Source organism: Cavia porcellus, unplaced genomic scaffold (genome assembly GCF_034190915.1).
Source record: "Cavia porcellus strain 051 isolate PalLab524CR breed Dunkin Hartley unplaced genomic scaffold, mCavPor4.1 scaffold_1, whole genome shotgun sequence".
In the NCBI taxonomy this organism is placed as follows: Eukaryota; Metazoa; Chordata; class Mammalia; order Rodentia; family Caviidae; genus Cavia; species Cavia porcellus.
The window spans coordinates 73105551-74180938 of record NW_026947484.1 but is presented as its reverse complement, the minus strand read 5'-3'; the positions used below and the strand labels follow the sequence as shown (position 1 = coordinate 74180938).

The 1075388-nt window shown below is 39.8% G+C and overlaps 2 protein-coding genes and 4 long non-coding RNA genes across 50 annotated transcripts; 4 read left to right on the top strand and 2 right to left on the bottom strand.

The window, feature by feature from the left end:
• Positions 1–39907: 39907 nt before the first annotated feature.
• On the bottom strand, positions 39908–68503 carry Klf9 (KLF transcription factor 9). The gene is made up of 2 exons (XM_003472204.4): positions 66704–68503; positions 39908–43246 (listed from the first exon to the last, which is right to left on the bottom strand). The coding sequence occupies exons 1-2, from the start codon at positions 67206–67208 to the stop codon at positions 43017–43019; spliced, it is 735 nt and encodes a 244-aa protein (XP_003472252.1). The 5' UTR covers positions 67209–68503; the 3' UTR covers positions 39908–43016.
• Positions 68504–113485: 44982 nt separating this feature from the next.
• On the top strand, positions 113486–120853 carry LOC106028159 (uncharacterized). The gene is made up of 4 exons (XR_001201766.2): positions 113486–113924; positions 116598–116690; positions 117241–117391; positions 118875–120853. It is a non-coding gene; the product is annotated as an uncharacterized LOC106028159 (long non-coding RNA).
• Positions 120854–154287: 33434 nt separating this feature from the next.
• On the top strand, positions 154288–171771 carry LOC111757501 (uncharacterized). Of its 3 annotated transcripts, XR_010047962.1 has the most exons (4): positions 154288–154575; positions 159173–159306; positions 162458–162548; positions 170985–171771. It is a non-coding gene; the product is annotated as an uncharacterized LOC111757501 (long non-coding RNA). The 3 variants fall into 3 exon arrangements; XR_010047961.1 differs by lacking the exon at positions 162458–162548 and having other exon boundaries at positions 154301–154575; positions 170990–171768; XR_010047960.1 differs by lacking the exon at positions 162458–162548 and having other exon boundaries at positions 154301–154575; positions 170985–171768.
• A 43115-nt stretch (positions 171772–214886) lies between these two features.
• On the bottom strand, positions 214887–979219 carry Trpm3 (transient receptor potential cation channel subfamily M member 3). Of its 42 annotated transcripts, XM_063250003.1 has the most exons (28): positions 978972–979200; positions 480747–480826; positions 477674–477878; positions 467047–467260; positions 465135–465259; positions 447042–447213; positions 434746–434820; positions 414954–415128; positions 393114–393237; positions 342665–342737; positions 316035–316135; positions 314475–314609; positions 310447–310497; positions 301701–301820; positions 301396–301536; positions 295281–295310; positions 294247–294536; positions 293268–293496; positions 290277–290444; positions 284919–285059; positions 280473–280601; positions 275603–275854; positions 268333–268543; positions 228411–228561; positions 228124–228323; positions 224435–224567; positions 220236–220519; positions 214887–218570 (listed from the first exon to the last, which is right to left on the bottom strand). In XM_063250003.1, exons 1-28 carry the CDS (start codon positions 979152–979154, stop codon positions 218548–218550), a joined length of 4215 nt encoding a protein of 1404 aa, XP_063106073.1. In that variant the 5' UTR covers positions 979155–979200; the 3' UTR covers positions 214887–218547. The 42 variants fall into 42 exon arrangements, with proteins under 42 accessions (XP_063106073.1, XP_063105867.1, XP_063105897.1 ...); XM_063249797.1 differs by having other exon boundaries at positions 214887–220519; positions 978972–979217; XM_063249827.1 differs by having other exon boundaries at positions 214887–220519; positions 314529–314609; positions 978972–979217.
• On the top strand, positions 235783–244670 carry LOC134476381 (uncharacterized). Its single transcript, XR_010047969.1, has 3 exons — positions 235783–236612; positions 239835–239877; positions 244340–244670. It is a non-coding gene; the product is annotated as an uncharacterized LOC134476381 (long non-coding RNA).
• Positions 280554–290278, top strand: LOC134476378 (uncharacterized). Of its 2 annotated transcripts, XR_010047967.1 has the most exons (4): positions 280554–280688; positions 284723–285322; positions 287086–287170; positions 287260–290278. It is a non-coding gene; the product is annotated as an uncharacterized LOC134476378 (long non-coding RNA). The 2 variants fall into 2 exon arrangements; XR_010047964.1 differs by having other exon boundaries at positions 284723–287170.
• Positions 979220–1075388: the final 96169 nt, after the last annotated feature.

Genomic DNA, 1075388 nt, shown 5'->3' with positions numbered 1-1075388 from the left:
AGCTATCTAGAAATATTTATGCTAACCCATCTCATTATTGTATAGTCAAACTGTGTATTTTGGGAGGTGAATAATGAGTAGAATTTGAAGTTTAGGAGATTTGACTATGTTGACAGTTTGAGCTTTGGGCTTAATTATATCTCAGTGGTGGAGCTGGGGATAGGGACTCTTTCTTGTTTCCCCTGTACTAGAGATTGAACATCCGGCCTTCACACTGAACGACAGCCCAGCTGTTTCTTCATTTTGTTTTGTTTTTTGAGGTAGGGTCTCGCTAAGTCACCAAGTTGCCAGACCAGACTCGAACTTGCAGTCCTCTCGCCTTGACCTCCCAGAGTGCTGTGATTACAGACATGCGCCACCACACCTAGCCTAATTTTTTAAGTATTAAAATATAACATTGTAGTCAACAATAGGCCCCATGTATGGTGCTGGTTCTGTAAGATGATACTGCCTAAGGACATTATAACCGTTCGAGTGTGTCGGAGGAGACTATGGTGTTCACACCATGAAATTGCTTGATTCTCAGAATGTGCCCTGTCTTTAAGTGAGAACGATTGCATTTACTCATCCACCAAAATAAGCTACAAAACTGTGAAAGAGAAAGCACAAGGCCTAGTGTGCTTAGCTTCATTGTGAATTGTGCTAAGAGGACTGGAGGCTGAGGGTTGCTGAACTGAAGTATGGGTGAGATTTTTCTCAGAAGGAGGTGTGCTCTTTCCACAGGTGTTATTGCCGCACTGTGTGACTGCCTCTTCAGAAGATTCCTACACATTCTTGGCACTCAGTCTGTGCATTTCACACTCAGGATGAAAAGATGGTGTGTCACGAGGGCTGCACACTCATGCATACCAGTTTCTTGATAAGAAATGGCTGAGAGTTCTAGTGTAAGAAAGATAGGAACAGATGGCCTAACGAATGTTACCATGGAATGATAAAGTTTACATCTTCATATTGTTTAAAAATCCTAATTTACTCTCAGTAGTGATGTGTCACATTCATTACCTTCATGAGTCAGATGTTAGTCTGAGGAGGAGGGTGTTCTAGGTGGCTCAGGCCATCCCCTTTCCATAATCCTGAATCACAGAAAGGATGAGCCTAAATATCAGTCAAGTTGTAAACGAGATATTACACTAGTTTGTTTGTATGCTGCATTGTTTTATACATATTTTAATACATTGTATAGGACCAGGAAGTTCTTACTATTGATAAAGGGCAGAAATAGACTGAAAAATGAAGTCTGATGTTTTTTGCATAATACCATTCTGGCTTACTGTCAAGCTACTTTGTCTTTGAGTTGTCGAAGCCATACCATAAGTTCCTACGTGTGTAATTAACACTTTGTAGTTCAAATGTAGGATTTCAGATATGCTTGCAAATTAATTAGGGTACAGATTACTTCTGCTACTATAGCAGAGACTCAAATATAACTGATACATGGTAGATGTTCTAACCAGCAATCTGGGTCTGATAAGCCAGCTCATCAGTGGATTTCTGTTGTGTAACTCCGCCATCCTGAGACCTTTTTATGGTCTCCTCCATGGTGGCTGCATCAGTCCTTACCACCTTATCTGTATCCAACAGTCATGAAGGGAGTGGGGTAAGGACATCACCATGATCTGCAAGAAGCACACATTGCTTTTGCCTCTTGTCCAGACCTTAGTCACCACCTTTCTGGCTGTAAGAGAAACTTGAATGTGTCATCTCCATATGGCTATATATGTAGGTATATTCCAGCCATTCTGTTACTCAAGAAGGGGACAATCAGAAAGCCATACTACCAACTCTTAGAAAGAACTGATCATCCTGTGCCCTGTGATAGGTTTTCCTTTACACATAAGAATCCAGAGTTTTTGTAACCTTCAGGTTTCCTACTTACCTCTCCTGTCTGCTCTCAAAGTAGCACCCCTGAACCCCTCTGCTGTCCTCAGAGAACATATTCCAGCTTACGGTACATGTTGTCTTCACTAGGGTATAAGTTCTCTGACGGCAGACATTACTGTGTTATTGCTCTTTCTTGAGCCAAGAAAATGCTTAGCATGTAGTGAGCACTTGGTAACTATAGTATGAAATAATTCTCTCCCAGTACTGTGTGACTGAAATATACTCTGTCCATTTCATTCCATATGTGGGCTGTTAGTAAAGTCTGTCATCCATAGTTTGAAAAGAAAACGGTAAAAAAAAGAAAACAGTGGCAGCTGCGTGAGATGCCCCTCAAGAAACAGTGTACTAAGGGCTTTAAGTGAACCCCAAAGACGCAAAATAGTCCGAAGCACTGATAACATAGATTGAACACTATTTGAACTGAGAGGCGTTGGATCTGCTGGGCATCTGCAAGCCTTTGTAATGTTACATAATTTGGAAACAGCATGCAGGAAGGCTGCCATAGGACCTGGGAAGGTGTGCAATTGGGTAAAAACATATGCAAATGAGCTGAGATCATTTGGTCTCACGGCACTCCTAAGGTTTTATTGGCAGAAGACCTATCAGGGTTAAAGTGCCTGAATGGCAGGTATCCGCCCACAACACTGTTAACAGATTACAAAATCTTAAGTTCAAATCCTCCGCTCATACAGGTGTTTGTTGAACTCCTATTATGTGCAGCACGAAACTTCATGTAGCTTGTTTTATAAGCACGGTGAAGTTCTAGTTCATCATTTTGGGTAATTTGATCACGTATTACTATTCCAGAGATGGGTTCCCATTATCATTTAAACTGACCTGAAGCAATTAGAAATCCCAAGACCCCCATATCTGAATATACGGCTCTTGAGGGTTCAGGCTTTGAGGACCACCCCTAAGAAAAAAGAGCATAGGACTTGCTATTCTTTTGTTTTATTGTGTTTTGTTTGTTGTTTTTTTTGAAACAGGATCTTGCTACAGAGCTCAGGCTGACCTTGAACTTACTATGTAGCCCAGGGTGGCCTTGAACTCAAAGCAATCCTGCCTCGGCCTTCCAAGTGCTGGGGTTACAGGCATGTGCCACCATATCCAGCAGGATGTACTATTCTGAATAGGTTTCTTCTGAAACCTACTCTGTGAAGTAATGAAGACCTTCTGCACATTTCAGCCAATTTATTAATACATGTCTTAAATACTTGTAATTTCTCAGTGAAAACTCATTTCTTCTCATCTTGCTCAGGAGCTCCCAATTTAACAAAAGCGTACTTCCGACATTGCCTGTGGTAACAAAAGATTCCAAGTGGTAACAGTCAGTGCAGAGGTAGTAGCAGCACTTGGGATAGCTGGTGTTTCATAGCTGTCTGTAACATTGAGATGACTCTACTAGCGATTTGAGCAATAATATCATGCCTCTTCTGCTGGAATATTTAAAAGGAATTGTAATACTGGCAGGAAGTAAAAGCAGTAGGAAGAAACCAGTGCTAGAGGTGTAGCTTCCCTAGCATGTGTGAGGTCGGGGCTCAGTCCCCAGAACCAGAACAGATTATCCCCTGGGAGATTAGAGGGGCTGGATAATAGAGGAAAAGATACAAAATTTTCTGGGTGTGTGTTTTTTGTTTGTTGTCTTTTGGTCTTAGCACAATAAAACAATTTTGGGGAAGATTCGTTTGACCATCAGATGGGAAGAAGTGTATGAAAAAGACCGTGCAAATAAGGATGTAATACAGCCTGAACTGTTGCTGTGCTGACACAGCAGTGGGCGGAAAGTGTGTGTCGAGTATGTTAAAATACTGATTTGGGCCTCTCACTTGGGTGACGTTGGCCTTTAACTTATCTCCTTCACTGTTTATAGGAACTTTAGGAAATGGACATTCTTTCCAGTGAGGAGGAAGGTTCAGAAAGCGAGTGGGCTTGTCTGTAGTTGAAACCATGGTAACCAGATGTGATGGCATGCACCTGTAGTCCTTGCACTCTAGGAGGCTGAATCAGGAGGATTGCAGGTTTGAACCGAGTCTGGGCAACTTAGTGATTCTGTAAAATCGTGTCTCAAAATTAAAAATGGACTGAGAATGTAGCTAAGTGCAGAGCTCTTGGGTTCAGTCCTCGATACCAGTAATAAGGGGGCATCGGGGACTGGGGGAGAAGGAAAGAAGGGGAGAAGAAAGGAAACATGGTGAATGCCAGAATTGGGACTGAAGCAGGCTGCGCCTTACACAGGACAGACAAAATCCAAGACGGTAACGAGGTTATAGTAAGAGATAGGTGTGCGTGTGGGTGACGCTGTAAGATGGGCAGTGTGGAGAACAGCCATGTGTTTTAAGTGCCTATCCACTCTGACCTAGCAGAACCAATTATAGGAGGAATTCCGTCTGTTACCACATGTGTTCTCACCCATTTCCATGTATGTAGGTGAGAATACTAAATGTATGTTTGAAGTAGCAATAGATTGAAAACTAGTTAATCATGATATAAGGATCCATTTAACAGAATACAGTTGGTATGGAGCTGCTCTCCATAAAGATCTGATCAGATCAGATCTCCATGCTGTTAATAAAATGGAAACACAGAACTACTGTGTATGTATATATACATTGTTTTCATTTTTGTTTTTCTCAGTTGTAGTTTTAAAAATGCATAAGCACATTCACAAAGCTAGATGTTCTAACTCTGAAGATGCAAACAAACTAACAGCGGTGGTCCCTAGGGAAAGGGACTTGGTTTCTTAGTACCTTGGGGTTTTGTTTGTTTTTTTTTTAAATAGAGTTGATCCTTCTGCCTTAGCCTCTCCAGCAGTTGAGCCTACAGGCCATGTTACCACAGCCTCCCTGTGCTGGGGATCAGACTCGGGTCCTTGAGCATTCGAGCTGATTGCTCTGCCACTAAGCCCCATCCTTATGAAGCTGCTTTGGTTTTTAAGAGGAAATAGCATGGTAACTAACTGTGACCCAGGACCATGGACATGCTGAACACCACCTCAGAGCTATACCTGTGCTATGGTTTTTACACGATACGACCTCCACAGAGCCCTGTGTCAGAGGCGTGGTCCCAGCCCTCAGTGCTACCGGCATTTGGTAGAACCTCTGAGAGGGATCCTAGTGGGAGGAAGTTTGGTCACTGGGTGTCTTCAAAGGTGGTGCTAGGATCCCAGCATGGTCCTGTTTGTCTGTCTGTCTGCTTCCTGGCCACCTTGAGGTGAAGAGCATTCACCAGGCGCTCCTGCTGTGACGCACTGCCTAACAGGGCCCAAAGCTACAGAGCCAATGGGCTGTGGACTCAAAATCTCGAAAACTGCTAACCGAAATAAATCTTTTTCTTTTAATAAATTGATTTACCTCAGATGTTTGTCACTATAACAGCTAAGCAATCGCCAGCTCTGTTTTCTAATTTCATATGACCACATTATGAAACCTGGGTGGAAAAAGCTTTTATAAATCTAACATGCAGGCACAATTACTATAAAACTTGGGTGTAACTCTAACTGGTTTTTTAAAAACAAAAACCTCTGATTGCAAAGTAAATAGTTTAATCTTAAATCAATTATAGAATTCATTAGCTCCTATCAAGGATAGTATAGTGATTTAGTGATGAAGATTTAGAATAAGTGGAGAAGAAATACTTTCTTACTGTTCCATAAATGAATCATACTTACCTGTTTGGGTCCAGGAATCATCTCTTCTTGAAGATGCATCATACTGCACCTGGGAAAAAGGAAGCAACACTGCTACTAAATTCAAATACCGTAGCTCTTGGGAATTACTTTATATTGAAAGATCACACATCATTTTATTTGTGTAATGCTTGGTGCCATTGGCTAAGTGCTGGTTACATTGTTACTCCAGACAGTGCTTCAGCCAAGGGCTACCAGGATTCTATCAGAGACTCTTATCATGCATCGTTGGTGCTGAGGACAAATGCAAATCCCACCTAGAGAATACAGGGCTTTATCAACCATATTTCATTTCCTAGTCATATTAAATGTGTCATTTGGAATTTTATAGCATAAGTGTAGAGCATCTTTCCCAAAAGTACCTTCTCTGAAGCTCTTTAAGCTGTAAGGTGTTCACTGCACTTTTGCTTTCAACATACTGTGGGTCTGAAGCCCAGGGCCCAGGCAAGGCAGTGCCCTTTGCATGCAAACTGTCTCTTGTTGCATAGCAGCACCAGCCAGGAGGACATGCTGGGGCCGCATCAGCTGAGTAGCATAGATAGTATCAGTTGAAAGGTCATGTCCAATGGTGGGACAAAGTCTTCAGCCATTAGAGGAGGTGCTGGGGACCCCTCCCCGCAGAGGACTGCCTCACAAACCACAGAGCCTGTGAAAGGGGTAGCTGAGTCTCAGTAGACCCAGAACGAGGTTCTACTGGCCAAGCTGTCTCATTGGACCTGACACCAGCACGGTTAAATAGAAATTAGGATCTTTGGTCAGTGTATTATTAGGTCTTGGTTACAATAATGCAGACTTAACTGCAATTAATATGTCCCTTATATTGAGTATTAAAAATCATTTTTCATTTTCATAACAAGCAAAAAAATGTTGACCTCCTTATCCATGGATTCTGTATATGAAGATTCGAGCAACTAAAACAAATATTTGGAAAAAAATTGAGTCTGTACTGAACATGTACAGATTATTCTTCCCTAAACAATACACTGTATCAAGTATTTACATAGCCTCGCTTTGGGTTAGGAATTACCTTATCTGGAGATGATTTAAAGTGTGAAAGAAAGTGTGCAGGTTATGGGCAAACATAGTGCCTTACGTTAGGGCCTTTAGTGTCCGTGGATTCTGCTGTTTCCGGGGATCCGTGGATATGCAGGGAAATTGTATTTCATTTTTATTTATTTATTTATTCGGTACTGGGGATCAAATTCACGACCGCCTGCTTACAAGGCAGGTGCTTATGCCGCTGAGCTAAATCCCCAGCCCTGTTAATTTTTTGGTTGAACTTTCTGTTTTGGTCAAGGTGAGACTGTGTGTGTCTTGGGCATTTCTGTTTCTTTAAGTTGCCTTTCTCTGTTTTTTGCCGTCATTTTCCACTCGGGATTTTATGATTGTTGATTCTTAGTGAATGTGTGTAGCACCTACGTGTGACCCAGCGCAGACAGTAAGGGAAGGGTGCCACACACACTTCTTGCCATTTACCTGGGGAAGGAGCTGTCAGTAGTCTTCCTCGATGGAGCTTTTGCCTTTGTCAGTGGGGTTTGGGGTTTGTTTGCTTTTGTTTTTGTTTTTGTTTTTGCACTAGTCAGACTTTTCAGTCTGTGTTTATGTCATTTTCAGAAAAGCTTTTCCCACTTTGAAATGATCTGAATAATGTACTCATGTTTTTTTGAGCACTGTTAAAAGTTTCAGTTTTCAATTTAAATCTGTTGTTTTTGTAACTGGTTCTGACGTAAGCATGAGGCAGAGACGAAGTCTTTCCCGTTCCCTCCACCAGTGCTACACCTCTACCCACCGCTGTGTAGCAAGCAGTTGTGGAATAATCCCTCACATATGTGCAATACTTTGTCTTTTCTGTACTGGTTTGAAATTTCATCTTAATATACTAAACTTTAATCTGTCTTGGGCGACACTGATCTATAGCCATAATTTAATTAACATTGCCTCATAGTTCATATTCTTGACTTTTAGAAGTAACCTATTTTTCTGTCTTGGAATTCTAGTTATTTTAGTATGGTTTATTTTCCAGGCTAACTTTACAATCATTTTGGCATTCTAAAAAGCAAGCCTATTGAGATTCATAGATTAAATTTTTATATATAGCATTGAGTCTTCAATATATCTCTCCATTTAGTCATTTTCCATGCTGAGATTTATGGTTTTCTCTAAAGTACTGCGTATTTCTTACAGTATAGTTCTAGGCATTTATATCCATTTTGGTGTCATTGTTGCTGTTATGTAAGGCAAAGTATCAAGATTATATTTTCTAAGTTTTTCAATTATAAGAAAGCTCTTTCCCTCTCAAAGTAGTGAACACTGGAGTACACCATTAAAAAAATTATAGGGGCTCATTTACAGGAGTCCATTCATAAAATCATACACTAATATCACAGTACAAATACATTGAATGATCTTTCCATAAAGCCAGGAATAAGACAAAGATGGCCACAGTTGGTTGTTTGGTTTTTGGTTTTGGTACCAGGGATCAAACTCATGACCTGCCTTGCAGGCAGGCACTTATGCCACTGAGCTAAACCCCAGGCCTGGCCACAGTGTTTTTTAAATTTTTATTTTTATGCCCACTGTTGACCTTGAAGATTGCAGGCCCTGCAATGAGGTGAGAAAAAATTAAAAAGCATCCACACTGGGAAAGGAGAAATAAAACCATCCTTTTTTTGTTGTTTGTGTTTTTGTTTTTTTGAGACAAGGTCTCACTCTGCAGGTTAGGCTGGCTTTGCATTCACTTTATAGCTCAAACTGACCCCGAACTTTGGCTAAACCATCTTTATTTTGCAAACTATATGATTTCTTATATAGAAAATCTGATGCAGTCTGTAAAATCCATATTAGAACCAAGAAAGTGAATTTAGCAAATTTTCAGGATACAAGATCAGTGTACAGGACTTAATTCATGAAATAATAACAATAAAGTAATTGTATTTATATGTACTGGGAATAAATCAAAACAATGTTGAATAGTTTTCAGGGCATAAACATGAAATTACTGAAATAAATCTAATAAAAGATGAAAGACATTCACTGAAAAAACTACAAAAACTGACAAACAGAATAAGTAAATGGAGAAATTCACTTGATTCCTATGTGAGGAACTCAATATTGTTAAGGTCAGACATTCAGGCTGATCTCTATAGCCAGTATAATTCCAATAAAAATCGTAGCAGGCATTTTTATGGAAATTAACTAATTCTTAAATCCATGTGGAAAATTTTATTTTTCTGTCTTTTTGAGACAGGAAGTCACTGTGCAGTTCAGGCTGGACTTGAACTCACTTTGTAGCCCAGGCTGGCCTGGAGTCCTCAGTGATCCTCCTGCCTCAGCCTCCAGAGGGCGGAATTTCAGTTGTGCACCGTCATGCCCGGTTGGAAAGTTCGAAGACTAGAATACTGAAAAGAACTTTGAAAAAGAAAACAAAATTGGAGTACTAACACTGTAAGATTTCAAGGATTATAAAATTAATTAGAAAAAACTAAAACACAGCTACTGGCATAAAGATAAAGCTGTCAGTGAGACAATCAAATGTTCAGAAATAGATACACCTCTGAATTGTCAAAATAATTGGTGGAAAAGTAACAGTGGGTTTTTTTTTTTAACCTGGAACAACTGAATATCCATTTGCAAAACTAGCTTTGACCCATATTTTATACAAATTAACTCATAATGAGCCATAGACCTAAGTGTAGAACTCAGAACTAAAAATTGTGAAAAAAAAATGGGAAAAAAACACTTGTAACCCTGTGTTGTACAAAAATGTCTAAGATACATCAGAAACATAATTCTTAAGTTGTTCAGAAGGATACCATCAAGAAATGTTTAAAATTCTACTTGTTAAAAGCACTAAGACTAAAAAGACAAACCACAAACTATGATCTGTTTTCATACAGATAAAATTTTTCAACCAGAGATCTGCCAAAGAAAATAGCAAATGACAAATAATGTAATTAAATGGACGCAACATTACAGGTCACTAGGGAAGTGAAAATTAAAATCATAATGTATGACCACCACTTAACTTTAAAAGACAGCTCCATCGTGTTGGCAAGAAGTTCTTATAACACGAGTAAGAATGTAAAATGGTATCACTTTGGGAAACAGTTGTGCCTGCCCATAAAGCCAGCTACTAGGAGCCTGAAGCAGAAGCTGGAGGCCAGCCTGGTTAGCTTAGTTAGACCTCACCTCAAAAGTTAAAGCCAGGCATGGTAGCACCTACCTGTAATGCCAGCACTTGGGAGGCTGAGGCAGGAGGGTTGTCCCTAGTTTGAGGCCAGCTTGGGCCACATAGTGAGTTCAAAGCTGGCCTTAACTACATAATGAGACCTTGTCTCAAAAAAACAAAAACAAAACAAAAGAACAGAAAGGTTGAGAAGGCCTGTGGATGTAGTTCACTGCTCCTGGGTTCAGTCTCCAGTACCACTAAATAAAAAAACACCAAAGATGACTGTAAAATACAGCTGTTCTACTTCTCTTCTAGACAGTTGAGAGCACATTTGTCTGCTGAGTGTTTTACATGAATTTTCATAGAAACTGCAATAATCCTAAACTGGACACAGGTACCCGGTTGATAGGTACGTGGATCAGCAAACTGGTTAATCCATACATGATACCATTTCACAGATAATTGCAAAATACCTGCTGAGCGAGAGAAGTCAGATCTGCCACCCCTCTGCACAATGAAACATGCTGTTCCATTTATAAACCTTTTTGGGGAGGGAGACACAGGGCTTCACACATGCTAGGCTAATGCTGTACCACTGAGCTACATTCCAATCTCTTATTTTAAAAATCTTGTAATACAAAATAATTTATAGTGATAGAAAACATACTAGTGATTGGGTTTGTGGCAGAGGAAATGAAGAATGGAAAGGAGCAATTTTAAAGGTGGATAAGGAACTTTGGGGGTTCACAAATATGTTTGTTATCTAATTATGGTTTAATGAGTATATATGTCAAAATGTATCAAAATGTACGCTTTAAATACATGCAGTCTGTTATGTCAGTTATAACACCAGAGCTATTAAAAGCTTACTGAATTCTAGCTGCACACTTAAAATATCAGTCTACAGAAATGCAAGGCACTGAGATTATCATTCCAGAGGAAATCATAATATGAAGAAGACTTTCTTGCACAGTTTGGCTTGAGTATTTTACTGTTGTCTTCGTTACTTTTTACTCATCGCTGAGATAAAATACCTGAAGCCCAAAGTTGGGAAAGGAAAGGTTTATTTTTTACAGTTTTTGGAGGTTTCAATCTGTACTCAGTTGGCTCCAAGGTGGGCTGGCATGGCTGGGCCCCAGTTCAAGGCGGCTGCAAACAGCAAGCAGGAACCAGCAAAGAGCAAGACACACCTTCTTCCTGCCATTACATCACATCCTGGCTCCACCCCCATGTGGGTGGAGCACTGACACCATCAATCCAAGCACTAGACAATGAACCATCACATATGAACAATGCAAACTCATGAGGCCTGGGGGACACAGACATAAACCATGACAACTGTTGTTCTTTTGCCTCTTTTGGCATTTCACTGTACCAGGCTGATTGACTACCTGCAGCACAGGTTACTTGTCGTGCTTATTGGTTTTTATTATTTTCCAATTCAAGCCAGGTGAATTAGAATCTCTAGCTAGGAGGGTCAGGTATCTGCATTTCCTTGATAGCTTGAAAAGCACTGGCCTCAGAGAGAGCTGTGGTGCGTTTCATTTCCAAGGTCAGCTCTGCCTTTCAGTTTTGATGTATATTATTTTCAACAACTACTTTCTAGATTTTGTCCAATTGTAGTTGTTATTCCTGAGAATTTTTTAAAAAGATATATTTTCTCTTAAATAGTTGCCTGAGGTTTTTTATTTTATGTAGTTTCATGTTTACTCTTATTTTCTTATTGGTTTGTTTTGAGTTTTGGTGTTATCTCCAGTTTTCACCATAAAAAAAAAATTAAATTGTCTCCAGTGGTCTGATTTTTGGAATATAGTGAAGTTTCCCTGTGGATTAATCTGCCCATTGTCTAATTTCGAGGTTTTTCAATCCTGACTGAAGAGTGAAGTCACCTGCCAAACTTAGAAAAGATACACTCGGATATTCTGATTTAATTAACTTCAGGTGGTATTAAAAACCATCTCCTGTGAGTCTACTGTGAAGAAATACTAAGAACTGGTAACTGATCTGACAAAGATCACAAGAAGTCTGGCAAAACAGCCAGGTGTGGTGGCCTGTGCTTATAATCCTAGCTTTAGGGAGGCTGAGGCAGGAAGAGCACCGAGTTCAAGACTAGCCTGAGTTCAAAGCTAGTCTGAACTACGTAGTGACACCCCGTGTTGGAAGACAGACAGACAGACAGACAGAAGGGGGTGAATAAGGAAGTCTGGTAAAGTCTGCAGGGAAGCGTGTGACCTGGTCAGTGTTCAGCAGCACAGCTTCTGGAGTCCGCTAGACCTGTGGTTGTCGCCCTCCCTATGTATGTGCTGAATGCAGGTGGGATGTGTCATTCGTGATGCTTCCCTTCTACACATAACCCTCTTCAAGCTAGTGTCGTCTTCTGCAACGGTGGCTGACAGTGGTACTCAGTTATAGGGTTATGTGTGGGGCTGAATAAGCCCATGTGGACAGAGTCCTTAGCGCACGGTCACATAATGGGGGGTAAAGGGTATGGCCTGGTTTCTGTTCAGTGTTCACCTTTCCTACCTCACTCTCACACTGTTCAACTAATTTGGAAGGTGAATGATCACTTTTTAGCTTTGCTGGTGCTTACTTTTGTAACTTTAAATAGCAGGAACAAACTTGTATTTCCCAAAACAACAACTTTAGAATGGAGGAACTCTGGAGAACGCTCTCCATCTGAAAGAGATTTCCATCAGCCTCCCTTCCGCCACCTTGTGTTTAGTTAGCCTGTTGGCACTTCCCCATCTGCAGCTTTTAGGTGAATGGTCTCGCAGCTGGGTATGGATTTCTTGGGTCGCATACTTTTCCCTGCCATGTTGCAGGGTCCTCCACTGTCTTTTCCTTTTAGAGTTGGTGTGAAATACCACCGCAGAAATTTGCTTTTTCCTCTTTCCAGCCGGTGGCATGTTTCTTAACTGAACTTACAGTAGGATTCTTTATGAGTAACTTCACTAAAATATTTTCCATCTTGGTAGTGTTTGTTTTTGTTTTGTTTTGTTTTGACTACTAAGTGGCCAGGCTTTTTAGTACTTAAATTTATAGATATTTTCTTCATTTTCAGGAAGTTTTCTTTTGTTAAACCTTTTGTTTTGTTCCTCTTTTTTCCCCTCATTCAATTCTGTTTTTCTTAGAAAGACCAGCTAATGCATGTGTTGATTTCTGTATTTTATCTTTTCCTTTTTCTAATCATCTTTTAATATTTTCTCCTTTCCCACTGCATATAAGACTTCTTCTTTTAAAATTATGTTTGATCTTTCTAAACTATGCTAAAGATTCCTTGTGCTGCATGAGTTCTGGATTTTGGTATTTCTCCAGTGAGATTTTCATTTGTACAATCTCCCTCTTTTTTATCTTAAAATTTGCCCACTTTTTTCGTCTCTGTCACCTCTTTTGGTCTCATATTCCATATTTCTCTTTAAGAATACAACTGGTTTTTTATTTATTTTTTGTCTTTTTCGTTTTTATCAGTAGCAGGGATCGAACTCACGACTGCCTGCTTGCAAGGCAGATGCTTATGCCGCTGAGCTAAATCCCCAGCCCCACAACTGGTTTTTGTCTCAAATACTCAGTAATTTTTCTTTCAAAAAATGTTTCCTCCTGACTTTTGTCTTTTTCATCTCCCTTTCCTCATTCTCACTACATTGCATTCTATGTCTCATCCCAGTATATGCATATTCGAATAGGGACAAATGGGATTCTAGTTGTAGCCACCTACCCCTAAATACTGTGAGTTCCTCTTGACTTAACTGCTTGCCCCGGCATGTCATAAAACAATACACAGAACTTGGGCTGGAGTTTTGGGTGTTCAGCTAGGTATTTAGGGAGCCAAGGTTGTTCGTGGGTAGGGAAACTGCTGACTCAAGCTTTTAAAGATACGTGACTTCTACTTCAGTGTAGAAATGTCCCAGTTTTTTCTATGAGCCACCCATACCCTTAGCCACTGTGACTTCAAAGAGGGGTTAGTAACATTTTCTGGGGTTTTTGGTTGCTTTGTTTTTGTTTTTTAAGATAGGGGCTCTCTCCATAGCCCAGGCAGGCCTCACAATGATCTTTCTGTCTCAGATTTCCAAGTGCTAGAATTACAGGTGTCCGCCACTGATGCCTGGCATGAAGTGCTTTAAATTCTATCCCCTGCACTGGGTAGAAGAAACAAATGTCGCCCATATAAGTCCTGCAGTTTGGTCCAAAGATCATTGTATCTAATAGGTGTTCTCCATAGAGTTGTGTGAGGCCATAGCTATTTTCTAGTTTCATTATTAACAAATTTTCCTTGGTTTTGATTCTCTTTGTTCATTTCAGAGGGTTTTAGGGAAAATAAATTATAGAAGGGTGCCTTATCTTTCTGAAAGGTAGTATATTGTTAGTGTAATATTATTATAGTATTATTGTGCATATGTATTAAACATGTTTACAATCAGTTCACATAACTTGTCACACTGCTTTCTGGGGTAGATGTGAAACTTTCTGTTTCTGAGCCTTTGTTTCCTCATCACCTAGTGTGTATATAGCCTTGAAAGTTCAAGATTAAATAAGATTGTATCTCAGAAGAATGTAAATAACAATAGCAACGTAGGGTGTTTTAAATTGTTAATTTCTCTTCCCTTCTAAGTCCAAGTTCAGTAGTTTCTCAGCCATAAAGTTATAAAATACCTGGTCAGCATCACTGATCTGTAACCTCGTATCCAAATTCAAATATGACTACTGGGACCACTGACATAATTTTTAGGGTCCAGTGCAAAATGAAAACACAGAGCCCCTACTTCATAATTACTAATAATTTCAACATTGTGACAGCCGAGCAATAACCCAGCACGGGCCCTTGTGAGCATGGTCCTGGCGACTGCACGGCGGCATACCCATGACAGTGATCAGTCTCATTATTGCTTTGAAACCAGAGAGAGTGCAGAGTAGCCCAGAGGTATTCAACGTTATATAGAACGTCTTTTGTTGATACTGAAAATCTTCCTAACGTCATTTTGATGTAGAGTAAATAAAAGAAAAAGCTCCTCTAGAAAATGCCCTCTCTTTTAAAATTAAAACTGACTCTTTGTCATCACTGCAGAGGCAGGAGAACAGGTCCTCAGCTGATTATAACCCGTACGTGCTGTGGGGTCACAGCCAAAGTGTAGTCTTACAAATCGGTACTCTCTGACTATAAATCAGACAAGTTGGATCCTCAGCTCAATAAATTGGTTACCATTGTGTCGCCTGAGGGAGATCAGCTGTTCCTGTTTCTTTTTCTTTTATATTATAATATGGAAATATAAGTCTACTCTGTATAAGACTGAGTTCAGTTTACAAAAATAAGCCACAAGTATTTGGAACCCAGAGAGCCCGAGTGGAGAGATCCCCTTCAGTATCCACCTTCTGCCTTCAGCTTTGGCTGCCACCACCCAGTGAGTAATACCGCCCACCTCACTGTGAAAAATGGTGAGAGATAAATAAAGCATTATGTCTCGGTCACTTTCTTTGCTGATGAGACACAATGCCCGACATGTACAATTGAAAGGAGGAGGAGTTTATTTTGGCAGACAATTTCATAAGTTTCAGGCTGCAAGACAGAAAGAGCTTGGTAGGAAGGCCTGACCAAGAAAACTCAGTATCCAAGAGCAGCCAGGAAGCAAAGAGAAGGGAGGACGTGGGAAGGAGACCCTCAGTGAGCTGCCTCCATCCAGATCCACTGACCCTCCAAAAGCCCGCATCTGGACCCACAGACCTCCCAGGGACATTCGAGATCTAAGCCGTAGCCCATGGCAATAGTGTTGAAATAATCGTTTTGTTGTTTTGTTACTTTTACGAACATATTCTTCACTAATTTTGTAGTAGGAACTTGTGCCAGGATGTGGCAGAATTTTTGGCTCAAAAGTATGGAAGCCTAACTTAAACTACCTTAAGCGAAAACAGAAATCATCTAGAGATGTCCCTAGGATGTGTAGGGCTGAGTCTGAGATTCAGAAATGGGCTGAGTCTGAGATTCAGAAATAGCTGTGTATGTGGTTTCACATAATTCCTTTAGGGCTTACTTTGGTTCTGTGTCTCTCCCTTCTGTATGTTACCTTTTTAAAAATTCTACGTAAACTGGTTCTTCCATGCATCCTCGAAATGTAACCTTTTGTGATTTCAGACCAATTTAGCAATGTGTTTAGTAAATGTAGGAGAAAATAACATTTCTTTTTCCCAACATTGGAACAATCTCAGTATGTAGAAGGAGACAGGAAATTGGCGCCCTCTAATAGAAGAGTTGTATAGTACACTAAGATAAAGTCAAGAAATTAATGAAGCAAGTGGAAAACAAAAGTATATAAATTATTATAATTTTGTAATGTTGCATATTCCTGCAGTACAGAAAATGAGCGGCCAAGTCTTTATTTTAAAAATTGATTTAGCCATTCTACCATGTATCTTTTCATGTTTTATTTTATTTTATTGAGACAGTCTTGCTATGCAGTTCAGGCTAGTCTTGAACTTACTGTGCATCCCAGGCTCACTCCAAACTCATGATAATCCTCCTGCCTTAGCCTCCTGAGTGCTGGGATTACATGGCTGTACCACTATGCCCTACTGTATGTCCTGTAGTGCACTACTAATGTGTACAAATTTGTTAATCAATTAAAACTAAGAACAAAGCTGACTGATCCAGTATCAACGTTTCATCATCTGAGTGAGTCAGTATAATCCTCTACCGTAGGCTGGGATGAGCTCTCTGCTAGAGCACTTGCCCAGTCAAGGCCCTGAGTTCCATCCTGAGCACTAACAGAAAGCAAGAGGGAGAGAGAGAGACCTTTCACCTTCATATCATTTCTCTTTCATGCAGTGTTTTTTCATGAAAAACTCTAAAATTTATTCGATTCCCATTACCACTTCATTTCTATGCTTATTCCAGCTTTTTAAATTAGTATTTCTGCTTACTGTGATTCCCCAAAATGTGCTTTCATTCATGTTCCTTTATCCACTATTAAGATTTGAAACTATTGGAGTGGGGTGGGGCTGAGGTTGCTCCAGGAAATGAAATAAATGCCAACTTCAGAAATAAACTTTGATCATAGATTCAGAGGATAGTGGTGCACAGTGTGGCATCTGGGAGGATCTCCTTCTGAGGGCTGCAGCCATTGCTGATTCCCTATGGTCTTGTTTTAAAAGTCCTATATCCTTTCCATTGTTTTGTTGGGTTGGGTTTATTTTCTGTTGTTTTGTTTGATTATGTTAAATCCAGTGGCAGAGCAACTGTTTCAAAGATAGCAGATATATTATGATAGCAGTTTTGGATTTGTTAGTGGCTTGTGTCCTTTATTGCATTTGAGTTTTACTATGTCTGAAGTTATCTGCAGCTATTTTGAAGACATCAAGGGTCATTATGGTAACTATTGCTGATTGCATAATGTTTTGAAGTCCTGAATCTCTTACACTGTTTGCTTTGATTGGTTTTATTGTTTTGTCCTCTTTAAAATAAAATTTTTAAAAATCGTTTAAAAAAATATCTTCAAACAATCTCATTCTCAAATGCTTTTTAGAGTATGTACACATCTCAGCTAGGTAAGCAGGAGAACACTTAAAAAGTAAATACTTAAACATGGTAGCTCCCTTCATAGGATTCTAAAGAGAAACAAATAGCAGTGATAAATTGCAATAGTGAAAATAAACATAAGTGAAATAACATGTAAAACTTGATTTGTTTGGGTGATTGTAGGCTTTTTAAAAGTTACTTTGGTATCTACAGAAAAAGCATTTTTAGCTATTGTCAGAGGCACTTAGAAACAATAGGTTACAGTCACCTCAGAAAGATGGAGATTGCAGTCATCCATGCCCCCTTAAAAATAGGGAGTGCAGTCAGGCTTGGTGGTGAACCCCTGTAATCCCAGCACTCTGGAGGCTGAGGCAGGAGGGTCACTGTGAATTTGAGGCCATCCTGAACTGCACAGTGAGACCTTGTCTCAAAAAACAAAACAAAAAAATGTGGAGGGTAGTTGGAATCTTGAACAGCATAAATATTACACAATAAAATTACTAAATGCATCCCAGATAATTTTTTAAAAAGCTTAGAGAAACTATAAACTTTTAGGACTTCCTCTCTAGAGAGACCCTTGTGCTGGTTTGTCAAATGTGTATTTAATTATGCAAAAGAGTAGAGTCTAGCTTTAGCATGGAGATATAATCTGGACACATTTAGGAAAAAGATTGCAACAGAGGAGAGGCTCCAAAATCACAGGAACTCAGGTAAGTGGGTTAGAAAGGGCGAGAATCCCGTTGCTTTAGGAAAATAGGAGAAAACACTGCAATAGTGGATAGTTCGCAGCTAGTAAAAATGCAAAGATCTAAGACCCTAAGGCTCTCCTAGGATTAACAGAAAGCAGGCTTGCTCTAGCACTGGGTAAACATGCTTGGTTGTTTAGAGCTGGCTTCAGAAGTGCTCTTGTCCCCAGGGTGTGTGACTTTCTGCCTGAGACAGCTTGGGAACATGAAGGTCTCTGTTACAATAAGCAAATTCCAGTTTGATTTGGCAGTGATTATCATCATTGGGACACACAGGGAGATATCTCTTGTATTTCTGTGGTTGTGGCCCTTTGGAACTTGTTCCTGTGTGTTTACTGTTTCCTAGTGTTAGCTGCATTTAGAAAGGGTTTTTACCTTTATAGAAAAAGCATAATGGAATGGATGCCAGGCTGGATTTGCCCTCCAATTATTTAAGCACAAATAAACCTGATCTATAAAGCCAACTCCAGCCAGGCTGCTGAGTCTCCAGCAAAATAAAATTACCAGAGGAGAAAGAAGAAAAAAATCTTAGTAGAGAGATTCTACCCAAGAGACCCCACCATCGCTGTGGCTGGCTTTGCCTGTGCCGTAGTGGGCAGCGTATTCACTCTCAAGAGTTTCAGGACTCCTTTTAGCTCATTAGCTATGATGTTTTCCCCTAGATTCCTAGAAAGTGCCTCACTTCTTAGGAAGCCTCACATTATGAAAGGAGCATGAGATCTGCTTAATTTAGCATCTTCTTAGATTAAATAACAAGGGAACCTAATGACAAAAAATAAGTGTTCCATGGCCATCCTAATATCAAAAACTTTCAACAAAAGCAAAACTTAACTGATAATTGTTTTAAAATGGAGACATCCGACTTAAATTTAATCCTACATGCTAGTTGTATGTGCATTGTATGCATGCGTGTATGCATATGTGTGTGTGCCTACGTGTCTGTGTGTGCATGTTTACTGGGAATTGATCCTAGGCCTTCTCACCAAGTTATATCCCCAGCTTCATTTATTTCTTCCAAACTCTTAGCCAGTGTTTTGAGCAGTATACGGTGGTACACTCCTGTAATTCCAGCACTCCAGGAATTTGAAACAGATTTGAAAGTTCAAGCCCAGCCCGAGCAATTTTGCAATTTAGCAAGACCCTATCTTAAAATAAAATAGAAAGGCGGAGGATATAGCTCAGTGTAAAGGTGCTGGTTTCAATCCTCAGAATCACTAAATAAATAAATAGATAGATAAATAAATAAATAAAATACCACAAAAGTTCTTATCACTTTTTCTGGGTTCTTGGTATTTATCAACTTTTTAAAAATAGGTTTTTATTCTACACAACTGTTTGATATATCTATTATGGCTTATACTTAGATGCCCCTCCAGAGCCTCATGTGCTCATAAGTGGCTGGATCTGGGGTGTGTGAATATGGATTAAGGGAATGTGGTAACTGGATTAGTTCCCTAATTGAATTAGCATAATTCTGGGTGTGGCTGGATAGATTTACTGAAGACAGAAGACCGATGCTAGATGTGAATGATACCAACCAATAGGCTTGTAGCCTGATGAAATGAGAAGGGAAAGAAAGAAAAAGGAAGGCTGCTGCTTGCTTGCTTTTTTTGCCTTCTCTGCTGTGGACTGTTTCTGCCATTCTGCCCTGACTCGGAGTCAGCCAATTACAGACTAAACCTCCATAAACTGTGAGCTAACCTTTAACTTGTGGATGTCAGGTATTTTGTCCCTCAAATGAGAAAGTAGCCTAAGACACCATCAAAACTGTTCTTCTCCTAGAGGTCTCTAACATTATTAGCTTATTATATCTATGGTTTTGTCTATCTTCATTATATTGTGTATTTAGATTTTCTTTTTTGTTGTCTTGTTTTGTGAGGTTGTTTTTTTTTTATTGTTGTTTGTTTGTTATGAGACAGGATCTTACAATATAATTCAGGCTGGCCTTGAAGTTACTACGTCGCCCAGACTGGTCTTAATTTTATGGTAATTCTCCAGTGTCAGCCTCTTGAGTGTTGGAATTACAAGTATGTGCCACCATGTCCAGCTTTCATTGGTTTTTGGCTTTGCCAAAAGTGTGTCTATTTTATGTTTTAGTCTTCTTTCTTTCTTTTCGGCAAGTGCTATAGTACATCTCAGCCTTAAAAAAGAAACTATTTTGAGAAATTAAACTGTCTAAGTCAGCATCCAACTTTTGAGCCTCCTGCCTCAGATTCCTGAGTAGCCCACATTGCAGGCACAGGCCACTTTGTCAGGTGTATTGGGTTTTTCAGATATCTACTTCTTAGGCTAGAAGGTGAATCCCATTTGTATTAGTGCTTATTAATTACACTGAATAATGAGTTTTATTGTAGTATTTTCATGTCTGTAACATGTTGATCATATCCATTTCCCATTACCCTTTCTTATCCTCCCTATTTATTCTCTAATATTATTCTCTACTTTGATGTTACTGGGTTGTTTTTGTTTTTTTTCCTAGAGTCTCTGTATAGAAAAAAATATACATAATACTTGCCTTTCTGAATGTGGCCTGGTTCTACCCATTTTCCTGCAAATGAGATAATTTTATTCTTCTTTATATATAGCACATCCTCTTTATGCACTCATCTGTTGATGGGCACCTAGGCTGATTCCTTAACTTTATCTCAAATGATGGCTTTTGATTCCTTCTGGTAGTATACCAAGGGGTAATGGAGCTGGGCCATATGGCAGTTCTACTTTTCATGTTTTGAGGAACCTCCATACTGGTTTCCAAATTGGCTGTGCTAATTTACATTCCTACCAGTAGTGTAAAATTACTCCTTTTCCTGCATCCTCACTAGCACTTACTATTTCTTTTTTCCTTTTTCTGAAACAGGGTCTCATTATGCAGTTCAGGCTGGCCTTGAGCTCACTTTGTAGCCCAGGCTGGTTTTAAACTCACAAGGACCCTCTTGCCTCAGCCTCCTGAGTACTGGGATTATAGGTGTGCACCATCACACCTGGATGTTTATTTTTGTTTTCTTGATGATAGCCATTCTGGCTGGGGTGATATAATATCTCAGCATAGTTTTGATTTGCATTTTCCTGATGGCCAAAGATGTTGAACATTTTGCATGCAATTATAATTATTATACTTTTTAAATTTCTTAACAGAGGCTGGGTGTGATGGCATACATCACTCAGAGGCTGAGGCCCTCAGGGTCACTGGGAGTTCGAGGCCAGCCTGAACTGCATAGACAAACCCTATCTCCAAAAGACAAAATGAATAAATAAATAAAATGCAATAAATAAATTCCTATCACTGTATGTTTGCTACATATCCTAGTTACATTTATTTTGGTACATATCGTATATCCTGGTAATTTTGAGTTCCTGTAAGCCTCCTCCCTCCCCCCGATCTCCTATCCCATCTCTCAACAAGTCTGCTTTTTTGTTTCTCACCATCTCTCCTTTGCTTTCTCTTTTATCTATTCAAATTTTAGGTTCCTTAAATGAGAGAAACTATACCATATTTAACTCTCTGTGTCTGACGTATGCCACTTAACATTATAGAGTTCCATCTCCCTGCATATGACATGATTTTATTCTGTATGGCTGAGTGATAGATTGATAGATAGATCTCTATATCTTTATATATTTTATATATTAATCCTCTTTCAGAGGAATAGCTTGTAAAGGTCTTCATTTATTCCGCAGTCTGTCTTTTCAGCCTGTGAATTGTTTCCTCTGTGATGCAGCAGCTTTTTAATTTGATCCAGTTCCACTTGTCAATTCTTGTTATTACAGTGATCAGTTCATGAACATTTTTCTTGCAAACAATTTGGTTCCCAAACAGAAGTATTTGGCAAAATTTTGTTTTTGCTTTCAAACTCTGTACTGGGTGACAAACATGACCGTGGAGACATTTCTCACACAAACACAAATGTAGCCATCTTTTCCAAAACTGTAAAACAAATTAAGTTCTTAAACCGAGGTACCACTGTTATTTCCTGCACTATTAGAGTCCCATTCAGAAAGACATTTCCTGTGCATGATCTTGCTGTGTTTCTCTTATTATTTCAAAGTTTTGAGTCTCCCATTTAGGTCTGTGGTTCATTCTGAGTTGTCAATCTGTTGTTTGCTTGCTTGTTTTTTCCCTGCTCTTCCTAGCTGTTGTTCATTTTGTGGCTTCCTGAATTCACTGCTTGGTTTATTTCTCATCTTTATAGAGTATAACAAAGCCTATGAGGCTCCGAATTCTTCTCTTGTATAGGAAAAACTCGGAGTTTCTCTCTTCTCTAGAGTTTCTTTAAAATTCTTTATGGAGTTATTCCTAAGCCATATAGCATTTTTCTATTTTTATTTTCTTAAACTACATATAATTTGCATTTTCGTTTGATCTAAGAATGAAGAAAATATTTCAACTTTTAGTATTTTTACTTTTGAAAAATCCCTTTGTTATTTTATGGCCCGCTAATAGAAAATGTAGTCTGATTCTATTCTATCTACAGGCATCATGGATATTTAAAAAGAACATGTGCATTAAAAATAGCCTATCTCAGAGAACTGTGGAGTTCTAAGCAAGCAGGTGGGTGCCCACTTCCCCGGAGCCCAGCTTGTTTGGGACCCTTGCACCTTCTGGGTGCACAGGAACATCTAGGCGGGTCTGGGGTGCCTGCATCCACCTCCCCATGTGCTTGGAGGACTGTGGAGTTCTAAGCAAGCAGGTGAGCACCACTGGTTCCAGAAGCCCAGCGTCCTGGGGTAAGTACCCTGCGCACTATCCCCCACGCCCAGCTTGTTTGGGACCCTCAAGCCTTCCAGGTGCACTAGAACAACTAGACAGGTCTGGGTCCCCTGCATCCACCTCCCCATTCCAGCTGTGCTTGGAGAACTGTGGAGTTCTAAGCAAGCAGGCAAACGCCAGCAGTTCCAGAGGCCTGGCGGCCTGGGGGAACTGAGTGCCAGAGTCCCAGTAGCTGAGGGCATAGAAGTGGATTTCCAACAGACCACGAGGAAGCATTTGAATAACACTTGAAACACAGAAATATAGGAAAATGACAAAACAAAAGAACAAATTACAATCTCAAACCTCCAGCACATCCAAGAAACCTTAGGAGTGATGTACATAGAAGAAAATATATGCCTTACACCTCAAATATCGGACATAATAGCAACTGAAATAAAGAAGCAACTCCAGGAAGCTTTACAGGAATTCAAACTAGAAATAATCTCCCAGGTTAAAGAAGATATGATAAAAGAAATGAAAGAGATGCTGAACATATCCAAAGAAAACACAGTTAAAAAATTGGAGGAACTAAACAAAAAGATAGAATGCCTAGATGAAAAATATAAGAAACAAACAGAATACATAAAGCAGATGCATAGAGATATACAGGAAACCAAAAATTCCACTGAAACCTGTGAAAGCTGCCTCAATGAAAGTGAAGATAGAATTTCAGACCTTGAAGACAAGATTGCAGCTAGTGAACAGGAAAGGAAAGATCCTTTAAAAATAACAAAGAATCAGGAAATAACAATTCAACAACTGCAAAATGACACAAAGAAAAACAACATAAGATTTATAGGGATTAATGAAAAAGAAGGGGATGACATAAAGGACATCAAGAGGATATTTAGAGAAGTAATAGCTGAAAATTTCCCAAGCATGAGATCGGAAAGCAACATTAGGTTCAGTGAAGCATATAGAATTCCAAATAGTCATAACGAAAATAAAACTGCACCCAGACATATAATAATCACCATTCCAGAAATCCAACACAAGAATAGATTATTAAAAGCTGTCAGAGAAGACAGATCACTTATAAAGGAAAACCTATCAGAATCACAGCAGACTTCTCAGCACGAACAATAAAGTCAAGAAGAGCATGGAGTGAAGTATTCCAGATCCTAGAGGAAAATGATTTCCAACCTAGAATGATGCACCCTGAAAAACTGTAAAATCGATGGTGAAATAAGATACTTCCGTGACAAAGAACAGCTGAGGAACTTCGTGATCACCAAGACAACCCTGCAAAGAATACTGAAAGACAGTTTAAATACACTTAGGAAAAAAACCACAAAATAAAGCAGATAATTAAACAGAACAGAAAGATAAAGATGCAACAGCAGAAACATAACATGTCAACAATAAATCAACATATAACAGTTATAACCATTAATGTAAATGGTCTCAGTGCACCAGTTAAAAGAAACAGACTGGCAGAATGGATCAAGAAACAAAATCCAACCAAATGCTGTCTACAAGAAACCCATCTAACCCAGAAGGAAACTCACAGACTGAAAGTCAAAGGATGAAATACTTCATGAAACAGGAACCTCCCCCCCGCAAAAAAATCAGGAGTAGCCATTCTGTTTGCAGACAATGTGAACTTTAAACCAATAATGATCAGAAGAGACAAAGAAGGTCAATACATATTCATTAGGGGAAAACTTCAAGAGGAAGAGATAACTATCTTAAATATATATGCACCAAATTCCAGAGCACCCAGTAATATAAAACAAGTATTAACAGAAATGAAAAATCAAATTATCAGTAACACAATTGTAACAGGAGACCTTAACAAACCATTGAAACAAAGGGACAGATCAACCAGACAGAAAATCAGCAAAGACATAAGAGAACTGAATCACACCTGTGAAAAAATGGGCTTCATAGACATTTAGAGAGTGTTCCATCCAACAACATCAGAATACACATTCTTCTCAGCAGTACATGGGTCATTCTCTAAAACAGACTATATTTTAGCTCACAGAACATATTTAAATACATACAAAACAGTTGAAATTATCCCTTGCATGCTATTGGATCATAGTGTTTTAAATTAGAAATTAATGATAAAAGATACTGCAAAAATCCCACAAACACATGGAAACACACTCTTGCATAATCAGTGGGCCACAGGGGAAATTAAAGAAGAAATTAAACAATACGTACAAGAAAATGAAAATACAAATACACCTTACCGGAATATGTGGGATGCAATAAAAGCCATTCTCAGAGGAAAATTTATTGCACTGAGTTCCCACATTAAGGAAAGCAGAATGAATACAAATAAATAACCTGATGCTACACCTCAAACATCTAGAAAAAGAAGAGCAAGTCAAGCTCAAAGCCAAAGGAAGAGAGGAAATTATAAAAATCAGAGCAGAAATCAATGCAATAGAGACTAAGAAAACAATCCAAAGAATCAATGAGTCAGAGTTGTTTCTTTGAAAGAATAAATAAAATTGATAAGCCCCCAGCCACCTTATTTAAAAAAGGGAAGAAAAAGTTCAAATTCATGCAATATGAAATGAAAAGGTGAAATCACTACAGACTCTATAGAAATACAGAAGATCATCAACACCTATTTTGAAAACTTCTATTCTCATAGGTTTGATAACACAGAAAAAATAGATTCCTAGAAACATATGAAGTACCAAAGCTAGGTGAAGAAGATGTAAAACTGCTGACTAACTCAATTTCTATTAATGAAATTGAAAATGTAATTAAGTCCGTACCTACAAAGAAGAGCCCAGGCCCAGACGGATTCACTGCAGAATTCTACAAGAAATACAAAGAAGACCTAATGCCAACACTTCTCAGACTCTTCAATGAAATTAAAAGGGAAGCAATCCTTCCTAAGTCATTCCTGGAAGCAAATACTGCTCTAGTACCAAAACCTGAGAAAGACCCAAATAAAAAAGAGAACCACAGGCCAATCTCCCTAATGAACACAGATGTAAAAATCCTCAATAAAATATTGGCAAATAGGATACAGCAAGTCATCAGGAAGATTATACACCATGACCAAGTGGGATGCATCCCAGGCATGCAGGGATGGTTTAACATATGTAAATCAATAAATGTAATCCACCATATTAATAAAGCCAAAAGTAAGAATCACATGATCATTTCTATAGATGCAGAAAAAGCTTTTGATAAGGTCCAACATTCATTCATAATAAGAACCTTACAGAAAATTGGAATAGATGGTCATTACCTCAATATAATAAAGGCCATCTATGACAAACCAACAGCCAGTATCATACTAAATGGTCAAAAATTGAAGGCTTTTACTTTAAAATGAGGCACAAGACAAGGACATCCTTTATCATCACTCCTATTTAATATAGTACTGGAAATACTAGCCAGAGCAATTAGACAAGAGAGAGTTTGCAGATGACATGATACTCTACATAGAAGACCCCTATACTCCATTGAAAGACTCTTAGATATATTAAATAAATTCAGTAATGTAGCTGGATACAATATCAGCACTCAAAATTCAATAGCATTCCTATACACAAACAATAAAATCACAGAGAGAGAAACAACAAAAGCCACACCCTTCACACTAACAACTAAAAAAATGAAATATTTAGGAATTACTCTCACAAAATAAGTGAAAGACCTATACAGGGAAAATTATAATACACTGAAAAAAATTGAAGATGATCTCAGAAAATGAAAGACATCCCTTGCTCATGGATAGGAAGAATAATATTGTGGAAATTGCCATTCTCCCAAAACTCTTACACAGATTCAGTGCAATCACAATAAAAATACCATCAACATACCTGATAGATCTAGAGAAATCCCTCCTAATATTCATCTGGAGCAAGAAGAGACATAGAATAGCAAAGACAGTTCTAAGCAGCAAAGGCAAGGCAGGATCCCTTGTCACAATCCCCCAAGTCACAATCCCTGACTTGAAGTTATACTACAAAGCAACTGTAATAAAATCAACATTTTATTACAGAACCAAAACAGAGCCAAAGATCAGTGGAATAGATTATAAGATACAACCACAACTACAAACACACTTAATCACCTTATCTTTGATAAAGGGGCCAAACATGTTCACTGGAAGAACGACAGTCTCTTTAATAAATGGTGTTGGAAAAACTGACTCTCCGTATGCCGAAAACTAAAACAGACCCATGCCTATCACCATGTGCTAAATTAAAATCTAAATGGATCAAAGATCTGAATATTAAAACAGAAACACTAAATCTATTGGAAGACAAATTGGGTAGAAATCTTGAAGAAATAGGGGTAGGTAGAGAATTCATGAACAGAACGCAAACCGCATGGGAAATACTTCCCAGAATCAATAACTGGGACCATCTCTTATTAAAAAGTTTCCACACATCAAAAGAAATCTCCAGCATAGTGAAAAGAAAACCCACAAACTGGGAAAAAATTTTAATGAACTCTCCCTCAGACAAAGGACTTCTGTCTAAAACTTATAAAGAATTAAAAAAATCAGACCCCCAAAATTCAAAGACCCAATCCAAAAATGGGCATCTGAGATGAATACACACTTCTCAGATGAAGAAATACAAATGGCAAATAAATACATGAAAAATATTCATCATCACTAGTTATTAGAGAAATGCAAATTAAAACCACACTGAGATTCCATCTCACTCCTGAAAGAATGGCCAGGATCAAGAAAACCATCAACAACAAATGCTGGAGAGCCTATGGGGAAAAAAGGAACTCTCCTGCACTGGTGGTGGGAGTGTAGACTGGTGCAACCTTTGTGGAGGTCAGTCTGGGGATTTTTCAAAAAGCTGGGATTGGAAGTCCCATTTGTTCCAGCTATTCCACTTGTAGGTATATTCCCAGAAGAACTGAAAGCATCATACCACTGTAATATATGTGCACCCATGTTTATAGCAGCACAATTTGTAATAGCCAGATCTTGGAAACAACCTAAGTGTCTGTCAACTGAGAAATGGATAAAAAAGTTGTGGGATTTTTATACAATGGAGTACTACTCAGCTATAAAAAGGATCACATTGAAATATTTAGAAATAAATGGACTCAGCTTGAGACTATACTCATAAATGAAATAAATCAAACTCACATATATGAATACCAAATAGTTTCCCTAGTGTAAGAAATGATTCAAATATATAAAAGTATATGATAATCATGATTCCCCATTATGTGGCTTTGAATACTTATAAAATTTTCACTCATTAATTGGAATGGTTTTATTCTGGGCTGTTTGATATTATTGCCTGTGATGAAATGAACAGCTATTTTGAAGAAAACAAGACATCATAATAGCTAGTGTTGATTTAATACCATCTTGTTTTGAAGTCCCACCAAACTGTTGCTCTTCTGTCTCCATTGGTTTTGTCATGTTGTATCTTACTGGATTTTATTATATGTGATAGTATAAACAAAAATTTTTACAGGCAAAGAGATAATATAGAAACCATTGTTCGTTTTCTGTTAGCTGGTTCTAAATACCCTGTAATACTTTCATCCACTTGAATGGTTTCACACTCTCTTGATATGATTGATGCTATAGTATATGAAGTTATATTCAAATATTTCAAGGAAAGAGACACTATACTAAGTACTATTAAGTCGGGTTATCTTGTGGTGAAGCACTAGGTTGCTGAAATTGTCATGCTTGGCCTGTATTGTTATGTTGTTATGTCCTCTTTTATCTCAATCTCCCCCTTATTCATAAAAAATTATTTATTTTTTAATGTTTTTTTAATTAAGGGAAAAAATAAAAAAATTAGCAGGATATATTATAGTGACTTTTTAAATTTCCTATTAACTTAATTTGAAGCCCTGTATTACTCCCACTATCTTGTTTGAAGTGATTTTACTCTGTTCCATTCTGTTTGATAGTATCAAGTTTGAGGGTATAGGTAACTACTTTGAAGGCAATAAGATTCATTATGATGCCCATTCTGGTTTGACTATTATCTTCTTTTGAAGTCCTGTAATGTTTCCAGTGTTTAGGTTTTATTGGTCTTGTTCTGTACTGTTTTGCTCAATTTTATTATACCTAATGATATAGGCAATTCTTTTTAAGGAAGCAAGAGGCATTATGGTAACCACTGTTGATAACCTTGTACTCTGTTTTTACATCAAGTGCTATGTCTATCCTTTGTTTAGACTGACTGCTTTGTTTTGTCATATTTGGTTTTATTCTCTTCCAAAAAAAAGTAATAAGAACTATGGGAGCAATAAAACCCAAAATGTGTAAATTTGGTTGTAAAAAAGAGAGGAAGAAAATTGCTCTAAAGGATACAACTGCAAGTGTGTTTAGCTGTGTTAAGATAGACGACCATATTACTGAGTTTTTGTTGGATCATTGAACACAACTGTTTGCAGTCTCACTGTTTGAATGTCCACTTTGTAGGCTTTAATCCTGTAACTAGAACAACTATTTTTAAGATGACAATATGTAATCTATTAACTAGTGATTTCTTACCGGTTTTTTTTTCTTTTTTTTCTTTTCTTTTTTTTTTTTTTTTTTTTTTTTAATTCTGTATTACTTGTACCCTTATACTGTTTTGGTTTTTTTCCTTTAAATAAAAAAAAAAAAATTTAAGTGTTGTTGTAGCAAAGCAATTGGTTTTTAATTTTTTTGATTTAATGGAAATAAATTTAACCAATAATAAAAAAAAAAAAAGAAAATAGCCTATCTCCTGCTTTTTAAAAGTCTTGCTTTATTAGGGGCTGGGGATTTAGCTCAGCAGCATAAGCACCTGCCTTACAAGCAGGTGGTCGTGAGTTCGATCCCCGGTACCGATAAAAAAAAAAAAAAGAAAGAAAAAAATCTTGCTTTATTTTCTAATGAATGTGACTAGACAATGGTATCCCTGCATATAAAATATGCTGAGCCAGTTGTGATGGTCACATCGATGATTCTAGCACTTTGGGAAGCTGATGCAGGGAGATAGCAAGACTGAGCCAAGCCCAGGAACCTTAGTGACTCAGCAAGACCTCATCTCACAGTCAGAAATAAAAGCGAAGTGGGGGAGAGAGCTCAGTGCGCAGACGCTGAACCCCGCCTCCAGGGCTATCGACCAGCCAGCCAACCAACCAGCCAAATAAATAGGCTATTTGACCCAGTCACTTCCGCTTTGAATTCTATTATTTTCTGTGTTGTATGTTCTTTTCTATACTAGGACCCTCTGAATAATATTTGTTGGTCTTTGCCTTATCTTTATTGCCCACTTTGTTTAGCCTTTGCCATTTCATTTTAGGTGTTTCCAGTAAAAGGCACAACTATGCACAGGAGCACACATATGTAATATTGGCTTGACCCAAACTCAGAATCTACAGTTTAATAAGGAGGCTGAAGTGCATGTGGATTGTTTCTCTTCTTGTTTTACCTTTGTTTTTCTTATACTTTCTTTGGTGTGTACTGATTGAGTCTATATATTGATCAAGTCTGTTTTTGTTTCCTGCAAATTATGCAACAATTGAGTGAATTTCCTATTTGTAATTTTTCACTTCCCAATTGCTTTTTCCCATACCCAACCAGATGTATATTTTTACCGTTCTAACTAATATCACCAGTGATTTCGGAGTCCTAACTAGAGTGGACACTTCAGCAATGGTCTTAGCGTATTCCCAGAAGCATTCAACAGAACTCACCACACCCCTTACTCCACGACCTGTTCAGTTCTTCCTGTGTGTGTGTGTGGGGGGGGGGGGGTCCGCTTTTCCCCTACCTCCCTCTTCAGCTCCAGGCTCTAACTGCTACTAGGTGATCTCATCAGCTTCTTTACTTTTTTTTTCCTAGCAAGTAATTTATTTTTTTTTTATTTTTTATTTTTTTATTATTTTTTTTTTTTTGTCTTTTTCGTTTTTATCGGTACCAGGGATCGAACTCACGACTGCCTGCTTGCAAGGCAGGTGCTTATGCCGCTGAGCTAAATCCCCAGCCCCCGTAATTTATTTTTTAATTTTTAAAGATTTTTTTTATTTACACAGAAAAACAAAACAAAACAGTAAAAGGGTACAAATAATATAGAATTTCAAAAAAAATAAACAGTAAGAAAAAACTACTTAACAAATTACATATTGTCATCTTAGAGATCACTGTTCAAGTTACAAAATTAAAGCATACAATGTGGACATTCAAACAGTGAGACTGCAAACAGTTGTGTTCAGTGATCCAACAAAAACTTAGTAATATGTTTTTTTATCTTACACACTTAAATATACATGCAGTTATATCCTGTAGAGCAATTTCTTTTCCTCTCTTTTTTAAAATAACAATTACACATTTTGGGTTTTATTGCTCCCAAAGTTTTTGTTACTTTTTTTGAAGAGAATAAAACCAAATGTGACAAAACAAAACGGAGTCAGTCAAAACAAAAGGATGGACATAGTACATGATGTGAAGACAGAACACCAGGTGATCAACAATGGTTACCATAACGCCTCTTGCTATCTTAAGAAGAGTTGCCTATATCATCAGGTACAATAAAATTGAACAGAACAGTACAGAACAAAACCAATAAAACCTAAACACTGGAGACATTACAGGACTTCAAAAGAAGATAATAGTCAAACCAGAATGGGCATCATAGTGAATCTTACTGCCTGCAAAGTAGTTGCCTATACCCTCAAACTTGATACTATCATATAAAACAGAATAGAGTAAAATCAGTCAATAAAAGATGGTGAGAGCAATATAGGAGTTCAAATCAGGTTATTAGGAAAACAAAAAGTTACTGTAATATATCCTGCTATTTTAAATTTCTTTTTTCCCTTAATTAAAAAAATAATTAGCTCAGCGGCATAAGCACCTGCCTTGCAAGCAGGCGGCCGTGAGTTCGATCCCCGGTACCAATAAAAAGAAAAAGAAAAAAAAAACAGGAAAAAAATAATTTAAAAAGGGGGAGATTGAGATAAAAGAGGACATAACAAAATAACAACACAGAACAGAACAATTTAAGCAACATAGTGTTTCACCACAAGATAACCCAACATAACAGTAGTTACCATAGTGTTTTTTCCTTGATATATTTGAGTGTATACTAGAGCATCAAACATATCAAGACAGTGTGAAATCATTCAAGAGAATGAAAGTATTACAGGGTATTTAGAACCAGCTAAAAGAAAACGAACAACGGTTTCTATATTATTTCTTTGCCTATAAAAATTTTTGTTTATACTATCACATATAATAAAATCCAATAAGATACAGCATGATAAAACCAATGGAGAAAGAAGAACAACAGATTGGTGGGACTTCAAAACAAGATGATATTAAATCAGTTTTGTTTTCTTCAAAATAGCTATTCATACTATCACACACAATAAAATGAAACCACCCAGAATAAAATCATTCCAATTAATGAGTGAAAGCATTATAAGGCTTCAAAGCCACATAATGAGGAATCATGATTACCACATACTTTTATGTATTCTTATCATTTCTTATACTAGGGAAACTTCAGTATTTATACATGACAGTTTGATTTATTTCACTTATGAGTATGGTCTCAAGCTGCATCCATTTATTTATAAATATTTCAATGTGATCCTTCTTTATAGCTGAGTAGTACTCCATTGTATAAAAATACCACACTTTTTAATCCATTTCTCAGTTGATGGACACTTGGGTTGTTTCCAAGATCTGGCTATTACAAATTGTGCTGCTATAAACATGGGTGCACATATATCACTGTGGTATGATGCTTTCAGTTCTCCTGGGAATATGCCCAGAAGTGGACTAGCTGGGTTGAATGGGACTTCCATCCCAGGTTTTTGAGATAACTCCAGACTGACCTCCACAATGGTTGCACCAGTCTACACTCCCACCAACAGTGCAGGAGACTTCCTTTTTCCCCATAGCCTCTCCAGCATTTGTTGTTGATGGTTTTCTTGATCCTGGCTATTCTTTCAGGAGTGAGATGGAATCTCACTGTGGTTTTAATTTGCATTTCTCTAATGACCAATGATGATGAACATTTTTTCATGAATTTATTTGCCATTTGAATTTCTTCATATGAGAAGTGTGTATTCATCTCAGGTGATGCCCATTTTTGGATTGAATCTTTCAATTTTGGGGGCCTGATTTTTTTAATTCTTTATATGTTTTAGACAGAAGTACTTTGTCTGAGAGAGAGTTCACTAAGATTTTTTCCCAGTTTGTGGGTTTTCTTTTCACTATGCTGGAGATATCTTTTGACGTGCAGAAACTTTTTAATAAGACCTGATCCCAGTTATTGATTCTGGGAAATATTTCCCATGTGGTTTGAGTCCTGTTCATGAATTCTCTACCTACCCCTATTTCTACCCAATTTGTCTTCCAATAGATTTAGTGTTTCTGTTTAATATTCAGATCTTTGATCCATTTAGATTTTAATTTAGTACATGGTGACAGGCATGGGTCTAGTTTTAGTTTTTGGCAAATGGAGAGCTTGTTTTTCTAACACCATTTATTAAAGAGACTGTCGTTCTTCCAGTGAAACTTTGGCCCCTTTATCAAAGGTAAGGTGGTTGAGTGTGTTTGTAGTTGTGGTTGTACCTTCTAATCTATTCCATTGATCTTTGGCTCTGTTTTGGTTCCAGTACCATGTTGATTTTACTAAGGTTGGTTTGTAGTATAACTTCAAGTCAGGGATTGTGATGCCTCCCCCGCTTGCCTTTGCTGCTTAGAACTGTCCTTGCTAGTCTAGGTATCTTCTTGCTCCAGATGAATTTTAGGAGTGATTTCTCTAGATCTGTGAGGTATGTTGATGGTATTTTTATTGGGATTGCATTGAATCTGTGTAAGAGTTTTGGGAGAATGGCCATTTTCACAATGTTTATTCTTCCCATCCATGAGCAAGGGATGTCTTTCCATTTTCTGAGATCATCTTCAATTTCTTTTTTCAGTGTATTATAATTTTCCCTGTATAGGTCTTTCACTTCTTTTGTGAGAGTAATTCCTAAATATTTCATTTTTTTAGTTGTTAGTGTGAAAGGTGTAGCTTCTGCTCTTTCTCTCTCTGTGATTTTGTTGTTAGTGTATAGGAATGCTATTGATTTTTGAGTATTAATTTTTTATCCAGCTATATTACTGAATTTATTTTTATATCTAAGAGTCTTTCAATGGAGTTTGGGGGTCTTCTATGTAGAGTATCATGTCAACTGAAAATAATAATACTTTAATTTCTTCTTTTCCTATTTTTACCCCTTTTATTTCTCTTTCTTATCTAATTGCTCTGGCTAGTATTTCCAGTACTACATTAAATAGGAGTGGTGATAAGGGACATCCTTGCCTTGTGCCTGATTTTAAAGTAAAGGCCTTCAATTTTTGGCCATTTAGTATGATACTGGCTATTGGTTTGTCATAGATGGCCTTTATTATATTGACATAAAGGCAATCTATTCCAATTTTCTGTAAGTTTATCATAAATGAATGTTGGAGCCTATCAAAAGCTTTTTCTGCATCTATAGAAATGATCATGTGATTCTTACTTTTGGCTTTATTAATATGGTGGATTACATTCATTGATTTATATATGTTGTAACATCCCTGCGTGCCTGGGATGAATCCCACTTAGTCATGGTATATAATCTTCTTGATGATTTGCTGCATCCTATTTGCCAATATTCTATTTAGGATTTTTGCATCTGTGTTCATTAGGGAGATTGGCCTATAATTCTCTTTTTTAGTTGGGTCTTTCTCAGGTTTTGGTACTAGAGTAATATTTGCTTCCAGGAATGACTTAGGAAGGATTGCTTCCCTTTCTATTGCATTGAAGAGTTTGAGGTGTGTCGGCATTAGGTCTTCTTAGTATTTCTCGTAGAATTCTGCAGTGAATCAGTCTGGGCCTGGGCTCTTCTTTGTAGGTAAGGACTTAATTACATTTTCAATTTCATTAATAGAAATTGGGTTATTCAGGAGTTTTATGTCTTCTTGACCTAGCTTTGGTACTTCATATGCTTCTCGGAATCTGTCTGTTTCTTCTGTGCTATCAAACCTTTGAGAGTACAGGTTTTTGAAATAGGTGTTGATGATCTTCTGTATTTTTATAGAGTCTGTAGTGATGTCGCCTTTTTCATTCCTTATTGCATGCATTAGAGCTTTTTCTTTCCTTTTTAAAATAAAGTTGGCTAGATGTTTATCAATTTTGTTTATTCTTTCAAAGAACCAACTCTTTGATTCATGATTCTTTGGATTGTTTTCTTAGTCTCTATTGCATTAATTTCTGCTCTGATTTTTATAATTTCTTCTCTTCTTTTGGCTGTGGGCTTATCTTGCTCTTCTTTTTCTAGATGTTTGAGGTGTAGCATCAGGTAATTCATTTGTACTCGTTCTGTTTTCCTGGTGTGGGAACTCAGTGCAATAAATTTTCCTCTGAAGCTTTCATTGCATCCCACAGATTCTGGTAAGTTGTATTTGTGTTTTCATTTGTTTTATATATTGTTTAATTTCTTCTTGAATTTCCTCTGTGACCCACTGATTACTCAAGAGTATGTTATTCAGCTTCCAAGTGTTTGTGGGATTTTTGCAGTATCTTTTATCATTAATTTCTAATTTCATAGTGCTATGATCCAATGACGTGCGTGGGATAATTTCAACTGTTTTGCATTTATTTAAATATGTTCTGAGAGCTAAAAATGGTCAATTTTAGAGAATGACCCATGTACTGCTGAGAAGAATGTGTATTCTGACGCTGTTGGATGGAACACTCTGCAAATGTATTTTGTTCACAGGTGTGATTCAGCTCTGTTATTTCTTACTGATTTTCTGTCTGGTTGACCTTTCCCTTGGTTTCAATGTTGTGTTAAGATCTCCTGTTAGAATTGTGTTAGTGCTAATTTCGTTTTCCATTTTTGTTAATTCTAATTTTATGTAACTGGGTCCTCTGAAATTTGGTGTATATATATTTAAGGTAGTTATCTCTTCCTCTTGAAGTTTTCCCCTAACCAGTATGTAGTGACCTTCTTTATCTCTTCTGATTGTTATTGGTTTGAAGTTCACATTGTTGGCAAATAGAATAGCTACTCCTGCTTTTTTTGGGGGGGGGGGGTTCCTTTGCATGAAGTATTGTTTTCCATCCTTTGACTTTGACTCTGTGAGTATCCTTCTGGGTTAGACGGGTTTCTTGTAGATAGCATATGGTTGGATTTTGTTTCTTGATCCATTCTGCCAGTCTGTTTCTTTTAATTGGTGCATTGAGACCATTTACATTAATGGTTATAACTGTTATATGTTGATTTATTATTGACATGTTATCTTTCTGCTGTTGCATCTTTATCTCTCTGTTCTGTTTAATTATCTGCTTTGTTTCGTGGGTTTTTTTCCTAAGTGTATCTAAACTGTCTTTCAGTATTCTTTGCAAGATGATCATGAATTCTTCAGCTGTTCTTTGTCATGAAAGTATCTTATTTTTCCAACCATTTTGAAGGACAGTTTTTCAGGGTACATCATTCTAGGTTGGAAATCATTTTCCTTTAGGATCTGGAATACTTCACTCCATGCTCTTCTTGACTTTATTGTTTGTGCTGAGAAGTCTGCGCTGATTCTGATAGGTTTTCCTTTATAAATGATCTGTCTTTTCTGACAGCTTTTAATATTCTTTTGTTGGATTTCTGGGATGGTGGTTATTATATGTCTGGGTGTAGTTTTATTTTGGTTATGGGTATTTGGATTTCTGTATGCTTCACTGATCTTGATATCAATTTCCAATCTCATGTTTGGGAAATTTTCAGCTATGACTTCTCTAAATATCCTCTTGGCATCCTTTATGTTGTCTCCTTCTTTTTCATTGATCCCTATCAATCTTATGTTGCTTTTATTTGCATCATCTTGCAGCTGTTGAGTTGTTATTTCCTGATTCTTTGTTATTTTTAAAAGATCTTTCTTTTCCTGTTCACTAGCTGCAATCTTGTCTTCGCAGTCTGAAATTCTATCTTCACTTTCATTGAGGTGACTTTTACAACTTTCAATGAGAGTTTTGATTTCCTGTGTATCTCTTTGCTTCTGCTTTATGCATTCTGTTTGTTTCTTATATTGTTCATCGAGGGATTCTATCTTTTTGTTTAGTTCCTCCAATTTTTTAACTGTGTCTTCTTTAGATATGTTCAACATCTCCTTCATTTCTTTCATCATTTCTTCTTTAACCTGGGAGATTATTTCTAGTTTGAATTCCTTTAAAGCTTCGCAGAGTTGCTTCTTTATTTCAGTTATTTCAGGCATATGGCATGTATTTTCTTCTATGCACATGGCTCCTAGGCTTTCTTGGGATTGCAAGATCTTGAGATTGCATTTTGGTGTCTCATTTGTTATTTTCCTGTATTTCTGTGTTTCAAGTGTTGTTCCAAAGCTTCCCCTTGGGCGTGTTGGAAATTGTCTCCTATGTCCTGGGCTCCTGGGACTCCTCTGGTAGCACAGCTCCCTCCTTGGGCAGCGAGGCCCCCAGATTAAAAGAAGGTTACCGTGCTCTTCTCAGGTAGGTCTAAAGCCTCCTCAAGCTGCACAGCTTCCCCCTCTGGCAGCAAAGTTCCCCTGATGGAAAGCAGGCTACCCAGTGTGGTCCAGGCAGGTCCAAATCCTGCTAAGCCCAATCTAGTGTGGCCACAATCCCAGCAGGCCCCCAACCCCTACAGCAAGGATCTCATACTCTCCCAGGTATTTAATGTTGTGTAACCATCCACCTCCTTGGATGGCAAAGCTCCCCAGGCTGATAGAAGGTCACCTCTATGGCCTAGATAGGCCTCAAACCTCCTCAGCAGGACTGCTCCCTCCTCCAGGTGGTGGCAGTAGTGCTGGTGCTCTCCAGGCCAAAAGAAGGTTGCAGGCAAGCTGGAGCAGATTCCCTCAGCTCAGCCCACCTCCCTCCTCCAGGAGGGACAGCTGCGGTGTGCCTTCCTGGTGAGAGAAGGCGCTTAGCAAGGCCAGAGCAGGTTGCTTCTTTGCTTTTGATTACTATTACGTATGACTGATTTCCAAGTCCCTAGTCCAGACTCTTTTGAGCTCTGAACTAATGTGTATAGTTGTTCTCTAGACATTTCTGTGGGATGTCTAATGGACTCATTCACTTCAACGTGTCCAAAGATGAACCCATGACCTTTTCCTCCTACCAAACCTCTCCTTTCCCTTCCCTCCATCTCTTCAAAGTGCAGGAACATCTACTAATTGTTCAGGTCATAAATCTGAGTCATTACAGGACTTTCTGGTTCTTTACCACTCTTATCGTAATTGCTAGTTTCCAAATGTTTCTACCTTTGGTATATTTCCTAGACCGTTCACGTGTTTCCTCTCCCACTGCTAACCACTTGGAATGGATGACTACCATCTCTTACCTGGACAGATACATCAGTTTCCTCACTAATTTCCCAGAGTTCACTTTCATTTTGTTTTTGACAGGGTCTCACTTTCTAGCCTACACTGATCTCAGCAGGCATATACCACCCCTCTCCGGCAGTTTCCACTCTTGCCCCTCTGAAATCCACTTTCCATGTAGTACCCAGAAAGAGCTTGCTGATGTAAGCATCACATCCGGCAGGTCCCTCCCAAGCACCTGCAGTTTATAGCTCTTGTGACGCAGCCCCTGACAATCGCTCCCAACTTTGCTGTCCTCCTCTTGCCCTCCGTTTTCCAGCCACCCCAGCCTTCTTTCACTTCCTCTAAAATGCTGACCACACTCTTTACCACGGCCTTGCCCTCGCACCCGCATATCTCTGTATCTTTGCAGGGCTGGCTCCTTCTTGTCATCCAAGTCCGAGATGGAAAGTCGAAGTCTCTGTGGGCAGAACTGCAGTGAGCACTTTTTATAAAGAGACTTCTCCCCACACCCAAGCTCCTGTCACACCACTGTTTTATTGTCACAATTGCGCTTACCACTGTCCAGGAGTATGTGGATAATTTGTTTAGTATGTGTTCCCTCCATTAACACATGAACTCCTTGATCACAGGCAACCTCTTACTTTATCTTCATATTCACAGTAACAACAGTGCCTGCCAGTATCGGTACTGCTTAATAAAATGGGTCTGATGAATTCACTTCCAGAAAGCCCCTGCTGACCAGGTACACAGGCAGAGGGCTGGATTCAGCAGATCTGTATTAAAATACTAGTTGAACATCTCTGAGAACCCGGAATTTTGCTCCCAAATGTGAAACTTTCTGAGTACCAATGTGATGTCCCAAGAGGAAAATCCTACATCTGAATTCATGTCAGGGTACAGTCAAAATGCAGGTACATTAAAAATACTGTCTCGAGTTGATTTCAGGCATAAGACGTATACGAAACACAAATGAACTTGTATTTACGCTTGGGTGCCATCCCCAAGGTATTTAATTTGTATTGCCAAATATTCAATAAAATCCAAAACTTGCTTCTAGTCCTGAGCAGTTTGAATAAGGAATACTCAAGCCATACTAGCAATGATGCTTATTACTGGTTTCTCTCAGCACATTATCAATTCTTAGTTTCTTCATCTGAAATAAAAGGGTAGTAACAATAGTTACCATTCAGAGTTGCCCCAAGGACTGAACGACAAATCTAAATGCTTGACACCATGCCGTGTATACAATCAGAACTCAAACTGGAGGTGGTGGTGCCCTCCTGTAATCCCAGCTACCTGAAAGGCTGAGGCAGGAGGATGGCAAGTTTGAGGTCAATCAGTGCAACCTACTGAGATGCTGTCTCAAAATAGAAGTTTTTAAAAGGGTGAGAGATACAGCTGAGTGGTATAGTACCTGTTGGTTCATTCCCCAGCACTACAAAACTCACTAAATAATAGCTAGTATAATTACATAATTTATATGTACATGCACCTGTATTCAGTGCTCATCTTTGCTTGGTTTATGTTTTTATGGCCCTTCCTTGGAAACCTCAACTTGTGTATTATCTGTCAAAAGTTCAATTCATCTTTGATGTTCTCTAGCCAGTTCCTAATACCCTCCACACTGTGACGAGCTTTCAAAGCCTTGTTAAGAGATTTAGTTCAAAACACAATTGTTCTGCTCCAGTGTGATACTGTAGGCAAGTGGCCTCCCACCCCATGCGTGCCCTCAGAGGTCTGTGGAGAGTAAATACACAGTCTGAACGAACACCAATGTGTTGGAAGGTATAGCATACACCACTTTTGCGCTCATTAAAAGGTCCTGTGAGCACAAGTTAACGAGGCAGTTTCCATTATGGTGAAATCCTCTCTTCTGCTACACATAATGACAACTCAATCTTTATCATTTATTATTTTTATTTGGACAACATATATACATATGTACAAAATACCTACTGTCAGAATCCTCTTTTATAATTTGATTTACAAAAACAGGACAGCAAAATAACTTAGGTCACTAATACTGTACAAAAATAAAACTGATTCAACCGTTGTAAAGATCAGTGTCTTACAGTGTTACAGACCGTTCATCCGCTGCAAAAGGACCTCCCGATCTACCGAGTGATGAGTGCTATGCTACCTCTAACCGCAAACTGACAAACTAATTGGTTTCTGTGATTAGAGCTACCAAATATAATTTTCAAAAGAAGCATGATGTGAGCTTAAAGCCGGGGTATCATTCCACAATGGTGAAGGGCTTTCTTCTTCCCTAACAAGGAGAGGAGATATCTTAACTCTAAAACTATTAAATTTTCCAGAATATGACAACTACTTACAGTATTAGATAAAACAGCTTTTCTTTCTTTTTAAACACCTGCAATAGTCTTTCAAAAAATTCAGTTTGGTTAAAAAAGTAAACAAAAATTACTATCCTGCATCTGGATTTTCATAAGTTAAATCCATGGTCTTTTTAATATAAAAAGTAATTGTTTCATAGTTTTAGTGTTCAGCGAACTCTAGTAGTACTATTTGAATCATACCTTGACGTAGTAAATCTAATTCGAATGCTGGTTCCTGTTTTGTGACACTGTAAAACAGGATTTATCACAAAGAGTAAAAAGCTTTGATTTTATGTTACGTTACTGTAACACCTAAGAGGATATCAAATATGTCTGTCAACAACTTGAAAAGGCAATTACCAACTTTTTTGGGAAGTAAATTGTGCATTTCTTAAAACAAGTTGCTGCATTTGTACCCATCTAAGTGCTTGACAAAAGCCACATGTAGATTTACTCTTGCGACTATCAAGATTGTCTTTCACCAACTTGACTTTGTTTTCCTGCATCTCTTTCTGTGAGGGAAAGCTGAGTTTTACAAGTCAGCAAGTTGCTAAGCAACCCCAAACTCTCGCTCACTAAAAGGCAGCGTGCAGAGTACCCTAAGCAGAGCCTTTCCGTGAGCTCGGTAAGAAATAGGCAGCCTAACCTATTTCGTATGGAAGAACAGATGTCCTTGAAACTTATTTTGGACACAGAAATGAAAATTTGGTTTAAAATAAGCGTTTCAAAAATCTGAAACAGAGGTAGAAAGTGTTCTTTATTTTTCCTGACATGTTTTCTCGTGAGAAAACACTCCCCTTTTTAGCCCATGGACTGCCCCCAGTCCCTAAGGTTAAAAGTAGTTCTCCCCACAGAACTACTGATACAACTACATTGGTTAAACAAAAAAACACCGTGCTAGTGATGGCTATTGTACTGGAAGTCGGAGTCAGCCGTGACCTGGGCCTCCTGCAGGAGCCCCCACCTTCCAAACTGGGAACAAGATGTGTCGGGTGAAATGATGACCTCACAACCAGGTGGGCACCCTGCGTTTACACATCTGTATGTTTTTATAGCACAAGGACAAACCAGAGTGCACCGGAGCTCTCTATTTAAATATCAGAGAAGACTGCCTGAAAAATGTTACTTCTGAAGACAAAAAAAAATGTAAACATTTCCTCCCATGGTCACTTCTGACTCCTCTCATTTGAGGTTTGTTTTTTTGTTTTTAACTTGAAAACTCAAGTTCATTTTTCTGGCTATGTAAAGGCCAAAATTAAGTTTTCAGTAAATGGCATAGTACGGATGTAGTGGTTTAGGCCTTGTAGACACCTAGATACGAGATACATAGTGGTGAGGCTACCTATGTAAATGGTACAGTGATGTGATTTCATTCATAAGTATTTCATTGGCTTGATTTTGCAGAGTCTCCTCTGAAATCCTCGTGATATTTTCCCTTGACATTTCACTACCTATGGGGATATTTTTCTTTTCATATTTCAGCTCCCTTTCCTTTTATAGAACTCTTGCACCTGACAGTGGAAGATTTGTAGGAACACGGGAAGGATATCAACAAACCATTTCCCCCTAAACAAGAGGCATTTCAAGACCTAGTGACTCTTACGCACCCATTCCAATAACACTGGACTGAGTCAAAAGTCCCCTCTCTTCGTGGCATTATGGTATAAGACAACGCTACCTGAAAGGACAGGAAAATTTGGACAAGTTAATAGAGTTAAAATTCTGTTTGTTCTTGTTTTGTGATTTTTAAAGCACTACCCTCCTCCTCCTTCAGCATGCGCTGTGCCTCTTTTCCCCTCCCATCCCACCGTGATTTTCTAGGGAAAGCTATATACTGTAAAATAGATTATAACGTGGTGCAAACAGAATGTCTGCTTCTATCTTCAAAGCATGTATTTAACTTATTCATCCTCTGCATTAGAAAATAAAAGTGCAGCTTGTGTTCAAAAAGTACAATCCATACAACGCAAGGTTGACAAGTTCCACGCTCTGTGTAACCTTTCCCAGTTCGTCTTGATTAGTATAAATTCGGACTCTGCTTCCCCACTGACTATAAGTAACGTTGTGTGTTCAAGTCTTTAGGTGACAGATCATGCTGCAGTAGATGTGCTCTTGCTTGCATAAAGACAGCTGTGCTATGGAGTTTTTCTTTTTAATCTCAAAAGTTAACGTGATTCAAGAGAGTGGTTTTGCTAATGAACAAACCGAAGCACACTCGTCATTACATTAAAAAGTAAGAAAACAATTCTGAGACAGCAAGCATAAAGGCCCAGGATCACCGTGTGAGGCCACAAGTCGGCTCACCCGGTCGGACGTATGTACACCAGTGTGGATCGGAAATCCTACCCCAGTCTTGGCCTTGGCCTTCCCCCACCCCCCGGGAAAATAAAGGAGAAAACAACCAAAAGCATTCGCCTTCCCTCCGGCAGTCAGAGACGGTTCTGCGAGTTGCCTCTGCAAGGGGACCAAGTGTTGGCTTTGATCTTAGGCTACTGTGTGCTTTTTAAAAAACAACGCAGGGAGAGGAGAAATCACAACATTGACTAGAGCAGTGACCTCCTGCAGTCCGCATGCCTCTTCTGGGGCGTGGTTTCCATGTGTCCACCTGTCTCCTGGGAGTAATTTTGTCCTTCGGGGTCCATCCCTCCCTGGCTGCCGTGGGTAGCACCTCACAATGGGTTGGCCAGTGCCTTTTTCGACCGCTTGATCATGCTGGGGTGGAACTCGGTGTGACGCCGGGCGTGCTTTGTGAGGTGGTCGCTCCTCATGAAGCGCTTCTCACAGAGTGGACAGCGGAACTGCTTTTCCCCAGTGTGGGTCCGGTAGTGGCGGGTCAGCTCGTCCGAGCGGGAGAACTTTTTAAGGCAGTCTGGCCACGTGCAGGGAAAGGGCCGTTCACCTATGGGAATCAAGAGAGGACACTGTTTAAGGGACATGTCAAGCAGGTCTGGTGGCCAGCCCTAGGTGGCAGTCCCAGGGACTCAAAGGATGAGACCCCCACCAGGAGCATTACAGGCTGGACTGTTCCCCCATCTCTAAGCCCCAACACCTCGGACTTGGACAGTCGGACTCCCTGTCCATGGGTCCAACCAACCATGGATGGAACGCATTAGAAAGGAGACCCATCTCTACTGAGTCTGTATTCACTTCCTGCCAGCTTGGTTCTCATTAATTGGTTCCAGGAGGCTCAGTGTGTACCAGAAATGAGGAGTAACAAATTTTTGTCTTGAAAGGGTGGGGAATCATAAGACATTCAACATGGACAAGTCTTAGCCTGCACTTGCTGTACCAAAGGAGCAGTACCAGTATCAGTATCAGTACCGAAACAAAATTTTCATGTCAAAATCGCTGATTAACAAATTCAATGAGTTTCAAAGCAGTTGAGCATCAAAAATATTACTGTATTAACTACAAGTACAGTATAATAACTATTCACATAGTTTACTCTGTAATGGGTATCACACACCATCTAAAGTCCACTGGTTACATGCAAATGTAATAGCCACATTTGCTATCAGGGACTTATATCTGAGTGGATCCTGCAACCAACGCCCGGCAGACACTGAGGGACAATGTGGAAAGAGGTGGTGCCCAGGGTTTATAAGGCCCTGAAAGAGGGCCTTTATCTGATGACTGATGTTCTTGTAGGAAGAGATGTGAAGACAGGGAGAAGGCGGCCGTCTACAGGAAGATTAGCCTCAGGAGGGCCCTCGAACACCTGCCTTGAGGGTCCAGCCTCGAGAATTTGGGACAATACATTCCTGGTGTTTAAGCCATCTAGTCGTGGAACTGGGGGTTGAACCCAGGGTCTCTGCAGTGCGCCCCATCCCCAGCCCACCTTTTATTCTGTACTTTAAGGCAGGTTCTCACTAAGTCACTAAACTTCCCCGGTAGGCTCAAACTTGCTCCCTTAGCCTCTCAGAGCACTGGGATTATTCCAGGAATACACACCATGCCCTGTGCAGTCTTTAGGGCTCTTTGTTACAGCAGCCTTAGCAAACTCATACAACGAGGAAATTGCTGAGAGTCCTCTTCTCTAAGCAAGTACAGTTGGTACTTTGTACCCGAGGGGTCCCTCAGAAAAATCTATTTTTTCCATTCTTATTCTGTGTAGTTGCCAGTTTCATGAGTTTTCTCAGGAGTCCGAAGGCTGAGCCCTTTTGCTGCATTTCCTGGGATTACAGAGCTGAGAGAGAAGAGAGACACCAGCCCAGCCAGCCTCCTGCCTGGAACAGAGGTTCCCCTTTGACCTCCAAGTGCTGCAGCCACTCAGCACCCAGCAGCAAAAAGTCCAGTGACAGGGAGCCCTGAACCTTATAAAATAGCCCAGCTGTTCTTTAGAATTGCTGCCACAAACATTTTTTTACTGATGTGAAATCTGTCTCTGGGCATCAGCTGTATTTCAAATGTTTCAAGTCAGATGGTCTTAACACTAAGAAGTTTGTTCCCTCTGCCACATCACAGTCCTTTTGAGTATCTGAGAATAGCCATTGTGTCTTTCAGTAATCTTCTCCAGGTTAAGCAATCCCAGTTTCTTCCCTTTTTCTCCTAACAGAAGAACTAGCATTATTTAAAAAACAATCACATAAGTCTAGGTAGAAAGTTAAGGAATTCTGTGTATCACCTCACTGGATTCTCAGAGGACACCCCACAAGTTTGCCCCATTCACAGGTGAGAAAATGGAGGCTTGGATTACTTGGCCAGGGCCACACTGTCAGAAGCAGTCAAGCACACCAAGCCCTGCACTCCCAGCCACCCTGCTAACCCCTCGTGTGGATCACGTCTCCATGTTGCTCCCCATTCGGACTGCTTTCCTTGGTGTTATGCCCTTGCGCCCCTGGCCTTTTGGGAACTCGGCAGAACTCTGCCTGCAGGACATGCTCAAGCCAGTGCAGAGCCTCCCACTCCTGTCCTGACCCCACCACAGTGATGGGGTGACTCCTGTGACTGCCTGCGCCCCACACCTTTCCAAGCACAGCCCAAAGTGCAGTTTCATACACACAGATGCTCGGGCTGTGGTTTCCGCAGAACTGGCAGGCACGCCTTGGTAGGTGTGCAGAGCACACATTTCCCCACTCCCGTCCCAGCCTTCCTGGGAAGCCAGAGAGGAGCCCAGGAGACTGGGAGCTGTCCAGCACGGCGCATCTTAGTTACTGGAAAAGGATTCACCTCCCCGTGCCTAGGTATCTTCGAGGTCACCTAAACATGACTATGTTTTTGTTTTGTTTGGAGTGTTTGCTGTTCTCTAAGCACAGCCATGGCCTAACACCCTGTGCAAATACTTGTTCTTGTGGGAAACCCAGTGCGGCGAACCAATCTGCAGCCAGTTCTCTACATGCAGGTCTGGTTACCAGATCATCGTCAGTGGTGGCAAGCATGCTATTTGTTTTTAAGACAAAAAATGCTACTGTACAGATTGGTTTTTTCCTAATTTAAAGCCTCAGTATTCAGGTTTAATGGCCGCATTGGCACTGTGGGATAAATAGGTGAGTTTGGGGTTGCAGGTTGGGCCCTCGTCTCTGAAAGGTTCCCCATCACTGGGGTCTAGTGCAAGTCCTCTGTGCTGAAGAACCATGGCAGCAAAACACAGGAGCAATCCAGTGAATGCTGGTCCTCCCCAAAGTGAATGAGGGCCAGAAGGTGATATGTGACAGCTGTCCTTAGGGGCCCAAAAGAAACAACAGTACAACAACTGTCACCTAAAACCCCACGAAGATGCCAAGTTGAAAACTAAACTTCTGCAGCTTGTATTGGCGGGGTAGCGCTGTTACCCACTTTGGCAGACTGCTGAGCAAAAGGTGACATGCAGACGATCACAATCCAGCAAGGCTGTGCTTCTTCAGCAAGAGCAATGTCACATGTGACTTTTGCCCTACTCATGCTGCTGGGCAATTAGTAAATGCCCAAACTTCTATACAATCATCCCTCAGCATACAAAGGGGACTGGTTACAGGACATCCCTGACTTAAACACAAAACCAGGCTGCTCAAATCCTGTACACAAAACGATGTACTACATTTGCACACAATCTAAACACATCTCTTTTCCCTGAGACAGGGTCTTGCTATGTATTCCAGGCTGGCCGTGACAGTTAGCTGTGTCAACTTGAGTAAGAAACACCCAACTAGATTGGATCAGCAGTGTTCTGGGTGTGGCTGAAGGGATCCACTAAAGACAGAAGATCCAGCTGGGTGTGAGTGGTACCAACCAATAGGCTTCCACCTGAATGAATGAAAGGGAAACGAAGAAGGGAGACTCGCTTCCATCTCTTCTGAGGAGCACCAGCCTTGAACCTCACCTCGGCTTCCAACTCAGACCCTTCAGCCTCTTCATACGGACTGAAATGGATGCTACAGTGAGCTCCAGGCTTTTCAGATCTCCAGCACACAGGCAATCCTTTTGTACGCTTCCACAAGTGACCCCAAGGGTGGCCACTGTAAGCCAATCTTGTCAATTCATCTATATTTGTATATCTCATGGTAAATGTTTCTCCAGTGAGCACTGACTGCTACCCTGGCCACAAACTCATTGTGTAGCATGGGCTGCCCTGGAAGCTGCAGCAGCCCTTCTGCCCTGGCCTCCCGAGTGCTAGGTCATAGGCAGGCACCACTAAACCCAGCAGGTCTTCTCATATACTTCAGGTGATCTCTGGAGTACTGACCGTTCCTAATACAATATCAATGCCGTTCAAAATAGGTGCCATACTGCATCACTAGGGAATAATGGCAAGGGGGAAGTCTGTATGTGTTTAATGTAAGTCCACTTTTTTCTAAGTAGTTCTGACTTGCAGGTGATTGCATCCACTGATGTGGAGCCCATGCACACGGAGAGTCGCCTGTGTGTGTGTGAATGTGTCACTCATCTGGATCAAAATTGGCTCCAAATTTACTAGGTTCCTGGAGGAGACATCTGGCCTATTCTAGAATTGAACTGAAACAAAGTTCTTTCTAATCCCAAAGAGCATTTACAGAGAAACATTCTTCTGCACATGCTCCATTAAAAATATGATGTGGAGACAGAATTCGCACAGGGGTAAAAATATAAGACAAAACAACCTCCACTCTGTCCTTGGAACCTGTTCTTCACTGCTGTAAGATGTGCAGGGAAGAAAAACAACGAAAACGCCAAGTTCAGTGCCTTCTCAATGCTGATTAGGACAAAACCCAGCGCCTGATGGCTCACGCCTGTGATCCCAGCACTTGGGAGGCTGAAGCAGGAGGATTGTTGCAAGTTCGAGACCAGCCTAGACACAAAGTGAGTTTAAGCCAGTCTGAATTGCATTATGAGACCCTGTCTCAAAAAACACAAAAATAAAAAAAGTTGTAAAAACTCACTGGAAGTGGTTTTCTTGGAGGCATGGCCTGTGGTTTAGCTTATTCAGCAGCACATGCTCTTGTGTCCTCTGAGTCACAAAGGAGGAAGTTATTTACTCAAGGGAGTCTCTGTCCCCTGTGAGGAAAATGGATCAGCAGACCAGTTTGCTACGAGCTACAATTCCCTTTGTTCTAGGCAACGGCTCTAGAGAGCAGAAGTGTCATGACGCCGAGCGATCTGCAGCTACAGAACTGTTACCTCCACATGCTCATAGCCCACAGATTCGGTATTTCAGGTGTAATCGGGATTCACTGCTATGGCACTTTCACTCTGCTGATAGCTACCTGTCATTTTGTGATTGTCTGCATTGTTTCTATTCAATACAGGTGCTGTCAGTGGCCTGGCATCCTCACTCTGAAATGTTTCAGAGAAAAGAGAATGACACCCCCAGAACCCAGGGAAATGAGGAGACAGCAGCAGTGTTCATTAGATCGTAACTCGCCTGACTCTAACAGCCTCTTAGCTTGTAACGTAGACCTGCTTAGAAGGACGCTGCTAGGGGAAAGGGCTTCTGTTCATTCTGATTCTTCTGGATCCTTTGGAAAAACATTAGGAGCTTTTGAGCAGTAATCTAAACCAGGAGGTGGCGAGTTGCAGCCCACCAACCCAGTCTTGGCCAGCCAAGACCACATGGCTGAAAACACATTCAAAGAAGAGTATCTCATGGCAGGAGGAAGTTATATGAAATTTAAGTTTTCATTCGTGCATGTAAAGCTTACTGGAAGCTTCACCCTCGTTCCTTCATGTACTATCTATGGCTGGTTTTTCTCTACCCAGGCGGTGTTGAATAGCTGTGACAGAGACTTTACAGACCACAAAGTGAAAATATGCACTGTGTATCCCTTTACAGAAGGTTATCGGACTGCTGACATCAATCAGGTTTGAACTCCTACTTTGTTGACACTGTAGGTTGTTAATTCAAGTATCTTTGGGAAGGCTAGAGACATAGCTCAGTGGTACAGCACATGCCTACCACATATGAGGCCTTGGGTTTGAGCTCCAGTACTACAAAAACAAATGTCTGAGTGCAGTGGCACATGCCTGTAATCCCAGATGCTCAGGAGGCTGAGGCAAGAGGATTCCAAGTTTGAAGCCAGCCTGGGTAACTTAGCAAAATCTGTCTCAAAAACTAAAATGGGCTGGAGGTGTAGTTCCGTGGTAGGGCATGCACAAACCTCTGAGTTCAATCACCAGTACCCCAAAACCAACCAAACACACAAATGTCCTCAGGGGCCAAATACATAACACAACGAGGACAATGTCAGAGGTGCTGGATCACAACTGGAATCCATAGTTAACTGAAGAGTGCTGTTCCCACTGAGAGGCGTACAATTTCAACACTTCATACAGCAGGCTGGCCAGGTGTGTGTGCTGGCGGGATTCAGCTTGGGGATCCAGTTTGCAGCCCACTGGACTCTTCCGCCTCCTTAACCCAGTGGACAGTTTGCATACAACACTCCTTTGGGAACCATGCCACCATGGCAGTCAATGACAGGCGCATGACAAGCCCTCATTGAAGAAAAATGTGTCTGAGAAACTACAGCATGAAAAAAGCGTACGTAACGAGGAGCCTCGGGGGAAACCAAGTCAGGCCCTCTCTTTGCTCAGTGCTGAGATGTAGAGGGGAATGGTCAAACTTCTTCACACCAAACACACCACAGGGCAAAGACCTCTCAATGAGACTCTTTAAACCTGTGTTTAGTATTAATGAGCGAGTTACCCTCCTCTGGGAAAGAAAAAAATCAGGCTTATACCAGTATTTTATTTCTGGCCTTTGCAGGAAAACACACCCAGCGGCAATAACACAATAAACTCTGCCGTACTGGAGCAGAGCTGTTAAAAGCACAAGTTTTGCTCATTATTTATATATCACTCCCCGCCCCTTCACCATGGGCTGAGCACCTCTCTCTCTGACAGCCTTGGTTCAGAGTAGAAAATAAACTGGATCCAACAGCTACTGAGCACCGCACGTGGTGCAGAAAAGACCCTGCCGACCGGCCCAGGCCTCCAGAATTCTCCTGGGCCTGCAGTGGGTAGCCAGAGAAGCCAAGTGGGCCTGCTGGAGACCTACTCTGCATCAGGACAGCTGATAGGGTGGACAGCGGGCTTCCTCCCCACAGTCCTGGGAAAGCCCAGAAATGCACACCGTCAGGTCAGGTCTCTGGACGGGTCCATTAGGGGCCCCCATACATAGCAGGCACAGGGCTCGGTTATGGCTGTGCTCGGCCCACTGCTGGCTCCCTGAGTCCAGACGGGCTGCTGCTGGCCTGCACCAGGGAAACCTAATGGTCAGTATCGTCTCCTTGCTGCCTAGTTTTTCCTATCTTCTCTTCCCCACATCCAGGGAAGGGCCTAAAAAGCTCTAAGCTCAATTGAGGCAGGAAGGTTAAAAACACAAAATCAAAAGCTCCCCCTGCTTCTAGCAGAGTAAACTACCCTAAAACACAAATCTAAGGAATTAGACCTCCTTTTCAGAAGAGAACTCTAAAAGTGCCAATTAAGAACCACAGCTTCCCACAGATGTACAAAATCAAGGCAGCTTCTTGAGGAAAAATAAAGGTTTAAAAGCAAAACTGCAACTAGGGATCCAGGGATAAAAGGATAATTTGATATCAGTAAATCACTTCAACATTATTTCTCATTTTCACATGGTAATACACCACACACACACACACACACACACACACACACACACCTTTGCCTTGATAGATGCAAAATAGTATTTTACAAAATTTAACATCTATCCCTAGGAAAGCTTTTAGGAAAATAGAAAAATAGCTAGAGGGACACACACTACAGTCCCAGCACTGAAGAGGCTGAGACAGGAGGATAGCTTCAAGTTCAAAGCCAGTCTAGGCTACACAGTGGGTTGAAGGCCAGCCAGAACTGCATAGTAAGACCCTGCAGAGTAAATCTCAAAAACAAAGATGATGAAGCAGGGAGAGGAGGAGGAGGAAGAAGAAGAGGAAGAGGAGAAAGAAATCCTCAACAAGATAAAAAAAGAAATAACAGGTCTGAAAACTTTCCTCAGCAGGGTCAATAGTAAAATAAAGAGAACAGTCCTACAAAAGTCAAATCCAAAGCATAGACACCCACTGCTATAATTATAATTGAACACTGTCCAGAAAATGATTAGCTAACAAATAAGAAGGAGATATTTAAGAGAAATAACCAGGCCAGGGATTTAGCTCAGTGGTATAGGTGCCTGCCTGGCAAGTACAAGGTTGTGAGTTCGAACCCTGCTATAAAAAGACAGAGAGACAGAGCCAGAGCAAAGAGAGAGAGAGGAAGAGAAATAACTGGAAAAGCCCATGTAAGTGAAAAGCACACTCATGAGTGAAAACAAACAAAACAAGGAATACTTTTCTACATGCTAAAACCACATCTGTCATGATACCACTGAATGAAAGTTCAAGACCTCCAAGAAGAGAACCTTAAAATTGCCATATAAAGAAACTGAAGAAATGGAACACTTCTCAGGCTCTTGGATGGTAGCACTTAATGGTGTGAATATTCTGCGCAAATTTATCTATGAAATTAATACGCTATAAGAATTTCTTACATTTCAACTTGACAAAATTATTTCTGAAGTTCTTTTGGAAGACTAAACATGCCCAATTTGTCAAAAAAAAATTTTTACAGAAGGACAAAACATAAGTGAGCACTTACAAAGCCAGTTATTACAATGTATTATTAGCCCAGAGTGGTGGTGCAGGCCTGTAATGTCGGCACTTGGGAGGCTGAGGCAGGAGGATCGCCATGAGTTTGAGGCCAGCCAGGGCTACATACTGAGTCCAGGCCTGTACTGCACAGCAACACTGACTCAAAAATAAATAAATAAAAATTAAAAATTCAATTAGCTTATAATAAGATTGTGAGATACCAGCACATGAAATGACAAACTGATAGAAAGGGGAGAGTCTGAATATAAACCTAAGAATCTACAGGGACTTAATATATGGTGTATTTAATATGCCATGTATTTCAAATCAACAATGCAAAAAATGTTTAATCCCATAAATGATGAGACATCAAGTTAAAAAAATTAAATTCGGATCCAGCCCTACCTTATACTTTTCACTTACATGAATTCCAATGGGCTATACATATAAATGTAAAAAATAAAACCACATGGGTAAATATTTTTAGAATCTATCCTGGAGCGGAGACTTTCTAAACATGATATCCAAGCCAAAATTCTGTTTGAAGGATGGTTTTGAATATATAAAAATGTGAAACTTCTACATGACAAAAATACATATATACATAAAAAGTATTAAAAACCAAAATTATGAATAAAAGAAACTGAACATATGATAAAAGAATAGAGGCTATACTACAAAAAGGACACTTTCCAATTAAAATGAACAGTCCAATTTTATAGAAGTGGAAAATGATGTAAATAATTTATAAGAAATTCTAATGGAGCTGGGCACAGTGACACACACCTGTAATCCCAGCAGGTGGATAAGAAATCAAAACAGGAAGAGTACAAGTTCCAGCCCAGGCTAGCAGTTCAGGGACTTAGTGAGACCTTGTCTCAAAACACAACACAAAAGGGTCTGGGGATGCAGCTCAGTGCAAAGGCCCTTGTTCAATCCCTAGTACCACCAAAACAGAGAAAGATAAAGGAAAGGCTAATGACCAAGAGAAAAGCCTGGACTACACATAAAACATAAACAGTAATTATCTCTAAGTGAGGAGTAAAGAGTAACTTTCACTGCCTGTAACATTTCCCTGTATTTCTTGATTTTCAAAAGCTGGTACCCAGGCCAGGGATTCAGCGCAGTGGCACAGTGCCTGCCTGGCAAGCGCGAGGTCTTGAAACTGATTCCTGGTCCACTCCGCCAAAATAAGTAAATTAATAAAATAAAATGTTAAAAGCCAGTACAAATCTCTTTCATGAGACCTTTTTAAAAGTTGTGTTAATCTTTTAAAAAACATGTTCCTGACAACAGCTCACCTGGGAATAGGGAACTGAGAATGTAGCCCGTGGAGGTGCCTAAGATGCAAGTGAAGGGGGAGAGCCATTCTGTCTCCTCTTTGAATTGTTAGAAAGTCAGAAGCCTGAAAGTCCATGTTCTCTCTCCTATACCTGCTCCTCTCCTCCTTGTCCCTCTGTGGGAAATGGCCCTTCCGCCAGTGGGCAGGAAGCTTCCTTCTGCAGTGAGAATGCACTGCCCAGAAGGGCAGGGCTGCCCCAAGAAGGACCATCTTTAGAGGGGGCTGGAAGAGGCATAAGGTCATGAACAGGTGCTGGCACACGCGCCCCCGAGTTCAGGAGCCCCTGGTTCAGGACTACCTGGCCTTTCTCGCCGCCATAAAGGAATGGGGATTTGCACTTAGGTGAATGGCTGCTCTTGCCTCCTTCTCTAGCTTCACGTGCAAAGCCACCAGTACACACGACCAGAGACACAGAGCCCATCCCCTTTGCATCTCCTGCCTAAATCATTTCAGTTAAAACTGGACTCAGAAATCAGGCAATCAGCCAAGCATGGGGGTGCACTCCTGTAATCCCAGCATTTGGGAAGCTGAGGCAGAAGGACTGCCATGCCTAAGACCCTGTCTCAAAATAATTAAGAAATCAAAAGCATCCTGTCTGCCAGCCATACTGGTTGATATTCTGGGTGAACACAAACGCTGAATAATCCTGCCTGAATGCCATGCCATCCCATGACCACCTGTCCTGAGTTCTCATTGAATCCTTGTGACCTGGATGTCTTAGAATCTGTTGATTCCAGCAGTCACTACAGAGCTTAGAGGTGAGATTTCACTGCCTGGCCCTCGTAGGTCCCAAGGAAAGTCTGAAATGGGAAGTGGGTGTGCGCCTGTCACCCCCAGACACACTGTCATTCAAGCCCTTTGGTGTCTAGGACCCCAGCCTATCTGCCTGTTACTCACTTGTACAACCCAACCTCAAGCATCCGTGAGAAAACCCTCTCAGTCCAGACTTCACCCAAAAGATGATGGACGAGAGATCTCCCCATTTAGATCCTCAATCCAGCCAGAGCAATGTCAGAGGATGCCTTTGTTCTGTGATGCTATCTGCTCTGACCTCCATCTCAGAAACCCAGTATGGTGCAAAGACTGGAGACACACATTTAACACAATGGATGCCTGCCTCTTGGATACGTTGATAAAAGCCAACAATTCAATCAGACTCACAGGGTTTAGGCCTGGACAATGCTATGGCTGTTAAACCTGTATGTCCCTACCAGTATGTCACATTGGCTCACAGATGGGGCTTTCCAGAGGTGGGTGGTTCACAGACATGTGAATATGGATCAGGGTGTGTGTAGCACTGGGATTAAGGGTGTGGGCAATGGAAGCCTCACCCTGGGTGTGGGTGGCACCAACTGGATGGGATAAAAGGGACAGAAAGAAGGTAGGCCTGCTGCTCGCTGCCTTCCTGGTTGCTCTGCCAGGGACCATTTCCTCCATGGGATGCCTCTCTGATGTTCCACAGGGCCTTGGAGCCGGCCAACTAGGAACCAAAACCTCTACACCTGAGCTGAAAGACGCCACTCCTCTTATAACCTGTGGGTGCTGGGTGTTTTGTCTCAGCAATAAGAAAAGAAACGAAGATGGAATCTTAACAGTCCTAAGACACACTGCTAGCTGTTAAAGACCAGTTCCAGGCCCAGGTTAGCATCACCTTGCCCCTTCCCAGTCTTTTGTGGGACAGAAATAACAGACTGTTGAGTAAAACTTAACAGGACATAAATGCTCAATGGTTGAGCTATCCTGAGATTAGGTGCTTTTAATCTTTGCATTTTGAGTGATTTCTAGGACCACTGAATCCAAACTGGCCATGTTTCGGAAGCTTAAAGGGCAGGTGATTTGCCTAAGGATGCCCCGTGAGACAGTGTGTGACCAGATTAAAATTGGCTTCCAGATGCCTCTTTCAGCTGTGTGCACAAAAGGGTACAGTATGTGAAAAAAGAGCCAAGTCTTGGGCTAACAGCAGAGGAAACCTTTAACAGCATTTTAAAATGTGAGGTCCTTAAGTTTATACCTTTGCTTTACCAGAGCTACTCACCAAGACCTGAGGGATAGAAAAAGAGATTGTGTTTGAAATCTAGATGGCCCCTGGCTTATTATGATGCTTCTTCGATTGTCTTTACAATGTCGTGAAGCAATACACATTCGGTAGAAACCGTACTTTGAATTTTTAACTTTTCCTTGGCTCACAATATTTGGTAGAATTCTTTCTTGGTGCTGGGCCAAGATCACCAGGGTAAACAATTGATACTCTTCAGTGTGCTGTGTGGCTAAGTAAGGATGATTGATAGATGTTTTACACGGTTTCGATTTGCAGTATTTTCAGCTTGTAATGTTTCTTAGGATGTAATCTCCTAAATAGAGGAGCGTCTCAACAGAGAGGGAGTTTCTAAGCATTGCCTGTGGAGCTCTTTAACTATCCTGTTGGAGACTGGAGGGGACATCTGCCGCCACTCTTGCCCACAACATGCCTAGACCTTCTCTAAAGCCCCCTAAGGAAGTCCTCCCATATACTTTCCACCTGACTGGCCGGAAGGGGTCATGATTCCATGAGTGCCTTGAAAAGCTCCAGCCTTTCTCACACGAGACTATGTATTTCTGAGCCTAAAGCCACGCTGTCGGGAGAAACCCACTGAAGGGCTGAAGGACAGCACCCAGAGCCTAATGCACAGAGCCACTGCACTGCTAGAAGCCCTCTCCAGCAGAGGCTGTCATTGTGCAACAATGGGGAAACAAGCAGGTGACAGCCCGTGGAGACCACTGAGGTCAAAAGATGGCATGCCACATGGATGCCCCCCATGGGAGACAGGCAGGGACCTCAAGTCCAAGCAAGTACTGTGATTTTACAAACTTTTACAAAAAATACAACTTACTGGAGATGCGACTGTGAGACCCTGACCTTCCAAGTTAAACTATTTCTCCCACAGCAGAAGTGGAGAGATTGGAGTCTCATTAGCAGCAAGGCTGTGCGGGCTGTCGGTACAGTGGTACAACAGATCGTAAGTTGAATCCACATGCTATGGGTCACTGTCCAACAGATTTTCAAACTTTAACCTGTCGACGTCTGCACCATTAATTCTGATGGTTCGGTGTTTGTCAGCAAACATCTCTAAGAAGTGTACGTCTGGCTGGGCATGTGTCTCAGTTGCTTTTCTCGTTCCTAAAACAAAATACCCAACAGCCCAAGTTAAGGAGGAAGGGTTTATTTAGCTCACAGTTTGTAGAGGTGTCAGTCCATAGCTGGCTGGCTCCAAGGCAGGGTGGTATGGCAGGCAGGCATCTCGGAGAAGCAGTTCACGGCAGGCAGCAGAGCAACAAGAGAACTACAAGACCTTAGCGGCTTCTTTGTGACCCTTTATATTCTTGTCTAGGCTACCGGGATTAGGACGGTGCCAAACCAATCAGGGGACTAGCTCCACCTATGACCACATTGAGGCTTAGAGGGGACGTCTGGACATAAAAGCCTGTAATCCCAACTACTGAGGCAGAAAAATCATAGGTTTGAGGTCAGCACAGGCAATTTAACAAGACCCCGCCTCAAAGTAAAACATGAAAAGGGCTGGGATGGCACTCAGTCCTGTTACATTAACCTAACTTGTATAACATGCGGGGTTCAATTCCCAGTACACCCCAAAATGAAACAAAGTACAGGACTGAGTGGTCCACACCTCCTGAAGCAGCCCCTGTGGGAACCCCCCAGGATCTGAGGCATGGCCCTCCTGGAGCAGGCATTCCCAGCAGTATTGCAAAATGTGGGAGCACACAGGAGGGGAGAAGAAATGACTCTTACTGGGAACCCCTTGCTCATGAAGGGAGCGGGGCTCTGAGGCTGGGTGTGGTTTGCAACACAGAAGACTGGAAGCCTCTGGAAGTTGGGCTCTCGTTCTGCTTAGTTTTATTTAAAAACCGAAGTGGCAGAAAACTATAGTAGAATTACAGATGCCCAGAGATTTCAGTCACTTTTATGTGTTTTTGTAAATTAAAAAAAAAAAAAAAAAAAAGCTTTTATTCTTTTTTCGCAGTACAGGGGATTGAAGCCCCAGGCTGGGTTTGAACTTGTGATCCTGAAGCTTCAAGTGGGACTGGAGGCGGTTACCACCACACCCAGCTCGGTCTTATTTTTAAACTCTACCTTTTGCTTGGACTGAGGGAGTTTTGGTGAGCACTGTGCACACTGAGCAGACATCCGACTATCAGTGGGAACCGCTACGTAGGGACCAGATCTCTATTAGCAGACAAGCTAATCAGTGCTCATGTGAACATGAATGATTTTTCTGAGCATTAAAGTACAGGATCTGGAGTTAGATCAAGTGGAGCTTGTGAGTATGCAGAGTCCTCATGATATATCAAAATAATCTATTTTATGCAAAGACCTTCTGACCATTTACTTATGGCATTTTAAGGTTGAACTACAGAGATTAAAGAAAAAAATACTCTGTTTTCCTCCCATCTTGTCAGCTGCTTTGTGGAACATCCTGCTTACAGGTCTAACTGAGCCAACGTAGGGAAAGTGTTAGCTTTGCCTGCCACACATTTATTTCCAGTAGCACACCCTGAATTCCCTTTTGCAACTGCTCCTCCTCTACCCTGCGTCCATGTTAATTCCAGAGGTGTTCCCTCATCTCAGACACAGAAGGCTGGATGCGACCCAGCCATGCCAGTGATAGATTTCAGAGAGGAGCACAAAATGTGAGCTCAGCAGCCATGGGGAGTATAGACTGGGACTCCCGCTGGACTCATGGGGAATGGGTGAGTCTTTCCCCAGATGTGGCCATTCAGAGAGAGCAGCACTGAGAGACAGCCTGTCCAGGAGTGAAGCCAGACCCAAGACAGCAAGGGTAAACCCCAGAGAGACAGCAGACAGGGGGCACCTGTACCCAGCAGTGCTGAAACCAGCTATCCCAGGTGTGTCTGTAACTTGAGCCGAGAAACTTGTTCATTAAGCCAGTCCAAGTTTGGATTCTGTTGCTTACAACCAAGCGCCCTGACAAACACAGATACAGAGCCAAAACTTTTTTCCACTGGAAAGGAAGCAGCTTTTGGGTAACTAAGGAAAATATGGGATAAATGTGGTCAGGAGCCTGAGATTTCTGCTGACTATAATAACCAGATTTCACAAAAACCAGCGTAAGCCAGAGCCAGAGCAGCACAGCAGTGGACAACCGAAGATAGGCGGCTTTGGGACCAAACCCTGGCAGGAGAGCCATGTGAAACACTGTGCCTTTCCAAGGGATCCACAGCCAGTCACGCACAACTCCAAGAACCTCGAAGCAAACTAGGAAAATTCCAGTGGAACCTGGGACAAGGTGCCTGAGTAGTTCAGCTCCTCCTGCTAAGACTAACAGTGGTTTTCTGTCTCAGGAATGTCAACTATTCAGCTTGGAAGCTGGCCTATGATACATGTCTGACATTATTTTTGTGCATGGGACTCCCAATGCTTGTTATCATTGTTTAGTACAGCTTCTTGCATTTAATAGTCACTGTTATTTAGATGAATAAGATGCTAGATTCATCTGAAAATCTACACAAAAATCCCAAGATAGATACATTTATTTATGGCTTTTTTTGAGACAGCTCTTGCTGCGTAGTTCAGGCTGGCCTTGACCTCACAGTGTGGCCCAGCTGGCCTCGAACTCACAGTTCATCCTATCTCAGCCTCCTCCAGTGCTAGGATTACAGGTGTGTGTCCCCACACCCAGCTGTTTATTTTTAATTGTAATAACATTCCATTAAGTGGCATATGTATGCTAACTGCTTAAAATATCTCTTCTGAATCTGAATTAAGCCTCAAACAACTTCAGGAATACGTAATTACTGATTTCATTTTACAGATGAGGAAAGTGAGCCTTAGAGAGGTAAGTTTTGCCTGGGTTAAAGAGTGGTGAAGGCAGGATTCAAACCTGTGTCTCAAAAATCCATAAACCTGTGCTCTGAACACCCCGTATCGCCTGTGGGCTGAAGCGAAGGCCTCTCTGGAGGCCCTTCACATCCAAATTTCCTGATCCCTGGCTGAGGCACAGACAGGCCCCGGTCTCATCAGAGCTGGCTTCCTGCAGCGGGCACAGGAGACCTTTCAGCCACTCTGCTTCTGTTCTTTGCCCACCCACTGCTCCCAAGTCAGGTCCTGCCAGAGGTACTCACTTCCACCAGGATGCAGGCTCAGCTTGAAAAATATTGCAGATGACAAAACATCACTGTCTCCACTTCAAAATAATGTATACGCACTTCAGGAAAAGACTAATAACTGTCTGGGAGCCAATAGCCACCACTTTGAGCACTTGTAGAGCCCACAGGTAACTTGGATTAATCACACGCTGTCTCAATAAATTTAGTATTAAAATATTTACACAATTTTTTCTTTTCCTAAAGTGTGCATACATTTGTGGTGGGAGGGGCTGTTTTTAATTAACATCCTCATTTCTTTTAAAAGGTTCAATCCAATCAGTAAGGGATCAATTCCATGCTCCTGCTCAAATTTGTGATCATTTTCAATTTCATTAGTAAAATGCAGGGGCTGGGGATGTAGCTCAGTGGTAGAGCACTTGCCTAGCATGCACAAGGCCCTGGATTCCATGCCTAACAAAGCAAAAAAGTAAACACATGCTTAAAAATAAATTTAAAAGTCTGACACAGCTCTGGCCTCACACAGTGAACTAACTGGTGCTTGCAACTCTAAACCCTTTAGATCTCCAATCCAGAGCCTCACTTTTCACTGAGGATTGTGCAGTCCAGTGTGCCCATGACAAAGCGAGGTGAAAAGGGGCCCTGCAGGTGCACCCCATAAACAGTGAAACATACACGGAAACCCCACAAACAAAACACTGGATGCACCCCACTGCCGGAGTGGAACTGCCTTCTCATGAATAATAATGTTAGTTCTCTTATTTGCTGAGGGGACTGCTTAAGGCTGGTACTAGACAAATGTTTACTTTTGGTCTGAGCACCAAAAAGGTATTAGAAGATTTAGGATTCCAGGAAGACAGGAGCAGGAGTCTCCCACAACTAACTCTGCCTTAGACTCACCTCCTGGGACTGCTGCAAAAGAGCAGAGGCCACTGCTGGTCTCCACCTCTGCCCTTTCACTTGGCCCTTTCCACTCAGCAGTTCTCTAAGCCCAGGTTAGAAAATGTCAACCACAGAGTGAGAGCACAGGCACAGGATTCAAAAGGAAGTACCCTGAACACTCGCTGAACCAAGCTCAGAAGAGCCACGGGCTTTAGCATTTTCTGCTGCAAAACTCTCCAGGGTACCCGGTGTCTTCCTGGGTTGCAGGCAGAGGGAAACAGAGCCATAGGAACTCAGACAGACCCAGAGTCACAGGCAAGTCAAGGCGGACAGGTGGGTTCCGGACTCTGGCAGCCAGCTTCCAAGCTTCCCAAGCCCCCAAAATGTTCTAATGCAAAGATCCCTTCTCTGTGAAACAGTGGGCACATGGTTTTATACAGACACAGCGGTGGATGAGACGACCTCTGAAGGTCACTTCCAACCTCCAGTTCCTATCTGACACTTAACAACTGTGACCAACCAGGCTCCGGGGTAGGCTGAGGCCAGGGGCTAACTTCCAGCAAAAGCAGAGCAAACCAAGAGCCAGGATGGCTCCAAGACAGCTGGCAGAGGATCCCGCCTTTCCCTGGTTAACCGGCTGCTAGGCTTCTATTCCTTCATCTCGTTCTGGTTGCCCCTCCTTTTCCCATGGGTTGCATAGATACAGAAAGTGCCTTTGCACCAATTCCTGGGCACCAGTTTATCCTGTTCAGTAGGCCCTGGGCTGGGGGAAAGGTGGGAGGGTGTCCCTGGGGGAGGCTTCTAGCACTGAAGGTGCAGCCCGATGCAGGCTTTCTCCCCCAGGCTGAGAACAGCCAGATGGAGAGGGGGAAATCGGAAAGATTTGAAAGTCAACACTAACAAACACAACAGAACTGTTTTTGTTTCTTCCTTTTAAATCAAGACAGCTCGTGATCATAAGACATTGAGAAATCAAATGGACTGGGTTTCCATGCCCAGCTGTTTCAGGGGCTCCCGAAAGACCGACTACTAGGAAATCATCCACCCACTCTTCTTCTTCTCAATGAACTTATTTGGGAAGACCATTGTCAGCCACTTTTCCCGTGTGTCATATGATCTTCTCCCTGGGAAGTTTAATCTGGGAATTTCCCACAGCCCTGGCGGAATGACTAGTTCTTGGGATACGCGTCAGCAGCCCAGAGAAGAATGTAAACGGCCCTAATGTGCCTTTTCCTAGGGTTACATCCTTATGTGTGAAGGTGAGAGGGGAACCCCGCCACACAGCACTTTTACTCTGGTACCTCCTTCCTCCCTGGAGCCCTCACACCCTCTTCTCTCTCCTCACCGCCCACAGGGGATGTGCAGAAAAACCGGGGGTGCTAGGGTGCACTCGGGAAGATCTGCCTCCACACTACTGTGACACAGTCACCCTGCCAGCCTGACACCAGCTTCTCTCAGGCCACACTACTTTGTTATTGCTTGGACGGACAGATGGAGGAGGGCAGGGGACAAAAAAATGAGGAGGATCAGCAACTGGTCCATCCCTGCTTCCCTCCCCTCCCTGGGACCACAAGGAACGGGTCACCGCCCTCCGTTCTGAGGGAGCCACGTCAGCACGGACTGGACTGGGACGTCTCTCCCTGGGCCTGCAGGAGTCTCCGCCTCCTATTAGAAACCCTAAGCAAGCCCTTTGGAAGGAGCCCTGCAAACCTTGGCCACTGTCCTCTGGGCTAGAGCCACCTGCCTGCAGCCCTCTGCTCCCCTCTCCCACACAGGTCCATGCTCCCAGACAGGATGCCTGAGTGTCCCCGACATTCTCGAGGGGCAGGGGGCAAACTGTATTTCTGCTGAGGATGAAAACAAAACTGAGCTGTCAGGGGCACCGTCCATAAAAGCCCTGCAACGGGTCTGTGGTATCAAAATGTCATGGGGGTGGGGGTGGGCAGGGTTAACAAATATGGTACGGGAGGGGAAAAGTCTCAACTTAGGTGAGACGCGATGGGAAAGAAGGTAGAGAAACAGTGACCCATGTGAGCCCTTCTCAAGCTGGGGTGTAAATACATCTCATCTCAGAGAAACCTGCTTAAAAAAATGCCACTAGGCAGCCTCTCTGGGGACCCCCTGGGAAAAATCGGCTGAGAGAGCGCCTCTTGAAGACAAGAGCAAAGGGTTGGGAGTGGGCTGTGGCCATCTGTGACCTGCCAGAGGCCTCTGCCTGCCAGGTTTGGGTGCAAGCAAGGCCTCGCTCTACCCCTGAAACCCAGCTTCCTGGCATGGAGTTGCGGGCTACACCCATTACCCTGACGCTCCTCAACCAGAGTTCACTCAAGCCACAGAGTAGAATTCCAGAGGCACAGAGCAACCAGGGTCCTTCGGAAGCCAAACTCTGAAGCTCGCTACTGATGGACGTTCCTTAGAGGGGTGGGAACACTTCTGTTTTCTGGACAGGAGGACACTTTCTGCTGGCAAAGCTGTGTGGGTCCCTTCCTCCAGGTGTACCCAGGACAATGTTTAAACAGGAGAAGGAGAAACAGCAGCAGATGCTGGAAAAGCTGGAAAAGCTGGAGGTCTTCCAGATCTTGTTCCCTGTTCTTGTTCCATGAGCTTTTATTTAAAAAAAATTTTTTCTAAACTGGTTATAGTGGCATAAATCTATAATCTCAGACTCTGGGAGGCTGAAGCAGGAGGACTAGAAGTTAAAGCACAGGCTGGGCAAATCAGTTATTCACCAAGGCCCTGTCTCAAAATTTAAAAAAAGGAGTCAGGTGTGGTGACATATCCCTGTAATCCCAGCACTCAGGAGGCTGAGGCAGAAGGACTGTCACAAATTGGAGGCCAAACTGGGCTACATAGTGAGTCCAAGACCAGCCTGAACTGCATAGCTAGACTCTGTCCCAAAAAAGAATAATACATAAATAAATAAATGGTTGGGGATGTGGTTCAGTGTAAAGAGCTTGGATTACATCCCTGGATTAAAACCTGGATTAAGAATTTGGATTAAGGGGCTGGGGAGCGATCCTGGCAAACTTGATATCCTGAGGTTCATTCCTAGTTCCAAAATAAAATAAAATTTGTATTAAAAATATTCAGTAGAACTATGATGTGTGGCACTTGGGGTTTCTTAATTTCAGAATCCTGTAAGTAGTGTCATTAAGGTAAACCCCTTGGTCACCACTTGGGGATAGCTGACTTTAAAACATTCCAAAAGGAGTAACATAAAATACTTTTAGGAATGAAAATACTTAGACATGAAAACAAGACCTAACTTGTTTATCATTGAGGTATCAGCTGAGCATGACTCCATCGGCCTATTTTGATGATGCTCTGGAACTCAAACACAGTTGTTTCCCTCTCCAAAGGGCACGACCCCTCTCTCTCTTTTTCTGGCATTTTGGAGACTGAGTTTCACTATGTACTCCAGGATAGCCTTGAACTCACAGAGAGATCCTCCTGCCTCAGCCCCACAAGTGCTGAGATTATAGGGATAATCCCATACCTGGCAGATGTGGGATTATCCCTATAATCTCACCCTCCACCCCAAATACTTAGATTTAGGATAAATTTAATGTTGCTTACAGTTTCACTGCCAGTCCTTTATTAAAAGGTTTTGGGGCAAGATCTATCTAAATTGCCCAAGCAGGACTGGAACTTGTGATCTTCCTGCCCCAGCCTCCTGAGTGCTGGGATTATAAGGTGCATGTCACTGGGCCCAGATATTTTGATATATTTTCATGAAAAGCACTTAAGTAGATCTGTTGATACTAAACAATACACTATTAAGTTTCCAAAAAGTCTGGGAACAAGGAAAAGATTGTATTTGTTACAGGTTTTTGCCCCTTCAGGGTAACAATGGATCTACTATTAAAGCTGTAGAGGTGTATCACTTAAATAGACAGCTGGTCTGGAGGCCTAGGAAAATAAAATTTAACATAGTATTTGAAAATGTGAACTGATATATTGCTTAAAAATAAGATTATCTTAGCCAGCTGTGATGGTACCTGCCTATAACCCCAACATTCAGGGTGCTGAGGTAGGAGGAATAATGTGTCCGGGGCACCTTGGCAATTTATCAAGGACCCGTCTCAAAATAAAAAGGGCAGACGCCAGGTGTGGTGCCCATGCCTGTAATCCCAGCACTTGGTAGGCTGAGACAGGAGGATTGCCAAAAATTCAAGGTGAGCCTGAACTACCTAGAGTGACCCTATCTCAAAAAAACAAAAACAAAAACAAATTAATGAATTATTAATTAGCAAACAGGCAGGGAGTGTAGCTCAGTGGTCAAACACATTCTGAAAGTGTATGAGGTGGCCCCAGCCCAATCTCCAGCACAGCAAAGAAAAAAAAAGGAGAGAGAGAGAAAAAAAGAGAAGAAAAAAGATCCAAGTCAATTGCTGGAAGACAGGAATTCTGGCCCAATATTGCCAGATCTTTTGATTTCTCTAGAGAAGTCAGAAATCTGGATTTGATTCCTGACTTTTACAAACCCTATTTGGCTAAACCAAACAAACCGGCAAAGTATTTTCAGTAGCAAGGATCCAGTTTGCAAGCTGCAGAGTAACTTTCTTAGGTTCTTACAACTAGGAAACAAAGGATAAATCAGAACCCCACTCAGTGGACTCAACTTCCTCTTTCCTCCCTTTCAGGGTGTGTGGAAAGAGCTGCCCTGAGTCAAATGTGTTGAAATGGTTCAACTTCCAAAGCTGCTGGCCTGTGGCTGTGGCTGTGGCAGTGGCAGCCATATGAGGCTCCGTCACCAACCAGGAGTGCTTCCCAGGGGAAGGGTGAGGAGTACTGAACAAGGAGGGGTGTGGCAGGGATTTTAGCTCTTAAAAATCTTTGCACAACCCAGACATTCCCAACGCCACCTCTGCCCACCTTCTGGATTTAACAACCTGCAAAAAGAAAACCAGGAAGCTCCTTACTCCACCCTAAAGTGAATCTAATTTGAAACTGTTATCTGGGACTTGGAATGCACAAAACCTTCTACCAGTCTCTTGAGAATCCTTAGTGCATACCTCTCTCTGGCAGGAGAATGCGTTCTGGCAATATTTACCAGAAAATCTTGGGGTTTTGGTCCAACCGTGCCCTAGAATGAAGAGGTCTCCTGCACTGCCCACATCACTGCTTCCTAAACACTGACTGCAGCCTTTGAAATGGGATGAATATTTCACTTCCTTTCACACCCTGGACTGTGTAAAAAGGTCCTCCCGAAACAGCCTAGCTGTCTTGCTGTGTTGAGAATTAAAAAGGAGCACGCATGCACCCACACATGAGCAGCCATTTCTATAAATGCCTGAGCAAAGCACTCAGCCAAATGGCCCAGAATGCTGGAAATCCTGCTCGGGAGCTGGACAGACTCGGTAGCTCAGAGGCACTGCAGGCCTCCCCAGCTGCAGGCCTGGGCAGCTTCCCCTGAAGGAGAAAATGCCTTTGCTCAAGGTGGCAGTGGGTGTCGCCCATGTGAACAGCCCCACTCCGGGAACATGGCTGACAGGGCCAGGCCCGCCCAACAGCTGTTGATGAGTAACACCCTCAGCTCCTACCCCCCCTTCACCCCCAGAGCCACGCTAAAGGTCACATCCCCCAACACAGACCATCCACCTGCCTGGCAGATACACTTTCCAAAGGTGCTGCTGGATGGAACCCTACATGCGGACCCCACCTGGAACCTGATTTTGCATGAATCAAGGAGGAAATCCAGATTCACTGCAGTGCCGGCAGCCACCCCCAAAAGAAATCACTTTCCAAGGGAAGTAAAACATGAGAGGCAGTTACATAGCCTTTTAAAAAGCAAAGCACAACAAGAGCTAAAATCCGAGTGTCATTTTGAAACCAAAAACCGAGGGGTCTTCTCTTACTGTCAAATCTTCACACATAACACGCAAAATTGCAGTGCCTTCCTAAGGGACTCCGACAACCTCTTAAACAGGCTGTCGCTGGACAGAGGGACAGAATGTTACCAGGAGAAGGCCAGGGCTCCTGCATCAGCACAGCAGTTATAAAAGGATCTTTCTAAAGATGGCCAAACAGCATGGCTGAATGTGAATGTTTTCCAACTTTTTCTGAGCACAGAACTGGCTGACCAAGGTCCCTGTGAATCTGCAAAGCCCATTTTACACGCAGATGCCTTTCCGGCCACATTCATTAGTCCAGATCCCCGGCTTGCCCTCCCCGGGACTGGTTCGACCTGGACCTCGCAGCCTCCAGAACTGCCCATCATTACAGAACCTTGACCTCCAGGCACGGATCACAGCGCCACACTAACTGTTCCATCTCAGGGCGAGGGTGCAACCTCAGTCACTCAGGAGGGTGGGGTAAGGGTGGGGGTGGGGTCAGCTCTGGAATCTGGCTCCTTCGGAAGGCTAACTCGGGAAGTTAACCCACCAACCATTACTTGATCAAACTCCCCTGCTGCCTGAAGCAGTGTTATTTTAAACCTCTCAGGGGACTCTTGGCCAAATTTAAAAGCACCTTGGCAAGCCCTGAAAGTAGCAGGCATCCATCTGAGTCCTTAGTCACCCCTAAAAGGCTCCATAGAAAGTGCGCTTCCAACATCCCCCAGGACGCACACACACACACAACTTCTCTTCAACCCCATAAGGGAATGAAATGAAAGACAGGCCATCTGACTTCCCCGCTGCCCCAGTCTTCCCAGGTGGGGTGGCCCCGAGGTGCCGAGTGCGGAGTCCCGGGGGCGGGGCGCGCCCAGAGGGAAAGAGGGGCGGGCCCGCCTAGCCACGCACAGCCCTCGCTCGGCTTGCGAGTTTAAGGCTCTCGGTGGCTTCTAGAGCCTGGGGGACAATTAAAAGAGTCTGAGCTTCCCACCTCTGCACCATTAAATCACCGCAAGCGTAAAAAAAGCATCGTCTCCAAATGTTTCGCTCTAGGCCGAGAGCCTCGTCCTGAGCACCCAGGCGCGCTGCCCGGCCAAAGGTTAACTAACCCCAGAGCGCGGGGGAGAGGGGACGCCGCTAACCTGTATGCACTCTGTAATGGGCTTTGAGATGGGAGGATTTTCCATAGACTTTCCCACAGCCACTGTAGGGGCACTTGTGCCTCTTTTCGGAGGCGTGTTTCCCCTTCGCAGCCACTCCAGGGTGGAGGAGGGAGAGCGGGCTGGGCGCGCTGCCAGGATCCTGTCTCTCCTCCGGGCTGTGGGAAGGACTCGACCCAGATTCGGTGGTCACGTCGCTGTCGGATCCCATATCCTCATCAGGACTCTCCAGACTGTCGCTGCACACCGAGGGGGTCTGGATGGGTCGGTACTTGTTCAGGTCCAGCAAGCTCTTGGCGATGGTGACCAGCGTGCAGTAATCCTTCCAGGTGTCCCCCGGGTCACCGTGCTCCTTGGTCACCTCGCGTTCAGGTAGTCGCAGTCGCTCGGCGTCCGGAGCGCCCCCATGCTCCGGCACCGCAGCGCGGTTCGAAATGGAAACCAGACACTGGGCAGCCACGAAGTCCATGTAGGCGGCCGCGGACATGGTGCGGCGACAGCGGCCCCGGCGGCGCGGCCAAACTTGGCGGTGGCTGCGGAGGTTGGGCTCGCCCTGCCCTGGCTTCGGACGAAGAGCGCGGCGCGGCGCGGCGGCCAAGGGGGCGGGGGCGCGGGCGCTTCCGACTCGCAGGAGCGCCGAGGCGACCTCAGCCCCTCATCTTTACGTAACTGGCAGCGCCTCCGCACGCAGCATCCACAGCCCGGGGCTCAGCCGCACCGCCGCCTCTCGCCGCCGCCCCTGCCCGGCGCCTGGCGCGATCCCCCCGGATGGACGGGCGGACGGGCGCGCCTGCCCTTCGGAGCCGGCTCCCTTGGAAAGATGCCACACGTGGCGATCGCAAGTTTATTCGACTGAAAACGCCCCCGAGGCGCGGCGAGAGGAAACTGCAAGAGAGGAACGCCCTCGACCGCCTCTCCGTCAAGGGAAAGCCCAGCACATTCACTCGACCACCTCCACGCGGATGGCGAGGGCCGCGCCGCGCGCCAGGTCTAGGAGACACTTTTCCCCCCGTCCGCGGACGGCTTCTGAGCGCCGGGTCCGGCCGGTCCGCACCGTTCCGGCATTCTCTTGCTCAGTAACAATTTCGCAGAATCCCATCACGTCACAATCCAAACCCCCTCCAATTGGCCAGTGGGGAGGGTGATTCAACTCTGTTTACTTTCTCCCCCTGCCAGTCAGAACGGCCTTTCGGTGGAGAGGAGCGTCTAGAACTAGAGGCTTGCGGCCAATCCGACTGTTCCATTCCGCTGCCTCGTGCTACCTCTCCAGCCTCGAACGCAGACTTTTAAAAGGGTAACAGCCGGGAGGCCGGAAAGGGGCCGCTGCTCATCCTCTAGGGGCGCCGCTCTGTCCGATTGCCAGTCCGGGGCTCCTGGCTCCTGGCTGTAGTTCCTGCTTGCAGAGCTTCAGGACCCATCTCCCCTAGTCAGTTGCGCTGGTTCCTATGACAAAAGACAACTTCAGCTTGGGTTTTCCAGTCTGCAAACGGTTAAGTGACTTCCTGCAAACGCTACAGTCCCAGCAACCAGCCTTCCAATCAAAAGTAAGTTGGTTGATGTCACTGGCATTGGCTCATCCAATCAGAAGCGCGTTTCGAAAGCCAGCGCTCCACGCACACTTGTAGGCGCGCAGAGCTGTACTGAAATTGGACACATCTGTGTATCTTGTGTTGTTGGTAGTAAAGTTGTGAAATGAGTGGGAACCCAGAGATGATGAGTAAACGCAGTGTAAATCTATACTTCCTCCCAAAAGAGGTCTCACTATGTCAGGACAGGTCGTTCAAAAATAAACACAAATGAGAAAACATCAGTCGGTTTTCTGGTTTTGTCTTCTGGGATGAAAGATATGTTTAAGTAGAAAAAGCCTTATATCTCATACATCAACTATGACCAACTCATCTTTAAGATTCAGAGCTAACAAAAATTCTGCCTTTAAAGCATAGTCTTTATCAAATAGTTCTTACGCAGAAACATTCTATCTTTCCCTTTGCTGTGTCCGAATTTTGTTTTTCTTTCCTGGTGTAGTTTATGTTACGTAAATTACTTTTGTTTCCCTGTAAACCTAGTTTAGCCCACCTTCAAATACAGGAGGGAAAAATTCCTCATTTGTAGAATTTTTCCAAAGAAACTTCATTTTCTTTCCAGAGTCTCTGCCCCACAGCATGACAGTGGGACTCTTTACCTGTGTAGAGGTGGGCACAGAAAAGTGGCTTACCTACCTTTTTAGGTAGGTCATGACAAAATAAATCGAAACCACAAGTTTCCTGACTTCTGGCTCTTTGTAGTTTAAAACAGAGACCTTTGCTTTGGTTTTTGTGAAATATTAACTGTGCCAAAAGAGTCTTAAGAACTGGAACCAGCTGGAGCTCCTTTGCCATTGAATGCCATTGCCGTGGCATTACTTGATCAACAATTAGTGTGGGTCTTGGAGTCTGATTAACTCAGCTCGCCTCTCCCTCTGGTTTGCTGGGGTTGTTTTCCACCCTTATACCCCATAAAAGTATCAATGGCTGGCCTCTCTCAGGAGGCATGCTATCAACACAGTTGATTAAAAACATATATACCGCCCTGCATGAGACTTATCTGTTTCTCTGTGGTGTAGATTTGATGAACTGGAACCCTGCCTCTCACTCACTACAAACCTTCATTAAGATTTGTAAAAGTTACAGCAGATTCTTTGTCTCTAAGGGAAGTGTCTTAAATTAACCCAATTTGAAAATTAGGGTAGCTGGGTGTGGGGACCTACCCTTGCAATCCCAGCACTGGGAAGGCTGAGGCAGGAGGATTGCTCACTTAGGCCAGCCTGGATTAAGTATACTGAATTCAAAGCTAGTTGGAACTCCATAGTAAAACCTTGTCTCAAAAAACAAAAAGAGTGGTTTTGAATTTTGAAGTCACCACAGTAGATGACTACATAGGGAAGGAACATGCAGGAGGAAAGGCAGTCCTGGTCAACAGAAGACATCATCACCCTATCACTGTCTTTATCCCATGACCTTCGATTGCTTACTCTGTGCCAGGCCCAGTACCAAAGACCCTGCATGTCACAGCAACCCTGTGAGGCAAGTAGATCATACAAGGCTACCGTGGAGCTTTCCTGGAATTTCTGTACCCAGTATCCAGTATCCAGTACCCAATACCCTTAATTCACTAAAGCCCAGGGGGATTTGCCTACTTTGTAACCTTTCTGAGCCAAACTCTGCCTAGGATATGTGATCACTTAGAAAGTGTACCTTTGTTTGCCTCCATAAGCTTTAGAACAAAAACTAGTGAGATTTTTCCAGGGATGGCTCACAGTGGCTCCCACAATTTTTGTCTTGCTGGTTCTAAGGATTAAAGCTAGGGCCTTCACCCTACGCTACATCCTGAGCCCTTTAAAGAAAGTATTTTGGTCTGGGCTGGTGGTACAGGCCTGTAATCTCAGTGTTAGGAAGCTGAGGCAGGAGAATTGCTACAAGAGTCTAGGTTTTATCGTGAATTCAAGGCCATTTTGGAATAGCAAGACCTTGCCTAATAAACAATTTTAAGATAAATTACATTTTTATTATAAATTATTTTGAGACAGTATCTCACTAAGTCACCAAATTGCCTAGTCTGGGTTTGAATTTTTGATCTTCTAGTCTCAGTTTCCCAGAGTGATGAGATTAAAGCAAGTACTGTCACAGCCAACTCCAGACTTATATTAACTGGCCCTGTGTTAGTAAAATACACATCTCGGGTATATAGATAGCTTTACCTTAATGTCAGCATGAAAACAGATGCTATCTATGTGTGTCTCTTTTACATATTGACCTACCATAACTGCTGGTTGATTTAGAGATTCAGAGAACACTTTCTCCTTTTCCTTTTCCCTGTCACTCAGTCTCCAGGTATTTATGCTCTTGGCAGTCCCCTAGGCATGGGAAACACAAATGAAAAGTGACTCTGTTTTCCATGAGACTTACATGTTAAAAGCAAATAACAAGTAATAACTTCTACATCAGGTTTTTATCGCATCTGTTCAACACAAGAAACCAATTTACGCTGTTTTGTCAGCATATGGTTATCTCAATTAAATTTTGGCAAAATATCCCAAATTAATATGAATCATCCCTAATTAAAACGCATAATGTATCAGTAAGGTAGCTAGCTTGCCGTATAACATAAGAGGTCTGCTTTCTCCTCCAATTAGTTTTCACTAGTACACATGACAAATCCACACCAGCCAACCAGGAGGAGCAAGAAAAGTCAGTGCTCCGAGTTTGTGTGTTTTTATTTCCACATTCTAAGTAGGCCTTGTTGTATTATCTATGTTGTCAAAACAGTGGCTTATGGGCTGGAGCCAGAACTATCAACCTCATTTTCTGAGCATCCTAAAATAATTGCCATTATCCTCTCCCAATAAGTAGAGCCTCCAGTGCAGGCGGATCTTTCTGCATGAGAAGGCCAGGGTGGGAAGTGGCCTTCTGGGATTGTAATGTTTGCTGTTACCTCAATCAACCTTGGAGCCATTTCCTTATCTGCGAATTGATAGGATTAGATTAATGCATCTCTGCAGCCCCCTTCCAAACTCCAACTACTTAAGGGATTAAAAAAAAAATCCAAGGGGAAAAAACTGGAGCAAGATTTGAGTTCCTTAAATACCATTGTATCTGCTGTGCACCCACAAACTCACTCTTTATGGCAGTGAAGGTCAGTGTTCCTTAAATCAATATTTAATGAGATAGCAGCACAAATATAAACTTGCCTGAAATCCCTTTTTCCTTAATTTCGTGGTTTTATTTTATTTTATTCAAACTGATTGGCGGGAAGGGCCTGGGGACACAAAGAATCCGGTCTTGCTGGCTTCAATTTTGCATCCTGGCGGAAGTTGCATAGATTCTTGGGCCCCAGGTCCTGATTTTGATTCAAAGTGAGCCCCAGACAGGATTTCCTCTACCTTTTAGGGCTGGTCTTCGCAATCCCCTGGTGCTGAATCTAAAATACAGATTGTGGTGCCTCATCGCTGCTCAAGGCCAGGAGAAATTTAGGGTAGAGTCCTATTCTGTAGGTACTGTACTGGCTTCTGCCGATTTTGGCAACGCTCACTCTTGCCTGCTGGGAGGCGTGGACCATGCTGGGCAGAGCTGCCAGGCTCCGGGCGGGAAGGAAGGAGAACAGATGGTCCGCTGGGGGTAGGGGATCACGTGTCAGACCTCACTCTGGGCTGGATCCAGACCTCTCCCTTCCAGGGTCCAGGAGCCCAGCTTTAGCTACTCCACCTAGGTGCACAGGGCTTCCTGGAGGAAAACTCATTTGAGTGAAAAGAGCGGGGGTGAGGGAGGGGGCTGTGAAGGGATCGGGTCTCTAACAACGGCGATATTCCGGGATCTGAAACACAATTCAGGAAAGCCAGACAAGGTGAAAGGCCTGCGGCTACGGTGAGTTGCGGCCCACTTCCGCTGGTGCGGGTGACGAGCTCAGGAGACGTGAAAACTTGCACAACGCCCTACTTTACTCTCGCTCCACTTAGCACCCTTCGCAGAACTCCAGACCTCTCCTTTGCGGAGCAGAAAGGCCACCCGTTCGTGCATATGTAGAAGGACAAGTTTAGCTCTGCAGCCCCCCGCGCTCCGAGCATCCCCGCGTGGCGCCGGGTGAATCACCCGCGCTCGGGGGCGGGCGCTGGGCTCTGGCCGCAGACTGGCAGGCGGCGCAGCCACTCGCGGGCTGCGCGACCCGGCCTGGCATCGCCCTTTTAAAAAGTCTTCCGCGGGCGGCCGCCGCTGCAGCAGCCGGAGGAGGCGAGCGAGTTCATCTGAGGACAGCCCCAGTTCTCAGAAATCCCTTCCCTGCTGGAACATCAAGCTCCCTTTACTGCAGTTGAACAAACTGCCCTAGATTGGTGGATGAGGAACCCGCCCCAAACTCGTGCAAGGAGCTCCGGGCGCCCGCGCCCACGTGAGCTAACCTTGAAATTAGCCTCTGCACCTGGGCGAGAGCTAGAGGGGGTGGTGGTGGGCAGGAGGTGGCTGTGGGCCTCAGTCCGAGCCTTTGTGCCCTTCGCGTGCGCACCGCCCCCGCCACCCTGTTTCATAACTATAGCGTGCTTGCACTTAAAAAAATCTCCCGAGCAGGAGGGGCGAGCAGTGTCGGGGAGAGGGCACCTTCCACCCCCGCCCCCACGAAGAAGAGGAAAGCCTGCCCTCTGGTCCCCCCGGGAACACTGCGGAGTAGGGTGTCGAGATGACATCAGCTTCTAAACATAGCCCGCACCGCACCCCAACTCTGAGCGCCGCTAGCAGGGCGCGGAGGAGGAGGGGGGAGGCGGGCGCTGTGTCCCCGGGCGGGCTGGCCGGGCTGTGCGGGTGGAGATGACTTGCAGGAATCGTGCTTTCCGCGTTGGCTGCCAGATCTGCCCGCGATGGCCCGGCCGCGGGCTTGGGGGACGTTCCTGCCGTTCCGTGCTCTCCCGTGCCCCATAAAGACCACGCGCGCACACACACACGTGCACTTGCACGGAGCCCTTGCAGCCTGAGTGTCTCTATTAGTAAACCGGCCCGGCCCGGCCTCGGGGGTGAGCGGCGAGGGTCGGGGCGGCCCTCCCCGTGAGTCAGTCGGGCTGTTTCCTGCGGTTGTTGTGGAACAGTTTGTCCTTTTTACCCACCCCCTCCGCCCCGTCTCCACCCCCTTGGTAAATATAGCGCTCACGTTTCATCATCTCTTTGTCCAACGAGCGCCAGACACCCCGGCCCGCGGCCCCCGCCGCCGCCGCCTCCTCCCGCCTCGCCGTTACCTCGCCTGACCCCGCGGGGCGGGCGGGCTGCAGCGGCCGGCGGCGCCCCGCGAACCCCCTACCTCCGAGCCCACCCTTCCGGCAGGTCCCCGTCCCGGTCCTCTGCCCGGTGTCCTGGAGGGGAGGTGGTGGAGATGCATTGGGAGGTAGTCACCCCCTCCTCCCAGGCCCCGGGGACACCCCACGCCCAGGTCCCTGCAGGGTGTTCCCCGCACCCCCACCCCTCCCAAGGGCCAAGGCTGCCCCGTGTTCCCCATCCCTGCGCAGGTGACAGGCTGCTGAGGCAGTTCTGATTCACCGACAGCTGAGCGGGCTACTAGGAGTGGGGGCGGGGGAGGGAGGGAGCCCCCCCCCCAGCCGGGGCGTGGGCCGAGGGTCGGGAAAGGCGAGCGGAGTGGGTGACAGCCGGGAAGTGCGTGTTTGCTCTTCGCTCGCTCCCTCCCACTCCCAGTTGCATTTCCACACATACAGCTTCCCACGGGGGACCGGAGGCGGCTGGTGTTCTCTGAGCGCAGGGAACTGGCTCTCTCTGTGGTCTCCTGTTTACTTCCCTCCTCCTCGCCCCTCTGTCCTCGGCTTTCCACCCCGTCACCCCATGGCTGCCTCCCGCGGAGCAGCTGGGAAACCTGCCGCAAAACACTGCAGTCATGGGACTTCCTGGACCCGAGCTGTGCCCCAGGCTTGCCCTGTCCTGCCCTGCCCTGCCTCGCCCTGGGACCGCTTCGAGCGCGCTGGGGGCCGAGAAAAAAAGGCTCCCAGGGTTCCCTGCATCTTTTGTTCTTTTTTCACACCTCGTCCTCCCACAGATATACCTTCCTCTGGGGGCCCCGCCTGACTGCCTCTTTGGCCAGAGTTCCCGGCCTCCTTCCTGTGTGGCCACCTGTCCAGGGAGAGGAGGTGGAGAGACAGTGGACAGGGTTCTGCATCCAGGAAGCTGCAGACTTGGCTTCTTGGTCACCACACACTTCCTGTGCATGAGGGGTGCCCAGAGTTCCCTGCTGACCGGGCTTTCTGGCTTCCCAAACCTGCTGGGGACACACCCTCTCCTTATGGAGTCTGACAAAACCTTCCTTTGCAGAGCTTTGCACCCAGCAGGGAAGAATTCAGCCTCTCATGGAAGAAGCTGAATGAACAAAGGATGCTGGGGAGGCCAGAGAGTTCCGGCTTGGGGTGCCGCCTGCCTGAAGTTCACCCCATTTAAAAACCACCTCTTCACCACCTCCTCCTGCTCCACTGCCATGGTTACCAGCTCCCTGTCCTTCTGCAGCACTTGTGTTGCCCAGAGGCAGAAACAACAAGGCCATTTTAAGTGTTCTTTTAAATATCTAAACACTGCCTGGGTGTCAGGGTAGTGTGAGTGGGAATACAAGTTCTGACTGTTCCCTACCTCCTTGGAACCCCAAGACCCCGAATAACATCTCTTACAGAGCAGATGGCTGCTCACCCAGTAGGAGAGGCAAGGATAGATCCCAGGGACTGGCTTTCAGGACAAGCATGATTCTCAAAGGTTTCCCTGCTCCTTCTATGTTTGAGCCCCCAGATGATCTGAAGGACCAGCTATCAGACAGTGTCACCCCCTCTCGTGGCTGTCATCTGGGAGTTCCCCTGCACTCCTCATTCTGCTGGTTCCAACACCTGCCTCAGCCCCCATGAACCCTACTGCTGTTCATGTTTTTTGGGGAGCTTGGCATCCAAGGAGATTAGTGGCCTTTGTGCCTGAAGGACAACCTTATCCTATGCGTACCCTTGTCATATGAGTACCCTAGACCTTTTCATGACCAAATAACAGTGCCACCTCTGAACTCTTCATTTCTAACGCCCACCTCCTGGCCAGCACCTCTTTCTTTTCCAGCTTACTTGCCTTAACAACCACATTGAGCAATTCTTTGACCCTCTTTTGACCTCCATTCTCCACAGGGTTCATCCTGGTGCTTCTTGCATCCCTCTTACTCAGCTCAAATGCCATGGTTGTCTCTGTATCCTTTCTCAGTTCCTATCCCTTGCTTTGTTGTGCTACCAGTTAGCACATTGGCTACAAACCTCAGGCTGATTGTTGTGGCTCTGAATTTGTGATTCTAAATCTCAGGTATGTGTCCTGCGCTGCCCTTGCTCTTTCCCTGGTCAGTTGACTTTCCTACACTCTGAATAACAATATTGCACCTTCTGTGCTCAGAGAGACAGCCACCCTCCCCTTTCTCCCTGAGTTGAGAACCTCGTTCCTTTTTCACTGAGGAAAAAATAAAACTGACAAAAAAGACTTCCCATGGCTGTGTCTTCCACCTTCCTTCCCTTCCCGCCTGGGCCCGGCCTCCCCTCCTGTGCCGGGTACAGAATCCTGCTCTACAGAAGCCAGACCCGCCCACTGGGCACCCACCCTGGGCACCAGGGTGCAGATATAATTTGATGGCTTTTTAAGCAGAGAGAGACTGAGACAGACACGGAGACATGTGCACCTGCCAGCTGTAGCCAGGAGCTGCTCTGCACTGCTCAGGCCTCTCTCTGCTCCTCCAGAACTGCCAGCCAGACCTCAAGCGCACCTCTTTCCTCTGTAAAGTAGCCGCCTTGGCTGTTTCATTGCCGTAATGAAATCGCCCTCTATCTCTTGCTCATCGGTTACACTCTGCTGAATCATTCACCTCCACCAGAGCACACGCATTCCTGTTTTATATGCACACGTGTGTGCTCCCCAACCCCACGGCCCTCCGCACTGCTGTTCCACTTAGCCCTTCCGCATGGCTGCCAGTGTGGCCAGTCCCCTGCGCTCTCTGTGGAAGCTCGCCTCCTCTGTTCTGATCTCACACAGTCCTACTGCGCCCCATCGCTAGACCACAGCGCTCTTGGCAAGGCCCCAGGTGACCCCCTCCCTGCCAACCTGTGAACATTTAATCCTCCGCACAGCAAAGAAGACTGAGGAGGGGACTATGGCATCCTAGAAGCCAAATAGAGGAGGAGGTGCGTCCCCTTCCCATTTTCTTTTTTGGTTCTGTTCTCCAAGGTCTCCAGGTCTTCCAGGTCCCCAGGCTCAGCTCACTGCAGAGTTCTTTCCTGGGCTCCCTCGGTATCTATCCTGGCTCCCTTGGTGACTTCATGGAACCTAAGGCCTTAACACCTTCCACCCAAGGTGCCAATGTTATCTTCACTCCCGTTCAGACCTCTCTCTTGGCTCCACACTTGGCTATTAGGAACAGGCAATAGGAATCTCATTCCTTCAGTGCTGGGAATAAACCCAGGGCCTTCACACTGGTCTATATTCCTACAGCCCCTCCCACCCACTTGTTCTTTGAGTCTGGGTCTCCCGGAGTCTCTAAATTGTCCAGGCTGGACTCAAATTTGCAACCTTTCTGCCTCAGCTTCCCAGGGTGCTGGGATTAGAAGCGTGCCCTACCACACTTGCCTTCCTCCCTCTTTCCTTCCTTCTCTCCTCCCTTTCTCCTTCCCTCTATTTCTCCCCTCTCCTCTCTTTTTCTGAAATTTTGGGGCTCCAACCCAGGGCTCACATATGCTGACATATGCGCTATGTCCCTTGCTTCACGAGCTGCATAGTTGATTTATTTCGTATATTCAGTGTCTTAGTGTTTCCCCCCCAGTTTTGTTTTTCTCTTTTCCTATTTGTTCCTCATGCTACAATAAAGGCATTTCACGGGTGTATTGTTCTTTGGGCTGAGAACAGTGCCTGGTAGATAATAAACGCTCCATAAACTTTGCTGGATGTGGAATTACACTGACAAAGAGCTGTAATTGTTTTGACCTCTTACTACTTGCTGTGCTTTTAGCACTCCAGGTTTGCAGATGCAGGAAGTAAGTTTCAGGAAGAATAAGTAACAAACCCGAACTCACACCTGCGAAGCTAAGACCTGAACGCAGGATTCCTGAACGCAGGATTCCTGAATGCAGGATTCCGTGAGCAGAACCCTTTGTTTTTAAGGGAAGGCACCACGGCTGGCCGAGGTGAGATGTGAGGAGGTGCAGTGTGGCATTTTTAGATGTCACCCCGTGTGTCTGCACGCACATATGTGTGTGTATAGGTGTGTGTGAGGGCAGAATCCTATAGGTTGTGTCCCTTAATCCAGACATTAGAACTGTCCTTGGTGCCGGAGGACATAGTTATGCATGGCCTTGTGGTTCCTCATGAAGGCGTTGAGCACATTTATGTAGGAGACGCATGTGGCGTGGTAGAAAAAGCTGACCACAGACTGCACATAGTCATCGTGTGGTCTTCTTTCCATGTTTCCACGTTGCTGACCTCTGCATCAGTTTCCTCCAAGTCCTTTTTGTCTTTCTACTCTAATTCTCACTGTGGCAACAGTGCCCCACACTCTCTTGTTCACATTTGTTGCAGTGAAGACCCAGACACTCATGGCTTCTTTCCCCAAAGCCCAACTGGCCTCACCTCAGCCGCCTCCGTGGGCCAGTAACAGAAGCCGGGGTACTTGGTGAAGAGTGGCTTGGGGTCTCAGTGATGGAACACTGGGCACACTCCTTTGGGAGGTGCAATGTGAAAAATGTAGGAGGAAATTTTTGTGATAGCCTTGATAGTCTGGGCTGGGAGCTTCAAGGGGAGATGGTACACCTCCTGCAATGCTCAGCACAGTCCCGGAGCAGGAGTGTTGTGCTGAAAGTGTCCCTGGTCCCCTTAGAAGGCCTAGGACTGGCAGGGTTATACTGCTGGATCTGGAGAGGGCGCTCCTCCACCTGAGGTCTGTGGAGAGGGCGTGGCAGCTGGGATTTTGGTCTGAAGGAAGGATGAGCTGGGTGCTAGACCAGCGTCCTCCTGCTCCCTTGTCTCTCCTGCCTCTCTCCCCACGGCCAACAGAGATGAACACAACCGATGCTCAAGTCCATCTTCTGGGTCCTTGGGAACTTCGGGGCCATGTCTCCTTTCCGTCTGCCATCCAGAAGAATGCAAGTGATGGAATTTACTTTTTTTCCCAATTCTAATATGGAACTTTCTGTGCAAATGAAAGTGGTGATATGTTCTCACAGGGATACAGTGGGGCACACTTGGGGAATGCAAAGTCCCTGGGCTTGAGGTGACTGGACCCTTGCATTCTGCTTTGGCTACTTGTTAGCTCTTTGAAGTTGGGCACATTATATTACATTATTTAAAATGTCTTCCTCTAAAAAGGTAAAAATAGTAGCGATTTAAAAAAATCATGTAAGTCATAATAAAACGCAGAGTAGCCAGATATGGTGATGCACACCTGTAATCCCAGCACTCAGGAGGATGAGGCAGAAGGATCACTGCAAGTGCAAGGCCAGCCTGGGCTATGTAGCAAATCCCCATGCCCAGTATAAAGACAGTGGCGAATATAGCTCGGTTTCAAGATTCTGAGTTCATTCCCCAGTGCCCCAAACACAAAATGTGCACGGTTAGAAGACCTGATGTTGATGAGCACTGCCTTGGTTTTGTATGCTCTAGGAACCAGGCTGGAGACAAGGATGTGGGGGGGGGGCACATGGTTCATATAGGAGGTGATCTCAGGGAGCAGAAAGAGTGACACAGGGAAGGAAGCACTGCCCACATCTGGGAGCATGATCAGGACACCTGTTGGAATTATGTACCCCAACAGGAGAGGCAGAAGGATTTCTGCAGCCGCGCTAACCTGTCCTTGATGAGGGGGTTACCGCAGGAGCACTACCCGCTGCACCTCCTGCAGCTTTGGAGGCCTGGGCAGAGAGTATACCCTGAAATCTGCACCCCATGGTAGTGTTAGGAACCCTGAGATAGTGGCATACAGAGCATCTGTTTCCAGTGTCAGTGTGTTGTAGCTATTGTTACTTTAATTATTAAAATAGACTATTTAACTGAGTGCTTTTGATACCTTATTGTGCATAAGAATTACCTGGGGATCTTGTTAAAATGCAGATTTTGATTCAGTAGGTTTGGGTGGGCCAGAGTTCTACATTTTAACAAGGTCCCAGGTGGTACTAATAGCAAAGATTTGTTTAATTGATACACATTTATCAAGCACTTCCTATACTGTAGTTACCAGGTTAGATACTGGCAAAAAACTTTTGTGGTAGGGTGAATAATAACCTTCCAAAGATGCTCCGGTTGCAATCCCTAGTCTTTGAACTAGTCTTTCACTCCTGGAGTGAAGAGTGTTTTAGATGTGACCAAGCTGAGGATCTTGAGATGGGACAGTCATCTTGCTTTAGGACAGTCGGTCCAATATAATCACAAGGATCTTGTAAGAAAAAGGCAGGAGCCTGGAGCAAAGATGTCACAGTCCTAGCTTTGAAGATGGAGAAGGGGCCAGAAGACACTCGTATAAATACGAACAAAATGAGATCTATATCAATCCGAGTAGTTTACTTTAAGCAGCGGTAACAAATGATCCCCAACTCTCAGTTGCAGGAGTTAGAAATGATTTGTTTATTGCTCACGACACATTTTACACAAGGATCGCTGAGGTATTTACCAATCAGGACCTAGGCTGATGGAAGAGCCACCAGTGGGAACATTGAGGTCATAACTTCCACGTGTATCTCACACGTTACACTCCATCCTTAAGGGGAAAAAGCAGCGCAGTTCCACTATGTGCCCAGAAGTTAGCTAGAAATGTGACGGAGTACACTCCTTTTATGTATGGGAACTCTGAGATGTATAACAACTGTGAACTCTGGGTAAAATGTAAAAAAGGTAGACTCCACTTTCTCTTTAAAGCAATGTTTGGGGCTGGAGATGAGACCCAAGGCTCTGCGCATGCTTGGCAAGTTCTCTACTACCACACTGCACCCCTGCCCTACAAAAAAACAATTGGATAAAAATTTGAAATAATTTTTTTATTACCCAGGGGAAATGAATAGGCAGATAGCAGAAAGGAATTGATACCTGGAAGAAGGAATGACCTGAAAGGAATCTCTTGGGTGATAGAAAAGGGGGCCTGCTGGTCAAAAAATGCACTTTTATTTAAAGGGGTGTAAGCTCTGGGCCTGTGAGCTGTAGCGTGGGGTGGTGATGGGTGAGTTAATTGGATTATGTTAAGTATTATACTGTATACAGACATATATAATCACATTATATATCTTGAGTACATATACATAATCTTTGTCAATTATATATTTTAAATTTTTAAAGAGATAATTTCCTCTCATTACAGCTTTAGGACTGAGAGTAGGTCCCAATCTGTACCAGTTAACATGGTCAAATGCTGACAAACTGTTTATGTGGTCACACACAGTCTTACTGGCTGGAAGAGCCTGGGATAAGGTTTGGGGGCCCCTCAGCTGATGGAAAGTAGAGAAAGAATTCCAGTAAAGTGGGGCTGGAGAGGAGACAGGTGGTAACGGATGTGTGATTCACAGTGCCCAGGATATATCCCAGACTTGCTCATCATATGATGAAAGAGAAAAACACTACCCACTCCCTTTAGAGATGACAATGAGGGGGCTCAAGTCTGAGATGGGCTACGTGTTGGATCTTTCAGGAATGGATGTTGATTCTGCATGTGATGAAGGAAAAGATGCTTGCAGTGAGGAGCTAGAAAATCCCAGCAGAGAAATAGAAACTTGGGAAAAAAGCCCAAGTGGAAATTCTAGAATTAAAAATACATTTGAAAGATTTATTGCAGAGAGTTAGCAGCACATACAGACAACAAAGAGAAGCCAATGAACATGATGACAGCTCAAGGGAAACCAGCCAACTAGAGAACAGAAAGGAAAAAGGAAACTGGGGGCCCCAGGGAAAATATCAGGAAATCTAACATATGTCATGGAGTAGCAAAAGGGGAGGGGGACATGGTGGACCAGTTGGTGCACTGGAAGAAATACAGTAGTCTTCTTTTATTTGCAGTTTTGCTTTCTGAAGTTTCAGTTAGCCATGGTCTATCTGTAAGAAAGGTGAATACAATTAAAAAGATATTTTGAGGGGCTCGGGATTTAGCTCAGCGGCATAAGCACCTGCCTTGCAAGCAGGCAATCGTGAGTTCGATCCCTAGTACCGATAAAAAGGAAAAAGACCAAAAAAAAAAAGATATTTTGAGAAACAGTGATTGTTATAATTGTCCTATTTTATTTTTGTTGTTGTTAATCTCTTACTGCACCTAATTTATAAAGTAAGCCTTATTATAGGTTTGTATGTGTAAAAAACTAATATATTTTAGATTGAGTACTAACAGGGCATACTAATGCAGATCTGTAATCCCAGCACTTGGGAGGTTGAGGCAGGAGGATTGCTATGAGTTTGACACCAGCCTGGGCTACATAGTGAGTTCAAGACCAGCCTGAACTACATAGCAAGGCCCTGTTTCTAAAAAAACAAAGCACAACAATAAAGATTGATTGCTATCCATGGTTTTAGGCATCCACGAGGGCACTTGGGATACATGCCCTGCAGGCAGGGGAGACTACTGTCCTAGTTAGCAAAATTTGACAGACTCCTAAAGGTCAATGAATCCAAAGTAGGATTCATGCAAAGAAAATCACAGCATAGCCAAATTCTGAAGACACAAAGATAAAGGGAAAATTTTAAGGTGCCAGAAGTTATATGGTATCCAGAGGAATTATGATTTGAATTCCACTGTCTTCTCCTCCCAAGCAGAGGATGGCATCTCAAAGTACTGAAAGAACGTACTCCTGCAATCAGGATTCCATATCTAGTGAAAACACCCTTCAAGAATGAAAGCAAGCTGGGCATGCCGGCGCACATCTGCCATGCCAGCATTGGGAGGCAGAGGTAGGAGAGTCACTACAAGTTTGAGGTCCAGCTAGGTTACGTGGTGAGTTCAGGGTCAGCCTAGACTATATACCTGGACCCTGTGTCAGAGAGAGAGAGAGAGAGAGAGAGAGAGAGAGACAGAGAGACAGAGAGAGAGAGAGACAGAGAGAGAGACAGAGAGGCAGAGAAGGACAGAGGGAGACATAGAGAGACATAGAGAGGGAGAGACAGAGAGATAGAGACAGAGACAGAGAGACACAGAGAGACAGAGTGAAATGAAGCCAAAATAATCATAATCTCAGATTAAAGAAAAAACGAGAATTTGCCACAAACACATCTATACTATAAGAAGTTTTTCAGTTTGAAAGAGAATGAAACTTGATGGAAAATAGAATCCTTAGGGAGGAATGAAAAGCATCAGAAATTGTAAAAGTTGAAACTGGAAAAAAAATGGCGGCTTGCTAGGAAGCTGGATAGAGAACGTCTCTGGGGAAAACAGCCCAGATGCTAGAATCTGATAATATGGAGAGAGCCAGATGATTGGAGAACGATTCTCACTAACTCAGGAGGAAACTGAAACAAAAATAAAGATAGGAAGAGGAAGGAAAAGTACGGGTGGAGGCCTGAAGCCCGACATGCTTGCTGAGACCCCTTCTGCGCTGTGCTGGGCATGCTGTGGAGTCAGGCGATTCAAGGTTGTGCTGAAGCCACACTGCCAATAACAGGAATTGGTGAGCCCTGGGCCCTTGGTGGGAGGATAGGCACAGTGTGGAGTGGAGCCAAGGTGGAGAGCTTTATTGGCTCTCTGTGAGTGCTGGAAATTGGGTCCTGCTGCGGGGGAGGCTAACTGGAAGACATCTTGCAGTAGGGCAGAAACCGGCACTGCAGAGGCCTCTGTCAACTGCCCCTGGCCCAGAGAGGATTGGTGGGAGCAGCTGGGGCTGAACCGCGCTGCTGGTTGGGAACCAACAGCCAGGGACGAAATTGTTCTGACCCTGTGACCTCCACCACAGCACAGCTTAAAGTGCTGAAGGCAGTCGCAGGTTGACTGGCTAAGATGGGGAGGGGCCAGCCCGCAGTGTCCCTGCATGCACCTCAGATAACAGCAAACTGGAGAAGGCAGCAAAACCCCCGCCAGCACACTTTAGAAAGACTGTAAGGAATACAAAGAGGGCTTGAGACTTCCTCCACACACCTGTCTGAAAGAAATCAGAAGCATGACAACAGCAAAAGATAAGACAAAACCTCCAGCCTGGGAAAATAAGCCTGGGGGGGGGGGGATAAATACAGAAGAGAACCAGTCCAGCAATCATGCAATGGTAGCCACAACATCAGCAGATATAAAGAAATACATTCGTGACTTCATAGATGAACTTAAAACTGAAATTCTAACCCAAGTGAGACAAGAAATAAAAAGATTAATTAAAGAAATGCTAAGACCTCTCAAGAAAACACAGAGGGAAGAAGGGAGGAACCCAGACAAGGAAGAGAAATTTTTGGTGAAAATTGGGTCCTTTGGTGAAAAATATAAACAAAATCTAGAATACATGAAAGAGATCCAAAGAGATTACCAGGAAACTAAAAACTGCATTGGAAGCTGTCAAAATGCCTTGACAGAAACAAAAGTTAGCCTTTCAGAATTTGAAGAGAGATTTACCATGTGTGATTGTGAAAGAAAAGACCTATTAAAAATAACAAGGAACCAAGAAATAACAATTCAAAGCTGGAACATGACAAGAGGATTTATAACTTAAGAATAAAAAACATAAGTGAAGAAGCAGGAGTAACCACAAATGAATTACAAAGACTATTCACAGAAATAATTAAGGAAAACTTCCCAAGCATAGGAAAAAGAAATGATATCCAGATAAATGAGGCATACAGAACTCCAGCCAACTACAACCAAAACAGATCTATACCCAGACATATAATAATCAAATTCCAGAAATCCACCCTAAGAACAGAATATTAAAAGTGGCCAGAGAAAAGAATCAGATCACCTACAAAGGACAAATCATCAAAATAACGACAGACTTATCAACACAAACTATTAAATCAAGAAGAGCCTGGGGGAAAATAGTCTAAGCCCTGAAAGAAAATAATCTCCAACCAAGATTAATGTACCCTGGGAAGCTCTCTCTCAACATTAATGGAGAAACAAGATGTTTCCAAGACAAAGAGGAACTGTGGGAGTTCATGGCCACCAACCCAACCCTATAGAAAATACTGAAGGACATGAGAGAGAGAGAGAGAGAGAGAGAGAGAGAGAGAGAGAGAGAGAGAGAGAGCAGGATTCCAGCAACAGTGGCAGAGAGGCCTCAGTGAACAAGGAGGACAGTGGAATGAAGGAGAAAATGGACAAATAATAGCAGAAAAGTAGAATAGCAGAGTTGAGGCAGAGAAGGCAGGCTATAATTTTTAACATAGCCTAGATACATTAACAAAAAGAAACACAGGCAGAGTAGATTAGGAGGCAGGACCCATCGAGAAGCTCTGAATAGGAAATATACTCAACCTGAAAGAAGGTTAATAAACTGAAAGTCAAACATGAGAAAACGAAGCTCTAAGTGACAGGGAACCAGAGAGAAATAGGGACAACTCGTCCAGCAGCCGCAGATAGGTTGGAAAGTTATGAAACTTTTGTGCAGTGTAGAACTACATAGCTAGAAGGAAGGAAAACTTTGTGGCTTTAGTAAATAAAAGAATACAGCTCAAGATCAAGCTCAGGGGTAAAAAGGTTCAGCAACATTCAGATGATGAGTTGTCCCCTTAATCTAAAAACTAAAGGAGTTAGTGGGACCCAAAATATACAAAGCATCCTGAGAGAGGGAAAGGTGAGGAATTGCCTAAAAAATGAAGGCAGAGGACATTGTTAAGTGTATCAGGATTTAACAGTAATCTTATTGCTCTGCTTAGTTTGATTTTATTTTGTTCAGGTCAGTCTACTCATACCAGATTTGAGGGCACAGACAGCTGTCCCCAAAATAGCAACCACGGTAACTATCCTTAATTTCCTATTAACTTAAACTGAAGCCCTGTATTACTTACATTGTCTTACTATGACTGATCTTATTTGAAGCTGGTTCAAATAAGCTTATTGAAGCTTATTTGAAGCTATAAAACTGCTGCTTTGCCTTGACTGATTTTATTTGAGTTTGGGATGCTTGATAATATCGAGTCTAAGAGCAGAGGCAACCACTCTGAAGATGACAAGATGTAATAACATAGCCATTCCAGTTTGATTATTAACTGCTTTGGAAGTCCTACAATGTCTCCAAAGTTGTGTTTTTATTAAAATAGCTATGTAATACTATGTTCAATTATTATATGTCTGATGATATGGACAACTCTATTGAAAATAATAAGAGAAAGCATAGTAACTATGGTAGATCAACTAATGTAGTTTTATATGTCTTTTTCATTTCATGCTTTTCTAAGAATTTGTTTTTTTGCCTTGTTATGACCTGTTCCTCCCTATAATACAGAAAGGATAGATATACATTTAGGGATTCACACATAGGGAGAATTTCTAAACAGTTTATAGGAACAGATTATATAATGCATGATGTAACGAACAGATACTCTGAAGAACAGACACTAAGAAACCCAGTGCTAATTCTGTAACATTATGATATAAAATCTAGCAAAACTATTATTCACTGTCCAGAGTGATATTAGTCTAGTCTCTTATGTTCAATTTCAGCATACATAAATATAAGGACAGCTACTACGAAGAGAATGAGAGACATTATGGCAGTCACTATTGACTTCCCTAAGTCAGGTCTCGAAGACCTAAAAAGTCTTCATCATCCTGTTATGATCAGATTAGTTCTATAATGTTCAGTATGTATTCACTGTGTGTGAAGATGGGGACAGCTATTTGGAAGAAAACTAGAGACAGTAAGACAGACAGTGAAGATCTCCAGTGGACTTGCTTTGAAATCAATGTTTCTTAAAATTGTTTCCTTATGATCTGTTTTGGTATGTTTAATGTTACCCTCTTTAAGATATGGGCAATTCTTTTGAAGGCAGAACGTGGTATTACCTTGTATTTTGTTTTTACATCATATACTATGTCTATTCTTGTTTTAACTGACTCCATTTTGCTTTGTCACATTTGGTTTTATTCTCCTCAAAGTAATAAGAACTGTAGGTGTAATAAAACCTAAAATGTGTAATTGTTATTATAAAAAGGAGAGGAAAAGAAAGTGCTTTAAAGGATATAGCCGCATGTATGTTTAAGTGTGTAAAACAGATAACCCTATTACTAAGTTTTTGTTGGATCATTGAGCAGAACTGTTTGCAGTCTCACTGTTTAAATGTCCACTTTGTATGCTTTAATTTTGTAACTTGAACAGCGATTTCTAAGATGACAATATGTAATCTATCAGCTAGTGATTTCTTACTATCTTTTTTTGAAATTCTGTATTACTTCTTCCCTTTTTTATGTTTTGCTGTTTGTTCTCTTTAAATAAAATCCTTTATATATATTAAAAAAAGAAATTTTAAAAGTTTGGATACACAGCATTGGGTTCTGAAACAAGTTTTTTCCCCTCAATGCTCAGGGTTGAACCGAGGGCCTCCCATGTAGCTAGACAAGCAGCCTACCACTGAATTAAATCCCCAACCCTTTTAAAAGTTTTATTTTTCAGATAGGGACTTGATAATTTATCCAGGATGGCCATGAAATTGTGATCCTCTTGCCTCGGTGTACAAATAGCTGTGTTACGGATACATACCGCCATGCCTGGAAAAACACTTGCTTTGATACATGCATTATCTAAATTCAAAACTATAAGATCATCTTGTGGGGTTTACAGTAAGAAAAGGTACTACATATGGAAATCATAGTGTAAGAGATTAGGGAAATATAGACTCATGTACTCTTAAAAGTTTCTTCCATTGTTTTCTTTTAAAAAAATGTTATTGGTTGATTCCTGATACTCCAAATAAGTTTTAAAAAATAAGCAAAAATTTTATTGGTACACTTGAGGTAGACATAATGACGGCATCCATCATATGGAATTTGTGCCTGTACATGATATATCTCGCTGCTTTTTCCCCATTCCCCTCCCCTCTGACTCTCCTTATTTATGAAATCCTTGTTTCTGTTTTTCTCTCCTATTCTTCCTTGTCCTTTCCGTCCTTTCCCTCTATCCTCATCCTTGCTTCTCTTCCCATTTGAACATTTTCTTCCCATTTCCCAGTATCTGTTATACATTTTGGTCCTTATTTACACTTTTGGTTTCTCATATCAGAGAGACAATGCAGTATGTAAACACATGTGTTTAATTTATTTCACTTAAAAGTATGGTCTCAAAGTGCATCCATTTACCTAGAAATATCTCAGGCGTGTCTTTCTTTATGGCAGGATAATACTCCATTGTATAAAAACCCCTTTTTAAAAATCTGTTCATTGGTTGATGGGTATTTGGGCTGTTTCCAAGATTTAGCTATGACAAACTGTGCCATTACAAACATGGATGTGCATATATTGCTGTGGTATGATGCTTTTAATTCTTTTTTTTTTTTTGTCTCTTTGAGACAGGGTCTTGCTGTGCAGTTCAGGCTTGCCTTGAGCTCACTTTGTAGCCTAGGCTGGTCTCGAACTCGCAACAATCCTCCTGCCTCAGCCTCCCGAGTGCTGGGATTATAGGCGTGAGCCACCACGCCCGGCTCGATGCTTTTAATTCTTTTGGAAGATATCATGAAGGGGGAAATAGCTGGGTTAGATGGAACCTCTACTTTTCTGAAGAATTTCATACTGATTTCCACGTGGTTGCACCAATCTACCCTTTGACCAATAGTGGATTAGGGTTCCATTTTCCCCACAGCCCCAGCAGCATTAGTTATTGGTGGATTCTTTGATAATAACCATTCTTTCTGGAGTGACGTGAAATCTCAGCCTTGTTTTAGTTTGCGTTTTTCTAATGACCTGTGATGTCGAACATTTTTTCATGCATTTATTTGCCATTTCTACTTCTTCATCTGAGAAGCTTGTCTTCATATCATATGCTCAGTTTTGGACTGGGTCTTTAAATTTGGGGAGTCGGATTCTTTTGAGTTTTTTTATATGTTCTAGATATTGGTCCTTTGTCTGAGGAAGAGCTAGCGAACTTTCCCCCCATACTGGGGGCTGTCTTTTCACTTTGTTGGTGGTTTCTTTTGCTCAGAAAAATCTTTTTAATAAGATGAGGTGCCAGATTTTGGTTCTTTGTGATGTTTCCTGTGTGACTGGGATTTTGGCTGTCATCTTTGCCTACCCCACTGTCTTCAAGAGTTCCACCTAGTGCATATTCCAACAGATTTAGTGTTTCTATTTTAATATTTAGAATTTGATCTACTTTAATTTTAGTTTAGTGCATGGTAAAAGATATGGGTCTAGTTTTAATTTTCAGCACGTGGAAAGCCAGTTTTTCCAACCTCATTTCTTTCAGTGAGGGTGATGGCCCTTTTGTCAAAGATAAGATGGCTAAGCGTGTTTGAGGTTATTTCTGCATCTTTTGATCTGTTCCTTTGACCTTCAGATCTGTTTTTCTTTTCTTTTTGGTCAGTGCCATGCTGTTTTTATCACAGTAGCTTTGTAGTATAATTTCAAGTGAGGCATTGTGATGTCCCCTCCTTTCCTTTGTTGCCCAGAGTTGCTTTTGTTCTTCTAGGTGTCTTTTGGTTCCAAATGAAGTTTAGGATTATTTTCTGTAGTTCTGTGAGGTATGCTATTGGTGTTTTGATTTGGGATTGCATTAAATCTGTTTAATGATTTGGAAGTATGGCCATTTTCACTATATTGTTCTTCCTACCTAAGAACAAATGATGTTGTTCTATTTTCTGATATCCTCTTTGATCTCCTTTTTTCAGAATACTAGTTTTCAATGTAATTGTCCTTTACTTCTTTCATTAGATTGATTCCTAGGTGTTTAAGTCTTTTGGATGCTTTTGTGGAAGATAGTTTCCCTCATTTCTCTCTCAGTGAATTTATTTATGTACAAGAATGACATTTTTTTGAATGTTGACTTTGCATATAGTTTACTACTGAGTTTGGTTATTAAACCTAGAAGTCTTTTGTTGGAGTTTTTGGGGTCTTCTTTGTAGAGTATCTTGTCATCTGAAGATAATGATAATTTAACTTCTTTCTTTCCTATCCTTATTTTTTCTCTTTTTCTTGTCTAATTGCTCTAGCTAATATTTCCAGAGTTGCATGAGAGTAGTGATAGTGGACATCCTTGTCTTGTTTCTAATTTTAGAGAGAAGGATTTCAGTTTTTGTCCGTTTAGTATGATGCCTGATTTGGTTCGTTACAGATGGTGTTTATCAGATTAAGATAAACACCATCTATTCCAATATTCTGTAGAGTTTTTATCATAAATGAATGTTGCGCTTTATCAAATGCTTTTCTGCATCTAGTGAGATACATATGGTTTTTGTTCGTGTCTCTGTTAATGCAGTGTATTACATTTATTGATTTGCATATGTTGGACCATCCCTGTGACCCTGGGATGAATCTTTCTTGGTCATGGTTTATAAGCCTCTTGGTGATTGGCTGCATTCTGTTTGCCAGTATCTTATTGAGGATTTTGGTGTCTATGTTCATAGAGAGGAGCCTGAAGTTCTTTCTCCATAGTTGAATTTTTATCCGGTTTTAGAATCAGAGTAATGCTTGCTTCTAGAAATGAATTTGGAATATTGCTTCTCTTTCAATTTCATTAAAGAGCTTGAGAAGCAGTAATATTAGATCTTTTCTAAATTTCTTGTAGAAATCAGCACTGAATCCGATAGGACTTGGACTTTTCATTGTTGGTAGGTTTTTAATTACATCTTCAATTTCATTGATTGATACTAGCTTATATAGAATTTTTATATCTTCTTGATTTAGCTTTGGTAATTCATATGTATCTAAGAATCTGTCTACCTCTTCTGAATTTTCCATCTTATTATTATATAGGTTCTTGAAGTAGGTATGGATTATTCTTTGGATTTCTTCAGGATCTGTTGTGATTTCACATTTTTTCATTCCTAATCAAATGAATTTGAGTCTTTTGTTTTTTGATAAAGTTAGCTAAGGGTTTGACAATTTTATTTAATCTTTCAAAGAACCAACTCTTTAGTTCATTGACTCTCCATACTGTGTTCGTAGTCATAATTGTAATAATTCCTGTTCTGCTCTTTATAATTTCCTCCCTTTTACAAGTATATGTGCTGCCAAAGTGAGCACTTGTCCCTCTTATGAGCATTGGGCTTGACTTGCTCTTCTTTTTCTAGAAATTTTAGGTTCAAAATTTGGTTGTTTATTTGAGCTTGCTCTATTTTTCTGTTTGTTGTTTTTTGAGACAGTGTCTCTTTATGTAGTTAAGGCTATCCTTGAACTCATTATGTAGCCCAGGGTGGTCTCAAACTTGCAGTAATCCTCCTGCTTCAGCTTCCTAAGTTCTTGGATTATAGGTGTGAGCCACCATGTTTAGCTATTTTTCTGATATGAGAATTGATTGCTATACATTTCCCCCAGAGTTCCGTCTTCATTGCATGCCATGAATTCTGGTGTGTTGGATCAGAATTATTTTTTAATAGTAGAAACTACCTAATTTCTTCTTTAATTTCATCTGTGACCTATTGGTTCAGGAGAGTATATTTATTTTCCATGTGTTTATGAAATTTTTGTGTTTTCTTTTGCCACTGATTTCTAGTTTCACTGCCCTATGGTTTGATAATATGTATGGGATAATATTAATTCCTTTGCATTTACTTAAGCATATTGTATGAACTGATGTGTTGTCTATTTTGAAAAATGTCCCATGTGTAGCTAAGAAGAATATGTATTCTGATTTTGCAGAATGGAGCATTCTGTTGATATCTACCAAGTCCTTTTGTGCAGAAGTTTGGTTTAGTTCTGATATTTGTTTATTAATTTCTTGTCTTGTTAATCTGTAATAGTGGGATACTGAGGTACCCCGTTACAATTGTACTAGTGTTTATTTGATTTTTTAGGTCTGTTGTTGTTTGGCTTATATACTTGGGTTCACTGGTATTTGGTGCATATATATATTTATGATTGTTATCTCTTCCTCTTAGGTTGTTCCCTTTATAAGGCTGTAGTAACCTTGTTTCTCTTAATCAGTCTTGGTGTGAAATGTGCTTTGTCTGCAAATTGACTAGGTACCCATGCTATTTTCCAGGTTCATGTAGCATGAATATTATTCTCCATTCTTTTGTCTTTTAATCTATGAATTTGTTTTTTAATTAAATGTGTCTCTTGTATTGTTGGGTCTTGCTTCTTAACCTGTTCTGCCAGTCTGTTTCTTTTGATTGGTGAACTGAGATTATTAACACTGATGGTTATTACTGATATGTGTTGATTTACCTTTGTCATGTTATTTTCCTGTTGTTGACTCCCATTTTTTCCCCTCTGTTTAACTGCCTGACTTACCTGGTAGATGTATTATGTTGTGGTCCATAGAGTTGTAATCCTTATCAGCTCTTTCTAGAATATCCTCCAGAACATTTTGGAGTACTGGTTTGGTGGTCATGAATTTCCTCAAGAATTATCTATCCTAAAAGTATCTTATTTCTCTATCAATTTTGAAAGATGATTTTGTGTGTACATCAGCTTGGGTTGTTGGTAGTTTTCTTTTAGGACTTGAAATACTTCACTGAAGCTCGCTTGGCTTGAAGATTTGTGTTGAGAAGTCATCTGTGATTCTGATGGGCTTTCCTTTTCAGTTGATTTGTTTCCTTTGTAGGTGATTTTTTTTCTCTAGTGGCTTTTAATATTCTGTTTTTGTGTTGAATTTCTGGAACCTTGACTATTATATTCCTTGGTGTAGTTTTTTTTTTATCATGGCTAATTGGAATTCTATATGTCTCAGTTATCTGTATGTTAAATTCTCTTACCATGGTTGGGAAATTTTCTGTTATTACTTTTTTGTGGTTTTTTGTTTTGGTTTTGAAATAGGGTCTTGCTATGTAGTCCAAGCTGGTCTTGAACTTGCTTAGGTAGCCCAGGCTAGCCTCAAAGTCACAGCAATCCTTCTGCCTCAACTTTCCAAGTGCTGGAATTATAGGCATATGCCGCCATGCCCAGCTCTCTGCTATTACTTCTGTGAACAGATTTTTATGTCATTTTTCTATCTCTCGTTTCTTCATTGACTATAATCAAATATATATTATTTGCATCATCTAGCAGCTGTTGGGTTGATTTTTTGTGCCTCTTGCTATTTTAAAGAAATCTTTCTTTTCATGATTGTTAACTGCCATCCTGTCTTTTATAGCTGATATTCTGTTCTCACATTAGTTCATTCTGCTGCATATACTTTTGGCAGAATTTTATGTTGTATATATGTCTGAATCTGTTTCATGGGTTGAATTTTTTTCTATATTGGTCATTCATCATTTTCCTCAGATCCTCTATCTTTTAAATTTTTACCTGCTCTATATTTACTAACCATGTCCTTACTTATGGTCACCATCTCTGGTTATTAGAGAAACTATTTTTGATTTGAGTTTTTTTTTTTCCCAGTCAAATTTAGCAGCGGGGGGTGGGGGGTAATACCAACTTTAGTGACACTAATGTTAATAAGTTCTGATAACCCACACTGCCATCGGACCAGCCAATTTGAGTTTTTCTATATCTTCATTCATCTGCTTTGTTACTTCTGATGTTATCACGTCAGAGAGTCCAGGTTGATGGCTTTTGAAATGTCCCACCTTATTGCCTTCTGGGTTTACCTTTAGCGAGCTGGAAGCCTGGCATTGAGTCTTGTTTCTACGTGTTCTCATTTTCTATTTTTTCATTTTTAGTTTAATTCTTGTGTTGATGGTTTTAAGTTGCTTATGTCAGGCAGCTTTATGGCTAGTATTGCGAACCCTTAAGAAATGACTACTCAGAGATGGCTTTCAGGGGTAGGTGGCTTTTGAGTTTTGAGTCTGTTTCAAGTTTGGGGATGAGAAGTTGCTGCCTATGTGGCCTGGTTGTTTGGTGCTGCCCTATAGTACTAGTTACGGTCCTCAGGCAAGCTCAATCTTGGCATACCGGGAAGAATAACTGTTTAGGACAACTATGTCATCCTGACTGAAACAGTACAAGGAGTAGTAATAACAGTGTGAAACACAGCCTAGAAAATGACAAATTGTGACCACCGTTAATTTGCCACCTTTAACTGTATGAACTATATTTGTGATTATATAGCAAAATGTAAAATAAACCAGAAAATTGTATATAGTAAATATTACCTCAGTATGATGATTTTACCCCGGAGGAGAAAATTTAAAATGGTTCATGTGAAAAAGTAGAGAACTGGGAGAAAAGGAAGAGATTAGAAGCATGGCTGGAGGACAGAGAGAGATTGCCCGAACTCAGAAACTGGAGAAGACGACGAAATGGAAAGCGACAGAGGTAATAAAAACAAGGTGAGTAGGAAACAACAGCAATAAAAACTAAAGAGAATATGCACACTCGTATTACAAAATACAAGCAGTCCAAAAAGAAAAAAAGCAAGAAAAAAAAAAGAAGCAACAAAGGAATTTTAAAAAGTCCACTTTAGGCTGTTTTTCTGCTGTCACTGGCAGACAAAGTGGGCAGGAAGTGCCCAGATCCATGTTGACTGATCCCAGAAAGCGTGCCACAGATTTATGGCAGGGTAGTTGATAATACCACAAGGCTGTCTCTTTAGTTTCACTGAAATTCAGGCCGGTTTCTGGCTATGAGGCTGGAACCTGAGGTGTTCAGCCTGCAACACTCCGTGTGCCTCCTGCGAGCTTGAACTCAACTCCTCCCCATTCTGATACCGGGAGCTTCTAGGTGGAGCCAACCCACAGCTGCTCCAAGTTCCGGCTCTGCTGCCCTCTCTCCAGGATGGCAGTTAGCCTGTCACTCTCACCTGTGGGATGTCTGAACACATGTAGCTCACCCAGCCACTGCAGTCTGCTCTGTCCACCACTCTGTTCTATTGGTTCACTTCTCTATGGAGGCCTTTGTGGTTGCCTGGAGTCACCAGGTGTCAGCACAGTCAAGCTGCTCTCCCATGCAGCAAGCCAGAGCTCAGGGAGAAAATGCCCGTTACCATTTCCTTTTTCTGTGTTGAGGTCACTGTCTTTGCTCTCCCCATGGTTTCTACTCTTGCTTCAGACCCTTCCTTCTTTCTTCTCTTCCTCATGTTGCTACGCCCCAGCATCTGGACACCAAATCTTGGAGAAGTTTTTCTCTGTTGTTCACCACTCTGATATGTTCCCAGAAGTCACCCGCTCCCCACTTTTTTTGCAGTGCTAGGGATTGAACCCATGGTCTGGTGCATGTTAGGCAAACATGCCCCCACTGACCTACCCCTCCAGCCCTATTTACAAATTAATTTTACCTTGAGACTGGTCATTAAGGTGCCCAGACTGGCCTTAAATTTGTAATCCCGCATAATGCATTACAGGTATGCATTACCATGCTTGCTACAAAGTTTCTAAATTTATTAGCAATAGAATTTTAACTTAAATAAATATATTTGATGTACAGCAAAGTGACTGCCATTGTATGTGTTCCCTCAGAAGTTCACAGCACATGGAGGAAACCCACATGTGAGGATTACAGCACAGTATTGTATGGGCATTGAGCAAGGCTGTACAAAGATCCTGGAATCTCAGAGAATCAGATTTGTTCTTTTGGGGATAGTGAGGTGAGGAATGGGAGTTATATTTGATCTGGGTTGTGAAAGATGATTGGAAGGTGAAAAAGAAGAAAGATCCCCCACATGGCAAATGAGCATGCTTAAGCTCCGATGGTCATCCAGAGTCACATCTGGGAATTGTCCGAATGGAGAACCTATCAAGAAGGGCCTTGTCTTGGTCCATCTGTGCTGCTATGGAAAAATAGCCCAGATCGGGAAATTTTTAACACACATTTATATCTCACCGTTCCAGAGGTTGGGAGCTGCAGGTTTAGGGTCTGGTGAGGCCTGGATCTCCGTTTTCAGCGTGGTGCCTTGCATATTATACCTTCATGTGGCTAAGGCACAGAAGAGCAAAATACAGTTTACCCACTTCCTCCAGCCCTTTTATCAGCATCCTAACCCTTTTTTTTTTTTTTAAATCGGCACCAGGGATCAAACTCACGACCACCTGCTTGCAAGGCAGGTGCTTGTGCTGCTGAGCTAAATCCCCATCCCTAGCATCCTAATCCTATAGAAGGCTTAGCTTTATGATTTATGCCCTTCCTAGAGGACCCACTTCTTAATTCTATCCCCCTGATGATTGAATTTCAACCTGTGAATTTTGAAGGACACAATCAGAGTTCAGCAGATCTTGTCTAGAAAGATTCCTGTAGGGGCTGGGATGTAACTCAATCATAAAGCACACGCCCAACAGTGTGAAGTCCTGGATTTGATCCCCAGCTCTGGTGAAGTCAAAAGATTTCTGTGGAGTAAGTGTGGATGCAAACTGAGGCAGACAGAGCTTAGAAGCCAAACCCACCAGAGAAGTCATTACAGGGGATAATGAGGGCCTGGACAAAGGCCAGCGAAGTGGGGCTGGGGATGAGGGACTGATGGAGGGATGGCGGCAAGCAGCATTAGCTGGGCTTGGTAGAGGACTGAACATTGGGAGGAACCCAGAGTAGAGCCTCAGGCTTCCACATCTGGGCCCTGGGGCCATCAACAAAGATAGAAATCTCCTGGAAGAGTTTAAAAACACGTAAAGGAGAAGACCATTAATGAAGTATAAAGGGAGCATAATCTCCAGAACCTAGGAAGAAAAAGGAAGCCATGTTTTCCTTTGTGGCATAAAGAAGGTGAGTCTGGCTAATAATTTGGAGAAATTTGGAAGTGGTAAAAAGAAAACTGGGGATCCATGCCTCTGGGCATCTGGGTGTTTGCTTATTTGTGAGGTGGGAGTGTGCAGTTGGTATCAGTGCGGGGAATGTGGCAGAGGGTACGGGAGAGGGGCTAGGGCTTGGGATGTGGTTGCTGGTGAAAATCCTTGCTTGTGACTCTGGGTGCTGTGGCAGCTTCTCTCTGTTCAAAGGATGAGGTGAGTCAGAATGTGCACAGTCATCTCTGTATTGTTTGGGGAATAATGACGAGAAAAAAATCTGTACGTGCTCAGCACAGATACAGTGTTTTGTCCAACATTTCCATCTGTGGTTGTTTGAATCCAGATGTGAAATCCACAGATACACTGGGCCAGCTGTGCTGGTAAGTGGAAGCTGGGGCAGCTGCCACCGTGTGATGGGAAACCATGCATTGGTGGGGTTTTTAAATACCTTTTATTTATTTCTTGTTACAAAACAAGTATGTTTTTGTTTTGGAAGAGTTGAAAATACAGAGAAACAAGATGAAAATAAATAAAACCAACCACACCACTCAAGCCAGAGGTAAGCACAGTTAAAGTTTTAGTGTGCATCAGTTTTTGGCCTTTTTATGCACATGCAGACATTTTTTAAACTATGAGAATGAGATTAAGTTGTCTGTATTTTTCACAGTGTCTTACCTACACCTTTCTATGAATGCTTTCTATTTACTTTACATTCTTGTACCTTAATATTTAAACAATAATCTTTTTTTATAAGTAACATTCCAAGGGTTCAAAATTCAAAGCATATAAATGGATACATAATAGAAAAATCCTCCAACCTTGTCTCTTAGCTAAAATTACCTTTCCAGAGGCAGCAAATACTGTTGTCTTTTTTTCCCAAATCCTTCCCAGATATTTTATGTATATCCAAACAAATATGTTTTTCTCTCTCACATTTATACTGAGATGGTTATTGTATTTTTCACCTTGCTTAATAATAAATCTTGATGTCACTACATGAAGGTCAACTGCATATGAACCTTTAATGTACGATTTTCTCACGTTTAAAGAGCATTGTAAAGCCAGGTTTGGTGGTACACTCATGCACTCGGGAGGCTGAGGCAGAGGATTGTTGCAAGTTTGAGACCAGCCTGGGCTACAAAGTGAGCTCAAGGCCAGCCTGAACTGCATAGCGAGACCCTGTCTCAAAAAGACACACACACACACACCACTGTAGAACTTCCACGTGCACTTTAATTTATTAACATATTTCTTCCTGCTCAGCATTCAGCTTCCTCTGAATCTTTTGGAATTTATCCCCCCCCCAACCAAAAAACAAGCAAACAAACAAAATTATAACTTTGGGGTAATACATCTATGAATCTAATGGCTGGGTGAGAAGTACATGCGTTTGTAATTTTAATCCATGTCAAATTGCCTTCCCTAGAGTCTGCATCTGTCTATATTCCTACTAAAATGTGTAACAGTGCCTGTTTCTTTACATCCTTGTCAGTAGCACATTAAAAATGTATTTGGTGTTTGCCAACCTGATTGACAAAAAATGGTCTTTCAAAACAATTTCAGTTTTCGTTCTCTAGTTACGAGTGAAGCTGAAAAATATGCTGAGAAGTTTTGCTGTTTCCTCTGTTTTTTAAAGCTTTTTTGAGACAGGATTTTTAATAGTGCAGACTGGCCTTACATTCACTCTGTAGCCCCAACTGGCCTGGAACTCTAATTCCCCTGCCTCAGCCTTCCGAGAGCTGGGATTACAGGGGTACACCACCACATGTGGCTCTTTTTTTTTTTTTTTTGGTACTGCTAAGAATTGAACCCAGGTCCTTTGCACTGAGCTGTATCTCCAGCCCTTCTTTAATGTTTTAACTTTTGAGACAAGTTCTCAGCAAATAGCTTAGACTAGGGTCAAACTTGCAATCCATCTGCCTCAGCTCCATAGAGTTCTGGTATTGCAGCGTACACCACCACACCTGTGTTTGGTTATATTTCTAGATGTTTTATAATTAAAAAGTTCTCCCACATGCAGATTAAACTTGTCCCCTGGTTTTCTCTAGCACATTTAATTTCTTCGATCTATTAGATGTGTTTTTTTCTGGAAAAAAATGTTTCTTGTATGATCTGTGAAGTGAACTGAATTTTGCTTTCTCTACATGACCCTCTGTTGTACTTTGAATTTTCATACATACAGTTCGCATCCACTCTAAGCCCTGTGCCTTTGTTTCTTTTCCTAATCTCTAAATTTTCTGAGACTTCTGGACACATGGGAGGTGGAAGTAAGGGGAGTGGGCTTGTGTGTTCTCAGTCTCACCTGAGCACAAATCCTTTCATGACCAGCTACCAATGAACTGATTCACCACTCCACAGAGCTTAGGCCAATGTGAACTGTGGCGTATGAAGCTGCCTAGGAAACCATAAGTAGTAGGTCCAGTGTTAGTGGTAGGTTTTTATAGTTCTTTGAATTGAGACACCTTCTGTGCTAGTTCGTGGAGTTATCATGAATTTTGGCAAGTGTCTTCTATCTGTAGAAGTGATCATATGCTTTTTTTCACCTTTATTCTGTTGACATGAAGGATTCTGCTAGTTTTGAATGTTAACTGCATCTACTTGTTAGCCTTTTTATGTATTACTTGCTTGATTCTATTTGCTAATACTTTGTTGAGGGACTTTTGTATTTTATTCACGAGATATTGGTTTGCCATATTCTATACATTCCCTTGGCATGTATTAACTTGAGAGACTACTTTCGTCATATACTAAACTCCTATTTCTGGATTACATGTTGTATTCTATTCCATTGATATTTGTCTTTCCTATCTTGCTTTGTTTCTTTGAGACAGATCTTATTGCATAACTAAGTTTGGCCTCAAACTTGTAGCAATTCTCCTGTCTCAGCCTCCTTAATGTTGGGATTGTATCATGTATCAACACACCCAGCTCATTATTCTAAATAGATGTATTGTCTGGATGTTTAGGAACTAGGTTGTTTCCAGTCTCCTGCTATTCTAGACAAAGCCTTAGTAGACAGCATTTTAACTGTATTTTTTTGTGCACCACTGTTATGGTTTATGTCTGTGGCACCCAGGCCTCATGAGTTTGCATTGTACATTTGTGATGGTTCATTGTCTAGTGCTTGGATTGACGGTGTCAGTGCTACACCTACTTAGGGGTGGAGCCAAGATGTGATGTAATGGCAGGAAGAAGGTGTGTCTTGCTCTTTGCTGGTTCCTGCTTGCTGTTTGCAGCTGCCATGAACTGCAGCCCAGCCATGCCCACCTGCTTTGGAGCCAACTGAGTATGGACTGAAACCTCCAAAAACTGTAAGAAATAAACCTTTCTTTTCCCAACTTGGACTTTAGGTATTTTGTCTCAGTGATGAGTAAAACGTAACTAAGACAACCACCATCATATCTGTAGTGTAATTCTTCAACGTGGTCAATGAGTAAACATATGTTATGGTTTGAATTTGAAGTGTCCCCCTGACTCATGTGCAAGAGTCTTCTTTACCATTTGGAGGGATTTTAGGGAGGTAATTTGATCATGGGGGCTCTAACTTCAAATGGATTAATTCATCGATTCAATCATGCTTTGATGGCCTTCTTGGGAGATGATAGAAACCAGAGTGGAGCCTGCCGGGAGTGCTACATCATGGGGATATGATCTTGGGGACTGTGTCTGGTCCCTGGTCCCTTCCTCTCTGACGCTTTCTCTTTCTCTGAGCTTTCTGGCTGAGAGAGCAGCTTTTCTCTGCCATAACTTCTGCTGGGATGTTTCTACCTCATCAAAGACCCACAGCAGTGGAGCCAATCTACCATGGACTGAAACTTCTGAAACCATAAGCCAGGATAAATTTCCTCCTTTAAGCTCTTAGTGTCGGGCATCTCATCACAGTAACAATAACACAACACCATTTGAAGGAACTATTTTGGCAGCTAGTGTCTTTTCAGGAAAAATTAAAGTTATACTAGCTGTTTCAACTGGGAGACTTAATTGAAGGACAGATTACTATTTTTGGAAGAGCAAAAGGCACTAAAGGGGAAGATGGGATAATCCCTTGAGCAATAACTTCAGGAAGACACTGCTAATTCTAGGGCTATAGAAATAAAGAGAAGGGGGTGGGGTCACCAGAACCCACAAACTCACTGCTAACAATGTTGAAGGTGATGCCTGCATTTGAAACCACTGACATTTATACAATCACATGCCATAGAACAATGTTTTGGTCAACAATGGACCAAGCATAGGACACAACCCGTAAGACTAATGAAGCTGAGATTTTCCTATTGCCTAGTGACATTAACCATCAGCACCATTACAGGACAATGCATTCCTCACATTTGTAGTAATGCCAGTGTAAACAAACACACTGTATTGCCAATCATATATAAAAACAGCACACACAATTATGTACAGTACATAACATCTGATCATGAGAATAATGACTGTTACTGGTTTATGTATTTAGTACACTAAATACTAAGCCTTTATCACTATCTTAGAGTGGATTCCTACTTAAATAAAAATTATTTTTTAGCTGGGTATTCCAGTGCATGCCTAGAATCCTAGGTTCTTGGAAGACTGAGGCAGGAAGATTGAAAATTCAAAGCTGGCTTTGATAACTTAATTAGACCTTGTCTCCAAAACTTTAAAAACACCTAGAGATATAGCTCAATGCTTCCTGGGATCAACCCCTTGTACAACAAAAGAAAAAATAATACTGAATTGCACAGCAGAGTGTCACAAAAGCAAGCTCATTCACCTCCCATTTACTCCTTCCCTTGATTGCATTGTTTTCTCGTGTGCTTGATTTGCTCTCATGCCATTTTGCTCACAAAGGCCCTGGGAGCAGCAGGTTACACTACCTTCATTCCCGTGCAGCAGAAGTACAAGGCATTGTACTTACCATTCATTGCCACCTAGTTTGGCATAAGCACATTCAATAATGACAAAGCTGCCTTAAGCTAGCTCTCAGAGCGTGGCTCCTGATTAAGCAACAGTTGATTTATTGGAATCAGTGAAGCATGCTGGGACCAGTCATCCCACACTGGCAAGTGCTGGACCAACTTCGGGGTGCTGTGCTGCTGTAGGAGGTGTCCCTAGAAGCAGAGAAGGATAAAAATGCCTCCTTCCTCCTGCTTGCCCTCTATCTGAGTCTCTGCTATCAGTGACTCCCATCGGCTGAGATTACCTAGAGGGAGCTGACAGGGATCTGGAAAGGGAGTTAGTGCACTTTGGCCCCTGATGACACAGAGCCTCAGGGCTGTCCTCACCAACATTCAATTTGTGTGGCCACCAGGGTGTCACCCATAGAAGACCCCTGTGCTTGGTGTCATGTTCCGCTGTCACTGCCTTGAAATGTATAATACTTTTTGAACAAAGGAGTCTTTTGCTTTTATTTGCACTGACCTTGCAAATGATGTCACTGATCCCATTGACCAGAGCCTGGAAGGGCAGGGATGGTGCTGAGAGGAAAGAGGAAAATGCCAGGGCCACTGTGTGTGGCCAAATTGCTCTCCACAAAGTTTGCACCAGTTTGGACATCTTACCAGTGTCAAGAGCTGCCTGGGGAGCCATTGATCAGTCATGGTACGGATAGGCAGGTTCCTGTGATTTTCTCTCAGCAGCCCCTACAAGTTCCAAGAGCTAGAATACAGAAGTCAATCAACTGGTTCTCTGGCCTCTCAGTTTAGAAGACAGGCTGTCAACCTTCCCTGATCTCCTCTGTGTCACTTCTCTACCTCTCTCCTTCAAAGAGGGGAGGGGTCTGATCTGGGGAGAGTATGCAGTCGGTCAGAAACTTCACATGATTGCTTTGTCCTTGCGTTGTGGTGGTGTTGAAATGGCTATCATTACATCTGTCTGTTATTGCTCCCTTTTCTATATGTTGTAGATATGAGAAAACAGTAGATCAGATACTCATCAGCACTTGGGGTTTATGAGGCTTACAGCTCTGGGTTCCTGGATGAGTTCCTGGAGGTAGATGCCAGTCCTCCCCCTGGTTGGCTCCGAAAAAGCCAGCAACAGCGAGGGAAGGAGAAACATACTCAGAGGAGGGTTGGCAGTTTTGGTAGAGTAGGTAAGTTGCAGCAAGGATCAGATATGATCATCTTATTGGAGGCAGTGGGGAATGAGATGGAAAGGAAGGAGAAGAATATGCCAGTGAATCAGAACCAAGACCTCAGCCCTTTAAGAACCAACAACGGCTCACTTTGAGATATAGAATTTTAAAATATACTTCATCCATGACTGCCATGGAGAGCTAAGAGGTGCTTGTCGCCAGTGTACTTCTTTGAGTTAAAGCATGGTGCCCACAGATGGGTTTCTACAACTTCTGTTGAAGGAAATGATTCCTTCATTCATTCCTTAACAACTTAGGTGCTTGCTGTGTGCCAGCACTGTTCTTGGCTCTGGGATATGAGAACACCACCCTTGAGCTGTCCTGTAAACCAGCGACGGCAGTGCAGTGTGACAGGAGAAATAAAGGATGCAGGGAAGAAAGCACAGTGCCTGGTCAGGACCCCAGAAAGGGGCGGCATCTGAACTGAGCAGCAGTTAACCGAGCAAGGAAGGCAAGGGGGCTGTTGTGCTTGTGTCCAGATGTCCTCCCAAAGCCTCATGCAGTCCTGAGTGGGACTTTATCTGGGATGGGCAGATCTAGAGCATGTGATTGCTAGGATTAAGCGTGTGTGATTACCAACTCGGTACACTGATTGGTTCAGCACCACCCTAAACCTCGTGCCCCAGATAGAGTATAAAAGGGGTGGAGAGAAGCTGCTAGGGCCCTTTGCTTCTTTTGCTACCTTCTGCCTTCGAATTATTTCTCCTCTGTAATTCCTGTCTGCCATGACGTTCTGCCTAGGAGCCAGCCTGTTATGGACTGAAAAACTGTGAGCCGAATAAATGTTTCTTCCTTCAACTTTGACATCAGGTATTTTGTCTCAGCAACAAAAGAAAAGAAAGACAAGGGTGGGACAGACAGTCCCAGGAGAGGCACAGAGAGTTCAGGGCCCCTGAGGTGAGCGATTATGTAAAGCACTGAAGTGAACAAAGTCTGCACAGGTCCCGAAGGTTCATGTGACCTTTACCTAAGGGCAGTGGCCAGCCATGCAGGTCATGGGTCAAGAAAGAGGTACAGGTTACACTGCAGAAATGTCACTAATCCCCAGCCTAGAAAATGGGCAGGTGGGAACAGGGAAAGGGAGAGAAGTCTAGAGCAGAGATGGAGGTGTCTTGGAACAGGATAGTGACTATAGAGGTGGAGAAACTGATAGGCCTTGGGAATTAGATTTGGTGGATAAGGGCGAGGCAGGGGATAAAGACGCCTGCTAGGTTTCTGTTTTGGACGCTTCTGCAAAACACATTTTGTAGGCACAATGAAGCTTTGGCTTTTGGAGAGTTGAGTTTAAGGTCTCTCTGGGATAATCAAACGCAGCTGTTTGGTAGACAATCCGGATAATTATTAGCCATTAACTCCTTGCCTTAAATTACTTTGTTACAGATTAGCAACTTACTTGCAAAGTTCCAAAGGAATCAGATGCAAACAATTTTATTTTGCTGAAGGAGAGAAGACTAAGCCCATCTAAAGTTCATGATTCTCACATGGGACTAAAAAGAAACATGTAGTTTGGAAAAATACCTGAGGGTCAATGATGACGAACTTTTAGAACTTTTGCTGAGGCACTTGCACCGCGGGTTCACCCCTCCCGCTTTAGGTCAGCCTAAGAGCTAAACATGCAATTACACTCAGACAGTAAAAATTAAAGAGTCTCAGGTGGCCGGGTCTCGTGGGCTGGCTCATGTAGTCCCAGCTACTTGGGAGGCTGAGTTTCACTTGAGCCCAGGAGTTCGAGGCCAGCCTGGGCAGCATAGCATGATCCTGTCTCCACTGTCTGTCTGTCCTCCCATTTGTCAGATGCCCACAAAAGCAACAGTTTGGGGGTTTAAACATACATGGCTCCAATTTGTATTTGTTGCCAATAATATTCCCTATCATAAGTTGTTTTGTCAAGGAAGTTGCTAAATAGTTCTTTGCTTGAAATGAAATGGAAAAGTGTTAGTTCTTGTTCATTACTTACTTGGTGATTTGTTGCAGTGCTGGGGATTGAACTTGGGGGTTTGCCCTGAGCTATTAAACTTGCAATTCATGTGCTTCTGTCTCCTGAATCGTCCGGATTGCTGCATGCGCCACCATGACCAGCTTGCTTATTTGATTAATTTTTGAATGAAAAAATTGTTACCCAAAAACAAAGTGAAAGACAGAAAACAGGAAATTAGAAACGAGTGGCATAACTTCTTAAGAGCTGTTACTGTGAAAGGCTGCTATCGTGTAAGAGAAACTGTGAGAGGAAGATGAAGAACAGATGAATGAATGGGCTAATGATAAACGAATAATTGGTAGAGTCTTCTGTGGTAGGAGCCTTTGTTCTTTGAGCTAATCCTGGGAGCTCTGGGAGACATGAAGGAGTGGAGGAGGTGGTGGAATACGGAAGGCAGAGCCCAGGGTGCAAAATAGAATATAGGGGGCATCCTGGGTGCCTCATATTGATGGTTTGTGTATGTTCAGGGTGATGATAATGTTAATGCACTGAAGAACTTGCCTTGCTTTGTCATTTTGCAGGTTAGATACTGTTTCTAATCTTTGGTCTTTGGCTTTTTTGGGGGGCTGGGTAGCATAATTCCAATGAACATACACAAAGATCTTCCTGGAACAGTCTTAACGTCTGAAGTTCTGTTTCCTTGTCAGGTCCAGAGAATATGGTGATCATCGGGTGACTACAAAGACCAGGGACAGGGTGGATGCTGCTGTGTGTGTGATTGAGAGGAAGGAAAGGCACAGCTGTCCACAGGTGTCCTTTGGGGCAGGGTCTTCAGTGATGCTGGTGAGCTTTCTGCCTGGTACAGTCTTTCAGCTAAATTAAAAGTGTCTGCAGTAAAGAAGACTGAACCCTCAGGGTTCACAGCCAGAGACTGGGACCGTGAGTCCCAGCCTCCTTGGTTATAAAGTTGGAAAACAAAAGCCAAAATGAGTTGCTGTGGAGATAGCTCAGCTGCACAGCAAATGCCTGGCAAACACAAGGTCCTGAGTTCGATTCCTCTAAACACCAGAAGTGAATGAGTGAGCAGAGAATGTGGTTTCACCCTTCCTCTTAGCCTTATATTTTACTCATTCACTCATGATGTCTCCTCCCTGGCTCATCCACCAAATGTCCTAACAGTCCAGAGGACCAAGCCTCTAAGTGATAAGGACTCAGCTCGAAGGGAAATGACAGTCTCTTCTCATGTCTTTGAGGACCTGTGTTTTGTTATGAGAACTCATACTAATGCAGTGGAAATGTTTTTGTTTGTATTTGTTTTTGTATAACATTTTTATCACCCACAGTTAATGATAAAGTTCCTACCCTGGGGACGCAGAGCAGATGCCCTGATTTTCTGTAGAACTCCAGCCGGCGTCACCACTGAGTGACCACATGTGCGTGACCACATGTATCTAACTTGGGGCCCACATCCAGGGAGTTCAAGGGCGGAATGACCTTTGAAGCCTTGTTTTAACATTGTAAGCATGTGTTTGCTTCCCAACAGTCCATCTCTCTTTCTTTGACTGGAAACCACAGGGCAGGGCAATTCTACCCAACAAAGGGGTCATTAAGCAGTGGGTCACCTGAGGTCACCCTGTGATGGTAGCTGGCCACCACCATTTCCTTTGGTCAGGCGTGTAATTAGTGGCAAAACTGGAAAAATGTCCCCCACTTAGGGAGAACATCTGGGCCAACACTGAACTTTGCAGCCTACAAAACACAGCTTTGAATAACTGTCTGGCTTAGCCCCATCCCTCCTCCCTTCCGCAGTGTTTTCCACGTGGACAAAACCTTTTGTATCTTGAAGTTTAGTATGAGAATAAGATTTCTGTCATTTGTTTTATAAGTTTGGACTCCAATTACTATCTTTGCTTCAATGATACCAGTGATAGGCAAAATGCAAAATAAGAAAACCAGGCAGACAGAACCGTGCCCTGCAAAAAAATAAGCAGTAGTCAGCTAGACATGCAGCTGAAAGAGAAAAAGTCTAGTGGAAAGGGTCTAAATATTAGGCAGAAGCAGTCAAGAAATCAGCCTTGTTTGAAATGGGGCCCCTAACTACACTGGTACAATGCAGGGGACAAATGCAGGTTCACTGCTTGAAAGCAGGGTCTGGGGAGAGGCATCCTTACTGTGCTGCATCTTTGTGAAGAGGCGAAACAGAGCCCTGCCTACCTCCGGTGGGGCCAAGCCGTGCAGCACAGGGCACAGGCAGGCAGGTGGACTTTCCTGCCGGGACTGGAACACGGCCACCACCCACCGCATCGCGGATGCTACCCTTGGACACCCGTCTTCAGCTCTAAGTTACAAAAGGCAGTTTGTGGCTTGGGAATCTGGCAGATTGGGCTTCAGGATTGGTGTGGGTGTAAGACTACTGGACTGGGATTAGTAAAATGAAAGAGAGCAACAGAATATCGCAGAAAAGATGAGTCTGCAAACCAAGTATTTGGGGCAAATGGGAACTAAGAAAGGGATAATAAAATCAATCAGGAGGTTAATTCATCCCAGATGAAATAAAAATAGTAACACCAGCTGAAAACTCATCTTAAAATGAGTGAGTTTAAGACACTTAAAGGAATAAAGGAAGTTTTGATCGTATAAGAACAAATCATGAAATAAAAGCAGGCCGGCATGCAAGAGGAAAAATTAGAAATAGATCACAGCTCACTATGATAAAGAATGAGTTTTAAACTGGCCGTGGTGGTGCAGCCCTGTAATGCCAGCACATGAGAGGCTGAGGCAGGAGGATTGCTGCAAGTCTGAGGCCAGCCTGGACTACACAGTGATTTCAAGGCCAGCCTGGATTATACAGTAAGACTCTGTCTCAAAAAACTAATAAAAAAGTAAATTAATAAAATAAAATAAAAACATAAGTTTAAAAAACCTGGAAACAAAACAAATATAACTCTTGAAAAAAACTCAATAGGCCAAAAACAGATGTGCAGAGGTAATTGAAGAAGTGGGAGGCAGTTTTGTGCAGTTCTTCTAGGGGCAGCATGGTGAGGTTAAAATAATGCATGGTGTAGGGGATGTTTGATGGCAGAGCGCTTGCCTAGCATGGTAGGTAAGGTGCTGGCTCAGTGCTCAGCACTACATAAATAAAATGATACAAAAATTTGTGAAGCCAGGTGTGTGGCACGTGCCTGGAATGTCAGTGCTTGGAAGGCTGGGGCAGAAGGATCAGCACAAATTCCAGGCCTGCCTGGGCTACAGAGACTTTGACTCAAAAAAAAAAAAAAAAAATGCGAGCAAATTTATGCCTCTAAATTTAAAATTTAAAATGGGGCCTATGGAGTCCAGATTGGCCTCCATCAGTCCTGCTCCGGCATCCCAAATCGTGGGATTATAGGTGTGTGTCACCACGAGGTAGAATATCAACTGAACAAGGGCTGGAGACGTAGCTCAGGGGGAAAGAAGTAGGAGGACCAGGAGGCAGTGTTACAGCCTCTTAGAGGCTGGCTGCCAACTATTAGAATAAAAAAGGAAAAGCACCTAATTATTCTAATTAATGGGACGGAAACATTAGTTAAAGTTTATTCATAAAATAAATAAAAAACAGAAGGTAAAGAATGAGTAGAGAAGGAAAGCTTTTACACTGATGTGTAATTTCCAAGACTCTAGGAGAGGTGCGATCCCCATGGTGAGAAGCATTTCCATCAGTATTGGAAACAAGACAAAGAGAACCCTTTCACCACCGCTCATCCTGATAACCCAGGAAGTTCTAGCTAAGCCTGTGAGCTAAGAAGAAAGCAGACGCTTAGGGTTTGGAGAGAAGAGCCCAAATTTTTCAATACTACTGGTGATAAAATTACCTAAATAGAAAAGCCAAGCAAAATCAATTAGAACTATAGATAGTTCAGAATCGTAATAGGCACACTTTCAGCAGATTTATGGAAACCATAACCTTGACAAGCAACATGTTTGTTTGTTTGTTTCTTTTGTTTGTCATCTGTGAGACAGGGTTTCACTACGCAGTGTAGGCTGCCCTTGAATTCATTTTGTAGGAAGGTTGGCCTCAAACTCACAGCAGTTCTCCTGCCTCAGCCTTCCAAGTGCTAGGATTATAAGCATGAAACACCAGGACTGAAATTTTAGCTTTTTGCAACAGTTTTGCTATGTTGTCCAGCCTGGCCTCAAATTTGTGATACTCTTGCCTCAGCCTCCTGAGTCCTGATATGTGTCCCAGCACACATACTTAGAATATTTATTTCTTTTCTTTCTTTCTTTTTTTTGAGACAGGGTCTTGCTATGTAGTTCAGGTGGGTCTTGAACTCACTAGGTATCTCAGGTAGGCCTCAAACTTGGGGTGATCCTCCTGCCTCAGCCTCCTGAGTCCTGAGATTATAGGCATGCACCACCACACTGACAATTTTAAAAGATAGTATTCAAATGAGGAATGGTGACACTTGTCTGTAATTCCAGCATTTTGGGAGGCTGAGTCAGGAGGGTTGCAAAATGACTAGCCTGGCTAATTTAGTGATTTCATCTAAAAGTATAAAGGGCTAAGAATGTAGCTCAGTGCAAAGTCCCTGGACTGGAAAAAAAAAAATAAAGATCCTGTACAAATCATCCATCAAACATTGTGAAGTACTTACATTTCAAAATAGGTACAAGAGTGTTCTGGAAAATTTATAAAATATTTCAAGGGACCCGAAGAAAGATCTCAATGAAAGAAGATGTAAGCTAATTTTCTAGATAGAAATCAGTCAATATTTTAAAGTTGCTGGTTAATCTAAATTCATCTGTACTAAAGCTATTACAAATAAAATCTCCGATGAGTTTGATCCTCAGTACCTAAATAAATAAACAGGTAAAATCTCTAAGATAATTTTGGAAAGAGTCATGTTAGCTGAGCGGGAACTTTGCTACCCACACTTCCTGCTCCTGGGTGAGAGGACCCAGAGGTGAGACTGGCAGGAGCTGCTTCTTTGCTCTGAAGTTTGGTGCAGCCCAGGGTGAAGCCTTCTTTGCACCTCGTGCGGTGGCAGCTGGAGCCTCCCTGCGTGGGCGCTCAGCGCCGGGCCTGGTTTATCCTAGGTAAGGTCGGAGGCGGGGAGAGACAGACACAGGCTCGCCCTGGTAGATTCCCAGTGGTTCTGCTCTCCACTAGTCATCTGTCCCTGTTGGCCCTGCAGACCTCAGATCTGCCAGCAGACACGGAACCAACAGCCTCACACGAAACACTTCACTACCTCCCACGGCATTGTGAGCGCCGAGGCCTGCAGTAAAACCTTACTTTACGCTGCTTGTAGCAGTCCTGGGTTTCTGGTTCACTCCTGCGTAACACACAGTCCCGGTCCGGCCAGTATTTCATGGAAATTCACCAGCTAACCCAGACGATGAAGGCAACAATAAACTAAGAGAATTCTGAAAGCACAGAAGCAAGAAGGAAGAGGTAACGAGGGGGCTTGCAGTGGTGGATAGAAAGACCTCTGGTTCGGCTACTCAGTCAAAGAACGCGTGGTAACGGGGGAGATGCAAAGCAGACACTCAGAAAAGCATGGGAGCCCGCAGAGACGCGCAAACAGCTGCAAAAGCCTGCGTGCAGAAGAGGCCCGCCCACATCACCAAGGGAAACAGTGCAGTGTTCGAGGGAAACGGCTGTGGCAATTGGATGTCTCTATGAGCAAACGTTGGTTTGTGTAACGACACCGTATCATACACAAAAATTTCTACAATAATTAAAGCTCTAAATAGGAGAAGAAAACTCTCCAATGAATTATAGGAGGCTATCACTGAAGATAGGGTGGAATTTCTATGCAAGACACAGTAATTGCACCCATAAAAGAAAAGTCAATGTATTTGATTGTATTAAGGGCAGGGAGAGCTCCTGAATGATAAAGGACACCAAAACAGAATTAAGATACAAATCACATTTGGGGAGAATATTTTGCATTATATACAAGCAAAGAGCAAAGAACTGGCATCCAGAATACACAAATAACTTCTTCAAAGAAATGAGAAATAACCTACTAACCAATACAAGGAAAAATGAGATATTTCTTTTTTTTCCCAAATCTATTTTATTTCAAAGAGAAAAAGTAAAAAAATTTCAAAACATGTCAATCAGGGGCAACAATGTCAATCAGGTGACAACACATTGTCATACCCAAATCATTCACCAGAGCACAAGACATCTGCATTCAATTGTCAGAACAATACAGCACAAACCTTCTCTTCAGTGAACTCAGACAAATCAGTAGCATAACTAGCTTAACTATTATATATATATATATATATACACACACACTCACACATATACATACATATATATATATGTATGTTGCTTCAGCTTCTCACACTAGTGAGACAATACAATATGTTTATACATGTGTGTCCGATTTATTTCAGTAGTGAGTGTGGTCTCAAGTTGCATCCATTTACTCATAAACGCCTCTAGTTTATCCTTTTTTGTGGCTGAGTAGTACTCCATTGCATAAAAATACCACATCTTTTTTATCCATTCCTCAGTTGATGGGCATTTAGGTTGTTTCTAAGATCTGGCAATTACAAATTATGCTGCTGTAAACATGGGTGCACATATATAGCTGTGGTATGATGCCTTTTTTTTGTTTTGTTTTGGTATCAGAGATTAAATTTATGACCTTGCCCTTGCCAGACAGGTGCTTATGCTGCTGAGCTAAATCTCTGCCCCCGAGTTTTTTTTTGGTATGATGTTTTTAATTCTTTTGGGAAGATAACCAGAAGGGGAATAGCTGGGTCAAATAAGACCTCTAGTTCTAGTTTTTTGAGGACTCTCCACACTGATTTCCACAGTGGTTGCACCAGTCTGCACACCCAACAGCAGTGGAGAAGGCTTCCTTTTCCCCCACAGTCCCTTCAGCATTTGTTATTACTTGATTTCTTATTACTAGCCATTCATTCTGGGATATGGTGGAATTTCAGTGTTGTTTTAATTTGTATCTCAAAATGAGAGATTTGAAACAGGCAATTGACATAAAAGTCTGACTTGAAGAGGAAAAAATAGGTAAAGATACTAGTTTCATAGAAATACATAGAATCATAGAAATACAAATTAAAACAAAAATACAATGTGGTCCCACATCTATTAGATTAGTTAAAATGAACAGTCAATGATATCAGTGAAAGACCGGAAGAATCTCAGACATTGCTAGCATAAATTAAGGGACCCATCAGAGGAACAATTTGCTAATAGCTATGGAAGATGAAGATACACGTGCCCTATCAGCATATGCTCTGGAGCAGTGATGGCGAACTTTTTATAGACCGAGTGCCCAAACTGCTGGTGAGGCCATCACTAGGTGCTGCTACCCTTTTCAGAGCATGTGTATGGCCCCGTATGTGCTGGTGTCTGTGCTTGGCTGCTAGGGCAACTAGGCTCCTGTGCCAACAGAGAGGGCTCTGCATACCCACTGTGGCACACTTGCGTAGGTTCGCTATCACTGGCCTAGAGGAACTCTTGTAGCCACGCAGGGTGGCTCGTGTCTGTGATCCTAGCATTCTGGGAAGCCAAGGCAAGAGGATTTTGCAAGGGCAAGACCTGGGCAGCTTAGAGACTTAAGAGTGTTTCAAAATTAAAAAAAGAAAAAGAGGGCTGGGGATGGAGCTCAGTATGAAGGCCCTGTGTACATTCAACCCCATGTATGGGGGCGGGGATGAACACAAATTTCATGATTGTGATGACTTTTCAGGACGCAGGATCAGGGATCAGGGACTGCCCACATACAACTCAAGCATGGATGTAACATTTGGGACACAGGCGCAAAGCTAGCATAGTAAAATACTAATATGTGTTAAATCTGCACCACGGAAACTCTGGCTTATGTTATAATTTTCTGTAGGTTGACTTTGTTCTTTTTGTTGTTGTTTTGAGATAGGTCTTGGCATGTTGCAGGCTGGCCTTGAGGTTTCTTTTTTTTTCCTTTTTTTCTTTTTGTTTGGTACCAGGCATCAAACTCAGAATCTTGTGCTTTCCAGGCAGGTGATGCACCACAAAACTATACTTCCAGCACGTGCTCGCTCTCTCTCTCTCCTTGACTCTCTTTCTGAGTCAGGGTCTCACTATACAATTCAGGTTGGCGTGAACTCACTTATAAAGCCCAGGCTGACCTCAAACTCACAGTGATCCTCCTGCCTCAGCTCCTGAGTGCTGGGATACAGGCATGTGCCACCATTCTCGGCTGGCCTTCACGTTTCTTGCAGAGTGCTGAGCTTATAGAAGTGTGAGAGAGAAATATTAGTGGTGCCCAAATGTCTGTGTTGCCTGGAATTCACATGGGGAACCTCTGTCACCAGTGTGATTATATTTGGAAGTGGGGAACTTTTGCAGGTGCTTAGGTCATGAGGGTGGAGCCCCCCAAAATGCCCTTGTAAGAAGTTTCTCTGTGTCATGCGGGATTTGAGGGGGGCCTCAGGGTCCAGAGCTGTGAGCATTTCTGGTGTTCAGCCTCCTGGTCTGTGTCATTTGTAACAGCAGCCTGGGCTGACAAAGACGGTGCCCCCGGTGATTCTCCCAGCCTTGACTTCCTTTGGGAAACTCTGAGGTCCGTCACAGAGTGAGGCACGCAGCCTGCTCTCTCTGCCCTGTGGACTCACTCTGCTCCCAACCCCAGGCTGTCTTTACAGTCCAAGCAGAGAGCTCCTAGCCCACTCAGTGCGGGGATCGATATTTATTTTGTGCACTGTGAATTCCTTCTCTCTTGCAGCAGGCCTGAGACAGGCCAAGCCTTGGCAGTCCCAGGATGATGGTCACCCGGAGCTCCCCTGGGCCTGGATAGCCACGGCTTCCTTGTCCCACAGAGGGTGGCACTTTGGACAACCTGGCTCTTTGCTCGCTTGCAGCCAATGAACTTCCTTCTCTGTGCCTGTGCCCCTTCCGCCTCAACTTGGAGCAGTCTGAAACTGAGAACTGCTTCTTGCATTGACCATCTGTGTTGAAAGTTAGGGTGCTTACCCTCCCCGCCCCCCTGTTTTCCTCTCTGTTTTTGCACGCGAGCTGATTGTCTGACCTATGCATCTTTCCATTTCTCTGGAATGGAAATGCTCTGGTTTTCTGCTGTCTCCTTTTCCTTGTATTTTTTCCTTATATTTTTGCTCACTGAGCTGCATGGCTTCCCACTGCGTGTGTGTGAAGATCATTGAGAACTTCCCACCCTGCGACACCATGGGGAAGCCACAGGGAATTCTGAGTATGAGTATTATGTCAGGGTAGAAGGACCTAATAAATGTAAAGAGCTGTAAATCCCTGGGACGGTAGTCATCTGAATCCCATGCCTTTCCGTACAGTTTTATGCAAGGCGTTCCCACACTTTCCATCCTGTCTGAGGCATTCTATCAACTAGGACTATTTCCCATTAGCTCAGGAATAGAGCAGGAGGTAGAACAACACGGTATAAACAGCAGCTAAAGCAGGGCTTCTCCTGGGGGTCTGCGATGTTGCTAGGAACATTTCTTGGGCCCTAAGGAATGTTACTCTGTCAGCTGTCTTCAGCTTGCATGCCCTGGAGTTCAGTGTTTTTAGCTGAGAATGTTTGTGGCTTTTCCTAAGGAGGTCCCTGCCTTACAGAAAAGTTTATAATGGTCTTTTAGACTTGCTGGAGATGAGAATCTCGAGACTTAAGAGAGTCTCTCGGTATTAGGCTGATTTCAATGAATTATAAATTGAAGTAGCCACACTGAGGGAGGCCACCCATCCAGCCCAAGTTATATGAACAGGGGTTTAAGATGTCAGACCTCTCATATTTCATGTGACCATGCTGGATCTAAGTGGAAATTTTACACTGAAGGGGAAAGATCATGTCTGTGTTATTTTAGAAAGGCGGTCTCTCCTCCCGCCGTGCTTTTATCCTTCAGTGTTTTGTAAGTGTCCCGGTCTCCTGAGACGGAGGCGAGTGTTACTGCTGTTGTATCACGGATGGAGAGGTGGTGCATGGATACGAGTCGACTTTCACCTTGCAGGTGATGGCTGTGCCTTTCAGGGTCACGGGTCTCTATTATGCTGCTTATTCTACAGGACAGCATCACCTCAAAGCCTCTGAGTTAGAACTTCTGGGCTCCACTGCTCACGGCGGTGTCTGTGGGTGACCTTGTGCGACGTTCCCTTTCCAGATGCCTGCTTTCTTGCTTAGCTCTAGATAACAGATCCTTACTTCTGATCACATCCTGTTTGTGTTTGTTTGTTTTTGCTTAAATTAGGGATGAGGGGTCATCAGTAAATCAGCAGGGATTCCATATTATGTAAAAGGACAGAAGCTCTAGAAATCTCTAGCAAAGGTTCAGAAAAGGACAGCTGACTGAATGCACTGTAAGTTTGCCTTAAGGCAATTAGTGGACTTTAAAAGAAAAAGGGACACAGACCCTGTCCTTTAGCTACCAAAATGGAAAATACCAAAACACACCATGAGTCTGTATTCTGGAGGGTCACTTTGAGTGGTCCGGTGAGGGTTTAGAAAGCACAGATGAGGTGGAACAATTGCAGGTGCACAGGAAGGAGCGTGCCCTGCACCTGTGGAGAATCAGTGTGGAGTTTAAGCTGACCTGATAGACAATGCAGTCAGAAATAGAACCAACCTTCCAAGCAGATGAGCAGATCAGGATGGGCTGGGTAGAGACCTAGGGAAGGCCTGGGCCTTGTTTTGGCCAGGAAATCCTGGAGCTTGAATACAGAAGTTAGAGAGTCCTGAATGGAGTGAGGCTCAGTGTCCACCAGCTGTGTTATCTTGGGCCAGCTACTCTGCCTGCCTGGTCTCAGTTTCCTCATCTGAAAAATGAGTGAGTGGACTTGTTGAAGTCTAAAAAAAATGCCACTTTGACATTTGCAAAATATTCTTTTCAATGTGAACATGCTATAATTTAAAAGGCTGCTCACTATCTTAATTTTTGTGGTGCTGAGTGTGGGCCAGTGTTTGTTTCACCGAATTGAATTTCAGTCACCACCCTGAATGCGCGGAGGCCCGGCCTTGGAGTCAGTGCAGGGCCCCAGAGGACTTAAATCATTCAGAAGCAATTCTCTGCCATTTTGGGCTGGAAAAGCCACCTCCAAGCAGGCGAATTCCAGGGAAAGGGAGTGGATGTCTGGATTGCAAACAGCTTTTGGATAAAGATGATTTGGTTTGGTTTAGTTTGGAGGGAGTCAAATATCCCCCAAACATCTCCGCGTTGAGCTGGGGTAATTCTATCTGCTGCCTGCCATTTCAGAAGGTGACCAAAGAAGTCTCCAGCAACTGGCAAGGACTGAATGTTTTCCAGTTCCTGCATTCACCTTGCTCCCAGGTCAGGGCCACTGTTGGCAGGAGAAGTGTGTAATGGTTATAGTTCCTGCCACCAGAACTGCTGCCTGGGCCCACGCCTGACCAATGAGAGGAAGCTCAGCAAGGAAAGACGATCCACAGCTTTATCTGTGTGGCCAGACACCAACCAAGTGCTGCCATCACTGGAAGGGAACCAGGAGGGAGCAGCTTAAATAGGAAAGCCCCGTGCAATGAATTTTATTCAGGGTTTTTTCATTAGACTGAAATTCAAGGGGGGGAGATAATTATTGAGGAACCACTACATCTCAGACAATATGCAAAACTTAGGAACTCAAAGAGAAAAGGTTATGGTCTTTTAAATTAGTCATCTTGTAGGTAAGCTGTGTTTAAAAGCAGACTCACTGTGTTCAGCTTTAGCAGAGACAGTATAAGGAAAGAGCTTGCAGCAGGGAAAGAAAGCCCTGACATGTGATGGGAGAAGGCAGTGGATGGACCTTCCAGGCGGAGGAGACAAAATTAGCCAGGGCAGAGCAGGTGTGAAAGGACACGGTGAGCCTGGGGAGTGCAGAGCAGGGCAGAGCTCTGGGCGTGCGGCAGACAGACGCCCTCCAGGAGGGGTCAGCATAGGGACCTTGCTAGGGAGTGGGCCTCCGGGGTGGGGTCAGGGGATGTGTCCCCAGATAGTCACATTTGTGCTTGAGAAACACCGTCCTGGAAACAGTGCAGGACAGGTGGGCAGAGGGCACCAGTAGGATGCTGACGCACGTCAGGAGATACAGGAAGAAAAGCCATGATATTTTCTATTGGCCACTACCAAGGGGATCTAGCGGCTGGGGACAGGCATGACGTGAGAGGAGGCTTGTTTGTCTGGCTTGAGAGCCTGGGGGATGCTGCTTCTGCCTGGTCCTCTTCTGTCTCCTAGCTGGGCTCAGCAGTGCTGGTTTGGGACCTAGCTATCTGCTTTTATAAATCATGTAAGATTAGAATCAGGTGAATACTTTAAGAAATAGTGACTTAGTAGAGGAGCCCAGAGAGCTACTTAAAAATAAACTTTTGTAAAACTTTTAATTATTGTGTGTTTAGGGACTGGCTGTTAACCTTGAGAATAGAAAAGCATTGTCCACCTAGTGAAACATGTATAAAGTAGAAATGTACATTTTGGTGACTGAGCACGAAGCAAATGTGTGTGACCAGTATGCCAGTCCAGAAGTAAGGGGGCGTTAGCTCCTGGGGTGCAGCTCAGTGGAGAGCACTTGCCTACATGTGTGGGGACCCAGCATGGGGGTGGGGTGGGGCACAGGGAGAAAAAAGTGGGGAATGTAAAAGCAAATTTTCTCTTATTTAATCCCTTCTAATTTAGGGTATTTCCCCCCCTTACTAGTCCAGTGAAGTTTAGGGGTCCTGAAGCAGCTATTTGGTTCAAGACAGACAACAGTGACAAAGTTGTGACCTAGGCTGTCCCTTGCTCTGCCTGGTAAGCTAGACTTGTGTAAGCTAGACTTACACAAGGTTCACCTCAGTCTTGAAGGTTTTGCTTCTGTGTCAGCAGTGACAGTGCACTTGGACTATTGAAAGGGAGGGCAGAGATGAGAAATGGATTAATCTTCACGTGGGCTTCCTGGGGTTTCGAGTGGCTTTAGGGGCTGAAAGGCTGTTTAGCAATCTGTCTTCCGAACGCTGCTGTTTTTAAAGCAAGCGTCCAGCCACTCCAGCCACGTGTGCAAGAGGGCCGTGGTTAGGTAGAGGTGAGTCCTGGTAGGCAGAAGAGTGAATGACTCAGATGCCTGGCCCAGGTCAGCAGGCCCCACGGGAGAGGACGGTGGGCGACGGAGCAGGGCAGGAGGAAGATTTGGACAGGCTGGAGCACTGGCACGAACCAGATGCCGCCCAGTCTGCCATGCTGAGGGCAGCCCAGGCCCGCCCTCCCTGAGTTCATGTTGAGGTTTATGAGAGGCAGAGGGTTTGTGTTGCACTTGACATTTTCACAAATTGCTCTGTAGTTGTTTTTATTCGTTTTCTTCCAGCTGTGGCCCCAGGGACTTTCTGACAGCCAGGCTCGCAGGCCAGCTTGGAATCCCTCGTTAACTGACTCAAGTCATTGAAAGGCGACATCAAGCCTGCTTTGAACTCTGCTCAGCGCTGGGCAAATCCCAAGCATGCACCACAGGGAAATCGGTAATGAGGCTCACACCTCCACAGTGCACAACTTGCCTGTGCAGGTGTTAGGAACAGGGCGAGGTGCAAGCCCAGGGGAGCCAGGGCTGAGGAGCACACAGACCCCAAGAAACAGCTTCCTCCCTGGTCCTGGGTGAGCAGGCCGGGCTCAGGAGGGGGCTGTTACTGCTCCTGCCAAGGCTACCCAGAGACCCAAATAAATTCACAGCTATCTGTTACCTCCTGAATTTTCACACCAGCTCTCCGTGGGTGCAGCTTAGCTTGGGAGAAAGTTGCCAAGAGGTCTCAGTGAGATTTTTCCCAGGAAGCTATTAGTTTTACCTCACTTGACAGGGAACAAGGTGAACGTAATCTTCAGAAGGTCCAGGGAACAAGATCCCAGCGTCCGGATATAAGTGGAGTGCATGGGTGTTGCAATATGTTTTTGTTGCACATTTACTATTAAAAAGCTACAAGCAAAGGCAGCATCAACAGAGCAAAGTATTTACTGGCTTTCTTAAAAATTTCACAGTAGTAGTTTTCAAAAAGTATTATCTTGTTGTGTGAAATGGGCTGCTGTCTCCTCCAGCAAAAGGTAGCATAGGGTTCTCTTCCACTAATTAGCGTTAATATTGAAAAGGGCTCTAAGTTCGAGGGCGCTCCCTAAAGTTGTTCAAAGGCAGGTGTCCAGGGTGTTCCTTGTTTAGTAGGGGAGATGAGTCACTGGTGGGAATCAGAAAACAGTGTGTTCACAAGGCTTGGAAAGTGAAAACATGACCCCAGTGCAGGGCGTGGTGGGTGGAAGCGAAGGCAGATGGACATGGAGAAAGAAATCATAAGTGAACACAGATTTACCAAATGTATCTACCACAGGCAAGGGTGGACCTTGTTTGGAACCTGATTCCTGTAGTTAACTATAAGACAAACAAACAAACAAACAAAATGTGAGGTAATCAGTGTAATAAGAACACTGGGTACTTAATGACATTAAGGAATTATCATTTTTAATATTTTATGTGTAAGAATGATATAGTGAAGCTAAAAAAGGGTTACAGTTTAGAGCTAAGTATGACGTCTGAGGTTTTGCAGATGAAATTATATTGTCTCTAAGTTTTGTTTCAAACTGCTCCAAAGGGGCCAGATAGGGGTTGAGATGTAGAGGGCGGGGCAGGAGGGGAGGTAAGAGGTGGATGAAAATTCTGATTGATGATCATTGAGGATGGACAATGGATGCAAGAGTGATGCATTCAGGAAATTTCTGTACTCCGTATTGAAGATGTCCATTGTGCAAGACCTCAGTGGGCTTTTATCTGTTAGTTTTTTTTTCCTGGTAGGGGAGGGAAAAGTATTGAGGATTTTTCTCTCAAGTTGAACATGCAGTTTGTATCTTTATTAAATCTCTCTCCCCTCCCTCCTTCCCTTCCTTCCTTCCTTCCTTCCTTCCTTCCTTCCTTCCTTCCTTCCTTCCTTCCTTCCTTCCCTCTTTCTTTCCCTTCTTTCCTAGTGTGAAGTTTGAACCAAGGGTCTGCTCCCTGACCTAGATCCACAGCCCTTTTTATAATTTTATTTTTAGATGGGGTCTCATTAAGTTATAGATTAAAAACTGGGGTCAACTTAACACCAGCTGAATTAAATCACTGAGCATGGATGTTCCACCTGAGGAAAGCTGCCAGCCTAAGTAGAGACGGAGAAGGAGGGTATTAAGGCATTGAGGCATTGTGAGTTTTCCTACATGTTGCTGTTTGAGCCATTGGTTCTCCTGGAGAAGCTCTGGTCCTCACATCAAGTATTGCTTCCTGGCTCCAGAGGAGAAGACGTGTGCTGCTTGGTCTCCAGGATGAGCTCGTCATGCTGGCTTCCTGGCATGTACTTGACTGTGTTTGTCATCGGAGGAGCTCGGGGCCTCTGTGTCGCTGAGGATGGCTGTGGTGCTTTTTAGGACAGCCCTGGTCTTTGTTTTGAGTGTGACTTCTTGGCTCCAGCATAGAATCCTCAACCTACCAGCACAGCTCCTTCACCCCGCTGGCATAGACTTTCTAGCTTCCACCGCTGACTTTTGGGCCTTCCCAGCACGGATCTGTAAAAGAGTGTGGCGTGAGTCCTTCTCTTGGGCTCTGGACCTCCAGTTGGACTTGTAGGAGGCATTGTCATGAGCTCTGGGTCTTCATCTGGACTCATTGGGACATTACTGTGGGGTTCAGACCCTTGGCTAAATATTCTATGTCTTTAGTGTTGTAGATCGATTTCCTGCACTTTGTGTTAACTCTGGGTGACCATCATAAATGATATTATAAATTCCATGTCCTGGGTCTAACTGTTCTCCTCACAACCCCTGACTACAACAGTCACTAAGTCACCTAGGCTCAAATTTGCTACCCTCCGCCTCTCAGAATGCTATGATTTACAGGTGTGCTTCACCATATGTGGGGAGCTATTGAGGCTGGAACCTGAACACATGTGCAGGGCTGCAGCAGGCTGGGGCATGGCTGACCACAGAACAAAAAGACACCTCACAGGGCAAGATAAGGCCACAACTGAGGACAGCTGGCTCCAACCTCAATTAACAAGATAGAGATTGTAGCTGCTGGCATCTCAGTCCTATAGTGAAAGTCCACCTGGAGACTTCCTCCTAAGATACTTCTCCTATATTAACAGTCTATTATTTGGAAAAGTCATTGAACCATTCCCAAGGTCCTGCTCAGTTTCCTGCATTTTCCAGTCTAACCCCTTCCTTGTTTGAATACTAAATAAATACGGATCACCCAGAGACATCCTTGTCTCAGCCCCCAGAAGTCTCCAAACTCTGCAGAGAGTTTTGATCCTCCTGGAGCCCCAAAATCATACCACTTGTCTCATTTATTTAAGCCTTAGCCGTAGATGCATTTAGGGTATTGATGATCTTGGCCAGGTCCCCAATAACCATAGCTGATTTACCTCTGTCAAACTTATAATCGAAGAAATCTCATTGGGCTGTCTCATCCCATGATTCTTATTGTATAGTTCTATAAAGTTGTCATCCAATTGTCATCAAAACTGATTTTACATGGGGCTTGAGAGAAGCAGAAAACAAAGGGACCAGAGTGCCTGCCAGTGGTTTCCTTGCACAGTGGTAAGATCATGACCTGAGTATCTGCAGGGAGCCTGTGCTGGGACGACAGTATGCTGTGCCTCTGCTCTTTATATCAACGTGGATGGGAGGGTAGTTATAGTCCTTGTGGCCAAGCTCATTTTAAACCATCTTGTAGGCTCAAAAATAGCCCATACCTTGGGCTGAGTACCAGTTATCCCTGCTGTGTGACAGATAACCCCAAAATGCAGAGGCAAAACCCAAAAACACTTACTATGCACAGAGTCTGAGGTGTCGCTGGGGTTGGTTTTGTAGGTGGGTTCTGGTCTGCATTTCTCCCGCGGCCGCCATCAAGGTGTGGATTGGAGCTGCGGTCGTCTGACGGCTTGACTGAGGAAGTCTACATCCAATGCCATTCTGGGGTTTACTCTGGCCTCCAGCCTGCTTCCCAGTTCACTAATATGTGCTTCTCCACGGTGCTGCTTCATGCCACTGTTACTAGAACCTCAGGGTCATATCCCATGGGGACGAAGAATGGAACTGTGGGCCGGGGGGGGGGCAGTGCAAGCAGACTTATTTCAAAGATATAAAGGCAAGGAAGTAGAGTGCCTGCTAGCCTAGAAGGGTGTCGAAATAGGGTGCCCATGAAGGCTCTTTGGGAGTTCTTAAGGGGTTCACAAGGGAGCTCAGACTGTTGTGTAAGTGATGTGACCTCTACCCTATAGCAGATTATGTACTTTTAGGGTCCACTTCATGCAGGCCACACCTGATCATGCTCTGGGAACAGCTGAGGACATGTGGCAGATGACTGGTGATTCCTGCTGTGCTGTGACACAGCACACCCCATTTCTGGGTTGCTGTCTTTTACAATCTCATAGACCCCAACTCTTGTCTCACTAATTCCTGATTCACTATGAGAGGTGCCTCTGCCAGAACAAGAGAACATGGGGTGCGAGGACCACGCTGATGGCCCCATCCTTTCATAATCAGCGTCCTTCAGTCACTTTCTTGTCACCATGACACCAGGGAGGGAGAGCGGTTTGTTTTGGCTCGTGTTTATAGTCCATGGCCAGCTGTAGATACAGCCCAGGATGGCATGGCAGAGGGGCAGAGTGGAGGAGAAGCTGCTTGTGTCATGGCATCCAGGAAGCAGGGAGCGAACAGAGGAGCTGGGGCTGGAGATGAACCCTCCCAGGACACCAACCCTCTCTTCCCACTGGCCCGCATCTCCTCACAGCAAGCCAACTGGGAGCCCTCATAATCCGACAGCCTTCCAAAGCCCCAGATATGAGTGTATGAGGCTCTCGAGGGACATCTAGGTGTAAACCATAGCAGCACTGGTTGGAAGGGGGTCACTAAGTCCAGCGAAGGTGAGCAGCAGGTCCCTGCTGTTAGGACCCAGAGTCCGGGTTTGGAGGCTCCCTCGGTCTCGGACAGCCCAGCATGTTTGGCCAACCTCAATCCGGTCCGTATTTAAAAGGAGGGGATCCTGCAAGGGGTGGGACCGGTAGGGGCCCTCTGAAAGCCTGCCTTCCAACAACCATTGTTTAAAGATTTAATTCTCTGCTTTGTTTTGTTTTGTTTTTTCTTTTTCCTTTTAAAAAAATTAAAAAAAAAAAGATTTAATTCTCTTCCTTCCTGACCTGAAAGCCGTCTGCAGTTCGTGTGTCAGGGTGTGTGCCTCAGTGCGCATGACAGAGTAGTGAGTCACTTAAAGTGCACTAGTAAGTTCAACTTTAAAAGCCAAACTGTACTGGGGGGAGCCGGACTAATGAGACCTACTGAGCACACATGGATTTTTTCCCATTTGGTCATTATTTCAAAGCAAATACTAATGTTGGCATAATAATTCCGCCTCTGTTTGGATTTCTAGAATTCCTAACCAGATTTGTAATCTAGTTCTCTGTTGAAAAAAGAATTGTTTTAATTACCAAGGCATTGTGCTTTGTTATAGACTGTTTGGAACTCAGAAGACTAAAATGAGGTAAAAAACCATCTGAGGACTTGCTTGTTTAGAGATCCTTTATGTATCGGTGCTTTTGTTCACCACTCGAGTACACTTCTATCTCACTGCAGACTGTTCACTGATACTTTCGTTCAGATGCTCACCATTTATTGAAAAGGTTATTCTTCCCCATTAGATGGTACAGGCACATTTGTCAAAAATCAGTTAACCTTAAATTATAAATATATTTTCTGGCTCTTCATTCCTTATTCTGTTCAACCGATATATTTTTTAATGGCAATGTATTTTTTCAGTTAAGAGGATGCACTATGATTTCCTCCGTAGTTCCCTTGTGGCTTGGTGTTTTGATTATTTTCAAGTTAGAAAATATTTAGAAGTTTTAAAGCTGCATTTGGAGTGAATTGATTTCAGTAGATTCAGAAAGAGATTAAAATGGTCTGTTTATTCATCCATCCATCCATCCATCCATCCATCCATCCATTCCTTCCTTCAGGCAGTGGTATTTACTATGCGTCTCACCCTGCACTGAGGTGTCAAACTGAGCAAGAAGGGATGCTCAGCTCTCATACCTCACGGAGCTGGGAAGCTACGGGGCAGCAAAATGAGGCGCCTGTGTGCTTCCTCTACGCTCAGTGATGCCTGCTGCCCCTGGACCTTCATGGGAAATATTGGTGTGTAAGTTTCTTCCAAGACTGTGAGCTTCCTGAAGGAAAGGACCATGTCTGTTCAATATTAAAAAACAAGCAAGTGGAAGGGTTGATGTCTTCTATGCCAGGCCATCTGTGATTCTGTTGCATCCCAGTGAAGACAGCTAAAAAGATTTCTTCTTTTTCTTTCTTTCTTTTTCTTCTTCTCTTCCTCTTCCCCATCTTCTTCTTCCTCCTCTTCTTCCTCTTTCTCCTCCTCTTCCTCCTCCTCTTCTTCTTCTCCTCTTCCTCTTTCTTTTCTTCTTCCTCTCCTTTTTCACTTCTGCTTCTGCTTCTTCTTTGATGTCTGTTTTCATGGAGCTTATTGGACAAGCAATACACAGAAGGTTACAACTTGTGTTAAGTGCCATGGAGGAAATAAACTCTAGTGTAAATTGGGTTCCTAGAAGAAGTCCTGTTGCAGGAAGAACCGCTGAGCTGCAGCTTGGAGGAAGAGAGGCAGGTAGGCCTGTGAAGAGCTGGGTGCAGATGTTCCAGGTCAAGGAAAAAGAATGTGCAAAGGTCCTGAGGTGAGAAAGGGCTTGAAGTGCTTGAGGAGCCAAAAGGAGGCAACAGACACTACTGCTGTGGGGTGGGGGCAGCATGATGGGAGGGAGGTAAGGACTGGAGAAATATGCAAGGCAGTGTGAAGGATTCTAGGAAAAGTTAATGACTTTGATTTTGATCCTAAAGGCAGTAGTATCTCATAGAGTCATTGCCTTAGTCTGTTTCCTTCAGAAGACTAAACTAATTTATCTCGGAGTTCGTATAAAGCAGCATCAGTAGAGAAGTGGAACTGAGGCAGGGAAGGAATGCAATAAAGATAACTCATGGTTCAAGCTCGAGTGTGGACAGTGGGACCTTACCGCTGGGAGCTCAGGGCCAGTGTGGAAAATGTCCGCATTCTTCCACCCGAGGGCATCGAGGACTGGGTATCTACTCACCCTGCCGGGCAGCTGTTGCTTGAGACCTGAGGTATGCTGGGGGTGAGGCAGGGTCTGTAAGACGCTGGCAAAGGAATTCAGGTTCTGGCATTGGGGAGCCAGGTGGGTGAGCTCTGGAGGGTGCTTGGGCTGCTGATCCAGGTGAGAAGCTAATGATTTCCGTGGGTTTAGTCAGTGGATAAATCAGCAGCAGGGTGAGTGTGGGAGAACACATGGACATCATGGGCACCCGGGGTGGGGGAGGCCACGGAGGACTGGACAGAGCCTCAGAGATTTGAGCTGGGCATGACGCCTAGGCCTTGGTGATGGTTTGAATGGAGGTCTGAGGAGGAAGGGTGGTTCCAGAGAGATTTCAGGCCTGAGTGTCTGCGCAGGTGACAGGGCCATTTACTAAAGCAGGAAAACCAGGAGAGCTTTGTGTTGGGGTCATGCATTGTGTGACCGCTGCCTGCAGCGCGGATCTAGAGCCGATGAGCTGGGTCCTCTCCGTTGTGTTCACAGGTGAATGTTTGCCAGGTAGGGGTGGGGGAGAGAGACATGCAGGTGGTCGGCATAATGTTAGGGCTGAAGGAGGAACCAGGCAGTTAAGAGACCAAATGTAGGACCATGGGTAAAAAGCTCGGTGGATGTTTGTGAACTGTCTTGGATTGAATGAGTTTCACCTCTCTTTGCTTCTCTATTTCGGGGTTCAATAGTTCCTGTTTTTCCTTTTGAGGCACTAGGGATAGAACCCAGGGGCTTGCATATGCCAGACAAAGGCTCTAACACTGAGTTACATCTTTTAAAAAAATTTATCCCACCTCCCAGTCCTTTTTAAAAATTTTGTTTCAAGACAAGATTTTGTCATGTTGCCCAGGCTGGCCTTGAACTTGCAATCCTCCTGCCTCAGCCTCTTGAGTAGCTGGGATTCGAAGTGTGTACCATTATACTTGGCCAGCAGTCCATTTTTGAATGAGGCCATTTTATGTCTCTATTCAGTTTTTCTTCTTAGGGGTCAGCACAACTGCCCTTCCAGTCACTGGTGAAGTATATATAAACAAGATAGTTACTACTAACCCATGCTGAAGTCACTTTGCTTGTAGGAAGTTGGGTGGACCATGAATGAATCTTGAGATATTTCACTCATTCACTGCTTCATCATCCATGCATCCATGTATCCACCCACCCATCTATCTATCTACCCACCCACCCACCCAGCTACCCAGCACCCATCCACCCACCCGCCTACTCACCCACCAATCCATTCGGTAAGGCTTCCCTTAGAACTTACTCTGTGCCCATCTTCATGTTTTCGAGGTTTTGCGATAACAACATGAATGGATGAGCAAATAGCCAGAAAGTTTTGCTCATTAGGGAGCTACAAATAGCACCCGGGTTTCTGGACATGAACTTTTTGGCTCTCTGCCCTTCACAGACAGTTATATTAAGAAAGAAAATGGGAAAAGCCTTTATTCTTTTGCCTGCTGTGTTGTTTTAAATTTTTACCAAAATGTACAATACTCTAAAGAAGCCCAGGAAGACAGAACTCTTTCTGTGTTTAAAAATGGACAGACCCGTCTCTCTGGGAGTCATGGTGGCTCAGCAGCTGTGCCCCTAAAAGGGTGGGGTGCAGTCTCACCCCTTTACCATCCTTAAACCCCTGGCTGATCATTAATTCTCAAGGTAGTTTTACCTCCCTGAGAGGGACACTCATCAAGCTCTTAAGCATTTGTGCAATCTTCCACAAGAGAAGTGCAACTGGAGTTCATCAAATCTGCCACCGACTTTGTTTTTCTCAGTATACACCAGCCCTGGGCGATCGAGGAGAAATCTCTCCTCTGGGTGGAGGGACCCAGGCTTTCCAGGGTTTTGACCTCAGCTCTTTCTGCCATTGCATTCAGCAGGCTGGGGTGGGGGCAAACTTGAGGTGTTCACCAATCACCTGAAACATGGGGTGAATAATAGGTGCTCAGGAAATGCTCAAATCTCACTGGGACTGGGACTGTGCCTATGTTCCCAGCACTGAAAACAGGACCATTACCTTGTAGGGGCTCAAGAAAGATGGTTTTTGAGAGAATGCATTAGCAAATATTACAGTGGAAAGCTGAGCTTTGTCAGCCAGAAAGTGTGTCCTGGGGTTCACTCACTAGATTTCCCTAAAGAAAACAGTGATATTTCCATCTCTGCTCATATTCAACAGCAGGATTCTGTGAGAAGACTGTGTAGCATTTCTTTTTTTATTGTTTTTAAATTTTTTTTGTCTTTTTGAGACAGAGTCTCATGATGTATCGAAAATCTAAATATTAAAACAGAAATATTCAATTTGCTGGAAGATAGAATAGGTAAAACTCTTGAAGACACTGGTGTAGGAAAAGATTTTATGAACAAAACCCCAACTGCACAGGAATTATCACAAAGAATCAGCAACTGGGATCTCATCCTCCTGAAAAGGTTTTGCACAGCAAGAGAAACCACCAACAGAGTGAAGAGACAGCCCACCATGGGGGAGACAATGTTTGTCAGGTATTCCTCAGATAAAGAATTACTATCGATAACATACAAGGAACTCAGACTTAAAGATCCAAAAATCTGAGATGAACACACGCTTCTCAGATGAGAAATATGAACAGCAAATAAATATGTGAAAAATTGTTCAACATCACTGGTCATTCGAGAGATGCAAATTAAAAAACCACTGAGATTCCATCTCCCCCCAGAAAGAATAGATATTACCAAGAAATTAAGCAACAACAAATCCTAGGGGGCTGTGGGGGAAAAAGGAACCTTTCTCCACTGTTAATGGGAATGCAGATTGGTGCAACTACTGTGGAAATCAGTGTGGCGATTCCTCAAAAACTTAGGACTAGAGGCTCCATTTGACTCAGCTATTCCCCTTCTGGGTATCTTCCCAGGAGAACTGAAAACATGTGCACCCATGTTTACAGAGCACAATTTGTAATAGCCAGATTTTGGAAACAACATAAATGCCCAGTGACTGAGGGATGGATAACAAAGATGTGGTATTTTTATACAATGGAGTGCTACTCAGCCGCAAAGAAGGATACCCTGGAGACTTTTATAGGTAAATAAATGCAACTTGAGACCACACTCATTAGTGAAATAAATAAGACACATTATGTAAACATGGTATTGTCTCACTAGTGTGAGAAGATGAAAGTAACAACATATGTAGATGTGTATGTATATGTATATAAAAATAGTTAAGATAGTTATACTACTGATTTCTCTGAGTTCACTGAAGAGAGACTTTCGTGCTGATATTCAGACATCTGTAAGTCTATGTCTTGTGCTTTGGGTGAATGATTTGGGGATGACAATATGCAGTATATGTAGCATTGTTGCCAACCGATTGACGTATTTTGAAATTTAGCTTTTTTTCTTTTTTCCTTTAAATAAAATAGATTTGAAAACAAAGCAAAACAACAGTGAGATTCTGTCTTACCCCAGAAAGAATGACTACCATCAAGAAATTAACCAGTGTTAAATGCTGACTTGTGGGAAAAGTAGTTCCTTCTCTACCAGTTGTGGGAGGGCAACCACTGTGGAAATCAATGTGGAGAGTCCTCAGAAAACTAGAACTATGGCTGGGGATGTAGCTCAGTGGCATAGCACCTGCCTGGCAAGTAACATGAGTTTGATTCCCAGTACAAAAGAAAAATCAAAACCAAAACAAACAAAAACCAACTAGGACCAGAGGTTCCATTTGACCCAGCCATTCCTCAGTATCTTCCCAAAACATCATATAGTTTTTGTTCTTGGCTTTGTTAATATGTTGTATTACACTTATTGTTTGCATATAATGAGCCATCCCTGTGACCCTGGGATGAATCCTACTTGGTCACGCTATGTAATCTTCTTGATGATTTGTGGCATTCTGTTTGCCAGTATCTTATTGAGGATTTTAGTATCTATTTTCATTTGGGAGATGGATTTGTAGTTCTCTTTCTTAGTTGAGTCTTTCCCTGGTTTTGGTATCAGGGTAAGAAAGGATTTTGGAGTATTTCTTACCTTTCAATTTCATAAACAGTTTGAGGAGTAATGGCATTAGATCTCTGAATTTCTTATAGAATTCAGCAATGAATCCATCAGGACCTGGGCTTTTTTTAGTTGGTAGGATTTTAACAACTATTTCAATTTAATTGATTGTTACTGGCTTATTAAGAATTTTTATATCTTCTTGATTCAGCTTTGGTAATTCATATGTATCCGGAATCTGTCCATTTATTCTATGTTTTCCATCTTATTAGAATACAGGTTCTTAAAGTAGGTATTGATGATCTTCTGGACTTCTGCAGAATCTGTTGTGACTTCACCTTTTTCATTGCTAATTGCATGGATTTGAGTCTTTCCTTTTGTTGATAAATTTTTACTAAGAATGTACCAATTTTATTTAATCTTTCAGTGAACCAACTTTGATTCATTGATTCTTTGCATTGTTTTCTTAGTCTTCATTGCATTAATTTCTGCTCTGATCTTTATAATTTCCTTCCTTGTGCAAGTTTAGGGTTTGACTTGCTCTTCTTTTTTTAGAACCTTGAGGTGAGTTTGCTTTGTTTTTTTGATATGGGAATTCACCACTATAAATTTCCTTCATACGATTGCATTCATTACATCCCGTAAGTTTTTGTATGTTGTATCAGCATTATCATTTAATTATAGAAACTTTCTAATTTCTTTTTTAATCTCATCAGTGACTTACTGGTTGTTCTGGAAGGTATTATTTAATTTCCATGTGTTTGTCAGGTTTGTATTGCTTCTTTTGCCATTGATTTCCGATATCACTGCACTATGGACTGATAATAGTGCAGTGATGGGATAATTTCAATTCATTTTCATTTACTTAAGCATGTTCCATGAGCTAATATGTGGTCTATTTTGGAGATCATCCTGTGTGGACCTAAGAAGATTGTGTATTCTGATGTTGTGGGGTGGAACACTCTGTTGACATCTACTAAGTTCACTTGTGCAAAAGTTTGGTTCACTTCTGCTATTTCATTGTTTTGTCTAGTTGATGTATTTGTGACAATGGGATATCGAAGTCCCCCACTGCAATTGTATTAGTACTTGTTTGATTTTTCATGCCCATTAATATTTCTTATATATTGTTGGGTTTACTTGCTATTTGGTGCATATATAATTATATTGTTATCTCTTCTTCTTCTTGAGTGTTCTTTTACAGTGGTGTAGTGACCTTCTTTGTCTTTCTTGATTATTCTTGGCTTAAAATGTAGTTTGTCTGAAAATTGAATAGCTGCCCCTGCTTTTTCCAGGTTCCTGTTGCATCGAGTATTATTCTGTATCCTTTGACTTCCAATCTATGAATTTCTTTTTGAATTAAATGTGTGTCCTGTATGAAGCATATGGTTGGGTCTTGCTTCTTTTTTATTTTAAAGACAGTAAAATCCAACAAAACAAAACAGGATAAAGCCAATCAAAACAAGCACTAAAACTGGTATAGAACTTCAAAGTAGGATACTAGGAAAATGATAGCTAACATAGCATATTCTGTTATCTTCATAAGATTTGTCCATTCCATCAGGTATAGCAAAATCAAACCAAACACAGAACAGAATAAAACTAACCAAAACAGAATACTGAATAAAGCAAAAACAATTAATCAAAACAAAGCCAAACAGTGAGAACAATATTGGATTTCAAAGATATGATGGAAATCCCTCATATTTAGTATATTGCATACTGTCATCCTCCCAAGAGATGCTCAGACCACTGCCCCCAGGCTCCAAAGTCAACCAAACAATACCAACATTTAGTTGCTTTATGTACCTTGGTTGCTATCAACTCAGCCTGTCCTCCAAACCAGCTGATTGCTTATGGGGGGTGGTGGTGTTGATGCTCAGCCTGCACACCAGTAGGCTCGTGGGAGGCAGCGTTATCTGACTTTTCTCTTCCTGGAACTCATGTGACTTGCTTGGCTTACCAGAGATTCTTAGCTTCTCGTTGGGTCCTTCCAGACCCCTGGATCTTGCTTTTTTGATCAATTCTACCAGACTTATTTCTTTGGATTGGTAAATTGAGACAGCATTGATAGTTGAGCTGGGTGTGGTGGCACACTCCTGTAATTCCAGCACTTGGGTCACTGAGGCAGGGGGAATCATTGCAAGTTTGATACCAGCCGGGGCTACAAAGTGAGCTCAGGTCAGCCTGAACTGCATGGTGAGACCCTGACTCAGACAACAGAAAAACAAAAACCCAAAAACCATGGTGGTTATTGCTGATATATATTCATTGACCTTTGCTGTATTATTTTCCTGTTGTTGACTCCATCTTTCTCCTTCTGTTTAATACTTGATTTGCCTTGTGGTTGCATTCGATTGAAGTCCATGGAGTTGTAACCCTTGTTAGTTCTTTCTGGGATTCCTTTCAGAATATTTTGGAATGTTGATTTCATGGTTGTGACTTTCCTTAGGTATTCTTTGTCATGAAAGTACCTTATTTGTCCATCAATTTTGAAAGATGGTTTTGGGGTGTATATTGATCTGGGTTGGAGGTTGTTTTCTTTTAGGGCTTGAAATACTTCACTGCCAGCTTTCCTTGACTTGTGTTGGGAAGTCTGCTGTGATTCTGATGGGCTTTCTTTGATGGGTGATTTTTTCTTTTTTTTCTAACAGCTTTTAATATTCTGTTCTTGTGTTGAATTTCTGCATCTTTGAGTATTATGTGCCTTCATTAATTTTTTTGATCATGCTTTTTGGAGTTCAACATGTCTCATTTATCTGTATGTCAAATTGTTTTATCATGTTTCTGAAATCTTCTGTCATAGTTCTGTGAAGTTTTTTTTATATCATTTGTGTTATCTCCTGGTTTTTATCTGGATATCATTAATTTTATGTTCTTTGTTGGATCATCTAGCAGCTATTGTGTTGATTTTTCATGCACTCTTGCTATTTTAAAGAAATCTTTATTTTCATGATTCTTGACCACCATCCTGTCTTCTCTATCTGATATTCTGTCCTCACATTGGATCATTCTGCTGCTCATACTTTTAATGGAAGTTTTAACCTCCTAGATATTTATTTGAATCTGTTTTTTTGGATTGGATTGCTTTCCTATTTTGGGCATTATAGTTTTCTTCATTCTCCTAAGCTCCTTTTTTTTTTTTAAATCTATATCTGTTCTAGAATCAGCAAGCATGTCTTTCATTGCAGTCACAATCTCTGTAGTTATGAGAGATTATTTATGATTTGAGTTTTTCTATATGCTCACTCATCTGCTTTGTTTATTGTGCTGTTACCATTTCAGAAAGTCCAGGTGGGTGCACCTCATCACCCCCAGGTTTGCCTTTGGCAAGCTGAAACTTTGGATTTGCATCTTGCTTCCACATTTTCTCAGTTTCTGTTGCTTTTTTGCTGTTATTAGTTTAACTCCTAGGTGCATTCCAGGTAGCTTTATTGATAGTATTGAGAACTTGCAGGAAATTAGTACTTCTCAGATGTGTCTTTCATGTGTAGCTGGCTTTTGGGTTTTGAGTCTGTTGCACAATCCTACTCCTACAATTTATTGGGTATGAGAACTTGCTGCCTGTTTGGCCCAGCCTATTGTTGTTTGGTTCTGGCCTATAGTATTTTTATGAGCCTTAAGGGATCTGAGGCTTGGCATACCAGGAAGAACAAGTGCCTAGAGCACTTACATCACATTGGCTAAAGTGGTACAGTCAGTAATAACTGTAACATGAAACACAGCCTAGAAAATGACTGACTATGTAACTATTAATTTGCCACCTTTAACCATATGAATTAGATTTATGGTTATATAACAACATCTAAAATAAACCAGGAAATTTTATACAGTAATCCCTCAAAATCATGATTTTACTCTGAGGAGAGAAGATTTAAAAGGGGCTAAGGAAAACTTGAGAACAAAAGAAGAGACAGAAAGGCCAGGCATGGTGGTGCTCACCTGTAATCTCAGCACTCAGGAGGCAGAGGCAGGAGGATCACTGTGAGTTAATGGCTTACACAGTGAGATCCTGTCTAAAAAACCAAATAAATAAAAAAGAAGATATTAGAAGCTGACTGGGGCACAAAGGAAGACTACATGAACTTTTGGCATCTGGTAAAGAAGACAGGAGGGAAAGACAGAAGGAAGAAATAAAAACTAGACCAGAGCAACAACAAAAACTAGAAACAGTGTTTGGACTCATATAAAAACAAGAACAAACAGTCAATCAAAAAGGAAAAAAACAAAAAGAAAAAAGAAAACAAGATCCACTTCAGGTCACATCTCTGCTGTCTCCAGCAGACAATGGGTAGACAGAGCCAAGATCTATGCTGATTAATCCTACCAAGCCAGCCAGAGAATTACAGTGGGCCAGTGGATAATCCCAGCGAGCCTGCATCTTTAGTTCCACTGAAGTTCAGGCTGGTTTCTGGCTGTGAGGCTGGAGCCTGACTTGGTCAGTCTGCAGCACTCCATATGCCTCCTGCCAGCTTGAACTCAGCTCCTTGGCTTCTTGCTGACTTGAATGAGGTTCTGCTTCCCCATGACACTGGGAGCTGCTAGACAGAGCCAGTCTGCAGCTTGCTTTTGCTTGGAATTCCAAACCCAGTTGGTCTCTCTCCAAGATGGCTACCAGCTAACTGCCCTCTCCTGGGGAAAGTCTGAACCCAAATAAGTCACTAGCAACTGCAGTTCCTGTGTCCACTGCTCTGTTCCATTTTTGTGTTTCTCTGCAGAGGCCTCTGGGCTTGTCACTGTGCCTTTGCAGGTTCAAGCTGCTCCCTCAGGACTCAGGAACAGAGTGCCTGCTTGGCAGCTTTATGGATACAGGCATGCGCAAAGGAGTGTGTCTGCATACTTACATTTGCTACACATAACAGAACGCTTGTGCTCTGTGGTCTTTAAAATTCATGGTCAGTTGAAGTTATACTACAAAGCAAATGTAGTAATAAAATCAACATGGTACTAGAGTAAAAACAGAGCCAAAGATCAATGGAATAGATTAGAAGATACAACCACAACTACAAACACACTCACCCACCTTATCTTTGATAAAGGAGCCTAGCAGGTTCACTGGAAGAACGACAGTCTCTTTAATAAATGGTGTTGGAAAAACTGGCTCTCCATATGCCAAAAACTAAAACTAGACCCATGCCTATCACCATGTACTAAATTAAAATCTAAATGGATCAAAGATCTGAATATTAAAACAGAAACACTAAATCTATTGGAAGACAAATTGGGTAAAAACCTTGAAGACATAGGGGTAGATAGAGAATTCATGAACAGGAATAAAACTGGGATCACATCTTATTAAAAAATTTCTGCATGTCAAAGAAATCTCCAGCACAGTGAAAAGAAGACCCACAAACTGGGAAAAAATCTTAGTGAACTGTTCCTCAGACAAAGGACTTCTGTCTAAAACATATAAAGAATTAAAAAAATCAGACCCCCAAAATTCAAAGATCCAATCCAAAAATGGGCATCTGAGATGAATATACAGTTCTAAGATGAAGAAATATAAATGGCAAATAAATACATGAAAAAAATGTTCATCATTGTTAGTCATTAGATAAATGCAAATTAAAACCACACTGAGATTTCATCTCACTCCTGAAAGAATGGCCAGGATCAAGAAAACTACCAACAACAAATGCTGGAGAGGCTGTGGGGAAAAAGGAACTCTCCTGTACTCTTGGTGGGAGTGCAAACTGGTGCAACCACTGTGGAGGTCAGTCTGGAGACATCTCAAAAACCTGGGATTGGAAGTCCCATTCAATCCAGCTATTCCACATCTGGGCATATGCCCAGAAGAACTGAAAGCATCATACCACAGTGATATATGTGCACCCATGTTTATAGCAGCACAATTTGTAATAGCCAGATCTTGGAAACAACCTAAGTGTCCATCAACTGAGGAATGGATAAAAAAGTTGTGGTATTTTTATACAATGGAGTACTACTCAGCTATAAAGAAGGATCACATTGGAATATTTATAAATAAATGGGCGCAGCTTGAGACCATACTCATAAGTGAAATAAATCAAACTTACATGTATAAATACCGAATAATCTCCCTAGTGTAAGAAATGATAAGAATACATAAAAGTACGTGGTAATCATGATTCACCATTATATTGCTTTGAAGCCTTATAATGCTTTCATTCATTAATTGTAATGGTTTTATTCTGGGTTGTTTGATTTTATTATCTGTGATAGTATGAACAGTTATTTTGAAGAAAGCAAGACATTATAATAGCTAGTGCTGATTTAATATCATCTTGTTTTGAAGTCCTACCAAGCTTTTGTTCTTCTGTCTCCGTCCGTTTTATCATGTTGTATCTTATTGGGTTTTATTATATGTGACAGTATAAACAAAATTTTTATGGACAAGGAGAAAATATAATAACCATTGTTCATTTTCTGTTAGTTGGTTCTGAATACCCTGTAATACTTTTATTCTCTTGAGTAGTTTTATACTGTCTTGTTGTGTTTGATACTATAGTGTATGAAGGTATACTCAAATATTTCAAGGAAAGAGACACTATGGTAGCTACTGTTATGTCGGGTTGTCTTGTGGTAAAACACTCTGTTGCTTAAGTTGTTCTGTTCTGACCTGTGTTGTTATGTTTTCTCTTATCTTAATCTTTTTTTTAATAAAAAAATAAATAAAATTCATGGTCAAAAGAGATGAGAAGGGACTGTTTCCATGTTTGTCCTGTCTTCAACGTTATTCTTTGAATCAAATCCTCCCTTGCAAATAAGGATTCTTTTTAAATACAAAGTCTCATTATGTAGCCTAGGCTTGTCTTTAACTGACAGCAATCTGCTTGCCTCAGCCTCCTGAGTGCTGGGATTACAGGTGTGTGCCACCATGTCCAGTTTAGGAGTTTAATTCTTTTATGAAAAGAGGATATGGAATGCAGGAAATTAAGGAGTGAGGTCCTTTTACTGTCATGACGCTGGCTCCATGATCTGAACACCTCTCCTGCTTCTCCCAAAGCGTCCCTGAGTGTTAGGTAGGAGAGCAGGACGTGCTGTCTGGGCCCCTCTGTGTGTGTGTGCCAGTCCAAGTGCACCTGCTGTGTGGTGAGTGTGAACACTGTGCTTGGCACCTGCTGGGTGCTGCAAGACACAGCTCAGTAGAGCAGCCACCTGCCCTTCACAGGTGTTGGCTTCTGGCAAGGGGAGGCCCCTGCAGGCTCTGAAGAGCCTGTTCCCCAAAGGTGGGGCAGGCCAAGTGCTATGGAATTTTGATAACTGGAACCAATCTCTCTATTCAAGTCATCAAACATTGACTAAATTCCTGCCGGGGACAGCTCCGTGGGATTTGCAATTGGTTCTTTTACCTTGCCTGGCCCATGGAAGGCATGAGAAATATTACTGACTTCGTTGGCACGCTTGACCTGTGCTCAGGGAGAGACATGTTTAGAGAAATTGCGACACAGAGAATTGTGACACAGTGTGATTAAAATATAAGGTGAATGCTTAAATTTTAAAAGTTTATTACAGTAAGAGACACCTGGCCATTAAGTCTCTTTGATTTGGACACATCCTTCTTGATACTTTCAGGAGGTTCTTGAAGCAGTTCTGGAAGTTGTGGTTTTCTTTTTTTGGTACCAGAGACCAACTCACAACCTCACTCTTGCCAGGCAGGCGCTGGGCCGCTGAGCTAAATCCCCAGCCCTGAAAGTTGTGTTTTGTGACTGTCTTTATGGGGTGTGATAAAAACACAGTGAACGCTGTACCGAGCACCACCCAGCAGAAAGCCAGGCTCCTAAACCAGTCTGTCCTCATCCTCCTGCCTGGCCAAATCCAGCACCCCGTGACCTCTGGCTGCCTACAGAGTCAGGGGGATTGTGAAGAGTGACTGTTTTGAATCGGCTCCGAGCATCAGAGGACAACTAAAGACACTAATGCAATAGGACTTCCAGACCTGGCTCAGAGCAGAGAGCATGGTGGGGTAAGTGGGTTGGAAGCAAAGCTGAGTAGTTTGAGATGGATCAGTGGCAAGGCATATTTCACGGTAATACATTTCTTTAAAAAAGTTTTAGATACCACTTTTTTTTTAAATCACACCTCCTGTCTTGGATTTCCTAAGTATTTACCATGGCACTTTGCACTCTCTTTTCTTTTCTTTTTTTCCCAGTTCCTGCTCCTGTGACCTCCATCTCCTTTAAATCCAGCCAGAAGGCTTGGTCTCATCCAAAACAGCAATTTGCAAAGCTCGCCTTGTCTAAGGTGCCAGCAGCATCTGCGTCTGGCCGGTGAGCAGGAAGGTGAGCGCGTTTCCCCCCACCCCCGGCCTCGGGGCAGGAAATAATGTTCTTAAAGTGGGGAGTGCCAAGGGATAGCTATGTGCTCTGTGTCACCAGCTGCTGCCACATGTTGGTGGCATGCTCAGAGAAGGCACAATGGCTCCTCTAGGAGCCTTGAGCTACAGTCATTACTGCTGCTATTATTAATAATGAAAACCACTCCCTGAATGTTCATGGCAAATCTCCAAAGTGGGCCTTAATTGTGACCTGTAATTTCCTTTCAGACAAAGTCTTCTTTTGCAGCCCAGGCTGGCTTTGAACTTACAATCCTCCTGCCTCAGCTTTCTGCCTCAGCTCCTGCCTCAGCTTCATGACACCTGGTTTGTGATGTGTGTATTACAAAGGAAAGGATGTGTAAGTAGATTAGGTTATATCCCTAGCGAAAGGCAGAACCAGAACTCAAGTCAGAATGTTTCTGGTTTTGTTGACTCAATCTTTCAATGAACGAGAGACATGGCCTAGAGACATCGCCAGGGAGGGCGCCTACTGGAATTTTGCCAGTGGGTCTGATTTCAGCGTTGTGAACTTTCTGTGCTTTTCCCTGAGCATTGGTATGTTTATTATCTAAATTCAAGGTAAGTTATTTGATAGGCCACAGAACGATGTTAAGCTCACTAGGTCCCTTTTTAAAGATGGACTTTAAATGTATTATTGTTGTTGTTGTTATAGAGCTCGAGATCCAACACAGAGCCTGAATGCTAAGCACAGAGCCTGAGACTGTCCCACCCCCAGGTCAGTCCCTAAGCATTTTACTGAAAGGACAAGGTGTCATCCCTCAGCAATAAGTGCCCAGTCTTTGGGTATTACACCTTGATCCCCAACGAGGTGATTTTGTGGAAAGCAGAGTGGATGCTCCAAGTGCTCATTTCTTGATTTCTTGATTACTCAGGCAAGGCTGAGTGACCTCTCAGCTCTCTGCTTGCTCCTCACTTGCTGGGGCTGGGGTAAAGGAAGCCCAAGGCGAACACTTTCCAGGAGACTGTGGGAAGAAAATAGCGATGGAGGGATCCATATGTTGGAAGCTGGTATTTGAAAATGAGCAGTAATTTGAGGATATATTCAGAATTCCCTCATTTCTTCTCCTCTTATCCTGTCTACCTTAAAGACTCAGGTTGTTGTAGCTTGGCATAGCTGACACCATCTTGAGCCCTGCATTTAACTAGTGTTCTCTATTTGACCCAGGAAAATGGAAAATTACTCAGGGTATAAGTCCCATGAGAAAAGCAGAATGAGCTATATCCACAAGAGAAAAATTAACCTGCTCAACAAAAGAAGCAGGATACAGGTGTCAACCAAAAATTAATGTAAGATTCTAGCTAAATGATCTCCAACAGGGTGTCTTTTTGTGGTTCTCTTTTTAAGAGCTTTGTAATTTTCCAGTTTAGGGCCACTCGGTGAGACTCTGAAATCGGTCCACGCGAGTGGTCACTGAGCTCAGCTAATTAAATTCCAAATTTATCAGTTTGGTTGCTTGGATACCTATATTGTTTACGAACCCACTTCACAGGTATATTTAGTTTTTTTAATTAGTCTACGTCTGCAGTAAATAATGATTACATTCCTTGTGTGGAGTTGGTACATATACATAACACATCTTAAGTCCTTTTCATCCCCTTCCTTCTCTCTGTCTCTGTCTGTATTTTTGAGACAGGGCTCACTGTGTAGTTCAATCTAGCCTTGAATTCACTGTGTAGCCCAGACTCGCCTCAAACTTGCAGCAATCCTCCTGCCTCAGCCTCCCAAGTGCTGGGATTACAGGTGTGCAACGCCCACCTGGCTTTCCTGTATCTCTTGATCCCCTTCCTCTTTGAGAAAGATCTATCTCCTTATTTTTCCCATTATCTTTATTTATTTATTTATTTTATCCTTTGGGTTTCTCCTGTGAGAGAAACCATGTGATATTTGAGCTTGTGGGTCTGAATTGTTCCACTGAGTGTCGTGATCTTGAGGTGCATCCCTTTTCCTGCTCTCCTCAAGTTTGTCTGTCTTTATGGCAGAGTGGCACTTTGCTGTGATTGCTTCTTGCAGTGTAGGCAGATGGAATGCCCATCAGCTTGCAATCACGTACAAGGAACCCAGCAGCACTCTCCAAAAGAAGATAGCATATCACTTACAGTGGCCCTGAGAGCCCAGGTGGCCATGGCTGGGCCTCAACTCCAAATTCATAGCTGCTCCAGCTCCCCCAAGGTGTCGAGCTAGCAAGGATCATCCCTCTCCCTTCTGCTGCTATTTGAGGATTCATTTGCTTATATGTCCCAGACCATTTATTCCATAGCTTCTTGCCTTTTGGGGCAAAGGTGCTGGAGATCCAACCTAAGGCTCTGTGCATGCCAGGCAAGCATTCTGCCTTGGAGCTATTTCCCAGGGTCTTTTAAAACTTTTTTAAAATTTGAGATAAGGTGTCCCTAAATTGCCCAGGCTGGCCTTGAACTTTTGATCCTCTGCCTCAGCCTCTTGAGTAGCTGGCATTACGATGTGTGCTACCACACCTGGCCGTCCCAGTGCTTCTTGGAGATCAGAGAGCATGCCTTAAAACACAAACAGTGATTTCTGTGCTGGATACTGACTTTTTGGTATTTCCTGCTGGGGCTGCGCTTGGGTGGAGCACCCTTTAGAAGCGCCAGAGTTTTCCTGTTTGTGCAGTTGATTTTGGGAACCTTAAATAAACTCTGTTGTTATGTGTCCAGAACAATAACAACTCAGCAACTCCTTATTAAGCACCTACTATGAGTCTGTCCCTGTTCCAGCAGCTGAGGACACACAGTGACCTCAGCAGACCCTGTTCTCAAAGAGCTCTCAGTCTGGGCCAGGACACAGATTAGTAAACAGACATTTGCTTCCACGTGGTAAGTGCCATGAAGGACAAAGTACAGCATGCTGGAGACAGGGGGCGGGGCGAATCCAACGTCAGGAGTGACAGGGCTTGGGAGGGGGGTGTGCAGTGTGCCAGGAAAGATTCCTCAGAGCCCAGCCAGCTGAACTGCATGTTCAGTAGAAGAACCTGATTTCTAAGAGTCTGTTTTCAATTATCTGAAAGTAGATGATTCCAGTATATCTGCAAGAAAACATTTCTCCCCAAGTTCTAGAGGTACCAAATTTCACCAAGGCAGAGGCACCAGAGTAGATGCGCTTCTTGAAGGAAGGTTAGGAACTGGTGAAGTATTTTGCCTTTCCTCTTTGGGATGAGGGCAAGAGAGAAAGGGAGCCAGGCAAGAAGGTAAGATGCTTCCTGGCCTTCAGTATTGGGTCCTTTCAGGAAACTTCATCGCCTCCTTTGAAGGGTACTGCAGGGTATCAAGCAGACACAACGCTATTCAAGTTCCACATAGGTGAAGAAACATATTTCTATGCCACCAAATATAAATGACTTGGGGATTATTTATTCTCTTTTTAGATTCCCCTTGTCATGGTTCCTCTCCATTCGTGCATGTAATAAAGGCCTGCTTCTTGCCAAAAGAAGAAACAGGAGTTGGGCTGGGGACCAATTAAAGGCTTCTGTGCTCCTGGAGTTTCTTGCAACTGTTCTTGGGTCTACCTTTGATCCCTTGGCCAGGCAGTAAAAATGTTCTTTTATTTATTTTAAAAATCACTTTATTGAGGTGTAATTTATAAATAATCAAATGTACTCATTTTAGGCATACAGCTCTGTGAATTCTGCCAAATGTGTACACCAGAACAGTCACTTCCACACTCGCACCCTGTCCCTGAAATCGCCTTATGCCTTTTTCTGTTGTAGTTGTTTCCATCGTGACCTCAGGCAAGCACTGATTTGCTTTCTGTCACCGGACATTGTTTGCCTCTTCTAGAATTTCCAGTACATGGAATCATATCACCTGTATTCATTTGAGTCAGACTTTTTTCACGGGTTAATATTTTTGAGATTCATCCTTGTGAATCTTCTTTTTACCTAAAATTTTGACAGTCAAAATAGCAAAGCAGTTGTTTACTTGCTTGGTGAGAGGAGCAAAGTCCCTCTGGCCTCTGAATTCTATCAAGTAGCCCGGGAAACAGGGTTACATTGGGTTAGTTCTCCCACCCTGAAGAATCGGCCCAGCGCATGACTTTCTGAGCTGCAGGAGTCTGGGGGACAGGCAGAGCTGGAGTTCTGGTGAAGGATAGCACCGCTTACGGAGGATGACAGGGCTGTTTGCTCAGTTCTTTTATGAGCTCAGCAAAATGTGACACTCCTGGGGATACAACCATATATTGCTGTATTTATATGTGTGTCTCAAGAGACCTAGCAGGCGACAGCAGTGAGAAGGGCTTCCTGCAGGATCCGAGCACACACAGAGATAGCTGGGCTGAGCCGAGCGTGTCCCAGGCCACAGAGACACAGAATGACGCATAAAAATGACCCTGAGAGCCCACGGACTGCATCAAGTGCTGTGCTTGGCTCCTTACAGAACATAGTTGGCACAAGGGGCCAGTTCTGTGGAAAACAGTTTCTCTCTCTCTGTCTCTCTCTGCCTCTCTCTCTCTGTCTCTCTGTCTCTGTCTCTGTCTCTGTCTCTGTCTCTCTCTCTCTCTCTCTCTCTCTCTCTCTCTCTCTCTGTTGCGGGGGTTAACGGCTCTTCTTTTTATCCGCATGTGTTTGTTGTATGTAATGACTACATCCCTGGAGCTGGGGGTATAGCTCAGGGGCACAGCGCCTGTGTGACAAAGCACAAAGCCCTGAGTTCCATCCCCGGTACTGAAAAACAAAGCAAAACAACAACAACAAAACCAGAATAATGGTTCTCGGTGCTATGTAGCATCACGGTCCTCAGCTCTGCCTCGGGTCATCAGACATTACATTGCTCCAAGGAGGGCACGCCCTGGACCCCTTGCATGTGCAGATCACAGCAGGGTTTGTACAACTCTGAGAATCGAACAACAGGCCACTGATGGGATGGGATGGGGCTCAGGTGAATGAAGTCTCATTCGCTCAACTGGGCTCACCTCCTACTGTCGGCCTGGCTCCTGACAGGTGCAGAGACCTGCGCCTGACAAGCATTGCTTCACTGAACCTGTTCCTGTACCCTGTACCGCAAACGCCTGTCTGTGCTTGTGTCCCCCAGTTCATCTTCCAGACCCTTCCCCAGCCCTGTCCTCCAGTCTAGGTCAGATTAGGTCTGCTTATGTTCTCGACACCGTCTTCTGTCACCTTTATAGCAATGCTAAAGTTACAGTGGTCTGTGCAGTGATCAGACTGAGTATAAGCTTCCCTGCCAGATGGCGAGCTCCAGGAGGTCTGGGGCCACTGTGTTTTTCTTTTATTTGCTCTTAGTTAGATCCCCACACCCTGGCAGAGTTTCTAGAGCATAGTGATCGCTCAGTAAATATTTACAGCCTGAAGGAAATGCGTAGAAGTCCTTCACTGCCCTCACAAGTGTTCCCTGGCTCTGTGAGTGCTCTTCTTTGGCCGAGAACTGCATCATGTGTGACCCCAGGAAGTGACACGAGGTCTCTCACCCACTGCCATTCTCCTGGGTGTTTAGGGAAAAGTAATATCCAAAGGCAAGCCATACTACTGCTCCCGAGCTTCAAAATTTAGTATCAACTGTGGAGATAAATCTGGAAGCAGGAGAAAACTGGGTAGGCTCTGAATGAATTAGAAAACTGAATAACATTTTAATGAAGTACAATGTTGCTTAAATACACCCACATTCTGAATGAAATACACATTCTTGGATTCCTCTGCTTCTCCACAAAAGTACGCTTAGTCCCCTGTTCTCACTGGGAGCTGATAAGTATCTATTTCCTTCTATTCTTACCATGGTAATTCCCCAGCTATATAAAATTTACAAACTGCTTTGAAGGCATTTTGGAGAAAGGTGCCATGGAAATGTATGAGATTATCGAAATAAATGCTGATTGAGAGATTTCCCAGGTGGATAGTTAAAATACACACAGGCACACACCGACATGCACATCGCATCATCCTCTGGATACTTCTGGCTTTGATCAGGGCAGATAAATTTTCCTACCTGACAGTTGGTTGTAAGTCAAGAAGTGTGTTTTAATAGTCGCTCTTTTTCTGCTTCTGTTTGCTGCTGTCTCGGGCAATCCTTCACCTGCTGGGACACAAGACCTGAAGGCTTTTGGCACACGGAGAGTGGTGCTTAGCAGCAAGGTAAATAAATATTGGCCTGCTATACCAGAAAGGTGCATAGAAAGAAGTCAGGATGTCTTGGGATTCGTCACTTTTCTGACTAATAAGATGCTAGGAAATCATGAACTTACCCATTTTTATGCCAAATAAAAACAAAATATTTCTACCAGGCATAATGGCCTAGGCCTATAATCCCAATTACTTGGGAGGCTGAAGCGGGAGGATTGCAAATTTAAGGTTTGCTCGGACAACTTAGTGAGAAGCCTTCTCAAAATAAAATTAAAAGGATGTGGGATAGCTCAGTGATAGAACACTTGCCTAGTGTGCAGGAACTCTAGCAATGGGAAAAAGTAAATAAAACCTGGGCAGTATTGAGGGCCAGTAAATGCTGAGTAAATAATTTTGAAGCTGAGCAAATCTTTCTTTCCCAGATCCTGACTGTTAGATTAGCACACTGAACTTGCACCTCTGACCTCAGCCCTCACATCCCTCTTCACCAGAGTTTGCATGGAGTTGGGCAATCAAGTCAAGGTGTTCCACACCCCAGGGCCTTGGAGTGTGTGCTGCTTGGGCTGGAGTGTGTTCCATGTATCCAAATGGGACGGGATCATTTGAATAACTGATATCAAGATCACCCTTCATTTCCTTTAGGTAGGTTTTCTTGACTAATTATTCAGTGCTAGAATGACTTGCTTTGTCCTGTATACAATTTGACTGCATTGCTCCACTTAACAAAACAAGATCGGACTCTCCCGGGAAGCCCCTGCTCCTACCCTGTGCTCCCTTTGAGGCCACTTCATTGTAACCCACTTGCCCATGTCTAACCTCTTGTCACCTTCCAAAGCATTTCAGTAATGTAGGTTTTATTCAAATGCTCTCAAGGGGGAAAGGTGGAGGGTGCTTATGCTCAACACACACGCGCACACACACACAATGGGGAGGGTTTCTACTCTAGGAGCCCTTTCTCTGGTTGCCAGTTGTATCTCCTCTGTCTCCTCCAAGCACACACGCACTGCCTTCCTCCAGGTCTTCTGGCTGCAGCCTTCTTTCAGCACTGGATTCCGCTTTATCAACCCAGCCCCATCCAGCAGTTTAGCCCGCTTGGCCCCCTCTCCTCCAGAGTCTCGCTCCTTTGAAATGTTATACTCTGCCCAGCAAAATATCTGAGATCGATCCCTCTGAAAAGGCAAGGGCATTGCAAATTACCGGGACATTTATTCTTCTTCTACTAGACACTGGAGTAACTTGAGGATAGGAATCCATCCTCATACTCCTTTGACTCCTTACACAAAATAAATAAAATACTTGTGAAATGAAGGGGTGAATCAACACAAGAATGTAGCCACTGATTACAGGCCTCAGAATCGCACTCTAATCATGGTTTGCTCCTGTGTAAAGAGTGTCCCTACCTTCAAAACGAATGGCATGGCCAGCTGCTATCTGTCCCTGGCTCCGGCCCTCTGCTCAGCCCTGGTAGCTCCTCTTCCCCTCAAGCCCAGGGTGCCTATTCTTGCCTTTAGGTGTTCATTTAGTTGTCTCTCTAGGCCTGGAATAATCTATGTCATCACGAGGGCGACCAGTGGCAGGTCACCAGCAAACTACTGTAGACTAAGGCAGGTGCATCTGGTCCGCTCCTCAGGGCTCACGCAGGTCTTCATAGCCCCATCCTTCTCTGGGTTCTCAGCCCAGGCACGATACTTTGTCTGTGGCATCGTTAGGATGTAAGCTCTTAAGGCACCCACTTGGAGGGTTCTTGGCCTTGCACTGCAGAGGGATGCATAGCAGGAGGCTCTGAGCCATTCCATCCACTGACCATGGTTACTATTAGGGCTGTTTACCAGATTCTCAGGGTTTTTTTTCTCCATTACTAGGTTCGGGACAGGTTTGTACTTCCTTAATGACTTGAAATTATGCATGGTTGATTTGCTTTGTCCAGTGAAATATGAGTAGCATTGGTGTGAGCCCCACGGGGAGGGAATTTTCAGGGGCTGAGCATACTCTTTCCCCGTCATGGTGATGGCTGTGTTTAAGATGTCTGACAGTTCACCATTAGCCTGGGTCCTTAAGTAAGAACTCAGCTCTCTTAAAATGGGCTTGCGGTGCTAATAGAAAATGTGCTGTGTTAACCTCTCTAAGATCCTGAGGTTATGTGTTACTGTAGCATCACCTGTCTTAGGCAGACAGACTAGAAGTCGCTTGAGGACAGCACCTATGCCGAAACCCCTTTTGCATCTACTGTAGAACTGGAACCTAGGAAAATGCCCTGTGGTTTTTCAGTGACTGTTGATGATTTAATTTAAGATAGGATGAAATCTATGAGACTGAAAAGGAGGACTGGGTATCAGCCCTTCAGCTTGAGACTTCAGGTTCTCAATAACTAACGAAACCATGCAAGACCACCCCAGTCATAGTCTAAAAAGATTTCTGCATACAGGGAGGCAGCGTAGCATCATGAAAGAAGCCTGGGCTGTCACACTGCATCTGTCCGGGTTCTCTGCTATGTCTTTGCTCTATGATAGCAAGAGAAGTTGTTGAAGTCTTTGACTTTTGGCTTTGTTGTGGGCAACAGGGATAATATCTCTGCCTACCACCAGGGATGATTGTGGGGATTAAAGGAGAAAAGGCAGAGGCAGCACCTGGCCCATAATGAGTGGTCAACAAGCGTCATGCTCTTGGGTCTCTTTTGCTACCAGATGTGTGGGTGGGTGGGTGTGAATTATTCGTTCAATCTCTGGGAACTCTTTCTGTTTGCTTACCGCCTCCGTGATCACAGTGCCTTGCCTATTCCCTGGGTTTAGTTAGCTTCGTCTTCCTTGGAGCCTTTTACTGCCCTGTGCAGACACCGACTTGAGAACTTCCGCCTATAACTGGCTGAGGTGGCAGCGGCCCCTGGCAAAGGACTCCAGTGTGTGTGGGGGACATTGTTTTTAAGGGAACCTCTCTGCTGCCCGTATTTTAAACAGGCTCCTCAGCACGAGGGAGGTAGAGTCAGGGAGGTGAAGAGAGGTGATCTTCACAGGAAAGAAAGAATTCCTCCGACTATTCTGGGGACCAGTTCTGAGGGCCTCAACTCAAAGGACACTTGACTGAGTCTACAGACAGGATTAGGGTCCTGTCAATGTCAGCAGAGGGAAATTAAAGAGCTCACCTTCCCTGGGTCCTCTGGGCCCCAGGCCTGGATACAGGACGTGTGGTGGCCTAAGCGCTATATTAGACTCCTGTGTTGGGGGGTGATGCTGTCCTCAGTTGAGTCCTTGAGCCTCCCTCCTCCCGCTCCCGTATAGTAGCAGCTGTGATGTGGCGTCTCCAGCTACCTCAAAGGTGCTGGTGTCAATTGTTTTTTCAATGTCTTGGCTCAGGCCCTGATGTGAGACAGTGTTTGCAATCTGGAAGAGCAAGCCTGAGAAATATCTTCTGTCAGGGCTGCCCCTGCCCACCCCACCCCCGGCCCCCAGTGCACCCTGTGCCTTTTTTTTCTCTTGGAAGGCTTGGCGCAGTCGGGGAGATCATCTTGGACAGAAACAAACCTGGACAGGAAAGGAAAGAAGGTGGGGAGGGGTTTGTGCCAGCTGCCCTGGGTTAAGCCCTGTTGTTTGCCTTCCCTGGAAAGGTGAGGAAACTTCCCCAAGGCAAGGTGTTTGCTGCTCCAGGGCCTGGTGCTGGCACAGAGCTTGACGCTGGGTGGAGGCGCCCAGCAGCCATGCACAGAGGAGACAACCTGTGAGAGCACCTGGGCTGGGAAGTGTTTTGGGGGACCCGCTGCTGGCCTCACTTACCGACAGCCCCATTATTGGCTCTCTCTGACTGGTGGTTTCCACTGACAGTGCCATGGCCACTACTGACTAAATCCCGGGTTCTGTGACAAGCAAAAGTGTCTGTCACATGGTTGAATCCCACAGTAGGTTTACTGTAGGTCCCAGAGAGCAGCCCCTTACATTTGGCAAGGCATCAGAGGGACTTGTCTAGTGACACAGGGACAGAGACAGTGCAGTCCGGTACCCAAGCTGCCTGGGCTTCTCCATCTGCCTCTGTCTACCACAAGTGAGGGATGGGGCATGCTATGGCAGAGACAGGAAGTCCATTGGCTTCCCTGCTGGGCAGCTGGGCCTGCTTTTGTCCTTTCCTACTACCCTGAGGGAGCTGGGAAGCAGCCCAGTTCTGCTCTGTCATCCTTCAGAAAAACCTACCCCACCTGGGTCAGGGACCTTTCCCATGGTTCACTAGACAAACTGTGCTTCAGGTAACTTTTATGGACAAGTCCTGGCTCCAAGTAAGTGCTCCCTAAATCCATATGGAATGGTACGTTGAACTCCAGACAGAAAGAGCAAAGGCTCTGTGTCCAGGAGACTCTAGAGAGGCTGGGGGTGTGGGTGGGGCAACAAAGAACTGAACCCTGTCCCTTCTGACCTTCTGTCCTCTTTGCCTCCCTCCCTGGCTCGCCTTTCTCCTGGGGAGGCGGCTCTGGCGTGTTTAGTACACCGCTGATATCTGATTACTTCACACAGATTGAAAAGCTCCAATCAGTGCCGGAGCAGAAGTGCACACGGGGGTTGTTTCCTTGGAAATATTTTCGCTGGAATTTACTCCAAAGAGCGATATCCAAACGACAGCTTGCTGGACCCTCCGAGGAGAAGTAGTTACAACCAGATGCAAGAGACACAAGGGGACTGAGCCTCCGGCTGCGGCTTGCACGTGTGCACACGTGGGGTCCCACCGCTGCAGGCAGCCTCTGAGGGGCGCTGCCGGTGCTGGCCGGGCCTGGGCAGGGAGGGGCCCGGCTGCAGCTCTGAGCTCAGGCAGCAGATCTCGCTTGACAGACAGCAGCCCGGCCTGTGGCGCCGAGTACAGAATGTTCTCTGCTATGAACTGTGCTTGAACTTTTCCAACCCACTTGGTTGGAGGAACCACACAGACACAGAGGGGGAAAAGACAGGGCAGATAACCCCCAAATCGCTGAAATCGTGGCATTCCCGCGGATTTTGGCTCAAGCTGTTTGCTTTTCAATGCTCGAAATTAAAAATCCCGAGCATACTTCTTGGAAGAACAAAATGCCTGTGATGTCCTTCCTCTAAGACAGGACTTGGCATGGAGTCTGGAAATTAACAAGTCTGTCACTGTCTCTCTTCAATTTCTTCCTCTTCTCTTTTTTCCTCTTAGTCATTCAAGGAATAACAATAAAAGTTATTTTCCTATAAAGGAAAGATAAGGTCCCCGGGTGCTTGTGGCTACTGTCTCAGTGGTTCAAGCTGTCACATATTATAAATAGCGATCACCAATCTGCTGCTGTCAGGGGGGAAGTTGACAGGGAGCCCCTGGACTCTGTAGCTGGCCACATCTGGGGCACAGAGGGCTTCAGGGGCTCCTCAGAGAACCCCTAAGTGCACAGCATGGTGCAGGGTACGGACTTTCTGCCTCATTATGGTTATCGTTGTTACTTTAAGGGAAAAGAGTCTTGCTGTGTTGTCCAGGTGAGGGCTCAAACTTCAGGGCTCAAGTGATCTTCCTATCTCATCTGTGAAGTAAGTGGGATCCTGTATTGCTACCCTCAGCTGATAATTATTAATAGCAGTCCATTCCTTTCTTGGTACTAAAATTTGCCCCAAAAGCTTCTAGTGAAACAGGAGGAACACACCTCCGTGGGAGCTTGGATGCAGCTCCTTCCCTCCCCTGTCCCTCCAGTGCTGGTGATGTAACCCCCGGCCTCCTGCACAGTTGCCAAGTGTGGCCCTCTTTTTTTTATGTACTTGGCCTGGAGTCAGCCAGCTTTGCAACGGCCAGCACCCCCCAGTCCTTTTTAAAAATTGTTATTTTGAGACAGGGTCTTTTCCTAAGTCACTAAGATGCCTAGGCGGACTTGAACTTGCAATCCTTCTGCCTCAGCCTCCCAGAGTGCTGGAATCACGGGTATGCACCACCACACCTGGCTGTGGGTGCTGGTGTAACACCGGGCATCTGAGACTCACTGCTGGAAGGGACAGAGAGCTTGTCAGACGCGCACCGGCAGAGTCATTTAGAAGGGTTGACCGTCATGCTGCGGAAGTGAAAGAGATTCTTCTTTTGCATTCATTCTTTTACCGCCCACCTCATAGTGGGCTTTGGGGGCTTTTTTTCCTCTTATGCATTTTGCTTTCTGCTGGCAGCAGGGAGATTTCTATCCGAGAATCTTGCTTCTGAGATGGATCCAGTGCTAAGAGATTTCCTACGCCATTTTATTTGAAAAGTCTTATGTCAAAGGCCATAAAAATATCAGTTAAGTAGTCTATTCATTGTATGAACTTCTGTTGAACACTGTATGTTGGTGGCCAGGATCTAGGGTTTGGGATCTAGGGCTGGGATCTATCATTTATAAGGCAGATGAGGTTGCAAAGTGCTCAGGGGAATACAGACAATGAACTGTGGAGGCAGCGTGCTTCGGGAGCGGGATGAGGATTCTCATGGGAAGAAGCTGGGGGAAGATCGGTCTGGACAGTAGAAGGAGTTGTGGCCCTAGATAGTCTTTGTGGTTAACAGAATTGCACAGCAGCAGGGTATGGTAGCTCACGCCTGCCATCCCAGCCCTTGGGACACAAGTTCAAGCCCAATAGGGTACATAGTGAGTTCAAGGCCACCCTGAACTATTTTTTTTTCTCAGAAAGAAAAAATTGCACAGCATATTGGAGTAATACTAAGTAGTTCTTGTGGCTCAGTGTTGGTGCTAGAATTTGTAGGAAGAAGTGAAATAGAATGAAGGGAGTGTAAAGGAGCTTTCTAGGGGTATAGATGTGATCTATCTATCTATATATATATGGGCTGGATGTGGTTGTGCATGCCTAAAATCCCAGCACTGGGGAGGCCGAGGCAGGAGGACCGCTGTGAGAGGCCAGCCTGGGCTACAAAGTGAGTTCGTGGCCAGCCTGACCTACATAGTGAGACCCTGTCTCAAAAAGAGAAAACAAACAAAAACCAAATACCATGATGGAGAGGGAAAAAAAAAAAAAAACCCCACCATAATGAAACCCAATACTATGTAAAATTAATAGGTGCTAATTAAATGTATTAAAAAGTAGTTGGAGCACATATCAGGAATATCTACAGGCAAGTCCTTTACCTCTGAGCTAACAGCCTAGCCTGTGAAGGTCATTTAGGGGTCTAGAAAGGAAAGCCCAGCTTGACCTTGAAAAGTACCTGGGTCTAATAAACACCAGAGTCAGAGAAGACGAGAAATGCTCTAAGCTCTTGATGATACAGGGTGTCACTAGTTAGATGGAACCTTCCCTCTTGTCTGATCTTTCTGTCTTTTTTTAAATTTTTCTTTAGTATAGAACAATGACTCACTTGAATGGCACCTTTGGCATTTCTGTGGGAATTAAAGAAAATGATCTTTTTTCCCCTGACTGTTTAAGGCAGTGCTTCACAAACTTTTCTGATGTTTGACCGTGAACCACAGTGAGAAATAGGCTTTACATGGACTTAGTACATGCAGATATAATTATGTAACTAAAACCAAGCTTCATGAGACACAATCCACCTGTATCTTCTGTGGGTAATCTGATATTTGCTATTCTATTTTTTAAAAAAAATTTATTTTTAAGGAAAGGCTAGTTGGCTTCCACCATTGATTCCACAACCATGACCATGCTTCAGAACTGCAGCTGGAAAGACACTGGGTTGCAGGACTCTTTTCCGGGAGGCCACCCTCCCTTTAGTGGCTGGAATCTTCCAGGAGAATGATGAGTGGGGAACTTTCTGAGGATCCCTGCAGGAGAGCTTAACCCCTGCTGCAGGCTTCTCTCAGAGTGAGCACCTTTAGCCTTGGGAGGGAGTTTAGATGACACCTATTGCTTGTGAGATTCCCAGATTCAAATAACAATAATGATCAAGCTACAGACTGAACAGCCCTAAGCTGATGAAGAGCAAACCGTTTCAGAAGTTGGACCATTCGGGATATGAATGTTCCAAAATTTGATGCACTCTAAAATCTGAACAATTCTGCCCCAGGCATTTTTGGAGAAGGGACTTCAACTTGAAAATGGGCACTTAAAGAATCAGGTGTCCTGCACACGTTATTAACATAAGGTTCATAATGATGCTCCGAGAAAGACATTATTACCTCTGTTTTACAGAGGGTGATACAGGGGAAGAAACTCCCAACCTACCAGATGTCCAGAATGAGTTTGTGTTCTCTAAAAATCAAAGATTGAGTTTTAGGAGCAACGGAGGTTAAGAGCAGAATATATTTATTGAGAGAAAGAAAGCTTCTGTCTGACAGAGACAGAAGGGGTCCCCAGTGAGTTGCCAAGAACCCCATCTTTTCTAGGGACTTTTATAGAGCAAAACCATGAGGTGAAGCAGGTCAAAGGTGGGAAAAACTGGGAACTCACAAGGCAGGCATGAGGTGGGAGATTGAGGAAATCGGGATTCAAAAGGGAATCGAGTCCCATAGCAAGTGGGTTATGGGCTTTGTCTGTAGGGGGCTGGGTTAGTGGCTTCTGGCCTCCTCAGGGTGGTGGGCACCTATTGAGAATATTAATCCCTGAGGTTTGCCTTTAGGGTATGGCTGCATTTGTTTTCTCTTTTGGCTTGAGATCTGGCCTGCAGACAGAGGTGTTCGCCATCGTTGTAAGGTATCTGGTCTTCTGCTCTGACTCCTTTGAGGGCCCAGCCCTGTCTGACTGCCTGTAATATTCTAATTTAGCTGTCCATAACATGAGACACGGCAAGGCTAGGAGAGAAACATGCCCATGACATGCAGCTAGTAAACAGTGGACTCAAACTCCATTGGTTTGCAGACTGCGGGTGCTTAATTAACAAACACTAGTGGGAAGCTTCTTTAAAAAAGTTGGGTTAGCCAGGCATGATTGGGTAGGCCTGGAATCCCAGTACTCAAGTGGTTGAGGCAGGAAGATTGCTGTAAGTTTGAGGCCAGTCTGAGCTACACTGGGAGACTCTGTCTCAAAAAACAAAATGCAACAAAACACACAGCACAACACAAAGCAAAATGAAACAAACCAGTATTGGAGAAGTGAGGTGCTATTGTCCTTGACCCCCTGGGCTGTGGGCCACACCTGTTAGGTATGTGGTATCTCCTCGCAAGGTTTGGTTCTATGTACAGCTTCCCTCAGTGGGTTTACAAGTTTCTTGGAAATATTCAAATATCTCACCTGCTTTCAAGAAGTGGAAACACATGCTAGGTGTGGTGATACACGGCTGTAATCTCAGCACTAGGGAGGCTGAGGCAGGAGGGTAGCTGTGAGTTTCAGACGGATTTGGGCTCCACAGTGAGTTCAAGGCCAGCCTGAACTACATAGTGAGAACTTATCTCAAAAACAAACAAACAACCGGCAAATGGACAAAAAGAAAAACACAACTGGAGGCAGAAGAGGAGAAGACTAGTGGGAGAGGCATGGGCTTCCTGGGCTGGGCTGGAAAAGGCTGTCTAGGGGTCACTGTCCAGGCCCTGGTCACCAGGCAGCCCATCACCTGGCCACACCTCCCAGCTAACTTCTCATTAGCATCTTTTCTTTTTCGGTATGAGGGATGAAGCTATAATGTTTGCACCAAGCTGCACCCCCAGCTCTTTTTAAAAATTATTTTTAAAAACTTGGTGAGGCAGAATTTCACTAAATCAGGAAGTTGCCCAGACTTGGTTTGCATCTGTGATCCTCCTGCCTCAGCCTCAAAGAGTGCTGGGATTACAGGCAGGCACCTCCACACCCACCCATTTCCTTTTTTACCTATGCAGCCCAGCGGCTCCCAAGGGTAACGCTTCCCAAGCAGCCTGGTGGTATTGTTCCTCTACTCATCTCCTGGCCCCACCCAGGTCTAGGGAATGAAGTCCTCGCTCATCGATGCCCTCCCAGATCGCAGCTGCCTCACCCGCTGGTTCATACTATATGCCTTCCACGAGACTCATTCATTCACTTAAAAACTGTTTCTCAGATGTCAGTGAACATGGAAATTCTGTGACAGTGAGTGAGAGCAGTGTCAACCCCAGATCCCCGCCTTTCACACTCAGTTTCTATGCAGCCCCAGGACTAAGCCCCAACCGCTGCTGCCATTTGGAGACAGGGTCTCACCAAGTAGTCCATCCTGGCCTTGAACTCACTAGTACTCTGGACTGGTTTCAAACTTATGGCCCTCCTGCCTCCGCCTACCAGCTGCTGGGAGAGGCTTCGTGTGATGGCACCATAAGGATCACTGTGAGTTTAGGGCCAGCCTGGGCTCCAAAGTGAGTTCAAGACCAGTCTGAACTGCACAGTGAAACTCCTGTCTCAAAAAGACAAAACCAACCAACCAAAAAACTCTCTCCCCAAAATGAGTGTGGTGCGCCTGGTGTGTGTGATCTCTCCATTTTAACACAGTGACTCCTGGGTGTGGTGGGGGCCACCGAGTTGTGTGTTCTCTGGTGAACCCTTAGAAGTGAGCCAGCCCATCCCTCAATTGACTATATTTAATAAGTACCAGTTAGAAACTAAAGACCGGCTGGGTGTGGTGATGTTGCCTGGAATCCTGCACTTGGGAGATCTGAAGCAGGAGGATTGTCCTGAGTTGAGGCCATTCTGGGCTACACAGTGAATTAGAGGGAAATCTGGTCTCAAGAAACCTAAAGAATAGAAATGAAAGACCCAAACTTTTTATTCATTTTGTACATGCCTCACCCAGTAGCTGCTTAGTAAATAGGTGATTCATAATGCTTTACAGGTTTGGAATTATTTCCAGATATAACCAAACAGAGAACAAACGCTTGCTTCTCAGTGTAACTGTGTGTTTCCGGCCCATGGTTCCACAAATGTCAAAGAACAAAGCTTCCAACCAGAGAAGGAAGTTAGGAAAGTTTTACCAGATATAAAGAGAAGGCCCTCAATTTAAAAGTACCTGTAGCCAAGCAGGATACAGGAGTGCCTATTTTTTTGTTTGTTTATTTTTTCGAGACAGGGTCCCGCCACATAGTTCACCCTGGCCTTGAACTCACAATTTGGCTGAGGCTGCCCTTGAACTCGGTGGTGATCCTCCCGCTCAGCCTTCTGAGGCCTAGATTAAAGGCATGTGCAATCGTGCCCGGAACTGCTTAATTCTTTAGAGATCATGTGTCACAGGTGGCTCTGTGGCTTTAAAATGACCAACTGAGACTCAGGCTCTCTAGACCAACCAGTTCTTTCCCAAGGTAAGTGGGATTTCAGAAGGAACTGGTTAATTCACATTATAATTTATTTGAAATTCGGAATTTTAGTAGGGAGGGGTTGCATTTCATGCTGCCTGAGGAATTCATTCTTTGCAGAAGTCCTAATTCACTGTTTTATTTTTTGAGACAGGGTCTATGTAATGCAGGCTGGCCTCAAACTCATGGAAGTTTTCCTGCCTCAGCTGGGATTACAGGTGTGTGCAGCCATGCCCTAGCTCACTGTTTATTCTTAATTTTTATCAGTACGGCTGGTCACTGCACTGTGTCTCAGGCCCTTCTACTAGCTGGCTGCCTTACTCAAACGGCTTACTAAATAAACTATCTTCTACACCAAAGTAGGCTCCCCACATCCAGTTCAAGGCATGAACTAAGAAAATATTCCTAAACTACGGGGAGGAATTTTGGATCCAGTACAAGATTCATCTCCACCCTTGTTTCAAAGAATAACCAAATATTTCTAAGCAAGGGGTAGGAATATTTTTTCTTCCAAAATTTAGCCATGAATTCTTGGAAGATTGTCAGCCCCAGAAGGCAGACTGGAAACGATTTTTAATGCCTTTAACAGAGCAGGTTATTCCTTGAAGTAATCACTGCCGCACCGCGCATGTCCCGAGGCTGCCCGAGGTGACATCTGGGGGTGGCGTTAACCTGGCTGGAGCGCACAGCACAAGCTGGGCTTGCTCAGGCCTGAGCTCCTCCAGCTGAACGGGTCTCTGCGTTAACTGCTTCTGCCTGGAGAATCCTGAGACCGTTAGTTAGACCTTGTGTAGTAAAATCAGAATAAAATAATTTAAATGACTTTCTGCTACGTGGCCCTTTCAGTGGTAAGAGCAGCCATGGACCTGCGTGGGAGACACGCAGGGAATGGGCTGCATTAGGAGAGAGAATGCTCTCATCTGAACCTACTTAGGGCTGAGGCTCCCCTCGCCAGCTCACTCCTATAAATGCGACTCGGCCTCTCTTCCAAGCTCCCCCATCCGTTGGCTCCAGATCTGCAGCTTTTATTTGACTGGAGGTAAGGTATTGCCTTTCCTCTCTTGTGCTGCTGGGCTTTGGCAGCCGCAGGGTTTAGAGCCCACTCAAAGGCAGCGTTTTCACTTGAGGACAAGTTGGAGTCGCCTGGGAAGTTAAAAAACCTTGGCAAGCCGGTGTGGTGGTGCACGCCTGTAATCCCAGCATTGGGGAGGCTGAGGCAGGCGGTTCGTTGCAAGTTTGAGGCAAAGTGAGTTCAAGTCCAGCCTGAACTGCATAGTGAGACCCTATCTCAGAAAAAAAAAAAAAAAAAAAAAAGGACAGAAACAAAAAAACAAAACAAAATAATATCCTTTGACACCTGAAGCCTGCCTCTGGAGATTCTGAATTACGCAGTTGAGGGCACATCCTTAAAAATCTTCCAAGTATTTAAAATGTGCTGTAGTTGAACAGTTGGATCCAGCCTTTGTTCTTTGTTTAAATAGTCCACCACTGCTCAGGATTGACTGTATTGTGTGGTGCTAGAGATTGAACCCAGGGCCTTTGCACTGAGGTACGTTCCCAGCATTTTTGGGTGGGTGGTGATGATTTGAGACGGGGTCTTACTGTGTAGCCCCATCTGGCCCCAGTATTTCATGATCTTTTCTTAGTCTCTCAAATGCTGGAGTTATAGGGGTGTGCCACCCCACCCAGCTCTTGTTTTTTGGATTGTTGCTGGAGAGAGACAAAAGTTTACATTTTACAAGCTGTGAGTTCAAGGTCAGCCTAGGCTACAGAGCAAGGCCCTGTCTCACAAAACCAACCAAGCAAACAAGGACCTGCTGTCCATCTTGCCTGCTGGATGGGACAGTTATGAACCTGGGGAGGACTGTAGTGGTGGCGATACTGGGAGAGTTTTGTCAAGCAGGATCCCCAGCAGCTAAGGTGGCCTCAGGCAGGACACAGGGCGAGGAGCAGTGGGGACAGGGCAAGGTGACACCCATGCAGCTCTGGCTGGGTGTTGCCATATGAGTCTTTTCTTGATGTTCCAGAACTCTTCCATGTGTGTGTGTGTGTGTGTGTGTGTGTGTGTGTGTGTGTGTGTGTTGAAGATGCACAGTTAAGACACATGTGCAAGAACATTGTTTGCCAAGAACATTTGAAAATCAGACTCATGGAGCATCGTTTTGCGAATTAAAAAACTCTACAGAGATGAGCTCTGTTTAAAATTAAGTTTTTATTTTCTGTAGCAGGTATCTCCCTTTCTGTATCTTATTTTTATTCTCAAAGGTTTGTCACTCTCTTGACTACTTGGCTAGAGAGGAAGAGGAACTGCAGAACACGTTATTTTATTCTTTTGGAGTTTCCAAAGCTTCAAGCTTCAAGGAATTCAGACGCTAAAGCAGGGAAGGTGGTCATCAAAGCTAAATTTGAGCCAGGCACGGGAGGACGCGCCTAGAATTTCAGCCCTCACACACTGGAAAGGCCGAGACGGGAGATTGCTGTGAGCTCAAGGCCAGCCTGGAGCACACAGTGAGTCTCTGTCTCAAAGACAAAACAAAGCTAAGCTTGAAGGCTTAGCTGCTTTATTATATACTTTTTTAAAATCTATTTTATTTTAAAGAGAAAAGATAAAGCAAAATTTCAAAACATGGTAACTAGAGGGTAACAGTGCTATATACATTATGTATTGTAGTTATATCTATATGCATATGCATATATTGTTTCAGTTTCTCACACTAGTGAGACAATATGATGATTACAGATGTGTGTCTGATTTATTTTACTTATGAGTATGGTCTCAGGTTGTATCTGTTTACCTATAAAAGTCTCAAGTTTATTCTTCTTGACGGCTGAGTAGTACTTCATTGTGTAGAAATACCACATCTTTTTTATCTATTCCTCAGTCAATGGGCATTTAGATTGTTTCCAAGGTTTAGCTTTTAAAAATTGTGCCACTATAAACATGGTGCATATATATTGTTGTGTATGATGTTTTTAATTCTTTTGGGAAGATACCCAGAAGGGGAATAGCTGGTTCAAATGGGACCTTTAGTTCTAGTATTTGAGGAATCTCCACACTGGTTTCCACAGTGGTTGCACCAGTCTATACTCCCACCAACAGTGGAGAAGGGTTCTTTTTTCCTCACAGCCCCTCAAGTGTTTGTTATTGGTTGATTTCTTGATAAAAACTATTTTTTTCTGGGGATGAGGTGGAGTTTAATTCACATCTCTCGAATGACCAGTGATGTTGAACATTTTTCCATGTTTATTTGCTCTGTGTTTTTCTTCATCTGAGAAGTGTATATTCATCTCAGATGCCCATTTTTCAACTGAGTGTTTAAATCTGGGAGGACTAATTTTTTTGAGTTCTTTATATGTTCTCAATAGTAATCCTTTATATGAGGAACAGCTGGCAAACATTTTGTTCCACATTGTCAGTTGTCTCTATTGGTGGTTTCTCTTGCTGTGAAAAAGTATTTCAATAAGATGAGATCCCAGTTGTTGATTCTTTGTGATAGTTTGTGTGTAGCTGGGGTTTTGTTCAGAAAGTCTTTGCCTATTCCAGTGTCTTCAAGAGTTTCACTTACTCTGTCTTCCAGTGAATTTAATGTTTCGTTTTCAGTATTTAGATCTTTGATCCATTTCAAAGATTCATTTTCAGTATTTAGATCTTTGATCCATTTAATTTAGTGCATGGTAAAAGATAGGGGTCCAAGTTTAATCTTTGGTATGTACAGAGCCAGTTTTTCCTAGCACCATTTATTAAAGAGGCTATGTTTGTTTCAGTGAATGTGTTTGTTAAAGATAAGGTGGCTTAGTGTGATTGATGTTGTTTCTGCATCTTCTAATCTGTTCCATTGATCTTTGGGTCTGGTTTTTCTTTTTTGCCAGTAGCACACTGTTTTTTATCACAGTAGCTTTATAGTATAATTTCAAGTCAGGGATTGTGATGCCCCCTGTCTTGTCTTTGTTTCTCAGGATTGCCTTTGCTATTCTAGGTCTCTTCTAGTTCCAGATGAATTTTAGGATTGTTTTCTCTAATTTTCTGAGCTGTATTATTGAAATTTTGATTGGATATTATGTATTTTTTAGGCTCAGGAAAACTCCAGACTCAGCTGGTCAGCCATGGTTGGAGTCCAGAGGTTTGTTTGGAGCCAGAATAGGGAGGCCGTGTTGTGATGAAGGTCCTGACATACAGCAGCCCTATTGGGTGCGTAAGGAGCTGAGAGTAGTGGTGCATGCCTGTCATCCAAAGTCCTGAGGCAGCTGAGACAGCGAGATTGTGAGTTCAAGGCCGGCCTGGGCAATTGAGTAAGCCCTTGTTTCAAAATAAAAGTGACTGAGGGAGTAGCTCTGGGGTAGAGTGCTTGCCTACCTAGAATTGGCAAGGCTCCGGGTTCATTCTTAGCACCAGAGAAACAAAACAAACCAGAACACACACACACACACAATTTAGCATCAGGTAGAGTGTATACACTGAGGGGCTGGAGGGCAGCCTTAAGGAGCCTGGACATCTAGAAATTGTCGAGAGAGAAGTTGTTGTAAGAGTCAGCTGAAGGAAGCCTGCTTGGGCTCCTTGCTGGGCAAGGTGGCATGTGCCTGTAATTCCAGCACTCTGGAGGCTGAGGCAGGAGGGTCACTGACCAGCCTATGTTACATGGTGAATTCAAGGCCAGGCAGAACAATACGGCAAGACCCTCTTTTCAAAAACTAAAATAAAATAGACTCCTAATCCTGTAATCCCAGGAGGCAGAAGCAGGTGGATTGCCTTGAGTTTGAGTCCAGCTTGAACTACATAATGAGACCTGTCTTAAATTAATAAATACATAATAAAAAATAAGAGGCCCCTAGAAGCTGCGAGCTATGGGGATGAAATTTAGGCTGTGGAAACACTCCTAATGCTGCCTCCTTATTTTTAGGACTTTAGGATATTCCGGAGAGAAAGAAAATCAGAGGAAAGGGGAAAAGCCATCATCTGGACACAAACATCCTTCTAAAGTCCAGACACACCAAGGGATGCCATGTGACACCCAGGGCGCTATGCTGATTTATGCGGGTGCCACCACGCAGAGCTGTTTGTTTTCTTACCCTTTCTTAACAAGAATCCTCGGTCCCTGCCTTCCTCACTGTGCCAGGAAAGCAGCTTGTGACACCCACTGAGGTGTGGGGAGCAGAACTCCCCACACAAGCATCCCAAGTGGGAGGGGAGCCCCGTTTCTTTAGGCTTGGGTCATGGTAGCAGCTCAGCCTCTGCAAATAAACAGAAAACAGATCCGAGAGCTATGGCAGATCCTTCCACAGAGCTACGCCGTTCGTGTGTCGGAGGCAGGCCTGTGTGCCGGGTGGATCCAGTTTCTTTGGGTTTCCTTAAAGTAGGACACATCTTTTTCCTATCAGGCCTTCTCCCCCAGACGCAGCCAGTTTGGAATGAATGAACTGGAGCCATTGCTGATGTCATCTTTCACAGGACCCGCCTGCTTTTCCGGGTTGTGCTGGAAGTTGGTAGCCTGCTTGCGTACCAGAGTGGGAAGGGAACGTTGGTGTTTTCTGTTCTCATCAGGTTGTGGACAGGCAGCAGAAGGCCAGGGCCTCCAGTGGTGGCTCGATGACATTTCAGCATCGGCCAACTTCTAATTATGCTTCTTTCTTCTCCACAGAACCTCACCAGGGCTCTGAGCCTCCCCGCTGTGGCTTGGAAGCTACCCTCACCTCCAGCCCCAGGGCAGATCCTGTGTCCTGGATGGTCTGTGCCAGTCCGTGGCATTCTCTTGGCAAGGCTGGTGAACCCCTGGTGAGTCCATGACTTAGGCTGGCCCAGTCTGATTGAGGGGAGGACTCACATGTCATTCCCGGGGAGAAAGCGCTTTGTTGGGCTTGTGCATAATCTACAGTTCTTCCAGGAGGCCTCTGGCCATGCAGGTGTCTGAGAGATCCACCTCTAGGTACAGCATCCCTCTACTGCCATGCCCAAAGACTTTGCAGGGCCCAGCTGCTCACCTGGACATTTAGGTAGAGTGACCTTTTCTAACATCTTAGGCTGAGCAGAGTTGGTGATTGGCTGCAGAAAGGCACCAAGTAATCTCTGTGGCTTGGTCCTTGGTGACTGGGCTTTATTTGAGTCTCCAGGGATACACATGACTGAAGAGACAGAGGAGGAAGAGATTATCTGAGACAGAGAAGATATTTTAGTTGCAAAGTACATTATGATGCAACTCAAGTTGCCTAAATACTAAAACAAAACAAAACAACCCCACCCATTAAAACTAGGGCTAAGATCACTAAGACTAAACTCAAAACTACAGACCGTCAACCAAGCTTAATGCCTTCATCTGTACGCCCTTGCTAGTACTGGATCAGTGTCACTTGAGCCGCTGTACTTGTGATCTTACTGGTTAATCATCATTTTGAGCCACATTGTACTGACCATACGTGTATCAAACTTCCTTTGCAAAGTGGGGTTGTTGGCAACCCATTGGGGACCCTTCCTGTCTCTCAGGCGCTAGTCCTATTCCCCATTCTCTTTCTCAATAAATTTTCCTACTCTTAAAATACAAGTAGTAAAAATATACATAGGTTCCGGCTAGGGGTATGGAGTACAGGCTTAGTGTGTGTGAAGTCCTGGATCCCAGGCTTAGCCCCGGGGTGGAAGAGGAAAGTACTGGGCATGTGACTCCGCCAGAGGTTTGTGTAAGGTCAGCAGGCTCTGCCTGCAACTGTAGCTCCAACAGACCTTTTCCCGAGCTCCAGGCGGGTGGAGACGAGGTGGGCGCCCTCCTGTCTCTGCTTCCCTCACCAGTGCGCTCCAGGCTCATTCTGAACCAGCCGGTAAAGTGGTGCCTAGCCAGGCCTGGGTAGTTCCTGTCTCCATCTCATGCTGATGAGCTTAGGCTGAGACTGACACCAGTTCCCTGAGAAAAATCCCTGATCACTTACCCGGAGACAGGCAAGCAGGGGCTGGCCGGCCAGCTCAGTACAGATAAGCTTTTCTAAATGGGGGGGGGGGGGCATTTTTTTTTTTTTCCTCTGCTATTGTGCAAAGAGCAGAGAATTTGAGGCCTGGCTGATATTTCTCCTCAGCTGTTACATGAGAGAGAAAACCTGCTTCTGATTCAGCTCTTGTCTTGTTGAGGTTTGAATGACACCCCATGTAGGAAAGTCCTCTGATGTGAGGCGCCACCACTTGGGAAGCTGAGGCAGGAGGATCACCACGAGTTCAAAGCTGTTTTAGTTTTTTCTTCTACTTTTTTTTTTCTCTTTGAAATCAATTGGATTAAAAAAGCAAAAAACAAAGCTGACTTGGGCTACATAGTGAGCTCAAGACCAGCCTGAGCTACATAGTGAGCTGCTGTCTCAGCAAAACCAAGACAGAACACAACAAAACAAAATAAAAATGTGAAGGGCTAAACAGAATTGAGGAATTGTTGCTATTGTTATTGTTACTATTATGATCTTTTCTGAATGTCTCCTGCTCCGGCTTCAACAATGTAGCAAGGCCCTTTCATATAAGAGGAGAGAATTAATTTGGCACCAGCAGCTCCAATCTGGTGGGGGCTGCGGTTAAGCAGGCGTAGCCTCTTGGTTAGAATGGAAACAGACATCCCTCCACCTCTGGAGAGTGCAGTCCTGGGGAGCTCAGCATAGCAACTGGGTAGCATCTTTGTGTAAAGAAAAAGTTCCTGCAGGCAGGCACCTGTGCGCTGATTAGCAGGCGCTGGAGTCTGCAGCTGCCTCTTCCTGACTGAGCAGTGGGGTGCAGTCGGGTCAACCCGCAGAGCTGTGCTCTGAGGTTCTGATCTTCCAGCCAGTGGAATTCTTGACGTCCTACTCCTCACTGGTCTGGCAAAGTTCTCGTGATCCTCCAGGACCCTGTGCTCATAGCAATGCCTCTGCCGAGGTTTCTCGCTCCTTGCTAAAGCAGTGGACTGCCTGCCTCTCTCAGCTAACTACAAGTGACCCTGGGTCTGCTCTCTGTCTGGGTGCCCCTGAGTATCACTCCAGCTACAAGGCAGAGAATCCCTCCTGTTTAACCGTGGTGATCAGTGAATTTGCAGAGGGCAGCTAACCCTTCTAAACCAACATGGCACGTGGGGTCACTGCCGCTGGACACTGCTGAAAAGCCAGATGCTCATTTCCCCAAAATGTCCAAGAGAGGCAGGGAAAGTGCCGTTCATCTAGATGGACCATCCCGATGGCCGTTCGGGCCCCTGGCCCAGCAGCCCTAGAAGGGAATTCTGCGAATCAGATCCAGGCGGCCCTGAAAACCAAGGGTGTGTGGTGGCAACCTTTGTGCTACGCTGCACCCGGGATTTAGGTTCTTAAAAGACCTCTGACTCTTTCGTGACAGAGCCACAGGTCGAGCCGAAAGTCACTTGCAGTGTTATGTGGTGACAGCTGTCCCTTTCACTTCATCCTTGGGCTCTTTTGGGTCATGTGACATTGCACAGCTATGAAAGAAACTTTGCGAAATGATTGTAGCCAGCACCAGCCAGTCAGGACATCTGCACTGGCCATTTATGTATGTATGTATTTATTTAAATGAGATCCTACTGTTTCCCAAGCTGTTTTTAAACTTTTGGATTCAAGTAATCCTCCTGCCTCAGCCTCCCAAGTAGCTAGGACTACAAGTATGTGCTCCTGCCCCAGGTCTCAATTTAGAGGTTTCTTTTGCCTAGAAAAAAAATAGAAAAAGAAAAAAATAGCAGTATCTGGTTAATACTGCTATTACTAGTACCCTACCTGTCTTCTTTACACCAAAAATAGTTTTTCTGCTGCCTTGGCTTCCACGTCCTGTGTACTTGCTTTTACTTCCTTCCAGGTGACTGGTTCATCTGCTTGCCCGCCCCATGCCCTTCCCCCTGTTGTGGTACCATGGATTAAACCCAAAGACTTTGAACAGAGTTATATCCCCAGCCCTTAATTTTATTTATTTTTTGTTCATTTAGAAACAGAGTCTCACCAAGTTGCTGAGTTGCCTAGGCTGGCCTTGAACTTGTGATCCTTCTGCCTCGGCCTCCCAGAGTACTAGGATTAAAGGTGCACACCTGCCTCTTTTTATACCCCTAGGGTCCCAGCCTGTGGGAGGCGCAGCAGGAGGCGGGCAGGTGAGAGGGTGGAGAGATGCGTTGCTCCCTGTGACCTTCATTGCAGGGGTGCCGTGGCCTCCAGCCCTCACGGGAGGGGAGGGACTCGTCTACAGCTCCAGAATTGCTGCTCTCTCTCCTGGCCCTTCAGGCAGGAGGAACCTGGACAAGGAACCGGGGTCTCATTACCTCCCTGGCTCTCAGCACCGCCTATAGCATGCACAGCCCCTTCACTAAATTCCCGTGGGCTCTGCCTTTGGCGTGGCCGTCTGTCTCCTGCCCAGAGGCCAAGTGACACCGCTGTGCTCGTCTTTCTTTGGTGCTGGCGAGTGCTTCCTGTTGTAGCTTGGCATAACTGACGCCATCCTGAGCCCTGCATTTAACTAGTGCCCTGTATTTGACTGAGAAAAATGGAAAACTACTCAGGATATAAGTCCCATGAGCAAAGCAGAATGAGCTGTAGTACCTACGGGAGAAAAATTAACCTGCTCAACAAAAGAAGTAGGATATAGGTGTCCACCAAAAGTTAATGAAAGATTCGAGCTAAATTATTTCTAACAGAATGTCATTTGTGGTCCTCTCTTTTAAAAACTGTAACTTTACAGTTCGGGGCCACTTGTTTGGACCCTGAACCAGGAGGGTCTGTATACGAGTGGTTCTGAGCTCAGTTAATTAAATTCCAAATTTATCAATTTGGCTGCTTGGATTCCTATATTGTTGTTCATGAACCCTTCTCAGTTCCCTGAGGGGACATGGGGCGTCCAGAATGGCACCCAAGATGGCTTCCAGCTGCACCGTCTCCTCGGCCCTTCTGCCCGAGTCATTTCCTTCTCTTCTCTCTGCTTCTTTAGTCTCCTAGATGCAGCCTTCGCCCCCCTTTCCTGCCACCTCTCCTCCCACTCCCTAACAAGCACCGTCCTGGTTGCCTTCCCGTCACAGCCACATAGCACCTGACACCCGCAGTTTAAGGGAGCAAAAGTTTATTTTGCCTTTCCGGAGCAGGAAGGGAGTGTGGATGGGTCTGGGGGAGAGAAGCCATTGGTGTGGTGGCAGCTGGGAAGCAGAGAGACAGGAGAAGCCGGGTCAGGCCCTCAGCGACCCCTTCAGCCAACCACCTCCTAACAGGGCGTCAGCCACAGAGTCACCCCTGGATTAGTCCACTCACGAGTGTGGCGCCCCCACAGTCTGATCACCTTCATCTGAGACTTTGGAGGAGGTCCCAGATCCAAACCCTGAGAAGCTCTGTCACAATGGGGCTCTCCTTCCGTACATCCTGCCCCATTTGAAACACACACATGAAAAACCGTAAACACAGACATTGCTAAAACGCTTGCAGCAAACACGTGTAGCAGTCTCAGCTTGGCAGAGGTGGCTTGGGATGTGTCTACAGATCCTCTTGCTGACCTGTCCATCCTTCTCTGGCATGCTCCGAGCTCTGGGACTCAGTGCCCTCCGTGCATCAAAGGTTTCACACGTGCTCCAGCTGGCTGTTGGCTTTAGCTAGTTAGGAAGCCCTGGAGAAGGGAGAGGAGGCAGGGGGCGGGGGCGTTTGTTACTCATCCAGATGGGCAGGCATTGCTGTGTGCTTTCTCCAGAGACTGTGGGGCCTCTCCTAGGTCTGCAGTAACTCTGCCTCTTCAGGCCTACAGATGATGGCGCCTCTCTACTTCCAGCCCGAGGGGAGGTTCTCCTGTCTGTAGCACTCTTCTAGGTGACCCCGTCTTGAGGCTGTCATCTGCTTCTCCATGAGGCCATTCCCCTTGTTTCCACTCATCACCTCAGAGGAAACCTGCACCAGTAATTGGTCACCTCACACTGTCTCCCTCTGGCCCCTTCGACCACTCACCCGTCTGACCTCCTCTATGAGCTGCCCCTCCCGGAGCTTCTCATCAGCCCTTTGTGGGATGTGTGGTCTTGCTTTGCCTTTAAAACCCGCTGCTGTCTCAAGTGTCCTTGTGACCTGCGGAGGCCCCCTGCAGTGCCATGCCAAGTGGTGGCAGTGCTGTCCCCCAGGACCTCTGCACTCACTTCTCTTCTTCCTGGCCCAAGAGGAGCCCAGCGCCCGCTGCTTCAGCAGGGCCAGGTTGCCAGGCTCCCTCTCTCCCTGAAGCTCAGGCTCCAGGGGGGCCCCTCGCAGGTCCTGATGCTAGAAGTGGTAGCCACAGTGCTGTGGGACCAGATGGGGCCAAAAGCAAGGTGCACCCCAGCTGCCCAGAGTGGAGGGAGCCAGTACCCACCCCTGAGCTGTCTCTGCCAGGAGAGAGGCCCCTGCAGCTCCAGGTGAGACCTTTACAGTGGAACCTTGGTGAACACTGCTGGGGAGCACGGAATCTGACCTAGTTTTTACTTTTTCTGTGTTCTCTACAATTTGGTTCTTTAGCTGCTGCTGTTTGCAGCTATGGGCCCAAGTGCCAGGTATACTGTGACAAGAAGGACCCTGTTGGGCTTCTTTCTTGGCTGTACTTGGGATTGAACCCTGGACCTTGAGATTCAGTCAGGGACTTTGCACTGGGCTGCATCTGCATCCCTTTAAAAAAAATTAGTTATTTTTTATGGGACAGGATCTTGCTAAATTGCTAAGTTGTCCAGGGTGTATTCCAAGTCATGATCTTCCTGCTTCAGCCTCCCATAATGCTAGGATTACTGGTTTGGCCACCGTGCCTGGTTTTCTCTTCCTGAGCATCGTTTTGATGATGTTTCTTCCCTGTTCAATGACTTTTCAGGCCCGTATTATGGAGAAGATGACTCCCCATCTCTTGTCCTGTCATTGTTCTCTGAGAAGTAGCTGCCCTTAGCTTCCCAGCTTTCTCAGTCAGCACCCAAGCAGTCTCTGTTCCTCTCAGGCTGGCCTGCCACTCCCCAATCCCCACCAGGCTGGGCTGGGGTTGGGTGGGGCCCCTCCTGGCCCCACTTTCTGGACTGCTGTCTGCTGGGAGGCACTGTCTGTTCATGACTTCCCCTCACAGGCTCTGCACCCGTGGTCACGTGACTATAGTGGCTGGTGACATTGTCATGAGGTTCTGTCTCATCCTGTGCTGGTAGCAGAACTGATTGCAAGATGACCGATCAATGGATCAAAGCTGGCCTGCTTAACCGAGAGCTGGACTACAGGGCCCAAGATACTCAGCTAGGGGTTCCTCCGACTGATTCAGGAGCCTTCTGTTGCTAGCCTGTGGGAAAGGAAAAGGAGACAGGTGGAAGAGTGCCATGCACTTGTAGGACAGGAAGGAGAGACAAGAATGAAGAGAAAAAGGCAGGAGGCAGCGACAGAGCCTTTGAGTCCAGGACTCCAGGAGCAGCCAGAGAACAGCCCAGACAGCACAGCCAGACTCACAACCTGCAAGGGAGGGAGAGATACAAGTCCAGATTTAGGGACTTCAGCTCTTGGATGGGTAGAGACTCCAAGCATCTTTGGTTTGTTTTTTGAGACAGGGTCATGCTGTTATGCAAAATGGTCTTGAACTTGCAATCCTCCTGCCTCAGCCTCCCAGGTGCTGGGATTACAGTCATGTACCATCATAGCTGACTTTTTTGGAGATAGGTTTGTGCTATGTACTCCATAGCTGGTCTCAAACTTATGACCCCTGCCTTGGCCTCCTAAATACTGAGATTATAGGTGTGTGCTGCTGAGGCCAGTTTTACTGAATAGAGGGACCCTGGTGAGGGGTTTTCACTGTTTTTCTGTTTTTTCCCACCCCAGGCCAGGCTATACAGCTACACCCCATCCTCATGCTGCCTGCCTGACAGATCATAAAGCAGCTCTAGGGCCAGACAATGTGGCACATGCCTGTAACCCCAGCTACTTGGGAGGCTGAGGCAGGAGGACACAAGATTGAGCCCGTGTTGGGCGATTTAGCCATTTAGCAAGACTGTGCCTTGAAATAAAAAGGGCTGGGGGAGCGTGGGCTGGTATCTCAGTGGTACTGCGCCCCTGATTTCAATCTCTAGCATAGTACATGCTGAAAAGGAAGCAGTCCAGGTTAGAGGTCTTCCCTGGTGACTCTGCTGTTAGATGCTGTGCTTGTCTGTCTGTCTTCTGTCTCTCTCTCTTCGGTATTTCTGGTTTAGTTTGTTTTCGGGGGAGGGGCTGGCTTTCCTTGGAGGAATGCCCCGGAGGGACAGGTCTGCTGCCGCCTCCCCAGAGCAGCTGACCTTTCTCACAGTGGCCTGGAAACACCCCTGCTGGAGTTCTGCTTGCTAAACAGGAAGAGGCTGTGTCTCCTTTTGGGCTCCTTATTAGGCCTTCATAAATCAGGTCCTCTAACAGCCTTGTTTTGAGGCATTCTAACTTTGCTCCCCTAGAAGTGAAGTCTGGTGTCACAGGTCTGATGGCGGCAGGCGAGTAATCCCAGTATCCTGGGAGGCTGAAGCAGGAGGATCTCAAGTTTGAGCCCCGTCTGGGAAGTTTAGGGACTTAAGACTGTCTCAATATAAAAAAGCTTAGTGTTTTCTGGGCTCCACCCCCAGTACTCGGGAGGTGTGTGTGTGTGTGTGTGTGTGTGAGATAAAGAGCTGTAACACTTGTGCTTCAGGTCAACAGCTGGTAGGGGCTGGAGCCGTGGGGGGAGCGCAGTGGGAGAGCGCATGCGCAGTGGGGACCAATTGTTTGTTTCCCAGCACTGCACATGCGCAAGACCAGAGCTCCTCATCACCTGCGGAATGAGTAAGTAATGCAGTCAGGGTGCCGTGCTTACTCCAGGGGTGCAAGCCTCGCCGCTCTCCCGTCCTGCCCTGAGGGTGGCCCGGGAGCTGAGGAGAAGGGAGGAACCTCTATAACCTACTACCTGCCGGAGGGTGCCTCTCTGAGCTGGTCCTGGGATGACTTTTCCTTTTACAGGGAGCTGTCTCTTCATAGCTTTCCAAGTCTCTAAGAATTTTTATTGTTTGATCTGGAAAGAGGAGATTCTAGATGATTCTTCACATGGCAGGAAGCCTGCAATGGCACCGTTAGGTATCGGTGGTGGGACCTGGCCCCACCCTGGTGTGAATGTGACTAATCCATTGTGTCCACTGAGCCTTGCTGGTGCCCACAGTAATTTTTTTGTTTTGTTTTTGGTTGGCACTAGTAATTGAACTCAGTGCCTTTACACAGAGGCAAATCCCCAGTGCATATTTTTAATTTCTTATTTTGAGACAAGCTCTCCCTAAATCAATAAAGCCAGGATGGATTCGAATTTGGGATCCTCCTGCCTCAGCCTTCCCAAGTGCTGGGATTACAGGCATGCTCCACCATGCCTGGCTGAAATAATCTTTTCAGCGCTGCTGTATGCAGCTACTGCCAACCAATCGAATGTGGCCAGTGAGATGAGATCTATTTGTGGTCCCTCTACTTAGTGCTTCCAGGAGTTAGCAGGAACCCTTGTTGGGATGAGATATGAGAAGACATGGACAGGCCACTAAAGTGGGCCGAAAAGTAGCAGAGGAGCTGGAAGTCCTATTTGGAGACTGAACCCAAATTTCCCCCCATCTCCTTACGTTCTCTGAATACTTTTGTTCTCTTGGTGAATGAACGGCTGAGCAAAAGTGCAGAGAGAAAGTTGCGTTGAAAGCCTCGATGGGAATTGCTGGTGGGTATGGAGATTTGAAGGGGAAAAAGCATTCAATTTGCAAAAGTGGAAGCTGTGGGGTTTCCAGAGTTCCTAAGGCCATTCAAGGCTTCAGGTCAACCAAGAACACAGAACTGGCAGAAAGACTGTCCTGAAGGGAAGTTGGGGTGGGAAGAGGACTCTGGTGTCCTGGATGAGGTTGAGGTCTGATAAGGAAACACAAAGTCCTGGGTACACGGGGGACTTGGTGATAGAGGGGACCTGACAGTAACGTGGGCGAGGTACAGAGGCTGTGGATAGGAAGGTTCTTAAAAAACATGACATTAGAAACATGGAGGGAACGCCAGGGATCTGGTGATCCAGGACCCCTTTCTGTGTTGACTTAGAGCCCTCAGGAGAGGGAATCCACAGAGATCCCAAATTTCCTGAGGTTTGATTCTGCCTCTGAGCACAGTGAGGGCTGAGAGGGAACTTGTGTTCAACACAGGACAGTGATGTGGAGTCCACTTGGGGCAGGTTTTTCTGGTACCCTATGCACTGCACATGGCCATCATCCAACTGTGAGGTGGTGCTTTCTGCCTGCCTCGGCCTCTGCTCCCCAGTATGCAATTGGTCAGTGTCCTTCAGGAAGGAACCACTGTCTCTGGGGAAGGTTCAGAGAGGGTCGTCTTGGGAGGTGAGGCAAGGTGGCAGTTCAGCATGTTGTCTGGTGTAGCTGTGACGTAGGGATTCTGGCCTAGCATGAGCACAGCTGGTGTGAGATACGAGGGGCTTTTTTTGAGGTGGGGGTTGTTGGGGATTGAGCCCCGGGCCTTCACACTGAGCTGCATACAGCCCCAGCTGTTTTTCACTTTTTTATTTTGAGGCAGGGAAGTTAGGTCACTGAACTACCCAGGCTGGACATAAGTGTGCAATCCTTCTGTCTCAGCCTCCCAGAATGTTGTGATTATAAGCACGTGCTACTATACTGTCTGAGAGACTTGATCAAAGCTAGCATTGGGGCTCAGAAAACAGTACCCCAGCCTCCTGGCCACATGCAGTAGCGCACACTTGTAAACCCAGCTACTGGGTATAAGAAACAAGATCTTCTCCATAAAAGGACATAAACAGGAGTGCCTCCATTTGTAAAGTCCACCTGGCACTCCTTACCCCAGAGTTGCAAAGAATGTCTACCTAGCCTAGGTGCCAGGAACATGGCTGACCACCCAAAACAGTGTATCACTTCAAAGACTTTCAGTCCTCATGCACCCACTCTCCGCTCCCTTAGCAACCTTGCCCATCGACTCCTAAGCCCCGCCCCACCCGCGCTTAAACTAGCCAATCAAGATAGACTGTGAACCTTCAAACCAGCCAATGGGGAGAAGGTCGGCTGCTTTTCCTGTGTTAGAGAATAAAAGGAGCTGGCTGCCATGGCTCTGTGCTTGCTGCCTCATGGTAAAATATGCTAGTTTCCTTCTGCAGGAGTAAAATAACCTTGCCCTGTGGAGATCTCTTAGTGTTTGAGCACTTTATTATCTGCACCAACAAATCAAGTCTAGGGTGCCCTCCCAGCATGGGGAAGCGGAGGATCATAAGTTTAAGGCCAGTCTGGGCAACTTAATGAGACTTTAATAAAATGTTTTTTATTTTATTAAAATAAAATAAAATAAATATAAATAAAATAAAATAATAAGATAGAAAAATCGGACTGAGAACAGAGTTCAGTGGTAGAACACCCTTATTTTCAATCTGCAGTTACACATACATGTATACACATTTACATATACACATTTGCACACACAGAAAAAGGAAAGGAAAGGAAAGAAAACAAATCCCCCAACCCTAAAATCTGGTGACTGAACCAAACTTTAGGAGAAATCTTAAGGGAAATCTCAAGCTTAGAGATGAAACTTCCTCTGCATGGCCCTAGTTTTGAACCTCTTTCTTTCCCAAGGGCAAGGTGAGGCTCCCTCAGATCCCCTCCTAGGTGAGATCCAGTTGTTCTGAGCTCACCAGGAGAGACTGAAGGTCCCCACTTCTAGGGCATCATGGCCAGGCAGACTTCTCTCTTCTTTGGAAGGCAGCTTCCAAGGGGTTACCTGGCTGACTCCATCTCCGGCAAAAGATGGCTCTGTTGTTTGTGTTCTGCTCTCCATCCTCCTTTTGGGGACCCCCTCACCTCACCCATCTCCACTCAAACTTCCGTCCTTCTCTGTAGCTGGGGAAGGGATTTAAAGCTGAGCCATCTGATACCTCCAGAGGCTCCTGCGTGGTATGTGGCTCCCACACTGTGAGTGTCCCCCTCTGTGCACGTTAATTAAGTTGTGTGTCTTTTCTGTTCCTCAATCTGTCTGCTGTCACTTTACTCTGGTGAAGCTTTAGGGGACCAAAGGGAAGTTTTCTTTTCCACTGCTACGTTGGCAAGGATGAAGGTCCGACCCAGTAGATTATTCATGAAGTCCTCGAGCCCTGTTAATTAGGGATGCCCCCTCCATCCCACAGAGACATATGGCCGTATCCAAACACGTACTGGTTTTCATGACTGGAGACCAGGCAGGGGGTGAGATGCTCTTGTCATGTGGCTGGATGCCAGAGATGCTGCTGACATCTTACAGTGCACAAGATGGCTCAAGATGCATGGCATTGGAGAGAAAAAAGCCACCATGACTCAGGGAAGATAGGATATACCTGGTGCTGGTCACAGACTAATAATACATTGGGTGGAAGTATAATTTTTTTCCCTGTGCTGCTGAGGAGTGAATCAGGGGCTTTGGGTATATAAGGCAAGTGCTCTATCACAGCGCTATGGAGATGTAAATATGCAAATTCAAAAAGTGTTTTTTTTTTTCCCTTTTTTTTTTGAGATAAGATCTTGTTATTTACCCCAGACCGGTCTCAAACTCCGTCTTCCTGCATTTCTGCTATTCAAGAGGCTGAGACAAGAGGATTACCTGTATCTTGAGGACAGCCTGGGTTACATAGTGAGTTCAAGTCTACCTGGACTAGATGGAGAGACCTGGTCTCAGAAAACAAATACGCATCACAGAAGGACTTCTCAGCTCTGCAACTCAGCAGCACTTGAGGTTGTACCCTGGAATTCCCCAAGTGCATAGGTGGAAATACTAATGTTAGTACTAGCATGGATCCTTGCTCTTGTGGTGACCTAAAATTTAGACTGAAACATGAATTTCCAGAAGAAATTTCAGTGTGAGGAGCCAACAGAGACCCAGCAGCCCTAGCTCCAGAGGATCTTTAGGGCTGCAAGGGCCAAAGACGTGACCTTTCCACAGGCCTGGAACCTGAGCCTGCTTTCAGTGTAGGTCAGCGTCTAGAGATGTCTGCCCTTGGTTGAGTATCCTGGTGCTCTCCCCTTCTTGGTGTCTTCTTGGAGGGGTGATGAGATTGTATAACTTCAGGGTTGATCAGTCTTGTGTTGTCGATTTTTAGACACATCTTAAAGACTTAGCGTACCTGTGTGCAGCGGAAACCAAAGGAAGGTCGAATTGTGCTCTGATTTTGGTTACCTATGAGGCATCTTCAGGCCAGAGGGAAGAATCACTGTTTATGATGTATTTATTTTTAATAATGAAATTATTATTAAAATAAATATTCTCCTAAGAAAACACAAATCATGCTTTTTCTGAGTAACAGGGTCAGGGCCCGGGGTTTTGTTTGTCCTCTGTTCCTGTGTCTGTCTCTGTGTCTCTGTATCACTACCCATCTAGTGATGGGTGTTAGTAGGAAGGCTTTGAGGAGAAGATTGAGTGCTAACGTGGGATTCCTGTCCTGGTTTGAGGTCCCCACAAGCTTATTTATGCCTCTGTCACATGAGGCCACAGGAAAGATGGTCACCTGTGGACCAGAGAGCTGACCCTCTCCAGATCCTGGACGTGCCAGCCTTGGGCTGGGATTTCCCAATCCCCTGACCGGGGAGAAATTAATTTCTGTTGTTTATGAGCCTGGGCAGTCTGTGGTATTTTGTTATATATTAGCTTGAGCTGGCTAAAACAGCTATCATGAGACAAAATTACAATAATTTACAGATCTTAATTGGCTTTATTATTGATTCTAACCCTTCATTCCATAAAAATGTAATTAATGTTCCAAAGAACAGAGCAGAAGAGCCTGATTTCACAGACACAGTTGGGCTGAAGAAAGCCGAAACCAAATCCAAGAGTGAATGGGTCTCTCCAAAGTTATTTTCCTCGAAGATGGGGATAAGGATATAAAACAAGAAGGAAATAACTTATCAGTTACGGTCACTTTATGTCCTGTTATTTCTTTTGTTCAGCATCAAAGCCAAGAGGGCCTCATTATCATGCAGACCGAAACTGTCCTGTTTGGGAAATGTGCCTATTATCTCTCTAATCCTAGTGTCCCAGAAGTCCAGATAAACAGCTTAATTTCAGCTTTACGATGTAGAATTTTAGCAGGAATGACTCCATTTTGATTTTTAACCTGGCTTGCTGGGGTCCAGTGCAGAATTTTAGTCCGAAGCAATAGCTTCCTGTAATTTTTATTTAACACAACCAGTGTGCAGTTTCACTGTGTGTGTGTGTGTTTGGGTGAGATGTGTCTGAACCCAGGGTCTTGTACACATTAAGCATGCACTGTACAACAGAGCTACACCCTCCTCCCCTGATGTATACTTCTTTAAATCTCCAAGAGGGAACACGTGGGGTTGGCATGCATTGAATATTCTTTGAGCACAGCCACATTAGTCACATTGTGCCCTGTGAAACATTAGGTTTAATACTAATTAACACGTTGGCCAGGTGTAGTGGTACATGCCTGTAATCCCAGTACTGGGGAGGCTGAGCCAGGAGGATTGCTCTGAGTTCAAGACCACTAGTACTTCACAAAAAAGGCTCTGCAGAGTGGGTCTTACAGTTCTCCAAAATAAATGGAAGTATTCCTTTGTGTAGATCAGAGGGCTGGGAAAATTGAGACACTTGTCCATTGCCACCCAGCCACCAGCTGGGGAGGGAGCTGCCGGGACCGGCATGGATCTCAGATCTATGTTCCTGTTTCATGGGTTCTGTGCTGCACCTCTGGCTCTGAGAACCTGAAATTAAGCCATATCCAAAGCATATTCTCTTTCTAGATGGCACTGACTTATACTTAGGGTTTCCTGGAGGAGCATTGTCCTGGGCCCACATGGATGGCTCAGTGGACAGATATTGGCTGTCTATAGTATCATGAAGCACGTTTCTTTTTATTACAGTTTTTTTCCCTTTAGGCAAGGTCTCATTATGTAGCCCAGGCTGGCCTCGAACACGTGGTGATCCTTTTGCCTCAGCCTCCTGAGTGTTGGGGTTATAGGCATGAACCACCACATATAGCCTTTATTACAATTCTTAACTAAACTTTGTTTCTCCTTTTAAAACTAAGAATTATATAATTATGTTGTTTTATTTTTTTCCTTGGTTGCCAGGAAGCGCAGATCCAAAATTTTCATCTTGTTCCACATCTCTGTGCCCTTCCCTCAGGGTTCCATTATTGTTTATTTCATGTGCTTTTATACCATTTGTTCATGTCCCCAAACTCCTGGTGGGGAGTATAAATCCTGGAGGGGATGTATAAATACATATAATTAATAAACAGAAACATTCCAAAAATAAGCAGTCCTAAAAAAAAGCAAATGAATAAAACAAAAAATCACCACTACCACAATGTGGCCATGATTTTTTTTCTGAGACACTTTTTGCGAAATTCCCCACACCAGCCTTGAACTTGGAGCCCTCCTGCCTCAGTCTCCTGGGTGTGGGGATTACAGCTGTGTACCACCACACTTAGTCCTTAGTTCATCTGACTGTATTTCCTAATCATTGTGGAGTATTCATGGATAGATTGCAACCAGGAGTGGTTGGTTCTACTTAGATGAAAGATAAGCCATCAATTTTAGATCATTTATTCTTTTTAATTAAACACATAATCTTTTTCTAAGTGTTAATCATCTTAACATGATTTTGCCAATTGTCCCCATGGAGTGCTGCAGTGAGTATTTTTAATTACTATTTTCATTTGACTACTGATCCGTAAGACTAGGCTTAATATTTTAGAAGACTTATTTTTGTTTCCTCTCGCTCCTCCTGCCTCAGTCTCCCGAGTGCTGGGGTTATGATGGGATGTGCCTGGTGGGTTTATTTTTGCTTTCTAATGCTGCTGTTACAGAGGAGTGGAAGACACCAGACATCAGTTTGAGTCTGTGCCTCCTGATTGGATCTGGGCGGGGAGATGCAATCTGTGGTCCCTGCGTCCCTGAGTTGATTTCTGCCTCCTGTCCAGGTTACACGCTCCAGGGCTCAGGGGCGGCAGAAGCAGCCAGAAATGATCTAAGAATTCTTCTGCATCTGCTCCAGCCACAGCAGAGTCCCTCAGTGCCTCAGACACACATGCCAGCCACAGGGCACGAGGCATCCAGGGCTGATTTGTATTTTTTTTTTTTTTGAGAGAGGGTCTCCCTGTGTAGTTCAGGCTGGTCTTGAGCTCATTACGAAGCTCAGCTTGGCCTCAAACTCAGGAATCTTCCTGCCTCACCTTCCCAAGTGCTGGGAAGATGTGACTTACTACACTTGGCCTTTTTTTAAAGGATTTCATTAAAGTCAGAAATTCTCAAATTGTATGATTATATACTCGATTAGAAATCTGAGATCATTGACATGATGAATCTTGTCTGTAGCGTCTGCCTGATGAATTTAAAAGAAGCAGAGAGGTCATTCGGGGATAATCTTCATTCTCAAGGTTCATTCCAGTTTGGATGGTACTAATTTTAAGTCAGCCTTTACTAATGGATACTAAAAATAGAATATACAAAACACCTAGAACAACTATTATACCTTTAAAAAATCTCCTGGTTGCTACAGCTTTATTGCACTATATTTACTTCTCAGCTGACATTTTGAGTCCTGCACTCTCAGCTTATAACTGCAACTATTGTTCTAGGTTTAATATTTTAACATGGTCTAAGGTGACAGGGTAATAGAGACAGATGGTTATTAAGGGAAAATGGCAAGATGTTTCCTTTTAGCTTTAGAAAATGACTTAAGCAGAATCCAATTCTTTCTCTTTTTTTCTCAACTGTCCCTTTTTAAAAAAATCAAAAACAACATTAGTACATGCTTACAGTGCATAAACGTTACCAACTCTCTCTTCATGGACACCATGATCTGAGGGTTTTTGGTTAAAAAACATCCTTCAAAAAGTCTTTCTCCAGAGTCTTCCCCTTTCTCTGGTTTGCAGTATAAATTAAGCACAATTAGAATCAATTTTCTTATCTCTGTGTGGTATTGTTTTTCATCAATTTGCTTCCTTTGATGTCTGGTCGTAGATGGTATTAGGTCCTCTGTCACCATCGATATAGGAGATGCTGAAATCACAGTTTAGGGTTCCTCATCCAAGAGTTGTTTGTCATTGAACACCTTGCCCACATTCTTTTTGATCCTGTTTCTTAGTTTCTGATGAAGCTACTAGAAAATGGCCAAATAATAGAGAAATATTTAGATATTGTTGATAGTCATATTTCAGATCTCTCTCTTTCAAGTTAAGGAATCCTAACTCTTGTGTAAGAAAGCTACAAATGGAACTAAATTATGCTGAGCAAAAATACATTTCTTTTACTGAGAATTTCCCAGGAGTTTTGATATTTTTGACTCTTGCTCACTAAATATGGAAAAGATTGAGACACTACGAGAAGCTGGGGAGCTATTCTGCTGTTTTTAGACCTTCTTTCGAGAAGTTGCTCCATCCCTTTCATGCTATGCTGGAAATGTATTTGAAGTCCCCTCCCTGTTGAAATGTCACAGTCCTCTGAATGCCATGTTTCTGGAGATGCTCTGTAACCTGCCATTTTCATATAAAAAGGAAACTGCAAATTACAGTTTTATATTTTCTATTGGTCTGAATGTTGTCCAACATATAGAAATAGACATTTCATAATATTTTTCTTTTTGAAAGAGTCAAAACCCCTTTGGGTTAATCCTCTTTTCCTCCCCCACCTTTTGGAGGCAGGGTCTAACTATGTGTTCTAGGCTAGCCTTGAACTCATTCTGTAGCCCAGGCTGGCCTCAAACTCACCAATTCCTCTTGTCCCAGCCTCCTGAGTGCTGGGCTTACAAGTGTATAGTGCCACGCTTCTGGTCCCACTGAATGCAGGTTCACAGGCATCCACCTTCCATGTACTGACAGTGGAACTCTGGTGGAAGGGAGTCAGTCATGTGCAAGGGCAAGGCGGGTATGTGTACTTATGCATGGGTAGGATGCTTATGAAAGAATGGATGTAATCAGGAGCTTCAGTTAATGAAGATTATTTTAAGGGCATGATAGTAGAAGGTGGGTAGAGGTGAAGTAATCTGAGCACCAGAGGTCTCAGCTTTGCTGAAGATGAGTGTGTTGTTCTGTGGTTGGTGTTCAGCATTCATCAAGAGTTTCACTATTTTGACCGCAGTGGTGTTGATCCGAGAGCAACTTGGTAACGGGCAGCACTTCCAACCATTCTGCATCTTTCCCTGGTGCCACGTAACTGATCACTGTCCCTTGTTGTGCATGCAAACCAGCAGTTAGACCTAGAGGTTCGGTCCGGTTCTTTTTTCATTGTTGAGACTTCCACATTGGTGTTATTATCTATCTATTTTTCCTTCCTGCAGCAGCCAGTGATGTTCACTGCCTAGTTATATTAACTTTGTAGGTTGGCAGACCAATAGCATTCTAACATTATCATGCTTTGTTTATTGGGATGCACCCATGAAGAAAAACTTTCTCATATAAACAATGTGGTGGTGGTCTTGACATACAATACTTTTGGAAATTAAAAGTAAATGCTTCATTCTTTTCCTCTGCTCATTACTTTTTTCCCCTCTTCTTTCACTCATACCTTCATTCCTTCTTTTTTTTTTTTCCAGAACTGGAATTTGAAGCCAGGGAGAACTAAACTATATTCATGGTCCTTTAAAAATTATATTTTGGTCAGGGATTTAGCTCAGTGGCATAAGTGCTTGCCTGGCAAGTATGAGGTCGCGAGTTTGATTCCTGGTACCAAAAATAAAATTATATTTTGAGGACTGGAGATATAGCTCAGCAGCACAATGCCTGCCTGGCAAGTGTGAGGTTCTGAGTTCAATTCCCAGTACCAAAAATAAATAAGTAAATAAATAAATAAAAATTATATTTTCAGACAGAGTCTCAGGAAGTTGCCACAGCTGGCCTTGAACTTTTGATCTTTGTGTCTCAGTCTACTGAAGAGCTGGGATTAAAGGTCTGGGCCATCATGTCTGGCAATTTTTATCCTTATTGGTGATCCCAAATTATCTCATCTTTGAAAGAGTAGTTCTTAAGTTCTTAAGTACAGTCCCACTGATCTTTGGTAATTTTTTGTGTTTATTTATTTTTTTTTTTGGATAGGTTCCCACTATGTAGTTCAGGCTAGACTTGAACTCAATATAGAGCTCAGGTTGATCCCAAACTCAAGGCAATCTTCTTGACTCAGCCTCATGGGATTACAAGCATGTACCACCTCATCAGTCTAAGGGACCTGGCTAAAATCATTCTTTCATAGCATATATTAAGAGATAATTTTCATTCCTAAATATTTACATTTCCAACTGTGTTCTTGAGCTATCCACATAGGGGAAAAGACCCTCCATGTACAATTGGTGGGAATATGAATTAAAGAAATATTTTGAAGGGTAGTTTGGCAAAGGATGGAAAGGATGGACTTCCAGGAAGATGGCAGAGTGATGAGCAGCAGATAAATAGTCTTCCTGAGATTTGGAATCCAGACACTGGAATATAGCAGTGAGAGGAAGTAAAGAAGGAGAAAGGTGCATCCCTGGGACCAAGCAGCAATCCGAAGTAAGAATTGGAGACCACAGGGAAGGCAAACAGAGGGACCTCAGTAAGAAGAAGCAGATGGTCAGCAGTGATTTCTCCCTGAGCTTGGCTCTCTGTGGGGAAGGACAGCTCAAAACTGCAGATGCATAGAAACTACAGGAGACCCCAAAGCTCTCATGGAGAAATGCACCGTGGAGTGGAATAGTAGATGCTGAGGACTGCAGTGGGGTGGTGAGTTTTTTCTGGTTCAGACAGTCCTAGGAGAGGGGAATTGGCCGGTCACCATTTTGGAAAGAGGCTAACTGACCACTGCTCAGGCTCCACCTAGTGGCTCCCACTGTCAGGATGAGGCATTGGCTGAGTTTAAGCCAGCAGGAGGCACCTGAAGTATTGGAGGCTCAACAACTCAGTCCCAGCCTCCCAGCCAGAAACCAGAAGTGCCATGAACTCCAGTGGAACTAAAGGCACAGGCTTGCAGGGATTATTCACCACCCCTCAATATTCTACCACTGGCTTCCTGTGATTCTTCAACACAAATCAGTGTTCTGCCTGCTTCTTGTCTATAAGTGACCGCAGAGATAAGCCCTGAAATGCACATTTTTTTCTTTTCTTCCATTTTTTTGCTCTTTTTAAAACCTCTTTTTCTCATTTGTTCATGGTTTTATATGAATGTGAACATTATTTATAGTTTTTGTTGTTCTGTTCTCATTTCTGTTTCTTCCTTCTTTCTTTGCCTCCTGTCTTCTTCACCAGTTTCCTGAGTTAACTTCCTATTTCTCCAGCCTTACTTCTAACCTCTTTCTCTTCTTCTGTTTTTCCTGTTTTCCCTTAATAACTTGTACATTTTCTTCCCAGAGGCCCAGATTGATGTACTCTGCAAAACCACCATGATATTAATGGGATAATTGCTTGAAGGGGGTTATTTTAAATTTTATTATATAACCACAAATCTAACTCATGTGGATAAGGTGGAAAATTAATAGTCACCACAGTTAGTCATCTCCTAGGCTGTATTTTATGCTATTGTTATTGTTTATTGTACTATATTAGCCAAGATGACATGGTTTTTCTAAACAGTAGTTCTTCCTGGTATGCAAAAATTGAGGTTGTCCAAGGGACGTAGAAATACTATAGGCATTTGCCAAAGAACTAGGGACTAGGCCAAGTAGGCAACAGATGCTCATCTCCAGTAAATTGTAGAGGTAAGAGCCTGCCACAGACTCAAAACCCAAAAGTCACCTACACCTAGAAAACATTTCTGACAAGTATGACAAGTACTCATTTTCTAAAGGTTCTCAGCACTAGCTATGAAACTACCCAACATAATCAGCCCAGGAATTAAACTAGAAAAACTAGAAAATGAGGAGACTTGGAAATAAGATGTAATCCCACACTTCTGGCTCATTAAAGGCAAACCCACAGGGTAATGAGGTAGGACCTTTTAGAAGCCACTACCTGGACTCTCTGAAGTGGTAACTTCAGAAGTAACAAAGAAGATGAATGAAGATATAGAAAAACTCAAATCAGAAATAGTTTTTCAGATAACTATAAAGATGGTGACCATAATGAAGGATGTGTTCAGTGAATGTAGAGCACATAAAGATAAAAAAAATAGAGGATCTTGGGAAAATGATGGAAATCACAAATGGCCAAGACTAGAAAAAAATTCATTGCATAAAAAAGATAAAAACATATCTAGAGGGTTAAAAATTCCACTGAAAATATATACAGCAGAATGAACCAATGTGAGGATAGAATATCAGATACAAAGGACAGGATTGTAGTTAGTGATAATGAAAAGAAAGATTTCTTAAAAATTATGAGACATCATTAAAAATAAATGCAACAGGTGCTAGATATGCAAAGAAGAATAATGTAAGATTGATCAGTAAGAAGCAGGAGATGGTACAAAAGACATAAAAACTCTGTTCACAGAAGTAATGATGAAAGCTTCCCAAACATGGCAAAAGAATTTGACATACAGGTAAGTGAGGCATATAGAACTTCAATTAGTCACGACTGAACAAATTTAACCAAGGCATATAGCAGTGAAAGACTCAAATTCAATGCAAGAACAGAATGTTAAAAGTTATTAAAGAAACAAGTCACACATAAAAGGAAAGCCCAGCAGAATCACTGCAGATTTCTCAACACAAATCCTTAAGTCAAGGAGAACATGGAGTGAAGTATTTAAAACACTAAAAGTAAACAACATTTGGCCCGGATTGATGTACTCTGCAAAACTATCTTTCAAAATTGTTGGAGAAATAAGATACATCCATGGCAAAGAACACCTGAAGAAATTCATAAACACCAAATCAGTATTACAAAATGCTCTGGAGGACATTCTAGAAAGATATTATGAAGATTAAAACTCCATGAACCCCAAGAGAATGCCACCAGGCAAGGCAAGTAACTACAGAGTGGAAAAAATGGGAATCAACAACAGGAAAACAACATGACAAGCATAAATCAATATTCAGTTATAACCATTGATGTAAACAGTCTCAAATCACCAATCCAAAGAAATAGACTGGCAAAATGGATTAAGAAACAAAACCCAACATTGTGCTGCATTTGTCAAACACATTTGATTAAAAAATAAATTGATAGACTGAAAATCAAAGGAAGAAAAACAATAGTCCATGTGATAGGAACCTGGAAAAAAGCAGGGGTAGCTATTCTATTTGCAGATGAAGTAGATTTCAAGTCAATACTGATCAAGAGAGACAAGGTCACTATATCTTTGTAAAGGGAACAATCTAAGAGGAAGAGATTGCAGTCATAAAAATAAATGCACCAAACACCAGTGCAAACAACTATATAAAACAAACATTAATGGACATGAAAAATCAAATGAGCACGTATACATTTGTAATGGAGCTCTCAACTCCTCACTGTCACAAATAGATAAGCTAGATAAAAAAAATCAACAATGAAATGTCAGAAGTGAACCAAGATTTTGAACAAATGGTCTCAGTAGATGTCAATAGAATGTTCTGTCCCACAGCATCAGAATATATAGTTGTCTCAGGTGCACATGGAATGTTCTCTGAAATAGACCATATATTAGCTCATAAAACATGCTTAGGGAAATAAAAATGAATTGAAAATTATCTCATGCATATTATCAGACAATAGTACAGTGATATTGGAAACCAATGGCAAAAGAATCAACAAAAACTGATAGCATATGGAAATTAACTAATACCTCTAGAACCACCAGTGGTTCACAGATGAAGTTAGAGAAGAAATTAGACAGTTTCTACAATTAAACAATAATGCTGATACAATTTACCAGAACTTAAGGGATGCAATAAAAGCAGTCCTATGAGAGGAATTTTTGTGAATTCTCATATCAGAAAAACAAAGTGAGCTCAACTTCAAGGTTCTAGAAAGAGAAAGCAAGTCGAGTCCAAAGCTTTTATGAGGGAATAAACTAGTAAAAGCACAGCAGAAATTAATGCAATGAAAACTAAGAAAATGATACCAAGAATCAATGAATTAAAGCCTTGGTTCTTTGAAAGATTAAATGGAATTGATACACTCTTAGTTGGCCTTATAAAAAGGAAAGAAAGTACTCAAGGTATGGAATTATGAATGAAAAGGGTGCAATCACAACAGATCCTGCAGAAATCCAGAATATCATCAAAACTTACTTAGAAAAATCAACTTGTAACAAGAATGGACAGATTGATACATGTAAATTACCAAAGCTGAATCAAGAAGATACAAAAATTCTAAATAAACCAATATCAGCCAATGAAACTGAAGAAGTAAATGAAACTGAAAACCTACTACCAAAGAAAATTTCTAGTCCTGAGGATTTCATGGTTGAGTTCTATAAGAAACTTAGAGAAAATCTAATGCCACTACTTCTAAAACTTTAATGAAATTGTAGAGGAAACAATACTTCCAAATTCATTCCTGGAAGCATACACTACCTTGATTCCAAAACCAGAGAAGGATCCAACCAAAAGAAGAGAAATATAGTTCTGTCTCCCTAATGAAAATAGTTGCAAAAATTCTCAATAATATACTGGCAAATAGAATTCAGCAAATCATCAAAAAGACTATACACCATGACCAAGTTAGAGTCATCCCAGGGATGCAGGGTTGGTTCAACATATGCAAGTCAATAAATGTAATACATCACATTAACAGAGCCAAGGGAGGAAAAACACATGATCATGTCAATAAATGCATAAAAAGCATTTGACAAAGTCCAGCACTCCTGCATGATAAAAAATTGGAATAGATGGTCTTTATCTCAATCTGATAAAAGACATCTATGACAAACCAACAGCCAACATCATACTAAATGATAAACCTTTTATTCTAAAATCAAGAAAAAGTCAAGGATGTCCACTGCCACCACTCTTATTCAATATAGTTCTGAAACCATTAGCCAGAGCAATTAGACAAGAAAAAAACTAAAAGGAATATGAACAAGAAAAGAAAAAGTTAAATTACCATTATTTGCACTTGAGACCACACTCATAAGTGAAGTAACTAAGACACACATGTGTAAAAATTGTATTGTCTCACTAGTATGAGAAGCTGAAAGAAACAACATATGTTTATGTATATATATATATATATATGTATATACAGTACCTAAGGGAGTTGTACTACTGAAAAATTACTATTATTTGCAAATGACATGATACTTTACCTAGAAGTTCCTCAAAATGCCACCAAATAGTTTCAGATTTAATAATCAAATTGAGCAGCGTAGCTAGGTACAAAGTTAACACTCAAAAATCAATAGCATTCTTGTATACAAATAACAAACTCACTGAGAGAGAAATGAAGGAAACAACACCTCTTATGTGAAGTAAATTGGACACCTATGTTTAAATATTGTTTCTTTGGTGTCAGAAATTAAAAGTGTAAATAAGGACAAAAATGTTTAATAGGTATTGTGAAACACAAAGAAAATAGTCCATTAGGAAGGGGAACTAGGGAGGGCAGAAGGTGAAAGGAAGTAAGGGAAAGGAAAAACAAAGAGAAGAGAATATACATAAGCTTTTGTAAGTAAGGAGGTGCTATGGTTTGTGTCTAGAGGTCCCCCCCCCCGAAGCCTCATGTGGTCATGGGGAAGTGGGCTTTTTGAAGATGGCTGAATATAGAATTTGTGACTGATTCATGGTCCAATGCTGGGGTTATTATGGGTATGAATCTACACCCGCTGTAGGGTGGATAGCCTACAGTCAATGTAAGAGACAGAAAGAGGTTTGTCTCTGCCTCTATTTCTCTCTCGCACTGATTTTGCTGTTTTCCACTGCTATGAACTGCTATGTACCACTCTGCCTTGGAGCCAGTGAATTACAACCTGAAACTTCTACAAACTATGAGCTAAATAAACATTTCTTCTCTTATCTTTGGACATCCTTAATTTTGTCCCAGCAACAAGAGAAAAGCAAGACAGGATTTGGTAATAGGAATGGGGTCATTGCTGTGGTTCAGGAGCCTTTGGAAATGGCTTGTGGGGAGAATTTGGAAAGGTTTGGAGATACCAGCTGAAAAAGTAGCTGCAATACCTTAGGCAGTTTTATATGGAAGATTCTGGTCAGAATTCAGAAGACCAGAAGGCTGATAGAAGTCCTTCCAGGAAAGATCAGGCTTGGAAGGTTTTTTGCTGGGAAGAAGGATTGAACTGATTGTGGACTTCAGATGATGTGTATTATGGCTTTACATAAAGCTTATCTGCATTTTGCTCATGTCCAGAGAATTTGCATGATATTGAGATTAAAGATGGCAGACTAATCAATCTGGCCGAAGCAATTTAGACAGCTGAATGCTGATGTGATGGCATGGTTCTTTTGGGGGCTTTCAGCCAGATTTATTTTGAGAATAAAGATCAAAGAGCCCAGTAGTATGACTTAAAATAGTGTGAATCTGGCCAGAAAGAAAACTCCAGTAGAGCAGTGGCCTGCAAAGATAGAGCACAGGAGATCTTGATTACTGAGAAGAAAGTGGATAATTGAAAAGAGGACCTGAGGGCATCACAAGTATAGCAGGACTCCTACCATTGCAGTCTCAAAATTGTAAATTGTAAATGACTGCTTTGAGCAGAAAGCCTCAGCCACCAAGTTCCAGAATGATGGTGGCTGCACCATGTTCCAAAATGGCAACAGCATAGAAAACTTGTCCCTCCTGATTGGATTCAAAGTGCTCAGTGATTCAGGTACTCAACCTCCATAGCCACGACAGAGGGAATCCTGGCTACTGCTCCAGCTGGCATCATCCACATGGCACTGGTTTTAGGCACATGCAGAATGCAAGAGTTGTGGGGTCAGGAAGGCTTCTACCCAGATTTCAGGAGTTCTAGGAGGTCAGGCAGTGTGCCTCTGAGAGGGCAGTGTGCAGAGCTGTGAGTATGAAGCCAAAGGTGCAGTGGAGATCCCAGAAGTTTGGAGAAGCCAGGAGCATGGATTGTCTGAGGAAAACTGCAAGGAGGTATCAGAGCAGGCCCAAGACAGAAACCTTGGGAGCTAAACCCACTGGAGGTGTCATAAGGGTGGAGCCACCCAAGTCCTTTGGAGTTCACATCTTGCCACAGATGACCTTGTGGGATGCTGTGCTTGGAACTACTGAACTTAATGTCTGCCTTGTGGGTCTTGGACTTGCTTCGATCCCATTCCTTCGTAACTTTTGGAATGAAAATGTTTATCTTGTGCCATTGAATGCTGGAGTGTTTAACTTCCTTTTCATTTGTACTGGGGTTCACAGCTAAGAGTTTGCCTTAAATCTCAGAGGTGACTTGGGAATTTGACTTTTCAGCAATGATGAAACTGTTAGGACTATGGCGACTCTTGGAGATGCATAAAGGAATGAACTTGAAGGGTCTTTGAAGGGTCAGAGGAGGAATGTTATGTTTTGTGTCTGGGTGTCCACCAAAGCCTCATGCAGTTTGCCCCCTCTCTCCCCTTCTCTCTCCCTCTCTCAATGTTTTTGCTGTCTTCTGCCCCCATGAATAGTTGTCCTATATCATGGCCTACCCTGCTTTGGAGCCAGTGAGTTTGAACTGAAACCTCTACAAATTGTGAGCTAAATAAATCTCTCCTCCTTTTCCTTTGGGTGTTGGGTATCTTGTCCCAGCAATGAGTGAAAAGTAACTAAGACAGGAGGAGAAGAGGGGTTAAAGGTGGGGGGTAATGGGGAAAAAAGAAGTAAGGTATATCACGTACTAGTACAAATTGTCTATGATGAAGGCTATCATTATGTATATCTAAAATGCACCAATAAAGTTAAATTTTAAGAAAGGGTAGAAACAGTAAAACTATGTGTTTGCTACAACTTCACAATTTTCTTTTCAGAGAAATTCTTAATATTGAAGATATACAACATCATGATAGATGGGAATGAAAAAAGAAAAAGGCCCCAAATATTTATCAAAAGAGCAATGGATAAACTGAGCAGTATACATTTTTTTTTTATTTAAGAGGAAAAAGAGAAAAACACAAAACAAACCAAAGCGGTGTAAGGGTACACATAATACAGAACTACAAAACAAAACAAAACAAAACAAAACAAAACAATACAAAAAAAACCCATAACAGTAAGAAATCACCTGTTAGTAGATTACATATTATCATCTTGAAAATAGTTGCTCAAATCACAGTATCAAAGAATACAAGGTGGACATTCAAACAGGGAGACTGCAAACAGCTGTGTTCAATGATCCAAAAACATTGATATAGTCAGCTATTTAACACCCCTAAACACACTTGCTGTTATATCCGTTAGAGTTCTTTTTTTTTTCCCCTCTCTTTTTTACAACAAAATTTACACATTTTGGATTTTATTACTCCTTAGTGCTTATTACTTTTTTTGGGGGGGGGGAAAGAATACAGTCAAATATGGCAAAACAAAGCTGTCAGTCAATACCAAGGATAGACATAGCACATGGTGTAGAACAGAGTACAAGTTTATCAACAATGGTTATCAACGTTGTCCCTTGTTTCCTTAAAAAGAATTGTCTATCTCATTAGATATTATAAAGTTGGACAAAACAGTAGAGAACAAGACCAATAAAACTTAGGCATTGTAAACATTACAGGACTTCCAAAGAAGACAATAGTCAAACCAGAATGGGTATCTTAGTGAATCTTATTGTCTTCAAAGTAGTTGCCTATGTGTTCAAACTTGATACTATCATATAGAATGGAACAGAGTCTAATCAGTCAAAACAAGATCGTGGGAGTACTACCAGACTTCAAAACAAGTTAATAGGAAATCAAAAAGAGTTACTATTTATATATCCTAATTTTTTGAATTTTTTTCTTTAATTAAGACAAACATAAGAAATGACTAAATAATTTTTTTAAAACAATAAGGGGGAGATTGAGATAAAACAGGACATAACAATATAACAATAGAGGTCACAGCATGACTGTTTCAACAACCTAGTTCTTCACCACCATATAACCTGACTTAATAGTAGTTACCATAGTGTTTTTTTCCTTGAAATATTTGGATAAAACTTCATATACTCTAGCTTCAAATATTTTCATATCAAGAAGCCCAGAATAAAGCCTTTCTAATTAATGAGTGAAAACTTTATAAGGCTTCAAGGCCACCTAATGGGGAATCATGATTACCACATATTTTTATATATTTGAATCATTACTTACATTAGGGAAACTATTCAGTATTCACACATGCGAGATTGATTTATTTCACTTATGAGTATGGTCTCAAGCTGCGCCCATTTATTGATAAATACCTCAATGTGATCCTTCTTTATAGCTGAATAATACTCCATTGTATAGAAATACCACAACTTTTTTATCCATTCCTCAGTTGATGGACACTTGGGTTGTTTCCAAGATCTGGCGATTACAAATTGTGCTGCTATAAACATAGGTGCACATATATCACTGTGGTATGATGCTTTCAGTTCTTCTGGGAATATGCCTAGAAGTGGAATAGCTGGAATAAATGGGATTTCCAGTCCCAACTTTTTGAGAAATCACCAGACAGATCTCCACAAAGGCTGTACCAGTCTACACTCCCACCAGCAGTGCAGGAGAGTTCCTTTTTCCCCACAGCCTCTCCAGCATTTGTTGTTGGTTTTCTTGATCCTGGCCATTCTTTCAGGAGTGAGATGGTATCTCAGTATGGTTTTAATTTGCATTTCTCTAATGACCAATGATGATGAGCATTTTTTCATGTATTTATTTGCCATTTGCATTTCTTCATCTGAGAATTGCGTATTCATCTCAGATGCCCATTTTTGGATTGGATCTTTGAATTTTGGAGGTCTGAGTTTCTTTAATTCTTTATATGTTTTAGACAAGAGGCCCTTGTCTGAGAGAGAGTTCACTAAAATCTTTTCCCAGTTTGTGGGTTTTCTTTTCACTATGCTGGAGATTTCTTTTGACATGCAGAAACTTTTTAATAAGAAGTGGTCCCAGTTATTGATTCTGGGAAGTATTTCCCTTGCGGTTTGAGTCCTGTTCATGAATTCTTTACCTACTCCTATGTCTCCAAGGTTTCTACTTAATTTGTCTTCCAATAGATTTAGTGTTTCTGTTTTAATATTCAGATCTTTGACCCATTTAGATTTTAATTTAGTACATGGTGATAGACATGGGTCTAGCTTTAGTTTTCGGCAAATGGAGAGCCAGTTTTTCCAGCACCATTTATTAAAGAGACTGTCATTCTTCCAGTGAACCTGCTTGGCTCCTTTATCAAAGATAAGGTGGTTGAGTGTGTTCGTAGTTGTGGTTGTATCTTCTAATCTATTCCACTGATCTTCGGCTCTGTTTTGATTCCAATACCATGTTGATTTTACTACTGTTGCTTTGTAGTATAACTTCAAGTCAGGGATTGTGATGCCTCCTGCTTTGTTTTTGCTGCTTAGAATTGCCTTTGCGATTCTAGGTCTCTTCTGGTTCCAGATGAAATTTAGGAGTGATTTCTCTAGATCTATAAGGTATGTGGATGGTATTTCTATTGGGATTGCATTGAATCTGTATAACAGTTTTGGGAGAATGGCCATTTTCACAATGTTTGTTCTTCCTATCCATGAGCAAGGGATGTCTTTCCATTTTCTGAGATCATCTTCAATTTCCTTTTTCAGTGTATTATAATTTTCACTGTATAAGTCTTTCACTTCTTTCATAAGAGTAATTCCTAAATATTTCATTTTTTTGCTTGCTAATGTGAATAGTCCAGTTTCTCTTATTTCCCTCTCTGTAATTTTGTTGTTCGTGTATAGGAATGCTATTGATTTCTGAGTATTGATTTTGTATCCAGCCACATTACTGAATTTATTTATTGTATCTAAGAGTATTTCAATGGAGTTTAGGGGGTCTTCTATGTAGAGTATCATGTCATCTGCAAACAATGATAATTTAACTTCTTCTTTTCTTATCTTTACCCCTTTTATTTCTCTTTCTTGCCTAATTGCTCTGGCTAGTACTTCCAGTACTATATTAAATAGGAGTGGTGATAAAGGACATCCTTGTCTTGTGCCCGATTTTAAAGTAAAGGCTTTCAATTTTTGGCCATTTAGTATGATGCTGGCTGTTGGTTTGTCATAAATGGCCTTTATTATATTGAGGTAAAGACCATTTATTCCAATTTTCTGTAAAGTTCTTATCATGAATAAGTGTTGGACCTTATCGAAGGCTTTTTCTGCATCTATAGAAATGATCATGTGATTCTTATTTTTGGCTTTATTGATATGGTGGATTACATTTATTGATTTGCGTATGTTGAACCATCCTTGCATTCCTGGGATGAATCCCACTTGGTCATGGTGTATAATCTTCTTGATGATTTGCTGGATCCTATTTGCCAATATTTTATTGAGGATTTTTGCATCTGTGTTCATTAGGGAGATGGGTCTATAGTTCTCTTTTATAGTTGGGTCTTTCTCAGGTTTTGGTACTAGAGTAATATTTGCTTCCAGGAATGACTTAGGAAGGATTGCTTCCCTTTCAATTTCATTGAATAGTTTGAGGAGTGTCGGCATTAGGTCTTCTTTATATTTCTTGTAGAATTCTGCAGTGAATCCATCTGGGCCTGGGCTCTTCTTGGTGGGTAAGGACTTAATTACATTTTCAATTTCATTAGCAGAGATTGGGTTATTCAACAGTTTTATATCCTCTTGATCTAGCTTTGGTACTTCATATGCTTCTAAGAATCTGTCTATTTCTTCTGTGTTATCAAACTTTTGAGAGTAGAGGTTTTCGAAATAGGTGTTGATGATCCTCTGTATTTCTATTGGGTCTGTAGTGATTTCTCCTTTTTCATTTCTTATTGCATGAATTTGAGCTTTTTCTTCCCTTTTTTTTAATAAGGTTGGCTAGGGGCTTATCGATTTTATTTATTCTTTCAAAGAACCAACTCTTTGATTCGTTGATTCTTTGGATTGTTTTCTTAGTCTCTATTGCATTGATTTCTGCTCTGATTCTTATAATTTCCTCTCTTCTTTTGGCTTTGGGCTTGACTTGCTCTTCTTTTTCTAGCTGTTTGAGGTGTAGCATCAAGTTATTTATTTGTGTTCGTTCTGTTTTCCTGATGTGGGAACTCAGTGCAATAAATTTTCCTCTCAGAACGGCTTTCATTGCATCCCACAGATTCCGGTAAGTTGTATCTGCATTTTCATTTTCTTTTAGGTATTGTTTAATTTCTTCTTTAATTTCTTCTGTGACCCACTGATTACTCAAGAGTGTGTTATTTAGTTTCCATGTGTTTGCGGAATTTTTGCAGTATCTTTTGTCATTAATTTCTAATTTCAGAGTGCTATGATCCGATAATATGCAAGGGATGATTTCAACTCTTTTGCATTTGCTTAAATATGTTCTGTGAGCTAATATATGGTCTATTTTTTTTTTTTTTGTCTTTTTCCTTTTTCTCAGTACCGGGGATCGAACTCACGACTGCCTGCTTGCAAGGCAGGTGCTTATGCCGCTGAGCTAAATCTCCAGCCCCTATATGGTCTATTTTAGAAAATGATCCATGTACTGCTGAGAAGAATGTGTATTCTGATGTTGTTGGGTGGAACATTCTGTATATGTCTATCAAACTCATTTGTTCACAGGTGTGATTCAGTTCTGTTATTTCTTTGCTCATTTTCTGTCTGGTTGATCTGTCCCTTGGTGTCAGTGGTGTATTAAGGTCTCCTGTTACAATTGTGTTACTGATAATTTGAGTTTTCATTTCTGTTAATAATTGTTTTGTATAACTGGGTGCTCTGGAGTTTGGTGCGTATATATTTAAGATAGTTATCTCTTCCTCTTGGAGTTTTCCCCTTACGAGTATGTAGTGACCTTCTTTGTCCTTTATGGTCATTGTTGGTTTAAAGTTCACGTTGTCTGCAAACAGAATGGCTACTCCTGCCTTTTTTTGGATTCCTGCTGCATGAAGAATTGTTTTCCATCCTTTGACTTTCAGTCTGTGAGTATCCTTCTGGGTTAGATGGGTTTCCTGTAAACAGCATATGGTTGGATTTTGTTTCTTGATCCATTCTGCTAGTCTGTTTCTTTTGATTGGTGCATTGAGACCATTTACATTAATGGTTATTACTGTTAAATGCTGGTTAATTGTAGGAATGTTATCTCTCTGCTGTTGCATCTTTATCTTTCTGTTCTGTTTAATTATTTGCTTTGCTTAGTGGTTTTTTCCTTTGTGTATCTAAACTGTCTTTCAATATTTTTTGCAGGGTTGGTTTGGTGTTCATGAAGTTCTTCAGCTGTTCTTTGTCATGGAAGTATCGTATTGCACCATCTATTTTGAATGATAGTTTTGCAGGATATATCAGTCTTGGTTGGAAATCATTTTGCTTTAGGATCTGGAATACTTCACTCCATGCTCTTCTTGACTTTATCGTTTGTGCTGAGAAGTCTGCTGTGATTCTGATAGGTTTTCCTTTATAAGTGATCTGTCTTTTCTCTCTGACAGCTTTTAATAATCTATTCTTGTGTTGGATTTCTGGGATGGTGATTATTATATGTCTGGGTGTAGTTTTATTTTGGTTATGACTGTTTGGAGTTCTATATGCTTCACTGATCCTGATGTCAGTTTCTGATCTCATGCTTGGGAAATTTTCAGCTATTACTTCTCTAAATATCCTCCTGACATCCTTCATGTTGTCTCCCTCTCTTTCATTAATCCCTATCATTCTTATGTTATTCTTCTTTGCATCGTCTTGCAGTTGTTGAATTGTTGTTTCCTGATTCCTTGTTCTTTTCAAAAGATCTTTCCTTTCCTGTTCACTAGCTGCAATCCTGTCTTCAAGGTCTGAAATTCTATCTTCACTTTCATTAAGGCGGTTTTTACAACTTTCAGTGGAGTTTTTTATTTCCTGTATATCTCTGTGCATCTGCATTATGTATTCTGTTTGTTTCTTATATTGCTCGTCTAGGGATTCTATCTTTTTGTTTAGTTCCTCCAATTTTTTATCTGTATTTTCTTTAGATATATTTAGAATCTCTTTCATTTCTTTTATCATTTCTTCTTTTATCTGGGAGATTATTTCGAGTTTGAATTTCTTTAAAGCTTCCTGGAGTTGCTTGTCAATTTCAGTGGCTATTGTGTCCGATATATGAGGTGGATGGGATATATTTTCTTCTATATACATCGCTCCTAGGGTTTCTTGAGATGGGCTGGAGGTTTGAGGTTGTAATTTGGTCTTTCGTTTTGTCATTTTCCTATATTTTTGTGTTTCAAGTGTTATTTGAAAGCTTCCTCAGGATCTGTTGAAAATCCCCTTCTATGTTTGGAGCTACTGAGACTCTGGCACCGTGCTACCCCAAGCCATTGGGCCTACAGAACCAGTGGCCCTACTCTGCCTGCACAGAACTCCGCAGTTCCAGACAAGCTGGGCCTCAGGGACACTGTGCGCCCACCTGCCCCTTGGAAGCTCCACAGTTCTTCAATCGCAGCCGGGTTAGGGTACTCACCCCAGGCCGCAGTGCTTCAGGAACCTGTGGACCCTCCCTGGTTGCAGAGATATCCACAGTCCTCCAGACACATGGAGAGGCCGATGCAGGAACCCCAAATCTGCCCAGCTCCTCCTCTGCAGACCAATGGCCAGGCGCGGCAGCTAAACAGGCTGGGCTAGGCTGATAGTGTGGGCCCGCCCACCCGTTGGTAGCTCAGCAATTCTCCAAGTGTAACCGGAATGGGGAGGCTGATGTGGAAGCCTCAAACCCACCTCTCCCCTTCACTGCACCTGGAAGCCTGGGGGAACTCCAGCAGTCTGGGCGGAGATATCCAGAGTCCTCCAGACACGCAGAGAGGCCGGTGAGGGCACCCCAGATCTGCCCAGCTCCTCCTCTGCAGACCTATGGCCAGGCGCGACAGCTAAACAGGCTGGGCTAGGCTGGTAGTGTGGGCCAGCCCACCTATCGGGAGCTCAGCAGGTCTCCAAGTGAAGCCGGAATGGGGGAGGCTGATGTGGAAGCCTCAAACCCACCTCTCCCCTTCACTGCACCTGGAAGCCTGGGGGAACTCCAGCAGTCTGGGTGGAGATATCCAGAGTCCTCTAGACACGCAGAGAGGCCGGTGAGGGCACCCCAGATCTGCCCAGCTCCTCCTCTGCAGACCTATGGCCAGGCGCAGCAGCGCAGTATACATTTAAATGACAAAGTACTAGACAACAATGAGAAAGAGTGAATCAGACCTGGGGTGGGGTTCAGTGGTAGAGTGCTTGCCTAGCACATGTGAGGCTGTGGGTTTAATCCCCTATACCATAAAGATTTTTAAAAAATGAATTAGATCAATATATAGCAATATAGATTTTTCATTTGGTGTATTTGAGACAGGGTTCAAATATGTATTTCAGGCTATGTAGTTCAGGCTTCTCTCGAACTTACTATGTAGTCAAGCTGGCCTCAAATTCAAGACGATCCTCCTGCCTCAGCCTCCTGAGTGCTAGGATTATAGGCATGTGGCACTATGCTCAGCTGGCAACATAGATTTCAAAATGATAATTTAAAACAAAACTATAATTTATAAATAATGTAAAGAGCAAAATGTAAAATATATAAAATAAAAAGTAGGTTGTAGAATGAACATCATTTATGTAAAATTAAAACCCACAGAACATAACTGTGTCTTATTTCTGACTATATAAGTTGTTAGTGACAATATTATGGTATGAACAGGGTAGGTGCCCTCCAAAGTCTTCTATGCGCTCATTGTGATGGGAATAGAGATGTGTACTTTGTTAAGGAAAGATTTTTATGATATCCACTCTGCTTTTGCTTACTTTACTCTCTGCCTTTTGGTTTTCCCTGAGGATGGATGAATTGAAAGATTGGTGAACTGGTTTCTGTGCTGATTTATCCTTTCCAACAATTACCAAGTAGTAAGTTTTTTGCATGCTGGGCATCACACACTCTGTAGAAATAGTGCAGGCAGCAGTGAAAGACCAGTCCTCCCAAGCTATTTGGTCTCTACAACCTTCCAGAAGGAAGAATATCCTTTGGTAAACATGTCAGACCTGTCAAAAGCACATGGCCCCAAATCAGCTCCCGAAAGTGTAAATCATCACAGAAGATAAAAAGAAAATTCAAGACCCAGGCAACTTACAGCAGCAGCCGCAGTCTTTGGAGTTGTGAGAAATGGTTGTGTTATTAGAAATGAGATTTTTGGGCTACTGGACACAAACTAGCAGCACAGAGACATTTTTGTTCAAAAAATTTGAATATTTTTGTTGACTTTATTGACACACATTTCATTGAAAATATGTAAATATGCAAATGTTGGGAGATTTCATATTTTTGCAAAATCCAGATTTCTAGGTTCTCTTGAAAATCAGGACCTTTGGCCACCCTGGGCTTGGTATCCAGGCTGGACATGCAGCGCCTCAGCTGGATGTGTGCTGCCCTATTCACCAAGTCCTCACCTGGCAGTGCTCACTGCATGGTGCAAACTGCCACCCAAGCAGGTGGGCTTAGCTAGTTCAGAGCATCAGATAATAGCCCCTTCAAGTCATGCAACTAACAGCTTGGCTGTCCCCTAACATTTTGGTTGAGTGGTTCTAACTGTATTTTGAATTTCAGAGGACCTGTGGTTGAGCCTGCTATATAGCCACCCCATAAGGGGTCAGTTCTATGTGGGGGTTAGGCAGTGTGATTCATTTAAAATGATCATCACAAGTGTCTTAAAACCCTGCTGCCTGGCCTTTCTATTTGTTCTTAGTCGTATGTGACTATCAAAAATGGCTAAATAGGAAAAGCTAAATGTACCAGGCAAGCAAAATAAATCTGTACAATTCTGATGCAGGTCACAGTCTATTATTTGTAGCATCCATGGCAACAATTTCCCAGGAACTAAGTGGAATTAAGAATTCCTGCTCATCGTCTAGCTTGAAATGGATTGGGATGAGTCCCAGACCTTATTCTTGCCAGGCGTGGACGGGGGCTGGGAGGGTGAGGACTCCCCAAGTAGTCAGACTGGAGGCAGAGGAAAAGCTTTGACTACCGATCCACTGAAACAGGACCTTTTGCTACAAAGCTTCCCTTCTGCAGGGCAGTCTCCCAGAGGGCCTTCCGTTCAGTGCTGTGGACAGAAGTGGTTCAGAAAAGGCAGTGTGGACTGAAAGGCTCAATATAACACATATTGCTGGAAGGACATATTGCACAAGTAGAAGAGAGGCGGTCACAGCTGGCATTTTCCTACAGAGTGACCACAAGCATGATGGCATCCAGGGAGTATAGGGGAGGGGTGGCCAGAAGTTGGGAACCCACTACTACCAAAGGTTTTAGAGTTCACCTCTAGTCTCTGTTTCCTAGCTTGTCTGACATCGCACTGTGAGAAAGACATTTCTTAGCCCGGTATGGTGAGGTACTCCTGTAATCTCAGCACTTGGTTAGTTGAGGCAGGAGGGTCACTGCAGATTCAGGGCCAACCTGGACTACACAGCGACACCCTGTCTCAAAAATCAAAGCAAAAAAAAAAAAACCAAAGAAAGTCAGGTCTTTATATGCAGGTACTGTACCTAGCATTCTCCTCACGTACATATTTTTGGGAGAAATTTTTAAACGCTTTTTACAAAAAACATTGCTATGCAGCCATCCCCTTTCTTATTCATGCGTTCATGCCCAAGATCACATAGCTAGGAAGCTCTCACTAGGATCTGGGATTCTCTGACTCCAATTTACTGCTCCATTCCAGAGTTTTCCACGTGTGATCTTGGGACCCTTCTGGGGAGGGCTTACTGGGGGCTTTCTATGTGCTAGGAAGGCAGAATCATTCTCAGAGTAACCTTCAGATGCCACAGTCACCCTCTCATGAATGTGCAGGGGACTTTTTCAGAAGCTGTGAGATATGGGGCATCACAACAGACACAACGCAGAAGCAGGCTTGAGGGTCCAGATGCCTTTGATTAGACTGTGTGCTAAAGAGGTTTGTCAACCTGGAATGCAAGGTTGTTCTTCACATTTATTTCTGTGTGTTGGGTTTGGAGCTCTTTGGGGGGCTCAGTAATTTCGAAGACTGTAAAGCATCCGTAAGAACCACAGCTCCACAGTACAGTTAGTGTTCTGCCTCGCTGGTTTCGCTCGAGTGTGTGTTAGATTCCATCTTTGCTGAGGTCACTGGAGAGCAGCGGTGCTCTTGGGATAGGAAGGAGATGGTCTTCCAATGAAGAACACAGACTTAGGGGATCAGAGGTCAGCGGGAAGATTCTCAGGGCAAGGGGAGGGCACTGAATGGGACAAGCGAGAGTGCCCTGGGCTGGTGGGAGGATGTGATTAAGGAAGGGAGGCAGGAACCCAGAAATGCTTCAGCCAAGGCTTTGGCAAAGCCCTCTGGAAGTAGAAAGACCTGAGAATTCACTTGGCTGTGAGATAAGAAGTTTGGAATCCATCAGGATTTTCAACCCAGTATCATGATAAATAATGAATTAAAATACACATAGTATAATTAAAGAAAAGATAATGGAAAATACCAACATTTGAAAATATTTACTTAGTTAAAAAACAAGGCAGATTTAACATTATTTCCCATCCTTTTTCCTTTAATGTTGGGGATCAAACCAGGGCCTTATACATGCTGGGAAAGTACTTTCCTTCTGGCCCAGTCCTCACAGTTAAAGGGGTTTTTTTTTCCTTTACAGTTTTAAAAAAAGTGTATGTTTGCAATATACACAGTATATGCCTTGTGGGGAATTGTTACATGTACATGTGGCATCTGATCTCTTCTTCCTCCCATCTCCCCCAATTCCCGGGGTTCTGATGTACTTTCATGAGTGAAACCACAGTTGGCAGATGATGGCGTGGCCTCCTGAGAAAGACCTTGTGACTGATAAGAGAAGCAAAGAGCAACTGGGCGTAGATGACTTCATGTTTCCCCAGCTCAAAATCTCCAGGGGCTTCAAATAGTGTTTGGTTCCTGTCCTGTAGACACTTGCCCTCGGAGGACAGAGGAGAAAGCTTTTTCGAGAGGGTCAAGCGTTACCAGGCTTTCTAGCCACACAAGCCTGGGATTATTTCTCAACTCCGCCACCTGATGTTTGTGTGTCCTTGAGCAGGAGATATGATCCCTCTGCAGTCAGGGGTGAGAATCCCCAGCCTCACAGGGCTACCATAGCTAATTAGTGAGAAAACCAAGTACCCGGCTCATCCCCAGAGCCCAGCAGAAACTGTTTGCTGCCTCTTTTCTCCGAGGGGGCAAGACAAAACTGAAAGACATGTGGCAGCTTTGTTGTTTTGGGGGTGCCTCTTGATGAGAGGGAGGATTGCCTCAGAAGTGAGAGAGTCAGAGTTTGAGAGAAGGGAGAGTCACCCGTGATTCTGTAGGCTGAAGGTAAGTAGGGCTGGAGAAGCCATGTTGGTGGCTTCCTGGCAGCCACATGGGTGTCTCCTCACTATTCTCTGTTCCCCGGGTACCCCACCTTGGGAGACATGATGAATGGACCACAACCAGTGAAGGCTGGTTCCCCATTCATCATCCTCTGACTTGCTTAGTGGAGTCATTTGCTTTCCCACAGGTGAGCTGGACGAGATGAATTCAAGTTGTCAAAACAGTAATAATGGGATGTTGTGGTCATTCTTCTGTGATGTGGAAGTGGAAAACATTTAAACATTTTGACTGAGATTCACAGCAAGCTCAGGAAATGGACATGTATGGTTCCCCATCCTCCCTCTCCTACCTGTCTTACTTATTAGTTTTTTAAAATTACTACCTCCTCCAAGAGTGCCATATGCAAGTTTTGTTTTTTTTTAAAAACCTATTTTCTTGGCACAAAAATATTTGGAGAAAATAAATACTGGCTAAATTAAACATTACTTTGCATAAATAACCAAAATAGGCAGAGATCTGAGGAGGTATTTTCAGGGTTGCTTGATTAGTTCATTAAATGAATTCCAGTTGAAGATGGACCCTTTAACAATCCAGAGCTCAAAGAATTAAGAAACTCCTAAATCTTCCTCTACAGAGGAAGATGAGAGAAAATACATGCTTTGGAATGCAGGAGGTTCGAGGCTGAATTTTAGTTTCACTTTTTACTAGATGTGTGACTTTGAAATAATTTTATGGATTGGTTGATTGATGGACTGTCTCTTGAGACTGAATCTCACTTAGATCCTTCTGTCTCATCCTCCTGTGTACTGGGATTATAAAGCAAGCACTTGAACATACTTTTTAGCTATGCTGAGCCTTAAGTTTCTCTTCACTGGGGCCAATGGGACCTGTCTTGTAGAGCTGTCCTAAGGATGAGGAGTAATGTATATGAAGTATCTGCAATTACAGATACCTAACAAATTATAGTTTTGATGACCAGAATGCTGTGTGTGCAGACTAATTCAATATACCTGGTTTAACCAGACTCTGTAAAGGCGTCTCTGAGTATTGTTTTATATTTCATATACTTTTCCTTTCAGTACCGGAGACTAACCTGGGAACCTTGTACATGCCAAACAGGGTCGACCACTTAGCAACATCCTCGACCCTTGTAGATTTTTATTTTATTTTGAGATCCAGGCAGGGTAGCACATGCCTGTAATCCCACCACTTGGGAAGCCGAGGCAGAAGGATCATGAATTTGAGGTCAATCTTGGCTACATCATGAGTTCAGGTTCAACGTGGAATGTTTAGTGAGATCCTGTCTCAAGAACAAAAGTTTGTTTTTTGTCTTTTAATTTTGAAGGAGGGTCTTGCTCAGGCTAGTCCTGAGCTGATAATCCTCCCACCTCAGCTTCTCAGGGTGTTGAGATCACAAGTGTGTCCCAAATGCTTTTGAGTTCTGCCTCTATTCTGACTGAAAATTACTGTTTTGGGGCTAAGTGATTTGATCAATTGACTAGTTTAGATATATATATAGTCAGAGATAGGCATGATGGCACATGCCTGTAATTCTAGCACTTAGAAAGCTGAAGCAGGAGGATTGCTGTGAGTTCGAGGCTATTCTAGGCAACATAGTGAGTTCAAGTTCAGCCTTTACTACATAGTGAGACCTTGCCTCAAGAAAACCCAAACTGAAACAGAATTTATAGTCAAAAGCAGCATAAATAACCTCATGAAGAGAGCACATTATTAGCTATAACTGCATATGAACATATGTGTAAGCGTAAGAGAGAGTGCAGGTGCCTTATATGGACAGCATAGTGGGAGGCCCAGCAGAAACAGTCTGAGGGTCACTGAGGGTGCATTCCTAGAAGGGGTTTGACTCTGAATCACTTGGGTGGACCCTTAGGGAAGGCTGTATTGTCTTTAAGTCACCAAGCTTAACTTCCCTTAGGCCAGTGGTGGCGAAGCTATGGCACTCGTGCTGCAGCCAGCTCTTTGTTAGCACTGAAAGCCTGGAAGGTTTGCCATCACTGGCTGAGACAGATAAATGGAACCACTGCTGCATAAGGCTGGCACATTTCCCAGCTTCCAATAACGATTTTCATTTTCCACTCTGAATTTTGCCATTCTGATTGGGAGCAGAGTTTTTTTCTTTTTGTTTTTTGTGGCCTTGAACTGACTTTGTAGTCCAGGCTGCCCTTGAGCTCACAGTGATCCTCCTGCCTCAGCCTCCTGAGTACTGGGATCATGTGCATGTGCCACCTTATCTGGCTGAGTTATTTTTTTTTAAAGAACACAAAAGACCCCAATCTTCAAATGAAAACTGAGAACGTATATTCATAAAAATATTGCACTTAAAAAGTGAAGCCATTGAGTGGAAGAAGATACTGGTAATTCATACACTGGCAGAGAGTTCAGATGTGAAAATACCTCCTATAAACCCATGCAAGAAAGAAGCAGGCAATTCAAATGCAGAGGAAATTCAAATGGCCAAAAAGATAGACAATATGCTAATTAGTGATCAGAAAAATAAACTTTAAAACACAATGAAGTATCATTATGCATTCTCTACAAAGGCTAAAGCTAAACAGAGTGACAATAACAACTGACAATACGGAGTGGAATAAATGTCAGGCGCAGTGGGAGGGAAGATAATTTGGTAAACCAGTCTGGAAAATTTTGCATAATCCACTGACGTTGAAGATGCCCTTATCCTACTGTCTAGAAATTCTGATCAGAAGGAAGGACAGCAGAATGTTCATTATCACCGCTTCTGCTGGTGGGGTGTTTTGTGATAGGATCTTGCTACGCGGCTCCAGCAGCCCTTGAGCTCCAGGTCCTCTTGCCTCACCTTCCAAGAGTGCTGGGATCCACACCTGGCTTCCCTGTTGGGTTTAACAATCTAGACCCCAAGCAGTCCGAATGCCCCGGGGAGCGTGGTAAGGCTGTGCAGTGGTCCCCGATGGTAGGCACCCTAGGTGACATGGTTGACATTGGCCCATAATATGGAGCCAAGCATGCTCCTGCTCAGGGTTATTCCAGTTACTCAGAGAAAAGAGGGCGCCACTGGATTTTAGGGGCTCCCGGATGTCTGTAAAGCAGCCAGGGCATCAAGGGATGAACCGTGATGATGACCATAAGCAGGGTCTTGTGCTGCGCTGGGCTGAGCTTGGTCAAGGCAGTTGCCCACAGCCTCTTAGCCCCGGTCTCGGTTGGTAGTTTGGAGTCAGCCATGGTTGGAATGTTTACCTCTGGGAAATGTGCACATTTTATAAATATATATTGTTTGTTTTCCTTTTTTTGTGATTTTCATTGCCTATACTTTTTATTTATTAATATTATTGGTACACTTTGTATATAAGAATGATAACATTCATCACAGGTAGTTTGAACCTGTACTGGATATATCTTAATTGTTTTTCTCAATCCCCACCCCTCCCGTCAACCTTTCTTTTCCTACTTATTTACAGTAGCCTTGTCCCCATGTTTTTCTGCTATTCCCTTTTTTTCTTTCTTTTTAAATTTTTTGGGTATATTGGAGGCTGGGGATGAGGTGGTCCTTGGGGGCAGGGGTTAGGAGCTAGGGTACTGGCCAGGATCAGAGGTCGAGAGGTTGGAGGTTGTTCTCTGGGGTCAAGGGGCAAAGATGGGAGGACTCCTCAGGGTGAGAGGGCAGGGGCTGGGGGACTGTTCTCTAGAGCCATCTATTCCTTGTTTTTCTTTTCCTTCTCTTCCTCTCCCTTCTCCCCTTCCTTTATTCCTCTTTCCATTTGGACATTTTCTTCCTATTTCCCAGTATCTGTATACATTCTTATTTTACACTTTCAGTTTCTCATACCAGAGAAACAATGTGATATTTAAACTCGTGCATCTGTTCTATTTCATTTAAGAGCGTGGTCTCAAGGTGCATTCATTTACCTAGAGGATTTTATTAATGTGAAGATATTTTGTCACTGGGTCCTGGAGAAAGAATTGCTAAAGAGTCACCAGCCCACCACAGTATAAAAGATACAATAATTTCCCCTGGAGTGAACAGCAGAGGGTAGTTACTGGGAAAGAAGCACACTGGGGGCTCCTTCTGCGCCTGGAATTCTTTGGCTGTGTTAGCCGGAGCATTAGCATGTAGACTTTCCTGTATGTGTTATTGTGATAATAGTGGTCTGCTCCCCCCCCCAGACCTAACATAAAGCATGCAAAGTAATAAAGCACGCAATAAATAAAGGGTGAGTGTGTAGGGAATCATCAGCTCCACTGTATGTGATTATACAGGAAGCCTGGTTGCCCTGTAGCCTGGGTCTTTAGGGAAAGAACAGAGTGAGTTATATTGTGGGGTTCAGGGGGAGGAGGACACCAGAACCCACTGTCACTCAGTGTTTTTCTGGGGTGCGCCAAGTCTGTGTGTGAACCAGAGACACGGATGAAGGCCACAGGAAAGGGAAACGCACAGCTTGCCTGGCACGGGTGGGCAGGGCTTGGTCTCCTCTGGGAGAACATGCGGGCTGCTCAGGGGGCTGGACCCAAGGGCTTCATTTCAGGGTGGGCGGGAACCATCAGAACTGTGCAGGGGTAGACAGTCTTCAGCAGCGACACTGTGAGACGGTGGGCAGCGGTAGCAGTGGGGAGCATCTAATTCTCAGCTCCTTTAATTGTGAGGAGGGCTGACCCCTTAGGTGGAGCAATTCCAGAGGGGAAAGCATGCATTCTGCAATAGTTCAGTTAAAGCTGTATCAAGGGTACCAATTATTAGGTGCATAATTCTTGGGGGAAATAATATGCAAGTTGTGATAGAAATATACGGTAAATGTTTACATAAAAATTATTACAGTAAAGGCCACTTTGCCGTTCATCCCCCGCCCCCTTACTTTGAAAACGTTTATCCTAACATTCTTGCCATTTACTTCGGTGAAGCAGTTCTGATCTTTACAAGGTGTGATAAAAAATATGCTGGATACTACTGCTGAGTGCCATTCACAGGAAAGGCAACTCTTAACACATAGTGGTGATACCAAGATATCTGGCCCCATGAAACCTTGGGCTCTTCCCCAAAGTCAAAACTGTCCAAGAAAAGTAAATGTTTTGAGTCAATTCAGGACATTGAAGCATAAAAGGCATCATTGAAGATACTCATGAAAGAGGACTCCCAGAACTGCTTCGGAAAGCAGCAAGGATGGTGGGCTAAATGTGTTCAAAGCAAAGAGGAATATTTTGAGGGGGATTAATAGCAGTGTGTCTTTTCCTGTATTAAATTTTAAAAATGTGTCAGCCTTCATTGTGCTTTTCAGTCACAGTTCATACTCAGGTGACCTGGTTTCTTTCACCAGTGACTAAGAATGGTACAGGTAAAATGAATCTTTACGTGGTAGGGCTTTGGCAGTCTCCACCTGAATTGTGTGGTCAAATATATCATCATCACGAATGCAAAGACCTGACTTCAACCATTGGTGTGATACAGGAGTGTGCAGGGTGGTGCACACCTGTAATCCCAGCACTTAGGAGGCTGAGGCATGAGACTGGAGGCCAAGCAAACCTCTCTCTCAACAAAACAAAACAAAACCATGCAAGATCCTTGTGTGGTATTCTTTCTACTGTGTCTGACTTGAGCCCTTGAAGGCTTTAGCCCACACTTCTAGTTTATAGGACATAGAAGGCAGAGGAAGATAAAGAAGACAAGAGAAATACTCCCAGAAATTTAGGGTGTGGGACGGCCCAGAAGACAGCTGGCCTGCGCTCTGCACAAAGGCAGCTCAAAATGCAGTGCAGTGTGCGCTGTGGGAGTTGTTGTGTTCAAAGGCCGAAGATGTTTTGTCGCTCGATGTGGTGATATGGAGAACAGACATCAAAGTAAAGTTGGAAACAACTGTTGAATTTGACCTTGGACCAGACACTAAATAACATTAAGGATTATTGCTAATTTTCTCAGGCATAATAGTAGCACTGTGGTCATTATTCTTGGGAGAGAGATAAGGTATATAGAAGTGAAATGCTTTGGCTGTTGACACTGATTTTCTTAGGATTTCAGAAGGAAATGTACATCCAAAGAGTAAGAAAGCACATAGAACAAAATGTCAGTAATGGTCAGATAGAGATGGAAGGTGTAAGGTACTGATTTTCCCATTCTGTCAATGTTTCTACATGGTTGAAAATTTCAGAATTAAAATCCAGAGAGGGCAAAAAGAGGGAGCAGGACACCCAGTAAGGGTAAGTTGGCTTCCAGTTATAAGATGTGAGGAATCAAAGGATTTTCTGGAAATCTGAAGAACTGTGACAGTACTTGTGTTATGTTCTTCTTGAAACGCAGCTGCTCATGGCCCAAATAAATAGCAGTTGACTCCTGTTCCCTCAGAATGCCCTGTGTGACAGAGTCATGTGTCAGCGCCACAAAGCCACAAGAGAGGCCACTTGCCTGCAGAGGGTGGCATCTCCTCAGCAGATGACTCTTTGGGCCACAAAGGCCAGGAGACCCAGGTGGCTGACGAGACCCTTCTTCGTCTGCAGGCAGAGCTGATGGAGGCGTCTGGGTGACAGGAGGCTTGGGAAGTGCACATCCTGTCATGGTGTCCTCACCAGGAACAGCTGAATTTGCTTGTCTGGGTCTTACCCTCTTGACTTCAGTGCCCGCACCCAGCAGGTGCAGAGGAGGAGGAGCTAGTGTCTGCTGCTTTCTGTGCCTCGGCTCACACTGCTGTCAGCCCGATTTCTTCTGCAGACAGATCCTCCTGTGTGATTGTGTGTGCTTCCCATTTTGACATGAATATTTGACAATGAATTTTTTTCCCCAAAGCTCAGATAAAATCCAGGCGAAAGAACCCAGCTGATCTCTCCCATTGCACTGGCTTCTAGAGACTTCACAGGCTGCAGTCTCAGCCCAGGGCTTTCGAGGTAGAAGGATGATTACTTCTTACCTTGGGCTTCAGAGACTCACCCTGGGTGCCTGGGGATGAGTATCAGGGACCCCATCAAATCTATGAAGCAATTTCCTGAATCTCAGTCCCTCTGTACCCTACCCTACTCTGCACCTGCTGAAGGTTCCTAGCTTCCAACAGATTCTGGAAAGAGGTTATAACTCAAGAAATGTGGGAGCCACTGGTCTAGTCCAACCTCTAAGCCCTGCTGAACACACAGAAGAACTGAGGGAGCAGATTAACAAGAAGATAAATTTTTGAAAATTTTGGAATGTCTGTGTAATATGATAGAACTGACCTGGTTTCCTACCACTGCAGACTGAGCTAATGGCCCAGTAAAATTGGTTGAATGAAACAGAGCCACTAGGGAGTTTTTGCTGTCAGCACAGAAGCCCCAAATAGCACAGACAAGTCTGGTTGAAATCTATGAGAAAGGGAACAAATTTAGGAGCAGCCCTGCAGTCTCTAGCAGCCTGTGCCATGGGGGAGATCAGTTAAATTCTTTTGCCTGGATTACATTCGAGCTCTGAAAAAAATATCCATGTCCACATTCTCTGTCCTTTCACCCACCCTCTCCCCGACCCAGACCCTCTACCCCTGAAAGCTGAAAACACAAAAGCCAGTTCCCGAGCAGTGCAATGTCCTTTTTGAAATGAAAAAAAAAATATTCTGAGGTAAGGTTTTTGTGTTTACCAAATAAGTAAGATAAGACAAAACGGATTCTTTAAAATTGAGTTGGGAGGGATGTGTGTGGGGTGCGGAGCAAGGCCTTTAAATGAGGCTAGAAAGGCCCCAGGCCTAGGTCTAGGTGCTGCCCAGGTCAGCCGTGTGGCAGGCTGCCTCCACCTTCTGTCTCTCGCTGTCACCTTAGCTGCCTGTCAGCTCCTCATGAGCCGGTGACTCAGGGGCCTTCCACAGATCACTCTATTATTAGCATCTTCCCATGACCAGGTTTGTTTCATGACAAGTTTTAAATATTCCATAGAGGACATCTGGTGGATTTCACATATATAGACAGCAGCAGGAGGAGGAGGGGGAGGAGGAGGAAGAGGAGGACGAACAGGAAGAGAAGGAGGAGGAGGAGGAGAGTAGGAAAAGAAGGAGAAAGAGAGGAGGAGCAGAAGGAGAAGAAGGAGGAGTAGGAAGAGAAGGAGAAAGAGGAGGAGGGGGAGCAGGAGAACAGGGAGGAGGAGAAGGAGGAGGAAGAGCAGGAGGACAGGGAGGAGGATGAGCAGGAGGACAGGGAGGAGGAGAAAGGAGGAAGAGGAGGAAGAGAAGGAGGAAGAGCAGGAGGACAGGGAGGAGGTGGAGAAGGAGAAGGAGGAGGAGGAAGACAGGAGGAGGAGGAGACGGAAGAGAAGGAGGAGAGTGAGGAGGAAAATCTCCCGGCAGGCATATTCTGATGGGCCACCCAGGGAAGATACCTCAGTGGACAGAGCATCTATGGCCACAGTCCCCAAAACACTTTTCAGCCAAGATACAGTTCCAAGAGAAGGCCCTACGTTTCTTTGACCTCAGTTTCATGTCATTCATCACTCACTCATGTGTTCCTCGCCCACCTGAGGATGCTTGTTGATCGTAGTTGCTGTATTCAATCGTGCTCACACCCTAATAATTCTGGGATCTGCATCGGAAGGCTTCAGACCTGTGGCATCTCTCGCCTTTCCCTTTTCTGCTCATTCTCCCCCCCCCTGCTGTGCCCTCCTGACCTATTCTTCTGCATTCAACCCACTCTGTGACCTTTTGCTCCACTGGGGAGTCCCTGCGTCCCCTCCTTGGCTTCCCCCATAGTTTCCCATCCGAGTCATCTGTCCCTCTCTTCTTAGGGTTCTGGACTCCCCTCTTTCCGCTGATGACATGTTTGCAGGCGCTGTGGCCACGGTGAGCACATCACCTGCTTCCAGTGCTCCCCTGTACCTGCATGTCAGTATGACTCATAAAACATTAAGGTCCTTTATTAGTCCATGTGCGCAGGACATAGCGATTGTATTCATCACAAGGGCCACGGTGACCTTTCCTGTACTTGCTCTGCTTCTCTTCGAATCATTTCCCCTTCCTTCTTTTCTGCCTTTTGAAATTCCACTTATTGAAGACTGAAGGCGGAGCCTGCCTGGCAGCCCTGAGGTCCTGAGTTTGATTCCCAGTACCCAAAACAAAACAAAACAGACTGAAGCTATTGTGAGTTCAAATACCACCTTGTCTGAGAAGCCTTCCCGAGCTTTCATTCCACTCTGCCTCTAATCACTGCAAATTTGAATGTACATGAATGGAACACTGCATTTTATGTATTTTATGCGTGGGGTTTTGAAAAGTCAGAGACACATGGGTTTTTACACATGCGTGATAAATAGCTGAGGACAGGATCCAACTATACATTTCTTTCTTTCTTATTGCATGTGCAGGCACCAAGCTAGGTACTGGGTCTATGCCAACATTCTCATGATCTGCCGGGTAGACAGACAGGCACACTCTCCAGTGTCATGTGGAGAAGCATTTCATGGTACAGGATCCATGCAAGGCTTGACCCTGCTTCACAGAGGCAGGAGGAATTAAAAGAAATAGTTCCTTATTTTAATAATTCTAAGCACACGGCTTTTTTCACATGCCAAAGCCAGGATTTTGTGGTTGTCATTGTTATCATTTTGAAACAGGGTCTCACTGTGTAGCTCAGGCTGGCCTTGAGCTTGTGGTGAACCTCTTGCCTCCGCCCCTCTAAATGCTGGGATTATAGATTTGTGCCACTGTACCCAGAAATGTAACTACTTGATGTGGTGTGTTTCTCACTCCAAATCTGACATTAATTTATATATAATTATATAATATGAGCACTGTACTATAAGAAATATAAGGTTTTTAGACTCTTATAGTTGCATAATAGACGCAAACTTATTTTTAAAGTAAGTTATTTCCCTATTGCTGCTGTAACAACTACCACAACATAGTGGATTAAAATAACACATTATCTACTTATGGTGCTGGAAACCAGAAATCCAAAAAGAGTATTCAAGAACTAAAATCAAAACTTCAAATGTATGGTTCTTTCTAGGGACCTTAGGGGAAAAATCTCATCCTAGTCTTTTTTAGCTTGCATGGGCCTCCTGCATTCCTTGGATTGTGGCCCCTTCCTTTGTGTTTAGAGTTCATCACTTCAGTCTCTGCTTCTGTGGCATTTGCCCTGCTTTCTGACTTTGACTCTTTTCATCTTTTCATGAGGATCTTTGTGATTATATCAGACCCATCTGATATAATCCCAGATAATCTCACTAGCAAAACCCTTTTGGTAATATCCACAGGTTCTGAGGATTGGGACATGGACTTCTTTGGGAGGCTATTATTCAGCCCACCACAGGGGGAGTTTATTTAAGGATACTGCCATGTCTGTAGAATCCAAAAGCAAGATTGTAACTATGTTTCTTTTTCTGTTTCCTGCATCTGCTTTTGCCTCTGTGTCTATTTCCTGTCTCCCTTTTTGGCAGACTGACTTCCTCAGCTACCCAGCCAATGCCGTATGTGGGAGCACAACTGCTGATGCTTCCTGGGGTCACACGCTAGAGTTTCTTTCACTCTCCAGGGGTGGCCTTGCCTGTTTTCTCTAGTCCGGACTCCATAGAAAAAGACTGATGGGCACTCGAGTCAATGCCACCCTTGCCAAGGATGTAGCCAAAGGGAAAGGTGTGGCCGCAGGGTAGCTCCTGTACTGCACAATTACTAGCAAGGAGCCAATTCCAGGGATGTGGAGAAAATATACACTAACAACTGGGCCTTGCTGAAGGGTGATGATTCTCTTACCTGGAGACTAAGACACTGACATTTCAGATAGAATGTACTACTTAGCCAGCATTTTTCCAATAGTGAGTATCTAAGAAATATTTCTTCATTTTAGTTGTGAAATTCCTTCCAAATGTCTTTTTGAGACAGGATTTCGCTGTGCAGTGAAGGCGGGCCTCAAACTTGCAGTGATCCTCCTGTCTCAGCCTCCTGAGTGCTGGTATGACAGGTGTGTGACACCATTCCCTGCCTTCTCTTCTGAACGTCTTTTTAGTCACAGGGTTTTATCACCTTTTTCTAGAGCCCTTCAGTCAGCTGAACCGTGCATTTCCCCTCCTCTGCCATGCTTTTTATTTGCTCTTGTTGCTTGGTGCTGTTGGGGGCACTGAACCCAGGGCCTTTGCCCTGAGCTACATCCCAGAGCTTTTGTACTTTCTGATTTTGAGACGGGGCCTTGGTAAGGCACAAAGCTCCCTGCCTAGGACCTTTGCCCTGCTCAGGTCAGTTTCCTACTCTTCCCCAGACTTTGCCTCAGTTATTTTCCTGGCTGAGCTTTGTCTCCTCAGGGACCACAGCCTTGGAAATGCCACACTCTTCCTGTCTCCTCTAGTTCTGCCTATTCTTTGGGCTCTGCCAAGCTATAGTTGCTCACGCTCCTCTTGTCTCCAGGACAGGGTCTGGTCTGGTCTGCCCAGGGTCTCCTGCATCCCATTTCCTATCCAGGTGAGTACAGGCCTGGCATGCGGCCTTCTGGCGGCCATCTTGCTCCTGCTCCCACAGCGCCATGCTGAGGAGCTAAACTTAGGCTTGCTCATTCCCATTTTTTCAACAGCTCTAATTAAATAACGAAAACATGCAATTATCTTTTTAGTCATGACTGTCTTGCCTTTTTAACAAAAATTTCAGTTCTTCTGGAGGAACAAAGTAGCTGTTCGAAAGGCATTGATTATATGTATGCCTCAAATTATAATTGCACCACATTAGTAGTTAAACCATCTCTACCATTTTATGTCTTTTAGTCTCGTCCCCACCCCGTCCGTCCTCAGAGGAGACAGTTTGCCATACAAAGCTTGAGTGTAGCAAGGATGCCTAAAGTAGGTCTCTGAATGGAAAGAAGGCAAAGAAAATCTTCCCTGTGGATCTCTCTCTGAACACCTCTCCCCTGCTGCACTCAGGTTGCTTTCGGTTACTTTTACACATAACATTTGGATTTGTTTGTTTTTTGGTTTTTGAGAGAGTCTCACTATGTAGTTCAGGCTGGTCTTGAACTCCCTACAGATCCCTGGCTGGCCTAGAACTTGTGGTGATCCTGCTGCTTTACTTCCTGAGTGCTGGGATTACAGGTGTGTGCCACCACACTCAGCGTGAAGTTTTGTAAAGAAGAAAAGAGAGAAAAGAAAGCTCTGTTGCAAAATTTTACTCCAGTTTGAGGTTTCCATCTTGTCTTTTTGAGACAAGATCTGTCTGACTTGGTTTGCATAACAATTGGGATTATATGCGGTTGTGTGTTTCTTTCTTTCTTTTTTTCTTCTTTTTGTCTTTTTCCTTTTTATCGGTACTGGGGATCAAACTCAAGACTGCCTACTTGCAAGGCAGGCGCTTATGCCGCTGAGCTAAACCTCCAGCCCCTGTGTGTTTCTTTTTAAGAAGACTTAATAATATACCAACGAATGCGAGCATACAAAGATTTACTTTTTTATTTTTTGTTTTGTTTTGTTGAGATGGGGTCTCACTAGCCCAGGCTGGCCTTGAACTCATGATGATTTTCCTATCTCAGCCTCCCGGGTACTGGGATTCCACACATGCACCACTGTGTTGGCTCACAAAGGTTTAATATTTTTAATGGCTCTGTGGTATGGTATAACTGATTTATTCTTTTCTCCTATTGAACAGTTCGTATGTTGTTCCAATTGGCTCTTCATTTCTGATTCCTTTACTTTAGAAGATATGAAAAAGTTAAATGGCTCCTGTATGCCTACCCACCAATTCATTCAGCATTTTTGGTTTTTGTGAGGCAGGGTTTTGCTATTTAGTCAGGCTGGCATTGAACTCATGATTCCCCTGCCTCAGCCTCCAGAGTATTGGGATTATAAGAATGTGCCCTTAAGTTGCCTAGTGTTATAGGTTGATTTTATTCTCTCACAACTCTTAGGATGAAATCCTAGCTTTGAGGACTATAGAATGGACCAGGGTCATCTGGGACCAGGGTCCTTGTGGGTGATAGTGGTGAAGCGGGGTTCCTGCCCTGGAGGAGGGCAGGTCCATGTGTTCTTTTGAGGAGGGGAAATTTGGAGACTGCACACAGGGAGGATGGCCGTCCAAGTGGGAGCAGAGCTCAGGGTGCCCTACAACCCAAGGACAGCAGCGGTGGTCGGCACCCCCCATCAGCTGGCCAGGAACATGGAACTCATTTTTTCTCTCATCCACAGAAGGACCAGCCCTGTGGGCACTTTGACCTTGGACTTCTGGCCTCCAGAATTGTGAGATGATACAGTTTAAACTACTTGGTTTATGGTAGTGGGTTAAGGTAGCCAGAACAACAAGTATACTTAATTTGTCTGTCTCTCTTTGTTTTTGTCTGTCTCTCTTTGTTTTTCTCTTTCTCTCTTATACCAGGGATTGAAGTCAGGGCCTTTGCATGGAGCTGCATCCCCAGCCCTTTTAAAATTTTGAGATAGGGTCTTTCTAAATTACCCAGGCTGGGTTCAAACTTGCACTCTTCCTGCCTCAGCCTCCCAAAGTCTTGGGATATTAGGGATGTGCCACTAAGCCTGGTTTCATACAGTTAGGTTTTTATTTTCTTAAATAGCTGTTTAATATTTGAGACACAGGACATTGGAGTTTCTGATGTTGAGTGAGTGGTGTCATGTTTGCATGGTGTCATGCTGTCTGTCTCATCAGTGTGTTGAAAGGTGATGTCAGTAACACAATCCAAGGCTTGGGGAAATGACTAACTCTAGAAAGTAATGCATTAAATGTTTGGACACAGGCCCCATTAACCACCAATGATAGAAAATGGTGACCAATGTACTGGCTTTTGAATCACGCGTGGTAATAGAAACAAGTAATCACAAATCAGCTCCAGAGAGTTTACTCTCTCCCTGCCTCCTCATTGTCTCCTTCAAGGAAACTCGAGTTGATTTAGATCTGAAATTTTGGCAGCAATGGTTATTCTTGGGGGCACATTGTTGAATGTCACAAGTTTTACATTAATATGCAGATTCATAACTGTAGACATATGCTTTTAGGAAACTATGTCAAGCGTTCCTTATAAAAGACAAAATTTAGCGGAGCGATTAGGAGGGCAAGGGATGGAAGGTGCTAACTGGAGCTAAGTCCCATTCTTGTCATTTTAGTTGTGAGGACGCAGCCATGAGGCCGGAACTCCTTGGAAGCCCTAAACAGGACATGCAGTATGACATCTGGATGCTGATCAGATTCATATGCGGCTTCATCGCAGTATCCAGACGAACACTCCTGGTCTCAGGGTGCTGCCCCTCCATAGAGTTCTCATTTTCCTGCCCCCCAGGGCCCTGTTACCCCTTTCAACTCCTAGACTCATATGTTTCACGCTCTATTCCTCAGGCAACTAAATAGGAACAGGAAACTACATATGATTATGTTGTCGTTATAACTGGATATAAAACTCTATGGGGGCAAATCCTGGTCTTAATGTCTCCATCTTGGCATACTACTGGACACATGGTGCTTAACAATTTTTTGTTGAATGAAAAATTATCCAAATGCAGCTATGGGAAGCTGAGGCAAAAGCTTCACCTGAGTCCAGGAGTTCAGTGTCAGCCTGGACAATACCCTGAGACTTATTCTCAAAAAAATAATGTATGTGCATTTTGCAACTGCTACCTTAAGCCTTTCCTACTTATTAGTTTTTCTACACCCATTGATGCAGGTGTCCAAGGCTCTAGTCTATGTAGGGGTGTTCCGGTGTGGCTAGTGAGTGAAGGAAGCCAGAAATGAGAGATGGTAGGGAGAGGCAGGGTCTGTGGTGTAGGAGATGTGCTCTTCTCACCTACTGTGGCATTTGGGGTGGAGTGATTGAGCTGATGACAGCAGTGTGAGAATATAGGACTTATCACCAGATTATTGAATGTGTCAAGCGATACCAGAAATCTATAAAATTTAATGTTTCAAATGTATTAAAAAATACTGCACTCGGCTGAGCGTGGTAGCTCACACCTGTAATCCCAGCACTCAGGAGGCTGAGGCAGGAGGATCTTTTCGGGTTCAAGACCAGCCTGGGCTATAAAGTGAGCTCAAGAACAGCCTGAATTGCATAGTGAGACCCTGATTCAAAAAAAAATACTACACTGGCATCACTCTTTGTCACCAGTTTGTAAGTGTGCTCTACTGTGACATAATTTAGGAAGCCCTAAGCATTTCTATCTAGGATCCCCTGAAGCTCTTAGCACAAGGAAATCAGATGCAGACAAATAAATTCACAAGGAAGTCCAAGTCATGTTTTAAACTACTGAGGTTTTTTTTTTTATTGCAAAACATTTGTTACAGAAATTTCAGAAAGTTTTCCCGTGGTATCTGCCAACTTCTGCTTTGAATTATATGTCTAAACATACAAGCTCAAAGTGCACTGTGAATCCAGTAATAGACCTTTAAAAAAAGAACAATTCCTCTGAGGATTTAGATATATTTATAGTATCAATAGATACTCAAACCGCTGTCTATCCATATGCAAAGAAGGAAAAGATATATATATATATATATATATATATATATATATATACCCAAACCCAATTTTAAAATCATTGTATTTATAGGAATTCATTTAAAAATGAGATTCAAATAATTTTTCCCCTATAAACTATGGTTAGAACATTTACAAATAAGAGAGTCTAAGTGCTATGTTACAGAATGGCTGTGAGTCGTGAATATAGCACGCACAGTGGTACCCAGTGGTTGCGGCCATGGAAACTCAGGTCAGATGCTATGTGATAGGAAGCAGGTGGGCAGGGCTTCATACAGTGTCATGGTGCCCTTCCTTGGATGCTCCCTCACTGAGATCCCGCATTTGGGTCCAGAATGATGTGACTAACAAATGGACATGTGCATGTCATTCAGGAGATCCTGAGTCCCCCTGCATAGAGGGGGTTCTTTTTACCCTGTTCCCAGCTCTCTGTATTTCAGGTGTGTACTCCTTAGGTCAGAATCAAGAAACTGTCCCCTGTTGACTCTAATCAGAAGTCCTGGCTATGCCCTTGGGCATGCTGGTGGCAGACACACTCGTGTGGCCAGCACAGTGTGACAGGACATGGGTTTGAGCTGGGCTTGGTGTCTTGTTCTTATGGTGCAAATGACTCTGGAGGCTAAGGCAGGAGGTCACATGAGCACAGGAGTTTGGGACCAGGCTGGGCAATGCAGTGGGATCATGTCAGAAAAAGAAAAAGAAAAAAAAAAAAGAAGAAGCAAAAATGTGGATTTGTGTATCCTTGTGGCGGCATGTGTATTTTCTCAGGGCTACAAATCCTATTTCTGTTGTCACTCGCCCAGCCTGGTCTCACCCTTCTGCTCTGCATCTGGCCGCTGATTGAGTCTGCAGCCCCTCCATCTAGATGCGGAGACTGAGGACCCGCAATAGGCTGGGGAAGGTGAGAGACTTTTGGGGTTCGAGTGGGCGAAGAACTGGATGAGAACTGTATACGCGAGCCGAGTCGGGAGAGACTGAGCTAGTGGGAAGATTGGACTTAGGTTAAGGTCTGAATATTTGCTTTGTTCCAAGTAGTTGCTATTTTGCTTGCCATGTCAGGCTCCAAAGGTGCTGAGCTCACAGCAGTCAAGCTCTGTGGGCCTCATGAAGAAGAACTAGTGTCGGGCTGAGAAAAAAGATGGGGCGAAGGAGACTGAATTTCCCTGTGATCTCAGCAGCCTCCCACCTGGATGGCTGGGGTTGTGGCTGGCGTTGAAGCTCCCCTCAAAGCCTGTGGACGTGTAGACACACCCAGGTCATTTTTCCCGTCCAGCACACAGACTGCCAATACATAATGGGCTACAGATTTAAGGTGGCTGGTCCGGCTTGGTAAATTTGGAAAAGGAAAACTCATTCCGCTTTTATTGCATTCAGATTACCTGGTCACCTAACTGTCTCTTAGGTAATGCATTGAAATTGCTACATCTTGATTTTGTTATATCACTATATGTTCAAGGAAATCGTCAGTGAAAGGTAACCCAATGACTTTCTGGAAAAAAAGCAGGGAAAGAAGATTTAAAAGTCTCATTTTTCTTAAATCAGAACCAACTCCTTCTTTGGATGGTTCTAATCTGAGACACAGAATGTCTGACTTGTGAAAAAAGAAAAAAAGTAAATCAAAAAACCAAAGAGAAAGAGAGGAGGGAGGAAGAGAGAAGCAATTTAGGTCAGAGTAAGCCAAGAGAAAAGTCTCCCCCACTCATTTTAGGCTCGGTGGTTCACGTCACTGTACAAAGTGCCCCTCTCTTTTCCCGATGTTGAATGGCTCCTGATAATGAAATGGTGATTTCTTTAAAGAGTAATCTATTCAGAGACTCCCGGTGCACAATTGCCCACCTCCCACTCCCAGGCCAGGCTCACCCACAGAGTGAGGAAGTCACAGGATAAGGAAGGAGATGGTTCGTCGTGTCATGGGACCACTCATTCATAATGACCTGCTGACATCTGCCCTGTCATGATGGGACTGTTTGCTTTCAACTTGGTTTATGATTTCCACCCAGCAGCTCCAAAGAATCCAAAACATGTCACAGGCACACGAGCACCTAGACCTTGGTAATCCCAAGTGGCACTTAGCTTGCCAGCTCCAGGTCCTGTGGGTATGCAACCTGCAGTTAATACTTTCATATTACTTATTTAGAGCTTTAAAAAAGTCACTAAAGCCCCTCAATAATTTTTTTTTAATTTTTAAAGACTGAACATAATCCCTCGTGTAAGAAGCCTAACAATTTGAGTGTGTTCCTACTGGGTTTAAGCATCACAGCAGGCAATAGTAAAAACGTAGTCTTAGAAAGTCAAAAGAAATGCATAAAGGCATGCATGCATTTTGTTGACACAAAATTAAGCCTGGGTTTAGAGAAGGATTACTTCATTTAAGTCACATTGTTATTTTTAAAGATAGTGAGTCATAATGTAACATCTAGGCCAAATATATAACCTCCTACACACTAGCATCAATTTGTCTAGAAACGACATAGTGTTACTAAATGAACATATTTATAAAATACTGTACACTGCCTCCACATTGGGTCAGCAGATGTAAACAAACAGCTAATTCAACTGGAGCTTAAAATGTTAAGTTCCTTCGTGATATAGTCGTCTGCATAACACGCCTGATCACCTTTCAAAGAATCACAACTCACCTACCACAGCTCGAGGGACTTGGTAGAGGGACTTGCCGTGTCAAGCTTACACAAGTACTTTACAGTGGTCTGAAGGAATGTGGGAAACATAAATCAGGTAGGAACAAAAATGCCCATTTCACGAGGATGCTAAATAACATGGAATGGGGAACGTGATTAATCCTTGCAACATGTGCTTCTTTATTGAATGTTACAGATTTATAAATGATTATAAAGCTTTCCTGTAACGTTCATTAATACAACCACATGCTACAGCTATGCTGGGTTATACACAGGTTACATATATGTTAACATGTGTTTTATAATACAGCATTGCCCGACACACCCTAGGGTTTAGCCTATAGATACCGCATGATGGATGACTGGATAATAGTCTCTTTAGAGAAATTAAACAGCCCAGACATTCCGGAAGGTTAGACTGGACAGCCTCAGAATAAAAGAAAAATCATGAAAAACTATCCAGTTATCTACCATAATATTATCCATAGAAACCATCTTTTAAGATACATTTGAAACATTCAGAAAAAAAACACATCTTGTGTTTTTGAGTACATTTTTTCCACTTGATTATTCTTATACATATATTTTAAAAGGGTAACTTTCAAAGTGCTAAATAATGTCCTGGCCCTGCAAGCTTAGACTTAACAAAATCCAGTTCTGTAAAGTGCTTCATTCAAATTGCTAATACACCTTTTGGCTTGCAGAATTACACCAACTATCTGTGCCAATTCTCCTCAAGCTTCCCAGCTCCCCGTTTCAATCCATCAAGAAGTGGGGTTTGCAATATAAATATAAAATAATGTGGGTTAATCGGGAAACCTCCACGGTCATTTTCATAAAACAACCTTAATATTTTTCCCCCAAAGGAACAAGCAATTTAGAGTAAATCATTACATAGAGTAGTGTATAAAAATTGGCACCTCTGAAGCAGATGATTAAACCCAAGCCATCGCTTCCTTGAGCTCTCTGTGACTTTATTTATGGTCCTTACAAACTCACTGCTTATGAGTTGCTTAATTCACAGAGTCAGATAACTAACATCTCCTCGATAGGGACATGATGGAATAAATGAACTGAGCACACGTCGACTGTACAAGGCCACAGAATCAATGCCACACTGATGTGGAGAGAACCCAGATATGGAGAGATGGGACTGAAGAAGAACACAGGTATGTACACAGGAAAGAGATGGCTTGTGACAGTTACACAGTTTGTGTCTAAAGTTGTTTAAATTTGGCTTATATGTTTCACACACTTCATCAAAGATGCTAGCAGTTAATTTTCATGCACAACAAAAGAACCAGATTGTCACAAGATCAGGACTTCTAGGTATTTAGTTTCTCAGGTTGTCTTCATTGCTCTCTGGAAATCACAACAAATGGAAACACTGGTATTCATTGAGTCTTTCCCCTACTCCAGTAGGGGAAAGTGCCCAGTATGAGGCACTGGAGATGCTTGGTGTCCTGCTCTATGGTCAAAGAATAATTCTTTCACCTCCTTCTTGGATTCCTCTAAGACTCTGTCAGAGAGCCCTTTGGCTTTATAAGTGTGCTTGCTACTCAAAAATCATCAGAGGTTAAGATGTAAGACACTGAACTAGCCACTCTAATCTACGGAATGAAAGTAATAGAATCTTGGTTCAAACTCTGGTGCTGAGACTTGGCCTTCCTGAGAATCACAGAGAAATGGTCTTAAAAGATAAAGTGCCTATTATGACTATACTGATTAGGAACAAATGTGGTTCCTTTCCCTCATTACCAGTCAATCCGCAACCAGGGCTCTCTGAGCCCTTTGAAGTTATATTGCAGTTACATGACACATGTATGTACATTTGGGGGGAGGTGCCTAGAGTTTTCATTGATCCTCACGGGGATTCATGACACAGGAAATTTAAGAGATTTTAGAGTTTCAATCACAGACTGAATGTGTATTGGCCGAGAAGGAAATTCACCAATTTGGGGCCAAATAAAGTAAAAGAGTCCCTAGAGTAAATATAAAGTAAACAAAGCATTTGTTTTTGAGACATAGTATTACTATATGAAGTCCAGGCCAGCCTTGAACTCATCATGTAGTTCAGGATGGTCTTGAACTCACAATCCTCAAACCTCAGCCTCCTGAGTGCTGGGATTACAGGTAAATCACCACGCCCAGCTACAGCAATTATAAATTAAGGGTTAAAAGTCATTGATTCACCTAAATACCAGGGATTTAAAGGGAATTCTTCATATATGTGAACTTGTCACTCTCTGTACTGAAAAGATTGCTCAGGGTTTTTTAAAAAATACTTTGTATTTTTTAATATTGAAAGGCTAGAGGTTTTGTCAGTGAAATTACATGGTTTCACAAAATGAGATATAATTTGTTATTTACAACTGTGATTAAATAAGTAAAAGAACCAGGTAGTATCTTGCACAAGGAACCTCAAATCATTTTTCTTAACAGCCTTTATTTTTATTTTGTTAAACTTCAGTGGTCCAAATAGGAATCAGAAGATTGGAGGGGTGGAGTGTCCAGATTTCTATATCTCAATTCAAATCCAGATTGTGATCTAGGAGTTTATGCACCTGTTTTAGGGTCCAAAGCACTGTCTGGTTTAGAACCCTCTGTCTGTTCCTATTGTATGCATTGTATGTGTAGGAGAAACCAGAATGAAGGAGATGGACGGTAAGCGATTTGGATCAAAAAGGTGCAGTGGGCAGGTGGTAAGTGTCTTGACAACTCTTGTTTGGTTCAAGGAAAAGTTAAGGTAACAGAGATTTAAAAAATTATAATTTCAACATTTGGTCTAATAGTATACTGAACTCTTTATGTGGAACTTCTTGGATATTAAAAAAATTGTGGCTATATCTCCAGGAGATAGAAAAGTATAAGCCTCTTAAGAAAGCTCTCTATGTCTGTTTATATACTATACATAAACATATGTCTCTCTGTAAATGTATATATATGTATATAAACAGCAGACACTATAGAATTCTTTATATGATTTATTTGCCTTCTATTTTGGACTACTGTATCTTTTTTTTTTTTTTTAGTTCTGTATGTAAGAAAAATATTCATGGTACGTCTGCAACTGATGGCTTTGGGTTGATACCAAATTCTCAGTCAATTCTAAGGTTATTTATGGTTTCGAAAACTTCCTTAAAAAGTACTTTGGAACATTTCCATAAAAAAGATACCAGCCCTTGAAAAACTCCAATTAAATTTATGCTGAGCTCAGATTAGATGGCAAAACTCTAGGTATGAAAATATCCACGTATAACCATGGATTCATATACAAAATGGTCAGGTGATGGGAGAATGGGAAGCTGGGTTACATCTTGGGGTGCTCAGAGACACAGTGGGGTCATGCACACAATGAAGGTCACACAGCACAAAACACATGACATGAATGGTGAGCATGTAACAATATCCCATATGGCAGCTTTAGGTTAGTTCTGCCCACTGTGTTTCATTTTATTTTTAAGTTCAATGTCACATACTCAATGAGTGAATTCATTGATGACAGGTGAGATACAAAATAAATTTAAAAATATAAAATTATTTAATTACATTCATCCTGAGCTTGCTCGACTATACTCGAATGCCTACGTTTGGTTTTAACATCAACTCCTCTTTCATTTTGACTGCAAGACAATAAAGGCATTTCTGTTCCCTTATTTTCTCCAAAAAAAGATAAAACAGTTGTGGCACCAGAAGTGAATAGATAAGAGACAGGTGAACTATGACTGTTACCTTGTTTTTTCTTTATAATGACCAATTACAGAAGTGTTGGCATGAGAAGGGTGTGGGTCGTTAGGTGGAACTGCTGGCTGCCGGCTTATACTGAATAAAAAGGATTCTCTTCATCAGTCACCAGTGATGGAGCCAATGTGAAAAGAAAACAGAATTGAAGTTTAGAATATCTCATTTTGTACGCAGGCTACTTTACTTTATTTTTCAATTTAGCCCTGCAACCTAAGACTCTTGATAATGGGCAGAAATCACAAGATGCCTCCTGGTACAGAGAGGGCTTGGAGACCCTCGATGCCCTGAGCGCATGGCTTTCTGCAGAGACTGGTGATACACACTCATCTCTAACCTTTCTTCTCCCCCTGGGTCCCCTCCCTACCCAGCAATGCAAACATGCCTTAACTCCCCTGTGTTTGGCACGGGGTCAGATCAAATGCTTTCTTGATCTGTGGCCCAAAAGTCACCATCGTGTTACTATCTCCCAAAGCTTTGTGTGTTTTGCTAAGAATAAAGTGGGTGTGATTCGAGGAAGTGGGGGAAAAGGTAAAGTTTGGGGAAATTTTCAGGGCTGGATTCTTGAGCCTTCTGCCACGCCTAGTGACAAGGGTTAGTTGTGCTTGCTTTCAAAGCTTCGGAAGGCTGAGGTCCTGGACAGTCTCCTCATGGACAGACTGTCCCCTCGGCCCTCCGGCTTGGGGGTCTTACTCCTCTGGAAGGGGTTGCGCAGGCTGGCTGTGTTCCTCTGCCTGTCGAGTTTGTCACTGATGGAAAAGCTCTTCCTGGTGTGCGCGTATGGCGCACTGGGCTCCTCTGCCGAGTAGCTGTTGGCACGCTCTATCTTGGGAACTGTGATGTTGTTGGACAGGGCTCTGTCTGAGCTGTCCCCCTCCTGTGAGGATATTGCAATGGTGGCTCTCCGGCCTCTGGCCTCATTCTCCTCGCTGTCAGAGCCGGGGTGACTCAGTTCTGCCTCTCGCTCAGGATGGCAGCAGGATAAATCCTCCACTTTGTCTCCAAGCCCCCCGGGAAAGGTGGCTCGGTCAGCGATCACTTGGGGGGCATTGACACACCTTGTGTCAATACAGTCCGTAATACTTGTGTATTCGGCCGTTTTCACGGGCACCCCAAAGTTGGCGTAATAACTCCTCGAAGGAGAAAACATAAAGCTATGAGACTTCACCATGGGGCCCTCTTCCAGAGGGAAGGGCGCAGTGGCCAGGTAGCGACTGCTCTTGGAACGCTCGATGGCGTGATAGGTTGGTGGGTCTGAGTCCCAGGGGTTTTGGCATTCTGGGAGGTGTGTGTAGTCTGAAGAAAAAGATCTAGTGTCCATGGAGGTAAGATCTTCGACATCAATGCTCCGGCTCGGAGGCCTGTCTGTGGGTGCGAGGGTTGCGTAGGCACTGCTGGAAGGGGCTGTGGAAGGTGCCAGTGTGGAGAAGCTTGGCTCGCCCAGCCCCAGGATGTTCATGGAGTTGTCCAGGGGGTCGATGTCACAGTGGAGCTCATCCATGGCAGACACGTAGATATCAATGCACGACGAAGGTCTTCTGGAATCGGGAACGATGGCCAAGGTGTTTGCAGGCGCTGCGGGAGCTTTGGATTCTTTTGCTACCGAGTGGGAACTAGTAGCCCGGTGTAGGCTCAGGGACCTTTCTTTAAAAATACTCTCCAGCTTTTCTAGACCACCTTTGTCTTTCATATTGACTGCATAGAAGGAATGGCTTCGCATACGGGGCATTAAGGTTGGAGAAGTTGGGGACAAGGTCTCCTCACCTGCAGGGTCTATACTCTCTTGGAGCTTGAAGGTATTCCCCTCCTGGCTGTTGAAGCTGCTCTGGCGGACTATGTAGGCGGCATCTGTGCAGTCCGAGGAGGTCCTCGAGCGGATCTTGTTGGACTCTGCCCGCTCCAGACCGGTCAGGCGCTCCAGAGCTGTGGCCATGCGCCCGATGAGGTCTTCAAGCTGTGCCAGCCGGATGTCCACAGTCTGGAGTGAGGCCTTCATTGAGTGCTCTCTCTCATTGACTTCCTCCAGCCGCATGGACATGTTTTCCACCCTGGGTGAGAAGGACATGAGGAGTCACTCGGATGGTGGCCTCTGCAGGGGTTTTAGAGAGCAAAGACAGAGGGCACCAGAGCTGGGCTGCCCTCCTGCAGGAAGGATGAGGGATCACAGGTCACAGGAGGGGCGAGGGAGGAGAATGTACTGATCTGTCATCAAGAATGGCAGAATCCAAATCTTTTGTGCTGGAGGAAGCTTTAGAGATAACCTAGTCCAGGGGTTTTTCCTTTATTTTTATTTTTATTTCGAGTCGGAATCTAGCTACGTTAAAATCTAAACTCCCAGACTCCAGGGATTCTCCTGCCCAGCAGTTGGGACCCCCCGAGGGTACATGTCATCATGCCTGGCACGAACCAGTGGTTGTTAGCTTTTTGTTCAGCAGGCCTGGGTTCTGGGTTCTGCTCCCTTTTAGAGCTGGTGTGTGTAACAAAGAACAGCACAGCTTTGTTCTTCCTGCTTTCCTCTCCAGGGCTCAGCACATACAAGGGTTGTATGTGGAATAGAAAGGTGCTCTTTGGCAAAACTGCATGGGATCCCTAGCCTAGGAGCTGTGAACCATCTTTTTGCCATGCCTCCTGCTGACCTGTCCTCAGTGCCAGGACCCAAAGTCACAGAGAGAGTTGGCAAGTGACAGGCAGTGCAGGGGCACCAAGATCAGGTACCAGAGGAGGCAGGACCTGCCCTGGGCAGGGAGCTGGAGCCCAGAAGGACAGGAGGAAGACAGGGACATGGGAGAAACAGGCTTTTCAGGGAGAGCCAAGAAGCGTGGTCCCAGGGAACAGGACCAGGCAGGGCAGCACGGAGCTGAGAATTATTCTTAACACTCCTGTGGGCTCGGAGGAAGACTGGAATATCGGTCTTGCCTAAAGCAGTAGTGAATCGGGTTATCCACTGTCTTCTAGAATTATGGAAGTGTTTAACCTCTACCCATCCAACTGGCTGGTCATTTAGGTCAAGGGCCTAACTAGAAAGAGTTTAATACAGAGGTTATACAGAACAAAAGATCCTGGGGTCAAATTTTTATATATATATATATATATATATATATATATATATATATATGTGTGTGTGTGTGTGTGTGTGTGTGTGTGTATCTGTGCTTTAATCTTTTAAATTTGTTTTTGAAAAATGAAGTGCAAATAGACCTGCATCCCACGTTTAAGTGTGACTTCAAGAGTCAACCGAGAGCTCTGGGTCATGACTGTAGTCACCTGGAGCTGATTCTGATCAAGTAGCACAAGAGATAAAATGAGACATAGATTATAAGAATTTATGAATTGCTGGGGTCTACAAGGAGATAGGTTCAGAAGTGACACATCAACAAACAAAGAAAGGTAGGTTTTAACAGGCGTTGTAAAAGATAAGACATTTATGGGAGAAACTCTTTATGTAATTTTCTGTCTCCCACATTTGCAGATACTGAGAGGCTCATATCCGGATAACTCGGGGTGATCACAACAGGAGTTTGGAAAGAAGTGAGGGGTGAGGTGGCCACAGGAGGGGAACAAGCTCTGAATGTTTCTGATCTCAAGCCTTTGTGTTGGGATTGTCTAACATTAAGACAGAATTACGTACTATTCACAATACTAAATGGAAGACACACGGTTGACTTAAATCCCATCATGTGTGTTTAGCTAAATGTGTCTCGATACAAGCCCATGTGTATACAGAGTTCTGTCCCTACCCTGCCCCCAAAGACTGTAAACAGGACGGGGTAATCACCTGCCACTCTGCTGAGAAAGCACATGTCCTAGATGAAGCATGAGGTAGGCAGTGGGACCCCCCCCCCCGCCTGCCCCTTGGTTGGGCTCTGTTCCCTCATGGACCCCCTGGCGTTCTGGTTGTGCTGAGTGCAGTTCCAGTGTTGAAAGATATTATTTATTGGTGTGCTTCCAAATGCAAAAATTCCCGAAACAACCAAAATAAAATCCCAAAGAAAACAGACAGAAGCTACAGATACAGACTGAGGCCTGGATTGAGGCACCTGGGCTTGGTTGCAAGGACATGTTGGTCTCTGCAAGTCCCCATTCCTGAAGAAGGTCATGCTAATGCCCAGGACATGGGGTAGAGGGTCTGTGCTTTGTGCTGGATTTCTGAGAATCACCAGCTTGCCTACCCTGTTTGAGGACAGGGCTCTGTAACCGCCTGAGAGGACTTGAGCCTCGGGATGGGGTGGTATTAATGGGTGGGGAGGCCTGGCTGGGAGGCCCTGCCTGAGTGGTATCACCCACCCCGTTCCCCTCCAGTGTGCTCACAGGCTGGTGTGTCTGCTCCTCTGTTCCCTTCCCAGAGAGGCAAAGACTTCCAGCATCTTAACACCTTTTCTTCTCTACCTCTCTCTCCTGAAGGGTCTACGGCTTTCCTGAATTCCAAAAGCATTTCAAAGGCTTACAGACATCCACTTTGGAAATCTTTCTGTGCAGTAATGTGTGCACATGGCACAAATTTCTGGGAATCACTTGGCCATGTGTCCATGAATAAATAGTGTTTCAAGGCCTCAGAATGAGAGAGGCCTTGAGGTTTGCAGCTCCTTCCTCTGTTTGCCAGAAAATTCCTTTGAATTGTATCATCAGAAAATGCTCCATTTTGCAGTGACAGATGTGCATAAATTCTGCATGTCCCTTTAACTTCATTAATAATGGCCTAGTACCTACAGATATCGTCATTCAGCAACATACGCGTGTATCTATCTTGACCGCGTTCTTGAAAGAAATAAAAGGGACAGAAAAAGAACCCATTGATGTGGTTTCTACAGAGTCATTAGAGAATGTCGGCAGTGGAGACACCATGTCATTGCATGAGTACTCCAGACGACTGCCTGGAATCTCAGAATTCTGAGTCATGCTGACTAAAATCACCAACATAATGTATCTCTGTACACTACTTATAATTTGTCTCTCCCATCTTCATATTGGGAATTTTTGAAATTTGTTACACCAGTGCTTTATAACACTCAGAGGATTCTCGAACAGTAGTTTCTTGCTGGGTGTGGTGGTGCATGCGTGTTATGCTACCACTTGAGAGGCTGAGGCTAGAGAATCTCCTTGAATTCGAGTCTAGCCTAGACTACCCAGTGAGTTCAAGGCCAGTCTGAACATAGCAAGACCTTGTCTCAAAAACATAGCGAGATCTTGTCTCAAAAAACAAAAATAAAAACCAGTAGTTTATAAATACTGGGCTTTGGAATGCACCAACCTGGAATGAAGGTTTTATGAGTCTACAGCAAAACAAGAAAAATAAGAAAATGTAAGTGCTTTTACATGTATCTAGAGTTATCAGACTTAAAGATTTCCTGCTTTTATTTGGAGATTTTTAAAAACAGTCCCTCAAATCTATTTGGTCAATGGAATCTAAAAATATATAGCCACTAAGTAAAAAAATTGGCTTCTATGTCCTTGTTTTTATCATGTTCTATGAAAAGAAGAAAACCAAACAACTCTGGAGGAGATAAGCCATCAACAGTTATTCCCCTCAACCTACAAGTCTCTTACTGCTGTGTTTTGAAAAGTATGAAGCACCTACTTGGGTTGGGTTCTTGGACATTTCTCCTCTGGTGGACAACATGCTAAACATGAAACAGAAACCTGTCCGAGAGCGAGGAGCCAGGGCCTATCTTGACCTTTCCAGTTTCTGGCTGAAGCCAGGGCCCAACCCTGCCAGGCCTCCCTAGTTTCTAGGGTCACCGAGGGCAGCCGCCACTGCCCACAGGAGAAGTCCCCAGTCCTTAAGTCTGGGATTTTTGTGTGTAGACACAGAGCCTGGGCGATGTTCTGTTCCCCTAGAAGCTCCTGGATGTCCTGGACAGTGCAAATAAACCCAAAGGGTCTTGTTTTGGGACCACAAAAGCAAACTCAACTGGCCAGGCAGCCACAGGCACTCAGCTGTCTCGGGGGAGGCCCGGGGAACGCACCTTTCAGAAGTCACTCGTATCCTCTCATCGTTGGACGAGTTGAATCGATCATCCTTTTCCCTGAAATATTCTTCTATGCACTGCTCTTCAAAATCATGCACTTTTTTGAGCTCATCATCAGTTATGAAGAGTTCTGCGGAAGAGAAGAAACAAATGACAGCCATGAGACAGAGAAGAACGCTGGCCCTGGATTTACGGTTCTAATGACATTCTTAATATAAGTCAAGGCCGGGGAAGGGAGCCTGGATTCTAAGTCAAATGAAATCTAAATCCAGGTAGGCAGCTAGCATCAGGATCTTTCCTCTGAATATTCGATTTACTCCGGGTCTCTGAAAGTCAGCTGAATGTGTTTGGCATACTGCAGGAGCTGGTTAGAATTCATCAAGTCATGATATGGTGAGTGTCTTAATCCTGGTACTCTGGGAGGCTGAGGCAGGAGGATCGAAAGTTTGAGCCCTATATGTGAAACTTAGTAAGACCCTGTGTCTGGAAGAAAAGAAGAGGTGGAGGGAAGAGGTGGAGGGAGGGAGGTGGCCAGTCAGACTAGGGGTGTAAGTTAGCGCAGAGGCCCTGGGTTAAGGACTAATACATGGGGGGAAAAGAATTACACAAGTGATAAGACCATGGACATGCTAAATCAAGAAATGGGGAAACAACATTGAACATGGGTGTTTCTCTTTTCCTTTCCTTTCCTTTCCTTTTTTTTTTTTTTTTTTGGTGAGACAAGGTCTCACTATGTGGTTCGGGCTGGTCTTGAACTTGTGATCATCCTGCCTCAGCCTCCCAAGTGCTGGGATTACCATCAAATACTACCCCTCCTGGTTGGATGCTTAAAAAAAATTTCTGAGTTGGGGATGTGGCAGACAGATGTTGATTGACAGATCAACATTCAGATCCCCATTTTCTATTTTTCTCTTCTCACTACTGAGGTAGGAGAGCCAAATACACATATTTCTATTCTGCTTTGAAACTATCAGCAACTATGAGATGCATTTGGGGCCAAGAAACAAAATAAATCTACTGCAGGGAGAGGTAATGTATTGAAAAGAGACTTTGCTTTTCTGATAAAATAGATATATGGTTGCTTCTTTTTACCTTTTTTTAACCTTCCCTCTGTCTGTCTGTCTCTCTCTTCTTCTGTTTTGAACCCATGTGTGATGACTGGAGGTGCAGAAACTATTTTGTGACCATAAAACAAGATAGCACAGAAGGAATTGGTGGGCCAGTAATAGAAGACTCAGTGTTGTACTTTAGTGAGCTATTGTTGGGTTCTGGGCTATCATCTCGTCACTTTTTGACATGTGAAACAAGGCCATTATTTATTCATGCTACTATTTTCCTGGTTTTCTATTAGTGGAAGATAAATTATTCTTAACTGATACAGCAGTGGAAAGAGCCCAGTGGAAATGTGAACCTTTAAATGGCTTAGGGATCAGGGCTAGGTTGAGGGAGCTGCTTTGGGAAAACATCCATGGACAAGTCTCTCTTCTAATCCTGAGCCCTTGAAGCATCACAGGGATTATCTCAAAGGTTTGGAGCCTTGAATCTTTGGCCCTCAGGGATTTTATCTCCTGAGAGTGCTCTTGTTTGCTTTGAGGCTTTGGTTTGAACTTTCTGGAGGCATGGTAAACCAGATGGGATGAGGAAAACACCAGGCCTCACCTCCAACACGGCGGCCTGGGAGGTAAGGGGGGTCAACCAAGCTTCAGTCCCAAAATCATAGGGAGCCTCGGGGGAAGGATGGAGAGAGGCCATGTACCAGGTCCCCACGTACGGACTCGCTTCTGCCATTGCTGTATGTGATACTGCTTTTTGTATAAAAATATTCTCTTAAAAAATCCCATCAACATGACACATTTTACAGTGTAACTTAGTGCTTTTATTGGGGTCTGACAAGAAGCTGGCATGGCCTGGGCTCTTTCCCTAACCGAGAAGAGTGGCGAAGGGCTCTGCTCTGCGCTTCATGGCTTCTGACCCGGCCACAGCTCAGAGACCTCTTCCTTTGAGACACCCTGCTCCTCGCCTGTGTCCAGACACTGGGCGATGCTTTCACAGGTGCCATGGTGGGTGCAACAAGAAGGCCACGAGCCACAGCTTTTGGACCAGGCTCCGGCTACCCCTGTGAGTGGATGCCCAGGTTTGGGGCCTGCAGGCTGTGGCCCTGGAGTGGAAACGGCTCTCTGGATCACCCCACATCCTGTGTTGGATCCCAGACCTCTTTTCCTAAGGGCTCTGGATGAGAGATCTCCCTTTATCAGCCGTGCGGCATCTGTACTAAAAGGCCCTGGGCCCTGGGGGTGTGAGCCATCAGTTCTCCGCCCCTGCTGCCTGCAGACCCTGGGTACCCAGGGGGTGGAGGATAGAGAATCTTCTGTTTTGTCCTTTGAGTAATGGAAAGTGAGCCTCAGTTCTTTTTGAGGTCACATTAGGGTCTAATTCTAATTTAGGGGCTAGGGTGTAACTAGGTTACCCTTTCCCTGGACTTGGGTTTCAAATGGAAACAATCCTTTTGGAATTCCCAGGTTTTTTCAACTCTCCCATTTCAATGTTTAGAATACAGGTGGGTGTTGCTACTTTAGGGAGATTATTAATTGATTCAGAGTTAGAGAAGCAGTTCAGTGGCTTTTGTTGTAAACTTTGGATATTACTGGAATCACACGAAGGGAAGTAACCACTGGCTCACCATCCCAGAGACACTTGTTTGTAGATTTAATGTAGGTGGTTGGCTTGACTTGACACACTTTGAGAAGCTCGTTTGCAAGGGGCCGGGCTCTGGGAGTCTCTAACTGAACACTGGCCCCCAAGGAGTATATCTGTTGGACTTACCTGCACAAAAAGTGTGGAGCTAGACAGGCTACATTTCCTGCCATGTAGGGTACAGTACTACACAAAGGAATCCTTTCACCCCAGGGCCAGTAGAACAGCTGCTTCTTTTAGAAACACTGGATGTGTTTAGCACAGAGGGTGGAGGATAAGAGAAACTTCTGTTTTGTCCTTCGAGTAATGGAAAGTGAGTCTCAGTTCTTTTTGAGGCCACACAGGCACAACCCCAAGGGCTTTGGAAAGTGTTTATAAATGAAAAAATGACAGCTCCAGAAATGATAATGGAAAATTGAATTTAGTCATTGCAACTCAGATCATGCCCCCAGGCGTAAACATGATATATAAGGTGGATGTAGTGGAATTTGTCTGTGATCCTGGCTACTGGGGAGACTGAGGCAAGCAGATCACAAGTTCAAGGCCAGCCTGGACAACTTAGTGAGGACCTGTCTCAAAAGGGGTGGGCTGGGGATGTAGCTCAGTGGTCGTGTGCTTAGAATGCTTGCCTAGTGTGTGCGAAGCCCTGGGTTCTATTCCCAGCACTGCAGAGCAAAAATGAAAGAAATACACTATAGCAGTGGGTGTGTTAATGTGGCTGATGTATGTCGTGGTGGGACCTCTGGGAAATAAGATGCTTAGGACCTGAGCTCCAGCTGGAGCCCAGATTTATCTCACAAAGGAAGCAGTGTGACTAAGAACTCCACATTTCAGCATCTCCTGTCTTCCTCCTAGCACCGTGGCCTGTGCTCGGAGACCCCCTTATGCTCCTCCCAAACCTGCGGGCCACCTGCAGCTTGCATTCTGCATGACGCCCATAGAAAGTACTAGGGGTTTCCAGTTGTGGTCACCGGCTGTTACTGGCAGCTTACTCAGGCCATAGTCCCTCTCATCCGGGTCGCTCTCGTGCTTCCTCCAGCGGCAGCACAGGTGCTGGAATATCATGGTCATGTGGCTGAAGATGATCAGAGGTGGGGGCAGGACCGGCCTTTCATGGAAAGTCATGATCAGCTGATACCTCTGAAACTTCCACACTTGGTTGGATATCGACTTTACCTCAAAAAACGTGTTGCTGAAAGGGACCAGAGAGGAGTAAGTGAGAAAATCTGTTGCTTTTAGAAGCACTGGCACCCACCCTTCCCATCCCGCACCCACTCACTTAAAGACGGCAATGAGGAGGTTGACCAGCAGGATGTTTGCCACCAAGAGGTAGCAGGCCATGATGGCTGGGACAATCCAAGCTCCTGTCTTGCAGGGAGGCAGCTGGATTATCTTACCGTCCTCCCGGGTCTCGTTCTGTCCACAGGGAGCTGGAGGAAGCAACAGAAACAGGAAGTAAGACACAGTGGCTACTTGATTTCTATAGGATGGATTCGAATGAAGGATTTAGATGGAAGAAAAACACAGCCATCTCAAACAGAAAAGAGTTCCAAAAAGCCAAAGTATAAAAATGAGAGCTTGATGAATATCCCAAAGGGCTGCCACTCCAGGGGGCAGTGAGCGAGACCTGCCTGTTTCCACTGGAAGAAATTATCATCCCACCATCCCTTGGCCTGTGACCCTGCTAATGGGCTCTTCTGTGCATTTAGATGCCTGGTGAGGGCTTCTGGGGAGTGCCAAGGAGCAGAGCCCTCCTGCCTAGCAAGTTACTTTCAAAATGTGCTGTGGAGGCCAGCGGTGCAGGAGCGCCAGCATTCCTGAGTTATTGATTGGGAATTAACAATGGGGCAGCTGTTCGTTGCTTTAAGAAACAACACCAACTCTCGGAGCTAGCGATACGCTGTCTCCGGACAGAAGGAGCAATGCCTGGGGAGGTGTTGGGAGGCTGCCTCTCCTGGTGGATGGGAGGGCAGGCAAGAGGATGGGTTGAAGCCATGAAGCTCACAGCTACCTGGGTTTTTTTCCAGCAGCATTTTCATTCCCTGTGCTTTTCAGGGCACAGGAAACAAAGGCTAACCACAGTTAATAAGCCAGCCAATGGGGGGCATGAAGAGATCTGTGGGTGGGGCTGGTGGGGGTGAGGAGGAAGGCAATGTGTGGGACCATGTAAGCATGAGCAGGAGCATGAGTAATGTACTAATGAGGCCTCTTGGCATTCCCAGGTAAATGCCAGAAGAAATAACTCCTCAACATTGTTTCCAGTACTTCATCAGCGATGTGGCCTCAGCACAGAGTCCTCTAGCGTTTGCGTGTGAGAGAGAGCTGGGGTGGGAGAGTGGGCAGGAGCACCAATAGGCCTCAGCAGTTGCCACACAATGGGATGCCAGGGAGGTTTGCAAAGCTGAGCCAGAGTCTACTGGACTGGAGCTCCTGGCGAAGTGGGGAGGGTGGTCCAGTCTCCTCTCCAGAGTCCCCATCACTGAGCTGTGCACTCGGCAGCAGTTCTCAACTCTGGCTGTCCAGGGTCACCTGGGGAGCTTGAAAATGCCCCAGTGTCCAGCTCTGCCCCAGACAACTGGCCCAGAATCTCTGACGGGCCACTATTTCTAAGCACCACCATTTTAGAAAAAATTTCTCAGGTGATTTTCAGTTGCTGCTAAGGCTGATTACACTGAGCTCCCACTGGGAGCCCAGAGAAAATGACATGATTTTGATATGCTTGGAAGACCAAACTTTTACCAAGACCCTGCTTTTATTAGCCAGGTCAAGATGGCCGAAGCGCTTCCTTAGGTTTTGCCTGCATGATAATTGGATGTTTTCTAGAACTGAACCTCTTTTGCTATTGGCAGTTGTGACCCTGACTGCCCAAGACAGCCGTGTAAGAGATCCTTATCATTTCCCACCTTGGAAGGAAAACCCAGTGACAGAGGCCATGCTGGTTGCAAGATGATGTCCCAACTGGGAATGGCTGATCCAGTTCCATCTCCTGGTACTGCCCATCTCTCCCTATAGGCACAGACTGGACTGTTTCCCTCCAACAGGATGGTTTGTGACACTGTGCTCACCAGACCCGGAAACCATGGGGCCACATGACCATGGGCTGAAACTTTTACAAGAGCTGAAATAAACTTTCCCTCTTGTAGGTCATTTGTGTTACATATTTTGCAACAGGGATGGAAAGCTGATAAGCACACTTGTCTAGTTTCCATACAAAATTCATAGTGGGAAAAATTGGTTTGCAAAGTATCACAGCCAAGAGTGGGCCAGGGGGAAGGGCAGATTTGTTTCCATGGGCATTAAACAGTGGTGGCAATGTGTCTCTGGTTTCCTTATGTTTCTGTTCCATTCCCTTCAAGGACTCCCTAGTTATAACTTGGACCAGCTTAGTATTTGCAGTAAGATTTGCTTCGATGTGAGACTGATCCTGGGAATTCCCTGCCAATCAGTTGGCTATTAATTTATTTTAGCTTCTTCAGCCTTTGACTCACCCTGCCTTTGCAGAGGTAGCACTCATTTAGTGGTTAGAAGCATGAGTTATAGAGAGATTTGAGTTCAAACTCTGACTCTCCCCATGAGCTTCACTGGCCTCACCTATGAAGTGGGAGAAATAGAAATACAATACCTGGGGGCTGTCAAGTTTGTTATGTCAGGAAGGCCTGAGTATCATTCCGTCAGCTTTGTCATTCGTGAGACATAAAACCTAACACCCACAACTTAAAGGACAAGAGGTTTAATTTGCTCTTGGTTTCAGTCCACAACCAGCTGGCAACAAGATATGATGGTGGAAGGATGAGGCATTGGTGAGGTTGCTTCGTTCATAGCAGCCTTGAAGCATAGCAAGGGTGTGCTTGTGACAGGAAGGGCGTTAGAGTGGAAGAGGTGAAGGAGCTCGTGCAGATCCCAAGCATCCATGGATCACCCAAACACACCTAGAAATATGCTCCACCAATATCCAGTGTGTATCTCAAAGTCAGTCAAGTTGAAACTCCATCCTAGCTACCTCATTTCACTGCTCTTCTACTTGATACCTCAACCTACATTGAAATGCTTTCCTTTAATCATATTTAATCCCTAAATAAAGATAACGAATTTATAATTCTACCTAAGATAATACACTGTCCAGCATACAATCAGAAACCAGTAATCACTTCCCCAGTGTCTCAACAGTTCCAGCATTTTCAAAACCCTTTCTTTTTTGCGACTCAAGGCAAACTCTTGACTACGAACCTCTCTAAAAATAAAAACACAAGTTACATAACTCTGAAGTACAGTGCCTCAGAGAAAACATTCCTATCTGTCTTGGTTACTTTTCTCTTGTTGCTGGGACAAAATACTTGACACCCAAAGTTATAGGAGAAAAGGTTTACTTAGCTTACAGTTTGTGGAGGTTTCAGTTCAGAATCAGCTGGTTCCAAGGCAGGGTGGCATGGCACAGAGCAACAATTCAAGGCAGCAAAAGACCACAAGAGGGAAAAAGAGGGGAAGAGCAAGCCTCTTTTTCTCTCTCATATTGTAAGCAGGCTACCAGCCCTAGGGAGGGTGTAGCACTCACACCATCTCAGTGCTGGTTCTTGCACAGAATGGGGATGTTTACAAAGTGAGGGCCCCCTACACCTGCTGAATCACTTAGTTAAACTTCTAGATTTCTCAAGTTGACACAATGTATCAACCATTACACTATTCTAACAGGGAAGACTGGGGGGATAGAAAAGAATCAGACCAAATCAGGACTGAAAACTAGCAAGTCAGACATCAAATCCTGTAGTTTTACATTCAGAATTCAGGGCACATAGCGGTAAAAAGTGAGTTCAAAAGGTCTTGGAGGTAGCTTCAAATCTACGGTTTAACCACTTGGACCCCACACCGCCTCTCCTTTGGTCTGGCTCCATTGATGGCTGGAAACTTTCCTCCAAAAACCCTCCACATTCCTGGCATCTCCAACTTGCTGATGTCTCTGTCACACTGTTGGTTTCATTTCTACCATTTCATGCATAGCATGTTCAGGAGGTTAACTGGTGTTTCAGGTCTTCCTTTGAAATCTACCTCTAAGCTCCCTGGCCCTTGTATTCCAAATGCCAGTAAAACCAGCATCAGGTGGAGGATATCAGAATCACTGTCTACAGAAGCAGTAGACAGCTCTCCTTGAACTGTAGCTATATCAGCATCCAAGTGCCTAGATGTCAGAGCACAGTGAAATGAATCCTGGGGAACAGTCCCTTACGAGGTGCTTGTCAAGGAAGGACCCTGGGGACTTTGTTCTCAAAACAAAGGGTGTGATACTTTTGCATTCCTGAACCTGCAGTGACTAGAGTCTTGCTGATTCTTGATATGCCCTGCAAGTGTCTTTCTTCCTGTCTCTATTAGAAATACTTGGTTTCTTCATTAATGATACTAATCTTTTTAGCAGGCACCTCCTTTGGCCCCAATATGATTTTTCCTGGGCCAAAATGTAAGTTTTTCCAATTTTTCTGACTTGTCCTTCATCCCCAATTTTCACTGTAAATCTGGTTAAAGCAGCAAGCAGTACCCAGGCCACAGCCTGTTTGACTGTCTTGAAATTTTCTTTACCAGATTAATTAATCTACTGCCCTTAATATCTCAGTCTCCTGTGAAATTACAGGAGATGGATTAAATGCAGACAAATTTTCTGCCAGAGTGTAACATACACAGGGTCTAGTCCCTGTTCCTAATTAAACTTCCTATGCATGGCCTTTACTGTCTGGATTTCCTTGGTACCAGTTTTCCGTATTAGCTTTTTTGTTGCAGACACAATGTCTAACACCCACAATTTAAAGGAAGGAGATAAGATATTTCATAGGCTCATGGTTTCAGCTGGCGATTGGCTGGCTCATGGACGTTGTGGCAGTAGGGAATGGCAGGGCAGAGCTCCTTAGTACATGACAGGAATGAGAGCAAAGGAAGGGTAGCAACGTGGAAGGGTTAAGGGAGCAGACAGAGGACTCAAGGTCATGGCCCTGTGATCCACCCAGGCACCCTCCAATGTGCTCCACCAATACCCAGGACAGACCCCACAGTCAATCAAGTTGAGACTCCATCCAACCACAGCAAGCAAAGCTCAGAGCTCAGTATTTGCCACACAACATTCAGTGAACATTAACTGCTATCATCATTCATATTGCTGTTTTTGTAATTAAGAGACTTTAGGCTTCTTGGGCTCAGGGGCGATGGCTTAGTTCTCTCTGTTTTGAAATCACTAAACATAGTGCTTGTCTATAAACACTTAAGTGATTAAAATGCGTTGGCTACAGGGCATCTTGGTAATCAGAGAGGACTCTTGTTAAGGAACTCACAATTTAGTAGAGGACAGAACACTGCATTAGTGTGTGGGATGAGCTTGGGTGATGGCCCCGAGGGGGACACTTCTGCTTGAATTGCTGCAGTCCCGTTAGCCTGGGTCATATGGAGTAGTCTGGTAATCAGGACTAGCCTGAAGAATATGGTCTAGATTCTACAGCAACAAGTGCAGTACAAATGAATTAGATGATCCTTATGACAGTGATGATGATAATAAAAATGAATCACTAAGAGACAGCCTTCATTTGGTAATATCAGCAAAGCAGCAGTGAACATTATACACAGGAGTTAGTGCAAAACATTGCTCTCTAATGTCTCCCAGTGATGTCCTTGTTCTGGGTATTTATCTGCTATGACTCACACAGTGTCTGTCACTGAGGAAGATGGAACTGGGTATCTTAAAGCCCTGACAAGCAGCAGATTTCAAGGAGGAGAAGGAGAAGTTACTTGCATTGTCACAAAGCACCAACCAGTATCTGGGGGCTCATGTTCTCAGGGAAATGCCCCAGGCACATGTGCCCATGATAGCCCACGGGTGGATGTTTAGGGGCACACAAATTGGTGGCTACCACTGTGTTTCCCTCTTTCCCTCTGGCTTTGGAACCTGACACTTGGGTGGTTCCAAAGTGCCCTCCCAGTTCTCTTCAAAAAGCAAGTGCACTGTCACCACCATCTTCACATCAAGTGACATGCTGTCACCGCCCTCTTTATTGGTCCTTATAGTAGACATTTATGGATGCCCTGCCCCTCTTCTGGTAGGAGCGTCTTGGTTTCCTCTTGGGGATTAAGGCTGCTCTCACTCTCAGCCCATGAAGTTTGGGTGAAACCAACTCCAAAGCCATAGCTAGAAGACGAATAAGCCTGTTTTATTCCCCAACTGCAGGGTTGGACATGTTCCTCAAGCCTGACCCACCAGAGGCAGAAAGCATCAGCTGGGCTCCTAAGTCCCTGCCCAGGAGTGATGCCGTCACAGAGAACAGATGCTGGTCCCTAGCTCCATCATTCCTGAAACTAGCCCTGTCCAAGTACATGAGTGGATTATTCCTTTTCTGCTAAGTCATTTCGGAGTGAACTTCTGTCCTTAGCAACTTAGAGTCCTGACTACTGCTGGCACCCTGACCCCTGTTCACAGCAAGTAATAAAAGATGCTCACATCATGGGCACCCTATTCCCGAGAGGCTGCCTTTGGAGTCTTGAAATAGACATAGAAAGATTGGAAGGAGCCGCCAGGGATGCAGAATTTGGTCTGATACAAGGTTGAATCACTGTCAAAATTTCAGGAGCTGAAGGCCACTGCTGTTCCACCCCCAAATATAAGGTAGCTTAAGGAGTCTGTAATGTAGAACTCAACTTTTTCTTATTGTCCAATGGGGCCCAGACCCAAAAGTTGACAACAGATTCAACCTACTAGAAAACAAAGAGGGTGTATACAGCTGGGGGACTGAGTCAAGCACCTGGTCGCAGTCAGATTCCTCTGAAGTGAGGAAATGTTGTTCTAGAAGCTGATATTCATAGACTGAGCCATAGGATCCTGCATAGATTAAGCCAGGGTTTGGGCACAGAGGGGAAAAGCTACATCTATGTATTCCTCCCCAAATTCAGAGGGATCTGGTTTATCTATGTGGACTGCACTGAGACATTGCACAACGGGAAGCCGAAAGGGCCATTTCTGCTAACTATGTATTCACCAGCAGAAATAGACACTGATAGGCCACAAAGTCACACTGCCCTAGGAAGAAAGGCTTCCCTTGTCTGTCTGCACTGTGGAGGGTGTGGAGTGTAGCCTTCTGGTGGTTGGTACTTCTTGCATAAATTTATATAGGCAGAGAGGTTGGGGATGTAGCTTAGTGGTACAGCGCTTGCCTAACCTGGGTTCAATCCCTGGCACTGCAGTGAAAAACAAAACCAAGCCTCCAAAACTAAAATAAGTTTACTGGAACATAAGCTTCAGGGAAGCAGGGCTTTCTGTCTCTTTTGTTTCACTAAACACTAGCACTTTGACTCTAGAACTGCCTGGCACATGTTCGCTGCTTGGTAAATATTTGCTAAATGGATGCAGTGGGATGGTTGCTTGTGCATCAGGCCCATAGTGATGAGGTCACTGGGTCCGCATCCATTTTCCTATTTATTCTACGACCTCATTATGTGTTACCGTGACCTGCCCATGTAGGATGGCTCATGTGATAGCAAAAATGCTGACCAAGAGAAACAACAGTTTTTTCTTTTTCTTTGTTTTTGGCAACTGCCAAGGTGAGGGCAACACGCTTGTGCTTTGGCAAAGGCTCTGGAAAATCTCTGAGTGCTGTTGTGCACATTTCCATAGCAAACCGGTCACAACACCCCATCCTGCATCTGTAACAGACATTGCTAATTATCCTATAGGCTCTTCCTCTCAGCCAATCCGGAATGTTTCTCAAGATAAAACTCGTCAAATAACAGTGAATCAAATAAAACTGATACAGCTTCAATCTTTTAGCTCCTTTAACGATGGAAATATGAGGTCTGTGGGGAAAGATCATTTCTGGCCCACTTCAAAATCTCCCAGAGCCTACCGGGCACAGCTGAAACCGACCTATACTGGCTCACAGTTGCACAGGAAGGAGTCCAAAAGGGTCAGACTCCAGAATCAGGTGTTCTTGATTTTTAAAAATGACACAGGAGATTGAACTGAGCTCCATACTCATCCCTCTTTTGTTTTTATTTTAGTACAAGGTTTTGCTAAGTTGCGAAGTTGTTCAGGCTGGGCTTAAACTTGCATTCCTTGTGCCTCAGGCCCCCCAAAATGCCATCATTACAGGATGCACCACTGTGCCAGGCTTGTCCATTTCTGAGAGGGCGCCACTGTGAGAGTGCTATGGGCTTTCCTCACGTACATCCCAGGACCCACACCCTGCACACCACCTATTTTAAAAGGTGGCTTTAATCATGAGTGACTCCCCAAAAGTGTGTTGACCAGTTCTTCTTTCATCTGAGATCATCAAAAACTGAAGGGCAGAGGAAATTTGGAATAGACCTCTGTGGAGGTGGCATCTGTGTGCCAGCCTCTGGGCTGGGCCCCTGGCATTGCACTTAGTCTCCTAGCAACTCCGTAAGAAGTGTATGGTTCTTGTTTTACAGCTGAGGAAACACATGCTGAAGGAGGAAATGCCGTACTCAAACCCATCAGGTCGGTAAAGGGTAACACAGAATTATCTCTTGTTCTTATTTACCAAAAACAACACTCAGTTCCTGCTGTGTACCAGTGGTAACTAGCACAGGAGCTGCAATGACAAATGAAGTTGACACGAATGTGACCCTCTCTTGTCCCCTGGGCCTGTATGTACACTGCTCAGTCTACTTGTCCATGTGATATTACTGGTGATTGCTTATCAAGTCCTTACGCAAGGCCCTGAGCTTTGCAAGCCTTCAGCATCATCGATAATATTATCCCAATTTTACAGATGAAGAATGAAGGCTTGAAAAGTTTGGTATGTCTGCCAGCATCTCAGAGGACTAGCAGGAAAAGAGAATCAGGGTGTCCCCTCAAGCATGGGGGGCCACATGGTCTCTCTCCTCTGCAGGAGGAGCTAGGAGGGCTTTGAGAGGAATCCCTCGGGTATGAACAAAGATAGAGATCGTCTGATAGAAATCTGATTATATTTTTGGTCTGCCTTTTACCCCCTTTTTATGTTTTTTGGTTTTTGGAGCCAAGGTCTCCTGTAGCCCGGGCAGCCCTTGAACATGCCGTGCAGCCTTACTTACTTCAAACTCAGATCCTCCTGCTTCAGCTTCCTAAGTCCTGGGAACATCTAAGTCTTGTTCCCATCGACATAAATAACATGGCCTGAACTGTTTAGATGAAAAAAAAAAAAATAAAGACAGGTGTATGAAACACACTGAAGGTTAAAGTCCAGAGAGAAAATTAGGTTCATACAATAGGTATCAGGCATAGGCCCTGCTGGCTTTTTGTTTCATCTTATACAGGGGCAGGAAATGTCTATTTCTTTAATGTACATGCCAGATTGTTTCCTGAAAGCAGGAAAAATGTAAAGGAGATGCTAACCCATGTTTGATGTAAGCAGCATTATCCTTTGAGATGAAGAAGGCTATTTCCTGAAGACCTTCCCTTCCTCTCCTGTCTGAAGATCAGTCCCCAAAGCTTACTCCACACCACAGGCAGTGGAATAAAGAGCTTAGCTGAGTATCTGCCTACATTTATCCTCCTTCATTTTGCAAAGAAAGGATTTTCAACTAAAAATCCATCTTGAAAAGATAACGAGACAAAGAGGATTTCTCCAACTCCTTTTGAAAATCCATAGGGTTTGCCATGGAAGATTTAGAATACCATTAACACAGCTCTGGTGGCTGGCTCCAAGGGTGAATTCGATTTAGATAACTCTGTTCTTTGCTCTTTTCCTGGCATAATACGCTCCTTGATGAGACTACTGGATCTATCTCCCTCTGTGTGGCTGTATCTTTCTGGAAGTTTCCTTATCTGAGGGATCTTAGATCATGGTCAGTCCAGGCAGTGTTCTCCTGGAGACATGGAACACTTCCGTTTCTTTGAACAGGTGACTGCCAATGTCTGCCAGGAAGGAGGAGAGATAACTGAAATCCAGGGATCCCTGATTCTGCAGGGTCAAAAACATCATCAACTGATGGGTCCCTTTTAAATTTTTTTGTGGCTCACTTTTTTCCCTTTTCCCTCACCCGACTGCTTGGCAAGAAAGACACTGACTAGTTTTGATAGGGCTCCCCAGGCAACCACTGGAAATTACCAGATAGCCTCAGTTCTTTATCCATACAGGAGGGGAGTGGGACTCCTGACATTTCCCACAGGGTGGTGTGGCCATGGTGCAGGAAGCCCAAGATGGGTTTAGGATACAGGCGCAAAGTGTTCTATTACATTGAATCAAACAGTGACAAAGTGAGAATCTTTTTGAGGACTTTTTCCCTCTGGACTCCATTCAAAAGACACCATCCATTTGAAGATCATGTTTCCTCATCAGCTTTTGGCACAGTTACAGAGTTCCTTTTTTGGGAAAATCTGTGCAGGGCTGAAGGCTCAGGATCTGGTGAGAATTTCCTACCATTGTGGCATTTTCATTCAGTTTCATGTATGGTTATCTTCCATTTATGATAAGTGATACTGATTTTCAACTTATGGCCTTTTCAATTTATGATAGATTTTTTTTAAATGCAGTGAGTTTTTCAAGATTAATCGGTTTAAAAATACCAAAGAGTAGGACAGAGATAAAAAATAGTGAATGAGTTATATGACTAATTATAGTAAATATGGAGAAGCACGAGATTAAGAGATCTCCAAATTCTGGTCCTAACAGTCCATTATTCCATAGTTCCATGAAGAGGAGCAAAAGCCTTTAAAAATTCCCAAACTGGGAGTCAACACCACAGCCTCTGTATCTTCAAGGCCATCTTGGCTTGCAGTCTGATAGTTACAGAGTTTCATCGCTGACCTATCCAGAAAGCACGATTAAGCTGAATCAATTTCATCTCCTAATCGAGTGAATTGGAAAGCAGAATGTCGTAAATCTAGATGTGAGTGTGTGTGTGTGTGTGTTTGTGTGTGTGTGTGTGTTGTCTGGGGGAGGGGTGATAGGACTCAATTATATGGGCTATTTCAGTTTTTTCCATTCTGTACAGTTCTACCTAGAGATAAAATTGTCATTTATTGCTGCTACAGGAGAGTTTCAGAATTCTAACCTTGGTCATTCGTTCTGTTGTATCAGGAAGATTTTGTTCAGTCTTTCCAAGGAAGGACATGATGTCCACAGGCTGTTGTGCGTGCTGGCAAGTCGCCTGGCATGATACAGCTGACAGCCTACACTGACAGCTCAGTTTCTCTCCCCCACTTGTACCCAATCTCCTGGCCCACAGGTGTTAGAGTTTCTCTCACTGACCAGGCGGGTCCTGCTTCCTTTACTCTAATGTCAGCCATGTTAGTGACTCTGGCCAATGGATGTCAGCAACTATGACTCACATGGACCCATGAAATCCCTTGAGTGTTTGTTCATGTGTCCCTATTTCACTTCAGCATCAGCGGGACAGATGGGCCTCAGTTGGCCTCCCCAGGATGAAAAGGCACAGCATCAATTCCTAGAGGCCTGAGTTGAGCGAAGGCTGCTCTGGGTCGCCTCGAAGCTAGCTGACCCCCTTGTAGGTGAAAGAGCCCAGCAACGCCCAGAAGAATCTTCTAGCTGACCCCAGGCTGGCAAGCTCTGGGAAATGCTTATGGCTGTAAGCCAGTGAGCAAGCTTTCACCCTACACTGTTATCAGACACTTAGCACACTCAACCACCCCTTCCCGTGCAGAGCTAGGAAAGGTAGCCCTGTTCCTTTAGGTTGACAAAACCCTTTCCCCATCTCTCCCCATTCACCCCCAACTCAGGTCACAGGAGACTGGAGCAGATTCTGTCCTGGCCACAGGAAGGGTGAGTTACTGAATGGCTGGTGCCTGATCACAGCCTTTGTCCTTAGAAATTAACCTGAAGTGCAGACTTTAGCTGATGGCACATATCTAACTGAAATGTCTGTGGAGCCAGACATGGTAGTACACATCTGTAATTCTAGCACTAGGGAGGACGAGGCAGGTGGATCATGAGTTTATAGCCAACCTGGAGTACACAACAAACCCTATCTCCAACAAGACCAAAACCAAATCCAAAACCAAAATATAAAAAGAAAGGAAGATCAGGAAGAAGCAGACTATAGTTTATAAAAGTAAAGCAAGATATTTGAGAAAGAAAAAGGGGGAGAAACAAGGAAAGAGAATGAGAGCTTGGGCAGGAGAGAATGAGAGAGATGATCGATGGGTTGAGGCTGGAAAGAAGTAGAGAGAAAATCAAGGAGAGAAAGCAGTCAGGACTCAGAGGCTGACTTTCTAAAACCACTTCCAAGTTCCTTTCCAGTCTGCTCACGTCATGCTTTTAGTTTCCTGTCTTCCAATGCCTCTGCGGTTTCCTCTTGTGTGCTTAATGTTGATCTTTCTTTAATCTAGTTTGAGTGGTTCTGTTTTCTTGCAATCAACACTGTTCTCTAGTGGTGTCATTAGTACCCTAGAGAGAGGCTTCAGACCAGGGGGTCTTCATCCGCAGTGGCTGGGGTCCAGGCTGCTGCAAAGGCTGGGATTAGGATCAGGCCATTGCGGTGGGACAAGGGGACCCCGAAGAAGGATGAAAAGGATGGAAGTAAAGACTGTTTAACTCGCCTTCTCTTCTTCATCATTAAGAATTCCGTTTTGGTATTTTCTTAAGAGCAGCAAGATTAGATAAGCTTTTTTCTTCTCCAAACTGAAACAACAACCAATGTAGAGAACAAGCGCAATACAATACATGCTCGTCTAGATTTGCCCACTGCTGTGCACCTCTGTAATAATTCCTGACAGTGATGGCCTCATGACAGCCCTTTAGGCTGTACTGCTGGGCCTCCAGAGCCCAGGGACGCACTGGGGAGAACAATGCCCTTGTCACTGCCTGACCATTGAAGGTTCATACAATCTTGGGCTCCAGGCCACAAGGAGACAAAGCATTGATTGGTTTACAGTAGGTCACATGATTTCCCCAAAGCCCATACATGGTTAAGGTGTTCATATTCTTTGGGATATCTGAAGCAGGAAGAGCCAGGGCCTTTTCCGAGATGGGCTGGCTGCTAAGAAGGAAGCCAGCAGTGTCGCAGCAAGCCTGCTTATGCCTCGCAGGTCGCATGCAGCCAGCCAGACGGCACATCACTGTGCAGATGCTCTGCAGGGGATCTGAGGCTGTGCCAGTTGATGCTCATTGGATTGTGCCCAAGGGGTCCTATGACATCTGCACAGCAATCAATAAGGCCCCTGATATTAGGAATGTGTCCATAAACAAACTCAAGCTCCTGCTGACATTGTTTACAAATTCCCTGGTAAGTGACAACGCAAGAAATCCACTTGTAGTGCAGCTCACGCCACCAGCTCTGATCTGCCACCACACTTCCCCGTTCGCGCCCTGCACCTCCTCGCTGCCCTCCAGACCCCAAGCCCTGTGCTTCTGCTTGCTCTCCTCTGTTTACTCTTACAACTCTTCAACTGATGATCCTCACACATCAAAGACTTCAGCTAGCATGCAGCCCACGCTCTGCTCAGAGCCTAAACAGCTGTTGGCAGCCTTGGATGCCAGTGCCAAGCGCTGGCTGCATGTTGCGAATTTCCAGCTGTGTGCTGAATACAAACACCGCCATCCTTACGTTAACAGAGTCAGGGGATGGTCCACCCTTGGACAGTGGACTAACACATTGTGACTCGTGTCAGTGCAAATAAATATGTCGGCTGAGTGAAAACTTTCCTGCTTTAACATAAATGAACAATTTTCATCTTGATTTATCTGTTGAAAACAACAAACTCAGATGCCAATCAGATGCAGGAGTGAGGTGGGGCAAGGAAAGAAGGAGAGGATGGGAAAGGCGTGTTGTTTCTCATCACGGTGTGGATATTTAAACAAGCCCCTCATCCTGCGTTTCCTGCTTTGCTAATTATTCACAACTGACTGAATCATTCCCTGAAGGCACTAGACACTGGCCCTAACTTGAGGAGATTTAGTTGGAGACCTTGATCTGACATTTTGTCCTCCATGTTTCTCTGGGAAAGCCCATGGAGGCTCAGTTTCCCCATTTTGAAGCCTGATATAATAATGACTGTAGGAATGATATTAATAGTGATGGTGGCACACACCCAGCTTCCCTTGCTGTCTGGCATGTACTTGTGGAGCTCTTGCTAGGACTCAGGCCACATGGTAAGGGCTTGTGTCCCTCAGGTGAGCCAAAGAGCAGAGAACGCTGCCTTCCTGCGCTCTGCCCTGGGGAAGCCAGAGTGCTGTGAGTGGGAGAGGTGATGGTGGTGGAAGGAACAGGAACTGGGACACAGTGAATGAGAGGAGAGTTAGGAGATGGTATGTGCCGTGAGGGAAACAAAGAGCAGAGTGGAGTAGGCAGGCTCCACTAGACCTTGACTAGGGAGGTTCACAGGGCCCTGATGCAAGGGTGCTCTGTGGCATGTGCTGTGAGGTGGAGGCCTATTGCGTTCTGGGAGCAGAGGAAGGTCCCTGTCTGGAGGAATGCTGGGGACAGCAGCTGGAGAAGAGGTGGGCATCCTGTGGTACCTTTGAAAGGACCTCTGAGGGTAAAGGCAGGCTCCGATGAGGTCAAGATGATAGGGTAGTGTTGCTATTGTAACCCTTTACTGGATCTATGAGAGACACAGCAGTTCTCCTTCCTGCATCCCAGCTTCTGCCTGATGCCTTCTTGTCCACTAAGTAAACCCTGTCTTCATTACTTTTATTTGACCCAGGAGATCTGCGAGGCCCTTAAGGAAATAGTGACACCCCCAGCACCCCAGGGGACCAGCGCAGTTTGCAATAGGACCTCAGCCTCCTCTGCAAATCACCTACCATAATGAAATGGAAGGCCTACTCAGGGTTCTCTCTGTCCTCTGCCCACACACAGCTTCCCTGCCTTTATTGGCCAAATAGCAGTCCACCAAGGGAAAGCTCATTTCTAATCTGATTTGAGCAAAAGCAACTTTTATAGATAGATGAAAACCTGCCAGTGTGAGGCCTGGGAGAGGGAACAGGTTCTATTGATGGCATCAGGGCACAAGCCCAGCTTTTCTCACTGCAGCTAAGCTCCAGCATGGTTGTTGCTAGCACACGCTGTCTGCTGCACCTGCTGGGCCCTGGAACAATACACTGCGGCTCAGGCGACACTTCCTCCTTCCCTAAGTACCTTAACCTCTCCAGAGGCAGAAAATCCAACCCGAAGCTGAAGCCAGTGGGGAGCCTGAAAATGTTCTAGATGGTTTCACTCCATCATAAAATACATAACAGAAGGGCTAGGTTTAAGTCCTCACTTCTCTTCTTCATTAAGATAGGAAGGTTTTCCTTTCTTTAATAAATGGCCATCACTGTGTACCTGTGCGTGCGTGTGTGTGTGCGTGTGTGTGTGTGTGTGTGTGTGTGTACAGTGGGTGCTGGCGATTGGACCCAGGGTCTCATTCCTGGGGGGCAAGCACTCTGTCACTTGCCATTGAGTTTTCATCAGCTAGTGCTTCATGCAACTGCGCTCTAAACAATAGCCTGTGAGCAGCATTTCTTTGGCCAAGTTGGCCTGAATAGACCTGTGGGAAAATCCTAAAACTAAACCTCAAGCCATATAAAAAGTGGCCAGTTTCTAGGTCCTATGTTGAAAAGAAACAACTCAGTCTTTCTCTTCTTATGTGCCTTGCTTAATTGTAAAACAAAAACCACTCACTGGGCTCTGACAGACCAGTACTAATGAGGTACAAACTGGGGGAGTTTATAAAAGACCATCCTATCTCTCTGTCTCTACATCTTGTGTAACTATTTAGTCAAAGGACAATGGCGAATGTTGAAGCTCTGTGCTGCATTCTCAGTGATTACACAAATACATGCATGCACACCCACACAGCACACATACACACATAGCTAGAGGAGAGATGGAGGGGAGGGAGATAAAAAGAAAGGAGAGAAGAGAGCTAAAAGCAAATCCAGTCACTTTGAGAGTTCAAGTTCAGCCTGACTGCTAGGTTAGCTAACAAGCAGAGGAGTAGCCTTTCTGCCTGCATGGCAGTGATCAGCTCCCTGTGAATGATGGGTACATTTCTATGCAAAGTGACTGTTACAGCTTGTGTCTAGATGTCCCCCCACAGCCTCATGCAGCCACAGGTGTGGCTTTTCAGAGCCGGTTGAATTAAGAGTGTGTGATATTGGGTTTGATTCATGGTGTAAAACTAGGATAAAAGGTGCTAGGATTAGGGTGAGAGTGTTACCTGCCCTTACTTGGGCAAAATACAGTGAACAGAAGGAGGCTTGATGCTTGCTTACTGTATTTTTCCTGCTTTGTTTGCCATAGACTGTCCTCTGCAATGCCTCTCTGCCATGGCACCCTGCCTTGGAGCCAGCCGACAATGGACTGAAACCTCTGTAACTGAAGCCAAATAAATGTTTCTTCCTTTAACTTTGGGTATAGGGTATTTTGTCTCAGCAACAAGAAAAAAGTAATAGAGACAGTGACCTAACAACAAGATCCAGCACCTAAACAAGGAGCATGATAGCTGTTCATTCAGGCCACAATAGGATAGGATAACTGTACAAAATCAGGTCGATGGCCAAGTTTTTCCTACAGCTTTTTGAGCAGCAGGATTGATATGGTTCTGACAAGACAAGTTTCAGTTTTAAGTACAGCAAACATTCATAATTATTTCAAAGTAATTCCAGTTACAGATGACAGCCATCTCCACAAGGACATATTTGGTTCTAGCTCAGGCGCATGAGAGTCACAATAACCAACACGATTTTCCACAAAGATGTTAAGGCTAGAGAGGCTGATCATTAAGACAATGTGGCACAAATCTGGTAGGGAACACTTTAGAATTTCCAACGCATTCATTTACTTTAAAATTTTTTGCTTAACAAATACAATTAAGCTAAGCAGGATGCCACATACTTGTAACCCCAGCCTTCAGGGAGGCTGAGGCAGGAGAAGTGCAAGTTTAATCCCAGCCTGGGCAATTTAAAGACTTACAGAGATCCTGACTCAAAAATAAATAAATAGGATTGGGGATGCAGCTTAGGGCAAAGACCTCAAGTTCCAGTACCACAAACAAATAAAAAATCTCCCAAATGTATTAAGCACTTACTATATTCAAGGTATTATTCTATATGCTTTGTATAAATTTCAACTCATTAAAAATAAGAAGAAAAATATGAGGTAGGTACTACTAGATAAATAAACCAAGGCACAAATAGGCAAGTAACTTATCCACTGGTGTACATAGCTGGTAAGAGGCAGTGCATGGGTTCACAATTCCATCATCTTTAGTGACCTATGGAGCTGTCTCTTATTGTGAGGAGTTTGAGACTCATTTTAAGGGCAGGATGATTTCACACCCATACATCTATTTCTAGGCTCCATTGGTCCCATCCTCGTGTATGGGTCAGTGGCTATCAAATGAAGGTGACCATAAACAACTTTCCATGTCACATGACTTTCAAGGTAAGATGGACCATAAGGAATTTTGGCCAACATGTCTACTTTCCAGCCACATCTGTGAAGCTCATGCATTCAGTGAAACTGGGAAACTTATCACCACAAATATGCATGATGAAAGAAATGCATATTGTCCAGTAAGTCCTTTGGCAATGAGTAAACTGGTATTTTTGACAGGGACATAAACAGTGCTAGGCTAGGAGGTTTTGTTTCCAGTGGTGAGACAAGGTGATTTATCTTCCAGCTCAAGGACTCAACAGATTTCCTCAGGCTGTGTGTACCCCAGATTCCTTATGGTCCATGGCAACAGCATCTTCCTAATTTTACTGGGGAGGGTGGATGGGCCCGTGGGCCAGCTCCTCAGACCTAGCTGTTTGTAGGTCTTGACTGACAGCTTCCTCTATCACACTAGGGTTGGTTTTGCGGTAGGATCGCTGCTGAGAACAGGTTAAGGATCAGCTAAAATATCGCTTATGTAAGCGATAAACAAAGCTAAATCTTGTTTTGCTGTGTGTCATGGAAAATAGTCTATTATTTCATGTTTCTAGGTGATTGAAGGAACTGGTGACATCCACAGTTGTCATGGATATACACCTGTTCCAACTGGCTCCAGATGATAATAGAAACCAGCGATGTTGAGTTTAGGAAAATCAAGCAAAGGGATTGGCTTTTGCAAAGGGTGGAAGCCTGTGTGTCAGTCTTCGAGACCAACCAAGACATTCACAGCCATAATTATGGGCTTGACTTCAAAAATCAAGTTGTTTTGCTGTCACAAAGTGCTGATATCACTGGCAGGCATACAGAGGCAAGCAGACAGAGAACTGCCAATGAGATCTTATTGAAATATGTTTATATGCAGATATATATTTTATTTTAATTAATTAAAAATTTTTTTGTTCGGGCCTTGTTTAGGTTTGTTTCCAGTCTATGGTGTGTTTCTATGGAAATGACTGAGAATATCAGTCTGTGAGCAGTAGTTCATAGGACTTAATTTGTTCTATTTTGAAATCGATTTAATGCAATAAATTTAAGAGTGTTTCCATCTCTGTGCAGATTTGGTGGTGCAAACTACTTCATGCGCAATACAATCTGAGACTTTGTATTAGCGTAGAACCTTTTGGTTTTGATTTTCTTGTATGTTTGTTTGCTTTTTGGGACAAGGTCTTGGCGTATGGCTCAGGCTGACTTTGAACTTGTAATTACACTACCTCAGCCTACTGAGCGCTGGGATTACAGGCATGCACCAGCACACCAAAATGAAACGTGTAGTCCATCCCAGGAGTCTCCAGCAGGGGAATACTGAATTTCTTTAGTTTATCTTTCAGGAGTTTATATTTTCTCTCTTCCTCTCACTCTATTTTCCTTTACTTTCTCTTTCATTTCCTTACTTATTTTTGAAGAGATCATGAGGTCAATTTTCCACTCCACCAGTCATGTTGAGTTGGCCAGGGAATGTGTCTCCCTCTTGAGTCCCACCCGATTCGAAGCCTTTAGCAAATGCCCAGAGGTGGGACAGGGAAAATCTCTCTTCTCTAGATGGTCCACAACAACTGCTTGTTGCCATCCACGTCATGCCACTCTATGAGCACACTGGAGACGGAAGATACAAGTCCCGGGCTCTGAAACCGTGCCATTTATTAGCTATTTGAAGGATCACAGGACATGTAACCTCCCTGGGCCTCACTGTCCCCAACCCTCAGCTGAATGATAACTGCAGCTATTTTAGTTGATTACTTTGAGGATGAAGGAGTAAGTGGTTCATGGAAACCTCCAGCACGGTGCCCAATGCACAGCAGGCATGCCGGCAGGGCCAGCCACACTGTGAGAGGCGCTGGAGCATGGAGGCGCTCAGCATAGGCATTTGAGTCGGGTGCTGATGCTCAAAGTCCAGCGCTACCTCTCTCAGAGACGTGTGTCTATAGGTCACCAGTTAGGCGAATACAAACATTGGAACTTTTTGAGAGTAGAACATTTTTGACTGAGAAAAACGGTCACTTCTTTTCTTCGGGTCTCAGTTTTCTTAGCCATTAAAATAGATGAGGGGATCCTATTTCATAGAATTGTTATAGGCTTAAGTGAGATAGCCTTTATAAAATGTGTAAAACAGCTCTTGGTAAACTGGGTAAACTCCTGTAATTCTAGCACTTTGGAGGTTGAGGCAAGAGGATCATTTTGAGTTTGAAACCAGCCTGAGCTAGTGAGTTTGGTCAGCCTGAAGTACATAGCAAGACTCTGCCTCCCAACAAACAAACAACACATGTAAGAAAGTTAGTGCTTGGTAGGCAGAAAGTGTTATTTAGGTACATGCTTTAATTTTTATTATTCTAATAAATTCCCTGGCATAAACTTTCCTTAAGAATAGTCCCTTTGGGGCCAGGGGTGTTGCTCAGTGGCAGAGTGTCTGCTTGGCAAGTGTGAGGTCCTGAGTTTGATTCCCAGTGCAAAACAAAACAAAACAAAACAAAACAAAACAAAACAAGAATAGTCTTTTTATCAAGCCCTCTTTTTCTTCTACCCATCAGCTTTCTGAATTGCCATCAGTACACCTCTGCTCCTTTAAAGTTAGGCCTCAGTTTACCTTATTGACCCACCCTGTACTTCCTCCATCTCTATCATGGCTTGGCATTGTGTGTTCACTAACGATGTGGTGTTTCACTGTGGCTGGTAGAGCTTCTCATGAATGTAGCAGGGCCCAGGGAAGACACATTTCTTCTGCTTTAATTTCATTTTTTTATATGATGGTTGTGTTACATCCTTAGAAAACAAATCCCTTATGTTCAAATGTCTCTAATGTTTTCCTATTTTTTGGAATAGATTTTAAAAAATCTAGAGTAATTTTAGATTGATAGAGATGTTTGAAAAGATAGTACAGAAAATTCCTATATAACCCATACCAGTCTCCATTAATAGTGAAATCTCATATAATGGTTGTACATTTGCCCAAACAGAGAAACTTACATTTGTACATTATCAGTCTACTCTTTCTTTTAGGGGGGAGGTGCTGGGGATCAAACTCAGGGGCTTGCACATGTTAGGCATATGCGCTACTCTTGGGCTATCTCCTCGCTGTGTTACTCTGAGCTATACTTTAGACTTGATGCAAAGTTCGTGCGTTTTCCCAGAACATCCTTCCTTTCTTTTAAGATTCCACCCAATATGCCTGACTGCACTGCAATATCCCCTGGTTGTGACAATTTCTCAAATCTTTCTTCTTTTTCATGACCTGAACTGTCTTGAGGCGTATTGATCCCTTTTGTTAAATGTCACTCCATTTGAATATGTCTAATTTTTGCTTCTTCTCATGATTAGACTCTGGGGAATAATATCACAAAAGGAAACTGGCTTTCTTATCATCTCACATGGGGGAGCAAATAATATCCAGATGATTTCTTAGCTGGGTGTGGTGGTGCATACCTGTAATGTCAGCACACTGCGAAGCTGAAGCAGGATCTCAGCTTCAGCTGAGATAGCCAGCCTGCACAACTGTGCAATTTAAAAGACTGAATCTCCAAATACAAAATAAAAAATGACTGGACATTTTGTTTAGTGTAAAGATCCTTGTTTCAATCCCTAGGACTGCAGAAGGGTGATGGTGGTGGTGGTAGGTACCAAGGTAACCTATCATTTACCAAAACACAAGTTTTGTATAGAATTTAACATACTAAAGTTAGCAAGATCCCATCCAAAGATAGTAAGTAGCTAGATTACTAAAATCACAGTATTTACTGAATTATTCAGTGCTCAATTTTATCAGACCCAACGTTTCTTGATTATAATAAATATTTTCTATTGCCTCCTTGACTCTTCAAATCTAAAATTTATAGATAGTATAATGTACCTATACACATAATTGCACAAATCATAATCACATATATCAATACACTAATTTTAACATAAAGGAGAAATTAAAGAATGTGATTATGAAATAATATTGTAGTTTATAAATATGCAAGCATGTTATCTCAGTCACTTTCTCATAGCCGAGACAGAATACCCGAAAGTAGAGTATTTCGGTAGGGTTAGTTGATAGTTACATGGCTCCACAGCAGGAAGGCATGGTGGAAGGGTTTGGGCCAAGGAAACCTGAGCATGGCATAGTAACCAGGAAGTAGAGAGAAAGGAGGAGCTGGAGAGGGAGACAGAGCCCTCCCGTTCACACCCTAGTGACCCATCTCTTTGGACCAGTCCCACCTCCTAATAGCAAGTGAACTTTGCCATCCCTACAATCCAAACACCTTTCAAAAGCTTCACCTTTGAGGCTCTGGGGGGCCTTAGATATAAACCATAATAGATGTCCATGCTAGAAGGTATCGAGAAGTGGTCTGGTGCTTTAACAGTGTGAAGGATTTCCGTGAAAGAGACAGGCACAAATGTAGACAGAAAGTACATTCAAATACAGTATGTGCCTTTGTTAATGGTGAGTTGATTAAAAAAACAGGAGAACAACTCTTGGGAATATTCCAAAGCAAACAAAATACCATCACCCTCGATTCCTTGATTTTCATGGTGGTTTCATTCCTGGAAAAATTCGTGACTTACTAAGAACTTTCCAATATAAGATGAATTTAGGTACAGAAAATCATAACCAGGTTTTTCACCCACATAATTATCTGCCATGACATTGGAAAGTGTTGTGGACAGAGAACAATGTTTTATTGTGTGACCCTACCCATTAATTTCCAGGGCTGCCCCAGTCAGTAAGCAAAACTCCCCTCAAAATTCTAAGATAAAAATTTCCAGAATAGATCTGAAAGTGTGACGCATGTCTGTAAGCCCAGTACTCTAGAAGGCTCAGGTAGAAGGATCACTTGTTGGAGTCCAGCCTGGACAATTTAGCAACTTAGCAAGACCCTGTCTCAAAACAAGAAAGGACTGAAGGTTTAGCTTTAGAGCAAAGGCCCAGGTGTAATGGCTGGTACTGAAAACAAATTCCATATATGAAATCATGCTACCTTGGTCAAGACCACCACTCATAAAATTAAGTCCTATCATTTCATTTTTCAGCTGGGATCAGGCTCAGATCCATGCGGCCAGCACAGTAGGGTAAAATTGAACCTAGGAGGTAAGTTTTCAAGCTTCCACTCTGAAGAATCTGATGCTTACTGAGGCCCCCCAAAATACCTAATGACAGCTCTTGGACTGATGCTGAAAGGCAGTTCAGATCATGCACACACACATGCATGTACACACATATGCATGTACACATGCATGCATATACACACGCACAGGCACATACTCCATTACCATCACTGGCAACTCAATTTCTAAATAAAATGCTTTGTAGGTTTTGCAATGAATAGAGAAAATTCAGATCCCTATGCTGGCTTGAAAGACTATATAGCTTGGCCCTTGTCTGTTTTTCCAGTTTTATCTTGGACCAATTTCTCCCTTACACATTGTGCCTCTGCCTCACTGGTCTGTTCTCAGGTACTGGCAGGAGCTACCTTCTTCCTTCCTGCCTCAGGACCTTGGCATGCAGCCTTCCTCTTCCCTAGGCTCTTCTGCTCTCTGCCCGGCAAACTCCTACTTACTCTGGATAGCTTGGCTTAAAAGTCACTTCCCGAGAAAGCCTGAGCCCCTGATGTCTCCTGGTTAGATGTGTCTCACTCTGTTTCCCCAGAACACTCTTCACAGAACTTCTGAGTAAGTGTTTATTTGTATGATTCTGGGTTTGATATGTATCTCCTCCACTATGCCGGAAGCTCCTGTGGGGGCAGTAGCTTTGTCGGGTTCACTGGTGACCGCACCCAGCAAAGTGCCTAAACAGAGTAGGTTCCAAATGTTTGCTGGGTCTATGAATGGATGAATAATTGAGTTAGCTGCTTGGAATTACTTTCCTGCTGGCTGGAAGGCGGGCCCCATGAGGGAAATGCAGTCATGGTTTTTCATAGCGAGGAACAGCATCATGGATCATGTCTGTTGTGCCTTGAAGACTCAGGCAGGCTACTCCCGACAGCTGGTTTTAGCGCAGCTGTTTGCATAGGCTTGTTTCGCAAGAACACAATGGAGTAGAGGCATCTGCCTGTTAGGATGAGTTGAGGCTCTTGCATCTGCCTGGAGCTGACTCTCCTGCTGCAATGGACCAGAGTAAACCACAGCTTTGTAAAATTTGGTTTAAGGGCCACAAGCTTGCAAGATCTCTTTTTGGTCTCTGCACTGTTACTACCAACAGAGCCCTTCTCTCAGTGGCCCTTAGTACTGTGCCTTGAATTTCATTCATTCCCCCAAACCCTGGCCTTTGAGTATCACTTCCATTAATCAGAGACATCGACACATCACCAGTGTCATTAATTGCTAATGTCTGAGTACATCACACCCTGACACAGTGCAGATTTTGGCTTCGTCAGAAACGCAACACAGGGCTGGGGATATAGCTCAGTGGTGCAAGTGCCTGGCTAATAAGCACGAGGTTGTGAGTTTGATCCCCTGAATCAAAAAATGAACAAACCAAAACCCACAATGGACACAAACTCCTGCCTTAGCTGGGCTTATTGTGTTCCTCTGGGAAAGGCTGCTCTTCCTTCAGTGTTCCCATGAGGGCGACTTTTCAAGGTCCCTATCTGTTAAGAAGACCTTTCAATCCCCAAACTGAAGAATGGTTTCAATACTTTTCCCCAGGTTACAGAGTTAGTGGAAGAGACAGAACTTGGATTCAGATTGCCTGGCTCCTGGTTCTGTCCTGAGCTGTTCTTGTCACAGCGACATAAGCCGTTCATAAGTAGGTTTTCTACCTACACCAGCCCCTGCATGAATACGAATTGCTACAGGATGTACGGCCACACCAATGTTTTTCCTATCCTAGTTGACTATTTCTCTATCATATCTGCCAGGAAACTTTTGTTCCTGCTATTGCTTCTGGGATGTTCTTTTCCCAACTCTTGCCACACCTTTCTTTCTTTCTTTTTGGTGAGGCAGGGTCTCACTGTGCAGTTCAGGCTGGCCTGGACTCATGTAACCCAGGCTGGACTCGAACTTGTGGCGATCTTCCCACCTTCACCTTCCAAGTGCTGGGATTACAGGTGTGGGCCACCATGCCTGGCTCAGTCACGCACGTTTCAGCTCAATGGGCTCTCTTCAAGTCTGCTGCTGCTGATCCTACATCAAATTAAGCCCTCAACTCCCACCCAAGTAACTCCTTATCCTACTAGTGATTTATTTTCTTCATGAAATTTATTATGATCCAAAAGTATCTTGTTCATTTGTTTGCTTAGCATCCCCCACCTCCTCCTGCCTCCCACTAGGCTATAATTCCAATGAAGGGAATGCCAAAACCTGTCTTATCACTTTCTTAGGGCACTTGGTAAGTGACCACTATGTAAATAAATACATGTAAAGAGATGTAGGGGAAGGAACAGGGCTCTGGGAACAGATGGCATCAGCCTGCTGCTCTTATGCAGAAATTTTGAGCATGGACAGGCCTGAGTTCCAATTCAGCCTTTGCCGTTTGCTGGCTATGTGCCGCTGGCAATCATGTAGGCCTGTTCTTTATGTTCGTCAACAGTACATCGGGGCTAATGAGCGGCAGTATGTCATGTACTGGGCCTGCCGCCAGCCACTGTAATAGGATCTCAATGCTTGGGGATTGACTTCTGTTTTCCCCAGAATGCCAGAAGAAACTCACAACATCGCCTTCATAATACACTCAGTAGAGAATTCAGGCCCCTTCTATTCAGTACAGCCAGCTTACGTAGGCCTGCTATGTGTTTCACATAAAGCAGTGACCTTTGATGCATAGTTATCATGGAGGCCCCAGAGAGGGCTTACAATGTTAAACCCACTGAGAAGAACCCAGTCTTTCAGTGCGTGACTCGCTTGACCGAGGGATCTCCTGCCCTGTGCAATTACATGCCCTGTAATAGAACATACGCAGTTCCCGCAGTAGTTGAATGTGATGTTCCTCAGGTGGCACAAGTGGCTCTGAAGTACTTGTCAGCAACTGGTGTAACAGAAAATCCCACCCCCAGCCGGAATACGTCAGTATCTTAGTTGCCCAGGTAAAAGTTCCTGTTCTAGTTCTGGCTGCTTCAGCCTCTCAGAAACGCCTGGTCACTATGATGCACATTGCATAAACCAATCCCCAACTGGCAAGCCATTCTCCCTCAGGACTTCCTATTTATCCTAAATAAGCCCTAAATCACCAGAGATCAGGGCCCAGTGTCCTGAGGATGATCTTGATCAATGCCTATTGACGTAAATAAATCTGCCTCCAAATCCTGGCTGTCATTCTGGTATTTCTGCCTGCTATCACACTGACTTTCCTGTACAGAACTGAGACCATTCAGTTCACGGTGGCAGTTTCCTGCTGAAGCTCTTGTTCGGGATACTTAGAAGGGCAGTCTTCATTCCTTTGCTTGTGGTGATTTTGTGGACCCAGAGGGTTGGACCCTGTGGCCTACTCAGGTGAGAGTCATGAGGTCCAGTGAATGTTTAAACGCTGTTTTAAATTGGACCTATTTCTTTTTATTTTTTATTTTTTCTGGTACCAGGGATCGAACTCACGACTGCACAATTGCAAGGCAAGTGCTTATGCTGCTGAGCTAAATCCCCAGCCCTAATTGGGCCAATTTTGTAAAGTGGGCAGTGAAAGCAGCTTTGACTGTGGTCTTGGGAAGTGTGATTCTTCTTCACACTTCATCTCTGAGATGAGCTGGACTGACTGGACCGGTCAGTTCCACCAGCACTTCCAGCATCACTCCACCTGCTTCTCTGCAGGGTAGTTAGTACAGCTGGAAACAGTGGAACTGGGGGAGACACTTTCCTCCACCCCTCGATCTGAACAGTACCCTACAACCATTCCTCCTCCATTATCCTAAGAGAGGCAGAAAGTAAAACAACAAACCCCAGGAGATCTCTGATGCTTTGAGTGACAGCACATGCATGTTGGATGTCCTAGCCTAACCTTCGGGCTCCTTCACCCTACTCCTGCCTCATTAAGGGCTCATAAATATGTACTACATGTCATGCATGTGATTAAGATCAGAGGGAATTCTGGGATGAGCATAGCTGTTGAGAGCTCCTGAGATGACTCAGCACCCTGTCAGTCATTCCTGTCAATCACACCTAGAGATTGAGGGGAGGCAACTGGGCTGAGGTGCACATTCTTTCTTGTGTGTATGGTCTATGCGAAATGCCCTTTCTTTTCTGTCACCACAACACGATTTTTCTGTCTGTGCCTTATCTTTTGTTGCCACGGACTTGCCCTGCACACAACTTCCTGTGATCAGGCCTAAGTGTTGCAGTTCGCCACTTGCCGCCTGGTGTATGCTTGCGATTCATCGCTCATCACACACAAGAGCCTGGATCACACCTGCCCCTTCCACAGTAACAGGAGCACAACAGGGCTTTTCTCCCTCCCACACAAAATGACTGCTATGTCTCAGACACCATCTTCCAAAAGTACTGATTTCCCCTCGCTGTGTGGGGTCTGTCCCTGGTCTTGATGGATTTTAATGGTAGAAGATTATTACGATTATTATTTTGTGGTTCTGCCCATTGGACCCAGGGTCCTGTGCATGCTAAGCAAATGCCCTACCAGTAAGCTGCCTCCTGACCTCTGGGAGATTATTTTGTTGTTGCAAGAAAGTCTTTCTGAATGTACCCCTGCTTCTCTTGGCTGTACTGGGGTCTTCTAACTTTTGACTGTCAGAGGAGTAGATTCTTTATTTACTTGAAGGCAGGCAAAGGATAAACTAACAGTAAAAAAGAAGAAGATGAGAGAGATTGATGAATGAAGGCACTGACCCTCTCCTCACTGCCTTCATCTCCTTTGCACCTGTCAGTCTTCCAGAAGCGGGGAGCTGAGGTGGCCCGGAGGAAGAACCCGGCTGGGCTGGCACAGCCGCAGTTCATAAGCCCAGTGACTGTATGGCAACCGTGGGTGCTGGAACTTCTGGAACCCCAAGTAAGCCTGCTATCTACATTCAGGTGTCAGCAGGTTACTGCAGGCAGCATTCAAGGTGGGTTTTGGAAGCAGGCTGGGCTTCTGCCAGAGCCCTTGCAGAACTGCAAGGTAGGCAAAGATGCTTTTGCCTCCACCTCTCTTTCCTCAGCTTCCCCACCCCCCTCAGCCCTGCAGACACTCGACTGCCTCATGCTGCCCTCTGGCTGCCCAAAGTCCACCTCACCAAGCTGAGCCACCCGCCTCAGCACCCTCTGCTCCCATCCTGACCTCTCCCCTCTCCTCTCCTCTCCTCTCCTCTCCTCTCCTCTCCTCTCCTCTCCTCTCCTCTCCTCTCCTCTCCTCTCCTCTCCTCTCCTCTCCTCCCCTCCCCTCCCCTCCCCTCCCCTCCCCTCCCCTCTCCCCTCCCCTCCCCTCTCCTCCCCTCCCCTCCCCTCCCCTCTCCTCTCCTCTCCTCCCCTCCCCTCTCCCCTCCCCTCCCCTCCCCTCTCCTCTCTTTTTCCTCCCTGCCGCTGTCAGCTATTTTGAGGGTTAATATTAAATACTTTGCACCAGGAGGAGAATAGTCAGCAGGTTTAAGCATTCGGGGGAAGTCCTGAGTGTTAGCAGAGAAGCTTGTTACTCCCCTTTGAGGAGATGTTTTGGAACAAAGGGCTGATGCACGACTTACCTAGCTTTTCTGAAGTAAGCATTGTGGTTGTGTTTTTCCAGCCACAATCTCCACTCCTTAGTAACATCTCGGAATTCCTCCCAATTTGAGACTTCACTTAAGAAAGAGACTCCATAGGAGGTGATCTATGGAAAGATCTAAATTCCTCAGCCTGGCACACAAAGCCCTTTACTACAATCTGCCTTCCTAATGTAATCTCTTCTCCATTTACCCAAATAATGGTAAGGGAGATGAGCAGACCCTGATTCCCCTCGATAGACACAGCCCAGTGGGAGGTGCACACAAGAAACCAGAAAAAAGCAACATGGCATCATAACAGGTGGGCACAAGAGGCTCAGGAGCACCCTGGCTGTGGAGCCAACCTGGAGGGCACTTCCGGGCCGGCGCAGGGAGGTCCTCTCATGTCTCAGTTCTTTCCAGTGCCTCCGGCCTCCTCATGGCATGCTTTGTCATCTTCTCTAGATCTGGCAGTCTATTGCTTTAGAATCCCCTTTCATTATCTGTCTGAAAAGCCCTTAATACCCTTTATGATGCTGTTTAAGTGGGGAGAATTTCTCTGGTCATACATCGCTCTCTGCTGCTTTTCTCTACTTTGTGCATCTCCCTGCCTTATCACCCAATTAAAATGTGCTTTTCCCTGAAGTCCTACCTCACAAACACCACACCAACCTGGGATGATTTCTTTTTCTTATTTTGTCTTTTTGAGACGGGGTCTTGCTATGCAGTTCAGGCTGGCCTTGAGCTCACTTTGTAGCCCAGGCTGGTCTTGAACTCGGAACCATCCTCCTGCCTCAGCCTCCTGAGTGCTGGGATTACAGGCCTGAGCTACCACGCCTGGTTTTGTGATGATTTCTTATGCATTGATTTCTCCCAGTAAACTCTTTTCAAAGTGAGGCCACAAAGTATGTTTTATTTTTTTCAACCCTCAACTCCTAGCACAAAGCCTGGCGCACAGATGTGCTCAGTAAATATCACTGAATGAATGAAGCCCTTCAAACTGGTGACCGCAGGCAGGGTGCCTCCTTTGTTCTTCCTTGTGTTAGACTGTGAGATGCATCATATACCTGGAAGAGGCCATAAGACATAGATGTCCACTGGAAAACAAAAACTCATGTAACCACAGCCTGGACCAAGAAAAAACTTCTCTAGTTGTGGTGGGTTGATAACTGGCGGTCAGCTTGTAATGCCAGCTGAACTGGGTCAGCCTGGTGCTGAGCATGGATGGCCTGCCTGAGGACTGTTGCCAAGACTAAAAAGAGACCTGGAGAGGAAGAGTGGAGAGTTGTGTGTGGTGCTGTTGGTTCCCCTGTTGTCATGGAGGAGCTTGTCTAGCTTCTTTTCTGATGTGAACTTGGCTGTTATCATTGTCAGAGGAGTTCAGGACCTTGTTGTGGAGAATGGTTGTGGTTCCCTTTGGGGGAGCTCTGATCCTTACTTTGAGGATCACTTCTTGGCTCCAGGGAAGATCACTAGTGTGCTGTTCAATCTCCAGAAGAAGCTTGTCATGCTGGCTTCCTGATATGAATTCAGCTGTTCTCATCATTGGAGGAGCTCAGGATGTCATTGTCATTGAGGATGGCTGTGGTACTTTTCGAGGGAGCCCTAATCTTTATTTTGAGTGTGGCTTCTTGGCTCCAGTGCAGAACCCTCAACCTGCTGGCACAGATCCTTTACCCCACTGGCACGGACTTTCTAGCTTCCACCACTGACCTTTGGGCCTTCCTAGTACAACTGTGAAACAGACTTGCATGAGTGGTGGGCTCTAGGCCTTCAGTTGGACTCATCGTGGGGCATTGTCCTGGGCTCTAGGTCTTCAGCTGGACTCATGCAGGACATTGCTATGGGATCCAGACCCTCAGCTAGATTCTCTAGATTTTTAGTGTGTGGATTTCCTGCACTTTCTTTGTATTTGACTCTTCGGGTGACTATCATCAACAATACTATAAATCATGTGTCCTATATGTAATTGTTTGCCTTGCAATCCCTGACTACGACAGGAGTCTTAACCCATCCATGGGTGCCATCTACTTGAATTAAGGATGTCACTAAGATGAAGACTTGAAGGCCTGCTTTTGACCTGGTGTTATCGAGGTCTTCTTCCTTCTCATCTTGACCTTTAGACCTAATATTCTAGATACCAAATATCTGGCCTCAACCCAAGCTCTTCAGTCAGACACTGCTTGGCAGACTTGGTCTATAAATCTGGCCGCAGGAAGTACTTCTCTCCATTGGACAGTATCTTGTAAAATATGCCCAGCATGTCCTTCTCCTAGTATACTGAGGTTGTGGGCTTACGTGGACTTTGCCACATTTACACAGAAACAATTGATATGCTGTGCCTCACTGGAATTAATTGCTTGTAGTTAATTTGTGGGAAGATCAGTCTATTTGTTGGTTGCTGTTAATATGAATGAGTTAAAAATCTTGCCAGGTTATTCAGAAGTGGGGTACTCGGCTCTGCTTTCAGTGGAAATCAACCATCTGCCTCCCTCGTTTGGTCAGAACACTGCTTTTGAAAAAGCTGTGTTACAGGACACATGGCAGCCACCTCCAGGGTGGCGCAGCTCAGAGCTGGCACAGTGCTCTGCATCAGCTTCGTCTCCACGTCTGGGCTCCTGTCCCTGTTCTGCTGCCCGCAGCTACTCAGGACTGGCCTCCCTCCCCCTTCCCTCCACCGTCTCTTTCTTCTCTTCCCTTATAACTGTCCAGAATCCATCTCTGAGTGTATACTAGACTCATGGCTGGTTCAATGGATATATTTTAAACCTGCCTTTAATTTTCTTAAATATATATTGAGCTAGATTTCAGGAAATTATCCACTCTGGGAGCTCCTTTGACTTAACTTCTTGCTTCACTCCCTACCCTGTGTGTGTGATGAACCCATGACCCCTACCTTTAACCTAAATTTTAAATTCCTTCCTAAGGACTTCTTTTCATCATCTTCACTGACACTTCAGCATTCTGCCTGTTCTAGTTCTTTTATATATAGTCCACGGAAATGCAGCACGGAGAAGCAGTGTTATCTCGTCTATCTGGAGCAAACTTGGAATAGTCAGAGAACTGATTCCATTCTGCCGCTGCAATTCCAAGCTTTCTTCAGCTGGATGATTCGGGAAAGAAACTGACACAGTTACATAACCAGGTGGTGCAGGTTGGGGTCAGCAAACTTCAGGCCTCAATACAAATCTGGCCCGCCTCTTGTTCTTATAAATAAAGTTTTATTGACCCACAGCCCACCTTGGCTTACTTATTGTCTCTGAGTGCCTTTGTGGCCTGGTAGCAACAGTGCACAGTTGCCACAGAGTCTTATGGCCCTGTGACAGCACCTGGCCCTCTACAGAAAAGGTTTGCTGATAGCTGGCCTAGATTACAAGTGACACCTGAAAGATAACACCTGCATCTAAATATTTTACTTCTTTATAGATCCTGCTGGGTGAAGAGCAGGAATTTGAGAAATTGGCACAATAAAAGCTCCTTAGGCTGCCCTGAACTTTCTAGCACCAAGGATAACTTTTTCTGTGACCCCTGGGGCCACAATGCCTTGAGTTACAGCCATGGACCTCAGGTACTATCGAAGGTGCAACCGAGTCTCTGTTGGCTGTAACACTACGGTTTAGGTGTAGTTTGTCTCCCTGAGGTTCATGCTGCGTGATTAGTTATTAGTGTGGCCACAGGGGATGGAAGAACCTTTTAGGAGGTGGCACCTCATTAAAGGTAATTAGGTCATGGGCACCAAGCTCAGAAGGGATTAATGCTACTCCTGAAAAGCAGATTAGTTCTCTCCAGAGTGGGTTGTTAAAAGAACAATGAATTGGCCCCTCCCTAGTTTCTTGCTTATTGCCTTTACCTGTGATCTGTTCTGCAAGTGTTTCTGTCATAGTAATGCCATAGACCAAGGGGCCTTTGCCAGAGTCAAGCAGATGCCATGGCCATGCTCTTCAGTCTCTACAGCTGTGTGGTAAATCTTAATCTGTGTTTCTCAATCCCTCCTTCCCTAGTTTTAAAAATAAAGTATCTAGTCTCAGGTATTTTGTTATAGCAACATAAAACTAAGACTAAAACATGTAATGAGATCAGTACTCCTGTCACCTTAACTCGGATCACTTGATTAGCCATCTACTCTACACATCACTGGGGGCTCTCAAGGCTTCTTACCCTGCCCTGCAAGGAGCCTCCATTGTAAATGACATCAGGTTGTAGCTGAGTGGACTTGAATCCTAAGTGCTTATGCTGGGCTGGTTTCCTACAAAAGCAGCCCTAAGTGAAGGAGCCAAAGAAAAGTGATTTGTTAGGAACATGCTCTGAAGAAAAACTAAACAGAAAGATGGGAGAAGCAGAATAAAGAAAGACAAAGAACAAACACAGTGCAAATTCAGATGAAGTCTGAGCCTTAGTTCCCGAGGTACGAACTGCACTGCATATTCCAAAGGGCTGCTGAACTGGGCATGGGGCTATAGCCTTGTAATCTTGGCACTCTGGGAAGCTGAGGCAGAAGGATGGCAAATTTGAGCCCTGGTTGGACAACTTAGGAAATTATTGAGACCTTATCTCAAAATAAAACAAAAGAACAGGGCTAGGGAGATAGATACGGCGGCAAAGCCTCCTGGGTTCAATCTCTAGAAAGAAAGAAAGAAAGAAAGAAAGAAAGAAAGAAAGAAAGAAAGAAAGAAAGATTATTCTGTAACCCTGAAGGTAATCTTTTCCACTTGCATCTGAGCCAAAGAACCTTGGCTTTTATATTCCCATAACGGTGTGAAATACCCTGGTACTGCCAAATACCCTGGTGCCTTCAAATCCCCTGGTGCCCTTCATGCTTAGGGTGCTGAAGAGGCAGTAAAGCACCCAGAACTGCAGGGCGGGTGCCAGGCTGCAGTGAAGAGGAGGGGGTGGTTCTGCCACAGTGGGGTGCCCATGTGCGCTGAACTGCACAGGGCCTGAGATTGCAGGCCATCCACGATTACTTGTGTCCTTTCCATACTGCAGATCCTCCATCTTACGGAGGAATCATCTTCTCCTCATCCTCTTTCCCATTAAAAGTAAATGATTTCTTTGGGGGAAAACAAAACAAAAATCAGTTCTTTTTTGTGAGAGGGGAACTTCTTTTTTATGATTAAAGAACTTCTGAAATTTATGTCTTTTGGGGAATAAACACATCATTTCTTCTGTAGCATCTTTTGGGGGAGAAAAATCCCACAAGTTCACTGTGGAGTGGTATTTCACTTATTTGCCCTCACTCTGATGCCTTCGCACTTCAAGGAATTCTTGGCTGAAGTACACTTGGATTCAGGGGCCGCTTATGTTCCCTGTTTCTACAGGGACTCACTCTGGGAATTCAGACGCTTCAGGGATATTCAAGAAGGGCTCTGATCCTCCCAAGCCATCCGCAAATTGCAGTGATTCATTCATTTTTTGATTAATTGTGCTCTTCTCTGGATCCGTGCATTTATGTCTTCCCGGAAGGGGCAGTGGCTGGGAATGACCTTGGCGTGGTACAGGCAGAGATAACCATCACTTTGGTTAGGTAAAGGAATCCCCTGGTATTTTGTTTCTTATGCTATTCTAGAAGACACTATTTTGATGTTCGACATCATTTTGGATGAGTTACACTCCACACAGGTGTCTGTAGTGTTCAACTCCAGACACTACCATTCTTTATCTGCAGATTGTACCTAGCCAGAGTACGGAGCACTTTCCAGTGACTAATTTTATCCTAAATATGTTCTTTGTAAACCTTATCTGCTACTTTTCTGCTGGCACATGCACAAATTCTTTCTGAAAGCCTAGTTGTTGGTATATGTTCAGCCTTGCCACAAACTTTAGATTTTCCTCTTAATCTCGAGGACTCCCGTTTGGTTTTGGTTTGTTTGTTTTTATAACACTTTTGCTATCTGAAAGAGAGACAAGTTCCCAAATGTAGTTTTTAGAACATGTACGGACTTGTCTCTATTCAAAAGGACAAGTACTTTTATATTTTTCCCCCTAGTGATGAGTTAGCTCTTCCTAAGTCTAGCAATCAGGTGGAAACTCAATTTTTCTCCCTTAAGTACAAATTTGGGGGGAGTAGTTTAGAGGTTTGATGAGAAAGAATGGAGAGACCTGAATATATCACATCTACTGATGCTTTGTTTCCCATAGGACTTACTTGATGTATTTATTTCCCCTCCTAGGACTTACTTGGTGTATTCATGGTAGAATAGAAAAAATAAGGGTTTGGAGTCATGCAGACATGTGGTGGAGCAAAAGTGCTCTTTTAAAGGCAGGAAATGGCCTGGATGGGCAGAGTTATAGACAAGGTATTAGCAAGTCTAGAAAAGGCTAAAGAAAGATGGGATTTCCTAGGTAATGTTGGGTTCAATTTTCATGAAAGGGGATGAATGATGTTCTTTAGCAAGATCACTGCTAGGTTCAAAAGGGGAACCTCTTTTGAGTTGGGGAATTCTCCAGCCAACTGGGGGCATCCTTTCAGGGCCTGGTGATACTTCATCACGTCTGCAGAAAACCCCCAGTTCCACCCTTTTAGGGTTCAAACCTCGGAATTCTTCTGTGGTCCTCTTCTCTCTTGACCTCCAGTTCTACATTTTTAGTCCAGCCTTTTCTACTGAGTCCAAGTTCTCTATATAAAATAGCCTCCTCTGCCAGATGTGGTAATGCATGCCTATAACCTCTGGAAGGCTGAGGCAGGAGGATTGCAAATATGATCACTTACTGGACAACTTAGTCACTAAAAATGATATGTCTTAAAGAGTGGGGTGGGTAGCTGGGGATGGATATGGCTCGATATGAAGGCTTTGTGTTCATTCCCAGCAACACACAATAGCTTTCTTCATAGCTTTTCTGGAATTACTGTAGGGACCTCAAACCAATCCAGCTCGGCAGAATGACCTCCTTGAAAGTCCCCTCCCACATTCCCTACCTCAGTAAATGGCACCGTCCTTAGACTCTGTGGAAATTGTGGGCTGGCGGACAGCTCCTTGTTTGAAATCTCCACCCATTTCTGCCCGGGTCTCTCTGCCTTGCCTCCCTCAGTCTCACGCTGCCCACTTTCTCCAGTTCTAGCTGCTATGGGATTCGCAATATTGCCTCATTTTTCACTTCTCTGCAAAGCCTTTCCTGTGGACTTCCTACATTGTTGCTCAAGGGGTCTGAATGAGCACATAGCTGCTCACGGTGCGGTGCTGCCCTGACCACAGGAGCACAAGTCCTCCCTGATGTAGCCCCCGGCCTCTCTATTCAGACCTATCTGTTCTGCCTCCCGCCTCCTGCCTCTGTCTCCCGACAGTCAGTCACACTAAATGATTTGTTGTTCCGGGAACTTTCCATACCATATCTCAGTTTAGAATGCCATTTTTTCTTTCTTCACACCCCCCTGCTCCCATCTGCCTAGCAAACATCTGCTCATATTTCAGGGTTCAGCTTAATCTTCCTTTCCTTGGCAAGGCCTCATCTATCGTGCCTTCTTCCCACCCCAGGTGGAACTGACTGCTTTCTCCTTTAGGCTTATCTCTAATGTCAATTGTCAACATCATTTTGCTTTCTTGGAGGGTCAGCTCCTTCAAGACAATATCCCTGTCATGCATATCTCTGTATCTCTGTACATTGGTTTTCCAGCTCACAGTAGCAGCAAAGTAAGTATCTATTGAATGAAGAATGAATGAAAATGGAGTCTCACCTGGGTCCAGATGTTAAATGAACAAATGTTGATCACCACAGTGTACTGAATTGTCACAACGGCCTGTTGCAGACAGCTCTGTTATTTGTAAATGCATTAAGCCTTAGTTTGCATTAGCAAACAGCTCAGGTGGGTAGTTCCTCAAATGTGATCTGACTTTCAAGGACAGAAAATGGGAACAATGGTGCCTGATGCTAGCTTGCTTCCTTTGCAGTTTGTGAAAGCAACCCCCCCCCAAAACAATTGCCCTCTTGCGCCAAAGTTGGCACTGGCTCTTTTTTCTTTTCCAGAATACTTTCTTCGGTCAGGCAGCACTCCTGTGCTATAGCTGGTAGGCATTAGTGTATTCTGAATTCATTAGGGAAGTTCAGTCTCGAATACTAAACAGATGCTCAGCTCTGAAGAGCTGGAGTCCAACAACAGAAACGCATAACAATTGCCATCTTCTCCTGCTCCTGAAGCTTCACAGAAAACAGGTCTATTTTAGAGGCTGGATCCTGCAGCTGTCCTAAATTCCTACACCTAAAGCCAGGGACCACGAATTTGAGGCAGAAGAGTAACTCAAGAGAGCATGCTAGCTTTACAAGCGCAAACACAATCTTTGTTTCCAATCACCACCAAGGAGATAACACGGATACCAAGGAGCATGGAATTTGTTTTTATAGTGAATCTTTGTACTAAATCAATCAGTCATCAATCAAAGTAAAAACAAAAAACCACTACTAGCCCAGATTACTTACTAATTCCAGATGGAAAAGCTCTAGGCATTATGGAAAAAAACAAAAAACAAAAAACAAAAAACAACCAAACCCACTGACCTATGCTTGAGGTAGATTGGACAGCTGATTTGGAGCAAATGCAAGTGGCTAGGTAATATTAAGCTGTCATGGTGGAAGGTAAGTTTTGGACATTCTGCTTTCACAGTACTATCTAAACTTGTAAAAAAATACTCAGAGAGCAGAAAGAAGGACTAAATTTAGACCCTCATTTAATGCATTCAACAGCATGATTCATTTCCCTCCTGCCTTGGTAGAGCCTGGAGATGTGAACATACAGCAGGCAACACATGAACGCCCTGTAAATAAACAGAATCCTCATTCATTCAGATGCTGTAGAAAGCCGCGGACACCCACTTGCTCTGCCACTCTAGGTGCTCTTCCAGGTACCACACACCCCAGACCTAAGAAGCAGATTTCTGAGCTGCTGAAATGCAGCTAATTTTACCTTGGCTCCAGCTCTGCCCTGGCTACTGGTGGAAATTTATTCCACAGCTCCTCTGCTCTAAGTGACTTTTCCCCTCGAGCTCCAGCGGGGTCCTGACCAGCTCTCAGAGGCCATGCAACACAAGTCGCCCTAATGAAGTTGCCCAGAAGAATGTCATCATTTGGTGTCAGCGTACTTAACGACCCAGAGCCCAAGTCACATCATGGTAGGCCTAAATTGGGTCTCAGAGAGCTAATATTATATATAGCATAAGTACGTGAAAATAATTCTGGGCTGTTTGAACAAAAAGCAAGTACCAGCCAATGGTGAATTCAGTTCCCATGAGTTAAATCAGTGGAGGGCACAGTGCCCAAGTACTGCAGACTGTCACCATCCTGTCCCTACTTCTGCTGTCTTCTGCTTCTAGCCATGGTCGTGCAGTCTGCTTCCAACACCCAGGTGAATATTTTAACCTTCACAGACAACTTCCATGAGTGGTGGGCTATCATGTATGTTAGTCCAACATGGCTTAGAGGGAAAATCACTATTTTTTCATTTTATGTGACTCCATTTTTTTCTTTCAATTTTAGTTTTTAAGCACATTTGGAAAGTAACCTTACATGCATCCTTCTCGGGTCTTTGACCTTATTGGTAGCTTCTATGTTTAGGACAAATGTCAGGAAAAAAAAAGATGAAATATATTCATTAAAAATCTTAGATAACACTGCCTTCCAGAAGTGAAGACACTGAAGCTGTCCCCACTTCTGAGGTATAAGGACCCCACTGTGCATCCTGATTGATAGAAATTATTTCTCCAAACATGAAATGGGTCTAGCTCCTTTGAAATGAAAACCGAACAAGGTTAGGCAAGGAGCGCGTGCACCAGTCACATTCGGAATGCGTCAGCCTGAGAAGGTGCATTGAATGAGCAGCACTGGGAGAAGCCCAGACAGGGGACATCATGGGATGGGCCTGGGAGACCCTGGGCAGGGCTGCGGGTCCAGGTGGATATGAGGTCCAATCAGCCTGAACACATGCTTTACACGCCAATCTGCACACAGCACAGAGAAGAGGCGGCACACCAGGGCAGCGTCAGAGACTTGTACCTTTCTCAAACAGCTTCGTGCTGGGGTCTCCCGGGCAGTTCTGGAAAGCAGGTGGGGCAGGCAGTATCCAGTCCTCTCGGGGCCCACCCAGGGCCACAGTGTGAAAACCAAATCATTTAGAGGACAGAGATGCTCAGTGACCATGGCCAAATGCAATGGCAGATTTGGGGGCGGCCGTCTATATCCATTTGAGAAAGGACCAACCCTCTTTAGCAGTCTAGACTGGCTGATTTAGCTTAGAACAGTGGCTACCTCTGCAGCTGATCTCAGGTCACAGGGAAGGGAAGGGGGAGGGAACAGCCTCACCAAGGCTGCAGCCTTCCAGGACTGGCTCAGGGATGGATAGGGATTTGGGGTAGGGATTTGCTCTCACACACGTAGAGCACCACGGATCTAATTCACAGTGTGGGAATCTAGTTTCATACTTCACTCACACAAGACGCCTCTCTTTCGTCTCCGGGGTGGGGGTTTTCAAGTTCTAAACTACAATCAGCCCTTCGTTGAAAACAGCGATAATAAATCGATGGTGGTGTTTGTTGCACTAGGCTGGGTTCATAGTACAACATCAATAAATGGCCACTGGTAGAGGGACAGATAGAATCCCATTGCTAAACTGCATCTCCATCCCTCCCTCCCCCACCTCACATTGTCAGAAAGCCCACAGGGTCTTCGTCTCATTTGGGGAAAGCTAGGCGAGGCAAAATGGCGCCACTAAGTGGAAAAGCAGTTTCTAGGGGGAGAAAGACAGGTGGGCTTCTAAGCTTTGTTTTACCTTTACGGATCCCTTGAATCGGAGGCTCTCAAAAGGATTTTCCCATCTCTGGGCAGCTGTCTCAGTGATGTCTGCACATTGTCACCAAAGACATCATAGCCCCGGGAAAGAGCTAGGCATGGTAGCTCTCATCTGTAATCCTAGCATGCTAGGAGGCTGAGGCAGGAGAATTGCAAGCTAGATCCTCCCCGCAAACAAAACAAACACAAAGGGGAGAGTTGAAATTCCTTCTCAGTAAGTTGGCTAGCTTCACAAGGCAAATATTTGTTCTAATGAAAAGTTCCAAAGAGTCTTGTTTGCCTCAGATTTGAAGGAAAAGTGTATTGGTTTAAAATCCCCGAAGCAGGGGAAAACGACACATTGTGTGTTCTGTTGCCAGTGGACATAGCTCTTCGCTGGCCTGAGGACTCTCATCTGGGGCTTTGACTTTACCTTCTGAGTCTTGGTCATGCTTGGGATGGGCAGGGGTGAGGGGAGGCTGACTAATCTCTGCTCCTGCTCTTAATAAGCTGTGCTACCTTGTTACGTAACCCTAAGCCCTGCCCACAGTCCAGGGCTCAGACGGCTGGCCTGTCAGCAAAAAATGTATGAAAAATGTTAATTCAACAATGTTTGAGGCCTATTATTTCCAGAGCTAAACTCCTCAGGGAAAATAAGAAATAGCCGCCCCTGGGATTCAACTCCTCCGTACTGTGAGCTGTTCCTTTCTTAATGCTTTCTTCCAAAGTCCTTTCCCAGTGCCTGGTGTGCTCTGACATTTGGTCCAAATAAAATCCTGGAACAGATTCCTAGGCTACAACTATCTGCAAATTCCACGCAAAATGAGTGTTTCTCACGGAGAATCAGCATCTACCAGGGCTTGGATATGTGGATCCCAGTGGGGGCCAGCTGGTGCTTGGTCCACACACTGAAATACTTCATGATAGAGATATGATTTCTTTTCCTAGCATTCATGGCAAGTAACTCAGTCTATAACCTAAGGCATTTTCCATATTTTCAGGCAATGAATACTACCTTCCTAGGAGTCTCAACAGCACATAATTTAAGACAGTGGGAAAGGGAATTGGAGAATAGTTTCCACTGCAAGGAAAATACCATACAGATGTTTGCCCTTAACTCTTGAATTCTGATGGCAAAACTGAGATTGTTTATTTGTTACAAAGTCAAACCCAAGGAATATATTTGCTAGTGGCTGTGGGCTGAGGGCTGGGGTAGCAGTGGGGAATTGTGACATAATATTTTCCTCATACTGAAATGTCCAACAACTGGTCCTCGGATTTGATTTACAAAAAATTTAGGTCTTTTAAAATGGTTCATTTTTGGATCAAATTTGGCATGCCATATGTTAATTTGTGTCACAGAAAGACATACCTGAAGATATACCCAAGAATTGCTTTGCTACAATTGTATGTTTACCTTCTGTAATTTTTTTTTCCACTGACATATAACAAGCTAGAAATTGGTCCTCTATCTTGAGCCATTTATTGAGAACGAACAGATGAACTTGGAAAAGACAAGACCCAATTGAAGTTAAATACCTGACTTTGGTGTATGAGAATCATAAACTTGCTTACGGTCTATCTGGTCCGCAAACACTTCCCCATAAATCATCCAGTAGGGCATGTAGAAGATGTTCTTGGCCAGTTTCCAGGAGGGCTCCTCATTGGGAAAGAGGATGGCTTGCCTGGCGACCCCAAAGCTCATCAGCACCACCAGCATGATGATGACAAAGTACATCATGTCTATCATCTGGGAAGGTGGAGAAGCAGAGGGAGAAACAAAGGAAAAGCCATGAGATGGAGCATTCCTGTGAAGGCTGACGCCAATGGACACCTGTGGACACTCGCTTTCTAGACTGCTGATAACATAGACGGTTAAATAGGCAGCTGTGTCCAGATAAGAGGCCTATGGCAGTTATTGTCCGCACAACCTTATTAGCAACTTAAAAGTGTACACAAGATGGATCCCCTTCATGTCCCATCACTGTGCATGGGACGTAGGTGTGGAAGTCAGACACCACAGACCCTCGGGTCTCTAAGGCAGTCACAGAGGGACCTCTTTATCTGCTCTTAGTAAAAGCAAATGTCTTCTTTGGGCTTCTTTTTAAAATTGGAATTCGGGGAGTTTGAATTATTTCAAGAACTAATGCAATGCAGTAAATTCCCTCTCTCATCCCAGAAAAGCTAATGAAGAGCTGGAAAGGGCGTGAAAATAATTTCTGATCAATAAAGCTGGGGCAAACCAATATCTCAACCTTGTGACCTTGTCTTATCGGATGATATTTGGCCACAAATCTGTCTACAGAGAAAAGCACGCTGTTTATACTTCTGAAGGGGATCCTGGCAGAGAGTGTTTTCTGAAATATTAGGGTTGGGTGACCCCATGAGCCATCCCAATGCCTGCTGCGGGGATGATCGATTTTTGCCTTGATATGCTTATAAAATCCTCCTGAGTGTATCCTAGTAACAATATTATCTCTTGTTCATCTTTCTCCTTTTTTCCTTGTTTGTTTCCATGGTATTTGTTGGATCTATTTCTCATATGCCAAATCGCTTTCCTTTTATCATCCAAGAAGAGACTGCAGTAATGATCGATGTTGCCTGGCCAGAAGCCACCAGAGAATCTTCTTTTAGAAATAGGCCCCGCCCACCCAGCCTCTGAAGTCGGTGTTTTCCAGGCTAGGTTCCTATCTCACCCCCTGGAGACAGTGATAGGAGATAAGCATGTGACAAGAGAGGCCTACCAGATGCTTTTTCTTTGCTTAACTGAAGTTGTGGGAGCCATAAGTTCTCTTCCTTCTTCTAAACATTGTAAATTTATTGTGCCTGAGGCTGAATTTCCCTCTGGTGAGACTGATCCAAGTGAGACAGATATTCTGTTCCATGCAGCAGAAAGAGAACCAGAGTTGGCATAGGCCGAGTCCTGAGTCAGGTTTCATCCTGTCATTCTCCAAGTCCATCTGTCTCTAAGGGTTAAGCTGGTTGGACTTTGGTTCCTAACCCTTGCATCAAAGTATGTGATACAAAAACTACTTCCTCTTGGATCCCATAGGTCCAGAGGGAATGCCCATTCACAAAGAATGATGAAAAGTAATTTATCAACACTAATGAAGGCTACTTAGTGTCTCAGGGTGTTTAACTGTTGTGAGTGCTGAGGTTTGAACCAGAGACTGATGCACACTAAACATGTTTTACCACTGAGTTACACCTGCAGATCTCCAAATTAGTTTAAAACTGTGTGTTAAAATAGTGTATTCTGTGGTGCCCATTACTGGAATGCAAACATTAGAGCCTTCCTGAATGCCTTAGGATATTGGGGTCTCAACATATTGTAGATCAATTAATCACTTTTCAAGATGGCTTCAAAATTCATCGTCCTAAGTATCCTATGCCTAAACCAAATAGGAATCTCTCCAAGTTTGACATTCATTCTCATTTTCTCGTGCTGTGTGGTTACTGCATCCAGGTTAGTGGTCTCAGAACTCTCAGCGAGCAAGCTGACTGCAGAAATAGTTTTATAGAAAATATAGGTCTAGTTTTCACCTCTGCTCTCTCATTTTTATTTTGTAAAATTCTTTCAACACTTATTTTGAAAGTTCTATGAGAGCCAGGCATGGTGGCTCACTCCTGTAAACACAGCTCTTGGGAAGCTGAGGTGGGAGGATCGTTGTGAGTTCAAGACCAGCCTGGGCTACAAAGTGAGCTCAAGGCCAGCCTGAACTCAAAAAAAGACCAAAAAAAAAAAAAAAAAAAAAAAAGTTCTATCAGTGAGAAAGTACACATGGGTCCTTCATGCTACGTTTATTTACATAGTTAAAATAGAGGTGGGAGAGGGAGGTGTGTTCTCATGAGATGGAGCCAAATAGGCAGTAAATACAGAAACTGCACTGATTGTTTTCCAGGATTGTTTTCATTCAAGTTGATTATGTTATGTATCCAAAGCAATTAGAGAGAAGAACATTCTTCCTGAGTTCTTAGCTTCATATATTTCAAAGTCTTCATTTTATTAAAATACCAGAATTTGAGAATTATCAGTGAACACAAAGGACCGGATTCCTTTGTTTTAAAGCTAAATTATCCAATCAGTTCAAAAGATTCTGTTCCATTCTTGGACCTTCTAGATGTTCAGCAGGGGAGAGTATACAAGTAAGCATATGTTCTGGGAGGTCAGACAGCCTGGTTTTCATGTTGATTTTGCCAGGAAATATAACTACATTAAGGAAAAAAATTATCACCAAAAAACCCAAAAGTTTTCCCAACCAAACCAACCAAACAAACAAAAAACGCAAAAAAAAAAAAAAAAAAAAAAAAAAAAATTAAAAAGGAGAAGGAATTTTAAAAAGCTAAGTGGCCTGGTGAAAACTGCTTACTCTTTTTTAATTTTTAAAATAGAGGTAATAATATATGTTACTTTCACAAGGATTAAGTGTGCCAGTATGTGAAGGCTTAGTGTGGTAATTTCTCAGTCAGTGATAACACGTCATTGTTAGACTTGCAGGGAGGTCAGGCTGTGGAGGCAGGAATTTGATTCTACATTGCTGAGTCTCAGTTTTTTCAGTTATTGAAGGAAAAGACTAAAATCTGTATAATGATGAATTTCACGTGGCACCTGGGTATGCCAGGGGAGGCGGCATGGGCCTGTAATCTCGGCACTTGGGATGCTGAGACAGGAGGATTTCAGTGAGTTTGAGGACAGTGTGGAGCAGTGCCTGAAGACCAGCCTAAACCACACAGTGAGACTGTGTCTCACAAAACCAAACCAAACCACCCCGCGGTTCCTGGCACACAGTAAACGATAGCACTGTTGTTTTTATTCTGCATTATACAGGTGAGCTTGATGCCAACTAGAGGTAGAGAATTCCCTTGAAAAGGGGAGGGTGAAGGGAGGGGTCAGGACTGCAAAGGATCCTGGACCTGCACATCCTCATCAGTTGGCATCGCACTACAGATACGGGCTTTCCATGCCGTGAGGCTCATGTGTACTAGCTTCTCACACAATGTGAAGACACACGGACCAGTGCCAAGGAGATCCCTGCCATCCTGTGTCCAGTGACCCTCTCAGAGCGCAGCGAGGTACCTGGCTGCTTAGCACTGCAAAGGAACTTCCTGGGATCACCCTGCTAAGCGTCCAGCCCAGCAATTCGTCTGGTTCATCAATATAGGTGTATTTGATCCACCTTCTGGATCAATGGCTCCATTATTGAACTAATTATCTCATTTTTTGTTTCCAATTGTCTTCTGTTAAACTTTTGTTTTTATTGCAATATGTTTGCAGCACACAATGATCACACTCAGCGTGGGACATTGGTCCATGCTCACAGCACATCTTAATTCCTTTTACCTTCCATCCGCTCCCTTCTTCCGGGACACATTCATCCTTTCTTCCTGCCTTCTCTCCCTCCCCTCCTCCATGTCTTGATCCCCTGACCATCTGAGAAAGATCTCCCTCCCTGCTTCCTACTATGTCACTTTTATTTTGGAGTGAACTACCTTAAAAGCCTCATGAAAGAGAAGCAAAGTCCCTACCTCTCCTCATTTTGACTTCTTCTCCACTGATACATGAAGTCATTCACCCGTTAGAAGGCAGGGGAGATGCAAGCATCCTTCCTGCTCACCCTTGGTAAGGTTCCAGTCTCGTCAAAAGTGGGATAAGAATGCCATTATTAAAGTGTTAGGCCTGGATTTTAAGATAATCTTGCTGCATTAGTGTGATTTTAGTTCTTTCAAGGACTTAAGAGCTACCTAGACTTTTTCTTTCCTTTTTATTTACTTATTTTTTTGGAGACCAGATCTCACCACATAGCCCAGGTTAGCCTGAACCCTTGATTCTCCTCCTGCCTCCGTCTCCTGAATGCTGGGATTCCAGGCATGTGCCAGCAAGTCCAGCTTTTTAAAATTAATTAATTAATTAATCAATCTAGTGATAACAAGATTGAATACAAGTGTCACCTCCCTTGTAATATTTTTATTTTCAGACAGTCTTGGTAAGTTGCCCAGCTTGGCTGTAAACTTGTGATCCTCTTGCCTCAGCCTCCAGAATATATAGGATTATACGCATGTGCCACCACATCTTCCTCCACCTAGCCTATTAAAGGTAGCATATTTGGTTTATTTGGGATGTTGTTGAAATAAACTCAGGCAGCCATCAGACAAAACATCCAATCAAATGAAAATCTAATGCAGTGGTTCACAGAGGGTGGTTTTGTCCCTGAGGGGGATTTGGCAATGTTTGGGGACATGTTTGTTCTGGCTGTGTGAGTACATGCGTGTTCTCTGCAGCCATCAGAGGCTGAGGGTGCCGCTGTGCATCCTATGATGCCCAGGACATGACCTGAAATCATTACCCAAATATCAGAAGATTAGTTTCCAAATATCAGAAGAGTCAAGGGTAAGAAAACTCAGCCTGATTTGACAGTTCTGAGTGCTTTTTGGTTTCATCAGTCCAATTGAGAATACATCTGACAACTTTGTAAAAGCCGGCCCCCAGAAACCCTACGCACTATATACACAGACTGGGGAGGGTCTACAGGGCCTCTCTCCTGAGCCCTGTGTGTGGACTGTCTTTAGACACAGGAATTTTCACTACAGTCTCAGATAAACTGTTAAAGGACAAAGAAGATTATATAACAGGTGGAATGGTAAAGTAATAGGCTCATTTTTTTTCCTGATCAAAAACTGCCCATTGAATGGGGGTTCAGCTTTGAGTAAGTAACTCAGATTTGAGAATTGAAGCTCTTCCTCTCTAGAACAGGTTTGCTGATATTTACTCTAAATAATGTTGGTACTGTGAATACCAAGGCGGTGTCCAAAAGGGTCAGCTATAGCACAGACTGTGCTCACCAGTTTTTCCGTTCTTCATTGACTTTAAAAACCATAATATAAACACAGTGTTAACAGATATAATTTATCAACTACCATTGGCCATGGAACATGCGATATTTCTAAGCATCATGAGGGACACAGTTATTGCTCATGGCTGCTTTAGCAGTGAGTAAACTGAATCTTGAAGAGGCTAAGTAAACTGTTCAAGGGCTCCAGGTCATCTGAATTCAAATTCTTCCTTTGCACATGAGTTTGTCAGGGCTTTTGTGGGAAGAGTTCTGGCTTAAGAGTCATTTCAAGGGGCATACAGGCAGATAATGGGGGGAGGATGGACATATTATATAAATATATTACATGTACTGAAGCCCCCAAATGTGAAACTGGGGGGAGACAAACAACAGAGGTGAAAATTATCAAAGTATGGTCTGTTCATGTATGACTCTGCCAAAATGAAATCTATCAGTCTGCAAAAGCTACTTATTTATTTATTGTCTTTTTGAGACAGAGTCTCACGGTACAGTTCAGGCTGCCCCTGAACTCACTCTGCAGCCCAGGCTGGCCTTGAATTTGCGGTGATGCTCCTACCTCAGACTCCAAAGTGCTGGGAAACAATTGTAAAAGGTGAGAGAAGACTCATGTTAGTAGAGCTATGAGCAGGTGTTTAATGAATACTGAGTCATCAGCGAGGTCTGACAGTGACACCCGAGTGGTGACGAAAGGGCGCACGGGGGACACTCGCTGCTTCCAAAGCTCATGCAGCGGAAGTGACCAGGATTAGCAGGGAGGCTTTGCACTGAGAGACGTTTGTGCAGATGGGGTGGGTGGACTGAGTTCCCCCACACACGTCCTGGGAAGGTAAAGCAGGTGACACACTTAGAGAAGTGGGGGAACTGGTAAATGTCCCTTCTCTGGGCGTCAGGCTCTGATTCTTTCTCTAGTGAAGAGTTTGGTGTGGGAGTTGAATGAGCCATGCGCTACCAGATTCACAGTGATGCTGTCTTGCTAGGGTTCTGTCTTTATGAGGAAAATCCAGAAGCTGGTGTGTGGTTAAGGAGTATCAGAAAAAGGTCTTGGCCATTTGTATGGAAGCAGATTGGCTTGACACTTGGGGTTCCTTTGTAAAAAATTAGTGTAAGCAAGTGTATCATTCCCAAATCTGGTTTTAAAGACATCACTCACTGCCCATCAGTGTAACAAGATACCTGACCTATAACATTCAATTCCAACTCAGCTCTGCTCTGAGAAACTACATCTGTATTTCTTCTGCATAAAAAGAGCAAAACTTCTAAAACCTTTCTAAAACTTCACTTTAAAAAAGATAACACATCTTTTAAAGCTGGGAATGGTAGCACATTCCTGTAATCCAAGCTCTTAGGAGGCTGGGCAAGTTTGAGGCCAGTTTGGACAACTTAGCAAAACTTTGTCTCTAAATAAAACACTAAAAAAGGCTGGGGATATAGCTTGGTATTCTGTAGATTCAATCTCCAGTACTACCCACCCCCAACACAAAGACAAAGACAAAGACAATGAAAGAATCTTTTAAAATCCATTTTCATTTTGATGGTGGTGGCAGCCCATTCCTCCTCCAGCACTCTGCTATGGTGTAAGCTTCCCATCAACCCTTTCCCTGACCTACGCTTTTTCTGCACTATACACAAATCTCTGGCAGCATTTTCGTACTGCATGTTAATGTTCTTTCTTCCTTTTTCTCAATTTTGGTTCCACAGAAAGAGCATCTTTGTATACTCAACTCCTCGGCTTGGCACAGAACAAATGATCTTTATATATGTTTCAGCTTGCCAATGGGTGGCTGGTGATTAAATTCCTGTTTTTGTATACAGATGTAGTCAAACTCTCAAACACTTAAAAGGAGTTTTAAAAAAAAACATTCCTAGGGCCATCTCCTGTAGACCTCTTTAAAAGTTCTCCCGTTACCTCTACTGCTTCTCTAAGTATGTATAACGCGGCGTCAGGGGACCCTGCTTACCATTTTTCCAATCATCATTACATAGGGGCCCAGATATTTGTTCACGCCGAAGATGTCTAGTAAGCGGATGTACCAATAAATGATGTTCACACAATAGATGACTCTCCCGTCGCTGCGGAAGGGCTGGTCTTGAAGACGAAGGATCATTCCGACCGAGAACAGAAGGATGGCTATGAGGTCTGTGACGTTCCAGTACTCCTGCAGCCACACCTTCACCTTCTGCAGCAGCTTGCCCGGCTCCGACATCAGGATCTAGAGAACCGGAGAGAGCAGGTTAGGTCTATTTCCTGTCTCTAGTTTCCATACTATTGTCCGATGCTTGGTCCATGAGCTGACCCTGGAGGTTTATACGCTCTGTTGGTGTCCACCTTAATGCTTTCATGCTATGAATGTACAATGGAGCTTAGCGTAGCCGATCCAGATTGGTAAGGTCTAGAAGCAGAGATGAACAATAAGTTTGATCCTTGGAGTTGCCTTACCATCCTATGACACGCGGTGGGGCTTTGCTCTAAGATTATTTGCACCTAATGCACTACGAACCTCACAGATTTCCCTCCATCTCTACAAGCAGCTCCGTCCTGTCGGCTTACTCAGGCCACTCTGATCGGAAGGCTCCTCAATCCTCTCGTGTACCAGCAAGTCCTTGTACCTCTGTTTCTAAATACAGTGTGGCCAGTCACCTCCCACTCCCTCCACCGCTGCCACTTCGTTCTAAGTCCTTGTTTTAAGTTTCCCTGCATACATGATCACAGCCCTTCTGACCACCTCCTTGTCAGCCTGCGGTCCCTCCCCTAGCCACGCACAGGATGATCTCAAAACACCTATGATTCTGTGGTTCCATATGGGGGTGAGAACTCGTCAAACTGCATCCTTACCAGGAGTTCATTTTGTTACAGGTAGCTTGAACCCCAATTCTGAAACAGAGACATGAGTGATGAACAACAGAAGTTTATAAAAATTATGATACCTGCACCCCTGAACTTTCAGTGGCTTTCAGTGGCTTTCAGTGGCTTCCATCACAGTCAGAGAAGCACCTGAACTGCTCCTGTGGCTTTTTGCATCTCCCGTCCTCCGCCATTCTCCATCCTAGCTGCAGTAGCCTCCATGTCTCCAAGTGACTGGCACTGTATTTAATTTTCTGGTTTTTATCACTCTATGAAATCACTTTCTCCATACATGTTTTTTTTTCATGAATACGTGTCTGCCTATCCATTCATTCACCCATCTTCTACCTTCCCATCCACCCATTCGTCTATTCCCCTGTCCACGTACCCGGCCACTGCCCAGCATTCTCTTCCCTAGACTGCAGATGCCGAGGACAGACCCTGTATAGCCCAGACCTGCTCCACAATGGACACAATGGGTATCTGTCCATGGATTGGCTGCCAGTGTTACTTGGGTACCTGGCAGCAGTTCTTGGTCTCTTACATGTCCTCATCCTGAGTAGAACTCTTGATTTACCTTAAGCCTTGAGGGACAATGACATATGGACATGGACATGCACAGCTGGACAGTAGGAAACCTCCACCATACTCTGGCCAAGATGCGAGGGACCAGGGAGCCCAGCCTAGCGAAGGAGCCAGGCCACCTTAATGAATCTCTTGTGACTTCTCAGGTTTCCATCCTTCAAACCATGATCCACTGTTTCCCCCAGCTGGGACCTCTCAAAGCGGGAAAGACTGGACTAGATTTGCAGCTGTTGGTTCGACTTCTCCTGTCCACTGTAACGGTGGACTCTGGTCTAAAATTCTAAGGAAGGGGGGTGTCACTAAGGCAGGGGTGGGTCTCCAGGAGGCAGAGTGAGCCACCATGGCTACCTGGTAGTCTCATCCTCTGTGGGTCTCCTCTCTAAGCCTAGCCTGGGGTTTCTTAAGCCCTCATGGGCATCAGAGTCAGCTACGAGGCTGTTTGAAGCCCACACGGAGGCTCTGCCACCGCTTCATGCTTCGGCAGGCCTGGGTGGGGCAGGGAAGCTGCCTTTGCCATGTATTCCTGGGTGGCACTGCTCATGCCCTACCCACCAGCAGTTCCTGCAGCTGGTGGTGTCTTGACACCTCTCATTCTCTGGCTCTATCCTCACTGGGCAAAAATCCACGTATGTGTGTGCGTGTGCATGTGTGCGTGTGCATGTGTGTGTGTATGTGTATGTGTGTGTGTAGAGAGAGAGGAGGAAGGAGGATGGACAGCATCTTAGAGCTTTTTGACCCTTTGCTCACTCTTTGCTAACACAGAATGCGGATCATTGTGGGTACTGGGGGAGGGCAGTGAGTCTCAAGATGAGTCCGACAGATTTCACCCTCAGCCCTCCTTCCTAGCCATGGGGTTTTAAAAACTGCTGAATCCCCGAGTCTTGGTTTCCAGACCTATGGAGCTGGATGTGCTCACCGCCTCCCTCTGACCTTGCCGGGCTGTGGGAGGAGGTCCCGGTGAGATAACGTCTACCAGAGCGGGCCAGGAACAGTGCCGTGCCATTAAGGGATTACCGTGGCTCACCCGGGCGACCACAAGCAGAAGTGTGTGGGGACAGGAAGGGGAGGGCGGCCTGCAAAACCACAAGACCTTCCTTGTGTCTCCCGCGGAAGGCATAGGCGTGTGCAAACTTTTCCAGGGCTCTGGGCTCTGAGCTGCTCAGGGTGTGCATCTGCCTAGGACAAGCGGGAAGGCCGTGCCTGTGGGTCCTGCGACCGATGCCCGGTGCCCGTGTCCCTGGCCCCTGGAGCTGAGCTTCTTTCTGCTGAGTTCAGGGCAGGACAGGGCCCAGACCCCTGGAGGCGACCTCTGAGGAGAGGGACACAAAGCCTGTGTCCCCTGCCTCCGTCCCTCCCGGGGCTTCCCCAGAGGCCAGGACTTTTCACTGACCCTGTCTAGCTCCGTCTCCGGCCCTCCTGTGCCGCTTCGGGGACGCAGGTAGCAGGCTTGGCAGCCTCCCCGGAACAGTCCTGGAGCACAGGACTGTCTCTTCCCTGTCTTCCCGCCGAGTCCCTGGAGGAGCTCCAGCCTCCGCAGCTCGGGGACACAGTGTGCATGGGGGCGTTGGGTTCTGGATCGCCCGCTGGCACTGCACAGCCAAGGGCCTCACACTGACCCCAGGGGAGGCGGCACTGTGGTCCATTTGAGGACAATGCCATGACACTGGCCAAGAAGCAGGAGGCCCTTCAAATGGGGGTTGTGGTGTGGACAGCTGGTGACCGCTCCTGTTTGCACTCAGGTTAACCCAGTGTCTTATAAACCAGGACCAGGGTGCCCACACCTGTTCCCAGGATGGAGAAAAATACTGGCGAGAATGAAGGGGTCCTCCAAGCAGTTCGAATACCCGAGACAGAGGGCTCTGAATGCAGATGACTTTTAATGATCCCAATACGAGTACATTGGACAGCCACTGCATCTTTTTCTCTAGAGAAAATTCTAGAGCTGAAATTCAAGGAGGTGAGGACCTTTGGACCTGTGCTAGTGATGAAACAGCAAGCGTGGATTTGCAGATCGTAGGGATCCTTTTTCCTGTGGTGCCCACTCCCTGAGTTTAGCAACCAGGATGGCTTTGAGCTATTGCAGAGGTGCAGTGAATGGGACAGAAGCATCACTTTCAGAGGGGGCCCCTGAGGGCTCCACGGCTCCAGGGAACAGGCCCCAAACCCTCAGCATCCCACCAGCCTGTCCTGGCTCACGCTGTTCTCTGAGGAGCTAAATGTGTGCAAAGCACTGAGTGGGGTTGTGGCGCCCTCTTGTGGACCTTTGTTTGATCACTGTCACTTTAGAAGGTTGCTATCTGTAGGGCTCTGAGGTTTACTTTTTATTTAAAAAAATTAAATATTGTATTTTTTAAACAAAGAGGTTTTAGGTGCACAGAAAAATAAAGGTAAGATGTAGAAATTCACTATATATCCTCTGTGCCTCCATACACCTCCCCCAGAGGGGTTTGTTAATGGGTCCGAGTCTACCGTTTACATTAGAGCAGGCTCACACTTGGCGCTGTGCTTCTGTGGGTCTGGACAGGTGTCTGGTGACACATATCCACTGCAGGGAATCCTACAGAATAATTTCACTACCCTAAACAGCCTGCACCATCCACCCCTCCTCCCAAACCCTGCCAATCAAGGCTCTTTTTATTGTCTCCATAGTTTTGTCTTTTCTAGAATGTCATGCATTTGGAATCAGACAGAACACCATCCTTTCAGACTGATTTCCACCTAGAAACCTGTACCTAAGTCTTTCCTGTTTTCCTGTGGTTTGGAATCACATTCAGTTGTCCTGGAGGTTAGCTTTGATGACAAACACATCACATGAGAGCTGGCATTTTGATAGCTTCTTGGAGGCTACAAGGATGGTCGGATCCAAGAGCAGTCCGACACACTCAACCTGCAGGACCAGAATGGTAGAGTGGCTGGTGTCCAGCAAGTGCGTGATAAACCTCTAAAGGAAGCAACCAGAGGATAAATTCAATAAAGGAATGAAAGCCGCACTCTTCTGAGAGGCACCAAGACACATCAGGAGAAACGCTACCGGTCTTGGAGGACTGTGTCCAGAGACACCCAGAGGAAGGGGTTGAAATGGAGTTAAAAATAGCAAGACTGATAAAGCCATGGGTATAGGGATGAGAAAACAGAGGTGCAAATTATGTGGAAGTTGACTGGGGAATTTTAGGAGGAGGCAAAAGCTATTTGAGCAGAAAATAGACTCCATCAAAAGCACTCAAGGAGTGGTAACCTCACAGATGTCACCTGTGAGGCCTCCCTGGATTTGTCACAGGAAGAAAGCAGCAGCCCTGAGCAGCATCAGAGAAGACTGTTTCTGGCTTCACGTGGACACCAGGTGTTCCCTCCTCCCTTCCACTCATAGATACAACTCACCACCATCTTATGAAAGCACTTACCTCTCTCATCTTTTCTATTCCCAGGGTGAAAATGTAGGAAATGACAATCCACTCCTGAGTGGAAGGCCAGCGCTCCATCTTCACCAGCACGATATAGTTGAAGAGCATCAGGTAGCCGATGTACGCCAGCTGCGAGCAAACAGAACGTAGTGCTCGGCTGCCGAGGCCTGGGAGCCCTGGCCTCAGCACGGTGGCCACACAGCCAGACAGAACAAGGTCAGCAGGCAGGACAAAATGGGGGACTCAGGACAAAATGAATTTAGTAGCTTTTGACTAACAAAAGGCTATGATATCTGAAACCATTTAATATGAGATCTTTGTACCGTTTCTTATAAACGTCTCCCAGTCCCCAGAAGTTTGTATCTAGGCATCGTCAACATCATCCTGTTTCTCAGATTCCTGTTTTCTTGACTATCTGGTGCTACTTTTGCTGGGCCGTGCACCTTCAGAGCCTGAACGAGGCAGCACAGTGGATTTTTGCCTAATGGATGTCAGGAGAATACACTGGCTGCCAATTGGCCAAACCAATGTGAAACTATCTCAAGATACCACTTTGATTCTCTTTCTTTGATCTTCGGTCTTAATTCAGTGCTTGGTGAGTCCACACCTGGGAAGCTTTTCCCTGTTTTTTGTTGTACCACTTTCCTGCCCTACCCAAGTTGGAATATTTGTTTTGGTTTTTGCTTCTTCGAAGTCAAACAAGAGAAACCAAATCAATTTCTAGAAAGGCTTGGGTTTGCAGGACCTCCTGCAGGATAGAGGAGGGTTTCATCCTCTTGAGGCCCCAGCACCTTGGGGAGGGATTCTGATGTAACTTCCTGAATTGATGGAGGCTGAGAGAAGCTCCCAAGGGCTCCGGTTTGGTCTGTGTCACTTAGGATCAGTGGTGTCAAGGTGAGTGGAGGGAAGGGAAATTGGTGGGGCTCTTCCTGCATGAGAAATCTCACCCTCAGGGCACTGGCAGATGAGCGGAGCCTTCTCTAAAAAATGCCTCCCGTTGAGCCAGGCACTTACAGGCCTCAGGGGCTGTGACTAGGAACTCAGAGTGAGTTTATCCAAAGTTCCTGTGCTCTTCTGAGAGGCGGAGCGAATACAGGACTCAGCTGGGCAAGAGGATGGAGGTCTTGAGGGTTCTGGGGACACTGGGTGACTTGGGGGCTGTGCAGGCAGCTAAGAAGGTGGAGGAGGCTGCAGACTGGGTGGGAGATGATACTTAGCAGCACTGCAGAGAAGCTGCCTGATCTGCAAATGACTCTGCATCCTCCTTCGGGAAGGGAAGAGATACCTTATCACCTGGACAGCAGGGCTGCAGACACACTGTGGCATGTCATTCCCTCACCTCTTTTTCTTTTTTCTTTTCTTTTCTTTTCTTTTCTGTCCTGTTCTTTTCTTTTCTGCAGTCTTGTGCGTGCTAGGCAAACACTCCACCACTGAGCCGCATCCTGGGCCCTTCCTGTATCCCTCTCCCCGCTTGTTTTGTAACACTGAGGGATGAACTCAGGGCCTTCATGCTGAGCTACATCCTAACCCCTTTTCCAACACTGTAATTTTGAAGCCAGGCATGGCGCTGCAGGCCTGCAACTCCAGTACTCTGGGAGGCTAAGGGAGGAGGATCTCGAGTTCGAAAGGACGTTGGTGTTATACAGTGTCATGTACGTGAGCTCCGAGATCAGCACAGATAGTTGTGCAGATGCCAGGGGGTTGCTGAACACACCTGAGTGCTGTGCTGTGATGCCCCCATCCCCGCCTTGGAATGGGCTTGTTAATCTATGCGTTGGCTGCCACTCTTGGTCACCTTCAGGGTCATTAGCAATTCATGAGAGTCTCGTGGGTTTCCTTACCATTGTGTAGGACAGTGTTTAAAAATCAGTTCAAAATATAACTTGCTCATGCTTTTAGTTCACCCTTATAATACACTACTTTCATGCTGGTGGCCCTGTGAGCTCTGTATTTCACAGACTCCAAAGAAAGGAATTCAGGTGTTAAAGCTATAATATACACTCATCGTCCTCCTGTTTCCAAAGCCTTCTCTCTTCCTAGTTGCTTTCTTCTCTTAGTTGGATAAATGCTGTAGCTTCTGGGTGACATGTGGCTGCCCTGGTTTTACCTTTTACGGAATTCATTGCAAAATATTCCATGGCATTACCTTCTCTTGGCACATGTAGGCCCAGTGACACCACACATGCAGTTCTTCCAGGACGTTTGCAGCTAGGTATTTAGGGGACCCCTCTAGCCTGATCTGTGCCCTGAATGCAGGATCGCGGAAGTCAGTGAGACTTGGATTTAAACTCCAGCTCGGGGCTGGGGATGCTGCTCAGTGGTAGAGCACTTGCTTAGTGTTGGAGGCCCTGGGTTTGAGCCTCAACACTGCTAAGAAATAAATGGAAATCCTAGGCCATGTACCTCATCTTGTCACCCTGGGCCTCTGGGAAAGAACTTGTCAGTACTGGGGAAACCCAGTGAGAATCATGTCCTTCAGGCTGTGACCACTTCACACCTTGAATCTCTAGCTAACAGTGGGCCCTGGCAGGGACATCACCAGGAGCCAGCTGGACCCCACCTGCCTTTGTCTGGGAGCAGGGAGGAGGCAGCCGGGAAACTCACTAAAATGAGGAAGTGAGGTGGCCTACCCTTCAGAACTCCCAGGGAGGAGGAGGAGGAGGGGACACATCTGAAGTTGGGTGAGAAATGCTCGTTGCAGAGAGCACAACTGAAATGAATGGAACCTGCAATCAAAAGCCGAAATTTACTGTGACACGTTTCTCCCCAGAGACCCTGGCATACCTCCTGGTCACTCAGGCTCCCTAGAAGCTTCAGTTGTGGCCACATGGATTTCTGAGCATTGTGGTATAAACACAATCGAACCTGGGCAAGGGGCCGCTTCTCAGTGTGCCGAATACACCATAGGCCAAGATATGTGTCCCACTTCCCCTCCTCCTGATGGGCACCTGGGCAGTCCTGGTGCCATACAGGCCACACCTCAGGCTCCTTCCTGGAGATTTGATTCAGTGGGTCTCCAATGAGGCTGGGAGCTGGTATTCCTAACCAAACCCTTCTCTGGCTGTGTCCATGGTTCTCAACGTTGAGTGCTTTTGAAAATCAGCCAAGGGCTCTGAAATATCCCAGTGCCCAGGATGGACTACCAGACCATGCCATCAGAGCTCCAGGAGGAAAGCCCAGAGGGCAGCGTATTCTCCAGAGGACACACTGGACACACACCTACATATAATTCCAGCTCTCTGGGAGGCTGCGGCAGGAAGAGGGCAAGTTTGAGCCCAGGAAGGGCAATTTAGCGACTTAGTGAGACTCTGTCTCAAAAATAAAAACCAAAAAAAGGGACTGAGGAGGTAGCTCAGTGTGAAGGCCCTGGGTTTAACCCCCAGTACCTTAAAAAAAGGGGAGGGTTTCAACTGGTGGTAATTTTACCCCACAAGGGGACATGCAGCCATTTCTGGAGACATTTGGTTGAGGATTCAGCGTGGTGTTGGCATGGGGCAGGGAGATTTCAGGGATGCTGGCACATGCTCCATGTGATGGACAGTCCCCTGTGGCAGAGAATCACCCAAGCCAAAATCCCGAGTGCTGAGGCTGAGGAATACACACAGGGCCACACTGAAAGCATCTCACTTGGTCACTCAGAGTTCTTGGCTGCTGAGCCAGGCTGTCCTGCTGCCAGCATACATGAGGATCCTGAAGCTGGTTGTAGAAAAGGCTAAAAAGCTGTCTTTTGTCTGGTACAGTTCTATGTGACTGGAGAGAATGGGAGAGGACCTGAATCTGGCTCATCCTAACTTAGAATATTGTTAAGAAGTAGAAGTGGAAAACCAGTAATCCAGTCTTCCTAGCATCTTGGGAGGCCTTTTGTGGAGGTCCCACCTCTCTTTGGCAGTAAATGCTTGCAGGGTGTGAGTGCTGGAAAGTGCTGCCTTGGTGGCAGGCAGGTTTTGATAGGTTTTTGCTGCTCTTTTTGCATATTATCTAATTGTATCAGAGCAAGACAGCTCATCTGATGGTGCCTCCAGCCTGGGAGTAGTTCCGGGGACAGGCTGACCTTTTCTAGGGTGTAACTTCTGCACTGTCCTTACCCTTTACCTACCAAATGCCCCTCCAAGCTCAGGACGGGGGTCTAACATGGGCAACTCTGATCTAGTCTGTATCTGTCCAGAACAGGATAGTATTTTAAAACAAAGCACAACTGTCGTCCCACCATTTCTCTCCGTTAGTGCTTTTACCATTTCCTTCCTGCACAGAGGAGAAATGGAGCCCGTGGAAGCTGCCTCATGAGGCTCACCAACCCTACAAAGCTGTCGGCAGAACAAGGTCAGAGGCTTCTTCCCGCTGCTTGGATGGTGCTTCTATTACAGCCCACAGAGAAAACCATGCAGGGCAAGAAATGAACCTGATTCCCGCGCCTGCATTTGCAAGGAGACAAGCAAGGAGGCTTACCGTGTAGAACCAGAACTTGACGATGGGTGCATTGTAGAATTCATAGATCTTTCTACCCAGGGGGATGAGGCGGTGCCTGCTCTGAACTTCCTCTTCATCCTTCTTCCTGGAAGACTCCCCATTGCTCCGTCCCAGCATTGCCTACGGCGGGAGAGAAGCGACATCATCACAGAAGGGCTCTGCCCTGCACAGCTCAGTAATCCGTTCAATGCAGGAGGAATGGACCTCACTGAGCCTGAGCTCACAGAACCTGCCAAGAGCCTGAGCCCCAGCTCAGGCTCACAGCTTTCCTGAGGGTGAGATTCCTTGGACACATCACCCACGTCTTCCTCTGCCTGGGTGGAAGACCTTGGGGATCCTGCTCCATCATGTTCTTCTCTTCCACCTTGGACCCTTTTGGGCAGGTGGGTGATAGCAGATGCACAAAATTCTGAGAGGAAGAGTAGATAGAGCCTGGGAAGGGTGCGATATAGGGACTGCCTGCCTGCTTCCCTGCCTGTACTGTAAGACAGGCTAGATGAGGGTTCAGATGCTGTCTCCAGCCATGCTATAGGCTGGGAGATTGGGGCAGAGGTCCTCAGGTTTCAAAGGTCATGAATATTCAAGAGGCAAGTTACTGGCAGTAGATAGAGCTTGGGTTTTCATTTCAAACCTTGCAAAAGTGGAATTGCTACTGGGACTGGCGTACTGCCTTCCTGTATAGCTGGTGGGCCTGCTGGGGGAGGCCCCATCTCTAAGCTGCTGGAGATATCCTTGAGAATGCGATGGCCCCTCATCCACATAGCAGTAGCAGCAGCATCAACAACAAAGACTGAACAGTACAAGGAAGGCGGAACCTGACAAAAGGCACATACATGCTGTCCTGTCCGGGAAGCGAGCAGCAGGAGACCCCCCCAAATGGCTGAAGAGTTTTAGGCTTTGGGGCAGTCAGGTGGGAGACTGAATCCTACCTTGGATGCTTAGAATTTTGTGCTACCTTGGGTAGTTGTTTTAATTACTCAGAGACTTACTTTCTTTAACTGGAAACTGAGAGAACCAGGGCCCCTGCTATTGGGTTGATCTACAAATCCATTAGCGTGTGGCCTTGCAACCTGCTCAGTAACTATTAGCTGTCTTTTAATACCCTGGGACCTTCCTGGACAATGCATTCTGATGAAATAGTCCAGTTGGAGCCTCTAGGAGGTAGCTCAGTATGAAGGCACTGGCTTCAATCCCAGCTAGTACTGTGGTGCCCCCAAATGACCTTGACTTTGTCTGAAGGGAGATGTAGTTTTTGTCTTTAGACCCTGGAAGGCAAGGCATGTCACATGCAATAGTTCTTTGTTTAGAAAGAAATCCAGCCCCAGAAGATCTGAGACTGGACTGGCTTTGCCATAAAAACCAACTGCATGATTCAGAGTGGGAGCCCTAGGTCACCTGGCAGCTGGGATATTACCCAGGCCATTAGCCAGTCACCCACCCACACTTATGCCATGGAGCCCCAGTAAATCTTCGGGCGTGAAGCTCAGGCAGACTTTTCTGGTTGGCAATACTTTATGAAAGCTTCACACACCGGAGAGTAATGAATCTTGAGTGCAGAGTAAGAAGATTCCAGAGATGACGCATTTGGAAATATTCTGGATTTAAACCTGTGTGTGTCTTCCCATGAGTGACTTCACTCTGTATCGTTTTCCTGTAAACAAACTGTAACTGTGCAAGAAAGAGACCATAACAGTACAACTTTTGGCTTCAGTTCCTTAATAGTGTCCTAAGACAAGGTTAGTTCTATGACACTGGAAAATGAGAATTTTATTAAATGTGGATAAGAAACTGCTCAAGACTGAAGTACACCTAGGCAAAAATCCTGTCCTACAGAGCACGTGAGTTTAAAGTGGAGAGATCTAATGACAGTGACAATTTAGATTGGCTTGTCTTGAAATTGAAAAGAGAGATAGCTGCTGATTTCAGTGTATCCCAGTCCTGGTCTTAGTTTTGCTACTTTGATGGTTGCTTTAAGTAATGATTTCGCTCAGATATGTGCCATTCACAAATGATTCATCAAATCAACAGGTTTTCTGGAGAAGGTAACTTCTGTTCTTTTGTGGATTCTCTAACTAGAATAGTTCCGTGAATTAATGAATAGATATGATTTGGTTCCAAAGTTTATCTAAGTGTTTCTTTTCATCAGCAGACTGAGTTATTCTTCACAGTGGATACAGCACACTAGAACTCAGTGTGAGACTTCGGATCACTGATCTCAAGAAACTCTGAAGGTACATGGTAGAATATTTGTCTCGTCACATAATTTATGTGATGTAAATATCTTACTCTAATTCTTTGTCTTTTTGTTTTTTGGTTTTAGATTTTTGAGACAGGTTCTCACCGTGCAGTCCAGGCTGCTCTTGTCTTGAACTCACTCTGCAGCACAGGCTGGCCTCGAACTTATAATCCTTCTGCCTCAACATCCTGAGTGCTGGGATTGTAGGGATCACACTGCTTCCATTCTGCTTATTTCTGTGCTTGACAAAGCAGTGCCATTCGGAAACACAATGAGATGGATGTAAGGGCAGATTCTGAGGCATCCTGCAGAGTGGCATCTTGGGGTAACCTTTAGGGACAATGAATTTCCTAGGCCTACAGCTGGGGCTCAGGACATGTTGGGACTTTATTAAACAATGTGCAAGGTGAAAAAGCACTCACCTGGCCATGCAGGCAAAGCACAAACAAGACCATGGCAACACATTTTACATTATTATTCAAATTATTCCAAAACCTATGTGTTGTCTTTGGGTGATTTAAATAAAGCATTTTTGTCACTTTGTTAATTCCAGCCTAAGCAGCTTCCCTTGCTGATTTTATTGATTTCTTTTCTCTGTAGTCATACATTTCCTTTGACATGCCTTAAAATAGAATTTAACAGGGTCAAGTACAAACAAGATTGCGCAGTACGGACTTGAGAATCGTTGTTGGGTGGACACAGGTGTCAAAGCGGAGAAATAGCCTTTGAAATAAGTTATTTCAGATTCTAGAAATGGGGCAAACTGAGATAGGGATGCATGTGTGGTTTGGAAGGGCCAGAGGATGTCTCTTTGCAAGAGAAGATATGTTGGTTTAGCACAGAAGCTCAACGGTCAGCCCTGTGAAAGTGGCTCTCTCCAGCCTTATCCATGATGAGGCTGCTGACCAGAGCCCAAGCAGCCACAGAGTTTTTCCATCAGGTCAAAGAAAGCTCCTTTATAGACCACTGTGGTCCCAGTCTGAGCCTGCAGGTCTCCAAACTGCCCTCCCTCACCCCACTCTGTCTGCTTGAGGAGACTAAGCCTAGCACTCTGGGTGTCTCCTACTCAGGTTCTCGGTGAGCAGTGCTGGCCTCTGTTCTCTAGCAAGTAGACTTTGCTCTCAGTCCACAGACTTGTGGACTCTCGAAAGATCGCATCCTCAAAGCTTTGCACAGAGCAGGGGCGGCCCCTCCCTTTGCTTCCTTCTTTGAGATTCAGAGAACATGCTGATTCAGCTCCTGCTTGTCTGCCTAGGATGGGTGGCTTCATCGAGGTCATGCTACATGAGACTTAGAGGGCCTGGGCATTGCTTTTGAATTTTCCTTGCTATTTGGTGAACCAAACCAGCTGATCACTCTTGAGACTAGGAAGACATTCTCTCTTAACTTTTGACTAAAGGAACAGCCAGTTGGGTCTGCATGTCTAGGTTTGAATCCCAGCTTCACAATTCATTAGCTGTGTAAAGGTGATCCATTTAACATCTCTGAGTCCCCACCCTCCTCGCCTGTAACCTGTTAGTTAATATTATTAACCTGTTAGTTAATAATTTACCTCTCTCATGGGTTGATAGGAGGAACCCCCGGCTAAGCATATGAAGTTTTAGCCCTGTTACAATGTTAGTGAGAATTTACTGCTGTTTATAGGATGTCAGGCACCATTCTAAAGAGTTCACATGTTTTCCTCTTAATTCATACGGCCGCCTGCCAGACTGGTGGACTTGTTCCCACACTCAAGGCTCTGACATCACACAGAGACACACAGGAAGCCACACAGTTGATGTGGCAGGGCACTGATTCCAGACCACATAACTCTTTCCCCTCTGCTAAAATATTTACTACAGATTCAGTGTTCATTCTTCTGTTTCTCCCTGGGTTGAAAAATACCATTTTCTATCTGTACAGGGGTGTAGAGTCCAAGATTTTGGAAGGAGTATTTTTGTCTGTGGTACTGGTCACATGAAGCTACATCTCCAGTCCCTTTCTTATATTTTATTTTGAGACAGAGTTTCACTAAATTGTTGAACTCCTTGTGTTGGGCTCAGGTTCATGGTCCTTGTGTCTGTCTTCAGAGCGCTGGGATTATAGGTGTGTGCCACCACCTAGCTCTGAAAGATGTTTAGGGAAGTCGGCCCCTGCCCCTGCCGATTTCCTGAGGATCCTAAAACTGAAACAAAAGTTGGCTTTTCATTCAGGGAGTCAGGAAATGCGTCTGTAAATAGCAGAGCGGCCTCATGGAAGACAATTGCTAACCTGGAAGAAGAAGTTTGCACAGTAGTTCCACTAGGCTCATAATGCAAAAAGCCTTTGTCACCTGAGCAAAACCAATTTTCGTGGTCTCCTCTTACAGTTCCTTCTGGGTCATGACAGCGGATCATTGGCGAGGGTGGTGGGGGAGGCTGAGGCCCGCTGGAAGTCCTTATGGAGCCGTTGCGTGATGTCTGCTAAGCTGTGAAGCCTTGTTTGTCCCTTGAATAACACGGGGTATTTTTAACCTTTGGATACGAGCCAGTGGCAGTCATGCTGCTCAGACAGGGGTGGCGGGAAGCTGTCCCATGAGCAGCTGCCCCATTCCCTCTGCAGAACAAAGCACCCAGGTCCTATAATTATACCAGGAAGAGCTAATAAAAGCCTTCCATACAAACCCCAGAATTCAGTTAGTGCTGTTATTTGTGAGCCTGACCCCAAAGACAGACACAGGCTTAGCTTCTGATCGGCAGAATGTTCCAGCTCAGTAAAGCCTGCTGCTCCTGACTCTGGACTCCCTCAGTGTTTTGTGTGCAAAAACCGCCACACTGCCTGGCTGTTTCTAAAGCTTTGCTTGCCTGGAAATTTTGGGGTTCTATGCTTCTTTGAGATTTATTTTTTTCTTTTTTCCCTGTACCCCTAGCTGGCCAAAGGGCTTTACAGAAAAACTGTCATGTTCTTTGTACATAAAGAGGACACACTTGTGCACCTGGTTGCAGTTCTCAGTGTCCAGGATTAAATGTGAAGGCAGCCTGGGGACTGGCTGTTGTCCTGGCTCGCTGAACCCTTAGCCACATGAAGGGGACGAGGGGGCGAGGGAGTCTTTGCAGTGAGAGCAACGCATAGCTCGGCCTTACTGTCAGTTCCATGTCCTCTTCCTCCTTCTCCTTGGTGGGCTTCTCTGGTTCTTCTGGCTCCTTCTCTTGCAGGTGGATTTCTTGGGCCTGAGTCATATAGGGCATGTCGTCTTTGTTCTTGAACTCCAAGCTGAGAATTGAAGGAGGAAGTAGAATTCCCAGAATTACCTAAAGTAATAATAATGATAATAATAATAATCACATTTAAAGGATTAAAATGAGGTGGTTTTTCAGACTCAGAGGGCCTGGGGTGTGGCGTGTGTGTGTGTGTGTGTGACATGCACATTCGCATGTGAAGGATTCCATGCCTTGTATGGAGACCTGGACTTCTGAATATCTAAATGTATTAGTGTGAAGAGGCCACGGTCCCCTCTGGGGAATGTTTTTGAATAGTAGCTCAGTCTATATTTTGAAGAAATAAGGCATTTTGCTCAAATATATCTTGCCCTGTTAACATCCAGGGTAAACCCCTAGTGGGAAAACTGAGGAAAAAAGAGGGATTCCATTCAATGCAAAAGTGAGAAAGAATTAAGATTATCATTTAGTCAGTACCATTTAGAACTCAGCTTCCTAAAGTTAATTCCATACGTCTGTTCTTTAGCATTTATTGGCTAATGTGTCAAGTGGAGTTGATTCTATATTATCTGATTATCTCTGTCAAAAATGGTTATTTTAAGATGACCCTGAGAGAGGACATGTAGGAAAGGATTTTTTTTATTGTAGAAGATTCTAGTGCCGTTTGCTTTTTCCATCTGGATTCCCCAAGCTTTAGTGTCCCCCTACACAAATGCTCTACAAGGACCAGCACTGTACTCTGTCCTGTATAAACAACGCCACATATCTGTGTGTGGGGATGTCTGTCACGGAGGCCTCCCCCATGCAGGGACTCTCACTCCCCATTGTGAGGGAACGAGTGTAGTCTTGAGAGATGTTGATGCCTACTTTTGTTCTCCACATTTCTTCCCATTTCTCCCAATCCTGACGTTACCCTGGGGTGCCAGGTGTCTAAAAATAAACCTCTTGAAGAAACTGCTCCAAGTGAGGGGTAGAGAGAGGTCCCGAGCATCAGGGAAAATGATGCTCAGCTTGTGAGGGTGGCAAATCCCAGGCATGAGAGCCATCGGAGCCAACGGAGCACCGTGACCCTGGCTTCCGGGTTCCTGGCAGGGCTGGGAGGCTCAGGGTGCATGCTGGCTGCTGTCAGGGGATGTGACGCCTGTTCTCCAGCTGAGAGCTGGCCTGGCTTCTTGCCTGAGGCCAGGGCTCTCGGTCACTAGCAGTGTGGCTGTGAAATGTGTCTGTGGCCCATTTCGTGAAAGCCACCTGTGACTCCAGCCAAGGACAGGTGGAGTGGGAGGTGGAGCACTGGTCCCATAAAATGTGGATGAGGGGAACAAAGTGGCAGACCTGGAGGGAGGATGAACAAGTCCATGGGCAACACAGGAGCACAGTCCTGGTATCCTAGAAATTTGCTAAGAGGGACTTAGGTGCCTACACCACCTTAGGTAAGGTGACTGTTCAAGATGATGGGTATTTTAATTCACTTGATCCTAGTAACCATTTCAATATTTATATCACAAATACCATGTTGTATATCTTAAAGGTATATTAAGAAACTAGCATCACAAAAATTAAAACAAAAACAAACTAAAATAAAGCCCCACATCCTTTTGATCTTTGATCTTCTCTTTTTTCTTTTACTTCTTTCAAAGTAAGACTTTCTTTTGAAAATCGTTGAAAAAAATCATTGACAAATCTTCAACAGGGAAAAGGCAGGGATGGGGTGCAAAGTGTCACTGAGTGTCTGTCTAACACATGAGCCCGTGGGTTAAGTGCCCAGCACCGCAAAGGAACAAAAGCAAAAACATCATTGATGTTTGTTGTCTGTTCAGCCCCAGGGTGAGCAGTGGAAGTGATTTGCTGTCTTCTTCCTGTTTGTTGTTGTGGCTGTAGTTGCTGTTTGGTTTTGTCCTAGGGATTGAACTAAAGTGCCAGGCTGGGTTTAAATTTGCAGTCCTATTCCTGCATCTCCCAGGACTGAGGTATGTGGGATTACAGGTATGTGCCACTGGGTCTGGCTTTGGTACTATATTTTAAAAAGTTAAAAAAAAGTTCATCTATATAAATAGAACTCTACACATATAAGCTTTAAAAAGGACTCAGGTTATGCAGATTGGTCTCTGACTTATTTTTCTTTATTTAAGAGTAGATCAAGTTGGATACAGTGGTGTATGCCTATAATCCTAGCACTCCAGGAGGCTGAGGCAGGAAGATTGCAAGTTTGAGCCTAATCTGGGCAATTTAGTAATTTAGGGAGCCCTGTTTTCAAAAATTAAAAAGGGCTGAGGTATGATCCCCATTCACACAGACAGGAAAGACAAAGAAAAGAGAAGAGAGTAGATCAGTCTCTGGCACTCACCAAACCCTGAGTTTATTTCCTCAGTCCCTCCTAGGATTAGGATTATAGAGCAATGCCTTGACAGATACAGATCTCACTTTGTTGTTATTATTGGTTTACTTTTTGCTTTTTGAGACAGGGTCTTCTTATGCAGTTCAGCCTTGAACTCACTGTGTAGTCCATGCTGACCTCAAACTCATAATGATCCTCTTGCCTCAACCTCCTAAACGCTGGGATTATAGGTGTGCACCACCACACCCAGCTCAATCTCATTTTTAGCTCCCTGAAGGTTTTTTTTTTTTTTTTTTTTTGCATGATAAGGGACCTGTGTGTGACTATCATCTTGGGACCATCTGAAAAATACTAATGTCTAGAAGCCAGTCTTAGCGATTCTGAGTCAGTGGGGCTCAGGGAGGTTCTCCCCACTAGGTGGAAATCCAAAGCCTACACCAGAGATTTGGATGAGCTGTCAGGGGTTAGCGCCCCCTGGTGTGAGAGTCTATCTAATCCCACTGCAGGTGCAGGTTTGGCAGGGAAAACGCCAACCAACCCTCTGACCCTCCTGGCCTGCAGGGCCTTCCGGGCGCACTGACCTTGAGGCCTGAGTTCTTGCGCATGCGGAGCCGACCCATCCACATGTCAGTCAGCAGCATCTGGCTGCACGTGTGTGCGATGAAGTCGCGGTGCTTGGCGGCCACGGCCAGCTGTAGGCACGTGGCATTGCTCCAGTTCTTCAGCTCGTACGTCAGCAGTTTCATGGCCAGTTGCTCATCCTGCTTGTAAGATTGGTCCAAGAGCTCCACAGCCAGCTGGCCAAAGTCCCTGAAAAGGAATACACGGAGGAGTCCTTCAGAGCAGTGTGGAGACTAATGCGACAAAAGTGAGGGCCCACTAAGAAGAGGGTTCCGGTGTGGGGCAGCACTCCCTGTGAGGGCTGAGTTGTAAATTCATCCAGCCACATCCATTATGCATCCACTATGTGTGCATTATACATCCACTGGGGATCTGAGTCAAGCCAGGCATGGACTCTACACTCCGGGGCCAAATGCAAGGATGTAAAGGTAGACCCCTCCCATCCATAGCTGGGCATATCTTCTTTAATGGACCCAGCCTTGGCAAGCTGGGGGAGCCAGCTAAGTTCTCTGAGCCTCACTGTCTTCAGTGGAGACAAGTACATGATAATAGGACCTGGCTCTCAGGGGAGTGGCGAAGATGCCTCTCAATCACCCGTGCACCAGTGTGCCCCCATAGGGAGCACCGTGCACACCAGAAAAGGTGCATTCTTCATGCCCGCCCTGTATGTGCACCCCAAGGGCAGTACTGCCCCTCACTCTTTGTGATACTAGGGATCGGACCCTGAGACGCTCTACCACTGAGCTGCGACTCCAGCTCTCTCTACCCTGCAACAAGGTCTTCTTAAATTGCCCAGGCCAGCCTTGAACTCGTGATCCTCCTGCTGCTAACAGCTAGGATTTCCAAACCGCACCACTGTGTCCTGGCCTCCCAGCAGAGTTTTGCCTCAGTGCCATCCCTTCTCCGCCCTTGACCTCCCCATGCGGTTTGCTGGCCAACCTGGAGTTGTGGTTCAGCTCCTGGGAAATGTCGTCCACCATGTCGTTCTCGGAGGCCTCGTGAGCCATGGCTTTGCAGAGCTTACAGGCCACCAAGGCCTTGGCCATGGCCTCCTCACCGTGCTGCCAGAAAAACAGCGCCATCTTCTGCCTCTTCATGAGGACGGCCCACACCATCAGCTCGTGGAAGGGGAAGGGAAAGTGGTTGATCTCAGGGTCGTCCAGGTCTATGTCCACCTCTTCTTCACGCTTCTTGGTCGTCTTTCTCCCTCTCCTCAAGGGAATATCGTCCTGTGGATTTAGAGAAAGGCATACAGGTTGTGTTGGAAATGAAGCAGGTTGATTTGTTGCATAGCTATTCTATGCCTTGCATTGGCTCAACTTTGGGATCAATGCGGAAATGAACCAGGCCAGCTTCTGTCCTAAAAGAGCTCACAAGCTTGCCCCTGGCTCATTCTGAAATAAGTTATAGTAAATGCAGAAGTATAGTCCTATGGGGACATGTTAGGTTACTTCCACTTAAAGTATCTTTTAATGGGCCATTTTCTTTTGTGTTTTACTTTTGTTCATTCTCTTAGAGTTAGGGTAGTTTGTACCTCATGAGGGACACCAATGTCCTTTCTGCAGAAAGGACCAGAATATCCTGTAGTTACGCTTCTGTACATGACAATAAGTATTTGAACAAAAGATAGGGCCCGTAATCTGTCTGGGGTTTCTGCTTTTGTGAAGCAGCTCTGGCCTTTGGCTCTGTTGCCATTTGTAAACAACCATGAATAAAGTTTGCTTACTGGAATTTATATACTTCCTGGGTTTTCAAGTTAGGTTTTCAAATTGGATTTATTTATTTTGTTTGCAATGCTAATATAAAACCTCATGGTGGAATTTGCAAAGCTATTGTGAGTTATTCTCATGGCACTTGGAAAATATTTATCTTAGAGTCCTGAACTAAGTTTCACCCCCCAAAATGAGCTCATATATCCTTTAAATGTGTAATAAAGAGAATAATTGACACTAATAACTTGAGCAAACAATTACCTCCATTCCCAGAAGTTTCAAGGCTTTGGGCTTAAAAAAAAAATGAATAAAGTTAGATCTTTCGTTCACGAGGGTCAGAAAAGAATCCTACTATATCTTGAGCAAGCAGTGTAAGAACCATTGTACCAGACAGCATTTATTTCACTGAATAAAACATGACAAGGGGAATTTATTTTGAGAAATTCTAGAAGGACTAAAATTTTGTGATTTTGGTGACTTATATCACAGAAAATCAGGAAACTGGAGAGAGATAGTGAGATTTCCTAAGACACTAAGGATTTCTCTCTTTTTTTGAAGTTTTATTTAAATTTCTCTTTTTTATTAGTACATATTTGCTATACATGATGGTCACATTCATCATAAGGAATTTGTACCTGTACATAATATGTCTTAATTCTTTTTCAGTTCCACTCCCCACTCCTCAAGGTTCTTCAGACGTTAAGGTTTATACGTCTTGTGGGTTAAGATTTCCCTCATCTCCATGTAACTATCCTGCCTGATGCTTTCATGACATCCAGGATTTGAATGAGTGCTAGCATCTGAAAGTTTGTCCTTCCCCAGATTTGTATGATGAAATCCCGACCTCTGCTAGGAATGTCTATAATCCCAGCACTCCGGAGGCTGAGGCAGGAGGATAGAGTTTTAGGCCAGCTGGGTTACACAGTTATTTCAAGGCCAGCCCAGATTGCATAGTGAGGTCTTGTCTCAAAAAACAAAACAAAACAAAACTCTGCTCCCTAAGGTCATGCATGGTATTGGATTGGGATGGATCAAGTGGGAAGAGCTCTCCTGAATGAGATTAGTAACCTCTTAAAAGAGGCCATGCCAGTATTCTAGGCACTCAGGAAGCTGAGACAGGAGGATCCTGAGTCCAAGGCCAGCCTGCACAACTTAGTGACACCCTGTCTCACCCTTCTCCCAATTTCCCCAAAACAAAACCTGCCAAAACAAACTACCACTCCCTAAAAACAAAACAAAAAGGCCACAGGAGATTGTTTTCCCTTTCTACTTTGTGAGAGGTAGTGGTGGTGGGGTGGGGTGGGTGTCTATGAACCAGGAAATGGGCTTTTACCAAATATTCAATCTGTTGGTTCCTTGATCCTGAACTTCCCAGCTTCCAGAATTGTGAAAAATAGATTTTTATTGTTTGTAAATCATGCAGTGTTTTTTTGTTTGTTTGGTTTGTTTTTGGCCTGTTTGTTTTTTTTTTTTTAATTTTTTTGAGATGGGGTCTCGCTATGTAGTTCAGGTTATTCAACTCATGATGTATCCCAGACTCGCCTCAAACTCAAGGTGATCCTCCTGCCTCAGCTTTCTGAATGCTGGGATTGCAGGTGCACCCAGCTCCATGTGGTATTTTGTTGTAGCAGTAGAAGGAGAATAAGACAGACAAGCAATGGAACGTCCAACGAAATGCAGTATTTCTTAAGCCCCGGAACACGCTGCCGTCTGGAGACGGGCACTGTCCCTCAGCTGTGTACTGTACTCCTTGCCGACCACTGCGCTGTGCTGCTGCCCACCAGAGGAAGGCTAAATGGCCTGGAGACAGTGCTGGTGGTGGCACAGGAGGCTGGGACTGTGGGGAACCAGCAGGGGCTGGGGACGGTGGAGAACTGACCTGGATTTATAATGAACAGGATGAGGAGGATGTTCTGTGCTGCTGGGTGTGACAGGAGGGCGGGAGCCTTTTGGGGTCCCCTGAATGGGTGCTACGGTCCCTCTGGATCCTGTGTGAGCATTCGGCCAGTGGGAGCTCCAGCTTTATCTCTCTCCCTCTCTTTCAGCTTCTAAAATGACCACCAGCCTAAGATCTGTGGGTCCCCCACCATTTAGACTTTTTTGGTGCTTTCAAAGTTCTCTACCAGCCTACAAAATATTTTCATGATCAGAGGGAAGTTTTGTTACGTATAAAAATCAACCGCTCGTTCTGGGAGAACATGGCGGACAGATAACAGCAGCTAAGGAGGCTCTCTGAAAGACTCGGCTCAGAATTCAGGAATGGTGCGGAGTAAGGAGTCATAAGCAGGTGGAGATATGCTCTGCTGACCCAGGAACGAACTGGGCTGAGAGAAACCAACTTGGAATGCAGTCCTGGTGCTAGAACAGGAACAGAAAAGCCTCAATGTGGAGGCTGGAGCCCGTGGCATTGGAAGCTGCGATTTGGGTTTCCCGCCACGCGGCGGCTGCATCTACATCGGCTTGGCAGGGAGAGAGATGCGCGGAAGCTCTGGGAATGGGAATCAGTGAACGGAGTTGAAAGCAGGACGGGCGGGGAGCTGTGCACTGACTTGTGGTGAGGTGAGTGAGAGAAAGTGACACTCTACCACAGTTTGACTCCAGTAGAGGACATTCTGGGACTGGGCAGACTTGCGGGAGCGGGGCGCTGCAGCGACTTCAGCCACGTATTCCCCTCTCAAGCGGGATTGGTGAGAAGTGCCTAGCCTATGTGACGCTGCTGGCTGGCAGAGACCCAGTAGGCTAACACAACCCAGATCCCAGAGCCTGAGGATGGCCTGGAGGGGCGGGCCCCGCGTAGGCTGCCTGGTCTGGAATTTCCTGGTGTGCTGCTGTGGGCGGGAACACCTAGCTGGCGCAATTCGATCAGGCTGTGGCTGACAGGGAGGGAAGCTGGGCCTCATATATAAGCTTGCATATATAAGGAACAAAGAATATGGGAAGAGGGAGCAACAAGAAAGGCTCCTCGGCCCCCAATCCTGAGAAACAGGCAATAGCGGACACCGCACCAACAGACATAAAGCGCCATCTAGAGAGCCTCATAGATCAGTTCAGGAATGAAGTTATTAACAACCTGAAGCTAGAAGTAAGCAGAATAGTTAGAGAAATGCTAAGCACCACCCAAGAAAAAACGGATGGTGGAATTGAAGAACAGAAAAAAAGGGGAGAATTGTTTGATGGAAAAAATAGAGAAAGCATAGAATACGTGAAGCAGGTTCAAAGGGACTACCAGGAAACTAAAAACTCTATCGAAAACTGGCATAACAGCTTGAAAGAAACTAAGGACAGACTATCTGAACTGGAGGGCAGATTTGTAATATGGGAGAATGAAATGAAAAACTTCTTAAAAATAACAAAGAAACAAACAGCAATAATACAAAGACAAGAAGATGATAAGAGGATCCATAACTTAAGAATTAAGAACATAAAAGAAGAAGTAGGGACACAAACAAATGAACTACAAAAGCTACTCACAGAAATAATCCAGGAGAATTTTCCTAATTTAGCAAAAGGTAAAGATACTCAGATGTATGAGGCATACAGGACCCCAGCCACCTACAACCCAAACAGAGCAACACCCAGGCATATAATAATAAAAATTCCAGAAATTCAATACAAGAACAGAATATTAAAAGTGGTCAGAGACAAGAAACAGACCACTTACAAGGGAACACCCATCAGAATTACAGCAGATTTCTCTGCACAAACCATTAAATCACGAAGAGCGTGGGGGGAAATAATTCAAGCTTTGAAAGATAATAATCTCCAGCCAAGAATGAGATATCCTGCACAACTGTCCCTGAAAATTGATGGAAAAACAAGGTGCTTCCAGGATAAAGAGGAACTGGGGGAATTTGCAACCACCAATTGAACTCTACAGAGAGTATTGCAGGATATTCTAAAAAAGAAAAATACAAAGAATCCAGAAATAGTGGCGGGGAGGCCACAATGAATGGAGCAGAGAACAAAATGAAGAAGACAAACTGACAACTAATGACAGAAAAAGAGCTCAACAGAAATGAGGCAGAGAAGATTGGATGATAGGAACAGCTATTTTGGAGAAAATGATGTCTTAATAGGTAATATTGATTTAGTATCATCTTGTTTTGAAGTCTCATCAAGCTTTTGTTCTTCTGTCTCCATTGATCTAAACAGGTTGCATCTTATTGGATTTTATTATGTACGATAGTATAAGCAAAAACTTTTAAAGACAAGGAGATTATACAGAAACCATTGTTCATTTTCTGTTAGTTGATTCTAAATACCTTGTAATGCTGTCATTCTCTTAAATGGTTTTACATTGTTTTGATATATTTAATGCTACAGTATACGAAGTTGTACTCAAGGATTTCAAGGAAAGAGACAATATGGTAACTACTTTTATGTCAGGATTATCTTGTGGTGAAACACTATTCTGCTTAAATGGTTATGTTTTGATCTGCGCTGTTTTGCTGTTATGCCCTCTTTTATCTCAATCTCCACTCCATTATTTACTTTTTTATTTTTATCCTTTTAATTAAGGGAAAAATAAAAATAGCAGGATATATTATAGTAACCCACTTTGACTTTCCATTATCTTGATTTAAAGCCCTGTATTACTCTCACCATCTTGTTTTTGACTGATGTCCCCCTATTCTGCTTTGCTTGATAGTACCAGGTTCGAAAGTTTAGGCAACAGCTGTGAAGATAGTGAGATTCATTATGACACCCATTCTCGATGACTTTTATCTACTTTTGAAGACCTTGGGGACAATGTCTCCAATGTTTTGGTTTTGTCGGTTTTGTTCTTTACTGTTTTGTTCAATTTTATTATAACTGATGATATAAAGAGATAGCGGGAGGCATTATGGTAACCATTATTGATCACCTTGTATTATGCTTTTACATTATCTATTACGTCCACCCTTTTGATTTGATTGACTCTGTTCTGTTAGGTCACATTTGGTTCTACTCCCTTCCAAAAAAGTAATAAGAACTGTGGGAGCAACAAAACCCAAAATGTGTAATTGTCATTGTACAAAAGAGAGGAAAAGAAAGTGCTCTAAACGATATAACTGCATGTATATTTAAGTGTATAAGATAGAAAATGATATCACGAGTTTTATTGGATCATTGAACAGAACTGTTTGCAGTCTCACTGTTGGAATGTCCACTTTACAAGCTTTAATTTTGTGACTTGAACAATTATTTCTAAGATGACAATATGTAATCCATTAACTAGTGATTTCCTACTGTTTATTTTTTTCTGTAAATCTGTATAACTTGTACCCTTTCTCTGCTTTTTTTTCTCCTTAAATAAAATTTTTAAAAAATCAACCAAATCCATTTAAAAACCCATAAAAATAAGGTAGAAACATTAAAGACAATAATAAAAATGTAATAAGAAAGAAAGAAAAATCATGCCCACTTCCAAGTAGAAAAACAATTCTTTTTTTAGTACTGGGGATCGAACTCACAACCTCATGCTTGCCAGGCAGGTGTTTGTGCCACGGAACTGTACCCCAGTTCCTAGAGTAAACAATTCTTAAAATGTTGTCCATGGATTTACTGTGAGATTCCCTGACCCCTACCCTTTCTGGGCTGCATGAGATCCAAGCTCTGTTCATAGCGATCCTAAGATGTTACTGGGCCGTCCTCAAACTGGGATCCAACCTAGGGGTGCTCCACCAAGCTACATCCCAGTGTGTTTTCTTATTTGAGACATTGTCTTGCTGTGTGACCCAGGCTGGGCCTGGATTAGTGGTTCTCCTGCCTCAGCCTCACAAAATGATTGAGATTACAGGATTTCAGCCTACAGTTCCACACAGGACATGTTACTGTCTGACACCTTTTACGCTGGCACGGATGGCGCAGAGCCACAAGAAATAAAAACTGTAGGGTCCTTAGTAAAAGTAAAGGCCTCTGCAAGTACACGTGCTATTACTGTAACTCAGGAGGACGGGGACACAGCCCCCAGAGCTCCAGCGCTGCCTGGCTTCCTGTGGCTGTCCTGCCCAGGAAAACCTCGGGACTGCATTCCAGCCACCTTCTTTCATAGAGTTCCAGTTTTAATTTTTTTTTGGTTTTCCTGAAAGAAAGCTTGGCAGACTGAGGACAGTGATTCTTCAGACTTGGACGCTGGGCAGAGGAGGCTGTCTCTGCAAGTCTGACACTGTTATTTGCCACATTTTAAATTTCATTAAGACCAGGCCGGGAGAGGGCAGAGAGGGAAGCGGGTGAACCACCCAGGGTATGTGTACACCGGGCCCCCGTGCAGTTATTCCCTGTTGCAGACACACCAAAAAAAAAAAAAAAAAAAAAAAAGCAAAGAAAAAATGAGCAGACAGAAGAAGCCAGGAGAAGCGGAGGGGTGACCGGAGACTCCCCAGCCCAGCCTCACCCGCTTGGGTCCGAAGAGGTTGTGGTAGAGTGTCCGGAAGCGCTTGCGGGTGTAGTTACAGCGGTAGGCGCCGCCCATCAGGTACTCAATGACCAGGCCGATATCGATCAGGCTGATCCTGTAGTCTGGGGGCAGGTTCCCCTGGCAGAGAGGAAGGAGACAGACAGACAGACCCAAGAGACAGCGTGGTTTGCTAGGGGTTCTATTGCGTATGTTCTGCAACTACTTTAGAGTAAAATATTATATATATATATAATGAAAAAAGAAACATATGAATGTATTATTATGCTGGTTAATTAATTCACCTTAAAATAGATCCAACCGAAACCTGGATATTCTCGCTTGGAAAGAAGACATAAGTTAATAAGAAGATGCAGTAACCGTCGGCAATAACAGAAAATCAAACTAGTTATTGAAGTCTTCAGCTGGGGAGAGAAAAACACCAGGGTAGCAGACAGAAATACATGGCTAGACAGGGCAAAAGGCTACCATTCCAGGGCCCTGCTGACCCTGACCCAGGCCTGTCACTGCCCCTGGACTGGGGAGTCACCGGATGCTACCCCCCTCACTAAGGAAGACTCCTCCTAGAAGTGAGGCCCATTACCAAGACCTGGAGCTACACAGAACTCAGGTCTTCCTTAAACAAAGCCCCTATTAAGACTAACTATAAAGAGAGGGTTGTTTAGGGCAGGGACTCGGAACAGCAGAAGGATGCTGTATGTGAACAACCCTTAAAGGGAAGCCAGGAGGAAGGGGAGGAACATTTTTATTAATGAAATATTTTCCCAGAATTAAGGAGATTTTTCCACCTTCAGTGTAAGCACTTCTTAAAGACCTAGAGTTATGGTGTAGCTTTTGGTTTTTATTTATGTTTTTGTGTGGGGGTTAGACCCAGGCCTCTGCATGCTGTATCATTTCAAAAAAATAGAAAAATATTCATTATTCCTAGTCCCAAGGGGAGTGCCTTAGGACCTCAGGGAAACCCCTATTCTGTCAGGTCAGGGAGGAGGGGGGGTCTGGGGAGGAAATTCGGGGTGCAGTCCATGTCTGGCTGGTTGCTTCCCGCAGGGGGACAGTCTGAGACAGCAGCGGCTAGGCTCTGAGCCTGGTGCAGGGTCCTGAGAGTTTAAAGGGGTGCAGGGCCTTGGTGATCTTCTCCTGACCACAGAACCATGCAGGACACTAGGTGAGGTTCTGTCACTTTATGGAAGAGGCTCCAAATCTGTTCTGGTCACTTTCCAACTTTGGCAGTATGGGAATCACTTGGGGAATGTGGTGACCGTATCAAGTCCTGGACCCTGCCTGACCTGCTTTGGCGTATTATTGGGCCTCTTGCGTTTTCTGAGCTTCTCCAGGTAGTTTGGATAAACAGCAGAGCCTGGGAGACGGCGGTGCTGCTCAGCCTCAGGCGGCAGGGGCAGCCCGGGGCAGCACCACCTGCACCCACAGAGCATCAGGTGGGAGCCGCTGTCACCGGGACACTGCTGAGCTGAAGGCAGGTTTTCAGCGTTTCTTGCTAGGAACTAGGAAGCTTTGGGATTAGGGTTAGGACTGGTCACTGCAGCTTATTGTGTATAGCCTCAGAGGTTGCTTAGACATTTGCTGTTTTGTGCTATTGGGTCTCTCTAGGTAGGTCTCAGGCTGGACTTTAACTCCATATGTTGCCTAGGCTGGTTCCCATTTCAGCGTCCTGCCCCAGCCTTCCAAGTGCCAGGATCACAGGTGCAGCTGAACTGTATTCGTATCTTGGTATTAGTTGTACTTTTTATAAATAGTGTGTTAATGTAGGCACCCACAATGGTTCTACTGTTGTTTAAAGGTAATACAGTGAAATTAAGCAATGTGGTAAGACCAAGTCTGAGAGTGGTCTTTTGAGGATTATGCTCTCAGTAGAATAACTAAGTGGCCACAGTTAGTTGACCTCTTGTTGGGGACCCCTAGTTCTCTGGAGCAATTTGACTTGAAATGCATGGAATTCTGTGGCGTTCCAGGGGTGGGCATGAAGGGATAGCTACAGATGCCCGAGCTCACAAGTAAGCAATCCCACTGCTGTTCCCTATGCTTCCTTGCTCTGCCAGGGTACACATGAGGCTCCAATCCCTGGGCTCTGCAGCCCCCCTTGGCTTGGGACACAGGGCAAGTGGGGACGGTGTGAAGGGCATCCCACAGGAAGTGGCCTGGAGACACAGCCCCTCATCCTGACATGCTCCTTATGTGGAATGTTAGGTTTATGTCTAGATGTCCCCCAAAGCCTCATGCACTCATTGGCAGGACTTTTGGTAGGTGGGTGGATGAGGCAGGCTGTGGCTAAATGATAGGTAGTGGGTTCTGCTTGCAAGAAGCAGATTGGTGGGACATGACCCGGAAGGGTTTTGCTCTCTCTCTGTTCCCCTTCCCTTCAGTCTGCTTCCTCTCTGTTATGCTGTGAGCAGCTCCCACCACACACCCCTCTGCCAGGAAGAGATGCCTTGGAGTCAGGATTGTGGGCTAAAACATGAGCCAAAAGAAACCTTTTTCCTTAAGTTGCGGTGTTGGCTATTGTGTTCCAGGGCTGAGGGAAGTAAGACCCAGCTCCATCCGAGATCTGAACTGTCCCTGCAGAAAAAGGGTCTCTTCTACCCTTGTACTGTGCTCAGAATTTCTCAGATTTCAGAAAATCTCCTTTGTTAGAACATTATTGTATGAATCTAATTGATTCAGCAAGTTAAGCCATCCTCAGGCAGTTAATAAAGATCAGTGGTTGGACTTTGGTATGCAGAACACAGCCAAAAATCTTCAAGAGGAAACATAGTTAAGTTTTTTTTTTTTTTTTGGTCTTTTTCCTTTTTATTGGTACCAGGGATCGAACTCACGACTGCCTGCTTGCAAGGCAGGTGCTTATGCTGCTGAGCTAAATCCCCAGCCCCCATAGTTAAGTTTTAAGACAGTAACTTCTCATAGAAATTGAGCTGAACTTTAAAGATATTTACTCATATAACTACTTTTCCTCATCCCTACAGGCAGGGCAGCCGGGCCCCAGTTTCGGTAGCTTCCAGGCTTCCCAGACGTTAGGTAAGGCTGTGTAGAGAAGGAGAATCCAGGAAGCAGGATCTGTCTGGGCCAAGCCTCCTCCACACTCACTTCCTGTAAGGAGCCTGGCAGGGCGGCCCCACACTTCCTGTTTTCCTTGGCACTGAGAGGCAGGTGGGGTTAAGAGCCTGGCTTGTGTGTGCTACCTCACGTTCCTTGCTGCAGTCTGTCAACCAGCTGCTTTCTGCAGGGTCTTTGTCCTGCAAAGAGGGCAGAGTCCTGTGATCCCTCGGGTCTGTGGTGCTCAGGTACCACTTTAGAGAAAACCCTCAAAGGATGTATCATGATGCTCTCGCAAGCCAGCCAGCGCGAGTCTGTGAACTGATGCCTACTTTTATTTTCTAGTCGTTTTTGTTTGCTGGGTGCTGGGGATCAAACCTAGGACCCTCGCCCATTCTGGGCAAATGCCTACCACTGAACTGCTCTCAGCCCCCGACTTTTAATGTAAAATTTTTCTAAATGTAAGACCTGGCTAAGAGCCTAATGCCTATTTATTTTGTTTTGAGAAAGTTAGGGCTGAACATTAAATTCTAAGAGGAAGATACCAGTAGTGTCCAATGACCAATACTGAATGGCATTTTTAAAAATATCTTGCAATATTTTTTATTTAAAACTTTTTTGTGAGTACATGTTTGTAGCACATAATGACTACATTAATCCTGGGAAGCTGGTACATGTACATAACACATCTTAACGTTTTTACCTTCCCCTTCTTTTCTCTCCTCTCCCTCCTAAAGATCTACCTCCAGGGTTCTCACTGTCTTTTAAACTCACAGTGATCCCAAGCTGACCTCAGACTCACAGCGATCTTCCTGCCTCAGCTTCCACAGTGCTGGGATTACAGGTGTACATTACCACATCCAGCCGGATTTATACTTTGGGTTGCTCATTTAAGAGAAATCATGTGACATTTAAACTTGCATATCTGATTTATTTCACTTAAAATTTTTGTCTTAAGATACATCCATTCCTGATGGCTATATTTATGTTTTTGAGGTGTCTGTCTGTCACCAGAGGGGGTGTTGTCAGGACAGTAAAATTCACAGTAAGTAAAAATTTAAGAGCAAATAAAGCATTCTTAAAAAATGATTTTATTCATTCAGAGGCATCAAGGGGACATGCCGCTAAGGAAGGTGCTAGCATGCGCTTTTATAAGGTTGATTATTTTAGAACCATTTGTGTGGTCAGATCTTGGCAGGAGGAAGGACCTCTTTACCCACCGTGTCCTCCAGGGCTTTGAGCGAAGGCCACAGGAGCCGGCCTGACTCTATTTGACCACCAGAGGGCACTGTTCACTCGCGCCCACAGCGCTCCACAGCCTTGGGAGGAGGAACCTGTGCTCACAATGGGTGTGTTCCAACTGCCTGCAAGGCCGATCACAGCTATTTGTAGAAACTTTCATGACCAGAGAAATTAAGGGACAACAGCTTTCCAGTTTTTAATAGGAAGAGTGGAACCTTTTCTGGGGGAGGGAGCCATACATGTCATAAAAGGGATGCTGTTGGCAGAGCTAAGGCCTCTTGGAATCGCTGCGTCCTGGGGGCCCCGGAAGCAGGAAGCAGGTGCAGCATTGTGCACCCTGAGGTGCTGGCCCGGTGCTGTGACCTGCGGATGTTTGCTCTGCCCCTCCTAGGGCGACCCCTGATAGCCAGAGGGGACCCGGCCAGTACTGACAAAGACACAGCTGCAGGAAGCGGCCTGAGAGGGGCTGTGACCTGGGCCCTGGCCCCTGGCCTCGCCCATGAGTCTGGGCAGATCGCTTTGTTTCCCATACCCAAGTTTATGTTGTGAGGGTAAGTGATTTGCACATGGCTACTCCTGAGGTCCTGGCATGTCAAAGCTCCTGCTGGGTGATCAGTGCCCAGCAGCTGCTCTGGTTGGGAAAGGCCCCTGGGGTTCCTGAACCCCACAGTCCTCTGGAGTTTGGCTAGCAGGACGGTGGAGGAGAGTGATGCAAGCAAGAGATGGTAAAGGCAGCATGGGGGAGGGGCGTGTTCAGGGCACCCATCTCCTCGGGAGACGGTGACCTGACCCTCACAGACCAGCAGGTAATGTCCCAGCCTTCAGGAGGAGTCTTCCTTTGCTTGGACACTTTTCCATTTGGCAGTTAAACACTGGCGCCGGGGAACCCTCATTCTGCCTGCCTCCTGTACCCTCCCCACACTTTGGGTCATTACATGGGCAAAGCCTGAACAGTGACTGCATTTCCCCTCCACGTTGAGCCACACGCACTGGGCCATGGGGCTCCAGTGCCTCGTGTAGGGGCTCGGCCTGCGGGAAGGGCACAGTGCGGTGACCTGCAACCTGCTTTTATTATTCTCTGACAGACTGCCCTGAAAGTGAGAGCTATCTTTACTGTCATACAGGGCAGTGCCCATCCACGTGTCCCATCTGCTCTTCAGAATGAGCTGCTTTTCAGGCACCAGCCGGTGATATTACTATCAGAGTTCTACTGCTCAGAAACTTTTACAAAACAGTAAGCCTTCAGAACAAAGTTGTTTCCTTTTGATGTGTGAGAAGGGAGAGTGCAGAAAACACTGTCCCAGAACTACATTTTTATATTAAGAGTCAGCCGGGGTGGCCACTCGGTCACCAGGTGGGGCTTGGTGGAGAAGGAGTTGATAGCCTAGCGGGTGGTAGATTAACAAAGCCAGAGGCTGGGCAATCAAGCTTTTAAAGAAGAGAAGGCTTTTGCAGATTGCATGCATTTAGCAGATTGGGTTTATGAAATTGTCCTCTACCAAAGTGTCAGATATACCTAATTTACCCCCACTCTCTCTAGCATGCTACAAAGCTCTGGGTCTTAGCGCCTATGTAGACGAATTTTAAATTATCCCTAATTTCACCACTGCTTCTCCATAGTACTCAAATAGCACCTGTCTTCGGTGGGGGAGGGGTAGTGCAGGCCAGGGAGTCTGAAGTGTTAGCACATTTAATTTTAGGAAAACCACTACTTTCAAACATACAGAGGCACAAACGGAGCAGACAGCTGCTAAAGAGCAGGTGGCGGTTCACAGAAAGCAGGCAGACTCGGGCCGCCCCGGTTAATGTGACAGCACGGTACAGTCAATGGATCTACGCGAGGAAACAGCTGCAGGGGTTGGACCGGCTTACATCAGTTCAAATTTCTGACTGATACTGAACAGAAGCCCTTTGTGACTTTGCTCCCTTGATATAAACAATGTGAGCTCTCCAGACTAGCTCGGGAGCCGCTCTCTCAGTGCAGCTCTGCGGGTCCTGGGGAGCTCATATTGGTGGATTTGAGATTATGATGTTCAGAGAAGCCCTGACTGCCCTCCCTGGGCTCAAAGGAAGTATTTACGTTTACTTTTGCAGACACATTAGTAAACTTAAGGTCTGGATCTGGGTTTCTAAGTCACAAACAGCACCTTGTACCAGAGTTTATAATTTACTGGCTACTTTTTCACAGATTCGGTGTATATATGCAGTTCCCTACAACTGTAAGGAAGGTGGCATGCCTTCCTGAGGGTGTTCCCTATGTGTGAATGCTTTAACGTTTCCGAGATTTTCTTAGCTCTGTAAACCCAGTTTTCAGGGGCTCTGAAAAACTTATTGATTTAATGGCCAGAAGACCCCTGGAACCATTTGAAAAAGTTGCACAGTTTCGCTCCCATTTGCTTTAAGAAATACAAAACAAAAGCTGGATTTTCAGGCTGGCTTCATTCATGTGACACAAACTGCAGTGCGGGTGCTTCGGGCTGCTGTGACTACAGGCGAATCCTCCCTGCTCCCCGAATCGCCCCACCCGCAGCTCTATCGCAGAGACAGCTGGAGTCCGAGGCCCTGGCCCCAGCTTCTCCCAGGGACCGCACTCTCTTTCCCCCAGTAAAACAGTAAATTTCTCCAAGGCCTGGTCCATTTTCTTCTTTCTTTATTACTGAATTAGTAAGTAATGTCACTGTCTTTCTGCACCAGTATTTGGACCTCAGCAAAAAAAATTGTCCTCTTAGTTAACACCCTTTCCTTCCGCGTTCTTAGCCGCCCTGTCATTTCTCCTTAGTCCATTTATGTGCGAGGTATATTTTTAGCTAAGAAACTTTTAAAAACAGAGGAAGAAGCCCGCCCTGAAGATGCTTTACGTGGCTCCCAATAAAACAGCTGATGTGAGCCAGTGGAGAGGCCGCTCAGGGGATTTCAGAGAAGGGAAAATGGTCTCATGAAGCAGATTCCTATGGGACAGAGATGCTAATAAGGGCTTTTGATCATTTGTACTCCAGGAACTCTATCTGCAAAAATCCCCTTGAAAATCTGGCGAGATTCTCCTGCTGGGGAGAGCACGTGGGCCTGGCTGGGGGACCCGCTGGAGGCTTGGGCTGGCTCGCAGCTGGGACCCAGGCTGAGGCCCAGCCAGGCGGCCCAACCCAGACAGACACGGCCAGCTGGCCAGGCCAGCGGGTGGCGGGGGAGCTGCTTTAGGACTTCAGAAAAACTCAAGACATTTGGTTGCCTGTGAGCAGCAAAGGGCTTGGCAAAGAATACACAAGGACTGTGTTCCGCTAATCCTCCAAGTTCAGGTTGCAGAGAGTTTAAGCCAGGGTTAAACAAAGCTGGAAGGCTTGGAGGAAAGAGAAATGGGTTTGTGGAGGGCCAGCAGACACTGTGGCTCTTCAGGGACAGAGGAAGGGATGATGGGACCTTGCTGAAGTGGTGGCTGAGGTGGCAGTGCAGCTTGCCTAGCCCATGCTTCCTTGCTCTTCAGAAATTCAAGACAACACCCTCCAAAAAAACAAAAACAAAATTAAAAAAGCCCCAAAGCACAAAACACCTCTGTTAAAGTCACATGGAGATGGAAGAAAATCTGCAAGGGGCAAAAAAAAAAAAAAAAAAAAAGGAAGGGGGTATATTTTTAAAAAAATATCCTTTACACATTGCTATCAAAAGTTCAGCATATTAAAATAGATAAACTACAAGCAGCCCCAGGGCCTTTGCTTCACCTTTTGAAGAAAAAATTCAAAAATTATTATATCATACCTGAGGTCAGTTTGTACTTTTTTTTTTTTTTTTTTTTTGCCACTTGGTAACTTTCTCTAAGTACATCCTGTAGACTTCACTGAAGACTTGTTACCAACTGCTGATACTGTGTGTGTGTGTGTGTGTGTCTGTGTCTGTGTATATCTGAAGTCCTATGCAGTTCAGTACCCAAGCTACTCTTGAAAGAGACTTGAGGGGCAGGAGAGAAAACCGTTGGCTAAGATAAACCATGACCTCCCACACCTCATTCTTCTTCTCTTGAAATAGAAACCCTGCTGACTTAGAGGTAGTGACACAATTCTGCTCCCAGAATCTGTGAAAAGTGAATAAGCTAAGATGAACCGTGCTGTGCACCTAATCAGTCTAACTCATACCGCTCCGATCCTGCTATTAAAGAGCTGAGCTCGAGTCCTCACGCCTCACTGCCACCTAACAGTCCTCACCGCCTGGCGTTTCAGCTTCCTCATCTGTGAAACTCAGACAGTTGCAAAGCTTTGTGTTTTAATCTAGTGAGATGCTGGGTGTGAAAATATATTCTGGAGAAATAAGCGTTAGGAGCCTGGCGTGCAGGTGTGTGCCTCAGACCGGTTTCTCGGAGTCTTTGGGGGCTGCTTCCCAGCACTCTGGGAGACTCTGCTCCTGGGGTGAATGCACTGGGTGGACAAGGCGCCCCAGCCGGTGCAGGGCATAAACCCACACAGAGGGGGAGGGCGGGGAGCCTAAGCGGCGCCATCCAAGTGCACTGTGTCCAACGAAAGCATCAAAACCCTGGCGACGGGAGGGAAAGCCACAGCTGCATTGGAAGCAGAGGTGTCAGAGTTAGAAGGCGGACAGACAGACGGACAGACGGACGCTCGCACGCTTGCTCCACTGGCTCTGCGCAGGGTGCTGGCGGGGACCGGGTGGCTCCGCAGCTCATGCAACACATGCGCTGTCTACCCAGGGCGAGCAGCAAGCCGGGCCTCCGGCCGGGGGCCAGAGGTTTCTTACCTTTTTGACATCCCTGACCAAGTGGTACAGTGTGTTTGAGGGCCCGTGTCTCTGAAAACAATAAAGAAGAATCAAACAGTTTTGCCAGTCAGGGGCCCTGGCCAGCAGGGCAGGAGGGTTCTAGCTGGTAGAGGGCAGTTGGTGACGGGGCCCCTTATTCTAGCTGCTCAGCTGACCAGGCTTTGCTCAGCACAGGCGCAGGCAGGAGTCAGAGTCCTATTTCACCAGGATCATGTGAGGGTGATGGTGCCTGCTTCCTAGGGAAGCCGCTCTGCGGGCCCAAACCTCACCGAAGGAGGTGGTTTTGCAGCCGGCAGAAAAAGGGGCCAGTTTACCCACTGGACAAACACCTGGACGCTTCCTCACTGTGACCTCTTTATTTCCCATAATCAATGAGAAAGTGTCTCAAAATAAGCACTTGGCTGACTTTGTCTGTGAAGGGACAGATAGAAGCACTTTAGGCTCACTGGACTTTATAGGTTGCTCCCGTCTGTTTAAAATGCAGTACAGTGAAAGTAGCCATGGATTTGTCTTGTTTTGATTTTTTTTAAATCGGTACCAGGGATTGAACTCACTACTGCCTGCTTGCAAGGCAGGTGCTTATGCCTCTCAGCTAAATCCCCAGCCCTTGTTTTGATTTTTTAGAGTTTTTTTTTTCTTCTTTCCATTACTGGGGCTGGAAGCCAGGCCTCGTACATGCTAGACAAGTTCTCTGCCACTGAGCTACATCCCAGCCCTGGCAGAGATTTTATGTAAACCAGTAAGCTTGGCTATGTTTCAATAAAACTTTATTCAGAGACTCCAGAAATTAAATTTTTTCCTATAATTTTAATAAGTCATAGAAGGTCCTTCTTTTGATTATTTCAATAATTAAAAAAAAAACAAAAAAATTGCTATGCTTAGCTCGAAGATGGTACAGAGGTGGATGTGGGCTGGACTTTGTTAGTTTTCCAAAACCTGGTTTAAAGAAAAAAGCTAGGAGTGGTTTGGGAAGAAGAGGACCTCAGGGAAAAGACTTGTGGGCTTGAGATAAGAGTCAAATGAAATAGATGCTGGTCTGTTGTCTTTCTGGAGCAGGAATGCTAGCTAAAATACAGGACGCCCCATTAAAGGTGAATTTTGCATTCTATGCCCCACACAGTGCTTGTGGGTACGCTCTGCCCTCCGTACCCGTGAGACCTGCACCCTTGGATTCTACCAACTGTGATTGAAAATATTCAGAGAAGAAATGGCATCCGATCTGAATGGACGCAGGTATCTTCTGGCCATTATCCCCTCAAAGAAATGGCATAACTACGACTTTCACACCATTTCCACCATGTCAGGAGCGTGTGCAATCCCCAGGTGACCTGCGGTGCACAGGAGGGTGTGCCTAGGTCATGCTGCTGGACCGCTGTACACGAGGGACTTGAGCATCCATGGGCTTTGGTATTTGGGGGCACCCTGGTACAGCTCCCATGCGGTGACAGAGGGACAACTGGACTTAGATTAGATAATCGGTCACTTTGTATCTGACCAAATGTGACCACCCCGGCCTGTGTGTTTATTTGCTAAATCTGGCAGTCTTTGGAGGATTTCAAGCAGCGATGGTGCATCCTTAGGCAGTGTTGTAACCTTTTAAGTATTGCTGTGTGCTGCCTTGACCACCTGGCCATTCAGGTGTGCTCATTCAGCAGGACACCTCCTCCCAGGGGATGCTGTGCCCTGTTGTGACTGAAGCTGCTGACAGGTCTGAGCTCAGAGCTCCAAACCTGGCTCTGCTGCTGACTGTTCGGCATGTGCACAAGCTAGAGAACTGAACAGGGACTCAGTTTTGTCATCTCTAAAATGGAATAATAGCACTTCATGCAGCAGAGCTTGAAGATTGAATTATGCCATGTTTATAACACCATTAAAAAGGCACTTATTCAATAAATGCTAGGTATTATTATTTTTATTACTGTGCCGTAAACCTTCTCAACGATCTTCCAGGTAATACCACTAGTTGTGTGGAGTGATGACATCTACCAGCATTTCTTTTTTTTCTTTCTTTGTTTTTGCTGTTTTGTTTTTTTGCTTTTTGTTTTTGAGACAGGATCTCACCATGTGGTTCAGGATGACCTTGAACTCATGGCAATCTTCCTGCCTCAGCCTCCCGAGTGCTGGGATTACAAGCATGTGCCACCATGCCTAGCTCCTACCAGCATTTTTTTTTTTTTTTTGGTCTTTTTGAGACAGGGTCTCACTGTGCTGTCCAGGCTGGCCTTGAGCTCACTTTGTAGTCCAGTCTGATCTTGAACTTGCAATAATTCTCTTGCCTCAGCCTCACGAGTGCTGGGATTACAGGTGTGAGCCACCATGCCCAGCTACCAGCATTTCTGAGTCTAGAATTTTTCTATTTCTTCCATTTATCACCAGTCTTTCTGATGAATCTCTACTGTCTTAGTTGAGCTATGCTACACTTATTTATTTCTAATTGAAAATGCCACTACCATAAGCATTAGTGTGTTGAGCCAAGAAAAATCTACGGAAACTGGGTGTGGTGGTGCATGCCTGTATCTCAGGTCCCGGGGGGCTGAGGCAGAAGGACCCAAAGTTCAAAGCCAGCCCGGGCAATTTAGTGAGAATATCTAAAAATAACAAGAGAAAAGGGCTGGGGGTGTAGTTCAGTGAAGGATCAAATACAGAAGACCCTGGGCTTGTCCCCAGGCCTGGTCCCCGGGCCCGCCGAACCCCAAAACTATTTCAGAGAAAACAGAACGAGGCAGAGCTAGATGGGTCTCATCTGATACCCAGCATCAGCAAGAGCCGGGCCAGCTGGCTCTGGCCTGCCCTGCTCTGTGTGGGTGTGTGTGGGGCGGGGGTGGGGGGGGGCAAAAACTTGTGTCAGATGAGTGGAGACATGATTTCTGAGATGGAAGCTTAGGCTGAATGCTGGTTTCTTTCTTTGACAGGAGTTTTGTGACCTTGACTGAATCACTTCTTGGCCTCTGCTATGGTTTGTACATTTGGGCATCCACCTGATTCATGGTCAGCTTAGTGCAGGAGAATTAAGAGATGGGCCCCCCTGGGGGGGGAGGGGTGGAAGGGCATGAGGGCCCCCATCCTGCAAATGGAATTGAAGTCTGAAACGAAGAGGCTTCGTGGCTGGCTGAAGTAGGGCATGCTTGTAATCTTGGCACTCTGGGGGGCTGAGGCAGGAGGATTGCAAGTTCAAGCCCAGCATGGTCAGTTTAGTGATTTTTATTTTTATCAAAAACAGAACAAAAAAAATAGGCATGATGATGTAGCTCAGTGCAGAGGCCCTGGATTAAATTCCCAGTACTGGGGAGAAAAAAAGGTAGGAGAGAGAGAGACAAAGACAGGTTCCAAACCCTGGGTCCTTCGTACTTCCTGCCCTCGCTGCTCAGGAGGACACACCGCTCATCTCCAGCAGGGGGCGCAACTCCAAGGTGCCGTCCTGCAGCTGGAGCTCGGGCTCTGGCCAGATGCTGAGCCTGCCTGTGCCTTGATCCTGGGCTCCCAGCCTCCAGAGCGGTGAGCCACACGTGTGTGTTCCTTACATGTGAGCCACCCCTCAGGGATTCTGGGATTGCAGCACCAGTAAACTAGCAGTTTCCTTACCTATTAAAAGGTGGAAAACAGTGTTCTTTCCCTTTCACTGGCCCTGCTCTAAACAAAACAAAGAAACTATTCTTTTGCAGGAATCCAGGTGCCTTTAGCGCCCTCCAGGGTCACAGAGTAAACCATGTTCAGATTTCCAGAGCCTGGTGGTTTTGTGTGGAAACGTGGGAACAGAGTCACCAGGAGGCCATGTGACTCTGGAGGGTGGGGTTGAGAGCTGAGCAGTTAGAACAAGTGGAACCTTGGTGAGCTGGCGTCCTGAGCGTACGCAGCACCAGGGAGTGGATGTGAGGACGCATCCATGCATTTTCAGGGGAGATGGGAGGAGAACCACAGGCATGTGGGGGCCAGGAGAAGGTAAACAAAACAACAGCCACGAGAACCACAAAACAGAGGACATACAAAGTGCCTTAGCTTGGCCCTACCGTATTGTACAATTCCTCTAGTCTGGAGATGGTGAGAAAACGGTGCATGCTTACTCCATTCTCTATGAGTAATTTCACAAAATCCACTCTGTCCAGAACGAGGGCATCCAGCATGGCTTGCTCCAGGGACCCCACCTGCAACACAAGTCACTGAATTGGTCCACCCTGGTTTCCAGGGGTGCAGGTCCTCGGCGTTCTCCCAGACGGCTTAGGAATGGACACCTGATGTCTGGTAAACGTTCTGCTCATGCAGGGACAGCTGGACTAGCCTGCGCACAGCACCTCTGTGGGGATAGTCACAATCCCTCCTGTGTTGGGGCATTTGTCTTTGGAAACGAAAGCAAAGGATTTTTAGGTCCCAGATCTATTCCTTTCTTAGTCACTTTCTTTTTTTAGAGCCTGAGAAGGCTGCAAGGGGTGACAAGGGTCCTTCCCTCGAGATTCCCTGTCCATCCTTCTCCAATGACAGTCAGATGCCCAGGTAGGCACCAAAGGACCGGCATCAGCGATGGCAAAGTTTTTAGAGACCAAATCTCCAGACCGCAGCCCCAAACCCACTGATGGAGCACAAGGCACCAACACTGCTGTTAAACCTGAGCACTCAGGTTTTAGTTTAGCAAAGCTAATTCGCACGCCAGCATCTTTTGTCTTAAGAGAGAACACCCATGCTATGGGTTCGCCACAACCGACCCAGATAGATGCTGGAGTCCTGTCCAGATGGAGGCTGACCGGTTCCACTTATTAACTAGGAAAATTAAGAAGCTAATTTTTGGATTTGACACTGGTTGGAATTTGTATTTAATCTCTTTCACAAAATTTTCCCAGCACCCAGATTCCTTGACCAATAATTCCACGCTAGTGCTCCACTACCTCAGCATGAAGGCTGTGGTCACCCTCAGGCAGCGTCCCCTGGGAGAGGGAGAGTGGAGAAAGATCTGCCTGTGAGCGGTGGATTCCAGGCGCACAATCCAAATTGCAGGCCCCAGGCCGCCTCCCGTACCTGCTCGCCTCTACCACCCCCTGGCCTATTTCCCAAGTTTTTATTTTTGGTACAGTCAGTTGAGGGAGACAAACAGGAGCAGTTATGTAAAACCCTGCACCCTGCGCGTTGTTCTGTGGGAGAAGGGAGGACCTGAGCTCAGCCCCCGAGGCCAGATGGAACCTGCAGACTGAGCTGCTAATTTTGCACTCTGACGCGTGACCCAGCCATGCACCGGCGAGGGCCACCCTTTGGAAGCAGCAACCTCTTCCTTTTGCCCGCCTCAAAGGCAATTAGGAACCTTCAACTCCTTTATTGCTTTTAATTCATACAATCAAGGCTACTGGCAGAGATGGAAATGTACAGCTATTCAGAGGAGCGATTAACAATAGTGCCCACCAGGTGGCAGCATTTCTCCAAGCATGAGAAGCGCTCCTAGGCTCGGAACTGTGTACGCACAAAGGAGGATTTTTTTTTTTTCCCAATCCCAAACAAATTTCTCCAGCCACTTTCCAGGCTCCTGAAGCAAACACCCTTGCCCAAGCAAGTGGGCTCTCCAGGGGTGACGACTTATACTCTACCGGCCACTGTTGCCCATAGATAAAAATCTGGCTGCGAGCGATGTCCACTCTGTTCCAGGCCAAAGCTAAGCTCAGCTGGTCCGGGGCTGAGGCGTTGGCTCCTGCGCACAGAGAGATGGAGAGAGAAGCACAGAGAGAAAACCGTGATCAGCATTTGGCGAAGAAGGCTCACTCTTCCTGCCACTGACCCAAAACAGCACCTTCCTCTGTTCTCCCCCAGCCGTCAAAGAGTGTCCCCAGCCCTATGTGGTAGCAAAGGGCTGTAATCCCAGCACTCTGGGAGGCTGAGGCAGGAGGATTGCAAGCCTGGGGGAGCTTAGTGATTTACCAAGAACTTGTCTCAAAACAAAAACAGAAACAAATAAATGAAAGACAAAGGCCTGTGGAAAATCACCACTCTGCAGCTGGGCTGGTGAGTGCGTGGTCCACCGGGCAGGAATCTTAACCCTCAACCCATGGCTTGTACTTTAGCGAGATCCTGGGTGCTCAGGGCTTCAGGAGCGCTGCTCCTGCCCCGACACGCTTTGCTTCCACTGGCCAGGCTGGTGTCGGGGCGCTCTGGTGTGTGTTTTGCATGGGCAGTGGTCTGGTCACCTCTCCACTGAGGATGAGCCAGGAGGCTGCTGGGGGCCACACCGTGGCTCGGGTCTACACTGATTTGTGGATGGGAACTGTGCAAGCCATTTTCTAGTTTCTCCCTGTTTTTTGAACTCTGCCTAGGGCTGTGTTGTTCCGCGTGGCTGTTTAAATTTATTAAAATGAACTGAAATGAAAACTGTAATTCCTTCACCCCATTAGCTGTGCTTCAGCACTCAATAGCTAGTGAATCTGAACCCAGAGACAGGATTCTCTCCTTAAGTAATTCCTTCCTTCCTGTGGCACAGGGGATTGAACCCAGGGCCTGTGCACTGAGTTGCCTCCTTAGTGTTTCTTAAAATTTAGACACAGGATCTGGCTAAGTTGTCCAGGCTGGGCTGGAACTTGTGATCTTCCTGCCTCAGCTTCCCAGAGTACAGAAATTACAGGTGTGAACCACCACACCAGGCTCTGGCTTCTCTTAGGCATGAAGAGTTGGGAAAAATGTTCTTTAGGTGAGTGCTTCTCAGATCCACACGTGTGTAGATCTAGCCTGGAGGACTTAAGAACACCTGGCTCCCTGTGTCCTGCCTCCAGAGTCCCAAAGCAGCTGCCCCAGCCCTAGCCAGAGCCCCAGCTCCTGCTCCAGGGTCGCCCCTGAGGACCAACTCTCTCAGGCCCTGTGGGGTTACGTTCCCTTCCCAGGTCAAAACTTTTTGGTACCACTGTCCACACATTGCGAATCATAGAGCTGGAGTAAATTGATTGTGTTTGGTTTTTACATTAAGAAACGAAAAAGACAAAAAAAAAAAAAAAGAAAGAAATTATTTATCTTTTCAGATCCTAACGGAGACTGTGACCTCACACCCAGGTGACTGTAATTAACAGCTGATAAACAGGAGTGTGTCGAGCACCAGCCGTATCATCAAAGGCTGACTCAGGCTGCATCTGGAAAGAAGGTATGTGATGCCTTCCTTTCTGTTTTTTCCCCCCTTTAAAAAATACATTTTTAATTTTAGTGGCCCACAGCCAGGGCTTGGACTGTTGGGGGTGTAACCTGAGAGGGATGCACACGCGTGTGATCAGATCTGTGTAACTGGTGTACCCCGCACCTCGCACACTTCTCTTTCTTTGTGTGGAGAACGTTCAAAACCTCTTCCTTGTTTAGTTTGAAATATGCAGTTAATTGTTCTCAAGCACGGTCATCCTGTTGAGCCTAGGATCCGGGAAGTTTCTTCTCCCGCCCAGCTGCTCCCCTGTACCCATTAATCCTCCTTTCCCAGTATCCCTTCTTCCCCTGGGACCACTCTTCTGGTCTCTACTTCTATGAGATCAACTTTTCACCTTCTCTGTGTGGGCGAGGAATGCAGTGTTTGCTTTTTGGTGCTTGATTGATTTCATTTAATAAGTGAACTATGCTAATCCCATCCTTGTGGGTGTACATGCCGTGACTTCATTCTGTTTTCCACTGAGTAGAATTGTATACATATCACACTTTAAAAATCCGTTCATCAGCTGGTGGAGATTTGGGCTGATCTTGCATCTTGCCAAGTGGGAATAGTAACACTGTGCACACGGGAGGCAGGCGCGTCTCTGACACACTCATTCTGTTTTCTTTTATATGTGCCTTGGAGAAGGATCGTTGGACCCTCCGACAGTTCTGTTTCTGGTTTCCTAGAAAGCCGTGTGTTATTTCCACGATGGCTGCACTAACTGCAGACCCAGAGCCGTGTGGGAGGGTCCGCCTCGCCCTTAGCTGGTCCCTCGGTGTTTGCTGATTTGCCATAATGGTTTATTCATTCTCTGTGCCTTTTGCATATCACAGCGTTGCCTGCTGCCCGAATGGTAACAGCAGCACAAGTCTGAACACAAACACATAGCAAGACGCAGGGACAGAGCTCTAGGTGAGCTACAGGCCTGAGTGTAACAGGTAAGTGTCAAACAGTGACACCTTGATGACACCTACCGAGACGATGAGTCTTGCCTTTTCAAAAACTGAAAATATATCATTCAAAACTGGCCCCGAGGGACAGAGTGGATCACCACAGGGTGACTGATCGTCCTGGGCTGCCTGCGTCCTGTGAGGTGCCTCGCTCCTGAGTAAGCTGGATGGCGGGTCACCCCGTCCTCCACTGTGGTCACTCACTGGAACTTCCTGCAGAGCTTTGCTATGCTCAGGCCTGGGACAGTCCTCCCTTGGAGAGTCGAGTGCGGTAGGTCCCAGGAACTGCAGGTTTACAAAGCTCCCCAGATGGTTCCACTAGGTGACTAGGTCAAGATCGAGAGCATAGACAGTATTTATTCATTCATTTTTCACTCATTTGTTGTTTCTTTCACCAGTTTGCATATTCAAAGATACTGATTTCACGTGTTCTCATGACAGGCACTGTGGCAGTTTGAGGACAAGCTGGATAAGATAGAATGGTTTGTTCCTAGCGCTTACAGTCTGGAGGAGAGATCTCTGCAGTTTCACACACCATCGCAAGCACTAGTTCCCCTGCTGTGTATTTATCCAATACCTTCTGTTCCAGAGCTGTCTGGGCGTTGGAAACTGACAGGACAGCTATGGTCACCCTCTTCAGAGAGCCTACCTGCTCCTCTTGCTGGTCAGCACTGGGACAGCAGATAAACCAACAAACACTGTACTTCAGGTTGCATAAGAGCTAGGAAGGAGTAGTGTCCCCCTGGGGTACGCAGCAGTATCCACAGAAGTAAACCAGTGTGGCAGGTGTCTGCAGTAACCCTTGGGCCAAGATGCTCCCTTCAAGGAGATGGGATCCTTGAACAGCCTCAGGGTGCAAGGAGCTGAGCTCTTGGGGCAGCTCGCTGACCTGTGGGGTACACAGGGTTGAGAAATGCCTTGAAGGGTTGAGGTGGATCTGGACTCCGTTTGGATCCTGATTTGGATTCCGGATGTCTATCTGTATCAGCACTGCTTTCCAGGCTGGTGCCCAGTGGGTGTGAAGACCTTTGGGGAGCACCTTTCTGGGCACTGATACCAGGGTGGTGTGATAGTGGCCAGGGTAGTGGGGAGCTGCTCTGGTGGGATGAGGGATAGGAGGCTCTCCTGAGAGTGACAGCAAGGCTGAAACTTAAATGACCAGAGAAAGATAGCATGTGAGGCTGTGTGTGTATGTGTGTGTGTGTGTGTGTGTGTGTGTGTTGGCAGGGTTCCAGGGAGAGGAAACAGCATATGCAAAAGTACCAATGTGGGAATGAATGCAGGTGGGTATTAGATGTACAGTTATGGTTTCTCTTTTGCAGGAGATCAGGGAGGCTGTAAGTGCATACATAATAATCACCCAGGGCTTAAGGGGTTAATTCACTGGACAAATACAATAAAAAAAAAAGCAATAAGCAAAGGGGGCAGAGCATGCAGATGGGGAAGTGACACAGCCAAGTGTATCTGGAAAATTCTCTGTGGGCCTGGGGTCCACTGTCAAAAGCACAGCGCTTGCATCAGAGAACTCATAGTGACAGGGAAGAATTTCCCTTCATCCCGGAGGCCTGGGGAGATCACTAGACTCTGTCTTAGAATTGGTGTGATCAGGTTTGTGTCTCAGACAAATCACTCTGGCAGCACAGTCTGCAGAAGAGACTGTAGGGGAAGAGTAGCCAGGAGGGTTTCACAACCTTCCAGGAAAGCGACACTGAAGACCTGAAGCAGTGACTGAGCAGGAAGCAGATCTAGGGAGCAGCGCTGCTATCCTTGAATGGTGGGGAGCAAGGGAGCAAAGAGAAGTGATCCCTTGACTTCCGGTTGGGAGTTGGGTGCATAATGGCCCAGAAATGCAAGAAATGATGCAAGAAATAGAAGATAAAACCTTGCTTTTTGAGAACAGCAAAATTTTACTTTTTTCTTTTTTTGAGACAGAGTCTCACTATGTTGTCCAGGCTGGTCTTATACTTTGTGATCCTTCGGCCTCAGCGTCCTGAGTGATGGAATCATGGGCAGCTAAAATTTCACTCTTGACTGCACTGAGTTTGAGGTACCCTGTCTTTGGGCATGGAGGTTCAGAGTGGTGAAGCAGTCGGGTCTGGAGAGGACATTCAGGAAACATCAGCATGCAAGGACAAGAAGAGGATGAAGGATGGATAACTGAGTAACAGTGATATCTAAAATAGGAGAGGAAAGAAGTCGTTAGAAAAGAAGCAGAGAGATAGGAAGAGAACCCAAGATCATGTGGCCTAAACTGTGGAAAGATAGATTGTGTAGGCACCAGGGCAAAGTCTGCAGAGAGAGCAGAAGCTCTGGTTTGGATGTTGAGTGTTCTACAAATGTTCCTGAGGTAACACTTGGGAAAGATGGTGGAAATTTGAAAACACATTTTGTGTTAGGTTGAGAGATGGTCCCCGATACACACCAAGTGCATTCCCAGGAATCTATATATTATCTATGTTTGTGTTACCTTACATAGCAAAAGATACTTTGGGAAGGTGACTATGTGGAGGATTTTGAGATGGAGCCATTGTCCTTGGCTATTTGGTCACAGGAGCCCTTATAAAGGTGAGATCGGGGATCTGAGTAGCAGGAGACAGGACAATGAGAGCAAGAAGTCAGATCAAGGCCTGGAAGGGGCTCTGGACCCGGGAGGAAGTGGCAGCCTCTTGAAGCTGGAAATGCAAGCAGATGATTCTGCCTGGATCTCAACTTTCAACTTCTGACCCCTGACTCACAAAATAATACACTTTTGGTGCTCTCCATCACTAGGTGCGTAGTGACAACAGTCATGGTGATAGGAAACTCCAAATACTGTGGTAGTCAGAACATCAAGAAAGAGTGGGAAGGGAAATCATACGCATACTCTCTCTCCTTGCCTTCTCCGTAGCCTCAATTTCAGAATGTGAGATTATATCTTTAGTATTGGACTTTGTGCAGTTAAGTGTGTTTATACTTCTATTACCAGTATTTCAATTTATGGTCTAAAAGTTTTTGGCTATGTTAAGAAAAAAGCACAGCTGTTTTAATGAGTTAAAAAACCAACCGATTCGACCTCCAGCCTTCTTTATTCACCTCTCAGTTTCTTTTGTTGCTAATTTCTACATTGTTTTACCAAGTAGGATTTAAGTTTCTGTCTGTTACTTACAAGGCCATATTTGTTATTTTCAGAGTACATTTATATTCTGGTATCAATGGTTGCAGTTAGCTCTCTGGCTGACACCTCTTACTTAGTAGGTTCAGTTGTGCTGTAATGGTTTTTTCCAAGAACGATGTGTGAGGACAATATTGCCAGCATTCCAGAAAGTTCTGAAGTTCCTTAGCATCTTTATGTTTGGATGACGATGGTACAGTATAAAATCTGTTGTTCTGTTGTCTCCCAGTATTGAGCGACACTGTAAAGGTCACTCAAAGGCCAGTTTGATTTCCTCCTTATAGAGACATGATTATTTTGCTTGGTGTCACAATTGTGCTTTATTTTCTTTAAATATTATATATCCTAATTTTATTTATAAGTATTATTATATATCCTAATTTTATTAGGATATATCTGAGCATGATGATTCTCTGTTACTTTTACTAGGTCTAAGGTAACCCCTTTCATACCTAGATCATGTTAAACATGTTTTAAGGGAAAAGTCTCTAAATTGTATTTTAAAATTATGTAAGTATATTTAAAATTATCTGTTTCAGTTCATTATTTGAGTTTCCTTTTTGGAGACACCAAATACACTTATGTTAAATTTCTATATTGTCATATGATTTCTGTTTAATTCCAATTAATTCTTTATTTCCACTTTATTTCATTTCTGTTTACATTACTCCTTCCTGTACTCTGTCCCCTACACTGGGTTTTCCCAACATTGCATCTTGCATTGTTTCTCATTTTATCTGCAACTCTGTGATGCTTTTATTTCTTCTCTCTACTTCATTCCTAAAAGGTGTTTACATTTGATCTCTTGCTGCCTTAGCTGCTCATACCTGAATTTTATCTCCAACTTTGAACTATTTCTGCACAGAATGCTTCATCAACATTCACAAAATTTAAACTCCATAATAAAGCATTTGCAGTGGTCTCTCCCTAAGCATAGCTTCATTTTCTGCAGTCACTTGAGGTCAATCCTAGCCCAAAAATATTAAATGGAAAATTCCAGACATAATCAATTCATGAATTTTAACTTTCATATCTATCCTACCTCTGAACCATCTCTGCACAGTGTGCTCTTGCTGTATATGCTACCTGCCCGTGACTGTCTCCGTATTATAGCCTCTATGTTCAAATAACTCTCAGTTAATGATGCCCCATGGCACAAGAAAAGTGATGCTGGTAACTGAGACACACTAAAAAGAAGCTGTAAAATATTTCCTTTAAGTGAGAAGGTGACAGTTCTCGTTTTAATGAGGAAAGAAAAGATATCTTATGTGTGTATGTTTTAGGATAGGGTCTCACTGTGCAGTGCAGGCTGGCCTGGAATGAGCAGCAATACTCCTGCTTCAGCCTCCCAGAGACTGGGATTACAGCTGTATGCTAGCATGCTTGGCTAGGAAAAAATATATGCTGAAGTTGCTAAGATATATGGGAAGAAAGAATCCCCCATCTGTGACCTTGTGAAGAAGGGAAACCAAATTCACGCCTGTGTTGCTGTTTTATCTCAGACTGCAAAGTAGAGCCACATGCAACAGGCAGTACACGTCCAGACCTTTGCCTCACTTTGCTTAATCACACAGGCCCAGGTCTTGTCACCCCAAAAAGAGTGAGGTGAGCACAGTACAGTAAGACAGGAGAAACAGCACCTACATAAGGAGAGTGGTTATTATGGGATAGTCTTACAATCTTCCATTGTATTTTAGTTACTGTTACCTTACTGTGTAATTTATCAATTCGGTTTTATCACAGGCACTTGTATGTGTAGGCATAGAATCAAACACAGGGTCTATGGGGTTCCTTACAACTCATGGCTCCAGTCACGCACTGGGGTCCTGGGCCAGATTCCTCAGAGCTGAGGGGGTTCACTATATTCAATGCTCATCTGTTCCTCAGAAACCCCTTTATGCAGAGTATTATTCTTCTGTTAATAGTTTGCTCTTTTGCTATTTTTTTCTTAGACTATCTCTGTGTGCGGTCTATGCCAATCCCTGTTTACTGTTTATCACTTAATGAGATGGGTTAGCACGGACTCAGGGTAGCAGTCCAAGCTGGTTATTATTCACAACCAGAAGGCTCAGTTCTGCAAAGCGACTCCCCCTGCAGGCGCGGCTTCTCTCAAGGGCTGTGTGGCCCACCCTGTCTGCCTCCTGGTACAGCACCAGGGTCTGGAGAGGCTCCTGCTGCCCTGTTCTCTTGACCTTGTGCAGGTTGTCCTGGACAAAGGACCGATGTTGGCTGGGGCTCTGGAGGAAGGTAATGCTGGCTTCCTCTCAGCGGCTGCCTCTTCGACCCACGTAGCTCCTGCATATGCAAATATTTTGGAAGCTATGTCCTAGTTTCACCGAAAATGTAGTTTCCTTGTTCTTTTTTCCTCGCTGCCTCTTTTTAAATCAGTTTTCGAAGCTTTCTAGGAGAAGAGTGATGAGGTAGTGTAGTCGTGCCTGCATGGGAGGTTTGCAGAGCACTGCAGGCACCACCGTGTCCTGGCCACAGCTCTGCATTAATGGCTTTCCTCTGAGTGAGGCATGGAAGAGGGGTAGGAATGTGCTCAGTGGGAGCAGAAAGATGTCTTACGGAGACATCGCAGTAAACCAAATCCAAATCCAAAATCTGGAAGGCCTAATGCTGCCCGTGGGGGAAGCAGGAGATGGATATGCTGGTATCATCCAGAAAAAGATGCCCAGAATCAGCAAGAGGTCTCCTGGGCAAAGAGGGGAAGAATTTGATGGAGGCTTTGAGAAATGGGAAGAATGGAGACTTAGGAACCAAAACAGGGAAATCAAGCAGAAGTCAGTTGGGAGAAAAGCAAATTTGTTTTTATTTATTTCTTTTTAAAGGCAGTTAATTTGAATGTGTGGCACTTGGTGGTTTCCAAGGAAGTTACCCAGAAGGCAATCAGGGAAGGAGGCAGGGAGGAGCGCTGGAGTGGGAGGCGGGCCTGCACGTGACTCCGGCTGATGGGACATCTGAGGCCTTGTGACTTTAGGGATTGGGCAGAAGACCCCTGCTGGTAAGAGGGTCTGAGGAAGGGGACAAAGGGGTTATGAGAAATGCAGAATACTCAGGATCTGCGACACGACAGAAAGGGAAGCAGAAGTACGATCACCATGCAGTGAGAGCCAACTCCAGGCTGAGCATTCCGAAGTCTCATGCCACATTAATACTCATACGGATTCTGCACTTTTTGCCAACCAGAAAACAGACTCGGCAAAAAGGAGCACCTTAGGAAGCAGACTACACTGAAGCCTTCCTTCAAGATAGCCCCGAGTGACTGACGGAAACAAGCTGATGAGGCCAACATGTCACAGTGGCCGAGGTCAGAGGGAGGGTCCCATGGCTGGAGCCCATGCAGGAGGGTGGGAAGCTGCTGGAGAGACCAGTGGCACGGGCTGGAGGCGAGTAAGCTGCCACCTTGAGGGCAGTCGGAGAGAGCCCAGTCCTGAGGTAGCAGGACCCCCGGATGTGCCTCCAGCAGGAGGGAGGCAGCCCCAAGAGGGAGACTGGCACGATGGTGAGGGCCTGGGGCCTGGAGCCCAGAGAGCGGTTGGTGTCAGCCACGAGGCCATGTCTTCAGAGAGCAAAAGCAAAGAGGGTGAAGGACGCTTGTCGCTGTGGATGAAGATGTGTCAGGGTGAGAGCTGGAACCTCAAGACTGTAGGAGAACAAGGGGACCCTGTGCGCTGTGGGTACCAGGGAGTGGGCCCCCGATGCCAGTGGAGGAAGCAGAGGACGTGTCCGAGGCTTAAAGAACGAAGAAGCTATAGCATCAAATTTGGGTCCACTTGACGCAAGACAACACCAGTATGTCACTGCGCTCCTGGGTGTGGACCGTAGGGAATATTTATTTGGGGATTTGAATATCAGTGTGGCTGGATTAAAAAAAACTCTCCTGAAGGTCCCTAAACACTTCAACACATCATCAGCAGAGAGATGCCAACGAAACCAGGTGCCGGGCCTGAAGGGGAGAGTCTAGACGTGGCCCTGCTACTGCATGGGCCAGGGCAGGGCAGGGCAGGGCAGGGCAGGGCAGGGCAGGGCAGGGCAGGGCAGGGCAGGGCAGGGCAGGGGCCGTGATGTCCCCTCCCCTCTAACAGTGCTGAGAAGGATTTCTTCTTGTTGGGCTCTTCAGAGCCTTTCTTGTCTTATCTAAACAGTCTCACCTGGATTAAGTATTCTTGCTAGGGACTCGATTTGTTTCCATCCTTACACTTTATGTGTAAAAGTCACAACTCCATGCAGTAGAGGTTTGGTCACCAGGAATCCATGTACCCTTTCATGACAGGACACCAGGTTGGCTGCCTGGATGTAGATCACTGACTGCAAGAAAACTAGCTGAGAGGGTGTCATGTGACTGGGGTTGCCAGGATCCACCCTCTGTCACCTCTCTGACTTTGACTAGCTCATGAGAAAAACCAGACTAAAGGCTGGACACACACCAAACAGGGCCTGTCTATGATATATTCTTTGCTCTATTTTCTTGCTCTGAATGATAACCATCTCCTCTTGGGAAAAATATCATTAGGTGAATCCCAGGAGAGAGTTACAAGGAATCATGAAAAGCTGAATTAACTTTAGCTCTAGAGATTTCCTATTTGGCTTGTAAGAGACAAAACATGCAGCCTGGCGAAAGAAGCTATTTGCAGGAAAACTGAATTGTCTTTGGTTTATCTTTAGCACATAAGAAAGATGATAAAATAGCAAGCATTCGAATCATGCTTGTATTGTATCAGGTACTATTTCTCCGTGTCAATGTAATGAGTTCTTATAGTCACTTAGTGCTACTCTTCCCATTTTTTAGATGAAGAAAAGAGTCACAGAGAACTGTCCAGGTGGAAGTCACTAGGAAACACCAGGGGTGAAATTCAGACGCTGGCAGTCAAGCAGTCAAGTTTCACAGTTTAAATTCCTGACATTTTAATTCTATTTTCTCTAATTAGGACAGGAAACAAAGTGGACCTTTGGGGCTGAGACCTGGGTTCTTAGCTGTTTTTTCTTTCTTTTTTTCTTTTTTCAACAAATTTTACCAAACTCTAGTTCTCTACCAGGCTTTATTACAGGTACTGGGAAATAGGGGTAACCCCGAGGCTTCTCTTTCAAGAGAAACACAGAGACACACGCACACTTCTCCCCCTTGCCCCTTGATTTCTCCTTAGGGTTCTATGACTGAACTTCTGTTTTGGATCAAGGCCCCTGAAGACCTATTTAATATACTCTGACCATTCCTGAGATTCCCAGGACAAACCTAGTATTCATTTCCTTTGGAGCAGCAAGGACTGTTTTCACCCTCCCTGCCAGGCACATGCATAGCTATCGCTCCAGCCCAGGCACCATTCCTAGGCATAAACATTGCTCTCCATTTTAAACCATCATGCTGTCAAATAAACATTTACCGAGCCACAGTGTAGGCACTATTTACTTTATGAGAGGATTCCCTTTGACAAAAGTATGCATTTCTCCCTGCTTAATTAGACATTTCTATATGTATATAAAATATAATGCAGTTCAAAAAGTACAGTTTACAAGCACACTTGAGCTTACTGATTGGGTAAAATGATATATTCCTGTGTGGGTACTGTTGTATACTGCTTATTTGGAGGTTATTTTCAGTATCAATAAGATTTAAAGAAATATGTGTGCTCAATTTTAAAGTGCTCTAAGAAAGTAATTGGCTTATTATTATTATTATTATTATTATTATTATTATTTGTGATTCTCCCAGCTACTTATTAGGTAAAAGCAGCTTGGATTTGCATGTGGCCCTTTAAAGGAATTCTGAACTGTAGCCTTGTGTTTCCAATGTCCTTTCTACAACAAAATCTCCGGAGTTCCAGAGTTCCTTCCACTGGCGCCTTTGGAGTATTCTGTTTGTACTTTGCAGTGTGCATTTCTGCCATCCTTTAAGACGTTTAGACCTTAGGAAAACTTCGTAGCACTTAAGATAATGCCATCGACGGAGCTCTGCCCTCAATTTGGAACAGTGTATACTTGCCTTTTAAGGAACCAAGATTCCAGGCAGATGGCGCTCCCTGGCGCAGTTCTGATCTGCCTCAGGTTACCCTTAATGGACAGCAGGCAGGTGGGGATGGTGACACCGGCAGCAGCTCCTTTGGCCAAGGAGAAAGAGCACTGTGCTTTGTTACTCTCTGTGTAACAGTCCTGGATTATGCTGGACGTGGGCCTTTGTGAGAGCTGTGCATTGCTGTTCAGAGTGATTCTGTGACAGAGCTTGAAGGGTCCACTGAGTGCTACTGTTTCATGGAGTTTTCTCTCAAACACTCCCCGAGTGAGTGAGCTCACAGGGGCTCAGATATATACAAGATGAGGCAGACGTATTTGCAATGCAGGAGCCTGAATTTAGAGACAGACTCTGTGTTTGGATTTGAAAAATGTGGGTGTTCTTTAGGAAAGTGATTTCAGGAGAGTGGGTGTGTGTATTTGTGCCTGGACAGCTTGGCCCATGGCCACTGGACATTCTGCATAAATCCATGTTGCTCTAGCGAGGCAGGTAGCTCTGAGACCCTGCGAGGCCATTTGTGTAAAAAAAAACATCAGCTGGCATTCTCTGGTGGCACCTGATGCAATCAGCCGATGGATTTTTCTCACTTGTCCTGACCAGTCAGGGCTGCCAATGTTCCATGGGGACTGAAGGCCACTTTTCTCAGGCTTGTGCCCTGTGTGGGGGGACAGCTTGTTTCCTGTCCCCCCTGCTTCCCTTCCCTTCCTAGCTACTAGGTTTAGGGTTGACGGGAGGAGGTAATTTAGCTTAGTTTTCTTCTTATTTATGTGGGTCTGCTTTTTCTGTGTAAGATCTATTCCTTTTGAAGAGGCATTCTTAGCCTCATTTTTGGACTTTTATGGACCTCAGTCATAAAACCTCATAAATTCAGGTATTTAAATATGTACCCTGTCTCCCTGGTGACAGGTAGCTAAGAGTTTCTCCTGTAAATATTGCTACTGTTTCCTTTTGTCTTAGCAACATTCAGCAGCACAACAGACCAATGAAATTATATGGCTTACGATTAATAACATCATAGAGCTCCATGCTATTTCCTTTCTTTTACCTTTCTAAATGGATGTGTCCTCTTTATTGTGTTCTTTGTGTAATAAAAGAAGCCAATACTTCACTGGTCTCCCACTGGTTACTTTATAAAAGTGTTCCTGTCTTATGCACAGTATGCTAGCTGAGAAACACCACTGTAAGACTGAGGGAGAGAAAGGAAAAATTCTACTGGGGTATTTTGTTTATTTGCGATGTGACAAAAAGGAATTCATTTACATAGCTAGGTAAATAAAATGTCTGCCTCTCTCACAGTGTTATTTTATTCAGCAGGATTCTATAGAAAGAGTGGCCTCCAGTTCTGGGACTATTTATTTTTGAATTATTGTGTTAATGATTTCCTATCTTTTGTGTTCTCTTTCTTACCCACTTTGTCTTTCTCTTTGAGTACCAAGCAATACAAATACCATATGGCCAGTGTCTTGATTACAATTATACATACAGAGAATTGAAGCTATAGGATTCCTATAGGATTTTTTAAAATTAAAATCACCAGTCACATTATCCTATTTTTTCTTTCCCAAGAGACAAGCACTGGACTTTTTGAAGCTCATCTTCTTTCTTTCTTTCTTTCTTTCTTTCTTTCTTTCTTTCTTTCTTCCTTCCTTCCTTCCTTCCTTCCTTCCTTCCTTCCTTCCTTCCTTCCTTCCCTGGTAGTTGGTCTTCGAAGATGGCTTCTAAGGCATGATACCTCTCAGTGCACACTCTCTTGTGACATTCCTTTCTGTGTTGAATCTGGGTGGGCTCAACACATGGTTTAGCCAGCTGGATTCTGCAGAAGTAGAAGTGACATTCTGCAAGCGCAGGCTGAAGCGACAAGGTCTGCTGGTTGCTCCTGCCTTTGCCTCTCAGTCTGAGGCAGAGCTGTCACCTTGGCCCCTCCATCCAGCTCTCCTCTCCCGTGCTGGAGCTCCTGTTTGTATGGTCTGCATTTTCTGCTTTGTTGTTGTTGTTGTTACATTTTGTTTTTTGGTTTCCTCATTTGTTTTGGTGGAGCACATCCTTTAGGAATTTCTGAGGAAATCATTCCCACAGAGAGTGATATTTTTGCACCCCTTCTGTCTGATATTCTTACTCTGCCTTCACAAGTAGCTGCTACATTAAGAACAGAAGTCCAGACTGTAAATCAATGTTCTCCGGAATTTTTAAGACATTGCAAACATTTCATGGTCATTTTTGGCATTGGTGTTTAGAAGTTGGATGCGTTCTAGCTCTTTTGCATGTGACCTCCTTTCTTTTTTGCAGCCTCCATCTTTCATAAAGTTACTTCCATTCTCCTGCTTGGAGGATAAAGTCTCAGCTGCCAGCACACTGGGAAACTAAGCTGGAGAGAGCTGGGCTCTCAGCATCTAATATGCATCAATTTGTTTGGCCTCCTTTCCCAGCTCCTGTTCAGAAGTGTGGTCCAGCCCTCTCTAATGACCTGATGTTTCCTTGCTCAGACTTGAAAGTCTGTTTTACCCTCTACAGGGAATAGGCCTTTTCTTTTTGATTGGAGAGGACTTGGGGAACAGGGAAGAAGGTGTGGCTTTTTGGATAACTCTTTGAAAAGACTTAAATACTTTCATATTTTTCTTCCCTTTGATTTCCCATTTTGAGTTTCTGGATGCCCTAACTTGGGGGCTGTTGGAATGAAGCATAAGGCAGCTTGATAGCAGCTTAGTATTTTCCTTTATTTCTGGTCTGCTGTTGCCCATTTTCCCATCTGCTTCTCCTCTTCTAAGTCTAAGATGCACACAGCACTTCTGATCACGTCTGTTGGTCACGGTACTGCTGTGTGGCACCAAGTACTCTCCAAAGGCGTCTGCGATATTCAGTCTTCCAACAAGCCAGAGGAGAAATGAGTGTGGAGAGGATGAAATATTGCTTCTGTCCAAATAAAGAGCTCACATTCTTATTTTAGAGGGGTTCAGAGGAGCGCAGTAATAGATCCGTGTGTTCAGTGGGCTCTATTAATCAGGTGGCCTACAGTTTGTAGTATACCAAGAAAAGTTGAGTCACCATTAAATGTCCAAAACATATCCTTAATATCCAGGCCTGGTCAGAGATACTTGGAGGGCAGAGCGAGTGTTCTAGACTCAGACAACCTGAGTTTATGCCTAGACTCCTTGAACTTCTTCCTGCCTGACTTTAGCTAAGAATTTAGCCTCTGTGCTTAGTTTCTCAGCTGTAAGGCAGGTGGCACTGTGATAGAACCTGCCCCATCACGGTATTGTATGGAGTGAGGTTAAATTAGTACTTATTTGGTACTGGGGCAGGCTAGCTTTACTGCTGGGAGTGGCTGAGCCAGAGATAGACCACACACTTGGGACTTGAACAAGAGCGCAGAGCTCAAGAGGCGAACCATGTGAACAAGTTATTGGGACTGGAGCAAGGCCAGTCCAGCAGGTGTCCCAGGTCAGTCCAGCCTTGGTGCTCCACCCTGTTAACTATGGCACTGTTTTGCTTTCAGTGTTCCCAGCAAAACACTGTGACCTTGCACTTTTGGCCTGTTGCACCCCTCCACCTCCCCCCATTTTTTACAGTGTATAAATAAAGAGTCAGAACATGCTAGGTTGTTGCTACCTCTCCAACAGAGAGGTCAGGTCCCACCTGGTCCCAGCTCTTCTTTTAGTATGTGTCTCTAGTTTTTTTCTTAATCCCCCGTTGCCCCTGCTCAGGACCCCCCTGGTACACGGGGCACAGTGATTTACTATGGTTACCTCCATTCATTTTATGATTAACAGAAACTGCTTATTTCAGAATTGTGCCATTGCCTGTCTGCATGATTGGGTCATCAGGACTGAGCAGTGATTGATGTAATGAATGATGCCAATTCACTGCTCTAAAACAAGTGGAGAAAGAAAAGTGGGGTTCTACAGACCTGCTGGGAAGTTAGCAGTGATAACCTTGCAAGCTGAGAGGGGCTCAGGAGCTGTGGGTTTGCAATGAGCTAAATACACCGATCTCTGAGTACATGGAGGTCCACTGTTGTGCTGAGCCAGAGGCACACACAAGTCTCAAGGTATTGGGAGGCGTAGCTTCCGTGTAAGTAGTGCCCAAGGATGACTGCCCTTGTCATGAGAACTGGTCGCGTGGTGCAGAATAATGCACCTGGCCCTCTGCTGACCTGAGTTCCAGTTCTTTCTCAAACACCAGCACAAGTGTCCCTAGGTCTGTACATTTCCACCTGGGTTTAGAATTCTACTGAGCTTATGTATATGGTGAGAACCTTAAAAATCTGCTAGGAACAGCCTGCCCAACACTAGAGATGCCAGATCCCTGGTGTTCATGGTCCTTGTAAACGTGTCCTCCTGGTGGTGGTGGCCTCAGGTCAAAGCATGTTATTCTTTGTACTCTAAGGAAAGACAGGAGTCCAAATTTGCTCTCTCACCACCTATAAGAAAGGCTGAAGGAATCACCCTCTCCTATGAATCGATACACAAAATGCTACTCGGAAAGAGGCTGTCTTTGCAAAAGCACCTTGCAAAGCTGCTTAGGGAAATTGATCCATGTGGGCAGGGACCAGAATATCAGAAAATGGGAAAACTGTTCTCTCTGTTTGAAAGGAGAGGAGTTTATTTCACTTTGGAGGGATGCATATCAAAGAAATAATGGACAAGGAGGGGTGGCAGTGCTGGGTGTGTATAGCATTGTGACACTAGGGAAGTTGGGATGAAGGAGCCCTGGAAAGGCCCCTAGGAGAAGTTGCCCAGGGGAGTCAACACTAGGGGTGCCTGCTGCTTAGATGTGTGTTGTCCGCATCATTGTAAGGTAAACTACTCCTTATCTCTAAGCTTCTATTATTTATTACATACTTTGTATGAGTGAATTTTGGTTTTTTGAAGCTTCAGAAAGGCTTAGTTTTACATTATAACTTCCATGATGAGGAAAAGAAAGAAAACATATGGAATCAGGAACATGATGGTAGGAGTGACCACGAAGATGGGCGTCACTCCAGGAGGTGGCAGGAACTGTGACGGGGGGGGGGTTTGCCATCCTGCAGGTCACTCATTTAAGAGGAGAGAGCCCACCCCAGTGACATTTCAGGGCTGTGGTTCAGATTGTTTAGGTGGTTTTGGCCAGTGGTTGGTTGGGCTGAGACCCAACTTCATTTCCATGGATAAATGGTATTTATTACATTTCTGCCATCTGTCCGGAGTTCTGTTGATTGATGGGATACAGAGGCAAGGAAGACATGGTCATTTTCCTCCTGAAAGTTCTTACATGAAGGTAAGGTTTGTAGCCAGGATAAGCATTCTTCCTAGTTTCCCTGGACAGTTTTGGTTCATCTCAGTCACCCCAGCATCTGTCTTTGTCTCTGTGTCAATCTGTGTCTATATTTCCTCAGCATTAAGGCCCAAACATGCTGGGAAAGTGCTGTACCCCTGAGCTCTACCCCTAGCCCTCCTGGCATAATTATTAATACAGCTCGCTTTATGCTCAAGCACATGCCATTGTGGAAACAAATTATCTGATAACCATTCCACAGAGTCGTGAAGATCAGATGATAAAAGTTGTGAAAATGCTGTGGAAATTGTAAAGCAGCATACAAATCAAAGGGCTTAAATGATGGAAGTTCTTTTTGTTCCATTCTTTTGTTGGAGCCAGACAAAAATGTCTGTGATTCCTTTCTATGTTAGGTAGTCCCCTTATTGCTCTGAAATTTGGATTTGCATGAAAATAAACTTGCCATAAAATTCATTTTATCTTAAGGTGGCTCAGCATGTGGACCATAATTTTCTAGACTAATCTTTCCATGCCAAGATCTTGCTCTTCAGATGGATGGGGAGATTTTCTGACTTTTAAAACTTAGTATTTTCAAACATATGGGTCCTTGAAAACTTAACATTTTAAGATTCGGATGAATTTGGGATGCGGGCATGTGCTAGGGCTTTAGGAATCTTTAAACCCTGCTTTAAAGGGAAAGGATCTGTAACTACGAAGTTTGCAATAGACAAGGCAAAGTGCCTGCCCCTGAAGAGTGTCCAGTGTAACCGTGTCAGGCGCTCGTGACCCAAGCCATTCAAGAGACCACTGATTTCCCTTCTCACAGGGAAGGGAACTGAAGAACACAGGGGGACGATAACCTGGTTAACTGGCCACAGCCAGGAAAAGAGCTAGGATTTAAGAATATTGATCACTCATTGATGACTTCAGTGGTTAGATATGAGTCCTAGCATGTGCCAGATGTTGTCTGTACACAGTTGTACCTCGGTTTATAAATGTTTCTGTTTGCAAATGATTCACTTCACAAACAAAAGCTTTTGGGAAAATTTTGCTCCATTTGCAAATTCCACAGTGGGTGACAAACATGACCATGGCCAAGGCATCTTCCCCACACAAACACAAATACAGCGATCTTACCCCAAATCATAAAACAAATTAAGCTCGTAAACTGAGGTACCACTGTATGTACACTGCTATCAGTAAAACAGATGAGGTCACTTCTACTTGGGCACTGTCATTCTTAGGTCATCATTTATCAAATAGAGCTTTTTTGTTTTGGTCTTTTTGAGATGGGGTCTTGGGATCTTGCTATGCAGTTTAGCCTGGTCTTGAATTTACTTTGTAACTCAGGCTGGTCTCAAACTTACAACAATCCTCCTGCCTCAGCCTCCCAACTGCTGGGATTACAGGCACGCATCACCATGCCTGGCTTTAAATAGAGTTTTTCAGGCACCAAGTTACATGCTTTACTCTTACTATGGATTCAAAATGTCATGATGACCACAAGGGAGGAATTATTATCATCTCAATTTTATAGATTAGGAGACCGAGGTCCAGTGGGGTCAGGTGATTTTTCAGTCAAGTAGAAGAGGTGGTTTGAATATAACCATCGTTTTCAGTTGTCAGGTGTCACACACCTGTGGCCTCTGGCCTCACAGTAGTAATTGTCACACTGCGGCCCTAGGGGTAATAGTATGGGCTGGCACAGAGGGAGATGAGTGGGGAACATTCGAGGTGACCTGAGCTTCATAGAATCATGTTTTTCTAAGGAAGCAACTTGGGTGTTGGCAGAAAAGGCTGGTGCACAAAATTTCCTCTAAAAGTTTTGGCAGAGATAGTCAAGTATTGAGACAGGTAATAGTGATTATAATAATAAATAACCACCATGTATTACATAGTGGCAACTGGTGACATATTTGGATCTACCAGAAGCGAACTTTATGAATTATGACTTGGGTGAATGTTTAAAGCCTGTTTAGCTTTGATTTGACTTTCTGTTTTTGGATATTGAATGAAGAACTCATTCCTGGAACATTTAATCTAGAATATAAATTTTGAGGTGCTTACATTTGAGCAAATCAGACACTCTTTAATCTCCAATATTTATTTTAGCTCAGGCTGGTCGTGAACTTGCAACAATCCTGCCTCAGCCTCCCAAGGGCTGATATTACAGGCATGCACCACCACACCCAGCTTATATATCTGCAGAGAGTACACCTTTCTTCCAGCTGCTTTCCTCATACAAGTATCCTTCCTTTTCCACTTTTTTTTTTTTTTTTTTCCTGAGACAGGGTCTTGCTTTATTGTCCAGGCTGGCCTTGGACTCACAGCGATCCTCTTGCCTCAGCCTCCTAGGTGCTGAGATGACAGGCATGTGCCACCACATCCAGCTCTCCCAGTTTTCTGGTTATGGAACCTCTCTTTTTGCTGGAACCTGGAGCTCTGATAGTGGGTGAACAGAACCTGGCTCTCATTTCTCTCAGCTTGCTTGCCACGGGGATCAACTCAGGGCTGTGCTCTGGTCCAAGGTAAGCAAAACAATCTTCCCATGACCTTTTAATTGCAATTACCAGGAAAGATCGTTTTTTGTAATGAGGATTTTTCTCAATTGTTCAGGCCACTGGTGATAAAATAAAAACTTTCAGATACCAAGTTGAGAGTTGTACTCTCAGTATTGATTAGAATGTCACAGTGACACAGGGAGCCTGGTATTCCCTGGGCTGCTCACCCTGATCTCGGTGTGGGCCAATACCTGAGGGATGGAGGTAGACCCTGCTGACATCAGTTAAACCCTGGAGCCCCTTCAGCCTGAGCTCAGCTTACCTTAGACTTTCTGGCCATGTGCAGCTTCAAATCCATTTATTTATTTTACTTGAGCTACTTTAAATTGTGTTTCTCTCACGTGTACTAACATAATTCCCAGTTAGAGCCATGGTTCACTGATTACCTAACATTTAAAGAATGAAACAAGCCACATATGCATGTCATTACGTGTAGGTGAACCTGGGAGTTTCCTGCTTCTCAAAGTATATTGTGTGCAACCAAGGCCATCTGGCATCCGAGGCTCTCCTAGGTGCCCCAACATTTCAGGGACATGGGTTTCTAGAACTGTCAGTTCCTTGGAGGTCTCCCTGAAGTCATAGCAGCGAAAGCCTGACATCTCTGTGTCACTGGAAAGAGAAAAATCTCTGACAGGCACAGCCTCATAAATGTAATAATGAAACAGAAATGAAGGGAAGACAACTTGGATTCAGGTTTTAACTCCATCAGATGACACAGCCAACGCTTGTGAACATCTTTGGCTTCAATTTCTTCATCTGTAAAATTCGAGGTGGTAGCAAAGTGAAAATGAATATCATAATTTCAGGGTGACTTTGTAAGAGACAGAGTAGATGTTGGTTTTGGGGAACCTGTGCCTGGACCCCCACTGCTGATGACCAGCTTGCTCTGTGCCCTCTACATCAGCGATTTGAACAAAGGGTCACGGAGCACCAACAACTCATGCATTTGTTACTTTGCCTCATCTGCAAGTCAAAGGACACAAGAAGACATCTAGGGGCCTGACACTATTGGAAAAGCTTAAAAAATGCTCCTGGGGGAGCCAATCAGATGAGTTTAATTTAGACATGAGCTGAAATGCTTTATCCTGCAAATGGCCCCCGTCCTTTGATGTCTACAGCTGGTGGAACATGCCTATATTTTGTCTTCATTGGTCTTTTTTTTTTTTTTTTTTTGTCTTTTTCGTTTTTATCGGTACCAGGGATCGAACTCACGACTGCCTGCTTACAAGGCAGGCGCTTATGCCGCTGAGCTAAATCCCCAGCCCCGCATTGGTCTTTTTTGAGCAAAGTTTTACCTCCTGCCATTTGTATATGTAAGAACCATGATTTCTTGTAAGTGATGAAAATTTCAATCTGAATGTCTCTTTTTTCCAACCTTACCAAGAATCTACATAGTAAAAAGTTATAAAAACCACAACATTAAACAGGGAGTCATCATGCTTGGGCTGTATTATCCCCCTCCCCACAGGAAACAGCAGGTGGCAAATGCTATATAAATACTGAGAAAGAATTTCATTTTCTAACCAGAGCCATTACCTTCAAAACTCATGTAGCTGGGAGGCTGAGGCAAGAGGACTGCAAGTTTAGGCCTAGTCTGGGCAACTTAGATACTTAGTGAAACCCAGTCTAAATGTACAAAATAAAAATGAAAGAAGTGCTGGGGATGGAACAGCCGTGAGTTCAATGTCTTGTAGCATAAAAAAATCAAACCAAACCAAACTAAACCTAAAACTGAAAACCAGGAATCATCTGACTGTAAGTAAGTTACCTCTTTAGTAAACATCTCAAGATAAGTAAATTGCTTGTGAAATCTATCAGATAGGAACTACTTCAGCACCTATGACCGAAAAGCTGTTTGACTAGAGTTGAGCAGCCAGTTTTTAAAAATAAGATGAGTGAGGGATAATTTCCTATTGGTGTTGGTGCTACTTTGTGACAATAATCTTGTATTTTGTCATTAATGGGGTCTGAGAGGCAACACACTCAGACATAGCTTCAATATGTTAAAATGCTTCCTTTCTCTTTATTTTAAATTTTTGTTGTTTTGAGGCAGAGTCTTGCTATGCAGTCCTGGCTGGGCTTTAACTTGCTATGTAGCCCAGGCTGGCCTCTAATTTGTAATCTTCCTGCTTCAATTTCCCAAATTCTGGGACTACAGGCACACACCACCATGGCCAGGTTACATAGTGTATTTTAAAAAGATTTGATCCTCATGTGTTTCAAGTTACTCCCCACCCAAGAGATAATTTTAAAGGATGATAGGTTAGAATACAGTGGTTTTTTATTGTTTTGCATTATTTAATCAAATAGGAAGTATGCTTTCTTAAGGCTTTTCTAGAGTCATTAGACTGTTGGCTATTCTTCTGATTTCTTTCTTTCTTGCTTGCTTGCTATATTTACTCTTTTTGCAACTGCATCTCACTATATAGTGAAGGTTGGCCTCCAACTCACAGCAATCCTCCTGTCTCAGCCTCTCACCCACCTGAGGTTACAGGCATGCACCATCACACCTTGCTGGCATATCAGTTTTTATCTGAAAATTTTTCTACATCTTTGAGCAAGTTTATACATGGATATCTAGGAAGAAAGAAGTTGTCCTCCATGTATCTAAAAGTAATTACCCAGTTGATTAATTATTGATAGCATTAATTATAACCGAGGAATAGAAAAGCATAAAATAAAATCACAAGACCTATTTTAGATAATTATCTCTAAAATTATTATAAAAGTACACTGAAAAATTTGATTTTGTAGAAATTGTTTTCTTTTATTTCAGTGTTCATATGCTTCCTACTTGTGTACCTCACTGGTATTTTTAGTTATTTTCTGGATCAATAGTGATCAGCTATTATGTGATTTCTAGAGATTCTTCATATCAATACTGTTTGTGTCTGTCATGGTCCTCTGAATGTATACTCGACCTGACTAATTAATTCTATAAATGATTACATCCTTTTTTGTCTTTTTAACGTGAAAGAATTATGAAGGTTTTTGATTTCAATACATTTTCTGCTTATACCATAATATATGAAAGTATGTCTTTCTTATTTTTTCCTTAATATTAAAAAAAACCACAATTCATATTTTATTCAGATTTTCTGAGCTCTTAACCTAGTGCCTGTGTTTTTGTTCCTGGAAAGCACCTTCCATGTAATCATTGCAAGTCCTTAACCTTCTCTGGCTTTGACAGTTTCTCAGACTTGCCTTGTTTTTGATGACCTCAACAGCTTTGAGGAGCTACTTACTGAATTTTGCACCCTCTTTCAGCTCCTTTAAAATGCATTACTGAAAAAGAGGTCCATCGTACAGGTTACCTTTCCCTCACGCCTCCTGTAAACTCCTTTACCAACAAAAATTAAACCCAAAGAAACAGTTGCTCGATTGAGGAAGAGAGAGCTGGACACCATCCCACTTCTCAGCATGGGGATGAATGGAAGAGTCTCTGCTCACATGATTTCTCCATTTATGGATCCCAGATACACAAGAAAAGGTGAAACCACTGGGGGAGGGTTTTCTCAAAAGGGTCCAGGGATCCTTCATTTGTTGTGAGCAGATTTTTTTTTTGTGGAGCCAGAGGCTTATGTTGCGTGGGGAACACAGACCAGATGACATTACTGCGACAGAGATCAGATTGCTGAGTCCCTGGTGTGACATGAATAACAAGCCTGGTGCCTTCTGCAGTGGACATCCTGGAAGGGTGCTGTGATTTAGACAGGTCTGGCTGAGAAGAGGAGGCCGGGAGAGGGACTGGGGGACGTCCCTAGGTTTTTGAGTTACTCTTCTTGTGGGGCCTCTCCTGGTGTCTTAATTCTAGAAGTGTTAATGGTGTCAGACCTTATCCGAGTAAGGTAGCTTGGTCTAGCAAATAAAATGCAGCTCTCCAAGTGAAGCTTGAATTTCAGATAAATGGTGGGTGAACCAATTGTTTTCCTACTCAGGCTACTTGTCGTTTATTGCAGAATTCAGTTAACTGTGTATGCCACCCTGTGCAAGTGTGCGGGGGGGGGGGTTGGTGGGGGGGTGGGGGTGGCAATTGGGACATGGCTTACTCTCCAAAGATACCCAGGGTACCCTTTGAAGGGACTCTGACCCTTACATCATTGGGAGAATATTGTTTTTTGTTTCCTGCTATATTCCCTAACAGACAGGTCCAAAAAAATCCAATCCAATAGGATTTGAAACCAGTAACAGCAAAATTTTATTTCCCCAAAGTCATTTGATTTTCCATCTGTCTTTTAAAGTTAATTTTGGCTTCTGGATTCTTGGACTAGTGGTTAACTTTAGGGCTCACCTTATCCTCTCTAACTGCTGGTTTTCTCAGAAATATCTTCAAGGTCTCAGAATAAAAACCGAGGTTTACAATGATTCCCTGTGCACTGGATGATTGAAAATTAAATATCACTGTAAAAATGAGGTGTTACACCACCCTACATGTCCAGGTAAAACACATAGGGTAATATAAAAACCTTAAGGATCTGAAGCTGCTAGAGGGATGTATGCACTTGGCCTCCAAAGCAATCAGCAAAAGTATTATGTTTGATGCATCTCACAAATCAACTGAGTCAATGTCTGAGAGCCTTTAAAAGCCTTTGCAAAATGCAGTTGACGCACCATAATCTTTTATGCATAAATTCCCATTAGCCACAACTGCTGCATAATGCTCATTATGCTGATTACAAATGTTAATTTCTCAGAGCAATTATAATTTCTTTTTATTTTCTAGCATAGTATTTTTTAAACTGTAGGTTATGACCCATTAATGGGTCATGAAATCAATTTATTGGGCTACAATCAGCATTTAAGAGAATGAAGTAGATTAGAAAATATTCAATTCACTGCATAATTGTCCCTGTAAATATTGTTTTGAGTACTTTAATTTTATAGGTGCTGATGTAACTGTTTGGTTATGGTGTTAGAACATTTTTTGACATGTCCTACTCGAAAACGGTGGGAATTATTCTACAATACAAAAATGAGTTTGAAGACTGATCCTAAGGCAAAGTCTAGTTTAAAGTCTTACAAATTGGTGAAAGCGAAAGAAAAAATTTCATTAGAAGATGATTGCCACTATGTTTTTATCGATGACTAAATAACTTTCCCATTTGCTACGAGATTTTTCTGTTCGTTTTTTGGTTTTTGGAGACCAGGTCTCACTATGTAGTCCACACTGGCCTCAAACTCATGACAATCCTCCTGCTTCAGCTTCCTGAGTGCTGGGATTAAATGCACTGCTTGTTATGAGGTTTGTTCAGGGTGTAATGTAGTGAGTCATTTCTTATCAAAGAGACGGGCTGTGGTGGTGGGATGTATCGGTGACGACTATAGGGCTGGACTGTTTGTACTGTATACCAGCCAGTTCATCTCCGGCACATTTATTAATTGCATTATGTCTCAGTTTCTTTACCTACAAATCAGAGTTTATAATGCACTGGTAGTTGAACTGTTGTAAAGGATAAATGTGTTTATTTAGAATGCATCTAACATGATATTTGACATAAATAAATGTTAAAGTTAGCAACATTAATTTTCTTACCTTTATAGGAGAATAACAAATATCAGAGAATAACTTGCCTCAAACTTTCTGTCCTTAATAAAGGATTAGTGAAGCCCAGAATGTATTTTGGGGTTCAGTTCATGCATGGTCCCTGGTCCTTTAATTCATTTGCCCAGTTTTTGTATTTGCTAGTTCACTGAAATGAAATAGTTTAGAGTAGCGGGCCTCAACTTGGGATCCTGGCTATGTCTCACGAGACTGTGAGTATTCTGAAGTGTGATCAGGATTTTGAATGCATGTGTGCGTATATTTGGGGGAGTGGGTGGAGAGCACTGACGACCACTGTTGTCTCAGGGGTCAGATGTGGTACAGTGACAAGCTGGGCTAGCTATGACCTAACGCTAAGCTTATTAATTAGCACTATGACCTTTGTCAAGCTACTAAACCTATTGTGGCACTACTTACCCCATTTATAAAATGGGATTAAGAGTGTCTCCCACGTCTTAGAGTAACAATTAATGTCCACAGAAGCTGTAAAGACCTCAGCACAGAGGCTACCATATGATAGGTCCTCAAGGAAATAGTAGCAGGAGAGGGGTGAGTAGACAGGAAAGTAGAATGAAACAGATGTTTTTCTGAGTATTAATTTTGGAATGCTAAATCTATCACTAAATCATTGAGTAATCCATCAATTTCTTTATTCAACAAAAATCAATTGTGTGCTGCTATGAACTGGAGATTGTGTGAGGCACTGAGAGTAAAGCCATAAACAAGGTGCATTCTCTGCTCTCACAGAGTTTGTAATCCAGGGAGATTGCGCACAGGGCTGACCAGCCTAGGGAGAAGGGCTGGGGGAGGCTGAGGGACCCATGAGATGTTTCTAACCAAGAACTGCATTCAGAGGGTTTGTGCTTTTATTTTGTCTCAGATTTCCAGCCTGAATTATAGAAGTAAAAAAGAGGCAACTTTCTTTCATTTAATATTGAGAATTATTAGTCAAATGTGACATTAAGATGCATAAAGATGGGGTTTGATATGCAGAAATGGAAGGGAACTGTGCTTCTTTTGGACATGGCCCCCAAAATGAGGACAGAAAATGAACTCTCTTCAGGACAAGTGAGCAGGCTAGATATCCATTTTAGACGTTAAATTCCCAGAACCCAGAGTATTCTATCTATAACCTGAAATTCAGTACTCAACTATAAGAAATATAGTGCTTAATTTCTTTGGTTTATTTCTCCTGGTCTCTCAATGAATTTTGATTTTCAATTTTTAATATTATATACGCATGTTGTACATACATATCCCATAGAAAATGGTTTTTAAAAGAAAAGTAAACAGGCTAGTTACTATTAAGTAATTTCAAATAATTTATGTCAGCATTTTCTTCATAAATTTTTATGGTTCAGTGGACATGCCTTGAATTGTGGTGTGTTTAAATATTGTAAAATTGAGTCACACTGAAACAGATGTACACCAGAAGAATTCAATAGCATCAGAGTAACTTCCAGAACAGGTCCTATGTTATCATTATCCATGGCTGTCATGGAATCATTTGGGATTATAACCGCTAATAGGAGACATACGTTGCTTTGTTAATTCGTTTCAATTAAGTTTGCACTCTGTGGACACAGAAACTCTTTTACCTTTGAGCAAAGCTGTCAGGATAGCTAAATCAATGTCCTGGTGTCCTTCTGATCCCATCCGAAATACCGTAATCTGCAATTTGAGACAAGGTGATCATTAGCAATACATTTTCCCTGCAAGAGAAATTAAATCAATGAGACCACATGTGAACATAGACTCTAATTTAATAGCTACAAAGTATATTCTTAACCACATGGCAAGCACACTTAGCAAGGACCCAACAGGAGGGCTCTTCAGCTCACTAAAAGGGGGTGGCCTCACTCACCGCCAAAGACCACATGGGATAATTGCATGGATTGTAACAGCAAAGAGAAAGCAGAGACCAAGGAAAATGTCCTCTTGTGTCATTTCAGTTTTGAAATTAAGGCTTGTGGCACTTACTAAAATCCATAAGCCATAAACGTAAACTATGAGTTGAGAAATTGTGTTAGAAATAGCTAATCAGGATGCCCTTTAGTAAAGGGCCCTACGATGTGTGTATGCACACGTTTGTGTGATGTAACCGTCACTCTAACTCACTCCTCGACGATTGACACCCAAGCATTTTGACCCTGTGATGTCTCTGACCCTCTAGACCTCTCAGGACCTTGAGCTTCCTTAAGCTTAGCTGTGTACCCAGGTTGTAACAAGGGGAAAGTGGACAACTGGTCATCTAAGGAGAAATGTATTTGGTGTGAAGAATAACAGGGAAGAAAGTGAAGAGGAAGGCATAAAGAATTAGTACCTGGAGGAGACCTGGCCATTGACAAGAAGGAAGGAGCTGGGACTCGTTCTAGAGACGGTGTCATTACTAACAATTGATACTATGAGCTAGCCATTGGGTATACTCTCTATTTTTATAACATGAAAAAATTCCTCACATAAACTAAAATTTCCTGACATTAAAAGAAAGACATGAGCAGTATTATTTGTGTGCACCTACTATTTCTCAACAAAGGCCTGGGTTTGTTTCTGGGAGGAATCCTTAGTGGGTACACAGGAAGCACTGTGGCATCCATATTTACTGTGCAGCAGAGGATTAGTTTTTGCATTGCACTCTAAATAAAAAGTAAAACTGTTTTCACTGAAAAGGGTTTACTATAGCCCTTCCTTTGCCACTTTATGGTATACTGTTTTTATATTGGTATACTGGTATGGTATATTGTTTTATGGAATATTGTTTTTATAGAGAAAAAGAATTTAGCTTTGGGAGAGAGAAGCATCATGTAGCATTTTGGAAGCAGAATTCAACAAGAAAAAGCTCAGAATGCAAGGGAGGGCCAAGGAACAAGTGTCCCAGGGAAGAATAAGACTTATTAAGGAGTCCCTGATGCAGGAAAGGGACATCTCAGCCTGGCTTAAATCCAAAATGTTTCCTCAAAGTCTTTTGGAAGGTTATGGCCTCATAGGGGAGCTAAACTCTTTAATGGATTAGTTTATTGATAAATTCAGAGCTGACTGTGCTGTTTGAAGATAGTTCCTGGTTGAAAGAGGCCAGGTCTGACCTAGAAGTAGCTCCTCCTGTCCCCTGCTTCCTAGATGTCATGATGAGAGCAAATTTTCTCTGCCAGGACCTCTCATCAGGCTGTTCCTGCTGGCTTACCGTGAACTCAACGCACTGGAACCATGAGCCAAAACAAACCTCTCCTGTCCTTTAAGTTACAAATGTCAGGTATTTTATCTCAGGGACTGGAAAGGTGACTAACATTCTCCAACCATGGGAACAAAAGCAACATGGCTAAATATCATTAGTTCCCAGCCAAGAACAAGCTATAAGATGATTCTGGAATAAAGGTTTGCATAATAATTGAGATATAAAGAATTTGTATTAAAGAGTATCACAGCATTTCTTTTTATCAGCTTCAGAAAAATTGCTAAAGAACCTCATCATGAAAAAAGACAAAACTTTACTAAAGAACACAAAAGATTACTAAGTAGAGGAAAGTACTAAGTTAACTGATGTGCCAGTTGTGCCCGAATCCATGTTCCCTCCATTGTGACAGGCTTCCTTTCATCAATACTGATATTTCTTCTATCAAAAGGATTGTACATGGTTTCAAAATTATACCTTTTGATAGCTGTGTACTATTCCATCTGTTTGAATGCCATTCTGGAGAACTGGGATTTAGCACTGTCTTCATATATGTTGAAGCAGCTCTGTTTCAATATATTTACCTTTTTGATAATTCCAAGATAAAACAAGCCATCTGACCATCTAGCTAGGACATCCTGACTCTCCAAATTTACATGCTGGCTTACTGGCTTTTTGCCCATCTTGCCTCTGTAGCATCTCTCATTCAGTCACCTCGGTGATGCCAATGTGTCACACAGAAAAAAAATAACCAGTTATGTCTGTGTGGGTGCTTGCCCTGTGACAACAGGAACTTACTGGGTCCCTGCTCCACCAGGAGCCCTGCATATGTGCAAACACAGACCGAGGTCCTTGCGGATGAGGGTTAGGGTAGAGTGAGCATTCCTTTTTTATTTTTGTTAATAATTTTTTATGTTAAAGAGAATAAAAAACAAAGCAAAATAAAACAGAGTAAAGTAAAGCCAATCAAAACAAAACAGTGTAAGTGATATAGGATTTCAAAACAAGATAACAGATGATCAACAATGGCTAGCATAATGCCTCTTGATGTCTTCAAAATAGCTGTCCATACTGTCAAACACAGTAAAATAAAACAAAACAGAACAGAATTCAAACATTAAAACATAAAAACAAAACAATGAATGCAATACAGGACTTCAAAGCAAGATAATAGCAAGTCCAAAAGGGCTACCATAATATATCTTGTTATCTTTGAAATAGATGCTCATGTCATCAGATATAATAAAATCAAACAAGACCAAATATAATAAAAACAAACCAAACAAAAAAATGAAACTGATACAGGACTTTAAAACAAAATAATAGGGAATTAACAATGTCTACCACTTCAGAAGGAGATCACCCAAAAATGCTACACTGTGTACTGTTATCCTTTAAATAAATCATCAAACTACCAGTGTTAGACCTGAAAAGTCAATGAAAGACTAACCATTACAAGCATTAACTCAATAGCTATCATCTCCGCCTGTGTTTCTCTGGTGAACTTTCTTACACCAACCTTAAATGCAGTCAACTTTGCTCCAGACCTTCACCATTTAGGTTTCCCATGGACTCTGTTATCTGTGCTTCTAAAATATCTTTTAAAACAACCCTTTCTAGTTTGATTAGGGCCATCCTGCTTGACTTTCATACCTAGAATCCTCAAAAGCACAGTTACACAACAAAATGAGAAGGACAGCCATAACTGGAATTCAATTACTTTTCTGTCTTGTTTAAACATTGGGAAGAAACGAGGCGATGGAAGATGATGATATAGTACCTATTTGCTTTATATTTGTTTACTTCTGGGGTGAGAGCCTAGGAGGAAAGGAAGGCAAAGATTGCAAATTAAAATGGCTTCATGGGCATTAGAAGTCAAACACTTAAAAAGAGCACATGCTAATCAGAATCCATCTGTGTTCTGTTTGGGTTGTGGGCTGTGGTTAGGACCTCTGGAAGGGCCTCACGGTGGAGGTGTGTCCCACTCAATCACATTTTCATGGAAACCTGCTTTTGCATAATCCTAGATTTGCCCAAGTTGCCATTTGCACATTATTAATGCCCTTGATGCCCACACAGACTCTGTCTGCTCTGAAGATGAGAGGCAGCCACACTGTGGTCTGAGCTAAGGAAACAGAGCCTGACTTGACAAGAAAATCAAGGTTCCTTGGAGAAAGAAGTGGAGGGCAGAGGTGGGATTTTGGCTGAGTCTTTACATTAAGTCTTCCAACTGGGGATGGCTATGGTGTGAAAGCGATTATTACCTCATGCACTTAGCTGGCCACAAAATAAGGAGAATCGAAGTGATATCTGAGCTCAGTGTGTAGAAGAATCAAGAAACTAGGCAGCAAATTCAATTCCTTAAACACCTGACCTGCTCATTCTTCTGATGCCTGGATTTCAGTGCACATTTAGAGATCATATTTCAGATGAAAACTCTTCTGAGGCCTGCAATAAAGAGTATCAGGCTTTGCTAAGCAACAGATGTCAGTGTGAGGCTGGGGGGAGGACGACATGAGTGTGGGCTTTCTGAGAACCTCCAGAGAAAGGTTCATGGACCTGTGTTTCCTGCAGGGAGCTTGCAGGGGCACGGATCCACGGCTGAAAGTTTGCTGGCAAACTGATAGAGGGCAGTGGTTCTTACTTGTACATGCTCTGTCCTGGCCTGCAGAAGCTGAAGACCTGAGGACCCAGGGCTGGCCCAGGCAGGCCCAAAGGTGACAGAAAAGGAAAAGAGAGCACAAAGGGGAGATGGGGAATTCCCAAGACTGAATTTATTTTATAATTTTGCCTTAACTAACCTGGAATATTGTATCTTTATCACTATTGTTGAACTTTTTGAGATTAAAACATCTAAAAACATCAATCACCTAATTGATACGTCTCTGTCTCAGGGTGGGGTCAAACTAGAACACTAGAATTGTCTTCTACCATCCTCTAGCATAGAAAAAAATGCAAAAAAAAAAAAAAAGGAAAAAAAAACCAAGATCAATAACAAACAAAACAAAAACAAAATTCTTAAATGTTCTTAATCGTGATCTGATCAAAATATAAAATTTCTTAGTTCTGATGCATTATGCTTTAATAACACTAGATTTAATTAGCTAATATTACTGTTAGGCTCTGTACAGCACTGTTTGTAAATGAGCTTGGTGTACGACTCTAGTCTCACCTGGCGTGGGGATTAGAGCTATGTTAACCGCTCAGGAAGAGTTGAGATACTTCTGTTCTTCTGCCCTAGCACTTTATATGACCAAGGAACTCATTTGCTTCTAGAAGATTTAGGAGAATGTTTATAAACTAGCTGGCACAGGCCATTTTTAGGAATAGATTGCTAGTTTTATGGTTTCTTCAACAGTTATTGATCAATATTGATCTTTCTGGCTCTCCTTTGACTCAGTTTCATGTATTTCCCCACATAATTAAGCATTTCATCCAGATTATCAAATTTATTGGCATACTATTGTATCTACATTTACTTACTTTTAAAAAATCTCAGCCAAGCATGGTGTTGCATACCTGTAATCTCAGCACTAAGGAGGCTGAGGCAGGAGGATCACTGCAAGTACAAGACCAGCTTGGGCTACAAAGCAAGTCCAAGGCCAGCCTGCATAATAAGACCCTGTTTCAAACACACACACACACTCACACACCCTCCACATCTAGAATTACATGGCAATTTTTAGATCCTCTTATTTTTCACTGGCTCAAATTAATGGTCATTACAAAAAATCAGCCTTTCACTTCATTGATCAATATTATTATAGTTTAAAATTTTTCTGCTTTTATCATTTCTTCTACCTTTACTTTCTTATTTTTTCCCCTAGAATCTTAAATTGATTTCTAGTCAATTTAATTTTATTCTTTCTGTGTTATTTCATTTTTTGGTATGTATCTTGCAAACAACAGAGCTAGGTTTTGGGTTTTTTTTTTCCTAATAGCAAACCACAATTTCTGTCTTTTAACCACAGAAATGAATCTAGCGTTGTTTAATGTGACTGATTTTGTCTTATTTTGTCCATCTTATTTTCTGTTTTCTAGACTTTTTCATCCTCTTTCTTCTACATCATTTCTTGCTTTTAAAAATACATTTGAGTAGTTAATGTGTGAGCATGGCAAAAAAGAAGTCCAACAACATAAAGAGATTTGTAGCGAATGTTAAGTACGTCACCTCTGTTCCTAGTTCTCCTGTGCCACTCATCAAAGGCCACGGGTATTACTAGTTTTAGAGGCGTCCTGTCCACAAACCCACACAGGTGCATGCATGCATCTTCTCCTAACACATGCAGTCACGAGGGACACGCCTCATGGTATACTTTGCTTTGCTCATTTGGCCGTTTATTCTGGAGGCCATTCAGCCACACAGAGCTGGGCATCGCTTCTGACTGCCTACATTTCCTTGTGTGCATGCACTGTGGTTTATCTACCTGGTCTTTTAATGAGCACTGGATCAAGCTCGGGCTTTTGCCATCATCAACTCCGCTCCAGTGAATACCGCTGGACACACACGGCTGAGTATGTGTAGAAAGAAAGTCGTAGCCGAGAACTTTCTTAGCTCAGCTACTCTGATTCATCATTCTGCTTCTGTCCACAGGGCTCTCTCCTTTTCCTTCCCATTGTGCATTTACATTCTGGATAATAATTGAAACAACTTTTAACTTTGCAGCATGTACTTTTCTGTTATGGTGATTTAAAATCACTGGTGTCTGCTTTTAACATTCCAGAAAGTCCTAAAAATTTCTTATTTTCTAATATGATGATTCCTCTCCCTCCATATTGAGTACCAACAGAGATTTAAGAACCTATAAACACACATGCGCACGCACACATACACAACACGTATTTGCTTATTTTGTCTCTGTCATTTGAGGGTCATAGACAGTTATGGTCATGCACTAATTTAATTAGGTTATAGATAATTTAGTAAAACCTGATTTTTACTTGCTGTAATATTGGTATCTTCAATACGCACACTGAAAGCAGCTCTTAGGCTTACTTGGCATGATTGGTCGATTTATCACAGCACTATGAAATATGAGATTAATGTGTTCTTCTGTCTCTAACAGAAGAAATTTCACAGCATTTTGTAAAAAAATTCACACTCAAAATTCAGTTAGATATCTTCTTTTTGCAGTTCTCTTACAGAAAATTACCTTAGCCTAGAAGACATTTCGACATTTCACCTTGAGAGGAAGGGAAATTTTCTAAAATGTCCTCATTCTCACCTCCTCTTCCACCTATCTGCCGATCAGCTTCTTTGTTGGATTCTTGTTCCAATTTTCCAGTCCCTTAAAAGTCAGAAATCTGGGCATCACACTTGTGCCTCCTATGCTCAGCACCTTTGGGAGCTGAGGATGGGGCCGTGAGCCAGACTGAAAAACGGGCCTGCGTTCCAGTAAGGGAAGACTGGGGAAGGAAACAAACTGTGCCACCAGATTGTGAAGTCACCTACATTGCTGCTTCTTCCTCTGTTGACTTTCTTCTCTCTGTCCTCACTGTCCATTCTGCAGTATAGGGGGCCACTGGAGCTAGAAATTGACCACACCTGCAGGTCTGGTCAACCAGGTCTGAAAGCAAAGACTCCCTGGGGCCAGTTGCAAAAGAAGTAACTCCACCCCTCAAAACCTCAGGCCCTTAGGCGGCCATATTTGTACGGATTACTAGATAACAGGGTGTCATGTGACATTAAGTTGCTAAATGTATAAATAAACACCCCTAAAGTGAGGGGTGGTCAGCTTATGCCACTGAGCTGAATCCCCAGCCCTTTGCAGTAGTTTTCTTACTGCTGCTGCTGCACCTGGTCCTGTTTCTCCCAGATCCCCTTCTAGGGCCCACACAGCCCTGCACAAACACTTCCTTATTCAAATGTTTTAGGGCCTCCCCTCCCTTGGGCTTAAGCTAGGAATTCTCAGTAGGACATTTGGGGATGCTGCTGTTGCAGTCCTCCCTCTCTCTCTCTCTCTCTCTCTCTCTCTCTCTCTCTCTCTCTCTTTTTCTCTTTGTCTCTGTCTCTCTTTCTCTCTCCTCTTTCCCTGATTGTGCTGTCCCCTCCTCATCTCTTGTGCCACTCCCAACAACTCAGTCACCTCCACACAGCCGAGGCCTCATGGATGCTGCACAGCTTGGTCCTTTCAGGACGCTGATTTTGTTTTTAGCCTCTGTGCTCTATCCCACTCAGTTCCTCCTTCCTGGACCACCATTCCCTTTGCTTGGTGGACTATAAGTCTTTCACTTGACATGGGCCATTTTAAGAAGCCATTCTGTTTAACAAGAACCCAAAGCTGCTCACTTTGTCTCTGTGTCCCCTCTGGTTCCTCTTAGAAAACCATTTCAACCCTCACAGCTCCTCTCTGTGCATGTCTCTGTGTGTCAGAGGGACGTTCAGTGCAGTCCGGAGTTCCAGGCTTTGCTCAATAAACAGCAGCAGAGTGGATGAATTATCACCTAGGCTGTGCTTAAAGGACTGGCTTGAAGAGAACAAAAATTGAAAAGCAGGATGTGCCACACAGGATGATAACATCACTAAGTAAATGGGTGTATTAGGTCATAGGCCAAGTGTTTATTACAAATGGTAAGAATGAATTTTAATATGAGAATTTGTGGAGGTTGGATAATTATTTAGGGACTTAACACTTAGTCAAGAACTATGTGACATAGAGTGTATTGTCTGAGTTATAAGCATTATTTACTGTGACTTAATATCAACCTGACAGTTTTGAGATATAGGCAGTATCAAATCATGGAAAAGCATGTTTTACCAAGGTGTTTGAAAGTTTAGTCCCATGTAGATTTAAATCATAGTATAGAAGAATTCTCAAAGCAAGAAAAAAGTGCTCATATCACAGAAAAATGAAAAAGAAATATGGAAATGATTCTAGAGAAGTGATTTTATGTTTGGAGACAGTTCATTTCATTTCTGGGAATCAAATAAGCATTTTCACCACATAAATAACAAAATAATGTAGGTGGCTGAATTAATCATGGATTTTGCATTTCTGAAGCCCTTTGCATTTCTCATTATTGAACAAGAGGAGGGTATGGCAACATATTCTGGGAAAATTAAATTGACTCACTTTCAAAGAATCTATTAATTAGTTTCATTTGCGATTTTATTCATGTCACAGTGAGCAATGAATCTGTGAATACGGACATTGAGATTGAAAATGAAAATAAGCATGCTATTACACTGAAAAACAGCTGTAAGCTGCAGGACACTGCGTCTCAGTCTATCAGAAACAGAAAGGAACATTCAGGAGTCATTTCATGCTATATTAGGTTTTCTTAAAGATGGTATTGGGGTTTGACAAATGGTTTGTAACACGGAGAATTTTAGACAAACGCTGTAACTACACAATAAATAACCAGCAAAACACTTAATGGTCTAGGAATTTAGAAGAGTTTGCCTATAGTAATTTTAACTAATATGCTTAGGTTCTATATCTGGAATTTCCAAAAGAGAAGCATTTCTGAAATATTTTCTAGCTTCCAAGATGCATTTCCCACAGGGTGTGGTCAATTAAACTAGGTAAATAATTCAATTGCCCACTAGTTTATCATAATATTTTCCTAACGGACATTAATATTTGAAATACCTTGAAATAATTGATAGAAGATGCACAAATCTAGCCATCCAGATATGGAATGATCCCAGACCACCAATAGAGGTGCAGTCAGCAACACTGAGTAGCAATAAAATGCCTTTAAGTGATACTTTCTTCCATTTTCCCTTTTGCATCCTCAGAAGTGACTTGGTACAGGCAACTGAACGGGTGAACCTAAAACACCGCACACCTGAAACAACCCATATTTAATTTTCAGCCTTTCGAAAATGAACTTTCTTTGGTTGACAAACTGTTAGTTATTCTTTTGTCAAAGGTACTAACTTCTAGAAACAGAGATGTTAATTGATATGGAAGAGAAACAGGAACCAAAGGAAATTCAAATGTACCTGCAATTGTGCAAGCAAAGATCACTGAAGAGAGATATAAAAATTTTATAGACAGTTAACATTAAGTTAAGTGATTTCCCACCAAGTACCATATAAACTACAATTGTCCCTTAATGTCCTATCTATAGGGGATCGTTTCCAGAACTTCTGTGGATACCCAGATTAGAGGATGCTCAAATCCAATGCATAAAATTGCTTGGTTGCTTATAACCTATACACATCTTTCCATTCTGATAAATTTTTCCTAAAGTACATATCATACTAACATGATATAGCTATATGTATATAGTTGTTATGCTGTTTTTTTAAAGGGAAGTATGACAAGAAAAAAGTCTGTATGTGGTCAGTACAGATACAACACCTTTGCCAATTATTTTGAATTCATGTACATGGATCCTGGGAATATAGAGAGATAACTGTATTAACTTTTCATGTCATGCTTTTGAATCAGTCCCACTGTGGAATTGGATGAGTAAAAAGTGATTCTCTGGTGGTAAATGTTGAATGAAATTATTATAGCTCTATGTCCTGTATGACTTTCATGAATGAACCTACACCTTAGATAAAACAAGTGATTATTTGACTTTTAAAGGCTATTATATTGTACAGTGGACTTGCATGTTCATTTTAAAGGTGTATTTCTTTCAACCTTGGTCCACCATTTGCCATAGGTTACTTTTAATGATAAAGTTATCTTACAGCATAGAGCAGTCACATGACCATCCCCACTCGCTCAAGGCCCTCTTGGAGGAGTGACTGGCAAATAACAGAGAGAGCCAGAAAATAGCAGGGGTGTGCTTTGACTCTAAGCTTTGATTTTTTTTTTCTTGCTCTGTAATTTAAAAACATCAGAGTTTCTTTCTTCCTCCAGAAAATGCAAGTCAGAGGCCAGAGGTCTGCTGGTTTCAACACCAACCATTTTTTTCCTCAATATAAAGGTGAGCAATGCTTATCATTAAAAATCACAGAAAGTTTAGAAAAATTGAAATAAAAAACAGTGTGTAACATCCCAACCTCTACTCTTTTTATCAAGACTTTGATAATTTTCATTGTCTTCTTTTAATTGGCAGAGTATATAGAAGGGTAGGGGTTTGGATTCTTACTTTTTTCTAGGTACATTCATGTTCTTATAGTATTGAGAACTATTCATATACATAATTTTTAATATTTACAGAATATTTATCCAATGGATATGTTGTACATAACTTCATACCTTCATTGTTGACTACTTGGATTGTTTCTAAATGTGTGATGTAACTATCTATATGATAAACATTTTTGCATATGAATCTTTCTGTATTTAGCATTTGGTCATTGGATAAATTCCTAGAAGTTTGGGGCTTTTATCACAAATTACCTCCTTGCTACAAATGAGCTCTGGAGCACATTAACTCGAGTCGTCCTTGAACCACATCTGCGGTGATCGCACTCCACACCCATCAAGCCCAGAGGAAGAGCTGCTGGCTCTGAACTGGTGCGAGGAAGGATGCAGGCCTCTTCTGGGAACACAAACTTACAGCTACTGGCAGAGGAGCTACGAGCAGGACCAGCTGTGGTCTCTTTGTCTTCGCTACCACTAACCCCCAGAATGGGCTTGAGCTTTTATTTCTTGGAAAAGTTTTCGAAAATTCCCCATCAGTCTCTCCAAGTGTTACTTCCTGAGTTTTCCTTTAATCTTTTCAGTATTACATATGTCTCAGGGGATGCTGGCTTAGGTAAAGGCATGGCAAATGAAATCATTCAGTGGACAGGACACTTGGGTCCTTCCTTTTTTTAAAAAAGAGCACATAAGTCATATCACAGCAAGACAATTTGGAATAGGGGTCAGTAACTACTGATGCCTCCTAGATTCATGATCAACATATCTTTCATTATCAACAGAGTGCTTTGTGACCCTAAAGTGACAGGGAGGGAGGGCTGGAAACTACTGCCAAGCTGATTTTGTGATGAGGGCAAAAAGCAAGAATAGGTAAAAAGTCCTCCTGTGGCAGCTCATGGGACTGTGGGCTTCCTGGGGGTAGAACTGCCGACAACTGTCTCCTGTTTCTAGTTCTTTTTAAAAAATTATTGCTTACACACCCAGTCCTTTTCCTGACAATTGATAGTGCTGCCTCCATGTATTATGTAACTGTGTAACTGGACCTCACCGGACACTAATCTGACAGGACCACAGGTCCAGCATCTTTCAGAAGCCTTTTTTAAATGTGAAACTCATGGCCTTGACTACCAGAAACAAGAGTATTTACCACTTATTATCTTGTCAGCCCTCTAGATAAGTGAAAATTCAATTTGACCCAAGGTAGTATTTTCCATTTGGGGAAGAACACTGCTAGGTTTATGTGCATTATTCCACAGATTTTGAAAAATATGTAGGCTTTGAGGAGAAATACCCAAGCCCATAGATGGTACTTCTAGGTTAACAACCATATGGACTTAATGGATTATAAAAAAGGGTTTTTTTGGTTTTGTTTTGTTTTTCTTAGTTTTCCATCATTACAGGATAGAACTACATATTTTTTTTTTTACTTCCCTGTCATACTTATTAGAACAGCAAATACTTCTGTAATCCAAGCACTTCTCTGAGAAGCTACTACCAAGGGAGAGATTATTATAGATGGAAGATTCCTCCCTTTGCTACTCAGGCAGCCCAGCTGCCCTGGTGACAAGTTATTTGAGAGCTGCTGAGGCTGGTAGACCAGCTGCCCTAAGTTTGCCTGTTTGAGAACCCATCCATCTAGAACTTACGCCCTCTGTTACTGGGCCAACCTCACCTCCCAGAATTTCTGCAGGGCCACCCTGAGACTGAGATGGGAGAGACTTTGAGGATAATAAAAATAACATTTTGGTTTTCCTTATCATCTTAGGAAAAGATTTTATTTCTCCTGCCTTTTCTGTACAAGTAGAGTAGTACCTTGGCTCATGAACTTAATTTGTTCCATGGTTCCGGAAAAGATGGGCATGGTCGTATTCATGTGGGAGAGATGGGCCGTAGCCCTGTTCTTCACTCAGTGAAGTTTGCAAACAGAAACAGAATCTTCCCAAATATTTCTGCTTTGGGAGCCAAATTGTTCATGAACAAAGGTGTTGTGAACCAAGATACCACTGTATAAAAACATCAGGTGTGTGTGTGTGTGTGTGTGTGTGTGTGTTACTAGTGCTAAAACCTGGGGCCTCATACATGTTAGGCAAGATCTCTTTTTTTGCATCAAATGTTTTAATTTTTATTTTTTCATTGTTTATTGATGCAATTTAAATATACATAATGATCACATTCATTACTGGGAATTTGTACCTGTACATGATGTAGCTTAGTTTCTCTTTTTTCCCATTTCCCTCCCTTCTCTTCAAACCTTCTTCCCCTCCTTATTGATAGAACTTTGTTTTTATTTTATCCTTTATTTTTCCCATTAGTTTCTTTTCCCTTCCATCCCCCACCCAATTCCCCTCTCCTTTTGAACAATTACTTCCTATTTCACAATATCTATTCTATGTTTTGGTTCTTATTTACTCTTTCAGTTTCTCACACCAGAGAAATAATGCAATATCTACACATCTCTGTCTATTTTGTTTCACTTAGGAGCATGGTCTCAAGGTTCATTGGTTAGCTATAAGTGCCTCAATGTTATCCTTCTCTATGGCTACGTAGTGCTCCATTGTATTTTTAAAAACCCATTTTTTTTTTATCCATTCATTGGTTGACAGGCATTAAGGTTGTTTCCAAGAGATAGCTGTTACAAAATATGTTGCTATAAACATGGGTGAGCATATTTCACTGTTATATGATGCTTTTAATTTTTTTGAGAAGTTACCAAAAAGGCGAATAGCTGAGTCAAATGGAATCCTAGTCAAATGGAGTCCTAGTTTTTTGAGGCATCTCCACAAAGAAGATATCAGAAAATGGAAAGATATCCTTTGTTCTTTGGTAAGAAAAAAACAACATAGTAAAAATGGCCATATTCCCAAAATTATTATACAGATTTAATGCAATTTCAAATCAAAATACTATTAGCATACCTCACAGAACTAGAAAAACATTCCTAAAATTCATTTGGAAACAGAAGAGACTTCGAATAACAAAGGCACTCATGAGAAACAAAGGCAAGGTAGGAGGCCTCACAATCCCTGACTTGAAATTGTACTACAGAGCTACTGTGATAACATCAGCAGCATCATTCTGGAAAACAACACCAAAAACCCAAAAGACAAAAAATAAAACCAGACCCGAAGATCAATGGAACAGATTAGAAGAGGCGGAAACAACTTCAAACACATTCAGCTAGCTTATTTTTGCTAAAGGGACCAAACATACTTACTGGAATAAAGATAGCCTCTTTAATAAAAGTGCTAGAAACTGACTTTCACATGCCTAAAACTAAAACTAGACTCATGTGTATCACAATGCACTAAAGACAAAATGGATTAAAGATATAAATATTAAAACAGAAATACTAAATCTATTAGAAGAGAGAATAGATAGAAATCTTGAAGACATAAGTGTAGACATAGACTTCACAAACAAAACCCCAACTCCAAGAGAAATACTACAAAGAATTAACACCTGGAATCTCATCTTATTAAAAAGCTTTTGCATAGCAAAAGAGATCACCAACAGAGTGAGAAGACAATCCAGAGTGGGAAAAAAATCTTAGCCAGTTGTTCTTCAGACAAAGAACCAATATCTAAAACATATAAAGATTTGAAAAAATCAGACCCTCCAGATTTAAAGACTCATTCCAATAATGGACATCTGAAATGACTGGCCATTTCTCAGAAGAAAAAGTACAAATGACAAATACATGAAAAAATGGTCAGCATCACTGATCAAGAGATGAAAATTAAAACGCTGAGATTCTGTCTCACTCCAGAAAGAATGGCTATCATTAAGATATCAAAAAATGCTGGCAGGGCTGTGGGGAAAAAGGAACCCTTCTCTACTGTTGGTGGGAGTGTAGAAAGGAAAGTTCTTCAGTACCGAACAGTAACTCTAGTCCAAGACAAATATCATGGAGACAGAACATGCAAGCTGTCTTCCTGCATCCTGGCTTCCTGTACCTTGCCTGGGGGAGTAGTAAAAGGAGCCACTGAATTAACCCTCGCTGCAGAGCCTGTGAGAGATTCTGCTGTGGATGATCAGGAGAAACATTTGGGAAAAGAAAAGGTCATGGAAGCCTGTGTCTTCCTTTAGGTTTCTGAGTTTTCTTTGTATGGCTGTCAGCAGGGTGTGAATTTAGAATAGCACATGTCTCCTTTCAGAAGGATTGTACCCTAATCATCTCACTGCTCAGAATCCTGGTTTGAATATCTGGGGAAAAAAACTTGACAGTGAGCAATGGGGCTCTTTTTAGCTGTAGAGGCCATATATTTTGTTTATGCTCAGAATGGCAGAAAATCAGCATTAGGGCATCTAATAGGTCTGGCCTCCTGCCTAACACATTAATTCTTCAACAATGGCATAAGAAACGATCTTGATTTTGATTGGTGGTGCCTTGAAAATCTCATTTCCATTTGCTGTGTCATGTAGTCTGCAATTAGCTTAGAGAAAATCATCAAGTTTAAAATGTTCACCTTTTCTGGTATGGATGATGCCCTTATAATCTCTGTTCTGTATGATAAAAATGGCAGTTTGATGTTCAGCCTATAATGCATGCAGAGAATGTCTGTGGAGTTGCATGAGTGGTACATCACAAGGCCTCCGCTACTCAGGAAAATCCATCACTCTTCTGCTTATGCTAGCCCATCAATGCCCCTGATCCAGATCTCCTTACTACAACACTGTGTGACCCTTAATCATGATTTGTCACGCTGAGTAGATTAAAAGCACCTCTGAGATTAACCAAGTACCCTTCTGTGTGTGTCTGCGAGAGTCTTAGGGATGTGCCCATGGGCATTAGATATAATTTCTGGCACCTTCTTCTCTGATGCTGTTTCCCTGTTCTGCTCCCCAGCAGCTTTGTGTACCATACCCTCCCACCAGGATGTTCCTGTCTTTGAGCCAGCTGACCATAAATGAACCCTCTGAAATCATGAGCTAAACAAACCTCTCCTCCATTAAGTTGTGGGAGTTAGGTCTTTGATCTCACTGTCTTAATCACTTTATGTGTTACTAGGACAAAATGCTTGACATCTGCAACTTAAAGGAGGTGGCAGGTTTATTTTGGCTCTCAGGTTCAGTCCATGCTTGGGTTGCTCCAAGGCAGAAACAAGATAAGCCCAAATAGAGAGGGAAAGGAGGAGCTGGAGTCAAGAATATACCCGTCCAGGTCACACCTCCACCTTCCACCAATGAGTACAGTGCCCCCACAGTCCAGCCACCTTCCAATCACATAAGGTGTTTGGAGGACGCTTTAGATCTAAGCCATAGCACTCAGCACCCGGAAAGCTGACTAACCCACACTAGCACATGCATGACCTAAGATCTGGACCAGTTCCCATGTTCCTCCTCACACCCACATCTATTTTGTGCCCTGGCTTGGAAAGGAGAGGAGGTATGTAAAACATGAGCTTGGGAATCAGACACACCAGAAAGGACTCTTCCAGTTGCTAGATGTGTAACCTGCCATGCTTCAGTTTCTTCCCGGGTGAAATAGAGATAACTCTATCTCAGGATTATTGCAAAGTTCTGTTTGGGCTCATCTTTTATAGTCAGTTTCTGGGGTCAGGCGTGGGCTCAGCCCTTATTAATTCCCTTCCCTTCTGCTGCCTTTGGCATGTAGGTCCTCTCTTTCTTATCATGATGGATTCTCCTGGTCCATGCTCTCTACAGATCTATGTTGGCCCTGAAGCTACCTTTGGCTGTTAGCTCCTTGTCTGCTTTGGCACAGCTCAAGTGTCACCTTTGAGAAGCGCATTTTGTTATCTGGCTTGGTGCATCCTCAGAACTTGTGTGAATGTACCTCTATCCCAGCACAAGGGATGCCAGCATCAGTGACAACATTCCTGGTACTTTTTTAGTGTATTTACAATGCATCATACGCCATTATGCACTTCATAGTCATGACATTGGATGACCTCACAAATACCTGTCACTACTTTCTGTCATTAATCCATTTCCCAGCTGATGACCTCAAGGCCAGAGAAGTTAGAGACCATGTGGAAGGCCATGAAGTTAAGAAAAGTCAGGGTATATTTGAATCTGGACAACAGAGTCTGACGGGCCATTCTATTTTTTTTTTTTTTAATCTGTTTTCTCTTTGGCTTCCTAGGAGGGCAAGGGCATCTTTTCTGTATCTACAATTCCATTACCCTGTAGTGTGCTTGAAGGTTGAAATAATGTGGTAGTTCAATGGATGTTTGTGGAACTCTTGCCCAGTTCAAGCCTGGCCTGTGCTTTCAGATAGAGAAACTGAACAATCCGGACTGGGTTTAGTTTGGTCGGTTCAGTAATAATGCTTGCCATGTGGCTTATGGTGAAAATGTGCCTCTGTATTAGTTTCCATCCACAGACTGGTCAGGCTTGCTTCTAATACACCCAGTAAGAAACTAATAAGCTCAATGCTACATTCCAGGAGCATTCATATCCCAGAGGGTTAGGATTCATTTGCTGGGAGCCTTGTAGTTAATTCTAAGCCAAACAGGTATCACCATTTGGTCAGGATGAGCAGCATGTAAGAATTAATATTCAGACAAGTTCCTAGCCTGAGACATGGTGAAGAGAGAAAGCTTCCTGTGTGCCTAGTGGTTTAGGCACAAACCCGTGTTTGAAGGGCACCCCGAGCCAGTGCCAGGGTGCTGTGGAGTTTGCATCTGACCCAAGATAATCCTGAACTTTGTTTATTTGAGTTCATGCATTTGAAAGCATTGTAAATGGAGCTATAAGATTATAGTAAAGCATGATATTGTCTTAAACAAAGGATAGTAAATAAAAGAGAAAATCACAAAGGCTATTTACTGGCAATGTGATCCACCCAGAATGGTCCCTGCCTTTGTGTCTGTGCCCTCCGGTCCCCCTCCTGTGTGCCTCACCTCCATCCAAGGGCAGAGGAAGTCACTTCTTTATTTACACACTGCTGAGCCTGGAGTCATTGTTATTTTTCTCTTCCTTTTTTGCAGTTTTTGATTTTAATTGGGCTTCCTCCCAGCCTTTTATTCAGGGCCACAGGAGGAGAAGTAGAAGCAGCAGGGTCCTTTGTCACAGGACAAGAATGGGAATACAAGAGGAAACAAAAAGTAGCCTTTGTTGGTTTCTCCCTTAAACCACCGTGGCAAATTAAAAAGAAAGCCAACGGGAGAACGAAGTCTCCACGTGAATCTGCACTTTCTGCCCTGACAATGTACGGATCTGACATTTGTTAAATGGTCAAAGGGACTATTTATCCAAGGCCTGTATTATCCCAGTGAACTTTAGTTTGAAAAGTTTTCTGCTTGTTCAATCTCAGATGGGACTGATTTACAGAAAGCACAATTGAGCTCATCAGCTGTGTTAGAAATCCCCCTGCCTCTCTCGTTCTGGTACAGACAGCCCGTGTGCTTCTCTGAACAGTGGCGCTTATTTACTTCAGTGATACCTAGAACTTCAGCATCTGCTGTTGGCAGCTCCTTTACACTGAGAGCTGAACTACTCCTCCCCAGCCTAGGTCTCAGCCACAGTCCTCTCTCTGGTCTAACCGGCAGCCCCATTAAGCAGTTTCTTTGCTTCTTCCTCTCTTCTCCCTCCAGCGAACTCCATGTGCTGGCAGAACATTGAAGCAAGCATTGCCTGGAATCAGGCCGTTAGTGTGTGAGGCTTCCTTCCACTCCTGGCTACTGGTTCTTTCCCTTGGGCAAGTTCCCTGCCATCTCGGAACCTCGGTTTTCTCATCTGGATAATGACAGGGATCCTCCCATCCTAAGTGTTTTCTATTGAAAATTGAGAGATAATGCATATTAAGGAGCTGGTGCAGCCCTGACATGTGTGTGCTGTCATTAACACTAAGTCACAGTGTAAAGTGCTCCAGGTTTTGTTTGATAAAAGGTCTACACAGCAAGATGTACAAAGACAGTGTAGATTTCATCCAGAGACCATGCACTCTCTGCTTCAGGAATCTCACTCAAAGACTTGCTGTGGTCACAAAAAGACTAAGGATTAGGGACCTAAAGAGAAAGGGGGAAATGATGCAATAGTTCATTTTGATTTTTTCCTCACACTTAAAACTCCATGCAAAGACCAAGAATCTGTGTAAACCCCTTCAAACACTTAGTGGTGGCCAATATGGATCTCTTGTTTCACAGCTAAAAAACATTTAGAGAGTGTTGTAGTCAGGGATTTGCAAGAAGAACAAGACAATGCAGGATACATAATTTACTGTATTATTTATAATGGTCACCCAAGGAGTCAAATACAAAGAAAGTGCATGAAATCTGTCTACACAATATAGACTAGAGAATCCAACCAAGGGCCTGGATCCCATGGCAGTAACCTGCGTGAGTTCATCTGAAAACCTAGAGCCCATGACAATGCTTCCCACAAGTCCAGCTGGAGGCCTCAAGCCCACAACAATAACTCATGCAAGTCCATTTCATGGATCTGCACTGGGAAGGCCCCAAGGTCAGCAGTGGAAGCTAGAAACTCTATATCAGTGGGATAAAGGAGCTGTGCCACTTGATTGAGTGTTTTGTGATGCAGCCAAGATACAATGCTCAAAATGAGGACCAGGACTCCCTCAAAAGTACCACAGCCATCCTCATTGACATTGAGGTCCCAAGCTTCACCAACAATGAGAACAGCCAAGTTCACATCAGGAAGCCAGCATGACAAGCTCCTTCTAGAGACTGCACAGCACACATCTTCCCCTCCAGAGCGAGGAAGCGATAGTCAAAGTAAGGACCAGAGCTCTGCCAAATGAACCTCACCCATTCCAGATCACAAGGTCCTGTGCTCCTCCACTGGTAACAGCTGAGTTCATATCAGGGAAGCCAGAATGACCAGCTCCTCCTGGAGAACCAATGGCTCCAAACACCACCACTTTAGGAGGACCCAAAATGCTGCTCTCTTCCTTTCCACTTATCCTTTTTATGCTGGCCACATCTTCCTGCACTGTCTTTGTGTTTGACTCCTCAGATGACCATTGTAAATAATTCTGTAAATTATATGTCCTGTGTCATCTTGTCCTGGCAAATCCCTGCCTGCAAGAGGGAAAAACATTCAACACAGACACACGGCATTTCCCAACAAGCACTTTTGGAGAACTGTGTTATTAGCCTGTTTCATTATTGTTCAAATATTAAAGTGTGCCTGTGTCACCTGGTCTTTTGATGTGAGGAAGCGACATGAGGAATGTAAGAGGCCTAAAGTTGCTACCCATGCAACCTGGCATATGATTTATATTAAAATTTTTTGGTCTCTTTTTTTCTTCATTTTTATCAGTACCAGGGTTCGAACTCACGACTGCCTGCTTGCAAGTCAGGCGCTTATGCTGCTGAGCTAAATCCCTAGCCCCTATATTAAAGTTTTTATATATAAATAACAGGAGTAGATTCCAAAATAATGACAAGAAATGTAGTAAATACATAAGAAGTAACAGAGTTGTCTGTTACCATGATCAGGTATTGTGTACTAGACATAATTGCATTGGCTTTACTGCAAACACAGGAGGATGCATTATGCACCGTAACATCACAATGGCTGTGACACCACTAGGTGACAGGAATTTTTCAGGTCCATAATAATTTTATGTCACAAATGCGGTCCATCGTTGATGGAAACTTTCTTATGTGGTGCAGAACCAATCAAAATCTGGATACTGTGATAAGATTCATGGGGAAATTCTAGCCAGGGAGGGAATGTAAGGGCCAAGGAGACAAAGGTCCTTGCTGATTGGTGTGAGACAAGAAGACTTTATGGAAAGGACAAGATGTGACCTGGACTTTGTGGATTGTATTAGAATTCCAATAGGGAAATTTGGCGGTGGTACTGGGAGCAGAAAAAAGAAAACATGAGAGAGAATAAAAGTGATCACTAAAAATGGTCTATGCAAGTACTCGTTTAGCTGGAGTCTTGGGTGAAGGAAAGGCAATTTGTGAAGTAAACTTGGAAAAGAATGTTGGGGATAAGCTGTGCATGATCTGTAATGGCAAGGAATTTGCACATAATTAGGTACTAGGTCTTGCACCAGGTGCTTTACAGACATTGCCTTGCTAATGTTCACATCGACTATATGATGCTGGGAGAGAATCAGTTGCCCAAGATCACTTAGCTGATAAATGGCAGAAGCAAGATGAGGTCTCAGATCTATTGGATGTGACACTGTCTGTCAGCCTTGCTAACGTCAGTCATTGTCAGAGATGACTGCAGCTTGGGTGGGGAGTGGAGGTGGCCCTGCTGCAGGACAACTGAAATAGGCTTCATAGACAAGGAAGACCTGGACTCAGGGTGGCTAAGAAGGCAGTGAGCAAGTCACTAGGTGGGTGGGGACCTAAGAGGATGAAGGGAAGTGAAGAGAGAAAGAGGTGTCCACATTGTGAGCATGGGTCTGTTGTGTATAGAAACAGATAATCTTGGAGAATTTGGGGCAAGTGGTGAGATTATCTAGAACTTCCATTCCTTTTGACTTGAGCTGTGTGCAGGCCCAGGGCCAGACCCCGGAATACAGGAGGACGGGTGGTGATTCAGACAGCACTCTGACCTGTGGTGAACTGAGTACCTTCTCATTTTGCATCAGCAAGTACAGAGAATGTGCTTTTTGTTAAATATGTTTGTTGAAACCATGGCTCGGCCAGAGAGGGAAAGATCTGGCGAAACTCAGAGGCCATTACCAGCTTTGTAAGTTGCACACGTTGCAAAGCGATATGTGTGTGCATGAGACAAAATAAACAGAACCTTCCATCGAAGTGTTTTCCAGAGGCCAGAACTAGGGTTCTGGATTCTATGGAGAAACAGCGGAACGTAGAGAAGCCTGATGGGGTCAGAGGAGCACTCGTATTCCATGTCAATGGTCACTGCTTCTCAGTGGTAAAGAACAGCAGCAGAACCTAGCTGGTCACCCTGAAGGCGTGATGCCTTTCTGGCCAAGTGGAATAGTTATTCTTTCACTAAAGCTGCAGTTTCCCCTTTTAAAAACACTCCATTCCTCTGTCCAGTGAATCCTTGAAAGAAAAACCATTAGCTTTGGAAGGAAAAGAATCCTAACTGTTGACCATTCTACTCCAATCTCCTTTTATTTCCTGGAAAACTGTCAAGTTATAGTCTCTTGTAGAAAGAATCTTGGTTATAAAAAAAAAGAGGGTTATGTACAGTCTTGAATCTCTTCTCCCTTGCTTCGTCAAGAGCACCTACTGATTTGCCAAATTATCCACATGAATTTTATCACACTGATCATTACCTTTTTAAACTTTTGCTTTTTTAAGTTGAGGATTCTCCAGGGGCTCACAAGAAGCATGGAATAACACAAGCTGCTCAAGACAGCCAAATTATAGAAAATCAGCGTGATAAAATAGCACGACAAATGTATATTTTTAGCTAGTAATTATAAACCTCCTGCACTTCATCGAGGCAGCAGTGCACACAGTAGAACGTAGTTGTTTTCTGTCTGGTGCCTCTTTGAGAGTTTTACTTTACTGCTTGTTTATGGACGTAGCTGAAAGATGTTTCTCTCCTTTTAAATCTCTTCCTTATCTGTCAATTGCAGCAAAACACTCTCAAGCACCTTGGAACACTGTGTGCAGATATATACCTAAGAACTTTCAGGGTACATTTATTTCCTGAGTGTCTGTCTCATCCAAACCCTGCATTTCTTTTGGGTATGCTTTCATCTTCTCTTTCTTCCCTCCTTTCTTCCAAAATATTAACTAGGAGTCTTTAAGAGCCAGATTTCTCCTTCCCTTACTCTCTTTCTCCTACTCCCAAAGTGATCCTAAAGATACAGTGTGTGTTTGTACATTCATAAATATAATAATATGTGTAAATACTGTTAGATACTGTATAGTACTGTTAATATAGAGGAATAATGAACATAATAGTCTGTAACTCTATGTTGCATGATCATATGTGTGTATTACATATATATCCACACATACAGATATGAGGTATATACTATGTCTGCCTTTAGGATCTTTTGTGTCATTTATCTCACGTTTTAGATAGTTAGAAATGGGTAGATGAAATTTAATCACCTTTTTTAAAACTAAACTTTAAACTTAACTTGCAACTTTTTCTTTCTATATAATAGGAAAGAGAGCTAGGTCAAAATTCAGTCAATGTTTATGACTTTAAAACCTTCATTAATGCAATTTCATCGACTCAAAGAACAAGTATAGATTTTAGGTGATGAGCAAAGGCTGACTATTGGAGGCTTTCTAGGTCTGTAATTGTTTAAAATAAGAAACAATGGAATATGTTAACAACGAAGTGAAGCTAACCTTAGCAGTGGGGAAAAATTACAAAATTATGTACTACTCAATGTGTCCCTGAAATTCTGAGTGAAAGGAAAATTAGTGGGTTTATACCAGGTACAACAGACAGTTTTAATTGCTTGAAAAGGAACCAGGTTTTATATTTATTCACTCTTTAGAAAGGAAGAACCTGATTTTCACAAGGTCGTACAATTTGTTTGAAACACTGATACCATTAGTGGCTCTTTGCAATTAGGAGAGTTCAAGCCACGTGTGGTTATCATAACCCCACGGGCTGAAGGCTGGATGGAAAAGGGGGTTCCCTAAAATCAGCTGGACAACCTGAAGGGGAATTTCTTTTCCAAAGGAGAAACCTGTGAAGACGAAGTACTAGAGTGGGTAACATATAGAATCATGACATATCCCCTCCTCTTTTTAAAAAAGGTCACCTAACATGTAACTACACGTTACCAGGAACTAACAGGAAGGCCACGCCCACCACCACTACCCAGGAAGGGGAAGTGTTCCAGGAAGGGGAAGGTTTGCAAGCATTTTCCAGCCTGCTTGGCTTTTGAGCCTATCTATCTGTCAGGCTAGCTCAGTTCCTCCAAGAATTCCCCGAGTGACAGGCAGTCAACAGCTTTGCCGGGTGTGACGAGTTTCATTTCAAGGAGTCTAGCTTGTAATTTTCAGCAGAACGGCTCTGCTCCAGGCCCCGGCACCCCAGGCTTCAGTTGCCTTTCTAGGTTGCTTCACTGAACACACTCAGCAATTACAGGGCTGCGGGGCCTGACATGGCAAAGACTGAGAAGGAAAGGTGTATCTTAATAGTGTTCTGAGACAAGCGTCCGAAACATACTTTAAAAAGTATTTCCCATTTTAAAATTAAAAAATATATTTTAATTGGCATGCAATAGTTATATGTATTTATGGGATATGCTAAAACACTGCCATATATGTATACAATGTGTACTATTCAGATTAGGGTCATTGGGATACATAGAAAACATTTGTCATGTTTTTTATTTTTGTTTTTTATTTTGAGAGCATTCAAAATCATCCTACGAGTTATTTTGAAATACTATACAGTTAACTGTTGCTGACTGTAGTTACTCGTTGTGCTACAGAAGATTAGAAGTTACTCCTCTTCCTATGCAAAGGCACCCCTGTATCCACCCACCAACCCCTCTCCATCCTCCACCCCACCCATCATGGTCCCTGGCTCAGGTACCCACAAGGCTCCTCTCTACCTCTTTGAGATCCACTTCTGACTCCCGCATTTGAGATCACCAGGTACCTGTCTTTCTATGATTGCCCTATTCCACTTAACAGCCTCCAGTTCCATCCATGTTGTTGCAAATGAAAGAATTTCACTCCTTTTTCATGACTGAATAATGTTTCATTGTGTATGTATACCACACTCTCCCATTGCTAGAGACTTAGGTTGAGTCCATGTCTTAGCTATTTGGTTAGCAAAGAAGTGAACTAAACATGCCTTCTTACAGCAGCTGACTGTATTTTCTGGTAAAGCCTTGGGAATGAGGCTTTTCTGGAAACAGGCTGAAACAGGGAGGAGCCTTCCTTCTCATCACTGGTAATGGACTTTTGCTGATTTGGGGATCTCATTTTGTTCCACATTTTTATTGGGCTTTATTCACAATTTTTAGAGTGATATTTAAAAATTTTCCAAACATGTGAGTAGATATTCAACAAAAGAAGCTAAAAATATTGCTTTCTATATTAAACATATTCATATACTCCCAATATACATATTATATACATTAAACACATATACTGAATATTTGAAAATTTTTCAGCAAAATACCTGTTTCAAATATAAAGCAAAATACCTGTTTCAATTATTAGCTCATATGCAGGGCCATCTATTCTATTCTTTTCTTTTCCTTTTTTTTTTTTTTTTTTTTTTGAGACATGGTCTCACTATGCAATTTGAGCTGGCCTTGAACTCACTTTGTAGCCCAGATTGGTCTGGAACTCATAATGACTCTCCTACTTCAGCCTCCCAAATTCTGGAGTTACAGGCATGCACTACCACACCTGACTCAGGGCCATCTATTCTGAATTTTAGTTTCTAAAACATGGTTGTTGGGCCCAAATGAACCACTGTATTTAGTCTAGAAGTAAAATTCAGATTTTTATTCAATAGATTGAAGCTATTTCCTAATATATTCTTTTGACATTGGGTTAGTGTTTTGATTTAATATTTTATGAAGTTAGAGAACCTTTGTTATATGGCATGTATTCATATGTTTTTCAGATTTTGCTTGCTAATACATAATGGACTTATCGTAATACTCTGAAATGAAATAGTCCATGTATAAAATCTTATAGAAAATGGATTAAAATACCATATATTGAAATGTTATATGTTTATTAACTTCTTACCATTATTCTTTTTCATTCATATATAACATAATTTTGCTATAATATGTTATAAGTAACATAACATAGGTAAAATAATAATATATAACCATTTAGTGTATTAGTCTACCTTACTGGAACTGTGGCTTTGAGCAAGTCATTTTAATACTTTTTTTACAGGGAAGAATACTATTTCCTTTATAAATTGTGAAAAAAGTAAATTTTATATATGGATATATATATATATATATAAATATAAGTATATATATAAATATATATACAACAGAAACGATTCTGGTGTGTATGCATGTGTGTGTGTGTGTGTGTGTGTGTGTGTGTTACAGGGCTGTTGCACTGAACTACATTCCAGCTCTTTTTAAAAACGCTTTGTTTTTAGACAGAGTTTCTCTAAATTGCCCAGGTTGGTTCAAATGTGTGACCCCCCTGCCTCGACTTCCCAGAGTGCCGGGATTACAGGCATGCACTATCATGCCCAGTAACACTGGTACCTTTTTGGAAGAGCTAAACCAGCTGGAGAGATGGGATCAAACAGTCTAGGTAGCCTGGAAACTGTGACTGTGCTGCAATGCTGATGGTTTTTTTTTTTTTTTTTTTTTTTGTCTTTTTGAGACATGGTCTCTCTACGCAGTTCAGGCTGGCCTTGAGCTCACTTTGTAGCCCAGGCTGGTCTCGAACTTGCAACAATTCTCCTGCTTCAGCCTCCCAAGTGCTGGGATTATAGGTGTGAGTCACCATGCCCGGCTAGCAATGTTGATATTATTGTTGCTATTACTGCTGAAGGTCCAGTGATCCCACCAGAAATCTGTAGGGTGCACACAATTTCTCTCCTTTGGCAATACGCTGCTGTCTGTCCTTTGACTTTTCATGGAATGATCACATCATAGAGGAGTGAATCTGCTTAACTTTAAGCACTAATGAAAGCTTTCCCTAAGGTAGAAGCCTAACTGCTTTGTCTTTTTCCATGCAAATCATGCAAATGACTGCTTGCCTTTGCTTTTTGTTTTTTGTATAGCTAGAAAGATGGAATGGCTGTAGGCAGGTAATTTCCCCCAGGGTGCTAAGAACTTGGCCCAGCTTTGAATGCTTTGGGATCCTAAAGGAAGAGACTTGGCTGTGCCTTCAGAGGAGCTGAACAGCTTGTCAATTGGTTGTTTCAGTTCTCGGGAGGCTCATTCTGACCCAGTAATTTCATCTTATAAATCTGGGAGAATGTTTGGACAGGCTGAGGGCCAGTTGTTCTAACAACTGCTACTGTAAATCCTTCATTCCCCAAATAGTTGCTCTCTTTCTCAAATACCTTCCTATGTGGAGAAATGCCTGCCATGGGGGTTACTAGCTGCTTAAAATTAGGCTTTGAGCTAGTGTGTGTGTGTTCTCACATGGGAGACATTGCATTTTCCTATTTCCCAATGTTTTGGCTCTATCCAAATCCCAGGGCTCTGTTCCTTGCTCTCCAATCCATAGAAAAGGTATTTCTAAATTTAAAAAATTACCCTTTCTTGCTTTTTTTTTTTTTTTTGAGACAGGGCTTACTTTGTAGCCCAGGCAGTCCCGCAGCCTCTCAGAATACTACGATTATAAGAATATGCCACCATGCCTGGTCTGAAATAAAAAAAATTTGGACATTGAAGAAACACAAGTCTGAAAGATGCAGTTTTTCTAGGTACTAACAATCCTATTATAAAATAAACCACTTCTTATCAGATGTAGTATATTAATATTGCCTGCAAACAATTCAAGAAGAAAAGACAGAAACAGAAATAACAAAGAGAGGCGGTGGGGGGGGGGAAGAGAGGAGAGAGATAATGGTTTCTAACACTGTACTCAAATGGCTTTTGTCCTATGGAAAGACTTCACTGCACAGTGATCTGATACCTCTTCAGCAATAGGTCACCGTTTTGTCAGCCTGCAGCTGGTTCATAAGCAGTCTTGCTGGTTGTATTACACTCAGGAGACAGGACACTCACAATGGCACTTTTACAGCACCAGTGGAATAACCATGTTAATGCAGAATGCAAATTCTAATAGAGGGAAGTAGGACCCGCTGGAGTTCTTCTGTGAAAGCTGCATTCAGCACAGATGTCAAGTACAGGCTGGGTCTTCATATTTCTTTTTGTCATGCAATTACCTCTTGTCCTGTGGCTCCTTCTCTGGGATTGTGTTCAGGGAACAAAGCTAGTAGGCTTTGAGTAAAGTCAAACTCCATCAGGCATAAGAGTCCGTATCACTTGCTAACTCAGGAAGTTGCCCAACCAAGTGTTTGGACATTAAATGAATTATAATTAATTACATTATATGATATTCATGAGTGGGAAGGGTCACGTCTGCTTTATGAGAATTAACAACTACCTCTGTTCAAATGCCGCAGTTTTAGGCAGCCTTTGTAAACAGTACTCACACATGATTTTGATTGGTAATCAATTGTGTTTGTTGAAGAGATTTTTCTCATTTGGCTCATGATATCAATGCCAGGATATCCCAGAGTTTGTATCTGCCAAAGCAGATCCCTTTCAGAAAGAAGTTTGGAGAACTGCAGTGGAAATAGCAGGAGTAGGTGTGGACAGTACTGACCTGAGTACCTCTTGAATCAGGTACCTGCTCTTTTCCAAAACCATGACCAGAAGTGATAGGTGCTGCTAGTATTTTTCTCCTAACTTAAAACTCAGTCTAATGTTTTTAGTTGGAGGGACCTTGTGGAATAATGTATGGTCCCGTCAGTACCACTGTGCCACAAAGAAGGATGGGTCTGAGTCATCTGTGGGAGAATGGATCCCTGTGGAGACCGTGATGTTAAGAAAATTAGGCCAGATGCACCAGCCTATCACATGGTTTTTCTTACATGAGAATCCCCAAGTATAAATAAGAAACAAAATAAAAGATAGATAATAGGAAGTAGGAAGGACAGATATTTTCAAATGGGAAAGGGATCGTGAGATGGAGAGGGAGGGAAGGGAAGGGGCTGAGTAGAGTACATGAGCCGACTTCCCACCAGGAATGCGGTCATCCTGTAATATAAACATGTACAAATGAAAGCAAAAATCGAAAGGGAAGAATTCAAACAAATAAATCCTATTTATGACTAGCAGGAAACAATGAAAATATTCTATTGGTAAGTGAAAACCCTCAGTCTATATGTATCTATTACATGATTAAAACTGTGCCCAAATGAAAACAAAATAAAAATAAGTTATATGGAGAATTTATATACAGAGAAAAGAAGAAGAAAATTCAGGTCTTTGGTGTTTAGGGGGTATGGATGATATTCCTCCTCTGTTTATATTTTAATGTTTTAAATTTTCCATAATAAACATACTTTGATCATTACATATTGCTTGTCCAGGGTGAAAAATGAACTTGATCAAGCTATATTCAGATGTAAGATGGTTGTTTACAGAGGAATTTGAAATTAACTTTAATATGGAAGGGAACACTTACTGTGGAAATGAGCCACAGAAGCCAAGAAAGGCAGCGCTGATGTCATGGAGATGCCAGCGTCCAGAGGGCATCACTCTCATGAGACCACTGGAAGGAGAGGCTTCTGGGCAGGAGTTCAAAGTCTCCCATCAGAGGAGAGGAGACGTGCAAAGAACACAGGCTTTTTATTCAATTAAGTCTGGACTCAAATTTTGATGCTGCTGGCCTCTCTGTGTTCTTTGGGTAAATCTGTTGACTTCCTTTTAGGGAGGAAAGATGAGGTTATAACTACTGAAGGTGGTTTCCAGGTTTGAATGAGCAGAATGTGTATATACACACACAAATATATAAGGAGAACATGTGCATGTATAAAATTATGTCTACTAACTTACCTAGAACCTTATAGGCACCCCAGGGGGGCAGCTTTTAGCATCAGCATTATTTTTATTTGAACCTTTGATTCCTTAGTACACCCGAGGCTGGAAGTATTTTGATACCATTTCTCTTGAGTTTAGAAGAGGATAAAGGTTACTGAAATCTCCATTCTTTTATAAAATTGTGCTAAGCACACTTAATACGTGATCCACACTCTTAACAGATGTTAAAGTGTACAGTGGAATTGTTAACTCTGGGCACAGTGTCGAACAGCAGATCTCTAGAACTTACTTATTTTATGTAACCAAAGCTTTCTACCTGGTGATTGGCAATTGCTCCTACCCCTGGCATTGCTGGTTCTGTAGTTTAACTATTTTAGACTCCTTGCAGCCCTGTGTCTTTTAGTATTGGACAAGATAATTAAGATCATGGCATTTTTTTTCCCTAATGGAGAAGCACACTGATATTGTCTCTTATCTCTATTCTCCCTCAGCTTTTCTTCATTTTATCTGTCTTTATTATGAGATTTGCTCAACCCATTTTATCTTCTCAGTATCTCCGAAGTTCTTCTCTTGGCAATGTGCTGCATTCAGGATTTCCTCCCACGTCTCCTCTAACTCTGCTCTTATTCAGGTCACCAAAGAGCCCCATCTTGCTAACTCTCACGGCAGGTTTTTAACACGTGTGGTATGGGAGGTATCAGCACAGACACTCCCTCTTGAGAATTCTTTCTTTGCTTGGTCCCAGGACATTGCACTTTGCTGGTTTTCCTTTCTACCAACTGGCGGCTGCTTCTCAGGTCTCCTTCATGGGACCTTCCTTGTTTTTCTAACTCTAAAGGTCATCATGCCCAGGGTTTCTGCCTCGGTTCTCCTGTCCACCTGCAGCCCTTCCACTCCATCCACAGGCCTTTCTCAGGAGGCTCGTTCTGTTCTACAGCCAACGTGTTAATTGTTCATCTCTCCCATTCTACTTGTTCTCTGAAGTCTGGGTCCATAAATTAAATGGCCTCGTTGGTGCTCCCACATGGATGTCCAACAGATTTCTTAAAAGTCGCATTTTCAAGAAAAACTCTTGTTCTGCTTTCTCCAAAGCCCAGCCCCACTCCATCTTCCCCTCATCTTAATATAGGCAAACTCGGTTCTTCTAGTTGTTAGGTCAGAAATCTAAAAGCCATCCTTGGCTCCTTTTCCTTCAGATTTCTCATTAAAACCACCAGATAAGTCCTGCTGGCTGCATATTTCAATTGTATCTCCAGTGTGTGTATTTTCACCATCTTCTGCCCAAGTCCACACCACCATCACATTTTGCCTGGATTACCTGCCTCTGAGACTCCAAAATGATATTCTGGCATCCACATTTGACAGATGCCAGAACGATCTTTTAAAAACCCAAATTAGATCTGTCAGGTTACTACCTGTTCAAATTGATTCCCCTCTCATTCATAACAAAGCCTGAATTCTTTGTCTTGTTCTTCTAGGTCCTGACCTCCTCTCCAGGCCACCTCTTCAGCATCTTTTTCTGCATCCCTTGCCTTTCCCCTCCAGGTACATCAGCCTTCTTGCTGTGTCCAACACAGCAAGCATACTCCTGCCTCAGAGTCTCTGTACCTACCCTTTCCTCTTCCTGGGATATTCTGTCTCCAGATTTTGCTGAGTCTCATCTTACTAATTCCTCATCTTCCCTGGGATGTCCTGAAGGAGGGCTTCTCAGATCTCCCTTTCTATCTCCTGATTAACTTCGTACCAGGCACTGCGTAGGTGTGGGTGTGGGGGAGGCATCAGTGAACAAGTTCACTGTGGCCCATCCTATGTTATTCTATCTCATTGCTCTCTATTAATCCTGCTTTTCAAATCTTTCATTGTACATATATTTACTTTCTTATGTTTTTATTATCTCTCTCCTACTAGAACATAGGTGAAATGAGGATAGAGACTGTTGTACCCGCCCCCAGAATATTGCCCAATGGATGGTAAACATATTATAAATGTTTGTGGATGAACGATTGCAAAAATGGTTGGTGAGCAGAAGAACATTACAGGCAGAAACTTTGGAGGGGACAGGCAGAAGCTTTACCTTGGAACGTGTGATGTAGAAGGACATCCTAACTCAAATGGGAATGAATGCTCCAACCCAAAGCTGGCCCCATCAATGTCTCTAGCATTTCTTGAGTACATCCTAGACTTCTGTTCAATATTTTATAATTTGTCATGAGTGGTGGCTTGGCTTTCAACAGAGGCACACTTGCTCCTGGAGTTTTTCTGCTGTGAGCTATGGTCGCATATGCCCATGTTTATTTGTGTACAGTGTGTGCCATGCCAGGCATCTGCTCTGCTTTCTGCCCTTCTGTGTGGCTGTGCCCACAGGTTGTCTGGGAGTTTGCAGGCGTATTCTAAGGAGGTTTGGAAAAGCCTCCCTTCTGAGCCTTCTGACTTATCTTATTGGGACTAAGCAAACTACCAAGAATCGCTAGCTGGCAGAGTGACAGAATCAACCCATACATGGAGACAGGACAGCTGCTGTGGGATGGAGAACTTCCCAGGATGAACGACCCAGGAGGACAAAGAGATCAGGGCTCATGGATGCAGATGGTTGAGGTCTGGTTAGAAATCGAGTTGTTGAGAAACATTTTGTCTCTGCCAGAGCCAAAGCATTGGCATTTAAAGCTATTGACAAGTCCTGGCCACCTCAGGCCTCTGTGTCAGGATTGTGCTTTTGGCCTCTGTCACTCTGCCCTCATCTTTCATCCATAAAGGAACCTGCGAGTTGGTTATTGTGAGGATGGAGGTTAGGATGTGGGCAGGTGTGTTATCTGAGCAAAGTACTTTCCCCCTGACAATTCTGGCGGTCTGGGAATATCTGCCTGCTGCTGCAGGGCCTGGGCATGGTGTGCTCAGGCTGCTGCACATGAGAAATGCAGACATTTGGAGGAGATTGCCATGCAAGCACCGGAAAAGAAATTTGGCATTCTGAATAATTTTTTGAGCATGATATCTCCAGAGAGTGATAGCAAATATAGATTTTTTTCCCCCTTGCTTTCTGCCAATGAATGCATGTGGTTGGGATGTGTATATGTGTGTATCTGCCTGTCTGTCTATCTATCTATATCTATATGTAAGTATACATTCATGCGTGTATGTTATACTGGAGATTGAACCCAGCCTCTTCCCACTGAGCTACATCTCCAGCCCTTTTTAATTTTTCATTATTATTTTGAGACAGGATCTTGCTAAATTGCTAGATTGCGCAGGTTGTGATCCTTCTGCCTCGCCTCCAAAGATACAGGGATTACAGGCATGTAGCACTACACGGTTACAAATGGGGATTAACTATATGAAATGTGGCATGGGAAGGAGAAATGAGCAAGTAAAAGGAGAGGAAGAAAGATTAATTAGAAACATTGCTATTCCGTTCTTTAGAAAGATTTTCTCTCCTCTTTAATACTCTTTTGTTCCCCTTATAGGGTATTGCAAAATGCAAAGAGCTAGCGTTAGAAACCTCTGTATTTGGATGCTGGCTATTTCAAGTATGGTAGTGGCTCAGGCAGGGAACTTAATTCCTCACTCTCATCTTTTAGACTGTAAAATTAGAGAGCTCACATCTATATATAGCGTTGTTTTGAGTGTAACATAGTTCCTGAAATAGAGGCCTCTCTAAATAATAGTGAAAAAAAGAGAGGGAGTAGAAAAAGCAGCATATGGTAGACCTGTGCTGTGCTCACTAATTTATTAAGCAGATATTTAATGATGCAATGGCATGGCAGCTCTGCCTGTGTAGACGCTGACAGTTCAGATAGACAAAAGCACAGGGAAACATGAGTAAGTGAGAGGAGCTCAAAGCACTGGCCAGTGTCATCAGGAAGGACGAGGAGAACGAAGGACTTGCTTTATTTGAGTGGGCAGGTGCAGGTCCTGGGAGAGGGTGGGTGCTGTTTCAGCTGAGCATGAGGAGTCAGAAGGGAGCCAGTCCTGTCCATACTGTACCTCTGGCCCCCCCGCCCCGGCAGAATTTCTTTGCTTCCCCTGAATAGATGAAACTGACCCAGGTCCCCTGGGTGGCTGACAGGCATGCTGCCAGGAAAGAGACGAAGGCCACATTTGGTGGCTCCTGCTTCTGCCCGCCCTCACTGGGGAACCGTGAGTGGTAACCCCTTCCACCCTGCGTGGGCAGCTGATCTTCCTCTCATCTGGAGCCAGGTGGGTGGGAAGCTGCAAAAGCATTTGACTTCACTCAAGTCAATGAGAGGACATTGTGGTGGAGATGAGCATGGCGGTCCAGCTCTAGAGTGAGGCAGGAGCACTGGCCACCACAGCTGACAGCAGGGTGCTGATAAGCAACGTTAGGACTGGGCAGGAGATGCAAGAAAATAAGAGATAAAAGGCAAGATGACAAGGTACAAAAAAGGAAAATACCATCCTGGGATGACAGCACATGCCTGTAATCCTAGTCCTTGGGAAGGCTGAGGCAAGAGGGTCATAACTCTGAGTTTTCCTGGGTAACTTAGTGATTTAGTGAGACCCTATCTAAAAGAAATACACAAATAAAAATGGTTGGGGATGTAGTTCAGTGTGAAAGCCCTGGGTTCAAACATTAGTACCACACACACACACACACACACACACACACACACACACACAGAGAGAGAGAGAGAGAGAGAGAGAGAGAGAGAGAGAGAGAGAGAAAGGAAAATACTATTTAATGTAAAGGAGGCAAATATTTAAAGAGTCAAGATGGAAGATGACTGAACCAGATAAAACCCAAAGATAAATGATAGATAATGATAGCAGAGTCTTCAGAACATGCCTGGCTCTCCCCCCACACCCTTAGGCTACTTCGCTCAGATCAAAGTTTGAACTTGGCGAAGGCAGATAATAAATTAGGAGAAGCATATATTGGGAAATATGTGACCAACGTCAGGTAAATGACCTGGGGGAAACCACAGTGATATAGAAGGAGGTGTGGGGGAATGGGCTCTAATGATAGGGAGTATTTTATATGCATTCTTAGCACTAAGGAGACAGCAATAGGCCTCTTATTTTCAGACGCATCTTCTACAGATAAGTTGTGCGTGCTAATGGCCTTTTTAGTTCCCTCTTATTTTCCCCTCAGCCTTCCACTTCCCCAAAACACAGTGGGGTCAAAAACAATACAATACGTGGTTTGAATGGAGTTTGTGAAATTGGAAGAGAATGGAGGCAATAAATTGGGAAATGGCAGTTTTGGAGCAATGATTTTCAAATTTTAGGCCTGTGACTTTTAGTCAAATGAAGTGTCATTGGGAAAGGGTTAGAGAACTGAAATAAATTAAAACAATGAAAGAGTGGGGCCTGACCTCTCTGATGGAGAGGCAGTGACAACCCAGCATGGTCTGCCTCTTTATTCATACTTACTGAAAAAAATGGAACAGGGGCTGGGGAGGGGTGTGACAGGACCAAAATGCAAGGTATGGATGCTTTGCTGAGATCACTGAAAGCGGAAACAGTCTCAGAGCTCTCTGTGCCGTAGTTAACAGGGAAGAATACCAAGGCCAGACTCCTGCTGGACTGGCCTTGCTTCTGGTCTCAACAACTTGTTTGCTTGGCTCGCCTCTGGTGCTCTGTGCTCAGCCACTGCCTACATTTTTTGTTTTCTCTCAGTTTCTTTGCAGCAAATGAAAATTTTGCTAAATTTCTTAACTTCATTTTATCAGAAAATAGACTCTGATACTAAATAGACCACTAGGTCATAGCCTATGCCTAAGTTGATGATTTTCTGAAATGCATGATTGACTTTTTAGCATAGTGGAGATTACCTCTCCAAAAACTGTTAATGAGAAATGTGGTTCATATACCTGCAACTGCTTGGGAAACAGTGAATCCATACCTAAATGGCTCATGTGCATCTCTGAGAAGTTCAGGGAATGTTCGCAGCTTCTGTGATGTTTGCTGGCCACCATGGAGAGTTCCCTAGTGCAGTGGTCCTAACTCTTGGGAATCTGAGAACTGTGCGTTTTTTTTTTTTCATGAAATGTTGCATATATTTTCAGAGGATTCATAGAACTCCTTAAAGACTTTGAATTGCTTGTGAACTTCAGGCTAAGAATTGTTATTGTTCTGACTGGTGAGAAAACACTGGCTCCCGTATAAAAGAAAAATGCCTATTGGGAATAGACTATGGGGTGGGGCTGGTGCATCCATCCTGCTGCTTGTGCGGTCACAGGGCGCAGTGAATTTAATATGTTAGCAGCAATTCAATGATGTGCATTTCTCCTGCATGATACAAATGAAAGTGTTGGAAAGGTTTTATTCTTCTCTTTGTACCTGGGGAATCCACCAAAAATAAAAATATGAATTTACATTTCACCTAACATGATTTATGAAGGCAATGTGATTTATGGGGTTTCTTGACGGGGTGGCATGTTACTGAGCTGTTTTTCTGAAGGCAGCTGTTCAGCAGACATATGTTTGTGGGGGTAGAGAGACTGAGGGTGTGGTGAGATCAGCAGAGACAGAGCATCTAAGAGGTCACGGCAGGATCCTGGCCTGGGGGGCAGAAAGGAATGCAGAGTAAAGGTGACATGGATGGTCTCACAGTCACCCCAATGTGTAGGAGGACATTCCCAGAGTTGAATTCAAATCACTAATTTTCCTTATATTATTTAGTAAGTCAGCTTTTAAGGGAGTAAAATTATACAATAGTATGTGTTTTTAATGCGTATTACTTGTATTCTATTTATTGTATTATTTTTATTTAATTTTCTCAGGAAAAGAGTATTTTTATCATATTTTTCCATTGCCTCTGGTATACTTTTTTTAAATGGCTGATAAAGGTCAGAAGCATTACAATCCTGTGCATTTTCATTAGCTGGGAAAGAGCCTGAGGTCTGGACAGCGAAGTGGGAAATCGAATGCGTATTTGCTGCTCACTTCTGTTGTCTTCCCCAATCTGTTTTATTGCTTTGGTTAGTAGAAAAAACTAGACATAATTCTTGCCTCACAGTTAGGCAACTCAAATGACACAAGAAGTACAACAGAAATGTGTATATTATACAGCATCATTACGCATGATACACACCACATGTTATTGTTGGCTGTTATGGTTTGGATCTAAAGTATTTCCCAAAAGTTTTATGTTTGAATACGGGTCTGGTAATAAGGGGAGGGCCCCTAGGAGACATGCTGCGAGAGGGTGTCTTCTTGTTCCAAGCTCCTGCTTTCCTTCTGTTTCCTGGTCACTGTGACATGAGCAGTTTTCCTCTGCCAGGCCCCTCTGCCATGTGTTTCTTCCTTGGAGCCACCTTATCGTGGACTCAACCCCTAAAACTGTAACCTGAAATAAACTTCTTCCCCTTTAAATTGTAAATGTTGGGTATTTCATTCTAGCCACACAAAAGTGATTAAGGCAGAAGTCTTGGCAAGAAATTGTATAAATGACATTTCCTTTAAGTTTCTTTTTAATTTTAGTAAAATTTGAAAAAAAATAGGGGGCTGATCTAGATAGTATGTTTACTATCTCCTCATAGAAATATAATGCCTAATGCATGGGTGGGTAATGGGGTGCTTTCTAGGAGTACCAACCAACAAGGGAATCTCACAGTTTAATAAATGTTCAGATCATTCCAGGAATGAATGAGAGAAAATGGGCTTCTACTTTAAAGTGAATTTAACTTTGTTATCCTTGATATTTAGAATGGAATCAGCTGGACCATGGTGGGAAGAACTCAGGATTTGTACGAAGATGCTGCTAGCTCACGTCCAAGGTTATCATCTACTAACTAACACTGGGCCTGTTGAAATCGTAGTGTCTCGGAGATATGAATGCTGAATTCAGCAAGATCAATTTTTGATCAAATATGATAATATAAAGATGACTTCGCTAACCCTAAAGTGCTTCACAAACATCACCTTCATAAGGTACAATAAATTCTCTATTGAGTCCTTTTGTGGCCTTTGCATATATTACTTTAGTACTTATAATTAATCTTGCAATTTATATATTGCTACCTTGCTTTTTAGGAGGACAAAAGCAAGGCCTCTGGATGTAAACTAATTTTCCAATATTTTGAATTATGTGGTAGACATGGAACTTGAAGCAGGCAAATGAACTCTGAAGCCTGTATTCTCCTTATTCAAGGAATGTTGGGTGACGTTGAATCATCTGAGTTTCAGAAGCTCTAAAAGTTTCTTGGCTTCCTACTGCATGTTGGAAAATGCTTTTAATCCAGCCATGCTGCCTCTGTAGGAAATGCTTACAAGTTTTTGTTATCTTGGTGTCCATTCTGAAGACAAATTTAACTTTTTCGTACTTGAAGGGCTCCACCATCCTAGACACAATCTCCAGGTCTACACCTTGCCCAGAGGCCTCAAGCCAGTGTCTAAAGATAAGAACTTAGAGGCAGCTCTCTTGCTTAGTCAACTGAGTTCCAGCTTTCCTTCTTCCCTTAGGGATCATTTAGAGATTCGCCTGTGAATTTAGTGACTCACAGGCTTTGTTCTCCCTCTGGCTCTTTCCTGCCACATGTAACCATGGTATAAAGAACCATGCTCCCATCCTCTTTGTAACAGCTGCATATGATGATAGTTTCGAACTCTATTCCTATTGCAATGATGAACTGAATCTGTGCCTTCCCTCAGAAAAGCTGGCTCGGTGATGGAGAACCTTTTAGACTGTTCAATAGTAACGAACAGCCTGTGGCAGCATGCATGCCATAGTTCACCTCCCCTGCACTAGGGCTGCCCTTGGCCAGGTTTTATTTACTTATTTAATTGAGATGCCTGTTGGAATGGCTGGGGAGGACAAAGTCAGCCTCCTCGTGCCAAAGTGATGGTTTGGCAGGTGTGGACTGGTCAGGGCCCCGGAGAAGAGCCACAACAGCTTCTGCCAGTATGAACACATTCCTTGTGTGAAGGACTCCAGATTGGGCATTGGGTTCCAGCCAGGTGAAAGAACTATCCCACGAAAGTCACACTGTAAATACATCAACTGCCCTTCAGGGCAGGGTTGCTAACTGCCCTGGTTCTAGAATCCCAACTTAGCTGAGGCTCTCAAAACACCCTGAATGGCATTTAAAATGCTCAGATTTAAATGATGCTATTAAGAAGACTTTTCAATAAGATTTAAAAAACAGTTCAGTATAATTCAGCAACTATCTCAAAATACATTTCTATTTCTTCCCAAACATTGCACTGGAGGGGACAGTTTTTAAATGACCCACAACTCCATGACTCAGAGATCCCTGTACAGTTATAACAACCTCTCTCTTAGGGCTAGAGGAGGTCTTTTTGGCTTATCTGGTATTATGTGTTAAATTAGATTGGAGGAGGGCTGTGGATTTGAACTGACCACCTCCTCAGGGCCCAACAGATAACCAATACAGAGTTTGGTCACAGTAATTGAGGGTGGCTGTTTGTAGAGGCCCTGGAGCCAACTAACTTATAAGCAGTTAAGCTGTAATCAATTGACTGGTACATTGGCTAGGTGTAGCCAATTAAGTTGTTTACTCTGTTATCACTGGAGTTTTCAGAGCTTTCTGTGGTTCTGGGACTGTCCTCTTTGTAAGCTGGGGGTCTTTTGTTTGTTTGCTTTGTTTTTCTTTCTTCAAAGACTACTAAATTTAATTGATCTAAGGACTTTTTCCTTTTTTATGGCACTAGGGGTTCAAGCAGGGCCTTACACGTCCCCCCTGCAATTTAATTCTTTCTTTTTTGAGCTAGAATTTCAGTAAGTGGCTAAGATGCCCAGCTTGGGCTTGAATTTGTGATCTTCCTGCTTTAGCCTCCCCAAATGCTAGGATTACAGGAGGGATTTCCCTTTTATTAACAAGTTTTTTTTTTTGTCTTTTTCTTTTCTATCGGTACCGGGGATCAAACTCATGACTGCCTGCAACACAGGCACTTATGCCACTGAGCTAAATCCCCAGCCCCTAGTTGGTGTCGTTAGCAAGACCTGAAGTAGAGCAGCAGCAGCCCTGCGGCCCTCAGTCAAGAAGTAGAAGAGTGTGTGTGTGTGTGTGTGTGTGTGTGTGTGTGTGTGTTGCCGTTTTCCTGCTGCCAAGAGGGTGGTGGGTGATTATCTCAGAGTTTGATGCACTGTTGTGAATCTTCTGAGCAAATTCTATCCCTTAGGAGGTTTGGAAGTTACAGAAGAACTAGGAGTGGGTGTTGCAGGTGAGGCCTCAGGTGTCTGACATGGTCAGAGGAAAAACTGACTTCTATGGAAGCAGGCGAGGTTACTAGAAGACAGGAAACGATGGTTTCTCTGAATCGGGGCACATGGCACCCCACTCTCTGGAACTTCACCCTCCGGATCTCCATCCAGGTTAGTATCTACTCAGAGAGCCCATGTAGTCTTAGGAGGGAAACAGGACCGGTTTGTCCTGTGAGAGGACATGCAGTGACCATTTGGGACTTGGTGGTGGGTCTCAGTCACACAGAAACTGGACAGGAACTCCAGCCAATTTCATGGCTCAGAGCACATGCTTTTTCTATGGCAAAACTTGGAATTTCAGTGACCACAATAAAAAAGTCTTAACTGGGATGCTGGACATAAAGAATTTAAACCTGCTCAGAGGGACACAAAATTAGCAGAGAGAGGCCTTTAGAAGGTTAAATGAGGTAAGAAAAATGTTATAGACGGCCAGCCCTTAAAGCAATGAGGTCAGCTTCTTCAGTCATGTTTATGCTTTGGTTGAAATCTTCAGCTAGAGCTAGAAGGAAAGGTGACTTATTCTGGCATGGAAGATGCTCTGTATGCTCTGCTGTGAATGAGCCCTGCCTGGCCTTAGTAGTTTAGTTAGAACACAGGATAGGCTGGAAGCTGTCTATTTTTGCTCTTTGAGACCTGCTTTTAAAAGCAAAGGAAACTCAGTTTTGTGTAGAGGTCTGCATTTATTAAGTGTCCTGTACTGGGAGGAAAGGAAGGATACACTCATTAGAAATATTTACAACATTTTGGCCCTTATTTACACTTTTGGTTTCTCACACAAGAGAAACAACGTAGAATTTACACATGTGTTTGATTTTTCATTTAAGTCCATGGTCTTAAGGTGCATCCATTTAGCTAAGAATATCAAACTTGTTCTTCCTTATGGCAAAATAGTATTCCATGTATAAAGACCAAAATGTAGAATAGATATTATGAAATAGGAAGAAAATGTTCAAATGGGAAGGGGAACCAGCGAGAGGGGAGGGAGAAAGGAAGGAAAGGAAAAGAAAACAAAATGAAAAAATGGAAAGAAAGTTTTTGTAAATGAGGGGAAAAGGGTTGAAGGTCAGGTAGGGGACTGGGGATAAAAAAGGATCCAGTTATATCATGTACAGGCACTATGATGAATGTAATCATTATGTATACTTACAACGTACCAATAAATTTGAAATAAAAAATATTTACAACAGAGAAGGCAAAAAGGTTTGGGTCTAAGTGACCAGCCTCTTCCCTGGCTGTTTTGCCTTATGGGGCTTTCCTCTGATGTTTGTCATGGCAGGTGATGGTGTTTGGGCCTGAAGTTTGATCAAATGAGTGGCTTAGCTAGCAGTCATTTAGGATAGCAGTTATGGCGCACGGCTAAAATGTGCCCCAAATATCCTAAGTGGTCAGAAGTGGGACTCTTGGGGGCACTGTCCTCATTGGATGAACTACCCACTGATGAGTTTTGGAGGTGCACTGTGCTGTCAGGGGTGGATCACAGAGGCGTGACTTCCTGTCTCTGGCTCCTCCTCTTTCTCTGCTTTCTGGCAGCCAGCTTTCCTCCACCAAGTGCTTCTGCCATGCTGTTTCTGCCTTGGAGACCGCCCATCGTGGCTGAACCCTCTGAAACCATGAACCAAATTATGCCTTGTCGTCTTCAAGTTGCAGGTGTAGTGTATTTGGGGCTGGGAAAGTGACTAACACAGCAGGCCCATCAAGAAAAGGGTTAGAGCCTTTGACTCATCTGCCTGGAGTAAGGAGAGAAATGTCAGGGGCAGGAGAAGAAGGCAGATCCTCAGTTAGCGGTTTTGGGGAAAGACGTTTAGGCCCCTAGAAGAAAAGATAGCTTATAACCAGGTCCCTCTGGGTGTGGTGAAAGGTTCCTCTCTAACCTTAACTTATGATTGAGAATTAATTTGCAAGGTACTGATAATGTCTGAGTTCCTTTGGATGCCCTGCCTGTAAATAAATGAGGTAAATTTATTTAATTTTATTTTTTTGTTTTTGCTTGTGGTACTAGGAATCAAACTCAAGCTCCTCAATATTTAGTTTCCTGTAATGAATAATTCAAGCATAATTGTTAAGGAGTGAACAGGGTAAATATAAATTGGATAGAAATCTGTGGATGAACTTAAAGTTTCAGGATGCTTTTCAAGTGGCTTCATGTCCTGGAGTTTTGCTGGGCTGAATTAAGTGGTAGAGATGTATAAAAGGTCTGAGATGCTTTTAGTTAAAATGCTGAAGCTTGCTCCTCAGCTGTTCTGGTTTTGTCATGCATTAGAGGGGGAGAGTGTGGTAACCATGAGCCTGAGTGTCAGGAGACTCCAGTTAGCTGTCATGATTGGGGCTACTGCTAGAGTTTCTTCTGAAAAGAAAACAGCTGCTCATTGCTTTTGCTGAGACAATGTGAAATGCACCCTGAGTAGTTATAAACGCTAACAAGTATATTTGTTTAGTGGACAGCTGACAATGTCCTATGTGTCGGTGGGGGTCAAGGTAGAGGATATGACAGCTGGGTAGAGGTGACAGAGTGTCAGAGGAGAGATAAAGACACACCGGAGTACAACATAGCAGACTGGTAACTGTGTTAGGTACTATGAAGAAAGGGGATGTCTAGTCATTATTACCACCATTAATATCTGTGAGTGGATACATGGTTGATTTGAGAGCCTCAGGACAGTCATTTCTGTTGCCATTTACCTGGTGTTGAGACAAACCTCCAGGCTTGCTTCAATGTTTGCTAATTAAAGTGAAATGGTATTCATCTACAAAATGTTGATGTAAGTTCAAAATTGCTTGCTTCCTGGGTTTTCACCAGAAATTAAAGTTACTAGGAGTTTAAAAAGTCAACATATGGAAATTAAAATTAAAAATATCTCTGCCTAGGAGAAAGGTCTTTCCTTTTGGTAAGTGAAGCTATAAGGTATGAATGATGTGGTTGATATTGTTGAGGAAAAGATTAGTGTTTTTCTAGTTTAGACATCGCTCAAGGGTTGTTTTAGAATGAAGGAAATAATGATAAAACTGAATCATTGAGATTGCAGATAGGTTTATGCAGTCTTGTTAAAGCGTTTTTATATGTGATCAGGCTGGCTAAAATCAGAAAGAGATCATAAGTTTTTCTAAGAATGGAGCATTATTATAAAAGAATGTGCAAAATTAGAATATGATTCCTTATGTTGAAATAACAAAGCTTTCTACAAGAGTTTATTTGCTCTTATTAAGTCTTTTGATCCCTGAAGAAAACTGGATCTTCTCTATTGAAAGGTAGAGATTCTCCTCTTCCTATACTGTAGCTTTTTGTATTTTCCTTTGAAATCCTTGTCTTTGTGATTTAATGACTATTTCACAGTGACCCGTGATTTCCTTTTGATCAAGAGTTTTAAATCTTTGTTTTGAAAAACTTTCCAAAATCGAGTTCTAAATTTAGTATTTTGACTTTGAACTAATTGGGACATTGCGGAGGACCCTGGAAGGTCTGAAAGAGATAAACTAATTAGACTTCTTTGATGCATTAAGTTACCAGGGAAACACTGTTTAATAATGAACAGTGCCACATCTACAAGTTGTATCTGCATAGATATGTTATTGAAATATGTTGCACAAATTGTGTGAAACAGGAAAATCTAAGAGTTGATTTTAATCATATTCCTATTATCTCAAAATAACTATTGTATGCAAGAGAGGCAACCAAAAGTTTTTCATAGTGAGCCATGCTCAGGTCTCTAACCTGGGTCAGGTCTTTGTTAGTTGGTTATTGTTTTGATTTTCTTCTAAACGCATTGACATACTCTTCTATTATCCCCTGGGAGGTACATGTGCAATAGTTCCTCTCCCTTGTGGTTTTGTCCATTAAGAAGAGGAAGAAGAAAAGATGGAAACTGAGAGAAGAGCAGTGTGACTCAGTGACAGTGATAACTATGACTAGAAGTGATGCCAGGGGAAAACAAGACCACTGTGCTTACATTCTGATTGGTTCCTGTAGTTACTCGTAGAATAACTGCGATAGTAATTAACAACTCCCAAGGACTTCCTAGGGAACCATATACTTTGCTAGGATTCTTTACACATGGTTCAATGCTTAACTCTCCCCAGAATTCTAGGGTGGAGGGCACAAACAATCCTCAGGAACATCTCCTTCATGATGCCGGACTCCAGTCTTCCAGCTAACACTGACTTCCCCTTGCTTGTACTATTAAAAATCTGAAAACATCTATTTTTGTAAGAAACATCTTGGATTTTTCAGTCTTTCTCAACTCTAGGATGTCTACTTACAAAAGGAGATGAAATGTTATTCTTGCTTGGCTTTTATGAATCTATTAAAAGATAGAGAATTGGATTTATTGTCCAGTGTCTTGGAAAGATCCATCCACTCTCTGGAGTCTTGAACCATAATGCAGAAAATGAGAAGCCATGTAATATTCTGGATACTTCTTAGCCTTGCATTCGGTGGGGGCTACAGGATATTTGAAATCATGAGTTCAGTCTTAATTCTTTTTGTTATACTTACGTTTGCATTACTGGAGTTAAATTCAAGACATAGTCTAGCCCAGAAAAGAAGGAAACTTCAAGCATGCCTGATACCATGACAATAAGTATCATTGTAACTGTTTAAAGCTGAGAATCCTGGGAAGTCAGGTTAAGTCACATGTCTGCATCTAGAGCTAGCTCTTCATAGTCACCAGATCAGATCCCCTCCTAGAGACCCAAACCATGAATACCTGGGTCTGACTCAAATCTTAAGTCCATAAACCAGATCTATAAGTCCCTAAGGAGATATGCTACTATTAGTAGAGATTTTAACAGAATTTATGGATACTGAATATGTATCACTCCCCTAAGTGTATATTCATTTAAATGTATTCATTCACCCGTCATCCATTAAGTGAAGATTTACTTCCTGATATGCATATGCTATGGTACTAAGCACAGTCAGGCATGAGTGAGTGCAGGAGAGAACAGTCAATGAATCAAGCACAGAATGAACCCAGAAGAGCTCACAGGGAAAGGTGGACATTCACATGAACAACTGAAAGTATAAGTGATGAGGTCATGAAGGCTTCCGGCTCATGGGTGGGATTAGTGGTCTTGTAAAAGAGGCCTGAAGGATCTTGAACACCCTCTCCACTGCATGATAATGAAGCAATAGGCATAGGTTGTAAGAATCCCTTCACCGAACCCCAGAGCTGTGGGCACCTTGATCTTGCTCTTCACAGCCTTCAGAAATTTGGACAATACATTTGTGTTCATAAGCTACGCAATGTATGATATTTTACCTTCCAAGTGGACCAAGAGAGTAGGTCCTCAGTAACCTCTTGACTGATGATGTTTAAGAAATAATCAGTTTCTTTTCTTTCCTTTACATTCTGAGTTGACCAGATAGACCTACTTAATACCCTTGTCTTGGTGTTGGCTTCTTGAATTTAGACTCTTGCTTGGAATTGAAAACCAGCTCTAGAGAGGTAAGTGGGAAGCCCATGGCACCATCCCACAGAGGCTTTGAAGTACATTACAGAAACCCCAAGAAGTAAGAGATTAAGATGTTAATTTTGTCACAAATTGTGATGAGAACAGTACTTCTATATTCAGGCTGTGACTTTGAATACATTCTGATGAATTCTCCAGACACAATCAACAGCCAAAATAAGCCACTGGACAACTGTCTTATTTTGGGAACTGTAGGGCAGGGTTAATGACAGTGTGGTTGTTACAATTGTAGTAATTTACCAAAACCAATACCATCAAGCAGGAAAACTGTAAAGGACTGTAGACTCTAAGAAATAAAAAGGATTGAAACTCAAGATTTTTTCCCTATATTTTCTAATCAAATAACAGAATCAAATCATCTTGGAGATGTTAGTACAAGATGGTTGCTGTCTTTTTAACTTCCAAAACAATTAAATGCAGGCTCATATTTTACCTTTACAAGAAGAAATAAGGCATGTAACTATTTCACTTGTGTAAAAAGGATGAAGAACAAAATCTACTTGCTCTAATACAGAATCAGTGAGTACTGAAATCTCTCCTTTCTTTTCTTTGCCAGCTACCACCAGGCATCTCATTTAAAATAATTACTACTTATTCTGGATTATATTAGCAACTAATCCTAGCAGAGGTTACACACATTTAGTAATAAGTGTCGAGGACCTTACGTGAACAATGCTGCCTGAAAACGTCCACCAATGGACAGCTTAGACATAGGCCACCAGGCAGCTGCAGACTTACAAATGTACTTTTCTGTTGAAAATTGCAGTAGATAATTATGAAATGCCACAGTTGGGTGCTTGCAGTTGCATTTAAACAGAATGACTTTTCAGATCCAGGAAACTGGGAATTCAGAAAGCCTGAACTGCTTGGTGAAAAAAATGGTAAAATAAAGTAAAAAAATTGGGAATGAAATTCTAGACTGTATTCAGCTTATGAAGGGCTTGGAAAGCAATCAGTCCAGGGACCCCAAAGATGAAGCCTGGACCACTATACAGAAAGTGTGGGAGAGAACAAGGTTTTCTTCTGGAGACCAGGTAGCAGCCAATCACAATGGCCCCAGGGATGGACAAGGAATGGTGGGTACTGGAATCAAAGTAGAGGAGGCAAATACAAAGACACTGCCAAAAGAAAATCAAGGTGGCTTGGCAATGACCGCTGGGTGGCAGTGTAGTGAGGTGAAGAAGGGTCAGCATCTCAGGACTGAAGGAATGAAATGACTGGGGGCAGCATCAGAGAAGCAGTCAGGGTACTGGAAGGACTGATTTGTTTCCAGATATGTGAACTTTAAAGGAACAATGGGAAAACTAAGTGAGATATCCAGCTACATGTTGCAGTGACGGTGGTGGGGATGGGTCAGAGATACAGCATCATGAATGATTTCCAAAGAGATCATTGTTAAAGCCTGCAGGAGGAAATGGTATTACCCAGAAATAAAGGACACTGCAGGAAATATTTAAATGAGTCTCACCCAAAAGGTGAGACTGTCTTAATGATGAATAAAATGTAAAAACAAAAACAAAACTCAAAACATTATAGCACAGAATACATACAAATAGATTAAAATAATTAAAAGTGAATTTCTAATATGACATAAAGCAAAAGCTATATGTCTTTTTCAAGAAGCTCACTTAAAACCTAGCATATAGAAAAGTTGAAAATAAAGAAGCAAAGTAACTTTCTTTTCCAGGCAAGTATGAACTGAAAGACGTTGATGTAAGTATATTAATATCAAATGAACTGAAATGTAAAGCAGAGGTATTGACAGGAATGATCCAGTTTGCTGAATAATAGAAAATAACTCATTATAAAATATAACTAGTTTAAAAAGTTTATAAGCCTAGAAGCATAACGTCAAGTATATAAAGGAAAAATGACAGAATTTCAAGGAGAGATTCACATAATTTCTTATGGCAGTAGGTTTTAAATTCTTTAAAAATATGACACAAAGGAAAAATGCACTGGGAACAAAGCTTGAGTCTGTTTTTATGGAAGGACAAGGGAAAGCACGAAAGCTGAAGGGTCCGTGGAAGACTGCAGAGTCACGTGTTTCAGGAAGGTGGAAGGTAAAGGTTGAACCCACTACAATGGGAGGCCTGAACAGGGTTACTGCCCAAAATATGTAGTTTCCAGGGCAGGTTCCCACAGGAAGTGTGGAGTGCTGGCATGAGGAGCTTGTGTTGGATAAACTTACAAGAAGCAGGGTACCATTTCCTCTGGTACCAGATAGAAGGAGAACAGCTTGCATCAAGATTACCTCTTATGGAATGGAGGAGAAGAAAGTGGGGACGTTTCAATTTATAGTCTTTGATCTTGTGTTCAGCATGAGAAGAATGAATCTTTTAAGTTCAGTTCATTTCCAGTTTTAATCCTAATTGTATGTGTGTACAGTTTGACAAACTGACCTTAGAGTTTATGGAAGAGCAAAGGATTAAAATAGCTGGCAAACTGGAGGAAATAACAAGGAAGAGTGACTTTCCCTATCATGTGAGGGCTTATTAAACTACACTGATTAGGAAAGTCAGATGTGTGTAAATAGAACCTTGATTTGTGATGGATCTGGTATACATAGTATGAGGGTGGACCATTTGTAACTGGTCCATTTGGTAAATGATTCAGGCCAGATAGTCATGGATGTGATCTTCTACACCATTTAACATGCAAAAAGTCAGTTCTAGATGGGTCACAGGTCTCATGTGAAAGCTTAAGCTAGATTTTTTTTTTGGAAGAAAATAGAGAATGTCTTTGTAATATTTAGATAGGTGTTTATGAAATAAGAGATAAAAAATTCAATGCAAAATGTCTGATACATTTACATTAAACTTGAGAATTTCTGTTTATTAAAGGAAAGGCAAATATTGTGAAGAAATATCCCTAAAGGGGAAGAAGCTAGCTGACACAGGGTTAGCATTGAAAATATGAAACAGGAATAAGGGAAAGTAGGTGTGACTTACAATTTGAAAATATAGAAGAAGAGGCTATCAATGAAGACAAATACAAGACTTTCCCAGCTCTCTAGATGAATTGAAACCACAGTGCTCAGATTGGGAGTGACAGGGAAACACTTGGGCACATGGCAGTGAGGACTACAGATTCCTAAAGGTCCCGCAGCTGGCAGGGAGGACAGGGTGCTGGGCATCATTGGTGCAACCATGGAAAGTGGTAAATGAGAAGTTGCCCTGCTCTGTTGGCTGTCATGACTTATTGGGGGCTCGGAGGGCTGCGTCCAGCCAGGGCTGGTGTGTTGACAGTACTGGTGGAAGACAGCTCTGCAGGAGCTTCGAGGGCAGGCAAGTGCCCCAGGAGTAACAGAGAGAGAAAGCTGACACTGTTCTCTGCAAAGGAAGAGACTATAGTTTCTCCTTACAAGATTAAGGTTAAGGTGTGGCTGGCCACTGGAGCCCTCTTTTCACGTCTTGATCTTCTTTATGGCCAGATAATGCTTGAGGAAGAAGGGAGTACGGGACATTAGGTTCTGATACCTTAAATCTGTGCTCATGTTGATGCACTACTGCAGACAGGTTTTTTTTTTTTTTTTTAAGACACAAAAACTGCTGGAAGCATCTCACAGGTTGGTTTCTAGGGGGCCATGTCTTCTCAAAAGATCAGAGATTTTGAGTAATCAGAGGAGAGGTGAATTTCTTCAAGAACTGCATGAAATGAATAGAAAGTGCAGTGGTATCCCCATATGGTGACATCAAGTGGAGCTGCTTCCCCTACCAGGATGCCACGAGGCCTCTTTCCCCAAGGCCACACTGACTTGAGGTGTACATTCTACAAACTGTGTAAGACATCTTTTGATGTAAGCTAATTGGATGATGGAGGAAGAAAGGTATCTCAGAAGTTCTTAGGGCCAAATCTCTTAGCTGAACTTGGCAAAGGTCATAGTGGTCTCAAAATATGATATTCCATGTAGTTTGGAAGCGTCATCAAAGGACATATACATGCTATGTGAAAGAGGAGGGTCCCATCATGCAAGGCATCCTTGTGTGTGCACCATCGTTACCACCTTGTGACTGGGTGGTATCTTGTAGCAGTCAGCCCTAGCCAAGCTCTGGGTGCATCACCATCCTGACTCTAAGTGAGGTATGTCTTGGTCCCTCCTTACTTCTGTGGAAGAAGAAGAAAACGCTGGCTTCATTCCACTCGATTTGCAGCATACTTAGTACTGTCTGTGCATATAGTCTATCACAAGTGGAAATTATTTTAATTGTAATTATGATGTCAAAAATTTCTAATGTTTCTCTCCTGCTATAGAACAATAACTTACTGCTTGTTCAGAGTGCATTTCCTTGGCTTGAGGCTTCACCTTTCTTATAATAAATAAATTAAATTACAGCACAGTTGACCTTTTAAATAGGACCCATAATTAAGCAACCTGATCAGCGATAAGGAGGAATACAATAGAACAGTTCCAGAAAATACCTGGAGAAGCTCATTCAGCATCATTTGGTTTTATGAGCTTGAGCTTGTGCTTAGACTTGTGTTAGAACTGCCTTTCTAGGAAATGTGTGGGACCGCCAGAATGGATAATTCTTGTAAGTTTACATGGTTAGCTTTGGCTTCAGCATTGGAAAAATACTTAAACTACAGGAGAAAAAATGGTGTGGCTCATGGAAGTTCAAGTTGCAGGCAACTTGGTGGAGGAAGTATGTGAGCTTGGCATATTCGAGCTGGGAGGATCGCCACGTGGGCAGGTCTCCGGGTGACACAGGCTCTCCGGGAGACAGCAGTCATAAGTCTGCAGCCTAAATGCTTACTGGCCAGGGTAAGCACTTGGGTGCTGGATATCCAAGGATTGGCGGTTTCCCCTTCTGCTCTCTGTCATTCCACACCTGGAAGCTGCTGGAAGGGTTCTCACATAGGCTGCGCAGATGCTTTCTGGAGACCTGTCTTGCTTAATACAATCAACACCTTTTAAAATCTCAATAATTTACCAATTAGGTCACTGATTGGGTTCAGAAGACCTTTGGAAATAGTTTCTGCTTGCTGAGGCCTGATGAGAACCTGCTCAGAGCGGGCAGTTCAATACCTTGGCTTCCAAAAGGCAATTTCTGAATACTTTCCCCCGAGATTAAATACCACTGAATTTGAGTCCTACTCCTTGTTTACTAAGCATGTAGAAGTTGAGAGTAATGACTGCACCTTTCTCATCTGGGTAGTTGCAAAGTCACGTGAGTTAAAACATGGAAAGATTTAGCTGCCTGCCTGGTGTATAGTAAGTGCTTATTAAATGTTACCTCTTGTTATTTCTGTTCACTCTAACAGAGGATCCCTGTAATACCACATTTGTAAGGCAGTTCCCTCTGATACAAGAAATGTTTCTGTAGTCACCAAAAGACACTTCAAACACTGTGCACACATTTGTGGGATTTCTTGAGTGTGTCTGTTTTCCGACTGTACAGATTAACATGTTACTTTGGTTGTTCATCACTGAAGACAACTGACATAAAACATGTTAGTGATTCACCATTTGCAAGCAAAGTGAACCCCCACACGTAAGAGAGGATCTACTAAAAGCATTTCCCAGGAGGAAACTGATTTCCCTTGGTCGAGGTCATCAGAAGTATTTAGAAGAACTCCATAAGGAATTGATGCGAAAACTCTGCTTCACACAGCATTAAATCCAAAGCAGAAAAAGATGTGTGTTAGCTCTCTAGGAGTGGAAACTATAGGAGCCAGTGGGGCCTGAGGTTTATGTGCTTGCCCAGAAAAAGAGACTGGTGCATGATTCAAGACAACAGAAGGGAGCATGAAGAGGTCCCTGCAGCCCGGGATCACATACCAATTCCTTCTTCTTCATGCACTCCATCAGGATGATGAACAGGTGCTGGGCTTGGGTTCGGGTGTATGTGAAGGTCTTCTGTATAGTCACCAGTAGCTGGTCCCTCAGAGACTCGTTTATAAGTCTGCAGTGAAAACCAACATCAAACAGGTCAACCCAGCTCTTGTTCAGTACACATCTCTTTCCTCCTTTTTCAGTTTACTTTTGTCAGGTAACTGTACATAATTAAAGGGACACAGTGTGGTGTTTCATTACATTATACATAGTGAAGTAATCAAATCAAGATGTTTATCGTAATACAATGGAGTACTACTCAGCTATAAAGAATGATCACATTGAGATATTTATAAATAAATGGGCGCAGCTTGAGACCATACTCATAAGTGAAATAAATCAAACCCACATTTATAAATACCAAATAGTTTTCCTAGTGTAATAAATGACAACAATACATAAAAGTATGTGGTAATCATGATTCCCCATTATATTGCTTTGAAGCCTTACAATGTTTTCATTCATTAATTGTAATGGTTTTATTTTGAGCTGTTTGATTTTATTGTCTGTGATGGTATGAACAGCTATTTTGGAGAAAACAAGACATCATAATAGCTAGTGCTGATTTAATATCTTGTTTTGAAGCCCCATGAAGCTTTTGTTCTTCTGTCTCCATCGGTCTTAACATGTTGTATCTTACTGTATTTTATTATGTGTGATAGTATAAACCAAAACTTTTATAGACAAGGAGATAATATAGAAACCATTTTTCGTTTTCTGTTAGTTGGTTTTAAATACCCTGTAATACTGTCATTCTCTTGAATGGTTTTACATTGTCTTGATATGTTTGATGCTACAGTATAAGAAGTTATAATCAAATATTTCAAGGAAAGAGACACTATGGTAACTACTGTTATGTCGGGATATCTTGTGGTGAAACACTATGTTGCTTAAATTGTTATGTTCTGACCTGTGCTGTTATGTTTTTATGTCCTCTTTTATCTCAATCTCCTTTTTTACTTTTTATTTTTTTAGTTAAGGAAAAAATAAATAAAAAATAGCAGGATATATTATACTAACCCACTTTGATTTCCTATTAACTTGATTTGAAGCCCTGTATTGCTCTCACCATCTTGCTTTGATTGATTTTACCCTATTCTGTTTTGCTTGATAGTATCAATTTTGAGAGTATAGGCAACAACTTTGAAGACAATAAGATTCACTATGATGCCCATTCTGGTTTGACTATTATCTTCTTTTGAAGTCCTGTAATGTCTCCAATGTTTCAGTTTTATTGGTTATATTCTATACTGTTTTGTTAAATTTTATTATAACTGATGATATAGGCAATTCTTTTTAAGATAGGCAATTCTTTTTAAGATCACCTTGTATTCTGTTTTTACATCATGTACTATGTCCATTCTTTTGATTTGACTGACTCTGTTTTGTTATGTCACATTTGGTTTTATTCTCTTCAAAGAAAAAGTAACAAGAACTTGGGAGTAATAAAACCCAAAAGGTGTAATTGTTATTGTAAAAAAGAGAAGAAAAGAAAGTGCTCTAAAGGATATAACTGCATGTATATTTAAGTATATAAGATAGATAACCATATTACTGAGTTTTAATTGGATCACTGAACAAAGCTGTTTTCAGTCTCACTGTTTGAATGTCCACTTTGTATGCTTTAATTTTGTAACTTGAACAACTATTTCTAAGATGACAATATGTAATCTATTAACTAGTGATTTCCTATTGTTTATTTTTTTGAAATTCTATTACTGGTACCCTTTTTCTGTTTTTTTTTCTTTTTCTCCTTAAATAAAATTTAAAAAAAAGATATTTATCATATCCATTATGTCATACCTTTACCATTTCTTTCTGGTAGTAATGTTCAAAGTGTTGTCTTCTAATATTTTTGAAATATTCAATATAGTATTGTATGCTTTAGCCTCTCCACTGTGCAGTAGAAATATTGTGGAACACAATATTATGGAACATACACTGAAGATTTATTTTAGATAGGAGTTACTTCTTCCAGAGTCTTCTCACAGTAGCTATTTTCAACTGTGATATTTTTAAAAGTAAATTTAAATATCTCAGAATATAACAAAGTAGAAAGATGAATTTCTTTTTTTCCCCTCTTTTTTCTTTCATGTCATGTGTTTAATGCCCTCTTCCTTAAATTATGTTTTCAAACAAAATGCCTTCAATTAATCATTTGGATCTTGGTAAGAATTTACTATATTATTTCCCTGTAAACTGCAATGAATCATTTCTACTTGGTGTCTTACCAATAGATTTTTGAGTGTCAATATGCAAAATAGTTATTTGTTTTTCTGAAATTCCATGTAGGTGGATGCCTCTCTGGTTTATGATTCAGATTATCACTATTTATGTCAAGGTTTTGCTCTAGTACAGTGAACAGAAGTCAAATCGTAACCTTAAGGAGAAATCATACTGGCTTCTTAGCCGTGAACCAATCTGACACTATTTATTCAGTTGACTCAAAAGATGCATGGTGGATGTCTTAGTGCCAGACACTATGGCATGTGCCAAAGATGCAGTGAGAGATGAGACATACACATTCCAAGCTATCAGAGTTGCACGCCAGTGGAGGAGAACGTGTACCAGCAGCTCAGCTATGAGTGTCAGTGGGGAAGAAGTTGAGAAGCTTGCGACTGACAATCTAGAAAGACCCCTCAGAGAAGAGGATGTTTTATCTTAGACTTGAAGAGTGAATAAACATTAGGAGGGTTGGAAGTGGTGGGCTGGGGTAAGAGCAGACAAAATGGGGCAAATAGGCCTGATTTGCAGAAGATAAAAGGTGTTAGGGTTTAGATCTAGAATGTTTTCCCAAATGCTCCTGTGTGGAAGGTGATTGGATTGAGGGATGTGAGCAGTGGGTTGATCCATCCATTGGAGGTGAACAACTTTCCTTTGCTTCCTGCTCCCACCATGAAGAGCTGACCCAGGTGCCGAGGAATGGGGCCAACTGGTCATAGACAGAAACCTCCAAATCTGTGAGCCAGAACAAACCTTTCAAAAATATCCATGACAGCAACGGAAATCTAACATATGCTAAAAATTAAAAACAAAGTGAGGCTGCAAAGAGGGTGAATAGGGGTGAGATGATGGGGGGATTTTGGAGATCATGCTACATATCTGGAGTTAATCACTAAGCCAATGAGAAGATATAGAAGAATTTGAGCCAGAAGGTAATGAAATCACATGTGTGCTGCCAGCTAATTTTCTTGCAAAGCACTGCTGCCTGGGCCCACGTTCTCCTTGGCAGGTAACTCCAGTGGGTGGATTTAGTTTAGAGATTTTTCACAATATCAAGTGTGCGTAAATGTACGTGGTCAACAAGAGACTCCTACTTAGCCATTTGATAGCTCTAATCACTCACATGCTGGTGTTTAATTTTCACATCTCAAAATTTGTATTCCATCGCCAACCATCTGTAATGAAATCCAAATTCCCTGAGGTCATTAATTGTTTCAGGGATCTGTTTGTCACTTCCAATCAGTCTGCCACTTGGTAAAAATCGAGAAATATGGGCAATTTAATTAGTCATGGCTTTCACAGGTCAGCAGATGTTAATGACACTAATAATCCTATACTTTTGAGCCCAGTTTCTCAAGTCATCATGGTGGTGGCTTCGGCTAAATCCTTTAGCAATAAGAAGCATAGAACATGAGAAATAGGTTGGTCATTCCATAGTGTGAGGTGCCTGTGGTTGATGGAACAAAGACAATTTAAGTGGAACAAAGATAATTTCATCTATCCAAAAACACTGTTACACGTTAAACATCAACTGCCATTCCTGTTTTAATTTTTTTTTTTTTTTTTTTTTTTTTACATTCTAAGAGCACAGCAAGAGGAAAATGTCAGTTTTGGTGCTTCTCTGCCTTTAACAACTCTCCACTGTGTGCAGATTTCTCACTTAACAAAGAAATAACAGAGATGAGGCCTTGTACCTTTGGCAGAAAGAGTTTAATAACATCTTTTTCAATACTGTTCCACATCACATGTGACATGGACATGTTCACACATCCATAGCAATTCACACGCTGGACTATGGAAATAATATCATAATGGTCCATGAGGCAAGCAGGTATAAATCCCAGTTTGAAGGAGCGGCAGCCAGTTTAAGGATGGCAAGTGATTTTGCTAAGTCACACAGCTTGGTGACCTCCACGTTTGAGGTGAGTCTGCTAACTTTACCTTTGTACCCTTGTTGCACCTTTTTTTGGTGTTCTAGTGAATCTTTTTGTTTCTTAATCATTTATATTGTAAGTTGAAGTTTAAGCTCATTAATACTTTTCCTACACAGAGAAAACATCTGAAAGAAATAAGTTTAGGGAAGATAAGGGGAAATTGGTAAAAGAGGACAGGGGCAATCAGCCCTTCACAGCAGAGCGAAGCTTCTAGTTGTTTCTAGTTCTTTCTTATTTTTTTGGCAGTCATATTGGGAACCTACTTTCTAGATATTATTGTTTTTTCTAATTCTTCCCACTGTTTTCTTTAAAACATTGGAAGGATTTAAAAAATTTGACCATGATATTTAATCACAAGCAAAATTTGAGTTGAATTCATTTTAGATTTCTTTTTGTGGCACTAGACTAGTGATTGGAAATCTGACATAAGAACATGGTCATAGTATCACATGAAATTTCAGTTGTAGATTTGGGTCCTTGACAAAGCAGTCCTATTTATGGAAACTGTTAATTTGTGGCTCCACATGCACAAATGTTATTTTTGGTATACTTTAAATTAGATGGTTTGGTGATAGCAAGTACAGTAATGTCAGTGAGGAAAATCTCTATGGTGTGGCATTTTTGTCTCCATTTTAATGTCGTATTTATGATCTGGAGCTTTTCAGATGAGTCATGGAGTAATTTAAAATAGGTCAATGTTTATGCAGAACTCAGGATAACCAAGGAAACTCCCCCAGTTTACAATTAGTATTCTATTCAAGTGCTGGTAATACGACCCACACGTAGAAATATTATCCTCCGAATACATTTAATTATCTCCAATATCCTATTTTTGTTCCTAGATTTGAAAATTAGAAATGCATTTAGAATTGAGACTCTCAGAGCTAATCTTACGTTAATTAATGGTTTTTGAGAGAGGAACCCTTTGTGTGATCCCTATAGATACTTTTAGTTTTTTTAGACACAGCATACAAATTTTTACTTATGTAAATAAAAAACCTATTAATATCACAGTTTGGTACTGAGAAGAATTTTCCATGGAATCTCTAAGTCTCTAAAGAAAAAATGAAATTTGATTGTTTCTTTGAAGCCAAGCAAATGACTAAATAGTTATAAAAGGAATGGAAAGTTATAGGTCTTGACAAAGGGCATAGAGAATAGCATTTTTCTTTGCTTCCTCACCCTCTCTTTTTCTCTCCCTCCTCTTGCTAAAAATTACCACTGCCTTCCAAATGCTGAAACTCTGGGACCATATGTAACAGCATGATTCTTCCTGAAGAGGCAGGACAGCATTATTACGAAAAGCCATCATGGCCAACAGGCTGGGTTCTCTGTCACTTACTGACTCTGTGATCACACAAAAGTTAGCTTTCACATCTTTCTTTGTTTAGTAAAATAGAAATAAACTTGTGTATGGTAAATGAGTTCATCTTTGTAATGGGCTTAGAAAAGAGCCAGGCACAGAGCAAATTCTATGTAAACGTTTGCTGTTGTTCCTGTCATGTGATGCTTTTCAGGAAGTATCACTTGTATTTCTTTGGATTAAGTGGCATAACCTATGGTCAAGGCATCTGTGTACCACACAGAACATCTCCTGAGCTTAGCAGTCTGTTGGAAAGCCCAGTGGTTTAAACCAGAAGCACAACTGTTTCACCACCAATTCTTTTTTTATATTTGGGAAATGATTTATGTATCTAGGGAACCTCAGTTACAGTGGAGCTTGGCTAACATCCATGCAGACATCTGCACATTTATTGAGTTGTTCATTCAGCAAATTATGCTGATGCCTTTTATGTATCAGACACTAAGTTATGGATTGAAGGATGAATAGTATTTATTTCTAGCATTAAGGTACCCACAGGATTGTATGTCATATATTTTGGTAACCTGTTAATAGATAACACACCCCAAAACTTGGTGCAAAGCAGCATTTATTGTGTCATTTTTAAATCATATAAGGCATGACTTTTCTCTGTCCCATGATACCTGATGCCTCAGTTGGAGTAGGTGGAATGGCTAAAGAATCCCACAAAGGTTCCAGTGGGCTTATATGTCTAAGGTCTCTGTTCTTTTCCATGTCATCTACTGAGTTGTAATGCCCAAGATGGTTGTTTTGCTCCATAGCTACCGTCTGCTCTGGCTGGTGGAAAGAGCTATGGATCAGCTTGGCACTATCCTGTCCCTAGTGGTTGCTGGGCAAATAAACTTACACAGAAGCTGACTTTTCTCCTAAAGAGAGGATTCTGAGAGAGAGTACTTAGAGGAGTTGGAAGAAGCTGCAGGTCTTCTCTCTTAGCCTCAGACGTCCCAGAATGCCATTTCCTTACTTTAAATCAATCATACAAGTCACTAAGAGCATCCTGAATTCTGGAGAAGGAATGCATTGGTGGTTATTGGTAGCTATACTCTGGAGAAGGAATGCATTGGTGGTTATTGGTAGCTATACTCTGGAGAAGGAATGCATTTGTAGTTATTGGTAGTTATATTCTAATACATTGGTAGTTATCTTCGTGGAGACAGCTGAGTGATTTGGCTCAGACAACAGGGCAAAGCAGTAATCTTTGTGTGTGTGTGTGTGTGTGTGTGTGTGTGTGTGTGGTCAAAAGCCTCACTCGTTTTGCTCTTTTACACATCTCTTTAGCTAATTATTGTGAGAACTACCATCATGCTTGAAAAATGACAATCTAACCACTCACAAATATTTTAAAAATATCATTCTTGATTTGTGCACAGAAACTTTGAATAGTTTTAACTTTTGACCCAGCTGCCTCTCTGCATTTACTTGGCGCCTAGTAGGCACCTGGTATTTCTTTTGGACCAGGGAACCTGGCCAGAGCCTGTTTTCCTGGGATGCTGTCATCATACCCTGTCCCTGCCAAATTCTATCTCTAATATCTCCAGTAAGGTCTGTGAGTACTTGTGCCAGCCTTTAGTGATCAGGTTAAGTCACCACCAAAACCATATCTTTCTTGGATTCTTTATTTCCTGGTGGATTTTCTTAGGTGAGGTAAAACAATATCACTTTTTGGCTTTGATAACTCCTGTTAGAAAGTAGTTAACAGAACAGTTTAACTTTCTGAGATACTTTGCCAATTTAACTCATATCCTATCAATTTTGAGTTGGGTTCTCATCATACCTTACTCAGGAGGTATCAGGAGACACCTTATTGATCCTTTATAACCATTCCCCATGGTGCCCATTGAGTAGCCCTATAAACAAGAGTGATTCTGTCATGTCCTTGTTAGAGTCCTGCAATAGTCTCCTGCCACTAGCGGAACATCTCCTCTTTCATAGAGCATTAAGACTTCTCCATGTTCTCTCTGCCCAGCCAGGCTCACTGCTACTTCTTTCCCCTGCATCCTGTGAATACTGAGCCTCCAAAGCCCACTCGATCCTGGCGTTTCCTTATGCCCTTGAACTTGCCATGTATATTGCTTGACTAACTTTCTACTCATCACTCAAAAGTCATCATTTAAATTTCAGTTTAACTCTGCCTCCTGTGAAAAAGCCCAATTATTATTCCCTTAATGATTGCAAACATTTGACATAATTGCATGTGTGTTCCCTCTAGTAGATTGTGATGCCCTGGAATCAGTGATTGGTTCTTTATTCTTTGGGTATCTTAAATTCTAGAAGAGTTCTTGGTTCTGTTTTGCCTCTAATTCTGAAGAATATTTGTGGATTGACTGAGTGAATGAAGAGCTGCCTGCTTGTTAGCTGGTAAGTAAGTGACCTTTTCTAAGCTCCTGTCTTCGTGGTGTGCTAGACCTGAGGCCTACTTGGGAAAACGAAAGACGTGGCATTAGGTGTGAACCCCAATGATTTGATTTTCTTACTCTTTCTTTTAATCAGATTTATTTCTAGGAAATATTCTTTCAATCTGCATATCTTTTTTTAAATGTGCCGAAATGAATAGATCACCCAACTCCAATGTCTGTAGTTACTTCTCTTTCTAGAACCTACTGTAGTTTTCCCTCTGAATTGCTTTGCAGTTTTAGTCCACTTTCATCTCCCCCACAATGTGTGGGCGTAACGTGTTGCTTACTAAAATACTAAAGGTTTTAAGAATTTCATTGATATCAAGGTAATTTCCCTCAGACAGATAGTGGTGGTTTTGACAACTGGAAATAATTACATTACATAAAAGTCAGCACCACATACATCTATATGCTACATGCTAATCCCATGCTATACAAGGAAAGAGTAACACTGGTTTTGTAGTCTTCTGCAGAAGATGGAATGACTATTAGATGGTGCTTAGGTCACAGTGCAATTTATTTAATAACAAAGGAACCTGAGCCACATCGTTCAATCTCCTTGATCCTCTTTATCATCTTTTCAATAGAGATAGTGTACATCTTTCAAGGTTGATGTATTCAGATTACAGGATCATGTATGGAAAGGACTTGTTACTATTGCTAGCACAGAGCTATGGAATGGTTGGCAGGTTTTGTTAAATTCTCTTGAATCTTTCATATCTGCAAGGAATCCCAGTGATGGCTGACTCAGAGCCAGAGCCGCACAAGCAAATGAGCTGAAGGAGACCCTCTCCTCAAAAGAAGAGAGACACATGCAAGTAGTGTTTCTATAAGTGCTGGATAAAACAGGTCTGTGAATGGATAGAAAAGGATGTGATACAAAACCATTTAACCAGGAGGTCAGTGGGAAGAGCCCATCACTCTGGACTACTTTCAACAAGGTCATGCAGGAACCAGAAAGGTCATTCAGATGCTATGATACCCTGAAATCATTACTCTTAGATAACTTTTGCTACCTCTTCCCTGAAGCTTAAGACTGATATTTCCTAAAGTCTGTATTTTCTATGGAAGGTTCTAATCAAATTTTGCTGAGGGACTCAAGCCTCAGGATAAAGAAATGATAGAACTTTAGAGTAACCATTTTATGGAAGAAGAATATGAGACTTGTAGAGGTGAACTAACTCGCTTAAGATTGTATAGCTGGTAAGAGTCACAGTTGGGCTTAGAAAACAAAAGAACCAGGAGGGAAGAATCTCTGATAAAGATTTACACTGATCTAAATGAATAAGCTCTACTCTGCATGTTAATGCAAAGTTAGTGGTTTGTTTGAATAATTGGAAACAAGTGGCGATTTCTTCTGCTTTATACCTGAAATAGGATAGTATACATTGTATGCATGAGAAGTGTGATTTCCCAGAGTCATGCTTTCATTTTATCAAATGCCCATAATTACAAGGCATGTAGCTATTTTGTTCAACAATTAGACGCCCTAAGGCAGCTCTTAGGCTAAGAGATGATTCATGTTAAACTCACACTTAACTGTAATTGACTGACATTACTATTTTTTAAAAGAATAACACTAGTTAGAAAAATGGGAAAGATCAAACAGAACACAGAAACAGGGTGACTGAAAGATTATTTTGAGAAACATTTTGCTGAGGAGCAACTTTACATACAAATGTCCTTTGTTACCTAAGACCTGTAAGAGAACGAGCAGCTTTGATCTTGCTTTAGTGACTATCTCAAAAATTATTCATCTGGGATTTCTTGAGTATCCACCCAGTAATGTGAAGTAGGAAGAGGGTCTTAGAGAAATGCTGTGAGCAGGGCAAGATTTATTCATATGGTACAGTTTGTCCTCTGGCAAGTTTTGTCAGTGCTACCCCTTACACTGTTGATATTTTTCCCCCCTCTTCCCCATTTTAAAATTGGAGCCAGCTGTGGCAAAGCAAAGCACAAATGTAAGTCTCAAAAGAAACAGTAGTTGAATTCTCTGGTAAGGTTAAAAGCAATAAAAGAGGCATTAAGGACCTACATAAAACAAGTTCTGTGCTATGAATTTTATATGTGGCATGTAAGAAAATGGAATGATCCAAGATATTCCTAGACAGTAAACTCCTTGAACTGTACATGGTCTACACGTGACATTACTCATAAATTCTCTTTTCTCCTTTCCATGGTGCAAACCAAGATGCTGACAGCTTTTTCCCTGCTGCCTTATTTGGACCCCTTACTCTGCTATTTTTCCCATAGCAGGTCACCTTCTCAAATGGTACATGTTACGTTCATTTAATGTCTTATAAGCCCCATTAGAATGGGGATTTTTGTCTTTTAGATTTACTAGTATGTTTTCACCTGTGCCTATGACGGGCTTAGAATGTAATGATCAAAATATTTGTCAAATGACTGAATACATAATGTTGGACAAAAATATTAAATAAAAAATGAAACTAGCAATGTCAACTACCATTGAAAATCAGTCAGACATGCGAGCATTCCCAGTTTGGTGGAAACCAATTGCAGAAATAAAAGAATTATGCTATCCAATGTAGTCATTATTAGCCATATAGAGTCACTTACCTTTAATTACAAAGAAATAGAATTCTTAAGTTTTAGTACAATTTCAGTGCTTGGGGGCTATCAGACACTGATTTCATAAGCATGATAAGTTCTATTGGATAGTGCCACTCTTGAGGCTGGAAGGGCCATCAGATCTCCACCTTGGGCTGGGATTCGCACATATTTAGCTATGAAATCCCAAACAGGGCTGGCTCTGTCTATGCAATTTTTCTTGCGTCCTCTGCCTTTGATTATGAATGTGCCCAAGAGTAGAACATGTTATGTTGCCAAAGAACACAGGGACTGCCACATGGTCAGGGGGCTCTTCTGCCAACAGTGTTAGGAAAAAAACACATCCTCTGAGCTCATTCCAAGCAAAATTCCATCAGTAAATACTGCCCACAGTCATGCAAGAGGGAGAGTCAGGATTTTTTTTTTTTTTATTGTTTTAGGCCCTGCATGAAAGCATAGAAGACAGAACCAGAGCTGGACTGAGATATGTGGAATCCCTGGGCAGGGAAAACAGGGATGCTCTTTCACTGGATGTGCTTCCAATGTCGGCTCAACATTTATTCAGAGACGTTAACTAGCTTGTGAGAGAAGATGGAAGCCGAATGCAGCATCCTCTTTGTCTGAAATAACTCAGCTCTGGAGCCAGCAATTGTACCTCCTGTCATTGTGTTCCTTCTTTTTGGAGGCAAAATGTTGTTAGTGCTAAGAACACAGTTCTAGCCTCAGCCTGCCCTGGAAGAGCACTCTACATAACTGTGAGATGTTTAGCAAAGGACATAACTTTTTGTCCTTAATGCCATCGTTTTTAAAATGGGGGCTAGGAGTCATGGCTATCTCATAGTTTGTGAAAGAAGGCATTTAGATCTTTTGCTTGGGTAATCTTAAATACATTTGCTGCCCCCCCCCCACTTCAAATCCATTTAATTCAAGGATAAAAAGAAAAAGAAAAAAACTACAGCAAAAATTCTAAACACAGCAATCAGGGAGCAACGATGATACATACATTGCACACTGTATATTTGCAAGCATGCTGTTGGTGTCAGAGTCAGAGGAGTGGGAAAGCAGGAGAGTAAATATAAATTCTCAGAGTAACTTTTCAAATTATTCCTTCTGATTTCCTCTGCTACTTTGGGATGTGTAGGGCAAATATAATTGTCTCTGAATATAATTTTTACTATGTATTCTGTGATGCATTTATTTTTAGATTTTTATATGTTATCCATCACCAGGTACAATATCATTCACTCCAGATTCAAATGTATCCCACAGTAAAGAGCTTCTTGCTCTTTATCTCCTGTGTACTGTGCCTGTGTGGAATGCTCACATTAGCAGGGAATTTAAACATGGGTGTACCTAACAGTTCAGATAGAAATTGACTGCTTCCTTGGACCTCAATCTCTCTAAGGTAACTTCTGGTAGTATTTTTATTTTCCCCATTGGTTTCATGACTCAATGCACTAGTGGGTGACTGTCTGGTAATCTTCCAAATATGGGGCTATCTCCAAGAGCCATGCTAACTTTCAGTGTAGAAATTCATAGCATATGGGCTGTATATTCCTTCCTTTGCCTCAGTTGACTGTGCTAATCTCCAACAGCATACTCTCTCCTATGCCCAGATGTGGTCTCAGAATTATTTTCAAACAGTTTTAGAAACCACCACCAATCGAGTTGATTTGGCACTCAAGTTGAAAACTTCTTGCCATTCTTGCACTAGAGGTGATCAAATCCCAAATATACTACAAAGAGGGGTAGAGGTACTAAGATTATAGATTCCATTCTTACATTTTAGGTCTGTTTCCAAGACACATGATTTTGGCAAGCATGTGTTTATTAGGTATAGTTATTTACTGCTTATTCAAGACCTGAGGGTTTCTACTCATAGATGGACATTCGATTTGTGCTGAATATCCCCAGGACACATAATAAGCATCTATATCAGTTCTAGGACAGATGGTCGGTCAACAATTAGGATAATAAATATAGGTTTTATTGAAACCAAGTGAAGGTCTTTCTAGACAAAAGTGATACAGATTTGAGTTATTCCTGGCTTTCTGTTTTAATGCATTTGTAGTTTCGCTGTGGCAGAAGAATGATTTATGGCAGATAGGAATGCTGTATGTAGTTTTCTTGAATCCTGTAGACCATAATCAGCGTCTGAGACTTGGATGAGGAAATCTGGGGTAGAATCTTTACGAACGTTCCAAACATTAACAGTACAACTGATTGTGATATTAATTCACTATATTGCTGCAGGTTCTAATGATAGCCAGACTGGTACAAATTCATTTTCTCTGAAGGACAGGGATTAGACATGGGGACATTTTGTTATCTGTGCCTCATCGAGATTAATTTTTCAATGTATTTGCAGATTTTAACCCTTTTGCAACAAGTTTTTCATGAGTGAAAGGCTATATTGTAGAATCTGAGGGAAATGAAGTGGGTAAAGAAATATATTTATCCTTCTCATGGTAAGACAGGGAGTCCTGAGATGACAGGAAATGCTTGCAAGCAGGGGAGAGGATCGGTTAGCTGGGTAGTGGGAGGGGAGGGGAAGGTTCACAGACTGACAATGCTGCTGTTAATCATAACCATCATGATGTACCATTGATCTCTTGCACATAAAACTCTGCTCTAGTGATTTGTTTAAAGGAGCCTCCTGGGGTGATTCTGAGGCAAGGCAAAGTCTGAGAATTGCAGATCTAAGCCTTTTGCTTTCAGCTAAGCAAACTATATTTTGTCTGCTTCATAGGTTGTAATTCTACTTGAGATTTCATTTGAGAAAAAGTAGAGGGGCTATAAAAAGTAAAAATTTGGTACTGGAGGCTGGGCTCCAGTGATTGTCCATGACAATTGCTAAGTCAAAGGCGAGTGTGGTGGGTAGGGGGGTGGATGAGTTTCCAGTCCTCGCCCTAATCACTGTGTCTCCGGAGCAGGCAACCTTCCCAGTCAGCTAGTACTACTTCACTTTTAAACACCTTTTCCCATATATACCTTGCCCATAGTGAGAGAATGATTTGCAGAAGTAGACCAAGGGCTCTTGTGAAATCCATGTAAATGAAAAATACTACCAGGTAGGTCTCTCAGTCCTGTTACAGTGCAAGTTCCTACGGTACAGTTTGCTCTTAGGGGAAGAATTTCAAGTCTGACATGTTTAAAACCAGGTGCAGCTGTGGTAAATGAATAAATGGGGTGGTACTTGCTAAATTACACTTTTCAAGTCAGTAGATTCCATGGACCAAATGCAGCAGAAGGTACAAAGTACTTGTTGTTACAGTACCATGACTTGCAAGAAGAGTACACAGAAACTGGCAAGGCTATTTAATTTATTTTTGGTACCAGGGGTTGAACTCACAACCTCCCGCTTGCCAGGCAGGCGCTTGTGTCTCTGAGCTATATCCTCAGCCCCTGGTGAGACTATTTTTGAAAACATGATGGAGTATTAAAAATCTAATTTTTAAATCATAAAACAGAATTTTTGAAAAATGTGACCCATGGATGGCTCCAATTGAAATTATCTAGGATTTTGGTTCCAACTGATTACCTGGGTGCCACCCAAAGTCCATCAACATCAGGAGCTAAGGAGGAAACTACAGGTTCTAAAGCTCTTCCGGTGATTGTCATGTGTGAAGTTTGATAATGACAGACTTACTGTGAATGTTCTCCATAAAACCAATAGCCCACAGTTTGCTAAGCAAATGTAAGAGGATCTTTAAAATTCTCACCTGTCAGCAATGGGCTTCTTGAAAGTTGTAGGTTCTCTCAAAAGTATTTCTCTACAATAATGGATTAATGGTCCAGCTCATTCCTGATGTTTACTGTTCATGTTCAAAAAATGTTCTCCCAGTGAGCTGGTAGTGGAGCAATTCTAAAGCAAAGGGAATCAATGTAGCGAGCTAATAGGACAATTTAGATCAATAAAATGTTTTCCCTCCACAGTACCTACTTCTCTAAGCTCCAGATATATATATATATATATATATATATATATATATATATATATATATATTTAAGTCCACACAAGTGCTTGCCTGGCAAGCGGGAGGTTGTGAGTTCAGATAAATATATATATATATATATATATATATATATATATATATATTTAAGTCCATGCTTCATTCACTCATCTGGACTGTGAGATTAAATAGCAAATTGTCAGACAAAATTATTTTATCTTATTCTGCATTTCCCTAAATAAATGGTGCTTCTCTAGCCTTGTGGGGTTTCGATACAGGAACTCAGTGATATATCTGTATTTTATGCATTGCACGGAGTCAAAAATGGCAATAATGCTGTGTGGAACTTTTTACATTACTCCAGCTTATAGCCCTTTTCACTTTCTTAGAACTCAGAAACCAATATTCAATTGAAAGTCATTAGCTATACTAATTCAAGGAAGTACACATTCCTTAAGGAAGAGCATATTCCTTGAGGAAAGTTACACATATTTTCATAGTACTGAGGGCATCAAAAACAAGCTTTCAAAAAAAATAACTAGTGATTGAGTAGTTTGAAGAGTCAAGTTCTCAATTCTATTTTTAAGCCTGAAGTTAAAATTTAAATATATATGCATATATAAAGCTATATGCATTTGTTTTATACTTGGTTACATATTATTAAGTAGTATGATAAGATGTAATATTATTTATTGGCATAAAATAAATACATTGAATTTAAATATAATTTCAATGTAATAATATATATCCACAGGCAGGCAGAACAGTTTATGCCTGGGTTTCCCAGCTGCTTGGGAGGTGACGGCAGGAAGACCTGGAGTTTGAGTTCAGTCCGAGGTTCCTTGGGGTTACTTAGCAAGATCTGCTTCAAATAAAAAATAAAAAAAGGGTGGGGGTACAGCTCAGCATTTCCTGGGTTCAATTCTCAGTGCTACAAAAAAAAAAGTGTGTGTATCTATGTGCATTCACACAGACACATGGCACTACCATGCCAGCTCAAAGAATCTGGCTCCTTTACCAATTTCCTTCAATCCTTCTCAGTTGAATCTTTTTCTTTGTTGAGTTATACAAAAGAAAGTACAACTAAATATTACTTTTTTCCTTGTCATCCAGGCAGAGTTTCAGTTTAGATCTAGATTTTGATGAAAAAAGAGAAGAAGAGAAATGGATTATATTACCATTTTGTGGATAACTGGCACAAACTAGTCCATTAAGGGGACGCTTGTGAGAATGTCTCACTTAAATCTGTTCTCCTCTATGTTATATGAACCCTCAGTGTCTTTATTAAAGCACACGTGACCCTCTGGTGTGTTCATATCTGTGTTTTAGTATCCATGAGAGCTAAGGTCAGCCATGTACATAGTAGGCTCTCAATAAATGTTAAGTGAGAAAACAGTTTGAAAATGTTTTTGAACAAAAAATCATAAACGTTATTTATCTGCACAAGAATTGTTCAAGATTTCTTACTGTCCTTCTAAGAAAGTCATACAAAAGAATCAGACTTTAATACTTTGTACAGAATATTCTAGAAAAAAAATAAGATGAAATTACAAAAAACTAAAATGGACACTGGAAGTCAGCATGCTTGATATCTGTTTCTTTTTCACTTGACATTCCTATTATTTCTGAATCATGCTGGAACATAAGCCATTGAGATCAATTACTTTGTCTATGCCAATCTCATAAAGACAAATGATAGGGCTTTGATGTTCTTTGGCTTTCGCTTGAAATCTCAGGAGCAGCAGCAGGAAACGTGTGTGGCATGAATGACATGCCCCAAAGAACACAAGCACCTCTGGGCTTCTAAAATGTCCAGTTTTCTGTGGCTTTCTCCTGTCTTTGGTCATTTTGATGCTTATTCAAAGAGAAACCTCCCACACATCTCTCCTGGTAATATGTAGTTATATAATTGGAAACCATGCAACGTATTTTTCCATTTTCATCTCTAGTTGTTCCATTTGTGACTTTGCCTCAGTTAATCAAAAACTGAAAGAGCCCTTAGTAAGGTCCCTTTGAACTTTAAGTCCAATTTTGACTTGAAATATATTATCTATTCTTCTCCCAAGAATAAGCCCTTGTTTATTATTCTTCTCTTTAACTCAAGTCCATTGAACTTACAAATCAGAGCATTCTCCTCCTTGACAGTGTCTGCCTCACTGATAAATACCTGAAACTTACTCATTAAGCCTTTCTGCTACCATGGGGTATCTAAAAGTGGTAAATCCTGATGACTCTTTTTGGGGAAATGATGCTAAAATAATAAAAGCACTGATAATAAAATGGTGATGAACAAGGAGCATCTCAGCACACGTGCACTCAGATGTGCGTTTTGATGCCAACATTTTTCATCCGTCAGTACTCGTTCACTGACTGATAAACGAGGATAAAGGTCACATTTGTCTGCAGTCTGAGACTCCAGGTGGACAGTCATCAGGGAGACGAGTCTGATTTCAGGGGCCTACAGCCTGAAAGACATTCCCGAGTATGGGTAATGTTTGTTTTGTTCAATCAAACACAAGGACTGAAGTCCAAATTTAAAATCTTAGTTAATTAAAGCTAATACTCTTTGGATAGCATTATTGCCTTTATGTTTGTAGAGTTACTCTTTTGTGATTAAAAACTATTTGATACTATTTTAAAGCAGTGACAGTAAGGGAAAGTGATTGCTAACTCATTCTAAGTTATGAAAAAGGAGACATAGAAAATCCATAGCAACAAGGGAGAACAGGAATTCAACCTTATCTTTTAGGTAGCGCATGCCATAGAGCAGGTATGGACAGAAAAGGATAAAAGTAGGATTTTTATTGCATTTATTCTTTAGTTAATTCAAACCAATTTGCACTGTGATAGATCAGTCTTTTTCTACCTCAGATAATATCATCTACAAAAGCTAACCAGTTTTGCCAAGTATATTTGCTTCATAAGTGATTCTTTGTAAAATTTATATTCTTGGAAAAGAACTTGAAAGCAAAAATAGGTGACAAGGTTAAGGTATAAGTTGTGAGAGTGTCTAAGCCACTATTTATGCTTTGATTTTGTGACTTTGGCAACTGTTTTTTAAGACGACAATAAGTAATGCTTCAACTAGCGATTTTATGATGTTAATTTTTTTGAATTTGGTATTGTTCTACCCTTTTTTTTCTATTTTCTTTAATTTTCTTTATTTGAAAAAAAGAGAACAATATGCAATACAACAACCATTGTTAAATTTCTTTCATTCTGTTTTGAAAACCTATATTATTATTGAGTTTGCTGTTGTTTATGTCTTTTGTTTTTCTTTTCCGACTTTTTTCTTTTTAAAATAAAATAAAAAGGTTTAAAAAAAGAAAAAAGTCATAGCAAAATATACACATTTATAGTTCAAAATATACACATATATTATTTTTTGTTTTGGTACCAAGGATCAAACTCATGACTTGAGCTTGCCAGGCAGGCACTGTGTCACTGAGTAATAACCCTGGTATTGGGCATATATTATTGAATAATCTACAAACGAATTCAATTTTTAATATTTAAATTACTGAATTTTAATATTTAAATTACTGAATTTTAGTATTTAATACTGAGATAACAAAGATATAGATTTAATCCTGAAATAAAGATTTCATGAATAGTGTATGCTTTTTCTATTTTCATCTAATTTTATATGTACTATAATACATTTTTCTACATAGGTTGTTTATATAAGCATAATTATAGTAGTATATTTAGTTTGAGAGAAGCATGTCCAACTCTGTTGAGCTTTAGTGGAAATCAAAGAAGAAATCCTTAGCAGTAAATAAAGTCTAGGTGGAACGATTCTTTTTTTAGCACAAAGAAGGCATATCACTGCAAACTAATGTTCGCTGGAAATAATTTTCTAAATTGGCTGCACATATGTGGCTAGACAATTTCATATCAAGCTAAATAAACATGATTAATTCTGGCAGTTATTCAGATGGTACAGAGAAACATCGGCCTTCATTTCATCACGATAAATTCATCATTGCTTTCCTGGAGCCAAGAGCATATTTTTAATCATAACACAATATATATAATGCGTCTGTGTGCAAGTGAAGCCTCTCCTTTGCTCCTAGTAAGTGTTCAAGTGTTCCTTAATTTTTAAAAGTCCCAAAATATAAAATTATGCTTAATTCTTTACCTCTGTGCTAGTTATGTGCATGGGTGACACTGTATTCTTCGATAATCAATCGTGGTTCATATGTTCACACAGATCCCATATAGATTGTGGTTTTGCATATTTTGACCACAAAACAGACGTAAGATGGCCAACTAAAGTTAAAAAGGGCATGGTGATTTGGAGTCTTCATTTTGGTATTGGGTAGAATGGTCTGGGTAGGGAAAGAAAAAATCTGTGACGGAGCATCAGTTTGGATATTGTTTTGTAAGCAGGGCAGCATGGTATTTACCTTTTAGGACTACACACAATAATGAAAATTTTAAAATTATGCACAGAGGAGGCTGACAGCAGCTTCAGTATACTTAAATATTAAAAATAGTATTGTTGAGGTATTTATGAGAAACAATAAAGCACCTGTCACAAAACGTATTTTGGGGAATTTTTATACTACAGGAAGAGGAATCCTAGCCTGGGATCATGAGCTGTGTGGCCTTGGACAAAGTACTTAACTCCTCAAATTTATGTTCACTAAGTTAAATTATCCAGTGTTCTTTCTGGCTGTAAAGGTACAACCCTTATTAAAATAGACAGAATAGAAATCTTATAGAAGAGTTTAAGATTTTCAAGGCACACAACCCAAAATAGTAGTAAATAATAGATGCTAGGTCTGGAATTTTATCATGTTTAGATCTAGAAAACCTAAAATACTGAGATGAACAGCTTTTTTATTTAGCTGTTTTGGAAAGGAAAACTGAACTCTGGATGTGAAGTTGTGTCTACTTCATAGGAACACAATAAAATAATTTGTAAACACCAGAAAGCAAAAAGCAAGCCAACACTCTAAAAAGTCTTGACATTATGTTAAAGTTGCTATCATTAGGGAAATGAGAATCATGGCTAAATTTATAATAAACACAAAGCACAGTTGAGGGTCTGGAACTCTTTTTGGTAAACAATGTGAGGATCACTGGACAAATGCTCTCTGTTCGGGTCTTTAGCTATAAAATGATCAATACTATATAGCTCTTTTGCAATTAAGAAGGGGACCAAGAGATGGAAGGAGGGTTCGAGGGGCTTGGAAGGGAATGTAAAAAGCATTAAGATGTCTTATGTACATATACCAACTCCTTACTATGTATGTAATCATTTTGCTTCTCAAGCATGCATTGATCAAGTAAACTTTTAAAAAAGAAAGAGTATGTGTCAAACTGTGTTGTAAGTCATGGATCATAATGTATTTCATAGAAGGGTGCAGTCATGCCGCTTCAGATCACAGCTTTTTATGAAAGTCATGGTATGAGATGAAATTCGAGCATATGGTTATGATCCTGAGACCAGGTTTCAGAGATCTCCCGGACATCACCTTGTTCTCCTCTTGTGAAGAAGAGCATCAATCAAAATATCCAACATCAATATGATGTTGACTGGTTTTTGGCTTGCATGGAACTGTGAATTGAGTGTGTACCTAGGAACACTACTGAGAACTCTCAATATTATAAGGGTTTGTTGTTTAAGAAAACACACGCATAGAAAACGACCTCAAAACGCAAGTAGTTTCAACCTCTCTCATCCCAACGCTGTTTCTCACATTGCTCCTCGTATGACAATATTAGTGACATAGCAATACGACGGAGTGTCCTCATCCAGCTTTTTCACCAACTCTGGTACCCTGTGACTTGTGGCTTTTCCTCAATATCAAAATGTCCACGAAAGGTAAATGTTTTAAGTTCATTCAGGACATGAAGGCAGCCATGACAGAGCAATAAAAGACACAAAAGAGGACTCCAAGACCGCTTCAGAAAGTGGCGAGAATGCTGAGCTAAGTGTGTTTGAAGTGAGGGAAAATATTTAGATGGAGGGAAATGGCAACGTGACTTTTAAAGCTTAAAAAGCAAAGAAAATGGTAATATTTACATTAAATTTGTAAGTGGCAACTTCAGTGAGCATTTTTGCCCTCTTTTATCGTATCTAATCTTTAGGGCTAGAATCAGTGCCATGCGTGCTGTGTTTCGCTGGAAGGCCGGTGTCCTGCATCGTTCCTTAGCTCACACCTAGGTGCCTGAGCTGCCAGGTGGACTTGCTGCTCCAGCAGCTCACCTGGAGGGTGAGCAAAGACAAGGATGGGAAGAGAAGAGATGCTACAGGGCTAACATAGCGACTTGTAAGGCAGGCTGGGTAAGGAGAGGTGCAGAAGGGTGTCCTATGGTAGGTACTCTCATCTGTCCTCTTTTTCTGTAGATACTACAATAAAATAATGTCAACTTATTAGACTCATAGTTTCATGAGACTGGCAGTTGTCCATTATTCTCAGTATCTGGCACACAACTATATGTTTATAAAAGGCATGAATAAAAGATACCCTTCTCTTGTGGAATGTCTTTCTCCCATTTTACAGGTTAAGAAAATTGGGTTAAGAAGTTCTTTGTTTACAATGTGATGGCTCCTCTGAGTGTTCTCTTTTCAACAATTCATATGCTGGGGTGAATTACTTTGATCTGTAATTTGCAAGTGTGCCTGGATTTCACTGCTCACTGTGTGTGGATTCAGATTGGAGGGGGCTGGGGAGAGGGTGTCTTCCTGGTCTTGCAGGCTTTGTGCCCTGGAAAGCATCAGAGGATTGATAGACCATGTGAAGTGGAGAAGGGGTGGTTGGAGAGGAGATTACACAGGATCAAAGCCTTTACCAGTTCTGAGATTTTATCTTCCAAACCTGTCTAGTGGGATCTGACCACACTGTCCAGTGAGTGTTTCCACAACTGCCTGCGATGCTGGGGTTTAGAGGGTAAGCTCAGAGGCTGCATCTTCAGCTTCTTGCAGGGGAGTGACCTATATGAGTTGATTCAGATTAGCCATGCTTGGTGTTGTCATATACTCCAATTCTTGCTGTCCCTTCTTTGGAGGAAGAATGAAAGGAAGGAGGAAGGAAAGAAAGAGGAAGGGAGGGCCCATCTTATGAACCCCTTTCTTCCTGATCCTTGTATTATCCATGTTGGCATAGTGTAGATTTCATGGAATTTCTCATTCCATGAACATTTAGACTACGCTCCTCTGTCCTCACCCATTACCCTCCCACCATAAGCACTGTTTAGACTGTTTCACTTACAGCTGGCTATGACATGAGGTCTTGGTTTAGCTACTGAAAGCATAATCATCTCCTACCCTCTTCTCCAAGCTATGAACATAAGTTTGCACTCAGGGTTCCACGGTGCCTGTGGAAAGTACCTACCCGCCTTCTTCTGAGTATTTATGTCCAAATGCCAGGATGTCAGATGCCCGTCCGCTGCCATCACAGACAACCACAGGCACAGGAGGGGTGTCTCGCAAGTACTCCAGAACAATGGAGATCACGTTGGGTCCTCCTTCCACGATGAGTGCCACCACGGGAACCCCTTGGCCGATTCCTGCATTAAAAAGGAAAAGAAAAGGGAAAAAAAGAGGAAAGAACACAAAGCCAGCAAACCAAAGAAACAAAAAGAGAAACAAAAAGCACAAACTAAAATTACTGAGCACAGGGAGGAAATAACATATGAAGAGATAAAAACACTAAGCGAAAATTTACAGAAAACTTAGCGGAAATTCCCCCCACCCGCACCAAGGCATCTACTCGCCTGTCTCCCAGCTACTTCCCGCAAGAGCAGGGACAGCTAAGACATTTTTCACTGCAGAGCATATGGTAGGGAACGGAGGAGAATTGGTTAACAGAGAAAGCACTGGGCTAAGAGCCAGGAGATGAAGCTAAATGTGATCTCGAGTCTCTTATCTATCCAGTAGTTTAGTTTCCTATGTGAAAAATGAGAGGTTAAAAATCACCACCTTCCTGAAGTTATCACAGTAGAAGGAAAATGTCTAAATTGCTCTTTTTATTAAAGACTGCCAAAATCAGTAGGGGGCTTGTCGAATTGACTGCTGGCTGGGTTATGGGCCTCTATATTCCGATCAGAGATGACCAGCTTGATTTGATTGCTAACAGCATCATGGTCATGGTAGATGACCCAGTAGATATCTGCCACAATTGTGTCCTTTACCACTAAGCAAGGCGCTAGGCACAGATGACATTTAGTATACATTTTTCAGTCCATTGAGTTAAGGGGTTTTACAGATCTTTTCTAAGGTATTAAAGCTGTTCATTCCTAGCTCTAAGACACTGCTGACTTCAGGTAAAAATTTCTCTAATAATGGCATTGTTGTGTGTGGTTCAAATTAATATATTTAAGAGAAGTATTAAAAATAAATGTCCATGTAAAACATGATGAAATAGAAATTATACTGTCAAGTGCAATTTCAATATTGTCAATTTTTACTGAATAACTTCCTTCTTTTCAATTTGGTATTGCATTGTATTTTCTCTCCTTAATGCCTCAGAAGTTAATAGTACCATAAAAAGGAGATTATCTAACAGAGAACAAACACTTTAGAAGCTCCAATCAAAATTCAGTGCCACTTCTGTAAATATGAACTTCAACACTAAATCTTTGGTTATCTGAATTCTCTTTCTTATCCCTCTTGTCACAGTTTTATCTAATATAACAAGAAACTCCCAGTTACAAATATGACCCATTTTACTTTTAAAATATGACTATGGCAGTCTTGTAGGACTTTATCTCTTGCAAGTCAGAACAGATTATTTTTTTCATAGTTTGACTTTTAGCCTAAAGGAGTGGCCCAATAGGCCAGTTACAAAAACACAGGTGCTGTTTAAATCTACATTTTAAAAAATGCGAACAAAGCAGTGGTTGTTGATGAAGGAAGAAGCCAAGATTTCTTTGTATTCTCCAGAGGAAAATGAGAGGGACAAGTGAGCTGGGGTCTCCTTGTGTCCTGTGGATGGGGAGGCTGAGGATGGCTCCATCAGCTGCAAGGCGTGGGAAGTGGAAGGCGCTGCTTCTCTGCCTTAGCCTTGAAGCCCTCATCAGTCATGAGGTCTCTCCCAAGCTCTGTTTGGGTATCTATGAAGGAGACACTGCCATTGCTGCTGCTTGTGACACTGAAGGAAGTTTCTATTGAAAGCTGCGTCTTAAAAAATGACAAGGGTGCCATAGGTTCACCACATTGTCCTAGATGGGACATTCTAGAAGGTCCATTGTAGAGCCTGAGACCATGAGAATACTATGGATCACACTTTTCAATTTGGTATTGCTGAATTGAAATGTTAATGTAACAGCACACTCCTTTTACGGGAAAGTCTGCTGTCATAAAATAATTCACCCCAATAGGGATTTGTATTTATTTTAATATGCCTTGGAAAAGCAACATCTTTTCCAATGCAATGTCTAAATTATTTATGATGTATTTCCTAAAATACCATTCTTTTTAATTTTCCCTTTGCTTTAGCATATGCTCTCATAATACTGACTTTACATCAATAACATGTCTTGTTTTATATCAAAGGATATATCTAGCCTTATTCCAGAATTTTCTAAGAGAACCTGGAATTTGCCATATTTTAACTCCTGAGCATCAATTCTGTCAGTAACTTTTGCTACAACTCAAATAGACCAAGTGTGATCCATAGTATTCTCATGGACTCAGGTTCTAGAATGGACCTTCTAGAATGTTCCATCTAGGACAGTGTGGTGAACCTATGGCACCCTTGTCATTTTTTAAGACAAAAAACATTAACATTAACAGGTTGTTTTTTCTAAACCAATACTCAGGTTTAATTGAAATGTTGTAATAAATGTGATTTTTGGGTTGCAGCTTGAGCATTTTCTCTAAATGGGTCACCATAACTGATCTAGGTCCTGGCATATGACAAACAAATGGCTGGAAACCTCCCCTCCCTTTGAGAGGCTACATAGTGCAAAGAACCACTTTTATAGACTTGAGAGTTATAAACCACCAGTATATTTCTTGCTAATGTATTTGTCAATCTGTCAAAATGTTAAAACTTCTAGAAATAACTATTTTGAGGGTAAGATTTCTTAAAGTTGGAATGAAACTGATGGTCAATTAAGGTGATGTAAGCAAATATGTCAATCCAGTGCTCAAGTGCAGTGCTTGAATTTGAATAGTACACAGCATTCTCTTTTGTAAGTATTAAATCTATACCTCTGTATTCTACCCTCTTTCCTTCAGTGATAAAATATGCATTTTTCCCTAAAGACAAAAAAAGGTGTTATAGTCTAAAATAGAAGCACTTTTAAATTTCTTAGTTATGGGAGGTAAAGAATAAGACTATTTCTAAAAATTCCATGCTCAGCACCATTGGTCCAGATGTGTCAATTTCATTGGATTAACGCCTAGCCGATTAGTAAAGCAAGCTCCTGAGTGTGCCTGTGTGGGACAAAGGGGCATGACCTTGGGTATTGTGTCTGGTCCCTTACCTGTTCCTCTCTGGCACTGTTCCTTGCCCTACTTCCCAACTTCCTTGAACTAAGCGACTTTGCTCCATTATGCCCTTCTGCCATGAGGTTTCTGCATTGGAGCCTGGTGACCACAGACTGAATCCCCCAAAAACTTGAGCTAAAGTCAACTCTTCCTCCTTTAAGTTGTGGGTGCCAGGCATTATGTCTCGATGATGGGAAAGTTGACTAATACACTTAGCATAAATTTTCCTTGCCAAGATATAGTGACATTAAGCTTTCTGTCTAGTTATGTCCCTACGCACGGTGCTTCTGTATCTGAGTAAAAAAAATGATGTCAAATAATGACTGTGACCCAAAGCAATGCTTTTCTTAGCCCTATTTTGTGGAGGCAAAGATAGCAGAGCACTTTTATGAATCTGATAAGAGCTAATGACCCTTTTTCTAGAAAAGGAAGTGGATAGATACAAAAACATTTCAATGCGCATTCAGAGGTTCCTAGATTCATTTTGTTTGTTTTTCTTTTTGGTTCTTGGATTCTTAATGCCTATCTCTGAATGTCTCGAAAATGGACCTTGTAAGATAAGGGACATAGTAAAACCTCACCTTAAATACGCCCATAGTTTTAAAGAGCATTACTTTGTGTTATTTACGCAGCTCACTGAGGCAAGTTCTGGGATGATCTTTCAAACAAACTTCTGTATCCAGAACTGCACCCCATCACCACTGCCCAGTTTTACTGGTTCACCCTTCCATGGGGAGCATGGCAGTGAGGGGGGCTCCTCTCTCCCTAACTCTGTCCATCCTTATTCTCTCTCCCCCTTGTTTGACATTTTTTCCTGCTCATACTTTTTAAAATTACATTTGGAACACTGGCTACTTATCAATCTCTACCAATATTCCCAGGCTTACAAATTAGACTCTACAGGATATGACAGTGCACTTTTTTTAGTCACACACACACACACACACACACACACACACAGAGGTTTGGAATTCCCTGCTGGATTCACTGAGCTGACTAGAAGAATTCTGTAAGTTCCTTTAAAGGTCCTCACAAATGTATGTCTTACTCAACTATGCCTATTGGACATTCTCCCCCATTCAACCTTGGACAAAGTTATTTGGATTTACATTTGATGATATATCTATCATTCAAGGAAAGTTTAGCTGGATCCCAGGGCCACCTTTTTTTTTTTTTTTTTTTTTTTTCTTTTTTAAAACAAATTATTGTTCTTATGGTTTTGGGGAAAATAGGTTAATTTCTTAGTTGATTGCAATCATTTTTCATTTTCTTCGCTAACCAAGATTTGAAGTAGTTCTTAGAGATTTCCATTAGGATTTAATTTTAGAGCAATATTTAAGTTGCTTTAAGCAAAAGGAGACAAGATGTTTGCCACACTCTTTAACTCTTACAATTTGAAGCACTGTAGCAAACAAAAATGTGAGTTTGGGTAACAGATTTAGCAGCTTCATTCTATGGGGTTGAGCAGCAGCCTTTGGATTATACACGGACCCTAATTCTCTTAGACTTGTCACATCTCATTCTGACTGCGTGACATTCACATGGGGGCTCCCAATAAAGTGGAAAGTGACTAACTTGTGTTATATGGATGGGGTTAGGCATTAAAGAGAGACATGTGTTGGGAACAGAAGAATGCCTTCAAATTCCTAATGGTTTTCTGTGTTTTTTAAAGTCTTTATCTCTTCTGACATGAAACCATAATCTACAATTGGTCAAGGCTCTTGGGAAAACATTTGATGTGTTGTAGGAAAATGCCTGAATTGTTGTTCAAACATTGTGGCTTTATGGAAAGATCATCAAATATGATCTAGGTGCATATGGGCCTACACGATCCTGCATTTGTTCTGGGAAATTCTTTATATGTAGGCGAAGATGGAACACCCACTGTTCTTTACCTAGTTCTCAGTGACTGTCGGTCACAGATTGTGGTTATTGCAATAAAGGTCATTACTAAAAGGGGCTCTCACTGGATATGTGAGGTGAAAACCTTTCCAAATTCAAGTACAAGTCTTCACACTTTTCTGTCTACTAATAACATGGATGCAGTTAATTCCTGGCCTTGCCAGCTCTGCATTACATGACTCTTAATAATTTAAATTTTTTTCTAGAGAATTTATGTGTTTGAAATAATGCATATTGTGACATCCTCAATCTGTCTTTTAATCCATGGTTTTAATTTTTCCTAATTATATAAGTTGCACAGAATTAAAAAAGCATTAAACACCTCTTCATCCAGCTTTTTATCAGGATGGGCTGGGCTTTGATTCAATAGTTGATCCTCCTACTAGAAACATAATCACAGTGTCTTGTACTCAGATTGTAATGCAGTCTTAAAAACTATACCCTTAAGAGTATTTTTTCCAACAGAACTGCCCACAGAGTGGAGGGACGTGAGCAGCTATTTTGGTGATGGTTGGGAAGAGAGTCAAGCTGTCTGCCTCCGTTGTGATGGGTACCGAATTATTATCTACTTGGCTTCAACCTGTATAACACTAAAGTTTTTCAAAGTAGTTTCAGAATTAGACTCTTGATGGCCTTGAAAATTTAGTGCATCTCTATTATGACTTGCCAACTGTAAGATGGGTTCATGAAACTACATAAAACTAGTAGTTATGTCTGATAACCCTTAAAAACTTTAATCACTAAATTTAAGATGCTTCTTACAAGAGATATTCCCAGTTTTGAATATATAAATATTTAGGTGCAAATGTGGAAATACTGTAGACAAAGTATATTTCAATATGATGTATTTTTTGCAAAGAGAAATACTAAATATCTTTGAGCCACTTAGGAGTGAACTCAAGGGATTACATGGGGGTTACATAAGAAAAAGTGCATCTTGTTATAAAAGGAATGTATCTTATGTTTTCTACAAAAGCAGGTGTTTTATTGCCTTCATTTTTGGAGTTATGGTTATTATCTGACACAGGTGATAAAACTATATCTGGAATGTGTCTGACCTTATTCTGAAATGAGCATTACACAAATATTTTTCAGGAGGTCTTGGTGATGTACCCAGTTGATGAAGGCCAAATCTGATGCAGTCCAGGCTTGTGTGCATCTAAGCCGATGCTTAGGAAAGCATCTGGAAGCATAAAGTATCACATAAACTATTTAGTAGTTGAAATAAAGCCCCATGCAATAAGCTGTTTCACTCATAGATACTTGTGGATCTTTAGAAGGGAAGAAATCCTTTTAGTAGAAAAGAGAGCCAGGGCCTTTCCTTGAGCTGGGACTTCTTAGGGTTTGTATTTTCAGATCACTTTAGGACTAAGCAGGAATGAAAATAATGTAAATTTCTTCATTTTAAAAATTGTGATTACCAGTCTAGAGTAACTCTTTTGTTGGTTTTTAACTTACTAGAGTTTTCCATATGCAAACATTCCATGTTTAGAGCTAACAGCAGTCTACCAGAATAAACATGCTCATATATTTTATTTTGGTATGTGATATGTTAGCAAATTTGGCTAGAGAGGGAGTATTGTCAAGAGACTGAAATATAGAGTCAGATGGGAAAATGGGAAACTAATGGTGCATGATATTTCTTATCCTTCAGCCTGAGAATCTAAAACCTAATGAATTAATATGGCAATATTTCTTTCTATATGTTTTCAATACAGTTGAATGAATGTATTTTGTGCATTAACAACACGTAGGTGTTTTCATAGGAATCCTGCACTAGCCCCTTCCAGCAGTCTTCTGTTTGGGTGTTGTATTCGTCCTTTGCTTTTTCATCTAGAAATCAAAGGCTGAAGTACAGAACTGGGGAAGTAGGTAAGGCAGAGAGCGTACAGGGGTCTCATGTCCCTCCATCCAGTCTCCCCATTAGAACCCACCTGTGCACAGCACTGGAGAGGTGGCCTTTTACAGCTGGTTGGATGAAAGGCAGATACCAGACCTGCCATGGGTCAGGTCTACTTGCTTGAAAGTGGGAGGGCAGATTCCAAGCCCAAGGTGAAGAGCTAGGAGGAGCTGTACTTGGGGAGTGAATCTCCAATTAACAGTGATGGCACTGTCAAGGGTAAAATAATGCACAAAAATGTTGTTTGCAGGAAGAAAATGGGGCCAGAAAGGGCATTATGTAGGAGAGAGATCACATAGTCCAAGTGATAGGGAGAGAAAAGGGGTGGGGGAAGAGAGAATGAATGAGTGGATGAGGGGGAGAGGAGAAGAGGACCATAGTTTGCCAGTCCTTGCTATGGATATATCGTTTTTCCATATATAAAGAAAATAGTTCTTCACATACTTTGAGTGAGTTTCTGCATATCACTCCCTGGCATTGCCCTCTGCAGTCTTCCCCTGCTCACCCAAGGATAGTCTGTGCTCAGCCTTAACTACCCTGAGTCTATGCATGGCCACTTCTCTAAGCATACAAGTACTCGCTCCCCGCTGGGACTTGAGACTTTCTTGCATAAAAGGACTTTGGGTTAGCAGAACTGTGCTTTTCTAGAGGTGGGCCTGTAAGAGCAACATTTGGGTCATTGTTGGGTGTGTGCCTCCTCTCTTTAGTGGGGTCAGGAGGGGCTTCACTTCATGTATAACCGATGGCCAGGAGGGAATTTGTTTGCCAGGCACAGCAAGCTGCTCTGCTTCTCTCCCTGAAAGGAGGAGGCACTACCTATGTGATTAACAAAAGAGGGGGCTGAGATCCAGGCTTCCCAGAGGTCTAAGCCAAGAGCAACCCCTCTCTCTGAATATCCTCAGTTCCTGGGAGGCAGCCCCGCTTTCTATGTCCTATGTTTCTATGTCCTGAGAATCTGTCAGCTCTCACGTGGCAATATGGCCCCCAAGCCTGGGTCTCGCCTGATCTTTGTGGGCTTTGCTGGAAGGACTCTGTTCCATCTCACGATTCTCTCTAGGCCTTGAGCAGCCTATTTAGACAGATGTCTCATGCTTAGTTTCGGATTCTCAGGTGCATCTAAGCCGATGCTCTGGCTTCCCGTTGACTCTTCCCCTGATGGGCTCTTGGCTTGACTGGGTCTCATCTATTTCACCTCTCTGCTTCTGAAAATCCTAAAGCCAGGCTAAAAACACTAGCCAGAAATCATGCATGTCCTAGAAGGGCAGAAAGGCAGCTTGAAATAGATCGATATACCCAATCTATTTTGGTGTTCTACATTGTGTCTAACACATAAAATAGTGCACGATTCCTAGGGTGGTGTGCATAATAAATGAGTTTATTTCTACAGCACTTATTATGCAGTCTGGCACTCAATGAGAACCTCATGGTTAAACAATCATAGGGATACTTAGTTATATTTATTATACTTATCGAAGGTTTGTACTTTGAGTAAATGAATGATTAATAAACATGGAAGAAAAATGAATGCACTTCCTGTTTAAGCCACAATGGGAAGTTCTGTCATATAAATAGTTTGAAACATACTTTTTTATTTTTTATTAATTTATTTATTTGCTTTTTTCCTGTACCAGGTATCAAACTCACAACCTTGCACTTGCTAGGCAGGTACTTATGCTGCTGAGCTAAATCCCCAGCCCCAAACATACTTTTTGAAAGTTTGAATATTTTTTTATGAAAATCAACAATGTTAAGGAAAATATATATGCTTTTATTTTGTATTTGAAAGTTTCAAACTTTCTGCTTTTGGTTGGGTGACCCCTTGTACCATTTCCCCTTTTTGCTTGTTGTCTTTTGAGTTGTACAGTTGGGAAGAGATGTAAATACTGAAAAAAAAAACCCATAAGCCAACCCTCAGTATAATATGCTTACAAGCTGTCTTAGCTTTTGACTTACTCAGTGGGAACATTTATTCCCCTATGGCTGGACAACTCTGACTGAAATAGCCTGCAATTAATGTCAGTGTACTACAGCCCATTCAGGCAGCATTCCTGTGAACAGTTTCAGTAGAATGGAGATGTCCAATCCCATGGGCTGTGAGACAAGCATTACTTTCATAAAAGGAAAAAAGCCAGCATTATATTCTCTGGGGCCATTGTTTGGAAGCTGACTGTGTTAATGTAATTGATCTAGGTCTACAAGCAAATTCTCTCAGGCCAAGCTATGGTCTTAGTTTGTGCTCTTTTCAAAACCCACATCAAAAGGCTGACTTGGTTGACTCAAGTATAAGGTAACAGGAGTGCTTCTAATTCACTACACTTGATAATACTGCACCCTCTTTCCCTTACAGAGTGCCAGGATTTAAGTGCATGGTCCATGCAGTTCCTTTGGCTTTTTGGGCAAATTAGCAAGGAACAGAACAGCTAAGGGTATGATGGGTTGCAAGATCACAGGGAGACCCAGGCCATGATTCAGGGAGAGGCTGGTGCATAGGAAATGGCTGAAGTCGTGAGGATGTTGCTGGTGGTGGTTTGCACTTCCAAAACTATATTCTTTATTTTTTATCTGTTAAAGGAAGCTGCAATTACTTCTCCCTACCCCAAATGCAAAACATTCTTCTTTAAGGAATGTTCTTTTTGTCTTCCTTTCTTATCCCTCTGTTCCCATGTTAGAGACAATTCTTCCCCAGGCTCTTGTCTTTTATACCCTTTAGATGGAATTAACCATTCTCATTAGTGTGACCTATTTTTTTTTTTTGTACTGTGAATTGAAGTCAGGACCTTGCATTTGCCAGGCAGATGCTGTGCCACTGAATATATCCTCAGCCCATGACCTATTTTTTTTAAAAAAGCCATTGCCAGTTACCTTATGAAGTTGTCAGTCAATGATGATGGTATAAAGGAAAAAAATTCTCACAACACCTTACATAACTCTGTTTTTGTAGTTTTAATTCATTAACTACATATTGAGTATTTCTTTTTCTGTGTTGTATAGATTGACCTATGTTTTCTTTTGTAGTGCTGGGGATCAAACTCAGGACTGTAAGACACATCCCCAACCATAGGTAGGTTTATCTTTGTAATTCCAGTATACTATGTGATGCTCCCTATGTAGTAGTTGCTCACTAAAACTCAGGCTGCAGAAGCAATGCAGGAAGGCAGTGTGCCGGATGATTGCACAGAATACACATATCTCTCGTGGGTTAAAGAATGCAGTTATTTCTGTGGAAATTTTAAGTGTCTTATGACATCAGTAATTTTCCCCTTGGTCACCTAAGGGCCAAGGTATACCAAGTTATGATTTAAATTCCTGTACATTCAGGAATACCAGTGGCTCACAGGTTACTGAAATTGTTCCCTGGTTTCTGTGCCTCCCCAAAGATCTTCACACAACTGCTAATTAATACTCACAAATGTGAATTTTTTCTATAAAATGTAGTGGGTCCCACTGCATATAGAAAAAAAAAAGCCAAAATCTTTTGCTGTGTTCCTATTGCAGGTCAGTCCCCCAGGGCTCCCTTCTCACCACACCCCAATCCCACCAGACTGATCTGATCCTCCATCGCAGGTATTTTGGGTTTCCCCTCGCTCTCCTAATACTGAGAGAAGAGTGATTTTCTCACATCTGTTCTCAGCAAAAAGTTTTTCCTAAGCACATCCATCCTTTACATCCTCTGTCTCTACTCACCGGGCCCCCAGGGAAATCAGTGACCAACTGGGTCCAGCCAGCTCAGTCTGATGCCCTTTCCTGAGGCATCTGCCTGCCTGCTGGAAGCTCCCAGCAGCCCTTGCAGCCCTGCCCACAGATGTGCGGTGAGCTGAGGAGGCCAAGGCTCACTGTGGGCTTCTGTCTGCTTTTCAGTGTCATCAGTCCTACTTGGTCATTGAACCAAAAGCAACATCTGCCCTTCTGTGCTAAGTAATAAAAATGATATTTTGGGTTTTACCCAGTCCACTTGTATTTCTCACATTGTTTAGAATTTGCAGAAAGACGTAGGGTACTGTGTATTTAGTTTAAATGTTTCTGAGCCCCACACAGCTCTCTCAGGTCCTGTTCATTTTGCAGCCCTTTGTAGTCCTGCTGTTCACTTTTGGTTGTTGCTGTTGCACTGGGGATTAAACCTCATGCTTCGCGTGTGCCAGGCAAATGATTGTCACCGAGCTCTTCCCGTCCCTTTTCTGTTTTATGAGACAGGGTCTCCTTAGGCTCCCAGGTTGGCCTTGAACTCGTGACCTTCCTGCCTCTGCCTCTTGTGCAGCTGGGATTACTGGAGTGTGCCATCACCCCAGCCCACTGTTCATGTTTTAACAGGTGCATGCTGGTAGTTACTGTATCTGCCTTGCTTTAATGAAAGTTCTGGTGCCTCCTTTTTGCAGAGACCTCATCCCTGTTAGGTAACATTCTGACTCCACTGTGCTGCCTTCTCAGACAATAGTTCAAAGGCACACTTGTGAGTAACACAAAATATAATGTACAGTACTTAGGATATGTCTCTTGAGACTAGTTCCACTGAAGAGTGGGGAATAAACTGACAGTTACACAGGGACTGGCTGTCACACGGTGGAACCGTTGATGTGTCCAGTGGAAGACAGTGATGACAGTTGTTTGGGTGGCCCTGTGCTGTCTTCTCACAGGCTTCCATGACTGGGCCCCAGCAGTGTCAGAGGCCTGCAGAAGGAGCTGGTGGGTGCACCCATGTCACCTGTCCATCTGGATTCCATCTGGAGAAGCCCAGATTCTCACAGGCTGGGATGGTTACTTCAGCTCAGCTGTGCGGTACTTTAAATGGAAGCTTTGATATTTTTCAGAATTGGACCCAGCTTAGGGAACAAAGTGTCCGGGCCCCTAGGGAGACAGATGTAAACACCGGTTTACATTCTTCCCCTTGCTGGAAGGATGCCCAGGAAGCTATTATTTCTTCTGAAATGAGTAAGAACTGTGAGACTGAAATGGGAACCGAATTCTGTTCCCCCTGCGGCGATTGATACACTGTAGCAGCTAAAGTACAATGGATAAGGCTGACTTTCCCTCACCAGAAAGGTCATTAGTACAACTAAAAGTACTGACAGTCATTATCCATAAGTCTAAAGAAAGGTATGGGTTATTTTGTATGGATTACCTGTATTATTTGAGATATCATTTTGTGGGTCTAATTTCTGACAGTTGAGAAAGCTGATAGTTTTATTTGATTATCTGGGCATGTTTTCCAAAGCTGGATCACGTCTATCCTGTGGCTAAACCCTCAGTGGGAAATATGGATGAGAATGCTGTGGGGGGAACCTTTTGCCTTTGGTTTTGTGTTTCATGTGGGGGCGTTTCATTAGCATGCCACAAGCAGCCTCTGATGGTCTTTCTCTGTTTTTCTCAGACAGAGCTGAGTAACTGATAAGTGAGATAGTTGTCTCTTGATGGGAGAGAGCTGACTACTAACAATCCTTCAGTGAGGGGAATTAGTTCTTACTTTCCCCCAGGACAGTGTTAGTGATCTTGGTGCAGAGATCACTGTGGTACAACGTGGTGAACCTCTCCAGGCTCCAACATTATGACAATGCTGCCTTTTCTGTTTGTGGCGGTCACTCTGCAGTGGCATCAAACTTGAGCCTCTGCTTCCACTGTATGGGCATGAATTTATTTAAGTATAAATACAGATTTTTCTGAAAGACAGTTTTTCTTGATTTTGTTATAGTGCCTTACAAGTAAACAACAATGATAACATGTTAAAAAAAAAAAACTAACTGCAAATGCAAACAAGAAAGTTACTGAGGAATTTCCGGCTTGCAATGGAAGATTTAGTACAGAAATATTCACTGCGACGAATGTTTGGAAGCAGTTGCTCTCTTCCCTGGGAAGAAACAATTGATAAGCACCTACCAGGGATATGGTGCTCATCAGGGGAAGGTTTATATGCTAATTCAGGATACCCAATAACCCTATGGTGGAGGTATTTTTATATCCATTTTACAGTTCAGGACATGAGGCATTCAGAGAGTACATTGCAAAATTCACAATCCGATAATAATCTGAGCTGAGATTCCAAGCAGAAATCTGCGGGAAGTAACAGTGCACCCTGTAACTCGGTTGTTTCACATAAAAAGGGGATGATATAATTTATACAACTGGGACACATTTGCAGGTGTGGGATCATCACTGCTAACTACTCTGGTGCAGCAGGTATAAACTGCAACTATTTAATCTTGGACAAACCAGCATGTATGGTTACCGTAGTATAATCACCATATCCTCATTTCTGCTAGCTTTAAAATAGCCAATCTCAGATATTTAAAAATGATGTGCATTTGTTGCATTATTTCCTGGCTTAAAAAGCCTAAGAGTCAGGGTTTCCCTCTGTTTCCTGGGATCGAGTTTCTCCTTCCAGCTAAACCTCAGCTGTTCATTAGCAGAGTTGTTCCTGCTTCCGATACACAGAGGAAAGAAACTCCAGGGAAGGCTTAGATCATCAAGCAAAACAAACAGCAGCAGTGTAGCATCACCTGCCTAAATTGTGTATGGGGGGAAACGTATCAATCAAAAAATTTTCCCATGTTCTAGTGTACCTGTGGTGGTGCTGGAAATCCCTGCTACTTTTCCTCTCAGAAATAAATGCCTCAATATATTCTATCACTTAAACACATCTGGGCTGAGGATGAGAAATCGGGAGATAGTCATGGCCCAGAGCATGCACTGGGTACTCCTGGTTCTCAGTCACTTGAGTATGCAGCCTTATTATGCTGTTCTGTCACATTGGTGAGAAACAGCTATGGCTTTTTCCTGCTGACACCAAAAATCTACTTGCATGAGACTATAAATGCTAATTCCATTATGTAGTAAGAAAGATATCTTAAAGTGATCACAAGAAAGTGGCACTTTCAGGTCTGATTCTAATGTGCAAAAAGTAGTCTATTCATTGAAAATTATTACAAGAAAGGGGTGTGTAGCAATCCCCATTTCAGATTATGGACTCTTCTCAGTAGTCTCTGCTCTAGGTAGAAGGTTCTTGATGTTAGGTGCATCAGAATCAGTAGAAAACTCCCTGACAGGGTCCACTCCCATAGCTTCCCCTAGTTCCAGGAGACCTGAGAAATTTTATTTCCAATGAGTTTCCGGTGATGCTTTTGCTTCTGACTCATGAACCACACTTTGAAAACAAGTGCACTAGCCCAAAGCTGCAGGAGGAAGAGGTCTGTTTGTTTGTTTTCTATAAAAAGAAATAAAATCTAGGACGTGTTTGCAGCAAATGATGGCAAAAGTTCATGGAGGAGGATTGAAAAGACCATGAATAATGTTTCCAGAAATCTGAATGTCTAAGCCAGACATAAGCAATTTCTTTGTATAGAGGGTCAGATAAGTAACCATGGCCAGCTTTGCAGGCCAGGGACATGTGATTGCAGTGTCTCAATTGCAATAAAGCTTTATCTTCAGAATTGATGGCCCCCAGGACTTGGCTCTTGTCCCCAGTGAAGCCTAACTAATGTGGTAAAACTGAGTCGCATAAGACAGTATCTGTTAGTCTGTTAAACTTGACTGCCTGTGACAATGAGAAACTGGTCAGATTGGAGACCAGAAGCCAAGCTGGCAGTCATGTGAGTCATACGTGATTCGTACGGAAGACCCACATTCTCGCAGTGTCGCCCCTAGCGCCAGGCACTTGGGGCTATGTGCACATTTCAAATCCAGTGTGCCGCCACGCATTCCATTTCAAATGTCCTAGTGCAAACTGCCCGCACATATATTTAGTATATTCTGTACCCGGTCCTTTGCCCGAAACTGAAGAACATATGTAGTAAAGTTTATTACCCAGAATAATTTATTGGCTTCCTGATTAGATTTTGTTTTCTAGTAGTTTCCCTCTCCTCCTTTAAAAGGGTCTTTGGGATATCTATGGTGGGGAGGGCTGTGTTGCTGGTCATGGATGCTAAAAAAACAGAAGTTGCCTGAAGATAAACTTACTGCACAGATTTTGTAAAAATAAAATTAAAGCCAAAGCTCACAGTTGGGTGAAGGGGAGGAAGAGAAAGGCAGTTGTTTTTGATTGGGAGAGATGGGAACAGGTAAGCTAGGGAAGAAATTGTCCAAGTCAGGACATGGAGAAGAACTCACAATGTGGTGGTCTTTCCCCAGGTCTCTTCTTCACTGGCAAGACTCACTTCTTGGTCCTCTGTTGCTCTTATCTTTCCCACCACACTACTTAAAATTGCAGACCCTACCCTGAATCTCCTTTTCTGCCTTGTTTTTCTTTTCTCTTCAGCATTTCTCACTATCCAACATATATATTTTATTCCTATTTATCTTTTTTATTTTGTGTCCTTTGATCCCTAGGACAAATGGATGGAAATTACCATAGACACTTTGTCCAAGGCCACTGTTGTGAGTTCTACCATGGCATGCTGGACTGTGGGACCATGAATCCAGCAAATATCCCATTGGATCTATTTGATCTGGGGGTACCAGAGCTGTCCACCTTGAGATCACGTAGGCTTGGTCAATCAGTAATGGCCTTAGCTGAGGGAAGTTTACAGGTCCTTTTCCAATTTTCCAAGTACCCTGTAAGAATGTGTCAAGAGAGTGTTCTGGGGGTGCTTTTGTTATGATCAAATATCAATATCCTGGTCCCTAGGAAGTCATTGCAAACATTCCCTGGAAGAAAGACTTTAGTCTTTTAGTTTTTTCTTTTACTTCCTGAGGGAAAAAAAAGAGCAGTTTTACTCTACCACAAGCTTCCATGATGATGTACTACTATCTCACTGTAGGTCCAAAAAGAACATGGCCAGCTGATTACAGACTGTAACCTCTAAAGCTGTGACCCAAATGAAGCTTTTCCCCTTATATGCTGACGATCTCAGGTGTTTCTAATAATGAAAGGAAGTTGAGTAAGACAGAGGTGGGTGGAGGAGAATTTTAATAAAATATTGAATTTACCAAGACTTGGAATTAGATTTACTTGAATTAAGAAAAGTTATTATTACATGATATTTCCTAAATATTTAAGTTGATAAAAAAATTCTTTTGTTTGTTTGTTTTTATTGAGACAGGGTCTTGGTATGTAGCACAGATTGGCCTTGAACTTGCTAGGCTGGCCTTGAATGCCCAGTCCTTCTGCCTCAGCCTCCAAATCATGGAAAGTAATTCAGTGACAGTTCTCATTACTTCAATAATGAGAACACACCAGGAGAACAAAGTATATCTCACCCCATGCATTCTAAGAAAACAAGACCTGTGCATGCAAATACAAGGGTGAAGCGGGTTTTCTCCTGCTCCCCCAGCTATTTGTGTGTGGCATGCCATGTGCAATTACCACTTGCTTTACCACCTCCCTGAGAATCTCACAATAGGCCCTGAAGGCTGCAGAGTCAGTGTGCACTTCTCGTGTTTTCCTTCTGGCTGCTTAATGAGGGCCGGCTCAGCTCCCATTTGTGTGATGACCTGAAAAGCTGACCCTTCAGTCCTTGTCTCCTCCTTTTGGCAAAGCCAAGCCTACTTTTCTACTCTGCCTCTTTCCAGCAAGAGCTGCCCACAGCACCCTGTGTGGACCTAGAGATGCCAGGACTCCTTAAGAGTCTTTGATCCCTCTGCCTGTGCTTTGGGACTTCAGTGTCTGCCTGCTGGGTGGGGGCAGGCAGAGCTCTGCTTTGCTTTCAAAATCTGGCCTCTAACGCAGAATGGGAACAGCCTGTTCAGTATGGGGAAAGGCTGCTTATTTGTTGCAGCCAGTGGTGTCAAGAGGGGGGAAAGTCAGCTGTTTGCTTATTTGTTCATTATTAGAATGTAAAAATCTTTTTCTCAGCGTTAATGATCTTGAGCTCAGGGTTCAAGATTAAAACATTTTAATTCTGTTAAAATGATGACAGCTTTATTAGTGGCATCCAGGAGCACTATTTCTAGTCACACACGAAGCCTGTGTGAGTGGCATTTTACTATGGCATCCACTAGTTTCAAAGGCCTGAAATGGTCAAAACAACATTTTTGAAGAGATTGACAAATTATAAATGTTAGAGAGGACTTTGAAAGGTCCTATGATAACTTTCCTGTCCTCAACCACTTTAATCAAATAAAATCGCAGCCCACTTTTCTTTAAGCTCCTTAGTGGATGAATTAGTGTATCTTCTCTAAATATATCTAATTGTAAAATTGTTGTTCGGGCAGAAAAATACTCATTCAGCACAAATTTTCCATTTATTTTATGTTTGATTTTCTAAAATTAACCATGTATATTTCTACCAAGCAGATTGATTTTGATCCAGACTGAAAAAGCAGCCTTGGGTAATTATCATTTTAAATATGTAGGGGAAATCAATAGTTATTTTTTTTTCCTGTGTAACTGGAAATACTGAAGCCACGATGGTATTGGCTGTTAAAAAATATTCTTAGACTCTTCATATTCACAAGATGGAAATGATTTAACAGTGATCACAATCTAACAGCAAAGCAATCAAGTCCCACAGACTGAATGCTTTCACGCCGATGAGTCAGAGGTGGTCTTTGCCTGTACATGTTCCTATTTACTTTTCTTCCTTGAGTCTATATTGTTATGTGTTTCTTTTCTAGCTTTTAATACAAATTCTTCTATTACATTTCCATTGGACAATAAAGCAAAGCTAAAATAAGGTCAGGAAAAACAACATTGCCATTTACAATTGCAATTTATTGAGCACCTACTCACATGTGTCTGGCACTGTGTTAAGTTTTCAGGATGATACGATGGGTAAGACATGGGCTCTGCTCTGTAGGAGTTTATACTCTAAAATCATGGGGAATGGAGCAAGGAGAGTGTGGATAATCACTCTCCCAAAGGAAGCAGTGCTATGATTGATAAAGGTTTACACAGAGATGTGTAGGAATGTGAGACTCACAGGCAGGATGGGGACAAAGATTTCTGAGCCGAGATTTAGAGCAAACATAGGTTGTGGCCAGACAGGGCTGGAGAGGATGGAGTTTCAGCAAGTATCAAAAAGGGACAAAAACATATCCAGTGGCCTCTGTTATTTCAGGAAACTGCAACTATCTTGGAATGGGTGAGACAGAATGTTCACATGGTGTCAGGGCAGAAAAAGAAGCTACAAAAACAACTGATGAAAAATACTTAAGGTCTATTAGGTAGCAAAACGACAAGGAAGACATTGGGCCCCATCAAGACAATCTTTGTTGTCATTATAGGAATCTATTGTATCTGACCAAGAAGAGTCTATTTTTCTGATCTTGAGATCCAAATGCCAGTCAGACATTTGCAACCTAAATCTTTCTAATCTGCAAAGGAATCTTTGAGATGTTCCCTACATGTGAAAGTGCTTAAGTGAATTTATTAGTATGGCAGGCCTGCACATACTTATTTCACTATATGTCCTAATCCCTGAACAAGTAATTGCAAAGTGGAACAGTCTCTTTGCTGAAAAACACAGAGCTCCTAGCTTGAACAGGATGAGGGTCAGGAAAGCAAGATGGACGAACTCTTAGAGCAGGTTTGACTAAAGAGTGTTCTCCCCAGAGTTATTCCAGCTTCATGGTCTTTGCTAATAAAGTGACTTTCATTAACAATCACGGCAAACTTTTCATTAAATGAAGATATGATTGGGGTTTCAACAGTGTTGGTTTCTCCATACAAATTAACCTTCAGAGAAAAGACCCTCTGAAAGGCAGAGGAAAGTTTGAACAACATGGTCAGTTGAGAGCATCTGATAAATGGCAAGTTACCCCCTCTCAAGTGAATTGATTATGGATTTAGTACTTGCAATTTGGTATTAGTCCTTTTCCTTGATTGGTTGAGGCTGCAGGAAGTCTGCAGTGAGGTGAACAGATTGGGGCATGTCCAGAAGACAACAAAATGTCCTTGACACACCTGCAATATGCTCAGAGGACACTTAACTTCCTCTTGAAGTCATGTGATTTGAACTTGTGGCTGTTAGTCTGTGGGAGTACAATTAACCCCTTCCCACTTCCTGAGCTCCCTGCATAGGTTCTGCCACGGCCTGCAACATATAGAGTTGTTATCCCTCTCATGGCACAGTTGTGGGCTTAATGATGGGAAATTTCATGTCATGGTTGTCCCAATGCATTTGATGATGGTGCAATGATCAAAAAGATGCCAGTGATGACAATTGAACGTCCCTTTGCCTTCCCAGCCTCCTTCATATATTCTCAGGCATAGGATGACAAAGGGAAGTCCACGAGTCACATGAAGAAAGACGGTAGCCATGGATACACGGTCAGGAGCTCCTCTGCTGGCCTCCTTCCTCCTCTCCATCACCTTCCCATTCCATCCTCATTCTGTTTATCACCATCTTGCCACTACCCGCCATGCTCCTCCCAAGGTCCTATTTGATGATTCATTCCAGCCTAACAAATGCTTAGCCCACGTCTGACTCAGAGGTGGTGCTCAAATGTTGTTGAATGAAATAATGACCTGCAAGTTTTCCAATGTAAGACAATTTTCAGGGAGCCTCTCCTTGAACAAGATAATACTTGCTTACATGGATGGAAAGGGTGAAGGTTTTGGGCTCATAATAAAACCCCTGTTCACATCTAACTGTTCCAATAGTTGTATTTAAGGTAAGGATGTAACCTCAGTGAGATGCCATTTTGTTATGTGTCAAAAAGGAAGATAACTCCTGCACTGACAGACTGATGGATACATGAAAAATGCCTTGCATACCTCCTAGAACACAAATGCTGACTTCTCTCTAGTAGCAGTGTAGCAGAACTGCCAAACTGTTCTGTCTGGTATCTTTAAGATGATGAATACCGAGTCGCTAATCCCTGATCCTGTCGGACGTCTTAGAATAGAAAAACAGTCAGAAGGGATGAAACAGTTAGGAGTTTTTAAAGGAAATGAAAGCTTCTGTGTTAATTTTTGTGGCTGGGGTTTAAGAGGAAATTCAAATTTTCTATTAATTATACTTACCAATTGGGTCTAATTGGCAACTACCCCAAAATGAACAAAACAAGCGGGAGTCAAGAGAGAAAAACGGCAGGCATCCTGTCAAAAAATAAAATCTTTGAAATTTCTACAATCCAAGGGTAGGATACATATTTTATTAAAGCGACGGATCACCCAATTTGCATGAATTTGTACGTGTGACCACAGCCCATGTTGCACATCCAGGACCTATGCCAACCACTGCACAGCCTTTCTTAAAACTTAACAGGTTCTTAAAATCACCATCCCTTCACTGCAGGAAGTACCCTTCACACTTCACTTCAGCCTGGATAACTACTGGGTAGGTGAAAGGGTTATAATGATTTCATGTTAAGTGCTTGCACCAATGTGTGGCACTCAGTAGATCCGTAAGAAATGTGGTTGTATATTATTTTATATTATTATGTTATTGCACTGATAATTATGAATCCTTCAGTTTGGTGTTTTCCAGGACAGGAATTAGATTTATCTTTTAAGTGTACTGTCTGATTTTTGGAGAAATAAGATTTTTGTTCTCAAATGATGAGCTATAATGCAGCTTAAAAAAACTACCCTTTCAAAGACTAATCTAAATGCTTTCCTTTTTAAAGAGAAACTGAAAGAAATTCCAAGGTGCCATTCAACATGAACCATGTTGTTTACTGGACTCACTGCCTATATTCTTCACTCTTTCTTTCTCTCATTGGCCAAGATACACATACACAACACACACGTATTCATAAACATATACGTATATGTGTATATTTCTTTTCCAGAAAAGCCTTTACAGTATAATGACTCTTCTACCCCAACTGGGAGATGAATTCGATGGTACGGTCATGTCTCCTGAGTTTCTGACTTACTGAACAAACTATCTTGGGCTAGATGGCCCAGAAAGCATTTTACATTAAATATAGGTCTTAATGGAGAAGCCTACTCACATGAATAACGCTGCTTCTGTCTTATTTTTGTTCCTTCCCATAAAGAATATTTAAGGTCAACCTCAGACCCTAAGGCTAGTTATTTTGCCCCTCATTTCCCAGGACCAAGCTAGACTTTGAGAGCAGGCTCTTCCTGGGGAAGTTGTTGGGGTGCGGGAGCTGGGCAGGGTGCTGCTGTTTGGTTGTGAGAGGCAAGGCAGGCACTGTTGATGGAAGATCGCTTGGTCATGCTCAGAGCACATAACCTGGCCAAGCTGCCTTCTCACAAGAATGGACTCACTGGGAAAACCACAAAGTGGCATCCCTCAGTGCACAGGATACAAGGGTTGGTTCCTCTGGGTTCTCCATAATTTGTAGATTAAAAAACCATGGACACTGCTGGACATTTTCCAGGGCGTTTCTAATTAGCATGTTTCTTAGAACACAAAGCCTGCTCGAACCAACTCTCCAGGCTACTCTACCACTGTGTATGACAATTAGACCACTTACTACATGCTCTGAGCAAGTCCCTCAATCACCAACCATGTGACCACACCTCCAACCCAGCAAAATTTCACACATGTGTGTGGATGAACTGGAGAAAAACTGTTGGCTTAGTTGCATCTTCCCTGTAGTGTGAAAAGCAAGCTGGTGTTTTTAGTGTATTTCTCCCTGACTTATCAAACCCTAATGAACAAAAGTTTAAATGACTCTTTGGTGGAGAACCAACCAGGTAATATTAGTGTCATAGTTAAAAATGAAGATGTCGAGGTAGCATGCATTTATCGGGTCTACGAGTGTCTTGGTATTTCCTTAGTTACCTTTCAGGACATAGTTTTGAAATGAGGCTGATTCTCTAAACATATTACTTCTGTTTGTCACTCAGGGGGATGGAAAACTTTTTATTTATCTGAATTCTTAGAATCTCTTGTCAAATAGAGTAAGAAAAGCACTTCCTACACTAAGAAAGTGTCGTGACACTGAACCAAGTATGGCAGACCTAGGATTCTGCAGGCTAGATTCAGATGAAAACTGCCAAGTTGACTCACTGCGTGAATTTCTGCAGGACACTTGACCTTTTCCAAGTGACTTTCCTATTTGTAAGATATATATATATATATATATATATATATATATATATATTCCTGTTTATCACTTTGATTCTTTATTCTGTCATAATATCTCTGTATTAACCAGCCAGCAAAACAGAAACAGTGAAGCCTGTATGTATTTTTCTTATGATTTTAATGATACTTCCTGAACAGTAACTCTAGTTTACATGGGGTTTTTATTTATGGCTGCAGCTGAACTTTTGCTTCTTCTGACAGAAGATAAAATAATGAAAAGTAAAAAAGTATAGACTACATGCAAAGCAGTAACCTTCTGCCCGTTGAAAACTTTCACTTGTGTGACTTTCAATCCTTTGCCTCCATTCTGTCTGGTAAATCTTACTTGGGTTTGGTCCACCAGGTATCCATAAATACACCAACCAGAAATGTTCCTCTGAGCACCCATGGGGCTTTGAACCACTCAAAAATATTTACCCCTTATTGCTCCACAAGCAGCTTTTTGTATGTAGAGAAGCTATGAATTAAGGGGTACAGGTGTGTGTTCATGACAGGCTCCAGGGGTTCACCGTACTGAGCTTTGCTAACTTACTTGGATTTTTTGTTTTCTTCTTGGTAAATTGGAAAAATAATGGTACCTATCTCAAGTTTTTTGTCAGTTTAAATCAGCTGTTCCTTGTCAGTTATTTTAAACTAGTTATTGTTAACTTATTTGTAAAACTAAGTTTTTAGTACATAGCTATGCCTTAATCTTGCACCCCTATCATGTTTTGTATATTGTAGGCACACAAATATTTCTAAAGTAAATGCTTAAAAGAAATATTGTCAAGAGGAAGTAAAGCAAATAAGCAACTGCTATTTTAAGTGACAGATATTTGCGTTCTCGTGATTGTCACATTTTGAAAGGGTGAGGAAATTTGACATGTAATTTGCTTTCATACGAAGAATCTGTAAAACTATAGTTGGATACAGAGTGTCACGAAGCTCCTTCTCCACAGTGAGCAAGGAGACAAAAGCCAACAGTTGTCTGAACAACTATTCAGGGAGCTGTGTTACAGAGGGGAGAAGAGCCTGAACTGTGAGGTACCCAGGAGCGTGACGAAGGGAAGTGAGCAGGTTGAGATTTTACTCATGATAGGGGCATAAATATAGGGCATTTTGATCTCCCCATTGTAATAACAGGATATTTGATTATAATTAAGGATTGGGAATAAATTTATGTTGTTCTTTAAAAATTTTTTATTAGCACACGTTTGTGGTACACGTTTACGGTACGTAGTGATCACATTCATTGTGGAGTCCGCGTACAGAGTACATCTTCAGCATCCTCAGGCTTTTTACTTCCTTTTTTCCTCTCTCCATCCCTCTCCTCCCCTTTACTGCCCCTTTTCCATTTGCAAAGGCTCTATCTCCAGTTTCCTATTAACTATAAGAGAAACCACAGGACATTTAAATTTGTGTCTGATTTGACTGCTTTTTCATTTACCAACTCCAAAGAAGGAAGATGATTTCCGTTCTGATGTCTGGTGTTATTAAATCTAAGCAGAAAAATGTATTACACTGGCTTCCTGGTTTTTATACGTACCCTTTATATCTAATTTGAGACTATTGTTACTCATGTGTCTGTACCTAGCTGTCTTTCCTTGGGCCTCCTGACTCGATGCTTGCATTGTGTCTTAGGAGGAGGAATCGCTGGAAGACTGAGTGAGACAGAGGGGAAGGAACATCTAGTGTGGCTCAGATGCTTCCGGGCCCACACGGGTCAGGGATGCTGGGTCACCCCAGGGGCCAGGGGAGATGTGGGTCACTAGGATAAAATAATAGAGTGAACAACTTGGAAAAAAACCCCACTAATGTACAACACAAGGACTAAGGTTTATAATAGTATTCTGCATTCAGGATTTCTACTAAATGAGTGGATTAAGGCTACTTTCATCACAGGATATGATGGGTAACCATGGGCGAGGCAGGATATATTCATGGGTTCCACCACAGTGCTATTTGCTGTTTTACTGTGGCTGTCTTATAATATGATGTATACCTTAAACATATACAGTAAACTTTATTTTTCTAAAAGAATGCTATATAATTAAGACAGAAGGGTACTAAACTTCCATATTATGTGGACAGCCTGATTTCTTCTGCTTTTCTCTTTCTGTTATGAAAGCAGTACCTATACACCATAAAAAAATCAACATCAACAAGTTTTTAAAGGTATAAAATGAATAGTTTGGCTGCCTGCTCCCTTTCCTAAGTTTCATTATAAATACTAATTATTCACTTGTATCCTTTGTTCTATAAACATGTGAATATATTTAAAAATCATATTAAACATATGGTTATATTATTGTACAACACATTGTTAACTTAAGCAATGAGAAAATATCTTTCCCTCTGGTGATTATATTATCACAGCGATTTCAGAATATTTTATTATATACCTATTTGCATATCAATGAATTAGGTTATTTCTATTTTATTACTGTAAATAATATTATAGTAAATGTATACAGAATAAATTCCTAGAAATAAATTTTAATAGGCTTTTTAGTAGAGTGTGATAAGCACATTTAAAATCAAACTGAGCTGGCCAAATTGTCTTTCAAATGAAGTTGCCCTAGCTGGGCATGGGGGTGCATGCCTGTAATACCAGCATTTGGGAGGCTGAGGCAGGAGGATCATTGTGAGTCTGAGACTAGCCTGAGATAAAAAGTGAGCTCAAGGCCAGCCTGGATTGCCTTGTGAAACCCTATTTCAAAAAGACAAAAAATCCCAAAACAAACCAAATAAAGTTTTCCTTATTTATACACCCATTAAAAATGTAAAAGTACATATTTCTATCTACATTTATTAACAATAGATATTTTGAATCTTTGGTTTTTGCCAATTTGACAGGCTAAAACATTTCATTGTTGAGGTTGAATATTTTATTCCCCATAATTTCTCTGTTGACACATTTTGCTCATTTTCCTATGAAGATTTTCATTCTTTTTTATTGATTTCTAGGTTGTCTGTATATTGCAGAAATTAGCTTTATGTCATGACTACTAATGTGTTTCATTTTGCCATTTTTTTATGAATTTATTCACTGTATTTTCTAATGGATCCCTAAACTTCTCTATAGAAGCTTGGGTTGGGTGAATGGAATATTCCAGAAAAAGTTATGATTTTGGTATAACTATCCCTAACCTATTTACCCAATCACTCAAAATGTACATTGCTGGCTTGAGTTGTACTCCTAAATAATACTCCATAATTTATAGATCAAACATTAGACTTCTCCTGGATTTCAGTACTGAGTTGTATTCTACTAAAGTCTTGTTAAATTGCTCCCTGGGCAATGATATATAGGGAATTGGGATCTCTAGGGGCCCCAGGCAGAGTGACCATATTTCTGCACCTTGTCTCTTTTCCCTAGCTAGTAATAACTGTGGATTGTAGGATTTCTGTGAGTATGAAGCACTCTGACATGAAACTCTCAGCCTAAAGCACATTTCAGAATCACAGAGTCTGAAACGTATAAAGCAGTGGTGCTAAGATCAAGTGCTACCAAACTGTACATTATGATTCGATTTATTCATGAGTTCCACCTATTAAGCTGGTCAGTGCGTTTCCTCAAATGAAAAATTGCTCCTTCGTAGTCATGGAAGAGGCCAATTTGAGTCCATTTACAGTTTTCAAATATATCGAAAGCTCTGATATACATAATGTCTTATGTCCTCATCCAAGGAAAAGCAGATTTAAGATTCATCACAAATGAAGTCCATGGTAGAACGACTTCCCAGTAGCGGTGAGGTTAGGATTTGTGTGTCTGGGCTCAGGTTACCAAGGACTTGGAGGTTGTTAAGTGTGTTGAATTTCATCACCACTTCCTAGTGATGCTGCTTCTATGTGTCTTTGAATATGGACATCCTGCAAATAGTGTTTCTCGGGGATGCTAGTGGAATTTAAAGCCAGGTGGTTCTCCATGTGAAACTATGGGAGGATGTTAACATTAATTTCCCCTTCCTAGGAATTTGGACTTTGTCAGCTCTGACCCACATCATGTGCCATCATGTTCATGGTATTCACATAACATCTCAGTGGGAAGGGAAATTACTCCCCTCAAGAAAACATAATTTATTAGGGATGGCATTTTGTTCTACAGAGCGACCTTATTCTTATCATTATTAGTGTGTGTGAGTAAGCACGCAATCTTACATGGATAAGCTGTATTGGCTTAGTGGTGGCGAACCTATGGCACACTGCTGCAGCTGGCTCTTTGTGTCGCTCTAAGAGGTTTGCCATCACTGCGTGAGCACTTCATAATGTAACATATATTTTTGTTTTGCAGAGATTTCTAAATAGCAATATCCTCAAATACCAATTTGATTAGATTTTTTGAATTATGCAATCATTTCTTCTCCTTGTTTACTTAGAAATAAATGCCAAGCCATTCTGATCTACTTCTTTAGAAAAAAGAAGTACTCTGGGTGGTCTCAGAAGATGAGGTCTTGCTGAAATGTCAGTTGCTACTCTGGGTCAAAGAAAAAACATCAGATTATCATTCCAGGAAGCCTTGAAAGTAGCAAAAGCATTGATCATGGAAGTCTGAAGCTACCTAGACACTCCCCTCAGCTAACATCACAAAATAAGTGGTGTTTTTTAAAAAATAAACTCTCCTATAGAGAAAGAATACCTCAGACTGGATTTAGTCTGATATAGAGTTTTCTTTCAAGTAGGGAGATAGAAAATTCTAGCCTCATAATAGAATTTCATACACGCAGTTCACAATATAATTAGATATGCAAACCAAATAAAATTTCCATCTGGCCAGTCCTAAAATAACATTCAAATACAATCAACACCTTAATCAAACGGAGCCTGAAGAGAACTTGATTTTTGTCTTCATTCAATTTTTTGGGGGGGAGGGAAGGTGAGAATAAAATGGTCAAATATCAGAAGAAAATCTGATGATCAGATATCATTTTTTAACATCTATTCTTGGCTAATTCATACTTCAAGCTCTGAACCTACAAGCAAACATATTCAACACCCCCATTCATGTTTGTGATTATTCTTAGACACTGAAATAGCATGAGTCTCCAAAAAAGGCTTGCATTTTCTTGAGTAAACTCTGTTTACTAAGGCCAGAGTGCCAACTACAGTTTGGAAATTTCAATAATATAGACAAAGTAAAAAATTTTCTCATTGTTGCCGCTGTGACCAAGAAATTATGTCAGTTACTCTTTAATAAGCAATGTTAATAAAGGTTCGACATAATTTTAAATCTTCATCTCTGGAACTATAGAGGAATGTGGCTTAAGCAAAGCCATTGTACAGTTTTTGGAACCTGTTTATTCTAATAAACACCCTGCACTCTGCTAGGCTTCCAGGACCTGGACCTCAGGTTAGACGCTGCGGCAATGAGGCGACATGGACATGGTCCATGGTTTCCCATCTGGGACCACTGCACCACCATGAGGGCAGGGAGGGGACCAGTGTTTTAAAGGCCACACGGCAATCTCCTTTCACACATGGACTGGATGAATTATCCCCTATTCATAAGAGCAGAAACAAAATTCTAAGAGAAATGTAGACCAGAACGTCTAGGTCTACCTGCCACTATCATAAACAAGCTCTTCCTCTTCTCTCCATTGTTCTCCCTTCAAACTCTTGAAAGCAAGCCCCACTGCCTGGAGACTTAGCTAACTTCCCTTTTTGAGAAACAGTTTTTGGTCAGCTGAGAGCAGAATTTGGAGCTAGGAAGGATGATCGTCAAAATTTTAAGATAAAGTTAAGCATGAAATAGAGGATTTTAAAGACAATATATATAAAACTTTGTGGGGTACATTATGGTAACTAGGTTATCTATATAGTATATGATAATGAAATGAAGGTAATAAACATTTCCATCTCTTCAAATGCTAATAGTTTCTATGTGTTTGGAATTCCACACTCTTCTAGTCATTATAAAATATGCTATCGGGTTGTTCTAACCAATAGCCTACTGTGCAATATAAAGCCAGAAATAATTCCTCTTCCTTGTATTTGGTACCCCCCAAATAGGACATATCATAATTTTTACAAAGTTTCATTAAAGAATTCTTAGATTAGTATTTGCCATTATGTTGCTCATGAGTTAACAAAATACTTTTAAAATCTATTCTATGTGTGGCCACCACACATTTAAAAAAATGTTTTAGTACAAAGATATTAATGGGTGAGACGATTCCTTCAATTCCTTCAAGAGTTCCAGGAAGCAGCTGGATGTATGTGTAGAGGGGACAGATGTCACCATGGGCTGATCAAGTACAGACTGGTCGATAACTACAGGGTATGACCATCAGAAATATGTCTCAGAGCTGTCATATGAGTTCTTGATCGTTAGTTATACCTTGGATATTATAATATGCTCTAATTTTTCCATATGCTGGAAATTTTTAATAATGTCCATAAAATCTGTGTATGCTTAGGATTTGTAAAGATCATCAGGATACTAAGATGCTACTTCCTGAAGCAGCCCATGTCTATTTTACCTATATCTTGAATCCAACCACCAGGAAGCACCTCTCCGGCTACCATCCTTATTCAAACCATTGCCATCTCTCCGCTGCATTAATGCCATAGTTTCCTAAAGGCATCTGATTTTTAGTTTGCCCTCACCTCAGTATCACACAACTGCAGTGATCCAGTACTTTAAAGCTTCAAGGAGATCCCATAAATTGTCAGACTCATAAATTCAGCTCTCTACTAAGCTTTTCTGTTGCTCTTTACTGAACACCTGAGTGTTTGTCTCTGCCTTTGTTGTCCCACAATGCTCCTTCCACAGCCCCCTCACTGCACTCAGCCTCTGCTTCAGTGTCACCTCCTCCCAGACAATCTCTGACCATCTAATTGAAGTGACCCTCATGACGTACACACACACAGAGGTATGGCTTCTTCTGCCTCCGTTTTCTTAATAGCACCTTGGACTATTAGACATCATCTATCTACTTATTTACTTCATTACTTTTCCTTAAGATCAGTGAATTGTTTAGCACTGCTTCTCTAGGGGGTGTAATGAGAATTCAATAAATATTTACTTACTAAAGGAATGATGGGCACTGTTCTCTGCATATTAGAAGTTCAAAATATTGCAGCTAAAAGAGTATTATAGTGCGTGTAACTTCTCACATCTAAAAGGTTTGTCTTTAATTGGAGGCTCTGCTGGTTGATGGTAGGAATGACGGGGCAGGGAGAGGATGGACGCTAGAGCACTGAGAGCATTGTGAAACCCTCAACATTTGTAATGCTATTCATCATGGACATGAAAGGGGTGTGTTGAAGAGAAATAGTAGACAGGTGTCCTGAGCAGGATTTACTCTATTATTAAAGGAAAACTTCTCCAACAAGATTATAGATTATGTCATTTGTGTGAAAAATAGGCTGTGAATAGGTGACTGCAGGTTGCCCTAAGTGACGAGGATGTCTGGCTCTTGAATTAGGCAGATGCTGAGGGTTTGCAGCCACTGCCAGGGCTGTCCTGAGTGTGTGGGTGGGGACAGTGCTATTGTGATATGGCGTCTAATTGGCAGGAAACTGAATTCCACAGTTACACTTGAGGTTTCTTACAATTTTGAATCAGGAAGTGAAAACACAAATGGAATTTTTAGACTGCTTTATACAACGTAATTTCTGAAGGGAAGAACCCCATTATCGCCAGTCACTGCATAAAGGAAAAAGTATCGAGACCAGAAATCAGGGTTGCTGCTCTGCATTTTCTACTGTTTTATGTTATGACCAGGTCCAGTGTTAGTCTCTCTTCTCAGTTCTCTCTGGAGGCTTCTGTGTTCTCCTGGACTTCTTTTCTTTGCAGCTTAGTGAATGGGGGTGTCCATGTCAGTGAGCCTTGGTGACCCCTGACCTCAGTGGAGCTCACCGCTCTCTCCTAGTCTTGAGTGCCCAGTTCAGAGTACAACCAATAACTTATGAGTCACTTCCTTAGAGGTGACCCATCATCTCAGTGCTAAAGGGACAAGGGACTTTCAATGCAAGAATCAAAATAATCCCAGGCAAACATGGACAGGTTGGTTACCCTACCACTCGTAAATTTAAGGGTAGAATTATAGCTCATGGGCAAATTCTTTACTCACCTCCTTTTAACTCTCATTGCTTTCAAGGATCTCTCTTAACTTCTGTAAAAACTTAATTATATTCACTGAACAGAAGCCTGTGATTTCTGTGACACCTCAAGAATAGTCTAGAAAGGAATTCCCCGGTACTTACATTCACACCTCTGCTTTGCTTTATACCCTAAAATGCCTGCTTGCGTCACTACTTATGAAAGTGCCAATATGCTGCTGTCTACGTTGACAGTTTAGCAAGAGCTGTGTGTCTCCATCAGGCATGAGGTGCCTCTGATAATGTGTCTGCTCACAGTCTAGCACTGGGTGCTGTGTCCTGCAGCACCCCATCTACCAGCATCCGTTCTTCACACCGCACTGCTGGGCTCTGCTCCTCACTGATGCTGGAGTGCAGGCCAGGAGCCCTGTGGGCTTCTCTGGCAGGCCACCCACACACTCAGCACTTGGCAAGTTTTGGGGAAAGGCGTCCTTCTCTCTGGGATGACCAGTTAGGAGAAGGCAGCCTTTCCTCTGGCAGCCCGTGAGGTACCAGGCTTGCCTAGGACAGCTCTAGTTGGCTTTCACTCCAGCTCCAGTCTCTTTTGCTGGGTGCATACTTTATTGAACCACATACCAGCTCTGCTTCCTACACTACTGACCAGCTGGTCAGATGTCTGGTCAGACAGTTGTTTTTTTGTGAATCTTCAACTTTGGACCCTGAGTTTATTCCTTGCTTCCCTGCTTCTGTCTTTCAGCTTCCATATTGCTCCCATTTAAGCTGCCATTCTTAACCAAGGGTGTAAAAAGAAAGAATGAAATAGCCCATAAAAACCTACATAGGTGACCACAGTTGTATAACATTTGACCATTCCATCGAATATTGTAATGAATTCAGGTTAGTGCTGATATCAACACCTACCCCTGCCCTCCATTGACAGCAGTGCGTTGCTCCACCTGATATCTGCTGGCCTCTGGATCAGTTTTCTAGTTATTCTATCCCCCCTCTTTTTCCCCTAGAAAATGTTTAGTCTGGCTTTTTACCATATTTCTTCTTTCCAAAGTTAGTTCAGGAAGGGAGTTTTCTAATAGAATTTTTACTTTAGACTCTGACCAAAATTCCAGATATCTTTGTGTCAAAGATGAAAGCATGAAACCCGGCTACTTGAGGAATAATAGTTCTTAAAAGTTAAAGAAGGGGAAGAGAGCATGGGAAGGACAAGTTGTGGCCCAGTGGCTCTATCATCCCAGTCTTGGGAGAACGGTGGCTGTAACAAGGAAGATCCATTTGGGGACAGATGCAGAAAAGACACGAGACAAGAGAAGAGTGATTCGGACCAGCTGAGCCACGTTGCACTGGGACTCTGAAAACATCTAGGTAAAGAGAAGCTTTTGCTATTTGGAAGTGTAGGATTTAGAGTTTAAATCAGTTAGATCCAGTTTCCTTGATGGGACATATAATTACCACCAAGTATGAGCCTGTATGAAGCTTCATGTGTTACATAAAAAACTCGATTTCATTTTGTAAAACGGAAGCACAGATTGTTTTCATTTTGTGACTCCATTTAAATGCAAGCCACCTAGCAATCTGGGAAACATCACTGTTTCTCCCTGTTCACAGCTCAAATGTTCACCCAATAACTTAGCACAGAGCCTAGAGTTACTGATGAGGATAATACAACCATCAGCTATGTGTTATATATATCACATAATGTATGTACTCATATTTTAGAAATAGCAGTGAATGAATCCAGGAAGAGGCCAAATTAGCATCACCGAGATGGTTTCACAGGCTGCTTTGTTTAGAGAATGTTAGGTTCCCCTGAAATGCCTTTACACAGTCAGGTCTTTGCTAAGATCAAAACCCAGTTTTTACTTTTTTTTTTTAGGCACCAAAAATAGCTTAATAAATAGAAACAGTTTCTCTAGGGTGTCTTTCCTCTGTGGAGTACGTGAAAAGGATGTAGGAAACATTCACAGAGAAAGCTCATTTGCATTCACCAACCCCAGATGGGGTTTGATTTCTCATGCATGAGAAATGAACTTGAGCCCACTAATTGTGTAATCACTTCTTATGCCTCCAGTCATCCTCCTCCAGAAAAGCCTCCTCCCACCCTAACTCCTGGCCCAGGAGAAACAGTGGCCCCTGTTTCAACTTTTTGCAACATAGGTACACAACAGTCTTCAAGTGAATCACTCTCAGTATACCACAGTGGGAACTACGCTGTACTTACTTGTGTTTATCTTCTGGAGTGAAATGTGCTTTTCCAGTTGTCTCCGAAGCTTCACCTCGGCCCCATATTTTCCAGTGGTCCCATTGTCGGCCAGGATGAAGTGGGAATGCATACTGTTGAGAACAGTGAGTTTGCTCATGGGGTTGGACATGGTCTGGTACGGCCGGACCACCTGCAGGGCATTGAAAGGAAAAGGCAGACATCAGAGAAAAGGAACCAAATTAGGAGGAGGAGAACCGGAAACAGGAAGAGAAAGAAAGAATTTCTGTCTTTAGTACAGTGAAAGTGCAGTCTGCATCCTCTCCCTACAATTGCTTTGGGTAGAAGTAAGATTTATGATAAAAATTCCATTCCAAGCAAGTCTGTGCCTAAAGAAATATTTACCACACACGGAAATGAGAGTTTGTGCTTTTACACTAAAAACTAGGCATGGTAATGACTGACATACTTTGAAGTTGATTGTGTATTTGATAATGAACAAAAATAATTTTTAGATTTAACTATTTTGTTTCTCCTCTTCTCTCATACCTTACCAGGCACAGCAGAACAATTATGATTCTGGAAATGGAGGATACAAGAATATAACTTCTCTGTCAATCCTATTTACTATCTGAAAGCTTATTGTGTAAAATCAATACTGTTCTTGCTAGATACCTTATTTAAGTGTGAAGTAAGTTGAATTAGAATAACTGTGTCATGAGACAATTATGAATCAGGCCCAAAATTACGCAGTGTCAACTGGGATGATTTCAGGGTTCTTCCAGATTTTTGCTATAAAAAGAAAATCAATATTTCTGTAAGCCAGTGGTTTTATATACATTATCTGCATTCCTTGGAAGAATACGGAAAGTTACATGATGTGTTCATATCATAGAATGAAAAAACTTGGTAGAACAGAAAGGTAAACTATACTATCCAGGTATATATATATATATATATCCAACCAGAATTCACATGCAGGTCTGACTGATTCCAAAAAATCTATGCTTCTTTCTTTTTTCCACAGTGTTTACACCCAGTAGAAATATAAGTTGATATGTTGGAAAGCTTCTTCTAAATATTTAGGAAGGAATTTCACTCAAGGCAGTGAAAAGAGAATCTTCAACAGGCTTCTTGTTACATGGTCTCAGTATAGTTATCACTGTTCTGAATCACTGAAATTGATGGGGCAGAAATAAATACTACTGCGTTTTTATTTCTGTGCCTTTGTGCAGTGAGTACATTAATTATAGAGGTGAAATGCTCTCTTTTTTTCAGAATCTAATAACTCGCCATGAAAAGCTGCAGTAAGATCTAATAGTTTGTTAAAAGGAATTATAAAGTGATTTAGTAAGGGCAGCCTTCAAAAGTGAAGATCTCATATAAGTTATTTTTTCAACCTTGGTACTCACTCAAAGTCTCTCATGGTCTACCAGTGTCTAGAAAATAAAGTGTACTTGATAAATAATGAATGAACAGGCAAACTTGAGACAGACAAGCTTTTGTTTAATCTGAAAGACAATCTTTCTGAATTGTTTGGGAATTGACTATAAAATTTTGATATGTATATAATTTTGAACTTCTGAAATAGCCTTCAGTCCCATAAATATGCCCATGTTTTAAATGTGGTATTAATATGAGGTTAATTCAAAGCTTAATTTTAGTTGGCTCTTATTGATAATGAAAAAGCCCCTAACACTTTTGATTATTGTCTCTGGTAATCACATGAAACAATAATCAGTAACCACTTTGTTCTAGACAATGAAAAGAAATGCTTTAAAGAGAGGCAGTACACACTATTTCCAGCCCTATCCTCTGCTCTTTATCGCTGGAAGCATAAGTTGCCCACCTGAAATTTCCATTATGCTGCTACTCATTTTTTATTATAAAACATTAATTCTACAGCAGAGTTCAAGTTAATAAATATTAGTGGTTTGTGGAAAGGTGTGAAGCAGAAAGAACACACAAAAGTGTGTTCTTAAAGTACCTCAGCCCTGTGCTTTTGGACAAAAGAGAATACTGTTCTCTCTTATACAGTAACAGCTCCTGAAGATTCTACGTGAAGGAAGGAAAAGACAAAGCAGTGAAGTCCAGATATTTGTGCTGGCTGAAACACACACACACACACACACACACACACACACACACACACACACACACTTAAATTCCTGGAAAACTACTGTAAGTCTATTCATGAAGTTAAAGTTTTCAAGTGAATAAAAGGATTACAGTGATTCTGGGCCAGGTTCACAATTACTGCAATTTGAGAAGAAGATAATTAGAACAGTACAGTAGCTGATATCCTGTATTTCCCTTCTCTCCACTACTGGATTCTAAGGGCACTGGGGCTTCAGTCTTCTGACTTGTGACCCTCTTTTCTTGTGAAACACAGTTCAGCAGCTCTAGGGGACATGGTATGTTTGAATCATGACAAAGAGTTAAATTTAGAGTTTGTCTTGAATTCTAATTTCTTCATTGTACTGAAGGCCAGTTAAAGTTGGCCATATTTTGGCAGAGATTTTATCTGCTGAATAATAAGGAATATAAATCAGAAAATAAGTAAAATGACCTAATATATTTTTTAGTCCTCAAATACGTTGGGTCCTAAAACCCTCCTGAACATGGATCATGGGAATCTGTTTGAATCTTGGCTCCATCAATGGCTGTCTGAATCTAGTTTGACATTTTTTGTTAGTGCATAATAATTACATTCATTGTGGGGAGCTACTACTTGTATGTAACACATCTTAATATTTTTATGTCTTCTCTTCTCTTTCATCCCTTGGTGCCTTTCTCCTGGTTTCCTATTATCTTTGTTTCATTTTGCTATTTAATTTTTATACTTTTGTTCAAATCTGAAAAACAAACTTTCTGCATTGAGAATTGATTTAATGTAAAATTTCAATGTGTATATAATTCTGAACTTTTGAAACAGCTTTCAGTCCCATAAGTATATATCTATGTTTTAATATATGTCCATGTTTTAAATATATTATTAATATGAGGTTAATTCATAGCCTCATTTTAGTTGGCTCTTGTTAACAAAAAAGCATGTAACACTTTTCACTATCTCTAGTAATCACATGAGATATTGTATAAGAGAAACCATGCAATATTTAAGCTTATGTGACTCACTTATTTCACTTACCATTATGGTCTCAAGGTACATTTACTTTCCTACAAATGTGGATCTGACTTTTTAATCTTTAAGAAGAAAATGAATAAACCAATTGCCTCATGGGGATTAGCTGAGATCATGCATGCAAAGTAGTTGCTACCCTTCCTGGCTTCTAACAGCTATGCTACAAATATTCTTTCTCCTGCTCTGCTTTATCTTACCAATCATAAGCTGTGTTTCCAATTGTAAATGAGACAAATCTGTGACTTCTGTTTTGCACAAGATAGTTAAGTCAATGTAAACAAAGGATAAGAATCATCTGCGGGCAAAATATGCAAAGTGGTTTTTGTTTGTTATACTCTCCCAAGCATCTAAGGGCTGGTCTGGAACTCTTTGTTGATTAACTGAAAGTTGGAAAATAATTTTGTAAGTACTTTAGAGAAATGCATTTTGGTGTAACTTGTCTACCAAATCCACTTACTATTCTTGGTTACAAACACACCCTCAGTCTACTCTTGAGTTCGTTTGTATAGGCACAAAAGATTTGATGTTCTTTCTATTGTGTTTTCTGAATAGAATAATATCTTTTTAATAACATGAATACAAATCAACTTTTCTCTATGACAACATTTTGGAGGTAATGCAGCCCCTTTCATTGTTAAGAACTGCTAGAGACATGTCCACCTTTTGGATGTGTGTGTTGGTGAGAATGACTGAGATGTGTATAACTTGTGGGCCTCGTGAAGTGTGTGTTGGTGAGAATGACTGAGATGTGTGTAACTTGTGGGCCTCGTGCGTGTGAAAGCACGCTTCTCAGGGTTTTGTGAGAGAATGAATTCCTGCCTCACGTATTCACTGCTTATAAGCAATCACTTTCTTTGTATTGCTATAGAAGGTCCAGAGTATGTACTGTCATTGGAAGAACTGAGAAGAAAGCCACTCAAGGAATACTTGTTGAGAAATTTGAATAGAAAAAAGTATCTGAAAGGCCTTCAAATTAGGTGAATTTTTATGATTGGTAAATACAGTAGTGTCTATACCTAAAACGGAAGTCTCCTTAGAAATGGAGTTTAGTCCTTTATAATTACCTGGACATCAGAGAGCAGAGGACCTCTAAGTCATGATATTTTTCTTTGCTTTCTTATCCCTTAAAAGCCAATGAGAAAATCCTCTACTCACTACTGCATTGTGTACCACTTAGCACTGTACTGCTGATGGGTATAGTTCTAGCTCTGAGGCCCCTGTAGAATCTGACTTTGAAACAATGGTGCCTTGTGAAGTTCACGGGGCTGTATGAGGGGTTGGTGGAGGTAAAAGTCCTTTGATATAAAACACGAGTATGGACAGCATCATTTCTAGGGAAAGACCGAGTCAGAGATCCCACAGACATCCTGTGTAGGATGAGGGCGCTGCCTTTCTATTCCCTGGACAGGCTGAAGTCAGTTGTGCAGAAGCTGCTAAGACACCAGGAGCTTTCCTGGCCTTTTCAGGCATGTTCTGGTCATACCTGTGAGTACGGAGCGGAAAGTCAGCATATGGAGCTCTAGTTCTAATCTTTCTAGGTGCTAACTTGGGAAAGTCTTTGAATTCACTCATTTACTGCAATAAAGAAGTACCGTCACAGGGGAAGTGCTGTGCTGGCCTGAGACATTATTGCGTGTCTAGGTAGTATCCAAAATAATGTTCAAAATGTATTTACTAAAAGAAACTTTTGAACCATGGATTTCTTATCTGTAAAGTAGAAGATCTGACTGGTTTATGAAGGTTTCCTGTCTCTAAACTTGAGTCTGGACAGCCTATGCTAAACAGTACACGTGGTCTTTTCAAGTTAATGCAAAACAATGATGTCCCATGTGTGCTGGTTCCGAAGATGAAGTCATTCTTTTATGTCCTGAGGTCTCTTCCATCTTACTGTACTTTACAGTTGCAGTTTGATAACTTGGGATTCCAAACAGAAATGCATTGGGTTAAATCACGTTTTCATAACATCAGTAACACATCTTGAGGAATCTCAGCCCCATTACCTAGTGAGTTTTAAGTCAGTATGCTTTAGGCAAGCCACTAGGTAGGGGCTGTGTGGCCTGTGGAATCATCTTTCCCCTACTAATAGTACTGTGGTTTTAATTTAGACTATGGGAAAATGAGCATTATTGAATTCATCTTGCTTGCCAGGCACTGTGAGGACATTTACTTCTATGGAGTAATCACTGTGTGTTTATTTTATTGGTGGAGCTGTAGAGATTCAGGGAAGTGAGGTGTTTTTGCTACACTTACCCCACAAACTACAGAGTAGCCTGTTTCTTTATAAGCAGAGTCTCATTAAAAGGGAAGACAGAGGACCCAAATGGATTTACAATTTATAGAGACTATTATGGCTGGTTTTTCTGCTGGATATATTTTAATTTTTTGCTATTGGCTCAGCTGGGCTTTGGAATCCTTCTGACAATGGTTGAGTCATCTGGAACTGGGTGTGGATAGAGGTCAGGAAAGGCGCCCAGCAGGCAGCAAAGTGGGGTTATGCTTTGGTGAGAAAGAAACAAAAGGAGCCTGGAGATTCTCTTAAAATCAGGCATCCCTTTCTGATAGGGAAAAGGAGGTATGGCTGAGAAGTGGGAAGCAACCTCTGGTGTCAGAGATAAAGGGACGTGGGAACCAAGAGGATAAAATGGGGAAAAGAAAGGTTGTATATGCCCTACTCACAGAGAGAGGCCTCAGTCAGTGGGGTGTGGGCTGCTTATTTCCTATTCAGGCAATGCAGCTAATGTTCAGGTTTAAAGCAGATCATACTGACTTCCAAATGCTACTCTCAGCTCAGCAGGCCACACAAGTAACCAGCAAACCCATGGACCCATTGCCAAAAAGCACCCAGCTATCAGCTGTGACTCCCACTAAAATCCACAGCAGCATCAATGATGTCTTCTGGCAGCACTTTGAATATAGGTCCCTCAATGTGCGTCCTGCCGAGTTCCACAGCCCTCATTCCATGCTTTCTGCATGAATGGACTCACCTCCCTTTGGCCTATCTTAAGGGGAGACATGTGCCATTCAGCCACTGGCAGTGAGTACAGGCTCTTAAGTTCTTCCTTTAGCAATCACCAGGTACCAAGGAGGGGTGACTTTAAACTGTGTTCAGAAATTCTTTGAAACTCTTCCCTTGGTGAAGGTTGGATTCAGTGCTTCACCCCTAAGGGACAGAATAAAACAGTGATGGTGTGTGACTTCCTAAGGGCTTCTCTCAGCTCTCTTCAGATCACTTACTCCAAAGGAAGCCTTGTGCCAAGCTGTGGATACAATAAAGCAGCCACAGGAATAGGTCTGTGGGGCCAGCAACTCTAACCATCATCTGTGAGTAATCTTTGAAGAGTATGCTACAACTCAACTGCCATCTTAAGAGTAATCTCAAGAGAGAACCACAACTGGAGTCATCCAGGTAAACACTCACCAACTCTTTGCTCAGCACACTGGCAGGTAATGTTTGTTGTTTAAGCCATTACGTTTTGGGGTAGTTTTTAACTTGTTGCTAGATAAATAATATAATTGCATATAATCTGGGAAGCTTCAAAATGTGTCACCTCTCTCTATTCTGAACAGATGCAAATCATGTCATGACTTTGGTGCCCACTGCCTAAATCTCCTGTGCCACCTGGCATTCCTTCTCTGAGCTCTGATGGGTTCTGCTTCCCATTTTATGGGGCTTGTAGTTAAATCCTCCAGGCTCCTCTCACTTGTCATCTGAGCTGCATCCTTCTCTATCTGGTACATGATCTGACTCCTGTACCTGCACCTTCACCAGCTGGGTGGTCTAAGTATTTATTCTCTGTGTCTTAATATGAACTGTAAATAGAAACTAAAAATTGCAATTACTTTAATGAGATGTAGATGATCCCTTACTGACAGTGGTTCATTTTAGGATTTTTGACATTGTGATGGTGCCAAAGGCAATGCTACTTATTCAATAGACATTTTAGTTCAAAGTTTGATATTTTTAGTGACACACAGTATGATACTCTTCTTGTGATGCTGGGTATTGTCAGTGAGCCAGCTTCCAGCCATGTACCTGATGAGAAAGGTAAATAGCCAACATTATATTTGTGGGGCTGGGGATTTAGCTCAGTGGCATAAGCTCCTGCCTTGCAAGCAGGCTGTCATGAATTCGATCCCCAGTACCGATAAAAAGGGAAAAGGACAAATATATATATATATATATATATATATATATATATATATATATTCATATACTGTATTCAGTAAACTACAATAGCTATTCAACACTTAATTACAAAATGGGCTGTTGGTGTGATGTTTTTTCTCACCTCCAGGCTAATGTAAATCTTTGAGCAATCTTAAGGTAGGCTGTCCTAAACTACGATATAGAATGAATTAGATGTAGTAAATGCACTTTCAACTTACAAGATTTTTCTTACTGGTAATGATTGTATGGATAACCCCTTCATAAGTAAAGGAGCATCCCTATGATAAAGTTTAAGATATGAACTCAAAGAACAATGCAAATATAAGTTTAAATCATTGATAGCTACTATGACAGAGCATCAGTATTTCATACAGGTGAGAATTGGTATTAGTTGTCTAAGTTTTAACAGCATCTTATTACTAGTGGAACTTTCAGCAAGGTACCTCATCTATTTTTGTTTAGTTTTATCATCAAATGACAAAAATACTAAAAATAACTTCTGAATGCCATTGAGAATTAAGTCAGTTTATGTAAAAATGACCAGGAAGGCGCTGACGACTACAAAACTATTGACCTTATTGCTCTTATTTCAGCGATAGATCTCCAGGCCAAAACTGAATCATCATTAAGACACCAACTCTTTGAATGTCTATTCTTGTTTCTTTTCCTTCAGTTACAAACATACAAGAGGGTGATTTTTTTCTACCTCAGCTATACTCTATCACCTCATGGCCCCTTTAAAATTTATTTTATTAACTATCTCTTTTCTATGCCTATGTCTTACTCTACCATCCATACATAAATCCATGTCCAACTTTTCCTGAAGGAAAAAAATCCCTCAGATCATGACTCCCTTTGGCAAGCCCTGAGATGTCTCTGCCATCTATGCTACTTCACGCCTCTTCTCCAACCCACTAAACCAGGCTGACCAATAATCCCAGTGATTCCTGTCGCAGAGTGGACGGGCACTCCAACTCTTCTCCTTCTGCTCCTTCTCAGTGGTACCTGGATTTCCCTTCATTTCATCTTTCATGTTCCCTTGGCTTCCATAAGCATCTCTATAGCATCTCAGACGTCTCTTGGGTCTCTTTTATGAGATGCTTTACCTCTGCTCAGCCATTAAATTTTGGACATCATCACAATTTAGGACCAGGTCCTTATTTTCCTCCCTCTACACACTTCCACATGGCAGTGTCATCCAGTGACATGGCTTTAATTTCTGTCTATATGAAATGCTTTCAAAAGTGTGTCGCCAGGTTTTACTCTTAAGCTTCCACCTAATGCGCTCATCAGCTTGCAAGATACTTTCATGTAGATACTCCTGATGAACTTCAAAATCAGCTGGCTCAACTCCAAACCACCTTCCACTAGTGTGTGAAGATGGTCACTGTCTTGTCAGCCCAGAACCTGGATCAGACTCGGAAGCATTGATGCTGTCTTATGTAACTCAGGTTTGGGTTGGTTTTCTTCACTTCCTCTGGATGTATCTTCTCTAACATAATCATAGAAGTCTCATCAACCTTATGCTGGGGATTCTGTCGGGACTTTTTTGAGCTTATCATATGAGGTCATATTTGGATTGCCTCAAAAATTAAGGTACAAATGTAATAAATTGATGACTATATCCAAATTAGCAATTAATATTGCTCTTGATGTTTCTTGGCTCGAAGCATAAAGATGACATCAAAAAAGCAATTTTAATTAAACAAAAGAATCCTTAAAGGTCACAAAACTCAAGGAAATAAATTTATAGTTAAGGGAAAGTAGAACATTGAATGGAAAAATAATTTAATAACAATATAAGATGATGTGTTGGAAATCTTAGCTAAATAATATCTATCCTCAAGTGAAAATGAAAAGTACTTTTTCTTTTGGATTTTTAATTTGGTGTGTGTCTGGTTAATCTTGTTTTGGGACAGATGAATGATAAAGGCTTCAGAAGCTGTTAAATTATTTGATACAATTCTGGCCAAGTTGTTTTTTAAAGTAAGAAATCTCAATGTGAAATGTGTCATGTGAAAATTATAATTCTCTTGGCTTTCTGTTGTTGATGCCTCCATAATCATCTATCCAGGCCAACTTTCTCTGGGGACAAAGAAAATTGCCCTGGTCACTCACCAAATGTATTTGCAAATTCAATTTACAGCTTTCTGATATCTCACCTAACAGTAAAAACATCGTATTTTAAAATATTTTCTTTACTTTTGACATAGTTACAAGGGGTCTTTGGAGACGGATGTTCTAGTCCATATTTAGTTTACCCAGCTATAAGAAGAGTACAGAACAAACCTTATAAAAATAAGTATACAGCCTCCTCAGGAGCTCAGTAAACTATAGTTCCTATCATTAATTTTCATAGGAATTGTATTGTGATAGAGCAAGTGGTTTTATACTTAGAGATGAAGAAATGACACCTTGTAGTGTTTAAGTGATATATCAAAGGATTATGTTCATGCAAGTCTCATGTTAAGAGACTAACAAGAAACAAAACAAATCTTTGTTTTTGAGGCATTTTAATTAAGTTGATGCAACAGACTAAATGTTTATGTCCTTCCTTCCATTCATATGTTGAAGGCCTAACTCCCAAAGTCATGGCTTTTGAGGTAGGACTTCGGGGAAGTAATTGGGTCATAAGGGTGGCATCCTCAACTACAGGATTAATGTTCTTATAAAAGAGACCTCAGAGAAATTCTAGCTCTATCATGAGGAAAGAACCAGTAGCTAGCATCCAGAACTTTGAGAAATAACTTTGTGTTGTTTATAAGCTGGCCAGTCTATGTTATTTTGTTATATAAGTGTCATGGGCAAAGAAATGTGGGGGAGACAGTTGTGGAAAAATTACAACCAGCAATGCGACCTTAGGAATGGAGTTAGTCCAGAAAGATGTTTTGGGAAAAGCAAGCCCTGAGCTAATTTGGTAGAAATGTAGGACTGTGAGTTGTGATAAAGGAAAGGGATGGTAGGAATAAGATGTGGAAATCACAGAGGTGGATGAGCCTAAATAAATTAATCAGAGCGTGTTTTCAGGTCTAAGAGGCCAAAGTATTATTACACTATCAGTATCCTAGTTCATTTGGTGCTGCTGTAACAGAATGCCATGGGCTGGGTGATGCGTGCCAAACAGAACTTTTTATGGCTCATGGTTTTATAGACTGTGAAGTCCAAGATCAGATCTAGGGGCCACATTTGGTGAGGTTCTTCTTACTACATCATCCATGATAGAGGACAAAGAAAGGGTGACAGTGACCAAAGGAGAATGAAAGAAGGGTCTGAACTTATGCTGTATAGGGACCATGCTCTTGAGACTCACTAATCCACTGGTGAAGTCAGAACTCTGGGGAACTAAGCACCTCTAAAGGCCCCCACTCTTTGCAACACTGTTACCTCCTTATGGATTAAGTATTCCATGCATGAATTTTGGGTGGCACATTCAAACTGCTAGACACTGGACAGCATTACTCCCCACCAAAGGCTTTTGCTTTTAAGCGTTGAGAAAAGAAGAACTTGGTTCAACAGAATAGTGAGCACTTACATTTAAAGCTTTGGGACTAGTTCTGTCACTCATTCGATCGTGCATGTCTTTAAGCGTTTAGAGAAAGTTCTACATCCATATTCTACACTGCTTTGCCCCAACTGCCAAACCATCACTGTAGACTTTATTAAATTGCTCCATGAGAAATAGTTTCAGACTCAGATGCTTGGTTAAAAATGCCTCATTCAGTCAGCATGGTATTATGCAGTTTGGGAATCTGACTACAGACGCAGCTGAGAATCAGGTAGATTTATCATTACCTTTTTCCTGTGTTTGTCTCCCAGAAGACCTAAATTTCATCATACCTAAGCCATCTCCTTCAGTACTTACTGTATATTAAGTTATAGGTTCTACATTGACTTCTCAAAATCATTCCCTCAAGGAACTTAGTCTTACTACAAAGTAAGATTGGAACAGAGGTAAATGCTCCTATCTAGAGGTCCCAAGGGAAAATTAATTTTTCTTTATATGTAAGACTAGTTTTTGCCCTTACAGTAGCATTATGAAGGAATACTCAAGGACTAACATAAGTGACAATTGCTACATCTACTATTTCTGTCAGTAAATCTAGGAGCATGTGAATGTTTAACCTTAAAGGGCTCATCCGAGATCCAGCCCCTCAAAAATAAAATGGTAGTATTTTCCATCATTTTATATATCAGATGTAAGAAATCTTTTATGCTTAAATTTCAGATAAATTCCTGAGATTTGTGACAGTTTTGCACCATTTCAAAATCATTAAGAATATTAAGATGGACTTAGGAATTCAACAATTTTCAAATGATTTCATTTTGATAAGCTCCTGAAGTAGTAATCTTTTTAGTAACACATTTTTTCCTCTGCTACCTGATTTCTGATGCCAAAAGACTTTTTTTGATTACATGTGAGCTTGAATATGTATACAATGGAAGAAAAATGATAAAAGGCAATATATTTATCCTCCCTAAATTATTACTCAAAAAGCTTACAGATAACATTTGTAAATTTGATGATTTTTCAGGGGGATTTATGGAATCAGAATCAGGTGGATTCATCATTATCTTTCCATATGTTTATCTTCTAGAAGATCTATATTTCATCATGCCTAAGCCATCTTTTCAAGTATTGTTTTATTGTATTCACGTGTCTCTTTGTATAATTTAGAATCATTAATTTTTAATGATCATGTTAGAATAGTGAACACATATCTTGAACTATGTCATAAATATTAGACACCAGCAGGCTTTTTATTCCAATTTGCAATTTGAAAAGCAAACTCTATTATTACTCCAGAGCTCAAAAAACTCTATGAATATTCTAGTTCACCAATTCATAAGGAACAAGGTACCAGCATGGTTAAAATTCAATCAGTCTTGGTCAATGACTTACTGAAAAATCATGTTACAATTCTTTATCCTGTGTGTTCTATGACCTGACAGTTTCTCTTTTTTAAAAAGAAAAGAGTTGTATTTTATTTTTAGATAGACAATATCTTTAAAATTGTTTATTAATATGTTAGTTATTACACATATACATGGGCTTCAGTGTGGGATTTCCATACATGTAGATAGCAGGCACTGACCAAAACAAGCCTTATTTTGGACTCTCCTCTTCCCAATCGCTAGTAACCACAGGACAACTGATTTTTAGCTCCCGCATGTGAGAAAGAACATGCAGTCCTTATTGTGTCTGATACATTTCACTTCACATAATGTCTTCCAGTTTCATTCATTTTGCTATAGTACCAAAGTTTCAATTTCCTTCATGGTTGAATGATACTACATAATAATACTATATAGATATAAGTGATATATCTATAGATATATAATTTTCCTTATTAATTTATTTGTTGGTGGGCACCTGGGCTGATTCATAGTTTAGCTGCTGTGAGCACTGCCACAGTAAACATGAGTACACACAGCATCTCTTTAGTATGTGGGTTTCATTCCCCTTGGATGTAAATCCAGAAATTCCCTTTGGATATAACTCCAGAAATGAGATATCTGGATTATATGGACAAGTTATTTTTAGCTTTTTAAGGAGCCTCTGTACTATTGGGTAATGACTGGACTAATTTACATTTCCACCAACAGTGTGTAATACTTCCTTTTTTTCCATATCCTTGTCAGCATTGGTAATTTATTTTGATACTAGACATTCTAACTGGGAGGAGATGATGTCTCATTGTAGTTTAAATTTGTATTTCCCCCATGGCTAATGATACTGAGTATTTTTTTCCATGTATTTGTTACCATTTGGTTTTCTTTGTTTAAGAACTGTTTAGGCCATTTATAGATGTTTTCATTAATTACTTGTCTTTCTGCTAATTTTTTGAGTTTTTATTCTAGACAGAAACCCTCTGCTAAATGAATAGTTGGCAAATATTTCTTTTCATTTTATAGGTTCTCTCTTCATTGTTAATTACTTCCTTTTGTTCTACAGAAGCCTTTTTGTTGGATAGAATCCCATTTGCAACGTCTCACTTTTGTTTCTTGTGCTTTTTGGGGGGTTTTGTCTAATAATAATTTATTCTTCTCCCTCTTTTCTCTCTCCTGTCTTGCATTTTATTTTTGGTAGTTTCCTTTGGACCAGTTTTGGAAGAAATTGTCCTTTCTCCAAGCTATATTTTTGGGATCTCTGACTATAGCTGTGTGGGGCTACTTCTGGCATCTGTAGTCTGTTTCACTGATCTGTGTGCCTGTTTTTGTTTCTGTTTTTGCCAATATCAGGCTGTTCTTATCATCACAGCTCTATAGTAAGTCAAGAAATCTGGCCTATGATGCCTCCAGCTTTATTCTTTTTGCTAAGGATTTGTTTGGCCATTCAGTGCCTTTAGTAATTACCTATGAATTTTATGATTGCTATGCAAATTTTGTGAAGAATGTCCTTTATATTTTGATCAGAATTTATACTGAATCTTTAATAACTTTGGGAAGTCTGGACATTTGAACAATATTAATTTTCTAATCCATAAACATGGTAGGCATTGTCAACTTTTTTTGCCTTGTGCAATTTCTTTCATCCATGTTTTGTGATTTTTATTGTATAGGTTTTTCCCTCCCTTTCTTCCTGATACTGTGAGTGGAACTGCTTTCATGATTTCTTTTTCAAAAATGCATTATTGGTATATAGAAAAGCTACTGATTTTTGTATCCTGCTATGCACTGAATATCAGTTCTGGTAGTATTTATTTTTTTGGAGCAAGTTAAAGTTTTTCTGTACTGAGAGTCATAGCATCTGCAAATAGGGATAGTTTGCCTTCTTTCATTTGTATCCTTTTTTCTTTCTCTTACCTAAATGTTCTGGCTAAAACCTCTAGCACTGTACTAAGAGTTTTGAGAGTGGACATGCTTGTCTTGTTCCTGATCTGACAGGAATGCTTTGAGCTTTTCGTTATTCAGTATGATTGGCTTTAGGCTTTCCATATACAGCCTTGACTATGCGGAGGTATGATACCATGGCGCCTTTTTGTTTATCATGAAGGGATGTTAAATGACCAAAATCTTTTCCTGTGTCTATTAAGATGAGCATATGGCTTGTATTAATTTTGTTGATGTAATGTAGTATGTTTATTCATTTGACTATTTTGAACCATCCCTCTACCCCAGTTAAAAAAAAAATCAATTTAATCTTGGTGAATGATCTTTCGGTGTGATGTTGGATTCAATTTGCTGATATTTGTTAAGTATTTTTACATATGTGTTTATTGGGGATTCTGGTCTATAGTTTTTCCTTTGTTGTTTCTGAAACAGAGTTTGAAAAGGCTCCCCCCCCTTTCAAATATTTGTAATAATTTTAGAAGAATTGGCAGTAATTTTTTCTTTCCTTTCCCCTTCCTTCCCTCTCTCCTTCCCTCCTTTTTTGCTGGGGACTGAACCAGAGACTGTGTATGTTAAGCAAATACTCTACCACTTAGCTACATCAACCAGTACTATTTAAAATTTTGAAGCAAGGTTGTGCTAAGTTGCCTGGGATGGCCTCCAGCTTGCAATCTTCCTGCCTCAGTCTCCCAGGTAGCTGAGATTATGGGTAGGTGACAAAACGAATCTTAAGATTCAGGTTTCCTACTTCTGCTATAGTAAGTTAATGATTATGCTGCTTTTCAGCTTTCAAAAATTTTTTGCCATTGTCTCCCTGCTTTTTCTCCCCATCCATTTAGGTTTCTGCCACGTAAGAAAGTTCTTGAGATGTGTGGTAAAATTCATGGTGCATGCCTGTAATCTGAATAATCTAGACAAGGAGGTAGGAGGATCACAAATTCGAGCCCAGCCTGGGCAGTTTAGCAAATTAGCAAGATCTGGTCTACAAATAAACAACAAAATAGGGGTGGGGATCTAGCTCAAAGTAAAGGCCCTAGGTTCAAACCTCAGTATCACAAGGAAAAACACATTCAGTAAAATTCAGCAGTGAAGCTGTTTCTGGGGTTTTCTTTGTTGGGGGACTTTACTGATGCAATCTCTTTACTCTTAGAATCTATTTGGATGTTTTATGTCCTCATGATTTAAGATATGTCCAGAAAATCATCCATATCTTCTAGTTTTGCAGTTGGTTTTTCATAATAATCCCTAGGGATCCTCTGTGTTTCTGTGGAATCAGTTATAGTGTCTTTTTCATCTCTAATTTTTTTATTGAATCTCTTCTTTCTGTTATTGGTTAGTGTAGCTAAAAGACTGTCATTTTGTTTGATAGTTTGTCTAGAATATGCTGTGGTGAAGCGCTTTCCTGATCTTGTCTGCTTGGGATTCTGTAAACCTCCTATACAAAGATGTCCACATCTTTCTCAATATTCGGGAAGTTTCCTGTTATTACTTTATTGAACAGCCTTTTACACCATTAATTTTCTCTTCACCATCAAGTATTCTGAAAGCACTGGTATTTGTTCATGTTATGGTATCCCAATTTCCTTTTTTTTTTTTTTATCTGAATGGTTCAGATATTCTCTTTTCTGTTTGATCTAGTCTATTAAGGTCTTTTGCTCTGGTTTTTATTTGACTTATTAAACTCTTGATTTCCAAGATTTCTGTCTTTCTCCAAAACCTGTCTTATTGCTGAATTTTTCATTCATATCCTGTATATTATCTTCCTAATTTCACTTAATAGTTGTCGATATTCTTTTGGATCTCATTGAATTTTTTAATCAGCTTTAAATTCTTTATCAAGTACTTCATCCATTATTATTTCTTTGAGATTGGTTGCTAAAGTTATTTACAAAGGATGATTAAAAAAAACCCACGTGTTCTGGGTGTGGTGGTGCCTGCCTGTAGTCCCAGCACTCAGGAGGCTGAGGTTGGAGGATCACTGCAATTTCGAGACCAGCCTGGGATACAAAGTGAGCTCAAGGCTAGCCTGAACTGCATAGTGAGAAAAAGACAAAAACAAAAAGCTCATATGTGTATAAATAAAAATTTGTTACAGTAAAAGACACATTGCCAGTAATTCCCCCTTGCCTCAAACACATTTATCCCATTATTCTTGCCACTTTCTGAAGTTGTTCTGGAAATGCTCTTCCTTGAGAATCTTTAATTGTGCTGTGGTATCTTCCTTAAATATCTTCCATCTATTAAAACATGCTTTTCATGATCATTTTTACTCTGGAGAAGAACTGCCAACTCAGGTAAATACAGTGGATGGGGACCCTGTTTCTATGAGCTGGTCTTTCCATTGGATGATTCTGAGCAACATCACTCACCATATTTTTGATCATGTCTCTTAAAAAGACTCATGAAAGAAGACTTCCAGAAAGTGGCAAGAACAATAGGATAAGATAAATGTGTGGGGAGTATTTGAGCGGGATTAATGGCAATGTGCTTTACTATTATAATGAAAAATTTAACATGCACCACATTTTTGAACGCTCATATAATCTTGTCTTGAAAGTGTCTCCCATTACCAGCTTTTACATTTTTTGTTCCACACTGAGATTTGCACACTTACTGGATTAGGTATCTCTGTCATTGTAATATGATAACCTTAGTCAGCAGCTTTCTCCTGAAATTGTGTCTGATAAGCTTGTTTTGCAATGTTGGATTGTGTCCAGTGGTTACTGTTAAGTAGCCTCTCTATAGCTTCTTTTGCTATGATTAATGACATTTGGCACAATGTGTGCCATGGTAAAACTAGACCCAGTAACTTGGCAGGCCATGCAAGAATGAGGACATCGTTTTTTGTCACAGGAAGCCAAGAAAATGTAATATGCAATCATGAGAGTCACAGGAAGAACAAGCTAACACTTAATGTGGAAAGGCAACAATTTCTACAAATACTAAGGCAACCGAGGTTATCATTTCATTACTCTGTCTTGGGTAGAGAAACAATCAGATGACATTTACTCAGTGTATCTGCATGAAAAGGTTCTAAAACACCCCTGCTCTAATAAACAGAATTTGCAGCAGAGATCATGAAGCTATGAACATTTCAAAATAACTTCTGAACCATAACATTATAAATAATTATATGTTAATAACATGCACCATTAAATTATTTTTGTGCAGAGGTCATTTTAGTATTTTCTGATTCTCTAGGAAATAAACTTCTAGTTTAAAATTAATATTCACTTAGTAGCATAGTAATCTGTTTGCATAAGTAAGGCAGAAAAAGCCCGTATGGCAAGGAGCTGGTTGAGACTCCCCTCCATCCCAGTTTTTATTTTTGATAAAGAGATTAATGGAAGGAACAGCAATGAGATATTGGAACCAAATGCTTTACATTTCTAGCAAATTTGTCAACTGATTGGTCCAAGTGTGGCCTTGAACATTACAACAGGCAACTTGCTGTACTTGGCCAAGCTGTTTTGAAGTGGGACATAATACAGCTGTGCCCATACTAAAGCTAAGTACTTAGTAAAGAAGGGCTAAGTAGAAATGCTGTAAGATCAAATGGGAAAAATCTTTATGAAGCTTTTCTGAGCTGGGCGAAGGATACTTAAAATAATCTGGGGCCCACAGTGAGGAGGATCCCCATTTCTGTATCTGTCAGTGAGTTTATATGGTCAAGTATTACATGGTATAAATTCATTTTAATACAGCCGTACCAAGAGCACATCTGGATTTGCAAGACACAGAAAGATCACTGCTTGATTCAAGAGGAGAGGGGATGGTTAAGATTTTCTCTTGGCCTTTCTAGACTGAAAATAATTGATATGGATTTTCCCTAGATTTTGGGAAAGAAGTATTCATACAATAATTTGTAACATAAATTTCTGCTTGTGGGGTGGGGCTCAAGCAAATACTGCCCTCTGTATGATATGAATACTAACTTTCCTCCTATGGCAAAGGGGCAGCCCTCAGGACTTACATCTCTTCCAATCAGGTCCTCCTGGTTTTCCACAATCCCCCAGGGCGCGATGCCTATGGTGCATATTTTCCCTCGAGACTTAGATGCGTGGTCCTTCAAGGCATCTCCAACATGGCGAATGACACCTACGAGCAGAGAGAGAAATGTTAATCTTGTCTTCTAAAGCACCGACCTCTCGGTCATTCTTAAGGGAATTGGGTAATTTCCTCCCAAGCTTAAATGCACAAAATGCATAATTTGGACACATTTCTATACAGACTACACAATTTAGGAGAGAACATAAAATTGTCACTATATAGCCAGATATGTTTGCCAGATTGATACAAAATCTAGCCATGTTTTTTTCTTCTAATTTATATGAAAAAACAAAAAGCATTTAATGTCCATGAAAAGAATATGATTCTTTGAATTCAGAGCAGCTTTTTCTCACTAGCATAATCATCTGTTTATACATTTAGGAATCAACACCTTGACTGTACCCTGCCAAAATGTTCCATGCACAACATGATATTAAATTTGCACTACAGATAGTTACTTAGCTCAGATTCTGTTAACTTTAAATTCATCTTCCTATTTGTGCTATGTAATATAGAAAGCCTGGTTGTAAGAACGTGATGGCTTACTCTGTAGAAAATTTGTTAAAAATATATATTTTTAAAAATCTTCATTATTCTAATTGTTTTCCTTATCTTTCTTAATGTTCTTTCGCATCATAGTTAATAGTGAGGAAATTCAGCTTACATGGGTAGGACATGTCCTTTTTTTGTCAACCATTTACAAAAGATGCAATTTCTAATCTTTAATTTTCCTTTCAAATGAACATCATTATAAAAGACTTGTAAGATACATTTTCTAAGATGTCCCTATTTATCAAAGTTCTGCTATTACTCAAGAAAAAATTCATACATAGTACCATCCCCTAGCTGAACACTGAGATGGACTTTGATTTCTCATCTATTTACACATATCTAGTTTGCATAGCCTGAGCAGTTCAGTACATCACCCACCGTATTTCACACTGATTCATAGTCATATAAAATACTTTAAGTAATAAACACGTGATCTGGGTGTAGTGACACATTCCTGTAATCCCAACACTCGGGGCTGCTGAGATAGGATCACATGGTTGAGCCCAACTTGGAAAACTGAGCAAGATCCTGTCTCAGGGACAGAGACATGGTGGCTGGAGATGTAATACAGTGCAAAGGCCCTTGGATCAGTCCCTGGTACTGTAAAAAAAAAAAAATCTATCTATCTCAAAACACAAAATCCCAGGGCCCAGGGATGTAGCTCAGTGGCACAATGCCTGCCTGGTAAGTACAAGGTCCTGAGTTCAATTCCTGATACCAACAAATAAAAAAACCACACACATACACACAGTACCCCAGACTTGCATCACAATTTGGGTCCCAGATGGAAAGGCCATTTACAAAAATTGAAGCTATTTGGTATCAAACTTGAAATCACTTAAAGAATAGGCACGATTTCTAACTTAAAGTAAATGAAATTCTTTGAACAATTATTAGAGGCTGATGTGTAGCTCGGTGGTAACGCACTTGCCAAGCACTACAAAAACAAATAATTGGGTATTTACATAACAACTTGAACTACTGCAAGTATTGCAAAATTTCATTAGTTATGCTTCCAAATTACTAGGAAGTCAAGCATGCACTCTAGGAAGTCAAGCATGCACTCTCCAAACCCATTTCTTATCTGTAGCAATTCTTTTTTTTTTTTTTTTTTTTTTTGTCTTAGCTGGGAAATAGCTGTGGGCTGTCATTTAGGGAATGGAGATGGAGAGGCAGTGAATGTGAGCCCCCAGGGAGGACGAAGTGGGGGAACAGAAGGAAATCAGCTGCGGTATCATATCCTCAGGGCTCTCTGTTGCCTTTTTTTGAACCTTTCCAATTACCTGTGTTCACGCCTCCTGTGAATATCCATGCTCCAGTGGTCATCGCCGCTTTGATGAGCCCCTTCCCGAAGACTTGCTTGAGTTTGGGCTGAAGCTCAAAGTTCTGCAGGCCGCCATGGACAGAGATGAGAAGCTTGGGGAGCTCCAACTGCCATTCCTTGGTCATCAGGTGGAGGAGGAGATCGGGTTTCGTATCAAAAGACACTCGCACATACTGCAAGGGGCAAGGCTGTCGGTTAGAAGCTGCCTGCCTTCGTCAACTGCATTTCTGTGTGTCACTACTCAAAGCAAACGTCTCATGTGAAGCCAGGTTTTGCAAGATCATTTCCCTTACCAAAGAAGCATTCATGAGAAGAGAGACTTAGCATTTTTGAAGGGTTTCTGGAAATTGTGAGTTATTGCAAGCTCGAAAATGATTTGATTTTTAAATAATACTTTAAGCACAGTTTTCCTGTAAGGAGTTCTTTGTTTAAAAGGAAATATGTTTGCATTTTACCATTTTTTAACATGTGTGCTATAATTCAAGTTTTTCTAATACAACTAATCCCTTCAAATAAACTAGATGCAGGTATAACTGAGTTTGTTTTCTGTGATCCTATTATTCTGAAAGGTTTTGAAAAAAATTCTACAATTCTATATAGTACAATGAAACATTTCAAATAAGTAGCAGCAGGTTGTATTTATGTCTAAAACAATGCTCACTAATAGTTTTTTGTTTTAGTTTTAAAAGACAAGTGCCACTACAGACCTGTTCCTCACACACCCAACATCTTCAATGTGCTAGGACAAATTATGTCAGTCCAAAGTTTCAGAGTCAGAAATAATATTTTCCAAAATGAGATCCAATTGTATTTTCTGACTGCCAAAGGTTAGAGAATTTATCTCTAGCCAAATTTACTGAGGCAAATTTTAAAGTATATACAATAGGCACAACCTTTATGTCCATTAGGGAAGATCAGGAATGGAAAACTAGGATATCAGTGACTATGAGGTAAATCTGTAAAAGTATGGATTGAAAAATATGATAATAATTATACCTATTTCATGGTAGAATCGGATAGTACTATAGCACTAGACAATCTAGTACCTAAATTGGAAATAAAGTGATAGCATTCTGAAGTCTTTATCTTGTATAAGTGAGAAGAAAATAGTATTAACACTTCAAAGTTAATACCAGGGACCAGATATGCATACATTAACTCACATTTTTACAGGAAAATTTTTCTTAATAAGGAAGAATACATTATAATGATAAACTGTATAGTAAATACATATAACAGTAACAGTTGTTTTATCAAGTGTTATATACTACATATAATTGTGTGTGCCGTGCTTTTCTAAGATTGGCAGTGCAGTTGTTTATATCAAAATGACAAATATATGAATGATATTTGGTGCTATGACATTAAGATTTCTATGACATCTCTAGGTGATAGGCATTTTTCAGCTCCATCTTATGGGATCACCATTGTTCATGTGATCGCTATTGACTGAAATATTGCACGAGATTATTTACTATATTTAGGGTGACGTATTTTACACGTTCCATTTGATGTGCACCTCCCAAGAATAAGGAAGTTGGTAGCGTCCACACTTTCATAGTGGGGCAGAGGGATTCATCTTGTTTCCATGTTCACACTGCTAGGAAGGGCTAATGACAGGATTCACATGCCAACTATAACTCCAGAGCACTTCCTCTTGAACTCAAAAAATAGTAGTGGCTCTTCTCCATATTTCTCCTTTTCCTTTACCCATAACCAAACTGGAAATCCTAATGATCCATTTATTAAAATCCTGTCTTCATGTAGACCCTTCTCTCTCTCTTCTCAAAGGCTGTCAGTTTGGATAATGGCCATCACCTCCTCCTGGCTTCTCTGACACTGAGCTCTCTAATGAATATCAGCAGGCTGACTTCCTTCTCCAACCCCTTTGATCATATTATTTCTTCATTTAAATGATTACATCATATGAAACTTATTCTGGCAATTATGATCCTCCAAAATTTGGCCTTTCCCTTCCCCTACTGAGAAGTTTCTTCTACTTTACTGTACATTTGGCTAATACTATACCCCAAAGACTAGGTACTGATGTTTTTATCTTTCCATGATAGAAATCATTGATTTTTCAAAGGATCTGCAGAATTCAAAGTGACTTTTGCCAAGAATATAAGCTCATACTGAATGTAAGCAATATTACTATCAGTCAAGCCCAAGGTGTTATTGGTTCTGGTTGTTTCTTTCCTATGATGTTTTATCTCCCTTATTGCAAGGTTTTGAGAGAGGCATCTGTTGGACCTTACCATGTTCTTCAGCTCTGGCTGTGAATTAGGTACAATTTTAGAAATAAAATGAAGCTCAGAGATAGCTAAGCAATCATGGAACTCTAAATCTCATCCAACTCAATTCTTTTGTTGTATATGTTAAGACAGAGACCCAGGGAAGAGGCCTACCTAGGATTTTAAGAGTGGTTATCCTATAATCATTTAATCAATTACTAAAGCCATGTCATTAAAACTGCTGTTAACAGGCAAGGGTCTAGACCAGGCTGTATTATTCAGCCAGAACAGTAATATAATTCACCAGATAACTTGTCAAAACATGCAGTCTCTGATTCAGTAGGTCTGAAGTGGGGCCTGAGTTTCTGATTTTTAACCTGGGGACCACACATGAACCAGGGAGCATTATGGCTGGTGTCTACATGTCCCCCCAAAACCTCCTGCAGGCATGGCAGGGGCAGGCTTATCAGAGGTGCCTGAATCTAGAGTTTGTGATTGATTAACCCAATGTTGGGATTAAGGGTGTGAGTGATACACCCATCCTAGGGAAGGCAGCCTGCATACAATATAAGGGAGAGAAAAAAGGTTTTTTTCCTCTTTCGTTGTTTTTGCTGTCTTCTGCAACTCAGTTGCTCCTCTGCCTTGTGCCACCCTCTGTTGGAGCCAGCTGAGTATAGACTGAAACCTCTACATACTGTGAGCTAAATGAACTTTTTCTCTTTTAACTTTGGATGTCTGGCATTTTGTATCAGCAACAAGAAAAGTAACTAAGACAAGGAGTATAACTCTCCTTGAGACCAAACAGCCCAAATAGTGGGTGCTGTGGTAAAATGCACCTCCCAAAGACTATGTGTTGGAAACTTAATCATCATTGTCATTGAATGATTGAGTCTCGATGGTTCCACTCTCATGAATGGTTTAATGCTGCTATTGCAGGAAGAGGTTCCTGCACAGGGATGAGTCTGTGCCCCCTTCTCTCTTCCCTCAGGCACGCATGCTCTTGCTCTTCCACATTCTACAGTGGGATGATGTAGCAAGGTGAACCCTGCCAGCAATAAGCCCTTGGCCTGGAATTTCTCAGCCCCAGAACTGTAGAAATAAATCAGTATTGTTTTATTAATTACCCAGCTTCAGGTATTCTATTATAGAACTAAGACAGTATGTCTTATATTTGCAGTTGGGCCCAAGGGAAAAAAGAGCAGTCAATATTTTACATACAAATCAAAGAGAACATGGGGAAAATACTGGAAAAATCAAACCACAATAAATGTCAGAGTATACCAGCTGACAGGCTGTTCAACCTATCTCTAATAAATCTTACCACTTTTGATCAGGATTAATTCTTCTACACGGGAATGTTTGATTGACTATAGACATCTAGGAGTTGACAAACCTCATGATTCTTCAGTAGTGCTGAGAATTGAATGTTGCTTATTATTTCTGATTTACCGTGCTCTTCTTGTGAAGAATGAAAGGAAAGGTAAAGTATGTGAATGAATAAATTTGCTACTTTTTCTCTTTTTTTGGTTGTTGTTACTGAGGAACTCAAGTAAATGGTTGCATGTGTGTAGGGGTAAGAGAATAATTAAAACCAGGGCATAAAATTACATTTCAAGGTTATCTAAAGATTTCAGTTTTTAAATTATATTAATATGCTTATAAAATCAGGCTATTCAGTAAGCTTCCTAAATGCTTGAAATGTAATAGTGTGCTAAGTCAGCATTTTCAAGCTCAGAAATGCTTGCTGAGATCAATTAATCAACTCCTGTAAGTGGCCAATGTAATTTGGAATTAAGGTCTATTTTGGTTGTCAAGATAATCAATTTTAACCATCCACTTGGGAGTCTATTAATTCCTAAAGGGTAGCCTTCCTTAATGTTCATGTTCAATTTGGTCACAAGGACATTTCTCCGACATGGCACTCCTAGAGTTCCTCTGGACATTTGTGGCTATGCACTGAGGCACTGTCATTTGGCCAGTTTTGAGCATCCTGTCTTGTGAAGTGGGGGTGATCTTGACTGCCTCTTAGGTTACTGTATAGATTAAACTGTGAAACAAAGTATGTGACAGAATCACAAATGAAAATTAGAGAGAGGTCACATTCGCTAAATTGTGACTCTTATGTGCAACCAACTTGCCTTTATCTCTTTCAAATTTCCACATAGTTCTCTGTTTTTCAGCTGCAGTTATCCAAGGAGTGACTTGGGCAACAGGTATCTTTTTGTTGTTGTTCTTGTGGGGTTTGTTTGTTTGGTGTTGGGGTTAAACCCAGGGGCACTTTACCACTGAGCTACATCCCTGGTCATTTTTCTGCTGGACTTTGGACAGAGCCTCACTAAATTGCCCAGGCTGCCCTTGGATAGGATTCTCTTGCCTCAGTTTCCCAAGCAGCTGGGATTAGGAGTGTATGCCACCATATCTGCCTTGGTATTTAACTTCATAAAAAGAACACTTCCTCGACTACAGGCTTTAATTTCCTCAATTTATCATTTAAGACAGAAGCTGAGTTCACATACATTACTCATGTCTGGAATTATTGCCCGTTCTTCCTGCTAACATTAGTGTGTCTGCCTGGCAGCAGGAAGCCCTCACGTGATGGGTGAATGGTATTTGGCAGGTCTTGTGAAAAATAGAAGCTAGATTCAGTTGAAATCGCATTGTTTGGTTCATTCTTAGATGTATGGAGATCTATGTGCCCAGCAGTATTTTCATGAGAAAATGTATTTTGGTTTCCAAAAAACAAACTTGGAAATTAAATTCTATAAGTAAGTACATTACAAAACTAGAGATTTTCTTTCATTTGAAAGATAGAGGATTTGGTAACTAAAATTTTGGAGGCTTAGCTCTGCCTGGTGCTCATTTGATTAGCTCATTTTGATTAGCTGGTGATTCTGATTTTTTAAAAAAATTAAATATCTTCTCAGTACTTTATCATTAGAAGTGTTACTCTTCACTTATTAATGTCACTGGAATTCAGAGGTGTCACAAACACGCGACAGAATTTTTTTTCTCTTTATTGCACCCACAGTGGGCAAAGGCTGGAAAGTTGGGAAACACTCTATTCCTTAGAACACAAGGAAGCTGTTTTCTTTAATCAAATTCTTCCTTTAGCATTTTGAGCTCAGGCTTTGTAGAGCAACTTGGCTCTGCTAAGTCATCAGTCACTTCTTTGGCCTTAGATTTTGCCCATGTAACTTTGCCCAGCTGTTTTAATGAGAATGCTTTAACAAAATTGTACGCAAAGAAGATGCAAAGCAATAAATGTGGCTACATTCTTTGAAATGTTAGCCAATAAATCCTTTCTTCGAACTGCCAACCCATTGTTAATTAGTGGCAATAATCACTCCGTATTTGTTAAATAGTGTTTTCTCTGAATAATGGACCTACCATTGCTAAATCTGTTGTGATGGAATCTTTGATGCCTTTCTTTCAAGGCTGTATTGGCAAATTTGCCTCCCCTTTTCGTTGTGAAACATGATAAGCATCATTTCATTTCCTAAATATTCATAGCCAAATTTAAAGGGGACACTTGTAATTAAAACTGGCAAAGCAGAGTATGTCATATCAGACTGCTGAATAATTCTACTAATACCAACTTTCTAACTCCATGCAGCCTTTTGTTTTGCATCAAAGGTTTTAACGCTTATGACAGTTTAGTAGATACACAATGTCCCTAGAAAGAAAATATGTGGAATGGCATTCCGCTATTAAATTTAGTTTGATGACCAACAAAGCTTTGGAAGTAGAAGTGCCATGCTGTTTTAGTAATGTTTCAGGGTTAGGTATCAGGTCTTTATATAAGGGATGGATGATGATGATTGAAGCCTGAAGATTAAGAAATAATTTAGAACTTCACTAAGCATGTGAATAGGTCATAGCTAGGATTCTATGAATTTTCTGCCAGAGATATTTAGCATAAAGTCTTCCAGAAGCAAGGAGATGGGATGGTTTCCTGGCTGACTGGTTTTTCCTTTTCTATAGATCTTAGGTTAGGATTGGAAATATACAGGATATATTTTAGTTTTAGTCTTAATTTTAAAAAAAGACCATCTGAAGGAATTGCCAGTTTGGCTGTCTTGAGATGCTAAGGAGGAAGCCGGAAATCAATGGAGCAATTACAAAACCTCTTATGTTTTTGTAAAGCTGGTGGGCTACCACAGTCTAGAGATTACTTTTGTTTTGTTTTGCTCTTTTTTTAGGAGAGGGATTCATTTTGACCTCCTATTTGTTTATGTCCACCAATGATTCCCAGGTCAAATTTACATGATGCAAAGACAATTTTTAAATCCCATCCCCCAAGCATGCTAGGGAGGACAGTGTAAGGCCTAGATGCCTTGCTTCTGACAACCTCCACGTCCTCCTCAGTGCCCCACCTGTACCCCACTGCTCTGAGAGTAAGCCTTTCATCCTGGCCAACTCAATCATTAGAGCTCCGAGTGTGAAAATAAAGGCTAGGAGTAATTATCTAAATAATATGAAAACTATAATAAGGGGCTCAACCTGCTCTTAGCAAGGGAAAACCTACAAAGAATTATGCGACGACTTGAGAGGTGTAAACACACATCCTTAATTGGGCTACATGGATTTGGCCCACCAGCTGGCTCAGCATTAATTGAACACATGATTGGTAAGCAAATAAGATAGCCTGTAATCATGCTCAGCAAAGAATCTAGGGAGCCCTAGCTAAAGATGAGTCTTTGAGAAATCACACACTGGTTGGTGATGGCCCTCTTATGATTGATCTCAAAGGCAATTTTGGAAAGTTATGAGTTGTCCTAATGAACTGCTGGCACTGGCTACTTTGGGCTTCCAGTTTCAAAGGATACAGCTTGGTACTGAGGAGGAAGCCAGAGTCCTTTGCTTGCTATCACTTTTGCATGTCTCCTTCTATGTCAACTTGTCTCTGCAAAGTGCTGATTCTGTTGCTATTTTGCTGAGGCCTGTCAAGCCGAAGAACTGAGGGCCGTGTGCCACCAAGCATTTGGAAGGGCTCAGAAAATGGTTCTATTAACTTAGAATGTAATTTTACAAAGACCTTGTCCTGCTGATAGCTTTTGAGCTTAATTAACCTCATTAAATAGAGATTTTATAATCTGACAAAGTTTTCAAAAACCCTTATAAAAGAGTTAGAAACAAAATAATAATTAGCTTCTTGTCAACTATCCACATATATCTTCCCAAACAAAATAACTGCTGTATCAGTTCCAGGCACACAGGGCACAGATCAAACAGAGTTAAAGAGGTCCTTGGGAAGGTGGATTTAGGACTTGTCATTAAGTGATTGTGTGACTCTGAGAAAATAATTTAATTTCTCAGGGCTCAGTTACCTTCTCTATAACACAAGTAGAGGCACTGGGATTAATTAGGATTTTTCTAGCATGGCAGAACAGTGGAATAATCATGGTAAATTTGAAGGGAAAAAAAAAACAGGTTTCCCAAAAATCTATCTCATACTAACAAATGAGATTCTGGAAGTGAGTCTTGCATATGGGCATTTGTGAGTCCCATGGGTCACTCTGAGCCTCTAAGTTGATAACCACTCTATCCCATCTCTCAAGAATATTTGATGGCTAAAGAAAGGCCTGTGATAGATTCCTATACTGCCTGTGTTGTAGGACAGATTTATAGCTTCCCTAAGCAGAGATATGGATCCCACATGACCTGTGACATTTTATTAATGGACTTTCCCTTCTACTATAGCCTGCCAAGACTCCGCAGACTTTCCCAAGGTGCGCAGACCATCTCAACCTTTTGGGGACCCAAGGGCTTCATCCTGGATTGCCTTGAAGGAAAAAGTTAATATTGTATCATACTTTAAAAAATTAATATAATGTATATGCCTCTAGAGCTTTTTGGACTATATGAAAAATCATTTTAACTTTCAGGCATGCTTTTCAGAAGCAGGAACCCAGAGGCACCAAGTAAGCTGTCTGTGTCTCTGCAGTCCTTGAGAATTAGCCCTGCTCTATCTCTGCTCACTGGCATTCCTTTAGAGGCAGAGGCTGCCTGATTTTCCTCTGTCTCTACTGCATGCTGGTTTGCTAATGGAGGTGGGAGCTGATGAAGGCCCAGGTCTTAGCCTGCTGGGGTCAAGTCTACTTCTTTTTCCACACAGGAGAATCAGAATAGTTCCAGGGCAAGGCTCAGAGGCGCTGATGCTAGAGTGGTCAGCATAGCTGCCTTCCAAGGGCAAGTCTTCTAAAGGGACAAAGCACGAGGACCTCCATTTGTTTTAAATTCAGGAGGAATGAAAGGAAACCTAAGACTCCATTTGGCTTATCTGGTTCAGAAAGATTTTCCCTGCAGTGATCAGGCTGAGACCACTGAGGGCAGCTGTAACCTCAGAGCCAGCCTCATGGGCGTGTGACCAGCAGTCACACAGCTCAGAGTGCTCGGGGTTTGCTGTTTGTGAGTCTGCACTTTTGTCTTGAAATGCTTCATAGGTTTATTCTTGAGTTTGTGTTTGACAAGTGAAGTCTGATGAGACAGAGGTGCATGTATGGGGGGTGGGGACCTTTGCTCTCAAATGGTTCCTGGCCTTACCTCCTTGATGCCTCCCCAGGCTGGACTATGAAGATTTCAATGCAGGATATAAAGCAGCCATCTCTGCCTGGGGACCACAATGTTACAGTGTGTTTTGTGGGCACTAGTGGGGAGGTCACCCACCGTGGATAGTGATGAGATGCAAAACCTTGGGGTCCGAGGTCAGTCCCCAAAAGATAGATGAATGCATGTTTAGACAATGGCAAGCTTGGGGTATCGAGAGACTCAACTCAACGGGTAGCTCAGGACACCCGTACGTACACGTGTATACATGCTCCACCGTGACACTGAATATTAATGGAGTCATGAGCAGATGCTGGCCGCGTGCCTACTGGGTTAGAGGCACAGATCTGCAGGTACCATTCAAGTACACTGAAGGCAGAGGTTGTCCCACTCCACTGTCACTGCTCTCCTGTCATCCACTTCTTCACTTACAGCACTTTCCTTCCAGGGACACCTTGCATGGCTTTTAAACTGTGCTTTCTGGGGATCATATTTCTACGGTTCAAACCTATGCTGTAGACAAGAACTCTTCTGTATAAGGAGGAACCTCCCTTAAGGGGATAAGGAAATTCTCAGTCTCCATTTTCCTTAGCTCCTATTGATCAAGACTAAGCTATTTGTTTTCCCTTTTATAGGCAGCACCCTTTTCTTTCCCATGGATAACTCAAACTTGGTTTTAATTTAATCTATAGCTCAAAATTAATTTTTGTAGGGAAGATCTGTGAGATCAGTCAACCATTCTTGGTAAAGAGATTATTGCAGTGGGGCAAGAGGGAAGAGGACCAAAAAAGGGGAAAAGGAAGAGAAAAAAGGAGAGAGGTAGCTTCGTTTGGAAACTGTAACAAGTAGGAGGTGACTACCCTTGAATTTTGCAGAATGCTTCTCTCAGCCCAATTTTCTCTCCAAACTCAAAATACTACAGGCTGTGTCCCAGAGGAGCCACCTCCAACTGCTCTGTCCTCAGCTGACTCTCTGTGCTCAGTGGGAAGCAAGTTGCTTATACTAAAACATTTCTAGAATTTTCGGAACACATGCTAGACTTCTTGCAAAATCAGTCAGCCATGCAGGTAATGAACCATGATGAGAGCTGAAATTTGAAAGTGATGGCTCTGAAAATAAAATGTATATATTTTCTAAAACTACTTTAAAAATGATTTTTGTATGCAACTTTCTATTGAGAACATTATTGATCCTTGGGGAAAAAGGACTCAATATGGATGGTAAGATCTCTGTTAGAACAAGGAAGGAAATAGGCTAGGATGACCACTTCTGCCTTGGATGAGGAGAAATGCTTGTTACTAATAGAACAAAACAAACCTAGGGGAACACATTTTCCAGCAAGGTGATGGTAGCAAGGAAGTGTTTACAAAATGTCTAAGTGGATGTGACATAGATAGAAAATAATAAATAGTGGACAACTATAGAAAATAATCCTGATAAAGACAAATACCACATATTCTGAATAGTGATTAACAGAGGTTAAGGAAGACGGGTAAAGGGAGATTGGATTTTATCAGCACAGTCTGTGTGCATGAATATCACACTAAGCCCCATTCATATATACGATTAATACACATTAATCAAGAATAAAAGTAATAAAAAGTTATTCATTATTACTAATAATAGCTACTGTGTCTGAGCTCAGCCTCATTTCAAAAATCCCAGGAGAAACATAAGACTGATGGGCAAAATGAGAACAAGCCACCTCTTCAGGAAGTGACAGGGTTGGAACCAGATCTAAACCCCAGTCACGCCCTGCAGGATGGAAGATAGCATGGCAGAGGGTCCCATCGCCTCTCCATTTACCATGGCTTTGTTGGAGTGGCCTCCTCCTTGGAACTCAATGGTCCCGAAAGCATCTGTCGGGCTGAGCTGGGTGTGTTTGCTGATGGACCACTTCTCAGACTGGATGTCATTGCGGGAGAGACGACTTTCATTTTTCTCATTCTGAAGCACAGAGATACTGGGAGTGAGTCCGACATGCTGGCCTATCAGACGTCCACAGCAACACCTGTAACAGAAGAGGTTAGCGTGAAGCCCTTGGACCAGCCACCCCTTCAATACACACACAAGGCAACCTGTGACAGGAATGTCTAGCCATACCGACTAACTTGGCTCTCTTAGGTGAAATCCTACAGTGTGGCCATATGATGCAAATGGTGAGCTTAAGCTTTCTACGGTACATGTATCTCCTTTGTTTTTTCTTTCTTTCTTTTTTTCTTCTGTGGAAAGGGCCATGTCATTAACAAGCACCAGACAACTCAAAATGGTAAGCTCAGCCCTGTCCACCTCACCCACCCCACACAAATGAATGGTACCCCTGCTACCAAATGAAGTCCTATGTTTAAAGTGACTTTAACAAAGAAAATCGTTACTAATCAAGAGAGTTCAACCTTGATTGCACACTGGAATCACGGGGATTGGAAAAGCAAACAACTCTGGTGTCAGGATGGTACCCTATAACCTGTGACCTCAGACAGCAGTGAGTACAAGTGTCCCTGTACATTGTCATGAAAGTAACAAAAACCTATCTGACAAATTGTGATTTGCACCAGTTTTAACACCAGTTAACAAGCAGACTAACTCAAACCACAACAACCTACCATTTTGGAATTACGTTTTGTTGCCTGCAAACAGAATGGCCATGTAATGCCAGAAAACACAGGCCATTATTCAAAAGTTCTTATTTGTTCCTTTGTCCCCACCTTTTAACTGTTTAAGCTACAATGAGCCCGCTACTCTTCCTCATCCACACTTTTGTCACCTAAAATATTGCCATTTTTAAAGCATTTCTGTAGAGAGGACACCTGTGAGCCTAAGTTCTCTGGATTTTTCTATGCCTCCCATCTATCACGTCCTGCCTGGAGGACGCTAAAGAGCTTCCAGGGAAGGGTTTAAGATGCATATTTAAATGAAGAATTTCACTGATGTGAGTCACAGTCTAACTTGTCTCTCCCCAGTTGACATTCACTGTCAAATATCCAATTCTAAAAATAAAAATTTGCAGGCTTAAGTGTTCTTGAAGAAACAATTAAAAAATTCACAAGATATTTGAAAACTGAAAATTTGCACCTTCGATCAGGAAAATGTCTACATGTGTTATTACCCCTAGTACCACAATTACTAGGAATAACAGTCACAGTGAGTAGCTGCTGTTTATGGAACACTAATAATTTAGCATCCATTTAAGGAGAAAGCATTGTGGTTTTGAAGATTAGGTAAATTTTCCAAGGTTATACAGCTAGTCTCTATGACTGTATAATCTACATTCTAAACTGCTGTATTCAATTGCCTGTTCATAAAGGCATTTCCAGACACAGATGTGTTATGATGTATGACTGACAGATACAGTGAATTTTTAAATTAAAAAAATTATCACAGTAGAAGACATGTTGGCATCAATCCACATCAAAATATTCTCCCTTACTTTGAAAATACTTATGCCATTGTTATTCCTTTGTTGTCTTTTTGAGACAGTTTCAACTATGCAGTTCATGCTGGCCTTGAGCTCACTTTGCAGCCCAGGCTGATCTCAAACTTGCAACGATCCTCCTGCCTCAGCCTTCTGAGTTCTGGGGTTACAGGTATGTGCCACCATGCTCAGCTTTCTTTTGCCATTTCTGAAGCTGTTCTAGAAGTTCTTTCCTGTCTTTGCTTGAGTGTTATGGCAGCCTTGATGTCTTAAATCAATTGATGGTATTTACCTTTCATGGTCATTTTGGCTATGGGAAAGAGCCCTATATCCCCTGGTGCCAGATTTGGTGAATACGGTAGATGTGGTCAGGCTGTGATGACTTTGCATGCCTGTCTTTTTAGCAGATGGCACTTGGCAGTAACCTGCCACCAGGTATTTGATCATACCTTGTGTAAACATTCTTGAAAGAAGACTTACAGAAATGCTTTAAAAATGGCAAGAATGATAGGATGTGTGTTCAAAGTGAGGGAGAATATTTCGATGGGAATAAATGGCAAAGATGTCTTCTACAGCAATAAAAATTTTAAATTAAAATATTTACCATATATTTTAACTACTTCTTATATTCCAACCCAAATGCTTCCCACCTTACACACTACTGATCTTCAGGAAGGTAAGCAGGCACTAAAAATGTGCCGAGGAAGTCAAATGTGGTGGCACATGCCTGTAATCCCAGTACTCTGGGAGACTGAGGCAGGAAGAGCCCAGGTTCCAGCCCAGCCTGGGGAATCTAGCAAGGCTTTTCCTAGGGCTAAGGATACAGCTCCATGCAAAGGCCACTGGGGCTATGGGTTCAGTCTCTAATACAACCAAAAAATAATGTGGAGTAATCTGAAATTCTACAGTCTCATTGGTAATTTGCCAGGAGTCTTATTGAAAAGTACCTGTCTACTAGAGTAATACATGTTTAGAAGAAAAAACCAGTAACTGGTAACAAAAAAGTTCAGCCAAGTGTTATATTCAGAGATTAGTTGCTCTGCAAAGGTTTATTAGTTATTTGTACAGACTCTTAGACTAAGAATTAACTGTAGGTGTAAGACTCAATATATATAATCTATATTATATAGATATTTGAATGATTGCTTCAGAGCTGGGGGTGGGGAGTGGCTCATGCCTATAATCCTAGATGCTGAGACAGGGGACTCACGAATTTAATTTGAGGTGGCCTAGGAAATTTAGCAGGACCCTGTCTCAAAATAGAAAAATAAAAAGCATTAGTAATACAGCTCAGCACTCCTTGGGTTCATTCTCTGGCACCATAAGAAAGGGATACTTCAAAAGTGTTCAACAATAAAAACAGCCCTAAATTGGCAATGGATCCTGTACAGAGGGTAGTGATTACTATTATGTTCTGTCCCATAACTACGACTTCATATCTTGATAAATGACAGACAGTAAGGTTACCTATGGGGGTCTTTGGTGCTGGGTATAATGTGAACACATTCTCTTTTATAAAACGCTCTTTCTATCCAGGATTTCTGAGCCTGAAAGAGAGAGAGAGAGAGAAAAGATGAGATTAATATAACCTTTAAATAATTTTAACTAAGAAGCAAAATTTCATAATCATAACAGATTAGTTATCATAAGCTAAAATGAAATTAGAGCTATTTCACAAAGGTTACATATAAAAACAATGATTTCTAGGATCTACTAATTGGGTTAACCTTATAATACTGGAAATTAAAATAACCATGCTGAGAAAACATGGAACCATGTTTTTAGTGATGGAACCATCTAAATACATGATGACTTCTGAAGGATAGAAAGACAATGCTCTTTGGAGACAAAATGAACGTAGAAGGATAGAATGTTCTACCTGAAAAAAAAAAAAAAACAAAAAAACAAAAAAACAAAAAAAAAAACTATTAAAGGGGCTGGGGATCTGGGGATTTAGCTCAGCGGCATAAGCACCTGCTTTGTAAGCAGGCGGTCGTGAGTTCAATCCCTGGTACCGATAAAAATGAAAAAGACAAAAACAACAACAACAACAACAACAACAAAAAACAACAAAAAAGAATGTTCTACCTGTCGCCTGACAGAAAAAAAGTATTCCATGGTAGGCAGAGACACACCCAAACACACACAACATTTTTGCGGTTAAGATTCCATTAGATTTTCCTTTATGAACGAAAGAACCATGATGGGCAAGTTATGTGACTACAGGGCTCAGTCCACCATCAGACTTTTTATGAAGTCCAAATAGCAGTACTTAAATACAAAGGAGAGAGACAGAGAACAAAGAGAAATGTGGAAGATAAATTTCTTATCACAAATGTTACTGATGATGCCTTGGGAAGGCAGGTAGCAATTTATATCCCCTTGTACTCTACATACTTCTGAGTATACATCACATAGCAGCTTCTTAGAATGGGCATTGGCAGGACCGTCCAACCAGAAGTCCTGCTGTCAAGATTGGGTTTCCAGATGCACAAAGGGTGATGCTACGGCCAACTATAAGGGACTGTAGGATCTTTGTTCCAAAACGGTGTCCATGCTACATCCCTCCACCCCTTTCTTTACCAGCATTTTGAAACAGTAGAGAAATGAAATCCAATAAGCTGCTCAGAAGTTTTCCTCTCTAAGCACCAAAAATGGAAGTTGCTAGAATACCACAAAATGTTATTTTTATGTGTCGTCACCTTCCAGCATGTGTTCTAAGCTCATGCTTTTAAAATACCTGGGATTAAAGCACAGTGGGCTGTGTACTTGGTTTGTCCCCATCAGGGCTGGTAACTGTTTACAGGGTCCATCTGTTTGTTATAATTAGGCCGAACTTTGCCAGCAACTCAAATGTCTGTACAGGATGAGCCGAGCTCTGGCTTGTACCCAAACTTCAGTCTTCCACAGTGAAGTTTACACAAGTATGTGGCACTGAGAGCAGTAATTCTTTAATACCTGGGACAATGCACATTTTATGAGCAGCATCATGAAGGATAATTGAGGAAATCCATGTGGGTCACACACGGCCGAGTTGTTCATGTAACCTCTGCGTGAAGAGCGCCATCCAAGCCCCTCAGATCTACAGGACAAGGGGACTCTTGCACTCTTGGCTGCAAAGATGATACCTGTAGTTATCTGTTAGGTGCACATGAGAAGACTATTCTCAAAGGCTTTTTTTCTTAGAAGCTAGTGGCTCCATCTTTGCAACAGAAATGAGCTTAGTAGCAAAGATAACCGGTCTTTATCTTTGTTAAAAAGCTGTAAGTTAAACTCTGTGGATGCCATGGTTTTCCCCAGACACGGGATACTTTTACTGATAACATCTGTTGGCAGAAAGATGGAAAATGTTTCTGGCTGGACATTTAAGACCCACTTTTTCTACACCTCTGGGAGCAGGAAAGGAAGAATGTTCTTTGTTTTTGCTTATTGTAGCCCATGTTGGCCAGATTTCAGAAAGATCTGTTGGGGAACATAGGGGAATTTCAGGGATCATTGATCAATCCTCACCTTGAGGAAGTCAGAAAAATGGTATTGTGGGTAGAGATGAGGGGAGTAGAGATGGGCAATAAAAAAAGTGGGACGAAGAGTATCTGAAACATGGAGAAAGTCATGTGAGTCCTTTGATACTCAGTTTTCCTCATCTATAAAATGGGCACAGCAGCAGTGCCTGACACATAGTGTTGTTGTCATTATGTTCTGGGTCTCATGCTTTCATTGCAGAAACACAGATGAATCTTGGCTTGATTCCAGTGCTAGGAGAACACATGAATGTTCAGATGAGAGTTCTACAAATTCCTTTTGCAATGACCTAGACTGTTGTCCCTTCATGTTGAGGGTCACAGAGAACTTGAACACAGAGGACCACTACTCAGGTATAAGTTATTTAATTTCTCTGAACCTCTTCCATAACATGGGGAGCATCATCACTACTTGGGAGAATTTTGTGATAAGCCAGATAATTCAGGTACACTGCCTGACAGTACGAGCTCGGTGGGAAAAAACAGGGGCTGACATTTACTAAGGGCTTATGGTGTCTGTGGCACTGCGCCAGGTATGCCCTCTCTCCATGGACCCCTGAAGAACTCTGTGAGGGAAGTACTGCTATTATAACCATTTCACCAGTGAGGAAACTGAGGCAGCCAGGGAGTTTCATTGAAAGCCAGGGTTTGAACATAAGCAATCTAACACTCTCACCCCCCCCCCAGCTAAACTACTTCTCTAACAGGTGACTGATACTGAATGTCCTTGCTTTGTGCGGTTCTGTCAAGCACGCCTGGGTGATCCTGGTATGTGGACAGAGCTGGGCTTCACCAGGCCTGTCTGGAACCAGTGCACACTGTGCATTCTCTTTCTCTTCCCTGTCTTCACACGCAGAGTCACGGACACTCAGCTACAGCCCTCCTCTCTTCTAGGTATAGAGAAGGAGCATGGGGTGTTAGGAAGACTTGAGAGAGTCTAGGAAGACTTAGCAAGAGAAGGGGTGAGGGTATTATCAAAGCTACAGGAAAGAGATGGAATCACGGTGGGGCTCCTACCCTGAGAATTTGGGACCATGACAGATGGATTAGACTCTTCAGGAACACCTGCATTATTTCTTTCACTCACTTCTTTCTATTTGGAAAGTTCTAGAAGCTTTAGTAAAATGGCGTGTGGTAAGAATTCCTACACGTGGCTTGCCAACTTGTTTGGTTTTCAGTGTAAAATAAATTAACTTGCCTGGAGTTTAGTGATTTAATTACCTTCCCAAAGGTAAAAAGCTACTTTATTGTAAGTAAAAGGGTAGAGGATCAGTTTTTATTTCTTACTATTAGCAAATCACTTCTCTTTCCAAGGCACAGACGACTGGGAGAGAAAGAAAGAAAAACGAATGTAAAAGATCTCATTATTCATAACTGAATTGCATTGTTTTTTGAGAAGAAAAGTATAATATATCAGAGAAGAAATGCATGTAGAGCACATGAATTAGGAATTCTACAAAATATTATATATAATTCACTATGCCATATTGTGGGATTTGCTTTATTGTGCTTCCATTCTGGTCTTTAGTGTGAATCAACAGTAGATTTTAAAAGTTACTTTCTTATAGAGGACACATTTGATGTATAATCATAGTTTAACTTCTTCCCTAAACTAATTCCCTTCTTTTTTGTTTGAAGTCTTTGAATCACCCTGCGTGAAGCTCTATACTTTACTTCCACGTCCACCTAAATTAGTGCAGAATGATTATCTTTGTGGCTAGAACGCATGAAATAATTTTGACATGCCATTTCTTGCAGACCTTTAGTTATCTTCTAACACAAAACTTCAACAGACAGTTTGTCCAAATATCTTTTCTTTTACAAAATGTCTAGGAATTCTCATGTAGTTTTAGAAAAAGAAAGCATCACTCCTCAGAAAACATCACTTTTGTGCCTTCTTTTGAGAAGGCAGAATGGTCACATAACCACGGCTGAGCCTGCGAAGGGTTATTTTCTTTCTTGTCTTTCTGCATCACTAGCCATGTGTGATATGTAACAGGGAAGTGTTCTTTCAAAGGCTAATAATTAAAGCACAACTTACTTAAAACAAAAATGAGGATATCTGCATTTTGAACTAAGTATAAAGAACAAAGCAGGCATAAATTTTGAAATTAAATGTACAATCAACAAAGAATCAGAATAATAGACACCAGAAAAGCTGTAAAAATTGCCTTAAAAAGAAGTCATTTCATTTAAACAACTTTCAATTCTTTTTCACCAAGACTGTGCTACCAACCCTAGACCCCAAATGCCTCAAATTTCCTTCCTAGGCACTGTCGGCTGAGGTGGAATCGAGACCTTTTCCAGGAAGCCAGTGGTTAGGAGGGTGTACACAGAGGATACATTAAATCCCTCCTGAGAAAGCCTTGGAAAGTGCTACTGTAATTCACTTTAAAGCAGAGCGATGTGATAAAAGGAAAATTTCCAGAACCACTAATTGCAAGATTTAAAAAAAAAAAAAAAAGTCTATGCACTTGCAGAAACAAATTACAAGGAAAAAGTTCTCCTCGTCACATTTCCCTGTTTGAAGTAGAGACCCTCTCTCCTTTAGAGCAAAATACCAAGCCCCAAAAGGGCTTAATGCCTACGTTCATTTTTGTCTTCTGTTTTCTCTCAACAACCCTCTGGGCATTCCTTTGGTCTTCCCCTAAATCCCCAGCTCCAACATCAAGAAGTCAAACAAGAGAAAAGTTAGCTGAAGTCACTTTACCTGTGCACTGACTCTGGTTGGTGGCAAAGGCAGTCCCCAGAGTGGCTCCTGTTGCTTTCATTTTGCTGTGGCCGGGGCTGGTCATCCTGTTAATAATGGTCTTATGACCGCCCACTGGAAAAAAAAGTCACTTGCCCGGCTCGTCCCCCGAGAGCTGTTTCAAGTAAGCAATGAACTTGGGCAGATTAGCCCCTTGGAATGTGCCACTGCTTCGGGATTAGCCTCACTAAGAATCCCATGGACATTCCCCCTCGGTCCTCGGTCCTCAAACACTGCTTGGTTTGAACATCTAATCTGACGCCAGAAGGAAAACAAATCCCCGGGGAGATCAGATTTAACTGGCACAAGTCCGAACAGACTGCCCCCCTTCTTTTTCCATTTCCAGAGAGAAAGCTTGTGAAAGTGTGATAAGGTGTCCTGAGTTCTGAAAGTTCAACTTTGGAAAGCAAATCCTCCTAAAGGAACAGTGCGTGAATGCTCCAAGTGGTTTGAACACACAAGTGGTATTGTTCCCCTGGTCACAGAGCAGAACGATAGTGTTTCTTTAAAGAAGAACTGCAAAATACTCAAGAGTGTTTCAAAAGAATATTTGCTCGCTGAACATGAGCCTAAGTAGAATGAAACTGGAGTTTGCTGGGGACTTCTACAACTTCTAAAATGCCCATAACAAAGCTGTCCGGGCCACACTGCCCATCGTGCTGCCCCTCTCTAGCAGTTGCAAATGGATGATAACAAACTTATGAGGTGGGACCTTTGCAGTAGGTGGATACAGACTAAAAGTGTGACACTGGATGTGTTTACCTGGGTTAGTTCGGCCCAGAGATTCCAGCTGGTATTCTGTCATTCAAAGGGTGCTTTCAAAAACCAAGAGTGAGTATTTTTAGACAACAGGAGGTTTTATTATATAAGTGAATACATTGTGCAAGGCAAGAACTCAAATGTCAACAAAAAAAGTTTTTTAAAGTGACTGTATGTGTACTGTATCTCCAAAGATCTCTCTCTTTGGAGGTCAGAAGTCTGAGCTGCGAGGTGGCTTTCCTCACTAGGAATCTGTGGCACTGAGACCCTGGGAGGGCCCTGAGCCTTCTACAGTTTTGTGTCAACAATGGGTATGTGTCGTGTGGCCATGTAAAAAAGTAATAATGGCCACTGAATAATTTATTTTGCACTTAGATTAGGTCCTGAGCTGTATCTTGCCTTTCTGTTTCTAGGGCTGAACTCCAAGTTCCCACATTTTCTGGTCTCTCACCAAGGTTTCCACAGAGACAAGGGACAAGGATCTATCTAGTGACTTTCAACTAGGGCAGAATTATTAGAGCAAGATTCAAGTTAACAACTGGACTGAGTGTCAGTGTTAAATACCCAGGGGAGCGAATCCTTTTGCCTGTCATTCAGCGGTGACTTCAGCTTTAATAACACACATATCCTGCCTCTGTGCACCCAGAACACTCTTAATTATTTATTCAAAAGCAGCCATCAGAGACATGAGCACGCAAGGATGTTTCCTGCAGCATTGTTTATAACACAGAAAACTTTAAAGCAATTAAATCCATCAACAAGAGTCTAATTATGTAAGTGATGCTTCAGTGATGGCAAATCTGTTAGAGACCAAGAGCCCAAACTGCAAGCCCATACCCACTTATTTGTCCCAAAGTGCCAACCCTGCATTTAAACCTGCATATCCCACGCTCTGCTGCTAGAGTCACTTTGCTCACAACTTGACAGAGAGAACACTGCATGACCGCTTGGTTGCATAAGGAACTTACTGCATACCTTTTTGACTTTTGTCATAAAATAGTGCAAAAATTATGCATTTTAAATAGACACAGAGATCATAGGTATGAAGCATTCTTAAGTGGCAACTAGTTTTTCATTGTATTCCTTTTGCTTTGCCATGTTTTGCAAAGGTTCCTCCTATAATTAGATATGTATGGTCAAAAATTATATCTTATGTAGCAAGAAAAAGATTTTTTTCAACAGTCAGCCTATGCTAAATAGTCACTGGGACAGAGTAGCTCAGGAAGTGACTTAGGAAGGAGAAGTCAGTGGAAAGAGGTTGCTCTGGAAGGAAATTTAGAAGAGAAAGTTTTATAGTGTGCAGGTTTCAGGAGAGAGGAAGAAAAAGAAGGGAGGGGAGGAAGGAGAAAGGGAAAGGCAGGAAGAGAAGACGGAGTAGCAGGGAAATATCTGATGGGCTGAGTTGGTGGCGGTAGCACGTAGGTGAGACTTATTAAACTGGTTTTAGATCACCTTCCCAATGCAAGAAGCAATTTAACAATCCAGTTTTTCAGAGCTCCAGTGGCGCAATCGGTTAGCGCACGGTACTTATGTAACAATTCAGTTTTTCCAACTTCTGTCTTCACTAGAGATGACTTCTACTTTCATCCTATTACTTGAGTTCAATCACATGTCTCCTTAGTCTTTTAAATAGCGCCCATGTATTTCTTTTTACCGGATTTGGTCTGGTCTTAAGTGTTTTTTGTTTTCGTGATTTTGATTATTTTTCATTTCTAAAGAGAAATAAATATTCCATAGGGAATAGAACATGAGGCACTTTGCACCAAAGACAAAAATATTGCTACCAGAACCCTTGGCATTTGGTGTAAATGAAAAAGGGAGCCTGGGGTGAGTCAGAACGGCAATTTTTTCATGGGAAGTAGAGATGATCTTTGACCCTCTGATTTCAAATGTAATGAGCTCCAAAGAAACTTGTAGCTCTGGGCCACACAGTGCACAAGGATCTTTAAAAAATCATCTACATTCTTAATAATGCAGTTCCCAGAAGGATATATTACCAACCTGCTTCAGATGTAGTTTAGGAGAATGAATATAATTTGAATATTAACTAGGAAAAAACCACAAGCATAATGCCAAGATTATACCTCTTTCCATCTTCATGGAGTGGTGGAACACCTGTTCTTCCAACTCATCATTAAAGAAACATGCCATTTGAAGGGAATGTGCTAGCATGTTTTTGTTAGTACACAACACATTTTTAAAGACAGCTAAATCAGATTTTCTACCAGTAGAAACTAGATTTTGGTGTGAAAAATGTTTGTTTCATTATTATAAGGACACCCAAAACATTTTTTTTCTGTGATGTCTTCATTTGATAACAACAGAAAGACCATGATGTGTAACACTGAAATTCTGCCTTCCTCCGAAAAGAATAGTTGTCATTTAGAATTCAAAAAACAACAAATGCTGGCTGTGGAGAAAAGGGAAGCCTTCTATATTGTTGGTGAGAATGGAAACCAGTATAAAAACAGTGGAACTCAGTATGGAGATTCCTAAAAGGACTAACAGAAATTTTATTTATCCAGTTATCCTTCTTCTGAGTATCTCCCTAAAAGAACTAAAGACATCGTATTACAGTTATCCATGCGTACCCCTGTATATAGCAGCACAACTAATAATAACTAAATTGTGTACCAATTCACCACAGTGATTGTAATTCTTTTGTGATATATATATTTGCATTTTCTGCAAAGGGCCAGGTGGTACATATTTTAGGCTTTTTGGCACCATATGTTAAATGTGTTAATACTCAGCTCTATCATTGTGGTACAAAAACAACTACAGACAACAGGTTCACAACTAAGCATGGCAGTGTTCCAGTAAAACAGGAGGTGGTCAGCAACTCGTAGGTGTTAGTCAGCTCTTGGTAGAGAAGAAAGAAATCTGTATGTAGGTAAGTCCCGAGTGGCAGTGATAGTGGTAAAGTCTAGGCTTTTATGGCACAATCACTAACTTGTCCTACGCTTTCTCCAGCATGTCGGGCTGGTTCTCCTCAGGGGCCTTGGCTTCTGTCATCCTTCTGCCCAGACAGCACCTCCCTGGGACATCCTGTCACTCAGTCTCAGCACCTGGATGCTCAGCAGTCCTTGGTGACCATCCCATCTAGACATACTGGTCATTCTCTGTTGATTCCCTCTATTTTCCTCATAGCTTTTCATGTCACCTGGCACTAGGTCACCTGGTGCCTGTTATTTATGTGTGTCCTCCTGGAAGCTAAGTGGGCAGCATTTTTATTTTGCTGCTGTCATTGTCCTAGCACCTACAACCGCAGCATGAAGCCTGAAGACTTCGGCAAACCATTTGATTTTTTGAGAATCAATTCTTCTCTGGAAAATGATGGTATCACTAAGATCAGTGTCTCTTAAACAGGGATCTTAGGATGGTACCAGTTGGGTATTTTTCATGGGTTCACATTAATATTTAATACACAAGGAATAGCTAAACCTGCAATTTAACAAACACTATTGCTTGAGGATATACTTTTTCTCCTTTGGAATTGTGAAAAATGAGCCCATCAAAATTAGGTGATAAATTTTAGTAAAAAATGATTCCTAGGTAAGGAAAAACCTTGATGGTATCACAAGAACAGCTCAAGACCACTCCCTCTTACATGGCCTTTAAACTTGTTTTCGTTCTTCTGCCTGAGAATAACTACACTGCGTTCCCTAACATTAAGTTGCTGTTGACTTACAAAGAAAACAATGCCCAGGACTAGAGCCAAGCCCACTGCCTCCGGAGCACACTGCACTAGTTTGTGTTCTCTAAAACAATCGTTATGCCAACCTCTGATCAATACCCCCTGGCAGCTCCCCCATCCACGCATGATGTACTCAGCCTTCAAACCCTCAGGACCTGACCTGAGTATTGTGATCGGGCCTCTCCATTTCCCTACAAACTTTCACATACTTTTTGCTCCAGCAAAGCAACTGACTGCTTGTGTCTCCAATGCAAACTTCTCAGCCTTTGAATATACTGCCCCTTCATCTGAAATGCCAGGTCCTTTCTTGAATACTTGGTACAGAAACTGCAGAGGATATTGCCTCCAATAGGCCTGGCTGACCACTGTGAAAGGGAACTTATCTTCTCTGAGTACTGTTATGCTTTCATATCTTGGTCGCATTTCCATTAGAGGAAGAGCCTTGCCATGCTATAATTATGTTCCTTTCAGTAGGTGTTATCATCCACTTCCGATTTCCACAGCCTTTAGAGCCATGCCCTCAGACTTCTCCTCTCCCTTCTAGTTGCAGCATTGTTTCTAGGGTAATAGCAATTTCTTATTCCTGGAATTCACCTTTCAAGAATAATCTCTTTGAAATTATTTGTACTAAATTTAATATAGGCTCTGAACTTCTATCACATATATCTTAACTTATAGATAAGTTAATTATGTTTTTATTAGTTGGTTGGGAAAAGATGCAATAAAGTATGTTTTATAATAATAATCTCATCTTTTATGAATACCTCATACTGCATAAATTAGACTTAAATATATTCAGAACTTTTACACAGGATAGTCATTTTATATACTAAATCACATGAACAATTTTTGATTATATTTCTATGTTTCATGGGAAATTTTTTTCTCTGTTCTGAAGCAGATGATTACTGTTCGGAAACACTGCATTATATTTATATTTAAAGCATTCTCTTGTTCATGGAAAGCTTTGTATGGAGCATTTTATATGACCGCCATAATATGGCAGAAAGGCAGATGCTACAAATTTTTATTACACAAATAAAGAACCACAGATTTTATAGAGGTCAAGCATCATGCTAAAGTTATATACCAGCCATTGCCTTAGCTTCTATTAGGGTGCAGAGAGCCCCCAGCTTTTATGGATATAGCTCTCCACTTCAAAAGTGTCATATGTATGATCAAAGATTAGTCACCAATTTCAGTATGGTACTCTTTCCATATATGACGACTTAAAATTTACACGTCACACTGGGCGCGTAGGGACTATACCACCTTTGTTCAGCAAAAAGGAACAGTAGTCCTGGCCCTATGAAATAGGCATACATCTTTCAAAACTTGTAATAGACGAATCAAAGGTAGGAGACAAGTTTATGACGAAAAACTACAATGAGATTGAGGCCTCACCTCTTCCCCGGGAGCCAGGAATTCTAAAACGATGTTTTACGTGTTAGAAAACAGTACCACTACAGTAATGTCAGCAAAAACCTTGAAAAGCTTTCTGTATTCAGGGAGGTTGGGCCAGTGGGAACGATAACTGTTTTCTGTCAAGTAAGTGCAGAGCTGGAACAATACAGTGTCACCACTAAGTCCTTAATTCTGTTTAGCTTAAACACTTCATTCTTGTACCATTCTGATTTTGTTAGGAGTCAAAGAAATGTGCTGAGTCATAAAGCTGGACCATTTTATGGTAGATAGACGTGTGCAATTTATGTGACAAGCCATGGCAAATTCAGAGGCTGATTTTAATTCTGTTTAATTCTTTTGCCTGGAAGGATAAGGATGCTGAGAAAAGCAGAAGATGAGAATGGATAAATAGCTGTGATAGTGTTTATAGGTGTCAAATCAGGATTAACTACAAAGGGAACATCTCCGTCTCTGTCCCTGTGAGTGGGAGTGTGTACATGTAATTTTTGTGTTATCACCAGTGCTAGCTACCTTAAATACCCTGGGTAGAGATACTCATTTAATGAGCAGGGGATTCCAGTTCTACGAAGAAAGTCTCTGTCCTCACAAGACTTAAATTTGGCTGTAGAATTTTGTTTCTGAAACCTCTATCTTCTTATCCATTCAAAGCAGTAGTAGAGTCTGGAAGAAGCAGAGCTCACAAGGCGTCTCAAGGCTCATAACCTAGTCATGACTTATTGACAATTTGGTGAGTGACCTTGGAGAGGTGACTTGACCTTGGTGACCTTCACCATCGGCTGTAGCTCTCACAGCTGAGCATTCTGGAAATCAGAGTCTTGTATCATTCTTGTTAGTCCCTCATTATTATGCATAGAGTAGGTGTAGAGCCTTCTTGATGCCATTTTAAAAATCTATACACAAAACTGTTATTCTTTACATAACTAAGTAAAAATGTTGCAGAGCACAAGGTTTTGTGTCTTTTGAACACAAAGCACAGAAGGAGATTGGAATTAATAAATAATCCCCAAAAGGATTCCCACCAGGCTCCAACCATTCTTAAGAATGCCCCTGGCTGAGCAATTCAGCACACATTCAAAATTCCAATTCTGTTCCAGTAAGATTTGGCACGCTATTAAGACATTATTATGATTAATTGATAACTTGGTATTTCTTTTGCTGCCATTCAGACATTTTTCAAGACCAGAACTTAATGTTCTCTGGCCCTCATTCTCTACCAAATGCTAAAGCAAATATCAGAGTTTAGTCATTCAGGTTAGAATATGTAGAGACCACCCATGATTTTGTAGGATTATTTTTCTTGTTTAATTCTAACAATCAAAAACTATTCAACTGGAGGGACTGAAAGCAAATAAATCTAATTTTTTATAGTCAGAAAGAACTTGTAATTGGGCATCTTTAATTTCAATACTATTTTTTGAAGATAAAATTTTTATGATCTGGTGTTGGGTATAGAAATGAAGGGGCTCCTGCACATTGGATATTTCAAACATCCAATTTTTATAAGTAGCAATTTCAGAACCACCTCCCTGCAAAGAATTCAAAGTTCCTTAGAGAGTATTTCAAGATTTCTGCTTGGCACATGATGGGTAAGTGTGAAACTATTTTGAAAGCAAGGTAACTGTAAGTGATAATTACTCAAAATCATAACATAAAGACCAAGTATCCTAGTTCATCTTTCGATCTAAATCCCAAATCGTGAGCAGGTGAAATATCTAGGGTCTTGTCTACAGTGTTCACTAGAACACTTTGTCTTTCCTGGTAAATGACAGCTTGTTTCTAGCTAGTGATGAATTGCTCAAAGAAAATCATAGGAAACACACAAACACGCACACTACTGAAATCAGAATGCTATTGACATTAGAACAGTATGTGAACATTCATTAAGACTATCAGTCATGAGAAAACGTTATGCTATACTATAGTGCTAGGAGACCCCAAAACATGTTTGTCTGCATACTTATTTTTCACTTTGGGTGCCACGTGAGTCAACGGTATGTGTGCTCCTGTTCAGTAAAGGTTCTGCCCGAGTCCATGGAAGATGAACAGTGATCAAACATCCCTCCTGCTGCAGGTCCCAATATTAATGATATGAAAATAAACTACTGTGAAAGCGGTGCTCATTTCTACAAATGTACAAGAGAAAATGTGCAGAATAAATTCTTCTCTGTGCTTGCAGCTTAAGCACGTAAATCTTTCAGTCATAATTAAGGAAAGAAATGTAAGCAGAAGCTTAGCTGTGGAACTGCTAATTGCACATACTCCATTAAACTCAGTGTTGCGTGGAGCTCTGAGCTCAGCCACTGGCTGGAGAATTTGAGAATGGCCAATTGGAGTTATAATCACTTATTTTTTACTTGGCTTATACATTAAAGATGGTTATTCAACCCATATGAAACTTTTTTAACTTCTAAGAAAGTATAAAACTTTACATCTCTGTACCTCTATTTAAGTATATTCTGTATTCTAAGAAAAAAGGCTACCAAAAGATTTGTGATAAAAGGCCATTCAACATTTTTTAATCCATTATCAACTCATAGTTTTATAAAATGTCATAAAATCATAATACACTCTGTCAGTTTCTGTAGCAATGATAAATTACTATGGAAATGTCAAGATGTTTATTTTCAATTTTTGTATTCTCATACATAAAAGGTTCATGGGCCAGCCCAGGTTCAAAGGCACTTATCAGTAAGCAGACTGTAATACAGTCATATCAGCAGCATCTGGAAAATGATTAGAAATGCAGAATCCCAGGCCCCACCCTGAGCCTGCTGAATCTGCACATTCATGATAATAAGACGGCCAGGTGGTTGCTTCAACTAAAGCTGGATAAATGCTGTTCTTGGGGGAATCAAATGCAATAAAATCTATAATAGTATTTAATGCTAGTAAGAATAATAAACAGTTTTACAGCCCTTGCAATAGGCCATAGAGTAGTCTAATTATTTCTTTCTCTTAACTAACCTGAACCTTGTCATAGACCTATGAGGTAAGTGCTCTTATCATGCTCATTTTACAGGCGAGGGCCCTGAAGTAGAGAGGGTAAACTGGCTCAGTGTCACTCAGCAAGTAGAATGAAGGCATGCAGAACAGCTCAGGTGACACAGAGAAGAGGCTATATGTCCCCACCACTGCTCTGGTTAGCAAAAGCTACTCTGGGCATACACAAACACTTCTCTTAGTGTCAGGAGAGATTATTTAAATCCAGCCCCTTGCTAACTAGTATGATTTTGCATCCATTGTGTTTTCTCACTGAATTCGGATCTCATGTTATTTTTCTCCTTTGCTCCAAATTACTTAAGCTTTAGAAAATTCAGGCTGATGCAGGCTTTTGGAAAAATAATTCTACTCAGCATAACTCAAAGTAATATAGAAAAGCAGATTTTTACTATGTAGCTGTAAAATGATGGTCTCCAATACTTTTGGCTTCATTCAAATTTTCTATTTTTTTCTACAATAATTTCTACATTTTCAGTGTTTAAAAAGCATACCAATAAAATTCTACGTAGGTGGACTTGTGATACTATTTGCATGTATGTATAGCTGGTTTGTGAGTTGGGCGGACAGGTTTCAATAATTAATTCATAGAACAAAATCTCGAAAAGCTGTGTCTGGCTAACTTGTATAGCTTCCTTTCTTGCATTTTCAAATGTATATATCCTGTCCTCATTTGTACTACTCTGATCATTATTTAATATTTGAAATCTGGTAGATTTCTCAGGACATAGTTACTGTCAATTTGAGTTACCACTATATGTAATATGGAGAGTACATGTGTGAATCCTACTGTTCCTTTCACTTGGACCACCCAGAATAAAACATGAAATGGTAGCCTGCTTCTGTACCTAGCTACTGCTGGGGACAAATGGCTCCACTCTCTCAGCTCCTCCTTTGCAAACATGAAGAGTATTATCAGTGTTGTTACATCCCCAAGAACTGTGGTTGGCACTGGCAAACAGGATGACAATCCTGGATTCTTTTCAAATGTCATTTGAGGACTTCCTAGCATAGGTACTGGCGCCAACAGGTTAAAACATTCTTTTAAACTTTCTTTTATAATAATAGATGACTGGATGTAAGCAGTTTTAAATTGCATTCTTGCTTGACTTAGACCTAAACGTCTATTTTTTTGAATTAAATAAGTACTATATGAAATAAGCCTCCCCACTTAAAAAACCTATTAGGAATTTTCCAAAATTTAAGTAACATGGAATTTGATTACACAGTGTATTCTGGGGCTCAGTCACAGCAGGCTGTAGGCACTGGGAAGGCTGATTATGACTTAAGCATTGTTTCAGTGTGATTTTGCAAAGGATTTCATTTAATGCAGATTAGTACATTTATTAAGCTGTTGATAATTGAAGCCTCTTAGGTTTAGTAAGTACCATCCAGTGAGGTAGATTAGTGAGGTTTAATTTGTTGCCCTCAAATAGCAAACGAAGACTTAGCAGAATAATTACATCTCTTCTGCGGGCTAATAAAAGGCGACATCATAATGGTGGTTTGGGCCACTTCTGCATTTGTGCAGTTTCCTGCACACCACTGCCTTTGGAGTTTCCCATTTCTTCCAGTGCCACCAAACCTGTCTCCTCTAAAGTACAAGACATAGGGGGAAATTGAAGATATAGTCATGTGAGATAGGAGCCGCAAGTGTAAACATTCATTTGAGGCCAAACTTCCCTCCATTATCATAATTTTTCTACTGTTCCCCCAAATTTTCTACTTCCTCATCTCAATTATATCTCTACTGAGGATAGGAACAGTGTTTCTCTATGACTCCTTACTGATGAGTACAGAATCTGACATACAGTCTCTTCCAGTAATGCCATCCACCCAATCAACCAATAAATAAAATTTTAAAAAAGCATTCACTCTATCAAGTGTCTTTGCAAGGACACTTGGTATGGCTCATGGCAACTATGCCAAATGACTTCACAATATCTTATTTGGCAAGTAGTGATTTTATTTATGACTGGCTATTAACCATTGTTATGATTTTTACTTTATAGTAAAATGGACCAAACTTTATAATGATTTGAGTACGAAACTCAGATATTAGAAAACAGTACTCAGACCAGAGTACAGTACTTCCTGGGCACCTCATCAATGTCTATCTGCCTTTTTCTGGCTATTTTTATTGTGCTTTCACATGCATAACACCCCCATCATCATGACTGGCTGGACCAGTGGACAGTGGAGGTGCTCAGTGTAGGAGCAGAAAGCTCACACTCTGACCACTACCCTGAACTTATGGGGTGCTCCTAGGGAGAAGCTAACCAATCATTTTCCATTTCTTACAAATCTGAATTTAGGAGTTTACAGAAAACAAACCAGAAAGCATGAAGAACTAAGGCAGAGAAGTCTGGAGGTAGAGCGTTTCCAACTGAATACAACACTTAACACCTTCACAGAAGTGGAGTAAGAACACAGCCACTGCCAGTGTGTTCCATAGCACCTGGGCAGGTAGAGCAGAAATACTCTACATGAGAGAAACCAGGTGGCCAGTGAGAGACCCAGAGATGGAGAAAGCAAGTCCTGTATCTGCATTCTTTCCCTAGTGCAGGTCTCTTCCAGGCTCATGGTGATTTTCTCTCCTCTGACTTGGCATGAGTGGTTTTCATCAGTACATATAGGGAAGGCAAAACAGTAAACTTGTATGAGGCAAAAGATACCAAACTCTAGTTTTTCACATTTCACAGATCCAGCTGAGATTCTCATTTGATGTCCCTATTTCCATGGTAAAATAAATTGACATTCAAAGAGAGAAACGATTCACTCAAGGTTGTATTGCTAACACCTAGTAAAACCGGTACTTAATCTGGCTGGAAGCCTATGTCCTCTAATATCATCACGCTCATCTGTAACTTCTAAAAGTATTTCCATCTCTACTGCAGGACAAGTACAGAGAGGTGAAAATGTTCCTTGCGCATCAGAGGCAGGATCCTGGGAATTATTTTGCACTTGGCAATGGTTGTAGTTTTAGTTCTGAACATCCTCAGATCTTAGATATTGCAATGTTTCACTTAACGTGACTCATCCAAAGGAATTTTGATTTTCAGTATTTGAGCAATTGTTTTGTAGGCAGTATTTAGAAACGTATTTTCGACAATATGTATAGGAACATACATTTACAGTGAGATTCACCCTATTAGGTCTCCATTTTTTACCAACCACAATGAAAGGCCTAGTGAGGTGGTGTATATTGTAGTTTGCAATGATCTCTTGTAGGGACAGAGCCCAAAGGCAAACTCTCCATTTGTTTTATTATAATTCATTACTGTATCCTCCTTATAAAAGTTGTGCTAATTCATTGAGGCCTCTTGTGGAAATTGTTAATGAAGAAAATGAATATTCCTTTTAATCCCAATTCCCACTCATAAAAATCTCTGGAAACCTGTTGCCATTTGTTCTTGGTAGAAAAGTGTAGAATACACCACCAGCTTGAAAAGCTAATGTCTGATTCCTTCCTGGGATGCAGTGACCTGGCAAAGCAAGCATAACTGAATTAACCATTCATCTGAGAATGTGCTGACTGGGCAAGTCGGGGCAGAACTGGTGGCGGCCCCAGCATGGGGCAGAGTGTGCATGTAGCAAGTGGCAAAGTTGCTCCTGATTACAGGAGCGATGGCGGCCTTTAATGTAAACACCCCGGACAGTTTCCATACAGGGGTGCGTTCGGTCCTTGCAACATTCTAAGCATATTTGGTTCATGTCCCTGCTCCCCAGAACTAGGAGACAGGTATCCTAACTTAAATGATTAAAAATAAATTATGATCATCTTCAAGATAATTATGAGCATCATAGTATATTAGATAACAAGTTTAGGAAACAAAATTTTGTAGGCAGAACTTCTACAAAATGTCCTTTCAAGAGTTTGTGAAAAATGCACATTGTAATGGCTTGCTCATAGGTTTTGAATCTCTGAGTAAGGGTGAGTCTCGATCTTTAATTTTTATCTTTAAATAATGAGCACAGATAATTACGTGAAAGACTCACTGAGAAGCTCTGCTAACAGTTTTTCTTCATTGGGTTCTAAAAATTGGCAAACAGGTAAAGTTGTTTACTTGGATATGCCAAAGTCACGGCCGCTGCTGGATTACTTTAGGTCCCCCCTCCCCTCGGCCCTGTCTCCCTCTGACACTGGGACTGTCGTTTTCTAACTCCCCCATTCCCTCTCCTTTAGTCATGCACAGTGTCATAAGAATAACTTTCTTAGACCAGGATTTCTCAGCTTTGATACTACTGACTACTGAACTAGTGAGTAATTTGCTGTATGCAGCTGTCCTTTGCCTGAAGATGTTTAGCAACATCTCTGGTTTGTGCCCATTACATATCTGAAGCATCTATATCCTCTGTTAGGACAACCAAAATTGTCTCCAGCCATTGTCCAGTGTCCCTTGGGGGCAAAATTTCTCCTGGCTGAAAGCCACTGTCTTTAAATTTCAAGGATGAGTATGATTATGTTTAATCTCTTCCTCCACTGTCCAAATACATTATCAAGGCATTTACATATTGATGTGATCTATCTCTAAGCAGCATTTCCAGGCTTGTCTACCATTAAATCATTCTCACTCTGCACCAAAGTAGATAATTTCTCCCATGAAATTTGATTCTGCTTTTCCGCAGGTCTGTGTGCTTCTCTTGCTTGCTTACAAGGAAAAATTGATTCCTTTGAAGCTCAACTCAAAATCCATTTTCTCCAAAGTTTTTCTTGACTTTTGTAATTGTCTCTGCTCCTTCCTGAAGTACCACATTCATCCAAACTTGTCTTGCAACTTTTTTTTTCCTCTCTTTTTCCCTTGATGACAAAGTCTACACCTTATTTCTGCCCAAGTCGCTGGTATTGGCACAGGGACAACACAAGTTGCCCTTATCATCTGTGCAAAAGAATAAAAACTTGGTATCTAAAACACACAAAATACAAAATTTTTAAAAAATGTCTTATGTTGTGAGTGATTCACCAAAATATTGAAAATAAAATTAAATATGTATGTCATAGGCTTATATCAGTCTACCATTTAGCCAGGATATTAACTACCAACATTTAAAAAAAATATATATGAATTTTTATGAAGCCTTTAGATAAAAATTGATATGAACAACCAAGTAAATCATAAGCACTCCATATTTAACAAAACTAACACTAAAATATTCATATTTTTTACTTCTTTTAATAAATATAAATTATACCTCATCATCTTTGAAAAGCACTGATTCAGTGGTGCTCTATTAGCATCTTTGGTAGAATTTGATACAAAGCAACCTCCCAAGGTGTTCTAGGCTTTAGGAATTATGCCATCGTTGGCATAATTACAGCATTGTTACAGCAATTTAAAGCAATTAATTTTCCCCCATTTCCCCCTTATTTCCTTGTGCCCTTACTTTATGTTGTACAACAAATGCATGCAGTGATCGTAATCTTCCAATCTCTGCCTCAGGTTCAGAGCACTTATTTCTGCACCTCAGTGACCTAAAGACTTGAGTATATAGTGAGGATTTTTGAGGAAGAAATGTTGGTAATGGTGGGGGTCCTTTGAGATTATTTTTTTAAAATTTGTGAGTAGTATCAACATTTGTAAACTGTTGTGGGAGGATATGAAAGCAAAGAAACCGAAACAAACAAAACTGGGTTGTAGGTTGCTCTTCTATAATGAAATCTGGAGTAGCAGTTTGCCTGGATTGACCAATATAAGTGACCCAAACTTATCATTCAGAACTTTTTTTCAATAATATTACCCACATCTTCTGCCTGAGCTTTTGTTCAGAAACAAAGAAGACAGATGACGTGAATGCAGGTGATTTACTTCAGGGTGCTCCATTCCTTATTAAGTCCAAACTGTATCCTGTTGGCATAAATCTCCTTCTACCCTTATTGTTGAAGTTACCAGAGAAAAACACAAGTTTATTTATTTAAAGTCTGGAAATTACTTCAAAGATCTGACAAAAATGATTCATAATTTTATAATCACTGATCTAAGGTGCTAATAAAACAGTGACCAATAATATAAAATATAAAAGTGCTTTCTTTTTCATTTTTAGAGCTAACTGAACATTACCTGTGATGCAAATTGAAAGGTGACATTTTATGCTAAGATGCTGATGGCAGTAGAACACCTTTCCCCTTTCCCCCGGGAATCTCTGTAGGAGAGTGTTTCCCTGAGAACCTGGAATGACATGAACAGACTTGTGGCTGACAAGTATAAATTCCTTATTCTAAAAGCCATGGTTGTTTTACATTACAGTTAGGTAAATGAGGTAGCCCATTCAAATCTAATGTCTTCTGAGTAGCTTGGTATCCATGAGTTTCAACATCGTTTTCAAGCAACTCATTTCTTCTTTTCCACAGAAGACTGGATGTTTCTTTCCAGCTATGCAGAAACATACACTTTCCTATGCATGAAAACTTTAACTGGGCAAAAGCAGAGAAGTTACAAGACTGCATATCTTTTCCATAACTGTCATATGATGAAGAATAACATCAACAATTGTGCAACTGCAGTATGACAAGTGTGAATACCCTAATTGGTCAATTAGACCAGAATGATGAGTTTTTTTTTTTTTTAAACCGATGTCACTTCTAATCTATTAGAACAGTAATGAACAGCCAAGTAGTCCATTTCCCACGGATATCTTCAAAGCGCTACAGACTGCCATTTGAACCATTCTTTAATTGTATCTGGCACAGATTGTAGCATGCACCATAGAATCAAGAAGGCGTGTTAATTAGATTGGCCTCTCCGAGTCACTGCAAGGCTGAAGCTTTATGTGACTAAAACAGACTTAGTGTCAGGCTTTACTGTGCACCAGGGTAAGCACCCTGCACACAGTAGGTGCCTGAAACTTTAAGTTTTAATGACAATACATTCTCTTTTATTTCCTGTATGGCTAATGGGAGTTAGAAATATTTTTTGCCCTTGTTTTTGATGCTGATATTGTTGTTGGGGGAGTCTATGTATTTAATTAAATCTTACATGTAAAATTTTCTACAAAACTAAAGTGAAAGTAGATATTATCAGATATTACATATATCCTTAAGACTCTTCTCAGAAAAGCTTCTCTCTTATTCATTAGGGAAATTTACTTTTGAATTTATATTTCTATTTGTGGGTACAGTATATATTTTGCTTTCAACATTTGCTTATTGCCTTATGCCTGCTATTAATGCATATTACATTCTGTTTTCTAAAAACTTAATGGTCATTAGGAGGGCCATCTCAGATTTTCGTCCATATCCAGTGGTAATTCATTAGCTACTGCCACCTACCTATCTTAGCTTAGGAAAGGCACTGATGACTCCCTGGTCTACCGTGAAAACAGGAGGGTGATGTGGCCCCGTCTCACCTTTCTCTAGTGAAGGGGTGAATATGTCCATTCTAGAATGAGAAAGGAATGATTCACTAGTACTTCTGGTGAAACATGAAAATGAACGCACACTCATGCACATCAACAATCTAAAACTTCCATCAGGAAATGGCATTGAAGAATGCTACTGTTGAACTTGGTAGTGGAAAAATTTGCCTAAATAAAAAAATGCAATGAGTAGAGTTTGAAAAAAATAATTTGCTAAATCTATATGAGGAGTAATGGGAAGAGGCAGTCTGTGTTAGGGAAAGGAAAGTAAATCACCTGAAAGTCACATTAAAATGTCTATTATGACAAATCAAATAGAATGATAAGCTTGCCTCAAAAAATCCCCACAGAATTTAATACCAGAAAAACGTGTTAAAAAGAGTTCAAAGTGGCTAGGAAGCACGAATATGAGGAGGGATGGGAAAGAGACTTGTGTGTGCTAAATGCCATGTGGTTATTATTTGACTATGTAATAAAACTATATAAAAAGAACTAAAATAGCAATAATAATAAAACTGAATATGACATTGGACCATTAGTTATCTCTCCAGCTCCCCTGGGTTAGGTAAAATGAGTATGTGTTTTCTACCGTGAGGCAGTGGGTTTGGCCCCATCTTACTGAATCCAAATGACAGCCCTATAGGCATTGTGGTCCCTAAGTCCCAGATTAAAGAACTCAGGCTCAGAGCTCTAAAGCTTGCCCAAAGCCACAGGGCTTACAAAGCCAGCTGTGATCTTCAACCTTTTCCCCTCTGCTTTTCATGCACTTAACATATTTTAAAGTTTAATTTTACCATATTAGAAAATGTAATTTGAAAATTTATAGGCCATTAAGTTACTCTTGTCCCTCTTATAAATCTATAACAGGGTGGGCACCTGGATAACTACAATCGTTTTTTTGGGGGGTATGGGGGGGTAGAGGAGGTTCATGAAGAAAGAGAGGAAAAACTGGGGAAATTATCTGAGACATTTTTCTCAAAATGAGTAACTCACACTGTGTTTATATCTTGCCCCTTAAAGTTGCAAAAGACTCTATATGGAAATTAGTCATTCATAACATTGTAGAATTTACTTTTTGAGCCATAAAGGTATTTTATACTACTAAAAATGGGATGAGTTAACAACATTTAATAACTTGCAGAGAAAGTAACCTCTATTATAGTCAAAACACAAACTGGGCACCAATAGAAATAGGGCAATTTCCCAGATCAGCGCCTCTCTGCCTTTACATTAGTGGGGTTAGATCTTGAATTTTGCAATTATTTATAAGGCTGATTTCTGGCATTTGATTATTTTCACAGGGAATAGTTTTAGCTGAGTATTGCTGGGGCAAAAGGATTTTATATTCTTTAAAGAGTTATTTTGAGCTGGGTGGAGTTGCACATGCTTATAATGCCAACAGTCTGGGAGGCAGAAGCAGGAGGATTGCATGTCCAAACCTAGCCTGGGCAATTTAACAACTTGGTAAGATTCTGTCTCCAAAACAAAACAAAACAAAACAAAAAACAGCTAGGAAAGTAGCTCAATATGAAGGTCCTAGATTTAATCCTCAGTACTGAAAAGAAAGTTCTATAATTCAACCCAATTCGGTTTTAGTTATTTTAATATTTTATGCTTTAGGAATGAAAAACTCTCAAATTAATACATTGTTCCTTCTTTAGATTCAAGTTTTCCATTTATCTATTTGATTCACCTATCTTGTTTCCACAGTCCTACCAAAACCAAAAGTGGAAAAGATCAACAAATTTACCAATTTGCAAGCATCAGTGAGAATCTCATGTTCATGGATGGCGAAGAACAGGTAAAAGAAACTGATTCTGCACACAGTCAAGAGTTTCTACATGGAAATTCTAAATCTCAGTGAATAGTAGCATATGAGCAGTTAAAATCAGAAATTGTTTTCCCAGCCATAGAAACGAACAGTTCATCGCTTGAACAGGAGAGGAATGCTCTGGGTTTATTATTCTGGTTCTTACCACCATCATATGCCTAGCTGAGCCACTTAATTTCTACCTGAATAAATATACCCACTCTCAAAATTCTGGTAGGTTGTTAATGTCCTGTAATTTGAGATGATATTTTAAACAAGTACAAAGCATCATTCTTCTGCAGCGTGTTCTGAAAGAGTTGATACTGATGGTCTGTTTCCCCAGAGGACAGGCTCCTGAGCTGGACAGCTGTCACAATATTCAGGGACAGAGACTGCCTGAGTGAGCAACTCTGTGTTTGCTAATGAAAATATCCCCTGTAGGTCCCCTGAATTAGAAGGATGGAATAATCACCACAGGGAGGTTTGCTTGTGAACTCACACAGACCGTAACCAGGGGCTGGGATGGAAAGCTGGCTTAGTCACAAGATCTCCTAAATCAAGCTTTCTCATGCACAGAAAGGAAGCCCTATCTGGCTCATAAGGTTTTTGTTAGGTTTAAGTGAAAAAGAGTAGGAATGGCTAAGGCAGAGAGGAAGCTCTCTTATAAATGATGAAGCTTATGGAAATCAAAGTAATAATGACATCACCATTAATATAGATAATAGTGTAACACAAATAACAAAATGTCCCAGTGATGTTCATCAAGTATAACATACATTACATGTATTTTTAGTGGTATCATGGTGAATTTGGCATTGCTTAGATTTGACAAAATTGTGACCCTGTACGCCTTACTGTAAAGGAAGACTTCAGGGAACCAAAAATCATGTTACAGTGGAAGCAAAGTACCTCCTCCCCAAATCCCACATGTGGCCAGATTAAGGGACTAAGAGTAATTAAAGATTGACACAGAGTGAAGAAGATTAATATTAGAAAAGGATTACATCAAAGAAAGATTTACATCAAAGGATTCTTTCTCTTTTCTTCCACAGAAGGCCTGGGACGCGAAAGAAGTCTTATGCAAAACATTCTAAGCCTCTCAGTTACTTTAAAAGGAGTTGAAAAATATGAAGAAGTAAGCACATATTTATTCTGCTGGAAAAATGCTAAAAATTATAATGGGCTTAAGAAAGAAACGCTATACTAGAGGAGAAATCAGGTCATAGCTATCAAAGAACTTGGGAAGATTGTTGGGGTAAAACACATCCAACAGACAGAATGAAGAGGTGCCCACAGCCATTCCAACAAATTTCAGTTTGGAATGTGCTCCTTGTTGAGTTCCAAAAATGCAAACTTCCTCATGTGATACTGCACATACATGCAGTGGATATTTCTCTATGAACTGTATATAGGTAAACAACTTTTACATGAAGAAATGAAAAGAAACATTTTCAGTGGGATTGCCAGTGACACTGCCAGCTGGGGCAGGCAAGGTTAGGACCCAATAGAAGCTTGCTGTGGTCTAAGGCATCACTGGATGCCCACGCAGGAGGAAGCATAGAAACTGTATGGGCTTTCTGCAACTGTACCACTCTGGTTTGCAACACTCAGCAATGGTGTATCATGAAAGAACTCTTTATAAACCAAGATCCATGCCTTTGGGGCAAAGGAGAAGGATATTGTGATCCTCTTTCATCCATTCATTTATTCAACAAATAATACTGGAGATCAACCACAAACTAGGTGCAATTTAGACATTCAGGAGTAGAGTATTAAGCAAACATGAGACAACATAGTGATGAAAGGGTTTGTGTGTTTGCAAATCCTTTGTGTTCGTGATTTCTTCAAAGTAACAGAAAATGCAACATTGAGCCTTGCCAGCGTTAGGATCTATATCTTCCTGACATAAAAAACTGTATTCATGTAGCATTTGACAGTTTACAGAAATGTTAATAGATCCTGATACTACTACTCCTTACAATAATTCTTCTTGAGGTCCTACCTGCAGGAAGCTTGCACCTTAGTGGTCTATGCTACCAGAAGCTATTGGGGGGCTGGTACCCTGCAGTCAAGTTTGTGAATATGAACTACGGAAAACAGCAAGAATTGTATCACCTTTCAGCACTGGTTTAACAGTTGATTGTACGGGGTGCTAGTTCTAGTGCTAGGACTTTGGAAGATCTTTAAAATTTCTATTTCCTCTTCACCCCTAGAAGGTGAAAGTAGTACCTATCTCCAAAATGCACTGAATAGCAAGTTAGATATTATACATGAAATCACCTGGAAAAATCCAAGTGTTATTTAACTACTAATACTATCATGATCATTCTGTATGCTGGCCCAAGTGGACACAGGTCTGGGCTCCAAAGAGACCCAAGCTGTATTGAGCATTCATAACAGAATGTTCATGTGCCCAGAGCTTTGTATTTATTTTAGTGTTGAATGATTAACTTTGCACTGATTTTGTAAACCTTAATTATTTCAATAACTGACAAGACCATGTGGATCATTCTGAATAGGAATATCAGTCTGCAAATAGCTTACACTCGATATATGCTGAAATCCAGAGGAGCATCACTATAATCCAAGTTGTTTTAAATTAAGCTACATAATATCTGCATGGAACCCCTGTTTCTTTTCCTCCACATCTGATATTTTAATTAGAATTATCTAACACAGTGAAACAATTGATTACAGATGACCTTTAGTAATTTCCATGTGCTTGGATAAAAGACAACTAGATCATAGAAAATTCCCAATATTGATAGGAAAGAGAATTTTTACATAGTTATTGACTATATTTTCATGTAGAAAACATCATTTTCAATGAATTTACCACACTACTAAATATTGAGGTGAACCTGCACTGAGATGTATTTTTATTGGTAGGGAAGAACCTCAGAAGGACCAAAGGGGCAGCCCACAGACTAGCTCTCAAACAACTCAGAAATTACAGAACATTGCATAAGTAACGTACCCAAAAGATACAGCAGCAGCTTTGACTAGATACAACAGTAGTGGTAGGTAACAGTAAATTAGGAATCGAGGGAGTGATTCGCCAGAGCTGACACTAATGAAATCTAATCACAGAAGGGAAGTGTTCCCTCTTAGAAAATGCATTAGTGGTGAAATGGGTCAGAGAACAGGTAGCCTAATGGATGAAAAAGAGCCAAACATGTAACTGATAGGTCACAAGAAAGGCAATTAGAGGTTAGGAATACAGGTACCGAAATACAGTTCCATATGAGGAGTAAGTTCTTATATCCTATAGCACAATAGGTTGCCTCTCACAATAATTTATTATATAGTTTATAAAGAGCTGAGAAAGAAGAGAGAAAAGGTTCCCAGCACAAAGAAGTAATAAAAATTTAAGAAAGAAATGTTAGTTACTCTGACCACAACATATAGTAGACATATAATGAATGAATGCATTGTACCCCATAAATATATACAATTGTAATGTATAAAAATTAATAAAAATTAGTAAAAATAAACTTCCCTAAACTGAGATTGGGAGACACATTTTATTTTAGACAGAATATGAGATGAAGTTCATTTTCTGGAAAAAAAGAGAAATCAGAGCAATAATCACTCATAAAAATACATTTTGGGGTGCAAGCTAGTACTATGTTTGTTACACACTCTATTTATACAGTGGCAGAACAGCTAAGTAATTTTGGAGATGTTCATTTTCACCTGCCCAGGATGCATTTCTAGAGTAGGATACACCGTACAGCTCTTCAACCTCATGGAAAGTGGTGATTTAATCTCTCAAATTTATTTAACTTATTTATCAGATTTGCTCAGTTAAACTGAAAGCTTAAAGCCCTAGAGAACAGATTGAGATCTGGCTGCATTTTCTACTTCAGCTATGCATACTGATTACATTAATCACATAACTACCATATCTTCAATTTCTTTTATGGGATAGAGCCAGTCACAGAAAACAAAAAACCAGATGCTAGAAGACAAAAATATTCAAAGATGAATGTAAATGAATTATTATACCAGGAAAGAGTACTAATCAATTTTTTAACAGAGACAATGAGCACTTTCAATGACAAAAGAAATTAAAAAATAGAGCTGTTTGCTCACAACTGATGTTCAGGGTGTAGTTAAGATATCTTGACACTTATTAATAAAATCCTAGCATGTTCACTGTGTATCATCCTTGGATTATATTAGGAAGATTTTAATTAAAAGATTACTACTAACTAATAATGATGATGAGATTTGTAGCTAGTGCTTACACTAGGAAATTTATGCCTTATTAAAATGAATTTCTCCAGTTCACAACAATTTTTCACACGTCAGACTAGTGTAAAGAATTGCTTGATATCACAGAACATCTGGAAGCCAAACAGAATCTATAAACAAATTTTCAATAGGTACAAACATGGAGGTAAATAAGATAATGAATATCAAGGTTTGATATTAGACCTCTGCCCTGATTACCCAGCAATACTACTTGGTGAGTTTTGATGATACAAGACTATTGTAAAAGCTCTACAAAATCTGGGCTGAATTTTGAAGGGAAAATTATTTTTCCCAAAGGTAAATTCCTAGAAAAATGATAAAATCTGTAGCTAACTATCCCCAACTGGAGAAGGATCTGATTTCATTTAGTGGACACAGAAGTAGCTCAGGATACAAATAGCTTGAAAGGCTGAAGAAACAATGGCTTCTAAATTATGCTGACAATCTAAAAGAATATTTTCTTTATTGCTTATGTACCAGTTCTCTGGTGGTTAATAGCATTTTCAGTGAAGTTCAAGGAGGGTCACACTGGCAAATTATTGCAAGGCCCAAATTGTCTAGGCAGTTGTCATTAACAGGCGATTAACAATTCAAGACAAAATAAATCATTAACTTCAATTTCTGGAGCTTACCCAGCTCTGGGGATTCCCAAGCTTCAATACTGCCCCTGATGTGCCCATGTCCTGGGTCACTTGCGGTCCTAGCCTCTATGTTAGCTTTGTAGGTACCTATATGCTCACTAATGGCTCACACTAACTTTAAAAGTAGGTGTTTTACAAAAATTGTCTGGGTTGCCCTTTAGTTCTGCCAGTTTGAAAGAGGATCCCAAAACTGCTGATAAAATTGGACTGAACCAGTCTCTTAAGTTCAAACCCTTACTTGAAATGAAAGCGGTTCAAGTTGCAGCCCTTGTGAGAAAACTTAGCCTAACTGGCAAATTTATCACTAAGATGAAGTTTAAATCACAGAAACAACACAAAATCAGTTAAAGAAACTAAAGGAAGGCCGATACCCACATCATGTGTTCTGAGAATCAGAGTGGGGTTAAGAGGAAAAGAGGAGGGGCTGGGGATTTAGCTTAGCGGCATAAGTGCCAGTCCTGCAAGCGGGCAGTCGTGAGTTTGAACCCTGGTACCGATAAAAAGGAAAAAGACCAAAAAAAAAAAAAAAGAGAGAGTTTTCATTGCATGAAAGAATACAAGCTATCATCACTGAATGTAAAGCTATCACCACATTTTGTAGCCTTTAAAGTTGACTTGTTCCTAGAGGCAACCATAAAGATACTGTCTACTTCATTAAAATGGTTTTTTTTTTGGTGGCAAATCTGATATCTTTTAGCTCTTCTGCACTGCCTTTGTTTGTGTCCAGACTTATGACACTGTGAACCCTTTCCCCCTGTGTTTGTTCATCTATTGTATTGAAGACTGACTGAGTGCTTCAATCGGCAAATCAAAGGATGAATGGGTTTGACAGGAGCCTGAAATTACACAATTACAGCATTATAGTTGCTTTAAAATATCTGTAGAGAATATAAGAATAAGAATTGCATAAACAATAGTCCTACTTTTTTCTTGCTTTTACAGAAGAAATACTTAAAGGAATCTTGAGGGCTTAAAAATAAACTTACTGAGAAAAATAAAGTTCCAACTACAGAAATCTTAACTTTTTTTTATTAAAAAAAAGATCAAGATAAAAGAGGACATAACAACACAGGTCAGAACAGAACAATTTAAACAACATAGTGTTTCACCACAAGACAATCTGATATAACAGTAGCTACCACAGTGTCTCTTTCCTTGAAATATTTGAGTATACCTTCATACACTATAGTATCAAACATAACAAGACATTAAAGAGAATGAAAGTATTACAGGGTATTCAGAACCAACTAACAGAAAATGAACAATGGTTTCTATATTATCTCCTTGTCTATAAAAATTTTTGTTTATATTATCACATATAATAAAATCCAGTAAGATACAACATGATAAAACTGATGGAGACAGAAGAACAAAAACTTGGTGGAACTTCAAAACAAGATGATATTAAATCAGCACTAGATATTATAATGTCTTGCTTTCTTCAAAATAGCTGTTCATACTATCATAGATAATAAAATCAAACAATGCAGAATAAAACCATTATAATTAATGAATGAAAACATTATAAGACTTGAAAGCAATATTATGGAGAATCATGATTACCACATACTTTTATGTATTCTTACCATTTCTTACACTAGGGAAACTATTAAGCATTTATACATGTGTTTGATTTAAGAAATCTTAACTTTGAAGAAATAGAAAAAATCAAACTTAGAAGTCAAGAAATAAGTCTCTAGAAAATCAAGTGAATAAGGTACAAGCATGGGTCATGGTTTTGAAGACTTAGTGTAGAAATTAAGGCACACAAAAAAAATCTATGGTAAATTTGGAATTCAAGGCACAAATAACAGATGCTAAATAGACCATAGCATTGTAGAAGTAGATTATTATAATTGAAAGATAACCAAATAATAACTTTACCTCAAAAATGTATCTTGGAAGTAATAACATGAATCAGGAATAACAGCGTGTTTTAAAAATGTTTCTAGTTTCTTTGCACAGTAAGTAATTGATTCACTTAGATCAGCCATGGGAAACTTTTTAGAGCTTTCGCGATGCAAACAACCCTCTGCAGCACACGTGCCATAGGTTCGCCATCACTAACTTAGGTCAACCTTTATGCACAGCGCTCTTCTCGCTTCTGCTGGCTGGTCACTGCCAAGCCTGCTGCCAACTGAGGCTTCTGATTCTGACTTGAATCTTGGCAGGGGTCCAGCCTAACGTCTGGTTTTGGGCTCATGAGATGGACAGTGTGATTGTACATTCTGTTTAAAGGCAGATTCTATGCCTGGCTGCACCTGGGCAGGGCGGTCACAGTGCTTTTGTATGAGCAATGTTTCCTTCTGTGCGTGGGCCATTATGAAAGACATGTCTTTGAAGTTCACAATGAACTTTTATAAATTTTCTATTATATGACCAGTGGGACATAAAGGGTAATTGATTCTCACTTGTTTTCAACAGAATTCTCGGGGGTTTCCCTTAACACTAGGTCTTATTTCAGTGCTGTTTATACACTGCCTTGTTTTAGGAGGGATAGGACAGCCTAAAATAAAAGTAGCAAGAACAAGGAAAGAAAAATTAGCGGGGGATCTTAAACATTATGACAGCAATGACCTCATAGCTTACAGTAATGACCCACAAGATGGTTATCAGGCATGGCTATGATGATATGATACAAATCGCAGCCCAAACTCCCCTTGATCCCCGAGCTCTTAGGGCACAGTACCTGATCACTCTTTCTGCATATCCAAGTAATACAGAGTCAGTCCTCTGAGACAAAACTCCTATGAAGAAGCTCTAAACACTACCAAGTGCCCAAATGTTCTCCATGTCTGCAGGCTCTGCATGCATGGATTCAACCAACTGCTGGTCAAAACTATTAAAAAACTGAAAAACTTGTAGCAATACTAAATACGTACAGATTTTTCCTTGTCATCCTTCTTTAAAAAATATAATATAGTGATAATTTAATAGTATTTACATTGTAGTTGATAATATAAATAATCTAGAAGCGGTTTAGCCATGTAGGAGGATATGTTTGTAGGTAACATTTTATACAAGGGACTTGGTGTCCACAGGGTGCCCTGGAATCAATCCCTGGGAGTCTAAGGGACAGCTGTTGATCTGAAGGCAGTGTCTTCTGAATGCTCATTTCTAACCCAGCAGTTTCCTTTGTGTAAGATTATTAAGATGTAACATTCAACTTAGTTTTCAGACAAAGTAATATAAATGTCACTTTGATTAGCAACTCTGTGTCTATGATAGCAAAGCAGTCTATGGATTTTGAAATACAGTGTAGGAAAGAATAATCTCAAGGATTTTGTTTGATATTCAGAAACACAGTAAACCGATAATTTTGCAAATAAATTGCAGATAACATTTAAGCATTGAAAAATTTAAAAATCTCTTCATAATGGAATAGCAGTGGTAAGAAGGATCTGAATATTTCCATTTATTTCAATCATAGTTAAAAAATTTAGAACAGTTGAAGCATTAAAATTTTGTTGTTACCTGATAATGCCTGAGAATAGGGGGATGGGTTTTGCTTGGTTCTCAGCTGTTGATTTCCAAGTTATTAATAATTGGTTAATGACTCTAGAGGATAATGTACAATGAGAAAGTACATGAGCGCATTTATATGAAAGTACCTTGTGAAAAGTAATACATTTGTAATGATGAAGAACATTGTCAACTGATTAAGGGTCACACATTGTGTTTACTGGTGAAGTGAAGATAAGCTGACACCGGCAGACACCTGAAGTCACACAAGGCCAGCTTCATGCAGTGACATTTTTATTCTTTGGTGGCTGGGTCGGTTCATATAGAATACAAGCACAGCAATGAATACCAACCCAATGGCACAAGCAATCTGTATGTACTTTTCCATTACTAAGTACACTTTTCTCCAGTGTGTCTAGCTGATGAGCAACCAAATTTACCATGTCTGCAAGGAGTGATACAGAGTAAGTGTGTGATCAGAGGAGTCTAAGGGTACAAATGACCGTCATCTTGCAAGGTTGGCCGTGACTCCAGGACCGCTCTGGCATGGCCCTCCATTCACTCACACTCTGTGCTCTGGAAAACTCATTTCCCTTGACCCCACTGTACTGGACGTGTGGGACACTTCACTTCTTTTGTGCCTGATACTGTGCATGATCCAAAAATGTTATGAGCATTTTTGGAACCAGTTATGACAGATTTACTTGTCTATTACCTCAGAAAGTAATTTATTTTAATTTTAGGAGAATAGAGGAGTGATATAGATTGTGGATTCTACACAAAAGGCATAAATCTGTATGATTCAAGTGAGTTGGTTTTCTTTTCAATCTTTATTATTTAAAGAAGAATCATGTCAATTGCTTTTGGTTACTGTTCATCAATAGAAGTTAGGAAGGCTAAAATACAGGATATTCACTCTCTGCTTTGTTCTTGGAGATGTATTTGATTCCTGGTACAGCAGTAGGTGTGTGGGATCCCCGAGGGGTAAGTCACGGCTCCCGATGCCAAATGTACCCTTTATATAGGAATCAAAAAATGAATAGACTATGACTTGAACATAATAACATTTTAGGGAAAAAGAAATTTGTTGGTGTGAATCTCACAGTCAATCATAGAATCTGATGAAAACCTCATAGAACTGTGTCATACATAGCAAAGCGGTCAAAACCCTAGTGCTGCCTCTAGCTTATGGTTGGTGCAGATTGCTGCCAGCACACAAGCTACCATAATACAAGGCTTCGTGTGTTTGGCTGTACATGTAAAAGAGAAGGCAAAGCGGTAGGGGATGCAAAGATGTTATCCACTTAGCTGGCAGGGGAAAAATTACAGCCGGAACCTTTTCCCAGAGAGGAATTCAGAAACCAAATCCAGTACAGAGGAAAGATGAACCCGTGTTGCTTTGTACCTCACTGTCCTTTCCTGTGTTGAAACATTAACATTTTCAGCTACAATGGGCCTTTTATCCAGGTCAGTGATCACAGACAATGTGCTGGAGGCCGGACAAAGTTGGCCCATAAGCAGAGCTTTGCTCTTGAAACAAAGATCCGGGTTTTTCTGGCTTTCCAAATAGGAGGTGGAAGATGAATACAGAGACAAATGGGTGACACGGTGGGCGGTGGGGATTAGCCCCGTGTATGAAAATGCCACGTTGGCGTCCTGCGCTCACCGGCTGCACCTCTAACCATGTGCACCGAGGCTCTCACGCTGCCCTTCAAAGAAATCTCACTGTGTTCTGTGAAAGCGCTTTTAGGGGTGCTCTAAGCAAAGGGAAGCCCACTGCAAAGAAAGGAGCTACCAAGAGGACTTGGCATATATTTTTTTCTTAAGGAAAATGAAAGATATTTATCTTCTTTATCACGAAGAAAAAGATATAGCAAAACACTGTATGAAACACTAGAGAGAAGTTAAAGTGAACGTTCCCTATAGAATCTCATTTAATTTTATTAGAACCAATACACAGTAAGAGCAGCATTTTGGTTTGCCATTCTTTTGTTTGTATTTCTTGCATATAGCAGCATTCCTTATGTACAGGAAGGATACAATGAATAAACTTATTTAAATGTTGTTAAGACTTCATTTTATATAATCAAGAATAGAAGCAAGTGGAGATGGTGATACACCCCTGTGGTCCCAGCATTTGGAGGCTGAGGCAGGAAGATGGCCATGAATTTGAGGGTAGCCTGAATTACATGAGACCCTGTCTCAAGCACAACAAAACAAGGGAGGAAATGTTTTCTTTGAAGTGTAGAATTATACAAGAACTAACACTGTCAGAGGGTTTTATTTTTTCTACTTTTGAAATAAAAATATAAAGATCCCTCAGTTTTCTGGCAAATGTGACAAAGATTTTTGAGCTGTTTCTGCTTAGGAAGAAAAGCACAACTCAGGCTCATCCTGGGCCATCCTTCTAGTTCACACCTACTCCAGCAGTGTATTTGTGAGGTTTCTGTGATTTTAGCACACACATGCTCAGCTTTGGAAGGCCATGAAGTATGAGGATGCATAAAGAAGGATCTCAGAGAGGCAAACAGGAAGCAGGAAGTGATGGCAGAAAGCTGGGCCCGCTGGGGCCTTAGGATAGAAAATGGCCGACACTCATTAATGGGTCTCAAACAGCTGACTCTTGGCATCACACAGTCCTTGATGGTCACAGAATGACACAGCCCTCAAGGGAGAGCTAAATTAGGGTTAGTACACTCAGTTTAAGAAGACAGATAATGAGTAGAATTATTTTCTTTTTAAAGATAACAAAATGAGTTTTTGTTCACATTTTTAAAAACTGTCCTCATTAGGGGGTCTTTTAACAGTTGTTCCCTTTTATGTTAACAAAATCTGGAAGAAGTTTTGCTAAAATTTTTGTTTATATTCCAGGGGTTAAATTTTCCTTATGGTTGAGAAAGCTTCCTTATAATAATCCCTGAATCTCACAACATCAGTTTCATTCTCAGTGTAGTTTAATGAACTGGGTAAACAGAAGTTTACTGAAGTGAGAAAAAACCTAAACGATTTGGCAGGTTTCAAATTACCCTGTGAGAGACCAGTAACCTTGAAGATTCACCATCAGAACGTCAGTCAATGTGTCTCCCATCCACGTGCTTTTCCTACATTTGAATTTCTACCTCTACAAATGTAACATTGTAACATAGTTTAGGGTAGTAGTTCCAAAATCTGTGTCTTTCAAAGCATTGTTTTTACTTTCTAGTGTTTTGAAGTTAAGTATGTTTGAGATTGCAGCAGATTGTAATTTTCTGGAAACACCCAAAACACATATATTAATACCATGTAGACAAAAAAACTGTTTATTTCTGTTTAAACAACATTTGCCCAAATAATTTAATTAGAAGACATTCTACATGCATTTAAAGACAAGCAGCAACAGTTAACATCCCATAGAAAATACTGAAGTTTTCATGTTACCAAATATCACTAAAATCAACCAAAGAGAATGGCCCCTACACATAGTTGTAGCTATACTATTATACTATTTGCTTCAACAATGTATGCTTAATTACTCTGAGGGCTAGCACCACTGTACAGACAAGCAACAGGAGTCCTGGCCATAAATAGAAGCAATAGCATTTTCTAAATAACTGAAAATTAGAAATGTAATAAAAAACTTATTGTTTCTATGGCTAATATTTATGCACAATTATTAGCATTTTATGGATGATTAGCATAAAGACAATCAGTTGCCATGTGTAGAACTTGGACTCTGTTGAAAGATTCATTTTTTGTTTGAGAAGCTGTTTACTTCTGTGGTCTTAAAAAATAACAACCACAGTAGGAGAAAATAATATTATGATATTTTCCCTTCTTCACATCTTAAATAGTCCTGGAGTTCTGCTGAATTTTCATTTCTATAGTAATAATGAAGGGAAGAAGTTTTGTGAATAACCAGATATTTCCTATGGTATAAAGACCAAGGTAGTTGCTAGAGAGTTAGTTCCAAGTTTGCATCAGTCCTCCAAAATAAATGAGATATAGGAATAGAGAATCTTTAAGTGGGGTATGCACTTGGGCTTCACTTCTGGGCTATGCCTGGACGAGCCTTCACTCAGCCTGGGCTCTGTGAGAAGGCAGAAGGCAAAGGTGCACAGGGCTGGGGCCCCTATAGCTTCAGTTTGTGCCATCCCCTTCTAAAGTTCTGGGGAGCTGAACACCAGGAGGGTTTACAGGAACCTGTGAGTATGGGGGAAAATTCACCAAGCCTAGAGAGTAAAATTTAGATGGTAGACTTAAAAATCTCAAATAGGAATGGAATGATGTTTTTATAAATAAATTGGCATTTAAAACAGGAAAAGTAGGTAAATTCTGAAGTAAACAGAAGCTAAGTTGCAGTAAGACAAACAAGTATATAAGTTATGTAATTTATTGATATTCATCTTGCAGTAATTTATGGCAGTTTTTTGAAAAAAGTACAGTTTCACTTACATGCTATAATTGATCTTTTTAAAAGATAAATTTTATACATTTGAATTTTTCCACTGGCTAAAATGTATTTGTAATCTCTAAAGCAATTCTTGTGGCACTTGCATGATCATCTCTGGGTACGTGGAAAGTGGGAAAAAATTCAAGCCACCATGTGCATGTTCATAGTTGAGTTGGCACCAGGTGATATGTAGCCTTCTTGTTTCTGCTTATGGTATAAACTTTCCATAGTCCACTCACTGCCAAGGTTTTACAGTGTTGTGCTTTTTCTTCGTGATTTTGCTGTTAAAATATCCCCCCTAGCACTGTGCAGCAGGGTTGACGGTGGAGCGCCTCAAGTAGGAAGCAAGTTGTATGAGCACGGTTCATACATGGCTTTAAGACTGTGAGGTCTGGGCTCAATATTACTAAACAACATGTATTCAATAAGGAAACTTAGGCAGAAGTATACATGAAACAATGTTAAATAGTGACTGTGTGTATGGTAAACGCTGAAAATGTTGTGAACAAAACTCTCAGGACCCTCACCTTGTATTTCCCATGGGAGCAATGTTTCTGTATTTGATCATTCAGTGTTCAAAGTGACTTTATAGACCATGCTGTGAAATACAAGAATCGACTATTTGATCAAATAATTCTGAATTATTTATATAATAAAGTAGAGTTTTACTTTAGGCAATGATAGAATAGTTAGACTCAGATCAGTTTTTCCTACCAAAAACAACTATATGAGCTGAAAAAAAATACAAGTCATGTTCTAAAATAGGGTAAATGTTTAAATGTTTGAGTTACACTTTTTTTTTGTATCAAGTATCAAAGTCATAATCTTGTGCTAGCTAGCCAGGCAGCCACTGAGCTATATCTCCAGCAGTGAACATTTGAATTAAAAAAATTATTATAGCAAACACATTGGCATTAATGCTTTAAAACACTCCCCTTCTGCATTCCCAGCACAGGCTGAGAGAACCAGGAGATTAGCCCTTGTCTGTTGGGTGCCTCCACCAGAAGGCCCCTTCTTCTGTGTGCCCAATGTGGGTTGGGGGAGACAGACAGATCCACTTCTGTCTGCTGTATGCCACCACCAAAAGGCCACGTCCTGCAGGTGGCCAGTGTGGGCAGAGAACCAGCAGATCCATCTTCACCCTCAGGGAGCTGCCACCAGAAGGCTCCTTTCTGCAAGCAAACAGCAGGAGTAGGGACACACAGCCAGGTAAGCCCAGGGCATCTGTAGGCCACCATTGGAGGCTGTTGGTTCCCACAGGCAGCCATCATCCACTAGCAGAATCAAACATACTCCTATGTGTCTGCCACCATCTTGGGAGTCAACTGTCACCATCTTGGGAGTCACAGGCTAAGAAAAGCAGTCCTACCTCCATGCACCCCTGATCATCAACAAAGCCACAGTGTAGCTGCATAGGTCTAGAGAATCCTGCTCCAGACCCTGCTATCTCCCAGTAAATCTGGAATTAGAGGAATCCAGGTGCCTGTCTCTTCCCCCTACATTGCCTAGGGGCAGGCAACACAGGAAGTGCCTGGGGCTCCACAACCAGCTTGTTGGGAGGAGCCCAGGAGAATGTCAAGACGAAGGAGCAAAAGGCAAACCGAGACCTCTAGCCCACACACAATAAGTTAGGGAGATGCAGTCATGGAAGAAAACAGAAGTCACACACCTGAAATCTCTGAGAGGATAGCAACTGAAGTAAGGAAGCAACTTCATGAGATTATAAATGCAGTCAATTCAGAAATAATGTTTCAGGTAAAAGAAGAAATCACAAACATACTGAAAGAATTGTTCAGCAGGTCAAAAGAAGACAGAGACAATAAAGAGGAGCATAGGAAAATGATGGAAACCTTGAATGAATGTAGAAAGGAATAACAATGCATGAAACAGATTAAAAGAGAGAGGCAGAAAACTAAAAATTCAGTTGGAAGCTGGTAAAACCACTTGAAAGAGACTGAAGATCGACTTTCAAACCTTGAAGACAGGATTGCAGCTAGTGATCATGAAAGGAAAGATCTCTTAAAAATAACACAAAATCAGGAAATAACAAGCCAATGGCTGCAAGATGATGCAAAGAAGCATAACTTCAGAGTGACAGGTGTAGGTGAAGAAGCAGGGGTCAACACAAATGAAATTAAAAGGATATTCACAGAAGTAATATAAGGCAGCTTCTCAAACACGGGAAATGGGTCTGGCATGCAGATAAGTGAGGTATATAGAACTCCAACTAGCCACAACCAAACTCAGTCTACACTCAGACATATATAATAATCAAGTTCCAGAAATTCAGCACAAGAACAGAGTATTAAAACCTTTTAGAGAAAAGAGACAGATCACCTATAAAGGCAAATCAACCAATATCACAGCAGACATACCAACACAAACCATCAAGTAAAGAAGAGTTTGGAGTGAAGTGTTGCACATCCTGAAAGAAAACAACTTCCAACACAGATTGATCTACCCTGCAAAACTATCTTTCAAAATTGATGGAACAATAAGATGCTTGCATGATAAAGAACAACAGAAGGAATTTATGACTACCAAACCAACTCTACAGAGAGTACTAAAGGATATTCTAGAGAGAGATAAAACTGATCATGGTTTCAGAAACAGCAGCAGAAGAGGATCACCAAACGAGACAGGCAATTGAATGAAGGGGAAAAGTGGAGGGCCAACAACAGAAGGGTATCAGGGTAGAGACAAACCATTTGTAACCATTAATGTAGATAGTGCCAGGACAGCAATAAAAAGAAACACAGGGAGAGTGGATAAAGAAACATGATCCATCGATACACTGTACCCAAGAAACACATTTAACTGGAAAGGAAATTCATAGTCTGAAAATCAAAGGAGAGAAAACAATAGTTGCATGTGGCAAGAGACCAAAAACAAAACAAAACAAAACAAAACAAAACAAAACAAAAAAACAAGAGAAACTTGCCCATCAACTTCAGAATGGAATAGAAAGATATGGTATTTTCATGCAGTGGAAAGCTACCCAGCTATAAAACAGAATAATCTCAAGGCTCCTGTAGGTAACTGGACACAACTGGAGATCATGTTCATTGCTGAAACAGTTCGAACTCATACATGTGATCCCTAGCATAAGAAACAGAAGAAGTTAATGGGATAAAAAAAAAATAGTGTAAAAGCAAAGGGGAGGAAATACCTGAGAGAGGAAGGTGGAAACTAATTCTTATTATCTTGAACTCTTGTATTGTTTATCCAGTTTTGTTAGGTTTGGCTTTGTTCTGTCTTGTTTTGTTAGATTCTATGCTGTCAGATGGTAGGGGCATCTACTTTGAATATAATGGGATATATTATGATAATCATGGTCTCCTATTATATTGCTTTGAAGTCTTATAATGCTATCATTCATTGGTTTGATTGGCTTTATTCTGTTTTGTTTGATTTAATTATGTGTAATGGTATAAATAGCTATTTGGAAGAAAATAAGACATTATGGTAGCCACTGCTGACTTGCTATCATCTTGCTTTGAATTCCTACCATGCTTTTGTTGTGCTGTGTTGATTTATTCCATCTTGTTGTGGTTTATTTGATTTTATTACGTGTGAGAGAATAGACAAGTTTTTTGAGGAAAATGAGATATTATAGTAGGTATTGTTCATTTCCTGTTATTTGATTTTGAAGTCTTGTAATGCTTTCATTCTCTTGAACGGTTTTATATTATATTGCTTTACACCTGAAACTGACTTGTCTGTTGGATAACAAGAAAATAAAAATATTTCAACAGATGCTTCTTTCTGAACTTCACCCTCGTTGGCTTCCTTCTGTTCTGCAAAATGCCCATGCTGACACTCTCCTTCAATAGTTCAAGACTACAACTTGTTTCTATTTCCCTCTGGAGGAGGGAGGAATTGAACTTTGTTCAATCTCAACATAGCATGTATGTTTAAGTGTATAGGATTGATAACCATATTTCTAAGATTTGTTGGGTAGTTGAACAGAACTGGTTGCAATCTCACTGTTTGAATCCCTACTTTATATACTCCACTTTAGTATCTTAAGTAACTATTTGTAAGAAGACAATCTGTAATCCTCAACTAGTGATCTCTTACTGTTTATTTTTTCTTTGAAATTATGTATTATTTCTACCCATTTTCTGTTTTGTTTAGTCTTTCTTTAAATTAAATTTTTTAAAAAAGGCCCTACAGTACCCAGTGCTGATCAGAGTGTCATGATGTGAAATCCAGTAATACTATTACTCCTTGTTCAGAATGATTTTAACCTGCTTTAGTTTGTTTAATCTCAACATACATGAAGATATGGATAACTGCATGTATGTAAGTATAGGATTGACAACCATGTTACTAAGTTTTTGTTGGATAGTTGAACAGAACTGTTTGCAGTCTCGCTGTTTGAATTCCTACTTTACATATTCTACTCTTGTACCTTGAACAACTATTTGTAAAACGACAATATGTAAACATCAACTTGTGATTTCTTACTTTTATTTTTTCTCTGAACGTATGTATTATTTCTACCTATTTTCTGTTTCGCTTAGTCTTTAAGTAAAATTTAAAAATAAAATAAAATGCCATTGACACAAAGGGACAGATCAACCAGACAGAAGATCAGCAAAGAAATAACAGAACTGAATCACACCTGTGAACAAATGGACTTAGTAGATGTATACAGAGTGTTCCACCCAACAACATCAGAATACATTCTTCTCAGCAGCACATGGAATGTTCTCTCAAATAGACCATATACTAGCCCACAGAACATGCTAAGTAAATGCAAAGAAATGAAATTATCCTATGCATGTTATCGGATCATAGTACCATGAAACTAGAAATTAATGACAAAAGAAACTGCAAAAATCCCACAAACACATGGAAATTGAATAATACACTCCTGAGCAATCAGTGGGTCACACAGGAAATTAAAGAAGAAATTAAATAATACCTACAAGCAAATGAAAACACAAATGCTGGAACCTGTGGGACACAATGAAAGCAATCCTCAGAGGAAAATTTATTGCAGTGAACTGCCACATCAGGAAAATAGAACAAACACAAATAAAGAACCTGACACTACACCTCAAACATCTAGAAAAAGAACAAGTCAAGCCCAAAGCCAAAACAAGGGAGGAAATTATAAAGGTCAGGGCAGATATCAATCAATAGAGACCAAGAAAATAATATAAACAATCAATGAGAATCAGCCAGTACATTTCTACCTTATTAATGGCTAAAAATAAGAAGATTGACAATATGAAGTATTGGTGAGGATGAGACACGGAAAGTCTTGAGTGCTGGTAGAATGTAAGCTGCTGCAGTTTGAAGCATAATTTGAAACAACTGCTTGGGATACTTTACTAATGTTGAAAATAGGCATATCCTATGATCCAGCAGTTCTCCCCTAGGCGAATAACAGAAGTGAATACGTATGCCCACCATAGCATATATACACACATGCTCACGATGTCATCATTCATAATGTCCAAAGTGGACATAAATTTCTACCCATGGAATAGATTAACAAATTATGGGGCATTTGCATACTGGATGTGATACAGTAGAGAAAAGGAAGAATCCACGGCTTTGTGCAGTGACACGGGTGCCTCTTTTCAAAATGATGCTAAGAAAAAAAAACAGATGCAAAAGTACACACACTTCTCTCTTTAAAAAGATGGAGAAAAGTAAAACTACCCACGGTGCTGGAAACTAAATTTGCTGCTTAGGGGAGGAGGGAAAGGGACAAGAGGAAGGGATTGGTGGCATTTTCTGGCCTCAGTTGGTATTTACATGGGTCTGTTCACTTTGTGCCATTTTATTGAATAATGTGACTTATGAAAGGTTATTCTACTGAAGCTGAATCTTTGATTATTGTGTTCATATTTTCCATTCATTTTTCAGTCTTTAAAGGATGTGGACAGCATACAGCTGAAATCGCCAAACTGTAAAGAAGAGTTTCTAGATAATGTGAAGAGCACTTACTAAGGTTAGGCACTTCTCTAAACAGTTTGCAAAGTGATTCTTTTTACCCCCTGGAAGCCCTACAAGATAATTACTAATATTGTCTGTGCTCTTCACCATCGCTCCTCAATGCCAAATGCAATTGATGACTTTCAGCCTAACTGGTCCTTGACTTTGCACTAGCAACTAAAAATCATGATTTCCTTCTAGAAGTTCTCACACCCTGGCCTCTGCTGTGCTCACTCTTTTCTAATGCATAATTCAGGAGGTGGTGCCTTATCAGATATTAATGAGGTTTTCCGTGTCAGAAAAGCATCCTGTGGTCCTTCATGGAAATCATTAGATTACATAATTCAGACAATTTTACTTGTTAGCAGATTTCCCTGATGGATTCTGTACAAGAAAGGAATATAAAACAGCACATTTCCTTAAACTAACTTAATGGATGAATTTTACTGAGGGGATCAAATAAGAAAATACTATCCTACAGCTCACACTTTGGGAAAGGTGTTATTGCTTTAGTTAATCTCCTGATTTCTCTCCACTATTCTTGGCAATTCTTTTTTGGTCTCCAATACAAGGTCCTATGTTTCAAATATTTAAAACTACTAGCATCCTTCAAGGTTCTGTTTAGGTGCTGCCTTTATTTATGTGATCTTTAACTTCCATCCTCAGTAATTTCATGTAAAATAATGCCTCTGTTACTATCTAAAATTTGATGGCACCAAAATAGACCTAGATATCTCTTTTAAATTCTGTATCTCTATATTCAACTGTCTACTAGGTGATTCCAAACAGATGTTTCAAAGGAATCTTTAATTTGTATGTCTAAACATGAATTAATGAGATTCCACCTCATCTATATTTTCTTTTAGTGGATTATTAGTATATTTTCTGATACATATATTCCTGTCTCATTTATCTTTTCTTAGTGAACATCACCATCATAAGTCTATCAGTGGTTAATTCAGAAACCTAGACATCAATAGTCTCCCTTTACCTACTAGCATTCCCCCTATCATCTGGAAGTCCCCTCATTCTGTTGATTCTAATTTCTAAACAAGTTGAGTTTATCTTCTCTTTTTTATTCTCATTGCAATAAAACTGAGTTCACCTCTTCATTTCTTCTTGATGCTGTACAATATCACCCTCATAATAATCAGAGTGGATTCCCTCACGTCTGTCTTAGTGTCTAAAACCAAGGCCAGTCTTTGTGGCTAGGATAGGCAGGGAATGTCAAAGGGAAAAAAGGTGCCACTTCAAAGGAAGTGTGAATAGTATTTAACAACCACAAGATCAGAGTAGGGTGGGCCTGGATGGTGGATGTCAAATACAGTTGGATCATTTTGTAAAATCAACAAAAATTTAGAAAGTACTAGTGGCTTAGGGAAAGAAACAGCTCAAGTAGATCCAGAATAAATGTGCATGGGACACACCTGGAGAGAAAGCCTGCAAAAACCAGTAAACGTGGACAATCTAGGACAGACTGGGCACCAACTCTGTGGCAAGCACTGGGTTTGGTGTTTAGGTTTACCTCCTTCCTTCACTTTCTGCAATGTTGTTGAACTAAAACTGACACTCAGAAAACTATGTATATTTGAAATATATAATTTGATGAGTTTTACTATGTATGCATAAGCATGAAACCATTGCTATAAATTATGATAATGTACATTTACAGCATTCCCTAAGGTTTACTTTTCCTCTAAGTTATCATTTTCAAAGAAATCACCAAGATACACAGATATCCCAATTATGAGATGGATACCTGTAAAATAAAACTAAATCTAAGTTGGCAATTTATACAGAGTATGGCTTGTATGTATCTCCTCTAATGATGAAATTACCAACCACGATTGTATCTAAAATGGTTGAAATGGAATTTTTTTCTTTTGCAAATTTATAGGGGGTCATCTTCCAAAATATTGGGTTTTGTTTTCTAGGACTCTGTTCCTTTGAAATAAGTCAAAAGTATGAACTCTGAATTTCACCTCTACACAGAAAAAAAAAAAAAAAACCACCAAAAAACCCTGCATCCCAGATCTTTGTTTTTTTTTTTTTTTTTTTTTTTTTTTGCTTACCCAGAAATGATTAACCCTGTTCTCCCAGTCACAGAATGGGAGTTTGTTATCAAAAATCAGCACTCTACTCAGCATGGAATACAGTGACCCCTCTCTCAATGCATTGCCTGGGATCATCAGTTCTCCAGGCTTCATACTTCCTCATCACCATCATGATCGAATGGGTTTGAGAGAAGTAAAAAACAGAAAATTAAAAGGTCATCAAGTTCAGATAACATTTGTGTTCATCATCCAGTTGAAAGCAGGAGAGGAAAATAGCTGCTGTTAAAATTTGCAAAACGTTTTGCCACAAGAGAAGATACACTTAATAGATAATGATAAAAATGAATAAATAGCTAGTGTTTTCAGATACTGTTTTGGAGGAGCGTTTGATGTTTACTATTGCTCACACAAAGGCAACAAGTTGTACCAGGATTACAGAAGAATTATCAGTGATGGCAAAACTTTTAGAGACGAATATCCAAATTACAACTTACAGCCCAGTTATGTATTAATGCAAAGGGCCAACACTGCAGTTAAACCAGAATATTGAGGTTTTAGTTTAGAAAAAACAACTCATACAATAACTTTAAAAACAACTAACATGCATACCATTGGTTTGCCATCACCAGAATTAGGTTGCTTTAGCCTTAAATCTAAATCTCTAAGTCTCCGTGATGCTCAGAGAAACTCATTGTGTGTCTCTGTAAATTCCCTGAGGTGTAAAACACTGACTTGTGCATCAGACCCTTGAAAATATAAAAATTGCTAAGCAGACAGCCCTTGCCTTGCTCTGTGTGATAGCTATAGATCATACCTAGACTCCAGGGCACCAAGATACACTACTGATTATAGGAAAGACCAGGGCAAAGAATAGCATAATGGAGACATAGACACTTCACCATGCTGCCTAGCAAAACAACCCAGACAAAAGCATTCAGGAATGGTGGATAAACACCATCAACTTAGTCACTGGAAGCATACTGAGAAACAAAGTGCTATATCAGCATAAATTTCCTATCGTGGTGGATGCTCAGGCAGAAGAGGGGTGCAGCGTAATGGTGTGGAGGCATAAGTTACGAAGTGTTGCTACTGGCTAATGTCTGTGCTCTTAAAAGGCTGTAATAATGACTCAAAATGTGTCTGTGGAACAGTCAAAGCACTGAAACTCTCAGGAAAGGAAATATCGTTAGAATATGCTACTTCGGTGACTCCTGGTCTTGAAGGAAATGGTCCATCTACACCAATAGCCTATATCAAAGTCAATGGGGCTTGCTTTTGTCTTGAAACCATCATTCCGTTTTCTTGGAACTGACCAACCATATAGTCATCCATCTCAGTGACCGTCACTGGCTCTCCTGTAAGAGTTTGATATAGATGAGCCTGAGATTCCTCCCTCCTGTGTAGGTTTTCTTCCCTCCCTCACCTCTCCAGAGGAAAATAGAAACAAGCTGTAGTCTTGAACTATTGAAGGAGAGTGTCAGCATGGGCATTTTGCAGAACAGAAGGAAGCCAACGAGGGTGAAGTTCAGAAAGAAGCATCTGTTGAAATATTTTTATTTTCTTGTTATCCAACAGACAAGTCAGCTTCAGGTGTAAAGCAATTTATTTTGGAGTTTGGAGCATAAAAATCATATTTTGTAGATTTCCTTTTGAAAATAGTGGAGATAAACATGGATCGGTTAAGAGACTCCTGAAGCGGTGACCGGATCACGAGTATGCAGTATCGTTAGTGAATTAATCCCGTGATATTTATGGCTGCATGTGCTATAAGGAGGTGGGACTCATCAGTTAGAGCTGAGTCACCAGGAGTATGCCATTGGAGAACACATCTCTCACTGTTGCTCTTTGCCTGTGGTGGTCTTCTTGGCTACACTGAAGTGAGCAGCTTTATCCATCATGCCCTTCAATTGTGATATTTTTATCATGAAATAAATTTACCATGGACTGAAACTACCAAAGCTGTGAGCCAAATACCACTCTCCGCCTTTAAATTAGAAGTGGCAGGTATTTTGTCTCTACAAAAAATGCTAATAAACACATAATGTCAGGATAGTAGATTTACAGGAAGGTGATACCCATGTGTTTTTCATGTGAAGTAGGGTTAGTTTTCCCAAGTGAGTACAGCATTTTTAATATGGCATTTAAAATTTCATCAGAGATCCTGTCCACACTCCATTAAATCTCTTCCCACTTTTCATTTCCACTGCTGCTGAGTAAGTAGGAGTTTTATTGTTTCTTTCTTGGGCTGTGGAGGTGTCTGTCTCTTTTTATGGTATCCAACTGAATCTATCCTTTGTTGCTGAAAGACCAGTTTTCTTAAAGCACCAGGTTATCAGACTCAGTGAAAACTCCGCAGTAGTTGTGCATTTGCTAAGAAATCAATTTCCAAACTGCTTCGTGTGGCAGCTGCGGCCTTTTACCACCTCTTCTAGCCTAACCTTTCACTTCTCCAGGCACCTGATGCTACAAACAGCCTTGTTGTAGAAGCAAGCCCTGCTTCAGCAAGTGTCTGTACCAGAGGGAAGGTTCCAGCCCCATCTGGCAGGTCTCTGCCCACCCCCACCAGCAGCTGAAGGCATGCTGGGTAATTTCTGGAAGGTTGCTCATAGGTAATAGTTCTCATTGATTTTCATAGCCAGAATTAATATTGCATTCCTCAGTATTCCCATGATATTTGGTTCATTCCCTATTACTATATTCTTCCTTTTATTTCATTTATGTATGTCCATGACTGATATTTATTCACGACACTTTAAGTTGTCACTTGTCCATCAATCAACACAAATATCCTGGTATAAAAGTGGTCAAGAGTACAGAACAGCCCTTCTCAGGGTTTACTAAATTAGTCTTCAAGAATATAGCTTTCAACAAACTAAGATAAACTATTATTATATATGAAATAAATTTGTTTCTTCTTTGTATGAATATTTTTGGTCTATGTCTTGTACTCTGAGTAACTACTTTAAAGATAATGATATCCAATATATTAACTATTGCTATTTTCTTATTATTTTACTAAAAGATTTTTTTCATAAAAGAAGAAAAAAGTTTGATTTCTCTTATGTGGGCCATAAAATCCAAGAAAGAGTCCAGATAATAAAGCTGACATAATAGACAAAGATATTTATTATGTATAATTATCCCATGTTCAGAATTTCATGATTACTGAAAAAGGGTATAAACTATGTCTTTTAAAAATTATTTCACCTCTAGTGCTTTATGTATATTAGAAATTTATTAAGATATTTTTGGAGTAAAAGTCTCTACACTTGACCATAGGCAATTGTGCTTTGTTTATACCTATGCCTTTCACAATACCTGTATGCTTTGTACATAGTAGGTGTTTGATAAAATTCTGCTTCACCACCTACTGCATGAGGGTCAGTCCTCTGAAAAGCTTAGATTTCTGCTGTGGTAAGGAAGCAAATGGTAAAAATGTTAAGATTTACTAATAAAAACAGAAATGAGATAGTAGAAAATGATGGTCCATTTTAAAATGTTAATAGCTTCAGCATTTTAAGCTTCCATCAATATTATATTTACAACTTATTTATATGCAGCCAAAACAAATGATTCTCACTGTTCTGTAGTTCTGGAAAAAACTTCATACTCATTATTATCAAGGAATGATGAACTGCATGGGAAAAATGCAAGAGAATGGGAAGAGGAAAAAACCCCACAAAACTCCAAATAAGAATAATCAGGTGTCTATTATTTGTATTATTTCATAAATAAAAGGAAATAAGATTCACAAATTAGATGCAATGCCAAAAAGATAGGACTTTAAATGAAAAATTTAAAAAACGTATAGTGTTATCTTTATTTCACCCTCAAAGAAAATTTTATTGTAGATCAATATTTGGCATTTTTAAAAAATTATCTCTTCAAACACTTTTGGTTAAATTCTCCTACTATCTTCAGACAAGTGTTACTAAGAAAATGTAGGTCATTTTTTGGTATCTACATCTCATTTTTAGTCTGAACCCTCAAGCCACAGATGACTTTCGTTTAGACTTTCTTTTAGATGACTTTCTCCTTATGAAGAATGTGACTGCCTCCCATACTGGTTTCTGTTTGCACTAGTATGCATATCATCTTCCTTTGTTGCCTGTTATATTCATCAGCAAATTATTGTACTTTCATGCACAGGGTTTTTGTAGTCTCTCCCTTCTGGTTTCACCATAGTTCTCATTTGAGTTGTTTTTTTCAATACATCTGAACAAAATTTTATACAGTGGTCTGCTGATCCATGCTGTGTGCTGCCTTTAGATTAAAGGCTAATGGCATTAAAACAGACAACTTTCTGCCTCGGTTTTTGCTGAGGCTCAAATAACTGCTAATTCCTTTCACATTGGACAGCAAAATGTGAGCTCATCCATGTGGAACTCACAGAAAGGAAAGCTCCAGACTGGTCTGTCAGCATTAGCAGGGCTCGCACTCCCACAGTTTTGCAAAGTCCCTGAGACAGAGTGGTTTGGGAGTGTGCTGAGGGACTGTGTCATTTCTCCACCGCAGGGAGGACTTGCTCTTCCTTAGGAGCGGAGAGGGGAATGCATCTCTAAGTGGTCCATTTACAGACTTTGAAGTGTTGCTTGAAGGAAAGGATGCACAGACAGTGATTCCACTTCCAGTGCAAGCAGGGCACAAACCTAGGTCCCCCCAATTCCTGCCTCTCCCCATGTTTCTTCTTCACCCCGCTGCCTTGAGCTGCCATGGTATGGGTCAATATCCACATGGCCAGGAATTGAGCGGCTTCCTCCCCACAGTCACCAAAGAACAGCGTCATGTCCATATCTATATGATTGACTGTATTAGAAAAATCATTTCCCAGTAAAGCTTTAAAATGAATCGGCAGCCCTCGCCAACAACTTCACTGCAGTCTTCTGAGAGATGCTGGGCTGAGGCTCCAGCTGGATCATAGCTAGATTCCGGCATCATGAGAGTGACCAGAGAATAAAGGCTGCTTGGGGAATTTTTTACACAGAAATAATGATTACCCAACCCTGGACCCCACAAGTGGGTGTTGGCCTGACAACGCCATAAGACAAACCTCTCAGAGGAGCTCATGGAATGAAAGATGTCAGGTCCCCAAAAGACAGATGACACTGGACTAACAAGATCCCCCAAATTGAGTCTTATCTAGACAGCCAAATAAAGATGTTAGCTCCAATGAAGGAGAGGGTGAAGGTCCCAGGAGCAGAGTGGAGAGTGAGTGAGTGGAATAGTCTCCAAGGAAACAGCAAATGTGTCCCATGTGATAAACTCTGTAGTGTCCCTTCATTACCCCTAGAGGGCTCTGATGCCAAATTACAACCTTCCCTTAGTGTGATTTCTTGGCTTTCTGGTTTGAGTTTACAGGGACTGAATTATAAGGGCTCAGAGACCAAGCGGCAAGCAAGAGAGGAAGAAAAGACCAGTTTACAACGTTCTTGTCCTTTTCTCCTGCCTTTTTCCAGGAGACTGAGGCTAAATGAAGGGAAATATGCATCCTCTGATTTCATTTGTAGTTCTGGTATTTGGCTAAATGACACTGGCATTATATGAGAATTTCCCTAGAGCGGACCCTTGCATGAGTATGAGCACAGACTTTTTACTATCTTGAAATTATGAGAGAAGAGGGATCCTGCCTGACACTTTGCCTAGCACATGCATGAAGCGAGTTTAAGTAGCGTGTCTCAACCAGTACTGTTGACTTTTTGAGCAGAGTGATTCTTTGTTGTGTGAATGGAGGATGTTTAGCAGCACCCTTGGCTTATTACTGTCCCCCAGAGGTGACAACCAGCACTGCTAACTATTCTCTGAATTTGTGTGGAAGATGGGTCTTGATTTAGAATCACAGGTTCAAGGAAACACTAGAAAAATGGAAGTATTTCTTTACTTGTACATCACTAAGCCCTGATGGATCAATAAACTGCTAATAGTAAAAGCAAATGGAAAACTGTAAGAGACACTCACTAGCTCCCCAGGCTTGCCAGAAGGAAGTTCTTAGGAAGTATATTTAACATTTGGTAAGAAAATTCATAGGAAAATACATATCCATGCCTAGACAGAGCATAGATTTTTCCAACATGACTTTTAGGGATTGTCAGGGTTCAGACAGAATGCCAAAAATTAGGTAATTTATAAAGAGCAGAACTTTATTGTTCACTATTTTATAAATGTGGAAGTCCATCACCAAGGAGTCAGCTTCGGGTAAAGGGATTCTTGCTGTGTCATAACATGGTGGAGAAGGTGACGGAGCAGCAGCCAGGGTGCATGTGTGCTCAGATTTCTCTTCCTCCTCTTACAAAGCCGCAAATGCCATTCATAACCTCATATCATCCTATTTACTTTCCAAAGACTCAGAAACTGGGGATCTTCTTCCCAACACATGCATGGCAGGGTACACAGTGAAACCACAGCAGAAGCCTGAGGCATCATTCCTTTTGTACTAACTCCATTCCCTTGTGGTCATTTCTGCTTTCGGCCATCTATTCTGAATGAATGTCATCTCCCTAAACCCTGTCCTCAAGAATCTCGTACATCTGATGCTTTATGTCATTAAGATTAGGCTTGGACAATCAAATATCTTGGATCTTAGAAAGTTCAGTTTTTGTGTTAATTACACAGTTCTGAAAATTTCCTAAGTATTATTGAATTATACACTTGAATTAATTTAACATGTGAATTATATCACAATAAAACTGTTTGCAAAATAAGTTTAACAGCAGAAAGGTAGTCCTGACGTTTCTGTGTTTCTGCAAGTCCTCTGCATATACTCTTTGTTCTGCTATTTGAAGACATACATTTTCTTCTGATTACCATTTTCCTACTAAATCATTGCTTTCAGAATATATTACAGCTCCTTGAACTTAGCTGGTGGCTAAACCCTGAACACTGATACTCTACTGGTGAGAAAATTTCATTTCAAAAAATTGGAAAGGGAAGGAGCTTGCTCATTTTTATTTGATTTCAGTTATTGTAGTGCAGCTAAGTGGTCTCAGATTTGTTTTCTTTGCACATATTGAGCCTGGATCACCAAAGAGGTTATTTTTCAAGAGGAGATTTTGCAGGTAACCAGCATGTTATATAGAATGTTAATATTTGGGACCTGAGGAAAGAGAAGACGCTCTAAACATGCCCCACAAAAGTGTCTCCATGATGAGCTCTTCTGAAACAGTGTAATTGATCTACTTATCAAAAGCAAAGAGCCATTGGTCTTCCTGACTTTGGCTTTCATAAATGGAGTAAACATGGTTGAACATGGAAACCAGCTAGGGGCAATTAAATGAAACCCACACATTGTTTGGCTTATTAATTGAACAATTTGGATAAACTGGTTCATGGACATAATTCTAGAAAATCTGAAACATTACTTAAAATAGCTGAGTTTTCATTTTCACTGCCATTTATGTTTCTTAATACATGTGCATACAACACATCACTATGAAGCAAGTTTTTGTCCTATTTTTAAGGAGACAGAAGGCATATCCTACAGAGAGAAGATAAAGTTCCCCAGGCTCACAGCATTTGCTTCCTAGTCTGTTCCAGTCACTTCTTAAATGTATTTAATATTTGGTAGCTTTAATTCATTTTAATTGTGGAAAACTGTGGAAAATGTAAAAAAAAAGTACAGAGAAGGAAAAGAAATCACTAGTCAGTGATGAGGAACTGAGTGTCTTTTGCCAAAAATAAAAAAGATATAAAAATAATGTCCCTAGAGCAAAGGGAGACACTTAGGTTCCTAAGAGTTGCAAGTCAGGAATGCTTATTCTATCTACCCATAGATCTAGGTCTCCTGTGTGTTTTGCCAGACTTCACAGCTTTTTTACAAGGGCTTCTTTCTGGCAGGACACTGCAGAGCTAGTTAATTACTTTCAAGTTGCATTTGATTTCTGTAAGAAGTTTATTCAAGCTTGGCTTAGTAACATATAAGCATAGCAAATACATATACAAATACTATTTTGTTAAACCAGTAGTGATGAAATATGTGATGTGTGGTTTTGCTCCCTCCATTCCAGAATGTGTGAAGAACTCTGGAGACATTTTAGGTTGTGAATCTGGGTGAACTGGTTCTATTGCTATCAAGTTGATAGAGGCAAAGATCTATCCAGTGCACAGGACAGCCCCACATATGCAGTGAAGAAATGCACAGCCCTGGATACTAACATGATAGTGTTAAGAGATAAACCTGTTAACTTTTTAAATGTACTCTTCTGATCCTTAATATCTCTTTTGATTTTTTTTGTTCCAAAATTATAATCAATTATCCTTTTTTTATTTCATATTTTCAAACTTACAATTACACTGTGAATATTGCCCCATTTTTATGCTTTGGAACATGACACTGATGCCACACAGCAGTCTATCATATGGCTTAACTATTCCTTTTTATGATAACCCATCTTATTTCCAGTATTTCAGCAGCATAAATAATGTCGGTATGAACATTTTGACCATAAATCTGTTTCTATTTCTCTAATGGTTTTCTTTGGACCAATTCCTAGAAGTACAATTAGAGAATCAAACTAAATGAATTTTTAAATATTCTTCCCCTTGTTGCCAGATTACTTTCCCAATTAACAGTCTCTCTGGCAGTGTACGTCGGGACTCATCAGATCTGCTCTGTTTCCGTATCTTTTTGTGTTAAAGTTTCATATGCTACCATCAATACTCATACATTAAAACCCTAACAGGGCTGACAGGGTGAGGGGTGCCTACCTGAACAACAATTCTCTCTCCTGAATAATGTAAAAATTCAGGTCCTCTATCCCATTGTCCTTATATAGGCTTTTTATTTTAAGAAATGATTTCTGTAAGGTACATGAATTTAAAGGAGGAGGGGGACAGAGGAAGGGAAGAGGAGGAGAAAGATGATGATGGAACCAGAACCAGAACCAGAGGCCAGCTTTCTGTTGGTGCCCTTTGCAGGGCCCATACTGTCTCACTATCATTGAAACACCACCACTCCTTTTCGTGACCCGAATCCCAGCAACACAGATGTGCTTCAGAGGGTCTGAGCCAGTCAGAGTTTCGGTTTCTAGATTTTCCAACTCCTACTTGGCTAACACGTTATTTCCCTACTACCCCTTTCCAGCAGATGGGGCTGTTTTTCCAGCATTTATTACAGCTTGATGGATTTAAGCAAGCTTGCTCAAGGGGATTCAATGAAGTCTACTTTGCACATTGGTATTACTGAAATTGCTCAAAGACCCAAAATCAAATCTGAAAATGAGACAGCATACTTCAAACATTAAGACAGGATGCTTGGTACTGATGCAAACAATGTTTTTAGAAGCACAGAGAGCAAGTAAATGATGAATCACTATCCTGCAGTAAGACTTTTTCTTCCTGGAGACACGGAGTAAATGTATTGTTTGGGAGGCTGTGGGATTCAAATGTGGTTATTAAACAGAATAGTTATAAAAGACTCTAAGTCATTATATAAGTTTGACACTTATGGAAGATATCATAGAATACAGAATACGGATGACATGGCTAGGCTATCTGCAATGACTCATTTTCCACAATAACTTGAAGATAAGATGGAAAAAAGCAGCACAGTATCTTCTTTCAGCTGGCACAAGTGGAGATAAATTTCTCACTGTCAATACTTTTCACATGATTAGGACTGGAGGAGAGTAGCCTCTTTCCTGGGGTAAGAAGTTACCACAATGGATAACGGATAACAGATAATGGATAACGAGGAAAACTGACTTCTCCAGCTTTCCTGAAAACAGCCTGGGGCCAGGTGAGAGCTCAGTTTCAGTGTGCTACATTGTCAACCGTTCTTGACTAGGGAAGAAGGAACAGGTCCAAAACCAGACAAATACAAACAAGACCTCCTTAATAATCAACTTGAGACCTGTGTATTTCAAACAACTGTCACTCAAACACCTGGGAAAGAAGATCAAAATAAAGCATAAGCTGCTGGTAGAGTTTGATGATCAATGGCATTGCCAAGGAACTGAACTGCAATAATTGCCTTCTGAAATTGGTAATTTGACAAGAAATAAAAATAAGGGGTCAGGGGTTTAGCTCAGTGGTATAAGTGCCTGCCTGGCAAGCATGAGTTTGTGAGCCCAGTACCAAAACAAAAACAAACAAAAATAAAAATAAATTACAAATCTGAGCTTGAGGATTGTGCAAGCTTCAGAGAGAGGGGATCCCAAAACCAAATCAGAGAAAGCAGCAGTTGTGAAAAATCTTAGGTCTAACCCAAATTAATGTATTCATCTATTAAATTATCTGCATTTAAAGATCTATAGTTATTTAGAGATAGTAGCATATAAACCTGTTTATTTAAAAGAAAACTCAAAAAAGAAAAACGAAGGTAGGCTCTTCCCAAAAGTCATACTGTGGTTTGATAAGAGGCATGTGGAGAGCAAAGTTTAAAGAACTCTTTCAGCTCTTAAAAGACCTCATAAAAAGGCATAACTTTCTTTTCCATAGTACCACTCCCAGGCAAGCAGAGGTGAAAGCTTCAACTCAATCTGTATTTCAGTCTGGCCATTAGAGTAGAAATTAACACAGAGAAGTATTTTTACTATTTTTAAGCAGGTTTTAAAATCAGTCCCAAAACTCAGTCTTCTCCATGTATCCTCAGCTGTTCTGTTCCCTGAATATAGCATAGCCCACAATTTCAGTTCTGGGTGCTCTTAGGAAGGCATGGTAGAATCATTTTCCAAGTGTTAACAATCTTGCAGATTTCAGATCATAACAACTGCATCTTCCGGTCAGAGGAGACCTGAGCTACTGGTCTCCCCATGAAAGGCACTGGATTTGAAAAAAAGTTTTCCAGCATGTAGGGTGAATGTGAACCTGAAAAATGCACTGTAATCTTAGGAAGTTGCAGTTGAAGTAATGTGAAACCGTATTCTAGAAGTCTCCATGACCGTCATAATTGAAGGGCTCAGTCTTATTTATCAAGGTTTTATACTACCGTTTATTACTCAACTATGGAAATATTCTTCATGTATCATTACCTAATATCTGAACTTACTGTAATACTCCAGTTCTCTTTTCATGGAAGTTGAGGGGGCTAGAAAAAGTTGGGTGAAGCTCCAGATAGTGTACTTCTCCACATTTTTGTGAAAATTCAATTTTATTTTTATATTATCATGTTCTTCACACAGAGGTGAAAATATATTACATCGCAGAGAAGACACAACTGAATCTTACTTGAATGAACTTAGTAAAAGCCACTCATAAAGCAACTGCCAGACAGCTACACTGACCAGGGCATGATGTTTCAGGGAACTGACAGTATAAGAAAAGTTAAAGAAATTTCCAGATCATCTGGTTTAACTTTAGAAATGAGTAAAAGTACACTTTATAAGAAGTAGAAGTCACTTTATAAATTAGTTTTTAAAAAGACCTTTTTTGCATAGACAATAAAAAAGGTTACATGTGCTCTCTTGGATTGGCAGTTCCCATTGATCTTTGCTATTTGCAAAGATGTTTTGAAATATTTTTCTTTTGTATGATTTCAGCAGTTTTCTTAGACTTGGGCACAGAGTCTGGGGTGCCCCAGAGATTTGGCAAAGTCATAGCATCTGATAGGTCCTGCCAGCTGAATGATTTACCACAAAAATAAAGGCAGGCATAATCAATTCAGGTCCCTTCTTTTGTTTTTAGGGATTTTCCTTTTTTATCCCCTTAATTTAGGCTGCTTTCAACTCTGATACAGTTCTCTAACTTCTTACCAATTAAGTGTATCTAATATTATCTCTAGGCAATATTCATTTCTTATTAATATTCATTCTTTCCTGAAACATTTTGTTTTCCCATCAATGAATATACTGCTCGGAAGTACAGAGGCTCTTTGGAGACTAACTTTTTCTGAATTTCTCTAACTTCTGACTAATTGTCAGAAGACCATCTTTGCATGCTATTGGATACTTAGGCAATAGGGCAAATTATGAAGCCTATGGGCATGGGTCAGAGAGATCTGGCATCCAAGGCCAGCTCTGTGATGCAGTAGGCATGAGACATTTCCCATAATACTTGAGAGGCTCTGTTTCTTACTGTGTAAAGGTTAGAAGATGTCATGTAGTCTACAGGCTGTAGGATACTGCAGGCTACAGAGCTGTAAAGACATTTGGCCTTGTCTGAGTAGACCTCCCTTGTTTAAATTGTTCTCTCATTCCAGCTAAGGGAAGAATCTTAAGGGCAGTTAGATCATATGTAGGTGATCTGAACTCTGTAGCCAGAGTGACAGATCAGTATGGAAACCGGATACCAAGGCAAGTCCTCTAGAAATTAAGTCCAGCCAATTGTGATATCTTTCTTAATAATGTAAATGGCACCCGCACAATATTGTTGAGATCACGTGGAGCCCTGGAACTCTTCTTATGCCGACTTTTCAATGCCTCTGTGTTTAATAGCATCTCTGCTTCTCCCTTGTGGCTGGAAACTAAATATTTTCAATAGAATTCAAAGGAAATGGGCTGGTAAACCAGAACCGTGGGGGTAACCTGAAAAAGTAGAAATCACGATGCTCCAAGTAACATGACTTGCAGAGAAATATGGGAGAATAGAGCAGGGATGTGGATAACAGACAAAGCGGGGATCTTGTGGCCTCATCAGTGATCTGACTCCCTCACCTCTACTCCTTTTCCATGGACCTCCAAGAGGCTGTCCTGAGGATGAGCCACCTCTGGTACAGCTGAGTGTGAGCAGGTTTCTGTTCCTTGCAGCCAAACTGTTACCATAAAAAGCCCTTGGCCCCCATCACAGCGTGATGACACAGCTTGACATTTGATGTTAGGCGTCTCTGTCTGCCCCTAAGTCATGGTTTCCTCCATTGTCTGGCAGATCTTCCAGACAAAAACCATTCTGCATTTTTTGGTTTTTCTAGCCATCCCCACAAAGTAGGCAAAGTAGCCTGTTGGTTTACTTAGTTGGTGGTTTTTCAGTTCCAAAAGTCTTTAAACATCACTTGCCATACATCTCAAATAAAACAGTTCCTCTTTCCCTTGAGATACATCCCAAGACTCATGGTGGATGAATGAGACCACAGACAGTACCAACCATACATCGAGTGCTTCTTCCTATACATACATTCTAATAGGGATGACATACAATTGATAAATTAGGCATGGTAAGAGATTAATAATAAAGGGAACAATTATAATATATCATAATAAAAGTATTTATAAATTGTAAATGTTATTTCTAGAACCTTCTATTTACTATTTTCAGGTTATCATTACCTTTTGTACTGTTCAACTCAGCAGGTGGCTCTAGACCTGGAAAGTGGGCTCCAAGGTAGCTGGCCCTCCCTTCTCCCCTTGCTACCTCCTGCTTATACCACTGTGTCATTCTCCCTCATATTTTCCCATTTCTTTGGAGCCTAAGTCATATGACAAATAGGGATTTCCCAAATCACATGTTTTTGAGAGTCCTATCTGAAATCATATATATCAGGAAGTCTACTGGATCCTGGGTGAGCCTCCCCATGACTGGCAGGGAAAATCTATGCTCCACTTGGGAAGGAAACATGATATCTCTCACTCTTGCTGTACAGGATTCTGATCTCAATCAAGAGCTTCTCTAAGGACCTAAAAACATTCATAACTTTTCTTTTGTAAAAAATATGCAACATCCTTTTTCTCAGCCCATTTCTCTTATCTGTGGTGAATTAGGATTAGGTGCCAAAGTTCTAGCTCTTACCCTATTAGAAGACAAAGAAGTTGAGGAAGGGTGTGTCTCAACCACTAGATGTCCGAATGTACAATGCTTGATATATCACAATATATGTTATGAGGCAGCTATTTTATACCTATTTTCCCTATGGAGAAACCGAGCTTCAGAGAATAGAGAAAGCACAAGTCCTACAGGTAGTTCATGGAGGAGTTGGGAAGCAATGTCCTAGGATTCCTACTTATTCACTTTCTATCTCTTTGTTTATGGTGGTGGGAGAAATGAGCCCCACAGGAGACAGGGGAGGGCAGGAGTGGGGTAAGAAAATGTATTTTACGGTTAGAAATATAGTCCCTTTGCAGAACTGGCAGAGTGTCTTATGCCCGGAGCAAGCATGAAACAATAGCTATTTATTATCACTCTCAAGGTTTCAAGAAATTATCTTGTCACTTAGGCAGATCATGTATTACCCTCTGTGACCCCATTAGTATACAGCATCAGTCAGCTTTCCACCCCCGACACACAATATCTGACTCTTGTGAATTAAGGAGGAGACATTTGATTTGGCTCAGCATTTCAGAAAATCCAGTCCATAGTCTGTTGGCTGCGAGGGAGAAGCATCATGGCCGAAAGGATGTGGTGTGGTAAAACTGCCTAGTTGGTGGGTCCCAGCAACAGATTGGGGCCTGTGCCAGAGAGGAACCTACACAGGACCTAAATTTACCCTTCCACAACCCACTAGGCCACCCCAAAAACATCCTTTACCATCACCTGGACATTTAAGTCAATCAGGTTGATTAATTGTGTATTACTGATTAATGTATTTTGCATGTTGGAATCTTAACACACAAGCCACAGCATCTTTAATATTGGGGTTCACAGTAAATAAACATGCCCTTGATGCTAAGAGTAGAGCTGGACACCACAAGGTCTTGGTAAAGCTCCCTTCCTCAGCAGGTGTCATGATGGGAATGTAGGGGTACGAGGGAGCAGCAGACATCTGGGGACAACATTCCATGGCAGTTTTTGTATGGAAGATGATTTAAACTCAACTATCTTCAGTAACAAAGTCTAACTACCTTGGGCAATGCAATAATACCCACTGAACACGTAGACTGTTGTGCTGAGATACGGATTTAGAACAGGAAAAGCAGAGCAAAAGAAAATAACTGAGGGACAAATGAGATGACATACTTATATTTATCAAGTGCAACAGTTAAAGCTGAGAAAAATGCAGATAAATTAGAATACAGGAGTTCAAGTGCTGTTATCCTCCAGGCCCTGGGTGAGTTAAAGGAGCATGCCACTCAATCACTAAGAGAATGACTTTTTAAAAATTTTTAAAAGTAACAGAATTTCCTCCCTACCTTTTATGAGTTATGTAAGAACAACAGTAAGCAAGAGAACTTTGGACAAACAGTGCTCAGACTGTAGAAACTCGTGTTCATAGGGTTTCTGGCATATGGTAAGTACCCGTAAAGTAAATGCGTTCAAAGTTGTACAGAAGCCACAGTTTAGTTTGAAATGCATAATTTACATTTGGTGAAAACACAAGAGAAATATGAAAAACTTCTACCTTCTGAGTTCATTTGAGAAATAAGATAAAATATGTAAAGGTTATTATAAGAGTAGTATACTCAGACTGCACTTTGGGAATAATATTTCCACAATCAAGAAATAAGAATGGCCACAAATGTGAGCTCTGGATAGCTGACATTGGAGATAAAACCCAGAAAACATAGTAATATGGGAATGAAACTCCTAACCGACTATATATCTGGCATGAGTTCATGTTCTCTAAAACTGAAGAATGAATTTTAGGAACAACAGAGGTTAACAGCAGAATATATTTATTGAGAGAAAGAAAGTTTCTGTCTGAGAGACAGAAGGAGTCCTGAGTGGGTTTCCAGGGACTCTTCTTTTGTAGAGTAAAATCATAAGGTGAGATGGGAAAACGGGAACTCCCAAGGTGGGCATAAGGAGGGCAGAACTGTGGTCAATCAATAAGATTAACTGCTCAGGTAAAATTAAGTCAGGAGAAAATGGGGGAGTGAGTCACTAGTAAGCGGGCATGTTTAACAGCAGTGACCCTTCCTGCTGACTCCTGACTTCTTCAGGGTGGAGAGAACTATTTGGACTGTGGATCCTTAGGATGTGGGTGTATTTGCTTTTGTCTTGAGATCTGGCCCACAGCAAGAGGTGATTGTCAGAGTTCACAAGGTATTTAAACTTATGCACTGGCTCTTTTTGGGGCTCCACCTTGTCTGACTGCCTATAATATTTCTAATTAACATTAGTTGTATCCAATTCTAAATAAGAACAATAAAATGAAGTTCGATGAAAACGTTTAATCTAAAAAAGTGAGAGGCAAGATTGATCACTGTTGCACTTTTATTTTCTGTTCTATTATTTTCCAGAATAGAAAAAAAATTAGAAATAAAAGGCAAAATGAATTCTCTAGAAAAAGCTGGTATTTTCTCCAAATAACAAACTTCACATTAAGCCAACGGGCTCCGGGTTAATGCAAAACTTAAAGGTCACAGTCTTGTAACCCATATGGAGATGTCTCTCAATTATGCATGTGTTTCTACAATGACCAAGCACACAACTAAGTATCTACCTTGTCTGTAAATACTAACCTCAATTTAGTCCCTAAAATTAAGGGAGTCATCAAACTGCATTCTCTGACCTGTCCTGCTTTATCTATCCATGCGTTCATTGCTAAAGTATTCTTCTCTCTTCATTGTCCGAAACACAGGCTTCTCAATGTCATTTGATCAGCTTACCAACACTCTGTGCATGCCCAGGAGAGCACCAGTGTGGGCCGAGTCCTATCTAGACTCAGAAATAACAAAGAAGCTAAGTCTATCCTCCATCACCTAGAATGATATGGAAGGAGACTGGGAGGATTTAGCAGGAAAAATAAAACATTTAATGATTCTAGGATTAAGCTTGCGGAAAACTGAGATTTCAGATTTGCTTGAGACACTTTTCTTCTCTATCAATTTTGTGTCACTACATGATTGCCATCCTTCCAGGTGGATGCGCTTTTCTTTCTTTGGGCTGGTTGTGGTGGACGTAAGAGGAAGTGAGAAAGAGTGTTGTGTGCACAAGTTTGAAGTCCTTCCTTCCTGCTTGCTTATCTGCCTTCCCCAAATTTATATTGAGCATTTTTGTGTTGTAGGCATAGTAATCACTACATATACAATAATTAGCAGCAACAGCTTCAATCTCTTCTTTCATGGGTCTTGCGACTCATACTACAGACAATGTACATTCATACTCTGCATATATACTAAGAGTTCTGGGCTAAAATGCTCTGAGGAAAGGAAATAAGATCGTAGTGAGTTTAAATAATGTATTCTAAAAAGCTTTTTTAAAAAAAGGGCTGGAGATTTAGCTCAGCGGCATAAGCACCTGACTTGCAAGTCCATGGTCGTGAGTTCAATCCCCGGTACCGATAAAAAAAAAAAAAAAAAAAAAAAAAATGCATCCCGACCTAAGCTAAATACCTTCTTTTCTTGACATATTTTTTATTTAAAAAAAAAGATTAAGATAAAAGAGGACATAACAACACAGGTCAGAACAGAACAATTTAAGCAACATAGTGTTTTACCACAAGACAACTCGACATAACGGTAGCTACCATAATGGCTCTTTCCTTGAAATATTTTAGTAGACATTCATATAGTATCAAACATAACAAGACAGTATAAAACCATTCAAAAGAATGAAAGTATTACAGGGTATTCAGAACCAACTAACAGAAAATGAACAATGGTTTCTATATTACCTCCTTGTCTATAAAATATTGTTTATATTATCACATATAATAAAATCCAATAAGATACAACATGATAAAACCGATGGAGACAGAAGAACAAAAGCTTGATAGGACTTCAAAACAAGATGATATTAAATAGTCACTATTAAGCTTAACACTTTCAAAGAAGAGTTTGATCAAGAGATGAAATAAGAAATCAAAAGACCACATGGAAAAGTATTTACAAAGTTCTTATAGCAGGTAGGGCAATCTGGAAAGAAATCAATTGACCCAATGAAAGTAAAAGCCAGAAATGCAGAGTCCTGTTTAGGTCTCTAATCCCTGTTTTAATGTAACTACAGGATCTCTCTCAAGGGTTTTTGTTTTTGGGTTGGGCAAGTGGAGATACACAATGCTGCAGAGAGAAAAGAACAACTTGGATAAAATTGTGGTCAGTATACAAGGCCATTTAGAAGGTTATTGTTATGCTTTAGAGACATGGTGTAGGTTTGGGAGAAGAGAGGGTGAGGAGTGGGCTGGTACAGGTTGGTGGCAGAAGAGAGGGGGGAGTATTTTGCTCTGAGATGTATGCTGGAGATAAAAATAAGACTGGGTGGTTTGTGGCTATATAAAGTACAAAGAAGAGGATATAGTTTCAAAAAGGATTCTTTTGTTCTGGTTTATACATCCAGGTGAAGGAGACTGACAAAATTAGAAGAAGGATTTAGTTAAGAATAGCAGGCCTTCGGTCTGTGCTTGCCAGCTTTGAGATGTTAAGGTGCATACATCAAGTAGAGAGTTGAGGATGTGATATGGGCCCAGGGAAGTGGTCCAGAGGGGAGATGGTGAATTTGGAAATTACTGATTTGTGGACAGTCCCCAAGTTGGTGAGATTAGATGAGTACCAAGAGAAAAAGTGAAGGGTAAGAAAATAAGGGGACTGAGCTGAAATGGAAGGAACCCCAATACTTAACTATTAGCCTTTGAAAATGGCTAAGAGTCCAGAGAAGAAAAAAGAAAACCGAGAGAGAGTAGAAAACAGAATCCAAGCAAAAAGAGCATTTCAAGATCAGTGTCTTAGTTAATTTTTACTCGTCGCCGAGACAAAATACCTGAAGCCCAAAGTTGGGAAAGGAAAGGTTTATTTCTTACAGTTTTTGGAGGTTTCAGTCTACACTCAGTTGGCTCTAAGGCAGGCGGGCATAGCTGGGCTGCAGTTCATGGCGGCCGCAAACAGCAAACTCGAACCAGCAAAGAGCAAGACACACCTTCTTCCTGCCATTACATCACATCCTGCCCCCCCATGTGGGTGGAGCACTGACACCATCAATCCAAGCACTATACAATGAACCATCACAAATGAACAATGCACACTTATGAGGCCTGGGGCCATAGACACAAACCATGACAATCAGGGTTGAGTTCTGAGGACATCAAGCCAGTTGAGTGACGTGAAGAGTTAGACTGGGAACTGTGCACAATGAAAACCAAAGGAGAATGGGCCGTGGGGTAAGCAGGGGGAAGAAAGGAGGGGCAAGAACACACAGGAGTTCAGAAGTTTTATTACAAAGGAAAACACAGAGGCAGGGTGGTGTGGTGGGAATATAAGTTTGTCCTTCCCAAAACTCGGAGGTGGGCCTTAAAGAGAACTACTTGGATGAAGGGGTAGAGCCCTAAAGAGCAGATCAATGGCTTTTTTGTATGAGTGGATCAGCTTTCCTCGGACTGCAGCCTCCGTCCTCTCTCTGCACATGCCCACCTGCCTCTCTGAATCCTGCCATGTGACCCTTACAGAGGCCAAGACAGGGTACATGTGCCTCATCTTGAACTCCCAACCTCCAGATCCATGAACCAAAAAATACAATAATTAATATATCTGTGAGTCAGTCTCATACAGCAACAGGATAATAGGAGGATATAAGGCCTTGAAAAAGAGATGTCTTTTTAAATGTTTATGTTTAAAGATGAATGATGCTGGCAGAAACCTACAGATTGAAAGGAAGAACTCTAGTTGAGAGAGATAAGTGGAGGACAAAAGAAAAAGGCATAATTCATAGTCTTGGTTTTGCTAGGAGGATAAAAGGATAGAAGTTAAAACATGGATCTAGGATTGGACTTAGATGGAAGAAGGAAATTTCCTAAGATGGAAAAGAAAGGATAGGACAGGAGGAATGAAGGCAGAGTCTAGTTTACAGTATGGTTTCCTGTCTAGCTGTCCCCACAAAGCTCACTGCTCATGGTTGGGTCTGTTGAGAGGTGACTGGATCACAGGGCATGATACTCATGTGTGGATTAGTGCACTGAGGAGTTTATAGCCCACATGCATGTAGGAGACAGGGTCTGCTGGGAAGAGGTATATACATCACTGAGGGTGTGGCCAGGAGGGGTTTATTTCTTCCTGCTCCTCCCTTCACTCTGCTTCCTGGATGCAATGCCATGAACAGCTCCCCTCTGCCATGGTACCCTACCTTGGAGCTGCTGACTATGGACTGAATGTTCTACCTACTGTGAACCAAAATAAACCTTTCCCCCTTTAAACTGTGGATTTGGGAATCATGTCTCAGCGATGAAAAATTAACTGTGATAACCTGGTAAGAGAAAGTTAGGCAAGGTCCTCTCTTAGGGATTTAGCTTTCTTCTTGAATTAGGAGTTAAAGTCAAAGGGTTTAGCACTGTGATCTCACTTAGACATACTCTGTGCACCTGCACCAAGGCACAGGCATTCTCTGATCTTGGTCATATCAACATCTAGTAGTTTGGTGTCTTATCTTGAGGCTTATTTTTAAGTTATGATTCATAAATTAGGAATGAATAGCTGGTAACAAGGTAAGAAGCTACCCTCCTTAGGTTTCATCTTAATATCTTTAGGGTTACAAGCCACGGAAATAATTTCTTAGAAAATTTAAGCATTTTGTCAAGGAGAAGGAAACACAGGTTGTGACCTAATAGTATTAGCATCATCAAGGTATAACAAAGACCAATTCTTATTCTCTCTTTCTGTTAATGCTCTGTGAAGGATTTTCTTTTGATTCCTAGGCTGTAAAACCTAACTGGAGTAATTCTACTCTCCTGGGATGAAAAAAGAAAATAAAAAGATGATAGCTGCCTATCCATTAGAATCTAAGGAATAAAGTGACAGATTCATAAGAAAAAAAGCATAGTTTAGGGACCAGCTAGGTTTCAAATTACACTTTTACTGTGAACACATTTTTAACATTTCTTAGCCTCAGTTCACTCATCATGGAATGCGTATATAAGCTCAGAGAATTGTGAAAAAAATAGACAATAAATATAGGAGATGTAGGTTTTACATTCATCATACCTACCTGGAATACGTTACATGCAACTTATAAAATTATTGTGGTAGTAAATGAGGGCCAACTCTCCCAAGTATCACAGTTTCCTAAATCTTCTCATTCTAAAAATGGAGAATTAATTCCTACCAGCATAGACTTGCGAAAGGACTCAACTGGGTTATATAACAAAAAATGCTACTACATTCTGTTTTCTTTTAGAATAAGAGTTGACCGCCTTCCTTTTTTTGCTTACCTGTGTTTCCATGAGGAGGTGGGCAGCTGAGGTGCAAATATGGGAATTCTAACCACAGAACGGGCTGGATTTTGCCCTCATGTCACCTTGTTTGGTAAACTGTGTCATGGAGTAACCAGGACAAAAAAAGTCTATTCATTCCGGAGCTGCTTCTCTGCAGATGAGACATGAGCACCCTACAGGGCCTGTTCCATGGTAGAAAGCTCCTAGAGGATATCTTGGGCCACCTGTGCTGCTATAATGGAATACTTAAGGTTACGTATTTCATAAAGAACAAGGGTTTTATTTCTTATAATTCTAGAGGCAAAGCCATCCAAGATCAAAAGGGTAGTCTATGGTGGAGGCCAGTGTGCTGTGTCATTTGTGGCAGAAGGCAGTGAGGAAAACAGCAAAACTCAACCTTCTTCGAGGACTCCATTCCCCTGATCACTACCCTGCATGTAGTATGGAGATCAACACACTCCCAACAGCACAGCCCTCAGGGCCTAATAACTCAGAAAGGCTCCATTTCTCAATACTCCTGACTGGGGTTTAAGTTTCCAACACCTGACATTGGGAGACACGCTCAGTCACGGCAGAGAATGAACCACACATTGCTGCAAGGCCGTTTGTAGAGAGATCCCAAGCTGGTCCTCAGCTCATCCTCCATCACTTTCCCAGGAAACTGTACCATGACCACCTCCTCACTTCAATCCATTCCTCTGCATCCTCACTTTTGCTTCTTTTCCATCCATGACCCTCATTGCACCCAGAGGAAACCGCCCTTTCTGTGACTGCGCCCTCCATCCCTCAGCCTCTCGAGCTTTTGCATCCTGCCAGCCTTTTGTGCCTGGAGTCCTCTTGACTCAGTCAATAGATTTTTATCACAGCTCAATGGTACACACTCTGCACCAGAGAGCTATCCCTGCAAGGTGAAGTGCACTTGGACCAACTCATTTGGACACAGCTTAGTGGACTTCAGGCTTTGGCATTGGAGAGGCAATTCGGTCCCATTTCTCTGCCATCACTCATATCTGTCAAAACCCTTCAGACTCGCAGCTCCCAGACCATCCAGAAGATACACAGCTAGTCATCAACTGTCAGTCTGTGTGATCAGATAAACCTCCTGAAGCAAATGCAGCCTGCAGCATAAATAGCTGATAATTTCGTTCGACATTAATACAATGAGAGAATGCACCATGGGTTGAAAATAATTTTACAAGAATTAATAAACTCGTTTTGTTATACAATTTAGCTGAACTTCACCACATGGTAAGAGCTTTGAGATAACATTTTTTCATAATGGTGGCTTTCAAATTGAAATTAGTTTTTTTCAAGTGCTGGTAAAAAGTATTTAGAGAGGCAGATACTATAGAAACTGCTTGGAATAAAATTTATGTTCTAGTGTGTTTCTTAGCTTTCCTTCAGAGCTGACCACAAACTAGCATCTTTGGGCAAATTTTTTATTTAGGCTTTCATCACCATACCCACCCATAAATTAGAGTTATGTAGAATGCCAAATATACTCTTTTTAAGGTATAAATTATATAATGCTATCTTGAAAGTAGTAAATATGGCAAATGGTTTAAAATATTTAATTTCTTCTTGCTAAAATATATTTTGCAAGATACTGCAGACCAAAGTTACTAAAGCAATACAAATTTTCCCGTGGATAGTAAAAAAAAAAAAGTTGATAATTAAACATATTGGTGAGTTTCACTGACCCTTTTGTGAGGGGATCATGGGACACTGCCAGTCCCCTGTGCTCCAGCCCCAGTACCCAGTACTCTCTTGCACTACTGTAACCCCATGCTCTCTCCCACATCCCATCAGTCAGAAGTCCTAAAAGTCATCCTCCAATTTCTGCTTATCTATTGGATCAAATATGAGGAGACAATGTAATAGAATCAACTTTGAAATGAGACTGACTGAAGGTGTTGCCCTTGCTAAACAGCAATAGATAGCCACTGAGTAAACTGTGATATCCTCAAAGTTTCTGAGGCAGGAATTTCCATCAACTAAATCTGTGATGCCTTGTGATTCCTGCAGGTCCTTCAGAAATCAACCCATGCTCTAATTAGATTGTCAGACTCAAAAGCTGGTGTTTTGTGGTGGTAGGTTGGTGGGATGGCAGATGAACACAGGTTCTAAAGAACTCTTATTTTTATTTTGCAGGACTAAGGATTGAACCCAGGCCCATCACACTGAGCAAACTCCCCAGCCCTCCTTAGTTTTTATTTTGAGACACTTTCACTAAGCAGCTAAATTGCCAAGCCTGGGCTTAAACTTTTCTATCCTCCTGCCTCAGTTTCCCACAGTGATGGGATTATATGTGTCCATAACCATGGTTAGCTCTAAAGAACTACTGTAATTGAATAAAATTCTTAATTTTAACCTAAATTTCTGAGGATTTGTTCTCTGGTCTGCCAGCTTCCTATAAGAATTCTCATTTCTATTACAGCATCTCAGCATATTCTGTTTGACAGATAAACAGAGGCTAGAAGATGACTTCTTGGGTTTCTAACTGCTGGGATATGGGAGCGGATCTGGGATTACACCACTGCTATAGTGCAAGAGGGTGCTGGAGTTTTGTGGTGGCTGGAGCACAGGGAGCTGGAGTGCTACTTGCTTTTTGTCCTTAGTTTTGAGTTGTTGGGTGAGGTTGCTGTAAAAACTTGAAATCCAGTAGATTCTAAAGAATCAAGCCAAGTTCTTCCTTGCACTCCACCCCCACCTCCCCAGGCCAGGTCACATCACTGAGCTTGCTCTCTTCATGGTAACAATGACTCACTACTGTCAGTTCCACCGAATCCTCTCTGGTCTTGAGCCCTTCACACATCTGCCAACGCCTCACACCTTCTTTTTTGATTCTCTCTACATTTGGTGAGTATATCTCCATTACATCTTGCTTTCCCTTCCATCTTTTTCTTCTACTTCTGATTCTTTCTCAATCTTCTAGACTCCTTGTCCTCTAAACAAGCCTTAACAATTTCAGCCCCTTCTCGGGAAATGTTACCAATTATCAACAATATTCTTTCCTCCTTGATCCATCAAGTCATCTCAAGAGCTGAAATTCTACCACTAAACATTCCTTTCACACTGTAGCATGCAGTATTCCATGAAAGAAATGTCCTATACAGTCACCTGCTTCTCAGGGCCACTCTTCTCTTGAAAGATAGGACACAGTGGAGAAGGCTCCAAATTCAGAGCAACAAGGGCAGGAAGGGAAGAGAAGAACGGAAGAGTATGAAGCAACAATAAGCATGAACTTTGTTTTCTTCAGTTTTAAGGCTGTTTCCCCTACTCAAATGCCTTGCCAATGAGATTGCCCTTACTAGTGGTATAACTTACCAATGAATGCAGAGGTTCCACCTATTACTGGTGCTAATGACCTGACAGTCCCTGGAACGTCTCCTAAATGCCAATAGTTCTGCCTCCTCATTTCTCATGTGTTAATTATTAAGCAAGATTAATGACTTATCCCTCTAATTTTAGCAGCAATGCCAATATTCGTCAACCCTGAACTCTGTAGGGTCTGCACGGTAGCAGTGACATTTACCTAATGCTACAAGGAGCAGTTTCCTGAGATGAATCAACAAGTCCCTCACTGGGTCATCATAATTGGATGTACCCACAGGGGTTGATTGTGTGAGTGAAAGATTGAAAAGAGAAATTTTATAAAATAAATCTGTTTAAAATTTATAGAGAAAGGTAGAATAAAGAAAAGACAGTTCAGTCTTGAAATGAAGAGCTGAATTATGTAGTAGGTTTTCTGCAACCTTTTCTAAGCATCTTTATGTACTCATCCTCTGGCTCTGGAGAAGTCCCTCCTATCAGTGGATTCATCTGTTGGTGAAATTAATTACTCCTACTAATGATATAAGATGTTGCACCAGAAGTATAAAGGTGGCATGGAAATATGTATATCTTTGGAATTACACTTGATGAGACAAATTCTCCATAATCATAGTAAGATACTTTCTAGTTAGTTAAGATGCTAACATGAGGACTCATGTTTCATATCCGAAACAACACGGGATCTCACCGGGTGGCTTTAACTACTCTATAATGAACTTCGGGTCCTTGCAGATTCTGAAATCCTCACATAGGGCTTTGCAAACTGCTTCCTAGAAGTCTTTGTCAAAAGCACATTAAAATATAGTAAATTATTTAAATCTATTTACAATCTTTAAAATAAGTACAATGATTCTCTTCAACTTATAGATCAAGAAGGTAAGGCATTTTGGTCAAATTCACTAAACAACCAAGTAGTAAAGTTTCCTTAGAAGCCTGTTAGGATTCCACTGGACTCTGAAGACTGTTGAAAGTTTGTTATTGGAGGCCAATGGTTGGAGAGACAAAAATGTGAGGCAATCTGAAGACCTTGCTCTTGCTGTGCTATCAGTGTGATAGGTACTCTGCTCTCCTTGTCCTTAGGGGCTTGTAGTATGGTGGGAAAACAGACAAAAAGGAAGTAATCAAAGAAATATACAAATACATGATGTACAATATAAATTACATAAAGGAAACAATTATGAAGCACGTTCAACATCAAGGCGCAGATTTATTTCTATTAGATGGTCAAATACGTCTTCTCAGGTGGTACTGAGGCTGAAGGGTGGGGACTCATTACTCAGGGTTTGGGGAGAGATGCGGAGAGGAAAGAAGGGAAATGCTTTGCATCAAGGGAGCGTTAGTGTGCAAGGCTCAAGGAGAGGAAGAACTTGTACCTACTGAGTAACTGGGGCATTCACAGTACTGTATTCGTCTGAACAGGGGACAAAACTGCCTTTCTCTTTATATATTGCTGAAGCTCAAACAGTTACTTATGATTCCTCCTTGAAATAATGATCATTTTACAATCCCTGTAATTTGAGTTGTCTATAAAGAATATAAGAATGAAATCTGAAAATCACTATGTAGAGGGGAGGAAAAATTTGAGGGAGTAACATTGCTCTGTCTTCCCTGGACTGGGATATGCCTATGGTCAGATTTTGTTGATGCATAGGCTGATATTAAAAGCAAGAAATATTTTATTAGAGACATTCAGCTGTCAACTTTCTATTTACACTGCAAAGGAGCCAGAGAGATTAAAGTGTACCAAGTGATAATCTGGATCCAGCTTATTCCCCTTAATTTCAGGCACCTTCTAGGAACTCACTTCACTCTAGATAATTACTATTTGCCTTGACTCCTCAATTCAGCAATTAGTTTCCACATTTGTTTGACAACAAACAAATAAACAAACAACAACAAAAATCAAGTGCCTTTATCTGTTCCAGAAAGAATCAGTTAGAAGCCTTGGACATCTTATGGTAACATTTTGCTTTCAAATCATAGGCTTTTTCCCTCTAAAATCTTACTACATACTCTTCATCTGCCTTTTGGACGCCATTTCATTTTTATCTGTGAAACAAATGGATCATAGTGTTCATGTTAGGAGGAACAGGCAGGAACAATTGGCCACCATTCAACTGGGTTGTTTTCCAGAAACAGTTTTACAAAAATAGACACAATCCTCTTTCTCAAAAGTATAACCTAAGACCATTTTCTCTTGCACTTTTTTTAGAGCTAACTTTAGAATTCAAACTGGTATGTATGGTGCACATACAGTATAAGTAACCATTCAGGACTCCCCAAGGGGTTCAAGCAAGGGAAAGACTGACAAATATAGGTAGACCAAAACATATGGGAGTCAATGAGTAGAGGAAAAGAAAAATATGGTAAGAGGCAGGAGGATATGAGCATGGTATTTTTTGAAAACCATATTTGTGTACTGCACAAACTATTTACAAATACACTTTTACTAATGGAGAGTCAAGATATTGTCTGAAAAGTAGTTTTTATCAGTAGTCACATTATTTGATCTTCTTTAGTAATGAAGTCTAGTCCTTCCATGAACCAGTATTGCATTCCATAGATCATCTCCACTAGCATGGTCCTCAAAATTCAGAGACAAGGACATAGGGAATGGATCAGGTCAGATCCTGGCTCCATCATTTATTAGCATCGTGCTTTTGGGAAAACTACCAACCACCAACCACTGGAGACTCTCTGTAGCAAGTAGTTTTGATTGGTATGTAGTTTTCCAATTTTAGTGGAGAGCTAATAAAAACCAGAGAAGACAAAGCTTGGGACTTCTGAATTTTACCTTGTTCCCAAGATGTTTCTGATGCCTGCAAAAATTTTTTGAGACCCACCACTTGCAAGGCTTAAAGATGAAGCTATGTAACAAGTACCTGGCCATTAAGAAACGTTTCTTAACTGGAATCCTGTGATAAAATGGAAAGGTGTTTTGTCTTTGGGCATCCAAAATCTGAGTTTCTATATGAGTTCTACTGCTAACTGTTCTAAGTTACTTAACTTGTGCAACCCAGTGTATCTTTACTTATTAAACAGGATTCTAATGCCCACATACAGATTACTGGTTTAATTGGTAAGGTGGCTCACAGGATAGACACTGGCTGTAGACTCTTTTCCTGTATTTGGATTTGCGTACTTATCTAGAGCCTTCTAGACACAAAACTTTTGTGGATTTGACTCCTTTACAACTCTCTCAACATTTTCAATAAGATTACCTATCTCTTGACCATCAGATTGAAAAGAGTGGCTCCCACTGTATTTACCCCAGGATAGTACAGCTTTGGATATAAAATACTCCAATTGCATAAAGTTTTCTCTGTATGTCCTCAGTTTTAAACTCTCCATCCTATTTCTCATTCATTCAAGGGCTGATGCTCTGTAAAAAACAGGAAATATTTTGCATTACTGGGGTAGAAGTAGTTTTTATCAACTATGTGCAAAATCTTTTAATTTATGACCAACAACTTATCTAGCCACATGCGTAGATCATAGTTGTTTCCAAATGCTTCCAAGTTTGCCCGTTCTTTTTTTTATTAGACTTAAATAAATAAAAACTCCTCATCATCTTGATAAAAGATTCTGTATAGATCTCAAAGTATTCAAAATTTCTGATCCTAAAGATAATTTCATACTGTGTTAGTCATTATGCTAATGACTTTAAAATAACATTTCCTAACGAGATGACTGTAGGGTTATACAAGTGACAGAAGCCAGCTCAGTCTGGCCTCTGCTCTAGCTGGTGGTCCAAGGAAGGAAGTAGTTGGAGAGCTGGAGGTGGATGAATGGAAGCCAAAGAAGGAAAAATGAGCAGCGGCATCCTTAATGACCACCCTGTTGGAACAATCCTGCCTCCAAAAATTGGAAAGGAAGCCACAAGCTGCAGTGGCAGACAACCTTGGAGCAAGGCCTGAGTTTCCCTTGTGTTCGTTCATTTTGTCCTCTGACTGCTAAGTGGCGCTGGCTGCTGTAGACTACAGAGCCCACATCTCCATTTTCACACTCTTAATTCTCTTATTTTTCTCCTTCCTTTCTTTTCTTGTCCCTTTCCTTTGTTTTGATCTTTTCTCCTCCAATTAATAAAGTCATGACTGAAGAGTTATTCTGTATTCTCTCCCTAGAGAGTTCCCTTATTTGTTTTGACAAATATCCCTCATCTTAAAGAGCAAACTGTTCCCTAATATCATTTGACACCAACTCAAATCTCTCCATGCCAACAGCTTTTATACCAGAAAAAATACTTCATTTAGGGCAAATCATTAGAAAAATATATAATAGATCTTTCTATTTTTCTTGTCTTTTTCAAGCTTTCCTGAATAAAAAGCCAGAAGGACCACATTAATAGCAAGAATTTGATAATTTGAAGTGATCTTTCATGATTTTCAAGGAAATATATTTGGTTGTTTATCCTTTGAAGGTTTTTAACTCCTCCCAATGGGATAAAAGACTTCACTAGCAGAGAAAATCCTCAAACTAGGAGGGTGATCAGAAATCAATTTATGTTTGTTGATGTTTGACATTAAATGTAAGACACCAAAAAACAAGTTCTACTCTTCTTTGGGCCATATCTAGTAGTTTACCTTCTAACATTCCCAAGGGCAGAGCATGGGCCTAGGCATTTTTTGAAAACCTGAAGGCGATTTCAGGGTGCAGCATGGAATAGTAGTGCTCCAGAAGCAGTGAGAAGGCTCAGAACTGTGGGCTGAGGTCTGCCAGTCTGTTACTATCCCATCATCTTGTCTGATTACTTACTTCATGAAGTTAACTACCGTATGAAATTATCTTGATGTGCTTTTTGTCATTGTAAGACCAATCTTTTGGGAATAGAAGCTTCAGGGAACCTAGAACAGTATTGGGTGTGGAGTAGTTCCTCTACTTTATATTTGTCAAGCAAATGAATTTAAACCTGTTAAACATCAGCTGTGCAGTGAGGAGAATCAGGCTACGATCTGCCTTGTTAGATGGCTGTGACGACCGAAGAAAATTACACCCAGGTAAAAGAATGTGAACAATGTCAAATATTAAGATACATAATTCTAATTACAAGACATTCTCTAACCCAATACATTTCCTCAAATGTTCTACAGTTTGAAATTTCCATTCATGGATTCCCATATTTGGTTTTTCAGCTGAATTTTTAAAATGTAAGCTGCTTACATTTACTGAATAATAATTAGATGAGCTCTTGTCATTGAGCTCCATTAACAACTTAAAATATAGAACAATTTTGATTTAAGTTTGAAATTTAGGGAAGCTCTGAGGTACTCAGAGATGCTACAGTTAGAGGGGAGGACTGGTTATAGCAGGTTGGGGAAGAGGCAGAGAGAAATGCTGCAGGGTGCAGAAGGTACCAGCTCACAAGAGACCTGACAGGAAAGAAGTATGTGAGTGATGAACAGAGATCCTGAGCCAGGGAAGTTTACTGTCAGCCTTGAACAGAAAAGTAAAGTGGCCATGCTTTCAGTTAGTATTAGTTAAGTATCTTGTGGACCAGGCCACTACTATAGGTCACTTAATCCTTAGGGCAACTAACTCTTGATGAATCATCCTGACTTTATAAAATGGAAAATGGTGGCCCAGGTATTGTGTTTCTAAGGATTCTGCACCTTAGAAACTGTACTAAAGGGCCCTAAGTCCCCAGAGAGGCAAGCTGAACTAGAAACCCAGGTCCAATATGTACCAGCCACGCCACACTAAGCAAGTGACTTATGTCTCTGTGTATTAGTTTCCACCTAGAGAAATAATAATCACAACTGTTTGCGAGAGTTATTGTGGTGATTAAGTACATTAATGTTTGTAAAGCACTCAGAATATTGCTATAAAGTGGATATTATATAATCATCCATAAGGATATATTTATAACTAATGGAAGACACCAGACTTTTTAAAAAGTTTTGCAAATTTGTATATATCCTGATAGACCTTAACAGATGGAAGATATTCATGTAACCAGCATGTGGACCATGAAGCAGAGTATTACCAGGCTCCAAAACCTCCCTTCCAGTCATCTCTCCCTCCTCCCTCCAAGTAACCCACACCCTGACTTCTAATGTGGTGAGGCCCGTCGGTGAAGGAATGTTTTACAATCTAGCTACACCAGCCTCTGTGTACGCAGGTGTAGTTCTGACATGATATGAATCAGACCCAACCAGACTGCAAAATGTGAGTGTATGCTCATCCGAGGGAGACAAAGACAAAAACTGTATGAAAGTGTGTGACTACGCCATGTTCGGTGCTCAGCCTTTGGATAAAAATCTACTCAATCAGCAACAGCACCAATAAAGCGGCTTGCTGGGAAGAAGTCCCCGGTTACCCATCTGTAATGAAAATCCTGCAGTATGGGGCGTACAGGTCAGGACTGAGAGAGGGTATGTTTCCATCTCCTTTGTCCCTGGAGTCTGAACCTTGGAGTGTCAACCTTGGAGTGCCTGCTAGGAGATGTGACTTTTCCTGGTGTCAGTGGACCACTTGAGCCATAGGGGAGGTTGGCTCTTCTCATTGTAGGTTAAAGAATTTTAAAAAGGAATATTCACTCAATAACCAAGTCCTGGAGACAACCCAACTGCCCATCAACTAGTGAGTGGATAAAAAAGATGTGATTTCTTTTTCATACAATGGAGCGCTACTCTACCATAAAGAACAATAAGCTCAAGACCTTTCTAGGAGGATGGATGCACCTTGAGTCCATACTTTTGAGTGAACAAATTGGACATATGTGTAAATACCACATTGTTTCTCTGGTGTGAGAAATCAAAAGAGTAAATAAGGACCGAGATGTGTAATTAGTATTGTGAAATGGCAAGAAAATGTTCAAACAGGCAGGGGCCCAAGGGAGAGGATGGGGGAAAGGAAGAAAGAAGGGAAAAGCTATAAACAAAGTGAGAAAAGAAGGAAAACATGGAAACACAGTTTTTGTAAGTAGGGAGGAGTGGAAGCGTGAAGGGAAAGTAGGTGAATGACAAAAACCCCCAAGTTCCACCATGTAAAGGTACAGATTCTCTATGATGAATGTGATCATTACATATATTTATATATATAAAATGTATCAATAAAATCTCAACAAAAAATAATAATAATGTAGGGAAACTCAGAACTAATCACTGGTTCCAGTTAAATAAACCTGTCTCTTGAAAAAAAAAAAAAAAAAGAAGGGGGGATATTCAGGTGGCTGTGATGTCACTTGGACTGGAGGAAAGCTCTGGACCTTCCAGAAAGTTATTTGGTTACATCTTGGGTGCGATGAAGCTTGAGCCCAGGGCCTTTAGGACAAACAGAATGTGAAAGAAATGTGCTTCCCAGTCAGGCTGAGTTAGGAATCAAGGAGTGAAATACCTCTGAGAGTCGCGAGCATTAACATTTAGTACTTTGGTGACCAGGGTCCAGAAGGAGACAGATTATACCCTGTGTGGGTGACAGGACTGATTGTCTGCTTTCACCTAAAAATTCCAGGATTTAAGAAAAAACTGGATTCACCTGTGGTTCCCACCTCCACCCAGGATCCTCTGGAACCCCTACCTGTAACCTGTAACCCCCAACATCCCAGACCCATGGCTCTATCTTGACTCGTGCTGGCACTGGCTGAGGGTCCAACTCCTGGTGCCATTGCCACAGCCTCATGAAGGGACAAAGACTGACTTCTTCCTCTGCTTAGGAGAAAATCAGGCACAACTACCCCAACTCAAAAACACAGAGTCAGTCAATCATAAAATGTTCCTGGCATGGCATGAGAGCTCCATCACAACAGTCTGGGCTCATTGATAGATTTATTTTGACTTTCAATTTAAGTGGATATTTTTTACTTCATAGATATGCTGAAAACGTTGCTTATGGGTTGTAGACTCTTAAATGACAATGCCAAGATTAACTTACTTTCTGCAGGTGGTAAAAGAAGAGCATTAATTCAAGGTTACTTGAAAGTGTGCAAACAGGTAGTCAAAGTTAAAAGCCTGAGCCTGAAGGAGAAGAGAAGCATAACCAAAATTACAGAAAAATAATTTTAAGTAAAAAACTGGCCTAAGTATAAAAAGAGAACAACTTAGACCCTTTTAACTTTTATTTTCTGTTGGTTACCAGAACAGAAGAACAGGAGTGCCTAGAGCCTCCTACCACACGGAGGGGTGCTCGGCCTCTGCTTCCTTTTATCTGTGATCTACAGTTCAACTAAAAGTTGATTTTTTCCCCCTCCAAAGGTAAATGGGAAAATAAAAAGACACAGCCTCAAGGCTCCCGTGCCCCAATTCTTTCTGGTAAAGCCTACTGTAAGAGCCTCCCACCTCTTCCCTGGGGTTAGTTCATTGCAAAAAATGTTTGTACTAATTGTTCCCCCCTCAAAGTTCTGACAAGTCAGAATATACTGAGCCTGCAACAATTACAGCTATGGCTCAACTCGGCCAATATTTCTAAGAGTGTACACTGAGCTAAAAGTAATTGTGTGTGTGTGTCTGTGTCTTTTTTGTTCATTGGTTTAAGGAACATGAAGAAATTATTTCTTTTTATTTTGCTCTGGCTCTTTTGGCACCTCACATAAAACCCAATTTTCTAGGGTTTTAGAAATCACTAAGTTCACTCAGAAAGTTACAGGATGCGGATTAGAACTTCAAACTTATATGGCACTTACAAATAGAAGTCTTAGAGTCTGAGAACATAAGGATATATATGATTTAAACTGTGTATGTTTCTAGATGTGAATCTTAAATCACATGCTTTATTTAAGTCACCTTACAGGTAGACACTTGTGATACCAGCTCAAATGCTGTGAGTCACACAGCTAAACAATAGGCTAATTTAAATCAATAAGAACAAAAATTTTAAAGATTTGTGACATGATTTCACCCAGACTGTTAGATAGCCAAGATAATACACAAAATTTCATAAATGTGCTGGGTGTGGTGGCTCATGCCTGTAATCCCAGCACTCGGGAAGCTGAGGCAGGAGGATTGTTGTGAGTTCCAGGCCAGCCTGGGCTACAAAGTGAGCTCAAGGCCAGCCTGAACTACACAGCGAGACCCTGTCTCAAAACAAACAAACAAACAAACAAAAAATTCATAAATGCAATGCCTATTATTGTCTGTGCACAATAATTTAAGAGTTTTTCTTTTGTTAAAGTTAATATATAAAATAGTTTAAAATATTGACTGTTCTGATGTGTCACCTAAAATAATTATAAAGGTAACTAAGCAGGAGCTTTGAATTTGGAGACCCACTGAATGAAATTCCTCTCTGTGGTTGAGAGCTGCTGCCTAGACCAAAATTTGGTGTTTGTCCTCTGATCAGTGGCTTTTAGTTTTTCCAGGGGTCTCACGGTGCCACAAACAACAGTTATTAAATAAATTATTACAATATAATTATGCTGCTTATAAGTAAAAGGTTAAGCTCTGTGCCTAAAGTAATAAGGTTTTCTGATTCAGAAGTTCTTGATTAAATTTAAATCGATTGGCTTTGATTGCATAAATGTTTTGTTATGGAATGGAATACTACACTTGCCTAAGTCCATATGCGGTCATTGACACTGTTTCCTAAATTTGTAAGAGTTTTAAAGATGTCCTTTAATTCTTGTCAATACAGAATTAACAATTCGGTGTAAACTTGCTTTCAAAATTTCAATTTTGCCTTCAGAATAAAAAATAAGTAAATGAGAAAGACATCTTGTACACACTGGTCACTCCCAAACTACAATTGTTCATGATGACTTTTGCACGTTTATGTTTATGTGATTGTTATACGATCAAGTTATGCTAGATGTGCCTGTGCCGTATACCTGTCAGGACAGGAACTTTTTACAACGTAGCAACGTCAGCCTCTGTAAATACAGGTGTAGTTCTGATGTAACATAAATCAGACCCAACCAGACTGTAGAATGTCACTGTATACCCGACTGGACTGTAAGATGTTAGTGTGTGCCCAGACAAGGAGACAGAGACGTAACAATTATTTCAGCACTTAGCATTTGAATGTGAATTCACAGAGTCTGTAACAGCAGAAATAAAGCTCCTTCCTGGGAAAAATGCTTCGGTGTCCCATCCCTACATGAATATCCTGCCGCACTAACAGAGGGACTACTCTAGTTGATTATTGTACTTGTATAAAAGTGATTATACACTTTGTAATTTATTTCAAGACTTTATGAGATTTCTGATGCTGTATGTAAATAAGAAATCAGCTACTCTCAGCATTGTATTTCACTTATAAGTTTACCACAATTTGTAAATCCACTGTATGGTTGTTAGGTATTTGAATTCATAGTTCCTAGATTTAAAACATTAAGAACAGTATGGCTCTAAACCTTCTGCCGATACCTTTGGTAAATATTGCATGTTGAAAAGGAACATCTGGTCTACCATATATGAGTATGTATGGAATACTTTCCATTTTCCTAATGGCTAATGAAAGCAAATACCTGATTACTGACAACATTGTTGAGTGATATCCAGTACTATGAAGCAACACCACGATTTGAATTTAAACTTTTTTTGGTAAAAGCCTGTGCTTTCCCTATATCTCTCCTTTTTTGTTTTTAACAGCTGCCTCCCTCCAAAGCTCTACAGGGAAATATAAGTTCTAATTTAGAAATCAAAAATATTCACTATTTTTCCTTTGGAAGTTAGAGAATTATGCTCTAGTACAAGAGCAAGATAGGGGGTCTTCCATGAGATACATTTTTGCTCCTGCTTTTGTTGCTATTCAACGTGGAATTAAAATGTTATCTCAGCTCTGCAGCCAGCTTAGAACTCAGAGCTCAGAGCTCAGAGGTGGGGAAGGAAATGAAACAAGGGAAGCTGACCTACTTCTAGAAGCTTCTGGACCCCATTTTTGGTGGCTGCAAGTTGCTCTCAAGAGCCAAGCCTGGGCATGAGAAGAATGAAGACCCAGCTACCCTGCTGTGGCTTCTGGTTTTACCTTTTGCTTTCACCATTAAACATATGCACAGTACACCTAAGATTCTTCTAGGTATTTTACAGGAAAAGCCAAGTAAAGAAAAATGAACTATTTTAAGATACAAAACTTAAAAAAAAAACAAAACAGAGGCTGGTCCTGCTTTTCTGGACATCTTTGAAAGTACACATAAATCAGTCTACCTGATCCTTAACACGATTTGATAAACCCCAGCCTCAGAATCATCTAATATTCAGCTTTGATATTTTCATTCTTATGCATAAAAGTCATTTTTCTTATTGCTTTTATAAAGAATGCTAAACTACTCTTCATTTTCATAAAGTGGTTCCAGCTAATAAATTTTATTTTTGTACTGGGCATTGAGCTCATGACCTTGTGCTTGCCAGGTAGGTGCTTACGCTGCTGAGTTAAATATCCAGTCCCTAAATACATATTCTTGTGTTCAGATCACACAAAGATTTTTCCCTCCTGGACGTGAAAGGATTTCTTTCTCAAAATCTTGTTTTTTTAATATCAATTATTTTCTTTTTATTCAGCTTGGGAAAATTGAATTGGGAGGTTGATCTTGAGTAATGGGCGTCAATCTGAACATTATTGAACATAAAGTAGATTTTAATAATTCAACTGTAAGCATTCAGTGCATTTCTGTCCGGTAACTATCTTTAATAAAATGCTAATCGTGAAAAGCAAAGAGCTGGTAAGGACCACAATTTTGTAGTGTGACACATCCTCTGGCTTGGGGTATGTTTGTGACACAATGCCTATGACCTCCAGATTGGGTTTTAGGTTAAAGATAAATGTATCCACCGGAAAGAGATGGTCTTCAAAAGCCTGGCTGGATCTTTGAAAAACTATTAAATACCATTCTCATTAGGAATTTATTAAGCACAAGCATAATTTTCCATATCCCAGCCCTGGGAATTTCAGCAACTGTTCATGCTGGGCGAAACTCCTATCTGTAACCAGCATAAAAAAGAGCCCCCTGCTTTCCATAAAACATAACATTAAATCCTGTCACCTTTGACATAGATTTTCCTGAACTAATAACACCATTTACCAAGAATAGTATATAATGAAGGAAGATGCTAAATTTTTCCCTCAAATGTTTAACTGTATTTTCCTTACGCAGGCAGCCTGCTGATTTGCTGACATTGGCTGATTTTATGACATTGTGATTTTAGGGACGCATAGTCAATGCCTTCCACTTCCATTCCCATGACATCTCCTTGACTCAGCAATTACACCTAACTGTATTTGTTCATTCAATTAGCACTTAAATGCCTATTATAGACTGGGCTTGGAAATAAGCCCCGGGCGAACCGCGTTCTATGAAATAGTTTTGATAAGTGTGTTCATAGACAAAGGACACTGGGCATGAGGGAGGGGGGATAAATAAGTAAAGCACTGGGTATCTTATTGGATCTTTGGTTCTTGGAAGAAAATAAATTGCATGCAGCCACGTGTGGTAGCACATGCCTGTAATCCCAGCACCCAGGAAGTTGAGGCGGGAATGGATGTCTGTCTGTAGAAGTGGAACAGGTATATGCAGAAGTACAGTGTCTGAAGAGAATAAATTGGTAAGGAAGATTTATCAGAAGGACACAGCTGTGCAAAGATAACTGCATGAAACTATTCATCTTGACATCGCTTATCACACTGAAACACTGGAAGCACCCTCTGCGTCTAACAGTAAGGGATGTGTAGATAAGTTAAGGTTTGTGTTCATACATTTAAGATGAGGTGGAAGAAGGATGGCAGTGTTATCAATGGTTCTGAATATTGATTTTACACCAGAACTCCTGAGGTTCAGATACAGGTTCAGTCCCTCCAGAGCTTTGTGATCTCAGACAAGTTAAGTAACTTTGTGATTTCCATCTTTTACCTATAAAATGAAGATAGCAAGTGAAGCTAGGCTTGTTATGAAGTTTACCTGAGTTAATATATGTAAAGTATTTAGGTTCTTATGTATTAAGTCATTGTCACCCCCATTTATTGATAAGAGAAGGCTGAGCATTGTAAAATCTAAAACATGGATTATGCAATTATTAAAAAGTAGATCTGGCATACTGAAAAACATCTCTGCATAAAAACAGTACACTATAATAGATACTGAGTGTAGTTATCTTACATTCTGATTTTAATTTTTTCATTTCTATGTATTGCTTACATTGCATGCTTATAATTAGTTTCTATTACTTCTACAATCAAATGAAATAATAGATGAATTACCTTTTATAAAAATGCATTTTTATGGTTCGCTTTTCTGATCTCAAAATCTTCTGGTAAAGTGATTTCAGAAATCTCTAAAGAGATTCTAGCGTAAGGTCATTTTATTTATTTATTTATTTTTTGTACCGGGGATCAAACTCATGACCTTGCACTTGCTAGGCAAATACTTACTCCACTAGGCTAAATCCCTGGCAAGATCACCTCTCTTTATGGCTGGCCCTTTCATGCTTTCACTTAACATGTGAAGACACTTCCCATAGTGCTCTGCACTGTGCTGGGCAGGAGGAGATAGTGAAACATGTGAGCTTTCTTCTTTTAAACAACTTACAATATGGTAGAGATAAACAGTGAAGTAGCAAGTACATGAATTCCAGTGCATGCTTCAGATCACCCAATAGTTTTGAAAGCCTCCGTGGAGGAGGTGGCAGGGAAGTTTTGAAACAGGCAGAGGCACATACAGTGTGGGCTCAGTGGCACAGTATTCCCTTCCTTTCTCTTCTCTTTTTTATTGGAGATTGAACCCAAGTCTTTCACACTGAGTTATATCCCCACCCCTTTAAAAAATCTTTATAATTTTGAGACAGTAGCTTGCTAAATTACCTAAGCTGGACTTAAACTTGTAGTCCTTCTGCTTCGGCTTCCAGGGTGCTGGAATTGCAGGGATGCACCATCTCATATAACATGGGTGGCACAGTATTCCAAGTGGATGTAGCTATGTCTGGAACGCATAGAGGCAGAAGCAGCATGGGGCACACAGAGAATCATAAGGACTCCCACATGGTGATAGGTAAAGAAAGGAAGAGAGGTGGGAGAGTTTGACAATATCCAACCTGGGAGGATTTAGTTTTATTTTGGTGGCAGAAATCAGTCTGCAGCGCAAAAGTCACTGCCTGGCCATGCAGTGATTGCTTTTCTTTCTTGTTCGTAAGCTACAGAGCAAACTGATTCCTGCTGATAGAGAACCCAGAAACCGAGAAGCTCCCTGAATGCTAATTTGGCATTGCAACGTGAAAGAATGATAATGCAGTTTGCTTTGGCATGAAGGATGAGATGTTTACTAAGACCTGGAAAAAACTGTATGAAGGCTCTCTGCATAGTCATGATCTTTCTCTCAAAATGAGACAGGAAAAATTACATAGTATTGTAATTTCAAAGCTGTCTTATTTAAACAATTTAGAAAAGACCTAAGTCACAGAATGATTCTCTTTAAAAGTAATGCATAGTACAGAGCACTTAGACTCACAGCAAAACATGACTTGTGGCCTCAGAAAACCTTTTACAGAAATCTCTGCTCTCAATACAGAGCTGTCATAAGCTCATGGTGTTATTTTTCAAGTGACTATGTTTTTCACTTTATTCATCAAAAGTAGAGAGTTCAACCTTCACAATGTTTTCATGGACTAGGGTGACATAGGAATTGTGTATTCTAGCCACTATCAAGAAAGAAAAATAAAGTGGTTGAGAACAAATAAAATTGAGATTGTCTACTGCTACGTGAATTGCATGGGAATCATCACAAATATCTGGAAAATGCATCCCTTTCATGAAGTAGAGTTCTTCCAATGGAGACTCTAGAATGAAGCTCACGCTGCACATTTAATGAGCAGATAGGCAAATAAATTTAACTGAACAAAGAGAAGACAACAAAGCCAACATCATGATCTATAAACTCACTGAAATAAAGAATTGGAAAAGTCCTATTAGACCTTATTCAATTTCCCCTGCCTGCACCAAAGTCTCTTTTCTTATCACAAATCTATCTTGCTGCCTTGTTTTTTAATTTGTTTTTCAAATATCCAGCTTCCAAGCTTTCATGATTGTTTATAAAGAAAACATTTTAATTTAATCAACACTGCCTGTGAGAAATGGTTAGAATTAGCATTCTAGGATTGTTAGATTAGTACAACAGATGTGTTAGTAATTATTAAGGTTGAATGGCTGAATAGGTAGAAATATCAGGGAATAATGAAAATAAACTTCTTGAGCTTTTTTTAATTCAACAAAATGTCTCCAAATCTGTAAAACATGTGACCTAAACAGTGTTTTTAAAAAGCATAGTAATAGTCTTCTATTGGGGCTGGGGGTTTAGCTCAGTGGCATAAGCGCCTGCCTTGCAAGCAGGCACTTGTGAGTTCGATCCCTGGTACTGATAAAAAGGAAAAAGACAAAAAAAATAGTCTTCTATTAACCTCTGTTTTATGAATTAGAGGAGCTGAGTACAAATGTCAAAATATGTAGTATGCATGTAAAAGGAGGAGAGGGGTACAGCATTAAAGGTAAATGAAATCTTTTTTAAAGTAACATTTTACTTGTGTTCTATTGCACTGCTAGATTTCCACATGAAATGCACTTTACAATTCAGACATGTTATAAATGTATGATTCTTTCATAATCTGAGAAGCAGGACAGAACTTTATTGCTGTTTATGTAACCTGGGAGAGTGGAGCTTTCAGTTACAGGCTACTTCAAATCTTTGGAGTGACTTTTAGGAAACATACATTTTTGCAGGGCTGAAAGGAATGCTTCAACTAACTGACATTAACATTTTAATAAAGGAAATATAACTTGTTTCTCTGTATTTCAGTTCTCTAGAATTATGGCTCAAAATTTTCAATGACCTAATGGCTGACCTAATGTCAAAAATGGCTGCCTCAGGTCAAAGGAAAGTGCGACAGGAAACTGGCTTTAAGACCAAGGTAAGGGTATTCCTTCACATCTATAATCTCAGAAGTCTTGCTTTTACCTCAAAAAAGCAAATAGAGTAGCCTCAGTTGCAAAATGCCATTCTACTAACCATTGGTGAATCCAAACTCCGTCTTATAAGATCTGTTCACTGTCTTTCAGGTAAGACTCCATTATTTGATGATGAATCCATGGAATCAATGGAAGCATGTTTTTCTTTACTAACAAATTTTATTGTTCATTTTACAGCCCAGAATGATAGCCAGGGGATGGCCATGGTACCATGACTACAAATACATTGAATTCTTAAATGATGTATGGTGTCATGTTTTTATATGTAGAATTCACAACACAGTTCCTAATTGTGGGAAGCCGCCTATGAATGGCGCCCATTTCCTGCTTCCGGGTTCTTCCCGGCCTGAACAAGCCCGCCAAATTGTCATATCTGCCCAGTTACCCGTGACGCTAGCCTATCAGCTTGTTAGACGCGCTTCTCTGTGATTGGATACTGCTTCCCCTTATAAGAGGCTGTTCCTGCCCCCAACGGGCAGAAGAGGAACCAACGTTGAGGGTGGCGGACCTTGTTAGGTCCGGTTCGCTGTACGCAATAAACTTTGAGAGCTGATCCTGCTCGAGTTTGGTCTCCTGTCTCCCGCGGCTCCGGTCATCTCATGGCCCGTACGGGGAAAAAGGTAAAAGACTCAGCGACGTGCCTCTTCGGCCGGGAGGTGCGATTGCTCTCGCCTGCGGTACGACGGAGGACCTGGCCCAATAACAACGGAAGGCCTTGAGCACCTCTTCTCTTAACCCTGATCAGCTACGTGAGATACAGCGGTTCCCGGGACAGGTGAGTACTGGGTCACCTGGGTTGGGTGGACGCACCTAACAGATTTTGAGCGCCACACGAGTGGACGCCGTTTTTTTTTTTTTTCTTTTTCCCTTTGCCTCTGTTTTGCTTTCGCTTCGCTAATACAGCCCGACAGGCTTTTGATAAAGCTCGATCGGAATGCTCAGAGGAGCCCGGAGCCACTGCCGATTGTGGGTCTCCGGAGGACCCTCAGGGCTCTAATTCTGATTCGGATTCAGAAGGCTCAGAAGAGGACGTCGTCTTTGCTAAGCATGACCCTCCTACACCGTTAAAAGAGGAACTTAGGGCTCGGGAAGATAAAAAGGGGAACCAAACACCACCCTGCCCGAGCTACTCCGCCTTACGGGAGGAGCTTAAGCCCTTCTGCTCCTTGGCAAGCTCACGACCCATGGTCGCCCCCTTCAGGGCGTCAGGCCCTACTGCACCGCCGTGGCCGGAAGAGGAGTTGCTCCCTGGGCTGCCACCTCCACCCGTGGCCGCCAGAGGGCGCCCACAACCTATGGCACCACCCTGGTTAGAGGGAGAGCTACTTCCCGGATTACCTCCTGCGCCCCCTTCTGGGGGAGGGAGGAGGACGTTCCTTCCACCAGAGGGTATGGTCACGGCTTCCCTTTGAGTGTTCCGGTCTCCATGCATTCCCGGTAGCCCTTAGAAATTAAACAACTTAAAGCTATCAAGGACGCAGTTTCAGCTTATGGGCCCAATGCACCATTTACCATGGAGCTTTTAGAGGCATTGGCAGGTCTGCTTTTAACTCCTGGAGATTGGACCCAGCTGGCACGCGCCTGCCTCTCCCCCGGACAATATTTAGGCAGAACCTGGAGAAAGGGCCACCCACGCTATTAATCATTGTCTTGCAGCCTGGGCTGCTTGGGGAAAGCCCAATATATTAAAAACAGACAATGGTCCTGCTTACACCAGCAAAACTTTTGTAACATTCTGTCAACAAATGGATGTTGTCCTTAAGCATGGCATTCCATATAACCCTCAAGGACAAGGCATCATTGAACGGGCACATCGGACACTCAAGGGTGTCTTACAAAAGCAAAAAGAGGGGATAGGCCATGGCCTAACGCCCAAAGGAAGAATATCATTGGCACTCTTTACCATAAATTTTCTCAATTTAAACCACAATAATCATTCCCCTGCCATGGAACATAGCAATCCGTCCCCAACCGACAAAGGGCTGGTGAGATGGAAAGATGTCCTTACAGGACAATGGATGGGCCCGGATCCAGTGGTTAGTTGGACCCGAGGTGCGGTTTGTGTCTTCCCACAGGAACCAGGCTGCGAACCGCTGTGGGTCCCGGAAAGATTGACGCGAGCAGTAAACTCCCCACCAGTTCCTGATAAAGCACAGAAGGATAAGCCCGCGGACACAAGTCAACTCGACCCTTCTGGGACCGACGCTCAGCGCCCGAGACCATCTACAAACTAAAATGTCTGGTTTGGAGCTTTTTCTATTCTGTAGGTTCCTATTAATCACCCCTGTTCGCACAAATTTGACCAACACTGTTAAAAATATGACAGCTTGGCTGCAAGACACCTACCTACCTAAGTTTCACAATTTGTCCCTCATAGTCGGTCAGGAACTTGACAATATGGACGGTATCCAACTAGGTCCAGTCAGGTTCGATTTATCAACTTTAGGCAGTGTTATAGCCAGTTTGTGGGAACACGTCACCTCCTGGTTCTCCTGGCCCAACCTGACTACTTGGATCCTGATTGCCGTGGCCTTCCTAGTGGGGCTTGTGGTTATTAAATGCTTGTTAGATCGCCTCATACAAACTCAGCAGCAGGTTAAGATCACAGCCATGGCAGCCATGCAAATGGCAGCAGGTGGCCCATCAGGCCAGCAGGCCGCCGCATATCTCCTTCACATTGCAGAACATCAGCTATAAGAGCTGAGTGGGCAAGCCAATGACGGGTAAGACGGGAAAAGCCCTCCCGGTCAACCTAAGACAGGCTCCACTCAGATATACATGGCCTATAAGGCCAGGGGTCCCTCCCAGAGTCAAATTATTGGCATTGAGATGCGAGACCAAGGGTACTGCAGTGCCATCCGCCCCAAAGGTTGGGGGGAAGGCAGGAATGAATGTCTATATGCATCCAGGTTCGGTTCACAAAAGCCTGGCCCTGCGAAAAAATGAACCACTCACCTTGAGCATGGTCCTGGCGCAAGGATATGCACAAAACAGGGTGATGCACAGCAGGGTATAGACCTCTACATTCTCTCATGCCTCGGCCTACAAGGTAGGCCCACTCCTAGGTGTCTAACAGCAACAAGGTCATAGACACCTTGGAGGGACCCACAGACCATCCTATTTTAATAAATAAAAAAGGGGGAGATGTGGGAAGCCGCCTATGAATGGCGCCCATTTCCTGCTTCCGGGTTCTTCCCGGCCTGAACAAGCCCGCCAAATTGTCATATCTGCCCAGTTACCCGTGACGCTAGCCTATCAGCTTGTTAGACGTGCTTCTCTGTGATTGGATACTGCTTCCCCTTATAAGAGGCTGTTCCTGCTCCCAACGGGCAGAAGAGGAACCAACGTTGAGGGTGGCGGACCTTGTTAGGTCCGGTTCGCTGTACGCAATAAACTTTGAGAGCTGATCCTGCTCGAGTTTGGTCTCCTGTCTCCCGCGGCTCCGGTCACCTAATAGGAACTTTGGTGATGGCCATAAAGACCCTTGCTAATGAGATTTTATAGAAATTACATGAGCAATTTCTACTATTTATTTGACCTGAGCAGAGGACTCTGGATATTGGGATAAAGATAACATAGAAAATACACATGTATGTTGCTTATTTAAATCACACTGATTTGAATCCCTGTGATGAGTTCCTTTCAGACAGGCACCAGGAATTTGGATGTTAATAAGACATGGTCAATAGTTAGAGGAGCTTCCAGTCTAGCCTTCTGGGAGTAAAGGAGAGAAATTTATCTGGAATATTTGATAAGGGAGAGAGTGAAACATGGGAAACTAGACAGCAGCTGAGCAAGGCTGCCAGGAAAAGCAGAAACATTCATTGAGCCTGTAGTGAACAAGGCTTGGCAGATACCACTGAAGCCAAGTCAGGAAGATGAGTAGAAATCAGCTGCTGAAAGGGCTGGATAAAACCAGGTGAAAGATTCTAGACTTAATCCAGAAAACAAGGAAGAGCCTCGGAAGAAACTTTTATGCAAACAAGTGACAAAATGGAATTTGTCATCAAAACAATGGAAAAGCACTTAACCTGTTTTCTTGCAACTATGCCAAATACTGAAAGAAAAAAAAAGTTCCCATACTCACTCAAATAAATTTAAAATGGTCTCAAAAATAGGGGCTCTCTTTCTGGTGGAAAGGGCACACTGACCTGAATCTGAAAAATGGTCTGTAGTGACAGGACCCAAAATACTTCATTGCTATTCAACACAAGGCACAACTGAAAACAAGACCTGGACATGGTCCAAATCTCTCTTTGTTATCACACAATGGGCTTTTCCCTGAGACTGTCCCTTGCAGTGGTCATCTAGTTTCAAAGTGCTTTTGTTTTCCAAGGTCACCTAACTACCTGAGAGCTTTTATGAATGGGGCATGCTGACCAAAAAACAGTTTGTCAAAGTGAATGCTGGAACCACTGAGACCTCGAGAAGATTACTGGAGGTAGAATTTTCTTCTTGTCCCCAAAAATCACATCAGTAAAAACAGCACAATTTCCTGAAAAGTAGGTGGCATTGTAAAACATTTAAAAAAATTTCTTTAAAAATAAGCATTCACATACACTCTTTGGGAACCACAAAATGTATTTTTTGAGAATCTTATTTCTAATGTTATGTTTAGAGATTATTTTGTAGGTCATAAAATGACATTATATAACACAAGCAGCAATTATTACAGAATTTCCCAAGAACTCAAAACTCTGCCTTACACTGGCCATCTTTCCCCACAGGTTCCAAAGGAGATTTACATACATGTATGCCTGAATTTCAGTGCAGAATTCTAGAAAGAGCTAAAAGGAAATGACCAGGGAAAACCCTGCCCTGGGCCCTCTTTGCCAATCCCAAATCTCTGACCTGACCATGTCAGGGCAAAAGGTCTTTCTTAGAGCCAAATCTGGGAACTCAAAAGGTGAAGCTTGAGGACACCCTTTCTGCAACATCTGATGCAGAATTTGTCTAGAGAAACTTCACTGGTCTTAGTCTGGACATCGGGACCATCACTGAAGAAATTCAATTCACAAACAACATATACTGAAGGCCAAGTTGCTTCTGGGAAGAAACAGGACACGTCCACTCTGGTCCCATGGGAAGAAAGGTATACCATCAGCAGCAGAAGACTAAGGAGGGGCAAGAACCAGCTCCTACGGTCCAGAAGCCCTTGTAGGAAACCATGGGATTCTCTCCTCTCTCTTCCTGTGCTCTGGACAATGAGTTTACCTTCCTTACCCCTTCACCTAGTGGCCAGTGAAATACCTACAGCATGTCCACCAGGGTCAGATGCCTGGATCCTGATGCAACTTTTTGCCAAGACTGGATTGAGCATTTAGAGTTATGTGCAAAGGACCTTCCTCCCACTAGAGCCACTCAAACTGTTGTAACATCCTATTTCCTTACCTTTAAGACTCACTTTTATACCATTAATATAATTAGTCTAAATGGGGTCCATCTCATCTTTTATTCACATCCATTATGTTGCTTCTTTCCCTTAAAAAGCCCTAATCATTTAATGGTAAGTTTCCTAATCACTGGAATCTTAGAACTGTAATAGGGTAACATATGAAGGTACAGAAATAGACTCTAGTTTCACACTTGCAAAATACTCTGATTTAGAACTGAAATGTGTGGCTTACAACTTTCGTCTTTTCCTGCAAGTGTAGTAAGAAAGTGGGTTTGAGGACCAGTTCTGTGGTAGCTTATTGGCTGTCAATGGTGTATCACTTCTCACCCTTATGGGGAAGCCTGGGCCCCCGACTTGCTGGGATCCCTTGCCAGCTTGGTTTCCATATGAATTATGCCAAATGGAGTCACTTGCGGGCGCTCTAGGAAGCAGAAGAGAGTAGCTTCCTTCTCCTGCATCAGCCAGGTGCACAGTGACAGATGCATATGTAACAGGGCGTGGGGGAAGACCAAAGGGAGGAAAAAGGAACAGGAAGTTAAAAAAAAGATAAGTATACAATATGACTGGGTACCGATAGCCCACAATGAATATATTCATGATGCGTTGCAAACACATGCTAGCAAAATACTTTTTGAAAAGATTTGCCAGGAGCTTTCTAGGGCAGCACCTGTGAGTCAAAAACATGGACTTCAAGTTATACTGCAAAGCTACAGTGATAAAGCAAAGAACCCCAGACTCTGTGGATCTATGGAACAGAACAAAACAGTGATGGTGAAACTTTTTGAGATGAGTGTCAAAACTGCTACCCAAAACTCATTTATTGCCAAGTGCCAACACCGTAATTAAACTGAACACAGTACTGATGTTTTAGCTTAGGAAAAAAAAAGACCTTATACATTACCATCTTTTGTCTTAGAAAAACACAGTGCATGCCTTAGGTTTGCTACCACTGATATAGAGAAGGGTGAAACAACTCCAGGCATGCTCAGGTACCCTATCTCTGACAAAGGAGCCAAATACTTTCTCTCAAAGGAACGTAATCTCTCTAACCAATGGTGCTGGGAAAACTGGCTCTCTGTGTGAGGATTCATCCCTGGCCCATATTTCTCATCAGGCACTGAACTGAAATCAAAAGGGATCAAAGATCTACATATTTAAAAAAAAGAAACACTCAATCTACTGCAAGACAAAATAGGTAAAATTCTTGAAGACACTGGTGTTGGCAGACTTTCTTGAATACCAAGAATTGACAAATGTAATCACATCAAATTTAAATGCTTCTGCACACAGCAAAGGAAACCACCAGTAGTATGAAGAGACAAACTACAGAACAGAGAAATTTTGCTCCCTGCTCCTCAAAGGGAGCATCTAGAATATGTGAAGAGCCCAAAAAGTTAGAGTTCTCCAAATTAATTAAATAATTTATTTATTTATTTTTGTGCCAGGGATCAAACTCATGCCCTCACACTTGCGAGGTAGGTATTTATGCCACTGAGCTAAATCCCCAGCCTCCTCCAACTTTAAAGGTCCACTCAAAAATGGGCATCTGAAATGAAGAGCTATTTGTCAGATGAAGAAGTACAAATGGCCAATAAATAATGAGAAAAATGTTCAACATCATTGATTATTCAAGAAATGCAAATTAAAACAACACTGAGGTTCCATCTCACTCCAAAAAGAATGACTATCATCAACAAATCAGCCAACAACAAATGCCAGTGGGTCTGCAGAAAAAGAAACCCTTCTTCCTTGGTAGGAGTATAAACTGGTATTAACACCATGAAACTCAGTATGGAAATTCTCTATTTGACTCCAATATTTCCATTCTATGGATCTTCCCAAGAGTTAAAGTTATTATAGAGAAGCCTATATAGCCATGTTTATAGCAGCACGATTCAGAGTATCTAAATCTTAGAAGCAGCCTACATGTGCTTCAGAAGATGAATGGTTAAAAAACTGTGGTATTATACACCATGGAGTGGTGCATAGTCTGCCATAAAAATGATAAATTATTGTCATTTGTAGGAAAATGGATGCACTGGGAGACCATAATGTTAAGTGAATCAGACACACAAGCTTAAATATCATGTTTTTTCTTCTATGAGAAACTCAATATATAAATAAAGTACAAAATAAAAGACAACCAAGAAGAAAAAAGGAGAAACAAATTATTGTAATGTAGCATGGACTGAGTATCTAAATGTGTGCCTTGATTTAGTATAATTGTATTATGTGTTTTATATGTATATTTTTGCCTTTTAGTCTGTCTACTAATCTATGATAACTAACTTTATAAGAGCTTAAATAAATGAATCTGATACTGGCAAAAAATGGATGATGGCAGGGGAAATATTGAGAAGTGCTATGTACATGTACAAGTTCCCCATCATGAATGTAGTCATTGTGTACTGAAAATTCGTACTAGTAAAAGTTTTTTTAAAATTTTAGAAAAGAAGAGAACATAGGAAGGTCAAGAACCATTCTTTGACCTTATTTATAGTTCTCTTGTCTCATCAAATTATTTTCATTCACACTTATGCTTTATGCTGCAGGATAATTTCCTTGTACTCTTAATTATCATTTAATTTCCTGGTAAATAAAATCCTAGTGTTGGTCAATATCTCTAACTTGACTCTTCCGCGTAATGTAACAAACTCAGTGGAAACTGTGGGATCACTGGGGGCAAGTCTATGATTGTTAATTGGCACATAATTTCCTTGATATAGTGACAAAATAGAATAATAATGAGAAAGACGAGCTATCATTATCTCTGACAGCCTTTCAGGGGCCAGGATCAATTAGTCTGTGGGCTAATGCCTACTGAATGACTTCTCTCATCAGGGACCTCCTAAGTTTCTGAACTATTTGGCAATGTCCCTTGAAGGGCACTGACTGAGAACCACAGGGGCCTAAATGTTTGCTGATTCAAAGATAAGCTTTCCAGAAAAAGCCTAAAGAAATTGCGTAAAATAGGTAACAAAAGACTACAGGCTATACTTGCATGGACAAATGTGGAATGAAAATTATTTAAGGAGTCATCTTTTTTGAAAATTACATAAATTAATATGGCAAAGTTTCTACTAGAATAAATACAAGTTTTCCACCCCAGAAAGCAATAGCTTTCAATATTTCCACCCAAGAATAGTAATTTTTTTGTTTTGTTTTTTTGATACTGGAAATCAAACTCATGACCTCATGCTTTCCAGGCGGGCACTGTTCCACTAAGCTATATCTCTGGCCCAATAGAAGTACATTTTAAATAGAAAAGATGAGAAAAATATATATAACCTTCAATAAGTAAGCAAGGCTAGTGGAACGGTTATTGATAGCTCTTAAAACAAAGATAAAGATGTTCAAATCTGGAGGAGCTTTCTCTTGACCATAATAGAAGCATGGGAATATATAGACATATATTTACAAGTATATCATCTCCAGATACATGAAAGTCTTAAGGATTTACTTCTTACGTTAAAAACTTAATTTTGACAATTTTTCATGCAAATGCTTTTTAACTGTTCTTGTGCACAACTGCAATACCAAGGTTAAAAGTGCAACCCATGACCCTATCAACAGAGCCTAAGACAAAAATCACATGATCGTCTCATTAGATGCAGATAAAGCTTTTGACAAAAATCCAACCCTCATTCAAAAAACCCTACAGAAAATCAGAATAGAGGATCTTTATCTCAATCTGATAAAAGCCCATCTACAACAAATCAATAGCCAACATCATGCTGAATGGACAAAAACTGAAAGCTTTCACTCTAAAATCAGAAACAAGACAAGGATGTTCACTGTCACAACTCCTATTCAATATAGATCTGCAAACATTAGCCAGAGCAATTAGATGAGAAATAAATAAAAGAAATAAGGATAGGAAAGGAAGAAGTTAAATCATTATGAACAGGTGATATGGTGCTCTACATAGATCCCATAAAATCCCACCAAAAGACTTCTAGATCTAACAGCCAAATTCATTTGTGTAGCTGGACTCAAAGTCAATACTCAAAACTAGTAGCCACCCTGTACACAAACAATAAACTCACTAAGACAGAAATCAGGGAAACCACACCTTCACAATAGCATCCCCCACCAAATGAAATAGTTAGGAATCAATCTAACAAAGGAAGTAAAAGATGTATACATTGAAAATTACAGTACTTTAAAAAGGCAGTGAAGTGGATATCATAAAATGGAAAGAGAGCCCTTGCTCATGGATAGGAAGAGCCAACATTGTGGAAATGGTCCTACTCCCAAAACTGTTATACATATTGAATGAAATCCCAATCAAAAATTCCATTAGTATGCCTCACAGAACTAGAGAAAACACTGCTAAAAGTCATCTGGAAACAAGAGACCTAGAATAGGAAAAACAATTCTAGGCAACACAGGAACTGAAATCATACTATAATGCTACTGTGATAAAATCAGCATGGTACTAGCAAATAAAACAGACCCGAGGATCTGTGGAACAGAAGATGCAGACACAACTCCAAAGACACTCAGCCATCTTCTTTGACAAAGGACCTAAAAACATTTAGTGGAAGAAAAACAGCCTCTTTAATAAATGGTGCTGGAAGAACTGGCTCTCTACATACTGAAGATTAAAACTAGACCCATGTCTATCACTGTGCACTAAAATAAAGTCGAAATGGAGCAAAGATCTAAATATTAAAACAGAGATGCTCAATCTACTGGAAGAGAAAAATAGGTAGAAGTCTTGAAGACATAGGTATAACTAGAGAAAATGTAAACTACATGGGAAATACTTCAAGGAATCAACAACTGGGATCTGTTCTTATTAAAAAGTTTTTGCACTGCAACAGAAATTACCAACAGAGTGAAAAGACAACCCACAGAATGGGGAAAAAATCAGCTAACTGTCCCCCAGACAAAAGACATCTATCTAGAACATATAAAGAATTGAAAATACTCAGACCCCCCAAACTGCAAGACCAAAATGGGCATTTGAGTGCACAGTTCTAAGATGAATACAAATGGCAAATAAATACACAAAAAATTCCTGACATCATTGATCATTTCAGTGATGCAAACAACACTGGTATTCCATTGCATCTCAGAAAGAAGGAGAATCATTAAGAAATCAACCAAAAACAACTGCTGGAGGGGCAGCGGAATAAAAGGAATTCTTGTCTACTGTTTGTGGGATTGTAGACTCGTATAACCACTGTGGAAATCAGGGTGGAGATTCCTCAGAATCCTAGGGTTAAGAGGTCCCATTTGAGCCAGCTAGTCCCCTTCTGGGTATCTTTCAAGAAGAATTAAAATCATCATACCATAGCGATATATGTGCACCTGTGTTTATAGAAGCACAATTTGTAAAAGCTTAACCTTGGAAATAGCCTAAATGCCCACCAACCGAGAAGTGAATGAAAAAGATGTGGTCTTTTTACACAATGGAGTACTACTCAGCTATAAAGCATAAACTCGAGACTTTCATAGGTAAATGGATGCACCTTGAGACCATATTTACAAATGGATTAAATCAAACTTGCATGTGTAAACACTGTATTGTCTCCCTGGTGTGAGAAACTAAAGGAATAAATAAGACCTAAAATTTACAGTAGATATGGGAAAGTGTGAAGAAATTATTCAAAAAGAAAAAGGAACTAGGATGGTGGAAAGGAGAAAGGAAGGAAAGGAAAAGGGAAAAATGCAAGCTAGGTATAATATTAGTGTCTCTTAGTTCACTGAAAAGGAAGGTTTGTGATATTATCTATTGGAAAACTTTTAATGCCCATATCTTGTACTCTGAGCAATGATTTTAACTTTAGCAACATGCAACATATTAACTATTATCCTTCTATTATTGTCATGAAATTTTCTTTTATCTTTGTCCCATAAAAAATTGTTGAATAAAAAAGCATAGCCCGTGGCTTGTGAAATGTAGACCCACAAAGTGCTTGTGAACATGGACTATGCATTATCACTGTTCAGTTATTGCTACTGAGGCAATAAGTTTCTAGATTAAAGGGACTAACTTCAGGCTGGCTTTGCTTTTCAGTAGTTGTAGAACAATACTTGTTTGGGAAATATGTTGCAAATTGTTAGTTTCCACATCAATCAACTTCATACACTTTTTTCGAAGATGATCCTCAGTGGAACAGGTATTTACTTAGCAGAGTGCTTGTTTTACAGGTGACTGATAAAACCGATTCATTTCAGTTTCCTCCAAGTCTCACAGTAGTATGAATACTTTGCCCAAGGTCCACGCATCAGCTACACTGTGTCTCCAGCTTCCCCAGACTTCATCTAAAGAGGGCTTAACACTCTGAAAATTAAGAATAACATGACAACTCTACTGGGACGCCTGTGACTTCCAGATTAAGCACAGAAATGAACACAAGGTGCCAAGCAATCCATGGCCTGAGGCCCCTGCTATACTCTGACTCTGGCATGTCCTCTGGAGGGCCGTGTGTTTAGATCCCAGCTCTGCACTATTGGACAGTGGGGGGACCTTTATAATGTGAGACTTCATGGAAGATTTTAGGTCACTGGGGACCTGCTCTCAGAAAAGGTGGGACCTTCTCCTCTATATCTCACTACTATGAGGGGGGAACAGGTTTGCTCTGCCGTGTGTTCCAGCCATAATAGGCTACATCCCCCCACCAACTGCCTAAGAGCAATAGGTCTAACTTACCAGGCACTGGACTCTCCAAAACTCTAAATCAGAATAAACCTTTCTTCTTTATAAATTGATCATCTTAGATATATTTATTATAGTAACAAAAGCCTGAGGCAATCACCTTCCATTTGGGTCTCTCCACTGTGCTTACTATGTGATGTCAGGGACATTAGTGAAAATGGTCCTCTTAGATCCTATATCTCAGCATGGAAAATGGATTGAAAAAGTACAGACCGTTATTATTGGTGTAATTTGCCAAGGTTTGATCCACATGGGTAAGAAACTGTTTAAAGGCTGCAAATACATACATGAATTTATTGCAAGTCCTTCCTTTGATAGTAATAGCAGTAATTTGTAAATGCAAACACCTTACTTGTTGTACAGAGATTGTATGTTTTAGCATGTTTCTCGATTTAGAGTTTCCCTAATGCCCAATACCCTCAGCCTTAATGGACCCTTAAAACTTAATGTGGTCAGATAACAATAAAGATGCTAATCATAATAAAACCTCCAGCCTCTGCCTGTCCCCTCTTGGCCTCCCACAGTCTGAGTAGCAGCCAATGGCAGGAATGAAGGAAATGAAAAGAATCACTGTTTTTTTTTTTTTTTCCTTAAGAAAAAGAACACAGTAAAAAGAGGGATATTTGGCAGTTAAGGAACGCATTCTCCTTAAAAACAACCCTCTGCCAAGTTTTTGGCTTCTGTTTGTTGTTGTTTAAAAGGTAAATACAATTAAGAAAGAAAATAGCAAGGCTTGAAAAGCACAGCTAAATATTTATGCTTTCATGCTGAGGCTTCTGGGTTATTTTGGAAGATGTCGTTTCTACTGAACATCATAACTGTTAAAAGCCACTGAAATACCTCTGCTGCACCGTTCTGCCTTGGATAGAGGGAAACATTTTCATTTTCTAATGTCAGCTCTTTTAGACTGTGCTGCCATTCCTGAAAATCTAATATTATAACCTTCTCTCCCATTTCTGGAAAACACAGTTTTGGGTTCCAAAAATTTCATATTATCAAATCTTCTGCAGTAGTAACTTGGAGCTATCTGATCCCATCTTAATTGCTTTTGCCTAGATAATCCACTATACGGAGGACACAACCCCCAAATGAGTTAATAACCATTTGTTCTTATCTTTTCTGAATTCTCTGAATGCATTTGATCACATGACAACATCGGTTCTTTCCTGTGTACTAATGAGAACTCATCTAACAACTTCTTGGCACATTCCAGGTCTGCTAATTGACTGGATTTCTGGGTTTTTCTTCTAGTTTCACACCTGTGTGGAGCCTTAACTTTTAAGCTAATTCCAATGAAATATTTGAGTCAAAACTCACCATGTGTGACAACTCACTTTAAAGTATGGACAATATGATGGAAATGTGAAAGCAACAGAAAGATGAAATACTTTAGAGCACCTCAGCTCTGCTATGGGCACCTATTTTGGGCAGTCTGTCATCCACAATCTTTTTGGCAAATGTTTCAGCCTGCATTCTTCATTACAGACTACTTCAAAAATCTCATTCTGATTGGAAAACACTTTAGGAAACCTGGAAATCTCTTTGGAAAAGCAGTTTTCAGTTGTCTGAACTCCTATACTTCGAACAGTGCTGATGATTCCCCACAAAGCAGGTTGCTTCCTATTATTCCTGTGCTAGCATGACTACTGGGAGGCACAAGAGTCCTTGGCTCCACAGGTGGCTGCCTGCCCATGTTTAAAAATCCTGGTATTCTGTGCTTGCCTTGATTCTTCAGTGGTTTATGCAGGATAAACATGGAAGCCTACCAGTTAGGGTCCTTCTAAATATGATGTTACTAGAATACAGTAGATAGAACAATGGAGCACACTAGAACCTGGGTATGCATTGCTGCTGCAGCCTAAAGGATGTTGCAGAGCTAATGAAGTTAGCCTTGAGAAGATCTCATGGGGTCTAATGTAACCACAAAGCTTCTTACAGTGCAACAACAGTAGATATCAGAGAGAAGTGGTGGTGAAATGGAGAGTGGAGGGATGTGCTTTGAAGACTGCAGATAGAGCTATACGCTAAGAAATGTGATTGTCTCTTAGAGACGGAAAAGGCAAGAAATCATTCTCCCCTAGAGCTTCGAGAAGTACAGAGCTCTGCCAGAACCTTGGTTTCAAAACTCATTTTGACTTTGTTCTATAAAATGAGATATAAGAAATTTGTTTAAGCCACTAGGTTTACAGCCATTGGTTATAGCAGTCGTGAGGAACAAACATCTCCTAGCCTGCTTCTCCACAGCCTTCTGCATCCTTGGCTGAAGCCACTTTTCTGGTCAACCATGTGATAGCGCCTGCCCTGCAGTTCACATGCTCTCTCTATTCACACTGAAATGGATGTTCCTCCCTTCCTTCAACATCTCCAGGAATTATTTTGAGACCACTGTAGACATCCTCTTACTCCTGGGCAGTATGTTAGTATTTTCACTATTACTTTGAACTAAATTTACTTTCTGTAACTATATTTTTGTCTTTCTTCCCAAATAAATTTTAATTTCTCTGCAACTTTTGTCTCACTATTTTATTTTACCCAGATTTTCTTGCATGATATCACACACACATATTACTGAATTGGAATTTATCAGTTTGATTTTGTAAATTGAGAAATGCTAAGTAATGCTGCAGTTGGATTAGTTATAAAATGTCCCAGTAGATCTTCATCTCAGCAGCTTCACAGGATTAGAATTAGCAATGGATGGTCATAGAGCCTTCCTACTTATTGAAGTAATACCATAGAATGACTACACGGCTGAGAGAATGGGTCAATGACGGAAAACAGAGAAACAGGTAAAGTGTTACAAGTATACAGACAACACCAAAGAATGGTGGAACTAAGAAAGGCCTCAAATCTCTAAAGATATTTTCTCAGATAAAGTACTCTCGGCTCTAGAACAAGTGTAATATTATAAAATAAATTTAAGCTTAAACTTTAGGGTTTTAATGAAGGATTTATGATACCTGTGGTCTTCTCTTCAGTGCCAAGTACTGGGGCATCTCTTTTGAAGTTAGAAGGGAGAGTGTTTCAGACTTTCTAAATATTTTTCAGTTAAGAACCTCTCTGATGATGAATCCAAATCCACAGACAATAATCTTTCCTCAAGTGCTGCAGTAAAAAGATTTAAGATCTACCTATATCAGGGGCTTATGTATCATCAGGGTAAGTCAAGCTTTTAAAGAAATGCCTAGCTTGAAATCTTACCTCTTTCACTTAGGGGTTGCATAAACTTTCAAGTTTCTCTGGCTTCAGTAATTCATCCCTATAATGGGGCTTCTCTGGCCTCAGTAACTCATCTCTATAATGGGGATAATGTGAATAGTTTTCATTTGGCTGAAGATAATACATACAAGGTTAGTAGCATAATACGTGACACACAATGTGCCATATTGCAAGACGGGTTGTAATTATTGTACCACAGAAAACCTTGTTGGGTGACTTTTAGAATCTTCCAGAGCCCAAGTCAACTGAACCCACTTAGGGCTGAATGGAGAAGGAAATGCTGCTCTACAGGAAGAAATGGCAGAAAGAAAAAGAGAATTAACTGGTAGGAATTAAAGGCAATGTTTGAACAGTAGATTGTGCCCAAAAGAGTTAAGGTCTATGGAAAGTTTTCAAACCCATCCCATCCTCATCATTAGCATTAGTGTGCACACAGTGCTTGTGAAAAGAGAACCAGAGAAGTTAAAACGCTCACCTTCCCTGGAAGCTGAGTGGAAGCCACACACCTTATGTGCTGCAGAGTTCCAATGTCATCACAAGCAAAAAATAAGACATCATTTATCCACATGCACAGAAATGAGGTTCAGTACAAGCCAGCTAGATGCAGGTGTATGAACAGCTTGACCCCACATGCGTGGTTTTAAAACGAGGCAGAAGTCAAGAGAATGGGCTGTTGAGCTGTACATTAATATTTTGTGTATTTCTTGTTGTATACAGTATTTGTACTAATGTTTTTACAAATTAAGTCTTGGTAAGGTTAAATGACATTCTAAATTCACACTGGAAGCCTCCAGGACAGAATAGAGTCACCCCCCATGTTTCTCAAACCGGGCACCGAAATCTGTAATTTTCACCATGTTCAGCTGCCTTTAAAGCGAGCAAACAAAAAGTGAGTCTTCTGCATCACAAGTTGCTCAAACTTTGGTCTAGTAAATTTCTAGCCAGAGCCAGGAAGAAATGTTTCTATCTTTCCTTTTTTTAACATTTTTTTTCATTTAAAAAGATTAAAAGAAAACAAAACAGTAAAAACAAAAGAGAGCAATAAAAATGATACAGAATTTCAAAACGGAATTAACAATGGTCACTATATTGCATATTGTTATCTTGGAAATAGCTGCTCATATTACAAGACACAGACATGAAAAACAGATCAAACAATATAAGTACTCATTTTCTTTCCACCAACTAATAGGAATAGTATCACAATTATCTTAGCTATTATATATGTATATATAAAACTATTATATAATATATATATTAGCTATTATATATATACACACACATCCATTTTTTTCCCTTCCTTCTTATCTCTTTTTCCCCACCCCAGTTGTTTTTTTTTCTTTTGATAGTTTCTTTCCCTTTCACAATATCTATTGTAGATTTAGAATCTTATTCACTCTTTTTAATTTCTTTCAATAGAAAGAAATGTTTTAAATCAAGAAATTTTAATTAGTACATGTTTGTGATTATGCATAATAAATACATTAGTCATGGGGAATTGAGATATATATATATATCTTTTTAAAAACTTGATTTTTATCTTCCTTGCCCTACTCCCATTTCTTCTCCCATTCTCAAATTCTCTTCTCATCTGTTTCCTATCATCTGATTTTCAAGTTAAAATTACTATCAATTATGACATTGAAGATCCTGCAACTTTTATATTTTTTGCCTGCACAGTTGTTTTTCTGGTGCTGACTTTTTGGTTAGAGCAATTTCCACCCTCAGTCTAAAAAATTTCAGGGCTAAAAGTTTTAGTGAATGAGTGAACAGAGGTCAATGTAATGAGTGACTTCTGAAGGAAAAGCAACATTTCTGTTCACCTGAAATAGTTGTTTTGAAGTAGTGTCTCCTGCTTGGGTACTTGGCATCTTTTTGAGTACGATTTATCTTAATTAAGGTTAAATGTATCATAATTATGGCTAGATGTATTTTCTTACTTGTTTATTGTCTGCTTTTCCTCCCAGATCAAGACTTTAGAGAGGTCTATTTCTAAGTGTCTATCACACAGAATAAGCCCAGGAAGAGGGTTCAAATGACTGAAAATTGGGTTCATTTGCCAAGTGACAGCACACATTCCTCAGTTAAGACAACAATTTGGTCTTAATAGCTGTTCTTTCCTCCCAGCCCTCATTCCACTTTGTTCCCCAAAATGACTAGTCACCACGGCACAAGTGCACTGAGCACAACTCCTGCCAGTCCCGTGCAGTGGCTGGGATGACCCACAACCCTTCTGGGCCAGGAACTTGGACAAATTTCCAGTTGTATTCTGAGCAGATGAGAATTATTGTTAATAATGTGTTTTTAATTGTAGCCTCAGGTACGATTCTGGTCCTTGACTAATTTTCATAAATCATAATGTAACAGATAGTTTAGCCACAGGGTTTTTATTTAAATCAACAGTTGCTTTTGGAGGATTCTTGCTTAAGTGTCTACTTCTATTTTAACAAATCATGAGAACACACACACATAAACTCACTTCTCTCTTTTCTATATGAAACCAAAAACCTTATCAATCTATATTTGCCTGCCTCATTTAAGTTCTCTTTCTATGATATGATGAACATCGCATCTTATCTAGTACAGTAACCAAGTGCATCTGACAGGATTCTGTGCATCTCTACCCCACGGTTGCTAATACTAATACTTCTACTTCTCTAACTCATTCATTCTCCTCCACCTAACTCCTAACTTCTCTCAGAATAGCTCTCATCTTCAAAGCTTCTTTTTTTGTTTAAGTTCCCAATTAAAGTGGCACATGGGCATTTCCCTTTGGTGCATTATTCCAACGGTGCCTCTTCTACAAAAGTAGCTTTGGAGCTATTTATGACATCTTAAGCTTAGGAAATAATATGCTTGGATTCTAAACATGCCATGAAATGGGGACCTGAAGTTATATAATGTGCTGTTTGCCTTAGGGATATTGTATTTTATCACTTTTTAAAAATTGTTTTGAAATGCAAACACAGATTTCAGTATAGCTAGAAAGTATTAAAAATTGTGAGTAATAAATTACAAGGGGGCAGAATTCATTGGTCTTGTAGTTTTTTAAAAAAATATATGAAAATTTTAAATGTAAATGGATATCCAAGTTTAGAAGACATAAACATAATAAGCTTTGGATAAATGAGATTTGTGTAAATATACAAAGAGAAATAAAGCAGTTTCCCTTCTGAATTCTTCTGAAATTTGAGGAAACACTTTTTCTTTTAAAACTATTATTTTCCATAAATTGCACTCTAATCCTATTCAACTTTGTCAAAGGTGGGATGTTTTCATTCTGCATAATTCCAGTTCTTTAGAGTCAACTCCGAAGCCCTAGTTACTTGGGGACAGGCAGTACTGAGACAGATCAGAGAACAGAGGAATCCCTGTGGTCAGGAGGATAGGAAAGCTCAGAAGAATTTTGTAAGAGAGAAAACTTGACCCACATTCATTGGAGAGGATTGAATTTGAATAATAAAACACACTTTTAAGTCTGTCATTTTCACTTTATTTTTAAAAAAGATCAAGTTTAGAAAGCCCTGGGCAAAGTGATAGCTAAGGCTAGATACATTTTTTTGATCCAAAGAGATTGCATGTTTACATCGTGAACACAAATAATACGAGTCATCAAGCCACTTTAGAGAAGTGCACAATAGATTTCATGTATATTAACACTTATCAATGTGGGTTTCTATAAGAAGTTAATAAATGCTGAATTAAAGGATTCTGTGATAAAAAAAATACATAGGAATTCCTTTCAGCCTTAATTACATCTCATTATCACTAAATATGCATTGAGAGTCTCTAAGAAGGTGATATTTAGAGCTTTGAAAATTTATCATAACAGTTTTGTCTTGGAATGCTTCAAAGGTCTAGTTATTCCTACAGGACACTATGAATAAAATTTTTATTATCGCATATAAATGACACAGAAACCAAGCTGGTGTTATGATTTCCGTTTTATAGGTGAGAAATGTGAGACTCAGATAAATCAAGTCCTCCAGAGTCCTGCTTAAATTTCTTCTACTTTGTGGAATTTCTCCAGGCCACATCCAAATTTTGAATCCTTGGTTTCCTTTTTTAAATGCATCCTTTGGATAGCATTTACTCTTCCCCTTCCCCTTTTTCTATGTGACACTGCACTGTAGTCTCCTTTCCCTATGTATCCATTCTCTACAGTAAAAAAAGGCTTCAAAGACTGATACTGTTTTAAATAGCTTACACTCCTGCAGAGCCTTGAACTTTGAACCCCTGACAGATTTTCAAAACACTTACATTGATGGATCAAGAGGCTATTTCTTTACAGAAAGCCAAAATATTTAATATGAGTCCTTACATTTTACTACATTTTAACGATGAACAGGTGTTAAAGATTCTCCTGAATGGGCCAAACCATGTTGTAATATTTACGTACTCAGATTTCTTCCTTCATCATGAAGATCGTATAAATTGTGAGTTCCTATCTGGCCATGGAGCCTTAATGTCATCACTTTGCATAAATCTGGTAGGTCGGTTTATGTTCAAGTCTGGTCTGCGTAAGCGTATGCTGCGCACTGGATTGCTTTGTGTCCCTCTGACCCTATAGCAGTGCTGGTCATTAGTGCGGCCAATAAAGCTGTCAGGAAGGCATCCGAGCAAAAAGGAAGAAAATTCAATGTTGAATTCTTGCTATTTTCGGAGACTGAATTGAGTTCTTTGCATATCTTTTCTCATTTGATTCTGATAATATAAAATAGATAATATCACTATAGTCTATAAAGCAATGCAAACAGTTTAACCTCTTAGAGAATTATAGGGAGGTTGTTGAAATATGGATTCTGCAAGTAGATCATTATGTTAAAATCTCCTTCTGTTGTCTCTATGCTGGGTGACTTAGCCTTTTGGTGCATCATTTTCTTCATGTATAAATAGTATTAAAATCATACGTAAGGCTGGGTGTGGAGGCACACACCTGTCATCTCAGCTCTTGAGAGGCTGAGGTAAGAGGATTAATGTAAGTTCAAGGCCAATCTGAACTACCTGGAGACCCTGTCTCAAAATACCAAAAATAAAGTTCAAGGCCAGCCTGGGCTACACAGTGTGTTCAAGGCCAGCCTGGGAGACATAGCGAGAGCCAGTCTCAAAGAAAAAAAAATTCAAAATCATACATGGTAGGCTTGTGATGATTGAATGAGTATCTTACATTGTGAGAAGTAACAGTTATTAATGGGTAGAGCAGTGCAGTTAGATAGGAAGAGTAACTTCTAATGTTCTATGCACTTTAGCACAACTATGATTGACAGCACTTATTTCAAAAGAGGATTCTGAGTGCTTATGACACAAAGAGACAATATACATTTGAGATGATAGATATGTTAATTATATTAATCTAATCATAAATTTCTTAGGATAGTGTTTGATAACCAGTGAATGGTAACTATCATTACTAGTACTAATGTTCATATTCCAAGATGTTACAGTTAGTGTATAGTAAATTTTATATTCAAAGCGAGGTCTGTGATCTTCATGTTACACAGTGAGATTAGTATCCATAGGGACAAGGAGAAAACTAAGACATCAAATCATGAGCAGAAGAAAAAACCGATTTTAGCATCAGACAGAGTGGGACCGATTATTTATTGTATAACCTGGGGAAATTAGTTAAGCTCTCTACTTCAATTTCCTTGTAGATGATATGGGGATGTAAGAATTTGTACTGCAAGATTCTTATGAGTATTAGAGTTAATTTATGTAAAATATTCCTGTCACAGTGACTCTTACAAAGTGGCAATCTTCAAAATAAAACTAGAATAAATAATACGATTAGGGTCATATTCAACAAGAGGTTCATAAGACCTCGTATCCTGAATCTAAATCCTAAGTATTTCCCACCACACCAAAGCTATGTCAGAATCCCTTTAGAGTGATTCAGAAACAAAAGCAAACGAAGACTTATTTCTCACTCAAGTCTGCTTAAAGGTGTCAGTTACTTCTTCAAGATCTCTGTGCTCCTTTATCACCAAAGTTTCTGAGCAGGGAGCTGGTTATGGCTGATGGGGTTCTGAGGTGGGAGGAGCTATCTTCCTAGCATTGTTTTGATCTCCTTTATTCTTCCCTGCTACTATCTATGTAGAAATTTTTTCCAGGCTTCACATTATTGTCCTGAATAGCATTTCTTCAAGTATATTCACTGCAGTCAACCGGGAAACACTAATGCTAAAAAGAAAGATAGGAGGAGATGAGGCCAAGAGAATGCTTCTAGCTGGCAGAGCTAATTTGTGTGGCACACACCGATTAATACTGTATACCAACTGGAAGAAGAGGACCTATTCCTGCCCTCATTTGCATTCTTATCTAGCTTTCTGAGAGATCTTAGCAAAGACAATATTCAAAGAATATCTAATCACCTGCCAATCTCGTATTTGAAAGTTGACAATATCACATTCAGAATTTAAAAACAATAAAATCTGAAAGAGCAAACAGATTTTGCCTAACTCATTTAGCAACCACATCAGATCTACAAAAAAATACTGGCTTATTAAATACTGGCTCAGGGGACTGTGGGTCTGTTTAAAAAAAATCCATAGGTTTGTGTACTTACAAGGTGGTTTCTTTCCCCTTCCACTGAGTGACTGCTCTTTATCTGACTCCTCCCATTAACTATGAGACTCGTGGCCCTGTCTCACCAGTTGGCAACATGATGAAATAGCTGCTGGTCATCTTCCTAAGCGCTTATCCCTTCCCTTTTGTGCCCTTTTTAAAAAAATTTCATTGGTTATTTTTTCTTACTCAATTCTTAGAATCCTACTTCACTGGTAAGATGATACTCCCACCACGGTATCAAAGTTTACTTAGAATAATGGTTTGCAAAATGGCACTAGAATTCCTACCAGGGCATTCCCACTTGGGTGAGTACTGTCTTTTGAAGAAAAATACATTCTTATGGAGAAGAAAGTGAGGAAGTGAGGGTCTGAGTGTTAGCAAGGATGCAAGAAAGAAAATGAGGAAGTTCAGCTGTGCTCATGAGAAAATGAGACAAACCTATTTTGTGTTCTCAAGAACACCTAGAGAAAGGACGGAGGGGAGTAGAAGGAGAATGAACAAAGGAGAAGAGAGACTTAGAAAGCAGTCTATATTAGGCACAATGACAGCAAAACATACTGAGCCCCAAAGGATATCAGTGATCTCTGTAACTTGACTTTGGACTGTACATTCTGATTATATACTTTACTCCAAAAATGTTAATGAAACCTAAAATTTTATGGATGTTTCATGGAAGATGAGTGTGTGTGTGTGTGTGTGTGTGTGTGTGTGTAGAAGTCAAGGAAAGTACCTGGTTTCCCTGTGCTGTGAGAATAGAAACAGCATGTGCAGATGTACCAGCTGAAAAGTAGAAGTGTCTACTATAGGTCAGTGCTGCTGCATGTACAAAAAGTAACTCAAAATAAATTGAGAACCTAAATTTAAGAGCTAGTACTATAAAAGAAAAAGTAGGTATTTGTGACTTTGGATTAAGTAATAAATAGTTTCATAACTAAAGCACAAATGAAAAAATAGATGAACTGGGCTTAATTTAAAATTCCTTTGTACACTGGGGATTATAGCTCTCTGGCACAAGTATCTGCCCAGCAAGCACAAGGTCCTGAGTTCAATTCCCAGTGCCAAAAAAAAAATCTTTTGTGCAAGGAATGCCTTCAGGATACAGAAAAAAGTCCTGTGAACAATGTGCAGGTGAAGGGAGGGAAAGGGAATGATTCACAGGTCTTAGGGTGAAGTTGGATAGGTGTAACTTTTAGTGTTCTATGCATAGTAGAATAACTATAATTGAAAACAAATTATTTCAAAATAGCTAATAAGGATTTTAAATGCTTGGAACATATAGACTCAATATATTTTTGAGGTGATATATATGGTAATTACCTTGATCTAATCATTATAAATTATGAGTGTACTGAAAGTTCACACACATACACACACACACACACACACACACACACAATTCTGTCAGTTGAAAATAATATAATCTTAAAATATAGTAGAAAGATAGCTATGGAATGACAGAAAATATTTGCAAATCAAACATTTGTTAGGGAACATGGACACATACGATATACAGGACTCTTACAACTCAGTAACGAAAAGAACCCAACTAAAAAAATAAAAGGATTTGATTAGACATTTCTCCAAATACGACATACATAAGCACATGAAAAGATGCACTGTTGGTGGGAATGAAGACTGATAAAACCACTGACATTCAGCATGGGAATGCCTCAAAAAACTGAAGGTCCATTCAACCCAGCTATTCCCTTTCTGGTACATTCTAAGAATAATTAAAAACACCATACCACAGTGATATATTGGCACCTGTGTTTACAGCAGCACAATTTGTAACAGCTAAATCTTGGAAACAACGCAAATGCCCAACAACCAAGGAATTGATAAAAATATGTGGACTTTTTATACTATGGAGTACTACTCAGCCTTAAAGAAAATGAGACTTTTATAAGTAAATGGATGCAACCTGAGATCATACTCATAAGTGAAATAAATAGACTCATAAGTAATTATATTGTCTCCCTGGTATAAGAAACTGAAAGAGTAAATAAGATCCAAAATGTCCAACAGATACTGTGAAATGGGAAGAAACTGTTCAAAAGGTAAGAGGACGAGGGGTGAGGGAAAGGAGAAAGGAAGGAAGGGAAAAGGAAAAACAACTACAAGATGATTAAGATAGTCATATTACTAGTTCCTCTCAGTTCATTGAAAACAAAGGTTTGTGCCACTGTCATCTGGACAATTTTGCACACCTATCTCTTGCATCCTGAGTAACTACTTTGAAGATAACAATACACAATGTATTAACTATTGTTATTCTCCTCTTGAATTCTTTTTTTCCCTAAAAAAAGATGTTTACTGTCATCAATCATTAGAAAAGTTTAAGTGAAAAACAGAATGAGATACCACTTCACACTCACTAGGGTAGTTAAAAGGGGGAAAAGGCAGACAAGAACAACTGATTACAGCCGCATGGAGAAGCTGAACCCTACCCATGGCTGTGGGGAATGTAAGATGGTCTAGCTGCTTTGGACAACAGTCCTGCAATTCTTGGAAATGCTAAACTCATCATATGACCTGGCAATTCTTTTCCTGTCTATATACTCAAGAGAACTGGGAAAATATACTCATATAAAAACTTAGAAGCATAGATATTCACAGAAGCATTATTCATAATAATCCAAATGTCTATCAGTTGATACGCCAAGCCATACAGTGAAGTATTATTCAGCCTGCAGAGGGATGAGATTGTGATACATACAACATGGATGAATCTTGGAAACATTCTGCTAAGTGAAAGAAGGTTACCCTGAGGGCCTTGTGAAGTATGATTCTATGAAGATGCAGCGTTCAGAATCACAGAACCATAGAGAAAGATTAGTGTTGCCAAGGTCTTGAATGAGGAGAAGCAGTAGCGGCTAATTGTTTTTAACAGAGAACATTCTGGAAATAGTGGTGGTGGGATGCACAACTCTGGTAATGTACTAAAACCCACTAAATCGTACACTTTGAGAATAACTTTATGGTATGTGTATTCTCAATAACGCTGCTATTGAAACTGTGAGGTGAGATTTTTCTCTAATTTCATTTAAGATCATGAAGAAGGCTTTGGAATTCCATCAGTGCAGATTATTTTCCCTACATTTTGTGGGAAAAAGAGACTCTAAATAGTATCTGGTTTATAATATTTGCAAGGTTTAATCAATTGAGTTTGCCTTATTCAGCTAGGTGACCCACCGATAGCATTTCCTGAGACAGGTGGTATATATAAGGCACCAGGAGTGTCCACTGAGGTCACACAAGGATCCTTTTCACATCTGATCTCAGATCCTAACTCTCCGGAAGACACACTAAGCTATTAGTGCCTTGTTACTCATCTATGATACTTGTATAATGTCACTGGCTTTTAAACACTGCAAAAATCATGCTTTTGATAACTATTTACCACACAACATTTTAAGGGACATAAATACAAACTACCCTTGAACTTGGTTCTACTGAATTGTGTGCACTCTGTCTCTTACTATGTACAACCATTTAACTCAAACGACTGACTCTCTGATCACGTAACAGGTTATGGATGGTTAATAATAGCAGAACCTTTTTCCTCAAGCTATATTATCATTCTGACAAGACTATTTCATGCTCTGCTGACTTTAGCTGAGTTAGCATTCATATGAGACAGACTCGTGCATTTGTGTTTGCATTTAATTTCTAGAAAAAGGGGCTCAACAGGAAAGTACTCATTCTTAGGCGGTCCTCCGCTTCGTTCATGTTCATATGAGATTCAGAACCTTGTCAGTTATACGAACGTAGGAAAGCCATCACTACCAGGCCACTAGTCTCCTTATATTTGATAACACGCATATTTTTCTCTGAGCTTATTTATACATCCAGGACACTCTAAGTAATTCAAATTCATAGCACTTTTAAGGTTTAGGAAATAAAATGATGAAACTCATGGGAGCTGATTGTTAGCATCCCTTTCCAATTTTAGACTGGAATTTAATTTGGTACCATTAACTTGGCCAATCAGAGTATTCACAATACAGAAACTGGCAAATGCCACAAAATGTGGTCATCATGCCCTCTCCTGACCTGATTATTAAGCATTGCCCTTCTGATTATTAAATATTTTCCAGCACACAACTGAGTGAAAGAAAAAAATTCAAACTAAAGCCTTGGGAAAGGAGTACAAGAGACAGTTATAACAAATAATATATGAAAAATAATTTTTTAGAAAGCTCTAAATCTTATAGCATGGAATTGGTCAGTTTCAAAGACATAATTACAGTCCTCACCAATGGTAGACAATTTTATAAAGTAGTTGATATATAAAAGGAGTCTTCCCAACAAATTAAGCAAGTTGCTGTTTATAAAATGCCTGGCATATAGTGATTGGAGTATATGTATGCCATGATAGAAAAAGGTAATAGGTAATACATGTTATTAGCTACCTACTAGTTAAAGAAATTGCCAGGCTAATCTTGAAAGGTATTTTACTCATTATGGTTTCAAGGAAATGATCTCTTTTAGCAGTGAAATAAATATATCTTCGGGTTGTTTTGGTTGATGGGATTTTCACTTATAAGCGAGAATTTTTTGTTTTCAACAGGACAAATATAAAATTCACACAAGCTTAAATAATTTTCAAAAGACAAAAATTCAAAACCAATCACAGACCCACAAGAATGAAACATCAGTTTAAGACACCAAATCTAACTTTAGTGAAGAAGATACTGAATTGACCTATTCATAGTACAGATTGATTATGTGTCTGAAAAGTCTAAAAGCCAAAGACTCCCAAATCCAAACTGTTTGAATGTCAACATGATGCCACTAGTAGAAAACTGTCCTCATGTGACAGGTCATAATCAAAATGCAGATACACTAAAAATATTATATAGAATTATCATTAGGAGATATATCATGAATTTCATGTTTAGATTTGGGTTCCATCCTCTGATAAGCTGCTCACACTGTATCTGTAAAAATTCCAAAATCTGGAAAACTATGGCATCCCAAACACTTCTAATCTTTAAGATTTAGGATAAGGCATATTAAACTATATTACCCTTACAACTTCAAAATGTGGCCTTAAAAGCAAGAAATAGGTCAATTTTTTAAGATTTTGTTTGTTCCTTTTTAAAACTCCACCCAATATAAACATTTATTACACAGCTTTAGAAATCAACATAGCATGATATTTACAGATGCTGACACCTATACTACAGGATTCTTCAAAGGAAAAGGTTAATCACACTCTAGTCATCCCAGAAAAGATTTAGTGCAAATATCCTTTGAACATCTCTGCTGTTTTAAGTTTTCCATATGCTTCTTAGAACACACATAACATTGCTCAAGGCCTTAAGTGAAACTTTCCTACATTCATATCATTAAAAATATGTTTAAATACATAGTTATTTCACATTGTATAATCACAATTCTGAAGACGCAGAAAGAGCTCCCAGATTCTGAAGATTCTCATTCTGCACTTTTAGGGTCACAGAGAACTCACTCCAGCCATTCCCCGTCTCTCTCCTGGCCAGCCTTCCTCTCAGTGTACAGCATGGTCTCAGGGAAGGAACAGATTCCTCGAAATCAAGTTTTAGTTCCATCCCATGGACTGTACCAGCTGTGCCATCTTGGGCATATTCCCCAACTTCTCTGAACTTGGAGACCTCATCTCTGTCAATATGGATAATATATGCTACTTGAGTGGCTCCTATGAAAATTTTAATTACATAATTTAGGCAAAAAGAAAATCAAGAATGGTACCTCAGACACATACGTTAATTCTCACTCCCTTCACCCCACCTGTCCATTCTCCATTCCCAGCCTGAGACAGAATCCATGGGTAACGTAACTGTATCCAGTACACAGTGAGAATGAGTCTCCTTCCAGTGTCAGGGAAATTGGCCATGGTGAGATTCCCAGGATGGTAAGGACAAGGGGAGCAAAGACACTCTCACTTTCTCAATGCAGCGCGAGTTAGCATGAAACACAGATCAAGGAAAAGCAAGGTCAACGGGTCATTATCCCATGATGCAAAACCCAGGAAGTGAAGGGTTTGTTCACTGTGAGAGAAAATATAATGATTTATTTCTCACTCTGGAGGGTTTTTTTTTTTTTTAAAGAGAATTTTAGGAAGGACAAAAAATTTAAGAAATATATGTTAAAAAAAAGAAATATTGTGAATACAAAGACTATAAGACATGTTGCTGTGCACTGGAAGGCAAACAAGTGTCTCAGCCTGCACTGTTTTTATTCACAACACTTCTGACACCACATGATGGGTTTCTCCCCACACCAACCCTCCAGTGGGTGACCCACAATCCACTTCAGCTATGATGCTAACTACTCCTGGTTAGCACAGCCCCCACAGCTCAAGGGCCAGTCCCACAAGATGGCTCTCATTTAGACACCGATTGCAAGTTGGAGTCAGCTGAGTGACCAATTGGCCATAAAGGACACAACACAGGAGCAACCAAATAGAAATGAAATGACCCCATTTTTGCCTTTCTCTGGCCAAAAACTTCTAAGCAGTTCTCCATCCTTCTTGTCTTACATTCACATTCATCAGAAAATTCTTCCAATTTATCCAGAATTTGATCATAATGCTCCATCTCTCTACCACCCTAGCAACTTCTTACACATCATAGAATTTATTTCTCATGCTGTTTAACATCTTATAAATCCATCAGTTGTGCTGTGTCATTCGATTTTAGCTGACTCGGGAGGGAAAGTAAAGTGTGTCACTTCCACATTACAACATTTAACTGCTGGTGTGTGACACACTAGGGATCTTCGCCACTCTAAATGAAAATTGGCAATACGTATCATGGCAACTTTGATCCTTGTGTGACTGCCACGAACAACACCAACTCACTTGCCTACCACATCAAACTATGGTAGACATAAAACATGAGTAAAAAGTTAGCTTTTTCTGTCTTAAATTGCTAAGATTTGGGGGCAACTCAACAGCACATCATAAATCAACGTCCTCTACGGATGTATTGAATGTGAAGTTACCTGGCTGGGAAGTTCCTCTACTATTATACATAATGTATTTCTGAAAATGTGCTGGGAATGCAATGGTCTGATGGTCAAATAATATACTCGCTTGATTCAAATGGAGCTCCATTCCCACAGAACAAAACCATTTTATAAAAACCTTTGACCTGCGCAGGTGCTGCCTCCTTCAGGATCAGGTAGCCAGCCACAGGTGAAGCCTTTAAGGCACTTTTAGGCTCAGGAAGACATGAACACCAGCAGGCTTATCAGTTAACTCCACAGCATGACTAACCATATCCCAGCATCGTCCTTTACCTCTGGATAAGAAACCACTGTGAGCTAAGTTTTGGTGACTCTCCCTAACCAGCTACTGTACCGTCAGGGTTGGATTGAAGAGCTCAGTGTATAACAGAATCACCTAGAGGACTTGTTAAGTCACAGCCACTGAGTCCTACTCAGTAGATTCGGAGTGAGCCTGGGAATTTAGCTTTCCTGGATGTTCCCTGATGATTCTGATACTACTGGTATCGCCACTACACTGAGAACCGTCAGATTTAGTAACAAGCAAAGTATAAACTCATTCAATAAAGTAAAAATGAGAGCAATTATCTTAAAAGAATTGATATTTACAAAGTGTCTTGGCTACTGTTCTCTCCTTGTTGAGATAAAATATCTGATGCCCAAAGCGAAGCAAAGAAAGGTTTATTATTCACCTTACAGTTTTTTGGAGGTCTCAGTCCACACTCAACTGGCTCCAAAGCAGGGTGGCATAGCTGAGGGGTAGCCGTTCATGGCAGCGACAAACAGCAAGAGAGAAATGGCCGAAAAGAGAAAGCAAGCCCCCTTGCCTCCCTTATATAGTATGCTGGCTCCTACCCTGGGTGGGTGCAGCGCGCACCACCAATCCCAGCTCAAGACAACAAACCAATCACAAGCGCTAGATTCAGCCACCTCCGTGACTGACGCTTGGGGGGTGATATCTGAACAAAAACCATAACGCAGAGCACCAAATAAGCCATTTTAGAAAAATACCACTACCCCAGTTTTAGGGTTTTAGTCTAGGGTAATCCTGCATCTACATTTGTCCAATAACTATGCCAGTTAACCTGGAATAATCTCCTTTTGCTCACAAATGTCCAGGTTTGGATGAAACATTATATAGGTACTCCATTTACACTTGTTTACAATTTGGATTTGATTTACATGAAGAATGATTACATAATGGCTTCAGGATTTAAGGCCCTCAAGCTACCAATCCCAGGTAGGTTTCAGGTTTGTGGGGCAGACCTGGATAGGGAGGAGCTCCAGGATCCACTGCAAGGCCCTTTTTGGTTGTCACAGGGATCAGTGTGAAGGCCATGGAAGGGTAGGGACATAAATGAAAGGCATGTTGAGCTTCCCTCCTCTCTTCCCAACTGACCAGCCCTCTGTAAGAATTAGAAATTGGCTTTGCTCCGATGATTCCTGCAACACAGAATATAATACGAGAAAGGTTCTTGGGTGCTGATGTAAATGCTGGAAAATGCCAAGAAAACTGAAGCTCTCACTCATGTGCCCTTGCCCCCAAGAGAAGAATCAGAACTACCTTGATGTGAATGGGGTTATTGCCAACTGAATCTCCCAGAAGGCTCTGAAGTCTTATGGGGGGGGGGGGTTTCGGTTCTTGTCTAGCCTTAGTTCACTTTACTAACCTTGTTAATGCTCACTTCGGAGGTCTGGGTTAATGGGGTATCTAACAATTACAGACGGTGAGGCTGTAGGGTGCATTTACCTGCCACGTGTCTGGCATGAGATGCCTCTGAGGTGGGCGAGGATTTTCCAAAGCTGCAGTGTGGTTGCTCTGGTCCAAGGTGGAGGAGGAAGCAGGAAGCTTCTACCTGCCTTCAACTGCTGTTTAGACTGCTCATTCCTCTCCAACTCCTCCTATGGTTGTCAATACACTGATTAAGTAGCGAGAAGGCCGGGGTGCAGCTAAGCGGTCATCTAGCACCTGGTTCTTGTTAACCACACGTGCTCTCACTTGAAACAACTCAGTCTAGGAGCCCACACCTAAAAGTAATACAGCAGACTAGCACTTTACTCTAACAAATGCTAAAACATCCTGAGACAAACCTAACTGGCATATTCCTCCAACTTTTCAAGTTATTGGACAGTTCCTCAATCTTGTTCTGAATAATTTAGAACTTGGATTTTAGCTTATCCAGGCCTCTGGTTTCAGGTTAGGTAGATGTTTAGGGATACAGAAGGGGAAGCGAAAAATGAAGCATAAAAATAAAGGCAGAAGACATTTGTTACCCTCACATTAAAAGGAATGCCAGAACTTACTGGTATTTCCTAGACACTTGCTTTACATAAATGCTGTGCTCCCCGGGAAAAGTCAAATAAGTTAAGTTGACAATCCTGCCTTAAGGGAGTTTTGATATAACATGGGTGACCTAAATTCAACCAGCACACTATAAGAGTTGACAGAAATATATTTTTGTGTAGGTCTGGAGGCTAAGTCTGAGATCCAAGTTCTGGCCAGGTTCAGTTTCTGATGAGGGTTTTTTCCTGGTTTGTTGATAGTGGTGTTCATGCTGCATTCTCACGTGGTAGAGAGGGAGGAGGAAAGGGAAGGAGACTGCTCTCTCTCTGCCCTTTCTCATAAGGCTATAGGCCTATTAGGTTAGGCAGGAGCCTTTAGGGGCTCATTAGCCTTAATTCATTCCTAAGGATCTCAGTCACACCGGGGTTAGGGTTTTGCTCTATCAGTTTTGAAGGAACAAAACTCAGTGCCTACTATCTGTGCACGCACGTACACACACACACACACACACACACACACACACGAGGTACAGGTAGGCAAGAGCTGCTCAGGCGGCAAAGTTGCTCTGTGAGGTATTTACAAAGGTGACAGGTTTGGGTCAGGTGTTGCAAGGCATGCTGGGAGAGACACAGCACTCTGCCGCGGAGAGGAAGATCAGCGTCACCTCTTTTCACTCAGCCTCAGATGACTTTATGGGGAACCTGGGATTTCCCGAGATCTCTGGAGGTTAGAGGAAGCTGTGAGTAATAAAGAGAGGCTGAGAAGAGCAAATGGAAGCCAGTGGAGTGGCAGCAGGAGGGCCAGCAGAGTTGGGGGCAGGGACGGCCAGGATGGCAGTCTTCATATTTTCCCTTTGGCTTTTTGCGTCTCTAGCGGAGGGAGCTAATGAATGCTGGCTGGGCCTAGGTGTCCGTTTTCAGATTCCCTCTGCTTGTCGCTGCCGGCTGCTCCCTCGGCTTCCAGGCATCTACTGCAGGTTCTTACTTTGCTCCCATCTCTGTCCAACCTGATGACTGGCTCACCCTTCTATACCTACTTTCCCTCTTCCCTCTCCTGTGTACCCAGCCCCAATTCTATTTGACAAGTCATTCCCAACACATCCCCTCTCAGCAATTTGACCTCAATCTTCTCCCTAAAGAGGGGACAGAGGTAAAATGCATAACTAGGTTTTAAATATAGGAACCCAATCTTTTGATACCTTGGACCATCTTTGCCCGAAGGTCTAAGCTGGTTGTTTCTCCTTGGAGATAGACACTACATTCTTCCTCCCGTCCTTCATTCCTTCCGATGTCTTAGGGCCTTGGAAGTGGATTGGATTTATTTTAAGACATCCAAAGAAATTTCAGCACATGAATGGGCGTATGCAGTCAGGCATGTGCATGCGTGTGTACACATACACTTGGGAAGTTTTACTGGAAAGTTTGAGGGTTATAACCAGTAGAGGATTCCTAATCGGCATGAGCTTTGAGGAACTACAGTGTATGACAATTCTCAGTTCTTCCCTCCTCACAAACCACGTCAGTTCTACTGAGAAAGACTTGGAAATAATCTTCGTAAGTCTTAGTTTTAGAGCTATAGTGTACAAAAACAGTGCTATTCACTTCCTTTATAGTTTTGTGCTCTTATGGCACAGTAACTTGAAAATGGGAGAATAAACACACCATTAAAGCATTCCGTTTGATTAAACCACTGTGCCCATAAAGTTTCCTAATAAATTATGAATGAAATCTCTGGGAGTACATGATTAATCCATTAGCAAAAGTTGTTTTTTTTTTGTCTCTGAAAAGGATTTAGAAGATGTGTCATCTTGGGGGAGGGAGAATGTCAAGCCAGGTTTGTGCAAGGAGCTTAACGGGAGATCTGGTGGGTGCAAGAGTTGGGAAGTCTCTGGAGATCACTTCCGCTGGCCTCACACTACTGCCTGAGAAAGACCTGAGTTCTAGCTCTGTCTCCCTCACTTCCTAGCAGAGGCTTCTTTAGCAAATCACCTCGCCTCTGCCCTATCCTGGTTTCCTGACAGTCATATAGGAATAACTATGGATCCTCAGTCATATGAAAGAACATGGGATCGGGCAGGATCAGTGCTCCAGTCTGGCTATGGATTGAGTGTCCCTCAAGGGTTCACGTGTTGGAAGATTGGCTCCTGGTGTGATGTTAAGAGGTGGTGGGACTTTTAAGAGATGGGGCCACTGGAGGGTCTTGGAGTCACTGTGAGTGCCGCCATTGGAAGGAAGGGAAGTGGTCCTCATGGGACCCTCAGTTTATGATCATTCAAACACGGTTCCATTGTTTCTTCCATTGCATTTTGAAACTCATACTTCTAAGGCTCAATATAAATATTTCTTTAAAAAGCAATAGTGTAACATAGAAGCACCCTACTTATGATCTTTTTATCAATGGTTGTCTCTCAAGGAGCATCATGTAACCAACAATAAATCAATCCTTTAACAGAACTTTGTGGATGATGTAGATATTCTGTGTCTGTGCTGTATGTATCTGTTCAGTATCATATGTAGGTGTGTGCCTTGTATGTCTGGGATGATATTTTTATTTCACTTTATTTTAATTAACTTAGGTTTAAATTAAATGTATTAAAATGTGCAGGAATACATGATAAGTATAATTAATCTCCTTCAAAATATCCTATCATGGAGTAATATCTTATGCCCAACAAATTTAATACAATCTCAGCACAATTAGTACAACACAATAACAATGCCATAACTAAAGGAACAGCAACCATAGACAAACACTAAGGTGCATTCTCAGAATGCAAAATGGCCTCCAAACGTTAGCTGCACACTTGACCTCATGCTTAACTGAGAAAAATAACATCTATTCTATATTTGTAGCTGGTTTTCAAAGCTAATTTTGGCTTTATGTAAGTTTTATATTTCCTGCTAATTTTAAATATAGGCTCTGAGTGAGATGCGCCTTCCACGCAGTCTCTGATGTAGATGATAACTGAAACACTTTGAACATTGGGAAAATTCTGCTTTACATTCCCGTTTCTTCTGTTTTTTTTATCTGTAAGCTCCCTAAAATTTTTCATATTCCCTAATATGTCATAAATCAATGTACTTTTCAATGTGAAGTGACATTTTATTGCCCTGGAGATTGTGTTCAAAAGACTAATGCTGGTAAGTTTTTGAAATTCGAGGGCCAGAGACAAGTATGTGTCATACCACAACTTCGGCGAGACAGAAGATACATATTCACACATACACAGTTTTATTTGGGCATGCACACACCAGCAGCTATGTTTTATGAACAATGAAATCTCTTTCAGAATATAATCTGTGGAAAGTGACCAAGGAGGTTCTAGCTGCCATAATTCCACTTCTGAGAATGCAGATATGCAATAAAACCCTGTTAATGTAATCTAGTGTACCTATCTATTATGTAGTATTTCTGTGTACGGATAAAACCAAAGATTATCTTCAGTTTTCAAATTTTAAGGTCATATTAAAATAGTCCCATATTTTAAATTATATTTAAGTTTTATTTTATGAATCATTAATAAATAATTAATGTTATATAAATAATTATAAACCATTCCAGCTATGCAACAGCCCAGTGGGTTCAAAATATCAGGGACTTCCTATGGTCCATGCAAGCACTTCATGGAGAAATGAAAAAATAAGGACATAAAAGAATCATTTGTTGTATAATAATATTCCAAGAATTTAGTGTTAAATCATCTATTGTTAAAATAAACAAAGAGGGGGGCTGGGGATTTAGCTCAGCGGCATAAGCACCTGCCTTGCAAGCAGGTAGTCGTGAGTTCAATCCCTAGTACCAATAAAAATGAAAAAGACAAAATAAATAAATAAATAAACAAAGAGATTCTTTGGAATCTCTGGGACAAACTACTAAAAAGTATGACTTCTTAAACAGGAATCATCTCCCGCCATAGCCTACTGCAGAGGTAGCCAACACACGTCACACGTGTTGTTTTTCTTTTAAGACCAAAGGTGTCATGTATGAATTGCTTTTTCTAAACTACAACCCCGGTATATTCAGATTTAATTGCAGTGTTGATATTCTGCAGCAAACATAGTAAATAGGTTTCAGGTTGCAGTTTGGACCCTTATCTCTAAAAGTTTTGCTGTCACTGAATCAGAGTATCTGAGCAAACCTAGAAATGTGTGTTTAACAAGCGCTCCATCAATTCACATGGAATCCTAGTGTTTGAGTCACTGCTAGGGAACAAATGTGCAGGCCTTGATTGGAGAGACCTTCAGGACTGAAATCTTGCCTTGCTTTCAAGCATCTTTCCATGGCTTTAATTCTTTACTTAAAACCCTCAGCCTCCACTGTCTTGTGTATGAAATGTAAGCACTGGTAGGAGCATGAAACAAATTCAATGTGAATGAATTTTCTGATGCCAAAGTAGCATAGAAAAGAAACCTTGACAATTAGTTCTGAATCACTCCCCTTGTTCTGAACATGCTAGTTAAGTACCCATTATATCCTTTCATATAAATATTTTGGTAGACAGAATTTTACAGTAGTCTCCCATGATTCCCAGCCACTGGTTCTTCATTTAAATACGAACCTAGGTATTTTGGTGAAGGAATTTTGCTCACATGATTGAAGTCCCAAATCAGTTCATCTTAACACAGATTATTCCATGAGACCTAATTTAGTCACACAAACCCTTTAAAAAGCAATGTTTCTCCCACTGATTGCACAAGAGGAATTTAGAAAAAAAGGACTTGGGCAGAACTGGGAGAAATTCAACATCTGTATTGCGCGCTGCTTCCGGGGACCGCATGGCAGGGACCTTGGAGTGGTCACTAATCGTTGAGGTCAATCCCCAGCTGACAACTAGAAGCATAGTCATGCAACCAAATGAAGATGCATTTTGCATCAACCTAAAATAGATCAGTGCGAGAGCTTTCCCTTGCTGATCCTCCAGAAGAGGATAAGGTTGCTTTAATTATGACCATGATAATCTGGGCAGAACCCAATCATGCCAGGCTAATGATCTATAGAACCTTACGATATTGTTGGGAATTGTTTTAAATTTCTAAATTTGTATAAATTGTTAATTGTTAAAGGACACATACATTATATATACAGTCAAACTGTATATTCATTTTTCTAAGGCTGTATGATTTGGAAAAAATCATCTTGCTTTTTACAGAACATAATACTTAACCTTATATTTATAACGTAAATACAAAGTGACAGTTTTTATCTTCCAAGGGATAAATGAAGGAAAACCAGCACATCCGCTATTTTGACATATCACCAAGGACTATATAAATGCGTGTCTCTTTCACGCTATCTCTTTCTGTTTCTTAAAAATGGCCTCTAGTGAAACAATTTTCCAGTTTGCCTACAGACTTAGCTAAGAATCTAGAAGTAACAGCAACTGAAATTTCAACTTGGTCAAACAACAATTCCCAGAGGTTTACATCTGTGAAAAGCTCTTCCCCTTATTACTGCTGTTGATGTTTCTGTTTCTTCTATTGCTTAATTCTTCTGCACAGTAGCTGGATAGGTCCTGTTACTTTTTGCCTTTTTCATCTAGATGAAGATTTTCAAAGAAGGCCAGGTGTGTAATTCCAGAACATGGGAGGCTGAGGCAGGAGGATTGCTGCAAGTTTAAGGCCAGCCTGGGCTACAAAGTGAGTTCAAGTCCAGCCTGAACTGCATAGCAAAAACTTGCCTCCCCCAAAAAAAATATTTTCAAAGAAATCTTGGAACTTCAATTTCTTAATTAGTTTGCATTATTTTGACCACAATTTTGGACACTGGTTCATATTGTACAGTCTAATGTGCCTCAAATAAAAATAAATCATGCCTCCATCTCAATGAAGTCAAATCTAATAGATATTGTGATGGTTCCCCTTTTTATGACCTAAAGCAACTATGAGAATCTCTGTTTGTGTAGGAAACATGTGAATTTTTCATGGCAATGAAATAGTAACACCTAAAATTTATGAAGCCTTTACATATATGACAGTCCCTGTGCAGACACTTTCTGTGTACTAATTTTTCTAGTTATCAGAACAACTCTGAAAATGTACCAATCTCATACCTTTTATACAATGAGAAAATTAGGGTATGTAAATATTTTACCCCCAGTCACATAGCTAGTAAGTTAAAGACTTTTGAAACCAGAAATGCTGGCTTTTGTGTATTTCAAGCCTACACTATTCTAAAAGGAGATACTTTCTTCTCTAGTTAAACATTTGCTACGTGCAAAGTGCAGTGTCCAGCAGAAGACACCAGGCTCTTACATCAGAACATGTTGTCTGCTTGGAGAGGCGATTCTAAAGCATGAAGCATCACAACATCTAAAACCATTAATTGCGTTCAAATATTTCTCTGCTCACACCTTAGCTTTCCCTGGCTACTGATACTGGCAGTGAAAATGAAGAATGAGAGAGCCTGCTTTAAAACTTCTGCCTAGAGCCTGGAAAATTCAATAAGGCACCATGAAATGGGCAGCACGGCTTAAGAGTTTATAACAAGATAGAAGCTTTCAGTTCAAGTTATGAGATAAATAGGTCCTGAAAGGTGATTCCCCAGGTCCCCAGTCTCTTACAGTATGTTCTTGGATCCAAAATCACCATGCTTGCAATGTTTATACTGAAATAAAGGAAAGCAAAATTCTTTTCTCTCAGTCCTGGGCTAAATGTTTCTAACACTGATATGGTTTTCAGTACTGTATGGGAACACACACACACACACACACACACACACACACACACGGTTAAAAATACATAGAGTTTGCACGAAAGTGAGTCTTTTTCTTCCTTGGCAAAACAAGTTTTAGAATTACTCAGTTTTCTTCTCATCATGCTCCAAAAGGGCTTTGAAAACAAAACCAACAAAACTGTTTCTCTTGACACAGTGTGTCTCTGAAATTTGGGTTTCTTGAAGATCTACCTTAAACAAAGTAAAGTGTGCCCACAAACAGGAGACTAGTAGTGAATCATTGCTAGTAGAAATTATCCTTTCAATGACCGATGTGGAAGTTAGTATTTGTTCCAATGAGTTTAGGCTGGGTTCAGGCTTCTCCACATCTCGCCTGGCCCAGGCAATGTCTCTAACTTCTGCACCACCTTTGGCCCCTCCACATCCACCCCTGATTTTTCCTGTGCCCATTCTTTATCCTGTGCAGAGTATGGACTGTTAACCTAGATATGTGACATAAGTCAGTGGTCCTTAAACTTGGATGAGACTGTTTTTCCTTTTACTGCCATTGACTGAAATTTCAATGTCATATGCAGTAGCCGTGACCTTGTCACCAAACAAACTCACAATTATTTCAGTTGTAGCTAATATCTCCATTATGCTCACCATCTTTCGAAAATTATGATACTCATTAGACCTGCTGCTAGACCTTGTTATTTAATGCATTAATAAAAAGCACATTGCTAATCACAATTTTGTTTTCTGATTTTGATAACTGTATTTGATTATAATTTATCATCTTTGAAACCCCATGTCTGTGAGTCTGTAAGACTTTTATTTTTTTACTTTTTTATTTTTAAGTTTCTTTTTTTATTTCTGAGAGGGTATCCACAGGCTTTCCCAGACTATTAGAAAGGCCCGTGGTATATGCACCAGAACTAAGAGTCTCTGTTCTAGGAGGATCTTCCTGAAGTAAAGTTCTCATTCTGTTTCTCCCTAACGGAAATTTCCTCAGTGGTCCCAGGAAACTCTCCGATCAATGTACAAATCCTTGCTGGCTCCCAGAAGGCCTTCCATGACTATGTGTCTTGCAATTCCTGAGTCCATCCTTGCACTTTGCACTCCATTTGCACCAAAATGTTTCAAGTTCCCAGCTGCACTGAGCAGCCTCAGCTCTCTAATGTTCTGGGCACGCAGTTCCTTCTGAGTACACTGTCTTTCCCTGACTTGCTACTGGTAAATTCTGTACATCCTGTGAGGCTCAGCTGTAGGACACCTCCCAGATACTGTCTGATACAACACCTCTTTATCCCCTCCAGACACAAGACAGTCATTTTTATCTCCCCTCTGTACACTTCGCCTGGGCATAGGACCTCACAGTTATAATTCCATTGCTTTTAAGGGGCTTTGAATCTGGAATTTTCATGTGCTATTTGTGCTGGAATGCTCTTTAGCATATCATAGGCCTTTTGTGCAGACAGGCTCAAGTACTGTCTACAAAATTGAAGTGGCCCAAGAGCTGGTTTCATGTGTAGTTTTTTTAAAAGACAGGTTTTCTATATTTCAAATACTTGTGCTGAATTTCACTGGTTCCTGGGGTGGATCAAATTGCACTTTCATAATGATCCTAGGATAGTTCTTCCATTGCAGAAGAGCCATTGTAAGACAGTGGTTTCTCTTTGACTTTGTGGGATATCTCCAAGCAGTGTCTCCTTGTGAAAAAAGCTAGACCCCCATTCACGCTGTTGTTCAGCATTCATCCATCTAACGAACAGTTCTGAGAGTCTGCTGTGTTCCAGACACTGTCGAGGGATTCAGCAGTGAATAAACCCCATTCCTAATCTCATGAAGCTTACAGTGCAGAGCAGCACTGCCACAGTGACGGAAATGATCTGTATCTGCACTGTCCCACGCAGGAGCTGCTAGCCATATGTAGGTATGAAGCACTTACAATGTGACTGGTATGACAGAAGAAATGGAATTTTAATTTTATAATTTAATTCACTTAACTTAAATAGCCATATGGCTGCAGTGAATACCATATTGACAGTGCAGTTATAGAGGGTGTGTGGTAGAAATGAGTAGGTGAATAAATGTGTAACTAAGAAAACAACCAGATAACTGAATAAGAAAAATCTCAGTTGTTGAGAGCTGCCAATGCAAAGAAGTATGCAGACTGATAACAAGTCACTGCAGTGTCAGAGAATGTTCCTTTGAGGTGTTATTCAAGCTGAGACAAATAGCAAGAAAGAGCCTGCTATGATGAGAAAGGAAGGGAAGAGAATTCAAAGCAGAGGAACAGAAATGAGTACACATTACCAACAGTGTTCCATGATTGGCATAAAGACCATGTACCTGGAGCATGGTAGGTAAGGGCTGCAATACAGCATGAAATCGGAGAGCTGGTGTCACTTTGCCTGGCCTGCAAACCAAAGGACGGAGTTAAGGGAAGAGAGGACAGCATGTTTTACCCACCCATGTCGGTGCTGTATGAAGAATGGATTGTAGAACTGAAGCTGATGACCCAGACATAATGACTAGCAGGTGTAATTTTGTTGTATGCTCACGGTAATAGCAGTAAATGCAATGAACATATATTCTAGAGTCACAGTCCGTACATCTACCAATGGCCTCTGAGGGCTGGCAAGAAGACAAAGGATCAAGAACAATTCTTAGATTTGGAGCTCCATCGATGCATGGATCATCCCACTGACCAAGAAAATGAATGAAGAAGAATGGGTTTAGGGTGAAAATCAAGGGTTCAGGTTTAACTATGCCTTATGTAAAAATCTTTTAGGTATCTAAGTGCAGGAAATGCCAGGTCTGGAGTTCTGAAGTTCAGGATGGGATATAGTTCTAAGACTTGCAGCACAGAGACCGTCTGTGAGGCTGAGAGGTGGAAATCACCCGGAGGATGCCTCCAGGCGGTAAGGAAAAAGGCTGCAGAGGCTGCCCAGTTCTGAGGAAGTGGTGCTCCTTTCAGGGTGAAGTCACCCTCTCCATGGGGCCACATGAGCAAATTGTAGGCACTCAGAGTCCAGTATGCACCATGGATACCACATAAAATACTCTCATTGCATCAGGAGAACAAGTACAGTCAGCAAGAGACAAAATCATGTCCTCTTCTAAGCTTCTAGCGCCTTTCAATTTCACCTCAAGATAAGCTATCTATTTCACTTTAATTCCAGGCAGGGAAGGGAGCACCCTGGGATGAAAGCACTTAACAAAGCTACATCAGAGTATCTGCCCTTCCTCACAGGGCCTCACTAGAAAGAGATTTACAAAGGCTTTGGCCTAGTAATATGCTGCCCATCACACCTAAAGAAGAGTACAAATGTGCTTTCAATTGAACTCATTTTTCCAGGCAGGTGAAGGGAGCAGTCTCTGGACATCTACATTTTCTCATTCTACTTCCTCCAGGTAACAGTTTGTGCCAAATTTCAGCATCAAACTTAGAATTTAGCAGGACAGGTTACAGTCCTTCTTTTGAAAGTGATCAGAAATAATAAGTAATAGTGGGATTACCTGAATGAATCCATTCTTTTCAATTGTGAAAGGATAGAGTTCAGGAAGTAACACCAGGGGAAACAGAAGAATAGAAACTTCTTGAGAGCATTTGGCTACCACATGTAGTATCGTGGACTTGGCACACTTTAATTGCTTGTTATTTTTGGCGAGGTGGCATTTTAAGTTTTTGTTCCCTAACCACACAATGGATAAATACAGCCATTGACTCATCTGTTGATCCAGGACTATTTTTATACTTCAGCACCTTCCACTGTCATCCCCAAAGAAGAAGCAACTCTTTCTGGGAAGTCCTCCTACAAAGCATCTAAAATATCCACGTGGGGAGCATCCCTTTGGCTCTCGGGGACATCTAAAGCAATTCGCAGTGTGCTTCAGCAGGAATCCCTTGGGGGAAAGTGGCTTCAGAATTCAGATCATTTTCAAAGTCAGAGTCTTTTGGAAAAGAAAGGGATGTGCCGACCTTTTGTTTCATATACAGACAGTGTGGTGTTTGAGTCTCACCCTGAGAAAGCTGTCCTGCAATGGCCTTATAGGGACAGATGACCCTCACGATGACTCTTCTCAGGGCAGGGAAGCCCTTTCTGGTCAAACCAGAAGACATCTCTCAGAATTATGGATTTCTATTGAGAGTGAGTAAAGTTTACTTTTCAGTTCAAAGCAGCAAATTCAAGACAGATAAGTTGGCTTTGGCTCAGAATGACCCTAAAATCAAGTCAAATGGAAAGAGTTTATAATTCAGAGGCCAGAGACTGTGTCTAGCTGAATACAGAGGCTGAAATGTTGAATTCCACCTCATTTTAGTGACGAATTTTTCTATGGTCATTTCTTATGTGCCACTAAATTTTGGAAATAAATTGTAAAAGTGTTCTACAGCTCCATTACTAGGATTCCGTGGTATAAAAATAATCCTTCAAGATACAGTGTTAAGTGAAAAATAAATTTTAAAGTACATATGTACAACAAAGAAAATTTTTTCTTAACCTCAATGGGATTGAGAATATTTAGACTTTCCTTTGGAATTTGTCTTTCCTCTGAAAGCAAAGATTTAAGCTGAGTTTTATTCCGTTTAGATTTAGATATAAGTAAATAGTGTGCTGTTTAAATAAATATCACCTGCTAGCATCAAGGAACAGGCTCTTGACCTTTACTTCATTAACCAAGACCTTTCACATAGTTAACAAGAAGGTAACAATAAAATGTACATCTACTATTGAGCCCAAAAAGGGAAGCAGTGTAATTTTCCAGTTTTTTCATTAGTATGCATAGAATAAAAATATCCACAGAATGAAGATAAATTGCCATCACTTTATCTTCCAATCTATCAGTCCTGCCACAGCTACAGTATAATGCCAGCTAGATAACAATGAAAACACTTTTTCTTATTAGAGGGGATTCAGCAAATCAAATGCAGATCACAAAAAGGGGGTTGGCCTAAATTTCTTCAGTGCTATTTAATTGCCTTCCATTCTCATAGGTGAAAGATTGATGTAGACCACATTTATGGATGAATGAGTAAATTCTGATTATTTGTGCTTTTACAAGCCAAAGCCGGGACCACGTTATTCCAGTCCTACAGGCAGAAAGTCCAGGCTAAGTGGTATGGTCCACTTAGAAGTAAACCCAGTGTGGAGGTTATATCTCCTATCAATCCAGCAGTCACTGTGTGTTCCGATTCAGCTAATAGACCCTGGGAGAACTAACAGCTATTAAAGATACACAAAAAGACACACACCTACATCCTTTTCTTCAAGTTCTTACACAAGTGTTCTTTCTAGGAAGGCCACTTAAAAAGCTTTAATGTATCTGACCAATGGAAGGTTTTGTCACCTCAGAGTTCTCTCACCATAAGTCAGTTACAGAGTTCCCACTGCCTAGGATGCTTCGCAGGCATAATGAATTGACATCTAGATATTTTGGTACCACACAATAAGCATTAAGGGGAAAAGCCAGGAACGAGGTAAGCACTGTAAAGAAACGAACATGAGACATTTGCCTTTTCCCTCCCACACTAACAATTTCCCAGCTTTGCAAAATGAGCCTTTGGACGCTGAAGTCAAAGAAAATAATCCTTCTAACCGAAGAAGAGTAGGCTGATGATTCACCTGTGCCCACGCAGCTGTTTTGCTTTCGATAGCAAGAGGGAGTTTGAGACACAAAGGGCACTTAACCGTGTGGAGGTAGCAAAATGGACCTTAAGTTGCTTCAGGTCTCCCTCTGTTGCTTTGTTCACAGAGGAAAAGGTGAGAGAGATGGGGACTGGCCCTGGTGCTTGTGTGTAACTCCAAGGCACAAAGGAAGCACAATTAGAGTGGCAGGTGGGCCACAGAGCAGGTATCAGGTCTAGGGTGCCCTCGTGTGGCTGACGTGGCAACACAGACAGAAAGAAGAAGTATCCTGAGAATCTGGGTACCAGAAAAATGCCCCTGCTTTGGCCTATTGTCATTCATGCTTTTCTCCTTCTGTGTTTCCACAATAGCGCTCTTCTGTTAGCTTGCAAACGCACCATGTCTCCTTCTTATTTTTATCATTGCTTATGATCTTTCACGTGCTTAAAATACTCTCCGATTCGCTCCCTTTGCCTAGTTAACTCTTATCCTTCAGTTTCCCTTTGACGGCACTTCTCCAGGACACATTTCCTGACTAGGTGGCATCTCACACGTTAGGTCACTGTCACCTGTTAAATGTCAGCAGCAGCATCGTTGCTAGAAACACGTCTTGCTTGAAATTGAAGCCTGTAGTTTTAGCTGAGATAGAGTATCAGCCCAGGAAATCATCTAAAGGAATCACATTTCTTTGTAGTGAGAGCTCTCAGAAAGAAAGAAAGACCGACCGTGTGGATACACAATACAATTATTCTACATTGATGTGGCTGAAACGGCATTCAGCATATTGATGATTTTTTTCTCTTGCATTTGTTCTGTATCTCTGATGGATAAGCCAAAGCTTTCCATGTAAAAATAAAGTAAAGCTTTCTATGTACCAGATTTGCTCAATTTAATTCATAAGAGGCTTTGAAGAGAGTTTTGTTTTGAATGGAATGGTCACATTTTCCTGAGAACAGATGTTGGGCAGTTTCCTAGGTAGAGTTTCGTGTGGCTTAAAGCTAATACTTATAGGGGGATAAAGTAATCCGGAGACATTACCCAACACAGGTATTATTAAGGCTTGACCAAGAATATCTCTCAGACGCCTCACGTGCTATGACTGGGGCTTTGGGACAGTGACTGAATCACTCAGGTGGCCGAGTAACCGACTTGCTGTCCGGTCAGAAGAGGAGTCCCTGAGAGTGTCACCCTTCCACCTGGTAAGGAAGGTCTTGAATACAGCACGAGCCAAAATAAAAATCTCTTCTCTTACTTTGAGGCTGTGGAATATTGTGTCTCAGCAAAGAGGAAGTGATTACAACAAGCACCCTACTTAACACGCTTCAAAAATTTTGATTAGATAGAAATAAAACACAAAATGCAACCTCTTAACCAGCTTTTAATGCACAGTTCAGTGGCATGAAGTGTGCTGACAGTGCTGGGGGACCACTGGTAACACCAACTCCAGAGTTCCCCAAAATAAAGCCACATGTGCCAAAATAAGTTCCCACTTCCTCACCAACAAGCCCTGGCAACCCCATCCAACTTCCATTTCTGTGGATTTGTTTACCTTAGATACATCTTGTAAGTGGCACTGCGCTGCATCTGTCTTCTCGTTTCTGGCTTATTTGGCTTAGCATAGTGTCTTCGTGTTGTAGCGTGAGCCAGAATTCCCTTTCTTTTTAGGACTGAATGGTATTGTATTGCACTGTGTGTATACATCGTATGTAGCTTGTTCATTCATCTATCCAAGCCCATTTAAATTACTTCTGTCTTTTGCCTACTGCAAATAATGTTGCTATGAACAAGGGTATACAAATTTCTCTCCCTATCCTCTCCCCCACTCACCTCTTTTGAGACAGGCTGTCATTATGTGTTCGGGGCTGGCTTTAAGCTCACTATGTGATTAAGGCTGGCCTTGAATTCACAGTGATCCTCCTGCCTCAGCCTCCCAAGTGCTGGAATAATAGGCTTGTACTACCAGGTTCGAATGTTTTTACTTCTGTACACCTGGAAGTGGGATTGCTTAAATAATAATTTTATTTTTAATTTTTTGAGAAACTAAATTTTGTTTCCCACAGTGGCTGCACCATTTCAGATTCTCACCAAAAATAAGACCTCAATTTTTCTACAGGTTCACTGTTTCTTTTTTTCAGAGACATTGTAAGAAGTATACGGTGGCCTCTCACTGTGGAAAGTGATTTATTCTTCTATCAATATTATACTATTGAATTAGGAAAGTAAAGTTTCTGTTCAAGCAACTGAGTAGACTTTGTGCCAGTGTGTGTAAGGCACAGCATTACATAGTCTTACAAACACTCTGTAGAAAACACACCCAGAGCTCTGTGTCTTACAATTTATGTAAGGTACAAAGCAGGCATGTCTAAATGTTCTTTTTAAATGTTACGAGAAGCTATTTTGAAAGGAAATTTTATTATGCAACTATAATATAGTTAATGCACATAATCATATGGCCCAAGACAATTCCTCTTCACTCAGTAAGGCCTGGCAAATCAAAAGTTGGATACCTTTGAGGACAACTGTTACAAGTGTGAGCTCTGAAATTGACTTTCTGAAATCCAGTGCACACTCTGTCAACCATTAGCAGCAAATTACTGAAACTTTTCTATGCTTCAGCTTTTCATAAAACGTGAATCACACAGGGTTATTACAAGGACTGAAAAAGTTAATGTACATGAAATCTTAGAAAACTGCCTGGCATTCTGTCAATCTTAGCTAACTGTACTAAATGATAGTAGAGTTCTCATTGTGTGTAACACTACCAGCAATAATTTTCCTCCATTTTTGTTATCAACTATTGTGTTTTGATGCTTGGATTATCTGATTTCATTTCATTCCATCTGGAAGAACTTAGCTCTGCATTTCTGATTTTGTGTGTGTGTGTACGTGTGTGTGTGTGTATGTCTTTTTGAGACAGGGTCTTGCTATGCAGTTCAGGCTGGCCTTGAGCTCATTTTGTAGCCCAGGCTGGTCTCCAACTCTCAATGATCCTCCTGCCTCAGCCTCCCATGTGCTGGGATTACAAGCATGCACCACCACATCAGGCTTGCATTTCTGATTTTTAAAGCCCTCTGCAAACTTGCAAAAGAAACATTATATTGCAGCTGCCACTCATGGAGGCACATATGCAATTTGGCTTGGAAAGGGAAATAAATCCATCAGTTCATCTCCCTGTGATTTGTCCCCTCTTCTCTGGCTCTGATTTCCAACATACTGTTAGGCAAATGCAGCAACATCTGAGATCATTCTGCAATTGCCTCACTCTCTGAACCCCAGGTAAATGACTTCTTCCTTGATGAATCACAAGTGCACCGTAGGTAACGTAACACTCGCTCTCCACATAGAAGCGGTAGCAATCATCTTCTGACCAAACTTATTAAATTTTTTATTTTGCACCCTTTTTGACTGATGAAGTCTGACAGACAGTCATAATCCAGACTGATGCTGTCAGCCCCGAACCCCACATAGACAGACTTGTTCTGCTGGGTTGTGCAAGTGGCTGTACAAGTAGCCCCAGATGACAGCTGTGTGGATTTCACTGTCTGCGAGGCTGAGCTTGCCTGGCATGATTCATAATAAGGAAGAAATATTTTCTTAAACTTATGGGTATGAGATGTACAAGATTCTTTTCCTAAGGATCTGTAAATAACATGATTTCTCCTGGGAAGTGTAACATTTTGGTAATAGCAGCACATTTTTTTTCTTCAATAAGGACAAACATTGACTTGGCAGCCATGGAGGCTGGTGCAGAACTCACAATAGGAGATGCACAGAGACCAAAGCTACAGGTGGGAGCATCAGAACCCAGGTTTGCACAGCTTCTGTCAATGTCACGGAAAGGTGTGTTGTTGTAAGTAGTGGTGGCTCTCCGTGTCAGTACCTTTAGGGGGTTAGGTATACAGGTTTACCATATTCACTCTTCTTTAATAGAACCCCCTCAGCAGGCTCCCACTCACACAATTAACCATTTGAGACCCTATTTCCTATTTACATTGGCCAACAACATCTTTGGGGATAACTAATTTCATACAGTCACTACGTGCGGTGCACACATATTCTATCACTTTTAATGTTTAAAATCAATTCTTTTTACAAGAAGCTCTGCATTCCAGAATTTAATGACCAGACCTGTCTCTAGCTTCCTAGTACTCTTCAGTATCATACAAACCTTGGTTTGTTCAAATTTCACCTTCTCAAATCAAGCTTCACTCTACCCTAATGCTTTATTTATAACCTGATATTCTTCTTCTTTTAGTGAAGTATAAGACATAGATTTTCTTTTTTTTTTATTTTTAATGTGGGGCTCTTCCTGAAGATGGTCAGGTAGAGGAAATGTTGCTGGCTGCATTGCCCTCTGCTTTGAGAAATAGCCAATCATGACTTCTAAACCCAATGGCCCTTTTTCTAGAAAACTGTTTTAGAATGTATTGCCTTTCCTTATGAAAGCACATCTGCCCTGTTTTATATACATTTTTTGAAATAATTCATATGAATCAGAAAACCGATTCCCTGAAGAAGACTAGCAACTTCTATAAATAGAGACTGGACATTTCTCTTTGTATCTCACTTAGAAATCACCTTTGATTAGTTTTCTCTACCCATTTTTAACCTTTCTTTTTTGTTTGTTTTGAAGTTAGGTTGATATCCAGTTCTTCCATGTTCCATTGTCATCTTTTTAAGAACAAAGAAAAAAAAACTAGTGAAAAGATGCTTTTGGAATCTATTAAGAAAGACTGGTTTGTATGCTACATCTATCAACAAATAATGATGTGCTGATTAAGGTAGTATGTAAACTAATGATAAGGTTTATATTGTAAACCAAAAGAGTGGATTATAAAACTCTGTGTTGTCATCTTATAGTAAATATTATATTCATATAACAGACTATAGGGACATACATCAAGTAATAAAAGGTTACTGTTGAGTGAGAAATAGGCCAAATAACTAAATATCAAGGAAAATCAGATTGAAGTTAGCATTGCTGAAGTACACATTTAAAAATAATGCACCTTAAATATTTATGTGTTGAATTAGATCTTGAAGTGCATCCAGTCTGAGGATGTTCTTAGTGTTCACAACTGTGACATCATTGTTGCCATATGTTAGCATCCTAATCTAAAATTATCCTAATCTAAAATAAATTGATAGATGACATTGTTATTCCCAACACAGCTTTTATGGATAAATTATAGTGAAATAGAGTTGTTGAAATATTAAAATGAAACATTAGTGATAGAATACAATAATCAATCTTTTATTAACATATTAAACATCTGGATCTAACATTGGACCTAATAATTGTCATAATTTTAAGGCAGGGATTAAATAAATGGTATTTTAAAATATTCATGATGGTAAGGTGATATGAAAATATCTAAGAATTTACTAGTGATTAATTTGTAGAGGCTACTAATATTATTATAGTTTGCTGTCTACATTTCAGCACTAGTTTGTGAACATGAAGATGTATTCTTTTTTTTTTTCTTGTATAGGTTCACAGATCTTCTGAATGTAATTCTTGGTTTTTGAGTATTTGAGGATTACAGATCTAAAACTCGACCTCATTACAATAAGATCAAAGTACTCCTATCAAAAGACTAACAGATTACCCATGATAAATGTAATCATTATGTATTTCAAAAATCTAGGAATAAAAAAGAGAGTACAAGATAATATACCAATAAAAATCAACTTAAGGGGATTTGTTTAGGATGTTTTGTGTATGCTCAGATTTCTAATGCCAAGATGTACAGAATTCAGTGTGTGTGTTTAGAAAGATGACCAGGATATTAAATGACACCAAATTGGGAAACATTTTCTCCTTAAAAGATTCTAACTTTATCTGTTTAAGATTCAAATACTCTGTGAAGATATAAAGAAAGAGAAATAGCATAATAAAATTTTGATCATTTAATATTATGATGAAAGAAGTCAACAGATGTTTCAATATACATGTTCTTGAGAATAGCCTTGTAAGCACTGCAAAATCTTCATGAATCAAAGCATACAATCATGAGAGACTTTATCTAAAGGACTTTATTAAATCATTACAGATTCTTGTATAGATCATGTTCAAATGCCAGTACTACAGATATTGGTAACAAACATTACTCAGACGGATAGCTAGAATTCAGGAGAGAACGCTTAGCTAAAAAATTACAGCTGAGTTAGCTATGCATGTGCTTTGATGGGATCCTATCATTTGAGTCATATACCAGGATATACACTGAGTCTTGGTAAAAAGGAGCCACTCCAGGGTCCCAAACCCCTGAAATGGCAGGACATGGCATCCCACACCTGTGGTCCCAGCACTTGGAAGCTGTGATCGCCTTGAGTTTGAGGCCAGCCTGGGCTACACAGTGAGTTCATGGATAGCCTCATCCACATTTTTGTATCAAACAAACAAAAAACAAATATGTGAAATGAACATCCTGAGGATTTCTCTAAAGACAAGAAGTGTGGATCCACAGTGTCTATTGCCTCAGATTATCTATAAATAAAGTAGAAGACCTCTAACCATGGACAGACGCATGTTAATGGGTGCCCAGGGTGGTTATTTTAAGCTCAGGAGATATATTTAATTTCTTATTTTTAATTGTGTTTCCTGAAGTTTGTTCAATCATCACATGCTACTTTTACAGTTAGGTAAATATGGGTAAAGGATTTAAAAATAACTTGCGATTGTTTCATTTTTAGATATGACAATATGCTTGCTAAGGATGAGTTCTTTAGATTATGACAGATTCCTAAATTTTAATAAAGCTTAAAATGACACTTAGTATTTCCCTGGCTAATCAGGATAAATGATATTATAAGAATATAAAGCAATATTTTGTGTGAACTAAATTATTCCTTTTGGAATTTGGTGTAGCAATGCTATCTTGGACAGAATGAGGAAATGAATTAATCTGGAACAGCAGATTTGTGAATTTGATATCTAAGATCTACTCAATTGTATGTGGCAATTTTGCCTGGTCTACAAAAAGTAGATGAACTTGAAGCTAGTTTTCCTAGAGCTTTTAATTTTTATTCCTGAACTTACTGCTGATACTGAACTTGAAAAGAAGCTATGTAGGAAAAGGGCATTTATTGGTCAAAACAAAAATTTTAAAGCAAAGTTGGGTTACTGAACACAGGACTTGGGGTTTATTTCCACATCTCTGTATATGTCAGCCTTTCTTAGGAGTGGCGACAGTGGATATCCTTGTCTTGTTTCTGATATTAGAGTGAAAGCTTTCAGTTTGGGCAGTTTAAATGCCCAAACTCCTAGCTGTTGGTTGGTCATAGGTAGTGATTATCAGACTGAGATAAAGACCATGCATTCCAATTTTTGTAGAGATTTTATCATGAATGGGTATTGGACTTCATCAAACAAAGCACCATACCACAGAAATATATGCACACCCATGTCTATCGCAGCACAGTTTGCCATTGCTAAATGTTGGAAACAACCAAGATGCCCATCAACTGATGAATGGATAAAAAATGTATTTTTAAGGCAATGGAGTATTACTCTGCCATAAAGAAAGATAAACTGGAGACATTGATAGCTAAATGATGAATCTGAGACCATATTCTTGAGTGAAATAAATCATACAAACATGTAATGTTTCTCATTTTGTCTGGTGTGAGACAGTGAAAATGTAATAAGAACCACACTGTATAGTAGATATTATGATACAGGAAGAAATTGTTCAAAAGGAAAGGAAACAAGGGAGGGAGAAGGTAGAAAGGAAGGAAGGGAAAAGAAAAGAAAAAGAAGGTTAAAATGGAAACAAAATTTTGTAAATAAGGAGGGAAGAAGAGGAAGAGGGGGTAAGGGAATGGGAAAAAAAGAATCAAATTATATCATGTACAGGAACAAATTCCCTATGATGAATGTGATCATTATGTATATCTACATTGTACCAATGCACTTAATCATAATTTTTTTAAAAAGAATGGATGCAATTTAAATGAAATACTAAGCACAGTAACCAGCACATAGTATTTAAGAAAGTCAGGTACCCAGAATAAAAGATATGAAGAAAAGCATACCTTCTGTTACTAATTTTCTGTTTCCTAATGATAATATTTTTAGAAATATGTTTACAATGCCAGTTTACATTCCAGTGGGACAAAGGAATTTCTAATTTTTGAGACCATTGGAGATTTACACACTTTTTACATATGTAAAAATTTCAACTGTAAAGTCAAGGCTGGAGCATACGAACTAATTATAGCATAAATATGTTTAGCCATTGATTCTTTTAGAACATATGTTCATAAAATATACTTTGAAAGCCATTGCAATTTAACATTTCTTACCTACTGACTTAGAGGAATATATTGGGATCCCTCCTGTATGTATTTACTGACATCAGAATCTATTTATAAATATCAGTTTACAAGCCCATCATTAAGCTCCTTGTTCTAGGGAAATATAGTCTGAATATTGTGGAAGTGAGGCAAGCTAACAGGACAGTAAAATGAAAAAAAATTGCAGAAGTTTAGGGCAGGATAGGCACATATTCTAAATTTGTATAAATGTAATAAAAGTTTATTAACTACAGGTGATATAAGTGTGCACAGAATATAAAGATCTACACTCATGAGTTGAAAAAGTCCTATGTCCCATTGACTTCAAGCCTAAAAATGTATGTATGTATGTATATATGTGTGTGTATATATATGTATGTATGCATTAATACAACACTGAAAAATATGTGTGTTATAAATCTGTCTTATCATTTTTAATTGAGTACTAATGTTAGTTTTAGCTTTTTGCTGGAAAGTTTGAGGTTACAGAATATTTTATTTCTTGATAAGAAAAACGTTGTAGGTTAGTCACTGCTTTTGTATTATAAAACTCCACCAGGGACAGATGTACATCCAAACATTTAATTGGTTCCCATAAGAATTTAATTGGATAGATTTAGGGAAATATTTATTGATTAGAGGTAGATAATTTCTTGACTATTAGAATATTGCTCTCTGGTATGATATCTTGTGTAACACATGGCTATGAATACCATCATGAGTTCTCAATAAATATTTGTTAACTAAATTTATAGAATTTACAAGCAATAACATTCTTTCCTCTCTAATGCATTTTATATATCTGGGTAAAATATGATGTTGCTTTTAGAATTATACTCTATATGTCCCAGATTTCATTTAACTAGCTATTTATTCATCTTAGTTCCACTTACCTTGATTAAAACTCTCTGCTTTAACTTAGTGCCAATTATTGATTATAGGCACATTAAATAATGAAATCTGACTCTCTTGGCACCCATCTGATATTACGCTGACAAATTGGGTCCCCATCTTAAGTGAGTTGGGACTGTAATTCCTGAAATCAGGAATGTAGGAAATAAAGAGAATGGGCCTTAAGCCAGGGGGAAATCAAGCAGCCAGACTGAACTATACTGAGATGCAGATTGTGCTGTGAGCAGGATCCTCCAGACACAGCTGCCTTTAATAGACACAAGGCAGTACTTCAGATTTGCCCTTTCTGGTTGTCATGACATCTATGCCTTAGCTTTGTTTGTAACAGCAGAGATCCAAACAGCTCTTACCTAGGTGTGGGTCACTGCAAAATGATAGGATTGACTGGTTGGTGGATCCATGTATACGCAACACTAACCAACAGAATGTATTTTATTATATTGAGCTTCTATTCAAAAAAGGTAGACCTCATTCTTCTATTGATTTGACTGAAACATGACAGAAAGAGAGGTGACCCATTTATTCATACAAGTTTAGATAATTTTGTTCTGAATTTTGAGTCACACACATGTCAGATTCCATAACCAAGGTTAAATGGTATAGAGGGGAAGTGGTACAGGGGTTCATCTGAGCTGCCTCACTTAGTGCAGCAGTTGATTGTGTATATCTCTTCCCAAGCACAAGTTCAGTAAGGACACCTTGTGCTATAGTTTGTGTCTGGATGGCCCCCAAAAGCCTTGTGCACTCTTGGGGCAGGCTTCTACAGTTTGTGATTGATTCATGGTCCAATCTAGGATTATGGGTGTGAGTGCCCCACCACCCTGGGATGGGTAGCCTGCATTCAATGTAAGGTAGGGCAGGAGGATTGCTCTTTTGCGCCTTCCTTTTTGCTCTTGTTGCCTTTGCTGTCTTCTGCCACCATGAACTGTTCTTTTCTGCCACACCCCTCTGCCTTGGAGTCGCTGAGTATGGACTGAAACTTCCACAAACTGTGGGCTAAATAAGCCTTTTGACTGGGTATTTTGGCACTCAATGTGAGGCAGCACTAAAGAAATAATCAGAGACAAAAAGTAGAAAGGCCTTTAATGCAGGCACTGGAGAGCTCCAAAGGAAGTGCAGGGGCTCTCTGGGTGGACAAAGAAGTGAAGCTACACTGATCAGGTCTGGCTGAGGGAAGAGTTTGGGAGATGGGCAAAATGACATATTGAGAGCTGATTTGAAGGAGCATCTGCCTGTGCAAAACAGGAAACAGAAAGATTTACTGGGGGCTGGAAGTGGAGGCTTCAGTTGTTGTGAAGTCTTGGGTTTGGAGAGGGCTTGACACACTAATAAAAAGGTAGCAGGAAGTTTATTTCTAGAGCTAGAAGGAGAAGTTACTCTTAGATAAGTTGATTCTCTGGGCCTGGTACCAATTTGGGTGGATGTCATGTTAGAAATAGCTAAACCCCAAGCTAGCAGAATCTGTCAACTTCCTTCCTTAATTTTGAGTATTGGGTATTTTGTCTCAGAGAAAAGTGACTAAGATCTCTTGGTAGCTTGAAATCAGTTGTGGTTCAGTATTTACATCATGGAAACCAACAATGCTACAAATCAGAACTTTTATTTTTATTGTGTTTCTTTTCATAGAGCTGGTGTGCTGTTAAACATTTAAATGCATGTGTGTATGTACACGTGGAAAATTATTTGGAAAAAAATCTACATTTTCCCCTATCTCCTGCAATAAAAAATATGATCGAGATAAATGATTTAGCTGCTCTGGAATACTGTATCTTAATGCTGTTTCCTAAAGGTTACTCTTTGTTGCTGTTTTAACACCAGCAGTTGTTAATAGTGAGCAAAGCAGCATAGTGGTGCACACCTATAATTCCAGAACTCAGGAGGCTGAGGCAGTAGGATCACCACTGCAAATTCCAAACCAACCTGGGGCTACATTGTGAATTCAAGGCCCTCCTGAGCTACAAAGTGGACCTTGTAAATAAACAAACAGACAAACAAATCCCAACTTGTTATTAATTATAGCCCAACTCTTTCCTTTAATAAGCCAATTGCTTTTGTTGTAGTTAATCAGTTATTCCAGAAGATTTTCTCCTTAAATTCTTTGACTCTTCTTGATTACTAAAAACTTGAATGACAACCATTCAGTTTGCTGCACAATCAAGTAACAGTAATTTATAGAGTTTAGAATGTTCAGGAAAAGAGGTGAAATTACCAAAAAGACTGATATAGCTTGAACACTGCTAGTCCTCTTGGAAACTCATATTGAAATCTAAATGCCTCTCTGGCAGTTTCCTGAGGCAGGGCCTTCAAAGGGGAGGGGTTGTTAGGAGGGGTTTAAAAATCCCTCTGAGATTTGTTAGTGGCACAGTGTTTTGTTATAAAGCAAGGCCACTCCCCCTGTTTTGCCTCTTTTACATGAAATTGACTGCCCTTTCACAAATGGAAACATAGGTTTTCAGATTGTTTTGATTATTCACATTTTTTTTTTAACTTTGAGTTCCACAAATTCAGTTAAAAACAAAATAAAACTGATCACCAACTGTAACTTCATGATTCAGAAGTGGAAGGTTTCAGATTGGATTTTTAAAGTCTCCATCTGTTACACAGTTAAGAGGCTTCTTCCTCTGTGACATTACATTTTTACGAGTACAGATATTAATTTATTAACCCTCCATTTAGTAGAAAAGTCAGCCAGAAACAATACCTCATTCCCTAACAGAATCAGCAACCTGAAGGGAAACTGTAATTGCCTCTTACCCAGATGACAGAAATCAATTCCAGTAACTGTGTGACTTAATTAGGATGCAGGAAGCTTGGACCTCCAGGTCAGCTCTCTGTAAATTACGCCTCTTCAATTTTTGTGAGAAAGCACCTCTGTCTCAGGCACTTTGATGTGAGTTTTGGGAAGACCATATAAACAGTGCAATCAGATTTCATGTGTTTGGGAGCATATTGTTAACACCTCTTTCCAGTTTTTTCACAGAACCCAGTTCCCTTACCTTACCTTAACTGACTGGGCATTAACTAGAAAATTAATGGCGAGGAAGCCTTATTATTCAGTTGGTGGCACAATAGTTTTGAAGAAATAGATGGATGCATGAAGGCACCCCTCAATTTATTTTTCAAGTAGAACTCTGAAATAGACCCTTTTGGTCCGCTGCCAAGGATAAGAAAAGTTTGGAAACAGCACAAAGTTTGCATAACTCTAAGGGAAAGTAGCTTCCTTCCTATGACAATATGTCTTGAAAGACAGAGCTGTGATAGCAAGGTGCTCAGTGGGAGATTCAGCATAACGGAGAGAAGTATTTGACAAACACAAACTGGTGGTTTTTAAATCATCCAAAATTTAAGACAACCCTCTGTGACATGATTATAGTGCTTATTAAATACATATTAGCAAGCTCTGAATGACATAAGACGATATAAAGACACACTTCTCACATTCTGTGTGCAACCAGTAACTAGCAATAGCAAAGGCTTGCACGCTGACACTACTATAATAAACCATCCCATATGAAATATACCCTGTATTGTATATCAATTCTATGTTCATTTCCTTTCATTGTAGGCTACATATTGAGAAAAACACTCTTGGTCATCCAGTATCAACACTAAAATAATTATTCATCTGTAATTAGAAGAGTCTTGGGTATTTACATATGTAAGGCTAGTCTAACTAATTATGAATTACACAGTAGAGTGAGTTGGTACCTAGGAAAATGTCACATTTAAAGTTTGCATATATAACACAAATGCAACTTTTAAATGGATTAAAGTTTAGTGGGTGGAATCCAAGAGTTATCTCAAACTTTGTGACATTGCATGTGGCACTGAATAGTTTGTAAATATATATGTGCATAGAATAATATTATAATATTATATGCGTGTGTGTGGAGACAGAGAAAGAGAGAGAGAGAGAGAGAGAGAGAGAGAGAGAGAGAGAGAGAGAGACAGAGAGAGAGAGAGGTCTCAGTCCAATCCCTTGCCAATCTGCTCAGCAAAAATTCTTCTAAAATGAATTACTTTTTGTTTACACCAATCCTTAGGCACTATAGCTGTGTGGGTTAGCATCATTTCTTGGCTAACAGCCTATGACATATTCTTGTATGATGTGACAGGAATATGCAGAAGTCTTTTAGTGGCATATACCCCATTAGATCTCATCAGGAATATACCAGAGCCTACAGGCTGCAAAATACAAGCAGTCCCAACATTCTTCCTGCCTCGCTGTACACAGTTCTACCCAGCACGGATGCCACAAGAGAATCTTAATCAAGAAAAGCTTGGCTAACAGCATCAGTCTTCTAGAAAATGTCATTTTATGCATGCAAATAAATGGCAAATTCTATCGTTCTTGCTGCTAATGCTTCCCTGTGCTTTTGTTCTCTTCTTTCAGTCAAAACATAGAATGCTTACTTATTACAAAGGAACAGAGGTCTAGAAATTGGTTTTAATGATCCTACTGAATTTCAAACAGTCTTAGACAGCTTAGTGAGATAAAAGCCGAAGTGTCGAAGTGTAAAGTGTTTTCAAACAGTTTGCATTGTTCAAAGCCATGCGTTGTTTTGTACTTTGGGGAGTTGGAAGACAACTGGAGAGGTACATCTTATCCATTAGAGAACATTTATCCACTAACAGTTTTAGGTCTGAGGATGATAAATTTGAAAAATTCGGATTCAAGTTCAAACCTTAATTTTACTGATAAGAAAATAGAGGTCTCACAGGGAAAACAATTTATTCAAGGGAACGGAACAGGTGAACACAAGAGCTGATACTTGAACTCCTTCCTATTCATAAGTTCAGTGATGTTTTCATAATAATGTGCTTTTATTTGTATCTTGGTTGAGAATGTTTTTCTTTCCCTCGCTCTTCCCTTTTTCTCTCTCACAATTCCTCTTTACTTCTCTTCCTCTCTTTCTCTCTCAGTGTTCAAACCTTTAAATGTATCTTTCTCTTTCATCTACCCACTCACTTAACTACTTTAACAATTATTTTCATTGTTTAGATTGCCTATTATGTGCCAAGCATAGTGTTAGGGACCAGGGATTCAGATGCGTCCCTGGCCTCCTAGGTCACATAGTAAGTAAGCTACCTGGACACAGCAGGCAGGAAAAGCTTTCTGATGTCACACTACTCTGAAAGCTGGACACCTACCCTGAAAGCTGAAGCCTGAGTAGGAGGTAGCCTGTGGCAGGAAAGGGGTGACATTCCAGGCCGAGGGGACAGAAGTGCTACTGTCACATGGCAGAGAGCTGTTTGCTCAGTTCTGAGACTAGCACAGGCCACTGGGGAGGTCTTGGCCACAATGACACCTGCAGTTAAACAGTGGAATATTATTATTTTATTAAGGGACCCTGTCTTCAATGCCAGAGCTTCACTCTCTGGCTCAAATCTCTCTACAAGATTTCATTTCTGTATAATCTGTAAAGTACTAAATTAGGAAGAATCATTTGAAGTGAGGTATGAAAAGAAAAAGAAGATGATGCATGATGCACCTCGGCTAAGACACTGCCACCTTCTCAGCCACGGACCCTCGTACCTCCGAGAAAGTCACTGGGGTCGGTGCGCCGGTGTGTGTGACCCTGAAACGAGATCCTACCTGAAATGTCCGGGGCTTCACTCTGGAGAAAACCTTTCTGTCTCTAACCTTCAGCTTTCTCACGTGGAGAATCAGAATTCAAAACTTTTGAGAAGGCTGGCGAGATCACAGGTAAGAAGCCAAATAGAAAGACAGGCATTGGAATACTTACTGAACATTCAATAAGTGGATAAAAAGGTTGCTATGGTTTATGTCAGTGGCCCCCAAGCCTCATGCAATTATGTGTTTGTGATTGGTTCATTGACTAGCGCTACACCTGCCTAGGTGGAGCCAGCACACAATGTAACAGCAGGAAGAAGGTGTCTCTCTTTCTTATGGGTTTTGTGCCTTGCTGTTTGAGGTTGCCATGAACTGCAGCCCCACTGTGCCACATTGCTTTGGAGCCAACTGAGTATGCACTGAAACCTCCAAAAATTGTAAGAAATAAACTTTTCCTTCCTTCATTTGGGGTGTCGGGTATTTTGTCCCAGCAATGAGTAAAAAGTAGCTAAGACAAAGGTGTTTGACATGTCAAAAGTGAAATTTGAAGCACAATATCTCTACTTCTCTTTAATGGAAGTAATGTGTCGGGGTCGCTCCCGGCCGGCAGGAAAGACACACGACAAAGTCTGGCGGTGTGCAACCTTGCCTTTATTTGTCTCCGCGTGGGCCCCGCGAGGCCTCCTCTCTGCCACCAGCCCTTTCTCGCCGGTGGACTTTCTCTATCTCTCTCTGTGCTTTCTCTCTGTGCTTCCTCTCGTGGCGGGAAAGGCATTCACTTTTATAGGGCAACAGTAGCCAATCAGTTCAAAGCGCGCGATGCGGGCTGACTGGCTAACATCAGCTGTTGCTAGGCAGACTATCTTACAGAGCGGGTTGTTTAAGTCGCCAGCGCAATCAGGGGGCAGGAAGCAGGCGCCAACTTGAGTCACTCGATGGGAGGGGCAATCTAGCTCAGCCTCCGCTCCCACCCACAGGCCCTACGTCCGCCAAGTAAGGCGACCGGTGTCGGCGGCTCCCAACAGTAATGGATTTACAAAACTATTGAATGTATGTTTTTTTACCTACATACTGCTAGAAATGTGAGAAAAATGTGCAATTTTCAGGAGAACATATGGAGTCTGGGAGTGCCATGGGTGATCACAAATGTAGAGAAGACTCATCTCAAGACCTTTAGCAAAAGCAAACACAGGCTTTAACTCTCCGCATTTGTGGAGAAGGAGGCTGATAAGGACCGGAAATGAAATGGAGACCACTGCAATTTTATGTCTCAGTTTTGACTCCTGCAAATGAAGGGTAGTTACGGATTAAATGAACATAGAGGAAGGAAGCTAGACAGAAAGACAGACAGACAGATAGAATCATTGTAAGCATGCATTTCAAATGCTCAGTAAAGGTTATACTTTTTAATTCATAGCATATGAAGATCATGTTTCATAACAGGTTTGACGTGATAATTCTTGATAATTTGATTATGAGAACAGTATTAAAGTGACTAAAGTTTTCTCTTTGTCTAACATAGCTCACAGGTCTTAAGAAAAATACATAGTTTGCCATAATTTTCAAATAAGGGACAAAAGGAATTAGAGACCTGATGCAGGGCAGAGAAACCAGTAGCTCTTCCCAACAAGGCTGTAAAAGCTGTAACCTACTTGCAATCTTACACGTTTATTGCTTGAGCAAAAGTAAAAACACAAAATCTCTTATGTTTTTAAACAGACAGAAATTTTGGTGTCCAGAGCTGAAATTCTTCATAAGAGAATGTGTCCTGAAGCACATGGTATTTGTCAATATGTTGAGAGGGGAAAGTTACTAAACAAAGCTTTCTTTTTCTGCAACACCAGCTTGCAGTGCACAGCTGCTCACCAACCCCAGGTCTCCTCTGTGCCTTCCACACCCTCTCAGCAGCTGTATCCCCAGGACACCACCTGTCACAGCTGGGTATCAGAAGGTATTTTCTCATACTGCATATAAAACATTTTTCTCATACTGCATATAAAACATTTGCAAACCAGAGCAACTTATACAGTACAGCCACTCTGTGAATACACAGTTTGAAAAATTGCCTTTGAGTTGGAATTAGAAAATTCACCACTTGGCAACCATCATGCCAATGGAATTAGAGAATGGAATCAGCACCAAGGGAGGCTGAAACTAGCTGTATAGACCTTGGGAGGAACACTGAGCCAACACGCCAGGTACTGCTGGTTGTGATGCGACACCACACTGGGACAAACATACAGAACCTGAATAGGAGGAAATAGTGGACAAGCTCACTATTTCACGAGGAAATAGTGGACAAGCTCAAACACTGAGTGGGGGTACTGAAGTCAGTGTCCGGTGCTCTTAGGTGGTGTCAAGTTCATGAAAGACAAAGGGGAAACTGAGGTACATCCTCAGACTGAAATAAACTGAAGACACTTGACACTGAGAGGGAAGACGCTGGAGTTTCTGTTACTATAAAGACATTGCAGGACAGCTGGCAACATGCAAACGATGTATCTAGATGAGGTAATACTGCACTCATATTAATTTCCTGAATTTGACCATCATGCTCCTATTATGTAAGAAACTATACTCTAGTTCCAGGGAAACACATTAAAGAATTTAAGAATAGATATACCATATCTCTTAAGTAGTGCACATAGAAATTGTGTGTGTGTGTGTGTGTGTGTGCGTGTGTGTGTGTGTGTGTGCGTGTGTGTATTTGTGGGTAGAGGAGGTAGGGGAAGTAAAAATGGTGATTAAAAAATGACAAAATTTGGGGGAATCTGGGGGTGAAATATATGAGGATTCTTCATAATATTATGAAAGTATCTAGGAAATACGAAATTACACAAACATTTCAAAGCATAAAACAATGTTTTGCCTTTTATCCCCAGTAAGCCTTTCTGCTATGAGATAATTCCTCCCTCATATTTTGCCAGGTATGGTTAATTATAGACAGCTTGTTAGAGAGGCACAACATTGTCAGTGATGACAAAGAAGAATAAACTGATCCTTAGTATACAGGCTTATGCATGCTCTTCTGCCCAGCCCTCATCAGCCCTAAATCACTGCACAGCAAAGGCCGTTGTCAGCCCCTCTGCCCACAGGGCAATCACCACTGCTCAGAGATACCACCGGACCACCGGGCACAGGTGCTACCACTCACAGAAGCCGGGTAATGGCCTTACGCTGGATGACAGCCAGTTGCCACTGGTTTTTACATCAGTACTCGCAGGAATTATTTATCCAGTTTCTGCTTAGTCTGTACACTGCTAGGTAGAACCAACACAATTCCTTTTATATTCAAAGCACAACACTTCCTGTGCTGAGCCAATCTTCACGACTTCAAGCACCTAAGTTTTCCCCTGCCTAAAATAAAGACAATTATTTGCGCAGGTGGCACAGGCTTGTAACTCCAGAGACAGAGACCAGAAGATTGGGCCACATAGAGAGCTCAAGGCCAGACTGAACTACATAACAAGACCCTGTATCACAAAACCAAAAAACAAACCAACCCCCCCCAAATAGAGGATTAAAAATAATAATATTGAATACCTCATATATAAAATCTTTACATCTTCTCTGGCATGAATTTATCATTCCTATTTCTTGAGCTCAGAAAATTGAGAAACAAACATTTAGACAATGATTTTTATTCTTATTTTGCTGTCTCAATGTGTCCTTTCCATACCCACTTCTAAAATATGTACATTAAAATATTCAAGTTGTTATTGGAAAAAAATGGTGAAGGGACAATGGTCAGATAAGTTTGGGATATGCTGCATTTAAGGAAGGCACTCGTTAGCTCAGCCTCGGGGTGCTGACCAGCCTCGGATGCTGGTCGTTGGTGTCTGCACTTAACGTGGTGCTTTCTGATTTGTGTGAATCACACCACTCAGCAGCCACTTCAAGAATAGGTTTTGCACTGCATTATAGAATATCTTGTCTCCCAAATAAATGGCATGTATGTGAAGAATGGCCATGAATTTCAGCTTCTTCACATTCAGCACACATTTAGTTTCCCATAACTGACAGGGACACAGTAGGCTCTCTGCACCATCTCTTTGCTTCTTCTCATATTTCTTATTAGTTCTCCTTGAATTTTCAACTGTCCAGTTTCCTATATTCTCAGCTAATATTTACATGTAAACAAAGTGACCATTAAATGTCCCGAAGTTGACTTCTAATCAATAAAAGCTTAACCCTCAGACAACTTCTGATTACATTTGCATAACTCTTCACTGTCTTCTTATCCAAGTAAGAGTCAATTTTTTGAAGAGCAGAATCCTTAAAAGGTTTTGAATAAGAGAGAAAATTTTTAATTTAAATAAACATTGTGTACCTGGCAGTTGGGGAAAATTAAAGAGCTATAAACAGTTCATCAGGAAGCACCATGCTGTGTTAAATTGCAGGTACTAAGTCATAGTGTCATGAAGAAAACCCCTACACAGGCATCGAAATGACTTTTCTAAATTGCAAGACTCACATTAATTCCTGCTTCCTGGGATTACACAGAAGCACGCCTGCATTTGGAAGAAAGCAGGCACATACTTTCTGCCAAGTCCTTGCAGTTTTATAAGAAGCACTGAAATTTTGCTATCTTTGCAAAACAGATCTAGAGTTTTTAAGTGCATAAATGTAAGATTACACACATTGCTGAATTCGCAAGGCTAAAATGAAATCTGACATATTCTGTCTTGACGGAACTCCCTACAGACAACATGAAATGTTGCTACATCTCAACTTTCATTGTAAAGTGGGATTGCCATCCAGCTGGTATCTTTGGGATACGAGGTAGAATTTGAGTAGTTTCTAGGGAGAAGAGATAGAAGAACTTGGAAAAGCTGTCTTCAATCAAGGGTACATTTAAGGAGTCTTGGTTGCCAGGGCAAGTAGAAGGAAATGGCTTTCGTGTTTGCTTAATATACAGCTGGTCTCTGAGTACCTAATCAGGTATTATGTGGGTGCTATGGCAAGGACCTAGACCAACATTCCTCTCCATCTTCTTTTTACGTGCACAATTTTGAATATCTCTCTTTGCTGTATAAAGCTCCTCACCACTTACTGTTTGCATCATTAATATCTTCCATTGTCCTACTGAAGTAGTTTTAAGAATATGGGTTCTTGTACTAGCAATATCAAGACCAGCTGCAAATCTATGAGAAGTGGATATTTTCTGGCTTCACTGCAGATCTACCAAATCAGAACTTTGGGGTGAGAAGAACGGACTGGCTGGCGATCTGTATTTTATCAAGAGCTCCAAGAGACGCAATGTACACACAGTCTGAACACTAACGAGGACCACTCTCTCGAAGACAGTACAGTAATTACCTCTAATTTACCAACTCTAGTACACTGTAGTCTTTCCTCACACCTGGGCTTTGTACTGTGTCACCTCACTCCTTTAGACTTTCCTGTCCCTTATTTCCAGGAGTTTTATAATACAGTAATTCCCTTTTATCTCCGGCTATTGCTTAGTTTATCTCTTTTATGGACTCACATTCCTGTCATTATCTGGAATTTTCTACCATTAAATCTCATCTGTTCTTAATGTGCTTTCTGCCATGAGGTTTGAATACATCTCTATGATTTCAATTATTGATTTGAGACACAGAACTTTAAAATTTCTGCCTTTTTCTAAGCTTTTCTATCAAGCTTCAAGGTTGCCACTCTGATTGGTTGCATAAGGAAGCCACACCCACATCCTGTGGACTCTTGAAGGGGATACATCAAAACCAGAGCCGGGACTCCCCAGCACAGCTGCTCCCAACTCTCCTACCAGACTGGCAAACAAGAAATTTCACTTATGCTCACTTTGTTTTTTATTCACTCCATGTCTCACTTCTTGCCAAGTTTCTTTGCATCCGTTTCTATTCTTTGCATTTCCATCAACTTTCCAGCAGGCTCAGTTTCTAGTAATCCTTTACTTTAGTTTTGCTAGCAATTGCTTCCTAGTTAATCTTCTCACTGCATGATTCCAGAGTTTTTAATTATATCATTAATAAGATCTTTAATGAGTCTCTAATACCTGCCACCACACAAAGTCTGCATTCATTAGTTTGACATTTGAGATTATTTCTTATGACGCTAACATTCCATCCTGTCCAGGATTAACTGATACTATTGCCTGCTCTACTCTTGATCAACCAATGATTCTCCATTGAAGAGTCTCTCGATTTCATTATTAGTATTCCTGTTGTTTACTTTTTATGTTTTCTCAGAATCTGGTCTAACATCTTGGTCCTCCTCCAGGTTATCTTTTCAGGTTGTCTTCATTTGGACATAATCTTTCCACTATTTTCCCTCCCTTTATCCCTTTCTCCTGACAGGTGACATATCTGTGAATAATTATAACAATTGTACGTGGCTTCTCTTCCTGGATAGAGTATAAACCGATTAAAGACAGATACTAGCTGGTTTCTAAATTTGTTCTTATCCGCTCTGTTTTGTTTTGTTTTATTCTCTTAAAATAAGTGAATTTGTCATTCTCCTTTGTGTACTGAGAACACAGTTTGTCATATCAGAAATACTAATAAGTAGTTTTGTATTGAATAATAAGTCTGCCTGCACACTGCTTGTGAGATCATTGATGGATCTCATAAGAGAAGCAGCCAGTGAGAAGGTGAGGAAAAAGACAACTACAACATAAAAGATGGAGACAAAAGTTTTGACTTGAAGAAACAAATACAAGAGTTCTTGGGGCAGAGACTTACAAAAGCAACATGGATTTGTTTTCGATATCAAGTTCTAAGTACAGGCTAATGGACACTTAGGGAGGAATATTCACCAGGGTTCTACATGTCAGAGCTTGAAATACTGTGCAACATTGCTTTGAGGAAAAGGAATAGCTGCCAGTCATAACACTGAAGGTTCTGTGGCCAAAGAATTTGGAAAGATCTGACAAACAAAAATAAACAGGATTGTTTACCATACCTCTCTTAGAGTCTCCATGGCTACCGGTGGGACTCTCCAGGAAAGGCTACCTGAAAACTGTATATACACAACACTTTTATCACAAAACAACCCAGAGAAATAGCACTCTGCAGAACTCAGCTGGAAATACTGCATGAATAACTCTTTGCAACTTTCACGAGCTTTTAAACAAGAACCTAAAGGCAATTTTAATATTAAGTACCAAGAAAAGGGTACAGAACTTCTATTTCAACTACTCAAATATTGTTATCTGTAACAATTATTGTATTTCAATAAGATATTGAATTATATAATTCACAGTTCCTGGTTCTTCCAAGAGGATTTCTCAGATTATTGGTGACTTTTTTTTTCCTATCTCCAAGTCTCTAACCTACATTATCTTCCTTTATTGTTACTTGGTGAGACACTTCTTTTCCTGCAGAAATTTTCTTAGCAGTTCAAGGAAAGCAGAGAAAAAGAAATTACTACACCTACAATTTTCAGGCTCTTATGGTTCACAGTGATTTGAAAATGTCTCCAAAGTAACATATATATTGCATAGGTATTTTATGGGGTTATAGGATAAGATACTAATCAGGAAAGGATGTAGTATAGTTTATCTGGTCTTTGATATTTCATGGCTGTGGTCTTTTTTTCCCTAAATGCTATGGCATTTACTTAAGAAATATTCAAAATAATTCTTTAAAGTAACATGCACTAAATATCATATACAGTAGAATTCCACACATATGGAAAAATAATTTCATCTTTGTAATTCTTATGAACTTCCCCTCCCTTGAGATATTTTGAAAATAAAATAGAAGTTTTTGCAGTATTTAATGAAGACAAATTCTTCATGACCATTATAAGTGTGTGTGTGTGTGCACGTGCGTGTGTGTATGTGTGTAACATCAATTTAATGGAATTTTCCAGTAAATAGAAAATCCCCCATTTTAGAGAAGAGAGTTCATATATAACTATAGTTTTAACTAGTTTGGGAAAAGCATCACAATATATTAGTAGACTCTAACTACATCCTGATCTGCATATGTACAAATATGCTGCAGTTTTTAGTGTTTTATCAATCTTCTATTTTTAATATTATTCTGGTTTTTCTAATTTTCTTCTGAGCACTAATATCTGCTCACCTGAACTGATCAATAGGTAACATATTTTTAATAGTTTTTTTCTGAAATTTTTTGTTTCAGAACTAGACATCACCAATGGTGTCAAAAAGAATTCAGTCAATTGGTCAGTTTGGCATAGGGATTGAAATCCTCTGGCAAACAGAGGCTGTTGATAGCCCTTGCAACTTAGGCCTTCCTCTAGACAAAATGAACATTGAATATTTCCCTTGAACAGTATCTGACCAGACATGACCTGGTCTCCTAGTATACTATATACAAGAAATTATTCCTTCCCAATCCCTGAAAACTAGCAGTGGCTTAATTTATCCTATGTTAACAACTACAAAATTGCAAATTGATATACATGCAATTGCTCAGAACATTATTGCTTTCAAGATGCAAGCCTATTGGCCATGCCGCACAAAAAACTATAAAGGCAGAGTCTTTGATTTTCTCATTCATCAATGATTCACAATGCTTCATAGGGTTCCTGGCACATTATAGGCACTTAATAATTATTCCTTGCATGAATGAACGAGTGATTCCATGTTATCTATTCTAGTCATATCATGATCCCTCTTTAGTATAGAAATTGTATCTAGCACGCTCTTTGCACTTTTGTTAGACTGTGCGTTTTCATTATACCATCCCTCCTACAGACTCTATGATGTCCTGTGGAAAACAAGTGCTTAGTATACTTAGTCAATAAAAGTGTGGCCAAAACTCTTTTAAGTTCTTAGAGCACTTAGGTATTTGTGTATCTATCTCATTTTATGTCAAGGAACTAAGTCACTGTTCCCATCTAAGCCATCCAGTTGCTGGGCCTTCACACACGCAGACTGGCTCAGATCCTCTGTGAACCCTTCACCCCCGGCCACGAAGCATCTTTCCCAAACAGGCTTGCTGGGGTGCTTGCAAGCACCATGCTGTTGTTCTCATTTACCTTCTAACCTAAGAATTTCCATCTAGTTCTGTTTCCTTTCCAATAACTTTGGCTATGGCTCTGAGAGAGGGTAGATCTCTGTGTGGCTCATACCATTTCATTCTGTGATTTGACTCTACAGAGTTTGCTATGGGAGTTAGAATCCAACACACTTGGGAGGAGAGGAAAAATTTCAGATAATCACACTCAAACCTAGAAACTGCAGGAAACTAAAAGCAATGCCCAATTTTGGGATTGCCTCAGAAAATCTAAATCTCACTTTGACAGAGATAGGAGAGGAATGTCCAGATGGATTTCTGTGCAGTATTAAATTACTAAAGGCACTGGAAATCACTCTCTCCTAATGTAAAGAAGACATCTGATTTTTCATCAGTAGCCTGAGCTAAGGCTCCATTCTGGCTTGCCTTAGCTGTTATGAGATGAAAGCAGATGGAAATTATTCATTCCTTCTAAAATTCTTAAATGCCTTCTTATAAAATAGCTTTGCCATGATCTTTTTGCTTTCAGAGAAATATGATAAATGAGTCCTTCCCATGAGCAGGCTGGGGATCCTCACCTTCTTCCCTTCACTAACTTTTACTTGGCCAATGATGGCTATGCCAGCCAAATACTCAGAATCATACTCACACAGTTAAGTAATCATCCTGCAGAGGATATATAAGCATGTGATACGCATGTAATAATACAAAAACTGTATACACACTTCACCAGTCTGCCATACAAATAAATGTCTGGAAGCTAATGGTCACCACTTTGAGCGCCTCTTGTAACTGTAGAGGCCAAATTTAACTCATATTAATCTCATAATGTCTCGGTAAATTTAGTATTAAAAATTTTATACAGTCTTCTTTTCCTGATGTGTATTTTTTTGGAAAACTGTCTATCTTCCCTATCTATCTAGCTATTAGCATACAATATATAATATATATTCTCCAAATATATATTTTTGTAACACTGATTTGATATTTTTCAGATCTGATAAGGAAGCTGTTGGATCCCAAAATATCACTTTATAATTGTAAATAAGCTAAATTCACCAAGTTCATGAGAGGAAGGGGGCAAAGGGTGGCCCCAAAGAGAACATGCCATAGGAAGGTATGTGTGCTACCTGAGTTCAGGAAAAGATGTGAAGAAGTGGTCAGATAAGAAGGCACTGGGTGGTGATAACACCTGCTCTTTTCCGCCCTGCTTGGTCATCCCAGGAGGGTTGTGTTGGTCCATGGGCGGCAACTCTGAGGGCAAAGTGGGTGCTGTGGTGTAGCTGAGAAGATGATTTGCTCTGGAGTCTCAGGGGCCTTGATTAAAATCCCATTTCTGTCACTTCTAGTTGTATTGATACAGAGAAATTGTCTTATTCTCTGATATTAAAGTCCCTAGTCTGTGACCCAGGGATTAATAGTAATCTGTGTCCTGATCTCCTATATGACATTGTCAACTGTAGTCAGGACAGTGTATTGCACATTTAAAATTTTTTGTTGAGAGGATAGTCTTGAAATAAATATGCATACTATTTGTTTCATTTATACAGCTAGTTTCATTTTGTTCATTGAAAACAAAGTTTTGTGCTATATCTATTTGCTTTTCTTTGTAAGCCAGAGTCTATTTGTCAGTGTCTTATTCTCTGAGTAATCATTATGAAGTGGATGATAAACAGGGTATTAACTATTGTTATTCTCATTATTTTGTAACAAAATTTTGGTTATTGCTTCATGAAATAGAGGATAGTCTTATGTTCTTACACACACACACATACACAACACACACACACACACACACACACACACACACATGCACACATACAAATAACAATCTCCATCCAGGTGATTGTGAAGTAATTTAAAATAATTAGCAAATGGACCTGAAACACAGATGCTAAAACACCTTATTAATTATATTCTACAATGTGCCTCTCTCATTATCATGTACACAATAGGAGACAATGCATACAGAAACGTGGCAGATAGAAACTAACATTTTCATTATGGTTTTGCTGGTGTGGAACATGGTATTTGAGACATAGGAAGTTCTCGACTAGTGTTTACCTACATGAATAAAATTTACCCTTTTTGTGAGGCTCACGTAGGTCTCAGATGTATTTGGGTAACAAAGAATAAAAAATAAGTTTAAAGAAGTATAACTTGTGACATGAAATGGGATAAGCAAGAGGTGCAGTGTGATTAGCGGAAATGAAAGCGTTTCTCAGACTGAGTAGTCTCTTCCACACCAGACAAGACAATCACAGTAATGGAGGGAAGTGGAGAGGGAAGAAGTAATAGAGAACAAAGGACATCACTTACATTATGGAAATCTAATTACTATTACATAATTACCTAATAAGAAAAACAACATCTTATTTGTGTTGCATAAAATCCTATGTTAATGTTCTACTTGCTGACTAAAGTGTCGCTTTCTTAAAACACCTCTGTTTGTATAACATACCTACATGCATCCATAATACTATAGTATATTCCTGTTTTCAGAGAATGTGTATTTATTAGCACCTTCAAAAATGAGCCTTTGCCAGCAGAATGCAGGTCACCTCCCACACTGAATGGTCTAATGTCCATTTGCAGCCTATGCTTTGCTTGATGTCCCTTTTGGTGTCTCTGGAGATCCCTTCATGGCAAAAGAGTCTTCCTGCTCCCCTTACTCCATACATGAGCAGGGCAGTGAAGGAGCCTGGTGGGGTCTGAGCTAAGGCTGTCCACACTGCCTGGCCAGCCATGGCCAATGACGACAGCAAGACTTCAGCTCACAAGGAATGAGCATACACAAAGTCTTCAGTTTTCTTATCTATAACGTGATGCATTCAGACCTTGTCAGTTGTTTGAAAACTGTCTTGGTCCGCAAGGAGTTTCAGGGGTTGGGAGGTGGGGTAACTTGGCTGGGCATTGGTCTTCTTTTCACCTTAGGCAGATCCTTTTTTTAAAAAAAAATCTGTTTTAAATAACGGCTTTCTGTAAAAAAGTTTCCTTTAAACGAAATGTTATGCCATACAGAATCTATTAGTCAATGGTCTCAGCTTCTGTGACAAATGATTTACTTACATTCAACTTGTGTTTGAGCATCACTTTTTGAACAGAAAAATATTTAGAAAAAACTGCTTTGCGGTTTTACTGAATTCATTATTAACATGCGTTCACTTCTCATTCATGATCTCCCTTTAATATTCACTATGATGTCAAAATAACTCTTCATTTTAATGATAAAGAAGCTGAGGCTCCAAAAAGTAGCCATGTACCCAAAGATGCCCAGGTGGCCAGTTAGGGGGCTGACAAGTGAACCCATGGATTCTGACTCAAGTGCAGTGGCATCCCTATACCACACTACCTTGCCCATCTAAGGGACTTTTCTGATTTAGGCCATACCATTCCGAAAATGGAGAGAAAGAGAAAATATAGTAATGCATAATCATATGCCACACTCCAAATATGCTTTACATGTTCAGGGCAATATATTCTTTGGCTGTTTCTCTTTTTTGTCACTATGCAGGACCACAGTGGTGTTGTTCACTGAAGCTTCATCTAGGGAGTATGAGCACAAATTGTCATTTAATTTTATTAAAATTATCGCTCAAGTCTGGCATAAACTGAGCTTACTTCTGTATGACATCTACATCTCTACATTAAATATACTCCTGGTAACCCTCACCCTCACCCTAACCCTAACCCCAGGAATATTATACACCATGACCACACAGAATTCATTCCAGAAATGCAGGAATGGTTCAACATATGCAAATTAATAAATGTAATATACTATATTAACAGCCACAAACAAAAACCACATGATCATCTCAATAGATGCAGAAGAAGCATTTGGTAAAGTCTAACACGGATTCATGAAAAAAATTCTACAGAAAATAGAAATAGAGGTTCTTTATCTCAATCTTATAAAAGCTATCTATGACAAACCAACAGCTAACATCATACCAAATGGTCAAAAACTGAAAGCTTTCTCTCTAAAATCAGAAACAAGACAAGAATGTCCACCATCACCACTCCTATTTAATATAGTTCTGAAAAGATTATACAGAGCAATTAGGCAAGAGATAGAAATAAAAGGAATAAGGACAGGAAAAGAAGAAATTAAATTATCATTATTTACAAATGACATGATATTCTACATAGAAGACACTGAAAACTCCCTCAAAAGATTTACAGATTTAATAACCAAATTCAGTAGTGCTGCTGGATACAAAGTCAACACTCAAAAATCAAGAGCATTCCTGTACACATTGTTCATTGAGAAATTAGGGAAACTACACCCTTCACAATGAACTATTTAGGAATCAATCTAATGAAGAAGGTAATAAAATGTATATATTAAAAATTATAGTTTACTGAAAAAGGAGATTGAAGAGGACATCAGGAAATGGAAAAATATCCCTTGCTCATGGGTAGGAAAAACCAATATGGTGGAAATGGTCATTCTCCCAGAATTGCTATTGCAGAGTCAATGCAATTCCAATCAAAATGCACAGCAGTTGATTAGCTATGTCTATAAGCAGTGTGGGAACAGACATGGAGGTGTGAGTGCTGCAGGTTTCATGGCCCTTGCTCTATCTACTGAAACCAGGAAGTCCTTTCTAGTAATTGCTAACAATGAACGTCATCCGGGGTCTTTCTTCCACTTCTCTTGATTAGCTGAATCAAAATCCATGTAACTTAAAAATAAACCTTGCATATCTAGGTACCCAGTAATTTGCTTCCAGTGGCCAAGTTTCCACCACTGTCTGTCTTCCCATTAGCAAAGCACAATTAACTGTGACCATGAAAAATGAACTTCTTAGAGGTGGAAGAGTGGAAGTCTGTATGAAATAGTTATTCTTCTTATTGACTGAAATAGTCACCAAAACTATAGTTTCATAGCAAATAAAATATTATATTACAATCCCAGAAAATATAATAACAAATATATACTTTTATGATCACTCTAGACTGATCTCAGTACTAAGGAAGACAGTAGACACAACCCAAGTGAGGCTGACTGTGTAACTGACTTCCTTGATAACTCCTCCTGCCTCAGCCTCTTCACTGAACCATCCGGATTGTAAAATTTCTATTTTGGGGTTGGACTGCCTCTTGGTGACATGGGCTTGGGAGGCCTATAGTCACACCCTCCGGACTTCCCAGTCAGCATTCGCTTAGCCTGTGTCAGCTAAACTGTGGCTGAGATTTCTCTAGCAGGTATTCTGAGGGCTAGAAGTACAAAACCCACCATATATTATTAGCCAAATATCACATAACAAGGGGGGGGGACTTCAGATGCTGGAGGACAGAAGCCTCTAGCCACTTAAGAGCTTCAGAGCGAAAAACAATATTTTTTGAGAGTAAAGACTTTAAGACTCCCTTAGATTTTGCAGGATTAAATGCTGACTTTGCTACATAGTATACATATTAGCTCTGCCGTCTGCTACTGATACCTTTAGCATGGTGTGTGATGCATGTAAAAGGGTAGGTGAGGTTGGGGCTGGCAGATGACTATAGCCCCTTCATTCCACCAAGGAGGAACATGGTCCAGAGAACCAAAGCATCTTACTCAAGACCAGCAGCCGTGTCAGTCCTGAGCAGGGAGGATGGCCCCAGACAGCCTGATGCTGATGCCTGTCTTGAGATGTTTTTCCCTAGCAGCAGCATTCCGCATCTCTGTTTATCACTCAGGATGCTCACTAGGAAACTCTATGCCCCTGGAAGGAGGCTATACACAGCAGTGTTCTTCCATAGGTATGGACTCACGGAGTTCAAAGAATCTGTCTCTTCTGTCTTTGTGATAGACACCAAGGTGGTTGCAAAGTGAAATTTCATATGGCTCGGCTTTTGCTTGCACAAGTCCATGAACAAGCATAGATACTACTTTGCTTTCTACCTTCATTTTCTGGCTTATCTGAAAACATCATTCTAGCCATTTGTCCATCAAACATTGATGGGTTGCCTGCCTGGAGGCTAGGCCTATCTTAGAGTTCCTAAGGTAGGTAGGTGTCACTCCTCAGCACCCTAAAAAGGAGCCTAGGGTTCCTGGTCCAGTTCAGTGGCAGAGCATTTACCCAGTATGCACGAGGCCATAGGTTCAACCCCAGCACCACAAGAATAAAAGTAACAAAAGGCCTTACGGTTTGCCTAGGGGAGATGCATCTGGGATATGAAGGACTGAACGAACACTGCCTGGAAGCGGGCAAAAGGGCAGCTGTGCAGCTGAGTGGTCCCAGCTTGATCACTGCTAGTTCTGTGGCCTCAGAAAAGCTTCTTAGCCTCCTCAGTTCCTATTTGCAGTCTATAAGGTGCAGATGATAACAGTAAAAAATGAAGCCCTGCCTGGCAGCTAGTAAGCACTCGGTGAATGTTAGCTATGTCTGCAGACAAGCTTAAAGCAGATTCAGACATTTGAGACAAATGAGGATGTTAGGGACTAGTTAGTTACATTAAGGCAAAAGCTTAGCTTGTGTTTTAACAAACTGTAAAGCAGTCTATTTGATACCTGGACATTTGTGCTTCTAAGTGGTAGTTTGCACAAAGCTGTATTTTTAAGACACTTCATCAGATAAGCAGGATAGACTAGGGAGGGAATAAAGTCAAGGAGGGTAGTTGTAAAAATAATAATGTGGGCAAGAGTTAGTGGAACTATAAGCTTGGCAGTGCAATACACTATAGAAACAATGAAAAACACAATCTGAAGAGCATTAGATACTTTGGAAATAGAGAATAAAATGGAAGAAATTCTGAGTATCCTAAGATTTTACACAGTGTGCCTGGAAAAGTAGATAATTCAGTAACAATAATAAAATCAAGAAGGCAAATACAGGGGTCCAGTTTCCTAGATTTCATCACATCTTTTTATAACCAACTGGAATAGTTTTATATCCAATTGGAACAGTTTTCCACAGGCAGCTCTGGCTCTCAGAATTCAGATACATGCACATTGGACAAGAGCCTTGGTGCCTGTGTGACTTGGTTTAATAGCTGTTATAAACTCTCCAACACCGCTGCTCCCTCTCTTGAAGGATTTGATGATGTAGAAAATAGTCACACAAATTCCATTTTTTATACAACTTCCTTAAAGAGGTTACATGGGCTGGGGCTGCAGGGGCTCAATATTAATGTGCTTTTTCTTGGTTCACAAGTTAATGCTGATTTGAATGGAAATAAAGCAGAAAAGTTTCTGCTTTTGACAGAGAACAAGGATTGAAGGAGATCACTCTTTAACTGCTTCCTTACCTATCACCTGTGACCCACTTCTTACCCACTCTGGATAGAAATTACCCTTATAGCTTTACCTGCCATGAACTAAGCACCCGCTGCATGCCAGACATTGTACAAGGTACTTTAGAGCCATTCTCCTCTCATTGCCATAGCCTTCCTATCCGGAGCTTTTTATCATCCCAATTTTACATATGAATGGACTGAGACCTAGACTTTTAAGACCATCCAAGGCCATACAATTATCTGATGCCAGAGAATGATGCAAAACAAGCTTAAAGGAATATGAAAGTAATGTGATTGAGGGTAGAATTTGGACCAGCAAAGCTGGAGAAGAATATATTATATTCTACAAAGTATTTATTAGCCATGAATAGGAATTTATACAGCAATCACAGTGTTCTGCCTCTTGTAATCTTTTCATAATATGCTCAAAGGAAAACTAATTCTATTATTTCAAAACTTTAAAGTAGGATGATTGTTTGACTATGATCCTGAGGATACATTGCAAAGATATGGATAATCAGACTTCATGCAGACAGATATGAGGCTCAGTGGGCAGTCACTACAAATTCTTTCAGTATGTATTTGTTATTGGCTGAGTTATATCCACCGAATTTGCATGTTCAAGTTCTAACCCCAGTACCACAGAATGTAAGCTTTCCATCACTATAATGAAATGGCTGAGATAATCTATAATGAAGAAAGGTTTATTTGGATTATGGTTTGGGAGTTTCCAACTGAAGATCAGATAGAACTATTGCTCTGGGTCTCTGATTAGATGCTGATGACTGTGGTGAAGGGTGAAACTGCTCACCCCATGAACAGGAAACAAAAAAGAGGAAAAGTCTGGGCCCTACAATCCTAGTTAAGAACATTTTTTTGGTGACATGAAAATCTCTCATGAATTCCCATCTCTTAAAGATACACAGCTCCTTCCAATAGTATCAAGCTGGGGACCAATCCTTTAATGCATGGATACTTGGGGGGTACTCAGCATTTGAATTATAGCAGTCCTCTTTGGAGACAGAGCTCTTGCAGAAGTGAATTAACTTAACAGTAAGTCATTAGGATGGATCCTATCTAAAAGACTGATTGCCTTATAAGAGAAAATTTGGGCCCAAACGGTAGAGGAAAAACTTTGTAAAGATACAGAGACAAACAAACACTTTTGATGCATGCTCTACAACTTGGTTTATCTTGGAAGGAAAAGCAAATCAAGGTATTGACTAGGAAGACAGAACAGTGAAAAGAAATGCTTTGATGTTTTGAGGGTCCAGGAGTTTAGTGCACAGGCACAGGTGTTCTCTTTTAGATTTTGACGAAATGGATGAAGGCGTGAAAGGTGCAGGTTGCACTGTCACTTTTGTTTTGTTAGGTGTCAAAGCACCCAAACAATCTGCTCACAACATCCTTAACACATAGCTGGATTTGAAAGCCCCAGTGATGCCCCATGAGAGATTCAGTGGTCATTTTCTCACTTTCTTCTGCGGGAGCAGAGGGCAGTCAATTCTTCCTCTCTGCACACTTAAACGAAACTCTCATGGCACCGGTGAGTATACTTTTGCATAGAGTCTAGTGTAGGGTTCCCCTGAATGCCATCTTCTTCACACTCTGCTTTTGACTATAAAGCTATAACAAGATAATAAGGTAATAAACAGGTAACCCAGGCTGTTGCTTAGTTACATTGAACCTAAATAAAAATTTCTTGGTCTGTTAGAGTTCAGATAAAAGTGTCCCTCAAAACTCTGACATGTTAGGAATGTGACTGGATCGTGGAGGTGCTATACTGAGGAGTGATTCATTCACTGATGAATTCTGTAGCTAAATACACAGTTAGGAGGCAGGACCTGGTTTGAGGCTGTCACTGGAGGCCTATCCTGGAAGGTGTATTCTTGTTCCCTGCTCCTCTTTTCTCTCCATTTTCTAGTAGCCATCAGATGAGCAGCATTTCTGCATCATACTCTTCCCTCATGATCTTTCTGTTTTGGAACAAGCCAACCATCCCTGGATGAAATCTGAGCGAAAATAAACCTCTCTTCTCTTTTGTTTCAGGCATTGTGTCTCCATGACAAGAAAGTGACTAATACATGGTCTTTATATCTTGTTGGTCGATCTTTACCTTTGTTCTCACCTTTTTTTAATAAGTATGTCATTTTCTTTAACAGGTCTAAAATACTAATAATTTCTGTTTCAGGGATACCCATGACACGTCTGGCATTTTATACTTTTCCTTTAGCTCTTGTCTTCAAACCTATCATTTTCAATTCTTAAAATTTGAAGCAATGTGATCTAACACAAAAGCCTAGCATTTTCCCAATGGTAATGTCTTTCCAATTGTATTCATTCTTGTATCAATGTCCTAACATCTACCATTTCTCTCTACATTCTGTGCTAGCATTTACTTACTATTTCTTTTTAAATAGATTTAAATTTTTATCTCTGCCATTATGTTTGACACAGTAGTTATACTTTTAAAATACACACAAAATACACATTTTATGAGTATATGCATTAACACAAAAAGGCATACAATCTAGACAACAAATAATCATCCGCAGTGTTCCTAACGTTATCGTGCATGGATATTGTACACTGTGAAGCACTTCACTAAGATTTGACGCCATTTCAATCACAGAACGAGCCCAGATGTAGCCTAATGCAAGGCCTGGTGTTGTTCAGATAACCATAGATGTGTATTTTTAAGCAAGTTGTGCAGCTACTTGGAAGAAACTTAAAATCTATAGTTTTGATTGGTGGACATTACAGTCATGGGATATTTTTTAAATGGCAAGCTGCATTCTCTTCCTTCCTCCTACTGATTCTTTAGCTTCTTAGCCCCTCTTGGTAGTAATATGGAATTAGGAGATCAAACCAGCCATAAATGTAGCACAGCTGCATAAATGTAGACATGCTTGCCCTTCCAGATAACCAAGCAGATGCAGCTTTTGATGAGATCAAACTCCTGCCCGGAAGAGAGGACAGATTTCAGAAATGGAGACTAGACAAAAATGGTCCACCTGATGAATCTTTTGCCAATTTCCAAACACATCTCCGTTCCTCCCTGTCTTTGGAGTTAGAAGTTCTGCTGTAATAAATGCATTTCTATCATATAGTTTGCAAACTTCAAGAGTCATCTATCAGGCTGTAAATAACCTGTAGGAGATATAACATCATAAGTTGTTTTAATTTAATTTGGAGAGGGGCTGCTGTCTCTCCTTGAGTCCCTATGCAGCAAACTGCAACCTGCATTCAACATGTAAACAAACAGGAGTATGAGAGTGTAACTGACAGCCAGGTTAGCCCTTACAAGCAGAATGTAGATATTCATGCATGCATGTGGACACAGACAGATGAGACACACTCGTGGGCTCTGTTTCTCTGAAGAATGCAGACTGACACTCCGGAGTATGCATACAACAAGCAGCCGAGATGGAAGGGGTCCAGACACCAGAAGGGTCTGGAGATTGCTATGTTAGCAGTAGCTGAAAAGGTTACAGATATTTAGCCCCCAGGCTAAAGTGTGGCTTGGCAGGCAAAGGCCTGAAACGCAGAAGAATTCAGCTTGTTCGGTATTGCCCAAGAAAATAGGACTGCGTTGCAGAGGTAGAAGTTGTAACTGATGGGGAACAACACAAGCAAGAGAATGTAAAGCACTGGGCTAAGTTGGCTTCTTCTTGAAGCAATGAGCTCCTAGGGACCAGTTTTCAACCAGAACTGTGCTATAAAGTTCTAAGAGAGACTCCTTGAGAGGATGAGAGAAAAGACAAAGCACTCCTGGAGCCCTTCTCCAGCTCCACAGTTCCAAGTTTGCTGCTACTAGTTGATATGCCAGGCGCTTGCTTAACAAACTGTGCATGTGATTTTACCACTTCAGCCTTCCAACTCCTGAGGAAAGCACTACATTCTCATCCTGCAGAAAGGAAAGGTGTGGTTCTTGGCAGTTCAATAACTGGCTCATGGCCATTCAGTAAGTAGAAGCACTAGGTTTTCAACCTGGTCTGTCTTCCTACAATCTCTGTGGCTCTTGTGGTACAGAACAGCCCTCTATTGCATACTTGCAGTGTTGAAGTTCAAATAAAATTGTTTGGCCACTAGTACATGACCCTAATTACCTATTTGCTTGTCTGCCTTGAGTCCAAAATGGCAAATTAATTTAGCATAGAGTCAGGTCTTCTTTGTCAAAGTACTGGATGTATAACAAATGTATTCTTCAATCATCAAATAGTGGTTGGCCATGGATCATGTAGGAATTTGGCTTTAAATAAAATAGACTCGACCTTGCTCAAGAGATTACTTGTTGTGATGTAAATACTAAATTAAAATGTTAATGTGTGTTTAGTTACAGTTGTCATCGTTGCTGAGAAATATAGTTACTCTGAAAGTAATAAGTTGGTGAGTATCTCGTCTGGAGGCTTAGGACTGATTTCCTTCAATACACGATTGCCCAAGTGAGCTAAGGACACACAGGGCACAGATGGCACAGTATTTGGCATGACCTTCAAATGGAAGGCTCTTATAGCACTGGAAGAACTGACCAAAGACCAGGGCATCTGACTTATGAAAAGAGATAGCAGTTGTGCAGGATGAAGCTGAAATGGTAGACAAAGGCCACTTGATGCAGAGACATGGACAGTGTGCATTTTTTTAAATGAGCGAAGAACATTGGATGTTCAGACACCTCCATTTGAAGTCTTCAGATGCAGTCACACCTGGAGCTTAACAGTGTGTGGAAAGAGTCAACATGGCAGGTTTGACCCTTTTACCTTTAGAAAGTTTTGTTTCCAAGGTTGGACCTTCGTGGGCATCAAGAAACCTCAGCGTTGGGAAGGTTTCATCACTTCCAGCACAGCTAAGAGAGGCTCACGGTGTCTGAACTGTGCAAATGATACAGTTCATGCTGAATACTTGCTTGACTTCTGAGTCTGAAGTTTTAGAATGTGACAGGCAGAGTCTCTGAGTAACCAGTCCCCCAGTAAAAGTTCTGGACATGAGTTTCTGATGAGTTTCCCTGGTAGACAGCATTTCACATGTGCTGTCGCACTTGTTGCTGGAGGGACTGAGGACATCAGTGGGACTCCATTGGGAGGACACCCATGGAAATGTGTGCTTGGTTTCTTCAAACTCTACCTAATGCGTTTTTTTGTCTTTGCTGATTTTGCTCTGTATCTTTTCTCAGTAATAAACCTCAGCCACGAGTATGAGCATGTAAGCCCAGTCTAGTGCGTTAATGACCACAGAAGGAAGGGCCTCGCAGAATGAACTGTTCCCAGAGAACTACAGCCTCTGCAGTGGTTTTGCTACCCAAGGTCTAGAAAATTCCAGTCATCCACAGCTGTATAATGAAAATTTAAAGACACGCATCAACTTCCAATGAAGATTTAAAATAAATATTAAACAACTATCTGTAATCCCAAGTGCTACTGCTCCAGATTTTGTAATCTCTATAGTTTTAATACATCTTCCTTTACTAAAATGCAAGATCTACCAATAAATCTAATAAACTGGTTTTTAGGGTACTTCTGGTTTTTTACATTGTCAGCCAATCTTATAGTCTAAATGCTCTTCTCTTGTGTTTTAATTTATTATTCAGCACCAGGAAAAATTAGCCAATTATTTATACTTTATATTGTATTAATTGAAAAAAACTGTCAGTAAAAATGACTTAGAAAACCACACCAAAGCACATTTTACAAAACGTGTACCAACTTCATTATAGCTGGGGGAGCAATGGTTAAAACTGCTGATTTTGCTTATTAAATATTTTTGTTGCTTTGAGTAAATGTAAAGTCAATATATTTACCTTATGCTCCTGGGAGAGAAAAGGGGCAATAAAATATTGATGAGACAAGAACTGCCATGGAAGACAAATCTTTCTAAAGTAACAACCAAGCAAAACCACTGTGCCTTCTATCTCTGGAATCCAGCCATTCTACTTTCACTAGCAAAGCAGATTCAGATTCCTATCACAGCTCTCACCCTCCTCCCAGGAGCTGCCACTTGGGAAAGCTCTTATACCTGACATCTCTGAGAAACCTGGCACTCTCTCCTTACGGAGGTTTGCACTGATGTGGATCCATAAATTGCCTCCACCTTCATTGAGTACAATTAGAATTTGGAGTACAATTAGAATTTTTTTATGAAGTCAATAATATTTACAAGGAACCTAAGTCATACAAGGTATGTGCTACCCACAGAAGGTGACAGAGTCTTTGGGATTTGAAAATGACAAGACCTACGTGTCTCTGCATACAGTGAAACAATAGCACTGTATGACTAAGAGAGAGTTACAACCCAGGATCATAAGGTCAGAAGGGGCAGAAGCTTCTGTGGACTGTCAATTGGTTCTATCCTGGAACACGGGGGTTGGAGGGGCTCAGTGGTCAGAGGTAAGAGAACATTTCTGATGATGTTGGTGTTGATGATAAATGCATATTTAGGAGACTACACATAGACGAAGGTGGCTGAGAGAAAGGTGTGTCCAAGAAATAATGCAAGATCAAGCTGGAAAAAGAGGCTGAGAGTGGTCTAGAACATAGCCTACAGTGGGCATTCTTCTTTCTGGTGTTGAAAATGCACAAATAATATCTGTGGGACAGAAGACATTTGTTTTCAAGGGCATCTATCTGTAGATGAGATATAGGAAAAGTAGCATGACAGAGGCTAGAGAAATCTAGAAAGGGCTCTGACATAAACAAACTTGTGACATCAGGCACCAGGCCTGGTGAAATGAGATCAAATTCAACTGGAAGTAGAGGAAGAAGAAAAATAAATGTACAGTACATGGTAGGCAACATACGCTAACAGTCAATACACATTTGAGATTCTCATGGTATGAAGCTCTCATAAAAAATAGTTTAAAAAACAACCTGTTCTGGTATTATACTCTGATTATGTACTGATTTTCAATTGTAACTCTCATCACAACTATAATAAAATAGTTATTAGTGTTATATGGCTTTATTGTCAATCCCTTTCCAACTCATGAATTCTTATAAGATAGGATTGTACATTACTCACTCCCATCATCCCATTATCTAAAGCAAGCCAGGGAACTCAGGACATTAAGAAAGATAATCAAAATTCATATCACATGCTTATGCACTAAAACTCATATATTTTACTCACAGAATGCATTCTAGCTTTCACACAGAGCATAAATTGCTCATGTTGCATGATCTGTTTTTTAAGTCCACAGGAGGAGCAAACAAACATGTTATACACAAGGTTGGGCATTTCTAGAGACAGGGACTGAGGAAAGAGCAAATAATAACATACTGAAGTGGGACAGTAAGAGAGAAGATTGAAAATCCAGTATGTAAAAGCGAGCAAGCTGAACAAGCATAGCAGGCTGGACTCATGGTCTTGTGGAAAGTGTCATCTGCCTGTCACCACTTCTCAAGAGTAATCAGCCGTATACATAATGGTGACAGCCGGCCATCCACTGTGCTTTGTAAAGGCGACAGAAAGCGTCACATATTTGAGACACATTCCTGCTCAATGTTTAGAGAAAATAAGAGTCACATTTTAATTATAAAATTAAATCTCCTGAAAAAGTCACTAAAATATTTTATATTCTGATGAAAATGATATCTCAAAAGACCTAATTTGACGGCCTTCATTATTAAAATATTGGAAAAACTGCCTGCGGCATAGTTTGACAGTTCAGAAACTCGAAGCTTCCTGAGAAACTGAGGTAAGGCTCATTGTCATAACAAGAAATTAAAATTCTGACGAAAAAATTCTCTGCACACTTTTCAAGAAATTCCCATTAACTTGAGATTTGAAACTGTAACCAGCTCCCTGACATAGGTATTCTCTGACATGAATAACAGATCCTAAAATGTTTCAGAAGGGGTTCTTGGCAGATCTGGGTGTAGTCTTGGAGATGTGCCCATACTATTTTGAGACAGCACAGAATGAGGCCAACTCCAAGTTCTGACATATTAAAACACACACTACACAGATCATTATTCCCAGCGTTGAAGTCTGTTTATTAACTATTATCTCTGTAAGAGGTGGAAATCGTTGCTGTACTTAATTTAGTCTCTAGCCTGTCTCCTCCCGTGTGGCCTATCCCCAAGGTTTCATCTTACCTAGCACCTGTTCCCTCTTTCCATCTAGTCTCACCAAGATGTCCACTTTTTGCTCACTTCTCTATATCCAAAAATTAAGTCCCACAGTCCATCTGTTCCTAATCCACATTTTGTCACCATTTTTGAGTTCTACAAACAAAGGTCTGGAGTAAACCTGTCCCCGTGTGTTGATTTTAGGGGTTTTGGCTATGGGTCCATATTTCAACCCAAGCCAGCATTAAAGCAATTCAGTTAGTCCATGCCATTCCCACCTGTATAAAGGCATTAAGAAGATAGAGAGGGATATACCCCAAAGGCCCAACAGCCTGACCGGAAATGTCTAGAGAAGTCAAAGATCATTTGAAAGCATTTGAGGCAATGAACCTCTAGGTTTTGTGCGCTGTTTTTTAAAAATAGTATTTTCTTTTTTTCCCCCCACCAAGGCAGCATGTATAAGGTCAAGGATCTTTTAAAATGTTTTCAGGTAATGAATTTCTAGGTGTCTTGAATTGTATATAGGATTTTAAAAATATTTTCTTTTTGCCTACCAAGATAGGAGATATACTTTGTGAAAATTTGGAAGACAGAAAAGCACAAATTATTCCTCTGTTACATGACCACACATAATTGTGGGTGACATTTTAGTATATAACCATGGAGCCTTTTATCACTGAAAATTTTCCAATGGTGTTTCTCCATCTGTGAACTCACGTTTAGGTGCAGAGTTCACAGGCAGAGTCGGTGTTACTTCTTTCCATATTTCATGAAAATATACATCAATAAAAGCTTTGATTGTTTTTCCTAGTTGAATCTGATCATCAAGTCAGCAGCAGAAATGGCCCAGCATAGAGAAAAAGAACATAGGTTGTGGAGCCAGAATCATGGAGTTTGGCTCTCGGCAGGTAAAGTCAGTTCTTAGAGCTTTATTTTCTTATTCATAAAACGAGGATGATAAAAAACAGTAACAGCAATACTTTGTGGTGTGATGGTGCAAATTAAATGAGTTAACATGTAATCTACTTAGAACAATAGTTAACACAGATTAAAACCTCAACACTTCCTGTTATGAAGCTTGCAGGTCCAGACAATGGAGTTTTAATTGTAAGCATTCGTGGTGTGTGTGTGTGTGTAATGCTTGGGATCAAACCCATGGTCTTGTGCATTCTAGGCACATATTGCTCTACCACTGAGATGTATCACCAGCCTCTTTCATACATTATTGTCAAAGTCTTGTCATTTACCATATGCTCTGGCCCTAACCCTGCCACTAATTACTATGGGACCATTGTGTCATTGGTAAAATGAGAATGCCACGCTCTGCTGGTGATTTCTCATCATTCCGAGATCAGAAGTTCTTTTGAGGTAGCACTTTGTTCACGATTTCATGGCTTCCACTGGTTCATGGAAGCTCTTCTAAGAATTCCAGGTTAAAATTCTCAACTTCTATAATCTCTAATGATTCTAAATTTTTAATGGCAGTTAATTTCATGGAAATGGTCTCATTGTTATGGTTCCTGATGACTAGAATAGAAAGGACAAAAAAGTGAAAAGGAAGCCCAGGAAGCAACTCTTCTGCATGGAGATTTCCCTGTTTTCCATCCTACTGAGCTTCCTAATTAAATCTCCTGCACATACTTTGAATTCCTGATGCAGTCAGGATTTGGGAATCCAACAGCACTTATTTATATGCTAATTTGCTACAGATAATTATACTTTTTCTCATTTCCACAGGAAGAAGAGATATTTGGCCTCATGCTTTGCTGCATCCACTGGAGTCTGTCACAGTCTGTCTGCAGAGGGTGTAAAGTGGCCTGGAAAACAAAGTGTGGCCCAGAGTGACACACAGAACTACACGGCTATGGGATGAAGGATCCTGCTGTTGATTGTACACCATGGTGATGGTGGAGGACCCTGGAGACTGTCTCCAGCTGTGTGCCTCAGAGAGAGCCCCAGGGATGCTACACCCACACCCTTTGGGGAAATTCACAGTGAAGATTGCCAGGCAGAACCCACGTGCCACAGTCTGTGCAATGGCCAGATAGGAACTGGCCCACCTGGCTCAGTAGTGGTCCCTTAATTTGCGGAGAACAGTAAAGAGAAAGAGTGAGGGTAAAGCCTAGGAATTTGCATTTTAATAGGCGTCAAATGATCCTGACCTTTGTTGAAATTTAAAATTTCTGGTATAGAAAAATTTACTTACAAGTACACGAGGAAGGATATTTTATTAAGAATCCTTTATTAAGGTCATTTAATGTGAGCCAATCTATCAGACAATCTATCTGTCTGTATAAGACAGAGATTACCATGGAAACACTACAGAAGTTCCTAGAGTTTCCGCTTTCTCTAGAAACTTAGAATTGCAATACCTGTCTTACAGGATAGTTGAGGCCTTCATTCATTAATTAATACCCTTTAGACTAGTTAAATACACTCTGCCACATCCACTCAATTGAAAAATACATAGTTGTATAAAACAAAGAGGAGGCTGGTGGTATCCTCCTATCAAAAACTCTCCAAAGTATGAGAGAAAAAATGCTTTATTTACTGCTTTCCATATAAGAATGATAAGAATAAAAACATACTTTTGTGAACGTAGAGAAAGACAAGTGGTTGCTAAGAATGGTGACCAAAGAAGATAGCAATGTTGAAAGACAAACGAACAGGAAGAAGAGGTGCCCATCTATCAAAATACTAAAAGAAAAATCCTCTGTAGTTCCTTTCCTTAGCACCGATCTGTTCTGAGCAAGGAGAAATGGATTTAAAATTAGTAGTCTCATAGCTCAACATCCCAAATTATCATTCCTCTGCTTAGCTTAGATCTTAATGCATGCTGACCGTGAAACGACAATGTTTCACTCTGCCAGTTGCCAAAACTCTCATCACCCCTATCAGCTTGCAAGTCCTGGGGGAAATATTTGGATGAGATGTTATTATCAAAATGGATCCACAATTTGTTTCTGAAATGTGAGGAGGAAATAGCCTAGGTCAGCAAAATGCAGAACTGGAGAAGTCTGTACCCTGCTGGTGAACTTGGCTGTGGCGGCAGGGTCTCACGTGGATGGCCACGCACTTTATCCACTCCATCAGGTCATGAATGATGCATGGCACTGCACGGCACTGAGCCTGTGGCTCTCTGTTCAGGAGCAGAGAAACGTGTCTTCACTTTGCTTTTAGAATTGCACCAACCTTTGGAACAAATCCACTCGAATTTCTGTAGGTTTTGTTTCTGAAATTCTCTTGGGCCAGATTTCTTATCAGATATATTTTCTTTTTTAAAAAATCAAAGCAACACAAAGCCGTAGCAAAATATTTTGGAAGAGCAACATCAAAAAGCTCTGAGTTGCAAAAAATTCACTGTCAACTGATACCTTTGAAAACGGCAGAATAGCCACTTTAAAAAAAAAAAATATTGAATTTTGAGACAGAAGACAAGAAGACGTATTTCATTTCTGAAATGATCTTTTCAGTGTATGCAGTTATTTCCTTTTTATAATATAAATATCAATCACTATATTTATAGCTAATATGAGCAGAAATCTCATTTTTTTCATCATGTCTCTAACACATTCCATTCTGGAAAGAGGCTGGAAATGTTTGCAACTCAACCAATGGACCTGTAATATAGATTATGGTATATACCAAGACATAACTGCTAGTTTACAGGTTTCTTTTCAGTTCTAAACTTCATGTAGCTGGCAAGTCTCCAGATGAAAAAATTGAACGGTTAAAGTTGGACCTCATTACAGTAACACGGAATCTGGCCAGCTTTGATACAAAGAATGGCAGTCTTAGAATGTCTTTGTTTTCTAATCCTTAAATGTGATAAACTAGAGACAATGGATAGTTCCTTGGTACAGAAGACTTAGTTTGGACCAACAAGATGTAATGGAATTAATGTGCCATTTCTGGGCCATCTTCTTGCCTTGGAATATCTCTTTCTCCTTTCCTAGGGAAAGAACCAGTCTAAGAAGCCATGTTTCCAGTATGTCAAAATTGCATGTAAGTCCTACACTGTGATTCAAATGTAGAAGAGAAACTTCAGTCTTTTTGGGGGAAGGGGTTCTGGGAATCAAACTCAGGACCTTGTGCTTGCCAGGCAGACACTGTGCTACTGAGCTATATCCCCAGCCCTAACTTCTGTGTTTTTTGAACCATTGTATGCTTTGAATGTTTTTGATTACAAAAGCATAGTTTATACCTTCACTAATAAAATATTCCAACATAAGAAACTATTCTAGGAAATTAGCTTAGCTGTATGGAATCAAGAATAGATAGCATAACAGGGGTGAAAAACAGAAGCTGCTACAAGACTATAGACTCTGGCATACAATCATGATACGAGATGAGTACTATAGAAAACTACTCAGAAAAATCTTGAAGAACAGAACATCTGAAATTTACAGGAACTGCAGATCAAACCCTATGTATACTGTTACAGATAACTAAGGAAGCAACACTGAATGTATTATATGAAGACTGAATTAGTGAATTAGAAGACTGAATTAGTGAATTATATGAAGACTGAATTAGTGAATTATAGCTGCATATTTTCCCATGGACACTGAGGCAGTCACTAGAGATACCGAATAGGAAAAGGTAGCTGTCAGTGTGATACAGACCTGTTTTTTAATTCAATGCCCCTACTACTCACTACGGAGTTTGGGACAGTTATTTAAGTCTCTTGAACCTGCAGGGTAATGGGTAGAAACATCAGAGTACAGGGTACAGAGGAGAATCTGATTCATACAATGGAAATCAACCAGCATCAGGTGTATCTGTTGTTCCTTTGTGAAGATATCAAAGAAATCCCACTCCTAGGAGAGTAGGACAGAAGGGGTATAAACAAAGAGTAGGCAACTTCTTGATTAGGTGTGAGTGGTAGAATAGGTAGGCCCAGACCTGTAAGAAATATTTTCAGAGAGGAGCTAATTGAAACTAAAGTCAGAGAGCACATGCTTACTTCATATTTTTATATGGGGAAAATAACTATTTTATTTTCACATTTGGGAAATTCTCCATTGGTGGATTTTTTTTCCCGGCACAGGGAATCAAACTCAGGACTTTGTGCTTGCCAGGTAGATGCTACACTGCTGAGCTATATCCCTGGCCCTGAAACAACTATTTTAGATTTTTAGATCTGATTTTAGCTATTTACAGAACATTCTCTTTAAAGATAATTCATACTTTTTGAAATTACTTGTTGTCATAGTTAGTTGCTCAGTATCAAGACCACATTTATCTTTCATTCACCAATACATTTTTTAAAAAGAGTTAAAGAAACATCATTATTTCTACAAAGAATTTCATCTTACAGTTTTCTATTTGCATTTCCCTCTAAGTATATGTATCCATCTTCCCTTCAACAGTGAATACTTGTTTGAGCATTTATCATGTGCTGGATCCTCTCTTAAAACACTTCACATTAACCAATCAGTCCTCAGAGTAAACCAAGAAGGAGCCCCTTCTTACTGTATTCCCAGATGAATGAAGAAGACATAGATTTAGTTTTTGGAGCAAAATCACACAACTGCTGAGTGGCAAAATCCAAACTTGGACGTGGGCTGTCCAGAACCCATTCAGTTACACTCTCTCTTCAAAAACTTGAAAATGACTTTTAAAAGCAGAAACCATACACATTGCACTGCATAGAAGAAAGAAAAAGCAACAAAAAAGAACAGAAAACTTAGGAGAGGAAGATAAGCTATAAAGAAAAGGATGAAAAAGTGGAGAAAAGGGAGGATTTAAACATCAAACGTGGGTTTAATGCCCAGGCCTCAATTTGAGCCAAAATCTTACATATAACATTATTGGCAGTCGAGGGAAAAAGAGAAGCAGGATATGTGACATAATTGTCACCAGGTGGTAGAAGATGTGTGACTGGTCCATATAGAGGAAGCATACTGTGTCCTTAGCCCTTTTTTGTAAATTTTCCAGTTCTGATGAGTTTGGAAAAGGTCAGAGGTCTCATCAGTGTCCAGTCCTGACACTTGTCTGATTGCTTTAATTTTGCTGGCCAGACACCTAGTTTCAGCTAGTGCTTGTGTTCCAAAATGCCCATTGATATTTTTTCGAATAAGATTTTACAGTAAGCTGTTATGTTGTTCCCCATTCCGCTCCACAGAATGTCACTGAACAACAAACAAATCTGGTTAGAAAATTTTATTTCTCACGTTGCATAATAGTTCAGCAAAAGGCCTTCATTCTCAAACTGGCAGCGACAGTACAGCAGGAACCTTATAATTTATTTATTTAATTAAATATTATGAAATAAAAGAATTCCAAGAAAATATTACAAGAAATAACACTGAAACAAGAATGCTCAACGTTGCAGTTGAACAATAAAATTTATGATTATTTCTTGATTTTATTTCTCCAAGTAGCAATAAAAAAAGTAGGAAAACACTAATCTAAGTGAAAGAATATGAGTCTATCACATGAAGTTTTTTTAATTTCAGCTTTCATTGTTGAACAACTTTTCATCTGTGTAAATAACACTTCATTTGACTCAATTAATTTGGAGTTCTCAGGCAATAATAAAACATTTCTACAGCTTACAACATGTGCTCTTCCTCCATCTGATTAACAGAAACCAGCAGCGCTGTTTATTGTTAATAATATAATTTAATGGTCTACAATTAATTACGTTTTACTAGCTACCAGCACAGGTAAGGTATATACAGTGAGCTCTTATTTAAATATTGTCCAAATATTGCACAATAATTTTCCACCCATGAAGTAGGCACTTGTGCAGCTGCAAGATTACAGAATTTTCCACTCTGATTGGTCTGTGAATAAGCCAGTAGCTAGAATTTCCTGGTATAGACCTTGGTTTATTCCATTCATATAATACTGACTTTGTATCTCAAAGGAGAAGAGAAGGTAATTGTTGGTTCCTTCACCATCAGATTTGAGGAGTCTGTGTTTTGGTGTTTCTTGGCCCTCATGCCAGTGGTGGACCCTGTCAGACACACTGCCTTCCCTTTTTTTTTTTTTTTTTTTTTCCTTTTTAAACTTTTTATTGGTACTAGGGATCGAACTCACGACCATCTGCTTGCAAGGCAGGTACTTATGCCGCTGAGCTAAATCCCCAGCTGCCCTACTGCCTTCCCTTTTTTAACAAGTTTTTTGACACCTTTCTGGGCTTTGGTTCTTTTGCATCTCAAATGACAGTCATAGACTTCTAACAAAGAAGATTACTGCAAGGATTAAAAGAAATAACACATGTAACATACTTGGAAGAGTACGTAGTCAAATCTCTTAAATTAGTGCCCAATATTTACATTTCTTAAGTCTCAAAATGACTTGGAATTTCAGCTTTAGGAACCTCTGGTTTAAAGCAAGCACACTGAAGTCCACTTGCCCTCCAAAGATCAGTTGATAAACTGGGGATAAATATCAGGACCTGTGGGTTATCAAACTACCTCCTCAGAACACTGTCTCCTAACTACCCATCCCTCAGGCCCCTTTCCACTCACCTCTTTCTCACAGAGACATGCATGCCCTCTTTGAATCTTAGTTTACTTTCTTCTGACTCTGCTTTCTGTCCCAGAAAACCCCTTCCCTCTGGTCCATTTCCAGAAATGATAAAAGAAAGGCAGTTCATGCCATACAGGGCACCAAGCAGAGGTTAGTTGATTCCTGTAGCCTCTGCAGAGATCCTTAAACATTTTCATCTGTAACTAACCCTGGTAGTCTTCAAGTGCAGGCATTGATGGCAAGCTACTTATTTAAAAATATCCTTTTGCCTTTGGTTGTGGTTACAGGTACACAGTTTTCAGCATGAGCAAATATGCCTTTATATAATACAGTGCTTCAGGAGTAAAATTATGCGTGGTAATGTTGCTGTGGGAAGAGGCACCCTGAGCTCCAAATGATCTTGAATTCACCCCGTGTCTAAACAAGGAAGAGTCTGTATGTCAGTTTGTCTGAGTTGTATGTAAATACTATAAGTCAGAACAGAAAGACTGAAATATAGAAAGGTACTGTAAACATGAGTTCCTATTTAGCGACACCATATCTAACTTAAAATTCCCACCTATGTTCCTGGGATACTGTATTTACCCACAACTCTGCCAACACTGGGATCTACACAATTTTTCAAAAGATACAAAAAGGAATTTTTAACAATAAATTGCCTCTCAAGAAAAGATAATTCAGCATTCTTAGTGATAAGATATAAAGATACCTTGTATGCCATGCTTTTTAAATCCTTTTTAATTTGTGCCATACTTTGTATTATTCAATCAACATAAAAACTTTAGACATCACTATAATTAAAACTCAAGAATTTTAAATTTAGCCTTACATGATGCATGTAAATTTGGTATAGCATTTTGTTAAATCAGCATTTGTAATATTAAAAGGATTGTCTAGTAGTACTTTGATGACAACATTTCAGCTGACAGGGCCTAACAGGGGAGTTTATTATTAAATTTAGTGTATGAGCCTAGAATTTCAACTTGTTTCCAGTATTATTTCACTTTATAGCATTATAAGTGCAGGAAGAAATCCAGAGCAATTGCTTCAGCTGGAGTCACTTCTGCCCTACGACACCAGGGAGCCCCTGCCTGTGGTCACGACCAAGGCCTGCTTTCCCAGTGAGCCTGGACGCAACTTCTCACAGAAATGTCAGGGTGGAGAGTGAGAACCATTTCTTCTGTATCAGACCTAAGCTGTGTACTCATTAATTCCTAAGGAGGCTGAGCAGAGTGGGCACTGTGCTGGGGCTTTGGGATCCTATTTGCACATCAGCATTTGTGGCTGGAACTTGTGTAAACTACCAGGGTAGTGCCTAAGATGAAAACTGCATGCACCTCCTGGGTACCTGGACTTGATCTCTGCGCATTTGAGCTGTGGTTTGGCGTGAAGGAGTGTGACAATCTGCGCTGTTCTCTCAAGCTGACTTTTGCCCCAAGGAATCTGTGCTGACTTCCTAAGAGATGTGTGCTGTGTAATAAAACCAAATGAAAATGTAGCTTTGGCAGTGTGTAAACTTAGGTAAGTCACTCACCTCCTAAGGACTCATTTTCCTGTTAGGAAAAGTATCTAGATTGGAGGAAGTGATTCTTACAGTCTTTTTGGGTTGCACACTCAGAAGTGGAGATAAGCTGCAGAGTAAATAGTTCTTCATTAAAAATGAATCGTCCCCATGGAATGCAGCACTGCATTCTGCAAGTTACATCCATCTGCTCCCTCTCCAACTTGCCAGGGAGTCAACAGTGCTTGTCAGCAAGGCTGCCGCTACGAAATGGTGTAAGTCCCCTTTCTGTGGTTGGGGTGGTGTAGAAAGGCCTTATCACCCTGCCCACATTACTTGAGGGGTCTCCTGGTGTCTTAGTTCCTTTCCTCCTCCCTAGACATAATACCCAACACCCACAGAGTAAAGGAGGAAAGGTTTATTTTGGCTCAGGGTTTGTAGAGATTCTGGTCCACAGTCCTGTGGCTCTGAGGCAGGGCAGCATGGCAGAGAGGCATGGCAGAGGGAAAGTGGCTCACGATGTGGCGTGCAGGAAGAAATACATGGAGAAGTGGGGGAGGGAGATAAACCCTTCCAGGCTACCCTCAGTGACTTGCTTCTCTGGGCCAGAGCCCACCTCTTCAGAGCAATTGAGCACCAAGGTCCCATAATCCAATCACCTTCCAAAAGCCCACCTGGGAGTACATGAGGCTCTTGGGGGCCATGTAGATATGAACCATATACCCAATCATTTTGGGAAAGTTGATAAGGATATGAAAGAGACTTTGCCTCCCAGGTTTCCCAATCTAGTCCCTGGGACAACAGAGGAGAAGGATGCTATTGCCCTTTTGGTGTCTCCATGGTGTCCAGGAACGAGAGGTGTGAGCAGCAAAAGAAGCCTCAGCTGTCTTTGCCATCAACTTTGCAACCCCTGAGCAAAACAAAATAAATATGCACACAGGGCTCACCTCATGGGCATCCACCAAGGCAGCTTCACAGGCTCTCAGGTTTAGGGCCAAGGGTCTGCCTTTGGCATTTCATTCTCTGCACCTGCCATCTTGAATTTTAGTGATTTTACTTTTGGGTGTTTATTCTCTAAGGTCAGATGAGTACTTTATTCTCGATAGAGTGCAGGGCTGTGGAGTACAGGCTTAGTTACACTCTCATGTCCCACTGCCTTCTCGGATGGACTCCAGTCCATCCCAACCCCAGCCCCACTTTGCTCTTGGCTGTCTCTTCCACTTCCTCAGTAAGTGACCTAGCTGTGTTTGCCCAGCAAGCATCCCCAGGCTCGCAGAAAGGCAGCAATGAATAGCAAATTAAAAACAAAAACAAAAACAAAACAAAACAAAAAAACCACAGTAGGCTGAGAGCTAGACTACAAAAGAAAATAGAGTAAGATTTCAGGTCATGACTGTGTCTGTTTGCAAACAATGTAATACACAAACAAAAGCATTTGGCAAGGTTTTGCTTCAGTTTGAAAACTCCACATCAAGTGACAAACACGACCATGGCCATCTTCCCCACACAAACACAGACACAGCCAGCTTCCCCAAGTCCACAAAACAAATTAAGTTTATAAACTGAGGTACCACTGTCATGCGATTTCTCCTGGTTTTTGAATAAGGGTTCCTGTATTTTTTTTTTTTTTGCACTAGATAAGGTATATTACATAGTTTTTCTTATGCATGCCCAGAAAGATTGAAAGTCCCTGTCCTGTTCTTCTACAGGCATATTAATATTACACCACCCCCCCATATCCACATTCTGGAGTCAGTTAGGCACCTTATAAGAACAGAATTAAGGAGCAGGAGAAAGCCGGGGAGAGAACAGAAGCACCAGGCCTGTTCCTTTAGCTACTCCTCCCGGCACTATCCTAGGCAAGTCCAGGGCTCCCCTCCTACCTTAGCTCTCTGGACAGAAAGTTGAATTGATTTTTGTGAAATTCAAGATTATTTTGACTTTAAAACTACATAGAAGAATAACAGCCAGAAACATTAACAAAGAATGTGGGAAAACAGGAGATTGTCATACATGGTGACAATGGTACCTTCATGAGGCAATCAGTGGAAATATTTAGAAGATAAATGTTCCAGGGAGATCACCTGGATTTGTTCCTGGTTCATCACTATCCGAATAGTTTTACATGTATGGCTTTCTCTCTCTCTCTCTCTCTCTCTCTCTCTCTCTCTCTCTCTCTCTCTCTCTCTCTCTGTCTCTCTCTCTCTCTCTGTCTCTCTCTCTCTCTCTTTTGATGTACTTGTTCTTAAAACTGGGATGGTAAGGGTAGATACCTTAGTTACTATTGAGAGGATCCAATGCTTAAGATAGCACACTACAAAAATGCTTCAATCAATAGTAAATACAAAGTTGAAGGAAAAAGTGTTTGAAAAACTTAGGGCTAAGAAAGAAAGAAAGAAAGAAAAATTTGCAAAATGCCCAGGTAAAGATCTTTTTCTGAAAATGGCACTGCTCAAAAAACAACTATGCATTTAATTTGTGCAATTATTTTTAAATAAAATACTTCATGACATGGTTTGACACACAGAGAGAAGAGCAGTTAGATATAAGAGATTTCGGTTAACTCCATGCTTGGGTACAATTTTTGAAATGATTACTGCTGGTTTTCCCAATTTCACAGCGTCTTGTTTTGGTGGAAGGCAGTTCCAATGAAAATCTGCACACATCTGTCTTATATTTTGACTTTTTCCTTAGCTACACTGATTCACTGGAATTATAATTCAGGGTGATAAATAAATGATAAAGATAAAAGTCACATCTGACTACTCACCAACCTTTTAATTTTTCCTAGTAGAGCTTTATGTCTCTGAACAGATGTAAAAACTTCAATTGGTGTTTTTAAAGAAAGCCACATTGAAAGGAAGCAGAAATAATGCATGTTTTTGACTACAAGTATTTACATATAGCACAATGAGTTCTTAAAAATACCAATTTAGATACCTGTGTATTCAGTACTAGCTGTAAACTGTCAACTGGTTAAGCAGCAGCCTTGAAGAGTATGGAAATATATCAACTTGAGTAAGATCATTTTCCTTGGTGTTTATGAATCGTCACATTCAACTTGGGTTTAATTATGCAGTTGTGCTTAAGTGCATAGATAGTCAAGTAGCTAATGCTGAAAATCAGACTTTCGAAGCCACTCAAATGATAGCAGTTTTCCTGACAATCATGGAGTTTGTTAGCTTCTTAACTGGACTATATAGTTTTAATAGAAGATGCCCACAAGAAGTTGGAGCTGATCCCTAATTTCATTCTAAGCAATAGAGAATGTATGTTTGATGTTAGGACAGAAGTCCCAGATACTGCTGAGTGATAGTTCACAAGTTGCCCTAACCTGTCAGTGTTCCCATCCCTCCTATGTACGGAAAGTGCACTCTAAAGAGAGATATTCTAGGAAATGTCTTTCAGTAACAACAGCTGATGATTTTGTTGTTAGAGGATTAGAGTTCAATGATCTTCTGGGGCCTGTCAAATCAAGAAAATAGTTTTTTTTTTTTTTTTTTTTTTTTTTTGGAGTTAAAGTGATCTGTCTCAGGGAAAATAAATAAAAGGTTAATAGTGTAACAAGTATAGTGCTTTTACCAGGAACAGTGCCTCTGTGTTGGTGCAGGCCAATAGTGACCATATAATAACACAGTAAGGTATTTAATTTTACTTCTGTTTAAGAGGCTTTGGGATAGCAAGAAGAAATTAGATGAGAACAGAATAGTTCACATTTTAGAATACAAAAATTTGGGAAAGAATTGCAATGAACTCTTATGAACTCAATTTGTTCACAAAGACTGGTTAACATTCAAGTTGGTTGTAAGTCAAGACTATTTTTTTCCCATAAGAAATGATGGAAATACCCATAATGCATTCTAAACCTCCCAAAGCGCCCTTTAACTAACCTTTTCATAATTGAAAAAAGTTGTGCAATGTATGTAATGTGCCAGAAATACCAATAGTTTTCCTAATGTATTCACCAAAAAGTTATAAAATGTGCCTAGTTTACCAGAAACAAGTTTCAGACTATGCTCATGAGTTAGTGGACCTGTTTGGCTCGCAGGAAGGGAAGGTGGACTGGACAGTGGCTGTTGCTTGGAAGGAGAGACCCCTTCCATTAGAACATCAGTAACCTGGCTCTTTGGGGTCATTTCTTTCCTTGGAAGAATCTGTAACCCACTAGGACCTGCATCTGGCTCACTAGGTCTCTTTCTGTCTTTTCCTTCACACTGTTGACACTGCACGGCCTCCCCAGCACTTGTTATTACTTAACTTCTTGATAGTAGCCATTCTTTCTGGGGCAAATGGAATCTCAGTGTAGTTTTAATTTGTATTTATCTAATGGGGCCAGATTTTGAGCATTTCTTTGTGCATTTATGGGCCAATTATTCATCTTCTTCTGTGAAGGGTCTCTTCATTTCACTTGACTGTTTTTTGATTGGGTCTTTTATTTGAGGGGCCTAAATTTTTGAGTTTTTAATATACTCCAGGTGTTAGTCCTCTGTATGAGGAATAGTCTATTGGTTGCCTCTGCTGTGCAGAAACTCTTAATTGATGAGACCTCATCTGATATCATAATACCAATAATACCATTGATCCTTGGTACTACCTGCTGTGCAACCAGGATTCTTTCCAGATAGGCCTTGCTGACACCTCTAACTTCAAGATGTTTACCATCTTACAGCAGGTTGAGTGTCTCTGTTTTAACATTTTAATTTTTGATGCATTTTGATTTTAGTTTAGTACATGGTGAAAGATGCGTGTCTAGACCCAATCTTTTGCATGTGGATATCCAAATTCCTGAGCCCATCTATTAAAGAGGCTGTCTTTCTCCCAATGTATGTTTCTGGCCCCTTTATCAAAGATCAAATAGATGGACATGCCTGTGGTATTGCTGCTCCTTGTATTCCACCGATTCAGATGCTTGCTTTTGTGCCAGTAGCATGCTGTTTTAACCCCCATAGCTTTACAGTAATAACTTCCAGTCAGGGATTGTGATGCTACCTGCTTTGCTTTTGTTACTCAGAATTGCTTTTGCTATTCTTTGTCTCTTCTGGCTTCCTATAAATTTTAGGATTGTATTCGCTACACCTGTGAAAAGTGCTATTGGTATTTTGATAACTTTTGTGCTATTGTCAATGGTATTATCTTTCTAATTCCTTATTCAGTGAGTTCATTATTAGTGTACAGAAATGCTATTGATTTTTGTGTGTTTATTTTGTGTCCTGCTATACTGCTCAATTTGGTTATCAGTTCTCAGAGTCTTTTGGTGGAATGTTTGAGTCTTGGATGTAAAAGATGATATTATCTGCAAATAATGATATTGTAACTTTGTACATTTCTATACACGACCATTTAATTCTCTTTAATTGATTATCTCTGGTATTTTCTTACAGCAATAGCCTTATCTCATATTGTTACTATTCCTGCCTCTCATGCCAACGAATAGCTTTTAACCTTGCTGTTTCCAGTCCCGAGTCTCAATTTAATTTCCTTTGGAAGCTTTCTTCTCTTTACACAATACTTTGTCTGTACTTTGCAGTTCAATGCAAGCCCCATTTCCTGGGAAAGGGCTTTCACATCCCACCAGGAATTATTTTCTTCCTTCCTATTCTATCACAGTTCTTTGTTCACTTGATGGAGACAGCACATATCTCAGTGTGACTATTTTAAAGACAAACTTATTTCCATTTACACATATTCTGTGACTCCCTGGACTCTCAGAGGGAAAAGCCCCTTTCATTTTTCTTGTCACCCTTTTAGAACTCAGCAGTGAAACTGCACTTGGTGGGCCCTCAGTAGATTTGTAGCTCACTGGGTATGTTCTTTACTCAAGTGTGCTTGAATTGATAAGCTTTAGGGAGGCAGTGGAAACAAACCCATGGCAGCTGCGAGCTCATTTCCTTCTTTCAGTCAGGAACGCAGAATTTAAACACAGATTATTGCACATACAGGCTGATTCTGCTGAGTATAAAGATTAGGAAAACACTTATAACTAATAACTGACTTTAGCAAGAGCGCATTGCATACCTTCATTTTGAAAATCATCATCTACATCAACACAAAGTAAACAAGTATCAGAAGCTCACATATTTTAAAAACTAACATACATATGAACATGATTCTTTTCGCATTTATTGCAGTGCATCTGTCTGAACTTTTACACTGCTCTGTATTCTTCAGTAATATTTATCATGTCTCCACTGTTCTTAGTACTTAGCTAAGTACTAGGATTACAATGAAACGAAAAGCTCTGCTCTTTAATTAGCTCTTGTCAGCAATGAGCTACTGTGACACATGTCAGGTTACAGTGACACCATGGCAACCTGTAGAGGAGAAGACCTTTGATTTAGGCACTGGGAAAGACAAGCATTTAAGAACACAAATTGCACAGAACAGAACATTTACTTATACCAGGAAAGATAAAATGGATTTCAGAATGGAAGGTATTCAAACAGATCTTGAAGATGAAGTGAACTTTCCCCAAAAAGGAAGAGAGGAACTTCATTCTACAAGGACAGAACAGCACAGAGAAATAAACACAAGACTGATGTAGCCTAATACAGCCTCAAATCTAGTATATCATGCTTTCAAGGATTGATACGGAATTCCTTTTGTAACCAATATAATCTGTGGATAGCTATCTAATGATAGTTAATTACATAAACCAAGCTACCCGTTTGGCTACCAAAATAGTCTCAAATGAACCAGTGTTGTTTATTTCTGGCTCTAGATTTAAGAAATACTAGTTAGTTTTAGAAAATGTAAAATTATCAGTGCTAATCAAGAAGTCAATAAACTTCTCTAGAAATAAGCAGCAACCTTTTAAAAGCATAAGGAAGGTCTTTCATTCTTCATTGCCCCAAGGTAACACAATTAGTATGTGTTTAGAGTAAGTTTGTTTCTGAAATGTTATTTCACTCTATTTGTCATCTGGGTAGGGGACTGGCTTTTGGAAGTCGCTCCATTCTAACTTTTTGTTTGTACTTGTACACTGAGATCAGTGATAGCATAACATAGGCAGAGATAGAAAAAGTAGGTAAAGGAATAATAGAGACGGGGGTTAGAGGGAGAAGTAGGCAGCTTCTGATAGACTATACTCCCATTTTTCTAGAAAAATAATCTTGGCCCTATATTAGCTGCTCACTACCCCAAATATCACCTAAATTTGTAAATTATATATCTAAATAATTCAAAACCAAAAATCCATTCTGGATTTTCTTTTTGTTCAGACATATAAAGTAACATTTGAAAAATAATTTCAATAGGACAAATCAGTAACAAGAAAAGTGAATTGTGTTTTATGTGTGTGTGTGTGTGATTGTAGACTGAATACAGGGCTATGCACTCCTGATAACCAACTGTGCTATCACTAAACTACATCCCCAGATCATTGTAACTTTTTTATTTTGAGAAAAGATTCTTGCCAAGTTGTCCAAACTGCCTTCAAATTTGTGATTCTCCTGCCTTAGCCTCTGGAGTACCTGGGCTTGCAGGTATACGCTACCACATCCAGCTGAGAAGTCATATAATACACCACAGCACAAGAGTTAGCCATGATAATTATTGCTGCCAGTCCTCTGTTGAAGATATCCGAGGATGGGAACTCTGCATCTCTCCATGCAAGACACTACAGCAGGTGTCCCGAGTGCCCTGGGGCTCACATCCTGAAGGTCATCAGAGCTGATGGCTGGTGTCAGACATGAGAGCTCTGCATTAAAGAAGCACAGCATGTGGAGCAGCAGTGTCTGGCCCAGCGGAAGTCTCATGGGTGAGTTTCAAGTGGTCACGGAGAGGTCAAACAGAGTGGGAAAGTGTTCTGGACAGGAGTAGCAAATGTCTAAGGGCAATTGCTGAGAAGGTTTCTCTCTTGGTTATAAACTGTCTCTCCAAAACAGCCAGCCACCAGTCTGTGTATGGTAAATACAATTCTATATTTAAAGAAGGATCTCACAAGAAGGCAGAATCATCATGTCCCTTTCTCTTGATAAGAGTCTTCTCATCCAGCAGTTTCCAAACCATCCTTCTTCTGGTTGTGCCCCATTCTACCCCATCATGTTCAATAAGGCACCCCACAAAGTGTGTTCCAAGAGTACAGCACGGCTCTTCCTAAGTACCAGGACCACAGTAAACGCACGGTGTAACTTCCTGCTTTAAAATGATGGGACCTGAAGCCCAGACCTGACTAATCATCTCTCAAACTATATCTCGACCTGAATTTAAGTTCAAGGCTGGCTCTTGCAGTCACCTACTCTGTGATCTTAGAAAACTTTTGTCATTCCTTCATACCCTAGTATCAAATACAGCTAATGACTACCTAGTTCATGAGATTATCTTGAGGATTAAAAGAATATTAAATGTAGTTAGCACAGAGTGGGCTGTGCAAGAAATGCTTGCACTATGAGTAATACAGTCAATCACATGTAATGATTCCAAAAGCTCCCATTATACAGTCAGATTTTTGATTCACACCTACAGGGCATAATCTGATTTCTCCATTTCTTTTTTTTTAAAACAAGCTTCATAAAAGATTTACTGTCATCATCTTCATTCTAAATTAAATTTTGCTTAATGTCTGCTGCCACTATCGACTCTGACTCACTAAGGAGAACCTTGAAATATCAAAACTTGAAAATAACTACGCATCCATTGTCTTGTGGATAGCAAATTTCACTCTTTGACATGTCAATAGATATAAAGTCATACTGATTGTATTAAAGGCTATATAAAGTAGGTCAAATTTCCATTGTTCAATACCCAGGATTCCTTTCACCCCACTTCCAGTAATGGAATCCAAAACTGCTTAGGAACCCCTCTCTCTCAATCTCAGCTCCTAAGCCTCAGCCAGGAAATTCTGCCTAGCTCAGGATTATAGTATGTAACATAGACTTTTGTACAACAGAGCATCACACACCATGCCCTGCGTCCTGTAGCTAGAAAACTCAGGAGCTTTAGGGAGTTGCAAAGTAATTAGCTCAGAGTTCCATTGGACCGGATCAAAGCCTTTAAAGCATGATAGTATAAATTCAGATTACTTACAACTTCTTCAGTCACCTTGCCTAAGAATGGACACAACTCAGAGGAAGAATAAGAAAAAGGTGAAGTCAAAGAAATATCTACTTGAATTCAGAAAGCTGCTGGGGTTTCCCTTTATAGGACTTAGTATATATTTTCTATGCTTTATTGAATTTTTGGTCATTTACAACTTGCAACAAGCCATTACTGTTCTAAATGAAATAATCAGTTATGTAAATTCCTAAAGAAAGTCAAGGACTTAAGTCTTAAAAATAAGCAGTTTCCAAAATATGCTGGTACTGGAAAGTCCACAGATGCAAAGAATTTTAAGTATTGTAAAAGATGAGAGTATACGAAAACGATAAAGGTTTTTTTATTTGGATGCCCCAAGTTTAAAATAGCATAGCAACCTCTGTTTTTAGATGTCTGAGCACAATCATTATTTATCTTTCTGTATCTACATGTCTGTTTCACTAGATCATCAATCACATGTCTGTAGATGAAGATACAGTTACAAAAGTTTAGAATTATTGATTCAGATGAATATTAAGTCCCTTTGGGGTTGTTTCTTACTTATGTGCCAATTTCCAGTCCATAATCAGATGCAGGTACTCAGTAAATGCTAAAATAAAACAAATTACTGCAGTAATATGAAAAAAATGCCTGGATACACTGATTTGTTTTCTTTCTTTTTTCTCCAGTAGGAATTCATTGCTTTGGCCTGAATAGTCTACACAGAGGGCAAGAAGGGCAAAGTTGTCAGTGCTGGGGATGAGGGAATGCCTAGACCCAGAGCTCTGGTCCCATAGGTTCACTGCAGTCATGCAGTGAGCTGCCTGAACGTTTTAAACTATAGAAGGAAAAAAAGGCAGGGCTGGGAGTTTAGCTCAGCAGCACAAGCACCTGCCTGGCAAGCGTGAGGTCATGAGTTCGATCCCTGGTACCAAAAAAATAATAAACTATAAGAAAGAAAGCAACACTGATTATCTGTTCTTATGATGTGCATGCTGAGATAAAGATTTATTAGAATTTAAACATGACTTCTCACAAATTTCTTTTCCTACCAGGAGCAAGACTAATTTCTTGAATTTACCAAGTAGAGACCTTTTCCTTCCTAATATGTCATAAATCATAAAATATGCTCAATCTGAAAGTTCAGCACCTTGTTAGAAGCATATTTATGAATGATATCAATTATGTTGACCAGTATTAGCATACTGGTTTAAGAAAAAATAAAGACAAATTAAGTATTCAATATCTTTCTGATATGATTTTAAATTTCTGAATTTTTATTATAAATGCAGCAAGCATTTAATTGACAAAATTAATGTTCTTTATTCTCTGGTTGTTATCATAATGCAGCTCCTTTATTAAATATTGTGATATATTTATGAATAGTAAAATACAGATATTAATTTCTTCAAAAATATTTGGTGAATCCATTTTCTATTTAATATGCTAGGTGCTTGGAATGCAAAAATGAACTGAACAGATGAGATTCCTCCCATAGAAGTTACTTCTGACAGACATTTAGGTTTGGAAAATTTAATCTTCTTATCCTGCATATTTTCAGCTTTTAAGCTTGACTGCTTCCCTATGTCATCTCCATTCCCACGTGCTGGGCTCTGTTTCAGTCAATCTCTATCATTCCACACAAGACTGAAGAACTCACTTAGCAAGAAGAAATATAGGGCCTGAGGTTTAGCTCTGTGGCTTAAGTGCCTGCCTGGCAAGCGCGAAGTTGTGAGTTCGATTCCCGGTACCAAAAACAAAACCAAGAATATTATAAGTAGGAAGAAATCAGTTAGGAGTGAGGTGCACAGACCAAGTGCAAACCTCTGCTGTCTAATTCACTACCAGTATAAACATGGAAGTCTCTGAGCTTAGCTTTCTTACAGGATTGAAGGGAGAATTGAATGAATTAAAAGAATAAAAGGTTTGACAGAGCCTGAAACAGTAACCACCTTGTGGTGTATTAAATACATTTATAAGAAACGTACCAAAGAGCAAACTTTCCATCCAGTTTAGTCACTTATATCCTTAACGCGAGCATCACAGTGCTGGTCTCAGGGCACGTGGTCAGGGTTCACAGCAAACAGCAGGAAAGGATAGCTGCAAAGCTGTCCGGCTTTGGAAGCACACATGCTCCCAGAAGATCTGCAGCCCTTCATCCAAAATAACTAATTTATATTCAGAAGAGGAACCATGTCATCTTCCCAGATGACTAGCTACAAAATGGACTGTTACCCAGACCCTAGGAGCTGTCTCAGCTTTTATCTAAAGTATAACTAGTTCCCTTCTTGTTTCTGGCACATCTGAGCTTCTGATTATACCCAGCTACTAAACTTCATATGAACAAAACTCTCTTGTTTTCACCCACAAAGATCTGCTTATTAAGTGAATCCAGAATCCACCATCTCTGGGGTCACATAGAAGAAAGGAAAACAATTTCCAGATTCCCTTGTATTTTCTGAAAGAACTTGGCATTGGGAGGTAAGGTGGAAGCCAAAGGGACATTCCTTCAGTTGGGTTCTAGATAGGTTTCTTCAAGCTCTTAGCCACAAGCTTAGGGAGAAGATAACCACCTCCTCTAATGCGGAAGAGCTTAAGAATTTTCCAATTTAGTGTATTTTCTTCTAATAGGATTTTTCTGCCACTCACACAGATATGGAGTGAGTACTTGAGATTTTTACCAGAATAACCTTCCCGTAGAATTACAACTGTCCCCCTCCACAGCGAGCCAGATTAGGCATAAAAGCTGAAGTAGTTAGTAGTTTTCTTTTCTGGAGACAGCCAGTTTTATCCAGTCAATGTTAATGTATTTATTCAGGTAAAATAAGTTTCCAAAACTGGCTTTCTTCCTTCTAGGGGACCAAACTGAAAACTGAGTGGAGCTAATGTTTCAAAAGTAAGTTAGTTTGCTTTTATCTAAAGATAAACTAGTGATCAGGGAAAAAATGTAAATTTAGAAGAATGTTACAAATGCTTTGCTTCTATCCAGAATCAAAAAGGCATTGGGCAAGGCTCTTGCCTATTTCAATGAAAGCTTACAGTGAACTGCCTTTCTCTTTAACTATTAAAAATTTCTGGAACTACTCTGGAAACACCCGAAGGAAGAAGATAATTATGTCCATGTTCAAATTTTTAATGAAAATCCATTAGAATAATGTGATATAAGCCTAGTACCCTGAGAGAAAGCAAAAACCACAAGTTGCATTGCCTCTGGGTGCCATGAAACCCTTGAAGAAGGAAAACAGGACCTGAGCCTACAGGTGAGATGCTTGTAACATCTTTACGCACTATCGGAACTACCTTATTTTGTGCCTGCACATACTGTACACACACATGACACATTTGTACACTCATGGGGTAAATAAAATAGTGGAGAAAATAGTATAAGAACTTGTGTGACACTGGCACATTTTACTTACTTAGAGTACTACAATATTTCTCCCTCTCTCTCTCTCTCATGATACTTATCTTTAAAAAATAGTCTTTCCTATTTAAAAATTAAAGTTCAGATCAGCTAGTTATCAAACAAATGACTATTTTTGTAGTTTCCATGAGTGAGTGGGAAAAATAAACTATTTGGCACTATTTAAAAAAGGGAAATTTATAATGAAAGCAGACATTGCCTCTAAAACAGATGTTGGAACCCTCCACCGGATAGCAGTCATTTCATTGGCCACATGTACCATTCTGGCTCAAGATAGCTGATAATTCAGAAAGGTAACTGGAGGATAAACCAATTCCTGACCTTTTTGGCCAGGGCCTGGGCAGCACTGATGATGTCCTTCCTGACTTTGGCAGCTTTTGTAGTTTGTGATATAAGAAAAAGAGGCTTCCTGTGTAATGTTCCTTTTTATAAAAACAGTCCACGCTTAGGACCACAGGGTGAACAGAATGGTATATGCCATATCACCTGCCTCACCCTACTCTGATGTGGGGTCCTTTTATGGGCCAGTGGCTTATACATTATTTACCTTTGGATGTGTTTTGTTTTCCCTGCAAGTCTGGACCAAGCCCAGTGGGCCAACCACTTAATGCCAGGGAGAGAATGCAACTCAGATCCAAATTATTGGGCACTGTGCTTTTATTGCTCCTCTCCATGCATTCAAAGTTAAACTCTTTATGTGTTATTTTATTTGATCTTAATATCAATCCTAGAAAGGAGTTATCATTATTATTCCCTATGCAGATGAGAAAACTGAGGTCTAAAGAGATTAAGTCATTTATCCCAAGTTAACAACAATAGATGAGACTAGATCATACTCAGTCTGACCCAACGCCTATAGCATCCCGCCTGCCCACTGATGTATGCTGATATCCTAATTGTGTTATGAGTGTAATAGTATGTTATAGTCTTTCCCATCATTTTACCCTGGAAGAAGCTGAGAATGCCTGAATTTTAGATATTTCACCTGACACAGTAGGGTTTTAGGTCTTAATTGGCCATACTGCAAGAAATAGATATGTTTTTGTTCCACTGTGTTTTGCAAAAATTCGTTCAGTTTTTAATTCTTAATTTTCATATCCCAAATTATGACTCCTTTGATTGAAAAATCATTTAATAAATAAATACTTGATTGCATATGATGAGCCAGATAATTTTGTCAGTCACTAAGGAAGAGTCAACAGTATTAAAGTCAATGTCATCACCCATAATGGGTACATGAAACCATGCAGCAGCAGATACATGATCATGAGATAAGAAACCATCAGACAACTGGAAGTAAAGGATGCTCCAACCTCCAACCTCATTCCTCCACTTTTGGGGATGACATCCTCTGGAGGTACAGTGTAACTTTAAATCCTAGCTATGCTGCAATAGTTCACTGAGTCTAATGAAGTATAAATTTCATTCTCTTAACTATAATTATCACTCCTTAATAATACTGCAGGTATGTAATAATGACTTAATTAAATGATATAAATGGATAACATGTTATCTGACATACAACACACTTAATTTAATCAAGGATGATTAAAGTCTAAACCTCCAACTTTCCTTCCTTCCCCAACACAATGTTTAGAGCTTTGATTGACTGTTTTGCTGTAGATGATTTTAAAAACACTGTTTCTTAGTCATTTATTACTAAACAAACATTTAAGCAAGGTTAGGGACTGTGGTGGAAGCACCAGTGAAAGTGAGGACTGGAACAGCATGACCTCTCTTGTCCTCTCCCCACAACCAGCAGCTTGAGAGAGGGACACCAACGTGCTAGATTTAAACAGATGTGGGCCACAGGGGAGCAGTGGGAGGTCAGTGCCCCCCAGCACCACCGGAGAGGAAATTGAAGTGAGGCCAAGCTTTGGCTGTCTCCACAGGACAGGAGTAGTGAATCAGCTCAGCACCTCACCCCACCCCACCCCACAACAAGTGACGCAAGAGGACAGAGACAGGCCAGTGGAAGTGGGGCAGAGGAGGCTGTGTAAGGACTGGAAGAAACCAACTGTACATAGGAGTGGGAACCAACAACAGGAAAAATAATATGTCAGTGATAAGCCAATACGTATTAGTTATAACCATCATATAAATGGTCTCAATGCACCAACCAAAAGAAACAGACTGGCAGGTTAAGAAATAAGATCAAACAATATGCTGCATAAACCAAACACATTTAAAACCAAAAGAAATTCACAGACTGCAAATTGAAGGATAGAAAATAAAATGTCATGTGACAAGAACCCCTCCCCCCCCAAAAAAAATCAGGCATAGGTATTCTATTTGCAAAGTGAACTTCAGGCCAAGACAGATCAAGAAAGCTACAGAAGATCACTACATACTTGTTAAGGAAAAGTGTCAAGAGGAGCAGATAATAATAAAACATATATGCACAAATATCAGTGTACCCAACTATATAAAATAAATATTAACATACATGAAAGATCAAATAAGCACTTACACAATTGTGCATATACCCCGCTGTTACAGATAGGACAACTAGACAAAAAATAAGCAAAGAAATATCAGAACTGAATCTAACCTGTGAATAAGTAGGCTTAGTAGATGTCTACAAAGTGATCTTCCACCTAGTGTCAGAATACATGTTCTCAGCTGCGCACAGGATGTTCTCCAAAATAGATCACATTATTTACAGATGACATGATACTCTACACAGACTACCCAAAAACCTCCACCAAACGACTTCTAGATTTAATAACCAAATTTCATTGCATAGCTGGATACAAAGTCAACATTCAAAACTCAGTAGCATTTGGCTACACAAACAACAAGCTCACTGAGACAGAAATTAGGGAAATCACATCTTTCATAATAGCATCAAAAAACCTGAAATACTTAGGAATCCATCTAGCAAAGGAAGTAACAAAACCTTTACACTGAAAACTTTGGCATTCTGAAGAAGGATATCAAAGAGGATATCAGAAAATGGAAAAATATCCCCAGTTCTTGAGTAGAAAGAACCAACAAAGTGAAAATGGCCATATTCCCCAAATTGTTATACAGATTTAATGCAATCCTGATTTTAAAAAAAATACTAATAGCAGACTGTTACGGTTTGAAAACTGGTGGTCAACTTAACGCCAGCTGGATTACGTCAGCATGCATTGAGCGAAGATGCTCCACCTGAGGAGGGTTGCCAGGATAAATAGGTGGAGAAGAAGAGAGGTGTTGGGAGGGATTGAGGCATTAAGGAGACATTGTGGGTTCTCCTACGAGTTGCTGTCTGAGCTGTTGGTTCTCCTGGAGAAGCTTTGGTCTTCACATCGAGCATTGCTTCCTGGCTCCGGAGGGGAAGACATGTACTGCCTGGTCTCCAGGATGAACTCGTCACGCTACTTCCTGGCACGTACCCGGCTGTGCTTGTCGGAGGAGCTCAGGGCCTCCGTGTCGCTGAGGACAGCTGTGGTGCCTTTCAGGGCAGTCCCACTCTTTGTTGTGAGTGTGACTTCTCGGCTCCAGTGTAGAACACTCATCCCACTAGCACAGCTCCTTCATCCTGCTGGCATGGACTTTCTGGCTTCCACTGCTGACCTTTGGGTCTTCCCGGCACGAATCCGTAAAAGAGACTGGCGTGAGTCCTTGTGGGCTCTGGACCTCCAGTTGGACTCGTGGAGGCGTTGTCCTGAGTTCTGGGTTTTTACCTGGACTCATGTGGGACATTGCCGTGGGGTTTAGACTCTTGACTAAATAATCTATGTCGTTGGTGTTGCGGATAGATTTCCTGCATTCTCCTGTGTTAACTTCCGGTGACTGTTATAAAAATATTATAAACTCCATGTCCTGATCTGAATTGTTCTCTGTGTACAACCCCTGACTAACACATACCTCACAGAATTATAGAATGAAATTCTAATATTTATTTAGAACCAGAAGAGACCTGGAATAGCAAAGATAACTCTGGGCAACAAAGATAAGAAAGGACGCATCATAATCCCTGACTTTAAATTAAACTACAAAGCAACTGTGATATATCTAAAAAGCATTACTGGCCAGAAAAACAGACCTGAGGATCAATGGAACAGATTAGATGGTGGAAACAATCCTAAACATACTCAGTCACTTTATCTTTGACAAAGAAGCTAAACATCCTCCTTGAAAGACAGATAGCCTCTGCAATAAACTGTGCTGGAAAAATTGGCTTTTCACATGCTGAAGACAACAATTAAACCGATGTCTATCACTATGCAGTAAATCAAAATGGATCAAAGATTTAAATACTAAAACAAAAACACTAAATCTGTTGGAAGAGAAAATAAGTAGACCGCTTAAAGACATAGGTGTAGGCAAAGACTTTATGAACAAAACCCTAGGGAAATATAATAAGAAATCAACAACTGGGATCTCATATTATTAAAAAGCTTTTAAAGAGTAAAATAAATCATCAATAGAGTGTAGAGACAACCTTCAGAGTGAGAAACTGTTTTTCCCAGCTATTTCTCAGAAAAAGGACTAATATCTAGAATATATAAAGAACTAAAAAAATGCAGACACCATAAATTTAAAGACTCAGTAAAAAAATGAGCATCTGAAATGAATACACACTTCTCAGAGTAAGAAATAAAAATGGAAAATAAATATATGGAAAAATGTTCAACATCACTGGTCATTCAAGGGATGCAAATTAAAACAATGCTAAGATTCCATGTCACTCCAGAAAGAATAGCAGTTAAAAATAAGTCTACAAATAACAAATGCTGGTAGGGTTAGGGAGAAAAAAGATCCCTTTTCGTTTTTTTATCAGTACCAGGGATTGAACCCACGACTGCCTGCTTGGAAGGCAGGCGCTTATGCCGCTGAGCTAAATCCCCAACTCCTAAAAGATCCCTTTTCTACCACTAGTAGTAACATAGACTGGTGTAACATAGTGGAAATCAGTGTAGAAGTTCCCCTATAAACTAGGACTAGAGGTCCCATTTGATCCAGCTATTATTCTTCTTGGTATCTTCTCAAAAGAACTAAAAACGTCAGACCATAGTAATGCATGTACATCCATGTTTATAGCAGCACAGTTTGTAATAGCTAAATCTTGGAAACATCCCAAATGCCCATCAACCAATTAATAAGTAAAGATGTGTACTTTTATACAATGGAGTACTACTTAGTCATAAAGAAACATAAATTTGAGACTTTTATAGGTAAATGAATGGGTCTTGAGATTACATTCTTGAGTGAAATAAACTGAATGTCCATTTGTAGATTTGCATCGTCTATCTGTTGTGAGAAGCTTAAAGTGTAAATAAAGATCAGAATGTTACTAGGTGAAACAGGAAGAAAATTCTCAATTGGTAAGGGGAACAAAGAAGGGGAGAGAGGGAGAAAAAAGGGGGGGAAAACAAGAAAAGGAAAAACAGAAATAAAGTTTTTGTGCATAAGGATGGGAAGAGGGATTGAAGAGAGGTTAAGGGAATGGGGAAAAAAAGAGAAATTGAGTCAAGAATAGGTACAAAGTTCCTATGATGAAACTGATCATTGTATATATTTAAAATGTAGCAATAAGCTTAATTAACAAAAATCCAAAAAGTAAAAACAAACAAAAAAGCAAATACTGTGTGCTCACTATTGAATACTTTCTCTAAAAACAGTGCCTTGTGTGACATAATAAATGAACAATAAATATTATTGTTATTTGATTCCAAATGAATGAGAGTTTAGAATCAAAACTCAAATGTAGCATAGATCATAGGTTGAGCCTGTTAATTTCCTATCCTAGCTTGAGAAATGAATCAATCTTTGCTCTTTGCAAAATGCACTAAGATGTTAAATTACATTTCACCTGCTTGCTTAATCTGACATGTTTAGAAACAAACTACCTTTCCTTTTGGCCATGGAACCACCCGAGGCTCACATGCAAGGCTTTGTTTCCATGAGGGCTTATCCTTCTGGAAGAGTGAACTTCTGTCTCTCCTTCCTGTTTGCTCCTTTATTCACCCATTATGGAAAATGTGCACTCGCCTGATTCTAGTATGAGTGCTATGGGGTGAACTATGGACAGGGCACAATCCTTGGTCTTGCAATCCATGTGGGTGTTTTAGCTTCCCTGTTGAGCACCCACTTCTTTAATCAGTCATCCTTGCTGCTCAAATCAAGACCTCTCTTACTTAGTCCTGACTTCCTATTGCCAGGGGACCTGATGAAGGAAAATCTGTTAAAAGAGTCTAACAGAATTATTAAGAGTGTTTTGAATGACTGAATTTTATGTGTAGGTGTAATTGAAGAAGAGATAGAAAAGAAAATTGAGGAATGCACACACAGTGGGATGAGTGAGTCCCGAGAAATTAGAGCCAAGCTCAGACTAAAGAACTCTTAAAAACTGACACATAGCTAAATTGCCAAAGGTAAATATCACCAAACAGCTCTTTTGTTGGAAGCAATATGCACAGGAAATACAATTTCTTCAAGGTAATAAACACCCAAGACGTTGCTTTCTGCGAGGAGGAGAACACCATCAAAGCACTCTTTGTAGGCTTCTGACCCAGTTTAGTGACTAGTTTAATATTCAAACGGCCAATGTGTCCTCTTCACTTTGGGAAGTTTGATGTTTAAAGACAATTTAGGTCATTGGCGCCTGTGACAGCATTTCCCCTGTGAGAAAACCACATTTAGACATCCATCTCTTGTATTATTGATATTAAAACTGGTAGAGGCCACAAAGGCCAACTGCTTTTTCTCTGGGTTGCTCAGAAAAAGCAATTAAATAAAACTGCCTTCTAGTTTCCCTTGTATGGGAATATGTTTATGCTTTGAACACCAAATCTGTGAGAGTGGAATGCCAGCATGAATTTTTCTTTTCAAATACATTTCAAACACTCCCTTCATTGCAAGGAATATATCAGAGGTGGCATTGTAGATACATTAATTTGGGGTTAGTAACATAACGATTTTCTACCTGGGTAGCAAATGGAATGTGCTCTTTCACAAAGCAAACAAATCTCTCCTTTATGCTTCTAACTTCCATTGCATTAAGTTAAGGGAAACTCCTACCCTTGAATTGCCATTTGTTGTCTAAATCTTATGATTTTTGAGAGCTGAAGATGAATTTTTACCTAGCTTTGTGTTCCTAGTGTCTGCTCCAGACTGTGCCACATGACTGATTGCTACAAATATTTGTTGAACATATTTTCCTCCGAGAACGTTTCAGAATGTTCCTAAAATGCAAGCTCTACATGGCTGAGCATTACATACGAGCCCTTCCCAGTTCCTGTCACACTTCCTGTCACACTGCCTCCTTCCTCTCAAGCATACTTTACTCAGTTACCAGGTCAGCTGAAAGCCACCCAGCAGGGCAGACCTGCTCACACTTCAGTGTTTTTGCACACGTATTTTGCTCCAGCAAGAATGCCTTTCCACTCCTCTTCCTGTTGAAATTTTCATCATTTCTTAAGATCATTCCAATTCAACTATGATCTCTTTAGAAATAACTGTTTGCTCAATTAAAATTACTTGTTTTAAACACTGTTCTCTTATAATATCTGGTATATTATATTTACTTTTATTAAAAATCATTATGATTCATTGTTCATATCCCTTGCACTTCAACATTATGCCATTTTCATCTTTGTGTGACTAACAACATGGAAATAGAAGAAAGAAGATGCTCAGAAATATTCACTGAGTTAAAGTGATTTCTAGTTCTGAGGCTGGTCCAAATATTTTACCCTTTTTGGACAAATCAGTGAAACTGGCTTTCCATATCTACCTGTGGGTTCAACAGCTGATAGTGCAAAAATGCTCAGGAAAAAAATTTGTATTGGTATTGAACATATTTCAACATTCCTCCATTTTACTGTCTAACAAATACAGTGCAACAACCATTTTCACATTGTGTATTGCATTTGCTTTGCGTCTGGTGTTATAATGTAGAAATCACTTAAAATATAGGGGAAGATGTTTACAGGCTAGGTACAAATATCATACCATTTTCTATAGGAAACCTGAGCATCTGCACATTTTTATCTGAAGGGTCCTGAAACCAGCCCTCCACAAACAAGGAGAGATGCGTATGTAAGTTTACTCTCGCTTAGTATATGTATTTCAGTAGATTTTTGAAGTACATTTTTTAAGTCTAATTAATCAAAGAAGTTGCCTTGTAGTTTTAAGAAAGTTATTACCACAAACCTTCTTTGTATAAGATAAATGTAAATAAATAAGTAAATATTAGCCTCCTGCTGCTAATAAATCACATCCTGAATTTGGGATTTTGTCAAACATACATAATATTTTTCTCCATTAACTTCTGATTGTGAACAAAGTAAAAATGCTACTAATGAATTTTCTTTAGTGAAATCAAACAGTTATTAAAAATAAAGTGAAATAGGAAGCTTAGAACAAAGTGATGCGTAAAACAGTCATTACCTCAGCATCCTGTGAAAATGCCTTTCAACCTGCTTAGGTCAAAGCATGACTGCTTGAGAAGCCTGCTTAATAAGGTCTGTGACTTCAGAAGCTAGAGTTGAGAAAAGAATTCTCAGCTACAGGCACAGCAATTTGTAGTGTTTGAAAATTATTTATTGGAGACTTAAAGTAAAAAATCTGTCCCAGTCATAAAAATCTTCCTGACAACAGAGACTTAGAATGAAGATAAAGGAAAATGAACCCTTAAATCCTCAACAACTCTCCAAGGTCCAAGTATGACTGATAAAGGAAGTAGGTGAGATGCGGCTGGGGAACCAGGGTAGTCTTCCAGACACAGCCTTCTCCTCCCTTTTCTTGCAGAAGGCTAAGCACCATTTCTGTATAAGTATTTATTTTCCAGCAAACAGATGACATCCCATGCATAGAATATACTCAACAAGTTTGGTAGAAGGCAAATCCATCATCCAATTTAATGGCAGAATATGCCCTCCTTCGGCAATCTGGACACTTCCCATCAAAACCAAGCTCAAGGAAAAAACTTCAGCTGAGAACAATTTGGCAAATCTTTGTGGAGGACCATTGTCCTACCCTGGATACATCGACAGCAGTGCAGCCAACATTTTGTACAATTTCTTGATGTTAACTTTAGAGGAATAAACCATTATCCAACGACATCTTGCTTGTCCTTAAAAGCCACACACTAACTTGCCTTTATTTATCATTTGTATCACTGTTTCCAAACAGCAAAACATACTAGGTGTTTCCATGTGGCAGGCACTAGTCTCAGAACTTTATGTATTAATTCATTTATTTTCCCCAGCCATAGTACAAAGCAATTATTATTACTATTTCTAGCTCAGTCTATATTCCTCATCTGAAAATTATAGACAGTAACACTTCATTACGGAAGGTTTCCTAAGATAAATCATGTATTTTATTCTAGCCATACTTTCACAGCAAATGTTCACTGTCTTCCATTCTTTCCTGAACTGTCCATCACCTTTCGTTACTTTTATTGTTTTAAAAATATTGTATGTGAAATTTAACATTGCTCTCTACAAGAAAAAGCAAATATTGTAAGAAATGCCAGTAAAAAGAATAGAATGAAAATGAAAAAATGGAAAAGGAATAATAGCAATATTCATAAGGGTATAGAGCAACTCGGACTCCCATATGTTGTATTAAAGGAAGTACAAAGCACCATGGTGATTTATTTTTATTTTTATTTTTTATGGATACCGGGGATTGAACTCACGACCGCCTGTTTGCAAGGCAGGTGCTCATGCCGCTGAGCTAAATCCCCAGCCCCCTAACCTGGTGATTTTAAAAACTTCTTTGCTAGTATCAACTGAGGTCAATCATGTCTACATTAGAACCCTGCAATTCCACTCCTAGGTATTTGCAAAGACAGATAAATGTATTATGTTCCCAAGAATGTTCTCACCAGGTACATTTGCTGGAGCCAAAATGAGAAATAAAGTACATTCCCATTAATAGGAATGAAGATAAGCCAGATATGACATATTTATACAACATATATACACAAGGGAAGTTTACATAAAATATATGAACCCCAGAAACATTAGATTGAGAGGAAGAACATATACACAAGAATACACATTTTGTAGTTCAACTTCTGTAGTTCAATTCCTAGACCAGGAAAAACTAATATGTAGTATATTTTTTTAATCATAGTTTTACATGAGGGTCAGTGAGGTGTGTCCAACAAAGAGACACAGGAGAGGCTAAGAAACAGAAAGCTAATTATATTTCCAGGTCCTCAAGACAACAGATACACATGCCACCATGACCACGCAAGAAAACACCAGGGAGGTCAAGAGACAGGAAAAAAGAAGATCTTAAATAAAGTTGCTTTGTTTCAGGGAGGGCAGAGCAGGGCACGGTAAACAGTTTGGGCTTGGCTAGCTTGGATAATATCAATGCACTACACTACAGCCTATAAAATACAGAGTGGTAGAAGTCTGTGAGGAGGTAAAAGACACCAAAGAACTTTCTAGAATGATGTAAATAAACATGTCTTAGGTCTGTGGTGGTCACATAGATGCTTACATCTATGAAAACATACTGAGCTTGTCATTAAAGCTCATGAATTCTATTTGATGTAAAGTATGCCTCAACTAAAGAAGGCTTTCTTGATGAAGTACCACTGTTCGTGAGAGGAGAAGGATTTTCCAGGATGGTGGGGAACAGCCATCCTAGAGAATTAGTTTGCAGTCTGGAACTTAGCAGTTTGTCAATTAGAGACACAAGTAAATAGACACCTCCTCCTCCTTCCCAGTGACACAGCAAAACTGACAACTCCCAAGTAAGCTCATTATTCCCTTTGCCTACCATTTTATAGTTGTCTGGACGTGGTAAACACTTGTTTTCCTATAACTCTTGTAGGCTATTATCACTCCGGACAAACACACTTTAAATGTACAAAACAGAGTAAAATGTCCTGCCAGGAAGAAGCAGTTTGCAAAGTAGTTTGGAGATGGAAAATGAGTTTGCCAGGGGCACCAAGAAAACAGAAATAAAAGAAGGGAAAAATCCCACCCACGGTGTAACCCTCTTAATAGGGCATCCTGCTGCTGCTGACTAGATCCCACACTCAGTGACTAATGAATTCGGGTCCCCTCTGCATCTGCACAGCTGGGGACTGTAGAACTATCTCCAGAGCTTTGGGGCAGAGGGTGAGGAGGTGGCAATATTGTGTTTCAACTTGAGCGGTCTAAACGAGGCAGCCTGTTCAGTGAGTGTGAGCTGTACAGCCGAGCAGCACAAATGTGCCCCATACCCACCTGTACCACAACAATCCCCCTACAGTTTTTACTTTAGATCCCTCAAAGCACTTCCACTGCGGGCTGACTCTCAAGCCTGGCTGCCTGCCTGCAAGCCTGCCCTGTGGCTCTGATAATCCAGAAGATTTTTTCTGCCGTATCTTCCCATACACACCTGCTTCAGTCCTCAGTTCAGGAGTTTTCAAGGAAACCCTGCCAGCTCACCTGCCCATATTTGGTGTCCCTTTTCTGAGGTCCCCAATATGACAATAAGTATCAATCCGTATTGTTATTCTCAATTTCCTTGTCTATATCCTTAACTCTATTATTAGCTCTTTTTGATCAAGAGTTTTTCATCTCTAAATTTCTAATATATGGTTTCTGACACATAGCAATACATAACTATAGAATAAGTGTGGGGAGAGTAAATAAATGAATGGGAGAGAAAAGTTCCTGTTGGACATTCCTGTTTTGATGTGTGAATTGCTATACATGTAAAATAAAAAATAATTCTCATTTTCATTACATTGAGGGGTGAGATAGGGGATAAAAATGTATTAAGTTGTGTTATTTACTTGTACCAATGTCCCACAAGCAATGTCATCGTTACAAACTGCAAACAATCACTAATAAAAAATGAAAACTAAGGGGCTGGGGATTTAGCTCAACGGCATAAGCACCTGCCTTGCAAGCAGGTGGTCGTGAGTTCGATCCCTGGTACCGATAAAAAAAAAAAAACCTACAAAAGAGAGGGTATTGTGCTTCTTAGGAGAATCAAATGGTCTAATTTACCATTTGAGAAAATGCATTCTAGTTTATTCACTAATGTGTTGTATAGAAAAGTAGTAATAAATGGTCTTTTCATAAAAAAATTATATGGACTTTTGCCCTTCAAAAGAACATCAGTAACAGGAATATTTTGATTAAAACATCAACAATCTTTTACACTGAATCCTTGCAAGCATGATTAACTGAAAGTGTTATAAAACTCTTACATTCATTCTACTATCAGAGTACTTTTAAACAATGTGCTGTCTTACTTTCTTTTTCAGGGATAGAAATTTGGCGTGATGAAATTTCTACCAGCCAGAAGAGCTGACACAAAGTTCCATGGGACCTCGAGGCAGTGACAAAGCCATCAGCCAGGAGATATTTAAGGCATCTGAGCCCATCATGCTATCTCAGCAACGATAGGGGTGAGTGGCCTTAAAAGTATTTCTTTCTGATTTCAGGGTAGTCCTCTACTGAGGGAGAGTCTGCTATCTCTTCCAGGACTTCTAAGCTTCTTCATAAGAAACTCTGCTTTTTACAACCTAATCTCAGGTTGTATGGTTGAAGTCCATTTCCCCTTGTTATGTTTTAGTAAAAGGTGCATCTTCATTGGTAGAGTGACATCTTAGTTTGGACTACTTCAGAACCTTTTAGGTCTGAATAGACTATAACATGATGGAACCCGTGCGAGTGGAGGGCATTCTTGCCGATTGAATATGTGAAGCACTGTCTCTACTTTCTTCCTGGGAGAAGCCATTCTTGACCACATCATCTGCTATAGTAGGCTCGCTGGTCATATTTATATATGCTGGTTCCATTTTCCTAACCAGGGCTAAATAGACAAGGATGGTCATGTGGCCAACCCTAGATTAATGAGCTTCCTTAGGAGATATAAGGCATGCTACTGTGAGATCTTGTAGAGCTGGACATCCCAGCAAGAATGAGCAGAATATAGAGTAACAAAGGAGGCTGTCTTCAAGAGAAGCGTGGAGTTGATGGAGCCAGAAAAGCAACAGAGACTCTAGGACCTCCCTGAAGAGAACCTACATCCTTCTATTATCTAACTGTGCTTCCGCTCTAGATAGTATGTGTCCCAGAGGTTAATTTTGAGACAAAATTTAATTTATGTGGGTGTGAGTTAATTAGCAATGACGAATATGATAGTTAGTTCTGTGTGTCAACGTGCTGGGGCTATGGTGCCCAGATGTTTGGTCAAGCATTGGTCTGCATATTTCTGTGAAGGTGGCTTTGGTTAAGGATTAGAGTTAACACAGTGGCCTCTGAGTGAAGCATACTGCTCTCTGAGTGTGGGTTGGTCTCCTCTAAACAGTGAAGGGCCTGGAAAGATAAAAAAGCTGACTGCCTCTAAGGAAAAGGGAATTTCCTAGCAGATCTCTTTCGGGCTGTCTGTATCATCAGCTCTCCCTGGCTCTACAACAGATGCAAATTGTAACTGACTGTCTACAACAAACTCAGGCTGAAACTCCTCCCTAAGTCTCTAGCCTGTTGGCCTGCCCTATCAGGTTTTGAACTTATCAAACCTCTAAATTTCCTGAGCCAATTCCTTAAAATAAATCTTTCTATGCACATTCTCATCCTACTGGTTCCTTTGAAATAGATACAACCTTTAACAATGTCAAAGTGAAAACATTGTACACAGGTATATTCCTCAAGTCCATATCATGACAAAAAAGACATCCTGAATTCGATTAATTTCCTGTGTACTATTTTTGCTTTATTAGGTTAAAGGGAAAAGAATTTGTATTTATTGAATACTATCTACAGGCTGTACTATCATCAGACATGTATTACTTTTTGAATTATACACAGTATCATTTTTATTATTTTAATTTTTTTGAGACAGGATCTCACTATGTAGGACAGACTGGTCTTGACCTCACTTATGTAGCCAAGACCTGCCTTGAACTCACAGAGATCCTCTTGCCTCAGCCTTCCAAATACTAGGATTACAGGCTTGTGCCTCTGTGCTGGTTTATTATTTTAATTTATAACTAAGGAAATTAAGACTCAGAGTTTATATCTTTCCAATGATCATTTTGAAAATATTCTTTTAATTCTTTTTTGTTGTCAAATACACAGTTCTACTTATTTCTATTATCAGTGCATGAGACCACTCTGTAACCTGGTTGGGTCTCAGATGAAGAGAGGAGAAAGAGCACTAAGATATAAGATGTAGATGGGTACAGAAAAGGGATTTTGAATCAGAGAAGCCCACTAATCTCTGGTTTTCCTTACTTGGCCATAGTTTTCCACCTAAAAAGGAGACTAAACTGTACCTATTACATGTGTTTACATGGTTGCTATGAAATTCATTTCATTTGATGTACAGCAATGACCCTTGCAAACTGCAAAGGTCTTTTTAAATGTTAAGCTTTTAATGTCATTTCATTTTCAGTTCCTGTACATTTCAAAATACATAGTCTATGAATGGTGATATCTCATGAAGAACTGAGACTCTATTCATTCTGTGAGAAGACAAGAACATTGGTCATCATGAGACAGCAAAGCCCACCACACACTGCTCTGCAGTGAGCACACGGGACCATTATAACAAACCAATGGTGCATTATCTCTCAGGGCCCTTCAGATACTGAAGCAGTGTTGATACACAGGGGCATGCAGTAGCATTTCCATTATTCTTTCATACATTCAACAAAGTCAGAACTGGAGGGGACCTCAGCAGTCATCTCCAGGCTGACAAACTGGTCCACTGGCCGAGTACCACCTGCATTCTGTGGTGTAATGGTTATGTTAAAAGTTTTAACTTTGAAAACTAGTGGAAACAATGAAAATAAGAATAATAGTTCATGATGTGTCAATTATAAGAAATTCAGGATTCAGTGTCATGAGTAAGCATTATTAGAACCTGACTGTGCTCGTTTGTAATGTAATATCTTTGGCTGCTTTTTAAGCTGAGTATTACAATAGAGACTGGCCCACAAAGGCAAAAATCTTTATGATCTCCTTTAAATAGAAAAAAAGTTTCCTGAACTTGATTTAACCCAATCCTCCCACTTTATAGATGAGAAAACCAAGAAATTGAATTATGGCTATTTATTCTAGATAACTCAGCTGGAATATTAACTGGAATAAGCTTTATGTCCAGAATCCAGTCTTTTTGTTCATCTGATAAAGCTGAAACTAATGACTAGAAATTAGTTTAATTATAATCTTGTTCAAATTAAATTAAATAGCCTGTTTGTGTAAATGACTAGATTAATCTCAAATCTGTTATTGCTCATATAAACCGATGCCGTGCAAAAAATTTAGACTGATGGAATGAAACATCCTCATTTACTCATTGAAATTAACTTTATATTGCATTTTTCTCAAACAATTCTAAGTAGAAGTTATTGTAGAACAAATCAATAGAATTAAGTGTTTCATTTAATACAATCATTCAAAATGACAAAAATGCTCTATTTTTAATTCAGAAAGCAACATCTATGGAATGTTTGCTCTCAGACAAATTGGCCACAGTGAATTACTTACAAGAAATGATTGACAATAAAATGAAAAAGAATCCTCATTCTACAGTTACTGAACAGAACTCAACCCATTAATTCTCCAAATGTAATCTAAATTTCAGTCTTTTATAAAATGAAAGAGAAGTATGTCTAAAGTTAAAGATTATACCATTAGGATGTATCTCTTGAGGTTCTAGAAAAATCAGTTGCTTATCTACTCCTTAAAATATCTGTCTGGAAAGAGAAATGTTTAAAGTAGTCATTTTCAATGTGGGATGATTCCCTGATAGGATATTTGGCAATGCACGAAGATATATTTACAGTGTAAGGGTTACTCCTTATAACTACTGAATAGAAACAAAGGTTGTACTAATGTCAGTGTGTAGTACTGATCCCCACAACAAAGGTCTTTCCAGTTCAAAATGTCAGTGGTGCCGAGGTTGAGAAACTTTATTTAAGAGCATTATCAGACTGGCTGAAAACATCCAACACCTGCAAATTAAAGTTCCAGGTTCTAAATGCTCAAGCCATTGGTTCTCCATGGGCTAGCACCACAAAGCAAATATTTCGTTTTTGCTATACTGGAGATTGAATCTAGAGCCTTTGTACTGAGATACATTCGCAGCCTTTTCTTTTAATATTAATTCAGTTTTTTTTAGATAAGGTCTCACTAAGTTGCCTACACTGGGCTTGAACTTGCAATTCTTCTACCTCAACCTCCCAGAGTACGGAAATTACAGACATGCACCCACCACACCCATATTTCTTATGGAACTCTGACAACTCATTATCTGTGACTATTTTCTCTAGCAAAGAAATAGATAAGCACAAAGATTATGCCAATGAATAATTATTTACCTTCTTTCCAGTCCCATATATCATTGCTCTTAAATAAGCAATAGGATAATTCTTAAGAATTCTTATCTCTTCTGCAAGAAAGTTATTTTGACTTTGATCTATTTTTTCCTATAGGAACCTGATAAGGCAGAATTTCTATTTGACTTTTATCCATAATACCAAAGATAGTAAAGTAACCTAATGCTACCAGGAAAAATAAATCCCAAATTACGTTTACCTTGAAATGGAAATATCAAGATACTTCAGTAAGATTATTCTCTCTACACACTTGTCAAAGGTATATTTAGAGGTAAAACAGGACTGGACCCAGCAGGATTAGCAGTGTAGGTTTTGTTTTAATATCATTTTCTCTACTTAACCTTGTAAAGGAAATATACTGTTAAAGTCCATTAAGTCACAAAGTTAAGAAATGATTTTTTTTCCTCCACTATAATCAGTAGAGGAGGTAAGTTAAATCTCTCACTTAATCTTTCAGTAAATATTATGAAAGCAGGTATCTGATCCTATTTTCTATTTAGGATTTCTTAAGTATTTTATTCTGTATTACTTTTACTAAGTACTGTAATAATTATTGATTCAGTTATCTAATGAATCCTCCACTGTAGGAAACATATGAAGCAAATAACCTCAAGTTCAAGATATTCTTGAATCACAAAAAGTACCAAGACCATGTAATACCATTGGGTTCTTCCCAGTAGTAATTTTGCAGCCCTGAATTGGGAACATGTTATTCATTTCCTGAACGTTTACCTATTCAACTATAATTTACTCAGCATTCAAGATGTCCTAGGCTGTCTGTTAAAGGTGTCATCATGCACAAGATTAAGTAAGATACGACTTCTCATTTGAAGAAAGTTCTTCTGAATCAGGGAAGGAGCAAAAATTTGACAATATGCTAAAAGTAAAAACAAAAAATACCTACAGAGTTTAACAGACTTTTATAGACATGCACAAGAGCGGGGACGAAGCTTGATTTGGGGGTGCAGGAAAGATTTTTTTCCTTGAATTTTCTACTCACCTGAGCTGAGTAGTTAAAGAGGGTTAGGCGCGGGCAAGGAGAAAGTATGACTCAGATTTTTCAGATGTGGAAAGATCTTGTGCAACAAGGCACCTATGAGAAATTCCATAGTTTGGACAAGGGGAAACTGAGATATAAGGGAGAGAGTTCATCACAGATGATCTTATGCATCACATCAGAGCCTTAGCCCTGATTCTGCAGGATATAGAGAACTACTCAAGAATGTCCAACAGAAGCATCCTAAGCTTACTCACATTTTAAACAGACCAGTCTGATGGCTGTGGGAAGGAGTGACTCAAAGTAGACAAGACTAGAGGGCACTTGTAGTATTTTGGACCCAAGACCCAGAGAGACTGATTTGGAGAACCAGGAATAGACAGAAGGGGGTGGATCTAAGACATATTTATGAAGCAATCTGGCAGAAGCGATTGGCTGATTATGTAAGGGATAAAAGAAAGCAAAAGGCATAAACTCAAGTTTTCCAGTTTGGGCATCTGCAAATGGGTGACTCCAGTGAGTGGGAGGAAGCAGGAAGGAAACGCAGCAGCCTGGAGGGGCACTTGCTTGGTCCAGTGATGGCCTGTAATTAGGGCACAAATGAGGTACACACACAAAAGTGTGTGGTGTCCTAAGTAAATAAGAACAAGACTGATGTACTGTCTCTTCTTCTAATCTTGGATGTTACCTATACTGATAAGGCAGAATTTAGACTATACATTACTGAAATCTAAATAAGTTTTCCTGCATGATCCTTTAAGAAACAATTAGGTATTTTACCCAAAGAATTAAAGTCCTCAATTACAGTGACACATGCATACTCATAATTATAGTACTGAAACTCACGACAGCTATGTCTTGGAAGCAGCCTAGATGTCCATCAACAAATGAAGGGATAGAGAAAATATGGTGTTTACACACTGTAGGGTACTATTCTGCCATAAAGAAGAATAAGCTTGAGTCATTTGTAGGAAAGGATGCACCCTGAGACCATAATATTAAGTGAAATAAATCAAGCAAACTTAAATATTGCATGGTTTCTTTTAGGGAAATTCAAAATACAGACAAGGAGAAAAATAAAAGGCAGAAAATAGGAAGTAAGGAAACAGATTTTTCTCAAATGGGAAAGGAATCAAGAGATGAAAAGAGGAGGAGGGATGGAAAAGGGATAAGAAAGGAGTTTAGATATGTTGTGTCCATGCACCAACTTCCCATGAGGAATGTTATCATTACACACTGCGAACATGCACTAATAAAAAACGAAACTTGAGAAAAGAATCAATTCTAAAAGTTATTTCACATTTTGTGGACACGGGAACTTTCAAGGCTTTTATATTAGCCTATAAAAGTTTATACAGAGATGTGAGGTGCTCAACTTAAGTAATAAAAATCATTCCTAAGGTGTTGTTATGCCAGAGGCATAATTTTAATGAGCCAGCATCTCTTTACTAAAATGTCACACTTCAGAAGAAAAGATTCTCAAATGTTACTCTGCAGACGGTGTATCTGGATTACTGGAATAAAGCAGATTCTCAAGGTCTTCCAGGAGTGTGACTCAGGTGGTCTGCCTGGAATACACAGAATCTTATTCTGTAATGGGAAGTCTCGGGCCACACAGAGAATCATTGCTTCAAGGGCTCATTGGGATGGATAAATCTTCCTTCACGTAAACCCACTCAATACATAAAATGTTGCTTTGAATAGATTTAAAAACAACTTCCTTCCCTCCTTCCCTTTTGCCTTCCTTCTTTCTGCCTCTCTCTTTCTCCCTCCATACATATATACATATACATTAAATCTTGAAGAATATTTTTGGGGGTAGAATAAATAAAATTAATCAATGCTACCTCTTAACTATATTCTTAGGTGCATGCCTCTGAAACTGAAGGGCAGAACTAGTGGTTGGAGCACAATTTCCAAATGCTGCTAAACACAAATATTATGTGTGCTAAACATAAGAGTGAAATGTTTCCTTCCTAGAGTTTTTGTTGTACCTGCCCGTCTCATTCCCATAGTTACAGCACTATATTTTTATCATGTACTCAGGAGGCGAGACAATTTGGTTCAGCTGTTTTCCCCATATGTAATATTTAATACTAAACATCACTTGAAAAATTTCCAGAAATGAAATTAACTTTAAATCTGAATATGATTCTCCAAATAAAAGCCCTAAATTTTCTGTCCTTCTCCCTCCCACTCTGCAATCTCCGGATGGTCCTTACAGGCTGTGGGGATGGAGGAAGGCAGGAGCCGGCCCATCATGGGCCCCCAGGAGAACCATCTCTTCTAACCGGAGTGGTATAATGCTGGATTGTAAAGGCACACACGCTGATGGACCACTGCAACCCCCGTGTCACAGGGGAGTTATGGGAACACACTTGGAACACTCTAGAATGTTGACTGTAAACAAGATTCAGGAGCACAGGTTCACTACCATACATTGTAAAAATCCAGGGGAAAAATTTTATGTCACAAAACTAATTCATCAAAAGAAATACACAGAAAAATGATCAAACAAACAAGCAGAAAACTAAAAGAATAAGGACAAAATTTATTTAGATTATTATTTATGTTATCTGCAACCCAAAGCGCTCTCCTTGCATGGTTTTTCATGATTAAATGTTGAAAAACCTGTGAAGTGTTTTTAAAAGCTTCTGCTCTCACTGTAGACTAACAGGGTGTCAGAGAGGCCACTGAACCATTTCCCTCCAGCTCCACTGCTTATCTCCTACGGGTCCTTCCAAGGGCTCCAGACAACCATCTGGGAGCTAGTGGGCATGCAGATTCCTAGGCCCACACCTACCTCCTGCATCATCAGCTCTGGGGTGGGCCAGAAACATCTACCTTTCTCAGGACCTCTCAGGGTTCCAGGCACCTTTCACATGTTTTGCCATTCATTTATTGGCTACTTTTTGTCAGCTACACTCTTAAACTCTTTCCATGTTACACAGTAGAACAGGAGAAAGGGTGCGATCCAGCTGTCTGGACACTCTAGGCCAACTGAGGCCAGCCAGCTATGCAGGAGGAAATCACTGTGAAGGAAGAGACAGACCTTGGCAGGAAGCCATTGGATTACCGGCATCCCTGAGAGAGGCAGCACCTGGACTTGGACCTAACTGCAGATTCTCCCCTTAATCCCATCCTCATTCTTGCCTCTAAAATAGAGAAAATAGAACTTTCCAGAGAGAAAGGAAGATTTCTTCTAGCCTTAGGAATTCCTCTTGGGCACTTGAGAGCTTTCCACAAAAAGGCAAGTCACGTGGTTTGCTGTCCAGCAACCTGAATGCATGCCACCATTAAATACACCAGACAGCCTTCCCTCTGTCTTGTTTTCACTTGGAGACATTTTCTTTCATGTTTCATTTTCTCTCTTACGCTTTTCTTAAGGGATTTAGAGTTGGCATGTTTGAGAGATGGAAAGACAGAAGTTTCTTTCTTTGAAGCCTTCAAAATGCGGCTTAACATATAGTTTGCTTTTCTAAAAGCAATGTATTCTTCAAGTTTCCCATTTTCAAGGCATCTCGCCCATAAGAAGCTCCCTGACATGGCTTGCCATCTTTTGCCAATGGGCATAACTATAATGGATGGGTGCTTCTTTCTGACTGTGGAAACATAATTGCTACCTACTAGGTATCAAAGATCACATGTCCTAGCTGCATAAAACTCTGGTTTGTTGATATTTGACTTCCTGTAAAGAGAAAATGTGGTTTGACACCCAATGAAGAACAGTTCTGCCATAAAGAAGGATGTTTGAGTCATTTGCAGGAAAATGGGTGCATCCTGAATCCACAGTGGTAAGTGAAACAAATCAGATGCAGAAAGCTAAATAGCTCATGGGTTTTCTTATTTGAGAAACTCAGATTATAAATAAAGAGTAAAACAAAAGATAGATCATTGGAAGCAGGAAGATAGATCTTTCTCAAGTAGGAGGGAAATAAAGAGATGCCAAGAAGGGTGAAGGAGAAGGAAAGGAGATGAAAAAGGAAATAATAGTCTTAAGTACAAGTCCCAGCTCCACACAAAGAATGTAATCATAAATTGAAACAAATTTCAAGTTTCTTGAATAGTTAAGAGCACCAAAGGGAAGTGAGTTTCATGCATGCCTGGTAAGAGCCGTAGAAGACAGACCAAATCCATTTGGTTATCAAGAATGGACATTGCTCAGGGACAATACATACAGCAAGCAGTAGCTATGAGATGTGAAATTATAGCGTATAAAACATTAACACTGGGGGAAAATTTGGGTCAAACTGATCCCCTCACGTGATCACAGCTTTTTCAACTATTTTCCTTGAGCTACCAAGTTTCATTCATCCTTCTGTATGAAAGATAGAAAGAAAAAAAATATAAGTCTGAACTTTTTGAATGGAACTCAAAAAAGTTCTAGGAATAGACGTGGGTGCTTTACTATGTAATTATACATCATTTTACAAGAAGAAAAGGTATCCTATAAAACTAGTCTCCCACACCACTGATTATTTACTTAAAAGCTATGGCCTACTGGGCATTCATATGCATTAATCAGTGAGATAATGGAGCCACATTCTTGACTTTTGTCTCAGTTTTACTAGAGACAGTAAGTGACATGCTCTCTCTAGATCATCAAAGAAAAGCGAAGTGGTTTGTCCTTCCTCCACAGGATATCTGTTCTCAGAAAACTGTCCATCGTCTAACCAAACAGCAAAGGCAGAAAGACAAGAGCCATTCTAGAGTCTTCCTTTGACCACAACTCATTAAAATAACAAGCCCTTTTGTATTTTACTTTCTCCTTATTCCGAGTTCTAACACATTCTGAAGACTCTAATCAAATTATCCAGCTTCCATTAGCCTCTCTGCACCTAGTCTGGGTGCTGTAGCTAGCACAAGCAGGTGATTTCAAACTCTGGAGATCCTCTTACTATGAAAGTTTCCTTAATTGTCCTTCTTGGTTTCACGATAGCTGTCAAATGCCATCGCTTAGTAGGCAAGGTCCTCCGATCTAAGTACTATTTTCTCTACCCATTTCTTCTTTCCATTTTAGCCCAGAAAGACAAATCTAAACCCATGAAGCACGGCAGACACAGGAAGTCACAGTATTGCATCTAAATCCAGACCCAAACCCCTTATGATAAAGAGAATTTCATGATACAAGGTCCTTGTAACTTACTCAAGGTCACACAGCTAGTTAGGAATACAGTGAGAAAATAACAAAGTATTTAGGCCTAGTTTTCAGAAACACAATTTCTGCTTTTTATTTCTAGCATTGCTCAAAGTAGGCAAAGTCATACCACTGCTTACCATAAAATGCTGAAAATCTTAAGGGACACTGATTATTTGGTTTTAATTAACAAGCCAACTTAGATGTGTCTATCTAAAATCTGTCATAAATATAGTTTTCTTTTTCCTCATGCAACCCATTTTCCAGAAGTCTTCAGAAAGTCTGCCAAGACTTCAATACTAAGAAAGCTCTCTGTCTAAAAATAATCTTCAAATTCAACATGTTACCAAAATAAAATCTCCAAATAAAACAATGGCAGAGACAGACCTGATAATGAACATGAAATATGCTAAGAACATTCTGTTACTGTAACCAACTAGGCTTTTGTGTGTGTGTGATTAATGGGAAAATGAAATTTTTGAAACACACAAGGACAAAGCAAAGGACGACAGAGGAGAAATAGTTTGGCAAGGGCCCCCTGTGAAACATATCCCTTTGAAAACAGGCCCTGTCTTTTGGCTATCATCACCACGTCCCTGTCCAGAAATTCATTTTCAAGTGTTATTTCCAAATGCAACCCCAGATTCAAAATGTAAGTTGGCTGGCATGCTCAAAATTTGTTCTGAGATGGACAAAACGACAAATGAGATGTTTTCAGAAGAAATAATAGTATGTTCCAATCCTTAATGAGTTTAATTTATGTTTAGAGGCTGGCCTTCTTCTGAGTCTTTCCTATCCCATTTCTATTAGGAAATGGGAAATACAAGAAATAGGATTACAGAGCCATTTCTAGGTATTATATGGTACCACAGAACATTAGCAAAGAAACACACATTTTCAAGAAAAAGGAGAGGACAGGAAATTGACTTGAGCCCAGTCTGTCAGAAACGGTGAGTGATCTGGGTGTCATAAATCTAATCAGGCCACTGTGCCCCAGAAAGGCGTTTATGATCAAGCCAGGGCACAGCCTATCAGAACAGTGCTGGAAAAGAGGGACACCATTCACCTGTTGAATAGAAGGATTGGCTTTGTTAGCTTGGGATTTTCATGGGTTCCTGGGTACCCAGAGAGCCCACAGTTCACGCTAACGTGGTAGTGGTTTGGGGGAGGCATGAGTCTGAGAGGGGCAGAAAGGACATGAAAAGTAACGCTAAAGTTTAATGTGCACACTAAGCCAGGAAGGACAGTTATCAAAAGAGCCAAATTATTATCCACGAATTTCCACTCTATTTGAAAGATAAAAGCAGCCCCAGAACACATAGGAACTAGGAAACCAAAGACAAGACTTTGGCAGTGCAGAGGAAGAAAATGCATAAAATCCACAGCCATGTGAATAACACAATTGTTCATGCACAAAGGTAGGCTTTATTTCTTTGTACACATTTCTTAAAGAAGTTAGTATTACTTTATTTTCAAGAGTTTGAAAATGCGCTCACTATCAAAAGTCTCATAAGGGAGCTATGCTCTTCCAAAACCACAGATATCATTTGCAAAGAAACCTTCTCTGGTCAAATGCATCCTATCTTTCAGATATTAAAAGCATTGGAAGGATACAAACACACTTTATTAGATGAACAACTATTAAGCACCATGCTAATAAAAGCTGTAGGACTGCAGTTTGACAACAGAAACAACAGTACAATACTGACAACATCTGCTACTTAGCGCTGTACGTATATTTTTTCAGTATAACCGTGATGGATCTCTTTCAAACATAAGTAATCAAATAGGTACTTCTCCGCTGGTTTTGTAACTAGTAAGTGAATAATATTTTCCATTAAAAACTAGAGTATAATCAATAATGTACTGAGTCCTCATATACACATACTGTTAGGAATTAGAAGGCATTATTATGGCGAGTAAAGCCAATGAAGACTTTGAGCAATAAAATAGTTCTCATTTCATACAGAATCAGTAGAGTTGATGTTCTCAGTCCCACTTAGATTCCCCAAAACATTCTTTGCCCCAGATTCTTGATTCATCATTGATTCTGGAGGAACTGTTAGTTCATTTGTTAATTTTCTGGCCTCATTTTTTCTCATGACCAATGACACACAGTCCAGTGGAGCAAAAACATGCACATCCTAAGAAGCCTCTCTCCCACTTTCCATCCCCAAACCTGTGTTTCCTTCCAGTTATTCCTTTAGAGAAGGAGGCATTGCCATGACAACCATGGGATGGAGTTTGAATGGCATTTGGGGTCAGGCTTTAGGAAAGTTAATATCAGTCTGTGTTTAATAGTGTCAGAAAAACTCAGACAATGGATACAACTATGTTGTGAAGAACTACTTAGCTGTGTGGTAATAATTGTCCACATCAAACTTAACCAGAACACAACCTTGGTGGGGAAAAAAAATCTGTGAGTGTAATTTACGCAGAGCTAATTCATTAATCCTTCACTGTAGACAGTTCACTCCATGGCAGTGGGAATCAAATCAAAAGATCGTATATAATACGGACAAGAGAACGCAGAACTTTCCCTTGCCTTTTTGACTTTAAATGAATGTAGAATGGTGAGAGATAGGCACTTCTCCAAAAAAAGGGCTACCACGTTCCCTCTACTAGCCAAAAGAAGAAAATACTTCTTTTTTGCACCTTTACATTTTATTTAGATTCCATTTCCTATAAGGCATATGATGAAAGATACTATGGAGCTGTGTGGACTTCTTAGATACTATGCATTTGCTTCTAGAAAGAGAAATGCTGGGGACACAGGGTAGCAGTCCCAGCTCAGGTGTAGTAGGCATCTTTTGTGTGGCTCAGAGCTAGAGAGCTCACATTCAGTGTACACTGCACAATACTTTCCTACTATGGGCTTCGTTCAGGAGACAGAAATGTCTTTTTTAAAAATCAGGGGCACCAAAAAAGTCCCTGTGAGCTTAGGTTCCTTATTTCTTTGTCTTTACCTGACTGACTACCTAACAACAGGGCTTTTAAATAGTGAGGAGAATCCTTTGTTCTCCAAGGTTCCATTTAAGGGAAAGTAGGTCGAGGGTTTCCCCAGGGAGGGAAAAAAGCCCAGAAACCAAACACAGGGGAGTAAGAGATTTCGTGCCCACTGTGGTTCCCACTCTCTGGAAGAAGTTAATTAATTCTGCGTTAGGATGGGGAGGGGGTGCAGGTAGCCCATTTTCAGAGACCATAATCTCATTCTCAAGTGTGGCTGGCATCATCCTTAGGGCTGGGGCTGGGGCTGGGGCTGGGGCGGGTACAGGGCAGGGGTGGGGGTGGGAGAACCTCTCTCCAGCTATGGACAACAGAACCATCCCTGCATGCATTTGCACGCCCCAAAACGGGCATCCCAGCCCAAGTGCGAAGTTCGGCATGGAGACCTGAAAAGCACAAAATGAACCATTCAAAGCGGCAAGTTACAGTACCTTCAGAAGTCTGACAGATGGGAGGAAGGCTGCATGGCACAGCTTCCGGATGGTCCAGTTTAGGGGTCGAGAAGCATCAGTCTGATTCATGACCCCTTCCGAATTCCACCGGGAAAACAAGAAACTGCAAACCTGAGCAGTACCTAGAAAACAGATGGTCCCCCACAGCCCTGGCATCCCATGGTCATCTCCACACCTGCAGATTCCATTAAAGCAGAGGCTTCCTGGAACTTGAGAGACTCGTCAAGTGGCTTCGCCCAAGCCCCTGAACCTTCTTAAGAAAGCCACCTCCCCTCTCCCCGCAGCTGTGGTGCTCATGCATACCAAACGTGGCTAAAAGGAAGCACCCTGCCTGCCGCTCCGGGGAGGGGACGCAGGGTTTGGAGGCTGGGGACAGCCTGCACAACACAGCCTGTGGTCGGAGGCAGAGCAGCCTGCTCCGGAATGCGCGCTCCCTCGCCGCTGCTCCCTCTCCCGCTCTTCTCCCAGTCAACGCAGGTCAGGCAATGTGGGGGAGCCCGGGCCATTGGCTTTGCCGGCTTGGTTTGGGGGGGAGCCAGGAAGAGAGCAAAAGGGAGCAGAAATAAAGCCAGGATGGGAACTTGCACTTTCTTGCACAAAGCATCTTTGAGGGGCTGGAAACTGGCACACGGGGGGAGTGGGGTGGGGTAGGGGTGGGGGGTAGGAGGCAGAGGGATGCCTCTGAACAATGCCACAAACCCTTCCCTTTTGATTTATTTGACATAATAAATTGAGAGCTATGATAAAATGGATCTATAGTAAGAAATCCATATCGTGTTCTGGGATTTTCATTAACTGTGATTGGCAGCTATCAACCTGATACATACATTATATAGATGATAGGTAGGCAAAAGGCAATAAATCAAATCCATTCTCCTGTCTCTGTCTCTGTCTCTCTCTGCCCCCTCCCCCACACACTGGAAGCAGTGGGTTATTCTTTTCATAGAAAGCTGTGCAAATGAATGCCTAGTGGCTTATCTTTTAGAAATGGCAGTTTCTAAATTGGGAGTTATCCCCTCCTGAAAGGGTACTTAATATCCTTTTTGCAACACAAGTTTAACCCATAAGATGCTATGGGAATGCTCTCTGTAAAAGAGGAGTTTCCTCTGGAGGGGATCCCCACTCCCACCTTTCTAGAAGGCTTTAAGAAAGAGTGGATGCACTGGTGTGTATAGCGATTAGGACTCCCATGGTGAGAGAGAATCAAGGAGAAATTTTCAATTCGAAGGTAGAAATTGTATCATTTCACTTAGGGAAGAGAAGTTAGGGGCAGTCTGGGAGCCTGGAAGCTTATGTCCCATTGCCCCACGGGACTACCCACCCTCCCCAACCTTTAGATTTTAGTGGAAACTGTTCAACAAAGGACTTTACCCAGGAGAATTCTTATGTCCTAGGACATCTTATCTATTTTTTCCACTTTATATCACTCCCTATAACTAAAGGATTTTCCACTGCTAATTAACAGCAAGAGAAGGGTAAATTCTAGCTCTGGGAGTACTACACATTCTGAAGCAGAATCAGGAGGGGTTGAAACAGATGGGATACATTGCAGTAATTCAGAACGAGGGACAACATAGACTTTCCCCAGGGCATAATAAATACCTAATAAAGTGCATTACAACATGATTTCCCTACAATGCTCCCAAGCCACAAGACTGAAGAATCTTGAAGAGAAGCCAGTCCACTGGTTGAACAAACCAGTGACTTGCACCTAAAATTCATGTGTCTAATTATCTTCTATTAAGTAAGAATCTCCTTAATAAAACTCACACGTGTTTCATTTTCTGTCATCATTCTATTTCCACAAAGGGTTGAAGACAGTTTTAAATCAATAACAGCTCACCTGTGTGTGTCAGGCATGGTGCTGGACACTTCAAATGTATCATGTAAGTTCCTGTCAATGACAATGCTGCAAAGCAGATGTGACAGTCATATCCCTATTGCACCGAGTTAGCAGTGAAGCAATTTCTGGAGAAATTAGTAAGATGTCTAATATAAGTAATTATACCAGAGTCTAGCTTGGAACCAAGATACTAGGCTACATAAACAAGTTTTCTCTTTCCTCCTATATCTTTCATAATTCAGCAATGAGACCCTTGTCTCTGTTTCTGATAATCTGATATTATATAAGAACCAGCTAAAAGATGGGGGGAAGACATCCTCAATATTTCTTTCAGATCATCACTCTGGTATGACATCCATGGGCAGTTAGCAGTATGACTTTTGAAGTCAGCTTCATGGTTTGAATTCTGATTCTGACCATGGCTCGGAGCAATTTGCTCACTTTGTCTGTGCTTTGTAGTCCTTATTTTTAAAGTGGAGATAAACAGAAAACCCCACACCCAGAGTCACTGTGAGGACTGAATGAGCTAAGATCAAGCAACCACTTAGAACAGTACCTGGCACACAGGAGACCCTTCTACCGTAGCTCACCTTCCAGATAGTGTATATTGATCTGGGGGCAGGGAAGCACTGCCTTATTCCATTCGGCAGGCACAAGGGTGTACACTTCTGGAGCAGGCTGTGAAGGCAGCAAGACAGATCAAACCTGACTGCTTCCTATAAGTTGTCATGCATTTAACAAATAGGGTAAAGAGGAAGAATGCAAGGATGTTAGGGGCTTCCTTGGGCTTTACTGCCAAGTGGCATTCATCAGGTCAGAAGACACTGTGTTTAGGGAAGCTACACAGCTCCAGCCTTCCTGAGCTATTAACTGGTCTTAAGTGGATTCTCTGTTGTGGAAAATGTCTGCCTCACGAAAGGATTGAAAAGCTTCGGTTGCCTACCTCTTCCCTTTTTTCCCCAAAATGTCAAGAGTCCCACAAAAATGACCACATGGTTTTGAAACCACACAGTCTTTGATCCTCCTAGGCCCTGTAATTTTTATGGAATAACTTTGGTCAAAGAACATAGTTGGGAACCATGAGGAAGTGGCAGGATTCTCAGCCCTCTCTAGTGGCAATTAGAGAAGAGAAGCACAAACCCTCCAGGGAACTGATTTGGAAACTACACTGCAAGAGAGGCAAAGATCAAAGAAGAGTGACAGAGCCTGAGAGAAAGTTTTGCTTCCATCATTGGCATAGTTTTTGCCAGAACTGTTTGCTATGAAATATCTAAAGCAGGGCTGTGGAGACCCTCTGTCGGCTTTCAGGAAAGGACTTTTTTTCACATGGAATGATACCGCCCCTGGATCTAGATGAAGTCCAATGAGGAAAAAAAGCAGAGACTGCCAATCCCACCCCCCAGAGATTAGCATCTCACGGGTACAAAACACTAGTTCATCAATTTTTGGAATGTTAATAATCACAAATATGCTGAAAAACTCTAGCAAACTTAAAATTCCAGCACGATCCTGTTATGTTTCAGTGTCCTAAGAAGTAGTAAATAGGGGTTTCCAATTTCTGTACTCTAATGCTTACCTTTGAGCAAACTCTAATTCCCCTTCATGGTACAGAAGCTCTCTTCCTACGATCAGCTTCCCTATTTCCTGTGTAAGCGATGCTACGTTTAAGAATACTGTTAGCATCTGAGCTCCATCTCAGCACTGACAATGAACGTAGCTGTTAGACATTGTACATTTCCTGCTTTTGAAGGCCATGTTCCCTCCTTTTTAATTCTTTCTTCTCACCAGTCCTATGGATTGAACCCCAGACTTTTGCATGGAGCTGCAAACCTAGTGCTCCATCTTTTTAATAAAAAAATTGTTTGAGATGGGCTCTGCCCAGGATTCAAAATTGCCCAGGCTGGGCTTGAATTTACAATTCTGTCTCAGCCTCCCAGAGTGCTGGGATTCAGGCTTTTGCCACCACACTTTGCTCATGCTCCTCTCATTAAGTTGCAGTTTGTTGTTATAACACTGCAGTTATTTATATGATTAAAATATAACTAAACATGTATTTTCAGATGCTAATATAGAATGCAGTGTAGAGTACAGCGGTATTCAAGCATTTAAGAAAATGTTAGCACCATTCCTGGGATGCCTTCATAGATACCTCCATGTGCCTCAGTATATTTTATAATCTTAATAGCTTACTCCCTTATGGTTTGTGTCTAGATGCTCCTTGAAAGCCTCAGGTGGTCACGGGACTTTTTCAGAGGTGGCTGAGTCTAGCATGTGCAAAGCTGAATTTAAAGGGGCTGGGATTAGGGTGGGTGATTGCTGGATCAGTCCATTGATTGGATTGACACTGCCCTAATATGACTCTTGTTGCTTTTGCTGTCTTCTGCCACCATGAACTGTTGCCCCTTGCCTTACCACTCTGCCTTGGAACCAGCTGATATGGGCCAAAACCTCTACAGACTGTGAGCTAAATAAACCTCTCCTCCTTTAACTTTGGTGTCGGGTATTTTGTCTCAGCGACGAGAGAAAAGTAACTAAGATACTGTCTTTATAATTGGCCTCAGTTATTAGGAATGTTGTATTTTGGTAGTTCACATTTTTTCAGAAATTATTTGTGCTTTGAGTTTTATGTCAATTTAGCATTTTTGTGCAAATACCTGACTTTTCCTATTTTATCACTTGAACTGCCCTCAAGTAGAGGTATAAAACTTTTAGGAGCTATTTGATAGTTCTACAATATTTTCTAAAATCTAAAATCACTTTATAGAGTCCACTGGCTTATAGAACAGTCCTTATTTATTTCCAAATGTATGTTCTTCAAATAGACTAAATAACCTTTTTTCCCCATTTCTTGCATTTTCCTGTTTTCAGCATCTTTCATGATAACAGATTTAGAAATACGTTAAATATACTGAAACAACTCACTTTGTTAAGTAGCTTCTGCATCTCTTATTTCATGTATACTAAAGCCACGTCAAAATGCAAATGGTGAGCTACTCCATCCCTTCTCCAGTGTTGGGGTCTCACTCGCTCTCTGACTGCTGTTCAACCCTGTATGACTGCCTGGAGTGACAGGGAGTGGCTGCCTTGGAGGTAGTTCACTGCATGAATGAGCAGCTTTAGTTGACAGAAAGTTTTTCCTAAGGCTGAGGTGAAATGTCCTTCCCTATAATCACCAAGTCAACTTCTCCTACCTCCCCCAGTGGTTTCCTAAATGTATAAAGGTAACAGATAAGCTCCATACAGAGCCCCACTTCACCACACTGGACATCTGGACCATTAACTCTCTTTCACATGGTAGTGTGTACTTTTTAATAGAAAACGCTCTTCATTTTTAAATTCACCATTATGTTATAATGGCATTTTTAACTATCATACTGTTTTAATCACCTTACGTCCCTTGAATTATTTGTTATAAAGCTCTGTTAGGTATCATTTTGGAGAAATTTACTAATAACTATTGACCACATATACAGACACACACACACACACACACACACACACACACACACACACACACAGCTAATATTCGAAGGCCAAGAGCTAAAATATAGTTTCATTCAGCTTTGAAATCCTATTACTTCTACCCACAAAGGGGATGGTTTTTTGATATGATTCTAAAATTTTAATGAGTCCATGGAGGCTTGTTAAAGATATAAGAATTTTAATGTTTGTTTCTAACCACTTAATATTCACAGTTTCCTAGTACTTGTTCCATTGTTCTTTAATGTAAGGCCACTCTCTCTATATTAAGCTTACATATCTGCAACACCCCACACACACAAACACATGTACCAACACACATCCCCACAAATGGAATTTAAGTATCTTAGATAAATCTTCATTATGAGCACCATAAATTTGACCAACTTGGTAAAGAATTAATTATTTAATGCCTTTGGAAAAGGATATTTAAACAGTGAATCTCCAATTACTGCTGGAATAAATTGTGTGAATTGGAAGGAATCTCAGTATTTCATTGTTAACACCAGTTAAGAGACATTTACTGGCTGATGGTTGCTGAAATGAGACACAAATTCAAACTCAAAGCTCATTGGTGTACTTTTGCAAACACCCTCCGACTCCCACCAATGAGAACTGCCTCAGCTACACACTCTGCCCTGTGCATCTGGGTTTCTCCTGCTAACAGCCAGTGCTGAATTGGACCATAAGGTCTGCTCACCTGGGAAACAGAGACACACTGTGATCTGGAAGCTCTTCAAAGCAGCAACTCTGCTTGCTAGAGGATTTTAATGAGAAAGCTAATGAAAAGTGTACTTGCAATCTACTTTTGTCTCTCTTCCAGAAAAGATATTGTTGATGTGTATTCTGTTACCATGTTTTTAACAACCACGAGCCTTTCATTTTTATCATTGTTAATGGCAGTGGCAGGGATTATACGATTTTAGTTTTTGAAAGACAGTTAGTTGTCCAGGTTTTATTTTTCTTCCAAAGAGGTGTGAAATTAAGGCCAATCACATGGGTTTTGAAATCAAGGAGACCTGGCTTTGAATCCATATTAAGTCATTGGGCAATTAACTTTTGTGAGCCTTCATCTTTAAAATAAAATCAATATCAATCAAAATCAATAAAATTGATTCTGATAATGTTCAAATGATGATCAATGACTTTTTGAGCACTTACTATGTGCTATGCGATATGGAAATCCTTCCTTCCGCTTTTATTAAAAAAAAAAAAAACTCTGAAGTTTGTTGCACCACTATCCCAATATTACAGACAAGGAAATGAGTCTTGGAGAGATTATGAAAATACAGAAGGTTTCACGGCTGGTAAATGGCCTTGCATCTGGTTCTACCTCGTTCTAAAATCTGTTCTCTTATCCACTACAATATGCTGCTTCCACTTAAAAAATGCTTATACAGGGTTTTTATGGATTGACAAAAGGAAGTCAGTCATTAATCTGACAAACTTGAAAAGAGGAAAAGCAGCACAGTGAACCCAGTGTTAACACCAGGATCCTGTGAAGCACAGGACCAGAGCTGCTGCCAATGGCCCTGGCTTTGTCTCAACTTCACTGCTGAGTTCTGCATCGTGTTCCCTACCTTCTAGCTCCATCTAGCTGACCTTGCTGGTGAGAGGAGGATTGTCTACATTCTCTGCTACTTCCATTAAACAGCGCCTCTCATGGTATATGGCATTTATTAGTGGAAAGTGAGTATTTCTAAAGGACTCATATTATAAGGCAAGTTCTCACTATATACAATATATACTATACACATAAGCAAAATATGTATCTAGATAGACAACTTTTATCACCATCTTTTATTTTCTAGATGAAGAAACTATAGCAAACAAAAATTAAGAATTCACAAAGGAAGTTTCAGAGCCATGGTTTGAATTCCAATATAAATTCTACATATTACAAGAAGTTTTATGTCTAAATAAAAAAGAAAAACTATTTTTAAGTCAACTGACTGAATTTCAATCTTTCTATTGTACTGTTCCATTCTTAATACACCACCAGGAGATTCCAATGACACAAAAGATGCATTCAATCAGAAAATTTGATTCATATCATAGTAAATGAAAAACAAAGGTCTTTGTTTAATCATATAAATAAAATTATGATGCTTATTCAAGTTTCTTTGACATTTGTTTGAAATGTATAAAGAATTTGGGGAGGAAACAAAACATTTTCAAAACCCTACTACCAACTTGAAGCTACTAAGTTTAGAAAATGTAGATACCAAAGAATAGATTGATCATACCTTTTAAACTGGCTAATAGATTCTGACAGGCTTTATTCTAAGTCTAACCAAAGCCATCCATAGATGGTACGTGCATTGGCGCAGTATACTGGGTTGACTACATGGGAACACCTCCCCACACACACAGGTATACACATACCCCACCACCGCACGTGCATGCACGCGCATGCACACACACACACACACACACACACACACACACACACACACACACCCTACACATAGAAGTGCTCCTGAGTAAGAAAATAGAGAGATGATAGTACTGTAAGAAGAATAACGTTCCATAGCATCCAACACTATCCTAAGATTTAAAAAAAGTTATTGTTTCAGTAAATAACAGAGGAAACTATACTGTACTTGAAAATTTTCAGCATGAATGTAGATTTGTTTTGGAAAGACTCAGACAGATGGACAGTCTGCTTTGGCCAGAAGAACAGCAAAATTAGCTGAGTCACCTGTGGACAACTCAGTGATTGAAGAGATTACACAGGAAATGCAGGCACTAAAGCACATCAAACTATGGTCCCTGAAACAAGCAAGAATTGACTTCTGGAAAAAGTGCCAGGAGAATTTCAAGAAGAATTCCGTTTCAGATAAAATGGTTTCTTCCTTTTCTTTCTCGCAGGCTCATGTGTCTTGTGAGTGCCCAGCCAGAAGAGGCAGCACTGAGGAGCACCATTTGCTGCTCACCCTGGCTGGGCACTGCTTGCCCACGAGGACCTGGTGCCCTTGGATGAGCTGGAGAAGCAGATCTGGGCCTGCCACACCCTCCAGGGGAAGGACAGCAGGAGAGAGCAGAGCCCAGATTTTCTCCATGAATCTCAACTAGTGATTAACTTTCCTTTGATAGCTAAGCCCTTAAGTTTTCCTTCTCCAATCAGGCTGCTCTGAACACAGCTAAATACTTGGTACTCCTGTATCCATAGAGACCGCTCTCTGTCTCCTCCTCATTTGAGCTTCCTTACTTCCTATTATCTTTTAGTTTACACTTTATTTGTAAATTGGGTTTCTCATATAAGAGAAACCATGCAATATTTAAGCTCATGTAGCTAATCTATTTCATTTAAAATTTTTGTCTTGGGGTGCATTCACTTTCTTAAAATAATACTTAAGCTTATCTTTCTGGCAGACTGGTACCCCATTGTGTATAAAAACCACATTTTCTTTACCCATTTATTTGTTGATGAACATATAAACTGTTTCCAAGATTCAGCTGTTATGAATTGTGCTGCCATAAGCATGAATATGTGTGTATCACTGTTATATGTCTTGAACAGTTTAGAGAAGATACCTAGAAGGGGAATAGCTGGGTCAAGTGGAATTTCTACTTTTAGTATTTTGAGGAATTGTCACACTGATTGCCATAGCAGCTGTACAAGTTTACATTACCACCAACAGTGCAGAAGGGCCCCTTTTCCCCTACAGTCTCACCAACAATTTCTATTGCTTGACTTCTTGATAACAGCCATTCTTTCTGGAGAGCGATAGAATCTCAGTGTTGTCTTAATTTACATTTTTCTAGTGGTTAGCGATATTCTTCTTGTATTTATTAGCCATTTGTATTTGTTCTGCACAGTGTCTGTTCAGTTCTTTGTTCATTTTTTGATTGGGTCTTTTATTGAGGGGGCTCTAGTGTTTTGGAATTCTTTATATATTTTAGATATTAGTCCTCTATCTGAGGAATAGCTGGCAAAGTTTTTTCTCATTCCATAGGTTTTCTTTTCATTGTGTTGTTTGCTTCTTTTGTGATGGAGAAGCTTTTTAATTTGATATGATCCCATTTGTTGATTCTCAGCACTCTTTCCGTGCGCAACTGGTGTTCGCTTCAGAAAGTCCTTGCCTATGACTGTGGCTTTACCAATTTTTCCTATTTTATCTTTCAGCAGATTAGATGTTTGACTTTTAACACTTTGCTCTTTGACATATTTTTAGTTTCGCACACATTAAGTTCTAGGGTTAATTTTTTTGTATGTGGATAGCCAGTTTTCTGAACACTATTTATTGAAGAGGCTCTCTTTCATTCAGTGTATGTTTTTGGCCCCTTTGGCAAAGGTGAGATATTTTAATGTGTTTGGCATTGTTTCTGCACCCTCTATTCTGTTCCATTGACCCTCATGTCTGTGTTCATGTCAATTTCATGCTGTTATTTTAGCATTGTAAAGCTACAATATTTTTGTTATTTTGGCTTTGTAAAGTACTTAAGTCTGGGTGTGATGCCTCCTCCTTTGCTCTTGTTTACCCAGGATTGCTTTTGCTCTTCTAGGTGTTCTAGGGTTGTTTCTCAGGATTGTTTTCTCTAGTTTTGTGAGTAATACCATTGGCATTTTGATTGGGATTGCATTATATCTGTGTGTCAACTTTGGAAATGTAATCTCTGACTATATTGGTTTTGTCTACTCAAGAACAAGGGACATCTTTCAATTTTCTGATGTGCTCTTCAATTTCTTTTGTCAGAATTCTGTAGCTTTTGTTGCAAAAGCCTTTTACTTACTTAGATTAATTCTTAAATATTTAAATTTTTGCTATTATTGTGAAGGGTATTTTTTTCTAATTTATCAGTAGGTTCATTGGAATATTATTAATTTTGTGTGTTGATTTTGTATCCTGCTACATTACTTAATTTGATTATTAATTTTAAGATTCTTTCAGTGGACTTCAGTCTTCTCTGTAAAGGATCACAATATCTGCAAGTAATTATAATTTGAATTTTCCTTTTGCTATCCATATCCCTTTTCTTTTCTTTTCTCTTTTCTTTCTTTTTTTGCCTGATTGCTCTTGTTAATATTTCAAGTACTATGTTGAACAAGAGATAACTTCTTACTATTCTTATCAAGAACTACTTATTAATCTAAATAACTGCTTACTTATTACCCAAAGTACAAAGTTCTCAGACATTAACCTGCAGAACAAGTGCTAAATATAAAGGGATTTGATGAAGGAAAGTAAAAATAACAAAAGATAAAAATTTGAATCTCATGTTGAAGTGTTGTCATTTATCATTGATGACCATCTTGACCATTCTCAAACAGCTCCCACGAAGACAGTTAATTAAGGACTGAGCATTACAGTGTAAGTTTATAAAGAAGATTCTCTGTGTTACATAAAAGTAAATCTCATTTTGAAGGACAGAGAAAGAATGACCTTCACAACCGTGATATTAATCAGATTCACACCAATAGTAAGAAGAGAAGCTGATGTTGATACCTTTCAGAGAAGCCTAATGAATCATTTTGCTTGACTGTCGTAACAATACTGAGGTATGAGTGAGAAAATTGTTACTATTGCCCTCAATTAACATCTAATCAAACAGAGAATAGGAGAATATAAGTAATTTTTATTCCAAATCCCTAGCTTTAGTATCTTTTCCTTCTGTTATGCTCTATGGTTTTCCCCAAGATTAATTCTCAGGATGAGCTACACACTAGATATCCTCTCAAAATACACTCATGGAAAGATTTTGTTATTTGCTCTACTACCTGTAAAAGTCAGTCGTATATATGTGAATATCTCTTAATCACTCTCATATTTTAAATATTAAAATTTCCTCACTGATAGCTGATCAAACTCTAATCCCACTTTCTTCTTTTTTTATTATAGGTGCATCAAAATATTGGAATACAATTTCCTAAATAGCAATTCTGAATACAAGGACTTTCAGTTCCATGATACAATCCACAGTGTATTCTAAGTGAGGCCAATTACTTCATATTATCAGATATTACTAAGAGTTGTTTCTTTTGCACAGCTAATACCCTCCCAATTAAAGAATTCACATGTCTTGACGCCATCTTCATCTTAGTCTCAATAGACTCCATCCTTTATCATTCAGGGTGACAGTGATTTCTGCCACACAATCTATCAAAAAGCAATGAGTGAACTGAGTGCTGTCTTACTGGCCTGTTACTGGATACGTGCAGCACAGTTGTCTGAGTTTTCCAGGATCTAAGCCACTAGAGACTGTGGAGATCAGAACCGGTGCCTTGAACTAAGCTCTGCAGACTACTAGTCAGAAAACAGAGAACTTACATTTCTAGAGCTATTAGCCTGGTACCAAACCAGCTGGTGACAATTCCAATTGGAAAACCCACTAAACTCCACCAGCAGGAAGGTGGGCAAGAGGCTAACAGACAAAGAAGAAAATCAACAGGAAAAACACTTTTCATAAACACAACCTCATGAGAAGAGAAATACATAATTTCCCAAACCTTGGATTATCAATTGTGGTAATTTTTTGGCATGGTTGAATTATACCAGGGACCCTCAGCATTCATTTTAAGCCAAGGAGAGAAAGGGACTATTACAATGTCATTTTCTGTTAGTGTCTTGCCTGTAAAGTGGATTGCAAATTTTTAGTTACCCTTCCTTCCCTAGTCCCCTTTATTTTTATTTCTCTTTATACAAATGCTGCCATCTGTCACTTCTCATTATTTTGGGGGTACAGAGAGGAGAAGAAGCAGAAGCCATGAAGACATAATTACATAGAACAGAACAGTGTGGAGGCCAAAGCAATTGAGTTCTCCACACTATACCAGTGAGTAGCAGTTTGGACTCTGTCAGGGGCCTTGACTTCTTTGGGTCTTTGGATCATGGCATAAAATAAGAGTGATATTAATGCTATGCTAAGCCCTTAACATTTTAAGACATTTAGATTTAAAGAGAATCCACTGAGTGGTAGATTTTTTAAGTCTATCATTACTGCACCATAAATAAAACATTTTCAGCATTATCTACTTTGAACATAAAATGAATATTGCCTAGTACTTAGTGCAGGATCCAACTAGTATGCCAGCCTAACAGGCTAAACTCACCAGAGAATTGTGGAATCAAAGATATAAGAGGAAAGTTTTACAGTGCTATGGGGAGTTTAAGCTGCAAAGCATCTGGACCAAGTATACCTGAGCATATGTTTATCTTCAGGCAAAGGAAAACACCAGCTAATAAGGATCTTCTTCATTTTTTTATTGTAGTGAAACAAAGTCACAGTTCTAGTGCTACTAGTACATAACACATATATTATTTATTTGTTGAATAATTACATAAATACATTCCTTTAGGTATAGAACTATCTGATACCAACCTTGCAACGTGACTATAGTAAATTTATGAAGACACCATTTAAATATAGTTAATTTTCATTGACTAGAACAGATAAATTTTTTAATCTGACAAACTCCTTTTGCATGTTTACTGTCTGCCTAACACAGTGTCAACTACTGAGGATATGGAAGAGATTAATGTATACCCCATACAAGGATAGACCATACAGATTAACTATTCAAGGAGACAGGAAGTTCATATAGCACGGTAAATACTAGAATGAAAACAAGATTGGACAAGAGAAGCAGCCCCCAAAAGCTGAAACATAAGTTCTTTAGCTAGCAGCTCAGAAAAGGCCCAACCCTTTAAACTGTATTGTAGAGGACAGACGGAGTCACATCTGGGAAACCATGGAAGAACGTCAGGGGTAGACTATCCTCTATTGCCTGGAGTTACTCAGCTCTGATGCCAAACATGAGCACTCCACGTAGTAGAGCAAGAGCCCCATAAGTAAGGATTTTCACCTACCTGAGAAGGTGGGTGAGGCTAGGACCACTATGTGATTAGGACCTACTTCCTGAGGATTTTTACTGTCAATCCTACTTTCACCCACACTCTTTAATCTTCTGGTAAGAAGTTCCATCTTTTCCTGAAGATATTACCAGTGGTATGATGCTCTGCCTAGGGAAATACAACCACCCATGGTAGAACAGCGAGCAGATTGCTGCTTCTAGGCATACTCCTTAACCCAGGTGCAGACAGTATGACACACAGAGATCAGGTAGTCACAGAGAGGAGAATATCAGCAAGACGAGATTTCTAACCTGTTTCTGAAAGCATAAAAAAGTAACAATTTCAGCCATAAAAATGGGAGAGACTAGAACAGGATTGGTAAAGCCAAAGAAGTAGAGGGTTGTACCACATTTTGATGATAAGAAGTATTTTTTGCATGCTGTGGCTAGAGTGGGTGATGATCTCTGCTAAACTATTTGAATAATTTCATTTAAAGTGGATGGAGTGGGTGTGAGGGTTCTCTTAGGTTTCATGAATGGCAGTTAAATGTGATCAGAACTGTGTTCGAAAATGAGTTTAGTGCTCAGAGCGTAGCTCAGGGGTAGAGTATTTGCCTAGCAATTGTGGGGCGCTAGTTTCCCAGGTTCAGTCTTGAAAATGGAAAAAAAAAAAAAAAGAGAGAAAAACAAAAACAATGACTATCTTCTGTGTAGAAAACTGAACTGGTGTAGGCAATAAATCTTATCAATTATAGAAAACAAATTTTAATTCTTAAGTTTTCAATCATTGAAATTTTTCTTAACTCAAGGAGAATTTTCTCATAGAGTTGAGGTCAACCATACCCCAGCTCTAAGTATGTGCGTAGTTACTTTTGTGTAGTGGCTTTCCTTAAAAGCTAATTTAAAAAAGATTAAAATTCACACAAAAAGGACAAAGAACAAAAAGTTATTACTGCAGAGAAATAAAGATCCAAGTGCTTCCATTTTTATGACCTTAAATTAAGGCAAAAATCTATTAATTTTGATGTAGCTTCTCTTGTAGAAAGAATATCAAATAAAAATCTAACTGCCTTATACATTTTAAGTGTACAGATTAACTTCAGTACTTAAGTAAATACTTAAGACACACTTGTTGGAGCATAAAAGTAAGATGCAGAAATAAGCTCTGAAAATACAGTTTTGAGAATCCATTACAAGGATTACAGACTCAATATTTAGGAACTGTGTCAACATAAACTCCAGTAAGTTGGTTGAGTAATTTCAATTATTTTAATCTGTTCCTTTTTTTAAGGTGGATCTCTTGCCTTTAATTTTCCAAATGGAGAAGCACATGACTCTGAACTTGAGTTCCTGTCAGTTCCTTATGTCACTAAAAGACTTCCAGGCAAAAGATTCAAAAGTTCTGCAAAATGTCTAAAAGGAAGCTTCAGGGTTAGATGACACATTTCATGTATTATTCTTAGACACTAACATTTTTGCCCTAAAAAGTTTAAAATATATGTTGAAGGAACTTTTGCAATTAAAAACAGAAAAGAATACTTGGGGGAGAGTCAGTAAATCATGGAAAAATGAAAATGAAACCTAGTAATCAATCTTTCTCAGTCCTGAACACCTGGTCGGCATCAAAGATTTCCTTGGCATCACTTCTGCTCCACTTTCCCTCCTGTTTTGGCTCATGTTTGGTCCCAGACTAGTCATGAGAAAACTGGAGGGTTTTCAATTTCCAGATGGAGGTGATCGTCTGTACATACCATAGATATTTGAACACAGGACCCAGAGAACAATGCCATGCATAAAATATTTCTAATTGGCTTTTGGGTTTTAGAGGAATTATTGTCCTTCTATGGTATAATATGGTATAATCTTGACTGTCAACTTGATTTGTTTGAGGAACAACCAGGAGGTTAGCGGAGCACTGTGCTGGGCAGGTCACGGGACCAGGACTAGGAGGGACTGTATTTGGTCGCTGACTCCTTCCTCCGTGGGTCTTCTCCAGGTCTCTGCTTCCCTATGCCTATGCTAAGTGTTGAGTAGCTTTCCTCCTCCATGCCTTACTGACAATACACTCCTGTCTTGGAGAAAACCAACTATGGACTGCAACCTTTGCAACCATGTCGCCAAATAAACGTTGTCACCTTTCAGTTGTGGATGTCAGGCATTAGGTCTCAGCAATGGGAAAGCTGACCTGTACAAACAGATTTAGTATTTACTATGAGTTTCTAGAGAGAAATTTGCAGATTCTATAAGTATTACTTACCTTCATTTTTTTTTATTTGACAGGTTCTTTTAAAAATACTCAGTGGGTCCAATAGACAACTGTGAATTTTAACCAGTTGAACATTTTGGTTTGTACGTTATACTTAAATACAACTGTCTTAAGAACTTATATAGTAGTTCTATATTATAAACATTCTTCTAATATTGCAACTAGTAGATAAAACAGAAATTAAAAGATTCCTTCAGTATATTGATGACATGCATTTCAAACAATCATGTACATTTCTGCTTGCTCAAATATATAAATTGATTTTTTGAAGATGAATATTTGTTTTTCTACTTATAGACATGAAAAGTACAATTGCTTAAGGCTACTGGCATTGTGAGTTTTGCTAGTATAAAACATACAACAGAAAGTCGTATAGTAACTGCATTTAAGGAGCCTCTTAATTTGCAAGCATAACAAACTTTGTTGTGGATTTAATTGCTTTTATCTTTCTCTTCTCTAAAGTTCCCTTTTTATTGTTTTGTTCACCTTGTTGGTATTCTTACTTGATTCCCTGAATATAGGCTGTTTTATCTTCCCAAATTGCTGTCCTCTCTCACCATAATTCATATTGCAACTGAAATCAGCAGCATCCTCAAAGATTAAATTGATGGGAAGAGCATATTCAATGAATTTTCCCATTAGCTAAAGAGTTCACATAGAAATGGCTGAGTGGCAAGGTATTACTCAAGAGATTTTCTGCTATGAAAATTTTATAAGTTATGCAGCTAAGAGGCAAAATTAAACCTTAACTCTTGAAGCTATCTTCAAAAGTAATTAACAAAAGTTTTGTATGCATCTTAATTAATATTTTAAGAAAGAAGTGTGTACATTTTATCCTAAAACAAGAATAAACTGATTCTCACATTTGGTAATTTGCACAAAAATAAATTAAAAGGATGGGGATACAATACTGTTAAAAGGATTAGTGGTAATAGTAATGCATGGGTTTGTGAATAATTTATAAACAAATTCTAGGTGGTAGGAACTGGTCTACATTCCCAGAGAAAATCTTACCTTCTATTAAAACCCTTGTGTTCACTCCAGTCAAAAGTAGTCAATAGTAAAAGTAGTATTATTTATTAAAATTTTATGTTATATCAAGCTTGGTGATAAGCAGTAATAATAATGATAACAATAGTGATATAAAAACAGACATGTGGATTAGTCAGAGAATGCAGAAATAACCCCAAATACATTCAACTATTTGGTCTTTGACAAAGGAACCAAAAACACACTGAAGGGAAGATAGCCTCTTTAATAAGTGGTACTGGGAAAACTGGCCTTCTACTAGCAAAAGATTAAATCTAGACCCATATCTCTCATGATGTACTAAACTAGAATTTACATAGATTAAAATCTAAATGTGAAAGCATATTTAATGTGCTGGAATATAAAATAAACAAAACTTTTAAAGTCAAGGGCATAGGCAAGAACATTCTGAACAGACAGCCAACTGAATAGGAAATAGTATGGAGAATCAACAGAGGGGATCATGGCAAATTAAAAGGCCTTTGTGCAGCAAAAGAAACAACCAACAGAGTGAAAAGAAAACCTGCAGAATGAGAAAAAGATTTTGCCAGCTGGTCCTGAGAGGACTAATATTTAGAATACATAAAGAACTCAAAAAACACCCTCTCCAAAATGAAAGACTCAATCAAAAAACAGGCAAATGAATTGAACAAATACCTTACACAAGTACGAAAGCCAACAAATTCATGAAGAAATGTTCAGCATGGGGAGTCATTAGAGAAATGCAAATTAAAATAACACTGAGATTAGGTCTTACCAAAGAAAAAATTTCCATCATCAAGAAATCAAATGATAAATTCTAGGAGGGCTATTGGAAAGAGCACCCTTCTACATTGTTGGTGAGGATGTAAACTAGTAAAACCATGAGAGAAATCAGAGTGGAAAGCCCTCAAAAACTAACAGTAGAAATTTCTCTTGACCTAGCTCTTCCTCTTCTAGACAGTACATTTCTGGAAGCATTAAAGATGTCATATTACCCATATATGTATACCCATGCTTACAGCAGCAGAATTTGAGAACTAGATTTTGGAAGAAGCTTGTAGGCCCATCTATAGATGAATGGATAAAGAAAACATAGTGAGCCAGGGATTTAGCTCAGTGGTGTAAGTGCCTGCCTGGCAAGTGTGGGGTCCTGAGTTCAATCCCCAGTACCCCCAAATAAATAAATAAAATGTGGCATTCACACCCCATGTAGTTCTACTTTGCCATAAGAAACATAAATTAGAGTCATTTGTAAGAAAATGGAGGCACCTTCAGGTAAAAATGATAAGTAAATCAGATGAAGAAGTTTAATACTTTGTGATTTCTCTTATATGACAAGCCCAAATTATAAATAAAGATCAAAATAAAAGATAGATAATAGGAAGTAAGGAAATAGATTACCCTCAAATGGAAAGAGGACCAAGAGGTGGAGGGATGAGCAGAAAGGGAAAGGAAGGGGAAGGTAAAAAATTTAAAATGTGTAATGCACATGTAAATATGCACTAATAAAAATTTAAAAAGAATGACATATGCTTTTGGACTGTCTAATCAACTACCATTTCAGCTTCTTCCTTCTTTGCAGGGAGACTAAAAAATAAGATGTTTAGAAATAACATGTGCTCCACACAGTCCCTACCTGTGGGGTGCTGTCATCTGAGGATGTGACACCCCATGCAATAGAAGTTTTCTTGTTACCATGAAGGAGAGGCCAAGAGAAGGACAGGACACCAGCCCAACCACTTGGCTTCTAGAATATTGAGCCAATCTAGAATCACCAGCATCTAAGAATGTAATTATTAATTTTGGGTTTGGTTTAGTTTGATTTTGTTTTGTTTGGTTTGGTTTGGTTTCAGTTCATTTCTTTTTGCTTTGCTTTGCTTTGTTTGGTTTGGTTTGGTTTGGAGTCAGGGTCTCACTATGCATTTCATGCTGTCCTTTAACTCACAATATAGCCCAGGTTGGCCTTGAACTTGCAGTGATCCTCCTGCCTCAGCCTCCCCACGACACACAATAGGATTACAGGTGTGTATCACCATGCCTCGCTAGTTTTTAATTATCTACAAGATAATGCCTGTAGTAAACAATTAGTATAGTTTCTGTTACTTGTACCTAGATGCTTCAAAAAAACTGGCTCTCCGAAGCCAGTTATTGATGAATAAACTAAAGGGAAAATAGATCATCTTAAAGTCACGCAGATATGAAAACCATGTTTCCAGTATTTACATTTCTATACACTTCACTTCCAAAGGAAATTCATGGGAATTGAAAGTAGAGTCACTTCCTTTCACTTCCTTTTTGTTTTTTTAAATTTTTCTGTCAGTATGACATCCAGATCTTTGCCTGATTTGGTTTCTTTTTCCATCCTAGAGTAATGTTTGAAACTATTTTAATGTAAGGAATCCATAAAAAGCCAATAAGTATATAACTTTTCTCAGTGACCATTCAAATTGACATATTTTTCAATCATTCCTTGGCTCGCCATTCTTTGGTTTAAACATTCACTGAGTGTCTGCTCTATGCCAGGCCCGCAGTAAGCTACAAGTGAAAGATAACAAAGATTAGCACCTTACAACTGAATCTCATATAGTCTTATACAGAAAAATGCTGCATATCAGTAGACCTTGTGAATACATTACAGTGAAAAGCACAATAATATAAATGTAGGCAAGCTGTGATTCTAGCAGAAAAGACAAAGCAACTGGCTTTGAGGACAACTTAGGGTTTTCAAGGGGTTGTACTTGGGCCGGGTGCTATTACAATCAATGTAATTAGCTTCCACACTTATACGTAGTCTCTCATGTGTACACTTACGTTGAACTATAAAAATGACCACACAAGTCACAATTTTAACTTTGCTTACAAGAACCCAAGGCAAGCACAATGAATAGGGTGTATTTAAATTTGATGTGTAAAAGAAAATGTCTACCAAAAAAACAAGAAAGCTAGATATCAGTATGTTCTTGTTTTTCTGTGAAGAATTTGATTAGTTATATTAAGATATTAAAGTTTAATTCATACTCAATCAATGTACTCAGCTTCCGAGATCTTTATAAATAGCAGCTAGCTGTATGGAGCACGAACATCTTCTACCTTACAGGCCCTTTGAACATTTAAGATAAATTCCAAAATTACTTAAATTACTAAAAAAAACCTATAGGTAATTGGGTTTTGATGGTTACAAACTAGAATTCAAAATGTTTGCAACAAGTAACAAATGTTCAGTGGGGGGGGGTTGTTTGTTTTTAGGTATTTTTTTTGCTCATTTTGTTTTGGTGGCGCTGAAGACTGAACCCAGGGGTGCTCTACGATTGAGTTACATCACCAGCCCCTTCATGCTTTTATTTTGACTCAGGATCTTGACAAGCTGACCTCAGACTTGTAATCCCCTTGCTTTCGTTCCTCAGTATCTGGGATTACAAGCATGCTTCATTAGGGTCACTAAATTTAGTTTTTAATTTGGGGATGTATATAAATTCACATCTTGAGCACTGACCCTGGTTCTATTCATTTATTAATGATGTCAAAGTAGAACTTTCTTAACAAACTCTTGATTTTAAGATACCAAATTTATTAAGTTCAATGAGGTCTTCAAACACACATCTGGAATATTTGGAGCTAATGTGATTGTAAGTACAATCTGGGTTGTCTGAATCTGAAACGAAGTATGACACTATTTGAAGCAAACCTCTGAGGCCCTGAAATATGGAATTAATATTACTCTTACTTACAGAACATCTATATTACACCTCATATGTTGAATACACTTTCCAAATGCCACTTTCACTCATGTCTTTAGTTGTTAGTTGCTGTATTGCAAAATCTCAATTACTTTGGCATGACCTTTTGATTTCCCATGCAGAGAAGCTGCTTCTTCTGTGAGAACATCTTCAATATTTTGCTGCTTTATTTGATATATTTTGATTGTTTCTGAAATCCTATTCACTGGGTTTCTAATACATCCACATTTCTTGTCTGGGAAGACATTACCCAATACACACTACCTACTAGCTAAAATCCAAAAGATTTTTGTCAAAACAGCAATATTTTGTGCTTAATCTTAATCTCTGTTATACAAAAGTTGGATTTGGAGTGAAAAGGGTAGGATTTTTTTTTTTTTTATCTCCTCTGTTTGTCACCTGGACAAGGTGTCCAGATCTCTGAATTCCTGGCTATGTCTCAAGAGACCGGCTTGCACTATCATCTTCTGGGCAGTGTACACAGCTCCAAAACCCTTTTGTCCACAATGGCAGGTGTCTCTGGGACATCTTCCACCTATCTTGGGTTGTTCTATCCCCAAACAAATCCTGAAACAAGGATTTGCTTACAAAGTGCCTCATTTGGTAGTTCTTTCAACAAACATGGAAATAAAATAGAAGACTGGACCTGTAAAGGGGAGAGAGCGAATGAGGAGCATGTTATCAGGGAGTTATCCTGGGGGGCTCTTGGGTTTCCAATGCTGGCGTGCCTTGGAACATGACCTGTAACGGGCTCCTAAGAGTCCTCCATCCAAAGCCTGAGGAACTTCATTCTTTTGTTTTGGCTGGTTTTATACTATTTTGTCTTGCTTGAATTCATTGTATGTGAAGGTATGGACAGCTATTTTGAAGAAAGCAAACATCATGGTAGCCACTGTTGATTTCCTAATGTCTTGTTTTGAAGTACTGTGTTGCTTGCATTGTTCTGTTCTGATCTGCTTTGTTACGTTTTGTTTAGTTTTATTCTCTTTAAAGTAAAAAAAAAAAAAAAAAAAGGCTGAGGGACTTGGGAAATCCACACACCAATACCTGTCCATTATTTATTGAGGGCTACCGAGAGAGCAGGGTCTAATTGACCTTTATATGCAGCCTGTACGTATGGTGCTTACAGTCAGAAGTTCTCATAGAAATGCAAATGTTAGAAGTTATATAAATTTCATCTAAGTACAAGAGATGGGTCCAAGGTATATGGGTGGGAGCCTGAAAGTTCTGCTACACCCACCCTTCCCCACCCAATCATTCTCCAGGTGGGATCAAAGGACATACCTGGTGCTCTTTTCCCTTACACCTAAACTCCAGCACACCATTCTCCTGCTACAGCAATAGCCACATTGGAGGCCTATCTCCCCACTGAACCCCAAGTTCTTTCTACCTCTAGCCTAGAAGTGCAACATCTATTTGAACCATATTGGATAAGCCTGCAGTTTTCACCAAGCTGACTCTTATTTCTCTAAGGAAATGAGTATGCACAAATTACTGTAGTGTTTCTGCGAAATAGCTAACCCAGCCTGTGACTTTTAAACTATTTTGACATCTAAAATAGTGGAGCAGCTTACACTGACATTTTAATGTTGCTATCAAATTCAAAACACCAAATCTTGGTGAGCCACAATGTTTGAAAACCTACTTAGTGGTAGCCACTCCAATAAGTATGTATTTAATGCCTGAATTCTTCAAAGCAACACACTGCTTAAGATTCTTTTCCATTGTTCTTCATATTTACAGCCTACACAGAGAGAGAGACACATGGTTTAATTTGAGATTTAATATTTAAATTTTATTATTAAAATGAGATTATTTGAAAAGTCAACCAACCAAATTTGGACACATCAACAAAGGTAATAGCCTCAGATCTACCTCATATTCATAACCACCATTGCTTGGCAATTCATACTAAGGTTGTCTTTCTGCCTCTGTAAAGATGCATTCTCCATGTATTTGTCAGTTTCTATTATCTATATGCATAATATAGTCTTGAAAGTAGTTTTGTTTTTTCCCATTGGTAGAACTTTATCCCCTTCACTATCTTTCAGCTAATTTCTCTTCATATTAGTTCTCAAATCTATTTTGTTTCCTGTTATGTTTCAACAGAATGACCTCCCACATCATTTAGACCTTATTTCCTGACAAACCCCATGGGTAAGCAAAAAGAATGACAGAACTCCACATCTCATGAGGTCAATGGCTTCAAACAACTTCTTACTTGGGTTGGATCCTGTGCAGCTAGAACCAACAAGCAGATTACTTTAAAAAGGCCCAGAACATCACTTTAATTTAGACTTTATCAACCTTGGCCTACTCCAAAAAAAAGTCTTTCTCAGTTCCTTTCTTCCAAATCTTTGGTCATGGACAACACGACCTATGTCTGGTTCTGTGCATGCATCCCTTTTCTTTTTCTTCTTCTTACAGACCAGTGACTCCTTATTTGCTTGAGTATATTCCTAATAGCTGCGATTGTAACCTTAAAATAAACAGTACCGTTAGATCCTGGGATTCGCCAGGTGGGGGTGGGATGACTTTATTCCCCTCCACCATCCCAGGCCAATTAGATTTCCATATGCTCCCCAGAGGGTTAGTGTAAAGCATTATAATTAGCCTTGCTCTGAGGGTTATATATAAACCTTCCTTGACACACACATCAGCAGGTAACAGGAGGACCAGCAAAAGTCAATCCAAACTGCTCATCAGTCATTTCACACACAGGTTTAAACTGTGCCCTTTGGCGATAAAATGCCTTCAATTAAACAAACAAAAAAATAGAAAAAATCCATAGGGATATGCTTAATAAAATAACCCTCGCTGAAATAAAAATGAGCAGTGTTGGCATTTTACATTCAGCTATTTTGTATACTAAAAATAAATAGTAAGCTTTGTAATGAACTGATGAAGTGAACTTCCTATGCCTGTATCCATGACAACTCAGGTATGTAGTTTTGAGCCCCATACAGTTTTGCCCTCAGAAATATGAAAGTTATCTTAAAAGTTGGGTTAGTAAAATTATTTACTTCAATAAATATTCAATAGTAGTCTAACAACAACTTGACAGCAAATCACAAATTATGAAATTTTTTGGACATTATGCTTTAGAAAACTAGAAAAGTTGTTCATTATCACAACTAAAGTGAATAAAGAGCAGAATCAAGGATCATCTGTCCTTCAGTCTTCTGTGAAGTCAAAAAGGATATGAAAATAAGAGAAAATGCAGATTCGACCTTAAATGGCAGACAGCATCCCATTTGGAAGTCTGGTGAGAAATTCCCCTGGAGCTGATACCCACCAGTGGTCAAAAGATGACAGGAGAAAGAGTAAATGTGGGCATTTTGCCAAGAACTTTTCCTGCCACTTCCTTTCTTCCAGTAAGAAGCATAACTTCCTTTAAATGCGTGCCTTTGAGAATGAAAGCCGGAACGCCCTGCGAAACCAGCAGCTACCATCGGATTGCATTTGCACAGAGCATGGCTAGTGTCCTTGATCCTATGTGTGATGGATTCACAAGACAGATTCAAGATCCCTGGTACAGCAGGCAGAGAATCCCAAGTGTGCACCCAGTAGTCAGAGGAAAAGCAGGTACATTTACTGACATTAACTGGAAGGGATGCTCAGGGAGTGCTGAGCTTGTGCCAGCAGGAACCAACAGGCGCACAAACAAGAAATGTGGTATTTGAACGCACAGAATAAAAAGCAGAAACATAAACTGGGCTTTTGGATTTGAAAGATGTGCACCCCACCCTGGGTGCTTCTCCCGGGATTTCTCTCATGGGACTGACAGAAATGAATGTCAGGGTGCTGTGTCCTCTCAGGGGCATCTGCTACACATAAGTTTTCCCACAGTTTGCTCTGTGTTCATTGAATGCATAGCATGGAGTCCTATAGATGAACTGTTAATGAAGCTCACATAGGGAAAAGATTACTATTATACAAGGTACAGGATCTAACAGGCGTGTGCTCTGTCCTGGAGCTTTGGCGACTTCCTGTGTCTTTGTCTGAACAATGGCAAGAGGCCTGCCCCTGAGATATTACCCAAAGTCAGGCAGATGGTGGGAGAGTGGTCCCACAACCATGGTTATGTTACCTGCAGTACCTTAATATACTTAGCCTGTGTTTCCCTGCAGGAGTAATTTGAACTTCTGGGAAAAGAAAATACAAATAATGAAGATAGACAAAGGAAGCATTTTAAATATCTCTTTTCTCATGTGGAGTCCTAATTTGTATTCTGTGTAATCAAAACGGAATAGCATACTTTGCATCCTATGATAAATAATGTACAGAGATAAAGCATCAAAGGAAACATGCCTTAAAAGAGACATCAGGGAGGCTAAGACAGAAGGATTCAAAATCTGAGGTCAACTTGGGCAAGTTAGCAAGACTCTGTCTCAAAATAAAGACAGAAATACAGCTTATTGAGGAACGCCCCTGGATTCAATCACCATTACCAAAACAAAACAAAAACATGGATTTGAAATTGAAAGATAAGGCTTTCCAATGGTATCTAAATTTGTCTCTTAGTGAAGGAAGCACTTATAAACTAATTAGAATAAAAGACTAGAATCAAGGGGAGAGAATCCCAATATACAAAGTAAATATTGCAATTGCCATTTATTTATAAATTTATTTTCTGTTCATCAAGTTAAAATTGTAAGTTACTAGGGAAAAAACCTTGCCTAATAATCATACTAACAGGATACTCATGGGTCTTTATGAAGTCAGATAAAGGAAGAATGACAAGCTCTGATTCTAATCAGGTACATAATTACTTCTTTAGGCACATGCCTACTATTTAGATCAGTTCTCAACTTACGGACAAGTCTCTCATCTTTGTGTATTTGAGAGAGTGGGGGAAATACTATCAAGGTAGTATAGTGTGTGTGTGTGTGTGTGTGTGTGTGTGTGTGTGGTGCTCAGGATTGAACACAATATCTTCACACTGCTACATCCAATCCTTTTAAAAATCTCAATTATTTTGAGACAGGGTCTCCCTAAGTTGCTAAAATGCCCAGACAGGGCTTGAACTTGCATTTCTTCTGCTTTAGCCTCCCAGAGTGCCAGGCTATGTTTTATCTTCTAGCAACTTCCTTGCATGTCTCTTTATTTTAAAAAGCCAGCCCTTACTAGTCTGTATGCTAAGGAGAACAAAGGAGCTTCAGAGTCACTGTGGCATCACTGGTAGCTCTCCCAAAGCCTCCAGCTGGTCAGGCTGCTGTACCACACTTGAGAAGCTCCCTCTGCATCACGAATAGTAAACAATCCACAAGCTGTCAGACAGGATTTTTGAATCTCAAGAGGCAACAACTTGTTCCACTGTTAGGCACTAACCTGAGAGTCTGCTCTAACATTAGCATTTCTCTGCTATGATTGTTCCAGAAAAGTACATTTTTTTCCCACAGCATTGCACCAGATTCCACTTAGAGTTCAATGATGCTCTACTTCATTAAAAGTAATAGAGATGTGTGATTTTATCCTAACCTGAATTCTTCTTGAAATATCATTGTACTGCCCTGGGGGTCATGAATTTTATGTGCTTCTTGTATGGTTAATCCCACTGTGCACCTGACTTATATGCACCCTCGTGCCGTTGCTATGTGTGAGAAAGGAGGCGACACCCATACCCTTCCCATCTTGAAAAGCCATGCTCCTCCTTTCATACTTATTAACAAGCACTCATTAACATGTTAACTCACACAAATCACTGTCCCTAATTCTCAGACAAATTGAACAGATTTGCTTCCTATCTTTTAGGAGTTCACGATTTATTAAAAACCATAATAATAATAGGAATATCAGCCATGTGCACATCATTATTAATGAACGTTATGTGTTAAGCACTTCATTAAGCCATTCATCTGCATTAGCTCATTTAGTCCTCTAGAGAATCCTTGACATCATTCCTGTCATTAAGAACTTGCCTAACATCACAAAGTTAGCAAAGTTCATGGCTGCTATTTGACTTGAACTCCATCTACAAGACTCAGTTTATAAATATTTTATTAGCTGCATTATAATAAATACAAACCTATAATTTTTCTTGCATGGTATGAGAACCAGGTGAGAGGGAAAGAGTAAAAGAAATAACATGCCACAGCTCTGACCTGCTAATGACACACACACAGACCACTGAATTGGAGAAAAGGAAGTTGGATACTTACAAAGTCCCAAACCCAGGAATTAGCAAACACATGCCAGCGTGTTCAATCAGTTCTAGGCCTCCCAAGTTCCAATGGATTTGGTTTTTATAGCACACTCCCAGTTCACAAAACTTAACTAATGTTGAACTAAAAAAAAATAAAAAGATACAACATTTCTAACTGTATTTTAGGATGTAGGAAAAGCTTCCAGTTGCTATGACCTTTCATAGTGTATTGAAAGGTCTGGATTAATTAACTCCTGATTTAAAATAGTTATGCATTAAAAATAGACTAGAATTTTTAGAACAGTAATACCATGCAGGAACTAATAGACGCATATTTGTACCACAGTTTAGGTAACAGTTTCCTTTAATGCTTGAGCAAAAATAAACACACTTATCCTAAAATAACTCTGCAACCCCTTGTCTCAAACACGCAGACCCAAGGCAATAGAGTTTGTTGGAAAGCAAAGCCAACCACTGGGGAAATTGTGTCTCTGCCTTTCTAAAGTGCCATGAAGACACTTGATAGAACCTTTATGAGATCCATGTTGAGTATTGATCTTTTAAACCAATCTCTGGCTGGAATGGAAGTCAGATTAGGAATTCTGCCCATTTCCAATGCTCTGTCTCATCACAGACTGAGGAAATAACTTCACTTGCTGTCAGTCTCATGCTTAGCAAATGCTGCTTCTGGACAAAAGTAAGGATTCAACACGCATCTCAGACCCACTAGGAGAAGCATCAGTACCACAAGCAAGGACCTCAGAAGGGGTACAACATCTTGTCTTCCAAACAACATCTCATTGCCTAGGGATACATAAATATTCTCTCTTCTGTGTCTTGACCAAAAACTATCCAGCTGAAGAGCTACTTCACCAAGAGGCTAATACAATTCCACCCTCTCTCGCATGGTACTACAGTGTATCTCGTTCAGCTCTTAATTACTGATTCTCAAACAGGGATGATAGGAAGCACCATAATAGAAGTCTCTGCTTTTAAAGTATCTGGTTACTATGGCATACTTGTTCTCCCATTCAAGTAAGAAAAATATCTCCTTTTCCTTTTGTCTACAAAATAAATTTCACAACACAGTATTTGTTAAATGTATATTTATCAGATATTTAAAATATTAGAGCACATCAATAATTTTTTAATTACTAGAAGACTTTATAACTTTGTAAACATCCTCATCATGAGAAGCCCAAGGAAATGGTGTGAGTGCTACATCCCTGCAGGGTTGCGGGGTGCAGCCTGCTTACAATAAAGGGAGGAGAAGAGGCTTGCTACCTCCACTTCTGCTCTTGCTGCTTTTACTGCCTTAAACTGTTGACCCTGTGTCACGTCACCCTGACTTGGAGCCAGCTGATTACAGACTGAAGCTTCCCAAAACTGTGAGCTTAATTTTGAGTGTCAAGTATTTTATCTCAGCTATGAGAGAAAAGGAACCAAGACAATACGTTTATCTGAATTAAAAAAAAAAAAAACATTCTGGAAACAGTCTACATTTTTGGGGTAATATAATGGATAATATTATTATTATGTGAAATACTACAACAGTGCTTTCAAATACAGCTGAGGTATACTGGAGTTGTTTTAAAATGCTTTGCTTTTTAGAGACAGAGAAGGGAGAGAGAAGGAGGGAAAGTATGTGTGGTTAAATCTTTCTTGTCCTTACATTAACATTTTACAGAGTTGTCTGGAGCAGAATACACATAGTAAAGTAATTCTTGGGAATATGTTAGGAAGAAAATGAACCAAGAAATTTATACCCAATCAAGCAATCATCTGAGTCTAAAGCTTACAAGGAAGAACATGTTTGGACAAACAAGAATTCAGAAAATTTTGTTCCTTGAAAGATTTCTTGAAGGAGCTTGAATTTTCTTGAAAGTCAGAGAATGAAATTCAGCTGAGGAAGAGAAAAACAGAGAACAGCAAAGAACAGAGGCTCCTGAAACCATCTGGTCCTAGAATCAAACCTATGGGCATTATTGTAAAACTAAACAGAACCCAGAAGTACAAAAGAAAAAAATATAGTTACCAAAAATTAAATGGTGAAGGAGATGGTAATGTATGTATACTGCTTTTCTCTGCTTTTAAAGCTAGGGACCAAAAGGCATGATATATAGCTGACAAATCAAACAGTAGAACCAAAAGTATGTTTAAAATACTAAATACAATGATAGTAACTGATATAAATATTCTCAGCCTAAGTTGTGAATGGTCAGGGAGGAGGTAAAGTACGTAAGAGGAAGTGAAAGCCATTTAAAATGCCGCATAAAAAGGACTAAAAACAAACGGGAAGACGTTGACACCACACAGCTTAGAGACAAAATAAGGTCAAATTAGTCTTGGAGATCTTTGTAAAGGGATATCTTTATTAATTGGAAAACAACTATACATAGTATACTAAGAATAATGATTAAAAGTTCAACCCACTGAAAATTTAACAGCTAGGATATCTGTGAATAAAATATAGTACTGTAATTCATAAAACAAAACTATAGGAAACATAGATAATGAATCATAATAGTTATGAAGGATTTTAGTTCCTGCTTTTCAGGAGAAGCAAATGGAACATAATTAATCAATGCCCTCTTTTACCTAAAGGTCAAATTTCCCAGGGTAATCAATATAAATATCCATAACCTAAAAACCAAGATTTTTTTTCTGAAATAATGACAGGCTACTCACAAAAAGGTAACCAAGTATTAGGCTCTATCCCTCCCCTAAAAGATAATCACTGTGGATGTGTGTGGATGTGTGTGGAGAAAGTCAAGGAAACAGAAGAGTTAAAACTGCAAATAGTAAAAATACTCTTAGAAAGGGTAAGAAACAGTTAATACTAGATTTAAGAGGAAATACATATTCTTAAATATTTATATTAACAGCCAAAAAAGGAAACATACCTATCTCATACTCTCTAGATTTATACAAGAAATTTGAAAAGTGAGATGAAACAAAAACTGACACAAGAAAAACAACTAATGAGAAATGAAAGACAGGTAAGTAGACTGTAGAAGTGTAGGTGTTTCTAAAATTACAAGAGATGATTATTTATTAAAATATAGCAGAATAAAGAGCATAACTAAGAAAAAATGTGGAAATGGGTGGGCACACACAAGAAGCAAGGGGAAATGCCTGGAGGAAAGAGGAAATGAAGAAAAGAAAGAGGGTGATGTTATTCTCACCAATTTTCAGCTGAGTTTGAAAATATGCATGAAATGTATTACTTACAAGGAAAATATAATTTACAAACATTGACCCAGAGGAGCAGAATCTGTAAATATTTTAGCTGATGAAAATAAAGTTGATTCAGTGGTCAAGTAATGACCCTACCAACTCCAACTCCTCTCACTTGGTGATTAAAGAACCAGCCTCGGCTAACTCTCAGATGAATACAAACCATAAGAGATAAATTAGCTTCAAAACTATATCCTTTCCAACGTACAGATTTCCCCAACGCTATTGAAATATACCCCAAGAACAGAAAAAAAAATTACCAAGTATTTATACAAAACCGGTGTAATATGGATGCTAAAATCTAATAAATTAGGTTCCCTATAACACCACAAGTGACTAACAGTTGAGAACATTTAAACACAAACTTTAAATATGATTGCAACATATTTTCAAGGCCTGTATCAAGATGTTTATTTTAATTCACATGGGAAAATAACTGCACAAATACGAAATTTATTCAAAAGGAAATCTGATGAAGAGGCAGGGGTACTGTGAGGACTGGTTTTATTATAAGCCCAAGGCAATTAGAATACTGTGGTTCTGCTGTATGAAAAGATTGATGGAACAAAACAGAATTTAGACGCAAATCCAAATGCGTACAGGACTTTAGCTTATGATGTAAACGCCATGTTGAATCGGCAGGATATGATAGATTAAATGGTGTTAAGACAACTGGGAAGCCATCTGGGAAAAATTAAGGGTGGATTTCTGTCTCGTGTCAAAATAAATTCAGGCTGAAAACACCATAACAGCGTGAGTATGTGTATGTGAGCAAGAATGAGGGGTTTAGAGGCCACTTTTGCTTAAAAGCACTCCCTCTTCACTTGGGCCTGCAGATGTCTGACAGGTAATTAAAAACAGTATAAGACATGGCATCTCTGCCTTCATTGAGTATCTGTCTCCTTTGTACCTTGAACTTTTGGCAGGATTCTTGTTTCACTGCACTTGTTGACCTGCTAATCACTCAGGAGTGCCCGTCTAAAGAGGCCAACCCTCACCCCACAAGGGGGAAGACACCACGATGACATTAACAAAGCTGTTCCTAAGATTTACAGGGACCTCATGATCAACACATTGGTAATTGCTGCCTTTGCAATATCCTCTTCTACATACCCAGAGTGTCACCCAGAAATTGCATCATTGTCCTATGCATGGAGATCTTACTCCATCATGTCTTTCTAACTTGTTCTGTTTCCTGTAAGTCATTCTCTCCTGCAGTCTCTTTGGATTCCAGAAAGAATAGGTCAGATCTTGGGGAAGAAGTCAAACCTATTCTCCATGTAACAAGAAACTTTCTTGTCACTGATAATGATCAACTAGGTCATAGCTGGACAGGGACTGCTTCATGGTGCATATTTCTTACCCCTTCACCACCAGGTCAAGTCAGGACTGAGGACACTTGACAGCCCAGTCGTCTCAGTGCACTGTACTGAATAAATTCATTTGCTGTTTCATGCCACTACTGTTTCCATTTGATTATTTTGTGCCAGTTACTGGAACTGGCACCAAAAACTTAGGTCCCTCTGGTCTAGGACTCCAGCCACATTTACACTGAGAAACCACCAACTAAAGCATTCATGCGTGAGTAGGTAACAAAATCTAGATCTCCTTTTTGGCAAAACACATCACAAAAATGCTCCAAGATAAATGAGGGAAAATAATATTTGCAAATCACATCACAAAGAGATAAATGTTCTACCAACAAAGACTTTTAACAAACCAGAAGACAACCATCAATCCAACAGAAAAATGGACAGAAAATAAGAATGAAAATTATAGAAATTATAATATTATTATCTTAAATTGCTCCTATCTATAACAAGAACTTCACAAATTAAAAGGGTATAGACATTACTTTTCATCTGTCAGAATGGTTAAGATTTAAAGGTCTGACACACATATGTGGAGAATTACCTGATGGGAATATAAACTGATATAACTCCTATGTGGTGCAATTTGGTGACTTTATCAACAATAAAGAGTGTATTGACCCAAGGACCTAACAATTTTACTGCTAGGTATTTCTTCTATAGTACACTCATCATAAAATCAACAACCCGTGTGCAATGGTATTCTTTTGATCACTATTTATGTCAGCTAAAATTTAGCAAAAACATATTTTTACCCATAGGACAAATGGTTAACTACTTGCCATAAATTTAAATAAAGGGATGTTAAGCAATCATTTAAAAATGAGCTGCTTCTATGTGTTCTAATAAATACAAAATGAATTTCAAGTGAAAAGAGCAAAGTGGATAATAGTAACTATTTCATGTTTCTATTTTCACAATCGCTTTTGCTGAGCTCTCATGTAAAGGCTTTGGGTTTTTTATTTCAGTTCTCTCCCATCAACAAGTGAAAAATGTACATTACAAAAATCATACTCTGACATATCTACCTTTCCTTTTTGATCAATTTTTATGTCATAGCTGATTTTATGATAATGAAAGTTTGTAAAAATCAGGACACATGTCATGAATAACCAGAAGTACATATCCTCTATCACACATAAAACTGCAAACTCTTTGTTGATAAGAATTTTATCACCATCAACTTGTTCTGCAACAAACTATAAGGAGAGTGATTCTGAGATTTACTGCATGGTACTTGGAGATTTATTTTTCAAGTCAAGGACACTGCTAAAAACTAAGTCGTACGAGAGGGTACACACTATACATCTTCAAGAAATGTATTGAATGTTTGTTGTCTGGTATCTTGCTTCTGCAGAACTCAAACTTTCTCTTATGATTATTGAAATATAAATAATTATTACTAAAAAGCTTAAAGTCCAAAGAAATCTTTAAATGAGAGTGCAGATTAGGTAAAAGTTCCATTTTCTAGTAGTTGAATCATTAATTTTCAGTGAAAATAATGTGAATATGGGAAATTTTAATTTTTACTTATGATTTTCAACCCATTATATTTCAAATGAACTCAAATACAGAGAAGAGGTCCAGTGTGAGATTCTAGAGAGGTACAGTTCAGCCTCATATCACAGTAATCACCCCTAATTCTTCTCAGCTGTATCACTTCTTAAGAAAATCCACTCAGGCTTAGGGGTATCATAGGTACCAAATCCTCCATTAGCTCATCTTTCTATCAGAGCAGAGTTTAGCGCTCAAAAGGTCAACAAGATCCCCGAATAAATAACTTCTGAATGATGGCATATGTTTATTTCATCTCTTTAAAGAGGATGTATCCTATATCAGGCAATGTATTTGGTAGACACAAAGGATAAAATGACAATAGCTTACTCTGCTGAAAGCCTAGCAGGAAAGATCATGCACAGATAGGCCGAGTCTACATAACATTAAACCTGGAAAACTAAGAAGGGGCCCCCGGCCATCACAATTACAGCAGTGTCTTGTGTGCTAGCTCGATATTTATACACCCAGGAGACTTGCATTGTTAGGGAAGCTCCTGGTAATTATTGGCCACATAAAAAGTACTATTGCCAGAGCTTCTTGGTAATATACCTCGTGGGCAGTTATTATCATTAGCGCTGGCCCATGGTTGCATCCTATGTTAATTACTCTCTCTTGGTAATTAAGGTGGTAAGCTCCTCACATATTCAGTTACCATGTAATGTCACATTATTTTAAATAGCATCATTATAATTTTATTATAAATATTTATTATAGCTCCTTAATATTAGTGCATCAGGACACATCCCTGGTCACTCCGTTCTACTTTTATCTTAGGGCAATTCTACAGCAGAGTCAGAGAAAGGTTGGGGTGTCTATCCTGGCACTTCCATTAAGCCTCTTGGCTTATAAGCCAGGAATGAGATTTGCCACGCCAATTGCCTGGCTTGGAATCCATGCTTTTTAAGATACTTTCTCCCAATGAGCAAATGGAACCGTGAAAATGTTACCGAAAGTTATAGTTAGTAATTTCATTTTCTATATAATCCAGAAAACTGACTTAGTCCCTTCCAAACTTCTTCAGGATTTTACAGTTTGAAGTGTCTGCAGCCATCTGTAAGGAAAGTCAACATTAAAACACCAAGAGTAAATCCATGTTGGTACTGTCAGAGCAACTCTTTAGGTAGGTGCAAGGAAGGTCAAAGTTTAAGCAGCAGAAACTTCATAGACCCTAGAGTTATCCAAAAAAATAATTCTGTTTTCATTATACTGCACACTCCAAAGACTTTCAAATTGTCACTTCAAACAAACATGGAGGCTTTAGATCTCTTACTCAGTGGCATTTTCCACTTATATTTATCAGCATTTACATTCTTATAACTTTAAAAAGTATTAACAAGCTCTACAAGTATGAAGCAAAACATTCTTCTGGAATATAAACATCAGAATATGTGGAGTGAGCCATCGGTCGCATTAGCTAGGAAGACAGAGCACAAGGCTGCCACACATCAGTCACCAAAGCTGGAGATCTGGACTCCTCCTTTCTGGTTTTCTCAGGTGATCTATCACCCTTAAAGATGTCTTGGCTCTACTCTTCTTTTGCAAGCTAGCAAATTTCATCTGGCAGCAATCAAAAGATTTCTGGATGAAATAAAATCCAGCGGGCCTCGCCTACCTTTACCATAATCCTACCTTTAACATAATCTAACTAAAGAAATCTCCCTACCCCTCAATAAATACAGGGTCAATTTCATCCTACAAGTGAGCTTTCTATCTTATTATTCTAGGACTCTGTTCTTGGCTTTCATGGTTTCTAGAAACTATGATTCTTAACGAGGAGACAAAGGCCATGAACTTCTCTTACAAAATATTTTAACCACTTCTGACTGCCCAACTTTCCATCTACATGAAAGGAATTTTTAGTAGGTCAATTTTTTTTCCCAAAGAATAGAATGTCAAGGTCAAAAAGCAATGGCAGCAAAGAATGATACAGCTAAACTTCAAAAGTTAAGACTCTTTAAAATAGTACAATGTGTAGTATTACCTCCAACACCACGAATGATACAGACTCATGCACAAAGCATTATATTGGACTTTGTTGCTGGGATAGTCTAAAAACTGTCTGACAATATAAAGATTTATTAATATTGCCATTTGATTGAAAAAGATTAATTTTCCCAGAAATAGTATTTATTTCTCAAATAAGAGTTACTGTCCCAGCTATGAATCATGGCTTTATCAAATAGCACTAGTTTAACAGTTAATCCAGAATACCTCTGTCTGTAATCCAGTTGTGTTCATCTCTCGATTCTGAAGAAAACAATGAAACACAGAAGACTTTGTGTCTAAAGCTGGGAGAGACGGCTCAGCTTATAATCAGAGGGACTTATCAAAACTTGTGCTACACGTGCTGCTCTTTCTTTCATTCCACAACAGGCACTGACTGGGGACTTAGCCATGTGCAAACTCGGCCCCCACGTAGGGATGCTCACGGAGAGATACCTGCTCGCATGCAGTACAGGGAAACCAACAGTGCACAGGAAAGAATAAGGTTATTTAAGAAAATAAAGTGTTTTAAGTTCAAAAGAGATGGGATAAGGAATTCTCAGAGGAATCACAATGAAGGACATTTCGAGAGTCCTTTGGCCAAGAATGTTGCATTGAAAACTGGAGTAAAGAAGCGGCTTCCTAGCTGAAGCTTTGATGTATGTATGTTAAGGCTATTTCCAAGACTTCCTGAAGTAAGCCTGGCCCATTCAGGGTAAAATTTCTGTTTAAAAGTTTAATATCTCTAAGTGTATTTTTATTAGTTGTTTAATAATTGGAATGTCTTAAAAATTGAAGTTGAAAAAAGCCCAGGGCAATTTCTCTGAATGTTAGTGTCTACAAAACACAATTCACTATGAAAATGCATCTGTACTTTGGCTAGCCCTTATCATTTCAAAATATTTTAAAAATTCAGTATCCAGGCAGCACCAAAGACCAATCTGACCAGAACCTGATTATATTCTAAGTTCCCAGAAAAATTCCAATGTGGTGTTCTAGAAAAAACAGCACACATGTTCCCTATGAAGCATTCACCCAGCCTAAAGGGTGCACCACACTGCATGGCATGGTAACAAAACCTCCTCCACAAGAATACAACCTGAACAAGATGGCAAGTAGGTGAAAGAGAGAAGTAGGCAAAGCAAGACAAAGAACAAAAGCCACAGCCCGATCTTGATGTTACTCCCGGTGTAGGTTCAGAGACTGCACCATTTTTGCAAAATGCTCCAAATACTCCAGGGACAAAAGTCTTGTGGAGATGGTCAGCTTAGAGCTCATGCTGACCACTACAACCACAGTACAGGCAGACTTGGCGATGAGATACTCACATAAGGGAGGGTACTGGTGATACTGGGTGATACAGGAATCCAGAGCCAGAGGAACTAGAGAGAGCTTGGAAGAAGCTAAAAACCATAATCAGTGACCCAGATGCTCAGGGTCATGCTTGCAGCTCCTCGGCACAGGGCACTGAGGCAGAGGCAGAGGCTGCGGACAGTGGGGGTGATGAGAGGCTTTAAGAATGGTCCTGGCTCAGAGTTTTTCAGACCCTCCGCCCTCTGCCTTCCTGCACACAGGGACAGTGGCAAACCTGAGAGAAATCCAGAGCACTAAGGGTGCTGGTTGTAAGCACTGGGGTTGGTGAAGAAACACCAGATTGGTGTCCCATTCATGACCTCTGGATACACCTGAGATCTCGGGAGATTGGGGAACTTGCCCCACTGCGAGAGAGCCCCACTACTTCTGTGAGTCAAATATACCAGCAACTAGAGAGAAGAAGGGGCCAGAGCTTGTCCTGGAAGCTGTCAGATGCAGTCTAGAGCTCCAGACAGAGGTCAGGCAGAGAGGACCACAGAGCCTGCTGCAGAGGGTGGGGTACAAGCCTGTACCCCGAGCAGACCCAAAGGCTGAGACCCCAAAGACAGTGGCTCCAATTCAATGGGGAACACCGAAGGCCTTTAAATATGGTGACCCAAAGACAGCCACAGTGACACTTTGCTCTTGGATATCACCCTAGCAGGCAACACAGGGCCATCTACCTCTTCTTTTCCTTTCTGTGTGTGTGCACACATACATATTTTTCCATTTCTGTTTTTTGCTTGCTTATCTGTATGTAGTTGAGTATAATTTGGATCAGGTTTTCTGTATATGTGTTAATTGGTATTAGTTTCCTGCTTCAGTAACATAATACTCTAAGCTGTTTAGTCATAGATTCCCACACCACTTCTTAAGGACATTTAAATTTCTTGTGTGTACATCTTCCCTCACCTCCAGGCTGTATTTCCTTCCTTCCCCTACTTTCTGAATGTCCCTTCACATACCTTCTACTTCTCTGATTTTACCTCTCACATTTTTTCTCCCTTTCTCTAAGTTTTCTTTCAGCTTTATATTGTGTTTGTTTCTCTCCATTGTACCTTTAGTATTAATCTGAATATCATTAATGTGTATTTTTCTCTAGTCTTCTGTATGGTACTTTTCCCTTGACTTCCCCTGGAAAGTGCAATAATTGAGTTTCTCTAAACAAGATCTCAATTACCTGGAACTCCACAGGCACAAGAAATAAGAAGAAGAATCAACAAATAGGATCGTATAAAGTTAAAACTTTCTTTATAACAATTTTTTTCTGGGCACTCTTCAGATAAAGAACTCACTTCTAGATTATATAAAGAACTCAAAACCATCCAGAAAACAAATGACCCAATCAAAAACAAATGGGCAAATGAACTTAATAGACAGTTCTCTAATGAAGATGTAGAAATGGCCAGGGCATGCATGAAAGAAATGCTCAGCATCTTTAGCCATTAGGGAAACACAAATCAAAATCACTCTGAGCTTCTACCCCACTGCAGTCAGCATCACCATCACCAAGAATGAGAAACAAAAGAACGGCAAAAAAGAACGAAAAATAAAATCAAATGTGTGGGAGGATCCTAGGGGAAAGAGAACCCCTGCACAGTGTTAGTGAGGATGCAAACCAGCACAAGCTTAATCCACTATGGAAGTAAGTACGACTGAGCTAGTCTATCTCTCGTGTATATTCTGCAAAGCATTGAAGTCATAATACTTTAGTGATACAGTCACACCCATGTTTATAGCAGTAAAACTCAACATAGCTAAGCTCTGGAAATAGCTTAGATACTCACCAACAAATGAATGAATAAGAAAAGTAAGGAATGGAGGACAAAGGGTTAGGGAGGAGATGAAAAGGAAATAAAAATTATTAAGTTATGATATACATATGTGGCAATTTCACAAAACAAATAGATATATTATATATTGCAAGTATAAAGAAATAAAAATTTTTAAAATTATCTGGGTAATTCTGATGTCCAGTGTAAAGTGAAAGCTACCACTCTAAGTTAATCTGTAAATTATCCGATTGTAGTGACTAGTTTGTGTATTAAAGTCCTTTTCTCTAATGGGTTTATTTTCCTTAATTCAGCCACAATAAAAGTTTAAGGCCATAGAATGTAGTATTTGTGAATGTTAGTTCTGAAGTTAGATATTCCTTAGATTGAATACTAAGTCATCAGCTGCATAGAATTGGGAAACTCATTAAATTCTTTAAAACTTTGATTTGTTTTTAATATGAAATGAGGCCACCACCAGAATCAGTTTAATTGTTCATCAGGGAATGTATAGTGAGGTTTGTTACTACACTAGCGTATAGTAACAGATCTGTAAATGCTAACCATGGTTATTAATAATTAAGGTAACAGTCTAGTCTTCTTACCTAATTTTTAAAAATTTCTTGCTCTCAGAATTAACTTTTAATGCTTTAAACAGGAAGAACTTACTATGATTAGGTTGCTACCAATATAATCCCACATAATTATTTTACTAAATGCTTTTAAAGCTATAAGTAAGACAAAATGCGTTTATATTTCTAAATTATTCATCACTATACTTAGAGAAACTTGCTATAAACATCCTTCAGGATTCTTAAGACACTTGGAGACTTATTTTTAATACACAACAGAAAAAAAATTGCCCTCTTGAAAACCTACAGGCTGTTATGGAAGAAACTTAATTACTGTGAATGCAAACCAAATTGGTTTTGAAAAGAAAATGATGGGAGTGTGATATAGTAATGGCTGTTTTCATGACAATTGTCCTCCAAGACCAAGCTACTTGAATGTACTTGAGGTCATCACCCTTGTTACAATGGGACTCCCATAGAAATTGTGTCTGAGGGTACCGAAGTCCCAGTATAACTCCCATAAAACATTCCTTATCAAATCCTTAAAAGCTTCCTATCTGCCCTCTTCCCACACATGGAAAGCAGGGGCTTTTCTGACTATGACAATCCACACTGACATGCACTGACTTTCTTAGACTCTAGATTTATTTTCCAAATATTGGTAGGAAACGAATAACAGTATATTATCAACAGAAAGCATGACACCTACACAATGTTGAGGGAACATTCTGGTTTGCCAAACTAACAAATGTTACAGTTCTGAAGGCAAAGAATATTTTTGCTAAATAAATACTAAAGTTTCCCAAAGTTTAAAAACAATCAAAAGGAAATTACCACAAATGTGTCCATAAAATCCTAAAATCCTTAAAAATATTAATTTTTATTGCAAACAGTTCTAAACACCATAACTATACTATTATTTTTGAACCCTACCATCCCCTAAACATAGAGTTAGTATTTTTTTCCAACTCTTCTTTTTCACGGTGAGTGGGAAGACACTGAACCAGGGGCTCCCTGAGGGCCTGCACTGTAATGATATTATCAATTACACCCTCAAGTTGAAACAAAGCCATCCTGATTTTCCGTTTACATATTTTTTTCAAATATTCATGCCTCAAAAATTCAGTCAACCAGACAATTAGCCATAAATGCTTTGTTACAATGTTGCTGTTAAAGTATTAGAAGGAAAAACATGCTATAAAGTTTCAAGAGCCTAACATTTAACTGACACTATTTGATTGCAGTTAGATGCTAAGCAGGAAGGGGAATCAGGTTAAAGATATTCCTACTTTTTGTTATTCTTTGGAAGATAGGAGGGACCATGTAGTTTAGCCAGAGAAGGTACAAGTTGAAGAGCACAGAGACAGATTGTTAAAACTAAAATAATTAAATTATGCAAACACTGAGAGGACAGATTGTCAAAAAATGTCTGCATTTGGTACTACGGAACACTTGATTGGGTTAAATGAGGCTAATACAACTTAACATGCAAGAAGCTTAATGAACTTTATTTTTTTACTGAAAGTCTACTTATATTTTACAGTCAAACATATTACATGAAGTCTTAAAGTTTTGACACAGCCAAGGCTATTAATTCTTGATATAGCAACATTCTTTGAATATAAAAATTTTCAACTGACAAAAATGGAAGGCATATATCGTCCAAAATATGCCCTTATTTAATTTTTCCAACATCTCTGCAATGCAGATAAGATTATCCTCATTTTATGGATCAGGAAAATGAAAGTTTAAAACTGTAAAAATAATTTGACCAAAGTTATTTCATTTACCAGTGGCAAAACTAGGAAACCAGGATGTGAACCCTGGACATTTTAATCTGTACTATCTAAATTATTCTAGAATGGTTTAGCCAGGAAGATTAACACCTATTACCTATCAATTTATTATCAATCTATTAATAATTTGTTCCTTCTACTGGGCTTCAGTTATACATCATTCAAAACCAGTTAAAATAATTCAATTAAATGGAAATTATAAAATATTTGATATCAGTTCTGAACTGATATTATCATTCCATTAAAGAATGAGTGATATAACTTGAACAAATTTATTTACCTTTGTTAATATTTTAAAATTAGAATGAAAACCTAATTTTTTTATGTGTGTACTAGCTTGGACTATGAGAAACTCAGATAGCTGGTTTAATGCTATTTCTGGACATGGTGTTGAAAACACTTCTGAAGGACATTGGCATCTGGATTAGTGAACTGAGTAAAGCAGATGGGCCTCTCCAGTATAAATGGGCACCATGATCCATTGAGGGCATGAACTGGACCAAAAAGGAAAAGCAAGGTTGACTTTTCTCTCTGCTTCCCTGCTGGAGCTATGACCTTGTTATTCGTATCACCCCACCCTCCATCTCCTCATTCTCAGGCCTTCAGGCCGGAGAAGGAATCTATACCTCCAGACATCAGCCTGTGGATCACACACAAGTCTTTGCATTATATCACTGGCTTTCCTGGGTCTCCAACTTGCAGACAGCAGATAGCAAGTCTTAAGATCTGTTGATCTCCAGAATTCTGTGACCCACTGCCCTATATAGTATCTTCAGGGATTTTCTTCCTCTCTCCACCAACACATACTCAATAGCTCCACCATTAAATACTTTTTCTCATAGAAAACGTGGATTAAACATTCTGCCCCAGCCTTCTCCAGGAGGGATGTGGAAATCATCTCTTTACATGCTAGCAAGTGGAATTAACATAGCCTGTATTATGACAAATTACTACTACATCTCATAAATTTTTGGAATGGAGATGATTTAATAGACTTCAAAAAGTAAAGAAGCAATACTTCAAGTTGTTCAGTATTCTCTGTACTGAAACACATCTATGTTGCAGTAGATATAACTGGAGTTATTTTTCACTGTAGAAAGTTGAACAAAAACTCAATAAGGATATTTAAAGAAAATTTGTACAAAGGAAAGAAAGCCGTTATATAACAACTTTCATAAAAACAAAACATGGGGGCATAGAAGAGATATGTTTATAGATTTTATGCTGGAGTTTTTAAAATATATATTGTTTACTCAGCCAACACTGAATATGTATATTTGATGATCTACCATATTGACATTTGAGGGACTTTGTTGGGTTGAAACTTCTCTTAATGTGGTGTAACTAAAAAAATAGCTTCAAGAATGTCATTTCAAGGTACAGACACTGAGAATCTGCTGAAAAGCTGGTTTCATGCAAAGGAGGAGATGAATGGAAAAACCTCTGGTGTCTTAAACTCCAGGCAGAAATTATTTTAGGGTAAATGTGTAGGCTTTAAGATAGATACCACATTCCAGGAAATTATTTCAAACCAGGGCCTAATAATTTAAAATCTTATGAGGTGAATAAATATCTAAACACATATTGTATTCATTTTAATGAGTTTCTGCAGATGCCAGAGGATCTTTTGAAGCAAATTCATTAAAAGAAAATCACTGAACTGGGGATTAGAAAAACATTAGTCATAATGAAAAAGAAAACTTCTGATTTTTGAGATCTTGTAGGTTCCGTATCTATCATAAAGTAATGATTGACATCAAAACAACCAACAGGACATGGCGAGGGATAAAAATGAAAGAAAAAAAGACACTGTAGATTCCATCACTTAGCCATAGATTTTGGTACTATATACTGAACTGTATTCTTGTGCCAGAAAGTGGGTCTATTTGTGTCAATAATATTAACTGAGATATGGAATTTACATGAATGTAGCTGTTCTCAAAATACCCAGAAAGATTTGACAAGGGAAATGAGGTTACACAAATAGAACTGTTCAAAGGAATCATTTGAATTCTTTAATTGAGACAAACTCTGCTAGTGTCTTAGTTTTCTTATGATATTTCATTTATTTACTTCATCATTAGTCAGTCATTCAATAAACATTCATCGACATTGTATGATGTACTGGGTTAGCTTCTTGGGAGAGAAAGTGAATAGAATTTGGACCTTAAGAGAGAGGAAGTGAATAGATTATATCAGAATGGCATGACAAGCACTAAAGTAGAGATATATGTGTACAAAATGCTATCAGAATACAAGAAAAGTACTATGTCTAGTGGAGGAGGCATAGAACTTTTGCCATGGGAGGTGATGATTCACATGGGCCCCACAGAGCAGTACAGAGCTTTGGGAGCATAGACCTGCATAGTGCATGTAGGAAATGTTTTATCAGGGGTGATGAAGGAGGCCAGAGAGGGAAAGAATAAGTGTTAGAAAGCTAAGTAGGGGCAAACTTATAAGAGCCGCATGATCATGCTCATGACTCTTTGTCCTTAAGGGAATTAACATCTAAGGACAATTTATACCTATTACAGATGACATGGTTAGAATCACATCTTATAAGCACCCTCGAAGACCACACTGAAGGATAGTTTGGAGTTAAAATCAGAACAAAAATAACACTGGAGGAACTGTTATGATTTGTGGGAGAATAGATGAAGAGCTTCACTGAGGTAGGAAAAGAATTTGGAGAAGAAGGAAGAAGGGACAGATGCTGGGGAAGGAAGGGAGGTATCAGTGGGAGAGGAAAAGGACTGTCGATTTCAGAGGTGGAAATGGCAGGACTGGTGACTGAGTGGGTCTGACAGGAGTGACAGATGGAAGAGTCACAGCTTGGTACAGTGGGTGGCTAATGGTGGTGTCACTCACAAAGATAGGCAATATCAGAGAGGAAAATTCCAGCAAGATGCTGATGGGGTTGAAGCACTTGTGAGACCACATCAAGGAATAAGCAGACAACGGGACATGTGTCTAGATATCAAAGGAGAAGACCAACCAAGAGCAAAATCTGAGATTTATCAATAAAAATGTATTAGTTAATTGTATGCACATCTGAAAATGTAAAATAAGATGCCTAGAGGGTCAACGGCTGATTCCTGGAGAAAGATCCTAGTAAAGTTAATAAATGAAGGGAGATTTGTAACAGTGATGGAAGTGGCAGATAGAGAGGCCATCTGGGGACAGAGTTTAAGTAGCAGGAGTGGTCAAAAAATGAAAAAGCAGTTGAACTATTAGCAAGTAAAAGACACAAATGTACCAATAGATTTGACCGTACAGAGGCTAGTTGTCATGGCTACAGAAAGTCAGTGGAGAATCCAAATCCAACAGTAGTTAGGATTCCTTCCACCCAGTGACAGATGCTAACCACCCCGTGTACAAAGATGACACTCAGAGTCAGCTAAAAACAAAAGCTGATGGGACAGATTCTGGAGTAAGGGAGAAGCTGTACAATGGAGAAGCTTCAAGGCATCATGCCACCAACTCCTGGACCTCATCCCAAGCCACTTCTCTAAAAGCTAATCCACCAACCAGGTCATCGCTTAACTACTTCCTTTACCTATCTGAAAAGGTCAACAGACATCTGGACTGGGTAGATAAAGTTTCACAGCTTGCAAAAATTACAATGTCTGCCTTGACCAAATTCCCTCTCCCACCCCAACAGCAGTGTCACAAGTATAAATATCCACATACACCCACTGTATCTCAAACAGGGGAAACATCCATGGAGATGGTAACTAAAATGTCATTGGTCTACAGGAATAAGCTATATAAAGGAAATTTTAAATTCATGGCAGCAGCAATTTCAAAATTTGAATCAAATGATGTATGTAAGATGATTTAAATGACATTTTAGGCCAATCAATAGTTGTTTTAAGACTAGTAGAACAATATTCAATTATTCTGGAAAAGATGTATTTGTTTTTGCCAGATCTACTTAGATAATTTCCGTCTTTACGCTATTTTCTTTATATAATTATTCTCAAGACGAGTAGATATAATGTGGAAACACTGCTATTTTCTATTTAAAATTCACTATTATTTTCTTCTAGCATCCCAAACTTATACACTGGAAGACTTTATAAATACAGGAGTGAATTTCCTAGACTATTTGCTTGACCCATAAAACCAACAAAAGAATCAAATATTTCCCACCAAAACAACCCCCACTTTTTTCTCCCATGACACATTCCATTAAATTTTTCTTAAATACCACTCTTTCGCATAGTGACAACACATTTCCAAAATCCACAGCCTTCTACTCCTTGCACAGGTTAATTTAGAACCTAATTAGCAGCCTCCAGAATTCTGAGAACCATAGGCCATAGCTAAGTTTCCAATTAAAACTCTCTAATGACTTCATTACCTACACAAGCAATTAGAGCCCTTTAAAATATAATCCCCTACTGGCCATGTTGGAACTTAGGACACTGAGAAGCCAAGCAAGCACCTCCCCTCCCTGGTAAGTGGCGGTGGTATGACAGACTGTGGCCCTTCCAGGCGGAGAACCACCAGTGTCTCCTAAGATCCATGCCATGTTGGAACTTAGGACTCTGGGAAGCCAAGCAAGCACCTCCCCTCCCTGGTAAGTAGTGGTGGTGTGGCAGATTGTGGTCCCTCCAGGGGGAGAACCACCATTGTCTTCTGAGATCCACACCATGTTGGAACTTACAAAGCTGGGAAACCAAGCAACCAGCCTGCCTCCCTGCTAAGCAATAGTGAACCTACTGGTGCATGGCCTAGAGTCAAACATTCCACTTCCCCTACCTCCTTTCTCCTGTCCCCCCCCCACTCCCTCCCCCCACCCGCCCCGTTAGCAAATGGGAACCAGAAATCTGAGCATCTCCTGGGAGGTTGACTATAGCAAATAAGGGGGATTTCCTTCTACCATCTCTTTGAAGGCAAATAGTTTTTATTAATGTTTTGCTCTATTCTGATTAATGGTATTGCTCTATTCAATATTCTGTTTTGATAAGTTCTATGTTGTTCTGTATTTCATTTTGTTTTAATATACATGATTGAAAGAATAACTATTGTAAAGATAACAAAATATACTGTGATACCTATTACTGTTATCTTGGTAACCTGCTGTGAAGTTCTACACCAATTTCAGTGTACAATCTTAATTGGCTTTATTCTGTCTTGTTCTGTTGTATTTTACTATCAAAATAAAATTTAAAAAAATTAAAAATAATCCCCTACTAAGAGATTTAAGCTTTAACTACCTTTCTCAGTACATCAATTATGAAAGGAATCATGATAGTATATATTGTTAATCTAACAGCATTCTTCTTATATTCTATAGAAGAAAATGTTGAAAACTTAGGGTAAATGGAGGGCAGGATATGGTAGAACAGAGGAAATCAAACTATCATCTCTAATAGGCACACTGTATGTTACCCATAACAATACAATGCCATGACAAATAAGTTACTATAGAAGTGGTTTGCTCAAGCTGAATATAAATGTATTATGACACATTCAAAGAACTATTACTACAGTCTCACATCATGGAGAATACAAAACTGGCTTGCCAAAATATTCCTTTAATGGGAAAAGCAAATCAAATTAAAAACTGTCACCCACTACCAGATCATGTTTTGTGTCATTGTTTGTGCCACTTTGAAGCCACCAGTCACTTCTGTTTCAAAGTTGCAGACTTTCTGCTGGGACTTTTTAAATGTCTAAGGTATCTGCCGTCTACTTTTGCAGTCTAGTTCTCACGATTTGATATTCCTCAGTATCAGAAAGAAGTCAGAACATGTCCTTACCATCATCTGTCTTCTCTGAATCCAACCCCATATTTCGCTTGGGTGGAGAGGACAGAACAGCAAATCTCCTTTTTAATAAAAGGAGATTTAGATCAAACAAAAGTGGCCACACGAGTATTCCTGGCATCTTCTTTAGCCCTGAGAGTCTTGTTACATGGGTTGTCCTCTGCCACTGGCAATGTTCATTCATAGGATGTTGGTATAGTTTTAACAAAAACATTGTTTTTTGTATTTTTGCAAACTCAAATACCTGTAACAGTGATGGCGAGCCTCTTAGAGCTTTCAATCCTGCTTTGGTACATAGCGTACTGTGTCCGAGTGATGAGAAATTAACTAACATATTAGTCTCTAGTTTTTTTTTTGGGGGGGGGGATTGCCATCAAGGGAGTCAGGGAAGAAAATTACAAATATAAAGACTCAAATTTAACTTTGCCTGCTTACCTTCTAATGATCAGAGACAAGTGGGGAGAAGAAAGGTAAGAGACACATAATGGATAAAAAGAAGCAAGAAGCCCGGACAGTGGTGGAGGTGGTGGAATTTGAAAAGATTCTCTAATACTGTTTCTATAATGAGTCAGGTGGAGGAGGTAATTTTGGCCAATGAAAGGGATGCAGCAGAGACCGTAAGAAAAAGGAACGGGGAACTTGGGAGGGAATGTGGAACTCAGCAGGAAATGAGATTCTCATGGGAATCTAAGCATTCTGGGTCAGGAGTCCCAGCTGAGGAGAGAACCAGGCCTGCTAAGTCTTGTCATCCAGGGTAAAGAGTGACACCTTGAATAAGGCAATCTCTTTAGCAATATCTTCATTTGGGTTATGCAGTTTACAGAAAAAATCCATTCAACTTCATTTTCTCATTAATGAAACAAACCTTTACCACGGTCTTCTTACAGGCAAGGAACTATGTCACAGCCATATCTCTGGAATACAGCATGTTAGAGGAGAGAAATACAGATAGAAATAATACAGTAATAGAGGAAAGCAAAAGGGAGAAGGGGTGGAATGCCCAAGGGTGCTACATGCAGTGCTCTGGTTGTGACCTGCGTAAACACAGGAGGGGCCACCGTGTATTGGTGGAGCTGTGGAACACGGCACCTTCCAGCATCTCACTGAGCCTAGACCACTGCCATAGAAGGAAGGGGTACTGGAGGAAGTGGCTCTTAGACTGAATCCAATGTGTCTCTAGCATTTACCCAGAGAGAGTAACCAAAAGGTCTAATTTTTGACAGAGAGATGCATAAACAAGCGCAGAATAAATGCCTTTAACAGTTTCATCATTGTCAAGGTTACAGAACGTGTTTGGCCAGTAGCAAGTAATTATCTTTGCTTGTGTGATCTCAGAGAGAAACAATCAAATCCTTCCCACACCCCCTCAGATGTACAGGAGGCGATGTGTAACAAGGAACTTCCCAAACAAAACTCTAAACAGATTCTTCCCGTTGAGCTAAAATGGACTGAGTCAGAGTGAAATGCAAGAAATACAAAAATGAAAGATGGTGTGAAGTATCTCAAGGACACCACACACAGGAAACAGAGGCACCAAAACAGAAAGGCATCTTAGACTGGTGACATAAATGCCCCAAGCAAAGAATAATAATAAAGTGGAAGAGCCACTGTACACAGAAAGGAATGACTAGCTATCAGGGCTTTTTTTTCCCTGCAAACCATAAAGACTTCTCCCTCTAAACACTTTTTGAACGATACACTCACTAGCAAGGATGGCTTCCCTTCCTAACATTTTGTTTCCCCTTCACAACTCAAGTCACAACTTCATGTCTAACTCTGGATTTTACATGCTGCCCCAGCTTTTTCTCAGATGAACAGGTATCGATGAAGAGTTTGAGTAGAAAATGCAAAATAATTGTATCACCAAATGCTTTCTGATATGTGAGCTGAAATAATACCATATGCAACTGCCACCACTTAAGTGGTCTTCATCAGTGACAGCAGGCTGGAGGATTCTTTGCATATCTTATAATCTACATAAAGGAGCGTTTCCTGAACATTTTATAGTCTAACTGGAAAGGGCATTGCATTTCACTCTGCCTGGTATACTCTATTAATATTCAATTGACATATTCTTTTCCTCTCTTCCCTTCACTCAGCCTCCTCCTGGGGCTTTCCATTCTCATTCTCACCCATTTGTCCTAATCTTTACTGTCTTCCATACTTCATCAATGTACAGCAATTAAACTTTGCCCCAGACTCTCCAAACCGCCTCACATAAACTCTGTGACTCAGTAAACAAAGGACTCTCCCCTTCCAAACACTCATTTTCCTCAATAGGATGTTATAATTAATTTTTCCTGATTAGAAACAAGTAAAATAGAGAAAGAATGTAAGTGGTAAATTGTGAACATACATGTAATGGCAGTATATCTACCTCCAAAGTCATATTTCATGGTGATAAAGGAAGCAAGTTATTCTTTGCAAGACTGGTGTTCCTTTAAATGTAACTGCAGGTGCTGCCTTTGCACTTGGCAGAAGAAATGTCTGTGACTGTGTTGAAAGAGGTCCGTGCAATTCTTATGACAGGTTTCACGGAGAGAATGGGGAGAACCAGATCTTTATCCCGGTAACGGAGTTCTGGGGGTAAGCATGCCGGGAACACACCCTGTGGGGTTTCCATATTCACTGAAGGTCAAAGTGATATAAAATTGACTGTTTGACTACTTACTTTCAATTTGGGTTTAGATTTGTTACCTAGAAAGATCAATTTATTTCTTGAAATAACTGCTCTTATTTATTAACTTTCACTTGTAAGAGTACAATGAATTTGATAGCAAATGAACGACATGATCCAGGCATGGCTTTGCACAGTAAATTACTAAAAATAATGTCATTTCACATTCACAGCACACAACGATAAACCAAATCATGATCATCATCTGTAATACAATGTACTTTTGAAAGAGTAAAATTTTTCAAAATCTGAACTGATAGCTGGTAGAATATATGATTATTTTAGCATCAAGCCAAAGGAATTTGTCTCTACTAGTACTTATGTTTTGCTCTGAAAACTTAAAATTTGGAGATGAAAAATCATTTGGGGAAGAAATGTCAAAGGGAAAAATTTTTGGAAAAGAATAGCTGATTAAATTTTAGACAAGGCAAATAGAAGAAATCATATGACAATTAAGTTGAAATGCCCACTAGGTCTTCAAAAATGGAGAAGTAATTTTGGAAAGAGATCCATGGGGAAACATTCTGGGGTACTGTAAATATATACTTGATATTTGGAATTGAAGAATGCCACACAAACAACTAGGAGTGAAAATCATCAAGAACATACTTTTGAAACAATCATACTGAGAGTCTGAGAAAAGGAATCGGCAAGTGAGTGGAGGAGAATCGGAACAGAAGTACCAATTCAGCATGATGCAAAGACTGAGGCCAAAGACATGAAGAGACCTGGCAATCCGATGAGGACCACGCATACCTGTAGTTTGTTGAGAGAGAAAGAGCTGTCTGAGAGCATTAAGAGAAGAGAGGAAGGTAACCAAAGATGTTTGGTTGTTTTGCTTTTAGGTAATGAGGGCCAATCCTGTTTAAAATTAGTAGAAGAGCTGTGTCTAATAGAAAGGAATGAGAAACTGTCTTCGCACAGAATTCAGGAACGGTAGGAGGTGTAGGGAATGAGAACTGGGATGAAAGTAATGACAGATGGAGCTGAGCACAACCAGGGATGGAGAGCATATTTCAGCAGACTGCAGCAGTGTTTGCAATAAATCTGGGAGCTAGAGAAGGCAAGATTGAGAGTCAGAAAAGGAAAAAGGTCACAGGCAGCCTCTACAGCAGTGAGCTAGGGTTGCCCAGGAGAGAACTCCTGAGCTTGCAGAGCTTTATCCATGGCCAGGTTAAATTTGTGAGCAGCTGTAATAGGCTCTGTCTGCCCAATCCTACACTCTGTCCATCAAGCTGAGCAGTCGAGGAGCAGAAGACAGAACCAGAGCTGAGACAGCCCCCAAGTTCACCAGTGAACACCGGAGACTGCAAAGCAAATCAAAGGACAGGGAAACTGTGAGTGAGAATGACAAACCTTAATGTCATGAAACCAGAGGACAAAGACTGGGATGCAGGTGATGACCTGGTAGGCAGCCAGCATTGTCCATGTGAAGACAAGCAGGAGAGATGACCAGTCTGAGGTGGGCAGGCAGTGAGGAGAAAGGGGAGGGAACAAGGATGCTTGTGCACAGCTCTTCAGAGCTCGGCAATTCCAGGCCTGGGGTCTGGGCTGCTGGTGAATGGTTGTGCCCTCAAGGAAAGAAAATGCACATGATAGAGGGGCTGGTGTGGTTTTCAGCATGGAGATCAAAATCGCCAAATGTTAAGTGTATGTGTAGATGAGGCATTAAAATACAAAACCTAGGAGTAAAACATTGGAAGGTGTATTGTACAATCAGGAATTTTTTGTAATGCAATGTAAAATATTTATTTAGTATACAGAGTACCCAAATTTTCATACACATAGATAGAATTTTATGCAATTCATACGTTAGGTCGATGTAGGTTTTTCCATGCTCAAATTGTTCCATACTGAACTTAGGGAAGGGTCAAGTGATATTCTAAATGTTATACAACACCCTAACCCAAACCTCAAATTTCACCTAGTTTTTAGACTTTTAGATTTTGTTTTCTTTGAATTTAGGATTAACATGCTAAGGCTTAGCTTTTAGCCCTGCAGAAATGCCACATAGGGTTATCTTACATGCACTGTTATGAAGTTTTTATTACTATTTTATCTCACCTTGACTTTATCTTATCTGCCCTAAGCTATAAAGAGACATTATTTTTATATCACAACAAGAAGAATAGTTACACAGACATACCCCCCACATGCTCCCAATGAGCATTCGGTTGCTAACAGAAAATGCTTTATATCAAGATGAGATATAATCTTAAACCCAATACAAGTATAAACATTATTCAGCTTTGTAAGATTTACTTTCTTCAGGATACGACTGTTATCACAGTTACACTGGCAGAAAGGGCATACTAAACCTATAAACTCTCACAATGGCAAGTATAGCAATATGCAAGGTGTGATTTACAACATTCTATTATATTCATACTGAAAAAAACACACTTCAAGGTAAAATTCTTATGCATACGCTATATATACTTCACAGCTTAAAATAAAACAGAATGCAGCATACTATAGGAAATGAGTACATAAACTCAGTGTCTTAGTTACTTTACCCTCATTGCTGAGACAAAATACTTGATACCCAAATTTAAGGAAGCAAAGATTTGTTTAGCTTATAATTTTTGGAGGTTTCAGTCCATACTCAGCTGGCTCCAAGGTAGGGTGGTGTGGCTAAGAGGCAACTGTTCATGGCAGCCACAACTAACAAGAGTGAACAGGGTAACAAGGGAAAAGCACACCTCCTTCCCTCCCTCATACTGTATGCCCGTTACCCCTCCCTGGGAAGGTACAGCACTCACACCACCAATCCCAGTGCTAGACAATGAACCAATAACAAATACTAGATTCAGCTGCCTCCACAACTGCATGAGGCTTTGGAGGACATTTAAACAAACCATAACACTCAGCACGCATTGTTTTAGGTAGTGTAAATTAATAAAATATTTCTCATAGTAGTTTAGTATAAAAGCTACTGAATCAAATTGGTAATATACCTAAGGAATTTAAAATGAAACAAAATACAGTTTCTCTTACTTTTCTAAGAAATCAGACAGCTGATTGTTTTGTTCAAATTAATTATTGCTTATTAATACCTAATAAAATCTCCATCAAATAGGGCTTCAGGCTTGTCCAAAGACTTTCTTAAGATTCAATAAATCTGTGACTGACATATGGTATTTACAAGCAATTATTTTAAAGACATGATGCATCTTTTACTATTAATGGAAACATTAATATTTTATTTATCTTATGATATGATCTTTATGGTACTAGTAGATAGAAGAAATTATTAAAAACCTAATCACAGAGGCCAGGAAAATCACAAGGACATGACTAATGTACTTGAAGAGAAAAATAGCAATATTATAAGATTCATTCCATTTCTGATATTTTCAAAGTAAATAATGGGCACGAGTGTTGTAACAGCCGTGCCGATGTCATAGTCATGAGCTGTTTGTTCTTGTCGTTCCAGCCTGCTGTTGGAAACCCTGCCTTCCCACTCTGACAGGCAAGGATGCTCTACTTCCAGAGGAGCTGCTGCTGTGAATTCAAGGTAATTAACCTATTTTACTCCCTCAGTGACACACCAGCTGCCAAAACACTGAGTTTCTCAAAATTAGCTTTTATTTTAAAACATTTTTAGCATTTTAGAGGGCAGTTTAAACTTTCATTAAATTGAAATTTTATGCATTAAAATCAGCTCAATTAACAGGGAATTTTCAGAAGATACTGTTGATTTTTTGGTTCTTATACGCCCAATGTTTTCTTTGCCTTCAAGGAATATATAACCCATTTAGGAGCAAAAGAGAATACACCAAAACAGAACAGTTAGGGGCAAAATATACCAGGTTAGCAAAATATACATTGCTGGTTCCAGTATAAGATATTGGTTAGACTGTTCAGACTGGGTTTTCAAAACCAAGTAGAACCAGAAATAGCTCATTGCTAAAAGAGCCAGAGAGAGGCAAGAAATCTTAACAGTCAGGATCCTGAAAGACAGTATGGGTCATCAAGCAGTCACCCATTTGTCCAGCAAAAGAGTTACTTCCACACCACCTCCGAGGTTGTAGGCAGAGGAACCTCGCACTCCTGTTCTTGACTGTGATGATTTTGCTTTAGTAGAAACCAAATCCAAATGTACACAAATACAAAATGAAAGGGGGAATTTATTATTTTTGTCAAATTGTAGAAGTTTGGATAATTATCACCAAATCTGTTTTTTAAAATGAAATCTTTCAATTTCATTTGACCCTGAAACTATACAACAAAATGGTTCTCAATGAATCCAGGTCACCCTAAAAATGACAGATCTGGCTGCGTGTTTTAAGCGGCAGGATGCTGGCTTAAGTAGAGACTTCTGTCACTGATTCTAGGAACCCGTTATTTATCAGACCAATTAAACATAACCTACTTATGCTCCATGTGGGGAATTCTGAATGTGGGGAATTCTCCATTTGGGGACTTTTCTTCTGGTTTATTAATCAAAAATTTAAAATAACAATGGGATTTCTTAATCAAATATGCATTCCAAAATAGGAGCTAAATCTTAGTGACCCTCCAGATGACAGCAGAAGGACACACTCTCTGGCTTTACTGTGTCTGGGACAGCAGTGTTCACTCTCAGAGGAAATTGCTAGGTTGAACTCCCACACTGGAAATCATCTTGCTTTTTCAGGAGAACAGGTTCTGTGTTACACAATGAAAAGGACACCTGTGTCTATCTTTTTTTGAAAAGGGCGTCCTTCCCAATGGACTTCAAATTCAATTTATCTGAAAAGGAATTTCACCTACACATAATTTTCTAAGGTACAGTTCATGGCCTGCCCCCAATTTAGAAGAACACTGTACTGCGTAAATTCTTTGCTTTAAAGAAATGTGAGTTATAATACATCAATGCGTTATGGGAATCCATAATAGACATTCGAAGGTCAAATTAATTCCTGAAAATGTGTGTTAATGGATACAGGTGAAGGAGGCACAGTGGTTGCAGCTTTCACTGAACCTTGAGTGAGTTCTGAGCGTAGATGAGATATTCTAAGCCATATTCTCTCTGGTGCCAGAGAAATTCCTGGCATTTTTACAGAAAAGAATAATATCTGAAAAGGTCACGAGGCTTTTTTTCTATATAAAACAAGATGTGAGACTTTGTGACACCAGTTACAACTTCTGAATTCTAAAATAAGGCATTTGGAGTAAATAAAAGTCTAGTAATGTCGAAAAGTGAGTCCTTAACGTTCTCCCAAATTCTGGCGTATTAGGTCTTCTAATTATAGAATAAGAGCGTGATGACAAGGTTTGACTTTGCAGTCCTGTGAGAACTGAGTTGCTAGAATAAAAGCAAATAGTTCATGGAAGCTCTAGAGTGTTTATTTTCTTCATAATAATTGAGTCACAAAAGGGTTGACAAGAGTGCCCTTATCTGAAGACCCAAATACTTCAGAAGTTGATTTCATTTCCATGAAAATTAATGCAACAGTGTCTTTTTAACACTTCTACTTCATCACATAAAGAAAATTTGTGCTTTTCCTGAGAACAAAGGGATCGACCCTATCACTTGCCATTCAGACTCTCCTGGTTCTCTTTTAAGTTGCACAGAAACTCATCTTGCATTATTACACACCCCTGAAACTCTGAGCCCTGTATGAAAAAGTGTGTGTCTTTTAAAAAGTGTAACTTCTGTTATAATGAAAGTATTTTTGTTTAAGAAGACCAATAGGGCAGATAAACTGCTATTTTCTTTGATTAGAAAGCACTTAGTTCTTCAAATGACAAGATGATAAGAATGATAACGCAATCCTTTAGGTTAATGTATTCATACTAAAGATAAAACAATAACTGAGCACCATAAGTGAGAAAATAAAATGCTGTTTAGCAAACATTTTATAGTTCAAAATTATGTGGAAGACTATGTGATGTATTTTTAAATCACCACCTTATTTAGTACACCTTTCAAGTATAATTGCTGTTAATTTTTGAATTTCTATTGTTGAACTTTTTTGTTTGAACTTAATAAAACCGATGTCAAGTTTAACACTGTCTTTTAGGCACAGGGGAATCCATTTCCAGGTTCTGCCACACTCTCTTACATGGGACTGCTATGATTGAACTTAAAAACATGTCTGATCAAAAATCTGGTCCCAGGTAATATTCATCCCAGTAGCATAAGATGATCACCTGTGCTCTTGGAACTATCTGCATCATAACTACCTGGTGTGTTTGCTACCAGGCAGGCTCCTGGGCCACCCCCATAAATGCTGGATCAAAATCACCAAGAAGGCCTGGCAGTTCACTTGTTTGAAAAGGTGCCCAGGACATTATTAGGTGCACTGAATGGTGGAAACCAACCACTCTACATAACTCATGTTCAGAACATTAGTTTTTGTACATCTACTCAGATGTTTGCTTATTTTTCAAATAAGAAATATATTTAATAAGACTTACACAAGCATATAAAAGTGCTTGTAGTATGTTTAATAATTAGTTTGACTTGTTTATTAAACATATATTCACAATAAGATTTCAGGAAGTTTTCTTAAATTGAAGCCATAACACAGAATACAAAGTAGAATAACATTTGGGGTGTACATGTCAAATACTGTTAATCTACCAACTACATATTACTAGCTATGCACATACAACCCCGATTGAATTTCCCTCCTAATCATAGCCTCAGAAGGCTCATTAAGATGCTGTGTCTATTGTAGGAACTGCTTCCCCTAAATCCTTTCATAACTCTATTAGAATAAGAAAAGTAAGTTCCCCTTATTTCACCTTCCTTGGCAGGCAGACATCACTAAGTAAAATGGTCCTGACTTCGTAGTGTCTGCAAAAACATGAAAGCCAATTTTCCCTAAAATAACTTTTCTTTCCAATTTTGAATCTTATTTTATAAAGCTCAGGATGATAAAACATAAAATAGCATAATGGCTTATTAGCAAAGATGCTCATTTTTGAAAATTTTTAAATCACATGAAGGAAGACAGTGATTCGACTCCTTCCCAAAATGACTCTTTTTAAAAAAGGTTATTAACTAATTTGGCAGTAGACAGAACATACTGGACAAAGTAATAAATAGTGAAAGAGTTCGATACTTAGAAAAATGTACTTTATGGGTTTTCCATCATCCACAACATAGGTTACATCAAATCAATGTTTGTGATACAGTCTATATTTTTGCCCTATTATAGTAGAACCGATGAACTGTGTACGGTCAAGGCCACAGAAGTTACCGTGAGTCTGTTTCTCACCAATACCTGTTCACAGCCTATGAAGTCCACCAGGAATATTGCAAGTCAAGGTTCAGAGAAGAAACACTCTCACCTGAACAGTATCTTTCTCTTGGAAGTTCTTTTCTGTGGGGATGCTAGAGGCATTTTTCCCTCTAGCCATCCAGCTCCACTGAAAATGTTTTTCCTCTTTTGCTCTTTCATTTCCTGTCTTATTCCAATTATTGTTTCCTTCTGAAAACCAGCGTGAGGACAGTCCTAGCCAAGCACAGTTGTACTGAATAGTTTTTGTTATTATATACCAACCTACTCTTCTCCAAGCTTTGCTTATTAATTTCATACTAATTCTATATTTTGTATCAAGCATAATTTATTTTGGCCACATTTACATCCAAATATGCACAACTTGGAAAATCTTCCCTTTGAGTTTTTATCAAATTGCTGCAGTTAATAACCTTGCTCTCTGAACACACTAATGACAGGAATGATAAGGGTGGTATAATCTTTCTCATTGTGCTCTTTTAAGTCTGTCTATTGCAATTTAACCTATAGGGTCATTTGAAAGAAAAAGCAACAGGAAATTTCCTCTATACAAATACAGACTGAAGAGTAGAAGAAAGCACAGTTAACATCTTTCAGACCTCACTCTCATGCCTATTACTTACTACACACAATATAGGAAACTCAACAACAAGTGATTCAGAGTCCCAGTACATCTGCTTTCATTCTTTTGTCAGGAAATGTCAGGTCCCACCCTCAGCCCAGCTAAAATACTAGGCAGGTGGCCAGCTATCAGTATAAATCTCCCAACAGACCTGTGGGAGTGTTTTTCCAGATGTCACGCCACATGGAAATGGATCAAATCTAATGTGTTAGCCAACACCAGGGATTGGAGGCTCCAAGAGTATCGCTTGGCTCCAGGCTCTCTCTTAGCAAGGACTTCAAATCCAGATTTCTGACTAGAAGAAGGAAGTGTTAGCTTTTCTAAAATAAAGGGTATTAATTTACTGAATGCAAATGCATAAAGCATACTATATTTTTGTGACCTGTTTTGTCTCCTTCGCTCTCTCACTGCTAATCATCTTCAATGTTCTCGAAGCCCTAACAATGGAAGAACCCAGCCCTCTCTGTCTCCCCCATTGGTTGCCTCGATAAGTGCCCTCTCCAATAACATCTGGGCAGCTTCTGCAACTGTGTAGAGAAAGCCTTCTTGCGATAAGTTCATCTGGAACTAGCTTTAGCTCTTATGGAGACAGAAAGTCCTCCCGAGTGGTCACAATCATCACTTTCTCTTGTAACTTGTTGCCCCATTCCTTCTCCTTACTCTGCAGACTCTGACCCATTACCTGCTCTTAGGCTAGGGCCAGACGACAGCAAGCATGACATCCAAAATTACTCCACATATTGCGTGGTCCAAAAAATTTGCACCCTAGTCCTATTTGTAATTGATGAGGAGGTTTATTACACTCTTATAAAAAAATAAGGTTGGGAAAGAGTAAGAAAGAGGTTATAAATATACAACATGCACATGCACGCACGCGCGCACACACACACACACACACACACACACAGAAACTAGATGGCAAGACACATGTCATCGGACTAAGGTTTGCAGTCTTCTATAACAAGCAGATATGAAAGTCCATTCTGGAGAAAATGACATCATAATAGGTAGTGCTGACTTGGTATCATCTTATTTTGAAGTCCCATCAAGCTTTTGTTCTTCTGTCTCCATAGGTCTTACTTAACATGTTGTATCTTATTGGATTTTATTATATGTGATAGTATAAACAAAAAACTTTTTATAGACAAGGAGATTATACAGAAACCATAGTTCATTATCTGTTAGTTGATTCTAAATACCCTGTAATACTGTCATTCTCTTGAATGGTTTTACATTGTGTTGATATATTTGATGTTACAGTATACGAAGTTATACTCAAAGATCTCAAGGAAAGAGACAATGTGGTAACTACTTTTATGTCGGGATTATCTTGTGGTGAAACACTAATTTGCTTAAATGAGTATGTATTGATCTGCACTGTTTAGTTGTTATGCCCTCTTTTATCTCACACTCCATTTTATTATTTACTTTTTATTTTTATCCTTTTAATTAAAGGAAAAATAAATTTTTAAAAAGCAAGATATATTATAGTAACCCACTTTTATATTCTATTAACTTGATTTGAAGCCCTGTATTGCTCTCACCATCTTGTTTTGACTGATGTTCCTCTATTCTGCTTTGCTTGATAGTACCAGGTTCGAAAGTTTAGGCAACAGCTGTAAAGATAGTGGGATTCATTATGACACCCATACTAGTTGACTATTATCTACTTTTGAAGACCTGTAATGTCTCCAATGTTTTGGTTTTGTTGGTTTCGTTCTTTACTGTTTTGTTCAATTTTATTATAACTGATGATATAGGCAATTCTATTTGAGATAGTGGGAGGCATTATGGTAACCACTGTTGATCACCTTGTATTATGTTTTTACATTATCTATTATGTCCATCCTTTTGATTTAACCGATTCTGTTCTGTTAAGTCACATTTGGTTTTACTCTCTTCCAAAAAAAGCAATAAGAACTGTGGGAGCAATAAAACCCAAAATGTGTAATAGTCATTGTACAAAAGAGAGGAAAAGAAAGTGCTCTAAATGGTATAACTGCATGTAAATTTAAGTGTATAAGATAGACAATGATATTACTGAGTTTTGTTGGATCGTTGAACAGAACTGTTTGTAGTCTCGCTGTTTGAATGTCCATTTGATATGCTTTAATCTTGTAACTTGAACAAATATTTCTAAGATGTAATCCATTAACTAGTGATTTCCTACTGTTTATTTTTTTTCTGAAATTCTGTATAACTTGTACCCTTTTTCTGCTTTTTTTTCCTTTTTCTCCTTAAATAAAATAAAAAAGTCCATTCATGAGTGAGCAGACATGTGCTCAGAGGCAATAAGCTCCTCTTCTAAGATTGGGCTTTTCAGTGAACTTGAGAGCAGAAAAATTGCTGTGGGGAAGCCATAAACTCTGAAGGAATGAAAATCCTATATGCAAATGATGCGTAGAAAAAAAGGAGAGGGGAGAGAAAATCAATTCAGAACAATCCCACGTAAAAAATTAAGGAACAACCACAGCTGGCTCACTTCCACCCATTTGACCCCTGAATGCAACCACAGGTAGGCATGATCCCAGCCTTTGTATTGCAGTCATGATTTTACAGAAATTTTACAAATATCAAAGTCATATTTTCAGACAGAATGGTTAGAAGCCACAATAAAGAAAAACAGAAGCAACAAGGAAAACTATAAAAGCTTGTTTGGAATGTACTCAGGCCTCTTTGTTCCCTGCTGAGCTGGTTGCTTGGACCAGACGATAAGCCCAGTTACAGACACAGAGCTGGCTTTTCTTACTCAGAGACTAAGTAGGATGAGCTATAGACAAAGCTTCTCCTGGGACAATCCGCTCCCCTGTTCAAGCCACAAAGGGTGAGAGACCTCATGTTCATTCAGAATACATCTATTATGTGGCAGGCTCTGCGCTCTGTTTTATGCATGGTTTCATGATGCATAGCATTGCTATTGGGTAGAAGTCTAGAAACCTTACACATCAGGAAACAAGTTCACAGAGGGACATAGCTTTTGGGTCAATGATCATTCTAAATCCAAAAAGCACCTTGCAGAGAACAGAATTTGTGCATATGGAAAGCAATAAAATCTCATATTTATGGGTAATTATTTTCCCAGGCTGCCTTAACTAAGTATCGCTAACTATGTGACTTAGAACATCCAAAATGCATTGTCTAGTAGATGAGGGCTAAAAGCCCAAAAAGAAGGTATTGTTCAGGAAGCCCATGCACCTGGACACTGTGAAGGATACTTCGCTGCTGCAAACCTTCTGGTGGTTTGCTAGCGGCTGTTGATGCCTCTCTGTTTGTAGTTTCATAACTCTAACTTCTACCTTCGACATCATATGGCATCCTTTTATCCAGGATGCCAGTCATACTAGAATAGAAACCCACCTTACTCCTGGGTGGCTTCCTCCTAGCTAAATAAATTTGCAATGACCTTATTTCCTAATAAGGTCACACTCCAAATCCTGAGGGTTGTGACTTCAACATATCTTGTTTTGGGAGAGTACAAACAAATATATAACTCATGAGAAAACTATTCTTTACTAGGTGATTTAGTTCCTAGGTTATTCATGCTATTAAAAAATTTAGAAATTAATCAACGCATTAAAACTATTTGAAAACTACAAAATTAGAATCATCTATGCAATCATATCTTCTTCTTTAATGTCATGTCTCCTCTGTTCTTTATAACATAAATGTTTTGTAATGTCAAGTTCTGTGTTTACCTTGATGTCCTGTGTCCAAGGGCATTGAGGTTGTGAATTAACTTCCGTGAAGGAAACTGATTAACATCCACAGACAAGGAAAATAAATAAGTAAGCTTTGATAAAATGGCACCAACCCAGATTAACATTAGAGATGCAATCTGTTAATAATTTATAAAAATGTATTATAGTGACTTCTATTTTCATTATTTGGGATTGAATGCAAGGTTTTAACACTGAGCTACATCTCCTGACCCTTTGATATTTTTAATTTTGAGGAAAGGTCTCACTAAGTTGCTAAATTTCCAAGGCTGGGTCCTGAATTTGCAATCCTCCTGCCTCAAGCTCCTCGTGTGCTGATAGAGTACAGAAATGTGTCATCCTACCTGACACAAAAATGTATAATTTTCTTAATTAGAAATACACTAAAAGCAGAATTCATTGGAAGCTGTTATTATATTTTGTTCCTTATGAAGAATAGATTTGAATGTCTATAACAATTTTCCTATTGATGTCAAATTGATTTTTTGTACATAAAGACAAGCCAGCAAAAGTCTATCTCATCGTCTGTCAATTCATCTATGAACAAATCTCTGAAAGTTTTAAAGTTTTAAACATTATTTCACAATCGTATTTCCCCCATGGGAATTTTTATTTTGTTTTATAAAATAAGTAATTGTAAAGCATAATACTTTATCATGTAGATGTATATAATTCTCAACCAATTTTAATTAACAGTAAGTCCGATTTATAATTACGCAAATATGTGCATGCCAACAATTAGGTCACTGAATCTTTGATAGGAGCCTTTGGATATTTTTATAACTGTATTATTGTGCTTGGCAAATCTATTTTTAACAGATTAAATAAAGTTAAACAAGTTCAACACAGGTACAATTATTTCCTCAATTCTAGTTGGGGAATCTGTTTTTAAGAAGTTGTATGCTGGCATTATAATTTCTGTTTGTACTTAGTTTTTCACAGTGAATCATCTTTCACCGCATAAGCTGAAGTTTGGGGGGGGGGTTTCTCTTCAGGAAATTCCTAGTCACAGTGCCAACAAAAGTCTCCCCACTTATTCCATGGCATCTCCCTGGATGTTCAAAGCCCACAGACTGGAAGAAGGGATGGAGTGGGTGGAGGCCTCCTTGTTTGGTACAAACACAATGTATCATTCTTTCCATCAGGAAGATTCCAGGGAACCCAGAGTGGGGAGGAAAGGAATGAAAACAGAAGACATAAAATCATCTTAAAGATGAAACTCTCACAAAATCAAATTGTTTTTCAAACCCAAGATTTAGTTTAGAAATTAGAAAACCTACTCTTTTTAAATAAAAGCTCAGATGGTGCAGAAGAACTTTAAGCAAAATGCAAACATCCTCTTCCCATTACACAGAGATGACCACTCCTAATTCTATTACTGTTGCTGTAACAGAAAAAATGGACACACCCTCCACAGCAATAAACATTCTTGCACATTTTAAACAAAGTACATTCTACTTATAAGGTAGATTTTTAGGAGAGGTACTGAATGAAAATTTTGCATAATTTGAATTTTATTTGAAAATCTCTAATTGGTTTCCCTAACATCTGCAGTGATCTGTACTTCTGATGGCACTAAGAGCACAAGCTCTCCACCCCGTATTTGTCCAAACCAGGTATAAGCAACACCCTCATCTTTTCCAAACTTAGCATCAAAGAGAGGACTTTTTAAATTGCAAATATTACATAGCTGCAAAAGTTATGCTTATTTAGACAGCAGTTACCCACTTATGCCTATGTGTATGGGTTTGTATCATATCATATCATATCATATCATACCATTAAATATGCAAGCAATTGTACGTTTTTCATCATGTTTAGTCTACTGGGTGATCCTTTTGATGTTATCATATTGTATTTATGGTCATAGAATTGCATCATGTAAATACTGAACTGTTTCATAGAGCCATAGTCTAACAGCAGTCTAGCGGATGAGGAGGACTCACATATCTCCTGCTGTAGAACTACATCAGGCAGACTCCCAGGCCCCCAGCCGTATCCACCATAGCCATGAAGCCACCATGACCCTCCACTTACAAATGATCAAAAATAGCCACTCATTAGCTTTGTGACAGTGAGCTAATGATTCTGTGCACTTGAGTTTGGCTTTCTTCTTGTATAAAGTGAAAGTACACAATCTATACCTCTTAAAACTGAAATAAGGATTAAATAAAATGATGTATCAGACGTATTAAGTATGGTATTTGGAGTGAAGTAAATATGTTACATTCAGAGTTTAAATTACTGTGGAGTTTTCAGTGCATACATCCTTGAGAAAAAGGATCTGGTTCACAAATTTTAGAAGGGAAGAAACTGTTCTCATTCCCCAGCCTTGAACTCACACACAATCCCCAGAACTGATTTTAAATCAATCCATGCCATCGTTTCAGTAAAAATACTTCTGAAAGTCAGTCAAAATCAATAGTCTCTTAACTTGAGAACACACTCATTAGTAAAAGAGATAAGGCACACAATGTTTAAACATCATATTATTTCATTAGTGTGAGAAGCTAAAAGAAAAAACATGTATATGTGTAAGTCTATGTATATAAAAAGTAGCTAAGACAGCTATGCAATTTATTTCTCTGAGTTCACTGATAGGAAAGATTTGCACTGGTGTTGTTCAGACAATTGAATGCAAATGCCTTGTGCTCTGGTGAATGATTGGGGGTGACAATGTGCAAGGTATGTACCATTGTTGTCCCTGATTGACATATTTTGAAATTTTGTTGTAGTTTTTGTTTCTTCTTCTTATCTTTGAAATAAAGTGGATTTGGAAAAAATAAAAGAAAGGAAGAATGTAAGAAAGAAGGAAGGAAGGAAAAAAAGGAAGAAAAGAAAAGTCTGTCTCTGATGTCCAGAAACTGGGGATAAAGGTCAGCCAATCCTGAAACATTCTTAACCTTTAAGAGTTCTTTAAATTCTCCCTCCAATGGCTCAGAGTATGACCCAAGATCCTCTGTCTACTTGGTTTACTGGCTTTAACACAACTTTGTTTGCTTAATCAGCAATATATTTAGCTGTTTGTTTCAGATACTGAGTGGTATCAAAATAACCAGCCTCATACATTCCCCTTATTTGATACATAGTAAAATCCACCTCCTTCCCTGCCCCTATTAAATTTCCAATCTCCTGCATAAGCAGGGTGTAATCAAAGGATGCTGTCTTCAGAAATGAGATATATAAGCTCTTATTGCTTTCCTAAATTTTAACATATTATCAGAAAGAGAGATTCTTTTTCAGGAAAGGAGCAATGCAGATAAACTTATGTAAGAATCTTGTTTCTGCCACTTTAATCAGCCATGATAGGAATCTAAATTTGATTTTGGTCTACCTGAATGTATTTTCTTTCAAACAAAATTACCTGTGTGCTGAAACACTAGGTGCTAATCCACATGCATATGCACACATATTCAAGGTGCTCTCTGTATTATTTGTTTATTGGATGTACAAAATCTTTAGCCCTAAAAATATGATTATTTGCATTCTAGAACTAGATAGCCTTTTGCGTTTCAGTTCTGTTACTTCCACTTCTAAGTTCCACTCTGCCTGGCCTTTCATGGCTTCCTGGTAGCTACTACTTTTCCAACAAATCTGTCCCTTCTGTCTAGAACCCCTCAAACCTCTGAAACATCATTCATTTATCAAACTCCTACTCATCCCTCAAGACCCACATCAAGTGTCTCTCCCCACCTTTTACTGTTTCTTCCACAGTACTCTGTGTATCCCTGATAACTCCTGCACCATGCATAGTAAGTCTTTATTTTCTTCCTCCCTCCCCTGAGATTGTGTATCTATTGAAAATGTTTGCCCATGGTGTGCTTTGAAAACCTTTTACTAGTAGGACTTCACATATCAAGAACCACACACAGTGTGCTTTCCTGCCCTCTTCCACGCCCATGCGCTACTTATATAATGATTTACCTGCAGCTGATAGTTACTTAAAAAGACTTGAAAAATAAGCAGAGGATTTTTTTACCTTCCTGATTGATTCTGGTGCCATTTTTAGACATTTCAAATTATAAATTGATTTCCCTAGTGGTCCTCAGAGATCAGAGGCTAGAAAAGAGCAAATCAAATGTGTTGGTTTTTGACTTGATTTTTGTGCTAAACTGTAAGGGCTCAATTTGTCAACAGATTAGTAATTAAGACATGAGAGGTTACAGGTCTATGTGATTTCATTCAGCTGCTCATTGGCAATAAAACAGCAGTGGTACTAGAATTTCCTCCTGAGCTGGGACCCATAAGCACCTAACAGGTTAAACAAAGCAGGTTAGTGAATTCTCTCCCTAAAAAATTTTCATAAATACCTAACCAAATGCTCAGTCTTAATGTTTGTGGGCTGAGTGCCACACCTTCTTGCATCAACAAGAAGTTCACCCCCAAATATTCAAGTGTCATATTGAAATTCTTGCTACAAAAAGTTGATGACAACGAGCTTGAGGACCTCAATCTGTTACCCACATCTCAACAATTTTAATGTATGAAGTATCTGAAAATGTGTAAGTCTTCCTGGTGTCCAAAGCCTATCTCCAAGGAGGGATGATCAAGATAGTGAGAAGTGGGGTAAAGCGATGCTCAGTTTTGTAAGACACTTTATGAGCCCCTGAAGATCCTGTCATAAATAGCCTAAGTTCACAATGTGCAATCCTTTATGATTTAGGGTCTCTATATATCTTCCCAAATACCAAAACAACAATAGAAGTTAATCCAGGAGACCAAGATTCACCAGCCCCCCACCTGGTCCTCTTAAACCAGCTGTTGTACAATCCCTCTGTCCATAATGCTCGCTTAGACAGAACCATTAGGAAGGACTCTTTGACTTACTGAATATGTCGAAATTCCTACACCAGTACTGAAGACCATTCCTAGGTTGTCCCCTAACCAAGAACCCTAGTAAAATCTTCTATTCTACTAGATGGAACATCTAATCTAGAAAAATAATATCCATCCTCTGAGTACATGCTATATACACAGGCAGTGCCCTGAATAGTTTAGGCATATTTCTCAGCAAGCTTGCCAAGGAGCCATTTGGTCTTAGAGTTAGAGATAAAAACACTGTAGGCTAAAATGATCGTGTAACATTCTTGAACCCATCACCTCAAAAATAATGTAGCGAGAACACGAATACTAATTCCAGGCCCTCTTAACCCCATAGCAACCTGGGACAGATCTGAAATTTCCGGCTTCAGTCTGCCTCCATTCTTAATGGACAGTGTGGTGCTGGGTGTAGACCTGCCATCAACTTTTGTTGAATAAGAAGAAAGCCTTCCTTGCTTTTTGGCTGTGTTGACAAAGGTCACCCATCTCTCCTTCAACCCACTTTTCGAGTTCATGTTCTTCTCCAGTGCAGTCCATGACTGACCTCTCCAGCCCATCTCCCTCTCTCCTCAGCTCATGCTCTGTGCTGAAAATTTATAACTAATGTTTTCCTTCCTGGCAACATTCATGCATGTGCTGTCCTTTTTCATTTATTTTTGTTCACATGGTTAATTCCTAGACTTTGAATTATTTACACCACTTAGATCAGTGTCCTCAGGGGTAGCTGAGTGAGGCATTTTCTGTGCCTGGCTGTAGTTTATTCATCTGCGTGGCTGTGAGATTAAAAACCGGTTTTGAGTACAGCTGTTTGCCGACTTGGAGCGGTTCTTTCTCAGATGTAAACACCACCTCTTTTGTTGTAGAGGAAATCATTATTCTGGCTTTAATCTGCTTATACTTCCTAGGAAACAATAGACTAGCGATTTCTTTTTAACCTTCACATCTCATGGAGGATGAAAATGGTTGAAGTGTGAATTGCAGGCATGCGCCTCTTCCTGAGGGTAATGTGATATTTGCTGGGTAAATTACCTTCCCCTTTCCCGACCTGGAGAATTGATGAGGTGGTAGCTGACTGCTTCACTGTCTCACCCAGAAATCACTCTAGTGTCTGATAGACAGGGTAGTTTCATGCTCTGCCCTCGTGGTCTGAGAATTACAAAAAATATATATATCCCATATAAAGTAATTTTTATTCTTGCGTTTAAGGAAGTGTCTTAAATCTTTATTTAAATATAGCAAAAGCACTTACTATCAAGTAAGAAGTCCAAAGGATAGCACTTCTGTGTTCTCCTTCACACCTACAGCTTTTTAATATTCTCTTCTACCAAATCCAGACTTCTAGGAAGGCAAGGGGCTGGGGGGGGGGGGAGAAGATCTCTGAAATTAATTTAAGGGCCAAGCATAGGGATATTAATGAATGGAAACATTTAAAACAAATTTAAGACAGAATTGCTGATAAATTATTTCCTCAATTTCATTTTTAATTGAAAGATAATTATATGTGTGTGTGTACACACATATAGGGGATACCAATATCACATTCTAATGAGGCTTACAATGTGTGGATTATTAAGTCCGGGTAATCTATCATCTAGAGGTGGTGAATATATTTAAAACCTACTTTTAGTAATTTTGTAATGTAGTATGCATTAAGATGTTTTATAGTTGCAATTCTGTACAACAGATTACTAAAGTTTTGGGTTTTTTCACTAAATTTTTTTCCTCTTGTCTGAACCTTTGTACCCTTTGATCAACGTCTCTCCCTCCTTCGTTTACGGTCTTCCCTCAGCTTCAGGGAACCCCCATGCTCCTCTCCCCTGCGAGCTCAAAGGTTGTGTTTCACGTAGGCATACAGATTTCTCCTTGACAAGCCATTTCAGCAGATGGCTAAGTCGTAAGGTCATTCTGATTTTCATTTTCTACACACTTCTCATATTGTTTTCTGAGACCCCTAAATTAATTCACATTCCCATCATTAGTGCACAAGAGCTCCCTTTTCTCTCAACTCTCACCACACTGTGTTTCATCTTTTTTGATAACAGCCATCCTATCAAGTGCCCGGGGATATCTCATTATGGTGCTCACTTCTATTTCCTGATGAGCGCTGTTGAACTCCTTTGCATATGCCTGGTTGTCATTTGTGTATCATTTCTGGAAGTGTCTGTTCAAATTTTGGGCCTATTTTTCAATTGAATAATTTATTTTGTCTTGTTATTCAATGATATGACTTTTATTTTGAGTATTAACTCCTTAGGGACAGGATTTGCAAGTATTTTCTCCCATTTGATAGGTTGCCTTTTCATTTTTGTTGAATGTTTCCTGCACAGAAGATTTTTAGGTTGATGGAGCTTCCCTTGTTGATATTTTTCTCTTGTTACCTGTGGTTTTTGTGACACATCCAAAAAGTCATTGCCAAGACCAGTATCATGACATTTCTCCCTACATTTTCATATTGGAATTTTAGATAAATATATTAAGTAGCTTGACTGACTTCACAACATATACACAAAACATTATGTTGTATACCTCAGACACACACAACTTTTTCTTGTTAATTATATCTGAATAAAATTGAGAAAAAATGAATTACATGTACGAAACTTTAGCTAGAAATTGTTGTTACAGAGCCAGTAATAGTGGTTATTTAAAAACAACCCACAACAATAAAGGACATCTTTCCAGGCAGGGGAGAAAATTCTTTTGAATTTTTCTCATGAGTTTACTCTATTTCCAAAAAGCCTTCCCTCCTCCATCTCATCCTCACAATTAAAATGGGCATTGTATCTTTGTCTTCTTTCCCATGCAGTCCCACTCTCATTCCCTCACATCTCTTCTATGGAATCCATTTGCGTCTTCTGCCTTTGTGATTCTCCTGAAAAGCCCTGTAGAAGGTGGTGTCCTTCTGTGAATTTCACTCATTACTGACCCCACTGTCCTTCTTAACTCCTAGAACTCTGCTGACTCCTACTCATCTGAACTCCCTGCTCAAGCTTCTTTTCTTTAATGGGCTCATATTCCCACCCTGCTTCTCATCTCTCATCCTCCTCTCCCAGTCTTTCCTAAAGACCTATTTTCCTCCAAGTGAAATCTAAGTGACACCATCATGCTAGTCACTTTCTTTATATCCCAGCTCTCCACTTTCTCTTCATTTCCAAAACTGAAATTTAGATGGTTTGTTAAATCTGTCCAAACCAAAACACAAAATTGTTCCTTTTCCCCAAACTTTTTGTGTTCTTTTAAATTCCCTGAGCCAGTGAATGACTGTGCAGTAAGCTTAGTAAAAAATCTAAACTGCAAAATGGTAGTGTGGATTGTGAAAAATATGCTATTAATAAGTGGCTTGATATTAAAATATCTAATAGTACCTTAAGTAGAGTACTTCTTTATCATTATAAAAAATCATAATGGTTCTACTCATATTTTAAACTTCCATTAAAACACCAACAATGAATACTCAGTGTATATTCCATCAAATTTATAGAGCGAATGTAAATATATGCATATGCATACACATTTTAAAATAATAACCATGGGGCATGTTGAAATTGTCTCTTCTTGTGAACATTTTATATAATTTTTATGATTTGTTACAATGATGACTAGCTTCAATCAGGCCTCCCTTACATCCTTTTGTTCTTACTAAATTAGAAAACTCAATCCATAATTACAGATCACTGAAATTTTTATTCACTGTTGGTTAGCTGTTTCTGACAGTTGTTTAGAACTTCTCTTAGGAAGAAGTGAGAAAGTTTATCGATGGGAGGAGGAGGAAAATAGGGGTCCAGTGACAAACAGGGTTGACTGTGACAGAGACTAAGGACTCACTAACCTCTGTTTGCTCTTTTTCTTCATACATAGCTAGACTATGCTGCCCAACTTCTCTTCAAGTAGCTCATGATGTACCAGTCAGTAAAGTTAGCAAAAGGATGCTTCCCCATCCATTAGGTCCATGAAACTCCCATACATGAATACAGCCCCCAAAGTTACCCTGTCCCTCACAAAGTAATGATGGTGAAACAGGAGGTTAAATTTCTGCAAAACTAACTTCAGGTATCATAAGAAAGAACTTGTTTTTCTTTTAAATTTTGTTTAGCAATGTTTTCACAACTTCCACATATTTCAAAAAAAAAAATCTAAGGCATGAACAGGAGTTTGAGGCATTTTTTATACCCACTGATGGTCCTGCAGAAAAGACCATCATCTGGGTGGAGACTCACTGACTAAGGTAGTGGGACCTTGTTATTTGGTGTTCTGGTATAGGCTTCATTGGCAGAATTGCATGAAGATCCCACGTTACCCTTCTTAATGTTTTATGCCTTTTATTTTGTGCTTGTCCTAAGCATCTTTCCAGACATGGGCTGGCAGGTACTAAAAAACTTCATTCAGAAGAACGATGGGCCCCTGCCTTCAGATGGAAAATGCAGGACCATTGCTTTCCTCATTCTTGAAATACAGTGTCAGCCAGAACTTTAGAGGAGGGAGTTTTACTTCAGCTCATGCTGTTGAGAGGACACAGTCTAGACTAGGCTGCTCCACAGCAGGATGGGGAAGACAGAGGGGCTGGCAGGGAACCGCTGCTCACAGCATGGCAGAGAGAGAGAAAGAGGAGCCAGAAGGGGAGACGCATCCTTCCAAGTCAGGCCTCCCTTCTTCCACCCAGGCCCCATCTCCAGCATGTGTAGAGTGTCCCCATGAGCCATCACCTTCCAAAATACCACCCTCTTAATGCATGAGATTTTGGAGGATATTCTCAACATAACCAAATGTGGACTCCTGCACACACTGCATCTAATAAAATCGCACGTTCTTGGCTGCAACGTTTTAGTGAAAGATAATTTTTAAGAGCCTACACTATAGGGCTGGACTTGCCAGGTGTGAATGCTAACTTTGTCATTTACATTGTCTTTGCTTTACTTTTTGCACCTTTTTCAGTAAGTTAAACCTAATTTTATGGCTTACCTCTTAGAGATGGTGGGAAGATTAAATGTACACATGTATGTAAGTAGCTTAAAATCGTGCCCGGAACATAGGAGAATTAGAATAAAGAACATTATACACCCTGAGTCTCTCTTAGTAAAAGAGAAACGCCCAAACTGGCAAGAAATAACATTGTGTGCCCATTACCGTGTGTGAAAGAGTCAACTACTTAAAACCAGCTTGTAAATGTATGGCTCCCAGAAACATCTACTTTGGCTAGGACATGTCTGTAACTGGACTGCTGCCCTGGATCACACTGACTGACTCACTCTGAATATCTAGTTCCAGAAAACCAGCGAAGCTTTGGAGCAGGACAGATCTGTGTGGAACGCTATCGGCACCACTTACAAGGTCACCTTGAGCACATTGGCTAACCTTGTGCTTCAGCCTCCTCATCTGCACATCTGCAAAATACACCCCACGGAGGACCACCCTGCCTCCTTTATAACACATTCTCCACATCGCAATTGCCCACTTCCCTCCAACCCGACTCAGCAAGCTGCGGTCCACCACTTTACTGTCTGTCTTAAATTTGCACGTTCATTTGTTTATTTAGCCAAAAATATGTCTCAAGAGGGGATGGGTAAAACTGAGTAATGATATTAGAAAAGGAGAATTTACACTAAAGACAAAGTGCAAGGAAATCCTAGCTTTGCTTCTGGATAGCTGTATGACCTAGGGTATGGTACTTGATCACTTATGCGCCAGTTTCCTGACCTGTAGAATGGTAATTAGAGTTGCATCTACCTCCTAGAGTTGTGACGATATGTCAACGACCAGTATTTTGGGTAATGCTTGACCAGGATTGAGGCACTTCATATAATACTGGCTAGCATCACTATTACTGTCTTCCCGCTCCTCCCACCTTCCTATTCTTCATCATCTTCCAATCCAGTGGTACATGTACCAGTATGGTTGTTAATGATCCTATTTAATAGATTTGGGTACAAAAAGAAGAAATAACATCACTTCTACGGAAATCACTACAGTTTTCTATGTTTGCTGTCCAAGCTTCACTGAGTGCATAATGGATTCACCATTTTCTCTTCTGCTCTTGCTTAAGTTTCCTGTGTTCCCAGATCTCCCTATGCTTCTTTCACATGGTGGAATGCAGACTGGCTGGAAGGGATGGAGCAGGGAGAGGCAACAGGTGATAGAGTGGAGTACTGCTCAGCTACCAAGAAAGGTTGCATCAAGACTATTATAAGTAAGTGGACACAACTTGAGACCATACTCATAAGTGAAATAAATCAAACTCACATGTGTAAATACCATATAGTCTCCCTGGTGTAAGAAACTGAAAAGTTACATGTGTTTCAAAATCTACAGTGATTACTGTATAAGAGTAAGAAACTGTTCAAAGACCAAAAGTAATTGGAAAGGAGTAAAGAAGGAAGAGAAAAGGAAAAGACATAAATTTATAAATATAAATCATATATATGATAGCTAAAATGACTATACTACTAATTGCATTAATTATTGGAAAAGAACAGTTAATACTCATGTTTAGAGCAATGTTACATGTCCATATCTGTTAATCTAAGCAACTTTTTCAAAGGTAACAATATACAATATTACAACCATTGTCAAACTCCTGTCATCTTGTTTTGTAAACCTATACTGTTAATGTATTTGGTTTCTTCTTGTTGTTTGTCTGTCTGTATTGCTTTTTTTTTTCTATGTCTTTTTAACCTTAAATAAAGAAGAATGGCATTCGTGTCAAGCTTATTAGCCAAACATTTTTTTAAGTAAAACTAAAGTTGTACTTGTGATATGTTAATATACATTGGGACTTGTTTTAAGACTCAGGCAAAATAAAAGTTATTCTTATTATGCTTTCTTCTAGAAACACATGTTGATACATTTTGAAATGCATACTATTTAGTCACAGAGACATTAGCTCAGGAAGTAATAACTTTCCCAAACTAATATTTTGTGTCTAGATAAAAGTGATTCATTCATACAAATGAGTAAATGTGATGTGCCGAAGACTGTTAGGAGAATGAGCAAATTGAACTGTCGACTGGTTGCTTCACCATGAGAAATAACATAAATCCGTGTGTTTGCACACTGTGTGATCTCAGTCCAAACAAAAATGTGAAAATTAAGAAAGGAAGCCTTGGCTCCTCCCACCCCCAACTCTTAGGGATTTGAAAGGAAAGGCAGGATGGTGTAAAGAGACAGTTTACCAAGCAGAGAAAATACACAGATTTGTGAAGTGATTTGTAGGAGAAAGTGATTTATAATGCACCAAATGTTTTCTCTATTTTATTTCATTATTTATTTCTCTATTTTATTTGTGGAAGCAAAGTTACCTGAGACAAAACTCAGAAACAAAGCAAAGAGAAGAGACAAGAAGCTTTCAGCATTAAACAGTTGATCTTTTCAACTAGCTTTTTATTATAACGTTGTATGCCTGGAAACTGATTAGGTGCAAGAATCTTGGAATTTTATAGAAAAGTTAGTTCATAAAAAATAAAGCATTTAATAAATGCTTTATGATAACATAAAAATGCCTAATGTTGCAGATAACTACAAATCTAATTCCTGGCATAAATAATGCTCATATCTTGTGCATTTCACCTTTTTAAAATTAGAAAATTGTGTTTAGTTTAAAAATGATAATGTTCAATTTTTCTCACTAACTTCTCACTGTCATTTCTACTCAGTGTTAAATTTCTAATGTAACACTATCAAATATATTACAGTGTCACTATCACTTCATAGTGAAGCCATAATGGCAATGAAAAAAATTAAAGAATATATTAAGAATCTTTAATGTCTTTGGGATTCTTTAAAAATGTACTCACTAAATCACATTGACTACTATTATTGTCTAATATGACTTCTGGCAACAGATAATGAGATAAACATAAAATGTCTATGTACATCTTGCTATAGCTACCCCATATCATTTGGTTAATTCACCACTGGTAGAAAATCTGGCTCTTTATAGTACAGTAGTATAAATTTTCCACACAGTAATGGGTAGTGTTACCACAGCAATGCTATGGATTAGGTATTATTCAAAATGAGAATGAACTTTAAAGCATTTTTCACAGCTTATATAAAACTTACTAGGTTTTTAAAAAGATCTCAATTGACCTTTTAGAAAATCAATATAGGACAGTAAAGAATTGATGTATTTCAAGATTTTATTTTTACCAGTTCCGCAATGTGGTTTAACTTTGCTTTTGCTCTCACTGCTCCCAAGTTATGCTGATCTGCTCCTTAGTGGGAATTCTTTCCCTGATACCTTTCTTTCTTAGCTGCACATTTGAACCATGGACTAAGGTTCCTCACACCACAGGAAGAGGCACAAGAGCATGGTCCTGTTAGGGAAAAAAGAGAATGGTCTCTGTTTTGTACTTGCTTCATCAGCCTTGAATGGAAGGAGGAAGAGACCCTGAGTAGAACATTCACTTTTTCAGGTGATTTGCCACTGAACAGGGTGCACAAAAACTTGCTGCATTGATGTTTAATATTGTTATCTGACATGCACGCCTAACCAGCAATTGGCATTCACTTAGCTGGAACTGAACATTGAATAAAACTAGTGTACATACAAAATAATATCAGGAAATGAATTGTAGCTGCCAACCTCTGCTCTAGGGAATCCTTAGAGTAAATCCATCCAGGCTCTGAATCTGGTCTCCTTCCTTCCTTCCAAGGAAAGCCGGAGATTTAAACCACATGTTTCTCCATGAGGAAGTCTGTTGCTTGTCAAACTGCCTCAAGATAAGCTTATGACTGCCCCAAAAACAGAATGGAACCATTCTTTATACCCAAATTAGCACATGGACTTTGCCTTAGTCTTCTCTGGCTGCTATAATAAAATGTCATAGACCCGATGGCATAAATGACAGAAATCTATTTCTCATTATCTGGAACTGGGAAATCCATCTCAAGGTGCTAGCCAACTTAGGTATCAGGCAAAGCTCTTGTCCTGGCTTGGAGATAGGCATGTTCTGCTGCATCTTCACATGGAAGAGACAGAAAGCACACTGGTCTCTTTTCCTCTTCTTATATGAACACCAGTTCACTCAAATCAGAGCTCCATCTTTGATACACTCATTTATCAGCTCCTGACTGACCCTGTTTCCAAGTATAGTCACACTGGGGATTAGGCTGAGTATATAAATTTTGGAAGAATACAACTCACTCTATGGCAGACCTTTTCTTTTTCAGGGTCTTGTTTCTATTCATGAAGAAAGAATAGAGAGACAGAAAAAATATAAAAAACTCAAACTTTTTTCAGTCTCTCAAAGCCTTACTGGAATCTCACAGGTATGAACCCTAATCTATAAGCATTGACTCTGTCTAGATAGCACACAGAAGATTCACTGGCTTCCTATTGTTTCCTTCTGTTCTAAAATATAAGACCCTTTTAAGTCACTACTTTCTTCAACATGCTAATGTGCTGTATAATTTTGGTCCAGTCCTTTAGTAGCATCTTTCTCAGTGGGATCTTCTCTAAAGACTACATACAAAATCAGTGAAAAGTTTCACATGCTGGATGTATAGTTTTCTAAGCCTGCCATACCAAAATAATCACAAATTATGAGTCATGAAATCATAGAAGTTTTTTGTGTCAAAATTCTGGATGCTAGGAGTCCAAAGTCAACCTGCTGTCAAGGTTGGTTCTTTTGAGATTGTGAGACTGACTGTCTTTACAGACTTCTCTTAACTTTTGGATTGTGTTGTCAGTCTTTGGCATTTTTCAGCTTTTGAAAATGTTACCTTGATTGCAGACTCTGTTTTCACATGACCTTGTCCCTGTGCATGATTCTGTGTACAAGCTTACCCTTTTTATAAAGACACCAGTTTTCTTTAAGGACCTACCCCACTCCAGTGAAACATCAACCTTATTTTAACTAATTATATCTTCAATGATCCTATTTTCAAATAATATCGCATTCTTAGGTACCTGGGATTAGGACTTCAGCTTAATTGTATTTTGAATGTAGACACAATTCAATCTATAAACTTTGACACAGAATATACCTCAAAAGCCCATCTTTTAACTCAGCCTTGTAATAATTGCATTCATTTCACAAGGCCCCAAGAGGTTGGAATAAGAGACCTTAGGTAGGAAGCCGGAGAGATGGGCCTCCAGCCCTAAACCCCGTGCTTCAGCTTAAGCGGAATTGATTTCAGTTGTTTCCTATGCTAAAGGTTTACATAACATTGAGTTTCTAATTTATTGTAATAAAATAAATAGGATATGAAGAATCAGTGTGCTGTTACTGTTTCCCTGAGTTTATTATTAAGTATTTTATGATGAAGTCTCCAAGGGAAAATTCTGGGTTAAATAGCTTCAAGTAATATTTTCACCACAGGAATTCTCAGTCTTTGATATATAAATACATATGTCAAAGGGGACAGAAAACAGGTTCTCAAATGTACTTGGTTGTTAACCTGACTTAGGAATTATGGTATTTATTGGGGACTAGAATTCGTTAATAAAGGATCCTTTCAGAAGTAAAATACTTCATAGGAAAAATTTAGGTGTCCATTAAGGGGAAAAAAATGTATGTATATCAGGTTAGTCAGAATTACTCACAGAAATGTCTTCTGAGAAGAAAACAGCTGGAACCAAAACTCTATTTAAATATTAACATGATTTAGATATTCCTCCTACGGTACAGAGGTTTTATAACATGCTAAGAATGATCACAGCAGCCACAGCTCCCATGCACGTGGGTATGTACTGTAACAGCTCCCTGGCAGGACTGATGACACAGGTAATGTTTACAGGCACACTTTCTGGGAGGTGACGAACAAAGGCAATAGTAAAAATACCAAACAAATCAGGAAAGCAAAAGCAAATAATACAATACCGTTAACCAGATAACAAGACCAGAGTGTAAGGGTTGGATACACAGAACATGTACCTGCAAATGTTCTCTGGGAAAGGACCAGGTAGACAATCTTTTAAGCTCTGAAGACCACACAATCTCTCTTGTGACTAATTTCAACACGAGCATGAATGCAGCCTCAGAAAAGATGTACAGGGACAAACAATCGCATTCCTATGAAATCTTTTTAGAGCACACTAATGTTTAAATTCTATATAATTTCCATGTATCACAAATTATTCTATCTTGTATTTCCTCAATCATTAAAAAATGTAAAATACCACTATTTTTTGTGGCATATGCAAAAATCATCAACAGGATGCGTTTTTGCCCGTGCGTTTTAGTCTGTCAAACTTTGACTGAGATAATTTTATTTCAATTCTCTCTTTGATTTATCACATTTAGGCACAGAGTGAGTTTTTAAAAGTACTTTCTACGCTTAGTACTACGACATCAAACACAATCCTACAGTTTTGACTTTCTTGCTTCATTTTTCTAAAAGAAAAAGAAATGGGAAGCATCATTTCTTCAGAGCATTAGGAAATGAAGGTGTTTTAAATGAAAATTCAAAAGATCTTCAACTTTAAAATTCTGACCAAAAGGTCAAGACATGGCCTGTAAATTCCATTTGGTCTATAGTAGTACTTGTATAAATAAAAGATCCTCTCCATTGAGTTTAAACAGTCAAGACAAGAGTACCTTTTCTCTTTGCTACAACAAACACCTCACAGAACCTGTTTGCCACAGCAGAGCTTTGTATGAACTTATATTTACTTTGAAATCTTAAATCTGAAATTTTTTTATGCTACGATCTATTTTACCTATTTGTTTCCAGGTGTTTCCTTTTCTGCCTCCAGGTTTCAAAGTCCTCATTTCACTTTAGGTGTAAGATGATGTCTTTTAACTGTCCCTGTCTCAAAATTGATAAATTCTTAAAAGATGTGACAATGAATGATTATATAATAAACTGTACAAGAAAAATGCCTCCCATTCATTTAACTTTTATAAGTGACACACTAAACAAGGTGCCAGAATTCCCAAAATGAGGAGAAAAAATGGAAAAAGGTTTGTTTGAAAAGGAGTAACAATTTGAGGAATAGAGTTCAAGTCATGTAACAGTGCTCAGGCATCCCCCAAAATGTCGGGAGTAGGGACACAGTTTGAATGCCTCCTTAAAAGGTAGAAATATATTTATCACCCAATGCAGTAGCTCCATTCCTGCACAGTAATAGTAATAGCAACAACAGTACTAGGAATGTACAACACAAAAAACTGGCCTGCAAATATTGTTAGCATTATTCGTAAGACCCAAAGAAAAGAATCAAGCCAAATGTTCACCAGTTACTGTAGACACGATCACTGTAGACATCAGATTATCCAGTCTTTTTGTGTGTATGGTGACTCAATTCACTGTCCTCAACTTATCACATGTCACTTCTCTTAAATCTTTGATGTCTCCTTCTCATTGCCAGAAAACAGATAAGCTATTGAACACATTATACGATGAAACTTTCTCTGTAGGTATCAGCCCTAGCTGTCTTGCATCTAGCTGCATTCCACCCCCAGGAGAATAACAGCTCCTGCCTACGGCACACCCATTCCTAATTCCACACTTCTGTTTCTGCCCATTCCTCCGCCTTAAGCTTCTTTTCTCATCTTGTCCATTTCATCCAAATCATCTCTCTATTGATGAGGGTTTCCCCAAGTCTTCTCGCTTTCCCAGGAGAATTCTCTGTTATTTTACACCCACAAATATCTTCACTGCTATTAGCTTTGCTCTCATTTCTGTTATTGATTTTTCAACTTTGTGGCACAAACCCTTCCACATAGGAGCTATACAATGTGCGTATAGAGAAAATGTGTTATCTATGCTTAGCAAAAGTGTTTAATAAAAAAAGATTCATAAATTTCTTTTTCATTTTGTTTTGTTTTGTTTTTGTCTTTTTCGTTTTTATCGGTACCAGGGATCAAACTCATGACTACCTGCTTGCAAGCAGGCGCTTATGCCACTGAGCTAAATCCCCAGCCCCGATTCATAAATTTCTTAAATGATTTAAATTTCTGAACACAATTTCCATTCTCACTAGAAACCAGCTTTATATATTTATATTTACTTCTTACCGTATCTTACTAAGGCATTGAATTTGGCTTGCACATGGAAGAGAGTCTGAAGAGTTTCCATTTTAAAGCTTGCTAATAAATTAGCAATAATTTAAGTAACAATTCGTAGGCATGCCTCAGATGTAACAGACATGCACAGAAATTCTTACAGGTAAAGACTGAAAAATTACAGACTATGCTTTCAAAGCATTGTTGTTTAAAATCATAAGTTTAATTGCAGGATGCACAGGATTACAGAATCTTCTAAACTCTTGACTCTGTAGCTTAAGAGATTCCTTCCAGGAGTGCCCAGAATTTAATTCAATTTGCTTTGAACTTGTCTTAACTCAATGCATTCTTGTCTCACTACCAAGGAACATATGAAATTTTTTTATATCCTTGGGAATCCAATGTAAGACTCCTAATAAGAAACTGGTAAATTCAGGGCAGAGATTCACTTAAATGTGAAATAAAATGGCATGAACTCTCTATAGAGAACTCAGTTCCACTTTAGGGAGGTACTGAAGACTTTCTGTGCTTGTGGCCTTAACTGTGTAAAGAACTTGCTTGTTTACAGTTGTTACTGTCAATGCCAGAGTGAACAGGCACTTCAGTGCAAAATGGAGGGAATAGATTCCAAGAGTAGCAAGAAGACCTTCAAACTTACTTGCAACACAAGGGATTATCTTTCCTAGTGGGCACCCAGTGAGTGAAACAGAGGAATACATCATAGCTAAAGATGATTATTAGCTACATCTAATAATCTAGAACCAATAGTTTTATCAAAGAGGTCCAGTGTGTGTCTACTGCAACCTAAGTGCTTGATGGCTGAGGTGAACACCAACTCCTTCACTGAAGCCAAGTGCAAAATTGCTGGCAGAGTTTGCTCCTAAAGGAACCTGTAAAAATTCTTTGTTGTTCATGAACATATGTGAGTTTACTAGAAACAGAAGGATTACTCTAAACAATTAAACCATAAATAGATTTCTAACTAATCAGAATACCAATAATTCCTATACTAATTTGTACATATATTAGAATCAGTTGAACTCATCCATCAAACAGATAAAATGGATTCAGAGAACCTTACAATTAATTCCCTCTTCTATTTTGTTGTTTGTGAGAAGTAAAAGAAATAAAGCTTATAAATCCCTTTCCCATTGAACTTACCTAAAGGGCTAATATCATTATACTTAAATATGCTAAAAAATAAAATATAGTTACTTTTCTTTGGCAGGATGTTCTTTGGACCTCTGTGTTTATTTTCAGTCTACATATATATATATAGAAAGACTATATATATATATATATATAAACTGTTCATATATAGCTCTGTTCATTAGTAACACTGAGCATACACTAGAAGCTCAATATGTTTGTAGCACTGAACTAAGTATCAGTTTACTAGCATCATTCCATGAGAAAGAGTGAATACCTTCCCATTGCCCTCCAATAAAAGCTTGAAAATACCACAGCAGTACTGCATGCATCAGCTTCATGAAGCCATATTCAGTGGCCCCATGCTAGAACACTGTCTCTCCTATGGATGCTAGACTGTTACGACACTCAGGGTCATGTTTGGCAAAAACACACCACACTAATGTCCTCTCCTTACAACTTTGCAGACACTGAGTATCTGAGTGTCAGAGCTGGGGATGCAAGAAACTCAGAGGTGCTTGTTATTTGAGCCTTGGGATTAAGTCAAGGGCTAAGCTTGGCAGTCTTCTGCTTAGCACCTTAATCACACCCTTATGAAGCCAGGTTTGTGTTCACGGTACTTGATTCAGCATCATTCCCCTACTGTGCACAAAAACATGCACTGACTGGTTCATGCCATTTAAAATTTTGGACTGAGGAGAAAGAAAAACTTGACATAAAAGGTTTTAAGCAGTGATGTTTGAGTCTGGACTGAAATCCAGAACAAATTTTCCTCTTTCTAAACACAAAAACTCAAAAACAATAACAACAATACTGTTACATAAAACCCATTACATTTCAGGTCCTCTCTCTATATATATTAATTTATTTAGCCATAACATAATCTGCATAACGAATTCAGTAGATTTATTTTTGTGTTTTATGATGAGAAAGTTGAAATTGTGTATTTAAATAACTAACCCAAGAGCACACAGCTAGAAAAAGTAGTTCCAAAATTTGAATTCAAGAAATCTATTAATATTCAGTGAATCACCCTACTAAAGCTCTTTATCAACTACAAAATCTGCCAAAGAATTTCACCAAGAATAAATTTTAATTTTTCATCGTGGAAATTGCAGGCCATGTTTGTCTACCTAATCTGCCCATTGTCTTTCGTTTCTCATAGGCATTCATTCAAGAAGCACACATTTATTGTACACTTATTGTTATGGCTTGAATCTTGATGTCCCCCTAAAGCCTCATGTGCTCTTAGGTGACACTTTCTTGAGGTGACTGGATCTAGGGTAAATGACACTGGAATTCAGTGTGCACGATTACTAAATGGGTTTAGCATAGTCCTGGATATGATAATAGAAGCTCCATCCTGAGTATTGGTGACATTGTTAATAGACATATAGCTTGGATGGAATATAAAGGGAGAGAGGAAAGGAAGGCTTGCTGCTGCCGCTGCTGCTGCTTGCTGCTTTTGTCGCCTTCTGCTCGCCACACCATGGACTATTTCCCCTTTCTGATCCTCCTCTGCCATTCCGCTTTGCCTTGGAGCCAGCCAACCATGGCTGACACCGCTACAAACTGTGAGCCAAACAAACTTTTCCTCTTTTAACTTTTGAGAATTTTATATTTTGTATAAGCAATAAGAAAAGTAACACACCTACTGTGAACAGGTGACCATGCTTAGACTTAAGTACATAAAGATGGATAAAACCAAGTTTGCAATATCCAGGCATAGGCAAGCTCATGTTCCAATAAGAGCTACTTAATTTATTCAAAATTCCATAGAAACACAAAAGAATGACTAATTGTGTCATATAATGAACAAAAATTTCACACACTGAATGATAATTTAAGATAAACATATGGACTGCTGTTTTCATGACTACATTAGGACTATGTGCAACATTTTTCAGTGAGCAAGGGCTGCATTTCTATTTCACTTCAGTGGTCTATTTAAACAAGATTTTTTAAGATTGAAGTTGGGGCCTTTTCCTTTCTCTCTTGGATCTCAACTGCTGTCATTTAAGCACCTTCCGAAAAAAATTTAGGACATGCATGCAACATGATGGATTTGACATAAAAATAGCACGTAGGAGTATAATCACTAATCCCTTTGATATTGTACAGACTCCTGATGCTACTGTCAGTTGTAGGAAGTTTCAGTGACACCTTGTGCTATTTAAATGTACATCTTAAATTCTTAAGGGACAGGATCCGGCAGCCTCATCACTCTTAAAATATTTATTCAAATCAATGATAGAAAAAATGGGGGGCTGGGGATTTAGCTCAGCGGCATAAGCTCCTGCCTTGCAAGCAGGCGGTCGTGAGTTCGATCCCCGGTACCGATAAAAATGAAAAAGACAAAAAAAAAAAAAAAAAAAAAAAAAAAAAAAAAAGACAGAAAAAATGGCTGCTGTGCAAGAAAGCCATAAAATCGTCCCTAGTTTAGAGAAAAGACACTGTTTCATTTGCTGCTCCCTGAGACAACTAGAACCTGCATATTCTTGTACACTGGACTTTCTGCCATGGTTTTTGACACAAATACTTAACATGCTACCAGACATCAGACATCTTTCCAGACTTCCAGAAACTGCCTTAAAAACTGCCATAGCAAAGATAACACTAAACTTGGAGCTGGGAACAAGTAAAGTCCAGGTGAACTTAGGAAAACCAGATTGTGCCATAGAGATTACAGAGCAGATTGAATACAAGATGATGAAAAGATAAAATAAAATGAAAAACTTGAAGAACAGCATACAGGTCAAAGGATCACAGAAGACACTCTGTAAGTCTGGAACCTGCCTGATATTGGACACAAAACTGTGGGTGTGTTCGAAGCTACATTTCTCTGGGATTGATTTTTATAACAGATATAAGATGGTTTGTATTTTTCTTCTTTGGAATCTTTCACAAAAAATAGTTGAAAGCTACCAAACTATGAATTTTCACTAGTGAGAAAGATATCAGATCTCAATTGTTTCATTGTTTGTTATACACACTTCTGCTTGGTGAACTGTATAATAAAATGCATATATGGAGTACCTTGTTTACAAGCTTCTCCAGTGCTTGTCTTTAAAAATAAAAACTAAACTCAGGAGTTAATCATAGTATAAGAGCTATCATGAATCCCATATTTGGCACCAGCCCCTCCCTGGGAAGACAATATCTGAACTTTGAAATGTTATAAAAATTTTGCATCTAGGATCTGAAGGGAATAGTTAACAGATATTATTACTTTCTTCTTTATATTAATAATTAATGCTTTATATTAATAATATATATATTAAGTGTGAAAAGCCTGATTTTTTTTTTTTTTTTTTTTTTTTTTGATGCTCAGTTTACCAATTAACCTATATAGGTGAGTTAGGGAAGAAAAGCTAAGCCCAGACCCTGTGTTCTCAATATTCTTTAACTCAAGAGCCAAGGGAATTTTTCTAATTCTTTTTCCTGTTCTGATATTTTAACATACATCTTCAGATGTTCAAGGTCTTCACGGGAAATAACACAATTTAGCAAAAGAGCTTTAGTCTTAGGCAGGCCCTGCTCTAAGTAAAGTTCTGCCCCTTGCAAGCTACAGTCCTTTGAACACCAGTTTGTCTTTTCCAAGTTGCTAACTTCTGAGCAAATGACAGACTGCGTGGGTCCACACCAAAGTCCACAGGGTCCACACCAAAAAGTATACGGCTACCTCCAATCAAAAAGTGCTCTCCAAGAAGCATTAACTGGTTGGCAATTCCCATGCCTTTCCTGCACCTGTCTATGCTCCCACAACTCTTTCTTTTGAAGCTGATCAGATTTCCTGTATTAGGGGTATTTGTCCTCTTCAGGGGCCTCTCACATAAGCCTTTATTCCAAGGCAATTGTAAAGTGTGAAAATTTCCAATTAAAAGAACATAGAGACACAGAGAGAGAAAGACAGACAGACAGACAGGGAGACTTAGCAAAAATGATTCCAAGAGAGAAAGGCAGAAGTCCTAAAACCAGCACCTCTGAGACAAATAGTCACCTATTATTTTAGGTTCTAGATCGGGTATCTATAAACTACCTCCTTACCTCTGCTGTTCTATTCTCCTCTCAAACACAGCCCCATTTGTTTGTTACATATTGTCCACGACCCAAGCTTAAAACATTTACTATGATAATTTGCTGAAAAAGTTTGCTGGACCCTCCTTGACAAAAGGACTTTGCAATAAAAATATAGTATAATTTTAAATTGCAAATGTTCTGTAAAATATAAAGTCCATCAACATATAAGTTGAAATTTTCTAGTTGTGACATTTTTAAAACATTATTTTAATGTTATATATGAAAGCATTAAATATCATTGATAGAGTTTATATTCTTCTTTCCACCTCAAGTTGTCTAAACTTGTTGCATGTTTTGCATTTACAGCACATGTGGGTGGAAACCAGCCACATTCGTAGTGCTCAGCAGTCACATGAGGCCAGTGGCCGGCATGTACCACAGAGCCTGTCCATGAGAGGTCACAACATCCTGAGGACAGAAAGGGTCCTGAGATCAGGCCTGGGCCAGATCTACACTCTGTACCTGGCAGAGGACCTCTGGGAACCCCATCAGGTGATCACTTCCTGGAGGTTACTGGAGACAAACAAGAAATAGAAACCAGGTAAGACAGAAAGCAGAGAAGTGAGAACTTGCCTGAGGGCAATGAGTGAAGGGAAATGACAGTCCCAGGAGAAGAAGCTGCCTAGAGCTGTAGTGAGCAAGTGTAGCTGCCAAGTTGCTTGAGGTTTAAGAAAGTTAATGTCAGCTTCCGTTCCACTTAGCTTTAGGATAATTCCTATTATTATTAGATTTTTATATGCCCTGAAAAGATCACTACCTTTTGAAAGGCAAGGATTATGTTTAATTTATCTTTGTATGTGATCAAGTGTTTGACTCTTAAAATGTAACAAATAAACATTAGTCAAAGCTGAAACTGAGCAGTACACTATCAACAAATAGACAACAAACAAATGACTGACTGGATGGATGGCTAGGATGTAATAATAAACCTGTTTGTTCACTGGCTGCTAAGAGTTTGATCTCTAGGATGCTAGAGGTTTAATAAGGACCAGATTCAAAGGTAAGAAATAAAATCCCAGTGACAAACAAGAAGCCCCATTCTGTCAGCTGAAGAAGTGACCCTTGGTTCACTTGATGGCTTGTTTTAGGGGGAGGAAGATTTTGGATAAGATTTTAGTGCTCCTGGCTACAGGTCACATAATTTAATCTTTCTGATAACCAAGATAGGCAACTTTAAACAAACAAATATACAATTGCTCGTAGGTTAACTCTGCAGCAGAACCATTTCTGTCCCCAATTCTTCACTCTCAAAGTGAACTCTAACCAGATTGCCTGTGATTTTATGTTAAGTCAGGACCCAGAGCTGTACAGATTCCAAGGCAGAGATTTTCATTGGGACAAGAGCTGAAGACCACTTAAGGTTACACCAAGCTTCCAAAACTTCGCAAGCTGTCCAGCAACTCCTAAGGCCTGATGCCCTATGCATGCAATCCTGTCTTGGCTTCTGGGTTTTTCCCCCTCTATATCTAAAAGGAAAATTGCTCCTATCACCAGAAAGTATTTAGGAAAACACAGAGAGAAAATATCTGTATATTACCCTTAATTTTTACTAGGTTTTAGAGTGACAATTTAATGAGTAGCACTGATCTAAAATTCCCAACAATGATAAAGGAAATAAAATAATGCTCTTTTACAGACTACAGCAAAGTGCTCCCCGTGCATGGTGAAAGGCTATGTAGCAGTCCCCCTAAAGATGCCCATGCCCCAGCCTCAGAGCCATATGCTCCCTACACGACGAAAGATACTTGCATATGTGATTAAGGCTCTTGACATGGGGAGATTATCCTGGATTAATCTGGGTGCCCCAGTGAAATCCTGAGAGTTTTTATAAAGATTTATTAGAGGGTGGCAGAAGGATAAGAGTCAGGAAATGTGATAACGAAAGTGGGGCTGGGGACAGAGACAGATTGAAAGACTGCTTTGCTGGGCCAGAACCAAGGAACACAGCTGGTCTCTTGGGGCTACAAAGAAAGCACCAATCTCCCTGGGGCCTGCATAGGAATGCAACATCCTGGTCCATTTTAGGATCCTTGACCTCCAGAATTGTGAGAAAACAGATTTATCATTTTTGGAACATCTAAGTTAGTTGATGGGCATGTGTTACAGCAATAGTAAGAAACAAATACATATATGTTACATTTAAAATATTCATATTTGAATAATAAATTTAAAGTTTAGGCTACTCATGTGTCACATTTATATTTCTTTTTTTGTTACAGGTAGCTGAGTGAGTTAGAAATATTATAAGCAGGAAGATAGGGCCAGGTCCTTGAAAGAGCCAATGCAGAAGCCCAGATATCTTGCAACTGTGGTGGAGACAGACACCTCCTGCTGTGGGCCAGGCCTCAAGACAAAAGACCCAGCAAATACACCCACATCCTAAGGACTGATATTCTAAATAGGTCTCTATCACCCTGGGGAAGCCAGTAGTCACCATCCCAACCCCCTAGGGAAGAGTCACTCTCTCTAAGAATGCTTGCTTTCTCCTGACTCACTTCCCCATTTATCCCCAGTTTAATCAATTTTACCTGAACTATTAATCTTATTGGCTAACCATAGTTTTGCCCCACCTTATCCCCATCTGCCTTGTGAATTCCTAGTTTTCCCCACCTTAAACCTATCTCACCCCATGATTTTGCTCTATAAAAGTCCCTGGAAAAGACAGAGTCCTTGGCAACCCACTCAGGACCCCTTCTGCCTCTCTCAGACAGAAGCTTTTTTTCTCTCAAGAACTATATTCTGCTCTTAACCTACATTGTTCCTAGAATTCATCCTTTGAGTTCAGAGAACACGAACTCATACGGGACTTAGTAGGTCAGGAGTTTCATTCCCCTATATCGCTTTCAAGGAAATGAACTCAATGGACTCCCAAAAGCATTATATTTCTTTGCAGATTTAAAAGTTATCTGATAATTACCCACTACCATCTTTTTCAAGTTAACAATGGAGGCTAGTTTCAAAGATAGGATTCAAATGAAATTTGGTATTAGTGACAGTATCTAAGAAGGAAGAGGCTATAGAAATGAGAGAGAATCTGACTTCCAGGCTAGCAGTGGCCCGATACCAGCACAGTTTGCATTTAGAACCCCCTGGCCTGGTCAATGCTAGGTATCTAGTCCGGGATCTTAACCACCTGCCAAGGCCATACTACTAGTCTACAAGTTACACTGACGCTCATGCAGCTTCCCTGTGCAGGCTGACAATGCTGCCACCCCTTCCGGACACATTTGCTGTAAGAACACTGCTGCTGGTTTCTTTTACCTGGCCGTGCCCTGATGAGTAATCAAATGCCTGAAAATACTACTTGCAGCTAGGAAAAGACAACCCAGGACCTTTGTGTTGCTGCTCTGCCTTCCTGTCAACAATATGTGCTACCCTTTCCCAAAATAGAATAGGATCATCAAACTAATGGACCCCGTAAAGAGCTAATGTCCTTCATTAATCACATAGCTCTTATAACCTTTTTAAAATCTATTTTTAATTGATAAATAAAAACATGAAAATTATACATACTAATGGAGTATCATGTAATGTTTTGATACGCATATGTACTTTATAATCATTAGATTGGGTTAAACACATCTCTCATTTTATGGTGAACATCTTGAAAACTCCTTCATCTACTTCTTTGCAATGTGTAGAACATTATTGTCATCATGGCCACTCTGCTGCTCAATGGTACATCATAAATTTTTAGTTTTATCTGTTACTTAGTACTCACTGACTAGCTTTCCCCCACCTCTTTTACATCCTTTCTTTAAAATTCAAAATGAGAGTGACAGATCCATGTCATACTGAAGACTCTACTTTATTTGCATTATAAAAACTGTAAAAGCTATAATTGCTAATAGCCAGCAAGCATCTCATTTGTCTCTAAATTATGATTTGATATTTAAAGTTACAGTATCAAATAATCATTTTATAGTCAGTAATTCTAATTATCGGTAAGTATCTTTAATTGTTCAATTCTTGGCATAAGTAATACTTGTGAAACCAAAGGCATGTTATGAAGGGGGAGTTGTATTTTGCTTTGCAAAGCATCCTGTATGCCATTGCGGGCGGATGTATGGCACATGTGCCATAGCTGGCTGTTTGCTGTTTGGATCACTGAAAGCTCTGAAAGATCCACTATCTCTGCTCTGCACCATTAAAAACAAAACTGCCACCATTCCATAGGGACCAGTTTGATAGTTTTAGCGAAGTAACTATGCATAAAGAAAACTGCAAAAAGCATTGCCGACTTCCAAACCAAATTAAACAAGGACATTTATGTAAAATATGTTTTAAATTATAGTCATAAAACTACAGGCATTGTTATTAGCATTAGAAAGTCCTTCAGAATTTTCAAAAAGCCCAGTTTTTAAAGATCGTCTAGACAAAAATTCAGCTGGGTCTTTAAAATATCATTCCAGCCTTGGAATTTTTCTGCACTGAAGCTCAGAAGTCTTTTCCTTTAATTCAGACTGAATGAAATCCTGGTGACCTACTTCAGGCCTCACCAGAAAGAACACAGCTATATTGGCGAGGCCCTTTCCTCTGTAATCATCATATTACTAATCAGTTGCTATGTAACAAATGACTCCCAGACTGAGTGCTCACAGCAGCAACAGCATTTATTATTTAGCAGCCCCTGTAGGTCAAGAATGCCACTGCGGCTGGGCTGGGCACTTCCCACTCGGTGTGGGCAGTGACAGCTCCTGGAGATCACTTGCTCACATTGCCTGCCAAGCAGAAGGCTCAGCCTGTTGCTGAGAACCTTTCCTGAGGGCAAGCTGAGTGTCCTTACAAAAGGGCAGGTGACTTTTTCCAGGAAAAGTGATCCCCAGGAAAGCAAGACAGAAGATCCGGGCACTTAGGACTTAGCCTTGGAAGTCAGCATCATTTTCTGCTGGTTGTGTGCAGCTCGGCTCAACTTATGGTGTGAGGGAACTGTATTTAGCGGCTGACCGCTTCTGATCAGTCTTGGAGGAGGCTGACAAGGTTGCCGTCACAAGATACTGTTGACCAGGCAGTTAAAATGATAGTGTTTCTGAAGAGTGGAAGTTGAAGATCAAGGTGCAGGCCATGTTAGCATCCTTGGAGGACCCCCTCCTTGGCTTGGGTATGGCTGTCCTCTCCCTGTGTCTTCACAAATCTTCCTTTTGTGCATGCCGGTGTCTTAATCTCCTGCTCTAAGGAGAGCAGTCCCACTGTGTCAGGGCCTACCTCACATTCACATTTTAACTTCCCTGGCTTTGAAGACCTGGTTTCCAATACAAGCATCCTCTGAGGTGCTACACAGGACTGCAACATGTGGGCTGGGAAGGGATTCAATGCAGACCATGCTCACCTGGTAGACACCTTCTTCACAAAAGATGTCCTTTATCCTTGGACTTGTGTTCAAACTGCCTACTCGGGAATTCCACATACCCATTCACGAATCCTGAACAAGTCAATATGCTGCATTTGTCTGCATACATGTCATGGCTTCAAAGAGAAAGTTCTCAAGTCAGGGCTAGCTTCTCTGGCTCCAACCTAATAGCACCTCGTTCCACCAGCTCTGCTCCCATACGCCAGGCCTGATGCCTAAAGGACTTTTGCCTGATCTAGAGCTAATAGGCTCTCTTTGTCCCTCTGGGCTGTACCTCAGTGTGGTGGGTCCACTCTCTTATTCAGGACTCAGCTCAGACTCCGTGACCAGCCATTCAAGCTGTTCCATTTGTCATGTTATCTTTTAACTCTTTATTATCTGTCTTCCATCTTAGACTAGGAGATCCATTATATTAGAGGGTTTATTCTATTCAGGATATCCCCCCAGTGACGCAAGGTATAGTAACTAATATATTTATTTGTTGAATAAATGACTCTATCAATTATAATTTGAACATTCAGACCAGCAGATGGAACAGTGCAAGAGGAATAAAGGTCTATATTTTATGGCTATGTGTTCGATGGTTTCTAATCACTAACAGGATACATTTGCTGCTCTGAGGATATAATTTCAGTAAATTGCTGTAATTGCATTGGGAATTGCCAGTTAAACGTTTGTTTTTCTGAGATGCAGGACTCTGAGATTCAGTTATTACATCTTCAGCATTTAACAGTGAAGCACACAAATGGGTCCAATCTGGATATGTTTTCCCATGCTCAATGGTAAAAATTTCAAGTTCCTAGGTTTGCGAAGGGCTGTCTGTTGAGGTATACTGCTTCTGTATCTTTTCCAAAATTACTTCATGCAGGCAGAAAATAATTTTTTACTCTGAGATATTACGTATACCTGGGATCAAACTTACAAAATGCTTCAGGACTTCCTTTTTGTGTCATGCACTGTATTTTTTTTTTAATGTAGTAAGCAAACTGTGGGCCTGTAAAGTAATTCAGTGTAAGGCAAGTCATAAACACAACTTTAAGACACAAGTTCATGGTCAAACCAGGCCATAGTGTCGTTATTTATTTTGTGGAGCCCTTAGTTAAACATGGTCATCTCTTTATCACTCCAGACCTTTCCTCTGAAGTCCCCACTGCTCCGAAGTGAGCTTTAGCCCCTTCATCCATATCTACTGAGTTAGGGCGCCCTCTTTCTGGAGTTCTATGGTTAAATACCTTCCTTATAAAATTTAAAATTTCATTTTTATCCTTCCAGGGCCATTTATGTGTTAAAGGAGCATTTAAAATTTAATGTTTCTCTAACTAGTAGACGCTTAAGCAATGAGACCATGTGACGTTTGCCAAGAAAATATAGAGGTGCTTTTGAGGGTAAAAGAGATCCCTTGGTGCTTCTCAAATCCTCACACACAACCACTTTACTCCATAGTAGGAGATAATTGGATTTTCCCCCTTAATATGTCTCAAGATCAATAATCTTAAAAGATTACCAGCCTGTGTTCTAAGAGGCATTGATACTCTCTTTGACAATGCCTTCTACCAGCCAAACCTGTGATCACCAAAACACAATGTGATTTCAAATGCCTAAAGCTGGAATATTCCAAAGGGGCACATGACCATGTCAGGTCAAGTGCATCTGTTTTGAGACAGCCTTCCTTACCCCCTTCCTTTAAAGAAAAAAATCAGATTTTAGGAACCCAAAAGTGAAATGTTTAACTTTGCATGCTGTAAAATTTAGCTGCGCTAACCCATTACTGATGTGCTTTGAAAATCTGTTCACATCATTCTTACAATTTAAATATTCTAGAGCATTTCTGAATTCCTAAAGTGTAAGTTACACGATCTATAGTTGAGTATTCTATAGAAAAATACACTACCACATTGATCCATTAATTTGTCCTTCAAAATTATCAAAAGAATATTTTTAAAACAGTAAAATTCACTAAAACTAGTAGCAAATTTTTAATGTAAAACTGCTTGTCTACCTCAAGACCCATGAACTCAAAGCAGGAGTTATATTAGTTACAGGGAATATTTGCTTGTTTCTTTTGATACAGTCTTGGACAATAACTCGATAATAAATCCTATGTACTATTTATTCCTTAGAATGGTAACACACTATGCATGCCTGAGAATAACCAATTTATTGATGGCTTTTTCTTCCATTAAGCAGAGACATAGGAATCATATTTCTATACATTTTATCTATTTCAAGTTCTTTAGTAAACAAAACTTTAAACTTGTGCAATAAAACTAACTTATATTATGGTAATCTACTGAATTAGAACTTTCAAAGATTGGTTTGCCTATGTAAGACTTTAAAAAAAAAACAAGACTTTTCCTTATATTTAGAAAATCAAATTAATTGGGGCAGTGTATAGAATCTATTCATAACATTTTCTACATATGCATTTTATTTACTAGAAATGTTTTATTCTTTTGTCAAGGACTAATTTAGAAGACCTTTATAGCATCTAAATATGACTCAGGGGAATAATTTCACTCATTTTAAAATTTACCACATAGATGTGAAGATTCTTTCCCCCCATGGAACTAGATATGTAGGATTTTTTGTGTCTATGCCAGATATGCTGTTGAAATTATATTTTATAAAGTTAAAGACATTTTTCTTCTTGATTACTGAATAATCATTTTTGTTCTTTGGGATGCATTTTACATTATTGTTATAATCTTCAAGACAGCCATCAGAAGAAGACAAATGGACTAGATTACAAGTTCCCAGAAGGCAGGAACTGTGTGATAGTCATCTTTATCTATGGTGCCCATTTACCAGAGTTAGCCCCTGTCTAGTATTGTCTTCCATGGATAAAAGACTGAATGTACTGTAACATTAGCCATGACTCTTAGTTAACTTTATTACCACATGGCTTTACTCAGTTTAACATCTTTTATGCAAGTCTGTGTTTTGACTGTAAATTGTTCCTTTGCAGGAACAGTTTTAGAGGGAAGGGAGGTTGTGGGGCAGAGAGAACCGAGAGAAATACTAACAACTGGGAAGGTCAAACAAAATAGAAGAGACTGCAGTCTATCCATTTTAGTGTTAGTCTGCCAAAAAGAAGTCATAGAGTGGTATTTAGGTCATGACAGGGATGAAATTTTAATTGAACTGTTTGACTCCTCGCAGGATGCCAAAGTTTCTATCCTGAATATTTTTTGCCAGGTAGATTTTGCTTTTTATCATAGTTATCATGAGACCTTTTATGAACATTATGTCCTTTGAAATTATGTCCTTGCTTTCCAAAGGCAGAAGAAGGTTTTAAAAGGCTATGAATTGTTTGTTTTCCAAGAGAAATCAAAATAAAGGAAAACACTCACAATTATCTCCTGTTTGTAGAGCTTTCCATTAAAAGCACAATAGTTTGCTTCATCCAAATGCAGCATCCTTCAAACAGACCTTGAACCACAGGTAACCACACACTCATCAGCTCTCTTGTATTAAGCTTTTAAATGTAAACTCTTCTCTAGTGCTCGGACTGGCAGAGCTGCCAGAGTTTCTCTTCCTTTGGCTCTTCTTAACTCCTATTGTATAAGGGCAATAAAAAAATGTGGTAACTATAAATTTTAAAAATTTATAAAAATAATAGACACATTGCCAGAATAATGGCATCAGTGTATCTGAAGTGAAAGGGAGTATTTTAAGGGAGATTAACGGCAATGTGTTTTTAAATTTAAACATTTGTCATATGTTTTGATCATGCCTCACTGAGCAAATGTTTGCAGCTTTCTGACAAATAAAAATTCACCTTACTCCCAGGCTCTGCCATCATGAGACTGCTGGCTCTTCCCCAAAGTTAAAGTGATCGTGAAAGGTAATTGTTTTAAGTTGATTCACGACATGAGGGAACCATGACAGCATAACTGAAACACTCGAAAAGAGGACTTCGGGAACTTCTTCAGAGAATGGCAAGTGTGTTCAAAGCGAGGGCAGTGTTCTGAGCAGGGTTAATCGCAATATACCATTTATTGCAATGAATTTTTAAAAATGTAAACATTCACTGTATTGCTTGATCATAACTTGAGTCCTGGTAGTCTTTTCTTAACCTTGCCTGGCCAAACCTTCAATTGGTCAACAAATAAAAAATAAATCAATTAAAATCTGTATCTCTATATTACAGTAATTTCTATGTAATATATTGGAATTTTATCATGAAATATATTAGTGCTTTATAAGTTTAGCGACTGGCAATGTTATAAACTCTAAAATCTTGTGAAAAACTGAGATGACAGAAATACACTGAGTGACATATGCAGACTCAATCTGAAATCAAACATTTAAGAAAGAATCTAAATTAGATCTTGTTCAAATTAGTAATGATTTAAAATATTCAAGGAGAAAATCATGTTCACATGACTATGCAAGATTCATTTTATTAGACATCCAACATCCAACAGCGATGCCCATTATGCCGGCTGGGCACAGAAACTCAGAATGACTCAGATATTTTATTGCTTTTGGAAGGCGATTTTAAGACAAAAACATCACTCATATTTGCATATGAGCTGGCTTGGGAAATCACTACCTCTTACAGCTTTAATTTTTTTTCATCAGACAGATGTGGAAAGCAATTACCTTAGGCATAAATTTCCTTTGTCCTTCAGTAGTACTGGGTACTGGATTGTGCACAGCACGTGGCTGTGACATAGGAGAACCCACAAGGAAGCCAGACACCTCCCTAATCCAGACCCAGCTTCTGCACTCCGTTAACTGAGGAAATGTCTATTTTCTGAAGTCACACACCCAGTGTAACCTCACAGCACCACTCTGAAAAATCTCAGTCCTTCCCAGATTAACCGGGGGAAAATGAAATGCTTAGGCTTGATTTTTCTTAACAAAATAAAATGCCAAGGAAGAAATTTAGTTCTTGATGCAAGGAATGCCTCTGTAAATATCTGCCTCTATGATATTCACTTCAAGATTCAGCAATGAAACATAGGTCTCTTTATTATTATTATTCATGTCACCATTCTTACTGGTATTATTTTCGACGTGACTTGTAATTATTAACACCACTCCTGCTACTATGACGCTTGCTGCCAGCACTGTGGCAAACATTCCTCGCCTGCATATTCTGCAGACCTCATGAATTGCCCTCCTGTCTTCTTCCGGTTATCATTCATTATTGTCTTGATCAGTTTTCACCATCCGTTCTCCATACTACAACCAAATCAAGCTTTGAAAAGAGTAGGTGAGATCATATCAATCTCCTGCTTTAAACCTCCGGTAACATCCCATCACCTCAAAGAAACAGATTAGCTTTGTCTCCCAAGTGAAAATAGCCCTTGCCCCTGTTTCCCCTGTGAGAGGTCAAACTGCTCCAGGCTGCATGTGGAGCCACTGTCACTGCTAGAGTCTGGACATGGGGTGGCCTCGAAAGGCCATGAGTTAAATACAGCCCTGCTCCTTTGCTGTTAAGAAACTGTGGAAACTTGAGGCAGTGAGCCCTAGTGGGAGACTGGAATCACAGGAAGGTCTGCCTCAGGGGACCGTAGGACCCTCATCTCCCTCTGTCTCGCTTGTATTCATGACTGTTTTTATTCCCTCGCGTGTTCTACAAGGACACACTGTCTACTCATGGGCCCAAAACCAGCACTGCCAATGACTGTGGACTGAAACCTCGAACACCATGAGTCCAAATCAATCTTCTCGCTTTATGTATGGATTATCTCAGGCATTTGTTATAGTGACAGGAAGGTGACTAGGACGGTCATCTGTATTTAACTCTCTGAGAAAGTATCTTTCTGAGCGGATGGTGCTTCTGTGTCCAACTATAGCACATGATTTGATCTTTTAAAATTGCTTTTAGCATTTTCTCACATATTCAAGTCTTTATTGTCTCTTTGTTTAAGAAGTAACCTTCATGAGAGGAGAAATGTATATATTTCACATGAAATCATGCTTGACATGCTGTTAATACTACATAATTTGAAAAAATATGGTAATAAATTATTATGAATGAAAGATCTTGTATTTATTGATTACTTACTGAAAACAACAATGTGCTATGACCACCTTAGCATAATTTTTCTATACTTGAAGACTATAAGGGTAAGAAATGCTAATTATATCAATTATATGATCAATGATATATGCAGGGCTTAGGGTAAAAGACAAATATAGAGTCACCTTGTCTTAGGTCTTCAAAATCAAAACCCACACTAATGAACTCTTAATAAAATATATACTCTAAATACAGCTGCCTTTGGTATCTATGGTTAATGGTTCCAGGCCCTCTACAGATACAAAAATTGAAGAATGCTTAAATTTTTCATCAAATATGGTGTAATATTTGCATATAAATTACATATATCCTCTGGTATTCCTAAAATCATCTCTAGATTCCTTACAGCATCTAATATAATATAAATACTATGAAATTCTTATTGTATTGGACTGTTTGAGGAATAATGACAATAGAAAGTCTATTTATGTTTAAAATGCACAATTTTTAAAAATTATTTTCCATCCAAGTTGGTTAAATCTACAGAGGCAGAACTCAGACTATAAGAATTTAACTATTTATATACTCTATTCTCATCTTGGCAATATTCACAAAAACATATAAATTCAGATTTGAATTTAAATTATTGAATTCCCTAGATCTCAGACATCACCCTAGAGACATGAACACTATTATTTCATACCCAGCTATCCTAGCCCACCTGCCTTTTGTCACTCACCATGCTGTGAGAGGCATTCCACACCCAGGTAGAGGACCTCCAGGTCACAGGTCTTAACTCAGGCCATACCACCTTAAACATTACCCCAAGATACCACTGTGTGCCTGTGGTCTAATCACAGGAAAGAAAGCTAAGGAGAGAGATTCAGGGAGATTCTGCACATGGATCCAAGGTAGCTGGGATAGAAGCACCCAGGAACCCAGGGCTGGTTCTCAAAGAAGAGATACAGGCTGCAGGTGAGCACCTCCCTCTAGTCGCATGAAATCCATGCCCTGAGAGAAAATATGCAGCCAGAGGGAGCCCAGAGCAGAGTTCCCTAATGCCTGGGACCTGGGAAAGAGGTTGCTTTAATCTGAGAGTAAATATAAAACTAAGACTCTGAAGGTTTAGGCTCAGGAATTTGCAACTCAAAAATAGTGAATGACGGAGCAGGATTTCCACTCTGGTATCCTTACGTAGCCTCTTGCTTGCTCTGCAGCCTTTGTTCAAATGCAGTGGACACAGGCCCTAGTAATATTTTGGGGTGATCTCCTAAATTACCCCAGGCCTACTCATAGTCCTGGAGGAGTTAAGGAATTAAAACCTATCAAAAACTCATTTGTAGCCAACTATCACAATGAGTGCTAGAAAACTCTGCACTCTACTTTGTTTTTCCTTAAAAATTCTACAAAATTATAAAGATCACACAATAACATAAGTCAAACTAAGAATAACAGGTAATTTCACTCCAGCGAATGTTACTGGGCTCTGACATATATAACACTTTGCTAAGAGCTCACGGCAAGAAAGTAAGACAGACATATATTGTCTAATAGAGAGAATGCCAATGAAGCCCTGGTTACAATTTAAAAAGCAGGATAAACGCAGTCATCTGATTGCAATAGAAAGGATTTATGGAGTAGCACAGAGCATGTTTGGTTAATTCTGACTTGCAGATTAAGAGAAAGAGGCTGTGACAATTCAGAGAGCGTTCAAAAGTGGTCTTGAAAGTTGAACAGGATCTTAGCGGTTCTGAGAGGTCAGGAGGATGTGCTGGGTTTGCTTGAACAACACAAGCACAGGTGAGACAATCATGATGATGTCAGCAACTAGTAAGGCCCAGGCGAGTCCAAGGTGGGAAAACCAAAGAATATTCTGGAAGAAATGTTGGGAAAGGTTTTGTTGTTTGTTTGCTTTTTTTTTTTTTTTTCCCCAGACCAAGGAGAAGAATGAAGCAAATGTAATGAAATCTGAAATTTATACTTCAGATCCTGGGCAGGCACTGAATGGATATTCTTGGGCCGGGGGTAACATAATCTCAATTGTTTTAAAAATTTAGCTGAGCGAGAAAGGAGAGCAAACAAGGGAGGTGGGATTTACCGGGTCAGCAGTGACAGATACAGAAAGAACTAAATAAAAGAACACTAAAGCAGCTAAATGAACAGAAAGCCTAAACCCTAAATAAGCGGCCCGAGAAAAGAGCCAGCGATGGCTTTCGTGGTTCTACCCAGGGCAGCTAGAAGATGATAGCTCAGAAGCTAGAAACAGACATCAATGTGGGGAGGGCGGTGCAGCCAACAGTGGGAAAGGGAGCATGAGCCGGCCCGGCTGGGGAAGAACAGAAGGGCCTTGAGTGGGAAAGAGGTTAATGATAGTTTTAATCAAGGTAACGAAGACTGGTTTTTATGTTCTTGGTGAATTGAAATCCAAAATCATCAGTGGATGAAAAAAGGATTGGAGTACGATTGGTATTTTAAATATTGTTTTAAAACGTTAAGAATTACATTCAAGGACTCAGATGGAGGTGAAGAACGAACTTTTGGGTTATCTGGTGGCCTAATATTTCTTTTGTGATTAAACAGCAGGCAGAAAAGTAATCAGATGGAAGAGTAGTTCTAACAGCACATAGTTTTATGAGAGTGTTTTATTCTTTTCCTTGGGAATTGATATGGTTTTAATTTTTTTTTTAATTTTCAAAGTATTTGTATTTTAGAAACCAGTTAGGAAAGGAATTGTGTGTTGCCAAGTCTGCATATGAAACTGATCACATTCATGAATGGATGGAATCAATGAATGAGAGAACAGAAAGTGCACTGTGTACACAAACTAACTGACATCACTTAATGCGCTGCCTCTTTGTGCACTCAGCACAAGGAGCTTGAAACCAGGCCTTTCAGTCTGGGCCATAACCTAAAATGAACGGAGATTTGTACCTTGAAGGCAAAGAAATACAAACAACGGTGTTAATAAACAGCACCCAGAGTTGAACTGGCCCTTTTTAATGGCTATTTGCACAAATAACAGGTTTCACAACGTTAACTGGCATTTGCCCACGATTATATCAACTTACTTTCAGGGTATGAATAACAATGGGATTTATTTTGCCATCGCAAAATCAGCCTCCTTAAATACACATAGTTCTAATTTATCTCCTCTAATTTCAGGCAGATTTAGTTGTGAGGCACTTTAATTGGTGCTCTCTGAATACATGGTTGTTAGCTGCTGCCAGTTTAGCTTCTTCAGGTTCCATGTGTGCCTTGTAATTCTAGGGTGGTGCAGATCAAATATAGATTACCGAAAGGTTACTTCTCAGAATATTTAATAAAGCTAAAAACATAGCCAAATACAAACTTCATTTCAAATGCCAGAGTGCAGAAAACCTAGATACTAAGACACTGAGCTCTAAGAATCTAAAATTACATCAGCAAGAAACAATAATGCAAGAAGGAAAGATAGGATTCTCCCCGAGAGGCAGTATGAATAGAGACATCAACTCAGCACCTGTAGGGTCAGGGAAAAGGCTGAAAGATAACGCACAAAGTGCGTTTCTGGCGCAGGTGTCTTGGAGAAGCAATGGAATCACCAGATAAGTGGTCCCAGGAGAGTTGGGACAAAAAAATTAGGTGAAGAATCAGCACTGGGACGGCGGAACTGTACCTATCCTCAAAACTCGGGAATAAAAGGAAGCGAGCGACTTGGACATTGCAGATAGTTTGATGGTATTCGTGGAAGTTGAAGTTCGTGTTCTCCAAGGTACTAATGGGTCAGTGCTAATGGATCATTCAGAGGAAAGAAGCGAAGCACAATGGTGCTATTGTTTCGTGAGCCCAAAAGGGCCCACGGGTGGAAGGTTTGTTCTCCAGCCTGTGGCACTACCGGAAGGGGGCAGCACCTTTCAGAAGTGAGTGCTAGAGGAATAAAGGTCGCAGGGGATAACCTTGAAGCATAAGGGCCCCAATCTCTACTAATTCGCTTTGTTTTCTGACGCTAGGAGCCGCCTCCATCCCCACACACTTCTGCCTTGACACCGCCGTGCGTCATTGCCACCTACAAAATGTGGTTTTCCTGTTATTGGGAATTTGGGCAAACCATTTCCAGTAGCCAAATCATTTTGTTATGTGTGAAATGATGGGTTCTTTATGCTCGTTTTAATTATAAAAACTACCATGTTATTATCAGGAGCTTTCTGTGACTTGTTTTTAAGCAGTAGGTAAAGAAAACAATGTATCAGGTGGAATACCACTCTGACATCAAAATACCACTTGCAAAACTTGTACATTTCAGTCTCAGGCTGTTAGCAGAGAGCAGCTCATTGGGGGCATCTCTGAGGTGCTCTAGGAGAAAGTCTTGAAAGTGTGATCGCCATCACACTTATAAAACTTTTGTTTTATAAAATACCAACCAAAAATTCTATCAAAAGATAAAGTCGACTCAGTTGATGAGGATATAACTGCTTGCAGAAGAAAAATTACCAGTCTCTCAAGAAAAAAAAAAAAAATATATATATATATATATACTTTGAAAAGTTTAATTGCCTACAAATACTATAAACCCAATATCTAAATTAAACTGGAGCTTTGATGTGCTTGTATATTTTAACCCTAAATATTTTTTAAAAATGAGAGGAAGTTGTCACAAATTTTAAAATGTATAAGAGCCCTGAGTTTAACTGCGAGTACAGCTTGCAGGTCTCTGTATAGAGTCATGACATAATTCAGCAATTTGATGCCACCATGCTAATGATAAAGCTTTAAAACCAAAACATCATCGTCATCATGCTGTAGTAAATATTTTGCCCATATCCATATGTATATAAAATGTCCCAGAAACTGCAAACAGTCCTCTACAGCTATGCACTTCCTTTGAACACAGGGAAAATCCTGCTGCAAAATACAGTTTAAACCGTTAGAATGAAAAATTTTCACAGGAATATCATTCAAAATACAGTAATGTATCAAAGCTCTTCTCTGTAGAAAACACTGCACATGACTAGAATTGCATGAGGGAGACTAGGTGACAAAGACAAACTACAGAGCAAGAAACAGGAGAGACAGAATGCAAAATGAATCTGGGTGTGTTGGTCATGTTGAAAGCAATGGAAAGATGCCACCAAGTGGCGGAAGAAAGAACTCTTGAGGGGGGAATGATTTCTTCAGACACTGCCATCTGGTGGCCGATGTTGGAATCAATTTAGGCTCCCTTGAAACCAAACTGAATATAATATTGGTCCTGGAGGTGGTTCAAAACTCAAGGCTTGTTAGGTACGCGCTGCCATTCACAGAGTAAACCTCATCGACAACTTTTATATTGTTAATTACAGCAGTGACAGAATCAGAAGAAATATTAATAATAGGATATCCATCGCAGCTTTATGGAAAAGGGTAGTGCTATTTCAATCTATTTTTGGTAGTCTTAATAGTTTTAGGAGTTCTTCCCATAATAAGTTCAAATTGAGTAGCTATTTACAACTGTGTTTAACAGCCTTGAACTTCCACCTGCCACCCAGACAGGGATGGCTGAGGTTTTCCAAATATCAAAACGAAGCCGGAGTCCTTTTAAGACAAGTTTCATCTCAGCCAGGCCACACCTGTGTTGAGACTGCTGACTCAGTAGCTATGGAGCCTGAACCAGCCTGTACCAGCCTGTACTAGCCTGCACCAGCCTACACCAACTTGCACTAGCCTGTACCAGCCTGTACTAGCCTGCACCAGCCTGCACGAGCCTACACCAGCTTGCACCAGCCTGCACCAGCCTGTACCAACCCCACGGGGGCTGTGCAGACATCCCCACAGCTGTGCATCTTTGCACCCTACAAAATACAATTTCCTGTTATTAGGAGTTTAGGAAACTCTTCCAATGACCTACTCATTTCATTATATATAAAATGATGGGTTATTTATGTCCATTTTAATTATAAAAAGCTCTATAATGTTATTATCCTAAATAAAATCATCTGAATTTCCTTTCTTCTGGAGCAAAGCCAACTCTGTTACTTGCTTCTCACAGACAGCTGTTGCCATGATTATCTTGTTTGCCAAAATGAATGATCTCTAGCCAACCAAGAGTAGGAGTGACATCAAAAAGGGAAAGCAAAACTGTTTATTGCTTCTCCTTCATCTCCTTCCAGATCTGAGATGTGACATGCTTCATAGGGGTGGCAGCCCATCTAAAGGCCGTCTCTTTCCCTTCTCTTTTATGTAGAGGTATGAAGACAACGAAAGCAGAGAAGGCAGAAATTAGGAAGTAACTTTCTCTTGTTACAAATACCCAACATTTAATTTGAGGACATCTTTTAAGGTAGCAATGGAGACACAACTCAGATTCTGTTTCTTCTGGTAAGGTTTTTATGGCTGATGTCACCCTGTGGTAGGAAGCACAGTCCTGCCTCTGTGATTTCATTATGGTCCCTCCAGGAACGCTGCAGCTTTCTTCTCTGCCCCTAGCAGGCCCTCAAGCCCCAAGCAGGGGTGCTGTTCCTTTTCTTACTCTGCATCTACTCTGTGACATTGACCATCAAGGCTGGTACAAGAGGTGGACTATATGCAAATGATTTTAATAAAATGTGATGATACCTACAAGAAAGGAGAGTACGGGTACAGAGAGGAAAAGATCGTCCATGTGCGTAAGTCAGGGGAAGTTTAAAAAGGAGGTACTATGTGTATCCTGATTTGAAAGGTAAAGAGAAGTTCATCAGGTGGCAAAATAAGAGAAAGTGGTGCATACACAGCGTGACCACACGCAGGACGTGGGAGCCAGAGGCGGTCTGATGGGGCCAGACCAGAAGGCTGGTGTCAGAAGAGCTGCAGTGCACGAGCTCTGATAACGGTAGAAGATGCAGAGGTCCTTGTCAGGCACTCAAAGGGAGTTGTGCTGCATCTGATCGGTTAATGTGAATACTGAGGGCGTGGAGAGGCAAATAAAACAGTATTTGATAAAGTATATTCCACAGAACACCAGTGCTTTCTGTGCTCTTCCAAAATCAACACAAGTTGGTGAGTAAAATTTAGGAAAAGCTAGGCGTTATAACACCTCTTGGACTTTTATAAGTCCTAAAAAATGTTCTTATGATAAAGAATCCCATGAACCCAGCATTTCTGAAAGGCGCCATCTTTAACATGGTGCAGGATGGGTATTGCACAGCACTGTGGGAAATCCTGGGTAATGTCATTACATTATTAGCATGTTAGAAGAGTTTGTGTTCTTCCAGTGAACATGTTTGGCCCCTTTATCAAAAATAAGGTGGTTGAGTGTGTTTGTAGTTGTGGTTGTATCTTCTAATTTATTCCATTGATCTTCGGCTCTGTTTTGATTCCAGTACCATGTTGATTTTACTACAGTTGCTTTGTAGTATAACTTCAAGTCAGGGATTGTGATGCCTCCTGTCTTGCTTTTGCTGCTTAGAATTGCCTTTGCTATTCTAGGTCTCTTCTGGTTCCAGATGAATTTGATGAGTGATTTCTCTAGATCCATAAGATATGTTGGTGGTATTTTTATTGGGATTGCATTGAATCTGTATTGCAGTTTTGGGAGAATGGCCATTTTCACAATATTTATTCTTCCTATCCATGAGCAAAGGATGTCTTTCCATTTTCTGAGATCTTCTTCGATTTCTTTTTTCAGTGTATTATAATTTTCCCTATATAGGTCTTTCACTTCTTTCGTGAGAATAATTCCTAAATATTTCATTTTTCATTTTTCGTGAAAGGTGTGGCTTCTCTTATTTCTCTCTCTGTGACTTTGTTGTCAGTATATAGAAATGCTATTGTTCTGTACTAACCTGTGTTATTATGTTGTTATGTCCTCTTTTATTTTAATCTCCTTCTTTCTTTTAATTTTTAACAAAAAAATATATTTTAAAAAGGAGTTTGTGTGAGATCGTGTTTCTAAATGAATGCTGCAGGTGGACAACAGGGGGCCCAGTTAGAAACAAGCTGTAAGAGTGCAGATAGAAGTGAGAAGGCCAGAAATGAATATGAAAACAACAGATGAACTCTTATCTAAAGGCTGTGCAGGGGAGAGGGGCGCGGGACACAGTCGTGACCAGATGGAGGGAGGGCAAGGTGGTCCTTAGGTCATGTAACAGGGTACCTCAGTGAATCATGGATCATTTGTCAGAAAAGGGACATGAGGGAAAACAGGATGAGACAAAATTAGGTCAGTGTGGATACAGTGAAACTTTTCACACCATGCACTCCATGGTTGGTCAATGAAAACTATGTAATAGTGATAACCAAGGCATCATAGGTAACATTTTCAATATAATAGCAGTGTATGGGTCCAACTGAGCAGTTTAAGATTATATATATATATTATTTATATACATAACATATATAAAGTAAGTTGATTTATATCATGATAAATTGTGTATTTATAGAACTCCTAAGGGAAACACCTTTATAAAACTAGTAATCACAGATGAACAGACAAGATATGTTCCAAAGTCTGATAAATGCTTAAGATTTTAAGAAAAAATATTACAGTGGAAGACACATAGCCATTACTTCTGCTCGCTCTGAAGACACTGGCCACTTTCTGGGGCAGCCCTGGAAGTCTTCTCTTGTGACTGTCTCTAGTTGTGATGTCATGGGTGCCTCAACGTCATAAATCGATTCAAAATGTTTATCCTTCATGATCAGTTTGACTTTGAGAAAGAATCAGAAGTCACATGATGACCCAGCTGAAGAAGAAAGTGGATCAGGACACACACTAATGTTTTTAGAAGCCTGTGTATTTTGGTTACGTCTCAAAGAGGACATCAGGGACCTCCAGAACCTCTTCAGAAAGTGGCAAGAATGATGGGATAATTGACAGAGAGTATTTCAAAGGAGATTAATGACAATGTGAATTTCTCTGTTTTTTTATTTAAACATTTAATTTACCATATATTTAGGTCCTACCTCATATTGACTCATTTAAATTCTTATGATGACACTATTAAGAAGGTGTTGGTTATTAACACCACTTTACAGAGAGGAAGACTGATGTTAACTGGATCATCTAAGTCTACACAGCTGTTGGCAAAGCTGGATTCAAACTCAGGTGCCTGGCTCCGGTCTGAGCTCCTGCCCCTCCAGCTGTACCTCCTTTGCAGTTGTTCAGCAGTGACAGTCACATTGCCCTATGAAGTCTATTTAGAATGCGGAGCACAACCAAACCATCATCTGGATTTTGTACATTATTTAGAATAATTTTCCTCTTATCTCATGATTTTTCTATTCAAAATAAAATATATGACCTATGATAATGAAGACACGGTGTTTACTTTGTAGAATATTCATTTTGAATTTCTACCTCCAAAGTAATATTCTTATTTTTAATTAATACATCAAATCTTTAAATGTAGTGATACATAAAATGAATATCTTCTGTGATTGCTGAATGTCAGGTATTATGGTAACTGTTCTAAATGCATTATCATATTTAATCTTCCTGGTATTCACATAACAGTTTACATATCAGGAATCTGAGACACAAAAAAATACAGAAATTTTCCTTTACTATTTACTAATTTGGAGATGACAGATTTGTAGCCTTAATTTCCTAGTGGTGATAATAATTGCAGCTGAATATCAAACCTCTTCAATTTAAGACTGTTCTTTGTAAACACTGCATTGACCTTAAGAAAAACTAAAAAAACTAAAAATCACTAATAACTCTACAATTCCCACAAATAATGTTATTTGAAAGATTTTTTGATGTTAAAACCTTTATCATCTAATTTTTATTTAATATTATAAGTGCTGTCATAAAATAAGTGTTATTTTATTTGGTTCACACTAAAATTTAGTTAACTTTTTTGAGTTTTCTTGCTCAAAAATTTTTAAATGTAATTTTAAAATGTAATTTTAAATAATAAATATTTTTATTATTTAAAATTAAATATTTTAAAATACTTATTAAAATATTAAATACTTATTTTAAATAATATTTAAATTTTTAAATGCATATAAAATACTCTTTAAATGTGATATGGTCCAATTTTATACAAATACTTTTTCCTTTTTTGCCTTAATTCTTTGACTAAATTTCAAAAGAGAGAAGACACAATACATTTTATTTACTTGAAAGTTTACTTATTTTACTTGAAGTTTACTTCTATGACTAAGAGAAAGATCATTCACAACAAAGACGCCTCATGATGACTTGAATCAACACCAGAATTTTTCATTTTACAATTCTTTGAGGAATAATTTTCAGGTCATTGATCACCAAGTTCCATGGAGGTATCTATGTATATTATACATACTTGCAAGGTTCCATTTCTGAGGCTTATCAAATCCTGTCGTATTCTCCTTTATCTTCTCTGTAGCATGTAGGATGTTCTCCATAGATAAGAGAATCAGAGCTGTGTGTGGATTTTGGTACAGCCATCCAGGTTCAAGGTCTCCAGGGTACGTAGGGGAGTCACTGAATCACCCACAGAAACACCCATCCTGGATCTCAAGTACCTAAGTAGTCTCACCTGTTCTCATTCTAAGTAATTCCTACCCCAAGTTCCACCCCACAGCATTTCCTGTGATGTCCCCTCAATAGCAAAAGACAATACAAAGGAGACCAAAAAACGTCAAGAACTGAGGAGGAAGAGGACAGTATGGAGTGGTCTGTCACCTCTCAGAAGCAGAAAGAGTATTGGCAAAAACAGATGTCATCCTCCCCCACCATCCCCACCTTCTACAACCAGGTAATGAAAGGGAAAGTGGGGAACACCCAAGTGGGTACAGCTTTTGTCAGCTATACCCCAACAAAGCTGGGAGTGGGTGAAGTGAAATGTTTCCTATACATTAAGTGACTCAAAGAAATTTTCGCGAATCTGCATAAGAGTAACTTCCTGTTAAAAGAAAATACAATCACACTTCAGTGTTCATCCTTAGCTCATTCCCAAACCCATGGTAAATGTGGAAACTTGTGGCATGTGGTTTGAAATTAAGCACTTAAAATGCACAAAAGTACAAGACAGTGAGGACGCCACGTGAAAGCTCTAAATTGTCTGCAAGCTACCACCAAGGGCTGAAATATATTTTTCTAGTAAAAATTCAGCAAGTACTAGGTTTGATGAGTCCTGAAGGCCACAAGTGCTGGGATAGGACTGTAATAGTTCCTGCTTAATTTGTGAGACCATCAAGGTCTACTGTTTCTTCTGTGAGTCTCATATATGTGTGCTTGTTTGATTCTTACACAAACTAGAAACCACCACGTCTCACTTTGTGGATCAGGGAACTAAGTCTAAGATACAGTCAGGTAACTTTCCTAAGGTCTCCTTCAACAGTCTAAGAACCCAGACAGGCAGATGTCACAGCAGCCCAGGGCTCCATCCCTGACTTTGCCTTCCCAGAAGTCTTATTCCTGCCTTCCCTTCTTCCTGCATTATAAAAACATTTCCTCTTCTACATCTTACATCCCAATGCGAGTATTCTTCTAGGATGTGTTTTGAAAATCTGTTTTTAATGCCAAGTTAAGAAAAATTCTTAGAAGTGTGAATTGTCTGTGGGTGTATAATTTCTCATTAATACTAGAAAGAGGACGGTTAAAATTTTACCACCAGGTCTTGTAACAAAGAAATACATTTAATTTGGATGACAGCAAAGAGAGATATATTTATAGGTATGAAACACCCACTTGTTCTTCTAAATTCAAGTGTGGGAGGCTAATATTCTAATAGGCATTAAGGGAAAAGATGAATTAAAGATTTAGGACACACAGAAACAAATGTAAAAGTTGACAAAGCTACTCTTATCTATTACTTATAATCTTATAAATTTTAAAACACCAAAATTTTTACTTTACGATTTTAAATTTTCTTTGAGCATAATTCTAGATGTTCTACAGTAACTAGATTGACTACCACTGTATGACTTACCTTCCTGCCAGTGACTTAAATTCTTTATAGTTTATTGACCTTACCTCTCACATCCTATAGAAGAAAGAATTACTTAGATAAAGGGTGATATTATAAAGTAGTAAGACTTGTTTGTTACAAAAAGGGCTTAAACAGTGACTCTTTGGGAGATATAAACAGGTGTTCTAAATAGCAGTGGTTTTATTATTCCATTCATCAGCCAAAGTCTAAGACACTCAGTTTGTCTTCTATCTCCACTGTCTCCTTACCCCCCTCATCACTCGTCTTCAAAGTTGTTCAAGCGTCTTTGAGTTGACACACAGCCTACAACTATTCATGTATTATAAGCATTGAGTATCTGGAGACAATCCCCTTGACACCGACGGCAGCAACTTCTCTCATGTGCTCACATTTTCCTCTCCAGTGTCCAATATTTGGCTGAGTTTTTTGACTTTTATTGTAGCTGTTCCCTTACAGTGTCATCTTACCTATCTAGAGACTACTTTCTCTTGCTCTATTTTTTTCTCTCATAGTTTCAATTCAAATGAGCCGTGCATTGAAATCCCACAGTGTCACTGCTGTGATGAACTGATGCCACATTCGAAATTCCCTTTGCTATGGACAACTTTCTGAGGAAGTCTTAGCCAGTTGTTGACATCCCCTCTCAGGCTAGAGAAAAGAAATTGGCGTCCATCACCATTTCCAACACCAGGAGCAACTGAAGCCCAAGAACTCTTAGGCTTGAGTCCACAGCAGTCCACATCAAAACCTTAAGCTGTTTCTATTATTTCCAGGCTTTGCTAGCTCGTTGCTCTTCAGGCCATTGCCCAGTCTCAGCAAACTGAAGCTTGTTTAGGCTCCCGTCTTCTCTTTCCCCAACTCTCACAATTAGAGGATTCTGGGAGCTGAAACCTGGAGAATAAGTCTTGTGAAGACGTCACATGACAGGGCTGTATCCAGAAACTAACATAGTCATTTCATATGGTGAAAGAGTTTTGAAAGACGGTGGCCTGAATCTTGAGGCTACAGCAAGACAGGAAAAAACCACCTTCTTATCAGTGGGTAAAAATGGTGCAGCGCTCCTCTGGCATTGTGTTTTTTTTTTGTCTGTGCCTCTAGTAATTCCTTGCAGGAATGCTCTTCTTTTATCTCTTGGTCTTTCCTTCCCTTTCTTACTCCTTCCATAAATGGCCAAACAAGCACAAAAGCATAAATAAAATATAAGATCAGCAGGCTCTATGACTCTGTCTCATTTTGATGTTTCTTTTAGATGGTGTTATGGATTAAAAACTGGTGGTCAGCTTCAGACCAGCTGAATTAAATCAGCATGGTGTTGAGCACAGATGTTCCACATGAGGAAAATTGCCAGCATAAATAGAGATGTGAAGAAAGAGAAGCAATACATTGCGGATTTCTCTAAGTGTTGCTGTTTTAGCCGTTGGTTCTGGAGAAGCTTGTCATGACGAGCCTCCCCAGCATGAGTTTGACCATCATCATTGGAGGAGCTTGGGACCTTGTTGGTGACAGTGGCTGTGGTTCACTTTAGGGGAGCTGTGGCCCTTGCATTGAGCATCACTTCTTGGCTCCGGAAGGGAAGACATGTGCTGTTTAATCTCCAGGAGAAATTTGTCGTGCTGGCTTCCTGGCATGTACTCGACTATTATCATTGGAGGAGCTTCAGACTTCCATGTCACTGAGGAGGCTGTGGTGTGTTTTAGGGCAGCCCTGGTTCTTGTTTTGATTGTGACTTCTTGGCTCCAGTGTAAAACCCTCAACCTACCAGCACAGCTCCTTCACCCCACTGGCATATAGTTTCTAGCTTCCACTGCTGACCTTTGTGCTTTCCCAGTGTGGATCTGTAAAACAGACTGGTGTGAGTCCTTCTCGTGGGCTCTAGACCTCCAGTTGGACTCATGGGAGGCATCGTCATGGGCTGTAGGTCTTCATCTGGACTCATGTGGGACATTATTGTGGGATTCAGGCCTTTAGCTAAATATTCTGGGTCTTCAGTGTTGTGAACAGATTTTCTGTACTTTCTTGTATTAACTCTGGGTGACCATCATAAATAATATTATAAATTCTGTGTCCTGATTATAATTGTCCACTGCACAACCCCTGACCACAACATATGTAAGAACACAATGTGAAATTTGCTGTCTTAAATGTTTAAGTATACAATACAGTAGAGTAGAACAGAGGCACAATATTAGGTAGCAGATCTTTACCACTTATTTATCTTGTTTAACTAAAACTGTCTGCCAACTGTCAGTAACTTCCCAGGTATTTCTCTCTGACTTCTGGTAATCACTCTTCATTTCCCTTTGCTTCTATGCCTTGACTACTTTAGATACCTTCTATGAATGGAATCACGTGGTATTTGTTACTGACCTGCATCATATTCTGTGTTTATATTAACACGCTCACAATTTGAATCCTTTGACTGCCTTGTCCTACTTTGGCCAAGAAAAAAAGTCATTCCAAATGACATAAGTTAATTTTAACTCCACATGACTTACACTTTAAAAAACCAATAAAACCAAACCAAGGAAGCTAACCGTGTGAGTCACCCATGGCACATTCTTGGAAAACACAAAATCTTTCTATTCACCCGACAGATCCACTGCTTACCCTTTCCCCTCTTCCCTACCCTCTCCCCTTTCCCCTCTTCTCTGCCTTCTCCCTTCTCTTGTTGCATTGCGATGTTCTTCAAGTCGCAACTATCACCTCCTTAGAAAAGACCTTGAAGACCTCAGAGCACCCATCTTCACTACACTATGCTCTTACAACAATCCAGGCTATTACTTTATAGCATTTTCCAAAACAGTGACAAACATTTCCTGATTATGTTTCCCTCCATTCCAGTGTGAACGTACCATAGGGGCGAGATCCATTTCTGTTTCATTTGTCCCTGTGGCTCCAGCTCCCAGTAAGCAGCTGGCACCAGGGGGCACCACCAGATGACTGTCAAGTAAATGACCTTGAGTAAACACGGGTGCTGCTTCAATGAGAACTCTCAACAGCAGTACTTTCTCTCACTGCCCAGGCCATAGAGAGATCTGGAAGCTCCAAAACACTCTTTCCTCAGATTCTCCCCATCAGCTTTGCCATTTCCACACAGGACCTAAAATTCCACAGCCCATCTCTCACTTTAATACCAGCACTCACTTTTAAATAAAATGTCCAGAGATGAGAAGAAGAATTTATCTGCCAGCACGTAATCTAAATGGACATGCCAGAAGATGGACTCATGAGTATCATTCTAGCTAGGATTTCCAAGAGAGTAGTAAGGGATGAGAAAAAACATCACATAAATAAAATTAAGCACAGATCTCCTGATTGTTGCTACTGTAGATATTAGGGTATGTGGAGGAAAGAAGGAAGGAAGGAAGGAAAGAAGGAAGGAAGGAAGGAAGGAAGGAAGGAAGGAAGGAAGGAAGGAAGGAAGCAGAAAGGAAGGGGGATTACCTTCCATCTTTCCGTCTTGATGCATTTAAGTTCTCTTGAGAGCAGCCACCCTGAGGTTGCTCCTAAAGCTTGAAGTTGTTACAGGATTTTGGTGAGCAAATGACCCAGCAGGAAATTTGCTAGGAAACTTGGATATATATTTATATTGATCATTTACATTGATTCAAGGCCATTGATTAAGATAATAAACTTATAATGAGCCTATTATATGTAAGAAATTTTACATACCAGTATTTCTGTAAGCATTTTGGATAAAAGGTATACAAAAGAAAGAAATATAACATACAGGAGATTCATACTTGAAGACCTGGTTTGAGAGAGAGAGAGAGAGAGATTTTGTGTGTGTGTCCCAGGCATCAAACTCATGACCTATAACTTGACAGGCAGGCATTTATGCCTCTGAACTAAATCTCTGGTCCTCTGGTACATTTTATATAAGGCTCTAAAACAAAATTATTCTTGTTCTTAAATAAAACAAGTACAAGTGTGGAAGAAATAACTGTTACACCAAACAATTATCCCTAGAGAAAGTATTTATTTTGCACACATGTGGGCATCAGAGATTGTGAACACTTTTATCTGCTACATTCCATCCTGGTTACATTTTCAGAAGTATGGCAGTGATGTGGCGGGTACATTTAGTTTAAGAGAAAAAAAGGAACACATTCCTTTCCCAACTTGGTGACTCCTAGCCAGTGTCTCAGGACCCACACGTAGCAATAAAAGTCTACATTCCCTTTGGAGGTTAAAACCAGCTTGTAAAGAAAGCTCACCACTGACCAGAGAGCTGGGAGAACTGGATACAGAGTCAAAAGAACAATGAACTATTCTTCAGGTCTAAAAAGAATTTTAAGAAGTAGCTAAGGCCCACTTCCTAACGTCGTGAGAAAGAACTAGAAAACTAGGAGTGAAGCGCAAACACAGGGAAAGCACCCAACTGCATGGCCCAAACCAGTTACAGAACATGCCATAGGAATATTCTTGCCTAGAATTGAGTTGTTGTTCCTGTGAATGCCCAAAAGTAGAAGCTCTTTTATGATGGCAGAACAGGTGAGTAGGGCTGATTCTGAAATACACTTCAAATTTAAATCCCTACCCCACTTGTACTCTGAGACACTTAATAGCACAAATATTTATTATTTCATTTTATATAAGTCTGCATAGCATGACCAGAAAGGGTAAAAACCAAGAGCCAAAACCATCTCATTTTGTCTTTATTACAATTCTATAGAGTCCAATCCAGTTCTCTGTCCAGAATCATACTTTTGTTTACCACGTAGTCATGCAGTTTATGTTCTGCTCCAATCCTCCCAACAGTTTTACCTTTCACTTGGAATAGACTTCATACCTCTGTCCTCTGCTCCCTAGGCTCCTCTGATACATGAATGCTTGTTCCAGCTAGCCTTAGAAAATACTAGGCTTCCCCTGTCTCAGTATCCTGGGTCCCACTAATTCCTTTATCTGGGTTTCCCTCCTCCATAGATACTGACTTAACAAATCCTTTGAAATGATTCTGGTCTCAGTTCAACTCACACTTCTTATGTTAGGCAGTATCCAAGATGTCAACTAAGGAACTTCACCTTCTGGTGTTATAGAAAAAACAATATCAGGTGGAAAACTTTTTGCACTGAAGAGTCTAGAAGGCAACCTTATTTGATTATAACGCTGGTGGGCTGGGAAACAATTAACAGTGTCCAAATCACCAGCCAAGAGCCACTTTTGAGTCCAGTTTAAATGCAGTTTACATGCAGGAAGTACAAGGCATTACATGATTTGTTACATGGATTGAATTAAGTCATATACTGTCAGATAATTTAACTCTAAATACATTTGCTTAAAAGGAATTATCATAATGTAGGAACTGGGGTACAGCCCTGGGGATGAGGTACAAGCAGAGCAAGTAAAGTTAAAATGTGTCCTTGACTGGGTTACTTTATCCCAACCAAAATCACTGAAGCCAGCTGGAAGCCATGTGTTTTATTAACTAAGGGAAACACAAGCTGAGAATAGTCAAATTGCTCCAGTGCATTACCAGAACAAAAGCAGTTTGTTATTTTATGTCTTTACTGATCATGTAATTGTGCCCTTCCACTGGTACTCACAGGAGTAACAATCTCCTTTCCCAGCACTAGCATTAATGTGTGTGACCAATGGAACATGGTAGAACATGGCAGAGTAGACATGCAACCTCCAACACTAGGACATAAGATACATTGCTGCTCTTGGATCTTTGATTTTGGGAGAAACTAGTCAGCACATCATGAAGCCACTTCTGAAGCCCAAGTGGAAAGCTTCTCATGTGAAGGAACTAAGACCTTGGCCAATGATTCCTGGAGGGCGCCATTTTGGAAGCAGATTCTCCAGACCCAGTGATGACAACTTCCTGGGAGAGCTTGTGATAGAATGACCCTGGTAGACATTCCTGAATTCTTGATGACAAAAACTATATTATAGAATCAGTGTTCAGTTTTTTCAAGCTGCTCATTTGAGGAATAATTTGTTCCATAGCAATAATCATTGCTATACTTCCTAAACTTGTTCTGAAAAGAGGTTATCCCATAACATACAAAATTATCCCATTTCATTTTCTTTCTCACATGTATACATTGACTTTATCTTATTTGTACTGTTTTTTGTTTGCTTGTCTGTTTGGTTGGTTGGTTATTGCTTATCTTTATACACTGAAATATGAACTTCTTGAGGACACCAGCATTGTCTCCCTGTTTATATCTAGAAATGAGGCTCTAAAAACAAATGCTCAATAAATATCTATTGAAAGAATAACTTACCATTCTGAGAAAATTCTATTTTCACCTATAGACACATTGGTCACCAGATAATTTTTAAAAAATAGGGAAAGAAAATATTTCTAATGACATTGAAAAAGTTCCAAATAAATGTAAGCAAATAATCAGGTTATCTTCAACTCATCTCAAAGATTTATGCCTGAGAGGCCTAAAGCTATTTTAGGAAGTCAGGCAGAAGAAAGTTCTCTATGCCCAGCCACTTCTTATGTTAAGTAAAACATACATCGTTTAAAATTCTACCCCAGTTCATGGTTTCAGACTTCAAGTCTAAGTATTGTACATACAATTCCACAACAAAGACTGAAGGTAAAAGACCTACATGTGTAGCATTCATGTTTCCTATTTGCACAGCGCACACTTTCATGGAGGAAAACGGAATCTGCTCCTTGGCTTTCTTCCAGAAAGCTCTTCCAGGCTCCCTGGCTGTGGTCCTGCCATCTGTACCAAGTCATGGCTGCAGAAAGAACCTCCTAATCAGTCTCAATAATGAAGCAGTGTTAGGCCCCCACCTAAGCGGATGCATTCCTGTGGGATATGACATTTATATTATGCTGCCTTGAGTGGTACGTACCGAAAGAAACAAAAAGTACTCAGTATGTCACATTCAGTAACAATTTTCAAGACAATAAAATACAGCCTTCCTAAGTCTGATACGGGGTTATTTTCCCTACAGATAAATTTGGTAGGGAGCCCAGCTAGAAGAGGCTTAAGTATGTTTGCTCTTTAGTTTGCAACAAATGCTGGAAACAAAATGAGTCCTGATCACAAACATGAAGAACGAGCAGGACACATTTTCCTTCTCGTACCTTCCTTTGCAACCAAAATTCACACCAGCAAATCAGTTCCCTATATTTAAAATTATTAAGCCTACTTCCCTTCTTAGATTTACTACTGGATTTAGAGAAATAGTTACAAATTCTCTGTCTCTTGTCTTTCTGTCTGCCTGTCACTCTCTGTCTCTCTCTCTCAACACTGGATTTCCCCACTAGAGATGCAAACACAGCAGGAGCTCATCAGGTCTATAGCTGGAAGAAATGCAGATCTGTTTTTACAATAAGGAAAAAAGATAATCATTGTCCTGAGATGCACACTGAGGAACACAAAATCCTCTTCTGTAGCAAGACAGGGCCTGGCGTCAGTCTTACACATAAAAAACCCAAAATAAAAGAGCCACAGAAGGCTCCCACTGGGGTCTGCTTGAACTGGGCAGCAGCTGGACCAGCAAATTCACCTCCCCGTGGGTAACAGATTTACATGGAAATATGAGTGTATGTACTCAGTGACTGGGAACAGAAGGAAAATGTAATTTTTTCTTTTTAAAAATTATTTTCAATGACTTAGACACCAAGAAAGTAGAAATGGCATAGAGAGAAACTGACAGTCTTTTAAAAAGGTGATTGGAAGATTACATAGCTCAGCTGTAAGCAATTTGACAAAAATGATTTTTGAAAAGTTAGAAATTTTAAAATGTGGGTATTGCCATCAAGGGTGTAAAAGTGAATCTGTTTATCAGTGTACTGCACAGATTAGACAATGTGCATTGCTTTTCCTGAAGAATGCTCAGTATGGGGATACCCACGTATTTATACATCAGCTCATTTATAAATCTATTCACTCATTAATACAGTTATTCATTTGATATGTACTTAAAGAGCTTGGGAGGTACAAAGATGAAAAAGACTCAGAGCTTTATCATCTATAATAAAAAGATGAAACTCAGCAGCCCCCCTGGAGCAGCCTTACCCGTCTATGCATGGTTCAGAGTATGATGCTGTAGAATCCTTCATTTGTGAAAGCAACAACATAAATAAGAACTACATTAGCCATTTACAGATTTTAACAGTGAAAATTTTATTTTTATGGTCATGTAGTTATTACAGTGTTATACTATTTATTCATAATTATGCCCTATGTAAGATGAACTCCGATATATTATTGTAGGCAGAAGAATCAAGAGCCAGGATCTAAAACTGCTCAGGGATGTATAATAAAGTAAGTAATTTTGAGCAGTAACTTTGCATAATCAGACTACTGAAGGTGAAAAGAATGACCACATTTTGACTTATCCCATGTGCCCCTTCCCCGTCTACCTGATTGTTCTATAATCATTACAGCAAAATCACAAGTGTTGCATTCTGGTACTGACATGAAACAACGTTAAAAGATGACCTTGCCACCTCCTCTCTTACCGAGGTCTTTGTTTTCATATCTTCTATTCTTTTTCACCCCTTGGCACTGGAAGATGCAGATGGTATCAATAGGCCAAGTGGGTATCAGTGATAGCTTGATATTATAATTGTGGTCTACATTTTTCCATTAGAATTGTCCTTAAAATGTTCGGTCAAGTTTCACTTGGTTCTGGGGATTTTATAATGTTTACTATTAACCTACTTCCTGAAGTCATGATTAAGTGTATTGTGCTCATAATGTGTTTAAAACTCTCAAGGAGATAAGGAATCCCTAGACTTGTCAAATCCCTGCACTTATTAAGCATTTGTGTTTGGGGCAAAGCCCAGATTCTTCTGCCCTGATGCATGCTTTCTAAGTGTCATAAAATGTATTTTCTAGACTAACCTCCACCTTGGTAGCTACGTCACCTGTCAGTTGTATTGTACACATTCTTCCCAAGACTCTCGCTGCTGTGTCACCTGTGTCCCTCAAATCCAGCTCCTGGCTATCATATGGGATATGCTGCCTCTCATCTCTGCACATGGAATGAATAATGTCCAATAATGAAACCCGTGGTTCCCATGGCCTCATCTCTTACCGGTGGTTCTGCACAACATTTGTAAATGTCTGCCCCAGGGCTGACAGTAAACCACACCCTTGTCTGCTTGTGCTCCAGGCTCAGCCACTTCTCCTGTGTCAGCTGGTTTCGTGGGTCTTAGGTTTCTCTGTAACATCTCCAAGTGGATTTCAGGAAGAAGGAGGTCTACTCTACAGGAAGCCTGGATATGCCAGTGCTGGCCCTGGAATTCTGTTCTTGCGGGGTATGGTACTGAATGGCTCTACTGAACGAGACTAAAGAGCCTCTGGTCGCCTACAGAATGAGACAGCTTTGGAGCATTACAGTACTGTCCTGTTTTCTTTCTATCACCAACACATACCCAGTAGGATTTTAGACAAGGAGCATGCGGGTCCCTCAGGAATTTACAGGGAAATTTAAGGTCTGCAAGTATCCAACCACTTCTCTTCCTCCAGACAGTGCTACAAAGACTAACTAGTCTGCCAGTCACTGCCTTGGTCTTAAATAACATTTTCACAAATAAATTCTTTAAGAATATCCATCGGGAGAACTGGAGAATGCTCTCACGGAACTCTGACAATGCTTTCTGTACTGGCGTTAAGAGTCGTGTGCTTAAATCTGGGTAGAGGGCTTGTACTATAGCCAATAAGATTTCATGAACAAAGTGTATTACTTTGTTTTTCTAGGAGGAAAATCAGTTTTCACTTTAGGTTCTTACTGTACTTTCTGTAGAAACAGACTCAGGCTGATATCATCTTCTTTACCTGTAATGATTTAACCTAACTTCTTAAGGACTTCAGTGATGCCAAGGCCTTCTCTAGGTAGGAGAAGCTTTTCGGATTCTTGGTTTTGAAATATTGAAAATGTTTCTTTTGAGTTTGCAAAGAAAGGCAAGGATGTCTGCTATTGTCGCTTCTATTCACTGTGGAGTTCCCTATATACAATAAGGATAGGAAATATATGCGGAGTAAGAAGAAAAATAAAATAACCTTTATTTAGTATATGATTATGCTTATAGATAAAATATCCAATTAATTATGACTATTAACACAATTAGTAAGACTAGGTAAAGAAAAGTACCAAAGATTCATTTGAATTTCTATTAACTAGTAAAAAAATTTAGAAAATGAGAAGTAGGGAAACAGTGTATCACTTATACGAGTTTAAGAAATTACGTGCATGACCTCTATGGTGAAAATTATAATTTATCAAAAAGCATTAAAGAACAGTAAGTGGAAATTCTACATTAATAAATTGGAATATTTGATATTATAAAAAGGTTATTTGATGACAAAGTGATCTGTACATTCTATTCCAATCAAAATTCTAGCTGTGTGTGTGTGCATATGTCACACATGAAAGCTGACAAACCAATTATAACATAGGTAGTGAATGGAAGAGTTCCAATCACTAGACACACAAATTAAAAAATGAATGACATCAGTAAGACTTGATTATCAGATGTCAAAGTTTACTATAAACTTGAATAAATAAAGATAGTGACTGACAGATGGAACAACAGAAATACAGAACCCAGAAATAGACTGATAAGTACATATGTGACTTATAATTTCATAGGCAAATTAATGAAGAAAAGGTGACATTTTAAAAATAAATCATAGTAGGACAAATCATAATATATATAGAAAAAATCTTCCTCAATCATATTCCCAAATTGCTGATGAATTAAGCATGCAAATATGAAGTGTACAATTTTAGAAGCAATTTAGGGACTTTTAAAAACTATTTGGGATAGGTTGGCTCTCATTTCTTAACCAAGACACAAAATGGACAAATTATGAAGAGAAATACTGAGAATTAAAATTGCATAATAAGAAATTCTAGTCTCAAAATCCACCTACAATAAAAACATAAGCTATAAATGTAGATAAGATGGTGTATAAATAATTCAAGATTATTATGCATTAAATACAGAGAACTGTGGATCAATAAGACAGAGTCAAATAACACTATTGAAAATAGGAAAAGAAATGAACATGAATTTTTAAAAAAAAGGGAATAAATGATTCATGAATATAGTAATACATATTGGCTTTTTTAGTAATCAGGGAAGTGTAAATTAAAATCATACTGGAACACAATGCCAACAAGGTTGGTAAATGTAGAATGATATCAAGAATTCCCATGAACACAAAGCAAGGAAGAGTCCCAGTCATTGAAAGTAGGTAAGATTTTAGAAAATCAGGCAGGAAAGTTAATACATGATGGTTTGTAAGTCAGGAACTTTACTACTAGCTATTTACCAGTAAAAAAAAATTTGATTCATATTGTACTAGGAGATATGCATAAGAATATCTGTGATTGTGCTACTACTATAGGAGTAAAATTACGCAACTCCTATGTGTTCTGCATACATTAAATAAAAAGAGAAACTATGACATATTTGTACCGTGGAATATTACATTGCAATGAATTCAGTTACAATCATTAAGGTACATACTCAATAAGGGATAGGGATATAGTTCAGAAGTAAATCCATTGCCTAGATGGTGTAAGACCCTAGACTCAATCCCCAGAACCATAAAAAAGAAGATAGAAAACACAATAATATGTAAAGATAGAAAGCAAAATATGCTGAATGTAGAAAAACATTATTTAAGAATTCATACAGCACACTAATTTTTTCATAAATTGCAGAAGCAGATATAACTGACTTAGTAATTAGGAATTCATGCCACAGTTGGTTTAAAAATGTAAAGGAATGTTTACTACTTCTTTCAAGATAGTGGTTACTTTTAAAACCCTGCATAGGAAGGATAACAAAATTGAATGGAAATGGTAAAAGGATTTCTTTCTCTGGGCAAAGTATCCACCAATGAACATTTCTTTGCTTTCTTAAGCTGCACGTGTTTTACTGTGCTTCTCATAGGTAGCCTGTATTAACCAACAACTAGCTTTGCTGTCAAACCTTATCAAGTTTCTGTTCTTCTTTCTCATGCCTAATAACCTATAATATATATTCCTTACAGGAATTGCATTTCTTTTGAAAATCACTGATTTGCATTAGGCTTTTCTAACATGGCTGGTACCTGGTGCTTCAGTTCTGATTCCTATGCTGTGATGGTCGTAGCCGTCCTCATCTCCTGCAAGATCCCACTCCTGTAACACCACCTTTGGGGTCCAGGTGCTAAGTGCTGTGTTTCGCTGGGGTCCCACGTGGATTCCTCCTGGGCAACTGACCACTTCCCAGGGGTCATCGATCACTTGCAGTCTGGGACTACACTTTACTCCCAAATCCTAAGAACTAGGACAGAGGTCTCATAAGAAACACTGTTATTTTTCCTTTTACTCAAATTCAGTGAATTAAGCAGGAGCTTTCGATGGCCCAGGGCCTAGAGTCATTGCTTCTGCAGCTCGGTTCTTACTATACAATAATACAGAGGACAGTCGTCCCAGCACCAGCACTTACAGGAGGAACAGGAGCAGCCGACCAAAATAGGTCCACTCGCTCCATAATTAGAAATAATCTCTTGCCTTAAAAATGTACCCTCTGACCTCATTTTTGTGTCTTTTCTTTCTGAAACTTCTTTCTGAATCGTACATGAAATGCTGGCTGTTTCATGTGCGTACAGATTATGCACTGATGAAGTAGTTTCCTGTTTGAATAGTCTAGTTTTCAATATACTTCAATACTGTGATAGATATTTGTTGAAAACTCATTGTCATTGGAAGAATCATATCATAATTTTCAGACTGGACTTCAGGCAGTTTCTATCTGGGAGACGCTTTGCATTTTACTTGAACGTATTGTAGACCACTAAACTTTACTCTTAAAAGTAAAGTTATTACTTCAGTCTTCCCCATCTTGAAATATTATTATCAATATCGCTTTTCAAATCAGTGTCACAGTCATGTCTAGTCATGCTACTTCGATTTGTAACATTGACTTTTCCAAGACTGATTCCTGGCTGATTTCTAAGACTGATTTCCAGCTGATGCCTGTTGTCTTTTCTATCAAAGGTAAATGGTTTCTTAGAAACAACCAAAGTCTAGGTTTAACACTAAAAGTATCAGCTATTGAGGTTGAACCACATGTAATTGCTGGTTTTCCTTTATGACTTTTTGTTTGCTATATTTAATGGGCAAAAGTAACAGCTGTCTACAGCTTAAAGTGATAGAAAGTAATAGACAAATTTGACCAAAAATAACCTGGAGACATCTGCATATATACTAACACATCCATATATAAAGGCATAGATATCTTACTCACCAGTGGGAAAAATCATGCCACAAAAGAGAAGCAGATAAAAAAAGAAATATATAAAGGAAACATGAATGGCTGATGATTATAAGCAGAATTTATCCATTAAAATAGTGATTGAAGAAGCACAAGTGAAATAATAGTAATATACTAATTTTTGGTCCTGAGTCCTATTACTTTGCAAACTTATCATGCTTATGGTTTGCACATAAAAAATGCTCAAGGACAGAATTTGTTCTTCCTTGTGGCTGAATAATAACTCAGAATGAAATTCTCCCATTTTCAAGAAAACAGATGGATCTGAAGACCGTCCTCTTGAGTGAAATAAGCCAGAGTCAGACAAATATCATACTCTCCCTAAGATATAAAATCTAAAACAATGACCAAAGAGTGCAGGGAGACTATTGTTAGACAAAGGAAGGGGGTAAGAGGGAAGGGGAGTGGGTGCAGAGAGGCGTAATCAGGAGATGATGTGCGCAAAACACATCAACGCACACATAGAAGCTCCCCCTCCAAATGTGAAGTAAGAGGGCAGAGCAGAAAGGGCGAGGGGAGAAATAAAGAAAAAAGAAAAACTCAGTGGCCATGTATGGCCATTATTTTCTTCCAGCCAAGAATACTCCATAGTGGAAATGAAAGGAAGAAGCTTGATTTGTTCAACAGATTGGACTTTACTGCAAATATTTCCTTTGGCACAGCTACTAAGCCCCAAATGTGCACACAGGAGGAGAGGGTAACCTCTGCCTTCAGGAGTATCAACAGTTGGGAGTGAAATCCACCAGAGGGAAAATATACGATGCAAAAAATCTCCAAGTATGAACAGTTACACAACAGAACTCAATGGTGGGTTGGTTGGCGGAGGCTTTGCAAGGCAAGAGGGTGTTACCAAGTCATTTGTCCATTTGGAACTTTGGAAAATAAAGAATTCTTTTTTTTTTTTTTAAAGAAATGAAATATAAACTTAAAAGGCAAGCTTTTTCATCCAAATGAAAAGATTGCCATTGTAGCCTTCTGTCAAGGACACATGTGAGTCATGGAAGGGTGCTCAGCTATCAGAGGAGGGCTGGGTATGACATGTATACTGTTAGCATCTCAAGGGACCACAGAGGGGACACTGGGGGAACCCAGAGAAGTACTGGACCCTGTATGCACTTAAGAGTAGACCCAGAGGTGGGAGAGTTTAGGTGCTGGGACTCCATGGAGGGGATGAGATAATTCAGGAACAATTCACACTTTGTAAAAAAGAAAAAAAAAAAATCAACACATAAAACCTGGCCAGAAAGGATTCCTAGGTTCTTGAGAATATTGGTGGGAATAAAGTAAATTAAAGAGTCAAGTAAGACTTCAACGTTAGGTTTGCCTTTAGAAACAGATTCAAGTGATTCTGTATTGTAACCTCCAGTCAGTACCTTGGAAGCCACCATGTTGATGCCGGGTTTTGTCCCTGGAGCTGAGGGTCTCTGTACAGTGTTCTTATGGCTCACATAAACATCCACACAAATGCATAAACATGCTCAATTGTCACCTATTCAAACAGGAATGCCTTAGCTGCTGTCTCCAAGGGTGGTTTTCTTTTTCAGCTTCCTGTTTGCTCCCTTCCTTGCGCTGACCAGATTCACTTGGTTGCTCTCAGCTGTTTTGCCCTGTCTAGGTGGGCAGATCTATGCAGGGAGGACCCACACCTATTGTACTCACCACCACCTCCCAGCACCTGCCACAGAGTCTGCCATATGACACATTCTCCATAAACACCTGCCTGTGGGGAAAGAGTATAGACACAGGCAAAGTCAGGACCCGGAGTGAAGTTGAAGATGTGTTAGCAGGATGGAGACCTGGGCTGGCTTACAAAGGTCGGTCCACAGCATGGAAGACTCCAAGAAGAATGCAGAAATTCAGCACAAAAGGACAGAGGAGAGCTGGACTCACCCGGGACACAGACAGAACTAAACTAACCATGAAAAAGATTCCATTACACTCCCTGAGACTGGAGCTCAAACTAGGGCCACCATCCCTCCAAAACACAGCCTACTTCTACTGTCGTGTCTATGCTTTACCTATTTTATTTCCTGGAGTGAATTCCATGAGAAAGCATTTTGCCCAACACCATCCCCCTAGATACACCACTAGTACACAGAGCTCACCCTGTAAGTGGGTATCTTACCCAGCCAAGTCTATCTTTACTATCACTGTTTTGCTGTCTACATCTCTTTAAGTCTTCCTGAACTAGAAGTGTGCTTTCGAGATTATTTTATAACTGGCTGTTGCATTCCAGGGCCATCATATAAATTTCTTATTAAAGTCATGAAGATAACAGGAGTAGACACATGACAGGGAACATTCTCATTCCCGCAATAAGAAAGCACTCACTGATAGAAAACAGCAGTTACACAGAGGATCCCTTATCCAAAGTGGCTCTGAGTGTGGCTCTCATTTTCAAAACAAGAGGAATATCAGAGCACAACAGAGTCTGCATGTATTTATGTTGGAAACTTCAAGTGGAACTGTGATTTCTAGAGGCACACTGCTTGGAACACCTGTGAGCACTATGCGCGAGGGTTAGAGCATGCTATGCCCTTTCTTCGAGGCTCATCTTCATGAGAACTGAAATCAGTTGTGCCCATGCTCTTTCCTGAGCAGTATGAGTACCCATGCCACCGGCCCCAACCAACAGGACCTAACTTGTCCACTAACATGTGAAAATATAATTAGACTCCACATGTGACTGATGTAACCAATACCTTTAGGTCATGGTGAGATATTCTCGATGGGTGAGTGTGCATGGGTGTGTACATGCATGTGTGTGTGTGCGCACGTGTGTGTTCCAGTGTTACCAGCTGCCCCTGGTAAGAACCTTGATCCCAGCCTTAGCTGTTGGCAGCTTTCCAGTCCGCTGGCCATTCTTTGTCTGGCTCTCCTGTTTCCTCTGATTCTCAGGGCTCCAATCTTTTCGTCCCTCCTCTTCTATCTGCGGTTCCTTTCCGAGACTCTTGTCTACTCGTATGCTGTTAAAAATTTGCGGCAAACTACACACAGAATTTACCATATTAACCATTTTATCTGCAACTCAGTCGTGTTAAGTATGTTCACACCACTGTATCACCAGTCTCCAGAACTTTCTGCCAAACTGGAACCCTACACCTATTAAATAACTTCCCATTACAGCTGGTCCTCCCCCCCAATCCAAGCCATCATGCTTCCTTCTTCTCCGAATGTGGGTACTCCGATATGTCACATGAGTGCAATCATAGAGCCTCTGTCTTTCTATGAAGGGCTTGTTCCACGTGGCATGTCCTCAGGCTTATCCATGCAGTAGCCTGTGTTGCAATGGCCTTTCCTCCCAAGGCTGAATAACAGTCCACTGTGCTCAGATCCCACATCTTCAACATCCACTCATCTGCTGATGCATGCCTGGATAACTCTCCTCTCTTGGCTACTGTGAACAGTGGTGCTGTGGGTGTGGGTGTGTGCATACCTCCGTGAGCCCTGCTTTCCATTCTATTCATCTATACCCAGACTTGCTCTCTTCAAACCACCACCCCTCCTCCAGTGCTAAGATGCTGAGTGGAGAATGGAGTGCACTTTCTAATACATCAACATCCACACGAGTTCAGACATTGACTTTGGTCATCTGGTTCTATAATTGTGTCTATGTCCTTTTATAACGCGTTGATCTGACATGTGCTCACTTACAAGCAGATTTGCTCAGGACCTCTGACAGGGAGACCCTGGATAGAGACCTAGAATGCTTGGGGCTGAGCCATCGTTTGCCAAGCCTATAGCCAAATGACTCTCGGGACTCAACCTTCACAGCCTGCAGCTTTCTCATCTGTTGCACCAGCCTCAATGGGTTATTATTAGGATAAAAGAAAATAAATACTGCCATGACTCGTGGACCATCCCTTCGGTATATGTCTGGCTGTTCTTATCTCTGATTTGTAAATTGATATAAAGAACACTTACCAAAGTAAAGTGAACTGATATTTCTCTATAAATGATACCTAGTGTTTCTGTTTAATAGTCTTATTACTCTAATACTTCAGGGGATTTGCCTTAGTCTTTGTGGAAATCAAATATTCAATTTAACTTTTTCTTTAAAAGTCAACCATCCTTACATATGAACAAAGCACTTAGAATACAACTCTATACCTGTCTCATGGCAAAGGAAAACAGCCTAGACAACTTGACAAGTTGTCTTCCAGCTTGGCTCTTAGAATTTGTGACCACACATACTCTAATATTTCTATCCACAAATTAAACTGTGTGAGACATGAAAGTTTGCCTTATTTCCTCTAGGAAATGATGTGAAAACTAGGCTAAATTTTAAAAGGTAAGAAAGAACTGAGAATTAAGTCTGCATTTTGTATTGCAGTTAAAAAGTATATGAATTTGTCCAAAATAATTTTCATAGATCATAAAGATGCATTTCCTAAACATTTTTAAAATGCACTTTATACAAATTAGATTTAGTCTAAAATCAGTAAATATGGGACTGGGGATTTAGCTCAGCAGCATAAGCACCTGCCTTGCAAGCAGGCGGTCATGAGTTCAATCCCTGGTGCCGATAAAATAAAATAAATAAACAAATAAATAAAGGCAGTAAATATAGAATAGGTAAATGCAGAGAAAGATTTTCCAAAAAATTCACTAAGTGGTATATAGGGAAGAACAACACTTTTACACGTTTGCAGGGTTTATAAAATTAACATAAGCTAGGTACGTTCCCTTCACTTGAACTCCCTCCCAACTCAGCTGTTAAAGCTTCAGATGTCTCTAAACCGTGAATTCCCTGTGGATGTGTCACTTATGTTAGGGTGAGAAATAATCTTCCCACTCTCGCTGTTCAAATGGCCTGCATTCTTACTGTTAGCCACTAGAGGGTGCCAGCTGCATTGTGCAAAGAAATGGCTCTTTGCCTTGTTATTCATTTTGTGTACCCAGAGGAGCCAGGAAACAGAGAACAGGATAGCTCTCAGGACTGAAAGGCTGTGCATTAGCTCCAGCTGCTTCTATCCAGAGACCGATGCCACAGAAATGTCTTGCAGCGTTCTACAGCTGCCAATCCTCTGCCTTGGCAAACTTAGAGCAAAGAAAGGCCAGGAGAACCTTTGTTAACAAAGTTGAATGAAAGGCCATTTCATCCCAGAGAGGTTAAACCAAATCATGCCTAGGCTTTTTGATTCATGCCACCTTAAGAGCTCAGACATCACAAGGGTTTCTTTGCTGAGGATAAGCACTAACACCCCCAGTTCAGCTGCCCTGTGGCTTTCACTCATCTGATTTCTCAGCTGGAGTTTGTACCAAATTGCAAAAGCAAACTTCACTGTGGACTGTCACTCAGACTCTAACAATCACTCTCAGGTGCAAATTAACCCATTTGGCTCCGGAATTTCCACACAGTGGCCTATTATTCATTTTACAAAAGCAGAAGACTGATAATGTCATGCACAAAATCATTCAGGTCGCCTGTAACTTTCTTTCAAATCCTTGTTTCCTCTAAGAGAAAACGGCATATGATGCTCACAAAAGGTAGGTCAGTTTCTGATCCACAAGACCGAGGGCCTCAAGTCTATTTGATGGAAAGTTTGACATTTATGGCTGGGAGTCCCTTCTATAAGGCCCTGAGTACAGATGAGGACACCACCTCAATTTTGTGAGGTATCATCAGATCAAGGGTAGCAGTTTTGTAGTTGCCTATTCAACTTGTTGATAAGTCATGATTAACAGTTCAGGAAACTGATATTAGACAATAGTAATTCAAATTAAGCTAAGCCAAGGGAGGGCATGTAATTTATTCAGATTTGCAATCTGTTTCTTACAAGAAGCCAGAATCTTGCTGTGATCTGCCCTTCATGCACAAAGCTTGCTTTGCAGAATCCATCTTCTACAAAGAGAGAAATTTCTGCCCAAAGAATCTAGAGCATTAACACATTTATTCCTTGATATGCCACTAATAAACTAGTTTTGTTGGTCAGTGGTGCCCAAAGAAGTTTCATTGAAACTGGGAAAGATATTCACTGGAATCAGTAGCTTAGTCCCATAGCGACCAGTTTGAGGGGGGATACACAAAACAAAATAGAACATCACATGCTAAATTCAATTCTACCTAGAATACCGTTAATAAAAATGTGGTATTAAACAACCTCACCACTGTCCACACTGTCTGCTTCTCTGTTTCATCTAGTTCTCTTTTCTCTGTCTCTGTCTCTCTTTCTCTCTCTCTCCTCTCTACTCAATCATCGTATTCCAGCTAAACTGGCTTTTCTGCTGTTTTAAAAATGACAGCCTCTTTTCTCTGCCTCTCCTGTCCTCAGATGCTTTACATTTTTTAAATCAGAGTTCAAATGTCATCTTGCCCAGAAGCTTTCCTTAACCATCATTTGCAGTCTTTGTTCATTCACTTTTCTCTTTGCATGGCTCCCTCCTGTCCAGTGTAAATTCCATGACCGCGAAGTCTTGTATCTCTTTTATGCTGATGCATGCCCAGAGTCTGGGAACTCTTCTTTGTAATATCTTTTTTATTGAATTTCCAATAAATACTTGTTGAAGGAATGAATGAGTGAGGGCTAAGATTATTCTCAAAACGTAATAATACATTGAATAATTAATATGATAAAACTGTATCCAGATTCCCATCTCCCAGGAACTTATCCAATTTGAGAAATGCAGCACGTAAGAGAACCGATACCTGGATATGTGGCACAAATGCAGCAATGTTTGTCCCTTCTCCCGAGTCTCAGAAATCTCAGAATTTACACAGCGGGCTTTATGGCTATGTGTCAGCTTTGCTGGCTGTCAATCATTATGAGGTTGGCACACACAGCTCATCTTATTTAGAGAAAACATTGATGTGGACACAGAAACCTCGTGCTCATGGTCATAGATGAGAGGCTGTATGGATGCTGAGGAGCCGCTGAGAAGTGGCCCACGGCAGGTGCTGGTCTCAGCTGGGAATGGTGGGGGGATTTAGCAGTCAACAACAGGTCCTCAAGGGACACAGCAGCCTAAAACTTCAGAATCACTGCTGTGATTCATTCAGAAAACCAAATCTAACCTATCAGTACTGTACACTGATCACACACAGAGTCTGAACTAAATAAACTTCTTTCTCACAGCAGCACCCTGAGAGAGGTATATTTGTTATTTCATTAGCCCATTTAATTAACGAGAAATGGCAGAGCACTTAAGTAACGCACCCAATGCCACAAACTAAATACAAGCAGAGATTTAAATTCTGGAAACAGCCTCTCTGCAAGCTACTTATAAATCTGGGACACTTCCAGGTATGGCCAGATAAAACTGGCAAAGAGCCTGAGCTGAAGATCCTCAGTAAAGAACAGGCAAACAGCAATTCTCCTTCCTGAGGCATTCAGCCCTAAGTGTTGAGCAAAGTCACTTATACTTTGTTGACTGGAAGGAATTTTTCAAACATTTGCTGCTTTCTTAAAGAGAAGGTTTTTGTCGTTATGTTTCACTTAAATCCTTAGTGGTTGGGCCGGGAGTATAGATCCATGGAAAAGCACTTCCTTAGATGCACAAGGCCTCCGTTTAAACCCCCAACACCAAAAGAAAGCCCTAAAATTTTATTTGTGTTGACACTAAGCAGAGTACAGGGACAAGGCATGTCAGTATGGGAACAGTTTCTAACCTCATACTGTGGTCTTCTATGTAAGCTATTTTGTGTATATAAGGCTAAATAAAATTATTTTATTAACAAAATTATAACCTACTCATCCTACTTATACACAGTATTAAACTTTCCATATATTTCTACATATACACATAAATGCGTACACGTACTCACACAAGGTATCGCCAAAATATATAGTGTGTGCTCACATAAAGAATGTTTATTATAGCTGGGCGTGGAGTACACATTGCCTTTAATTCCCCTCAGATACTCGTGCTTCCTCCCAACACACTTATCCCAGAATTTTTCCACTTTCTGAAGCAGTTCTGGAAATCCCCTCTTACAAGAGTCTTTAGGAGATATGATCAAAAGTAGGATAGACGCTACTTCTGGCTGGGGATTTAGTTCAGCGGCATAAGCACCTGCCTTGCAAGCAGGCAGTCGTGAGTTCGATTCCCGGTAGCGATAAAAAGGAAAAAGACAAAAAAAAAAAAAAAAAAAGAAATAAAGAAATAAAGGCAGGTTGCTAAAACACCAACAACAAAGCATTAGAGTGTCCTTGCCTACCTTATAAAGGGAGCAAGTAACTTCTGAATCTTCCCCAAAGTCAAAATCATCACGAATGATAAACGTTTGTAATTGATCCAAGACATCAAGGCAGCCATGACAGCCCAACTGAAGGTGCTAAAGAGGACTTTCAAAGCTACCTCACAAAATGCCAGGAACAAAGAGATAACGGGTTTGAAGAAAGGGGCAGTATTCTGAGGACGACAACAGCAATATGTCTTTCATTCACTAAATTATTTTTAATTTATGTGGTCACCATACTTACTCATTATGGAAACAAACATGGAGAGAAGATAAAAATTTTCATTTTGGTATAATAGAAAGTGGTGAAAAATATTCATATTTGGTATCCAGTGGTACAGCAGACATGCTTTACACACACACACACACTCACACCCTCAGTGGAAAGAAGAGCTAAAATTGATGGATTGTTTTAAAATAACTTAATGTAGAGCCAGTGAAAAAATAAAGCAATTGTCTTAGAAGCCAGGAATAAGAAGAAAAGGATGAATACGTAGAGTGAGCCTCAAGGACACCAGAACTGACTGGAACTGACTTGGTGTTAGTCCATCCACAGTGACCCTGAGCCTACTGTGAGTAGAAGGCAGGAGAAAATCTTCCTGTTGAGCAGATAGGCTGTCACCCAGAACTGCAGACAGGAAGCTGGATTGTCCAAATGGTTGAAACCAAAAACTAAAGCCACATAAGGGAGAGGCATGCATGTTCTCCCGGTCTTGACCCGAGGTGGGAACGGGGTAAAAACTTTCCCCTGTGACTTTCTAACCTGAAGCCCAGTGATATTTTGGAAGACCACAAATTACACAGCTGGGGTGGCCTGTGTATCTGTGTACACTGTGTTTCAGGGAGGTAGTGGGTGGGTAGTACGCTAGACCCCCCACACAATGCACACTCAAATCCTCCTGAGGAACACTTTAAAATTAAATGTAAAAATCACAATGTATGTGGGAAAACAAGGAGAGTCAACAGCAAATATCAGGCTCAGTTGTGAAAAACGTATCATCTATAAATGCATTTAAAGAAATACAAAATGGTACTGAGAGCATGTCCGTGTGTTAGAGAAACTATCAAAAATTGATCAAGTCTTGAAACACTAAGCAGTAACACTTTTAGAGATAAAATGTGTAATATAAACCAGAAGCTCCGTGGAGATGCCTAACAAAATAGGCACACCTGCTGACAATGTGTGCCCTTAGAGACAGAGCCAGAAACATCGCCCTAAATACAGCTTCTGAGAACTACAGAGAGAAAAATGCAAGAGAGATTAAGAGACCAGAGAACAGAGTAAGAAAATGTAACACTGATCTATTCAGCATTTGTAGAAGAGAGGAAAGACAAAATGGACCAGAAGCAGCTTCTGAAAGGCAAGGTCTTAGAATTTCATAGAACTGCTAAGAAGAGTCATGCATTTAAGACATCCACAGAATCCTGGGAACAAAGAGAAACTCACACTGAAATGTGGCTTTGTGAAATGTCACATTACAAAACCAGAGATATTTCAAATGCCCGTGAAAGACTGAAAAACTAAAGAATTATCCTGAATGATGATGTTTGACATGAAATATTTACAACTCATATTTTAATACTTTCAAAACACCAAAAACAAAAAAGTGAACTGAGAATCACACGTCTGTTAAAATGAGGATAAAACAAAAGGCATTTTTCAGATCAACAAATTCAGTTTAAAAATCAAGTGACTCTGTTATAAATAAAGTGCAAAATAAAAGACAGATAACAGGAAAAGAGAAAGGAAGTTATCATTATCCAGCATGGACAATGTATCTAAAAGAGTACCTTGATTTAGTACAGCAGTCCTAGGTGTTTATGTATTTTTTTGGCTATGAGTATGGTTGTTCACCTGTATGTATGACAACTTGATAATGACTTATAAGATGAGCAAATGTGTCTAATACTGGAAAAATCAAAGTGGGGGTGGAGGAAAGCGGGAAAGGAGAATTGAGCTCTATTATGTACATGTACCAATTCCCTACAATGAATGTAATTATTGTATACTATAAACATGTACTAATAAATATTCAAAATTAAAAAGTAAAATCAAGATGTATTCTTTCTAAAATATATATATATATATATATCACATCAGATGAAAAGATATCTGAACAAATATATAAAATTCAAGAAATAATGAACATGTAAAATGTGAGTGAAATTGTATGGAAAAACAGTAAAGTACTATATGTACATATAGAGTTAAAAAGCACAAAAGTAGGCTTATATTCAAGTCACCAAGAAAGTAATCAAGATTAATCATTCTAATTTATGTTGCTTGGGAGGAGACAAACTATGGGTTCAACTTGGCTATATTTAAAATATTTATTACAACCTATGTATCCTAAAAATAGAATGTGTACAAATTCAGAAGTTAGGGTAGAGAATGGAAAAAGAATAAATTCTGAAAAAGTCAAGAAAAATGGGAAAAGAAAGTACAAATAATATGTTATAAATGAAAGTATATATAGGCAATAATTAACATAAAGGAACTAAAGTTCTAGAGAAAAGAGTTTGTCAGATTTGAATAAAAAATGATGGAATCAAAATATGTGTTGCTTACAAAGACACAAAATTTCAAAGATAGTGTGAAACAAAAGTTATAGTAGGCACTATTCTGAACTTAACTCTTGGACCAGGCTATAGCAGGGGAATGCAAAATGAACATTATCATATTAAGTGCCGCATCATCAAACCTAACCCTTAGAAAGTAAGCAAAGCTTGGAACATGCCAAGTTTAAGACTAGGAAATTCCAAGCACGCAGACAGCAGTCCAGTCTCCCTGGGTTTGCATGAGGGTGTCCCCTCAGCTGCCGTCCATAGGAAGAACGTGTGCTGAAGTTGACTGATGTTGACTGACAAATCCACTTTTTGAATTATGCTATCTCTTCGTTGCTGTTCTGCTGACCCTACACAGTGACCTGGTTTCCCATGCCCAGTGAAGCTCTTCCCATTTTGCAGACAGAATAATGCCTGGGGTGTGAACTGCTAGGAAAAGCCAACTAGATCTTTAAACTAAATTGTTACAGTTTTGTTCTGTGATAATAGTATAAGATAGATAAGTTAAACGCTAGCTGAACCAATATGAGGTAAATGGCCACCCAATCAAATTGATTCTAAGGTCAAAATATTAGCAGAGACAAAGGAATTTCATTGCCTCTTGATATATTGTTTGATCTTTCATAATATATAACACTTTTAAATTTCTATACCCCAATAGCTTAGTTTCAAGATTATGCAAAGGAAAAAGTGACGCAAAGAGAGGGAAAAATGATAATTCTTTCATTATATTGATGGGTTAAAAAATCAAAAGGAATTGATAAAAATACCATAAAGTTGAGCAACAAAATTAGAACCTTGGTTTAATGGACAAATAAATACTGAAACTAATAATTGAATAACACATAGACTTCTCAAATTGTGACACTGAGGAAACTAACCACAATTTGTGATAAAAAAAAAAGTTTCATCACGTTTCAGATAATCACTGTTGTATAGATCAAGTTCTTTTACTATAGCACAATTAAATTAGAAGCAAGTAATAAAAATGATAAGAAATAGGAGGAAAAGAAGATCAGGCAGCACAAGGAGGAGAAAAATTAATTAAAAATGACAAAAATTAATTAAGAAATAAATTAATAAATATTAATTAAGAAATACTCCGACATAGCACATTTAAAAGTAAAACAATAGAAACAAAGAAGAAACATTTAAATCTTGATGAGTAACAACAAAACCAGTAAATCAAAACATGTATGCACACACACACACACACACACACACACACACACACACAGATTAGTAAAATAGTCTAAGGAACCAATTTAGAGATTTTTTTGAAAGGTGCCTTTCCCAGCACTTGAGAGTTTGAGGCAGGAGCACCACAGCTTCTATTCCACCTGCCCAACTTAACTAAACACTATCCCAACTTTTTTTTCTTTTAAAGAGATTAAGACAAAACAGGACATAACAAAGCAGATCAGAACAATGTAAGCAACACAGTATTTCACCAGAAGACAACCCATAATTAACAGTAACTACCATTTTGTCTCTTTCTTTGAAATAGTTGGGTATAATTTCATATACAATAGTATCAAACATAACAAAATAGTACAAAAACATTCAAGAGAATGAGAGTAGCACAGGGCATTCAGAATCAAATAACAGAAAACAAACAACGGCTACTATATTATCTCATTTTCCATAGGAAATTTGTTTATACTTTCACACGTAATACAATCCAGTAAGGTATAACATGATAGAGCCAACGGAAACAGAAGAGCAAGAGCATGGTAGGACTTCAGAGTAAGATGATATTGTATCAGTATGGGCTATTATAATGACTTGTTTCCCTCAAATTAGCTGTTCATACCCCCACAGATAATAAAATAAAAAAAAAAAACAGGACAAACACATTACAACTGTGATCATTATAAGGCTTCAAAGCAATGTAATGGGGAATCATAACCCTAAACTCTTAGGTACTCTTACTATTTCTTACACTAGGGAGACTATACAGTATTTATACATGTGAGTTTGATTTATTTCACTTATGAGTATGGTCTCAAGTTGCGTCCATTTATTAGTAAATAACTCAATGTGATCATTCTTTATAGCTGAGTAGTACTCCATTGTATAAAAATATCACATATTTTTTATCCATTCTTCAGTTGATGGATACTTAGGTTGTTTCCAAGATCTGGCTATTACAAATTGTGCTACTATAAACATGGGTGCACATACAGAAGTAGAATAGCCGAGTTGAATGGGACCTCCAATCCCAGATTTTTGAGGAATCTCCAGACTGACCTCCATAGTGGTTGCACCAGTCTACACTCCCACCAACAGTTCAGGAGTGTTCCTTGTTCCCCACAGCCTCTCCAGCATTTGTTGTTGGTAGTTTTCTTGATCCTGGCCATTCTTTCTGGAGTGAGATGGAATCTCAGTATTGTTTTAACTTGCTTTTCTCTAATGACTAATGGTGATGAACATTTTTTCATGTATTTATTTGCCATTTGTATTTCTTCATCTGAGAACTGTGTATTCATTTCAGATGCCCATTTTTGGATTGGGTCCTTGAGTTTTGGGAATCTGATTTTTTTTAATTCTTTATATGTTTCAGACAGAAGTCCTTTGTTTGAGGGACAGTTCCCTCAAACAAAGTTCCCAGTTTGTGGGTTTTCTTTTCACTATGCTGGAGATTTCTTTTGACGTGCAGGAACTTTTTAATAAGACGTGATCCCATTTAACTGTTTTGTTCTGTTTTGAAATGTTTGATCTTACCCTCTTTGAGAGGTAAAACAAGTGTGTAGGACTGATAACCATATTACTGAGCTTTTGTTCGATCATTGAGCAGAACTCTTTGTAGTGTCACTTTTTGAATGTCATTCTAAATACTTTAATTCTGTAACCTGAGCAGCTATTTCTAAGATGACAATATGTAACCTATCAACCAGCAATTTCCTACCGTTTGTTTCTCTGTAATTTTGTATTATTTCTACCCTTTTTTTTATCTCCATGTATTTTTTTGTTTCCTTTTCTTTAAATAAAAAAAAAAAAAGACGTGATCCCAGTTATTGATTCTAGGAAGTAGTTCCTGTGCTGTTTGATTCCTATTCATGAATTCTCTACCTATCCCTATGTCTTCAAGATTTTTACCTACTTTGTCTTCTAACAGATTTAGTGTTTCTGTTCTAATATTCAGATCTTTGATCCATTTAGATTTTAGCTTAGTGTATGGTGATAGGCATGGGTGTAGTTTTAATCTTCGGGATATGGAGAGCTAGTTTTTCCAACACTCTTTATTAAAGAGACTTGTTTTTCCAGTGAACATGTTTGGCCCCTTTATCAAAGATGAGGTGGTTGAGTGTGATTGTATCTTCTAGTTGAATACATTGATCTTCAGACTTATTTTTATTCCAGTACCATGTTGATTTTATTACAGTAGCTTTGTAGTATAATTTCAGCTCAGGTATTGTGATGCCTCCTGCTTTGTCTTTGCTGCTTAGAATTGCCTTTGCTGTTCTATGTCTCTTCTAGTTCCAGATGAATTTTAGGAGTTATTTCTCTAGATCTATGAGGTATGTTGATAGTATTTTCATTGGGATTGCATTGAATCCGTGTAGCAATTTTGGGATAATGGCCATTTTCACAATATTTATTCTCCCTGTCCATGATCAAGGGATAAAGACATTTTCTGCCCAATTTCTGAGATTTTCTTTGATTTCTTTTTCAGGGCATTATAGTTTTCCCTGTATAGATCTTTTACTTCTAGGAATGAGGTTAATTCCTAAATATTTCATTTTTTTGGATGCTAGTGTGAAGGGTGTGGCTTCTCTTATTTATCTCTCTGTAATTTTGTTATTAGTGTATAGAAATGCTATTGATTTTGGGGCATTGATTTTGTATCCAGCTACATTGCTGAATTTATTATATCTAGGAGTCTTTCAATGGAGTTTTTGGGGTCTTCTATGTAGAGTATCATGTCATCTGCAAATAATGATAATTTAACTTCCTCTTTTCCTATCTTTACCCTTTTTATTTCTCTCTCTTATCTAAATGCTCTGGCTAGTATTTCCAGTACTATATTGAATAGGAGCAGTGATAAGGGACATCCTTGTCTTGTTCCTGATTTTAAGGTAAAGGCCTTCAATTTTTGGCCATTTAATATGATACTGGCTGTTGGTTTGTCATAGATGGCCTTTATTATATTGAGGTAAAGACCATCTATTCCAATTTTCTGTAAGGTTCTTATCATGAATGAGTGTTGGACCTTATCAACAGCTTTTTCTGCATCTATAAAAATGATCATGTGATTCTTACTTTTGGCTTTTTGGATATGGTGGATTACATTTATTGATTTAGGTATGTTGAACCATCCCTGCATACCTGGGATGAATCCCACTTGGTCATGGTGTATAATCTTCTTAATGATTTGCTACATCCTATTTGCCAATATTTTATTGAGGAGTTTTGCCTCTGTGTTCATTAGGGAGATTGGTCTGTAGTTCTCTTTTTTACTTGGGTTTTTCAACTTTTTAAAACAAAGAATTGGGAAGAGAGGTAGCTCTGTGTGAAGGCCCTGTGCTAAATCTCACACACACACACACACACACACACACACACACACACACACACAGTTGGCAGAAGAAAACCACACAGTTAAAAGCAGAAATCAAAGAAAAATATAGAAATGCACAATGATATGATAGAATTAACAAAACAAAAACCGTTTTTAATAAACTGAAAAATCTCTAAAGATGTAAAAAGTACTGATTTTTTAAAAAGAAAAAAGCAATGAATGGTAACAAATTCAAAGATCAGAATGTTACAAACAAAAAATGAAATGAGATCTGAATTTAAAGGTAAACAGATGAAGTTCCACAAAATACGGGCTTCAAAAGACATAAAAATTATTTTTGTTTGTTTGTTTCAGACAAGGTCTCATTATTTACTCCAGTCTGGGGCCCGCCTCTCTACTACCTGTCTGCCTCAGCCTCTTGAGGACTGCATCTCCTAAAATACATAAAATTTGAGTACCCCTACAAATATTTAAAAATGAGTCAACTGTTTAAAATCTTCTTTCAAACAAAACATCATACTCAGGGCAGTAAGATCTCATAAACCATTGGGAAACCAATAACCTCAATATATTACTATCATTTCCAAAGAACAGAAAGGAAAGAAACGTTCTCCTGATTATTTTACAAATTTACCTGGGCAGTAACACCAGACAAAGAGATGCAAAGAAAGAAAAATAGCAAGCAAGCCCTAAACATGTACCTACTATATTACTTTGTTGTTTATTGAAATACATTATGTATGCAATGAAACAGCAAACCAGTTACCCCAATACTCAAAACTGTAAACACATATGACCATACTGTGTTTGTCTCAAGAGTGTAAAGTCAGTTGATACCCAAATTCCAGGAGAAATATTGCTGAACATATGACAAAAAACTGCTTCCTGAAGAGTTTAAGAAAAGAAGACCCCTATAAATAATAAGCTGCAGACAAACAATCCAAAGGAAGAAAACATGACAAACATTAACTAGAAGAGAAAATGGGAACTGCAAATAAACATGTAATAGATGTCCAGTCTCTATAGGAAGCAAGGAGATGCAGACAAAAATCTCAAGAAGATACTATTTCATATTCTCCAGACGGACAAGACTCAAAAGGCTGACAATCTTCTTGACATGCGCAGGAGGATATAAAACTCCATGAATTCTCATGTACCACTAGAAGGGAATATAATTTGATATCACTTTGGAAAACACATTGGAATTGCCTACTATATAGCTGAACTGAGAGAATTTTATGACCAAGTAATGCTAAGTGTAAGCCTTGGGTACAAAAATTTTTACACTCTGTGTATCAGAAGACATAAGAAAATATCTACAGTGACATGGTTCATAACAGCAAAAAAGTCTAAACTGCTCAGCAATGATCCATCAATAAGACAAGAGAACTGAACTGTGGTTTATTTGCACCATTGGATCCAGTGTTAGATGGATTGAGTCACATTCAGGAGTATGGATGGACCTCAAACACATGACGCAGAGGAATAAATAAACTACAGGACAATGTATTATATACAATAGGATTCCATTTGTATGAAATGGGAAAAAGGGCAAAAGTCAACTCACACTCTTAAGTATTTTTTAAAATGTAAAAGCGTAATTACTGCCAAAGCTGGATGCAATCACTTCTATAAAGGAAGGTTGAAGAACAAAAGGACGGTCAGCGGTATTCATCGTGTTCTATTTAACAACCTGAAGGATGAAAATTGGCACGCTTAATTAATTGTGATTTGTTAAACTATGCATACACTCTTTTTTATTTAAGAGAAAATAAAAGACATGGAAAAGAAAAACAAAAAGCAAAAGAGACAAACAACAACAACAAACTCAAAACAATAACAGTACAAGAACGTACACACTTTTTATGCTATATTCTATAATAGTTTATTATACACAATTGTATCTGCAATATAGATATTAAATATGAATCATACTAATTTATTTTGTAAATAATAGAAACTTTAACAGGGAGAATATGGACTTATTACTTGAGAGGAAATCATGATACATACTTCCATAATTTGGAAATAAAAGTTGAAAATTACAGCACAGAGTTGAAGTAGATAGTATTATTCAGAAAGAGAGCTCATGCCAAGTGATGAAACTCAGAAGATATGATACAAATATAGATTATTTGTGAGGAGAAAATGAACTCCACAATAGGTTTTCTAATAGGTGTGATTTCATGCTTTTTGAGAAGGTGAATGCATCTTTATGAAGTGTGACTATATATCTAAAGTGACTGAAAGGTTAGTACTTGCTGGTTTATACCACAGGTGTTGATTGTCCAGTAAGAGAAATCCTCCTGGGCCCTGAGAGCCAGGGTCCAACCCTGGCTGTGCTGTTTGGTTCTTTGTAGATTTAGGGGTGTCTCTTAAGTCTCCTTCACAGGGACTTGGGCCTAAGTCCTAGAATAGGAAAGCAGTTATGGAAACTGGGTAAAAATAGTAACAAATGTTAAGCACAGATACTCAGCAACCTCCATGTGCTAAGAACTGAATTTAGGTGGAGACAATTTGGTTCTGAAACAAGATTACATCCAGCCATTTAACAAACCGTGGATGTACCGAATGGAAATGTTAGCTATTTTAGATGTCAGTGAATAACACTAACAAGGTCCCTACCTCCCGGAGACTTACAGCCTCAGAAGAAGGGAAAGACAAACAAATTCAGAGATGTTAAGGACCCTTTCACTTAGGATGATGGTGACTGTCTCCCTGAGAAGGTAACATTTGATTCAGATTAGAACAACAGAGAAGAAAGAAGATCTTATGAAGATCTGGGAAGGAATCCTGCAGGCTGAAGAATACCACAGGCAAACTACCAAGGATGAATAAGCTTTCTATTTTTGCCCTGGTTCACCAAAGCATTGTGGGTGAAAGAGATGCTATTAGAGAAGAAAGTAGAGACTCTGAAAGTCATGGCCAGATGTTTGGGTTTATTATAATGTACTCAGATGCAAGGCAAATAGGGGATACATGTTTTAAACTACTATTGTATTAGCTACGGAGAGAAGACCTACAGGAAACCACACACTGTTAGATGGCAATTTCGGGACAACAAAAAGAGAAGCTAGTGGCTTACACTGGGACGGTAGCAATAAATATCTCGAGAGAGCTGGCCTGGAGATGCATTTTGAGAGTGGTAGTGAACCATATTTTTCACCAAATACTACACTAAACTCAAAATGGATCAAACAAGTAAATTTTACAACAAAAACACTTGGATCTGCTAGAAGATAAAACAGGAAAATCTCTTGAAATCATAAACGTTAGCTAGCACTTTTTTATTAATAAATTTTTTAAATTTTATTTAAAAAGAAAAAGAAAAAACAGAAAAAGAGTACAAGTAATACAGAATTTCAAAAAAATAAACAGTAAGAAATCACTAGTTAATAGATTACATATTGTCATCTTAGAAATAGTTATTCAAGTTACAAAATTAAAGCATACAAAGTGGACATTCAAACAGTGAGACTGCAAACAGTTCTGTTCAGTGATCCAACAAAAATCAAGCACTTTTTGAACAGAACCCTGGTTTCAAAGGAAATAGTACTGCAAATCAAAAAAATGGAGTCATATCAAATTAAAAAGCCTCTTCCCAGGGGAAAAAAAAAGTTAAAAATCAATACGCATAATGGGAGAATTTTTTTGCCATCTATTCCTCAGATAGAGACCTAATATCTAAAATAGGTAAAGAATTCAAGAAATCAGACATCCCAAAATAAAACACTCAATTGAAAAGAGGATAAGTGAAATTAATAGGCACACCATAGCAGTACAAATGGCCAATTAATACATGAACAAATGCTTAACATCACTGGCCACTAGGAAAATACAAATTAAAACAACACTGAAATTTCATCTTACCCAAAAAGATAAGTCATCATCAAGAAATCGAATAACAAATTTTGGTCAGAATGCAGGAGAAAAGAAACCCTTCTATATTGTTGGTGGGAATACAAACTACTACAATCATTATGGCAGTCATAATGGAGAAATCAAAAAGTTAAAACTAGAAATTCCATTTGACCCAGATATCCACCTTCTAGTTATCTTCCCCAAAGAGTCAAGAACATCACATAACCATGATATATGCATAACCATGTTTATAGCAACATAATTTGCAATAGCTAAATCTTGAAAACAGCCCATATGACCATTAAAAGATGAGAGGGTAAAGAAATTGTAATGTTTTCCCACAGTGCAGTAATACTCGCCATAAAGGATAGACTATAGTCATTCATAGGAAACTGGATGCACCTTGGGACCATAATGTCAGGTGAAATAAATCAGAACACAAGCTTAAATAGCATCTGGCCTCTCTTAGATGAGAAACCAAAATACAAAAGAAGAAAATAAAATATAGATAACAGGAAGTAGGGAGATAGTTCTTTCTCAAATAGGAGGGGAATTAAGAGGTCAAGAGAGGGGCCATGAAGGTAAAGGACAGGCTGAAAAAAAGAACTGAGCTGTGTCAGGTAGGTGTATCAACCCCACACAAGGAATGCAAGCAATATGTACCACAAACACAGGCTCATACAAATTTTTTTTTAATTTAAAGACTCATACAAATTTAAGGAAAAAAACAAAATTTAATAGTATTTGAAAAAAATGAAAGCACATGCATGAGTGTGTTTGGGAGCAGAAAGGATATTAGGATATGTTCTTTAGATTTTCTAGAAGAAAGAAAGAAAAACAAAGGAAAGTGCCTTTAAAAAAGAAAGAATGTGGAAGAGGAAGAACTTACTAAGGGGCTTCTAAGTTTTGGGCCTAAACTATAGGCCAATCACAGAGACGAGAAACATTCTGAAAGAGATATTTAAAGAGAAAACTTGAACAGTAATGAGCGAGAATGGCATCAGAGTCTTTCCATTCCTTTTCAGTGTCTCCAGGAGAGGGGCTACGCTTGCAGAGAGTTTTCCAGCTGCTGAGCCCTGCCTCTGCTCGACACCCTGAGGTACCGGAGCTGTGATGCTTGGTTGGTAGAAAGTGGAGTACCATGCTTCTTAAGTAGCCCTTGACGAGATGGGGACAATTTGGCCCTCCATTCAGCCATGGAACAAATGCTGAATATATTTAAGTGGAAATGACAAGTGGCAAGGGCACTCCTCCTTCCTCACTCTTGACCACCTCCCTCCCCATACCGTGTTACAGTTCCCTCAGTGCACCTGCAATGTAACTGACCCTAACTTGTGATAGAAGGAAAATGGAATAGCTCAGCCGACTTAGAAAGTTGATGACTGTCATGATTTACGTCAGTGGTCCCCAAGCCTCATGCAATTATGGATGCCGACCAAATTTAGCATTTGTGATTGGTCTGTTGTCTAGCACTCGGATTAGTGGTGTGAGTGCTACCCCTGTCTAGAGGTGGAGCCAGGACATGATGTAATGGCCGGAAGAAGGTGTGTCTCTCTCTCCTGCCAGTTTGCACCTTGCTGTTTGCAGCTACCATGAACGGCAGCCCCGCCATGCCATGCTGCCTTGGAGCCTGCTGAATATGGACTGAAACCTCCAAGAACTGTAAGAAATAAAGCTTTTCTTCTCTAATTTGGGGCATCAGGTATTTTGTTTCAACAAGGAGTGAAAAGTGAACAAGACAATGACCAACTCCTTTGGTCTCTTAAATTACTTTTTGAAAACACTGCATCAAAATGTTTAGAGTTGGAACTTAGATGTACCCTGGAGTCCTTAAGGCAGTCTTCAGTAGGTCAGTGAATTATGTCACCAGAAATAAAATTAAAATGTTCCTCTAGTAAACTAAGTCAAATACATATAAACATGATGATTTACTGCTAGGTGTCTTGAGCCTTTAATATAAAAACACACATCAGGAATTTCTCAGAGAGATAAAGAAGGGATCCAATCCTACACATATTTGATCTAGAAACCTTTTGGGGCTGTTTGATTTTTGCTTCTTTGTTTTACATTCTGTCACAAAGTATAATCTATAGACTCAGGTGACTCAATCCATCATTTCTTCATTGCTCAGATAAGGAAACTCATGCACTGAGATTATAAATGGCTTATGCAGACCTGAAGGGGTAGAGACTGAGTTTGTGTTCCTGTTCATGATAAAATTTTACTCCCCACTTCCAGGTTATCATGAAGAAAGGACTTTCAGTGTAGTCCGTCCCACTCTTCTCTTACACAGATGAGGATACAAAGGTTGTGGTTTTACGTTTGTTCAGTTGTGGAATATGATGAAGACAGTGCTTTATTAATCCTATTTTTATTATGCTATCATACATTCCTTTGTTAGCTCTGTTTCTCTGAATAATAGGAATTCAGAGCCCAAACAGACGCCCTTTTACTGCTTGGCCAGGGCCCAAGAGCAAGATGCAAGTAGTAACCCAGGAGAGACCTTCTAATGTCACAAGCCTCCTTGGGAGTACCTGCATCACCAGGCAAATGTGCCCTCAGCTGCCTAAAGAATTGGAACATTTGGGTGGAATCTTTCCCTAAAAGCAAAGACAGAATTTAAAATTAAAAAGGGAACTAGAAACAATTCAAAATATTGCTTGTTATTGTCCTACTTTTCCAAGGACATCAAACAGTTAGTTGATACTTTCCCTCCCCCTAAGAATAATACAAAGATTTTTACCCAGAAAAAAAGAAAGAATAGAAACTACACTGCTGATTTGATATCTTTAGGCTTTTCCTGACTCAGAAGGTCTTTTTAAGTTGTAGCTCAGAATCTTCTAGTGCACATCTGAATGATGACCGCCTCCAATTCTGCCCATAGCATAGCTGGTAAGATGGGTGAGACGTGAGAAGTTAGACTATTAGAAATACCTTAAGCAAGACCAAAAGCACTAGGACTCTTGGGAATATTGTGGCTCTTAGCTTATGAGTCTATATTGTGTCTTAAACAAGATGATGTGAATTTTAAGAGCGAAGAGAATGTACTCAGTTGCACTGCCTGAAACTGCTCCATTCCAGGCACAGTTCTGACAGCTGGTGCTGGTCCTCCTATGCAGAAGTACTAACATTCCTCCAGTCTCACCGAAGAGGACACTGAATTTGAGGAATCTTCTCTGAATGATCATCATTTTAACATGGAAAAAAAAAAAACATTTGAAAGGATGTTGGCTACAAGTCCTTGCCATGGAGTTTGGATTTTATTCTAGAATCGAGAGTCATAAGTTTCCATATTTGAAGCACTTTTATCCTCAATAATTTTTCCTGCTCATATTACAGATCAAGTAAAATACAGAAAATAACAGTGCTTTTTTAAAAAGCAGTTAGAACTAAAGACATCAATACTATGTCACCTTGGCAGCTATTTGAAAAAATTACACACAGATATTGAAAGAAAATGTTCTTTCGTCTCTACATCCCCACATTATTTACTGCTGGGATGCATGCTGTTGGGCCCTGGCTATCTTTACAGATTCTGGACACACATCTGCTTTTCGTGCTTCATCTTCTTTACAACCCATTTTTGGAGAGTTTGGCACCGTTGAAGATAATGTAACCAATTTAATGCTGACTAATCTACCTCAGGTAAGTATAAGGTATTCAATAGGTATCAACTATTGCTGTCTTCTCCCTTAATATTTGAACTATATCAAGCATCCATATGTTCACTGATGGACCTGGGCATCTTAATGCACAGTTAGGGGACCACAGCTCTAGTCAACAAGGACCCGAGAGAAGCAAAGCAGGAGAATGACCATGATCAGATGACTGCTCTGTTAAGGATCATCCCAGGAGCTGGCCAGAGAAGGAATGGAAGTGTCAGGGTTAGAGACAGAGGGAATGTTTTAGCAATGGTTTCAGCACTCCAGCAGAGTTAGGTTATTACATTAGAGAGAGATTTTATTTTAAAAGTCACTCATAAAACATATTTGTATTATAAGGTAAGGAGTAGAGGGAGAAATGGAGGATGAGGGATAAAGATACTTCATTACATCCTTGTGAAATATGCATTATCATCACCAATAAAATAGTTTGTTACCTAGTGCAGCTTAGAGAAGATGAAAGACACAAACATGTTTTGACTAATGCGTGCTCATGTAAGTGTTCACTTTGGGGAAATTGGATGAATGGTAATGGAAACATTTTGTATGATCTTTAAATTCATCTCTAAAATTAAATCAAAGTGACAGTTTAAAATGCAAAACTAAAGGATACAAAAGAAAAGAGAAACGAAATGGAAAAGGAAAGAAAGAAGATTCAGGAAGTTGAGGAAGAAAGAAGAGAAAAAGGAAAATTAAAGATGGTAGGAAGGAAGGAGGAAGGGAGAATATTAGAACAATATAGAAACTATTCTAATTTTTCATGTAAACCCATGTTCAGCTATTAGCTATAGAATGAGGATGCCTTTCAGTTGTCAGAAAAATCAGAGAAAACTTTCCATCTAGAAAGTTATAGAGGTTGGCTAACAAATTTCATTTATGTGTCATTTTTTCCTGGATAACGAACAATGTATACTTTCTCTTAAAAGGATTGTGCACAGATTTGTAAATAGAAAGGCTGAAAGGAAAATTAATGAAAGATATGATTAAAGGAGACTCTCTAGATAAAGATTCAAAGGTTATCTGAGTTTTAAAAAAGGCCGGGTGTGCTGGCTCACGCCTATAATCCCAGCACTCGGGAGGCTGAGGCAGGAGGATTGTTTGGAGTTTGAGACCAGCCTGGGCTACAAAGTGAGCTCGAGACCAGCCTGAACTGCCTAGAGAGACCCTGCCTCAAAAAGACAAAAACAAATATTAGACCAAAGCATGAATAGAATAAAAATTCATAAGAAAGGCAGACTCATACAGGAGAGACCTAGTAAAAGTATTCTCTAGGAAAATGTATGAGCTAAAAACTATCTCAGCAGCCTCCATGCAATGTAAATCATATGTAAAGAGGAAATAGAATTTCTAATTGAAAATTTTCTCTCCAAGCTTGGAGTTATAATCAGACATCACTGGCCTTGCTCTTCATTATTTGATAGTTCTTAAAGATAAAATGAGCTCTATAATAGTGAAACTTTATTAACCATGTGTCAACCAAAGAAACAGTAAACAAGAGCTTTATAAAAACAATGCAAGTGCATTTCCTATTGATGGTCAGTGCACACTTGTGAAATGCATAAAGTTGTGAGCTGGGTTCAATGGCACCATCATGGAAGCCTAGAACTAGATTTCTGCTTATTAATCTGCTAGCAAACTATTTAGTTACATACTTTCCTCCATTCAATTGTAAAATATGTGTATTTCTTAGTTTACGGAACTTCTCTTAGGATCTGTGTAAGAACTCTCTTTGTCTAAATGTAGAATTACATGATTCACCATAACTTTCAATATTCAACTCTTTTTCAATTCTGGGAAGTTCAGCCTGAGTGTTGAACATAAGCGTTTCCTTATATATATTTTTTACTAGTTTAAATCTTGTGTATCATTTTAATAGTAACTTTTTCATGTTTTTCAATTGAGGAACCTTACTTAACATAAACAAGTCTTTATAATTTAGTTCATTAAAAAGAAAAGTCCTGCCATTTTTCCAAACTGTATAATTAATCCCTAGATGATTTACTTTAAGATCATTTTAATCATAAAACAGAAATAAAAGAAAAATCTAACATTGATGATGAAATTAAACAAGGCCCATAACATTTAGCATTCAGTAAGAGACCTGCTATAGACTCATGTTCTCAGGGGTAGACTAGACCTTCAATCCTGTCTTCAATAACATCTTGAAATTCCATGTGGCTAATATCAATGTGATTAATATCAATGTATATGTATATATGAATACATAATGATAAATATTTCATAGCTAGATTCTAGGCTAGTAAACTGAAGTTCTGATTTTCATGTTTTCATTCCATCACCATAGCTGAATGTGTTCAGGACACTTACTATGTATACACCACTTTCAAATGTAAAAAGAAATATAGGAAAACAGATACCTGCCCTCAGGATTTTCATCTTATAGTAACATGTATAAAAATTAGTGTTGACATATTTTTAGCAAAAGATGGTACTTTCTACCTTTTTTTCCTTTGTGCTAATGATAAGGACGACTTAAAGAAATGTTTTGTCACCTAAAAGTTACGAATAGCTATTTTTACTTTATGTATCGGGCAAGTATTAGAAGGGAAATTTTTGTATTTATAAAATAATTTCTAGGAGGGAATACACACTTTGTATGTTGAACAATATTTTCTCTAACCTCAAAAGTAACTGAATTTGTGCAGAAATACTACGTTCAATTGTAATCACAGTGCAACAAGTTTCCAAGATATATCCTAAGTCAATATACAGTAAAATCATGATTTTTCTTGTTTGTTAAAGAGCAGATGGGAAAGTTTTATTTTTTTTAATTTCATGTTGGCTATGTGCAGGCTGGATCATTATAAAATGCTTTCCTGTCTATTATCAGGGACTCTTAGGGGCTAAAACACCACACACATATCACCTGTTGGGGTAGTACCCAACAAAGATGCTTCATAAACATGAATTTCCTTAAATTTTTGAAGAAGCAGGGATTTGCCCTCAAGAGTTTCTTGATATTTAGAAAATCTAATCAATTATTCCCCTTATTAATTCTGCATTGAATAAAAAAATTTTGCTTATGCCACTCTTTATTCTAAACCATTAGAGATAATTTCCACCATTTTTCAAGACAAACTCCAAATCTCTACATAAAACAAACCTCTACATAAAACAAATCTCTACATAAAGTGAATCTCTACATAAAACAAAAACCATGTGCAATCTAATGTCATCAATTAAATCTTAATCCATGCTAAAATCCTTTGGCTTTTAAATTGCCTTCTATGGAACTATAGTTTAAAAGATCTGCACAGTTAAAAATCAGCTACTGTTAATTATGTTTTTAAATTTATAACTAGAATATGAAAGCATATTTTTTAAACTTAAAAGGGCAAGAAGAAAGAGTGAGTGAGTGAGGGTGGGAGCGGAGAGGAAGAGTGGACAAAGCCCTTTGTAAACCTATAGATGGACTAGAGAGACTAGAAAGGAAAAAATCAAGAGTAGACTTGTGGGCTTGGGGAGTTAGCTCAGTGGTAGAGTGCTTGCCTAGCAAGCGCCAGGCTCTGACTTTGTACTTGGCAAAGAAAGGAAGGAAAGAAGGAAGGAAGGAAGGAAGGAAGGAAGGAAGGAAGGAAGGAAAGAAGGAAGGAAGGAAGGAAGGAAGGAAGGAAGGAAGGAAGGAAGGAAGAAAGAAAGAAAGGGGTGGATTTGAAGTACTGACTTATGTCCCAGCAAAACCTGGAGAGGGGAAAATGCAAGAAGAAGCCGCAGAAACTCCAGACTGAGTGAAGAGAACCCTAACGGCTGGTTCCCTTGCCAGTGTGTGAGGCACTAAGAAAATACCTGGTGCTTACAGTGAACTGCAAGCAAAAGTTCCTGAACTGGGACACCTGAGGCCTCATATGCCCCAAGGACATTACTGGGTAATCACCAGTGCAGGTGTGGAGTGCATCTCACTAGCCCTTCCCAAGGGAGTCCCGAGGACACCTCCAGCTCACTCACCCTGGCTCACCACCATGGTGCTACTAAGCTTCCCCAAGAGAGGAAAGTGAAGCAGGAAGACAGAAGGTGCTGGCACTCACTGTCTTACAAAAAGCCAAAAGTGTGCAAAACAAGAGAACAAATTTTTTGGAAAAGGTGTGATAGTTTCTTTTCCTTCACCCACATCAGAAATGGGAGCCCAAGAGACCAACTTGAGATCAAGCATGGAAAACAAGTTTACATTTCCCAGTATCTACCATTTAAATTTTAATAGGACACCATGGTTTTTCTAAATACTGATTTTAAAAGAGTGTAGAATGGAAAAGTAGATATACTTAGTAAGGCTCTCATGATAGAGAACTAGAGAAAGAGTAAGAAATCAGGAGACGAGGAGAGCTGTTATCCCAGCCATAGTCTTGTGCATTTCTTGTCAATTTACTATTTTTAAAGTTTTAACTCATCAGTAAAAAGACAAGATAAGCTCCCAAAGGAGAAGAAGACCAGAAGGGAAACATTATAGGAGAAAGCTCAAATCATGGCTATGTTTAGCAAAATTAAATATAATTACTAGCTTGTTTCACTAGCGTATTAAAATGTAAAGATACAGAAAATAAAATTCTATTATAAAAACCTCAAGAGAAAAGATAGACTTTAAAAGTTTCTCTGTTATTTTAAAAGACTTTTTAAATGGAAATGCTTAAGAAAAATAAAACTACCTTTTATGTTTATTATAGTGCAGTGATTATATAAGAATTATTTTGTGAATTACAAAAACTGAAAAAATTTTCAAGGCTATAAAAAAGACACATGTATAAACTTACACCTGTGAACACTGAGACATATAGTCTGGAGACCAGTGTAGAAAATCCTTAGCTTAAAGAAAATTTACATACAACTCATGTAATGAAGTTTAATGAACTTAAAACAATCTAATAGCTGTACATATAGTTATGCAATCATATAGTTATAGAATTACATTGCATCCATGTTAAATTACCACACTGAGATAAGAGTAATTTGCATTCTCAGATCTGTTTTAGAGATTGGTTTCCTTTTTCATATCAACATTGTAGCTCCCAAATGATTCTAGTTTTGAGAAGCAGCAGGAGTCCACCTCATTGGGTGGAGACAGAGTTCCAAAATTCTCCTTGTTTAGTGAGGTAAAAATCTTTACCGTAAGGACTGGTTTCAAATGTAAACAAGCAAAGTCTAAGGAGGCATTGGCCACATGATAATTGGGAGAAGATTTACAAACTTCAAAGAGGTTCAACGGAGTTTTTATTGTGGAGATAATCCTTTAATTAAGTCAAGTTCCGTTTTAATTAAGCCTAAATGTAATATTCCCAAGACTCCATATCTCAAAAAGTGCCTAATAGATATGCATGCTCCTATGTAGATCAGTAATTATATTTGCAAAGGCTGGAGTGTTTTTTTTAGAGCAAGGATCTGGCCTGTAACCCTCTCCTGAGACTTCAGAACACAAGGTAAGAAAGATGGAAACACCCAGGGCACTCCTCTATAGAACCATCCTACGCAGCCTAGTTGGGTCCTATTCCTTAATTAAATCTCTGATTTTGATTTAGTCTCCATTCCCTCCATAGGAGTCCAAGGGCTTCAGATACCACAATCCCCACTAAAAATAGTTCCCATTTATTTAGCAATCAGCAAAACAAGGTCTCTGGCCTGCTCTTGGTGCATTAGTTCATTGCAATATCTCTGTAGGACAGGAAGTATTATCCCATTTTACAGACAAAAAACCTGAGCCTGGGAAACACTGAGTAATTTTCTGTATATAGCTAAGAATAATACTAGTATGAAGGTGACTCTGAAGAACATGATCATGTTATATTAAGTAAGAGAAACATGAATATTTGGCACAGTGAGAAAAATCAGTACATTTGTGTACTTTTATAAATTTTGTTATAATCAAAATACATTTGGAATGCTACAGAAGTGACTGAAAGCCAAGACACAAGATTTGAAAACCACTGAGATTCACTGAGGTGGAGATTGATCCCTAAACGTTTTAGGTAAAAAAGAAACCACCTTTCCTGGAACATCAGGTCTCATTGCACCAGGGGATAACACAGAAAATTTCCCACACAGATCTCTTTTATTGCAAGCTTCCTGGTGCTGTTGTTACTGTCCTTTAACCTAAGGGTCGGGTAAATAAAATTACAAAACAAAACAAAGAGAAGAAAATATCAGGGAAAAGTTAGTTCTAAAAGTAGCAATAGTGACAAATTTGGGTACTGAACCTTAAAATTTTATTCATACTAAATTGTATTGCCTTATAATTAAATGAGCTCCCATCTCACTAGGAGCAAAATTCCCAGAGTAATTTTAGTCTGTAAGGAAAGGCCCAGATGGATTTAAGGATTATTTTTTTCGCCTGGTGGGAAAGCCAGAGCTAATCAAGTCACCAACTTCAGAGCGCAGAGGAAAGGCCAACTCTGCCCATGGTGGCAGTGCTGCAGTTCACATGGGCATCATTAGAAGCAGGGGTCCTCGGAGCGTGGGCCCAGCACGTGCAGCATTGGAGTCTCCTGGGAACTTGTTAAAAATGCAAATTCTTAGGCCCCAACCCAAACCTGCTCAATTATAATTTCTCAGAGTGGGAGAGCTCTAATAAGCTTTGGTTTCTAACGAGCTCTCTAGGGGGTTTTCTTTCAAGCCAAAGTTGGAGAGCCACTGATTTAGCAGATCTCAACACGTAACAGTGCCAGGCTTCACCCCGGGAGCACCAGATTCAGCTAATCCCGGATGAGGCCACACAGTTTTCCACCCTGCCTGGGAAGTTGCTTAGGAGATTGTAATATCTCAGCAACAGCTGAGAAGCACTGGCCTATTTCTTATAAGATTTGTTCCAAGTGGTACTAATACACCTAAAAGCTCCCCTGGAAAACAGTATCAAAACAAAACAAACAAACAAAAAAACAGTCTAGCTGAATTAAATAGACTGTTTTCCTCTCAGTAATTCTGAACTCCAGAGAGTTCAATTAGTGGATCCATTCCAGCTTGACAAACGAGGTTCCACTAATGTCACAATAAAAATGGAATCATGAAAGCTTCCAGGATGTGCTTTACTGATTCGACTGTCTTAGAAAATACTATCAAATACATGAAGATGTAAGAAGGAGACAGATATATCAAACTTGCACCCAGAGAAGTGTACATGTTTAGGTTACCCTGGGTATTGGCTCTGGGGCCGACAATCCTGCCTATATGCTAGGCAATCAGCACCAGCACCCAGTGACTTACGGGGAAATAATAATTCACATTTAAGAAAATCAGGAAACTCTTAAAATTGCCTCTAGTACAGTAAAACCCAAAGGTCAGTTCCAGCTTTATTGGAATGTACCTACAGTACCTATCCCTTATCCATGGGGAGTATCTACCCCCAGTAGGTTCTCAGAACAGCAGACAGCACTGTACTGCGTATAGCTTAATGTTTTTCCAACTTCACTAAGCACTTATGCAGTTGCTAGAATTTTTGTAGTTAAAGATATGATAGCAAAACTAGCACATTTTTTCCTTCACAATTTCAGGAGTAGATGATTTATTCATACTTTAGACTTAACTATCTCAAGTGCAGTCTTTTTAAAACTGTTAAGCCAAGAATCTTTTCACTTAAAGGAAGCACTTTTTGACTTCCCTTTGTCATATTCAAATTCCAAGCATCACAACTCTTGTACTTTGGGTGCTTGATTAAGTAACAATAAAGTGCTTGAGCACAATTATTTTGATCCTGCAACAGTCAACCTGGATAATTCTGATGGTTAAGTAACTAGGAGGCAGGTACCAAATGTAGGTGTGAATACCCGGGGAGGTGTGATTCACATTCTGGATAGGATGCAGGAGGATGGTGATACCATAACACTAAGAAGAGCATGCAGGTTAAAAGCTGCACATTGTCTATTTCTGTAATCTTTCCCTTTAATATTTTTCCTATGGGCAACTGAAATAGCGAGTAAGAGGTTAGAGAGATTATTGTACCTTATAACCTTATTCAGCCTTTGTATTTCATTTTATTCTGTGAAGCATCCTAATAGGTACATTTGAAGAGAATCCTTTCTTGCTTATTTACAGGCGAATGATAAAAATGCAGATTAGTGGGAAAACTAAAGATCCAAGACCTGAGGATCTGCCGATGTGATTTCCAGGGCAGTAGCATCAGCAGAGCCTGGGAACATGCCTGAAATGCAGATTCCCAGGCCACGCTCCAGATCATCAATCAGTACCCCTGGGTCTTGGCCCAGAAATCTGCTTTCCCAGCCACCCCCAGGATCCAGATGCCTGCTGGACCTGGAAACTGGTGATTTAAAGATGAAACACTCTTTCTGTCTGCATAGCCAGTTGGCATGTATTTTTTTCTCTTTTAAATTATTCCCAATAAAATGGGACATGACATGTCTCAGACATGACTTCCACATCAATAGAGACATTTAAATTTCACAAGGCAAAGGTTTTTCCAAAGCCACAGACTGGAATGATGTTTCATTACTTCTTAAAGAGCTCTTTTCCTCTAACTGATCCTTGTTTGTCTACACAATTTTTTTTGTGCCTAGTACAAATTAATTTTATGGTCATTATGTAGGATCATTCATTATCCAATCTCTGTAACCAACAGCCTAATGCTGACCATGTGCTTTACTTCTGAGACTAGCAAGCTTTTGCAGATAAATCCCCATCCTGCGTATTTTACCTTCAATAACTGATTCTTTCTCAAATTACTAATAAGGTCAATTGGTCATATGGCCTCAATAAATCAGCTACAACATAGAACAGAAAGTTCCACCACACCACCCACTTTTTAACAAAGAGAAGGAAATGTCCACAAATACATTGACTTCTATTTTTTCATCCACAGTAAATTTTTTAAAGTTTAAATTAATATCTAATAACTGTTCCATACAAATCTGGATCTCTGTTTTCATTCTGAAATATCAGAAAATATGGCGTTGATAGGGTCTTCACATGTGTGTGATAATCACAGGTGAAGGGTAGAGAGTGGTGAATTAGTGTAGCCTTCCCATTTTAATTATTATTAAATTAGTGCTGAAGACTTCATGAAGTAGAATTGATGTCTTAACAAAATACCCACGACTCATGAGAGTTATCTTATTGTACTTGAATCCCTTATCAAGTATACCCAAGTAGCTATGGGTTTTAAGAGAGAAGAAAACTCTTTTGAAGTATAAACTATTCCGTATCTGTTTTATATGTCACCAAAGCATTTTTTAAATGAAAACCTCTAAAAAAAAACCATAATGAAAAAAATAAAATGAAACCTTGGCCATCCTCCTCACTGGCATTAGTTGTCAAGACTCTACAGATTTATTAGAGAATGACACCTTTGTTTAAGTAGTAATTCTCTTCAATCATAGTGTCAGTAACCCCTACTTTATGAGATAACTCTCATTAGCCACGGATATTTTAGTAAGGTACCGATTTTCAACATTAGCTGCATATCAGTATCACTTGTAGAGATTTTAAAATAACGAAGCGTGGGTTCCACCCCCAGAGATTCTATTTTAATGGGTCTGTGTTGTGTTCCAGTTATACACATTTTTTTCAGCTGTTTGAGTGCTAATATTCAGCCGGGTTGAGAAGTTCTCTACATGAGGGCAATGCGAGATGACCACGTGGGTTAGCCTGAAAAGTTTCAAAGAAGTAGTACTACATCCCTCTTTCTCTCCTCCTTCATGCTTCTTTATTGGATCAAGGACTTTTTCTGATCAGGGCGTTTTTTTCTGTGGGTTTAATTGCAAAGGAGTCTTCTTTTACCCGTTATTTTGCATTTCAAACTGAGAGTCACATCCTCCTGCAGAGGTTGACAACCAGCATGAATAAGAAGCATGTGAGAAGAGTCCTGCATGTATATATCACTTTACAAATATCATCCCTCAAGCAGAAATGAAGCTACAAAATGGCCTTTGCTTTGCTACTTGCTAACTGTCACCACGAGCTTATTTGGTGGATTACAGTTCAGCAAATAGGGGGAAATAAACATTTAGGCTACTGAGATCAGATCACAATTCTGTAGTCTAAATTCTAGACTGAACAGGGAATCCCTGAGGATTTAATAACTTTTCTGTAAAATGATCACACCAGATCCTCTTTGTCATCCATGTTCTTGCTAGTTGTGGAGCAATGACCTGCATGGTCTTACAAGGGTTTTGCATACATCTGGGGGTCTGTCACAAAGAAATTCTACCTACAGCTTCCCTGGCATAATTTTTAAAATTTTATCTGTCTCATACTTTTATACCTGATGGATATGGTCATTATTACAAGTGTTATTTTTATTGTAACTTCTGATTCTTCTCAGTAAGCCATTTGTTTGTTTTTTTGCAATTATTTGTCTAGAATATATCTATTTTACTGAGCCATTTTTCATTTTATTCCAAGGATCAAACCTAGGCCCTCAGCATGCTAAGTGTGCACCATACTACAAGAGCTACACCACCAGGTCTGAAGCCTTTTATTAAAAATGTCAACCGACTACTCTGAATTACTGATATTTTGATATTCAAATTACTGACATTGCATTTATCAAACTACCCAAACTATTAAGATACTTTTGTGTCAAAATAACATGAAAAATGTTATTTGCATTTTATACAAATAGAAATGTTTTTAGCTAGGTATAATCCCACCTTTCATTGGAATACATGTTAACTATGTCAAAGAAGTATCCATATATTTGTATTTTGAATGGCTTAATAAATTTTGTCAATGTTTATTAAATCTCTTTTCCCTCTTATCAACATAACCTTACCAGTTTCCTCAAGTTATATTTCAGGCTTATAGTCATGTTTCAGTAATCTTTTGGCTTTTTTCTTAATTTTTGAGATGCTTAATCACACGTTTGAGTGCATATCAATTCTATTCATTATAGGGAGTCAGAACATGAATATACCATATGCTTTTACTTCCCTGCCTCCCTCCTGCCTGTGCTGTTCCTCCATCTATTGATAGCTTTCTCATTTGTAAAAAGCCTATGTTTAGATTTTATATAAATTCCATTGTATTTTATCACCTCTACCCACCCAAACACCAATACCATAATTTATATTTATGGTCTATATGGGAAGAATGTACAATCATTGAAGGATATTTTTCTCTTAAAAAATAGCCATGATTCTATTTGTTTCTACACATTGTCACTAAGAACCAGGGCTGCTTGAGATGCTCTCAGCATGAAACCAGGAATACTAAGTGATGGTTAATGGGGATGTTTATACATCTAATTTAAACATCAATTTGAGACCACTAACATTTAGCTGGTGCTTTTAGCAATTCAGGCAGAATCTAGTTGTCATAACTCTTTAAGGATCAGTTATTACTTCATTACACTGTCTATCCTAAATGCAGTATTTAACACCCTGAATTAAAGGAAGTAATCCTTTTTTTGTTTGTTTGTTTGCAGGACCAGTTGAAGGTTAGGTAGGACTTGTTATGACCCATAATGAAAGTTATTTTACACCTCAGCAAACAAAGTAATGGGGGGTTTTGATGTAAGTAGTAATGCTGTGCTCTGTAATTGAACCTTAGAGATGTATCTTAAAACCACAGAAGCAGAAAAACAAAGTAAACCCTCAATGAAAATAATAGAAGCCAACAGTGCCTCTGCATGAGACCAGTCCCCAGTCTTTGAGAACATACAGTTGTGAAGTCAACACTGAAGCACCGGGCTCACACACTGGCAATAAATAACATTCTCCCCTTAATGTCACACTCCGATGACAACTGAAAAATATCCTAGCATTAGGACACATCATGACATAAGATTGACGGGAACTTTAGTAGGTGATCAGATCATTCCATTGAAAATAATCCTATCCTTTTCTGGTTAATTTTTGGAGGTGTCAGATCATGTTCCAAAGTATCATAGAAGCCACCTGAAGAAACAGAATATAAAGAGAGATACATACATTTCACCATCTGAAATCTACTTGTAATCTTTTTTTAAATGATCACTGTGTGCACTGAATAGTATACCTTCTCCAGACTGTTGCTTTCTTTCCAGAAACCTTCAATAATTTCTCTGCTGCCCATTTCTTTGAAACAAGCTGTATTCATGGCAAAATTTTCATTTGTTTCATAGATTCTGTTAACATAAATATCTTAAGTGTAACATAATATATAAGCATGTCTTGTATTTTCTCAAAAGATAGCAATGCAAGTTTGCTATTTAATGCAAGCAAAGTATACATGTTCCAATATAGATTGGTATAGACCAAATGAATTTAGTTAATAGGCATTAGCAAAGGATTCTGGTCATCACCACAGCCATGTTATCACGTCAAAATAAAGTACTTGGCAAGATTCATCACAATAGCACTTTTGAAACTAGATCTTTAGGGTTTTTTTTTAATGCCTATGACTAGTATAATTCTGAAATTACAGGCACTAAGTAGCACTCTGAACTTAAACATTTTGGTGAAAATTGAATTTGAGTACTGAATTCATTGTTTCCATTTTCTTAGCATTACATCATTTCTGCAACCAATGTGGGAACATTTTAACTTATAGCTAATATTCATTATAAAAATAACATGGCTGAGATGACAACAAAAAGGAACAATCCTTTGGTGAGCTATTTTCTTTCTAGTTTCTAATGATGATTTGTGAGATATGAAATTGAAAGAAAGTTTCTAACATTTAGCCCATAAATTGAATTGTGAAAGAACTTTAGAGAACAAACCATTAGTAAAAATTCATGATTTATACATTAAGGATGCCAGCAAAAGTACTGAACTATTAATATCTGTATCTATAAGTTATCAAGTAAATATAAAATTTAAATATTGACCTTAAGTGGCTTATCATTGAAAAAATAAACAATAAGCAAGAAGAATTAAAAAACAATCTTAAAGTATACTGATATTTACACTGAATGAAGAATCATCACACAGTAGCTGAACTGCATTATAATATATATTATTTTAAGTAGTTTATTTTTTAAAGACCATGTCTTTCAGCAGAAAAGATAATCTGTAATAAAATATAACATTAGTCAGAAATATACTATTATCTTGGAAACTGAAGCTAACATTTCATGAATGAAGATTTTGTAACTTTAAATTATAGTTTTCTGAATCAATCTAGAGAAAGGACTAGTCATTGATTTTCTAAGGAAAGATCTGGGCGGCATGTCTAGTCATTATAATAGAAGAATCCCTGGAAGATCAAATGATATACTAGCAGGCTCACTTACCTGGAAAGAAATATCAGTTAATATTCAATTGCCAGTGCTCTAATTTCATAGCCTCCAAGGAAGTTTCTGATCTATAATTTGGCCACTAGAGTATATTTATTCACCCAATGGGAGTGTTTTGTACAGCTAACTGATTCAATTATTGTATGAAATGTAGCTCCCACTATAAGTTATTGAGTGGACATTAGAATTTATAAGTCAGTCTCTTGTGACTTTGACCACTATGAACCAACCCCCCAGACTGTATCACTGATAGCTGATCAGGTATGCTCTCACGTATCAAGTATATGACAGTTTTATGAATAACCCTTTACCAAAGTCTAGTCACCAAAGAAGACTGAAGTTTGAACAGTCATTTGTTCCTTTCCACCACAGGAGATACCAGTTCAATAAAAAACAACAGAAGCAGAACATTTTATAATCTGATAGTAATTTATTAATTTTTGAATCTGTTCCTTGAGTTTTATTCTTGAATACAATTCCTATTAAAATTTTTAGACAGATTATTCCAGAATCATGGTGACTGTTCATTACACATTTATTTCATCTCTTCTTCATTACATAATTTTAGAAGGGTGATTTTAAGGAAAATGCACAAATAACTTAATCTAATATCATTGTAATTATTTATTTTATATTCATTCTTGCAGAAATTAAAAGTTTAAAACACACAGACACAGGAACAATACAAAATTATCACTAAGAGAGCATTTTACATCTTCTTGTACAATATTATTTAAGTTCTTGAGGACATTAAAAATAACTTCGGTTATTTCTGGAGAAAACATTGTGTAAGTATACATTTATTTCACATAAAATGAAGGTCAAGCCCAGGTGGAAAGAATTCCATTTCCTGTGAATTTTGAAAGTAATGTCACTTCCATTCAATGCACTACAGGCAAAATAATACATGATCAACAGTATAGAGTAGATAGCCCAAAGTAGATCACATAAAAAAGAGGTAAGTGATCTTCAACATGGGAGCAAAACTAATGTAAAAGAGAGAAAAATCTTTTCAACAAATAGTGCTAGAACAACTCAATAGCCACATACTGGAAAAAGAAAAAGAAAAAAAGAACCAAACTATAGACTTGATATTCTTTACAAAAATCATTCATAGTCTAGTATAAGGTACAATGATAAAACTTCTAGAAGATAACAAGAGACAATCTAGACACTCGGGTATGGAGATGCCATTTTATATGTGACATTAAAGGTGCTATCCAAGAAAGAAATAATTGATTTGCTAAAATTACCATCTCTACAAAATACACAATCAAGAGAACTAGAAGACAATTCACAGACTAGAAGAAAAAATATATATAAAAGATGTACCTAATAGAGGAGTTTTAGGCCCAACACAGAAAATTCTTAAAACTCAACAGTCAGAGAACAAACAACCCAATTAAAAATAGACAAAAGATCTGAACAGATGCTTTCCAGAGAACTTATCAGATAAGCACATAAAAAGGTATTCCACATTATATGCCATAAGGGAAATGCACATCAAAAGAAAAGTATCACTCCACATCTATTAGAATGCAAAGGTCCAGAATGTTGACAACAGCAAATGCTAACAAGGATGGGGAGCAACAGGAACTGTCATTCATTGGCTCTGGGAATGCAAAAGAGAATAGCTGCTTTGCATGTTGGACATTTTCTCGTAAAACTAAACATAATATTAACACACAATTTAGAAACTTTGTTCCTTAGTATTTACCCATTAAATGAAAATTTCTATCTCCAAGAAAATCTTTACAGAAATGTTTATGACAGCTTTATTCATAATTACCAAAACTTAAAAGCAACTAAGAAGTCCTTCAGTAGGTGAGTGGATGGATAAACATGATGCATCCAGACAGTGGTGAACTATTCAGTGCTAAAAAGAAGTGAATACCAGTCATAAAGTCACAAATCCAGACTAAGAGTAGCCAGTATTTCTTTTTTTTTTTTTTTTTTTAAAACAGTGGCAAAGTTTATTCAAGAAAGCACAAGTGAAGAGGGGAGTAACTGGGTCTGCGGAGAGAGCTTGAGCGGAATAAAGAGAGAAAGAGGGAGAGACCAAAGATACAAGTAGACGCTGCGTCTGGGAAACGCAGTGTGGGGAATGGTGAAAAGTTAAGCCAGCAACATTCCACGTGGCTGCCTTTCTATTAAGCTGTCTAAATTTCTTTTTTTTTTTTTAATTTTATTTAAGGAGAAAAGAAAAAAAAAGCAGGGAAAGGGTACAAGTTATACAGATTTACAGAAATAAAAATGAACAGTAGGAAATCACTAGTTAATGGATTACATATTGTCATCTTAGAAATAATTGTTCAAGTCACAAAATTAAAGCTTGTAAAGTGGACATTCCATCAATGATATTGCAAACAGTTCTGTTCATTGATCCAATAAAACTCTGTGATATCATTTTCTATCTTATACACTTAAATATACATGCAGTTATATAGTTTGGAGCACTTTCTTTTCCTCTCTTTTGTACCATGACTATTACACATTTTGGGTTTCATTGCTCCCACTGTTCTTATTACTTGAGTAGCCAGTATTTCAAAGCTGCATCTCATGTTATTTAACTATATGACACTGAAAAAGATAAAACTACGTAGACACTATAAAGAGCAATCGTTGGTAGCATTAGAGAGAGAAAGAACAGGCAATGCACAAAGGATTTTTAGGGCAGTAAAATTAGTCTGGATGGTATCATAATGGTAGATACAATCATTACACATTTTCTAAAACCCCCTCAGTGTGCAATACCACAAGCGTATTCTATGGACCTGTGACCTTTATATGATGGGATGCACCAAAGTAGATTTCTAAACTGGAACCAGTGCACCATTCTGATACAAGATACTGTTAGCTGGGGAAGTTTTACTGCATGGGAGCAGAGGGATGTAGGACAGAGGGAATATTCTGAATCTTCCGTTCAATTTTGTTGTGAATCTATATCTTATAGACACTCAACACTAAAAATTTAAATTCAAGATTTAATTTAAAATTATTTTTATGAGCTTACTTAATATAAGTCATTGTTTACTGATAGAGATACCTGGTAGGATCTAAAATATCCCCTACCAGGCTTATATCATGCACAGAGGTGGGCCTTCTGGAAGGTGGTTGGGATATTAGGGTGTTATACTCATCAACTCATTAATCCATCAATGAGTCCTTGGCTAAATACATTGTTAGGAAATAGAGTCTGATTTGAGGAGCTGGATCAGTGGGGGGTGATTGGAAGGATTTATTCATGTCCCTGACTTCTCCCTTCTTTCTCTCTACTTATGGCTTTATGAGTTCCTCAGTTTTCCTGCACCATTCCCCTTCCACTATACTATTTCTGCCTTGGATCCAGCCTATCATAGACTGAGTGTCCGAATCAGACAGTCAAAATACACCATTCCTCTTTTAAATAGTGGATATTGGGCTATTTCTTCTCAGCAACAGGAACATGACTAATACAGTAGCCAAATCTAGTTCTTTAATCGTTTTCATAGTATAAGGAATATTTGCTAGTTAGTGTCCAAATTTCTAGATTATTTGTCTAGGGTTTTTTGTTTTTTTTTTTTTAAATGTGGGTAATAAAAATGAAGAACATAACAAAGGCAATATTATTCATATTTAATGTTAGTCAAATTGTATTGCAAGTAAATTATAGCATCTTAATGTCTAAAATGTGATTTATATGATTTCTGATATTCCTTATCTTGATTTGTCAGAGATGAAGAATTTTTGTTGTCTAACTATAATGATACAGAAAACAAAAAAAAGTATTAAATCAGAACTCTATAGGCAAACACTGTTAACCTTTTATTAGAGGTTTTTTTTTAGAATTTTCACATATTTTTGGAGTTACAAAATTATGACATCCCTAACCTTAAATTTTATTTTTAAAATATTGCCATATATTTTTCCCATAATAACTATAAATCATAAAATATTTATGATCAATATAATATAATATAATATAATATAATATAATATGTGATGGTTGGTGGACTGTATCAATTCAAGCAAGGGAACCTTAACTAAATCAGCTCAGCCATTCCACAATTTGTGGTGTGGAAGATCCACCCTAAGGCAGTTCCTCCCCTGGATGGCATAAAGGGAATATGAGGCAGGATGGACCTGCTTCTCTTTCCCCCTAAAGAGCTTCAATCTTCAGTGTCACTTTGGATGTCATCTCCTGTCCCAGCACCATCTCCTTGGCTTCTGGTTCAGATCCTTCAGCCTTCGGTGTAGACGCTGCAGCCCTCCATCCCAGACCCGTTGGCCTCCTGATACAGACTCACATGGGACCCTGCAATGAGTTCCAGACCTTCAACTGGATCTTTCCATCTCCAGTGTGCAGACAGATGCTTCCTCGTCCAAGTCTGTGGTGGCCAATGTAAGCCAGCCTCCTAACTTGTACATTTTTATTGCTTGTGTTGTAACTGTTTCTCTAGTCAACACTAAGGGATACATGATGCAATTACAAACACTATGAAAAGCTGAGAAGTCATATTAGGAATTAGGCATTTGAAGCACTTGCCTATTGTTGGCCATTACAATGTTGCAGTGAATATCACAGTGATACCAGTGTGCATTTTAAATAGCCTTTACAGGCGTGGGTTTTTTTTTGAAATGTTATACTATTTTTGATAATTTGTGTATAACTATAATAAGTACACTGTGGACACAGTTATGTTATTGCTTTTTCAAATAAAAACATGGAGAATATTACTAATCATTTGTATCAAACATTTTCTACATATTGGTACTTCCATTATTCATCAAGACACTTTCTCCTTCAGTGGCCTGTGCCATAATTTCTTCTGTTCTCATGTTTTCCCTGGTCAACATTACGGAAGAAGTTCTTTCAAAATCAGGAAATACACATCTGACCCGTAGCTCCCCCATAACCCCCCCCCCCCACCATGAGTTAGGGGGAGAGAAGTACAAAGATAAGCCAGGGTACTCAGAGAAATCTTCTGTAGGCTGGCAGGAGAGGTGTAACCATGCCCCATTTCCATGCAGCCAGCCTGGCATGTGCCACATTCTGTGTTCCCAGAAGAGACGGATAATTGAGCACTGAGCATGGAGGCGAGGAAGGGAAATGAATCAGACAGCTGGGAGGGCAGAACGGCTGGGTTACTTGAGAGAATTTCTGATTCGTGGGCCCCATGCTGCTTTAGGAAATCCTAGAAATAAGGCAGCGCCAAAGGTTTTAAGGGATTCACCTTGCCTTTGCTTTTTAACTTCCAATACATTCAGTTTGAGAAAAAAAAAAAAAAAAAACACCAAAGTCAAACAAAACCAGGTGAAGGAAACTCTGGGGTGAAGCCTAGAAGTGCTCAAGATGAGCCCCTGTAATTAGATACTGGGCCACTCTGCATCCCTAAATCTCACTTTTCTTTCTCAGATAATTAACCCAAAATGTTGCAATGTGTGTGAAGCAGGGAGCAAAGTATACAGTACAATGTGGAGTCTAAGCTGCTTATGACATGGCCGTGATCTGTGTGTCTCTTTGCCAGGAGGCTCTGATTAGAAGTCCATCATCTGTTGTTGAATAGCTAACCCCAGTGGTTCCAGCTGCCCAAGGGGATAGTCCTGCACGTAAAGCAGGTGGTCAAGCTGGCAGAAACGTGTTTTAAGAAGCTTTAATTCCCTCTCCTTCCTTCAGTCTTCTGCTTTTTAACCTAGACTCAAGAGTTGTGGTCTGGTGGGCTGAAATAATGATATAAGTGAATATGGTATTAATTTACACTCATGTATGAACCAACTTTAGAAATAAACCACATAGTTCTATTGCAAAATTCATGTATTCATTGTATATAAAAATCATGTATCACTTTTATAGAAATCAGTAGGTGGGGGATTTTTCAAATTTTCTATAAATTGAAATTGAAGAATTAATTTCCCATGACATAAAATTTGTCTTCTTACACTGTCTAAATCTCTGATTTACTCAGCTGAGGTTGATTTTATAGCTTGCCTTTGAAATTTCTAAGTATAATTAATTTTCTGAACACCAAATCCAACTATACATGTAGCTATCTTTTAGAATAATGTGAATATTTTTATTGAGGTCATTTATTAAAATCAATTTTAGTAAGAAAAATATAGTTTAAAAGGATTCTGAAGAAGTTACAGGCATTTAATTAACTAAATACAAAGAATATGACCCAGCAATGTATTAAAAAATTTTTAACTGTAATCACCATTTTTGTTATCCATTATGTTTCCTGACAACTGAAAATTTTTATTTTACTAAGTTGAAAATTAGAACTACAATTTGTCCTTTTTTATACATCATATGTAATATATATTTATCATATGTGATATATACAATAGCTTTATCAATTTATGTCAGTGTTATGGATTAAGAACGCCAGCTGGTCAACAACACCAGCTGGATTACATCAGCATAGCACTGAGCGTAGGTGCTCCACCTGAGGAAAGTTGTCAGCATAAATAGAGAGGTAGGGAAGGAGAAGGAAGGCGTTAATGCATTGAGGCATTGTGGGTTCTCCTACGAGCTGCTGTTTGAGCCATTAGAGTCTCCTGGAGAAGCTTTGGTCGTCACATCAAGTATTGCTTCCTGGCTCCACAGGGGAAGACATGTGCCACTTGGTCTCCAGGATGAACTCGTCATGCTGGCTTCATGGCACATACCTCACTGTGCTTGTCGGAGGAGGAGTTTGGGCCTCAGTGTTGCTGAGGATGGCTGTGGTGCCTTTCAGGACAGCCCTGGTCTTTGTTGTGAATTTGATTTCTCCACTCCAGCATAGAACCCTCATCCCACCAGCACAGCTCCTTCATCCTGCTAGCATGAACTTTCTGGCTTCCACCGCTCACCTTTGGGTCTTCCCGGCAGGGATCCGTAAAAGAGACTGGCGTGAGTCCTTTTTGTGGGCTCTGGACTTCCGGCTGGACTCGTGGGAGGCATTGTCATGAGCTCTGGGTTTTCATCTGGACTCATTGGGACACTGCTGTGAGATTGAGGCCCTTGACTAAATATTCTATGTCTTTGGTGTTGGGGATAGATTTCTTGCATTTTCTTGTGTTAACTCCTGGTGACCATTATAAAAATATTATAAACTCCATTTCCTGAATCTAGTTGTTCTCCACACAACCCCTGACTACAACTGTCAGATTCATTTTTCTGAAAAGATAAAAACTGGCTTGATATGTAGTGGACTTGATATTTAGTTATGGTTTTTCTCTCATGGAGCCCTGCTATGCTCTAGCTAAGAAACTCTAGGTTTAAAAACCATTAACTTAGTTCTTTTTACTGCATAATTCAACTTAATTGCTTGCTGTAGAACTTCAAGTACTAAAACATGGAGTTCCATCTGCTACCCAGATTGAGAAACAGATGACAGGACAGGCCCATTTAATGTAATTAGTTTATTTAAATAGTGAGTGAGCAAAGAGGGTTACTCTGTGTGCAGAGTGGAACATGTGGTAGGTAGAAGTGTTATCGGAATACCTACTTTTCTTGCTGTTGATAATTTTCTTTTTACTTGTAGATCCTTTTTTGATGATTATATCAAAAGACATGCTCCAAAGCTTGCCCAGTAGTTCACTCTTTCTCTATCCTTGCTTTATTCCATAATTGGTCAAGGTTTTTGCCCATAAGGCAGACAAAGTAATGACCTCTCAAATACTTTCATGTCTTAATCCTTAGAACCTGTCAGTATGTTCCTATTGCTTACAAAGAGAACTTTCCAAGAGAAATTAAGACAAGGAGAGTATTTTAGGATTACCATCCTAATCACCTGAGTTCTTAGAGGAACTTTTCTTTTAAGAAAGGTAAGATTCGAGGAGTAGTCAGAGAAAGATGCAACATTGCTGCTTTGGGTATAGTATACTCTTGGTTATCTAAACCTTCAGGCTTTGAGATTTTTAAATTGGTGACTATTTATGGTGACAAAGCATGACATCGACTATGTGATCTTAGCCACACAACATGAAACGTTGTGTATGTACACATAGGATGACCCATCCAACTCCATCGCTTATGACTACAAATGATTTCATCCTTTACTTCTTATGCTTTGGTTTCCTGGAAAGCACATGTTAACCACCCATGCCCCAGAAGGCAGGAAAAGGAAGGTGGCAGGGACCAAAAAATGCAAGGTGGTTCCTAGAACCTGAAAAACATAAGGAAGTGGCCCTCTCCTAGAAACACAGCCCAGAGAGAGCCACATTAGACTACAGGCCAATTCCACGATAATATATTTTCATCATATAAACAACTAAGGTTGTCGAAACTAGTTACAACAATAGAAAATAGATATAAGCCATGAGAATTAATCTTATTGTAAAGGAAAGCAAAAGTCTTATGAGCTGATTGACTACCAAGGTTCTTAGATGGCTAATATCATTCGCAACTCTAATATCTCTTAGTTCTATTCTACTAAGGTATCCTACAAATAATTGAATCCCCAACTTTCTGAGAGTCTGTGTTATGTTTTCTTTCTGTCATTATATGCTGCTGTTGCCTCCAGCATAATCTCCCTACCCAGATATAATTCTGACCTTTTCCACTACATTCAGCTCACAGAACCTGTATGAAAGCCAACATTAAAGCTTCAATAAATGAACACATGAAAAAGACATTAACCACTTATTTCTAGTGGAGAAGGAATCTTATATATTTTAAACAGAATGACAAAATTGTGTTATTATGTAAAAAAATAGGTTAAGAAAATTTAGTGTGTTATATAAGGTCAAGAAAAATTGTTTAAAATATGCAATGACAAAATCCCTATCGCTTTATTTTATTTACATTTTAAACTATCCTTTTCAACTTTCTAGCCCTCCCAAATATTTTTCATTTGTAAGGAAGTTATCAGAATTTATCAAAAATAGCACTGACCATATTCATTAAATTTTGGTCCATCTGTGATCAAATGCTTGAAACACAAACCAAAACTTCACTTCTAAAAAAAATTTTACAAAAAGTACAAGCAGAATACTGGAGTTCAACATTAAAATAGAGTGAGAAAAAAAGAAACTTTGTAAGTAGTGTTTATTAATATAGAATTCATGGTAATTTAAATGATATATTTGATCACTATAGAATTCTAAGTCATTAAAAAGCCTACAAAATCAGAGATTTAAAAATATGAGATTGGTGGTGAGTTGCATAACAAAGGTTTCTCTAAGGCCAACTACTTTGTGCCTATATTGGTCACAGTTCTTCAAAGAAATAAGTTAATGGGGTATAGATAGATATGGAGAAATAGATTTATTATGGGGGATCCTCTGCTGTCTGTCAGCCAAAGCTCAGGAAAATCAGGTTATAGTTGCAGTCCAAATCCAAAGACACGAGACCCAGTCCAGCCCGCAGTGTAAGTTCTAGTCCAAGGAGGCCCAAGGACCAGAGTCTTAAGGCTCAAAAGCAGGAGAAGATGGACACCTCAGCGCCAGGATGAATTCACCCTGTCTCTGCCATTCTGTTCCACTGAGGCCTTTAATGATGCCCATCAGCACTGGTAAGAATGACAATTCCTCCATCTTCTGATTCCATTGCTGACCTCTTTTTGGAAATGCCCTCACACACAGCACAGAATGTTCTACCAAACTACCTGGCCTGGTGTTAGCCCAGTCAAATTGACATAAGAAATTCACCATCACAGTATGTATGCACTGCATGATAAAATTGTTATTATTTTTTGAAATGCTGCCTTCAGGGGCTGGAGATTTAGTTCAGTGGGGCAGCACCTGCCTGGCAAAAGTGAGGTCCTGTGTGCGATTCCTGGTTACTCCCTGCTCGCCTCAAATACTGTCTTCGGCTTCAGAAATTCCACCGTATTGGCAAAAGCAAACAAAAGCTCTTAGGGGTGCATTAGGCCATGGCTATTACTGCTTGAAATGCGAAGGGCATTTTGGGAGAGAAGAACAAAACTCCTCTGCATTATTGCTTTTAGCTTCTAAGATACCTGAAAACAAGAAATTATAAAATTCTACTAATGAAGAGATTTAAAATATTTTGAACTTTTGTTATTTTGAGGATTGAGCCACAGCTTTATAACTTACAGCCAAGGAGCAGTCAACAAAAATGTCCAATATAGCTGTTAGAAAAAGAATAAGAGATTGAGGAGAGGGTGTCTTGGACCACAGTCATGCTGGAGGGTATTATTTATATTCCCTAAAGTACGGAAGATCTATTAAAAAGAGCAGTGAGAGTTAAGCTAATTATATAATTATGCTTCTAATAACTGTGGTGTTGCAATCATACTTGCAATATTTGTTAAAGTGAAACATAAATACATATCCTACAGTTTAAACATCGAGAAACTGCTTAATGGAGATGTCTACTCATCAGAGGAGACTCCAACAAAGGACCAGGCAAACATGGATTAGCGCAGAAATAAGAAAATACCAATTTTGTTTGTATGTAATAGAAGAAACACCCTCCACACCACCCCAGACGTATCCTGTAATTCATCATGTGTCCTTTCATTGCCCTAGCTCCATGGAATCCATGCTGGCTGCTCCTCTTCCATCTCCTTCACATGCTTAATCTTCTCTCCTCAGTGCACAAATGCTAAAGTTGCTGCCAGTTTAAGAGCCATCCATCTTCCTCTTTCTGGATCTCTCATTTGGTCTCATACCTTTAATTTCCATCCATACACAATGACTCACAATTGCATATCTCAAACCCACGTCTTCCCGCATAGATTTAGATGTTCATATCCACTCATCCATGTGCAAAATTATTTTTGATGTGCCAAATTCCTCTCAAAATATGTTTCCACTTCCTCCCAAATAGTTTGCCTCCCACCCTTCCCTCTCCTGGTCAATGATTCATCAGCCTACCCACGCCCACGGGTCATTCTTGCACCTCTTTCTCCCCCATCCCCATCCCATACACAAGCCATCAATGGGTCGCATTGTCTTTATTCTTCAAGAACAGCATCTCTCCACCTGGCCTTCTTCTGTTCACTTCTGTTGATTTTATCCTAGTTCAAGTTATATCATAACAACTTCAATAATTGCTGAACAAGTCAACCATGTCTCTTTTCACTTTCTTTCATCTCCAAAATGCACCAAGGAAATACCTCAACACCAAACCACTTCCTCTTGTTCCTTAACATGTCTTAAATTCAGTAATAATTATTCAGAAACTTCTACCTATTCTCTCTGAATCTATCCACCATTCTCCAATTCCAATGCCACTCAACCAGACCTGACATCATCATGTCTTGCCGAGATGACACCAAGTGCTTTGCAACTTTCCTCCTCACGTCCAGTCTTTGCCCCTGTAATCTGATTTCTGAAGGCAGCCAAAGAGATGATTCTAAAGTGGAAGGTTAGATCTCTCCCTGGCTTAAACTCTCTAGTTCAAAATAGTCAAATAGAAGAATTAATAACACGAGATCATGAATATACACAAATATCACTTTGACCTCATCTATGAGACTATTTCTAGAATATCTCATTAAACTCCAAAACACAAAATATACAGGATTAAAACTAGTGTACATTATCTACCAATATACACACTTGTTTAACTGATGAAACAGTAGTACAGGAACTCTTTGATTCACAAACATGTGAGTTACAGACTCTCACAGATACGAACAGACATCACCTTAAATTCATTGATATGAACAAATCATGGAAATAACACACATGTCTGCCAGGCACTGTCACAGTTGTTCTGCCTTGTGCTTACTGTACAGTGCATGGTATACAGTAGTGCAGTGTTCAGTCAGAGCTCGGGGTATTCAGAAGCAAGAGGAAAAGTGCTGGGGATGCAGCAGAGACTGCTAGGAAGTGCAAAGGAATGCACATTGTGTATTTGTGTTACAGGTGTACAAAACCCACTTTGTTAGATTTACAAATACTCTCCCAGAACGCAGCTCATTCATAAGATGGAGACTTTACCGTAATTCAGCGAAAAGAACCTGTGGTAAACAAAATCTAACAGATCAAGGAGATAAAACAGCCTATGGGTTGCTGGTTACCATCTGTAAATATAAAAGTATTTATACCAATCAGGGAATATTTATTGAGCAGCTGGCTAATGGAAATTAATTCAGTGACCATCCTTTACCATGTAGAGAGTATAATAAATGGTCCCAACCTTCAAGGCAGTCACACTCTACTTGCAAAGCTATCACTAGTGTGTTAGAAGCTTAAAAGCATACAATCAGAAGACACCACAGAGGGAGGATATGAGATAAAAAGAAAGACAGATTAATATAAACCTAAAAATTCTGTAGGAAATAAATGGAAGTCAGAAAGGTAAATGATAAAAGGTTGTAGATCAAGCAGCTTATAGTTTGAGGCAGATGGTTTGACTCATAGAAGCTTTTTTTTTAAAAAAAAGAAAAATAGAAGTAAAACAGTTTCAAACCATGCCAATAGTAGGGTAATAATAATATATTACATATTGTTATCTTCATAGTAGTTGCTTGGAGTACAACATATAGGCACGAAATAATGTCCAAACAATATTAACACATTTCTCTTTTCAATGAACTAAGAGAAACTAGCTGTATAACTATCTTAACTATCCTGTGTGCATATATATGTATATATATGTATATATATACATATATACATGTATATATATGTATATATATACATATATTTTTTTCCTTTCATCTATCAGTTACTTTTTTCTTTTGAACAGTTTCTTCTCATTTTACAATATCTATTATACATTTTGGGTCTTATTTATTCATTTATCTTCACACTATGGAGACAATACACTGTTTATACATATGGGTCTGATATATTTTACTTATGAACATGTTCTCACATTGCATCCATTTACCTATAAAACTCTCGAGTTTATCCTTTATGGCTGAACACTGCTCCATTATATTAAAATACCACACCTTTTATCCATTCCTCAGTTGATAGGCATTTGGGTTGTTTCTAAGATTTAGCTATTATAAATTATGCTGCTATAAACATGAGTACACATGTATCACTGTGGTATGATGTTTCTAATCCTTCTGTAAAGATACTCAGAAGTTGAATAACTGAGTTGAATGGAAGCGCTAATCCTCGAGACATAGTTGTAGGAGGAGACTTAATGAACAAAACCCAAACTGCATGGGAAATATTACAACAAAATCAACAAATGAGATCTCACCTTATTAAAAAATTTTTGCACCAACAACTTAAAAAGACAACCCATAGAGTAGGAAAAAAAATTATAGTCAGTCATCCCTCAGACAAAGGACTTTAATCTAGAACAAATAAAGAATTGAAAAAAACCAGGACCCTGTAATTCAAAGGCTCAATCCAAAAATGGGCATCTGAGATGAATACATATTTCACAGATGAAGACATACAAATGACAAATAAATATGTGAAAACTGTTTAACACCACTGGTCATTTGAGAGATGTAAACTAAAACACTGAGATCCCATCTCACACCAAAAAGAACAGCTATCATCAAGAAACCAATCAATAACAAATGCCGGAGGGCTTGTGGGGAAAATCAACCCTTTCCTGCTGTTGGTGGAAGTGTAGACTAGTGTAACCACTGTGGAAATCAGTGTGGAGATTCCTTCAGAATCATAGAAGCTTTTTTTTTAAAAAATGTTGGATGTGTAGATAAGGAGTCCCCAACCTCTGAGACATGGGATCTGACTACAGACACTGTGCGACATGGCTCTACATGGGCAGGAAAGGCAGGTTCCTCTCTGTTTACAGCTGCTCCCCATCATTCACATTACTTGAGCTCTGCCTCCTGTCAGAACAGCACCGCCTTCAATTCTCATTAGAGCTTGAGCCCTCTGTCAGCCTCATTATGGGAGGGCTCTAGATTGCACAGTCCTTTAATTATCACCAAATTACCCCCACCTCCTGGCCCCCAACCTCCCTCCATGGAAAAACTGTCTTCCACAAACTGGTCTAGAGTGCCAACAAGTTTGCGATTCACACGTGTAAACAACCTGAAATTTCTAGTAATAGCGATAAAGAATTATACAATGATAATGTATATGGCTTGAGATGCTATTGTACCTTCAGTTGTGGTCTTGGTTTTCTAGATTTTAGGTTATTAAAATTGGTTGTTTATTTGACCATAGGCCATTTAGAAAGTCAAGAGAGAACTCCCTGGCATGTGAAGTGAATATTAGCTTGTGAATTTTGCAAAGATAATATACTAATGGATAAGCCATCCAATGAGCCATCCAATCAGATCATAACTCTATAAATGTTAATCAAAATACTTTCATAGGGTTTCAGTAAATTGTCTTAAACTAAAATTCATAAAGCATTTCTATAGGTAATGAGAAATTTCACCTGATACCTTACTCCAGAAACAGCAACTCAGTGACTCAGGTTGCCTTGGGTTACAGAATTAGACCATGCCCGCGTGCTTTGAGTAAGTGAGGTACTGCAAGGAAAATGTCAAATCCTGTGTCATGAACAACATTTCAGGAGCAAGGATGAGTCAGCTGGCTTTTTGTAATTTATATTTCATGGTATCAATGGAATGATTAAAATAAACTTCACTTAGACATTTATCCCAGAATTTTATGAAAAATATCACAATGATTAATTTATTTTTACATCACTTCTAAGTTCTAATATTATTTCTGAAATAGGAGGTTGCCCATTTAAGCAGTTTTCTCTAGACATCAGCATTTCCAAAGTACAAACTAAGTTTAGTTAGTTTGAAAAGCAAACTATAAATTTAGTGCACTGACTTGGTAAAAAGTTATTAATTCAAGTAATTAGTTCAAGATTAATGGTTCAGCAATAAAGCATGTTTGCTGATAAAATATCAGGCACTCTAACTGAAATTTTTCAATATTTCTAAGTCTTTTTGTCCTTGGTAATCTATTATGTCAACACTCCATGATATATTAAATATTGTGATATTTGGGAACACAAGCAGTTCTATCCTCCTCCATTATGGTCCAAATTATTTTATCTTGTTTTAATATTCTAGCAATTTAAACATTAGATCTGCTCATTCTTCTGATGCCATTATCTTACCCTCCATCTCTTGTAGTACAATTGGGGTTACAATCTTTTTAAAATGAGTTGGATTAAATTTAAAGGGAAATAGCTTCACTTGCAAAACTATCACTTGCTAAATGCTCCTGGGTATCAGTTGCTAAATCCCTTAGAGTAATTCTTTTTTGTTGTTTAACTTTATACATCACCCAATAGTCACAGACATTATTTTATTTCATGTTCATATAATCCTTTGAAAGAAATGATGATATTTGTATTATTCCTATGAGAAAACTGATCCTCAGGGCTATCCAAGCTCACCAAACCAATCATTCTCCTAATCTCTTATAGTGCAATTGTTTTCTGTATCTTTCCTACCCAAAGCTGTTATACGGATCAAGAGTAGAAAGCTAAACATGATTCTCTTGAAAACATGAATGAAAACATAGACAGCAATCCACTGGATGTAGGCAGTAGAGGTGATAGGGCACTCTACAAACCTGAGGAACCAAGAAATGACTTTCTTATGTCATATCCAGCATGACTGAGCAAAAAGATTCAGGTAAGAAAATACAATGCTGCTGCACTAAAATTAGAAGATAACATGAAGGGAATCATCGTACAGGCTAGGAAAGAGAGAAAGAAATAGGAAGAAGGTGACAGGGAGAGAGAGAAAGACATAAAAAGAGAGAGCCAGAAGGAGACAGGGAGAAAAGAGAGGAACAGAGATACAAAGAGAGAAACAAAACAATGACAACCACAGAAAGGAATTCATTTGTGACTTTCCATTCCAGATCCCAAGAAGGCCTGGCTAGTTTTTACTTCCTGACCTTGAATGACATGAAATTGACTGCTGGAGAATCACCCTAAAGCCCTTGGTTTAAGTTAGTGTATGTGATGTGTAAATACTGTATTGTCTCCCTAGAGTAAGAAATGGTAAGAGTACATAAGATACGAAATCCTCAATAAATACAGTGAAAGGACAAGAATCTGCTCAAAAGGGGAAAAGTAATATCTCGGGGGAAAGGAGGAAAAAGAAAAAGAAAGGAAAAAGAAGAAATATCTAAAATTGTGCAAACACACAGGATAGCTGATTGTGCTATAAATTACATAAGTTCTTAGAATAAAACAGCTAACATTCATAGGACAGGAACAATTTTGCATGTTAGTGTCTGGTGATCTGAGGAACTCTTGAAGATCATTATGTAAAATAACAACACTAGTTATGCTCCCATCACCCTGTTTTGAAGGTCTATACAGTCATTGTTCTGGGCTCTTTGCTGTTGTTACTTGTCTTTTTTGTTTCGTGTTTTTCTAGTAATTTGTTTTGCTTTTCCCTCTAACACAGAAAGGATAGGTATACATATAGAGGCTTATACATGCATAGAACTTCCCCTAAACAGTTTATGAGAATTGTTTATATTATGCATGATGATATGAACAGCTACTTTGAAAAAAAAGAGACACTATGGTATCCATTGCTGATTTCATATTGTCATGCTGTGAAGTCCAGTAATGCTATTATTCTTTGTTCACAGTGTTTTTTTGTCTGTTTTGTATTGTTTAATTTCAACATACATGAAAGTATGGACAGCAATTTGAAGAGAATGAGAGACACCACAGTAGCTATTGTTGATTTCCCTATTGTCTGGTTTTGAAGGCCTGTAATGCCTTCATTACTCTGTTCTGATCAGTTTAATACTATTTTGTTTCGTATGAATGCATTGTGTGTGAAGATATGGACAACTATTTGGAAGAAAACAAGAGACATTATGGTAGCCATTGTAGATTTCCTGTTATCTTGCTTTGAAATCTGTGTCACTTACAATGTTTTCTTCTGATCTACTTTGTTCTGATTTGTTTAGTTTTACCCTCTTTAAAATAAAAAAAATTAAAAATAAAAATAAGTTAGCATATGTGAGCTCTCTCACAACCAAAGCTGCCTGGGGTGCTCTGCTGCTGCAGAATGATGTAGAGAAGTAACCCTGATGGAAATCGTCAAGCTCTGGATTTCATTCTTCAGGTGATTGTCATGGAAAACCTTGTGAACTTTCCTTTTTATATGGAACACATTCATTTGATACTTCAGACTGCTAGAATTTGCTCACCTTGCATGAGTTTCCAATCAATCTTATGTTAGATTAGCTGATGCTCAACTTGAAATATCCAGCTGAATCAGTGGTGCTGGGTGTGAAAGGCACACTGAGGACTGTGGTCAACAGCATGAAAGGAGAACTGGAGAGGAAGACAGTATGATGATTCTCCTGGAGAATCTTTTCACACTGGCTTTCCTGTTATTGTCAGAGGAGCTCGGGCCCTTACTCTTGCTGGGGTTGGCTGTGGTTCCCTTTGGGGGAAGCTTTGGTCCTTACTCTGAATTTCCAGGTTCCAGTGAAGATCCCACCCCTGCTGGCACTGATCCTTCCTCTCCCTGGCACAGACTTTCTAGCTTCTACCTCTGGCCTTCCCAGTGCAGATCCTTGAAACAGACTTGTGTGAGACATTGTCATGGATTCTAGGCCTCCACTTGAACTCATGAAGCACATTTCCATGGGATCCAGGTCCTCAGATGGATTCTTTGGGTCTGTAGTGTATAGATAGATCTCTCATACATTTTGCACTTGACTCTTTGGATGAATATTAAAAAATAATTTTGTAAATTGCATGCCCTGTATTAAATCTTTTCCCTTATAGGCTTTGACTAAAACAAATCTATAGATAAATTTAGTAAATTTATTGTTTTATTTATGTAATATTAGTATGTACTGTATTGGAATGTACTGTTTTGTAACCATATAATCATTTTTGTTACATACAGTTAAAAATAAACAATTAGGAGACTAGGAGATAAATAATAACTAGGAAGCAATATTTAGAGAAACTAGATACAAAGAGTTTTATAAATCATAGGATTTTGTGTTCCAAAATTTCCCATATACTTTCCCAATCCAAAAAGAAAAAAACCAGTCATTCTCTAACAAATACTATTAAAACATGTTTCTGCATGACTGTGAAATAAGACTAATGCAAGCAGAAGCCAAGTTTTACATTTTGTTCCACTCTGATAAGCAAGAAGACATTCCAACTTGTTTTCAAGCCTCAGTTATTACAATACACCATGTGTGAAGGCTACAGGCATATCTATGACTTTTTTACATACACGATCATTACATTCTCACAAAAAGTTAGTGAGAAAAGTGTTACCCACTTTATAGGTCAGTACACTGAAGTTCAGAGGAGCTAGATGTGAAGTCCAGGGTCATAGATATTCTAAGTTACAAAATATATTTTACCCAGAGTCAAGGGAAGACAGAATTTTCAAGATATAATAAATAAATCTGCCAGAGAATGAAGAATTCTTTAGGCAGAGAGAAATACTCAAGGAAATGACCAAGAATGCAATCTAGAGACATACAATTTATTTCCTTTATCCTTGAGGATGTGGACCTATTTCCCCACCCCACCCTACTTCCCATACAAAGCTGTGTTGGATTTACCACGTACTATCATAAATGGAAATGGTAATTTGGTGGCGATTTTTCTGTTAACAACTTATCCTGCTTATGGCTGCTATGAACATGTGTGCAAAAAAAAAACTTATCCTGTTTATAACACACATTCTCAGCTTCTAGTCATAACTGGGTTCACCTTGAGATTTTATACATTTGTAGCACAGTGGAACAGGATCTAAAATTACCATTGAGAAGATGCTCCCACTACAGCATGAACACAAATGAATTCTAGCAACAGCAAAAACATGCTAATAGAACTGATTTACATATTTCTTCTTGCTCAGTAATATTTGCCCATGTCCAAAAATAGCTTGACTTTTTAGGTTTCAATGCCTAAACATATGGAGTTACTACACGAGGATTCTTGGTCAAGTAGATTGATATCTTGGTTCAAAGACTTAATTCTCTCCACAATTTTGGTTGCAAACGGAATTGGATAAGAACCATCAAATTCAATGGTTGAGTTCAATGTTGATCTTATCAGGAAATTTGATTTGGTTCTCATCCAACTCAGTTTGCCACCAGAATCATGGAAATAATTAAATTCATGAATTGAAGTACCACTGTGTTTGGCAAAGTGTGGAGAAGAATATATGCACTGATAAACTGACAAAATGATGCTACTTTATATCCAATGAAACTGTCTAAGTTCCTAAAAACTCTGGTATTTACTGATAATACATCAGAAAGAATCAGGAAATAGCAGATCTGAAGAACCAAGAGACTGCTATATATAGTCATTTTACAGATGAGAAAACTAAGCCTTTCCCAGATGACCAGCAGGCTAGCAATGCTCACCAGGTACTCTTTGTATTCCAAATATTCATTTAGGAGATGTTGAAGTTTTAAAGGGTAGAGAATAGGTATTCTACTCATCTTGCATCTGTAACAGCCATCAAATTATCAGACTCATGTAGTATAGTATTGACTATATAAGCAACATATTGATAAAATATAGTTTAGACTCCTGAAGCATGGGTTATAATAATGCCAAAGTAGATTACTGTTGCTTTAATAATACAACCTTTAGCTTCATTGATACTACCTTTAAGTGTCCCTGATGGATATGCAAAGAAGTTCAGGAACATCCTTTTGTGACAGGAGAAATAAAAGATGCCAGCAATAACTTGCCCAGGTCCAGAAATATTTTTCCCTCCCTCAGTAACTCTGCAGCCTGGTGAGCAGCTACGCAGCTCTTTTCATGGATTTTTCTCCAGCAGATGAGAAACAGGCTTGTCACCCTGGGCAGCTCCCAAGACCTAGACCTGATGAATGTGCACAGTGCCGAATTCACCGGTAACGAGGATATACAGATTGTGTCTCCCAATAAAGCTGCATGGAGTGGCCAATCATGTACTATTTGTGCAGTTTCAGTTCTTACAGAAATCACTCTGTAACTGCAGACCCAGACTAATTGATAGGATTCAATTTAGACTAGTTCAAAACATCCGCTGCTTATACATCTTCCCTGGACCTCAGCATCTGCCTTCCTATGGTATTGAAGCTTAATGTCTTTGCTTCTATTAAAGAGGTACTATAGATTTGACATTAAGTTAACATTTTGTTCATATGTAAGGACCAAATATTAGTGAAGTGGGAAGTTGTGGGTAACAGTGGGCAGTTGGCCAATGTCTTTGTGCTCGTGATTTAATATGCTAGGAATTCTGCGGGTGTCTCAGAACTATTATGCTATTGCAGACTGACTGATCAACATGTCACACTCTCAGTGTCTCCCCAGGTAATATTTCCTAGGAAAAAGAGATACGGCCTTCCACGGATCTAGAGAAAGATCATGTGTGCAATATGTCACATTTAGACCTTGTGAGATGAAATTCACTAGGTAAATTTAAGATTAGAACTATGAACAGAGAGAAAAGCATAATATAAATCATCTAAGTGTTTCAAACCAAAAAGTAAACAGTGAATGATCCAGCATTTCAAATATTAATAGTACAGTCTGGTTTTTCATTTTGTGTATCTAGAACAAAACACGCAGTGTTCTTACATTACCACAACCTTCTTTTATCCCCGCCCCCCCCCCCAGTGGCCTCTGAATTCACTCTGGAAGTCAGATTTGCCTCAAAAGCAAAGTGTGCCTAATCACTGCTTTGCAAGATGACCATCAATGTTTTAAACATGTTGTGATGTATTAATCATTACACTGTGACTGCTTCCAGAAAGGATGTAAGGAGGATCATTATCTGAGTGTCAGTCATGCGTGGCAATGGCCATGGAAGGGCACAGCAGGGATGGCATCCCTTTAGGCAGCCAGTTTGTCTGCCCAGAGCTGTGCAGGGCTCCATTCATCAGGGGGACAGACCACCCTATGGATGTCAAAGAGTGGGAACAACTAAGAGGTGGAGTGGCCGAAGAGTCCTCAGAGGAAGAAAATGCCCACATGACTCTCTGGGTCAAAGGATGTCAAAGGAGGCCCTGTGTACATTCTTAGACTCCTTTCCATCTTGCTGGAAGCTCATCCTGTTTGAATTTGTCAATGAGATGTCCTACAATGCCACCTCATGTTGATTCCTGAATGTTTCCTTACCCTGTCCTTTCTTTTCAGGCCAAGGCTGTATTCACCAAGAGATCAGCATGCGACTGAGCTGGGCTGTCTCTGAAACTCTAAGCCAAGGAAGAGAGTGTTTTGAGCTAACAGTTAACAAGCAAGAGCTAACTGACCTCAACAATCTAAAGTTGCCTGTCACTCTTATTAAGCAGGGGCTACAAGGTTTCCCAGGAGTAGATTTGAATTCCTCCACAAATGCTCTTGGAGCAGAATGTTATTGAATAATTAAGAGACATTCAAACAAGTTTAATTCCAAAAGCATTTAAAGATCACTAAAAATGCAACATAAATTTCAATGAAGTCTTCGTCTACAATTAAGTTACATTGATTTCTCATTCAACATTCCTTTTACAAGCATGGATCATTATTATAGATTTTAAAAATGCAATTAACAATTATATTAAAACATCCTTTTTTTATTAGATCTCCCCATTCTGAAAACAACAAAACAAAGAACTTTGATGGAAAGGGACCTGGGAAATTGAGAGTTTGATTCCTAGATCTGTCCCCATTGTTTCAATATAGTGTAAGTCACTTAGAATATCCTGGATTTCCTTAGCCTTTCTGATAAGCATAATAATATATGCAATGACATTGTACCTTACAATACATTTATATTGATGATAATGTATATAAAGCTGCTTACAAAATGCAAAAAATCACTCAACTCATTTGTTAAATCTATTTTACCCTGTATTGCATAAGAGGTCTCATTTGTATTCTAACTGCTATCTTCTGTGCCATCACAGAAAGAACTGCATTCCTAACACCATGCCACAGAGTTCACTACCTTCCATCCCCCATTTGGACAACTCGGATTGGCAGTGAAATGTAATAATCAAGAATCCAAACCTAATGTGGTTCAGAACTCAGGACTGGTGTCAATGGGCAAGGAACTTGCTGTCTTTGAGCCTGTTTCTTTTTCTATAAAAGAATGATGACAATATAGCTGCTGTAAATGGGACAAGATAAGAAAAGTGTACATCACCAGAGTGGTCCCCTTATCCATGGTTTTAGTTACTTGTAGCCAACCACAGTCAGTAAAATATCCTGAGAGGCAGAGAACACATTCATATAACTCTTATTATGCTTGGTGTTATAGTTACTCTATTTTATGATTGGTTGTTGATCTCTTATAATGCACAATAATGAATTAACTTTATCTGAGGTTCATATGTGTAGAAGAAAACATAGCCAAGTAGGATTCGGGAATATCTGAACTGGAGGTTTTGGAAGGCGTCTCTGCCTTCCAAATGAGGGGGATGACTGTCCTGTTGTAGCTGGCACTTGTTAGAATTGCAGTAGATCCAAACACTGACTATAATTCTGCCCCAAACAGCAATATTAGCTCCATTTAATTATCAGCTGCCTTGATTGTTCATTCTCATTTCATGTTAATTTATTTTGCTGCTGCAATTAGTACCTGGGGAGAAATGATTCAATTATATTTTTTTATGTTTTGTACTATTTAATCTGCCTCCAACATTCAGCAGTGAGAATAGTGCACTTTTAATTACTTGATAATTCTTTGATATTTCAGTTGATCAAGAAGATCTGGGTATGGAGTATTCCAAAACCATATACCTGAGCTGACGCTGGGGGTTACAGCAAAAGTCTCAAAGGAGCCAAGAAGATGCCACTTTAGAACTGAATAAAATTAGGTAAAGAAGAGAGGGCTAAAGAGAGGTTGAAGATCATTGTCATGGGTAATCAAGCTAATCTCCAACCATAAGAAAATATAATATTTCCTTAAGTATCCTACACACCAAATATCTCCAAGAATTTCCAGATCCTACAGTCATCTTATAGACTCTATCTGCGTTCGTTCTCCTGAGGAAATGAAATATATGTATAGCTCCAGAATTTGGGGATATTACTTCCTCCTAGGAAGTGAAAACATGTGTTTATGACTCTCAAATGCTATTTTAGGAAAATTTCTGGGCATCTGTGATGTGCAAAGCATTCCATAATTGAAGCATAAGTACTTATCGATCTTTGTACCAAAAAATATAGAAAATTTCTTGGAAGTAGCATCGTCTGAATTTTAATTAGAAGGACTTTGGGGATGTAAGTTGGCAGCCTAGCAAAAGTGAGTGAGAGGGAAGAAAGAGGATCAAATTTAGCAAGACAATAGAAGCCAACCCACTAGAAATCACCGCCTGGTAGCAGCTGGTGCATATTCCCAACACAGCACCCAAAACCACCCTCCTCCGTATGTGCCAGCCTGCTGCATCCTTTACACAGGCAACTCCAGGGTCTACCAGACCACACGTGGGAGCCATTCACTCATCCTGGCTAACTAGAGCAGAAAGCACAGTCTGATTTCATGTGAAATTAAAGTGGAGATATTATGTAAGGTTACGCAGTTTAATTACTTTCAAGAACACACCATAATTCAATTAGGCTAACCAAAAGTTTTGGGGACTTGCTTTAATTAGAGAATAATATTCTTGTAACAAAAAAATTATATAGATTAACAAATAAAAGGCATTACTAAATATCAGCATCTTATTATAAAAGGCATTACTAAATATCAGCATCTTATTATTTACATTAAATGAAATACAGTTAGTATTAGTAATTGAAAGCCAGTCATACTAGTTATTAGGTGATGACTGTAGTATCATTAAACTGTATTTACTTATTATTGCTATTATTTTTTTAATGGTAAGGAATTAGATTCTCAACATAGTATTAGAAAGATCACAAAATATCTTTCTAATTTTTTTCTCTTCCATCTCAGAGAAGAAGGGGCAAGGTGATAGGAATCTTGAGGATTAATCTTAAATCCTAGGTTAAAGTTACAGATAAGAAAAGGATGTGGGTGTGGAAAGCAAGTAGACTCACACAAACCATCCCAACACTGACACATCCTAACAAGCAAAGGGCGACGCCACTATGCAGCTATGTGCATTGCACGGATGCTTTTCTGTGAAACTGCTCATGTTGCCTCATTTGTGGGCGATGCCCCTCAGAGAAATCCAGCACAGAGCCCATGAGGCCTTAGTGTCTGTCCTAAAAGAGAATGGGAGAGGGGGAACCTGAGCAAATGCAGGAGCTGGATGAGAAACAAAGGATAACACTGAAAAGCAGTCAAACTGACAATGAAAAGCAGAAATTACTAGTCAAAGAAAAGCCTCCAGACCAGGGCAGGGTTTATCATAGCCTCAGGTATGGCAGGAGCTAACAGAGGTGTTAGCTAGGGCTCAGTAGTGGCGAACCTAGGGCACGTGTGCTGCAGTGGGCTCTTCGTTATTACTGAAAGCTCTAAAGGTTCACCATCACTGCGCCAGCTTATGTTAAGTGTCTGTTTTCCTAAAAGACGAGGCTGCAACCAAGAAAAAGTCTGGATAGCTTTGATTGACTATAAAATACTGGGAAAGTTAATTACAGTCTGGAAATGCCCATTTTTTGCCTATATAACTGAAAGTACAAGTTAGAATTTCAAAGTTGCTTGTAAATTGATACAGTGATCTTATAGAAAGTATTTAAAGATTACATTAAAAGTAAAACCTAAATATTTGTTAGTTATACCACAATAAAAATAATGCTAGATTAGGCAAAATTTCAGATGAACTCATAAGGTTTCCTGTGAAAACAAATATTATGCAACAGAAATTCATAATAAAAAAGTTGTGAACTCTTACAAATATGTGTTTAAAAGCACAGGAAAATTTATTATTGTTTAGATTAAATAGTCACATGCTAAATTTGCCTTGTGACTAATATGCTTCATACTGATGTAGATGTAGAGTCATAATAAAAGTCCCAATGCAAAATAGTATTTAACAACTGCCTAATACTATATTCCATAAATAGAGTGTTTATACATGTGTTTTATAACTGGTATTCTATTTTCTAATAAAAGAAGTTCTAGTATCTACCAAACATAGTTTTTGTATGCCATTTAATTTATATCCTAAGAATAGTAACAAAGTAGGTTAAACAGTAACATAGACTTTTAAACAGCTTTTTTTTTTAAAATGGCAGTACCTATGCTAATACACTTTAAACAAAAATTTAGAAAATTCCTAGAGAAGTTCCATAAAACCACAGTGGTATATATTAAACTGGTCTGGATTCAGTCTGGTCCCTTTCACGTATAAATATATTGACTTCACATCGTTATGGGTTGGACATCTCTAGAGAGATGACAGTAACGATGACATTAAACAGAGACAAACTCACAAGAGACAAACTTGGCTGTATATAGAATCCCAGCACAAAACAGGAGTCTAATAGGGCAACTAGACAAGGCTGGCTCTGAACCTAAGAGTTCATGAGCTATTTCTAAGGAGCCCAAGTTCAGCTCCAACAATATTTGTGCTGTGTACTCTGATGAGTGGTAAGAACTGCACCATTTTTTACATGGCTTCCAGTGCAGTTCCCTCCCTTGAGTGATACTCTCCTCTTCGGTATGGGCTGGACCTCGTCATCTGCTTCCTGTGCACAGCAAGAGTGATGTGATGAGCTGCTGACACTATGACTTCTGTCCTGGAGCCTTCTCTTGGGCTCTTCTAATTTTTCACTGATGAAGGAAACTGCCCTAAGAGGAGCTGCCCTGTGGAAAGCCCAGATGAGACGCCAGCTCAGCAGAGTTCACCAGCACCCCTCTGTGAAACCTGGAGCAGGAGGATGTAGGTGAGCCATACCTGAATTCCTGACCCACAGAAATTGAGATCATAAATATCCTTGTGCTAAGTGGTAATACTTACTACCAGTATCATCAGATTTTCCAGTTTTTCAAGAGTAGGCAGAAATCCAGATTCAGTGTATGCGATTTCTTTTCTCCTTTTAATGTTGACAAGTTCACTTAATAGGTAATCATACCCAAATGTGTTATAGTCCCAGAGGATTATGCAATACATCTGAAGGATAAATATATTGCAAAGTTCCAGATTTCTACCAGGAAAGGCAGGAGATGAGGATGAAACTCTGTGTTTATTGATAAACGTGCAGAATGAGGAAAAAGCCCTCCTAAATAAAATAAAGCAGGGCAAAACTTTGTTTTCTTCTAGTCATAAAGTATAAGTGACAACAGAGTAGGTACACTGGAAAGTAAGATGTTCCTGTTCTAAATAAATGTGACCATCAGTAACAAAATTAAAGAAAAATGATCATTGAAAAACTCATGAGAGAGATCCTGAATTAACCAAAGCTCTCATATTAAGCCTGCTTAGCATTTGCTTCATATGTTTCCACAACACGGAAATAGGCATAGAGCAGAGAAAATCCAAGGGAGTAGTCATTGTTTTTCTTTTTAAATTTGAAAGACAACAACATGGTTAATATACATGAGTTGCAAACTGCTTGAGAAAAGAGGCCAATTTCTAATACAGAAATGCACTCCAGGACATAAGTCACATTAAAACATTTTAAGACAAAATGTTTCTATAAATCTGTGCCCCAGAATTACCATAACATCATCTTCTCTATTACTGATGATGGCTAATCCTGTCTTATCCACTCTTCACAGTTCATCTATCACCTCTATGAGAATGAATCCCAAATAGTCATTTCTATCCCTGGCCACAAATCCACACTATTTTCCTTCATCTCAAATTGTATTTCCTCTTAGCTCTCTTACTCTTATTCAACAGCTAACTTTCTCCCCAAATTACCGCCTTCTGCTCCATTCCCCCACAGCCATTTTCACGCAGTTGCCAAATTAGATTAGATGTTCTTTAATACTATTCCTTTTATATTTCTAAAAAGAATGACACTGTTTCAAGGCTTTACCAACTAGCAACTGCATTACTATGTTGTTATCTATGCTTCTTTTTCTTTCCAACTATTTACACCTTTATTAATTTATTCTACACATATAAACCAGTACTGAGGTCCTTAAATCATCACTCCATAAAATATTAGTCACTGGCCCATATATGATAGAGTTTGGCCCTGCATTGTAAGATGTACCACTTAAATTTTAACTTCTAGGAATGAGAATGGGGGCAATCTAAAATTATGGCTAAAAACAACTACAGTCAATTTTAATGTCATAAAGTATGTGAATAAGTTTGCAGATGTAAGACAGGGTCATAATTCATGAAGGATCTTGACAAAATTCATCTTGTCTAATCTTTTTTCCTCCTTGACAAACTTGCTATTTAACACACACTGATTTATACTGACTTAAGTAAACCCTAATCCTTTCCTAAAGCTTCAGGTAGAATTTTGGCAAAGCTCATTCTTTTAGATTACATTTTATTTCAATATATTAGAAGGCAATTTATATTGTCTAGCATAGTATTAAGGAGATGATGCTTAAATTCTCATATAGTAAGTATTCTCAAAAAATATGCCTTTATAACCTTCCTATTGCATGACTCATAACAAGCACTTCACAACCTAACAATGCTGCAGATGAGAGCATCTCTTCGCCTCTGATATGAAATAACTCTGAAGACAATTGCTTGAGTTCACCATTTCTGCATTTGAAATAGTCTAACAAAGAATCATGAATAAATCTGATGTTTTGCCTCTGAGACCAATAAGCTGGGTTATTTGAAACAATCAGACAGTAACTTTTTATAGAATGAAAACTTCCACATACTTTATCACATGTTTTTCAAATGTTCAAATTTACTATGTGTGCATAAGCATGGTGAGGTGAAGTCTAATAGAAAGTATAATCTGTTAGAGCCCAGTATTTTGAAAATAACTTTGGGTTCAATATTAAATATCTTTAACCGTTTTAGAAATGTGAGATTATGCTTTTTTGCATACGACTCTGCATAGGAACATAATAGGAGCCTAGGATAGGTTCTCTGAGGTCAGAAAAATCACCATCAGGTCCATGAGACTGACTGGCCTGCAAGGAAATATTCAAAGTGTTTGCTTTGCCACCATTAAACCTCAACTCATTCGATTCATAACGTTTTCACATACTCCAAGAAAAAGACCCCAAGGTATTTCCCAGTAACTGAGCTTTGAGAAATATTAAGAAATTAATGAAACTGCTTTCTCATATCTAAAAAGAATAGTAAGAGGGTAGAACAGTGTGATAACAGGAAAGAGTGTACAGTTTGGAATGAATTCTGCTGGCATTAGTCTTGGTTCTAGTCTTCTTGGTTCAAGCGATGGCAGAGTTATTTGTATCAGACTAAACTTCCTGCCAATAACAACTAAAAAAATTTAAGGAAAATATTTTCTCATGTGTTTGAATGTATTGGTGAGTTGCCAAAAGTAAACAGAAACTGGAAAGAGTCCATCTCTCATAAGAAGGAAACAAAGCTAAGTTCTCTATGCCTATAGCGTGTTCCCAAGAGCACCATCTATCTTCTCAGAGGAAGGACTAGAACTCATGTAAAAAAGGCAGTCTTGATGGACTGAGATCCAGATGTCAGAATATGGGGGGCAGGGGAAAGCCTATAAATCAAGAAAGAAATTCCCCCCCAAAAAAGGGAGACACGAAGTGGGGAGCCTGAAAATCTGTGTAAAACTTTTTCGAAAATCTTTAGATAGCTCCTAAATGCAGTTTCACATCAAGTCCACAAGAGCCTAGACAAAACACAGAAGGCTGAAAGGGCTGACCAGAAGCTGCAGAGCTGCCCAGATGTCCCAGCCATTCTGTTCAATCCCCAGCTACTTAAGGAGTAAAAAAATCACATTCCATGACTACAATACATCCCTTTGAAGAATGAGTTTTAGAAACAACGGAGGTTAAGAGCAGAATATATTTATTGATAGAAAGCATCTGTCTGAGACAGAAGGGGTCCCAAGCAGATTGCCAAAGACTCTCTCTTTTTCCAGAGCCTTTTATACAGGAAGATCATGGGGTGAGAGGTTCAAGGTGGGGGAAAACTGGGAACTCACAAGGCAGTTGGGCATAAGGTGGAACGTAACTACAGTTAGCCAATAAGATTAGTAGTTCAGGTAAAGTTAATTAAATTGGGGACAAATAGAGAAGCAAGTGTTGTAGAAAGCAGGCATCCTTAGAGAACTGTGACTCTTCCCCTGGGGGGGGGGGGTAGAATGTCCTCAGGGTGATAGGGAACTAAATTGGAATATCAGCCCTTAGGATATGGATACATTTGTTTGATCTTTTGTCTTGAGGCCTAGCTCACAGCAGGAGATATCTGTCTCCCACAGTTGCAAGGTATCTAGCTCCTTTGAGGTCCTGGCCCTGTCTCACTGCCTATAATATTTCTAACACAGCTGCCTGCAACAATCCCCTTTCTGAAGAAGTGACCGGAACTGCCTGGAGACTAAGGAGTCACTCCAACAAACCCTGAAATAAAACTAAGCCTCTAGAGGATCAAAGTGAGAAACTTAACTGCAAGCCAGGATAACACTAAGCACTCTCTGGAAGGGAAAGACATAATGCAAAGTTTCCCCAGCAGGTATTTATAACGTCCAGCATATGAATATAGAAATATCAAAATATGACTTAGACCCTAGAAAAAAATCAATAGAAGCAAACCCACTACAAGGCATATTTTAGAACTTGTACACACACAAAAAAGAAAAAGAACTGACAATTTTATCAGTGTTAAAAATATATAAAGAAATATAAATTTTAGGAGAAATAAAAAACTTTGAAAGAAATTGAGGGGAATTCTAAAACAGATAAAAATTATATCCAAAATAAAACTTTTATTTGGATATTAAAAAGCTTTGACAAAATTCAAAAAGGTAATAACCCCATTTCTGAAAAAAAACTTGATAAAGAGGAATATATGAATTCTTCCCACACTAAGAGTATCTTACTTCATGTGGAAAAATCAGACATGTCTATTAAGATCAGTAAGAAGACAAAGATATCCAATATTCACTATTTCAGTACTATTTACCATTGTATTGAAGGTGTTAAATTCAACTTCAGATGAGAAAGGAAGATATAAAGCAATTTCTATTTGTGGATATTATGATAGTGAATATCTGGAAATGCCTCAGGAGTCAATAATAAAAATAACTCAAATGATAAAAAGAATTACTCAATATAGTAAATATATACCAGTAAGCAAAATGAATACTCTTTATAGAATAAAAAGGTAGAAGGTAAAAATGGAAGAGAACACTCAATTCAGAATAGCAACAATAAATATTCAGAAATATATTAAATTATTAACTTTAAAAGCAATGAAAAAATTATAAAATATCTTTATAAGACACAGGACTACATAAAGAACAAAAATCCCTTGTTACTGACTTAATATCAAGATGTAAGATCTCTCAAAGTTAATTTAATTTATTAATTGTGACAAACAATTGTAATATTGATGATTGGAGTAAGAAACTTGACTGGACTGAGAAACACCCACTAAATCAGTAAAGCACAGTCCTGGGTGTGTGCATGGGTGACTGACACAGAGGTCAGCAAACTGGAGAAGGAAGATCCACTGCCTTATAGGGGACACTAGCAATAGTCTTACAGCCTTGATGGAATGAAATAAAAAGAAGGAATTATAGCCTAAGAGCAACCAAATAAGCCCATAGCAGAGCGAGTGATGAATCTGTTTAATGACAATACAATGCCACATTTCCACAAAAGCCTCACAAAGAGGTAAATGCAAGTGTTGCTGGATAAGTTCTATGTTAAATACAAAAAGAAAAAGATTTCATTGAGCCAACAGATAGCAGCGATTCCATTAGAGATGGTGAAAGTCATTCTACATGATAGAACTAGGAACCAGGAACCGCTGGAGGAATTGATTCCAGGTTTGAAGTGGGAAGAAAATAAGAGGAGCTTCGGGTATCTCATTAGACTTACAGTGAAGAAATTATTTTCAAACACGATAGAGGTATTTCAAAACAAATCAGAACTTAGCTTGAAGGTATACCCACTGACCGTATCTAGAACAACTTGAGAGTCAAAATGAATGCAAAGTCTCATTGTTTGAATGTCCACTTTGTATGCTTTGATACTGTGATTTGAGCAACTATCTCTAAGATGATAATGTGTAATCTATTAACTGGTGATTTCTTACTGTTTTTTTTTTTTTTTTTTTTGGTAGTTCTGTATTACTTGTACCTTTACACCGCTTTGTTTTGTTTTGTTTTTTCTCTTTTTCCTTTTAGATAAAATTAAAAAACAAAACAAAATGAATGCAAAGAATTTATTATAACTTCTTGAATAAAAACAGGAATACACTGTTCCATGTTTAATTAGAACAGAGGGATTCTTCTTACAGGAACAACTGATAAATGCAATAAAACTGAAAATCTGCTATTTTTAAACCATCATAAAAAATTAATTGAGGCAAGAAACATCAATGGATGCTATATCTACTAGGGAAAAATTGATGGCAAATGGAATGTTTGCATAGTCTTAGCCTATTGAGCTGCATATTAATTGAAAGGATAAAACCAGTATAATAGTGAATCAATATTAAAGTAAGAACTATAAAGCTTTTAGAAAAATATAGTAGAGTATCTGCACATCACTAGGATTAATAAGTATCTCTTAGGACTTACTACATAGTGACTTTAAAATTATAAACAAGATTTCACCAAAATAAAGAACTATTAATCAGAAAATATTAATAAGGAACATCAGTGGAAAGACGAGCCACAGACTGGGAGAAAATATTCACAGTAAATATATCTGACAAATAACATAACTGGAAGATACCAAAAACTCCTATGATTCAACAGGAAAGCAAACATTCAAATGTTAAAATGACAAAAGATTTAAATGGACATATCACCGAAAGAAAATGCATGAATGTTTAACCACACAAAAAGAATCTGAACAGTATTAGTCATTAAGAAAATGCAAATTAAAATCACAAATATCACTACACACTCACAAGAGAGACTCACATTGAAAAGACTAAAAAGATAAAAAGTTGACAAAGATGTGAAGCAACTGGAACTCTTCACACCCCTAGCTGTGCACTTTGCAGAATAGTTTAAGTTGTTTTTCTTAGGATGTTTACTTGTTAAAAGACTTTGCAAATGCATGCTTAGATATATTCTCAAAAGAAACTATATATTTTAAAAAAGAGTAGCAAAACAATACTCACAGAACTTTTTCTCAGAATATCCCAAAGTTGAAAACAACAATGTCACCAGGCATAGTAGTGCCTGCTTGTAATTCCAGTATTTGAGAGGCTGAAGCAAGAGGATCACTGTGAGCTGGAAGTCAGCCTAAGCTACACAGTGATTTCCTGTCTCCAAAGAACAAACAAAACCAATATCTATCAATAAACGTGTGAATACGCAAATATATGACACATTCATACAATGTGATATAACTCTTCAAAAAAAGAAAGGAATTGTTGATATATAAACAAGTATCCCCAAAATATCTACTGTATGCTTGGAATCTATATTTCAAATATCAATTCAGCTTGATATTTGATTGCATGTGAATATCAATTTGTTTTTAAAAATAAAAACATACAATCTTGATTTTTCCTATTATGCCCATTTTTACTACATTGTCTATATCTCTTTCTCTATACATTTTTACTAAGAGCTACACCAGTTTTTAAAGTATGTCTGCTGCTCCTGTAGATTTAGGAACTACTTTAAAAAAAAAAGAAATACAATAAAACACAAAATTTATCATATGGCCTAATTCACCTCCATCAGCTTTATGGTAAACCAAGGAACTCAAACTCGGCAAAAGGAGCTAGAGTCACTAACAGCTATTATAAACTAGAAAAATGTAAGAAAAAATATTCAATTGGAAAAGAGGCCTTATGGGAAAGAGAGAAAGCACTGATGGTGAGCTAAAGGCAGCAGAGAGAATCTCCAGGAGAGAGAGGTTGGCCTCAGATGAAGGGATGATAGAAGACATAAAATGAATGAGTATGCCAAGGAATCCCTGGCTTGGTATCTGGATTAGAAAGGGAGCCCAGTAGATAACTACCAGCATGTGCAGAAGGGGTCAGAGCAGAGCTGGGAGCTCCCATTCTCCTTAGGAGAAACGAACTTCATAGGGGTGTGGTCAAGACACACAATCTATTTTCTGGGCATGCATGGTTAGGGTATAACATTGCTCTTATCCCTTAGCTACAGAACGTGGCACAAACCCAGAGTGAATTCTAATGCGAAAAACTAACACCTCTGAAATGTTGGGGTCCTGGTTATCAAGCAAATTCCTAAAATGGAGTGATTACCTATAAAGGAAAAGGTAAGTAATTTGTGATGACTCTATGGTCTACTTTTTCACAATTAGCTCCAATATATTAATTTTGCTGTTGTTGTTTCAAATGGTTTAGCATTTCAGTAGTTAAAAGGCCTCCCTTTTGGACAATAAGTGACTGTGTCACTCAAGTATATGGTTGTTATGAAGGTTAACTGTGAGGAATGTAGAAATGCCTCACACATAATAGGCATCCAGCTGATGTTAGGTGTTTCTGTCATTCTCTCTGGAAATCTCTTTTCTATCATTAACACCTTGTAAGAACCTACATTTTTTTCTTCCAGACAGTTGAAGTTTTCTTGTTTTCTGCCTAGACGCTGAAAGGGTCTTTGCCTTGTGGATCTTACTTAGGTCTGTTGATTTTTTTTTTTTCCCACATCATTTTCTTATCATCACTGAAATGCACCATTACCTTACCCAGAAGATGGTTGATTCTTAAAGTTTGATACTTTTACATGGATACTGTGGTAATATGAGCTTTAAAGTCACAAAATATGATTTTGGATTGAACTTCTTTTTTGTCCTTAAAACAATAAGTGCATCATTTATAGCTTAACATGAAGTTTAGAAAGAAATGAAAAAAATAAAAAGATTATTTAGTTTTTAACAGATTAAAGATCATATTGCTATTGATTAATCATTTCTTGATTACTCTTAATTAAAGGTAAAAAGATAATATGTATTTCCTGAAAATATACCTGATTAGTTTGCATTTTTACCAAAAACACTATTTTCCACTTTGGTTGACGAAAGACAAGATGTATGACCCTCGTAGTTCTCACTAATATTTCCCTCCCCCAAAAGTGTTAAATGATGTAAGAGAAATTGGTAAAGAAAAATTGTTGCTTGCTATGCTTATTGACAAAAAGTTTAAGGCTTACAGCGACTTAAGGGAATCTTTGCAACTTTTTGCAGTAGTTAAGAGTTTTAAAATTTATGTATACATACTTCAGAGACCTGAAGTAGTAGTAATTCAAATAAATGTTTATAAGTATTAAAACTTCAGAGATTACCTAGAAAATGTTTTGTGACTTGTTTGGAAGTCATCATCAGATCTTATGTACTGTTGCTGTATTGTTTAGGCAAGTATTCTGGTTTTGTGTGTTCATGCAATTATCTTAAAGTAGCAAAATTCTATTATCTTCTCTACAGTCTCCCAGGTAGTTATCAATGTGATAAGCAGTTCACAAATATTATAATTCATTGTTCTCTAAAAATCCAGAAAGAAATGCATTACCTTTCCCACTTTTATAGATACAGAAATTTAAATATTGTTTCAGTATTCATTTTGATAGTTTGGTAAATTTTTCTGAAAACATTATTTCTGATAATGATAAAAATATTGTATTTCTAGAATGGCTGCTGAATCTGTTTTGGTAGTAGTTCTTAAAACTATCGAATAATAGTTAAGTTAGTTAACATGTGGTATCAAGACTGTGGGTAATTACATGGAAAATAATTTTCACAAAATCCATTTTTCAGTAACATCATTTCCAAAACTTTCAATATTCTGGCCTGTCTCTAGATCCCTAGTTTATCATAATCCAATGATTGTGTGTAGCCTCAAGAACTATAAACAAACTACAGAAATTGTTTGAATTGTCCCTCAACACAGGCTGATTAGTACTTCCTTTTGGAGGTTATTCTTCCACATAAACTATTAATGTAGCTGTAAGGTAGCATTCTTAATGTCACAGGATTATTGCACTCCTGACTCACACTGGGATTATCATCTAAAATCCTCCCATATTTTTCACATGAAAGCTTGTCAAAAATAATTGCCCCAGTCCAATGCTTTTTCATTGATTTTTAAACATTTTTCCATTTATTCTAGCACCATTTATTTTGTTGACCTGGGTTTCTTTCATCTGCCATCCTATGAAATTGCCATCTCTGTCATCCATGTAACTTCAAGTCATTTGCCAGTCTTTATGTCATTCTAAATTTAGTAAGCATTATCTTGACTCAGACAGCACAAAGGATGTGTTTTCTGGTTACAAAACTTTGAAACATCAATGCTAACTGATGCGGAAAATATTTGGGGGGAGGGATAATGGTTGCTTCATATTCTGGTAATGAGACCATGATTATAATTGCCTTCATACTCATAAAGCAACAATCTCTAAAACTTTCTGGAAAATAGGAATGGCTATAAACTAAGGTTTTGATTCAAAGTTCAAGACTGAAAAGGCTTAATAGGTCATGACCTGATTGGGTGACCTATTCTCACAGTAATTAAGCCTTTTAGCAGTATACCTGCTAACTGGTCCTGGAGAAGTTAATATGAAAACATTTTTCCTGTAGATAGTTACTACTTTATTTGGCACTTTTAATAAACTCATTGGAGCTAAAAAGTATCAGGCAATGGAATACTGCCAGAGCTGTGGGTTTATTATGGTTGACCGGCTACTCTCCATCTAGACAGTAATCCTTATCTCAGATGATAAGCTTAGACACACAATGGTCAAACTGTGATTGGATTCACATGAACAAATTTAGTGCTTATTGCTAATCTGTCTCTGTTTTTCTTTAATCTTCCTCTGAAATAATAGATCTATAACTAAGACAGGCATTGAAAATCATAGAAGAAGCAACTGAATCATTCCATACATATCATATGGTACACATATACGATAAATAAAAATTTAACATTAAGTCCCCATCAATAAGAGAATGAATAAATCATGGTCCTTGGTGCAACCACTATGGAGGACAGTCTGGAGATTCCTCAAAAAGCTTGGCTTTAAAGTCCCATTGACCCCCTATCCCACTTCTAGGTATAGTCCCAGAAGAACTGAAACCATCATACCACACATATATGTGCACCCATGTTTACAGCAGCACAATCTGTAATAGCCAGATCTTGGAAAAAACCTAAATTTCCATCAACTGAGGAATGGATAAAAAGATGTGGTATTTTTAATACAATGGAGTACTACTCAGCTATAAAGAATGATCACATTGAGATATTTATAAATAAATGGATGCAATTTGAGACCCTACTCATAAGGAAAATAAACCAGCTCACGTGTATAAATACCATATAGTCTCCCTAGTGTAACAAATGGTAAGAACACATAAGATTTTATGGTAATCATGATTCCTCATTATATTGCTTTTAATGTTTATAATGTTTTCATTCATTAGTCAGAATGGCTTTATTATTTTGTTTGATTTTATTATCTGTGATGGTATGATGAGCTATTTTGAAGAAAACAAGACATTATGGCTGCCATTGATGGTTTAGTATTATATTGTTTTGAAATTCTACCATGGCTTTTGTTCTTATGTTTCCATTGGCTCTATCATGTTGTGTCTTACTGGGTTTTAATATGTGTGACAGTATAAACAAATTTTCATGGAAAATGAGATAACATAGTAGCCATTGTTCATTTTCTGTTATTTGGTTCTGAATGTCCTTGCATTCTCTTGAATGGTTTTATACTATCTTGTTATGTTGAGCATATCTTCACTTACAATATGTAAGTGAAGATATGCTCAACTATTTCAAAGAAAGAGACATTATGGTAGCTACTGCTAATATCCAGTTGTCTTGTTGTGAAGTGCTGTGTTGCTTACATTGTTTTATTCTGATCTGCTTTGTTCTGTCCTCTGTTGTCTAAATCTCTTTAAAATAAAATTTTTTAAAAAGGAAAATGAGAAAAAATCAATCAATCAATCAATCAATCATGGTCATTCTAGGCAGTAAAATACTCTATAGCAGTGATAATGAATAAAGTAGTAATGGATACATATATATTTAAAATATAATGTTGGGAAAGAAAACACTGTGGAAAAATATATACAGGAAGCTATGATTTTAAAAATGTAAAATATTCAAATTATTGTATATTTTTAAGGTTATACACTTGCATGGAAAGATATTTTTAACTGCCATAAATGATAAATACCAAGTTCAACAATAAAGGTTATGAAAGGGAAAGTGATAAAAAAAGAAGAAAGGAGAGGGAAATGAAACTGGGAAGCTGGTTTATGGGAGCGTTGCAGGTACGGATGCTCCTTATATACATCAGCTATTTCCATAATACAGAAAAAGTTATAAAAAGTTTAAAGAAGCTTTCATGAGTACCCCAAAGCAACTCACATACCCTGTGACCTTAGATATGTGTTCATTACTTTGACCGATGGGCTTGTTTTTCCTAGAAAGTCTAGCATAGAACATGGCCACAAAGCATACGACCACAGTGGGCTCTTTGCATCACTGAAGGCTCTCAGTGGCTCACTGCACTGGCCCAGAACTACCCACATCGGGGCACAGAGTTCGTGTGTGAAAAAGCCCCCATACTTTCCTCTGCCCACTGCTTAAACAGTGGGCACTTTTTGCCAGCTGTTCATATTCGGATGCATTCAAATTCCTAGCAATGAAAAAGTCCACGCTCCCATTCTCTGGGAGACAGGCAACGGGGAGGAGCACAGCCAGGTTGCAAAGCGTTGCACAGCGGCTCCAGCTGCAAGAAGACTCACGCTGGGGCCAGTGAGGGTTCTAGATAAAAGCTGCTGTAGATGCCACCACCGTAAGGACTTTAATTTGTCAACTGACAAACATTAACAATACTCGCAGCACCCCACCCACCCACCCACTCACTAGGTGCTCCGGTTTCTCCTCATGTTGCCGTCACTTTCATTTATGGGTTCAAAACCATTCTTTACACCAGATTCATGACCCAAAGCTCACCCCAAGTAACTTTAGACCAGCTTCCGATAGGGTCTGCTTCTTTACCTCGGTGACATCTCTAACCAGGCATTTCTACAGCTCATTTCTCCAAAAATAATGAATCCTTAAGCAGCAGAATTTTAAAGCAAAGCACTTTTATTTCAAAACACACCTGAGTAATAATTAACCAAAGATATAGCTCATCAGCTTTTCAATTATCTTTATCACTTACCATCAACTTACATAGAATAATTATAATCAAAGGATATCCTTTATATTTTATCATCAATTTTGAAATAGTCCTAATATCAAAATGTTTTGTCCTTAGTTTTACATTATCTTCTGTCATAATTATCACAAAGAGGATACTTATATCTGATACAAAGTAGGTAAAAGGAGTTGATTTACCTTTCTGTTCTTGTGGTCACAAAAATTCCGTTTCATTTACTCATGAGGAGGTAAATAAATGGAAGCCTCCCATCACTGAGAGTATCACTATCTTTGGGACTCTTCTCCTGCTGTGGCTGCACTATACAAACATTTCTAGAAAGTCAAACTATTGGTTTATATCCATAATTAAACTCTTAGTTCTTTGAGTTGCTTATCTTTCCTACACTCTTAGTAGCTTCTAAAAAGTGTCTCAGTTTCCAATTTCAAAGGAAATTGCAGTAACTTTACTTATTCTCTTCACTACCTTATCCCTATCTATGTCTCCACCTCATGATCCAGCTGTACTTCATGGTACCTGTGTGGATTGAATTGTGTTCTTTAAAGACATGAGACCTAGCCTTTATTCTTTGTTAATGTGAGCTTATTTGGCAAGAGTCTTTGCAGGTGTAATCAAGCTAAAATGAGGATTATGATAGACACATAATCCTATGTATCCTTTCCCTAAAAAAAAGAAACATGGACACAGGTACACATAGAGGAGAACCACATGTAAAGACTAAAGCAAAGACTGGAGTGATGCATCTATGAGCCAAGAAATGTCATGAGTTGGCAGCAACCACCAGAAACTAGGAGAAAGACACAGACTAGATTCTCACCCAGACTTCTATAAGGACCCAAACCTTGTAGCTCAGATCTGTAAGAAAAGAAGTTTCTATTGCTTTAAACTACCTAGTTTGTGAACATTGGGTTATGGTGATCCTAGGCAACTAACATGGTTCCCTTGTAATTATCTGGGGTCATGTGGCTATTTCTTTCTAGCCTGGTGCTATGTGAGTGCTCACTATAAGATCAAATAATTTCTAAAAACAAAAAACAAACCAACAACAAAACGTATGATGTAGTTACAATTTGTCCTCTTCTTCTCATGTTCAAACACTGCAAAGTTCTTGATGCTTATCAATATTTCTGGCATAGTCTATTAAGTTTAAAGAAAGAAAAGGCACTATATACATGATATAATTTTGAGTTATTATCATTAAACCAAAATGGTACTAGTTCTTATAAACAATGTTTAATTCTTCAAGTGCTATGAATTCAAATGCGGGACAGTTTGTAACTTGACAGGAAACTAAAGCCCAGGAGTCCCCAGTATAAGGATAAGAAGACATATTGTACTGTACTAAATTCTCAGCAATCCTTTCAATTACACACACATACAGCACCATTGACCCCTCACACTGGCATGGATTTGCATCCATCAACACTTTCTGGTCTAGCATCTAATCAACAACAGAGTGCATTTGCCAGATGTTTGTAGAAATTAAGAACACTGTCTGCAGTCATGTCACATGCCAAAATAACTGCCCTTCTCTGCAATACAAATCACGCCCTCGGCTTACTGGGACTGTGCTCGGAGACCTCGCTGTTCTGTACTCAAGCAATGTGCTATCTGAAATAGAAATGCATTATCTCTATTATAATTTCTCCTTTTCTTTTTCTTGATCATTATACAGAAAGATCCAGAGCGAAATAACTATTCCCTTCTATAGCTTTTCCCATGAATCCACTATGAAGGAAAGTGATTTCAGAAGCACTTGCAAAATAATATAAAAGATAATACTTGGTGTTACAAACAAATTTCAGTTTGTCAAAATGGGTTAGACTACTCCACATTTCTGTCCCAGTGTTAATGCAGCCATGACCTTGGGGAATAAGCAAAGTGAAGAAATGAGAGAACTATGAAGTAGACGGGAATTGAATATTGTACTGTAAAAGAACATAGCTTTTCCCAACAGAACTACTTACTTACTAATGATTTACAGTTGCTGTACCTTCAATAAATTCTTTAAGTTCAGGTCAAATCTTGTTTTTGGCAAAATAGTATTAAAGCTGTGTAACTACCAAAATGTCAGCTTTGTTATCAAACATTGTCTTTCTTAACAGTATTTTGTTGTGCCTATCTCTTTTTTTTTTTCTTTTGAGCTTTACCTGTAAACAATTCACTTACTGGTGGGTTTTAGTGAGGTCAAGACTGTAGGCTCAAATGCCACATGAATTTGTAAACTCTACATCAATTTCAAAATCACAGGCATGTGTTCTTCAGATCACCTTTGGGAAAATGGGTGTTGTCAGACAGGGTCAAGGAAGATGTCAGCTGAATGAATATAACCAGCAGTATTGAAGAAACAGCTAGGAGAATCTACATAACTGATTGGTTAGAATATAATCTCCCAAATCAAGAACTACAAATGTGCCTATTTGCTCAAGCTTTCTGCTCTCTTCTTCCAATTAAATGAGCCTGAAGTCTACATGCTTTATAATCTCTCAACAAGCTGTTTAGTAATCTATTTCAAATATCAAACTCTAAATATAAAGGCGTCAGAAAGAAAATAATATAAAATAGAGTGTAGCTATAAAACCAACAGCAGAAAGCATATCAACACCAAAAGAAGGGTAAGCACAAGTTTTACAGCTGAGTTGTATCTCCCTATTAACATCAAGTACCTGATCATAGGAAAATGGATAAAAATTATAATTTCCAAAATGTAGCGTTAGCTGGTTATCAGGAATTGGTACACACAGTTGCTCATGAGAAAGGGATGAACAAGTCTAACCTATAATTCTCAACAATTTTGCAAGCTGCAATGATGCTTCATAGCCTTTTAATTTTTTCTAAAATTAATACTTGCCTTTTTTACACAAAAATTCAAATAAATTCACCATTTATTAAGAATTCAATCATAAATTATTTTGATGATATGGCACCTCATTGTTTGTTGAAAACAAAGCTAAGTATCATTAATTTTAAGCATTAAGAACTAGCAAGAAGGGTGAATTAAGTGTAGCAATGGTTCCACTTCACCCCAAAGTGAAAATTGGATGGGGAATAAATATGTAAAGGAAAAAAAGAGGCTTAGACCATGAATAAGGAAAAAGAAATATGTTTAAATCAGCACAATCCACTCGACAGAGTCAAGCACAGGTTAGTAAGGCAAAGGGGAATGAGTTTGCTTTTCTGTGTTATATACGAGATGATTAAATGTGATTATGCATGAAGGAAGGAAATCTCCCTTAGTTACAGGCAGCTGAGCTAGTTAGAAGTATTATAGGCAGTCAGACAGGACTAGACCCTCGAAGAAACTGGCACAGAGGACCAGATGTCTGAGGACCTTGGAGGGGACACACACCTCTTGCTGGGGGCCAGATCTCAGGACAGAAGGCAAAACAAATGCAACAACACCCTTAAATATAATGCTTAGGGATTAAATCTGGTAAACCTTGAGAAGTCAGGAGTCACCATTATAATCCCCAGGGAAGAGTCACTGCTCTCTAATAGAGAATGCCTGCTTTCTACATGACTCCCCATTTGTTCCCAGTTTAATCAGTTTTACCTGAACTATTAATCTTATTGGCTCTGTCCCACCTCATGCCCACCTACCTTGCAAGTTCCCAGTTTTCCCCAACTTTAGACCGGCTTACCTCATGGTTTTACTCTATAAAAATCCCGAGAAAATACAGAATTTTTGGCAACACACTTAGGAACCCTTCTGTCTCTCTTTCAGACAGAAGCTTTCTTTCTCTCAACAAATATTTCTGTCCTTAACCTCTGTTGTTCCTAAAATTCACTCTTCGATTTTAGAGACCAAGAACTCATTCTGGACATATAATAGGTTGGAAGCTTCATTCCCCTGTATCACCTTAACATGGTAGTTTCTCCATGTTATCAAACATGGTAGGATTTTATTAATTGGAGGGATAAAGAAAGGACAAGTGCCACGTGATTGTACTCATGTGTGGAATCTGAAAGACTAATGTCCTAGAAATGGAGAGGCAAATGATGGCTGGAGACCAGAGTGCAGAGGGAGGAATGAGAAGTCCGTCAACAGGCACAAAATGAAGTGAGACAGGGGGGTAAGTTCTCATGATCTATTGCATAGTCAGGTGACTACAGCTAATAATGTAGTGTATATATCACATAGCAAAAGGAAAAACTTTCAGGAGCTGGGGATTTAGTCAGTGGCATAAATGCCTGCCTTGCAAGCCTGTGGTCGTGAGTTCGATCCCTGGTACTGGTAAAAATACAAAAAAAAGGAAAGAAAGAACTTTCAACGTTTTCATGACAAAGAAATGGTAAATGTTTGACATGCTGTTACCCTGATTTGATCATACAATGACACAAGACACACACATGCTGACACACCACACTATATCCCATATTTACATTCTTCTGTGCCACTTAAAAACTAGAAAATAAAAAAAATCAGGAGAACAGAAAAAATTTTTTAAAAAGGAAATTTTGAATAGAAGTCACTGAAACCTTGATAGAAAAATTTTAACCCTTTTATGCCAAATACTGAAATTTTGCCAAAATTCATCTAATTTACCCAGAAAAATTCAAGGAACAAGAATTTAAAAAGAATAAATTTTGTTATGCTCCATTGGTATGGGAGTTCCAAAACTGGCTCATTAGGTGTTGAAGGGTTAAAATACCTATAGAAAATGCCTCAATTTGATTAATCCATCTCAAATTAAACCAACATAATTTAAACCCATATTTCACTTAAGAATCACACTATCACATATCTGCTCTTTAGTATTCTAAAACAAAAATAATTTAAAATCTACCGCATGAAGTTTTCAGTTTCACTGTCCAAGAAAAATATGATTAATCTCCCCTGTTCTTTTAAATTTTCTCCTTAGGCTCATAATTTTAAACATTTGTAGCTGCTCTTGGAAAGTGCATTATTCTCAGGACTCAGACTAACGAGGTCACTCAGGTGGTATCTCTTGATTCTCGAGCAAGATTGCCAAAATAATACCTATGTAAGGCTAACACATCTAATGAAGTACCGTCCTGGATCTTGGCCACAATGCAAATGCCTACATAATCTTACTGGTTTAAACCCACAACTCTTTTTTTTCCTGCACATTAATTCCTCCAGAGAAAATTATGCAATTTAGCATTTTTGAAACCCAATTTTATATAATATCCTTAACACTCTAATTTAATAGCTCAAATTGAGGAGGGAAACTATGCTTTCTCTGTATGATACTTTACAAGGAAAAAAGAACCTATTTCAGATTCTGAATGCCATTGTTTTACCTTTCGAATGCAAGCATCTGATTGGCTGGCTTATTTTCCATAGAACTTTTAAAGAGAACTCTTGTCATTAAAGCAACCATTTAATTTCTATGTTGCCCATTTCTGACTGCTTTAACTCAGCTGTGTAGCTGATGCTTGGATAACTGACATCCTAGTGAACTATTGGTCACTTGGTACTCAAATGTTCCATTTCCTGTTTTTTCCCCTTGTGGGAAATTATTTCTTAAAAAATAAAAATTAGAGGGCTTAAATGTGTTTGTGATTTTTAACAAGAAAGTGCTTTCTTCTCTCCAAAGCCAGTTTTGAAGTGTCTTTGGGCACATCAGTGGGCAACTCAATGAACAATTTCAAGAAACAAAGTTGCTCCCCTTTGGCACAAACCAGCACTGTGCTGCCATCTGAAAAGCCCCTTTCCTGCTGAGGATGTTGGCGAACACAGCAGTGGCGTGTGGAGAACAAACTGATCCGCCTCTGCAAAAGCTGAAATCTATAACTAAATAACTGCTTTAGCATTTAGCTCACTTTCCCGACAACACTGAGGACTTCAGTAAGAAATACAGAACTGGGGTGCACCCTACCAACATGATCACAAATACAGGGTTTGGGTTTTAATGTGGTAACAGGATACCATCATGCGGATTCAAGTTTTGGATGTCACATCCCATCTGTGTGTCTTTGGGTTTAAGAACCTTAAATTTTGTGACTCAGTCTCCAGCCACAAAATAAAACACCAAGTGTAGTTATTCATAAAGTTGTAGTATAAATTTTTAAAAATAGGGTGATCTGTATAAAACATGACTGTAAGATTCTGTGCAAGACTTCAGGGATATGGGGGTTCGGTTATTGCTACACCATGGCACCAAAGAGCATCGGGCACTTAATAAGAACTAAATAAACATCTATTACATAAAAGAGAAAGAATGAACAGTACTGGTGTCAAAGTGGCTGGGTCACTGTTATTAGTGTTACTGATTATCTTTATCAAATTATCATTTATTGTCCTAATCTTAATTTGTCACCTATTTAACTTCAAGGTAGCTAGTAAATTTCTAAATTTTTCTTTTTTTTAGAAAGCACTGTGAGATAGTAAGAAACACCTTGCCCTAAGAGTCAGGAGATCAATTCTAACTCAACCGTGTACAATGATTGGACTTCAATCAAGTGCCTTCAACATTTTGATTACCAACTCACCAATGACAGAACATTATATATACCATGGTTTTGCTACTAACAACTCTGAATAGAAACATCATTAAAGCTAAGCAACAGATGAAAAAGTTAAGGATTTTTATGGATATATTAATTTCACTACAATTAAGCTTAAAAATAAATCTAGTATTTTATCATAAGGTACTAGATTGGGTACTACCATTGAGAATAAAAAGGCAACAAAACCTCACTCAAATTCTAAATTATTGTAATCTCTAAGTTGAAAATGGTACAAATATTTAATGAACTAACTTTTGAAAGTGCTGCTGTTCTGGAGAGCTGAAATTTAGATGTTGCAGAGAAATGCTCCAGAAAAATAAAAAGACAGAAATACCAAATGGTGAAATTATGGGAGCTAGATAACAGAAATAGAGACATTTAATCTCTCCTTTGTGTATATTAGATTTTTTTGCAATGTTTATAAAATTAGACATTGACAAATTTTAACTATCATCTAGTTCTGAAATAGCTTTTGCAATTCCCCAAACTAATAAATGGTGCAGTAAACATTTGTATGTTGTTTAGAAAGACACGGAATGGAATATGACTCAGCTATTCAGAAGGATAAATTCAAGATGGTTTTTAGGAAAATGGATATACCGGGAAAATTACATGAAATAATATTAATCACCCAAGCTCAAATACAGAAGGAAACAAGAAGATAATTCTTTTGCAAACAGGAAGGGGTCCAGGAGACCAAGATTAAAACGCATCATGTACTTGTAATGCCTACAAGGAATGTAAACATTATATGCTGTAAACACAAACTAAAAATAACAATAATGAAAATGGGAGAAGGAGACTTAGAATGGGAGGGAGGAAGGTGGGTGAGGAGGGGAAGAGTGATAAATAAACAAGATGCATTACGAACAAGATTTATTATGTATATGTCTGTACCCACTCCCTAAGATCAAACTTCATGTAATACAAATATGTACCAATAAAACATTCAAAATGAGAAAAAAAATGTAACTTTCATCAAAAAGCTTTGGGAAAACTAAACACAGATGGGGGCAAAATAAATGAAGAGACAAGAAGAACTGATCCCCAAGATGGAATTATTTAATGGCATGGACCAGTTCATGTTTTGCCCTCATGGCTGCCCCTGCCCAAAATCGTGGATTAGGTTTCAGCAGCGCCAGGGAGCTAGCTGCACAGAAGCAGCTCAGGCGGGCGAGCTAGCTGGGAGAGGCGGCAGGATTTGCTCTCTTGTATTGGTGTTAGCATCCAATCCCTTGGTTAAGGCTACACTGGGTATTTATTTATTGGTTACATCTCCATGCACTGTCACAATAATGAAAAAATGGCCTTCCTTGTTTCTTTTCCCTATTCCATATAAAGTCCATAGAAAATCCATAGAAAATCACTCCACACTGCTTTACAGTCTACTATACAATGCATATCAAAAAGCTGACACTAATTAAACTGGATTTTTTTTAATTTCTAAGGCTAATCATTTCTCCCCAATCAATTCAAATATATGAGAAACAAAATCTTGTCTTCCTTTTAACTTGAAAGAATGTGCAAAAAGAGTGAAAAAGATTACAGAATCAGAAGGTTGGAGCTGACAGCCTTCGTTCTGTAAGGGCCCAAACCAGGGGTCGCGCTAAGGTAATTGGCTTTGAGATCACCCGCTACTCATTGCCATAGTGCAGTGGGGCCCTGGGCTGCTGGCTCCCAGCCTGTTTGGTTCTCTCTCTGCCACATTAATAATACCTGATGATAAGACTCCTAAAGGCCACATCTCAAACAAACACAGGTGGCTGAAGGGGCTTCAGGGAAGTCCTTCTAGCCACCATCTAGGTCTGTTCACATGAACTAAACAACCCTCATTCCAGAAGTTTCTCTAGTGTGTCTTTACTCAAGGATACTTAATTATGAAGTCAATTCCCCGGAGGAAGTGCACTTATACCATTAATAATGGTCCCCATCCAAGGATACTGACCTCGGGAAGAGCAGAGGCTATGAACTCAAAGGCTCTTACCTCACAGTGCTCTTCAGAGCAAGGAGGACTGTGGTACCAAAAGCTGTGACTAAATCAAATAACAACTCTGCCTCTTCCACTATTCCCAGTGTAGCCAGCTCAACAGCAGCCGGTGTTCTTAGTACTCTAAAAATATGAGTTGAAATTAAAGTTTCAAACTACCAGTCCTCAAAATGATCTGCTATTTAACATTACTGCCTATTTCATGATTACAGGTAAATCTTTAGAACTGAATAGATAAAAAATCTTACAACTTGTAATTAAATACATTTTCGTAACATAATAACTTGGATTATAGTAACTCAGCTAGAGTCAATTTAAACATTATCAGTGGCTATGGAAGTGAAGAAACTAGGGAACACAGATGGGCTCCAGCTAATGGTTGCATAGTTTAGCCCAGAAGTTCTAAAGGTAAAAATAATAATAACCACTTTAGAAATAACCTCAGTATATAAGAGTTTGGGCAATCCTAGTAGCATTTCACTGGGATATTAAAAACTATCAAACAATTCAAAACTGCAAAAACAAACCAAAAAACCAAACAAAACAGCATTCTTAAAGCAATTCTGGGAAAACAAGAAACATTGCTCAAACTGAAAATCAAAAAGGCCCACTATATTCATTTCACTGTCTGTACTGCTACTAAATCACCATTCTAATGAAATTTTTATGTGACAAAGTTTCTGTTCATAGGCTCTGGTGGATCCAAAATCATTACTATTTAAGAGTGCATATTAAGGAAAATGCCTAGTGAACAAAATGATATCTGCTATAATTTCCAGGTTGCTATTACTTGTAGATTAGTAAAAATAATCTACAAGTAATAATCTACAAATCTGCCATCATTTATTGTTGTGGTAATAGAATTATCCTGCCTCTACTAGTCAAACAAGCAGTCCAACTGTCACCAGATCTGGAATTATACTTTTAAAAAAAAAAGCCAAATTGAAACATTATAGTTACCATTAATTGAGCTGTAGTTCTATTCTCAGCATGTAGTTTATGTTTTATATTAATTATTTTCATTGACCCTGAAATTGTACGGATGGGGAATTCAAGGCTTGAAGACGCTGACCTGTCCCAGGTCATATGTGGCAGAACCAGAATGATCAGTGTAACTCTGAGCTCCCATTTCCCAAAGCGTACAGCGAGGGTACAAATTGCTTAAAAGTAGTTTTTCAGGGAACTGTTTTCCATAGATTGTGGATTGAGAAGTTGTGAAGGAACTACTCTTAATCCAAACAGATTTATTTATCTACAATAAAGGGCTAAAAGAGAGCACTCCAAAAATGTATACCAGAAAGTGGTTTGATATTTATAGGAGGACTCCAAAAAAAGTGGACGCAGGTTTTTGCATCCATAAAAATTATACATAATTCAGTTGTTTGTAATGTTAATATCATTTGAATTCACCACTAAGTACAAAAATATTTCAGTGATCACTACCATCTTTGCTGGCATAGGGTAATTTGATCTTGAAAAAGGTACAGAAACCAGACTATGAATAGAGAAGCAAATCTATGACCTCATGTAAATGTCTCCGTCTTCCAATAGGCTAACTTGTTCCAGGAATTGTAAATATACAGTGTGATGGGTGGCTTTCAAATACTGTTTAACAATTCTGACTCAGTGACATAATGGTACCATTAATATAATTTAATCTAAACTTTAGTAAACAAACAAAAAAAAAAAGATTGGTGTCATTAAGTAATATGTGCAAAACCACACGGTAGTCAAACAAGGGTGAGATTTGAACCTGGTCCCTCCCTCCATCATTCCAACATAATTCCCCTTACCTGTCACCATACTGTCCTACATAGCTTGAATTATACATTGTTTCACGAATTCACTTTTCTAAAGAAGTAATTCTTTTGTTCCTAGTCATTTGCCTAAAATACATTTATATGCTCATAGCGCCCCCATAGAGATGCGCTTTGAAAAGATTAAAAAAAAAAAGTTAAAAAAAATTTCTTTTTCTAAAGTAACGTATTTTCACACATTCCAGCCCCTCGGCATATGCTCCCAGAGGCCTGAACCTCCTCTAACACTCTGTAAATACTAGCTGAAGCCTGTCACCCCCTGGTCTCTACGTTTTGTACAGTAGAGCCTGTTCCTACTTTATACCCTGCTGTGTCCACTGTATGGCACATAATAACTGCACAGAAACATTTATAAAGTAGAAGACAGAAGTATGCTACGTTGAGGTATTTAAATTCGCCTGGCTTTTTGAAAGCTGTTTATTAATGTCAACCAGGAGAAACAGCAACAACAAGAAAATATTTGGATCTGTTTCATAATAAAATGATGAGACATCTATATGCTTAAGTGAAAAAAGAAAATAAGCAAAGCTCATGGAATATGACAAAAAAATTCAAATAAACTAAATTTCCATTTACAAAAATAAGAAAACCATTGCCATTCCTGGGGCAGCCTTAATATTTATATTCACCACTATGTATCAGTTCCAAAACAATACTGGGAACTAATTCTTGAAGCATGCAAGAGCACTTGAACATTCAAAAATAATATGCAACACTGGCAGTCATTGTTTGTCTATCCCTAATTAAATGGGATTTTCTCCTAGACATTTCGAACCACTAATTGGTCAAGATGAAATATGTGTGTGCTGGGAAGATTACCTTAACACATCTGCTTTCAGCAGTGTCAGGAAAAAGAGTCAGTAGAAGAAGGGTAGCTAATTTGTTTGCTTATCATCAAAGCCAACTGGTTATTCCAAATGACTTACAGGATTATAAATCCTCTTAGGGTTTAATGTGAAGTTCCGAGCTAAACTGGGACAAGCAAGTGATTTTTAAAATCTTCAAATCTGGGAGAAAGAGGTGGTAAGGATCCATGCACAAAACAATGAAAGAATATTTGTATCTACAGCTTGAAAGGAGGATGTCTCATTAAATAAAATGTCTTTTATCATCCTGGGAAGTTACTGACCCATGACGACAGAAAGGTCCACAATTAAGCAAAGCAGTAACTGTGAATCACTGAGGATTTACTCAGACACAAGAATACATCCATTTTTTTAAACTGAATAATCACATAAATGTTCATAAGCATTTGCCTGGCGGAAATCTATTCTTTTTCGGAATAAGGAAATAATAAACTAATAAGATACAATCTTGGTTCTCACCAGAATCTTTTCATTTTAACAATGCAAACCTATGGACAAAAGAAAGACACAGTGTTACTGACACCAGGTCAGCAGAAAGGAAAAGGAGAAAGATAAAGGAAAGGTGGAGAAGGAAACAGGCTAACAAAGGACTTGAGAGCAGCAGAATTCATTTCTCTTTAGCTAAAGGTAGACAACAGGCAACGACCTCACTTCCTCTACCCCCTCACCATTCTGTGAACCCTGAGTCCCCGGATAAATGAGGAAATGGATTCTACCTACCAGCTTTCTGCTGGTTCATAATGATTGCTTTCTGTATCTAGTGACACAATAGCAAGGTGAGTCTTACCTCCCTGCTAACAAAAGCCCAGGTACCACGTAAAGGTTATAATCAAGAATTATTTCTCCATATATTCACCATTTTCCAAAATCCAGGTCAGATGGTGGACTAATCTTTATCTTATTTATCTTATTATCCAATACTCTTCCCTTTAATCTGATTTCATTCAAAACATCATTACTTAGATTCTAAAAATTCCCCAAAAAGAACTATAACTAGATGGTAGAGCAGATGGCAATTTATAGATAGTGATTTTAGGGGGTTTGTAGAACATGATTTAGAAAACCCTATTTGTTGACGAGCTACTGTGTTATAAGTCATTCATTTAATTAGGATCCCTCCTTGTTAAACTAGAGGTGGGGAAAGCAAGATATAATGAGAGGTGAAAGGATTCAGAGGCAAAGAAGCCTTAAGGCTCAGCCATCTCCAGCACTTTCTTTAGGGGACTTTGAGTTCATCACTTTACTTGGACCATGTCTCCTTGTCTACAGAAGTGGAGCTAATACCCCACTTTATTTCACAAACACACACAAAGCACTATTGATCTAATTATGACACATACAATAGCAAATCAAATGAAGCCTATGTCCCCACAGGGCTCCGATTTAGGTTGATATGGTGGAAAATAAATAAATATACAGATACATGTTCAATACAACATCAGTGTGATACCTGACATGAGACAAAAGGAAACAGAAGAGGTGGGCAGACAGGAGTGAGTACCATGCTAGTTGGGAAGGCCTTTCTGAAATTCCACTTGAGTAAAACAAAATGAGGCAAGTGCTGTTAAAAGAGCTTTTTAAATATTGGTCATCCTAGGAAATTTGCAAATGAAAGGTCTCGTATGACAATTGCTAAGAACACAGCACTCAAAAGTAAGATCATAATCTGAGGAACTCTTCTGAAGATTACTATGTAAAATAACAATTTGTTTTGACAGTCTATATTGTCATTGTTTTGGGCTCTTTGCTATTGTTATTTGTCTCTTTTGATTTCTGTTTTTCTAGTAGTTTGTTTTGTTTTGTTTTTCCCTCTAATGTAGAAAGATAGATATACATGTACAGGCTTATACATGCCTAGAATTTCCTATTGTCTGGTTTTGAAGTCCTGTAATGCTTTCATTCTTCTGTTTTGATCAGTTTTATACTATTTTGTTTTATATGAATTCATTGGATATGAAGATATAGACAACTATTTAGAAGAAAACAAGAGATATTATGGTTGATCTCCTGTTGTCTTGCTTTGAAATCCTGTGTCACTTGCATTGTTTTCTTCTGATCTACTTTGTTCTGTTTTACCCTCTTTAAAATAAAATTTTAAAAAAGTAAGGTTATAACTTGCAAATTTGAGTTCATTTCTTTTCTACTGAGGCCCAGAGGTTAAAATGTTTTAAGTATGTTACTGCCTGGGAAAGAGCACATCCTCCCCAACCATCTTCCCACAGATGGCTTTACCCGCTCACACAGAACACAAGAGAAATGGAGCAAGAAAGCCCTTTGCAGTGTCATAGATGTGGAACAAGGAAGTGCAGGGCGCATGGGAAATGCATCAGCTGAGCAAGGAGGAGCCCTGTTGGGGTCTCAGCAAGCCTTCAGTAGTTGGGATTTCAGGTACAAGTCTGACAAGGGTTCAAGGCAGTGTGAGGAGGAAGGAAGGAAGTGTAATCTCCTGCCTAAGTTACCCGCATTGCCAGTTTGCTTAGGATTTGACCTTGTACAACCTTTATAAGTATCTTTGTATCTTAAGAATATATTTAGTTGCTGTCTTAAAAGATCATCTCCCTAAGAGAGCACTCACCTACTAATTTGTTTTTTTTTTTTTTTTTTCATGCAGCAATAGGTCATGGGAAAAAGAGATTATTTCAATTTAGATATTCAAAATATTTTCTTTCTTTCTTTCTTTTTGATCATATGAGAGTTCTACCTAAAATGAATTCAGTAATTTCAAATCACATTACTCTCAAATAGAATTAATTTAACAGTGGTGAGTCTTTACATTCATAATTTTAAAAGGTCATTACATATGCAAATGGATTTCTATTTGGATAGATGTGACTTAATGAATTGAAAGAAATTGAAGCTCTTCATAGGGGAAATGAACCTATTTAACTGACTTTTGAAATGTCAGGAAGACAGAGGCATTATCTTTTACATGATAAATAGAATTAATAAAGAATCTTGGAGTTCTGTTTTGATTTATTTTAGAATTATCTTATTCCAACAAGAAAATACAACTAAAACAATTCTGAAAAAAATTCAATGCAAGTTCAAAATCTAATTTTCATTCTTAAAAAAATACTTTGAAAAATCTAAAGATACTAGCAAAGCTTTTCCCTTAGGAGAAGAAAACGTTTCAAGAAGACTTGTGTGAACAGCTGAAAAAGACCGTATCTCCACAAGCACAGAAACAGGTGACTGTCTTGGAGTATTTGCCTCTGCTCCACATGCTTAGGGAAGGGCACTGATCCTCCTCAGGAGAATGAGGAAAAAGATTGCATTGCTATCTCCATTTTATAGAAAAAGAAATGAAGATTGCTGAAGTTCACCAAGTTGAAATTGACCAGTGAGAGGCAAGTTTGTAAATACATTTTGTGTAATACTTTTCTCATTTCATTTTTCTTTTGATTAGATATAGCTGCATAGCATAAAAAGAATAGTTATCAGAAAAGAAAAAAGCGCTGAGCTCTAGTTATGATTTCTCCAGTTGGAACCAATCTCTCCAAACTTATTTGAACAGGTAGAAAGATTCATCCAGCTCCAAGTTTACCAAAACCATCAAATAAGAAGATGAAGACCAACGTGCTCTGTAAAGGAAAGAGAATAAAGCAGGAGCAATTAGCAAGTTCCCTGCACTGCTAAATGACTGGCAGTATTTCCATGGGGAAGTGGCTACTTCCCTTGGGGATTATACGCAGTCAGTGTCTGCAGAGAAATGCTCAGCGACTCCTAGGACAGCTAGATGTTACTTTTGTGCCATCTCCTTCGTAGATATCTTCTATTTCAGTTTATCTTTCAACTCCCTATTTCGGTGTCTTGCATAGCTTGACTGCAGAGTATTTAGGTTTTATACATTAAAATTCATTGACTGAAGCAATAGCAGAAACCATGCCTGCAACTAACCCTTTGAGGAGAAAACCCTGATTTTAGATGTGCCACAGTGACCTCAAAATAAATTTTTTCTTCAGTACAATGTGATGAGGCTCCCCAAAGCACTATTTCCTTTGATTATGAGCAAAACTGTGGCAGCTGATTGGATCATCTGATTACTTGTTTGACAGCTGCAGAGTTTATCCATTAGCTCAGGGAACTGAACAGTTACCTTGAATCTTTTACTGACAAGCAGGGTGATTAGAAAATTCACTGGCATCCGGCCAAACTCCAGGCTTAAATGTCCCCTTATCCCAAGGACTAAAGAGAAAAAAAATTCCACAATGGACTTGTGCAGGAGCAGGTACCAAAGGAGAAAGGCAGTGATGCACCCAGTAGATGGGATGCTCCTTGCAGACAACACTCCTGCCTGTGTGTTAGTCTCTTCTATTTGCCCATCAGGCTAACACACAGAGACATGCAGTGAAAATGCTGACTGAATGCTGAATGAATGAGTGTCCTGCAATAAAACAATAGGTTCTACTCTGTGCAGAATCCCTGGGTGTTCATAAATTGAATCTGAGTTAACAAACAAAAGCAGGAGACAAGACAGAAAAGTTTATGCCTAGGGTCCTACATTCCTCCTGGGGAAATTCAAAAACAATGCTTGAATGTGTTTATCATTATTATGCCATCACTTGTTCTATGAAACTCAGAGGCACAAATCAGGATGACTAGCATTCATCAAATCGTATGTTGTTCAAGGCCTCCTATAATGGGTAGTATATTTGGATTGCATATTAGAGGTATATTCTGCATCTTTAACAAGTATATATTCACTAAGATATGCCATAAAATAATACATACATGTGACCTGTGTAACTTAATCTACATTTTTGATCCAGACAGATTTTCTCTCTTTTTTCTTTATTTTTTAACTTTCATTTTACCTTTTTGTTTGAAAGAAAACTTTCATTGATTCAATAGCTAATTATGTCGATTTGTTAGCTTATTAGTATTTGGCTAGATAACGTTAGCAGTAGTTGCTAACATACTCTAGTGGTAGCTAGAGAATGATAATGTCTATCATTATAACAGTACACTTAGGAAAATAAAGTTCTTTTCCAATTTCATATTTAAACTTAAGGTAGTATTCACTAGGAATCCATAGTCCTTGAAGAAAGCAAAATAAGATGGAGAGGGGAGGATTCTTTTTTTATCTCTTAATTCCCGGTATCTTAGAATGAGAGAAAATTTAAAGCTAAAAGAGGCTTAAGAACCACAAGTTTGGACTGCTCACTAACTGAAGTCCTTTCTTTTGGAGAAAATCAACCCACAGGAGCTCACAGTTGTGGGTCACACCTGACAGACTTTGGAAAATGTAACGCAGTATGAAAGGCGTAAAATTACCCTCACTTCATGTATGGTAAGTAGCAGCCAAGGAGCTTTATTTTACTGAAGACTTTCGTGCTTTTAATGGAATCTCTCCTTGTTTCCAATTATTCCCTTCCCACTTCCCTTTCAAAACACCACTGGGCTTACAGTGCACCCTGCAGAGTCTTATCAGTAAATCTCTTCAATAATCTGCATCAAAAATTGTACCCTTACTTGTAACTTCAAACTGGAGAAAAAGAACCCATAATTATCAGAAATTCTAAAGCCTGATTGAGCTTGATGTCTGAGCAAATATGCACCAATCATATTTTTTTAGAAGTAAAAATGTGTGTTTATTTAAGTGGTAACTTTAAAAATTACCACACATACTTTGTTATTTCATAGACCTATAGAGTTGCTAAATTCACCAACTTCTCACAGGAAAGTAGAAAATATAGTATATATAGCTATATGAATGCCCACATGTGTTTGTCCTTGACTTGCAAAGTGACAGTGATTTTTCTTCTTAACAATGAGGTTAATCATCATCACGGGCACCATATGCTTTATGTGAAAATACATGATAACCAGATTTGGAGTCAAAGTTTTGGCTTTCCTTTGATTACTTTAATATGACAGAGTTTTCTTAAGTACCAGATTAATTAATTGCTTTTTAAAAATTATCAAACTACCCTGTAAGTTATAGAAATGCAGTTCACCCTCAGCTGTTACTGTTCTTATTACTCCTAAAGTAATGCAGTGTACCATTTTTCATGTCTGCCTTTTAGGCCAGAAGTTTCATGTAATTAGTAAAATTTAAGTATTTTTTGTAAACCTCACAACATTGAAAAATTGCTTATGAATTGTATTTGATAAGGATCCCAGGCAGAGTTTCAAATATTCACCATTTTCAGAGTCAGGGTTAAATGAGCTTCATCCATTACTGGGTGTTTGTGGGTTACGAAAGTTTTAAAACAATAAATCAAGACAGGATGTTGCAGCTGGGCATGGCCTGTGTCCTTGTGTTCTGAGAGGCAAGGAGAGAAAGTCACAAATTTGAGCCCAGGCTGGACAACTTAGGAAATTAGCAAGACCTAGCTCCAACATATGTATGTACATGTGTATGAATGCACGTGTGTGTGAATGAATGAATGAACGAACAGTCTGTTGGTACATCTCAGTGTGAAGGTCCTGGGTTACATTCCTAGTACTATGAAAGAAAAGATAATGTTAACCAGCATTATTTGTTTTTTTATTTTTAAATTTATTTTTTTATTTAGAGAAAAAAAAGCAAAACAGAAAAAAATGGTAGAAATAGTACAGAATTTCAAAAATAGTATGTCTGTTTTATAGATATATCTGGCATTAATATAATGTCATACAATAGAATGTACATTCTGAACTGTTTGCTCTTAAATCTAAGTTTAGGTAATAAAAAATCTTTTGCCTTTGGCTCATTACCAATTACAATTCTCTATATCCCATAAAAAAGCAGCTAGACAAATGATAATAAGTACACAAGACAACATTAAATAAATAGTGAACTTTTGAGTTCAGTCAATTTTACCAACTAAAAATATTAAGTGAGATTATAAACAACACATAGATCCAAAAAGAAATCACAATGGAAATTAGAAAACAGGCAAACCGCATGGCAAGTATATGACACATTAAAACTATTGAATTCTGGAAAAAATTATTCTTAGGAGGGATAGTCTTAAAAATATACATTGCAAAATAGCTAAAATACATAATCTATCCAGTATTTCCAGAAAGAATCACAAATTATACACAAGGGAAAAAAGATAATGAGAATAAGAGTAGGGAGAAATGAATGAAATAGAAGCATATAATTAACAATTAAATTTGTTAATTAACAAAATTAATTCCTCATACTGCTGATCAAAGAGGAAAAAGGAAATACTAATTCTAATATCATGAACTCAAACAGAGACCATATTCACATATATAAAGTAAAAGACTATTATAAAAAAGCTTATGATAAATTTATTAACAAAGTTCTCAACCCCACAAGTTAAGGGATGATAGGGCTGATTTAGATCATAGTTTGTGTGCATCCAACTCATAGTCAGCTGACTCCAAGGCAGGAATGGCTGTGAAGCGCGGTGCAGGTGCTCAAGCAGGGAATGAGAAGCAGAGCAGAAGGGATGAGGGACCAGGCAAAGACCCCAAGGGCACCTCTGTAACCCACTCTGACACACTTAGAACTGAGCATCACCAATTGCCAGAGAAGATTCCAAAGCCAAATGAGTTGAAACTCTACCCAATTGCCATAGTACATTTGATAACAAATGAAATGGATATATTTCTAAGAAATCAAAGCATGGGAAAAACGAATAAAGAAGGTATAGAATCTAATAAAGCTATACCTTTATTTATAGGTGTGTAATGAATGGGAGGAGGTAGAGAAGTTTCTGACCTGTTTGCCGCTCATAGCCAATTTCTTGATTAGAATTAACAGTTAAAGCAGTGCTATTCAGTGTGAATAGTCACCAATTCCACTGTTACAATCTGTATGCTTTTTGCATGTAATCATACTGCAATAAGATATTTCTTTAAGGAAACTAAACTATGCATGTAGATTGTCCGTGATAAGATTAGTCTCTTTCTCCAGTCACTTAGACTGTAATTTCTAACCTTGGGTGGTGGTGATATTCTATGTTCTGTTGAAGTAATCTAAAAGAAAGTGAGAAAGAATTATCTTTACCTCTTTTATTCCTAGTCAGCATAACAGGAATATAAGTGCTTTCTCTCACTGAGCTGTTCATTTTTCTTACTGCTATATGATATTCAACTGCATAATACAAGTATTGACATATCAATACTTAATACTTATCTATTCTAGTATTGATTGATATTCAGATTGGCAAATGACACTATTTGCAGGGTAAAAAGGCAAACTTTAGAGTGGGAGAGGACATGATTATGCACATGTCTCAATGATTATATGCAGAATATATAAATAACTCATAAGACTAAAAGACAACTCTAGAGAAAAGTGAACAAAACTTTTGACACTAGCACTTCAAAGAGAGGATAAGTAAGTAGTTCATACCAAGGCAATTTAGCTTCATTAGTCACCAAGGACACAAAATCACAGTAATATACAATAGGTTATCATGCCTCTCCAGGATAGCCCATCCTACACTGTAGGTTGCATTTTTTGTTAGTTTTTTCTCTTTTCCTCCATTTTTCCTTGGCCCAAACTCACTCTACAGAACTCTTTCTTCCTCTACCCTTCTAGATTTTTTTTTCCTACTTTTAATAATGTGAAATCTACTCACTGTTAAAAATATACACACACTTAAATAAGGGCTGAAAATACCATGCATTGACAAAAACACAGAGCAACTTGAACATACAAGGCTGCTACAACCACTTTTGTAAATTGGTACAACCACTTTAGAAAACTTTTCAGCAAAGCTTTCATTGTAACTCCACCTGTAATGTTCTTCATCTGCTGATGCTATAGGTACAGCCATTTCAAGATAATAATGACTTTTACCAAAACTTTCCTGGTTCTGAAAAAAGGGTAAAACTCGTAAGAGGATAATCTTTCAGAGGTCACCTGATAAATCAGACATCACAGTAGTGTCTGGATATAGAGGTCTCTAATGTAGTTCCTCCTTGAATTTTCACTCAATGATGTTTTATCTTGCTGCTCTTGGGGATCCTTTGAGATATTTCCATGTTATTACTACTTAATTATCAAGAAAATGAAATACAGTTGTAATATTATCTTTCTAAACTGTTTTCAAATGTCACTTAAGCAAAACTTTCTAGCAAATTGTCTGCTAAATAAAAAATAAATTTTCTTGTATCAAATACAAGTAAGTCTAATGTTTATGTTTGATACCAATATAGCATATCAATCATATAGATTATTCACATATATTCTTAACATACAATCCAAATTGAATATTACATATAAAGTATATAATATACATATGTACATAATATACATATGTATAATATACATATAATATACATATATACATTGCATATAACATATACATACATATAGTGTACACATTGTATATTGCATGGACTAAGGTATATATACAATATACAATGTATACAATAATCGTTGAAACAATGATATAGCTTAGATTTGTGTTTTCCTTCTTAAAAGTGTTACAATAGTAAATATGAATTTAAAGATGTAAATACTTGAGAAGCACAAATTTTTAAGTTGCAAAAAATCATTGTTGTCTCTATTTTAGATACAATATTGCATGAGAGGAATTTATAACCATAGTTATCTTGACTAAAAAAAAGACCATGTTTCTGTTTTCTTATTGTGTAATACTTAAGGAATTTCATTTCAACTTTAGGTAAGTATTAATTGACAAGTTTATTATATTAGGAAAATATAAATGTTTAATTATATTTTTATGATGCATGATAGAATGAACTTGCATTGTTCATTGATTTATCAGATGAGCCTTACTCAGAACAATGTATTAAGGCATATCAATTTTTCTGAATTAAAGTAATGGTTGTGAAAGTTTATGAAAATAGACATTAATCTTCACTGTTCAACAGAGTCAGTTTACTAATTGGTATTTAGCTGCATTTAATTTTTTCATCAAAAATACCTGTAATATAACTCAGGCTTTTAGACATTGTATTGACCATCTACAGGAATATGAACAGTAAATTCTACACAACACAGATATTCTAAACATATGAATGTGGTTTAATAACACCTATTTATCACCATTGAAAGTTGTATAATCTTCAAATATGATTTCTGCTATAATCAAACTTCAAAAAAAATCCTAAATTCTCTGAAAAGGAGTTAGAGTCCAAGCTTTATTGTCTTCTTAGGGCACCACTACTTAGACCTTAGAGAACAGTGAATATTAATATATGGTGGTTCCTATCATTTATCAAACATCTGAATATTTAATAAAAATCTTTAAAATGTTAGCTAAGGTTAAGTTAGTGTGTTTACTTATATTAAATAATATGAAATATATTGCTGCATCTTTAAGAACTACTACACTATCGGGTTGTTTGTGTACACCATTAAGATTCAGTACACAAAAGAGTTCTTTAGCTCTTCATTTGTCTTTTTCCTTCTTTCCAACTCAATCCTCTCCCAACTGTTTGTGGCACAGTAACATCACAGTTTTTCTGGAAGTTTAATAAAGTCAGTACGTAATGTCGTCTGTATTGTTATCTTGGCAGATCACTCTGCAACCACCACTCACTCTCTGGGATGGAAATGACCACTGCTTTTCATTTTCAAGTATGAGTCCAATGTATAACATGAATTCAATTTAGTATTTATTAGAAAACATGCTTAATGTGTACAACTTGATAATTTTGATGACAAACTATGATTTAATTAATAGATATCTGCTTTGATTCTATATGTTAACTCAAATTATATAAAGAATCTAAGGAGTAATATTTGAAAGTTTTTTCTGGAAAAAATTCTAGTTAAGAAAAACAAGTGCCTCTGCTCCTCTGCTTGCTCTCTTCTCTCCTCCCCTCCCCTCTCCTTTCCCCTCTTCTCATCTCTGTTCTGCTCAGCTCTGCTCTGCTCTTCCTCCCTCTCTCTGCCTCTGTCTGTCTCTCTCTCTCTCTCTCTCTCTCTCTCTCTCTCTCTCTCTCTCTCATATATTCTTTCCATATAGATTCCATCTCGCTTTGCCACAGTTTTAAGTATCAAGAAATAAAAACAAATAGGGCTATTCAGTCACAGGGTCATTTTTTTTAATCAACCACTGTTATGTCATAACATAGAGCATTTAAAAATGACAACAGTTTAAAAAGTAGTATGTGTCCTACCTATTCAACATGTGTTATTAATAATATATGTTCTATTTATTTTGGGTGCCCCAGTGGCTCTAAATGTAAAACAAAAAAATCTGACTTTGGAAACACCAAAAGTATTTCTTACAGAATTCCACATAGGAAGTGGGACATAGAAAAAAATCCCATTGAGCCTCAATTTGTTGATTGTTGAGATAGGTCAGACATCTCTAATGGCCAGTTTTTTGAATTGCTGTAATGGTGAAACAAATAAATTTTGGTACCACTATCATAACTCTGGTTACAGATTAGAATCACTCAGGAAGGTTTACAAAAACATCTAAAATAATCAAAACTACTTAAATAACCTGGTTTGAGACCCAAATGAAACAAGAGCTCCCCACATGATTCTTATATACACTCATGACTGGGAATCCCTGGTCTAAAGAACTTATTTTCCCAAGTTCATGATTCAACCACTTATCAGTCCAATTATTTGAATACAGGATGGCCAAAAATTGTCTATCTTTAACATCAATTTTATAATATAGCAGTAAATAGAAAAGCAACAATTTTATCAGATTGATTCAATACAAGAACTGACTGTTTGAAATGACACAGGATACACAGAAAAGCCCGACTGATGCTTGGAGTAAACTATTTAGTGGTTAAATCCAAATATTTACTGAATAACATAAGGATGTACATTTATAAGTGGAATGTGTCCTGCCCTCGGAGGCCTTATAATCTTACAGGAGAGGAGCTCACGTAGCCAAATTTCCAGAACTTGCCTTGGGCAATGTGTCAAGAGCAATCCCAGTGTCAGGGTGCTGCTCACCATTACACCGTATTCCAGTAACGCTCAATGCATCCAAGAGTCCCTTTGTTGACCACTGAGCATTGTCATGTTCATTCCAGACCTCTGGTTCTATCTTCTTCTAATTTTAAGGTAAGGGGGGAGGGGACACAGATGGATTTTATCAGTGTCTTCCGATTGTACTCATGTATCAAGAAATACAAGCCTTGATTAAAATTATTAGTGTTAGGCACCCCAAATATTAGCAAGTACCTTAGTTTTCCTTTGATGTCCAGTGGTCTTCTTGAGTATTTGTGATTTTTCAAAGAAAAGATAGATTGATAAAAAAAATCATTGGTATCCTATGAGTTTGATGGATCAAGTAATGGATCATTTCAATCCTAAAAGATACATGTTCAAGGCACAAAATGATGAGGGAATACACACATGAAATGATTTGTGAAAGCCTTCAGTCTTTCACTGTGTTCTAAGAAATTAAATATGCTTAAAAATGTGTAATATTACCAATTAGAAGACAAAGTAGCCTGATTCTTAAGCACCATCTCTGGAGAGGAAAAATTTAAGCATGGTTACATTCGTGTAACTTTCCAGTGGGTACTAAGGAGGGAACCAGCTCGTCTTGCTCATGGTGAAGCATTAACTCATTAAGGTCCACAAGGGCAGAGCCACTCATTCTAAGGCAGACAGATCGTCCCAGGAAAGAAATTTCATCAGCAGAAAGCAAAGAAAACAGTATGCTCAATACCTGATTACTGTTTGATATTATCTTATAAGAAAATAAGAGTGACTTTATTTAGCAAGTAAATGTGGGTTGAGCGTTATATTTTGTGTTTCTAAATTTTTTATTCACTGCATCATAAGCAAGATGTTTAGAAACTTGGGTTTGACTGGGAAAAAGTAGTCTCCTGACCTTTGACCAAGATGAGCTCTGAAGCGTTTAGCATCCTTATTCAGAAATGCTTAAATATTTCTAAGGAAATATTGGTCACAGCTGACAGGAAAATAGGATGAAAGAATGCAGAGATGAAACTACCTTGGTACCCACTGGAAAGACATTATGCACAGGTACATTGAGATGAGCAAAGTACGGTTATTGTCTGGACTAAAATAAGGATCAGTTACTTCCCTGCTTGGGAAATACAAGACATCAGCACTGCCGTTAAGCTTCACATGTATGGATTGAGGCCAAACAACCAAGCAGCCTACAGCAAAGCCTCACAGCTATGGGAGCACCTACAACACTCAGCCGATGACAAATGCTGGGGGCTATGGAAGATATTTCAAAAAGCAAAATTGGAATGAAATTTTAAAAGCTGGTAACATTCAGCTGGACATAGAAGTAGCTCAGTAGTAGAACAATTGCCTTCAGGTCTAAAACGTGAGTTTGTTCCTTGGCACCATGAAAAATAAACAAATAAGCAAATAGCAAACAAAAACTAGTGACAGACTGAGAGAATAAAGGATAGTACAGAGTGAATATAAATATAATATAAATATAAAATTGTCAAGGTAGAAGGTAGAGGAAGCAGGTGGTACATCCTGTAGACCAAAGAGTAGAGGTAAATAAGGTTCCCAAGGTCAAGTCAGAATATGAACACTTTAATGACTGGTTAATGTTCTCCACGTCACTTAATACTTTTAAATAGTGAGTAACGGGAACCTTTGGCGGTTGTCAAGTTCAAAACTGAAAAAATACCAGGCTGCACTAAAAATCAGCACTACAATATTCTTATTGCTAGATGCCATTAACAAAATGTTTGCATTTGACAGCACAAAAGCATTTACTACAACATAATGACACAGTTGTCATGAACCACACAACGCACAGGTAAGGAAACTGAAGATCAGGGATGTGACTCACTGTGCTGCGCTGCTTTCTCAAGTACTGGGGAAAGCACAGTTGGATAAAGGGAATTATTGTGCATTTTCCCAGGTTATCCATTCTTCTCCTTTGCCCCTAGCACCCAGAGAAGGGCCCAGGTTCAGTAAACACTGAGTGATTGCACTGCTTGGTAAGTTCGGGGAAAGAAAACAACAAATTACACTACACTGTGATACATGCCAAGGTCTAGTAAATGAATGAAAGAGTGAATGAAGTTTTTTAAATTGTAGCTTTGGTTAAGAACATGGCTTTAGCATTAGACTTTATCAATGATTCCATGCCTGACATTACATGTATAGCCTTGTACAACTGTATTTATTTTCTTAAAACTCACAAATAAAAAATTTGGTTCATTTTTGAATCATCTACTTCTCTATTCCTTCATTTAAAAACACTTATTGTTAATAAACAAAAAGATGGGCTCCAGTTCATTCATTTGATTTACTGTGTCCCAACTACATGGAAAGACTTTTCCACTCACCATTTCTTTATAAATTTATCTTCTGTAGATAAGGAAATGAAGGCATTAATATGCTAAAATCAGAATCATATTATTGGAAAATAGAGAAGTCACCTTTTAATTCAAAGACTTTTAGGTATAGTATAGTAGGATTTACAATTGAATTTAAATTGCCAGGGAAAATTAAAAACAAATTTAAAACCATACACATAAATCTATATGAGAATAAAAATTCTTGCTCTCTATAGATGAATGTCCAAATGAGTGGCATTCTGATTTTTCTTATTTGGAAAACTTTTTAAAAATAAATTGCTTTTAAAATAAATAGCTCAGTGACAACTGCCTGGCAAGCATGAGATCCTTAGTTCAATTTCTAGTACCCCACCAAAAAAGTAGCTAATAAAATTTTGTGTTTTACTTCATTACATATTGTTCTTAATATCCTATAATGTCTTGAATATAAATGCTTTCTCAGATAGTAACTCCCTTCTTCATCCTTACTTGGATATGAAATAAATATATTCATTGACCATTCACTAAGATGGTTTATATTATATCTTGTCTGAAAGTAGAGAACAAAATTAAAATAATCTTTTCATATCCTTTTCTAATAATCTTTTTCTAATCCTTTTCATAACTCTGTTACTGATCTTTAGATAGGATTATACTGTTTAGCTTCCTGTATTGTATAACTGGATGCTGAAAAATGATTACCAATAACAAATAGAACTCATTATTTAATAAAGTTTTTAATCAGTATTCCTCATTAGCAACATTCAATATTGCTTTTTGATAGAGTATAAAGGTAATCATTTCTCTAATGGTTTATGTCAATATTTGTATCACTATTAACCATACTGATTCACATACACACTCATGTATGAATATGGATGTTCATGATGCTTTTCTTCTTGATACGCTGAAGTATGTATCATTTCTATTTGTGTCTTTGGCTTCTATTTGGCTTAACCAAAGGGCAACACCAAATGAGGCAGAAAGGACAGGCAGAGTGGTTGAAATATTTGCTCTCATCTCCTATTCTGTAGCTAATTTAAGGTTCTGTTAAAATAAATTATTCCCAATACCATGTTCAGAATTTGGTGACTGGACTAAATGATTGCATTTTCATACAAGGCACCAAGAGTTCTGTTTTCTTTCCAGCACTGTGAGATAGACCAAAGATTCTCAGAGACTCGGAAAATCATAAATGAAATTTCAGCACTATCTATGAGAGCATCAAGGGATAGAAAGGCTAGTGACTGGCAGTTTCCATGACAACAACAGAATTTTCAGGCTAGAAAGATGTGTAGGTTACACCATCAAATGTGCCAGAGATTGGTTTCCATGACAACAGCAATGTGAATGGGGAAATGTATGCTCATGAGATTTTGTTTTAAAAGCCTATCGGGTTATTTTAAAAGAAAATACTTGCCAAATCAATATCCTTTGAATGTGCTTTACTTGAAAAAATAATCAAAACAAAGCAGTCTATTCTATATTTTAGAGAAAGTAACATTCTTGAATATTTATATTACAAAAGAGGTCACTGATTTACAAATAAATTCTTTGGCAGCATTTTTAAAATAAAGAACACAAAAAACATAGATTATTCAAATATATTTACTTTGAAATTTCAACATTTTAGAGAGCAATACCTCTACATGTAAAGACTACAGAATTATTTCAACTTTCTAATATTGCTTTATGTAAATCAACCATCAGGATGGATATTATATTAAAGCTTTGCTCTTGTTGAATCAAGAAGACAGAATTCACTACAGCAGTTATGAGACAGAAGAATAAAACTAATTAGTACTCAAGTTTTTCTCATACTTTTGGTAAATTTTCCTTTATTGCTGTATTTTTAAAAAAACTCAAAAGAAATACAGATTTTAGTAAGTTCTGTCTGTAATTAAGGATGCATTTACTGTGTATTAATGGGACATAAACTGAACCATGGTGATAAACACTGGCTTTATACCTAAAGTTTAAAATACTTTATCTATGAACATATTTTTGCTCTGCCTCATGGGCAGGTGATTGTAGTCATCTTTTGAGACCTACTTGGTAAGACTGACTTATTTGTATTAGTGAGGAAATATGAAATATGAAACTATAAGCAGGGTTTTAGAAAAGCAAATCGCTAGTCTAGGGCTAGTATAGGCTGGGTGCTGATAGAACTTCTTGACTATAAGGAATAAGGGGATACAAGCCGTCCTAAATTCTGGATACAGTAGCTACTGGAGAGGGCCATCTGACTCGAGCGGCCACTTTGGTTGAAGTACCCAACATGATCTATATGTACAGATCAAAACTAGCAACCACAGGATAAATTTGCTGCTTAGAACTTTTTAATATAGCTGGCAAATACTTTATCTGAAATGGAAGCTTACATTTAAAAATTATGAATTCATACTCTGTAACTTCTCATAAAATGCTGCAGGATATGAAACACAGTAAGGCTTAAAACATGGCTGCTTTTTAGCTTTCCACAATCCCTGCTGTTCACAACCGTGTCACAAGCCTCAACACATATTCAAATTAAATAACTACCCTACTCTTAAAAAAAGAGCCAGTACAATGGCATCCACAGATTATTTATTATTTTTCAATAATTTTTAGAATATCTGGCTATAAAATCAATCAGACACAGTGATGGGTTGGGGATGGAAGTCATGATGTGAAGAATGGAATTAAGAGTTACTCCAACATTTTCACCTCAGCTGACAAGAGGTAGAATAATTGATAGGCTATTCCCTAAAATAGAGTCCTGGCAGGTGACACACTCAGAAGAACCAAGGTAAGAATATTAATGAGAATAAATCTGAACAGGTTGGATTCACAGTATCTATCCATGCAGTAGAGGTATTGATATGTCTGGAAGCCAGCTGGGTATTATTTCCATGCTGTTCGTAATGGTAATCCTACCATATGACATTGTTCATTGTATAATATTAGATTGGTCACTACATACTTGGTCTGTAGCTTAATCCATAAATCGTGCCTAAAAATATTAATTTGTAACAATATTTTCAATATTCCAAAACCAAGAATCATATTAAAATTTTTCTGAGGAAAATGATAATATTCCATAAAAATTGGTTGGATTCTTACTTATCATGTGGTGGCTGGCAGACACATATACAAATGCAAACATGCTTTTCCTCAACACTGTATGTGGTCTTCCAGTGGCACAAGAGCACATGCCTGGTGACAGTCAGGACACTGGAAAATGTATTCTGTGCTGCTTTTCCTGCAGATGGCACTTACTCAACCCCTACTTTATACTCAGTGGAGTTATCTGATTAGCAGAATGAGTGAGGATGAATTGTTTAGGATATTAAAGAATATAAACTGATCAATGATCTGTATAAAGAGAGAAATTAGACTCACGCTTTAAAATTTTAGATTGCATAAGTATGCAATGTTTTCTCTGTCGTGGATGGAAAATAAGCCAGATAAGAAGCTTTAGTAGCAGCCTCAAAAACCACTGAATTGAGACCACAGAACACAAAAGCTATGGACTGTCAAACATAATGAATGGCTTCTAAATTCTAAATCCTCTTGATCAAATGAAGCCAGATAGCAGAATCTTATGTTATTCGATAGCAGGAAATCATCTGCGGGAAAGTTCTCATGGAAGGAGCCAGTGTGGGTAGAACCACAGATGGTCAAAAGTGACAGGACCCTAAATATCACATCTTAATTAAACTAAGAGGCATGGTAAAATTTTACATCTATAAATTGAATCTATGAAGTGTTTTCTTGAAGTGCAAGAATATATAAAAAGACAAATTTGAATCTTCATGGAAAGGATTATTAAGCCTTGATTTCTCAAATCCTTGGTGTTTATATTCCTTTTATCACAGCTAAATGCAACAAAGGAAAAGGTACTATTTTGAAAGGTATTCTTTTGAAACATCAGTGTTCTTTACTATGTCAATTAAATATTGTTTGCTTCTTAATAAAACATATTGAGAATAAAACAAAGTGAGAATTGAAATGATTCAGATAAGATCTCAATGTCTGAAACAAAGTCAGCAGGCAGGCCAGGTTATCTCCATTATTATCTACTTTTACTATAATTTTGTTTTTCCTCCTTTGCAAAAGCAACATCAAAAAATAAAATGCTTTATTCAGTGATAACTTCTGTTAGCATCAAAATATATATTCATGGTGCGATGTACAGATTTGGTTTAAACATGAAATACCCCCAAAGTATTGAGGTTTGATGCCTCAGTCTAGCAATGTTGAGAGGTGGGATGTAGACAAGTGACTGGATCATAAGAACACTGAATGGGTTATTGCGTGGGATGATGCACTTGAAGGATGTAGGTCACTGGAGACGTGGCTTTAAAGGGTATATTTTGTTACTGGCCCCTTCCTCTGAGGTCTTTTTCCTTTATCTCTGCTTATTGTATGCCATGAGATAAGCAGTTTTGCTCCACGATGCCCTTTCACCATGATGTTCTGCCTTAGCTCAGACCTGCAGGCATGGAGCTAACCATGAACTGAAACCTCGGAAACCGTGAGCTAGAATAAACCTGCCCTCCTTGGAGCTGTTTACCTTTGGTATTTTGGTCACAGAAAAGATGGGCATACCCAAGCACACAGAGACACACATATATAACTTTCCTCTCTTTGAATAAAAATAAGATCATATTTTACACATTGACAAATAGTGCTGGGAAAACTGGTTGAATCTAGACCCACGTCTCTCACCATGTACTAAAGTCAACATAGATTAAAAATATAAATATTAAAACAGAAATGATTAACTTCCTGGAAAATTACATAGGTAAAACTCTTGATATAGGACAAGGACTTTCTGAATAGAGCCCCAACAGCACAAGATCAACAAACTGCCAGGAATTTAGCTCAGGAGCACAAGTGCCTGCCTGGCAAGAGTAAGGCCCTAAACTGATTCCCACTGAAAAACAAAAACAAAGCCTAGAATCAACAAATGGAGTCACATCTATAAAGTTTTTCTCATTCTATAAGTTGTCTGTTTATTTTTTCATACAGCAAAGAAAACAACCAAAGAATAAACAGACAACCTATAGAATGAAAAAAAAAATTTTTTCCCAGACACAGGACTAATATTTAAAATATACTAAGCATCAAAACAAAAGTCCCCCTAAAATTAAAGACCCAATCAAAAATGGCAACTAAAATAAATAGGCATTTCTCAGAAGTAGTAGTATAAATCACCAATAAATACATGAAGAACTGTTCAGTATCACTGGGCATTTAAGAAATTCAGGTTAAAACAACACTGAGATTCCATCTTTTTCCATAAAGAAATCAAATTATAACATGCTAGTGAGGTTCCAGAGAAGAAAGAATCCTTCTATATTGTTGCTGGGAATGTACACCTGTAAAACCACTATGGAAATCAATATGAAGATTCTGAAAAAATCTAAAAATGGAAATTCCACTTTAAATAATTATTTCCCTCCAAAGTACCTTCCCAAAAGACCTAAAGACCTTGTACTACAGTTAAGGCATGTCTATCCATGTTCACAGCAGCACAACCCACAGCTAAAACATGTAAGTGGCCTATATGTTCACTGACAGATAAAAGCATAAAGAAAATATGGTATTTATACACAATGGAGTACTGCTATGCTATAACAGAGAAATTTGAATCATTTGCAAGAAAATAGATCATCTTTGGGACATAATGTGAAATGAAATAAATCAGACATAAATATCACATTTCTTTTACACAAAAAACTCTAAATTTAAATAAATTAAAAAGCAAATAAAAGGCAGATCATAGGCAACAAGGAGATCTATGTTTCGTAAAAGGGAAACAGAGTTGGAGACAAGGGGATGGAGGTGTAAGGGAAAGAGATGAGGATAAAAAAGGTGAGGAGTTCTGAACACGTACCAAGTCTCCACGATGAATGTAATCATCAGGTATTGTAAGTATACAGTAATAAAAACTAAAATTACAAAATAATTTACACACTATGTTTTTCCACTCAAACATATATTACAAATATATTTCTACATCACAATTTACATGCCTCTACATTCTCCAATAACTGTTCCATTGCCCAATAATATTCTTTAGAGAACTCTACTGTCAAGAAGTTGAAGGGTTTTTTCTTGTCTTCAAAGAAACAACAGTAATCAAAGGCTCGTTATTCTGAGATTTTTGTACAACTGTCAGGAAGATCTTGACAGTGCCAGCATATGCAGTTAAACAAGAAAAAGAGGAATACTCTGTTACTTGACGAATGAGGGAAAGATAAACTTATCTTCCTGCTTACTTTTCTTGCCTTTCATTTTTATAATCTCATACGGAAACATGTGCATGCACACAAAGTTAAAAGAAAAAACCTCAAAGTGCATCATTTTTTTTTCAGAAAAGTACAAAACCTGGTTATCTAATCACTTCTGTCTGAGAGACTCAAATTAAGCTTGGGTAAGAAAAAGATGTAAAAACTGTGCAAAGAAAATTCTAGCACAGATCCTTCTTCATAAAATTTCTGCAATAAAGTCTCGGAATAATATGCATGGGATTTACTCCATTACCTCAGCCTCATATTGCTTTGGCATGCACAAAGGAAAGCCAACAACAAAATGGAAAATCCCTTAAGAAAAATACAAGTTATCTATGCTGACAGAGAAATTGATCTGGGCTCCTAACGTGCCTACCTATTTCAGCCTGGAGAATAGTTGACACAGTATATTAGGGCCTGCAAGCACATTTTACTGCCCTCTAAATTCTTTAACAGCTCTACATACAAGAGTCAAGGGAGACTTCGGTTTCCAAGAAAAGTCACCTAAAATTCAATAGTAACAACAACAAAAATGTTATCTTCACTTTCCCTAATGTGACTTCAGTACCCCAGGAGAGATTATCCTAACAGTTTGAGGAAATGCTCATTTTCAGTCCAGAGCCCAGGATCAACAGTCTAGTGTTTTTCAGAGAAATCAAAATGAGAAATCTGGAGGCCTCAACTAATGTAAACAGGCTTGAAAAGTATCAGTTCTTCCTGTAAATCACAGCAAAGCAGCAGCCTCTTAGAGCAAGAGAAAGAGACAGAGACAGAGACAGACAGAGAGAGAGAGAGAGAGAGAGAGAGAGAGAGAGAGAGAGAGAGAGAAATGTTCTGTGAAAAAATAAGACATGGTATCATTCCCACCCAAAACTCAACCAACCCATCTAGAAAACATTTTAGAAAGAACAGCATTGGAATATATATATATATATATATATATATATATATATATATATATAAATACATATATACAAGGACACACACCCATGTGTCTAAACATTGCATACACACATAGATAGAAGCAGATTTCAGAGTTAGTAGACATATCAAGAGATAGATCAACAAATCAACTTCACTGGCACATAGAAGACAAGAGAAAAAACTATTAGAGATCAATTTATTTAAAGGAATAAAGGAAAGAGATGTGGGAGGGAGGAGGAAGAATAAAATCACTGTATCACTTGTGTCGTGCCTACATAAACGATGGAAATTTAACAAGAAACTCAGGATAACCACTGAAGATGTGCTCTCCTCAAATGAGTCAACTGAACTCGACTTTTGTGATCCAAGTAGCACCTCCATTTTTTAAAGTTCTCCAAATTCTAATTAATATCACTTGCAAATCTTATATTCTGATGATTCCAAATACAAAGCTCATGTCACCAGTTGTACTAAAATATGATTCTCCTTTCTACCAAATCCATAAATAATAATCCATGTCCTTTGTCAATAAAGTTTATAGCTAGAAAATTACCTTGAGATGATGATTTAACAAATCCCTATTCCCCATCTTGATTGTGCATACATCATTCTAGTTCTAGATATAAATTCACACTTAACCTATCAGTAAGTCAGTTACTGATTCTGCAAATATTTATTAAATGTTATACCACTGTGAGCCAGGTATTAGGCTTGCCTGGTAGTGGCATCAGTGAATAAAACCAACACAATCTCTATATTGAAATCCTAAGTGTAGCAAAGAGGACATTTTAAACACTAAACTACATGATGACATTTTCATTATAGTTGCAATAAATTCTGCAAAAAAGAATGAGGTAGTTACAAGGCACCGAGGGACATGTCCTAGTGTGCGCAGCAAAAGTTCATTTTAAAAATGACAAAACAAAGGAATGGAGACATAAAACCAGAGTTATTTCTCAGGCAGATTCAAATGAATAGAATATGAACTTTAAAAGTAAACATTTTCTATAACCTTGATGATTACCCGCATTTGTTATTAACATTCTCAGGAAGACTATTGTCTCCTAACCAAAAAAATAGAAACAAACCAATATGAATGCCTTTTTCTTTGATACTGGGGATTGAACTCACGACCTCGCACTTGCCCTACAGGCACTGTGCGCTGAGTTATATCCCTGGCTTTATTATGCATTTTAAGGTATCTTCTTGAGCGTCTTCATATGCATTATCTTATTTGACCCTCCTCACGAATCTAAAGAAGAATATTATTACCATTATTGTTATTTTACACAATGAACGAAAAAAAATGAAGTGTCCTGTCTAGAACTAAAATTATAGTTCATTCCACAATGACATTCACGTATGTACAGCCACCTGCTTTTCATTTTGCCTTGAAAAAAGTTTATTGGTAAAATTTATAAAATGATTCTAAGATATTACCTTTTCTAAACCAACAGGTAGATTACTTTCCTTAATTTAATGATAGATTAATAATGTTTTTTCTCATCCACTCAGATTAAAATGACTTCTTAAAATTTATATTACAGATATAATGATCAAGGCTTGTTAAATATTATTGGAACTTTTCTTTGTGAAGGATGCTAAATAAGTGCACATTAAGTATATTTCCTAAAATACATTTCAGGAAGTTTTATAAGTTTATACATTCCTTAAAAATCAAATTGTTACTGTTAAACCATTTGAAATTGCTGATATTAAATTATATTATTAAAATTAAAGTATATTATGGCTCAACCTAATATTTGTCGCACTCATGTGGAGGATAAGGGATTTCTGCAGGCATCAAAAGATTATGAAACACTTCAAGGGCCTTCAGTGTGCTGAGAGACAAGTATTAGTTGAAACATTTAAGCAGCAATTTCACCACCCAATTGAAACACACTTTCAAGCAGAACATAATTTTCACCTGAAGATGATACAATAGAAAGATAATAGAATGAGGAATTCTTGGCGATAGAAGTCATTTTCATTGGCTTCTTCATTGAGGAAACATTTGACAGAATTAGAATGAGTTCATAGAAATTGTAAATTCAAATGTTCACAAGCCATGTTTCAGATGCGTAACTTCCAGTTCCCAAATACAGGCTTTGGCTTGGTATTAGCCTTTGTGCATATTAGCTCCCCCATTTTTAAAGCCCATTACCCCATTTCTCCCATTGACTAAATTCTGATTCTTTTAGATCTTTAAAGCATGTCTTCCGAAAAGCATTTCCTATGTCTCTTGGTCAGAAGTAATTACCAATGCTCTGTTTTCTAAAATTCAGTAGCACTTTATGCATCTCATTCAAGACTTAGAGCAACTTCTATTCCAATTTTGTCATAAAGGTGCGTTATTGTGAGTGTATGGTGCCCATATTTATTCTTTAGAATATTTCTGCTGATGAATTTTCTGAGATTTATTATATTAACAATGGATACTTGACAGGAAAAAATAAAAATAATATTGATTTTTTAATATTTTGACTATTTTTAAAGTATCAAAATTTTCCATATTAATTTTTGTTGTACAAAGTTTAAAAAATAGCAGCAATAAATTCTTATATGAGCTACAATGAAAATACCAATAGACACAGTAGAAACCATCTTTAATTCAATTATCACACCAAGACAGTCTTCACATGTGACCACAGCACGTGCCACATATATGTGTCACTTAAACCGACATCACATGTATTTTGCTTTCCTGGCCTTTTTATAGGATATATTTGACATCTTGTTGATCTTTCCATTTGACATGAATTAATATGGATTAATATGAGTTGCATAGAATGAACATCAACATTTTCACATGAGCTGTGCACTTGCTTACAAAACCTAAAAGATAACATCAAAAATAAATTCCTATATACACTACAATGAAAATACTAATAGACTCTACAATTAAAATACTTTTTCTTCAATTGTCATGCCCAAGGCAGTCTTCACACATGACAATTGCATGCTCCATGCATACATCTCACTTACTGACAGCACTTGTGCTTAGCTTTCCTTTCCTTTATGCGAGGCCATTCTTGTCACCTCTCTTGTCTTTCTATTTTTCCTGGAATTTCCTAGTATACTGTACAATGTTCAATGAACAGGAAAATAAGATATCCATAAAATAAAATATCAAATATGTAATGAATCTTTAGACATCAACATTTTTCACATCAGCTGTTTACTTGCTTACAAAATCTAAAAGAAAACATCAAAAATAAAAGCCTATATAAACTACAATGTAAATAAAAACAAGATTCTATCTCAGAAATAATCTTTGCTTTAATTGTCACACCAAAAGCAGTATTCATACATGAAAACTTCATGCACAAATATCACTTACACTGACAGCATGTATGTTTTGTTTTGTTGTCCTTTCTTTCATGGCACTGTTAACATCTTTTTGGTCTTCCTATTGTCTCAGTAGGTCTTTGGGAGGCTGCACCTGCCTGATCACTAGTATGTCACGACATCTTGTAGCATTTTGTCCTTTACAAGTAATTTCCAACACTGAATAGCAGTACTGGAAAGTTTCACCCCTTCGAAAATCATCGCTATATTTCAGAACTTGTCCTAATATTGGATCATTCCATTAGATTGCATGACCATTTTCTCCATTTCTATTATTCATATTTGCATTTCTGTTTTCTTCATCTGAAGCAAGGAGGTCTGCATTCTCTGTGTCTGTATCAGTTGATTCTTGCTTCATTTCACTACCACAGGAACTTTGGCTCACATGGCCAATGTCATAACTATTATCATCTTTATTATCCATGCATGAATGATCTGATGATTCACTTTTGACCTCCTCCAAAAACTTGTGAATCTGGTTTTTCATGTGCCAATATACTACCTGGGTTATTTCTACCAGAAAATTCAAAAGAAAATACAAATCTTTTAAAATACAATCTTTAAAATACAAATCCTAATGTACATAGTTTAGCAGTGAGTATTTCACAGGGAAAACTCACCTGTTGTTACTTTGGAGACCCAATACACATCTTGCCATTTATCTGCCAACTGGATAAACATGAAGTTTGTTTCCTATATTCCCCTCAGGCACAGCTTCTGAGATGCACAGTCAGCTACTATTATGCTAACGTACAACATTACAATAGAGAAGTATTGGATGGGTTATTGTAACCCACTGTTATGCCCCTGTGTGGATCTTGGTTTTCTTCCTATTTTGTGAATCTCTTAGGAGACCACATCTAAATCATATCTGTACCTTTTGCATGATGGAGAATAGTGTTCAAGATATGTTAGTGGAATAATTATCCATCTGAGAGTATCTTGCTCTCCAGGAAATGGGACCAATTAAGTCTATTAGAGTACATGAGTAACACAATATACATAGTGTTTTAGAACATTCTTTGGTAGGACTTAGAAAGGAAACAAAAATGTAAGTCATAAATTATCATCCTGTAACAATATGAATCTTAAAAAATGAATACTAATAGATTGTTTTTTCCAGTAAAAGTTAAGATACCCTGGTTCTTTATTGGCTAAGAAGATGAAGAAGTCAAAGATAAGAGGTAGTTTTGCATCTGTGCTGAGTGGGTTGCAATAATATAGGTGTGAGAAAAGTGAGTTCGCTTTTAGATCTACTGAGTTTTCCATTGCAATTATATATCCAAGGGGCTGCACAGAGTTCAAGTTTGAGTGTGATCATCTCTTAAGGGGTTTCTTCAGGTTTGTTTTTGTTTTTATTTTCTACAGGTTTTTAATGGCAGCATATGAGGTGCAGTGCACCATGCAGTTCTAGGGATTGTAGCTCAGCCACAGAGCATTTGCCTACCATGCACAAGGCCTGGGTACAATCCTCAGTATCTGCAAAAAGAAAAGAAGAAGAACAAAAGAAAATTCATCATGCATTGAGAAAATGGTATCTATGTCTATTCTCATGTTTCAGAAACATACTGGCATAGGTTCAAAAAAATAAACTAGATGAGATAGGGTAAGATATGAAATTAGACTAAATGCTAGTGATGCTACTTAAAGGCACTGCTGGGGGAAAGGGTTAGTAAAGCTTCACTTAAGGGTGAAATATCAAATAGAAGGATGAAATGCCTGCACAAAAAGTGGGATTTACCAAAGAAAATCTTTAGATACTTCCCAATTGTTCACTAAGCCATAGAATCCCCAGGAGAGACTTAGTATCTGTCTCTGAAAATGTGGCCTGTACAGTTAATAACCTAGAGACTTTCCGTACTCTTCCAACCCACACAGCAATTCCTTCAGTAAGAAGGTTCTGGTACAATGGACTGCAATAACCAAATTCTAAAGATGGCCTCAGGGTGTTGAACAGTTGGAAATAGTATACCACACAGCACATTCAGATCATTAAGTTTTACTGAGATCTACAACAAACATCTCAACCCTACAGTTAATTCTTTCTGTGACTTTTTCCATATTTAAAATTTATGCAAAAAATAAGAATTCATAACTTAGGAGTTATATATCTTTAAAGGATTCATAGATAGTCTTTGGGAGGTCTAGAACTTTCTAGAAAGGTAAAAAAAATTATGTGTTGAGTATATAGGATTTTTTTGGAGGAGAAATTCACTAATTTTCTTTAATTCTCAAAGAGCTACAGGAATGCAATAGATTAAGACCCACTATGAAAATTTAAGAAAATTAATGAAATCTATTCATGAAGGTTCATTTAACATATTTCATAGAACTGATACATGAAAAACATATTATAATTGCCTAAATCATTCATGTTAAATATCCGATTATTTATGCATCACAAATATGTTCATAAAATTTTTTAATATGTGTGTTAAATATATTAATAGTTTTAAATGAAAAAAGCATGGAAGTCAATTGTATCCATAATGTGATTTCAACCACAGAACATATTTTAGAAAGTTTTCTTCATAGTTGAGACGAATTTCAGTTTCTTTTTCAAAATATTTAATATTCTCTAAATGTTGGCAAATGAGTATACATTAGTTAATATTAAAATTATGTATAATATATAAAGATACATGGAGACTATAGGCTTCTAAGACTAATCAAAAGTACTTTTTAATGTATAGGAATAAACCAAATCAGACTACTTTCTGGACACTCAGTGTGAAGAGGTTATATTTTATTGGTATCTAATCTTGTCCTCATACCACCCAGCCTTTTTTTTTAATTAGTGTATGTTTGAATACACAATGAATATGTCCATCATGGAAAGTTCAAGTGATATAGGCGTGTACCACCTCTCCAATCTTTTTAATAACATGTGATCTGGCTATGTCATAGATTTTTTTATGTTTAATATAAAATTTTTAAAAATATTTAATAATGTTTAATGTTTAATAACATTCTCTTGGTTAAGTAATGTGAAGGGAAAATCCCAACCTGTTCTTTAAAAGTACTTGAAGCAACATATTCTTCCAAAACATGCAGAGGCATCAGTAGACACTTCACCTCCTTCTGCTTGGCCTCACTCATTCCACCCAAGAAAGCCCACACCAGGACTGCCCATGTCAGCAGTGGCACAAAACCAAGAGCAAGACAAGAGTTTAGGGTCTTTATGAGATTTTAATGCCACTTCAATTGGTAGGTACTACTGGCCTTGGTACTCAAGAGCCAGGGTGACAGACACCCTGAAGTGCCCAGCACAAACCCTCCTGATGAAGAGTTGTGCAGCTGCAATGTCCAGGACACCTCTGCTGAGGACCACGAGCCTTCGCCCGTGATCTCCCCATCCTTCCTTCCTTTCCTGAGCCATTCAAGTCCACCTCCCCCGGGGAACATCCCGCCAGACGTCTTTTTTCTGTGTTCCCATTCCTCATACTCAATTTCATTCTTAATTAATCAATTTCTTATGAGAGGATTTAACAGTTTCATATATAAATCCTTGGTCCATTTCTGCAGAACTATAGCTCCCCAAGTATGTAAGAAAGTGATAAATAACATCATCAAGGAAATGCTAAGGGCCATCTGAATGAATGAGAATAGATTACATATGAAAAGGACAGACCCTACAAAACCTTTCAACTTTCTAGAGAGAGGCTTGTTCATAGAAGCAATCCATGCTGACTTTTCCTTCAGTATATTAATTTTCACTTAATATAACTGACAGCAGCAGTATTACACTCAGGAAATATTGGTCCCCAAGTAAAGGATCAAATACTATCAACTATTTTCCTCTGATTTCTCTAGTTATTAATGAATTTATGAAAGTTTATGTCAACATTGTCATTAAACACAAAAATACTGACTAAAGTCTTAGACTCTAAGTCAGTTCTTCATCAACATCAAAAGCACTTCCTAAATGTATGGAACTGTATTGGGTTAGCTTTGCATCAATTAAAAGTGACCAAAAGTTTAAACTTCAGTAGTTTCCAATCAAATTAATTAACAAGACAAGTAAAAATTTTAACGTTCTCAAAATAAAGGACCAAAGTTACTTTTACTGGGGGTTAGGATGATGGCGTAGGGGAGAGGAAGGCTTAAAGGGAAAGAAAAAGAAGAAATTGCATGCTTTGGAAAAGGTGTAGCTAAGAAGAAAAAGAGCCCTTCCTTCTTAACTGATGAAGGTTTAGTAAAAGATGAACATACAGAATTAACCTTAGAAATTTTAAGAAATTGACAATCTGAAATCAGGAGGATGATTCTCATTAGGTATGAATTTGGGAAATGCATAAGGGAGAAAAAAGGACAAAAATCAAGTAAAGACAACGTTTAGGAAAACCACCTAGAAAAAATAAGCATTAAAAAGTGAGACTAGGAAACTGAGAGGAAGACTGTGAAGAAAAACTTAGGAAATCTAGTCATAACTCCATGACCAAAGAGAAAAACTACTAGAGAATTCCAAAAAGGAATTCAAGGAGGCAGGTGGCAGAAACAATTTTCTTTTTTTTTTTTTTTTCGTTTTTATCGGTAACGGGGATCGAACTCACAACTGCCTGCTTGCAAGGCAGGCGCTTATGCCACTGAGCTAAATCCCCAGCCCCCAACAATTTTCTAAATTGTGTTCTTCTCTGGCTTGTGATATTTAGAAATAATAAAAGATATGCTGCAGATATAGATTTACTATGTTCAGGTTTATAAACTTGGCTATTAAGAAATACTGTTCAAAACATTCTTGATCTACAAAAGGTTACACATTAATAATGATTGTCGGTGCACATTTTTATATAAAACAACAGTTTTAGATATCCAAAGAGTGACAAAATGTGATCTTTAAAAAGCATAAGGGATTTACAACTTTTAGAAACATTTATTTTTAATTCTCATTTTATGCAACACTTTTATTATCACAAGTCAGAATATTTTAAAATCAGTGGGCTACAACTTTAGGTATGAGTCATCGTATTACGATTCTTATAGTGGGTAAATTCTAATCACATTAGTATTAAGTTAGCAGAAAGGTTTTCCAGAAAAAAAAATCTGGAAAATTAAAATCAACATTTGTTACAAAATTTCTCTGTAATAAAAAAATAAAGCTTTCTATGCAGTTAAGGAAAACAAGCACATGGTTTTCTCTGAGGAATCAATATTTATTTTATACCTAAGTGTGCTCACTTCTGAAGTAGGAAAAATGCCCTATGTCGCAAATAAAGAGTAAACATATTTCCACCATAGAGAATTAATTTAGCAACATGAATGCAGTAGGAAAAGATTTTTTTTAAATAGTACAGTTGGCAAATAGTATACAACTATGGATTTCCATCAATAAAATATATCTACATTTAGACATTTTCATAGCTACTGATACATTCCTCCACACCCAGCACTGTAATCATGACCAAGAGAAGACTGGCCACAGGAAATAGATTTTGTTTATAAAGTATACAATTTCTAATACTGTTCTAATATCTGTTTTAAAGGCTTTTAAAAATCATTATACTTCTCAATCTTTTCTTCATTTTGAAATCAGGTAATCTTATAAATCATATCTGAACAAATGAAAGGTTTTACATTCTCGGGTCTTTGAATATTAAATCAAACATAACAGTGACAATGTGCTTGCTGAATTAAGCCTAAAATAATGCAAAATTCATCAGGGAAAAATTGGAGTCCCCTGCCCCAAAACATGCACAAATCTCTCTTTCCACAAATTCCTTCCAAAGCAGAAGAAAAGATAAAAACTTAAACTCTGACATTAATCCTCAGACCATCTAAATCAGAAGAGTTTAAAATGACACTTTAAAGAAGAATATACAATTTGAAGTGCAGTGACCTAAACATCCCTGAGAATACTATTATAATACATTTACAGAAAACTTTCCTGCCTACATAATAAAGAAAATGACTGATACAGATTCTATATTACAGATTCCAAAGAATTGTGTACATACATTCAAATATCATTAAATCCAACTTAAGGACTTTTTTAAATTGACAGAAATTGCTTTAAAAGTAACTTTAAACTTTGCTTGACAAATAGAAGGGACTTTTCCAAGCTTAACTTCTACCCAAATATTTTGGAATCTTAACCTAGCATGTACCTTCCTAGCAGCTTTATCTAATTTAGACTGTGTCCATTCATTTACTATGTCCACTCATTTACTCAGCAATAGTATATTGAGTCTATAGCATGCATCAGATGCTAGCATAAGCACTGTTACAGTCTCACCATGGTTTGAAGATGTTACCCAAAAGTTTCATGTGACAGAAGTTTGGTCCTCCATGTTGAGGTGGTGGAGTTTTGAGGAGGCTAAACTCAGTGGAACGTAATTAGGTCACTGGGGACACAGCCTTTCAAAGAAATTTGTGTGGTTCCCCAGGGCCCATGGTTAGTTCTAGCAAAAGCAATATGTTTTTAAAAGAGTAAGCCCGGCCTCTGACTCTCTTTTGTGTAATGCCTCCCCATGTGATCTCCACCCCACATGTTCCTGCCATTGTGATACCATCAGCAATCAGGCCCTCATCAATTGAAAATGTCTCCTTAAAAACCTTGTTAGTTCAGAAGCAAAGCTTTGGGAAGATAATTGGATATGTGTGTGTTAAACTTAAAGCTGAATGTGTGGTTTGGTAAGAAAAGATAGATCACAGAGGACATGACCTGGAAAGATGTGTCTTTTACCCCTAGCTCCTTTTTCAAACAGTTTTCTGGTTGGCATAATGTGAGAAGCTCTCCTCCACCAGACCCTTTCAATGTACTTTTTTGGCCTTGCAGTCAGCTATTATGGACTAAATCCTCTATCCTCTAGAAACCTCTCTCCTTTTAAATTATAGGTGTTGAGTATTTTTTTTCATAGTGGTAAGAAGGTGACTAAAACAGATTTTTGGTACCAGGAGTGGAGTTGTAGCTGTGCCTATATCTGACCATATGATTTAAAAGCCTCCAATAACTAGATTTGTGGATGGAGTTTGGAAAGGTTTGGAGATGCCTGAGAAATCTTAGAACTCTGTAAGCCAAGTTTGATAGGTGATTCTGGCCAGAGCTCAGAAAAATCAGAATGTTAATAGAAATGCAGATGGTAAAATCCAGGCTCAGAATGTTTCAGTGGGAAATGAGTAGTTTATTAGTAGTTGAACTCAAGATCATGTATGTTCTACCTGGCAGAAAATTTTTCTACATTTTGCCTGTATTCTGAGACTGAGAGAGCCTGAAATTAAGTGTAGCAGACTAAGTAAGCTGGCAGAGGAAAATTTCAAAGCAGCCCAACATTCAGACTGTGATGTGAGTACTGCTGGCTGCTTTTAGTAGATCTACAGTGAGAAGCAGGAGGGGAAAAACTCATTTAAAATTGCAATTTTGTCAGAAGGCACCTATAAAAAGTGATAAATTAACATACAGCTGTCTTCATGTCCCTGTTCCTTGGGCTTCAGATAAAGGGGTTCATTTTTTGAGAGACTGCAGAATACATTACTGAAGCCACTGCAGTCTTTTGGGATGAGTCAGTTAATGCAGAGCTAATGTAGACTCCAAAATGAATGTGAGTACTGCAGGGTCAGGGAGGCTTCTACCCAGATTTTAAAAGAACACCTGGGAGTCCAGGAAATAGTGATCTAAAAGTGAAGCTGAAAGTGTAGTAGAGACTCCAGGAAGTTGGAAAAGCATGGAATTTGGGCTATTTGCTGAGGGAAACTGAGAGACCACAGGGCTGCCTCGAGCAATGCTGTAGAGGCTGAGCTGCCCAATGCCTTTAGAGCTCACATCTAACCACAGACGACTGCCCCAAGTACTAAACATGGAGCTACAGGATGTTTGCCTTGTGAGATTTTCATTTTTTTTGTCCCATTTCTTTCTATTCCCTTATTTTTCTTTTTTCAAATGGGAAGATTTAACTTGTGTCCTCGTATGATGAAAATGTTTAAATTACATTTTGTTTTTTAATGCAAAGAAATTGCATTGAGCTTGGAATTTTCTTAGAGATGGACTAAGTGCATTTTTCATAAAGAGAAGACATAAGTCTTTAATGAAAACGTCCCCTCAGAGCCTCATGTGTTAAGAGGTGGGGCTTTTAGAAGGAGCTTAGGTCATGGGCATGCTATACTTAGGGCTGAATGTGCTGCAAAAATAGGGGACCTGGTTAGAAGATGCATCACAGGAAGCACGATCTGGAAAGTATATTTCTTTCCTGGCTCCTCCTTTCTCTGTCACTTCCTGGCCACCATGATGCGATCAGCTTCCCTAGACCTTGTCATCATGCCATTTGGGGATTGGAGCCAAATTACAATGGATTGGATCCTCTAAAAACTGTGAGCCAAAATAAATCTCTTCTGCTTTAAGTAGTGAGTGTTGGGTATTTGGTCCCAGGGACAAGAATGTGACCAAGATAAGCTGAATGGATGAAGCTACCCAGTGTGGGACTTTCAGCCTCTAAAATAGTGAACTAAGTAAACTTTTCTCTATACATTACCCAATATAAGATATTATATTACAGCAGTAAAAAATGGACTAGTACAAACACTGATAATCTGATTAACACTAGTTTCTTCTATGATAAACTTCCCATTACATCAATTTAATTATACTACATATTCTAACATATTTTAGCTTTTCTTTTTCTTAAAATGGCAATGATCTCTTTGAAGGAATTTTTTACTTTTATTTTGAAACTAGAGGAATGTCAAGGAAAAAACTCTAATGTAATACTAAAAAACTCTAGTGTAATACTAAAAAGCCCATTTCAGGTCCTATCTGTCTTTGCCAGTTCATTACATAAGCAAATAGCAACTTTGAAATTTACATATAGAATAGTGTTCTTATACCAGTATTTTCCCCACAATGAACAAGTGAGGAGCTATGCAATTTTTTGTCACCGGGAATCAAACTCAGGACCTCATGCTTGCAAGGCAGGCACTGTGCTGCTGAAGCTATATCCTCAGCTATGCATTCTCCTAACCAATAAAACACTTTAACAAAATAATTTTAGCCATATCTAATTTTAACAAGTAATTCTAACAATAATAGTATTTATCTTTCCAAAAGCAATCAGATATGTACTGATAGATATATGTCCAAGAATTTTCATAGGAATGATTTAAGAACAATATGACAGCCAACTCTTGGCGCAAAATTAGCAAAACGTCTAAACTAACATAAAATATAAGATTAAATACAACTCAGTCATTAATGATCACTACTTGGAAAACAATGGAAAAATAAGCAAGGGTAATTGTTCATGTTGATGTTTAGCATGTACCAGAAAACATTGAAGGCTGTAGGATCAAAGAAGAGAGTAAACAGACAAACAACTAACTCCATCAATCTTACAGTCTAAGTGGATGTAACATTAACAATAGTGTTGATTTTATACGGCCGCAGTAGTTAAAGTGAACATATATTATGCATTTAATATATATGTAAATGAAAAGCTATATGTAAATATATAAAATAGGAACAAGTTTTCATTGCATAATTTGAATCTAAATGGTATTAATCTCACTCCTTATACTTTTTGTTACTTGCCAGCATTTTTAACAGAAAAAAATTATTCTTTTTGTTGGAAGTGTTATTAAAATTTAAAAATCCTGGCCTAAGTGGCAGCAGGTCAGGTTTTCTCCTTTAAAGGCAGAGTAGTCTTCACCAAGTTATTTCACCTTTCTGGGCTTCATTTTCCTCATGAGAAAAATAAAGGTGTTGTATTGATAACTACCAAAGTCCCTTATGAGTCTGATTGAAATACAGAGTCCAAATCTTCTCCAAGGTGTCACATGTATCATTTTGAAGACAACTAAAATGAGAATTATACAAATATTATTCCTGCTTGGAGATTTTCTGATGTGACAGGTTATGAGGAATGTTCTGTATTTCTAGAGTTTTATCGTAAGTAATTGTCTCATTACCAGGCATGGTGGGACATACCTTTAATGCCAGTACTCAGGAGGCTGAGCGGAAGAACCACCATGAGTTCAAGGCCAGCCTAAACTACATACTGAGTTCAAAGCCAGCCTTAACTATAGAGCAAGACCTTGTCTCAAAAAAAGTTATTGTGTTATTAATCAAAACATAATTGAGATATTTTTATATTATGCACCAGGTTTACTTTGATACTCACTAGTACAATCTAAAAGAGCTCTTTGTTATACATTCTTTATTTAATTCTCCTAAAGTTCAAATTCTGTTCTGGTCTTAAATGTTGCAAAAGAATTGCATAGGAAATTAATGAGAAATCTTAAAGTAGTTTTTATTGAGATGAAAAATTGTACAACATTTTTTTTAATTTTTTACATTAAAATTTTAATTGTAACTTTTTAATTATCAAAGTTAAAATTTTAAAGTTCATTGTTAATACAAAATCAAGGATCTGTCATATTACCATTACTGGTAAAGAACTATAACTTGCTAATCAAATATTAATCTTGTGTAAAAGGAAAACAGTGTTCAGTCTTATTTTCTTAGCATAAGGCAATCCACCTTATTAGTCTCCATTTTAATCATTTTCAGAATCCAGATGTCTTGATAGGTTGGAAAAAGTAACTAGGAAAATATACTACAAAAATGCATTCTAATCTTCCTTAATAGGACCAAGCACACATTCTTTGGAATTGATTTCGGGGGCCAAAACCTCTGCTTTCCTGAAACTTAGATCTCCTTTCAATTGAAACAAACAGGCATGGTGTTGAAATAAACTGGGAAAGAATCAGATAAGGGAAGCACAAGGTAATTAAACTAAGAGAACTAGAAGATCTCAAAGTTTGACCAGGATCCATCTAAGTAGACTCGAGGAGAAAGTGCACGTACCTGAGAGACAGGGTGTTTGAAGGGTGGGAGTTGGGACTGGGCAATAAATAAACTCATCTGTTGGGAAACATGTTTTAAATTGGGTAAAAGACAATTGAGCTTGCATGAGTATAGACAAGATAGGTCTAGATTTACCTAGGATGGTGAGCAAAGACATAAACTAGAGATTGAGAAATCCATAAACTATAAGGCTCAAGAATGCAAGAACTGAATTTGAACAGTGATACCTAGAATGGAGAGAAGGGCAAAGCATCTGTTTGTCATTTTAAAGGACATTAGTCTCTAAAATTCCTAAGGCTGTGTCAAAATCAGTCTATTTTCCAATCTGACCATGGGCTACTGAATAATTGAGGAAGTCTTACAATATAAATAATTTATCCATCTGAACAGCCTTTAAGCAGATGCAAAAACTAAAATTCCATTTAACATTATTCAATCATTTTCATGATTTATGGGGTAGAGACAGTTCTAAAAATCACACTACACTTGATCTTACTTGTGAGTAAGCAGTAAAACAATTCTTGGACCTGATGTTGGATTTGTTTCTGCCAGCTTTCAGCTAGCAAGGTTGAAAGAAGAAAGAAACCAGTATTCCCACAAATTGTCATCAATTATTTATCACAAATTACAATCAGCATACAAACCTTGTATCCTGGCATTTTACTATTTATTATACCAAACTAAACTGAAACCCAAAGCTATTTTATTTTTTTCCAAAGCTATTTTAGATATCCAGTTCATTTTCATGCATCAATAACATTTAATGAAGATGTGATAAGATAGTATAAATCGTCTCTGTTTTCATAGTGTGAATTAAAAAGTGCAGTAAGCACAATAATTTGAAATTGGAGGAAAGGTATCTTAAATTCTGTCAGTTTCTAACATCTGGTTGATCATATTCTTCAGATCAGTGCTTCACTGAGTTTTGCTAATCCTTATCTTTCTTTTTACTGAAGAGGAAAAAAGACATAGAAAAGAAAAACAAAAAGCAAAAGAGATACACAAATGAAAACAACAACAAACCCAAAACAGTAACAGTATAGGTTTACAAAATTAGATGATAGAAATCTGACACTGGATGTAATATTGGTTCAAAAGGGTTGCTTAGATTACCAGTTATGGACACGTAAAATTGATCTAATCAAATGAGTATTAACTGTTCTTTTCCAAGAACTAATACAATTAGTAGCATAGTTATTTTAGATTTTTTAAAAAATTGTTTTATTTAGGGGGGAAAAAGACACAGAAAAGAAAAACAAAAAGCACAAGAGACAAAGAACAACAACAACAACAAACCCCAAACAATAACAGTATAAGTTTATAAAACAAGGAATTTGACAATAGTTGTAGTATTGCATATTGCTACCTTCAAAAGGTTAATCCTTATCTTCTACCTCCTCCCTATTTAGCTATGTTGACAGTATACAAAGAGCTTGCCATTAGTATGTCGTCGATAGAATGTCTATTTCAATAATGTACTGACGTATATTTTCAAAGTCTGCAATTAATCAACATTCCTTTCCAAAGTCATTTTCTCCATTATACTAGATTTAAAATTGCATTCAGCTAAGCTTATTTCTAAGAAATAAAACAAGAGATATATTGAATTGTTTCACTTAAATGGCCTCCAAAAGTTGTACATATTACTAAGGAACACAATTATTTTAAGACAAATTTAGGGCAAATTGTATATATCTATTCTGTGTCTGCTGTGAGGTAGAGAGGTCACACTTTTCCTAAGTGTATCATCATGCTGACTTAGGATGGCCTCAATTTGTACCTTACTCTCATCACTTTAAACCTAATTTTTAAAATAACAATTGAATCATCATAGAGCTGGTGCACAGTATCCTATTAATGAAATCCATCTATCCACACAAAAAACATTAATGAACTTTGTTTACCCTTAGAAAAAACATAAAGAGATAAAAAAAATAAAATGAATAATCCTTGTTAGGAAATTTTTGGTGTTGTGAACAAAAAGACAATCATCTGAGTTTAGAGAGGACTACGTTAGTAGTAAGTTTCACCTAGAGTTCAACCAGTTCAGAGAGGGAACTTAAATCTATTTCTAAGAAAAGGGTTGACAAACTCTGCCTGCAGGTCAAATCCACCCAGTCATTTGTTTTTGTAATTAAAGCTTTATTGGGACAAAGCACAGAACACAGCACATTAAGAATCATTAATGAATGCTTTCTGTTGAATAATAGGATTGAGTAATTGTTACAAATATTATATGGCTCCAAAAGCCTAAGCAGTGACTATCTGGCCCTTGCCAGAAAAAGCCTATTGGCTCCTTTTCTAGGGAAGAAATGACTGAAGATTGAAGACAGGGTTTGTCTATCCTAGGTAAAGAAGTATGTACAAAGACAATGTCTAGTTAATTTTCTCATTGCTGAGGCAAAATACTTGACACATATAGCAAAAGGGAAAGTTTAATTCAGCTTACAGTTTGTAGAGGTTTCAGTTCATAATTGGCTGGTTCCAAGGCAGGGCAGCTTGACAGGGAGGCATCACAAAGGAGAAACAGTTCATGAGAGGCAAAAGGCAGCAAAAGCAAGCAAGCAAGGAACCTTAGGGATTAGGTGATGCCAAACCAATCAGTGGACTTATTTAGTAATCACACCCCTAATCCCAGCATCACATACTCTAGATCTAGCTGTAAGTCCCTCTACAAATTAAAAGGAAGTGAAACTTCCAACATTCTACAATACAAGATACACATTACCATTCCAAAAAGTACAAATGCAGGGATAGACCAAGATCAATATCCAGCAGGGCAAACATTAAGTCCTATAGTTCCATGGTTAGCATCTGAAGCAATATGTAGCAAGATATGAACCCCAAATGGTTTGAGTAGCTTCACCTCTACAGTACTTCCAGTGGTGGTAGTTCCCATGGTTTCTCTCTTTGGCCAACTCTGCTCCCTTTTTGTCCTCAGACAATCCATGTTCTGGGCTTCTCCAAACTTCTGGGATTACCAATGCATCTTCCACATCACACTAACAGCTTCACACACTACCCTTTCAGAGGCACACTGCCTGGCCTCCCAGGCCTTCTGAAATACGGTGGAAGCTTTCTTGACCCAACTTTTGCATTCTGAATGCACCAAAACCCATGCCACATGAATGATGCCAAGGTCTACTGCCAGCAGAACAGTAGCCAATCTTCCTTCTCTTTGGGCTCTAATGGTTGAGTTTCTGGATCACTGAGGACTCTGAATTCAATTCTGACGAACAAATTCTCTAGGCCACCACTATTCTGGATGGTGCCTTGGGCTCGCTCTTCAAAGTACATTATTTTATCTTTGCAACTCTCAGGCTGCAAAAGATGGAGTCCTGCTAGTTCTTGTTATATCATTAGGCCATCCTTTTCTGTTATCTTTTTCTAAAACACTTAGGTTTCCCTTGCTAATCTTTTCAGCAACTAATTTCTTGTCTGTTACATCTTTGCAGGCCACAACTTTACTGGAGTTTCCCTTTCTGGCCAAACTCATGATGTTTTGAATCATTCTGGTGGGATGTTTGCTCTTGATTCTCAACATAAATATGGCTAAAAGCCCACAACATTAGCCATGCCAATGCATCAACATTCAACTTCCTTGAATTTCTTCTACAAGACTGATGACTCTGTTGCTCTTAGTCTCAATCTCAAGCAAAATCTCTAGACATGAACAAAATGCAGACAAGATTTTTGCCATGGTATAACACACCCTATCTGTACTCCAACCCAATGGAGTACTTCTCCCCAGCAAAAACCTCCTGATTCTGGTCTTTATCAGCCAGATTTCTATCAGCCTTCAATCTTCTGAACTCTGACCAGAATCTCCCATGAAGAACACTCTAAGGTGATCCACTCTATATTTTCACCCAGAATCTCTGAACCTTTCCTAACTTTTCCCCTTCTGACAAGCCAGCCCCCAAAGACTGCTAAACCATATAGTCAGGTAGTGTCACAGAAATGACTCTTACTTTTGGTACCAAATTCTGGCTTAGTTACTTTTTTCACTGCTGAGACAAAATACCCAACACTCAAAGTTAAATGAGGAACCAGGTTTATTTAGCTCACAGTTTGTAGGATTTCAGTCTATAATTGGCTGATGCCAGGCAGGGTATCTTGGTAGTGGGGCATTGCACAGGAGAAACAGTTCATAGGCAAAAGACAGCAAAAGAAAGCAAGCAAAGGACATTAACAGTACCCCTCTGTCCTTTTTCTATTCTATCTAGGCTACCAGGTGCTAATTACACACCCGGCCACCTCTGAAAACCTTATGACTGCATGAGGCTTTGGGTAGACATCTAGACACAAACCATAATATACAGCAAAGAAAAAAACAAAAAGCAGCACCATAAGATGGTTGTTTCTGTAAATTGTTTGTGGTTCAAAGACCAAAGGAATGTGGATTGAAGGATAGTCATGGGCCAGATTATAAAGTGCTTTATGTTTGGTTGGTGGAAAAAAATTATTAATAATGATAATTGTTTTCAAATGTTTGCTCTGTGCCAAGTAGTGTTATGCTATCCATCTCACCTTATCTCACTTATGCTTCACCATAATGCAGAGAAGGAAAATTATAACTTTCCTTTAGGGAGTGAGCAAACAGATGTACAGAGGACTGAAACTTGGTTACATGGCTAATAATTGACAGAGGAGGGATGTAAACCCAGCAGCATGGCTCTTATGCTCTGTACTATGCTTGAGGAAAATACAAAGTTGTTATCATCATCAGAATCTTTGGAAGATGCCATCAATAAGCTAGGAACTATGAGGCCCACAGACTAGTACAGAATAAAGAATGTGTGTCTCCCTCAGGGGCTCTCTGGGAATTAAACCTAAATAGAGAATGTTAACAAGTTGGTTTTGTCTAATGACCAATTAGGAATATTTCTTCCTTCAAAATACAGAAACACACGACATACAAAATTCTGAAACACAGAAGCAGAGCAAGCTAATGGGGAAAAAAACAGTTTTAGAATCATAAATGTCCAATTGTGTCCTACTAATGAGACCTGTTACAAGTTCAGCAGGTTACATGGGAAATGAGGTTTCCAGAGCCTGGGCATTCTCATCTGTCAAACAAGGGCTATAAGGCATATGTCCCCAAGTGACCATGAAGAAGAAAAAACATTCAAGCCCTTAATACTATCCCTCACATGAAGTAGCAGTTTAATGATACATTTAAAGTATTGATTGTTTTTGGGTACAAATAAGTGTTCAACTCAGAGAAAGAAGCAGGTGTTCAATAACCTTTTGTAGTTTGGAAATTTTTTATAAGGAAATAAACTCAACTAATACCACCAAAATCAGATGTTTTTCCACTTGAACAACATATCAGAACATGGAAATCTTTTTCCCTAGCACTGGAAATTGAACCCTAACCCTTTTGACTGAGCTGCATCCCTGAGCCTTTTCAATCTTTTTTTTCTTCCAGGACAGAGTCTTAGTAAGTCACTAAGTTGTCAGGCCAAATTTATAATCCTCTTGCTTTAGCTTCCCACATGGTACTCTTTTAAGGTTTTGAAATCATTCAGGATGCTAGTTTGTCATCTGTTATTGCTCCTACAATACCATCACTCATCAAGTTCTTTCAAGTCCACCTTAAAAACACTGTCTGTCCTTATTGTACCTTCCCTCTGTGGGGATATTTGATCATCTATTCACTGGACTAATTCTAACACACTGACTGCCCTTCCTGCCAAGTACCTTATTATGGTGTCACTGGTGTATTTCCAACCACCTCTGAAGGCTTCTTGGAGATGAATTGTGACATTCATACACTAGACAAGATCCCTGTCTACCTGGCTGCCATCTAACTTAATGCCTCAGTTTCACCTGCTTATTTATTTGCCAGGTTCTTTTGAACCTCTGACATGTCGTACAAGCTATTCTATCTCCTTAGTATACTTTCATCTTATTACAAAGCTAGGGAACTCAAGAGCTGACTCAAATATCTGAGGTGCTTTGTAGTATCCTTTATTACTTATCTAGAAAGTACTGGCTTGTAACACCTACAGCTCCTGTAGTATTTTGCATCTATCTCCACATTGGTATTCCCACATGGTATTAAAGTGCATTGTCACATCTCAACTATGTAAACCTATCAGTCAAGAATTCTGTCTCATTGGACTTCATATCTTCATATATCATTCTTGCCTCACACTGATTATCAGTAAATATTGACTAACTGGTAAATGAAGTGATAATTAATTTTCATCTGCCTTCAAATATTTTAGCATCATATAAAAAACTTCATTCTAAGTCAATTAGAAATTTTGCATTTCCCTAGTTACTGTATTGTGATACATACAATAGGAATATAATGTCAAAGAGAAATAAGATCATTACTCTGGAAATTTAGGAGAGGATCATTAGACATTGAGCTTAGATCAGATAAAGACACAAACCAGCTGTCCACATGCTCTCCAGTTCCTAAAGGTATTTTGACACTAATAGATAGTTGCTAGGATTTCAATGCATGGAAACAATCTCTTACTCTGAAAATTCAACCAAATATATGGAGCATTTCTTTCCTTGTCTTCATTGTTTTACAATGGGATACACGTGTCTTTTCCTTTAGGACGTGAGAAGATAAAAAGAAGTGTAAACCACTTTTACCACTGTAAGTTCAGAGAGTCCTAATAGAATATTTTTGTTTGTTTTTACATATTGAGTTATAATTATAACTGCTTCATAAAAAAATGTCGTTGTATGAATTCCATTTCCTGACAATTCTCTTTATTCACAGTGCTGTGTAAAATTGTCAACTTTGTCTTTATTCTCTGTACCACGACTGCTTCAGAGAATAATAATTAATATTTGGAAGATGACAACTAATACATTTTAAAAACTGTATTTTAAAGGATGCTAAAGGCTAAAAGGGCATCTATGTACCTACTCTTCTTTGCTTCATATCCAAGTGCTGAAATAGTCAAAGGAAACAGAATAAAAACAAGAAAGGTAAAGCCTTTCAGCACTGATTATAGTGTCTTTTGAAAAAGTTGGCAATGAAAAGCTTCAACTCTATTTATTTTGTTTATTGTTTTATTTCTAGTGCCTACCACAGCACATAGCTATAGAGATATATTCAGAATATTCTTAATTATTCATCAAACAGAGGAATAAAAGGAAGAATAACGGAACTCTGGGACATGTTGGGAAGGAGAATCCTCAAAGTTAAGAGCAACTCTGAAAGCTGACTTAAATAATCTTTGCCAGCCTCAGTGTTCAGCCAGAGTTGCCCTTCCCAAGTAAAGAAACCATTTGCATCAGTTCACCAGGAAAAAGACACAGATACACAGTAAAAACAAAGAATTCTCTTTGGTTTATAGCCAATATGGGAGCTCTACCCACGGCCAGAGCAATACAACCTGAACTTCTCCAGAGAGGCAGAGTGACGTGCAAGTAACCCAGTGAGATATCCTTGCTTTGTTCACCTTTATTATACATCAGGTAACCCAGTGAGATATCCTTTGTTCACCTTTATTATACATCAGGTCTTCTGTGTCACTGTCATTATGAATCAGAACAAATAGTCTCAACTGGATAAGGAGACTTTGTTTCCAGGTACTAACTACTGTTAGAAAGTAGAAATAATTGTATAGATTGAGGTAATAGGATTAAACTGGAGAGGCAGGGCTTGGAGTTTAGGAGGCATCAGAACTAGTAGTGATAAGAGATTTAAGGGTCAGAAATAAGGTTCCAAGAAAGCTCTGATACATGGAAAAGAAAAAACTTTTCTTGAGGACATGCATTGAAAATGACTATTTATTAATTTGGATGGAGGATACAGCATACATGTCAAACTAGCTATGTTTTCCTGTTTTCTCCTCACATTTTATATATAGTTCAAACACTAAAAATTAGTAATAAGTCATCATAACTGAGCATTAAGTATGTATGAGTCTTAAGTGCTTTATACAGTTCATCTAGCTCAACTTTCAGCATTATTAGATAGTTCTTACTATTATCCATTTTTATAAATGAGAAGAAAAACAGACTGCTACCTGAAGTTTACAAACTTTTTCCAAGGTTATAAAATGAGTAGGTAATGGTAATGGAATTTGTACACAAGCAGTTAAATTCCCAGCCCTACAATATTGACAAGTTTCTTACATTGTATGGTCTCTTTTTACATGCTCAGCAAATCAATAATTATTGAGTGCTATGGTCTCATGAGTTACCCAAAATTCACATGTTGGAAACAAGCTCCACTGCACCAGAGCTGAGGGGCATTTAGATTATGAGGACTCCATCCAATGAATGGACTGATGTCCTTATAAAAAGGACTCATAGAAGTATGGCTTATTCATGGTACTGTCCCTTCCCTTCACAAAGTGTCATCACAGAAGCAGAAAAACATGGTCCTGCCCTGCTAATTCCTTGATCGTGGACTGTCAGGAATAAATTTCTGTTCTTTATAAACTATCTCATCTCAGAGATTCAGTTACAGCTGAGCAGACTAAGACAAGCATGCTTACCTCCAGACTGTTTCATAATGCATCTGTTGACATTAATCTAAAATCGGCCTCCACAGCATGACCTTTTGCTTCATAATATTAACAAAGCAAAACTGAAGGATAACCTTTTAACTGAGGTATGTAAGGGCAAGATTTAATTTGTAGCATTTTATTTCACCTGTGGCAGTGCATTCTTCACAGTGTATACAGAAGCTCCAACCTCTCCCATGCGAGCTGCACGCTCTGTGGTCTGCAAAGCTGAGAGACCATTAAGAAGAAAAACAATTATATCATTTGAGGGCAGAAGCCAGTATCTGAGTGAGACCATAGAAATGAAATTTTAATATGCTGGATCTTATTTCTGTAACATCAATACCTTATTACAAGAAGCAGTTCATCATAACAGTAGTTTGTCATGATTTGATATTGTAAAAAGACTAGATCTTGCCATTCTTAACAACTTATTCATTGATTACCTCTTTATTTCCTTTTTTAAAGGGAAAAACAAAAGAGAAAAAATGAACTCACAGTGGGGATTGAAATAAAATTATTTTCCTGAATAGGTACTGTTCAAAGACATATTCTGACAGTCTGTATATGATAATCATATTTCCTGAGTCAAAAATGGAACATATAATGGATATATTGGTAAATGAGACTGTTTCAGATTAGTAGCATCAAGGCAATTCTCATGTTACAAGAAATGTGATGTAAATGTAACATAGGTCTTGCGTTCAAAATCTTTGCTATTTTTCTGAGGATATAAGAAACTAACTTAGGAAGTAAAGAACATCCAAAACTCTTACAATTACTATGAATGACAACAGACATTGGCTGTTACAACATAAATCCTCAGTCTTCCCTGACTAAATAATATATTTAAAAATGCAAAACATGTTTTTAAAAAGTCCATATGTGTATTGAAGTGAGAGAAAATAAGCAAAGAAATTAGAACAGCAAGCATCACATTCCAGGTTATGACTAGCCTGAGTAAGCCCCCCACCCCACAATGATAGGGAGTCCTGCCCCTAAGGCCTGTAATGGTGCTATATTGGGGGGAAAGGGTGTCATTGCAAGTATAATTGAATTACAGATCTTTAGATGGGAAGATCATATTAGATCATCCAGCTGCAGCACAAATACTACCTCCAGTGAGTATGTGAGAGACAAATAGAGGGAGAGTCGATCCGTGCAGAAGAAAAGGCAGTGACCATGGAGACAAAGACCGCAATATTGTAGCTGCAAGCCAAGGAATGCCAGCAGACTGCCTAAAGTTGGGAGAGACAAGAGAAGTCTACATCTAAAGTTTTTCAGGAGAGTGTGGCTTTCAGTGTGTGATGCTTATTTCAGACTTTTCTGATCTCCAGAACTGGCGGATGATAGATTTCTGTAATCTTAAAGCACCTAGTTTAAAGTTGTTATATTAGTCAAGGGAAATAACAGAGTCATAATTAGGTTCAAACAGAGTATCAATTTTTCTATTTATCTGAACCTAGTAAAAATAACCTTAAAGACTGTGCTTTTTACATATCATAAACGGTAACAGAACCCAGGGAGATACTAAAGTACACTAACATGGAAATAAAATATCATGTTTCAGAACTATTTTAAAAATTACAAACAGACTTTTCAAGAACTTGTAAGGTTCAGCTGCTGTGTATGGCCCTTAAATTCTCAACGTGGAAAACAAATTCATCCAGCTTATAGGAAGACTTCAACTCCTTCCCTGCCCCTCCTGAATGGAGAGTTTTCCACACCAGCTGCAGGATGAGCAGAGTCTTAGTGAGATCAACATAACTGACAGCCTCTCTAGAACCATGGTATAAATTTTTATAAAATAGGAACACTAAAAATGGAACTATATTAAAAAAGGAAAAAACTGAAGAAACTGCGAAAGTATTATTTCCAAAAAAACTTAAAAGAAATATGGATGGTAGAAACATACTGTGCTCAGTTTCTATTATAGGTGAAGGTCTTGGGAATACACATTTTAAAAATAATCCTGTAATATTTTAAGGGTTTTAAACTTCCTATTAGTAGATATTAAGGCTGAGGATTGCCCTTTTCAGTAAGTGGATCTGATTGATTGATTGCTTGTAATGCTGATAATCAAACCCAGGGCCTTAGACATGCTAGGCTATCTCCTGAGATTCTAAGATGTTTTCATTTCACAAAGTAAAAATAAGGAAAACTTGTTCACTTCACTTCAAGAATCAACAAGTGATGACAGAATCATTATTTAAGATTTATTGAGCACTTGTTAGAAGTGTAAATCAACTGAGAAGTTTCGATGTAAAGTCTAAAGCAGGTATTTTAAGAGAACAGAAGTTAATGCATTGGTATAGGTTTTTTCTTATAAATTTTGAGGTTTATAAGCAAATATTAAATAAAATATTTAGAATTATGATTATCTTTATATTTGATAAACATGGTTGGATTTATTGACAATTTTTCATCACATACATTTTTGGCTATTTTAATATTTTCCTCCAAACTAATACCAAAAATTTCTCAACAATACAAAAGTTGCCTAATATTTACTCCATAATCAAAATAAAGTCTTTCCTTTTGTAAGTAAAAAACATTTGTTTTCTAATTTCTGCATATTAAATCGTTGTTGTTGATTAAAATTTCATATTTAAAATCTCCAAAGGCTCACTTCACTCCTTAAAAATATAACTGTCAAGTACCTTATGATGCTTTCATTTTAATAACAGTCACATTTAAATGCGGCTCAGAAGTGTTTTACAATTTCCAGCTGTATTTTTTGTTATATGTTGGGATATAACTTACATAGAACACGTGACTACTTTAAATATACATTTGAATGGTTTTAAACAAAAATCATACACTGAAAAACCCTACAAGATATACAGTATTTCTAGCACGCCAAATGTTCACTTTTGCTCTTTTCCAGATAATTTAGCACCTACCCTGGTCCTAGGTAATCACAGATCTGCTGCTGTTCAATAGCAGATTGATCTTTTCTGGATTTCATAACAATAGAATATGTATATACTTTAAGTGTGGCTTATTTCACTCAGGCTCTTTCTAAGATTTAATCATGTCATTGTATGTATCAGTAGCTCATTCTTTTTAATTGCTGAGAATTCCACTGCATAGGCAAAACAGTACTTATTCAGGTCTTTGGATAGTCATACATTTTCTTTGTGATTATGGAACCATAGGTAACTGTATGTTTAATTTTATTAAAAACAAACTGTCAACCTGTTTTCTTCAGTGCTCTAAAGTGTTTGTACCTGTTTATATTCTTACTACCAGCATATGTGAGTTTCAGCTGTTCCACATTCTTGCCAATGTTGACAATGTCAATCTTTTAAACTTTAGCTATGCTATTTAGCATGTAGAAATACTAGGTAATTATTATTAAAAAGTATTAAAATTTTAGATATTCTATTTGGCATATAGAAATATTAGGTAATTATGAATTTAACTTACATTTCTCTCACAAATTAATTGTACTGAGCAACTGTCCATGGGCTTGTATCTTCTTTTATTAAGTCCCCATTTAAATCAGCGGGGGAACTGTGACTATTCTTGTTGACAGATATTTATCAATAGTACAGTGCTTACTCCCATTATAATTAAATGATTGCTTGTATCCCAAAATATTATGTCTCATCATATGAAATTAGCACCTTGGTCTTGTTCATTGTACAAAGATTCAGAAAAAAACATTTATTGGCAACAAATATCATAGGAGATATAGAAACAGCTAATGTGCTAACAAAATGGAAGTAACAGCACGCTAGTTGGGGCTCTTTATGTCTCACAAAAATTCCTAAACTAGAAATACTACACTGTATTTCTAAGGAAATCACTTTATTACTCATGAGAAGTAATTACTCTGAAAGCCACATGTCAAAAAATGTCACATCTGTCTGCATTTAACCACTACCGATTTACCATGAAAATTATTTTCTCTTAAGACAAATGATTTGTCCGTCCTTGACTACTCCTCTTTGTCATGCTCTGTCACTAAAAAACAAAACCTGAGGAAAAATATTTTTGTACCAAGAATGGAACCCAGGACCTTGCACTTGCCAGGCATAAATTTTTAAACAGGATTTTTAACAGTTTTTAAGAAAACTAAAAGCTTTTCATTTATGATCAGAATATACCAAAAAGGGATAGTATACATAAAAAAGTGGAAATCAGTTTTTAAAAGATGATCAATTGTTGGTTTTAATTCGGTTTTAATAGTGTGCTTTAGAAGAACCAATATTTTAGCATCATGATAAACCAAAGGGTGCTACAGAAGACGGAGTCTGAGACCAATTTCCACCACACACTGACAATGGAACTGTCTCTAAGTTAGATTTTGGGTGGCAAGCAACAGAAACAAATTCCTAAAAAACTCTAACAAAAAAGATTTTATTGACATCGTATCAGGAACTCACAGACTCTCCAAAAGTTCAAAAACCTGGAAAAGACACAACCAAGACAACTCCACACTGAAGGAGATGGTGCTCTAGTTATAACCCTGTGGAGATGCAGTGGGGCTGAAGCTCCAGCTGCACTTTAGAGGTCACAGCTGTCTCTATGACAAGGTATTTGGGGATACCTCACGCAGCCCCAGCAGACTGTGCCCAGGGGGAAGGGTGTGAGTGTATGGTTAGAAATGGGACAATATTCACAACCGTCAGGAAATAATCAATCTCCACTAATGAACTCAAAGAAGTCAAATATGCCAATCTATAGAGTTCAGCTGAGACTGCCCCTCCTCCCATCTCTTAACAGGATTTCTAAAAGGCTCCAACCATGCAGTATGTATGTATAAGTGCTTTTTTAAAACCCAGAGAGCCCCTAATAAAAGTGATGCACTCAGCAGTGATGTGACCATCAAGGGAAGTGTGAAAACATAGCAGAATGTAAATCTAAGGAAAGGAGCACTAAAACGCCATCATAAAATGTAAAATATCGGCACCTTGATAGGTTTTTTCTCACTCAGATATAACATCTACTTCCTACAGCATCTATTTCCTACAGCAATTTTTCTTCAAAATAATTTAAAGGATTATTAAACAAACCCATCTGGTTAGGATTGGAGGCAATAATTATCATAATAGTAGTACGTGCAATTTTTTTCTTAAAGAACTTTTTTGGAGGTATAAAAAGGCATGTTTGGGTATTTTCCAAAAGGACCAAGAAAATACATGACTGTCCAAATGTTTTAAGAATGAGAAATTCATTCACACATTTAGAAGATTGTATTTTCTATTGCATTTTTGTTGATCCTTTATTTGCAAATCAGTAGGCATCTGTTTGGCCAACCAACAGAGTTCTAAGACAGTTTATCACTGAGCAAGTTGAAAATTCAGTCAGGGATCTAGCCAGTTAATTTCTTTGGGCCATAAGCTAAAATTCTTTTTACTTTCATAATTGGGTTATGGAAAAACACAGAAAACAAAAACATTTATAATAAAAATTTATAAACATGTATCTCACAACAGATATTTGGAAGTTTTAATATAATATAAATGTGAATACAGTTTTAATATCATTGAGTTGTAAATTCAAAAATGTGCACTATGGTAAATTTTGTTACCACAGTAAAAAAAAAGTTGAAATTGGGCTGAGGATTTAGCTCAGCAGCACAAGCACCTGCCTGGCAAGTGCAGGATTGAGTTCAATCCCAGGTACAAAAAAAAAAAAAAAAAAAAAAAAAAAGTGGAAATATCCTATAAAAAGTTGTGATATAAATATTCTCAATTCAGTTGATTCCCATTCATTCAGATGTAAAAGTCAACATAATGTTAACTATCCTGTTACCTTGTGTGGATACATATCTCAAGTAAAATTGTGACTTTCTGTTAAATGTCCCAAAGTTCATTCAATGAAATTCAATGAAACACTCTTTTAGATTAAATATATTGTGTTATTATTAGTCAAACAATCCCCACCCATTTGCATTTGCAATTTTCTCTTACCCCTCACTTAAACAATAATTTTCAGAGTTTCCATATTTAAAGTCCTCATTAACATTAGCAAACCTCCACGTTGCTATTTATGAAGAGGGAAGAATAGAGACCCAAGACATCATGAGGTGCCTGGTGTGGATAGAAAGTCTGAAATGGCGGGAGGAAGAAAGGAAGAGAAGCAGCAGGGTGACTGAAGAAAGGTTGTGAGGGTAGAGGTGCTATGTGGACTTTCTCTGCTGGTCACTTCTCAAAGTCAACGAACCAACCATAAATGAATTTATCTGAACTCCTCTTTCAGGATGATGTTCAATGAAAATGTTAAACACATACTCTGAAAAGAGTAATGTAGCAGAATACATAACCCTAAAATATGCCATGCTGGCATTAGTTTGAGATTCAGGCAATCAGAAAATAGATATTACAAGGAAATTCCTTCCCTCCCTGATCTGCCTGGTAGCAGAGCATAAATTCACGAAAGTATTCCTCTCCCTTCTCTATCAGTAAAGACAAAAGTTCCTACTGAAGATGACTTTAGACCATCATCAGCCTGGCAACAGACCCAGCGGAATCCATATGACCAAAAGCACCAGCTAGATTTTGTCTGCCTACTTCTCTACATATTGACATTCCCATAATGTGCCAACCCTGGAGAGATGAGTGCTTCCCTTTGTCTTGTCACTTCTCTAGAAATGTATCATTCTTTGTTGGAGATGAGATATAAATACAGAGTCCTTTGAGGCTCTCAGAGAGTTATTCCTTTCCCCCAAGTTGTTTCCTGGACATACATGCTACATACATACTCTTACTAAGCTTGCTTTTCTCTTATTAATCTGTCTTTCATTATAAGATCTTCAACTAGAGTTTTGAAGGGTAGAGAGAAAATGATTTTTATTTCACTATAATAACAAATGTGACAGAGATACAGTAACATGACTACCAATTAATAAAGAAGGCTAACTTATGCTAACAGACCAAAAGGTAAACAGGAAAGAGTAATCAATATCATATATGCTGAAGGAAATGTGACAGATTTTCTACACCATTACAGGTAAAAAATGCAAGTAATGGACATCTTCATGGGTTATTTAGGACAATGGTTTTCTCCTTTGACTCAGAGGACCCTTATGTTGAGGCCTCTCAATCATTTTTACTTCTGGGTTAGGGCCAAAGTAGCAAGAGTCAGGGCCTCACCACATGCCTAATTTCCCAAAGAATCCCAAGAGGCATTTTATGAAGACCTAGGGTTTCAGCAAATACACTCTGAAAATCCCTGTACTCTTATACTTCACAGATGACATAATTTGATGGATCTTTACAGTGGTATTGTATACAATGACAGAATTCCAAATGGGTTGAAAACACTTCCAGAATCACTGAAATTAGAAAAAGACTCCAAATGAGACATATTTGGTAGTTTTTTAGAAGCAAGTTGGGTAAACTACTCAGTTGATAATTAAAACACAAACATTATTTGATATTTTCCAGTATCTCTGAAGCTCTAGTATCTCTGAAACAGCTGTGTTTTATAGCAACTCAGATACCTTTCTTCTCAGTGGAGATTTAGGGATAATTTGTACGTCTTTTACTTAATCAGCTCATGACATGTATCCAGTAAGATAAGGTGACCTTTAAAAGGCCTACATATTCATATTACCACCCCAACATGCAATATCTACAGAGCAAAATCTGCTCAGTCTAAATCTTAGCCTAAACTGACAAATATATTCTATGACAATTCTCTGTGTAGCTGATAATTTGGAGTTTTATTCAGTTTCCAGCACTTGCATTTCAGTTTCACATTTCTTGCTCCCCAAAGCAAAAATCCCGGAGTGAAGCTCCATTTCCTGTCATAAACAAGTTGCTGCCATTAACATTAAATTGACTTCTCAGGTTTGCAGTACACTTTCAGTTTCTGGAGAAACTATTTGAAACAAAATAGAGGAAACAGATAAAATACAAAAAAATCTGTTGAAGGCCAGAAAAAATCCATAAACAAGAATCACTTTTTTACAAACTACTCTTTTCTCTAAAAATCAAGTTTTATCATTTTTGTTTTCAAGGTTTATCTTTTTCAGACAATTTTATAATGTGACCTGCACACAGGAAAAGCAAGTACCTGGTTTAAATAACAATAAAAGCCAGTATTTCCCATGTAACCATTCCTTCATTTTCTGAGAGTAATTTACTGTTACTATTCTCTGCAAAACAGTCTTCCCAAACTAAAGCCTGACACCATGAAAGTAGTTTAAGTTTGTTTTCATTCAATAGTTTATACTCATTTCTGAATATTTGTGGATAGAAAATATTATCTGTGTTCGTCTAGAAAAAAAAGACAATGTAGATTATATTTTGGGAGCCTATGAAATTTAAGATGTATACACATTTCAAAGAAATCTAAAAGGATGAGTCAAGATATTAGCAACAGTTTTACTTAATCCGTTTAAGAAAATCTCTCTGCTGTTTTCTAACAGCTTATTTCTTGCTAATTTCAAAATATAGCCCTCAATTTCATAACTCACAGAAGTAATATTCTCTTAATGAAGCTAAAATTATCCAAATGTCAACCAACAGGGATATGTCGGTATAACTAACGTTTTCCCGAGTCTCTTTTACTCCCTAATACTGTAATGATTCTGACTTGTCAGGGATGAGTTGACAAAAATTGCTAAATGAAATTAGGCCAGCTAAGCTTCTAGACCCTGACAGCTCTCCGCTGTAGCAAGCACAGCTCAATGATTTCCAGCATTCTCAGGTCAGGCTTCTGGTTTCCACCCAAGGCCCATAGTGCACAGATATGGCTACCTTCAATATCCAAAACTGTACAGTTCCTTACAGAGAAATCAAAAAAGTTGGTCTTCTGGGAAGACCATTTCTTCATTGATTTTATAACCAATTCAGTGATCCTAGGTTTTAATTTGCATTTACATCCATATAATGATCAGAATCTGTTTTTCAGTACCAAACAGCACACAATCGTGTGTTGTCTTCTGCCAACTTTTCCCCCCTTATATTTCAATAGATTTTTATTAACTGCACATATAGCAAAGGCATTGTGCTCACTATTAACAGTTACATGTAGATATGTTTCATGTGTTTTCCTCATCTGGCAAGTAAAGGGAAAAAACTAAGAAACAAGGGAGTTTAAATGTAAGCATATCATAAATCAGAATGCACTTTGCCACAAGCATTATTGACAATGACAGCTTTACCCTGGCTCCTTCTTATTTTTAGTGAGTCATTTTGCTGTTTTGGTTAATTTACTTTATAGAGAATACAGTCCCTCTGTCTTCTCTGAGTTTGTATATAACAAGTGTCCCCTACCATCATTCTCTCCCTCTGTATCATTCCTTTCAGCACATAAAACCACCCTGTATCATTTGCCCTCAGAGACAAGGTGCCCTCACTGCATGTGCCCTCCACATGCCCCGCTCAGCCTCTGCCCCCTGGTACCTTTCCAGAAGACCAAACGCACTCACTGTATCCACTCTTGCCTGTCGGTCATTCCTTCACCTACTCCAGTATAGTTTGTTTCCACCACTGTAAACAGACTGCTCTTCACCAATTCATAAAGAATCCAAGTTGCCAAATTAATGGGCATCCCACTTTCCCCATCTTTCTTAACCAATCCTAATACTATTTGACTGAAAGTCATTCTTCTCCAGATTCGTGTAACATATTTCACTATACTTTGTCATTCCCTTAGATTGCTCATCTGCTCAACAGAGCAAGAAGATTCTTTCCTTAAAACCCTTAACATCCCTCTATGTAACATTATCCTAATTCACCTCATTTATCTTCAGGCATCGACGCCATCTGTAAACTGATGATTCCCAGATTACTTCTAATACTGACATCTTCTCTGCACTCGAATCCCATATATTCAACTCATCTCTTTGATACATCTTAAAATTAGTATGTTCAAAATTGGGTTGTTGATTTTTCTCCAAACTTTCTCTTCCCCGAGTCATTATGATTTCTGTAACTATTACCATCTATTCATTTGATCAAGCCAGAGGCTTCTGATCCATTCTCTAATCATTTGCCTCAATACCCAAAGGAATCTTAACTGCAAACTCAATTGCTTCCATCATAAAAATAAATTGGGAAAACCATTCTGTTTTGTTTTGTTTTTTTACATCTCAACAGCCATCAACTTGGTCCAGGCCCTCATCATTTCTTACCGGCTTTTTCCTAATAACCTTTTACCTCCTCTTTTTTCTGTCTTCCCATTATTCACTATAAAGCATCTGGATAAACATAAGCAGTGTCTGTCAGTTCACGTCATTTTTCTTCTTAAAACTCTTCAATTGCTTTCTCCTGTGTTTAGAACAAAATCTTGAGTTCTTACTTTGACCTCTGGGATTGCATCTGGAAATGGATTTTATGGAGGGCTGCATAACCTTGCCCCTGTGTTCTTCTTCAAATTCACCTCCATTGTCTGACCTTTAAAACTGGCAACTTTCAAACTGGAGAATGTCTTTCCTGTTCAAGAGATTTTACACAAAGCTGCTCTCTTCACCTGCAATGCATTTCCTATAACTGAATTTTCTTTTACTTAGTTTGTAACAGCTTCACGTCCCCTCTTCTGAGAGGCCATATCCTTCATCCAATTATTGTATGACATGGCACTTTTGTACTTCACAATTACATTTTCATCTACTTATTCATTATCTGGATCTACAACTAGCATTGTCTGCACAAAAACAGCAGTAGGTACAGCACCTAAGATACACAGTAGGCATTAAACATTTGCTTAATAGATTGTTCTGCTTTATAAAAAACACAAAAATTGCTGCTTGGTAATCAATCATCTCTCCAGTCTTATCATCCTTTCATCATTTAGAGTTCAACCAAGGGTTTTGTTTCATTTTGAATCTACCATGTCATGTACTACCATTAGTATATTCATATGTAATCTAACTTATTTTTCTCAATAAATCTTCAAGATAAGGATTATTACCCAAATTGTACCTAGCAAAAAAACTGAGAATTAATGAGAGGAAGCAGTTGCTCATGATGATATGCAACATCATGGATGAAATTAAAATCTAGTTCCAATTCCAAATCTTATGAAACTGTTTTGATTATACTCAGGGATGGTCTCATGAGCATCAGACCCAGTTAATTGCATATTCTTTGTGCTTTATTTAATGTCTTACTATTGCCATTTTGAAATTCTTAATGATTTCTGACTGTAGGGCCTTAAATTTCCTTTGGTCTTACAAATTACAGACTGTTTCACAGATTTTGTTAGGAAGTACTTCCTAAACTTTATTCCTACTAGGCTGGCATTTTCTTTCTTGAATGAATTTAGAATCTAAGTACACTGAGTGATTTACCAACATATTCTCAGTTTAAAACATATTTACCTAAGTGTTAAGGAAAATATTTTCAGATCTACTCCTAGAGATAATTCACTACCTCTTTTCCTCTATCTTGTGAAAGGTTTGTGTCGAGAGAACTGAAAAAGATGGTGGATAGATAAAAGCAGCTACAGTGGCTCTCTGAGGTAGCCAGCTTAAATTCCAGGAATGGTGTGGTGTGGGGAGTCCTAAGCAGAGGGAGATATACCCTGCTGACCCAGGAATGAACTAAGCTGAGAGAAACCAATTGGAAATGCAATCCCGGTGCACCATGCCTGAATTGGCACAGCTGGGATAGACTGCTAGTTGCAATTCACCAGAGATGCGAACACTGAGAGCGTGAATCGGTGAACCAAATTGGGAGCAGAACTGGCAGGGAGCTCTACATCGACCTGTGGTGGTTGAGAGGGACAGGGACCCTTCCATAGTCAAAGAGGCTCCAACAGAGGACATTTTGAGACCAGGCAGACTGGCCGGAACAGGGTGCTGCAGTGACTTCAGTCACATATTCCCCTCTCAAGAGATTCACCTGAGAGGGGAGCACTTGACCTGGGTGACACCATTGAATGAGGCCTGATAGGCTTAGCTGAAACCAAGGTCCTGTGCCTGGCAGTGCAACCTAATGTAGCAAAGTCTTCAGTAGGTTGACCTGGAGGGGGGGACCCAGCATAAGCTGCAGGGTCTGTACCTCCTAGTACACTGCAGTGGGCAGCACCACCTAGTTAGTGTGCTTCAGACAAACTGAAACCAACAAAAAAAGAAACTTGGCCTCCTATATACACCTGTATGGAAGGAACAAAAAATGTGAGAAGATGAAGCAACAAGAAAGGGTCCTCAGTCCCCAATCCTGAGAACAAGATCCAGGAAGGGTAAATGCAAAGGAGAATGAAGACAGAAAACATGCAACATCAGGATTGGTACCAATAGACATAAAGTGATATCTTAGGGACCTCATACATGAGTTCAAAAGTGAAGTATTTAACCAAGTAAAGCAAGGTATAAGTACAATAGTTAAAGAAATGCTAAGCACCTCCCAAGAAAAACCAGATGGTAGAATGGAAGAACAAAAAAAGGGGGGGAAATTGTTTGATGGGGAAAATAGAGAAAACATAGAATACATGAAGCAGGTTCAAAGAGATTACCAGGAAACTAAAAACTCTATTGAAAGCTGGCATAACAGCTTGAAAGAAACTAAGGATAGATTATCTGAACTGGAGGACAGGTTTGCAATGTGGGAGCATGAAAGGAAAAACTTCTTAAAAATAATAAGGAAACAAGCAGTAATAATACAAAGGCTAGAAGATGATAAGAGGATCTATAACTTAAGAATTAAGAATGTAAACGAAGAAGCAGGGATACAAACCAATGAACTACAAAGGCTATTCACAGAAGTAATCAAGGAGAACTTTCCAAATACAGGAAAAAGTAAAGATGCTCAGATGTATGAGGCATACAGAACTCCAGCCACCTACAATCCAAACAGAACTACACCCAGGCATATAATAATCAAAATTCCAGAAATCCAATATAAGAACAGAATATTAAAAGCTATCAGAGACAAGAAACAGATCACTTACAAGGGAACACCCATCAGAATTACAGCAGACTTCTTGGCACAAACCATCAAATCACAAAGAGTGTGGGCGAAATAATCCAAGCTTTGAAAAACAATAACCTCCAGCCAAGATTGATATATTCTGCACAACTGTCCCTAGAAATTAATGGAGAAACAAGGTGCTTCCAGGATAAAGAGGAACTAGGGGAATTTGCAACAACCAATGCAACTCTACAGAGAATACTGCAGGACATTCTAAAAGAGAAACGTACCAGGATTCCAGAAACAGTTACAGAGAGGCCACGATGAATGGAGCAGAAAGTGAAATGAAGAAGACAAACTGATAACTAATGACAGAAAAGGAGCTCAACAGAAATGAGGTAGAGAAGGTTGGATATAATTTCTAATATAGATGGCCTAGATACACTAACTTAAGGGAAAAAAGAGAACTTCAGGCAGAGTAGATCAAGAGATAGGATCCACCGAGAGACTCTTTATAGGAAATATAATTAGCCTGAAGAAGGTTATATGGACCAAAATCAAACATAAGAAAATGGAACTCAATTTGATAGGGAACCAGAGAGTAATAGGGGTAACTAGACCAGTATTTATGGATAGGTTGAACAGACAGTCTTTAATAAATGAAGAAATATAACTAGAAATCCAGCCCAGGAATGAAAAAGTTCAGAAACATTTAGGTAAATAGCAGGTTGCTCCCCCAATACAAAACTATGAGTGTTGGGGAGACCCAAAAATACACAGTTCATTCTGGGGGAGTAAAGAGGAGGAATAGTCTTCAAAAACAAACAAACAAAAAGAAACAGCAGAAGATATAGCTAATAGTGTATCAGGAATTAAAACCTCTATTACTCGTACTACTCTGCTTGGTTGGAACTTGTTCCGTCCTAATTTGTATACAAGCACTGGATCTGCGGGGCACAGACAGCTGTCCATAGCAGAGTGGACATCTTTAATTTCCTATTAACTCAATCAGGATCCATATATGACTTATACTGTTGTATCATGACTGATCTTAGTTAATTCTGACTTGTTTGATTGCTGCTTATTATTGACAGATTTTATTCAAAACTGTAAGGTTGATGGTATCAAGTTGAGGACTATGGACAACTATACTGAAAATGACAAGGATTCACTATGATATCCATTCTGATTTGATTACTACCTGTTTTTGTAGCTCTACACTATACAAAGTTGTATTTCTGTTAATCCTGTTATGTACTGATACATTCAATTATACTTTATCTGATGATACAGCCAATTCTGTTGATGATAACAAGAAACAGCACAGTGACCATGGTAGAACTCCTTACACAGCAGATTTATGTCTTTTTAGTTTTATATGTCTACAGGAAAAAGTTTAGTTCTGTCCTGCTTTGTTCTGTTTCTCCCTCAATATAGAAAGGATAGAAATACATGTTAAGACTCATGTTTGCATAAAACCTATAAACAGTTTATGAGAACTGATCTGATGACACATGATGAAATGAACAAAAACTTTGAAGGAAAGAAAGGGGCATTGCAGTACCCAATCCTGATTCTGGAGTGTTATGATGTGAAATCCAGCAATATTATTAATCTTTGTTCAGAAGGATTTTAATCTAATAAATTGAGTTAGGTTTCAACATAAAAGAAGATATGGATAAATGCGTACATGTCTAAGTGTATAGGATTGACAGCCATAATACTTAGTTTTTGTTGGATAGTTGGACAGAACTGTTTGCAGTCTCCTTGGTTGAATTCCCATTTATATGTTCCATTTGTGTATCTTGAACAACTATTTATAGGGGGACAATATGTATACATCAGCTAGTGATTTATTAGTTTATTTCTTTTCTTTGAAAGTATGTACTATTTCTGCCTCTTTTCTATTTTGTTTTGTTTTTCTTTAAATAAAAAAAGAAAGGTTTGTATCTTCTGGTTTTTGTCATTGCTGAAACAAAATATCTGATGCCCAAAGTTAAGGTAGGAAAGGTTTATTTAGCTCACAATTTGTGGTGGTTTCAATCCACAATTGGCTGGCCTCAAAGGCAGAGTAGAAGCAGTTCACAGCAGGCAGAAGGTTGCAAAGCAACAAGAAATGACCACAGCTCTTTCTATTCCTTATATTTTATCCAGGCTTCTTAAGGTGAGAAACACTCATACCCTTAATCCTAGTGCCTTTGAGGCTCAGCATTGCACCATGAAATCCCAGAATTACATACTGTAGAATCAACCATTTCTGAAAAAGCCTTACCTTCAATTGCATAAGGTTTTTGGGGGACATCCAGACACAAGCCATAACAGTCAGTTTATCTCCTTTTGATGTTTGTTCTTCAATCTGACCACATTCTAGAATAAAAAATTATATCCCTATCTCCACTCTTACCAATCCCATAAGACTAGATTACTAAGTTTCTAGATACCCAACAAGAAGCTTCTGTACAATGTGGTATCACTGCAGGTATCCCACTATTAACAAACTCACTACAAACATGAAACTGAATTTATAAATTATAATTTAGAGAAATAATATTATAGTTTTAAATTCTTTTCTTCAGTATTCAGTGACTCAGTAATATGCCATAGAGTCTTCTAGATGATTGTTAATGAAAGTAGTGATATTCATCACCCTGTAACTTCCCAAGTCTTGTGCTTAAGTTCATATATCATTGATTCCCAAAGCCTAATGCTGTATCATCACTGGAACTTATCAACAACACAAACAATTAAACTACTCCTCAGATGTCATTATATAGAAACTCTGAAGGGTGGGACCCAGCAAGCTGCACTTTGACTGACCCTCAAATGACTGTGATTATTGCTAATGTGGAGAACTACCAGGATATAAAATATTTATTAAAACTTTACATCCAAATTTGGGTTATCATCTAAGTCACTGGGAATTTTGATAAAGAATAAATAGTTTTCTCAACCATGTCATAGGACTAGAAAGTCTACAGGTATGGTATGGTCCATACAGACATCTGCACATTTAAACAGTTCTCCAGGTGATACAAAAAGTCAAGAGCTTTAGGAACCTTTCTCCAAAGGTTGGCTGTTTGAAATAAGTTACACATTTTGATGAACAATACTTATACACTGAGTTCTTTCAGAAGTCTTAGGTAGGCATTTTTATTGTTGTTGTTTTGTTTTTATTATTTGTGTTTATATATCTCATGGATGAATCTTAATGGAGCATGGCAAATTTAATCTAAAACTACTTGTTAACTATGCTTTTGACATGTTTCAGCAGCTAATTTACAAGTGAGATTAGCCTAAAGGTGTTGCTTAGTGAACTGTAGAACCATACAAACAGAAAACTATCAGGCATAGAAAAAAATCCCACAGATTCATACTTTTACCTGGCTTCTTTTAACCCTGCAGCACACACCGAATGCCTATAATAATCAATTTGTCCAAGGTTTCAAGAATTGGCTTCTAGGTTTAGTTGAATATAAAGAACCTTTCAAAGCTGATTTAAGGAGCCCTATAATAGGAATCTAGTGTTGGTACAATACTGAACCTCTTGGATAATTCCATTTATACTCTGGGTATCAGCCAGTGACATGCTGCAATAGGAAAAACTGACTATAAGTACATCTCTACCATCCTCCCGACTCGTTCCTCCTTGGCTTCATTTTAGATTTTCAAAGAAATGAGTCAGTATTTTTTCCTGAAAGCTTATTTGTCAAACTGTGATTCATATTTCAGAAAAGTGAAATAAATAAATAAGAGTAGGATAGATTTGCTCTATACCAGTAATGGCGAACCTTTTAGACCGTTCAATGATAACAAACAGCAGGTCTCAGCACGTGTGACATAGGTTTGCGGCCACCACCACCACTTTACACTTTCTTCCATTCTCTACCTTTTTTAAAGGTAAGGAAGAGTGATGGCGAACCTGTTAGAGACCCAGTCCCCAAGCAGCAACCCAAAACCCATTATGTGTCCCAAAGGACCAACACTGCCATTAAACCTGAAAACTGAGGTTTTCATTTAGAGAAAGCAACCCATACACTTGGCTCATGTGCCAACAGAAAAGGTCTGCACACCCGTGAGGCATGCATGCCGTGGGTTCACCGCGACTGGTACAAAATGTGGAGCCGGGCAGCCTGATTCCAAACCCAAATTTCATGAGACTCTAAAAGTTGTTTAATACTGCTGTGCCTTTGTCTCCTTATCTAAAATGGATACGAGGTAGTTGCTATAAGGAGTAAATGACTCAATATACATAAACCTCGCAGAGCAATTTGATACACAGACCCATAAGGTGTAATTTACTAACATTTTTGTGTCACTACTCAAATTTAATCTGCTCTTCGCAATTTGAATCTGTAAATGCACAGTTTTCAGTACCCTGCAGCCCAAGCCAGGCTTTCCAACTTTCAACAAGTGTATTGTAGGTGTGTTTGCAATTTCCCACAATTCTTTCAGGCTATATTTCAAAGCTTGGGATGTTTGTAATGTCTGGTGTCATCCTCTATTCTCCACACAGCCTCTCCCGCTTGCAATTCATGCTCTAAAAAGAACAGTGAGTAGTTTGGGAGCCAGATACAACTGAGTTGGAATCTTTCTCTCCTATCGCTCTCTTCTAAGCTCACTGTGCTCCTGTGTCTGTAGCCTTCTTCACACTCTTCAAACACATCAAGCACTCCTCTGCCACAGGACACTTGTACTTGCTGCTCTCTGCTTGGATTTGCTTCCCTTAAATTGGCATCTCATTGCTTATTCCAGAACTGGAGAGCCTTTTGCTCTTGTTGAGAGAGTGACCTCTGTCACTTCCTGCTTCCTTACTTTATTTTTCCTCAGGGCACTCATTACCACTGGAGAGTTCATTTCACCTATGTGTTTGCCGACTTGTACATCACCAGCCAGCTCTCACCAGAACAAAAGCTGCAAAAAGCCTGGAATTCAGAAAATTGAAAGATGCCTTACTTAATTAGGTTGTACAAATTGAATGCGATAACATGTACAAAGTAATGAAATCCTTATAAGTACTTTTGAAAATTAAACAATATTGTAAGACACAGAAAAAGTTCATTTTCTCCCTTTCTTACAACAAATGAACAGGATGGTTGGTTTAAACTACATCCCTGTCATCAGTCAGTGTCCTGGATATCAACTTGGGACAAACTGAGACCCAAGGAAAATAAATAAAACCTCTTTAGGTTTATGGCCATTGCTTAAAGCAGCACCAAAAGCCATCAATCCCTAATGCTATTGTTTAAATAGCGGGCTGTGAAAATGTAAAAATATAACTAGGAATAGTCATGAAATGGCATAATTTTGATGAAGTTATTTTTCTAGTTAATCATCAACTGATTTTCTTTTACCCCTTGCTGTCGAGAAACTTTCTGTCTGATCTTGATGAAATTCCTTGTCTTAAAAAATAGGAAGCACAGAACACAAATCCATCTTTCTGTCTTGCTAAGGGTCATAGTTCTGGTTACCAACACCCATTTGATGTAATTGAACATGAAGATCATTGGCTTGACTTCATCTTAACCTCAAGACAGACCAAGGTTTCTTTCTCAAATGAAGCTTCCAGTGAAAGCACTTTTTTGTCTCTTCTTTGTCACATTTTTAAAATAATAGGTTTTACACACACACACACACACACACACACACACACACACACCAGAACATAACCTACTTAACAAATGTTCTATATTAAATTTCACTTAATGAAATTAAAGTATTCTAGATCTGGTTTAGATTAACATCATATAGAGAAATAACCAGGGTTCATTTAAAACATTAAAAGCTAACTAAATGATTAAGTATATGAAAGGTATAAAGAATAAAGACTTCAAATAACATTAATACACCAAACTACCTTATTCTCCTCCTAATAATAATGAAGTGCTAATAATAACAAATTAATACTTTTTTCATTCAATAGTGTTTTGTTTGTTTTTGTCAGAAACTAAGTTTGTTCACAATTCTTGCAAATGGGATAGTTTTATTGCTCTCATTAGTATTGATCTGACCTGACTTGGTCTCACCACCTAGAGTAACATTTAAGCCATCTTCAAGAAGAAATCACTTTTGTGATGGGCAAACCATCCATAAGATTTGTGCTCTTCTAATCTCATCCCTAACCCACAAGTCGGTAGGCTATTGAAAAAAATTAAAGGATGATTATTGTTACATTTGAATAATGTCTCTATCATTTCCCTGTGGGCCTTGGTTAGAAATTACTTCACTTCTCTAAAGGATACCAAGATTACACAGAAGACCATTATTGAAAGTGCCAGGTGTTTAGAAATGCCAAAATGCTGGTCATTGTCTTTCCTTCCTTCCCATTCTCTCTGTCCAGGATATGAAACATTTAAGTCCAAAGCATTTTCATTGTGCTCTGACTTTTATTTCTCATGCGGTCCCTAACTTTCTACAATATTCCAGGCACTGAGCAAGATTTGGGAGTATATTGATATAAAAAAATACAGTCTTTGACCTGAAGGAGGTCCTAAATCAAAGAAGTAGATTATACTTCCGGTATGTGTAAGGCTATGTTTAACAATTTGACATTTTCTCCAGAAAGAAGAAAGAGTGCCCACCCTTCTGCAATGTGAATGATTCACAAACTCTGCAGAAATACAATATGCTCAGAATTACCTCACTGTTCACATCAGTGCAGAGCTGTAATGTTATCCCACCAGCCCAGTAGTCTATCAGGGGACCCAAAGGCTCCAGTTCTACATAAGATACAGTATGACTGCAAAATGTCTTTCTTCCATGAATCATATTTAATGGGTAAGAGGACAAAAGTAGGACTTAGTCACTGCTTATCTCTGGTTCCTTCTGGGCTCATTTTTCGTACTCTATTCATTTGGATTGTTTAGACTTAACAACATGAATTAAGCTCTTATTTTAGTTACTGTTACCACTGCATTCTCCAGTTACATGCAGTAACTTGATGGACCTGGTAAAGAATGAGCTCTTTTTGTAACTATAACCCAAATTGTTCCCCTTTTGTCATAGGCACTGGCCATGTGAATCATTAACACTTACCTTTTAAGGAAACCTAATTTCATTTATTGCTATGGGATCAAAAACTTTTGCATGCTTAAAAATTCACATTTCTTTGATACAAATAGATGCCAATAGTTCATAACATAGAAAAATAATTTTAAAGTTTAACTTTTCAAACAGAATGTGCCTTTATATGAAGAGATGACTTTGTGATGTAAAACCCAAAGCAAGCAGGAATAGATCTTAAACTGAAACTGGTACTACTCTGGGTAATGGATTGATGAAAACAAATGTCAGGTCCAGTTCAACCACTTCCCTCCAGTTAATCTTGAAGGGCTTCTTTCAGGGAAGTCCTTACAAAGACAAAGACAACAACAGTAACAAAAATATAACAATAAGAGTTCACTCATCGATTATTTTAAGCTTAATCATACACGTCTTAATAATAATGGTAATAATGATCACTATACTCATGGCAAAACTCTCTGTCTCAGGAACACAAAGGGAAATGCTTTCTATCTTGAGTCAGGCTCTTGGTTCTGTGGCCTATGAATCGAGCCTTTAGCTCTCTCTGGTTCCTGTTCCATGCTTCCCTAGAACTTCTTTGCAGCAACTAGTAACTAATCACAGATTTTCTAATATTTTGTATCCAAACACTTGCATAGAGTTTTCAAATATATTTAAAAATATATTTTTATTTTTCCCTAATTCTAAACAAGCAATTCAAATTCAAAATATTCCCCAGATATACAAATGACTGTTTGGCCACATTATCCAAGACTACCTGCCACAAATGTCATAGACAAAGAGTTTTTCCTCTTTCTCTGAGTTTTGACCTGACAACAGTACCTCTAGGCCAGGATGCCTTCCACCACCTAGCTGTCTGTGCTCCCCATCCAAAGGCTGCACGAACCCTGGCAACTTCTTGAAATTCACCATAGAATGGCATGCTGCTACAATGTGAACATGTTCCCCCAAAATTTGCATACCAAAGCCAAATGTGAATGTATTGGGGATAACTGTTTTGGGGAGGTGATTAGGTGATGAATGTGGAGCTCTCACAAATGGAATTAGAGCCATTATAAAAGAGAACCCAGAGTGTCCTCAGCTTCTCACATGTTACCATGTGAGGTTACAGTGCAGTCTCCTGTCATGGAAGAGGACCTCACTAGCTATTGAACCTAGGGCACCATGATTGTGGTCTTGCAGTCTCCAGAACTACAAGAAAACTATTTCCATTATCATAAACTTCCTGGTCTATGGTATTTTGTCATAGCAGCCTTAACAGACAAAACACAACCCCTGGGATAGACCTTTTGGGGACACAATCTACCTACTGAGTTTCACAGCTTAATTCCTCATTGCCCAGTGAGGTGTAGCTTAGGGAATCACAATGGACCCTAGAAAATTCTCAACTACTGTTTTCAAGAATATAATACCCTCTTTGGGATTACAATTTTTTCAATTTCCATTACTCTGATTTGTTTCAGGTCAGAATCATACAGATTTCTCACAAGTCCTGCTTCCTTGAAAGAAGCACATTTTTTAAAATAAAAGGAGGCAACTTTTCACTTTATTTGACCCAAGTGTTTTAAATAAAATCCATTGCAATCTCTTCACTTAAGGCTAATTTCTCACCTCTCTCTTTTTTCTTATTAACAGTAATGTATACTAACATAACACTGTAATCACTGTTGTTAGAGAAAAGAAACAAGTACTTTTATGAAAAAGCAGATGTCTTCAAATAACAGGAAAAAATAGTTGTAGTTCAACATGTCAAGCTGAGGACTATTTTTATTCATTAAAAAGGAAAAAAATCTATAAAATATCTATACACCAGTTAAAAAATTACATTTTACTGCACCTATGTAGAAAACATTAAATAAGGACAACCAAAAACATTTTACCAGTATTGTTTCAAGTAGGTGAATCAAAACTGAAAAGTCACAACATTTATTTGTGAGTCCAATCAACTTACTCATTTGGTCAGTCTTACCAAACTTTTTAGCAGATTGGTAACTTTTAAAAGTTCAGTATACTTAGACTATAAATAACATAGACATATAATATATGCATAATTGCTTACTAATATGTTTATATCATGTTATATTTAAAAAGTTAGTTTTTCTTTCCCTTTCAGAAATATTTTTTACATTTCTTTCTCTTGCACCATTTGAGGCTTTACCTGATACATACAGAGTGGGTACTCATTAAAATGTGTATGAAACACAATATTCCCCTAATCATTTCTAGTGAACATTCATAGCAGCAAAGTAATTTCCACTTCTGAAACCATCACTATGGATCCAATGAGTCTCCAGCTGTTTCAACCTTGCCAGCCATTAGAATCTCATCCCAAAGAGATGAGCCATGAGCATGAAATTAAAGGCATCTGAGAGAGATTTTTCAGCACCATCTTCATAACCTTGTCTGGTAAGGGATTAAGAAATCAAAGCATTGTATTGTAGTACCTATCGCAGGCAGAAAGCTGCCTCCTGAAAGAGGTCTACCCTCCTATTTCCAGAACCTACGAATGTTACTCTATATGGCAAAGAGGTACTAAGTCTGCAAATGGAATTAAAGTTGATAACTTTCTGATTTTAAATTACTCTGGATTATCCAAGTGGGTGCAATGTAATCATAAGGGCTCCTAAATGTGCATAAGAGTGGATCAAAGAAAGCCAGATGAGATGAGGGAATTAGGAGGAGATGTAACTTCCTGCCTTTGAAGATACAGGAAGGGGACATCATTTAGACCATGTGGTGACTTCTGAAGTTGGTAAAGGCAGTGGATGTCCCCCTGGGTACTGCAGAGGGGAAAACAGCCCTGCTGACACCTTGGCTTCTAGTTCAGCAAAACTATGTCAAACCTGTGAACTGTAATACTCCAAAATAATAAATCCATGTTCCATTAGGCCACTGAGTTCCTTATTTCCTTGTAGCTGTAGAAACCTAAGACAATACCCAACATTTTTAAATCCTGAAAGCAAAATCTTTAATACAGAAATAGTTTGACAACATCATTTTTATAGTCTATTTCTTAATGACACTTTAATTGGCCTCCACAATTAATAGGTGAAATATTTTCTTCCAGTTAATGGAATGCAGTGGTCCAATTAAAATCAAAGGCCTGACAGTGCACTAGCACATCAGTGCTACCACAAGCTTCCCATTATTACTACTTCTCAGCCATTTCTTCCAAGATTTCATCCTGACTTTACAATATAAAATTTACCCATGGAAGTGAATAGCTGATATGGGGACTTCTATTTTTAAAACTATTTCACCTAATAATTGCAGAAGAAAAAGCAGAATTATATCACCAGTTTGTAATGCCCTGATGAAATAATCGATCTTGGCCAGGAACCAGCAAACTTCAACCAAGGGCCAGACCCAGTTGTTGCTAGATTTCCCTTACCTAGAAACTACCAGTGATATTTATATTCTTAAATGACTGAAAAAAAAATCAAAGCAGGAACAATATTTCATAACATGAAATTATATGAAATCAAGTTTCAGTGTTTACAAACAATGTTTTATTGAAATAAAACCATGCCTGTTTATATATACAATGTCTATGCTACTTTCACCCTGTAACAACCAAACTGGGTTGTAGAAGATTGTATGGAACATAAACCTAAAATATTTACTTTTTAGCCCAGAAAGAAAATTTTTGCCAATGCTTGCTCTAAGCAGTGATTGAAAATAGTAGCCAAAACCCACAATGAGAGGCAACTAAGATACCTGTGAATTATCTTTATAAAAAATCAAATTAAAACTGATCAAAAGCTCCCGGCCAAACTACGAGTTCATAGTAAGTACAGTACGCAGAGGAACATGTGAAATGATGCTGTTAGGATATGTTTAATCTGATTTAGCATGTAGGAAACTCTACAGTTAAAATACATTTTCTCTGGGAAATGATTTTCAAAAGAAAAAAGATGACTAGAGACTAAAACAAACAATTGCAATGTATCAATTATACTTAGATTCCTATTTGAACAAAATGAGAATAAAACTAAGTTATGAGACAATCAAAGAAATGCAATTCTAACTTTACATTTGTGGGAATTAGGAAGCTTAATTTACTTAAATTTCAAAATAGTGTTACAGAGCCAAATATATTGCTCAGGGGTGCAGAAGTTGCCTGGAAAACATGTCCTGAGTTTGATTTCTGGTACCAAAAAAAATTAGCATTACAGTTTTAATGATTCTCTTAGGAGTTTGAGAATATAGCTCAGTGGTAGCAGCAGACATGCTTAGGATTTGCAAGCCCTAAGGTTCAATCCTCAGCACTAAGATACCCAAACTAATTAAGAATGTGAATATTTTTTGAGATGAAGTGACATAATATTTAAAATTATAGTAGTAGAGAAAACAGAAATAAAAACTAAAAGTTTAAATTGAAGTTGTTATGTGTTTATTACATTATTCCCTCTACTTCTGTGAATGGTCAGGGTTTTATATAATGAAAATATTTTCAAAAGCATTCTTTCCCATAAGTCTTAGATCTACAAAGAAAATAATTTTATAACCACCATTTATCTCATATCATAAAGAAACTGATCATAAATTATCAAAAATAAAATTTATTCTACATTTCAATACAGTATGGATTTCACAGTTTATCTTCAAAAATGTCCACAAATTCACCTTTGGCAAAACCATAGAATGGACATTTTAAGGACTAAGATCTGCCATGGAAAACAATCATCTTGAGAAGATAAACTGATTTTTTTTCTAAAGCATTTGTTAAACCAAAAGCCTAATATAATCACTAGTCTGACATTGCGTCTTGATTTCCAGAATTAAAGACCACCAATATTAGCTGCTGCTTTTGACCTTCAATTATAACATCTTTAGTTAACACCAGAGATCAGTTAGCTGCCTATTTCCTTTTAGTGAGTAGCTCTGACCAGGCTAAATTAGCTTCACATTCCAATACACGTATCATTCATCCTACATCCTGGGAGCAGGTATTTCCATCCTCATTTTATGATGAAAAAACAGAGACACAAAAGGATCACATTGCAAAACCAGTGAAAGAACTAAGTTGGGCTGGAAATCACTTCTGGTTAAGTCAATGTTGATTTAGGGTTAAAGTGAAAGGCCGAGACCACTCCCCTTCACCCCATACTAAATGTTAGTTGAATTAGAGTTAGAATCTGGTCAAATTTAACCTTTCTGTGGTGTAGACAAGTTCATAAAAGGAGAAACTTTTGATCTGTAGGTCTTCTAAAGAGCAGTGTTGGTTCCTGAGTTCATATCATAACAAAAGTATCCACAAGTTAAGAACCAAATAGAGCTGGAGATTTAGCTCAGTAGCCTAAGAAAGAAAGAAGAAGGTGAGTCAGCTCCCTATCCAGAGCCCAGGAGACTGTGTTAAGATCATTGCTCCAAAAGCTCAAGGGCCCGCACAGGGCCCAGCCACACTAGGCTGCACTTGCCTGAAAGGTTTCAGGCCTGTCCAGGACATGCCCAGTGAACTTCTCTGGAATCAGGAACTGGGAAACTCAGATGGCGGCTGGGGTGAGTCCCCGTGCCATCCTGAGCCTGGAACATTGTGTTAAGATCATTGCTCTCAAAGCTCAAGGGCCCGCCCAGGGCCCAGCCACTCTAAACTCACTTTGGGAGGTTTTGCAGCCTGAGTAGATTACCCCCAGACCTTCTTCAATTACAGTAGTGGAGAGCAGGTGAAGTGAGTTTCAAGGCATCGGTCTTTGCCCGGGGAGAGCCTTAGCCCATCATCCACAGTGGGTAGGTGCCTGCCTAGCTACCTGGAACAGTAAAGGTAGGGTGGGAGGGCCAAAAATAAGAATCACATGATCATTTCCACAGATGCAGAAAAAGCCTTCGATAAGGTCCAACATTTATTCATGATAAGAACTTTACAGAAAATTGGAATAGATGGTCTTTACCTCAATATAATAAAGGCCATTTATGACAAACCAACAGCCAGCATCATACTAAATGGCCAAAAATTGAAAGCTTTTACTTTAAAATCAGGCACAAGACAAGGATCTCCCTTATCCACACTCCTATTTAATATAGTACTGGAAATACTAGCCAGAGCAATTAGACAAGAGAGAGAAATAAAAGGGGTAAAGATAGGAAAAGAAGAAGTTAAATTATCATTATTAGCAGATGACATGATACTCTATATAGAAGACCCCCTAAACTCCATTGAAAGACTCTTAGATATAATAAATAAGTTCAGCAAGGTAGCTGAATACAAGATCAATACTCAAAATATAGTATAGCCTTACTATACACTAACAACAAGATCACAGAGAGAGAAATAAGAGAAGCCACATCCTTCACACTAGCAACCAAAAAAAATGAAATATTTAGGAATGACTCTTATGAAAGAAGTGAAAGACCTATACAAGGAAAATAATAATACACTGAAAAAAAGAAATTGAAGAGGATCTCAGAAAGTGGAAAGACACCCCTTACTCATGGATAGGAAGAATAAATATTGTGAAAAATCACCATTCTCCCAAAACTGTTATAGATTCAATGCAATCTCAATAAAAATATCATCAACATACCTCACAGATCTAGAGAAATCACTGCTAAAATTCATCTGGAGTGAGAAGAGACCTACAACAGCAAAGACAGTTCTAAGCAGCAAAGGCAAGGCAGGAGGAATCACAGTCTCTGACTTGAAGTTATACTACAAAGCAACTGCAGTAAAATCAACATGGTACTGGAATCAAAACAGAACTGAAGATCAATGTAATAGATTAGAAGATTCAACCATAAGTACAAACACACTCAATCACCTTATCTTTGATAAAGGGGCCAAGCATGTTCACCGGAAGAAGGACAGTCTCTTTAATAAATGGTGTTGGAAAAACTGGCTCTCCTTATGCCAAAATCTAAAACCAGACCCATGCCTATCACCATGTAATAAATTAAAACCTAAATGGATCAAAGATATGAATATTAAAACAGAAACACTAAATCTATTGGAAGACAAATTGGGTAAAAACCTTAAAGACATATGGGTAGGCAGAGAATTCATGAACAGCACTCAAACCGCATGGGAAATACTTCCCAGAATCAATAACTGGGATCACCTCTTATTAAAAAGTTTCTGCATGTCAAAAGAAATCTCCAGCATAGTGAAAACACAACCCACAAACTGGGAAAAAATCTTAGTGAACTCTTCCTCAGACATAGGACTTCTGTCTTAAACATATAAAGAATTTAAAGAATCAGACCCCCAAAATTCAAAGATCCAATCCAAAAATGGGCAGCTGAGATGAATACACACTTCTCAGATGAAGAAATACAAATGGCAAATAAATACTTTAAAAAATGTTCATCATCATTACTCATTAGTGAAATGCAAAATAAAACCACACTGAGATTCCATCTCATTCCTAAAAGAATGGCCAGGTTCAAGAAAACTACCAACAACAAATGTTGGAGAAGCTGTGGGGAAAAAGGAACTCTCCTGCACTGTTGGTGGGAGTGTAGACTGGTACAACCATTGTAGAAGTCAGTCTGGAGATTTCTCAAAAAGCTGGGATTGGAAGTCCCATTTTTTTCCAGCTATTCCACTTCTAGGCATATTCCCAGAAGAACTGAAAGCATCTTATCACAGAGATATATGTACACCCATGTTTATAGCAGCACAATTTGTAATAGCCAGATCTTGGAAACAACCTAAGTGTCCATCAATTGAGGAATGAATTTAAAAAGTTGTGGTATTTTTACGCAATGGAGTACTACTCAGCTATAAAGAATGATAACATTGAGATATTTATAAATAAATAGGTGCAGCTTGAGACCATACTCATAAGTGAAATAAATCAAACCCACATGTATAAATACCAAAGAGTTTCCCTCGTGTAAGAAATGATAACAATACATAAAAGTATGTGGTAATCATGATTCCCCATTATATTGCTTTGAAGCCTTATAATGTTTTCATTCATTAATTGTAATGATTTTATTCTGGGCTGTTTGATTTTATTGTCTGTGATGGTATGAACAGCTATTTTGGAGAAAAGACATCATAATAGCTAGTGCTGATTTAATATCATCTTGTTTTGAAATCCCATAAAGCTTTTGTTCTTTTGTCTCCATCTGTCTTGTCATGTTGTATCTTACTGGATTTTATTATATGTGATAATATAAACAAAAACTTTTATAGACAAGGAGATAATATAGAAACCATTGTTCATTTTCTGTTAGTTGGTACTAAACACCCTGTAATACTGTCATTCTCTTGAATGGTTTTACATTGTCTTGATATGTTTGATGCTACAGTGTACAAAGTTATACTCAAGTATTTCAAGGAAAGAGACACTATGGTAACTTCTTTTATGTCGGAATATCTTGTGGTGAAACGCTATGTGGCTTAAATTGTAATGTTCTGACCTGTGCTGTTTTGTTGTTACGTCCTCTTTTATCTCAATCTCCTTTTTTTATTTTTTTTATTTTTATCTTTTTAATTAAGGGAAAAAATAAATAACAAACAGCAGGATGTATTATAGTAACCCACTTTGATTTTCTACTAACTTGATTTGAAAACCCTATATTGCTCTCACCATCTTATTTTGACTGATTTTCCTCTATTCTGTTTTGCTTGATAGTACCAAGTTTGAGAGTATAGGCAACAACTTTGAAGACAATAAGATTCACTATGATGCCCATTCTGGTTAGACTATTATCTTCTTTTGAAGTCCTGTAATGTCTCCAATGTTTTGGATTTATTGGTTTTGTTCTTTACTGTTTTGTTCAGTTCTATTATAACTGATGATATAGGCAATTCTTTTTAAGATAGCAAGAGGCATTATGGTAACCATTGCTTGTGTTTTTACACCATGTATTATGTCCATCCTTTTGATTTGACTGACTCTGTTTTGTTACGTCACATTTGGTTTTATTCTCTTCAAAAAAAGTAATAAGAACTGTGAGAGTAATAAAACCCAAAATGTGTAATTGTCATTGTAAAAAAGAGAGGAAAAGAAAGTGCTCTAAAGGGTATAACTGCATGTATATTTAAGCGTATAAGATAGATAACCATATTACTGAGTTTTGGTTGGATCATTGAATAGAACTGTTTGCAGTCTCACTGTTTGAATGTCTACTTTATATGCTTTAATTTTGTAACTTGAACAACTATTTCTAAGGTGAAAATATGCAACTATTAACTAGTGACTTCCTGTTTATTTTTTTTAATTCTGTATTACTTTTACCCTTTTTCTGGTTTTTTTTCTTTTTCTCCTTAAATAAAATTTTTAAAAAAGAAAAAAGACAAAAAGGAAAAGAACCAAATAGATAAATAAAAGCATGCTTATTGAATATGGATAGTAATAGAAAAATTAATTAATTATATTTAGTTATTTAACTATATTTTTATTCCAATACAGGAATGAAATGAATAAACTCCCTATGGCTTAAATATACTAAAAAACATGCTACATCTATAGGTAACGCCTGGATATATCTCAAAAAATACAATATTCAGTAGAAAAACCGTATTACAAAAGAATACATGTTATATAACACAGTCCATGAAAGAGTACATAAATATGTAGTACAGGTATCTTTAGGAGTCTTAACCTCAATTTTAGAATATTTTCTATCTTTAGGGAAGGAGTAATGAAAGTGGGAAATATTTTAACTGTATCTATGGTACTCTTTTTAAAAAATGAAAGATAGCAAATAGATAACTTTTACTTAATGTGAGTTAGAATTATCAGTACTCTTTTTGTTATATCTTTAGATATTGGAGACTATTTAAATTTTAAATAAAACAAAGTCAGTATTCACTTACTTATCTTTATTTAAAAGAAAAAGGAAAACTTGAGAAAACACTAAATTCTATAGGAAAGGAAGACGAACTGTCCTAATAGAATTTGCTAGAAGACGCTATCAAGAATTACAAAATGCCTAAGGTACACAGCTAACAATTAACCAACCAAGATTCCTAACTGGATCTACTTGATTCAGAGCTTTCTAAAATCAAATTGCATTTTCCATGGAATTACTACAAAAGATTTGTGCTCAAGTTAAACCTTATGTGAACACTGTTGCTCAATAGAGCTCTCCTTCAATACTCTCACTCTTCTGAATTTCATTCAAAAAAATCTTAGAAAACTCAGTGTTCAGAAAGAACAAAAATACCAACTCGTTATTGCAATCCTATGGCACCTAGTGCTTGGACTGGCAGCTTGTCATATCAACTTTAAACTAGTCACCATCTTTAAGACACCCAAAATATCACCTGTCTTACTGAAGTTAGGATACTCCCCACATCTCTTGAGGCATTTGGGAGAGTAGAGAAAGACACAAAATGATATTTCAGCAATCTCTGAAATACTAACAATGGTTGCCATAAAATACAAATTTCCTGCATGAAGGCTGAAGAATACTTGGCTCTACTCAACAAGGTTCTAATTTCCAGAAGAATTAAAGACCACTAATATATTTTCATGTAACAAGGGCAGCTGGTGCTTTTGACCTTTGTTGTAACATCTTTAGGTAACAGAAGCCAATGTTGACTGACTCATGAATACATTCACATTTTATAATAAATATGTACTAAGTAAAATCTGCAAAAAAATCCATAATCTGTTTCAACCTCTACATATCAGTCTATGAAGACTGACAACAGGCTAGAATTTAACATAATGGGAAATTGGTCTCCCATTCTCCCATCAACAAACCGTATCTGCTCCAAGTCTATAAACGAGTTCCTTTGCTATTATTTCTACATATGTAAACTCTTCTTTAATAATCCCTCCTCTCAGTGAGTTAACGTACATCTCTCCTGTTGTGCAAATTTAGAATTCTTCTGCTTCTACAGTACTTCCTTTTCCCTTCATAGCTAAGAACCTAAAATCCACCCTATATTAAATAGAAAGCTTTGTTAATGTAATTATTAATGATTAATTCATTGAGCAAATGGTTTAGTGTTTATTAAGTGCCAAGTATTGTTCATAGCTCTTGAATGTATCAATAGATGACATAAAAATCTATCTTGGGGACCTTATAACCTAGCTGCAGTAAATACTGGAAATTGCTTTAATGGACAGTCAGGAATTACATAATCATGCAAATAATGTACTTAGATGAATTCTGGGCATAGTAAGCCCTGTGTAGTTGGTCTTGTTACTTCTGCTCTCCATCTGCTTTGTCTCCCACTCTCCACATTTGGGCACTCAGTTCAAGTGACTCTAAAAGAATTATCATTGCCTCTTTCTAAACTGCCAAATCTACCCAGGTCTTTCTTCATCATTTGAGAATCAGGGACCATGTCTATGAAACTTTTTATCCTAACCTCCCAGCAGCACCTTTAAAGAGAGGCTGACTACTTTATTCTTTGCATCAATGTACCCTGACTATAAATCTAGACTGTAGTCTCTGTCTGGCTTTGCATATGTGTTTCCCACATTGAACTCTCAGTTCAGTCAGGGAAGCTTCCAGTATCTACCATCTTCCGGTACCCAACACTTTCTAAGTAATTGACAAGTGTTAGGATAAGTTTCTTTAAACGTTGTTCTATAATCTTTTCCTTTTGTCTCTATCAGCCCTCTTTTTGACAATGCAAACAAAAGAAACAAAGTAAAACTAACAGTCAACCATCACAGCTGGTCTAGCCAAATGAGTATAAAATTTTATTGCTACCTATAAATTATTTTTAATGACTCAATTGTTTTTAAAAAGATCTCAGTAAATATTAGCAAGAGGAACCACTGTAATATATTTTGGAATAAATGGAAATAAATTTAATATCATCTCCATGCAAGTATATATTACTCTCTGGAGCTTCAAGTATTTGAACTATGCATTCCCTAATATAGGAAAGGCCCTCAAATTAAAGATTAAACTAAATGAAATTTTATTTTGCTATGAAGTTTGGAGGACTTTTGTTATTTATTATACATATCACTAAAGATTAATATTCACCAATGCTTAGACAAAACAGGCCATTATCAGAGAAGGGCTGTTTCTTCATCAAAAGAAAAAGAGATCATAGTAACAAAATAATACAACTATATACCTGATCACTACAATGCTGTTGCTTTTAATTTTTTAACACAGTGAGTAAAAGTTGGTAAACAAAAATCAACCTGTCTAGAAATGGTTTATTCAGTAAATGGACTAGCACTCCAGGATATCCGCACTGCTTTCCGGTTTTACCAGGAGAGCCCTTTGTAATAAGGACAAACCATTAAGGGCTTAATGACACTGCAGTAGCACATTAGACACTGAAAAGGGAAACATGGATTTTTTTCACCAAGTTGTAGCTCTCTACCACAGCCACCATGGGATCTACCATCTCCACAATCTTCATATGCTCAGTTGGTAGAGAGATGAGTCTTTCTGACTTTAGCCCTGCCTCTGATTTGGCTTTTCCTTGTTTATTTTAAGACCATGAAGAATTTAGCTTTGGCAGAAAAACTGAAAGTTACCTAGCAGGCCCAAAGGGCACAAGTCAGGAAGGAATGGAGGCAGGTTGGCTCATGGGTTTTCCCCTTGCACAGAAAGCATCTCAAATAGTTGTAGGAAGAGTAGACTGATAACCAGAGGACAAGGACTTGCTCTCTGGGGAGCCCTGCTGGTTCCATACAGTCACTGATGGTGCTACATGCTCTCAGCTGCCTACCTGTCTGTGCAAAGTGTGGCAGTGTGTGCTTGGCACCTGCTGACAAGGGTAATTATAGCATTAGTGAAAGCAAGTGTGCTATTGGAGGTTGAAAAACAACTCTAATTACAAAGGCTCTACCATTCCCTTCCCTCTGTACTGTTTCATCTCCTTTTACAGAGCATTTACTCAGATAAAAATTAAATCTGCCTATATTTGAAAAGAAGCCTTTAAATAGTTGTGCAACTAGAGAAAATCACCTATTAAAATGAAAACTTCATGCTGAGAGTAGTATTTGATATCTGTAACAACAAACATCACTTGATTAGCACATTTTGATTGATGTGCAAGCATTCCTGTGCAGCTACAATTTAAGCAAAAAATAATAGACAATACTTCAAGGAAAAATATGAAACCTAAATCTTACAGAATGAACACAAAAAATTTTAAATTACTTTTGTAACCACTGACCAATTCAAAAGAAACATTACTTAAAACAGTTATACTCAGAAATTTAATCTGCTACCCAAAATTCAAATATCTATCACTCATACTAGTGGGAAATAAAACTGATATAAACTTCATTAGCATTCATTTACTTTTTTAAAAAGTGTTGCTTTTGATGTAAAATAACCTATCAACTGATCTCAGTAAGGAAAGATCTCTAAGGAATAACTATTATTAAATTCTATTTCATCATTTCATCACATCAAAATTTTATGATTTGGGGTTTGAGTATCAAAGTAACCTGAATTCATAAAATGTCCATTGAAGACCATGAAGTCTAAAAATAAAAGAAGACTATTCCTTGAAATACAAAAATGAAAAAGAAGCCTTTGCAAATAATAAGGCTTAATTTGTTAGATATTCCTGTTATGGTGGACCAAAACTTAAAGGGCCATTTAAATCCCTTTGCGAGAATGCAAAACACCTGGTCCACCTTCCAGCTATCATACAGAACAGTGCTGCTTCTGCCTACCACCAAAAAAGCAGCAGAACCCAGATAGCTGTGGCCTGCAGTGACCCACACTGTCTTACAGTAGGCTTGCCTTACTCCATAAACAACAAGAGGAAACCATTTTCTGAATATCAAAGAGATTACCAAAAAAGTAAGTTTGATTCTAATACCAGCATCAAAAGGATGAAGCTTCACAAGTTTTAAAAAACCCATACATATGTTGTGCTAAGTAGCAAATGTAATAACCAAGGTTTATTCAAACAGTGATCCTCTGAACTTCAAATACAAAACATAACTCAAAACACACAGAAGAAAGTCCTATGGATAATGAAGAATTTGACCAAACTCTCCTTGCTGAGGTAAATATCTTCCATTTGCTCTGATGGGTGCTTCTTTGTTGTTATATGAAAAATAAAAATAACACAATGATTCCCACTGGGGACAGAGTCATAAGCTACATATCATTACCAGGGGCTGACTTTAGCTTGAAGTGATTTCATGACAAGCTAAATCAGGGAAAAAGCTAACAAAGGCTACTTTAATAAAAACAACTTCATAAATATTTTATAATCTCAAAACACATAAGAAAGATGTAAGAAAAAGCCTATGTTTTATTATTAGCCTAATTTCTCCATGTTTATGTGTTTTGTTTTCAAAGAAAATATTAAAATCTTCATTTGATTTCTATGAGGAGGGATGATGCCACAGTATTTCTGAGTATAACATACAATAAATGAGATGTACATCTAGATCATGGAGTACCCTATCTAGTCATTAGAACAAATTTAAAAGAGCGTTATTCATAGCAAGAGCTTTAATCTCTACAGTTTAAGGGGTACCAGCTCACTTTAAGTGGGAAAAAATGTTTCATACTTTGAAGATTTAAAACTTTTATAACCATATTTCCTGCAAGCAATATTTTCCCCTCCTCTTGTTTGTGTAAATAACTCAAGCATCTCTCTGATGAAGTTGAAAACCTTTTATAACAACTAACAGAATCAAATTTTGGCCAGAAACTAGAAAGTATAACATCCCAAGTATAAGATTTGCAAAGCTTCATTATTTTTGTATTTTAGCTTAATCTGATAATTAAAATCATAGTTTAGAGTTATTTTTGGATTTTTAGAACAAAACATCAAATTTTCCATGTGCTATGAGAATAAGCACAAGCTTTTGTTATCAACTTGTTTTTAGCTAAATTGTGAGTGCTTTGATTAACAAGTACTGCAGAGAAATCCAGCAGCACCTCACCTTAGGAAAGAAAAGAACACGGTTACTTTTCCAGATGTCTCCGGTTGTCATGGTATCTTATGCCCTCTGTCTCATATTTTTATTCTAGGTACAAACATGCAAGCTATTTAGTCTAATTTATTACAAGAGTATATGAAAATTTATACATTTCCTATATAGATTGTTAACACACCTGTTGAATGGAATCAAAGAAGCAGCATATGAACTTCCTTTGAATCGTATTTGGACTTTTTAAAAAATAGATAGTTAATTCTCAGTTCACATAAATGACAAAATCCAGCTGTCATCGATTTCCATTTTTTACACAATTTATTTTTAAAAGCCTATCTTTAGGTTAATATCTTCCTTTTTAAGATATTTTCAAGTCCACATTTCTAAAAAATTACTATGTGCATGTATGAAATAAAGTCAATTGTATTTTACGTGTATCCTACCCATGTTCCAATGGAAAAGCTGCCCAACAAACACATTAAATGTTTGAGAAAAATTCTTCAAACTTAATAACATTTTTACTACTAGTTCTTGCAAACAGGCCAACAAAATAAATATTTTAAGAATTTCCAGTTTATTCTGTTAAAGTAATGTTGAAATATTCTGCTTTTAGGGATTTTTATCTTTCAATGCCAACTCCTTGCAAGCAGAGCAGGCTAATACTGCCATGCCCGTATACAGGGCTTATGCACCAGCCATTCTCCAAACTAATTCACGTTCTCTTTACTATGCAAAACTCGTGACAGCCCCTCTGAATGTAAAGCACAAGCACACACACAGGTGCTGGCACTCTTAAGGATGTTTCAGGAGTTACAAGTGGTATTCCCTCCTTCTCCACGAGCAACAGGAGGGCTTATGCAACTCTGCTAAAACAGAACAGAAAACAAGTAATCCTTAAATATTCAAAATGGAAGTGCCAGTAAAGTTTTCATCGACTGTACTTTTACACACACACACGATGCCTGTACTAATTTTACTTGACGGCTTCTGTGGAGCTAATTAAACACTGAGAAGGAGCTGGCACGTGGGAAACTGTTTTCTGAATGCCGTTTCTGTTCAGCCGCGGGAGTCTGAGCACCTGGGATGTTCCTGCTATTCTCCCCATGCAAATGACATTCTGCAAACAATGGAACGCGCCCGTTAGAATTATTTAGTGGGGGTGTGAGATGGAAATACAGCGCGAAGAGAGTGAAATGATGGCATGCCCTCCCTATTCCGCCCTCATTCAGCGGATGCCAACTATCTCCGGGAACAAGGGGCACGGACAGACCCTCGGGACTATCCATGAGTCAGAGCCCTGCGCTTGACAACAGCTCGCACGCTCTGTTAATTACTAAACTCCCCGGCTCTGGCTACGCGAGCCCCTCGCCTCTCCAACACGTTTTTCCAGCGAAGCCATCCAGAGCCTCTCCCCAGGGTGCGGAGAGGGAAGGCGCTCCTGCTCGCCCCTCCTGCGGCCCCCAGCACTTTCCACAGAGCGGCTCCACAAGTTCCCCCGCGCCGCGCCCGTGCAGGCAAGTTCAGCACCATGGACAGGGCTGGGGGCGCCCAGGGGAAGGGGGCGTCTGTCTGCGGGCTCGCCAGGCCACTCCCGGCCACTCACCGGCGTCTGCTGCGACGGAAGTCCGGAGCGCTTGGTGGACCCCTGCTTGGAACTTAACCTTTTCCACGACTCGGCAAACCTGCCCCGGCTGGCGCTCCGGCTGCGCCTGCGGCTCTCAGCACTGTCCTCGCGGTCCGAGCAGCCCCGCTCCACTTCGGCCGCGTCCCTCCACTTCTTCCCCATGCTAAGTCAGCCTCGCTGCGGCAGGGAACAGCCTGGCGCCGCGCGCCCTCGCTCGCGGTCCGCCGCGGGTCTCGCTCCAGCCTGCGCGCAGCTCTCGGTTACCGCCGCTGCCAGCAGGCTGCGCTTGCGCCCGCGATTGGCTAACTGTGGGCTAGGGCTGCGAGCGCCACCTGCGCGGAGCCGGCTTCCCTTTGCGCCCCTAAAATTGCTCTCAACTTCTCAGCCAGCCGCTGCCTTCCCTTACCCCGGGGCGGGGGGCCGGCCCACGCCTGAGGCTAATGATGCATAGCTAGGTAGCTACTGTGGAGTCACCCGCCTGCTCAGTCCCCGGGGCTTGAAACCAACCCCATCCCAGAGCTGCGAGTAGAAGCCAGAGTCATCCCCTCTGGGTAGGTGGAGACTCCAGTTGACTTAGACAAAGACAAAAAGGGTGCCACTTTGGTCCTGCCTCTATCTTCTTTCTTCTCTTTGCAGTAACTGTCTTCTAAGGATGCTTGGGGAGAAGCTACCTTCATCTTCCTGTCAGATGGCATGCTAATTCCTGCTCCCACAGTCCACAGACACAGCCCAGTGCGCCTCAGCCTTTGCTGCGTATTTAAGTTACCTGAACAGTCTTCACTGTGTGTGCTGTTAAATGCTGATATTCCTCAGGGAGTCTAATTTAATTGGCCCGGCTGTGGCCTGGGAATCAGGATAGTTATAAGCTTCCCAGTGGCCTGGGAATGTGACTGTTTGAACGGCTGCCTGGCTTGAGCATGGAGCCTGGCACGAAAGTTAGGACTCCTTACAGCAACTCATTTTTCTCTCAGGAGTAGATAGCAAAGAGTATTCAGTTTCCCCTTTCACTCCCGGGGCTGTTAAATTGAGGAGAATGTGAGATGGATTCATGGTCCAGCTTCCCAGTGATGTGTATTCTCTGTCACCGTCACATTATAATCCTTCTGTATATTTACCTTCTGCTCACTGGGAAAAGGGGCACAGATTCTCCTGAGTCCTGGATCATTTATCTCACCAAGCTGAACTGTCCTCGTGTTCAGAAATGCCTGGATCAGATGAGAGATGACAGTGGGGACATCACAGATCTACAAAAGCTGAAGCAATGACCTTGTTATTAAAAGGGACTGAAGCAAAGCCTCATATCACTCCCAAATCGAAAAGGCTGTCTGGATGCTCTTTTGTTGCAATGGTAACAGATTCGTGTTCATTCCTAAAACAGGCATTCTCCTCATAGGTCAATATTGCTTGGTTCTCCCAGGAGGAAAAAGTGAACAGAGAAGTAAGGAGACAGGGTGAGAACTGCTGTAAAAAAAAAAAAATAGAGGTTGTTGTACCCTCTGGGAGAATGATGTGAGTCGTCAGTGGCCATTCTGATGAAGCAGAGGTTTCAGAATTGCCTATTTGTGGGCATGAGATCCAGAACTCCAAAACCCCGCAGCGTGCACCCATGTGCAATGCTACATTCGTATGAATCCTGTTAAGTAAAAAGACTCACATAGTGCACAGCCTATCTTTTCAGCAACCTTTTGTGTGCAGAAATCACATATTCATATTAAACAAAATGAGGCTCTAAATAATATTTGCAGCATTCAGACATTTAATGAGAAAACCACCGAGCCCGTTTTGCATTTTCTCACTACCTATCTAAGTTCATGGATTTGAAACTATTAGTGACATTTCATGGAAATACAACAAATTAGCTCAACTTCCTTCCCTTCGCAAAAATAAAACAAAATGATTATGCATAGCTCACAAGTGACACAGACATGGGAACTAAATGCCAATTGGGAGATAGAAGGAAAATGAGCAAATTAAGACAAAGTCAATGTTTATCTTTCCCTTTAGCTGCCTACAAAGGCAAATATAGTATGATTCCCTACAAGATGAAAATTCTGTGCTCAGTGGATACTTGCCAGTTCATTCTTCACATGCAGATGATAATACCTCAAAAGAGAGGTAAGAGGCACCTTCACCGGTGTGTTAGCATATGTTATCCAAGAATGCTTGATTTGCAGTCACAAATCTAGTTCAGCTATGCTATTCCATTAAGGAGAAAAGGAGCCCACCGTCAAGGACAGCTGTTGAGGAAAACCATACCAGTGCACCCATGAGCAAAGGCAACTGGTAAAGTTTTTTTAAAATATACTTACAAAAATTTAGTGCTGAGTAGTAATTGCATATGGCATTTTAAAAATCTGTATGGTTTAAAATGAACTTTCAATGGACCTTATTATAGGACACTGTTTTAAAAGGCTTCTTTAAAAAGCTGACCCCTGCATTTCCTTTTGCACTGGACAAGTACCCAAAATGTCTGGGAAATGTACAAAGCTACATTCGACTTGATTGTAGGCAAGCAGAAATAGACGCTTTCCTCTTCTGATATTCAAATAGGCAGGAATTGGGAAGCCAGGTTGAAAGTCTATCACTTTTATTACAAAGTTAGCAGAGAGTAAGCAGCAACAGAGCTAAGAACATGTCAAAAGTTACCAGAAGTAAAATTCTGGCAACAGAGTTAGATGCTACTTCCAGAGGTCACTATGACTACACAAAGTAAATGTCAGTAAATTTTTAAAAAGCAAGTAAGAACTATGACAAAACTCCACAGAGAGTTTCTAGGGACTAAAGAATGTGCAAAGTAATAGGATAAAATTAGGGAGAAAAAACCCTCTGATGATGCAGAGATCACCTTCAAAAAAGCCTTTTAATATAGAATTCTATGATAAGGGTAATTGAAAGTTCATTTTTAGACCAAAAAGCTAAAAGAAATGCCATATGTAGTCACTACTCATCACTAAACTTTTCAAAGTACTGTTTAAAAACGTCACCAGCTGCCTTGAGTGCTCACAGATGTACTGGTATAGTTTAATAATAGGTAGTCTATATAAAATAAAATGTGTACGTGTTTATGTACTGGTCAAATACAACATTTTGCAAAGTTCTGGACAATGAACATGAAAAACCATTTTTTTTAAATTCTCAAGAAAATACAGTTAGGTCTAAGCACTCTCCTGCCTAAAGCTTACATGGTCAACCTATCTTATCAATCAGTTTCTAATCAAAAGAAACTCTCTCCTAACCCCGTTTGTGCTAGGTCATACAGTCATGCACTTTATTGCAAAAGAATTAATAGGTAATATCATTTTGTTTGGATGTGGAAACCCACAGGCATGCCCCGGAGCTAACTAAACCAGGCAAAGCGTGAGAGGAGAGGGCAAACAGAAAATGATAAAAATTGCCAACCCGTGGTTGACCAAAAATTCTTCTCACAAAAGAAGAAAATAGACACCACAGTTCATCACTTTTAATATCCTCCGTGTTTACATCTTAATCTCTCTGAAATCAAGATGCTTTTGACAACAGATAACAGCTCAGAGTCAGTATAATACCATATGTTGATGAATGGCATCTCAAAGTGAGATAGAGGCTAAAAACTCTAACTTTAAAAATCTCTCATTCACCCCCTGCTTAAACATCCTGTATTCAGCATGAAGTCTTTCATCTCTAGTTACTTTATTAAATAGCTTTCAGTATTTGGAAGCCCATCCTTGTAAGCTAAGCTGAAATCCATGTTTCCCATCCTCATTTTAAATTCTGAAGTCAGACATTTAACATATGTTCTCTTCGTTTTGATAATCATCATGTATTTGAAGATAGTCTTTCTACATCCCCTATAATTTCTCTTCTCAGCAAACAATGTTGGATTCCTTCTGTTGCATTCTTCTATGTTGTATATGAGGAAACAAATTCAGAATCAGCGGTCTCTTATAACAAGAGAAATCTGAAAATGGTGTTAAATGACTTGGGGCAACTTCTTTGTGCATTCACGAAAAGCTTAATCACTGTGACCAGACCCCCAGTGAAGTGGGATTAGTCAATATCCATGAAACGGAACAGGATGTAGACGGTGGGTTTAGTCATGATTCGATTCCCTTCAGAAGACCAGAGGGCTGAGTCCCACACTGGCCAAACAAGCATGAGGGTTGAAACAATTATCTCTGTAACTCAAGCAAAAAAAAATCCCCAAATCCCATGACTGTTAATAAAAAACAAAAAGCTGTCGGGTTATCCTGATTTATGTAAGCTGGCCATCTATGTGGATAGAGTCCTCTAAAGGGTAGTCCCTGAAAAATTATCCTCCTCCTTAGGGGAAAGCAACCTCAATCTCCCTCACAGTACATTCTGCCCTCAAATCCTCCCTCAGAAGGCACTGCCCACCTCGTGACTGAACTGCTTCCTTCTTTCTGTCCTCCTTCATCCCCCCCCCCTCCTTGCTTCCCCTTTTCTTCCCTGCAGACCATGCCCACAACACAGAATAAACCAATCCTTCAGTCCTTACTCAGGCTTTCTGCTCTTTAAAGAATGCTATGATTTATAAGAAATTTTAGTTCAAATCTTTGTTTTTAATCAATAAATTTGCCTAAATTTCTATGCATATAAACAGTCTTTTCTTCTAAATCTATGGTAAGTAGTTTTCTAAAATTTTACTTTAAGATTAAAAAATAATGACTAAAGTTAACAGCATAGGAATGATAAGGTAAGTAACAGAATTTAAAATAATATAACCAATAAAATTGGAAAGAGAAGAGAGAGAGAATGAAGAGTGGAAGGAGATTCTGAGTAGCAAATTTTCTGTTTTTAGATAAAGTCTAAAACATGAATAAATACGTATTGATCTAGCAGAGCAATCAGAATGAATTTATACAGGCAGAATATTTAACAAGACAAAAACATTAAGTGTTGTAGAGAATGAGAAGCACCTGGACTTAGCACATGTGCAGGTGGGAACATGTACTGTCATCATCTCTTTAGAAAATGATTTGACACCATCTGCCAAGGTTAACCCCTGTGACCCAGCAATTCTACTCCAAGGATACACCCAACAGAAACATGAGCCTGTGATAAATAAGACCATGTGGACACTCACAGCAGCACTATTTGAAAAAGTCTCAAACTAGGAATGACACAACTGTCCATCAATGACAAAATGAATAAATCTGACATGTTGAAACAACGGAATACTATAATAAATAATGAGAAAATCTTGGGGCTGGAAAAATATTGAGGGAAACAAGGCACAAAAGAACACGTATCAAAGAATCCTGTTAATGTAAGTTGAAATGAGATCCAAACCATCTAAATTATTAGACGTCAGGAGTGCTTACCATGGAAGGGGAGGATTCTACAGCAACTGTCAGATAGGGTGAGTGGGGTTACTAGAGTGACAATGGGGTGCTGTTTCTTGGTCTGAGTGCCAGGAAGGACGTACTCCTCTTGAAAATTTTATAGACGTGTGTGGTTGTAAATAATGGACTTTCGTGTATGTGTTCCACCTCAGTACAAAGTTTTATCAGGGAAAAAGGTGAAAGCAGAGAATGTATCCAGTACTTTTCCTGATACTAGTGTCATTTTATACATATTGCTTTTTGTATTTTTATATAACCAGTTATATACTACATTAACCATGCAGGTACTTTGATATAACCATGATACTTTTAAATGCCAAGATAATTTCATTTATTACCTCTTAAGGTAGATATTATTACCTGCCCTTCCTGAAGAAGAAACAGAGCACTTGTTTGTTTACTTTTCCCCTGCTAATATTTAGATGGCTGACCCTTGAGCCCCAGACTTTTAGCATTTAATTCCAAGTTCTCTTTTGATCATATTCTTAGTCAACTGTATGTATCTTTATATATTATATATCTACGTACAATATATCTTTGTCTTTTATACTATACATAATATATAACATTTAAGATTAGTATACAAATATGATGTAAGTAATATAATGCATCTAATGTGCATCAAAGAAAAGTAAATGACTCAGAACCAGGGTTATAGCTCAGCTGCACAGCACCTGCCTGGCAAGTGCAAGGTCCTGAGTTGGATTCCTAGTACAAAAAAAAAGTCACAAAAGAATGAGTGACATAACCCAAAAGTACATTGTCAGAAGCATGTACTGACTTATCTTCTTTCTACAATTTAAAAACTTTTGGAGAGAGCAGAAATACTGAAGAAAACTCCTCTGAGATTGCAGGGAAGGAGCCCATTTGGGAAACTGCTGTGAAGAACTCTATTGCTGGTCCAGTGGAATCCAGCCAAGGTGTCACTGCAGTAAGAAAGTCTCTTAAACCCTCACCACCAAATGACATGAGGAGCTGATCCCTCCAGTTCCTTAGCTGGAGACATTAATAACTAATCAGCTCTCTTCTGTTCCTCCCACATTTCTGGTCTCCACAGTAGAGTAATCTGGTTTTCAGGGGCCTAGTGTATTTCTCCTTAAGCCAATTTATATTAGTGATATTGTTACCATTATTCACTCAATTCAATATGAAAAACAATGCAAGACTCAAACAAAAAAGTGTTATTTCTATGAAATAAAATGTTTTAGAGGTTAGAAAAGCTATTACTCCCAAAATTTTTAAAAATATACTGGTGTAATATAATGTGGACATTTGTAGAGAAGTAGGAGAAGATGCAGGAGAAGAAAGAGGAAGGGACACTGGGGAAAAATTCAGCAGCTGATTTCCTTAGAGTCCTCAGCAGTTATCATTAAGATGTCCCTCCACTGCTCAGGTGTGGAGGGCATGCCTGTAATTCCAGCAGCCTGGGAGACTGAAGCAAGAGGATCACAAGTTTGATCCCAGCCTGAAACTTAGGGACTTAGAAAGACCCTGTCTGAGAGAGACAGAGAGAGGAAGAAAAGGAAACAAATTTTTTTTAATGAGGAATGGAAGAAGGGAGAATAGGAATAGGAAACAAGGGAAATAAGATTTACTATATACAGGTGAGAATTCCCTATGTTGAATGCGATCATTATCTATGGCAAATATTTGCTAATAAAAAAAATTGTGAGCAGAAAAGAAAGCTGGGGATGTAAGTCAGTGCAAAAGTCCCGAGTTTGATCCCTAGGAAAAGAAAAGAAGAGAAGAGGAAACTGTGTAAGTCCGATCAATAGAAGATTCCACAGTCCCTGTGAGGAACTGGTCTCGTTACCAAAGGCATTAGCTATTACTCCTTCAAAAGAGCTAAATCTTCTCCTCAAACTGCTTTAATGACACCAAAGGGACCTAAATTTCTATTCTTGCAGTTCCTTTACTTACAGTTCTTAAACAAATAAACTTCTTCCAGGATAAACCATCTTTACATTTTATCATCACCTCTTGTCTATAATGAGAAAATGTTATATTGATATGTAATGAAAACTTCTGGAGATGAGAGAGAAAAATACAAAAAACAGATACGGCAAAAAGGGGAGCAGAATCCAGAAACTGGGGGTTTCTCAAGGTAAACTACTGTTTCCTGCCTGCTCTTGAGTTATGACACTGGAACATGAAGCAATCGTTGGTGCTGAAGTCCAGTTACTTTGGTTTTACAGTTTAAGTGGACAGAAAACATGAAAGGTCATCGTAAAAACTAACACAGTCTTAGAGGTATTAGGAAAGTCTTTTTTTATTTTTTGAGAAAGTATGAAATTCTTGAAGTACCATGCAGGTCAAGGAAAATATTCAATAGTATCTTAAACAACTAGGTACAGTTCTTAGACACGATTGGTTTCCTAAAAGTGTGTCCCATGATCTTATGAAATTATAATTTTGAATTGTCCATGCATGCAATTATTTTGTACAAATGGTAGTATCAGTTGGTCTACTACAAGACAAAGTAGAAGGGAACTTGGAAATTACCATGGTAAACTCCTATATTTTTTAAGAATCACTGGGGGAAAAAAGTACAAATAAATCTGAGTATATTAATTAGAATGCTATAAAGTATTTTTCACTGTTCAATGCAGAATAAAATTGTACATTTTCCCCTCCAAAGTATACAAGTGAGCAAAGCAAAAGTAATGACAAAAAAGTATCTTGTTTTAGATTCCTTTCATCTTTGATATTCTTTCAAAACCCATTTTGTCCAACTCTTACAAAATCATTGTTGAAGCCCATTGTTGAAGGGTGAAAGCAGAGGTTTAAGAACTAAAGTATCGAATCAGTTTACATGTCTTCTTTGATTCCATGAAAGAAACAAAATCAACAGTACAGTACATGAGCAAGTATTTATCAACAGCATGTTGTATTTCATTGGAATAATTTTTTATCTGACAAGTGGAGTCTTGAGACACTCAGGAGAGGTTCCAGTGCCTACCATGTCATGTGGAATTAAGTGATGGTTTATATTAAGTTGGGTTATAATGTAAGACATTGTAGTAGATTATGTGGCATTTTTCCAGTTATTTAGTGAAAAGAAAGCCCATGTAATTTCTTAAAATATGTATTCTATGTTATGACAATAAGGAAGAGTAGCAATGTTTTATGTCCAGATTGGTGATAGGGAAACGTAATTCATCAACGTAATGCCAAGCTAAATGAAACCGAAACTCATTCTAAAGCCATAGTTTAAAACTCTTCTGTTCTAGAAGTCTTTAGCGATAAACGTTTTCTTTAACATTTGTGGTAGTGAGGGAGAGTTAAACCCTAATTTGCCACCCTCGGGAGCCCCAGAAGAAAAGCATAGGGATACACACTTCCAAACTTTTGGATACAATTCCTGAATGTATAAGACCCCACAGGAAGGAACTTGCTAAGTGATTTGGGTGATTACAGTTGAGTCATCTCTGATCAACAGATCGATGAACAGATACCAATGATGAAGGTATCTGTTCGTGTCCTGTACAGTGACTCCTGTCTTTGCAGGTTGTCATTTGGAATACGGGTCACATTTGTAACTTTCTGCTGCGGGAGCTCATTCTTATACCCAGGTGGCTGTGTGGAACTCACCCAGTTTGACAGAATTAGAGTTAGCACAAAGTCACATGGTGTTCACTGACACAGAAATACTACCGAGATCCAGGAAGGATTGGGGCCTTCCCCTAGCACCAGAGATTGAGCCTGGGGCCTTTGCCCCAGGTTACATTCCCAGCCCACTTATTTATTTACTTACTTATTCAGAGACAGTCTTGCCAAATTGCTAAACTGCCCAAGCCAGGTTCAAACCTGCAAACCTCTTGCCTCAGCTTCCTGGAGTACTGGGATTGCACACACGTGCACCACACTCAGCTCACCTTGGGGCTTTTATGTGCTGCTTATATTACACCAAGTGTACCCATGACAGGTATTGAATTGTCCTTCAATCCTTAAGGAGCCCTTATCTCCACATCAGTATCCCCTGACAACATGATAAATCCTGTTTCATTATGAATATTGATATAAGGTACAAAGACCTACAAACTATTTTAAGGTTACAGTATCCTAAATTCTCCCTTTCAGTCAGCCAGACCAAGAAAGGATCTACATGACCAGGCAGCCAAATGTTTGGCTCAGGGAATAAACAAGTGACTTTGACCCTGATTTTAAATTCTTACTCTCTTTCTTCTCATGTATAACATCATTTGATCTCGTTCATTTTTTCTGGAATGAAATAATTCAAAATTCAAAATATTCTGAATCTTGATTTATGATTGCTTTTTTAAAAAAACATATACAAAGTTATTTAATTGTATTTGTCAAACTAGCTATCAAATATTATTTTCTCAGAAACATCTGCCCTCCATTGATTTCCTGTTAATTTGACAAGATAAGTGATTATTTCTAAGTGCAGAAGCACCTTTGAGACTTTCCCTGTTTACAAAAGACTGTACTAAGTGTGGTGGTGCATTTTTCAGTGATTTAATGAGAATGTAATTCAGACACAATGTTTATTACCTTGGAGAGAAAAAGAAAGCTATGTACACTTCTCAGTTTATCCTTTCCTATCTTATTAAAGGGGGTGGGCCTTTCCTTTCCTATCTGTAGTATTTGTAAACAGCCTTCCAAACTAGAATCTTTGACTTTCTTTAAAAATTATAAAATTTCCCTTTTTAAAGCCAGTCATTCTTTCACTACTTCCCCTACTTTTTCCATATATAATTAATTCCCTTTACTCTAGGATGCCCATAAACTATGGGAGTCCATAGCTGAAACTTCATGTAGAATGGTAAAAGCACAAACAGTGATCTCAGTAGCTGAGATGTCTGTGCTGTTAGCATGCATTATATTAAAGCATGTGAATGTCAATGTGTCTGAGTGCATGCATAAACCCCATCCTCTAAGGTGTATAATACATGATATGAACCATTGGGACACTGGATTAAGAGTGGTATTTTAGACACTGATACTTTCAGTCCACATTTTGTGTCCTAAAGGCTAATTTGTATTCCAACTAAAGCAATCATATTTGAGACCAGATTACCACAACCCATGGGAAAATGAGAGCCAAGGAAGCCCCCAGAAATTCCTGTGTCTTTAGATGCATCCCAGGGTTTTACTAGAACAGATCGACAACGAGGCTCCCACTCCAACTAGCCTGAAAATTCACAAAACCTGAAGTTCCGCTGTGTCAGAGTCTTTCACTGCCTGGACTCTCACATGAGGATGCTCCAGATTTTTCCTGCCTTTGACAAAGGTGCTGACACAGGACTGAAATCTACTGATGGATTGGAAGAGGTTGGCAAGTACTTCTGTTAGTACACCAGGCTCCATGATTCCATGATACTGATCATGGGCTAAACCCACTGCTGCTCTCCAAAGGACAAAATGGACTACCAGTTCTTTCCACAAAGAGATATGGCATGTGGTGCTTAGTATTTCTTCCCTATATACAATGCCTGGCATCATAAAATTATTTTTAGTCACTGAAAATAACAATGGAAAATAGTTCCATCATTTCCCCCAAAAAAGTATGTCAGTCACTTGGCAATGGTATGCAGTATTTACAGTCTTCTCTTATAAATCTAAGAAGCTCCTGGGGAAAGATATGCCTGACATGATATACCTAAGTGTCCTGGCACTGCAACTGCTGAAGTTTGCTTTTATGAATTTACCATCTTTGCCCTGGGGATCCCAGGGCTTTCTCACCAACATACATCTCCAGCAACTACTTCTGTTGATTTTTTTTAAAACAGGGTCTTGCCAAGCTGTTAAATGGCTCTAGATGGGTTATAACTTGCTATCCTGCTCCCTCAGCTTCCTATAATACTGGGATTACAGGCATGTGCCACCATGTCTGGTTTATTAGCTTACCTTTTGACAATGATGTTTGCTCAGTGACTTTTCTCTTGATCTCTAGATTTATTTTTTCAGGAAAAGATTCTTTACTTGTAGTTAAATGTGTTCTAGAGAGACCAAACGTAGTGTGACTTTCTATCTGTCTTGTCTTTGAAAAAGAAAAGTTATGGCTATACCGGGGTAAAAAAAAGATTAGAATATAAATTGGTGATCAGATACATCTGGGTTCAAACTCCAATCTTTACTAGCTATGTAATTTGGAGCAAATCACTATTTATCTGACCAACAGTGTCATTGGTTTTCAGCACTGTGCAATTACTTAGTATAGGTGCCCAAAGTGTTAGAGCTGTTTTTGTTTTGCTTTGTTTGGAACTGTTAGCTCTTAACTATTTATTGTGTTATTCTCCTGGGCTCCAGCAATAAACTCTTGCCCCTTTATAAGGATTTTCTTTATTTTAGTAAGAAATAAATTTATTTTTGTTTCTATAAAGTTTATAGAATCAGAACATGTATATAGTATCTAAGGTATCTAATAAGCCACAATACAATAGATCAATAGATACTACAATGGCTAAGTGCTTGACGATCACCAAGGTTCTGCCTCTGTCCTACTTTCATAAAAGGTTTTTACAATGATCAGAGTTTCACCCAACACACAAACACACGCACGCGCGCACGCACACACACACACACACATCAGCATTAAAAACAAATGAAAAGATGGTTTAACATTTTTAGAAAAGTAACACAGACATCCAAAACACCAAGGAGCTATAATATAAATATAGTTTGGAATAAAATAAAAAATCATTAAATGTCACATAATTTCAACAGTATTATAAGGTAGAAAAATATCTCTTACAGAACATTGTGCATCAGGAAACTTCAAGTAATGAGCCCACAAAATCTGTCCCTGAGTCTTGCAGGTCAGAGGCTTCAGGCTCTGAGTGCACCCCAAACACACAGATATGAAGATGGGAAATGAGGTTTCCACATCTTCACTGGGAGGATCCAGGCTCTCGGGCTGCAGCCTACAGTTTGCAGAAGAGGGAAGTGGAATGGAATCTCACTGACACTGTTAAAAAGACAGTATCCATCTTACCTAGGTTTATCAGTTCAAATGCGTCTTATTTTTAATAGCAAAAAATCATTTTCAGGAAAAGTTGTCCTTTCTCTCAGTGAAATTATGATATTCTGTGACACTTATTTTATTCATCCAAGATTTAGGATGAACCTACAAAGGATCTCAACCTACCAAGTATATATTTGCTACAGTGAATACAAGCAAAGTCTTTCAGTGACTTCCCCAACAAAACTAACCTTAACCACATGAAAACTGTATTTTTAAAAATAGTCGGAGGCAGAGGAAACACCTCCTAATAGCCATAAGTGACCTAGCACTACAATTGATCAGGTTTATTATTATGACCTCTTTTTTAAAGTACTATCGTTCTTAAATAGATTTCATCAGACGCCAGAGTGCAATCCACAGGGAAATTCTATTTTAACTCTTTTCGTCTCCTTGGATTGCAATAAAGTTTAAATTGTGCCATTTCTCATGTCCCTTGAAGCTCTCTGCTGCAGAGTATACCCTCCCGAGGCCCTGTTCTTCACCCAGGTTTGGATGACAATATCTGAGTTGGTAAGCTCATTTCCTTGTGGGCGGCCACCTCTCTGAGCCTCTGCCATAACCTGATGTTGAAGTCCATTCCCCCTGTTCCAGGAGCCCAAGACCTCGTGTTATATCCCTCTGTGCTGTCTCTTCCTGCTGTTCCCCAAAGCCTTCCCGGCTCCCCTGCATCTGTGGGCCATCTACAACCTTGTCTTCACTGAGCTCTGGGTCTTTCAACAGAGCAGAACAACACCCTTTGACTGCAATAGTTCCCAGGTCCTACAAAGTTTTCACAAAGAAAAGAAACATTAAAAGCCAAGTCTGCCCTCAAAATGAAGACAAGAGTAAAATACAAGTTAATATGATGCGAAAAGGAAAAAATCCTGTTTGGAAAAAAAAAAAAAAAAACCTGTTCAGCAAACTTTTTGAAATATTATGGCATAAAAAATGTTTTGGGAAATTGTTACAAGAAAATACTATTAGTTTATTCAGAAACAGTGACTTGAGACTCTCTTAGGCATTGTTAATATCTTAGAGTTCTTTATAAGTGCAAAAGAGACTAAGAGAAGAGAAAATAGGCAAGACTTGAAGGTCTTGTGGCCCCAGATAGTCCTATTTTTGTCTTCATAAAGGATTTTCATGTGTGATTACTTTTATTCGTATTATTTGTGCCGCTGTTGACTGACCAATGAGATTGCGTAAAGTACCATTCTATAACCGTATAAATGGACACTTGCTTATATTTTTTTCTAAGATCATTTCAATGTTACAGTCCAACACATAAAAAGTTTCAAGAGAAAAACTGGGAAAACTATATATACATAAACATATATATATATATATATATATATATATACACTATATATATATATATATATATATTTGTATAGTGTGAAACACATAAAATCTAGGATCAAAATCTTTACAAGTCTTATGAAAGAACAGTTTACTTTCAGGAGCATGGTAGTAGTTACAAAATGTCACACATGTGATACATAGGGGACATATAGACAGCCAAAGTCTTATGCCTACATAGATAACTGGTAAAAGGTAAATAAGTTCTATGACTATCACAAAGCAATTTTGTGGTTCTGATACTGTAGTACAGTTGCTGAGGCATTAACAGGAGAAGGCTGAGAAAAGGGAACAAGAAAGGGATATCCTTACATATATTTTTAAAACTCATGAGAGTCTACATTACTTTGAAAAAAAGTTGTAAAAATCCCATGATAGGGCTGGGGATTTAGCTCAGCGTAAGCACCTGCCTTCCAAGCAGGTGGTCATGAGTTTGATCCCCAGTACTGATAAAAAGCTAAAAAAAAAATCCCATGATACTTTACCTATACTTTGTGAAAACATACTATTTTGTTCTTTTTAAAATAAATAACCACCATGATAGCCAAGAAATTTAATGAATATATTTAATATGAGACATGAAGCTATACCCAAAAATAAAAATTGAGTTTGCTTTCATAAAAATAAATTTTCTCCTATTAAAAGCAGCATTTAAAATATTTACTGTTAACTAATCAACATGTTTCCTAAGCTTATGACACCCAAGGTTTGTTTTAATGATTACATTTTTTAGTGAAGAATGGGAAAAATACAATCTTGGTGCACTTCAAAACTTGAGCTATTTATTACTCACAAAAATACCATCACTGATAGAGATAATTTGTAGAATGAACTGAAAAAACTGACAAATGCACATTTTAAATAATTTTAACATTTGGCACCAGTGTATTGTTTAACATTCTACTTACATAATTAATTTTAGCTCCTCCCAGTAGCCTTGTGAAGGTGGAGAGGAAAATAATATTAATAGATAAACTGGATCTATTTAAACTGATGTACTGTAGAAAGTGATGCTTTCTGGTTTAGTTTGTTTTGATCTGCAATGGAGAAAAGCCAGCCAGATCCTGATTTCTCATCTCCAGTGCAGTGTGGTGGCTGATGCTGTGGAGTTTTTGGAGGATGAGGATAATACACTGATTTGTATAATTGTCTTCTACTTGCATAATATGTAACACCTTTTATGCACCATTTGGTATGGGTCTAACTAGGGGTAATATGATCAGGTATTTCAGGGCTGCTGGAAACACTTCCCACCAGCCAGATTTCTAGCCCAGCTTTTCAGCTAACAACTGAAGACCACATAAGGTCCAGCATCTAGACACCCCCATCCCTGCTCCCAAGGGCTGATAGAGACTGGGCAGTGACTCATTGAGGCAGTTGGTGGGGAGGTGGTAACTCTGCCCACCAATGATTATTTTTTAAAATAACGGAGGACTCTTGTGACACCTTCAACTTGCAATTTCCTTGCCTCCTCCATAATCAAGTTAATGTGGAAGGTCTATGGCCCATTTTTTAACTTCTTTTCATTTCCAAAATTTCACAAGTTCTTTCAGGCAGATTGCTTTCCCAACATTTTGACAATGTAGCGGAAGGGAACGGAGAATATGCAAGATAATTGCTCTCAGTTCTTTACTTCCTTAGAAAATATTAGGACTCCTAGATTTCACCACTTTCTGGTTTATAATTCTAAAGAAGATTAATTATGCTCTGTTAAATGAGGGCATATTATAACAAACATAATTTATGTGCTAGGTTCAATTTCAAGATTTACTTGCAAACACTTCTTAACTTACCCTTCAAAAATGTTAGCATAAAAAACTTAGAACTCCCTTCAGAGTTGTCTTTGGGAGTTGAGAACTTAGATTAAGAATCTCTCTTCTTTATTCATGGAGTTCTTGATAGACAAACCATTTACTCAGAGATGGTGTTCAATTCCGCCTCACATCCTAGTTTTATCTGCTTATTAAAAGAAACGCAATGCAAATCCACGACGCTTGCTATTTTTCATCTTTCCACCTACTTGCTCCCCCTCAGATGTATCAATCTGCTGCTTTCAAAGGTGCAGAACTCAAGGAAGCACCTGCCATTCATAACAGGTGGCTATTTATTGAATGAAATGAGTTTTCCAGGTTATTATGGTTCTCGTCTCTCCTATAACCTAAGGAAATTCAAACTTTTTAGCTACTTTTTTAGGTGACAGGGGTTGCTTATGCATAAGTGGGTTTGTTTTTCATTTGAACCCCTCCTTTCTCTGAGATTGTTTTGCTTTTCCTTTTGTCATCAAGAAATCCCACTTTCTGGTTTAACTTTAATTAACTTCTCTGTTTGGTGAGGTTGTTATGTTTTAGTCTTCTTCTTTAATCTCTTCTACTTAAAATTGCTGCAGAGGAAGTTTTAAGATGTACATACAAAATCCTGTACTGCTTCATTTTCTCAAATGTCCTCGTCTGTCCATCTCCAAATTCACAGTGCATAAACCATGGACTCTACTTAGAAAACACATGCTTATTTTCAGACTGTCTTTTAATAGACATGAAGAATGAAAGTAAACATTCAAAACACCCTTAAGTAACAGAGATAAATTGTAGGATAACATCATACACGGACAGAAGCCACACTCAGAAACAGGCTGTTTGCCTTCTCTATCAGCCTACTTTTCCATACAACATCGTTATTATGGACACACATGTATACCGCACATCTCTCTCTATCCTCTTCCACTCCTTACTCTTCTCTTCCTTCTCCTTTTCTCCACTCTGTCCCTCCTTTTCTCTCTCATCTTAGGTGTTTCTCCAGTCATTGCACCATCAGCACCTTTTAAAGAGATTTTATGCAATTGTACATTTACTTATAAGTTGCAAATACACACAAGAGTCCTGGTCACCAAATTCTCTTGGAGGTGAGTCTCTGTAACTATTGTTAAAATATCAAAGTCAAAAAGTGACATTAATAAACATATATGAACATTTTATGCCACTTTAATAATGTGTAACTTATAATAATTAGTATAAGAGCCAATGTACATAAAATTCCAGCATATCACAAAAATATTGATATTGACACTTTGTTAAACATGTTTATTTTCTTCCATTCAAATATAATTCTCATAACTATTTCCCTTACATTCATTAAGAGGCACATCAAGTAATGTTATATATTTTTGCTTTTACCATGACATTTGAAAGACACCAGCAGAAAAGGGAAGTTCATTGTATTAACCCACATATTTTGATTCTTTTCATTATTCCTTTTTGCTAATGTTCCAATGAATCTCTTCTCTTTCAAAACATTTCTTTTAAAATTTTTATTATTGGTTTTCTAGTGAAAATTGCATTTCTTTTTGTGTGTCTCACGATGCCTTTATTTCAACTTCAGTCCTGACAATTTTGTCCGATCTAAAATTCAGGGTTGAGGGTTCTTTACTTTTACCACTGGAAAATATTTGTACCACTTACAGCTATGCTTTCTGATGACAACCTAATGCTATGCGAGCTGTCTTCTCAAAGATCTTGCTTTTGTTTCATTGCTTTTAAGGATTGGTTTTTTGTTTTGTTTTGTTTTGTTTTTTGTCTTTAGTTTTTTAAAGTTCAATTGTGATGCATCTTGACATGGCTTCCTTTGGATTTGACTATTTGGAGTTTATTCAACTTCCTTTAATGGCTTTATTGACATGTAATTCACATATCACATTCACCTATTTAATGTCTACAATTATTTTTAATATATTCATGAACTTATATAGTCCTCACCACAATCTAATTTTAGAATATTTACCTTAAAAAGAGTTCCACATTCACTTATCAGTCACTTCCTCTTCTACATCCTTTCCCCCAAAACCATAAATTTACTGTCTGTCTCTATAGTATTGTGTGTTCCAGATACTGTGTCTAACCAAATTTCCATAACATGGGGTCTTTCATGCTTGACTTCTTTCACTTAACACAATTCATCAATATTTTAGCACATACCAATAGTTCATTTCATTTCATTTTATTGCCAGGTAGTACTCCATTGTGTGCTTATACCACATATTATTTACCTACTCATGAGCTCATGAATATTGGTTTGTTACCATTTGGGTGCTATCATGAATAAGGCTTCTATGAACATTTGTGTATAAGTTGTTGTATGCATGTATGTTTTCATTTGTTTTGCACATATACCCCAGAGCAGAATCTCCAGGTCATATAATAACTGGACTTGACAGCTTGGAGAACTGACAGATGGTTTTCCAAAGCAGCTGTGCCTTTTAATGTTACCATCAGCAGTGTGTGAAGGTTCTAATTTCTCTACATCTATGCCAGGACTTGTTACTATCTGTCTTCTTTATCAGTATCATCCTACTGAGAGGGCAATGTTTTCTCATTGGGCTTTGAATTATTTTTCAAATGACCAATCATATTGAGTGTCTTCATGTGTGATCGCAGTCATTTGTATGTCCACTTTAGAGAAATGCCTGTTCAAGTATCTTGGCTTTTATTGATTTTTGTGTTTTTATAATTGAATTATAAAAGTTTTTACGTATGTTAGATGCAGATCACATCAGATAAATGATATGAAGATATTTCCTCCCATTGCATAGATTGTTTTTACCTTTTGATGTTATCCCTTGAAGTACAAAAGGTTTAATTATGACAAAATAACATTTTTGTTTGCTTGCATCTTTGGTATCACATTTAAGGTATTACCTAATCCAAGGCAGACTGTTTCATGCATTTAGCTTTTATATTCAGGTTTATTATGTATTGTGAGTTTATTTTTATATATTGTGAGAAAACTTCCCACCTCATTATTTTACATGTGTGTGTACATGTTTTCCCAGCATAATTTTGGAAATGATAATTCAATTCCTCTATTTAATTTTCTAGGTAAGCTTTTTGAAAGTCAATTGATTGTAAGTGTGAAGGCTTATTTCTAGACACTCAGTTCTATTCTATTGTTCTATCTGTCTGCACCAAAGCGAGTACCAGACTACCCTGATCACTGCCACACTATATTGAGCTTTCACATGAGTGTGAAACTTCTAAATTTGTTTTCTTTTGCAAGATTAGGCGGATGGCTAGAAAGGACGCTTACATTTTCATTTGATTCTTAAAGATCAGATTTTCCCATTTCTAAAAAAATTTAAAAAGAAAGACCATTGAGATTTTGATGTTATATCGTTTGTAATTTGACAAATATTTTAGTATCCCACATATATTAAAACTACCGATACAAGAATGTAAGATTTCTATTTGTTTAGAACTTTTATCTCTTTCAAAATGCTTTATATATTTTAGTGTACAAATTTTCAATTACCTTGGCTAAATTTATTCTTAAGTATTTTAGTCTTCTTAATGTATGTTTAAATTGAATTATGTTCTTAATTTCATATTGAATTGTTCATTACTAGTGTGCAGAAAATTCCTATAAAGTTTATTTTGGAGTCACACACTTTAGCCTTTAATCTTGCTGAATGTATTTACTAGTTCTTACATATTTTGTAGCTTCCTTAAATTTTTCTGTATACGATATAATCTACAAATAGAGATTGTTTCCATTTTATCTGGATGCCTTTCATTTCACTGTCTTACCCAATTGTTCTCCCTAGAACCCTTGGTACAATCCTCAATAGAAAGGTCAGAGCAGACATACTGAACTTCATATTGTTCCTGATTTTAAAGTGAAAATACAGTATTAAGTGTGACGTTAATTGTAAACCTTTTTGCATCTATTAGCAAATAAATCCTTTGTTAAGTATTTCTAATCACAAAATTGTGTTAAATTTTATCAATTTCTGTGTCTATTGAGATAATCATGTAGGTTTTAAGCTTTAACTTATTGATGTGCTACATTACACAAATTGACTTTGAAATACTAAACACCCTTGCATTCCAGGAATAAGTTCCAACTGGATGTGGCAGACAATCTTTTTTAATGGTTTTGGACTGAGTTTGCTAGAGCTGTGTTGAAGACTTTTATAATCATACTCATATCGGTGAAAGATACAGTCTGTTGTTTTGTGTTCTTATATCTGTGTCTGATTTTGGCACCAAGGTAATCTGGTTTCATAGAATAAATTAAAAGGTATTCTTTCCTCTTTTGTTTTAGGAAGATCTTCTTTTAAAAGAAGCTTTTTTAAAAGAACTTCTTTTGATTCACTTTTAAATATACAGGAGAATCCACCAGTGAAGCCATCTAAACCCAGTCTTTGTGGAAAGTTTTTTAATATTATTAACTTAATCTCTTTACCTATTATATCTGTATTCAGATTTTCTATTTTCTTTTTTACTTCATTATAATAGTCTTCATATCTGAAAGAATTTACACATTTAAGTTATCTAATTTTCTAGTATGTAGTTCACAGTATTGCCTTATACATCTTTTAATTTCTGTAAGGTCAATAGTGAAGTATTTTATTGCATTCTTGATTTTAGTGATTTGAATCCTCTCTGTTTGTCTTATTTTTTGTTTTTCATTTGTATGTTTGAGACAGTGTCTCGGTATGTGGCCCAGCCTGGCCTTCAGCTCTCAGTGATCAATCCTCCTGCTTCAGCCTCCCAAGTTTTTGGATTACAGATATGTATCACCACATCTGGCTTCTCTCTTTTTCTCTTAGTCATAAGTAAAGTTTTGCTAATTTTGTTGCTCTTTCCAAAGAATCAATTTTTTATTTCATTTATTTTCTCTGTCATTTTTCTATTTCTTTAATCTTTCCTCCAATATGTATTATTTTGTTCCTCCATCTTGCTCTAGATGCATATTTGTTTGCTTTTGTTTTTCCACTGAGATGTTTTTAAATATAAATGCTTATAGCCATAAAGAAAATATTGCTGTATCTGTACTCTATAATTTTACATTCACTGTGTCTTTATCCTCAAAGCAATTCTAAATTCTTTTTTAATTTATTCTTTGGCTCCATGGGTATTTATCAAAATGCTGTTACCTTCCCCTTACCTCCCCCATAAAACTTTCTGAAATTTCCTCCTGTTGCTGATGTCTAATTTTCATTCATAGAAAATATTTCATATGATCTAGTTCCTTTTAAATACACTAGATTGTGTTCTGTGGCCTAAAACATGACCTATCCTGAAGAATGTACACTTCAGAATGATGTATATGGAATGTGCTGATGTTGGAATAGAGTGTTCTGTAGATTTCTTTAGATCTAGTTGACCTATATCATGCTGACTTAAGTGGAAATAGGGTTATTTTGGGGGTTTTTCCATGGTTTTTGCTGAAGAAAATGTGTCACTGTCTAAAAGTTTTCAGGCCTGATATATAGCCTTTGCCTGGTCCTTCAGCTAGGAAGCACAGGTTTTTGGTTTTTTTTTTTTTTTTTTTTTTTTGAATCTTCTTTTTTGCTCCATATTTGAAGTTGAGGGGTTTTAGCTATGCTTCATGGGAGGAATGAGTGAAATATGGCTACTCCCTATCAGCTCAGAATTGGAAGCCCATTATTACTTTTTGAGTTCACATTCAGTTAGCTATCTAGAATAGGATAAAATTTATCTTTCAGGCAAAACTCAAATATAGACCTATGAACTGATTCAGCTACAAGTTAGATTTCTATAGCTAGGTTTCCACCATGGCTACAGGTGAAAGGAAAACTATAATTCGTACACATCGTGATGAACGTTTTGCTTTCACTGCTTCTATAGCTAGGAGAAATTGATAAGAGTCACCCCACATCTTCCTGAATCTCTCTACTCTGAGGATTCCTTCTGTTTATGCCCATAATAATAGTTTCTGCCTGGGTTGCTGGGGACGAGGAGGACTTCTGTCTGTCCACACCATGTCTGCAAGTGCCTGCACCTGACTCTTGTCTCTGTGCATGCATAAACAGGCTGTTGCTTCAGGAACAAAGATATAATAAAAGCATTAGGAAAGACAGAGGAGACCATGGTCGCCAGCCTAATTAAAATTAAGGCAAATAGTTTATCTGAGGATATTACTGCAAAGCAAACAAGCAAAGAAATTTCATTCTTAAACATACTCTAAGGACAAAATCAACTTTATGAGGTGAAATGTAATGTTTTCCCACCCTCATAACCACACTCAATCCCTCGGCAGACTGCAGCACACAAACCCACCTCTTCAGGGTGAAAGAAGATTAGACACAGAAGAAGGGAAAGCGAAGGAACATAAATAAACCCACAGAAAAGGATTAATTATGGATAAAGTCTGTTCTTTAAAAACAGTGTGGTTTAAATCTTCCCTTCTTTTCCTTCATCCATGCATGCTATTTTTCCTAAAAAGAGATGGGCATCTTTTAATACCAAATGAATATCTTGTGAATTCTGCAAATAATTGTTACCATGGAGCTCTAAGTATCCCATAGCAAGCTAATTTGTTCTTGGTGCTCATGTTGTTTTGGCATTTAAAGCACTCACCACTTTAATAGAGAAACCTACAAGGAGAAAAAAATGATGCTTCCATTCCCAATTACCTCCCCTTAACCACACTGGTCTTCCTGCTTGTTCTGCAACACTATATATTTTAAAAGGCTCATGGGCGAGAAAAAATTAAGAGCTAATTTGTTTCTCAGAGCCTTTGTTTAGAGATATGCTGTTCAAATATGAATGCAGTAAAATATAGCATATAACTAAAGAGATAAGTATTCAATTAAAAGCATTTTACATTGTGCAATTCATTTTTGAACATCTCAAGGGGAAAAAAACATGTAACAGAGCATGGCATTAAGTTGCCTATAATATCTGTTATCTGGAAATTTTGAAATGAATTACAAATTCATTCCACAAATAATCAAGGATGGGAGGAGAAAAATGAGAAAAATAGATATAGATTCTAAACATTTGCCCTCTGTCAATAAAATTATTATTTCCTGGATGATATAGCAACAATCTGATCAGTCACAAGAGACGAAAAAAGATTGTCAAGTTAAAGTATAGAAGATTGCTATAGTTAATTTATGAGAACTTGAGATGAAAATAGTTTTTCAAGAAGTCATCAAAAAATGAACTCCAGAAAATCTCTCTGTAATTTTATCATTCTTATTATTATATATGATGTTGTTTTAAATATTTATACTTTGTTCAATAGTCAAAGTGGACAGTCAAATATATCTTTACTTAATCCTAAGGAAAATCCACAAGGTATATAGACAGGCAATCTTATAAGGTATGTAGGCAGGTAATATCTTCACCGGGCGCATGGAAAAACTAAAGTTTAAACAGGTTATGTTATTTACCGAGATATATCTAGCTGGCAGAAGGAAGAAAATGGACCTGCAGTGTAAATGTTAGAATAAATAGGGGAGCACATAGATTTGGAAGCCAGCACATCTGAATTCAAATCTCAGCTGCCAGTTGGTGCCCCGGTCAACATGGGCAAATTATTGCACATCTCTGTATCTTGGCTTCTTCAAATATAAAGCAAGTATAATGATGTTACCTACTTGAAGGGCATGTTTTTAAAGCAAAGTTAATCTAAAATGTATAAAACAGCATGTGGCATTTAGCAAATAAAGAAGTTAGCTCTTCTTACATTCTAACTTCTTACGGATAGTCTAGATTTCCACTCTCGTGGTCTACAATGTTCCATATTCCTTCAACAGAGACAGCCTGACCAATGGCCAAGCACCAGGCAGTCTTTGGTGGGTGGTGGAATAGACATAGGTACAAGCATACTCAGTACAGTTAGCAAATCCACTGCAAAAAGATGAGCTGAGCCAGTCTCACGCTTGTGAAATTTGTACTGTAGAAGTGGGAACCAGTAAATACATAAATAAATAAATATGCAGATAGACCAAATATAAAAAAAGGAAGCCAGGAAGAAGAGAAGGAGCCACATGAGGACCTTGGAGTTGTGAGCTGAAAAAGTGAAATGAGAGAGAGGAAAGAGTATGCTGTCTTGTCACTCTCTTGCTTTCTAACTGCGTGTTTCCACTCAACTTGGATTTTAAAAGTATCTCTCAATGTACTTTTCCAAATTTGGAACTTCATAGGCTAAACCATTTACAAGGATGGTCCCTCTGTTTTATCAAGGCATTTCAACTACTTTCCTTTATAGCACCAATGCTTTCTGAGTCAGCTCTACTCTTGTCTTTCTGGTCTTTCATCTGCTAATCTTGTTGTTTCTTTTTTACTTACTAAACATTCTTTAGTGCTGAATCATAATCTTGGTCACTTTACAACTGCTCCATATTTTCTCATGAGATGCAAGAACTTTTAGGTCATAATAACCATTCACATGTTAAATAAATGACTGAATAGATGGATTATGAGTGGTTGCTCAGAGCAACTTGATCTTGGAAAATGGAAAACAATGTTTATGTGGTCTGATTTACAGATCCTGAGGGTTAGGGATTTAGCTCAGAAGCTGGGGATTTAGCTCAGTGGTGTAAGCACCTGCCTGGCAAGCACTAGGTTGTGAGTTTGATTCCTGGTACCAAAACAATACAGATACTGAGAAGGACCTCCCACCTTCCCTCCCATAACTCTCTCTCTACCCCACGAAAGATACACTTTCCTCAAACCACAGATCACTTTGTTTTTACAATGAGAATAAAGCTTAAAATGTAAAAACCATGAGATAATAATGAATTATTTTCTATATCTGCAAAATCATGGATGTCTTACTGGAAGCAGATTTTGAAAAGTGAAAGTCATTAGAGATCATTCATGGCGCAGTTGGAGAGACAGCAATTCAGAAAGGGTATTCTAAGGTGGTACACAGTAACTCCATATCACTGTGTACATTCTACATCTATCTTTTGATGAAATTTAATCTATAATTGAAAGATAAAATATACTCTCTGAGCTTTACCATCATGGCATTTATATATTCATGCTTAATGTAAGCATTAAAGAATATTTTATGGAGGAGAAGAAGGGATTCCTCAAGTACTCTTCAAGTACTCCCTTGCATATGGAAAATGCATGTCTCAAACACAAAGGTCTCCACAAGGAATCATGGAAGTAAATTCAGGCAGTCTAGACCCTAAGTCACTTATTTATTTTATTCTTTTATTCATTTACTCATTAAGGGATTAGTACAAGCATGTAAATGTGCTAGTTCCTCAACTACCAGAAAGAATAGCAAGTTACCAAAATAGAATCTTCTTGTGGCCAAGGCCAATGTTTTATATCTCTCTCACCTAGCCTGGTGTATCCTTCTCAATGTCTGGTGGAGATCTGGAATTCTTTATATATTTTCAGAAAAGGTCAATATTATTAATAGAATATTGAAAAAAGAAAGCAATGATATAACTCTCATCTCTCTGCCCGAAGTGATGGAAAGGAAGAGTATCTCAACTTGTTTGAGCATATGAATTTTCCCACAAGCTAAATACTTTGCAAACTCTACCAATCCCATCTGAGAGCGCAGAAATAACCTTAGGGTGCTGACTACCCTGAATTCTGAGCTCAGTGAGGTTTGCCATTGTAGAATTACAGCCTGACTGGAGAGTTTCAAGGTTCTCTTAACTGATACTTTTGAAAGAATCATTTAAGCTTAGAATCTTTAAATAATAATATCTTAAAGTCTATAATTAAGCTTTTTTTCTGTAGATGTAGTGAGGAGCTTGGATACAGTATGTAAATTCAACTTAACAATTTGAGGACAATCACTCCCTGAAGAATGAAGTTAAATTGAAGTTTCATCCATCCTTCCTGTGTATGAGCCACACATGGCTTTTCCTCGTCTCTACCCACTTTTTAAGCCTTTACAGTTAAACACATCTCACATTATTGCATTCTTAAAAAAGAATTCTCAGGTGTAGGCAACAGCTTCTATTTAATTACAGCTAATAAATACACTGTTTAAGCAGTATTGTTATTCCTTATGTCAAAGAACTCAAGTCATTAGATTAATATTTATAAAGATTGTTACATAACAAATTTTATTTACAAAATGTATTAAAATATTTTACCAATGTAAGCACTAACTATATCCCATGAAAGGTTTAAAAAACTCTGTTTAAACATTGACAAAGTAAATGAGTATCTACTAAACCACTCAAGATACAGACAGCCCTCCAATCAATGACTTAGAAAACTATAAATAGATTGTTAACATTATACCACCATCATTATCTAAGTCTATATGGCTTCTGGGGGAGAAGCAAAGATGGCAGATAGATAGCAACTGGCTACAGAAGCTCCCTTAGAGCCTTAGAATTCAAGAACTTAGAATTCAACATAATACAGAGTGGGGAGCCCCAAACAGAAGGGAATGAATTCTCTCTTCCCAAGAAGAAATTAAGGCGACTTGCCAACCATCCAAGGTCCCACCGTGACTGGCTGACGCTGTGACTTGCGGGGTCCTGGTGTGACTTGCCAAGAAGTCCTGCCACGACTGGCCGAGTTCCCATCGTGACTTTTGAGGCCCCACCACCACTGGCCGGGGCCCACTGCGACTGGTTGGGGTCCCCCCACGACTTGCTGGGGGTCTCACCGCAACTTGCCATGCCATCCGAGGTCCCGCCCCTTTGACTCTCTGGAGGCACAGTTACGTTGAGTTTGGGGTCAGTAAACCAAACGGAGAGCTGAGTTGAAGAGGAGCCTACATCAACCTGTGGTGAGTGACGGGAGAGGAGCCATTCCATAAATAGGGGGGCTCTGGTGGACCACATTCCGGGATCAGGCAGGACTGGCAAGTACAAGGGGCAGCAGTGACTTCAGTCAATTGTTTCCTTCCGGAAGGGGATTGGTGGAGTGAGGTAGGCCTGGGTCACATGACCTGCCTGAGACCTAATAGGTTATTGAGGTCAAGTCCTTGCAGTGGTGGGGCACACTAACCACACTGGCCCAGTGGGGCCTCGGAGGTTTGGTTGGTCTGGAGGGAGGCAGTGCAAAGTAATACAGTAGTGCAGGCCACAACAGCTTGACTAATCTGGAGGGGAGGGGCCAGCATATGCTGTCCCTGTCTACAACTCACTAACACACTGCATCTAGCCAGCGCACTTCAGAAGAGTTGTAACCAACAAAGAAAGAAACTGGGGCCTACTGGAAGAAGCAAAAAAAGATGGGAAGAGGAAGCAACAACAAAAAGTCCCCAGGCCCCAACCCTGAGAACATTGACCCAGGTCAGGTAAATACAAAGGAGAATGAGAACCGCAAATATGCAATATCAGACACAGTGCCAGTGAACATACAGACATATATTGGGACCTCATAGATGAGTTCAAAAGTGAGATATTTAGACAAATAAAGCAAGATATCAGAAGATCAATAAAAGAGATACTAAGTACCCCTCAAGCAGACCCAGATAGAAGAAGGGAGGAACTCAAACACAAGGGAGAACCATTTGGTGAAGAATATTAAAAAATATAAAATACATGAAGCAGATTCAAAGAGATTACCAGGAAATTAAAACTCTATGGAAAGATGGCAAATCAACTTGAAAGAAACTAAGGATAGATTATCCAAACTGGAGGAAAATTTTGCAGTGTGGGAATATGAAAGGGAAAACTTTGTAAAAATAACAAGGAAACAAGCAGTAACAATACAAAGGCTAGAAAATGACAAGAGGATCTATAACTTGAGAATAAAGAACATGAATGAAGAAGCAGGGGTTCAAACAAAGGAACTAAAAAGGTTATTCACAGAAATAATTAAGGAAAGCTTCCCAAACATAGGAAAAGGAAATGATATTCTGATATATGAGGCATACAGAACTCCAGCCACTTACAACCAAAACAAAGCTACACCCAGGCATATAATAATTGAGATCCCAGAAATTCAATATAAGAACATAATATTAAAAGCTGTTAGAGACAAGACACAGATAACCTACAGAGGAAGGCCCATCAGAATAACGCAGACCTCTCGACACAAACCATCAAGTCAAGAAGAGCCTGGAGCAAAATATTCCAAGCCCTGAAAGAAAATAACCTCTATCCCAGGTTGATATACCCTGCTAAACTGTCTCTAGAAATTAATGGAGAAATAAGATGCTTCCAAAACAAAGAGGAACTTGGGAAAATTGCAACTACCAATCAAATTCTTCAGAGAATACTTCAGGGCATTCTAGAGAGTAAAGTACTAGGATTCCAGGAACAGTGGCAGAGAGGCCTCAATAAATGGAGCAGAAAACAGAATGAAGAAGATAAGCAGATAACTGATGGCAAAAAAAGAGCATAACAGAAATGAGGCAGAGAAGATTTTATTCAAAACTGATATGATTGATAGTATCAAGTCTGAGAGTATAGGCAACTACACTGAAGATGACAAGACTTAACGATACACATTCTGGTTTGGTAACTGCCAGTTTTTGAAGTTCTATACTATATACAAAGTTGTGTTTTTATTAATACTGTTATGTACTGACATATTCAATTATACTATGTCTGATGATATAGCCAATTCTATTGGAGATAACAAGAGACAACACAGGACCTATGGTAGAACAATTCATACAATGGTTTTATATGTTTAGTTCATTTCATATGTTTATAGGAATATGTTTTGTTTTGCCTTGCTTTGTTTTGTTTCTCCCTCTAATATAGAAAGAAAAGAAATACATGTTAAGACTCATGCATGTGTAGAATCTATAAACAGTTTATGAGAACTGATCATATGACACATGATGAAATAAACAGATACTCTGAAGAAAAAGAGACACTAAAATACCCAGTGCTGATCCTGGAGTGTCATAATGTGAAACCCAGCAATAGTATTTTTCTTTGTTCAGAGTGATATTAGCCTGCTTGGGTTTATTCAATCTCAACATAATTGAAGATATGGATGACAGCATGTATGTTTAAGTGTATAGGATTGATAACCATATTTCTAAGTTTTTGTTGGATAGTTGATCAAAACTGGTTACAATCTCACAGTTTGAATACCCACTTTATAAGCGCCACTTTAGTATCTTGAGTAACTATTTGTAAGAAGATAATCTGTAATCATCAACTAGTGATTTATTATTTTTTCTTTGAAATTATGTATTATTTCTTCCTGTTTTCTGTTTTGTTTAATCTTTCTTTAAATTAAATTTAAAAAAAAAAGACACTACAGTACCCAGTGCTGATCATGGAGTTTCATGATGTGAAATCCAGCAATACTATTATTCTTTGTTCAGAATGATTTTAACCTGCTTTGTTTAATCTAAACATAAATGTAGCTATGGATAATGTATGTATGTATGTATGTTTAAGTGTATAGGGTTGACAACCATGTTACTAAGTTTTTGTTGGACAGTTGAACAGAATTGTTTGCGCTCTTGCTGTTTGAATTCCCACTTTCTTTTCATGTTCCATTTTTGTATCTTGAACAACTATTTGTAAAATGACAATAGCTAAACATTAATTAGTGATTTCTTACTGTTCATTTTTTTTTCTGAACATATGTATTATTTCTACCTATTTTCTGTTTTGTTTAGTCTTTCTTTAAATAAAATTTAAAAAATAAATCTATATGGCTTCTTACCAATAATATTATAATGATAATAAATTTGATGAAAGATGAATTGCCTGGCTTCCATTGTTTCTGTTGCTATGTTTGATCTACACTATTCCAATACTCCCTGATTACATCTGCAAATACACACACACACACGCACACGCGCATAAGCAGCAATCATACTTTCTTTCCAATCATGCCAGTGATTTTCTCTGTCATTATCCATTTGCCCAAGTTAGAACCTGCATATCATATACCAACCCTTTCTCTATCCTGGACCTCCTGCCAGTCCCCACCTCTTGAAAATCTAATGCATCCATTTTAACCCATTTGCACCTGACTAGTTAATTGCAATAGCCATGGCACAGGTACCCTTCCTTCTAGTCTAAGTCCCTCCTTACCCATTCCCTTCACTGCAGGAGACGGGATGTTCAAAGTGCAATCTGATAATGTGATTTCCCTGCTTGAAAGGCATCATGACAACACTTTTCCCTTCTTAAAAAGTTGAAACTGTTACACACAAAGTACTTCATGAATTGACTGCTGACCAACATCACTCCTTTCTACTCTCCCCTTTTTAAATTCTACTCCAGTTGCCCTGAACTTCTTGGCCATGCAGGGCTCTATAAAAGGTATAGGTTCCCTCTAGTCTAACCATATGTTGTTCCCTTGCCTATAACACTAGTCAGCATCTTGTCTATCTTGGTAATGTCTTGTACCCCTCAAGTCTTAGCTCAAGGGTCATAGATTCCTCTGTAAATTTCCTCGAGGTTATTCTCTTGCCATAGGCTCTGTATGTCCAATCTTTGAGTATATTACTCTGCACTGGATCTGATTGTATAATTAGCTATCATCCCTATCAGATTCCTACCTTATCAGATGCCCCCTCATCATGTTTTTCATTTTAACTTCTCCGCTAAAGACATAGCAAGCACTTCATAAATACTTCTCATGCTCACTAAAGGACTACTTGTCCATCAGAACAGTTCTTTAAAGCTACAGCTTTCTTATAAACAAAGGCCTTCAGTACACTCAAAAGAACTATTCTCTTATGAGTATGGTCTCAAATTTTGAGTCACAAGTGAAAATACTGCATTGTCTCCCAAGTATAAAAAACTGAAACAGTAAAAAAGATCCAAAATGTACAACAGACATTGTGAAAGGGAACGGGAAAGAATTTTTTCAAAGGAAAGAACAACTAGGATAAGGGAAAGGAGAAAAGAAAGAAGGAAAAAGATTATATGTCTGTGTATGTGTGTGTAGATTAGATTATCTATACAAGATAGCCATAGTATTAATCTGTTAGTTCATCAAAAAGAACAGCCTGTATTGTTTAATTGATCATTTTTTTCATGCCTATATCTTACAATCTGAGCAACTACTTTAAAGATAACAATATACAATATATTAACCAGTGTTAATCTCTTATTGCTTTGCTTTTAAATTCTGTATCATCATTTTTACTATTTTTTGTTTTTAAAATAAAAAAGAACTATCCAACAAATTTACCCAGGCTATTTTTTGGAGAAATAACTGTAACACTTCATATATTGTATTTCTAGGAAATTCCATGTGTGTCACACCTGATCTTCATTTTCCCATTTCTTTGTTCATACGTAATACTGGTCCTTGCCAACTCTATCTGTTAAGTTTTACTCATCAGTCAGTAACTTCCCAAGGACCACTCATATTTCCAGTGATTGTTATTTCCTTCTACAAATTCAAACTCCATTCATATAGTCGTTAAACTTCCTATGACAGTCAGTACATTTCCGACACTATAAGCCACGTTCTGCTTCACTGGATATTTAATAGTCTACACATAATGCCACATTAATGGCTTGTATGCTCCTTGCAGGGCAATTATGTTTCTCTGTATGTCTGTCTTTTACAACAAATGAGAATCTTGCAGTAAAAACAAAGCCTCCTGCATTTATATCCTCTAAATAGCTAAGATAGTGTCTGAGACATTGTACAGATATGGAAAAAGAGGAGAAAGGGAAGATATTTCAGATTCAGGTACAAATGCACCATATTCTACTCTGTCTCCAGTTAAACATTTGGTCTTGATCATGTTACTTGTAAACTGTCAGTCATCTATTTCTTCTGGAAAGCTGCTGTGCATTACCGAAGTTATATTTCTCAAAGGTTTCTCATATAACACACACACACACACACACACACACACACACACACATATATATATATATATATATATATATATATATGTTGATTTATCCAATAAATATTAGTGGAGCATCTACCACTTAATAGGCATTGCTCTAGATGCTTTTGATGTGTGAAAAAAATAGACAAAGATCCTTAAACTTTAAATGTATATTCTAGTGTGGAAGTAGAGACAAACATAATAAGAGCATAAGCTTCATTGTATGCTAGTAGTAACAAATGTTATAGAAAAACTAACACAGAGTTTGGGAAAGAAAAGAAATCAGAAATGCTGGGATGTCAGAAGTGGTGACATATGGCTATAATCCCAGCACTCAGGAGGCTGAGGAATGAAGATCACCATGAGTTCAAGGTCAGCCTGGGCTATATAATGAGTTCAAAGCCAGCCTATACTACATAGTAAGACCCTGTCCAAAAAAAAAAAAAAAAAGAAATACTGGGAAGGGTAGAAAGTAGAGTCATATATTATATTATAAAATAGGGCAACCAAGGTGGAACTTAAAAAGAAGGTAGCAAAGATATCTTTCCACAGAGACAGAGGTGGAGAGGGTCAGAGGGAGTCATGTGACTACATGGGGGAGGGTACCCCAAAGTGAATACAGGTTTAAAGGCTTAACTATAAATATGCTGAGAGTATTGCAGGAGGAGCCAGGAGAGCCAAGGGATGTGACAGAGTGAGGAGGAACATGGTGAGAGATAGTGTCAGAGAAGCAGTGCAAAGACACTTGCTGCAGGTTTTGCAGTCCATTGGAAGCCCTTTGGCTTTTACTCTAAAATCACGGGATACTGGAAGTATCAAACCAAAGAGGTCGGCAGATAGATGGATAGTTTGATCGATCTTACCGAGATTTCTCTGGCTGCTGTGTAGAAATTAGCCTGTAGAGAAGCAAAGGCATGATACCAATTAAGCCAAGGAGAAAACAATTAGATGTTGACCAGGAGAGAAGCTGATGGCTTGGGCAGATGGTAAGAGTGTACACAGATTCTGAATGAATTGTGTGCTAACAGAATTTCCTAACATATTGGATAGGAATCAGAGAGAAAGAAAGGTATGAAAGATTCCCCAAGTTGTTTTTACTTGAACAGTTGGACAGTACATAATCCATGATTGAGATGGGTACTACCAAAAGTAGAATAAGTACAGGGAAATGCCAGTCTGGTTTCAACCTGCTAGGCACGAGCTGCATACCAGACATCTGCATGGATCTACTGAGTGGGCAGGTGCTTCTCGATTTAGGAACCTCTGCTTGGACTTAATACCAGGATTTGGAGTTTATGGCATATGGACAGTGCTAAAAGCCACAAGACTGACATATGAAAAACTTGGCTGGCAAGAAGCTTATAATTTAGAGATAGAACATAGTAACTATTCACAAATATTTGTCCCTTTCCTGAAACACAATTACTATATGCTTTGTAGAATGTTTGCATTTGCACCATCTGGAGATGATTATTAAAAATACAGATTTCTGAGCTTCATTCTGTTGTGTTTTTGTTTTTGTTTCTGTTTTTGTTTTTGTTTTTATCGGTACCAAGGATCGAACTCATAACTGTTCTGCTTGCAAGGCAGGCACTTATGCCGCTGAGCTAAATCCCCAGCCCCTGAGCTTCATTCTGAACACAGTAAATTCTAAATTCTGGAAGTGAGGCCTCAGAACCTGTATTTTTCATATGACATTCAGGAAATTCTTTCATTTGACATTTGAGAAGTACCTTAATAGGAGTTTAATCAATATTTGCTGAACTCATTCATACTTTCAGGTTCCAATTTATTTTCTACAACAGTGTGACACTCAGAGGTTCAATTTGTTTTCATTTCTAATCATATTAGGTTACTTTTCCATCCATAGCTCGCTCACTACATTCAATGCTGAGAATCACAGAACAGAAAAGAGTGGAGTATAGATAATGTCCCTGATTCTAACTTCCTTTGCTGATGTGGGAAGGGAGCGCTGGAATTATACAATGCATCACCAGACGGAACAGAGAGCTTGGGTTTTTTGTTTTCTTTCCTTGTTTTCTGTGTCCTGAGCTCTCCACAGGGAGTGAGGCAAAAAGATTTCTCAGAGGTTCTTCCAGTTGTATTATTCTATGATTTCCTTTCCTGAAGTTTCTACAAGGAACATTCCAAAAAGTATCAGCGTTGACTACAAGAGACCCCTGCACAAGAACACATTTCCAATTTGAAGCCCAGTGCTCCTGGACAGTCTACAGACAAGTGCACAATCCCAGGGCCTCAAGCAGCTGCCACGAGACACAAATGGCATGGTCACAGGCTGTTGCTGGCCTTTGCAAAGAAAATACTGAAACGAAGTGAAAAATATCATGACTGGGTGCCTGGAAATCTGCCAGCAAGGAGCAAAGCAAAGTGTAGTGGATGTGAGAGAGGATGATTACACTTTGCCAAAGAATTCCTCTCATCAAACCAGCATCTCAGCCCCAACCTTCCCAAGCTCTTTCTCAGCAAGAAAAATAAAACTTTTTATTTTTAGCATCCGTTCCACATAACTGTAGAGCCTCTTCTCAGCTAACCCATGTGAAGATAAGTCTAGCTCCTGAAGGAGATGAACTCTGGTTACCTACAGGCCCACACAACTGCATGCTTCCCTCACCCCCTACTTGGCCTCCCCAGTTAGCATCCCCACTGCCCGCAGAGACTTCCACCATGTCCCCAGTGCTGGCTGACTTGGGCCAAGGCAGAGAGAGGATAGAGTAGAGGTTGCCACTTTCCTAGTTGTTACCCCAGCCTCCTTTCCCAGGGATTTGGGCTGCATTCCCAGTAGTGTGGTGGCAGCTGCAAGTCCCTGCTCAATTTGCCTGTTCCCTGGAATCATAGTGTCATCACTCCTTAGCCTTGAGCATCATTTCCTCACTGAGAATGACTCTCAATGTACCATTAAAGTAATGGTTCTCTCTTCAAGGTGCAGCACAATCACCTGGCCAGCTCATGAAGTCAGAGGTCCCTGGGTCAATCTGCTAGTATTTATGACTCAACAGGTCTGAGTAGCAGTTGATGATTTGAATTTCTCACAAGATGATAATGATATGGGTCTGACAACATGAGACCACTTAACTACAGGCATTCCTCTTCTGATGAGCAAGTTCTGTTCCTGCGATGAGGTTGTTAGATGATTTGATCACCCAATGAGGAATTGCATCTAGGGTAATACATTACAACATTCAGAACAAGGAAATGGTCAAAGGAAATTCCAACTTGCCGACTCAGCTTCTATTTGCATATCTCTTACAGGCAGTACTGTATTGCATATTAGAACATGGGACTATAGTACTGCTCAGTACAATCAGCATAAATGATAGTACTGCACTTTCGAGAAGCATCTATAAGACCATCCCACACCATAAGTCCACATGCAGGTTGAAAGTCTGATGGGTGGGCAGTAAATCCAAACAGATAGGTCATTAAATGAGAAATTTAATGCATAGAAGGAAGACTACATGTGGCTGGTATTTGAGAAGGCAGAGAGACAGGGAGGCTTGTAGGAGGAGAGACGGAGTGAGGGAAAGAGAATAAAGAAGAATCACAAATGTTTATTTATCGAGCTATTATGCTAAACATGACATTTCTGACTCCTCATAACCCTCTAATATACTTCTTATTAATATTATCACATTATGCTTGGACTTTTGAGCTTCTCATGCTCACATGGATAGTAGATGGTCGAGCTGATTCCCACTTCTCAGACCTTATATTTTTGTAGTAAATGTAATTTACATTTCCCTATTTATTGTACTTCAGCTGCTCTCTGTGGTGAGTGTTACAGTTTAGAGGAAAAATGAAGCCTAAGATGGCTACACTTTGGCCAAGACTGGAGGATGGGGTGATTTCTGGTGGAACTTAAGTCCCACTCAACAAGATTTCAGCCTGAGCCCAACTCATGTCTCAGTGTAAATAACAGGACATTCAAAATCAATGCTTAGCAATGCAAGTAACTTACATAATCAAGGTCATTACTGATACATAGCCAGTATTGTGTATTTTGTAATAAATGTAGACTAAGCAGCTCAGGACTGCACCAGAAATAAATGGGGGGGGGGATTAATTGAACAAGGACAGCCATGAGAATGGGCCATCCAGAGGGCTGGGGACCACAAGGGCAGCTAAGCTGATGGGCTCTGGTTAAGCAACTTAATAAAAGATGTTTAATCCAGATGTAGCTCTGCATCGCTTCTTCCAGCTGCCTGGATCTCCAGAGAGCCTCTGCAGTCTGAAGTGGTGACAAGCCCTGTGATCAGCAGACAAGGAAGGTCCTCTCATCCTCCTCATTAGCCCAACCCTCTCTACTCCTACCATTGGTGCTGGCACACCTGTGCTATGACAATAGCATTCCAGGTCAATAAAATGGTCAACAAGCATGGCCACATGCAAATCACTTAATGTGGTGACCATAAATTAAACCATTCAGTGGTCCAATTTAAATCAGGATCACCATGGGTGGTAACTATTTCACATCATTAGTAATTTCTTAATCATCAGATCTGTGACATATTTCTTGTCTTTTTTGGTCCCGTGCTGCAGTTCAAAGGCTGGAACAGTGGCGATTCCTCATCATGAATGTCCAGTTCCCGTGAAGGTTACACACGCAGCCCCGTCTGTTCTGAGCTACACACATCTAAATCTAGTCAGCAGTAACAGCAAATCAAACCAAACAACAGGATTGTAGAAAAGACGAGGCAGTGAGGGATGAGGTGGAGCAAATGGAAATGGGATGGAGATTAAGAAAAAAAAATGTGAGAAACTGAGATTCCTCAAAGAAATTCATCATAATACAACTGGATATTAAAGCGCAGGAGTGAATTTTATACAGCCATCCTTCAGTATCTGTAAGGGACTGGTTCCAGGACACACACACACACACACACACACACACACACACACACACATACAGCCAATTCCTATTTTAATCAGACCAAATTTGTACATGATACACCCATCTCTGTTATTTTTAATGTAGGAAACATTCCCAGGTAAATTGTAAGTCACCTCTTTAACCTCTTCATATATCTATTGTCCACCCCTGTTGTCATCCTTTGATTGTTGCAAATATCTTGAAAATATTTTTTGCATAAAATGTGAAGTGAAGGTCATACAGTTCTCCAAGGTTAGAAAGAAAAGAAAAAGGCTTTGCTTCTTATTAACAGGTGTTAAATATAAAAATACAATAGACATTTTCATGAAACCAGCCTGTAACGCTGGTCAGCCCACATTGGATGTGAATTTGGCCTTTGACCGAGTAATGAGTCATTCTAAATCAGAGCATTAACTTACTTGCACCTCCAAGAGGGAAAGAGTGACAGTGGGTGTACCACCTAAAAACAAGGATAGATTGGGAATACTCCCAATGAATAGGTTAATACAGGCCATGCTCCCCTACAACTTTGTCAAAGATTAAAAACTTGAGCATTTTGAGTTAAATATGAAGGGAGAAAATATATCATCATCTAATTCTTGTTATGTTTATGTGTATCTCATTAAATAGTTTTTCTATGTAACAGACCAGAAAAGCAGTACCACCTTGGGGTTTGTGAGAAATGAAGATTTCCAGAATTCACTCCAAATCTTCGGGATCAGAAACTCCGGGAGTGGAAATCTGAAGGTTCCCACAAGCCTTCCAAGCAATCCTGATGCATGTTAAAGTCAGAGAGCCATGGCCTGATGACTTCTACTCTAATTTTTTGAAAGTGAAGAAACAGTCTCATCATGAGTTAATAGGATACATGTTCCTTATCTGTCTGGCTAATGTTAGAGGCTGTCAAGTCCTCTTAAAAGACATCAGGAGGTGATCTAGCCTATAGCTCTGTGACAGAGACCAGGCCACTGAAGTCCACCATGTGATGGGTTGGCCACAGCTGTTTCAGGTACCTGTCCACCATGGCCTAGGATGGAGGCCCTCTGAGAAACACCCTCATCTATCTTCTGCCTGTCAGCCACCAAGTTTAGATCTTGCTATGGAATAAAAATGAAGTAATTAGTTTCCTGTTGTAAATGGACTTCTCCTGATGCTTCTGACACGTTCTTCTCCTGTTGAGACTTGCAGGAGAGATTTGAGTTCTCATCATGCAGCTCTGCATTCCACCTTCTTAATAAATAGAAGGCACACACCCACTTGTGTCTGACCAACCCAGAGCTACCCAGGCCTAATATTCCATCTGCAAAACTCGCAAAAATAAATCTCTTTTTCTTAAAGTCCTTTCACTTATTTACTTATCTACTTCCCTCACCCCCGGTATTAATTCTTCTGACCCACATTATGTTATGACAAGTTCATTTTGCTAAAGAAAAGTTTGATGTTTACTTTATTTCTCCAATAAATAGGAGAAATAAGATATGAGGATAATGTTGGGAGACTATAGAATTTAACTTTTTCTCTTCTTTATACTTATGACTCTTTATAGAGTTTATTTGCAAAGGTACAACTATTATTTGTATATCATCTTGGAAATAGCTTGTAAAAATATTCCACAGAATAATACATCTGATTCTCAAACATGCACAACTTTAATTCACCTCTGGAGTTTTTAGATACATTTCTTTTTTACAACTGTATCACTCTTTTCAGATTCTGGTCCTTACTACCTTTGCAGCATGCTTCTATACAAACCCATAACTCTAAAGTGATGAGAATAAATTTGATTCTTGACAGTAAAAGTAGCCTCCATACCTCAAAAATTATAACTCTGATCTACACACATCTATATTTATCTATAGCAACATAACACATTTCTATGCATCTCTATCAAATTCCTCCCAAGAGTATGTGTGTGTGTGTGCGTGTATGTGCACACAGACATGTGTTTATTCATGTACCTTATCTGTCTGGCAAATGTTAGAGTATGTCAATTCTTCTTAGATGACATACTGACCACCAGAAGGTTGATCTACCTGGCAGATTTGTGAGAGTCTGGGCCATTGAACTCTTTGCATATACCTAGTTTAAGTATTAAAAGTAATATAATGTACTCCTATCCTTTCTATCCTTGACGTAGGTCAGATCATGGGTACACTCATGCACAAGAGGATTCTTTCCTGAGAACCCTGGACAATTAACTAATGTGGCACTAGAAATTTTCCACAATCAATAATAAATGTCTGTTGAATTGAACAAAATACTAAGTGAGTTAAAGTATATTAATACTTGGAATGCCAGCACCTGAAGTTGTTGCTCTGGTTAGAGGCTTCCCTGGACAATATCTTAAAGTGTTTGAATATTTTCTTGCACTTCTTCTACCAGTTCCATCCTATTCTTGATATTACTCCAGGGGGCTCCCAGGGTATCCCTGAAGAACCTTCACTTTCCCCTTTGTTCCCAGGCCCTCTGCAGCACCTCTCCCAGGCAGCCTTCCTAGAAGTAGACATGCTTTACAGTGATGACGACAGCATGAAACATCCCATGAGAGCTAAATTCAGAGCAAACCTGACTCCTGTCTCTGGGTCTTGGGATGTCAAGAACACTTCAGATATGTTTAGGGCTTATGTTTTCAAAGAATAAATTTCCTTCAACTGAGGAGTAGGTACAAAATAGAAACATGGTTAGAAGTAAAAGCAGGAAACAAATCTCTCCTTATCCTGCCATCAGGCAGAAAGATGAAATGAGATGACAGAATCTTGAAAATGATATTTTTTTTACCTTGGAAGACCACAGGAAACTGCCTACCTGTAAGGCATTCAGAATTGTACTATGTATAAGCAAAAAGAGTAATGCTAAAACAGGTTCCCATAAAAGTACAGCTTGGTTTTGTTCTTGGTGTATGAACCAGTATTTACATGTTGTATAGAGGTCTGTATTAAAAAATTCAAAATTTAGAAGTTCCAAATACTCAATACCTTAAAACAAAAGAAACAATTGTCTCACAATGTTCAAACAATACAATAAAAATCTAGAACCCAGCAGTAACATTCTCCTAATACCCAAAGTCATATTACTGAAACACTCAGCTAGACACAATGTTTATCTTGAAATCTTTCACAAAACAAGAACAGAAACTCAGAGAAACTCTAAAACAAACACTTCAGTCCCACAGTAGTAGAGCTAACATTCTTGATAATGATGGCTGTTGTCAAAAGATCATACTGAAGTCCTGGCACCTTAACTGCATTCCTATAGATGCAGTGAAGTCTGTAAAGGAGAGAAGCCATGCGAAGAATGCAGAAGAAACTAGTCAAAAGCACCTGGGATATTTATCTGAAAACCTGAATTTTTGGTCATGGCCTTCTCCATTCAATCTTAACGTAGGCCTAACAAACCCAAGGAAACAGGTTTAGACATAGTATGACTTTTAAAATGAATCCGCTTTGACATAGAGCTACTTCTATAAACTATTCTTACTATTTTTATTTCTGGTTCTCTGTGAAAAATGATGATAGATCAAAAAATAATGTTTTATCTGCATATTATTTGAAAAAGACATGAGCTAACCTGCCCATATTTTACCTTTAGCTTCTTACACAACACACACACATACACACATGCTCCTATATATTGTATGGACGTCACGTACAAGCAGAGAGAATAAAGCTGTTACAGATAGTTTCTGAGTTTGTATGCTGTCTTGATACATTGTGTCAACTTGAGAAGTTCAGAAGCTTAGCTAAGTGTAATGGTATGTGTCTGGATGTCCTCCGCAAAGCCTCATGTGGTCGTGGGGACATATTTCCAGAGGGTGTGACTGATTCATGGGTGCAACGCCAGGATTACGGATGTGAGATAAATCCAAGTGGGTGTTGTCTACATAAATATAAGCCACAGAAGGAGTCTTCTCTCCAAGTTCCTCCCTTTTTGCTCTTGTTGTTTTTGCTGTTTCCTGCCACCATGAACTGTTGTCCTCTTTCACGAGCTACCCTGCCTTAGACCCAACAGACTATGGACTGAGATCACTACAAACTGTGAGCTAAATAAAACTTTCCTTCCTTAATGTTGGACATTGGGTATTTTTGTTTCAGCAATGAGAGAAAAGCAACTAAGACACTAAATCTCTCAGCCAGGATCTCACTTTATAAACACTGAGCCTGCGTAAGAGGAGGACATTGAGATGTGTGAGTGCTACACCCACCCAAGAGAAGGCAGCCTGCTTACAATATAAGGGAGGGAAAGAGCTTTGCTCTGTTCTTTTAGGAAACATCTTCAAACTTTTCCAAATTCTTCCTACAAGCCATTCCCAAAAGCTCTTGATCCACATGATCAGGTATAGTCATAGCAACAACCTCATTTCTCTGGTATGAAATTCTGTCTTAGTTACTTTTCTCTCTCATTGCTGATGCCAAAATTAAAGAGAGAAAGGTTTATTTAACTCACAGTTTGTGGAGGCTTTTAGTCCATGCTCAGATGGCTCCAAAGCAGGGTGGCATGGAAGAGAGGAAACATTTCAAGGCAAAGACAGCAAAAACAAGAAGTCCAAAAGGGAGAGAGGCTTGTGGGGTTAAAAGGCACCCACCTCAATTTCAAAAGGCATGGAGGTCAGGCAGTGCACCCCTGAGGGGACAATGTATGAAGCGCTGAGGGTGAAGCCAAAGGTGTAGCAGAGATGCCAGAAGTTTGGAGAAGCCAGGAACATGGATCATCTAGGAAACTTATGAGGAGGAAGCAGAGTGGGCCCAGGAGAGAAGCCATGGGAGCTACTAGTACTGAAAATGCCATAGGGATAGAGCCATCCAGTCCCTTTAGGGCTCACAGGGTGCCACAGATTGCCTGCATTGCTGCATGTGGAACTATAGGACTTAATGTTTGCCTTGCTGGGTTTTGGACTTGCTTTGGTCCCAATCCTTTGCATCCTCCTGTTTGTAAATTTTGGAATGAAAATGTTTATCTTATGACATTGAATGTTGGATGTGTTTAATACTTTTCATTTATAGAGGAGTTCATAGCTTAGATTTTGCCTTAAATCTCAGAGGAGACTTGAGACTTGGACTTTTTAGCAATGCTGAAACTGTTAGGACAGTGGCAACTCTTGCAGGTGGATTAAATGTCTTTTGCATAAAGGATGTGCATGAGTCTTTGGGGGTCCAAGGGTGGAATGTTATTATTCTAATGTAATACAGTGCTGATAGACCTAATACTGGTTGTTAAGGATTGTTAAACCTGTATTATAATGTTCAAGTTATGAAATGATAAAATTACACGTGTCTCTGTATTTGCAAACTGGTTTAAAGACATGCGGCTGATTGCCAAATTAAGGGTGAATCATAATGGTCCAACTTGAGAAGTTCAGAAGCTTAACTAAGAAACTCAGCAGGAAGCCAGGGTCTCTCTTTGCAAACATTCTGAGCCTGTTCAAGAGGAGGGCACTGAGATGCAGGTAACCTGCTTACAATATAAGGGAGAGAAAGAAGCTTGCTCTCTCACCTTTGCTCTTTTGCTTTTGTTGTCTTTCATCATCATGAACTGTTGTCCCCTCTGCCATGCCACCCTGCTTTGGAACCAGCTGACTGTAAACCAAAACCTCTGTAAACTGTGAGTTAAATAAACCTTTCCCTATTTAATTTGGACATCAGGTCTTATCAATGAGAGAAAAAAGTATCTCACATATGCCCACTCCAGTGATATGTAATAAAGATAAATATTTGAGCTCTCTGAGCTTCCATTTTCTTATTTATAAGAAATTCTTCTCCTTCCCAATTCACATGGCAGTTGCGAGACTAGTGAGAAAAGCCTAGAAAATTGCTTCCTACCCTATAGAGAATGTCTAAAAATAACAGTATTGCTATGTTTACTTCTCACTTTATGTTTTGCTAACACAAAACTGTCAGCCTTTTTATGAAGTACATGTGTCTTGAAATGTATTTTTTATTGTTAATTAAAACAGTTCACATTCTTACATTAGTATACATTATTAATAAAACACTTTGGTAAATCCTGTAGAAACCATCTGCTTGCCTCTAAAACTACATTTTCCCATACTCCACTTAACCAGAGATGTTAAGGTTTATTTTTAAAGCTCTAGTACAGATTTTCTCAGCCTCAACACCACAACATTTTGTGATAATTCTTTGCTTGTGGGGACTGTCCTGGGCATTGCATGATGTTTAACAGCATCTGTGGCTCTCACCCACTAAATGTCAGCAGCAACTCCCAATCAGTTGCAAGAACCAAAAAATATCCTTAGACATTGCCAAATATGACACGTGGAGGGGCGTGATTGCCAGGAATTGTGAATCACTGTTCTAGATACATAACATATAGAGAAACTGGGGTCTTATATGTCAATCAAATCATAGCCCACCTTTCACTATGCAAACCTGAGCAAGTTACTAACCTCTTGGAGCTTATTTTTACATTTTCACAGGTTAGTTGAACAGATAACCTTTAAAGAACCACCCACATCTGATATTCTACTCCATTTGGATTTGTTTGTAGATTTCCTCCATGAAATGGATTTTTTTCATAAAAATGGAGACTTTATTACTTTGTTACAAGAAGAGTTTTGATATTAATATACTTAATAAAATCTCTGGGGGTGAAGCTCATGTAATACCTTCAGAGTTGTGTTCCACAATACACCTACTTGGCACTCCATATAATCCATAGCATGCATTTACAGAATCAGGTGAACCCCTATCGCTGAATTTAGAAGTGATCTCCTAGGTAACTACCTACTTCTTGCCTTGTTAGTAGTTGCACTCTTACCTATAGCATCTATTGGTTTCTGGCTTTGAGTCACACTTCTTAAAAAGGAAAGATTATATTCTGCAATCACTTTGAAGCAATTCTTTCCCCCAGTATGATGAACCACTAGCAGAAAATATCAAAAATTCACTTTGTTGGTTAACTTCAGAGGCAGTATAAAAGGTCTGCCAACTTTTTCCCACTAAGTTAAAGACATTGCTTAATATGAGGAACAAGTAGTCTCCATTTTAGACTACAGAGCTATGAATTATTCCCACAGCTAGAGAGCCCTTCCTAAGTGAGACTTCAGAATCATTAGTGGAGTTTTGTCCTTTTCTTCCTCTTCTCCAAAGCCCCCCTCACTGCTACTACCTTGTTTTCTTCAACATTATCCCCCAAAGGATTAGAAGGCCACCAAATTCAGAACTTCTTGCTCCAGAAAGCCACGAGGGTCAGGACGAAGTCCGTAGAACTCTGGGTAATATGACAGAAATGACCTCAGGGACCACGTGCTGGGGCAGGAAAACCTGAACTGTATTTAACAAACTGCCTGTGTCTCAGTGCTGTGTACATAGAGCTCAAGCAAAAAACTCCATATAGACCAAGTCACAAGGGTGACAGGTGAAAGATACACTTGTGAGTTCTATCTCCAGCAACTCAACCAGCCTCTTACAGAATGTATGTGAGAAAAATTCCCTCATGCATCCAGCAGGGAGGAAAAGGAACCAGGCTGAACCACATCTGAGCACTCCGTTCTTAACAGACTTGCCTCTCAGAGAAACTACTTACTCAGTCCCTAACTTAATCAAGTTTTGTTGTTGCTTTGATTTGGGGGTGCTTTTTTTTAGGGGAGCAGTTATTTGTATTTTCTTCACTTTGTCTTTTATTCTAAAGGATATATATACCTTTATATTTTTAGAAAAATCATTAATTGTAGTTTTATAACAAAAGTTTGCATAACATGTCACTGTATATCAAAAAAGTCAAGCTAGCAAGAACAATCTTATAAAAAGCTAAGACACACCCCTAACTTGTAAGCCTTATATTTCTGTGTTCTATATCATTACTACTGAAAAACAACAGTGGATTATGACTCATCATTGCAATTGATTGTTCAGTATGAATTAGAATTTCAGTTTTCAAGTTTCTTTTAAAAAATAATGTAATGAAAATCAGAATGTCTGATAATATAATTAAAAATAAATCAAGACAAATTTTATTACTAAATTAATACACGTATTATTTTTTTAAAAGGAAAAAGAGAAAAAAAGCAGAACAAAACAAAACAGTGTAAGGGTACAAGTAATACAGAACTACAAAAAAAAAAAAAAAAACCAGTAAGCTATCACCAGTTAATAGATTACACGCTGTCATCTTAGAAACGGTGTTTCAGGTGACAGGATCAAAACATACAAAGTGAACATTCAAACAGTGAGACTGCCAATAGTTATGTTCAGTAATCCAATCAAAAATATTAATATGGTCATCTATTTAACACACCTAAACACCCTTGCTGTTGTATCCTTTAGGGCACTTTTTTCCCCTCTCTTTATTACAACAAAATTTACACATTTTGGGTTTCATTGCTCCCTTGCATCTTATTACTCTTTTTTGTAAGAGGATAAAATCAAGCATGTTAAAACAAAGCTGTCAGTCAAAACCAAGGATAGACATAGCACATGATGTAAAAACAGAGTACAAGGTTATCAACAATGGTTACCATAATGCCTCTTGCTTCCTTAAGAATTGTCTATCTCATTAGGTAGTATAAAGTTGAGCAAAACAATAGAGAACAAGACCAATAAAACCTAAACATTGTAAATCTTACAGAAAGAGGATAATAGTCAAACCAGAATGGGCATCATAGTGAATCTTATTGCCTTCAAAGTAGTTGCCTGTACTCTGATACTTGATACTTTCATAAAGAGCAGAATAGAGTCCAATCAATCAAAACAAGATAACGGGAGTACTACAGGACTTCACGTTAATAGGAAATCAAAAAAGTTACTATAATACATCCTGCTAGTTTTTTTATTTTTCTCCTTAGTTTAAAAAAGAAGTTTAAAAATTAAATAATTTTTTAATGAATAAGGGAGAGGTTGAGATAAAAGAGGGCATAACAACATAACAATACAGGTTAAAGCATGACACTTTCAGCAACCTAGTGCTTCACCACCAAATAACCCGACTTAATAGTAGTTACCATAATGTCTTTTTCCTTGAAATATTTGAATATAACTTCATATGCTATAGCATCAAACATATCAAGACAGTGTAACACCATTCAAGTGGATGAAAGCATTGTAGAGTATTTAGAACCAGCTAACAGAAAAATGAACAATGGTTTCTATATTGTCTCTTTGCCTATAATAATTTTTGTTTATACTACTACATATGATAAAATCCAGCAAGATACAACATGATAAATTAAGACAAATTTTATTACTAAATTAATACACGTATTATAGGCTAATGGTGTTTCAAGTGGCAAAGCTTCTATTGATCTTTCAGCTCATTCAGTCTTCTACGGCAGACTCACCTGTGATGTTGGAAGTGGTGTTAATGGTACAGGTATCCCAGCTATAGCTTTCATGCCAGAACCATAATACCAGATACCCACGGTTTGCTCCTATTGTAAAACCAAAATGAACAGATAAACCGTGGGTATGTGTTATCCAACTTCAGTTTTCTGGAGGAAGACCCACAGTGGACCCAGTACATACTGACAATAGTGATTCTGGTACACCTGGTGATGTCACATGAATTCAGAGAAACAGAGAACCTGGTGAAGCTTTATCAGAGCCCATCTGATGAAGGGGAAGAGAAATACTCAAACTTGAGCCAGATCTAGCTTTCTTTGTGGGGGAGGAGCACACCCAACTCCCGCCCACCCTAGCCATTCTGCTCCACCAAGCAGGAGGAGCACTGGCAAAGTTACTTCACAGTCCAGAGGCACAGAGCCATAAAAGATTCAGACATAATCACAGGATTATCTCATAGGGAAGAAGAAGAATGGAAGGTCTATTTGAAAAATTGACTCTAGAATTTCTTAAAATGAATCTCAGATACCAAATCACAGAACCAGGAAGCTCAGAAAATGTTATTTTGTAATAACAAAATTTACATCTAGGTGTGCCATTGGCAAACTTTAGAAAACTAAAGGCCAGGAAAAATACCCGAGAGAAAATGGAGTCAGACTAACATACGAAGGAACGTTATCAGAAACCATATGATCAAGAGTGAGGTAAAATTATGTGTTCAGATAAAAAAGTATCAGCTTAAAATTTTGTATTCTGTGAAATTACCCTTCAGAATAAAAGCGAAATGCTTTGTCTATTAAATACAATTGAGGTAATTTGTTACTGATTATTCTGTCTTGTAAGAAATGTTACTTTTTTATGTGCTCAGGAGACTAAGTCCACTGCCCTCTGCATGCCAACCAACCACTCTACCACTGGGCTACAGCTCCAGCCCTGAGAAATGTTAAATTGTTTTGGAAAAGAAAAAGAAAAAGAGACATAGAAACTGATAACTTCCAAAATAAAGGAAAATCACTGAAGAAATTAGGTGAAAATAATATAAAAATGTTATTTTTCTTATTCTTGATCAAACAAATAGTGGTTTGTTCAAAACAATAAGAAACAACATATTCAGTTATGCATGCTTAAGTAATCTTATATATACATAAACAAATGATAATAACAATGATGAAAGGACAGAAAGGAGAAATTGGAATTACAGGGGTACACTTTGGTTCTCAAATAAAAGCATTCAGGAAATTTTATTTTGCTTGCATCAGGTGACTAATATGACTGTGACCATCTTTCCCATACAAACCCAAATGTGGCCAATCTTTTCCAAAATCATAAAACAAGTTAAGTTTATGAACCCAAGTATCACTGTAAATTGTTATAAGGCACTCACACTACATGTAAATTATTGTATTTACAAGTGGACTTGAATTAGTTGTAAATACATATTACAAATTCTAGGCCAACCACTAAAATTATTTAAAAACAAGTATAGCTGACATGTTAAGACAGGATAAAAATCATATGACACTCTGTTAAAATAACAGAAAAACAGTGAAAGATAAAAATAGAAACAAAGAAAAAGGAAAATAACCCTAAAACAGTAACAACATAGTAGATATTAATCCAACTAATTAATAATCAATTTGAATACAAGGAATCTAAGCATATCAATAAAAGAAATTATCAGAGTGGATGAAAGCTCAACCCAGCTATATGTTGTCTACAATAAATCTACTTTAAATATAAATATATATGAATTTAAAGTAAATGAACGAAGATATACAAGCTAATACTAATGGAAAGAGAGTAAGCATAACTATATTAATATCATATGGATCAGATCTCATGAAAAGGAAGTCATCAGAGACAAAGTAGGGCATTCTTCTGTACCTGAGGGATCAATATTCCAAGACATATCTGTCTTCAGCCTGCATTCATCTAACAATAAAAACATGATAGAATTGCAAGGAATAATAGATGAATCCACCATTATTGCTGAAAACCTCAGTACTCCTCTATTAGACATGGACAGACATGGCAAGCAGAAAATTGGTAGACACCATTGAGTTCAGCACACCCCAAAATCAAGTGGATATAGCTGACATGTATAGACTACTTCCTCCAATAACAGCAGATTACACTGTCGTTTCTAACCCACATGAAACAATGAGCAAGATAGAGTACACTGTGAACCATAAAACACACCTTAAAATTTCAGAATAGAAATATACAGTATCTGCTTTCACATACTGACTCAATTAAACTATAAATAAATTATACAAAAATAATTGGAATAGGCATGCTAAACAACCCACTTTTAACTTACCCATAAGTCAATAAAGAAGTCACAACAGAATTTTGAAAACATTTTAAACTAAATGAAAATGAAAACCCAAACTATCAAAATATTTGGGACATAGCAAAAGGCTTTAAAACTTATACTACTGTTGATGGCATGGACAGCTATTCTAAAGATAGCAGGATATATTATGGTAACCATCTTTATTTTCCTATTAGTTTGCTTTGAAGCTCTGTATTGCTTTCATTGTTTTGTTTCAACTGATTTTATTCTGTTCTGTTTTGTTTGATAATATCAAGTCTGATGGTATAAGCAACTACTTTGAAGATAATAAGATGCATTATGACATCCATTGTGATTTGACTATTATCTTCTTTTGAAGTCCTATAATGTCTCCATTATTTTGTTTTTATTGATTTTGTTCTGTACAGTTTTGTTCAATTTTATTATGCCTCGTGATATGGGCAATTCTTTTTTTTGATATGGGTAATTCTATTGAAGATAACAAGAGGTATTATAGTAGCCATTGTTGATTTCTTTGTAATTTGTTTTTAAGTCATGTGCCATGTTCATCTTTTTGTTTTGATTGATTCTACTTTGTTTTGTCTCATTGGTTTTAATCTCTTCAAAATAAAAAAATTTACACTACTGAACACATGTTACAAAAAAGTTCTCAAATCAGTAATAAACTTGGAAAGAAGTAAAATCATAGTAAGCAAACTAAGCTAAATAATAAAATGTAGAATACAATCAATGGAATTCAAAATGGAAAGTAAAATTAAAAATCTGATTCTTTAAAAGATCAATAAAATGGATCAGACTCTCCAAGTTAAATTTAAAAAGGACAAGTGATGCAAATTACTAATCTCAGAAATGAAAGAGAGGACATCACTAAAAAAAATCATGAACATTAAAATAATAATAAATACTATGTACCACTTTATACCCATCAACTTGATGTAAGTGAAATGGATCAAATTTCATGAAAGATAATTTATGCCCCCAAAATGTAATGAGGCCTATATTGATTAAAAAATTGACTAAATAACTAATAACTTTCTGAAACAGAAAATACCATACCCAGATATTTCATTAGTGGGTAATACCTCAGATTTTTTTTAAAAAAATTATACCAATTTTCTACAGTGTCTTCTCCAAAAGATAGAAGCAGAACACTTCCTAATTTAATTTATGAACCCAACATTAACATATAAAAATATATAAAATACAAAAACCAGATATGACACTGTAAGAAAAGAAAGCTAAAGAACACTATCACTGAAGAACAGAAATGCAAAAAACCTAGACAAAATATTAGTAAATCAAATCTAACAATATATAAAAAGAAATATAAACCATGAACAAGTAGATTTTATCCCAAATGTGGAAGTCTAGTTAAACACTCAAAGTTCAATTAATACATTGCATCATTATCTCTCAAAAAAGAAGAAAAATCACAGTCATTTCAAAAGTTATCAAAAGTATTTGACAAAATCAAACCTCCATTCATGAAAAAAAAAACCTCTCAGCAAACTAGGAATAAAGAGCTTCCTCATCTACAAAATATGTACAGTTGACATTATATTAATAGTGACAAACTCAAATTTCTCCTATTCAAATCAGGAACACAGATATGCACATCCACTCTGGCTACTTTTAACACTGTTCTTGAAATCCTTGCCTAATAATAACACAAGATGGTATAGTAGTAGTAGTGACACTCTTTGGAAAGAAAGAAATAAAAGTTGTCATTGCTTGCAGATGACAGAGCACTCTAGACAGAAAATTTGAGAGATTTGGCCAAGAGAATCTTAGAACTAGTAAGATATTACAGCAAGGTTACAAGGCACAAGATTAACATAAAAATATCAATTGCTTCGCTCTATAACAGAATTTAACAAGCAGAGTTTGAAATTATATAGACATAACCAAAGTTAAAACACTTAGGTATAAGTCTAATAAAATCTGTAAAAGATCTACAAATATAAGGAAAGCTATTTAAGAGATGAGGAAAGCTAATACAAGGAAAAGTTCTAAATAAGTGGAGAGTTAGTTCATATTCATACATAGGAAGATTAACATTGCTTGGACATTAGTTCTAGCAATTTGATCTGTGAAGGCAACACAATTCCTATCAAAATTTTAAATATCTGTGGATATTGACAAAGTGGTCTTTTAATATATGGAAAGTCAAATAATACAGAGTATCTATATCAATACAACTGGGAACAAAATCATAAAACAACACTGCCTAAATTCGACATGTACTACAGAGCTACTGTAATTAAAATAGTTGGTACTGGTCAAAGAACAAACAAGTAAATCAGTGAACAGAATGGAGAACCCAAAGACAAACCTACATATAGACAACAAAACTTAACAAGGAAGTGAAAACGATACAATGCAAAAGATAATCTTTCCAAAAATGGCACCAAGACAACAATATTTCTATATTTACAAAAAAGAACCTAAACAGACTTCACACCCTCTGCAAAGTTAATTAAAAGTAAAACACAGATTTGAGGGCTGGGGATTTAGCTCAGTGGCTCAAGTGCTTGCCTGGTAAGGACGAGGTCATGAGTTCGACCCCTAGTACCAAAAAAAGTAAAACACAGATTTAAATTAATACACAATTATAAAATTGATACAAAATCACATAGGCCGAAATCTAATTACTCTTGCCTATGAAAGTGACTTTTTAGACAAACAGACTAAAAGCACAATCTAGATATAAGTGGTATTGTGAACTTCATTAAAATTTAAATTTTCCACTTAGTGAAAGACAATGTCAAGATAAAAAGATAAGTCACTGATCAGGAAAAATATTTACAAGACATAACTGACAAAGGATTGATGCATACACAAAGCACAATTAGAACTCAACAATAAGAAATGAAAAACTTGAATTGGGGGTATAATGCTTGCATAGCACATGCAAGACTCTAGACTCTGGGTTATATCCCCAGCAAGTAGGAAGGGAGAGAGGGAGAGACAGAGACAGAGACAGAAATGGAGACAGAGATAGACATGGAGACAGAGACAGAGACAAAGAGACAGAATTAAAACCAAACAAAAAAATTAACAGACATCTCCACCAATGAAAATTTGCAAATGGAAAACAAGTAGATGAAAAGATATTCCACATCTCATGCCATTAGTAAAGGTAAGAAAAAACAGCAAGATATCAGCACAAACCTATTAAAACAGCCAAAATTCAGAAGAGACAATACCAAAGACTGGTAAGGATGTGGAGCAGAAGAAATTCTCATTCACTGCGCATGGGAATAAGAAGTGGTGAGCTACTCTGGCAGACCATTTGGCAGTTTCTTAGAAAACTAACTACACCCTCAGACCTTGGCCTGTTCAGCCACGTGCTTCCTGTGGGACTCCAGCTGCCAGTGAGGAATGCCACGCAGCCCTGGAACCTTGGCCGTTACCCAGTGGACACCCCAACCCAGGACATCTGCTGGCCCCTTGGGGACACTCCCCACCTCCTGGACCTAATACTGCTGTTGATCTTCATCTCCCACTCTTTCTCCCAGAACCTTGGACTACAGTGGAATAACTGTGCTAGCTTGAAGGGAGATTCAGTAACAGCCTCAACCAAACAGAAGATCTCAGCAGGCTCCAGTCAGTGTGGTGAGTATGCCCCTAAAATAGAGGGGTACAGTGGGTAAATAGGGCCAGCAGTAAAGCTCCCTCCAACTAACTGTAAAACTTTGGTGAGTCTGACAACAGTGTGGACGACCCCTTCCTCCACACAGGAAACATCAGGCAGGGTGAGGAGTGTACAAACAAGGACTCCTCCAACTTGGAGAAAATCAAACGAGCCTATGAGACACACAGGCACACAATAGGGACACAACAGGGCCTCAGCTGACACAAACACTATAGACAGGGAGAATTGCTGACCTGGAATAACTTGAAGATAAAGTAATATCAGGAATGAAAAGTTGACCTACATCAATACTACTAGGCTTGTCAGCCCAGGAAGAATATAGGACTCACCCAACAGGCCCTGCAGGGGGACGTCAGGTGACTGGCCCACCTCTTCATTGTGGGACCCAGCAATTGGACAAATATCAGCCTCACATTAGGATTCCAAGATACACATCAGTTGATACTAGTGGGACTGAAGGACCAAATATTAACTCGAAAGGGCAAAATGGCAAAACAAAAAAGCAAAAGGCAATCTCAAACATCTAGTCCACCAGGAGCAAGTACAGGAGACACTGCAATAGAGGACTTCAAAAGTAACACACTAGAAATTCTGAAAAGATAGTGAGTGACATAAAAAACAACTCCATGAGGCTATAGAGGAAATCAAATTAGAAGGGCTCTCCCATGTAAAGATAGAAATGACAACCTTAGTAAAGGACTTGTTGAGCACAGCTAAAGAAGTAATAGAGAAAAAAGTACAGGAGCATGAGAAACTGATTGAAACCTTGAATTAACAATATAGAAAACAAGCAAAATTCATTAAACAAATGCAAAGAGACATCCAAGAAACAAAAAATTCTATTCAGAGCTGGCAGGACCATTTAAATGAAGCTGAGGATAGGATTTCCGACCTTGAGGACAGGATTGCAATTAGCTATCATGAAAGGATAGAACTCTTAAAAAATAACACAGCAGCATGAAATGACAATCCAGCAGCTTCGAGATGATGCCAGGAGCAAAAATATAAGATTAATTAGGCATCAGTGAAGATGCAGGAGTCAATGCAAATGACATATCTAAAATATTCACAGAAGTAATAGCAGAAAATTTCCCAAACATGGAGAAAAAATCTGATATGCAGATAAGTGAGGCATATAGAAAGCTAAACAGTTACAACCAACAGAAATCTACACCTAGACATATAATAATTAAAATCTCAGATATACAACATAAGAACAGAATACTAAAAGTGTTAAGAGAAAAGATACAACTCACTATCAAGGAAAGCCCATTAGAATTACAGCAGACTTTTCAGCACAAACCCTCAAGTCAAGATGAGTTTGGAGTGAGGTATTTCAAACCCTGAAAAAAAAAAAAAAACCCAGACTGATGTACCCAGAAAAACTTCCATTCAAATTTAATGGAGAAACAAGATACTTCCATGACAAAGAACAGCTGAAGAAATTCACATCCACCAAACCAACCCTAGAAAGAGTATTGAAAGACATACTAGAGAGATAAAAATGACCACAATCCTCAGAACAATAACAGAAAACAAACCACCAGGTAGGACAAACAATTAAACAAGGGGGAAAAGCAGAAAGCAAATAACTGGAACACAACATGGCAAAGTTGAGCCAGTACAAATCAGTGATATCCATAAATGCAAATGGCCTCAATTCACCTATCAAAAGAAGTAGGCTGACAGAATGGATCAAGAAACATGATCCCGCAATATGCTGTATACAAGAAACACATCTGACCCAAAAGGAAACTCAGAGATTAAAAGTCAAAGGATAAAAACAATATTCCATGCAACAGGAACCCAGAAAAAAGCAAGGGTAACTATCGTATTTGCAGACAATGTGAACTTCAAGCCTAAAATGATTAAAGGAGATAAAGAAGGTCACTACATACTTGTTAGTGGAAAAATTCAAGTAGAAGAACTAACAATTATAAATATATATGCACCATATACAGGAGCACCCAACTTTATAAGGCAGATACTAATGGACATAAAAAACCAAATACACAAGAACCCAATTATAACAGGGAACCTTAACAGCCCATTGTCACAAAGAGATAGATCAACTAGACAAAAAGTCAGCAAAGAAATAATAGAGCTGAATCATACCTGCAAGCAATTGGACTTAGTAGATGTTTACAGAGTATCCCAACCAACACATCAGAATATACATTATTCTCAGCTGCACATGGGACATTCTCCAAAATAGACCATATGTTATCCCATAAAACGTTCTAAGTAACTGCAAAGGCCTTGAAATTACCCATGCATACATCTGACCATAGCACACTGAAATTGGAACTTAATGGCAAAAGAAATGGCAAAACCTGAATAAATATATGGAAATAAAATAACAACCTTTTGAACAACCAGTGGGCTACAGATGAAATTAAAGACAAAATAAAGCAATACCTACAATTTAATGAAAATGCAGAAACAACATACGTAATCTGTAGGATGCAATGAAAGTGGTCTTAAGAGGGAAATATATAACAATAAATTTTCATATCAAGAAAACATAACAAGCACAAATAAACAACCTAATGAATCATCTCAAGCTTCTAGAAAAATATGAGTAAGTTAAACCCAAAGCTCACAGAAGAGAGGAAATTATAAAGATTAGAGGAGAAATCAATGCAATTGAAACTAAAAAAAAATAAAGAATTAATGAATCAAAAAGCTGGTTTTTGAGAGAATAAAATTGACAAACTTCTAGCTAATCTTATAAAGAAAAGGAAAGAAAAAAAATCTAAATTCATGCAAAAAGGACTGAAAATGGAGGAAATTACTAAAAAATCCCATAGAAATTCAAAAGACCATGAATACCTACTTTTAAAATCTCTATTCACAGAGTGGAAAACACAGAGGAAATATACAGATTTCTAGAAACATATGAACTACCAGAGCTCAACCAAGAAGATATAGCAATTTTGAATAACCCAATATCAGCTATTGAAATGGAAAACATAATTTAAAATTTGCCAACAAAGAAAAGCCCAGGTGCTGACGGATTCACAGCTGAATTCTACAAGAAATTTAGGGAAGATTTGATGCCAATACTCCTTAAACTATTCAATGAAATAGAAAAGGAAGCAATCCTCCCTAAATCATTCCTGGAGGCAAGTATTACTCTAATACCAAAATCAGAGAAAGACTCAGCCAAAAAGGAGAGCTATAGGCCAATCTCACTAATGAACACTGATGCAAATATTCTCAAAAAAAGTATTGGCAAATATAACACAGCAAATCATCAAGAAGATTATATATCATAACCAAGTGGGATTTATTCCAGGAATGCAGGGAAGGTTTAACATACACAAATCAATAAATGCAATACACCACATCAACAGAGCCAAAAACAAAAACCACATGGTCACCTCAATAGATGCAGAAAAAGCTTTCAATAAAGTCCAACACATGTTCATGATAAAAATTCTTCAGAAACTCAGAATACATGGTGTCTACCTCAATCTTAAAAAGGCCATCTATGACAAATCAACAGCCAAAATTATACTAAATGAACAAAAGATGAAAGCTTTCACTTTAAAATCAGAAACAAGACAAGAACGTCCACTATCACCACTCCTTATTCAATATAGTTCTAGAAATACTAGCCAAAGCAATCAAATAAGAGAGAAAAATAAAAGGAATAAAGATAGGAAAGGAAGAAGTTAAATTATCACTATTTGCAGATGACATGATACTCTATATTGAAGACCCAAAATACTCCATTAAAAGACTACTAGAGGTAATAAATAAATTCAGCAGTATAGCTGGACACAAAGTCAGTGCTCAAAAATCAATAGCATTCCTGCACACAAACAAAAAACTCTCTAAGAGAGAAATTATGGAAATACCGCCCTTCACAATAGCATCTAAAAAAATTAAATAATTAGAAATCAACCTAACTATGAATGTAAAAGAACTTTATGCTGAAAATTATAGGACACTAAAAAAGGATATTGAAGAAGATATTAGAAAATGGAAAGATATTCCTTTTTCTTGGCTAGGAAGAACCAACATTGTGAAAATTGCCATACTCCCAAAACTGTTGTACAGATTTAATGCAATCCCAATCAAAATACCATTAACATACCTCACAGATCTAGAGAAAACACTCTAATTCATTTGAAAACAGAAGAAAACTAGAATATCAAAGGAAATTCTGGGCAACAAAGGCAAGGCAGGAGGCATCTCAATTCTTGACTTGAAACTATACTACAAAGCAACAGGGATAAAATCAGCATGGCACTGGCAAAGACATAGACCTGAGGATCAATGGAACAGGTTACAAGATGCAAAAACAAATACAAAGACACTCAGCCACCTGATATTTTACAAAGGGGTTAAACATGTTCACTGGAAGAAGGATAGCCTCTTTAATAAAGGGTGTTGGGAAAATTGGCTCTCCACATGCTGAACACTGAAACTAGAACCATGCCTATCACCATGCACAAAACTAAAGTCTCAATGGATCAAAGACCTAAATATTAAAACAGAAACACTAAAGATACTGGAAGACAAGGTAGGCAGAAATCTTGGAGACATAGGGGTAGGCAGAGAATTCATGAACAAAACGCAAACTGCACAGGAAATACATCAAAGAATCAACAACTGGGATTCATATTATTGAAGTTTCTGCACTTCAAAAGAAATCACCAACAGAGTGAAAAGAAAACCCACAGAATGGCAATGAATTTTAGCCAGCAACCCCTCAGACAAAGGACTTATATCAAGAACATATAAAGACTTGAAAAACATCAAGCTCCCCAAATTCAAAGACCCTCTCCAAAAATAGGCATCTGAGATGAACACACAATTCTTAGATGAATATATACAAATGGCAAATAAATATATGAAAAAATGTTTACCATCACTGGCATTCGAGAAATGCAAATAAAAACAGCATTGAGATTTCATCTCATTCCAGAAAGAATGGCTGCCATCAAGAAATCAGCTGATAGCAAATGATGGTGAGGCTGCAGGGAAAAAGGAACACTGCTCCACTGTTGGTGGGAGTGCAGACTGGTGCAACTACTATGGAAATCAGTATGGAGAATTCTCAGAAGACTAGGATTGGAAGTTCCATTCAGCTATTCCTCTCCTGGGTATTTCCCCAGAAAAACTGAAAAGGTCATATCACAGTGACATATGTGCACCCATGTTCATAGCAGCACAATTTGTAATAGCTAAATCTTGGAAACAACCAAGATGCCCATCAACCGCAGAATGGATGAAAAAGATGAGGTATTTTTATACAGTGGAATATTATTCAGCTATAAAAAGGATGATCTCTAGGCCTTCATAAGTAAATGGAGACAACTTGAAACTATCCTCATTAGTGAAATAAATATGAATCATATTTATAAATATCACATTGTGTCTCTAGTGTAAAAAGTAATAAAAAATGTAGGAGTAATAAACCCAAAATGTATAATTGCTATTGTAAAAAAGAGAGGAAAAGAAAGTGCTCTAAAGGATATAACTGCATGTATGTGTAAGTGTGTAGAATTGATTACCACATTTCTAAATTTTTTTGCATCATTGAACAGAACTTTTTGCAGTCTCATTATTTGAATGTCCACTTTGTATGCTTTACCTTTGAACAACTATCTTACGTATTGTAAGAGGATAATACGTAATTATCAACTAGTGATTTCTTACTGTTTACCTTTTTTGAAATTATGTGTTATTTCTACCCTTTTTCTTTTTTTTCTCTTTAAATAAAATTTAAAAATAAAAATATTTTTAAAGTATCTAGATTAATAACATTTACAAAATCTGTATGGAATGGAAATATCTCAGACTAAAAATGCTACAATCATTTTAAAATCATATGGCACTCTTCATGTCAATCGCCAATGCGTTTACAGCCTGTAATCCCAAACTGAGTGATGTCACTAACCCAACTTAGTGAGGCCATTTCACTCACCTGTGTTTTTCCACATTTTTTCCAAAAACTTTGCTGCAATGCACTATGCTAAATTTATTCTCGAGCTGATAGATCTGCCTTTTAATCAGCTGAGAGATTATAGTTTACAATTTTACGGCTATCTTTTTATGCTGTCAAAGTCACTTGTAGCATTTTGTCAAGCAATAGAGTTTAGTGTAGTTATGTCTAAGTATGGTTTTTTGAGCTATGTGAAATTAGTTGAGTCGTGTTCTATCTAAAGTTCTTTAAATAAGCATCTCAGATTCAGGTAAAAAATCATGGCAGTGGCTTCTAATGGTATCCTATCGGTAAAATATTCTCTATGTTGCATTCAGGTCCCTAAATACATTTTCCCTCCTTTAACATTAATAATTCTACCATGTATTTGGAGATTTTCAATCTAGAAAATTCAACATGCAAATTGACCTCATGAAGAATGAGTTTTAATAACTAGTATTTGGGACTCAGAATGAAGACAAATAGAGCTGACATGAACCCACTGCACAGTAAAGAACTGAGCTCAGTCTGACTAAGAACTTGGAAGCAGTAACCCAGCCAAGTACAGGCTAAACCATCTATGTCTCAGTGGGCTTACATTCCATGTGCATACAGAGTAAGAATAAATGAGTGACTGTCGGGGCAGTTTGTTGTACAGCAAAGCTTAACTGATGTGAAGATCATCTACAAAGTTTGATGATTTGCCCAAGAGTAGACTACCTAAAAACAGTAAAGAAATCCAGAAGTCACTAAAATAATGTTTTAAATGTGCTGAAACAAAAATAATTGTCACTTAGATGGCAAAGACCAGCAATGAACCATTACTTTTCCAGAACTTGGAACTGAGCCCTGGAAGATAACAATTTGCTGAAGAAAGAGAATAAGAGTTGAATCTTCAGAAATAGGGAGAGAGCTTACAGAAAGCCTGGAAATTGATAAGATGTTGAAAAGAAAAGAACAAGGCAGTTTGGAAAGCTCACCTTGGCTCTTGAGTCACATGATAAACCCAGAGAGGCAGTGTGGATCCAGTGGATCCAGTGCACCAATCTGGCAGTACTGATTCCAAGAGAAACACATGGGCTGTACAAACTACAAAAACAGCACAGCATTTTACTCCAAAAGGGACTCTGTATACCAAACAAGCTGGAGCTGGGGAGGAAGTCCAGTGCAGATATTATCATATTTGGGATTTAATCAGGTACTGTTTTGAGCGGTATTAACTGTTTGGAATTGAGCCACAGAGTAGAGAGCAGGGGTTTCTGGTGTCATCCTGCCACAGTGACTAGGCTGCAGCAAGGGTGTAGGTTGGACATAGACCACCTTCCTGAGAAGTTTAACTTGGGCCTCATCTCTGATGGTGAGAAGGCAAGCTAGGTATATGTGGCTTCCAAAGGTGCTGACCTTAAGCTAAGAAGATTGCTAGAGAGACTCCCAGCACTGCCACATTAGCACCCTACTGCCTATACCCAGCACAGAAATTAGCAATGCGTTTGCCTTTCCCATTTACTAATATGAGTAATGACCAGAAAAGAATTTCTCTATGGCAAACAATAGTCAAAGTCCAGCAGTCCAACACAGGATGGAATCTTAAAAGCTGTTAAAAGAAAAGCCACAAATCATTTATAAGGTAAACCCATTAGAATTACAGCAGACTTCGCAACACAAAACTTAAAGGCCAGGAGAAATTGAAGTGTTTCAAAATCAGACAACGACCCAAATAAAAAGATAACTACAGACCAACCTCTTTAATGAACATAGACACAAAAATCCTCAACAAGACACAGGCAAACATAATGTAATAAATCATCAAAACAATTATATATCAGAGCAAGTAGGTTTCATTCCAGGGGTACAAGGTTGGTTCAACAAATGCAAATCAACAACATAAGCAGAAGCAAGGAATAAATGTACTACATTACATAAACAGAAGCAAGGACAAAAAACACATGATCATCTGAATAGACACAGAAAAAGCCTTTGACAAAATCCAACATCAATTCATAATAAAAACCCTGAAAAAAATAAATTTAATCTCAATCTGATAAAGGTCATTTATGACAAACCAAAGGTCAACGTCATATTAAAAGGGGAAATCTGAAAACATTCCCTCTAAAAACAGGAATATGTAGTACACTATCACCATTCTTGTTCAGTACAGTACTCAAAACATTAGCCAGAGTAATCAAGCCGAAGAAATAAAAGGGATATTGTACGTGAAAGGAAATCCAATTATCATTATTTGCAGATGACATAATCCCCTACATAAAAGACATGAAATATCCCACCAAAAGACTCTTAGAATTAATAACCAGATTTAGTTATGTAACAGAATACAACATCAAAACACAAAAGTAAATGGTGTTCTTGTGTACTAATAATGAACTCGCTGAGGTATAAATTAGGAAACAACACTTACAGTAACATCAGGAAAAATTAAATACTTGGGTATTAATCAAACCAAAGAAGTAAAAGACCTCTACAGTGAAACTGTAGAACTCTGAAAAATGGAAAGATAAGCCCCATTCTTGGATAGCCAAAATAACTACTGTCAAAATGCCCATACTTCCAAAATCGACCTATGAATTTTATTCGATCCCAGTCAAAATAACAATAGCAATTCTCACAGAAGTAGAGAAAATTATTATAAAATACTTATGGAGCCAGAAGAGACCCAAAATGGCAAAAGCATTCCTGAGCAACAAATGCAAGCAGGAGGCATCACGATCCTGGACTGAAAATTATACTACAAAGCTACAGCGATCTTTAAAAAGAAGCATGGGGTTGGCACAAAAATACACATGCAGAATAGAGTGCACAGAAACAACCTTGGCATATTCAGTCACCTGATTTTGACAACGGGGCCAAAACCGTATGCTGGAAGAAAGATGGTTCTGGAAAAAACAAGCTATCCACATGCAGAAGATTAGTTTGTGTCCCTTGAACTAAAGTAAAATCAAAATGGATCAAAGCTCTAAACGTCAAAATAGAAACAATCTACTAGATTAAACTCTTAAAAACATAGGCACAGAAACAGGCAGCAACGTTTTGAACAAAACTGTAATTGCATATGAAATAACATTAAGAGTCTATAATGTGATCATATCAAATTAAAAAGCTCCTGCACAGCAAAAGAAACAACCAACAAAGAGACATCTGTAGAATGGGGAAAAGATTTGTCACCTACTTCTCAGACAAAAGATTAATATTCAGAATGTAAAAAGAACTCATAAAAATTAGACCCCTTCCCCAAAAAAAGACCAGAACAAAAACAGGCAACTTCAGTTAAATAAATAGACACCTCTCAGAAGAAATTCAAGTAGTTAATAAACACATGAAAAACTGCTCAGTATTGCTGACCATTAGAGATATGTGAGCCAAAGTAACCCTGAGATTCCACCTCCTCTATAAGGAATGGTTATCATCAAGAATTTAGTAGCAACAAGGCTGGCAAGGCTGTGGAGAGACAGTTAAAGACACTCTATCACAGTGATACAGGCATACCCATGTTTATAGTAGCATAATTCACAAGAGCCAAATCTTAAAAATGGCCTATTATGTCCACTGGTAGATGAATGAAAAACATCTTTTGCAAAAGGGAAAGACACCAGGAGTTAGAGAGAAATGAGAAGGAAGGGAAAGGTAGAGGATGAAAAAACTTAAATCAAGATGCATTTGGTACATGTACCTATTCCCCACAATGAATATAATTATGATAGACTGTGAACATGTAGTAATAAAAATAAAAACCAGCCACCTTAGAATTTTATAATCTGAACAACTCTTTCTATAGGGTTAAACAGGAAAAGAAGCACATACAATCAACAGATGTTCACCAAAAAAACTTTAAGAAGGAAGCATGTGATTCTCAGAAGGAAAAGTCCATGATAAAAGAAGCAAAAATAAGCAGAGAAACTGGAATATAGGTAGTTATGTTTGAGCCAACATGGTTGATATAAAGTAATTTTGTCTAAAAGTGTTTTTTAAAGAATTAAAATGCTGTGTGGTCTCTAAGCAATAGTAAAGTTTCTGACATTCTTATAATGTTCAGAAGATGAACATAGTACCTATGGATTTCAGTCAGTAAAATGCACATAGTGACATTTCAGAGGTAGACACAAAAGGAACAGGAGTATAAAACTTTCAAGCCAAAAGAAGAAGGAAAAAATTAAACTTGAAAAAGCTAAGAAAGCAAATAAAAACCTCAAATAACTTTTTACATTGCAGTGCTTTTCAATCTTTACTTTTAACTGGCATATATATTTACAGTACCAAATGATGACATACCTTGTGGGGAGTCAGTGTACACACTTAACACATCACCCTTCCGCATCCCACTCTCTCATGATCCACCTCCCTTTTGTCAAAAATCTATCTCCCTATTTCTTATTATCTGTTTTTTATTTTGCTATTGGTTTATATTATGGGTTTCTCAGATGAGAGAAACTGCATGACATTTAAGGTCATATATCTGATCTATTTTAAACATGAATGCATTTAATAAAATTCAGTATATAATTTGAGGCTTGGACAATTAATTATCTGTAAGAAAAAATGTTGAAATTGAGTGCCTATCTCATATGATTCACAAAAATCAATGCCCACTGCATTGAAGACTATTATACAAGCAAAGTATGAAGAGCAACTTTATTCCTTTAAATTTAAAAGAATTTCTCAGATTAAAAAACTACCCATAAAAGGAAAAAAATTAAAAATTCAACTACATCACACATAAAATTTTCTATACCTTAAAAATTACCAACAAATGGAAAAAACTGCCAGCTGGAAAATATATTTGTAGTACACTTTGCCAGAAAATAATTAACATCAAGATAAAGAGCTGCTAGAAATCTTTCATGAAAAGATAATCTAAATTTTAACACATGGCTGGTACAGAATCCAATCCAAAACTTCTAAAAAGAAGGAACATTGTGAATAAAAAATATAAAATATTCCCCAGACTTATTTGTTACCAGAACAAAATAAGATTACAAGATCTAATTTTATAGCAACTAGACTACCACCACTGGCTGTTAATAAAGATATAGCAAAAACATTTGTGAGTTGGTTACTTTCCTTCACAAAATGCATTGGCAATCTTACAAGTTGAACATTCATCTATCCTGATGCCTATTATCTGGAATCTAGAGCAGATTTCCCTAAATCCAGGATGGCGAACCTTCTAGAGCTTTCAATGATAGCAAACAGCCCATTGCAGCATGCATGCCATAGGTTCACCACAGCTGCAAAGAATGTCTCATACAGTGCACCAAGAGGGCAATACCAGAGTATCCACAGCAGCATCCACTGTACAGAGGGAAAAAATAAATGAGATAAAGCTATGTACAACAATGTGGATAAGTCTTAGAAATATGTTCTTAAATTAGAAAAGCAATTTGCAAATGATTATCATGCAATTTTTAAGACTTGGAATCAGTTAAACTGCACCATACATGGAAGAGAATAATAAACACAAAATTCTAACCCTATTTACCCATAAAGGGGGATGAAGTCAGGAGGTGGGTAAGCCTTAGAATTGTGATGTTATCAGGAAAGTTTTACCTGGTGATGTGGTGGTGAGTTCTTGAACGTTTATTATGCTTTACAACTAATATATATTTCACACACATTCTAGATTATTGTATCTGAGAGAGCAAAGTAGGATAAATAATAAAATTAATGATAAAAAAGGAAGAATTCTTTTTACTGACTCAAGTTCAGGTCTATAGTAAATAAAGGCAGATCTTTAAGTTTGGGTAAAATGATCAGAATGTGATTAATAACTGTATGTGAATGAAGTCTTGTGTTAAGATATGTGGTCATGCAAGACAAAGTCAAAGTTAGGGAGTACCCAGATTCTTGAAATCCACCATAAACAGAAAGCTTTGCTCACATAAGAACTATATGACTATGGGTTTTCACCTGAATCACAGTTAAAATGGGAACTGGGTTTAATCAGTTCCATCTGCTCATCGCAGCATGTGACAGCCAGTTGGAAGGGGCAGTTACTGCAGTTGCGATTTCCCAAGGATTTCCCTGAATGATGCTCTGAACATCTGGTCCACCACATATTCGCGTGATACTATCTAGAGAGAACACCTGCCTCTCCCCCGCGCTGCCTCACAGTCTCTCTCAGGTGCTCTCCTGGCTATGAGCACTGTGGGAAAGGGCTCCTGGGAAACGTGGCTCTCTGTATCTAAGGAAGCAGTGGTAACTGAACTGCCAGCATCACCCAGTACATGCTGAGTAGCTTCTCTCTGCATCCTCAGGTCCAAACAGCAAACTTTGCTCTGTATTCTATGTGCGTTGATGCTCCCTCGCCCCTGACTACTGGTTGGAATGCGTCATTTGAAAGGACAATAAAACCTAGAAAAATCTTAGCATAGAAGCACAGGCTTATAATCACAGTACTGACAGAGGCTGAGGCAGAAGGACCTCAAGTTGGAGTCCCCTCTGGGTAATTTAGTGTCTTAAAGGAACTCTGTCTCACAACTTAAAAATTAAAAAGGGATTAGGGGTGTAGCTCAGTATGAAGGCCCTGAATTCAACCTCCAGTGCTGGGTGGAGAGAGGTATGGGATTAGAAAGAAAATGAAGTTGGGGGATTTCTTGCCCTGACTTGTTCTCTGCTAGGTTGTCACAAGTCAAATGTTCATGGCTTTCTTTTTTGAGATCACAGCACTGCCCTCTCTAAATAACTACATGGTCAATCGAAGGTCTTCGGGCAGAGAAAGATCCTTATACATAGCTTAACCCTGGCCACACATTTTCTCTTATTAAAGACTCTTTAACTACTCAGGTTTAATTTCCATACATTTCCTGCAAGATCTCTGACTCAGAGATTAATGACTTTGAAAAAAATAAGAAACAAAGACAGAAAAGATAGGGAAAGTAAGGGGTTTAAGAAGGTCTCCCAAGGAACGTCATGTCAGAGGAGAAGCCTCAAAAAACATTTGCTGTCAGAGATAAAAGCATGAAGATGGAGCATGCCAAATCTTAGGGAATAGCAGCACATTTCCCCAGGAAAAAGTGCACCTCGTTTGTCTTTGTTTCAGTTGTTCATCTTGTCAAAAGCAAAACAAAAACCCTGTAATTGGAAAACAAAACAAAAATGACTTATGTTCGCAAATGTAGGCAGCTATATTTCTGTCTTGTCTCCTATCAGATTTTTGACAGTTCATAATTCACTTATTTCTCAGTTTCACTGAGTTAGACCTTGATAGGAAGATACTATATTATAATCTGAAGAACAGAGGAAGTTATTTGAAATATAATAAATTACTAATTTTATATCAGTCGGTTCACTGCTTATTAAAGAGCTAGCACTCATTTATATAACAAGGAAAAAACACATTGAAAGCACTCAAACGCTTATTATAAAAAGTAATGTATAAATTGATGTATAAAATAAAAGAATATTGTTCATAATAATAAGGACATCAAAGCACTGAGATTCTGAAATATCTCCTGAATCATCAAATAAGGAGCAAATCTAATAACATGTCTCACTAACGAAGGCATTTGATTGGCAGAGGAACCCATTTTATAACCATGACTATTAAAGAGAAATTGCTATGTATAGAATCTCACAGTAATTAATAAAATATATCTGAGGGGACAGAAAAATGAGGAACACAGTAGTGCTGACAAATAAAAATAGCTCATTTTTACAAAGTGCCTGTTTTTGTTGTCCTGAATCATCATCACCTTGGTTACAGGAAGTAGGACAAATTGACTTGGACACAAATGATGCTAAAATTCTTTCTGTTTAGGCAGATGTAAGGGAACGTGGACCACTTTAGACTCCATTGCAGGGAAGTCATTTGTTCTGATGTATGGCCTCATTAGGAACGAGCGGCCGTGCCTCCAGAGTTGAAGCCCTTTTTCATTCATTATTCAATATTGGTATATTTTGGTATAAAGGATTTCATGCATTCAAAATTCTTCTTTGAAATGAAAAATTCTTGGTTTTAAAAGTACCCAACCATCTTCTATTCAAATGTGTTCTCTACTTAAAAGATTTAAAAGTAGCAACATGTGAGTTGAAAATAATGTTTTTAAGTTTTCCTGTCCTTGGATTAATCGTATTTTATTAGCAGGAGCCTTCAATACTAAATCTCTATTTCTGGTCTTTAGTATATCTTATTCCAGTGGCTTAGATGGCTCAGAAGAACTTGCTCCAACTTTAAAAAAACAAAAACAACAAAAAAACACCTGGTAAAAGTGATCATAGAATCTGGAATTGAAATCATGACTCCTATGTTTTAATAAGTAGTTTCTGTGAGTCATTTCACAGCACTTGTTAACATGTAAATGCTGTGGTTTGGGTCAAAATGAGAAAGCTATAGCCCAATCTTGCCATCAATAAGTAGATACTCATTTTCAGAAAAATCAGACTGATTTCCTCAAATAATGTGCACACTGACGATGCTTGACTGTCAGAATGATATATAGTTAGAACGTTCAAGAAAACCCAGTGTGCTAAGATTTGATTATCATTTTTCTTCTGAGTGCTAAAAATCATAAATAAAATGAAATCCTATTTAATCATTTGAAAATGATCACTCTTTATGCCCAAGGAATAAAAATTACATATTAAAATAATCAACAATAGATGTATATTAGCAAATATATATATAGTAGCCAGAGCATGATGTATGCCTGTAATCCCAGCTACTTGGGAAGCTGAAGCTGAAGGATTCTAAATTCAATCCCATCCTGGACAATTTAGCAAAATCCTGCCTCATAAATGTTGTAAAAAGTTAGGGTGTAGCTCAGTGATAGAACCCTTGTACTGCATGCAGGAGGCGCTAAGTTTAATACTTAGTACAAATAACAAACAAACAAAAAACCTTATTACCCATCTCTCCATATGAGCAAAATAGTTAGAAGGTAGATGCTGAGGTTAAGAGCAAGCACTTACATACAGAAAAAAATAGCATTGTAGGTTTTCTAGGGCAGTTTTGTTTTTGTTTTCTTTTTTGGTGGTGTTGGGAATGCAACCCAGGACCAGCCACATTCCCATCATTTTTTATTTTTTTATTTTGAGATAGGATCTCACCAAATCACTAAGTTGGCCAGACTGGGCTTAAACTTTCAATCCTCATGCCTTATTTCCAGAGTGCTCGGATTGGAGGTATGTGTCACCACACCACACTGTGTGTCTTGATTTTTGAAGGTCTTTAGTATAAAGGCTGCCTGCCTTCATTAAAAAGCTTACTGAAAATTTCAGGTTTACTGACTTGATGAAAAGCACAGAATTCATGACAAATACAGCCAGTAGAGAAATCCCAGAAAGGAGAAGTTTTCCTAGAGATCTGTGTATGAACTGCCCAAATGTCTGGCTAACCTATAAAGCACTCACTCATAAACTTGAGAGACCAGACAGCTCAGCAAAGGTTAACAGAACTGACCTGAGACTTTAGCTTCTGCCCCGTTGAAAGTATAAATCCAGCCCATTTAGCTACACACTAGAACAAAATGAGGAGGAGACGGTAGCAGAAAAATGTAACACAATGCAGAATTTCTACACTCTGTACTCACAATGTACTGCAGACAATTCGTAATCACTAGAACATGAAAATAAGAAAAATATGAGTCATACTCGAGGGGAAAAGTAGTCATTATGGACTGATCTATAAATAACCAAGACATTGAATATAGTAAACAAAAAAAAAAAGGATTGTAAAGCAACTATCCTCAAAGACTAAATTTTAAAAGTCAGAAATCAAGTAAAAAAAAATTGCTGCCTATAAGTTTTTTGTCTCCTTAAGCAAAACACCTTCACAATGGATTGAATGATCATATTCAAATTTAGGGTCCTTGAAAGGGAAGCCTTGTACACTACCGGAAAGATATCTCAGTGCCACCCCTATGGAAAATGGCATAGAGCTTCCTCAGAAAAATGACAGGGGAGCTATTGTGTGATTCAGCAACCCTACTAGTGAGTATCTATCAACAAAAATGCAATCATGTCAAAGAGATACCTACACTTCTATGTTTATAGCACCACAACTCAGAATGATCAAGATATGCAATCAACTTAAATGTCTACCAAAGAATTAATGATCACATAAAATTTGGTACACATACTCAACGGTCTGTTCTTTAGTCTTTCCAAGAAGGAAATTCTGTTGTCTGCAACAACATGGGTAAAACTGGAGGACACTCAGTAAAATAAACCAAGCACAGAAAAACAAATACCATAACCTCATTTATATGTGGAAAGCAAAACCTTTAACTCATAGAAACAGAGAGTAGACTGACCTGAGGTTGATTATGAGGTGAAAGGAATTGCAGAGATGTTGGTGAAAGGATACAAAATGTCAACCAGACCAGAAGAATAAGTTCAGAACTACTGTACAACATGGTTCCTACAGATAATAACAACTTAATGTTCTCTTGAAGCTGCTAAGTGTTGATTTTGTATTCTTACCAACAATACACACACATACACATATAAATACGTGAGGTAATATGTGTCCGTTAGCTTTCTTTAGCCATTTCACAACTTGTATGTGTATGGACATAACACTATATTGTACACACTAAGTGCATGTTGCTTTTGTTAATTTAAAAAATAAAGACAGGGAGAGGGAGAGAGAGATAAAAGAGTTCTTGAAATGCTTCACTTTCTAGGCCAGAACATAGCAGCCCCAGGAGAGTCTGGCAGCATTATAGTTGTTTGCAACCTCCTTTCCTGTCACCCCCAATTTCATTTCTCACGGCCCCCAGGTACAGCTCACGGGCCTCCCTGTGGCATGTGCACCATGATGGTTCACGTTTGGCAGAAAATTCTTGAAAAGGTCTGTACAAGCTTGGAAAGCTGGCCAGGATCTTTACTGCAGACAACTGCAAAACCCTGAGTGCCCCAACCATGGTCCGGAAGGAATCAAAGGCTCCTGGTGAGGATGCACCTTTGCTGCCTTGGACTCTTGCCTCCTGGAAAAAGATAGAGCCAGAGGAGGTCAGAACAGACCCATTAGTGTGGAATCCAGAACAAGAGTTCCTTTGGGAGGGCATAATGTGACACAGGTCACAGAAGATCTTCCATTTTGGATTAAGACAGAAACATTTCCAGCCCTGAATCTTCTAGTTACCTAGAAAAAGTCACTTAACCTCTCTATGCCTCAATATCCATATATGTAAAATGATAATAGGAATAGCCTTTAGTGTTTTGTAAGATTAAATCAGAGAATGTGTACAAAATAAGCTGTTGGTTTTACCTTTCATCTTTCTGTTTTCTTACGTCTATTGCAATTATTATATGATTATAAAATTTCACTGGTCTGAAGGATTTTCATCTATGAGTGTTTTTAAAGTATAAGCTGTTAGCTTTAAAGAGCCATATAACATCACTTTTAAAAAAACAAGCATTATGGTACAGGGTTGGAAGTGAATCTTTCAAATTCTTCTTAACTCCCAGATAGTAAATAATACACAAGTCTCTGTACCATCCATAATGAATGAGGGTGCTTATATTTATTGAATGTCCATTAAAAGCCAGGCTCTGGGCATAAAATTTCATATACTATATTTCATTTAATATTTTAATAAATATATGAAGCAGCAATTTTCTCCACCTTAGAGATGAACAAATGAAGCTCAGAAAAGTTAACATGCTGAAGATCACACTGGTAATAAATAGGTGAATTGAGATCTGATCAAGTGGCTTTCATTATTTTTTTATTCAGATAGTTTGAAAATTGCCATCCATTGTTAGAAATGTCCTTTATCATGCTCACAATTTAAGGAAAATTATTCTTTTTCCATATCCTTTCTGATCATGATCTCAAGCTCATAAAATATTAGTAAATAATTACTTGTGTGTTATAGAAACATACTAAAGGTATAAAGTAGATCTACTTCTGCCTGCCTGCATATGTAAAAACTACTTCAAGAATTAGAAAATTATGAAGGAATTACTTAAATTAAAGACAGAGATGGCGAGAAAAATGGAGGCATGGAAGAGAGGAAGAGAAAGAGGAGGGAGGGAAGAAAAAGAGAACAAGCCAACTCTTACCACTATTGAGTGCCTTTGCAAATATACTGTAATGTGTAGCAACAGTGATCTTAAACAGAGAAAAAAATGACAACAAATGTATTACTTCCAACCATCCCACTCAGTCCTTTCCATATATACACACATTGCTCAGCCATCAGCTCTCCAGCCACAGTCTCCTTGTGCGACAGTATTTTAAGAAATTCACAGAGGAGCACAGTGAAGCCAAGGTCAAAAGGAAGCAGGATTGTGACTGTGCAGGAGTTCAGGGTGTCTTCAGGACCTGCACCCTGCTCCTTTTTACTTATCTGTGTCATCCTTTGTCTCTAAACATGACAGGCACATATCCATGTAGGCTTCTTTACATCTTGCCTGCTTTGTGCAGTGTAACAATTGAATACAGCTCATCTTATTTAGTTGAAGTTGTCTGATACCTCAACAGCCCTCTCTCCACAGGTGTTTCCTTCCAAGTACTCCTCTTTTGTGTGAGCGTTCTTCACATGCCCACTGGATTGTTGAGCAGCTACTCAAAGAAGCCAACTGGGCAGAAAAAGTATTTGGCCACATAAATTACATTCGAACTTCTTCTGTCTCTCTTAGTTCCGTGGTTTTCTCTGAATTCTGTATTTCCTTGCTTACACTTCTTTACCCTCTCTCCATGTGATGTGAACATTAGGATAGGAGGAATCAGGTTTATATTGTCTACCATTGTTTCCTTGATTATAATACAGTGGCTTCATTCAGAGCAAGCCCAGAGTACATCTTTGTTGAATTAGTAAAAGGATGAATGGATAAACAGAGTCAGGGTTTGTTTTTTATCTGCAGATTCCTAAAGTACTTTAAATCCTACTAGAGGGGCATAATAGAAGGATTGCAGTGTCTTCATGCTGCCAGCACGGTCGTGGGGGAATGGTAATTTCCCAGACAGAAGCGTACGTAAGAACTACTTGTAAGTCTGTAAAGAGTGAAAAGAGTGAGCTAGACTAATGAGCTGACAGCTGGGCACAGCAGAGTCGGAGGCCTTACATCAAACTGCTTCCATCTACATGTGTACTAAATCCCAACTGTGCCGCCATCTGGGTTGTGAGGCCTTGAACAGTGTTTTTCTCCTTCCTACATTTTTCTTTGAAGTTGTTTAGTTTATATTCTGAACTGAAACAAGTCCAACTTACTCACAGTATTCATTGGGCACCTGCCACGTGCTCAATTTTGTGACAGAACTGGGGAGATACGAAGGAAATCTAGATACAAAGAGAACAAGAGACATTATGGTAGCCATTATTGATTTCCTATTGTCTGGTCTTGAAGGCCCATAAGGCTCTCACTTTTTTTTGTTTTGAGTGGTTTTATACTATTTTGTTTTGTATTACTTTATTGTGTGTGAAGGTATAGACTATTTCGAAGAAAACAAGAGGCACTATGGGGGCTGGGGATTTAGCTCAGCGGCATAAGCGCCTGCCTTGCAAGCAGGCAGTCGTGAGTTCGATCCCTGGTACCGATAAAAATGAAAAAGACCAAAAAAAAAAAAAAAAACAAGAGGCACTATGGTAGCCACTGTTGATTTCCTGTTGTCTTGTTTTAAAATCCTGTGTTACTTGCATTGTTTTGCTCTGATCTGCTTTGTTGTTTTGCTTTGTTTTCTTCTCTTTAAAATAAAAAAAAAAAAGAAATCAAGATATAAGGTGCCTGACAAAAATGAACCTAGAACTTAGTTTTAGCATTTGAAGCATCAAAACTGCTGTGTAGTTGTGTGCATGGCTAAGATCACTACATGAATTCTTTTCTTTTGATACTGGTCTTAATATCAAACTGATATAAAGTCATTTTTCTTATGTAGGAGATGCAGAATGTAACAGATGCCAAAAAATGCCTCATGTTTGCAAAACTGAAAAACAGACTACACTTAGCTTTGTAAAAATAATCTGAAACAAATTATTTGCAGATTTGAAGGACAAAGAGGTCTCTAACAGGAATTAGTGTAATCAGTGATTTTTTTTTAAAGATGGATTACTTTTTCACTTAGAAAAAAAGATAAGTTTCATTTTTCAACTGAAGCTTTACATTAATTTATATTGAAATAGCAATTTTAAAATCCATGCATCATCTATGATTTAAAAACCATACCTTGATATGAAAACTGTTCTGTTGGTACCTTTTGGTCTTAGACTAGCAGAAACCCAAAGATTTCCAGGCAGTGAGAGGATAATACAGTTACCACTTTGGGAGTAGGAATACACTCCGAGAGAGAACAATGTAAACAGAATGTCAGAGATATTATGATTATCACAAAGCAGCAAGACGGAATCTATAAAGTAGAGAGGTGATATTGACATCACAGTTCAGAGCTTTTGAATTGGTAAAAAGCAGTCGGAATCTTCAGTGGGAAAAGAATCCATCCACCTTTATTCAGATAGCAGTGGAGGAGTCTGCTTTGTACAAGTGTCATTCAGGGATCTCAAGGAATGAGCATGATGCCAGGAGAGCAGCCTGGATGAAAAATAAATCAGAGAGCTAAATACCACATGCTCTCATTTATAATCAGACACTAAACAAATTGACCTCTCTGAAGCAGAGAGTACAATGGTGGCTACCAGAACCTGGAAGGGTGGGTAAAAGAGGCAGAAAAGGAAAAAGTATGATTAATGCATGCGGGGGGGGGGGGTAGAAGGAATAATTTCTAGTGGTCAATAAAACAGAAGGATAACTATGGTTGACAACAATTAAATGCATACTTCCAAATGGCTAGCAGAGAGGATTTAATATTCTCCATAAAACGACGTTAAGCCAGTTTCTCCTTTTCTTATTGGGATAAACCCTATTTCAACCTGATTATTTACAACTGCGCTAACAGAAATGAGCAATATTTTCACACAACAGAAGCTATAAATCCATGTGTATCTAAAGGACATTTGCCTTACATGATACAAAATCATAACAGCAAAATCATGCCCCCATCACAGAAATCATGGTTGCTAGAATATATGATTCACCTGTGGATCAAAAAGCAGTCCCCAGCCATTCAAATATACTCTGGGAGCAGCGTTCCCTGCAGCATGTCAATAAATTTGTCTATTCTGAGTCTCTGAAAGTCATTAAAATGCAAGTTTGCATAAGCATTTCTAGCTAAGGATTTTTTTAATGCAGGCCAGAAAGTGAAATTCCTAACCAAACTTTTTAATTCAGTGCATAAAGTGAGAACAGGATTTAATGATTGGTGCAACCTGAAACATATTTTTTCCTAATGTTAAAATACTGGAAGTAACTAGGTACATCAAGAGTTGGCTTTTGCTTTGTTTTGTTGTAATTTAGTTGCTTAGCTATTTTGCTTCGTTTCCATTTAGAAAGAGGATAAGAAGAGAAAATCTGACATAGTTGTAAGTCTCCCAAAACACAGAGGGTTGTCTTGCTGGATAGAGAATTGCAGCACACAGAAAACCTCTGATCCCCCAACCCTGGGAAATAAATTAGCACTTGTCAGAAGAACGCTGGAGGCCTGACTCCTCCAGCGCCACTGACCACACAGCCCCCTTCAGAACCTCCTTCCAGAAATGACACATCTATTTTGTGTCTTAAAATGTGTACTGAGAGTCCCAGTCCAAGTAATTCAGATATTCAAATGTCAATGCTTGGGGGCTATGGAAAGAAGCCATTTTCATTTTTCAATTCCCAATACATAGTTGTTTTCCTTCGCTCAATTTTGTTGAGATCAGCAGGCCATCAGTAGGGTATAATCAAAAATGTAAATCCATCCAGAGTGTGGAAAAATGCATGTTGGGTTAAGATAACAGCACTGGGAATACTTACTTAATTCCCAGCATTTAGTATATGTAATTTTTTCAGGAAGGAATGTATACAGGAAGTGCAAAAGGCCAAAATTCCGCCCCCCCAACACCTTTTTTTAGGGACTTCTTCATAAACAAAGATCCCTTTCATTGACTCTAGAGGGGCTCCATGAATGGAGGCCAACAAGAGATCAGGACTGACTTCAAAGTCTCACCCAAAGAGTTGCTTGAGTTTAACTCAACCTCACTTGAAATCTTTGGTTTGGCAAAGGAAAGAGAACTTTACAATCTGGTTAACATCTGGTTTTCCGGCATAAACTTAAAACTTTGCTGTAACTCTGTTTTAAGATGGTATGGAACTCCCTGTAGATAATGCATAATCTGGGAAAGCTTAATGAAGCAGATGGTTCTCTCAAATAGGAAAATCTAACTGCAGGAAGCTAGCACCCAGCGAACTCACTCAAAGGAGCAATTGTTCTCTTCTCCAACACCCACTCTGCCAACGCCACAGGAAATCACTTTACCACTTGTTATCAACTTTTAAAAACATAAAATAATATTTGAAAAGCAAAGAATCCCGTTACAGCATCACCTTTTGAAATTAGTGTATCAGTTCCATCTACACTGAAGATTTTGTGTTTCTCAATTACCTTTTTAATTCATCAAACCTATTTCTCATGGTCTAGGATCCACAAATCAAGAAGTCCTTGTATTTAGATGCTTTCATGAGTACCTGCTTTCCATGCAGACTATGCAAAACCCTTTCTTTTTTGCTCTAACCTTTGGGAGGATCAAGAGAATTTGTAAGTAGTTTCCCTATTCATTCTTATAATTTAGAATAAATCTGTCTCACAGAAGAATCTTCCCCTTTACAGAAAGGTTTTTTTTTTTTTCCTGTATCTCTGTCATAGGTCATAGGTGTCATGGTTTATGTCAGTGGCCCCCAAGCCTCACGAATTATAGACTCAACCAAATCTAGCATTCTTGATTGGTTCATTGTCTAACGCTTGGATTGGTGGTGTGAGTGCTACACCCACCTAGGGGTGGAGCCAGCATACAGTGTAATGGCAGGAAGAAGGTGTGTGTCTGTCTCTCTTGCAGGTTCCTGCCTTGCTGTTTGCAGCCAGCCATGAATGGCGGCCCGCCATCCCACGCTGCCACTTGGAGCCAGCTGAGTATGGACTGAAACCTCCAAGAACTATAAGAAACAAATCATTCCTAACTTTGGGTATCAAGTATTTTGTCTCAACAACGAGAAAAAGATAACTAAGACACTAGGTTTACAGTCATCTAGGTCACCCTCCTCATCAAATATCTGTGTGGAAACAAAAATCTTTCCTCTCATAACTCGTTGCTGTCTCTTCAGCTTTTTAGTTTTAATTATGTTTCTTTTTTTCTTTCTTTGATGGTGGTGTTGCTAGAGTCTTTTCACTGAGCTACATCCCTAGATCTTTATTTTATTTTATTTTAGTTTAGTTTAGTTTAGTTTAGCTTATTTTCTAAGTCACTAACTTGCTGTGACTGGGCTCAACTTTCAATCCTTGCTTCAGTCTCCCAAGATGTGGATTATGGTCATGTACTCATCCCTTTTATTCACTTATTCTTGCCAACTTCCAATTTCCCTAAAGGATGTAGGGCTCAATTTATTCTATCTCATATCTTTATATTTTTTCTCACTGTATAGTATGGCCTGCAGAATTACAGGACCCAGTATTACCCCTTTACCAATGTAAAGCCCAAATCACAAGCCAGGCGTAACTGTAAACTGTTTTAGAACATTAGATGAAAAACATAAAAATCCCATAGGGGCTGGAAGCAGGGATCAAGCACTTGTCTGGCATGCATAAAGCCCTTGGTTTGAGCCCAGAATATGAGAGACATAGACAGAGAGAGAGACACAGAGAGAGACAGACAGAGAGACAGAGCAGCTGGACCCTGGTGTACAGTGGTAAGCTGAAGACAGCTAGCACGATGCACAAGGATAGATTTTTTTTATTTCTCTCTTTGATGCATTTTTCCAGAGATTTGAAAGATAGAAACAGGAACCTAACAGAAAAGATTAAATGAGTATACAGACACACATTTAAATGCACCATCCACTAGGCAGGCACAGATACAGAGCCAGGCGCTGGTTTTGGTCTTCAGTGAAGTTTTACATGAACAGTTGAGAGAGAAAAAATAAATACGGATCTGGAGAGCTGACTGAAATATGTCCTCATTTCAATGCTTTATTGCTTGTAATGGATGGTTTAAATCACAGCTCTTGGTGGGTTATGTAAAGCCTTCCCCCATGAGTGAAAATATTTCTGATTAGAACACTCCCCAGGTTACCTACTGTGTTCTGTTTGTTCAGCTTATTTCAAACATTTGCAAGGGAGGGGGCACAAAATTTACACAGAGGAAAAGGATGAAAGCTATGATGCAGATTTTTTGATTTGAGTTGGCAAATTGGAACATGCCCTCGGAAAATAATATCCAGATATTAACGTTCACAGATGCTGAAATTATCTTTGTCTTTCCACCAAATAAAATGATAAATCTCTGTAAAAATTTTTGATTATACTTTCAGACTGAAAGATCTTTCTGGAACATAATATGTGTTTAGAAAAGTCTTAACATAGGGGATTTAAAAATAAGTAAACTAGTAGCTTTTATACTGTCCAGAGTAATGGATATTGTTAGAAAATGTTTAACTTTTCTGAGTAGCTGGAAAAATTCACTGGTCAGTTCATTCAAAAAGGAGCATTATCTGCCATGATTGAGGTAGATAAATTTAATGAAGAGTTTCTGGTTCTTTTTTTTTTAAAGAAAAGGTTCCATATACAGAGACCTATCCTATTTTTTTTTTTTCAAAAGAAAAATGTAAGCGGGAGAATAGTTGATACAACATCTGTTCCCTTTGAGTCTCTGTGAGGCCACAGAAAATTGTCCAAGTATACTGGATACCAAAAGAAAAACAAACTGGTGACCTCACAACAACCAAATATAAGCCAGAACACATACAAAATAGTATGTGTAGGAAGAATTAATCTAAAGCCTTTTTTCTTTTTGGCAAAGCTGCAGACATGAACAATAGCATGGGAAAAGACTACTCAGAAAAAATATATAAAGGTACTATGCTGCACAGAGATTTCCAAAAAGTCTATTAGTTACACAACAAAGGAAAAAGCAATCCAAAAATTGCCTAAAGTCACAGTCCCCATCAGCGATTTGGTTCCAAGAGACATGCTTAACATGGGAAGACTGTGTGAGATGAATTCCAGGACTTTCCTTCCAGGGTGGCTCTTCCCTTTCTGTTTGACATTCAGGCAGCATTTACTAATTTCTCCTAAACATACCTTTCCAAAGTACGGCTCCCTAAAAAGTCTTCTTGTTGAGCCATCTGGAGATACAGCTGTATGTAAGTGACAGTAAGGACAGTGAGAAGTAATTTTGAAATAATTGTATGTCACATTTTACCTGAGGAAGGAAACTGAAAACAAATTCTACTTACCAGAACTTTTCTTTGGGAGAAAGGGGATACCTATTTAGAAATTTCCATTGGGAAATTAAAAACAAGAAATGATTCCCTTTCAGATATATTAGAAATGATTATAGATAGTGATCAGATGCTCAGAAGAGAAAAAGAGACATTTTTCTAACCCACAAATAATTTTAGAAGCCAGGAACTTAACAGGATTCCAGGGTGGCTTTTTTTCCATGCTAGTGCCCATCCCATCAAAGATGGTCCCTGTAGCCTAAACGTGGGCGGGAAGGATAGGACTTGATGTGACAGATATTTCTAACTAATGCTAATGTACAACCCTCAGAAATCTTCTCTATTGGGAATCAGAGCATAGAGAAATACAAGGCATCTGGGCAAAGGCAGTTCAGATTGTGAAATCTGTCACTGCCCAACACTTATTTTCTTTGTATCTGATATTTCCTTAACATTCCGCTTTTGTTCCATCAGGAAGACACCCTCATTTCTCACGTCCCTACTATGACCAAAAGCTGCGTGCATTATATCAGCGTTAATAACGACTCCATTCACACACAGAAACCAAGCTGATTTCAACCCTAATTGATTGGTAATGCCTCTCAGGCATATAGCAAAAGGGCTTTTAAGGCCCTCTTGAGGCTCACAGGCAAAGAAGGGTGCTGTGATTGATTTGTAATGTCTGCCACAGTGTAGGAATGAAAAACATGTAATCTCCGTGTCTTATGATTGTTCTTTTTATGTGTCACCTTTCCAAGCCATGACAGCTCCATAGATTTCTTCCACACTGCTCTCTTGAGATCAGTTCTTTATCCAAAAGCATGATTTTTGAAAATAGTGAGTTGAGCTCTGTAGCCACTTAATGAAGGAGTGTAGACAGCAAACTTAACTTCACAAAGCCCTCCTGCTCCCCAGCCCATAGGAGGCAACTTCAGTGCGTAAACAAATAAGGAGGTAAAATAAGTGTATTTCTTATGAGTTGTTACACTTATAAATTGTGTGAAATCAGACTTTTCTTTTGCCAGTGGTTTCCTAACAGTCTAGTAGCACTGTGCTGTGCTGACTTCATGCAGGAAGATGTGAAGGCTTGGAACACTGGATATAGTCTGGTACCCATCCACACATGCATGGAACTTCAATATGATTGCATTTTTAGAGATAATTTTGACTTTTGTAAAAGCAACCTCTTTAACAAAGCTAAGATAAAATCAAATGAAACAATTGCTGTTATAGTTTAGATCCAGAATGCCCCCCAGAACTTTCACCCATTTGGAGGTGTGTCTTTGTGGAGGGTGTGTGTTGCAACCTGAAAGTGTATACATATTCTTATGCCTACTTCTATTTCCTGGATGCCATGAGATAAGCAGATTTCCTCTACCAGACCCTTCTACCATGATGTTTCTACACTGGAGTCAGCAAACCAAGGACTAAAACTACTGAAGTTGACACAAAATTAACCTCCCTCCTTTAATTTACAGATGTTGGTTATTTTGTCCCAAAAATGGGAAAGTGAGACTAGTACAACCGCCATGAGTTTAGGAACAAACGAGGTATAGCCGGATTGTCACAGTGTCTCCAACTGTGTGACATCTTCAGAAGGAGAGTCCACTGCTACTCCTTCAACCCACGGCACTCCCTTATTCCCTGCCATGTGTGGCATTTACAAAGAAACGTGAAAATGTGGATTGGTGCCTGACGTAATTATCTTTGGTTTGGTTCTAGAGTGTTCTAAAACATTCCAGATTTTGTATCTTACCCTTCAGAAATAGCTAGAAGCTTCTTTTGGCTGAGGACTACTTTCAACCTCTGAATACACAGCCTGACTTTTTTCAATGATTGAAGGGTAAACTTTTCTTCCCTTAATGCTATTTCTCTCCTAAATTATTTTAGTTTTAATAGATTTAAAAATCTAGCTAAAATTATTGTATAAATCCAACTAAAGATTATCGGAAATCTTACAGGCTGGAAACCTCCTTAAGTTACTAGAAAAAACGGCTAACAGCCTTCAGAAACACCCATCTCTCTTCTGATCTCTTTCTCTGAAACTTTATGAAAATGTACATGGAATCTATACATAAAACCCTTTTAGGGTAAGGCTAAGCCAGGACACTTGTGTTACAGATGTCATGTGGCCTTACTGCTTCTACAATGAGACCTAATTGCTTCTACTCATTTTCCTCTCAGAGAATCTGTAAGAAATAATGCTAATCACACTCAAAGATTTTTTAAAAATCAGCTTTCATCTTGGTAGGCTTTTCTATAACATTACCTCACTCAAAGAGGTAGGCATCTACTCCATCTCTAAGGTCAGCCACTGCTAAATATTTCAGGACTTCACAATCTTCTACATTCAGGATTAGGTGTAAGGGTGTAAGTTTCATCAGAAGAATTTCTTGCAGTTTATTCAAGAAATATATCCCAGGAGATGTTTTTTAAGAATATTCATTCAGAGACAAAATCTAAATGCTCTGGTGAACTGAAGCCTATGCATTTACCACACAGAACAGAAGACAGATTGAATTCAACTGTCACTCACCAAAGTCCTTAAATGGGACAAAGGTGAACAGCACCTGTTCCAACAAGGAAAGGCAGAGATAAGTTTTTAGGGAAAGGACCACATACTTTTAGACGACTTAGAAATGCCCTCTGTGCCCTGGTTTACGCACCTGCTATGGGCCTCCCATACATATCATGCATGCTGCAGCATACTGAGCTATTTCCATTCTCTCACATCTCTGAGCCTCTGCAGATTCTGTCCCCTCACTTGAGTAGCTGTTCAGCTAACAACTGCACATTCAAAGATCAAGGACCATACTCAGAGAGATATCTTCCTGGTCCTCCTTTCCTTTCAAGTCTGGCCTTTGTATATTGCAGCCCTACCACACTCCAATAAATTGGAGGTTGTTTGACACCCTTTTCCTGCTAAACTCAAAATCCTGAGGGTGGGACCTACTCATCTTCATTTTTTTCTCCAGCACTAAATCAAAATTGAGCACCTACCTAATGGATTCACACTAACATATATTACAAAAAAATGTTACTTAATGGATGAAAAAATGAATAGAAAAATAGTTGAACCCAAAGATCAAGAAAGTGGAAGAAGTTTCTACAGTGATTTGGGCAGCAACCCAGAGAAGAAAGATCAAAACATAAGCATTAGTACCTACTGCTCTGGTGAGGAGAGTTTTCAGAAAGAAAAAAAAAATCCATTCCCTGGCAAATCTCGAGTCATAAATAGAGATAAAGTTGAATATGAGTATGGTGAAACCTAGTAACTAAAGGAGAATAAAAGGGAATAGTTGTGATGTTACAAGGGAAGCAAATAAAGTAAGAATTTCAAAATACAATCACAGCTTATGGATCTAGAGTTGTGTGACAATCTATATAATCAGGTGCAAAAAAATTTCCTAATATAGTCCAAGTCTAGTCTTTAGGACATGTAAGTAAAAATTCATATAATCATCAGAAAAAGTTGGATTTATTTATATTACTGAATAAAACACAAGAGCATAAAAAGAACAACAGGACTGGATTACAATAACAATCCGATGTATTGGAAGCTTTAAAACACCTTGTTTTAACTTCTTACAATATTATTCTGCTAGAAGCAAGAATATTATTAAAGTGAATTTTCTCTAAAGGTAAATTCTCTGATGAAGAAAAGAACCAGAGCAAAATTAGAGCAAGACAAAGAATTCTGGGTACTATCACCAAGCTATAAAGAAATTTATGAACAATTTAAGCATCCTAAATAAGAGGTATATAACACTAGATCCATACATACTTACCTGTCACCTGATTCTTTCAAGTAAAACATAGAATAATATTGTAGAACTATTATTAGTAAATACATTTACTGATGCCAACTACTCCTCTGGATGCTTTACATATCTATATTCATCTCACCCTCACTCCGTGGGATAGATATTACTATTATCCCTATTTGTTAGATAATATAACAGAAGTGCAGAAAACTTATGTAACTTTCCTAAATCACATAGCCAAGGATGGCTGAGCTACCATTTGAACACAGAGACTGAGTACATGCTGTGAGTTCACAGAAGGGAGAAACACCCATTGGTTTTGTGGTTTTAGTGGTTTAATGTTTAAGAGAAGAGCCAGGATAGGGGAGGATGAGATTTCCCTAAAATGAAGAGCAGGATCTGGCAAGAAGGCTTTAGAAAAAGCTTTGGGAACAAGAAAAGCATTTGGTCATGTTTGGTGGTGCACCAACCCTGTATCATTACTGAACTCTTGCCAGGGGAGGGCGGGGATCAACTGTTCTTTAACAATCTATGTATCCTGGCATATGGTTGATAGCTACTAGGTAGGAAAGAAAGAAAGAAAAAGAAAGAAAGAAAGAAAGAAAGAAAGAAAGAAAGAAAGAAAGAAAGAAGAGAAAAGAGATAAAGTTTACATTTTAGAATTGCTTTGAAGTCCAGCCTATAAGCAAACTAATAGGCCTTAGTATAGTTTAGTCAGGTTCATCAGGATCAAATCTCAGATCTACCACTTATGAGCTGTATGAATTAAAAAATATTCAACTTTATTCAAGTCTTCCAGGCTTCTCTTTTTTTATCTATAAAAGAGAAATAGGAATAACTACTTCATAAATTTGTGGTGAGAATTAATTGCCCTAACATACATACCTATCTCCTGGTATCTGTTAAAATATTGAATAAATGTTTATTCTTTTTACTGGTAGACTACATAGTTTATATGTGATTTACTTTTAAAATGAGCTATTAGTCCACTGAAGTTGTATAAATAATCAAGAAATCACTCAGAATTAATCTAACAGGTGGAATTAAAACAAATCAAAGCTACAGAGAGGGAGAAAAACAATTCATTGTGGTCTTACAATAGCCCAACCATGAAATAAATAAATTAATCCAGTCGCAGAGAGACTGGATTAATCCAGGCAGCAGAGAGAGAAAAAAATGGAATAAGACTCATGGTAGGAATGATTTTCTATGAGTTTCCCCTTTGTAGCATATGGGACTAATATTCCAATTTATTAAGGACTTCCGGGAGACATACATGTTAACAACTTATCCCAATCTAAGTGTTGGATTACCTGGAAACAGTAAAAATCAAGAAACAAGAAAAAATCCTACACAAATATTAATATCCAAGATGCCAACCTATCTTTCATATGTAAACTCATCTATTTAATTGTGACTATTTATACTATTCACACCTTGACAGCAACCAAAACTGTAGTTATTTGCATTTTCTAGCATGAACTTATTGTACCAATTGCCATTTAATGATATATTATTTTAGAAAGTTTTGTAGACTTTTGTGAGAAATTACTAGTTTGGGAGCAAAATAAAGAAAATCTTTGAAGCCTACAGCCGTGGGTTCAATCTGTGCAAGCGAAGTACATTGTAATTATAATGCAGTTAGTTTTGGGTTACCTACATTAGCAGTGTATGCATAATTAGATCTGTCAAGTGTTAAAAAATAATTCTGTAAATTACACATTTAATTGTTTTCACCTAGGATATAGAGACATTCTTTAATTAGGCATGAGTCAACTATTTTGCAGGCTAATTTGCTGATAGGAGCAGAGTTAACACAAGCAGCACAGCGCAGATGCTTCTCATGCTTTTAATAGGCCACACAGACTTACAAGGTACTCAAGCGTGGCCTTCTCCAGAGTGAGCTTATTTCCATGGGTGGTGAGCTACTGTTATCGAAGCCACGCAGAATAAAGCACATGAGGGTGCCACTTTCCAAGAATCTTAGAAACACATAAATCACTCATTATAGATATTCCTGTCAAATGCTGCAGGTCCATTAATACTGCTGAGCTGTTTGGAAATAACGGATTTTTGTAGAACCATCCAGAGCTGTGGATTAAGAAGCTAGATGAGAACTCCTATTTGTCCTGTAAGAAACCTACTGCTATGTTTATGTAATTCTACTGTTTCTGATTACCTCTTGTACAGGTGAGCAATTTACCACACAAAGTAGACCCATTTCATTGTTTCAAAGCAATGAGTCCTTTCCTAAAAAGTCTTCACTTCATCACCTCTTTATCCCCAGAGCAAGAAAGCGACACCAGTTTCATTTTAGCTACTTCATATCACCGTTTTATAAAATGGGGTAAAGGAATCTTTCCCATAGTCATTTTATTTCCTGAATAAATATGGTTTTATTCACTTTTGAAAAGCCCTCTCATAAGTGCTTTGCTTCCTATACAATTGACCAGTAAAACTGATGTCCAACTTCTTCAAAGAATTTTTCAGTCACCTTTCTTTTGCTTCCATCTCTATCAGTGCAGGAAGATTCACCAACAAAAAGTAAGATTAAAATAGTGGTCTTCTAGGTGCACAGAAAAGCTGCCAGTCTCATAAAGATCTAATTGGTTGACAACCATGTCTATTATCAGTTTTGGTATTCTGCGAAGTTTACCTCATGGTTATCAAATAGCCCAAAATAAAAAGCGTTCCCCGAGATGCCATACCCCTCACAGTGTACAAAGGTCACTATATTTGAGTTGACTGACAGGACAAAGTGGTATTTTCAGGTGCTTCTCCAGCATGGGATTCATCCACTTGAGGAATTACTGGATGACAAGTGGTTTGACATATGTGTGGGGTTGGGTAGCATTTGGAAATATGTGGGACCCATCCCGGTTGTCACAATGACTATAAGACCAGAGGCCAGGAAGGGGAACAACATGACTGCTTCACTGCAAATGCTTCAAACGGCCTTCAAAGATTGTTTGCCAAAAAGAATTCTTAAAAACTAGAAAACTCTCATATATGTTCAAGGTAAGGTTTTTAAACCAAATTTAGAAATAAAATCATATTCAGTAGTTGCTAGAGATTTCACAGAAATATACATGGATTTAAAAAACATTTATTTCAAAACCCAGGAGAGATTTTACTCCTCTAACTTAGGAAATATAACCTGATTTGTAACTTGTCAAACTCATTAACCAAAGCAAATTTCTGTCGCATCCCCAAAGTAACCTCCTTTCATTTTCAGTACATGTGTTAGCATACATTCCTGTGGTAGTTATCTTATTTCCAAATTCAAACTTTAAATTAGAAAAGGAGGAAGGAGATTCAGGGTCTCCCTCTATTGTATGAGTGACACAAGGTGCAGTGCCTTCATTATTTCTTACTGGAGCTTTCTTTGCCTCACTATTTCTTAGTATTTTATTCAGCCTAGGGTCATCCATCACAATAAAGTTTAGGAAGTGGAAGATGCTAGCCTTCCTGATATAAAATAGAAGTGTAAGGTGACTATACAAGTCCATTTTGTCTATAACAGTCTCAGTTCACACTTGCTGCATTGGTATCTATATGAGTAAGGGCTTCACTCACTATCAAGATTGTTTCAGTGACAGTGATACCTCACTTGTTGAACTCAATCGGTACCAAATTCATGGTCAAACACCAAAGTTTGAGCAACATATTTTTCCCATAAGAAATAACAGAAAACCAAACAACTGGTTCTGAAGTCCAAAATGTACACTTAAAATTTTCATTTTTCCAGGACTTTAACAAATTTCACAATTGTAGTCACGGGTTGTAAGGAGAACAATTATGTACAGGACACATCATTTACAGTATTATTTATAATGGTCACCAAGGGAGTCAAATACAAAGGAAGTGCAGGAAATCTGACCACAACACTAAAGATCTAGAAAATCCAGCTGGGAGCCTGGATCCCATAGCATTACATAATCATGCAATAACCTGCATGAGGTCAGCTGAAAACCCAGAGCCCACAACAAAGACTCTTGCAAATCTATTTTATGGGTCTGCTCTGGGAAGACCCAAAGTCAGTAGTGTAGGCTAGAAAGTCTATGCCAACAGGGTGAATAATCTGTGCCAACAAGCCAAGGGTTTTGTACTGGAGCCATGAAGTGACACTCAAAATAAGGACTAGGTCTCCTCTGAAAATTACCACAGCCATCTTTAGCAACAAGGTCCGAGCTCCTCCAAAGATGAGAACGGCTGAGTACATATCAGGAAGCCAGCAAGACAAACTTTCTCTGGAGGTTAAATAGCACACATCTTCCTCTCCAGAGCCAGGAAGTGATGCTCCAGTAAGGACCAAAGCTCCCCCTAAGTGACCCCAGCCATTCTTAGCGACAAGGTCCCAAGCTCCTCTGACGATAACAGCTGAGTTCATATCAGGGGAGCCAGCATGACAGGCTCCTCTAGAAGAGCCAACAGCTCCAAAAAACAATACTCAGTTGAACCCACAATGCTACTCTTCCTCTCCAGGTCTCCCTGCCATCAAAGCATGATAGGTAGGTCTCAGCCAGTCAGTGACCTCTTGAGTGGCTGGCTTAGCACAACTCCAACAGGATAGACAGAAGAATACAATGCACTGAAGTAATTTGCAAAAAGCAAAACAAACAAACACACAAACGAGGCCACTCATTCCATGTGTGGATCTGAGGACCCTGTATGACCTTCTCCTGACCTACCCACCACCCTGGCTTCAATCACGGGCTATAGTGAAGACAGAAGACGAGTCAAAGAGACTCTGCTGGAGCTTTGTCTTATGGTAAGGAAACCCCACATGATGAGAAATATAATAATCCAGAGCAGATTTGTTTTAATTTCCAGCCCCTTCTTTTGAATATTTTATTCTTTGATGATAAAGAGTAGGAATCTGTATTGTTCACAGATACTCCCTGCTGTTCTTAACACCAGGCAACTTGGAGACTTACTGCTTTGGGGATGGCAATTTAAAATAGAGACTCTGTAACACATACTTCCAGTGACTAAAATTAGTAAATGTAAGATGGTAGCACATTAAGGAGAAAATTAAGGCACCAATACTTCTCACTAAATGTTTATTAAACGTTGTCAACCGGGATGAGACAGTGACATGCTGGGGATGGCTATACAGCTACTGCTCTCCTAACAGCAATGGCACTTCACACTGGTTTGGTATTGAATAAAGGAAAGCCCTTCACCTTATGACTGTTGTACCCAGATTTCATGAACTTCAAGTATTTTTTAGGAAGAATCTCATATGCTGGGCCACTAGTTTCCTAAATTATGCACTGCACAATTCCAGGGGTTACCATTTGAGCCAGCTAGGGTCAGTTTGACTAGGTTAAGAGACATCTGAGAGGTGATTAGATCATCATTATTCATCAGCAGATTAATTCACTGATATTCATAGTTAAATGTCCCACTGGAGATGGGGCAAAGTTTGAGGTGAGTCACTAGGGCTGTGTCTGAAAGATCTGGCTCCCTCTGGTGCTCTTACCCTGTAATCCTATCTGTGCAGCTTCCCCCATACTACCCATTAACTAAGACTTTCCTGCCTTGGATCCAACCAAACATGGATTGAGCCCTCCAAAACCATAAGCCATAGTAAACCTCTCCTTTTAAAATTGTGGGTATCAGGTATTTTTTTCACCAATGAGACAGCTGACCAATATGCCATCCATTGTTCATAATGATACCTATCACCAGAGTTATGCAGTACAAAATATGCATCAGTCTACAAGGTAACCCCTATGCAGTTCAGGGGAGAAACCCACAACTTTCTAAAACCTGAAGACAATAATGTCACTATTCCATGATGATTAACTCTTTTTTAATGACATTTAAAACTTAAAATTTGATTTTTCAAATTGATAAATTAAAACAATAAAAGGAAGTAAAAATTGAAAAATTCTCAAGCAATGTACTGCATTACTTAAATTCTGAATAGAAAGGAAGTCGAGAACCTAAATTATCTATCTAAAGACTGCCTTGGTTAGAGAAAGTTGTCCAGATGTCTGCCAGGTAGGAGAGTTACCAACGTAGGAATCCGGGGCTGCTATCATATAGTAGAGACCTCACTTGCTCATTCAAATGTTTATAGTCTAAACAAACTGATTGCTGAGTATATATTTTGTGCACTACCTTTCCTTTCATACCTGTTAACTCTTTATCCCTGGTTAAATCATATAAAGGCCACATTCAGTCTTGACTCGAGCCTTCAGGTCCCTCTCTCTTCTGATTCTCAGGTTCATAAGTAGTCTTTCTTTTTGATCTAGTCTCATAGCCAGGACCCTAAATATAATATTATGGAAAGAGTCATGAAGGCTGAAAGAAAGATCACTTTCAAAGAAGGAATGTTAGCTACATCATACGATGCAACAATCACACAGGTGCAGCAATCAGAAGCAGAAGCCTGTGAAATTTTAGGAGGTGGACTGCTCACACCTATTTGCAAGACTACATTATAATATCATAGCACCTTCCTCCATCTGCTCTTACCATCATAGTGTGAAAGCTAGTAAACTCCTAAGAAGCAGTCTGCAGATATAATCAAAGCTATATTTGTGCTCAGAGAAAAAGACTGCAACAACTGACTTTACATTAGAAAGAAGCACAGTAATAATGAAATTATATTCTGATAACTCTGAGCATAGCCTCTGATTTTGTGCATGTATTTATAAATTACAGAGCCTCTACTTATTAATAAAAAATGTATTTTCCATACAAATATCATTCTGCCTTCATGTTGGTTGAAAATGGTGATTCGTCTTGATATTTAAAAATACAGTATATTGAAACAAGGTACTTTAAATATCTTGCACTCCACATAGCTTATTAATTGAACACTTAAAGACTTGATTCCACATGGTTTTATTTCATTATGTACATTAGAAAGTCCATAGCATTTTGAAATCAGGAAAGGACAGTCTACCATTAATATTTAAATATAACTGCTCTATATATAGCAAGCAGTATAAAATACTGGAATACAAGGTCAATGCAAAGAAAAACAGGACTGCTTTTAGAGCTTTCTAACTTTCAGGTTCTCCACTACCTGTCTGAGTTTAGAAATCATCACTGCAGTATCTCTAGGCAGTGTCCAGTGGGATGAACAGCCAACTGTGAAAATGGTGAGCAGGATTGGCCACAATGTACATGCAATACAAAGAGTCCCAAAACCACTAATTTTTATCTTATTCTCTTAAGCCATCACTAACAACACATCCAGAGTTCAAGATAGCATTTGCTTGCCTATCAAAAGAGACTTTTCTATGAAAGCTTCTTAACTCATTCCATTCACAGAGGAATTTTCATACTCACGTGAGTCAGAAAGTCAATAGGATTGTGTGTCTTTGTGGCTTGCTTGATAAATTCTTCGAAGATTTAGACATAGAACCACTTTACTGAAAATGCATTTTGCTTTTGCCCTTAGTATGCTAAAGTTAATTACAGGAAATTCAGTTTGTATAACTATAATGACAAAGCATTTATCTTTAATTCTGGTGGATGTCTAGCTGATTAGGAGTTTCATTTTTAAGGATAAAAATAATTTAGATGAAGAAAAGGGCACTAAAAGTAATAACAGCCACAAAGGCCTCGTAAATAAATACACACAGAGTTTAACTGAAGGACTTAAGCACTTCTGGCTAAAACAGTCAATCTTTTTTGCCTTGAGAATGTCAGCCTTATTCTTGTGGTAGTTATGTGGTACATATCATTGATAAATATAGAAATTCTTGACTGACAGGCAAGTGATCAGCAAACTCTTCCTTTCTTGGAAGAATGAGTAATTGTCACATGCAGTGCCTTGCCTATGCTCTCACTTAACTTTCAAGAGAGACATTTAATTTTTCTTAGTACTCCACACTCCACATGAAGTAAGAAAGTTCCCATCCACCGTGGAGAGATTTTGCCCAGTGAATCATCATTTTCTAGCCCTTATTTTCTGGAAGTTCCTAAGGACTTTTTTTAACCACAGGCCTCAAAGAGAACTTTTCTAGGAAGTAACATTGTGCTATTTCTGCCACTTCTTTGCTCTGCTGTTGGTCTTTAGCATTTTTTAATCTTCACTTCAATTTCAACTGAAATTAAATTTGCAATTTTAATTTAATAACATTGGGCTGGATTACAGCTCAATGGTAGAATTCATGCCCGGCATGCAGGAGTATTTGGGTTCAATTCTCAGCAGTACCCCCACCAAAAGAAAATATGATTATAGAACAGAATTAGGTGGTGGAGTTGTCTCAGTCACATAATTCAGATATACGGTAAGAGCCTTATCTCAAATGTGGATGCCTCTGGGCAGATCCACCGGATAAAAACACAGATTTTCACAATTGGTAAAATGTAAAATTTGACCAACTAAAATAAAATTATTACTAAGTGAGCATCATTTTGTACTTGATATTAGAAAGCAAGTTTTAAAGAAGTTAAATCTGTTTCTCATTAACACGTCTCTCTTTGATCGCTAATTCCAAACTTTTCTTACTTTTGGGAAAACTGCCCTAAACTTTCAGCAAGAGTTAACATCAAGTTGTCCTCAAACTGCTACCCATTTCCAGCCTGTTACCTCTTCACCTGGCAACTGAAGCTCTAAACACCTCACCTGGGTCATTCACTCTAAATGTACACTCCTTTTGTGAGCTCAGATTTGCTAGTTAGAGAAAAAAGGGGGGGGATTTGATAAAACCCCAAATTAATTTCAGTGCTACTTCTATAGTATTCACAGACAAGAACACAGATAAAATCATAGACTAGTTACATTTAGCAAAAATTCACCAAAGATATACCTGACTGCCAGGTGGGTCATTGAAAAGCAAAACTGAGCCATGCTAATATTTTTTGGGTACACAGTATCCACAAGCTGCTTAATAACCATCACTTCTGACAAAATCTTTCAGAATCTTCTCAGGCAGAAAATTCTTTCTTCTTTTGCCTCATCATTTGTGTGTGCAAAATGCCATTTCCCAAGTGATTATTCACAGTTATGAACACTGGACGTCAGGAAATCCAAGATCACAGAAATATGACTTAGCTGCCCTCCCTATTGCAAACCATTCCCCTCCCCTGTTACTTTCCTGCATATATGCCTTGATATATAGCTGATTTTAATAAAAGCATATGCGATCTTCAAAGCCTTAAATCAGCAGATTTCAGTGGTTGATGCCTTCATCTTAAGTCTTATACCAAGTATACCAAGTTTACTTTGGGGTGAGAATGAATTTAAGAGTCACTTTGGCTTGTGAAGAATGCCATAGGCCAACACTTAAATGATCAAAGTTTCAGTTGAAAATATCAACGCATGACTAAATTTTATGAGCAATTTTTGCAGTGATTTATTTTCCTATGGATTCAGTCTTTGCTACAAAGCATAAAGAGTGGGTGGATTCAATCTTTGCTATAAATTATCAGCTCTTGATCAAGATCTGCCCTACATCATAGAAACCATTCTGGCTTCCTTGTTTTACTGCCAATGTTGCACTGGGTGTACCTCAATGGTTGAGTGCTTGCCATGCATGCCTGAGGCCCTGGGTTCACACCTTAGCATGGTTAAATAAACAGCCATTACTAAGGATAATAGCAGTGACAATGACTGACAATACAGTAATTTGAAGAACTGATCTCCTGTGTTTTAAATCAAGAACGTCCAGCACATTGCTTTCCTCTGCAGGTTTTATATATGTAATGATCAATTAGGACGATTAGACATGTGATGGTACACAGCAGCTCTGCCTGTACCTGTGGCATATTGATGTCTACATAATTGAGTTTAGCCATCCAGGTTAATTTGCTCCTCCTTTTGGTCAAATTTTGATGAAACTGTACAATAAAAACCAATCTAGTGTGAGTGTATGGGCATGGGGTATGAGACAGACGTATGTTACCTTTTTTGAGAAACTCTGAAACAGGAAGTGATGACTCCTGGCACAGCCCGAAAAAGACAATTCCTGCGGAAAGGGCAGGTGCCAAGCCTGTCACCAGCAGGCATGACTTTGTTCCCTCTTGTTTATACTGATAGAACAGACTGCAAACCAAAACTTAAGCAGGAAGAAGCCTATGTAAACTACAAATGAAAGTCAACCCAATGGGTCATCCTCCAAATAACGATAAACAAATGCAAGGGTATTCCAATCTCCTCTTCAATTTCAACACCATTTGGTACAAATTCTGTAGAAGGGAAAGTAACTACTGACACATGGTGAAAAATTGGAGGTTCACATAGCAAAAACAGTAACTGTAGTTTGGCAAATTAGGCTACACCCAGCTGACAATTTGTACTGTAAATTAATAATGTTAAAGGGATTTTTGTCCTTTAAGCATCCCCCTGTCAAATGGCACCCAGGAAACATGTGAAATATTAGACTTTCTTCAACAACCTTTCAATGCATTGCAAAATTTTCATGGAACTGGCAAAGTCTATAGTTGCCAAATTTTCAAGTTAAAAATGGACTGGTTTCCTAATGCTTCAGAAAAATATTTTGTTCATAAATATGACTATATATATATATATACATACATATATATATATATATATATATATATATATATACACATATATACTTTATTCAAGGAGGTTAGTGAAAATGGATTCAATCAACACAGAAAACAAGAAACGTGAAAATGGTCATTACCTCAAAATTTCCAAATTAAATTGGTACATAATCTGGAGTTTTCTACGAACGATCCAAATCCTTTCAGCAATGGAAATCAGGAAGTTCTCTGTAGTAGTCTGATGACTTACTTAAAACAAAACAAAAAATTCCTTGTTTTTTGTTCTATTTTCCTGCACTAAAAACTAAACTAGATTGTTGTTTTAATAACTATGTTCAGGGGCTGGGCCTGGTGGCACATGCCTGTAGTCCCAGCACTCAGGAGGGTGAGGTAGGAGGGTCACTGCAACCTCTAGGCGAACTTAGTTTACATAGTGAGTTCAATGTCAGCCTGAACTACTGAGTGAGACCCGATCTCAAAAAGCAAAACAAAACATTAATAACTATATTGCCATTAAAACAACTTAAAACAGTTCTCATGTATTGGCTTCCTGAATTGTTGTTTTCAAACACCTTTTTCGATAGATCCACATTGACAAATTTTACTTTCAGAGAAGTGGGTCCAGTCTTCCAGACAAAGAAGCAGGAGCCTGAAACCTCCTGCTTAGAGAACCTGGCCATCAAAACAGCAGTGTGGGGAGTGCCTGGTGCAGAGACCCTTTCCCCACCTACTCTAGGCTACCTTTAACAAACTGGCCTCCCACTGTGAACAGCTTAAAACAACCACACCAGCGACTCCCACCAGGCTCCAATAGCTATGGCATTTTGCCAAAGGTGCTTATGCTAATTTCTATGTTTATATTATTTTAATTTTATAGAAACAGAAATAAACCCTCCAGGATAGCATCATAGCTGAAACATTTTGAAATAGGTTTAGGTTTCTTTTGTTTTAAATTTCATGCAATTTCATCCCTTACCTAAAAGTGGAACTAATAATGCAGAAGCCTAGGGATGGGAATATAGCTCAGGGGCATAAGTGCCTGCCTGGCAAGTACAAGGTCTTGGGTTCAAGTTTTGGTATATATAGAGAGAGACCTGGATGAGCACAATGGCTCACATCTGTAATCCTAGCACCCTGCAAGGGCTAAGGCAAGAGGATCAAAGCTTCCAGTCCAGTCTAGTACGTTAGAATTATCGAGATCCTGTATCAAAATAACAAAGAAAAAGAGAGAGAAATCAGAGACACAATGTGAATTGGTTTATTGCTGTGCACCTTTCAAACATAAGATTTAAAGGCTCTGGATACAGCTCAGGGGCACAGCTCCTGCCTGGCAAGTGTGAGACCATGAGTTTGATTTCCAGTAACAAACACCCACAAGATTTAAATTCTTACCCTGTGTGAGGTGTGTGTGCCTGCCTGTCCATGCCAATTACTATCTTCTAGTCCCCGTGACTGATTTAATATGAAATTAATTTCCCAAAGTTTTATCCCTCAAATACCAAATACCTCTCATTATGAATAATTCAGGTTTTTTTTTTTCCTTCTGAGGTCTAAGACAACTTTAAAGATTTCTAAATTTTTCTAAGGGGCTACTTAAATCTAAAGAAAAATGCAAATAAATGCAAAATCAAAAGAAATAACATCTAGGTTTTTCATAGTGTTTTCACAACTAAAATACCCTGGGGAAATGTTTAATCTCCCCCAACACAATAAAACCATAATGACATTAAATATAAAATAGCACATTTGTAGGCAAAAGTATTTCTTTAAATTGTAAATTTTAGAAGCAGTTATTAGATCCAAAGTATCAGGATGAAACAACTCCATTTGCTAGCTCCATGTGTTTATTGACCTAAATACAATTCACTTGCAAAAATATCTTCCTCTAAAATTAGGTTTTGTTTATCAAGTCTAAGGATTGCACAGAATACTATTTAGTTCTACTTTATAGAATATGTATCAAAACAATCTAAAAACTTTCAGAAATTACCACACAATTTCCCAATTTAATACTGTTAACTATCCCATATATAGTCAGATGGATTGGTTTCATTAGTCTCTCTGTATAATTGTTTGCTCTGTTACATATACACTGGACATTTAATGTTTTCTAAACAAAGCATTAATATTGCTTTTGACCTTTTCAAGCATACACACACACAAACACAGAAACTGTATGGTGGAAGAAAATGGATATATCATAAAACACTCTCAAAAAGTCAGTTATACACAGCATCATGTACATTTTCCTAAAGCTGCTTTTTAATATAATGGGTATGATTGCTAATAACAAGGAGAGAGTAGAGCTACACAGAAAAGTTTTTAGAACTGAAATTTATCTCAAATAACTGGGGAAGGCACCATGATGCTGAGAAGGCCTTCGTTCTGTCTTCCAATGATTTAAAAGCTGCTGATGCCTCAAAGAAATATTTAGAACAATATTGTGCTTGGAGGGGGCTTTATTTTATTTTTCATTTTGTACTTCATCCATCTGGAACAAATCTCCCTGGGTGTGTTACATCTTGAAAACACTATTAAAAACATTAATTGGATCTGGCTCACCAGATCACATAGCCTGGGATGCCCGGCATACTCTCACCCTCTGACCAGAGCAAGAAGGGGATTGTTGAGATTAAAAGTTGTTTCAGGTGTGCTTTGGGGGTTGCTGCTCCGGGGAGACCATGTGAATGACCAAGCAGTCCTACAAAGCACCTATGCCACGCATGTGTATCAGGCCAAACAATGGCTATCCCTAAGTGTCCAGTTCAAAAGGAAAGCAGAGCTGCTGGTGTCTATTGTTAGACAACCTCACAAACTTTGGAAAAATAAAAAGAGGCGACACAGATTCCAAGTAAATGATCTTGTACAAATTAATAGAGAACATGATTTTATCTTCTTAAAGATAACCTTTGTTTGTCTGATTGCTAACATGTTATCCTCAGATTGCTTTTTAAAATAAAAGGCAAGTACAAGGAAAATAATTCAGGATTTCCTATTGTCACCATCCAGAGCACGACCAGATTATCTCCCTTTAGCATTTTTAAATGCATCTGTTTTTTAATGGTATTGCACTAGATCTCAATTTTTAAGACAAGTTCCCCCAGGCAATGACACAGAGAGGTAGCAGAAAGTGAAGACAACATCATCAGTTCGAACTCAGCCTGGACAACCTAGCAATTTAGCAAGGCCTTGTCTCAAAATAAAATTTTAAAATGGGGGTGGAAATATAGCTCAGTGTGAAGACCCTGGGCTCAATCCCCAGTATACACACACAAAAACAAAATAGTATCCTTTGACCCTTCTCTAGGTCCCCTTCTCACATCAGCTGCTGGGAAGCAGACTGACTCAAGTTTAGCAGTATTTACACAAAGGTTCTGTTGACCTTGGTAAATATTTCTCCTACCTATATCAACGGGCTTTCTCATGCTCTAAAATCAAGCCACCATTAGCAAGTGCTTTGCGTGAGGCACTGCACATGCGCAGACCTGCATAGACGTGCACTGAGCTTCAGAAGAGCACCATGCCTTTGCAACAGCTCCATCTGCACTGCTCACTTTGGGCAGAACACAGACTGGACAGCTGTAACTCAGGAGGCCCTGGCTGAATAGGTGGGGTACATCAAAGTCCTTCACTCCCATGCAGCCTGCTCCTGAGCCCTGCCACTCCCTGCACCTGTGTGCAGTTTCACTGAGGAGTGTGCCATTTATGTGGCCTCCTAACTCTGACAGTTTTAGAAAGAGACGTGCTAACATCTGGGAGAAACAGAGAGGACAGTAAGTGGACCTCAAAGGCAGCACCAGGTGAAAGGATGAAAATCCAGTTCCCTTCACAATACAGACCAGGAGGTTATAAATCAGGAGTTAAACGTGAGAAAAGTTATGATGCGGGTGGTTTCCTTTTTACTTTTAAATCACATTGACCCATAAATCACTGATGTATACTATTCCTGTGAGAGTTACTACAGATCCTGGCAGTAGGCTGACTGCAGCACCAGTCTTGGGAAATATTACAAATGCTTCCTTTCCTTTGTAGTGCTGGGCATCAAACCTAGGGTTTCGTGCATGGTAGGCAAGCACTCCTCTACTGAATTACACCTCCGGTCCCTACAAATCCATCTTTTAAAATGTCTTCCTAAATCATAGAATTGTTGAATTGGGGACTATTAGACAGATACTGTTTTAAGCTAGCAAATGACACTTCGTTTTTAAAATTCCATCACCCCCAACCGATTTTATGACACCCTGAAACCACAGTCCTCAGCTGACACTACAATAGATTCATTAGCAGGAGCAGGATCAACTTGAGAATTTTAATAAAGCCAAATTTCCTTGCAAATAGATGAGTATAAAGATACCCTGCAGGGAAAAATATTCTAAAACTTAGAATCCAAATGATTTCCAAAGATGAATCTTCACAAGGTGTCCCCGGGATGTATTCATTAATAGCCTATCTGTTCTTTTATATCAGTCTTTGTGGAACACATTTATCATTAGCTATAACAAAAGATGGTTATACTGTGTACCCTTAAAATTAAAATGAAAAGTGTAAAAATCATTTAAACAGCCCCCTTTCTCCATTTTCATAGCAAAGCAGTCTATTCTAGGGAAGTAAATGCAACCAGATTTGATATGATAAGAAAAGTCAATATTTTCAGTATCTAAATGGACAGTACCAAGAAACCCTCATAATATCCACTTATAAAAAAGACATTTGAAATATCAACTAAAGAATATGTGAAAGAATTACAACTAATCTATTTAAGAGTACATTATGTAGTCACTAAAAATAACCACAAGTGGTTAAAAATTTGTGCTTTATGGTAAAAAATGAACATTACATATACACAAGTATTTTAAAAAGCATGTGTTTCATACAAATAAATATGCCATAATATTATCTATTACTGTTAAAATTGAGTTTTTACAATTACTTCTATACTTTGTATATATTTTAATTTACCTGCAACTCACATGTTTTGTTATTTAAAACTGTTTATATTATTCATTTAAAATTGTTTGCAATAGTCACTTGGATTTTGCTCTGAATATACAACCAACCACTTTGATAAAATTTGCATATCTCTTATAAAATTTCCATATCTCTTGTAAAATACAAACCCCATTTAGTGAAACTGACTAGCAAATGTTAGATGATTCATTTTAGAACTTAAATGATTTTATTTTTAAAATATAAGTGAGAAAACCAAAACAAATGTACAGCAGGGTACTAAAGTTAGAGACATTTTACAAAGAAGATAGGTAATAGTAGTTCTTTTCCAGCAAACTGTATGCCCATCACCAAATTAAACTGTCTGTGAATCAATCTTCAGATTTTGGGGAGAAAAATAAAAATGGCTTTTCCAGTGAATGTTAATAGACTGTTTTAAAGTTTTCATTTCAGAAATTCTACAACTATAACTTTAAATAAGTTTCTCTTGCAATCAGATACACACCATCAGTGAGTTGCCATCCATTTCAGACCTAGCCATTGTTAGCCCACTAACATGCCAAGACAATCTTGAGACAGGGGCCTGTACCCCAATCAGCACTTCATGTGAAATTTGGGGAGCTGTCTGGTATAGATCTTCAATGGAAACCTACCTTTGGGGCTCCTGTCCTCAGATCTACCTTTTATG

What these genes read in the sequence shown, in the direction of transcription:
- Klf9 (XM_003472204.4), bottom strand. Translation starts at nt 67,208, where the DNA reads ATGTCCGCGGCCGCCTACATGGACTTCGTGGCTGCCCAGTGTCTGGTT. An exon ending in CCATTACAGAGTGCATACAG is followed by an intron (nt 43,247 to 66,703) that starts GTTAGCGGCGTC and finishes TGATTCCCATAG; the next exon opens with GTGAACGGCCCTTTCCCTGC.
- Trpm3 (XM_063249797.1), bottom strand. Translation starts at nt 979,154, where the DNA reads ATGGGGAAGAAGTGGAGGGACGCGGCCGAAGTGGAGCGGGGCTGCTCG. An exon ending in TTGCCAATTAGACCCAATTG is followed by an intron (nt 415,129 to 434,745) that starts GTAAGTATAATT and finishes TTTTTAATGCAG; the next exon opens with GAATCGGCCAAGGGGTTCCC. An exon ending in AAATACTCAGAAGAAGGCGG is followed by an intron (nt 393,238 to 414,953) that starts GTAGGTACTTTC and finishes TTTTCACTGCAG; the next exon opens with ACTTATAAACGAGTCTCTGA.